Consider the following 1,153,433-nt stretch of genomic DNA (forward strand, 5'->3'; position numbering starts at 1 on the left):
CAAACATGTTACTGTGTAAGTTTCGACCTCCAACTCATTACCTATGGAAAAAGAACCATTGTTATGCAACAGTTGTTATGATAGTCAACAAGGACCTGAAAATATGTTCCTGAAAATGGAATACTCTCAGAACATGGAACTATATCAGTTAAGCAATATGCATTATAATACAAGGTCCTAATACGATTGATGATCGCACTAGTATGCACCCAGTGTGTGCACATACTCCTAAATGTAAAATTGCACAGTCTGTATGGTTGGTCAGAGTCCCCCAAACACGTTCCAATTTTGACGTTCGTTCATACCAAACGGGGATACCGTGTTCAGGATATGAATCCACCTGCTCTCACATCTGAGCAGTCTACCATTGTGGTCCCCTCCTCTTAGTGCTGATGGAATATGATCAATTAGAATATGTTTCAATTCAGCCAGAGTGTTACCCACCTGGAGAAAATGGCGTGCCACTGGCTGATTGGCCACCTAGGATTTGAGTGCTTTATTAATTGATGAGCGATGTAGTGCCATACGTTCTGATACATATATACATACACCATGGATCTGTAATGACCGGCACTTGGATTAAGATTGATAGCTGCCTTGGTGCCCTTCCTGGGAAGTATGTATATGTAGGGATTATCGGACGGCACTCTCGGGACTTCAAGCAGAACAGACCACCGGAGCCCCGGCACTGCAATTATCATAATAGTTTATTGACTTTCATTAGAATCAAAACAACAGTGAAAATGTACTTACCTAAATACCCCCACCACCGTCAGCGTCACTGCCATCCTCCTCCTGCAGTCTGGGTTTGTTGACATCATCAGTGATGGCGCGCGCTTCCATGAACTCCGCGGCCTTTGTTTGGGGCAGACTATAGCTTGTTACATGCTAATTATTCATCCTTCAATGTCTGGCAACAATTGCTCTAAAATCAAACATTTAGAAAACCTCCTTCAGAAATCTTTTGGTTGCCCATGATCCATCCTGCCACTGCCCATGGTAAGCTTACATGGTAGCCACACTGCGCTCTGCGACCCAGTATACTGACTGGTGCCTCTCAAATATTTTGGAGGGGGGGGACCTCTCTCCTTGCCTCCCTCTTCCCGTTTTGACACCTATGTTCAATTATAAAAATAAGAGGACATCAGGGCTATCTATATACATGTGTCAAATGTACACTTTAATATTTTTTCCACACTTGTTTTATGTGCTTAAATATAGAAAATACAGTATGATTCTACACACAACATCCCATTCTAAGCAATTTTCAGGTGTGTGCCGATAACACTTCTGAGGATAAGCAAAATAAAGTTGTTTTTGTTGGACTATGGCAGAGCTGTCCAAAAGGTAGATCGTGATCTACCGGGAGCTGGCGGAGCATCCGTCAGTAGATCATGACAGACTTATCAGAAAATAACTGTAAGGAGCCTGTTGCAGCTGCTTCTCTTCACAGTTCCCAGGGATGCAGTGTGCAGGTGCGCGGGTGACGTAATCACATCACCCGCGATGTGAGGAGCCTGGGCTCTAGTTGGATCCAGTTTGATACAGCCAGCGGTAGTGACGACAGAAGAAGCAGCCAGCGGGAGGCCATGCATCGTGAAAGTGGGGAGAGGGAGGACTGAAGCTAGGCAGCGTGACAACTTGTCAGGTAAGTTATGCAAAGGGGGGTTTCTTCACAAGGGGAGGGACGATCTGCACAGAGCTTCACACAAGGGGGGATCTGCAAAGGCTGGAGAATCTGCACAGAGGGGATTATTGTACAGAGGACTATTATGCAGGGGACTGGAAGAGGGGTATCTGCAAAGTGAGGGATTTGCACGGAGGAGGTTTTGTACAGGGGGGCTATTATGCAGGGGAGTGGAAGCGAGGTATCTGCACAAGGGGACAATTTGCACAGAGGGGGGGTTATTTGATGTCATTCTTAATACTATTTTTAATGTGCGCATTATTATTGGTGCTGTTATTTGATAGCATCATTATTAATGCTATTTTTTAAATGTGAGCATTATTATTGGTGTTATTTGACACCAGTAGATCACCGGTAAGTAAGTGAACAAAAAGTAGATCCCAGGTCCCAAAAGTACGGCTACCCCTGGACTATAGAGTGCACTACTCCGCTTCTTTTCACGATGTTCCATAAATGAAGCATCTTCCTTTACCAAGATGGCCACCTAGTGTGTGCATGCACAGCTCCATTTTGTCACTGTGTTTGAGTGGTACATGGTTGTATAAATACACATATGACAGCAGAAAATGGTCGGAAATTAACCTTTTATTTCATAAAAAGTACAGCTGTTGGATATAGCAGATGGTTAGTGTTATATTATAACAATACAAGGCTGGTTTCTGTAACAAAATTAAATTAGATCTTAGGCTCAGTTGAATGTCAATGTCATTATAGCATATTTGTTCATCAATACAATAAAATCGTGACTGTTGCTGTGCAGGCACAAACGTGGTAGTGATGGAGGGCTCACAGTTCCAGGTCTCTTGAGTGCATGGTAATTTGTCATTCAATTTACAATCCATAAGCAGCCTTTACAACAGATGGAGAAGTCGTTAATCCATTTGCTACAATACAAGTACTGTACATGGGGGGTTTGGATAGGGGGGGCACCTGTATCTGAATTGCTGACTTAATACGTTTCACAACTCTATTTGCTGTTTCTATTATTTGCAAAATTTGTAACTTCTGTTGTGAGGAGCTCCTATCAATAAAATATTTCAAGTGATAGAGGTCTTTATATCTTTGCTTTCTTTCCTTATGTATTACTTTGTTCCTTGCTGCTGTTCACCTGCAGCAGCAGGTCTTACCTCCAGCATTTGCAGTCTGTGCCTGCCCCCTGCTCCTCCCACTGTGTTGCCCCTGGCTGTCCTGCTCTCTATCCACCCTGACGTGTAGTGAGACCACGCCGACCCTCCCGACGGTGGGTCTGTTGTGGTCCATGAAGCAGCAAGCCTCACCTGTGCTGGCACCCACTGCCCCCATAGGATTGCCATAGCATTTTAATCAGTGCGGGCAGTGGCCATTGCATGTGACATGGATGACACTCCCTGATGCAGCTGCTGTGTCGGGCGGGCCTTCTGCCCCTCCATCTGGTTGCAAGACACCTCATAAGCTTATGGGTCGGTTGAGCAGAGCCGTAACTAGATGCAAGACACACGTCCCATCCCTAGCCCACATGCTATACCCCTTTTCCCTCTGTACAGTATATATAACACTACACAGCTGCCCCCTGTTCATAAAACACTCACATCTGTCCATGCATACATATAATACTACACAACAGCCCCCTGTACATATAACATTACACAACTGCACCCCTGTATATATAAACGTTCCCACTTCTGTCCCCTGTACATATAATACACACCAGCTCCCCCCCCCCCCCACCCCACTGTACATGTGGGTTTAGTGTGATATACCTACAATCAAAATCCCGAAGATCAAAATCCCGACAAGGTCAAAATACAGAGAAGATCAGAATAATGCAGAGGACGGGGGGGGGGGCTTTTTCCCCTCCTGGTATCCCCCTAGCACACTAAAAAATTACCTGTAATCATAACTGAATCGATCTGGTAATAGAATTTCAGAGAATTGGTCACATGTGTTTGCAAAGCCATGTTTAGCTGCTGAGCCATGCCAAGGATTCTCCGATATCAGCAGTCCTAACACTACATAATAGCAGTGCCCACTTAGGGCCATGTGATTAGTCTACAGTAAGGCCTCATGATAAAGGCTCATACTAAAACACATCCAGACAGAGAGCTAACTTACCGGGAGGCACTCTCAGGATCTCCCATTAGCACTACAAGGAACAGCATGCCTTCCAAATACTGCTCGCATTCAATGCCTTTCTCACACATGCAGACAAACAGTGGCAGTTGCTCTATCATTCCTGGAGATAATTATATATCAGGTGCTAGAAAGGGGGAGGGGTCACAGACAAACAGCAGACAGAAAGGGGGGGCTTTTCCCCCTCTGGTATCCCCCAGCACACTAAAAAAATACCTGTAACCATACATGAACCTGTCTGGTAATAGGATTTCAGAGAATTGGTCACACGTATTTGCAAAGACATGTTTAGCTGCTGAGCCACGCCAAGGCTTCTCCAATATCAGCAGTCCTAACACTACATAATAGCAGTGCCCACATAGGACCATGTGATTTGTCTACACTAAGGCCTCATGATAATGGCTCATACTAAAACACAACCAGAGAGCTAACTTACCTGCGAGCCACCCCAGGATCTCCCATTAGCTCTACAAGGAAAGGCATGCCTTCCAAATACTACTGTTGGACAGTCAACTGCTTACTGGAAGTAGTACAAGTGGTCTTCCGACTTCCCCTCTGGGATGCCGATCGACTCCCAGCAGCACAACAGCAGCGGCAGCAGTAGCAGTAGACGTACCACTCAAGGATCCTCCGGAGGAATCCCGGTTAGGAGAGGACTCCTCAGTCTTGACAGTGACATGGCCTGCAGGACTACTGACGTTCCTGACTGAGGAGGAAGTTGACATTGAGGGAGTTGGTGGTGTGGCTTGCAGGAGCTTGGGTACAGGAGGAAGAAGGGATTTAGGTGTCAGTGGCCAGCTTACGCTCTTACCCAAAGTTTCACAACTTGACACTGACTTCTGATAAATGCACAGCAGTTGACGTATAAGGGAGGATGTTCCTAGGTGGTTAACATCCTTACCCCTACTTATTACAGATTGACAGAGGCAACAGATGGCTTGACACCTGTTGTCCGGATTTGTGGTGAAATAATTCCACACCGAAGAGGTGGCTTTTTTGGTAGTTTGCCCAGGCATCACAATGGGCTTCTTCATCCCAAGGACAACAGATGTCTCCCCCGGTGCCTGACTTAAACAAACCACATCACCATCAGAATACTCATCGTCAAACTTCCTCCTCAGTGCCAGCAACACCCATATCCTCATCCTGGTGTACTTCAACAGTGACATCTTCAATTTCAATATCAGGATCTGGACTGTGGGTGTTCCTTCCAGCACTTGCAGGGGGCATGCAAATGGTGGAAGGAGCCACCTTTTCCCGTCCAGTGTTGGGAAGGTCAGTCATCGCAACCGCCGACACACTTGGACTCTCCTTGGGGATTTGTGATACCATCTCAGAACGCACAGTTCTTTTCTGTGTTCTTTCCAGCTTAACTCTTTTAATTTTTCTAGCGGGAGGATGGGGGCTTCCATCGTCATGTGAAGCTGAACCACTAGCCATGAACATAGGCCAGGGCCTCAGCCGTTCCTTGCCACTCCGTGTCGTAAATGTTATATTGTCAAGTTTACGTTTACCCTCAGATGATTTAAATTTCTTTTTTTGGTTCTTTTTACTGAACTTTGGCTTTTTGGATTTTACATGCCCTCTACTATCACATTGAGCATCGGCCTTGGCAGACGACGTTGATGGCATTTCATCGTCTATGTCCTGGCTAGTGGCAGCAGCTTCAGCACTACTTGATCTTTCCCTATTTTATCCTCAACATTTTTGTTCTCCATTATTTTTTGGGAGTTATATAAGACAATATGCGGCATAGAAATGACTGGAATGACTGATGAGACAGGACACTACCACTGGTCTGATGCAGCACAACACAGCAACACTGTAAGGGACTTGTGGTTGTTGTTGTTATTATTATTATTATACGTCAGCAGTGGACATATAGCAGCAGCATATATCGTCACTTGAATGACTGATGGACAGGACACTACCACTGGTCTGATTCAGTACAACACAACAACACTGTAAGGGACTTGTGGTTGTTATTATTATTATACGTCAGCAGTGGACATATAGCAGCAGCGTATATCGTCACTTGAATGACTGATGGACAGGACACTACTACTGGTCTGATGCAGCACAACACAACAGCACTGTTAGGGACTTGTGGTTGTTGTTATAATTATTATACGGCAGCAGTGGACATATAGCAGCAACGTATATCGTCACTGCAATGACTGATGAGACAGGACACTACCACTGGTCTGATGCAGCACAACACAACAACACTGTAAGGGACTTGTGGTTGTTGTTATTATTATTATTATTATTATTATTATTATACGTCAACAGTGGACATATAGCAGCAGCGTATATCGTCACTTGAATGACTGATGGACAGGACACTACCACTGGTCTGATGCAGCACAACACAACAACACTGTAAGGGACTTGTGGTTGTTATTAGTGATGAGCACCGGAAATTTTTCGGGTTTTGTGTTTTGGTTTTGGGTTTGGTTCCGCAGCCGTGTTTTGGGTTCGAACGCGTTTTGGCAAAACCTCACTTTTTTTTTTATTGTCGGATTCGGGTGTGTTTTGGATTCGGGTGTTTTTTTCAAAAAACCCTAAAAAACTGCTTAAATCATAGAATTTGGGGGTCATTTTGATCCCAAAGTATTATTAACCTCAATAACCATAATTTCCACTCATTTTCAGTCTATTCTGAACACCTCACAATATTATTTTTAGTCCTAAAATTTGCACCGAGGTCGCTGGATGGCTAAGCTAAGCGACCCAAGTGGCCGACACAAACACCTGGCCCATCTAGGAGTGGCACTGCAGTGTCACGCAGGATGGCCCTTCCAAAAAACACTCCCCAAACAGCACATGACGCAAAGAAAAAAAGAGGCGCAATGAGGTAGCTGTGTGAGTAAGCTAAGCGACCCTAGTGGCCGACACAAACACCTGGCCCATCTAGGAGTGGCACTGCAGTGTCACGCAGGATGGCCCTTCCAAAAAACACTCCCCAAACAGCACATGATGCAAAGAAAAAAAGAGGCGCAATGAGGTAGCTGTGTGAGTAAGCTAAGCGACCCTAGTGGCCGACACAAACACCTGGCCCATCTAGGAGTGGCACTGCAGTGTCACGCAGGATGGCCCTTCCAAAAAACACTCCCCAAACAGCACATGACGCAAAGAAAAAAAGAGGCGCAATGAGGTAGCTGTGTGAGTAAGCTAAGCGACCCTAGTGGCCGACACAAACACCTGGCCCATCTAGGAGTGGCACTGCAGTGTCACGCAGGATGGCCCTTCCAAAAAACACACCCCAAACAGCACATGACGCAAAGAAAAAAAGAGGCGCAATGAGGTAGCTGTGTGAGTAAGCTAAGCGACCCTAGTGGCCGACACAAACACCTGGCCCATCTAGGAGTGGCACTGCAGTGTCACGCAGGATGGCCCTTCCAAAAAACACCCCCCAAACAGCACATGACGCAAAGAAAAATGAAAGAAAAAAGAGGTGCAAGATGGAATTGTCCTTGGGCCCTCCCACCCACCCTTATGTTGTATAAACAGGACATGCACACTTTAACCAACCCATCATTTCAGTGACAGGGTCTGCCACACGACTGTGACTGAAATGACGGGTTGGTTTGGACCCCCACCAAAAAAGAAGCAATTAATCTCTCCTTGCACAAACTGGCTCTACAGAGGCAAGATGTCCACCTCATCATCATCCTCCGATATATCACCGTGTACATCCCCCTCCTCACAGATTATCAATTCGTCCCCACTGGAATCCACCATCTCAGCTCCCTGTGTACTTTGTGGAGGCAATTGCTGCTGGTCAATGTCTCCACGGAGGAATTGATTATAATTCATTTTAATGAACATCATCTTCTCCACATTTTCTGGATGTAACCTCGTACGCCGATTGCTGACAAGGTGAGCGGCGGCACTAAACACTCTTTCGGAGTACACACTTGTGGGAGGGCAACTTAGGTAGAATAAAGCCAGTTTGTGCAAGGGCCTCCAAATTGCCTCTTTTTCCTGCCAGTATAAGTACGGACTGTCTGACGTGCCTACTTGGATGCGGTCACTCATATAATCCTCCACCATTCTTTCAATGGGGAGAGAATCATATGCAGTGACAGTAGACGACATGTCCGTAATCGTTGTCAGGTCCTTCAGTCCGGACCAGATGTCAGCATCAGCAGTTGCTCCAGACTGCCCTGCATCACCGCCAGCGGGTGGGCTCGGAATTCTGAGCCTTTTCCTCGCACCCCCAGTTGCGGGAGAATGTGAAGGAGGAGATGTTGACAGGTCGCGTTCCGCTTGACTTGACAATTTTGTCACCAGCAGTTCTTTGAACCCCAGCAGACTTGTGTCTGCCGGAAAGAGAGATCCAAGGTAGGTTTTAAATCTAGGTTCGAGCACGGTGGCCAAAATGTAGTGCTCTGATTTCAACAGATTGACCACCCGTGAATCCTTGTTAAGCGAATTAAGGGCTCCATCCACAAGTCCCACATGCCTAGCGGAATCGCTCTGTGTTAGCTCCTCCTTCAATGTCTCCAGCTTCTTCTGCAAAAGCCTGATGAGGGGAATGACCTGACTCAGGCTGGCAGTGTCTGAACTGACTTCACGTGTGGCAAGTTCAAAAGGTTGCAGAACCTTGCACAACGTTGAAATCATTCTCCACTGCGCTTGAGACAGGTGCATTCCACCTCCTATATCGTGCTCAGTTGTATAGGCTTGAATGGCCTTTTGCTGCCCCTCCAACCTCTGAAGCATATAGAGGGTTGAATTCCACCTCGTTACCACTTCTTGCTTCAGATGATGGCAGGGCAGGTTCAGGCGTTTTTGGTGGTGCTCCAGTCTTCTGTACGTGGTGCCTGTACGCCGAAAGTGTCCCGCAATTCTTCTGGCCACCGACAGCATCTCTTGCACGCCCCTCTCGTTTTTTAAATAATTCTGCACCACCAAATTCAAGGTATGTGCAAAACATGGGACGTGCTGGAATTTGCCCAGATTTAATGCACACACAATATTGCTGGCGTTGTCCGATGCCACAAATCCACAGGAGAGTCCAATTGGGGTAAGCCATTCTGCGATGATCTTCCTCAGTTGCCGTAAGAGGTTTTTAGCTGTGTGCGTATTCTGGAAAGCGGTGATACAAAGCGTAGCCTGCCTAGGAAAGAGTTGGCGTTTGCGAGATGCTGCTACTGGTGCCGCCGCTGCTGTTCTTGCGGCGGGAGTCCATACATCTACCCAGTGGGCTGTCACAGTCATATAGTCCTGAGCCTGCCCTGCTCCACTTGTCCACATGTCCGTGGTTAAGTGGACATTGGGTACAACTGCATTTTTTAGGACACTGGTGAGTCTTTTTCTGAGGTCTGTGTACATTTTCGGTATCGCCTGCCTAGAGAAATGGAACCTAGATGGTATTTGGTACCGGGGACACAGTACCTCCAACAAGTCTCTAGTTGCCTCTGCAGTAATGATGGATACCGGAACCACGTTTCTCACCGCCCAGGATGCCAAGGCCTCAGTTATCCGCTTTGCAGCAGGATGACTGCTGTGATATTTCATCTTCCTCGCAAAGGACTGTTGGACAGTCAATTGCTTGGTGGAAGTAGTAAAAGTGGTCTTACGAGTACGACTTCCCCTCTGGGATGACCATCGACTCCCAGCAGCAACAACAGCAGCGCCAGCAGCAGTAGGCGTTACACGCAAGGATGCATCGGAGGAATCCCAGGCAGGAGAGGACTCGTCAGAATTGCCAGTGACATGGCCTGCAGGACTATTGGCATTCCTGGGGAAGGAGGAAATTGACACTGAGGGAGTTGGTGGGGTGGTTTGCGTGAGCTTGGTTACAAGAGGAAGGGATTTACTGGTCAGTGGACTGCTTCCGCTGTCGCCCAAAGTTTTTGAACTCGTCACTGACTTATGATGAATGCGCTGCAGGTGACGTATAAGGGAGGATGTTCCGAGGTGGTTAACGTCCTTACCCCTACTTATTACAGCTTGACAAAGGCAACACACGGCTTGACAAATGTTGTCCGCATTTCTGTTGAAATACTTCCACACCGAAGAGCTGATTTTTTTGGTATTTTCACCAGGCATGTCAATGGCCCTATTCCTCCCATGGACAACAGGTGTCTCCCCGGGTGCCTGACTTAAACAAACCACCTCACCATCAGAATCCTCCTGGTCAATTTCCTCCCCAGCGCCAGCAACACCCATATCCTCCTCATCCTGGTGTACTTCAACACTGACATCTTCAATCTGACTATCAGGAACTGGACTGCGGGTGCTCCTTCCAGCACTTGCAGGGGGCGTGCAAATGGTGGAAGGCGCATGCTCTTCACGTCCAGTGTTGGGAAGGTCAGGCATCGCAAACGACACAATTGGACTTTCCTTGTGGATTTGTGATTTCGAAGAACGCACAGTTCTTTGCTGTGCTTTTGCCAGCTTGAGTCTTTTCATTTTTCTAGCGAGAGGCTGAGTGCTTCCATCCTCATGTGAAGCTGAACCACTAGCCATGAACATAGGCCAGGGCCTCAGCCGTTCCTTGCCACTCCGTGTGGTAAATGTCATATTGGCAAGTTTACGCTTCTCCTCTGACAATTTTATTTTAGATTTTTGAGTCCTTTTTTTACTGATATTTGGTGTTTTGGATTTTACATGCTCTGTACTATGACATTGGGCATCGGCCTTGGCAGACGACGTTGCTGGCATTTCATCGTCTCGGCCATGACTAGTGGCAGCAGCTTCAGCACGAGGTGGAAGTCGATCTTGATCTTTCCCTATTTTTGAAAACCTCAACATTTTTGTTCTCCATATTTTAATAGGCACAACTAAAAGGCACCTCAGGTAAACAATGGAGATGGATGGATACTAGTATACTTATGGATGGACGAGCGACTGCCGACACAGAGGTAGCTACAGCCGTGGACTACCGTACTGCGTCTGCTGCTAATATAGACTGGATGATAATGATGTAAAAAATATATATATATCACTACTGCAGCCGGACAGGTATATATTATATAATGACGGACCTGCTGGACACTGTCAGCACTGCAGACTCCTAAAGTAAGCTACTAGTATCAAGAAGATAGAAAAAAAAAAAACACCACAGGTAGGTGGTATACAATTATGGATGGACGAGCGACTGCCGACACAGAGGTAGCTACAGCCGTGGACTACCGTACTGTGTCTGCTGCTAATATAGACTGGATGATAATGATATAAAAAATATATATATATATATCACTACTGCAGCCGGACAGGTATATATTATATAATGACGGACCTGCTGGACACTGTCAGCTCAGCACTGCAGACTCCTAAAGTAAGCTACTAGTAGTATCAAGAAGATAGAAAAAAAAAAACACCACAGGTAGGTGGTATACAATTATGGATGGACGAGCGACTGCCTACACAGAGGTAGCTACAGCCGTGGACTACCGTACTGCGTCTGCTGCTAATATAGACTGGATGATAATGATATAAAATATATATATATCACTACTGCAGCCGGACAGGTATATATTATATAATGACGGACCTGCTGGACACTGTCAGCTCAGCACTGCAGACTCCTAAAGTAAGCTACTAGTAGTATCAAGAAGATGGAAGAAAAAAAAAACACCACAGGTAGGTGGTATACAATTATGGATGGACGAGCGACTGCCGACACAGAGGTAGCTACAGCCGTGGACTACCGTACTGCGTCAGCTGCTAATATAGACTGGATGGTAATGATATAAAAAATATATATATATCACTACTGCAGCCGGACAGGTATATATTATATAATGACGGACCTGCTGGACACTGTCAGCTCAGCACTGCAGACTCCTAAAGTAAGCTACTAGTATCAAGAAGATAGAAAAAAAAAAACACCACGGGTAGGTGGTATACAATTATGGATGGACGAGCGACTGCCGACACAGAGGTAGCTACAGCCGTGGACTACCGTACTGCGTCTGCTGCTAATATAGACTGGATGATAATGAGATATAAAATATATATATATCACTACGGCAGCCGGACAGGTATATATTATATAATGACGGACCTGCTGGACACTGTCAGCTCAGCACTGCAGACTCCTAAAGTAAGCTACTAGTATCAAGAAGATAGAAAAAAAAAAAAACACCACGGGTAGGTGGTATACAATTATGGATGGACGAGCGACTGCCGACACAGAGGTAGCTACAGCCGTGGACTACCGTACTGCGTCTGCTGCTAATATAGACTGGATGATAATGATATAAAAAATATATATATATCACTACTGCAGCCGGACAGGTATATATTATATAATGACGGACCTGCTGGACACTGTCAGCTCAGCACTGCAGACTCCTAAAGTAAGCTACTAGTATCAAGAAGATAGAAAAGAAAAAAAAAACACCACGGGTAGGTGGTATACAATTATGGATGGACGAGCGACTGCCGACACAGAGGTAGCTACAGCCGTGGACTACCGTACTGCGTCTGCTGCTAATATAGACTGGATGATAATGAGATATAAAATATATATATATCACTACGGCAGCCGGACAGGTATATATTATATAATGACGGACCTGCTGGACACTGTCAGCTCAGCACTGCAGACTCCTAAAGTAAGCTACTAGTATCAAGAAGATAGAAAGAAAAAAAAACACCACGGGTAGGTGGTATACAATTATGGATGGACGAGCGACTGCCGACACAGAGGTAGCTACAGCCGTGGACTACCGTACTGCGTCTGCTGCTAATATAGACTGGATGATAATGATATAAAAAATATATATATATCACTACTGCAGCCGGACAGGTATATATTATATAATGACGGACCTGCTGGACACTGTCAGCTCAGCACTGCAGACTCCTAAAGTAAGCTACTAGTATCAAGAAGATAGAAAAGAAAAAAAAAACACCACGGGTAGGTGGTATACAATTATGGATGGACGAGCGACTGCCGACACAGAGGTAGCTACAGCCGTGGACTACCGTACTGCGTCTGCTGCAGTGCTAATATAGACTGGATGATAATGATATAAAAAATATATATATATCACTACTGCAGCCGGACAGGTATATATTATATAATGACGGACCTGCTGGACACTGTCAGCAGAATGCGTTTATAGAATAAAAACACCACACGACGAGTGTTTAACTTTTTCAGGCAGACAATCACAATATACTGGTGGTCAGTGGTCACTGGTCAGTCACACTGGCAGTGGCACTCTGGCAGCAAAAGTGTGCACTGTTAAAATATGTACTCCTGCTATAACTGCTCCCCAGTCTCCCCCACAATTAAGCTGTGTGAGCAGTGAGCACTCAGCACAGTCAGATATACAGTATTACATAGATGATGCAGCACACTGAGGCTGAGCACAGATATGGTATGTGACTGTGTCACACTGTGTATCGTTTTTTTTTCAGGCAGAGAACGGATTAATTAAACTGGTGGTCACTGGTCACACTATCAGCAAGTAGTACTCCTAATATGCTCCCCAAAATTAGTAAATCAAGTGTCTCTACTACTTTCTAGTCTACTCTAAACGGAGAGGACGCCAGCCACGTCCTCTCCCTATCAATCTCAATGCACGTGTGAAAATGGCGGCGACGCGCGGCTCCTTATATAGAATCCGAGCCTCGCGAGAATCCGACAGCGGGATGATGACGTTCGGGCGCGCTCGGGTTAACCGAGCAAGGCGGGAAGATCCGAGTCTGCCTCGGACCCGTGTAAAAAGCGTGAAGTTCGGGGGGGGTTCGGTTTCCGAGAAACCGAACCCGCTCATCACTAGTTGTTATTATTATTATACGGCAGCAGTGGACATAGAGCAGCAGCGTATATCATCACTGGAATGACTGCTGAGACAAGATACTACTACTGGTCTGATGCAGCACAACACAACAACACTGTAAGGGACTTGTGGTTGTTGTTATAATTATTATACGGCAGCAGTGGACATATAGCAGCAGTGTATATCATCACTGGAATGACTGATGAACCGGACACTACCACTGGTCTGATGCAGCACAACACAACAACACTGTAAGGGACTTGTGGTTGTTGTTGTTGTTATAATTATTATACGGCAGCAGTGGACATATAGCAGCAGTGTATACCACTGTGACTGCCTTGTCACTGGAATGACTAATGAGACAGGACACTACCACTGGTCTGATGCAGCACAAACACAGAAACACTGTAAGGGACTTGTTGTTTTTATTATTATTATATGGCAGCAGTGGTCATATAGCAGCAGCGTATACCACTGTGACTGCCTCGTCCCTGGAATGACTGATGAGACAGGACACTACCACTGGTCTGATGCAGCACAAACACAGCAACACTGTAAGGGACTTGTTGTTGTTGTTGTTGTTATTATTATTATTATACGGCAGCAGTGGACATATAGCAGCAGCGTATACCACTGTGACTGCCTCGTCACTGGAATGACTGATGAGACAGGACACTACCACTGGTCTTATGCAGCACAACACAACACCACTTTATACAGCTAAACTGGCTATATGGCAACAGAGGACACCAACACTGTGACTGTCTGGACTGATGCAGCACAATACACTGACTACACTGGACTGGACAGCACAACACAGCACCACTTTAAACAGCTACACTGGATATATGGCAGCAGAGGACACCAACAATGTGGCTGATGCAGCACAATACGCTGACTACACTGGACTGGACAGCACAACACAGCACCACTTTATTCAGCTACACTGGATATATGGCAGCAGAGGACACCAACACAGGTAGGTGGTATACAATTATGGATGGACGAGCGACTGCCGACACAGAGGTAGCTACAGCCGTGGACTACCATACTGTGTCTGCTGCTAATATAGACTGGATGATAATGATATAAAAAATATATATATATATCACTACTGCAGCCGGACAGGTATATATTATATAATGACGGACCTGCTGGACACTGTCAGCTCAGCACTGCAGACTCCTAAAGTAAGCTACTAGTAGTATCAAGAAGATAGAAAAAAAAAAACCACCACAGGTAGGTGGTATACAATTATGGATGGACGAGCGACTGCCTACACAGAGGTAGCTACAGCCGTGGACTACCGTACTGCGTCTGCTGCTAATATAGACTGGATGATAATGATATAAAAAATATATATATATCACTACTGCAGCCGGACAGGTATATATTATATAATGACGGACCTGCTGGACACTGTCAGCTCAGCACTGCAGACTCCTAAAGTAAGCTACTAGTAGTATCAAGAAGATAGAAGAAAAAAAAAACACCACAGGTAGGTGGTATACAATTATGGATGGACGAGCGACTGCCGACACAGAGGTAGCTACAGCCGTGGACTACCGTACTGCGTCTGCTGCTAATATAGACTGGATGGTAATGATATAAAAAATATATATATATCACTACTGCAGCCGGACAGGTATATATTATATAATGACGGACCTGCTGGACACTGTCAGCTCAGCACTGCAGACTCCTAAAGTAAGCTACTAGTATCAAGAAGATAGAAAAAAAAAAAAACACCACGGGTAGGTGGTATACAATTATGGATGGACGAGCGACTGCCGACACAGAGGTAGCTACAGCCGTGGACTACCGTACTGCGTCTGCTGCTAATATAGACTGGATGATAATGAGATATAAAATATATATATCACTACTGCAGCCGGACAGGTATATATTATATAATGACGGACCTGCTGGACACTGTCAGCTCAGCACTGCAGACTCCTAAAGTAAGCTACTAGTATCAAGAAGATAGAAAAGAAAAAAAAAACACCACGGGTAGGTGGTATACAATTATGGATGGACGAGCGACTGCCGACACAGAGGTAGCTACAGCCGTGGACTACCGTACTGCGTCTGCTGCAGTGCTAATATAGACTGGATGATAATGATATAAAAAATATATATATATCACTACTGCAGCCGGACAGGTATATATTATATAATGACGGACCTGCTGGACACTGTCAGCAGAATGCGTTTATAGAATAAAAACACCACACGACGAGTGTTTAACTTTTTCAGGCAGACAATCACAATATACTGGTGGTCAGTGGTCACTGGTCAGTCACACTGGCAGTGGCACTCTGGCAGCAAAAGTGTGCACTGTTAAAATATGTACTCCTGCTATAACTGCTCCCCAGTCTCCCCCACAATTAAGCTGTGTGAGCAGTGAGCACTCAGCACAGTCAGATATACAGTATTACATAGATGATGCAGCACACTGAGGCTGAGCACAGATATGGTATGTGACTGTGTCACACTGTGTATCGTTTTTTTTCAGGCAGAGAACGGATTAATTAAACTGGTGGTCACTGGTCACACTATCAGCAAGTAGTACTCCTAATATGCTCCCCAAAATTAGTAAATCAAGTGTCTCTACTACTCTCTAGTCTACTCTAAACGGAGAGGACGCCAGCCACGTCCTCTCCCTATCAATCTCAATGCACGTGTGAAAATGGCGGCGACGCGCGGCTCCTTATATAGAATCCGAGTCTCGCGATAGAATCCGAGCCTCGCGAGAATCCGACAGCGGGATGATGACGTTCGGGCGCGCTCGGGTTAACCGAGCAAGGCGGGAAGATCCGAGTCTGCCTCGGACCCGTGTAAAAAGCGTGAAGTTCGGGGGGGTTCGGTTTCCGAGAAACCGAACCCGCTCATCACTAGTTGTTATTATTATTATACGGCAGCAGTGGACATAGAGCAGCAGCGTATATCATCACTGGAATGACTGATGAGACAAGATACTACTACTGGTCTGATGCAGCACAACACAACAACACTGTAAGGGACTTGTGGTTGTTGTTATAATTATTATACGGCAGCAGTGGACATATAGCAGCAGTGTATATCATCACTGGAATGACTGATGAACCGGACACTACCACTGGTCTGATGCAGCACAACACAACAACACTGTAAGGGACTTGTGGTTGTTGTTATTATTATTATTATACGGCAGCAGTGGACATATAGCAGCAGTGTATACCACTGTGACTGCCTTGTCACTGGAATGACTAATGAGACAGGACACTACCACTGGTCTGATGCAGCACAAACACAGAAACACTGTAAGGGACTTGTTGTTTTTATTATTATTATTATATGGCAGCAGTGGTCATATAGCAGCAGCGTATACCACTGTGACTGCCTCGTCACTGGAATGACTGATGAGACAGGACACTACCACTGGTCTTATGCAGCACAACACAACACCACTTTATACAGCTAAACTGGCTATATGGCAACAGAGGACACCAACACTGTGACTGTCTGGACTGATGCAGCACAATACACTGACTACACTGGACTGGACAGCACAACACAGCACCACTTTAAACAGCTACACTGGATATATGGCAGCAGAGGACACCAACAATGTGGCTGATGCAGCACAATACGCTGACTACACTGGACTGGACAGCACAACACAGCACCACTTTATTCAGCTACACTGGATATATGGCAGCAGAGGACACCAACACCTTGACTGGCTGGACTGATGCAGCACAATACACTGACTACACTGGACTGGACAGCACAACACAGCACCACTTTATACAGCTACACTGGATATATGGCAGCAGAGGACACCAACACTGTGACTACACTGGACTGGACTGAGCAGCACAACACAGCACAAGACTCGCCACCCCACTTTCCCGCCCCCACACAGACACTGAACACTGAGGACACGTTCTCTCAATACACTCTCAGACTGGAGTGACAATGGCCGCGACGCGCGGCTCCTTAAAAGCAATCCAAATCCTGCGCGAATCCGACAGCGGGATGATGACGTTTTGCCGCATTCGGGTTTCCGAGTCAGGCGGGAAAACCCGAGCTGGGCTGGGAACCGAACTCGGAAGGCAAAGTCTGGTAGGGTTCGATTCTCTGAGAACCGAACCAGCTCATCTCTACTGCATGTACTGTAGGTGACAGGTCCTTTTTAAGGAACAAATACAAATTAAATATATAAGCGAACACAACAAATGTATAGATATGGTCAGAAAAACTCTAAGACATTTTGAGTAGAATTCAATTGTTTGAAAAGTCGGTTGGGTGTCTGTTTTTTCCTGTCTATTAGATAGGAAAAAACAGACACCCAACTGACTTTTAAAACAATTGAATAACCCCCTTTATGTAGCTGTACCATATTTACTGCATCTTTGTACTTTTTGTTTCTATTGTCATTCCTGCCAACCTCTGTAATGTTTACTAGATTTTAATCTTCTAAAGGAAATCAGTATTGACTTGTGTTATCTGTATATTCTTTGTGTTTGTATTGTTTAGCCAAAAGCCTGGAAAGCAAAGACTGAATTTCACTGTATTTTTTAATTGTTTCTTGGTGATTTGCTTGTATTTGTATTTGTTTTAGCTTACGTGAGATATTTTATAAGTGAAAGGAAACATTCTCATTTATGTTGTCTATATTTTAACTTTAGCAAAACTAAAAAACATCAATGAAGAATGACAACGATTTTGTGGCTCCAGGGCCTCCAAGATATCTAGTATGCCCTTGTTCTAAGCAGGTGCTCTGCAAAAGCTGCATGCCACCAATAGGGGTATGGCCAAACATCCCTGACAGGTTCATACCCTCAGTTGCAGACCTAGGTACTGTCAAAAGTGGAGTACGTTACTGCATAAATTCCATGTTGCTACCCGTGAAGGGAAGCTTCATTCCCTGCACTAAGATGGTAATCAAGGCTATTACTGAGAATAGGTGGAGCAATCTTGGGACTATGGGGTAAATGTATTACCCTTCGATATGGGGGAGTATCAGCGCACTGGAGGGTGCACACTGGCTATGCATCCCTGTCCATATTGGCGCTGCTATCTAAAAAACAGCAAGCCGATATGCGCGGGCAATGTATGTCAATTTCGACAGCTGCAGGTGGCGATGCCCAAAGGCCACAGCAGGGTCTCTGGCTGCGGCGGGTGTCGGCTCCGAATTGTGCTGAGGAACCCGCGTGAGTAGCGAGATCCTGGGTATGCGCAGAGGAGCCGGCCGGGAAGGAGACACATAACGCATCAGCACTGAGCTGATGCGCTGTGCGCTCAGAGGGACATCGCCAGAGGGGGGAGCGAAATGCATCGGTAGACAATGGGCCCAGGCACACAATGTTTAAGTACACAAGACACAAGTTACTAGAATACCCACACCAATATACAGATACTATCTTGAGCAAATGTAGAGACATAGACTGCCATAGAACAGAGACTGATGACAACATAGGGGTGTAGTCAATAACTGTCGGAAGCTGCCATCTTGTCGGAAAGACGGCAGCTTCTGACAGAAATAGGTCGGAAGGGGTTCCGACCTATTCAATAGGGGCTGAATTTTTCCGACAAGTCAGGAATTTCCGACTTGTCAGAAAACATGTGGATCGGCGGAAAAGACGCTTCTGACAGAAATGGGGCCAAATCCAATAAGTTTTGTCCCCATTTCCAACAAACTCAATCCGACTTGAAAACAAGTCGGATTGAGGTGAGGAGACAAGCGGTGCTGCGGGCGGCTAAGGAGCTGAGATCGAGGGCCAGCAAGGAAACATGTCTGCGGCAGCGGGGGGAGGCGCTGCAGGGAGAGAGGTGCCTGGCCGTCCCCCGGCCAGGCACCTCTCTCCCTGCAGCGCCTCCCCCCGCCGCCGCAGACATGTCCTCCCGCAGCCAGCCCCTCCCGCTCAAGGCCGCCGTTCTCTGCTTCCCTGGCCTCTGCTGTCAGCGCATCCACAGCCGCTGACAGCAGCTGACAGTCGGATTTGGCCATCCATTGAATAGGGGTTGTCGGATCCATTCCGACAACTGCATGTCGGAATGGATTCGACTCTTATTGAATATATTCCATAGTGTTTCCAGAGCAGTGTAGCAGCACAGAAGCTGTACAATTATATCTTTAAGAAGCTTACACACAAGAGCTACACTAATAATAGGGTTTATCAAGCTAAAAGGTACAGATAATTATACAACATGGAAGTTTGCTATGGAAATACAACTAAAATGTTATGTTTGATATTAAATTTAACAATATCAGTTGCCACATTATGGTTATGAAATTAGAATAACCCAGTACAGGAAACAAAATGTGAGTGAAATAGATTTTAGTATTCTTCATATTAATACTGTCACCAAGAAGACTAACAACGGGGGGGGATGTAATATTGTATAAGAGATTTTGTGAGATTTCTGCTTTTTTTTAAAGTGGCAATCATTTACATGTAAAAACCAGGTTGATTTTGCCATGTGAATAATTGGGTGGTCTTCTGTATGCTGACTGACGGGATCCCGGCGCACAGTATACCGGCGCCGGGATCCCGACAGCCAGCATACCGACACTTATTCTCCCTCGTGGGGGTCCACGACCCCCCTGGAGGGAGAATAAAACGCGCCACCGTGCCCGTAGCCTGGCGAGCGCAGCAAGCCCGCAAGGGGCTCATTTGCGCTCGCCACACTGTCGGTAAGCCGGCGGTCGGGCTCCCGGCGCCAGTATGCTAGTCGCCGGGAGCCCGACCGCCGGCATATCGTAGTGAACCCAAATAATTGGCACTTAGAAAAAAACAGGAGAACTCACAAACTCTCTCACTTCCTCTCCTTCCTCTCACACCCTATTACATTCCCCACAACATATGCACTATTTAATCAGATCAAGATTTCCAATCAAGACCCTAACTTTTGAGGTCCAGGGGCAAAATGGAATGCACAAACTTTTGGCAAAAGAAAAAAAAATGTAAAAAAAATATTATCAGCACCACAATAGAGAACAGCTGCAAGTAATGTAAAAGAAGAACTCTAGAAAATATGAAATTTGGTTGGCTTCATCAAGAAAAAACAAGACAACTCTTTGCAGTATAAACAGTTTTGACTTGCATAGTGTCTGCAACTGGTTTGAAGCTGGTAGGAGAATTAGTTTTGTAAACCATGAAAAGCAGGTGTTGATAATGATTATGAAGGTGAGGGTGGGTTGGTTGAATTGATTTTGGGGTCCGTGATAGTCAGTATAGGGTTTTGCAATACAGCACTACAGGCAGAAATTTGAGAGAGGAGAATCAGATAAACTGGAGTTGGGATTGATGGGTAAGAAAACCAGATAGGAAGAAATGGCAGTAGTCAAGGCAGGTGTTCATTAAAAATGGTTTCAGTAATGTCCTAAACTAGAAAATGTTGTATTCTAGAAACGAAAGAGGTAGCGACGTGATACTCCAAGAGACTGGATGTGTAAAGTGAAGCTGATGGCAAAGTGATGCATGACACCAAGGCAGCAGTCTTGGAGAACTGGGGAGAGCATGATATTGTCCACAGTGAGGGAAACTAGGAGATTGGCAGTGATTGCTGGAAGGGAAGATGATGAGATCAGGATTTGGTATGTTAAACTGTAATCGGAAATTTGGTGAGGTAGTTGGACACACAGATTAAGCAGCAGAAGAAGTGAGCTCAGAAAGATCAGGGGAGGTGACATAGATTTGAGTATAATCTGCGGAGACAGTAGTGGTCAAAAGAGCAAATCAGTTCATATAGAGAACATCTACAAAGGGCTAAGAATAGTGGCTTGAGGGACATGACTCACAGTTTGAGTGCAGAGGTGTATATTTCAGTTGTAGAGACACATACGGAGAATTCATAAAGGTAGGGGGTGAATTCGGAGAACACAGGGCTTCAAATGCCAAGAGAAAGTAGGGTGTGCAGGTAAGAGATGCAGTAAACTGTATCCATTCTAAAGCAGCAGAAATAACAAACCGGTTTCTGAATCCTGAAAAGCAGTGACAGGAAAGATAGTCATGCATGGGTAAAGTGGAGGCGTTATATGAAGTACAAAAACTCAAGCATATCTGATATAATGCAAACACTGAGTATCCAGGTAATAGCAACTAAAATGAACAATGTATACAACTTGGAGCAAGCATAAATACACAGTATGCACCTATCATGGTGCACCTATAAGTCATGCTACAAAGAGCAACTAAGAGAACACACCCGCCAAGGAACTTGTATGTACCCACGGAAATAAACCAGCCATTGAGGTGATAGACTATGACATCCTGTAGCAGGCATTTGCCTAAAAAGTCTTCATACAGCTAAGACCATAACAACCTTTAACTTTGCTAGTTTGATTGTGACTCTGAACTGAGCTTGTTCCTGGACATCTTTTACTGCTTAACCTCATCCCTGGTCTGTACTAGGGGTGTGGTTCATCAAATCGACAGTGTCTAGGTCGACAATGCTTAGGTCGACCACTATAGGTCGACAGTCACTAGGTCGACATGGATGGAAGGCCGACAGGGTTTCTAGGTCGACATGTGCTAGGTCGACAGGTCTAAAGGTCGACATGAGGATTTGATTTTTTTTTTTTTTTGTCGTTTTCTTCGTAGAGTGACCGGGATCCCAAATTAGTGCACCGCGTCCCCTCGTATGGCTCGCTTCGCTCGCCATGCTTCGGGCATGGTGCCTTCGCTCCGCTACCGCTTCGCTCGGCACACTTTACCGTTCCAATCATAGTCCACGTGGATCGTTAAGTATGAAAAATTCAAAAAAAGAAAAAAAATGTGAAAAACTCATGTCGACCTTTAGACCTGTCGACCTAGCACATGTCGACCTAGAAACCCTGTCGACCTTCCATCCATGTCGACCTAGTGACTGTCGACCTATAGTGGTCGACCTAAACATTGTCGACCTAGACACTGTCGATCTTCAGACCGGATCCCCTGTACTAGGGGTCAAAAGTCACAATCCGATCTGTTCTCAAAGTTTTAAGACTTAGCTATTTATAATGTATGCTGCACCAGAATCACCTGCTTCAGCGGTCACAGGGAAGCATACAGTAGTTGTGGGACAACTCCCCTTTTAAAGCTGCCCTGATCTCAAGAGGGGACAAGGAAAAGTCCTTGAGGCAGGCTCAGTACTAGGCCAGCTAAGGGGAGGTGTGTTCTTCATAGCGCAGGATACGTTAGGCACATATGGTCATCCATGCTATCATGTAGTAGTGGTGTGTGAATTTGTTTGCAATGCTTTCTCAGCTACGCATTTTTCCTGATTTACATTATAATGAACTAGTTAAAAGCCTGTCAAAATGTTGGACACCAGCGCCGGATTATACGGAGGGGGGGGGCAATCACTACGCACACAGGAGCTGCCGGGTTTCTGGAATTCCTGCTGCTGGGAGCTGGTGCTCTGTGTAGGTGTGTGTGTGTGTGTGTGTGTGTGTGTGTGTGTGTGTGTGTGTGTGTGTTGGTGTGTGTGCCACTGGCACACCATAGAGATGAGGAACAGCGTTAGTCTTTTCTCTGACATCCTAAGTGGATGCTGGGACTCCGTAAGGACCATGGGCAATAGCGGCTCCGCAGGAGACTGGGCACAACTAAAGAAAGCTTTAGGACTACCTGGTGTGCACTGGCTCCTCCCACTATGACCCTCCTCCAGACCTCAGTTAGAATTTTGTGCCCGGCTGAGCTGGATGCACACTAGAGGCTCTCCTGAGCTCCTAGAAAAGAAAGTATACTTTTAGGTTTTTTATTTTCAGTGAGATCTGCTGGCAACAGACTCACTGCTACGAGGGACTAAGGGGAGAAGAAGCGAACCTACCTGCTTGCAGCTAGCTTGGGCTTCTTAGGCTACTGGACACCATTAGCTCCAGAGGGATCGAACACAGGCCCAGCCTCGGTCGTCCGGTCCCGGAGCCGCGCCGCCGTACCCCTTACAGAGCCAGAAGCAAGAAGATGGTCCTGGAAATCGGCGGCAGAAGACTTCGGTCTTCAACAAGGTAGCGCACAGCACTGCAGCTGTGCACCATTGCTCCTCATGCACACCTCACACTCCGGTCACTGATGGGTGCAGGGCGCTGGGGGGGGGGGGGGCGCCCTGAGCAGCAATATTAAACACCTTGCTGGCATAAAACTCACATAATATAGTCTTAGAGGCTATATATGTGAAAAATACCCCTGCCAGATATCCATAAAAAAGCGGGAGAAGTCCGCCGAAAAAGGGGCGGAGCTATCTCCCTCAGCACACTGGCGCCATTTTTCCCTCACAGCTCTGCTGGAAGGATCGCTCCCAGGCTCTCCCCTGCAGTTTCAAGACTACAAAGGGTAAAAAAGAGAGGGGGGGCACTAAATTTAGGCGCAGTAGTATACATATAAGCAGCTATAAGGGAAAATCACTCAGTTATAGTGTTAATCCCTGTGTTATATAGCGCTCTGGTGTGTGCTGGCATACTCTCTCTCTGTCTCCCCAAAGGGCTTTGTGGGGTCCTGTCCTCAGTCAGAGCATTCCCTGTGTGTGTGCGGTGTGTCGGTACGGCTGTGTCGACATGTTTGATGAGGAGGCTTATGTGGAGGCGGAGCAGATGCCGATAAATGTGATGTCACCCCCTGCGGGGCCGACACCTGAGTGGATGGACTAGTGGAAGGAATTACGTGAAAGTGTCAACTCCTTACATAAAAGGTTTGACGACATAGCAGATGTGGGACAGCCGGCTTCTCAGCTCGTGCCTGCCCAACTGTCTCAAAAGCCATCAGGGGCTCTAAAACGCCCGCTACCTCAGATGGCAGACACAGATGTCGACACGGATACTGAATACAGTGTCGACGACGATGAGACTAATGTAACTTCCAATAGGGCCACACGTTACATGATTGAGGCAATGAAAAATGTGTTGCACATTTCTGATGTTACCCCAGGTACCACAAAAAAGGGTATTATGTTTGGGGAGAAAAAACTACCAGTGGTTTTTCCCCCATCTGATGAATTAAATGAGGTGTGTGAAGAAGCGTGGGCTTCCCCCGATAAGAAACTGGTAATTTCTAAAAAGTTACTAATGGCGTACCCTTTCCCGCCAGAGGATAGGTCACGTTGGGAAACATCCCCTAGGGTGGATAAAGCGCTCACACGCCTGTCAAAGAAGGTGGCACTACCGTCTCCGGATACGGCCGCCCTGAAGGAGCCTGCTGATAGGAAGCAGGAGGCTATCCTGAAGTCTGTATATACACACTCAGGTATTATTTAAGACCGGCTATTGCTTCAGCATGGATGTGCAGTGCTGCAGCTGCGTGGTCAGATTCCCTGTCGGAAAATATTGATACCCTTGACAGGGACACTATATTGCTTACCATAGAGCATATTAAAGACGCAGTCTTATACATGAGAGATGCACAGAGGGATATTTGCCGGCTGGCATCTAAAATAAGTGCTATGTCCATTTCTGCCAGGAGAGGGTTATGGACTCGGCAGTGGACAGAGGATGCAGATTCTAAAAGGCATATGGAAGTTTTGCCTTATAAAGGTGAGGAGTTGTTTGGGGATGGTCTCTCGGACCTCGTTTCCACAGCGACAGCTGGGAAGTCAGCTTTTCTACCCCATGTTCCCTCACAGCCAAAGAAAGCACCGTATTATCAGGTACAGTCCTTTCGGCCCCAAAAAGGCAAGCTGGTTAAAGGCGTCCTTTCTGCCCAGAGGCAGAGGTAGAGGGAAAAAGCTGCAGCATACAGCCAGTTCCCAGGAACAAAAGTCCTCCCCCTTTTCCTCTAAGTCCACCGCATGACGCTGGGGCTCCACAGGCGGAGCCAGGTACAGTGGGGGCCCATCTCAAGAACTTCAGCAATCAGTGGGCTCGCTCACGGGTAGATCCCTGGATTCTTCAAGTGGTATCTCAGGGGTACAAGCTGGAATTCGAGACGTCTCCCCCTCGCCGTTTCCTCAAATCTGCCTTGCCAACAACTCCCTCAGACAGGGAGGCTGTGCTAGAGGCAATTCACAATCTGTATTCTCAGCAGGTGATAGTCAAGGTGCCCCTCCTTCAACAAGGACGGGGTTACTATTCCACAATGTTTGTGGTACCGAAACCAGATGGTTCGGTGAGACCCACTTTAAATTTGAAATCCTTGAACACTTATATAAAAAAATTCAAGTTCAAGATGGAATCGCTCAGGGCGGTTATTTCAAGCCTGGACGAGGGGGATTACATGGTATCACTGGACATCAAGGATGCTTACCTGCATGTCCCCATTTACCATCCTCACCAGGAGTACCTCAGATTTGTGGTACAGGATTGTCATTACCAATTCCAGACGTTGCCGTTTGGTCTGTCCACGGCACCGAGGGTATTTACCAAGGTAATGGCCGAAATGATGATACTCCTTCGAAAAAAGGGAGTTTTAATTATCCCGTACTTGGACGATCTCCTGATAAAGGCGAGGTCCAGGGAGCAGTTGTTGGTCGGGGTAGCACTATCTCGGGAGGTGCTACAACAGCACAGTTGGATTCTAAATATTCCAAAGTCACAGCTGGTCCCTACGACACGTCTACTGTTCCTGGGGATGGTTCTGGACACAGAACAGAAAAAAGTGTTTCTCCCGGAGGAGAAAGCCAAGGAGCTGTCATCTCTAGTCAGAGGCCTCCTGAAACCAAAACAGGTGTCGGTGCATCACTGCACGCGAGTCCTTGGAAAAATAGTAGCTTCCTACGAAGCAATCCCATTCGGCAGGTTCCATGCAAGGACCTTTCAGTGGGACCTGTTGGACAAGTGGTCCGGATCGCATCTTCAGATGCATCAGCTGATAACCCTGTCTCCAAGGACCAGGGTGTCTCTGCTGTGGTGGCTGCAGAGTGCTCATCTTCAAGAGGGCCGCAGATTCGGCATACAGGACTGGGTCCTGGTGACCACGGATGCCAGCCTTCGAGGCTGGGGGGCAGTCACACAGGGAAGAAACTTCCAGGGACTATGGTCAAGTCAGGAGACTTCCCTACACATAAATATTCTGGAACTGAGGGCCATTTACAATGCCCTAAGTCAGGCAAGACCCCTGCTTCAAAACCAGCCGGTACTGATTCAGTCAGACAACATCACGGCAGTCGCCCATGTAAACCGACAGGGCGGCACAAGAAGCAGGATGGCGATGGCAGAAGCCACAAGGATTCTCCGATGGGCGGAAAATCACGTGTTAGCACTGTCAGCAGTGTTCATTCCGGGAGTGGACAACTGGGAAGCAGACTTCCTCAGCAGGCACGACCTCCACCCGGGAGAGTGGGGACTTCATCCAGAAGTCTTCCAGCTGATTGTGAACCGTTGGGAACGGCCACAGGTGGACATGATGGCGTCCCGCCTAAACAAAAAGCTAGAAAGATATTGCGCCAGGTCGAGAGACCCTCAGGCAATAGCTGTGGACGCTCTAGTGACACCGTGGGTGTACCAGTCGGTTTATGTGTTCCCTCCTCTTCCTCTCATACCCAAGGTACTGAGGATAATAAGAAAAAGAGGAGTAAGAACTATACTCATTGTTCCGGATTGGCCAAGAAGAGCTTGGTACCCGGAACTTCAAGAACTGATCTCAGAGGACCCATGGCCTCTGCCGCTCAGACAGGACCTGCTGCAGCAGGGGCCCTGTCTGTTCCAAGACTTACCGTGGCTGCGTTTGACGGCATGGCGGTTGAATGCCGGATCCTGAAGGAAAAGGGCATTCCGGAGGAAGTCATCCCTACGCTGATTAAAGCTAGGAAAGAAGTGACCGCAAACCATTATCACCGCATATGGCGAAAATATGTTGCGTGGTGTGAGGCCAGGAAGGCCCCAACGGAGGAATTTCAGCTGGGCCGTTTTCTGCACTTCCTACAGTCAGGGGTGACTATGGGCCTAAAATTGAGTTCCATTAAGGTCCAGATTTCGGCTCTGTCGATTTTCTTCCAGAAAGAACTGGCTTCACTGCCTGAAGTTCAGACATTTGTTAAGGGAGTTCTGCATATTCAGCCCCCTTTTGTGCCTCCAGTGGCACCTTGGGATCTCAACGTGGTGTTGGATTTCCTAAAGTCGCATTGGTTTGAGCCACTTAAAACCGTGGATTTGAAATATCTCGCGTGGAAAGTGGTCATGCTGTTTGCCTTGGCTTCGGCCAGGCGTGTGTCAGAATTGGCGGCTTTGTCATGTAAAAGCCCTTATCTGATTTTCCATATGGATAGGGCAGAATTGAGGACTCGTCCCCAGTTTCTCCCTAAGGTGGTATCAGCTTTTAATTTGAACCAACCTATTGTAGTGCCTGCGGCTACTAAAGACTTGGAGGATTCCACGTTGTTGGACGTAGTCAGGGCCCTGAAAATTTATGTTTCCAGGACAGCTAGTGTCAGGAAAACTGACTCGCTATTTATCCTGTATGCACCCAACAAGCTGGGTGCTCCTGCTTCAAAGCAGACTATTGCTCGCTGGATCTGTAGTACGATTCAGCTTGCACATTCTGCGGCTGGACTGCCGCATCCTAGATCAGTGAAAGCCCATTCCACGAGGAAGGTGGGCTCTTCTTGGGCGGCTGCCCGAGGGGTCTCGGCTTTACAACTTTGCCGAGCAGCTACTTGGTCGGGGTCAAACACATTTGCAAAATTCTACAAGTTTGATACCCTGGCTGAGGAGGACCTAGAGTTTGCTCATTCGGTGCTGCAGAGTCATCCGCACTCTCCCGCCCGTTTGGGAGCTTTGGTATAATCCCCATGGTCCTTACGGAGTCCCAGCATCCACTTAGGACGTCAGAGAAAATAAGATTTTACTCACCGGTAAATCTACTTCTCGTAGTCCGTAGTGGATGCTGGGCGCCCATCCCAAGTGCGGATTGTCTGCAATACTTGTATATAGTTATTGTTAACTAAAGGGTTATTGTTGAGCCATCTGTTGAGAGGCTCAGTTATATTTCATACTGTTAACTGGGTATAGTATCACGAGTTATACGGTGTGATTGGTGTGGCTGGTATGAGTTTTACCTGGGATTCAAAATCCTTCCTTAATGTGTCAGCTCTTCCGGGCACAGTATCCTAACTGAGGTCTGGAGGAGGGTCATAGTGGGAGGAGCCAGTGCACACCTGGTAGTCCTAAAGCTTTCTTTAGTTGTGCCCAGTCTCCTGCGGAGCCGCTATTCCCCATGGGCCTTACGGAGTCCCAGCATCCACTACGGACTACGAGAAATAGATTTACCGGTGAGTAAAATCTTATTTTTTATATAGATGCTGTATATCTGTAATGGGCAGGCTATAATGTTGCTGCACTGTATACACCAGTACTGGCACATGTTAGCTCACCAGTCCCTGCACATCTCCTGGCCCGTCTGGGGGTAAAGGACACCAGTAGCCACCAGCAGTTGGCCGGAGGCATCTGAGCATGGCCTGTGTGGAGGTGTGAAGGGGCAAGCATAGGACTCTGCCCCTCTGCCAGCGCTCAGTATATATAAAGCAGCTGAGACAGTCATCTGCCTCTTTCTCACCTGCATCATCTGCAGCCCCAGCACCGACCCCTTCTCCTCCTGGTCACCCAACACAGGGTCTCACCCCTTCCTGCTGGACTTATTCACCTTCTCACGCCACCATTAAGTGGCCACACATCTCCCCTGTGCCTCTGCTGTGAGCTATGCGGGACCGTCCAGTGGTTCCTGCATCTGTTTCCTGGTTACAGCTGATTCTTGTTGCCAAGTCCTGGGATGGCAAGTAACCTGGGGTTGCAGCATAGTATATAGAGGAGGGATTGCAGAGTATGCAGTATATGGAGGAGGGTCTGCCCTGTATATAGGAGGCACTAAATGGAGAGGTATGGGGGTGCAGTGTGTATACAGGGGCAGTATAAGGTGGGGGGTGCAGAATATGGAAAGAATATGGGGGTGCAGTGTGTATATAGGGGCAGTACATGGTGGGGGGTGCAGAATATGGAAAGAGGATGGAGGTGCAGTGTATATAGGGGCAGTATACTGTATGATGGGGATGCAGTGTACATAGTGTGTGTGTCCTGAATGGATCTCTGTTGGCGCACTCTAGTGGCTGCCGGCGGCACATCAGAGGTGAGGAGCAGCATTAGCCTTTTATGTATATAGATATGTAATACTCAATTGAGAAAATTCTGCATTACTCTCTCTCCACTGTCCCCACCACTCCACTCTCTCCACAGTCTCTATCTACCCCAACACCTCCCCCCTCTCCCACCTTCCCAGTCTCTACCCCCTTCTCTCTCCTCAGTCCATATCTACCCCATTCCTTCCTTCTCTCTTTCTCACACAGTCCCTATCTGCCCCTACCCCACTCTCCACACACTCCAGTCCCTATCTGCCCCTACACCCACTTTCTCTCTCCCCTGCCCCCTCTCTCCTTATGCAGCAAGTGTGAAACAATCAGACCAGTATTACTAATATTAGCAGCAGGTTAGGAGGCTGTAACATCTCCCTGCAGTATCACTTTCACTTTCAGGAGTCATTTGGTCCATGGGGTGGCCTCTAGTGGCCGGCGGTGCACATAACAGAAGTGAGGAGCAGCCGTGGCCTTTTATTATATAGGATAAAAGCTGCAAGATTTTACAACCAATGCTGTTAGTGGGTTATACATTTTTAAAAGTGTAGTTTGATACCAGTGTTGTGATATTACATAGACCATCAACTGATATGCAAATTAAGAGAACTAAGCTATTTACAATAGCATGTGCTCCAAATAGCCCACAAATCAGGGACGTGCGGTGAGGTAAATGGCTGAGGCGGCACTGACTAGTACCAGAGCCAGATTTACACACAATATATGATCCAAAGGGTCCATGTGGGCATTATACACAGGTGCAGCAGTATAAACTCCTGGAAATTTGGTGAGATTTGTTCAGAGATGTATGGAAAAGATAGGTGGGGGGTGGGGGTTGGGGGCACTGCCTCACCTGTCATAGATTTTTTACTCCACAGTTTTGACTATAAAGATTATTAGAGTAATACAAATAAGTAGAGATGTGCAGCGGGCACTTTTCGTGTTTTGTGTTTTGGTTTTGGTTCTGGTTCCATGCTTGTGTTTTGGATCTGGATTGGTTTTGCCAAAACCACCTTTTCGTGTTTTGGTTTTGGATCTGAGTGATTTTTGAAAAAAAATGTAAAAACATCTAAAATCACAGAATTTGGGGGTAATTTTAGTCCTACAGTATTATTAACCCCAATAACATTCATTTCCACTCATTTCCAGTCTGTTCTGAACACCTCACACCTCACAATATTGTTTTTAGACCAAAATGTTGCACCGAGGTGGCTGTATGACTAAGCGACACAAGTGGTTCATCTAGGAGTGCCACTGCAGTGGCAGACAGAATTGGAGATTTAAAAAAAAATAGGCCCCAAACAGAAAATGATGCAAAGAAGAAAAAGAGGTGCAATGAGGTAGCTGGATGGCTAAGCTAAGTGACACAAGTGTGCGGCACAAACACCTGGCCCATCTAGGAGTGGCACTGCAGTTGCAGACAGGATGGCACTTAAAAAAAATAGTCCCCAAACAGCACATCATGCAAAGAAGTAAAAGAGGTGCAATGAGGTAGCTGTATAGCTAAGCTAAGCGACACAAGTGTGCAGCACAAACACCAGGCCCATTTAGGGTTGGCACTGCAGTCCCACTGCACTAATGGCGGATACCGGATGCACGTCTAACACCAACATAGATGTCAAGACCTCAGTTATCCGCTTTGCAACAGGATGACTGCTGTGATATTTCATCTTCCTTGCAAAGGACATGTGGACAGTCATTTGCTTAGTAGTGATGAGCGGGTTCGGATCCTCGGAATCCGACCCGCCCGAACTTCACCTTTTTTTTACACGGGTCCGAGCGACTCGGATCCTCCCGCCTTGCTCGGTTAACCCGAGCGTGCCCGAACATCATCATCCCGCTGTCGGAATCTCGCGAGACTCGGATTCTATATAAGGAGCCGCGCGTCGCCGCCATTTTCACACGTGCATTGAGATTGATAGGGAGAGGACGTGGCTGGCGTCCTCTCCGTTATAGTAGAACACAGAGTGACTTAGTTAGTTATAATTGTGGGGAGGATTGGGGACGGGGAGCAGCTGTTAGGGAGTACAGTGCAGGGTTTTGATTATACCACCAGTGAGTTTAATCCTTTGTTTCTCTGCCTGAAAAAAACGCTCCGACCACCATATCTGTGCTCACTCAGTGTGCTGCACTGCTGAATGATATATCTGTGCTGAGTGCACTGCTCTGCTCACACTGCCTAATTGTGGGGACTGGGGAGCAGTTATAGCAGGAGTACAGTGCACAGTTTTGCTGACAGTGACCACCAGTCCAGTATACGTTTGTCTGCCTGAAAAACACTCGTTTTTTTTTTTTCCTTCATACTAGTTTAGCAGTCTGCTGACAGTGTCCACCAGGTCCGTTATACAGTATATTATATATATAAGCAGCAGTACGGTAGGCCACGGCTGTACCTACCTCTGTGTCGTCAGTGCACTCGTCGTCCATAAGTAATATAATACTATACTATCCATCCATCTACATTGTATACCTGTGTTGTTGTTTTTTTCTTCATCCTAGTTTAGCAGTCTGCTGACAGTGTCCACCAGGTCCGTTATACAGTATATTATATATATAAGCAGCAGTACGGTAGGCCACGGCTGTACCTACCTCTGTGTCGTCACTCGTCGTCCATAAGTAATATAATACTATACTATCCATCCATCTACATTGTATACCTGTAGTGTTTTTTTTTTCTTCATACTAGTTTAGCAGTCTGCTGACAGTGTCCACCAGGTCCGTTATACAGTATATTATATATATATAAGCAGCAGTACGGTAGGCCACGGCTGTACCTACCTCTGTGTCGTCAGTGCACTCGTCGTCCATAAGTAATATAATACTATACTATCCATCCATCTACATTGTATACCTGTGTTATTTTTTTTTTCTTCATCCTAGTTTAGCAGTCTGCTGACAGTGTCCACCAGGTCCGTTATACAGTATATTATATATATAAGCAGCAGTACGGTAGGCCACGGCTGTACCTACCTCTGTGTCGTCACTCGTCGTCCATAAGTAATATAATACTATACTATCCATCCATCTACATTGTATACCTGTGGTGTTTTTTTTTTCTTCATACTAGTTTAGCAGTCTGCTGACAGTGTCCACCAGGTCCGTTATACAGTATATTATATATATAAGCAGCAGTACGGTAGGCCACGGCTGTACCTACCTCTGTGTCGTCAGTGCACTCGTCGTCCATAAGTAATATAATACTATACTATCCATCCATCTACATTGTATACCTGTGGTGGCTTTTAGTTGTGCGCAAAATATGGAGAACAAAAATGTGGAGGTTAAAAAAATAGGGAAAGATCAAGATCCACTTCCACCTCGTGCTGAAGCTGCTGCCACTAGTCATGGCCGAGACGATGAAATGCCATCAACGTCGTCTGCCAAGGCCGATGCCCAATGTCATAGTACAGAGCATGTAAAATCCAAAACACAAAAGATCAGTAAAAAAATGACCCAAAAATCAAAATTAAAAGCGTCTGAGGAGAAGCGTAAACTTGCCAATATGCCATTTACGACACGGAGTGGCAAGGAACGGCTGAGGCCCTGGCCTATGTTTATGGCTAGTGGTTCAGCTTCACATGAGGATGGAAGCACTCATTCTCTCGCTAGAAAAAAGAAAAGACTTACGGCAAAAGCACAGCAAAGAACTGTGCGTTCTTCGAAATCACAAATCCCAAAGGAGAGTCCAATTGTGTCGGTTGCGATGCCTGACCTTCCCAACACTGGACGGGAAGAGCTTGCGCCTTCCACCATTTATACGCCCCCTGCAAGTGTTGAAAGGAGCACCCGCAGTCCAGTTCCTGATAGTCAAATTGAAGATGTCAGTGTTGAAGTACACCAGGATGAGGATATGGGTGTTGCTGGCGCTGGGGAGGAAATTGACAAGGAGGATTCTGATGGTGAGGTGGTTTGTTTAAGTCAGGCACCCGGGGAGACACCTGTTGTCCGTGGGAGGAATATGGCCATTGACATGCCTGGTGAAAATACCCAAAAAATCAGCTCTTCAGTGTGGAAGTATTTCAACAGAAATGCGGACAACAGGTGTCAAGCCGTGTGTTGCCTTTGTCAAGCTGTAATAAGTAGGGGTAAGGACGTTAACCACCTCGGAACATCCTCCCTTATACGTCACCTGCAGCGCATTCATAATAAGTCAGTGACAAGTTCAAAAACTTTGGGCGACAGCGGAAGCAGTCCACTGACCAGTAAATCCCTTCCTCTTGTAACCAAGCTCACGCAAACCACACCACCAACTCCCTCAGTGTCAATTTCCTCCTTACCCAGGAAAGCCAATAGTCCTGCAGGCCATGTCACTGGCAAGTCTGACGAGTCCTCTCCTGCCTGGGATTCCTCCGATGCATCCTTGAGTGTAACGCCTACTGCTGCTGGCGCTGCTGTTGTTGCTGCTGGGAGTCGATCGTCATCCCAGAGGGGAAGTCGGAAGACCACTTGTACTACTTCCAGTAAGCAATTGACTGTCCAACAGTCCTTTGCGAGGAAGATGAAATATCACAGCAGTCATCCTGTTGCAAAGCGGATAACTGAGGCCTTGACAACTATGTTGGTGTTAGACGTGCGTCCGGTATCCGCCGTTAGTTCACAGGGAACTAGACAATTTCTTGAGGTAGTGTGCCCCCGTTACCAAATACCATCTAGGTTCCACTTCTCTAGGCAGGCGATACCGAGACTGTACACGGACATCAGAAAAAGACTCACCAGTGTCCTAAAAAATGCAGTTGTACCCAATGTCCACTTAACCACGGACATGTGGACAAGTGGAGCAGGGCAGACTCAGGACTACATGACTGTGACAGCCCACTGGGTAGATGTATTGCCTCCCGCTGCAAGAACAGCAGCGGCGGCACCAGTAGCAGCATCTCGCAAACGCCAACTCTTTCCTAGGCAGGCTACGCTTTGTATCACCACTTTCCAGAATAAGCACACAGCTGAAAACCTCTTACGGCAACTGAGGAAGATCATCGCAGAATGGCTTACCCCAATTGGACTCTCCTGGGGATTTGTGACATCGGACAACGCCAGCAATATTGTGAGTGCATTACATCTGGGCAAATTCCAGCACGTCCCATGTTTTGCACATACCTTGAATTTGGTGCTGCAGAATTATTTAAAAAACGACAGGGGCGTGCAAGAGATGCTGTCGGTGGCCAGAAGAATTGCGGGCCACTTTCGGCGTACAGGCACCGCGTACAGAAGACTGGAGCACCACCAAAAACACCTGAACCTGCCCTGCCATCATCTAAAGCAAGAGGTGGTAACGAGGTGGAATTCAACCCTCTATATGCTTCAGAGGATGGAGGAGCAGCAAAAGGCCATTCAAGCCTATACATCTGGCCATGATATAGGCAAAGGAGGTGGAATGTACCTGTCTCAAGCGCAGTGGAGAATGATTTCAACGTTGTGCAAGGTTCTGCAACCTTTTGAACTTGCCACACGTGAAGTCAGTTCAGACACTGCCAGCCTGAGTCAGGTCATTCCCCTCATCAGGCTTTTGCAGAAGAAGCTGGAGGCATTGAAGGAGGAGCTAAAACAGAGCGATTCCGCTAGGCATGTGGGACTTGTGGATGGAGCCCTTCATTCGCTTAACCAGGATTCACGTGTGGTCAATCTGTTGAAATCAGAGCACTACATTTTGGCCACCGTGCTCGATCCTAGATTTAAAACCTACCTTGGATCTCTCTTTACGGCAGACACAAGTCTGCAGAGGTTCAAAGACCTGCTGGTGACAAAATTGTCAAGTCAAGCGGAACGCGACCCGTCAACATCTCCTCCTTCACATTCTACCGCAACTGGGGGTGCGAGGAAAAGGCTACGAATTCCGAGCCCACCCGCTGGCGGTGATGCAGGGCTGTCTGGAGCGACTGCTGATGCTGACATCTAGTCCGGACTGAAGGACCTGCCAACGATTACTGACAAGTCGTCTACTGTCACTGCATATGATTCTCTCACCATTGAAAGAATGGTGGAGGATTATATGAGTGACCGCATCCAAGTAGGCACGTCAGACAGTCCGTACGTATACTGGCAGGAAAAAGAGGCAATTTGGAGGCCCTTGTACAAACTGGCTTTATTCTACCTAAGTTGCCCTCCCTCCAGTGTGTACTCCGAAAGAGTGTTTAGTGCCGCCGCTCACCTTGTCAGCAATCGGCGTACAAGGTTACTTCCAGAAAATGTGGAGAAGATGATGTTCATTAAAATGAATTATAATCAATTCCTCCATGGAGACATTCACCAGCAGCAATTGCCTCCAGAAAGTACACGGGGACCTGAGATGGTGGATTCCAGTGGGGACGAATTAATAATCTGTGAGGAGGGGGATGTACACAGTGAAAGGGGTGATGAATCGGACGATGATGATGAGGTGGACATCTTGCCTCCGTAGAGCCAGTTTGTGCAAGGAGAGATTGATTGCTTCTTTTTTGGTGGGGGCCCAAACCACCCAGTCATTTCAGTCACAGTCAAGTGGCAAACCCTGTCGCTGAAATGATGGGTTCGTTAAAGTGTGCATGTCCTGTTTTTACAACATAAGGGTGGGTGGGAGGGCCCAAGGACAATTCCATCTTGCACCTCTTTTTTCTTTCATTTTTCTTTGCGTCATGTGCTGTTTGTGGAGTATTTTTTTGAAGGGCCATCCTGCGTGACACTGCAGTGACACTCCTAGATGGGCCAGGTGTTTGTGTCGGCCACTAGGGTCGCTTAGCTTAGTCACACAGCTACCTCATTGCGCCTCTTTTTTTCTTTGCGTCATGTGCTGTTTGGGGAGTATTTTTTTGAAGGGCCATCCTGCGTGACACTGCAGTGCCACTCCTAGATGGGCCAGGTGTTTGTATCGGCCACTAGGGTCGCTTAGCTTAGCCATCCAGCGACCTCGGTGCAAATTTTAGGACTAAAAATAATATTGTGAGGTGTTCAGAATAGACTGAAAATTAGTGGAAATTATGGTTATTGAGGTTAATAATACTATTTATTATTATTATTATTATCCTTTATTTATATGGCGCCACAAGGGTTCCGCAGCACCCAATTACAGAGTACATAAACAAATAATCAAACAAGAAAACAGCAACTTACAGTTGACGACAATGTAGGACAAGTACAGGGTAAATAAACATAGCTACATCAGCAGATGACACTGGAATAAGTATCAGGTGGCAGAAGACTGCTGGATTTGGTGCAGTTGAAGATTATTAAAGTAAGAAAAGGGTAAGCACATGAGGGAAGAGGGCCCTGCTCGTGAGAGCTTACATTCTAACGGGGAGGGGTAGACAGACAGGGGTGAGACAGATGGGGTACATAGAGAGCGTGGAACAGAGGTTTAGGATGAGATTTGGCTGGGTTTGGTGTAGAAGTGGGTCTTGGGATCAAAATGACCCCCAAATTCTATGATTTAAGCTGTTTTTTAGGGTTTTTTGAAAAAAACACCCGAATCCAAAACACACCCGAATCCGATAAAAAAAATTCGGTGAGGTTTTGCCAAAACGCGTCCGAACCCAAAACACGGCCACGGAACCGAACCCAAAACCAAAACACAAAACCCGAAAAATTTCAGGTGCACATCACTATTAATGCTTAGTTGAAGTAGTACAAGTGGTGTTCCAATATCCCCTCTGGGATGACGATGACTCCCAGCAGCAACAACAGCAGCGGCAGCAGCAGCAGCAGCAGTAGGAGGAAGGGGTTCTTGATCTTTCCCTATTTTATCCTCCAAATTTTTGTTCTCCATTATTTTTCTGGAGTTATATAACAAAATGCAGCAAAGGAGAGTGTACCTCTACACCACACAGGGCAAACCCTGTAAAAATTATTTGGATTAAATATTATTAACCCCTTTATTTGTAGTAAATAATATACAGCACAGGACAGAACCACTGAACTTATATGGCAGCACCACTGGACTGGACTTATACGACAGTACCACTGGACTGGATTTTTATGCCAGTAACACTGGATTTATACGGCAGTACCACTGGATTTATACGGCAGTACCACTGGACATATACGGCAGTATCTGGACTAATACGGCAGTATCACTGGACTGGATTTATATGTCAGTACCACTGGATTTATACGGCAGTAGCACTGGATTTATACAGCAGTACCACTGGACTTATACGGCAGTACCACTGGAATTATATGGCAGTACCACTGGAATTATACGGCAGTATCACTGGACTTATACGGCAGTACCACTGGACTGGATTTATATGGCAGTATCACTGGATGTATACGCCAGTACCACTGGAATTATATGGCAGTATCACTGGAATTATACTGCAGTACCACTGGACTTGATTTATACAGCAGTACCACTGGAATTATATGGCAGTATCACTTGAATTATATGGCAATATCAATGGAATTATACGGCAGTACCACTGGACATATATGGCAGTATCACTGGAATTATATGGCAGTACCACTGGACATATACGGCAGTATCACTAGATTTATACGGCAGTACCACTGGACCTATACAGCAGTATCACTGGACATATACGGCAGTATCACTGGACTTATACAGCAGTACCACTGGACTTATACAGCAGCACAGAGACACCATCACTGAACTGATGCAGCACAACACAGCACCACTGGACTGGACTTATACAGCAGCACTGGACACATGGCAGCAGAGGACACCACCACTGTGACTGGTCTGATGCAGCATAAGACACTACACTGGACTGAGCAGCACAAGACAGCACTGGATTCGCCACCCCACTTTCCCTCCCGCAAGACACTGAGGACGGAGACACATCCTCTCATTACACTCTCCGGGACTGGAGTGAAAATGGTGGCGACACGTGGCTCCTTATATGGAATCCAAAACCCATGAGAATCCGACAGCGGGATGATGACGTTTTGCCTTGTTCTGGTTTCCGAGTCAGGTGGGAAAACCTGAGCAGAGCTCGGATCCGGGCTAGGGTAGTGAAGTCCGGAAGGGTTCGGTTCCCAGGGAACCGAACCCGCTCGTCTCTACAAATAAGATATATATATATTCTAATATATTCTTTGTATTTTTCACATACTTTATACAGTCAAAACTCTGCCTCCAATGTTTGCATGACAGGAAAGGCTCTGCCTCACTTGCCTCACCCCCCATATGTCAGTGCCACAAATACATGTACCCTAAGGAGGATGAATACAGATGCCAATAATGTGCAACGCTACCAACAATATCCAGATTCTACTAATATTATTGTAGGTGTCTAATAATCTTTTTTATTCTTGTTAACTGAATTCAGTGTCTAGGCTTACACACTCTGTATATAGTTACAATGGTGACATTCTAAAATATCACAACTCTGCAATTTAAACAGTTGACCAGGGCCCTCATTCCGAGTTGATCGCTCGCAAGGCGATTTTAGCAGAGTTACACACGCTAAGCCGCCGCCTACTGGGAGTGAATCTTAGCTTCTTAAAATTGCGACCGATGTATTCGCAATATTGCGATTACTAACTACTTAGCAGTTTCAGAGTAGCTTCAGACTTACTCTGCCTGTGCGATCAGTTCAGTGCTTGTCGTTCCTGTTTTGACGTCACAAACACACCCAGCGTTCGCCCAGACACTCCCCCGTTTCCCCGGCCACTCCTGCGTTTTTTCCGGAAACGGTAGCGTTTTTTCCCGCACGCCCATAAAACGGCCTGTTTCCGCCCAGTAACACCCATTTCCTGTCAATCACATTACGATCGCCGGAGCGATGAAAAAGCCGTGAGTAAAAACACTATCTCCACTGTAAAATTACTTGGCGCAGTCGCAGTGCGAATATTGCGCATGCGTACTAAGCGGAATTTCACTGCGATGCGATGAAAAATACCGAGCGATCAACTCGGAATGAGGGCCCATGTGTTTTGATATCAGAGGATAAGGAAAGTGGGGGTTTCCAAATGTTCCAAAAACATATTCTTGTTGATTTTGGCTTAAACAAAAGTACATTGGATACAATATAAAATATCCTCTTGGATAACATTCCAGATTCTCTTGAAATGCCTTTGCCTTAATGTACAAAGCTAGTATGTGGCAATACAGTACAGTACAAATTGCAAATGTCTCATTCATTTTTTTTTCTTTCAAGCTGGTGTTTTCAAAGTGGGCTGCTTAAGTACTGTAAATGAAACAAATCATTTGCAAGATACTTATTGAATAGTATCTTTTATAAATGGCATTATTGAGAAAAAAGGACATATGAAAGTTAAAAAGGCTTGTTTGCTCAAAAAGAGAATGATTTCATTGACAGTAGAGTTTGCAGCACCAGAATGTATATTAAAGACCCTACTGGGAGACATAGGTCTAAGGCTGTCTCCACTGTCTACATACAGTATATAAATGAACAAAAAGACCTTTATTTCACTCAATAATACTGTATTTATTACATTATTTACCTGCTGTCAATGCGAGCTGACAGCATACATGAAAGGGTCAAGCACTGTACATACAATGCGACTCAAGTGGTGCTAGTTAGACATACTGTGCTCACAGGCAGTGGTGGATGTACATTTTTGGGGCCTTGAAGTTTGATCTGTTATGGGGGCCTCTTTGCAACCAGCAACAATGGGGCAACACCTAACATGGGGGGTAATTCAGACTTGATCATAGATGTGCAAAATTTAGCACATCTACGATCACTTTCACAAACATGCGGGGGACGCCCAGCACAGGGCTAGTCTGCCCCACATGTCTGGCTCTGCCCCCCACCCCCACCCCCAGGTACAAAAGCATCACACGATGGGCGCAATCTAGCACATCGCTTATTTCACCGGGAGAAATGAGCCCCCCCCCTCCCCCCTCCTCGCTCAGCACACATCGCGCTGTGCTGAGCAGGGGTAGAGATGTGTGCTGGGTGGTCACTGATAGATCATTCAGCACACACCTCTAGGAAAATAAGAACGTGTGTACTGGCCTTTAGGTCAATATTCATTTGATATAAGCAATAAGACAAAAACAAACATAATAATTAAAATCAGTATCTTGTAGAGATGAACGGGCTCGGTTCTTCGAGAACCAACCCCACCCGAAAATCCAGGATCCGAGGGAAACAGAGCCCCCAGACAGTCATGATGATCATGATATTAGTACTTCAACATAGCTCAAAGGCATAGAGGGTATAAGATAGGGCACCTAAAATCAAAACAATACTTTACAAAGCTAAAGAAAAGAAATTCACCTCTAATACAGGGATAGTTAAGTTTACCCCTAAAAAACATAAAATTGGCAACATGGTTTTCACCACACACAGTGACAAAGAAAAGGCTCAGGCCTTGGCCTTTGTTTAAGATTAGTGATTCTACAACTATCAATGAGGCATCTTCTTCTGCCTCTCATGACGATGCAAGACCTTCTAGTCTAGAAGAGCTGTCAAAAAAAATGAAAACCTGAAAATCAGTGCTTAAAAAAAAGCCTCCTCCCAGTTTCTGCACCCTCTGCAAAGGGGAGGGGGGTATGAGCAGCACAAGTCAACATGCTGACAAAGAAAATGAGGATGTGACCGTGGAAGTGCAACAGGGTATTTGTGTAGCTCATGCCAGTGCTAATGAGGAGGATGATGATGAAGAATTTGTTTGTGTAAGTCATGCACCAGTGGAAGCAGTTCTTGCCCATGAAAAGAAGGTGGCCATTGTCATACCTGGGTATAAGACCAAAAAGTCCAGCTCTTATGTGTGGAATTATTGTTACCAAAATCCTGACAACAGTTGTCAAGCCATCTGTAGCACTTGTAAAGCCATGGTAGGTAGGGGTACAGACATTAACCATCTAGGAACCTCCTCCGTTATGTCATTTGCAGTGAGTTCATGAAAAGTTTTTGTAAAAATCAGAAACTTATGCTAAAAAAACAAGCAGCCCAGCATTAGCTAGCTACCTTCTCTCAGTAAGATCCCAGCCCCTGCTATCTCCACCACCAACACCTTCATCATCAACATCCTCACTAATGATTGGAGGTAGTCCTGCATATCAAGGATTCTACAGAAGATTTCTTGGGAACTAGGCTTGCTGCTGCTGCTGCTGCTGCTGCTGGGGGTGGATCTTCATCCCAGAAGGGGGACAAAGAAGACTGCTAGTGGTATTTTAAAAATAAACAATTGACTGTGAAACAATCCTTTGCAAGAGGAAGCACGTATGACACTATTAGCACTGATCCGTGCCTGCCTTATACACATCAGACCGGTAAGCTTTCTTAATCAATCACTCCGCAATTTTGTGTCTATTCCAGCTGGACAAGACATTTATTAATTTCTTTATTCATCTACATTCAACACAAGGATCTTTACATAAAGATACGGAGGACTCATTACGACATTGCATAAATCAAAGATCTATTCGTATATTCATCAAATATATTTTTTCATTTTTAGTTTTAAATTTTTTAAAAGACCTGTCCCGTGACATATTTTACTACAAGTCTTTTCATAACATTGGATGCCTCATATTGGTACAATTTTATATATATGTCTTTATATGAGAATAATGTTTTATTGAAATTATCGAATTTTTATGTACAAATTATTTCCATTCTAATCTAAGGATACAGTATATAAAATAAAAACATAATTTAAATTAATACATGTGTTCTCAGTCATTAATTATACCTGGTATTTTTATATAGCGCAATTGGCCATCATTTATATATTTTTTTAACTAATCTATTGGTCAACCGAGGGTCCTTGCACCCTTCCATTGCCATTTGCTTTGTTGTGTTTACACAGACACAGCTGGACTGATATTGCTGCTCAAGGACATTAATATATATATATATATATATATATATATATATATACACACACACACACACACACACACACACACACACAGGATGAGTATCCCATATCCAAATATTCAGAAATACGGAATATTATAAAATACGGAATTTTTTGAGAGTGAGATAGTGAAACCTTTGTTTTCTGATGGCTCAATGTACACAAACTTTGTTTAATACACAAAGTTATTAATAATATTGTATTAAATGACCTTCAGGTTGTGTGTATAAGGTGTATATGAAACATAAATGTATTCTGTACTTAGACTTGGGTCCCATCGCCATGATATCTCATTATGGTATGCAATTATTCCAAAATACGGAAAAATTCAATATCCAAAATACTTCTGGTCCCAAGCATTTTGGATAAGGGATAATCAACCTGTATATACCGATGAAGGTCCTGTAACAGGACAGAAAATGTTTGAGACATAATCTGTGCAAGTTGAGTATATTCAATAAATTCATCATTTTTCATCTCATGTAAAAGCCTCGAGAGTGTCCCCTGTTGGACTGTTTCTATATTTATGATACCTTGGTATCTGGTGGACACACCAGCCGTTGTTTTTCTCGTGAGGATGTGAGTGCAACCTGATTGCATATTGAATTCATTGTATAAAACTATTTAACTAATATAAATAAGATAAGTGGTCAGGGAAAGGTTAAACATCCCATAATAAATAAATAAATAAATAAACAAACAAACATAATAGAACCAGTAGGAGACAGAACTGTACTTTCTAAATACACATTCTCCCACCTCATGGTAAGGTTCCTGTCTTTTTTTCCTGGCTGCTACCACTCTGACCCTTAAACTGCATGTTGTGCCGACAGCTCTGGTAATCATATTATAATCTATTGCTATTGTGGTTATAATTTGAGCTGCTGGACAAGTGGAGGGGGGTTTCCGGGCAACCAGAAAACCCTTGCATTTGCCTATGGGTGGAAAATCCAAAGATGCAGATGCAATGTGCACTAAGTCCCTCTCTGAATAAGGTCCATACTTATTCCTACAGCCACAATGAACCACATGTTTGGGTCCCTTTAATTAGAGATGTGCACAAATCCTCAAGTGTTTGATTTCTTTTAAAATTGATAAAAAAAAACATCTAAAATGATGGGTCTAATTCAGACCTCATTGCAGCAGCAAATTTGTTAGCTAATGGGCAAAACCATGTGCACTGCAGGTGTGGCAGATATAACATGTGCAGAGAGAGTTAAGCTAGGTACACACTATACAATTAACTGGCACATAATACGCCAGATCTGGCTGGTTGGAATGAAAATCTGGTAATGGATCAGAGCAAATGACAATCGACCATTTGCTCCCAAACACTGGAAGCCTAACAAAACCTAACGTTCATACAAATTGGTTAAACACAGTTTTAACCAACTTGGAAGAATGACTGTATTTGTCCATCTTCCAGTGTTTGGGAGCAAATGGTCGATTGTCATTTGCTTTCATCCATTACCAGATTTTCATTCCAACCAGCTAAATCTGCCAGATAAGTGTATAGTGTGCACCTAGTTTAAGATTTGGGTGGGATGTGTCCAAACTGAAATCTAAATTGCAGTGTAAAAATAAAGCAGCCAGTATTTACCCTGCACGGAAACAAAATAAACCAACCAAATCTAACTCTTCCTGCACATGTTATATCTGCCCCCCCCCCCCCCCCCACCCCGCAGTACACATGTGCTGCTGCTGTGATCAGGTCTGAATTATGCCCTGTGTAATTTGGACCTTTGGAGCTTTAACAGTATTATTAATATCTAGCCTAATTCATTAGCGAATACTACATCAATTGCAGGTGTGATTGTGCATGTTGAGGATGTGTGAAATGTTTTTTTTTTTTAAACCCAGGGTGTACATATTTCTGCTGCGGGGTACACTGGGCTCCACAAGGATGGACAATGGGGTGTAAAGTAGGATCTTGATCCGAGGCACCAACAGGCTCAAAGCTTTGACTGTTCCCAGAATGCATAGCGCCTCCACCTCTATAACCCCGCCTCCCTGCACAGGAGCTCAGTTTTGTAGTTGGTGCTGCAGTAAGCAGGCACTTAACAGAGGGGCTGCTCCAGGCAGCCCTAAGAAGAGCTTTTTTCTGAAGAAAAAGTGAAGACTTCAAGGGCAGCAGCGGTGGTAAATGTCAGAAAACATTCACTGCTGCAGCTCCAGCTCTCCCCAGCGGCGCTGTACACTCCCGAGCCCTGGTTGCCGGGTAACTACAGCAGGAGGCTCCGGTTTTCTTCACGTCAGGCACACGCGACGGGGGCTCTCCGGGATCGCGTGGCCGCGCTTCGGGAGGTGGTGAGTGGGTCCCACTTGCGGGACTCAGTCTTTATCGCGATCCGGCGCGGTAAGTGGGAGGCGGGCCACGCGCGCTGGCGGTGGACACTGTGGCAGTACAGGCAATCCCACTAGATCACCAGGGCATGGGCGCAGGTCAGGTTTTCTCTCTAAACCAGTTTAATAGAGCCCACAGTACCCGGTGGTGTTGCCAGCAGGGGGATAAGGCTTAGACCTGAAGCCCCTCCCCCAGCCCCAGGGCGCCATTTCCCGCAAATGTTTCAGCCCTGGAGCTGCATGTCTGTCTCTCCCTCACTCCCTGTCAGTGTCTGGGTGCCATTATCCCTCAGCTTCACTGTTCCTGGGACTGCTTGGGCAAATCCTCCTATGTAAAGCTGCCTGGTTGTCAGTGCTGTGACTTTACATGACACTTAAGTATTCTACCTGCCTTTTTAGACAGTGCTAGTTAACAAAGAGTGCATTTAGTCAGGGTTTTCTAGTACAATTACCCTGTGATATACATCCAGTTCTTACTGTGTAGTGTTATATCTATATAGCTATATATATAAGCTAGTCCAGGGCAGTATTATTGTTAGTAATAACCTCTGCATTGTACAAACTGTGACTATCTGTGTGTGCATTAGATAGCTGAGTGGTGTCCATTTCGTGTCTTTCATTCAACCTGCTATCCCTATATTCTATAACGTGAGGGGGCTTGGTGCGTCAGGTTTTATATTGATATAGGATTTTCACAAAGATATACTTTAATACGTATTTTTCTCTGTGATTTAGTCACCATATCTCTCCTTTATCTCTGCTAGTGCTGACTACACTGCGCAGGGGTTTGGGTAAGAGGTATTGTGCTGCTGCCAATTGTACTGTGTTACCTGATACTGCAAGTTATATCATGTCTGCTTCTGAGGGTAACGGTTCTGGGGCTGAACACACTGCCGGTGTTGCTGAAGCCACAGATCCCTATGAGGGGAAAATAGCAGCTGTGGGCTCTGGTTCTGAGGGCTCCTTGCCCCCCAGTGGGACTGTGGCAACGGAGGTACATAATGACCCACCGTGGGCCGCTTTTTCCACGTTTCTACATACGCTAGTTAAAAAACTGACACCCCCTATGGGATCCCCTATGCCGGCACAACCGTATGTGGTCCCTGCAGCTAACCCGCCATGGGCGGACGATTTATCTGCTCAATTGAAGAAGTTGAACCAGTCCCTGACTACTAAAAAGTCTGACCATCGCTAGCCTAAGTCCAAGGGGTCCTCTAAGCGAGCGCTTGTCTCCTCACAATCCACTGCTGTCACTGACACCTCGTCTGATGAAGACGGCGCTTACACTGACCCCACAGGTTCTGACTCAGATACGGATGATGGGGAGGGTAGTTCACATGTGGATGTTCCTGATCTTTTTTTTTTAATTCTACAGATTACGGATGATCCCGAGTCATCCGTCCCTCCTAAGAAACCTGATAGGTTCAAGCGTCAGAAGGTGGTTAAACAAGTTTTACCTCACTCTGATCACCTAGTGGATATACGTCAGGAACCCTGGGAAAACCCGGGTACGAAGTTTGTGCCTCAAAAGAAGATGCTGGCTCGATATCCCCTCACGCCAGAGCTGTCTAAGAATTGGGAAACGCCTCCTCCAGTGGACTCACATGTGGCTAGGATGGTGGTTTCCTCAGCTCTGCCTGTCACTACCATCACGTCTCTAAAAGAGCCTACGGATAAACGTGTGGATGGTTGTCTTAAAGCGATTTACACCTTCATGGGTGCTGCACAAAGGCCCACTATTGCAGCTATATGGGCTGCAGAGGATATTAAAGCATGGGCCTTGGAGTTAGAATCTGAAATCTCCTCTGACCATGCTAGACAATGCTTGTCATATATTGTCACAGCTTCTCGCTATATTAAAAAGGCAGCTTCTGATGCCGGTATCCTAACAGCCAAGGCCTCTACTACGTCAGTCCTGGCTCGACGAATATTGTGGCTGAGATCCTGGTCTGTGGATCTGGACTCTATAAAAACCCTGGAGGTACTTCCTTTCAAGGGAGATATTCTGTTTGGGGAGGACTTAAATAAGATAGTGGCTGACTTGGCTACTGCCAAAACTGCCTGTCTGCCAAGTACCGCTCCTTCTGTGTCGAAGGCTAAAGGTACGTCCTTTCGCCCCTTTCGTCCTTCAGGTAAAGCAAAAGGTCAGGCGTTACAACAAGCAGGCCCGCACTTCCAAACCTGGTAAGCCGAAGCCAAAAAGAGCCTGGGCGGCCCGTCAGCCAGCTTCCAAGGCTGATAAGCCTGCCGCATGACGGGGCGGTCCTCCCCCTGGGGGATCCCAGGGTGGGGGGCCGGCTTCTAGGGTATACCCAGGAATGGTTGAAAACCACTTCAGATGCCTGGGTACCGGAAGTCGTCACTCAAGGTTACGCCATAGCCTTCAAAAAGTGACCCCCTCATCGATTATGCCAGACAGATGTCCCGTCGGACCAGACAAAGGCAAACACTCTGCATTCGTTGGTACAGACCCTCCTGGATACAGGAGTCATAGTACAGGTGTCTGTTGCGCAGAGGGGCCGGGGGTACTATTCTCCGCTGTTTCTAGTCCAGAAACCGAATGGGTGCTCCCGGCCCAATTCTCAACCTCAAGGTATTGAACAGGTTTGTGAAGGTTTCCAAGTTCCGTATGGAAACCCTTCGCTCTATAGTTCTAGCCTTGGAACCTGGGGAGTACATGGTCTCCCTGGACATACAAGATGCTTACCTGCATATTCCTATAGCAGCGTCACATCAGCAATACCTGAGGTTTGCTATTGGCAACCTTCATTACCAGTTTCGGGCGTTACCTTTTGGTTTAACAATGGCTCCGCGAGTCTTCACCAAAGTAATGGTGGTGATGACAGTGGTACTCCGCCGTCAAGGGGTCAGGATACTGCCGTATCTGGACGACTTGTTAATCCTGGCAAATTCCCCAGAAGTTCTCCTACAGTACGTCATCTGGATATGACGGTCCGGTTTCTACAAGCCCACGGGTGGCTCATCAACTGGAAGAAATCCTCCCTGATCCCTGCTTAGAGCATGGTGCATCTGGGAGCGCTATTGGACACTCACAACCAGAGGTTATTCTTGTGTCAGGAGAAGGTCCTGAAGCTTCAGGACAGGATTCATTGCTTCCTTTCTCGTCCGCAAGTGTCGATACATTCGGCTATGCTTGTGCTGGGCCTCATGGTGTCAGCATTCGACATGGTGGAGTATGCTCAATTACATTCTCGCCCCCTCCAGAGGCTGATTCTAGCCAAGTGGGACAGCCTGCCTCACCGGATCAGTTCTCAAATGATCTCATTCACTCCGGAGGTCCGTCTGTCGCTGCTCTGGTGGCTCCAGGACCAACAATTGTGCAGGGTCCGTCCCTTCTGGATATCCAACTGGGTGCTGTTGACGACAGATGCCAGTCTAAGAGGTTGGGGCGCGGTGCTGGAGCAACACTCCCTTCAGGGTCGGTGGACCAAGGAGGAATCTCTCCTCTCGATCAATATTCTGGAATTGCGGGCGGTCTTCAATGCATTGAACCTGGCCCAGCATTTAATTCAGAACCGTCCTGTTCAAGTACAGTCAGACAACACCACCACAGTGGCTTACATAAATCTTCAAGGCGGCACTCGAAGCCGTTTGGCAATGAAGGAAGTCTCACGGATTCTACATTGGGCGGAACGCCCATCTACCGGCCATATCGGCAATATTAATTCCGGGAGTCCTGAATTGGGAAGCAGAATTTCTCAGTCGTCAGGACGTGCATGCCGGCGAGTGGGGCCTCCATCCAGAAGTGTTTCAACTCCTAGTGGAAAAGTGGGGTCTTCCAGATGTAGATCTGATGGCGTCTCGACACAATCACAAGGTTCCGGTCTTTGGAGCAAGGACAAGGGATCCTCAAGCAGCATTCGTGGATTCGCTGGCGGTGCCGTGGAGGTTTCGGCTGCCGTACGTGTTCCCTCCGGTGTCACTCCTGCCCAGGGTAATTCGGAAGTTCAAGCAAGAAAAAGGAAATCTGCTTCTCATAGCTCCAGTGTGGCCCAGACGGCACTGGTTCTCAGACCTGCAGGGCCTATCGTCAGAGCGTCCAATTCTACTTCCACAACTCCCAGACCTCCTCGTTCAGGCCCCCTGTGTCTATCAGGACCTAGCCCGGCTGTTTTTGACGGCGTGGCTCTTGAAGCTTCCGTCTTGAGGGCTAAGGGTTTTTTGAAGAGGTCATTAAAACTATGTTGCGGGCCCAGAAACTGTTATGATTCCAGTACTCCTGACCGGAGGAGATCTTATGACAATGGCCAGAGTACTGGAAGGGAATGCTGGTTACGGGAGCAGGAAAGACTAGTTGCCCCTGGCGCCCTAACTCTATTGTCTCACCCGTGCTATCGGAAATCCCTTGCGAGACTATGGTTTCTTGAGCCCCTGGCAGCCACGTTTGAAAGGCGGATTATGTCTGCCCAACTCCGGTGCCCCCCGGTCTTAGTGAGAGACAAAGGGAAATCCGAGGCAGGATGATGACAAGAGGACCTCTGACTACAACAGGCCAAGGGCAACAAGCTAACTAACCAAACTTGAAGTATGCGCGGAAAAACCGCCAGATAAAAGGACAACCAAAATCCACTAGTCCATTACTCCTACCCAGCACCGCTGGATACCAGAGTGGATCTGTGGGAGCGGAATCCTCCGCAAAAGCTCCGAAACACAAATAATAAATAATAAGTAATAAAGCGGCCAAGCCGCAACACACGGCTACGCCGCGACTCACGAACACCACTGGATGTTTAACGGTGCTCAGTCAGGACTCTAGGAACAGATGACGACTTCCGAGTGCAGGACAACTGAGGACAGGAACGACCGGATACAGCAGGACTGGAAACACTCTCAGCAAACAGATACAGCATGCAGGAAGCTATTACCGGCGTCTGTATGAGGCACTGCAAGAGCATATAAACCGAAGCCCTCCAATCAACTGCTGCCAGTGCTGATTGCATGAATGCCGTGCAGCTGCCTTGCTGCACGGCCAGGAAACAGGTGCCCTTACTAATTTAAATGGACCCAGCAACGGGGAACGCGGTTCGCCAGTGGCGTCCCCGTTGCTAGGGTCCGTGCGGCTCCGTGCGCCCGGCGTCTAGCGTTGCCAGGGAGCCGGCGGCTGTACGCGCACGGCGTCCCTGGTTGCTAGGCGCCGGGCCGCACCGACGAGCGGACCCCGGCGCCTAACAGTACCCCTCCCTTGAGGAGGGGTCAAGGAACCCCTAAAGCCAGGTTTCCGAGGAAATTCCCGAAAGAATGCCCTCTTGAGCCTTGGGGCATGGAGATCCTTATCCAGGACCCAAGACCTTTCCTCTGGACCATAGCCTCTCCAGTGCACCAGAAAATAAAGCCGACCCCGGGACAATTTGGAATCGAGAACCTTCTCCACCAAGAACTCCTGTTGTCCCTGTACATCTACTGGTGATCTCCCCTGAGAGATCTTCCGAGGAAATCTACTGGAAGAAACGTATGGTTTCAACAGGGAGCAATGGAACGTATTTCCGATCCGGAGAGCTCTTGGTAAACGTAACCGGAAAGCAACTGGGTTGATTTTTTTAATAATATGAAATGGTCCAATAAATTTGGGGCCCAATCTAGCTGAGGTTTGTCGAAGTCTAATGTTACGAGTCGACAACCATACCCTGTCTCCCACCTTAAAAGTGCAAGGACGTCGGAGCCTGTCCGAAAAAATTTTCTCTCGAAATGCCGCTTTTCTGAGGGCAAGATGCACTTTTTTCCAAATGACTCTGAGATGAGAGGTTAAGGTTAGCGAGGAAACAGAAGAATGTTGAAAAAAAGAATTAGCTCTGGGGTGAAAACCAAAAACTGAAAAGAATGGAGACACATTAGTGGAGGAATGACAAGAATTATTGTAAGAAAACTCCGCCAAAGGAAGAAACTCGGACCAATCATTCTGGAGTTTGGCTGAGTACAAACGCAAATACTGTTTTAATGATTGATTAACTCGCTCGGTCTGCCCGTTGGATTGGGGATGGTAACCGGATGTTAAAGACAATTTCATCTTTAATGAGGCACAAAAGGACTTCCAGAATTGTGCAATGAATTGTGGACCCCGATCAGAAACAATATCAGTGGGCAACCCATGAAGTCTGAAAACATGGCGGAGAAACAAAACAACCAATCCCTGGGCAGATGGCAGTCGGGGAAGAGCAATGAAATGAGCCATCTTGCTAAAACGGTCCACTACCACCCATATGACTCGGAATCCGGCTGACAGAGGGAGGTCTACCACAAAATCCATGGAAATGTGAGACCATGGCCTGAGAGGAACATTTAAGGGCATAAGTTGCCCGATAGGCAAGGAACGGGGAACCTTATGCTGTGCACAGACCTGACAAGAAAAAACAAACTCCTTAATGTCTTTAGAAAGACCAAGCCACCATACTGAGCGGGAGACTAATTCCAAAGTCTTAGAGATCCCCGGATGCCCGGCAACTTTGCTATCATGAAATTCAGTCAAAACAGTAGCTCTCAAAAACTCAGGGACGTAAAGACGACCAGCAGGAGTATTTCCAGGAGCTTGATGTTGAAGCTGCTTTAACTGGGTAAATAAATCTTGTGTGAGGCCTGCCCAAATGACTGAAGACGGAAGTATGGGAGTAACAGGACTGTTATTATGAACTGGAAGAAAACTGCGTGACAGGGCATCCGCCTTGGTATTCTTGGAACCTGGCCTAAAGGTGATAATAAACTTGAAACGAGTAAAAAATAAAGCCCAACGAGCCTGCCGGGCATTCAGCCGCTTAGCTGATTCGATGTACTGAAGATTTTTGTGGTCAGTCAATACTGAAATGGTATGTGTTGCTCCCTCAAGCCAATGTCTCCACTCCTCGAAAGCCCATTTAATAGCCAGTAACTCCCGGTTACCAACATCGTAGTTGGATTCAGCGGATGAGAATTTCCTGGACATGAAGGCACAAGGATGTAGTTCCAGAGACTCCGGATCCTTTTGAGATAGGATAGCCCCCACTCCAACCTCCGAGGCATCAACCTCAACAATGAAGGGCAATTCTGGGTTGGGATGTCTGAGGACTGGAGCTGAGACAAAAGCTTGTTTCAAGGCCTGAAAGGATAACTCAGCTTCACGTGACCAGTTGGTAGGATCCGCTCCCTTCTTAGTCAGTGCCACCATGGGAGCAACCAGGTCGGAAAAAGAATGAATAAATCTTCTATAATAATTCGCAAACCCTAAAAAGCGCTGAATTGCTTTTAAGTTGGTGGGTTGCGCCCAACTAAGGATGGCTTGGAGCTTCTTAGGTTCCATGTAGAATCCCCGAGGGGAAATAATGTACCCTAAAAAGGATACCTCCGTGACATGAAACTCACACTTCTCCAGCTTGGCATATAGATGATTTTCACGTAATTTTTGAAGAACCTGACGCACCTGGGTAACATGTTGTTCAATTGAGTCAGAATAGATCAGGATGTCGTCTAAGTAAACGACCACGAATCTTCCTAGAAAGTCACGGAGCACATCGTTAATGAGATCCTGGAAAACTGCCGGAGCGTTAGACAAGCCGAACGGCATCACCAGATACTCGTAGTGACCCGACTGAGTACTGAAAGCCGTCTTCCACTCATCTCCAGACTTGATTCGGATGAGGTTATATGCTCCCCTCAGGTCAATTTTAGAAAAAATCACAGCCGAACGCAGCTGATCAAAGAGGACAGAAATCAGCGGCAGAGGATAAGTATTTTTAACTGAGATCTTATTCAGGGCTCTAAAGTCAATGCAAGGTCTGAGTGATCCATCTTTTTTCTCCACAAAGAAGAAGCCTGCACTTAAAGGGGATTTAGATGGCCTGATAAATCCTTTCCCTAGACTCTCCTTAACATACTCATTCATGGCCGCAGTTTCTGGCCCGGATAAAGCATATAACCTTCCCTTTGGCAATGTGGCACCGGGAATTAGCTCAATAGCACAATCATAAGGCCGATGGGGAGGCAGAATGTCCGCATTGCCATTGGAAAACACATCAACAAAGTCCTGGTATTCCACGGGAAAGAGTTCGGGAATGGCAGCAGCTATTCTAACGGGAAACGTAATACATTCCTTATTACAGATGGTACCCCATTGTGAAATCTCCCCCGACTGCCAATCAATGGTGGGATTATGAAAGGCCAGCCAAGGGTGACCCAGAACCACTGGAACTGCTCGGCAATGGGTAAGGAAGAACTCGATCTTTTCGGAATGAAGAGCTCCTACCGTAAGTAGTACAGGAGGTGTACAGAGGGAAATAACCCCATTGGACAAGGGACTCCCATCTAAACCATGCATGGTGATACACCTACCCAAGGCTAACTGAGGAATACCTAAGGCCTTGGCCCAAGTTAAGTCCATAAAGTTCCCTGCAGCTCCACTGTCGACAAAAGCAGACACTGAAGAACTGAGGCTGCCAAAGGAAACTTTAGCTGGGACTAAAAGGGAGTTATTCGAGGAGATAAGCTGCAGACCAAAGTGAACCCCCTCACAATTCACTTGGTCGAGGCGTTTCCCGACTTGTTCGGACAATTACGGGCAAAATGTCCCTTACCCCCACAGTACAAACAAAGACCAGAGTTTTGCCTTCTGGCTCTTTCTTCTGGAGACAGTCGGGAGAAACCCATCTGCATGGGCTCCTCTACGTCCTCAGGAATGGAAAATACACATGGAGTAGTCCTGACTGGTGCTCCTTTTTCAGCCCTCCGCTCTCTGAGACGTCGATCAATCTTAATAGAAAGCTCCATGAGTTTATCGAGTGTCTCAGGAGCGGGATACTGAAGGAGACTGTCCTTTATAGACTCAGATAAGCCGAGGCGAAACTGACTGCGCAGGGCTGGGTCATTCTAGCCACAGTCGTTCGACCAACGGCGAAACTCTGTACAATAAACCTCTGCAGGATTTCTACCCTGTCTGAGAGCACGTAACTGACTCTCAGCGGATGCCTCTCTATCAGGGTCATCATACAAAAGCCCTAAAGACCCCAAAAAAGCGTCGACTGACAACAATGCCGGATCCTCTGCTTTTAAACCAAATGCCCAGGTCTGAGGATCCCCCTGGAGCAAAGAAATAATGATTCCTACCCGCTGAGATTCAGTACCTGAGGAGATCGGTCTTAAACGAAAATAACGTTTACAGGATTCTTTAAAATTAAAAAACTCCTTCCTATCACCAGAAAAACGGTCAGGCAAGTGCATTTTTGGTTCAGGGACTACCCTCGGGGAAGTTCGTAAAAGATCTTCCTGCGACTTCACCCGCAGGGAAAGATCCTGAACCATCTGAGTAAGTTCTTGAATCTGGCTGACTAGGAGCTGACCAGGATTTGGCCCTAAACCTGTGGGATTCATGAGGCCGATAACTCTAAAAAAACTGAATAAGGAAAAAATCAAACCCTGTTTAATTTTAAGTTTTGGTTTGGCCGGTAATAATGTTATGATTCCAGTACTCCTGACCGGAGGAGATCTTATGACAATGGTCAGAGTACTGGAAGGGAATGCTGGTTACGGGAGCAGGAAAGACTAGTTGCCCATGGCGCCCTAACTCTATTGTCTCACCCGTGCTATCGGAAATCCCTTGCGAGACTATGGTTTCTTGAGCCCCTGGCAGCCACGTTTGAAAGGCGGATTATGTCTGCCCAAATCCGGTGCCCCCCGGTCTTAGTGAGAGACAAAGGGAAATCCGAGGCAGGATGATGTCAAGAGGACCTCTGACTACAACAGGCCAAGGGCAACAAGCTAACTAACCAAACTTGAAGTATGCGCGGAAAAACCGCCAGATAAAAGGACAACCAAAATCCACTAGTCCATTACTCCTACCCAGCACCGCTGGATACCAGAGTGGATCTGTGGGAGCAGAATCCTCCGCAAAAGCTCCGAAACACAAATAATAAATAATAAGTAATAAAGCGGCAAAGCCGCAACACACGGCTACGCCGCGACTCACGAACACCACTGGATGTTTAACGGTGCTCAGTCAGGACTCTAGGAACAGATGACGACTTCCGAGTGCAGGACAACTGAGGACAGGAACGACCGGATACAGCAGGACTGGAAACACTCTCAGCAAACAGATACAGCATGCAGGAAGCTATTACCGGCGTCTGTATGAGGCACTGCAAGAGCATATAAACCGAAGCCCTCCAATCAACTGCTGCCAGTGCTGATTGCATGAATGCCGTGCAGCTGCCTTGCTGCACGGCCAGGAAACAGGTGCCCTTACTAATTTAAATGGACCCAGCAACGGGGAACGCGGTCCGCCAGTGGCGTCCCCGTTGCTAGGGTCCGTGCGGCTCCGTGCGCCCGGCGTCTAGCGTTGCCAGGGAGCCGGCGGCTGTATGCGCACGGCGTCCCTGGTTGCTAGGCGCCGGGCCGCACCGACGAGCGGACCCCGGCGCCTAACAGAAACCGGCTTCTGCCCGGATTTACCATAGGGTCTGGCATTCTTACTTTGTTTGGTGCACATCTAACGATTATGACGCTTCCAATTTTAGTACAGCCAAACTTTTGGCTTTTCTGCAACAGGGCCTGGATTTAGGCCTGCGTCTGGCCTCCCTCAAGGTTCATATTTCTGCCTTGTCGGTGTGGTTTCAGAGAAAAATTGCGACTTTACCTGATGTTCATACTTTCACTCAGGGTGTGTTGCGTATCCAACCTCCCTATGTCCCGCCTGTGGCTCCTTGGGACTTGTCAGTGGTTTTGGAGGCATTGCAGGAGCCTCCGTTTGAACCCCTTGGTTCAGCTGATCTTAAGTGGCTTTCCCTTAAGGTGGTGTTCTTGCTGGCTATTGCCTCTGCTAGAAGAGTGTCGGATTTGGGGGCCCTTTCCTGTAGTTCCCCATATCTGATTTTTCACAGTGACCAGGCGGTACTTCGGACTCGTCCCGGTTATCTACCGAAGGTGGTGTCCTTGTTCCACCTTAATCAGGAGATTGTGGTTCCAGCCTTTGTCTCTCCTGATTTGTCTCCCAAAGAGCGGTTTTTGGATGTGGTACGGGCTCTCCGTATCTATGTGAAGAGAACTGCTTCTATTCGAAAATCTGATTCTCTCTTTGTTTTGTTTGGATTTCACAAACGTGGCTGGCCTGCTCACAAGCAGACCCTGGCCAGGTGGATTAGAATGGTGATTGCACATGCTTATGTGAAGGCTGGTCTGTCAGCTCCTGCTCACATTACGGCCCATTCTACTCGGTCTGTTGGACCTTCTTGGGCGGCCCAACATGGTGCGACCCTTGACCAATTGTGCAAAGCGGCTACGTGGTCCTCCGGGAACACGTTCATAAGATTCTATGCCTTCGATACTGCCGCTTCCCTGGATGCTTCCTTTGAACGCCGGGTTCCTGTGCCCGCTACAGTGCGTCCCCTACCATAAGGAACTGCTTTAGGACATCCCCATTGTCCATCCTTGCGGAGCCCTGTGTAACCCGCAGCAGAAAACGAGTTTTATGGTAAGAACTTACCGTTTTAAAACTCTTTCTGCAAGGTACACTGGGCTCCACAAGATGCCCACCCTGACGCACTTTGCTTCTTCGGGTTGGTATGGCATTAGCCGCTGACACTTCTCTTGTCGTGAGAGTATGGTGTATGTGGCTACTAACCATTGTCGTCTCTTTTCCTGCTACTGCATTGGGCTGGTTAACTAAAAACTGAGCTCCTGTGCAGGGAGGCGGGGTTATAGAGGAGGTGGCGCTGTGCATTCTGGGAAAAGTCAAAGCTTTGAGCCTGTTGGTTTACTCGGAACAAGATCCTACTCTACACCCCATTGTCCATCCTTGTGGAGCCCAGTGTACCTCGCAGAAAGAGTTTTAACAACGGTAAGTTCTTACTATAAAACTCGTTTTTATCAAATTACTTTTTAACCAAATTTTTAATTATGCTAGTCATATACTCCATCTTATATGTGTATTAAATGCGAGAAATCACTGACTGCAGCATTGGTGGAGTGGTCGATTTCCAGACGGCTGCAATTTGACAGGTCATTGCAAAAACAATATGGAGTGTCAATTTGTTTTGGTGTCTAGACAACATTGGAAGCCCCAGCGGTAGACCGAAATACTTTGGATTGGAGGAGACAGAGGTATTAAATAAAAGTGAGAGGAGGTTTATGACATCCAGCCATATGGATGCTATTTGCTGACCCGTCCACCAAATATGAAGGAATGATCCCTCAGTGGAGCAGCCCCTCCAGCACCCGTCCGACGAGTCCGGGAACATTGCCTTTAGACCAGATGGAACATAGTACAGGTTGAGTATTCCATATCCAAATAATCCGAAATACGGAATATTCCGAAATACGGCATTTTTTGAGTGAGAGTGAGATAGTGAAACCTGTGTTTTCTGATGGCTCAATGTACACAGACTTTGTTTAATACACAAAGTTATTAAAAATATTGTATTAAATTACCTTCAGACTATGTATATAAGGTGTATATGAAACATATATGCATTTTGTGCTTAGACTTAGGTCCCATCACTATGATATCTCACTATGGTATGCAATTATTCCAAAATACAGAAAAATCCCATATCCAAAATACTTCTGGTCCCAAGCATTTTGGATAAGGGATACTCAACCTGTACCAGCGGTACAGTAATTTCTGGACGTTCACTTTAATTCTAAGACATATAGAGCTGGAAGCAGTGTTTTCCCATATTTCTGACCATTCTTCATCATCTACAGTAACTCCAAGGTCTGCTTCCCCAGCTATCGTATGGGACTCTATCGTTTTATATGGATTTATTATAAGCAGAGCGTAGATTAGAAATGAGACCTTTAGAAAAGGAGCGTTTCTTACAGATGGTCTCAAACGTAGTAAGAGGTCTGCTGACTAGAGTAGGATGAACTGTAGAGTGAAAATGCATGATTTGTAAATAGAGAAAAAAGACAGAAGATGGCTGTGACGATAGGAGATTGGCATCAGTAGCACTGTCCTTCCCCTTTTTCCACAAACAAGAGGATGACCTGTACATACCTGCAGGGAAGGCAGGGTTATGAAATATTGTAATAAGAGGTGATGGGTCAGGGGCTAGCTGGAACTTCTGGTATAGTCCCGGACAAATAATAAACATGCCACTACGCCTTTACAATTTTAGTAACATATAACATAGTAAATGAGGTTGACTAGAGGCAAAATGCCCATCGTGTTCAACCTGTATTCTGTATTAAGTTGAGTTGATTGAAATGTTCCTGCTGAAGTAATGTTTTATGACTAGTTAACAACTATAAATCATGTTTCACCTGGATTATCAACGTCAAAATTTAAAATGTTATAACCTTGAATATCATTTTCAATCAGAAATTTATCGAATCCATTTTTAAATGCATTTACAGAGTCTGCCATTACCACCTTCCCTGGCAGGGAATTCCAAATCCTTATTGCCCTAACAGTAAAAAACCCTTTCCTACGTCAGGGGCAAACGCTGGATTTACTGGGGGGGGGGGGGTTCCGTAGGGGTATGAGGAAGGGGCATAAGCCTCGAAATGTCGACATTGTAGACACCTGAACAAAACTTTTGAACTGTGTCCCTGTGAGTGAGGTGCCGTTTTGCAGGACTGTATTGTATCTTGCACTTTGGCACCGGGACCAGTTATTACAGTGAGCAAGGAGTGCTGGCAGGTTTGAATTTTATAATATATATATATATATATATATAATGTGTGTGTATAAAAAATATATATCTGTTTTGTATATGTGTCTCTCACACACACATATACATTACACACACAAAACACACCACACACATAGTGTACACTGTCCTCCACAGTAATTACACCACTGTCCCCCATAGTAATGCCACACACTATGCCCACATAGTAATGCCACACACTGTGCCCACATAGTAATTCCACACATTTAACCATCCCATAGTAATGATACACTCTGTGCCCACATAGTAATTCTACACGTTGTAACCCCCATTGTAATGCCACACACTGTGCCCACATAGTAATGCCACACATTGTAACCCCCCACCATAGTAATGCCACACACTATGCCCACATAGCAATTCCACACATTGTAAACACATACACACGACAGTCATACCATAACTGGCCCCCCACTGCAATAAAAAACATTTAAAAAACAACACACTGGCACCAACCTCAATATTCATCTCAAGTTTCTCTCTCAGTATTATAGCAGTGTGGAGCAGCACGGAGCATTCCCTCCATGGCAGGCATCAGAGCAGGGCACAACGAACAAAGCAGGACAGGGCGGGCGAGCTGGGAGGTGACGTAGGCTGTGTGACCGCATCACTATACAGTAGGTCACGGGGCCGGGCTGCAGAAGAGCAGTGCCTCTGCAGTGCCTAAGCCCATTTGGGCGGTATGCATCTCAGGCGGGCGGCGGCACATCTTACAGCGCTGCTATATGCAGAGGGCTCTGCTAACAAGAGCTCCCTGCAGCAGCTGTGATCGCGTACGCGGTCGTGTACGCGATCGCGTTGCGTGGTGAGATGGAGACACAGCTGTCTCCGTCTCTGAAAAGAATTTGGCTGATCAGGAAGGGTTTCTGGGTACTCAGAAACCCCCCCTGCGTGCGCCAGTGTACGTTGCATACGGAATTTTCTCTCCTCTAGCCTCAGCGAGTGCCCACGTGTCCTAAACTGAGTTCTTTTAATAAATAATTCCTTTGATAACTCTTTGTAATGTCCCTTTACATATTTGAAGATATTAATAATGTCTCCTCTTAGACGCCTCTTTTCCAGTGTATACATATTCAACCTAGTAAGCTTTTCCTCGTAATCCAGTCCCTCTAACCCTTTAATCAATTTAGTAGCTCGCCTTTGAACCCTTTCGAGATCACCAATATCTTTTTTATACAGTGGTGCCCAAAACTGAACACAATATTCCAGGTGCGGACGTACCAATGATTTTTACAGCGGCATGATTACACTCTTATCCCTTGTCTCAATTCCCCGTTATGCACGCTAGCACCTTACTTGCCTTCTTTACTGCGCTTTGACATTGTATATGGTTATTAAGACTATTATCAATTAATACCCCCTAATCTTTTTCCAATACTGTTACCCCTAGACTTTCCCCATTTAATATGTAGGATGCAAGTTTGTTTTTAGTTCCAAAATGCATAACCTTGCATTTTTCTATATTGAACCTCATTCTCCATTTAGAAGCCCAGATTTCAAGTTTAGATAAGTCATTCTGTAGAGACTCCACATCTATTTCCGAATTAATTACCCTACACAGTTTAGTATCTTCTGCACAGATTGACACTGTGCTTTCCATGCCTATTTCTAGGTCATTGATAAATATGTTGAACAGTAGTGGCCCGAGTATGGACCCTTGTGGTATGCCGCTGACTACTGGTGTCCAGCTTGAGGACTTCCTGTTGACCACTACTCGTTGTACCCTGTTATCCAGCCAGTTACTTATCCATGTACAAACTGTTTTTTCCCTGGGCCAAGCTCCTTTAATTTGATGATCAGTCTCCTGTGAGGCACTGTATCAAAGGCTTTTGCAAAATCTAAGTAGACCAAATCCACTGCTTTTCACTAGTGAAGATTGTCGCTCACTTCCTCATAGAAGCTAACTAAGTTAGTTTGACCTGATCTGTCCCTCACAAACCCATGCTGGTTCTTGTTAATAATCTTAGCGGTCTGCAGATACTCCTGTATGCTATCCCTTAGAATTCCTTCCAATATTTCCCCACTATAGATGTCAAACTAACCGGTCTGTAGTTATCCGGATGATTTTTGGATCCCTTTCTAAATAATGGCACCACCTCAGCTATTCCACCCTGGGTAATCCTACGCAGTGCGCCTAAGATGGCTGCCGCACCTGGTGCCTTGTGAGGGTGGAATACACAACCTCTGGAGGTTATTACTCAAAATGCCTACACCAATCATGCATTATTCTTTCTGTGTCTTTGTCTGTGTGGTTTATCTTTTGATGTAATACTTAAATCTTCTGTATTATGTGCATTGTGTGAGTTCTAGTTGGTGCCGCGGATGGCTGCCTCGGTGCTGCTCTGCCAAGCAGCCTTAGTTTTTAGTCTTAAATGTATAATATGTCTACTGTACAGTTGCATATGTGCAGTATGAACTCATATGTGTAATGTTTGTAATGTATGCTACGTTTTTTTCCTCCTTCATGTTGCTACTTGGCGATGCATTGTACCACAAAGAATTCCTAGTGTACGTGAGTACACCTGGCCAATAAAGCTGATTCTGATTCTGATGCCAATCCTTCAGTACCATGTCTGATCTAATTGAACTTACTGAAAATCAAGTATAGGGGTCTTGCTAGTTGTGACCTAAGCTCCATAAGAACCCCCGGGTGAAGTCCACCAGGGCCAGGTGATTTATTAATCTTCATTTTGCTTAGTCTCTCCTAGACTACTTCTTCACTTAAACAAGTATCTAACCACGAATCATTACTGTCACTATCGTTATGCACTACTCCCACCGTCAGTTCTTCTCTGGTGAACACTGATGAAAAAAATTTGTTCAGTATTTCTGCTTTTATTTCATCATCATTTATCAATACTCCAAATTCATCTTTTATTGGACCTATGTTCTTCTTTTTTTAACCTTTTACTGTTTATGTATTCAAAATACTTTTTAGGATTGGTTTTACTCTCTATAGCGATTTGCTTTTCGTTTTCCATTTTAGCTGCTCTTATTGCTTTTTTGGTTCTTTTATTGCATTCCTTGTAGTACTAGAATGACTCCTCCTTTCCATTAGATTTAAATGCTTTGAAAGCATACTACTTTTTATCCATTTCTGCCTTGACCTTCTTGTTAAGCCACATCAGTCTGAGTTTGGTACTCCTGCGTTTACTGCCCATGGGAATAAATTTGTGAATATTGCTATCTAGCAACCCTTTTAAAGCATCCCACATTTCCGAAGTGTTCTTGCTATGAAACAAAACTTCCCACTCAATGTCGTTTAGTGCACATCTCAGCATACTGTAATTAGCCTTCCTAAAGTTAAATGTTTTGGTTGAACCCTTATAGCTATGTTTCCTGAAACTGATGTCGAATGTGATCATATAGTGATCACTGTTACCCAAAGTCTCCCCAACTTTAGTGTTTGATATAATGTCCACATTATTAGCAATTACTAGATCCAGAGTAGTTTTACCCCTAATTGGGTCCTCGACTAATTGAGATAAGTAGTGATCCTTTAACATATTTAAGAACCTGTTGCCCCTAGCTTTAACACATGAATCGTTACTCCAATTTATATCAGGGTAATTAAAATACCCAATCACTAGGATCTCCCCCATTCCCGCAGCCCTTTCGATTTGCTGCAAGAGTTGTTCTTCCTCATGTATGCTAATATCTGGCTGTTTGTAGCACGTGCCTATGACTAGTTCTTTTGCATCAATACCCAAACTTGAGATTTCAACCCATAGTGACTCCACATTATCGCCAGTCCCCTCATAAATAACCTCCTTTAAGTATGGTTTAAGAGATGGTTTAACATAAGGACATATACCTCCTCCTCTTTTGCTTGCCCTGTCCCTCCTGAAAAGAGAATACCCCTCCAAGTTTGCAACCCAGTCGTGAGAGTCATCCCACCATGTTTCCGTAATACCTATAATATCATACTCAGTCTTTGATGCTAACAATTCCAATTCCCCCATTTTACCTGATAGACTTCTTGTGTTAGCAAGCATACATTTTAGTTTATCGGTTCCCTTGTCCATTTGTTTTTTAAAGGGAACCTATCATGGTTTACTAGTGCCTCCCTGGAGTTACTCTTACTGACTGTCCTTCTCGCTCCCTCTCCACTCCATCATACTTAATACTGCCCACCTTACTCTTCTCTTTGATCAACCTAATGTTTCCGTCTAAACTCTCCGTCCCAACATAAGTATTTTCCCTTATGCTACGTACATCATTTTCTATATGCTGTAATGATGACACATAATTGTTGTTAGTTATTGTATTGGCAATACCTTTGTTAATACCCTTTTTAGAACCCATGTAAATACCCTTGCCCTTACCGGCTGCTCTTTCCCTCCCCCTTCTCCGCCCCCATTTAACTCACTAACACCATCCTTACTATTCTCACTGCATGACCCATAGTTACTAGCTAAACCCTCCCCCCAGGCTCCTAGTTTAAAAGCTCCTTCAACCTACTGTACTAACCATCCTTCCCCCCCACCACAACAGCCCCCTCCTCATTCAGGTGCAATCCATCGCGACAATAAAGATGGCGCCTGACTGAGAAGTCCACCCAGTGTTCCAAGAACACAAACCCCTCCTTCCTACACCAGTCTCTAAGTCACACATTTACCTCCCTGAGTTCCCTCTGCCTCCCTGGGCTAGCGCATGGCACTGGTAATATTTCGGAGAATATTACCTTAGATGTCCTTTCTTTTAGTTTCTGGGCTAAGTCCCTATAATCTTTCTTAAGGACATCCCACCTACCACTAACTTTGTTGTTGGTGCCAACGTGCACCAAGACCGCCGGGTCGTTCCCAGCCCCTCCCAACAATCTATCTACCCGGTCCACGATGTACCGTTCCCAAGCACCCGGGAGACAACAGACCATACGGCAATCACGATCCCGGTAGCAGATTGCCCTATCTGCCTTCCTGATGATAGAGTCCCCTACCACCACCATCTGCCAGGGTGCCTCTCTATCTTTCATCCCATCTGAGCCGGAGGGACCACTCCTCCGGTTGCTAGAGGGAACAGTCTCCTCTGGCTCTGTCATTTTCTAGCTATCATCCACCGAATCTTCGCCCAATCGGGCACATTTTGTTTGGGTTTGATAGTTCAGAGATGTCGTGCCTCCCCCTCTTTTTCTTCCTTCTAACAGTGACCCAGCTTGCTACCTGATTATCCTCGTCTACCGGTGTGTCCCCCTGCAACTCCTCCACCGTTCTATATAAACTTTGCTCGAGATTATGAATATCCCTCAGTCACGTAATGGTCTGCTCTAGATCAGTTACCTGGGCTTCCAGGGCAACTGTTCGCACACATCTCGTGCATATGTATTCGCACTGGGTCAGCTGCTCCAGGTGCGCATACATCTTGCACGACACGCACTGAGTGAGATTCTCAATCATGGCCCCTCCCATTTATTTGAAAACTCTAACTCCCTATTACCTTCCGAAGAACAATGCAAAACCACGATATTAACTATGACCTAGCTGTGAAGAGAATCAATATTCACAACACAGCAGAAATAGTCAATTCAATCACATACACAATAAAGTAGATAATCAATACTTATCTAAGTGGGCCCTCTCCTGCGTCACCACTACTCCTCCTTGTAGTTGCTCCAGCTCTCTGCACCTCCTTCTCACTTGCTGCTGTGCACCAGGCTTCCGGCACCTACTTCGTCCACAGTTCACAGTCCTCTCTCATGCAGGCTGTGGCTGCAGCAGCGCGCACTCACTCCCACCCTGCAGCAGCAGCACTCACACACTTTCTCACCCCCAGCAGCGCACACTCACTCACTCACCCAGCAGCAGCAGACCTCATACTTCCCTCTTTTACACACTTTCACACACACGGAAACGTGGCCCTCTTACACAATGGTTTAATAGCCCTCACACACTTACTTGCTCACTCACTCACTCACTCACTCCCCTAGCTGCAGTAGCAGCAACGGCCCGGCAGTGGTAGGGCCCTCGCACTCACACACTCTCACTCACACACTCACACACACAGCAGCAGCAGCATATCCAAATATATACCGGTGTTATTAAGTAACATAGATGTATCATGGGTGCGATGCTTAATACATCCCTCCCTTTTTCTCTTATTGCTCTCTCCAAATTGCCTCTTTCAAACTGTCTGTGTTCCTGCCTGTGTACCCAGCATAAGGCTTCATAACTACAAAGAAATGAACTGTCTGAAAATAAAGTAGATTAAGATGCAATTATCACCTGCACTGCAGATGACATTACAGACCTTGAATTGGATTCTGTGGTGCTCTGGTATGACTGTAGAAACTGGCAACCAGAGGTCCCCAGTAAATGTATCAGGGCACTGCTGAATTGATAAGTGTGGTATAAAAGGGCTACAAATACCTGGATACAGTTAGAATACACATACAGTATAATACATTTAAACATACAAAAAGGGTAGGCTGATTAAAACTATTTGCAATCTCACTGCACACAAAAAAAAAACCTTTTAGGTATTACTGACAGTAGATAAATGAGTCTGTTCAGGTGTACAGTTTGCAGTTATCACCGCTGATCAGGGGCGCCGCAACTTTTTTAGGATGGGGTCAAATATAAGGGCTGGGATGTAACGAAGTCTGAGTTCATGACCATGTGGGATGCCGGCTGAACTTGGACCTTTTTTTAAAAGGGCAATCATGACTTGTACATGATTGCCCCTTTAAAAAAAGTCATGGTTCACCCGGCAACCCTCACTACCACCGAACGTGGACTTCATTACATCCTGTTCATAATTTCATTTTGGCACCCCTAAATTGGTGAATGTCGCCCCTTCAGAGGCAAATAAACAGACCGGTCAGACTACCTACCTGACACACACGCACATGGGTGAGAAGGGCACAGGGCTGGTCCCAGAGGAGGGTTAAGTCCACAGCAACTAGCCACACACTGTAGGGGCTGGAGCTGAATGCGGGGGGAGGAGGGCCCTGGAGATGGGCGGAGTAGGTCTGTGCCAAGGGAGGAGGCGGAGCAGCCGGAAAGGAGATTAGCTCCATCCTGACACTGCCTGTGGTAAACTTAGATGGGCAGTAAATTGACTGGCACCTCTCAAGTATTCCCCGCCCCCACCTATTCCAATACCTATGCTGCAAATGAAACTTATCCAAATTATGTTGGAAAATAAATGTTCAGCAGGTGTAGTAGATAGTAGCTAGAGAATCTTAAAAATATCTAAAATTCTTATTATGTTCATAAGTATAAAATTGTATTAGTGATCACAAAACTGTGACTGGTCTGTGGTTGTACGATACTAGCTGAAGTACAGTGAAGTGGAGAGTGATAGAACTATTGTGCATAAAATAAATCATCCCTATGACCTAAGAGAGGGTCCAGCATGCTAATCAGCCCAAGTAATATGCTAATCATCAGAGGCCTACTTCTCTTCACATTTTACATGTTTCAGTCCACTGAATACTTATTATCATATAATCATATAAGATAATATTAATTTGTTTCCTTGAAAAGACAGATTTCTCAAATGAACTAAGGCGCCAATTTCACACCAGACTCAGATGGGATGTGATGAATTGACCCAATCAGTAATGCAATAATTGACTATATCATATAGATATATCAATAATCGCATGCAAGGACAGAGCGTGTGAGAAAACTCTGTCCCTGCTATGCCACTCCATAGCAGGATCGGGGTATTTTTCTGAAAAAATACCCCATCGCCGCTACCACTGGGCACCCCCCATCACGCCACACTCTCCCCTGCATGCGCTGCGACCCCCTGACCGCTGATCATACTCACCAAATGCAGGAATCGTGTTCGCTGCTCCTGGAGGGCTGCTGTGAACTTAGGTGCTGCCGCTTTGCAGCATCACTACTGTACGGGAGATCACAGGAGCAGCAGAGGGCCCCAATGACTGGCAGCCCTCATTAGAGCACTGATCAATGATCCCTGGGTAGGGGATTATGTTTTTTTTTTTTTTGTCTTTCTATGTGATTAGCTTGTGTGTCCATTGGATACACATAGCTGATCACAGTGGCTGGGTCCCTGTACAGGATTCGCAATGAGCCCTGTGATTACTCTGTCTGAAGCTGGCATTATTATCACAGGGCTCACTGCGGTATTTATTTATATTTTTTGTTTTTTTAATAAAATTGGCCAGATCGCATTTCTCGTTACAAGTTTGGGAAATGCGATCTGGTTACTAAAAAAAGGGGAAATTAAACGGTTTGGAGCAGATTTTCACAAAAAAAACTGTTCCAAAAGCCCTTTAATACATTCAGGTGATACTAAAATAATAAGAAAAGGGTTGGGCCCTCATTCCAAGTTGATCACTAGCTGCTTTCGTTCGCAGCGTGGTGATTAGTTGAAAAAGCGGCACTTCTACGCATGCGCATGGTATGCAGTGCGCACGCGCGTCGTACTTTCACAAAAAAACTGCAGTTTCACACAAGATCTAGCGACGTTTTTCAGTCGCACGGCTGACCGCAGAGTGATTGACAGGAAGTGGGTGTTTCTGGGCGGAAACTGACCGTTTTCCAGGAGTGTGTGTAAGAACGCAGGAGTGGTTGGTGAAATGGAGGAGTGGCTGGCCGAACGCAGGGTGTGTTTGTGATGTCAAAACAGGAACTGAACAGTCTGAAGTTATCGCTAGCTAGGAGTAGGTCTAGAGCTGCTCAGAAACTGCACAATCTTTTTTTGGAGCAGTTCTGCTAACCTTTCGTTCGCACTTCTGCTAAGCTAAGATACACTCCCAGAGGGCGGCGGCTTAGCGTTTGCACTGCTGCTAAAAGCAGCTAGCAAGCGATCAACTCGGAATGAGGGCCTATGTTTTCTCACTATTTTAGTAAAAATGTTAATAAATATGCCCGTAAAAGTGTCAACCAGCTAGATGCATTCAAATGTACTAATCTGTTCAGTTTTATTTACATTTAGTACAATTATGTAAATACTGTGCATTTTTCAAAATGAGATCAACTTTCAGATAGCAGGTTGTAGTGTACGTTCTCATATCCTTTCTGGTTGTAGTGTACGTTCTCATATCCTTTCTTTGCTCTCCCACTGACGGGCTCTGGTCTGTGTTAATCAGAGACTGTCTGTCCAATAGATTGCAATGATACAGCTCCATTGTAAGCAGAAACAGATGGAAGGGGATTACGTGCCCAATACTTTCATACGTAGCTTCTCATATTCACAGGCAGGCTGATTTTCTACAGCTCAGAGATGGAATCATCAAATGCATTGTCAGTCTCATTTTGTAGCAGAGCAAAAATAATAAAATAAATGTAATAAACCTTTGATGATTACTCAGATGTTAGATATGACGCCAGCTGTATTTGCTGTTTGAATACTTAACACAGCTCAGCCAGAAAAATGGCTGGCTCCATTGCGGGTAGGCAGCTGATACACTTTATATAAGTGATTGGTAGAGGGCCTCTTTAGAAGCATAGACAGAAGCACATTGGTGGTCATTCCGAGTTGTTCTTCACATCGCAGCGATTTTCCGCTAATTGCGCATGCGCAATGTTCGCACTGCGACTGCGCCAAGTAAATTTGCTATGAAGATTGGTATTTTACTCACGGCATTACGAGGTTTTTTCTTCGTTCTGGTGATCGTAATGTGATTGACAGGAAGTGGGTGTTTCTGGGCGGAAACTGGCCGTTTTATGGGAGTGTGTGAAAAAACGCTGCCGTTTCTGGGAAAAACGCGGGAGTGGCTGGAGAAATGGGTGAGTGTCTGGGCGAACGCTGGGTGTGTTTGTGACGTCAAACCAGGAACGACAAGCACTGAACTGATCGCACTGGAAGAGTAAGTCTCGAGCTACTCAGAAACTGCACAGAGAAGTCTTTTCGCAATATTGCGAATCTTTCGTTCGCAATTTTGAGAAGCTAAGATTCACTCCCAGTAGGCGGCGGCTTAGCGTGTGCAATGCTGCTAAAAGCAGCTTGCGAGCGAACAACTCGGAATGAGGGCCCTTGTGTAGTGGGTGCACTCAGGAACACTCTAATGTCGGCATGCCAGGCACTACCCACTGACTAGGGCAGAAGGCCTCCCAGATGCAGCAGAGGATCTCTGATTAGGCAACATAATGGGTGATTGATCAAACCTTCTAAAGAGGACAAGTGACGTATTGCCCATAGCATTCAATCAGATTCTAGCTATGAATTGTCTAGTATATTCAGCAAAATAATATGTTGCATCTGATTGGTTGCTATGTGCAACACCTCTACTTGTCCTGTTTAGGATTTGATAAATCTCCCCATAATCCTGGGTTGTCAGGTAAGTGATATTTTGCATCAGCATCACCTGCTCACCTAAATAACCCCGGTTCCTCTTACATCACTAAGCATATTGCAGGCGCAGTGCTTGCTATCTAGGTTCAGGGTGGGATGTATCGGGTGTAGTATGGTATGCCGGCGGCCGGGCTCCCGGCGACCAGCATACCGGCGCCGGGAGCCCGACCGCCGGCATACCGACAGCGTGGCTAGCGCAAATGAGCCCCTTGTGGGCTCGATGCGCTCGCCACGCTGCAGGCACGGACGCTATTTATTATCCCTCCAGGGGGGTCGTGGACCCTCACGAGGGAGAACATGTGTCGGTATGCCAGGTGTCGGGATTCTGGCGCCGGTATACTGTGCGCCGGGATCCCGACATTCGGCAACCTGAAGACCACCCGATGTATCATGCTTCAGATATTGCACAAGCTACATCCTGCCACTTATCACATGTATAGCAACTTTTATTAACACCATATGCATGAATAATTGTAAATATTAAGGCAAAGGACAGCTCTATGGTAAGAGCTGTCCTTTGTGTTGGTAGAACTTCCTGGTTTATGTCCCGGAAGTCCTATTGCACATGCCATGGGAAGACAGAGAGGGATCCTTCAGATTCCTCTATGGAGGATTCTGCAGTAAGAAGCTCATAGGCATCTGTAGGTAATCCCATTTTATGGATGTCATTTACTATAGGATACAAACTCTGGAAAGTTTTGCTTTCCAGAGCTTGATCGATATGGGGATTGCAGCAAACCTTAACCCATTTTACCCTTAGTACATCCCACCCATAGTGTGCTGACACTGGCTGCACAGAGTGGGTTATTTAGAGTTAGCAAACCAAAAGAGTCAGCAATTGGGCAAAACTATGTTGCACTGCAGGTGGGGCAGATGTAACATGTGCAGAAAGATTTAGATTTGGGTGGGTTACATTGTTTCTGTGCAGGGTAAATACTGGCTGCTTTATTTTTACACTGCAATTTAGATTTCAGTTTGAACACACCCCACCCAAATCTAACTCTCTCTGCACATGTTACATCTGCCCCACATGCACTGCAACATAGTTTTGCCCAATTGCTGACTCTTTTGGTTTGCTAACTCTAAATAACCCACTCTGTGCAGCCAGTGTCAGCACACTATGGGTGGGATGCCTATTATTGTGCTTTTTTTTGGTTTGCTAACAACTCTGAATAACCCCCAGAATTCAGTGTGAAAGAAATGACACTAAGGGGGTAATTCAGACCTGATCGCTAGGGTGCTTTTTTTTTTGCGTCCCTGCGGTCAGGTAGTCGCCGCCTAAAGGGAGAGGGTGTTAACTGTGTGTAGGTGTGTGACAGGGGCATGCAGTCAGGGGAGGCAGTGCCGAAGCTGACGTCAGGAATCCTCCCACAAAACGCTGGGTCCCTCCTGCGTTTTTCCGGACACTCCCTAGAAACGGTCACTTGCCACCCACAAACGCCTTCTTTCTGGCAATCTCTGTGCATTCACCGATGCGATCGGATTTTTCGCACCATCCCGGCACTCCCTGACGCTGCGGACCATCGCACCTGCGCATTGCGGTGCATACACATGTGCAGTTCAGACCTGATCGCCTGCTGTGTGAAAATGCACAGCAGCGATCAGGTCTGAATTAGCCCCTAAGTGAGGAGCACAGATCTGTAATGCTCAAGGAGCAGCCATCAACACAGCACATGTGAGGAATGTAGAGTGACAGTGGCTAACCTGATATATAATAATCACTACTACATATAACATTATTATTCCCAACCTCTTAGCCATATGTACTGAGCACAAACCAACCAGTATCCAATACTATAGCACAGAGATTCTCAACCTGGTTTTGGTGATTAGGTCGAGTACCAAAATGAATGCAGTAGTAGCAACTTTATGTGAATGATGGGCAGAGGCGTAACTAGCACGTGGCGAGCAGGGCTCATACCCTAGGCGCCATGGCAGGCCCAACAGAGGGGGACGACACCGACAACTGCATGGCCTGCTCACGCTACTGTGCACCATTGCGCTCACCACCACCACGGCCCACCGGAGCTCTGCCAGTCCTCCACCGCCCTCCACCCGGCTGCTGTCCTCTTGCTGCAGGGAGCATGACCGCGATGTGTCACGCTCCCTGTATGATCAGCCTGCTGCCCTCCGCCAGCTCCCGGCTCCCAGCCGCCTCACCCCGCCGGCATCCGGACTGCAGATAACGTCACACAGATGCCTCAGATCCCGGCTACCAGATGACTTACCCCGTCGTCTCCCGAGTCCCATTAGGTAAGGGATGGGGGGGAGGGGTGGAAAGAGGTGACCCTGTTACATTATTAGGAGGGGGAAGTGCTAGAAGAAACACATTGAGAGGCATGGGGGGAGAGAAGAGACACTGAGAGACATAGAAGGGGGGAGAGGAGAGACACTGAGAGACAGAAGGGGGAGAGGAGAGACACTAAGAGACATAGAAGGGGGGAGAGGAGAGACACTGAGAGACAGAAGGGGGGAGAGGAGAGACACTGAGAGAGATAGAAGGGGGGAGAGGAGAGACACTGAGAGACATAGAAGGGGTAGAGTCACTGAGAGACATAGAAGTGGGGAGAGAAATACACTGAGAGACATAGAAGGGGGGAGAGGAGAGACACTGACAGACATAGAAGGGGGGAGAGGAGAGACACTGAGAGACAGAAGGGGGGAGAGGAGAGACACTGAGAGAAATAGAAGGGGGGAGAGGAGAGACACTGAGAGACATAGAAGGGGTAGAGTCACTGAGAGACATAGAAGTGGGGAGAGAAATACCCTGAGAGACATAGAAGGGGGGAGAGGAGAGACACTGACAGACATAGAAGGGGGGAGAGGAGAGACACTGAGAAACAGAAGGGGGGAGAGGAGAGACACTGAGAGAAATAGAAGGGGGGAGAGGAGAGACACTGAGAGACATAGAAGGGGGGAGAGGAGAGACATAGAAGGGGTAGAGACACTGAGAGACATAGAAGGGGGGAGAGAAATACACTGAGAGACATAGAAGGGGGGATAGGAGACACACTGACAGACATAGAAGGGGGGAGAGGAGAGACACTGACAGACATAGAAGGGGGGAGAGAGATACACTGAGAGACATAGAAGGGGGAGAGGAGAGACACTGAGAGACATAGAAGGGGGGAGAGAGAGACACAGAAGGGAGGGAGAGACACTGATAGACATAGAAGGGGGAGAGACACTTATAGACAAAGAAGGGGTAAGAGACACACTGAGAGACAAAGAAAGGGGACACACACTGAGAGACATAGAAGGGGGAGAGGAGAGACACTGAGAGACAAGAAGCATGATTCAATTTGATGACCATTGAATAGCGCCGGGTATTAGCTCCCAGTGCTATTCAATACAGCGCCCTGTGACACCTGGCGACTGGATTTCTTCTTGCACCTCTGGAGGGATGCGAGCAGAAATCCGACAAAAGTGTCAGAGTGATGCTGATTTCTGCCCTTAGCATAGCAGAAACAGCGTCGTACCGGGCACTTAAGTCGGAGAATGCCGGTTCTTCTGACAGAACACCCTGTTTAGTCTGGGAGAACGGGCATTCTCTGACTTACCACTGCGCTATATTGAATAGCACCGGAAGCTAATTCCCAGAGCTATTCAACTGTCATCAAATTGAATCTAAAGTAGAGATGAGCGGGTTCGGTTCCTCGGAATCCGAACCCGCCCGAACTTCAGCTTTTTTTACACGGATCCGAGCGACTCGGATCTTCCCGCCTTGCTCGGTTAACCCGAGCGCGCCCGAACGTCATCATGACGCTGTCGGATTCTCGCGAGGCTCGGATTCTATCGCGAGACTCGGATTCTATATAAGGAGCCGCGCGTCGCCGCCATTTTACACGTGCATTGAGATTGATAGTGAGAGGACGTGGCTGGCGTCCTCTCCGTTTAGAGAAGAAATAGATAGGAGAGTGAGAGTGAGACAGTGACACTTCATTTACTGGAGCTTAGGAGGAGTACTCAGACAGAGAGTGCAGAATTTTGCTGATAGTATTAGTTAGTTATACTAGTGACAGAGTGAGACAGTGACACTTCATTTACTGGAGCTTAGGAGGAGTACTCAGACAGAGAGTGCAGAATTTTGCTGATAGTATTAGTTAGTTATACTAGTGACTGACCAGTGACCACCAGTGCAGTTTTATATTATTTAATATAATCCGTTCTCTGCCTGAAAAAACGATACACAGTGACTCAGTCACATACCATATCTGTGCTCAGCCCAGTGTGCTGCTGCATCATCTATGTATAATATCTGACTGTGCTCACACAGCTTAATTGTGGGGGAGACTGGGGAGCAGTTAAGTTATAGCAGGAGCCAGGAGTACATATTAAAATTAAACAGTGCACACTTTTTTTCTGCAGGAGTGCCACTGCCAGTGTGACTGACCAGTGACCTGACCACCAGTATATAGTATACTATATTGTATTGTGAATGTCTGCCTGTAAAAGTTAAACACACGTCGTGTGACTTGTGTGGTGTTTTTTTATTCTATAAAATAAAAAACTCATTCTGCTGACAGACAGTGTCCAGCAGGTCCGTCATTATATAATATATACCTGTCCGGCTGCAGTAGTGATATATATATATTTTTTATATCATTATTTATCATCCAGTCGCAGCAGACACAGTACGGTAGTTCACGGCTGTAGCTACCTCTGTGTCGGCACTCGGCAGTCCATCCATAATTGTATACCACCTACCCGTGGTTTTTTTTTTCTTTCTTCTTTATACATACTACATCTCATTATCATCCAGTCTATATTAGCAGCAGACACAGTACAGTACGGTAGTCCACGGCTGTAGCTACCTCTGTGTCGGCACTCGGCAGTCCGTCCATAATTGTATACCACCTACCCGTGTTTTTTTTTTTCTTTCTTCTTTATACATACTACATCTCATTATCAACCAGTCTATATTAGCAGCAGACACAGTACGGTAGTCCACGGCTGTAGCTACCTCTGTGTCGGCACTCGGCAGTCCATCCATAATTGTATACCACCTACCCGTGGTTTTTTTTTCTTTCTTCTTTATACATACTACATCTCATTATCATCCAGTCTATATTAGCAGCAGACACAGTACAGTACGGTAGTCCACGGCTGTAGCTACCTCTGTGTCGGCACTCGGCAGTCCATCCATAATTGTATACCACCTACCCGTGGTTTTTTTTTTCTTTCTTCTTTATACATACTACATCTCATTATCATCCAGTCTATATTAGCAGCAGACACAGTACAGTACGGTAGTCCACGGCTGTAGCTACCTCTGTGTCGGCACTCGGCAGTCCGTCCATAATTGTATACCACCTACCCGTGGTTTTTTTTTTCTTTCTTCTTTATACATACTACATCTCATTATCAACCAGTCTATATTAGCAGCAGACACAGTACGGTAGTCCACGGCTGTAGCTACCTCTGTGTCGGCACTCGGCAGTCCATCCATAATTGTATACCACCTACCCGTGGTTTTTTTTTCTTTCTTCTTTATACATACTACATCTCATTATCATCCAGTCTATATTAGCAGCAGACACAGTACAGTACGGTAGTCCACGGCTGTAGCTACCTCTGTGTCGGCACTCGGCAGTCCGTCCATAATTGTATACCACCTACCCGTGGTTTTTTTTTTCTTTCTTCTTTATACATACTACATCTCATTATCAACCAGTCTATATTAGCAGCAGACACAGTACGGTAGTCCACGGCTGTAGCTACCTCTGTGTCGGCACTCGGCAGTCCATCCATAATTGTATACCACCTACCCGTGGTTTTTTTTTCTTTCTTCTTTATACATACATACTACATCTCATTATCATCCAGTCTATATTAGCAGCAGACACAGTACAGTACAATAGTCCACGGCTGTAGCTACCTCTGTGTCGGCACTCGGCAGTCCATCCATAATTGTATACTAGTATCCATCCATCTCCATTGTTTACCTGAGGTGCCTTTTAGTTGTGCCTATTAAAATATGGAGAACAAAAATGTTGAGGTTCCAAAATTAGGGAAAGATCAAGATCCACTTCCACCTCGTGCTGAAGCTGCTGCCACTAGTCATGGCCGAGACGATGAAATGCCAGCAACGTCGTCTGCCAAGGCCGATGCCCAATGTCATAGTACAGAGCATGTCAAATCCAAAACACCAAATATCAGTAAAAAAAAGGACTCCAAAACCTAAAATAAAATTGTCGGAGGAGAAGCGTAAACTTGCCAATATGCCATTTACCACACGGAGTGGCAAGGAATGGCTGAGGCCCTGGCCTATGTTCATGGCTAGTGGTTCAGCTTCACATGAGGATGGAGGCACTCAGCCTCTCGCTAGAAAAATGAAAAGACTCAAGCTGGCAAAAGCAGTAGCACCGCAAAGAACTGTGCGTTCTTCGAAATCCCAAATCCACAAGGAGAGTCCAATTGTGTCGGTTGCGATGCCTGACCTTCCCAACACTGGACGTGAAGAGCATGCGCCTTCCACCATTTGCACGCCCCCTGCAAGTGCTGGAAGGAGCACCCGCAGTCCAGTTCCTGATAGTCAGATTGAAGATGTCAGTGTTGAAGTACACCAGGATGAGGAGGATATGGGTGTTGCTGGCGCTGGGGAGGAAATTGACCAGGAGGATTCTGATGGTGAGGTGGTTTGTTTAAGTCAGGCACCCGGGGAGATACCTGTTGTCCGTGGGAGGAATATGGCCGTTGACATGCCTGGTGAAAATACCCAAAAAATCAGCTCTTCGGTGTGGAACTATTTCAACAGAAATGCGGACAACAGGTGTCAAGCCGTGTGTTCCCTTTGTCAAGCTGTAATAAGTAGGGGTAAGGACGTTAACCACCTCGGAACATCCTCCCTTATACGTCACCTGCAGCGCATTCATAATAAGTCAGTGACAAGTTCAAAAACTTTGGGTGACAGCGGAAGCAGTCCACTGACCAGTAAATCCCTTCCTCTTGTAACCAAGCTCACGCAAACCACCCCACCAACTCCCTCAGTGTCAATTTCCTCCTTCCCCAGGAATGCCAATAGTCCTGCAGGCCATGTCACTGGCAATTCTGACGATTCCTCTCCTGCCTGGGATTCCTCCGATGCATCCTTGCGTGTAACGCCTACTGCTGCTGGCGCTGCTGTTGTTGCTGCTGGGAGTCGATGGTCATCCCAGAGGGGAAGTCGTAAGACCACTTTTACTACTTCCACCAAGCAATTGACTGTCCAACAGTCCTTTGCGAGGAAGATGAAATATCACAGCAGTCATCCTACAGCAAAGCGGATAACTGAGGCCTTGGCATCCTGGGTGGTGAGAAACGTGGTTCCGGTATCCATCATTACTGCAGAGCCAACTAGAGACTTGTTGGAGGTACTGTGTCCCCGGTACCAAATACCATCTAGGTTCCATTTCTCTAGGCAGGCGATACCGAAAATGTACACAGACCTCAGAAAAAGAGTCACCAGTGTCCTAAAAAATGCAGCTGTACCCAATGTCCACTTAACCACGGACATGTGGACAAGTGGAGCAGGGCAGGGTCAGGACTATATGACTGTGACAGCCCACTGGGTAGATGTATAGACTCCCGCCGCAAGAACAGCAGCGGCGGCACCAGTAGCAGCATCTCGCAAACGCCAACTCTTTCCTAGGCAGGCTACGCTTTGTATCACCGGTTTCCAGAATACGCACACAGCTGAAAACCTCTTACGGCAACTGAGGAAGATCATCGCGGAATGGCTTACCCCAATTGGACTCTCCTGTGGATTTGTGGCATCGGACAACGCCAGCAATATTGTGTGTGCATTAAATATGGGCAAATTCCAGCACGTCCCATGTTTTGCACATACCTTGAATTTGGTGGTGCAGAATTTTTTTAAAAACGACAGGGGCGTGCAAGAGATGCTGTCGGTGGCCAGAAGAATTGCGGGACACTTTCGGCGTACAGGCACCACGTACAGAAGACTGGAGCACCACCAAAAACTACTGAACCTGCCCTGCCATCATCTGAAGCAAGAAGTGGTAACGAGGTGGAATTCAACCCTCTATATGCTTCAGAGGTTGGAGGAGCAGCAAAAGGCCATTCAAGCCTATACAATTGAGCACGATATAGGAGGTGGAATGCACCTGTCTCAAGCGCAGTGGAGAATGATTTCAACGTTGTGCAAGGTTCTGATGCCCTTTGAACTTGCCACACGTGAGGTCAGTTCAGACACTGCCAGCCTGAGTCAGGTCATTCCCCTCATCAGGCTTTTGCAGAAGAAGCTGGAGACATTGAAGGAGGAGCTAACACGGAGCGATTCCGCTAGGCATGTGGGACTTGTGGATGGAGCCCTTAATTCGCTTAACAAGGATTCACGGGTGGTCAATCTGTTGAAATCAGAGCACTACATTTTGGCCACCATGCTCGATCCTAGATTTAAAGCCTACCTTGGATCTCTCTTTCTGGCAGACACAAGTCTGCTGGGGTTGAAAGACCTGCTGGTGAGAAAATTGTCAAGTCAAGCGGAACGCGACCCGTCAACATCTCCTCCTTCACATTCTCCCGCAACTGGGGGTGCGAGGAAAAGGCTCAGAATTCCGAGCCCACCCGCTGGCGGTGATGCAGGGCAGTCTAGAGCGACTGCTGATGCTGACATCTGGTCCGGACTGAAGGACCTGACAACGATTACGGACATGTCGTCTACTGTCACTGCATATGATTCTCTCAACATTGAAAGAATGGTGGAGGATTATATGAGTGACCGCATCCAAGTAGGCATGTCACACAGTCCGTACTTATACTGGCAGGAAAAAGAGGCAATTTGGAGGCCCTTGCACAAACTGGCTTTATTCTACCTAAGTTGCCCTCCCACAAGTGTGTACTCCGAAAGAGTGTTTAGTGCCGCCGCTCACCTTGTCAGCAATCGGCGTACGAGGTTACATCCAGAAAATGTGGAGAAGATGATGTTCATTAAAATGAATTATAATCAATTCCTCCGCGGAGACATTGACCAGCAGCAATTGCCTCCACAAAGTACACAGGAAGCTGAGATGGTGGATTCCAGTGGGGACGAATTGATAATCTGTGAGGAGGGGGATGTACACGGTGATATATCGGAGGATGATGATGAGGTGGACATCTTGCCTCTGTAGAGCCAGTTTGTGCAAGGAGAGATTAATTGCTTCTTTTTTGGGGGGGGTCCAAACCAACCCGTCATATCAGTCACAGTCGTGTGGCAGAAATGATGGGTTGGTTAAAGTGTGCATGTCCTGTTTATACAACATAAGGGTGGGTGGGAGGGCCCAAGGACAATTCCATCTTGCACCTCTTTTTTCTTTTATTTTTCTTTGCGTCATGTGCTGTTTGGGGAGGGTTTTTTGGAAGGGCCATCCTGCGTGACACTGCAGTGCCACTCCTAGATGGGCCCGGTGTTTGTGTCGGCCACTAGGGTCGCTTATCTTACTCACACAGTCAGCTACCTCATTGCGCCTCTTTTTTTCTTTGCGTCATGTGCTGTTTGGGGAGGGTTTTTTGGAAGGGCCATCCTGCGTGACACTGCAGTGCCACTCCTAGATGGGCCCGGTGTTTGTGTCGGCCACTAGGGTCGCTTATCTTACTCACACAGTCAGCTACCTCATTGCGCCTCTTTTTTTCTTTGCGTCATGTGCTGTTTGGGGAGGGTTTTTTGGAAGGGACATCCTGCGTGACACTGCAGTGCCACTCCTAGATGGGCCCGGTGTTTGTGTCGGCCACTAGGGTCGCTTATCTTACTCACACAGCGACCTCGGTGCAAATTTTAGGACTAAAAATAATATTGTGAGGTGTGAGGTATTCAGAATAGACTGAAAATGAGTGTAAATTATGGTTTTTGAGGTTAATAATACTTTGGGATCAAAATGACCCCCAAATTCTATGATTTAAGCTGTTTTTTAGGGTTTTTTGAAAAAAACACCCGAATCCAAAACACACCCGAATCCGACAAAAAAAATTCGGTGAGGTTTTGCCAAAACGCGGTCGAACCCAAAACACGGCCGCGGAACCGAACCCAAAACCAAAACACAAAACCCGAAAAATTTCCGGCGCTCATCTCTAATCTAAAGGCCATTACTTATTCTCCTTGATCTCTCTGCTGCTTTTGACACTGTTGACCACTCTCTTCTCATACAAACACTGCAATCCCTAGGTGTTCAGGACACAGCCCTTTCTTGGTTCTCATCTTACCTACAGTATCTAATCGCTACTTCAGTGTCTGTTTCTCTGATTCCACCTCCACTTCGATACCTCTCTCAGTTGGAGTACCGCAAGGCTCAGTCTTAAGTCCTCTGCTTTTCTCTAACTATACCACATCTCTTGGCAAACTAATCAACTCTTTTGGATTTTAGTACCATCTGTATATGGATGATACTCAAATCTACCTATCCTCCCCAGATTTGTCACCATCTGTTTTGGAACGTGTCGCTGAATGCCTTTCTGCCATTTCATCTTGGATGACATCTCGCCATCTCAAACTTAATATTTCCAAAACAGAATTAATTATATTTCCACCGCCCAATAGTAGTTACCATCCTGATATCTCTATCACTGTTGATAACTCAGCAATCATCCCTACCCCACAAGCTCACTGCCTAGGTGTTATTCTTGACTCTGAACTGTCCTTTGTTCCCCACATTCAATCTGTCTCAAGATCATGTTACATTTATCTAAGAAACATATCCAAAATACGACCATACCTTACACAAGACACAGCAAAAACTTTAATCCATGCTCTCATTATCTCCAAAATTGATTATTGTAATAGTCTTCTGGCTGGTCTTCCCAAACATAGGCTCTCACCACTACAATCCATTTTGAATGCAGCTGCGAGGCTAATCTTCCTCACTAGACGTTAATCGTCTGCAGATCCTACCGTATTAAATATAAAATACTTTTACTTACATACAAGGCCATTAACCAAACTGCACCAACATACATCTCTTCACTCATCTCAAAATATCTCCCTACCTGACCTCTCCGCTCTGCACAAAATCTGCATCTCTCATCCACACGCATTACTTGTTCACACTTAAAATTACAGGACTTTATCCGGGCTTCACCCACTCTGTGGAATGCCCTCCCACGCACAGTAAGACTCACCTCTAGTCTCCAAACCTTTAAACGTTCCCTGAAAACTCACCTCTTCAGACAAGCCTATCAAATTCCAGACCCACCCACATAATCTTCAGTGCTTCCCTATCCAATTACATCCTCTCTGTACAGTATACATAACATCACATTTCTTGTCCTTCTTTACTCTCACACCTTCCTGACACTTGGCCAACATTGCTGGGTGATCATATCATACAACCCACTAAGAAGCTAGCAATCTGGGGAAACATTATGTAACAGGTAGCATCTATCCTTGTGTATCAATGCCTATTTCCCTATAGATTGTAAGCTTGCGAGCAGGGTCTTCCTACCTTTATGTCTGTCTGTTGTTCCCCAGTTTTGTTCTATTACTGTTGTTTCCCAGTTTTGTTCTATTACTGTTGTTCCCCAGTTTTGTTCTATAACTGATTAAAAAGAAAATGGTATAAATAACTCTATGCTCGTACGAGGTTCCCTTCACCCCTCACCACAGTGATACAATAAAAAAATTTGAGCAAATGACTTAGCTGCGCTGTGAGAATGTGGTCCTTATTTACTCTCCTTACACCTTCATCTCCATAACACTCAGTTTCACCATAGGGAAAATGAAACAAAGGTAATGATAGTGAAGTTTGTTTTAACACAGTGTGAGAGAATAAACAAATGTTAAAAATATTCACAATGACAGTCAATTAAAAACACCAATCCACTCCTGATGATAAGTGAGTGCAGAGAAATTATCGGAAATGAATGGAATTGTGGCCAAACAATTCCAAACAGTGCATGGATAATATGATAGAAACTGACATCAGTCCAATCAGAACACCAGGGAGCCTCCAGGTGTACAAGGAATGCCGAGTCTGAAGCCGGTAACCAGGATGGTGTTCTGATTGGACTGATGTCAGTTTCTATCATATTATCCATGCACTGTTTGGAATTGTTTGGCCACAATTCCATTCATTTCCGATAATTTCTCTGCACTCACTTATCATCAGGAGTGGATTGGTGTTTTTAATTGACTGTCATTGTGAATATTTTTAACATTTGTTTATTCTCTCACACTGTATTAAAACAAACTTCACTATCATTACCTTTGTTTCATTTTCCCTATGGTGAAACTGAGTGTTATGGAGATGAAGGTGTAAGGAGAGTAAATAAGGACCACATTCTCACAGCGCAGCTAAGTCATTTGCTCAAAATTTTTTATTGTTCTATAACTGTTGTTCTAATTGTAAAGCGCAACGGAATATGCTGCGCTATATAATAAACTGTTAATAAATAAATAAATCATGCACATAGAAGGGGGACACACACACTGAGAGACATAGAAGGGGAGACAGAGAAACACTAAATAAGGGGTCTATTTACTAATCCTTGGATGGAGATAAAGTCAACGGAGATAAAGTATCAGCCAATCGGCTCCTAACTGCGATGTCACAGGCTGGGTTTGAAAAATGACAGTTAGGAGTTGATTGGCTGGTACTTTATCTCCAGCGACTTTATCTCCATCCAAGGTTTCGTAAATAGATCCCTAAGAGACATAGAAGAAGGGGGTGAGACACACTGAGAGACACAGAATGAAGAGGGGGAGACACACTGAGGGACACAAATGAAGAGGAGAGACACACTGATAAACAGAATGAAGGGGAGGGGAGACACAGAGACATGGTGAAGGTGTGCTGAGAGACTTTGTAGGGGGAGGTGATGGTGTGCTGAGAGATGACACAGGGGGTAGGTGATGGTGTGCTGAGAGACATTGCAGGGAGAGGTGATGGTGTGCTGAGAGACGACACAGGGGGTAGGTGGTGGTGTGCTGAGAGACAATGTAGGGGGCAGGTGATGGTGTGCTAAGAGATGTCGCAGGTGGAGGTGATGGTGTGCTGAGAGACGATGTAGGGGTAGGTGATGGTCTGCTGAGAGATGACACAGTGGGAAGTGATGGTGTGCTGAGAGATGATGCAGGGGGGAGGTAATGGTGTGCTGAGAAAAAATGGTGGGGTAAGGGGATGGTGTGCTCAGAGACGACATGAGGGCGAGATGATGGTGTGCTAAGAGCTGTCACAGGTGGAGGTGATTGTGTGCTGAGAGATGATGGTGGGGTATGGGGATGGTGTGCTGAGAGAAGCAGGGGGAGATGGTGTGGCTGAGAGATGCAAAGGTGAGATGGTGTGGCTGAAAGATGCAGGGGGCAGGATGTGACACAGGTGGCAGAATGTGAGTCTGGTTGAACCGCTGCTGTGTAATGCTGACCATGTTAATATTCCTACACAAACAGGCATCTTCTAAACAATGTGATCTCCTACATGAATAGTGAATACCAACTGAAGACGCCATCTGCCTTAAGGTGAGTACACACTGATAGGTACATCTGCCAATCAATTGATCGGCAGATATATCTATGGACGAATCGGGCAGTGTGCTGTGCATACACACTGGCCAATCCGTCGGGGACTGACGTAATGAAATGGGCGGGCGTGTACACACGCCCGCCCAGTACAGCTGTCAATCACCGCTGGCCACCGCAGTATGTGTACGGGCATCCAGTTGGTCGCCCGTACACACACAGCGATGCACCAATATATCGGTAGATATATTGGCCATCGGCTGTGCTGCGGGGCTGATGTGATATGTCTGTGAACGACGGAGTTCACAGACATATCGGCCGTACACACTGGCCGACGGACCCGCAATATATCGGCTGTTCAATAGAACGGCCGATATATCGGCCAGTGTGTACCCACCTTTAGAGGATACATTTCTTCAGAGGTTCCACATTTTGAGAAACCAACATATACTGTAGGTAAGGTGTATGTGTAATTGAAAAGAATGATGCCAGTGTGACGTGAATAAGGTGTCGTGTCATGTCGGCACGCCCCATTTTCAGTGGCCATGCCCCTAATAGTGCATGGCCATGCTCACTTTTTGGGATGCGCCTACATAGTTTTAGTGTTGTTGTTTTTGTTGTTTTTGTTTGTTTTTGTTTGGGGGGGGCACTCTTCATCTTGCCCTGGGCTCCAAAAACTCTACTTACTTCTCTGATGATGGGTCTGTAAATGAAAACCCGTATGCCATGCTTAATTGCAGAAAGTTTCAGTTAAAGATCATCCTTAAAGTCTAATTTTGTTTTATTATTATTAGCCGTTTCTTATATAGCGCAGCATATTCCGTTGCGCTTTACAATTAGAACAACAGTTATAGAACAAAACTGGGCAGAGACAGACAGACATAGAGGTAGGAAGGCCATGCTCGCAAGCTTACAATCTATAGGGAAATAGGCATTGATACACAAGGATAGATGCTACCTGTTACATAATGGTTCCCCAGATTGCTAGGTTCTTAAAGGGTTGTATGATATGATCACCCAGCAATGTTGGAAGACAAAATGTGAGTTTATGTGGACTGTACAGGGAATGTAACTTGATAGGGAAGCATTGAAGGTTATGTGTGTGGGTCTGAAAATTGGTAGGCTTGTCTGAAGAGATGAGTTTTCAGGGAACGTTTAAAGGTTTGGAGACTAGAGGAGAGTCTTATTGTGCGTGGGAGTGCATTCCACAGAGTGGGTGAAGCCCGGGTAAAGTCCTGTAATTTTGAGTGGCATTGGTTATTGATTGACAACATAGCAGAGAATAAGCTGTTGTAAACTGTATAAAAACATAATTGCTTTAATGGCTAAGAAAGTGTGTCCAGTGTTTCATCTTAGCCACAATCCAATTTTTTTAGTTTTGTCTGTAGACTGCTGTCACAGCAAAGTTCAATCAATGTTTTAATCTCTCAAAGTGATAGACTCTGTAGAAATGAGAATGGGAAAGGGTTTCTTATCTGTAACTGTTCAGAATAATCTTCATGAATATTTTCTTGAAAACTTTCAACACGCATTTGGCAGTTGCATTTTATAGCACTGATAAGTTGATGGTCAATTTCAACTTCATTTTCAACAACAAAGTATTCCAAATATGAAAAAGAATGCTGTTTCGTTAGTCCTTGCAAACTCAAATGTAAGTCACTCAGGCGATTATAAATATCAGCTAAACAAGGTGAGAGTTCAGAGCTCTGGAATTAATAAAATTGACCACTGTGATGGCTTCATTATGTATATATTTAAGTTAATCTGCAATCTGTTTTGTAGTCAAGGACTCTCAGTGGGCAGATCAATGGGTAAATTTGCAAGTTGGTGCTACAAATTTTACTGAATCCATTAGAAATACAAGACTGATCGCATTATCAATGGCGGAACTGCCATGGGTGCAAGGAGTGTGCCTGCTATAGGACAGAAGTGAGGATGCCTGGTAATGCCTGGCAGGTAACAGCAACTTTGCCAGGTCCCTATTAAGTTTTGCTAGAAGATCCAATGTTTGCAGGACACCTTAGTAAATGAACGCAGGTCATTAAAACTGCATATCAAGCTCTATTAGGACCTCACTACATAATGCTGTATGTAACTTTACCTGTACATAAACCCACTTCTTGACATTATAGTTTAGGACTGGTCAAAAGCCGAAGTAGCCAGTGAAACTAGGACTAGATAACCCACCTACATTGCATTACCAAGGCAAATGCTTAACCATGGAGATATTTAATCTCTATGCTGATCCATTCCAAGGTCTGTCTCTGTTCAGTTAGCAACAGTGTTCAAAACAGAAGTATGTGAGGTTCAAACTGGTGTGTACCAGTATTAAAGTTTACTTTGAATGTTTATTCTTGCTGACTGTATAAAACATGATGATGCCTGGCTGTTTTCTCTGGCCCGATTTATGCAACTTTGACACAAACACAAAATATTACTCACAAGCCCTGTGATGCCGTACACACAATAGCTTACACAGTTGCAAACTACTTAAAATCACACGAACATAAACCAATTGAGATATTTTTATACAGCAAAATGTCAAAGCAAAATTGAGTGCAAAGCTGAAAAAATAAGCAATTAATCCAAGATACTTGAAACTGCTCATTCAGATTCTTGATTTACATTCAGAAGAAACATCAAAGCCACATCAATTGTTCACCTTTTTAAAGATGAGGGTGTTACTAAATTATACATATGTGTATACATGTAATACAGATGTGTCCACATACATACAAGGAAAGGCTTGAAAGACTAGGCATGTTTACATTGGAAAAGCGGAGACTAAGAGGGGGTTTATGATCAACATCTACAAATATATAAGGGGACAATACACAGAGCTTGCGCCGGACCTGTTTTTGGTTAGATCAACACAGAGGACTCGTGGACACTCGCTCAGGTTAGAGGAGAGGAGATTCCGCACAATACGGCGTAAAGGCTTTTTCACGGTAAGGACAATACGTGTTTGGAATTCCCTGCCCGAGGGAGTTGTAATGGCGGAATCTGTCAACACCTTTAAGAATGGGTTAGATAAATTCCTATTGGATAAGGATATCCAGGGGTATGGTGCATAGTCATGCATTATAGTTACTATAAATAGGGATAAAATGCAATGGCTGACAGCAGCATCAGTCAGAAATTTTAGTCAAATCATCATGCATAGGACACCACAAATAGGTTGAACTCGATGGACAATTGTCTTTTTTCAACCTCAGATACTATGTTACTATGTATGTTACTATGTTACATCTTTGCTATATCCCGCCATGTATGGCTTGGTTTTGCATGCCATAGACTCAGAGATTTAGCCATGTTTTTTTATTTTTCTTAACTCGCTTCTTTAATTTGTTACTTTATACATATTATATTATGGCAAACAAAAATTTTGAAATCCATCCACTCGCTACTCGTGAAAAACAGTTTAGCCGTTTTTTACATGTTGTGCCAAATTTAGCAAAATAGCAAAGATGTAAGTGGACACATCTGTATATTGATTTCTTTAAACAAATGTCTATAACCCCTTCATGGCTGGAAGTACAGTATTGTGTACCTTTGTGGTAATTTAGGAACACATTTGTAACTCCCCTGTGTACTTTGAAACATCTCATTTCATCTAGATACAACACTCCAATGAATAAGACCCAATGGAACAAAACTGAATTACATGTTTTTCTCTCCTACCAATTCCGCTATATTCTCTATATTTTCAAAGATGGAGAGTCAACAGCAAAGGTGCAATATGTGCTAGAAATACTCTGCAAAAGAATGTATCAACCAAATGTTTATGTAGAACAGGGCATATGTGTGCAATTCACACACAGGAAGGTGGACTTTCCCTTTAATGCTGAGCCTATAAAGATTTATCTTTGGCATCACTTTCCCTATAAATAAAACAGAGGCAAGACTTTTTTTTATTATGCCAAGCCAATATTATGATTTCCGAAGGATTATTTGTCTATTTCTAATCAATAGATAGCAAAAACAAATTTACATTCAAAGTCCATGCATCATCTTAAAGAATCTATTCACAACGAGCCAGTGATGTCACCAAAATTACATCTTACCCCAGTGTTTAGTGATGTCACTGGTCCATAGCAAATGGATGAGCTGATTCTAGCAAATATTATCTTAGCCCACAAAGTAACTGCCTTCATTGACGAATATCTATAGAGTGCCCCAGATGTGCAAGTCAGAAGGCCTTCATCCCGTATCAGTGCATTATAATACCCCTTTTACTGCCAGGTTAACCTGGGTCGTGGCTCAATGTAAAACAAAACGGATGCAGTGAGTGACCTGGGAATCCAACCCTGGAGGGTTGGTCCCGGGAAGGACCTGAGTTTAGGGGCAATTTGGGTCGTCCATCCACAGTCCTGTTTACAGCATGGGGAGAGCCAGATTTCAGGTGCAGTGTGAATGGCGTCGACACAGGAATAACCAGGGTCAGTGCCGTGGTGTGAAAAAGGTTTGTTCCGGGTCTGACCAGGTTTGGAACCATGTTCCAAATCCCGGGCCAGACCTGGGACTTTGGTGTAAAAGTGATATAACACACTGGGTGGGGGATGATGGGGAGAGGTGGAGGAGAGGAGAGGTCCCCAGCGCTATGAGAAACAGGAGGGAGAGGGGTGTAGGAAACTTTGCATCACAGTGCTTGGGACAATGGGAGTAAATCAGAATTGATCGCAGCAGCAAATTTGTTAGCAGTTGGGCAAAACCATGTGCAATGCAGGGGGGGGGGCAAATATAAAACGTACAGAGAGGATTTGGGTGGGTTATTTTGTTTCTGTGCAGGGTAAACACTGGCTGCTTTATTTTTACACTGCAATTTAGATTTCACATTGAACACACTCCACCCAAATCTAACTCTCTCTGCACGTGTTATATCTGCCCCCCCCCCTCCCTGCAATGCGCATGGTTTTGCCCAACTGCTAACAAACTTTCTGCTGCGATCAGGTCTGAATTAGGCCCCATGTTCCACCACTGAAATACCTGTTACTATAGCACAACCCCTTTAAATAAAGTAAACCTTTTATTTTGTTTCTCTAAAGTTGTGATCAGTTTATGCTCATATAAGGTTTGAAGAAAACAAACAGCACGTTTATGTGTGTCAGAGCATTCTGTAGCGCCTTTCTATTCAGTGATGATTGTTGTGTCACTTTGTTATTTGCTTTCAGCAGGAAATACAGTATTTTAAGGCTTCCAGAAACCAGCACACAAGTCTGATGACCGGACCCACTCTACATATAACCTAGTTTGCACTTTGGTAGTCAGAGGCTGAAATCAGCAACAGCTGTGCAACAGATGCAGGGAGGTCATGTGATCTATTGGCAAACAGACAGTTGCCAGACTCCCTTACACACTCAACCAATGTTCCTGCTAGAATAAGGTTGTGGTACTGTAGGTGATAATTTAACTGTACATAAGATTTATAGCTTCACATTCTTATTTCTTTTCAATTATCACAGGATGCTCAGTGTTAAAACAGTAAACTGCTCAGTGTTTGTATACAACATATCTAATCCTTTGCTTTTTTATGTCACTCCAAAATTTCCACTAGAGGGCACTATTGTACACAGTCTATGCACTGGGCAATCTATTAAATATTTTTAAAACTTTGTAGATATAAAGTATGACTTTCAAAATATAGGTAAGTAAATGCAACAACAAATATGAACCAACTAATCGCATAAGCAAATATGTAGACTGTGAATGTTCCTGCCGCTGAAAATAAAATTGGCACAACTCACTGCATAGGTTAGGTAAGTATAAAATAATATGTATTGTATTTCCAGTATATATTTATTGCATTATATTATATTATAAGGATGCTATTTCAGATTATAAATAAATAAAAAATCTTTTCTTTTTTTTTTGCCGGGCATTTTCAGTACTATTTTCAGTCACGCACTATTTATCAATAGAGTCATTCTTGGGCCTTAGCACAAATCATAATAATAATGGGTCCACAACAAGCAACCAACAGCTCCAAATTACTTGCAGCAAAGGCATGTACAGTATCTAGTCTCAGTGGCAAACGCATGGGGGAGATTCGAGAACTGGGCGGAGCCAATCACGGGGGTGCGGACTGAGGTGACCCAGTATATGCTGGGTCCGTAAAACTAGTGTATCTGTGTGTGTGTGTGTGTGTGTGTGTGTGTGTGTGTGTGTGTGTGTGTGTGTGTGTGTGTGTGTGTATATATATAAATATATCTACATATATATATATAAATATATACATACATATATATATATATATATATACATACACACAGACATACATATACACATATACATAGCATATTAAACATGCATATATATATATATATATATATGTACACACACATACAGTACACATATATATATACACATGTATATATATATCTATCTATCGTGTGTGTGTGTGTGTGTGTGTGTGTGTGTGTGTGTGTGTGTGTGTGTGTTATATTTATGTATGTATATACATGTGTATATATGTATGCACATGGATATATATGTACTATAATTAAAATAAAGTAAACTTTTATTGCACTTACAAGTGCCACCAGGAAGACAGCAGGCTGCAGAGGACGCTAGACAGCCATTAATAATACTCATGCAGCTAAAAAAAAAATAATAATAATTAGAAAAAAAAATGTTTTTTTTTTTTTTTTGTTTTTTTTAGTGGAGGGGGGTTTCTGGGTGCTCGGAAACCCCCCCTGGGTGCGCCACTGAGTCTATTGAGAAAGGTAAGGTCAGCACTCCTGAGATATATCTATATAGTCATACAGTAGGCTGACCATACTAGCCCTTTAAACTGGGACACTCATAAATTACACAGGTTTTGTGGCTGGCTGACTTAGAGCCTGCATGTCACCTGATTTTAATCAGCCACAGAACCTGTGTAATTCATGAGCGTCCCAGTTTAAAGGGCTGGTATGGTCAGCCTATCATACAGGAAAGGCGGCACTCACTCTTATCACATCAATAAATGGCATACCTCCCAACATGACCCTCTCCAGGAGGGACAGAATGCTCTGCTCCTGAACTTTCCTCTTACTGCTTATTGCTGGCACCTGTGCTGAAACACCTTTCTTATCCATTAACCTGTTCAACAGAGGTGCTGGCAATCATAAATTAAGAGAGAAATCCAGGAGCAGAGCATTGTGTCCCTCCTGGAGAGGGTCATGTTGGGAGGTATGAAATAGGCCATCATCCCATATCGGCAGCTTCATTTCAATTTACTTCAATGTCTAATAGTGGTAAAACTCTGCGCCTTCAGTGCTCAAAAGATATCAGATAACCAGTCGCCGTTTATATCTTTATACATTGTACGGGTCCATTATTTATGTTTTTATGTTGTTAATATATTTTTTACAATTTCTACACACAATCCTTCCCTGTTGGGAGTTTTTTTTCTGGTTTTAACGTGACGTTTAGGAATATCCAGAGGCTCTTTTAAGGACAAGTGGAACCCACCTGCAACTGGTTATCTGGTAGAGAGGGTACTTATATGTACGAAAACCTTTTTCTTTTTTTGCGTTGAGCAGAGTTGTGACACAATAAGGTGAGTGCAGTGTCACCTATTGGTGTTTATTTTGGCTCTTAGCAATAATACAGCTAGTACTTTTTGCACTGCATGTGAGCACTAGTCACTTTAATTATAGTCTGCACTTTATTTATATACTCCCTTTATTATCTATCATCTGGGATCTACAGTATATCGCTTGCTGAGCCTTGGAGCATTGTGAAGGATGAACAGAGAAGTGGCCTAACAGATACTAACACAAGCTTTCACTATTCATTGTTCTGGTACGCATATACATCACTTCAGTTGGTATTGTTTTAAGCACTGAGGGTACACAGTTTTACCACTATTGGACATTTTACTTTGACTTTTTGAAATACAGTATTGCACGGGGGTGGGGTGGGGTGGTATATGGCGGGAGGAGCCGGTGGGTACGATGATACGAAGGGGCGGGGTGGGGCGTCATTGTGGCCACGCCCCACGCTTATGTGTCTATTTGTGTTCATACAGCTTTTACAAATATTTAAAAAATATTTTATGGTGTTTTATTGGTGTTGTACTTGTGATATCTGTTTCACTCATACGGAAATCTCATTGTTTGTTCATACGTGAATATTTAATGATAATAAATTCAATTCAATTCAATTCAATACACAATGCTGCAATTACCGGAATTGCTGTGCAGGGCCATGATGATGCAACTCCACACAAATCGCATCATCGGCCCCTTCCGAGTGCGGGGGGAGGGGATGTTTTGTGCTGGGAGTGGCGGCAATCCGAGAGATCTGCCCTCTCTTCCGGGGGGCCGGGAGTGCCACCCGATTTTCGGGAGCCTCCCAGACGATCCAGTATGCTTTGAGAACTCTTTTTTGCGGCCACTTTAATAGGAGTACATTTAATATAATTTTATATGTATTAAGTATAATTTATATAAAGACATAACCCTCTTTTCCCTAGTAGTGACCTGTTTGTATGATTCCACCGCTGTCAGATACCGAATAACTGACTTATTGTGCATTCAGCGGGGTAGATTGTGTACCTGTTGAACATGGCTTTGCAGAGAATCCTAAGTTTGGTTCTAGCTTCCTATTGGTACCAGTACCGAATAGTTTTTAAGGTAGACTGTAGAGAATAAAGTATATTTCTTACTCTCTATTTAGTGCATTTATACACCTCTTCAAGCTAAAAAAATAAATAAAATACAGGTAATGAAAACTGGTCTACTACTGTATGCAATACACAATAAACGTGCAAAAAATAAATAAATGTTAAAACCAAAAATGATTATTAATTATAGTGTATTTTTCTTATATTTTCCAAATAACTGTTGCTTTTTTCCAAGGTACTCAGCAGTAGCTTGTAACAACACCATTTTTTGGTGTAATTTTTAATTCTTATAACTAGAAGAATGATTTCAGAAATTAATAAAATAAGCACCTGAACACCTGTCCAGCGTATGGAAGCTACTACAAATCTTGTATCGATATAGAACTTTAGGTGAGTACTGGCAGGTATATTTCATAGAAATTACACACTGGTTCTAACCATCTTAATTCATCATTCGGACTAACAAAAGTGGCATTAACATCTGCTGCCCAACAACCATACCTCTCAAGAATGCATTCACTAATTTCCCCCATACATTATCCCATCTCTCCCCAATTCATTATCAATCCACCCCCCAGCATCCATTAACCCATCTCTCCCAGATTAGATATCATTCTAGACTGAACAAGTGGATTAAGGTTACCAATTTGGGCGTTTCCCAGGGCGTTTGCAAGCCTGTTGTGACAGAGAGGTCCGCCTAGTGGAACCTTAGTTAATGCAGAATGTGGTGGGTTGTCACAAGACCGGGCGCTGTCCTGTGCAAATTATTATGTCAGGTGTGCTGCACAAACAATTTGGCATAAGCAGTCGTGTATTCTTATTAAGAAAGTGCTTTAATAAAAACATATATAATAAAATCCCATTTCATGGAATGTAAAGACAATGATAAAACACAAATTTAAGCATAAGCAAATGCAGGGAGCAAAGCTCCATGAATGTCTGATTTATCAAAGTTTTCAGAATGAAAATGGATCCTACCCAGAACTGTCAAGGAGCCGCAGGTTGTGAAAGAAATGCAGGGTACCCGGGTGTACCTGCACTGGCTCCTAGGCTTTTGTCCGAGGTAGTCTGGTCCAAAATGTGGACAGTCCGGAATGCACAGGGTGTATCTGTCGACACGTTTCAAGACAAACGTGGTCTCTTCTTCAAGGCTGATACTCACCTGTGCCTGTGCTGGGTCTTTTGTAGTGCTTGGATGGCTACAGTGTCCATGTGACTTTCGGTGTGGACATCTTCTGGTCGTGGGGTTACGATAATGCTGAAGTTGCCGCTCTGCGCTTTTTTAATATTAGCAGTGTCACAACTTTTTAAGTGTGCTGCCACACTGACTGTTGATGTTGAAGGGTGTCAAGCTAGTTCACAGCCCTGTGGAGCTGTGTCTCTTTTTGGGCGATGTCCATGTGACCGGAAGTTCCAGTGCTCTCATTTTGTTGGTTGTCGGAAGTTTGACTGGTTTGGTTGTTATGGTAATGACGTAAGATAACGTCTGTTGAGGACGTTGCTTTATGGGTGATTGGTGTTGCTGTGCTGAATAGAGCAGAGGCTGCTGTGTGCCTGCCCCCACCAAGGTACATGCCCCCCGTTCTCTGCCCCATGCAGGACATTGTGCTTGTACTCTGGTTACCCACTGCCTTTTGTTATCACCCTCTGCCTCCCCTTGTCTTATGCTGTCATCTCCTGCCTCTCCCTGTCACCCACTGCCGTGTGGCATATTATGTACTTGGGTTGGGGTGAAGGGGTGGGGTCCAAATTATATTTTTTCACCTGGGCCCACCACTCACAAGTTCTGCCACTGGTTCGAATGCCCCTAGAATTATGCAGCCCTGGGCAGCTGCCCAGTGTGCCTATAGATTATGATGGCCCTGCCCATATGCTAAATTGTGCATGTCTTTGAGAATGGACTGTCCCTATCCATGGGGTAATTCAAATCTGATCGCAGCAGTTGGGCAAAACCATGTGCAGTGCAGGTGTGGCAGATATAACATTTGCAGAGAAAGTTAGATTTGGGTGGGTTATTTTGTTTCTGTGCAGGGTAAATACTGGCTGCTTTATTTTTACACTGCAATTTAGATTTCAGATTGAACACACCCCACCCAAATCTAACTCTCCCTGCACATGTTATATCTGCCCCCCCCCCCCTGCACTGCACATGGTTTTGCCCGACTGCTAACAAATTTGCTGCTGTGATTAGATTTGAATTAGGCCCCATGTTCTTGATTTCATACCCATCATCATCCTCAGTGCTTACTTTATCAACCTTTACTTGATGTAAAATATACATCTAAAAACATTTATTAATGCTTCCATCTAACGCTTCACACCCCACAGTTGTTGTCAACATATCCTTACTGATCTTTTCCTATGTGGGAACTCCTCATTATACACCTACACCTTGTGGCGCCCAGTGCAAAACTTTCCACTGGCACCCCCGCGTCAAAACAGTGCACGCCGGAGGTGCGCGGCAAAAATAGGAGCGTGGCTTCATAGGGGAGGGGCGTGGCCACAGTTATGCCCCCAGATTTGCCCCAAGTAGTTGTGCCCCCCAGTAGATTTGCCCCCAGTAGCTGTGCCCCCTGTAGCTGTGCCCCCATTAGTTGTGCCCCATCGCTCGTTGCTTTGCCCCCAGTAGTTGTGCCCTCTGTTGCTGTGCCCCCAGTAGTTGTGCCCTCTGTTGCTGTGCCCCCAGTAGCTGTGCCCCCTGTTGCTTTGCCCCCAGTAGATTTGCCCCCAGTAGTTGTGCCCCCTGTTGCTTTGCCCCCAGTAGTTGTGCCCTCTGTTGCTGTGACCCCTGTTGCTTTGCCCTAGTAGTTGTGCCCCCTGTTGCTTTGCCCCCAGTAGTTGTGTCCCCTGTAGTTGTGCCCTCTGCTGCTGTGCCCCCTGTAGTTGTGCCCTCTGCTGCTGTGCCCCCTGCAGTTGTGTCCTCTGCTGCTGTGCCCCCTGTCGCTGTCAAACACACACATCAAAAAAAAAACTTACCACTGCCCCGCTCCTGCTTCCCGACCGCTGCTGCTGCTGATGATGCTCCGTCTCTGGCCTCCCGCGGCTCCTCTCTATGGGAGAGACGTCATGACATCTCTCCCATAGCAACGCCGCACAGACACTAGAGGTCAATAAGGCGCCCATAACTTTATTGTGATTACATAAACCTTTCTTAAGCTAGCTTATCACTAAAATAAAATGACACACACACTGAAATAAAGACACGGACATGGTAGCTGGAGTTAAAGGTCAGACGATATTTATTGATCGCTGACCAACTCTTTAAACTATAATTGTAATTGAATTGGAATTAATTTAGATTGCAAAGTTAAATTTAGATTGGAGGATGGCAAAGGAAAAGTCGCTACCAGACACCAGCTCCAGTCCCTTGGATGAAATCCACCAACCAAGGAGGGGAGTACCCAAACCCCGCCTCCTTCCTGCATAACCCGCATTGTGCTGGCCTCACCACTCTTTTCTCTGGCAAACGTTCAGTTCCCGCAGGGGAACGTCTAAATGTCCAACCGCAAGAGAAGGACACACCTGCCGTCCTTCTAAAGAGGGTGCCCCACAATGACCACTTATGCCCGTTTGACCGCTGGTTGGTAGCGACTTCCCGCCACCAAAGGTTTACAAAACCGCCACCCCCATCCGAACCAACAAACTAAGAACAAACTAAATAGCCCTAACGAAAAGGACCAAAAAAAAAAAAAGACCTCCTACAGGAAAAACTGCACTCCGTCCGGAGAAAGATGAACCCCATCCTCCTTGTAGAACTGCCGGTTACGCAGCACAAGTAAAGGATGCCTGACAGCTACTCCCCTTATGGCCCTAACAAAACAGAGATACCGCCACATTCACCTTCTGCCGATCTTTCTCCAGAGCTGAGAAACGCACCGCACCCCGCCAATGAAAACGCGGCACTATCTCCGCCCACACAATACAGACTCCTGGCCAGTGACCACGAATCACCACCAAATCCGCCTCAATGACAAAATTAAATCTATGCCCTTAACTCGGCCCAAATCCTTGCCACCTAAATGCAGGACGATACAACTGGGGCGACCCCCAGCGGCGCTCACGATGAAAAAGGAGCCGCAACAAATCACCCCAAAGCAAGCCCCTGACACCTACCCAACGCAACTCCCTATCTCTGAAAACATCAGCCGCCCTAAGTGCCATGGGATGCCCCGCACAAAAAATATAAGAATGGGCTGAAAAAGAAAAACACCCTCAGAAATTTTAACACAAAACATAGATAATGCAATAAACGAAATAACCCAAGTGAAGGAGAAAACTCAAAAACCTCCCGTGGACCTTAAGAGAACAGCCAATTGAAATTAGGCCCCCTCGGAGGAAAATGTAAAAATTAACTTCACACCCTCGATTCCTGAACGGTAAGCGTTCAAAAACCGACGAGTAAACAAGTTTTTGGGTTAGCGCAACAGGCGCAACTACATCTTATCAAAACGGACATAAGACTTATAGGAGGCAGACTTCCAATGTCCCCTCACCCGAACAGCCGCCGGGGAGGAGCCCGTAGCCGCGGCATGTGTAGCCACCCGAAACCGAAAGGAATGGGTACCCAAGTCCGCCCCCGCAAGCCTAGTGCCTCCAACATTTCTTAAACACTGCAGCAAATTGGAACTTATTCAGCGGGCCAGCGTGCGCATGCACTAGCAACTGGTCGCCACCCGAAGGCCTTAACCGGAGATACTCCTGCGCCCGCCACGATGAAAAAGGAGCCGCAACAAATCACCCCAAAGCAAGCCCCTGACACCTACCCAACGCAACTCCCTATCTCTGAAAACATCAGCCGCCCTAAGTGCCATGGGATGCCCCGCACAAAAAATATAAGAATGTCTGAAAAAGAAAAACACCTTCAGAAATTTTAACACAAAACATAGATAATGCAATAAACGAAATAACCCAAGTGAAGGAGAAAACTCAAAAACCTCCCGTGGACCTTAAGAGAACAGCCAATTGAAATTAGGCCCCCTCGGAGGAAAATGTAAAAATTAACTTCACACCCTCGATTCCTGAACGGTAAGCGTTCAAAAACCGACGAGTAAACAAGTTTTTGGGTTAGCGCAACAGGCGCAACTACATCTTATCAAAACGGACATATGACTTATAGGAGGCAGACTTCCAACGGCCCCTCACCCGAACAGCCGCCGGGGAGGAGCCAGTAGCCGCGGCATGTGTAGCCACCCCAAACCGAAAGGAATGGGTACCCAAGTCCGCCCCCGCAAGCCTAGCGCCTCCAACATTTCTTAAACACTGCAGCAAATTGGAACTTATTCAGCGGGCCAGCGTGCGCATGCACTAGCAACTGGTCGCCACCCGAAGGCCTCAACCGGAGATACTCCCGCGCCCGCCGCAGTGGGCCAGCACTCCATCCTCCCTGGCCTCTAAGGAACACCCAGCGACCCCGACCTGTTGATCTGTCTTGGACCGCACAATCCTACAGAGCAACAGGCCATCCTGCAGGCGCACATTCCTGTAAAGCATACCGGACTCACGATATGCCTTACTGCACGCCCCTAACTCGCTCACTCTGCAAGCCCCAAAGAAAGCTAGGGCCAAACACGACTAACAAAGGGACCACCTCGAACACCGATGTCGCAATTCGAGGCAGCACACGCAGCAACTCCGTTAGAAGCTGCAAAGTCACTGGTCTGCGGGAGTTCGCGGGCGCCGGTCGCATCCTAGCCCATCCTTCAAGTGCTCTGGAAAGGACAAAGGACCCGGGGTCCGTCATCCCGTGTAGCCGAAAGTGAAAGGAAAAAATGCCTGCAAGGGCAGACGACATGCCCGCTTTTGACCCACCCCCTCGATAAGGCTCCCAAACAAAGGCCATCACAACGTCCGCCGGGAAATCCCCCGCCACACCGTACCTACTTAAAAAGGGGGCGACCAATCACGCCAGGCTGCATCATACGCCCTGAGCGTGGAAGGAGCCAACGCACACTTGGCCAGAGCAGCTAACCCGACTCGACAACCCGCCAGACAGAAGGCGGGCACGGTAAACCCTCCGCTGCCATTCCCGGAACCAATGCCCGGAATTTATCAAACTGGAACCGAGACAAACGCCTGCGCAACTCCGTTGTCGCTTCCGGGAACGTGACGGGCCCCGAAATTGATATTGGACCGCAAGCAAACCAGCACTAGATGTCGCAAAAATCGCAAAGCCTGTGAGAAGAAGAACGCTGATTATTGATAGCGTGCACCACTCCCAAATTGTCGCAACGGAAGGAGATGTCCCGGTTCGAGACTGGCAGGCCCACCATTCCAGGGCAACTATGATCGGGAACAACTCCAGCAAGGAGGTTCTTGGCGAAACCCCGTGCCACCCAAAAGGACGGCCAAGGAGCAGCGCACCACGACCCGGCAAAAAATGCCCCAAAGCCATGACTGCCCGAGGCATCAGTGACAACTGGAGCCGACCGTTGGAACAACAAGGAGGAGGCCGCAAAAACCTCCCCGTTGAAGTACACCCGAGAAGAAGCCCAAACTCGCTAAATCATCCCTGATCTCGCGGGAGAGGTACACGGTATGATGCTGCCCGACCGTACCCGTCGAGGCCCGCTCAAGTTTGCGACAGAAAACCCTACCCATGGGGCCAATCTGGCACGCAAAGTTGAAGGAACCCAGCAACGACTGTGTCTACTTAAAACGAACCCTGCGCCTGTCCAAACAATCGTGAATTAAACCCAAAAGCTTACGCACTTTATCCTCAGGGAGGCGACAGCAGCCCGCCCCTGTGTCTATTTCCATTCTCCGATAGCTAAGACAACTATAGGGGCCCTCCCACTTGTCCGGCGCGACGGGAACCCTCAAACTTTCAAACAAGGACCTGGCAACCGACAGAATATCGCCCCAGACCGAAATACCCCATGGGCCCACAAGAGAAAATCGTCCCGTTAGTGAGCCACCCCGGGGTGATTGGAGGCGGCCTGGACGGACCAACGCAAAAAAGTGCTAAATCCCTCAAAATAGGCACAGGAGCCTGAACAGCCCATGGGGAGACACCGATCCACATAAAATTCTGCCCCCATTCGAACCCCGAAACCGCAGGGAATACGGGTGCAGGGGAAGGCGCCGAAAGCCGTTTCCCCGTCTTATTTTGCCAAACAGGCCCCCCGGACCACCGTCCCGAACCCAGCGCAGAGCCTCGTCAAAGGACTGATAACGCCCCTGCACACGGCCTCGGAAATTGAGTCATTAACAGAAAGCCATCAGGATGCGATAAGTGCTTTATCTGGCGGAACTTACCCGGGGCCGTCTTGGGCACCCCCCCCCCCATGGGGGAGATGCACAAGGAGGGCAGAGGGGGAAAGGCGTAGGGCCCACACATGCGCCCCATGCCGATCTCCGCGTCCTCTTTCCGCCTGACCACGTGCGGGAATTCGCGAGCCGCCTTCAAATTCCGGCGCGCCACGACGTGCACCGAATCGGAAATGGGCAGGCGAAAACCATGACTAAAACCCTCCAAAAGGAAAAAACGCTGCCGGCTTGTCGGGGTATCAGCTAATCCAGATGCGCAATTCGGGAACCCGAATAGGGGAGGGAGCCTTACTTACCGACTCCCCCGGCCTCGGCAGGAGCGGAGGGCTTTCCGCTCGCCGCCGCGATGCAGTCCCTTGCCGGGTGACCCGCACAACGTGCACGAGTGGCGAAAAACGACAATCTACGCCCCTAGTGCATTTACCTCATGTCATGCACCAGAAAGAGATATTTAACCAAGGTGGGATACTCTGCGGGCCGCGCTTCGGTGTAGCAGCCGTGAAAACCGAGAAACCCCGCAACCACAGGTGAACCGTACGGAAAGCATTGTCCCCAATGCCCCCGTTTTCTTAGCTGCGTCAAAAGTCCGCCGCGTCTCATCCGTAAGGGTGAAGACGTCGATGTACTTCCCTTTCCCGATTGTCTCCCGCAACCGCTTGCGAACACCCCGCGTAACGGCCGTATTGGCGCAACGCACCAGTACCGGAGAACTGGGGGGCTCAGAGGGAACCGCCGGCTGCCTTAGCCACGCAGTTAGACTAGCAAGTTTACGCGGGCGCCAAGGGGAACCTGAAGAAACATTACTAGAAGAGGTGGAAGCAGTGCTAGATGAACAATGGGAAGTAATAGCGAGCTCACCCGCGCCTGACGGACCCGGAACAGCGTCTTCTGTTGCACCCGACTCCGGCGGCGATGGAACAACTTCCGTCGGTGCCGCGGCCGCCGTCCTCTCTGACCTCCGGCCCCTCCGCGACGAAGACCCGGAACTTGCCAGCACCTGAGAGGAGGAAACAGAGGGGACAACAGGCACAGGAGAAAACATTGCATAAACAGAAATGGGGGGAACAGGCGGGAGGGGGGGCAAAGCACCACCGCTCTGCGGAGGGGGGCCAGCGGGACGCGGCGGGAGAGGACCCCCCACAGAGGGGGACAAAGGGTGTGGGGGAAGGCAGACCCGCCCCCCGTCGCGCCACCCACGGTGTAGGCAGGAAGCCATGCAGGAGGCGGAAGGTGCCCGGCCGACACATGAAATGCCGACGGGACCGGTTGGAACGGAGTAGGAGCGAGGGGCGGCTGCCAAAAATGGGCCAACGGGTTCGTCCCAGCCGGGGAGGACTCATTATACGAGCCCGCAAAGGCAGGGGGGAGGGGATAGCAAGCCGGGGCCACCGGCCGACCACGTGGGTAGGACGCCCGCGGCCGCGCTGGCACCATACGGGTAAAAGTGCAGTGAAGACTAAAACGGGAGGCCCGAGAAAGGCGCTCCGGAGGACGCGGGTAACGCCTGCGCAACTGGCCAGGGAAGGCCACCGGGAAAAAACTGTCCCCCGGCAAAACCGTGAGGCGCGCCAAACGACGGCGGAGGGCCAGGCAGGTGGAACGCAGCCGCCATAGACGACTGCGTCGCCGCCAGCTGCACTGCCCCCCACAGGCCGTGGGGAAGAGCCTGGAGCCCGACGCCCGGGGATGCCGACGCGGGAACCTAACCAGCGAGTGACCGGGACCCAAAAGAAAATGCCCCCCTTGCGAGATCCCCTGCCGGGGAACCCAGCACTGGAGCTGCCCGGGGGGGCCCCGACGCGGCAACCCGTGAAAACCCCACTCCCTGTAGTGCACTGGGGCCCGCCCTCACTACGCCATCCCCAACCGTATATACGGGGGAAAACGGACCCCCCCGCAGGGGAGAGCCTATCCCCAGCCGCCCGCGTAACAGAGGGCACAGGGTCTCCCTGTAAACCCCAAAAACATATCGCCCCCCGTCAGTGTGTGCCCCCCCTCGCCCCCTGCAGCCCGACCGCGGACGCCAGGCACCACGTGGGCGCCCGCACCGCTGGCCGGAGCTGCCGGCGGGAGGGGAAGGGGAGCCGAACCGCAGCTAGCAGCGCCGGGCGAGAGAGCCGCCCGGCGCGTGGAGGTCTCCGGGGACGCCTGCGGCCGCGGACCGGCCGAGACGTCCTCCGCAGCAGCATGTCCCGAGCGGCCGCCGGACCCGCGATCACCGCTAGCAGGGGCGCGGGCCGCAGCGGCCCGACCCCGCAGCGATGCTGCGACCGCCGGGATCAAACTACGTGGGGCCGCACTCTGGGATCGCGGGCGTGGGGCGCCCGCGGCTTCCACCAGGCGGCGGGAGGGGGGCGGATCGGAGGGGACGCGGTATCCCAAGGCAGCAGCAAATGGGGCACAGCAGCAGGGGAATGCACCCAGCAGCAGGGAATCCTTAATAAAACAGTATCACAGCAACTAAACCTCAACTTATAAAACAAAGGGGGACAAAAACGAGCACAATGGAACAAATAAAGCCAATATGTGGGATACAAATTGAACGCAATAACAGGCAAGAAAAACACAGATAAAGGATAAATATAAAGATAAATATACAGGAAATATAAATAAGTATAAATATACTTATTACACAGATAAATATACTTAATACACCGATAAATATAAAGGAACAAAGGTTAAAACAGTACCAATTAAACCTGTGGTAATATACTCATCCTTCCTGGGCCATACAATAAATGGCAAGAGGAAGTCTGAGGAACATGACCCTGCCCTATATACTATCCTGAGACCAACCCCTTACAGCTTGACGGACAACCCTCTGATCCTATAGGAAAAAAACACCGGAAACATGATCTGCCTAGCAACTGCTTAGTCATAAAAAACCAATCACCAAAAGTTGGGCTCTATGGCCTCAGGCTTATGCAGCCTTCAGCTAATCTAATGACCTCTAGTGTCTGTCCCTGGAGCTGGCTGCAGCGGATGCCCACACAGCCCACGGCGTCCGCTACAGCCGGGGAGCGGGGTGCGGGTAGGTGGCGGTGCCTGCGGGGTGACTGTGGCCGCGCCCCCAGGCTGCAGCGCCCCGGGCGCTGGCACTGCTTGCCCGCACCAAGAACCGCTCCTGTACACCAGTTACATACGACTCTCTGACTGGCATTTAGGTACTCTTGGACCGTAGAGTGACCATATTATCCCTTTTACCTCGGACGCTCATGGATTACACAGGTTCTGTGGCTAATTAAAACCAGCTGAAATGTAGGCTTGAAGTCAGCCAGCCACAGAACCTGTGTAATTCATGAGCGTCCCAGGTAAAAGGGATAATATGGCACTCTATCTTAGGTCCGAGCATGTGCAGTAGGAAAAGAAGCAAGATGCCAACTGGTGAGCATTCCGCATCAGGCTCCCGATTGCCTCTGTATGATACACAGTGCACTTACACAGTTTTCACTGCACAACACAAACTTATTTTCAGTCTAACAAGGTCTAAGCCATATAAGCAATAATAGAGTAGCTGTAGTAAAAACAATTAATTTATAGCTCCAAAACGTCCTAATAAGACAAATAATACACTCTACGCACTCTTGCGTACTGAGGCTATGAAAATATTTTGAGTGGGAATTTACACATCTATATACAACACTAGCTTTTTCTAAACTATAAAAATATATCACATATTGCAGTTATATATTTATTCAGTTATTAGTGTTATTATTACAGTATTGAATATATAGTATAGTGTAACTAGTTTTCAAAGCTAAAATACTTTATATCAAGAACAGAGTTCTGATCAGCTTTTGTTTTCAGGCAATAACTGTAAGCAGGATGTGTACAAGAAGGTTGCAGGATTAAATTACATGGTTGCATAGTTACATAGCCTGCTAGCTTCAGAAACAAAAGAGAAAAAGAAAAAGTTATCTAATTTAGAGTATAAAACCAACTACCAAAACATAAAGCAACCAGTCAATGAAGGAAATGGCTTAGTGCACCAGATCATCAGCTCTAAAAGTACATCATTTATGTGTGTGATTTTAACCCTGTCAGCTGGGTTGTAATGAAAAGTTTGGGGCATACTTGCCTACCCTCCCGGAATGGCTGGGAGGCTCCCGAAAATCGGGTGACCCTCCCGGCCCCCCGGAAAGGTGGGCAAGCATCCCGCTTTCCCCCTCGGCCGCCCGCAGCAGTGAACAAGTAGGCGGGCCGAGGGGGTCCGATGACGCGATTCGCGCTGAATCGCGTCATCGTAGTACCGCCCCCGTTATGCAGCGCCTCATTTCTCGGCACAGCACAGCGGGGGGTGGAGTCACGATGACGCCACCCTGATGCAACGCCCCCGGACCGCCCATCCTGCTGCCGGCCATGCCCCCGAACCACCCGTCCTGCTGCCGGCCACGCCCCCATTCACCTACAACGCTGCCTCCTCCCGGAGGAGGAGGCAGCAAAGTAGGTAAGTATGGTTTGGGGTAGTCACAGAAAAGCATCACCAGGCCAAGCCCTAACACGTTTTGTAAACAACTAGTGGCAGTATCAGCAGGGATTGTGCTAGGAAGCAGGTTATTCAGTATGGGGCAGGAGGATCCATCACACATGGAACAAAAAGGGTGTGTGAGCACACCTAGAGGCAGAGGCGGATTGGCCATAGGGTTTTCAGGGAAGATTCCCGGTGGGCCGACGCACCTGTGGGGCCTGTTTTGTTTGAGGACATGTGGTCCTATTTATAGACATAATGAATAAGATGCAAAATAATTTGCATATATGAAAATTTCTTTGCCACTTAGCCTGTGATTGCAGATGATCTAGTGTATGCTCTGTCTGCCTGCTTGGCTGAGATATAAGATTGAGTGAATAGTGATTGAGATACGTGGTTGGTGTAATAAGCAAGAAAATATATCTTTCTAAAGAATTATATAGTTTCCTAAATTCTAAGGTGTATCATATAATGGCCCTCATTCCGAGATGATCGCTCGCTAGCTGCTTTTAGCAGCAGTGCAAACGCTAAGCCGCCGCCCTCTGGGAGTGTATCTTAGCTTAGCAGAAGTGCAAACAAAAGGACCGCAGAACGGAGGCAACATTTTTTCAAGCAGTTTCTGAGTAGCTGCAGACCTACTCCTAGCTTGCGATCACTTCAGACTATTTAGTTCCTGTTTTGATGTCACAAACACGCCCTGCGTTCGGCCAGCCACTCCCCCGTTTCCCCAGGCACGCCTGCGTTTGTATCTGACACGCCTGTGTTTTTCAGCACACTCCCAGAAAATGGTCAGTTGTCTCCCAGAAACACCCACTTCCTGACAATCACTCAGCGATCAGCAGTGCGACTGAAAAGCGTCGCTCGACCTTGTCTGAAACTACATTGGCTTTTGTGAATGTACGTCGCGCGTGCGCAGTGTGCACCATACGCATGCGCAGAAGTGCCGCTTTTTTGTCTGATAACTGCGCAGCGAACAACGGCAGCTAGCGATCAACTTGGAATGAGGCCCAATGTGCTCATAATATTTAATTGTATTTCCTTTTAACTTCCCCCTTGATGCTGGACATGCCCACTATCTGGAAAGTCTTGGGGGGAGGGTGCTGCTGCCATGGCCCATGGCTAGACCTTACACCTCTGGTGCTGCCCATGTGGGGCCACTAGTACAAATTTTTCCAGGGACGCTTTTTGTTCCCAATCTGCCCCTGCCTAGAGGCTGCCCTTTGTACAGAGCCCAGATGGGGCTGAGGCAGTCAAGCAGGCTGGGTGGTCAGGTTTCTTACCTGCAGGAGGCAGAGAGAACCGGAACACTCTTGAACTGAGACTGAGTGTGAGAAAGCCAGGTCAGGAGATTGTGTTCATACCTGCAGGAAGCAGGAAGGACTACAAGAGACTGTGTTATATTTGCAGGGCCAAACTAGACTGAAGACTGTGGTTTACCTGCATAGAGCAGGCAAGGCTGAGAAAATAAGATTTCACTCACCGGTAAATCTATTTCTCGAAGTCCGTAGTGGATGCTGGGAACTCCGGAAGGACCATGTGGAATAGCGGCTCCGCAGGAGACTGGGCACAACTAAAGAAAGCTTTAGGACTACCTGGTGTGCACTGGCTCCTCCCACTATGACCCTCCTCCAGACCTCAGTTAGGATACTGTGCCCGGAAGAGCTGACACAATAAGGAAAGGATTTGGAATCCCGGGTAAGACTCATACCAGCCACACCAATCACACCGTATAACTCGTGATATTATACCCAGTTAACAGTATGAAATATAACTGAGCCTCAGTAACAGATGGCTCATAACAATAACCCTTTAGTTAGGCAATAACTATATACAAGTATTGCAGACAATCCGCACTTGGGACGGGCGCCCAGCATCCACTACGGACTACGAGAAATAAATTTACCGGTGAGTAAAATCTTATTTTCTCTGACGTCCTAGTGGATGCTGGGAACTCCGTAAGGACCATGGTGATTATACCAAAGCTCCCAAACGGGCGGGAGAGTGCGGATGACTCTGCAGCACCGAATGAGCAAACTCAAGGTCCTCCTCAGCCAGGGTATCAAACTTGTAGACTTTTGCAAAAATGTTTGAACCCGACCAAGTAACAGCTCGGCAAAGTTGTAAAGCCGAGACCCCTCGGGCAGCCGCGCAAGAAGAGCCCACTTTCCTCGTGGAATGGGCTTTTACAGATTTAGGGTGCGGCAGTCCAGCCGCAGAATGTGCAAGTTGAATCGTGCTACAGATCCAGCGAGCAATAGTCTGCTTAGAAGCAGGAGCACCCAGCTTGTTGGGTGCATACAGGATAAATAGCGAGTCAGTTTTCCTGACTCCAGCCGTCCTGGAAACATATATTTTCAGGGCCCTGACTACGTCCAGTAACTTGGAGTCCTCCAAGTCCCACGTAGCCGCAGGCACCACAATAGGTTGGTTCACATGAAAAGCAGATACCACCTTAGTAAAGGAATTGGGAACGAGTCCTCAATTCCGCCCTATCCATATGAAAATCAGATAAGGCTTTTGCATGACAAAACCGCCAATTCTGACACACGCCTGGCCGACGCCAAGGCCAACAGCATGACCACTTTCCACGTGAGGTACATTAGCTCTACGGATTTAAGTGGCTCAACCCAATGCGACTTCAGGAAATCCAACACCACGTTGAGATCCCACGGTGCCACTAGAGGCACAAACGGGGGATGAATATGCAGCACTCCCTTAACAAAAGTCTGAACTTCAGGCAGTGAAGCCAGTTCTTTTTGGAAGAAAATGTAAAGAGCCAAAATCTGGACCTTAAAGGAACCCAATTTTAGGCCCGTAGTCACTCCTGACTGTAGGAAGTGCAGAAATCGACCCAGTTGAAATTCCTCCGTTGGGGCCATCCTGGCCTCACACCAAGCAACATATTTTTGCCATATGCAGTGTTTTTCGATCACATCTTTCCTAGCCTCAATCAGCGTAGGAATGACTTCCTCCGGAATGCCTTTTTCCTTTAGGATCCGGTGTTCAACCGCCATGCCGTCAAACACAGCCGCGGTAAGTCTTGGAACAGGCAGGGCCCCTGCTGCAGCAGGTCCTGTCTGAACGGCAGAGGCCATGGGTCCTCTGTGATCATTTCTTGAAGTTCTGGGTACCAAGCTCTTCTTGGCCAATCCGGAACCACGAGTATAGTCCTTACTCCTCTCCGTCTTAGTATTCTCAGTACCTTGGGTATGAGAGGCAAAGGAAGGAACACATACACCGACTGGTACACCCACGGTGTTACCAGAGCGTCCACAGCTATCGCCTGAGGGTCCCTTGACCTGGCGCAATATCTTTTTAGCTTTTTGTTGAGGCGGGACGCCATCATGTCCACCTGTGGCCTTTCCCAATGGTGTACAATCATTTTGAAGACTTCTGGATGAAGTCCCCACTCTCCCGGGTGGAGGTCGTGCCTGCTGAGAAAGTCTGCTTCCCAGTTGTCCACTCCGGGAATGAACACTGCTGACAGTGCTAACCCATGATTTTCCGCCCATCGGAAAATCCTTGTGGCTTCTGCCATCACCATCCTGCTTCTTGTGCCGCCCTGCTGGTTTACATGGGCGACCGCCGTGATGTTGTCTGACTGGATCAGCACCGGCTGGTGTTGAAGCAGGGGTCTAGCCTGACTTAGGGCATTGTGAATGGCCCTTAGTCCCAGAATATTTATGTGTAGGGAAGTCTCCTGACTTGACCAAAGTCCTTGGAAGTTTCTTCCCTGTGTGACTGCCCCCCCCCAGCCTCGAAGGCTGGCATCCGTGGTCACCAGGACCCAGTCCTGTATGCCGAATCTGCGGCCCTCTAGAAGATGAGCACTCTGCAGCCACCACAACAGCGACACCCTGTCCCTTGGGGACAGGGTTATCAGCCGATGCATCTGAAGATGCGACCCGGACCACTTGTCCAACAGATCCCACTGGAAGATCCTTGCATGGAACCTGCCGAATGGAATTTCTTCGTAAGAAGCTACCATCTTATTAGGAGGTCTCTGACTAGAGATGACAACTCCTTGGCTTTCTCCTCCGGGAGAAACCCTTTTTTCTGTTCTGTGTCCAGAACCATACCCAGGAACAGTAGACGCGTCGTAGGAACCAGCTGCGACTTTGGACTATTCAGAATCCAGCCGTGCTGTTGTAGCACTTCCCGAGATAGTGCTACTCCGACGAACAACTGCTCCCTGGACCTCGCCTTTATAAGGAAATCGTCCAAGTACGGGATAATTATAACTCCCTTTTTTTTTAAGGAGTATCATCATTTCGGCCATTACCTTGGTAAATACCCTCGGTGCCGGGGACAGACCAACGGCAACGTCTGGAATTGGTAATGACAGTCCTGTACCACAATTTTGAGGTACTCCTGGTGAGGAGGGTAAATGGGGACATGCAGGTAAGCATCCTTGATGTCCAGTGATACCATGTAATCCCCTTCGTCCAGGCTTGCAATAACCGCCCTGAGCGATTCCATTTTGAACTTGAACCTTCGTATATGTGTTCAAGGATTTCAATTTTAGAATGGGTCTCACCGAACCGTCTGGTTTCGGTACCACCAACATTGTGGAATAGTAACCCCGGCTTTGTTGAAGGAGGGGTACCTTGATTATCACCTGCTGGAAGTACAGCTTGTGAATTGCCGCCAGTACTACCTCTCCTCGAGGGCAGCAGGCAAGGCTGATTTGAGGTAACGTCAAGGGGGAGTCGCCTCGAATTCCAGCTTGTATCCCTGTGATACTATTTGCAGAACCCAGGGATCCACCTGTGAGCGAGCCCACTGGTCGCTGAAGTTCCCGAGACGTGCCCCCACCGCACCTGACTCCACCTGTGGAGCCCCAGCGTCATGCGGTGGACTCAGAGGAAGCGGGGGAAGCTTTTTGATCCTGGGAACTGGCTGTCTGGTGCAGCTTTTTCCCTCTTCCCTTGTCTCTGTGCAGAAAGGAAGCGCCTTTGACCCGCTTGCTTTTCTGAAGCCGAAAGGACTGTACCTTATAATACGGTGCTTTCTTAGGCTGTGAGGAAACTTGAGGTAAATTTTTTCCTTCCCAGCTGTTGCTGTGGATATGAGGTCCCAGAGACCATCCCCAAACAATTCCTCACCCTTATAAGGCAGAATCTTCATGTGCCTTCTAAAGTCAGCATCGCCTGTCCACTGCCGGGTCTCTAATACCCTCCTGGCAGAATGGACATTGCATTAATTCTGGATGCCAGCCGGCAAATATCCCTCTGTGCATCCCTCATATATAAGACGACGTCTTTAATATGCTCTATGGTTAGCAAATAGTATCCCTGTCCTAACAGGGTAATAGACCACGCTGCAGCAGCACTATCCATGCTGAGGCAATTGCAGGTCTCAGTATAGTACCTGAGTGTGTATATACAGACTTCAGGATAGCCTCCTACTTTTTATCAGCAGGCTCCTTCAAAGTGGCCGTATTCTAAGACGGCAGTGCCACCTTTTTTGACAAACGTGTGAGCGCCTTATCCACCCTAGGGGATATCTCCCGACGTGACCTATCCTCTGGCGGGAAAGGGTACGCCATCAGTAACTTTTTAGAAATTACCAGTTTCTTATCGGGGGAACCCACGCTTCTTCACACACTTCATTCACTCATCTGATGGGGGAACAAAACACTGTCTGCTTTTTCTCCTCAAACATAAAACCCCTTTTTTTTTGGTACCTGGGTTAATGTCAGAAATGTGTAACACATTTTTCATTGCCGAGATCATGCAACGGATGTTCCTAGTGGATTGTGTATATGTCTCAACCTCGTCGACACTGGAGTCAGACTCCGTGTCGACATCTGTGTCAGCCATCTGAGGTAGCGGGCGTTTTTGAGCCCCTGATGGCCTTTGAGACGCCTGGGCAGGCGCGGGTTGAGAAGCCAGCTGTCCCACAGCTGTTACGTCATCCAGCCTTTTATGTAAGGAGTTGACACTGTCGGTTAATACCTTCCACCTATCCATCCACTCTGGTGTCGGCCCCACAGGGGGCGACATCACATTTATCGGCATCTGCTCCGCCTCCACATAAGCCTCCTCATCAACCATGTCGACACAGCCGTACCGAAACACCGCACACACACAGGGAATGCTCTGACTGAGGACAGGATCCCACAAAGTCCTTTGGGGAGACAGAGAGAGAGTATGCCAGCACACACCAGAGCGCTATATAATGCAGGGATTCACACTACCCACAGTGATTTTTCCCTTATAGCTGCTATAATACACAGATTTGCGCCTAAATTTAGTGCCCCCCCTCTCTTTTTAACCCTTTGAGCCTGAAAACTACAGGGGAGAGCCTGGGGAGCTGTCTTCCAGCTGCACTGTGAAGAGAAAATGGCGCCAGTGTGCTGAGGGAGATAGCCCCGCCCCTTTTTCGGCTGACTTTTCTCCCGCTTTTTCATGGATCCTGGCAGGGGTATTTTACACATATATAGCCTCTAGGACTATATATTGTGCTTATTTTGCCAGACAAGGTGTTAATATTGCTGCTCAGGGCGCCCCCCCCCCCCCCCCAGCGCCCTGCACCCATCAGTGACCGGAGTGTGAGGTGTGCATGAGGAGCAATGGCGCACAGCTGCAGTGCTGTGCGCTACCTTGTTGAAGACCGAAGTCTTCTGCCGCCGATTTTCAGGACCATCTTCATGCTTCTGGCTCCGTAAGGGGGACGGCGGCGCGGCTCCGGGACCGGACGATCGAGGTAGGGTCCTGTGTTCGATCCCTCTGGAGCTAATGGTGTCCAGTAGCCTAAGAAGCCCAAACTAGCTGCAAGAAGGTAGGTTCGCTTCTTCTCCCCTTAGTCCCTCGTAGCAGTGAGTCTGTTGCCAGCAGATCTCACTGAAAATAAAAAACCTAAAATATACTTTCTTTTCTAGGAGCTCAGGAGAGCCCCTAGTGTGCATCCAGCTCAGCCGGGCACAAGATTCTAACTGAGGTCTGGAGGAGGGTCATAGTGGGAGAAGCCAGTGCACACCAGGTAGTCCTAAAGCTTTCTTTAGTTGTGCCCAGTCTCCTGCGGAGCCGCTATTCCCCATGGTCCTTACGGAGTTCCCAGCATCCACTAGGACGTCAGAGAAAGACTATTTGTTGCAGACTAGCTGCCCATATAGAGGGGGCAAAGAAGTAAGAGCGTGCCCTGCACGGGGGCTAGTCTGTTTTTAGTATTTCTGTTTATTCATGTTGAATGCTGCCAGTAAAGCTTCATTTTCTTTTATTTATAAGAAAAGCTGTCTTTGGATCCTGATTAAGCACTTAGGCACTCCACCAATACCCCTTTACCGAGCTAAATTACCCCAGATTACCACATCTAGTCTGCCCCTTGTTTAAAATTACCTCAAACTCTGGGGGTAATTCAGATCTGATCGCTACTGTGCGTTTTCACACAGCGTGCGATCAGATCCGGACTGCGCGTGCATCTGAGCTGCAATGCGCAGGCGCGTTGCACAACAGTAATGAGCATCAGTGCCCAGCGACTAGCTGGCGCGAAAAAACGAATGCATGGGCGATCGTAAGGTGAATGACAGGAAGTGGCCATTTCTGGGTGTCAACTGACCGTTTTCCAGGAGTGTCAGAAAAAATGCAGGCGGGCTCAGGCGTTTTGAGGGAGGATGTCTGACGTCAGCTCCAGCAGAATTCCATCGCAGCGGCTGAGTAAGTCCTGGGCTGCGCAGAGACTGCACAAACTGATTTTTGTGCAGCTCTGCTAGAGAAGCGAACGCACACTTGCACAGGCTTTTCCCCTCTCCCTGATCTGAATTAGCCCCTCTATTAGATCCATAGTGTTAAATACCATACATTTTAACCATTATGTTTCCTTGTTGCAACCAAGTAAAAGATTGAATTGAAGTCAGATTTATAAAACAATTCATTATTTATTTAAAAGACCACGCCTGTATACAGGCGGAGAGGCACATCCTGTCATCCTGGGTCAAAGACATCAACAGAGAAAACATGGCGATTCATTTAGTTTTATAATACATGGTTACACCCAATTCTTATAACACTCCCACTGATTTCATGCATCTTGGAGTACAATGTTATGCTCATATTAGGACAGGGTACCAGCTAGAAGCTGGTTAGCCTTATTTGGTGCTAATTCCAATTTTATTACACACAATGGGGGATATTCAATTGTTTGAAAAGTCAGTTGGGGTCTGTTTTTTCCTATCTAATAGACAGGGAAAAACAGACACCCAACTGACTTTTCAAACATTTGAATTCCCCCCAATGAGTCTGCTAAACTCTGTTAAAGGTACATGTATCTGATTAGTGAACTAATGTCTATATAAAGGTCACTTATAAAACAAAATGGATGGAGGGTTAGGGTATATTATATGATAGGTATAGCTGTATACCTATGAAATATGTATATTGTATTAATAAAATAAATTATATTCCTTATGCACTTAGATATTTAACAATAGTTCTTTGTAAGGATAACCTTATGTCTATTCCAAACGTGTTTAAATTGCTCTACTACATTAGCCTCTGCCGCCTCTGATGGAAGGCTATTCCACTATCCTTTCAGTGAAGTCAATTTTCCTTTAAATTTCTCATTGGGTCATCGGGTATACTTACAGTAGAGGTGACTCTCAAGACACTACTTTGCAAAACTCAGGTTATATATAGCAAGCAGGTATACATACTTGAGCTATGATCGGTGTACTGAAGAGATACAGAGCTTGTGGTAGGGATCATTGATCTCTATATAGAATAGAAATTTGGACCTTAGAGAATGCCAGAAGGTTGGATGAGCAAAATAATTTTAGAAACTTGCAATAAATCATTGTCTGGGAAGAACATATAGCTATGGAGAGTAGTGACAGAATTACCGGAGAAAATGGAGGTGGATGCTAATGGGTGCCAGCCATGATTTCTACAGTTTTTGCCACCACTCCTGGAATGTAAAATAGTATATGCCCTATACTCGGCTCCATCACGGATGTGACATAATGACGTCTGCAATGCTGATGAAGGGGCCAATGGGAAGGCAGGGCGCATAGAAGAGAGCTGCGGAAATCTTGGACAGAAATAATTGGAAATGTGGACTCAATACGCTGTGTCAATGTCTGTCTTGTGCTTTCTCTTAAGCACATGTGTAAGGACTCTCTGTTTAACATAGAAAACAATGATCCCTATGTCAAGTACCCGTGTGAATTGGCCTGGGCTCCCAAGCAATGAATGCATCTGTGTATGTATATCTAATAAAGAGAGGAGACTGTGAAACACATTATGTAGCAAGATTGGACATAGAAAGCGTGGATTCCCTGGGCATATGGCTTTCAGTGCCAGTTATGTCATTAGAGTCTTGGAACTGATCCTTTTCCCTAGATTACAAATAGTCAAGCGCTGTCGCTCTCTTAGCTTCTTCTGAGATTTGCTAGAGTGAATATTTTCCCAGGAATTAAAATTGATTAGGACAAATGTTCCCACTAATAACAAAAATTGGGACTTTCTCATTTAAAATTTCAGGGGAATCTGGCTCAGGGTTGTCTGCTGCGTAGGAGACATAATTAAAAATAAACTTTATGGAATATTTATTTTGTTTAAACATAGCTTATGAAGGGGGTTTCTTATTTCATTATAAAACTGGAACATGACATAAAACAGAGAGGGGCATAACTAGAGAGAAGGCTTAGGATAGTATTTATCCAAAAAACTGCAACAGAACAGATTTTTGTAGCATATCACAAGTCTATTTGCATTAAAATGTCACCAGGGCAGCTGTGTGGTGTTCATCTCATTGGCAATACTGGCCCAACAGTAAGCACAGACTAAAGGCCCCGATACATCAGTAATGTATGGGTGCAGATTGGTGGATTGGGGAATCTTTATGTCACTGACCTGGGTTGGGGGTGTTGTGAACTCGGGGGTTCTTCCGATGGTCGGGAAGAGGAACCACAGCTGGGTCGGAGCAGAGATGGCCGGATATCGGTTTTCCTCATACAGGACTCTGACAGTTAGAATTGGTGTAAAAATGCTAAAGAACTTTATTATGGGACGGGAGCAATATTGCTACACATAAAAGGGAGAGAAGTTGTGGGTGATGTCCAAGGTTACTGAAGAATTTGTGAGCGATGTCTACAGACACAGATGAATGAAGAACTTGTGAGCGATGGTGAAAGACACTGATGAATGAAGAACTTGTGAGCGATGGTGAAAGACACTTGATGAATGAAGAACTTGTGAGTGATGGTGAAAGACACTGACAAATGAAGAACTTGAGAGCGATGGTGAAAGACACTTGATGAATGAAAAACTTGTGAGCGATGGTGAAAGACACTTGATGAATGAAGAACTTGTGAGCGATGGTGAAAGACACTTGATGAATGAAGAACTTGTGAGCGATGTTTAAAGACACTGTTGAATGAAGAACTAGTGAGCGATGGTGAAAGACACTTGATGAATGAAGAACTTGTGAGCGATGTTTAAAGACACTGTTGAATGAAGAACTTGTGAGCGATGGTGACAGACACTGAAGAATTTGTGATCGATGTTTAAAGACACTGCTGAAGGAAGAACTTGTGAGCGATGGTGAAAGTCACTGAAGAATGAAGAACTTGTGAGCGATGGTGAAAGACACTGAAGAATTAAGAACTTGTGAGCAATGGTGAAAGACACTGAAGAATGAAGAACTTGGGAGAGATGTTTGGAGACAGTGTTGAAGGAAGAACTGGTGAGCGATGGTGAAAGACACTGATGACTGCACTGCAAAGAAACACGCTGGTTGCTGGGAACTCTGTAAACTTGGCTGCCGAAAGACACCCTGAAACGCTGGAAGCACTGGAGTACAGCTGCAGGGAGACACACGGTGAACAGGAGCACTGGCATCCACTTTAGGGGAAAAGACGATACTCAGGCACCGGGGCTCTGCCCGGCGTCTGGTTTTGAATTCCCCGCCTTTTCGCGATTGGTGGAGCGGGTAGGTGACGTCAGCCGCTCTCTGCCCCAGTGACGCCGGACGTCATGGCGGCGCCCACGCTCCGGGGAACCGCCGGGAGCCGCGCCAGCCAGACGCTGGAACCCGAGGACCGCCGGAGGTGAGAGCCTCCGGACCGACCAGCAGACACGCAGGGGCAAGCGCGGTCGCCGCTGCCCCTGGCGTGTGACACTTTAAATCTGAGAAAAAAAATATCAGAATCTGCAAATAGTTTTTTGTGATTGCTGATGTATGGGGTCCTTTACTTCAAAAGGCCCTCGTACATCAGCAAACAAATGGGGCAATTTGGTGTTTTGCAGGTGATTGCATACATCCCAACATGACCTTCTCCAGGAGGGACACAATGCTCTGCTCCTGGACTTCCCTCTTAATTTATGATTGCCATCACCAGTTGTGAAACACCTTTTTCTTATCCATTAACCTGTTCAACACAGGTGTCAGCAATTATAAATGAAGAGGGGAGCCAAGAAGCAGAGCATTGTGTCCCTCCTGGAGAGGGACATGTTGGGAGGTATGTGATTGTGTGGGGTTCATAGATTCTGACCAAAAATCGAATGGGATTGTTAAATCAAGTTGTACAACATGTTGAATTTCACAGCTGAATTGTAGATTGCTAGTGTATGGTAACAATCAGCAGATTTGCAGACCGTTTCTACTAAACTGATGAGTCCTTCAAGATGGTCAGATCTGTATTTGCTGAAAATTATCTGCAAATCACTAAAAAATATTTGTAATGTATCAGTGCAGATTGGTGGATTGGGGAATCTTTAAATCTCGGAAAACGTCTCAGAATCTGCAAATATTTTTTTTGTGATTTATGGGGGCCTTTAGTCAGTCAAGAGTCTTCTGTCCACACATGATCCGAGACTTGCTGGATTACAAGTGCACACAATGAAAGACCAAGCTTGGGCCTACAGTGATGATTCTTTAAAAATAATAATAATAATAATAATAGTAATACTAATTTGCCATTAAGTTTAAAAGGGGAAAAAAAGATTAATTTATTTAAACACAGCATTGTTACTTGTATCACAAGCTGCTATCACAATCAGAGGACTGCAGTGGTACATGTCCTTACCATGATCCCTGCTAAATAGGCATCCCCATAGCTTGCTTTAATAAAGATCCATTCAAAATGAACAGTGAACGAGCTGTATAAAAACACTTAATAGGCCAGAAACTACACTATAACAGTAAAGGGCCCTACTCACTTGGCGATGTGCCGCCGAGGTGCCCGACGGCCGAAACGGCCGACGAGCGACCCGGCGGCGGGGGGGCAGTGACGGGGGGAGTGAAGTTTCTTCACTCCCCCCGTCACCCGGCTGCATTGAAGTGCAGGCAAATATGGACGAGATCGTCCATATTGGCCTGCATGCACAGCCGACGGGAGACCAGCGATGAACGAGCGCGGGGACGCGCATCGTTCATCGCTTAAGTCTCCACACTGAAAGATATGAACGAGTTCTCGTTCATTTATGAACGAGATCGTTCATATCTTTCAGAATATCGCCAAGTGTGTAGGGCCTATCACACTGGCAAAGTAGAATTGTGCTGATAAGCAGTCAAATGGACAATTAGACTAATTACCCCTAACAGATTACACAGTGGTGAGTATAGTCCACAACACAACAGAACCAAATAAAAGTTCCAATGGGAGTCATATCTGTATACAAGATCAGCAATCAATAAACACCTTGCAACAGACGATTAAAGGTCACACTGGTTTGACAAAGTTGTTAGTCAGCAGAATAACTAATTAGTGTTCTGGAGGAGTGTCCCTCCTTACAGAGATAGATACTGTGGGCCTAATTCAGACCTGATCGTGGATGCACAAAAAAACGCAATCAAAATCTGACATGCAAGGGGAAGCTCAGCACAGGGCTAGTCCGCTCCGCATGCTGTGTCCTGCCCCCCCTCCTTCCGCGCAGACATGCAAAAGCATTGCACCTGCCTAGTAGCTCCCTGCCTACGCAGCCTAGCTGCGAAGGCAGGCGTCTACCCGCCATGTTTTTGGCTGCGTGTGACGTCACTCAGCTGCAACAGCCCACCCCGCAAATGGCCCGAACAAACATGCGTTGTCTAAACCAGTGGTTCTCAACCTCGGTCCTCAAGTACCCCCAACAGTTCATGTTTTCTAGGTCTCCTCACAGGACTGCAAGTGAAATAATTTGCTCCAGCTATGGGTCTTTTATAATGTGTCAGTGAGTAATGAATACACCTGTTCAACTGCTAGGTGACCTGGAAAACATGAACTGTTGGGGGTACTTGAGGACCGAGGTTGAGAACCACTGGCCTAGACTGCACCCCGAAAATGCAGTCGACACGCCCCGCGACGACCTCTTCCTGTCAATCAGGCAGAGGCGATCGCACAAATTTTCAGCAATAGATAATCCCTTAGTAACAGGTACTTGGTAAGATGCCAGTGGCCGCCGATCTTTGACAAATTGGGGATATCCAGTCCGTCCAAACGGATTAAATGTACGTAGAAATAGTCTGCGCGAGCTAGGAAGATGGATCTCAGGCTACTCCCAGGCACAATGTAACTGAGATACTAAAGTGTTTGTCCTATTCTCAGTAGGACTTTTTCAAAGATACTCCCCATCTTTGCAGGGAGAAGCTATAGTAGGAGGCAAAGACGATAGCTTTTGAGGCTTGGGGAATACCACATTTAGGGCCATATTTGTGGTAAGCTCTAACATTAATGTGAGTAGGGTTAATACAAGGATCTACATGGCTTCAAGCCCACTGCTTCTCCATTCACAGAAGCAACTTTAACCAATGGTGTCAGCACTTGCACATGTCCTATGCTAGGGTGCAAGAGATCCATCACAAACAAGCTTCCCTCTGCTGTACGTGTGGCTTACAATAGCATGACAGTATAGCTACACTCCAAATATACTACCCCGAGATGGATCTCAGAATCGTCTGTAGATGCGGACAAATGCGTCATCATTTCTGCACATGTGCCGTTTGCTGAAACTCCCTTTTTGCGGCCATGTAACGAGCTGCATCCGACTCTTAGTGGTATTTTCCCAATGATAAATAGACATCTTAAACTGTGTTTCGAAGTGAAGCATTGTGAGTATGGCTGGTATAGAATGTAGGTTATCGTGTACTTTTATTTATATTTAAATATTGCAATCGATGGGGTTGATCCAATTACCCGGTATAACGCACTTACGGTACCACTAGATTTGTAGGGCTGTGTTCAAAAATCTGCAAATCCTGGGTGAGATATGGCTGTCAGGGGAAATTGTGGTGCTGTTACTGGCATTGCAATGTCAACTTATCCCCTTCATGGGTAATTGGATTGACCCTATGTATGTGCACATAAAAAAGGAATGCTCATGTTTCCTGCACAGGTATTTGCTCTGCTTTGCCCTAGTAGGCTCTGTCTATGACCAAACTGCAGGTGCTTACTCCTATTGGCAAATATTCCCATATGTTTACTGAATGTGCACAACTAAAGGAAATGCAGTGATAATCTCTTTACTAAGCTGAGAAGTGAGTGATCTATATTGAATGTTGGCTATTTTATAAGTACTGCATTACATCATTCCTCAAATATACTTAAAGGTGTGCACAGAGATAATTATACAGATAAAAGATCTAAATTCAAACAGTGCGCCCAGCAACTTGGTGCAGCATTATTATTCTGTGGACATAGCATGGCATTATTTCAGATTTAGAAAGTCTGAATCAGGCATAACCACCCTTTTAACTCAACACCCATTTGGCTTGATGTCCATACTTTCATGAGGAAAAAACATAAATGTAACCACATTCTGAGTCGGATGCAGTCTGTTACTTTGGGCCTAATTCAGACCTGTTCGCTAGGTTTTTTTTGCAGTCCTGTGTTTGCATAGTCGCCGCCCATAGGGGAGTGTATTTTCACTTTGCAAGTGTGCAAACGCATGTGGAGCAGAGCTGTACAAACAGATCTTGTGCAGTCTCTGAGTAGCCCAGGACTTACTCAGCCGCTGCGATCACCTCAGCCTGTCTGGGACCAGAATTGACGTCAGGAACCTTCCCTGCAAACGCATGGACACGCCTGCATTTTTCCATCCACTCCCAGAAAACGGTCAGTTGACACCCACAAATGCCTTCTTCCTGTCAATCTCCTTGCGATCGCCAGTGCGAATGGATTCTTCGCACAAACCCATCACTGAGCGGCGATCTGCTTTGTACCCGTGCGACGCATCTGCGCATTACGGTGCATACGCATGCGCAGCTTAGACCTGATCGCCCGCTGTACGAAAACGCAGCCTAGCGATCAAGTCTGAATTAGGCCCTTTATGCTAATGCTGCTACATCCAATGGAGGGATGTAATGGATGCCGGCTGTTCTTGGACGGTTTTTTAAAGGGGCAATCACTTACAAGGCATCGTTTTGTCTGGCGTGAGCTAGCTGACAGGTCCTGTGCAACTCCATCTCATTAGGCATTTTTTATTTGCTGAAAATGCATCTTATTCACATCACTATGTGAATAGGACACAAGCAGACTGTGCTGATTAAACTGATATGCGGCATGCCTATATATATTCTGTGGGCATCTGCGGCTGTAACTGCAAACAAAACGGTACAGTACGTTACAGTGTTTTCTAGGAAGACATTGCAGCATAGCATTTCATATGCAGATACAGCCATGATCGCACACAGAATACAGGCATGCCGCATATCATTTTAATTAGCATTGTGCATCCTATTCGCATCATTTTGCATCTGGTGCATTTTTAGGCGCATAATCGAAACCTGCACCAGCTCTATGGCAGGTGCAGATAGTATGAATATGGCCTCCTATGTGAACAAATATGTGTCTCTGTATGCAAACACTGTCAATGACATGCCCGCAACATGTCCGTGAGACTCCCATAAGACTGTGCGTCTGATTAGCCTCCTCCTTGTACATCCCAGTCACCGCCCAGAATGCCTCATACATTCCAATACACGTCTGCTACCATGCATCTAAACCTGTACTGCAATTCGGTCCAGAAAAAAACAGGACAGATGTGTGGTGCAACTATCACATGTCCAGATGGATAACATCTGTCCACTGCGTCCAACATTGCTGCTGTGTACATGTCAGGATCAGGCCCATTGTGCCAGACATGCAATGGGCACACTATGAGATTATGTGAATACCCTGTGCTTGCAAAATACGATACATAACATGTAAGCCACAGCTTGCATTGTGTCTCCAGTCTTCCTTGGAGATATATGGGCAAATATCTGCATACTGTAAAATAACATTTTCCTGTAAGGAGTGGGATGCAAGACAAAGCAACAAAGGTGATACCGTACAAAAGAAGATGGGAGCTTTAGTAGTTGAATGCCATTGGCTTGTGAAAAAGATAGCAGTGGGGGTGCACTAATCACATGATGGAAAGCCAACGGTGATTTGGCCACTGCAATAAAAATACTTGAAGGGATTATGGTACAGGTTGAGTATCCCATATCCAAATATTCCGAAATACGGAATATTCCAAAATACGGACTTTTTTGACTGAGAGTGAGATAGTGAAACCTTTGTTTTTTGATGGCTCAATGTACACAAACTTTGTGTATTAAACAAAGTTATTAAAAATATTGTATTAAATGACCTTCAGGCTGTGTGTATAAGGTGTATATGAAACATAAATGAATTGTGTGAATGTACACACACTTTGTTTAATGCACAAAGTTATAAAAAATATTGGCTAAAATGACCTTCAGGCTGTGTGTATAAGGTGTATATGTAACATAAATGCATTCTGTGCTTAGATTTAGGTCCCATCACCATGATCTCTCATTATGGTATGCAATTATTCCAAAATACAGAAAAATCCCATATCCAAAATACCTCCGGTCCCAAGCATTTTGGATAAGGGATACTCAACCTGTAATAAGTTATGTACAAACAAGTGAGAAACTACTGTAAAAGATATCCTTATGATGGTGCTTAGTGGTGACATTTCTGCATATTTAGTTACTCATCCAGAACATCATAAGACTCCCACATTTTCGTGGAGGTCCTTTTTCTACTCCCAGAAGAGTAGATGACCATGCTGCATCCTGTCTGCTTACAATTCAAATCGGACGGACGGGAGTTTAATGACACAAAGCTCAGAGAATTGCCTCATCATGGCCGTGCAGCCCCATGCTCCGTCTTCTGGGACTCGTGGTTCGCGGCAGTGTGCAACAAGGTTTTGAGGCCTAATGACGTGAATTACCCTGTCTCTGACTGTTTTGTATCAACTAATACAACATAATATGTAAATGACAAAGTTAAAAAGAAATGGACAAATAATTAGGTCAGTGGGTGTCATGCGTCATGATACATTACTCGATGCGTCGTGATACATTACTCGATGACATCCCCGATGGGAAACCGCCCACACAACAGCAAACACCAGTCGTCATGGAAACAAAACATGACTACAAAAATAAATTAAGTAACAACAATAGTGCAGATCCCTACAAACTCTAAAAACAATAACACCTCTACCATAACCTAAAAGGAAGCAAAAAACATATATAGAAAAAAGTAACAAAAAAAATAAAGTATTATTATTCACTAGCAACAGTAAAGTTTAAACTTTTGCCCTAAGCTGATGGAGTACAATGATAGATAGCATAACACTTATTCACAGCTAAAATAAATAAATATATATATATATATATATATATATATATATATATATCTCATTCAGATCTTATGCTGAACTGCAGCTGATTACATTGCTTTGCCAAGATTGGTGGATTCTTATGGTCAAGATCTAGGAACTTTTTCCTGATGTCTTTTTACTCACCAGTAATTAGTTATGCGCTGTTTAACAAGTTCTTATGATTGCGGCCTGTTATCCAAACAGAGGTACATCCAAAGAAAATACTCTTTCAGTCAAAATCCCATAGAAACCAATGGTGGGACATAATGGATATTCTTTCTGATTGATTGATTGAATAAATAGAGATAAACCACTGAAGAACTCTCCAAGGAGACCAAACGCATAAAGTGTTTTGAAATATTTGAGTGAAAATAACACTGTAAATTTCTGCACTCCTATGAAGGACAAACTGTATACATCTAAAAGTTAAATTTCATGTATTAATTCTACCATACAGAAATTGTGACAACACTGTGTGAACCATTACTTTTATTGTAATAAATTGTACAATGTTTTTATAAAGGGTGTCAACAGAATTACTATATATATATATATATATATATATATATATATATATATATATATAGCAACTGCACCCTGCACTCCTCCACATAAACCGCTGGCGCTAACTTGCTCCGATGCCCTCCTAGGTGTGCAAGCACCATAGACAATGAGATATGGAAGGTGGCACTCTGGAGACGATGTTGCTGCAGTGAATCAATCTTTATTCGTGTTTACATCCAATGCATGTTTCAGGCAAGCGCCTGTCATCAGGGAGACACAGTATAAGATAACAAATATATACCTTACAACCCCATGTACCTTATTATTAAATTAGATTAGACTCACCTGTCTGACACCATCAGATCACACGGGACCTCCACAAACATGCTCTGGTGTTGGAGAGGTGAGAAGCGGGTCGCCCACAATGCTAATTTCCAGACTGTGGCAACTTCAACTTGAACAGACGACATTCTCACGTTTGTCACCTGTAGCCCTACTACACGTACCACCTTCAAGACTCCCAGAGGGAATTAAGCACAACATTTTCTCCAGAGATACCTACAGGGCTTGGTCTGTTACACACAAATGCTTCAGATCTGATCCTCACAAACAAACTTTATTATGGGGTAATCAGGATTTTTCACAATCGTGTGTGTGTGTGTGTGTGTGTGTGTGTGTGTGTATATATATATTGTTTCTTTCTTAGGTTTAATTTAATATTGTTTTTTTAATACAATTAATATATGCAAGCCATACGTGGTTTTTTTACATATAATTTTTTGCTGATTGAATTTGCTAATGAATACTTAGATACGTTAATACACCTACAGTATAAACCTTTTGTGCTCCAATTAGCTACACCTGTAATGTACAGTAATTGATAATTCGACCTTATTGGATGCAGGGCCGGCAACAGAAATCTTGGGGCCCAGTACAGTGATATCTCTGGGGCCCCCTCAGAATAAATATATATATATATATATAATGCAAAAAAGAGGAGGCACTCAGAGTCAGCAAGATATAGCAAAATGATGTATTCAAATTCGGTCAAGTACTTTCGAGGTCAGAACCCCGTCATCAGGACCACATCACAACGAATTACAGCCACAAGACAATACAGCACTTACCCCACTTAAATCTCCCTCCACAGTCACGCTGCCTGACGACGCCGGACTCCGGGATCCAATGGCCGGAAATGCGTCATCGTGACCTACTTCCTGTGGGCGCGATCAGCGTTGCCCCAGCAACCGCTGGCTTGCGTTCCACAGAGGCCCCGAGTGCATTTCACACTGCCTCCTCCTCCCAGACAGTGGTTGCCATGGCACCAGGATAATCAGCGGGCCAGACGCACGATCTGTGTAACAAAAGTCAAAACATAAATACATAAATAAAAATAGGAACATACAACAGTGAAACAAACAGATAATGCAATATTGTCACTGCAGACAGAAAAACAATACATAAACATAGAGCATCTATACTAAGGAGTTCCAATTTATTTTGTCGTTAAGACCTGCTGGTTTAGTGGTGCCCAGTCTCACTATCCACCTGGACTCCTTAATGAGTAAAGCCTTAGTCCTATCTCCACCTCTCAAGGAAGCAGGCACATGATCGATCATAAAATATTTGATCGATTCCTGGGGGTGATTGTATTCGAGGAAATGACGTGCCACTGGTTGGTCCACGTCCCTGCCATTGAAAATCAATTTCAATGCAGATCTGTGTGCATTCATACGTTCCTTAAACTTCCGTGAGGTCTGCCCAACGTAGTATAAACCACACGGGCAGACCACCACGTACACAACGAAGGAGGTATTGCAAGTCAGTACATACCTAATGTCATAAACCTTATCCGTGTGTGGGTGCCTAAATTCCTTACACTGTATTAGGAATTTGCAGGTGATGCAATTACTGCAACTGTAGCAGCCGGGTGGTTTCCTATAAACATTAGGTGGTGGTAACTCATTGCACCCCGAGATATCCGCCTTAACCAGTCTATCCCGCAAGTTCCTGCCACGTCTAAAAGCCGCCACAGGTCTCAGGTTATGTAACATGGGCAATTCCCTATCAGAACGCACAATTGGCCATAGCGCTTTTGAAGCTCTTTTGATAATGGGACTAGCTGTAGTGTAATCGCTACTCCAAGGTAAGATGGTGTCAGGATCCCTACGGACTGGATTTAGTAATTGATCCCTAGGCATATTAAGTACTCTTTCTTTCTGTAGGGTCAAGGTTTCTAAATCATAACCTCTGCTACAAAATTTATCCACCATTTTGTCCAGTTCGGTGGAGACCTTATCAGGAGCACTAGTGATTCTGGCTACCCGTATCATTTGAGATACCGGCAAGCCTTTTTTCAGTGCTTCTGGATGGTGGCTAGATGCCATAAGTAGGGTGTTCCTGTCCGTGGGCTTGGTGTACACCCCTGTTTCAAACACACCATTCTTTACTGTAACATGTACGTCAAGGAAATTAGCCTCAGTAGTACTGTAAGTATAAGTGAACTTGATAGGTGACTGCAAGTTGTTAATCTCCTCCATCATGCCCTCGAATGCTGTAATACCCCCCGACCAAAGCATAAATACATCATCTATGTATCGCTTGAATAATAGTATATTGTTACTTCTCTCAGGGGTGTTGAAAAACATATGCAATTCCTGTTCGAACATGTATATATTCGCATAACTGGGGGCTACAGAAGACCCCATAGCACACCCCCGTTGTTGCAAATAATACATGCCGTCGAACAGAAAATAATTACGATTGAGTGTCAAATTCAAAAGTATCAAAAATAACTCATGGTTAAAGACAGACATAGGTACAAATTTCTCAATAAAGCATTTCATAGCCAGCAAACCACCATCGTGTGGGATGCACGTATATAGACTGCAGATGTCCAGACAACACATTAGCGTGCCTTCCGGTACACTGCCAAAGTCCTTCAGAATATTTAGGAAAGTAGAAGTGTCCTTCAGGAACGTATCCTGTCTACTCAGTTGGGGTTGAAGGACGAAATCCAATAACTGAGACACAGGGGAGTATAGAGAGTCCCGTGCGGAGATGATAGGCCTACCTGGCGGTTTCACACAATTTTTATGAAGCTTAGGTAGTGTGTACAGCACTGGCACCCTAGGGTGCAGTACACACAAAGCTTCAAAGCATTTTTTAGAAATCACTTTAGAGTCCATGGCAGTTTTCAGAATGTCCACCAATTCTTTCTGATATTGTGTAGTCGGATCACGGTGAAGTTTACTATATACCTTGGTGTCGGACAGTTGTGAACAAATTTCAGAGCGATAGTCAACCAGATCCTGGATGACTATCGCCCCGCCCTTGTCTGCTGGGCGTATAACAATGTCCTGATAGGTCTCAAGTTGTTTAAGGGCATCTCTCTCCGATTTGGACAAATTACACCGGATCTTGTATGGTGAACTCGTATACTTAGTGATCGATTCATCTAGAAGGCGCCCAAATGTCCTCAATGACGGATTGGTCGACACTGGATCAAAAGTCGACCTAGAGGTTTGCATTAAGAAAGAATCTATAGGGCTCCCACTCCCCGTCGATTCCTTGTTATAAAAAAATTCTTCAAGTCGTAATTTACGGGAAAAGCTATGTAAGTCCCTGCGCCAGCTAAATTCATCGAAAAAATTTGTGGGGACAAAACTAAGGCCATGGTTCAAAACACTGATTTCCGACTTCTGTAATACTCTACTAGATAAGTTGAAAATCAAGGTTTCGCTTTCTCTTTTACAGCGGCTTTTCTTTCTCCGCGCGTTCTGGCCCCCTCTGCGGGTGGCAAACCGTCTTGGACTTTTGATTTTGCTTTTGTTTTCTGGCCAACCCCTAAAGGGGCACTCTGCATCTTGCTTGGGTCATCTGATTCTGAAACGGCAAAGTCGCTGTCAGTACTGGATCTGTTATCATCCTTTCGTTCTCCGGGTTTTCTCCTCTGCCACGGTCTCCGTTTCCTGGAGCTGCTACTCTGTTGATCACCACCATGCAGCCATAGGTAAACCCGATTTTCATCATAATCAGTGTCCACAGCCAATTTCTTATTGCGCTTAAATTTGAGTAAATCTTTCCTATACTGGTTACATTGGGTCTCCAATTTCAGTAACCAGTCCGTTTCAGTGTCTTTCTCCAGAGTAGGAAGATGTTCTTGTTCAAATGCATTAATCTTCTGTCTGGTATTCACCAGTTCCCTGTTAGCTTCATCCACCACCAGCACCATTAAATCAAATGCACACTTATTCAGTATCGCTACCCACTTCCTGACAAACTCAGGATTATTGCGTCCTATCGTGGGCACATTGCGGACCCGGAAGCCTCTCGGGATTTTCCGTTCCCTATAGTATTCAGCAAGCGATATACTGTGCAAGGAAAAGTCCACTTCACGTCGCTTCATGCGAAGTAGCTGGTGATAGATGTCGTCAGGATTTTGCATTCGATCGATCGCAGTTGGAGTTTCACTGGACAGAATGCGATCAATTTCCACTGTGGAAAAACTAAAAGTCTCCCCCATAGGAGTCACCAGCACCCCGTGACCACTGCCCTGGTCTTTAGATCCGGAGGTTGCTGGTTCCATGGTAGTCATAAAAAATGAATATACCTTATGGGGTTAAATGTTGTAGACTGGCAAGTACTCACAACATCAAGTACAAGTAGCGGGTGCCTTGCAACACGTACTGTGGTCAGTACAATAATGCAGAATCCACAATATGCCGGCACTCCATGTACAAATAACAGCGTGCTCTGGTGCTACACCAAAAAAGAAGTATCCAATGCAAAAAAGAGGAGGCACTCAGAGTCAGCAAGATATAGCAAAATGATGTATTCAAATTCGGTCAAGTACTTTCGAGGTCAGAACCCCGTCATCAGGACCACATCACAACGAATTACAGCCACAAGACAATACAGCACTTACCCCACTTAAATCTCCCTCCACAGTCACGCTGCCTGACGACGCCGGACTCCGGGATCCAATGGCCGGAAATGCGTCATCGTGACCTACTTCCTGTGGGCGCGATCAGCGTTGCCCCAGCAACCGCTGGCTTGCGTTCCACAGAGGCCCCGAGTGCATTTCACACTGCCTCCTCCTCCCAGACAGTGGTTGCCATGGCACCAGGATAATCAGCGGGCCAGACGCACGATCTGTGTAACAAAAGTCAAAACATAAATACATAAATAAAAATAGGAACATACAACAGTGAAACAAACAGATAATGCAATATTGTCACTGCAGACAGAAAAACAATACATAAACATAGAGCATCTATACTAAGGAGTTCGAATTTATTTTGTCGTTAAGACCTGCTGGTTTAGTGGTGCTCAGTCTCACTATCCACCTGGACTCCTTAATGAGTAAAGCCTTAGTCCTATCTCCACCTCTCAAGGAAGCAGGCACATGATCGATCATAAAATATTTGATCGATTCCTGGGGGTGATTGTATTCGAGGAAATGACGTGCCACTGGTTGGTCCACGTCCCTGCCATTGAAAATCAATTTCAATGCAGATCTGTGTGCATTCATACGTTCCTTAAACTTCCGTGAGGTCTGCCCAACGTAGTATAAACCACACGGGCAGACCACCACGTACCTTAGTATAGATGCTCTATGTTTATGTATTGTTTTTCTGTCTGCAGTGACAATATTGCATTATCTGTTTGTTTCACTGTTGTATGTTCCTATTTTTATTTATGTATTTATGTTTTGACTTTTGTTACACAGATCGTGCGTCTGGCCCGCTGATTATCCTGGTGCCATGGCAACCACTGTCTGGGAGGAGGAGGCAGTGTGAAATGCACTCGGGGCCTCTGTGGAACGCAAGCCAGCGGTTGCTGGGGCAACGCTGATCGCGCCCACAGGAAGTAGGTCACGATGACGCATTTCCGGCCATTGGATCCCGGAGTCCGGCGTCGTCAGGCAGCGTGACTGTGGAGGGAGATTTAAGTGGGGTAAGTGCTGTATTGTCTTGTGGCTGTAATTCGTTGTGATGTGGTCCTGATGACGGGGTTCTGACCTCGAAAGTACTTGACCGAATTTGAATACATCATTTTGCTATATCTTGCTGACTCTGAGTGCCTCCTCTTTTTTGCATTGGATACTTCTTTTTTGGTGTAGCACCAGAGCACGCTGTTATTTGTACATGGAGTGCCGGCATATTGTGGATTCTATATATATATATATATATATATACTAAAGCGCAATGGAATTTGCTGCGCTATACAATAAACTATTGAATAAATATATATGTTTATTTATAAATAGTATACACATAAAAATATGTATATCTCTCCTTCCTTCCCCACACTCCACGCTGATTCCCAGCTCCCACACCCCATCCCAAAGTCCTGTATCCCTTCACCAATTCACTCTTACTCCAGGATGAGACTCCCTTGCGCTGGACTCCCCAGTATCCAAATCCGAACACCGCACAGCAGGTACCATGTGGCCCTCACACCCCACCAGAAGAGGCCGGCACAGGGCACGGGAATCCTGGCCAGTGGAGCATCTGCCATGTCCCGTAACTGTCTGCAACAGAGCTGGACCCAGAAGAGCGGGCGCACACTCACTCCACACAGTCACTGTGTGGCTCTCTGCCCAATTTGGACAAGACTGCTCACATCCCTGCTGGACACTAAGTGGCATATACTTGGTGCCCCTCTGATCCTTGGGGCCTGGTATTGGTGTCCCCTTTGACCCCCCTGTCGCCGGCCCTGATTGGATGTCTCAAGATAAAATATTGAGTACTCTGGACTCCCAAAATGACCTGGGAGTGTAGCAGAGAAACACGTCAAGGACCGTTGATTGCAGGACGCTTTATTCCCAAGGCTACACACTGTCTTCTTATGGTGGAGGTATCAGTTTCAAGTGAAATTACTTCGCTCACTACTACCAATGAGAGCCGCGCCCTCCCTCCCCACTAACACCGCAGACTCCCGCCCAGCGCTGGGAACTTTGCTCCGAAATAGACCACATTATTCTGTTGGGCAGCAACAGCAACTATACACGCTGGCTCCCCTCATAACGGGGTTATCTGCAATACCAATGAGGGGTGAGCAAACAACTGAAGTGTGGGAGATAGAACATAACGCAGGACTTTTCTAACAGTGAGCGTTTGGTTTAATAACCACCACGAAATTATTCTGCTGTGATTATATTTATAAATTGGCAAGCTGGAATTAAATTGAACTTCAGTAAATACATTCAAAGTAATTATGCATGTAATGATCCTCTTTTATAATAAGATTTTTTTAACTTTTTAAATATGTATAATTAAATATAAAATGTATCAATGTCATTAGCGCTCTCTTTCATGTTGTTTTGTTTTTCACGATCGCTCACAATTTCCCACTATGTCACATGCAGGCAAAAGGGGATTGCCTCTATAGGAAACATATATGACACTGGGGGTAATTTATATTCCTTCCAACAGTTGTAAGATTTTTATGCGATTTCAAATTCTCAGTTTTTTTGTATTCATGAAGTTCGGCATTATATTAATGGTAAGGTGACCTCTGGCTCATATGACTCACTGTTGGGGACCTCTACTCCCTCCCCTTTGACGTCCCCATTTCATGCTGGTTTCTAGTTGCCAATATAAACTTTGATATTTATACAAAGATTTATTGCCTAGCGATACTCATGAGGTGTGAAAGGGGGTCTGGCTAGATTTTACTTTTTCTGCATAGTTTTGTAGCAGATCCCATCTATTTTGAAATAGGTTGGTTCAGCTCAATTACAGGAGCTCTATAATAAGTTCTGTTTCCCAGGCCCAGGCTTAAGCAAGTGAAGGCCCAAAATGCTTAACTTCATCGGCCAACTTTATGTTTGGCCAGGGGCGTTTTAAGAGAGTAGGGGACCCACATGCAGCCTCCGTTGGCGGGCCCCCTCCCCTCCGGCAGCTAGTAGACTGGCATGATGCCAGAGTCCACTGCGCATGTGCAGGTCTCCGGGAACATGGCGCACCCGCCTTGTTCCCGGGGACATTTCCAGTGCGCATGCGCAAATCACTCGGAAATGGCCGCGGAAGCTATTTTCCAAGTAATTTGTGGCTGCACTGCAGGGCCGCTGCCGCGGGACTCCGCAGGGGTAAGTATACTATATGAGTGCACCCATTATAGAAACTCCTATGTGTTTGGCAGCGTGCCAAGATTAAATAGTTTTGGTGTAAAGTACATTATTTTATATTTTATTATTTAACAAATTGTTGGCCAAAGGCTACTTTATCCCTGGGAAGCATTTCTGTTTGCTGATTTCACTGTCTGGTTGCCTACTATTATTATAAAGGTTTAAGTCCCTGCCCATTGAGATTTGACATAGTATGCAGTCTGCACTGCTGCAGACTATAACAATAATCTCATTATGGTGTGGGGTAGGCGCTCACCTCCGGACTACCTTGCTTGCTTGAAAGCACTCCTTATCAGTGCAGCAGAGGTCTGTGTTCTGTCTCCTGTCCAGTCCGCTGATCTGGGTCCCTCTCTCCTCAGTGACGCTGGGAAGAGGCGTGGTCCCCGCAAGCCAGGCAGCTGCTACTACTGTAGCTACTGTAGCTGTGAGTGTAACCCTTCGTGCAGCGTGACCGTGACTGTGTATGATGTGCAGGTAGGAGGGTCCAGATGAATCTAAGCAGCTCCGTCCAGGGGGCCCCTTTACGGAGGAGGGCCCAGGGTACTAACCCCCTGGGACTCCTCCTTAATCTGGCTCAGACAGTTACTGGTTGACACGGTTATGGCCTATTGCTAGATAAATGGCACTTGATGCCATGTTTATGACCCTTGCTAAGTGACAGTTACTGGTTGCCATGGTTATGGCCCATTGCTAGGAAAAGGAAACTTGTTACAATGGTTACAGCCCAATGCTAGGAAAAGGGCCCTTGTTGCTGTTGTTATTGCCCGATTTTAGGCAAGTTACTGGTTGCCATGGTTATTGCCCATTTCTGGGCAAGTTATTGGTTGCCATGGTTACAGCTCACTGCTAGGAAACAGCCACTTGTTGCCAAGGTTACGGCCCATTGCTAGGTAACAGATACTGGTTGCCATGGTTACGGCCTATTGTTAGGAAAGAGCACTTGTTGCCATGGTTACTGAAGGGTTAACTCTTCTGTGCTTTGTAAATATTACTTTTTATATGATCAATTTCCTTATAATAGTTACAGTGTAAAAGTGAATATTTCTACTTCCCTAATGAAGGGTTAAAACATGCTATATGAACTGTTATGTGTTTGCATAGATACGTACTACCCTGTGTCGGGTACCTTTATCTGCTCATACAATACCAGGCTTGTATGTGTCTGCTTTTCAAGGACAGTCCCATACCAGATCAAACCTGTTATTTCTATTTTTGTGTGGTACCAAATATCCTGTGTTACAGACTTTGTTAAATGTTTTGAGAAACTTGTAGAAAACCCATATATGGACATCCGCCTTATCAATTCTGCCTGGTAACTACTAACGAGCCAATGAGAGTGTAACAAAATGTCAGTTACACCCATATGCATTGTCTTTTATACTTTTGTTAACCTCATAATAAAGCAGTGTGAATCTTTACTGCTTGTGTTGTGCATGTAACTCATAGCATGAAGGTTTACACTCACAGACGTCTAAGAGGCCATCACATCGAGGGTTAAGGAATATAGGGGCATATCCTTTCAAGTGGGGGCTACGTCCGCGATTCAGTGATCGTCCCTGGATGGTAAAGATAGAGAATTTATTGTCTGTCTTTGCCATACGGGATTGCGGTCATACACTGAAGCTGAATCCGTGTCAGTGTTCTGGGAACACGTGACCAAACATCTTTAATGTCTGGGACTTAAAGATACGTCTGAGAAGGGACCAGGGGTCCAAGCGCAACTCTCCAAAGACGTTAGTATCTGGGATACTTAAAATAGACCTGGGAGTCTATACATAACGTGACGTTAGTATCTGGGATACTTAAAATAGACCTGGGGTCTATACGTAACGTAGAGAATACCTCGATTTGATCGTCTATATATTCTTGTATGTTTGTAGTGAGATAAGTTCTTATATTTGGTCCAGACGGCTGGTAAGTTTTCGTCTGCCAGATATCTTTACTCAAACACTTTTCCTGCTTCCTGTTTAAAACGCTGTATTTTTCTGACATCTTGTACGAATGGTAAGTATCGTACACGTCAAAAGATTTCATGTTCTCACTATACAGATAATATTGTGATATTGTCAATGACTAATTAACTGGTTAGCTGATGCATATAGTAAGTAGAGTGTTGTAAATTTTAGATATTTTCTTTTAAAGTTGTACTGTTGATTTATATTACTGTCTGACAATGGGCTCTAGTCAGAGTAAAAAAAACTACATATCCCCCGCCCCTCCCTGGTGAGACATGCAAGATGTATGTCGCCCGCAACTCTACCTCAGAGTATTACTTAGTTAACCCATGGGTGGATAATTTAGCGGGATGGACAGAGAAAGCAGGACAGGACCCATTCCTACGGGAAGGCAGTAATTACCCTTTCTATATGGAGGATTACAAAAATGTCAGTTCCCAACAGCACAGAAGCGAAGAAGTGAGAAACTGTAAAATCTTTGAAAACCCTCTCCCTCCCCCTTACATTCCAAAGACCCCGCGCACTGACGGGGCCCGGAGGAGGGTATCCCAGCCTTTATTCAACTCACCCGTCATAGTAAAGATTCACCTCTGCTGCCACTTATTATAAATGGAAGTAAAATTCCCTTTTTAGTGGACAGCGGTGCAACAACCAGTGTTTTGTGTTCTGACCTATGCAGTATCCCCTCTCACCAGAAAAGATAGAAGGTCTCCGCCCCATGATACAGCAATTCTTACAACAGGGTATTCTCAGACATATTGTATCACCATACTGTACTCCTGTGAACCCTGTTGCCAAAGCTGATGGCAGTATAAGATTTGTACAGGATCTCAGAGCGATCAATCAGTTAATTGTCCCAATTGCACCAATTGTTCCAGATGTAAACTCACTCATTTCTGCAATCCCTGCAGATGCTGCGTTCTTCTCTGTAATTGATTTGAAGAATGCCTTTTTTCAGCATACCTGTAGATTCACAGACACAATTACTTTTTGCCTTTTCTTTTAAGGGTAAACAACTTACCTGGTGCAGATTATTGACGCACCTGTTGTCTCCAGGCCACATTGGGGCCCTGGCAACCTCACCATGGTTCAGTCCTGCTACAGTATGCAGATGATCTGCTGCTCTGTAGTCAAACTGAGGAGGCCTGCCGAGAGGATGGTGTTTCATTACTAAACTGGCTTTGTGAATGTGGACACAAGGTGTCCAAAACAAAAATGCAATGGTGTAAAAAGCATGTTGATTACTTAGGTTTTGTGCTCACTCAGGGAGAGAGGAAAATCAGTCCACAACGCATACAGTCTGTATTGGGCCTGGTCACCCCAACTACCCAGAAGGAACTACTGTCCTTCCTGGGTATGGTAAATTACTGCAGACAGTGGATTTCTGATTGCTCTTATTATGATAACATTTTGAGACAAGCCACACTGAAGGACAAACCTAAAACTGTACAATGGTCACAAGAAATGTTAACTGCATATGAAAGTTTAAAATGTATGTTGATGAAAAGTCCGGCACTTGGCCTCCCCAATTATGTACTACCTTTCCATCTATATGCAAGGGACAATTGTAAAACCATGGCGGGGGTGCTCACACAGTTTCATGGAGGGAAGTTGCGCCCCGTGGCATTTTTTTTTCAAAGTCATGCCAGTGTCTGTGCAAGGTATGCCTGCCTGCCTCAGGGCTTTGGCAGCCTGTGCAATGGTTGCAGAAATGGCCACTACCCTCACTTTAGGCCACATCACAGTACTCCACACCACACATGATGTCCTGGCAATACTTAAAGGCTTGCACACACAGCACATGTCAGCACAACGCCTTAGTGGATATGAAGTACTCCTTTTGAGTAACCCTACCCTTACCATTAAGTACACTGCTAGTTCTTCTGGCCCTGCACCCATTCTCAATGCCCTTTTAGGCTTGAAAGGTCCCGAGGATGAACCACCCGACCTACATGACTGTGCTGCTTCCATTGAAGCTGAAACTTCTCCCAGACTTGACATGTCTCCCGTTCCCATACCAGGCGCAGACATTGTTTTTGTTGACGGCTCCTGTAGTAGGCCCAATGACAATACATACCAGGCTGGCTATGCCATTGTCACCCTCCCTGACACTGTGTTGGAAACCCTACCAATACCTTATCAGTCCGCGCAAGCTGCAGAACTCATTGCACTCACTAGAGCATGTCCCTCCCTTGACAACGTCCATCTGCTCACTCAACTTCAAGCTGCTGCGACTAATACTGATCTCTCCGACTGAACTTACCCAATTCTGCAGAAAAAATCCTAAATCAGGATTAATCTGCAAAGAGGGGAAACCCTGTATACCCCAGTCCAGTGCCCCTTTGCTCGTTGCCCATTGCCGTGGTGTTGGTCACCGTGGTGAAGCCACAACACTCCTCCTACTAACCAATGATTTTTATGTTACTAATGCCAAATCACTTGTGGACCAGTATGTTAGCAGATGCATCACTTGCCTCAGGAACAACCCTAATAAAGCTAAACACCAGCATCTTGAATACCCCACAGAAAACTCTAGGATACTCACCCTTTGAAATACTAATGGGTAGACCCTTCCCCACACCCTGGGCTAAGAAACCACTAGTAATACAGGAAGGAGATCTAGAACTCATCAGAGAAGAGTATGTCAGGTCCCTGATAACAAAACTGAATGAAATTGAACATGAGGTTGTTTGTAAAAACCCTTTGAATCCACAGGAACCTACACACCCCTTTAAAGTCGGAGACAGAGTCGTGGTGAAGGTGCTCCCCAGGAACAAGAGCCCAGGAGACTTCACCTATGGTCCAGAGACAGAGGTCGTAGCAGTTACCCGAACAGCAGTCCTGACAGAGGAAAGTCCTACCTGGATCCATGCATCCCGAGTAAAAAAGGTTCCTAGACCAGACCTAGAGAGGGAAGCAAGTGATTCCAGTGAGGTACGAACCGGGGCAGACAGCCCTGACCTCCCACCTAGCGAAGACAGAAGAACAGAAAACGATGAAGAACCTGCCCCCTATCTCTATCCTGGGGACTATCTCGATAGCCCTACTGGCCCTCATTCACCTCACAATATGTGAAGTCGACATCACACAAACAGATGGGGTCCCCACCTTGTGGTACAATTCCTCCAATACACACGTAGCCACATACATCCTTGATTATTTCATGTTCCCTAAACTTGCTGACAACAAACATTTCATACAGCAGAAAAGAAAATCAGGGATGTCTGAGACAATGTACATTTGTGTCACTGATGAATGGTGGATGGACATATCCTATCATGGATCCAACTGTGATTACTGGGAATCTGTGGGGTGGAATACAGGAGCAGATTGGAAATATGGCCCATCATTTGCAAAAAATAGATGGAGCAAATATGGAGTACCCCTACTTTCTAGACTATCCATTCATAAGATGGATGAAGGCCCAAATTCATACAGGTTTAGACTAAACATAGTGAACCCTAGCAGAAGCGACAATGAGACTTATGTACTTGGTATATGGTGGCAAGCAGGGTACTATAGTGCAAGGCAAATGTTTTATTTGTGGGACATGTAAAAAAACCCAAAATACCAGCCTAAAATTGCTCCCCAAAACAAACCTTTAAAGCCCCATATTGCCACTTCTAAAGATATGGTGGCTATTACTAACCCTACCTTTGAAGACACCCTAGCTATTGAAACTGGTTTCTCTGACATTAATTTTTGGTTGGAATGGATGAAGTATAGTGCTAACAAACACAATAAAAGCAACTGCTATGTCTGTGGCAAATCTAGGCCCCACCTAGGTACAGTGCCCCTTAATATACCCCTAGAACAGGAAAATTGTTTTTTCAGCCTTTTTAATGACACCAAAACAAATGACAGTCAGTGCGAAATGTGGAAAAGGGAATATCCCATATTGTCAAAAAATCCCAACCCAGGAAGCACCATAACCATATATCCTGGAAACTATACCTGTTATACATCTAACACCACCACAGGGAGAAATTTAAAAACCTTCCCACCAGGGTATTGTGCAAATAAAAGAACAACTGTTTTAGTCAACCAAACTAGATCATTAGGCGACATTTATTACATATGTGGGGATATGAAGCTTAGAATTAAATTAGACACACCATGGTATGGTGAGTGTGCCCTGGCCAAAGTCATAATGCCACTCCTAATGATCACCGATGACCCCACTCCTCCCTCTAATACTCCTGCTAATCGAAAGAAAAGAGCACTCCCAGGAGGTAGCTTTGACCCCCACGTATACATTGATGCTATAGGGGTCCCAAGAGGTGTTCCAAATGAGTTCAAAGCTAGAGATGAGGTGGCTGCGGGTTTTGAGTCATTGTTTCCTATAGTAACTGTAAATAAAAACGTAGCCTGGATTAATTATATATATTATAATCAACAAAGATTTGTTAATGATACCAAAGATGCTCTTAAAGGTATAGCTGAACAGCTAGAAGCCACTTCCCAAATGACATTCCAAAATAGAATGGCCCTTGACATGATTCTAGCAGAAAAAGGCGGTACATGTGTTTACATTAGTAAGGTGGAAGGCTGTTGTACATATATTCCTGACAACACTGGTCCCAATGGTAAGGTTACTTTAGCCATAAACAAGTTAGAAACCTTATCCATAGAACTTAAGAAAAATTCAGGTATTGATAACCCATGGAGCCAATATTTTGGGTGGTTTGAAAATTGGAAACAGGCTCTTGTGCAAATAAGCATATTCATACTTGTAACTTTAATTCTTGTAGGCATTATAGTTTATTGTGTAATTCCCTGTGGAAAGAAACTTACCTCCAAAGGCATTGATAAGGCCCTGATGTACTATGATATAACCACCAGTCCTGTCACCTCCTCTGATAGTAAGGGACCCGACGATTATGTCCAATATCTCAAGAACTGGAGGAACAAGAAAGGAGCCTCACTCAAGAATCATGTTATATAATAATCATGATTCTAAGAGGGGATTGAAGGGTTAACTCTTCTGTGCTTTGTAAATATTACTTTTTATATGATCAATTTCCTTATAATAGTTACAGTGTAAAAGTGAATATTTCTACTTCCCTAATGAAGGGTTAAAACATGCTATATGAACTGTTATGTGTTTGCATAGATACGTACTACCCTGTGTCGGGTACCTTTATCTGCTCATACAATACCAGGCTTGTATGTGTCTGCTTTTCAAGGACAGTCCCATACCAGATCAAGCCTGTTATTTCTATTTTTGTGTGGTACCAAATATCCTGTGTTACAGACTTTGTTAAATGTTTTGAGAAACTTGTAGAAAACCCATATATGGACATCCGCCTTATCAATTCTGCCTGGTAACTACTAACGAGCCAATGAGAGTGTAACAAAATGTCAGTTACACCCATATGCATTGTCTTTTATACTTTTGTTAACCTCATAATAAAGCAGTGTGAATCTTTACTGCTTGTGTTGTGCATGTAACTCATAGCATGAAGGTTTACACTCACAGACGTCTAAGAGGCCATCACATCGAGGGTTAAGGAATATAGGGGCATATCCTTTCAGTTACAGCCTATTGCTAGGCAAGTTATTGGTTGGCATGCTTACGGCCCGTTGCTAGAAAAATGCCACAGGTTGCCATGCTTATAGTCCATTGCTAGGCAACAGATATTGGTTGCTATGATACAGCATATTGCTAGGAAAAATGGCACAGGTTGCTATAGTTACAGCCATTGTTAATCAAAAGTTACTGGTTGCCATGGTTATGACCCAGTGCTAGGAAATTGGCACAGGTTGCTATGGTTATCGCCCATTGCTAGGCAACATTTACCGGTTGCCATGTTTACAGCCCTTTGCTAGGAAAATGGCACAGGTTGCCATGGTTAAAGATATTTGCTGGGTAAGGGTCACTGGTTGCCTTGGTTACTGAAAACCTTTTGCTATCCGTACTAACAATAGTGTACTGCAAATCTGTGTGCATCTAGCAAATAAAATTAAGGGTTTTGTTTATGTTTTGACATTTAACATTTAAGCTTGCAGCTCGTTGTCAAGGTACCCCAATCTCTGCAAGTTCCTACACTAGACTATATGCTGAACACATCATTAATTTGCACTTAAATGCATTCACCTCTCAGATTCAGAGGGTAACATCCAGAAAGACAGACTTGTGAGCCACACCCATATAGGCTTTATGACTTGCATACTGCCATGCCCTCTTCCTCCCAGCTTTATTTGAACCTCTGGATACAGCCCCCAGCTCCACCCCCTAACTAATTACAGGCCCTGGCTCCGCCGCTGGACAAGTTATGGACCCCCGGTCAGGGCCGGGCCGAGCGTATTTTTTTTTTGGTAAGCGAATTTAGAATTTAGCGCCCCTTGATGTGATCAAATTTTCTCTAACGTCCTAAGTGGATGCTGGGGACTCCGTAAGGACCATGGGGAATAGCGGCTCCGCAGGAGACTGGGCACATCTAAAGAAAGCTTTAGGACTATCTGGTGTGCACTGGCTCCTCCCCCTATGACCCTCCTCCAAGCCTCAGTTAGATCTCTGTGCCCGAACGAGAAGGGTGCACACTAGGGGCTCTCCTGAGCTTCTTAGTGAAAGTTTTAGTTTAGGTTTTTTATTTTCAGTGAGACCTGCTGGCAACAGGCTCACTGCATCGAGGGACTAAGGGGAGAAGAAGCGAACTCACCTGCGTGCAGAGTGGATTGGGCTTCTTAGGCTACTGGACATTAGCTCCAGAGGGACGATCACAGGCCCAGCTTGGATGGGTCCCAGAGCCGCGCCGCCGGCCCCCTTACAGAGCCAGAAGGCAGAAGAGGTCCGGAAAATCGGCGGCAGAAGACGTCCTGTCTTCAACAAGGTAGCGCACAGCACTGCAGCTGTGCGCCATTGCTCTCAGCACACTTCACACTTCGGTCACTGAGGGTGCAGGGCGCTGGGTGGGGGCGCCCTGAGACGCAATAAAAACACCTTGGATGGCAAAAAAATGCATCACATATAGCTCCTGGGCTATATGGATGCATTTAACCCCTGCCAAAATACATAGAAAAACGGGGGATAAGGCCGCCGATAAGGGGGCGGAGCCTATCTCCTCAGCACACTGGCGCCATTTTCCCTCACAGCTCCGTTGCAGGGAAGCTCCCTGTCTCTCCCCTGCAGTCACTACACTACAGAAAGGGTTAAAAAAGAGAGGGGGGCACTAATTAGGCGCAGTATTAACTATACAGCAGCTATAAGGGGAAAAACACTTATATAAGGTTATCCCTGTATATATATAGCGCTCTGGTGTGTGCTGGCAAACTCTCCCTCTGTCTCCCCAAAGGGCTAGTGGGGTCCTGTCCTCTATCAGAGCATTCCCTGTGTGTGTGCTGTATGTCGGTACTTTTGTGTCGACATGTATGAGGAGAAAAATGATGTGGAGACGGAGCAGATTGCCTGTAATAGTGATGTCACCCCCTAGGGGGTCGACACCTGTGTGGATGAACTGTTGGAAGGAATTACGTGACAGTGTCAGCTCTGTATAAAAGACAGTGGTTGACATGAGACAGCCGGCTACTCAGCTTGTGCCTGTCCAGACGTCTCATAGGCCGTCAGGGGCTCTAAAGCGCCCGTTACCTCAGATGGCAGATATAGACGCCGACACGGATACTGACTCCAGTGTCGACGGTGAAGAGACGAATGTGACTTCCAGTAGGGCCACACGTTACATGATTGAGGCAATGAAAAATGTTTTACACATTTCTGATAATACGAGTACCACCAAAAAAGGGGTATTATGTTCGGTGAGGAAAAACTACCTGTAGTTTTCCTGAATCTGAGAAATTAAATGAGGTGTGTGATGATGCGTGGGTTTCCCCCGATAACAACTGATAATTTCTAAATGTTATTGGCATTATATCCTTTCCCGCCAGAGGTTAGAGTGCGTTGGGAAACACCCCCTAGGGTGGATAAAGCGCTCACACGCTTGTAAGGGCTCTACCTTCGCCTGAAATGGCCGCCCTTAAGGATCCTGCTGATAGAAAGCAGGAGGGTATCCTAAAAGGTATTTACACACATACTGGTGTTATACTGCGACCAGCAATCGCCTCAGCCTGGATGTGCAGTGCTGGGTTGGCGTGGTCGGATTCCCTGACTGAAAATATTGATACCCTAGATAGGGACAGTATATTTTTTTGCCTATAGAGCATTTAAAAGATGCATTTCTATATATGCGTGATGCACAGCGGAATAATTGCCGACTGGCATCAAGTCTAAACGCGTTGTCCATTTCTACCAGTAGAGGGTTATGGACACGTCAGTGGTCAGGTGATGCGTATTCCAAACGGCATTTGGAAGTATTGCTTTATTAAGGGGAGGAGTTATTTGGGGTCGGTCTTTCAGACCTGGTGGCCACGGCAACAGCTGGGAATTCCACGTTTGTACCCCAGGTCGCCTCTCAACATGAGAAGACGCCGTATTATCAGGCGCAGTCTTTTCGTGGACAAGCGGGCAAAAGGTTCCTCATTTCTGCCCCGTGACAGAGGGAGAGGAAAAAGGCTGCAGAAATCAGCCAGTTCCCAGGAACAGAAACCCTCTCCCGCCTCTGCCAAGCCCTCAGTATGACGCTGGGGCTTTACAAGCAGAATCAGGCACGGTGGGGGGCCCGTCTCAATGAATTTCAGCGCGCAGTGGGCTCACTCGCAAGTAGACCCCTGGATCCTTCAGGTGATATCTCAGGGGTACAAATTAGAATTCGAGACGTCTCCCCCTCGCCGTTTCCTAAAGTCGGCTTTACCGATGTCTCCTTCTGACAGGGAGACAGTTTTGGAAGCCATTCACAAGCTGTATTCCCAGCAGGTGATAATCAAGATACCCCTCCTGCAACAGGGAACGGGGTATTATTCCACACTGTTGTGGTACCGAAGCCAGACGGCTCGGTGAGACCGATTCTAAATCTAAAATCTTTGAACACTTACATACAGAGGTTCAAATTCAAGATTGAGTCACTCAGAGCAGTGATTGCGAACCTGGAAGAAGGGGACTACATGATGTCTCGGGACATCAAGGATGCTTACCTTCATGTCAATAATTTACCCTTCTCACCAAGGGTACCTCAGGTTTATGGTACAGAACTGTCACTATCAGTTCAGACGCTGCCGTATGGATGGTCCACGGCACCCCGGGTCTTTACCAAGGTAATGGCCGAAATAATGATATTCCTTCGAAGGAAGTGAATTTTAGTTATCCCTTACTTGGACAATTCCCTGATAAGGGTAAGATCCAGGGAACAGTTGGAGGTCGGTGTAGCACTATCTCAGGTAGTGTTGCGGCAGCACGATTGGATTCTCAATATTCCAAAATCGCACCTGGTTCCGACGACGTGTCTTCTGTTCCTAGGGATGATCCTGGACACAGTCCAGAAAAAGGTGTTTCTCCCGGAGGAGAAAGCCAAGGAGTTATCCGAGCTAGTCAGGAACCTCCTAAAACCGAGCCAAGTCTCAGTGCATCAATGCACAAGGGTTCTGAGTAAAATGGTGGCTTCCTACGAAGCAATCCCATTCGGCAGATTCCACGCAAGAACTTTCCAGTGGGACCTGCTGGACAATTGGTCCGGGTCGCATCTTCAGATGCATCAGCGGATAACCCTGTCACCAAGGACAAGGGTGTCCCTCCTGTGGTGGTTGCAGAGTGCTCATCTTCTAGAGGGCCGCAGATTAGGCATTCAGGACTGGGTCCTGGTGACCACGGATGACAGCCTGCGAGGCTGGGGAGCAGTCACACAGGGAAGGAATATCCAGGGCTTATGGTCAAGCCTGGAGACATCACTTCACATAAATATCCTGAAGCTAAGGGACATTTACAATGCTCTAAGCTTAGCAAGACCTCTGCTTCAAGGTCAGCCGGTGTTGATCCAGTCGGACAACATCACGGCAGTCACCCACGTAAACAGACAGGGTGGCACAAGAAGCAGGAGGGCAATGGCAGAAGCTGCAAGGATTCTTCGCTGGGCGGAAAATCATGTGATAGCACTGTCAGCAGTATTCATTCCGGGAGTGGACAACTGGGAAGCAGACTTCCTCAGCACGACCTCCACCCGGGAGAGTGGGGACTTCACCCAGAAGTCTTCCACATGATTAAAAACTCGACAGGTATTGCGCCAGGTCCAGGGACCCTCAGGCAATAAGCTGTAGACGCTCTGGTAACACCGTGGGTGTACCAGTCAGGGTATGTGTTCCCTCCTCTGCCTCTCATACCCAAGGTACTGAGATTGATAAGATGGAGAGGAGTAAACACTATATTCGTGGTTCCGGATTGGCCAAGAAGGACTTGGTAACCGGAACTTCAAGAGATGCTCACGGAGGATCCGTGGCCTCTACCTCTAAGAAGGGACCTGCTCCAGCAAGGACCCTGTCTGTTCCAAGACTTACCGCGGCTGCGTTTGACGGCATGGCGGTTGAACGCCGGATCCTGAAGGAAAAAAGGCATTCCGGATGAAGTCATCCCTATCCTGATCAAAGCCAGGAAGGATGTAACCGCAAAAACATTATCACCGCAATTGGCGAAAATATGTTGCGTGGTGCGAGGCCAGTAAGGCCCGACGGAGGAAATTCAACTGGGTCGATTCCTACATTTCCTGCAAACAGGAGTGTCTATGGGCCTGAAATTGGGGTCCATTAAGGTTCAAATTTCGGCCCTGTCAATTTTCTTCCAAAAAAGAACTAGCTTCAGTCCCTGAAGTTCAGACATTTGTAAAAGGGGTACTGCATATACAGCCTCCTTTTGTGCCTCCAGTGGCACTTTGGGATCTCAATGTAGTTTTGGGTTCCAAAAGTCACATTGGTTTGAACCACTTAAATCTGTGGAGTTAAAATATCTCACATGAAAAGTGGTCATGCTGTTGGCCCTGGCCTGGGCCAGGCGCGTGTCAGAATTGGCGGCTTTATCCTGAAAAAGCCCTTATCTGATTTTCCATTCGGACAGGGCGGAATTGAGGACTCGTCCTCAGTTTCTCCCCAAGGTGGTTTCAGCGTTTCACCTGAACCAACCTATTGTGGTGCCTGCGGCTACTAGGGACTTGGAGGCCTCCAAGTTGCTAGACGTTGTCAGTACCCTGAAAATATATGTTTCCAGGACGGCTGGAGTCAGGAAATCTGCCTCGCTGTTTATCCTGTATGCACCCAACAAGCTGGGTGCTCCTGCTTCTAAGCAGACTATTGCTCGTTGGATTTGTAGTACAATTCAGCTTGCACATTCTGTGGCAGGCCTGCCACAGCCAAAAATCTGTAAATGCCCACTCCACAAGGAAGGTGGGCTCATCTTGGGCGGCTGCCCGAGGGGTCTCGGCTTTACAACTTTGCCGAGCAGCTACTTGGTCAGGAGCAAATACGTTTGTAAAATTCTACAAAATTGATATCCTGGCTGAGGAGGACCTGGAGTTCTCTCATTTGGTGCTGCAGAGTCATCCGCACTCTCCCACCCGTTTGGGAGCTTTGGTATAATCCCCATGGTCCTTACGGAGTCCCCAGCATCCACTTAGGACGTTAGAGAAAATAAGAATTTACTTACCGATAATTCTATTTCTCATAGTCCGTAGTGGATGCTGGGCGCCCATCCCAAGTGCGGATTGTCTGCAATACTTGTACATAGTTATTGTTACAAAAATCGGGTTATTATTGTTGTGAGCCATCTTTCAGAGGCTCCTCTGTTATCATGCTGTTAACTGGGTTCAGATCACAGGTTATACGGTGTGATTGGTGTGGCTGGTATGAGTCTTACCCGGGATTCAAAATCCTTCCTTATTGTGTACGCTCGTCCGGGCACAGTATCCTAACTGAGGCTTGGAGGAGGGTCATAGGGGGAGGAGCCAGTGCACACCAGATAGTCCTAAAGCTTTCTTTAGATGTGCCCAGTCTCCTGCGGAGCCGCTATTCCCCATGGTCCTTACGGAGTCCCCAGCATCCACTACGGACTATGAGAAATAGAATTATCGGTAAGTAAATTCTTATTTTAAAAGAGGTGTGGTCTCACAAGGAAGGGGTGTGGCCACACAATAGTACCCCCCAGGGTCCAGGGAGATTGTCAGTGACAGGGAGAAAGTGCGTGACTGGGTGGCAAAGGTGATGGAGATAGTGGGTGACTGGGCTGGGGTCACAGGGAGATAGTGGGTGCCATGTGCCCACAGTGCTAGATATGCCCCCACAGTGCCAGATACAGATATGCCCCCACAGTGCCAGATATGCCCCCACAGTGCCAGATACAGATATGCCCCCACAGTGCCATGTGCCCACAGTGCCAGATATGCCCCCACAGTGCCAGATACAGATATGCCCCACAAGTGCCATGTGCCAGATATGCCCCCACTGTGCCACATATGACCCCACAGTGCAACATATGCCCCCACAGTGCCATGTGCCCACAATGCCAGATATGCCCCCACAGTGCCACATATGACCCACAGTGCCAGATATGCCCCCACAGTGCCATGTGCCAGATATGCCCCCAGTGTTAGATATGCCCCCACAGTGCCACATATGACCCCACAGTGCCACATATGCCAACAGTGCTAGCTATGCCCCCACGGTGCCAGATGTGACCCCACAGTGCCAGATAAAGATATGCCCCACAATGCCACATATGCCCCCACAGTGCCACATATGCCCCCACAGTGCCACATATGCCCCCACAGTGCTAGATATGCCCCACAGTGTCACATATGACCCCACAGTGCCATGTGCCCACAATGCCAGATATGCCCCCACAGTGCCAGATACAGATATGCCCCTACAGTGCCATGTGCCCACAATGCCAGATATGCCCCCAGAGTGCCACATATGCCCCCAGATTGCCAGATATGCCCCCAACAGTGCTAGATATGCCCCCACAGTGCCACATATGACCCCACAGTGCCATGTGCCTACAGTGCTAGCTTTGCCCCCACAGTGCCACATATGACCCCACAGTGCCATGTGCCCACAGTGCTAGCTATGCCCCCACAGTGCCACATATGCCCACAATGCCAGATATGCCCCCACAGTGCCACATATGCCCCCATAGTGCTGCTCACCTTTTTATGTGGAGAGCGCAGCGCGCGCTTCTTCTGCCTGCCGCTTTGCCCCTCAGTCTGGTCTCCGGCGGTGACGGCAGCGTGTATATCTCAAATCAGGCGCCGGTCCGCGAGCTCTGATTGGCTAACGAACCGGCACCTGATTTGAGCTATACACTCCGCCGTCACTGCCGGAGACCAGACCGAGGGTGGAGGGCGGTAGGCAGGAGAGGCGCGCGCTGCGCTCTCCTCGCCTGTTGTGCCGGCACCTTCAACAGCGTGGCGCCTTACCCGTGCGCGTAACACGTGTAACGGGCGGGCCGGCCCTGCCCCCGGTCTACCACCACTTCCCGTACTGTGAAGAGAGGCCCATGAAAAGTACTCAGGAGGGAAATACAGATCTGTAGCAGTAGCGTGTCTAATGCTGCCTTCAGATACTGCTGAGAGACAGTTCATTTAAGTTAGTTTCAGGTTCTAGCTATAAGTCCTCCGTATCAGAGAATACTGAGAGTCTTAGGGGGAGATTTATCAAATATTAGAGAGAGATAAAGTGGAGAGAGGTAAAGTACCAACCATTCAGCTTACAGGTTGTGCTCGAAAAATGACACTTAGAAGCTGATTGGTTGGTCTTGATTCAAAGGTGGACGCAATGTGGATATTTTCGCAGTTGGCCGATGTTTTTGTACTTTGCCTGCACCACGAATGTTTAGAGATGGCGGATTCTGATGCAGTGTGACTGACAGGACAAGACAAAGGACAGCGGCTGCAGCATTAACATATCTTTTCTGATCCGCTACATGCAGTGACAGGATCTGTCAGTCTCTGAATCCAGCCTTTTTTTTTCTTTCCACTTTAGCTCCATCGATTATTTGATAAATCTCCCCCTTAGCCTGAGGCCTTTGTGCAATCACGAGTAAGGGTCAGACGGTGACCTGTCCTGGACCTTTCAGGAGTAACTGTGGAAGCCAGCCAGCCTGAGGTACGCTTGGGTGGTGAGGCCTCATCTGTTGCACTGACAGATATTTAAAAATAAAACACAAACTTCCTGTATGACAGCATATGTGAGGCTAGCCACCAAATCAGAAAGTAATGTGATATGTTAAGGATCAATTTACTTTTAAACACCGCAGGGATGGGTTCCTATCTCTACATATCCCTCTGGAGATATGGCTCCAGAACTGAACACAGTATTCTAGATGTGGCTGTACAAATGACCTGTACAGTGGCATTATTCTTTCTTTTCTGCTGCTGATTGCGACCAAGCATCTGACTTGCCTTCCGCATTGATTTGTTACATTGCTTACCTGCCTTTAAGTCCTCTTACATAGTGACTCCTAGATCCCTTTCCTCCTCAGCAATTTCCATTGTAGTGACATTAATACTATATTTAGCCTTTGGATTTTGGAGACACAAGTGCATGATTTTGCTTTTTCTTTGCATTAAACTGTAGTTGACACACTCTTGACCACTCCTCTAGTCAACCTAGATCAACAATCATTTGTTTTACCCCTCCTGGTGTGTCTACCCTGTTGCATAACTTTGTGTCATCTGCAAAAAGGCACACATTACCTTCAATACCATTTGCAATGTCACCAATAAAGATATTTGAAAGTACTGGTCCGAGCACTGATCTATTGTATACTCCATTGGTAACCTTTCCCTCATGTGAATGCACTCCATTTACTACAACTCACTGTTTTCTATCCTATAATCAAGATCCTATCCATTCAACCATCTTAAAATCCATCCCAAGCTTTCAAGTTAATTTAACAGTCTGCAATTAAGGACAAACCCCTTACTAAACATCTACACCCCCTCCTTGATCTATTACTTTTGTCACCCAATCAAAAAAGTCAATAAGATTTGCTTGACATGATCTCCCCACAGTAAATCCATGCTGTTTGGTATCCTGTAAATTGCTGGATTTAATATATTATACAACTCTTTATTTTAAAAACATTTCCATCAATTTCCCTAGTACTTATGTAAGGCTCACTGTTCAAGTAGTTGGTAGCATCTTCCTTGCTTCCACTTTTGTGCAGTGGGACTACGTACGCTCTCTTCCATTTCTCTGGGATTACTCCTGTAGCTAATGACTGGTTGAATTATTCTGTTAATGGTGCTAACAACACCCCTTTAACTGTTTTAGTATTCTTAGATGTATCCCATCTGGCCCCCTTGATTTCTTTACTTTCAGTTTGAGAGTTCTGTTAGGACAGTCTCCTCTGTAAATGTCCTTTTTTTTAAATATACTTTCAACTTAATTGTGGCCCTTTTCCCTCTCCTTCAGTAGTGAATATTGAGCCAAAATAATTATTAAGATGATCTGCTATTACATTGTCTCCCTTAACAAGACTCCCAGTGGCATATGTAATCTGAGAAAGCTGTGGGACCCACAGTGAAACGGGTCAGGTGCAACACCCCTTATCTGCCGTCCTTATATAATTGGAATTTGAACAACCTGAGCCAGGTTCATGGGATTTTGCAAGCAACTTTTTATGGAAAACAACTATTCTACTTGGAGAACCACAGCATAGACAGCTTCTAAAAGTCAAGGGATCCTCATTTATTGGGTGATGCCCATTTGCTAAGAAATCCCCCTAAAATGGGCTGTGGTAACTATTAATTGCTGAACATTCTTGTGCTTGCCTCAAAGACTGCTTATCCCACAAACGCTGCATGGGGGATAATAGCCAGAGTAACCTCTTTGGAGCTCCATATGCAGCAGGGTTTGCTGAACTGTCATGTTAGACACACATCTAGTAGCCCTCAGGTTCATTTTGATGATGAGCTGCTCCGCTGTAGAGTGTCAGTCGGCCCTCATGCAGCTTGAAATGATGATCGCTTTAAAAAATGAATGAGAGAGTCCGGCATCCTGTACCTGTGGCAAACTCAAACCCTATTACATACTCACCCCAGTCTTTGTCTTTAGTCTTATTATTCTGCCTTTTGTTTTCTCCTTTAGTTAGACTATAGTTCAGTCCCTAATGTATATGCAGGTCTTACTTTGTTAAAGATTACATAATAACTTCCTGTGAATGTGAACATTTGATACTAAATACTTGAACGTCTGTTGTCTTACTGTACTTATCCCATATCTATTTATGTCAGTATCACATGGCTGCTATGGCAGCCATTTCTTTGAAAAGCCCTTGTTTAGAAATGTATCATTATCCCACATTGTTCCTAAGTGATTAAGTAAGAGAGCAAATTTGGAAGTGCTTGTTGCTAACTAAAACTTTTATTGCTAAACACATCCCATTTCAATGACTCATATCAGAAACTATTGTTGAGGGCTGGTACTTATATTATTTATTTATTTATTTATTTATTTATTTATTAACAGTTTCTTAAATAATACAGAAAATGCCATTACACTTTACTATACGCGAAAGGCCTGATTGCAAATTGGGTCATTACATTGGTTTGTATATATTACCAAAATTCAGGTCAAGTACATATGTTGTAAAACAATCTGCATAAGTGAGAGGAGTTTAAGGAAGTACATATATATAATTGGAGATGATGTTCTAATAACCCTGAGATTTTTCTGTCTTGTACAAAGAAATGACTGCAATAGTTACATATCATATGGTTTGAGGATCTTACATCTACAGATTATACTGTTTACTCCCAGCCATGGCACATACACATGAATAGATTATTTTATACTTCATCACCATTTGAAACTCCACAAAAAGCTACCGTTTACTGTATTGTTTGCTCCGACCATAGCCCATTGGTTATTCGCTGGTTCTTCTTTTAAGAGTGAACAGATCTGGTGATTAAACACTTCACTGCTTGAAAACCCTATTATACAAAACACAAATTTAAAAGAGATTTAACTTTTCTTTAGGGAAATTGTATCATCTAGCATCTACTTCAGCATGGGAAGCTCATAAGTGCTTGATAAGAGGACGCCTCATTAAGCCAGGAGCAGAACAGAAGAAGCAGAAGTGCCTTCAGATGAAGCAGCTACTTAATAAGATACTCAGTCTTCAGACAGAACACAAATTACACTATTTAGCTGACAGATTTTCAGAAAGCTTACAGGTCTCCGACGAACCATTAGAACTCTATTAAATACATAGACTAAAAGGAATTATGATCAGTAGATATCTACATACAAGTGTTATTTACATACAAAGGAATGTGGTATCAAAAATATTGTAAGGTAGATCAGAAATCCAGCAATCATATCTGGATGCTACAGGTGTGAATTGATAGGATAACTGAGAAGTTTGCAGGCATTATGGGGCTTGCACTGTAGGAAGCAAATCTAGACCCATCTGCAGAAGGTAGTAGTAGAAAATATTTTTAATATTTACAGCTTCCTCTAACCAATTGGAAGCCAAGTTAAGGGAGGTTTATCCCAGATACCAAATGAGTCCAGGCATTGAAGGTTGCTCTACAGTATCAGGGGCAAATACAGGATTTTTATGGCAGAGTTTCAGATTTGTGGTGCTATGGGTGGGGGTGAATGACGCAATGATTAATGGAATTGCGTAATAACTTGGTGTCTACTCTGGTGTCTGTTGGGGATTTCTGAATACTCTGAACTGTTCCCCTTTGAGTGTGCCACTGAACAAAATGTGCAAAGAACAGTTGTCTAGTGGCTTTTCCAAGCTGCAAAAATGTGGGTGTTGTGTAGAAGATGGTGCTACTGTGTCTACAGAATAGGAATTTTTGGAAAACCCAAATAAATACTTATCCTAAAATATTCGGGGCTCTTGTCCAGATTAGGTCTTCACTCTAGGTGTTATCATAGACTCATAGGTACATGGAAGACCAAGTAAGTAGAGAGGCCATAATTCTTCGTACTATCCAAGCTGAATCCAAACCTCAATTTGCAAACTTCAGAGAGGTCTTCATGGTTTTTAACAGATAAACTTTTAATGGTCACATTCATTGAACCATTTGTGAAGAACCCAAATGTGTTGAGATGCACCTTCTGTCGTATGTCATATTTCAGCGTGAGGTGGTGGACCCGGGCCGTACACAGCTGCACAGCCAGAAGCACACTGCAGACAAGCTGCACGCTTCCCCAAGCTGGTTTATTTAATCTCTGAAGAGGTTTCCTTTCCTAAGCAAGCCTTCACAGCACACATAACCATTCTTCCCAGAGAAGGAAAAGTAGTATTCCTGTGCTCTAGCTGTCAACCCACATCTTTATGAAACTTTGACAAAAAGATTTAAGTTAAGATGGTAATCATACCAAAACTCTGTGACTGAATTAAATTTACTTGGATGAGGAGGCATTTAATATTAGATCCCACTATCTAATTCATTTTGGTCAGCCACACAAAACTACAGCTCTAGTTATATCTAAGGCTGAGAAAGAATTTGATAGATTTCAGTGGACTTTATGCAATGTATGTTGATGTAGTTTACATTTTACAATGTGTTTTATATTCTTCATAAAACTGTGGCTTTCTATAAGAACCTTGTTGTATGTAGAATAGATGGGTCCCTTTCAGAAGAAATTAAATTACAACATTTTACAAGATAGGGTTGACCAACATCACTCTTAATTTTTATATGCTGCACTTCCTACTAGAAAATGGTACCACCAGAATGTCTGGGCATTCCGGTAGGAGATAAAGGGCCTCACACTGAGTTGGACATCTAAATTATGAGCACAAAATGTCAACTTAAATAAGGCCCATTTTGGTTAGCTGACTGTATCATAAGACTTGTGCAGCTCAGCAAGGTAGTATATGCACCTGGTTTGTTTCTGGAGAGAACAGTAGTATCTGCAAGTACGCTCAAGTATGGAGTACCCTAAATAATTTGGCAGCAGGTACGCAGTACCACCCACTGTACACTTCAACCCTGTGGCTGCCATTATTGCAATTATAATGCGCTGCCGAGCAACAAGACCATGGTGTTCGGCAGCATGATGGCACCTCCCATTTTGTCAGGGCTACAGGGAGCGCAATGGTGACGTCGTAATCACATCACGCTTCCTCTCCTGGCAGCCGTAGCTGGCATGAAGAGAGGAGTCTGGAGACTGGGCAAGGTGTTTTCCCACAGTGTCCTGCTGCTTCCCTTCACTTGGCTCGACTAACGCATCGGCACTAAGCGGCTTTTGTTCTTCACAGGCTGGGCTGCAGGGCATGTCTCTGGCTTTACTGTGTGGGGTAACTAATTTTTTTATATAATGTGGACACTAATATATATGTATTATATAGAGGCATTACTATATATTTCTATTGTAATGTGGACACTACTATATATTTCTATTATTATGGCATTCCTATTTATTTCTATTGCAATATGGGACACTACTATATATGTCTACTATTATGGGACAATACTATATATTTCTATTGTAATGTGGGACACTACTATATATGTCTATTATGGGGGCATTACTATATGTTTCTTTTGTAATGTGGGACACTACTATATATGTCTATTATTATGGGGCATTATTATATATTTATATTGTAATGTGGGACACTACTATATATGTCTATTATTATGGGACAATACTATATATTTCTATTGTAATGTGGGACACTACTATATATGTCTATTATGGGGGCATTACTATATGTTTCTTTTGTAATGTGGGACACTACTATATATGTCTATTATTATGGGGCATTACTATATATTTATATTGTAATGTGGGACACTACTATATTTTTCTATTATACTGGGGCACTACTGCAGTACAGGTATATATATTTCTGTTGTAATGGGGTATTACTATTGTGGCCGGAGAGGCCCCAGCCACGAGGAAAATGGCCGCCGCGGCACTGAAGGGGTTAACCCCTAGTGTCCGGCGCCATTATGCAGGACAATGGGCGCTTTGCGCCATATTCAAAAAGTAATGGGCGCTAGGCGCCGTGTTTATAAAATGTTTTCAATGTGTGCCGTGGTCCCGGACCTCTCCGGAGACCACGGCAGTGAGGACAGCCCCCCGGCGCGCTGAGCAGTGTGTGCGCGCCGGGGGAGAGGGGAGCCGCTGACCGCCGGAGTCCGGGAGCTCCGCTCCCGGCAGCGGTCAGTGCAGCCCCGGGCGCACCAACTGTGTGCGCGCCGGGGAGAAGGGAGAGCCGCCGCTGGGGGCCGGGAGCTCTGCTCCCGGCGCCTCAGCCCATCACAGGTGGCCAGCCGCGGCAGCCGGGACGGACGTCCCGGGCTGCTGGCTGGCAAGGGGGGGTGCGCCGCAGCCCGGCTCCCCGCCGGACGCTGCGGCGAGACACCGATCTCAGCGCCGCATACAGGGGACCGGGCTAGCCGGCCCCCTGCGCAGCGAGGCCACCACAGTGCGCCGCTCATGGGGAACCGGGCTAGCCGGCTCCCTAGCGGCGGGGGTGAGCAGGATGGTGAGCGCTGGGGTCCGGGAGCTATGCTCCCGGCACCTCAGCGCTGCAAAGGACCCAGAGCCACGGCGGCTGGGACAAGTGTCCCAGGCCGCTGGGCTCCAGATCAGGGGGGTGCGCCGCACTGTGCGGTGAGGCCACCGAGTTAGTGCCACACTGGGGGGACAGGGAGAGCCAGCTCCCTGGACCCCAGTGGCAGGCAGGCAGGCTGGAGGATGGGAGAAGCCAGCCCCATACCTCCAGCACTGAGAGATCCCTAGCAGCCAGGCTGCAGGGCTAGGGAAGCCCAGCGCTGAGCGCTGGGCACAGTAGTTAAAAAACAAGACATTGTGTTAAAAATAATAAAAAGTACAGTGTGTTGTAAGGCACTGCAGTGCCTGAGTATGTAGAGTCTGTGCAGGGCACAGGCTCAGTGTATATTTAAAGGTAAATGTACAGTGTGTTTTAAATGTGATGTATTTAAAGGTAAATGCACTTACTTGGTTGTGTGTCCCAGGAGGGGGGAATCCCTGGCTGTGCAGGCTGATGGATTCTCCCAGACCTTTTCCCCAAAAACGGAATGCTTTCCCATCCAGCCTCACACTTCAAAGGGGCACTGGGAGAAAGAGAAGCAGCTCAGCTATGAAACAAGCTGAGTGGTTTCTAGGAGCTCCATGGAGATCACCCGTAGTGGCCTAGAAACCTGGACCGGGGAGCCAGGCTGCCCAGCTCTGGAGCCCAAATCCAGGCTGCAGGCAGTGAGCTGGGTCCCGGGCAGGTTTCTGGAAGTCAGTTTAGGAGGGAAAACTTCCCCCCAGCCTAGACTGAACGGCACCGGGGCGTATCCTGATCCTCCAAGATGGGATAGTCAAAGGAGACCGACCACTCCCCACTGTCCATAGGGAACAATGTTTGCTGTGCATGTGACCAAGGCATGCACAGCTCATGGGTAAACATTGATTGGTTGTACACCACAGGGCGGGCTTACCCCCTGTGGTAATGGGTCGTGGAGAGGGATAAAAGGAGGGCAGTTAGCCCATAGGATTGTGTATTGTACTATCTTATTCTGCTGAAACATCTGATTGTATGCTGTTGCCCCTAGCAATAGGGAGGAGCCTTTTTAAAGGTTATTTATCATTGAGCAAATAAACATCATTGCCTCAAGAAGACTGCTTCATCTTGTGACCAACAGGGTTAGGCCAAACCTAGCCCCGTCCTCCGGCTGTCCAGGGAAGCACCTAACATCTCCAAGCTCCGCCTTCCGCCAGCTACCGGTAGAGGCCTAGCAAGTGGCTAGTGGGGATTCGTCAGCACCACACAACTGTGGTAAGGCAGTGCGTCGGCACATACAGAGCAGAACCGTGGTTCCAAACGCCACGGCCGGTTAGGAGTTTGGTGGTGGCAGCAAAACCCGCCCACAACGCAGTGGGTGGAGTCAGTAACAGGCGGTTACTGACGGTAAGCGGGAATCCCCTATGTGGTCAGGCCTCGTGTGACTTGACCTTCCATTCTGTGCGCAGCTGACGGGACGCGAAAGCGGCAAGTGCTTTCGTACGGGACCGTCCTGTCACAGAAATTGTTGGCATAGCGGTGGGATATTCCCAGGCGGCTTTTTATCACCCGATTGGAGAAGCCGAGTTACTCAGGAACGGAGTAACTGCAGCGCAGGAGAACGCACAAGATGGCGGAATTCAGCGGAATATCCAAGGATGATCTGGAGATCGTGTGCCAGGAGAAGGGTGTGGATATCCCTTCCAACGCGTCCAGAAGCGTCATGAAGGCGGCGCTCAGGAGCTGGGAGGAGTCCCATCGGGCAGAGGTGGAAAGGGGTTCACTACGGCTGGCCGGCGGTCGGACTCCCGGCGACCAGCATCCCGGCGCCGGGAGCCCGACCGCCGGCTTACCGACAGCGTGGCGAGCGCAAATGAGCCCCTTGCGGGCTCGCTGCGCTCACCACGCTACGGGCACGGTGGCGCGCTACGTGCGCCACACTATTTTATTCTCCCTCTATGGGGGTCGTGGACCCCCACGAGGGAAAATAAGTGTCGGTATGCCGGCTGTCGGTATGCCGGCTGTCGGTATGCCGGCTGTCGGGCTCCCGGCGCCGGTATACTGAGCGCCGGGAGCCCGACCGCCGGCATACAGAAGACCACCCGTGGAAAGCACTGACGGCGTCAGCATCGCAGAGGACGGCCCAACAGTGGACCTTCGTAAGGAACCGGTGAGAACCACAAGCCCCGCCCTCTCTCACAGCAGCAATGTTTCCCAGCAATCCCTAGCAGGGCCAGGATCCCAACGTCCCAGGGGGTCAGTACGGATAGCCTAGCAGATCGGCTAGCGGAATTGGGGGAAAGGGCAACGGAGCAAGAGCGCTTGATCATCATCCAGATGTGGCGTGATGAGCGGGCCCCACAGGCCGTGGTACCCCCGGGAGCCGTTGTCAGCTGGGGTACACAGATCAGGACGAGTTCAGTTTGCCAAGTTTGCAGACAGTGATGGGGACATTGATGGACAAGTTTTTGAAAGGACTTGTAAACTACACGATCTACCCAAGTCAGAGTGGGTGAGACACCTTGTGCCCACTATGCATGGAGAGGCCTTGGAGGCCTATCGAGGAGTGGCCACGGAGGACTGTGGGAACTATGACGAAGTTGCGAAGGCCCTCCTCCAGCGATTCTTCATCACTCCAGAGTCTTACAGGAAGAAGTTCAGAGATTTGCCCAAGAATCCTAGCAGCACCCATGAGCATTTCGCCACCCAGCTGCGGCAGTACGTGGTGAAGTGGGTGAAGGATTCGGAAGCCACTACATGGGACGCACTGATTGACCTGATGTGCAGGGAGCAGTTCTACCGCAGGTGCGCCCCAGAAGTGAAGGAGTGGGTGCTAGATCGGGAGCCACCCAGTTTAAAGAAGGCTGCCCAGTTAGCAGACAAGTATGTGGCAATTCGGCCACAGGGGCAGAAGCGCCCAGCCAGCAGCCAGCTCCAAAAGACTGCACCACCAAGGGGACCCCCCTCTTCAGCTCATCACCCCCAAAGACAAGCATCTTCCAACCCGGGTGCTCTTGGCCAGCAACCGCACCGCAGCGTCCCTGCAACTGATCAGAGATCATCGGTGCCACGACTGGAGAAGAAGTGCTACGGCTGTGGGAAAATCGGACATCTGAGGATGAACTGTCCTGCATCCCAAGCACCCCAGACTCGTGCCCCAAATCCGAGTGCTGGAGCCCGGATCGCTTGTTTGACGAGAGGAGATGAGCCTACAGAGACTGTTCCCCCTCCAGTCAGTCCGATGGAGTGTGGCGAGAGACAGGTGCACTCTGCGGAGAGAGTCACCTGCATGGCCAAACAGCCCCTACACAACATGTGGAGGCACCTGCAGCCAGTCCACGTGGGACCCCTGCAGGGGGAAGGCCTAAGAGACTCTGGGGCCTCAATCACTGTGGTGAGCCCCCACCTTATAGATCCTGCTGCAGTATTGCAGGGTCGCACTGCCAAGGTCACCCTGGCAGATGGAACAGAGAAAGCGGTTCCCATGGCAAGAGTCTACCTGGACTGTGGAGCTGGACCAGAGTTGCGAGAAGTTGCCGTCATGGATGGTCTCCCAACTGATGTGGTCCTAGGAAATGATCTGGGCAGTGGGATCGTCACTACGTTTGTTGGCGCCATTCCCCGAAGTCAAGTTCCAAAACCACCGTTGACATCAGCTACTCCAGCACAGCCCAGCCCAGAGGAAAAGACTACAGCTGCTAGACAACTGCCAGCACAGCCAACCACAGCATCAACCAGCCCAGAGGAAAAGATTACAGTGGCTAGATCAGCACATCGACCCTGCATGCCTTTTGCCTCTGGTATGCCTACGTCCACTAGCAACGCAGAGGATGTCGGTTCCAGCTCGTTTGATCCTGTGGGGGTGCCCACTGATGCTCCTGACCCAAGTGGTTTGCCAACTCCGGCGGTGAGTATGAGAAACCACACTGACTTTTCCATGACTGACCCCTACCAGACTGACCCTAGTAGTCCCCACCTAGATCCCCCGGTAGAGTGTCCCAATTTAGTAGAGATTGAGGGCCACAGGCAGGAGTTTAGGGAGGCCCAACTCTCTGACCATCCCCAAAAGGCATGAGGCGCCACTCTGGCAGCGGTCTTGACAGGGTTGGGGCAGGAAGTTTGACCTGGCGGGAAGGGTTAAGGTACAGGGTAGCCAGGAAAGTGGGAGGGGATAGACCAGATAGGGAATGTGTCCAACTGGTCCCCTCAGGGAACGTTCCTGCGCAACAGGTGTCGGTTGCCAGCGAAACCCCTTTGGACAGTAACCCGGAGACAGACCGTACCCTGAAGTGCCTGTCACAGAGCTTACCCTGGTCTGGAATGTCGGATGACGCCCAGACCAACTGTAAGGCTGGTGCCATGCGTTGGCAGCTGGGGCACTCCAGCGGTTGTGTTGTCTCTGGGCCTCTGCCCATAGGAGAACCCTTGCAGCAAGTTGCTGTGGACATAGCAGGTCCCCTGCCTGTGCGGAGTAGATCGGGGAAGACACGCAGCCTCCCTGTAGTGGATGCCACACAGGATCCAGAGGCTTGTGGTTTGGCCGCCATCACTGTGGCACAGTTAGCGGCCGAGGAGGGAAGAGTAGGCCTAGGTGACAGGGTAGGTTTCCCGAGTCATAGGTCGACAGAAGAGGATTGGAGGGCAGGTCTGACAGTTCGGGCAGACAGTTGCCAGATAGGTATGACGGAGGTGCAGTGCCTGGGGCACCATGTGGGAGGAGACAGGGGTAGGCCCAAACCAGAGGGGGTGGAGGCAACCAGAGGCTGTCCCCGACCCACATCACCCAGACCGGTACTGACCTTAGAACCTGTAAGGCCCTACGGACATGTTGTCATTGACTTTAGTCCTGTAGTGAACCCCTTGACAGAGATGGCTAGGAAGGGCATTCCCAAGTCAGTGGACTTTGCACCTGCTTGCGAGTTGGCATTCCAGTCATTGAAGGAGGCTCGGGTACCCGCTCCAGTGCTGATGGCGCACATTCTTGACCAGGACTGTGTGTTACGAACTATTGCGCCACTGCACGGACTGGGAGCAGTACCGAGCCAGAAAGAGCCATATGGGCAGGAGCACCCTGTGGCCTGGTTGAGCAGTATACTGCTATAGTGGGAGGTGGGGTATGCCACAATTGGGACACCTTGGGTGGCACTTGGTTGTAACCAGCCCCCCACCGGGGTGACTTACCACCTACCTGTTAGGTTGCTACAACCTACCTCGGGGAAATTTGACAGACTTTTGTGGTGGAGCCTTGAACTTGGACTTCAGGTGGACTATTTGAACATTGTGCACCCACGAAGAGAGGCCCACTACACTATGGATGAACTGTCTAGGCCAGAGCCTGGGGGAGGTAGCGTCCCCTTCACCCCAATGGACTGCGGGACCAGGACCCAAATCGTTGGGACATGGGTCCCTGGTTGACCCGCTTGAATGGGGGGGAAGGAGTGTGGCCGGAGAGGCCCCAGCCACGAGGAAAATGGCCGCCGCGGCACTGAAGGGGTTAACCCCTAGTGCCCGGCGCCATTATGCAGGACAATGGGCGCTTGGCGCCATATTCAAAAAGTAATGGGTGCTAGGCGCCGTGTTCATAAAATGTTTAAAAATATGTTTTCAATGTGTGCCGTGGTCCCGGACCTCTCCGGAGACCACGGCAGTGAGGACAGCCCCCCGGCGCGCTGAGCAGTGTGTGCGCGCCGGGGGAGAGGGGAGCCGCTGACCGCCGGAGTCCGGGAGCTCCGCTCCCGGCAGCGGTCAGTGCAGCCCCGGGCGCACCAACTGTGTGCGCGCCGGGGAGAAGGGAGAGCCGCCGCTTGGGGCCGGGAGCTCTGCTCCCGGCGCCTCAGCCCATCACAGGTGGCCAGCCGCGGCAGCCGGGACGGACGTCCCGGGCTGCTGGCTGGCAAGGGGGGGTGCGCCACAGCCCGGCTCCCCGCCGGATGCTGCGGCGAGACACCGATCTCAGCGCCGCATACAGGGGACCGGGCTAGCCGGCCCCCTGCGCGGCGAGGCCACCACAGTGCGCCGCTCATGGGGGACCGGGCTAGCCGGCTCCCTAGCGGCGGGGGTGAGCAGGATGGTGAGCACTGGGGTCCGGGAGCTATGCTCCCGGCACCTCAGCGCTGCAAAGGACCCAGAGCCACGGCGGCTGGGACAAGTGTCCCGGGCCGCTGGGCTCCAGATCAGGGGGGTGCGCCGCACTGTGCGGTGAGGCCACCGAGTTAGTGCCACACTGGGGGGACAGGGAGAGCCAGCTCCCTGGACCCCAGTGGCAGGCAGGCAGGCTGGAGGATGGGGGAAGCCAGCCCCATACCTCCAGCACTGAGAGAGCCCTAGCAGCCAGGCTGCAGGGCTAGGGAAGCCCAGCGCTGAGCACAGTAGTTAAAAAACAAGACATTGTGTTAAAAATAATAAAAAGTACAGTGTGTTGTAAGGCACTGCAGTGCCTGAGTATGTAGAGTCTGTGCAGGGCACAGGCTCAGTGTATATTTAAAGGTAAATGTACAGTGTGTTTTAAATGTGATGTATTTAAAGGTAAATGCACTTACTTGGTTGTGTGTCCCAGGAGGGGGGAATCCCTGGCTGTGCAGGCTGATGGATTCTCCCAGACCTTTTCCCCAAAAACGGAATGCTTTCCCATCCAGCCTCACACTTCAAAGGGGCACTGGGAGAAAGAGAAGCAGCTCAGCTATGAAACAAGCTGAGTGGTTTCTAGGAGCTCCATGGAGATCACCCGTAGTGGCCTAGAAACCTGGACCGGGGAGCCAGGCTGCCCAGCTCTGGAGCCCAAATCCAGGCTGCAGGCAGTGAGCTGGGTCCCGGGCAGGTTTCTGGAAGTCAGTTTAGGAGGGAAAACTTCCCCCCAGCCTAGACTGAATGGCACCGGGGCGTATCCTGATCCTCCAAGATGGGATAGTCAAAGGAGACCGACCACTCCCCACTGTCCATAGGGAACAATGTTAGCTGTGCATGTGACCAAGGCATGCACAGCTCATGGGTAAACATTGATTGGTTGTACACCACAGGGCGGGCTTACCCCCTGTGGTAATGGGTCTTGGAGAGGGATAAAAGGAGGGCAGTTAGCCCATAGGATTGTGTATTGTACTATCTTATTCTGCTGAAACATCTGATTGTATGCTGTTGCCCCTAGCAATAGGGAGGAGCCTTTTTAAAGGTTATTTATCATTGAGCAAATAAACATCATTGCCTCAAGAAGACTGCTTCATCTTGTGACCAACAGGGTTAGGCCAAACCTAGCCCCGTCCTCCGGCTGTCCAGGGAAGCACCTAACATCTCCAAGCTCCGCCTTCCGCCAGCTACCGGTAGAGGCCTAGCAAGTGGCTAGTGGGGATTCGTCAGCACCACACAACTGTGGTAAGGCAGTGCGTCGGCACATACAGAGCAGAACCGTGGTTCCAAACGCCACGGCCGGTTAGGAGTTTGGTGGTGGCAGCAAAACCCGCCCACAACGCAGTGGGTGGAGTCAGTAACAGGCGGTTACTGACGGTAAGCGGGAATCCCCTCGGTGGTCAGGCCTCGTGTGACTTGACCTTCCATTCTGTGCGCAGCCGACGGGATGCGAAAGCGGCAAGTGCTTTCGTACGGGACCATCCTGTCACAACTATGTATTTTTATTAAATTGTGGGCATTACTATATATTTCTATTATACCAGGGGCACTACTACAGTATATATTCCTGCTATAATGGGGGCATTACTATGTATTTTTATTAAATTGGTGGCAATATATTTCTATTACTGAGGGCATTACAATATATTTCTATTTTACTAGGGGTATCACTATATATTTCTATTATACTGGAAGCAGTACTATATATTTCTAGCCTTGTCTCCAGAGTGCAAAGAAAGGGGACTATGTTGTGTGGCCACACCCCAAGTGTAATGTAGCCACTTCCCCATGTGTCATGTGGTCATGCCGCCTCATGACGTGACCACGCCCATTTTCCAGCACACTCAGTACAACTAAGAAAATATTTCTACTTGCACCACTGATATATGTACCATTACAGGTGTGGCTTTACAGTTGTAGCAGTGAATTTTACATACTGCATACAGCACAGAACTTATATACAATATAGTTCCTGTCTGGACAGTGTTATTAATAAAAATTAGATTTTAAATACCTACCGGTAAACCCTTTTCTTGTAGTCCATAAGGGATATTGGGGAATCTAGTACGATGGGGTACAGATGAGGTCCAAAGGAGCCAGTGCACTTTAAATTTCTTCACTGGTTGTGCTGGCTCCTCCCCTTTATGCCACCTCCCACAGGCAGTTATAGGTAAAACAGTGCCCGAAGGAGAAAGGACAAATATGAGAGAAGGAAACATGACAATAAAGAGTGGTGAGATTTATATACCAGCACCCCATGAACATATAACAACCAGCAACAGCTAAACAGGTAACAACATAACGAGAACCTGCAGAAAAGTCAACACACTGAGGCAGGCGCCCAATATCCCTTATGGCACGCATGTCCAAACTGCGGCCCTCCAGCTGTTGTGAGACTACATATCCCAGCATGCCCTGACACAGTTTTGCTGTCAGAGAATGCTAAAGCTGTGTCAGGGCAGGCTGGGATGTGTAGTTTCTCAACAGCTGGAGGGCCGCAGTTTGGACATGCTTGCCTTATGGACTATGGGAAAAGGATTTACCGGTAGGTAATTAAAATCCTATTTTCTCTTACGTCCTAGAGGATACTGGGGTCCACATTAGTACCATGGGTATAGATGGGTCCACTAGGAGCCATGGGCACCTTAAGAAATCGATAGTGTGGGCTGGCTCCTCCCTCTATGCCCCTCCTACCAGACTCAGTTTAGAAAATGTGCCCGGAGGAGCCGGTCACGCTTTGGAGAGCTCCTGAAAAGTTTTCCACCTTTATTTTAAATGTTTGTTTTTTTCAGTCAGGTCTGTTTTGGCAGCAGTCTGACTGCTTCGTAGGACTTAGGGGGGAGAACGGCCCAACTTGCTTAGAGTTAATGGTCCCGTTTCTCTGCTGACAGGACACTGAGCTCCTGAGGGAGCCATTCGCAAGCCAAACCACGGCGCAACATACCCTCCCGCAGAACGCCACCACCCCCTAACAGAGCCTGAAGACAGAAGAGTGGTGAGTACAGCGCCGCCGACCCGGTTATCGGGTCGTTGGCAGGAATGGCGGCACAAGGGTGGCAGCGCAGCTATGAGTACAGGCTGCGCTCCAGGGGGCTCAGAAGGCACACACTGCAGTGTGTCCCGCTGTGAGGGGCGCACTGAGCCACCATTGATACCCACACTGGCCACAACTATCTAACAGGGGTTTTAACCCTTGGTTGGACATTATATTATCTCAGGCCGGTATAATAAATTTGGGAAACCACGCACCATTACAGGGGGCGGGGCTTCACTCAGAGAGAATCCTACAGCTCTCTGGCGCCATTTTCCCTCTGCAGCACATACAGGCAGCATTCACAGGGAAGCGCAGCTCCTCCACAAGGACTTACAAGTCTCCTCAGCGATACCTGGGGTTCTTAGTGATGGGGAGAAGCAGTGTTAAGATTATAAGTACTACTGAAGTGTTAGTTCTTGCGACCCAGCTAAGTTTCACTTTTGCTAAAGGGGCGCTGTGTGGCTGGCTCTGACTTCTGTGTCTCTCTGAAGACCCTTCCTATTGTTATGCACACCAGTGCCAGCAGGAATGTACTGGTGTCTGAACGGTGAGGGATGCAAAACAAATGAACTCACAGACAGACTGGGGAATATAACATTACATACACAGAAGGTGATAGGGTAACAAAATAAACACAAAGTGAACAGAGAAGCCCAAAGGCTAAGAAACTGGGTGTCTCCCTAGTATTAGGAATGCTCAGATGGAAAGAAGCGAGATGTAGTGATTTAATACGTAGAGAACCCGAAATGCTGTTGCTAAGGGCAACAGCAAAACCCTAAAGGGTTACCAACGGGTGTGGCAGTAAACTCCTTGGTCAGAGATGGAATAATAGACACAAGGAGAGTCTCCACAATCCTAGTCCTCACTTGCAGTGCACTGGTTCAGCTTACTGCCACTAAACTGACACCTGAACACCTTGCACAGTGAGAAAGGATTTTGGCAGGCAAGTCTGAGAATACAGCTGCAAACTTGCTAGGTTCACAGAGTAGCAAAAGAACCCCAGCAGGTTAAACGACTGACTCCAGTCTTACTGCTAGGTCTGGATTGGCAGAGTGTAATACCGAATCCCAAGGCCTATTTGCAGTAAGCAACAAACAAATACAAAGTTTACACAGTACTAGCTAGCTTTCAGGAACTGACTAACTAACAAAGATTCAGCAGCATCTGCCTAACCCGAGAAGAGGGTTTATATAGCAGGTGCTGTCCACGCCCCACTCAGACCTCACAGACTGTGAGCACAAAAACCAGCACCGGATCCCCTGCCGTGCACAGAGCCTGTAACCACTGCACAGCAAAAGACCCGAATCGGAGTATCAGCTACGCTCAGGTTACTCCGCTAGCACTTGTCTCCCGGTTGCCATGACAACGTGGCAGCACAGAGCAGGAGACCCTAACAGTATCCCCCCCTCTGACGAGGGGTCAAAGAACCCCTACCACCGGGTTTATCGGGGAACTGCGAGAAGAAAGAGCGTAACAGTCTGGGGGCATGAAGATCACAACTGCGCACCCACGACCGCTCCTCCGGGCCATACCCCTTCCAGTGCACCAAAAATGACAGCCGACCCCGAACCATCTTGGAGTCAAGAATCCTTTCAACAACAAACTCCCTCTGGCCACGTATCAGAAGAGGGGAAGGTCTTCCACTGGAAGAAGGATTACTAATCGCCCGTTTTAAAAGGGAACAATGAAATGTTTTATTGATACCCAAAGAACGGGGTAGATCTAACTGAAATGCCACCGGATTGATAACCCTAGTGATCTTATAAGGACCGATGAACCGGGGGCCTAACTTATGAGATGGCTGTCTCAACTTCAAATTCTTGGTAGACAACCAGACGAAGTCTCCTAATTTGAAGCTGCAGGGTCTTTTCCGCTTATCAAAAACCCTTTTGGTCACTAATGACACAGACACAAGGGCTTTCTTCACTTTCCTCCAAATACCTCTAAGGACCGAAACCACAGAGGAACCACCAGGCGTGGAGTCCAGGGGGTCAAAAGAATTGGCCTTAGGATGATGCCCATACACACAAAGGAAGGGAGAGATCCCTGTAGCAGAGTGAGCCGCGTTGTTATAGGCAAACTCCGCCATGGACAGATGAGCAACCCAGTCAGTCTGACACTTGGAGACATAACACCTGAGGAACTGCTCCAAGGACTGGTTCACCCTTTCAGTCTGCCCATTAGACTGCGGATGGTAGCCTGACGACAAGCTGACAGAAATCTGAAGATCGGAACAAAATGCCCTCCAGAATTTGGCCACAAACTGGGATCCGCGGTCAGAGACCACATCAAGTGGCAACCCGTGGAGGCGCACAACATGCAGCATAAATAATTCAGACAGGCGTCTGGCCGATGGCAGCCCAACCAATGGAACGAAGTGCGCCATCTTCGAAAACCTGTCAACGACAACCCAGATGGCTGTCATCCCCGAGGATTTGGGCAAGTCCACCACAAAATCCATTGAAATGTGGGTCCATGGCTTAGATGGAATAGAGAGTGGATGTAATGGGCCAACAGGAACCCCTCTAGGAGTCTTATTTCGGGCACAGATGTCACATGCCCGAACCCACTGATCCACATCCCTAGCCACCGAGGGCCACCACACCGCCCTAGATAGCAACTCCTGAGTTCTGGCAATACCCGGGTGACCTGCCGACTTCTTGGCATGGAATTCCAGGAACACTCGCTGTCTTAACCTAGGAGGCACAAACAAAAGACCTACCGGAAGGTCTGGAGGAGCCTGCTCCTGTGCTCTAAGGACTAATGACAAGAGGTCCTGGGTAATGCCCACTTTAATACATGATGGGGGCACAATAGGCAATGGCTCCTCGGTGGTCTCCTGGATTGGAGAAAAACTCTGCGAGAGCGCATCAGCCTTGATGTTTTTTGACCCAGGGCGATATGTTATCAAAAAATTAAAGCGAGCAAAAAACAAAGCCCATCGTGCCTGCCTGGCATTGAGGCACTTCGCTGACTCTAAATATGCCAAATTCTTATGGTCGGTGAGAATTGAGACCACAAACTTAGCCCCCTCAAGCCAGTGTCTCCACTCCTCGAGTGCATCCTTAATAGCCAACAATTCCCGGTTACCCACGTCATAATTCATCTCGGCAGGCGAAAATTTACGGGAAAAGTAAGCACAGGGATGAAGGCGATTATCAGACACCCCCATCTGAGAGAGCACTGCCCCAATACCCATCTCAGAGGCATCCACCTCCACCACAAAAGGACGCTCTGGATCTGGGTGTCGCAGCACCTTGGCCGAGACAAATGCCCTTTTGAGACGGGCAAAAGCCGCTTTGGCCTCACAAGACCAGTGAGCAACATCCGCCCCTTTCTTAGTGAGTGCCACCAAGGGCGCCACTATAGACGAAAATCCAGCGATAAATCGTCTATAAAAATTCGCAAAGCCCAGAAAACGCTGAAGCGCCTTCAAACTAGTGGGCTGCACCCAATCCAGGACTGCCTGTACCTTGGAACCCTCCATTTCGAAACCTTCTGGGGAGATAATATATCCTAGAAATGCAATTTGCTGAACTTCAAATTCGCACTTCTCCAGCTTCGCCCCAAGCCGGTGGTCTCTGAGTTTCTGGAGGACTAAGCGTACATGCTTCCGATGTTCCTCCAGGGAATGGGAGAAGATTAGGATGTCATCTAAGTATACAACTAAGAATCTATCCAAATATTCCCTGAGCACATCGTTCATGAAGTCCTGGAAGACTGCCGGGGCATTACAGAGCCCAAAAGGCATCACCAAATATTCATAATGCCCTGAGTGGGTATTAAAGGCAGTCTTCCATTCATCCCCCTCTCTTATTCAGATTAGATTGTACGCACCGCGTAGGTCAATCTTAGAAAAAATGGTGGCAGTACGAAGCTGGTCAAACAAGACCGAAATGAGAGGCAGTGGGTATGAGTTTTTAATCGTTATACGGTTCAATTCCCTGAAGTCGATGCAGGGTTGCAACGAACCGTCCTTTTTACCCACGAAGAAGAACCCCGACCCAACTGGAGACTGTGAAGGTCTGATAAATCCCTTAGCCAAGTTCTCCGGAATGTACTCTGCCATAGCCTGAGTCTCAGGACATGACAGGGAGTACAACCTGCTCTTGGGAAGCTTAGCATTCGGCAACAAATCAATGGCACAGTCATAGGGGCGATAGGGAGGTAGTACCTCTGCAACTCTTTTAGAGAACACGTCCGCAAAATCTGCATAACATCCTGGCAATCCTGGCAAACTTAGCTGCGAAAGCCTGACTGGAAGGCTCAAGCAACTCCTGAAACAATCAGTACCCCAACTAAGAATCTCCCCAGAGACCCAGTCAAATTGAGGATTGTGGGCCCTTAACCAGGGTAACCCCAACACCAATGGAGCAAAAGTACAGACAGTCACATAAAAGGACAATTTTTCAGAGTGTGTGGCTCCAATAAACAAAGAAATCTGGCTAGTGCAAGAGGTAATCTTACCCTGGGATAATGGTTCCCCGTTTAACCCACAAATCTCAATTTCCGATGCCAAGGGTACTAAGGGAACAGAGTGTTTCAGGGCGAATTGGCGGTCCATAAAAACCCCGTCGGCCCCACTGTCCACAAAGGCCTCAGTCTTGACAGTTTGACCGAGGATCTTCAAGGTCACCGGAATGATAAAAGTCTTCTTGGGAAATTCTGACTTCTGGCCTGACAGGATATTTCCCATCACCCTCAGGCCCTGAAGTTTTCCGGCTTTTCTGGGCATGATACTACCACATGACCTTTATTCTCACAGTACAAACATAACCCCTGCTGTCTCCTCCGCGTCTTCTCACGCGAGGAGAGGCGGGTAGCCCCAATCTGCATAGGCTCCTCGGAAAATTCCTCAGAGTCTGAGGTTCCCTTGGGAAAGAAGGAAACCTCGGTCTCCCTTTCAAGCCTGCGCTCTCTCAGCCGTCTATCCACCCGAATGGATAACTGCATGAGCTGATCCAAGCTATCAGGCAAGGGATATTGTACCAGTTGGTCTTTTAACTGGTTAGAAAGACCTCTTCGGTACTGGTGTCTCAGGGCTGGGTCATTCCACTGGGTATCATGGGCCAACCTCCGAAACTCCGTACAATAAACCTCAACTGGCCTTCGCCCTTGCTTAAGGATCGAAATCTGAGCCTCGGCTGAGGCCGTCTTGTCAGGGTCATCATACAACATGCCCAGTGCCGTAAAAAAAAGCATCAAACTTTTAAGCAACGGACAGTCAGGCTGCAACCCAGATGCCCAGACCTGTGGGTCTCCTTGTAGCAAGGAAATCACTATGCCCACCCGCTGAATCTCCGACCCAGAAGACTGAGGCCTAAGCTGGAAATATAGCTTGCAGCTCTCCTTGAAACAAAAGAACTGCGAGCGATCTCCAGAAAAACGATCCGGGAGATTTACTTTCGGCTCCTTAACCCCTGAAGGTACTGCTGCTGCGGAAGCTCCGCCAGCGGCCTGTGAGGTGTGCATTTTAATGGACAAATCATTAAATTGTCGAGTCAGGACCTGCACCTGATCGACCACCTGTTGCAAAGTATTTTGAGGGGTATGCTCCATATTCCCACAAAATTTCAACAGGAGTATTGGGCTGTTGAATATGTTATGCACACCAGTGCCAGCAGGAATGTACTGGTGTCTGAACGGTGAGGGATGCAAAACAAATGAACTCACAGACAGACTGGGGAATATAACATTACATACACAGAAGGTGATAGGGTAACAAAATAAACACAAAGTGAACAGAGAAGCCCAAAGGCTAAGAAACTGGGTGTCTCCCTAGTATTAGGAATGCTCAGATGGAAAGAAGCGAGATGTAGTGATTTAATACGTAGAGAACCCGAAATGCTGTTGCTAAGGGCAACAGCAAAACCCTAAAGGGTTACCAACGGGTGTGGCAGTAAACTCCTTGGTCAGAGATGGAATAATAGACACAAGGAGAGTCTCCACAATCCTAGTCCTCACTTGCAGTGCACTGGTTCAGCTTACTGCCACTAAACTGACACCTAAACACCTTGCACAGTGAGAAAGGATTTTGGCAGGCAAGTCTGAGAATACAGCCGCAAACTTGCTAGGTTCACAGAGTAGCAAAAGAACCCCAGCAGGTTAAACGACTGACTCCAGTCTTACTGCTAGGTCTGGATTGGCAGAGTGTAATACCAAATCCCAAGGCCTATTTGCAGTAAGCAACAAACAAATACAAAGTTTACACAGTACTAGCTAGCTTTCAGGAACTGACTAACTAACAAAGATTCAGCAGCATCTGCCTAACCTGAGAAGAGGGTTTATATAGCAGGTGCTGTCCACGCCCCACTCAGACCTCACAGACTGTGAGCACAAAAACCAGCACCGGATCCCCTGCCGTGCACAGAGCCTGTAACCACTGCACAGCAAAAGACCCGAACCGGAGTATCAGCTACGCTCAGGTTACTCCGCTAGCACTTGTCTCCCGGTTGCCATGACGACGTGGCAGCACAGAGCAGGAGACCCTAACACCTATATATACTGTTTTCACCTGGTGTCTGTGTGTGTGTGTGTGTGTGTCCCTTCACAATCATGCCCAGGGACTGTGTTTCTTTTACAGCGGAATATCTCTCATCCCCTGGGGACTCACTACCCTGTGCCCAGGATAGTGCTCACTCCCAGTCCAGTGGGCCAGAACCCCCATGGTTAGCTTCCATAAAAGGGATGATTTCTAATATTTCCACTAAACTGTCTCATAATGAGAAGGAGACACAATTCTATCGGCAGTCTATGGATGACCTGATAATTAAGATTCAGCTAACATGCCTGCATCTCAAGCCCTCGCCATCTGCCCACAAAAGCCATAACATAAATTGGTGTGCTCAACGCATGCACCACTGCCATGGCAGTGTCAGCACGCAGGGGATTGTGGTTGCGCCAGTGGACTGCAGATGTGGACTCCAGGAAAGGAGTCGAAAATCTGCCTTTCACAGGAGAGGTCCTGTTCAGGGATGAACTGGATAAGCTAATATACAAGGCTACGACAGGTAAGTCTACATACCTTCCTGCCGCAGCTAGCCCGGCTGGGACAGCCTACTCTGCTCCAACTCTGCAGTCCTTTCGGATGGTTAAATTCAAGGGCAAATCCAAGGGTTCTTCTACAGCCTTCAAAGGGAATAAAAGCAAGCCCAGAAAACCCGCAGCTGCAGGTTCTCAGGAACAGGCCTCAGGGTCTGCATTCTCAAAGCCTACAGCATGACGGTGAAACACACTGCCTGGAAGACAGGCAGGTGGGAGCCCAGTTACGTTGTTTCAGTTATATTTGGGCAACGTCATGCCAGGATCCCTGGGTCAAAGATCTTATAGCACAGGGATACAAACTGGAGTATCAGGAACTCCCACCTCACAGATTCTTCAAATCCAGCTTACCAGCTTCTCCAGAAGCCAGTTCGAAATACACAAGCAGCAATTCAAAAACTGGTACTGACTCAGGTCATTGTTCCAGTTCCTCTTCACCTGCAAAACTAAGGTTTTTATTCCAACCTGGTTGTGGTACCGAAACCGGACGGTGCGGTAAGGCCCATTTTAAACCTCAAGTCACTGAACCCGTACTTACGGGTGTTCAAGTTCAAGATGAAGTCTCTGAGAGCGGTGATCTCAGGTCTGGAGGAGGGGGAATTCCTGGTGTCTCTCAACATCAAGTATGCATACCTTCACATTCCGATTTGGCCGCCTCATCAGGCGTATCTAAGATTTGCACTGCAGGACTGTCATTTCCAGTTTCAGGCCCTGCCATTTGGCCTCTCCACGGCACCGAGAGTTTTCACCAAGGTGATGGCAGAGATGACGTTTCTTCTCCGCAAAAAGGGAGTGAACATCACACCATACCTGGACGACCTGCTGATAAAAGTGCCTTCCAGGGAGAGGTTGTTGGGCAGCATTGCCCTCTCAACCAGACTTCTCCAGGATCACGGGTGGATTCTGAACCTGCCAAAATCCCACCTGGAACCAACACAGAGGCTTCCGTTCCTAGGAATGATCCTGGATACAGGTGTTCCCTCCATTGGAAAAGGCATTGGTAATACAGTCAATGGTGCGGGATGTCCTAAAACCAACCCGGATATCGGTGCATCTGTGCATTCGCCTTCTGGGGGAAATGGTAGCCTCTTATGAAGCTCTGCAGTACGGAAGGTTTCATTCCAGCCCATTCCAGCTGGATCTGTTGGACATATGGTCTGGATCACATCTTCATATGCACCAGAGGGTACGTCTGTCGCCAAAAGCCAGGATTTCTCTTCTATGGTGGCTCCAGACTTCTCACCTGACCAAGGGTCGACGGTTCGGGATTCAAAATTGGATTCTGCTAACGATGGACGCAAGCCTCAGAGGTTGGGGAGCAGTCACTCAGGGGGAACAGTTCCAAGAAAAAATAAGAATTTACTCACCGGTAATTCTATTTCTCGTAGTCCGTAGTGGATGCTGGGAACTCCGTAAGGACCATGGGGAATAGCGGGCTCCGAAGGAGGCTGGGCACTCTAGAAAGATCTTAGACTACCTGGTGTGCACTGGCTCCTCCCACTATGACCCTCCTCCAAGCCTCAGTTAGGTACTGTGCCCGGACGAGCGTACACAATAAGGAAGGATTTTGAATCCCGGGTAAGACTCATACCAGCCACACCAATCACACCGTACAACTCGTGATATGAAACACAGTTAACAGTATGAAACAATAGAGCCTCTCAACAGATGGCTCAACAATAACCCGATTTAGTTAACAATAACTATGTACAAGTAATGCAGATAAACCGCACTTGGGATGGGCGCCCAGCATCCACTACGGACTACGAGAAATAGAATTACCGGTGAGTAAATTCTTATTTTCTCTAACGTCCTAGTGGATGCTGGGAACTCCGTAAGGACCATGGGGATTATACCAAAGCTCCCAAACGGGCGGGAGAGTGCGGATGACTCTGCAGCACCGAATGAGAGAACTCCAGGTCCTCCTCAGCCAGGGTATCAAATTTGTAGAATTTTGCAAACGTGTTTGCCCCTGACCAAGTAGCTGCTCGGCAAAGTTGTAAAGCCGAGACCCCTCGGGCAGCCGCCCAAGATGAGCCCACCTTCCTTGTGGAATGGGCATTGACAGATTTTGGCTGTGGCAGGCCTGCCACAGTATGTGCAAGCTGAATTGTACTACAAATCCAACGAGCAATAGTCTGCTTAGAAGCAGGAGCACCCAGCTTGTTGGGTGCATATAGGATAAACAGCGAGTCAGATTTTCTGACTCCAGCCGTCCTGGAAACATATATTTTCAGGGCCCTGACAACGTCTAGCAACTTGGAGTCCTCCAAATCCTTAGTAGCCGCAGGCACCACAATAGGCTGGTTCAGGTGAAACGCTGACACCACCTTAGGGAGAAATTGGGGACGAGTCCTCAATTCTGCCCTATCCATATGGAAAATCAAATAAGGGCTTTTACAACACAAAGCCGCCAATTCTGATACTCGCCTGGCAGAAGCCAAGGCCAATAACATAACCACCTTCCATGTGAGATATTTCAGATCCACGGTTTTTAGTGGTTCAAACCAAAGTGATTTTAAGAAAACTCAACACCACGTTGAGATCCCAAGGTGCCACAGGAGGCACAAACGGGGGCTGACTATGCAGCACTCCTTTTATAAATGTCTGAACTTCAGGTACTGAAGCTAGTTCTTTTTTGAAAGAAAATCGACAGAGCCGAGATCTGTACCTTAATGGAACCCAATTTAAGGCCCATAGTCACTCCTGCTTGCAGGAAATGCAGAAATCGACCTAGTTGAAATTCCTCTGTTGGGGCCCTTTCGGCCTCACACCATGCAACATATTTTCGCCATATGCGTTGATAATGAGTTGCTGTAACCACTTTCCTGGCTTTAGTAAGCGTAGGAATTACTTCCTCCGGAATACCCTTTTCCTTCAGGATCCGGCGTTCAACCGCCATGCCGTCAAACGCAGCCGCGGTAAGTCTTGGAACAGACAGGGCCCCTGCTGCCGCAGGTCCTGACTGAGTGGCAGAGGCCATTGGTCCTCTGATATAAATTCTTGAAGTTCTGGGTACCAAGCTCTTCTTGGCCATCCACGAGTATCGTTCTTACTCCTCGCCTTCTTATTATTCTCAGTACCTTTGGTATGAGAGGCAGAGGGGAGAACACCTAAACCGACTGGTACACCCACGGTGTTACCAGAGCGTCCATAGCTATCGCCTGAGGGTCCCTTGACCTGGAGCAATATCTTTTTTAGCTTTTTGTTAAGGCGGGACGCCATCATGTCCACCTGTGGCCTTTCCCAATGGTGTACAATCCTATTGGAAGACTTCTGGAGGAAGTCCCCATTCTCCCGGGTGGAGGTCGTGTCTGTTGAGAAGATCTGCTTCCCAGTTGTCCACTCCCGGAATGAACACTGCTGACAGTGCTAACACATGATTTTCCGCCTATCGGAGAATCCTTGTGGCTTCTGCCATCGCCATCCTGCTTTTTGTGCCGCCCTGTTGATTACATGAGCGACTGCCGTGATGTTGTCTGATTGGATCAGTACCGGCTGGTTTTGAAGCAGAGGCCTTGCTGGCCTCAGGGCATTGTAAATGGCCCTCAGATCCAGAATATTTATGTGTAGGGAAATAACCTGACTTGACCAAAGTCCCTGGAAGTTTCTTCCCTATGCGACTGCCCCCCAGCCTCAAAGACTGGAATCCATGGTCACTAGGACCTAGTCCTGTATGCCGAACCTGCGGCCCTCTTGAAGATGGGCACTCTGCAGCCACCACAGTAGAGATACCCTGGTCCTTGGAGACAGGGTTATCAGCCTATGCATCGGAAGATGAGATCCAGGCCACTTGTCCAACAGGTCCCTCTGAAAAGTTCTTGTATGGAACCTGCCTAATGGGATTGCTTCGTAAGAAGCTACCATTTTTCCCAGGACTCGCGTGCAATGATGCACCGCTACCTATTTTGGTTTTCAGGAGGTCTCTGACTAGAGATGACAACTCCTTGGCTTTCTCCTCCGGGAGAAACACTATTTCTGGTTTATGTCCAGAACCATCCCCAGGAACAGTAGACGTGTCATAGGAACCAGCTGTGACTTTGGACTGTTTAGAATCCACCTATGCTGTTGTAGCACTTTCCAAAATAGTGCTACCCCGACTACCAACTGCTCCTTGGACCTCGCCCTTATAACGAGATTGTCCAATTACGGGATAATTACAACTCCCTTTTTTTGAAGGAGTATCATCATTTCGGCCATTACCTTGATAAAACACCCTCGGTGCCATGTACAGTCCAAACGGCAGTGTCTGGACTTGGTAATGGTAATCCTGTACCACAAATCTGAGGTACTCCTGGCGAGGATGGTAAATGGGGACATGCAGGTAAGCATCCTTGATGTCCCGGGATACCATGTAATCCCCCTCGTCCAGGCTTGCAATAACCGCCCTGAGCGATTCCATCTTGAACTTGAATTTTTTTATGTTCAAGGATTTTAAATATAAAATGGGTCACACCGAACCATGCGGTTTCGGTACCCCAACCCGTGTGGAATAGTAACCCCGTCCTTGTTGAAGTAGGGGCACCTTGAGTATTACCTGCTGGGAATACCGCTTATTAATTGCCTCTAGCACAGCCTCCCTGCTTGAGGGAGTTGTCAGCAAGGCATATTTTAGGAAACGGCTGGGGGGAGACATCTCTAATTCCAGCTTGTACCCCTGAAATACTACTTGGAAGAAACAGGGATCCACCTGTGAGCGAGCCCACTAATTGCTGAAATTTTTGAGGCGGCCCCCCACCGTACCTGGCTACACCTGTGGAGCACCCGCGTCATGGTGTGTACTCACAGGAGGCGGGGGAAGAATCTTGATTCTGGGAACAGGCTGACTGGTGCAGCTTTTGCCCTCTACCCTTGTCTCTGTACAGAAAGGAAGCGCCATTTGACCCGCTTGCTTTTCTGAAGCCGAAAGGACTGTACCTTTTTCTGTGAGGAAACCTGAGGTAAAATTATTTCTTCCCAGCAGTTGCTGTGGATACGAGGTCCCAGAGACCATCCCCAAATAATTCCTCACTCTTATAAGGCTCTCTATGTGCTTTTTAAGTCAGCATCACCTGTCCAGTGACAGGTCTCTAATACCCTCCTGACAGAATGGACATTACATTTATTTTGGATGCCAGCCGGCAAAATATCCCTCTGTGCATCCCCCATATATAAGACAACGTCTTTAATATGTTTTTATGTTTGCCAACTAGTATCCCTGTTTGACAGGGTCACCGACCACGCTGCAGCAGCACTATCTGCAGGTCTCAGTCTAGTACCTGAGTGTGTAAATACAGACTTCAGGATAGCCTCCTGTTTTTTTTTTTTTTTTTTTTTTTTTCAACAGGTACCTATTAAAGTGGCCGTATCCTAAGACGGCAGTGCCACCTTTTTTGACAAACGTGTGACCGCCTTATCCACCCTAGGGGATATCTCCCAGCGTAACTTATCCTCCTGGCGGGAAAGAGTACGCCATCAGTAACTTTTTATAAATTACCAGTTTCTTAACGGGGGAACCCACGCTTTTCACACACTTCATTTATTCATCTGATGGGGGAACAAAACACTGCCTGTTTTTTCTCCCCAAACCTAAAACCCATTTATAGAGGTTAAAGTCAGAAATGTATAACACATTTTTTATTGCCGGGATCAAGTCACGGATTGGATTGTGTATATGTCTCCACCTTGTCGACACTGGAGTCAGACTCCGTGTCGACATCTGTGTCTGCCATCTGAGAGAGCGGGCGTTTTTGAGCCCCTGATGGCCTTTGAGACGCCTGGGCAGGCGCGGACTGCGAAGCCGGCTGTCCCACTGCTGTTACGTCATCCACCCTTTTATGTAAGGAGTTGACACTGTCGGTTAATACCTTTTACCTCTCTATCCACTCTGGTGTCGGCCCCACAGGGGGCGACATCACATATATCGGCCTCTGTTCCGTCACCATATAAGCCTCCTCATTCAACATGTCGACACAGCCATACCGACACACTGCAGACACACAGGGAATGCTCTAAACGAGGACAGGACCCACAAAAGCCCTTTGGGGGGACAGAGTGAGAGTATGCCAGCACACACCAGAGCGCTATATACTGCAGGGACTAACTGAGTTATGTCCCCTATAGCTTTATATCTATATATATAATGTATACTGCGCCTAAATTTAGTGCCCCCTCTCTCTTTTTTTAACCCTTGTAGACTGCAGGGGAGAGCCAGGGAGCTTCCCTCCAACGGAGCTGTGAGGGAAAATGGCGCCAGTGTGCTGAGGAGATAGGCTCCGCCCCTTTTTCGCGGCCTATTCTCCCGTTTTTTATGGACTTCTGGCAGGGGTATTTTCCTCATATATAGCCCCTGGGGCTATATATTGAGGTATTTTTGCCAGCCAAGGTGTTTTTATTGCTGCCTCAGGGCGCCCCCCCCCAGCGCCCTGCACCCTCAGTGACCGGAGTATGAAGTGTGTGAGAGGAGCAATGGCGCACAGCTGCAGTGCTGTGCGCTACCTTGGTGAAGACTGAGTCTTCATGCCGCCGATTTTCCGGACCATCTTCTTGCTTCTGGCTCTGTAAGGGGGACGGCGGCGCGGCTCCGGGACCGAACATCAAGGCTGGGCCTGCGGTCGATCCCTCTGGAGCTAATGGTGTCCAGTAGCCTAAGAAGCCCAATCCGGCTGCAAGCAGGCGAGTTCGCTTCTTCTCCCCTTAGTCCCTCGCTGCAGTGAACCTGTTGCCAGCAGGTCTCACTGAAAAGAACAAATTCTAAGACTATAACTTTCTAAGAGCTCAGGAGAGCCCCTAGTGTGCATCCAACCTCGGCCGGGCACGAAATCTAACTGAGGCTTGGAGGAGGGTCATAGTGGGAGGAGCCAGTGCACACCAGGTAGTCTAAGATCTTTCTAGAGTGCCCAGCCTCCTTCGGAGCCCGCTATTCCCCATGGTCCTTACGGAGTTCCCAGCATCCACTAGGACGTTAGAGAAATGGTCAAGTCCGGAAGCCATTCTTCCAATCAACATTCTGGAACTAAGGGCCATATACAACGCCCTTCTAAAGGCATCACATCTTCTTCAAGATCAAGCCATTCAGGTTCAGTCGGACAATGTGACGGCCGTAACGTACATAAAGCGACAGGGCGGAACAAAGAGCAGAGCAGAAATGTCAGAGGTAACAAAAATTCTCCTCTGAGCAGAAAGACACGCAGTGGCGCTGTCAGCAATCTTCATTCCGGGAGTAGACAACTGGGAAGCGGACTTCCTCAGCAGACACGACCTCCATCCAGGAGAGTGGGGCCTTCACCCGCAGGTGTTCGAGTCCTTAACAAGTCGGTGGGGAATTCCACAGATAGACATGATGGCCTCTCGTCTCAACAAGAAGCTAAAGTGCTATTGTTCCAGGTCGAGGGACCCACACAGTGGAATTTCAACTAGGACGTTTTCTCCTTTTTCTACAGTCAGGTGTGGACGTGGGCTCCTTGAAAGTCCAGATTTTGGCCTTGTCCATTTTCTTCCAGAAACAAATGGCTTCCCTCCCTGAAGTTCAGACATTCTTGAAGGGTGTTCTGTACATCCAACCGCCCTTTGTGCCTCCCACGGCACCTTGGGATCTTAACGTGGTGTTGCAGTTATTGCAATCGGACTGGTTTGAACCTTTACAGAAGGTTGACGCTAAGTTTCTTACGTGGAAGACTGTTAGACTGTTGGCCTTGGCTTCCGCAAAGTGTGTGTCCGAACTGGGGGCATTGTCTCACAAAAGCCCCTATATGGTTTTTCATGAGGTTAGAGCTGAACTCAGAACTCGTCAGCAATTTCTTCCTAAGGTGGTGTCTGTGTTTCATATCAACTAACCTATTGTGGTTCCGGTGCTTACTGACACCTCTGCTACCTCAAAGTCCTTGGATGTTGTGAGGGCTTTGAGAAACTACGTGAAGAGGACAGCACGTCACAGGAAATCTGACTCGCTGTTTGATCTCTATGATCCCAAGAAAATTGTGTATCCTGCTTCAAAGCAGTCTATTGCTCGCTGGATCAAGCTTACTATCCAGCATGCTTATTCATCTACAGTATTGCCGGTTCCTTAAGTAAAGGCCCACTCTACTAGGTCAGTGGGTTCTTCCTGGGTGGCTGTCCAGGGGGTGTGTCTGCTTTACAGCTCTGCCGAGCAGCTACTTGGTCAGGGTTGAACACATTTGCTAAGTTCTACAAGTTCGATACTTTGGCCTCTGAGGACCTCCAGTTTGGTCAATCAGTCCTGCAGGAACCTCAGCACTCTCCCACCCGGTTTGGGAGCTTTGGTACATCCCCATGGTACTAATGTGGACCCCAGTATCCTCTAGGACGTAAGAGAAAATAGGATTTTAATTACCTACCGGTAAATTCTTTTCTCGTAGTCCGTAGAGGATACTGGGCGCCCGCCCGGTGCTTCGTTTTTCTGCACTGTTATTTGGTTAAGTATTATTGTTGGTTCAGCCGTTGCTGTTCCTGTTTGGTTAGCATGTGTGTGCTGGTTTGAATATCAACACTTTTCAGTTAAATCCTTCTCTTAAAGTATGTCTGTCTCCTTGGGCACAGTTTCTAGACTGGGTCTGGTAGGAGGGGCATAGAGGGAGGACACTATTGATTTCTTAAAGTGCCCATGGCTCCTAGTGGACCCGTCTATACCCCATGGTACTAATGTGGACCCTAGTATCCTCTACGGACTATGAGAAAAGGATTTACCGGTAGGTAATTAAAAACATATTTTCTCTAGCACCCATAAGGGAAATTGGGGAATCTAGTACGATGTGGACGTCCCAAAGCTTCCAGAACGTGCGGAGACTGCTGCAGCACCACCTGCCCAAACTTGTTATCCTCTTTGGCCAGGGTATCAAACTTGTAGAACTTAACAAAAGTGTTCTTCCCCGACCAGATAGCGGCTCGGCACAGTTGCAAGACCGAGACTCCACAGGCAGCCGCCCAGTAAGACTCCACCGATCTAGTAGAGTGAGCCTTAAGAGACATAGGAATAGGTAAGGCTGCCGATACATAGGCCTGTTGGAGCCAACGAGCAATGCACTGCACCGAAGCAGGACAACCCTTTTTCTGCGCATCATAGAGCACAAATAAAGAATCCGTCTTTCTGATCCAAGCCATTCGCTTGATATAGATTTTCAAGGCTTGTACAGCATCGAACGCCTCCGGAGGAGCAGTAGAGTCAGAACTTGATGGAACCACAATAGGTTGATTCAGGTGAAATGCGGAGGCATCCTTCAGCAGGAACTGCTGTCTGGTACGGAGCTCCGCTATGTCCTCGTAAAAGACCAAGTAGGGACTCTTACATGATAAGGCCCCCAATTCTGAGACAAGTTGAGCAGAAGCCAGGGCCAGTAACATCACCGTCTTCCATGTGAGGTATTTGTCTTCAACCGTCATCAGAGGTTCAAACCATGCGGACTGTAGAAATTCCAACACTACATTCAAATCCCAGGGTGCCGTAGGCAGCACAAAAGAAGGTTGGATGTGGAGTACCCCTTGCAAGAAGGTCTGAACTTCTGGCAACACTGACAATTTATTCTGGAAGAAAATTGAGAGAGCTGAGATCTGGACCTTAATGGAACCCAGACGTAAGCCCTTATCCACACCAGCCTGCAGGAAACGTAAGAAACGTCCCAAGTGGAACTCTGCAGGTGGATATGTGCGGTCCTCACACCAAGAGACATATCTCTTCCAGATATGATGATAATGTTTTGACATGCCAGGTTTCCTGGCCTGAACCATGGTAGCAATAACCTTTTTGGAAAGGCCCTTGTGAGCTAGGATGTTCCGCTCAACCTCCATGCCATCAAACGAAGACGCCGTAAGTCCGGATAGATAAACGGTCCCCGTTGAAGATCTCTTCTTAGCAGTAGAGGCCAAGGGTCTTCGATGGACACGCCCTCCGAGGCAAATCCGGGGCAATCAGAATTGCCTGGACTCCTTGATTCCTGATTCGCTTGAGCACCCTTGTTGGGAGCAACAGAATCGGGAGAAACAGGTAGACCAGCCAGTAAGGCCAAGGTGACGTCAGTGCATCCACTGCCCTTGCCTGAGGATCCCTGGTTCGTGAGCAATACCATTGAAGCTTCTTGTTGAGTCGAGAAGCCATCATGTCTATTTGTGGGCAGCCCCACCGGTTGATGAACTGCTGGAACACCTGCTGGTGGAGTCCCCACTCCCCTGGGTGGAGATCATGACGACTTAGGAAATCTGCTTCCCAGTTGTCCACACCCGGAATGAATATTGCCAACATTGCCCTTGCATTTATTTTTGCCCAGAGTATGTTTGACACCTCTCACATGCAGGCTCTACTTTTTGTCCCTCCTTGCCGATTGATGTACGCCACGGCTGTGGCGTTGTCTGACTGTACTTGGATCGCGTGATCCCTGAGCAGAGAAGAGGCCTTAAGCAGAGCATTGTAGATTGCCCGAAGTTCCAGAATGTTGATTGGAAGGAGGCTTTTGTGAGCTGACCACCTGCCCTGGAACTGCGGCCCTTGGGTGACAGCTCCCCATCTTTCAGACTCACATCTTAGTGAGGAGGGTCCAATCCTGATTCTCCCGAAACTCCGGCCTTCCAGGAGATTGGAGGACTGCAGCCACAAGAGCGAAATCCTGGCCTGAGGTGACATCCGATTCATCCAGTGCATCTGTAGATGTGATCCAGACCACTTGCGCAGGAGATCCAACTGAAATGTTCTGGCATGGAACCTCCCATATTGGATCGTCTCATATGAGGTGACCATCTTTCCCAACAATCTTATGCAAAGATGGATGGACACTCGAGTAGGTCGGAGCACCAGGCGGACCATCTCCTGAAGGGTTCTCGCCTTGTCCTCTGGTAGGAACACCTTCTGGGCCATAGTATCCAGCAACATCTCCAGGAACAGGAGCCTTTGAGTTGGCTCCAGGTGGGACTTCTGTAACTTGAGGATCCACCCATGGTGTGACAGGTGGATAGTGTGGTCGATAAGGAGCAATAAAAGCTCCCTGGATCTTGCTTTTATCAGAAGATTGTCCAGATAAGCGACAACATTGAACCCCTGGACCCGGAGTTGGAACATCATCTCCGCCATCAGCTTTGTGAATACCCTTGGAGCTGTGGAAAGGCAGAAGGGCAGGGCCTGGAACTGGTAGTGATCGTCCAGCAGGGAAAACCTCAGGTATGCTTGATGAGGTGGCCAAATCGGAATATGAAGGTAAGCATCCTTGATGTCCAAGCAGACCATGAATTCCTGTTCCTCCAGGCCCGCAATCACTGCTTGCAAGGATTCCATTTTGAACTTGAAAACCTTCAGACAAGGATTCAAGGACTTTAGATTCAAAATGGGCCTTACCGAACCGTCCGGTTTCGGTACCATAACCTGCATATCCGCCAAAGCTGGTAAGCTTGATTTGAAAAATCGTTGGGGAAGAGCACCGTCGAACTCCAGCTTGTAGCCTTGAGAAATTTGATCCCTGACCCAGGTATCCTGGCAAGAATCCTCCCAAACGCGGCTGAAGTGACCCAGTCGAGCTCCCACCTCGAGATACCCTCGGGGTGGGTGGGCACCGTCATGCTGAGGTCTTAGTGGAAGTAGGACTGGTGGTCTGTTCCTGCGAGTTGGTGCTTGCAAGTTTTCTTGACTTACCTCTGGTGCCTCTATTTGCATTGGAAGCACCTCTGGCCCTAGATCGAAATCTTAGACTGAAAGGACTGCACAGATGGCCCCGTGTAGAAGCGCCTCACCAGCGGGGCTCCAGAGGGGATAAACGTGGATTTCCCAGCCGTAACTTTGGAAATCCACGAATCCAACTCAACCCCACAGAACCATTCCCCTGTAAAAGGGAGGGATTTCACACTGTGCTTTGATTCTGCGTCCGCAATCCACAGACACAACCACAAAGCCCTGCGTGCTGACACTGCCATGGCAGAAGTCCTAGCATTAATATTTCCCATCTCCTTAAGTGAGTCACACAGGACGTGTGTAGTATCCTGAATGTGCTTGAGGAGAGTCACCGTAGTGACCAGGGGCATAGCCCCGGAGAGGCCCTCCTGAATCTGAGTAGCCCATGTATGAATGGTATGGGTCATCCAGCATCCAGCTATGACCGGCCTCTGTGATACACCTGCTGCCATGTAAACAGATTTTAGCGTAGACTTTATTTTCTGGTCCTCAGGATCCTTTATGTTAAAGGAGCCCAGGGCAGGCAGTAGCACCTTTTTAGACAGTTGAGAGACTAATACATCAACCCCTGGAGTTTCCTCCAAAACTTCCTGCCTTCAGGAGCAAATGGGAAAGTGCGCAAAACTTTTTTGACACTTGGAATTTTTTGTCTGGATTTTTCCAGGCTAACTTGAATAGGACATCTAACTCTACAGAATCAGGGAAAGTGACATTAGGCTTGTTTTGTGTAAAGAAAAATGACTGCTGTGACGCAGCGTCCTCTAGAGGGAGCTTTAACACATCCCGTATAGCCAAAATTAGGAGTTCAATACCTGAGCAGAATCGGAATCCCCACTAAAGGGATCTAAGTCCTCCCCATCCTCCTGTATATCCTCATCTGTATCAGAGAGAAGAGCAGGTAAACCACGCTTTTGTGGACCTGCATGAGAGGGGGGCTGTGTAACATTTGCCCTAGCAGCTAAGTCTGCAACAGCTTGTTGTAGTAGCTGAGTTTTCTGTACATTAACAGTGAGCTGGGATGACATATCAGACATCATAGTTTTAAGAGACCCCAGCCCCTTCACTGAATTGTGAATATTGGCTGCATTGTTCACAAGAAATAGAATCAGATAACAATGGAGAGAATCTGGTGTGGCATACACTGCATAGTTTGTGTTTACCCATGTTTCACAGTAAGTATAATGACATACAAATACATACAGACAGTAATACTTTGCAAGCCTGCCCTTAATATATATGAGAGAGGAGACACAGAGAGAGAGAGAGAGAGAGAGAGAGAGAGAGAGAGAGAGACACCAGCACACCCCTAGTTGCACTGCTGACAGCCAACTATAACACAGTAAATACTAATTAGTTCTGTCCTGTATAGGACACAGACAGTGTACAATAGCGGCTCTCCGCCTTTGCTACACCCTGTACCAGATTTCCAGCGTGTCTTGTGAGGCAGCAAGCGCTGTGTGTGCTGTCTGCGGCTGCATTAAGCAGAGGAAGGCACCAAAATGCCTCTGGTCCTGCCCTGAGTTAGCTCCGCCCCCTCCAATGGCACCGGAGCTATAATTTTTATACTGGCAAAGTCTCCTGTGTGGCTTAAAAACGTCATAGAAGTGCTAGATCAAGTTAATATAAGCCAGTCTACACGGGGGGCTCTAGCAGGGCCCCCGGTTAGTACTCACCACAGACGTCACCTTCAGGCTAGTGTTAGGAGTGTGCAATGTGCTGCGATAGTGACAGCTAAGGCGCAGTGCCCCGCTGAACAAACCTCTAAGGACGGTGGTCCTGCAGCGGGGAAGCGGCTCTGCACCGTGCAAGGCCGGTGACCGCCCCCCTCCCCCCTAACTCCCACGGTGCAGATATGCTGTTGCCCAAACAGCATAACGAAAATAATAAAAGTTTAAAAGAAATTGAAGAAAACTCTCTGGAGCTGTAGAGATGTGCATCATCTCCTGAGGGCACTTTGTTCTAAACTGCATGTAGGAGGGGGCATAGTTGGGAGGAGCCAGCACACCCAGTGAAGAAATTTAAAGTGCACTGACTCCTTTGTACCCTATCTATACCCCATCGTACTAGATTCCCTCCCCAATATCCCTTATGGATGCTAGAGAAATAAAATTTACCATGTAAAAGGCAATTAAAGCCAAATGCAAATACAAAATAAAAATATTAAATTAAATAATCATTGTTGCATTCCCATTTAAAAGGTTAAATGGGAATCTGCATTTTTTATGTGGACCCGTTGCAACTATCAGAGTAATAATGCATATATTGCAGCAGCTACATTACAATAGTAATCGTGTCAGTGATTCTGTTACACTCAGACAATCAGAAGTAGCTACTGAATGTCATCATCACCATCAGTTTGTATTCGAGCATCTGCAATAAAACAGCCACTTAACAGGATTGTGCCTTACTTGCGGTCTGCATTTTGTGAAAAATTTGCATCCCCACATACTGTATTTCAAAGCACAAACACAACCCAGTCACCATAGGGAAAGATAATAAGTTTTGGTTTGTATGCACAATTGGGAAAAAAATAATTTGTGGGAACAAGTACAAATTGTATTTAAGTCCAATTCTGCCTGAGTATGCAATATGGCTTTAAATCAGATTTGTTTCTTATTAGTTGATATACTACTGTATGCAGCTTGTTAGATGACTTCTCTCTCTGTCACACTTTAAGGTATGTATAACCAGCTCTATGTATTTGCCTTCACCCCTTTAAGTTATATTATAATGCAGCTTTTTATTTGTAATTATGTAAGAAATATGTCACAGGATCAGTTTTCTTGTCTGAAATCATACTCTCTTGATAACAAATTCATTATTCAGTTACAGAGATTATAGCTGGACCACTACGTAAGGACTTTTGACCTATGTATTTCATTGGAAAGAATTATCGATTTCTACATATAGGAATTTTACTTTTAAACATTTAGTTAATGCAGCTCTTTAACTAATTCCTTAACACTGGACTATTACACAATTTTATAACGTGGAGTAATAGGTTTTCATAGTCTTAGGATTTCCTTGTAACCAGGGCAATAACTAGGGGTGTGCTCTAGGCTAGATTTACTTCCTCGAGGTGGTGGCCCCACCCCCTAGGTGTGACATCATGACGCTACAGGTTTAGGTGGCTTGGCCGGCACAGGGCGTATTGCCGTCCTGATACGGTGCTGGTTTTAACATTGTGATTAATTTATACCCTTATCCATTTATGCATGATAATTTTAATTACTTAACATTTTCCAAACTCATAGGACCTTACCTGTGCTTCTCACTGTCTTTCATATACTTAGTATGGATTAATATTTTGTGTTTTGTTTCTATTTGCCAGTACTGTTAAAACTCAACAAACTTTAAAATGAAATAAAAAATATTAAAAATGAGAATGGGTTAATTCTGGAAGCCTAAATGTTCAGGAAACAGATCTGATAGACTCTTTGTGTAAAAATTCAGCCGGATGTGGTACGTCTTTTCACAAAGTTAATGCAAATACCCGACTTCCTCTGGATCTCAAGTCTGTACTTAGCAGCAACTCCGACTGAGGTCAAGGAAGTTAAATATATTAAAATAAAGAATACATTCGGTGTCGAACTGATAACTGCATTAAATGTAGAAATAAACCACTAAAATATGCTAAATGAATGAAAAAAAAAGTATCTGTAAGATACAAGTATAGTTAGTGTGGCCTTTTCTGAAATAAAACCATGGAAACAAACCAGAATTGTCTTGCAGTAAAAGACCACAGTTAACAAAGTAATGTAATTCCCTATATAAAGGATGCTTTGGTTAAAATGTATTGCTTATGGAAGTCAAGTTAACAGTCAGACACATTACAATACAGATTTCAGATGGCACAGTTCTATGCAGTAACTAGGGGTGTGCGAGCATTGCAAATCTGAGGGCGTGGCAATGTCGATGCCCAGTTGCCAGGCCTGGAAAGACAACCTACAGTCTGGAGATCCACCTGAAAAAAAAAAAGTGATTGGCTCTCAGTTTTATGGCTCTGCAATTATCGGCAGTGCTCATGCGCCGTACATTTGTGATGCAGCTTGCAGTGAGGAATCAGTCGCAGAATGACTGACAGGAAGAGGCAATTTAAGGGAGATAATGGAGAGTGTCTACAAAAATGAAGGAGTGTTGTGACATAAAACATGTCCACAGTTGCTGAGCATGTTGCAGTGGCTTTGGTGGGTGTCTCTGTTTATTTGTGGGCTGCTGTTACACTTGCGCTACCTCGCAGTTCTATCAGTAAAAAAGAATGCTGCTGCGTCAGCAATGCGGCCGCATTTGAAACAGGCCCATTGTGACATCACTTATGCGGGGAGAGCAGGCTGGCCCAGAGAGCAGTGATACCATACTAGTTTTATCTGTATATATTCCTTTACCCAGGTGCAACAAAATGCTTCTCCCCCCCCCCCCCCTCATCCCGTCCAAGTCCACCCCCAACTCCAAATTAGGGATTTACTGGCCACACAGGTGTATGTAGGTATGTATGTGTGTGTGTGTATGTATATATATATACACACACACACACAAACACACACATATACAATATTCAGCGGCACTTAGGGATGCAAAGTACAGTGTGACATACAGTAACAGGGTAGAGATACACAATACAGATGGGATCCGTTCAGGTTTAGGATGTGGATTTGTCCTAAATTTAGGATGTGGAGGGGAGGGGGGGAGGGGTGATTATTTGGATGCAATTGGGGCACAGTGCTGGAGAGGATCTGGTGAGGGGGACCTGCTCAGGGCCAGGGAAATGGATACCTAGCAACAGTGCCGTAACTAGACATTTTAGTGCTGTGTGCAAGAAACGGCATCAGCCCCCCCCTTACGTAAAACAGGGGCAGTGCGCGCCTTTGGCGCGCACAAAAAATATAGGGGTGTGGCTTCATGGGGAAGGGGTGTGGCCACAATTAATACCAATTCATATTACAGTGCACAGTAGTCTCCATTATTCAAATTGCACTGCACAGTAGCGTCACTACACCAGGTAGAGCCCCTTTTACACATTACGGCGGACAGATTCCACTTTTTACACATTACGACAGACAGCGTCCCCTTTTTACACATTACGGCAGACAGCATCCCCTTTTTACACATTATTGCAGAGTCCCCTTTTTTACACATTACGGCAGACAGCGTCCCCCTTTTTTTTTACACATTACGGCAGACAGCGTCCCCTTTTTTACACAGTACGGCAGACAGCGTCCCCTTTTTTACACATTACGGCAGACAGCGTCCCCTTTTTTTTACACATTACGGCAGACAGCGTCCCCTTTTTTCCTTACGTCCTAGAGGATACTAGGGTCCACATTAGTACCATGGGGTATAGACGGGTCCACTAGGAGCCTTGGGCACTTTAAGAAATCAATAGTGTGCACTGGCTCCTCCCTCTATGCCCTTCCTACCAGACTCAGTTTAGAAAATGTGCCTGGCGGAGCTGGTCACGCTTAGGGAAGCTCCTGAAGAGTTTTCTGCATTTATTTTGTTTGTTATTTTCAGGCAGGTCTGGTTGGCACCAGACTGCCTTCTTTGTTGGACTTAGGGGGTTGAACGGCCCAACTTCCTAAAGAGTTAATGGTCCAGTTTCCCCACTGACAGGACACTGAGCTCCTGAGGGAGTCATACGCAAGACCCACCACGCGAGCATACCCTCCCACAGTACGCCGCCACCCCTAACAAAGCCACAAGATAGAAGAGTGGTGAGTACAGCGCCGGCATCCCGGTTAGCGGGTCGCCAGCGGGAATGGCGGCACAAGGGTAGGAGCGCAGCTCTGAGTGAAGACTGCGCTCCAGGGGGCTCATGAGAACATACAGTGTAGTGTGTTCCACTGTGAGGGGTGCGTTGAGCCACCACTGATTACCCACACTGGCTAACATACCTAACAAGGGTTTTAACCCTGTTAGACATAAAAATTACGTCAGGCCAGAATAAAAAAGTGGGAAGCAGAGTGCCATTGAGGGGGCGGGGCTTCACTATGAGCGGATCCAGCAGCTCACCAGCGCTATTTTCCCTCTGCAGCTTACACTGACAGGAATCACAGGGAAGCGCAGCTCCTCAACAAAGACTCCATGTCTCCTCAGTGGTACCAGGGGGTCTTAGAAGGGGGGGAGTGTTGTAGTATACTAAGCCCTATTAAGGGACTTAGTGTGGCGACCCAGCTAAGTTTTACTTGGTTACAGGGGCACTGTGTGGCTGGCTCCAATTTTTGTGTCTCCTTCAGGGCTCTGTGTGGGCTAAACTGTGTTTTCACCTTCTGTCTGTGGGTGTATGTGTCCCTTCACGTTACCATGTACAGGGACTGTTTCATGCACAGCTGAATGTCTTTCCTCCCCCGGAGACTCACTACCCTGTACTCAGGATAGTGCACATTCTCAAGCTAGTGGGACAGAACCCCCATGGTTAGCTTCCATTAAAGGGGTGATATCTAATATTTTTACTAAATTATCCCATAATGAGAGATGCAGATTTTAAGACAGTCTAAGGATGACCTGATGAATAGAGATTCAGTTTCCATACCAGTGTCTCAAATCCCCGCCATTTGCCAACAAAAGCGTACTCTGGCCCTGCTCATGCAGGATGATACTGATGACGATTCATCAGATCCAGAGGAGGGTGAAGTGGATGCAAGTAGGGGGGATGCGGTCCTGTCACAAGGAATACAGGCCCTGAGAGGCTATCAGAAATGTCCTGCATATTCCTGACAAGACGGTGGAGGTAGAGGAGGAATCTAATTTTAATGTAAAAAAGAAATCCTCAGCTACTTTTCCTGCATCAAAGGAATTGAATGCCCTGTTTGAAGAAACTTGGGCTAACCCTGACAAAAAATTTCAGATCCCTAAAAGATTAATTACTTCCTTTCCCTTTCCTCTGGAAGATAGAAATGGGAAAACCTGCCGATTGTGGACGCATCGGTATCTAGGTTGTCACGTAAGATAGTCTTACCTGTTCATGGGGCAGCATCCTTAAAGGACACAGCTGACCACAAGATTGAGAACACTCTCAAATCGTTATACACTGTTGCTGGGGTGGCCCAGAGACCCACTATTGCTTGTGCATGTATGTATGTATCACTAAAGCCATTGCAAAGTGGTCAAGTAACCTAATTGACGGATTGGATACCTTACCCAGGGGTGAGATAGTTTTATTCCTGCAGAATATTCAAGACTCTGCTAACTTTATGGCGAAGGTCATAAAGGAAATTGGTTTGCTTAACGCGCACACCACTGCCATGGCAGTGTCAGCACGCAGGGGATTGTGGCTACGCCAGTGGACTGCGGATGCGGATTTCAGGAAGGCGTGGAAAACTCACCATTCACAGGTGAGGCCCTTTTTGGAGATGAACTGGATAAGTGGCTATCCAAGGCTACAGTGGGTAAGTCTACATATCTTCCTTCCGCAACACCCCCAGCTAGGAAAAGCTACTCTGCTCCAACTCTGCAGTCCTTTCAGACAGTGAAATTCAAAGGCAAATCCAAAGGTTCTTCTACAGACTTCAAAAGTAATAGAGGTAAACGCAGAAAATCAGCAGCTGCAGGTTCTCTGGAACAGACCTCCGGGTCTGCTTCCTCAAAGCCTTCAGCATGACAGTGGTCCGCACTGCCTGGAAGACAGGCAGGTGGGAGCTCAGTTACGTTATTTCAGTCACGTTTGGGCAACATCTTGCCAGGATCCCTGGCTCACAGGACCTTATCACCCAGGGATACAGTCTGGAGTTTCAGGAACTCCCACCTCACAGATTCTTCAAATAAGGCTTACCAGCTTCTCCGGAAAGTATGACTTTACAGGCAGCAATTTAAAAACTGGTACAGACTAAGGTCATTGTCCCAGTTCCACTTCAACTACACAACAAGGGTTATTACTCCAACCTGTTTGTGGTACCGAAACTGGACAGTTCGGTAAGGCCCATTTTAAACCTCAAATCACTGAACCCGTATTCAAGGGTGTTCAAGTTCAAGATGGAGTCTCTGAAAGCAGTGATCTCAGGTCTGGAGAAGGGGGAAATCCTGGTGTCACTGGAAATCAAGGATGTGTACCTTCATATTCTGATTTGGCCACCTCATCAGGCTTATCTACGGTTTGCACTACAGGACTGTCACTACCAGTTTCAGGCCCTTCCATTTGGCCTCTCCACGGCACCGTGGGTATTCACCAAGGTAATGGCAGAGATGACGTTTCTCCTCTGCAAGCAGGGAGTGAACATAATACCGTACCCGGACGATCTGCTGATAAAAGCGCCTTCCAGGGAGAGGTTGCTGGACAGCATTGCCCTCTCAACCAGACTACTTCAGGATCACGGATGGATTCTAAACCTACCAAAATCCCACCTGGAACCAACATGGAGGCTTCCGTTCCTGGGGATGATACTGGATACGGAGGTACAGAAGGTATTCCTTCCGTTGGAAAAGGCATTGGTCATCCAGTGGTGTGGGATGTTCTAAACCCAGCCCGGATATCAGTGCATTTATGCATTCGCCTTCTGGGGAAGATGGTCACCTCTTACGAGGCTCTGCAGTATGGAAGGTTTCATGCAAGGCCCTTCCAGCTGGATCTGCTGGACAAATGGTCCGGATCGCATCTTCACATGCACCAGAGGATACGTTTGGCGCCAAATGCCAGTATTTCTCTTCTGTGGTGGCTGCAGACTTCTCACCTGAGTGAGGGTCGAAGGTTCAGGATTCAAAATTGTATTCTGCTAACCACAGACACAAGCCTCAGAGGTTGGGGAGCGGTCACCCAGGGGGAACAGTTCCAAGGAAAACGGTCAAGTAAGGAAGCCATCCTTCCAATCAACATTCTGGAACTATAGGCCATATACAACGCCCTTCTACAGGATTCACAACTTCTTCAAGATGAAGCCATTCAGGTTCAGTCGGACAATGTGATGGCAGTAACATATATAAACCAACACGGCGGAACGAAGAGCAGAGCAGCAATGTCAGAGGTAACAAGAATTCTCCTCTGGGCAGAAAGACACGCAGTGGCGCTGTTGGCAATCTTCATTCTGGGAGTAGACAACTGGGAAGCAGACTTCCTCAGCAGACACGACCTCCACCCAGGAGAGTGGGGCCTTCACCCCCAGGTGTTCTAGTCCTTACAAGTCGGTGGGGAATTCCACAAATAGACATGATGGCCTCTCGTCTCAACAAGAAGCTAAAGCGGTATTGTTCCAGGTTGAGGGACCAGAAAGCAGTGGCGGTGGACACTCTGGTGACTCCATGGGTCTACCAGATGGTTTATGTGTTTCCACCTCTTTCACTGATCTCAAGAATTCTCAAAAGAATAAAAAGGGAAAAGGTTCAAGCAATTCTCAATGCTTCGGATTGGCCAAGAAGGGCATGGTACGCGGCTCTACTGGAAATGCGCCTAGAGGACCCGTCTTCTACAACAGGGGCAGTTCGTCTATCAAGACTTACCGTGGCTATGTTTGACGGCATGGAGGTTGAGTGTCAAATTTTAGCCCGGAAAATCATTCCGGACAAGGTTACTCCAACCTTGATCCAAGCCAGGAAAGGGGTAACGTCTAAAGATTACCACTGTATTTGGAAAAAATATGTCTCGTGGTGTAAAAACAGGAAATTTCCTAAAGTGGAATTTCAGCTGGGACGTTTTCTCCTTTTTCTACAGTCGGGTGTGGATATGGGCCTACGTTTGGGTTCCTTGAAGGTCCAGATTTCTGCCTTATCCATTTTTTCCCCAGAAACAATTGGCTTCCCTCCCTGAGGTTCAGACGTTCTTGAAGGGGGTTCTGCACATCCAACCGCCCTTTGTGTCTCCCACGGCACCTTGGGATCTTAACGTGGTGTTGCAGTTCTTACAATAGGAATGGTTTGAGCCTTTACAGGAGGTTGACGTAAAGTTTCTTACGTGGAAGACTGTTACACTGTTGGCCTTAGCTTCTGCAAGGCGTTTGTCAGAACTGGGGGCATTGTCTCACAAAAGCCCCTATTTGATTTTTCATGAATATAGAGCTGAACTCAGAACTCATCAGCAATTTCTTCCTAAGGTGGTATCTGCGTTTCATATCAACCAATCTATTGTGGTTCCGGTGCTTACTGACACCTCTGCTACCTCAAAGTCCTTGGCTGTTGTGAGGGCTTTGAAGATCTATGTGAAGTGGACAGCTCATCACAGGAAATCTGACTCGCTGTTTGTGCTCTATGATCCCAAGAAAATTGGGTGTCCTGCTTCAAAGCAGTCTATTGCTCGCTGGATCAGGCTTACTATCCAACATGCTTATTCATCGGCAGGATTGCCGGTTCCTTATGTACAGGCCCACTCGACTAGGTTGGTGGGTTCTTCCTGGTTGGCTGCCCGGGGTGTTTCGGCTTTACAGCTCTGCCGAGCAGCTACTTGGTCAGGTACAAACACGTTTGCGAAGTTCTACAAGTTCAATACTTTGGCCTCTGAGGACCTTCAGTTTGGTCAATCAGTTCTTCAGGAACCTCAGCACTCTCCCACCTGGTTTGGGAGCTTTGGTACATCCCCGTGGTACTAATGTGGACCCCAGTATTCTCTAGGACGTAAGAGAAAGTAGGAATTTAATTACCTACCGGTAAATCATTTTCTTGTAGTCCGTAGAGGATACTGGGCGCCCGCCCAGTGTTTCGTTTTTCCTGCACTGTTAAGTAATGTTGTTGGTTTAGCTGTTGCTGTTCCTGTTCAAGTGTGGTTGGCATGGCTTTCCTCTCGTTTTTGTGTGCTGGTTCGAATCTCACCACTGTTCTGTTACATCCTTCCTCAGGATATGGCCGTCTCCTTGGGCACAGTTTCTAGACTGAGTCTGGTAGGAGGCAAGAAGGGAGGAGCCAGTGCACACTATTGATTTCTTAAAGTGACCAAGGCTCCTAGTGGACCCGTCTATACTCCATGGTACTAACGTGGACCCCAGTATCCTCTACGGACTACGAGAAAAGGATTTACCGGTAAATAATTAAAATCCTATATTTACACATTACGGCAGACAGCATCCCCTTTTTTACACATTACAGCAGACAGCATCCCCTTTTTTACACATTACAACAGACAGCATCCCCTTTTTTACACATTACGCCAGACAGCGTCCCCTTTTTTACACATTACGGCAGACAGCGTCCCCTTTTTTACACATTACGGCATACAGCGTCCCCTTTTTAACAAATTACGGCAGACAGCGTCCCCTTTTTTACACATTACGGGAGACAGCATCCCCTTTTTTACACATTACGACAGACAGCGTCCCCTTTTTTTACACATTTCGGCAGACAGTCCCCGTTTTACACATTACGGCAGACAGAATAGATAGACAGAAAGAAAGACAGAGGATACTTACTGTCTCCACTGGCTCAGGCAGTCAGGCTCCTCGGTGCAGGCAGATCCCTGGCAGGGGAAAGGGAGGACTCGGGAGCCACAGCAGTGCAATGTAATGGGTGGCGGCGCCGCTGCAGCTGTCCCTCTCCTTCTACATTGGCTGGTCGCCGCTGTGATGAGGGAAATGCATCTCAGCATTCACAGCCACCAGTTACATTATGCTGCTGTGGCTCCCGAGTCCCTCTCCCTCCTCCTCCCCGTGGCTGCCGGCTGCATCCCTGCGCTCTGCTGCTCCTCTCTTCAGCGGCCCGCATCACACAGCGGCAGGCGGCATGTAATGTGTCAGTTTGACTAATTACATGCCGCTATCTTTGGGCCCCTTGACAGCATGGGCCCCAGTGCAAGGCACCCCTTGCACTGGTGGTAGTTCTGCCACTGCCTTTACACTATAAAATTAATATTATTATGCAAATAAGCTTTGTTGATTAGAATGTTCCTTTATTACGGTACATTTATGTCTTTGTACATAGAAAATAGTTCCCTTTTAAATTATGAATAATCCATGCATTATTATTTGCACTACTGTCCAATTCAAGGGAAAATTATGAAATTATTATTTTTATAGTTTATCTATATATAGCGCCAGCATATCTTATACAGCTTTCCATATTATAATGCATCATTAACAGAACAATTATTTTTTTATAGCATTCATATAGCATGACTTATTACTAACTTAAAAAACTCACTGCAAATTAAACTGTTTGCTTGGCATAAACTGCGTAAATTTGCTTTGCGCAAAATAGCTGCTATTACATATTACATCTGAAATATTTTTCTTAGATCTTGTAACAAAATAAACAAGTTGCTATTTCCATTATAGCCTTCACCAGGTATTGGAGTTTGGCATTGTAGCTGGTGAGGGCACTTGGAGTGTGGACTGTGGATTATAAATGTTGTCCCTATGAATTAGAGATGAGCGGGCTCTGAGGGAATCCAAGTGCTGGCGTGGGTTTTTCCACCTTGCTCAGATTCCAAATCGAGGCAAAACGTCATCAACACAGCGTTTGATCTCACAAGTTTTAGATTTAAGTCGCTGTAGCGGTGATTAGGGTACCATTTCACAGCAGAAGCCGGAGAGCTGTGTGCTGCTAACAATCTGTGCTGACTCCACTCCAGTGCTGAACTGTCCACTCCAGTGCTGAGCTGACTTATCTGTCCATCCACTCCAGTACTGAGCCAATATATTTATCCACTCCAGTTCCCTTAGTGTTAATAAATTGGCCTTGCTGGATACAATACAGGCAGTTAGCAAGTCATTGCTTATTATTTTTTATAGTGCAGGAACTTGGAAGTTACATCTATTGTCTAAATGTGTCACACTGGTATTGCTGTGTAACACTGGTATTGTATTTTTTTGTTGTTGCTGCCTGCAGTGCTCCATATAGGCCAACATTAACCCTTGGTGCACAGCAAACTGGTGTTTTTTTGTCACTGCCTGCAGTGCAGCCCAAAGCTAATATTTTTTTTTGTACAACTGGTGTGTACAGTAGATGCAGTGCCCAACTGTGTATCTGCTGATGGCTGTCAGCTCGTAAGTTCAAAGACATCGCATCTGAGTTGCTACTGCTGTGTCCAGTCTGCGTAGCCATAGACTAACTCTTAGTCCAGATGTTCCTCGTTTTTGCGTATAGGTCACGAATGTGTACGCAATTGCGAATGAGTCTGCAATGGCTCCAGTGGGCGTCTCTTTTCAATCCTGAGTGGTAGCTTCACTTGCTACTATTACCAGTTCCATAACCTAGACAATCGCAATTGCATTTGTGTACAAACAATAGGCCCTTGGTCAATACTCAAACAACATACTACACCCAATCATAAAGAGTGGCAATGGGGGGCTAGTGTCACTTATTTTAAACTGTTTGAACAGTTAGACATAAATATTAGAAGAGTCAGGAGAGCACTTTATGTTCAAAATCCTCCCAATTATAAAACCTCAGGGGCAACCTCTTCTGGAAAAAAGAAAGGTGTCATTTATGTGGGTACTGTATAATAAAATTACTTGTATTGATGTTGGATTGTGGCCAGCCTGAAAAATGCCAAAATAGGTTAAGCACCTAGGGTGAGAAAACCCTCAGAGGGGAAGGAGTTCACTATAGAAACTTTTACTGTTTCCACATTTTCTATTTAGATTTTTTTTTTATCTGGCACAGTTTAAATGCTTTCTGTTTAGATATAATGGTGTGACATATTTAGAAAGTAGATTCTTTACTTACAGAATTGGAAAGATTCCGAGAATTTGCTGAAACAATATTCTTAGTATCAGTGGTTACTGTCACATAATTTACAGTAACACTACAGGATCAACAAGGATTAACACTATTTAATTGGTCTGAAAAATAAAAATAAATAAGTATATAATTTATGGATCGGGTCACACTACTTGAAAAAAACAATGTCAATCTGGAAAATACACATATTAAGAACTGAGTTATGGCACACTCTGCCTGAGCAGCAAATGCAACACATTCTGACTGGCATATTCACACCTCAGCCAGGTCAAGACTGCAAATATGCTTGTATCTTTAATTAGGCTCATTACTGAACAAACTGCTGTTTCTGAACAATTTCAGAGTTAAAATGATTAAAAGTTTTACATGAACTCTAGGACTTTAACGGCTACTCACATTTCCATTATTATATTATTTCCTTTATTTTGGAAAATTCCATTATGAAGGATTTGAAATCAACACATATTAAAGTTACCCTCATTAAGGAAAAGCTTGTACTAAATATTAGCTAAAATCCGTACAGTTTTGAATTTTAGGGGGTTAAAATGCTCATACCTGTATTCATTTTTATTTTAAAAATATAATAAAGAATATTAGAGGCTGTCCTGACATTGTCCTCTGAGAGGTCTATGGGGCTGGTTCTGAGCCACATGCTGCCGCAACTGCTTTAACATTTTTGTTGTAGTTGCATCTGCGACTTTATGCTAATGCTAGTAAAAAAAAGTCCTTCCCCTGGTGTATACAGTACATGTGCATGGTCTGGGACTCGCTCTTGGTGTGCCTTTAGAATTTACTGTCGATTGAGCTTGCAACCAGTTATGTAACAGGCACACAGCACTCGTAATACACCAGCATGTGGTCCAGAATACTTTTGGTATATTTACTAAATACTGTAATAGCTTTTCATAGCTGTCAATTAATGCTAGTTTTGTCCACAGGATTTAAAATTGCAATAACATTAAATGCAAAACCAAGCATGAATTGCATTCAAAATTATCAATGTTTTAAATTCTGCTGACAATCAATGGCATTGAAACGCTGCTGTTTAGTGAATACACCCCTTTACACCTGTTGTTGTTGCCAAAGCAACGGAGGCAAGTTGTCACCTTTAAGAATTATAGAGGAAACAAACACAAAATATTAGTGAAGCAGTCATTATCATGCATCAATATTTTTAAACAATTACACAATAGCCTGAATGGGGTTTGCTGGTGATCACGGATTTCGAAACACTTTCTAAAGGCCTCTTATAGAATGAAACAGGAGCACATTTTTTTTTTTTTTTTGGAAAAGGGTGTGTGTGTGAGTGTGTGTGAGTGTGTGTGAAGGCAACACAATGCAATTATAGCAAACATCTACACACTGCATAAAGACACACCCCACAACTGGCCTACGTTACCAGGGACTCATCTGAGAATTATACTCTACTATAATCAACTGAGGAAATAAAGAACAGGAAAACAAGACAAGTACACAGCTTTTACCTTCACCAACATCTGCAAGACTCCTCTGTCACCTTAACTGGTCTTTTCTCCTCCAGTGGAACCATCTCGGATGGGCCCAGTTCCTTCTCTTCAACTGGCACTTCCTCCTTCACCTGGGCCTGCTTGCACCTACATGATGTCCATTATAATACGAGTGTAAAATCTCAGCTATCTTCCCTGTAATATGGTGTAATTTGACCATCCGTATTTTTTCTCTTGGGGAAAAGGTTCAGAGGCGAGCTACAATATTGATTAAGGGGTTGGAGACACTAGACTATGAGGAGAGGCTTTCTATATTAGATATGTTTACACTAGAAATGAGACGACTAAGAGGAGATTTGATTTACTATTTACAAATATATAAAGGTCATGTGAGTTGTTTACTAAAAGACCTCTACACAAAACGCGAGGACACTTGAGGAGAGGAAATTTCATACTCAGCGCAGGAAGGGATTCTTCACTGTAAGGGCAATATGAATATGGAATACACTGCCAGAGAAGGTTGTAATGGCGGACTCAGTCAATGCGTTTAAAAATGGGTTAGGCAAATTAATAATGGAAAAAGATATACAATGATATAGCCTTTATCCTAAATAGAATAGGAATGCAATACAATTAAGGTTGAACTTGATGGACTACTAGTCTTTTTTCAACCTCACCTACTATGTTACTGTGTAATAAATGTTTGCACTGTTTGTGACTTTAAGGCCCTCTGCTAGGTTTATTTTCCTAGTGGAAAAAATATATTCTTACATTTTCATAAAGCTCTTTTGGCTTGATCATTTAATAGTTTAGTAAGGGCCTCTCTCGATTTTAATTCCACTAGAGTGCATTTGGACAGAGATTGTCCAATTTTCCCCTTGTAATCCACATTCTACATATCATAAAATAGAATACATACACTAAAGACATTTATACTTAATCCAACATTTACACATAGGTCTAATCACGTAGCGGACCATGCATCAGTGCTTCTAAAACTTTCTATCCACCACCTCAAAACTAGGCAGTGGTCTTGGAGACTTACTGTAATGACAGCATCATACAGAGCCCGGAATTTAAAGATCAAATTATAAAAGTGAATTGGGAATATGTAGAGACCAGTCACACATCAGTTGCACCCAACATTACATTGTGGGAAGGGGATGTAGTCACTATCCCAGCGGTCAGCATACTCACACATGCAGCAGTAGCTGCTCCTACCTTTTTAACTCTTTATTTGTATCGCTCTTGCGATGCCCTGGTGTTGTCTGGCTGGGTGGCTCTGGGGTGTCCTGCCCCCCAGACCTTCACCCCTATAGTTAGTGTTAGGGACTTAGCCAATGAGTAGCTACCTTGGCACAGTGGGTAAGCTCATAGCCCTGGCCAGGATTATGCTAAATGCCTTTGGTTATTACAGGTTGAGCTAGTGTGAGATAGTGCATCTGCAACTTTTTTCCCCTTGTACACTGTATCAAGTCTCAAGCAGAGTAGCACCTCATTACTTAATTATGGTGTGCAAACTAGGGCTCCCCTCCTTTTTGTAACCGACGTCCCAAAGTTTCTAGAAGGGGCGGAAATGTGTGGAGATGTCGGCAGCACCATCTGCCCAAACTGGGTATCCTCTTTGGCCAGGGTATCAAACCTGCAGAACTTCACAAAAGTGTTCTTCCCCAACCAGGTAGCAGCTCGGCATAGTTGCAAGGCCAAGACTCCATGGGCAGCCGCCCAGGAAGACCCCACTGATCTGGTAGAGTGGGCCTTCAGCGACTGTGGAACAGGTAAGGCTGCCGACACATAGGCCTGTTGGATAGTTAGCCTAAGCCAACGAGCAATAGACTGCTTTGAAGAGCAGTTCCTTTTCTGCGCATAATATAGCATGAACAAGGAATCCGTCTTTCTGATCCAAGCCGTTCTCTTGACATAGATCTTCAAGGTTTGCACAGCATCCAACACCTCCAGAGGAGCAGAAGTACAGAACTTGACGAAACCACAATAGGTTGATTGAAGTGGAATGCAGAGACGACCTTCGGCAGGAACTGCTGCCTAGTCCTGAGCTCTGCTCTGTCCTCAGAAAAGACCAAGTAAGGGCTTTTACACGATAAGGCCTGTCTTCCACGTGAGGTACTTGTCTTCTACTGTCATCAGAGGTTCAAACCAGGAGGACTGTAGAAATTCCAACACTACATTCAAATCCCAGGGTGCCGTGGGTGGCACAAAAGGAGGATGAATGTGAAGCACCCCTTGCAAGAAGGTCTGAACTTCTGACAAAATCTATATATATATATATTTTGTTTACATAATAATTTAATAATTATTGCACACTAGAGACATGTATTTTCACGATTAATTTACACTTATACAGTTACTTACATTAAACAATATTTATTACCACACATAACTCACATTTATTTACACTATCACATTATATTTGATATAATTGATGAATTTCCAAATTATGCATGTAAAATATAAATTCCATATTCACAATTAAACACCATAATATTTTATAACGTTGGACATTTATTATAATTGAAATTAATAGAAATATTTGACCTCATTAAGTGTATATTAGTATCTAATACTTAATATAGTATACCAACATATCTATATCTATTCCTGCACAGGGTTATGCTTTTACAGACAGCTTATTTGCTTTTGGAATTATAATAAAGAACTCTTCCCCATTATTGATTCTGGGCAGAACATGGTTCCTCAGAATAACACAAGCAAGTAAAGAATTATTATCATTATTGATAAACTACCCTAATACTTATGCTGATATCCTTATTCATTTGTTTACCTTTTTCAATTTTATTTATGCTAATGCCAGGGTTCCATGATTAATTTAAAATCTGTCACGAGTACTGGATTGCTTAGACACATGGAATAATAATCACGTGATCAGCCATTGAAGGACAGGAGGTTTGATAAGATACCTACGAGTGAGAGATCATATGACCGTAAATTATGCCGCGATTGGCTCTTCCATCCGTTATAGCCTTTCCGAGTAGGGCAATCAGAATTTCCCTAACGAAGCTGATGTGAAACGTGCACGTGGGCGTTTTAGAGCTCGAGATCACCTTGAGGTGGGTGGGCACCATCATGCTGAGGCCTTAGTGGAAGCTGAACTGGTGCTCTCCTGAGAACCTGCGATTGCTGGTTTTCTTAACTTACCTCAGGTGCCTCTAGCCGCATTGGAAGCATCTCTGGCCCTAGATCGAAATCTGTTAGACCGAAAGGACTGAGTAGACAACCCCGGGTAGGAACATCTAGCCGGTGGGGCCCCAGAGGGGAGAAATGTGGATTTCCCCACAGTAACTTTAGAAAGCCACGTATCCAATACCACCCCGAAGAGCCATTCCCATGAAAAAGGGAGAGACTCCACACTGCGCTTGGACTCTGCATCCGCTATCCACAGACGCAATCACAAAGCCCTGCGCGCCGACACTGCCATAGCAGATGTCCTAGCATTAATATTGGCTATGTCCTTGAAAGAGTCACACAGGACGCGTGCAGTGTCCTGAATGTGCTTCAAGAGAGTCACTGTAGTGACATATCACCCCGAGAGGCCCTCCTGAATCTGAGTAGCAACGTGCTATGACCGATCTTTGTGATATACCCACTGCAGTGTAGACAGACTTCAGTGTAGTCTCTATTTTTCTATCCCCAGGGTTCTTTATGGTAAAGGAGCTTGGAGCTGGCAGTACCGCCTTTTTATATAGGCGAAATACTGATACGTCAACAGCCGGGGGTTCTTCCCAGATTTTCCTGCCTTCAGGAGCAAATGGGAAAGTGTGCAAAAACTGTCTTGACACTTGGTATTTTTTATCTGGGTTTTTCAAGGCTAAATTAAATAGGTCATCTAACTCTGCAGAATCAGAGAAAGTGAGCTTGTTCTGTGTGAAGAAAAACGACTGCTGTGCCACAGCATCCTCTAGATGGAGTTTTAACATGTCCCGTATAGCTAAAATGAGGGGTTCAATACCCTGTGCAGAAGGGGAATCCCCAGTAACGGGATCCAATTCCTCCCTCTCCTCCTATATCTCCTCATCAGAGGATGAGAGTACGGCAGGTAACCCATGTTTAAGTGGTCCTGAGTTAGAGAGGGGGGGCTGTGGAACATCTGCCCTTGCAACTAGGTCTGCAACAGCCTGCTGCAGCAGTTGTTGAGTTTTTTGAGCATCAGCGGTAAGCTGAGATGATATATCTGATATAATGGATTTTATGGCACCTAGCCAGGAAGGCTCTTGACCCCCCCCCCCTCCCCCCTCACTGTGCTGTGAGGACTGACTACATTGTTCACATGATATGAAACCAGATTAAGAGCGAATCTGGTGTGACATATACTGCATAATTGGTGTTATACCATGTTTACAGTAAACAACACTTACATACACATACACACACACAGACAAGTAATACAATAGCAAGCCTGCCTTTACTGTATGTGAGAGGGAGACACAGAGCAGGGAACAGCACACCCAAGCTAAACAGCCCCAGTGGGGCTGCAAGCAGTTATATCACAGTGAAACACTTTTTCATTTTCAGGACACAAATCATGTACAATAGCGGCTCTCCAGCTTTGCTACACCCCTGTACCAGTTTTCCTGCATATCCTGAGTGTCTGGAGAAGCTGTGCGTGCCTGCTGCTGCAAGCAGAGGATGGTGCCAAAACGGTGCTGGTCCTGCTCTGAGGAAGCTCCGCCCCCTGTAGTGGCACCGGCGTTTTAGTTATATTTATACTGGCTAAGTCTACCTAGTAGTGTAAAAACATCACAGCAAGTGCTAGTTTTATACACCGCTGCCAGTGTACACAGGGGGCTATAGTAGGTCCGCCCGAGGAGCGTCCCGTATGCCTTCCCTGCATTATTGCTGAACCATGATGGGGGAAGGGGGGGGGGGTAGTTTGTACTCACCACTATCGTCACCTTCAGGCTATTGTTAGGGGTGTGCGGTTTGCTGCGATTGTGACCGCTAAGGCGCAGTGCCCTGCTGTACAGCAACCTCTCAGGATGGTGGTCCTGCAGCGGGGAAGCGACTCTGATACCTTACAGAGGCCAGTGACTGCCATCCCCCCCTAACTCCCATGGTGCAGGTAGAAAACTGAAGAAAACTCTCTGGAGCTCCAGAGTGTGCATCCTCTCCTGAGGGCACTGTTTTCTAAAACTGCCTGTGGGAGGGGGCACAGAGGGGAGGTGCCAGCACACCCAGTGAAGAAATTTAAAGTGCACCGGCTCCTTTGAACCCCGTCTATATCCCATCGTACTAGATTCCTCCAATATCCCTTAAATGCTGATTGGTTGTTATGGGCAACTTCTCTACTGGCTCACTTCTCCACATTTTTGACTGCTTCATGAATAGACTTCGTAGTATGAAGATCTGCCTAAGGAAAGAGCATAATCTCTATATACTATGTATACAAATTATCAACAACTGCTGCAAAATAATAATAATTTTTTTTTGCGACTTTTAGTCAACTTTTTTTTTGTTGGGGGATATCCTATTAGGCCCTGTTTTTTTCCATCCAGAAAACTTTAATTTTTTGTGTGAAAACACACAGGAACCGCATGGCCGTGATCATGGAAAAAGGCCTGCTTATCTCGGATGTTTTCACCTGCCTGAGGCAGGCGAAACAAAATCCCCGATAAGTGTCGGCATCAGGGCTAATTGGATAGCCCCGGGGGAGGTGCTTGGCAGCAGTAAATTACTGCAGCTAATAGCATACCATCCTTAGTGTAAACTGAGTAATACCGCTTTTACACTAAAATCGCGGGTTGCAGCTGGGAGCCTGACACGGGTGCTACCCGACTGCGACCCGCGTCAGCCCCCTTTCCCACCGGAGTCACCAGCCCGGCATATTGCTGGGTTGGTGGCGTTGCCAGTGACGCGACGGTGCTTGGATATCACATGATCTCCAAGCGCCACCCGCACTTACACTGTAATCCGGAAGCCGGGTCGTGCGATACGGCTCCCGTTTACAATGCACAGTTTGCCGGGTTGAACACGTGTTCAACCCTGCAAACTACTCTAGTTAGAATACCGGGTCACTCAATCTGGATTATTCCAACTCAACCCTTTTACACCGAGCAGCAACACAGGTTATGCATCTTCATGTGCAATAACCCTTGTTATATGCTGACGGTGTAAAAGGGGTATTATGTAGCAATAGAAAATGGTACAAATAAATAAAATTACATTATGCATTCCTTTGAGGACATTTGTCTCCACTACCTATCTTTGCCATTGTCGAAGTCAAAAAAATATTACATAGAAAGAACATACAAACTACACACATATAAGTCGCTATACTTGCAAATACGCGCAGCGAGCACAGCAATATATGGTAACACGTGCATTTACACGGACATGACACGGAGATTGATCCGACACTTATTTCCTACAGCACATAATTATAATAATATCAAGCGCCAGACATCATAATGATTTCAAATGATATAATGAAGTAATGTCATGTATGTGTATTATTTGAACGAAGCAAGATACACCTGTCATATTTAGTATTAAAGCAAGCAGATTAATGTGTAGATTAATTTGATACTTGTTATTTAGTTGTGGGACATTGCAACAAATAGTTATGATTCAATGTATGAAAGCTAAAATCACTTTTATTAGAACAATAGATATTCCAAACAGGTAGTGGACAGGAAGCTCAAGCCATCCCCTTTTGATGTCTTCAAGGCTGAACCTGTTTAGCATACAGACTAGTGACTCATCATGAATGAGAAAGTTCCCTCCCCCAAAACTAGATAACACGTTGCAGAGACACACAGTGGTAGTTGTTTTTGTTCCAGACGATGATGGCGATGCTGTCTGCCCAGTTCCTGCATGATTTTAAAGACAGAGAGAGAGTGATATGGAATGTCGAATTTATATGAGAAAGATATGGTAATTGTATCGCTGGCCTGTAACTGTATGTATTTTGTATTAACTGATTACTGTATAAATTGTAACCATGAAACTATATGTATACTGTACATTGTAACATATTGAATCCATATCCTTTTAATAACAAATATATACATCAATGAGCTTTGGAACTCAGATAATGTGTGGGTGTATTCTTTTCTCTTAAGGGATGCAGTGTTTTGCGATGTACCGTGCACTTTTATCGTATATGGTAATAAGATGCTCCTGGCGTCTGCAGTATATATTAGAGTGGGCGTTTTAAATATTTGTTAGAAAGCAATTTGGTATTTACAGATGAGGGCTCTTTCGGGATATCATGGTCTTAATGATGCACTGTACATTATAAACGCGACGCTGTGGTCGATCAGCTTGTGGTGGACGCATCCTGACGCTGAGAAAATCATATCCGTGTGTTCTGTTGTGTTATCAGTAAGCCAATGATATGAAAAAAAATTCAAGGGACAATGTGTTTCTCATAATATTTAAGATGCTAAAATTTATTTTTATTGTTGCAAAACAAAGTTCAAATAAGTCATATTGTGTTTGATTCAGATTGGATTGTTTATCTGTTAAGTAGATTCAAAAGTACATTTAAAAGTTGCTGCATAGCCTTGATATAGTTTTTTTTTAAACTCAGGCCTAAAATAACTTCTGGTGCTTGTATAATGTATGATTTCTTTGTGACAAAGGAAGTCGCATGGTCTGTCCTCCATTTTGGACTAACCACATGGCCTGTCCACCATCTTGTGTAAACCTCATGGATGTGGAAGGGGGAGGAGCAGTGGCCATTTTAGGAAGGTCATTTTCTAAATAGCTGATTTTCAGTCTGCTCAGAACAATCAGTTTCCTTTGTCACATCAAGCACCATTTATGAGTTACCAATGCATTTATTTAACCCATGCCATAGTCAATTACAACTAGTTTCAATTGGGCCTAGTGAGAGTAAATGGTGAGATAAATGCTTGGCTTGGTGTAAGAAATTGCACACAGATAGAAAAAGGAAAGAAAGGTTTTTTTTTCTTTTTCCTTCTAAGACTTGTAGAATTTGCTTACTAGGGAGGTGTCACAGCGCCGCCACGGTCTCTATACTTACCCCTCCGGGCGCGCTGGGTCTCCGTGCGGCCGTCCTCGCTGGCGGTTCCCGGTGTCCAGCGCTCCGTCCGGCCAGCGTGTGCGCTCGACGTCCACGGGAGGTGCGGGTGACGTCATCGGTACCTCCACCAATCAGAGCCTGGCGGGAAGTTCAAATTCAGACGCCGGGCAATGCTCCGGCGCCTGAGTATCATCGTTGCTGCGACTGTGGTGGTGATCTCCAGAGCTCCCGTTTCTCCGTGCCTCAGCATCTCCGTGCTTCCCAGCACCTTCGTGCCTCAGCATCTCCGTACTTCCCAGCACCTCCGTGCCTCAGCATTCAACACCTCCGTGCCTCAGCACTCAGCACCTCCGTGCCTCAGCACCTCCGTGCCTCAGCATTCAGCACCTCCGTGCCTCAGCACCTCCGTGCCTCTAGTGTCCCCGTGCCTCAGCACCTCCGTGCCTCTAGTGTCTCCGTGCCTCAGCACCTCCATGCCTCAGCACCTCCGTGCCTCAGCACTAAGCACCTCCGTGCCTCAGCACTCGGCACCTCCGTGCCTCAGCACTCGGCACCTCCATGCCTCCAGCACCTCTGTGTCTCAGCACCACTGTGCCTCCAAGCATCTCAACATCTCTAAGCGCCTCAGCGCCTAAAAACACCTCAATAACTCTAGCATTTCGGTGCCTCCAGCACCCTCAGTGCCTCCAGCACCCCAACATCGCTCACAGTAAGCTTTTGGTACTCTCCACCAATTCATCAGCACCTTTACAAGTCTTGTCTTTCAGGAGACCTTCAAGCATTCACCCGTGCCTCCTGCCTACCGTCCTAATCCTGTATGAGGAAGACCTACATCCGGCCATCTCTACTGCGACCCAGTAGCGGTTCCTCTTCCCGGTCACCGGAAGAAACCCCGAGTCCACAACACTTCCAAACCAGGTCAGTGATAGGAGGATAGCCATTGAAATGCAAATTAACCTGTGTAACTGCTTTTTTTTTTTTTGCAGTGAAAAGCAAATAGCTTTGATTTACAAATAAGAGGTAAGGTGTCACATAGAAGGCTAGTGAATGATACATATATATATAATATTATAATTATGTGTATATTTATATAGTGTATGTTCTGCAAGATAGCTATCCAATATGAATCATATCATTTAAATGATAGATTATTGCAGTCATTATAGATCTGTGTGAAACCGGATACATTTTTTGCTATATAGGTAAATTTGAAATAACAGTATTTAAGGAAGTAAGTGTAAAGACAGAAACGCAGTTCTGACCTGGTTGTTAAGAAAAAACTGGGTGTTGTGTTAAGTGAGCGATTATAGTTAGTATTGCTCACATTTATAGAGACTGTGTGGTTTGTTGAATTGCGTACGCACATTGGTACACGTGGTACGGAACGTGAGGACAGCGTACAAAAACGTGCACGTGGCGCAAGGCCGCACACGTGGCATAGGGGTACGCACGGTTGCGTAATTACACAAGCTTGCGTAGGGTTGTGTGCGCATAATAAAACCACACGATATTTGTTCAATTAAGGTGGGATAGTAGCCATGCTACAATAGCACAAAACTACCCGGTTTCTAAAGCAGATTAGTATAAAACTTTTGTTTAAACTGTATTGCCTCTGGGGGTAAAGCTGCCGATCAGAACGAGTGAAAATTTTCTGTACAGAAAAACAAAGCGTATTTGTGTGAGTGAAAGCGGAGCGAATGGAGCTGAACCCAGGAACTGAAGTTGTCTAAGTGGCTGGAGTGGTAACACTGGGTTAGTAGAGGCCCGGTGGCGTAGGATTCGCTACCTTGCGTGATTAGAACTAAGTGGTCTTAGTGATCTGAAGTGGTCTAAGTGTCCCATACAACTAAGTGATCTGGAGTGGTCTAGGTCAAGTGGTCTACAGCAATCGTAGGGCATATAGATAACTAGTATCTATAGTCTGTGCTATTGCATCGCATGTCCGTGTGTTCTGCACAGCACAACATGATACCATTGTGTCATATGCGCTGTGGAAGAGCATACGCAGATGTGATTGTATAGACAAAGGGGTTTTTCTTTGATAACGTCAGGAAATCTCCCTGGTGGGCTTCCACTGGAAAGGGTGAAGGATAATTATCTAATTTCTCTATTTTTCACCCTACAAACAATTCCAGTTGAAAGATACCGAAAAAGAATTTTTCGCTGCCTCTCTCAGGAAAATATTCCAACAGAACTTCCACCGAAAGAAATTACGGTGCTGTAAGGTCTGATAGGAGCCCTAAGTTGGGTACATCGCCTTCGCTATCGACGGTGTATGGTAGTACCGGCCAACGTGGGTGAGAGCGAGTGGAAGGCGCTCAGAGATACTTCCACCGTCTACTTACATTGAGTATTTTGATGTTTGTGGGAATTTTTTTAGTTAATAAAAAGACCCACAAATATGGGAGCCAGTTGCTCAAGTGAGAGACGTTTGTGCAGGGTTCAGGCAGAAGAGTTAGGACCGAGAAGGTCAGAATTGCGTCCGAAAGGGTCAGCAAGGTTTATCATGTGTGGAAAATATGGTCCACACTGAAGTTTACTGTGACGAATGGGTACGTATGACTGACAACGATAGGGTATCATTCCCTGGGATGGGCAGCTTTGAACCAGAGGTACTGAAGAATGTAGGTATTAAAATATGTCTGATAAAATCCAGAAAACAAAGGGTCAGACATACAAATTGTTTAAACCTGTGGCAGCAAGAGGTGTTGGTGAGTTTGATCCTAAGGTATTGCAGGTGGTATGTCTAACCAAAGTCATATAAGACAAGAATGGAAATATAAGAACTGTTTGAACTTGTAGCAACAATAAACAAGTAGGAAGAAAAAAAAGAGAATGCAAGTACACCGCCTTATGTAGATGTGGAAGCAGTTACGGCCAGCATACAAACTATAGAAAATAATAAAAATATGACTAAAAAAAAAATATATGAAAAATATGACTGTAACCTATATATGTACTAATGAATGTTGCAGTTTTATTTAGGAGGAGAAGGTGACCTGATTGTTTTCAGCCATTTCTCATGTACCCAGAGGAGTATCCAACCTGTAAAAGAAGAGCAGTAGCCTGTGGGGGAAGTGGCTGAGACCAGTGGAACAGGTAAGTATGGTATCATTCGTGTACATATATAGTAAAAAAAAAAAAAAGTAACGTCAGAAATGGAGAAAAACCTGTCCGCACATTAGTATTTGCCAGTAGGAAAGCGGACAGAGACAAGGTAACGCCCGGGTATTTCTTTCAGTTACCATATAAGAAGTATTCATTCCTAGTAATGCCCCTAGTCAAGATGAGCTCGGAAATGTTTGTTGGACCATGTACAGACCCTTAATACGGGATGAGAAGGATTGAATGAATACTTCGCATGACCTAGAACAGATGTTCTCAAACTCGGTCCTCGGGGGCCCACACAGTGCATGTTTTGCAGGTAACCCAGCAGGTGCACAGGTGTATTAATTACTCACTGACACATTTTAAAAGGTGCACAGGTGGAGCTAATTATTTCACTTGCGATTCTGTGAGGAGACCTGCAAAACATGCACTGTGTGGGCCCCCGAGGACCGAGTTTGAGTACCTCTGACCTAGAAGCTTGTTAAGAAATTTTTTTTTTTTGTCTTTTGCAGTAATAGAAAACTCTCCATCTGGATAAGATCACTGGTAAACACCAATTCGGCAAATGGGAGGTGGCTGTCTCTGTGTTAATGGACGGGCTCAATGCGGCATTGAGGGCAGGGTGCAGACTTGTTTGCAAAATTGAAAAGGGGTCAAAGTAGCTAATCTCAGAGAGTGTGCTATTGAACATCACAAGAATAGTGCTAGGCGCAGAGAACAACAGGTGGAGTATAATAGCACATACAGGAAAGACCCATCAGTCCAAACCCCAGATCCCTAATGGTCAATAATATGTTATACTTGTAGGAAGGAAGGGCATTTTGCCAGAGATTGTAGGAGTAGTAGAACACATAGTCAATATACACCCCCTAGACAGAAAACACAGCCACAATATTAAACACATAGAGGGGACCAAGGGAAATATAGTAAGGAATCACGAGCCATATAGAAAACACAGATTCGGGCAATGGGAGTAACAGGAACGGTGCAACAATACCCTTTGAGTAGACCTGCAGAGATTACGATAGGGCCCTTGCAAACTAAACATTCTTTTCTGCTGGCTGCATCAGCTCCTACTAATCTATTCGGCAGAGACTTATTGTGTAAAATGCGGTTTGTCATATATTGTACTCCTGAGGGTGTCTTCTTGGATATACCTGAGAACCATGCTCAAGAAGTGCAAGATTTACTAGACACCGCTCAAAGGCTAATGTCGCATTCTATTGTTCTAGATGCATGTCCATCACAGGTAGAGGAAATTATCTCACAGATACCGGGTTCCCTATGAACTTAGGATGGACAGGACACTGGATTTGTGGCTGGGATAGTCCCAGTAGAGATATGACACACAGAATTTTTTTTAAGGGGAGTAGACCAAGTAGAGAATCACTTCCCCGTAGTGCCCAATCCAGTTGTCAAAATTTTATAAAATCTTCTCCACCTATACAAACTCATCTGTCACCAACCTCTATTCTGTTTCTCTACAGTTTCCTCTTTATCTTTTGCGTTCACACAGGGTGGTACAATACATGGACCCAAGTACAGTTCAAACTCCACATGCCTAGGTCCTTCAGAGTTCTGCCTAAACCCAGTATATCTCAACAGCACGATAACACCAGTATTACTGCAGTGTGCCTTGTCATGCACAAAGGGTGGAGAATGGGAATACTGGTGAAGGGAAATTTTGTATAGACACTGATATGCCTGTTGGTGAATGGCAAACCTGACATTTTCTTTTTCATTTTCTTCTTTTTTCTCTTCTCTAGAGATGCTTTTTTTTTTCTTTTCTTTTTTTGGAGTTATGCTCATGGTACTCTACATTGCAAACACACAATGACTTCGTACAGTTAATACCCGTTAGAAATTATTGTTATGTATTGGTGTGCACTGATGTTTTCTCAAACTGGGTAGAGGCATTTCCTGCCGCCACGGATTCTGCTGTGTTTACCGCAAAGAAAAATTGCGCAGAAATTTGTGTGTAGATAATGGTACCCCTAGAAGTAGGAGCAAAGCTTGAAATTGTACTATTGTGATCATAGATACTGCCACTAGTATTATGTAGCATCGGAACCACTCCCAGATCTTCACTTAACGAATCACCCTCTTCGAAATTTGTTTTTGTTATGGTTTTGGTATTTGTGTTTTTTGTTTTTGGAAGACAACCTCGTGTCATGATTGATCCGCACAATGATCAGAAATACACCAATGAGGTGACCGTACAGTACCTTATTGAGATGAGCCAGCATTTGAGAACTTGACAAAAGAACTTGAAACTGTTGATTGCAGGTATGCCAAATACTAACTGTCTTGATTGTGAGCCAAGAGACTGTGTGATTGTTCTTACACTCAGGTTGCCTAATAGACAGGTGGGAAGGACCATACCAAGTTTTGTTGACAGCACTATCCCAGTGAAAGTAGCCAAGAGACTTGGGTCCACGATTCCCATTGCAGGAAAGTCGGTAGTCCGGAAGGAACTCGTAAATGGAGTGAGATCGCAAAAGTATTACCAGAGACTCTGTTCCGTGAAGACTGAGAGGTGGCACTGTTGAACACTACCTGAGCGTACTAAAGGATTGCAGAAAGACCAGTCATTGTAATTGATTTGTTATGAACAAGAGTTGTTTTGTTCTATTTCTCTTTTCCCTCTTTCCCGCTGACAAACATTTTTTTTTCAGGACATTCTATTTTTGTGAGGTTTTTTTATGAGGAGTCGAGTGTGGGACTGGAACTGGTTCTGGAGGAAGGAGTGATTTCCTTATAGGATCCCAGGATTAGCCGATCAGTTTATTAAAATCAGAGAAAAATCAAAGGTCTAGTAGTTATGGAGTTCGGAGGTAATCAGGAACAATCAGACAATGGCTATTCACACATTGCAGATAAAGAGCTCCTTAATATATGTGGAAGAAAGGTTTATGAGTGGCTCTCCCCGAACTCCGAAGGTTTATGTTATTTAGGAAGGACACTACTTATAACCCTTGTTCAATTTTTAAACAGACCTAGCATACGTTCCAGAAATGGAAACAATGTTCAGAAAATGATAGGAATATGTAGATCATGAAAATTTTATATGTAATTTTCACGATTTGTTTGTGTCTTCTTCATCTACCCAGCAGAATCTCAATCGAATCCAAACATCAGTGTACAAAGACGTAGGTACATGTATGTGTGAAATGTTCGTCGCAAATCAGACATTATAGGCCAAAGACCTGTCCCAGCATACTCTATAGGTTAAATGTTGTCCCACACCCAACCAGTGGTCCCGTGACCGCCGAGTGCATATAGAGGATGTCTCGTCCTCCTCCCTGTCTTCCCCAAATATAGTCAAGTGTCTGATTTGGGAAATGAATACATACTTGTGTCTGAAATTTTTTTTTTTCTTATGTTAATAATTGATGGCAGTTATTGTTTACTGCCAAAGGCTGGACTGTCGAAGTCAAAAAAATATTACATAGAAAGAACCTACAAACTACACACATATAAGTCGTTATACTTGCAAATACGCGCAGCGAGCACAGCAATATATGGTAACACACGCATTTACACGGACATGCCACAGAGATGGATTCGACACTTATTTCATACAGCACATAATTATAATAATATCAAGCGCCAGACATCATAATGATTTAAAATTATATAATGAAGTAATTTCATGTATGTGTATTATTTGAACGAAGCAAGATACACCTGTCATTTTTAGTATTAAAGCAAGCAGATTAATGTGTAGATTCATTTGATACTTGTTATTAAGTTGTAGGACATTGCAACAAATAGTTATGATTAAATGTATGAAAGCTAGACTCACTTTTATTAGAACAATAGATATTCCAAACAGGTAGTGGACAGGAAGCTCAGGCCAGCCCCTTCTGATGTCTTCAAGGCTGAACCTGTTTAGCATACAAACAGACTAGTGACTCATCATGAATGAGAAAGTTCCCTCCCCCAAAACTAGATAACACATTGCAGTGACACACAGTGGCAGTTGTTGTTTTTGTCCCAGACGATGATGGCGATGCTGTCAGCCCAGTTCCTGCATGATTTTACAGAGAGAGAGAGTGATATGGAGTGACGAATTTATATGAGAAAGATATGGTAATTGTATCGCTGGCCTGTAGTTGTATTTATTTTGTATTAACTGATTACTGTATAAATTGTAACCATGAAACTATGGGGGTCATTCCGAGTTGTTCGCTCGTTGCCGATTTTCGCTATATTGCGATTATTCGCTTACTGCGCATGCGCAAGGTTCGCAGAGCGCATACGCTTAGTTATTTTACACAAACGTTAGGTATTTTACTCACGGTATAACGAGGATTTTTCATCGTTCTGGTGATCGTAGTGTGATTGACAGGAAGTGGGTGTTTCTGGGCGGAAACTTGCCGTTTTCTGGGCGTGTTTGGAAAAACGCGGGAGTGTCTGAAGAAACGGGGGAGTGTCTGGGCGAACGCTGGGTGTGTTTGTGACATCAAACCAGGAACGAAACTGACTGAACTGATAGCAATGGCTGAGTAAGTCTGGAGCTACTCAGAAACTGCTAAGAAATTTAATTTTGCTATTCTGCGAATCTTTCGTTCGCAATTCTGCTAAGCTAAGATACACTCCCAGAGGGCGGCGGCTTAGCGTGTGCAATGCTGCTAAAAGCAGCTAGCGAGTGAACAACTCGGAATGAGGGCCTATATGTATACTGTACATTGTAACATATTGAATCCATATCCTTTTAATAACAAATATATACATCAATGAGCTTTGGAACTCAGATAATGGGGGTAATTCCAAGTTGATCGCAGCAGGAAATCTTTTAGCAGTTGGGCAAAACCATGTGCACTGCAGGGGGGCAGATATAACATTTACAGAGAGAGTTAGATTTGGGTGGGTTATTTTGTTTCTGTGCAGGGTAAATACTGGTTGCTTTATTTTTATACTGCAATTTAGATTGCAGATTGAACTCACCACACCCAAATCTAACTCTCTCTGCACATGTTATATCTGCCTCCCCTGCAGTGCACATGGTTTTGCCCAACTGCTAAAAATTTCCTGCTGCGATCAACTTGGAATTACCCCCAATGTGTGGGTGTATTCTTTTCTCTTAAGGGATGCAGTGTTTTGCGATGTACAGCACACTTTTATCGTATATGGTAATAAGATGCGCCTGGCGTCTGCAGTATATATTAGAGTGGGCATTTTAAATATTTGTTAGAAAGCAATTTGGTATTTACACCATAGATAGTCAAACTAAACAATTTAACTCAGTAAAGGAGACACGTCAAAAGCATGATGAGACAAAGGGGGTAATTCAGACCTGATCGCTAGGGTGCGCTTTTTGCATCCCTGCGATCAGGTAGTCGAACCTACAGAGGAGGGTATTGTGTGTGTGCAGGAATGTGATTGCTTGTACTGGAGAGCTGCATAAGCAGCAGTTTGTGCAGTCTCTGAACAGCCCAGGACTTACTCTGCCGCTGCGATGATCGGGGCTGAAGCCAACATCAGAAATCCTCCCACAAAATGCCGGGTCCCTCCTGCGTTTTCTGGACACTTCCTAGAAACGGTCAGTTGATACCCACAAATGCCCTCTTCCTGTCAATCTTCTTGCGATCGCTGATGCGTGTGGAATTTTCGCACTATTGATGACCGCCGATCCCCATTGCTGCGCACAGCTGCGCCTGCGCATTGCGGTGCATACACGTGCGCAGTGCAGACCTGATCGCAGCCTGTGAGAAAACGCACAGCAGCAATCAGGTCTGAATTGGCCCCAAAGTCAGAAGTTCAAATTCCACCTGGACAATAGGAAGCTCAGAAAGTTGAAAAGGACCACAGACCAGATTGTATTTAGAAGTTTCTGTCCTACATCCGCTGAATTGTAATAGAAGCCTGTGGGTTCACTTATACCCTTTTCACACCGCACAAACAACCTGGTATCGACCCAGTATATTGCCGGGTCGACGCAGGTCGCTGTGCGTAGTGAAAGGGGTCACTCCTGAATTCTCGGGTCTCCTGAACAGTATTTCAACCCGGGAATAAAGAAGGGTTATTTCCGGGTCAGGTACAGGTTGCCAGGTCGATGCAGTATAGGCAGAGGCGGCGTGAAGATGATCTCATGCCCCAGCGCTGCCTCCGCACCCGCCCCCATATTGCCGAGTCAGGATGCCAGTCTAAAAGGGTCCAATGCCGGGTGGCACCCAGGAAGGACCCGTTTCCAATTCCCGGGTGCAACCCGGCATTGAGATGTGAAAGCGGTATTAGGGAGCTTTTTTTACTTCCTCATTAAAAAAACAAAAACGATCAACACGCAGTTTCCAACCTAATTTGCAAGATTTCTTATTGGGATATGTCAGAGGGTCTAGGTGTTGAAATGATTGTAGCCATTGATGGAAAACTGGTTTATACAACTTCAGGTTTTCAAATAAGCTAGTTAAGCCGTCAGGGTCATGAAGTGTAAAACACCCACCATTCGAGCTGACCACCAGGCTGAAAGGACAACCCCATCTGTATTTTAAGTTATGTTTCCTGAGTTTTTCATTCAAGGGTTTCAACATATGACATTGCTATAGTATAGATATTCCAGGACAAATCCTGGAATATTTGAATATCATGACCTTGAAAGTCTAAAGCCCCATACACACGGGGAGAGATGTGTGCTGAGCGATCTATCAGTGACCACTCAGCACACATCTCTCCCCCCACTCAGCACAGCGCAATGTGTGCTTAGCGATGGGGGCAGACTGGGGGGGATGGCCGCTAATTTCACCCAGCTGTGAAATGAGTGACCTGCTAGGCCAATCTAGCACCGGCGATAGCGCTATCGCTGTGGGGCATACACACTGAGAGATCCGTGCTTAACTTCTAAGCAATCTAGTCAAATTGCTGTGAATTTAAGCTATGATTTATTTCTCTGTGTGTACCCCTCTTTACTTTTGGAGGACCCTGACTTCTTTTACAAAGTCATAATTGAGAATGCATATAATGTCTGTTGGCTTCTTGGTTTGCAAGGACTGCGTCCTTAATTTCCTGTGGGCTATATGAAACAATATTTTAGAGTCTGCATCATGTTCAAGGACTTTATTAATCAACTGGGTCAGCACATCCTCCAGCCCCGAAGCTAGTTTATCTTCCAGGATCCCTCTATCATGGAGATTATTGCGTTTTCCCTATTATCGAGGTCCTTAAGGTAAATTTGAATATAGAGTATTATTTGGCCTGATTAGTAATGATCTCATGGAGGGTCATGTGATAAGCCTCAGTTTTCTTCTTGTATTCTTCGAGAATTGATGGCATAGCGGAAATAACTGTAGTATCAGATTGGAGATTCGCCAGTTCTATCTTAACTGTTTCATACAGTCTATGTTCCAACGAGATCAAAAAGAGATCATGTTTAGGAGAGAGAGAGAGCTGTATTGTGAGGGTCAACTTTACTAAGATCACCAGTACCTTCACTCGCCTGTAGACTTTTTCCTGTAACACTGGGTTAGAGAGTGGCTCACTGCTGCTTACTTGGAAGCAGAAGCGATGCTCAGATATGTTAATGCAGCAGGAGGCATTTGGTATAAGAAGACACCACCTGCATACATTTGTGATGCAGTGCTGCATCCGAGGACAGAGCATAACATCACTTGCGATACCACTGGCCGACTCATGAGGTCACAGAAGTTGGCAGCTGAAGCTCCTTCCAAGAGGCCAGGAAATCTCCATCGGAACAATTTAAAAACAAATTCGGCAGAGCATTGATTGAGATTTTGCATCTGCTCATGCTGCTGACTTTTAGACCCTTGGGCATATTGATGTGACATGCAACCACTCCCCTTCTCTTTCCACCTCTCCATAGCAACACTTCATATCAATACCTCTAACTATTCCTCCTTTATCTAACTCAGTTTGGGCCGGATTATAAGAGGGGCAATAGGGGCAGTCATCCTGGGCCCCCCACAGATTGGGGGCTCCCACACACTGTCCCCAAAATCAGCCACCGGCACTGCTTATAAAATCGTAGCAGAACTTTTTGCTGTCTCCGTTCTACCTCCCTCTCGGCCACCGAGGAGCTCCTCATACTTAACAGGTCAGTCTCGCGGGAAGTCAAATCCCACGAGACACTGTCCCAGAGCCGCCTGTGGCCACTGTGATGGTGAAACTTGAAGGGGATTCAGTGCGTTCTGCCGGTGAACAACCTGGTTGCCCTGGGTCCCCACAAGCATTAATCCGGCACTGAACTCATCCCATCAACATGCAACTACTTACCTTCTTTATCTACATCTTCATAGCAATACTTCATATTATATGTCACTTCCTCTAACCCCTCCTACATCTGTAACTCCTCCTCCTCAACATAAACACGGCCTATAATATCCAATGTGGTTCTTGTCTGCCGTCAATTTCTATATTTCTATGTAATACCCTAACCCCAAACTTCACCCTAACCCAAACTGCTAAACTAACCCTAGTCCAAACCTCTAAACAAAACCAAAATACCTTATCCTTAATAATCTAACTCAAACTCCTATATTAATTAAAATACTCTAAAGGTGACCACACAGACGATATTCGAACGATTTCAAAGCATTGGAACGATAAATCGTTCATAATAGTGCAAATCGTTCAGTGTCTATGAATGATAACGATGCCGATGTGCGTTACCGTGGGTCGTTTGTCGTATCTTCAGATCTTCTCTGCTGCAGGAAAGATTTGGCATTCTCGGTAGTGATGTGTTGAAGATCGTTCGATATATTGTTAGAACGTTTGCCAAATTTGTCACTTTAATGCACAATGGTGGTCATTCCGAGTTGATTGCTCGCTAGCTGTTTTTAGCAGCCATGCAAACGTTATGCCGCCTCCCACTGGGAGTGTATTTTAGCTTAGCAGAAGTGCGAATGAAAGGATCGCAGAGCGGCGGCAAAGTTTTTTTGTGCAGTAGCTCAATACCTACTCAGCGCTTGCGATGACTTCCCACTGTTCAGTTCCTGTTTTGACGTCACAAACACTCCCTGCGTTTGCCCAGCCACGCCTGCGTTTTTCCAAACACTCCCTGAAAACGGTCAGATGACACCCAGAAATGCCCACTTCATGTCAATCACTCTGCGGCCAGCAGTGCGACTGAAAAGCTTCGCTAGACCCTGTGTGAAACTACATTGTTCGATATAATAGTACATTGCGCATGCGCATTGCGCTGCATGCGCAGAGGTGCCTTTTTTTTGCCTCATCACTGCACAGCAAACGAATGCAGCTAGCGATCAACTCGGAATGACCACCAATATCGTTTGTCCAGGACTGTATGGGAGTTCAGGGGAAACTGTTAACGACATTGCATAGTTTGCAAGTTATTTAATGTGTGGACACCTTAACCCTAATGGACAGACTGGATGGGTGATGCTATTCTTATCTGCTGTCAAATTTTATGCTTATATGTAACCCCAAACTAACCCTAATACATTAACCCTAAAGGGTAGACTGCATGGGTCAAGTGGTCCTTATGTGCCGTCAAATTCTATGTTTAGGTCAGATCTTGCCACATACAAGGTGCTACTGAAGTTAACACAGAAAGGCACTGGAATCTGTGATACACGGGTGGTCTTCAGTATGCCGAATGTCGGGATCCCAGCGCACAGTATACCGGCGCCGGAATCCCGACACCCGGCATACGGACAGATATTCTCCCTCGTGGGGGTCCACGACCCACCTGGAGGGAGAATAAATATGTGCACCACTGTGCCTGCAGCAAGCCGGCAAGGGGCTCCTTTGCGCTCGCCATGCTGTCGGTATGCCGGCGGTTGGGCTCCTGGCACCGGTATGCAGGTCACCGGGAGCCCGGCCGCCGGCATACCATACTACACCCGTGATACACAACCTAAACAGAATACAGTATAAGAGAGACAGGGAAAGAGAGAGTGAGAGCATGGAAGCAGGGCCGACTCCAGGCATGTTCCAACAGAGTGGCCAAACAGGGCGCCACACTTAGTAGGCGCCGCTATCTCTCACCACCATATTGGAGCCTGGAGCCAGGTCCCTACAGCAGCAGTGTCCATCCCGCGGCCCGCCTCCTAGCAGTGGCTGTGTGACGACAAGGGGGAGTGCTGTGGACGGGCCAAAGCTAAACTATATGCGCGCTGTGTGGTGTCGGCATCTGACGTGAGATGCCGGCACCGCACAGCGCGCACATCGTTAAACTTTGGCCCGCCCACAGCACTCCTCCTCATCTTCACATGCGGGCAGTGCTGCTGCTGCTCCTGGCCAGGATTGGGATGCATTTGGCGGTGGAGAAGTTGCTGTAAGGCAGAGGTTCCCAAACTGTGCCGTGGCTCCCTGGGGTGCCTCGGGACACTTGCAAGGGTGCCCTGGGTTGGTGGTCCAGGACCAATTCAAATTATTCATGGTCAATATAATAGGCAAAACCAGTGCTGGTGGCTGCCAGTCATAAAATATGTGGCCAAACAGAAGCAAATCTTGTCCCTCACCACACAACTGACCCTAAGGATGACATATAAACGCAATCTACTTAATGTAATATTTCTTTCTAAACTTCTCAATAAGAAATTTTTGGCCTAGGGGTGCCGTGAAAAAAATTCTGATATTCTAGGGCGCCGTGATTCAAAAAAGTTTGGAAACCACTGCTGTAAGGGCAGCAAGATGCGGAAATCTCTGTGCTGGAGCGGAACTCGTTGAATCGTGTCCTCTACAACTCTACATCCTGGCTGCTGGAGTTCTATTCCTCCTGGTGCAGGCTCTGCATCAACTATGCCCCGACCTGCAAGGTGAGAGCACTGGGGTCGGCATAGGGGGCATTATATATCTGGGGGTGGCATTATATACTGTGAGGGCATTATTTAGTCAGGGGGCATTATATACATGGACGGGCATCATATAAACAGGTGACATATGCATGGGTGGGGGGCATAATGTGCACTGGGGACAACATATGTATACTGGGGCATTATATACTCAGGGTGTGGGATAATGTACGCTGTGGGCATTATTTACACTGGGGTGGGAATAATGTATGCAGGGTGCATTATGTACACATGAGGTGGGATAAAAAAAATGGTGACATTATATACACGGGGTTGGTATTATATACACAGGGAGGGCAACAATATACACATGGGGTGGGATAAAGTACACTGGGATAATATTTGAGCCTAGAGCCAGGTCCCTATAGCAGTAGCATCCGTCCCGCAGCCCGCCTCCTAGCAGTGGCTGTGTGACAACGAGAGGAAGTGCTGTGGGTGGGCCAAAGCTAAACTACATGCGTGCTGTGCAGCGCCGGCATCTGACGTCAGACACCTGCGCTGCACAGCGCGCACATAGTTTAGCTTTGGCCCGCTCACAGCAATCCCCCTTATCATCACAGTCACTGCTAGGAGGTGGGCCGCGGGCTAGCCGCTGCTGTCCCTTCCCACGCACACTGTCACCAGAGCAGACCACTTCTTCCTCTGCTGGCTGCTGCGAGGGTGCAGTGCTTCTAGAAGCAATTGGATCTTCCTGAGCACCCACTCGAAGTAAGCCCTGCCTTAATGGTAGCTTTTTTTTCTCACATGGTGCACTGTTCTAGCGGATAATGTGTATCTTGCACTGTGGGGCATATAATGTGTATCTGGCACTGTGGGGGCATATCATGTGTATCTGGCACTGCTGGGGGCATATCATGTGTATCTGGAGCTGCTGGGGGAGTATCATGTGTATCTGGCACTGCTGGGGGCATATCATGTGTATCTGGCACTGCTAGGGGCATATCGTGTATCTGGCACTACACTACTGGGGGCACATGTTTATCTGGCACTGCACTACTGGGGACATATAATGTGTATCTGGCACTGCTGGGGGCATATCATGTGTATCTGGCACTGCTGGGGGCATATCGTGTGTATCTGGCACTACACTACTGGGGGCATATCATGTGTATCTGGCACTACACTACTGGGGGCACATGTTTATCTGGCACTGCACTACTGGGGGCACATGTTTATCTGGCACTGCACTACTGGGGACATATAATGTGTATCTGGCACTGCTGGGGGCATATCATGTGTATCTGGCACTGCTGGGGGCATATCATGTGTATTTGGCACTACACTACTGGGGGCACATGTTTATCTGGCACTGCACTACTGTAGTTATATGTCTATCTGGCACTGCACTACTGGGGCATATAATGTGTATCTGGCACTGTGGGGGCATATAATGTGTATCTGGCACTGTGGGGGCATATAATGTGTATCTGGCACTGCACTACTGGGGGCATATAATGTGTATCTGGCACTGTGGGGGCATATAATGTGTATCTGGCACTGTGGGGGCATATAATGTGTATCTGGCACTGTGGGGGCAAATAATGTGTATCTGGCACTGCACTGCTGGGGGCATATGTGTATCTGGCACTGCTGGGGGCATATGTGTATTTGGCACTACCGGGGGTGTATGTGCATTTGGCACTACTGGGGGCGTATGTGTATCTGGAACTGCACTACTGGGGTCATTATGTGTCTTACACTATACTGGAGACATGTGTAAGAAACACTACTGTGGCTGTTGTGTGTAAGGCTGCTAATTGTGTGTGTATAGAGAGGGTGTGAAAATATATTTATTTATAGTTTGATTATATAAAGTTTCAAGGCCACGGCCAGCTTTCCAGGAGCACGTGCGCCGAAGGGACGTGCATGGTTTGGGGAACTTCAAAATGTTATTGCTCAGGGCGTTAGTAGGCCTGGAGCCGGCCCTGCATGGAAGGAGGAAGTAGGGGGAAAGACATGCGGAGAGCAATAAGAGAGAGAGCCATTAGGATTGGATAATGAGAGATACACGGGGTAGGGAGAGAAAGACACACAGGGGGTGAGAGAAATGGGAGGGGGGTAAGGAGAGAAAGGCACAAGCAAGGCCGGATTAAAAATGGGGTGGCTGGAGCTCCAGCTCCAGGCTCCCCATACAAATAGGCCCACACAGTGCTAGTAGACATTGGTTATAATAAAAAAAAATATGTTTTTTTTCTGTCACCATCAGTGGCCGTCCGAAGCCTTGTCCACTCACTCCACCCTACCTAGTGCCCACATACACTACAGCTGCGCCATCTTCATTATATGTGGAGCCAGCAGAGTAGTGCGCTCAGTGCACCTTTGCCGGATCCTGTACTAACTAAAAGGCTAGTCACGGGCGGAAACAAAACAGAAGGAGGCGGGCCAGCCCTTCCCCTCCCTTCCACTCACATTTCCTCAACGTCCTCTTACCGCCTTTTCTCTAAATAAATCCTTATCCTCCAAAGGAAAGTCAGTGGTCAGTTCCTTTGGAGGGTAAGGATTTATTTACACTTCATTCTGAACATGGCTTCATTTAATTAATTATATATGTTTATGTTTCGCTTTTTTGAATATTTTATGTTGTGACACATTTTGCGACACTAGTCTATTATTCTGAACAATTAAAAAAAAATTTTTTTAAATATATTTTTTGCTTAAGTAATAACACTGTATTTTCGTATTTATTGTATCATTTGAACCAATATTGTAAACTTTGTCAGTGTTGTTCACTTTAAAATCACCACTTATTTGTGGGTGTTTTGTATCTCCACAATTGAAGATATGTTATGTATGTACCTTTTTGGGTTTCTATATGATTTAAATATATTCTGACACCAATCAATATTAATTAACCCACTAGGTTCCATATCTATACGAACTAGCGAGGATTATTTCTCCTCTAACAGAATTGTACACCTTTAGTTGATCTACAAGCAGTGGCGGTTCTTGCCACGGGCAAGCAGGACTTTTGCCCGGGGCGCCGCCTTCCGGAGGGCGCTGGCGCCATCCGGAGGGCGCCGCACCGTGGCAAGATCCGCCACTGCTGCCCGCTGTGTCCCCCGTCCGCCTCCGCTGCCCGCTGCCGTCCCCGGCGCCTCCTGTGAAGGGAACTAGACGCTATGCGTCTAGTTTCCCTTCGTGGAGAGTAACTGCTGAGCGGTGCGCGATGACGTCATCGCGCACCGCACAGCAAAGGTCCTCTCCACGAAGGGAACTAGACGCATAGCGTCTAGTTTCTCTTCGTGGAGAGGACCTTTTGCTGTGCGGTGCGCGATGACGTCATCGCGCACCGCTCAGCATTCAAGCGGCGCTTTCAATGTACAGGGGGCGTGACTCACCACGCCCCCTGTATTAGGCCACGCCCCTTTCCTGCCCGGGGCGCTATGCGCCCTTGAACCGGCCCTGTCTACAAGGTATGTTATTCTTGTTTCCGTATATAAAATTGTAATATATTGATCTCATTCAAATAGATCTTTAATTAGATCTGAGGAATTGTACTCTAAAAAAATAACCATAGAGAATTTTGTGGCTTATCCTTTAGTGCCTCTGACCATTCTCTCGTATGTTTCCTACTAATTTTGATACATTTTGATAATGTTCACCAAGGATATGGCTCTGTTTAGATCATTTTTATTGATATAAACTCGAATATGTTATCTATTCCCTTAAAGGGCAGTAGTGGTAATTTTTTGTAGTAGGAGTTCCCCTTATTTCCTTTTAATAAGGTCCAATATAGATTAATTAATGATCATTAATACCAATTAATAGATTTATCAGGTTCGTTTTTATATGAGCTTGTGGAGTCCTTTATCCATATGAATATCTCCAACATTGGAGCTTTTTGAAACATGATAAGTTGATCTACGAGGTATGTAGTGTCACACTGAGCCTTATGAATTGGGTACTAATATATAGTATATAATATAATATATTTTATTACAATCAAAATTAATTAATTTTCAATTAGGCTGGATTGATATTACTACAGTAATCCTTAGTGATGTTGGAATTCTTCCTTCAAACATCCCTGATTGATTGTCTGGGTTCATTCTAGTCTGTTGATCATACTAACCTACAATCAGAGGTATGTCTTGTGAATTATTGTGACACCTTCGAATTTCCCATTTTTCACCTTCTTCATTTTTTTCATTCATTTATCTCTTTCTCTGAGTGATTCTGTTTATTATTGTTGTTATCTTAAACGTCATATATTCTGTTACACCATGTCTTGCATATTTCTACATATGGTTTGTTCCTAATGTATTATAAATCCATGTTTGTACAATTTCCATGTATTGATTAGCTGTCCTACAATTTTAGATACACCCCTGATGAAGTCTTGGTACAAGACGAAACGCGTTGGGTTATTCTGTTTTATCTGATGTTAATTCCGAATTTATAATAAGGAAGAAGAAGAATATTGTAAAAATCTACCTACACTTTTCTGTCTTCGATAGGTCGATCAATGTGGGAGAACTACATTTTACTGTCGTTGTAATGTTATGGACATTAATTGTGCTAACGTACTGTTTTAAATACATTTTTATGAAGGAACAGTTGATCATTATGTTTTAAAGCTTGTTGACACTTAGTTGTGAAACCATAAAAGGGTTTTCTTTAATATCAGGGGTTGATACAATCCTAGGGTGCCAATTCCTCTATTTTCACTCTATTCCTTATACTTAATTCCTCCTAACAGGAAACTTAGTGAAATCAGGCAGCCATTTTTAGAATCTTTTCATAAGTCCTTCCTTTACCAACTGAACAGCGCAGGAGGAGAGTATTTGTCTGTTATATATATATATATATATATACAGCAGCGGATTGGCACTCACCCTTCACGATACACACGGCCCCGGTGCCCTCTGGAATCTGTAGTACATACAGCGACTCCTAGCATGCAGCGGCACTCAGGGAAAAACACTCATGGGTATTCCAAACAAGTGGTATTTATTCCATAGTGATAAAAAACAGATCCAACGTTTCGGGGTGCTGACACCCCTTTGTCAAGGAGAACAGAACAGATCCAACGTTTCGGGGTGCTGACACCCCTTTGTCAAGGTGAACAGAACAGAACTTCTGTTCTGTTCACCTTGACAAAGGGGTGTCAGCACCCCGAAACGTTGGATCTGTTTTTTATCACTATGGAATAAATACCACTTGTTTGGAATACCCATGAGTGTTTTTCTCTGAGTGCCGCTGCATGCTAGGAGTCGATGTATATATATATATATATATATATGTATATATATATATGCCGGTGATGCTTTCGCCACTGATGTATTATATGGCATCGCCTGAGGTGAGCACGGACTGTCTGAATGGAGTGGTATCTGCGGTGTCTGCATGGTACGGACCGTCTGCATGGCCCCAGATCACCCCGGCCACTGCTCTGCTCACAAGGTCACAGATCAGTAGGTGGGCGGGATGGGTGTTACAGGAGGCGACACCCCTTCCCCCTGGACACGCAACTGCCATCAGAAGTTAGCAAACAGCGCTGCAGGTACAGAGGTCTGGCATTGGGGCTGATTCTACTTCTCTTTAGGCTCCGCCGTCAGCAGCAGCTGTCCCAGCTGCTGCTAGTCGTGGAGCCTGGAGAGGGGCAGAATCGTCACTGTACAGCAGCTCTGGCCAGGAGACCCCCTGAAGGAAGAGGGCCCCGAGGTACTTATCCCCTGCCACCCCCCCCCCCCACCCCTTAATCCGGCACTGGCTCTCTGTGTTCTCCCCCCTCTATCTCTCTATGTCTCCCAACTTCTCTCTTCCCTTTCACTAACATCAGTATGCCAGTTAGGGTTAGGCTGCGGGAGCAGGGGTTAGGCACTAGAGTGAAGGTTAGTGTTAGGCTGTGTGGGGGGGGAGGTTAAGGTTAGGCTGTATGAGGGGAGGGTTAGTGTTAGGCTGCAGGTGGGTTAGGGGTGGGGACCAAGAAGTGTCAGGATTCTGGGGGTCATTCCGAGTTGATCGCTCGCTAGCTAGTTTTAGTAGCTGTGCAAACGCATTATCGCCGCCCACCGGGGAGTGTATTTTTGCTTTGTAGAAGTGCGAACGCTTGTGCAGCAGAGCGCCTGCAAAATCATTTTCTGCAAAACAAGACCAGCCCTGTAGTTACTCTTCGTGTGCGTTGATTCGTGTGCGACGGAGGGACGGCTTTTGACGTCACACACCCGCCCAGCCACGCTTGCGTTTTTCCCGACACGCCTGCGTTTTTCTAAGCACTCCCTGAAAGCGGTCAGTTGACACCCAGAAACGCCCACTTCATGTCAATCTTCCTGCGTTCGGCAGTGCGACTGAAAGCTTCACTAGAACCTGTGCAAAACCATGATGCTCTTTGTACCCGTACGTCACGTGCGCATTGCGGTGCATGCTCAGATTAGCCATTTTTTTCACTGATCGCTGCGCAGTGAACAACGGCAGCTAGCGATCAACTCGGAATGACCCCCTCTGTCCACTGACATCCTCCTCACTGTTGGGATCCCACACCCAACCCATAGAGGGGCACATATATGTATAGGCACATACTGACATACAGAAGCACATAAAGACATGGACACATACGAACATAGAGCAGCACATAAGGACATAGAGGAGCACATACAGTACAGACATAGGAACATACAGACATAGGCAGATACAAACACGGAAGAGCACATACAGACATTGGCACATATGGACATAGAGGACCACATACAGTACAGACATAGGCACATACAGACATAGAGGAGCACATACAGTGCAGACATAGGAACATACTAAGAATGCCAAATTGATTTCTCACAAATATTTAAAATGCCCGCTCTAATATATATTGTAAATGCCTGCACATCTTATTACCAAATCCCATAAATGTGTGCTGTACATCGCACAACACTGCATCCCATAAGAGAAAACAATACACCCACACATTATCTGAGTTCCAAAGCTCATTGATGCATATATTTGTTATTAAAAAGGATATGGATTCAATATATATTACAAAGTACAGTATACCTATAGTTACAACTCATACAGTAAGCAGTTAATACATAGTTACATACAATTTCAGTTACATGCCAGCGATACAATTACCATTCCCTCCAATGTAGCTTATATCTCCCTCTCTCTGTAAATAAATACAGGAACTGATCTGCCAGCAAGTCCATCATCGTCTGAGACCAAAAAAGCAAAGTCCCTTCCTGTGTGGTCAGCAGAGTATTAACTAGTTTCTGGGGGAGGGGTTCATGGTGAGTCACCAATTCCTTTGTATATATATATATATGGTAATCAGATTCAGCCTTGAAGACATCCAAAGGGCTGGCCTGAGTTCCCTGTCCTCTACCTCTAAGAATATCTATTGTTCTAATAAGAGCAATTTTAGCTTTTATACATGTAATCATAATTCCGTGTTGCAATGTACTACAACTTAATAACAAGTATCAAATTAATCTACACATTAAGCTGGTTGCTTCAATAGTAAACATGACAGGTCTATCTGGTTCCGTTCAAATAATACACATACATGACACCACTTCATTACATATACAATTCTAAATCATCATGATGTCTGGCGCTTGATATTATTATAATTATGTACTGTATGAAATAAGTGTCGAATCCATCTCTGTGGCATGTCCGTGTAAATGCGTGTGTTACCATATATGGTTGTGCTCGCTGCGCGCATTTGCAAGTATAGCGACGTTAATGTGTGTAGTTTGTATGTTCTCTTTATGTAATATTTTTGACTTTGACAATACAGATATAGGCAGATACGAACACAGAACAGCACATACAGACATAGGCACATTTGGACATAAAAGACCACATACAATACAGACATAGGCACATACAGACATAGGCACATACTGACATACAGAAGCACATATGAATATAGTGGAGCACATACAGACATAGGCACATATAGATACAGAGGAGCACATATATGCATACTGTAGGCACATATGGACATAGGGGGTCATTCCGAGTTGATCGTAGCCCTGCAAAATTTTGCAGGGCTGCGATCATGTCCATAGACATGCGGGTGGACGCACAGGGCTATCCCGCTTCGCATGTCAGTTCCGGCCCCCCCCAGCTCAAATGCAAAAGCTTCGCACAGCGTCCTTTCCCGCTCCCTGTGTGACAACGCGCAGTGTTTACTCACTGTGCAGGAAGACCTGAAAAGTGGGCGGAGCTACAAGGGACCAGGCTGATCATGAGGAGGAACAGGAGGATGGACTGCCCCGGTATCTGTGTGTGTATATATCTATATGTGTGTATATATGTGTGTGTATCTGTTTGTGTATGTGTGTGCATGTGTGACTGGGTGGGCAAAATGTGTGTAAGTTGCACTACCACAGGTGGAATTTTGTGTAAGCGGCACTACTACAGGAGGGATTTTGTGTAAGTGGCACTACTAAGGGGGCATCTTGTGCAAGCGGCACTACTAGGGGTATTTTGTGTAAGCGCATAGGCAAACGCAGGGGAGGGTTCTGGTTGCCTGGAAACCCCCCTTCTTTTGGCAAGTGGCTTAAATTCTGACAATAGCAATGGTATATAATACGATTATGGCACATCATGCAGTTTAAGAGACAGAGCGGAGCTGCTGCATATGCCCAGTGGTAGCAGCTTCTTATACTAAGTTTGTTGTGTGTGTGGATCTGAGCCCTCAATCAGTGCACTGGACCAGAGAGCAGCTACCAAGAAGAAGAGACAGGGGTCTTACCATGAGGTGGGAGAATGTGAGCTTAGAAAGTGCAGTACTGGTTCTATTATTTTGTATATTTATTTATTATGGTATGTTAACCTTTTCCTGACCACACATTTATATTATTGAAATGTTTGATGCAACGTACACTATAGACTAGGGGTGGGCAACATGCGGCCCGCGGGCCGGATGCGGCCCGCAAACCGATTCTGCCTGGCCCGCTGTCCCATACCACTGTGCAATGACAAGCGGCCCGGCTGAGCCGCTTGTCATTGCGCTACGAAGCTCCGAGATGCGGCGCCGCTGCTGACCGGGATTTCCTCTGTGACATCAGGCGCTGGGCGGCATAGGGGGCGGAGCCACGGCAGGAGCGTGCAGAGGGCAGCGGGTAGCAGCAGCGGCTCTGCGCAGCGGATCTGGCAGAAGGCGGTGGATAATCTGGGCAGCAGATCTGCCACTGTGAAAAAAATGCATCAAAGGTAAAGCTGCTATATGGGTCTGGGGGGTGGGGGGGGGGAGGGGAGGGAGAGGAGGAGGACGGAGGAGAGGAGGGGGGTAGAGACTGCTGTATAGGTTCAGGGGAAGGGGGGTAGAGACTGCTGTATAGGTTCAGGGGAGGGAGTGAAGGGGGGTAGTGACTGCTATATGGGTTCAGGGGTGGGGGAAGGGGGGTAGAGACTGCTATATGGGTTTAAGGGAGAGGGGAGGTTTGAGACTGCTATGTGGGTTCAGGTAAGCGGGTGGGGGGAGCTAGTAACCAGCTGTGAATATGATTGATAACAGCATTACACAGGATGCTGTTTGTTTGTTTGTTTTCAGCAGTTTTTTATTTTTATTTTTTTATTACTGGATGTGTTTTTTAGACATTTGTATTTTGCCTGTAAAAAACTACGTATGCGGTGTAATGTATATTGTGGTGTGTGTGTTTTTATAGTTATATATATATATATATATATATATATAAATACTATGTTTTTATAGTTTTATATATATATATATATATATATATATATATATATAAAACTATAAAAACATATACATATATATATATATATAAAACTATGGGCCTAATTCAGACCTGATCGCTAGGGTGTGATTTTTGCACTGATACGATCAGGTAGTCGCTGCCTACAGGGGGAGGGGGTAATCGCTGTGCAGGGGAGCGATCGCATGTGCAGGAGAGCTGCAGAAACAGAAGTTTGTACAGTCTCTGCGCAGCCCAGGACTTACTCTTCCAGTGCGATGATCGGGGCCGGAGCTGACGTCGGAAACCCTCCCTCCAAACGCCTGGTCCTTCCTGCATTTTTCCGTGCACTCCTCTAAACCGGTCAGTTGCCACCCACAAACGTCCTCTTCCTGTCAATCATCTTGCGATCACCTGTGCGATCGCTTTGTTCGCACCATCCCATCACTGCCTGACGCTCCCCAGCGCGGCGGACTGATGTGCCTGCGCACTGCAAAGCATGCGCAGTTCAGACCCGATCACCTGCTGTGCGAAAATACACAGCAGCGACCGGGTCTGAATTGGGCCCTATAACGGGTCTCATTTTGCAGTAACTGCTGACTAAGGGGCTGATTCAGACTTGATCACTGTGCTGCACATTTTGCTGTCCTGCGTTCGGGTAGTCGCCGCCCCCAGGAGGAGTGTAAATTCACCCGTGCAAGTGTACGATCGTATGTGTACGCAGAGCTGCAAAAATCTACTTTGTGCAGTCTCTGCGCAGCCCAGGACTTACTACTACAAATATTTGTCATTCATATTAGTCCCCGCCCTTGTGTGTGGCCCTCGAATATTCACTGGAAGTGTTAAGTGGCCCCCCAGCTGAAATAATTGCCCACCCCTGCTATAGACCATCTATAGTGTTAAAAATGTATTCTGTGTTCCATACAGGATCCAGTGCATAAAATGACCAGCGTTTACATTAAGGTACAGGGTCGTTACTAGATTCTTCTAATGCTCCCCTAGACTCCCGCGTTGCTCCAATGTTCTGCAGAGTGGGGGATTCTGGATTGCATTTGGAAACCCCCCTCTAGAAATCCACTACTAGGGGTATTTTGTGTAAGCAGCACTACTACAGGGGGGATTTTATGTAAGCGGCACTACTACTGGGGGGATTTTGTGTAAGCGGCACTAGTGCGGGGGGAGTTTGTGTAAGCTGCATTACTAAGGGGTCATTATGTGCAAGCGGCACTACTACAGGAGGAATTTTGTGTATAAGAAGCACTACTAGGTGCGGTGTTATGTGAATAAGATTGTGCTACTGTGGCTTAATTGGAACTGGGGGTACTATTGTGTGGCTATGCCTTCTGTGTAAGACCACACCCCTTTTTCGGTATGCACTAAAGATGTGCGCTGTCCCTTTGGAAAGTATGGGAGGGCGCAAATTTGTAGTTTGCAGGGGGGCACCAAACACCCTAGCACTGGCCCTGTGCGTTTGAATGTGTATATACACACACACACACACATATCTAGAAATACACACACACACACACAGCATTATGCATAGTTGCAGCTTACTCACTGATGCTTTAAGTTACGTTTCTTGACACTGTTTCAGTAAAGGGCTAGTGCATTGCAGCCTCTGCCAAGCCATTAAGAAAACTTTTCTCCCCGCAGCTGGTTACTCCGGCATGTAGCGCAGCGACGGCAGCAGACAAAGTGACTGGACGCGCAGCCAGTTACAGAGCGCTGCCCCGGCTGCTACGGGAGGAGGGAGGCTGGGTGGGAGCGAGTGCGCAGGCGCGGCTGTGGGAGCGCTGTGCAGTGTCCGGGCTGCGGCGGCGGGTGAGTGATACGCTCGGAGATACAGTGTAGCAGCAGCAACAAGTGCTGTAGAGCCCATTGTGTGCTCCCTCTGCGCGGATGCTGGAGCCTCAGGCCTGGAGCTACCATATGCCGCCGTGTGCTGTGAGGAGAGAGGGCTGCGCTGCCGGGGAATGATCCTGTCCTTGCACACACTTGTTGCTGGATAAGCTGCAGGAGGTGAGCGGCCCCAGGGCTGTGGGGGAGGGTGGTCTGTGCTGTGTGTGCTGGGAGGGCATGCTGGTGAAGGGGACAGAATAATGTGTGACCTGTCCAGGATACTGGTAACTTTATGCAGCTACTCATACGCTATTACAGGTCACTTATACTTTGTTTCTACCGTCTCTTTCAACTTAACCATTGCCCTGCCTGACAGTGTCGATGACACCCAGCCTGTCTCCTTCCCCGGGGACCCAGGCCGCCCGATTGTCCTCAACTCCTGTCTGTGTGCCCTGTGCTGTGGGCTGGCACATGGTGAGGGGGCAGGAGTCTCTATAAAAGTTTTCATTCCTCGGAGTTGGGGATAGAACTAATGTGCTGCTCCCAGTGTCACTAGAGGCATCAGAAGTTTTCTTTCTACAGTTCATAATGTAGTCTCCTATTGGAAATGTGAGTCTTGCTGTAGGAATTCTGTACAGTCAGGATGCTTGGCAATGCACCTACACAGTCCCTAAACCACAAAGCTCCCACTGGTCATTTGCCAGGTCTAGGCTGAGGGAATGAGTGTAAACTGGAAGGAAATAGCATTCAGTCCTTTGTATGTATCCATGGCTCTTGCAATCACAGCTGTCAGTGTGATAATTCCGATTGCTATTAATATTCTTGTTAATGAGGGTGACATAGAGCTGTTTGTGATTTTATATTGTACAATGGAGTGAGTGATAAACTTCCTGCAAGTCAGGGGTGGGGTGCGGGCCGCCTAAAGTTATGTGTTTGTCACTTTCCGTTCATTATCATAAAATCAGATTGTGCAGCTTTCTACTGCTTGTAGCATGTTCAGGATAGTAGCTGCAGATCTACTATAAGGATGCAATCCAAACTATTGTGTAACTGCAAGCCTTGTGCTACTGTATTTATTTGCTGGATGTCAGTGCATAATAAAGTTGACAACTGAATGACATCACATTTGCTGTTAAAGATTAACTACTGTTCCTTGTTGATAATTTGCGGTCACATTTGACTGAATATGTTAAACTTTATCCTCTGAATTACTAAATAGTGCCCTACACACAGTTCTTTTCAGGAGTGGTTCATAGTATCGACCACACTTAGGTCGACAGTGTGTAGGTCGACCACTGTTGGTCAAAAAATTCCTAGTGTACGTGAGTACACCTGGCCAATAAAGCTGATACTGATTGGTCGACAGAGACTAAGTCAACACCCAAAATAGGTCGACACAAGCATTAGGTCGTCATGAGGTTTTTTTTGTGTAGCTTTCTTCGTAGAGTGAACGGGAACCCCAATTAGTGCACCGTGTCCCCTCGCATGGCGAGCGAGCTTCGGGCAAGGTGCCTCGCTCGGCTACTGCTGCGCTTTGCACAGGTTACTATTCCCAATCGTAGTCCACGTGGTTCGTAAAGTATGAAAAAATAAAAAAAATTGTGAGAAACTCATGTCGACCAATAGTGGTCGACCTAATGAATGTCGACCTAGAGACCGGATACCATTCTTTTCTCATTGATACATTTATCTTTGGAATTCTGCACTTTTTTTCAATATAGTTTGTGTCAAGTAGTGCCCCCTTTCCAGGAGTGTCGAAGTAAAACTTTAGTTGCTCATAGTTCATTTTTAACATAGTTATATTCTAGAGTTTTGCAGGAAATGTGATATAAACTGAATTTTACTTTTTTCTGCCGACAACTTTGCAGATAATATAAAGTCTGTATGCTCTTTCCAAACTGTAAAACATGAAAACACTTTAAGGACTTGGCCCCAGGCTATAACAATCTGTTTTAAACTTGTTTATTTATGTTTGAGGAATAGAATGTCACCTCACAGGATGGGACACTTTATTGTTCTGTATGGTACCACTCTAAAGGCCCATACACACTGGGTGATTTTGAGCTGAAAGCGGCTCACTTTTGGTGTGTGGAGCTGCTTTCAGCTCAAAGCCGCCCAGTGTGTATGCCCAAACGATGAGCACTGATGCGCGCTCCCGCTTCATCGCTGGCGGCCGCCATTCATCTACTGGTATTACCAGTAGATGAACGGCGGGGTGAGCGGCTTTCCATAGTGTCCTGCTATGGAAAGCTGCTCATCCCCGCTAACATCGCTGGGCAGGGGGGAAAAGCGCTCAGTGTGTATGTACTGAGCGCTTTTTAGCCCAGCGATGTCAGTGATCATCGCTATGCATACACGCTGGGCAAAAACCCAGTGTGTATGCTCCTTAAATTTATTGTAATAAATGGGGAACACACATTTGAATCCTGCCCTAAACCTCGTAAGCTAATGGACCAATGCACACACTTTCTGACGAGCATTGACTTCTCGCTGCCTCACATCGTTTTGACGTTGCCTGCAGCATTATCAAAGGTTAAATATGGCAGTGTATGCAGACCCTTTTTAAATACCCTATGCTGCAGGGAAGCTTTGTGAACATGACTTGAAGGACAACATACAAAGTTTGTCCATGCTTTTGACAAGTCTTGATTTTCGGCTCTCATATGTATAACCTTTAAAGCAATCTTGGCTCTTATGTTGCCCCCTCCTAATTAAATTCTCATGCACCTGTATTATGCACTCTGTTTAGCTAAAAATGAGGTTCCTAAATTATGGGCCTAATTCAGTAAGGATAGCAAATTCTGCTAAATAGTAGATTTTGCTATCCTTTTCCTAGCATGCTGGGGGCTGCCCATCGCTGGGCAAGGTCACCCAGCATGCTCACCGGCGCCCCCCCCCCCCCTTAATGAAGCAGAAATTGCGATTTCCTCGCAATTTCTGCTTCATCGTGGAAATTAGTGATGCTGTTGAATGTTCAGTAACGTTGTTTGGGGATCTGCTGTTAGATCTTGTGGGCAGAATGCCCTTAGCAATGGTCATGAAGCCATTGACCTTTAAACCGTAGAGAATAATTAATCTACCCTGTGTGGTTATGTGTTCTCAGGAACCCTGAAATAGAGCTGCATTGTTAGACTTGATGTCTTCGGCTTCTTTATCAACCCTTTCTCCTCCGTGTCTTGTCCTCCTTTTTGTTTCACTGGTGATTGAATAGTTAAACCTTTGAAAAGTGGATTGTGTAACGCCCAGAGTTTCACAGCAATAAAACATGTTAGTTAAATGATTACATTAGATCAAAGTATACAAATAGCAGCAAAATGATGGCCAGTTTGTCCTGCTGAACTGAGAAATGATATGGACAATGAGCTCCCTTACATCTTTTATATACATGCAGTAGTCTGTCACTATTCTAGTAGAATGAGTATGTGCACAGGTATTATACAGGAGGAAGGGAGACATACGCTGAAACCCCAGCATATAGCCCATGTGGTTAACCGTATATGTGTATACTACATTGCTTTTATGCAGCACTGTAGTACAGTATACAGTGTAGGATAAGACAACAAGTGTCTCTCCAGGTGTTGCTGTTTGACGACACACAAAATACTTTGCCAATTGGTATGTGAGTCCATAAACAGTAGAAGGCGCATGCTGTCTTTTGTACAGCCAGCCTCCTATTATACAGTGGTTTTAGTATTACCCCCACCAACAAAACCATAACACAAAGAAAAATCACAAAAGCACTGAGGTTTTACAGAGGGAACTAATTACAGAACATGACACACAAGGGTCATCTTTTGAGTTTAGAATCCTTACTAATACCATTATATACATATACTCAGAGTAATGTATATCTCTATATGTTGCGTTTAGGCTAGGCAAAACATCAGGTATATCAACCCATTAAGAACCTAGCAATCTGGTGAACCATTATAAAAAAGGTCTCATTTATCCCTGGTTGTCAATGCCTATTTCCCTGTAGATTTTAAGCTTGCGAGGCCAGTTTTGTTCTATTACTGTTGTTCTAATTGTAAATCGCAACGGAATATGCTGCACTATATAAGAAAATAAATAAACAAATAAAGATATTAATTAACGCCTTGCTTATGCTACTTTCACATCGCAAAACCTGCTTTTGAAACGGTTCTTTAAACGGTTCTTAAAACGGGTCTGAGCAGTTAAACCCCCTTCACATCGCATGTTGTAACCAGTATTTCTCTAACGTCCTAAGTGGATGCTGGGGACTCCGTCAGGACCATGGGGAATAGCGGCTCCGCAGGAGACAGGGCACAAAAGTAAAAGCTTTAGGATCAGGTGGTGTGCACTGGCTCCTCCCCCTATGACCCTCCTCCAAGCCTCAGTTAGATTTTTGTGCCCGGCCGAGAAGGGTGCAATCTAGGTGGCTCTCCTAAAGAGCTGCTTAGAGTAAAAGTTTGTTAGGTTTTTTATTTTCAGTGAGTCCTGCTGGCAACAGGCTCACTGCTACGAGGGACTTAGGGGAGAGAAGTGAACTCACCTGCGTGCAGGATGGATTGGCTTCTTAGGCTACTGGACACCATTAGCTCCAGAGGGAGTCGGAACACAGGTCTCACCCTGGGGTTCGTCCCGGAGCCGCGCCGCCGACCCCCTTGCAGATGCCGAAAAGTGAAGAGGTCCAGAAACGGCGGCAGAAGACTCTTCAGTCTTCATAAGGTAGCGCACAGCACTGCAGCTGTGCGCCATTGTTGTCAGCACACTTCATAGCAGCGGTCACTGAGGGTGCAGGGCGCTGGGGGGGGGCGCCCTGGGCAGCAATGATAGTACCTTATTCTGGCTAAAAATACATCACATATAGCCCCTGGGGGCTATATGGATGTATTTAACCCCTGCCAGGTCTCAGAAAAACGGGAGAAGAAGCCCGCCGAAAAGGGGGCGGGGCCTATTCTCCTCAGCACACAGCGCCATTTTCCCTCACAGAAATGCTGGTGGGAAGGCTCCCAGGCTCTCCCCTGCACTGCACTACAGAAACAGGGTTAAAACAGAGAGGGGGGGCACTTATTTGGCGATATGTATATATATATATATTAAAATGCTATAAGGGAAAAACACTTATATAAAGGTTGTCCCTGTATAATTATAGCGTTTTTGGTGTGTGCTGGCAAACTCTCCCTCTGTCTCCCCAAAGGGCTAGTGGGGTCCTGTCCTCTATCAGAGCATTCCCTGTGTGTGTGCTGTGTGTCGGTACGTGTGTGTCGACATGTATGAGGACGATGTTGGTGAGGAGGCGGAGCAATTGCCTGAAATGGTTATGTCACTCTCTAGGGAGTCGACACCGGAATGGATGGCTTATTTAAGGAATTACGTGATAATGTCAACACGCTGCAAGGTCGGTTGACGACATGAGACGGCCGGCAAACAAATTAGTACCTGTCCAGGCGTCTCAAACACCGTCAGGGGCTGTAAAACGCTCATTTACCTCAGTCGGTCGACACAGACACAGACACGGACACTGACTCCAGTGTCGACGGTGAAGAAACAAACGTATTTTCCTTTAGGGCCACACATTACATGTTAAGGGCAATGAAGGAGGTGTTGCATATTTCTGATACTACAAGTACCACAAGAAGGGTATTATGTGGGGTGTGAAAAAACTACCTGTAGTTTTTCCTGAATCAGATAAATTAAATGAAGTGTGTGATGATGCGTGGGTTTCCCCCGATAGAAAATTATTGGCGGTATACCCTTTCCCGCCAGAAGTTGGGGCACGTTGGGAAACACCCTTTAGGGTGGATAAGGCGCTCACACGCTTATCAAAACAAGTGGCGGTACCGTCTCCAGATAGGGCCGCCCTCAAGGAGCCAGCTGAGAGGCTGGAAAATATCCTAAAAAGGTATATACACACATACTGGTGTTCTACTGCGACCAGCGATCGCCTCAGCCTGGATGTGCAGCGCTGGGGTGGCTTGGTCGGATTCCCTGACTGAAAATATTGATACCCTTGACAGGGACAGTATTTTATTGACTATAGAGCATTTAAAGGATGCATTTCTATATATGCGAGATGCACAGAGGGATATTTGCACTCTGGCATCAAGAGTAAGTGCGATGTCCATATCTGCCAGAAGATGTTTATGGACACGACAGTGGTCATGTGATGCAGATTCCAACATGGAAGTATTGCCGTATAAAGGGGAGGAGTTATTTGGGGTCGGTCCATCGGACCTGGTGGCCTCGGCAACAGCTGGAAAATCCACCTTTTTTTTTTTTTTTTTTTTTTTACCCCAAATCACATCTCAGCAGAAAAAGACACCGTCTTTTCAGCCTCAGTCCTTTCGTCCCCATAAGGGCAAGCGGGCAAAAGGCCAGTCATATCTGCCCAGGGATAGAGGAAAGGGAAGAAGACTGCAGCAGGCAGCCCATTCCCAGGAACAGAAGCCCTCCACCGCTTCTGCCAAGTCCTCAGCATGACGCTGGGGCCGTACAAGCGGACTCAAGTGCGGTGGGGGGTCGTCTCAAGAGTTTCAGCGCGTAGTGGGCTCACTCGCAAGTGGACCCCTGGATCCTACAAGTAGTATCCCAGGGGTACAGACTGGAGATTCGAGACGTCTCCCCCTCGCAGGCTCCTGATGTCTGCTTTACCAACGTCTTCCTCCGACAGGGAGGCAGTATTGGAAACAATTCACAAGCTGTATTCCCAGCAGGTGATAATCAAAGTACCCCTCCTACAACAAGGAAAGGGGTATTATTCCACACTATATTGTGGTACTGAAGCCAGACGGCTCGGTGAGACCTATTCTAAATGGGAAATCTTTGAACACTTACATACAAAGGTTCAAATCAAGATGGAGTCACTCAGAGCAGTGATAGCGAACCAGGAAGAAGGGGACTATATGGTGTCCCTGGACATCAAGGATGCTTACCTCCATGTCCCAAATTGCCCTTCTCACCAAGGGTACCTCAGGTTCGTGGTACGGAACTGTCACTATCAGTTTCAGACGCTGCCGTTTGGATTGTCCACGGCACCCCGGGTCTTTACCAAAGTAATGGCCAAAATGATGATTCTTCTTCAAAGAAAAGGCGTCTTAATTATCCCTTACTTGGACGATCTCCTGATAAGGGCAAGGTCCAGAGAACAGTTGGAAGTCGGAGTAGCACTATCTCAAGTAGTTCTACGACAGCACGGGTGGATTCTAAATATCCAAAATCACAGCCGTTTCCGACGACACGTCTGCTGTTCCTAGGGATGGTTCTGGACACAGTCCAGAAAAAGGTGTTTCTCCCGGAGGAGAAAGCCAGGGAGTTATCCGAGCTAGTCAGGAACCTCCTAAAAGCAGGAAAAGTGTCAGTGCATCATTGCACAAGAGTCCTGGGAAAAATGGTGGCTTATTACAAAGCGATTCCATTCGGCAGATTCCACGCAAGAACTTTTCAGTGGGATCTGCTGGACAAATGGTCCGGATCGCATTTTCAGATGCATCAGCGGATAACCCTATCTCCAAGGACAAGGGTGTCTCTCCTGTGGTGGTTACAGAGTGCTCATCTTCTAGAGGGCCGCAGATTCGGCATTCAGGATTGGATGCTGGTGACCACGGAGGCCAGCCTGAGAGGCTGGGGAGCAGTCACACAGGGAAAAAATTTCCAGGGAGTGTGATCAAGTCTGGAGATTTTTCTCCACATAAATATACTGGAGCTAAGGGCAATTTACAATGCTCTAAGCTTAGCAAGACCTCTGCTTCAAGGTCAGCCGGTATTGATCCAGTGGGACAACATCACGGCAGTCGCCCACGTAAACAGACAGGGCGGCACAAGAAGCAGGAGGGCAATGGCAGAAACTGCAAGGATTTTTCGCTGGGCGGAAAATCATGTGATAGCACTGTCAGCAGTGTTCATTCCGGGAGTGGACAACTGGGAAGCAGACTTCCTCAGCAGGCACAACCTCCACCCGGGAGAGTGGGGACTTCATCGGGAAGTCTTCCACATGATTGTGAACCGTTGGAAAAGACCAAAGGTGGACATGATGGCGTCCCGCCTGAACAAAAAACTGGACAAGTATTGCGCCAGGGCAAAAGACCCTCAGGCAATAGCTATGGACGTTTCTGGTAACACCGTGGGTGTACCAGTCGGTGTATGTCTTCCCTCCTCTGCTTCTCATACCCAAGGTATTGAGAATTATAAGACGTAGAGGAGTAAGAACTATACTCGTGGCTCCGGATTGGCCAAGAAGGACTTGGTACCCGGAACTTCAAGAGATGCTCACAGAGGACTCATGGCCTCTGCCGCTAAGAAGGGACTTGCTTCAGCAAGTACCATGTCTGTTCCAAGACTTACCGCGGCTGCGTTTGACGGCATGGCGGTTGAACGCCGGATCCTAAGGGAAAAAGGCATTCCGGAAGAGGTCATTCCTACCCTGGTCAAAGCCAGGAAGGAGGTGACCGCACAACATTATCACCACATGTGGCGAAAATATGTTGCGTGGTGTGAGGCCAGGAAGGCCCCATGAAGAAATTTCAACTCGGTCGTTTCCTGCATTTCCTGCAAACAGGAGTGTCTATGGGCCTCAAATTGGGGTCCATTAAGGTTCAAATTTCGGCCCTGTCGATTTTCTTCTAGAAAGAATTGGCTTCAGTTCCTGAAGTCCAGAAGTTTGTCAAGGGAGTACTGCATATACAACCCCCTTTTGTGCCTCCAGTGGCACTGTGGGATCTCAACGTAGTTCTGGGATTCCTAAAATCACATTGGTTTAAACCGCTCAAATCTGTGGATTTGAAATATCTCACAGGGAAAGTGACCATGCTGTTGGCCCTGGCTTCGGCCAGGCGAGTGTCAGAATTGGCGGCGTTTGTCTCAAAAAAGCCCATATCTGATTGTTCATTCGGACAGGGCAGAGCTGCGGACTCATCCCCAGTTTCTCCCTAAGGTGGTGTCAGTGTTTCACCTGAACCAGCTTATTGTGGTACCTGCGGCTACTAGGGACTTGGAGGACTCCAAGTTGCTAGATGTTGTCAGGGCCCTGAAAATATAGTTTCCAGGACGGCTGGAGTCAGGAAAACTGACTTGCTGTTATCCTGTATGCACCCAACAAACTGGGTGCTCTTGCTTCTAAGCAGACGATTGCTAGTTGGATGTGTAGTACAATTCAGCTTGCACATTCTGTGGCAGGCCTGCCACAGCCAAAATATGTAAATGCCCATTCCACAAGGAAGGTGGGCTCATCTTGGGCGGCTGCCCGAGGGGTCTCGGCTTTACAACTTTGCCGAGCTGATACTTGGTCAGGGGCACACCCTGACTGAGGAGGACCTGGAGTTCTCTCATTCGGTGCTGCAGAGTCATCCGCACTCTCCCGCCCGTTTGGGAGCTTTGGTATAATCCCCATGGTCCTGACGGAGTCCCCAGCATCCACTTAGGACGTTAGAGAAAATAAGAATTTACTTACCGATAATTCTATTTCTCGTAGTCCGTAGTGGATGCTGGGCGCCCATCCCAAGTGCGGATTGTCTGCAATATTTGTACATAGTTATTGTTACAAAAATCGGGTTATTATTGTTGTGAGCCATCTTTTCAGAGGCTCCGCTGTTATCATGCTGTTAACTGGGTTCAGATCACAGGTTGTACAGTGTGATTGGTGTGGCTGGTATGAGTCTTACCCGGGATTCAAAATCCTTCCTTATTGTGTACGCTCGTCCGGGCACAGTATCCTAACTGAGGCTTGGAGGAGGGTCATAGGGGGAGGAGCCAGTGCACACCACCTGATCCTAAAGCTTTTACTTTTGTGCCCTGTCTCCTGCGGAGCCGCTATTCCCCATGGTCCTGACGGAGTCCCCAGCATCCACTACGGACTACGAGAAATAGAATTATCGGTAAGTAAATTCTTATTATTACCATTTCATTACCGTTTTGGTACCTTTCACACTGAACCCGTTTCACCCATAGAAAACCGTGGTTGTCATTATAAATGGACTTTTCTGGCCCACACATTATTAATAATTATTAATTAATTATTAATAATTTGGATAGTCGTACGATGGAACCCAGCAGCTTGAAGCATTTTAACCATGTTTTTATATATGAGTGCATCCTTCACTGTCCCAGTTATTTGTCTGCAGATTTCCTCATCCCCTCTGATTCTTAGCAGCTCCCTCACCTTTTCATCACTCCAAGTTGCCATTGTATAATATATTTGTACTGAAAACGCTTCTAAAGCCACTCTCATGTGTCTCCTGTGTTTAACAACCAGTTTCCTAGTTCTGCCTGGTGACATCACACATGGAGACAGCCTATCACCTCCTGTGGCTTGGAAATACCGTTTCAGAGCCTTTCACACTGCACAGTGAAACGGTTCTGAACCGGGTAGGACCCTGCTTTTTAACCGTTTCGAAATACCAGTATTTTGAAAACGGTAAATTCAAGGTGGCCCTTTCACATCGCAGCTAGAACCGTTTAGGAAGTCTGAAAAATCGGCAATTTACCGGGTTAAAGCTGCGGTGTGAAAGGGGTATTAGTAAGACTAGCAGGGAGTGATTACATTTTTCTTTTCACGCTTCTAAAGTGACAGGAGATCACGGGGAAATATGTTTTTTTGCACATGTAGCGGCTAAACTAAACCCATGGGTGCAATGCGCACACTGCTGTTTGGGCGCCCAAACAGACGACTCTTCCCACATTTCAGCTCGCCACTTCAGTGTGCGAACGCGGTTATTCGCTCCCGAACTGAGCAACAATTGAATTGCCCTGTTGTGCACACAAAATAATTAGTTGTGGTAAAAACAATATATAGTAGATGCATTTAAAGAAGAACATGTTCAAATAGGGCGATTGAATGTTTCCCTCAGCGGTTGTAACTAGTGGTCGCCAGACTGAGCAATTAATTGTACTATGAGTACCATATGGGGGGTGGGGACACGGACACATTTCTGCTCGCAACCTCCTGAGGTAGTGAGCAGAAATATGTGAAAACTCTGTGATTTGGGCGCCATAATCAGGAGTTTAGACAGGTATTTCTCTAACGTCCTAGTGGATGCTGGGAACTCCGTAAGGACCATGGGGAATAGCGGCTCCGCAGGAGACTGGGCACAACTAAAGAAAGCTTTAGGACTACCTGGTGTGCACTGGCTCCTCCCTCTATGACCCTCCTCCAGACCTCAGTTAGAATTTTGTGCCCGGCTGAGCTGGATGCACACTAGGGGCTCTCCTGAGCTCTTAGAAAAAGAAAGTTTATTTTAGGTTTTTTATTTTCAGTGAGATCTGCTGGCAACAGACTCACTGCTACGAGGGACTAAGGGGAGAGAAGCGAACCTACCTGCTTGCAGCTAGCTTGGGCTTCTAGGCTACTGGACACCATTAGCTCCAGAGGGATCGAACACAGGCCCAGCCTCGGTCGTCCGGTCCCGGAGCCGCTCCGCCGTCCCCCTTACAGAGCCAGAAGCAAGAAGAGGGTCCTGGAAATCGGCGGCAGAAGACTTCGGTCTTCATCAAGGTAGCGCACAGCACTGCAGCTGTGCGCCATTGCTTCCCATGCACACCTCACACTCCGGTCACTGATGAGTGCAGGGCGCTGGGGGGGGGCGCCCTGGGCTGCAATATTGAGTACCTTGGCTGGCAAATAACACAGAATATAGTCATAGAGACTATATATGTGTAAAATACCCCTGCCAGATATACATAGAAAAAAGCGGGAGAAGTCCGCCAAAAAGGGGCGGGGCTATCTCCCTCAGCACACTGGCGCCATTTTCCCTCACAGCTCCGCTGGAAGGATCGCTCCCAGTCTCTCCCTGCAGTTTCCAGACTACATAGGTTAAAAAAGAGAGGGGGGGCACTAAATTTAGGCGCAATATTGTGTATACAAGCAGCTATTGGGAAAAATCACTCAGTTATAGTGTTAATCCCTGTGTTATATAGTGCTGTTGGTGTGTGCTGGCATACTCTCTCTCTGTCTCCCCAAAGGGCTTTGTGGGGTCCTGTCCTCAGTCAGAGCATTCCCTGTGTGTGTGCGGTGTGTCTGTACGTCTGTGTCGACATGTTTGATGAGGAGGCTTATGTGGAGGCGGAGCAGGTGCCGATAAATGTGATGTCACCACCTGCGGGGTCGACACCTGAGTGGATGGTTATGTGGAAGGAATTACTCGACAGTGTCGACTCCTTACATAAAAGGTTTGATGACATAGCAGGTGTGGGACAGCCGGCTTCTCAGCCTGTGCCTGCCCAGACGTCTCTAAAGCATCGGGGGCTCTAAAACGCCCGCTACCTCAGATGGCAGACACAGATGTCGACACGGATACTGACTCCAGTGTCGACGTTGATGAGACTAGTGTACACTCCAATAGAGCCACCCGTTACATGATTACGGCAATGAAAAATGTGTTGCATATTTCGGATATCACCCCAGGTACCACAAAAAAGGGTATTATGTTTGGGGAGAAAAAACTACCAGTGGTTTTTCCCCCATCTGATGAATTAAATGAAGTGTTTGAAGAAGCGTGGGCTTCCCCCGATAAGAAACTGGTAATTTCTAAAAGGTTACTAATGGTGTACCCTTTCCCGCCAGAGGACAGGTCACGTTGGGAGACATCCCCTAGGGTGGATAAAGCGCTCACACGTCTGTCAAAAAAGGTGGCACTACCGTCTCCGGACACGGCCGCCCTAAAGGAGCCTGCAGATAGAAAGCAGGAGGCTATCCTGAAGTCTGTATATACACACTCAGGTATTATACTGAGACCGGCTATTGCTTCAGCATGGATGTGCAGTGCTGCAGCTGCGTGGTCAGATTCCCTGTCGGAAAACATTGATACCCTAGACAGGGACACTATATTGCTAACCGTAGAGCATATTAAAGACGCTGTCTTGTACATGAGAGATGCACAGAAAGATATTTGCCGGCTGGCATCTAAAATAAACGCAATGTCCATTTCTGCCAGGAGAGGATTGTGGACTCAGCAGTGGACAGGAGATGCAGATTCTAAAAGGCACATGGAAGTATTGCCTTACAAGGGTGAGGAGTTGTTTGGGGATGGTCTCTCGGACCTCGTTTCCACAGCGACAGCTGGGAAGTCAGCATTTTTACCCCATGTTCCCTCACAGCCAAAGAAAGCACCGTATTATCAGGTACAGTCCTTTCGGCTCCAGAAAGGCAAGCGGGTTAGAGGTGCGTCCTTTCTGCCCAGAGGCAGAGGTAGAGGGAAAAAGCTGCAACATACAGCCAGTTCCCAGGAACAAAAGTCCTCCCCCGCTTCCTCTAAGTCCACCGCATGACGCTGGGGCTCCACAGGCGGAGCCAGGTACGGTGGGGGCCCGTCTCAAGAACTTCAGCGACCAGTGGGCTCGCTCACGGGTGGATCCCTGGATTCTACAAGTAGTATCTCAGGGGTACAAGCTGGAATTCGAGACGTCTCCCCCTCGCCGTTTCCTCAAATCTGCCTTGCCGACAGCTCCCCCGGACAGGGAGGCAGTGCTGGAGGCGATTCACGAGCTGTATTCTCAGCAGGTGATAATCAAGGTACCCCTCCTTCAACAAGGACGGGGTTACTATTCCACAATGTTTGTGGTACCGAAACCGGACGGTTCGGTGAGACCTATTTTAAATTTAAAATCCTTGAACACTTATATAAGAAGGTTCAAGTTCAAGATGGAATCGCTCAGGGCGGTGATTGCAAGCCTGGACGAAGGGGATTCCATGGTATCACTGGACATCAAGGATGCTTACCTGCATGTCCCCATTTACCCTCCTCACCAGGAGTACCTCAGATTTGTGGTACAGGACTGTCATTACCAATACCAGACGTTGCCGTTTGGTCTGTCCACGGCACCGAGTGTATTTACCAAGGTAATGGCCGAAATGATGATACTCCTTCGGAGAAAGGGAGTTTTAATTATCCCGTACTTGGACGATCTCCTTATAAAGGCGAGGTCCAGGGAACAGTTGTTGATCGGTGTAGCACTGGCTCGGGAAGTTCTACAACAGATCCAGTCAGACAACATCACGGCAGTCGCCCATGTAAACCGACAGGGCGGCACAAGAAGCAGGATGGCAATGGCAGAAGCCACAAGGATTCTCCGATGGGCGGAAAATCATGTGTTAGCACTGTCAGCAGTGTTCATTACCGGAGTGGACAACTGGGAAGCAGACTTTCTCAGCAGACACGACCTCCACCCGGGAGTGTGGGGACTTCATCCAGAAGTCTTCCAAATGATTGTACACCGGTGGGAAAGGCCACAGGTGGACATGATGGCGTCCCGCCTCAACAAAAAGCTAAAAAGATATTGCGCCAGGTCAAGGGACCCTCAGGCGATAGCTGTGGACGCTCTGGTAACACCGTGGGTGTACCGGTCAGTGTATGTGTTTCCTCCTCTGCCTCTCATACCCAAGGTACTGAGACTAATAAGAAGGAGAGGAGTAAGAACTATACTCATTGTTCCGGATTGGCCAAGAAGAGCTTGGTACCCAGAACTTCAAGAAATGATCTCAGAGGACCCATGGCCTCTGCCGCTCAGACAGGACCTGCTTCAGCAGGGGCCCTGTCTGTTCCAAGACTTACCGCGGCTGCGTTTGACGGCATGGCGGTTGAACGCCGGATCCTGATGGAAAAGGGCATTCCGGAGGAAGTTATCCCTACGCTTATTAAAGCTAGGAAAGAAGTGACCGCAAACCATTATCACCGCATATGGCGGAAATATGTTGCGTGGTGTGAGGCCAGGAAGGCCCCAACGGAGGAATTTCAGCTAGGTCGATTTCTGCACTTCCTACAATCAGGGGTGACTATGGGCCTAAAATTGGGTTACATTAAGGTCCAGATTTCGGCTCTATCGATTTTCTTCCAAAAAGAATTGGCTTCACTACCTGAAGTTCAGACATTTGTTAAGGGAGTGCTGCATATTCAGCCCCCTTTTGTGCCCCCAGTGGCACCTTGGGATCTCAACGTGGTGTTGGATTTCCTAAAGTCGCATTGGTTTGAACCACTTAAAACCGTGGAACTAAAATATCTCACGTGGAAAGTGGTCATGCTGTTGGCCTTGGCTTCGGCCAGGCGTGTGTCAGAATTGGCGGCTTTGTCTTGTAAAAGCCCTTATTTGATTTTCCATATGGATAGGGCGGAATTGAGGACTCGTCCCCAATTTCTCCCAAAGGTGGTTTCAGCGTTTCATCTGAACCAGCCTATTGTGGTGCCTGCGGCTACCTGTGACTTGGAGGACTCCAAGTTGCTGGACGTAGTCCGGGCCCTAAAAATCTGTTTCCAGGACAGCTGGAGTCAGAAAGACTGACTCGCTATTTATCCTGCATGCGCCCAACAAGTTGGGTGCGCCTGCTTCAAAGCAGACTATTGCTCGCTGGATCTGTAGCACGATTCAACTTGCACATTCTGCGGCTGGACTGCCGCATCCTAAATCTGTAAAAGCCCATTCCACGAGGAAGGTGGGCTCTTCTTGGGCGGCTGCCCTAGGGGTCTCGGCTTTACAACTTTGCCGAGCAGCTACTTGGTCGGGGTCAAACACATTTGCTAAATTCTACAAGTTTGATACCCTGGCTGAGGAGGACCTAGAGTTCGCTCATTCGGTGCTGCAGAGTCATCCGCACTCTCCCGCCCGTTTGGGAGCTTTGGTATAATCCCCATGGTCCTTACGGAGTTCCCAGCATCCACTAGGACGTCAGAGAAAATAAGATTTTACTCACCGGTAAATCTATTTCTCGTAGTCCGTAGTGGATGCTGGGCGCCCGTCCCAAGTGCGGATTGTCTGCAATACTTGTATATAGTTATTGTTTAACTAAAGGGTTATTGTTGAGCCATCTGTTGAGAGGCTCAGTTATATTTCATACTGTTAACTGGGTATAGTATCACGAGTTATACGGTGTGATTGGTGTGGCTGGTATGAGTCTTACCCGGGATTCAAAATCCTTTCCTTATTGTGTCAGCTCTTCCGGGCACAGTATCCTAACTGAGGTCTGGAGGAGGGTCATAGAGGGAGGAGCCAGTGCACACCAGGTAGTCCTAAAGCTTTCTTTAGTTGTGCCCAGTCTCCTGCGGAGCCGCTATTCCCCATGGTCCTTACGGAGTTCCCAGCATCCACTACGGACTACGAGAAATAGATTTACCGGTGAGTAAAATCTTATTATCTGCTATACACCTTAATTCTAATTGGGCGCAACAAGCTAGCTAATTAATGGACTCTTGAAACAATTGAATTGCTCTACTGGATTTTACGGATTTGAAAAATGACAGCTAGGAGCTGACTGCGTGGTGCGTTTTTCACTTTCACTTATCACTGCTTTGTCACTTCTCTATCCCTTGTCCAGGCTTAATACATCTGCCCCAATATGTCTTATATGTTGAAAATTGTTATGAAAACCACTGTTGGACATTACAATTCTTCAAAACTGTAAATACTGTTTACATCTGTATATACACGAGTGAGTGTGTGTGTGCATATAGAGACATACATACTTACAGCAATCCTAGTGTCGAACCTGTCAGTTCCCTCTATAGAAGAAGTGAAGCGGCACTCCTCGCCTGAATTCTTCTATAGAGGTAACTGCCAGGTTCCACACGAGGATTGCTGCATATATACTAACAAGGTGGGCACCCCGACATCTAACATATTCATCCTCAGTACCAAATGTCACAGCAATATAGATAATATATCATTATATAATATAATATAAAAGTTGTAGCTAGTTTAGGGTAATCTTGCATAAATGGTGGGATGTTATGCTGTCCGAGTTTGCTGGAGATGCGGTTTGCCGGCCGAACTCAGATTTTTTTTAAAGCAACAATCATTTACCAGGCATGGTTTTGCCTTGTAAATGATTGCCGCTTTAAAAAAACACGCCAGAGTTCAGCTGGCAACCAGCACCTCCGGCAAACTCGGACAGCATTACATCCCTCCCAAAACATCTATAAATGGCGCTTACCATAGACAGTGTATTATCTAGATTAGGAGTGGGCAATAACAAGCCCTCCAGCTGCTGTAGAATTACACATCCCAGCATGCCCTGCCACAGTTTTGCGATTTCACCCATGATCTAGATAGATGTCTTCACACTTTACCGTATCACTTCTTTGTGACATGCTTACAGATATTGAAATTGTATGTTTTGTATTGCAGAAACTGTTGTGCATTTTATAGAATGTCTTTTTGTTATTGTAGCTAGATTGGTTTTTATGATTAGCTTAAGTTGTTACATTTTAGTTTGAAGTTTTAAAATGTGTCGCAGAATGTGATGCCAGAAGTTTGCTGTGGCTTGGGGAAAGCTTGCTGACCGCCATCCGGCCACTGCAGAACTTTTTTCATGTGAAAATGGATGGTTGTAAGAGGACCTGTAAATAGGTTTTGTTTTTTCCTGGTGATGTTTTAATTTTAAATGCGCACCCACCCCAACACACAAATACAATGTGCAGCCACGCGGTGGTTAAATTGTGATGATCTATTCCTAGAGCTTTAGTTTAAAAAAGAAAAGGCTAATCTTGTGCGGGATAATCACCTGTTCTTTCATTGACATCAGCTGTTCATGAGAAGAATTGGCAAGCATAAGCAGGTCTATGTGAAAGACTAGGCTTTTAGCTTTTCTAAAGTACAGTTTATGTAATAGCAGGGCAGATAGTTACATTTCTCTTAATACAATGATCAGCTTTACATGGAAGAGATACATGGTTCTATTTAGGAGCAGTGATAACGCCTTTCTCTGGATTGTTTGATGGAAACTCACCTCTTCCTAAGTAGTAGATCTGTGAATGTCTCAACATGGGATCTGCAGCCTTTTAACTGTATTCTCCACACTGTTAATTAGAGAGCGATTCAATTGTTTTTTCGCGCCTGATCTCACATATGGGGGCCGATTAAATTGTCTGTCTCCCTGGTTGCCACTAGGTGGCCCCAACGGTGCAATTCAATTGTTGTCCAGTGTGGATGCGCATGCAGCCGGGCAGACGCATTTCAGCTCGTAGCCTCCTGAGGTGCGAGATGAAATGTGCATAAATACCATGGTTTGGGCGCTCAAACCTGTACTTTAGATGGGTAGCTGATTTGCGATAGGTGTGCATACGGGGCATGCGAACCTAGCAGGGACAACGATTGAATAGCCCCGGTGGGTTCCAAATATGTTTGGGCACTCGCAAAACAATTGAATCGATCCCTTAAAATTAGATCGCGGGGCGAACTTCAAAAAAACATTTTGTTCACTTTGCGCCCAAACAATCTGTAATAAAGTGGCTAAACCCATGTAGTTTAATGGGCGCAATGCAAAAAATGCTATTTGGGCACCCAAATAGCCAACTTTTTGCGCATTTCAGCTTGCCACCTCAGGGGACTGCAAGCTAAAATGTGGCCCCCGTAGCTACTCTCTCCCGAACGCAGCAACAACAGGGATGGATTAAGGGCCACCTTGCCTGGGTGTGGATTATTAGATCTACACTAAAAATGTCTACAGGCAATAGGCCTACCACTAATGGTAGACAGGGTAAAAAGGTTGACCTAGAATAGGTAGACAGTAGAAAAGGTCGACATGGAAATGGTTGGCACAAAAACGGTAGACAATTTTTTTTTCAATATCTTTTTGTGTTTTGTCACTTTTCTGCCACAATCAAGTACCATTAGTGTACTGCGTCCCCTTGCATGACTAGCTTAACTCGCCGTGTTTCGGGCAGGTTACTATTCACAGTTGTAGTCCATGTGGATGGTAAAGTAGAAAAAATTGGAGAGAATTAAAAAAAAAAAAAACTTGTTTACCATATGTATGTTGACCATTGTCATGTTGACCTTTTGACCCTTTTGGCCTGTCTACCTTTTACATGTCGACCTTTTGACCCTGTAGATCTTTTGACCCTGTCGAACTAATGCATGTCTACCATTAGTGGTAGACCTATTGACTGTAGACCTTTTTAGTGTAGATCTATAGTCTGGATACCCATCGACCTGAAGCGGAAAATGTTCAAGGGCCTACTGTGAGATGCGGAGGTGCTGTGATCAGTGTGGGTGGGGCCAGAGCCACGTGGGTGTGTACACCTTCTACACTATGAGGTCCAATGTTTTTTCTTCATTCATAAAAATACAAAAATTGCATACATTTCTGAGAAAACGAGAGAAAACATTTTAATACTCATGATTTATGGCTGACTCTGTGGCCAGCTGGGTGGCTGGTCATCATCGTGCTGCATTATGATGGGCCTCTTTTAATGTGGAGGCCTTTTATTGACAACCGCAGGGAAAAACAATTGCATTCCCATATTGGTGACAATAGCGTTTTCCAGTATGGAGAATTGTATAAGAGAAAGAAGATAGAGGTGACTGCATTAACAATTATTATGGTGATATTTGCACATCACAGATAATTGTGTTGCAATAACATTGCAGATTTACCTGCGCACCTCTCTGGCGCAGTGATAAACAATCTGCAGTGTTGGTGCATGTAAGGTGTTGCGACATGGTCGGTACCCCGTTACCTTGTGGCCATCTTTGGCTGAATTGCTCCCTATGTGTGAGGGGAAGGATTAAGTACATAAGGTAAAGGGGATCAGTTATTTTTGTATGGTACAGACGGTACCCGGATGGTAGGTTAACATGGATTAGGTCGACCACTATCGGTCGACATTGACATAATTTAACACAGGAAAAAGGTTGACACATTAAAATGGTTGACACAGAACATGTTGACACATGAAAAGGTCAACTTGACTTTTTAAAAAAATGTTTACGATGTTTACGTTTTTCTTTACTATCCACGTGCACTACGATTGGGAATAGTAACCTGTGCTGAGTGCAGCTGTAGCGGAGCAAGGCACCTTGCCCGCAGCATGCAAAGGGGACGTGGTGCACTAATTGGAGTTCCTGATCATGTTAACGCAAAAAAAGACACCAAAAAAGTTGAAAAATATCAACCTTTTTATGCAGTCTACCTGTCCCATGTTGACAATTTTAGTATGTAGACCTTATCCCTCTGTCAACCAATAGTGATCGACCTATTGATTGTCGACCTAATCCATTGATCCATACCCAGACATAGGTGTAATAGTGTTGAGGTTGTGCACACCCTAATGTCAGACATCAGTGTCAGTCAGTGAGTTATGCCTATATTATATAGGATAGTCCCTCCAGTTCTGTCTGCCATGATATGAATTGAGCACACTTAATGTAGGGTATTATATGGTCTTGGATAAGTGAGGTGACGGAGTTGGAGGGATTGATAGGGATATGATAATATGGGGAGGATTGTGTGATACATGATATGATGGGTGACATGGTGAGAGGGGTTATTGATGACAAGAAGATAGTGTTAGACAAGCCTCTCTGTGTTACTAGGTATGGTGCTGAATAGATTGCTCTACGTTTCCGCCAGGTGCACACTCTAATGAAATGTACTGTGCACACCAATGGGTATTGGAGTAGTGAGATAGGCCTCTTTTATAGATACTATACAGGTTGAAGAGAGAGACTGTTTGTAATATGAGTCCTTCAGGGGCTTTAAAAACATTTTTATAAAATCATAAAGCAGCGTTTCATTGTAAGTTGTTATGGCAGGACTGCTAAACAGTGTTCAGGTGGGAGTGCTGAGGGACTGTAGTTATTGTGATGGGGCAGGTCTCTCTTAAGGCCCATACACACTGGGCGATTTTGAGCTCAAAGTAACTCACTTTTGGCATTTTGAGCTACTTTGAGCACAAACTCGTCCAGTGTGTATGGGCTAGCGATGTACAGCCGAGTGAAGCACTTTCCACTCCTACTGTAGCTATATAAATAGATATTTTCCTACCAGCGAAGTTCAAGATCATCACTGGGCAAAAACGCCCAGTGTGTATGCACCTATTACAGTGTTCTGTTTTGAAATATTTTAGCCTTTCAAAATGTAGAACAGAATATCTGCAGCAAGACCTTCTGGTAAGGAAATATGCTTTAGGGCAGGGAGATGTTCAGGAGACGTGGAATTGTGTAACCGCAAGGATTGCTATTAAAATGTTCAATTATTATTCTTGGTTACGTTTTTTTTCTTAACCATTTAGCTGCCAAGAATCTGTACCAAGCCTGCACCTCAGGAGGCCCCATCATGTCTCTCCTTTTCACACCATGTTGATTTTTTGATTTTGCTAACATAGAGGCTTTCTATTGATACCGAAGTTGAGTATACATCGTTTTTAGTTAATCTACTAATATTATGAGATTGTTTTGTCTGTCTGTTCCAAGTTAACGCAAAAACTTCTGAAACGATTTTCATGAAAATTACTTAATTTTATAGTGGAAATGCCTAGAAATAACCTGCATTTTGTTTTATCTCGGTCCGTTAAGTTAAAGCTGAACAATAACCAAAACAAAATTTACTTTCATTATCAATGCAAGAGTTATAGGCCCTACACACATGCCGATTTGTTTGAAAGATATTAACGATCTCGTTCATAACTGAACGAGAACTCGTTCATATCTTTCAGTGTGGAGGCTCCAGCGATGAACGATGCGTGGCCCCGCACTCGTTCATCGCTGGTCCCCCGTCGGCTGTGCATGCAGGCCAATATGGACGATCTCGTCCATATTTGCCTGCACTTCAATGGAGCCGCGTGACGGGGGGAGTGAAGAAACTTCACTCCCCCCGTCACTGCCCCCCCCCCCCCGCCGCCGGGTCGCCCGTCGGGCAGCTCGGCGGCGGATCGGCATGTCTGTAGGGCCCTATAGCTCTGGCACCTTCTGCACAGCCGGTAAGGGTGGGGGGGGGGGGGGGGGAGAGGTGCTTTGGACCCGCGCTCACTTGAAATGGAGTAAATGGCGCAAAAGTTGTGTATAGGTTGCGCGTGAGTTTTATGCAGATGGAGCATAGCTCTTGCACCACATGGCACAATCGTGGCAGTGGTCACTCACAAGATTTTAATAGTGATTATTGTTGTCCTGATTTGTGCAGTTGTGTATCTAATCACTACACTGATATTATTAGAAATAGTGTCTATAAGAATTAGTATTCCTTTTTTGGTATGGGGTAATTTGAAATTACGAATTAGTAGTTGCACTTGGTAGTGTTTATGTATTTGCAATCCTATTAAGCTTAAGAACTTTTGATTTGAGATACTTGAAGCCACCTAAATTTTGGAATCCGCCTAAAAAGTCTAATCTGTTCACAGAAACGTTATAGAGACCACTGAATTGGCAGAGTGGGGTAAGGACACATTTCTTCTTGCTACCTTGTGGAGGTGCGAGAAGAAATGTGGTTTGGACACCCTAACCAGGTCTTTAAATTGGTTTAGCTGCTATTCGCGGTTAAACACGGGTGCCCAGAACAATTGAATTGCTCCATTGGGTGGCCATTAATTTTGCCTATTGAATTCCCCCCAGTGACTGTGAATACAGGCTGTATCACCCATATAAATCCCTAATAAAAGCATTACTGAAGATTACATGTTTAAAGAACAGTATTTCAGGGTAATTTAGTAAAACTAATAATAGAAAATTTATATAAGAGAAGTAGAAATGGTTTCCATTTAGGGGGATGGGTATAAGCATGACATTTTTTGAAACATTGTTCCAGTTGCCAATAGCTGTCTGCCAATACACCTTTTGCCAACAGCTGTTTGTTCTAAGTGTTTGAATGCCCTGTGCTAGATAACACATAGGAGGGAAGTCAATTGCTATATAAATAACTAGTAATAAATAAATAATTGTTTCATTCCTGCGGCTGTTATTAGGTGACGCCCTTTTGCACATTTAGTTGAAATGTGCAAAAGTGACCCGTTTGGGCGCCCAAACTTTTGCACATGCACATTTCATGTTACGCACAACACGTCGGTCGGGTTTTGCCATTTTATATGGCTAAACCTGGCCTGTCTGGGCGCGGTAAAAAATTGATTAGCTGGACATCATATGCGATTCCAGAACAGCATGTTGCAGCCAGCAGCATTGCTAGTTTTTCCTCTCGCCTCCTAGAAATGCAGAGAAAAATCTGTGATCTTGAGCCGAATGTAATAGGCAGATATGTGTGCATCTGAACAACACAGGATGTTGAACGGCATATTGACAATAATTGTATCACCCACTATGGGTAGAATTTAATTGATTTTGGGCACGTGTACTGTAATATCGCCATATCACCCAGATAATTGTACAGTGGGGTCGATTCAATTCGGCAACTTATAAATAGCTCCGGGAATTAGCTCCCGACGCTATTCAATTCAGCTGCTAGTTACCCGCAATTGTCGGGAATTCTTCTCTCATCCCCAGGGGGTGAGAGAAGAAAACCGACAAAAGTGCTGCCGCGCGCCCGGCGCGAGGCTGATTCTGTCGGGAATCAGCATCGCCGCGGGTAGTTAAGTCGGAGAATGCCCGTTCTCCCGACAATTCAACCTGTTAAGTCGGCGAGAACGGGCATTCGCCGACTTAACTTTAGCTGAATTGAATAGCGTCGGGAGCTAATTCCCGGCGCTATTCATAAGTTGCCGAATTGAATCGACCCCACTGTTTGTGCGCCACCGATCCAAAAATATTGATTGGTTGGATATGCAGAATCGCCCAGTATGTCCGTCTGATGTGATATTTGTTAAGTTGCAAGTCATCTGTCAGCCATGGCACTGCATGCACTGCCCGATGCGGCTAGTCCCCTGTTCCCTCGCAGCAGAGGAACAGGGAAATGGCTCCCTCCCAGGGGAGGAAGCCAGATATTGTGCCATATACACTGTGAGATATCCTACACTGTATGCTCTTGATATTTCATGGGTTACAAGCTGTCAGTTAAAATGTCTGACTGGCATTTTATCTGACCTTGTATGCCCAGCATTACTAATGCTTTTCTGACAGGCAGTATTCAGTTGTTATGTAGATGGATGCAAGTGTCACGGGTGCACATTATTTATCACGCTTGTTGTGCCCCAATGCACCAGGCTGAGACGCATAAAACAGCTAAACCTGTGCAAAGGATTGGGTGCGCTGCTGAAATTGCAGTTTGGGTGTGCAAAAGCCTGACTCTCTTCGTGGGTTTCTGCTCCCCACATCAGGAGGGTCAAGCAGAAATAATAGCTGCCTATCTGCACAAACAATTGATTAGGTCCCGTCACTTAAAACGGGATCGACAGGCTTCCAAAATCAATTGATACCACCTTGGGGTCGATTCAATTCGGCAAGTTATGAATAGCGCCAGGAATTAGCTCCCGACGCTATTCAATTCAGCTGCTAGTTACCCACAATTGTCGGGAATTCTTCTCTCATCCCCGGGGGATGAGAGAAGAAACCCGACACAAGTGCTGCCTCGCGGCCGGCGCAAGGCTGGTTCTGTCGGGAATCAGCCTTGCGCCGGGAAGCTAAGTCGGAGAATGCCGGTTCTCCCGACAATTCAACCTGTTTAGTCGGCGAGAACGGGCCATCGCCGACTTAACTGGAGCTGAATTGAATAGCGTCGGGAGCTAATTCCCGGAGCTATTCATAAGTTGCCGAATTGAATCGACCCCCATGTGTCTGTTAGAAAATGACATTCGCAACCAGTAGAGGACACCAGGGATGATCCTATATAGTATACGGGGGAGGGGGTCCTTGGACTGCATACCTTAATTACAAATCTAATAAGAGGTGCTATCATGCTGAGACTTGTAGTTCCACTAAGAAAGAGAGAATATAATGCGGATGCACACACTCTCTAGTACTAACCACTGCTAATCAGAAAATTATAATAAACTCTGCAATCTGACATAAAACTAAATTGAGGTGCTTGTCATACTTTTTGGCCACAAAATACCGGCCCACCAACCAACCAGCATCAGGTGTCCTCATCTCTGGTGGGTTCCTAATACTAAGTTTAGGTCTGGCAAAGGTCAGACACCTCAGGCCAGCACACTAGTGAAAGGCTAAGATGTTAATAAGAAAGAAGCAAAAGCTATTTGTTAAAAAGTGTTACAGAGGTGAGAGATATTAATTAAAATGCTAAAAAGTGTTGGCAAAATAATAATTTGAAAGTGTTAAATTAAGTGTTATACTCTCACACCACCTCACGGGGCCCTGCGCCCCAAACTTATCCCTAATTGAGGGCAATTCTATTGTTTGTTATATTGTCTAACGTAATGGGCATCTACCAAAGCTGTTAAATTTTTGCGCAGAATAGACGCCCATTAGCTGTGGCAATCACATCTTTGCTCTCATCTCCCGGAGGTGGTAAGCTGAAATGTGCAAAAAGTCTGCTGTTTGGGCGGCCAAACAGCACTTTTCACCATTGTACACATTAGTTTAGTTGTGTTTACCCGCTTTACAATTGAATTGCAACAATGGACGCCCATGAATTATTGCGCTTTAACAATTGAATATCCCCATTTGTAGGACTTGCCCTCATTATACCTTTCAATATACAGTCTGTGAATACTAGAGACCAATACTAGTTAAAAGCATTCAGGGCAGGTAGACCCTATATAGCAAAGAAGAATGCCTTTCTGCCATTTCATCTTGGAGGTCATCTCTCCACCTCAAACTTCATAATTCCAAAACAGTTAATTATATTTCCACCTGCTAATAGTAGTTTCCAACCTACTATCTCTATCACTGTGGAGAACTTGACAATCAATCCTACCTCATTTGCTCGCTGCCTAGGTGTCATCCTTGACTCTGATCTGTCCTTTGTTTCCCACATTTAATCTGTCTAAAAATCATGTTACATGCATCTAAAAAACATATCCAAAATATGACCATATCTTACACAAGATAGTTCAAAAGCTCTTATCAATGCTCTCATTATCTCCCACATTGATTATTGCAATAGTCTGCTTACTGGTCTTATCAAAAAGACTATCACCACTACAATCCATTCTGAATGCCGCTGCGAGGTTAATCTTCCTCGCTAGACGTTCATCTCTGCAGATCCGCTCTGTCAGTGCCTTCATTGGTTACCTGTATTCTACCGTATTCAATATAAAATACTTTTACTCACACACAATGGGGGTAATTCCAAGTTGATCGCAGCAGGAAATTTTGTAGCAGTTGGGCAAAACCATGTGCACTGCAGGGGGGGCAGATATAACATTTGCAGAGAGAGTTAGATTTGGGTGGGTTATTTTGTTTCTGTGCAGGGTAAATACTGGCTGCTTTATTTTTACACTGCAATTTAGATTGCAGATTGAACTCACCACACCCAAATCTATCTCTCTCTGCACATGTTATATCTGCTTCCCCTGCAGTGTACATGGTTTTGTCCAACTGCTAACAAAGATCCTGCTGCGATCAACTTGGAATTACCCCCATTGTCATTAACCAAACTACTCCAATGTACATAGATTTGCTTATCTCAAGATATCTCCCAACCTGACCTCTTCACAAGATCTACATCTCTCATCCAAACATTATTTGCTCCCATTCACGATTGCAGGACTTTCTTTGGGCTGTACCTACTCTGTGGAATGCCCCCCACGCACAATAAGACTCTCCTCTAGTCTCCAAATCTTCAAGCATTCCCTGAAAGCTCGACTACTGTATTCAGGCAAGCTTATCAAATTCTGGAAACCGCTCACATAACTTTCATAAGCTTTCCTATTCATTTACATCCCCACTGTACGGTTCACACATATCCTTACTTATTTTCTCTTTCTTTACTTCACTTTCCCTTTCTCCTGAACCCAGTTCATCATCATTACTGTGTTACCATATCATGCAGCACACCAAGAATCTGGTGGATAATTATACAATAGATTTTACCTATCCTTGTGTATCATTACCTATTTCCCTACAGATTATAAACTTGCGAGCAGGGCCTTCCTATCTCTGACTGTTTGCTATTACCCAGTTTGTTTTATCACTACTGTTTCCACAACAGAATTTGAAGACACTGTACCCGGGTGCAGTGTAAACGGCGCCTACATGGGATATTCTCGGGTCGGCGCCGTAGTGGAATAGGGGTCTGTCTTGGGTCTGACCTGGCTTGGAACCGTGTTCCAAATCCCGGGGAATAACACTGTCCAGTACTCTTTAAAATGCCTTTGCTTTAAGAATTTCAACATTCAAGTCCATACCACATTAGTTTCCTTCTCCTGTGTCTGCATAGTTCTGTTCTCATTATTTCTGGAAAGTCCTGCATAACATCTTTTCTGTCCTTGTGAATGTATGTATCTGTACATCGTTTACAATAGCATCTTAGGCTCTTGTAAGTTTGGTATGTGTATATAAAATAATAGCCCATTTGGCAGATGGCCACATGTTCACACATCTAGCAGGGCATTTGTTTATGAGAGTGCTGGATTTTATTTCCATCTTTGTCCTCGTCGCCCCCCTTCCAAATAATTTTCTCATGTTGATAAAAGCATACGGTGAAGCCAAAAATGAAAGGTGATTCTAGAGGGGCTCCTGTTGCTTGTCCTTACAAAGCGAGATACAAAGTCTTTGGGAGGAATTCAAATGTTATCGCACCCCCGATCTCCTGTCTAAAGTGATGGGAGATTGCGTGGTGATAAGCAAATGCTCCCACTTATCGCGCCCATTATACTTGGGCTTAGGCGCTCAAAGCGATTTGAATCCAGTCCTTTTTGTTTGTCAACACTTTCTTTCTATAATACTTTCTGAAGACAGATAACTTCATGTTGTAATCCCCTCCAAATGGCCATCCTGCGGCTTGCAAAATGCATGGCATAAACCATGGCAGTATGAACAGTTGAGATACGGTCGTTAGGTCGACTCAACTTAGGTTGACCACGATAGGTCGACATGCGTTAGGTCGAGAGGGTAACTAGGTCAACATGGTCATTAGGTCGACAGGTCAAAAGGTAAACATCAGGTTTTTTTTTTGTAAAAATAAATAAATAATTTTTTGGACATTTTCATACTTTACGATCCACGTGGACTACGATTGGAAATGGTAACCTGTGCCGAGCGCAGCGAGGGGACACTGTGCACTAATTGGGTGTCCCAGTCATTTTTTACGAAGAAAACAACACAATTCCCCCCCAAAAAAAACTCATGTCGACCTCACCATTGTTGTCTGTTGTAAATAAATACATTGTTTAAATGTAATGGATGTAACCGGGATAGGACATGGTAATTTCTGACATAATATACATGTCTGATTTCTCTAAAACTACAACAGATATTTATTCCATACTTTTTTTTTTTACAATAAAGTATAAACCACACAGATTGTTTTAGTACAATTTTCAGGAAAGTAATTCTTATTACCGTGACAAAATTTAATGAATTGTATGTGTAACGGACGTAACTCGAAAATCGTCACGGATGTAGCCATCAAATACATTAATCAGGAAATAAAAAAAGGCCCCTTGCATTAACTGGTACAGGGTCATTTACCTTTCTAACAATGTTTTCAAATGGGTTCCATATCTCATCATTAACTCTTTCACTAACATCTAAACACTGATTATCAACATATAATTTCTGACAGTACATGTCCTCAACTTTTGTTACAAACGACAATAATCCAAGTTTCTTACCTTTGTTTTCAGAAAACATCAATAGATTATCAGTGATCACAATCAGTGTCTGCCTAATACCTGGTAGCCATTACTGCAATAAGACAAAATGGCAGCATGTCATGTGACACACTGTTACCAACCCATTTTTTAACTACTATAGACTATGACTGATGCACTGGGAAATTAATTTTTTGAATATTCCAACTTTTTTTTTTTCTATGACCCATGTCCACTTTTTGTTGTAATTTCCCTTACACATTACATCTGTATCAAACTTGTGTGTCTGCCCCTCCACTTTAGATTGTAAACTCTCACAAGCAGGGCCCTCTTCCCTCATGTGCTTATCCTTTTCTTACTTTAACCATCTTTGACTGCACCAAATCCCGCTGTTTTCTGCCACCCTGATACTTATTTCAGTGTCATCTGCTGATGTAGCTATGTTTATTTACCCTGTACTTGTATTGTCTTCAACTGTAAGTCACGATTTCCCTGTTTTGAGTATTAGTTTATGTACTTTGTAATTGGTCACTGCGGAACCCTTGTGGCGCCATATAAATAAAGGATGATGATGATGATGATGATAATAATAAATACTGTATATATACTTGGGATAAATGTCACTTTGTGGTGGTAGTTCTCCCTTAGGGGCTGATTCCGAGTCACACACTACTGCTTTATTGTCTTTTGTCATTGCCACTTCTGCAGCTTTATGCTCATTCTAGTATGTATCCTTCCTCTGGTGTACATAGGACTGTGCAAGGACTGAGGCACTCACTTTGTCTGTTTTCAGATACAATAACCCTGCTTGGTGCTTCTTTAAACATTTCCATCGGGCACTCCATGAAAACTGGACACCTGTCCCATACTAGGTGCAGATACTCCATCAGATTGTGGCCTCCAATGTAAGCAATTATGTGTGAGTTCGCAGTCACTTCAGGGCCGACATGCCAGTGACTCCTCCCATAACACGTTTATAAGGCAGTCCATCTCTGTGCATCTGAATAGCCAATGCGACTCAATCACTACTGCTCCTCTGTTCATACGCACTGTGGGATGCAGGCACTATGTTACTTTCTAGCGATTTCTCTGCAGTTGAAAAAAATGACTTTCTCTAACGTCCTAGTGGATGCTGGGCACTCCGTAAGGACCATGGGGAATAGACGGGCTCCGCAGGAGACTGGGCACTCTAAGAAAGATTTAGTACTACTGGTGTGCACTGGCTCCTCCCTCTATGCCCCTCCTCCAGACCTCAGTTAGAATCTGTGCCCGGAAGGAGCTGGGTGCATTTTAGTGAGCTCTCCTGAGCTTGCTATTAAGAAAGTATTTTAGTTAGGTTTTTTATTTTCAGAGAGCTTCTGCTGGCAACAGACTCTCTGCTACGTGGGACTGAGGGGAGAGAAGCAAACCTACTAACTGCGGCTAGGTTGCGCTTCTTAGGCTACTGGACACCATTAGCTCCAGAGGGATCGAACACAGGAACTTAACCTTGGTCGTCCGTTCCCGGAGCCGCGCCGCCATCCCCCTCGCAGAGCCAGAAGACAGAAGCCGGCGGGTTGAAGCAAGAAGACATCAAAATCGGCGGCAGAAGACTCCTGTCTTCATATGAGGTAGCGCACAGCACTGCAGCTGTGCGCCATTGCTCCCACACTAACCCACACACTCCGGTCACTGTAGGGTGCAGGGCGCAGGGGGGGGCGCCTTGGGCAGCAATTGAGTACCTCCTGGCAAAAAGCAGCATATATACAGCTGGGCACTGTAATATGCATGAGCCCCCGTACATTATTTTTACACAAAATCGCGGGACAGAAGCCCGCCGCTGAGGGGGCAGGGCCTTCTTCCTCAGCACTCACCAGCGCCATTTTCTCTCCACAGCTCCGCTGAGAGGAAGCTCCCCAGGCTCTCCCCTGCAGAAGCACGATAGAGAGGGTGAAAAAGAGAGGGGGGGCACATACATTTGGCGTAAAAACAATATATACAGCAGCTACTGGGTTAACACTAAGTTACTGTGTGATTCCTGGGTCATATAGCGCTGGGGTGTGTGCTGGCATACTCTCTCTGTTTCTCCAAAGGGCCTTGTGGGGGAACTGTCTTCAAATAGAGCATCCCCTGTGTGTGTGGTGTGTCGGTACGTGTGTGTCGACATGTCTGAGGTAAAAGGCTCCCCTAAGGAGGAGATAGGAGCAAATATGTGTGTGAGAGGGTGTCTCCGTCGACAACGCCGACACCTGTTTGGATATGTGTAAGTGCTAAGGTGAATTTATTGCACAAAAGATTACAGAACAGACAGGAAATCTACCCATGTCTGTCCCTATGGCGCAGAGACCTTCAGAGTCTCACAATGCTCACTATCCAAAATAATAAACACTGATATCGACACGGAGTTTGACTCCAGTGTCGACTACGATAATGCAAAGTTACAGCCAAAGTGGCAGAAAAGTATTCAATATATGATTATTGTAATAAAAGATGATTTGCATATCACTGATGACTCATCTGTCCCTGACACAAGGGTACACATGTTTAAGGGGAAGAAAGCTGAGGTAAATTTCCCTCCTCTCATGAGGAAAAAGAGCGGGAATCTCCAGACAAGAGACTGCAGCTTCCCACAAAGAATTCTCAGGCAGTAGCCTTTCCCTACTAGGGCCAGGATGTGATGGGAATCTTCCCCTAGGGTGTCACGTTTGCCCAGAAGGTAGCCCTAGCTATTCTCGGGGATCCTGCAGATAACGTGCACATTCTGGTACACTACTCAGACCGGCGATTGTGTCGGCATGGGTTTATAGCGCTGGGGCGACGTGGACAGGTACCTTATCAGCAGAAATTGAGACCTTAGTATGTGTGTGTGTGTGTGTGTGTGTGTGTGTGTGTGTGTATATATATATGTGTATGTGTATATATATATATATATATATATATATATATATATATATATATATAATATATATATATATCCGAATTACCAGCTATAGCCGTGGAGACCAGGTCCGAGAACCCTTCCCCACACAATCCTCAGCCTTCCATATGCCACTTAAGTTGGCATCATCTGTCCATTGCATATTCTACAGAACACGTCAAGCAGAAATCGACATATCTTTGACTCTAGGACCCAGTATACTCATGTCTCTTTGGGCATGTTTGATTATATATATCTCTTAAAACAGCATCTTTAATATATATACATATCTCTCTCTCTCTCTCTCTCTCTCTCTCTCTCTCTCTCTCTCTCTCTCTCTCTCTCTCTCTCTCTCTCTCTCTCTCTTATTTATTTATTTATATATATATATATATATATATATATATATATATATATATATTTTTTTTTTTTTTGCCTTATATTCCTGCACAGCCTAGGAAAGCACGTCATTATCAAATGCAGCTTTTCGAACAAAGAAACAAGAAAGGCCGAGATGCGTCCTTTCTTGCCAGAGGAAAGAAGCTGCACAACACTGCTAGTTCCCAGGAACAGAAGTCCTCCCCGGCCTCTATGAAAATCCACTGCATGTCGCTGGGGCTCCACAGACGGAGCTAGGCCCGGTGGGGGCACGCTTTCGTAAGTTCTGCAACAAGTGGGTTCACTCCCTGTTAGATCCCTGGGCAATAGATATTGTGTCTCAGGGATACAAGCTGGACTTTGAGAAGATGCCTCCTCACTGACGGCCCTGCCGGCTTCCCCCCCACGAGAGGGAAACAGGGTTAACTGCAATTCACAAATTGTATCTTCAACAGGTGGTGGTCAAGGTTCCCCTCCTTCGACAAGGAGGGTGTTATTATTCGACCATGTGGTAGTCCCGAAACCAGACGGTTCGGTCAGACCCATATTGAATTTAAAATCCCTGAACATATACCTGAAAAGGATCAAGTTCAAGATGGAATCGCTAAGAGCGGTCGTTACAAGCCTGAAAGGGGGAGATTTTATCGTGACTCGGGACATCAAGGAGGCATACCTTCATGTCCCCATTTATCCACCTCATCAGGCATACCTCAGAATTGCGGTACGGGATTGTCATTACCAATTTCAGACGTTGCCGTTTGGTCTCTCCACGGCCCCGAGAATATTCACCAAGGGTAATGGCGGAAATGATGGTGCTCCTGCGGAAGCAAGGTGTCACTATTATCACGTACTTGAACGATCTCCTCATAAAAGCGAGATCAAGAGAGCAGTGGCTGAACAGCGTATCACTTTCTCTGGAAGTGTAACGGCAACACGGCTGGATTCTATATATTCCAAAGTCGCAGTTGGTTCCTACAGCTCATCTGCCTCTCCTAGGCATGATCCTTGACACAGACCAGAAAAGGGTTAGCTCAGGAGCTCGTGACACTGGTCAGGAATCTATTAAAACCAAAACATGTGTCAGTGCATCACTGCACTCGAGTCCTGGGAAGGATGGTGGCATCATACGAGGCCATTCCTTTCGGCAGGTTCCACGAGAGGCTTCTAATGGGACTTACTGGACAAAGTGGTCCGGATCACATCTTTAGATGCATCGGTTAATCACCCTATCCCCCGGGGCCAGGGTGTCTCTCCGGTGGTGGCTGCAGAGTACTCACCTTCTCGAGGGCCGCAGGTTCGGCATTCAGCACTGGGTCCTGGTGACCACGGATGCAAGCCTCCGAGGGTGGGGGACAGTCACTCAGGGAAGAAGTTTCCAAGGGCTGTGGTCAAGTCAGGAGACTTGCCTTCACATTAATATCCTGGAACTAAGGGCCATATACAACGCCCTAAGTCAAGCGGAGACCCTGCTTCGCAACCAATCGGTGCTGATCCAATCAGACAACATCACCGCAGTGGCTCATGTAAACCGCCAAGGCGGCACAAGGAGCAGGGTGGCGATGGCGGAAGCCACCAGAATTCTTCGATGGGCGGAGAATCACGTACGAGCACTGTCAGCAGTGTTCATTCCGGGAGTGGACAACTGGGAAGCAGACTTCCTCAGCAGGCACGACCTCCACCCGGGAGGAGGGGCATAGAGGGAGGAACCAGTGCACACCAGTAGTACTAAATCTTTCTTAGAGTGCCCAGTCTCCTGCGGAGCCCGTCTATTCCCCATGGTCCTTACGGAGTCCCCAGCATCCACTACGGACTACGAGAAATAGATTTACCGGTGAGTAAAATCTTATTTGTTTTCAGGAAGGTGCATATTTTACAGAGATTGTCCAAGAGAATGAGCCAAGATTTGGTCAGTGATTGGGCAGTGTAATGGAACAGTTTGGTCAGTGACTGAATGTGCTAATGGGTTGGTTTGGTAAATGATTGGATATGAGGATGGACCAGTTTGATAAGTGATTCTACGTGAGGATGGAATAGTTGCCTCGTTGATTGGGTGTAAAGATGGAGCAAGTGGCCAAATGTTGAAGATATTTCCCAGATTGTGAGTATGTTTGATTGTGTTTTGAAGGAAAATTTAGAGATTTGAGGAGCAGGAGATGGGCAGCATGTAACCAGCTCAGCTTAAGATGATGATTGGACATTTAAGCTGGAATGGAAGATAAAATAATTTTTACCATTGGTGAACTTAATTTTTTTTAAGGGTGACCTTGCAAGTGCCAGTCACAGTAATTTGGTGCTATTTTAACAGTGCAGACTTCATATATTCTTTCTCAGTATTATATGGGCGCTGGGGTGTGAGCTTGTAAACTCCCTCTGCGTTTCTCTAATAGGCTTCCCTGTGGGTCTGCCCCCTATAGCCAGTGTGAGTGTGTGCGTGTCGGTACAGTGTGTCGACATGTCTGAGGCTGAGTGCTCCTCCCCGGAGGAGGTTACTGGGGGCGCAGAGAACGATTTGGGAGTGACTCTGTCGGCACCGCCGACTGATGATTGGGTAAATATGTTGAGTACATTGAATGCAAATGTGGCGTTATTGTCTAAAAGGCTGGATAAATCTGATTCTCAGACACAATTGTGGAGAAAATCCATGGAGGACGCCTTGTCCCAGGTACAGGTCCCCTCGGGGTCACAAAAGCGTCCATTTACCCAAATAGCTGATACGGACACCGACACGGACTCTGACTCCAGTGTCGACTATAGTGAGGCCAGTTTACATCCAAAATTGGTTAAGAGTATTCAGTACGTGATTGTGGCTATTAAAGATGTTTTACATATTTCTGATGTACCTGCTGTTCCTGATACAAGGGTTTGTTTGTATAAGGGAAAGAAGCCTGAGGTGACGTTTCCCCCCTCTCATGAACTGAACGCTCTTTGTGAAAAAGCTTGGGAATCGCCTGATAAACGGTGGCAGGTTCCCAAGAGAATTTTTATGGCATATCCTTTCCCCTCTGACGACAGGGAAAAGTGGGAGTCATCTCCCAATGTGGACAAAGCTCTATCACGGCTGTCCAAGAAGGTGGCGCTTCTGTCTCCCGACACTGCTGCCCTCAAGGATCCTGCGGATCGTAAGCAGGAAACGACATTAAAAGCCATTTATGTCACTACGGGTGCACTCCTCAGACCTGCCGTGGCGTCGGCATGGGTGAGTAGTGCTATAGTTAAGTGGGCTGATAATTTGGCATCTGACATGGATACCCTTGATAGGGATAACATTGTTTTGACTCTCGGTTATATCAGGGACGCTGCAGCTTGCCTACAGGATGCGGCGAGGGATATTGGCCTCTTGGGATCAAGGGCCAATGCCATGGCAGTCTCGGCCAGGAGAGCGCTGTGGATTCATCAATGGAATGCTGATGCCGATTCCAAGAAAGCTATGGAAGCTCTCCCATATCAAGGTAGTGTCTTGTTTGGTGACGGCCTCGCTGACCTGGTGTCTACCGCTACAGCGGGTAAGTCATCTTTTCTTCCTTATGTTCCAGCACAACAGAAAAAGGCACCCCATTATCAGATGCAGTCCTTTCAGCCTAATAAATACAAAAAAGGAAGAGGGTCGTCCTTCCTTGCTTCAAAAGGTAGAGGAAGGGGGAAAAAGTCGCCTGCTGTGTCAGGCTCCCAGGACCAAAAGTCCTCCCCGGCCTCTGCCAAGTCCACCGCATGATGCTGGGGCTCCCCTACGGGAGTCCGTGCCGGTAGGGGGCGCGTCTCCGACTCTTCAGTCAGGTCTGGTTTCACTCGGGCCTAGATCCTTGGTGTTAGACATAGTATCCCAAGGGTACAAGCTGGAGTTTCAGGAGGTGCCCCCCCACCGATCTTTCAAATCAGCCTTGCCAGTTTTTATCCCAGAAAGGGAAGTAATGAGTGCTGCGATACAAAAGCTGTGTCATCAGAGTGTCATTGGTCCGGTACCCCCGTCCCCACGGGGAGAAGGGTTTTATTCGAGTCTCTTTGTCGTGCCAAAGCCGGACGGCTCGGTCAGGCCGATCCGGAACCTGAAATCCCTCAATCTGTATTTGAAAACTTTCAAGTTCAAGATGGAATCTCTTCGAGCAGTGATCTCCAGTCTAGAAGAGGGGGATTTTATGGCTTCAGTCGACATAAAATATGCCTACTTAACGTCCCGATATATCCTCCGCATCAAGCTTTCCTGAGATTTGCGGTGCAGGATTATCATTACCAATTTCAGACGTTGCCATTTGGGCTTTCCACGGCCTCGAGGGTCTTCACCAAGGTGATGGCGGAAATGATGGTACTCCTGCGCAAGCAAGGTTTCACAATTATCCCGTACTTGGACGAACTCCTGATAAAGGCGAGATCAAGGGAGCAATTGCTAAAAAATGTAGAACTCTCCCTGACGGTTCTGCAACATCATGGTTGGATTCTGAATTTGCCAAAGTCTCAGTTGATTCCGACAACTCGGCTGCCCTTCTTGGGCATGATCCTGGACACGGAACTGCAGAGCGTTTCTTCCAGCGGAAAAAGCTCTGGAAATCCAATGCATGGTCAAGGAGATTCTGACACCGGCAAGAGTGTTGATTCATCAATGCACTCGCGTGCTAGGGAAGATGGTTGCGGCTTACGAAGCCATTCCGTTTGGCAGGTTTCATGCCCGAATGTTTCAGTGGGACCTGCTGGACAATTGGTCCGGGTCTCGCCTGCACATGCACCGGAAAATAAGTCTATCTTCCAGGACCAGAATATCTCTCCTGTGGTGGCTCCAAAGTTCTCACCTTCTAGAGGGACGCAGGTTCGGGATCCAGGATTGGGTCCTGCTGACCACGGATGCAAGTCTCCAAGGCTGGGGAGCAGTCACACAAGGAAGAAGTTTCCAGGGAAAATGGTCAAGCCAGGAAACTTGTCTCCACATAAACGTTCTGGAGATAAGAGCCATTTACAACGGCCTTCTGCAAGCGGAACACCTTCTTTGGTGTCTACCTGTCCTGATTCAGTCGGACAACGTAACAGCGGTGGCATACGTAAACCGCCAGGCCGGAACAAAGAGCAGAGCGGCGATGGCGGAGGCCACAAGAGTTCTCCGCTGGGCGGAAAAGCACGTGAGCGCTCTGTCAGCAGTCTTCCTTTCGGGCGTGGACAACTGGGAAACAGACTTCCTCAGCAGACACGATCTCCATCCAGGAGAGTGGGCTCTTTATCAAGAGGTATTTGCAGAAGTGACAAGGCGTTGGGGAATTCCTCAAATAGACATGATGGCGTCTCGCCTCAACAAGAAGCTTCCGAGGTATTGTTCCAGGTCAAGGGACCCCCAAGCCAGTACAGTGGACGCCCTGGTAACTCCGTGGGTGTTTCAGTCGGTATATGTGTTCCCTCCACTTCCTCTCATTCCAAAAGTGTTGAGGATCATAAGACGAACGAGTATTCCGGCAGTACTCGTTGTTCCAGATTGGCCACGGAGGGCCTGGTATCCGGATCTTCAGGAATTGCTTATAGAAGATCCTTGGTCGCTTCCTCTCAGAGAGGACCTGTTGCTGCAGGGTCCATGCGTATTTCAAGACTTACCGCGGCTGCGTTTGACGGCGTGGAGGTTGAACGCCAAATCCTAGCTCGAAAGAGTATTCCCGGGGAAGTCCTCCCCACTCTCCTTAAGGATAGAAAGGAGGTCACGGCGAAGCATTATCACCATATTTGGAGAAAATATGTGTCGTGGTGTGAAGCCAAGAAAGCTCATACGGAGGAGTTTCAGCTGGGTCGTTTCCTCCATTTTTTGCAGGCAGGCGTGGATGCAGGCCTGAAATTGGGTTCCATCAAAGTGCTGGTTTCAGCTTTATCTATTTTCTTTCAAAAAGAATTGCCCACCCTTCCTGAAGTTCAGACTTTCGTGAAGGGAGTGCTGCATATCCATCCTCCGTTTGTGCCACCCGTGGCACCGTGGGATCTTGACGTGGTGTTACACTTTCTTATGTCTCACTGGTTTGAACCTTTGCGGAAGGTCGAGCTGAAATTTCTCACTTGGAAAGTGGTCATGCTTTTGGCCTTGGCATCCGCCAGACGGGTGTCGGAATTGGCGGCTTTGTCTCACAAGAGCCCATATTTGATTTTCCATGTGGATAGAGCGGAATTGAGGACTTGCCGAAGGTGGTTTCTTCGTTTCACATAAATCAACTTATTGTGGTGCCTGTGGCTACGGATACCGTCACGGTGCCAAAATCTGTCAATGTCGTAAGAGCTTTGAAAATTTATGTCGCCAGAACGGCTCTTGTTAGGAAAACGGAGGCTCTGTTTGTCCTGTATGCTTCCAACAAGATTGGAAATCCTGCTTCCAAACAGACTATTGCTCGCTGGATCTGTAACACGATTCAGCAGGTTCATTCTACGGCTAGATTGCCGTTACTTAATTCGGTAAAGGCCTATTCCACTAGGAAGGTGGGCTCTTCTTGGGCGGCTGCCCGAGGTGTCTCGGCATTACAGCTTTGCCGAGCAGCTACTTGGTCGGGTTCAAACACTTTTGCAAAGTTCTACAAGTTTGATACCCTGGCTAATGAGGACCTCATGTTTGCTCAATCGGTTCTGCAGAGTCATCCGCACTCTCCCGCCCGGTCTGGAGCTTTGGTATAATCCCCATGGTCCTTACGGAGTTCCCAGCATCCTCTAGGACGTTAGAAAAAATAAGATTTTAAACCTACCGGTAAATCTTTTTCTCCTAGTCCGTAGAGGATGCTGGGCGCCCGTCCCTGTGTGCACTATTTATGCAAGGCCTGTATATAGTTATTTAGTGTTCACTCTAGGAGTGAAAAGGGGCAGGGCGCCGGACTCCGGGGGCATATGTGTGCGCGCCCGGCGAAGCCGTGCGCGCGCCCGAAATGGGGGCACGGCCATGCAAATTAGGGGGCGTGGCCACGCCTCCGTCATTTTAGGGGGCGGTGCGGCCCACAGACGCTACTATAGAGAGCGTCTGTGGCCGGCGACGTCACTGTTGGGGGCGGAGGTGCTGGGCTTCCCCCAGCCCTCTCCCAATGCGTGAATGGATGCCGCGCGCATGCGCACGGCATCTATACACGCCGGGAGGGCAGGGAGCGGGCGGCTGTTCTAGCAGGGTGCCGCAAAAGGGGCAGGGCGGGTTTTGCCTGTTAAAAAATGGGCAGGGCGCGGCGCCCTGCTAAAACAGCCTAGAGTGAACACTAGTTATTGCTTACATAAGGGTTATGTTACAGTTGAGATCAGTCTCTGGCTAATGCTGTTTTGTTTCATACTGGTAACTGGTTTCGTATATTCCATGTTGTACGGTGTGGATTGTGTGGGCTGGTATGTATCTCGCCCTTAGATTAACAAAAATCCTTTCCTCGTACTGTCTGTCTCCTCTGGGCACAGTTCTTTAACGGTGGTCTGGAGGAGGGGCATAGAGGGAGGAGCCAGTTCACACCCATCTAAAGTCTTAGAGTGCCCATGTCTCCTGCGGAGCCCGTCAATACCCCATGGTCCTTACGGAGTCCCCAGCATCCTCTACGGACTAGGAGAAAAAGATTTACCGGTAGGTTTAAAATCTTATTATCTGGTATTCCTAGTAATCCAATTGTACGGTGTGTTGTGGTGTGAGCTGGTATGTATCTCACCCTTAGTTTAACAAAAATCCTTTTCCTCGAAATGTCCGTCTCCCTGGGCACAGTTCCTATAACTGAGGTCTGGAGGAGGGGCATAGAGGGAGAAGCCAGTTCACACCCATTCAAAGTCTTATAGTGTGCCCATGTCTCCTGCGGATCCCGTCTATACCCCATGGTCCTTTTGAAGTCCCCAGCATCCTCTACGGACTAGGAGAAAAGGATTTACCGGTAGGTATTAAAATCCTATTTTTTGTGAGGTTTTAACAGATTCCAAATACAGCAGCTAATTCTAAGGCTTGGAGTTAAATACTTGTGACAAGAGGTACATTAGGAATACAATACTTGTTTTTTTTTCTGGAAGTGCATGCTTCTCTGATATATATTAGTTTATTGCATAGAGAATATTATAGCAGGAAACCTTGTAAAATCTCAGCTCTTGTAAAGGATTCCGTCTGAAAAGCACTACAAGTATTCCGGAGGGTTTTTTTTTTTAAATCTCTTAGTTAAATAAAACAAATCATATTTTTGTGGGAATACATAAACTTTGAGGCACTGGTCTGAAAGGACCACCATGACAACCAAGTGTGAGAAATGATATGTTCCTGCCCTTAAAACCAAACGGTAAATACGCTAATCTGTGTGTGCAAGAGCCTGGCACAGCTCCCAGTATTCTCCTTTTGAGTCAGAACCCTTTTGTTTACGACTGTGTTGTGGCCAAAGGATAATTGGTACTTGCCTTCTGAATTTGTATCCTGTAAATGTCTTTGTAGGGAGTAGACCTTGAAGGTTCCCTATTCATTTGGAAAGTGGTTGAATCCTGCCAGGGTGGTTTGCTGGGAAGCTATTTTTAACATGGCATTTTTTGCGCCTATTTATTGGGAAAAAAAGACAAATCAATACTGTCTCTGCAGCAGTCAAGAGGTAAATTCAGTCTGTTTGCTATCTTAATATTTTCTCCTTGATTTTACACTGTAGGTAGTTGAACATAAGCATCTGAAGTATTGGTTACTTACTGTAAGCTGTAAAATAACTGCTGCTGAACACGGGTGTGGTTCATTAGGTCGACATACATTGGTTCGACCACGTTTGGTCGACATGATCACTAGGTTGACATGGTCATTAGATCGACATGTGCTAGGTCGAACTGGAAAAAGGTTGACATGAGGTTTTTTACTTTTTTTGGGGGAACCCCGATTAGTGCACCGTGTCCCCTCGCATTTGGGCAAGGTGTTTCGCTCCGCTACCGCTGCGCTCGGCGTAAGTTACCGTTCCCAATTGTAGTCCACGTGGAAGTATGAAAAAGGTCAAAAAATGGAAAATATTGTGAAAAACTCATGTCGACCTAATGCATGTCGACCAAACGTGGTCAACCCAATGTATGTCGCCCTAACTCATGTTGACCTAATGACCGCCAACCGCTGAACACAGTGGCTATCACAGAAAATGCCATCGGTGCCATTTTAATAGTGCATACAATTTGCCATCCACTTCGTTCTATAAATATTTCTGAAACTAAAGTTTACTTTATCTTATGCATATCATGTGCTTGTTGCTAAGGTTATTAAGTTGTAAATAAACTTTATTTGGCTTGTAGTAAAACACCAAAACATAGAAAATAAGCAAATAACAAAGTAGGAGTGAGAGTTGTCACAGTTTAAAATGTGCGATTTTGGGATGAATTATGCAAGAAAAACAAGAGCAGCCCACTTACATGTGGTCCTCTGATCCAGTGGATGGCCAATGGCTGCAGTGGGTCAAGCAGGGAACCTCCTATCCTGCTTAGTGCAGGTTTTTATTTTCAAATAGGTCTGAAGGATTATCTATCCAGTGAGCTTCATATTCATCTAAATGGGAAACTCATAAGGACTTGACAAGTCCTACAGGAGTGCATGAGTCCAAACCAAGTAACGGAGGGATCTCCCGCTCAGACCATTTCAGGCATTTTAAGTGACATTGAAACAGAGAGCACAAGTATTCTCTCATCTAATGCTCTAAAAACGACATTTATTCAAAGGAATTATGTATTAAGATCATGAGTTCTTAACCTATGAAGCTATATTGTCCGGACAAAAAAACATGGATTGCCAAATCAATTAGCTTGGCTCCCCTTGATCAGCTTTTTAGAAATCTAACAAAACGCATTAAGTAATGTGGGGCCCTTCTGAAATCTACCCATGCGGCCCTTAAAGTGCATTATGTTTTCTTTCTCTGTACTAGCTAGTGTCAATACTTTTTGTACCATAAGATTACTATGTGAGCACATAATAACGTTATCAAGATAATCTTTACAGAGTAACCTACAGTTTAGTGTAGTCTTCTCCTCCTCCCCAAAAGCCTTGCAGGCTACAGTGATACAGCATATTAGAGGCATAGATAATGTAGTGCAGAGTTCTGCATTGGTTTTATTGTAACTTAGTCATGACTTGTCTCATGCATAACTACCTTGAAAATGTTGATAATTATCCTTGCCTGCTCAAATGGGGAAATTATCATGACACATAGGACTGTTCTTAGAAGAGAGGCAGGTGTGTCTTTTTTAATAATTGCTGTCATTATTTATAAATCATCAAATTTGTGTTCTAAAAATAATGTAGACTTGATATACATTATATAATAAATGCATCTGATGCAAGCTGTGTAGTAGTCATTCATTGTGGACAGACCAATTCACCAATGTCTAGTCCCATAAGCTTTTGTCCAACATGGTAACACCTCCAACCCCCCCCCCCCCCCCCCCCCGCTCCACCCTCCACCCAAATCTCCCTCATGGATACTGTTTGGCAGATTAGGCTTGGTGTGGGACCATAGATGCCAAGCCAGTTTCACATTTCCACCTATAGTAGTGATTTATAGTGATTGGACTCCTTATATACCAGCCAGGGGGTACCAAGTCGCTGTAGAGGCCTGGTTTTTAGAGGCCAATGAGGAGATCAGGTCATCCATAATCATATAGTGTTATAGTGTTCTAAACGGGCACACCATCAGTCATGGTGTGGACAGTGACAGACTTCCAGTGTACAGGAATTGACTGCCTTAGAGGCACTAAGAATATGTCAAAGTAGTGTCTTTTTGTATTGCGATTGTGGGCTCCGAAGGAAATTCAAAAGCCAAAAACTAAGGCATAAGGGCAAGTCTTCGTTAAGAATGAGACTGGCTGTTTCTCTTGCCTTTCGCCAAAAAGGTTGCAGAAGGAGACATTCCCACCATATGTAAAGGGGGCTTCCAACGGCTGCCATGAATCTTCAACAAGTATTAGGAACTCTAGGGTACATTTTAACCAGCAGACTAGGGCAACAAAACCACTGGGAAAGTATTTTGTAATAGCCTACTATTATGTTGGTCATTCAGACGGGCACGGATGCACTTAATGTCTCTAGCTGTTTTTATCTCTTGTTGAAACTTTGTTGTGGTCAGTGCATGCTAGCAAAAGTTCTCATGTATGGGGCTAGTTCGGGTCCTGGCATAGAGTCCTATCCCTTTCTTTAGCATTCCATTGCTAGCTATGCAAATGCCACTGAGTGACTAATGTGATTGCCCTTTGAACAACTGTTCTACCTTCAGCAGGAGAGAGTGATCATTGTAACGGTTCAGTTTTTGTGCATCATTCCACATGCTGGAGAAGATATATCAAACTTAAAGAGGACAAGTGGAGAAGTTGCCTGTAGCAAATAATCAGAGTCTTACTTGCTTTTAATTCAGTGTACTAGATAATTAGAATATGATTGATAACTGTGGGGAACATTGCCATTTGTCCACTTTAGAAGATTTAATCTCCCCCATATTTGTTCTCTATTGCTTTGCACAGTGTAATGTATGGGTCCCTTTACAGTATTTCAGGTCTTGTGCAGGTGAGCAGATCATAAACCTCCTAATGATAATGTGTGGACCCCTTATTCAAAAAGTAAAGCATTCAGTATCTTTAATACCAAGAAATAATGACACGGAGACTTGAATTTGGCAGAAAATTGTTAGCTATTTATTGTACCCTAACCATTAGAAAAACCTGTAAAGTGAAAATTTTAGTTAACATGCCGATTCAGCCGGCATATGGTGGCAGAAAAAAGAACGGCTATATTCAAACTGACGATAACCTCAAAACCTTAAAATTCCAAACGATCCTAATTTAACACAAACCATAAAATAGGTAATAGGTGCCCGACTCAGACCTCCACGCTGACTACCCACCCTGATGGGTGATGACGCTGCCCCCTGACGGGTGGTCTAGCGGCCTTAAAAGTCAATGGAGGTGAGTGCACCTAAACCACACCAAACTGTAAATCACTGCAACTAACAAGACAAACTACAACCTGCCGTTCTTTTCCGCCAACAAATAGCTAACGATAACCATACTAACAATTCAAAGCCAAGGCACTCCGTGCCAGAACCTCTACCAAACAGGGAGGGAGGGCGGGAAGGCAATTCAGCAGCAAGAGAGACCAAGCTGGCCTAGAAGTCCCTATATATACTGAACCCTCCCCTCTCTACCATGGGCTGTACTTTTCCTAACAGTTAGGTCCACCCCTCACAGGAGGTTTAACTCTCTCCATTCCTATGCAGTCATTTCGCTCTCCTAAACCTCCTAATGATAATGTGTGGACCCCTTATTCAAAAAGTAAAGCATTCAGTACCTTTAATACCAAGAAATAATGACACGGAGACTTGAATTTGGCAGAAAATTGTTCGCAAAAGAACTCCAGACCCCCGCTGCCAGCTGTGGCGAGTAGCTAATCCCTGAGTAGGATAAACAGGGGAGACAAACAGACACACTACACAAGGACGTACTGAACTTTACAACATGAACTTATACAACTACTAATAAACAGCACCGTTAATCAACCAAACAACTCATGGCACTGGGCGAATATATCGTCTGTAACTCGACGACTTCCATCGCCCCACTGCCTGGATTTCCGCCACGGAAAGCACTGCCGACGCAGCCGACGTCGCTTCCCCGATTCGGAAGGAATGCGTACCGAAAGCAGCGGGTGAAAGGCCAAAGCTCGCCAGACAGCGACCCAGCATCCAACGAAATGGATATTTCGTCAAGGGTAAACCGTCATAATGCAGCAACCACGACCCCCGCCCACCGGGCCGAACCGCTGCATATTTCGATGCCAACCTCAAGGTGACCCATCGACCTCTACCTACTTGGTCCGTCTTAGAGCGACGCAATCTGCACAGCAAGGACCTCTCACCCACCACCACGTCATCCAGAAGCATGCGCGAGTCCGCCCGCTTAGATGGTGCTATTAGCTCCGAAACCCGAAAGGCTCCGTGGTAAGCCATTGAGAACGCCAACCGAAACAAAAGCGATTAAAAAATAGATGACGCGATACCGCCAACCGCCTTGATGACAGCCGGTAGCAAGGCCGCATCGATGGGCCGCCTATCAGGCGGCTTTGGCGCCACGCGTGCCCACCCCTTCATCGCCTTAACCAGAAGCCCGCTCTTTGTCACGTCAGGTACACCCTTGATTTTATTAAAGAACGAAATCCCTGCTAAGTACCGGGACACCACCGCTCTCGACCTACCCGTGACAAACAGGTGCCAAATAAAAGAAAGCATCATCCGATGCCCGCTCTTACCTTCTTGACTGCGTCCTCGGACAAACTCTTCCCACTCGCTCCAAGCTTGACCGTAAGCCTTGAGCGTGTTCGGAGCCACTGACCGCATCGCTAGACCCTCCAGTCCGGTCCGATCACCTGCCAGACATAACCGGGACATTGAAACCCCTGCTCATCGGCCTCGGGTGCCAACAAACGAAATCTCTCCCACTGACCGCGGGACAACGCGTCGGCAATTCCGTTCTCAAGACCTGGCACATGCTGCGCGCGGAACCATACATTCTTATGCAAGCATGTCAGCAGCAATCGCCCAAGCACTCTCAGAACCACTAGCGACTTCGCCCTCTGGTTATTGATCGCATGCACCACGCCCAGATTGTCACGATCTAAACAAAATGCTGCGATGAGCCAGACGATCGCCCCAAACCTCCAGCGCCACCATAATGGGGAAAAGCTCCAGCAGCAAAAGGTCCTTAGTGAAACCTTCGCGATGCCATTCCTCAGGCCACGAGGCCACGCCCCAAGATCCCTCTAGGTAGCAACCGAACCCAGAGGAACCCGCCGCATTGGTAAACAGCTGTAACCTAGCGCTGTCGACCGTTGGGGCCCGCCAGATCCGCACCCCGTTGAAATCCCCCAGGAACGAGGCCCATACGGCCAAATCCCTCTTAATCTCGGAGGACAAGCGGATGAAATGATGCGGCCTGGCACACCCCGCCGTCACCCCCTCCAGCTTTCGGCTGAAAACCCTGCCCATCGGGATTACCCGACAAGCAAAGTTCAAAAGGCTTATCAAGGACTGCGCCTGCCGCAGCGTGACTTTGCGCGACCTTACGAACTGGCAAATAACTTTTGCGTAGCTTCGCAACCTTGGCCTGAGGAAGGCGACACGATCCCGCTACCGTGTCGATTTCGATCCCCAAGAACGATAAACAGGAAACCGGCCCCTCCGTTTTATCCTCGGCCACAGGAACGCCAAAGTGAAAAAACGGCGCTCGAATGCTGAACAGCAAGTCGCTGCAGCGCGGCGAATTCGCCGGTCCCACACACAGGAAATCATCGAGGTAATGCGCAACTCCATGACCCCCTGACGAAGACTCCACGCACCAATGTAAAAATGTGCTAAACCGTTCAAAAAACGAGCAGGAAACGGAACATCCCATCGGCAAACATTTGTCGATGAAATACTCCGCTCCGATCCGAAAACCCATAAAATGGAATGAGTCTGGGTGCAACGGGAGCAACCGAAACGCGGATTCCACATCGATCTTAGCCATCAGGGCCCCAGGGCCGTAACTACGGACCAACTCTAGCGCCTCATCAAATGACTGGTACACCACTGAGCAATGAGCCGGTGGTATCGCGTCATTGACCGACGACCCCGATGGGTAAGAGAGATGCTGAATGAGCCGAAAGGCACCTGGAGTCTTCTTGGGGACAACCCCCACTGGGGAGATGACCAAGTCATCCACCGGGGGGGAGCTAAACGGGCCCTCCATCCTACCCAGCCGTACCTCCTTATCCACTTTCTCGCGCAGAACCGACTGCAAGGAGTGAGCGGACTGAAGATTCCGGAGAGCCCGGACCGATACATCGCTCGCAACAGGCAAGCAAAAACCAAACTTAAAACCCTGAAACAAAAACTGAGCGTCCGTACTATTTGGATACCAATCCAACCATTTGGCCATGGCGTCCAAATTAATTGGCGTTGGTGCCCTGTGGAGCGATCCCGCTCGCGCCGGGTCTTGCGTAGCTTTGCTTACCCCGCACACCTTGGCGATTGCCTTTAAAACAGGTAGAGGCTGGGTGGGAGCCGCCACATTGGAAGCACAAATGTCGAAACCGACACTGCTTGCCGAAGGAACAGGACGCATTGTTAAATGCGAAGCACTTCCCTTTCGCGGCGGCCTGCCCTCCCCCGCGGCTGGCCCATCTACCCGTCTTGCCCGCTCCGCCGTCCGCGCCGCTCCCTTGGGCGGACGACCCTGCGCGTTGCCCGTCCGCCCCCGGATTCCGGGGCTCCCTTGCGGGTTGAGAAGTCCGGGTGACCTGGAGCCAGACTTCCACGTCTTTGCAACCAAAGTCAGTAACCTGCAAGCAGTCCTGCTTCTCCCGGAATTTCTCGTCATACATCCGCCACTCGATGCCTGACGATGTGCGCTGCATATCGTGTATCAAGTGCAGGTATCGTATGACGTTCATATGTCCGTCAGGCCTATCTTCCAGGTAACACGCCGCAAAGACGCAAAAACCGGCCAGCCAGTTGTCGAAAGTACGGAAAGCTTCAGCTACGATGCCCCCCTTAGCTGCCGCTGACTTATAGTCCTTCTTCGCGTCCTTAGTAAGGACGAACATATCAACGTAATCACTCCTGCAGATCTTCCTACGGCAACTATCCCGCAACCCCCTCAACACGGCCGTGTAATCGCAGTGTACTACTCCCGGCAAATCGCGGCGCTTCTTGGCCCTGCGAGCGTCCTCGCTAAGCCGCTTGCGTCTCTTCCGCGTCTCCTGCTGCCCCGCCGCCCTCTTGGCATACTTCGTCTCAGGAACTGAGAGAACTGGAGCGCGTGCTGGAGCCAGACTGCTCAACCTCACCTGACGCTTTCGACTGCTCGGACTGGGAATCCTCCGGTGTGGAAACTTCGAAATCCTCCTCGTCGCTCCCAACCACCTCAACTTCTCTGCGATCACCTGAAGAAGAAGACAGAGCACAGGACCCGGAAACCACTCCCGGCGCATGCTCGGCCCGCACTGGACGGTGTCCCAGCTGCGCCGTGGCTGCCCCCAGATCACGTCAAGCGCGAGCAATTCGCTGAGCCGCCGACCCGGGCCGCGCACCGGACGCCCTTGCTTCCGCGCGCGCGCCGGGACGCCTTGCTGTCCCCGGGGATGCGGCAGCGGCCAACGGGCCCAATGCTGCCACCACCGTCGACAGAGCTGACGCCAACTCACCGGAGGGGTCCTGACCTCCCCAAAAGTCACAGCCGGCACCCGCGGGAGCCCCCGCAGATGCCGGCGCACGCCTCCCTGCCCGGCAGGCGCCAACAGGGGACCCGACGGCCAATGCTCCGCCTGGCCCGCTGGGGAACTGCTGGCCCCCCTGACCACAAGTGGCGTGGTCCCCCACCAGTCACCTACCCTAACCTGAGCCTGCTGGCCCTCACTAGCGCTGCTCCGGCTACTACCGCCCCCCCCCCGCGCGCGCCCTCCCCCCGCAGGCCGGAGCTCTCTCCGTCTGCTGGGAAGGCGCCTCGGCGGGGCTCAATGCTGCCGTGTTCGCCCCTAGTACGTCCCCCCCACCGCCGCTCCCCGCCGGACTCCGGCTGCAAGGGAGGCAGCAGGGGAGATGAGGACACTGGCGGCGCCGCTGCGTGCGAACGGCGCCACTGGCTGAGAGCGCGGGCGGGCGTGCGTGCGGCCCGCCGCTTCCCGCCACTCTCCTTCCACCACTGGGCCCACCTGAAAGGACCGTTGGACGAGACCCCGCGACAGGCCTCATCCGACTCGCCGCCGCCATCCACCCACTCCGCCCCCCTCGCCCGGCACCACCTCGCGGCCGCGACAAGGGGGATGAGAGGGGAGACGGACTGGAAGCCTCCATCGGCCGCCCGACCTGGCGCGCATGCGCACACTCGCGGGCGCCCGTACCCGGCAACGGTGCCTCAAACTCTATAGCCGGAGGTGAAGGCCGATGCCCGGCCACCTCCGGGCGTCTCCCCCGTACTCCCAGCCCTCCCCGCCGCCCGCGGCCGGCCGGTAACACCGGACCGGAAACCAGCGGCAAGGAAGACCGAGTCCGCCGAGCCACCGCCGCACCGGCGCCCGTGTCGGCCCCGGAAGACGGGTAGCAGGCAGCTGGGCCAGCCGGCCCAGCCTCACCGCCTGATGAGCAGTAGCGAGCTGGGGTCTCGGCGGCACGGCGGGGGGCGAGAGGCGGCCATCATCCAAACAGAGTGTGGAAATGAAAAGGAGGGTGGCAAACAAGTACACAGTGCAATGCAAATGCTAAAATTAATTAACTAGCTAAACGGTCTAGTGACTCTGCAATGCAGCACTCACCAGAAGGCAATTCAGCAGCAAGCGAGACCAAGTCCCTATATATACTGAACCCTTCCCTCTCTACCATGGGCTGTACTTTTCCTAACAGTTAGGTCCACCCCTCACAGGAGGTTTAACTCTCTCCATTCCTATGCAGTCATTTCGCTCTCTTTGTGGTGAGAGAAAATGTGCCTGGAGTTGCTACCAACACTGTATACACGTTTACTGGCCTTGGGGATAGAAGATATGCAAGAGTAGCACATACGTGATATTCTACTTCTCTGTACAAATGTAACAAAGAAGATCAAGTATCTCAATAATCATAAAATCTCCCAGTGCTGATTTAATCATATTGTACAAAGCCTTGGGGACATGTACGAAGCAGTTATAAAAGAGGGAAAGTTGCCCATGGCAACCAATCAGATGCTCTGTATGCTTTTATAGTATGCAAATTATAAATGTTACGTCAATGCTGACTGGTTGCCATGGGCAACTTCTCCACTGGCTCACTTCACTTTTATCACTTTTATCACTAAGGGTGAGTACACACTAGGCGATATGTCATCTGATTCCACGGATTGGAGCGACGTACAGTATTGTCCATACACTGTGGTGTGTACCTATGATTGCGCGCTCCCATAGGTCATTGGTAAATATATATCGCACGGTTGTACGCTTTATCGTTCTGTATGTACGGGGACTGATGTATCTTTACACCGGTCGTCCTGTCGGCCTTAATCCCAGTCGTTTTAGTGTGTACCCGCTTTTAGGATTGTGCTTTGAGGTCAAACTGTAGCATAATTCCTCTAATTGACCATGTATTAAACCTATTGGTACTGTATGCTAACTCATTAGCATCATTACATCCTCATGACTCCTAGTATCCTCCAGCAGAGAGAAATATATAAAGAAAAGAATTATGTCCATGCTTGGTTTTATCCTTGTTGTACAAAGTACCAGCTGCGTGGCTGTATTAATGCCATAGTGTATGTACATGCAAACAGAAAGACTCTAGTCTAGTAAATAAAAGCGTGGGGATTAGGTTCACATTTTGAACACAACATGTAAAGGTTAAATTGTGTCTGGTTGTTTTTCATTCCTTTTTTCCTGTTAGCTTCCACATGATTATATTTTATCTCCATCATTTTGGCAGGCAGTCTCTTTTGAACTTATACACTGCCCAGTTATTTTAGGAATCCAGCGGACAGCAGGATTAACTGCTCCAAAAACATTGGTACTTCACGATTTATAGACCTTAAATGAGATTAAGAGCAAATTACAGCTAAAGATGACGATGACATCAGTAGTGAAATATGCAATGTACCTGATGCCTGCAATTTTCAGAAGGTATTCAGTATAGAATGTGGCTTGCTCTGTAATTGTACAATAGTACATTTCATGTCTTTTCATGTAAAATTGTGTTCACAAGGTGCGACATGCAGTATGTGTAGAATATTCTGACCTTTGCACTTATGTACAAATGTGTCTATCACGTCAACTTTCCCGGGCACAGAAACTCTACAGCCTTATCAGGAAATTCTAGCACTAGTGAGCTACTTATGGCTTTGCTGCCCTGTATCCACGCTAATGCTCTGTTCATTTTCTATTTTTTCCCTTAGATATTTAAATATTTAAGAATTATCCTTTACTGTGCTTCCAACACAGAACAGGTAAGAGATTTCCTTGGTACAGTATGTACATTTTAAAAAAATAATCATTTTCAAATTCTGGATTGAAATAAAATAAAGATGATTTGAAACAATTTGTTTCTTGTGAGATAATGAACTGTTGAAAAGCAAAATACTGCCATGCAAGGTCAATGATAATGATATGTTTATTAAGTGAAACTTGTGATATAGTTTATGTAATAATGCGTGCTGTAGCGTTAGGAAGGCACATACGTGTTGGTATTGCTGTATTTATGTGCAAGTGTTTTTTTCATGTTTTCTGCAATACTGTGACATTTGCAAACACAACTTAAAGTACTAGGAATATGTAAAATGCCTCTTCAATTACTCTGATTCAAAGTTCTCACCTCCAGTCTTCTCTAGCATTGGTTCTTTTAAGGGACCTTTTGCAGTGTTTAAGTAGAAGAGCCAGAAGATAGCCACATGCAAAAAATTAAAGATAACAGCTGTGAATGTGTTTGCAGCGATGGTGCAAAAATATACTAATATCTGAGTAGCCATATAGGCGCGCAGTGTAGCCACATGAAGTAAGACGCCGGAGCCATTGTAAGTGCATACAGAATAACAGTCGCAATTAGTAACCCCCCCCCCCTAAAAAAAAAAAAAAAACCCACAAAAAAAAAACGTTCGCTACACGTCAGAATCCTTGCTGCAACTTCCCCATTACCTCCCCCAAACAGAGGCTGTCAATCGCTTTGCAAATAAATCCTTTGGTTTGATCCATAGATGCATGTGCAGACTCACAATAATCGCTCAACTGCATAACAAAATCGGTATCCGTTTAGATGGTCAAGCATGTTATGGTCGACAGTCATTAGGTCGACCACTATTGGTCGACATTGACATGGTCGACATGGACACATGGTCGACACATGAAAAGGTCGACATGAGTTTTTCGCATTATTTTTCTTTTGTGGAACTTTTCCATACTTTACGATCCACGTGGACTACGATTGGGAATGGTAATCTGTGCCGACGCAGCGGTAGCGGAGCGAGGCACCTTGCCCGAGGCATGGCGAGCGAATCGGTGCACTAATTGGGGTTCCCCGTCACTTTACGCAGAAAACGACACCCAAAAAAATAAAAAAAACTCGTCGACCTTTTCATGTGTCGACCATGTGTCCATGTCGACCAATAGTGGTCGACCTAATGACTGTCGACCATAACATGGTCGACCATTCATACCGGAACCAACAAAATTGGGTTTGTGTACATCTCTGAATCATGTCCCTGTGTTAGCAGGGTATCAGGCCACTGACTTATAATGGCTGTTAAGTGACTAATAATTTGGCATGAGCCCTTTAAAGTAGTAAAGCAATTTTTGTTGTATTTCAAGGCACTTGTGACTTTTTTGTTGCATTTATGATACATGAATAATAGTCAGGTTTGTAGCCTATCACTTTTTTAAACATTCCTTATGTAGATAATTCACAATCTAAAATGTTTGATTCAACTGTTTCCTAGTGCATACCCTCTTTAAAATCATTTTTTTTCTTTCAAGCTACTTTTCCCTAAAAAAATAAGAAAAAATCTGTCTCACAGAGGGGCAGATGTATTAAACCTGGAAAAGTGATAAAACAGTGGTAAGTGGAAGGTGATAACGCACCAGCCAATCAGCTCCTAACTGCCTTTTAAAAATATATTTTTTTTAAACCCATAATGATTGGCTGGTGCGTTATCACCTGCCACTTATCACTGCTTTATCACTTCTCCAAGCTTAATACATCTGCCCCACAGTTCTTTGTGTTACTGCCGAATACTACATTGGCTTAGTTTAAATGAAATATGCCTAAAAGCAAGTTTTTAAGTTACTCTTGCAAAGTGTGAAATAATGTAAATCTGTATTATTTAGTTATACCCCTTTCACACCGCACAAATAACCCGGTATTGGCCCGGCATATTGCCAAGTTGGCGTGCGGTGTGAAAGGGGCATAGCCAAAATCGCGGGTCGCCTGACCAAGCAATTCAACCCGGGAATAAAGCAGTGTTATACCCGGGTTGAATACCGGGTCAGTGGCTGCGTAAACGGGCTCCCGGGTCGATGTGTCCCGGGACCCGTTTACTACAGCAGGGAGAGGCGGCGCGGAGATGATCTCATCTCCCAGCACCTACTCCGCCCCCCGCTGCTATGGCAACCCACCCGGCATATTGCCGGGTTGGGGGAAGCCCGCAGCAGCGGCCAATGCCGGATCCCACCCGGGAAGGACCCGTTTCCAATTCCCGGGTGGGATCCGGCATTGGCAGTGTGAAAGGGGTATAACTGGTGCAGCAGGCTGTATTATAAACTGAGCAAACTATTCAAACATGTGCCATTTATACTTTTAAAACATAAGTTCTGTTACTGTTCTTCTGTTGCATTTGTACATTTTTAATCCAGGTTTGCTCTCTTTGACCTCCAAGACTTATTTTTGCCTTCTGTACCTGTTATATGAGGTTGTTTTAAGAAAAAAATAGGTTGTTTGCTTCATGAAAATGACATTTATGATAAACATATGGCATGTGAGTAATATGGTTAGATAAGCTACGGCAATGATTCTCAACTCAAGTCCTCAAGTACCACCAACAGGTCATGTTTCCAGGGTGTCTGTCTGTGAAAAAAGGTAAGATAATTACTGACCCAGCAAAATGGAACTCACCTGTGCATTAAAGAAATAGAGAAAACATGACTTATGTCGGTGGTACTTGAGGACTGGATTAATATACAGTGCTGTATGGGTAAAAAAATAAAATAAATAAATAAAAGATTAATCTATCTTTACGTTTTCAAATTAAAGTTGAAATTATGTTTGTGCATGATAATACATTGGAGCTGTTAAATGTAAAGTTGAATTTATTTGTTAAAGAATGTTTTTAATTTGTTAATGGACTAATTTTTAGGGGGAATTTAATTAGGCACAGTAGATTACCACGGCTAATTTATACCAGGAAGGGGGTACTTCAGTTATCTCCAAAAGCCGGCACTATCGGGGGTTTCGTTTCTTCAGAGACAGTTAAATCCCTCCTCCCCACTTATTTGAGCTCGTTTTGGGAAATCATGGCTGAAATATAATTTATTAATTGAAATCGTGTCTCCAAAGATCATGATCTATATAGTATTCTCCTATTAAATCCCTGTGCTGTATGTAAAATATCCAGTAACGCAGAGTTTCCGAAACTCCGCCATTACAGTCCAGGTTTTAAGCATATCCATGCTTAAGTCAAATTGACTGAGGTACTAATTAACCTGTGCTCAATCATGGCTATCCTTAAAACCTGCACTATAATGGCGTAGTATGGTAAACTCTGCAGTAATGAATTGTTGTTTAGGTTAGTGTGTGCTAAAGTGTACATTCTGTTGTTCTGGGCTACATTAGTAGGGCGCCGCTTTGTACTAAACTTTAAACAATGCCTGCTGAATCACTCTCCCAAACACTCTTTCTCCCTCAAATCGTGTTACCAAAATCCAGTCCTCCCACAATCCCAACAGCCCATGTTTCCAGGATTTCTTTATGCATGCAAGTACTGTATGTCTTGTCTTCCAAGCTGGGTCAGCAATTTTCCTACCTGTTTTCACACACAGAAATGATGGAATTATGAAGTGTTGGGGGTGATTTAGGGGTGAACACAGCTCTTACTCTCTGTCTTCCTCTTCCCATTCTTGACCCTCTCCTGCACTCGATCACTTTCACACATAGACAGGGGAAGAAAGAGAAGTAGTTAGCATATTTCTAAAATAGTGTGTGTATTCCATTCTATAAGAAAGACACTTTCACTGTAGAAGACCTGCTGTGAAAATGCACCATTGTCTCTTTCTGTTTACTAGTCTCTGCTAAAGAGTCTAGTGGTGGAATTGGGTGATCCTGTCTGAGGAAATATTGGTCACAAGTCTGTTTACAAAGTAACGCTGTCTTTCTTTTACTATTCAGTTTTCTTACTGCAGACTGGTACAGCTCCAGATTATTGTATTTAATAGCTTAATAATGCGGGAATTATTATATGAAAATATCCAGACCTGGGAAATAAGTTTTGAGATGTCTTGATTACTTTTGTTGCTGCCTACAAATACTATCCAGATCTGTTGCTTTACTGTGCGGAAGCAGATGCTGCCAAAAGCAAACAATGAAACCGACTGAGCTGGCACCATTGCAGTCTTTCTGATGTCCTGTTTATTTGAAGGAAACTGCCTCTGTACTTCCATATGGTCCTATAAATACACAGTCAGGGGTTAACAGTGTAATCACACCTCTGTCACACAACATTAAGAAGCAGTCATTTATACACTGTTTTATCTGCCTGCTTCTGGTAATACTGCCTCAGCAGAAGCTCATGTCATGCTCTAACACCCGATGGGTGAGGGCAATTAAAGGAAGGGGCAGAAAATTGCATCACTGCACCATATAAAAAAAAAATGTGGTTATGTACTGGGTAATGCTTCTTAACCTTTTTGGGCCTACCGATATGCTCTCAAAAGAATGTAATAGCATTGTGTGGTCAGGCATTGACCTCACTTTTGCTTTTAGCTACCAGACCAAGGAATGGCAGCCCCACCTGTAGTGTCAACTCTGGTCACAGGCATTCAAGTGGGCCATCCCCATTTGAAGATTCGAATATAAATCTTTTTCCCAAGGAGGGTTTCTGGAATGTATGCCTATCACTACTCATTTTTGTGGCTATATGTGCTATAGAGGAATGCGTTTAGAATCCCTACAGTGGGGATGCCGGCGGTCCTGTGACTGACGTCAGAATACCGATGCTACTCGGAATCCAGGTGCCAGAACACCGACCGCTGGCATTTCGAACATAAGTATCAGGGTCATTGCTAGGGTTAGGGCCATGGGGGGGGGGGGGGGGGTTAGTAAAGTTAGGCACTTAAGGGGGGGAGGGGTGAATTAGCCGCTGCTGTTGCCCTCCTTGGTGTCTTAGCCCTAGCCGCCAGACTGGGATTCCATTCCCAACCCCCTGGCAGTGATGTCCGGTGAGGTTAGGCAGGTGAGGCTGAGCCTTTCCTGTCATACTAATATATATGCCACAGTTTTGATTATATAAAGTATATGAAAAATACAAAGAATATACAGTATTACAAATATCTTTGTACTATTCTAATAATAATAGTCAAATCTCTGGAGTAGAAAGTCTGACAGATGATGCACTGCCTCCCCTGCCTACCTTCTCCGCACATCTCTGATCATAGCTCACCAAGTTTCCAGCAGTATATCCTGCTGCACCTGTGTATAATGCCCACATGTACCCTTTGGCTCATTATATGTAAATCTGGCTCTAGTACTAGCCAGTGCCTTCCCAGCCGTTTACCTCGCCGCATGTCCCTGCCCCCTAGACATTAGCTATTGCAAAATGCTGAGAGACGCACATTATACCCATTTTGTGCTGCCTTATTTTGAGCTGGAACTAGCCAACTAGCCCCTCTTCCTGTGCAATGGAATGGGTGTGGTATGGTATGCCGGCAGCCGGGCTCCCGACGACCAGCATACCGGCGCCGGAAGCCCGACCGCCGGCATACCGACAGCGTGGCGAGCGCAAATGAGCCCCTTGCGGGCTCGCTGCGCTTGCCACGCTGCGGGCACGGTGGCGTATTCTCCCTCCAGGGGGGTCGTGGACTCCCACGAGGGAGATAAACTGTCTGTATGCCGGCTGTCGGGATTCCGGCGCCGGTATACTGTGCGCCGGGATCCCGACAGTCGGCAACCTGAAGACCACCCATTGGAATGACAGATAATCCAGAAACATTATGTACAAAATTATCACGTTGAAATGGATTTCTAGCAGCAGATTCTAAGTTCTGGAGTTCTTGGATACCATGTTTCCTTAATGACCTTTAGTTTATCCTCCCTTCAATCTTAATTTCAGGAACTTTTCAGAAATGTCATTTTTTTTTTTTTTTTTAATTACGTAGACCATAATTGCTTTTATTGTGTATTTTAGGAGTTCTAACTGGAATAGCTTTAACTTGGGTCAGGCTATATGCTCTGCAATGTACCTCAGAAATTGAATGTAGAAATATCCTTTATTCAAAATAGCCAGAAACAACTGTTGTATAGGTTCTACGTATGTACCATTGTGCTTGTAGTAATATTTAGGGGATATCCAATTAGCTGCATTTTCAGGGTGAAAATGGAGCTGTTTCTACCGAAAACATACAGGTTTCACTCAATCTGTGAGATTTCGGGAGAGTGACTTTATTTTACAGGCAACCAAACTGGATAGCCTGTAAAAAAATAAATGTGTGAAACATTGGGAAAATTCGTGAAAAACGTCTGTGTTTCATGCCCGATGTTACTTCACCTCTAATTGGATATCTCCGTTTATAATGTGAGTAAAGCTTCTTTTTTTAAATTCATACATATTAGACCACTGTACCTCCTGTATATAATATAGATGAAATAGTATGACTATACCTCCTGATTTGTCCCCATACTCTTTCGTACTCCTCTGCAGTAGATTTCCTAAGGGAAAAAGTGCTTTTCTAAGCAGGCAGCTTGTGAGTGACAGCTTGGCAGACTTGATTTGTAGAAATGCATTGTGTGTATTTATAGTCGGGATAGGGCCAGTGACTTCATGGTAGGTCAGATAACTGCATTCTTAACTTTATGACCTATATGTGATTCAATAAATACACCTAAATATGTGGGATATGTTTCATCAATCTGTAGTGGAGTAGGGTGATAATACTTAACATTGCTAGCCGAGCTAGAGAGAAAAGTCAATTTAACACTGTGGACAGTGTAGTTGACAGCCATAGTTTTTATCTGAGAAATGTAAAAATTGTGTTTCCAGGATCCATGTGTGTGTGTATTTACTGAATATAACATGATGTGAGAGAGCTAGAAGTAAGCCAGCTTACAAGTATTTACTTAATATAGGTCTTCGTTGCCGCCGAGTGCTAATGCACGTTAATAATTCTCTTTCTGTAAAGTTATTAGTGTACAGAATTGTACCCCTTTCACACTGCACAAATAACCCAGTATATTGCCGGGTTGACGCTGGTCTAAGTGCGGTGTGAAAGGTATATGTTCTGATTTCCTGGGTCAGGTGCAGTGTGAATGGGTTGCCGGGTCGATGGGACCCGTTCACTCTATAGGTAGAGACGCGCAGGAGGGACAGGCGGCCGTTGGAGATGATCAAATCTCCAATCACCGCCTCTGCATATGTCACCGCACATGTTGTGGGTTGGTGCCGCCAGTATGAAAGGGGTCGCATATATAATATATATATATATATATATATATATATATATATATATATATATATATATATGTAAATGCTGGTTTACGTACAGGACCAAAAGCAACACTTTAAATGAACATTTCATACACTTTGAATGAAGCCGCTGCGGCCGCTAGACTTATTACACCACCTACGTACTTGTTACACCAATAGCGTACAGAGTCCCGTACCGTGTACGGACTTTGCATACAGACGCCGCGCTGGCTGTACAAAGTACACACAGCGTGTACACACCCAATATTACACAGCAAACCCTTCACAGCTATACATGCGATAGTGATACACTTTAAGCCTTAGCAGGGAAAAGAAGACACGACACCAGATTGTAGTTAAACAGCTGGGTTCCGACACCACAGCCTAATATTTCTGAAAGGGGGTTACAATCACAAAGCAATACTATACAATAGAATAATTACTACAGTCAATGGTACATACTTTTTTAGAATCTTCGCCGCGCTACCCAGTCTGGTCCTCGGTCATCTAGATAGATAACTTTGTGAGTCTTGAGAGAGAGACCAGGCCTGCTGCTAGCTCAATTTATACAATCTTCCAAAATTTAACACAATGGATACTGCAATCTCTTTGTCCATTGGACACAGGGATTATCATTTACAGTACAGGAGAGGTCATAGGTTGGTTTAAATTGGTGGGCGATGTCTGTTCAAGATGCACTTGTGGGTTGTCTCCTCTGGGTTCCCGCCGCATACCTAATGTACAGTAAATACAGTTTATATCTATATTCTGCTCCTGCACATAACTATTCGCAGGAACGTGCGATCTTCTGCAAACCAACACCGGAATATTACCCTTAAAATACCCTACAGCTGGATACCAAACACCACCTTATAACCTTGTTCTGTCCCCTCCTATCCTGTAAAGGTGAATCCCTTTGTTTTGTTACCATTTAAACTGTTGTAACTTGCTAGTGTGATGTGGGGAGACTACGTGTACATTGTGCACCATTTGGATTAAATATGTAATGTGTTTTGATGGCTTTTCCATGCACTCACAAACTCTACCGTAAATACCCATACCACGCGCTAATGCGCAGGCCCGCGGGAGCGACCATACGCAGATTGCGAATATGCGCACGCACGGCAGAACAAGTACGCGCACGGAGGCCATCTGTGTGTAGTTTGTACGTGATGTGTGTACCGCAATATTTTTCGACTTCGACGGTCCACCCTTTGGCAGTCACCAATAACTGCCACTACCTAATCAATAAACAGAAAAATATCTTTACAATATTTACAGAAGCTTGGAGTAGTCGGGGGAGAGTTGTAGGTGGGAAATGTTTGACCTAGTGGGATAGTAAAAGCATGTATGTATGAATCCATGTCTGAGGGGCATGTATCATCGTGCCGTATATGTTCTACATAAGCTTCGATGTATTGCGAAGTATACATTAAATCCTTCTCATCCCGTATTAAGGGTCTGTAAATGGGCCAACAAACACTACCGAGCTCTTTTTGGCTTCTTGTTCCAACAAATGGGGTGCACATTTAGTTGATGATACATGGAGGGGGAAGTATATGTGAGTGCTAGTATGTGTGGATATCACCTGTCCACTATGTGTGTCATTAACTGGAGGTTGCAGAGATGAAGATAAGACACATATCTAAAAATACATTCACATTAAACATTTTGGGTAGGGCTGATGTCTTTTTCCGGATGGATGTTTCTGGGCAGAGGGGGAGACAAAAGAAAAACGGGTGAAAGAAACAGGCCATGAAATTAATTTGCAATCCTTACCATAACACTGTCTCTATGGATGGGTCGTAAATTAAATCTGCTGCTATAACAGCGCCCTCGATCCTTAGACTCATCAAATTTGTGCCGTGCTTGCGCCGCATTAGAATTTGAACACACCTAAATATCGAACCAATAATTATGACGACTCCCAGGATACAAAGGAGAAACTTCCCAACACTCATAATGACATTCTGAGCCCACTCTCCTAAACCTGAGAACCATTTACGTGGGTTCAACCATGAGACCCAGCCGGTCAGTTCATTACTCACAGTCGCTAAGGTAAGGTTGTGCTTCCTCCTGAACTCCCACTTCAACTGCAAGATATCGTCCATCTTCTGATCGATGATCTCCGTGGGGTCGTCAGTGCTGTTCGTGATATATGTACAGCACTTCACACCATATTGAGTTGCTAGAGTAACACAGTACCCACCTGTCACGGCTGTAACATAATTAAGGACCATTCTGTGCTGAATCAGTTCCTTCTTGTAAGCTTGTAACTCCCTTCCTGTATACCTGAAGGTGTCATCATACATCTCAGTGATATTATCTATCAAGTTTGCTAGCGCATGGATACACCTATAATTTATAGTTCCTCTGGCACTACGGGTAATGTCTAATGTGAGAAGGATCTGAATCCCGGTGGATTCGTGGATCAAATCAGAGGCTGCGTGCTCTGCCCTATCTATGAGGTGTCTCTTGATGATGTGTTCATAGTGAGTATGAGTATAAGGAGCCTGAGCACTGCGGTGAACGTCTTTCATTTTTTCATGGGTTATGGTCATGACCTCTGGTAGTACTCTCCCAATATAACACAATCCCTCTGAGCTCGGGGCAAGCCACTTGTACGCCTTCCTCCCACATATGAAATAGGCATCATCTGGGAGAACATAGGGGACAAAATATAACATTACCATATTACAAATTTTCCATGTAAAGAAACCAGTCCCCAGTTCTCTCATCTGCTCAGTACAAGTATCGGGCTGGATGATATGAGCACAATACCCTGACGAGACTCTTCCAACCCACATGGTCTTGCTTCCACGAGTATACCTATACCGAAAATACCTCCCACTGTTGGCTATTTGGCTTACAAGTTCAGAGTCTATGAGTATCCTATCATCTCTGTATGAAAAGGTCATTGTCTGGTTATTCCACGTTACTTCCCAATTTCCTGGTTTTCGGTAATTGGAAATATTAAAACATAATAAGGACCTGTCTACATGATACTGGTGGAACTTCAAACTAGGGGGCCTAGAGATATTGAATTTCTTGTCCACCGGTCTCCCACCCCGCAATTCGAGTACCTCATCTATTGCTAAAGGGTATGGTACTAATCCTGACTTACTCTGACCTTGAGGTACTTGTGAGCACACCCAGCATTCTGTCTGGTTTAAGACCTTACCCACTAGTGCAGGCATTCCCAACCACGGTCCTCAAGGCACACTAACAGTACAGGTTTTAGTGATATCCAGGCTTCAGCACAGGTGACTTAATTAGTAGCTCAGTTATTTTGATTTAACCATCTGTGCTGCAGCCTAGATATCACTAAAACCTGCACTGTTGGTGTGCCTTGAGGACCGTGGTTGGGAATGCCTGCACTAGTGAGTGGTAATCACTCAACGGATGACGGTCCATGTCGATATTAAGGTTGGACTAACATCTCTGGATGCACCCATCCTCTACTATATTCACAATTCCTACAAATGCAATATTCCACCGACAATAACCCCTCACAGTGCCTCCGAGCTCCCTGACTACCAGAGCGCTTACTGATGCCAGCCTTTACTGAAGTGATGTGCTGCTCCTGTGATCCTACAAATTCGTACTCGCCATCAGAACCCATTCCAGATCCCTGCTCAACCTCTATGGGACCCTCACCAAAACAAACTGTCCTGATCAAAACCAGAATTACTAACAGAACCCGAAACGCAGTCTCTTGTAATCGATCCATTTCGTTAGGGGAAAGGAGGAAAATGCAAGGGGAGGTGAAAAAAAGAAAATGGTGCGACAACCATTCTAAATCTTGTGCTCAGATGCCCTTCAACAGTCCTGCCTCTCAACTTTCCCGGAACAAACACTCCGGGGATACGAGATTCTCTGTACTCTGCTCTTTGTCACGAGTTCTCTCCGGGTCAGCGACCTTCTTGCAGTGGGACGAGTGGACCCAAGTCTCTCTTTCGGCGACCTGCAATGCTGTCGTGCTGGTTAGCAAGAGTTGGTATGGTCCTTCCCACCTGTCTATGAATCAACCTGAGCGTAAGAAATTTCGAATCATCACATAATCCCCAGGCTCAATGTCATGACAATTACTGTTCGGTAGGTCAGGGATCACCAGCTTTAAATTTCTTTGTTGATTTCTCAGCTGCTGGCTCATCCCAACCAAATATTTCACAGTCACTTCATTATTGCATTTCAAATCATCCTGGGGGTCTATCATTACATGAGGATGTCGACCAAAAAGAATTTCAAAGGGTGATAAGTAAAGAGGAGACCTGGGTGTGGTTCTGATGCTGAACAACACTAGTGGCAAAGCTTCTGGCCACGACAATCCAGTCTCAGCCATCAACTTGCTCAGTTTGTTCTTAATAGTGCTATTCACTCTCTGTACCTTTGCACTTGCCTGTGGACGGTACGGAGTATGCAGCTTGCTATTAATTCCCATCAGTTTGCACATTACCTGAAAGACTTCACCTGTAAAATGGGTACCCCTGTCACTTTCAATCATTCTAGGGATACCATATCTACACACAAATTCCTGCACAATTTTCTTTGCAGTGAACGTAGCAGTATTTGTGGCAGCGGGGAACGCTACTACCCAGTTGGAAAATACATCAATACAAACTAATACATACTTCAAATTACTACAGGGTGGTAACTGTATGAAGTCGATTTGTATTACTTGAAAAGGTCCGTCTGTAGGAGGGATATGGGATGGCTCTGTTGGTATTGTCTTTCCAATATTCTTCCTCAAGCAAGTAAAGCATGTCATTGCTCTCTTACCTGCATGAGAAGAGAATCCTGGCGCACACCAGTATGCTCTTACCAATTTGCACATACCTTCTTTGCCCAGATGAGTCAGACCGTGTGCCGCCTCAGCTAGACTTGGAAGATATGCTCTGGGGGCCACTGGCTTACCGTGTCCACCTGTCCAAAGTCCTGAGGACTCCTGACCATACCCCTTCGACTTCCAGACCGCCTTTTCCTGTAAAGAACACACATTTTTCATTTCAATTAATTGTTGTGTGTTGATCGTATTGAATGTCATCAGTGATGTGATGTTTGTTTGTATGAGGGTGCTTGCTGCTGATTTAGCAGCTTCATCTTCCTGGCTGTTACCATATGAAATTGGGTCTTGGTTGTAAGTGTGTGCTTTGCACTTGATAACAGCCACTCTGTCTGGTTCCTGTATTGCTGTCAAAAGCCTTTTAATGTGGGATGCATGCGCTACAGGTGTTCCAACTGCCGTCCTGAAATTTCTGAGGCGCCATAGGGCCCCGAAATCATGCACTACTCCAAAGGCGTACCTAGAATCTGTGTATATATTAGCTGACTTACCCTTGGCCAATTCACACGCTCTGGTTAGGGCGACCAGCTCAGCAACTTGTGCTGAGTGCGGTGGGCCCAGGGTTTCAGCTTCTATGATACCTTCGTCATCTACAACTGCATATCCAGTGCACAAGTCTCCCGATTCTGTCTGTCTGTGGCAACTACCGTCAGTGTAGAAGGTAAAGTCAACTCCTTCCAGTGGGTTGTCACTGATGTCAGGTCTCGCTGTGAAAGTCTGATTCAGGTATTCCATACAATCATGCATATCAGTATCTGTACTAAATCCTCCTTCACTAACATTCTCATCCTCCACCCTTTGTGCCTGTCCAGGCACACTTGGCAAGTAAGTTGCAGGATTTAGTGAGCTGCATCTCTTAATGGTGATGTTTACCGGGGCCATCAGTGATAATTCCCACTTTGTAAACCGAGCAGATGAGACATGTCTCTGCAAGGCTGATACTGCATGAGGTGTATGAATGGTCAGGTCATGTCCTAACACTACGTCCTCGCTTTTACTTACCAGCAAAGCTATCGCTGCAACACTGCGCAAGCAAGTGGGGAGAGACCGCGCTACAGTGTCCAAATGTGCACTGTAGTAAGCTACCGGTCTGCTGGCATCACCATGTCTCTGCGTTAAAACTCCTGCTGCGCACCCTGCACTTTCTGTACCGTACAATTCAAAGGGCTTCTCGTAATCTGGCATACCTAATGCAGGTGCCTGTGATAGGCACTGTTTAAGTCTCACAAATGCCAGTTCGGACTCGTCTGTGTGCGAGATCCGTTCTGGCTTGCTTGAAGAGACCATTTCTTGGAAAGGTAAAGCCAGTATAGAGAACCCTGGAATCCAGTTTCGACAGTACCCACACATTCCAAGGAAAGTGCGGAACTGTTGCTGCGTTTGTGGCAGAGTCATGTCGCGAATCGCCTGTATTCTATCAGCAGTGAGGTTTCGAAGTCCCTGAGTCAAGCAATGTCCCAAATATTTGACCCTGGTCCGGCACAACTGCAACTTATCCTTTGAAACCTTGTGTCTCATTTGGGAAAGATGAAACAGAAGCTGTTTCGTGTCTTTCAAGGACGATTCGAGTGAGTCAGAGCACAACAATAAGTCATCGACATACTGTATTAGTACTGATCCACTCTCAGGTTGAAAGGATTGTAAACAGTCATGCAAGGCCTGGGAGAAAATACTCGGGCTGTCAATGAAACCTTGGGGGAGACGAGTCGAGGTGTACTGCACTCCCCTGTATGTAAAAGCAAAAAGGTACTGGCTGTCAGGGTGAAGAGGGACAGAAAAGAAAGCAGAACAGAGGTCAATAACAGTGAAGAATTTAGCAGTAGAGGGAATTTGCATGAGGATGACAGCTGGATTGGGCACTACGGGGAATTGGCTCTCAACTATCGTGTTTATCCCCCTTAGATCCTGCACTAGCCTGTAACCCCTCCCCCCACTCTTTTTCACTGGGAAGATGGGACTATTGGCGGTGCTGGACGTCCTGACTAGGATGCCCTGCTGTAGCAGCCGCTCTATGACGGGATACACTCCTAATTCTACCTCTGGCTTCAGGGGATACTGGGGGATTTTTGGAGCTATCCTACCATCTTTTACTTGTACTACTACTGGAGCTACATTCGCCATCAATCCAGTGTTTTGTCCATCTTAGATCCAAAGGGAACCCGGTATTTGTGAGATCATTTCCTCTACCTTTGATGGACACTTGTCTATAACAGTAGAATGCGACATTAGCCTTTGAGGGGTGTCTAATATATCTTGTACTTCTTGAGCATGGTTCTCAGGTATATCCAAGAAGACACCCTCAGGAGTACAGTATATGACATACCGCATTTTACACAAATCTCTGCCGAGTAGATTAGTCGGAGCCGATGCAGCCAGCAGAAAAGATTGTTTGGTTTGCAATTGCCCTATCGTAATCTCTGCGGGTCTACTCAAAGGGTATTGTTGCACCATTCCTGTTACTCCCATTGCCGAAATAATTTTTCCCATGGTCTTTGTGCCTGACGTGGAATTCAACACTGACCTGGCCGCCCCTGTATCTACAAGAAATGATAATGGTACACCAGCTACATCAACTGTGACCTCCGGTACGCTACCAAGGTTAGCAATCAATTTCACTGGCTGCAGACTACAGGTGTTGCCCAACCCCTATTGTGTATTGGGACCCTCCCACAGCGCATTGGCAGCTACAATATGTGAGGGGGGTAGCTGGGAATTCTCAGAGGTCTGCCAATCTCTCCTTGGTGGGTACCTCCTTGTTTCCCCTCTATGTGGCTCATAATCTCTTCTATATGATCCCTGATCCCCATTATGTGGATTGTAATGTGGTTCGTATTCTGGTCTAGGGGGTCGGTATAAGTTGTGTACCTCTACCTCTACAGTTCCTTGCAATATGTCCTTCTTTTTTACAATGGAAGCATATTATTGACAGTGTCTTACCATCAGGGGTCTGGAGTTTTGGCTGATGTGGTTTTGCTGTAAGAGCATTTATACTTACTGTCATCAGCCTATCCCTCTGAGACTCCCTGTGTTTACTGATGTTCCGGTCGTGCTCGATAGCAGACTCTCTCAATGCAGCCACCAAGATACCTCTCCAGTTAGGTAGAGAGGTTTGTACCCTTGTCCTTAATGCTTCCTTTAACCCGTCCATTAATACAGTAACAGCTACCTCCCTGTGATGTGCATTATCTTTTATGTCCTCGATCCCAGTGTATCTAGACATTTCCTGCAGTGCCCGATGGAAATATTCGGATGCCGTTTCACCTTCCTTTTGTCTTATGGAAAAGATTTTATTCCACTTGACAACAGTAGGGAAATACACTCCTAGTTGCAGATTGATTTGCTTTACCTTCTCCTGATTGTATTCATCAGTGAGAGGTACTTCTGCATCTAACTTACTGTCTGCTATGAATTTCATGGTGTCAATGTTTGAGGGTAAACACACCCGTAGCACTGTTCGCCAATCTTTATTTGTAGGCTCATGGGCGTTACCTAACTCTTTAATAAATCTCTGGCATCCAACTAGATCTTTTCTGGGATCGGGAAATTCAGACATAATTGACCTTAGCTCTGCCCGGGACCAGGGACAATGCATGGCAATGTTCCTGATGGGAGTTACTCCCTGATTGTCAGTTTTCCCGTTGGGAACTGCAATCACCCTGACAGTATTTAATTCAATTACATCCTTCTGGTTTGATTCTACAATGTGGGGAGCTATAGTTTCTGCATAATGTATGGTACCGTACTTACCTGTGGACACGACCTCACTTATCCCTCCGCTAGGGGGCCTTGCTACAACTCTTGATGGTTGGGCCGTGCCCACCTGAGTATCTTGTATGGTGGCTGCTAGAGAGAGTGCCGATATCGTGCTGGGATCATCTTCCTGCTCACAATCCTGAGGAAAATTTAAAATGGGATACAGCTGGCAAGGGTTAGCGTTAGTACATTCATCTACCACATTTCTATCCTGTACCAATGCACCATTGCTTGTAGCCACTTTCTCCCCCACAATATATGGTGGTGGTGCGGTCGCCATTATTTCCCTGCTAGGTTTGGAACCTGCTGCGCAAGCTAAGTCCCTTTGCACCTCCCCCTCTTGCTGCCATAAATTTCAACAATCTGTATGTCTGATCTTTTGTTTTCTGGATTTTATCAGACATATCCTTAAGTTCTGCAGGACCTCTGGTTCAAAACTGCCCACCCGAGGGAATGGTACCCTATCTTTATCAGTCATACATACCCATTCATTGCAAAAAGCCTCCGTGTGTGATCCATATTTTTCACACATAATAAACCTTGCTGACGCTTTTGGTCGCACCTCTTCAGCCTGAACTCTAGCTACCAAAGGCCCACTGCTTGTGCAATTGGATCCCATCGCGGATTTTTTGCCAATAAACGCAATCCCCAATGCACACCGCAGATAGACGGTGAAAGACACCTAGCACTTTCACTCGCTCCTTCTCCGCTAAATACCACGACTCACTCCAATAATGAACACCGCGTACCCAGTGAGGCCCTATCTAGTTTCTATTTGCTGGAAGTGTTGGGAGTGACTTACCCTTTCCAGTAAATATGCGCCGTTGGAGATTTTCCTGAGAGAGACCAGCGAAAACTCCCTATACTTTATACACAAATCACGCTTGCGTATGCTCTACTCAGCACTAATGATACCGCGATTTTACACAAAAGCCCGTAAAAGGGATATCAAGTTGCGCTATGTATCGCACCCACAAACGCGCGGTCCAACCGCACAGCGTATAGGTACTTGTTACCTATCTGCCGTATGACCACGGGTCAATATACAAACTGTGACCCTCAGCCGGAGCGTAACAAAAAAAACCTTTTTACTTCAATACTACGCAATGCACAATTCCCTATTACGCTCCTCTGCAAATCTCCTCACGATTTGCGTATTTCAATCTATATTAACGTGAGTCAGCCGCCTCACGCCACCAAGCCTCCTCCTACTTGGTGTATCACGGGACCCGATTTCGGAGTTCAAATCCACTCACTCCTACGTTCACTCACTCACTCAAATAAACTTTGGTTTTTCTATACAGAAGATGTCAATTCATTCAGATAGTCAGCTTTACCCCAGAGGCAATACAGTTTAAACAAATTTTTTTATGTTAATCTGCTTTAGAAACCGGTTAGTTTTGTGCTATTGTAGCATGGCTACTGTCACACCTTTAAACTAAACGACACTATTGTGTAATTTGTACTTAGCGCCCGTACTCTTACGCACTTTGCGCAAACACACGGCCGTGCGTGTCTCTTACGCTGCTTGCGCAGTCCTGTACTTTGTCCGAGACGTGTACAAAACCGTACGTCCGCAATAAAACAAATCACAGCTCTATAAATGTGAACAATAGTAATTACTACTGCCCACTAGACACAACTTGTTCTGCATAAACTTTTATGCAGACGTGTTTGTGTCTCTTTTTACTTATTTCCTTAAAATACTGTTTTATTTTTTTAACTATATAGCAACAAATATCTCCGGTTTCACACAGATCTAAATGAATCTAGCAATCTGAGTTTTATGGCAACAACGTGAGAGAGTATGCAAAGTATGGGTGCCTTTTGTGTACACTATTTGGCGCCAAAAAAAAATTCACAGATTTTTAAATAGCTTTTTTCTTTTTGTACTACGGGTTCTACCAGCACCTCTGCAAACCATACAGAGCAGACGCCATCTAATCAGCATACAAGTAGGGTTTTCAGTGTCTCCATCGACCACGAAAGGGTTACGTAGGATACTTTCCTGTCCACCCTTTGCTGATAGATTGAGTCTGCTATGACCTGTTAGGCTGAGAGTTTGTGGAAAGTCGGACGATGCCCCCAATTGTAAATGCTGGTTTACATACAGGACCAAAAGCAACACTTTAAATGAACATTTCATACACTTTGAATGAAGCCGCTGCGGCCGCTAGACTTATTACACCACCTACGTACTTGTTACACCAATAGCGTACAGAGTCCTGTACTGTGTATGGACTTTGCGTACAGACGCCGCGCTGGCTGTACAAAATACACACAGCGCGTACACACCCAATATTACACAGCAAACCCTTCACAGCTATACATGCGATAGTGATACACTTTAAACCTTAGCAGGGAAAAGAAGACACAACACCAGATTGTAGTTAAACAGCTGGGTTCCGACACCACAGCCTAATTTCTCTGACGTCCTAGTGGATGCTGGGAACTCCGTAAGGACCATGGGGAATAGACGGGCTCCGCAGGAGACTGGGCACTCTAAAGAAAAGATTAGGTACTATCTGGTGTGCACTGGCTCCTCCCTCTATGCCCCTCCTCCAGACCTCAGTTAGAATCTGTGCCCGGCCAGAGCTGGGTGCTCCTAGTGGGCTCTCCTGAGCTTACTAGTAAAGAAAGTATTTATTAGGTTTTTTATTTTCAGTGAGCTTCTGCTGGCAACAGACTCAATGCTACGTGGGACTAAGGGGAGCGAAGCAAACCTACCTGCTTGCAGTTAGTTTGGGCTTCTTAGGCTACTGGACACCATTAGCTCCAGAGGGTTCGAACACAGGCACCTGTCCTCGATCGTCCGTTCCCGGAGCCGCGCCGCCGTCCCCCTTGCAGAGCCAGAAGAACAGAAGCTTGAAGACGACGAAATCGGCGGCTGAAGACTCCTGTCTTCATTAAGGTAGCGCACAGCACCGCAGCTGTGCGCCATTGCTCCCAGCACACTTACACACTCCGGTCACTGTAGGGTGCATGGCGCTAGGGGGGCGCCCTGGGCTGCAATTGAAGTACCTTTGGCATAAAAAAATACATATATACACTGTATATATGTAAAAAACCCCGCCATTTTTTTACATGGAAAGCGGGACAGAAGCCCGCCACTGAGGGGGCGGGGCCTTCTTCCTCAGCACACCAGCGCCATTTTCTCTTCACAGCTCCGCTGGAAGCAGCTCCCCAGGCTCTCCCCTGCAGTATCCAGGTACAAGACGGGTTAAAAAGAGAGGGGGGGGCACATAAATTTAGGCGCAAATAATACAAAAAAAGCAGCTATTGGGTAAATCACTTATTAGCAGTGAAAATCCCTGTGTTATATAGCGCTGTGGTGTGTGCTGGCATACTCTCTCTCGGTCACCCCAAAGGACTTTGTGGGGTCCTGCCCTCAGTCTGAGCATTCCCTGTGTGTGTGCGGTGTGTCGGTACGGCTGTGTCGACATGTTTTATGAAGGTTACGTGGAGGCGGAGCAAGGGCAGATAAGTGTGGTGTCGCCCCCGTCGGGGCCGACACCTGATTGGATGGATATGTGGAAGGTCTTAAATGACAATGTAAACTCCTTACATAAAAGGTTTGACGCTGCAGCCTTGGGACAGCCGAGGTCTCAGCCCGCGCCTGCCCAGGTGACTCAGAAACCGTCAGGGGCTCATAAACGCCCTCTATCTCAGATGGTTGACACAGATGCCGACACGGAGTCCGACTCCAGTGTCGACGATGATGAGGCACATTTACAGTCTAAAATGACTAAGGCCATCCGATACATGATTATTGCAATGAAAGATGTATTACACATTTCTGAGAGTAACCCTGTTAATACCAAGAGGGTTTATGTGTTTGGGGAGAAAAAGCAACCAGTGACTTTTCCCCCATCTGATGAATTAAATGAATTGTGTGAAGAAGCGTGGAGTTCCCCTGATAAGAAATTAGTGATTTCTAAGAGGTTACTGATGGCGTACTCTTTCCCGCCAACGGACAGGTTACGTTGGGAAACATCCCCTAGGGTGGACAAGGCACTGACACGCTTATCTAAAAAGGTGGCCCTGCCGTCTCAGGATACGGCCGCCCTTAAGTAGCCTGCGGATAGAAAGCAGGAAGCTATCCTGAAGTCAGTGTATACACACTCTGGTACTCTACTGAGACCTGCTATTGCTTCAGCCTGGATGTGTAGTGCTGTAGCAGCGTGGACAGATACTCTGTTAGACGACATAGATTCCCTCGACAGAGATACTGTTTTGCTAACCCTGGGCCATATCAAAGACTTCGTTTTATATATGCGGGATGCTCAGAGGGACATTTGCCTGCTGGGCTCTAGAATTAATGCTATGTCCATTTCTGCCAGGAGGATCTTATGGACTCGGCAATGGACAGGAGATGCTGATTCTAAAAAACACATGGAGGTTTTGCCTTATAAGGGTGAGGAATTGTTTGGGGACGGTCTGTCGGACCTCGTGTCTACAGCGACAGCTGGAAAGTCGACTTTCTTGCCTCGGGTTTCCTCACAGCCTAAGAAAGCACCGTATTATCAAATGCAGTCCTTTCGTTCCCAAAAAGGCAAGAGGGTCAGGGGCGCATCCTTTCTTGGCAGGGGTAGAGGTAAGAAGCTGCACCATGCAGCCAGTTCCCAGGAACAAAAGTCCTCCCCTGCTTCCACTAAGTCCACCGCATGACGTTGGGGCTCCACAGGCGGAGCCAGGTGCGGTGGGGGCCCGTCTCCGAAACTTCTGCAGCCAGTGGGTTTGCTCACAGGTGGATCTCTGGGCTATACAAATTGTATTCTCAGGAATACAAGCTGGAATTCGAAGCGACTCCCCCCCGCCGTTACCTCAAATCAGCCTTGCCAGCTTCCCCCATGGAAAGGGAGGTAGTGCTGGCGGCAATTCACAAGCTGTACCTCCAGCAAGTGATTGTCAGGGTCCCCCTCCTTCAACAGGGAAGGGGTTACTATTCCACAATGTGTTTGGTACCGAAACCGGACGGTTCGGTGAGACCCATTCTGAATTTAAAGTCCTTGAACACTTGTATAAAGAAATTCAAGTTCAAAATGGAATCGCTCAGAGCGGTTATTGCAAGCCTGGAAGAGGGGGATTTTATGGTATCGCTGGACATCAAAGATGCTTACTTGCATGTCCCCATTTACCCACCTCACCAGGAGTACCTCAGATTTGTGGTACAGGACTGTCATTACCAATTCCAGACGTTGCCGTTTGGCCTGTCCACGGCACCGAGAATATTTACCAAGGTAATGGCTGAAATGATGATACTCCTTCGGCAGAAGGGAGTTATAATTATCCCATACTTGGACGATCTCCTCATAAAGGCGAGGTCCAGGGAGCAGTTGTTGATCAGCGTAGCACTCTCTCAGGAAGTGTTACTACAGCACTGCTGGATTCTGAATGTTCCAAAGTTGCAGCTGATTCCTACGACGCGTCTGCTTTTCCTGGGCTTGGTTCTGGACACAGAACAGAAGAAGGTGTTTCTCCCGGTGGAGAAAGCCCAGGAATTAGCATCTCTAGTCAGGGACCTCCTGAAACCAAAACAGGTATCGGTGCATCACTGCACGCGAGTCCTGGGAAAGATGGTGGCTTCATACGAAGCCATTCCCTTCGGCAGGTTCCATGCGAGGATTTTTCAGTGGGATCTGTTGGACAAGTGGTCCGGATCGCATCTTCAGATGCATCGGCTGATCACCCTGTCCCCGAGGGCCAGGGTGTCTCTTCTGTGGTGGCTGCAGAGTGCTCACCTTCTCAAGGGCCGCAGGTTCGGCATTCAGGACTGGGTCCTGGTGACCACGGATGCAAGCCTCCGAGGATGGGGGTCAGTCACTCAGGGAAGAAACTTCCAAGGGCTGTGGTCAAGTCTGGAGACTTCTCTACACATAAATATACTGGAATTAAGGGCCATTTACAACGCCCTGAGTCAAGCAGAGCCCCTGCTTCAAAACCGGCCAGTGCTGATTCAACATCACAGCAGTCGCTCATGTAAACTGCCAGGGCGGCACAAGAAGCAGGATGGCAATGGCGGAAGCCACAAAGATTCTGCAATGGGCGGAGAATCACGTGCAAGCACTGTCAGCAGTATTCATTCCGGGAGTGGACAACTGGGAAGCAGACTTCCTCAGCAGACACGACCTCCACCCGGGAGAATGGGGACTTCATCAAGAAGTCTTCCAACTGATTGCAAACCGATGGGAACTGCCACAGGTGGACATGATGGCGTCCCGCCTCAACAAAAAGCTAAAAAGATATTGCGCCAGGTCAAGGGACCCTCAGGCGATAGCTGTGGACGCCCTAGTGACACCGTGGGTGTACCAGTCGGTATATGTGTTTCCTCCTCTTCCTCTCATACCAAAAGTACTGAGAATAGTAAGAAAGAGAGGAATAAGAACAATACTCATTGTTCCGGACTGGCCAAGAAGGACTTGGTACCCGGAACTGCAAGAAATGCGCACAGAGGACCCATGGCCTCTGCCTCTCAGACAGGACCTGCAGCAACAAGGGCCCTGTCTGTTCCAAGACTTACCGCGGCTGCGTTTGACGGCATGGCGGTTGAACGCCGGATCCTAGCGGAAAAAGGCATTCCGGATGAAGTTATTCCTACGCTGATAAAGGCTAGGAAAGACGTGACAGCAAAGCATTATCACTGTATATGGCGGAAGTATGTTGCTTGGTGTGAGGCCAGGAAGGCCCCTACAGAGGAATTCCAACTGGGTCGTTTCGTGCACTTCCTACAATCAGGGGTGACTATGGGCCTAAAATTGGGGTCCATAAAGGTCCAGATTTCGGCCCTATCCATTTTCTTTCAAAAAGAACTGGCTTCACTGCCTGAGGTTCAGACATTTGTTAAGGGAGTGCTGCATATTCAGCCCCCTTTTGTGCCACCAGTGGCACCCTGGGATCTTAACGTTGTGTTGGATTTCCTGAAATCCCACTGGTTTGAGCCACTTAAGACCGTGGAACTAAAGTATCTCACGTGGAAAGTGGTCATGCTGTTGGCTTTAGCATCGGCTAGGGGTTTGTCGGAGTTGGCGGCTTTGTCATGTAAACGCCCATATCTGATCTTCCATATGGACAGGGCAGAATTGAGGACTCGTCCCCAATTTCTCCCAAAGGTGGTGTCATCGTTTCATTTAAACCTATTGTGGTGCCTGCGGCTACTCGGGACTTGGAGGACTCCAAGTTGCTGGACGTAGTCAGGGCTTTGAAAATATATGTTTCCAGAACGGCTGGAGTCAGGAAGACTGACTCGCTGTTTATCTTGCATGCACCCAACAAGCTGGGTGCTCCTGCTTCAAAGCAAACTATTGCTCGCTGGATCTGTAGCACGATTCAGCAGGCTCATTCTGCGGCTGGATTGCCGCATCCAAAATCGGTGATAGCCCATTCCACAAGGAAGGTGGGCTCTTCTTGGGCGGCTGCCCGAGGGGTCTCGGCTTTACAGCTTTGCCGAGCGGCTACTTGGTCGGGGTCAAACACATTTGCAAAGTTCTACAAGTTTGATACCCTGGCTGAGGAGGACCTTGTGTTTGCTCATTCGGTGCTGCAGAGTCATCCGCACTTTCCCGCCCGTTTGGGAGCTTTGGTATAATCCCCATGGTCCTTACGGAGTTCCCAGCATCCACTTAGGACGTCAGAGAAAATAAGAATTTACTCACCGGTAATTCTATTTCTCGTAGTACGTAGTGGATGCTGGGCGCCCGTCCCAAGTGCGGACTTTCTGCAATACATGTATATAGTTATTGCTTAACTAAGGGTTATGTTATGAGCCATCCGTTGAGTGAGGCTCAGTTGTTGTTCATACTGTTAACTGGGTAAGGTTATCACAAGTTGTACGGTGTGATTGGTGTGGCTGGTATGAGTCTTACCCTGGATTCAAAATTTCCTTTCCTTGTAATGTCAGCTCTTCCGGGCACAGTTTCCCTAACAGAGGTCTGGAGGAGGGGCATAGAGGGAGGAGCCAGTGCACACCAGATAGTACCTAATCTTTTCTTTAGAGTGCCCAGTCTCCTGCGGAGCCCGTCTATTCCCTATGGTCCTTACGGAGTTCCCAGCATCCACTACGGACTACGAGAAATAGAATTACCGGTGAGCAAATTCTTATTATTTCTGAAAGGGGGTTACAATCACAATACAATACAATAGAATAATGGCTTCAGTCAATGGTACATACTTTTTTAGAATCTTTGCCGCGCTACCCAGTCTGGTCCTCGGTCATCTAGATAGATAACTTTGTGAGTCTTGAGAGAGAGACCAGGCCTACTGCTTGCTCCTTTTATACAATCTTCCAAAACGTAACACAATGGATACTGTAATCTCTTTGTCCATTGGACACAGGGATTATCATTTACAGTACAGGAGAGGTCATAGGTCGGTTTGAATAGGTGGGCGATGTCTGTTCCAACTGCTCTTGTGGGTGGTCTCCTCTGGGTTCCCGCCGCATACCTAATGTACAGTAAATACAGTTTATATCTATATTCTGCTCCTGCACATAACTATTTGCAGGAACGTGCGATCTTCTGCAAACCAACACCGGAATATTACCCTTAAAATACCCTACAGCTGGATACCAAACACCACCTTATAACCTTGTTCTGTCCCCTCCTATCCTGTAAAGGTGAATCCCTTTGTTCTGTTACCATTTAAACGGTTGTAACTTGCTAGTGTGATGTGGGGAGACTGTGTACATTGTGCACTATTTGGATTAAATATGTAATGTGTTTTGATGGCTTTTCCATGCGCTCACAAACTCTACCGTAAATACCCATACCACGCGCTAATGCGCGGGAGCGACCATACGCAGATTGCGAATATGCGCACGCACGGCAGAACAAGTACGCGCACGGAGGCCATCTGTGTGTAGTTTGTACGTGATGTGTGTACCGCAATATTTTTCGACTTCGACAATAATATATATATATATATATATATATATATATATGTTATAATCTCTCCAGACATGGGTCGCACTCACATCTTCACGTGGTATTTAAGGTAAAGGGTAAACATAGGGGGGGGGCACTCTCCAGGCTTTGTATATGTGCAAACAGAATCATGCATTATATACTCAACAGCATCAAGTTTCGTAGCGTTTCTTGAGAATCGCTACGAAACTGGATGCTGTTGAGTATATAATAAATGATTCTGTTTGCTCATATACAAAGCCTGGGGAGTGCCCCTTCTATGTTTATCCTATATATAGAGAGATAGATAGATATAGAGAGAGAGAGAGAGTGTGAGAATGTGTTGGATTTGTAAAGTGTGTGGTATTGAATAACACTCCTAATGGAGTTCTAGAATATGATACAGATAGAGTGAAGGCTGCTTTTTACTGCTATAGTTCCTGATTGACATGGTTTGATCTGTACTTTATAATGTTGATGTATTGTATACAGGTAATATATTTGCTCACGTTTCCCGATGGAACAACACCCAACTGGCCCTTTATTACAGTGATGAACTTATTGATCTGCATTACAAAGCAATAACCAAACATCTTTCTGATACAGGGCTAAAGTTGTTTTACTTGGCAAGAAGCGATGTACAAGGTACATGATATTTTCAAGCCAAGCAACTTTTTTTTTTCTCTTTCCCCTTCACTGTTATGCTCCTTTAGGGCTGTAACACACACTCCGGTTTTTCCCGGATGGCAAAAAGCCGGACAAAGTTTGTCCGGCTTTTTGCCATCCGGGAGAAACCGGCAGTGTCTGTCACACAGGACGGCTTTGAGCCGTGAGTGATGCTGTGCGCATGCGCAGCATCAGACACGGCTGCAGAAGAAACCGTTGTGTGTGAAAGCTCCCCTTCACACACACGGTTCACTGGCTCCAAGGACGGCCCGGCGGCCGCCCGGCTGCCGGACCTTCCAGTGGTGAGACCCGGCTGCAACCCGGCAGCCGGGCCGGGGCCGTGCAGTGTGAAGGGACCCTACCCCTCACACTGTTAACTACAATGCCGGCACGGGAAAAAGCCGTCCGGCTTTTTCCCGGCCGGCAACAACCGTGTAGTGTGTTTTAGCCCTTAAGATAGTACAGATCTGCCCCTCACCTTCCTCCTTTTCATTTTGATATTTCTTAGCTGTGTAGTGGAAGTACAAACTCCAGATGACCCCTTGCTGTCTGGATATTTTGCTGTTGATATACACTTTGTTTTAATTCTTTTTTTTTTTCTTCTGGATCCTTTGAAAAATATTGTCTTAGAAGAAAGGAAACTGCCTGGTTTCCTCCTTGTGTACAGTGTCATTTTGAAGGAGAAATATGGTATAGAGCAGATAAGAGACTTAAGGCCCATACACACTGGGCGATTTCGAGCTGAAAGCCGCTCACTTTTGGTGTGTGGAGCTGCTTTCAGCTCAAAGCCGCCCAGTTTGTATGAACAAGCGGTGAGCGCTGATGCGCGCTCCCGCTTCATTGCTGGCGGCCGCCGTTCATCGACTGGTATTACCGGTAGATGAACGGCGGGGTGAGCGGCTTTCCATAGCGTCCTGCTAGGGACGCCGCTCACCTGCGCTGACATCGCTGGGCGGGGGAAGCGCTTAGTGTGTATGCACTGAGCGCTTTTCAGCCCAGCGATGTCAGCGATCATCGCTGTGCATACATGCTGGGCAAAAACGTCCAGTGTGTATGCACCTTAAGGGGAAGATTTACTAAGCAGTGATAAGAGCGGAGAAGTGAGCCAGTGGAGAAGTTGCCCCATCAACCAATCAGCAGCTCTGTATAATTTTATATTATGCAAATTATAGATGTTACTTCAGTGCTGATTGGTTGATGGGGCAACTTCTCCACTGGCTCACTTCTCCGCTCTTATCACTACTTGGTAAATGTTCCCCTTAAACTGGAACAACCATTACAGTGCCCCAGTTGCCTACATAGAGGCCAGCATTTAGTGGACTGCGGACCAGTGTGCGTAGACAAATGATTTATAATACACTCTCAGCTTTCAGGTGGTCTAGCAAAGCAGTCCATTTATTACTGTGTTGCCATTTTGAGAACTGACAAATTGCTCAAGCACTGCTGTGAAGTGGGTTCCAGCTTATACTGGCATCGCTTTCCAAGTCCCGTCAGATGGTTATGCAGCAGGTATAACATAAAGTATTACAAATTCTGCTTATTGATGCATTTCTCACCTGGAAGCCACAAGTAATGAATGCCTGCCTGTGTCTGGATTGCCCTTTGTTAGCGGCACACTATATTCCCAAGGCTTTGCAGGTGGGTTACACATTAGACACAGTTGCTGGAGCATTTCTGTCATTTTTCCAGGTCAGCGTTTGTGTTGAACTTTGTTATAGATTGCTGTAATTACAGTGCCTAGTTTTGCTATGTGGGATCATACTTGGATGGTAAACTAAACGTAAAAAAACATCCTGTTTAAAAATAAAAACAAAGTTTAAATCCGTCTTTCAGTCATAGCACAATGGTAAGGGCCTGGCAGCTTTGTTTTTCTGTTCTTATGTTTATTTTTGTATTTATGTGTCAACACTTCTCAGTGCTTCTGCTACACAGACCGTGGAATTACCCTGACGTTATTTTACTCTAATACTAATTCCTAACACTTTTATTGCTGGCTTGTCAGGACAGGAAGCTCACTGTTGCGTGGATTCCTTGGGGGTGTTATTCCAGGAATTCAAGTGGAGTACATGTATGTAACATTGGCAGGGAGAGACCGCTAGGGAAAATACTTTTTTTTTTTTTAAACGACAGCCTTGTCTTGTATTATTTGGACAGACCACATCAGCTACATCATTAGACAGAAGTAAAGGGAACCTACAACAAAATGCCTTTTGGACAAAATATGTACCAGATTTTTGGATGACTGCAATTGATATCAAGGAGTACTTGTCACATATACTTTGTGGACTGGTATTACAGAATACTAGGGACCTGTGACATATGACAATATGCTTCATTTATTTATTTATTTATTACCAATTATTTATATAGCGCACACATATTCCGCAGCGCTTTACAGAGAATAATTGTCCACATCAGTTCCTGCCCCAGTGGAGCTTACAATCTATGTTCCCTACCACATGTACACGCACACACATTCACTCTAGGGTTAATTTAGTTGGATGCCAATTAACCTACCAGTATATTTTTGGTTTGTGTGAGGAAATCGGAGTACGGGGAGAATATACAAACTCCACAAAGTTATGGGGATGGTGGGAATTGAACCCATGACCTCAGTGCTGTGAGGCAGTAATACTAACCATTACACCATCCGTACTGCCCCATGATGTAAGATTGTCATCAATCCTAAAACTAGCTAACCCCTACTGTATGTAGAAAAGTATATTTTGCTTGTTGCATGCAGAGACAAATGCATGCACAGAGTGAATTTCTATCAAGTGACTGAAAACTGTTAAATGTATATAAACCAGATTAAATCTGCACTGTGCCCTTTTTTGTATAGTGCCACTTTAATGGGGTTACCCTATTAGCCATGTTCATTTTTTCAGCCAAAAACACATGGGATCTGTGATAAGTTCCCAGACCCGTGTGTTATCAAAGGCTGGCTATCGGGGCAATGCTTGCATACATGAGGCATGCAAAGCAGAATCCCTGATAAGTGTCAGATATCGGGACTGATTGCATAGCACCCCCCGCGAATCCATTAGCCAAGAACCACCGAATATGACAGAATACCTCACCCTATATATACTGTGTGTGTATGTGTATATGTAGAGCATTACTACACACCCTAAAATATAATAGACTCCCTGATAACATTAAAATACCACCACAACATTAATACACCCCACAGTGCCGTGTCCTGGTTCTGGAGCCGCTGCCCTTACCCTTGAAGTATTATAATGCGGTTTGATTTTGCCTTTAGTAATTTTCACGGTTTAAAAACAGATCCTAAAACCTCGGAAATCCATGTTGTTTTGCAAAACCGCACTTCTGCAAATCCCTCTCACCATTCCAAAACAATAGTTGTATGAATTAGTACCATTTGTTCCACTGACACTGTATTTCATTTTGCAATCTGATTGACTTAGCATGTGGGAAAACCACAAAGCAGCTGAAGGAATGATTGCTGGAGGTTTTACATTCTTTTTTCATGTTTTAATTGAGTAGTTTCATGCTAAGCATAGAAAACCAATGTAATAGTACAATGTGACTGCTCAGCAATATAATAAGAGGGTGGATTAGTTCTTTCTGTGTGTTTTGTAGGAATGCTTTATTACAGTACGGTAGTTTTAGGTTTTTAGTCCTAGAGTACACTAATATGATGCGACTGGGCTATGGGGCGTTTTTTTTTTAAATACTTTATCACATAACAAGCAGTGTGATGATGTTGCTGGCATAGGTTGGTGTGTGTTGGCATTACTAGTGATTACAGCGCCATATGATAATTTCATGTAAAGTAGGTGCTGTTTTATGAGAGCAATTCTATTGGTCATATGGCTGGTTTGTGTCGGTAGCCGGTCACTATTATTATTATTATTATTATTATTATTATTAACAGTTTCTTACATAGCACTGCAAATTCCGTTGCACTTTACAAATTGAAACAATAATAACATGAAACAAAACAATTGGAAGCAACAGTGAAAAAACAAGACTGGGTAATAACAGACAGACATAGAGATAGTAAGGCCCTGCTCATAAGCTTACAATCTATAGGGAGGTAGGCATTGATATACAAGGTTAGGTGTTACCTATTGCATAAAGGTCCACCTGATTGCAAAAGGTTTTTGGTGGGCTGTATGATATGGTCACACACAGCAGGGGCGTGCAGGCAGAGCTTCAGAGCTTCACCGGTCATATTCCAATCTGATGTTTAAAATCATTCAAAGAAGTTATTTATATCTCAGATTCTGTTAATGTTCTTTCTATATATTAATCCTGTTCATTGTCAAAACTTGCCAAATCAATAGAGGAGGCAGTGACGAGTGACAATCACAAACTGCCCTGAGCATGGAACGTGGCTGTGCCGTGGGCTGTAATACTGCACTGAAAAAAAGGAACAGGAGAGGCTGTATCACATCTGCCTCTCAGTTAAGCAGATATGATAGCTGATGCAGGGGTGGATTGGGTGGGGGGTGTAACACACGACTTCCTGATCCTCCTGATTGGATGCCTGACGAAGGAATCCTGGACTCCTGGCTGTGACCCTATTATCACTGGCTTTCACTGCTCTCCCCTCTGTTTCCTGCCTGACCAGCCCTGTGCATCCACCTGATCCGAAGCTCCAGTGCGGCACAGCTGATGGATTCCACTCATGTAGCTCCTTACTTATAGTATACCTGATCCATCTGATGGCCAAGGGGTCCATGTTAGTGGAGGTAACTTTGTGCCCTATTCAGTACGGGCGATCACACACTGACAATTTTCGTGCCAGTGCGCACGCGCAGCACTCGTTCTGCATGTGTGCGACTCAGGAGATGATTGACAGGCAGAGGCATTTGCGGGAGTGGGGCATCCGGAACGCGGGCTGACTAGGGCCATTTTTCGGGGAGGCCGTGTGACGTCTCATGTGGCTGCTGCGAAAGGTAAGATGGCTGACCTGCATGTTCCTTCAGAGCCAGGCTGTGCAAGTAGAGGGTCATTCCTTAATTTGTTGTGACAGTGATGCGATCGTATCGCCAATGGCCATTAGCCTTCTGGCTGGCTTTGTCCTGTGCTGGGCGGCCCACAGCATTCAATCGCTTGCAACTGATGCTGAGTAATGTCCTTTGTCCACCTCTGCCATCTATCTGATGCCAGCTGCCCCTTGCTGCTGTATAGGCCTGGTCTGCCGAGGTAGGCTCTTGTGACTGGGTGTTGGCGGTTATCGTTTGTGGAGGTCTGTCTCTGTGGGTTCTAGCTTAATGGGTATGCGGGAAGGAATCTCAGATCTCCCTACGAGTAACATGCAGGCCTGAAGCCCCAGCACCCTCCCTGGAGGAAGTGCCTGACTCTGTCCTTCAGCGCACATCGTATCCATTGTATATACAGTAGTATAAATCTACTGTATTTACTGATAAACCCATTAAAGCCTTTCCAGGAGCCCTATATTAGAGTATTCCTGCAATTCTATGGCGTGATGAAAACTTAACTTAATGTGTTTTAAGAATTACTTATGTTTCATAATGCACAATGATTACTGCACTGGTCTTTCCTATGGGATATGTCACACGTTACTATATGTCCCTAATCTCCATGGATTGTCCCACTTATTAAGTATTAAAGGTTTCCCCTGGAAATGTACTCATTTTTCTGCCTGCAGCAGCAGCGGAAATTATACTCTTCTAATTGGACAAATTAAAAGACAAATCATTATTTCTCTTACGTTCTAGAGGATGCTGAGGTCCACATTAGTACCATGGGGTATAGACGGGTCCACCAGGAGCCATTGGCTCTTTAAGAGTTTGAAAGTGTGGGCTGGCTCCTCCCTCTATGCCCCTCCTACCAGACTCAGTTTAGAAAATATGCCCGGAGGAGCCGGTCACAGCTAGGGGAGCTCTCCAGAGTTTCCCTAGAAAAGTTTTATTTAGAGTTTATTATTTTACAGGGAGGCTGCTGGCAACAGCCTCCCTGCTTCGTGGGATTAAGGGGTGAGTAGTGTCCGCCCTGCGGGTCTGAGCCACTTAATCCGCTGACAGGACACTGAGCTCCTGAGGGCTCAGATCACTCACCCCAGCAGCATGCTGCCACCCCCTTACAGAGCTGAAGAATCGGTGGCGAGTGAGACACCAACCCCCCTAGGAAGCGGTTGGTTGGTGTGAAGATGGCGGCAGCAGGATAGGAGCGCAGTATTAACTGCGCTCCGGGAGGCTCAGCGGTGCATGGTGCGGCGCTGTGAGGGGCGCCCTGAGCCAGCTTTACACCCTACACTGGTCCCAAAGCCTGTCGGGGTCCTCGGATCTCAGCCAGCACTCAATCCTCAGGCCAGTATAATCAGTGGAAGAGCGGGAAGACAGCGCCATTTTGGGGCGGAGCTTCTCCTCAGAGCGGTCCCAGCAGCGCTCAGCACCATTTTCCTGCCTGCACAGCGCTAATCAGGAGAAACAGGTACCTCCACATCAATTCCAGCTATCTGTAAATGGTACCAGGGGGTTGTAGAAGGGGGGGGGGGTGGAGGCTGTAATACGACTGTGTGTCCTATTAAGGTGCACAGTCAACGCTGACAAGGGGTCTCCCTTTGGTTAGAAGTGCTGTGTGTGGGTTGGCTCCAATCTCTTATGTCTCTCTTGCCATTGTTGGGGGGGAAACTGTCTGCCATCCCCTGTGTGTGTGTGTGGCGTGTTTGGTGGTCTCATTTAGCTATGTCCAGGGACACTGTGTCATATGCTGTGGAGGATATGTCCTCCCAGGATAATCCCATTCCATGTAATCAGGATAGCACTGGTTTAGCACAGATTCCAGCAAGAGAACCTGAGCAGTTTTCCTCTATCAGATCTTGGATTTCTCAGATTTCAGACAGGTTGCAAGTAATGAATCTGCAACCCAGGTATTACAGAACTCTATGGCAGTATGGCCCGATTCTGGTACCTCAGGATGCTCCGCTATATACCCCCACAAACGTGCACTTGTTCATGTCATGCAGGATGACACAGATACTGATTATGTCTCCACAGATGGTAATGGGGATGTGTTGTGGGGGTCTGCCTCTCTTGCAAAGGGGGTGCAATTGATGATGGAGGCTATCAGGGATGTGTTGAATATTAATGATACCACACCTGAGCAGGTTGAGGAGGCTTTTTTCACTGAAAATAAGAAAGCCTTGCTAACCTTCCCTGCATCAAAGGAATTAAATGCTATATTTGACAAAGCATGGGAAAACCCAGAGAAAAAATTCCAGATCCCTAAGAGGTCCAGGTGGTGTTTCCTTTCCCTGAGGAGGATAGAATTTTTTTTTTTTTTTAAAACCCGCCAATTGTTGACGCATCTGTGTCCAGTCTCTCAAAAAAGGTGGTTTTACCTGTTCTGGGATCTACCGCCTTAAAGGAGCCGGCTGATCGTAAAATTGATAATTCACAAATCAATGTACACCGCTTCAGGGGCCATATTACATCCCACTATTGCTAGTGCATGGATTGCAAAAAGCTATAGTAAAGTGGTCAGGCACCTTACTTGAGGATTTGGATACGATGGATAAGAGTGATGTTGAATTGTGTTTGCATAACATACCCTGATACAGGCTAGGAAAGGGGTAACGTCTAAGCATTACCAACGTATTTGGAAGAAATATGTCTCTTGGTGTGAGTCCAAGAACTGGGACGTTTCCTCCTCTTCCTGCAAGCATGTGTGGATATGGGCCTGAGGTTGGGATCTCTGAAGGTCCAGATTTCGGCCCTGTCCATTTTCTTCCAGAAACAATTGGCTGCCCTCCCTGAGGTTCAGACCTTTTTGAAGGGAGTTCTGCATATTCAACCTCCCTTTGTACCGCCTTGGGACCTTAACATGCTGTTGTAGTTCCTCCAGTCAGACTGGTTTGAGCCTCTACAGGAGGTTGAGGTCAAATTTCTTACATGGAAGGCTGTCACGTTGTTGGCCTTAGCTTCTGCTAGACGTGTGTCAGACTTGGGGGCTTTGTCTTGTAAAAGCCCTTACTTGATCTTCCACGAAGACAGAGCTGAGCTCCGGACACGTCAGCAGTTTCTTCCAAAGGGTTGTGTCGGCATTTCATATCAACCAAACTATTGTGGTGCCAGTGGCTACTGACTTCTCAATTTCGTCAGAGTACTTGGATGTTGTGAGGGCTTTGAGAATCTATGTGAAGAGGACTGCTCGTCACAGGAAATCGGACTCTTTGTCCTGTATGATCCCAAGAAAATTGGGTGTCCTGCTTCAAAGCAGACTATATCTCGCTGGATTAGATTCACTACCCAGCATGCTTATTCTATGGCAGGATTGCCGTGTCCAAAATCTGTTAAGGCCCACTCTACTGGTAAGGTGGGGTCTTCCTTGACGGCTGCCCGGGGTGTCTCGGCGTTACAACATTTGCCGAGCGGCAACTTGGTCTGGGTCGAACACGTTTGCTAAGTTCTACAAGTTCGACACTTTGGCCTCTTGTTGATCTGAAGTTCAGTCAATCAGTACTGCAGGAGCCTCCGCGCTCTCCCTCCCATTCTGGGAGCTTTGGTACATCCCCATGGTACTAATGTTGACCCCAGCATCCTCTAGGACGTAAGAGATAATAGGATTTTGGTAAACTACCGGTAAATTCTTTTCTCATAGTCCGTAGAGCAGTGTTTCCCAACCACTGTCCTCAAGGCATTCTGACAGTCCTGATTTTAGTGATATCCAGACTTGAACACCGGTGAATTAATTAGTACCTCAGTTATTTTGATTTAACCATATGTGCTGAAGCCTGGATATCACTAAAACCTGCACTGTTGGTGTGCCTTGAGGACCGCAGTTGGGAATGCCTGCCGTAGAGGATGCTGGGCGCCCGCCCAGCGCTTCGTTTTCATGCAATTGTTATCTGGTTCAGCACAACTTTGTTTAGTTACTGCATTGTTACTTGGTAAGTAATGTTTCAGCAGTTGCTGAGTTTTTCAAGCTAGTTAGCTTGATGTGCCTTGTATGTGTGAGCTGGTATGAATCTCGCCACTATGTGTGTTAAATCCTTCTCTCGAAGATGTCCGTCTCCTCGGGCACAGTTTTTAGACTGAGTGGGTAGGAGGAGCATAGAGGAAGGAGCCAGCCCACACTCTCAAACTCTTAAAGTGCCAATGGCTCCTGGTGGACCCGTCTATACCCCATGGTACTAATGTGGACCCCAGAATCCTCTACGGACTACGAGAAAAGGATTTTACCGGTAGGTAACCAAAATCCTATTTTTGAGTATTAATAGATATACCAACAAGACTATAATCCACTAATTTACACTTTACTTCTCTTCTAAAATCTGCTGCCAGATTTGGGCCATTCTCTGCATTCCCATGCTGGAACCATAGATAGCATGGAAGGCGGTCATGTGTGATTTGAAATAAGGACTGTATCAATATTTATTACCAGTTATTTATATAGCACACACATATTGTATAGTGCTTTACAGAGACTATTTTTTCCATTTACATCAGTCTCTGTCCAAGGGGCTCATCACACCTGCCCCCTTGAGTGGACAAAACTAGCCTGAACCTTTGCAATCTGTTGGCCTGAGGTCAGAAAGATGGGAAAGTGAAGAACGGGAAAATATGTGAGCATATGAGAGGACCCTACAGTGGGAAATAATTGGATAGGAAAGTTTATGAAGGTTATGTGGGTGGTCCCTGAATTTGATAAGCTTCACTACCCACAACACCAAAAAAACTTTTTTGAACACTATTAGTAAGATTTATATAGTGCCTGGCATACCCAGAAGGTTTTGATTGGGAACAAACAGAGCAATAAAACATCCAAGGTATGCTTACAGGTAAAAGCCCAGGTTGCAAACTTATGATCTGTAGCAAAATAATGATTCATCTGGTTACTGTAAGTGATGCATATTCTTCTAGTCAGATTTCAGTGGGAAAAAGTACTTATGACCCAATGGGTCAATTTGATCCATCCATGCAGCAGTGGTAGTTTGAGGGTCCGTGGGTAAGAAAGTGAAAGTTTTGCTCTGAGAAAGGCTCAATGTTCCTGCCTGATAAATAGAAAGTATTATTAAAGGGAATTTGGATCTGTCCTTGTTGACTGCTTGCTATTTTGATTGCCTTGGAATCAAAATAGCCAGGGTGATTCATAGACAGGGTGATTCAATTATAAGATGTACGAGCCAGCCAGCTTTTGCAACAGACATGTAATTGTCTAATGACTTTAGCAAAGATGCTGAAAAGATTTAAAGGACTTTTTGTATCAAACGTAAAATCATCATAATTGTTTAGTGAGATAAGAGGGCTGGAGTTTCTAGTTAGTCTTCTGTTTTTTGTCTTGTACAATACAATCACTGCCAGCTTTTTTTTTTTTTTTTACTTTATTTTGCAATCTCTAGTAAATATTGTTCATCGTTATAACTTTGAGTCCTATATATTTCAGTATTGAAATGTCTTTCTGACCTCCTGCTATATGCAGCTACAGGTCAAAGGGTGGGAGTTCACCTCTAGGGTCATCTGTGTGAGGTGAGTGAAAGTGCAGTCAGACCAGGCTGTTTCCTGAACACTTCCAAGTAACACTGTATATAAGGGCTGTTTTTGTTCTTTGGAAGTATATTTTTGAGTAGACTTACTTTAAAAAAATGTTTTCCTTTAATACTATTACCATTCTGTAATGCGGATCTGTCATCCATGAATCAACATTACACAATATTTATACTGCCTTTTTATGCCAACTTCATCTTATGACCTCAAACGCCAATGAGATCAGGTAGTCCTATTCAGCTTCTTGAAGATAATAAGTTAAAGTGCTGTATAACAAGAACACTCCTGTGTGCCTAGTTATTGGATATGCGTCGTCTTGTAACATTCCTAACTATGGGCCTTGCTCGTTTAAGCAGTTATTGGACAATTGCACGTGTCTAAGCCGCACTGCGCATGTGTCTTAATGGACTTGTGATGGAGTTCTCAAAAGTGATTTCTTTTTTGCAAAGTAATTGACAGGCAGTAACAATTTATTATTTATTTATTTATTAACAGTTTCTTATATAGCGCAGCAAATTCTGTTGCGCTTTACAATTTGAAATAACAATAACAAACTGGGTGATAACAGTCATTAGTGTTCATTCTAGCACCCTGCACCTTTCAAAATCCGTGCAGTTCCTCTTCCTTGCCTGGGGTGTCGCTCTCTGCTGTGATGCTTTTCAGCACATTCTGATCTGTTACTCAGTGCTGTGATACAGACCTGTGTGTGCTGAGAAGCACCAGAGCAGAGAGCGACACCCCAGGCAGGGAAGAGGAACTGCACAGGAGTTGAAAGGTGCAGGGTGCTAGAATGAACACTAAGTCATAGAGGTAGGAAGGCCCTGCTCGCAAGCTTACAATCTATAGGGAAATAGGCATATGTACACAAGGAAAGGTGCTATCTATTGCATAGAATGAAAAGACATGTGAGGATATGTGTGGACTGTACAGAGTGGATGTAATTTGATAGGAAGGTTTATGAAAGTTATGTGGGCGGTTCAGGAATTTGATACGCTTGCCTAAAGAGGTGAGTTTTGAGGGAACGCTTGAAGGTTTGGAGACTAGAGGAGAGTCTTATTGTGCGTGGTAGGGCATTCCACAGAGTGGGTGCAGCCCGATGAAAGTCCTGCAGTCGTGAGTGGGAGCGAGTAATGAGTGTGGATGAGAGACGCAGGTCTTGTGAAGAGCGAAGAGGTCGGGTTGGGAGATATTTTGTGATAAGCGAAGTGATGTACGTTGGTGTAGTTTGGTTAATGGCCTTGTGTGTGAGTAAAAGTATTTTATATTGAATGCGGTAGAGTACAGGTAACCAATGGAGGGACTGACAGAGTGGATCTGCAGACGGTGAACGTCTAGCGAGGAAGATAAGCCTGCCGCTGCATTCAGAATGGATTGTAGTGGTGAGAGTCTCGTTTTGGGAAGACCAGTTAGGAGACTATTGCAATAATCAATGCGGGAAATAATGAGAGCGTGGATTAGAGTTTTAGCAGTGTCTTGTGTAAGGTATGGTCGTATTTTGGATATGTTTTTTAGATGCATATAACATGATCTTGAGACAGATTGAATGTGGGGAACAAAGGACAGATCAGAGTCAAGGATGACACCTAGGCAGCGAGCTTGTGGGGTAGGGTAGATAGTCGAGTTTTCAACAGGGATAGAGATATCAGGTTGGTACCTACTATTGGCCGGTGGAAATATAATTAACTCTGTCTTTGAAATATTAAGTTTGAGGTGGCGAGATGTCATCCAGGATGAGATGGCAGAAAGGCATTCAGTGACACGGTCCAGTACAGATAGGGACAAGTCAGGGGAGGATAGGTAGATTTGAGTATCATCTGCGTACAGATGATACTGAAAACCAAAAGAGCTGATTAGTTTACCAAGAGATGAGGTATAGATAGAGAAAAGCAGAGGACCCAAGACTGAGCCTTGCGGTACTCCAACTGAAAGAGGTAGCGAAGAGGAGGTAGATTCAGAGAAGCGAACATTGAAGGAGCGATTAGATAGGTACGATAGGAACCAAGAAAGGCCTGTGTCTTTAAGACCTAGGGATTGTAGTGTCTGTATGAGAAGAGAGTGGTCTACAGTGTCAAATGCAGCAGATAGGTCTAGAAGAATAAGTAGTGAGTAGAATTTGGGGAGGTAATGGGAGTGGCCGCAAAAAACACTGGCACGTTGTGACTGTTTTTGGGACATGGTGGCGACTGCGATCCCATACGCCTTTTCCCTGGTGATTTCGACTCGCTTCCTGTGGCCATATTGCACAACCATAGAGCAGATCAGAAGCCCGTTAATGGACACCCCGCTGGGTGTCTTAATACAAATCCTGGGCTGCTGTGACATTTGCCTGTTTTCACACAGTAATTGTGTACACATTCACAGCTGCAATGGCACTATTTTTGTAAAGGCCCTCTATTTGTAATCATGGAAAATGAATGATTTTGTATTTTGCAGGGTTTTATCACTGTAATGGCCTATTTTTTTTTCTTTAACAAGTTGTGTGTGTAACAGGCTTTAAGGGGCCGATTCAGTTGTTTTGGGCGCCTATTTGTCCCTTTTAAAAAGGACTGTTTTGATGCTCAAACAATTGTCAAAGTTCAATTATGTTTGGGCACCCATGCATGTCACGTCCAAACAGACAGTATTTAGCTGCATAAAATGACGGAGAGGATTCGACAATGCAGTATTAAATTTGCGGGCAAATCCGACTGGTTTTTCCTGTTTTCGACAGTGCCAATCTGACTTTTTTAAAGCTGGATTGACATTGTCGAAAACGGGACATTGTCGAAAAAACCTGTCTGATTTGGCCACAAATTGAAAAACACGTGGATCCGTGGCTAATCCGCCGATCTACATGTTTTCCGCAAAGTCGTAAAAGCGGCAGCCCCATTTAATAGGTTTAATCATGATTCGACATAAAAAAGTCGGAAACTGACGTCTTTCCGCCTAGACAGCAGTTCCGACTACGATTGAATAGACCCCTAAACCGATCTGAAGTCCTGCTTTGGATATCCAAACTCCTGCTTGAATGGCCAAAGTGCTGAGTTTGCACACATTTTTTTTCTTACACCTCAGGAGGCTGAGAGAAAAAAAATGTCACCCCCACTGCTACCAGGCATCTAAACGGAGCAACAATTGAATTACTACTTTTGCACCACCTTGTGGTAGCCGCGGGAAGAAATAATTACATTGGCCCCTGTAATGGGTAGGTCTTCCTATGACTAACCTGTGGCCACTCACTGTGGCATTTATTCAACTATCCCAGTGAACTGATATGCAACCATTCTATTTGTTAGGAAGCCGTGTTTTTCCTGCTTCAGAGATGTCATTAGGTCCTTGTGAATTAGTTATTTAGCTTCTTGGGTCTGCCCTCAAATTGACTAGCTTCACTGTGTTTTGCTTAATTTGAAATTTGGTGCAGTATTGTAATACTGTATTGTATAAGATGTTTAAATATAGTATGGCTCTAGTACAAATTATCTGTAAATGCTTTTTTTCATCTCATTTAGAGTCTGTTTTGATGTAATGCCTAGTAAGTAAGTTGTATACTTTTGATTTAGTTGTGTCTTAAAAAATATACAAACTAAACTAAAATTTAACTACAGTTGCCTCTGCTATGTGTCTGTTCGTTTTATGTAAGTCCAGACCAAACACAAATTATAATGCAAATTGAAAAAAATATTGTGTACTGTGGAAAATAAATGTAACATTTCAATGTAATTACAGAAAAAGCTGAACTTATGTGACTTTATTTTTTAATTAAACAATAGTTTTAGTTTGTGACATGCACATTTAAATGATAACTCCAGTTTAAAGCTGGGTATACATTAGATGAGAATTTTTAACGATATGCACGATAACAATATCATAAATGATATTCTCGTTCATATAGCCTGGTGTGTATGTACGATATCATTAATGATGCACACTCCCGCGGGTCGTTAACGCTCCCCTTTGTCGTCTGTGCATGTAGTTAAATTTGGACTACAGAGCATCTAGAAAGTATTCACAGCGCTTTACTTTTTAGACACATTTTGTTATGTTACAGCCTTATTCCAAAGTGGAATAAATTTATTTTTTACCTCCAAAATTCTACACACAATACCCCATAATGACAATTTTGCAAGTTTATTAAAAATACAACAGAAATAATATGTACGTAAGTATTCACAGCCTTTGCTCAATACCTTGATGATGCACCTATGGCAGCAATTACAGCCTTAAGTCTTTTTGAATATGATGGCACAAGCTTGGCACGCCCACTCGCCCTTGGCAGTTTCGCCCATTCCTCTTTTCAGCACATCTCAAACTCCATCAGGTTAGATGGGAAACGTCGGTGCACAGCCTTTTTCAGATCTCTCCAGAGATGTTCAATCGGATTCGAGTCTGAGCTCTGGCTGGACCACTAAAGGACATTCACAGAGTTGTCCTGAAGCCACTCCTTTGATATCTTGGCTGTGTGCTTAGGGTAGTTATCCTGCTGAAAGATGAACCATCACCTCAAGAGCACTCTTTAGCAGGTTTTCATCCAGAATGTGTCTGTACATTGCTGCATTCATCTTTCCCTCTATCCTGACTAGTCTCCCAGTTCCTGCTGCTGAAAAGCATCCCCTCAGCATGATGGTGCCACCACCATGCTTCACTGTAGGGATGATATTGACCTGGTGATGAGCGGTTCCTGGTTTCCTCCAAACATGATGCCTGGCATTCACGCCAATGAGTTCAATCTTTGTTTCATCAGACCAGAGAATTTTGTTTCTCATGGTCTGAGAGTCCTTCAGGTGCATTTTGGCAAACTCCAGGCGGGCTGACATGTGCCTTTTGCTAAGGAGTGGCTTCTGTCTGGCCACTCTACCATACAGGCCTGGTTGGTGGATGGCTGCAGAGATGGTTGTACTTCTGGAAAGTTCTCCTCCCTCCACAGAGGAATGCTGTAGCTCTGACAGAGTTACAATTGAGTTCTTGGTCACCTCCCTGACTAGGGCCCTTCTCCTCCGATTGCTCAGTTAAGATGGCTGGACAGCACTAGGAAGAGTCCTGGTGGTTCCGAACGTCTTCCAATCCTGTCTCGGAGGTCAATTCCTTTGACTTCATGCTTGGTTTGTGCTCAGACATTCACTGTCAAGTGTGGGACCTTATATAGACAAGTGCGTGCCTTTCTAAATCATATCCAATCAACTGAATTTACCACAGGTGGACTCCAATTAAGCTGTAGGAACAGCTCAAGGATGATCAGTGGAAACAGGATGCACCTGAGCTCAATTTTGAGATTCATGGCAAAGGCTGTGAATACTTATGTACATGTGATTTCTTAGTTTATAATTTTTAATAAATTTGCTAAATTCTCAAAAAAAACTTTTTTCACGTTGTTAATATGGGGTATTGTGTGTAGAATTTTAGGGAAAAAAAATGAATTTATTCAGTTTTGGAAAGAGGCTGTAACATAACAAAATGCGGAGAAAGTGAAGCGCTGTGAATACTTTCCGGATGCACTGTATATCATCCAATACTGCATATTCGGGCTGGTTGCAGGGTGACATCACTGAACTTTATCATTAGCGATATCGTTCAGTGTGTATGCACGATATTGTTTGCCAAGGGCAAACACTAGGTGATATTCCTCATGTAGTGTGTCGTCTAATGCAGAGTTTCTCAAACGCAGTCCTCGACGCACCCCAGTAGTCCAGGTTTTAAGTTTATCCATGCTTGGCCACAGGTATCTTATACTCCTTTCACACTGACAAATATTTCCCGGGTTATTGCACATGAACACGCATCAATTCGGGAATTTGCTCAGAGTGAAAGGATCCTGAAAGAATATCCCGGGTCGAGCATCCCGGCATTTCATCCCAGGTCTCGACCTGGGTTGAATCCGGAGTCAACCCGGGATGCGGTGCAGTGTGAACGGGTAAGCTGGGTCAAGGCGACCCGGCACTCGGTCTCTGCATAGGAGGAGGCGGTGCTTGGAGATAATTATCTCCAAGCACTGCCTCCGGTAGCGTCAGCGGTGACATCACCAACCCGGCAATATGCCGGGTCAGACCGCAAGTCTGAAGGGGTCTCAAGCCGGGTCGCACCTGGGAAGCACCTATGTACACATTCCCGGGTGCGACTCGGCTATTGTCAGTCTGAAAGGGGTATTAATTAGTACCTTATTCAATTGGATTTAACCATCTGTGGATATACCTAAAACATGGACCGTTGGAGTGCCTTGAGGACCTCGTTTGAGAATCTCTGGTCTGATGTGTACCCAGCTTTAAACTAAGTAGATCAGGGAAATTTCTAATCCAGCACCCAATGGGTTCTTCTTAGCCCACTCACCACCTGGGACTGGTCATAGCTGTGACCTCCAGGAATGACGGGATCAATTCTGTCCGTGTATTAGTAGTCAGACCACGGGGGTGCTAATAGACAGGAGGATGTGATTGTTAGTGAAAGTCCTGACCACTTCCAGGTTGCCAGTGATAGCAGTAACTGGCAGTTGAGTGGTATATTAAGAGATTGACAGTGTACCAGGGGATGTGTAAAGGGTTCACTTAGTGCCCCCCAGCTCCTGCACCTATGGCCAGGTACTCTCTTCACTTCATGGCAGGGAAGTCCCAGAGTGCTCTTCTCTCTCTATTCCCATTATTTTCCTTGTACTTGCACCTTCAGGGTTCACTGTAATGGCTATAAATATACATCTCATGTCCGCAGCGTTAGCTGGATAGTGCCACTTTGCTATATGTGGAGCCCTGCAAGACAGAAAACAATCTCTTGCAATACTTCTGTATTGGATTATGTATCACCTTTCACTCTTGTTCCCGTGAAAATTGCACATTATAAATTCCAGCTAAAAAAATTGTAGTCTGGTCTTAATATTTTTTGGAAGCCATTTTCTAGTTGTCATTGACTATTCCTGTGTCCTTAGTGATCTTAGTGATAATAGGGTTACAGGCTTTTCATTTTCAGATTACCAGACAGGGGAGTGTGATAAGGGGTAGAGTAACAACCATTCTCTTTCAGAACCCACATGTTCCTTTTTCTGCCATCTTCTCCCCATGCACCTTATATACCTCAGATCCCCCTCATGCCCCATTATATGTCTCAGAGCCCACTCATGCTTCTTTATATGTCAGCCCATAGCCCCTCCATGCTGCTTTATATGCTTCAGAGCCCCCTCATATCCCTTATATGCGCTGTTTGGTTTATCCACACACTGCACTACCATGCCACATTCTACAGTGCATCCCTATCTTCTGTATACTCTACTCAATATCCCTGCACCCTCCGTATGCTTCATTGTGTCACCCAAACTTCATCTTTGCGCTACCTACCTGACATTTCTAGAACCAGCAATACAACGCTGCCCTCTGCCCCACGCTGCCAGAATAGGTGGGAGATCGCCGACTGGCGCGACTAGTTCATTTCAACTCGCTATTCCCAGAGGTAGCGAGCTAAAATGTGGGTAAAGACACCCATTTGGGTGCCTGAACATATCTTTTCACCCTCGCACCCATCACTTTATCTGGGTTTAGGTGCTTTGCGTGACTAAACCTGAGTGTAATGTGCGCGATCAGTGTGATAAGTGGGGGCATTTGAATATTGCCCCGCAATCTCCCGTTTCTTTAGACAGGAGATCGGGGGTGTGAAAGCATTTTAATTCCCCCCCACTGTCTATCAATCATCCTGATTCCAATAGTCACAGGGCTGTATGTTTAAAAAACGATTGATACACTTGTTTAGGTTTTGCTGCTCTTCGTGGCACTTGTATAAATACAACAAAAATGCAAAAAATAATTGCCATTGTCAGGACAGATAAAGAGGAAAAGTCTGTCCCAGCGATCTTTTCTCCGGCAATACACATGTGCCGACCTTCAGAAATACACATGTGCCGACCTTCAGAAATTTAACTCTCCCACTTTTTTACATCCTCAATAATCAATTGTTTTACAGGGATTGCTGCTCCCTCTGCAGAGTAGCCGTCTGCCTTATGTAACTAGTATTCCCCAGAATCTTTTACATTTATTTGGGAAGAGGGAGGACATTGCAGTTTACTTCATTGTTTAGAAAAAAAATATCTTGTGGGCTGTTTATAACCCCCAGTGAACCCACGGCAAATCACCCAAATTCCCTTCACCTCTTGTTTCATATCATAGTTTGTAGATTATTAATTACTTCAACTGTGCTTAGATGGGCATAATATTGACTTGTTTGCTTTGTGACATGTCCCAAGGAATTTTGTAACATGATTTTAATTACAAACCTTTCAATAGAACATTGTAATCTGTTCGCTTTCAATTCAGCCAATATTGTATATGTTTTTTGAATGTAACTGCTGGCCACAGTTGGTTAATGTTTATCCTCTGTCTGTTGTCTTTGTTACAGTATCCTGGGACATGAAACTTAATCCACAGCAAGCTCCATTATATGTAAGTACATTTATTTTCTGTAGATTTTTTTTCCCCCTTTGCAAGGTCATTCTTTGTATACATATAAATGTCAAATGAAATGTTTAAATTATGACAGAAAGCAAAGAAGTATTTATTATTTTCATCCATTGTTTTTTGCAATTTATCCAGCACATCATGCTTTTCAGTTCATCTTATAACTGTTATAATATGCCAGTTCTAATTCATAAGATAATGTGATTTTGATTAAGGCCAAATTGGGTATTTATGATGTGCGTTATGTTTGACGCAACCATTTATTACTGAATAAAATCTTAGGCTTGATACTGTTCATAGACATTAGGGTAACAGGAAAAGAAATTGAAGAGTCGCAGATATAGTTGATTGCTTTTACTAAATTAATCCTCCCCCCGCAACCCCCTACCTTTCTTTACAGTGGCCACTATCTGCATAATAGTAATTTCAGTAAAACAAACTAATAATTCACATTACATTACAGCCTTGAAGTCATAACTGGACCAAACCCTGTTTAAACTCCTTGTGCAATAACTAGTAAAATAATCTAAAAAGTGCTCATTACAGATGACCATCATAGAGAGTTATGAGTAATGGCTACTTACAAGATTATCTGCTACATTTGTGGTAAGTCGTTATTTCCATTGTACCTAGGGACGCATAGTTTTATATATTTGCATCCACCTAGAAAACAAGCATAAATACGAGCGGTATATTTTACTGTACCTTCTTTTATTATTGCGGGATTAATTAAGGGTCATCGCTAACCGAGATAAAGCATGTTTGATCTGTGTTTGTTCAGTGGTATTTTAACAGATCGGTTTGTCTGACCCACATGTAGTGCATGATCTTTTAATCATGTAATTGGCTCCTTAGAAACCACCATGGTCTGGTAGTAAAAGTCGGGATCAGGCAGGATGTTTATAATTGTGTGTTGGATCTTGAACTGGGGTGGCATTCAGTATACCGGTTGTTGGGATCCCGGCGCATAGTACACCGACGCCGGAATCCCGACAACCGGCATACAGGCACCTTTTCTCCCTCTTGGGGGTCCACGAACACACTGGAGGGAGAATAGATAGTGTGGCGCGCTCAGCGCGCCACCGTGCACGCAAGGGGCTCATTTGCGCTCGCCGCGCTGTCAGCAAGCCGGCAGTCGGGATCCCGGCGCCGGTATGCTGGCCGCCAGGGAGCCGGCCACTGGCAACTCATACTACACCCCTTGAATTGTTGTAATGTCAATATAAATCTAAGTTTAATGCCTTCATGTTTGTGTACCTGGATGGGTTTAGGCCAAAAATATTTTCTCTATCGTCCTAGTGGATGCTGGGGTTCCTGAAAGGACCATGGGGAATAGCGGCTCCGCAGGAGACAGGGCACAAAAAGTAAAGCTTTCCGATCAGGTGGTGTGCACTGGCTCCTCCCCCTATGACCCTCCTCCAGACTCCAGTTAGATTTTTGTGCCCGGCCGAGAAGGGTGCAATCTAGGTGGCTCTCCTAAAGAGCTGCTTAGAGAAAGTTTAGCTAGGTTTTTTATGTTACAGTGATTCCTGCTGGCAACAGGATCACTGCAGCGAGGGACTGAGGGGAGAAGGAGTCAACTCACCTGCGTGCAGGATGGATTGGCTTCTTGGCTACTGGACATCAAGCTCCAGAGGGACGATCACAGGTACAGCCTGGATGGTCACCGGAGCCGCGCCGCCGGCCCCCTTGCAGATGCTGAAGACAGAAGAGGTCCAGAATCGGCGGCTGAAGACTCCTGCAGTCTTCTAAAGGTAGCGCACAGCACTGCAGCTGTGCGCCATTTTCCTCTCAGCACACTTCACACGGCAGTCACTGAGGGTGCAGGGCGCTGGGAGGGGGGCGCCCTGGGAGGCAAAATGAGTACCTATAAAGGCTAAAAATACCTCACATATAGCCCTAGAGGCTATATGGAGATATTTAACCCCTGCCTGATTTCTCAAAATAGCGGGAGACGAGCCCGCCGGAAAAGGGGCGGGGCCTATCTCCTCAGCACACGGCGCCATTTCCTCTCACAGCTCCGCTGGTCAGGACGGCTCCCAGGTCTCTCCCCTGCACTGCACTACAGAAACAGGGTAAAACAGAGAGGGGGGGCAAATTTATGGCGATATTTTTATATAACAAAGCAGCTATAGGGGAGCACTTATTATAAGGCTATCCCTGATATATATATAGCGCTTTTGGTGTGTGCTGGCAAACTCTCCCTCTGTCTCCCCAAAGGGCTAGTGGGTCCTGTCTTCATTAGGAGCATTCCCTGTGTGTCTGCTGTGTGTCGGTACGTGTGTGTCGACATGTATGAGGACGATATTGGTGTGGAGGCGGAGCAATTGCCAAATATGGGGATGTCACCTCCTAGGGGGTCGACACCAGAATGGATGCCTTTATTTATGGAACTACGGGATAGTGTCAACACGCTAAAGCAGTCGTTTGACGACATGAGACGGCCGGACAATCAATTAGTGCCTGTCCAGGCGACTCAAACACCGTCAGGGGCTGTGAAACGCCCTTTGCCTCAGTCGGTCGACACAGACCCAGACACAGGCGATGACTCCAGTGGTGACGGTGACGAATCAACCGTATTTTCCAGTAGGGCCACACGTTATATGATTTTGGCAATGAAGGAGGCGTTACATTTAGCTGATACTACAGGTACCACTAAACAGGGTATTATGTGGGGTATGAAAAAACTACCTATAGTTTTTCCTGAATCAGAAGAACTAAATGACGTGTGTAATGAAGCGTGGGTTGCCCCTGATAAAAAGCTGATAATTTCAAAGAAATTATTGGCATTATACCCTTTCCCGCCAGAGGTTAGGGAGCGCTGGGAAACACCTCCTAGGGTGGACAAGGCGCTAACACGCTTATCTAAACAAGTGGCGTTACCCTCTCCTGAGACGGCCGCACTTAAAGATCCATCAGATAGGAGGATGGAAAATATCCAAAAAAGTATATACACACATGCAGGTGTTATACTACGACCAGCTGTAGCAACTGCCTGGATGGGCAGTGCGGGGGTAGTTTGGTCAGAATCCCTGATTGAAAATATTGATACCCTGGACAGGGACAATATTCTACTGTCGTTAGAACAAATAAAGGATGCATTTCTTTATATGCGTGATGCACAGAGGGATATCTGCACACTGGCATCACGGGTAAGTGCTATGTCCATTTCGGCCAGAAGAGCTTTATGGACGCGACAGTGGACAGGCGATGCGGATTCAAAACGGCATATGGAAGTTTTGCCGTATAAGGGGGAGGAGTTATTTGGAGTCGGTCTATCAGATTTGGTGGCCACGGCTACAGCCGGGAAATCCACCTTTCTACCTCAAGTCACTCCCCAACAGAAAAAGGCACCGACTTTTCAACCGCAGCCCTTTCGTTCCTTTAAAAATAAGAGAGCAAAGGGCTATTCATATTTGCCACGAGGCAAAGGTCGAGGGAAGAGACAGCAACACGCAGCTCCTTCCCAGGATCAGAAGCCCTCCCCGGCTTCTACAAAAGCCTCAGCATGACGCTGGGGCTTCTCAAGCGGACTCGGGGACGGTGGGCGGTCGTCTCAAAAATTACAGCGCGCAGTGGGCTCACTCGCAAGTAGATCCCTGGATCCTGCAGATAATATCTCAGGGATACAGGTTGGAATTAGAGACAGATCCACCTCGCCGTTTCCTGAGGTCTGCTTTACCAACGTCCCCCTCCGAAAGGGAGACGGTGTTGGAAGCCATTCACAAGCTGTACTCTCAGCAGGTGATAGTCAAGGTACCTCTTCTGCAACAAGGGAAGGGGTATTATTCCACTCTTTTTGTGGTACCGAAGCCGGATGGCTCGGTAAGGCCTATTCTAAATCTGAAGTCCTTGAACCTGTACATAAAGAAGTTCAAGTTCAAAATGGAGTCACTCAGAGCAGTGATAGCGAACCTGGAAGAGGGGAACTTTATGGTATCCTTGGACATCAAGGATGCGTATCTCCACGTTCCAATTTACCCCTCACACCAGGGGTACCTCAGGTTCGTTGTACAAAACTGTCACTATCAGTTTCAGACGCTGCCGTTCGGATTGTCCACGGCACCTCGGATCTTTACAAAGGTAATGGCCGAGATGATGATTCTTCTTCGAAGAAAAGGCGTATTAATTATCCCATACTTGGACGATCTCCTAATAAGGGCGAGGTCCAGAGAACAGCTAGAGATGGGATTAGCACTGTCTCAAGAAGTGCTAAAACAGCACGGGTGGATTCTGAATATTCCAAAATCCCAGTTAATGCCGACAACTCGTCTGCTGTTCCTAGGGATGATTCTGGACACGGTTCAGAAAAAGGTTTTTCTCCCGGAGGAAAAAGCCAAGGAGTTATCCGAGCTTGTCAGGAACCTCCTAAAACCAGGAAAGGTGTCTGTACATCAATGCACAAGAGTCCTGGGAAAAATGGTGGCTTCTTACGAAGCGATTCCATTCGGCAGATTCCACGCAAGAATTTTCCAAAGGGATCTGTTGGACAAATGGTCAGGGTCGCATCTTCAGATGCACCTACGGATAACCCTGTCTCCAAGGACAAGGGTGTCTCTTCTGTGGTGGTTGCAGAGTGCTCATCTATTGGAGGGCCGCAGATTCGGCATACAGGATTGGATCCTGGTGACCACGGACGCCAGCCTGAGAGGCTGGGGAGCAGTCACACAAGGAAGAAACTTCCAGGGAGTATGGACGAGCCTGGAAACGTCTCTTCACATAAACATTCTGGAACTAAGAGCAATATACAATGCTCTAAACCAGGCAGAACCTCTGCTTCAGGGAAAACCGGTATTGATCCAGTCGGACAACATCACGGCAGTCGCCCATGTGAACAGACAGGGCGGCACAAGAAGCAGGAGGGCAATGGCAGAAGCTGCAAGGATTCTTCGCTGGGCAGAGAATCATGTGATAGCACTGTCAGCAGTGTTCATCCCGGGAGTGGACAACTGGGAAGCAGACTTCCTCAGCAGACACGATCTTCACCCGGGAGAGTGGGGACTTCATCCAGAAGTCTTCCACATGCTGGTAACCCGTTGGGAAAGACCAATGGTGGACATGATGGCGTCTCGCCTCAACAAAAAACTGGACAGGTATTGCGCCAGGTCAAGAGATCCGCAGGCAATAGCTGTGGACGCGCTGGTAACGCCTTGGGTGTACCAGTCGGTGTATGTGTTTCCTCCTCTGCCTCTCATACCAAAAGTATTGAGAATTATACGGCAAAGAGGCGTAAGAACGATACTAGTGGTTCCGGATTGGCCAAGGAGGACTTGGTACCCGGAACTTCAAGAGATGATCACGGAAGATCCGTGGCCTCTACCTCTAAGGAGGGACTTGCTTCAGCAGGGTCCCTGTCTGTTTCAAGACTTACCGCGGCTGCGTTTGACGGCATGGCGGTTGAACGCCGGATCCTAAAGGAAAGAGGCATGCCGGAAGAAGTCATTCCTACTTTGATTAAAGCAAGGAAGGAAGTAACCGTGCAACATTATCACCGAATTTGGCGAAAATATGTTGCGTGGTGCGAAGATCGGAGTGCTCCGACGGAGGAATTTCAACTGGGTCGATTCCTACATTTCCTGCAATCAGGATTGTCAATGGGTCTCAAATTGGGATCTATTAAGGTTCAAATTTCGGCCCTGTCGATTTTCTTTCAAAAAGAATTGGCTTCAGTCCCTGAAGTCCAGACCTTTGTTAAGGGAGTGCTGCATATACAGCCTCCTGTGGTGCCTCCAGTGGCACCGTGGGATCTAAATGTGGTTTTGGACTTCCTAAAATCTCATTGGTTTGAACCACTAAAAAAGGTGGATTTGAAATATCTCACATGGAAAGTGACCATGCTTCTAGCCCTGGCTTCTGCCAGGAGAGTGTCAGAATTGGCAGCTTTATCTTACAAAAGCCCATATCTGATTTTCCATTCGGACAGGGCAGAACTGCGAACTCGTCCGCATTTTCTCCCTAAGGTGGTGTCAGCATTTCATCTGAACCAGCCTATTGTAGTGCCTGCGGCTACAAGTGACTTGGAGGACTCCAAGTTACTGGACGTTGTCAGAGCATTAAAAATATATATTGCAAGGACAGCTGGAGTCAGAAAATCTGACTCGTTGTTTATATTGTATGCACCCAACAAGATGGGTGCTCCTGCGTCTAAGCAGACGATTGCTCGTTGGATCTGTAGCACAATCCAACTTGCACATTCTGTGGCAGGCTTGCCACAGCCTAAATCTGTAAAGGCCCACTCCACAAGGAAGGTGGGCTCATCTTGGGCGGCTGCCCGAGGGGTCTCGGCATTACAACTTTGCCGAGCAGCTACGTGGTCAGGGGAGAACACGTTTGTAAAATTTTACAAATTTGATACTCTGGCTAAGGAGGACCTGGAGTTCTCTCATTCGGTGCTGCAGAGTCATCCGCACTCTCCCGCCCGTTTGGGAGCTTTGGTATAATCCCCATGGTCCTTTCAGGAACCCCAGCATCCACTAGGACGATAGAGAAAATAAGATTTTACTTACCGATAAATCTATTTCTCGGAGTCCGTAGTGGATGCTGGGCGCCCATCCCAAGTGCGGATTATCTGCATAAGTTGTACATAGTTATTGTTAACTAATTCGGGTTATTGTTAAAGGAAGCCATCTTTCAGAGGCTCCGCTGTTATCATACTGTTAACTGGGTTTAGATCACAAGTTGTACGGTGTGATTGGTGTGGCTGGTATGAGTCTTACCCGGGATTCAAAATCCTCCCTTATTGTGTACGCTCGTCCGGGCACAGTACCTAACTGGAGTCTGGAGGAGGGTCATAGGGGGAGGAGCCAGTGCACACCACCTGATCGGAAAGCTTTACTTTTTGTGCCCTGTCTCCTGCGGAGCCGCTATTCCCCATGGTCCTTTCAGGAACCCCAGCATCCACTACGGACTCCGAGAAATAGATTTATCGGTAAGTAAAATCTTATTTTAATTTCTGCCAAGGTCAAAAGTTATTGGTTGCACCGTGACTGCAGATTGATTTTGATATGTTGATGCAGAACAATATTTTTGTGTGACATAGCCAAAATGAAAATGATCTTTATGACGGGGACATTGAAACGTCTGCTGCATGTGCCATACAGATATATTTCCATAACCGATGCACAGACTGCAGATGTGCCTCATTATAGAGTTCTCTACCCTTTGTCTTGGAAAACTTTACTTCCATGGAGAAATCCATTAAGAGATTTTATACTTGATTTGGCAGTCTGCACTGTGGATAGGACAGAATGCAACTATTGATACCGAAACTGGATACAGATCTGGCTAGGATAAAGCACAAATGGTGCTGGTTTAGCCACAGAAATCTGTTTTGCTTCTCAAATACTGTATGTTGTATTATTATATGTAATAGTAATTAAACCTCAAAATATGAAAACTTTTCTTTTTTAATTCAATTGGGCAACAGTGAAAATATTTGTCCCACTTACTCCTGCATTTGCTACTGCTTCCTTAATGGCAGGCTTGAGGGAGAGTAAGATGTGGTTTTACGTTTTAGATGGGAGAGTGGATTAGAAAAAGAGAAGCAGTCCGTTACTACTGATCCTAGAGTACCCTTTAAGGTTCGGGCTGGATAGAGGGCTGTATGTATCTGGGGATGAACATATTCAAGTCCACCCAAGGGCCAGGGGTGAAGCCCAAGGCTGTCCCCCCCCCCCATCCAAGGGCTGCGGACGGGGGGCTGATAGCCTTGAGTAAATGTAAGAATATTGTTTTTTTGCAGAAGAACTACAAGTCCCAGCAAGCCTCCCCTGCAAGCCGGTACTTGGAGAACCACAAGTACCAGCATGCGGGGGGGGGGGGGGGGGGGAGAAACGGGCCCGATGGTACCTGTAGTTCTACTGCAAAAAAAATACCCAAATAAAAACAGGACACAGACACCGTGAAAATACAACGTTATTTCACACATGCCGACACACACATACTTACCTATGTTGACACGCCGACTCTGGCCACGTCTCCGTCTGTCGACGTCCAGGGTACCTGAAAATACAATTATACGCGCCTAAATCCAGTGTCCTGTGATATTTGTAATCCACGTACTTGGCAAAACAAAAAAACGCGTTAACCCGAACCAGACGGACTGAAAGGGGTCCCATGTTTACACATGGGACCCCGTTCCCCAAATGCAGAGACCCCCCGTGACTCCTGTCACAGAGAGTCTCTTCAGCCAATCAGGTAGCGCCACGTCGTGGCACTCTCCTGATTGGCTGTATGCGCGTCTGAGCTGTCAGACAGCGCATCGCACAGCCCCCTCCATTATCTTCAATGGTGGGAACTTTGCGGTCAGCGGTGAGGTCACCCGCGGTCAGCCCCACCGCTGACTGCAAAGTTCCCACCATTGAAACTAATGGAGGTGCTGTGCGATTCGCTGTCTGCCAGCTCAGACGCGCATAGGGAATCAGGAGAGTGCCAGGACGTGGCGCTACCTGATTACCTGAAGGGACTCTCTGTGACAGGAGTCACAGCGGGTCTCAGCATTCGGGGAAAGGAGTCCCATATTTAAACATGGGACCCCTTTCAGTCCGTGTGGAGCGGGTATGCGTTTTTTTGTTTTGCCAAGTACGTGGATTACAATAAAAGAACCGGACACTGGATCAGGTGAGTATATAATCTTATTTTCAGGTACGCCGGACGTCGACAGACGGAGACGTGGCCAGAGTCGGCGTGTCAACATAGGTAAGTATGTATGTGTCGGCATGTATGTAATAAAGTTTTACTTTCAAGGTGTGTGTCCTGTTTTTATTTGGGTATTTTTTTTGCAGTAGAACTACAGGTACCAGCGGGCCCGTTTCCCCCCCGCATGCTGGTGCTTGTGGTTCTCCAAGTACCAGCTTGCGGGGGAGGCTTGCTGGGACTTGTAGTTCTTCTGCAAAAACCAATATTCTTTCATTTTTACACAAGGCTATCAGCTCCCCATCCGCAGCCCTTGGATGGGGGGGGGGGGGGGACAGCCTCGGGCTTCACCCCTGGCCCTTGGGTGGCTGGGGGGGGGGGGCCCTTGATCGAAGGGGTCCCCACTGCTCCAGGGTACCCCGGCCATGGGTGACTAGTTGGATATTTAATCCCACGGCCGCAGGGCGCTGTATAAAAGTGACCCCCGGCTGTGGCATTATCTGTCCAGCTAGTGGAGCCCGGTGCTGGTACAAAAAATACGGGGGACCCCTACTCTTTTTGTCCCCCGTATTTTTTGGACCAGGCGCAGAGCCCGGTGCTAGTTGTTAAAATACGGGGGATCCCCTGCCATTATTTTCCCCGTATTTTGGCAACCAGGACCGGCTCAAAGAGCCCAAGGCTGGTTATGCTTAGGAGGGGGGACCCCACGTATTTTTTTTTCTGCATTTTACCCCATTCCATAAAAAAAAATAAAAAAAATATTTTTTAAAAATATATAAATAATACTTGTGTCTCCTAAATAGACAAACCAAGTACCTAATCCCTTCTAATATAAATAGATATGCTATTACCAATAAAAAAAAACAAAAAAAAACCAACATGTTTTTAATTTTTTTTATTAGATTCCGCCAGCAAAGTGTGGCGGATTGAAAATGACGAATTTACTGTCTAAAAGCACTGTTGTCGAATTTACAATCTTCAATTGAATATACTTTTGTCGAATTGCCGCATTTGTACCATTGCAGAAATGTCGAATTTGACGAATGTCGAATTTCAAAAAGTCGAATTTGGAAAGTCTGTTTTCTCTAACGTCCTAGTGGATACTGGGGACTCCGTAAGGACCATGGGGATAGACGGGCTCCGCAGGAGACATGGGCACTTTAAGAAAGAATTTAGGTTCTGGTGTGCTCTGGCTCCTCCCTCTATGCCCCTCCTCCAGACCTCAGTTTGATACTGTGCCCAGACGAGCTGGGTGCTTTTCAGTGAGCTCTCCTGAGTTTGCTGAGAGAAAGTATTTTGTTAGGTTTTTTATTTTCAGGGAGCACTGCTGGCAACAGACTCCCTGCATCGTGGGACTGAGGGGAGAGAGGCAGCCCTACTCTCTGAAGCTAGGTCCTGCTTCTTACGCTACTGGACACCATTAGCTCCAGAGGGATCGTACGCAGGATCCACACCCTCGCCGTCCGATCCCAGAGCCACGCCGCCGTCCCCCTCGCAGAGCCGGAAGACAGAAGCCGGGTGAGTATGAGAAGCAAGAAGACTTCAAATCGGTGGCAAAAGACTCCGTTCTTCACTGAGGTAACGCACAGCACTGCAGCTGTGCGCCATTGCTCCCACACACCTCACATACTCCGGTCACTGTAGGGTGCAGGGCGCAGGGGGGGGCGCCCTGGGCAGCATTTGGACCTCTTTTTGGCAAAAGTAAACATATATACAGTTGGGCACTGTATATATGTGTGAGCCCCTGCCAAGAAAATGTATATTTAAGCGGGACAGAAGCCCGCCGTCGAGGGGTTGGGGCTTCTTCCTCAGCACTCACCAGCGTCATGTTTTTTCTCCACAGCACCGCCGAGCGGAAGCTCCCCGGTCTCTCCCCTACTTATACCACGGTAGAAGAGAGGGTTTTAAAGAAGAGGGGGGGGCACATAATTCGGTGCAGATAATAACAGCGCTACTGGGTAAACATTAAATTGCTGTGTTTTTTCCTGGGTCATATAGCGCCGGGGTGTGTTCTGGCATACTCTCTCTCTGTCTCTCCAAGGGGCCTTGTGGGGGAATTATCTTCAGATGAGCATTCCCTGAGTGTGTGGTGTGTCGGTACGTGTGTGTCGACATGTCTGAGGTAAAAGGCTCTCCTAAGGAGGTGATAAAGCAAATGTGTGTGGTGTCTCCGTCGACAACGCCGACACCTGATTGGATATGTGAAATTTAAGTGCTGAGGTAAATTTATTGCACAAAAGATTAGAGAACAGACAGGGAATCTACCCATGTCTGTCCCTATGTCGCAGAGACATTCAGAGTCTCACAACGCTCACTATCCAAAATAATAGACACTGATATCGACACGGAGTTTGACTCCAGTGTCTACTACGATAATGCAAAGTTACAGCCAAAATGGCAGGAAAGTATTCAATATATGATTATTGTAATGAAAGATGTTTTGCATATCACTGATGACTCATCTGTCCCTGACACAAGGGTACACATGTTTAAGGGGGGAAGAAAGCTGAGGTAAATTTCCCTCCTCTCATGAAGAAAAAGAGCTGGAATCTCCAGACAAGAAAGCTGCAGCTTCCCACAAAGAATTCTCAGGGAGTATCCTTTCCCTACTAGGGCCAGGATACGATGGGAATCTTCCTCTAGGGTGGACAAAGCTTGTCACGTTTACCCAAAAGGTAGCGCTGACTTAACAGCTATCCTCAGGGATCCTGCAGCTAGCATGCAGTAAAAGTACTTTGAAGTCCATTTACACACATGCTGGTACACTACTCAGACCGGCGATTGTGTCGGCATGGGTTTATAGCGCTGTAGCAGCATAGACAGATACCTTATCAGCAGACATTGAGACTCTAGTATGTGTATACATATGTGTGTATATGTGTGTATATATATATATATATATATATGAGTATTGCAAAGGTGCGGCACTCATGCTTGTCTCATAAAGAAATGGACCTCAGTCCTTAGTTCTTCTTCAAAGAAGAACTAAGGACTGAGGTCCATTTCTTTATGAGACCTGCATGAGTGCTGCACCTTTGCAATATTATGGAATCCACACTGTGATGGCACCAGCGACAGATATCTGAAAAGGCTAACAGGGAGTGCCGGACCGCAGCATCCATATATCTATCTATCTATCTATCTATCTATCTATCTATCTATCTATCTATCTATCTATCTATCTATCTATATATCTATATATATATATATATATATATATATAAAACATGCCCAAAGAGACATTAGTCTACTGGGTTCTAGAGTCAACGCTATGTCGATTTCTGCTAGACGTGTCCTGTGGAACATGCAATGGACAGGTGATGCCGACTAAAAGAGGCATATGCAAGGTTTACCTTACAAGGCTGAGGAATTGTGTGGAGAAGGGCTCACGGACCTGGTCTCCACAGTTATAGCTGGTAATTCTGATCTTTTTACTTATATTCCCGCACAGCCTAAGAAAGCACGACATTATCGAATGCAGTCCTTTCGATCACAAAGCAAGAAAGTCCGAGGTGCGTCCTTTCTTACCAGAGGCAGGGGCAGAGGAAAGAAGCTGCACAACACAGCTAGTTCCCAGGAACAGAAGTCCTCCCCGGCCTCGACAAAATCCACCGTATGACGCTGGGGCTCCACAGGCGGAGCTAGGCCCGGTGGGGGCACGTCTTTGAAATTTCAGCCATAACACTCCCAGGTGGATCCCTAGGCAATAAAAATTGTGTCTCAGGGATACAAGCTGGAAGTCGAAGAGATGCCCCCTCACCGATTCCTCAAATTGGCCCGACCAGCTTCCCCCCACGAGAGGGAAATAGTGTTAACTGCAATTCACAAATTGTATCTTCAACAGGTGGTTGTCAAGGTTCCCCTCTTTCAACAGGGAAGGGGTTATTATTCGACCATGTTTGTAGTCCCGAAACCGGACGGTTCGGTCAGACCCATATTGAATTTAAAATCCCTGAACATATACCTGAAAAGGTTCAAGTTCAAGATGGAATCGCTGAGAGCGGTCATCGCAAGCCTGGAAGGGGGGGATTTTATGGTGTCTCTGGACATAAAGGATGCATACCTTCATGTCCCCATTTATCCACCTCATCAGGAGTACCTCAGATTTGTGGTACAGGATTGTCTTTACCAATTTCAGACGTTGCCGTTTGGTCTCTCCACGGCACCTAGAATATTTACCAAGGTAATGGCGGAAATGATGGTACTCCCGAGGAAGCAAGGGGTCACAATTATCCCATGCTTGGACGATTTCCTCATAAAGGCGAGATCAAGAGAGCAGTTGCTGATCAGCGTAGCACTTTCTCTGGAAGTGTTACGGCAACACGGCTGGATTCTAAATATTCCAAAGTCGCAGTTGGTTCCTGCGACTAGTCTGCCTTTCCTGGGCATGATTCTAGACACAGACCAGAAAAGGGTTTATCTCCCGATAGAGAGAGCTCAGGAACTCATGACACTGGTCAGGAACCTATTAAAACCAATACAGGTGTCAGTGCATCACTGCACTCGAGTCCTGGGAAAGATGGTGGCATCATACGAGGCCATTCCCTTCGGCAGGTTCCATGCGAGGACCTTTCAATGGGACTTACTGGACAAGTGGTACGGATCACATCTTCAGATGTATCCGTTAATCACCCTATCCCCCAGGGCCAGGGTGTCTCTTCTGTGGTGGCTGCAGAGTGAAGGGCCGTATACAACGCCCTGCGTCAAGCGGAGAACTTGCTTCGCGACCAACCGGTTCTGATTGTCAGACAACATCACCGCAGTGGCTCATGTAAACCGACAAGGCGGCACAAGGAGCAGAGTGGCGATAGCGGAAGCCACCAGAATTCTTCGCTGGGCGGAGAATCACGTAAGCGCACTGTCAGCAGTGTTCATCCCGGGAGTGGACAACTGGGAAGCAGACTTCCTCAGCAGACACGACCTCCACCCGGGAGAGTGGGGACTTCATCAGGAAGTCTTCGCACAGATTACAAGTCGGTGGGAACTACCACAGGTGGACATGATGGCATCCCGCTTCAACAAAAAGCTACAGAGGTATTGCGCCAGGTCAAGAGACCCTCAAGCGATAACTGTAGACGCCCTGGTGACACCGTGGGTGTTCCAGTTGGTCTATGTATTCCCTCCTCTTCCTCTCATACCCAAGGTGCTGAGGATAATAAGAAAAAGAGGAGTGAGAACAATACTCATTGTTCCAGATTGGCCACGAAGGACTTGGTATCCAGATCTGCAAGAAATGCTCACAGAGGACCCGTGGCCTCTTCCTCTAAGACAGGACTTGTTGCAACTGGGGCCCTGTCTGTTCCAAGACTTGCCGCGGCTGCGTTTGACGGCATGGCGGTTGAACGCCGGATCCTAGCAGAGAAAGGCATTCCGGATGAGGTCATTCCTACGTTGATAAAGGCTAGGAAGGACGTAACAGCTCAACATTATCACCGTATATGGCGAAAATATGTTGCTTGGTGTGAGGCCAGGAATGCCCCTACGGAGGAATTCCAGCTGGGCCGTTTCCTTCACTTCCTACAGTCAGGAGTGATTTTGGGCCTAACATTGGGTTCCATTAAGGTCCAGATTTCGTCCCTATCCATTTTATTTCAAAAGGAGTTGACTTCTCTACCTGAAATTCAGACGTTTGTAAAGGGAGTGCTGCATATTTAGCCCCCTTTTGTGCCTCCAGTGGCACTTTGGGATCTTAACGTGGTGTTGAGTTTCCTGAAATCCCACTGGTTTGAACCACTCAAAACGGTGGAGTTGAAATATCTCACGTGGAAGGTGGTCATGCTATTAGCCTTGGCCTCGGCTAGGCGTGTGTCAGAGTTGGCGGCTTTGTCACATAAAAGCCCCTATCTGGTTTTCCATGCGGATAGAGCAGAATTGCGGACCCGTCCACAATTTCTGTCGAAAGTGGTTTCATCCTTTCATATAAACCAACCTATTGTGGTGCCTGTGGCTACTACTGACTTGGAGGTTTCCGAGTTGCTTGATGTGGTCAGGGCTTTGAAGGTTTATGTAGCCAGAACGGCTAGGGTCAGGAAAACAGAGTCTTTGTTTAACCTGTATGCTTCCAACAAGCTTGGTGCTCCTGCTTCAAAGCAAACTATTGCTCGCTGGATCTGTAACACGATTCAGCAGGCTCATTCTGCGGCTGGATTGCCGCTGCGAAAATCAGTTAAGGCCCATTCCACTAGGAAGGTGGGCTCTTCTTGGGCGGCTGCCCGAGGGGTCTCGGCATTACAGCTTTGCCGAGCGGCTACTTGGTCAGGTTCAAACACTTTTGCAAAGTTCTACAAGTTTGATACCCTGCCTGAGGAGGACCTTGTGTTTGCTCAATCGGTGCTGCAGAGTCATCCGCACTCTCCCGCCCGTTTGGGAGCTTTGGTATAATCTCCATGGTCCTTACGGAGTCCCCAGCATCCACTAGGACGTTAGAAAAAATAAGATTTTACTTACCGGTAAATCTGTTTCTCGTAGTCCGTAGTGGATGCTGGGCGCCCATCCCAAGTGCGGACTTCTTCTGCAATGCTTGTATATAGTTATTGCTTCAATAAGGGTTATGTTATGGTTGCATCAGGGTTGGACCTGATGCTCTGTTGTTGTCATACTGTTGACTGGTTGTTATAAACTCATGTTATACGGTGTGATTGGTGTGGCTGGTATGAATCTTGCCCTGGATTACCAAAATCCTTTCCTTGTACTGTCGGCTCTTCTGGGCACAGTTTCTCTATCTGAGGTCTGGAGGAGGGGCACAGAGGGAGGAGCCAGAGCACACCAGAACCTAAATTCTTTCTTAAAGTGCCCATGTCTCCTGCGGAGCTCGTCTATCCCCATGGTCCTTACGGAGTCCCAAGCATCCACTACGGACTACGAGAAATAGATTTACCGGTAAGTAAAATCTTATTTTTTTGACGAAAAGTACTGAATTGCATTGTCTAATTTTTTTTTGGGGCGAAAATGTCCTGTTTTTCGACATTTTCGGGAATTCGACCGCAATTGCATATACCCGTATGTGTGCTTACGATTTTGGCTTATGTGAGATGTCATTGACATGTGAAATGACCTCGATAGTACACTGATCTAGCAAGGATTGACTTGCCTGCACAGTCTATCTTTTCTTGCGATGCCGACCTGGCGGGACCGCGCATCGGGATCGAATCGGGATCGCAAGGGGACTTTCACCTTATGATCTGCACTAACTTTTCTTGCGATTTTGACTATATAGCCAAAATCGAAAGAAAATATCTCTCCATGTGTACACACCATTAGATTTGTGTGGGGTGTGTTGAAACTGAAATCTAAATTGCAATGTAAAAATAAAGCAGCCAGTATTTACCCTGCACAGAAACAAAATAACCCACCCAAAGCTAACTCTCTCTGCACGTTATATCTGCCCCACCTGGACTGCACATGGTTTTGTCCATTAGAGAAAGATTTTGCTTTTGCAATCAGGTCTGAATTAGGCCCATAGGTGCAGATGTATTAACCTGGATAAGGCATAAGGAAGTGATAAACGCACCAGCCAGTCGGCTCCTAACTATCAGTTTGCATATTGGAGCTGATTGGCTGGTGCGTTTATCACCTTGCACTTATCACTGGTTTATCACTTCTTTATGCCCTCTCCAGGTTAATACATCTGCCCCATAGATTGTTAGCTCATGATGAGGGCCGTCTTACCTCTTTGTCCGTCTGTTATTACCCAGGCTTCTGTGTTTTGTCCCCATTTGCAAAACACTGCAGAATATCCTGTTGTTATATAAACAAATGTGAACCATAGCTTTGTCACAAGAAAGATCCAGCATTTATTGACATTATTTTATGTTCTGTTTTCTTTATTAATCACTAGGTATGGAGTTGTACTTATTACATTGTTGGTGTATAGTGATTAGCCGTTGATCTATGTTTCTCTTACGTCCTAGAGGATGCTGGGGAGTCCGTAAGGAACATGGGGAATAGACGGGCTCCGCAGGAGACATGGGCACTAAATGGTATGGGTGTGCACTGGCTCCTCCCTCTATGCCCCTCCTCCAGACCTCAGTTTTGATACTGTGCCCAGAGCAGACTGGGTGCATTACAAGGAGCTCTCCTGAGTTTCCTGGAGAAAAGTATTTTGTAAGGTTTTTTATTTTCAGGGAGACCTGCTGGCAACAGGCTCCCTGCATCGTGGGACTGAGGAGAGAGAAGCAGCCCTACTTAAATGCTAGGCTCTGCTTCTTAGGCTACTGGACACCATTAGCTCCAGAGGGAGTCATAACGCAGGTCTCCCCTTGCGGTTCGTCCCGGAGCCGCGCCGCCGTCCTCCTTGCAGAGCCGGAAGATAGAAGCCGGGTGAGTTTAGGAAGGCAGAAGACTTCAGAGGCGGCAGAAGACTTCAGAGCTTCACCGAGGTAACGCGCAGCGGTAACGCTGCGCGCCATTGCTCCCACTCAACACACACAGCGCACACTGTTGGGTGCAGGGTGCAGAAGGGGCGCCCTGGGCAGCAATGTTATGCCTCTAGGACTGGCTATATTGATTTATACACTTTATTTTGTGTTATTTATGAGAATTCCCCGCCAGTTTGTTTAAAAGAGCGGGACCGAAGCCCGCCACTGAGGGGGCGGAGCTTGTTCCTCAGCACTCACCAGCGCCATTTTCTCCACAGCACACGCTGAGAAGCTGGCTCCCCGGACTCTCCCCTGCTGATCACCGGTGACAGAGGGTTTTAAAGAAGGGGGGGGGGCACATATTTGGCGCAGTGTATGTATGTATATATATATATATATATATATATATATATATATATATATATATATATATATATATACATACATACAGAGGAAAAACCACAGCACTCACCGCACCAGAAGCGGGGCACAGCTATGCACTTACCACTCACAGGGTGGGGTGCATGTAACACTGCACTCTCCACCACAGAAGCGGGGTACACAGCTGTACTTACCACTCACAGGGCGGGGTGCATGTAGCCCATGACCACATTGCTCTAATAAATACAAACAGAGAACCCAGCACTCGCCAAAGTAAACTCACTTATCCTCAACAATTCAATAAATAAATGATGGGGGTTTAGTTGGTGGATTGGCCAATGCACGGAAGCCTGCATACCGATTTTCAAGGTACCCCACCTTCATGCAGGTCCTACACTATCACAGAGTCTTAAAACCTGACTACCACACTGCTGCATCATCTGCCTGCTAGATGTAATGTGTACCTGCCACAGACTTTATGGCTTTTAAAGGCACACTAGTCACCTATTACACTGGCTCAAAGATGATTGCTAAAAAACAGCTGAGACAGGTCCAGGATAATAAAGTCCACACAGGGGTGCATGAGAAAGCTAGTGGCCACGGTTAATAAGAGCTAACCATAGATTAACCCCTTCATATACATACAGAGGAAAAACCACAGCACTCACCGCACCAGAAGCGGGGCACAGCTATGCACTTACCACTCACAGGGTGGGGTGCATGTAACACTGCACTCTCCACCACAGAAGCGGGGTACACAGCTGTACTTACCACTCACAGGGCGGGGTGCATGTAGCCCATGACCACATTGCTCTAATAAATACAAACAGAGAATTGTTGAGGATAAGTGAGTTTACTTTGGTGAGTGCTGGGTTCTCTGTTTGTATATATATATATATATATATATATACTGCTTCGGATCGGCACTCACCCTTCCTTAGGTATTATTGCCTCGGTGCCTTCTGGTAACAATGATGTATCCAACGGTTCCTAGCAAGCAGCGGCACTCAAGGACTGACTCAAGCGTAATAAAAAGGTGAACAGTGTTTTAATCCATATCACAAAACAAATAAATCCATCCAACGTTTCGGGGCGCAAGCACCCCTTCTTCAAGGAAAGCAAGTGAGAAGTGAGGGAGTGAGAAAAATGATTACCTTTATATGAGGTGAAATCCCGTCTGCGGGAGGTGCGGCAATCAATCAGGGGAAGACGCTACCACGCTTCCCTGTGTGCACTGAGGTGACGTCATCAATCTGTGCCGATCACATGGTCCGGCGTCGCAGCGTGGAACCTCCGTATTCCCCTGGCAACCACTTACGCCAACGCTGACCTCACTGGCAGCTGTTCTTGTAACCAAGGCAACCCAGAGTACTACGGGTAATCCAGTCACGGCGGCTCCAGTGTCGGCACTGTAAACATATAAAATAGTGAAGTGACTTAGTGATTTGAGATCAATGTGCAAAACAGCATAATTTAATAGTAACTTATGTCATCAAATAGTAAAATGCTCCGGGTATTTACTAAAATGCTCCGGGTATATATTGACATCGCAAAGCATGCAGCCCTAAATGCAGAACTGCTCAATGCATAAACACCATGCATATCTTGTACACTATGCTTATATATTGTGCAGTAACCAGGTGACATACAGATGGTATCTGTAATTGGCAGACAACCCACTGTTGTGTTACCCTGCTCTGTGAATCAATACATGTAAAACATGGTATTAATAAATATAGCAAATACGGATAGTATAGTGAATAAGGATAATATGCATTACTATAAGTGGCACATAAAACAGTTTCTCAGAACACACTCCATTGCATTTTATCATTAAGTCCTTTTGGCTTGATGGTAGATAAATGGAATATCCATCTGGCCTCCATTCTTAACAAGTCCCCAGCTCTGTCACCACCCCTTAAACTCTTTGTGCAGTGATCAATAATCTGAAATCTCAGATCACCCATGGTGTGACCTTGTTCAGCGTAGTGGCGAGCCACTGGTTGGTCCGACGTTTTGCCCGCTAGTGCAGATTTGACAGCTGACCTATGTAGTGCAAGACGTTCGCGGGCACTGCGAATAGTCTTGCCCACATACTGTAAATTACAAGGGCACGTAATCAGATATATCACAAAGGTGCTCGTGCAGGTAAGAACATGTCTGATGTTATACGATCTACCAGTAGAGCAAGAAGAAAACATGGGACCAGCGGTCATGGACCTACATGTTTCACACCCCAGACATTTATAGCATCCTGAGGGTCTGGATAGAAAAGTGGTGGACGTGGGGTTCCCAAACCCTGTGATATCCGTGTGTACAATTTGGTCTTTAATGCTTTTGCCCCTAGTATGACACACCATGGGTCTTTTTTTTTTTTTTTTTGTGTAACGATGGTAAAAATTTTTACCATCGTTACACAAAAAAAGACCCATGGTGTGTCATACTAGGGGCAAAAGCATTAAAGACCAAATTGTACACACGGATATCACAGGGTTTGGGAACCCCACGTCCACCACTTTTCTATCCAGACCCTCAGGATGCTATAAATGTCTGGGGTGTGAAACATGTAGGTCCATGACCGCTGGTCCCATGTTTTCTTCTTGCTCTACTGGTAGATCGTATAACATCAGACATGTTCTTACCTGCACGAGCACCTTTGTGATATATCTGATTACGTGCCCTTGTAATTTACAGTATGTGGGCAAGACTATTCGCAGTGCCCGCGAACGTCTTGCACTACATAGGTCAGCTGTCAAATCTGCACTAGCGGGCAAAACGTCGGACCAACCAGTGGCTCGCCACTACGCTGAACAAGGTCACACCATGGGTGATCTGAGATTTCAGATTATTGATCACTGCACAAAGAGTTTAAGGGGTGGTGACAGAGCTGGGGACTTGTTAAGAATGGAGGCCAGATGGATATTCCATTTATCTACCATCAAGCCAAAAGGACTTAATGATAAAATGCAATGGAGTGTGTTCTGAGAAACTGTTTTATGTGCCACTTATAGTAATGCATATTATCCTTATTCACTATACTATCCGTATTTGCTATATTTATTAATACCATGTTTTACATGTATTGATTCACAGAGCAGGGTAACACAACAGTGGGTTGTCTGCCAATTACAGATACCATCTGTATGTCACCTGGTTACTGCACAATATATAAGCATAGTGTACAAGATATGCATGGTGTTTATGCATTGAGCAGTTCTGCATTTAGGGCTGCATGCTTTGCGATGTCAATATATACCCGGAGCATTTTAGTATATACCCGGAGCATTTTACTATTTGATGACATAAGTTACTATTAAATTATGCTGTTTTGCACATTGATCTCAAATCACTAAGTCACTTCACTATTTTATATGTTTACAGTGCCGACACTGGAGCCGCCGTGACTGGATTACCCGTAGTACTCTGGGTTGCCTTGGTTACAAGAACAGCTGCCAGTGAGGTCAGCGTTGGCGTAAGTGGTTGCCAGGGGAATACGGAGGTTCCACGCTGCGACGCCGGACCATGTGATCGGCACAGATTGATGACGTCACCTCAGTGCACACAGGGAAGCGTGGTAGCGTCTTCCCCTGATTGATTGCCGCACCTCCCGCAGACGGGATTTCACCTCATATAAAGGTAATCATTTTTCTCACTCCCTCACTTCTCACTTGCTTTCCTTGAAGAAGGGGTGCTTGCGCCCCGAAACGTTGGATGGATTTATTTGTTTTGTGATATGGATTAAAACACTGTTCACCTTTTTATTACGCTTGAGTCAGTCCTGGAGTGCCGCTGCTTGCTAGGAACCGTTGGATGGATATATATATATATATATATATATATATATATATATATATATATATATATATATATATATATATATATATATATATATATATATATATATATATATATATATATATATATATGCGCTATATCTGGGTAATTTTTTCCAGGGTTATTGGCGCTGGGTGTGTGCTGGCATACTCTCTCTGTCTCTCCAAAGGGCCTTGTGGGGGATCTATCTCCAGATTACAGATTTCCCTGAGTGTGTGCAGTGTCGGTACGTGCGTGTCAGCATGTCTGAAGCGGAATGCTCTCCTAGGGATGAGGTGGAGCGTATGAGTGTGGTGTCTCCGTCGGCAACGCCGACACAGGACTGGTTGGATATGTGGAATGTTTTAAATGCAAATGTAAATTTATTGCACAAACATTTGGACAAAGCAGAGTCCAGGGAATGTACATGCCCTGCCTTTCCCTATGTCACAGGGGCCTTCTGGGTCTCAAAAGCGCCCACTTTCTCCAGTAGTAGACACAGGTACCGACATGGATTCTGAATCCAGTGTCGATTATGCTGATGCGAGGTTGCAGCCAAAATTGGCAATGAGTATTCATTATATGATTATTGCTATAAAAGGATGTGTTGCATGTTATAGATGACCCCGCTGTACCTAATCCAAGGGTCCACATGTTTAAAGAAAAGAAGCCTGAGGTTACTTTTCCACCTTCGTTTGAATTAAATGAGTTATTTGAAAGTGCATGGGAAACTCCAGACAAGAAACTGCAGATTCCCAAAAGGATTCTTATGGCGTATCCTTTCCCGATCAAGGACAGGATATGGTGGGAATCCTCCCCAAGGGTGGACAAAGCGTTGACGTGCCTTTCCAAAAAGGTGGCGCTGCCGTCTCAGGATACCGCAACCCTCAGGGATCCTGCTGATCGCAAGCAGGAGACTACCTTGAAGTCAATTTACACACATACTGGTACATTACTCAGGCCGGCAATAGCGTTGGCTTGGGTTTGTAGCGCTGTAATAGCGTGGACCGATACCTTATCTGCTGATATTGATACGATGGATAAGGAGACTATTTTGTTGACCCTGGGCCATATTAAGGATGCGGTCCTTTATATAAGAGAGGCTCAGAGGGATGTGGGCATACTGGGTTCCAGAGCGAAAGCTATGGCTATTTCTGCCAGGCGAGCACTGTGAACCTGACAGTGGACGGGTGATGCCGACTCGAAACGGCATATGGAGGTTTTGCCTTACAAGGGTGAGGAATTGTTTGGGGAAGGTCTTACGGACCTAGTTTCCACGGCTACTGCAGGTAAATCAGCTTTTTTACCTTATGTTTCCTCATAGCCTAAAAAAGCGCCACATTATCAGATGCAGTCCTTTCGGTCGCATAAATCCAGGAGAGCTCGAGGATCTTCCTTTCTTGCCAGAGGTAAGTGCAAGGGGAAAAAGCTGCCAGCTACAGCCAGTTCCCAGGAACAGAAGTACTCCCCGGCTTCTACTAAATCCACCGCATGACACTGGGGCTCCGCTGGGGGAGTCCGCTCCAGTGGAGGCACATCTTCGTCTTTTCAGCCAAGTCTGGTTCACTCTCAGGTGGATCCCTGGGCAATAGACATTGTTTCCCAGGGGTACAAGATGGAATTCGAAGAGTTGCCTCCTCGCCGGTTTTTCAAATCGGTAGTTTTGGCAGCAATTCAAAAGTTGTGCCTTCAACAAGTGTTGGTCAAAGTTTCCCTGCTGCAGCAGGGGATGGGCTATTACTCAACCCTGTTTGGGGTCCCGGAACCTGACAGTTCGGTCAGACCCATTCTGAATTTAAAATCCTTAAACCTATACTTAAAGAGGTTCAAGTTCAAGATGGAATCGCTCAGAGCGGTCATCGCCAGCCTGGAAGGGGGAGATTATATGGTGTCCCTAGACATAAAGGATGCATACCTTCATGTCTCCATATATCAACCTCATCAGGCGTTCCTGAGATTTGTTGTGCAGGATTGTCGTTACCAATTTCAGACGTTGCCGTTTGGGCTTTCCACGGGCCCGAGGATTTTTACCAAATTAATGGCAGAAATGATGGTGCTCCTGCGCAAGCAGGGTGTCACAATTATCCCATACTTGGACGATCTCCTGATAAAAGCGAGATCGAGAGAACAGTTGCTGGACAGCGTATCACTCTCCATGAGGGTGTTGCAACAACACGGTTGGATTCTCAATCTACCCAAGTCACAGTTAGTTCCAACGACCCAATTGCCTTTTGTAGGCATGATTCTGGACACGGAACAAAAGAGGGTCTTTCTCCCGATGGAAAAGGCCCAGGAACTTCAGAGCTTTGTCAGGGACCTGTTAAGCCAGACAGGGTGTCGGTACATCACTGCACTCGAGTTCTGGGAAAAATGGTGGCGTCTTACGAGGCCATTCCATTCGGCAGGTTCCATGCAAGGACTTTTCAGTGGGACCTTCTGGACAAGTGGTCTGGGTCACATCTACAGATTCATCAGATGATCACCCTGTCCCCCAGGGTCAGGGTATCTCTCCTGTGGTGGCTGCAGAGTGCTCACCTTCTAGAGGGTCGCAGGTTCGGCATTCAGGACTGGGTTCTGGTAACCACGGACGCGAGCCTCCGAGGATGGGGAGCAGTCACACAGGGAAGAAACTTCCAAGGTCTGTTGTCAAGCCAGGAGGCTTGTCTACACATCAACGTACTGGAATTAAGGGCCATATACAACTGCCTTCGTCAAGCGGAGACCTTACTTCGAGGTCTACCGGTCCTGATTCAGTCAGACAACATCACAGCAGTGGCTCATGTATACCGCCGAGGCGGCACAAGGAGCAGAGTGGCAATGGCAGAAGCCTCGAAGATTCTTCGATGGGCAGAGAGTCATGTAAGCGCTCTGACAGCAGTCTTCATACCGGGAGTGGACAACTGGGAAGCAGACTTCCTAAGCAGACACGATCTGCATCCAGGAGAGTGGGGACTTCATCAGGAAGTCTTCGCAGAGATTGCAAGTCAGTGGGGACTGCCTCAAATAGCCATGATGGCTTCACGCCTCAACAAGAAACTTCCGAGATATTGCGCAAGGTCATGGGACCCTCAGGCGGTTGCAGTGGACGCACTGGTGACACCGTGGGTGTTTCAGTCGGTCTATGTGTTCCCTCCTCTTCCTCTCATCTCAAAGATACTGAGAATCATAAGACTAAGAGGGATTCAGTCAATTCTCATTGTTCCAGATTGGCCTCGAAGGGCCTGGTATCCGAAACTGCAGGAAATGCTCACAGAAGATCCGTGGCCTCTTCCTCTCAGGGAAGACCTGTTACAAGAAGGACCCCGTCTGTTCCAGGACTTACCGCGACTGCGTTTGACGGCATGGGGGTTGAACGCAGGATCTTAGCGGAGAAGGGCATTCCAGATAAGGTCATTCCTACTATGATGAAGGCTAGGAAGGAGGTGACATCGAAACATTATCACCGTATCTGGAGGAAGTATGTGTCTTGGTGCAAAGCCAAGAATGCTCCTCCGGAAGAATTCCATCTGGGCCGTTTTCTCCACTTCCTGCAAACTGGAGTGAATTTGGGCCTAAAGTTGGGATCCATTAAGGTTCAGATTTCGTCCCTATCCATTTTCTTTCAAAAGGAATTGGCTTCTCTTCCAGAAGTCCAGACTTTCGTGAAAGGGGTGCTGCATATCCAGCCTCCTTTTGTGCCTGCGGTGGCACCATGGGACCTTAACGTGGTGTTACCGTTTCATAAGTCTCACTGGTTTGAACCTCTTCAAACAGTTGAATTCAAGTATCTCACTTGGAAGGTGGTCATGTTATTGGCCTTGGCTTCGGCGCGGCGAGTGTCGGAGTTGGCGGCTTTGTCTCACAAAAGGCCTTATCTGATTTTCCATGTGGATAGGGCTGAGTTGCGGACTCGTCCTCAATTTTTGCCTAAGGTGGTTTCATCTTTTCATATGAACCAACCTATTGTGGTGCCTGTGGCTACAAGGGACGTGGAAGATTCCGAGTCCCTGGATGTGGTCAGGGCATTGAAAATGTATGTGGCCAGAACGGCTCGGGTTAGGAAAACAGAGGCACTGTTTGTCCTGTATGCGGCTAACAAGGTTGGCGCTCCTGCTTCTAAGCAGACTATTGCTAGCTGGATGTGTAACACGATTCAGCAGGCTCATTCTACGGCTGGATTGCCGTTACCAAATTCGGTAAAAGCCCATTCCATTAGGAAGGTGGGCTCTTCTTGGGCTGTTGCCCAAGGCGTCTCGGCTTTGCCGAGCAGTTACTTGGTCGGGTTCAAATACCTTTGCAAATTCTACAAGTTTGATACCCTGGCTGATGAGGACCTCATGTTTGCTCAATCGATGCTGCAGAGTCATCCGCACTCTCCCGCCCGGTTTGGAACTTTGGTATAATCCCCATGGTCCTTACAGAGTCCCCAGCATCCTCTAGGACGTAAGAGAAAATAAGATTTTAAACCTACCGGTAAATCTTTTTCTCCTAGTCCGTAGAGGATGCTGGGCGCCCGTCCCAGTGCGGACAACATCCTGCAAGACTTGTATATAGTTGTTGCTTGCATAAGGGTTATGTTTCAGTTTGGATCAGTCTTGGGCTGATACTGTTTTTTGTTTCATACTGTTGACTGGTTCGTATATATCCCATGTTATACAGTGTGAATGGTGTGTCTGGTATGAATCTTGCCCTTGGATTTCCAAAATCCTGTCCTCGTACTGTACGTCTCCTCTGGGCACAGTTTCTCTAACTGAGGTCTGGAGGAGGGGCATAGAGGGATGAGCCAGTGCACACTCATACCTAGAGTTCTTTTTTAGTGCCCATGTCTCCTGCGGAGCCCGTCTATTCCCCATGGTCCTTACAGAGTCCCCAGCATCCTCTACGGACTAGGAGAAAAAGATTTACCGGTAGGTTTAAAATCTTATTTTTTCTGTTTACAGCATTGAGGCTTCCATTATTCAGTTTTGTAACACTGTAACGCCTAATTATTAGCATTGACATTATTACTGTTTTACAGCTGTTAGTGTTTATATATACACACAAAGATAGCAGATGTGTTCTTCTACATCTTTCCTCAATACGCCACACAACGCGAGATGCCTGGGACAAGTGAGCCGCCAGGCCACAATGCACCTCTGCTAGCCAAGTTGAGTCAGACATCTTTTTTTTTTTGATACTGCATCTTAAGGTTGACAATGTTAAATTCCTTTGTCGTATAAACAACCCTTAATGAAGTCTAAGAACACAGTACACTGTTTACTTAAGAAGTACCGTAAGGGTACGCTTGTTGCGTAACGATCGCTTAGCCGTATGCGAGACGCTCAAGCGTCACGTTCGCTCACGGCCCAGTGATCACAGGACAGCACGTTATTGGTGATGACTAGAGTAATGATTCGCTGTGGCGTAGCGGACGCTCGAGACCACGAGGAGATCACCAGCGGCGCAGACGCTCACAACGCTATACCTTTATGGCTAAACCTTTTATACACAGAATACCTTAATGTGAATACAGGGTGTAAGTGCAACTTTGTGTAACCTGACTAACTACAAAGCTGCTTGAGCGTCACCGACGCTCAAGTGAACACTTAAAACTATAGGAAATACACAGATACTGGTTTAGGGTCCAAAGCCTATTATCTGTATTATGACTATTATACTTGCAAAAAGAATCACAGTACAAATGATACACTACAATATAACAGAGACTTCCTAACCAAATAACTATACAAGAAATACAATACAATACTATGCTGATCTAATACAATACAATACTAGTCAATGGGAGATACGAGAGAAAGAGAAAGGAGAGAGAGAGAGAGAGAGAGACGGAAAGAGAGAGAGAGAGAGAGATTGGCTCACAGTAAGACAATATGATTACGGAGTGAAACTTACGCACTAGGGGAAACGATCGCATGCGCCTGGACATCCAGCACCCGATTTTCAGCAATGAGAACCGTTGAAGAGTGAGAGCTGGATGTGGTCGGCCTGCCTATTTATGCCCCACACACAATGCAATCTAATGGTCCCTACAATCTGATCGTCCATTGGACACAGGAATTCGGCTTCGCACTATAACAAAAGGTCATAGGGTGATTCATACAGGTGGGCTGTGACGATTTCAAACAGCTCAGGTGGGTGGGAAACTAGGTTTCCCGCCGCATACCTGAGTATGCGTAAATAATAGTAATGGACATAAACTTCTTATGTCCATAACTATTCGCACGAGCGATTAATACGCTCCAAACCAACACCGGAATATTGCTAATTAAATACTCTTCCGATGGGTACCAAACACTGCTGTATGATTCCTGTTAGACCCTTCGCACAATACAAAGAGGGATTCCTCCAGTCAGGGACATTCTATATTAACCAAACTTTCAGAATCTATCAAAGGGACCATGATCTACAAACTACATTAATTGTGGAAATATGTAACGATTGGGTCGCATGCTACGACTACATACTCTTTACCGTAAATACGCATACCAATGCGAGCGGGTGCACGCATCAGCGGGTATGCGCTATCACGGGAAAGCGCACGCATGCGCAGCACGGACCAGCATGAGGTGCAAATATGGCAGCGTGTATAGGGATATTTTTCTGACTTTGACAGTCCACCCTTTGGCAGTCAATAATAACTGCCACCTTCTAAAACATTTCAAAAGGAGAAAAATATATGTCAGGGGTTAATTCATTTCCATGGTTGGGTGAGGGAGGAGAGAGGAGTAGGTGTGAAGAGGGTATGACCTAGTGTGATAGCAGAAGCATGTGTGTATGAGTCCATGTTTGGAGGGTCATGTATCATCGTGCCGTACGTGTTGTAAATCAAGCTTCGAGGTATTGCCAAGTATACATTTGAATTCCTTCTTATCCCGTGGTACGGGTCTGTGGATGGGCTGTCAAACTTTACCGAGCTCTTTTCGGATTTTGAACAAAATGGGGAGCACATTTTAGTTGATGATACATGAATGGGGGAATATGTGATTGCTGATATCTGTGCCTGTATTCCCTTTACTATGTGTGTTATTACCTGAGGGTTGTAGAGATGAAGATAAAGAACACTTATGGGGAATGCAATGATATTCTATGTCAGGTAAATGTACATCTGTCGTTGAAGTTTTGTTCGGTATCTGTTGAGAGTCGTCTTCTTTGCGCTGTATTGCTCCTTGGGCATGAGCAAATAGCTTTGTCAGTGCCATCAGATTTACAAAAAATGTTGGGCTAGCGTGAGTTTAAAAATACTAGGGAAACTGGGGATCCATGGCAAAGTTCATCAAATGTCCATTTCTCAAGTGGTCAAAACTTCATCTTTGGTGCTTGTCTGTTGTCTGTATAGCGTCTCGTCACTTCCTCGTCCAAGGGGGTCTTTGTATCTTGGAGAAAAGTAGAAAAACAGGTGAAAGAAACGGACCGTATAATCGCATTTTTCATCACATCCTGGTTTCTATCATTGGGTCATAAATCAAATCCAGGTTAATTACAGTTTCCTCACTCCTCAAGCTCATCACTTTTGTACTTTGTTTGCACCTCATTAAAGCCTGCCCGCATCTAAATATCAATCCAATAGATATAACAACACCTAAGATACATAGGAGGAACTTTCCAACATCCATTATGACTCCTTGAGCCCAGTCTCCTAAACCGGAGAACCAATTTCGCGGGTTCAACCATGACACCCAACCAGTCAGCTCATTACCTACAGCAGCAAGGGTGAGATTGTGTTTTTGACGAAATTCCCACTTCAATTGGAGAATATCGTCCATCTTTTGGTCTATGACCTCTACCGGATCCTCGGTGCTATTTGTGATATACGTGCAACACTTTATGCCGTACTGTGTTGCCAATGTAACACAATATCCGCCTGTTACTGCTGTAAGATAATTAAGAACCATCCTATGCTGAACTAGTTCTGTTTTATAAGCTTGAAGTTCTCTTCCAGTGTATCTGAACGTGTCATCATACATTTCAGTGATATTATCTAACAAATTGGCGAGTGCGGAAATGTATCTATAATTCATCACTCCTCGAGCGGTGCGAGTGAAATCTAACGCTACCAGAACCTGAATCCCGGTGGATTCATGGATAAGATCAGAGGCCGGATGCTCTAACCTTTCTGACAGTTGTCTTTTAACTCGGTGCTCGTAATGAGTGTGAGTATAAGGAGCTTGGGCACCACGGTGTATGTCTTTCATTTTGTCATGTGTTACAGTCATCACTTCAGGCAATACTTTTCCAATATAACACAATCCTTCAGAGTTTGGGGCAAGCCACTTGTACGCCTTTCTCCCGCATATGAAATATGCATCATCGGGGAGAACATATGGGACAGAGAAGGACATTACCATATTACACACCTTCCAGGTGAATTCTCCTGACCCTAATTCTTCCATCTGCTTAATGCACGTATCGGTTTGTACGATATGTGCACAGTATCCTGGTGATACTTCTCCAACTCTAGTAATCCTATTTCCTAAGGTATATCGATACCGGAAAGATTTTCCTCTACTGGCTATGTGGCGTACAAGCTCTGTATCTGTAGGCATTCTATCTGCTCTGTGTGAAAAGGTCATGGTAAGGTTGCTCCATGACACTTCCCAATTTCCCGGCTTACGGGGATTGGAGATATTAAAACATAAGAGGGACCTATCCACATGGTATTGGTGGAGCTTCAAACTAGGAGGGCTGGAGATGTTAAACCTCCGGTCTCCCACCATTTAACTCAAGTACCTCCCCTAATGTTAAAGGAAATGGTACTAGCCCTGATTTGCTATGACCCTGAGGTACTTGAGAGCATACCCAACAATCTGTTTGGTTTAATACGTTACCCACTAAGGAGTGATAGTCACTCAATGGATGCCGGTCCATATGGATATTAAAACTGGATTGGCATTTCTTTATGCACCCATCCTCAATCAAATTGTCACAGAGCCTACAGATACAGTTTTCTTCAGCTAACAATCCATCACAATTTCTTCTATCGGATCGTTTTCTGATACTCGCCTTTGCTTGTTGGTTTGGTTGATCTTGGAAAACTGCGCCTCCATCATCATAATCGGAACCCATTCCAGAACCTCTCTCGACCTCTATGGTACTCTCGCCGGAACAGACTGCTCTGGTCAACATCATGGTTAACATCAAAATCCGGATCACAGTCTCTTGGGGCAAGTCCATCTTTGAGGAGGAAATAGAGAAGACTGAGAAGGGGGAAAAAGAAATTTTTAAGGGAGAGGGGGATGGGAAGTGGAGAAAACAATAAAAGGGAGAAGGGAGCCAACAACTGCTTTCGGTCTTCAAGGCTCAGGTGCCGCCTCAGTCCTCCTGGAACAGACACTCCAGTGATATAACCTCTACCGTCTGTTCCTTATCACGGGACTTTTCTGGATCAGCAACCTTTTTGCAGTGGGATGAATGGACCCAAGTCTCTCTCTCAGCAACCTTCAATGCTGTGGTGCTAGTCAATAAGACCTGGTATGGTCCTTCCCATCTATCAATAAGACAACCTGAGCGTAGAAAATTTCGTATCATTACATAATCCCCAGGTTCAATGTCATGACAATTACTATCTGGTAAATCAGGAATCACCAACTTCAGATTATCATTTTGATTCCTCAACTGCTTACTCATGTTAATCAAGTATTTTACAGTCACTTCATTGTTACATTTCAAATCATCCTGAGGGTTAATCATGACATGCGGTTGTCGACCAAACAGAATTTCAAAAGGGGACAGGTTAAGAGGGGACCTGGGAGTGGTTCTGATGCTATACAAAACAATGGGTAAAGCTTCTGGCCACGTCAATCCTGTCTCTGCCATTACTTTACTCAATTTATTTTTAATAGTGCTGTTCACTCTTTCGACCTTCGCACTCGCCTGTGGACGGTACGGAGTGTGCAGCTTGCTATCAATACCCATTAATTTACACATTCCTTGAAAGACATCACCGGTAAAATGGGTACCCCTATCACTTTCAATGATTCTAGGGATACCATATCTACATACAAATTCCTGCACAATTTTCTTAGCTGTAAACATAGCGGTATTTGTAGCTGCTGGAAATGCTTCGACCCAATTCGAGAAAACATCTATACAAACAAGTACATATTTCAAATTTCGACATGGGGGTAATTGAATGAAGTCAATTTGTATTACCTGGAAAGGGCCGCCGGCAGGTGGGATATGGGATGGTTCTGTAGGTATTGCTTTTCCAATATTCTTTCTCAGACAGGTAAGGCATGACATTGCTCTTTTACCCGCATGAGAGGAGAATCCTGGGGCGCACCAGTATGCTCTTACCAATTTGCACATCCCCTCCTTGCCTAGATGAGTCAGCCCGTGAGCTGCTTCAGCCAGACATGGAAGGTATGTCCTGGGGGCCACTGGTTTACCATGTCCATCCGTCCAGAGCCCTGAGGACTCCTGGCCATATCCCTTTGCCTTCCAGACTGCCTTTTCCTGTGTGGAACACAAATTCTGCATCTCACACAACTTCTGTGTGTTGATGGTATTAAATACCATCAATTGTGTGGTGTCTGTCTGTATGGGGGTAGCAGCTGCAAGCTTTGCGGCTTCGTCTGCTCGGCTGTTACCAAGGGATACCGGGTCTTGACTATATGTATGTGCTTTACATTTGATAACAGCCACTCTGTCGGGTTCCTGTATCGCTGTTAGAAGCCTTTTTATATAAGCTGCATGCGCTATCGGTGTACCAGCTGCCGTCATGAAATTTCTGAGGCGCCATAGGGCTCCGAAATCATGTACTACCCCGAAGGCGTATCTAGAATCGGTGTAGATATTGGCTGACTTACCCTTAGCCAATTCACATGCTCTGGTTAGGGCGACCAGTTCAGCAACCTGGGCTGAGTGAGGTGGACCTAGCGGTTCCGCTTCTATGGTGTCTTGGTCATCTACGACTGCGTATCCAGTACACAAATCTCCCGAGTCTGACTGTCTATGACAACTACCGTCCGTGTAGAACGTGAGTTCTGCATCTTCCAGTGGATTGTCACTGATGTCAGGCCTTGCGGTAAAATTTTGGGTCAAATATTCCATACAATCATGTGTATCTTCCTTTGTATCAAATCCTCCTTCCCCATCACTCTCACCTTCCACCCTTTGTGTCTGACCAGGCACACCTGGGAGAAATGTTGCAGGATTTAATGCGCTGCATCTCCTTATGGTGATGTTTACTGGGGCCATTAGTGCCAATTCCCATCTTGTAAACCTCGCTGATGAGACGTGTCTGGTTTGGGCAGAATTTAATAGGGCAGATACCGCATGTGGTGTATGGATTGTGAGGTTGTGGCCTAGCACGACATCTTCGCTTTTTGTCACTAGCAATGCTATCGCCGCAACGCTACGCAAGCATGTGGGGAGGGATCGTGCTACCGTGTCTAGCTGAGCGCTGTAGTATGCAACTGGCCTGCTGGCATCACCGTGTTTTTGGGTTAGTACACCTGCTGCGCAACCAGCACTTTCTGTTCCGTATAGTTCAAAGGGTTTCCCATAGTCTGGCATACCTAGTGCTGGCGCCTGCGTTAGGCACTGTTTGAGTCTCTCAAATGCTGTTTCGGATTCGTCTGTATGCGAGATCCTATCAGGTTTGTTTGAGGAGACCATTTCCTGCAAAGGTAGCGCCAATATGGAAAACCCTGGGATCCAATTACGGCAATACCCACACATTCCTAAAAACGTCCTGATCTGTTGCTGGGTTTGTGGCAGTGTCATGTCTCTAATTGCTTGGATTCTATCAGCGGTCAGGTGTCTCAGTCCTTGTGTTAGACAGTGTCCCAAATATTTTACCTTAGCTTGGCATAATTGCAACTTGTCTTTGGACACCTTGTGTCCGGTGTCTGAAAGATGAAACAGGAGCTGTTTCGTATCCTTCAGAGATGCTTCCAGTGAATCTGAACACAGTAATAAATCGTCCACATACTGTATCAATACTGATCCACTGTCTGGTTGGAAAGACTGTAAACAATCATGCAAAGCCTGAGAAAATATACTTGGACTATCTATGAAACCTTGGGGTAACCGAGTCCACGTGTATTGGACTCCTCTGTATGTGAATGCAAACAAATATTGGCTGTCAGGGTGCAGAGGTACCGAAAAGAATGCGGAGCAGAGGTCAATAACAGTGAAAAATTTGGCAGTGGGAGGAATTTGCATTAGGATGACAGCTGGATTAGGCACTACGGGGAACTGACTCTCAACTATTTTGTTAATCCCCCTTAGATCCTGCACTAGCCTGTAACCCCTCCCCCCACTCTTTTTAACAGGGAAGATGGGACTATTTGCTGTGCTGGACGTTCTTACTAGAATGCCCTGTTGTAGCAAGCGCTCTATTACTGGGAAAACTCCTAACTCCACCTCTGGCTTCAGAGGATACTGTGGGATTTTTGGAGCTATCCTACCATCTTTTACTTGTACAACTACTGGAGCTACGTTTGCCATTAATCCAGTGTCCTGTCCGTCTTTTGTCCAAAGTGACTCTGGTATCTGAGATGTCATCTCTTCTATTTGGGATGGATTCCTATTTGTCATAATGGTATGTGACGTTAATTTTGATGGGGAGTCTAACATGTCTCGCACTTCCTGAGCGTGTTTCTCAGGTATGTCCAAGAATACACCTTCAGGAGTACAATAAATGACGCACCCCATTTTACACAGTAAGTCTCTTCCCAGGAGATTGGTTGGTGCCGATGCAGCCAGCAAAAAGGAATGCTTGGTATGCAAAGGCCCTATTGTAATCTCGGCTGGTTTGCTAACAGGGTAGTGCTGGACTACTCCTGTTACTCCCATGGCTGGAATTGTCCTACCAGTGGTTCTCATGCCCACTGTCGAATTTATCACTGACTTGGCCGCCCCTGTGTCTACAAGAAAGTTTAAGGTTTTACCAGCTACATTGATTGCAATCTCTGGTTCACTTCCAAGACTGGCAATCAATTTAACTGGCTGCAGATTACAGGTATGGCCACACCCCTATTGGGTATGCTGACCTCCCTGAATCCCGCTGGCAGCGACTACTTGTGAGGGAGTTAGCTGGGAACTACCAGAGGCATGCCAATCTCTGTTCGGGGGGTATCTTTTTGTTTCCCCTGTATGTGGCTCAAAACTCCGCCTCTGTGGACCCTGCTCCCAATGTCGTGTGTCGTGTCGTTGTCTAGGGGGTTGAAAAGATCTTTGTACACTCTTTGTTCTACAGTCTCGTGCATAGTGTCCCTGTTTGTTACAAGAAAAACATGTTATTACACTTGACTTACCCACAGGATTCGGTGGTACATACGCAGGCTGCCTTGTGGTCAGCGCCTGTATACTTACTGACATCAACTTATCACTTTGCGACTCCCTGTGTCTAGTGATGTTCCTGTCGTGATCAATAGCAGCCTCTCTCAAAGTAGCCACAGACAGACCTCGCCAACAAGGTTGCGTGGTCTGTACCCTAGTCTTCAATGACTCTTTTAAACCATCCATCAGTACCGATACTGCTACTTCCCGATGGTTTGTGTCTGTTTTAATGTCCTCTATACCTGTGTATTTTGCCATTTCTAATAATGCTCTGTGAAAATACTCTGCAGCTGTCTCTGACTCCTTCTGTTTAATGGAGAATATCTTATTCCATTTTGCTACTGCTGGGAAATACTCTTTTAGCTGCAAGTTTATTCTTTTCACATTATCTTGGTTGTACACATCTGTAAGAGGTACATCTTTATCTAGTCCACAATCAGCTAAGAATTGAACTGAGTCGACATTTGAAGGTAAACAAGCTCTTAGCAGTATCTGCCAATCCTTGTTGTTGGGTTCTACAGTGTTACCTAGATCCCTGATGTATTTTTGGCTAGCAACTAAGTCTTTCCTGGGGTCAGGAAATTCGGACACTATTGTTCTTAATTCCATTCGGGAAAATGGAGTGTACATGGCAATGTTCCTTATGGGAGTGGCTCCTGATACATCTGTTTTCCCATTGGGAACTGCTATTACTCTAACAGGGTTTACTCTAACAACCTCATTCTGTGTAGATTCTACAACTTGTGGTGAAATTGTTTCAGTATAATACATGGTGCCGTACTTACCCGTTGACACGACCTCACCTATCCCTCCGCTAGGGGCCTTTGCTAATCTTGTGGGTGTTGCTGTGCCTACTGTGGTCTCTGCTATGGTGGCTGCGAGAGAGAGAGCTGAAATTGTTGCCGGATCGTCTTCTTGATCACACTCCTGAGGAAAGTTCAAAACAGGGTACAACTTGCACGGGTTAATACTTGCATGAGTTACTTGGTTAACATCATTAACATTTACAGGGTTACTAAGTGTTTGTGTTTTACAACCCAGTGCGTTTCTCTCCGTAATCAACTTCTCTCCTGCTATGTATGGTGGTGGCGGGGCTGTGGCGATCAGTTTCCTGACTGCCCCAGATCCCGCCGCCAGAGCCAAACCTCTGTGTATCTCACCTTCCTGTTGCCACAACTGTAAATAATCATGATGCTGAATTCGTCTCTTTGTTGATTTTATGAGACATATCCTCCTCCTTAAATTTTGTAACACTTCTGGACTGAAGCTACCTATTCTTGGGAATTTCTCCCTGTCTTGTACAGTCATTCTCTCCCATTCATCACATAAAACCTCTGTGTGACTTCCGTATTTTTCACACATGATGTACCTGGCCGACCCAATTGGTCGGACCACTGAATCAACCCGAACCGAGGTTGATCGCCCCCTACCTGAACAATTGGCCCTCATAATCTGCAGGTGTTGCTTACTACTCCTTTGATCTTTATATCACGGTCTTCAGCGAACCCTTACAGCAAACCAAATTATTCAAAATAGGCCGGCGGTGGCGGTTTACCGAGTACCCCACTCACTCGCCCACCTCGACCAATACGACCTGATCACACCGATATGGTGCTGGCGTACTCGATACAGGGCCCTACCAGAAAAACCTTCTGTTTACTGGAACATATGAGGGTTACCCGCAGGACACTTACTCTTTCCAATAAAGGTGGGGTTGTTAGATAGTTCCTGAGTGACCAGCGAACTTCCCTTTAAAAATAAAAAATTACACAAATCACGTCAGAATGTACAGATAGCGTTTGTGACCACTTTACTCTAATGGTATTAGGTCAGATTACTAACTACTGCACACAATTACGTGCGGTACAATCGTTCAGTACATAAGCACTACCTGTTATGTACTGAGAGATCAGTGGAATCGAAAATTGCGGCTGCGAATTCCTTCAGCCAGAGCTTCCAATGGCCTATATGGGTTTTAGCACCAACCCCCGGGGTTGTGCTTCTTGTACCTTTATAGCGGACCTTCTTGTACCTTGTGACCTCCTGGTCTTGTCCTTGTGACCTCCTGGTCTTGTTACCTTGTGGTCCGCTATACTCTAATGCTCTTATTTTATTTAACCAAGGATGCCTCCTTAGCCACCGTATATGTCACTTACACGTATGTCCTACCTGATTTCTATTGGTTCAACCTCTAAGTTATATAAACTTATGTAATAAAAGCACACTCACTCAACACATGTACACTTGCGTTTCTATATCTATTTCTGCGCAGAAATTTTCTTTAGCCCAGCTGTGTTACCAATTAGGAGCAGGATCTGTTAAACTAAATTTCAAATTTTCCAAAAATAGACTTGCGTTATTTACCGCGTCGCGTTATCTACCGCTTTGCGCTAATTATCGCTTATCGTGACTTGAGCTACGTGGGCGTAACCGGACGCCACGTTGCGTAATGAACGCTGCGTGCGTCGGCCTTTGGATTGCGTACGCTAGTCTTTGTTAGAGACACGTGTACGCAAAACAAAAGATCCACCGTAACACAATATACTTTTATCAATGTAAACGATCCCTGATCATCTACCGCGTACCCCACTGGCTTTGCCTTATCTCCCAGGCAAACCTGTGTGTTTGTCTTACACTTTTAACTATTTCCTCTATTCTTAAACTATGAAATGACAGCAAGTCTCTTTTAGCACTTTTCTTTCAACTATAAAAATTGGCAAACAGGAATAGTGATATACGAAAATGAAAAAGAAATGCAGATATATATGTATGCGTGCGTGTATACGCAAGACAGAAAAGAAATAAACAGTTTTAAAAGACACAAGCGTTTTGTTCTTACTTCCGGTTCCCGGATTCCTTCAGCACTCTTTATCTAAGTGAAGCAGACGCTTATCCCGTCAGCACTGTGAGACAACCTCCCACCCTTTGCTGGGGGATAATGTCTGCTGATCTACCTAGTGCAGATATGAGAAGGACAGGACGAGTCCCCAATTGACAATGTTAAATTCCTTTGTCATATAAACAACCCTTAATGAAGTCTAAGAACACAGTACACTGTTTACTTAAGAAGTACCGTAAGGGTACGCTTGTTGCGTAACGATCGCTTAGCCGTATGCGAGACGCTCAAGCGTCACGTTCGCTCACGGCCCAGTGATCACAGGACAGCACGTTATTGGTGATGACTAGAGTAATGATTCGCTGTGGCGTAGCGGACGCTCGAGACCACGAGGAGATCACCAGCGGCGCAGACGCTCACAACGCTATACCTTTTATGGCTAAACCTTTTATACACAGAATACCTTAATGTGAATACAGGGTGTAAGTGCAACTTTGTGTAACCTGACTAACTACAAAGCTGCTTGAGCGTCACCGACGCTCAAGTGAACACTTAAAACTATAGGAAATACACAGATACTGGTTTAGGGTCCAAAGCCTATTATCTGTATTATGACTATTATACTTGCAAAAAGAATCACAGTACAAATGATACACTACAATATAACAGAGACTTCCTAACCAAATAACTATACAAGAAATACAATACAATACTATGCTGATCTAATACAATACAATACTAGTCAATGGGAGATACGAGAGAAAGAGAAAGGAGAGAGAGAGAGAGAGAGAGAGAGAGACGGAAAGAGAGAGAGAGAGAGAGATTGGCTCACAGTAAGACAATATGATTACGGAGTGAAACTTACGCACTAGGGGAAACGATCGCATGCGCCTGGACATCCAGCACCCGATTTTCAGCAATGAGAACCGTTGAAGAGTGAGAGCTGGATGTGGTCGGCCTGCCTATTTATGCCCCACACACAATGCAATCTAATGGTCCCTACAATCTGATCGTCCATTGGACACAGGAATTCGGCTTCGCACTATAACAAAAGGTCATAGGGTGATTCATACAGGTGGGCTGTGACGATTTCAAACAGCTCAGGTGGGTGGGAAACTAGGTTTCCCGCCGCATACCTGAGTATGCGTAAATAATAGTAATGGACATAAACTTCTTATGTCCATAACTATTCGCACGAGCGATTAATACGCTCCAAACCAACACCGGAATATTGCTAATTAAATACTCTTCCGATGGGTACCAAACACTGCTGTATGATTCCTGTTAGACCCTTCGCACAATACAAAGAGGGATTCCTCCAGTCAGGGACATTCTATATTAACCAAACTTTCAGAATCTATCAAAGGGACCATGATCTACAAACTACATTAATTGTGGAAATATGTAACGATTGGGTCGCATGCTACGACTACATACTCTTTACCGTAAATACGCATACCAATGCGAGCGGGTGCACGCATCAGCGGGTATGCGCTATCACGGGAAAGCGCACGCATGCGCAGCACGGACCAGCATGAGGTGCAAATATGGCAGCGTGTATAGGGATATTTTTCTGACTTTGACAAGGTGCATACACACTGCGTTTTTGCCCAGCGTGTATGCACAGCGATGATGGCTGACATCGCTGGGCTGAAAATCACTCCGTGCATACACACTGAGCGCTTTTCCCCCCTGCCCAGCGATGTCAGCGGGGGTGAACGGCTTTCCATATCAGGACGCTATGGAAAGCCGTTCAACTCGCCGTTCATCTACTGGTAATACCAACAGATGAACGGCGGCCGTCGGCGATGAAGCGGGAGCGCGCATCAGCGCTCATCACCGTGGCATATGCACTGGACGGTTTTGAGCTAAAGCAGCTCAGAACACCAAAAGTGAGCCGCTTTCAGCTCAAAATCGCCCAGTGTGTATGGGCCTTTAGTTTCAACACGCCAGGAGACTGTGCTGATAAGTTTGGTATGCAACACTTGTATATCTATGTGCGACTGAATCTGTATACGTAGCACAATGGAACTTGGCATGGAAAAAAGCCACAGCCGTACTGTATACAGCTTCAGAGTCTCATTTGCACACAGACATACTATTGTCGTATATCAAATTAACCAGCACAGACTCCTGTAAAATAAACAAAACCTGTCCTGTGCTGGAATCTCACGGGACCTGCTGGTTCCCCTTTAAATAGTGCTAACCTACTGCGCAGCACTTTGCAACAAACACAGTAGTAAGACGAAATGTGGCATTAATATATTAAGAACTCGGCACTAGAACATTGTGGTTTTACTACATCATCTAAAATTGGTAGCCCTTGAGCCCAACTGAATATTTGCTAGAATATTCTAGTGCAGATTATCTACAGACTTCATCATTTTTCCTTTGTTTACATATAGAAATAAAATATAATACTGCACCATGTATCATGTATTGCTTTATTGAAGCAAATTAATAAAGAAAAAATCCTATTTTGTTTTTTGAATCTAGTAAAAGGGGAAAGTATGGCTTGCTACTAGCTACTGTGCAACAGAATTCTTAAGTGCAACCACATTCCTGTCTTTGATAGCAAGCATGGAAAAGATAAGCTAATCTTTGGCTTTGAGACTTGACTGTTCAAATGCTTTATGACTGGTATAATATTTGCTATTGTGCTATCTGAATGGTTCAGGTTGTAAGATCCTTTTTTTTTTTTTTTTTTTTAAGGTCAGATGGGGATATTGGATTTTACAGTGACTGATATTGAGGAGATTTAGTTATTATTGGACAATGTATGCTCTATAGCAGTTTCTGTGTTAACCCTCAAGTTTGTGACTGTGAAAGGGGATACAGGTATAAAATGATTACTTGAAATTGCCACGTGTCCTCTAAAGCAATAAAATAATTATGCAGGAGGCAGACATTTTCCGAGATGGTTTGTCTCTCTAAAGGCATCACAGGACTGGTGTGCTCATATAGTTGATATATGTGGTGACAGGCAAACTAGACTATGCTAGAACTCTAGAGAATTGCTATATTATTTAAAGCTAATGAAGCCTAACTTATTTGGGTGTATGTCCTTAAGCTGCCTGAGGTTACAGTAAGTTGCGCAGTAGAGGATAAGAACAGAGTGTGCTTTGCCGTGCCGTTTTGTATTAGTTATTCAGGCATTGTGACATTGTTCTCATCAAGCTTGTACATCATGATGAAGCTTGTTTAATCATTTTGTATAATGTCAAGGAGTGTTTAATTATCTGGTCTTGTACCTTTCAAAGAGGTTTCTTGCGCCATTTAAAACTGGCAAAAGAAAATCACAATGCTGATAAAATATAATAGGATATATCCCTGCAACACTCTCCTTCGTGCTGCAGTCAGTTTTCATAGATGTAATGCTAACGGGGCTTCCCAGGGAAACTTCATTGTGGTGTTCTGTTGCAGTACTTTTCAGTGCAGGTGATACAGCAGTGCTCATACTAAACTTGAGCAATACTGAGCAATTATGTACAGTAGATGTCATCACTGCTATATGTTAATCCAATACTGCATTCGCTACAGTCATTAGCAACAGGCTTTTATGGCTCCATCTTAAATCAGTACTGAGGTACCCCAGCCTCCTGGCAAGGTAAAAGAGCTATTTGGATGGTATTTAGCTAAATATACAGTACACTATATGGACAAAAGTATTTGGATGCCTGACCCATTACACCAACAGGGACTGGAATGACGTTATGTTCAAATACATATACTTTATTATGGAGTTGGTCCCTCTTTTGCAGCTTTAACAGCTTTCACTCTTCTTGGAAGGCTTTCTACAAGATTTTGGAGTGTTTGTGTAGGAATTTGTGCCCATTCATTCTGTAGAGCAATTATGAGGTCAGGCACTGATGTTGGATAAGAAGGCCTGGCTCGCAATCTCCATTCCAATTCATCCTAAGGCGATGGAGTTGAGGTCAGGACTTGGTGCGGGCCAGTCAAGTTCTTCCACATCGAACTCCTCAAACCATGTCTTTATAGTCCTTGCTTTGTGCACTGGGGCAGAGTCACGTTGGAATAGAAAAGAGCCTTCCCAAATGGTTGCCACGAAGTTGGAAGAATAGCATTTTCTAAAATGTCTTGGCATGCTGAAGCATTAAGATTGCCCTTCACTAGAGATAAGGGGCCTAGCCCACACCCTAGATGGTAACAGCCCCATACTATTATCCCTCCTCCGCCAAACTTCACAGTTGGCACAATACAGTCAGGCAGGTAACGTTCTCCCGGCATCCACCAAACCCAGACTCCCCCATCTGACTGCCAAACAGAGATGCATGATTCGTCACTCCACACAACGTTTCCACTGCTCCACAGTCCAGTGTCGGTGTGCTTTTACGACGCTTGGCATTGGACTTGGTGATGTGAGGTTTGCATGCAGCTGCTCAGCCATGGAAACCCATTCCATTAACCTCCCACCGCACAGTTTTTGTGCTTACATTAATGTCAGTGGAACTTCAGAACTCTTCAGCTATGGAATCAGCAGAGCGTTGGCAAATTTTACGCACCATGCATCTTAGCAGTCATCGATCCCGCTCTGTTATTTTACGTGGTCTTCCACTTTATGGCTGAGTTGCTATTCCTAAACGTTTCCACTTTCTAATAATATCACTTACAGTTGACTGTGAAATATCCAGCATGGATGAAATTTCACAAACCATCTTATTGCAAAGGTGGCATCCTATCACATTACCACTCTTGAAGTCGGAGCTCTTCAGAACGACCCATTTCTCCGGCTGGGTCCACAGGTTATCCACAGGATAACATTGGGATATGCCGGAGCGACAGCGGAAATGGCACCAAACGGTCACAAGCTTTCTGGCCTCCCAGGATGCATCGGGGCTTCTCCATATAATCCCGCCCACTGACTCAGTCAAATCAGTTTTTTGTTTGGTGCGGCAGGAGCCGTACCATGGTCACAGGGCTGCTGTTAATAGCAGCCTGAAGCTTTTATTTTATTTTTATAGTCTTAATATGTTTTTGAGTGATCTTTCTTAACAGCGTCTCAAATGCATGCTAGAAAGAGTCGCTCCAACAACTCTCCACCGGGTCGCAACAATGCTTACCTTTGCAGTACAGTGCTGTCTCGACGGGCGTCTGTGTCGGATGGTTCTAGCAGGTCCAGCAGACGTTACCAGGCTGTGGCCGGAGCATGGGGAGAAGGTAAGTTATCAGTTTCCTCTTACTAGGGGGTTCCGGACACAGCTTCATATGTATTGGAGGAGACTACAAACAGTGGTTGATGCGCCGCCACTCTTAAGTGCAACAGCGCTATGCTTTAGGGATCATAGGCGCCAGGACTAGGTTGAGGCCGCGATCCTTCGAATTTAAGTCAACGGGGGGAGTTAGACGCTCTCCTGGTCGCCCCTCCCCCAAGTTCATGACCAGTTTCCGCGCGTCTCCCGTCCATGAACTAATGATCTCACTACCGCCTCAGACGCTACCACAAGGGTACTCGGTCGCAGCTTAGACGCTGCGGTTGTGTACACTGCTGGGTTCTTCCTCAGCAGGGTTCGAAATGCATTAAGCGGTGTGGCTTCTTTTTTTACCTAGTGGACTGAGGTATAGAACTGATCCTGAACCTGTTCCTTAGGAGTATCCGGAACTCTGTGGACCTTTTGGATCGATGAGTATATAGCCATCTCTATCACCAGTGTTACTACATGCTTTTAATTTTCTTATGTTTGTGAGTGCATTTTTTATTAAAAAATTCTTTCCCCTTGAATGGGAGTCTGCACTATTGCTTCGCCTTATTCTGTTTCAGTCTAAAGCTCAGGTGGATATCAGAAGAATCCAGTAGAAGTTCCTTCAAGCTAAAGACTCGTACAATGCTTTCAATATATTGACACATTGTGAGTGTGTTATATAAAAAAAACCCTTTGGTATTTTTGAATTGGATGTCTGCACTATTGTGTTATTATTTTCTTGCAGTTCAGACTATCCATTATATGGTGACACGCGAGAAGTTATTGCTCTTCCCATAAAGAAACAAAAGGGAAGTTACACTCTTTTATTTTATTTTATGTAACCATTTTTTGACATAATTTGCGCAATTTATACACCTATCTATTTTGTAAACAGTTGTATTTGGAAAATTGGTGGATTTTTCTGAGGTGTATATGCTGCATTTTTTATTGTCTATCTAGCGCAAAATAACACAAATAATTCTTTGGTACACTAGAGTTGCTGCCTAGACCGAGTCGCAGACCGTAGCGTCTGCATACACTTATCGTTCACTGAGCTTCTGTGTCTCACATCAGTTATCAGAGCGGCAGTGTACACTAGTAGCGTCTGAATCCACTCAGCGTCTTTCGAGCGTATTGAGCGATCATGGAAGTGTGGTGTGTCTCCCTGTACTCTACTGAGAAAGGGTTTTACAGTACTAAAATTCTTTCTACTTGTTAGTATGAATTGTTAATTTTGGTACACATTGCATATGAGGCCAGTACAGTACTGTTGATTTCTGCATAATAATGTCTGAAATACTTGTTATAAGAGTTGTTATAAAAACACAAATGCAGTAATTGTACTCCTACTTACTTGTAAAGTAATGTTTGTGATTGATTATATTCTCATATGACAGTGTCTAATATTTAACATGTGACTGACTGCTAGTGTGATGGCTGACTTTTATATGTCTGTCAGTATTGTTTCTGAACCTAAAATCAGGTACACGGATTGTGGTCAGATTGATATCACTTCTGTATCTATATAAGTGATTTTTAGTCACGAAAGAGTTGTAGTATTTGTAAAAATGGATTATTTACCTTGTCTGTGAGCGGCAAAAGTGATGAAGATACTTTATCAGGGCCCTACACCCTTAACATGCTTATCTGGTATAGTGATTTTGCATGGAATAGTCCAGTATCTCACTTATGAGGGGCAATACCCTGCAAGAGGGGTGTGGTCGCACAGACCTTTTCTGCAATTACTGACAGATTAGCACCTGCAGTTCCACCCCCGGGAATAGGTTACACTATTAACCCATACATGCAGCTCCCTCCTTATGGTTTGGTTTCATCAGCTTTTACAAATAGCCAGGCTATTAAAACCAGGGTAGATCCATGTTACAGACTACACAAGATGAATTCAAATACCCCATATGATGATCAGATATAGCTGACCTTATTGATGCATGAAGGCTATTCTGTCTCTGGAAGAATCAGCCAAAGCAGTGTCAAAATCTAAGGCACCTGTATTTAAACAGTGCTACAGTGATGCAATGGCAGTGCGTGGTACTTATAAGACAGTATCTGTTGAGCAATGCTAAAGGTTGTGAGTTCAAGCCTGGCCTGGAGCAGCTTTGTTAACTGTTTTAGGGATTCTTACGATCCCTTTCCAGCTGCGGACTGTTCAAAAAGAGAAGTTCCTCCTAGAGTAGATGCACATGTTGTTTGACTTGTGCGTAAATCTATTTTACCATTGCCGTCTATTTCACTAAATGATGTCACAGAAGAGTAGATAGTTTCTTAAAAAGAAAAAAATATTTTCTCTCTCAGGGGCAGTGACAAGACATGCTATGGCTTTAGCCTGGATGGCAAGGGCAATGGTAGAATGGGGGAGGAACTAGAGAATGGCCTCTCCCCTCCTACCAGGGAGCAGGAGTCTTATCTAGGCCGTATAAGACAAGCTGCGCAATATTTGAAGAAGCACCAATTGATATGGGTACGATTGCTTCTAAAGCATCAGCCTTGACAGTAGCCGCTCGTAGAGCAGTTTGGCTACGCACTTGGAAAGCGGATGCAGAATCCAAGACAGCCTTTGAAGCATTGTCTTTCACTGGTGATATTTTGTTTGGAAAACAATTGACATATTCTAGAATCGGAAACTGAATCCAAAAAAGTCAGATTTCCGGCTAGTTATAACCCTAAGACTAGGGGTGCAAAATTTCGGACATTTCGATGGCAAGACAAAGCGAAAGAGGAGTCTAAACAACCCCAGTTCAATAAATCAGCCAGGGGTAGGGAGCAATGGGCTAGTAGAAGGCCAGCTTCCAAGCCAGAACAGAAGCCAACAGTCTGAGGGTACGGGCCTCCGCCTGGAGGATTCCAGGGTTGGGGGCCGACTCCTTCAATTTGCACACATATGGCAGCAGTCGATGACAGATGCTTGGGTGCGGAAGGTGGTATCTCTCGGTTATGGTTTCCCCTTCAGGAGGCAGCCTCCTCAGAAGTATTTTTGCACCAGCCCGTCTCGAATAGAATCGAAAGCCAGGACCTTGCAAGAAGCAGTTCAGAAATTGCTTCAGTCTGGTGTAATTGTCCCAGTACCCCGACACAACGGGGACAGGGTTTTTACTCCAATCTTTTCTTGATTCAGAAACCAAATGGGTCGTTCTGACCAATCCTCAATCTCAGAATGTTAAACAAATACATTTGGGTTCCAGGGTTCCACATGGAGATGTTACGCTCCATAGTTTTGGCCATGGAACCGGGAGATTACATGGTATCTCTAAATATACAGGATGCTTACCTACATGTGCCCATACCACGGTCGCATCAATGTTACCTCAGGTTTGCTATCCTCAAGCAACATTTTCAGTCCCAAGCAACAGCACCCAGGGTGTTTACCAAAATTATGGTGGTTATGGCAGCTTATCTCCGCAAGCAGGGAATAAGAATTTTTCCATACCTTGATGATCTTTTTATCCTAGCACAATCGCAGGAATTGCTTTTGAGCCATCTTCAACAGACAATACTTTGTCTACAAAGACACGGGTGGCTCATAAACTGGGAAAGGTCGTCTCTGAATCCATCACAACGGATGGTTCATTTGGGGGCCATATTGGACTCGGGTCTACAGAGAATTTTCTTACCAGAGAAAAAGATATCCAAGGTGCAGATAATGTCTCAGGAGTCGTTGCACAGTCAGACAATATCAGTCCATGCAGCAATGCGACTGTTGGGTCTGATGGTGTCAACCCTCGACATGGTGGAATATGCACAATTCCACTCCAGGCCTCTACATCACCTTATTCTGACCAAATGGAACGGAAACTATCAGACAATAATAATAAAATAAAAATAAAATAAAAAAAACACAGATGATAAATCTACCGGTAAACGTAAAAAGGTCTCTAGCTTGGTGGCTACAGACGAACCAGTTAAACAAGGGGAGACCCTTTTGGATAAAGGAATGGCAAGTGCTGACAACAGATGCCAGTCTTCAGGGCTGGGGAGCGGTGCTCGAAAGCCTTTGGTTCCAGTGGACCATAAAGGAAAGTCGCCTGCCAATAAATCTTTTGGAAATAAGGGCCATATATATATATGACTCGAGTTCAGGCAAAGGACAGTTTGCAAGGAAGTCCGGTCCAAATCCGCTCAGACAATGCAACAGCAGTAGCGTATCTCAATCATCAGGGAGGAACTCACAGCAAAAGACTGGTGGAGGAAGTAACTCGCTTACTAAGGTGGGCAGATCTCCATCTTCCAGCATTGTCAGCAGTGTTTGTTCCAGGAGTACTGAACTGGGAAGCAGTTTTTCTCAGTCGACACACCATTCAGAAAACCGAATGGGCAGTACATCCAGAATTATTTCAGACCATAGTAAACAGATGGGGTGTGCCAGAGATAGATCTCATGGCATCTTGTCTGAACAACAAAGTTCCAACGTACGGATCAAGAACAAAGGATCCCGGAGCGATCCTTGTAGACGCACTGTCAGTGAATTGGAAGTTTCATCTGGCATATCTGTTTTCTCCAATCTCCTTGTTACCCAGGGTAGTGAGAAAAATAAAGCAAGCAAAGGGAGCCATAATTCTAATAGCTCCAGCTTGGTCCAGAAGGCATTGATACACAGATCTACTACGGATGTCTGTTTTAGCTCCAATACTGCTCCTTCAACGTCCAGATCTACTAATGCAGGGTCCTTGTTATCACAGCCATCTGGTTCATCTGTCTTTGACGGCGTGGCTATTGAGACCTCTATCCTAGAAGCTAGAGGATTTTCAAAACAAGTAATTCAAACTATGCTTAGAGCAAGAAAGCCGCCTTCAGCTCGTATTTATCATCGAATATGGCAAGCCTATATTCATTGGTGTAGTGAAAAAAGTTTGAATCCAAGATCTTTTAAAGTATCCAGGATTTTGGATTTCCTTCAAGCAGTATTGGATAAGGGGTTGAAAGTAGCTTCCTTGAGAATTCAAGTATCAGCATTAACTGTATGGTTTCAGAGAAAGATTGCTGACTTACAGGATGTGCGTACTTTCTTTCAGGGAGTTTTACACATTCAACCTCCGTTTGTTCCTCCTGCTGCTCCCTGGGATTTGAATCTAGTTCTTAAAATCCTTCAGCGACCTCCGTTTGAACCACTGAAGAGAGCAGATCTTAAATGGTTGATGGCTAAAGTGCTCTTTCTATTGGCAATGGCGTCAGCTAGAAGAGTGTCAGATTTAGGAGCACTGTCGTGTAAGTCTCCTTTTCTAATATTTTTTCCAGATAAGGCAGTTCTCAGAACTAGATCTGGTTATCTTCCGAAGGCGGTTTCAAAGTTTCACCTTAACGAGGAGATTGTAGTCCCAGCTTTTCAGGTATCGGGACTTTCTGCGAGAGAAGCGTTGCTGGATGTGGTCCGGGCGTTAAGAATCTGTGTAGATCGTACTAGTGCCATCAGAAAAACAGATTCTCTGTTCATCCTCTACGGATTTCATAGAAGAGGATGGCCAGCTAGTAAACAGACGCTGGCAAGATGGCTCCAAATGGTAATTTCAGAAACTTATTCTCGTGCTGATCTCCCTACTCCGGCTAATGTCTCTGCTCACTCTACACGTAAGGTAGGTCCTTCATGGGCAGCACAACATGGTACTTCAGCAGAACAGATTTGTAAGGCAGCCACATGGTCTTCCATTAACACTTTCATTAGACATTATGCCATGGATACTTTTGCCTCTCATGACGCTGAATTCGGGCGAAAAGGTTCTTCTGTCTAATCAGGAGCGTCCCCACTACTAAAACTGGCTTTGGGAATCCCATTGTTATCCTGTGGATAACCTGTGGACCCAGCCGGAGAAATAGACGTTATGGTAAGAACTTACCATTGATAACGTGATTTTTCTTATGTCCACAGGTATCCACAGGGATCCCACCCTGACGCACCTGATTTGAGGATCTTTACAGTCACTAAACCTCTTTCCTCTTGCATGGAAGGGTGTGCATGTGTGTTCTTATCGCCTGAATAGGTTTCTACCTGATGCTCCTGCTTAAATTGCTGTGGAAATAACTGATTTGACTGAGTCAGTGGGCGGGATTATATGGAGAAGCCCCGATGCATCCTGGGAGGCCAGAAAGCTTGTGACCGTTTGGTGCCATTTCCGCTGTCGCTCCGGCATATCCCAATGTTATCCTGTGGATACCTGTGGACATAGGAGAAATCACGTTATCATCGGTAAGTTCTTACCATAATGTCTATTTTGTATCACAAATGTTTGCAAATGGATATTGCATAGCTAGGTGCTTGATTTTATACACCTGTGGCAACAGGTCTGATTGAAACACCTGAATTCAGTAATTAACAGGTGTGGCCAAATACTTTTGTCCATATAGTATACACATATCTGTATTGAGAGCACTCCCTTCTGGTACTCTGTTTAGGCTGATTTTGTACTGTACTGGGGGCCTGTCATAATGGTCATTTGAAGTGAGCCTTGTGTACGTTGAAATGGGCAGGCAGAAGGCCCCTATTTCTCTTTCACAAACACAGATGTGTCCACTTGCATCTAGCCTCCCTGCACGATAAACAGCTCTAGTAGTCACGCTATGCCATGGAGTGACTCTGTGACGCTGAGTGTCTGTACATGTAACTTTTTCCATTAAAATGTATCTTATTCGGTGGCAGACGCACGCAGAATATAGGCATGCTACATATCCTTTTAATCTTCGGTCTGCTTGTGCATCATATTCGCGTAGTAACGCGCGTAAGATGCATTTTCTGTAAAAGAAGTTCAACACAAACAGTTGTACAGGACCTTTCAGCTCTCTCATGCCAGGTATCTCCTGCTACATGGTGTATTGAAGCAAGATGTATGAGGACACATCTGTAAACCCAGATTCAACCCTGCATGGACCATGGACACTGAGCATGTGTTAAAGCCGGGAACTACTTGACCCACGTGGTTAATGGCGGGTGCGGCTCTGAAGGGGTTAACTTTCCATATTCCGTTACCATATTTAAATAGACAGTAGGTGCTAGGTGCCATATTTAAATGTGCTATTGGTGCTAGACAGCGTTTGCTTATTGGATTAATGGTGCTGGGCGCGGTATGTTTTAAAATTATATATTTTTATTGCTATCTGATGTGCCGCAGCCACACTTCCGCTCCGGCGGCTGCAGCGATTCCATGTGTTCTGCACCAGGGGGCAGGGTGTAGGAAGCTGCTGCAGCCGGGACTTATTACTGGTCTGCAAGGCTATAATAAGTGAGTTTGCTACCGCCACTTGGGGACCGTGGAAGCTGGCTATCAGACGGTGCTGCAGTGAAGAGTGGCCGCTGCGAAGTTGAAGTGTTAACCCCAAATGCGCTGCAACGGGGACTGTATGTAACGAGTGGTACACTGCCTCTACTCCCAGCGCTGAGACAGGCAGGAGTGCTGGCAGCCCAGAATGTATCCTGTGGCTGCTACACCCAGGCAGCTTGTTAACCCCTGCACTACCCAGGATGCCAGGAGTGAGCTGCTGATTGCTACAGTGCTGCAGGGCTATGTGTCAAATGCTGGGATCCTGGAGCCTAACTCTCAGCTCCCCAGTGCTACCAAGCAACCAAGCAGTTGGTTAACCTGTGATACACTGCAACAAGGGAGAACCCCAGCAGTCTTAGACTGCAGGGCTAGGGGAACCCAGTGCTGAGCGCAGGGCACAGTGAAATAAAATATCCAAATGTTGTGTAAAACGTGTGTGGCACTGGAGAGGAGCGTAGTCCTGAGCTGCAGTCAGGCAAAATCGTTTTGCAGAGCACAGTCTCGGTGTATATTTAAACGTGTGAAAAGGTTTTACATTTATTTTAAAGTAAAATGCACTTGTTTCCTCGTGGTCTTGGGGAAATTCAGAGCTCTTTGTGTGCCCTCCCAGGCAAAAGGAATGCCTTCTGTTACACCCTCCTCCATGAAAGTGGCATTGGAATGCAGAGCAACAGCTAATCATCCCTGCCAACTACGTGTTTTCAGGGAACCCCAAGGGACTTCCAGTCTCTGCCTGGGGACCCTGGTTGCCCATCTCTGGAGCTTGGATTCAGGCTAGAGGTAGCAGGCTTGGTCCCTTAGCAGATTTCTGGAAGTATTTTTTGAAGGAGCCGTACCCGCACAACTACAAACGATCCGGCACCTGGGCTGTGACTAACATGGCAGGTGGGGGAAGGCACAAAGGAGTGACCTCTCCCTACTGTCCATAGAGGACAATGTTAAAGGTGAACATGTCTTGGGCATGCACGGCTTTTGGACTTAACTTGATTGTATGAAGACAACAGGGCAGAAATACCCCCTGTGGTATTGTGTGTTGGGTTGAGATAAAAAGGACACAGAATATGAACGTCTTCTGTGACATCTTGAACTGTGGAACTGCTGTAAACATTGTATGCTCTATCCTAGTGGTTCTCAACCGCGGTCCTCAAGTACCCCCAACAGTTCAAGTCTTCCAGGTCTCCTCACAGGATTGCAAGTGAAATAATTTGCTCAACCTGTGGGTCTTTTAAAATGTGTCAGTGAGTAATGAATACACCTGTTCAACTGCTAGGTGACCTGGAAAACATGAACTGTTGGGGGTACTTGAGGACCGAGGTTGAGAACCACCGCTCTATCCCACTGCCATCTCTCCTTTTTTGTAATAGGTTCTGAGTTTCAGGAATCAGCATGTTGTTGAGAGTTTGCTGCTAACTTCAAGTGACAATTAGTATATAAGGCTACTTTTGCTTTATAACTAATTTCCATTATTTTCCACCATTACATTTTTATTGAATATATTGAAAAACAAAAGTGTGGGGGTGCAGAAAAAAGATAGGCCAATAGAGAAAGGAAAGACAGGACATCCACATGCATCAGTTATGCAAAAAAATAGGAATTTAATGCCTACCGGTAATTCCTTTTTTCGTAGTTCGTAGTGGATACTGGGGAACTGTACTTTAGTACCGTGGGGTATAGATCGGGTCCACTGGAGCCTGACACTTTAAAACCTTTTAGTGTGTGTGCTAGCTCCTCCCTCTATGCCCCTCCTACCAGACTCAATCTAGGAAAACTGTGCCCGAGGAGACGGACATCCATGAGAGAAGTAACATATACAATAGCAGTGAGGTAACAAGCTAACACACAACCCAACGAAACAGGAGCGCTAACCGAACAGAGAATAGCAACAACCAGCATAACAAGGACAGCAAAGCCAATCCTACATAGCAAAGGGGCCGCAACTGCGGCTCAACCAACACTTACATACAGCAAACAGGATACGAAGCACTGAGGCGGGTGCCCAGTATCCACTACGGACTATGAGAAAAGGAATTACCGGTAGGTATTAAATTCCTATTTTCTCTTACATCCTAGTTGATACTGGGGAACTGTACTTTTGTAACGTGTAGAAGTCCCAAAGCTCCCAAAACGGGTGGGAGAGCGCGGATACCCCAGTAAAACCGCCTGACCTAACTGAAGGTCATCCTTGGCCAAGGTGTCAAACCTGTAGAACTTCACAAACGTGTTCGAACCAGACCAAGTAGCCGCACGGCACAACTGTAAAGCCGAAACACCCTGGGTAGCCGCCCAGGAAGAACCCACCAACCTTGTCGCGTGGGCCTGAATAGACGTCGGCAAAGGCAGAGCCACCGAATTGTAGGCCTGTTGAATAGATAGATTGAGCCAACGAGCAATAGATTGCTTAGAAGCCGGCCTACTAATTTTGGTGGCATCATAAAGGAAAAACAGCGAGTCAGATTTCTGAAGACGAGCTGTCCTTTTGACATAAATCCTCAGAGCCCTCACCACATCTAAGGACTTTGGGCCCACAGAAACAGCCAGCACCGGAACCACAATCGGCTGATTCACGTGAAAGGCTGACACCACTTTAGGCAAAAACTGAGGTCGGGTCCTGAGCTCAGCCCTATCCTCATGAAAAATCAAGTACGGGCTTTTACAGGATAAGGCCTCCAATTCAGAAACCCGCCAATGCCAGCAACATGACAGTCTTCCAAGTGAGAAATTTCAGTTCCACCTTCTGTAAAGGTTCAAACCAGTTCGATTGAAGAAAGGACAAAACCACATTTAGATCCCACGGAGCTGTGGGAGGGACGAAGGGTGGCTGCAGATGAAGAACTGCCACAGCTTGCGGATCCTTCATTCTGGAACAGTAATGGTGTAGCTTCTTGTTGAGACGAGAAGCCATCAGGTCTATCTGCGGACACCCCCACCGGTGAACCTATTGGTGAAACACCTGAGGTCATGCCTGCTGAGGAAGTCCGCTTCCCAGTTTTCCACCCCTGGAATGAATGGCTGAGATGGCACTTGCGTTGGCCTCTGCCCAGAAGAGTATCTTTGACACCTCTCGCATTGCTGCTCTGCTTCTTGTTCCACCCTGTCGGTTTATGTACGCCACCACCGTGGCGTTGTCTGACTGAACTTGGATGGCTTGATCCTGGAGAAGGTAGGAAGCTTGAAGATGCCCATTTTATATTTCGCACTGAGTTCCAGGACATTGATCGATAGTCCAGATTCCTGACTCGACCACCGACCCTGGAGCTGGGTCCCTTGAGTCACAGCCCCCCAACCCCGGAGGCTGGCATCCGTTGTGCGTAGAATCCGCGATTGGGTACTGAAACTCCAGCCTTCTACCAGGTGAGGTACTTGTAGCCACCACAACAGAGAAAGCCTTGCTTTCAGAGACAGGGTCACTGTCTGATGCATGTGCAGGTGAGACCCTGACCACTTGTCCAGCAAATCCAGCTGAAAAGGTCGGGCGTGAAACCTGCCGTATAGGACGGCCTCAAATGCGCTATATTGAGACCTTGCGGGGTCTGAGCACTAAGCGTACCATAGCTTGGAGAGATAAAGCCTTGTCCATAGGGAGAAACACCTCTGAGACACCGTATCCAATATTATCCCCAGGAACTGAAGACGCTGGGATGGTTCCAAGTGAGGTTTTCGAAAATTTAGGCTCCATCCATGATCCGTCAGCAGACGAGTTGTCAGGTTGATGCTTTGCAGCAGATGTTCCTTGGATATTGCCTTTATCAGGCGATCATCCAAGTAGGAGACAGTGTTGACACCCATTTTGAGCAGTTGTAGCATCATCTCCACCATGAACTTTGTGAAGAGCTGTGGAGAGACCAAAGGGTAAGGCCTGAAACTAGAAGTGGTTGTCCAAGGTGGCGAACCTGAGGTAAGCCTGATGAGGAGGCCACATAGGGATGTGTAGGTAAGCATCCTTTACATCTAGGAACACTAGAAATTCCCCTTCCTCTAGACTGGACACCACTGCCCGAAGAGATTCCTTCTTGAATTTGATTACACGCAGATAAAGGTTCAACACCTTCTGATTTAAGATGGGCCGTACCGAGTAAAACCCCCTGTTGTGTAATGGAGAAGGTACTGGAACCACAACTTCCGTCTGTAAAAGTTTTTGAATGGCTTCTTGCAAGGTAACCTTTTGCTGCGGGTAAAGCTGACTAGCTTGACCTGAAAAATCTGTGAGGAAGAAGTATGTGAAATTCCAGCCGATATCCGTGAGAAATGAGGTCCCTCACCCAAGGATCCTGGCAGGACTTTGCCCACATGTGGTTGAAGGCGAGCACCTACCAGAAAGTCGCCCTGTTGTTGAGGCCAACCATCACGCGACAGGCTTTGTGGTAGAGGTTTCAGGGGTTTGGTCCAAGAAAACTGCAGCTGCAGTTTTTCGGGACTTACCACGAGATCCTCTAGGAGCATTGGAGGCTTCTCAGTCTCTGCCTTTGAACCTCGCCAAACGAAAGGACTGCAAGGAAGGTCCAGAGTAAGGGCATCTAGCAGATGGCGCAACAGACGGCAGATAGGTAGACTTACCCGCCGTCGCCTTAGAAATCCATTTATTTAAATCAAAGGGAAGATTTTCCTCCCCCTTTTTTGGAATGTGCATCCGCTGACCACTGACGTAACCATAGAGCTTTGCGGGCCGAAACTGCTATAGCAGTAGTACGGCCATTTATCTGACACAATTCTTTTACAGCTTCGCTCATAAAGTTTGCAGCATCTTGTATATGTTGTAGTAGTGTAATAACATCATCCTGGGGCAGCGAGTCAAATCCATTAATAACATTATCTGACCACTTGACCACTGCCCTTGAAATCCAACCACAAACTATCGTGGGACGTTGTGCTACGCCCACTGCCGTGTATACATATATATATTGTTGTCCTCCTCCATATCATCATTGTCATCCACATCAGGCAGGTCATAATCAGACTGGAGCACCTGTGGCAGTGAGCATTTATGTGAAACCAACAGAGGGGGCTTAGAAGCTTTTCTGTTATCCGCAGCTTTAGCCATACAGTCTTAACACCTGTCTCTCCTTCCTAGCTGCAGCTAGTTCTTAATTAACACTAATGAATCATGCTCTTAAAAGCATCTAGCCAATCAGGTGCCTGAGAACTGCTTCCTCTTGGGGATAATGAACACTGTTCACACATGAGGGACCCCTCAGGAGAAGGGGTAGAATTACAAGCAGTACATATAACTTTGTCAGCAGACAAGATTTTCCAGTGACAATACAGTTAAACCCACTGAACACCTCCACACAGACCCTAGAGAGCCCTTGGAGTGACAAGCACACAAACACAGCAGCGAAATGTATAATTGTATATAATGATCACACTATCTACTGTGGCAGTGGGCGTTTGTGTGTGTGCCAATGCTGATGCGCCCCCCCCCCCCCCCCCCCCCCCCTGCTATGGCCCCCTGGTACCAGTACAGAGTGTGAACAGCCTGGGTCCATGGAGGAGCAGCTTGCATGCAGCTTTGTGATTCGCAGCAGCAGGAAATGGCGCCTTTCCCGCCTCTGGTCCCGCTTTCCGGGAAGCCCCTCCCCCGTAATGGAGCGCGTTCCCTATTAATTTTACTGGCTGTATACATGTTAAACATAGTAAAATAACATATCATGTCAGATGCTGAGCACCCTGTGGAGTTATATACTCCTCCAAGCCTGTGTGGTCCACAGCGGGCGCTGCAGCTCATGACCCGTGACCGCCACGTGACATGCCACCAACTGCATCAGGACCTGCAAACCGGGACCCCGGTGTTAAAAATTCACTGCACCTGCGTCTCTTAGGCATCTGTTAGAGGGTGGCGGCTTGCTGCTGGTGTGTGCACACAGTGTGGTGTGTGAAACAGCACCTCAGGAGCTCAGTGTCCTGTCAGCAGGGATTACGAACCATTAACCCTCAGGAGGTTGGTTCGGTCCTCCCTCTAAGTCCTACGAAGCAGGTAGACTGTTTGCCAACCAGTACTACTTGGGGAAAAAAATAAATAAAACTTAAGGAAACTCTCTGGAGCTCCAGAGAAATGCAACCAGCTCCTTGGGCACATTTTTCTAAACTGAGTCTGGTAGGAGGGGCATAGAGGGAGGAGCAAGCACACACATACACACACGAAAGGTTTTAAAGTGCCAGGCTCCAGTGGACCAGATCTATACCTCACAGTACTAAAGTACAGTTCTCCACTATCCACTAGGACGTAAGGGAAATAAAACTTACAGTAATAGTTCAGAAGTCAAGGTCTACATTTGGAGATTCATTCAGGTTGAAAAAGGGGGGGGGGGGGGTTCCGCATAGCAGAGTCTGCAGTTGGGCCACCTTTTCGCTCCGTTACGTATAGATGCCACGGGTACCATTTCTTGATAGGAGAACATGGGACCACGGAATATGAGACCTCTTGAGTCTCCATCTCAAATTACTGTAACTTTGGCTAACGGAGGATAATTAGATTTCTATTGCTGAGCTATTGTAGCGCTGGAAGATCTTAAAATATGACCAAGTACATAGAGATCAGATTTAGGAACTGTGAGGGGGTACCAGTTCAAGAGCCCCAGGGAAGGGTCTGGAGCTAAAGCAAGGCCTGTAAACACCTCAATCCAAAAAGGGGCGCAAAATGGGGCAATCCCAGAAAACATGAAGGAGACTACAGTTGATGTGGCAGAGGCATCAACAAAGCTTTATATGTCGCAGGTCATATCTTATGTAGTTTACAAGGGGTCAGGTAGAGTCTATTTAAAAGTTTAACAAGCATCTCAGTATGGTTAGTGCACAGAGAGATGAATGGATTGCTACTTTTAAAGAGTAAAGGTGCGTTTGAGATTACGTTCCCATTTCAGTTGGACAAAGCACAAGCGGCGACAGTAAGCGGTACCAATATGATGAAGCATCTCGGGAGGAAGTAATAAACAATCTATCAAGAAATCTTTTCAGAGGAGTCTGAAAGGCAGTAGGGGTAGTAGTTATTTGTTCAACCCAGTGTCTAAGCTGGAGATAATAAAACCAGGCTGAGGGACCCAAATTAAATTTGGCACAGAGAGCAGGGAAGGGTAAAACAGAGACTGAAGAAAAAAAGTCAGCCAAAGACTCCTTACCCATACAAAACCATAGGAAACTGGAGATGAGGCAGCAATTTATCCAGAGTTTTAAGGGATAGGGTTCTAGTACGGGGGGCCAAATTAAAATCAGAAGTTTGGCATCCCAAGCCCTCAAAGTATCCAAAATAGGGACAGTGAGCAGTTTGATAAATTTGGGATTAAGTAGGACAGGTAAACAAAGAAGGGTAAAAGAAAACCAAGAAGGGGAGTGCATTCTAGATTCACCCAATATTTCATGATACTTGGTCAGACCAGGTGACACCATAGAACGTACCATTCGGTCAAAACCTGTTGGGGAGCTTTCCGCTTCCATAGAGCGCATTAACTTTTTCATGGAAACCAACAATTTACAGGGAACGACACAGAGAATACCACAAAATAAATACAACAACCTTGGCAGTAACATCATTTGGAATGCTGCCAAGCAGACTAAACAAGAGACTTCTGATTCACCCCAGCAGTGGCTTTTTCATCAGTTGAGTTAATTGAGGACATACAGTAATTAACATCATGAACAGTATGAATATTCAAGGGAATATTGATTCCCAGGAAGGATAAGGGAAGATTCTCTCCAGGTAAAAGGGAAATTATTTTTCAGGGTTTGGAGAGCTAGTTTGTGGATATTAATTAGGAGAGCTTCAGGTTTGGTAGAATTAAGTTTATAGTAGGAGGCAGTGCTATAGCGATCTTAAATGGAGAGTGATCAACGAGGTCTCTGGGTTAGTTACAAATGCAAGGACATTTTCTACATATATATAAAGCTAATGACTAGTGTTACAAATCGAAAGCCCAGGAAATGCAGGTGATAACTAGAGTGTTTTAGCTAGTACGCAAATTGGAGATAGGGGTCATCCCTAATGTGAACCATTAGAGATTGGTAAAGAAGAGGAAAGAAACCCATTACTGAAGATGCGTGCTGAGAGACCAGAATAGAGGGCAGAAATGGAACGGAGGATATATCCCCTTGAAATCCAAATTCTGACATTACGAGAGACAAAGGAGTTATATTTCCGTCTGTGTGTTAGATACCCATCCAACCAAATCTACGGGTATTATCAAAAGCCTGGCATCCAAGAACAAAGCCAATCTGGTTTCAGTTGAGAAAGCAAGGGATTAATGTGGTTATCTGTCCGTTCAGAATAGTTTTTCATGTCTGTGTTGAGACGTTCTATAGGTCTGTAATACCTGCAGTCAGAGGGGTCCTCATCTGGCTTTAGGGATAGTTACAATTTGAGCTTCCACCATCTCTGCTGGTTTCGGGAAGCCTCGTTATAAAGTTGTAAAAGAAGTGAGCAGAGGACTTCACTGAAGGCACAGTAGAAGGAGTTAATACAGCCTTCTGGACCAGGAGCTTTTTCTTTAGGCAATTGCTGAATTGCAAGCTCTATTTCTTTCAGAGACCAAGTAGTGTTCAGAGATGTCAGGCTGTCTACATGTAGAGCTGGGGAGTAAAAGGATCGTCCTTCTAGTTATATAATTGGCACTATTAAGGGGGTTATAGCATTTTGCGCCAAAAGAAGTAAGGAAGTAAGGATACACTTTATCCGATTGCGGGCATGACGACTGTGAAGCTTCCGTGCTAAAAGATAGGGGGCTTTATTTCCAGTGGTACATAATCTATGGTGGAGGCGTGCAAGAGCTAATTGCATGCGAGCCATAAAAAGATTTTGTAGCTATTGCCACATCTCCAGGAGCTGTTTACACAAGGATTTTGAGGGTAGAAATTGATTAATTGACTCTAGAGACCCCAAACCAGCTTGCGTTTTCATGGAACGTGCTTTCAGCTGGCGTGCTGTCGAGCACCGCTTTTAGAGCACACCAGCAGGTTAAAATAGATGTCGTAATTTTACACTTTTAATTTATACACAAATCTATTACTTAAGCCTACCACTTACACAACTAATTTACCATAGTCACATTATGAGGATTATCTACTGAAAACTAAAGCTATAATACCGCAGCACAAGAGAAGCTTTTTGATAAGGTTTTGGGAGGTGGTTACAAAAGAGGATAATAGTCCATGACAGAGGTTCTAAATTGCGGTCCTTGAGGAACCCCAACCGTTTTATGTTATATGGATAAACATCAAATCTGGACTTGGGGTTCCTTGAGGGCCGCGTTTGAAAACCTCTGGTCTATGGTCACTGGTAGACCTTAGGTTACAGTTAGAGAAGAAATGTAGTATAGTCAGCACTGTGTAGGACTTTGTAAATGCGAATCAGAATTTTGAGGTATATCCCGAAACAATAAGGGAGGCTTATTTATTAGCAGTTATTTATATAGTGCATACATATTCCTTATCACTTTACAGAGAATCTTTGGCCATTGACATCAGTACCTGCTCGTTTGAGCTTTAAATCTTTGTATCCTACCCACATGTACACAAACCAGGGTTATTTTTAGTCAGGAACAGATTACCTTACTAGTATATTTTTGGATTGTGGATGGAAACTGAAGTACCCAGAGGAAAACCCACATAAACATGGTGAGAATATGCAAACTCCTCACAGTTACGACTGTGGTGGGATTCTAACCTAATATCTCCATGCTGTGAGACAGTAATACTATCCATTATAGCAACAATACCTCCCACACAATCAATGGCAGATTATGGCAGCATTAATGAATTGATTGGTTACTGGAATCTCAATGTAGTAGGGTGTTAGATTAGGTGTGCAGGACAAGACAGTATGAATAATTGTTTTAGGTAGTATCGTTAGCAAGACAGGGGTAAATTCATATGGTAGTTTTGAGGTATAGATTACAGGATGTTGTGAGAAAATGTACATGGGATTGGAGGACAGGTCAGTATCCAATATAACCAAAAGGCATCCTTAATTTTGGGATGGTAATGTTCACACAAATAGAGATTGTCGGTTATCATGGAATGAGGGAAAATAAGGAGGTTCTACTTGGAGAGATTACTTTTCAGTAGAGATGTGCGGATTCGGATTTACCTGGATCTCAAAATGGCATTTTATTGGCTGTTGGATGTCACATGTTTTGGATAGCCAATAAAAAAAAATCTGAATAAACCTGAACCTGTGTTAATTTTGGCGTTAAGAACAGAGTTAATCCGAACCCACACATCTCTACTTTTTAGATAGAGAGGACATCGCAATGAAGAGAGCATTGCTGTTGCTAGTCAACAGCAGAAGAGAGATGACAAGATACAAAGCAATTAACAATAGTGACGGTACTGAAAAACTAACATACAGATGTGTCCTCTTACATCTTTGATCCATGCACTACAAGTCGTGTTACACATAATATGTGAGTGCCATGTGACCCAGTAGCGCGAAGCATTTCATTCTGGCATTTTTTCCTGCAAAAGTGCATCTTAGTCGCAAAGTAATGCAGTAGGATGCACACATATTGTCACGGACCTGGGTTGAGAGAGTTGGGTACACAGGGATTCTTCCGATGGTCGGGAAGAGGAACCGTAGCTGGGTCGAAATAGAGACGGACGAATGTATGTCTTCCTCATGCAGGTTTAATAGATAGCTAATGCTTGAGATTGATGCCAAAGTACACTAAATGAAGAAATGAAATGATGACTCGTGTAATGCTGAAGGTCACTGAAAGAAGAAATGAGTGATGACTTGTGTACGATGCTGAAGAACACTGTATGAAGAAGTGAATGATTTGTGAACGAGGCTAAAGAACACTGTATGATGGGAGCACTGGAACTTTGTGAGCTGAGAGACACGCTGTAATGCTTGAAGCACTGTACTCTGAGCTAAGAGTCACGCAGTAATGCTGGAAGCACTGGACTCTGAGCTGAGAGACACGCAGTAGTGCTGGAAGCACTGGACTCTGTGAGCTGAGAGACATGAGCCTAGGGGTAGCTATGCAGCGACAATACTCAGGCGCTGGAGCTTTGCTCAGCGCCTCCTTTTGAACTGCCCGCCCTGCCTCTGATAGGTGGAGGAAGTCCAGATCGCCACGTGGACGCCAGTCACAATGGCGGCACCCATGTCCCGGGAGACCAAGAATGCGGCGGAGGGGTAAGCGCGGCCGCCGCTTCCTATTAGTGATAGTACCCCTCCTCTAGAATGGCCCTTGGACACTTTCCCGGCTTCGTTGGATGCTTGAAGTGAAAGATCCGAACTAGTCGAGGAGCAGAGACTTCGGAAGCCTTCACCCAACTTCTTTCCCCAGGTCCATAGCCTTTCCATTCCACCAGATATTGTAGATTCTTGTGATAGTAACAAGAGTTGAGAATAGCCTTGATCTCAAATTCTATACCAGCTTCGGTCTCCACTGAGGCTGGTCTAGGAGAATCCGAGTGGAAATGATTTAGAATGAGAAGACTGAGAACAGAAACATGAAGAGCGTTCGGTATTCGGAAGTGAGAGGGCAAAACCAATTTGCAGACAACAGGATTCAGGACTTGCAGAACAGGGTAAGGACAGATGAATCTCTGAGCAAACTTCATAGCGAGTACCTTCAGACGAAAGTTGCGGGTGGAGATCCATACCCTGTCGCCAACCTTGTATTGAGGAGATGCCCCTCCATATTTTGTTCGCAAAGAGTTTATATCTGATGGAGATTCTCTTGAGGTTAGCATGAACTTTACTCCAGATACGACTTAAGTGCTGCAGAGTGGAGGTTACAGCAGGAACATCCTCCGAAGGGAAGAGTGATGATTCCGGAACACGCGGATGAAATCGATAGTTGATGTAAAATGGGGTCTCCCCAGTGGAAGTATGGCACTGATGATTATGGGCGACTTCCGCCCAGGGCAACAACTCCACCCAGTTGTCCTGTGAGTGAGAGAGATAAATGTGGAGTCCTGGTTGACTCTTTCGGTTTGTCTGTTGGTTTGTGGGTGGTAGGCAGAAGAAAACTTGAGTTTTATTTGTAGAGCAGAACAGAGAGCTTTCCAGAATCTTGCAGTGACCTGTACACCTCGATCGGAGACCACCTCCTGAGGTAATCCGTGTAGCCGAAATTGTTCTCAAATAAATAATTGAGCCAATTTGACAGGTCTTCCAACGGCTTCCAAAGGGACAAAATGTGCCATTTTCTAGAAGCGATCAACGATCACCCAGATGGTGTTACAGCCTTTGGAAAGGTTTAATTTGGTGATGAACTCCATAGAGATATGGTTCCAGGGCCTTCTAGGAATGGACAAAGTCTGAAGCAAACCGGCAGGAGGCAGACAAGGGATCTTGTGTTGGGTACATTGAGGACAGGCGCTAACGTAATCCTGTGTATCTCTCCTCATGGTGGACCACCAATAAGACCTTTGTAAAAATTTAAAAAATTTTTGGGGCTCCTGGGTGACCGGAGAACTTGGAGATATGAGCCCACTGAAGCAGTTTGGGGCGAAGTTCAACTGGAATGGACGTCCTCCCAGGAGGAGGACCTAGGGAGGTGGGAGCTGTAGAAATGGAGACAGGACTGAGAATTAGACTCTTTTCAACCGAATTCTCTTCAGCGTAGGTGGTTAGAGAGCGAGACAAGGTGTCCGCTTTAGCATTGAGAGTCCTGGCCCGGTACTTAATAACAAATGAAAACCGAGTGAAAATGAGTGCCCATCTAGCTTGGCAGGGATTCAGACATTGGCCGGTCTTGATGTAGAGCAAATTCTTGTGATTGGTATAGATGGTAATACTATGTTTAGCACCCTCCAATAAATATCTCCACTCCTCCAAGGCAGATTTTATTGCCAAAAGCTCCTTGTCTCCAATAGAATAGTTTCGTTCTGCAGGCGAAAACTTTTGTGAGTAGTAACCACACGGATGTAACTTCCCATCAAAGGAGTACTGTGAAAGGACAGCTCCGACACCGACTGAGGGTGCATCGACTTCCAAGAAAAATGGCTTCTCAAGATTCGGCTGCTGGAGCACTGGAGCAGACATAAAGGCCGATTTCAACAGAGAAAATGCTTCCATGACTTCGGAAAGGCCACAAACTTGGGTTGGAGCCTTTCTTGGTCTGAGCAGTAATGGGTGCTACAATGGTGGAGAACCTTTTTATGAACTTCCTGTAATAGTTTGCAAAGCCCAGGAATCTCTGCACCGCTTTCAAGGAGATAGGTTGAGTCCAGTCCCGGATGTCTTTAACCTTTTCCGGTTCCATGCGAAGCTCTGTCCCCGAGATGACATATTCGAGGAAAGGAATTGATGGTACTTCAAAGGTACACTTGGAGATTTTGCCATATAAATGGTTCTTACGCAGACAGTGAAGTACTGCTTTGACCTGCATCCTGTGTTCTGCAAGATTTCTGGAAAAGATCAAAATTTCGTCCAAATAGACCACTACGTTCTGGTATAGCATGTCTCGATAGATCTCATTCACGAATCCCTGAAAGATGGCAGGAGCATTGCTGAGACCAAACGGCATTACCAAATACTCATAATGCCGTCCCTGGTATTAAAACCGGTCTTCAACTCGTCCCCCTGTCTGAAGCGTATGAGATTATAGGCTCCCCTCAAGTCAAGCTTCGTGAAAACGTGGGCTCCTCTTACTTATCAAATAGCTCCGTGATCAACAGCAACGGGTATCTATTCTTGATGGTGATATCGTTCAAGCCACGATAGTCAATACATGGTCTTAACCCCCCGTCATTTTTCTTTACCAAAAAGAAACCAGCTCGTGCTGGGGAGGTAGAGGGACGAATGAATCCTTTTTGTAAATTTGATTTAATATAATCTGTCATGGCTTGGGTCTCCGGTAACGACAGGGGATACGTGCGACCTCGAGGCGGCATCTTCCCAGGGATTAGATCAATTGGACAGTCCCAGGGTCTATGGGGCGGTAGCTGATCGGCTGCTTGCTCGGAAAATACATCTGCGAACTCCTGATAGGCTTCTGGAATAAGTTCTTTGACCGACTTGGAAGACACTCCAAGCGGGTAAACGGGCGTGAGGCAACTTGAACGACAATAGGAGCTCCAGGATAGGATTTGTGAGGACTTCCAATCGATGTGGGGGTTGTGGGTCTTGAGCAAGGGTAAGCCAAGGACAAGGTCATGAGGCATCTCCAGGATCACTAAGAACTCCAGATGTTCTAGATGCAGAGCTCCGACCTGCAGCCTGGTCGGCTCCGTGCGACTTGAAATGAGTCAGTTGGAGATTTGATAGCAGTCAGCATAATGGGTCACTCGATGGACTTCAGCTTCAGACCCACTTCCTGGGCACAAGAAAGAGAGAGAAAATTTCCAGCGGCCCCGGAGTACAGCAAGGCATAAAAAGCTTGGCGGGTTGATTCGGAGAACAACGATACAGAGAGTAAACAGTCCTCTGCTGGAGAAGATTTAGACGTGGCACCCAACTTCACTCCTCCGGAACAAGCTCGGTTTGCCCGTTTCCCGGACGTGACTTACAAAACTTAATAAAGTGCTCCACGGTAGAGGCAAAGTTTACTCTTACTACTGCGCTGGCGTTCTTCTGGAGGCAGCCGGGACCAGTTGATCTGTATGGGTTCACCTGGACTTGGTGATGCTGGTTGCCTCCGAGGGAGAGGCTGGGACCTAGGCCGATTCGACCGACTACGCTCCCCACCACGCTCCCGCATGCGGAGATCCACCTTGACGCAGAGCGAGATTAATTCTTCAAGTTGATCAGGCAGATCCCTGGTGACCAGCTCATCCTTAAGGCGGTCCGAGAGCCCACTCCAGAAGGCGGCCCTGAGAGCTTAATTATTCCAGCGTAATTCCGAAGCGAAGGTCTGGAATTGGACGACGTACTGCCCTACGGAACGAGAGCCTTGACGAACATGGAGCAGTTCGGTAGAAGCTGTGGTGGACCTGCCGGGCTCATCAAAAATTCTTTGGAAAGAAGCAATAAAGTCGGTGTAAATGGAGACTAGTGGATTGGAACGTTCCATTAACGGAGATACCCAATTCAACGCTGAACCCTCAAGCAAGGAAATGCTGTACGCCACTTTGGAACGATCCGTGGGGAAGTTATGTGAGAGCAGTTCAAAGTACACCTCGTACTGGTTTAAGAACCCGCGGCATTGAATCTCTGTTATAGCGGGATGGAGTAGGAAGCTGGAGACGTGACCTGACTGCTGCTAAAGGCTGGGCACTACTAGAAACTGCTACTGGAACAGAAACTGGAGTAGGACCTGGATCCACCGAAGCCAAAGATGCTTGGATTTGATCCAGATGACTAGACAACGCCTGGAGATACTGCATCACCTGACCATGTGCCGACTCCTGACTCTGTACATGAGAAGCCAAACTTTGGATGGCGCTTACCTCTGCGTTCTGATCCCCCGAGTCCATTGGGCCTGAGTATACTGTCACGGACCTGGGTCAAGAAAGTTGGGTACTCAGGGATTCTTCGGATGGTTGGGAAGAGGAACCGTAGCTGGGTTGAAATAGAGATGGCCGAATGTAGGTCTTCCTCATGCAGGTTTAATAGATAACTAATGCTTGAGTATGATGCCAAAGTACACTAAATGAAGAAATTAAATGATGACTCATGTATAATGCTGAAGGTCACTGAAAAAAAAATGAGTGATGACTTGTGTACGATGCTGAAGAACACTAAATGAAGAAGTGAATGATGATTTGTGAACGAGGCTGAAGAACACTGTATGATGGGAGCACTGGAACTCTGAGCTGAGAGAGACGCTGTGATGCTGGAAGCACTGATCTGTGAGGTGAGAGACACGCAGTAATGCTGGAAACACTGGACTCTGTGAGCTGAGAGACGTGAGCCTAGGGGTAGCTATGCAGAGACGATATTCAGGCGCTGGAGCTTTGCCCAGTGCCTCCTTTTGAACTGCCCGCCCTGCCTGTTAGGTGGAGGAAGTCCGGATCGCCATTGGCCCGTCCCGCCCACGTGGACGCCAGGCACAATGGCAGCGCCCATGTCCCGTGGAGACGCTGGCCGCCGGAGGCCACTGGAAGGACCTCTCCGGAGAACAATAATGCGGCAGAGGGGCAAGCGCGGCGGCCACCGCTTCCTATTAGTGATACATATGCAGCATATCTATATTCTGTGTGTGACTGTATTTGCATACAAAATGCTATGCTACAGAGTTTTCCTGGAAAACACTGTACTGTGGAATTTTGGTTGCAGATACAGCCACAACTGCACACACAGAATCATTTTAATCAGCATGAACTGCTTGTGCATCCTGTTGCATTACTTTACAATTCAGACGCCAGTCTCTAAAAAGACGCTTGTCGCTACAGAGTCCCTTTACAGCATGGTGCGATTTGATGGGCTATTGACACTGAATGGCGACAGTCGGCATGTCAGCATAGCCTATTCAGGTTAGTGTAGCCATAACACTAAAATCCACTGTTGATATTCAGACCAGGTCGCCATAGTGACTGCATACAGTCACCAGTGCACCTCTAATCCCCTGTTTTCTGTCCCTCCACCAGCGATTCTAATGTGCGTGTCCAGTTGATATGTTTTGGATCATTAGTGATTAACTTCCTCCTACTTCCCCTCCCCCAAACTAATGTTAATTATTTTTTGGCTTTCACTTTCTATAAGGCGTCAGGCAGGCTATCCTTCCCCTAGTGACCCAAAGAACATTTTGGAAGATACAGGCATTGGGAGTGACTGCTTGGCCTACATACAAAGGTGAGCGGCTAGTACAGAATTGTCAGTGAAGATAATGGGAAAGTGCAGAAGAGGCCAGTCTTGAAAAAGGGACAATGGTGCTTCACTTCTAACAACAAATGACAATCAAATATAATTTAGGGGTTATGCAACAATGGGTAGAGCACTATTGGTCGACATTGACATAGTTGACACATTAAAATGGACGACACGAGACGGGTTGACATGACATTTGTAAACTCTTTTTTTGGTGTCTTCTTTTGCGTTACATGACCAGGGACCCCAATTAGTGCACCGGGACCCCTTGCATGGCTCGCGCTGCGGGCATTCAGTGTGCCATTCCCAATCGTAGTCCACATGGATGGTATAGTATGGAAAAGTTAAAAATCTATTTGTCTAATTTTTTTTAAAATTCATGTTGAACTTTTCATGTGTCATCATGTCCTGTGTTGACCTTTTTCCTGTGTCAACCATGTAATTGTTGACCAATAGTGGTCGACCTGTTGACTCTCAACCTAATCCATGTCGACCTTCCATCCGGATACCAATTTAGGATACTTAGGGGGGTTTTCAGTTACCCGCGGTCACTGACCGCAGTAATTGTATTGTCGGGGGCTATACTATTAGCCCCGATGCAGAGTGCTGCTCCCCCCGATGTCGGCACTTGTCGCGGCTTATACTTTCGGTGTGTCGGGCACCCAAAGCGTAATCCGTGATAAGCGAGCTGCCGGAGCTGCGATAATACTGTACATGGCGGCAGGGACTTATCCCCGATCCCATGTGTTATCGCGCGGTTGCAGGTCTGTTTCTCGGCCGATGAAAACGACCTGTAATAGGATACTGCAATAATGACCAAACAGCTGATCTTTCGCACATTTCAGCTTGCCACCTCCAGACTGCGAGCTAAAATGTTTACATCCAAAATGATTAGACGAGGTGAAAAAATTGTAAGTGTCACAAACCATATAAAATGTTAACAGATTATGTTTTCTCTAACGTCCTAAGTGGATGCTGGGGACTCCGTAAGGACCATGGGGATTAGCGGCTCCGCAGGAGACTGGGCACAACTAAAGAAAGCTTTAGGACTACCTGGTGTGCACTGGCTCCTCCCACTAAGACCCTCCTCCAGACCTCAGTTAGATTCTTGTGCCCGGCGAGCTGGATGCACACTAGGGGCTCTCCTGAGCAGCTAGAAAGAAAGTATATTTAGGTTTTTTATTTTCAGTGAGATCTGCTGGCAACAGACTCACTGCAGCGAGGGACTAAGGGGAGAAGAAGCGAACTTACCTAACAGGTGATAGTTTGGGCTTCTTAGGCTACTGGACACCATTAGCTCCAGAGGGATCGACCGCAGGACCCGACCTTGGTGTTCATTCCCGGAGCCGCGCCGCCGTCCCCCTTACAGAGCCAGAAGCACGAAGAAGGTCCGGAAAATCGGCGGCAGAAGACTTCGGTCTTCACCAAGGTAGCGCACAGCACTGCAGCTGTGCGCCATTGCTCCTCATGTACACCTCACACTTCGGTCACTGATGGGTGCAGGGCGCTGGGGGGGGCGCCCTGAGGGCAATAAATAACACCTTGGCTGGCAAAATATACATCATATATAGTCCCAGAGGCTATATAGATGTAAAATTACCCCTGCCAGTATCACAGAAAAAGCGGGAGAAAGTCCGCCGAAAAGGGGGCGGGGCTTCTCCCTCAGCACACTGGCGCCATTTTCTCTTCACAGTTCAGCTGGAAGACAGCTCCCCAGGCTCTCCCCTGTAGTTTTCAGGCTCAAAGGGTTAAAAAGAGAGGGGGGGCACTAAATTTAGGCGCAATATATGTATACAAGCAGCTATTTGGGGAAAAATCACTCAGTTATAGTGTTAATCCCTGCATTATATAGCGCTCTGGTGTGTGCTGGCATACTCTCTCTCGGTCTCCTCAAATGACTTTGTGGGGTCCTGTCCTCAGTCAGAGCATTCCCTGTGTGTGTGCGGTGTGTCGGTACGGCTGTGTCGACATGTTGGATGAGGAAGGTTACGTGGAGGCGGAGCAGAGGCCGATAAATGGGATGTCGCCCCCTGTGGGGCCGACACCAGAGTGCATGGATAGGTGGAAGGTATTAACCGACAGTGTCAACTCCTTACATAAAAGGCTGGATGACGTAACAGCTGTGGGACAGCCGGCTTCTCAGCCCGCGTCTGCCCAGGCGTCTCAAAGGCCATCAGGGGCTCAAACAACGCCCGTTACCTCAGATGGCAGACACAGATGTCGACACGGAGTCTGACTCCAGTGTCGACGAGGTTGAGACATATACACAATCCACTAGGAACATCCGTTACATGATCTCGGCAATGAAAAAATGTGTTACGCATTTTCTGACATGAACCCAAGTACCACATAAAAGGGGTTTTATTTTTGGGGAGAAAAAACAGCCACTGTTTTGTTCCCCCATCAGATGAATGAATGAAGTGTGTAAAGAAGCGTGGTTTCCCCCGATAAGAAACTGGTAATTTCTAAAAAGTTACTGATGGCGTACCCTTTCCCGCCAGAGGATAGGTCACGTTGGGAGATATCCCTTAGGGTGGATAAGGCGCTCACACGTTTGTCAAAAGGTGGCACTGCCGTCTTAGGATACGGCCACCTTGAAGGAACCTGCTGATAAAAAGCAGGAGGCGATCCTGAAGTCTGTATTTACACACTCAGGTTATATACTGAAACCTGCAATTGCCTCAGCATGGATAGTGCTGCTGCAGCGTGGTCTGACACCCTGTCAGATAATATTAATACGCTAAGACAGGGATAATATTTTGCTAACATTGAGCATATTTAAGACGTTGTCTTATATATAAAGGATGCACAGAGGGATATTTGCCGGCTGGCATCCAGAATTAATGCAATGTCCATTCTGCCAGGAGGGTAGTAGAAACCCGGCAGTGGACAGGTGATGCTGCATTTAAAAGGCACATGGAGATTCTGCCTTATAAGGGTGAGGAATTGTTTGGGGATGGTCTCTGGGACCTCGTATCCACAGCAACAGCTGGGAAGAAAAAATTTACCTCAGGTTTCCTCACAAAAGCCTAAGAAAGCACCGTATTTTCAGATACAGTACTTTCGGCTACAGAAAAGCAAGCGGGTCAAAGGCGCTTCCTTTCTGCACAGAGACAAAGGAAGAAGGAAAAAGCTGCACCAGTCAGTCAGTTCCAGGATCAAATCATCTTCCCTCGCTTCCTCTGAGTCCACCGCATGACGCTGGGGCTCCACAGGTGGAGACAGGTGCGGTGGGGGCGCGTCTCGGGAACTGCAGGGATCAGTGGGCTTGCCCACAGGTGGATCCCTAGGTTCTGCAAGTAGTATCACAGGGATACAGGCTGGAGTTCGAGACGACTCCCCCTCGCCGTTGCCTCACATCAGCCTTGCCTGCTGCCCTCGGAGAAAGGTAGTACTGGCGGCAATTCACAAGCTGTACTTCCAGCAGGTGAAATCAAGGTACCCCTCCTTCAACAAGGCCGGGGTTACTATTCCAAAATGTTGTGGTACCGAAACCAGACGGTTCGGTGAGACCCATTCTAAAATTGAAATCCTTGAACACTTATATACGACGGTTCAAGTTCAAAATGGAATCGCTCAGGGCGATTATTGCAAGCCTGGAAAATTTCAGGGTATCACTGGACATCAAGGATACTTACCTGCATGTCCCTATTTACCCTCGTCACCAGGTGTACCTCAAAATTGTGGTACAGGATTGTCATTACCAATTCCAGACGTTGCCGTTGGTCTGTCCCCGGCACCGAGGGTATTTACCAAGGTAATGGCCGAAGTACTTATCCCGTACTTGGACGATCTCCTTATAAAGGCGAGGACCAGGGAGCAGTTGTTCGTCGGAGTAGCACTATCTCGGGAAGTGCTACAACAGCACGGCTGGATTCTGAATATTCCAAAGTCGCAGCTGGTTCCTACGACGCGTCTACTGTTCCTGGGTATGGTTCTGGACACAGAACAGGATAAAAAGGGTTTCTCCCGGAGGAGAAGTCCAAGGAGTTGGCGTCTCTAGACAGAGACCTCCTAATACAAATACAGGTATCGGTGCATCTATGCACGCGAGCCTTGGGAAAGATGGTAGCTTCTTACGAAGAATTTCCATTCGCCAAGTCCCATGCAAGGATCTTCCAGTGGGATCTGTTGGACAAGTGGTCCGGGTCGCATCCTCAGATGCATCGGCGGATAACCCTGTCTCCAAGGGCCAGGGTGTCGCTGTGGTGGTGACTGCAGAGTGCTCATCTTCTAGGGGGCCGCAGATTCGGCATACAGGACTGGGTCCTGGTGACCACGGATGCCAGCCTTCCAGGCTGGGGGGCAGTCACACAGGGAAGAAACTTCCAAGGCCTATGGAAAAGTCAGGAGACTTCCCTACACATAAATGTTCTGGAACTATGGGCCATTTACAATGCCCTAAGTCAGGCTAGACCCCTGCTTCGACACCGGCCGGTGCTGATCCAGTCAGACAACATCACGGCGGTCGCTCATGTAAACCGACAGGGCGGCACAAGAAGCAGGATGGCGATGGCAGAAGCCACAAGGATTCTCCGATGGGCGGAAAATCATGTGTTAGCACTGTCAGCAGTGTTCATTCCCGGAGTGGACAACTGAGAAGCAGACTTTCTCAGCAGACACGACCTCCACCCGAGAGAGGGGGGACTTCATCCAGAAGTCTTCCAAATGATTGTACACCGTGGGGAAAGGCCACAGGTGGACAGGATGGCGTCCCGCCTCAACAAAAAGCTACAAAGATATTGCGCCAGGTCAAGGGACCCTCAGGCGATAGCTGTGGACGCTCTGGTAACACCGTGGATGTACCAGTCGGTGTATGTGTTCCCTTCTCTGCCTCTCATACCCAGGGTAATGAGAATAATAAGAAGGAGAGGAGTAAGAACTATACTCATTGTTCCGGGTGGCCAAGAAGAGCTTGGTACCCAGAACTCCAAGAAATGATCTCAGAGGACCCATGGCCTCTGCCGCTCAGACAGGACCTGCTTCAGCAGGGGGCCTGTCTGTTCCAAGACGTACCGCGGCTGCGTTTGACGGCATGGTGGTTGAACGCCGGATCCTGAAGGAAAAGGGCATTCCGGAGGAAGTTATCCCTACACTATTTAAAGCTAGGAAAGAAGTGAACGCAAACCATTATCACCGCATATGGTGGAAATATGTTGCGTGCTGTGAGGCCAGGAAGGCCCCAAAGGAGAAATTTCAGTTAGGTCGATTTCTGCACTTCCTACAGTCAGCGGTGACTATGGGCCTAAAATTGGGTTCCATGAAGGTCCAGATTTCGGCTCTATCGATTTTCTTCCAAAATAGAACTGGCTTCACTGCCTGAAGTTCGGACTTTGTTAAGGGAGTGCTGCATAGTCAGACCCCGTTTGTGCCTCAAGTGGCACCGTGGGATCTCAACGTGGTGTTGGATTTTCTGAAGTCGCATTGGGTTGAGCCACTTAAATCCGTGGAGCTACAATACCTCACGTGGAAAGTGGTCATGCTGTGGGCCGTGGCGTCGGCCAGGCGTGTATCAGAATTGGCGGCTTTGTCATACAAATGCCCTTATCTGTATTTTATATGGATAAGGCGGAATTGAGGACTCGTTCCCAATTCCTTCCTAAGGTGGTATCAGTTTTTCATGTGAACCAACCTATTGTGGTGCCTGCGGCTACTTGGGACTTGGAGGATTCCAAGTTTCTGGACGTAGTCAGGGCCCTGAAAAGTATATGTTTCCAGGACGGCTGGAGTCAGGAAAACTGACTCGCTATTTATCCTGTATGCACCCAACAAGCTGGGTGCTCCTGCTTCTAAGCAGACTATTGCTCGCTGGATCTGTAGCACGATTCAACTTGCACATTCTGCGGCTGGAATGCCGCACCCTAAATCTGTGACAGCCCATTCCACGAGGAAAGTGGGCTCTTCTTGGGCGGCTGCCCGAGGGGTCTCTGCTTTACAAATTTGCCGAGCTGTTACTTGGTCGGGTTAAAACACTCTTGCAAGAGTCTACAAGTTTGATACCCTGGCTGAGGAGGACCTAGAGTTTGCTCATTCGGTGCTGCAGAGTCATCCGCACTCTCCCGCCCGTTTGGGAGCTTTGATATAATCCCCATGGTCCTTACGGAGTCCCCAGCATCCACTTAGGACGGTAGAGAAAATAAGATTTTACTCACCGGTAAATCTATTTCTCGTAGTCCGTAGTGGATGCTGGGCGCCCATCCCAAGTGCGGATTGTCTGCAATACTTGTATATAGTTATTGCCTAACTAAAGGGTTATTGTTGAGCCATCTGTTGAGAGGCTCAGTTGTTATCATACTGTTAACTGGGTATAGTATCACGAGTTATACGGTGTGATTGGTGTGGCTGGTATGAGTCTTACCCGGGATTCAAAATCCTTCCTTATTGTGTCAGCTCTTCCGGGCACAGTATCCTTACTGAGGTCTGGAGGAGGGTCTTAGTGGGAGGAGCCAGTGCACACCAGGTAGTCCTAAAGCTTTCTTTAGTTGTGCCCAGTCTCCTGCGGAGCCGCTAATCCCCATGGTCCTTACGGAGTCCCCAGCATCCACTACGGACTACGAGAAATAGATTTACCGGTGAGTGAAATCTTATTTACAAGTAGCAAATAACATTGTTACATTTTGACAGTTTTCAAGATTATAACCATAAGGATATACTGCTGTCAATGAGCATCTTGTACCAGGGATTCTCTGCATTGGTCTCTGTGACAGTGGTTAGCAGTGACATCATGAGTTTATTTTCCTGGCTTGGGCCCTATCTGTGTGTATGTGGGGAGGGGGGGTGGTCTTCAGGTTGCCGACTGTCGGGATCCCGGCGCACAGTATACCGGCACCGGAATCCCGACAGCCAGCATACCAACACTTTTTCTCCCTCTTGGAGGGAGAATAGATAGCGTGGCGCGCATAGCGCGCCACCGTGCCCGCATCGTGGAGAGCGCAGCGAGCGCACAAGGGGCTCAAATGCGCTCGCCACGCTGGCGGTCGGACTTCTGGCGCCGGTATGCTGGTCGCCGGGAGCCCGGCCGCCGGCATACCATACTACACCCGTGTGGGGGTTGTATGTTCTATGCAGGTTGCAAGAGTTTTCTTCCACAATCCCAAAAACATACTGGTAGGTTATTATGCTGTTGGCCTAAAATGTACTCAAATGTCTGTATAAAGGCATTTAGGGATTTAAGCCTTGGAGAGAGAGAAAGTGGATGAAGATAAAGTCCCAGCCAATCAGCTACTTATTGCCATGATGTGTTTGAAAAATGACAGTTATGAGGTGGTTGGTTGGTACTATGGCCCAAATGTATTAAGCCTTAAAAATTGCTAAAGTGGAGACTGATAAAAAGTGATAAATGACCAGCCAATCAGCTTCATAACTGCCATGTAACAGGCTGTGTTTGAAAAATGACAGTTAGGAGCTGATTGGGTGGACATTTATCACTCTCTATCGGTCTCCACTTTATCACTTTTTAAGGCTTAATAAATGTGGGCCTTTATCTCTTTTGTAGGCTAAATACATAGACCCCTTTATACCAGACCTGTCAAACGCACGGCCCAACGCATGCTGTTGAGGCCCAAGTTTACTTTTTTAAAACAATGGAATGCCCGCCACCACCGGAGGAGTTATGAGCTCTACACACTTGCCGATGTGTGCGGGCGATATGAACGATCTCGTTCAGTAATGAATGAGAAATTGTTCACATCGCTCAGTGTGTATGCACCAACGATGAACGATGCACGGCCCCACGGTCGTTCATGGTTGGTTCTCCGTCGCTTTGCAATGCATGTCTGTTTGGACAATGATCGATCATCATTCAGAGCGATCATCGTCAAAATTACAAGCATCTCTAAGTGTGTAGGCCCCTTGACTGTTGGCCCATCTGCTGTGCTTGGAACTGATCTCCGCTCGGGCAACATTCACAGTTCTGCACATGCACGAGAAGATAGTGATAGAAATGGGGAAATGTCCATGGTGGCAACTGCTGCGCATGCACGGCTGCCTTTGCAACACAGCTCCCAGCTCACACTGATATGTGGTATTATTAATATATAGAGGAGAGAGGATCACACAGTGATATGAGCGGGGAATAACACAGCTCCCAGCTGTCACTGTTACAGTTGTTTTCTTCCCGATACTTGACATCTCTTTGATTATACTGTACTTTATTGTTGGTTTTTCTAATAAACCTTTTAAAATTGCTTATAACAATTTTCTTTTTACTTGCGGCCCACACAAGACTTATGGGCCCTACACACTAGGTGATCCGCCGCCGAGCTGCCCGATGGCGGATACTTGCGTCGCGGCGGGGGGTAGGTGACGGGGGGGGAGAGAAGGTTCTCCACTCCCCCCGTCACCCGGCTTCATAGCACTGCATGCTAATATGGACGAGATTGTCCATATTGGCCTGCATGCATAAGCGACGGGGCACCAACGATTAACGAGCACGGGGCCGCACATCGTTAATCGTTGGTCACTGCACGATATGAACGAGAACGTTCACATCGTGCAGTGAGATCTACCAGTATGTAGGGCTCATTAGACTTTGATTATTCGGCAAGGTTGGGATTTTGAGTTTGACATGCCTGCCTTTGAGAGACTGTAAGCTCCTATTGGGAAAGGACTGATGTGAATGACTAGTTTTATCTGATTTGTGTAATTGGTGCGCTATTAGTAAATAGTAATAATAAAATAGCTATAGTAAATGTAATGAGGGTACTCTGTGATGATTCCAAATGGTGCTTCATGCCCTATGCATTATTCTCATCTATGCTTGTGTAAGGTGTTTGAAAAGGTTTTGAAAAATCTCTTTATTCATAATCTCTGTATTATTCCTATAATTTTTAATTAGACTTTATGGCTCACAGTGGACGTTGAGAAGTAAATTTGTCTGATACCGATCTTGGTGCTCCCTAATAGAAGGATATGAGTAGGGTTAAAAAGGGGAAGATGTGTCAAGCCTTGGAGAGAGATTAACCACCAAACCGCTCCTTACTGCCATGTTACAGTCCATCTGTACACTGGAGCGAATTGATTAGTACTTTCTCCACTTTATCTTTCTCCAAGGTTTGATACATCTCCCCCAAAGTGTTAAAGTGATCACAAAATAAAAAGCATAGTATAACAGAATTGTCTTCTGATTTTCCTAGCTTGTGCTACATTCTGTTCTGAGATGTATAAAAGATAAACTCATCGTGGAGATGTAAGGCGGGTGGTGAGAGTTCCTGTGCTCTAACCTGTTGTGGGCCAAGTGTGTCCTTTTTTTCCCCCTCTGCCCATGTTGAAACTTCCTCATGTTGAATTTTCTGCTTTGACATTTGGTTAATGCACTGTAATTTGTATCCCAAAAGAAGCTTACATAAACAAGCAGGACATTTAGACCAGTGGGCTCCATACAATTAATAGTTAAGTAGGCTTATTACTATTAAATGCATGTCACACGGTTAAGTGTTAGAAGGTACTTAGGGATAGGCTACCAGTGGGGCACTTCTGCTCTAGGCTGTAACTGACAGTGATTGGGCCTGCACAGTGTCATAGACTCTCCGGCAATCATCTCTGTCACTCTTATTCAAGCATAAATATAGATCCAACTGAGCTGTCTAGTCATCAGCATCCTGGGCCTTATCGGTCTGGGAAAGGAGCACTGCGCCTCCAAACATCACGCAGTGACTTTGACCTTCCCTTGTACTCTTGACCCAGTTCATTACCTCCTGATCTCAAGTGCTTAGACTTTCCTGATATCACCAAAGGTGAAGTCATTCGGAAACATATAAATAGTTGAGACTAACCAGAAGTGATGCTGGCTGCCAAAGAAGCTCGCTTGCTAAACAGCAGGACAGCTTAATTGTAAAGCAGATTAATTACTGCACGCTTTGTATGTTTAAGTTCATTGTATTAGCCATTCACTTCTTATTCATTCACAGACACTTGTCGTAGGGGAATATATAGCTATAGCAATGTGGTATGATGGTTGTTTTTAGCTTCCGGGCACTGTAGAGGGTTAGTATGGCTCTTTATAAGAAACTCATGCCTGTTGCTGCTGCACACTATACCAGGTTCTGAAGAGTTGCCAGGAAGTGACTGGGTGTACATATTTGCCACATTATCTCTGCGCAATTTGGCATGGCAGCTGTTTATTCTTTCCGCAGCTAATTGTGTCTTCAGCAGATTCTATTAGTAAATGAAGACATTTGCCATAGTCCCACCTCTAACTGGAGTTCTTTTTCAGCCTGATCTGATTTTTAGGTATGCTCCTTATTGTCAGGAGGTTACAAACTTCTTGTTTAGGGCGTCAACATTTTCCATTAAATAGTTTTCGCCTGCCTTGATCACTGTGCTAAGTAGATGTTCACAAAAGAGCTTGTTGAAAGATACCAGATGGTTGTTAGGGATTAGAGAAGTGTGTGTAAAAATATACAGCCATCCAGCATGAGGTATGGAGCAGACGCTACTATCAGTGCTGTAATGGCAGGCCAGTCAGGAAATAAACTGTAATCTTAACAACCCACTCAGCATTGAAAAAGCATTTCATTATTTTATAGTAGTTCAGTTTTAATATAACTGGATTACGTTGTCAGTCTGGTGGAGCACAGACATTTCTTACTGTGTTTTGATTGTAAAGTTCTAGTTTAATTTGTTTTTTAATAAGGTTCCAAAAAAGAATGCTACAGTATTCTATCAATTGTTGGGCGATTCATATGTTTTTTTGCAGCATATCGCCCGTCACTTTCGATGGGCTATGTGCAATTGTTTATGTTGACGCCAGGCGCCCGATACATTTTTGCGTTGAACTTTTAATGAGACTGGGTTTAGCCAAGCAAAAATTAGCAATAACCCAGACTGGGCACACGCGAAGCAATAATTACATCGCTCAGTCGGGTACAGGGCACCCCAATTTTTTTTTTAACTACACATGTGGCTCTACAGTGATTTGCACAAGTAATATTCTGAAAGACTGATGGAAACCTGTTTCTAATGCACATTTGGCATTTCCTCATGCGTCCCTTATAATGGGTACACAAGATAAGTGCCAGGATCCATCTCCAATCTGGCATGGGGGTCGCCACACCCACTATATTTGGTGATTCGGTGCTTACATTTAGAAGCCGGATCACTAGGAAGGTTTGTGCAGGCAGCAGATGACTCTAGTCTAGTCCCTGGCAGACAGCGGTCATCTGTCTAGCAGATTAAGGAGCATGCCCAGAAATGATCCCATTGTTATTGATTATGCTGATTTGCAGCATTATCTGTGTCTGGTCATTATTAGGTAATTTAAAATGATTGTTTCTTTTTTAGACTTTTTCCTAAACTAGCATTTTGTATTTGTGTGTGTGTTAGTTGTGGCTGTTGGGTACGTCTAGGCTAACTGACCGCACTCAGATTCTCTGTAACTTTTCTTTTTTTAAGACGGTATTTAAAATTAATCCTATTTCCTTTTCATTTTAAGAGCATCAATGTGATGGGTTATCGAGCAATTGGCAAGTCCCTTTAGCCACATAATCTCTTCTGGGGTCAGGATTTGTCAGTACCACTTTCTGAAATGAAATGCTGTTTACTAGAGCATACTCATGTTAATCTATTAGATTAAAGCATTTCTTCTCTTTACCGTGTCAAATATTCTCACAGTCTCTTTGCACTTAACTATTTGTCAAATAAAATGACTTTGATTTGATCTATGTGACTAAATGATTTGTACAATTTATACTGGTGATTTATGTACAACAGCAAATGTCTCTTTAGTAATGCTGGACCAAATGAGAGTGGTTTCTGTAGCGAGAGAGGTGACATGAGAGAGGATGGAGAGTGTGCGTCCTTTTTGGGGCACTTCTTGCTATGTGGTGGAGAACACACAGCTATATCCAATGCACAAAAGCACATCACCCTCCTCTTGCTGCATTGGCTTTTTCCGCCACCACTCCGTCCCATCTATGTAAATTATCTACAATAAATAAATATGTACAAATAAAAGAGTGATCAGAGTGTCACTCTTTATCTGTGCCGGCTAAAGGCCTCCGTAAAAATACGCAGGGGGGAATGCATGATTTCCAGAGGTTGCTTTCTAAATGATTATTTATGCTGCGGGGTACACTGGGGTGTAGAGTAGGATCTTGATCCGAGACACCAACAGGCTAAAAGCTTTGACCTTCTTCCCAGAATGCATAGCACCGCCTCCTCTATAACCCCGCCTTCGTGCACAGGAGCTCAGTTTTGTAGTTGGTGCCATGCAGTGCAGGCATACAATAGGGGGGCTGCTCCAGCAGCTCTGAGAAGATCTTTTAAAGTGAAAAATAAAGACTTCAGGGGCTGCAGCAGAGGCACTGTAAGTGTTAGATGTCAGTCAGACATCTCCTGCTGCAGCTTCATCACCTCCCCCAGCGACGCTGTACACTCCCGCTCCCTTTTTGCCGGGTACCTACAGCGGAAGCTGTGGTTTCTCTCAAGTTAGACACACACACCACTGCTGCTCTCCAGGATCGCGTAGCCGCACGCAGGAAGGAGATAAGTGGGTCCCTCTGATGGGACCCGCTGGAAATCGCGATCCCGCGCGGCCGGTGGAAGGCCCGCACGTGCTGGTGTGGATACCCTGGCAGTACAGGGACCCCACTAGACCGCCAGGGCAAGGGCACAGGCGGTTTTGATTTTAAAAAAAACACGTTTATTACATAGCCCACAGTACCCGGTGGTGAAGTCCAGCAGGGGTATAAGGCTTTGACCTGTAACCCCTCCCCCAGGGCGCCATTTAGAGTAAATGTTCCCGCCCTGGAGCTGCATATCTCTCTCTCCCTCACTCCCTGTCAGCGTTTGGGTGCCATTAGGTCAAGCTGAGCTGATCCTGGGACTGTTTGGGCAAATCCTCCTCTGTAAAGCCACCTGCATGTCAGCGCTGTGCATTTTACAGGACACTTAAGTAGGACACTTAAGTATGCTACATGTCTGCTGACAGTGTTAGTTAAGAGAGAGTGCATTTAGTCAGGGTTATATAGTACAAGTACCCTGTGATATACATCCAGTCTTTACTGTGCATTGTTATACCTATTGAGTGTATAGCCATACTTAGTACTACTTTGTATTGCTAGGCCAGAGCAGTTTTATTGCATGTCATAATTTCTGCATTGTACAATGTGACTGTGTGTGTGCATATAGCTGCTGTGTGACCTCCATTTCGTGTATCTCACTCAGATTGCTATCCCTATATTCTATAACCTGAGGGGGCTAGGTGCGTCAGGTTTATCATTTAATATAGGTATTTCACAAGATATACTCGGTGTGTAATTTTCCTCTGTGATTTTTAGTCACCATATACCTCTTGAATTCCCTGTTTGTGCTGTTGCACTGCACAGGGGGTTCTTGTCAGGTATTGTGCTGCTGAAATTGTACTGGGTTGCCCTGCATTGAGCTTTCGGATATGTCAGCTACAAAGGGCAGTGGTGCTGGGGTTGATACCACATTGTGTGGTGGTGACGCTGCAGACACATTTGAGGAAAATATAGCAGCTGAGGGTTCAGGTTCCGGGGGTTCCTTACCCCCCGGTGGGATCATAGCAACGGGGGTTCAAAATGACGCGCCTTGGGCTACTTTCTCCACGCTATTGAATACGCTGGTAACTAGACTAACGCCCCCTATGGGTCCTCCTGTGCCGGTACAACCGCTTATGGTCCCCGCGGTTAACCCGCCATGGGCAGATCAACTGTTTGCTTAGTTACAGCAATTGAACCAATCACTGACTACTCAGAAGTCTAACCTCCGCCCGCCTAAGTCCAAGGGGTCCTCTAAGCGGGCCATTACTTCCTCACAATCCACCAACGTTCCAGACACCTCGTCTGATGAGGATGGCGTTTATACTGACCCCACATATTCTGATCCTGACGCTTCTGATGGGGAATCTGTTTCATAGGTGGATGTTCCTGACTTGTTGGAGGCTATCAGGCTCATTCTACAAATTACTGATGACCCGGAGCCTGATGCTGCCCCTAAGTAACAGGACAGATTTAAACATCAGAAAGTGGTTAAACAAGTTTTACCTCATTCTGATCATTTAGTTGACATACGTCAGGAGTCCTGGTAAAATCCAGGAAAGAAATTCACGCCTCGCAGGAAGATGATGGCTTGCTATCCCCTCGCTATGGAGCTAAGTAAAAATTGGGAAACACCCCCGCCAGTGGATTCGCAGGTGGCATGGCTGGTGGTATCCTTAGCTCTGCCAGTAACTACTGTCACGTCTCTGAAAGAACAGACGGATAAGCGTGTGGAGGGTTGTTTGAAGGCGATTTACACCCTAGCAGGTGCTGCGCATCGGCCCACCAGTGCAGCAACACGGGCTGCAGAGGCTATTGAGGCGTGGGCTCAGGAGTTAGAAGCTGAGATGTCTTCCAACGCTTCTGATCATGCTAGACAATGCTTATTGTATATTGTCACAGGTTCTCATTACATTAAAAAGGCGGCTTCTGATGCCGGTATTCTGGCGGCCAAGGCTTCTACTACGTCCATACTGGCTCGCCGGATCCTATGGTTGCGGTCCTGGTCCGTGGATCTGGACTCTTAAGAAATACCTAGAGGTACTCCCTTTTAAGGGAGACATCCTTTTCGGAGAAGACCTCAACAAGATAGTGACTAACTTAGCTTCTGCTAAAATAGCTTGTCTACCTAGTACTGCTCCTTTGGTACCGAAGGCTAAGAGTATTTCCTTTCGCTCCTTTCATCCTTCAGGGAAAGCAAAGGGTCAGACGTAACCGAAACAGGCTCGCATTTCCAAACCCAATAAGCCCAAACCCAAACGGGCCTGGGCTGCCCGTCAGACTGCTTCCAAGACTGACAAGCCTGCTGCATGATGGGGCGGGCCTCCCTCTGGGTGGGGGGTCGACTCCTAGGGTATACCCAGGAATGGTTGAAGACCACTTCCGATGCCTGGGAACGGGAAGTCATCATTCGAGGTTACGCCGTATCCTACAAAAATCATCCCTCTCATCGATTTTGCCTAACAGACGTCCCTTCGGATCAGGTGAAGGCAAAAACTCTTCATTCAGTGGTACAGTCCCTCCTGGACATAAAAGTCTCTGGCTCAGAGGGGCACCTGTTCCTAGTCCTAAAACTGAATGGGTCCTCCTGGCCCATTCTCAACCTTAAGTCCTTGAACAAATTTGTGAGGGTCTCCAAGTTTCGTATGGAAACTCTTCGCTCTGTTGTTCTGGCATTGGAACCTGGGGATTATATGGTCTCCCTGGACATACAGGATGCTTACCTGCATATTCCCATTACAATGTCGCTTCAGCAATACCTGAGGTTTGCGTTTGGCAACCTCCATTAACAATTTCGGGCGTTACCTTTTGGTTTCACCACGGCTACGCGAGTCTTCACCAAGGTCATGCCGGTAATGACGGCTGTGCTCCGCCGTCGAGGGGTCAGGATCCTACTGTACCTGGACGACTTGTTGATCCAGGCGAATTCCCCAGAAATTCTCCTATGCCATCTGGATCTGACTATCCAGTTTCTGAAAGTCCACGGGTGGCTCATCAACTGGAAGAAATCTTACCTGGTCCCTGCTCAGAGCATGGTGCACCTGGGGGTGTTGTTGGACACTCACAACCAGCGGTTGTTCTTGTCTCAGGAGAAAGTCCTGATGCTTCAGGACAGGATTTGATGCTTCCTATCTCGTTCGCAACTGTCGATACATTCGGCAATGCAAGTGCTAGGTCTCATGGTGTCGTCTTTCAACATGGTGGAGTACGCTCAATTCCATTCCCACCCTCTGCAGAAGCTGATTCTTGCCAAGTGGGACGGCCTGCCTAACCGGATCAGGTCTCAAATGATCTCCTTGTCTCCGGAGGTCTGTCTGTCACTGAGCTGGTAGCTTCAGGACCAATGATTGAGCAGGGGTCGTCTCTTCTGGATCTCCAACTGGGTCCTTCTGACGACGGACGCTAGTCTGAGAGGATGGGGGTCGGTGTTGGAGCAACACTCCCTTCAGGGTTGGTGGACCAAGGAGGAGTCTCTCCTCCCGATAAACATTCTGGAATTGCGGGCGGTGTTCAACTCATTGAACTTGGCCCAGCATTTAATACAAAACAGACCTGTTCAAGTACAGTCTGACGACGCCACCACGGTGGCATACATCAATCATCAAGGCAGCATACATAAATCATCAAGACGGCACTCGAAGCCGCTTGGCAATGAGGGAAGTATCATGGATTCTTCAGTGGGCGGAACGCCGTCTGCCAGCCATATCGGCAGTATTTACTCCGGGAGGCCTAAACCGGGAAGCGGACTTTCTCAGTCATCAGGAGAGTGGAGCCTCCGTACACGCCGGAGAGTGGAGCCTCCGTCCAGAAGTGTTTCAACTCCTCGTGGACAGATGGGGCATTCCAGATGTGGACCTGATGGCGTCTTGACACAATCACAAGGTTCCGGTCTTCGGAGCAAGGACAAGGGATCCTCTAGCAGCGTTCGTGGACGCACTGGCAATTCCATGAAACTTTCAGCTGCCATATGTGTTCCCTCCAGTGTCACTCCTGCCCAGAGTAATAAGGAAGTTCAAGCAAGAAGGAGGACTCCTACTTCTGACCGCTCCCGCGTGGCCCAGACGGCATTGGTTCTCAGACCTTCAGGGTCTCTCATTAGAGCGTCCCCTTCTACTTCCACAGCGCCCAGATCTCCTCGCTCAGGGCCCCTGTGTATATCAGGATTTAGCCCGTTTGGCTTTGACTTCGTGGCTCTTGAAGCTTCCGTCTTGAGGGCCAAAGGATTTTCTGAGGCAGTCATTCAAACCATGTTGAAGGCCCGGAAACCGGCTTCTGCTCGGATTTACCATAGGGTCTGGAATTTCTACTTTGCTTGTTGCGCATCTAACAATCATGACGCTTGCAAGTTTAGTACGGCCAAACGTTTTTCCTTTCTACAACAGGGCTTGGACTTGGGCCTTCGTCTGGCCTCCATCAAGGTTCATATTTCTGCCTTGTCGGTTTGGTTCCAGAGAAAAATTGCGACTTTACCTGATGTACATACGTTTACTTAGGGTGTGTTGCGGATTCAACCTCCCTATGTCCCGCCTGTGGCCCCTTCGGACTTGTTGGTGGTTTTGGAGGCGTTGCAAGGGTCTCCGTTTGAGCCACTTGGATCTGCAGACCTTAAGTGGCTTTCTCTTAAGGTATTGTTTCTGCTGGCTATTGCCTCTGCTAGATGGGTGTCGGATTTGGGTACCTTGTTTTGTAGGTCACCATATCTGATTTTGCACCGTGATCAGGCGGTTCTTAGAACACGTCCCGGGTATTTACTTAAGGTGGTGTCTTCTTTCCACCTTAATCAGGAGATTGTGGTTCCGGCTTTTGCCTCTCCTGAATTGTCTTCCAAAGAGCGGTCTTTGGATGTGGTACGGGCTCTCCGTATCTACGTGAACAGAACTGCCTCCATCAGGAAGTCGGATTCTCTCTTTGTTCTGTTTGGTTTTCACAAACGTGGCTGGCCTGCTCACAATCAGACCCTGGCCAGATGGATTAGAGTGGTGATTGCACATGCTTATGTACAGGCTTGCCTTCCAGCTCCTGCTACCATTAAGGCCCATTCTACTCGGTCGGTTGGACCTTCTTGGGCGGCCCGTCGTGGTGCGACCCTTGAACAATTGTACAAGGTGGCTACGTGGTTCTCAGTGAACACGTTCATAAGGTTCTATGCCTTCGATACTTCCGCCTCCCAGGATGCTTCCTCTGGACGCCGGGTTCTTGTGCCTGCTACAGTGCATCCCCTCCCATAAGGAACTGCTTTAGGACATCCCCAATGTCATTCCCTGTTTAGCCTAGTGTACCCCGCAGCAGAAAACGAGATTTATGGTAAGAACTTACCGTTGTTAAATCTTTCTGCGAGGTGCACTCACTTCTTTGGGTTGGTAAGGCATTAGCCGCTGACACTTTCTCCTGTCGTGAGAGTGTGGTATATGTAGCTACTGACAGTTGCCGTCTTTTGCCTGCTACTGCATTGGATTGGTTAACAGAAACTGAGCTCCTGTGCATGGAGGCGGTGTTATAGAGGTGGCAGCGCTATGCATTCTGGGAAGAAGGTCAAAGCTTTTAGCTTGTTGGTGCCTCGGATCAAGATCCTACTCTACACCCCAATGTCATTCCCTGTGGAGCCCAGTGGACCTCGCAGAAAGAGATTTAACAACGGTAAGTTCTTACCATAAATCTCGTTGTTGTTTTTTTTTCAAATAAAGCCAAGGTAAGTTAGAGGCAAAATAAGCCTGCAAGTCATTGTTTTTTTAAACAAATTGTTGCAACACTTGTAAATATCAGATTTAGAAGAGGAAACCTAGCCCAAGCAGGTACATATTCCAATTGGATGCGGGTAAGATGCCAGCAGTCAAAATGCAGATGCTGGAATCCCAATAGCCATCAGAATGCGACGCCGGGATCCCGACGGGGTCAGGAGACCGTCGCCAGGATCCCGAAAGCACGTATCCTGAAAGCCCGCATTCCGACTGCAAGTTTATTGGGCGGGTTGGAGTCAGGAGTTGGGGGAGGGGTTAGGCGCATCCTGGGGTGGATAGGGTTAGGCTGCAGGAAGGGGGGTTAGGGTTAGGCACCACCAGGGAAAGGTTAGGTCTAGGCACTAAGAGGAGGGGGGGATTAGGGTTATGCTGTGGTGCACAAGGAGTTTGGGTCAGGCACTGAATCCCTAGAGTTTAATATGTGGCTGTTACGGATATTTCTCACCATTTGTCATCTAATCTGTGTGCTGTTTCTATATTCTCCATTATGTATGGCAGGGAAAGCCACTGAACAGCAGTGGTTTGTTACCAGTCATTAAGGGTTTGCCCTCCCATTAGGTAAATCTGAGGGTATGGGTGAGTGTCTAGAAGTGACATAAAGGAAGCAAGGGAGAACATTCATTTTAGTAGCTTTAACATGCAGGCTTGGACTGGCCCACAGGGGGTACAGGGGAAACCACTGGTGGGCCTCACTGCCTGGGGGCCCGCCTCCTGCTCAAAGGATCAGGTTCTAGACTGCACTTGAATTATACATATGTTACCTTATACTGGACTATGGTGTATTTTCTACAGTGCATTGCTGTTATTAATCTGGTACATTATCATGCATGCAGCAGCTGAATTTAATAAGGGGCCCAGATGTTGCACTCTGTAATGGTAAGTCAAACCAATGTGGTGGCAGGCCACACCCCCTCGGCAGACTGGCCACACCACTAAACATGGGCCCCTACCACTGCATTCCCCCAGTGGGCCCTACATGCCCCAGTCCGACACTGGTAACATGGCTTTTCCAAGAGATAAAATAGACTTTCTAGTTAGCCAGATTCCTCCCTATAGTTTACAACAGAGGGGGAAGTTTACAGTAAATAGCTGGTTGTAGTATGGGGTGAAATGGATACCTAGATACTTTACTACATGGGAACGCCTGCAAAAGTCAGATATATTCTTAAAGCAAGAGAAGAATACTTAGTGTCAATGGGGGTCATTCCTACCCGATCGCACGCTGCAGTCCGCAGCGGTGCGATCAGGTCTGAACTGCGCATGCTCCACGACTGCAATGCGCAGGGCAGCGTGGGACCTTACGAAAAATGCAATCCCAGCGGCGATCGCAAGGTGATTGACAGCAAGAAGGCGTTTCTGGGTGGCAACTGACCATTTTCTGGACGTGCCGTGGAAAGCCCAGGCGTTTGCAGGGCGGGTGTCTGACGTCAATTCCGGGACCTGACAGGCTGAAGTGATCGCAGTGGCTGAGTAAGTTCAGAGCTACTCAGAAACTGCACAAAAACTTTATGCACAGCTTCCCTGCACAAGCGATCGCACGCTTGCTATGCTAAAAAACACTCCCCCATAGGCGGCGACTATTTGATCGCACGGCTGCAAAACACTGCTACGGTGCGATCAACTCGGAATGAGGGCCTATGTTCAGAGGTTTGATAAAGGGATCCCCCGTCTTGTGCAATTCTAAATATTAAAAGTACTAGAAGCAAATCCTTGCCGTGTGATTTCATGTGTAGAAAGAACAACATGGAACTATTTATGCAATGACTATCATGTACTGATTATCTTGCACATTATAACCTATGTTGGCTGCTCTGACTGGCACTCTCCTGTAGGATGCACAATGCATGGTGCTAATGATTTTGCAAGAATCGGCGTGTATTTTACCTAGTATTTTGTATGTCTCCCATTATTTCTTCTGAGCATTCTGCCCACTGTAACTCACTGTAGTGCACCTAAAATAGGTGCCTCACCTCTATATTCCTGAGAATAATGAGTAATACTTGAACCAATGACCTAAAAATGTGTGTCTCACCACCATGTTATTTTGATGGTTTCTGTCCTTTGGGTGGTATTCATGTGACCGCCGGTCAGCTTACCGACAGTCACATGACCTCCACCACCAGCCCGACGGGTCACTGTCCCGATGGTCGGCATGCCGACCAACAGGGACTATTTCCACTCGTGGGTGTCCACGACACCCATGGAGTGGGAATAGAACCCGTGGCGACCGCAGGTCGCCACCGAGCCCGCAGCGTGACGAGCGCAGCGAGCCCGCAAGGGGCTTGCTGCACCCGCCCCTCCCCGCCGGGATCCCGGCGTCGGTATGCTGCCGGGATCCCGGCGTCGGTAAGCTGACCGGCGGTGAGCCGTACTACACCCCTGTCTTGTATGCAGATCTAAACATCTGTATTAAGTTTGTTATCTGTAAAGCGCCTGGAGCCCTATTAGAGAAAATCATCCTGTAAATAAATGTATTATTAATAATAAAATTATTATTATTATTATTACTACTACTACTACTACTTCTATGGACACAAAAACCTAAATATCATGGCATAGCCTTCAGTTGCGGAATGCGTCCATGTTGTTTCATTGGTAGAATGACTTTGGTTACTGACTTTCTTTTTGTCTTTCCTCTCAGGGTGACTGTGTCCTCACAGTGCGTCTCACCGAACAATCAGAGCTGGAAGATGATGTTGTATTTTACCTGCTGTTTGCTGGTTCCACTCTGAAACACTTAACAAGTACTCGGAAAATCAACTCTGCAACCCTAGAAACGGTCACCCCAGGTGAGCAACTGCCGCATAGTATTGTGATGTTATTTATTTTTATTTTTTTCTATAATGGTTAAAATTTCTGCTTATTTTTGTATATTTGATCCGTGAAGTTTATTTTAGGTAGAACACGCGTACATTTTTTATTAGCTCTGAATTATCTGATAATGTACATTATTAATTGAGAAGGAAACTATAAGAAGGCAGCTTCAGATGAAATGCACTGTTCTTTTGCAAACCTCTGGAAATAGGATCTAATCGTTAATGAAGTCACTTAAGAAGTAGCTTTAATTATACTACTGTGTACACTGCCTATTTTTCAGTAGCTTTTGTTCTTTTTTTTTTTTTTTTTTTCTTTCCTGCTTTTGTTTCGGAATATAAATGTGTACTTCTATTTTGGGTCCAGTAAAGAGACATATTGTGATTCATGCACTCTGGAGGTTTCGGCTGAATTTGGAAATGAGACTGGCAGTTTGATTATATCATAAGTGGGAAATGTAGCAGAATTATGATGATTCTGTTTATATCGCCTGTCTCAAAACTACTTGGGAATTATATTTGCAGTTATCTATGTTGTGTATAATCATGCCGAATGCACGAATTTCTGCTTATTTATTGGGTCAGATATATAGAAACTGATCTACAGGTAGCTGCAGGAAAGGTGATGTCAGCTGTAATGATCAATCAGAGTAATTTTTACCAGTGTAGGACCGTCCTGAATAGCCTGTGGGAAATTAAATGCCTCAGTATGTTTTGCCAGCTGACTCCTTTCTGGGTTTGCTGAACTTGTAGTTTTACCAACCTGGAGTTCCACAGTTTGTCCAGGTAAAGTTTAAAAAAAATAAAAAAGCAGACTACTGAATGGGTATCCGGTTACTAGATAGATCTACAGTAAACCAATAGTCAGTCAGTAGGTTGACACAATATGGTTGACGTGAATTAGGTCAAAATTTCAACATGTAAAAGGTAGAGTACTTAAGGTCGACACAGTTTAAAAAAAAAAAGTTTGTTTTAAATGTCATCCTTTACCACCACATGTATTACAATTGAGAATAGTAACCTGTGCAGAGCGTCGCAAGGCTGAAGTGTGGCGAGCGAAATGGTGCACTAATTGGGGTCACATGTGGTTAAACATAGAAAGTGACACCAAAAACACTTAACCTTTTGACCCCGTCAGTCTTTTCGAACTTTTGACCATGTTGGGATTTTGTATCTTGACCATTTGGGGTCAACCTATTGACTGTCTGAGTTTCATGTAGATCTAATGAGCCATATCCTCTGAATGTGTAGCTGTGGGTTAGATCACCTTTTCTAGATGAAAATCCTTTTGCATAAACGTCCCTCTTTGTGGTCACATGATTTCTGGGTTCATGGGATCCTCAAGGTGGCTTATGATATCATCTACATGAGCAGAGTTTCTATCTCTTAAAATAAAAAGGAGTTACTTGTTTTAATACCCTGTCACATTTAATATCTGTATCATATTATCCAGTCAACACTGCCTCCTATGCCAGGTGGTAAGCTGCTTTAGCCCATTCTTGTTGCAGCAAGTCAGAAACTCTCAAATCCAAGGTGATGCCTTACAGCAAATACAAACCACATTCATCAAGATCTTATACATGAGGTACTTTTTCAATTGAGGGTGGTAACTAGATAACCCGGATCAAGATATACAGTATGCTCAGTAACCGAGCTGCCAAGTGGCCAATCACAAGATAATCACTAAACAGGCAATGGAACTTTAACAACAGCCAATTAACATAATATAGCCAACATATTGCATGACATGATTGCCACATTCTGTATCCATCATATGATGCCCAGGGGATAAAAGACGTGTTTATATACAAGTTGTTTGCTAGAAGTAGTAGTGGGGGGGATGGGAGGTTCAGGGGAAATTTGAGGAAAATTTACCTAACTGAAAGGTTAGTGGACAAGTGGAATAGCCTCTAATCAGAGGTGGTAGAGGCTATGACAGTAGAGCAATTTAAACATGAAAGAAAATTTACAAAGAGAGAGAGTCGGACTCAGGTAGGTGCACTCCGTCCCTCACAATTTTATTGTTTAAAATTTGAGACAATTTACAATGAGACAGTGAGAGCTTCAACCTATAGTAGAATTAGGGGTATATGCAATTCACGGCGAATCGCGGCAAATTATCGCCATTTTTTAATTCGACAGGTGAATTCCGGCAGGTGGCTGCCGGAATTCACCATATTCAATGAAAAACGAATTCGACAGTCCCGCGGGCGAAAAACGGCCGATTTGCCGGATTTTGCCGCGAATTAAAAAAACGGGAAAAAGGGGAAAAACCCGGAAAAAAATGGCGTGGGGTCCCCCCTCCAAAGCATAACCAGCCTCGGGCTCTTCGAGCTGGTCCTGGTTTTAAAAATCCGGGGTCAAAATTGGATCCCCCGTATTTTTAAAACCAGCACCGGGCTCTGCGCCTGATGCTGGTGCAAAAAATACGGGGGACAAAACGAGTAGGGGTCCCCCGTATTTTTTACACCAGCATCGGGCTCCACTAGCTGGACAGATAATGCCACAGCCGGGGGTCACTTTTATACAGTGCCCTGCGGCCGTGGCATTAAATATCCAACTAGTCACCCCTGACCGGGGTACCCTGGGGGAGTGGGGACCCCTTCAATCAAGGGGTCCCCCCCCCCAGCCACCCAAGGGCCAGGGGTGAAGCCCGAGGCTGTCCCCCCCCATCCAAGGGCTGCGGATGGGAGGCTGATAGCCTTGAGAAAAATGTCTGTATATTGTTTTTTCCTGTAGTACTACAACTCCCAGCAAGCCTCCCCCGCAAGCTGGTACTTGGAGAACCACAAGTACCAGCATGCACGAGAAAAACGGGCCCGCTGGTACCTGTAGTACTACTGGGAAAAAAAATACCCAAATAAAAACAGGACACACACACCGTGACAAGTACAACTTTATTACATACTGCCGACACACACATACTTACCTATGTTGACACGCCCCGGCCAGGGGTGACTAGTTGGATATTTAATGCCACGGCCGCAGGGCACTGTATAAAAGTGACCCCCGGCTGTGGCATTATCTGTCCAGCTAGTGGAGCCCGATGCTGGTGTATAAAATACGGGGGACCCCTACTCTCTTTGTCCCCCGTATTTTTTGCACCAGCATCAGGCGCAGAGCCCGGTGCTGGTTTTAAAAATACGGGGGATCCCCTGTCAAATTTTCCCCCGGATTTTTAGAACCAGGACCAGCTCGAAGAGCCCGAGGCTGGTTATGCTTTGGAGGGGGACCCCACGCCATTTTTTTCCTTGATTTTACCGTTCCAGCTATAAAAAGAATTTACTGTCTAAAAGCACTGTTGTCGAATTTCCAAACTTGAATTGAATAGACTTTGGTCGAATTGCAGCATGTGTATCATTGCAAAAAAGTCGAATTTGTCAAAAGTCGAATTTCAAAAAGTCGAATTTTGAAAGTCCGTTTTTTTGTCGGAAAGTACTGAATTGCATTGTCGATTTTTTTTTTTTGGCGAAAAATTCCCGAAATTCGACAATTTCGGGAATTCGACCGCAATTGCATATACCCCTAAGTCTTAAATAATATACATCCACACGTAAGAACGGGACACAGTAGATCATTTTAATGTTTTATTTATTCACATATTAGTTTTTCATTTTCTTGTCACAGTTTTTCTTTCTATCAACCTTTTTCATACTTCGCTTTACTCAGCCCTAGAGGCTGAATAGATATAAAGAAAAAAGCCTTACAGGCTTTCAGGTAAAGGTATATGTTCATATGCAATTTTAATATAGTCTGATAAAAGGTATTTTAAACAATGAAATTGTGAGGGATGGAGTGCACCTACCTGAGTCCGATTCTTTTTAAATTTTCTTTCATGTTGGTTAATCGGACGGTAGCACCCAACCAAATGGTCATAGTGATTTAAGAACTAATGATTCTTAACATTTAAAGGACCAATAGTCCCTAAAGTGTTATTTTGACTTTGTCTTTGGTGCGGATAAAACCTTTCTTGTCCATTGAGCAATTTAAACATGCATGGGATAGACATAAGGATATCCTTACAAAGAAATAAAAATCAAATAGGGATTGATGTAACAATATGGTAAACAAAAAGGGGCAGACTAGATGGGCCGAGCGGTTCTTCTCTACCATCAAATTCTATGGGGTATATGCAATTCACGGCGAATCGCGGCAATTTTTCGCCGTTTTTTAATTCGACTAAATTCGCCAGGTGAATTCCGGAAGGTGGCTTCCGGAATTCACCATATTCAATGAAAAACGGATTCGCCAGAGTCGCGGGCGAAAATCGGCCGATTTGGCGGATTTTGCCGCGATTTTAAAAAACGGTAAAAAACGGGAAAAACCCGAAGAAAAAAAATGGCGTGGGGTCCCCCCTCCAAAGCATAACCAGCCTCGGGCTCATCGAGCTGGTCCTGGTTCTAAAAATCCGGGGGAAAATTGGCCAGGGATCCCCCGTATTTTTAAAACCAGCACCGGGCTCTGCGCCTGGTGCTGGTGCCAAAAATACGGGGGACAAAAAGAGTAGGGGTCCCCCGTATTTTTAACACCAGCATCGGGCTCCACTAGCTGGACAGATAATGCCACAGCCGGGGGTCACTTTTATGCCGTGCCCTGCGGCCGTGGCATCAAATATCCAACTAGTCACCCCTGGCTGGGGTACCCTGGGGGAGTGGGGACCCCTTCAATCAAGGGGTCCCCCCCCCCCAGCCACCCAAGGGCCAGGGGTGAAGCCCGAGGCTGCCCCCCCCCATCCAATGGGCTGCGGATGGGGGGGCTGATAGCCTTTTGTGATAATAAAAAGATATTGTTTTTTCCAGTAGTACTACAAGTCCCAGCAAGCCTCCCCCGCAAGCTGGTACTTGGAGAACCACAAGTACCAGCATGCGGGAGAAAAACGGGCCCGCTGGTACCTGTAGTACTACTGGGAAAAAAATACCCCCAAAAAAACAGGACACACACACCGTGACAGTAAAACTTTATTACACACTACCGACACACACATACTTACCTATGTTGACACGCCGACTGCCACGGTCTCCGACGATCCGAGGGTACCTGTGAAAAAATGATACTCACCTTCCAGCGTCCAGAGATAAATCCACGTCCAGAGAGATAAATCCACGTACTTGTAAAAAAAAAAGAAAACGCAAATACCCGCTCCATACCGGACTAGAAAGGGGTCCAATGCTTTCACATCAGACCCCTTTCTCCCGAATGCCGGGACATCACGTGACTCCTGTCACTGAAGTCCCTTCAGCCAATCAGGAAGCGCTACTTCCGTGGCGCTCACCTGATTGGCTGTGCGCTGTCTGTACTGTGACAGCACATCGCAAAGCCGCTCCATTACTTTCAATGGTGGGAACTTTGCGGGTAGCGGTGGGGTGACCCGCCGGTCAGCCGCTGACCGGCGGGTGACCTTACCGCTAGCCGCTAAGTTCCCACCATTGAAAGTAATGGAGCGGCTTTGCGATGTGCTGTCACAGTACAGACAGCGCACAGCCAATCAGGTGAGCGCAACGAAGTTGCGCTTCCTGATTGGCTTAGAGACCTTTCTGTGACAGCTGTCACTGACAGGTCTCATTCGTGGAAAGGTGTCCCATGTGTCAGCATGGGACCCCTTTCAGTCCGGCATGGAGCGGGTGTTCGGTTTGTTTTTTTGCCAAGTACGTGGATTTATCTCTGGACCATGGCTGAGGTGAGTATATTGATCTTTTCTTTTCAGGTATCCGTGGATTCTACATGGAGAAGAGGACCGATGTCGGCGTGTGAACATAGGTAAGTATGTGTGTGTCGACGTATGAAATAAAGTTTTACTGTCGACGGTGTGTGTGTCCTGTTTTTATTTGGGTATTTTTTTCCCAGTAGTACTACAGGTACCAGCGGGCCCGTTTTTCTCCCGCATGCTGGTACTTGTGGTTCTCCAAGTACCAGCTTGCGGGGGAGGCTTGCTGGGACTTGTAGTACTACTGGAAAAAACAATATCTTTTTATTATCACAAAAGGCTATCAGCCCCCCCATCCGCAGCCCATTGGATGGGGGGGGGACAGCCTCGGGCTTCACCCCTGGCCCTTGGGTGGCTGGGGGGGGGGACCCCTTGATTGAAGGGGTCCCCACTCCCCCAGGGTACCCCGGCCAGGGGTGACTAGTTGGATATTTAATGGCACGGCCGCAGGGCACGGCATAAAAGTGACCCCCGGCTGTGGCATTATCTGTCCAGCTAGTGGAGCCCGATGCTGGTGTTAAAAATACGGGGGACCCCTACTCTTTTTGTCCCCCGTATTTTTGGCACCAGCACCAGGCGCAGAGCCCGGTGCTGGTTTTAAAAATACGGGGGATCCCCTGTCAATTTTTTCCCCGGATTTTTAGAACCAGGACCAGCTCGAAGAGCCCGAGGCTGGTTATGCTTTGGAGGGGGGACCCCACGCCATTTTTTTTTAATGATTTCACCGTTCCAGCATAAAAAAAAAAAAAAAAAAAAAAAAATAATATTTTAAAAAAATATATAAATAATATTTGTGCCTCCAAAAAAAAAAAAAAAAAAGTACCTAATCCCTTCTAATATAAATAGATCTGCTATTCCCCACAAAAAAAAACACAAAAAAAAACATGTTTAAAATTTTTTTATTTGTTTTCACCCTCCAAAGTGTGGCGGATTGAAAATGACGAATTTGCTGTCTAAAAGCACTGCTGTCGAATTTCCAAACTTGAATTGAATATGCTTTGGTCGAATTGCAGCACTTGTATCATTGCAGAAAAGTCGAATTTGCAAAAATTCGAATTTCAAAAAGTCGAATTTTGAAAGTCTGTTTTTTGGTCGGAAAGCACTGAATTGCATAGGCGATTTTTTTTTTTGGTCGAAAATGACCCGAAATTCGACAATTTCGGGAATTCGACCGCAATTGCATATACCCCTATGTTTCTAAGTACCTATTTCATTATTCAATGTAGTTCAGTTCTTGGGCCAGGCTTATTCTCTGATTTATAGTCTTTAGCAAATGTTTGTTTTGTACATTCGATGAACATTAACAAACACCCTAAATTGTTACATCGTATAACGAATCTGACTCTGTCGCATATCAAATTAATAAGTACAGTCTTGTTAAGTGGTTTTATTGTGAAAAAGGCGCTTGGCACAAGCAGAGTCGCACGGAACTTGATGCACAGAGAAGGGGTGTTTGGCGACACTACAGCAATAATATATGAGGAAACCTCTATAACTGCTGTCATCAACTATATCGAGGTTATTCCTGATTTGCATGCGCACAGTTTTTTTTCTTTCCCTCTAGTGTTTTCTGACGGAAATGATCAGACAATGCAGTAATCAATGAGAATTTGTCCGTTCCCGACAATGCCAAACTTTTTTTAGTTAGATTGACATTGTCTGAAACTGGGCAGAATCCGACAAACACGTGTATCCGCAGCTATTCCACTAATCCACGTGTTTTCCAACAATTCGGAAATTGAAGAAACTGCCGTCTTTCTGACAAGACGGCAGTTCCGACTTTAATTGAACACCCCCCGTAAAGAAAGATAAGCCTTCAGATGGCCGTATAATATGTTGTTCTGGTGTGGCCATCTAATTACATTTTATTTTACCATGCTTGAGAATCACTGGTTACATGAATGCAGATAATCTTTAGGTTGTTTTGGGTCAATCTAGCCTAGGGGTGGGCAACAGGCGGCCCGGGGGCCGGATGCGGCCCGCAGACCGATCCTGCCTGGCCCGCTGTGCCCCACCAGAGTGCAATGACAAGCGGCCCGACATGCCGCTGGTCATTGCACTGCTCTCAGACGCGGCGCCGCTGAGGAAATCCCGGTCACGTAACAGGGTCAGCTGACCGGGATTTCCTCTGTTATCATGCGCTGGGCGGCATGGGGGGCGGGCACTGCAGTGAGCAGGAGCGGCGGCCGAGGAGCGGCGGCCAGTGAGGAGAGGAAGCAGCGGGCAGCGAGCGGGAGCAGGAGAAGCCACATCAGCAGTGACTCCGGCCGGCAGCAGCGCAGATCATCGGACAGCGGGGATTGTCTGCCACTGTGACAAACAGGTAAACCCCCTGTCCAGCCAGCCCCTGGATCACTGCTTAAGTTGCCATATAGGTTTAGGGGTGGGGAGGGAGGGGAGTTAAAAACTGCAATATGGGTTTAGGGGAGGGGGGGGAAGGGGGGTAGGGACTGTCTGCTGTAATGTGTAAAAACGGGGGCCCTGTCTGCCGTAATGTGTAAAAACGGGGGTGCTGTCTGCCGTAATGTGTAAAAACGGGGGCGCTGTCTGCCGTAATGTGTAAAAACGGGGGCGCTGTCTGCCGTAATGTGTAAAAACGGGGGCGCTGTCTGCCGTAATGTATAAAAACGGGGGCGCTGTCTGCCGTAATGTATAAAAACGGCGGCGCTGTCTGTCGTAATGTGTAAAAAGGGCACGCTGTCTGCCATAATGTGTAAAAAGGGATCTCTTTTTGAGTATTTTGTGTGTGGCCCTCGAATATTTGCTGGAAGTGTTATGCGGCCCCCCAGCTGAAATAATTGCCCACCCCTGATCTAGCCATTGTCAGAGGGCCTGCGTGTAATTACAACCACCATCTCCAGGTGTTTATCTCTGGAAGTCTGTGGCCAGTTACACATCGGCACTGAGTACAAGCTAAAGCCACAAGTTATGTTTCTGTGACAGATGTTGGCCAGATTGTTTTTACGATTAAGAATTTATGCGATCTAGCAGGAAACTGAACTTTTATTAATGTTGTTGCCAGGCTGTGGAATTCAAAGAAACTCCCATACACTTACAGCAGATTTTTTTTTTTTTTCTGCTTAAAACTTCTAAACTGTGCATTGGGTGGTTAAAAGAAATGCTCTTATTTTCCTTAAATTATTTATTAAAATTTAGTTTAACTACTCGTGTCCTAATCTGTGATTCGATTAAATCAATATGCTATTGTTATTCATCTGTACGATCCTTTTTTATGGTACATTTGTATTTGTTATACGCATCTTCCATTTGCTTTATATGTGTTATGTTGTGTAAATCCTGTAATATCTACACACACACTTCAGAAGTACATCATCACTGGTGGCGCCATGTCTCTGGTGCTCTCTGTGATGCTGGCGCGTTGACATGGTTGTGGCGTGTATATTGTGCCAGCTTGGTGGCTGCTGTTCTTGTCTCAGATTTAGTGACTGCTCTATGTGTGCCCCAGATCTGTGCTCAGATTTGCTGTATCCCTGGTCAGTTGTCGGCTGAAATGTCAGAGATTATTGCATATTTCACACCCGTGCTTTATGTCAGGATTCGCAGACATCTGCTGTTCTGTGGCATGTGAGATAAACAGCCACGGTTGCTAAAACACTTGGTCGGCCAGTGGTCCACAAGCACATGCTTCATAGCACGTTTGGTGTTGTTTGCACTTATACGATTTAAAAAAAAATAAAAAAATATGATCTACTTAATTTGTTCTCAAATGTTTTTTTGTTTTGTTGTTGTTGTTGTTGTTTCTCCATACCGTGGTGTCATCAAATAATAATATAGCTGGCATTGCAAGATATAAGTAGCATTTATAGTGTGTCATAAAAACATTTGTATTTTCTAATACTGATATATAGACCAATATTATGGGCAGTAAAAATACATGAACTTTGGAGTTCATTTAAAGTAAAAAAAGTAAATTAAACATCTGTATTTAGGGATAAAAAGCCTTTTTTCTTTGATATATCACATTAGGTTCCTTACTATCCAAGGTAATTTGAGTGGAAAGTTTGCATGAATTATACAAATAACTGTTAATCTGAAAATGCTTTTTGGGATGCAAGATTTGAACAGAATCTGATTACGGGAAATAGAATATATAGGTGTGCCCGTAACCCAAACAATAAACGCTTGCAGCCTAGTTAGCACTATTGTACAGTGTTTGCTGTACTTATACTTGTAATGATTAGGAACACATTTTTTAGTTGTCTGGTTAATTCGACCATGGTTATTCAGGTTTCTATTGTATACTGATATTTAAATTTGAACCCAAATATCCCTATTTTGGTAATATATGGCTCTTAAGTATTTTAATTTGTCTTGTGTTACGTAACTCGTCCGTATAGCATCCTAAACCTTTGCTATCACCCAGGAAAGTAGTTTGCAAACTGCACCAGAGCCCTATGTGGGGGTATTGCTACAGATAAGGGCTCTTTCCCCCCACATAGGGCTCTATGTGGGGGCATTGCTACAGATAGGGCTCTATCCCCCCACAAAGGGCTCTATCTGTAGCAATGCCCCCACATAGGGCTCTATCCCCCCACAAAGGGCTCTATGTGGGCGCATTGCTGCAGTGTAGATGTTTTGCTCATGTCATCTCTCCATTCTGTAATAAAGAACCTGCAAATCAATTGCTGCTGCTCCTTTTGGGAGGCGGCTGCCTAGTCGGCACATAGGAGGCGGGGTGTATGCAAAGGTGGGCTGTGCGCGGAGATGGGTTAGGGGAAACGGAGGCACGATTGCAACATCTTGGCTTCGTCCCCTACTAAACAGTGGCGGTAAAACATTTGCATTGCGTCTCGTACCACATCTTTACCAGCCTAGCTGATAAAATGCAAAGTAAGTAGCAAGAAAGGGTGGCCACTTGTATGGTGGGACTGTTATTGAATTGTACAGTAGGAATGCTATATAGTTTGAAATCTGGTTTAAATATGAATTTTTAGTTCATAGTCTTTGTTACATATCTTTTATTAACCACTTAAGTGGCATGATCAGATTATATGCGACCTCGCTGCCTCTCTGTGTCGCGGAGATGTGGTCTGCTGCTGTGCATAATATAATATTTCAAAACATACTTTTTAAACTTTATTAAATATTTTTTTTTATTTGTTTTAAAACAATGTTATGAACAATTTTGAATTGAAAAATCGTCCGTTAAGTGGTTAAACAACCATATGCATTTGTTGGTAGTATTAAAATAATATTTAAGTGTTTGTCTTGTATATACTCCAGAGAATGTTCTTTTGTTTCTAATATGGCTGCCACGCATAGTGCAGGGTTCATGTGGCTGTACAATTCTACCAACACTGCTCTAATTGGATTACAGATTAAGGTCTATTTGGACGTAATGACATTGCATAGTGTCATCTATCTGTGAAAATACTCCAGCAACTCTGCAGCTTGCTCTTGGCACCACAGTCAGGAGATTAGTTTAGATTTCTGGGAGCTTCAACTGTTTGTTTTGTTCTTGTCGCTGGGTGCAAGCAGCCACACCAATGTGGCTAGTATTCCTCTATGCTCCACAGATATAAAATGAAGTTATTACATTTATAAGCTGGGATAAAGTTCTTGGCTGATACAAGACTCCATTTGTCATATTCCTATGCTGCATCCTCTGCTTTGATTCCTTAATGACAGGACAAGCATATCATTTTATAACCTGTATATTCTTTTTGGTTTTATCTCCAGTATACATCTTCAAGTAATACCGTAAATTCAGTTTCATGATTCATATTGAGTATTATGCTCTTACTTTCTCTCTAATTGTATTTGTCAATTCAGTAAGAGGCATAATTATCTTAAAGATAATAAATAAGAGGATTCCAGATATAAAGCAGGCGGCTAACAAACCACCTGATTTGACCTCCAAATGTATTGTATATACAATCTGTTCAGTTTATTTTATTGAATCCAGGTGTATCCAAGCCCATTGTGGTCCATAGTGGAAGCATTGTCTGTCATGTGACTGTCCTACAGCACACTTCTCTGGTGTACCTCTGGTCATTAACTTGCACTTGTGCTGCGAAGTCACAACCATTAGCAGGAATGAGCACAGCAATAGCTTCATCATACAGACTTATAGGGATACATTGTAAGGATAATATCTCTGAACCACCTCGATGTGATGACCTCTTAGGTACCCGTGAGAGCAACTCTTAACACAAAGAATAAACACGCAGCTGTTGGTTAAGAATCACTCTGTTTATTATAGGAATTACGGCTTACTATGTAGATAAGACACATGGGTGTATACAATACGTGCAAGAACATAATTGGTTAAGGAAGTTAACTTACGACACTACATGCAGGATATCATACAGCGGAAACATGAAATGCACGAGGGCACCACGAGCTCTATGTCCTTATAAGGACTTCCGTACACGGACAGGGGTACGTGTCGAAACTAAGGCACAGTTAGTACATAGTTTCAGTGTGTGGCGTGGGAGTAGCTTCATATGGTTATAAATTTTATATGGGAACCTTGAGACGTCTTTGTCTCTGTAGCAATAACAGTGAGTAAAGAACATGGACCCTTTAACCCTTCAACCCCCTCTTAGAATCATAAATTCATATGATATGATTCTTCCGAGGAGGTTTCCCTGAACGGTATTTGGCCAGATATTGTTTATAGCCTGCAGGTGAGTTGTCATGTGGTGGGGCTATAGACTCATACATGAGATTATTCTCGATGGTCTTAGTTGTGAGCCGTCGGCAACATGGTAGGATGCAGAACACAATAACACATAAGAATGAGAGTAATCAATATAAAGATTCCCAATTGTACAAGTGCTTGTTTCCAGTTCTCAAACCACCCAAAGTATTGGCTCCAGGGGTTATCAATGCCGGAATTATTTCTCAATTCTACAGATAAATCCTCTAGTTTTTTTATGGCTAGGGTGTATGGAGGCCTCTGCCTTAGCAAGCTTATGGAACTTAAAATATTCTACAATATATGTGGCTACATGTGTGTTGGAGGAGTTATACCATAAAGTGATCACCCCTCCCTTCTGTGAGATGTCAACCTCAGTTTTACAGGGGAGTGTCAGGACTGTGATAAAAGTCAGGGCAACACAAGCCCAGCATGATCCGTGGTTCACCATCGTCTTCTCCATGTATGAAGTCATAATTTTGGATGAGTTGGAGGTCGGGGCTGTCTGCCCCCGTTAGTACCTCTTCCTGCTGGAGGTCAGGGCTGTCCGCCCCCGTTAGTACCTCTCTTTGTTGTTGGGGGTCAGAGTTGTCTACTCCCGTTAGTACCCCTTCTGGTCTTCCTTCCCGGTCTGGTCTAGGTATGTTCTTTACTCGGGACGCATGTATCCAGGTAGGGCCTTCTTTGGTAAGGATCGCTGTTCTGGTAACTGCAACAACCTCTGTTTCGGGACCGTACGCAAAGTCTCCTGGTTCTTTGTTTCTGGGGAGAACCTTAACAACCACTCTGTCTCCCACCTGGAAGGGGTGAGTTGGTTCCTGTGGATTAGAGGGATTTTTCCGAACAACATTATGCTCAACTTCAGTCAGTTTGGTTATGAGAGACCTTACATACTCTTCCCTAATCTGATCTAGATCCCCCTCTTGCGCTATCATGGGTTTCTTTGCCCAGGCCAGGTGTTGGTGAGCTGCCTTCATAGGATTGTTAGGGTTGTTTCTTAAGCATGTAATGCATCTGCTAACAACTAGTAATCTCGCGTCTGTGATGTAAAAATCTTTGTCTAGTAATGTATGTGTTGTATGTTTGCTGTTGTGACCAATCCCATGATAGTGAGATATGAACAAAGGAGCGCTTGCTTGAGGTATACATGGTTTCCCCTCTTTGCAGATTAATCCTGTTTTAGGATTCTTCTGCATTATTGGAAACAACCAATCAGCTAAATCTTTGGGGAAGGCAGAAACTTGGAGTTCAGTAAGTAAATACTGATCATCTAACATGGGTGGGGTCATGACAGCCATGGCTTGGTGTATGGTGGGGAGCTGAGCTGCCTGGCGGGCGGAGCTATCTGCGAAAGCATTTCCCCTGGAGATTTCATCAGCCCCACCAGTGTGGGCTCTACAATGTAAGATGGCAATGTCACTAGGCAGGAGTATTGCATGAAGTAAGTCAGTGATAAGTGTGGCATGTGAAATGTTCTTACCGTCAGCTCCGATAAAACCCCGGCGGGACCAGATAACTCCATGGTCGTGCACAACGCCGTAGGCGTATTTTGAGTCGGTATAGATGGTAACAGGTTTATCCCGGTACAGAGTACATGCCCTGGTTAGGGCTATGAGCTCAGCAGCCTAGGCAGATTGGTAAGGTATGGGCTTTGCTTCAAGAATGTCATTGGGCAGGCGCACAACGGCATAACCTGCTTGGTATGTGGAGTCATTTGGTCTAGTACAAGAGCCGTCAACAAAGATGTGGTCAGAATCAGGTACCGGTATGGGGGACATGTCCAATCTGGGAGATGTCTCAATAGTCATGCAGCAGTCATGGTCATCGGGCAAGTCGTCTAGGGGGCCTTTGAGACCAAGGAGTGCATTTAAGATAGGGGCAGGGCCTGAAGTCGCATTGGCATACTTAATAGTAAGGGATGGGTTTCCCAACAATTGTACTTCATAGCCACTGAGGCGTTGGGCAGACATATGTTGCGTGTGGAGGCCTTTAAGTAGGGTAACTACATTATGTGTGGTATGTAGTACAGTAAGGTGACCTAGGGTGAGAGTCATGGCCATCTCAGCCACCATTGCGCAGGCTGCCAGGGCTCGAAGACAAGCAGGCATTCCCTGGACTGACACGGGCATTATTTTAGAAAAAAATGCCACGGGGCGCAGCTTACCTCCATGTTCTTGAGTTAGTACCCCCGCCATGGTTTTACAGTTGTCCCTTGCAAAGAGATGAAAAGGTAATACATAGTTGGGGAGGCCAAGTGCCGGACTTTTAATTAACAAACATTTCAAATTCTCATGTGCATCCAACATTTCTTGTGACCATTGTATGTCTCTGGGTTTGTCAGCTAGTGTGGTTTGCCTCAGAATATTGTCATAATAGGAACAATCAGATATCCACTGTCTGCAGTAGTTTATCATACCCAGAAAGGACAGCATTTCCTTCTGAGTGGCTGGGCGGACCAGACCCAGTACAGACTGAATGCGTTGTGGACTGACCTTCCTCTCCCCCTCTGTGAGGACAAAACCCAGATAATCAACTTGCTTTTTACACCATTGCATTTTAGTTTTTGACACTTTGTGTCCACATTTACAGAGCCATAGTAACAGTGATAAACCATCCTCTCGGCAGGCCTCCTCCGTTTGACTACAGAGAAGCAGGTCATCTGCATACTGTAGCAGGACAGAACCTTGGGGGGGGTGCCATGATTTTAAAGTGGCTTGGAGGACAATGGTGTAAACAACAGGAGCGTCTATGAACCCCTGGGGTAACCTACACCAAGTTAATTGCTGGCCCCCAAAAGAAAATGCAAACAGTAATTGTGTCTGTGGGTCAACAGGTATGCTAAAAAAGGCATTTTTCAAGTCAATGACGGTAAAATGCACAGCGTTCGCAGGGATGGCTGAGAGGAGGGAGTTAGTGTCTGGGACTATGGGAGCAATGGGGACAATTAGCTGGTTAATTGCCCTTAAGTCCTGTACAAATCTAGTTGAGCCATCTGATTTAGCAACAGGGTTGACAGGAGTACAGTAAGGAGAAACTACAGGTCTGAGTATGCCTTGCTGCAGGAATTGCTCTACCATGGGCTTAAGGCCATCCATTTTTTCTTTAGACAATGGATATTGTTTCTGGTAAACGGGGTGTACATCAGGTTTCAGTGTGGCCTTGTAGGGGGTACAAGATATCAGGCCTGTGTCGAGGGGCCCTTCTGCCCATACGTGGGGGTCTATGGTGTCTAGTTCAGAGGTTTCAGTAATCACGGGGAAATGTGGTGAGATTATGTCCATACCCTTACCAGTAGGGGTAATGGTTATCTGTAGTTCAGTAAGGAGGTCTCTTCCCAACAAGTTAACTGGGCAGTCAGGTATGACAGTGAATGAGTGAGTCCCTATATAATGCCCACGTGGTGTGTCAATAGGGAGGGGTACAGTGGAGTAAGCTTTTGTGGGTATCCCATTGATTCCCATTGAAGGAGCGGACTTTCTCAAGGGTCCATGATACTGGTCCCTACACAGGACACTGGTGGTGGCTCCACTGTCAATCAGGAATGGAACACTTGTTCCATTTATGCCTAGATTGACAATTGGGGCCTCCTTCCAGTGATCAGTGAGCTGCATGAAAGTCGGGACACTCTCCTCCGGGCCCCGTCAGCGGGGTTGTCCCTGCCAGTCAATTTGGAACCTTGGGGCGTCTCTGGGAGTATTGTTAGTGGGGACAGGTTCAGTCAATGGTTGTTTAGTTTTATTAAAGGGGTAAGGACAGTCCCTAGCCCAATGTCCATCTTTTCCACAATTAAAGCAGGATGTATGTCGTCTGCTCAGAGGTGCAGGGGGCCCCCTATTCTGTGGGATGTCCCGCTGGGGGTGAGGGTTCCTGTACTGCCTCCGGGGGTTCTGAAAACTGTGGGTTGGTACATTTTGAGTAATCTTTTTGATGTCAAAACAGCCTGCTGCTTCCTTTTCATATAAATGTTTACCAAATACCTCAATGTTGTCTGAGGTCCAACTAGAAACACTTTGTTTTACAGTTAATGTCACTGTTGGCAACAAGTTGTTTATAAATGTAGAAATGAGTAAGTTGTCGGTATTAACTAGGGTGAGACCTGCCTCCTCTGACCAACACTTTTTAAATCTCTTCCAGAATTCAGTCACATTCTCACTAGGTTTCTGTTTGCAAGCTACTGCTACTGGGAGGGACGAGCGGGTTTTAAACACTGTGTCCATATGTTCACTCAGTTCTAGAGATGAGCGCCTGAAATTTTTCGGGTTTTGTGTTTTGGTTTTGGGTTCGGTTCCGCGGCCGTGTTTTGGGTTCGAACGCGTTTTGGCAAAACCTCACCGAATTTTTTTTGTCGGATTCGGGTGTGTTTTGGATTCGGGTGTTTTTTTCAAAAAACACTAAAAAACAGCTTAAATCATAGAATTTGGGGGTCATTTTGATCCCAAAGTATTATTAACCTCAAAAACCATAATTTACACTCATTTTCAGTCTATTCTGAATACCTCACACCTCACAATATTATTTTTAGTCCTAAAATTTGCACCAAGGTCGCTGTGTGAGTAAGATAAGCGACCCTAGTGGCCGACACAAACACCGGGCCCATCTAGGAGTGGCACTGCAGTGTCACGCAGGATGTCCCTTCCAAAAAACCCTCCCCAAACAGCACATGACGCAAAGAAAAAAAGAGGCGCAATGAGGTAGCTGTGTGAGTAAGATTAGCGACCCTAGTGGCCGACACAAACACCGGGCCCATCTAGGAGTGGCACTGCAGTGTCACGCAGGATGGCCCTTCCAAAAAACCCTCCCCAAACAGCACATGACGCAAAGAAAAAAAGAGGCGCAATGAGGTAGCTGTGTGAGTAAGATTAGCGACCCTAGTGGCCGACACAAACACCGGGCCCATCTAGGAGTGGCACTGCAGTGTCACGCAGGATGTCCCTTCCAAAAAACCCTCCCCAAACAGCACATGACGCAAAGAAAAAAAGAGGCGCAATGAGGTAGCTGTGTGAGTAAGATTAGCGACCCTAGTGGCCGACACAAACACCGGGCCCATCTAGGAGTGGCACTGCAGTGTCACGCAGGATGTCCCTTCCAAAAAACCCTCCCCAAACAGCACATGACGCAAAGAAAAAAAGAGGCGCAATGAGGTAGCTGTGTGAGTAAGATTAGCGACCCTAGTGGCCGACACAAACACCGGGCCCATCTAGGAGTGGCACTGCAGTGTCACGCAGGATGTCCCTTCCAAAAAACCCTCCCCAAACAGCACATGACGCAAAGAAAAAAAGAGGCGCAATGAGGTAGCTGACTGTGTGAGTAAGATTAGCGACCCTAGTGGCCGACACAAACACCGGGCCCATTTAGGAGTGGCACTGCAGTGTCACGCAGGATGTCCCTTCCAAAAAACCCTCCCCAATCAGCACATGATGCAAAGAAAAAGAAAAGAAAAAAGAGGTGCAAGATGGAATTGTCCTTGGGCCCTCCCACCCACCCTTATGTTGTATAAACAAAACAGGACATGCACACTTTAACCAACCCATCATTTCAGTGACAGGGTCTGCCACACGACTGTGACTGATATGACGGGTTGGTTTGGACCCCCCCCAAAAAAGAAGCAATTAATCTCTCCTTGCACAAACTGGCTCTACAGAGGCAAGATGTCCACCTCATCATCACCCTCCGATATATCACCGTGTACATCCCCCTCCTCACAGATTATCAATTCGTCCCCACTGGAATCCACCATCTCAGCTCCCTGTGTACTTTGTGGAGGCAATTGCTGCTGGTCAATGTCTCCGCGGAGGAATTGATTATAATTCATTTTAATGAACATCATCTTCTCCACATTTTCTGGATGTAACCTCGTACGCCGATTGCTGACAAGGTGAGCGGCGGCACTAAACACTCTTTCGGAGTACACACTTGTGGGAGGGCAACTTAGGTAGAATAAAGCCAGTTTGTGCATGGGCCTCCAAATTGCCTCTTTTTCCTGCCAGTATAAGTACGGACTGTGTGACGTGCCTACTTGGATGCGGTCACTCATATAATCCTCCACCATTCTATCAATGTTGAGAGAATCATATGCAGTGACAGTAGACGACATGTCCGTAATCGTTGTCCGGTCCTTCAGTCCGGACCAGATGTCAGCATCAGCAGTCGCTCCAGACTGCCCTGCATCACCGCCAGCGGGTGGGCTCGGAATTCTGAGCCTTTTCCTCGCACCCCCAGTTGCGGGAGAATGTGAAGGAGGAGATGTTGACAGGTCGCGTTCCGCTTGACTTGACAATTTTGTCACCAGCAGGTCTTTCAACCCCAGCAGACTTGTGTCTGCCGGAAAGAGAGATCCAAGGTAGGCTTTAAATCTAGGATCGAGCACGGTGGCCAAAATGTAGTGCTCTGATTTCAACAGATTGACCACCCGTGAATCCTTGTTAAGCGAATTAAGGGCTCCATCCACAAGTCCCACATGCCTAGCGGAATCGCTCCGTGTTAGCTCCTCCTTCAATGTCTCCAGCTTCTTCTGCAAAAGCCTGATGAGGGGAATGACCTGACTCAGGCTGGCAGTGTCTGAACTGACTTCACGTGTGGCAAGTTCAAAGGGCATCAGAACCTTGCACAACGTTGAAATCATTCTCCACTGCGCCTGAGACAGGTGCATTCCACCTACTATATCGTGCTCAATTGTATAGGCTTGAATGGCCTTTTGCTGCTCCTCCAACCTCTGAAGCATATAGAGGGTTGAATTCCACCTCGTTACCACTTCTTGCTTCAGATGATGGCAGGGCAGGTTCAGTAGTTTTTGGTGGTGCTCCAGTCTTCTGTACGTGGTGCCTGTACGCCGAAAGTGTCCCGCAATTCTTCTGGCCACCGACAGCATCTCTTGCACGCCCCTGTCGTTTTTTAAAAAATTCTGCACCACCAAATTCAAGGTATGTGCAAAACATGGGACGTGCTGGAATTTGCCCATATTTAATGCACACACAATATTGCTGGCGTTGTCCGATGCCACAAATCCACAGGAGAGTCCAATTGGGGTAAGCCATTCCGCGATGATCTTCCTCAGTTGCCGTAAGAGGTTTTCAGCTGTGTGCGTATTCTGGAAAGCGGTGATACAAAGCGTAGCCTGCCTAGGAAAGAGTTGGCGTTTGCGAGATGCTGCTACTGGTGCCGCCGCTGCTGTTCTTGCGGCGGGAGTCCATACATCTACCCAGTGGGCTGTCACAGTCATATAGTCCTGACCCTGCCCTGCTCCACTTGTCCACATGTCCGTGGTTAAGTGGACATTGGGTACAACTGCATTTTTTAGGACACTGGTGAGTCTTTTTCTGACGTCCGTGTACATTCTCGGTATCGCCTGCCTAGAGAAGTGGAACCTAGATGGTATTTGGTAACGGGGGCACACTGCCTCAATAAATTGTCTAGTTCCCTGTGAACTAACGGCGGATACCGGACGCACGTCTAACACCAACATAGTTGTCAAGGCCTCAGTTATCCGCTTTGCAGCAGGATGACTGCTGTGATATTTCATCTTCCTCGCAAAGGACTGTTGAACAGTCAATTGCTTACTGGAAGTAGTACAAGTGGGCTTACGACTTCCCCTCTGGGATGACCATCGACTCCCAGCAGCAACAACAGCAGCGCCAGCAGCAGTAGGCGTTACACGCAAGGATGCATCGGAGGAATCCCAGGCAGGAGAGGAATCGTCAGAATTGCCAGTGACATGGCCTGCAGGACTATTGGCATTCCTGGGGAAGGAGGAAATTGACACTGAGGGAGTTGGTGGGGTGGTTTGCGTGAGCTTGGTTACAAGAGGAAGGGATTTACTGGTCAGTGGACTGCTTCCGCTGTCACCCAAAGTTTTTGAACTTGTCACTGACTTATTATGAATGCGCTGCAGGTGACGTATAAGGGAGGATGTTCCGAGGTGGTTAACGTCCTTACCCCTACTTATTACAGCTTGACAAAGGGAACACACGGCTTGACACCTGTTGTCCGCATTTCTGGTGAAATACCTCCACACCGAAGAGCTGATTTTTTGGGTATTTTCACCAGGCATGTCAACGGCCATATTCCTCCCACGGACAACAGGTGTCTCCCCGGGTGCCTGACTTAAACAAACCACCTCACCATCAGAATCCTCCTGGTCAATTTCCTCCCCAGCGCCAGCAACACCCATATCCTCCTCATCCTGGTGTACTTCAACACTGACATCTTCAATCTGACTATCAGGAACTGGACTGCGGGTGCTCCTTCCAGCACTTGCAGGGGGCGTGCAAATGGTGGAAGGCGCATGCTCTTCACGTCCAGTGTTGGGAAGGTCAGGCATCGCAACCGACACAATTGGACTCTCCTTGTGGATTTGGGATTTCGAAGAATGCACAGTTCTTTGCTGTGCTGCTTTTGCCAGCTTGAGTCTTTTCATTTTTCTAGCGAGAGGCTGAGTGCTTCCATCCTCATGTGAAGCTGTACCACTAGCCATGAACATAGGCCAGGGCCTCAGCCGTTCCTTGCCACTCCGTGTCGTAAATGGCATATTGGCAAGTTTACGCTTCTCCGACGACAATTTTATTTTAGGTTTTGGAGTCCTTTTTTTTCTGTTATTTGGTGTTTTGGATTTGACATGCTCTGTGCTATGACATTGGGCATCGGCCTTGGCAGACGACGTTGCTGGCATTTCATCGTCTCGGCCATGACTAGTGGCAGCAGCTTCAGCACGAGGTGGAAGTGGATCTTGATCTTTCCCTAATTTTGGAACCTCAACATTTTTGTTCTCCATATTTTAATAGGCACAACTAAAAGGCACCTCAGGTAAACAATGGAGATGGATACTAGTATACAATTATGGACTGCCTGCCGAGTGCAGACACAGAGGTAGCCACAGCCGTGAACTACCGTACTGTACTGTGTCTGCTGCTAATATAGACTGGTTGATAAAGAGATGTCTATGTAACTATGTATGTATAAAGAAGAAAGAAAAAAAAACCACGGTTAGGTGGTATACAATTATGGACGGACTGCCTGCCGAGTGCAGACACAGAGGTAGCCACAGCCGTGAACTACCGTACTGTACTGTGTCTGCTGCTAATATAGACTGGTTGATAAAGAGATGTCTATGTAACTATGTATGTATAAAGAAGAAAGAAAAAAAAACCACGGTTAGGTGGTATACAATTATGGACGGACTGCCTGCCGAGTGCAGACACAGAGGTAGCCACAGCCGTGAACTACCGTACTGTACTGTGTCTGCTGCTAATATAGACTGGTTGATAAAGAGATGTCTATGTAACTATGTATGTATAAAGAAGAAAGAAAAAAAAACCACGGTTAGGTGGTATACAATTATGGACGGACTGCCTGCCGAGTGCAGACACAGAGGTAGCCACAGCCGTGAACTACCGTACTGTACTGTGTCTGCTGCTAATATAGACTGGTTGATAAAGAGATGTCGTAGTAGTATGTATGTATAAAGAAGAAAAAAAAACCACGGTTAGGTGGTATATACAATTATGGACGGGCTGCCGAGTGCCGACACAGAGGTAGCCACAGCCGTGAACTACCGCACTGTACTGTGTCTGCTGCTAATATATAGACTGGTTGATAAAGAGATAGTATACTCGTAACTAGTATGTATGTATAAAGAAAGAAAAAAAAACCACGGTGAGGTGGTATATACAATTATGGACGGGCTGCCGAGTGCCGACACAGAGGTAGCCACAGCCGTGAACTACCGCACTGTACTGTGTCTGCTGCTAATATAGACTGGTTGATAAAGAGATAGTATACTCGTAACTAGTATGTATGTATAAAGAAAGAAAAAAAAACCACGGTTAGGTGGTATATACAATTATGGACGGGCTGCCGAGTGCCGACACAGAGGTAGCCACAGCCGTGAACTACCGCACTGTACTGTGTCTGCTGCTAATATAGACTGGTTGATAAAGAGATAGTATACTCGTAACTAGTATGTATGTATAAAGAAAGAAAAAAAAACCACGGTTAGGTGGTATATACAATTATGGACGGGCTGCCGAGTGCCGACACAGAGGTAGCCACAGCCGTGAACTACCGCACTGTACTGTGTCTGCTGCTAATATATAGACTGGTTGATAAAGAGATAGTATACTCGTAACTAGTATGTATGTATAAAGAAAGAAAAAAAAACCACGGTTAGGTGGTATATACAATTATGGACGGGCTGCCGAGTGCCGACACAGAGGTAGCCACAGCCGTGAACTACCGCACTGTACTGTGTCTGCTGCTAATATATAGACTGGTTGATAAAGAGATAGTATACTCGTAACTAGTATGTATGTATAAAGAAAGAAAAAAAAACCACGGTTAGGTGGTATATACAATTATGGACGGGCTGCCGAGTGCCGACACAGAGGTAGCCACAGCCGTGAACTACCGCACTGTACTGTGTCTGCTGCTAATATATAGACTGGTTGATAAAGAGATAGTATACTTGTAACTAGTATGTATGTATAAAGAAAGAAAAAAAAACCACGGTTAGGTGGTATATACAATTATGGACGGGCTGCCGAGTGCCGACACAGAGGTAGCCACAGCCGTGAACTACCGCACTGTACTGTGTCTGCTGCTAATATATAGACTGGTTGATAAAGAGATAGTATACTCGTAACTAGTATGTATGTATAAAGAAAGAAAAAAAAACCACGGTTAGGTGGTATATACAATTATGGACGGGCTGCCGAGTGCCGACACAGAGGTAGCCACAGCCGTGAACTACCACACTGTACTGTGTCTGCTGCTAATATATAGACTGGTTGATAAAGAGATAGTATACTCGTAACTAGTATGTATGTATAAAGAAAGAGAAAAAAAAAACCACGGTTAGGTGGTATATACAATTATGGACGGGCTGCCGAGTGCCGACACAGAGGTAGCCACAGCCGTGAACTACCGCACTGTACTGTGTCTGCTGCTAATATAGACTGGTTGATAAAGAGATAGTATACTCGTAACTAGTATGTATGTATAAAGAAAGAAAAAAAAACCACGGTTAGGTGGTATATACAATTATGGACGGGCTGCCGAGTGCCGACACAGAGGTAGCCACAGCCGTGAACTACCGCACTGTACTGTGTCTGCTGCTAATATAGACTGGTTGATAAAGAGATAGTATACTCGTAACTAGTATGACTATAAAGAAAGAAAAAAAAAACACGGTTAGGTGGTATATACAATTATGGACGGGCTGCCGAGTGCCGACACAGAGGTAGCCACAGCCGTGAACTACCGCACTGTACTGTGTCTGCTGCTAATATAGACTGGTTGATAAAGAGATAGTATACTACTAATATTATATATACTGGTGGTCAGGTCACTGGTCACTAGTCACACTGGCAGTGGCACTCCTGCAGCAAAAGTGTGCACAGTTTAATTTTAATATAATATTATGTACTCCTGGCTCCTGCTATAACCTATAACTGGCACTGCAGTGCTCCCCAGTCTCCCCCACAATTATAAGCTGTGTGAGCTGAGCACAGTCAGATATATATATACATTGATGCAGCACACTGGGCTGAGCAGTGCACACAGATATGGTATGTGACTGAGTCACTGTGTGTATCGTTTTTTTCAGGCAGAGAACGGATATATTAAATAAAACAAACAACTGCACTGTCTGGTGGTCACTGTGGTCGTCAGTCACTAAACTCTGCACTCTCTTCTACAGTATCACAGCCTCAGGTCAATCTCTCTCTCTCTCTCTCAACCCTAATCTAAATGGAGAGGACGCCAGCCACGTCCTCTCCCTATCAATCTCAATGCACGTGTGAAAATGGCGGCGACGCGCGGCTCCTTATATAGAATCCGAGTCTCGCGAGAATCCGACAGCGTCATGATGACGTTCGGGCGCGCTCGGGTTAACCGAGCAAGGCGGGAGGATCCGAGTCTGCTCGGACCCGTGAAAAAAACATGAAGTTCGTGCGGGTTCGGATTCAGAGAAACCGAACCCGCTCATCTCTACTCAGTTCATCCCACATTTTCTCTATGCCGTCCTGTGTATTGAGGGGGTAATTAGTGGCAGTTTGATTAGCCGGTGCTATAGGGGTACTGATTGTGGGCACTTTACTCCAATCCCACCCGTTGTAATGATCTATGACTCCGTCTATGATAAGCCTCATGTCTTCCTGTGTGAAACTGCGGCCTTTACAAGCCTTTTTTAAATAGGCGATGCAGCCCTTGGGTGCTACCGTAGGTTTGGGACAGTTCTTAATAATTCTGTCTAGATCCTCAATCTCAATGGGTTTTTTTAATAGTTGATCACCCACTGTCATAAAAGGCATGTGTGTCTCTGTCCCCTGTGCACCGCCGTCTGTCCCTGAAATGAGTCTACCGGACCGGGTATGTCCAGGACTAGTGATTTCATTAGTGACAATTGTGGAGTCCGCTGACTGACGAGTGGTTGCAGAAGCGGAGCGAGGGGGTGAGAGTGAAATGGAGATGGATGATGACTGAGGTGGCGGGGGCGTGGGGGCAGATGGCGGGGCTGGAATAACTGCAGAGGACAGGGCTAAGATGTCCTCGTCTGTTAAAGATGGGTATAGGCGATTGTAGGGTGGGGGACAGATGTTGTTAGTCAACTTTTGAAATCTGTCTTTTTCTTTTGCATGGAGTTGGGACTGAGTGTTGGATCTGTTCTTAGTTCTGACTTTTCTTGGTCTATCCTGCCAATGAGGGGCTATGGTAAGCCACTGCTCCCCCCCCGCCCGCATATATGTCATATCCCATTGAGGATCGTGGTCATACCACGGCCAAGCTTCCTTGTCCTCAAGGCATAAGCCCTTCACCATATCCATATAAAATGGTAAATTTGACCCGTCTCTTGGAAAGGGATCGGGACTTTTCATGGCTTCCGTCCAGCCAGCTAGGTTGTCTAGCCAGGGGTTAACAAGGTAGTAGTTTGTAGGGGAGACACGAGCAACATATTCCTTGCAGGTCTCTCCCGGGAGGGGAGGGGGGTATTCAGTTTCTTTACTCTGGTCTGATCCCATATTACCAACAAGTAACTAACGTGTTTAAAGTGAAGTTGCAACAATCTTATCATAAAAACATAGACTGTTCTGAGCACAATGTCATATAATGCGCGTACACTTACCACCCGCGCAATATATATATTTCTAAAAGAATTCACAAATAACAGGGAAAGGGAACAATAGTCTATGTATGCATTCAGCTGATCTGATCATAGATCATTGGTAACATGTGGGAGTGCATATTCCCTACAAAAACTACCGGGGACAGAAAACAACAACAGTACAACAATATGTGACACCAAATGTACGTACACTTACCACCCGTACAATTAATGTCCCTATAACTGTACACAATAATATTTGTCACAAATCAACTTCTAAATGTACTTAAAATCACTGTAAACAACAATGTCCTCTGACACTCAGCGTCCGTGCACTTACCACCCGTTCACTGAGTGTCCTTAATAGAAAAATTACAATATGAGTACTTATAAGACAGACATACAAATATTTAGGTGATCAAATCGAGGAGGCGTTGTTACGTGGACCCCTGGTCCTTCTATGGTTTCCCTGATACCTGTTTATGGCGCCTTAAAAAAATCCTTTACATAAAACTACGTAACATTAAGTCCCGGACTTAAATATTACCTTGTCACGTGTTCCCGGAACACGGAGTGAGTTCAGATCCAGTAGATGGTCGCAATCCCTTAGCGGACAAGACAGACAACAAAATTCTCTATCTTACCGATCAGGGGACGATCGGCTGGATCCCGGCATCGAGCTCCCAAATTGTAAGGATAATATCTCTGAACCACCTCGATGTGATGACCTCTTAGGTACCCGTGAGAGCAACTCTTAACACAAAGAATAAACACGCAGCTGTTGGTTAAGAATCACTCTGTTTATTATAGGAATTACGGCTTACTATGTAGATAAGACACATGGGTGTATACAATACGTGCAAGAACATAATTGGTTAAGGAAGTTAACTTACGACACTACATGCAGGATATCATACAGCGGAAACATGAAATGCACGAGGGCACCACAAGCTCTATGTCCTTATAAGGACTTCCGTACACGGACAGGGGTACGTGTCGAAACTAAGGCACAGTTAGTACATAGTTTCAGTGTGTGGCGTGGGAGTAGCTTCATATGGTTATAAATTTTATATGGGAACCTTGAGACGTCTTTGTCTCTGTAGCAATAACAGTGAGTAAAGAACATGGACCCTTTAACCCTTCATACATCCACATGAATTTTTGTTTTTATAAGAGCATTTAATGCTTTGGCTGATTTCTCTGATGTCCTAAGTGGATGCTGGGACTCCGTAAGGACCATGGGGAATAGCGGCTCCGCAGGAGACTGGGCACAACTAAAGAAAGCTTTAGGACTACCTGGTGTGCACTGGCTCCTCCCCCTATGACCCTCCTCCAGACCTCAGTTAGAATCTTGTGCCCGGCTGAGCTGGATGCACACTAGGGGCTCTCCTGAGCTCCTAGAAAAGAAAGTATATTTTAGGTTTTTTTATTTTCAGTGAGATCTGCTGGCAACAGACTCACTGCTACGAGGGACTAAGGGGAGAAGAAGCGAACCTACCTGATTGGAGCTAGTTTGGGCTTCTTAGGCTACTGGACACCATTAGCTCCAGAGGGATCGAACACAGGACCCGACCTCGATCGTTCGGTCCCGGAGCCGCGCCGCCGTCCCACTTACAGAGCCAGAAGCATGAAGATGGTCCTGAAAATCGGCGGCAGAAGACTTTGGTCTTCAACAAGGTAGCGCACAGCACTGCAGATGTGCGCCATTGCTCTCCATGCACACCTCACACTCCGGTCACTGATGGGTACAGGGCGCTGGGGGAGGGGGGGGGGGGGCGGGCGCCCTGAGCAGCAATATTAACACCTTGGCTGGCAAATTAATCACAATATATAGTCCTAGAGGCTATATATGTGAAAAATACCCCTGCCAGAGATCCATAAAAAGCGGGAGAAAGTCCGCCGAAAAGGGGGCGGGGCTATCTCCCTCAGCACACTAGCGCCATTTTCTCTTCACAGTGCAGCTGGAAGATAGCTCCCCAGGCTCTCCCCTGTAGTTTTCAGGCTCAAAGGGTTAAAATGAGAGGGGGGGGCACTAAATTTAGTCGCTAAATTGTGTATTATAGCAGCTATAAGGGAAAAATCACTGTGGGAAGTGTGAATCCCTGTATTATATAGCGCTTTGGTGTGTGCTGGCATACTCTCTCTCTGTCTCCCCAAAGGACTTTGTGGGGTCCTGTCCTCAGTCAGAGCATTCCCTGTGTGTGTGCGGTGTGTCGGTACGGCTGTGTCGACATGTTTGATGAGGAAGGTTACGTGGAAGGCGGAGCAGATGCCGATAAATGTGATGTCGCCCCCTGTGGGGCCGACACCAGAGTGGATGGATAGGTGGAAGGTATTAACCGACAGTGTCAACTCCTTACATAAAAGGCTGGATGACGCAACAGCTGTGGGACAGCCGGCTTCTCAGCCCGCGCCTGCCCAGGCGTCTCAAAGGCCATCAGGGGCTCAAAAAACGCCCTCTACCTCAGATGGCAGACACAGATGTCGACACGGAGTCTGCCTCCAGTGTCGACGAGGTTGAGACATATACACAATCCACTAGGAACATCCGTTGCATGAGCTCGGCAATGAAAAATGTATTACACATTTCTGACATTAACCCGAGTACCACAAAACAGGGGTTTTAGGTTTGGGGAGAAAAAGCAACCAGTGTTTTGTTCCCCCATCAGATGAGTGAATGAAGTGTGTGAAGAGGCGTGGGTTCCCCCGATAAGAAACTGGTAATTTCTAAAAGTTACTGATGGCGTACCCTTTCCCGCCAGTGGATAGGTCACGTTGGGAGATATCCCCTAGGGTGGATAAGGCGCTCACACGTTTGTCAAAAAAGGTGGCACTGCCGTCTTAGGATACGGCCACTTTGAAGGAGCCTACTGATAAAAAACAGGAGGCTATCCTGAAGTCTGTATATACACACTCAGGTACTATACTGAGACCTGCAATTGCCTCAGCATGGATAGTGCTGCTGCAGCAGCGGGGTCTGTTACCCTGTCAGAACAGGGATACTATTTGGCTAACCATAGAGCATATTAAAGACGTAGTCTTATATATGAGGGATGCACAGAGGGATATTTGCCGGCTGGCATCCAGAATTAATGCAATGTCCATTCTGCCAGGAGGGTATTAGGGACCCGGCAGTGGACAGGTGATGCTGACTTTAAAAGGCACATCTGCCTTATAAGGGTGAGGAATTGTTGGGGATGGTATCTGGGACCTCGTATCCACAGCAACAGCTGGGAAGAAATTTTTTTTTGCCTCAGGTTTCCTCACAGCCTAAGAAAGCACTGTATTATCAGGTACAGCCCTTTCGGCTTCAGAAAAGCAAGCGGGTCAAAGGCGCTTCCTTTCTGCACAGAGTCAAGGGAAGAGGGAAAAAAGCTGCACCAGACAGCCAGTTCCCAGGATCAAAAATCTTCCCCCGCTTCCTCTGAGTCCGCCGCATGACGCTGGGGCTCCACAGGTGTGGAGCCAGGTGCGGTGGGGGCGCGTTTCGGGAACTTCAGCGACCAGTGGGCTCGCTCACAGGTGGATCCCTGGTTTCTGCAAGTAGTATCACAGGGATACAAGCTGGAGTTCGAGGCGACTCCCCCTCGCCGTTACCTCAAATCAGCCTTGCCTGCTGCCCTCGGAGAAAGGGGAGGTAGTACTGGCGGCAATTCACAAGCTGTATTTCCAGCTGGGGATAATCAAGGTACCCCTCCTTCAACAAGGCCGGGGTTACTATTCCACAATGTTTGTGGTACCGAAACCAGTCGGTTCGGTGAGACCCATTCTAAAATTGAAATCCTTGAACACTTATATACGAAGGTTCAAGTTCAAAATGGAATCGCTCAGGGCGGTTATTGCAAGCCTGGAAGAAGGGGATTACATGGTATCACTGGACATCAAGGATGCTTACCTGCATGTCCCCATTTACCCTCCTCACCAGGAGTACCTCAGGATTGTGGTACAGGACTGTCATTACCAGTTCCAGACGTTGCCGTTGGTCTGTCCCCGGCACCGAGGGTATTTACAAAGGTAATGGCCGAAATGATGATACTCCTTCAAAAATAAAAAAAAGGGAGTTATAATTATCCCTACTTGGACGATCTCCTTATAAAGGGGAGGTCCAGGGAGCAGTTCTTGGTCGGAGTAGCACTATCTCGGGAAGTGCTACAACAGCACGGCTGGATTCTGAATATTCCAAAGTCGCAGCTGGTTCCTACGACGCGTCTACTGTTCCTGGGTATGGTTCTGGACACAGAACAGAAAAAAGTGTTTCTCCCGGAGGAGAAGGCCAAGGAGTTGTCATCTCTAGTCAGAGACCTCCTAAAACAAATACAGGTGTCGGTGCATCAATGCACGCGAGTCCTGGGTAAGAGAGTAGCTTTTTACGAAGAAATTCCATTCGGCGGGTTCCATGCAAGGATCTTCCAGTGGGATCTGTTGGACAAGTGGTCCGGGTCGCATTTTCAGATGCATCGGCTGATAACCCTGTCTCCAAGGGCCTGGGTGTCGCTGTTGTGGTGGCTGCAGAGTGCTCATCTTCTAGAGGGCCGCAGATTCGGCATACAGGACTGGGTCCTGGTGACCACGGATGCCAGCCTTCGAGGCTGGGGGCAGTCACACAGGGAAGAAACTTCCAAGGACTAAGGTCGAGTCAGGAGACTTCCCTACACAAAATATTCTGGAACTAAGGGCCATTTACAATGCCCTAAGTTAGGCTAGACCCTGCTTCAACAACAACCGGTGCTGATCCAGTCAGACAACATCACGGCGGTCGCCCATGTATACCAACAGGGCGGCACAAGAAGCAGGATGGCGATGGCAGAAGCCACAAGGATTTTCCGATGGGCGGGAAATCATGTGTTAGCACTGTCAGCAGTGTCCATTTCCGGAGTGGACAACTGGGAAGCAGACTTTCTCAGCTGGCACGACTTCCACCCGGGAGAGTGGGGATTTCATCCAGAAGTCTTCCAAATGATTGTACACCATTGGGAAAGGCCACAGGTGGACATGATGGCGTCCCGCCTCAACAAAAAGCTAAAAAGATATTGCGCCAGGTCAAGGGACCCTCAGGCGATAGCTGTGGACGCTCTGGTGACACCGTGGATGTACCAGTCGGTTTATGTGTTCCCTCCTCTTCCTCTCATACCCAAGGTACTGAGTATAATAAGAAAAAGAGGAGTAAGAACTATACTCATTGTTCCGGATTGGCCAAGAAGAGCTTGGTACCCGGAACTTCAAGAAATGATCTCAGAGGACCCATGGCCTCTGCCGCTCAGACAGGACCTGCTGCAGCAGGGGCCCTGTCTGTTCCAAGACTTACCACGGCTGCGTTGACGGCATGGCGGTTGAACACCGGATCCTGAAGGAAAAGGGCATTCCGGAGGAAGTCATTCCTACGCTGATTAAAGCTAGGAAAGAAGTGACCGCAAACCATTATCACCGCATTTGGCGAAAATATGTTGCGTGGTGTGAGGCCAGGAAGGCCCCAACGGAGGAATTTCAGCTGGGCCGTTTTCTGCACTTCCTACAGTCAAGGGTGACTATGGGCCTAAAATTGGGTTCCATTAAGGTCCAGATTTCGGCTCTATCGATTTTCTTCCAGAGAGAACTGGCTTCACTACCTGAAGTTCAGACTTTTGTTAAGGGAGTGCTGAATATTCAGCCTCCTTTTGTGCCTCCAGTGGCACCTTGGGATCTCAACGTGGTGTTGGATTTCCTAAAGTCACATTGATTTGAGCCACTTTAAACCGTGGAATTAAAATATCTCACGTGGAAAGTGGTCATGCTGTTGGCCTTGGCTTCGGCCAGGCATGTGTCAGAATTGGCGGCTTTGTCATGTAAAAGCCCTTATCTGATTCTCCATATGGATAGGGCAGAATTGAGGACTCGTCCCCAGTTTCTCCCTAAGATGGTATCAGCTTTTCATTTGAACCAACCTATCGTGGTGCCTGCGGCTGCTAAAGACTTGGAGGCTTCCAAGTTGTTGGACGTAGTCAGGGCCCTGAGAATTTATGTTTCCAGGACAGCTAGTGTCAGGAAAACTGACTCGTTGTTTATCCTGTATGCACCCAACAAGCTGGGTGCTCCTGCTTCACAGCAGACTATTGCTCGCTGGATCTGTAGTACGATTCAGCTTGCACATTCTGCGGCTGGACTGTCGCATCCTAAATCAGTGAAAGCCCATTCCACGAGGAAGGTGGGCTCTTCTGGGGCGGCTGCCCGAGGGGTCTCGGCTCTACAACTTTGCCGAGCAGCTACTTGGTCGGGGTCAAACACATTTGCTAAATTCTACAAGTTTGACACCCTGGCTGAGGAGGACCTAGAGTTTGCCCATTCGGTGCTGCAGAGTCATCCGCACTCTCCCGCCCGTTTGGGAGCTTTGGTATAATCCCCATGGTCCTTACGGAGTCCCAGCATCCACTTAGGACGTCAGAGAAAATAAGATTTTACTCACCGGTAAATCTATTTCTCGTAGTCCGTAGTGGATGCTGGGCGCCCGTCCCAAGTGCGGATTGTCTGCAATACTTGTATATAGTTATTGTTTAACTAAAGGGATATTGTTGAGCCATCTGTTGAGAGGCTCAGTTATTATTCATACTGTTAACTGGGTATAGTATCACGAGTTATACGGTGTGATTGGTGTGGCTGGTATGAGTCTTACCCGGGATTCCAAATCCTTTCCTTATTGTGTCAGCTCTTCCGGGCACAGTATCCTAACTGAAGTCTGGAGGAGGGTCATAGGGGGAGGAGCCAGTGCACACCAGGTAGTCCTAAAGCTTTCTTTAGTTGTGCCCAGTCTCCTGCGGAGCCGCTATTCCCCATGGTCCTTACGGAGTCCCAGCATCCACTACGGACTACGAGAAATAGATTTACCGGTGAGTAAAATCTTATTTTTTGCTATATTGTGTGGCAGGCTGTCTGATAAGAGGGAGTGGCAGCACACATCATCTGTTGCTTATCTGTGGCTAGGATCCTATGGATCCCTCTTCCAGTAATTGTGCTATCTGTAGCCCTTATTCTACAATATCACAATATAGCAGCCCCCATAGAAACCTATGGGGTCTGCTATTGCGATCGAATATCTGCTGCTGTACCTCCTACATACATCTTGGGAATACTTACATTTTGTAGATATTTCCCAAAAAATAATATTTTCGGGTAATTTCAGGTACGCAGAATTTGTTTAATAAATATGCCCCAGTGTCTCTTCCCGTAACCCATTTCCTCATCCTTCCACCTCTCTTGGTGACTGAGTTTCCCTGTCAGTTATTCCTCCAGTTCTGATTCACTAGAAGGTGCCATGGTGTCAACTGTTTTAAACCTTACAAATCATTAATTGCTTTTGGGGATTTGAGAAACGTAGGGTGCAAGTTTTATACTGACATATTAGGATATCATAGTGTATATACCATAATTCTTCATATGAGCTTAATATATTGTGAAGAATTGTCTGTTAAGGTGCATACACATGGTGAGATTTTGTCTGTCTTCGATTTTGACTATGCGATATGGACTGTGTGCTTGCTATATTGGCTATGTGCGATTTTGACTAAGTTCCAATTTTTACTATACTTTGTACTAGATAGTCAGAATTGACTTGCCTGAACAGTCTATCTAATATTGCGATACCGGCACCACGCATCGGTATCGCAAGGTGGATAAATCTCACCGTGTGTACACACCTTTACTCCTAATGGAAATCCATTATTCCATCCTTCTCTCCTTTAATTTTTCACTCTCATCAGTTGAGCTCAACAATTGAACAAGTTTTCAAAAATATGTAACCATGAGACTGGAAGCATAGGGTTGGGATTCATTTGCCGGCGTTTGGGATGCTGGCAGTCAGAATACTGACCATGGCATCCCGATGATCGGAATCCCAACGGGAAAGGTAAGTAATACTTACTGTGCCCACCAGGCCCTCCTAACCCTCCACTTGTTTACGTTTTTGCCCAGCGTGTATGCACAGCGATGATGGCTGACATCGCTGGGCTGTAAAGCGCTCAGTACATACACACTGAGCGATTTTCCCCGCTGCCCAGCGATGTCAGTGGGGGTGAGCGGCTTTCCATATCAGGACGCTATGGAAAGCCGCTCACCCCGCCGTTCATCTACCGGTAATACCAGTAGATGAACGGTGGCCGCTGGCGATGAAGCGGGAGCGCGCATCACCGCTCATCGTTTGGGCATACACACTGGGCGGTTTTGAGCTGAAAGCAACTCAACACACCAAAAGTGACCTGCTTTCAGCTCAAAATCACCCAGTCTGTATGGGCCTTAACTCTGATCAGCGCCACCAGCCCAGTTCAATTAAATTGGCTAATTTACCCACAGCATAATTTACTTTACTGTTTTCTTTCTATCTAATTGATACCTACCAAAATCAAGTCTGGTGCTGAGATATCCGTAACCCCCTTTCCCGTTCTCTAATTATCATTGTAACCATGTGTGAGAACTGCTCTTGTATCTTACTACATTAATTCATTCACTGTAGTTAGCACATAAAGAAAGGGGCATAGGAAGGAAATGTATATATTGTAATAAGTGCCTCTTCTTCTGATATCACAAAATACATGGGAGGCATCTGGAGAGTATATAGTCCCAGTTGTTTGTAGTTTATGAAAACTTTTCCATGGTCAGTAATGATTTGATGATCTATCCCCATTCATATGTGTAAATGTTTGGTTCTGGTATTAGTGTGACAATGCTGCCCTCTCCCCTGTTTGACATGCAAGTGTAAAAGTGTGATTTATGGTTACCTTTTGTGTATAGAAAAATGATCTGTAATATTTGGTAATTCTGTAGAGAGTATGTTGTGTGTATTTAGAGAATTATAAAGGCTTGTAGCGGGGTACACATGGAGAGATCCGTGCTTAAATTCAAATCAATCTGACTAGATTGCTTAGAAATGAAGTACGGATCTCTCTGTGTGTAGGGTGCCGGCGACAGCTATGCGCGGCCACGCGCGTCGCTATTGCTAGCTCCTGATTTGCCCCCCCCCTGCTCAGCACACATCGCGCTGAGTGGGGGGCAGAGGTGTGTGCTGAGTGGTCTGTGCTAGATCACTCAGCACACATCTCCCCCGTGTGTACGGGGCTATACACACTGGACGATTTTGGCCTCAAAATCATTAATTTTGGCCGTTTTGAACGATTTTGAGGTCAAAGTCTCCCAATGTGTATGGGCTAGCAACGAACGACTGGCGATTATGCGTGCTCCCGTCGGCTAGTTTTACTAGCATGTCTGAAGATGATGGTTCATTTTCCAGCCATCATCCCTCAATGGGGTCGATTCAATTCGGCAACTTATGAATAGCGCCGGGAATTAGCTCCCGACGCTATTCAATTCAGCTGCTAGTTACCCGCAATTGTCGGGAATTCTTCTCTCATCCCCGGGGGGTGAGAGAAGAAAACCGACAAAAGTACTGCTGCGCGGCCGGCGCGAGGCTGATTCTGTCGGGAATCAGCATCGCCGCGGGTAGTTAAGTCGGAGAATGCCCGTTCTCCCGACAAAACTACCTGTTAATTCGGCGAGAACGGGCCATCGCCGACTTAACTGGAGCTGAATTGAATAGCGTCGGGAGCTAATTCCCGGCGCTATTCATAAATTGCCGAATTGAATCGACCCCAGTGTGTATGGCCGTTAGAGATGATGGCTGGAAGATGACCTTTTTCCGCCCGATGACCTGCCCCGCTGTCTCCCCAAGCCGCACCTGCTAACTGAGGGTCCTGCCTGCTCCCTCCCGCTCCTGCTTCCGTCCAGCACAGAGACGGCAGCACTGATCATCCACTGTACAAGCAACGAGACCAGTGAGTCGCTGCATACAAGTGTTTCCCTCAGTTATATACATTGCTGGCATAGGCCAACAATGTATATACCACTGGCCACCAATGTTTATTTAATGCTTTTTGTAATTTAGCCAGTAATATATACATTGCTGGCACGGGCCAGCAATGTATATATTACTGGCGCCACTAGCCACCAATGATCAATATACTGTAAGCTGCCAGTAATATATACATTGCTGGCACCACTGGCCACCAATGATCAATATAAGCCAGTAATATATACATTGCTGGCACAGGCCAGCAATGTATATATTACTGGCACCACTGGCCACCAATGTTTATGTATAATATACTGTATACATGAAATATAAATTGCAGAGTACCCATTTATGCACATGGCAGCAGTTCCCTCTTTACACACATTACAGCAGCAGTCCCCTTTTTACACATTATGACCGTAGTTCCCCTTTTTACACACACTACGGCAGCAGTTCCCCATTTTTACACATTACGCCAGCAGTCCCCCTTTCTCTATCGTCCTAGTGGATGCTGGGGTTCCTGAAAGGACCATGGGGGATAGCGGCTCCGCAGGAGACAGGGCACAAAAAGTAAAGCTTTTCCAGATCAGGTGGTGTGCACTGGCTCCTCCCCCTATGACCCTCCTCCAGACTCCAGTTAGATTTTTGTGCCCGGCCGAGAAGGGTGCAATCTAGGTGGCTCTCCTAAAGAGCTGCTTAGAAAAAGTTTAGCTTAGGTTTTTTTATTTTACAGTGAGTCCTGCTGGCAACAGGATCACTGCAACGAGGGACTGAGGGGAGAAGAAGTGAACTCACCTGCGTGCAGGATGGATTGGCTTCTTGGCTACTGGACATCAGCTCCAGAGGGACGATCACAGGTACAGCCTGGATGGTCACCGGAGCCGCGCCGCCGGCCCCCTTGCAGATGCTGAAGTCAGAAGAGGTCCAGAATCGGCGGCTGAAGACTCCTGCAGTCTTCTAAAGGTAGCGCACAGCACTGCAGCTGTGCGCCATTTTCCTCTCAGCACACTTCACACGCAGTCACTGAGGGTGCAGGGCGCTGGGGGGGGGCGCCCTGGGAGGCAAATGTAACCTATATAAAGGCTAAAAATACCTCACATATAGCCCCCAGAGGCTATATGGAGATATTTAACCCCTGCCTGGATTCACTAAATAGCGGGAGACGAGCCCGCCGGAAAAGGGGCGGGGCCTATCTCCTCAGCACACGGCGCCATTTCCTCTCACAGCTCCGCTGGTCAGGACGGCTCCCAGGTCTCTCCCCTGCACTGCACTACAGAAACAGGGTAAAACAGAGAGGGGGGGCAAATTTATGGCGATATTTTGATATATATAAAGCAGCTATAAGGGAGCACTTATTATAAGGCTATCCCTGTTATATATAGCGCTTTTGGTGTGTGCTGGCAAACTCTCCCTCTGTCTCCCCAAAGGGCTAGTGGGTCCTGTCTTCGTTAGGAGCATTCCCTGTGTGTCTGCTGTGTGTCGGTACGTGTGTGTCGACATGTATGAGGACGATATTGGTGTGGAGGCGGAGCAATTGCCAAATATGAGGATGTCACCCCCTAGGGAGTCGACACCAGAATGGATGCCTTTATTTATGGAACTACGGGATAGTGTCAACACGCTAAAGCAGTCGTTTGACGACATGAGACGGCCGGACAATCAATTAGTGCCTGTCCAGGCGACTCAAACACCGTCAGGGGCTGTGAAACGCCCTTTGCCTCAGTCGGTCGACACAGACCCAGACACAGGCACTGACTCCAGTGGTGACGGTGACGAATCAACCGTATTTTCCAGTAGGGCCACACGTTATATGATTTTGGCAATGAAGGAGGCGTTACATTTAGCTGATACTACAGGTACCACTAAACAGGGTATTATGTGGGGTGTGAAAAAACTACCTATAGTTTTTCCTGAATCAGAAGAATTAAATGACGTGTGTAATGAAGCGTGGGTTGCCCCTGATAAAAAGCTGATAATTTCAAAGAAATTATTGGCATTATACCCTTTCCCGCCAGAGGTTAGGGAGCGCTGGGAAACACCTCCTAGGGTGGACAAGGCGCTAACACGCTTATCTAAACAAGTGGCGTTACCCTCTCCTGAGACGGCCGCACTTAAAGATCCATCAGATAGGAGGATGGAAAATATCCAAAAAAGTATATACACACATGCAGGTGTTATACTACGACCAGCTATAGCGACTGCCTGGATGTGCAGTGCTGGGGTAGTTTGGTCAGAGTCCCTGATTGAAAATATTGATACCCTGGACAGGGACAATATTTTACTGTCGTTAGAACAAATAAAGGATGCATTTCTTTATATGCGTGATGCACAGAGGGATATCTGCACACTGGCATCACGGGTAAGTGCTATGTCCATTTCGGCCAGAAGAGCTTTATGGACGCGACAGTGGACAGGCGATGCGGATTCAAAACGACATATGGAAGTTTTGCCGTATAAAGGGGAGGAGTTATTTGGAGTCGGTCTATCAGATTTGGTGGCCACGGCTACAGCCGGGAAATCCACCTTTCTACCTCAAGTCACTCCCCAACAGAAAAAGGCACCGACTTTTCAACCGCAGCCCTTTCGTTCCTTTAAAAATAAGAGAGCAAAGGGCTATTCATATCTGCCACGAGGCAGAGGTCGAGGGAAGAGACAGCAACAGGCAGCTCCTTCCCAGGAACAGAAGCCTTCCTCGGCTTCTACAAAAGCCTCAGCATGACGCTGGGGCTTCTCAAGCGGACTCGGGGACGGCGGGTGGTCGTCTCAAAGATTACAGCGCGCAGTGGGCTCACTCGCAGGTAGATCCCTGGATCCTGCAGATAATATCTCAGGGGTACAGGTTGGAATTAGAGACAGATCCACCTCGCCGTTTCCTGAAGTCTGCTTTACCAACGTCCCCCTCCGAAAGGGAGACGGTTTTGGAAGCCATTCACAAGCTGTACTCTCAGCAGGTGATAGTCAAGGTACCTCTTCTACAACAAGGGAAGGGGTATTATTCCACTCTTTTTGTGGTACCGAAGCCGGATGGCTCGGTAAGGCCTATTCTAAATCTGAAGTCCTTGAACCTGTACATAAAGATGTTCAAGTTCAAGATGGAGTCACTCAGAGCGCAGTGATAGCGAACCTGGAAGAGGGGGACTTTATGGTATCCTTGGACATCAAGGATGCGTATCTCCACGTTCCAATTTACCCCTCACACCAGGGGTACCTCAGGTTCGTTGTACAAAACTGTCACTATCAGTTTCAGACGCTGCCGTTCGGATTGTCCACGGCACCTCGGGTCTTTACAAAGGTAATGGCCGAGATGATGATTCTGCTTCGAAGAAAAGGCATATTAATTATCCCATACTTGGACGATCTCCTAATAAGGGCAAGGTCCAGAGAACAGCTAGAGATGGGATTAGCACTGTCTCAAGAAGTGCTAAAACAGCACGGGTGGATTCTGAATATTCCAAAATCCCAGTTAATGCCGACAACTCGTCTGCTGTTCCTAGGGATGATTCTGGACACGGTTCAGAAAAAGGTTTTTCTCCCGGAGGAAAAAGCCAAGGAGTTATCCGAGCTTGTCAGGAACCTCCTAAAACCAGGAAAAGTGTCTGTACATCAATGCACAAGAGTCCTGGGAAAAATGGTGGCTTCTTACGAAGCAATTCCATTCGGCAGATTCCACGCAAGAATTTTCCAAAGGGATCTGTTGGACAAATGGTCAGGGTCGCATCTTCAGATGCACCTGCGGATAACCCTGTCTCCAAGGACAAGGGTGTCTCTTCTGTGGTGGTTGCAGAGTGCTCATCTATTGGAGGGCCGCAGATTCGGCATACAGGATTGGATCCTGGTGACCACGGACGCCAGCCTGAGAGGCTGGGGAGCAGTCACACAAGGAAAAAACTTCCAGGGAGTATGGACGAACCTGGAAACGTCTCTTCACATAAACATTCTGGAACTAAGAGCAATATACAATGCTCTAAGCCAGGCAGAACCTCTGCTTCAGGGAAAACCGGTGTTGATCCAGTCGGACAACATCACGGCAGTCGCCCATGTGAACAGACAGGGCGGCACAAGAAGCAGGAGTGCAATGGCAGAAGCTGCAAGGATTCTTCGCTGGGCAGAGAATCATGTGATAGCACTGTCAGCAGTGTTCATCCCGGGAGTGGACAACTGGGAAGCAGACTTCCTCAGCAGACACGATCTTCACCCGGGAGAGTGGGGACTTCATCCAGAAGTCTTCCACTTGCTGGTAACCCGTTGGGAAAGACCAATGGTGGACATGATGGCGTCTCGCCTCAACAAAAAACTGGACAGGTATTGCGCCAGGTCAAGAGATCCGCAGGCAATAGCTGTGGACGCGCTGGTAACGCCTTGGGTGTACCAGTCGGTGTATGTGTTTCCTCCTCTGCCTCTCATACCAAAAGTATTGAGAATTATACGGCAAAGAGGCGTAAGGACGATACTAGTGGTTCCGGATTGGCCAAGAAGGACTTGGTACTCGGAACTTCAAGAGATGATCACGGAAGATCCGTGGCCTCTACCTCTAAGGAGGGACTTGCTTCAGCAGGGTCCCTGTCTGTTTCAAGACTTACCGCGGCTGCGTTTGACGGCATGGCGGTTGAACGCCGGATCCTAAAGGAAAAAGGCATGCCGGAAGAAGTCATTCCTACTTTGATTAAAGCAAGGAAGGAAGTAACCGTGCAACATTATCACCGAATTTGGCGAAAATATGTTGCGTGGTGCGAAGATCGGAGTGCTCCGACGGAGGAATTTCAACTGGGTCGATTCCTACATTTCCTGCAATCAGGATTGTCTATGGGTCTCAAATTGGGATCTATTAAGGTTCAAATTTCGGCCCTGTCGATTTTCTTTCAAAAAGAATTGGCTTCAGTCCCTGAAGTCCAGACCTTTGTTAAGGGAGTGCTACATATACAGCCTCCTGTGGTGCCTCCAGTGGCACCGTGGGATCTCAATGTGGTTTTGGACTTTCTAAAATCTCATTGGTTTGAACCACTAAAGAAGGTGGATTTGAAATATCTCACATGGAAAGTGACCATGCTTCTAGCCCTGGCTTCGGCCAGGAGAGTATCAGAACTGGCAGCTTTATCTTACAAAAGCCCATATCTGATTTTCCATTCGGACAGGGCAGAACTGCGGACTCGTCCGCATTTTCTCCCTAAGGTGGTGTCAGCATTTCATCTGAACCAGCCTATTGTAGTGCCTGCGGCTACAAGTGACTTGGAGGACTCCAAGTTACTGGACGTTGTCAGAGCATTAAAAATATATATTGCAAGGACAGCTGGAGTCAGAAAATCTGACTCGTTGTTTATATTGTATGCACCCAACAAGATGGGTGCTCCTGCGTCTAAGCAGACGATTGCTCGTTGGATCTGTAGCACAATCCAACTTGCACATTCTGTGACAGGCCTGCCACAGCCTAAATCTGTAAAGGCCCACTCCACAAGGAACTCCACCGCTCATCTTGGGCGGCTGCCCGAGGGGTCTCGGCATTACAACTTTGCCGAGCAGCTACGTGGTCAGGGGAGAACACGTTTGTAAAATTTTACAAATTTGATACTCTGGCTAAGGAGGACCTGGAGTTCTCTCATTCGGTGCTGCAGAGTCATCCGCACTCTCCCGCCCGTTTGGGAGCTTTGGTATAATCCCCATGGTCCTTTCAGGAACCCCAGCATCCACTAGGACGATAGAGAAAATAAGATTTTACTTACCGATAAATCTATTTCTCGGAGTCCGTAGTGGATGCTGGGCGCCCATCCCAAGTGCGGATTATCTGCAATAATTGTACATAGTTATTGTTAACTAATTCGGGTTATTGTTGAAGGAAGCCATCTTTCAGAGGCTCCGCTGTTATCATACTGTTAACTGGGTTTAGATCACAAGTTGTACGGTGTGATTGGTGTGGCTGGTATGAGTCTTACCCGGGATTCAAAATCCTCCCTTATTGTGTACGCTCGTCCGGGCACAGTACCTAACTGGAGTCTGGAGGAGGGTCATAGGGGGAGGAGCCAGTGCACACCACCTGATCTGGAAAAGCTTTACTTTTTGTGCCCTGTCTCCTGCGGAGCCGCTATCCCCCATGGTCCTTTCAGGAACCCCAGCATCCACTACGGACTCCGAGAAATAGATTTATCGGTAAGTAAAATCTTATTTTTTACACATTACGCCAGCAGGCCCCCTTTTTACACATTACGCCAGCAGTCCCCCTTTTTACAATGGCCCATGCTCCCACCCTTGGAATTCAAACCTAGCCCATTATGCAAATAGCCTTTCAAATGAAAGATTTTCAGCAAAGTCACCTCCTGAAAATCTCTTGCTCTTTGGGAAAATAGATCAGTGTGTATGCAGTACTTTGGGTGAAAGAGATATCTTCAGAGATGTTGTCAAAGTCTTTTGAAATTAAAATCTACTAGTGTGTATGGACCTTAAAGATGCATACACACTGGGCGTTTTTGCCCAGCGTGTATGCACAGCGATGATGGCTGACATCTCTGGGCTGAAAATCGCTCAGTGCATACACACTGAGCGCTTTTCCCCCCTCCCCAGCGATGTCAGCAGGAGTTAGCGGCTTTCCATTGCAGGACACTATGGAAAGCTGTTCACCTCGCCGTTCATCTACTGGTAGTACCAACAGATTAACGGGGGTCATTCCGAGTTGTTCGTTCGTTATATTTTTCTCGCAACGGAGCGATTAGTAGCTAATGCGCATGCGCAATGTCCGCAGTGCGACTGCGCCAAGTAAATTTGCTATGCAGTTAGGTATTTTACTCACGGCATTACAAGGTTTTTTCTTCGTTCTGGTGATCGTAATGTGATTGACAGGAAGTGGGTGTTTCTTGGCGGAAACTGGCCGTTTAATGGGTGTGTGCAAAAAAACGCTACCGTTTCTGGGAAAAACGCGGGAGTGGCTGGAGAAACGGAGGAGTGTCTGGCTGAACGCTGGGAGTGTTTGTGACGTCAAACCAGGAACGAAACTGACTGAACTGATCGCAGTTGCCGAGTAAGTGTGGAGCTACTCAGAAACTGCTAAGAAGTGTCTATTCGCAATTTTGCTAATCTTTCGTTCGCAATTTTGATAAGCTAAGATTCACTCCCAGTAGGCGGCGGCTTAGCGTGTGCAAAGCTGCTAAAAGCAGCTTGCGAGCGAACAACTCGGAATGAGGGCCAATGGCGGCCGCCGGCAGTGGAGCGGGAACGTGCCTCAGCACTCATCGCCGGGACATACACACTGGGCGGTTTTGAGCTGAAAGCAGCTCAGAACACCGAAAGTGAGCTGCTTTCAGCTCAAAATCGCCCAGTGTGTATGGGCCTTTAGTCTCTTGTATATTCTTTCTGAAACATATTAGAATACCAAGCCATAACTTTGTATAGAGTATCTCTTCTATTTAGGTCAGTGACCCTACACATGCACTGGGGGGTGGGTAATCAGCAGGTGACTATATTTAAGTTTAGGTTTGCATTATGTTCAGAAATCTGTCACTTTTAAAAAAACGGACAAAGGGGGGTATTCAATTAGTGTTGTTTTTTTCGACCAGTCAAAAAAACAGCACTTTTCGCCTGGTTTTAGGTCGTATTTACATTCAACCTATTCAATGCCCATGCCGTTTTATCGACTGATTGAAAAATCTGGCATTGGCGAAAACCACATGGATCTGCAAATTCACCACCAATACGTGCGTTTTGTCTAATTTGCGGGCGTTTTTGCCCGTTTTTAGGTATGTTTTCGCCCATGCCGATTTGACAAAAAAAAAACAACCGAAACGGCATGGGCGAAAATGGATCCAAAAACACGCGAAAATGGCGGCGACTGAATACACATAGGTCGAATTAGTGCCGATTTTCCGACTGTCTGAAAATTCGGCACTAATTGAATATCCCCCAAAGTAGTTAAGCAAAGCTGCAGTTTATTTACCATCCTTATAAATCAGTCTATCCTCCTTTTTAATGGCTAAAATAAATATTCAACTTCAGATCAATTTATTTTATTTTATTGAGTTGTGCATAATTTTTTCAACTCTAAATGCTTTGATTTCCCTTTGTAATGTTTGACCTTCTATTTTTTAGTCATGTGTTTATATCCTAAGACTGAGTTGTTTATGCTCAGTGTGACAGGACACAGTTGTTTCCTATGTAGAACTGCCTCATGTGGAAATAAATGTGTCTGATGGAGAATATCTCTCAGTGGGGTGTATGTATTAAGCCTGGAGAAGTGATAAAGCAGTGATAAATGCAATATGATAACGCACCAGCCAATCAGCTCCGATATGTTAATGTAAATTTACAGTTAGGAGCTGATTGGCTGGTGCATTATCACCTTGCACTTATCACTGCTCTATCACTTCTCCAGGCTTAATACATCTGCCCCATTGTCCTTTAAAGCACTCACCAACCCCCGCCCCATTCTGCTTCTAACCTCACTTCATCACCCACTCCTCTCTCTCATCACCACTCCCACTTCAGGAGTTTTTCTGTGCTATTCCCAACTCCTGGAATGTCCTCTATCTCAGACTTTCTTTTAGACTCTTAGCTGTCAAACGTACACTTAAAACTCCTCTTTAAAGCTTACCAGCCTTCCCTCTAGGTCTCTACACCCCACAGAATTGCTCCTCTATACCTCCTTGTGTCCGCTGACAATTTCCCCTAGAATGTGAGTTCTTACAAGCAGGTCCCTGTCTCCAAATGTCTCCTCCGTGTGGTTCTGCAGTTGGAGTCTTTGGGGCTGATGTATTAAGCCTGGAGAAGTGATAAAGCAGTGATAAGTGCAAGGTTATAATGCACCAGCCAATCAGCTCCTAACTGTAAATTTACATATGGGAGCTGATTGTGCGTTATCACCTTGCACTTATTACTACTTTATCACTTCTCCAGGCTTAATACATCTGCCCCATTGTATCAACCAATTATCTGTCCGTTTGTAAACTAGTTAGAAACTGTGAAATGTTCTTTTACTTTTTGTATGATTTCCTGTGTTTGGTGCTATAGAACCCTTGTGGCTCCATACAAATAGTAATAATAATAATACAATATAAATGCATGACTGAAAGCCATAAAAGAATAATAAAGCAATGATTTTGTTAAAGTTTCAGAATATTATTTTGTTTCTCCATGGACTTTTAACAATATTCACCTGTCCACTCTGAATGTAGTTTAACTTTGGTTTGGGATTCACCTGCATGTATTATTGTTTGGCTGGATCCCAAAATGATTGATGCATTTCCTCACAAAATAGCTTTTTGTGCTACTGATGATAGTATTAGAGAGACTATAAACAGTTTCTTGTGGTTTTTATTGTATTTGAACAAGATCTCTAAACACAGAGTTTGTTCTCATTGACCAACCTTTCTATTTGTGTCTCTTAGGTCACGACTGCTGCGAGCGAGTAAAAGTCTCCCTTTGTGCTTCTAAGAAAGGTTCATCTGTGGTAGTAGCAGTGGATAACTTTGAGTTCATCCAGGACGAAGCATACGATTCAGCTCAGTTTTTAGCAGCCAATGCTGGTAATCAGCAAGCCTTGATATTTGCACGGTTCTTGGATAGTTCAAGACCATCTCCCGGGGATGCGTCCATTCTGGATGAAAAGATCACGTTGGCTTTTCGACACCTGCGGTTGCCTAATGGATGGAATGTTCTAGGTGAAGAGCAAGAAAGAAAGGGTAATAATCTATGAAAGTATATTATTCCAAATGAAAAGTCTGGTGTGGCTGTGAGGTCTATTCATGAAGCAGTGAAAAGAGTGGAGAAGTGAGCCAGTGGAGAAGTTGCCCATGGCATCCAATCAGTGTTGAGGTAACATTTATAAAGTGCATTCTATAAGATTATACGTAGCAGCTGATTGGTTGCCATGGGCAACTTCTCTACTGGCTCCCTTCTCCACACTTTTCATTGCTTCATGAATAGACCCCTGTGTCAGATAAACCAATACAACATATACAGTACACATCAATAGTCCCTCTGTACGTAATAATAGATGTGTCTGTGTGTGTATATTGTATAGCTGTATGTGTGTATCTGTCTGTCATTTACATCTGGAAGAAAGGTAATAAAATAATTTAAACAATACAAATAATTGTAGACCTCTGTATTGTGCATGCAGCAAGTTCTGAAAGTAAATGATGATTGTCACATTTTTGGCAGTATCCAATTAACTGTGGTAAATTGCAGCTATTAGATCCCGGGGGGCTATCCAATTAGCCCCGATAGCCAGCATTTATCAGGGATTCTGTTATGCGTGCCTTAGGAACACAAAACTAAATCCCCAATAGCCAGCTCTTAGAGATCGGTTTCTTCACAAAAACGCATGGCTCTGGGAAGTGAGTAGCCCGATAATGACCATCAGCCTGAAATTGCCATAATAGCTTGTCTTTGTTTTTCTTTATCCGGCGGAAAATTGGATGCCTTTGATTCCAAACTGACTTTACTCGAGTAAGTCAGTTCTCGCATACCAGTGCTCCTACTAGTCACTTTGCTCATAAATCATTGCAGTGTTTACTAAACCATAGCATTAATCTTGTAACATATGAGTAAAGACCAGTTACTGCTTGGTCAGATACCTGCCCCATCAGATGTGGAAAAAAAATGTACAGCAATAATGGCTGAAGATTTTAATTGTGGTGAAGCACCTTTAGTCTTTAAAGATCATCTCTAACCAGTTATAAAAATGTAATTTGAGGTGAAGTTAGAGGATAACTTGCTCAACCTTTTTCAAGAGTTCACAGGCAAGTCTGTGTGAGTGAGCAAATCAGAAGATACATTTGCTGAGTTTGAGGCTTCTGATTGGTACTCCCACTCATGGATCTCCTCCACAGCCACAGTAAAGTGACAAGAATAAATGTTCTAGGAGGTATATGCAGTGTTAAGTAGCATCAGCAATGTATTTATCAAAAGCATTTTTGTGTTAAGGAAGTTGTGTGTATTATGCCCAAAGTGCATATCAATATATGTGCACTGATATTATTGATATGGGACACTTGTATATCTACAGTATGTGTGACTGGGTCTGATACTGTATAAAAGGCACAACAGATCTGTGTGTGAAAAAAGCAGCACCCACTGCTTGGTATACAGATTCAGACTCCGTCGCACACAGATATACAAGTGTTGCATATCAATTTAGACAGTGCTCCATCCAGACATGCTCCTGCAAGATAGATGAGGGGATGTTGTTACACAGGCATAAAAGAAAGTGAGGTATATGAAATTGTTAAACTGTCTATCAGAGCTGTAGTAGCAGTATGGGCGCACACAGGCTGCCACAGATGATCTCTGCAGTTCAGCAGGGGTGGTCACCTATTCACTTTACATCTTCTGGTTGTGATGTCTTCTGATGCTCAGTTGTAGAGGGAATTGCTTTAAGTGGTCCTTTTTAACTGAACTTTTTTTTTTCTAATTATGTACCATCGGTGTTGACTTTTTCTTGAACCCACACTCTTTCTAATATTACTTGGGTGTGTGCCAGTGGTGTAGGATGCTATTGAACTTGATAAGAAAATGAGTGAATACTATTTAGCATTTGTTTTGTAACCTTGAAATATCCCACATGTGATGGTGGTTTGTTTTCCAGAGACGTCAAGGCAAAGGAGGAATTACAGGTTTCATTTTCCAGAGGTTTTTCTTCATTCTGTCTATACTCGGCTGGTTAGGGAGATAAACAGACGTACTGTATGCTGGGTAAACACGGAGTGGATACAGTATATCGTTTGTTAGAGCGACGAATGATATATATCAGTAACTGGTCGTCTGGTATGTCCACCCAATATGTCTGTGAGCAATGTCCTGCAGCACAACCAATGCTAACATTTCTGCAGGTCTGTGCACAGACAGCCCGCCAACCACCCATACACTGGCTGCAAGGACTGACCTCACAGCTAGGCGGGCAAATTCAAATGCCCTCCCAGTTGTACGACATATCGAGCTGCCAATTTAGTAAGTGTGTATGCTTTCCAAATTGTCTACGATGTTGGCGGATCTGTCGGCATAGTGTGTACCCAGCTTTAGACTGTCTCACCTATGTAATATATAGCGGATCCTTCCAGTTGTGATAAGCTCCAGTGTGTGTGTGGTAATGTACATACCTCACAATGCAGCATGATGTGTAAAGCAGCTGCTCGGCAAATAAAAGGAACTCTAGTACCAAAGGTTCGCTTTGTGCCGACTTTTAGAATAAAGGAGTACAGAGCTCCTATTACAAACAGCTGCTCTTTTTTTCTTTATCATTATTATAGGTGACCTATAATGGGGTTCGGTATGGAAATCCGGCGGTCAGGATGCTGGCGGTCAGAATACCGACTGCGACATCCCAATATGTAGAATCACGATAAGGGAAGGTAAGTATACTTCCCCACATGGCACTCTAACCCCTTCCTCCCCACTGCCTAACCCTAACATGCCCTGTCGCCTAACAATAACCCTTTGCGGTGGTGCCTTTACCTAACCCCTCCTTCCTGCAGCCTAAACCTAACACCTTCCCCCTGGGTGCAGCCTAACCCCTCCCCCTGCAACGTAAACCTAACCTTCCCCCTAATGGCTTAACTGTCCAGAGTCCCGGCACCAGGTAGATGACCCTATTCGGGATGCAGGTGTCAGCATTCCCAGTAGTGTCAGGATCCCGGCGTTGATATTTCGACTGCTGGGATCCCGACCTCTGGGATCTTGACCCGATCCCCTATAATGCTATAGGAAAGTATATTCTATTTTGCTGTTGAGTTCAGCAGAACATACATCCTTAACGATTGCAATGTACAGAGGAATAAGAACAATTAGCCCACATTCCACCTAAATTAGATTTATCCAGCATTGCTATATTTTAATTTAAATGGGGTTTCAGGTCCTCCACTTGTTCATATCATACATATTTTATATTTAGCTGCGTATCCACAGTGCTGGTCACATGCTCTGTGATTACTTCTGTTTAATGAATGGCTGCGTTATTATTGGCAGGTGATAATGCATGCCTGCTACAGCAGGGGTTCACAACTTCTATCCTCAAGAACCAAACACTTTCACACATACATGGAAATTCCGTGTTTTCTGTAATCCCAGGATTTCTGTATGTGTGAATGCAAATGACCTGGGACTAGGTCCTGGGCCCACGACCCTGCTCCAAACCAAAGTCACGGAGTTGAGACCCTGGAATTTGCTGGTTTGCTAGACCTGGCAAATTCCCGGATCACATGTCTGAGAGCTGTGTAACAGGTCATGTTTTAAGGATTTCTGTCTGTGGGATAATTACTGACCGAGCAAAATACTGTAGATTAACTCACCTGTGCATGATTCAAGATTTCCTCAAAATAGGTCTCGGTGGTGGTATTTGAGGGTTAGGGCTGAGAACCACTTCTTACTCTACAGTATCGGCATGCACTTTTCCCACCAGCACTACAGTGTTGTTCTACTATTTCTCTAGCATCCATAAGGGATAGTGGGGAGATTTGGTATGATGGGGTATAGACGGGGTCCAAAGGAGCCGGTGCACTTTAAATTTCTTCAACTGGGTGTGCTGGCTCCTCCCCACTATGCCCCTCCCACAGGCAGTTTAGAAAAAAGCGCCCCCAGGAGAGGATGCACACTTCGGGAGCTCCAGAGAATTTTCTTCAGTTTCATTTCAAACTTTTATTATTTTCGGTATGCTGTTTGGGCAACAGCATACCTGCACCGTGGGAATAATGAGGGGGACGGTCACCGGCCTTGCGTGGTGTCAGAGCCGCTTCCCCGCTGCAGGACCACCGTCTTGAGCGCGGTTGTTGCACTGCGCCTTTACGATCACAATCGCAGTACGCCGCACACCCCTAACAGCAGCCTAGGGGGGACCCCAGTTCAAGGTGCGGCTGACACGCAGGGGAGGCATATGGAACCCTCCTGGGGGGGACCCGCTATAACCCCCGGGTACACTGGCTAGCGCTGGTTTAAACTAGCACTTGTGTGATGTTTTTAAGCTGTTTGACAGACATTGCCAGTATAAAGAACACAGTAGCTCCGGCGCCATTACAGGGGGCGGAGCTTCCTCAGACTTGGACCAGCGGCATTTTGGCGCCTTCCTCTGCTTACATCCGCAGCAGCAGGCACACACAGTTCCTCCAGACAGGCAGAATATCGCTGGAAACTGGTACAGCGGTGTAGCAAAGGGGTAGAGCCGCTATTGTACACAATCTGTGTCCTAAACAGGACAGAATACCAGTGTTATATTGTGATATATCGGCTTGCAGCCTCACTGGGGCTGTTTAGCTTGGGTGTGCTGGTCTCCTTTCTCTGTCTCCCTCTTAATACAATAAGGGCAGGCTTGCTATCATATTTTTGTCTGTGTGTATGTAAGTGTTATTACTGTGAACATGGTAAAACACCAATTATGCAGTGTATGTCACACCAGATTCTCTCCTGCTACGTCTGGTTTATTATCATGTGAACAATGTAGTTAGTCCTCACAGCTCAGTTAGGGGGCTGGGGGGGGGGGGGTGAGTCAAGAGCCTTCCTGGCTAGGTGGCATTAAAATTATGATGTGTGATACGTCATCTCAGCTCACTGCAAATGCTCCAAAAACACAATTGCAGCAAGCTGTTGCAGATCTGGCTGCAAGTGCTGTCCAGCTTCCCCCCCCCCCCCTTCTCCCTAATTCAGGTCCACAAATACGTTAGATTACCTGCATTAATATCTGATTCAGATGAGGAAATACTGGAGGAGGGGGATGAATTGGAACCTATTACTGGAGATTCTCCTTCTACACAGGGTATTGACCCCCTCATTTTGGCTATAAGGGATGTGTTAAAGCTATGTCACAGCAGTCGTTTTTCTTCACAGAACCAGCCCAGTGTCACTTTCCCTGATTCTGCAGAGTTAGATGACTTGTTTAAGTTAGCCTGGAAAAATCCAGATAAAAAATACTAAGTGTCAAAACGGTTTTTACACACTTTCCTATTCGGTACTGCCAGCCCTGGGCTCCTTCACTGTGAAGGATCCTGGGGATAGGAAGATAGAAACTGCACTAAAGTCTGTCTACACAGCAGTGGGTCTGTCTCAAAGGCCGGTCATGGCGGGTTGCTGGATGACTCATGCCATTCATTCCTGGGCTACTCAGATTCAAGAGGGCATCTCGGGGGATATGCCCCTGGTCACTACAGTGTCTCTCCTGAAGCACATTCAAGACACTGCACGTGTCCTGTGTGACTCTCTCAAAGAGATAGGCAATATTAATGCTAGGACCACTGCTATGGCAGTGTCAGTGCGCAGGGCCTTGTGGTTGCGTCCGTGAATAGCAGACGCAGAATCCAAGTGCAGTGTGGAGTCTCTCCCCTTTTCGGTGGAATGGCTCTTTGGGGTGGAATTGGATACATGGATTTCTAAAGTTACTGTGGGGAAATCCACGTTTCTCCCATCTGGAGACCCGCCGGCTAGGCGTTCCTACTCTGGGCTGTCTATCCAGTCCTTTCGGTCACAGGTTTAGATCTAGAGCCAGAGGTGCTTCCAACGCGACTAGAGGCACCAGAGGTAAGACAAGAAAACCAGCAATCGCCAGTTCTCAGGAGAGCACCGGTACAGCTTTCACTAAGGCCTCAGCATGACGGTGCCCACCCACCCCGAGGAGATCTCGAGGTGGGGGCTCGGCTGCGTCACTTCAGCCGCATCTGGGAAAGTTCCAGCCAGGATACCTGGGTCAAGGACCTCATTTCTCAGGGCTACAAGCTTGAGTTAAACAGTGCTCCTCCCCAACGATTTTTCAAATCAAGCTTACCAGTTTTGGAGGATACTTGTGTTACACTGCAACAGGCCATCCTAAAATTGGTCCAATCCCAAGTCATTGTTCTAGTGCCGATACAACAACAGGGACAGGGTTACTACTCCAACCTGTTCGTGGTACCGAAACCGGACAGTTCAGTAAGGCCCATTTAGAATCTAAAATCCTTGAACCCTTATCTCAAGGTTTTCAAGTTCAAGATGGAATCCTTGCGAGCAGTGATTGCGGGCCTGAAAGAAAGGGCGTTCATGGTATCCTTGGATATAAAAGACGCCTATCCCCATATCCCGATTTGGCCACCTCTTAAGGCCTACTTGAGGTTTGCCCTGCTGAACGATAGCTACCAGTTCCAGGAGCTACCCTTCGGCCTGTCTATGGCTCCAAGGGGGTTCACAAACGTGATGGCGGAGATGATGTTCCAGCTCCGGGTCCAGGGGGTCAATATTGTCCCTTACCTGGATGATCTTCTGATAAAAGCAAGGTCCAGGGAGCTTTTATTGCTTCATATAGACCACACTGTCCAGCGTCTGTCACACCGTGGGTGGATCCTCAATTTGCAGAAGTCCCACCTGAAGCCATCTCCGAGGCTCCTGTTCCTGGGAATGTTGCTGGATACTGTGGCCCAACGGGTGTTTCTCCCAGAGGACAAGGTGAGAACACTTCAGGAGATGGTCCGCATGGTTCTCCAGCCTACTCAGGTATCCATCCATCTTTGCATCAGATTGTTGTGAAAAATGGTTGCCTCTTACGAGGCGATCCAGTATGAAGGTTCCATGCCAGGACTTTTCAGCTGGACCTCCTGAGCAAGTGCTCCGGGTCACATCTTCAGATGCACCGGATGAAACGGCTGTCACCTCAGGCCAGGAATTCTCTCCTGTGGTGGCTGCAGTCCCCCAACTTACTGGAAGGCCGCAGTTTCGGGTTTCAGGATTGGATACTCCTCACAACGGATGCGAGGCTGCGAGGATGGGGAGCTGTCAACCAGGGGGCTCAGTTCCAGGGCAGGCAGTCAGCCCACAAAGCCCTCCTTCCGATCAACATTCTTGGACTTTGGGCGATCTACAATGCTCTGCTTCAGGCCTCTCCTCTGCTCAGGGATCACGCGATCCTGGTACAGTCAGACAACGCCACGGCAGTGGTATACATCAGTCGAAAAGGAGGGACAAAAAGCAGGGCCTGCATGCGAGAGGTGTCGAGGATACTCTTGGGCAGAAAGAAATGCAAGAGCAATGTCTGCAATCTTCTTCCGGGAGTGCACAACTGGGAAGCGGACTTCCTGAATCGTCACGATTACCACCCGGGGGAGTGGGGTCTTCACCATCAGGTGTTTCAGCAGATCATCAACCGGTGGGGCTGCCCACAAATAGACATAATGCCTTCCTCGACTCAATAAGAATCTTTGCTGGTATTGCTCACGAACCAGGGACCCTCAGGCAAGGGCAGTAGATGCACTGACGTCGCCTTGGCCTTATCGGCTGGTCTACCTGTTTCCTCCTATTCCATTGCTCCCGAGGGTGCTCAAGCGAATCAGGAATCAAGGAGTCCGGACAATTCTGATTGCCCCGGATTGTCATTGTACGTGGATCTTTTGGACATATCCGTCGAAGACCCTTGGCCTCTGCCACTGAGAAGAGATCATCTTCTTCTTCAACAAGCACCATACGTCTACCCGGGCTTACGGCGTCTTCGTTTGACAGCATGAAGGTTGAGCGGAACATCCTAGCTCACAAGGGCCTTTCCAAAAAGGTTATTGCTACCATGGTTCAGGCCAGAAAACCTGTGACGTCAAAACACTATCATCATATCTGGAGGAGATATGTCTCTTGATGCGAGGAACGCCCGTATCTGCCTGCGGAGTTCCACTTGGGGCTTTTCCTCCGTTTCTTGCAGGCTGGTGTGGATAAGGGCTTACGTCTGGGTTCCATTAAGGTCCAGATTTCAGTCCTCTCTATTTTCTTCTAAGAGAAATTGGCAGTCTTGCCGGAAGTTCAGACCTTCTTGAAAGGGGTACTTCACATTCAACCTCCTTTTGTGCCGCCCACGGCACACTGGGATTTGAATATAGTCTAGGGTATTCAATTATCCGCAAATTCGCGGCAATTTTTTTCACTGCTATGCGCGCTCCCATTTTTCAACCTGTTTAATTCCAAACGGGTTTCACGTGAAAATTGTTGCAGTGAAAATGGGGAAATCAGCCGGTACCCCAAAAAATGCTAAAATAACATAGGAAAACAGAAGAGAAGTATATTAGAGATCACATTACAGAGTTTTTGGGGACTTAAATTGTGTGAAATGGATGTAATATGCATTTTTGTAAAAAAAATGCAAAAAAAATGATAGAAAGCAAGTTTTTTTGTGCAAAATAAATACACTCATTAAATTTGGGGTACATGAAAATGGGTACAGGTTGAGTATCCCTTATCCAAATATTCCGAAATACGGAATTTTTTGAGTGAGAGTGAGATTATGAAACTTTTGTTTTCTGATGGCTTAATGTACACGAACTTTGTTTAATACAAAAAGTTATTAAAAATATTGTATTAAATGACCTTCAGGCTGTGTGTATAAGGTGTATATAAAACATAAATGAATTGCGTGAATGTACACACACTTTGTTTAATGCACAAAGTTATAAAAATGTTGGCTAAAATGACCTTCAGGCTGTGTGTATAAGGTGTATATGAAACATAAATGCATTCTGTGCTTAGACTTATGTCCCATCGCTATGATATCTCATTATGGTATGCAATTATTCCAACATACGGAAAAATCCGATATCCAAAATACTTCTGGTCCCAAGCATTTTGGATAAGGGATACTCAACCTGTATAAGTATATATTTGTGTCATTTTAGGGTACTTTAAAAAAAAAAGTGGAAACAGACCGATTACTCCCACCTGCAAGCCTAAAAACACCTGTCCCACTCATAAAGCACCCCAATATACCTTTCCCATACCTTGAACCCCAATGTCCATCACTTTGTACTTTTTCACCCCAAAAATGACACGTCATTATTGGCCAATTAAAAATAATTAAAAACTTCAACGTGCCTAATTAGTCATTAAGGGGGGTGTCCCAGGAGTTCTGTACCATATCCAAACATTTTTACCTTAAAATAGTGACTTTTCCCAACTTTTCACCTGCTCAGAGTAGGTGAAGTGAAATTAGTGAAAAAAATTATCACTGATAAATTTTCCCAGAAAATTGAATAGGCTGTAATTGTTGCGTTTCGCGGGAAAAGTCCGTTATCTCTGCTAATTGAATATCCCCCTGTGTTGGATTTTCTATAGTCCTCCTGGTTTGAGCCTGTGATTACTGTAGAAGACACGTGGAAGACGGTGATGTTATTGGCCCTGGCTTCTGCTAGGCGTGTCTCAGAATTGGGGGCCTTATCGTGTAAAAGTCCCTACTTGGTCTTTTAGGACGACAGAGCGGAGCTCAGGACTAGGCAGCAGTTCCTGACGAAAGTTGTCTCTGCGTTCCACTTAAATCAACCTATTGCGATTCCGTCAGGTTCTGGCACTTCTGCTCCTCCGGAGGCGTTGGGTGCTGTGCGAGCCTTGAAGATCTATGTCAAGAGAACGGCTCGGATCAGAAAGACGGATTCCTTGTCCGTGTTATATTATGTGCAGAAAAAGGGTTGCCCTGCTTCGAAGTAGTCCATTGCTCGTTGGCTTAGACTTACTATCCAACAGGCCTATGTGTCGGCAGCCTTACTTGTTCCTATGTCTCTCAAGGCCCACTCGACAAGATCGGTGGGCTCTTCCTTGGTGGCTGCCCATGGAGTCTCGGCCTTGCAAATTGTGCCGTGCTGCTACCTGGTCGGGGAAGAACACATTTTTGTAAAGTTCTACAAGTTTGATACCCTGGCCAAAAAGGTTACCCAGTTTGGGCAGGCGGTGCTGCAGAAGTCTCCACACTTTCCCGCCCGTTCTGGAAGCTTTGGGACGTCCTCATCGTACTAAGTCTCCTCAATATCCCTTATGGATGCTAGAGAAAATACCTCTAGCATCCATTTTAATTACCTACCGGTAAATTCTTTTTATGGCAGTCCATAAGGGATATTGGGCTACCGCCTCAGTGCGTTGACTTTTCTGCAGGTTCTCTTTATATGGTTACCTGTTCAGCTGTTGCTGTTTTTGTTACCAGCCGTTGCTGGTCATTGTATGTTAGTGGTGTGCTGGTGTGTAAATCTCTCCACTCATTGTTGTTATGTTCCTTCTCTCAAGTATGTCCTTTCTCCATCGGGCACTGTTTTACCTATAACTGCCTATGGGAGGGGGCATAGAGGAGAGGAGCCAGCACACCCAGTTGAAGAAATTTAAAGTGCACCGGTTCCTTTTGACCCCGTCTATACCCCATCGTACTAAGCCTTCCCAATATCCCTTATGGAGTACGAGAAAAGGATTTACCGGTAGGTAATTAAAATCCTTTTTTTGCATGTTGAATTTTCTTATCCCTTTTAAATTGTAAATTTATGTGGACATTTCATCTTTACTGTTGATGTCACTGTATGTAATTTGATGTGTATTTATTTTCTCAGTGTACAGTGCTGCATACAGTAGTTTCAATTCTTTATACATGAATAATAATAATTGTTTGCTGTATTGGACTGGTACTACAATATTGTAAAAGTAATTACCAAATTATTCCATTAATCTCATTAAAATGGTGTGGGTTGTTATTGGACATTGTAGTAAATACGGTTTTAATATAATACCAGAATGATGCTATGCCGGTATATGTATGTGTGTATGTATATATGTGTGTCTATAAAATATATGTGTGTGTGTGCTTGGTTGCACTAACAAGCCTTGAACTGGGCATACACTGTACAATTATCTGGTAGATCATCTGCCAATTCTGGTTGTTTGGAATGAAAATCTGGTAATGGATGAGAGCAAATGACAATAGACCATTTGCTCACAAACACTGGAAAACAAACAATTCACCTTGTGGAACTGGCTTAAATTGTGTGATGGTGGATGAAATACTTTGGTGGTTATGTGGCCAAGTCAATTTTGGAAGTAGTGAAATGTTGCTGTGATTTTTCGAATTAATTTCTGTTCTGTCACAAAAATATTGAGTACCGTATATACCCATGTATAAGTCGACCCGAATATAAGCCGAAGCACCTAATTTTACCACAAAAACCTGGGAAAACTTATTGACTCGAGTATAAGCCTAGGGTGGGAAATGCAGCTCTAGCCGTACACAGCCCTCATACTGCCATATATGCCCCCACAGTGCCATATATGCCCCCACAGTGCCAGATATGCCCCCACAGTGCCAGATATGCCCTCATAGTGCAATATATGCCCCATCAGTGCCACATATGCCCCCCCCCCCCTCCCCAAGTACCAAATATGCTCTCCCAGTGCCAGTTACAACTTACCCTCCGCCGCTCCCGCACTGTTTTGTGAAGGAGGGACACGGAGGGCACATCGCGCGCCTCCCCTGTGTCCCTCCGGCGGCAGCGGCGTGTGTGTGTGTTAAATGAAGTGCCGGTTCGTGAGCCAATCAGAGCTCACGAACGGGTACTTAATTTAATAGACCTGCCGATGCCGTCGGTGTAGCAGGGAGGGACACAGGAGAGGCGCGCTCTGTGCCCTCCGTGTCCCTCCTTCCCACTGACTCGAGTATAAGCCGAGGGGGCTTTTTCAGCACAAAAAAAGTGCTGAAAAAGTCGGCTTATACTCGAGTATATGCGGTATGTGATTTGTTTGAACTTGCTACTTGACTGTAAAGTGTCATTTTATATTTGGCAACTAGAGGTCACTCACCTATTTATGTTAGTCCTGCTGTAATTGATTTAAGGATGTGAATTCAGAATCTCTGGCACATTTTCTCACCAATCTCTGATCCAGCAGACAGTTCATCATCAAAAAACATATCATATAGGGATAAATAATAATTGCATGGCATATTTTTCAGAGAAATGCCTCCCATGTTGTAAACCACAAATCACTGTTAAATGGGAAGAGTCTGTGCAAAATGTCACTGATAAAACGGGGGGGAGGGGGGATTCAATTTGTAAATAGCTACTCCTGTTTTGCCAGTAAATTTTGTACAGACCCTCCCCACTTAGCAGTCGTTTATACAGTAGCACAGATTACCTCCCAAATTAACAGCTGCCTGTTGCAAGAGATACCCCCCCCCCCCCCCTCTCAAATTTGTTGCAGCCACCTGTTGCATAAACGGTAACCCCTGAGCAACTGGGCGAATGTATTTGTGGCCGGCAGCCACTAGATGGCGCCAAGCAGAGCTATTCAAATGAAGCACTGTTCAGGCGCGATCGGCTGCTGGCGTCTACATTTCAGTTCGCACCCGCCGGGGGTGGCGAGCAAAAATGTATTAAAAAAAGTGATCCGTTTGTGCACCCAAATGTCACTTTTCCTGATCGTGCCTATTAGTTTAGTTGTGCAAACATAGCTCCCCTAAGTCTGTTTGTGCGGGTATAGCAGGTTTTCTTTAACTTTAGGATGCCTACATGGAACGAAGAGGACCAATCTACACTGGAAATGGTGAGTATTGATTTTTTTATTTTACAGGTGATGTGAATTACTACTGGAGAAGAGGACCAAAGGACAATGGGGGATATAGGTAAGAATGTATGAGTGTGATTATGTGTGTGAGTGAGTATGCGGGGGAAGCTTGCTGGGACATCTAGTTTCACCTGTAAAATACCATATTAAATTTAATGTTTACACATTAAAACTATGAACTTGGCACCCTGTCCAAGGCTGACTAGTTGGTGGGATAATGCTACTGCCACTGAGACCAACGTGTCCCCCGGCTGTAGCATTACCACTTTTGGCTAGTGGAACCCGTTGCTGGTGACCTGAAGATCGACACTGTCTAGGTCGACAATGTTTATGTCGACCACTATTGATCGACAGTCACTAGGTCGACATGGTTTCTAGGTCGACATGTTCTAGGTCGACATGACCTTTTCACATTTTTTTCATGCTTAACGATCCACGTGGACTACGATTAGATCGGTAATCTGTGTCGAGCGAAGCGAGGTACCTTGCCCGAAGCATGGCGAGCGGACACGGTGCACTAATTGGACTTCCCGGTCACTGTACGGAGAAAACGACACCAAAAAAAACATGAAAAACTCATGTCGACCTTTTGAACTGTCGACCTTGACCATGTCGGCCTACAACCCCTGTCGTCTTTCCAACCCGGTCGACCTAGTGCCTGTCGACCTATAATGGTCGACTCAAACATTGTTGACCTATAAACTGTTGATGCAATAATCCATACCCTAAAAAATGCCCTAACACTCCCATGTTTGACAACTTGGGCAAATATGGAGCTTCGTAAATGTATCTACTAGTGTACAAAGACCTCTTCCAACTACTTCCAACCAACTACTACACAGAGACTCTCCCCTTACTACTGCTAGCCACCTACTGCACAGATCCCCTCCCCCAAATACTGCTAGCCACCAACTGCAGACACCCTCTCCCAACTATTGCACAGACACCCACCCCTAACCACTGTCAGCCACCTACTGTACAGACACCCGCCCCCAAATACTGTTAGCCACCAACTGCAGACACGCTCTCCCAACTACTGCTCAGACACCCACCGCCAACCACTTTGACACCTACTGTACAGACACCCGCCCCCAAATACTGTTAGCCACCAACTGCAGACACCCTCTCCCAACTACTGCAGCCACCTATTGCACATACACCCTCTCCTAACTACTGCACAGACACCCTCCTTCATCTGCTGCCTGCCACTTACTGTACAGACACCCTCTCCCAACTACATAGTGTACAGACACCTTGTCCCAACTACCTATTGTACTGACACCCTTCCCCAACTATTGCCAGCCATCTGCTTTAGTTTTATGTAATCCACAGGTGTTATGCACGTCAGTTACCTTCCATTGTTTTATTTACATTATGCTAAAATCCTAGCAGACTGATGAGTTTAAAATTGTTCTGCTACCACTTTGCACAATTGAGGTCGCTTTGTAGTGATATTTGTACTGCTGTACACAACGCAATGGAGAGTAATGTTATGGAATATCAAGAGTATAAATCAAACAAAGGTGTACATGATTCATTATTTTAATAATACTTCCCCCCCCCCCCCCCACCCCGATTTTTTGTTAACCTATTATGTTGTATTTAATTGCATGGTACTTTATAAAGAAAATAGGCCATAGCACTTGGCAGGTGAACATTATTACTGCATACCTTTTTCTTTCCTTGTGTGTCATTTGCTTAAGGAGGAGACAGACTATCTATAAAGTATTTTTCTCTATCGTCCTAAGTGGATGCTGGGGTTCCTGAAAGGACCATGGGGAATAGCGGCTCCGCAGGAGACAGGGCACAAAAAAGTAAAGCTTTTACCAGATCAGGTGGTGTGCACTGGCTCCTCCCCCTATGACCCTCCTCCAGACTCCAGTTAGATTTTGTGCCCGAACGAGAAGGGTGCAATCTAGGTGGCTCTCCTAAAGAGCTGCTTAGAGAAAGTTTAGCTTAGGTTTTTTACTTTACAGTGAGTCCTGCTGGCAACAGGATCACTGCAACGAGGGACTTAGGGGAGAAGTAGTGAACTCACCTGCGTGCAGAGTGGATTTGCTGCTTGGCTACTGGACACTAGCTCCAGAGGGACGATCACAGGTACAGCCTGGATGGTCACCGGAGCCGCGCCGCCGGCCCCCTTGCAGACGCTGAAGAGAGAAGAGGTCCAAAATCGGCGGCTGAAGACTCCTGAGTCTTCATAAAGGTAGCGCACAGCACTGCAGCTGTGCGCCATTTTCCTCTCAGCACACTTCACACAACAGTCACTGAGGGTGCAGAGCGCTGGGGGGGGCGCTCTGAGAGGCAAATAAAAACCTTATTAGAGGCAAAAAATACCTCACATATAGCCCACAGAGGCTATATGGAGATATTTAACCCCTGCCTAACTTCAAAAATAGCGGGAGACGAGGCCGCCGAAAAAGGGGCGGGGCCTATCTCCTCAGCACACAGCGCCATTTTCTCTCACAGAAAAGCTGGAGAGAAGGCTCCCAGGCTCTCCCCTGCACTGCACTACAGAAACAGGGTTAAAACAGAGAGGGGGGGCACTGATTTTGGCGATATTGTATATATATAAAAGATGCTATAAGGGAGAAACACTTATATAAGGTTGTCCCTATATAATTATAGCGTTTTTGGTGTGTGCTGGCAGACTCTCCCTCTGTCTCCCCAAAGGGCTAGTGGGTCCTGTCCTCTGTCAGAGCATCCCCGGTGTGTGTGCTGTGTGTCGGTACGTGTGTGTCGACATGTATGAGGACGATGTTGGTGAGGAGGCGGAGAAATTGCCTGTAATGGTGATGTCACTCTCTAGGGAGTCGACACCGGAATGGATGGCTTATTTAGAGAATTACGTGAGAATGTCAACACGCTGCAAGGTCGGTTGGCGACATGAGACGGCCGACAATCTATTAGGACCGGTCCAGGCGTCTCAGAAACACCGTCAGGGGTTTTAAAAACGCCCATTTACCTCAGTCGGTCGACACAGACACAGACACGGACACTGAATACAGTGTCGACGGTGAATAAACAAACGTATTTCTCATTAGGGCCACACGTTAAGGGCAATGAAGGAGGTGTTACGTGTTTCTGATACTACAAGTACCACAAGAAAGGGTATTATGTGGGAGTGAAAAAACTACCTGTAGTTTTTCCTGAATCAGATAAAATAAAATGAAGTGTGTGATGATGCGTAGGGTTACCCCGATAGCAAATATTGGCGTTATACCCTTTCCCGCCAGAAATTAGGGTACGTTGGGAAACACCCCTTAGGGTGATAAGGCGCTCACACGCTTATCAAGTGGCGTTACCGTCTCCAGATACGGCCGCCCTCAAGGAGCCAGCTGATAGGAAGCTGGAAAAATATCCTAAAAAGTATATACACACATACGGTGGTTATACTGCGACCAGCGATCGCCATCAGCCTGGAGATGCAGTGCTGGGTTGGCTTGGTCGGATTCCCTGACTGAAAATATTTTATTCATGTAGAGCATTTAATAGGATGCATTCTATATATATGTATGTGAGATGCACAGAGGGATATTTGCTCTCTGGCATCAAGATAAGTGCGTTGTCCATATCTCCCAGAAGATGTCAGGGACACGACAGTGGTCAGGTGATACAGATCCCATACGGCAGATGGAAGTATTGCTGTATAAAGGGAAGGAGTTATTTGGGGGTCGGTCCATCGGACCTGGGGACCACAGCAACAGCTGGGAAATCCAACCTTTTTTTACCCCAAGTTACATCTCAGCTAAAAAAGACACCGTCTTTTCAGCCTCAATCTTTCCTTTCCCATGAGGGCATGCAGGCAAAAGGCCAGTCATATCTGCCCAGACATAGAGGTAAGGGAAGTAGACTGCAGCAGGCAGCCCTTTCCCAGGAAAAGAAGCCCTCCACCGCGTCTGCCAAGTCCTCAGCATGACGCTGGGGCCGTGCAAGCGGACTCAAGGTGGGGGGGTAGTCTCAAGAGTCTCAGGGCGCAGTGGGATCACTCGCAAGTTGACCCCTAGATCGTACGAGTATTATCCCAGGGGTAAAGATTGGAGAGTCGAGACATCTTCTCCTCGCAGCTTCCTGAAGTCTGCTTTACCAACGGCTCCCTCCGACAGGGAGGCAGCATTGGAAACAATTCACAAGCTGTATATCCAGCAGGTGATAATCAAAGTACCCCTCCTACGACAAGGAAAAGGGTATTATTTTTCCACACTATATTGTGGTACTGAAGCCAGACGGCTTGGTGACACATAGTCTAAATCTAAAATGTTTTGAACACTTACATAAAAGGTTCAAATCGAGATAAAGTCACTCAGAGCAGTGATAGCGAACCGGAAAAAAGGGGACTATATGGTGTCCCTGGACATCAAGGATTACCTCCATGTCCAAAATTTGTCCTTCTCATCAAGGGTACCTCTGGTTCGTGGTACAGAACTGTCAATATCAGTTTCAGACGATGCCGTTTGAATTATCCACGGCACCCCGGGCCTTTTTACCAAGGTAATGGCCGAAAAGATGTTTCTTCAAAGAAAAAAGGCATCTAAATTATCCCTTACTTGCACGACCTAAAAAGGGCAAGTTCCAGAGAACAGTTGGAGGTCGGAAGAGCACTATCTAAAGTAGTTCTTCGACGGCACGACTGGATTCTAAATATTCCAAGAATCGCAGCTGTTTTCCGACGATACGTCTGCTGTTCCTAGGGATGATTCTGGACACGGTTCAGAAAAAGGTTTTTCTTCCCGAGGAAAAAGCCAAGGAGTTATCCGACCTGTCAGGAACCTCCTAAAACCAGGAAAGGTGTCTGTACATCAATGCACAAGAGTCCTGGGAAAAATGGTGGCTTTTTACGAAGCAATTCCATTCGGCAGATTCCATGCAAGAATTTTCCAAAGGGATCTGTTGGACAAATGGTCAGGGTCGCATCCTCAGATGCACCTGCGAATAACCCTGTCGCCAAGGACAAGGGTATATCTTCTGTGGTGGTTGCAAAAGGCTCATCTATTGGAGGGCCGCAGATTCGGCATACAGGATTTGATCCTGGTGACCACGGACGCCAGCCTGAGAGGTTGGGGAGCAGTCACACAAGGAAGAAACTTCCAGGGGGTATGGACGAACCTGGAAAAGTCTATTCACATAAACATTCTGGTACTAAGAGCAATCTAAAATGCTCTAAGCCAGGCGGAACCACTCCTGCAAGGAAAACCGGTGTTGATTCAGTCGGACAACATCACGGCGGTCGCCCATGTAAACAGACAGGGCGGCACAAGAAGCAGGAGTGCAATGGCAGAAGCTGCCAAGATTCTTCGCTGGGCGGAGAATCACGTAATAGCACTGTCAGCAGTGTTCTTCCCGGGCGTGGACAACTGGGAAGCAGACTTCCTCAGCAGACACGATATACACCCGGGAGAGGGGGGTCTTCATCCAGAAGTCTTCCACATGCTAATAAACTGTTGGGAAAGACCAATGGTAGACATGATGGCGTCTCGCCTCAACAAGAAACTGGACAAGTATTGCGCCAGGTCAAGAGATCCACAGGCAATAGCTGTGGACGCACTGGTAACACCTTGGGTGTACAAATCAGTATATGTGTTTCCTCCTCTGCCTCTCATACCAAAGGTATTGAAGTTTATACGGTGAGGAGGAGTAAGAAATACTAGTGGCTCCGGATTGGCCAAGAAGGACTTGGTACCCGGAACTTCAAGAGTTGGTCACGGACGACCCGTGCCCTCTACTTCTGAGAAGGGACCTGCTACAACAGGGTCCCTGTCTCTTTCAAGACTTACCGCGGCTGCGTTTGACGGCATGGCGGTTGAACGCCAGATCCTAAAAGGGAAAGGCATTCCAGAAGAAGTCATTCCTACCTTGATTAAGGCAAGGAAGGAAGTCACCGCGAAACATTATCACCGCATTTGGCGAAAATATGTCGCGTGGTGCGAGGATCGGAGTGTTCCGACGGAGGAATTTCAACTGGGTCGTTTCCTACATTTCCTACAATCAGGATTGTCTAGGGGTCTCAAATTGAGATCTATTAAGGTTCAAATTTCGGCCCTGTCAATATTCTTCCAAAAAGAATTGGCCTCAGTTCCTGAGGTACAGACTTTTGTTAAAGGAGTACTGCATATACAGCCTCCTGTGGTGCCTCCGGTGGCACCGTGGGATCTAAATGTAGTTTTAGATTTCCTCAAATCCCATTGGTTTGAACCATTGAAAAAGGTGGATTTTAAATATCTCACATGGAAAGTGACTATGTTACTGGCCCTGGCTTCCGCCAGGAGAGTATCTGAATTGGCGGCTTTATCTTATAAAAGCCCTTATCTAATCTTCCATTCGGATAGGGCAGAACTGAGGACTCGTCCGCATTTTCTCCCTAAGGTGGTATCAGCGTTTCACCTGAACCAACCTATTGTGGTGCCTGCGGCCACTGGCGACTTGGAGGACTCCAAGTTGTTGGACGTTGTCAGAGCCTTAAAAATATACATTTCAAGGACGGCTGAAGTCAGAAAATCTGACTCGCTGTTGATACTATATGCACCCAACAAGTTGGGTGCCCCTGCTTCTAAGCAGACGATTGCTCGTTGGATTTGTAACACAATTCAACTTGCTCATTCTGTGGCAGGCCTGCCACAGCCTAAATCTGTTAAGGCCCATTCCACAAGGAAGGTGGGCTCATCTTGGGCGGCTGCCCGAGGGGTCTCGGCATTACAATTCTGCCGAGCAGCTACGTGGTCGGGGGAAAACACGTTTGTAAAATTCTACAAATTTGATACCCTGGCAAAAGAGGACTTGGAATTCTCTCATTCGGTGCTGCAGAGTCATCCGCACTCTCCCGCCCGTTTGGGAGCTTTGGTATAATCCCCATGGTCCTTTCAGGAACCCCAGCATCCACTTAGGACGATAGAGAAAATAAGAATTTACTTACCGATAATTCTATTTCTCGGAGTCCGTAGTGGATGCTGGGCGCCCATCCCAAGTGCGGATTATCTGCAATACTGTACATAGTTATTGTTAACAAATTCGGGTTATATTGTTAAGGAGCCATCTTTAAGAGGCTCTTTCTGTTATCATACTGTTAACTGGGTTTAGATCACAAGTTGTACGGTGTGATTGGTGTGGCTGGTATGAGTCTTACCCGGGATTCAAATTGCCTCCCTTATTGTGTACGCTCGTCCGGGCACAGTACCTAACTGGAGTCTGGAGGAGGGTCATAGGGGGAGGAGCCAGTGCACACCACCTGATCTGGTAAAAGCTTTACTTTTTTGTGCCCTGTCTCCTGCGGAGCCGCTATTCCCCATGGTCCTTTCAGGAACCCCAGCATCCACTACGGACTCCGAGAAATAGAATTATCGGTAAGTAAATTCTTATTATTGCATACCATTCATTAAAATGTTAGTGATCTTCGGCTTGTATAAAATGTAATAATAAAGATATTAGGAGTCAGCGCGAACTCTGTTTATATAGATATATTTTACACAGGTTTATTCATATGCTTCATGTCACATGTAGTATACAGTGTAAAAGTCATGCTAGATTCAAATGGTTAATTTTATGAGTATAGCGAGTCCATATCTGACCTATATGGTAGTAAAGGTAGTAAGTTCAGCAGATAATGGTGCTGTTCTATATAACACGTTGTTGGTTTAAATGTTTGCTTTTTATTAAAGACTTCATCTATTCTGTCTGGACAGTTTAACAGGGTGCATGGGCTTATATAAGTTTTTGTGATGGATATTTAAAGCGCATTGACCTGGCCTACACATCTTGTAGGAGAAATAATACATTAGCTTTCATATCATTCCTGATTCTTGTACTAAACAAATCCAGTGGGTGGTTTCTGTCACCATTCACTTTTATACATCAGTTCGCACCAGTTCAGCTGTGTAAACAGCCCAAGTTTCTATCTCCTGAGTCTCCTTGAACTTCACATCTGCGGGGATGCCTCACATCATGCCAATAATATAAGGCGGCCAAGGGCACTTTAAACAAACAATACACCAGCGTGCGGTAGTCTGTATTTACAATACTTGCAGATATCCCACAAGGAGCAAAATAGACCTCTCTTCTGTTTATGCCAGACACACGATCTAGCTGCAGGTGCTCGCGCTGTAGGTCTGCTTTCACAGGCACATTCAGCTTATAAATATGACATGCTACTGCAAAGGCCATTTCACTAACTAAAGGGGCAAGTATTCAGTAATTATACTATAGAGTATTTATTTTGTATGTCTCTGCTTGCAACAGCTTCAATGTGAGACGCTGTTATATAAAGGCGATTACTGTGTAATTCTAGTCAAGCATTCTACCATCGTTCTTATGAAAGTGATCACAGGATTACTTTCTCGCTGTTTAATGATCTTTTCTATATATACAGATTTTACACTTTTAATGAAAACTAGCGTTTGCTGCTGTTTCGCTCGTGTGGATGTCTGTTATTGCTCAGCAGCATTCATTTTTACAAAGACAGTAGTGCCATTAATATTGTGATGTATATTTTATATTGTACACATTGATCACAAAACAATATTTGCAGTTTTTCAATCAGGGCTTAACGCAAAAAGATGCTTGGGGCCACTAACTCGTGAGCAAGTCACATAAAGCTGCCCATGGGAGAAGCAGCTGGTCCTGATATCTACGCTTGCAGCCCTGAGCGTTTGCCTCTGCGACTTATTGATTGTCATAGCGAAGCAGATGCCTGCACACTGTATGCACTGAGTTTCATGCATCTGTTTTTCTATTACGTCCTAGAGGATGCTGGGGTCCATACTAGTACCATTGGGTATAGATGGGTCCACTAGGAGCCACTGGCACTTTAAGAGTTTGAGAGTGTGGGCTGGCTCCTCCCTCTATGCCCCTCCTACCAGATTCAGTTTAGAAAATGTGCCCAGAGGAGCCGGTCACAGCTAGGGGAGCTCCATAGGAGTTCTTTTAGTTCTTTTTTTGTTTAGGTACAGGGAGGCTGCTGGCAACAGCCTCCCTGCTTCGAGGGACTAAGGGGGGGGGGGGGGGGGGGGGGAGTAGTGTCCACTCTGAGGGGTCTGAGCCACTATCTCCGCTGACAGGACACTGAGCTCCTGAGGGGATCGAACGTTCGCCGCCACAGGGGATCGCTCACCCCAGCAGCATGCCGCCACCCCCTTACAGAGCCAGAAGACTTAAGTGGCGGGTTAGTCACCGGTCCCCCTGGCAAGCGGGGAGCCGGTGTGAAGATGGCGGTAACAGGGAAGGGAGCGCAGTACTCACTGCACTCCGGGGCTCAGTGGTACATGGTGCGGAGCTGTGAGGGGCGCCCTGAGCCAGCGCATACACCCTACACTGTCCAGCAAGCCTGTCAGGGTCCCAGGGTCGCTGCCAGCACAATTCTGCAGGCCAGTATAAACTAAAGGAGAGCAGGAAGCAGCGCCATGAAATGGGGCGGACCCAACAGCGTTCAGCGCCATTTTCCTGCCTGCAGAAGCGCTGACAGGGAGAGCTGTACCTCCAAGTCAACTCCAGCTATCTTGTACGGTACCAGGGGGTTGTGGAAGAGAGGGGGAGTCTGTGTAATGTCTGTGTAGTCTATTAAGGAACACAGACAGCGCTGGTAGTTTTATTAGTTCTACCTTAAAAAGTGCTGTGGGTTGGCTCCAATCTCTGTGTCTCTCTGTGGCATACTTGGGGGGGAAACTGTGTCTGACATTTCCCTGTGTGTGTGGGTGTGGTGTTTACTATCTCACATAGCCATGTCTAGGGACTCTGTGTCATATGCTGCAGAAGATGTTTCCTCTCAGGAGGGATCCAATCCATTTACACCGGATTGTAATGCTTTGTCTCAGATCCCTATTGTTAAACCTGAGTGATTAACCTCTATCAAAGAAATGATCTCTCAGATCTCTACTAGGGTAGCTAATACTGAGACTGAAACTAAGGTGTTGAAGAAGTTTATGGCAGTTTGGTCAGGCTCTGTTACTATTCCTGCAAAATTCCCTAGCATGTTCCCACAGAAACGTACTCTTGCCCAAATTATGCAAGATGAAACGGATACCAATTCTGATACTACAGACGGTGATGGGGACGTGCTGAGGGGGGGCGGGGGGGGGGCGGCATCCCTTGCAAAGGGGGTGTAGCGCATGATTGAGGACATTAGAGATGTGTTAAACATTAATGACACTACACCTGAGCAGGTTGAGGAGGCTTACTTCACTGATAATATGAAAGCCCCGCTAACTTTTCCCGCGTCTAAATAATTAAACGCTATATTTGAAAAATCCTGGGAAAGGCCAGGAAAAAATTCCAGGTCCCAAAAAGAGTTCTGGTTGCTTTTCCCTTCTCTGAGGAAGATAGGAAAAAATGGGGAAAACCACCAATTGTTGACGCATCTGTCTCCAGACTGTCTAAAAAGGTGGTTTTACCTGTCCCTGGTTCTACCGCGTTGAAAGAACCAGCTGATCGTCAGATTAACACTACGCTCAAAACCATATACACTGCTTCAGGAGTGGCGTTAAGGCCCACTGTTGCCTGTGCATGGATTTCTAAAGCCATAGTAAGGTGGTCAGGCACATTACTAGAGGTTTTGGATGCAATGGATAGAAGTGACATTGAATTGTTTTTACGTAACATACAGGATTTTTCGGGGTTCATGGTGGAATCCATGAAAGACCTGGGTACGCTGACTGCACGGATATCCTCCATGTCGGTATCCGCTCGCAGGGGACTCTGGCTACGCCAATGGTCTGCAGATGCGGAATCCAGGGGAAGTGTGGAGAACCTACCCTACACAGGTCAGGCTCTATTTGGGGAAACGTTGGATGCGTGGATTTCCACGGCAACCGCAGGTAAGTCACCTTTCCTTCCCTCTGCTACTCCTTCTATGAAGAAACCGTTTTCTTCAGCTGTGCCGCAGTCCTGTCGGACCGCTAAGACAAAAAATCCTAAGCCTTCTACCATTTTCTTTAGAGGTGTTCAGGCAAAATCCTAAAAGCCTGCACCCGCAGGCTCCCAGGACCAGAGACCTGCTTCTGGTTCCTCAAAAATCCTCAACATGACGGTGGACCTCAAAGCCTGGAGGATGGGCTGGTGGGTGCGAGACTCAGACGTTTCAGCCACGTCTGGGTGTCATCCGGCCTATATCCCTGGGTACAGGATATTGTATCCCAGGGGTACAGACTGGACTTTCAAAAACTCCCGCCTCACTGATTTTTCAAATCAGGCTTGCCAGCTTTGCTGACAGACAGGGCTATCCTACAGGAAGCCATTCTAAAATAGGAAAAATCACAGGTCATTGTCCCAGTTCCACCTCATATGCAAAACAAGGGTTATTATTCAAACCTTTTCGTGGTATTGAAACCGGATGGTTCGGTCAGACCAATTTTGAACTTGAAATCGTTGAACCCTTACCTGAGGGTGTACAAATTAAAAATGGAGTCTCTCAGAGCAGTGATTTCATGTCTGGAGGAGGGAGAGTTTCTGGTATCCCTGGATATCAAGGATGCGTACCTCCACATTCTGATTTGGCCGCCTCACCATGCTTACTCAGATTTGCACTGTTGGACAGTCAATATCACTTCCAGGCACTACCATTCTGACTCCCCACAGCACCGAGGTTGTTCACCAAGGTGATGGCAGAGATGATGGTTCTCCTCCGCAAACAGGGGGTGAACATAATCCCATGTCTGGACGATCTGCTGATAAAGGCATCATCCAGGGAGATGTTGTTGCAGTCCAATGTTCTCACGACTCATCTGCAGAGGGAACACGGTTGGATCCTGAATTTTCCAAAATCACATTTGGAGCCGACCAGGAGGTTATCGTTTCTGGGAATGATTCCCGACAAAGAAGTGTAGAGGGTGTTTCTTCCGGAGGAGAAAGCGTTGGTGATACAAACAATGGTCCGGGATGTCCTGAAGCCAACCCGGGTTTCGGTTCATCAGTGCATCTTAAGACACTCTACAGTACGGAAGGTTTCATGCCTTCTAACCACGGATGCAAGTCTCCGGGGCTGGGGCACAGTCACTCAGGGGGAAACCTTCCAAGGAAGGTGGTCAAGCCTGGAATCCAGCCTATCAATAAACATTCGGGAACTAAGAGCCGTCTACAACGGTCTTCTCCAAGCGGCCCATCTTCTGCGAGATCGAGCCATTCAAGTGCAGTCGGACAATGTAACGACGGTGGCTTACATAAACCGACAGGGCGGAATGAAGATCAGAGCTGCAGTGTCAGAGGTAACAAGAAACATCCTCTGGGCAGTAAAACAAGCGTTGGTGCTGTCAGCAATCTTCATTCCGGGAGTAGACAACTGGGAAGCGGACTTCCTCAGCAGACACGGTCTCCAGCCGGAGGTGTTCACGGAGGTAACAGATCTTTGGGGTGTACCTCATATAGACATGATGGCCTCTCGTCTCAACAAGAAGCTTCAGCGGTATTGTCCCAGGTCGAGGGACCCACAAGCCGTGGCGGTGGAAGCACTAGTGACTCTGTGGGTGTTGCAGTCGGTGTACGTGTTTCCTCCACTTCCACTCATTCCAAGAATTCTAAAACTCATAAGGAGAACAAGAGTTCAGGCGATCCTCATTGCTCCGGACTGGCCAAGAAGGGCTTGGTATGTGGATCTACTGCTAGAAGAGCCGAGGCCTCTTCCTCTTCGGGAGGACCTGCTGCAGCAGGGGCCGTTCGCTTATCAAGACTTACCTCGGCTACGTTTGGTGGCATGGAGGTTGAATGCCAGATATTAGCTCGGAAGGGCATTCCGAACAAGGTTATTCCTACCCTGATACAGGCTAGGAATGGAGTTACGTCTAAACATTACCATCGTATTTGGGAAAAATATGTATCTTGGTGTGAGTCCAAGAAGTTTCCTACGGTGGAGTTTTAACTGGGATGGTTTTTCCTCTTCCTGCAAGCAGGTGTGGATATGGGCCTGGGGTTGGGTTCCGTAAAGGTCAAGATTTCGGCCTATCCATTTTCTTCCAGAAGGAGTTGGCTTCGCTCACGGAGGTTCAGACCTTTTTGAAAGGGGTTCTGCACATCCAGCCTCCCTTTGTGCCGCCTGCGGCACCATGGGATCTTAACGTGGTGCTGCAGTTTCTCCAATCGGATTGGTTCAAGCCTCTACAGGAGGTTGAGGTCAAGTTTCTCACATGGAAGGCTATCACTTTTTCTCTATCGTCCTAGTGGATGCTGGGGTTCCTGAAAGGACCATGGGGAATAGCGGCTCCGCAGGAGACAGGGCACAAAAGTAAAGCTTTCCGATCAGGTGGTGTGCACTGGCTCCTCCCCCTATGACCCTCCTCCAAGCCAGTTAGATTTTTGTGCCCGGCCGAGAAGGGTGCAATCTAGGTGGCTCTCCTAAAGAGCTGCTTAGAAAAGTTTAGCTTAGGTTTTTTATTTTACAGTGAGTCCTGCTGGCAACAGGATCACTGCAACGAGGGACTTAGGGGAGAAGAAGTGAACTCACCTGCGTGCAGGATGGATTGGCTTCTTGGCTACTGGACATCAGCTCCAGAGGGACGATCACAGGTACAGCCTGGATGGTCACCGGAGCCTTGCCGCCGGCCCCCTTGCAGATGCTGAAGTAAGAAGAGGTCCAGAATCGGCGGCAGAAGACTCCTCAGTCTTCTAAAGGTAGCGCACAGCACTGCAGCTGTGCGCCATTTTCCTCTCAGCACACTTCACACGGCAGTCACTGAGGGTGCAGGGCGCTGGGAGGGGGGCGCCCTGGGAGGCAAATGAATACCTATTTTGGCTAAAAATACCTCACATATAGCCTCCGGAGGCTATATGGAGATATTTAACCCCTGCCAGAATCCGTTAAGAGCGGGAGACGAGGCCGCCGAAAAAGGGGCGGGGCCTATCTCCTCAGCACACAGCGCCATTTTCCCTCACAGAAAGGCTGGAGGGAAGGCTCCCAGGCTCTCCCCTGCACTGCACTACAGAAACAGGGTTAAAACAGAGAGGGGGGGCACTAATTTGGCGTTAGAAATATATAAAAAAGATGCTATAAGGGAAAACACTTATATAAGGTTGTCCCTATATAATTATAGCGTTTTTGGTGTGTGCTGGTAAACTCTCCCTCTGTCTCTCCAAAGGGCTAGTGGGTCCTGTCCTCTATCAGAGCATTCCCTGTGTGTGTGCTGTGTGTCGGTACGTGTGTGTCGACATGTATGAGGACGATGTTGGTGAGGAGGCGGAGCAATTGCCTGTAATGGTGATGTCACTCTCTAGGGAGTCGACACCGGAATGGATGGCTTATTTAGGGAATTACGTGAAAATGTCAACACGCTGCAAGGTCGGTTGACGACATGAGACGGCCGACAAACAATTAGTACCGGTCCAGACGTCTCAAAAACACCGTCAGGGGTTTTAAAACGCCCGTTTACTTTAGTCGGTCGACACAGACAGGGACACTGAATCCAGTGTCGACGGTGAATAAACAAACGTATTCCTTATTAGGGCCTCACGTTAAAGGCAATGAAGGAGGTGTTACATATTTCTGATACTACAAGTACCACAAAAGAGGGTATTATGTGGGATGTGAAAAAACTACCGCAGTTTTTCCTGAATCAGATAAATTAAATAAAGTGTGTGATGATGCGTGGGTTCCCCCCGATAGAAAATTATGGGCGGTATACCCTTTCCCGCCAGAAGTTAGGGCGCGTTGGGAAACACCCCTTAGGGTGGATAAGGCGCTCACACGCTTATCAAAACAAGTGGCGGTACCGTCTATAGATAGGGCCGTCCTCAAGGACCAGCTGACAGGAGGCTGGAAAATATCATAAAAAGTATATACACACATACTGGTGTTATACTGCGACCAGCGATCGCCTCAGCCTGGATGTGCAGAGCTGGGGTGGCTTGGTCGGATTCCCTGACTAAAAATATTGATACCCTTGACAGGGACAGTATTTTATTGACTATAGAGCATTTAAAGGATGCATTTCTATATATGCGAGATGCACAGAGGGATATTTGCACTCTGGCATCAAGAGTAAATGCGATGTCCATATCTGCCAGAAGATGTTATGGACACGACAGTGGTCAGGTGATGCAGATTCCAAACGGCACAAAGGTGTATTGCCGTATAAAGGAAGAGGAGTTATTTGGGGTCGGTCCATCGGACCTGGTGGCCACGGCAACTGCTGGAAAATCCGCCGTTTTTACCCTAAGTCACATCTCTGCAGAAAAAGACACCGTCTTTTCAGCCTCAGTCCTTTCGTCCCTATAAGATCATATCTGCCCAGGGATAGAGGAAAGGGAAGAAGACTGCAGCAGGCAGCCCATTCCCAGGAACAGAAGCGTTCCACCGCTTCTGACAAGTTCTCAGCATGGCGCTGAGACCGTACAGGACCCCTGGATCCTACAAGTAGTATCCCAGGGGTACAGATTGGAATGTCGAGACGTTTCCCCTTCGCAGGCTCCTGAAGTCTGCTTTACCAAGGTCTCCCTCCGACAAGGAGGCAGTATGGGAAAAAATTCACAAGCTGTATTCCCAGCAGGTGATAATTAAATTACCCCTCCTACTACAAGAAAAGGGGTATTATTCCACACTATATTGTGGTACTGAAGCCAGAAGGCTAGGTGAGACTTATTCTAAAAAAATTTTTGAACACTTACAAAGGTTCAAATCAAGATGGAGTCACTCAGAGCAGTGATAACGAACCAGGAAGAAGGGGACTATATAGTGTCCCGGGACATCAGGGATGCTTACCTCTATGTCCCAAATTTGCCCTTCTCACTAAGGGTACCTCAGGTTCGTGGTGCAGAACTGTCACTATCAGTTTCAGACGCTGCCGTTTGGATTGTCCACGGCACCCCGGGTCTTTACCAAGGTAATGGCCGAAATGATGATTCTTCTTCGAAGAAAAGGCGTCTTAATTATCCCTTACTTGGACGATCTCCTGATAAGGGCATAGTCCAGGGAACAGTTGGAGGTCGGAGTAGCACTATCTCGGATACTGCTACAACAGCACGGGTGGATTCTAAATATTCCAAAATCGCAGCTGATCCCGACGACACGTCTGCTGTGCCTAGGGATGACTCTGGACACAGTCCAGAAAAAGGTGTTTCTCCTGGAAGAGAAAGCCAGGGAGTTATCCGAGCTAGTCAGGAACCTCCTAAAAACAGTGCATCATTGCACAAGGGTACTGGTAAAAATGGTGGCTTCCTACGAAGCAATTCCATTCGGCAGATTTCACGCAAGAACTTTTCAGTGGGATCTGCTGGACAAATGGTCCGGATCGCATCTTCAGATGCATCAGCGGATAACCCTATATCCAAGGACAAGGGTGTCTCTCCTGTGGTGGTTATAGAGTGCTCATCTTCTAGAGGGCCGCAGATTCGGCATTCAGGATTGGATGCTGGTGACCACGGAGCCCAGCCCGAGAGGCTGGGGAGCAGTCACACAAGGAAAAAATTTCCAGGGAGTGTGATCAAGTCTGGAGACTTTTCTCCACATAAATATACTGGAGCTAAGGGTAAATTTATAATGCTCTAAGCTTAGCAAGACCTCTGCTTCAAGGTCAGCCGGTATTGATCCAGTGGGAAAAACATCACGGCAGTCGCCCACGTAAACAGACAGGGCGACACAAGAAGCAGGAGGGCAATGGCAAAAACTGCAAGGACTTTTCGCTGGGCGGAAAATCATGTGATAGCACTGTCAGCAGTGTTTCATCCCGGGAATGGACACTGGGAAGCAGACTTCCTCAGCAGGCACGACCTCCACCCGGGAGAGTGGAAACTTCATCGGGAAGTTTTTTCCACATGATTGTAAACCGTTGGGAAATACCAAAGGTGGACATGATGGCGTCCCGTCTGAACAAAAAACGGGACAGGTATTGCGCCAGGTCAAGAGACCCTCAGGCAATAGCTGTGGACGTTCTGGTAACACCGTGGGTGTACCAGTCGGTGTATGTGTTCCCTCCTCTGCTTCTCATACCTAAGGTGCTGAGAATTATAAGACGTAGAGGAGTAAGAACTATACTCATGGCTCCGGTTTGGCCAAGAAGGACTTGGTACCCGGAACTTCAAGAGATGCTTACAGAGGTCTTATGGCCTCTGCCGCTAAGAAGGGACTTGCTTCAGCAAGTACCATGTCTGTTCCAAGACTTACCGCAGCTGCGTTTGTCGGCATGGCGGTGGAAAGCCGGATCCTAAGGGAAAAAGGCATTCCGGAAGAGGTCATTCCTACCCTGGTCAAAGCCAGAAAGGAGGTGACCGCACAACATTATCACCACATGTGGCGAAAATGTGTTGCGTGGTGTGAGGCCAGGAAGGCCCCACAAAGAATTTTCAACTCGGTCGTTTCCTGCATTTCCTGCAAACAGGAGTGTCTATGGGCCTCAAATTGGGGTCCATTAAGGTTCAAATTTCGGCCCTGTCGATTTTCTTCCAGAAAGAATTGGCTTCCAGAAAGAAGTTTGTCAAGGGAGTATTGCATATACAACCCCCTTTTGTGCCTCCAGTGGCACTGTGGGATCTCAACGTAGTTCTGGGATTCCTCAAATCACATTGGTTTAAAACCAGTCAAATCTGTGGATTTGAAGCATCTCACATGAAAAGTGACCATGCTCTTGGCCCTGGCCTGGACCAGGCGAGTGTCAAATTGGTGGTTTTTTCTCAAAAAAGCCCATATCTGTTTGTCCATTCGGACAGGGCAGAGCTGCGGACTCGTCCCCAGTTCTCTCCCTAAGGTGGTGTCAGTGTTTCACCTGAACCAGCTTATTGTGGTGCCTTGCACCTACTAGGGACTTGGAGGACTCCAAGTTGCTAGATGTTGTCAGGGCCCTGAAAATATGTTCCAGGACGGCGGGAGTCAGGAAAACTGACTTGCTGTTATCCTGTATGCACCCAACAAACTGGGTGCTCTTGCTTCTAAGCAGACTATTGCTAGTTGGATGTGTAATACAATTCAGCTTGCACATTCTGTGGCAGGCCTGCCACAGCCAAAATATGTAAATGCCCATTCCACAAGGAAGGTGGGCTCATCTTGGGCGGCTGCCCGAGGGGTCTCGGCTTTACAACTTTGCCGAGCAGCTACTTGGTCAGGGGCAAACACGTTTGCTAAATTCTACAAATTTGATACCCTGGCTAAGGAGGACCTGGAGTTCTCTCATTCGGTGCTGCAGAGTCATCCGCACTCTCCCGCCCGTTTGGGAGCTTTGGTATAATCCCCATGGTCCTTTCAGGAACCCCAGCATCCACTAGGACGATAGAGAAAATAAGAATTTACTTACCGATAATTCTATTTCTCGGAGTCCGTAGTGGATGCTGGGCGCCCATCCCAAGTGCGGATTATCTGCAATACTTGTACATAGTTACAAAAATCGGGTTATTATTGTTGTGAGCCATCTTTTCAGAGGCTCCGCTGTTATCATACTGTTAACTGGGTTTAGATCACAAGTTGTACGGTGTGATTGGTGTGGCTGGTATGAGTCTTACCCGGGATTCAAAATTCCTCCCTTATTGTGTACGCTCGTCCGGGCACAGTACCTAACTGGCTTGGAGGAGGGTCATAGGGGGAGGAGCCAGTGCACACCACCTGATCGGAAAGCTTTACTTTTGTGCCCTGTCTCCTGCGGAGCCGCTATTCCCCATGGTCCTTTCAAGAACCCCAGCATCCACTACGGACTCCGAGAAATAGAATTATCGGTAAGTAAATTCTTATTTTTGGCCTTAGCTTCTGCTAGATGTGTGTCGGAGCTGGGGGCTTCATCTTGTAAGAGCCCCTACTTGATCTTCCATGAAGATAGAGCTGAGCTCCGGACACGTCCGCAGTTCCTTCCGAAGGTTTTGTCGGCATTTCATATCAACCAACCTATTGTGGTGCCAGTGGCTACTGACTCCTCAGTTTCATCAAAGTCCTTGGATGTTGTTGTAAGGGCTCTGTAAATCTATGTGAAGAGGACTACTCGTCACAGAATCGGACTCTCTGTTTGTCCTGTATGATCCCAAGAAACTTGGGGTCCTGCTTTTAAGCAGACGATCTCTCGCTGGATCAGGTTCATTATCCAGCATGCATATTCTACGGCAGGATTGCAGTGTTCTACGTCTATTAAGGCCCACTCTACTCGTCAGGTGGGTTCTTCCAGGGCGGCTGCCCGGGATGTCTCGGCTTTACAGCTTTGCCGAGCGGCTACTTGGTCGGGGTTGAACACGTTTGCAAAAGTTCTACAAGTTCGATACCTTGGCCGCTGAGGACCGAAGTTTGGTCAATCAGTTCTGCAGGAGCCTCCGCGCTTTCCCTCCTGTTCTGGGAGCTTTGGTACATCCCCATGGTACTAATGTGGACCCCAGCATCCTCTAGGACGTAAGAGAAAATAGGAATTTAATTACCTACCGGTAAATCCTTTTCTCGTAGTCCATAGAGGATGCTGGGCGCCCGCCCAGCGCTTCGTGATCCTGCAGTGGTTACTTTGTTCAGTACTGCTTAGTTCTTGGTTTAGTACTGTTTTATTACTTGGTTGAGTAATGTTGTTCAGCCGTTGCTGATGTTTCAAGCTAGTTAGCTTGGTTTGCCTTGTATGTGTGAGCTGGTGTGAATCTCGCCACTATCTGTGTAAAATCGCTCTCTCGAAGTTGTCCGTCTCCTCGGGTACAGTTTCTATACTGATTCTGGTAGGAGGGGCATAGAGGGAGGAGCCAGCTCACACTCTCAAACTCTTAAAGTGCCAGTGGCTCCTAGTGGACCCATCTATACCCCATGGTACTAATGTGGACCCCAGCATCCTCTACGGACTACTAGAAAAGGATTTACCGGTAGGTAATTAAAATCCTATTTTATCTTACGTCCTAGAGGATTCAGGGGTCCACTTTTTTTTTATTTTTTTTATATTGCTCCTCTCCCAGATGTCACATCAAGATCATACATATCTCATTGTCTTTCTATGTCACTAAGCAATACAATAGTGGAAACGAGATCCAAAGTTGTCCATTAGTTTTTGTGTGATGCCAGAACGAACAGACAGACAAAAAGATAAACAAAAATTCATTTTTGTTTTTTTACATTTTTTTTTACTTTCTCCTTAGTTCATTCCCTAGAACTAGATTTCTAAAAAACAAAGAGGCAGATGTATTAACCTGGAGAAGGCATAAGGAAGTGATAAATGCAAGGTGATAAACACACCAGCCAGTCATCTCCCATATGTAAATTAACAGGAGCTGATTGGCTGGTGCATTATTTTTGGGGGAACAGTCAGTTAAGTGGTTAAAATAACAAGATAAACATTGTATTTGAAAAAAATGTAAAATATAAGTTACATTATTATGAAAGTGCAAAAATACACGATAGCACACATGCTGGGTGTGTATGGAAAAATAAATACCCGCAGTGGTCTTTTCAGGTGGGGTATATAGAACTCCAGAAAGCTATACTTGACTAAATAGGGCCTTGTTAGCGATTCCCCAGTTACAGTGGACTAAACTATAAAACACACTCTTTGCTGAAATTAGAGGGCGCTGAGTTACGTCTCTGAAGATATATAGATGTGGAATGCAATCTCATGACTCATTATATCCAGCCAGCTGCTAAATGGGGAACAGTTACATAACTGGCTCCCATTCAAAATACACAGGTGAGCCGAAAGGAAGGAAAATCCTAAAATGTGTTTCTGCTTTTGTTTGTCACAAGTCGCCCATCTAGGCCGTGTTTTCTCATGGATCCCATATTTATAAATCTAGGTTAATAATGCCTTTTATAGTTGAACTCATTGTCCTCAAAGTACAAATGCCCCCAGAAATGATTGTTTGTAGTATGCACGTAAACCTCTGTCATGTCAGCTGTTTACCAAAAATGTTTTAGATTTTTTCTGTCTCCTATTGTTTTTTTGTTATTCTTTTCCAAGTAGGTGGCAGACACTTGGAATTTTAATTGCAGTATCCCCAGCCCAGCATTTGTATTTTTTGCTTGTTAGATGGGGAGGTCCTTTAATTTTATAAGGCTGGGTACACACAAGCGTTGGTATGGGGATCCCGATGATTCAAATACTGACACCGGCTAGTTTAGACAGCTAACCCTAATCCCTGATGCCCCTAAACCACCTTTTCTACTGCCTAACCCTACCCCCCCCCCACCCGCAGCCTAACCCTCCCCAGGGTGGTCCAACAGTAACCGTTCCTCAACATGGGCTAACCCACCTCCTCCACTCCTCCCCCCACTCCGTCAGGACCCGGAGTTTCCTGGGTTTGGCCCTTTTGAACAATTCCTCCACCTGTTCTTGGGCGACTTGCAGTGCCTGGTGTTGGCCTTCGGTGTTCGGGGCATCGTGGAGGTGATTGTTTGGGTTGCAGGGGACTTCTTTTGCGAACCTGCAATAAAAGTGGTTCAGTTCGTCTGCTAGGTCTTGGTGCATGGTGGTGGACTTTGATGTTTTCTTGTAGTTGGTTATGGATTGCATTCCTTTCCATACAGATACAGTGTCATTGGTGGAGAGATCGTTTGTTAGCTTGTCCGAGAACCGCTTTTTTGCTAGCCTGATTCCTTTAGTCAGAGAGTTCCTAGTACGGTTGTATAGTGCTCTGTCACCGCTGCTATAGGCCTCCTCTTTGGCCCGACGAAGTTGCCTGAGCTGGGCATTGAACCAGGGCTAGTTGTTGTTGTAAATGCGGTAAGTCTTGGTAGGTACACACATGTCCTCACAGTAGCTGATGTAGGATGTGACAGTGTCTGTTAGGTCGTTCAGGTCGGTTGCCGAGGCTTCGAAGACCCCCCATTCCGTGCAGTCAAAGCAGGCCTGGAGCTTCATCTTGGCCTCATTGGTCCATTTCTTAACAGTCTTGACGACAGGCTTAATCGCTCTCAGCTTCTGTGTATAGGTAGGGAGTAGGTGGACGAGGCAGTGGTCAGATAGGCCGAGTGCAGCACGCGGAATAGACCGGAAGGCAGACTTGAGGGTAGTGTAGCAGTGATCAAGGGTGCGCCCTTCTCTAGTGGGACACGTGACTTGTTGTTTGTACTTAGGTAGCTCCTTGCTCAGGTTAGTTCTGTTGAAGTCACCCAGTACTATAAGCAGAGAGTCTGGGTGTTTTTGTTCTATGTCGGATATGCATACGGCCAGGTGGTGCAGGGCTTCGTTCGCGCAGGCGAGGGGGGGGGCATGTACACTCCCACAAGGACAATTGAGGCAAATTCCCGGGGGGAATAGAAGGGGTTGCAGTTGATACTCAGCATCTCCAGGTGAGGGCTACATGATTTGCCTATTATCGTGACATTGGTGCACCATCCGTCGTTGATGTAGAAGCAAATGCCACCACCCTTCGTTTTTCCTGAGAGAACCTTGGAGCGATCGGCCCTGAAGAGACTGAAGCCCGGCAGAGACATCAGGCTTTCCGCAATATGGTCGTCAAGCCACGTCTCCGTAAAGCAGAGGACGGACGACCCTGTAATGCCTGACCCTGCGCTGCCCAGATGGAGGGACAATTCATCGAACTTGTTTGCCAGTGAGCGCACATTCGAAAGCAGGATCGCGGGAAGTGCAGATTATGTGCAGATTATTTATTTTATTTATTACCGCCACCTCACTAGGGCACCTGCGCGCCACCTCACTAGGGCACCTGCGCGACAGCCTCTCCTCTGAACCCAGGTCCTTCTACTAGGGCCGACACGAGGGCCTCCGTCATTCACTTTCCGGGGCCGGCGATCCACCCGCCAGTCGACACCCGGGCTACGGGGGGGCGCGGCCGCTCGGTCATCCACTTCGGTGTCCACGACGTCTGCATCCTTGCCACACAGGGCAGCGAGGGCTGCAAGGGCCGCTGATCCGCCCACCGACGGGCCCGAACGTGTGGTAAGCACCTCAGGAGCGCTCCAATTTAGGAGGGCTTCCCTGCTGTATTTGGTCACCGGTGGGGTAGACAAGGGCAGGGGAAAACAAGGGGAAACAGGTATTTTGTCTGAGCTGCGTAGCTCCGAGGCAGTCAGTCGCCCTTACACACATACAGATGTACTGATATATCTGCAATATTTATAGCCATCTGCCGTACCACTGGTTCAACGTGATATCTTTGTGATTGACACCGTTCACAGACCTATTGTCTATACACACACGAGCCAGCGCACTTAATGATATTTTGTTCGCCAGCTGTACTACCGATATATCGTTTGTCCGCTGTACAAACTATATATCACATAGTGTATACCCTGCCTAAGAGTCTCCATTACCATTTTTAACAACTGGTCAGTATACAGCATAAAGCCATTAGTGTATATATTTGTCAAAGCACCGTTTAAATTTAAGCAGCAATTCTATTATTTATACAGGTTGAGTATCCCATATCCAAATATTCCGAAATACGGAATATTCCGAAATACGGACTTTTTTGAGTAAGAGTGAGATAGTGAAACCTTTGTTTTTTGATGGCTCAATGTACACAAACTTTGTTTAATACACAAAGTTATTAAAAATATTGTTTTAAATGACCTTCAGGCTGTGTGTATAAGGGGTATATGAAACATAAATGAATTGTGTGAATGTACACACACTTTGTTTAATGCACAAAGTTATAAAATATATTGGCTAAAATGACCTTCAGGCTGTGTGTATAAGGTATATATGAAACATAAATGCATTCTGTGCTTAGATTTAGGTCCCATCACCATGATATCTCATTATGGTATGCAATTATTCCAAAATACGGAAAAATCCGATATCCAAAATACCTCTGGTCCCAAGCATTTTGGATAAGGGATACTCAACCTGTAATGAAATGTACTGTCCATGGACCAGATACACTAAGCCTCGAAAAGTGATAAAGTTTTAAACAACCAACCAATCAGCTCCTGTCATTTTTCAAACAGAGCTTGTAACATGGCAGTTAGGAGCTGATTGGCTGATACTTTATCACTCTCCACTTTATCACTTTTCGAAACTTCGTACATCTTCCCCATGTCTAATGATCCAGTGTTCAAGAGAGCTGGGATCTCAGTAGAAACCAGTGGCATCACGTAGGCATGAGGCTACATAAGTGTCTACTTCCACTATTGTTAGAGAGGGTTGCACTTCTAATGTGAAGTGTCATGTGGTACCATCTTCTTTGATCTTCAAGGGGCACATTTGCAGTCTATGAAGAGGTTTTGTTGCAATGTAAGCTGTCTATTGGATTGTACAGCTCTGCTTTTGCAGGATGTGTGTATGTGTAATAGTGACTTTTTTTAAATTACTGTTTGTTTTTGCTCTAGATGGCCACCTGCAGGAGACGTTGATGCACTTTGCTGCAAGGCTCGGCCTTTGTCGATTGTCAAGATTTCTTCTGGAGCAGCCAGGAGGGAAAACCGCGTTAGCTATTCCCAACAGAGGAGGTGCGACACCTATAAGCCTGGCCTTGGAACGGGGCTTCTGGAAATTGCACCAACTATTGACAGAGTATGGAATACATTTTTAATTGCACTTCCTTGAAAATAAGGGGGTTATTTAATTATTTGAAAAGTCAGTTGGGTGTCTGTTTTTTCCTATCTAATAGACAGGAAAAAACAGACACCCAACTGACTTTTCAAACAATTGAATTCCACCCTAAGTGTCTTATGCACAAAACAAGAGCATGCTATAATAAACATATAGGAGTGTTTCCTTGTATCATATTAAATAACAGTTCTTTGAAGCTGCTTACATCTTTGTTATTTGTGGTACCAGTAATATAACACAGAAAAACAATTGTAGGAAGATATGGAGCCAGTGCCAGCATCTGCATTTTCCCAGCAAATTAGTTTTCTTTCTTTTCATTTTATTTTCAAACTTGTGACCAATAAAAGAATATTTGTTCTTCATATTGTAAGTTTGGTTTAAGTAATCAATTTGAGAGAGGGATATAGGTCCAAATTCAATTATCCACTGTAGGCTGGACTTAACGCAAATTTCTGTTCAAGCCTGAGGGAGGCTCGAAGAGAAATCCTCAGTAAGTGCCCTTATCCCGGGAGCTGAGAAAGTGTGAACTCACAGCTCCTGGCAGTAGCAGCACATTTACCGTGCGAGAAAAAAGGGTCTTGCTTCTGCTAGTCGTTATGCGTCAATAAGTCTTTTGAAGATACAACGTTAAGTTAAAAGATGTTATTACAAAGAGACACATTATGGTCTGGATTCAATAAGCCACGGCTGTTTGCTGTCAGGGGAAAAGGGTGGTGGTCTATGCTGAGAGCTATTCAATTATAGCCCTTTTTCTCTGACGTCCTAGTGGATGCTGGGAACTCCGTAAGGACCATGGGGAATAGCGGCTCCGCAGGAGTCTGGGCACAAAAGTAAAGCTTTAGGACTACCTGGTGTGCACTGGCTACTCCCCCTATGACCCTCCTCCAAGCCTCAGTTAGATTTTTGTGCCCGACCGAGCAGGGTGCAATCTAGGTAGGGGGCTCTCCTGAGCTTCTTAGAAAAAGTTAGTTTTAGGTTTCTTATTTTCAGTGAGACCTGCTGGCAACAGGCTCACTGCATCGAGGGACTAAGGGGAGAAGAAGCGAACCTGCCTGCATGCAGCCAGCTTGGGCTTCTTAGGCTACTGGACACCATTAGCTCCAGAGGGACCGAACACAGGCCCAGCCTCGGAGTCCGGTCCCAGAGCCGCGCCGCCGGCCCCCTTACAGAGCCAGAAGCAAGAAGAGGTCCGGAAAATCGGCGGCAGAAGACATCAGTCTTCAACAAGGTAGCGCACAGCACTGCAGCTGTGCGCCATTGCTCCTCAGGCACACTTCACACTCCGGTCACTGAGGGTGCAGGGCGCTAGGGGGGGGCGCCCTGAGCAGCAATAAAAACACCTTGGCTGGCGAAAATACACCACATATAACCCCCAGGGCTATATGGATGTATTTTAACCCCTGCCAGAATACAGCAAAACGCGGGAGAAAAGTCCGCCGAGAAGGGGGCGGAGCCTATCTCCTCAGCACACTGGCGCCATTTTCCCTCACAGCTCCGCTGGAAGGACGTCTCCCTGACTCTCCCCTGCAGTCCTGCACTACAGAAAAGGGTAAAACAAGAGGGGGGGGGGCACTTATTTGGCGCAGTAATCATAAAAACAGTAGCTATAAGGGAAAAACACTCTTTATAGGGTTATCCCAGTATATATATAGCGCTCTGGTGTGTGCTGGCATACTCTCCCTCTGTCTCCCCAAAGGGCTAGTGGGGGGGTCCTGTCCTCTATCAGAGCATTCCCTGTGTGTGTGCAGTGTGTCGGTACGATTGTGTCGACATGTATGAGGAGAAAAATGATGTGGAGGCGGAGCAATTGCCTGTATTAGAGATGTCACCCCCTAGGGAGTCGACACCTGAGTGGATGGGCTTATGGAAGGAATTACGTGACAGTGTCAGCTCTTTACAAAAGACGGTTGATGACATGAGACAGCCGGCTACTCAGCTTGTGCCTGTCCAGGCGTCTCAAAGGCCATCAGGGGCTCTAAAACGCCCGTTACCTCAGATGGCAGATACAGACGCCGACACGGATACTGACTCCAGTGTCGACGATGAAGAGACGAATGTGACTTTCAGTAGGGCCACACGTTACATGATTGAGGCAATGAAAAATGTTTTACATATTTCTGATAATACAAGTACCACTAAAAAGGGTATTATGTTTGGTGAGAAAAAACTGCCTGTAGTTTTTCCTGCATCTGAGGAATTAAATGAAGTGTGTGATGAAGCGTGGGTTTCCCCCGATAAAAAACTGATAATTCCTAAAAGGTTATTGGCATCATACCCCTTCCCGCCAGAGGATAGGGCACGTTGGGAAACACCCCCTAAGGTGGATAAAGCGCTCACACGCTTGTCAAAACAGGTGGCACTACCGTCTCCTGATACGGCCGCCCTTAAGGAACCTGCTGATAGAAAGCAGGAGAATATCCTAAAATGTATATACACTCACACGGGTGTTATACTGCGACCAGCAATCGCCTCAGCCTGGATGTGCAGTGCTGGGGTGGCTTGGTCGGATTCCCTGACTGAGAATATTGATACCCTAGATAGGGACAGTATATTACTGACTATAGAGCATTTAAAAGATGCATTTTTATATATGCGTGATGCACAGAGGGATATTTGCCGACTGGCATCAAGAGTAAGTGCGCTGTCCATCTCTGCCAGAAGAGGGTTATGGACGCGGCAGTGGTCAGGTGATGCGGATTCCAAAAGGCATATGGAAGTATTGCCTTATAAAGGGGAGGAGTTATTTGGGGTAGGTCTATCAGACCTAGTGGCCACGGCAACTGCTGGGAAATCCACATTTTTACCCCAGGTAGCCTCTCAACATAAGAAGACGCCGTATTATCAGGCGCAGTCCTTTCGGCCCCAGAAGGGAAATCGGGCAAAAGGCTCCTCATTTCTGCCCCGTGGCAGAGGGAGAGGAAAAAGGCTGCAGCAAACAGCCAGTTCCCAGGAACAGAAGCCCTCTCCCGCTTCTGCCAAGTCCTCAGCATGACGCTGGGGCTTTACAAGCGGACTCAGGCACGGTGGGGGCCCGTCTCAAGAATTTCAGCGCACAGTGGGCTCACTCACAAGTGGACCCCTGGATCCTTCAGGTGGTATCTCAGGGGTACAAATTGGAATTCGAGACGTTTCCCCCTCGCCGTTTCCTAAAGTCTGCTTTACCGACGTCTCCCTCCGACAGGGAGGCGGTATTGGAAGCCATTCACAAGCTGTATTCCCAGCAGGTGATAATCAAGGTACCCCTCCTGCAACAGGGAAAGGGGTATTATTCCACGCTGTTTGTGGTACCGAAGCCGGACGGCTCGGTGAGACCTATTTTAAATCTGAAATCCTTGAACACTTACATACAGAGGTTCAGATTCAAGATGGAGTCACTCAGAGCGGTGATTGCGAACCTGGAAGAAGGTGATTATATGGTGTCTCTGGACATCAAGGATGCTTACCTCCATGTCCCAATTTACCCTTCTCACCAAGGGTACCTCAGGTTTGTGGTACAGAACTGTCACTATCAGTTTCAGACGCTGCCGTTTGGATTGTCCACGGCACCCCGGGTCTTTACCAAAGTAATGGCCGAAATGATGATACTCCTTCGAAGGAAGGGAGTTTTAATTATCCCTTACTTGGACGATCTCCTGATAAGGGCAAGATCCAGGGAACAGTTGGTAGTCGGGGTAGCACTATCTCAAGTAGTGTTGCGGCAGCACGGTTGGATTCTCAATATTCCAAAATCGCAGCTGATCCCGACGACACGTCTTCTATTCCTAGGGATGATCCTGGACACAGTCCAGAAAAAGGTGTTTCTCCCGGAGGAGAAAGCCAGGGAGTTATCCGAGCTAGTCAGAAACCTCCTAAAACCAGGCCAAGTGTCAGTGCATCAATGCACAAGGGTCCTGGGAAAAATGGTGGCTTCCTACGAAGCAATCCCATTCGGCAGATTCCACGCAAGAACTTTCCAGTGGGACCTGCTGGACAAATGGTCCGGATCGCATCTTCAGATGCATCAGCGGACAACCCTGTCACCAAAGACAAGGGTGTCTCTCCTGTGGTGGTTGCAGAGTGCTCATCTTCTAGAGGGCCGCAGATTCGGCATTCAGGACTGGGTCCTGGTGACCACAGATGCCAACCTGCGAGGCTGGGGAGCAGTCACACAGGGAAGAAATTTCCAGGGCTTGTGGTCAAGCCTGGAGACATCACTTCACATGAATATCCTGGAGTTAAGGGCCATTTACAATGCTCTAAGCCAAGCAAGACCTCTGCTTCAGGGTCAGCCGGTGCTGATCCAGTCGGACAACATCACGGCATTCGCCCACGTAAACAGACAGGGCGGCACAAGAAGCAGGAGGGCAATGGCAGAAGCTGCAAGGATTCTTCGCTGGGCGGAAAATCATGTGATAGCACTGTCAGCAGTGTTCATTCCGGGAGTGGACAACTGGGAAGCAGACTTCCTCAGCAGGCACGACCTCCACCCGGGAGAGTGGGGACTTCACCCAGAAGTCTTCCACATGATTGTAAACCGTTGGGAAAAACCAAAGGTGGACATGATGGCGTCCCGCCTCAACAAAAAACTGGACAGGTATTGCGCCAGGTCAAGGGACCCTCAGGCAATAGCTGTGGACGCTCTGGTAACACCGTGGGTGTACCAGTCAGTGTATGTGTTCCCTCCTCTGCCTCTCATACCCAAGGTACTGAGAATTATAAGACGGAGAGGAGTAAGAACTATACTCGTGGCTCCGGATTGGCCAACAAGGACTTGGTACCCGGAACTTCAAGAGATGCTCACAGAGGACCCGTGGCCTCTACCTCTAAGAAGGGACCTGCTCCAGCAAGGACCCTGTCTGTTCCAAGACTTACCGCGGCTGCGTTTGACGGCATGGCGGTTGAACGCCGGATCCTGAAGGAAAAAGGCATTCCGGAGGAAGTCACCACTACCCTGATCAAGGCCAGGAAGGATGTGACCGCAAAACATTATCACCGCATTTGGCGAAAATATGTTATGTGGTGCGAGGACAGGAAGGCCCCAACGGAGGAATTTCAACTGGGGCGATTCCTGCATTTCCTGCAAACAGGAGTGTCTATGGGCCTAAAATTGGGGTCCATTAAGGTTCAAATTTCGGCCCTGTCGATTTTCTTCCAGAAAGAACTGGCTTCAGTTCCTGAAGTTCATACGTTTTTCAAGGGGGTGCTGCATATACAGCCTCCTTTTGTGCCTCCAGTGGCACCTTGGGATCTCAATGTAGTTTTGGGATTCCTCAAATCACATTGGTTTGAACCACTTAAATCTGTGGATTTAAAATATCTCACATGGAAAGTGGTCATGCTGTTGGCCCTGGCTTCGGCCAGGCGCGTGTCAGAATTGGCGGCTTTATCCTGTAAAAGCCCTTATCTGATTTTCCATTCGGACAGGGCGGAATTGAGGACTCGTCCTCAGTTTCTCCCTAAGGTGGTGTCAGCGTTTCACCTGAACCAGCCTATTGTGGTGCCTGCGGCTACTAGGGACTTGGAGGACTCCAAGTTGCTGGACGTTGTCAGGGCCCTGAAAATATGTTTCCAGGACGGCTGGAGTCAGAAAATCTGACTCCCTGTTTATCCTGTATGCACCCAACAAGCTGGGTGCTCCTGCTTCTAAGCAGACCATTGCTCGTTGGATTTGTAGTACAATTCAGCTTGCACATTCTGTGGCAGGCCTGCCACAGCCGAAATCTGTAAAAGCCCATTCCACAAGGAAGGTGGGCTCATCTTGGGCGGCTGCTCGAGGGGTCTCGGCTTTACAACTTTGCCGAGCAGCTACTTGGTCAGGGGCAAACACGTTTGCTAAATTCTACAAATTTGATACCCTGGCTGAGGAGGACCTGGAGTTCTCTCATTCGGTGCTGCAGAGTCATCCGCACTCTCCCGCCCGTTTGGGAGCTTTGGTATAATCCCCATGGTCCTTACGGAGTTCCCAGCATCCACTAGGACGTCAGAGAAAATAAGAATTTACTTACCGATAATTCTATTTCTCGTAGTCCGTAGTGGATGCTGGGCGCCCATCCCAAGTGCGGATTGTCTGCAATACTTGTACATAGTTATTGTTAACTAAATCGGGTTATTGTTGTTGTGAGCCATCTTTCCAGAGGCTCCTCTGTTATCATGCTGTTAACTGGGTTCAGATCACAAGTTGTACAGTGTGATTGGTGTGGCTGGCATGAGTCTTACCCGGGATTCAAAATCCTTCCTTATTGTGTACGCTCGTCCGGGCACAGTATCCTAACTGAGGCTTGGAGGAGGGTCATAGGGGCCGCTATTCCCCATGGTCCTTACGGAGTTCCCAGCATCCACTACGGACTACGAGAAACAGAATTATCGGTAAGTAAATTCTTATTTTTTTTTAATTATAAGCAGACAAGATACCTTGGTCTGGAGATTAATTGACTTTTATCTGGCCGCCTTCAGTGATGTCAAAACATTTATTATTGTCTAGATCATCAGGAAATTGAAGCAAAATAAAATCTGCTAATGACCTTTTCGGATACAGTCCATTGCTAATTGCAGTATTACGCTCCACTACTATAAATAAAAATCGATTAAAAATATCTTATGCTATTTAAATTTCCTTCAGAAATGGATTTTTCTCGTAGCTGCTTCTTAATGTTAAAATACAAGATTTACAACAGATCTGTAAATTACGACTGAACCTATAATTATAAATATTTAACCCCTTTGCTGCGGAGGAGTGGGGCTCGTTATGTGCATATAAAACTGTGGATGACTACCTCACTTGTCAACAGCAGCAAAGCGCCCCACTGCAGACTTAACTAATCACTGGTGGAGAATCCCACGGGTCATGTATGCAGACGTCGCTTTTTAAATTCTTTCAAACTTTAATTCGGTGGTTCCCAAACTTGAATCACACCACCCTAGAGTATCAGCATTTTTTTCATGGCACCCCTAGAATAAAAGGTATTTATTGCTAAATTTGGAGAAAAAAAAATGTAAATGAAGTAAATTGTGCCTACCTGTCATTAGGGTCAGTCATGTGGTGGTGCACAGTTGTGCTTCTGATTGTCCACATGTTTTGTGATAGGTAAACCTGTGCTATTGGCTGCCAATCACTTTGACAATAAATAATTGTATTTGGTCCTGGAACGCCAACTCAAGGCACCCCTGCAAGAGCCTTGTGACACCCCAGGGTGCCTAGGCACACCGTTTGGGAACCACTGCTATAATATAAGATTGGGGGAGGGAATTTAAGTCCTTCTATCTCCCCAACCCTGAAACCTAGAGAAATGGGAGCCACCCATGTTTGAACGAGTTCCCGTAGAGATTTTTGTCAGACTCCCTGGTGAAAGTCTCCCCCCACCCCAGCCTGGCATCCATGAAATCAGGGGCAGCTATTTTAGAAAGAGAGGGGTCCCCTCCTTCAAATGATAGATCACTCTAGTAAAGTACTTATTGCCTGATGATCACCGGACAGTGTTACCTTATGCTTTGGAAAAGATATGTTTTCTGTATTTGGAGGGAGGCTACTATGTGCACTCACCCTATAATGGCCTCAGTAACTTTGTGGGCACATCTTTTGAAAGAGAAGAGTCTGCTCTTTCATATTATGTAGCCCATGAGTAGTTATTGTTTGGTTATCAACTTCTGTATATAGGTGGTTGGGCATGCTTACACACCTGTAAGTACACCTTTAAATTCCTACATCAAGGAAGCAATTTAAACAGAATTTTGAAAATAAAAAAGTCTTTAATTTAAATTGCAGAATTTTTTGGACAAAACCTACCCCTTTAATAATCTTGCATTTTACTGTTTTGTAAAGGAGTGTTATCAGCGATACGAGCCACGAAGTATTTCTTTGTGGGTGTCTCTTTCTTGAAACAACACTTATTTTTGGCTATTTAGGTTTGCTAGAATACATTCAAAGCCACATAAAACCGTACACATGTCCTCTGATTAACAGAAAAGAACCACACAGCCCATCTGGTCTGCCCATTTTTTCCCTTAAGAACCTCAGACACTATCCAGTCGTTAGCCTTGTGTCCCAAGCATATGGAAATGCCCTATTATATTAGCCTCTGCCACCTGTGATGAATATGTACATAATACTGCAAAATGTGTGTATGCACAGTGCATCAGCTCCGGACAAATGTACATCTTTGCACTTAAGGGCTAATCTAAATCAAGTGCACTGAAAATAGAATTCTAGGTGCAGCATCACCAATGACCACTGGTGACATTAACTGCAAAGGGCAACATTTGCCAGTAGTATTGTTGTTAATAAAGACTCAAGTACAGTTACTAAATCCCAGCATTACAAATGTTTTAGCCATCTTTGATGTGGGACAGTCACAGTTACCTTATTACTGAACTCTAGATAAGTGTTGTCTATAGCTCCACAGAAAAAAAAAAAAAAAGAAATGTGTACATTTTAATAATAATAATAATAATAATAATAATAATAATAATTTTATTTATATAGCGCTATTTCTCCAACAGGACTCAAGGCGCTTTACAGACATCAAAAACAATGCACATAATACAGAATATTTAAGTAAGACAGCAATAGATAAGCCACACAGACATAATAAAAGAAAACCTTAAGCACACTGAAAGCATAATGCAGGATTGGTGTAGGCAATTTGGGTAATAACTGCCAAGGGTTGTGTATTCCACCCTGACAAGGTACGAAGTGTGGCAGCCATCTTGGGCGCTCAGCGTAGGATTACCCAGGGTGGAATAGTCCACCCCTAGAAGAGATGACACAAAATGGGGATGATTTCAGAGTCCTAAAGTTCAGAGTAGGGTTCTGACAAAACTACCAGGTCCATGTATTTTTCATCCCATCCACAAGCGTACCAGATGAGGCAGCCATGTTGGGCGCACTTCGAAGGTTACACTGTGGGAGGTGAGCCATGCAAGGGCCAAGTGCATATATGGGAAAACTGACACTTGTGTAGTAGTATGATGTACCCTGTATGTAGGGCGCAATGGCAGGGTGTGCAATCAGTGGAGGTAAACATTGCAGGAAAAGCACACAGTGAGGTAAAAGCGGGAAAAAATAATAAATTATATATATATCTCCCCCCAATAAATAAATAAATAATGCACGGGATCTTATTGAATAACTGTAATCCAGCCATTTATTATTCCACTTTCAGCAGGATAATAGGCAAATCTTAGGAGTCAGATAGCCAATAGACTTAACCCATTCAATGTAAAGGACGATTGGTGCTTGCCCTCTACATATACATCAAGACTGCATAGGAGGAGTCTCGCTCTTCCTCCACATAGATGTGGGGAAGCACAAAGAACAGTAAGAAAATTAAATTTAGCTTACCCTAGAGGGGATGTTGAAACACACAACACCAAGACCTCGGAAAAAAAACCACAAAAATTTATGAAATAGGTGACTATAGGGATCAGTATAATCGGCATACATTTACCCCTTCCATTACAGAAAAATGATCCTGGGATAGGAAAGATCTCCACTAACCTGGCTACTATTAATTAAGGAGCACTCACTTGAGAAGTAGGGGTATCCCCAATGTCAAATGAGTGGGCCACTTGGTACTCATTAATGTTACAATGCTCCTTGGACTATAAAGTTTTCTGTATATGGGCAGGAGAGCACCATTTGCCCAGTCGCACCCATGATTGCACCTTGTACACATGGGGCACCTGCATACAGTATAAAAGAAGGGGCCCCTATCTTTTAAATATTGTGGCACCTAAACAGCTATTATGTCCAGTGATCGCCAGACATTATGTCCATGGGCTATGGAAACATTTTTTTTCCTGGCCTCACATGTGGGGGCACCCTTCTTTGTAAGAGGATAATATCATCTTTCAAATGATGTGCCCACTTAGTTATTTAAACAGAGTGCTCACACGGTGGGAGAAGAAATCCACACATGGAAAGGGATGAGGATCTAAAGCAAAGAACTACCTCATCTTGTGTCAAATAAAACATGGTCCCCTCATTTAATGCAGTGGTTTCCTAGTTAAAAATGGTAGGCCTTGTTGGGCTGCAATATTATTCCTATACTTAGCTTTGAAATTGTGACCTTGAAATTTGCAAGAAAAATGTTTTCTTCTTTTCATGTGCAGATTTTTTTTTGGTGAAAACCTACATGTACAAATTTGCTGGTTGCAGTTTTATAATGGTGAATTAATAACAAAGCTAGAACAACAAAGTGTTTTTGTTGTGCATTGCTTTTAATTCCCTCCCTAGATTATTAAATTTTGTTATGTTTTTTTTTTTTTTTTTTACTTTTGTAGTTCTTGATGGCCATGGATTCCTATCTTCATGGGCTCTTTAAAAACTAAATTGCGCAGTGCCAATTCGCTAAGTGCACCAAGGTTTATGTAGATATAGAAATCGCAACCTTAGGGTGTCACACTGACTGTTCCCTTCTTTGGTTGCCTTCACACCACAGACCTCCCATAGCCCATTCTCACCCTTTCCTCTGTCACTCTTTCGCCACTTGCTGTAACAGGAGTGCCAAATTGTCCTCGTCCCCTCTCCAGTCATCCATGTTAACACTGCCTTTCCACCTGGTTTTACCTCTCACATGTACTCTACCTAATTTAAAGCCATCTATCTACTCCATAATGACCTCTCCAATGCTGGTGTCTTTTCCCATTCGGGGACCTCTTATCCCTTTGTTGGTTCACTAGAGAACCGTGTTACCCGTGTATACTGATCAGACAATTCTATTATTCAGAGGACATGCATCTTTGCTGTAGACTGCTCTAACATAGTAATGGTGAATTCAGTTAACAACCCTTTTGATTATCCGCTGCATTTGCAATTACAAAGTGATGCTGTGACTACTACATGAGGTTAGTTGTCTGAGTCTGGTGGGACACTCAGTGCAATTAAGGCTGTGAAGCAGAAATACCTGGTATTCTACTAAAATGTCTCTCTTTAGAACTCTATTTAAATTAATAAAAATATACGTTATGGTAATAACTTACAGTTGATGGCGGTATTTCTCCTAAGTCCACAGGATAACATTGGGATATGATGAAGCGACAGCGGATTTGCACAAATCGGTCAAAGCTTTTCGGCCTCCCAGCATGTAATAGGCCCGTCCATATATCCCCCCCTTCTGGCTCAGGCAAATCAGTTGTATTCCAAAGCTCAAGGCAGGAGCATCATAGGTAGCCCTAATCAGGCAAAAAAAAACACATACACACCCTTCTGTACAAGAAGGAAGAGGTTAGTGAGTAAAAGGATCATCAAATCAGGTGCGTCCGGGTGGGATCCCTGTGGAACCTGTGGACTGAGGAGAAATACTGTTATCAACGGTAAGTTTTTACCATAACATATATTTCTCTGGCAGGGTCCACCGGTTATCCACAGGATAACTATGGGATTTCCCAAAGCAATTTAGCATTGGGGATGTTCCTGATTGGACAGGAGAATCCTTCGCCCGAATTCAGCATCATGAGAGGCAAAGGTATCCATGGCATAATGCCTAATGAATGTGTTAATGGAAGACCATGTGGCTGCCTTACATATCTGTTCTGCTGAAGCACCACATTGTGCTGCCCATGGTGGACCTACCTTACGAGTAGAGTGAGCAGAGACATTAGCCAGAACAGGTAGACCAGCTTGAGAATATGCTTCTGAAATAGTCATCCGAAGTCACCTTGCCAGTATCTGCTTGTCAGCAGGCCATCCTCTCTTGTGAAATCCGGAGAGAATGAATAGAGAATCTGTCTTTCTGATGGCACTGATACGATCCACGTAGATCCTTAAGGCACGGACCACGTCCAGCGTAGCATCTCCCGCAGATAGGCCCGGTACCTGGATAGCCGGGACTACAATTTCTTTATTAAGGTGGAATTTAGACACCACCTTCGGAAGATACCCAGATCTAGTTCTGAGAACTGCTTTATCTGGATAAAAAATCAGAAATGGGGAATGACATGATAATGCCCCTAAATCTGATACTCTTCTAGCTGATGCCATGGCCAGTAGAAAGAGAACTTTAGCTATCAACCATTTAAGATCCACTTTATTAAGTGGTTCAAATGAGGCAATTTGAAGGGCCTTTAGGACTAAATTTAAGTCCCAAGGCACCTGTAGGAGGAACAAAAGGAGGTTGAATGCGTAGCATTCCTTGGAAAAAAAAGTACGCACATCATATTGTAAGTTGGCAATTTTCTTTTGGAACCATACAGTCAATGCTGACACTTGCACTCTCGAGGAAGCCACCTTCAAACCTTTATCCATTCCTGCCTGAAGGAATGCTAAGACCCTGGAAACTCTTAAAGACTTGGGGTCCATTTTCCATTCACTGCACCAATGAAGTGAATGCTCATTGTTTGAATTACCTGTTGTGAGAATCCTCTTGACTTCAGTATAGAGGTTTCAAGAGCCACGCCATCAAAGAAAGTCGATCCAGATGTCTGTGATAACAAGGACCCTGCATCAGTAGATCTGGATGTTGAGGGAGAAGGAGTGGGGCATCAATCGACATTCTCTGCAGATCTGTGTACCAATGCCTTCTGGGCCAAGCCGAAGCTATTACTATCATGGCACCCTGTCCTTGCTTTATCTTTCTCACCACCCTGTGTAATAGGGTGATTGGAGGAAACACATAAGCCAGATGAAAGTCCCATCTCACCGACAGGGCATCCGCAAAGATCACTCTGGGATCCTTTGTTCTTGACCCGTATGCAAGCACTTTGTTGTTCAGACAGGATGACATGAGAGCTATCTCTGGCAGCGCCCACTTGTCTACTAGAGTCTGTAATACCTGTGTGTAGAGCCCATTCGCTTGCCTGAATGGCGTGTCGACTGAGAAAGTACGCTTCCCAGTTTAGGACTCCCGGAACGCACACTGTGGACAAGGCTGGATGATGAAGTTCTGCCCACTTTAGTATGTGACTTAACTCCTTCATCGCTTTTTGGCTTCGAGTTCCTCCCTGATGGTTGAGGTACGCTACTGCCGTTGCATTGTCCGAGCGAATCTGAACTGGTTTTCCCCGAAGAATGTCCTTTGCCTGAATCAGTGCCATGTATGTGGCCCGAAGTTCCAATATACTTATTGGCAGGCAACCTTCTTCCTTGGTCCATTTCCCCTGGAAATACAACCTTCCTGACACTGCTCCCCAGCCGTGGAGACTGCCATCTGTTGTCAGAATTTCCTAATCTGATATCCAAAAGGGTCTCCCCTTGTCCAAATGGGATGTCTGTAACCACCAGGCTAATGACTTTCTTACTTCTATCGTAAGGACCATTGTCTGTGTTTTTATCATCTGATGCAACCCATCCCATTTGGCAAGAATCAGATGCTGCAGAGGCCTCGAGTGGAACTGTGCATACTTCACCATGTTGAACGTTGACACCATCAATCCCATCACACGCATTGCTGCGTGAATTGATACCTTTTGACTGTGTAGCCAGTCCTGAATCCTTGACTGAACCTTGGATATTTTGTTCAGAGGTAAGATTACTCTCTAAAGACTTGAATCCAGTACAGCCCCCAAGTGAGTCATCCGCTGTGACGGAACCAGAGACAATTTTGCCCAATTTAGGAGCCACCCGTGCCTTTGCAGACACGTTATTGTCTGTTGCAGATGACATAGGAGCAATTCCTCGTCGAGGTATGGAAAAATACTTATCCCCTGCTGACAGAGATAAGCTGCCATTACCACCATAATCTTGGTAAATACTCTGGGGTCTGTGGCTAACCCAAAAGGTAGGGCCTGGAACTGAAAATGCTGTTGGACAATAGCGAACCTGAGAAAGCACTGTTGGGACAGTGCTATAGGAACATGTAGGTAAGCATCCTGTATATCCAGGGATTCCATATAAACCTCTGTCTCCATGGCCAAAATGATGGAACGTAAAGTTTCCATATGAAACCAAGGTACCCAAAAGTACTTGTTCAGCACTTTGAGATTGAGAATGGGCCGAAATTACCCATTTGGTTTCTGAACTAGAAACAGGTTGGAGTAAAAACCCTGTCCTCGTTGCGCAGGAGAAACTGAAATGACTACTCCTGGCTGAAGCAATTTCTGAACTTCCTCTTGCAAAGCCCTGGCCTTCGTCTCGACCCGAGACGGGCTGGTACAAAAAAACCTTTGAGGAGGGTGCTTCTTGAAGGCAAGAGCATAACCTAGAGATAACGCTTTCTGCACCCAGGCATCTGTTGTAGACTGCTGCCAGATCTGTGCAAACTCAAGAAGTCGGCCCCCCACCCTGGGATCCCCCAGCTGGAGGCCCGCACCATCAGACTGATGGCTTATTATCAGTTTTACCACCCGGTCCTCTGGTAGCCCAATGCTTTTTAGTCTTACCAGACTTGTTGTATTGGGACTGCCTGCCATCACTTTTTCCTTTAGCTTTTACTTGAGACCGAAAATCCAGAACTTTAGGTTAGAAATTGTATGTGGAAGCAAACGTTACCTTCTTGGACTCCAAAATATCCATCAATTCTTTACCAAAAAGAATATCTCCAGAAAAAGGCAAAGATTCCAAAACCTTCTTAGATTCTGAATCAGCTTTCCACGTACATAGCCAAAGTGATCTGCGAGCAGCGATAGTTGAAGCTGATGCCCTGGATGCAATAGTACCCATATCCAATGCTGCTGCTGCTTCCAAGAACATTGCAGCCTGTTTTATATGTGCTATATGTTATTTTTGCTCTCTAGATGCTATTGAAAAATCCCCCTCCAATGCATCAGCCCATGCAGCCACTGCCTTTGCCATCCAAGCTGAAGCCATGGCTGGCCTTAAGACTGCCCCAGACAGGAAAAAAATGGTTTTTAAAAAACCATCCACTCTCCTGTCCGTGACATCATTTAATGATGTTGAAGGCAAAGGTAATGTAGATTTTTGCACTAATCAAATCACATGTGTATCTATTTTAGGAGCCACCTCCCTTTTTAAACAATCCCCAGCTGGAAGAGGATAATTGGAATTCCATTTCTTAGGAATTCTAAACTTCTTTTTGGGCATAGCCCAAGCCTCTTCCATGATTTCCGTCAGCTGATCTGACCTTGGAAACTCAACTGTTTTGGGACGTTTAAACACGGGTGCCTTGGTTTTTAACACAGGCTCTGCTGAATTATCTAAGGAAAGAATGTCATTGCTTTAATTAACTCCGCTATATCTACTGAGCTGAGACCTTCCTCCTCCTCTTCGTATGCCGAAGCAGAGTTTATTGAGCTTTCATCCTCAGATGAATCCTCATCTGAAACATATGTTGCCTGTGAGGATGAAGATTTACTTACCACTGGCTTATCAGCCTGTTTCTTTTGAGCGGCTGCTGCTGGAAGTGATTAACCCTTACATGCAGCTTCCCACCCGTGGTTTATCGTGTAACCTATCCCTGGTACAGGAGTTGGAGGAATTATCCGTTCAGCTATACTGGATAATGTCTGTGCAAACATAGCCCAAGGTGGATCAATTTGCACCTGAATCTGCCTTGTATTTTTCAAGAGGCCCTGGTGAAAACGAAAACAATTTGCACACAAACCATCCTGAACCAGATCCTGAGAGGTTAACACAGCTTTGCAAGACAAACATGATATTAATGTTGGTGTTGCTGTTAGTGTATCTTCCTCACCTTTGCCGCTCTTAGACATGATAAATAATCAACACTTCCACAGTGTGCTACACAATTTGTGACTGTAATCACTTTAAGCTTTTTAAAGTGACCTACATTCCGACCCTACCCATGCACAAGCATTGAGGATCGGAACACGAAAAAAACTGACAGAATATATAGTAAAGTCAGCAATCACACTAGCAGTCAGTCACATGTTATACATTAGTATAATAAGCAATATGAGTACATCATCAACTACAACTACATTTCAAGTATGTAGGAGAACATATTACTGCAGGCATGTCCAAACTGCGGCCCTCCAGCTGTTGTGAAACTACATATCCCAGCATGCCCTGACACAGTTTTGTTGTCAGAGAATGCTAAAGCGGTTTCAGGGCATGCTGGGATGTGTAGTTTCTCAACAGCTGGAGGGCCGCAGTTTGGACATGCCTGTATTACTGAATCATGTTTAAACAGATCTACCGTATTCAGACGCATAGCGAAAGAAACAGTAATAGTATACAGACTTATATGCAATAGGCACTTATCTAACTATTCGTACTCAAAAACGTAGATAGAGACTCAGGGGTATATTCAATAAGATTTGGATCCTTTCCGACACGCGCTAGAAAGGATCCGACAATGCACTATTCGATAAGATGCCAAATCCGACTGTCGGATTTGAGCCATATCCAACTGTTGGATTTGGCAGCTGCTGCTGCTGCTCACCCCAGTCCCCTCTGTGCTGCCCCACAGCCCAGTGCCAGCCGGGCGTCCTCATCCTCCCCTCGCTGCTGCTCACCCATATGGGTGGGAGTGGGGTCTCCTGGATCGTAGCCGGCGCACCGCTGCAGCCATCGCCTGATATCCCAGCAGTACAGTACCTAGTGCGGCCCCGATGTGATGACCCGAAGCATGTCACACTGCAGCTCCGGCGACGGCTGTGTACAGTCCCCTCGCTGATGCTCATGCGAATCCGTCCATGAGCAGAAGCAGGATCCCGGGATCACATACAGCTGGTAGGAGGGAGAGGGTAAACTACAACTCCTAGCACACCCTGCTTCAGCCAGGCGAATCTCTATTCCACCCTGACACATGCCTTGTGCATGATGTGCATCTGCTATTTACCAAACCCGACAGGTTTGGCCCGTTCCGACAATGGCAATCCAACTTTTTTAAAGTCGGATTGACATTGTCGGAAACAAGGCTAAAACCTGTCAGGTTTGGCCCTGCTTCTGACAATACACGCGGATCCACATGTATTCCGACAGCTTTCCAACAAGTTGGGAATTCCCAATTTGTCGGGAAAAAAGGCCCCCTATTGAATAGGTCGGAACCCCTTACGACCACAATCAGTTCGAAACTGCTGACAAAACGGCAGTTTCCGACTATTAATGAATATACCCCTTAGTGCTATATTACCCGTACTCAGTAGAGTGGGATACAGAGAGACTCCCCTCGCTTCCAGGACCGATCAATGCGTTAGCGAACGCTGAGTGGATCCAGACGCTCCTAGTGTACACAGCCGCTCCATGAACCTATAGTGAACACAGACGCACCTGTCACACAGCCGCCTATGCTGCGACTGGGTCCCCTTCGTTTACAGCATCTGAAACGGAAGCGGGAAACAGTTAATGGCGGGAGACCTGGAGGAAACTGTTCATGAACAGGGGGGAGGGGCGACCAGGAGAGCGTCTTACTCCCCACTGCTGACATCATCCCTAGGGATCGCGGCCTCATACTATTCCTGGAGCCTCTGATTCCTAAGGCCTAGCGCTGGTGCACCCAAGGTGGCAGCCGCGTCAGTGACTGTTTGGTAGTCTCCTTCCAGAACAGTGCGGCTATGTCCGTATTCCCATTCTAAGTGGAACCGATACCTTACCTTCTCCCCGTTCTCCGGCCACAGCCTGGTAACGTCTGCTGGACCTACTAGTATATCCGACACAGGGGATCCGGTCTGAAGATAGACACTGTCTAGGTCTACAATGTTGAGGTCGCCCACTATAGGGTGACAGTCACTAGGTCGACAGGGTTGGAAGGTCGAGAGGGTCGACAGGGTTTCTAGGTCGACATGTGCTAGGTCGACAGGTCAAAAGGTCGACACTAGTATTTTTTTTCTTCTTCTTTTTTTTTACTTTTTCATACTTAACGATCCACGTGGACTATGATTGGAACGGTAATCTGTGCCGAGCAGAGCGAGGCACCTTGCCCGAAGCATGTCGAGCAAAGCGAGCCATGTGAGAGGGCACGGTGCACTAATTGGGATTCTCGGTCACTCTACGAAGAAAACGACACACAAAAAAAAAAAAAAAACAACAACCTCATGTCGACCTAGAAACCCTGTCTGGAAACCAGTGCTGTGCTATATATATATATATATATATATATATATATATATATATATATATATCTATATCTATTGTGACAAGAACACTGGGATAGTGTTTGAGGGCAGGTATATTTGTCCCAGGTTCTTGTCTTACATGTTTTAGAAAATGTTAACTTCTAGGAAAAATGCTTTTTGTTTTGTCTGAACCTTTTCAGTTTGCTGTAAAAGCTGGGTAAAGGCTCTGAGAGAGAGATAAGGCGAGTTCTAGACATTGGGCCCAGTTCGGGTCTTTGGCCTCACAGAGGGCTAATCAGGGTTTCAGCTGTGTAAGAGTGATATAGTGCTTCTAACCTGATTAGTATGGGCAGACTGCCTGGGAAGGCTGCAGGATCTGTGTGTGAGAGACACGCTTTCTGATGCAAGTAAGCTATACAGTATGTACTGAAGAACTCTGTGTTTTGTTTAGTGACAGTTAGGAACATCTTATGTTTAGTTAGTGCCGGACAGGCAAGGTATTTTTATTTTGGGGTTTGTTTTATTTTCTGTTTCAATAAAACTGGCCGGGGTCAGTTGTACCAGAAACTGGACTTGTGTTGTTCCTCAGCTGCTGCGTGCGGCCATATTCCCCAGGAAAAGGCGCCTTGCACCCCTACAGTGTTACAACTTGGTGGAGAATGCGAGCAGGCCGTTCTGCGCATAAGTGAAAGCAGCAGCTTTGTGAGGCCTGCAGAAAACGGTGGTTTATGCAGATACAGCCCAGTGTGAAGTTACTGAGACTCACCCCTGAGGGTTTGATATATGTCCTGGGTGAAAGCAGCTGCAAAGCCGCCTGAAAAATCTGTTGACATGGAGGATCTGCTTAAAGCCTTGCTGCAAGCTACAGCGGCTCAGCAGGAGGCCAACCGACAGCAGCAGGTGGCAATGGAGGAAAATTGGAGACTACAGCGTCAGGATAGAGAGGCCTTAGCAGAAGTGGTGCAGAGACTTGCAGCTCGGGTTGGAGATGTGGCCGTCAGTGCTCCAACCAGCTCTAGTTCTATACGGGCCAGTCACTTCCTGCAGAAAATGACAGAGGCTGATGATGTGGAGGCCTATCTGACCACGTTTGAAAGGACTGCCGAGCGTGAGAACTGGCCGAAAGCACAGTGGGCCAGTCTGCTGGCACCTTTCCTGTCAGGTGAGCCCCAAAAAGCTTACTTTGATTTAAGCCCTGCTGAGGCTCGGGACTATGATAAACTAAAGACTGAGATCCTGACCCGCCTGGGAGTCACGCTGTCAGTACGAGCGCAACGGGTGCACCGTTGGCTGTACGCCATGGAGAAGCCTCCGCGCTCCCAGATGCACGACCTTATTCAGCTAACAAAAAAATGGCTGCAGCCAGAGACGTTAACTGGTCCCCAGATGGTGGAAAGAGTCGTCATGGACCGCTACTTGAGATCTTTGCCCATGGTCCTGCGCAAGTGGGTGAGCCATGGAAACCCGGGTACTGCTGACCAATTAGTGGACATGGTAGAGAGGTATTTGGCAGCAGAGGAACTACTGATGACCACCCAGCAACCCATAGATCCTCGACAGCGCCCTTCAGTAAAGACTGGTAAGACTGTTCCGTGGGAAAACGTTGCTGGGCGGTTAAGAGAACGCAAGGCTGGAGAGACTGTAAACACTGGCCCTGGAAACAGGCCAATGGGGCTAGAACGGTCTATGCTGCCCAAATGGGTTGGTAATCGTGTGGTTAAATGTTTTAGGTGTGGTATGCCAGGTCATGTTATTGCCAATTGCCCAGTCACGCAAGAACCCATGCAATGTGATGCTGCCTTTGAATGTCGCAGAATGTCTTTCTTTGCTAGGTTAGCCTGTACTGTGGTACCTTCACCTGAGCTGGAAAAACAAATGTGTGATGTGTTCTTAGAAGGTAACCGGGTAGAGGCCTTGCTAGATTCAGGAAGTTTAGTTACCCTCGTGAAAGCTGGGTTAGTGAACCCCTTAAAGGTCCAGCAAATACCTATTGGGGTAACTTGCATACATGGGGATACCCAATATTATGCCACTGCTGAGGTGAATATAGAAACTTGTTGTGGGTCAGCAATGGTTAAAGTGGGACTGGTCCCTACCTTGGTGCATGAGGCCATAATAGGGAGGGATTTTCCTCATTTTTGGAAACTGTGGGAATCACGGTTATCAACAGATGTGAGAAGTAAAAAGCCAGTTGATAATACCGGTGATTTTTTGGATGTACGTGGGTCTTCGGAACTTTCTGGCCCTTTGCCTTTTGCTAGTTTGGCTGGGGAAGTGACAGATGGGGAGTCCAGTGAGGACCCTCTTGCCGGGAACAGAGACATAGTAGTTAGAACTGAAAGCGTGCCTGACCTGGAGGTAAAGAAGGATCTGTTTGCGTCTGAACAGTTAAAGGATCCTACCTTAATAAAGGCTAGAGAGAATGTTAAGGTTGTTAATGGGGAACCTGTGGTACCAGGTGACAGGGTTACGTATCCCCACATGGCCATCTGTAATGAGCTCTTGTACCACATTGTCAAAAGGGGTGAGGATGTGGTGGAACAGCTGGTAGTTCCCCAGCCTTATCGGAGAACGGTACTAGATTTAGCTCATAGTCACGTTACCGCAGGACATTTAGGGGCAGAAAAAACCACTGAAAGAGTTTTACAAAGGTTCTTTTGGCCAGGGGTTTATAAAGAAGTGTCTGAATATTGTTCTTCCTGTCCTGAATGCCAGTATCATGCCCCTAGACCCCATTTCAGGAGCCCACTAGTTCCCATGCCTATTATAGAGGTCCCGTTTGACAGAATAGCCATGGATCTCGTGGGGCCCTTGTTAAAGTCTGCTCGGGGCCATCAGTATATCCTGGTAATTATGGACTATGCCACTCGATATCCTGAGGCTGTCCCTTTACGCACTATCACAACCAAGGCGATAGCTAGGGAGCTGGTGCAGGTATTTAGTAGAGTGGGAATACCAAAAGAAATTTTGACTGACCAAGGTACTCCATTTATGTCAAGGATCATGAAAGAATTGTGCAAGTTATTTAAGGTCACTCACCTCAGGACGTCCATCTACCATCCCCAAACTGACGGGTTGGTGGAAAGGTTTAATAAAACATTAAAAAGTATGTTAAAAAAGGTTGTTGAGAGAGATGGGAAAAACTGGGATTGTTTGTTGCCCTACTTGTTAATGGCCATCAGAGAAGTTCCTCAGTCCTCTACGGGGTTTTCTCCATTTGATTTGTTGTATGGTAGACACCCCAGAGGGCTGTTGGATGTTGCCAAAGAGACGTGGGAAGGACAGCCCACTCCTTATAGAAGCGTTATTGAGCATGTAACACAAATGCAGGATAGGATTGCAGCCGTGGTACCTGTTGTCAGAGAGCACATGGAACAGGCCCAAAGTGCTCAACAGAGGGTCTATAACCGGAGTGCCAAGATACGGGAATTTGCTCCTGGAGATAGAGTTCTTGTTTTGGTACCCACTGTGGAAAGCAAATTCCTAGCTAAATGGCAGGGTCCATTTGAGATTAGGGAAAAAGTGAATGAGGTTAATTACAAAGTATACCAGCCGGGAAAGAGAAAACCCGAACAGATCTACCATGTTAACTTAATCAAACCCTGGAAAGATAGGTTGTCTCTGTCAGCGGAGCCTTGCCCTTCGGTGTCTTCACCCCGGTTGCTTCCCGCAGTGAAGGTGTCAGAGACATTATCAGCTGATCAGAACAATCAGGTTAAAGAATTTCTCATCCAAAATAGGGAGGTATTTTCAGAGCTGCCTGGCCGAACGACCATAATAAAACATGACATTGTCACAGAACCAGGGGTCAGGGTTCATTTAAAGCCATATAGGATTCCTGAAGCTCAGCGAGAAGCTATTTCTAAGGAAGTTAAAACCATGTTAGAACTTGGAGTCATAGAGGAGTCTAACAGTGAGTGGTCCAGTCCCATAGTGCTCATCCCGAAGCCCGACGGTAGCATACGCTTCTGTAATGACTTTCGTAAGTTAAATGAGGTGTCCAAGTTTGACGCATACCCCATGCCCCGTGTGGATGAGCTTGTAGAAAGGCTGGGAACAGCCAGGTTTCTCACCACATTGGACCTGACCAAAGGTTACTGGCAAATACCTTTATCTGATAGCGCCAAAGAAAAAACAGCCTTTTCGGTTCCGGAGGGGCTGTACCAGTATAAGATGTTACCCTTTGGGTTGCATGGGGCTCCAGCAACCTTTCAACGGGCGATGGATAAAATTTTGAGGCCCCATAGAAAATATGCAGCTGCCTATTTGGATGATGTGGTAATTCACAGTACAGACTGGGGGTCCCATTTGGTTAAAGTACAAGCAGTACTGGACTCAATCAGAGAGGCAGGGTTAACTGCTAACCCAAAGAAGTGCTGCCTCGCAATGGAGGAGGTCAAATACTTGGGCTTCACCATAGGCAGAGGTCTGATTAGGCCCCAATTGAATAAAGTTGATGCTATTCAAAACTGGCCTCGTCCAGTGAATAAAACACAGGTAAGGGCTTTTTTGGGAATTACTGGGTACTATAGACGGTTTATTCCTAATTTTGCGACCACAGCGGTGCCGTTGTCAGACCTTACCAAAGGGAAGCAGTCAAATGTGGTGAAATGGAACCCTGATGCAGAAAAGGCGTTCCAAGCGTTAAAAGTGGCTTTGTGTTCACAACCGGTGTTGATAACACCAGATTTTTCAAAAGAATTTGTGGTACAGACAGATGCCTCAGAGGTAGGGATAGGTGCTGTGCTGTCCCAAACCAGAGATGGGGACGAACACCCTATCATTTATTTGAGTAGGAAACTCAATGAGCATGAAAAAAGGTATGCCATTGTGGAAAAGGAGGCTTTGGCCATTAAGTGGGCACTAGATACCTTGAGATATTACCTCTTGGGTAGACAATTCAGACTAGTGACAGACCATGCCCCTTTAAAATGGATGTATGTAAATAGAGGCAAGAATGCTCGTGTAACTAGATGGTTTCTAGCGTTGCAGGACTTTAAGTTTACTGTCGAACATAGACCGGGAACACAATTGGCCAACGCAGATGCATTGTCTCGCATCTTCTGTTTGGGGGCTACAAGTGTTCCGGCCCCTAGGTCGAAACAGGGGAGGGGGATATGTGACAAGAACACTGGGATAGTGTTTGAGGGCAGGTATATTTGTCCCAGGTTCTTGTCTTACATGTTTTAGAAAATGTTAACTTCTAGGAAAAATGCTTTTTGTTTTGTCTGAACCTTTTCAGTTTGCTGTAAAAGCTGGGTAAAGGCTCTGAGAGAGAGATAAGGCGAGTTCTAGACATTGGGCCCAGTTCGGGTCTTTGGCCTCACAGAGGGCTAATCAGGGTTTCATCTGTGTAAGAGTGATATAGTGCTTCTAACCTGATTAGTATGGGCAGACTGCCTGGGAAGGCTGCAGGATCTGTGTGTGAGAGACACGCTTTCTGATGCAAGTAAGCTATACAGTATGTACTGAAGAACTCTGTGTTTTGTTTAGTGACAGTTAGGAACATCTTATGTTTAGTTAGTGCCGGACAGGCAAGGTATTTTTATTTTGGGGTTTGTTTTATTTTCTGTTTCAATAAAACTGGCCGGGGTCAGTTGTACCAGAAACTGGACTTGTGTTGTTCCTCAGCTGCTGCGTGCGGCCATATTCCCCAGGAAAAGGCGCCTTGCACCCCTACAGTGTTACACTATATATATATATATACATACATACATTGGGAGAAAACACAATAGCCCCCAGAGGGAAAAGATACACACATTGGCCCCTACAAGGAAAGAATACACATGTTGGCCTAAACAGAAAAGGGGCGTCTAGATTCAATGATTGCTCCCACAGGAAAAAAAAGCACATTGATTCATTGCCCCCACAGCCAGAAAATAAAATAAAAGAAACTAACATTTCTTCCCACAGCCCCTATAGAAAACTGACCTCACATGCTGGGCTGTCACGGATACCTGCAGAGCTAATTGCAGGAGACCAGCCTATAGTCGCTCCAGAAAGTCCAGGCCAGTGAGTGCCTTCCTCTAGAGAGGCCAGGCCAGTGGTGGTGGATCTTAGTCCCCCACCCTCTCTCAGCATCTCATCTCCTTCCTCAGCCCCTAAACACTGTCCTTAGCCTCTCATCACTGTCCACAGTCACAGTCTAATCACCATCCTGAGCTCCATCGCCTTCCTCAGCCACAGCCCCTCACCTTTCTCAGCCTCATCACAGTCCTCAAACACAGCCCCTATGACCTTCCCCAGCCCCATCACCTTCCTTAGCCCTCAGCCCCTGTCACCATCCTCTCAGCCACAGCCCCTGTCACCATCCTCTCAGCTACAGCTCCTGTCATCATCCTCTCAGCTACAGCTCCTGTCATCATCCTCTCAGCCACAGCCCCTGCCACCATCCTGTCAGCCACAGCCCCTGTCACCATCCTGTCAGCCACAGCCCCTGTCACCATCCTGTCAGCCGCAGCCCCTGTCACCATCCTGTCAGCCGCAGCCCCTGTCACCATCCTGTCAGCCGCAGCCCCTGTCACCATCCTGTCAGCCGCAGCCCCTGTCACCATCCTGTCAGCCACAGCCCCTGTCTCCATCCTCTCAGCCACAGCCCCTGTCTCCATCCTCTCAGCCACAGCCCCTGTCTCCATCCTCTCAGCCACAGCCCCTGTCTCCATCCTCTCAGCCACAGCCCCTGTCTCCATCCTCTCAGCCACAGCCCCTGTCTCCATCCTCTCAGCCACAGCCCCCGTCACCATCCTCTCAGCCACAGCCCCCGTCACCATCCTCTCAGCCACAGCCCCCGTCACCATCCTCTCAGCCACAGCCTCTCAGCCACAGCCCCTGTCACCATCCTCTCAGCCACAGCCCCTGTCACCATCCTCTCAGCCACAGCCCCTGTCACCATCCTCTCAGCCACAGCCCCTGTCACCATCCTCTCAGCCACAGCCCCTGTCACCATCCTCTCAGCCACAGCCCCTGTCACCATCCTCTCAGCCACAGCCCCTGTCACCATCCTCTCCTCTCAGCCGCAGCCCCTGTCACCATCCTCTCCTCTCAGCCGCAGCTCCTGTCACCATCCTCTCAGCCGCAGCTCCTGTCACCATCCTCTCAGCCGCAGCTCCTGTCACCATCCTCTCAGCCGCAGCTCCTGTCACCATCCTCTCAGCCGCAGCTCCTGTCACCAGCCACAGCCCCTGTCACCCTCCTCCCCCACAGCCCGTCACTCCTCCGCCACAGCCCCTGTCACCTTTTTCAGCCCCATCACTATCCTCAGTCTCCAGTTCCATCACCTTCCACCACAGTCTGCAGCCTGCCTCCACTCGAAGTGCACCCAGCAACGTGACCTGTGATGTTGCACTGCTAACTGTAGGGTCACAGCCAGACCGGACCATGTCTGTGAAGATCTCAGTGCTGCCTGGACCAGGCTGCAAGGGAGATGTGCAGTTGGTAAGGGTCCCAGCAGTGGCTCCATGGCGCCCTGGGAGGCAAGCGTGGTGGTGAAGGAGCAGATGACCAAGGGAGCCTGGCAGAGGTCTTGGTGCCCCTCACATCCGGTACCCGAGGCACATGACCCCATAACCCTCCCCTTCCTTGCGGCCCTGATAAGGTGATCCAGTACGTATGTATACACACCAAGAGGTGTTATGAAAACTCCTAATAAATGTTTTTAGGTAAAGCAGATTAGCTTACCTAGTGAAGAATGTCACACCCCTAACCCTTATAAGTTCCACACCTTAACACATGTTTATGACAATCTGCATTCACTAGAGAATGTTCAGTGGCATACACAGCAAAAACATGAGCTAATTTATCAGGTGGGTATTGCGGGGAGATGCCAACACTCATGCTCAGTGGGTGACCTTGCTTGGAACTTTACTTTTGTTGCTAATATAGGAACTGTTAAAGCGGAACTGGAACCTTCAGTTCTAGGCAGAGGAGTCTACAACTGAAATTGCTGCCTTTGATGAGTCTTAGGTGGGAATTAGATTGTTTTGATAGGTGCCGTAAGTAATGGACACCTGTCGGAGCAATTCAGTTGTTGCTCCGATTGGGTGCCCATAACTTTTGACGTGCCCAAAAGGCAAAACATTTGAATAACTGCCATCGGAAATACAAACAATAATTGAATCACCCCTTTTGTGTCAAATAGCTCCACATAGACCTGACAGTTGTGTAGATTTTGCCATTGCTCCAACCATGATCCGTAACTCCCATTTGCTTTAAGGTATGCAAAACCTAAAATATAATTTCTATTAATATAAGTGGGATGTGCAATATAGGCATTTTTAGGAAATTCATGTCTTGAGGCATGTATCTTTCCCTACACACAGTTGTACATGGTGGTTCTGCTGTGCAAGATACATAGTCTCTTTTCATAGGTTAATCCAGAGGTTCCCAAACTGTGTGCCATGGCTCCCTGGGGTGCCTTGGGTCACCTGCAGGGGTGCCCTGGGTTGGTGGTCCAGGACCAATTCAAATTATTCATGGTCAATATGATAGGCAAAACCAGTGCTGGTAACTGCCAGTCATAAAATATGTGGCCAAACAGAAGCAAATCTTGTCCCTCAGCACACAACTGACCCTAAGGATGACATATAAACGCGATCTACTTAATGTAATATTTCTTACTAAATTTCTCAATAAGAAATTTTTGGCTTAGGGGTGCCACGCAAAAAAATTCTGATATTCTAGGGCGCCGTGATTCAAAAAAGTTTGGAAACCACTGGGTTAATCAGTTATAGAAGGTTCTACACACTCACAAACTCTTTCCCTGTACACACAATGCACAAAGTCTCTATATCAGCCTCATTCTGTAACTCTGCTTTATGTTGTGTTTATTTTTCCTTTTGGATCTCCAGACTTGACTGAGATACTGAGTGCAATGGTGCATACTATAACAAAGTATCTGAAAGTATACAAACTAATTTTGTGTGTCTTAAAGCACCTCTAGCTTGTTGTAAGTGTCTCAGGAACTTTTGACTTCATTGTCACATGTTATGACATTGTGTGTTTTAGTTAGTTAAACTGTTTTTAAGTTTAGGCTACCTAGAGTGTGGTGTTTGTTTGCTTTTCTTTGTCTATCCAAGTAAAACATAGCCTTTCCCATGAAAAACGAAAAACCTTTGTAGTAGGTGATCTAGTGATTGATGTCCAGTTTCTTGTGTCCTCTGACTTTGTGTCATAAATAGAAAACAATAAAATGCATGTAATGTGGTGTAGTGTTTTTTTTTTACATTCAGTACGTTTTGTTGGTTTATCCAGTGAGAGTGCTACTGTCTATACAAATTTTTGTACTTGTACTGTTGCTATAGGTGTGGTGGCACAAAGAAGTATAAATAGGACAGTATTTAGAGGAGCACTTTAATTATTATTATTATTTTTTATTTATCATCCAACTTGTGTAGGCATAGAACTCTAGACACTTGATTGTAATAGTCTAGTGGCAGAGTGTATGGACAAACTAACAGGTAACTAGCAGTACACTGTTGGCACTGTGGCTACCTGGCCAATGGGATTTGTTTTATTTTGATGTCCATACTTCTGGATGCTATAATGTTGTGTTCTGCATGTCTTGCAAACAGTGACCTCATCATTGTATGTGTTGTTATAGCGAAGCGCCTGGCAGATTGTTTTGCAAGTCAGCTATTAACTGTGTTCCCTCCCTTGTGGGTGAAGCAGGAAATCTGATTAATTTCATGACTGCTAACAGCTCATCTCAAGACATCACTTTAAGATCTGCTTGTAGGGAAGAGAACTGTGTGATATTCTTTCAAGGTAAACTGAACTTCTGTTTTTGGTGGGGGTGACACAATAACCAAAACATCTGGGTCTGTAGCAGAAAAGATAATAAACATGTTTTCCTTCTATCTATCTATCTATCTATCTATCTATCTATCTATCTATCTATCTATCTATCTCTTTATATATTCTTTCTACTTTGCCGTGTGTAGTAATCATTGTGATAGTGACTTTTGATATGAGAGAGGAGCTACTGTTTTTCCCTCGCTCCATCATGCGGCTGCATTGAGAGTTAATTTTCCCAGGTGATACATGAGCAGAGGTCTTAGCTGGAACGTAAGGTGTTTGAAATCCCTCAGGTTTTGTGTTACTTGCTGCACAATACACCTGCATTGTAGGTAAGCCTGCCATCTTTTTGCCACCCTGGAACATTCCTCAGTATGAAACAAATCCAGGGAAAGTAAGTACTTTTTGGCAAACCTACAATAGCAATGTTTTATAACAAAAGCCCGACCTTATTACTTTTAAATAGATGCTCCAAATTACATTGTATTAGGGTAAAGCTGCTTCCCCCTGATTTTTTCTCCTCATTTTGCAGACTCTGGTGCTCTCTGTATTGGGTTTTATTGTTGTTTAGCTGCCATCTCAAATGCTGATTACAATGTATCAGAATTTCTCAAGCTACTTATAACATAGGTGCGTCTGCTTTTCACAAACCAGAGATCGCTCCTGTCTGTATCTACATTTGCATGATCATGTTTGCACTTTAAAAAAGTAATGAAACCCAGTGATAGGTGTTTTTGTTTTAATGGGTACTGGTCGTTGAGTCGACTCAACTTAGGTCAACAGTCATTAGGTCGACCACTGAAGGTCGACATGCGCGTTAGGTCGACATGTACTAGGTCGACAGGTGAAAATATTGACATGACTTTTTTGGTGTCGTTTTCTTTGTAAAGTGATGGGGAACCCCAATTAGTGCACCGTGTCCCCTCACATGGCTCGCAGGTTACCCAATTGTAGTCCATGTGGATCGTCAAGTATGAAAAAGTCCAATACATGAAGATTTTTTTGGGGGGAAAACTCATGTCGACCTTTTGACCTGTCGACCTAGTATACGTCGACCTAATGCATGTCGCTCTTCGGTAGTCGACCTAATGACTCTCGACCTAAGCTGTGTCGACCTAACGACCGTATCCCTTTTTTATATAGTTACTTTTTTTCAGTTTTCATGTCTTGCTTTGCTCAGGCACCTCATCCTGGTGATAAGTGTATGCTAGTAAACATGGCCCTGACCCTCCATGTGACATAACCCGGACTCCATTAATTGATTGAGGTGCTACATAATACCAGTGGCTTTTGCTGTAAACTGCAGAGCTTATGGTTTCCATGGCTGTTGGAACTATGGGGCAGATGTATTAACCTGGAGATGGCATAAGGAAGTGATAAACCAGTGATATGTGCAAGGTGATAAAGGCACCAGCCAATCAGATCCTAACTGTTAATTTACATATTGGAGCTGATTGGCTGGTGCCTTTATCACCTTGCACATATCACTGGTTTATCACTTCCTTATGCCTTCTCCAGGTTAATACATCTGCCCCGATATTTCCTTGTCGTATAACATTGAGAGAGAAAAAAAGACAAATTGATGACCAGGCGCCTATTAGTTACCGAAATACCTTTTCAGAAGGGTATACTCAACCCCATAAAAGGAAAAAATATCAAACAAACTGGTGTGAAAAGCGCTGGTACACGGTATAGACTTTTAAAATGGTTTAATAAAAATCAGAGCTATAAGCTAGTCATACAATTTATACATAAATATCAACCAGCCGGCAATACAATGAAATACAGTTATTAAGATAAACATAGAATTATCCCATTAAAAACAATATTCAGCATGGGAGACATCCAGCTATAATAATCCTAAATTGCTGTCCATGAATGAGAGATGTAACGAAGGTGCATACGGAGGCAGCAAATTAATAAGTTCAGCATGCAATGATTAGTCAGAAAAGTTTGCTATAAAGCACAAGTCACAGGTATAGTTTTCTGATGATAATGCAATTAGAAATGAGCTTAAAGTGGGTGTGGTATGCAAGGTCGACAGTAACTAGGTTGACCATTATTGGTCGTCAGTAAGTAGGTCAACAGGGTCTGTAGGTCGACAGGTCAAAAGATCGACATGCACCTTCGTTACATCTCTCATTCATGGACAGCAATTTAGGATTATTATAGCTGGATGTCTCCCATGCTGAATATTGTTTTTAATGGGATAATTCTATGTTTATCCTAATAATTGGATTTCATTGTATTGCCGGCCGGTTGATATTTATGTATAAATTGTATCAATATCTTATATCTCAGATTTTTAGTAAACCATTTAAAAAGTCTATACCGTGTACCAGCGCTTTTCACACCAGTTTGTCGAATAACAGCCAGCCCTTTTGAATGAATAAATGTATTTACATCCGTGTAGTATTTGCAGGTACTAACTGGTGACCTGTTCTCGTGACTAGACAAAAGTTCTTGGAACTGCAGGTTATACAGACTGACTTTATCTTTACAGACAAAGTTATTAATTCTACAGAAAAAAAATGGTAAAGATCTATAGCAGGGGTGACCAACCAATCAGAGACAAAGAGACAAGAAATCTTGTTAGGTACCTCAAAGAGCCAACTTCGAGCCGAAGGCGCACTTGCAAAAATGGGGTGTGACCGTGTACCTGCTAGGCCACGCCCCTTCTATAAAATACATTGAAAAAGCCAGAGCCAACATAAAATACAATGAAAAAGCCACTTCTACATCAAATAATTGAAAAAGCCAGATCCACATAAAATATATTGAAAAGCCAGATTCACATAATAGGCTTCAGTTCCCCCATGTGTCACTCCAGCCAGCACCCGCCTGTGTCACTCCAGCCAGCTCCCCCGTTTATATTTGGCTCCCTCAGTTCTCAGTCTACGTAGTGCTGCTGCATGTCTGGCTGGAGTGCAGCTGTTTACAGATCTATTGTGGTCACTTGACTTTGAGTGTTGGGAGCCACATTTGAATGAAGAAAGAGCCGCATGTGGTTCAAGAGCCACGCGTTGGCCACCACTGATCTGTAGTATCATTTATTCACATCCACACAGTTACGTTCTAACCTGTTTCCATTGATGAGCCAGTATGAGGGAACATAAAGGGTTGCTGTTTGAAGTCACTGTTGTTGCCTCTTTAAAATACTGATAGTAGTGTTCTGTTCTTGCATAGAGGCAGTTATGTTCTTGCATCATGGAAACAGGAAGTGTCACACTAATTAAGATAATGTTTATTATTCAGATACAGTATTTGTTTTTATTATGGGCACATTATGATATTTCTCTCATAATACATTCACAGGTACTTCTAACTATTGATAATGCAGGTGTCTGTATGACAGGCAGATAGATAAGGGGTTCCAGTGCCTATAAATTGTTGTGATTGCAAAAATACAAATAGATCAAAATAATAAGTGAGCATAGTATACAGAGATGAGGCTGCTCAGATCGTTTCCACCTTATGTCATATTATCTGAAAGAAAGAGAAAGAAATTGCTTTCGCTTTACTGACTTTGAGAACATTTACTAACCATTAGCAACACCTGGGGAGAAAGTGCTGCTGAAGTTTGGAGCTATAATGCAAAATAGTAATGAAAACTTGATTGCCAGGCTGTCGTGTTGCTGGTTTCTTGCATGCATGTGTTTATGGTATAATACAGTGATGTAATAAAATAAAAATATTATTCATACTAGCTCTGTAAAATAAAATGTATTTGTGGTTGTGTAATGATTGTGTCCTGGGCAAGGTTAAGATAATATTTAGGGTTTAGTAACTTTTCTCATTGAATCTGTGCATAATCTCTAAATTAAATATATTTTTCATCTTCTTTGTATTCTCACTGTATGTGTATTCATGTGTGCACATTATTTCTCTTGTAGAGCGGATCCCAAAAAAATAGACTTTCCTAGTGAACCCTCTCATGGTGAGCATTCAGGCAACTTCGTTTTGAAACACCATTGTGGATTGGATGTTTACACTCTGACCGAGAAATCACAAGGGGAGGCTCATATGAACATGGAGAGCAATATTGAACAGCTAAAGCAATATATCCAGAGACATTCCGATTGTCTGGTGAGTCAGTGAACAAAGTCCAGGTTTAATATAATATATTAAAGTGTATGTAATGCATAAAAGCGTACATATGTATGTGTGTACCTGGAAAAAGAATTTAGGGGAATGCGCCCATAGTGCAAATCATTTTTTATTTTATGCATGCATCATTAGACACAAACAGGTAAAAGGTAAGTGTGTTCCCGTACCAGATGAGACCCACACTTTGGGCCAGTCACAGAGCATAAAAAACATCCACCAGGCAAACCTCCGCCTCTGTGTACGAACGCCAGGACCATGCACCGCGCCGATACTCCGGACCCGTCTGGCCACTCGCAGCGGACACAGGGAGAAGACGGCCGAGTGGAACAAAAGCACACACGTCTGGCAGGCTCCGCCCCAACGCGTTTCGTGGATACTTCGTCAGGAGGCTGGCCTGTCAGACGTCCGTAATCTATTTAAAAGCCCCCATCTTAATTAAACACAGGTGGTATGAATCATCAATGACTATTTCTCCTTCATCCACTAGGGGCCACTGGAGTGTAGTTACAATGGGGAAATAGTAGGCAGTAATTGGGAGCTGGCACTTTAAAATTCTCACACTGTGGCTAGCTCCTCCCCTACTATCTCCCCTCCAAGCCAGTCTTAGTTAGTGCCCGATGTGAGCTGGTTCACTTGGGTTTAGCTGAAGAAATTTTTCTTTTTTCTTTATTATTTTATTTTTCTTTCTTACACTCACAGACTGGCAGCTCTGCCACTGCCAGTCTGCACCGCGGGAGCTGCCGGCGGGGTCCCATCGCAGCTGCGTGCGGCTCGGTATGGGCCCCGGCTGAGGGAGACACTGAGCTCTCCTGAGTTGGCCGGACACCGCTGCGTGCGGCGCGTGTCGGGGCCGCTCCACCAGCAGAAGATTCCGGCAGCATGGCAGCGGTAAGTCTCAAAAGTGGCCGGACACCGCTGCGTGCGGCGCGTGTCGGGGCCGCTCCACCAGCAGGAGTATAAGGGGCCGGACACCGCTGCGTGTCGGGGCCGCTCTGTCGAGCAGTGTAACACCGCTAAGTGCGGCGTGTATCGGGAAGGACAGCAGTGAGTACAATCTCTCCCCCCCTCCTTCCATGATTTATTATTTTACACTGTCTGTTTTAATGTTTGCATATGTGGCCCCCTATACCGGAGCGTATAAAGGGCGCATTTGGGGTTTTAGATGGGAGCTTCAGCCCGCTCTGTAAGCGGGCTCAGTGATCTCCACTCCCCGGCCGCAGAGTTTATTTTTACATAGCACTCTCCGCTCCCCGGCCGCAGCATACAGGCGGCCGGGGAGATACAGGCGCTTCCCGCTTCATGTGCAGCGGGTTTCATTTTTGAAATTGGCGCCGGAGCGGGGGGGGCGGAGCTAACTCCCGCGCTGTGCGCTCTCCGCTCCCGGCCGCGGCAGCTGCAGCAGCACGTACAAGTCCCCATTCGCTCCAGCAGCGCGTACTCCGGCCTCTCCACCACCTCCGCTCCACGGTCGCTCCAGTACCTCCGCTCCCCTGCCGCTCCGGCACATTTTAAAGGTGAGGCTGATATTCCCGCTTTGCTCAGCGGGCTCCCGGCGGCGGCTCCCAGCGCTCATTGTCACAAAGGGGGATTTTAGTTTTCTGTGCAGGGAGATAAGATATTGTGTATATCTCACTTTGGCAGCCATTCCTTCCTGCATGAGAGTCCTCTGCCCGGCATTCCATACAGGCTGTAGATCAGGGAGCCTGCTATATAACAGGAGCTGGGGATCAGCTCAGCTCATTAAGGATTTAAATCTAGTGTGCAATAACAGTTTTTCACACAGTATTTATCTACCCTGTTGGGTGTTTGTTTGTGTATATAGATTTTTGTATGTGTGCGGGTGTATGTATATATGTGTATATATATATTTATATATATATATATATATATGCATACAATACCATATATAGGGGGTAAAAACAAACCACTTCCGCAATGTTTTATAACGACAAAATGCCCCGCCTTGCCACATAACACTTTCCCCCATCTCTTCTCGCAGGCTGGCCACCATTTGAAAAGCCAGCGGAACCTCCGAAAACATCTGGTGCACCTAAATTAGCGGTACACTACATACAGGGCGGGGTGTTGCCTTCCCTTATTATTCCTTGGTGTCACTGGGTACTAAGGCTATTGGCAATTTGGGAAATGTGTATATATAAAACAGTGTGGCTCAGCACACTAATCCCCTAAACACCCAACCACAGAGGCCTGGGTTCAAGTACCACAACAGATACTTTAAGGCACAAATAGCGCTGCGGCTCAGTGCGCTAGTAGCGGGTATCTCAACAGGGGGACCGGGGTTTTGAATCCCAACCAAAAAAAAAAACTTTAAGGGGAGCTCCTATGGCCTAGTGGCTAAGACTCCTGTCCCACAGCGCAGCGCTACGGGTTCACTAGAAAGTTTATATGGAATTGTGTAGGTCTCTACACATTATAGTGCAGACCTTACATAGCGCTGTGTTTATTTAACCCACCTTTTCTCCTTTCGTTTGTCTCACCTGGGATAGTCAAAGAATTCCCTCTTAGGTGTGAAGTATGCGGTGGGGCCATCTGCTTAGCCCTCCACGCACCTGCAGAACACTCCTGTATGAACAGCTCAGATTACGCAGGTAATGTCACTATTAACCAGAGACCTTGTACGTCATTTCACCTCTCCAGGTTTCTAAAAGAACCTTGCTAGCCTCCCAGATTACACGACTCGGCAGTGGTAAGGCCCCTCTGGGAGGAGGCGAGAGATGCCCAGGATACAGAGGATGTCTGTTTTCGGTGCAGTCTCAACCAGTGTCTCAGAATATCCAGGTGCATTATACAGCAGTTCGTCTGATACTGCAGGTAAAGAAGGCGGACACGTCAGGTCCATCAGGGTTCGACGCCGATGACGAAATGGTCCAGTTTCGGATGAGCTGGACAGGCTCCGGTAGGCGGCTTGCAGACACCCGCATACACAATTTCAGGTATAAAACAATGTTTGTTTTCCTATCCTTTCCCCGCAGACGGAGGGAAATGGTATCAGAACCTCTCCAGGGTTTACCCCTCGATGTATCACTGGTCCAACAAGCTGCCGTTTTCCTGAGGCAACATTGCTCAGGTATCCATCGAAGACACATATACGGCAGCCGGGTTCTACCTTGTCCGGAGCAGGTAGGTTGTGGACCAATTGTTCTCTAGGTTACAGGATATTTCGCATCAGGATCAACTGATATTTTGGTACAGGTCAGAATCACGATTCTGCTTTATTTTCTTTGGAGGTCTCCACGTCTGCAGACTCGGAACCTGCATTTTCGCTTGGGCTGTCTTAACCCGACGACCTCTGGGGCTGCGACAGTGACAGGTGAACATGAAATCCTACGGGGCAGATGGTTCAGGGGACGGAACTTTCTGCAGGATTTCTTGAACCATTGGAGGTAAGTCCACTTTTCTTTCTCCTACTGCTGCCCCAGCTTCAGGACAGACCTTTACCGGTTTTTCCTCTAGATCTTTCCGTGCCTTTCAAGCTTTCGACTCCACACACGATATCTCCGTCGCCAGCGGATCTCAGGGTGACAGGCTGAAGCAGCGGTTCAGCATCCTCGGTCCAGTCTGAGTTTAGGTCATCCTATACACCCACTACAGGTCAAACCTTCCTACCACCTGGAGGGTCCCAGGGTTGGCACATGTCGGTACTGAGAAGGATTGGGCGGTTACAGACTAGATTTTGCAGTACAACTGTTTCAGGAGTCAAGAGAGTCATACTGCAGGCGGCACTCCATATGCTTCTAACCGCAAAGGATGTTGATCCCTGTTTCTCACATATCCTTTGAATCGGGACAGTTCTCAGGCCTTTGTTTTCTGTTCACGTTCCGAAGCCAGTTGGCTAGGCCAGGCCTATTCTGGCCTTACAATCCTTTCAGTCTGTGATTGCTAGTTTTGAACAAGAAAGGGTGTTTTACGTGTCCCTTGTCTTCAGGGATGCCTGTTTACTGATTTCCGTTGGACGGGCTTTTCTCAGATTCGCATTACAGGATTCTCATTTTCACTGTCAGTCCTTTCCTTTCGGTCTCTCTTCCGCTCCCACAGGGTTCAGGAAGATCACACAATAACTCTTTTTCAAGGACAGTAGGTGACGTTGGTTCCCTAATGGGACAATCTACTGCTACTATCCCACTCTGTACATTAGGTGGCTTCTGAATATCCGGAGGATCCAGGAGCTTCTGGTTCGACACAGATCCAATCTATGCTCCTCGTAGACGTTTCTCAACACGGTTCGTCAGAGGATTTTTCCTTCCTCGGGACCAGGTACTCTATTCCTTCAGTCAAGTTGCGACGCAATGAGTGGTCGCCTACATTCCTCTCTGAGCGGGGGAGAACAATCTTCTTTCCAGGTCAAGCTACCAGGTCAGACTCCCGGGTGAGGGAACATTCCCCGGAGTTTTGTCAGCCGGTCCGCTGTGGGCGGAGATTTCGGATCGACCTCAGGGCGTTCTGACTGACTCTTTAACCCTTTACTACTCTCGGACGTGAGCTCTGGCGGCAGTAGCCGAGGAGGCCCTCAGGGCTCCGGGGAGTTTTCTGGTTACTCTATCCTGCCTCCTTTTCTATTTCTACCTCATGTTCGGTAACACAGGAGGGAATTATGTGTGCTAGTCCTCTCGGTGGCGCTGGTTGGGCCACGCATGACTTGAAGATACAGATACACCTGTTGTCAGTAGAGGAGCCTGGGCTCCTACCTCGACTGGACTGTCTACTTCAACAGGGTCCTTTGCTTTGTTCAATCTTACACTTGTTTCGTTTAACTGGGTGACTGTTCACGAGACCTCAGAAGGGAGGAGTTCCCTAGTTCGGTTAGGCCTACTGGGCACCGATTTCAGAAGTCTGTTACCTCTTCTCGCTTTTGCCACTTTTGGAAAACTTTATGGGACATAATAAGGATAAAAGGGGTTTTCCCCTTCTTTCAGTTACCATTCATCTTTGGTTTCTCTGGGAGGTTTGGCTCCGCTGCGCTTCAGACCACAATGACCGGAATTTTAGCTCTCTGCCTTTTTCGGTTTTCTTCCAAAAGAAATTGGCCTGGCGGCCGTAAGTTCGGGCTCTCTTTCAGGGAGTACTCTATTGGCAACTCCCCCGACTGAGCTTCGGCCTCAGCAGTAGTTTCTTCCAGAGGGGATGTCCATTTTTCATATAAATCTGACACTAGTGTTTTTCGGTCCTCTTTGAATGCTTGTCAGGGCTCGCCGACTCTCTCTACAGAGGTCTTCAGCTATTCGACGAAGTGTTTTTCTTCTTTGTCTCTGTACGATGCTCCCGTGCTAAATAGCCGGGGTTCCAGCATACGCTGGGCCGTTGGATACATCTTGTGTGCTGTTTTGCAACAATTTAAATGTTGCAACACTGTAGTGCAATACCTGTAAAAAGAAAAGGATTAGTAATGTTTACAGCTCCTTTAGTGATTATTTCCAGTCCTGCCGGATTATTTTATATGAAACCGGCTCCTTATCCCATAAAGATATTTGTACGGGGTGACGGTGACCCTATCTTTCCCTATACTACCCACCTTGTATATAGCAGCGGTGGGGACGAGGTCCTTATTCCAAGCGGTAAGATGAGTGTTTCTTCGTGACCGCTGTATGTCTTTGATCCGTCTTCAATGTCCCGTGCTTTGCTGCGACGGCTGCCCTGAATTCCGGCTTGTGAAACGGAGAGGAGAGGAGACTGATGATTTCCTCTGTGTGCTCCGTCTCCAGTACACCGTGTCTTGCTGTTACCGGCGCTCGGAATCCCGGCTATTGAGACGGACGGGAGGGATGTTTCTTCTGTGCACTCTTGTGGGGTTAAGAGTGCCTGGACTGGTTTAGCTTCCAACGCGTTTCGGACTGCACGTCCTTTATCGAGGATGTCACTGGTTTAGCCTATCTTCTTATTTATATAAAAAACTTTATTGAGTAATTGGTAAAAACGGGGTAGTCCCTCCCCGGAAGTGATGTAAAAAAAAAGGTGGTTTACACATGGCCCAGTTAAAAGAATCAGGTATTGCACTATAAAGATGTTGCACTTATAAAAAGTATTGCACTTATAAAAAAATATATAATAAAAAATGTTTTAAATGAATGTTCAATTAGAAGGAAAAAATTATTTTATAAGTATATAATTTTCTAAAAAATGTATATGTTTTTTGTTTCTTATTATTTTTTTATTTTTTTATTTTTTTAAAAAAACATTAAGTTCTATGTCCACATTGAGTCCTGTTGGTTGAAGTGTCTGTAAGTTGAAGATCCATTCCGTTTCTTTCTTTTTCAGTGAATCAGAAATATTTCCTCCTCTCCAAAAAGGTTGAATTTTTTGGATTCCTATGAATTTTAATTCACTGGGATTTTTGTTATGATAGTCCAAAAAATGTTTTGAAACACTGTGTGTTTGTAATCCTTTTTTTATGTTGTTTATGTGTTCCATAATTCGAGTTTTTAATTTTCTTTTAGTCTGTCCTACATATTGTAGATGACAAGGGCATTCCAGTAGGTATATAACACCTTCTGTGTTGCAACTGATGGCATCTCTTATTTTGTATTGTTTTTTTGTGACATGAGATATGAATAGTTTTTCTGGACGTGTAGATGTGTTATTGGTGGTTTTACAAGCCGAACAGTTTAAACAAAAGCTGTGTCCCTCATTCCTCACTGTTCTTTTATTTGTTATAGTGGAGGGTATATAGCTTTTGGTCAATTCTTGTTTGAGGTTTCTTGCTCTTCTGTATATTACTTTCGGCTTCTCCGGTAGGAATTCTGCAAGCTGTGTGTCCAATTTTAATATCGGCCAATGTTTATGTAAGATTTTTTCAAAACAATGATGTTGGCTGTTATACTGAGTGATAAAAGCCATTTGAAATTCGTTCGATTCCTGTTTTAATTTGTATTGTATTAGATCTTTTCTTTCTATGCCTCTAAGTTTTTCTATTTCTTGTTGAAGGGTTGTGTCTTTATATCCTTTTTCCGTAAATTGCTGTTTTAATTGATCTACTTGTATCTTATTATATATTTTTTTATAAGTGCAATACTTTTTATAAGTGCAACATCTTTATAGTGCAATACCTGATTCTTTTAACTGGGCCATGTGTAAACCACCTTTTTTTTTACATCACTTCCGGGGAGGGACTACCCCGTTTTTACCAATTACTCAATAAAGTTTTTTATATAAATAAGAAGATAGGCTAAACCAGTGACATCCTCGATAAAGGACGTGCAGTCCGAAACGCGTTGGAAGCTAAACCAGTCCAGGCACTCTTAACCCCACAAGAGTGCACAGAAGAAACATCCCTCCCGTCCGTCTCAATAGCCGGGATTCCGAGCGCCGGTAACAGCAAGACACGGTGTACTGGAGACGGAGCACACAGAGGAAATCATCAGTCTCCTCTCCTCTCCGTTTCACAAGCCGGAATTCAGGGCAGCCGTCGCAGCAAAGCACGGGACATTGAAGACGGATCAAAGACATACAGCGGTCACGAAGAAACACTCATCTTACCGCTTGGAATAAGGACCTCGTCCCCACCGCTGCTATATACAAGGTGGGTAGTATAGGGAAAGATAGGGTCACCGTCACCCCGTACAAATATCTTTATGGGATAAGGAGCCGGTTTCATATAAAATAATCCGGCAGGACTGGAAATAATCACTAAAGGAGCTGTAAACATTACTAATCCTTTTCTTTTTACAGGTATTGCACTACAGTGTTGCAACATTTAAATTGTTGCAAAACAGCACACACATTGTCACAAGCGCCTTGTTTTAGTATCTGTTTGACTTGTTTATTTTTATTCAGGGCAGCTAAAACACTTAAATCCCGGCAACAGCGCGGTTATTCTTATTTCTTACCGTTGGATACATCTGACCATCAGACAGTCTTCTTGGCGGTTGCTAGGGAGCCTCCGTTTTCCATTTCAGCGCACTTTACGCGCGTTGTAAGACCTTCGTGGGCGGCTGCCCGTGTGGTCTCCATGAATACTTTGTCGGGCGGCTACTTGGTCGGACCGACATTCGTTTTGTCAAATTCTACAAGTTTGACACTTTTGCGGCCTCTGCATCACAGTTTGGCCGAGCAGTTTTTACAGGACTCTCAGCGCTCTCCCACCCGTTTTTGGGAGCTCTGGGACGTCCCCATTGTAACTACACTCCAGTGGCCCCTAGTGGATGAAGGAGAAATCAGGATTTTGGTACTTACCGATAAATCCCTTTCTCCGATTCCACAGGGGCCACTGGACGCCCGCCCAGCGCTGTTCCTCCTTGTTTTTTGCTTAAAGGTTTGCAGATCACCATATGACTGCTTGTTGAGTTCAGACTAGCCTGGTTTTTGTCAGGTTCTGTTCCAGGTTTAGTTTGGGTTATCCTGGTTTACAGGGCGTCATTAACCTCCTCTACCTTAAGGTTTGTTTATTCCATCTTTCATCGGGCACAGTTTTACGTAGACTGGCTTGGAGGGGAGATAGTAGGGGAGGAGCTAGCCACAGTGTGAGAATTTTAAAGTGCCAGCTCCCAATTACTGCCTACTATTTCCCCATTGTAACTACACTCCAGTGGCCCCTGTGGAATCGGAGAAAGGGATTTATCGGTAAGTACCAAAATCCTGATTTATGTCTCCAACGCGCTTTATAAAAGCAGTTTTAACATAGATATATAGCGCGTGGGTTCAGATAATAATAACATCTGCATGGAAGTATATAAACAGACAAACTGTTTAACTATATAAAACACAATAAAAATAATACGTCATAAACAAATACATAATAAAAAGGAAAAATATTTTTAATTGACTGCTAGATGGAACATCACATCAAACATACATGGTGGTTTCCCTTAGTAACCTGGAAGCACATATGTCTCATTTCTACCGCCTCCACGTCTGTGTATATATGTGAGTTAGTCACTATTCCTATCATGAGGAGAAAATAACAATCTGTAAGATCCCATTTGAAAATAAAGACAGGCATATATTGCACTCTCCATTTTAAAACGAAGTATATATATATATATATATATATATATATATATATATATATATCTTTCTTATATAGTCATTGAAGAAGTATCTATATTAAGAATAAATTCATGAAAGAATGACTATATTCCCTATATTTAGAGATGTAGATATATAGCACACAAGACAAAAGGACAAAGAATACAATTATCACATGCCGCATAGCTTTAAATGAACAGATATTATTTCTCCCATTTTTTATCTCAAACAGGTTCTATAGACTATTGGGTCAGATAAATCCGAAGGATCCACACCTTCTGTTGTTAGCAGAATTATACACATCAGTTAGAAGCATTATTTATAAGCTTTAAACAGAGCTACAGGCTGAACGTTGTCATCAGCCACAAGCCTCTGGGGAATTGCTGCGGTGTCCATTACACCAGTGCCAACAGCATAAGGTCCACTACCTGTGAACTGTGAATGAACTATTGAAAGACTATCAGCGCACCTGTACATAGTTTATTTCAGCATATGTATGTGTGTGTTTATATATGTATAGATTGTATGGGTTGGGTATGGGTGACCGGTGGTCAGGATCCCGGAAGGGCATCATACCGACGCTGCAATCCCGGCCGCCAGAATGCCGGCAGGGGGGCGAATGCTAAAAAGCTCCATGCAGAGTCGCTGCGCTGCGGGCTCGATGGCTTGCGCTTGCCACAGGTTCTGTTCCCACTCTATGGGACACCCAAGAGTGGGAATTGTCCTGGGCCCCCTGCCGGCATTCTGGCGGCCGGGATCCCGACATCGGTATGCTGACCGCCGGGATCATTACTACATCCCGATTCTCTCTCTCTCTCTCTCTCTCTCTATATATATATATATATATATATATATATATATATATTTCTCTGACGTCCTAGTGGATGCTGGGAACTCCGTAAGGACCATGGGGAATAGCGGCTCCGCAGGGGACTGGGCACAAAAGTAAAGCTTTAGGACTACCTGGTGTGCACTGGCTCCTCCCCCTATGACCCTCCTCCAAGCCTCAGTTAGATTTTTGTGCCCGGCCGAGAAGGGTGCACACTAGGGGCTCTCCTGAGCTTCTTAGTGAAAGTTTAGTTTTAGGTTTTTTATTTTCAGTGAGACCTGCTGGCAACAGGCTCACTGCATCGAGGGACTAAGGGGAGAAGAAGCGAACCTGCCTGCTTGCAGCCAGCTTGGGCTTCTTAGGCTACTGGACACCATTAGCTCCAGAGGGACCGAACACAGGCCCAGCCTCGGAGCTCGGTCCCAGAGCCGCGCCGCCGGCCCCCTTACAGAGCCAGAAGCAAGAAGAGGTCCGGAAAAATCGGCGGCAGAAGACATCAGTCTTCAACAAGGTAGCGCACAGCACTGCAGCTGTGCGCCATTGTTACTCAGGCACACTTTACACTTCGGTCACTGAGGGTGCAGGGCGCTAGGGGGGGGCGCCCTGAGCAGCAATGTAAACACCTTGGCTGGCATAAATACACCACATATAACCCCCAGGGCTATATGGATGTATTTTAACCCCTGCCAGAACTCACCAAAAAGCGGGAGAAAAGGCCGCCGAGAAGGGGGCGGAGCCTATCTCCTCAGCACACGGGCGCCATTTTCCATCACAGCTCCGCTGGAAGGACGTCTCCCTGACTCTCCCCTGCAGTCCTGCACTACAGAAAAGGGTAAAAAAGAGAGGGGGGCACTAATTTGGCGCAGTTTTAATACTAACAGCAGCTATAAAGGGAAAAGCACATTTTATAGTGGTATTCCTGTCTATATATAGCGCTCTGGTGTGTGCTGGCATACTCTCCCTCTGTCTCCCCAAAGGGCTAGTGGGGTCCTGTCCTCTATCAGAGCATTCCCTGTGTGTGTGCGGTGTGTCGGTACGATTGTGTCGACATGTTTGAGGAGGAAAATGAGATGGAGGCGGAGCAATTGCCTATTATAGAGTTGTCACCCCCTAGGGAGTCGACACCTGAGTGGATGAGCTTATGGAAGGAATTGCGTGACAGTGTCAGCTCTTTACGACAGACAGTTGACGACATGAGACAGCCGGCTACTCAGCTTGTGCCTGTCCAGGGGTCTCAAACGCCATCAGGGGCTTTAAAACGCCCGTTACCTCAAATGGCAGACACAGACACGGATACTGACTCCAGTGTCGATGATGAGGAGACAAACGTGACTTCCACTAGGGCCACACGTTACATGATTGAAGCAATGAAAAATGTATTGCATATCTCTGATAATACAAGTACCACTAAAAAGGGTATTATGTTTGGTGAGAAAAAACTGCCTGTAGTTTTTCCTGTATCCGAGGAATTAAATGAAGTGTGTGATGAGGCGTGGGTTTCCCCCGATAAAAAAACTGATAATTCCTAAAAGGTTATTGGCATCGTACCCTTTCCCGCCAGAGGATAGGGCACGTTGGGAAACACCCCCTAGGGTGGATAAAGCGCTCACACGCTTGTCTAAACAGGTAGCACTGCCCTCTCCTGATACGGCCGCCCTAAAGGAACCTGCCGATAGAAAGCTGGAGAATATCCTAAAATGTATATACACTCACACGGGTGTTATACTGCGACCAGCAATCGCATCAGCCTGGATGTGCAGTGCGGGCCTGGCGTGGTCGGATTCCCTGACTGAAAATATTGATACCCTAGATAGGGACAGTATATTACTGACTATAGAGCATTTGAAGGATGCATTTCTATATATACGTGATGCACAGAGGGATATTTGCCGACTGGCATCAAGAGTTAGCGCGCTGTCCATTTCTGCAAGAAGTGGTTTATGGACGCGGCAGTGGTCAGGTGATGCGGATTCTAAAAGGCACATGGAAGTATTGCCTTATAAGGGGGAGGAGTTATTTGGGGTAGGTCTATCAGACCTGGTAGCCACGGCAACTGCTGGAAAATCCACATTTTTACCCCAGGTAGCTTCTCAACCTAAGAAGACGCCGTATTATCAGGCGCAGTCCTTTCGGCCCCATAAGGGCAAGCGGGCAAAAGGCGCCTCATTTCTGCCCCGTGGCAGAGGGAGAGGAAAAAGGCTGCAACAAACAGCCAGTTCCCAGGAACAAAAGCCCTCTCCCGCCTCCGCAAAGTCCTCAGCATGACGCTGGGGCTTTACAAGCGGACTCAGGCACGGTGGGGGCCCGTCTCAAGAAGTTCAGTGCGCAGTGGGCCCACTCGCAAGTGGACCCCTGGATCCTTCAGGTGGTATCTCAGGGGTACAAATTGGAATTCGAGACGTCTCCCCCTCGCCGTTTTCTAAAGTCTGCTTTACCGACGTCTCCCTCAGACAGGGAGGCAGTATTGGAAGCCATTCACAAGCTATATTCCCAGCAGGTGATAATCAAGGTACCCCTCCTACAACAGGGAAAGGGGTACTATTCCACACTATTTGTGGTACCGAAGCCGGACGGCTCGGTGAGACCAATTTTAAACCTAAAATCCTTGAACACTTACATACAAAGGTTCAAATTCAAGATGGAGTCACTCAGAGCAGTGATTGCAAACCTGGAAGAAGGGGACTATATGGTGTCTCTGGACATCAAAGATGCTTACCTACATGTCCCAATTTACCCTTCTCTCCAAGGGTACCTCAGGTTTGTGGTACAGAACTGTCACTATCAGTTTCAGACGCTGCCGTTTGGATTGTCCACGGCACCCCGGGTCTTTACCAAGGTAATGACCGAAATGATGATACTCCTTCGAAGGAAGGGAGTTTTAGTTATCCCTTACTTGGACGATCTCCTGATAAGGGCAAGATCCAGGGAACAGTTGGAAGTCGGAGTAGCACTATCTCAGATAGTGCTGCGCCAGCACGGTTAGATTCTCAATATTCCAAAATCGCAGCTGATCCCGACGACACGACTTCTATTCCTAGGGATGATCCTGGACACAGTCTAGAAAAAGGTGTTTCTCCCGGAGGAGAAAGCCAGGGAGTTATCCAAACTAGTCAGACATATCCTAAAACCAGGCCAAGTCTCAGTGCATCAATGCACAAGGGTCCTGGGAAAGATGGTGGCTTCTTACGAAGCAATCCCATTCGGCAGATTCCACGCAAGAACCTTCCAGTGGGATCTGCTAGACAAATGGTCCGGGTCGCATCTTCAGATGCATCAGCGGATAATCTTGTTACCAAGGACAAGGGTGTCTCTCCTGTGGTGGTTGCAGAGTGCTCATCTTCTAGAGGGCCGCAGATTCGGCATTCAGGACTGGGTCCTGGTGACCACGGATGCCAGCCTGAGAGGCTGGGGAGCAGTCACACAGGGAAGAAATTTCCAGGGCTTGTGGTCAAGCCTGGAGACATCACTTCACATAAATATCCTGGAGCTAAGGGCCATCTACAATGCTCTAAGCCTAGCAAGACCTCTGCTTCAAGGTCAGCCGGTGCTGATCCAGTCAGACAACATCACGGCAGTCGCCCACGTAAACAGACAGGGCGGCACAAGAAGCAGGAGGGCAATGTCAGAAGTTGCAAGGATTCTTCGCTGGGCGGAAAATCATGTGATAGCACTGTCAACAGTGTTCATTCCGGGAGTGGACAACTGGGAAGCAGACTTCCTCAGCAGACACGACCTCCACCCGGGAGAGTGGGGACTTCACCCAGAAGTCTTCCACATGATTGTGTACCGTTGGGAAAAACCAAAGGTGGAAATGATGGCGTCCCGCCTCAACAAAAAACTAGACCGGTATTGCGCCAGGTCAAGGGACCCTCAGGCAATAGCTGTGGACGCTCTGGTAACACCGTGGGTGTACCAGTCAGTGTATGTGTTCCCTCCTCTGCCTCTCATACCCAAGTTACTGAGAATCATAAGAAGGAGAGGAGTAAGGACTATACTCGTGGCTCCGGATTGGCCAAGAAGGACTTGGTACCCGGAACTTCAAGAGATGCTCACAGAGGACCCGTGGCCTCTACCTCTAAGAAGGGACCTGCTCCAGCAGGGACCCTGTCTGTTCCAAGACTTACCGCGGCTGCGTTTGACGGCATGGCGGTTGAACGCCGGATCCTGAAGGAAAAAGGCATTCCGGATGAAGTCATCCCTACCCTGATCAAAGCCAGGAAGGATGTAACCGTACAGCATTATCACCGTATTTGGCGTAAATATGTTGCGTGGTGCGAGGCCAGGAAGGCCCCTACAGAGGAATTTCAACTGGGTCGTTTCCTGCATTTCCTGCAAACAGGACTGTCTATGGGCCTAAAATTAGGGTCCATTAGGGTTCAAATTTCGGCCCTGTCGATTTTCTTCCAGAAAGAACTGGCTTCAGTTCCTGAAGTTCAGACGTTTGTCAAGGGGGTACTGCATATACAGCCTCCTTTTGTGCCTCCAGTGGCACCTTGGGATCTCAATGTAGTTTTGGGGTTCCTAAAATCACATTGGTTTGAACCACTCACCACTGTGGACTTAAAATATCTCACATGGAAAGTGGTAATGCTGTTGGCCCTGGCTTCAGCCAGGCGTGTCTCAGAATTGGCGGCTTTATCCTATAAAAGCCCTTACCTAATTTTTCATACGGACAGGGCAGAATTGAGGACACGTACTCAATTTCTCCCTAAGGTGGTTTCAGCGTTTCACTTGAACCAGCCTATTGTGGTACCTGCGGCTACTAGGGACTTGGAGGACTTCAAGTTGCTGGACGTAGTCAGGGCCCTGAAAATATATGTTTCCAGGACGGCTGGAGTCAGAAAATCTGACTCGCTGTTTATCCTGTATGCACCCAACAAGCTGGGTGCTCCTGCTTCTAAGCAGACTATTGCTCGTTGGATTTGTAGTACAATTCAGCTTGCACATTCTGTGGCAGGCCTGCCACAGCCAAAATCTGTAAAAGCCCATTCCACAAGGAAGGTGGGCTCATCTTGGGCGGCTGCCCGAGGGGTCTCGGCTTTACAACTTTGCCGAGCAGCTACTTGGTCAGGGGCAAACACGTTTGCTAAATTCTACAAATTTGATACCCTGGCTGAGGAGGACCTGGAGTTCTCTCATTCGGTGCTGCAGAGTCATCCGCACTCTCCCGCCCGTTTGGGAGCTTTGGTATAATCCCCATGGTCCTTACGGAGTTCCCAGCATCCACTAGGACGTCAGAGAAAATAAGAATTTACTTACCGATAATTCTATTTCTCGTAGTCCGTAGTGGATGCTGGGCGCCCATCCCAAGTGCGGATTGTCTGCAATACTTGTACATAGTTATTGTTACAAAAATCGGGTTATTATTGTTGTGAGCCATCTTTTCAGAGGCTCCTCTGTTATCATGCTGTTAACTGGGTTCAGATCACAGGTTGTACGGTGTGATTGGTGTGGCTGGTATGAGTCTTACCCGGGATTCAAAATCCTTCCTTATTGTGTACGCTCGTCCGGGCACAGTATCCTAACTGAGGCTTGGAGGAGGGTCATAGGGGGAGGAGCCAGTGCACACCAGGTAGTCCTAAAGCTTTACTTTTGTGCCCAGTCTCCTGCGGAGCCGCTATTCCCCATGGTCCTTACGGAGTTCCCAGCATCCACTACGGACTACGAGAAATAGAATTATCGGTAAGTAAATTCTTATTTTCTCTGACGTCCTAAGTGGATGCTGGGACTCCGTAAGGACCATGGGGAATAGCGGCTCCGCAGGAGACTGGGCACAACTAAAGAAAGCTTTAGGACTACCTGGTGTGCACTGGCTCCTCCCTCCATGACCCTCCTCCAGACCTCAGTTAGAATTTTGTGCCCGGCTGAGCTGGATGCACACTAGGGGCTCTCCTGAGCTCCTAGAAAAAGAAAGTTTATTTTAGGTTTTTTTATTTTCAGTGAGATCTGCTGGCAACAGACTCACTGCTACGAGGGACTAAGGGGAGAGAAGCGAACCTACCTGCTTGCAGCTAGCTTGGGCTTCTAAGGCTACTGGACACCATTAGCTCCAGAGGGATCGAACACAGGGCCCGACCTCGATCGTCCGTTCCCGGAGCCGCGCCGCCGTCCCCCTTACAGAGCCAGAAGCAAGAAGAGTCCTGGAAATCGGCGGCAGAAGACTTTGGTCTTCAAACAAGGTAGCGCACAGCACTGCAGCTGTGCGCCATTGCTTCCTATGCACACCTCACACTCCGGTCACTGATGGGTGCAGGGCGCCCTGGGCTGCAATATTAAGTACCTTGGCTGGCAAAAAAACACATAATATAGTCATAGAGACTATATATGTGTAAAATACCCCTGCCAGATATACATAGAAAAAAGCGGGAGAAGTCTGCCGAAAAAGGGGCGGGGCTATCTCCCTCAGCACACTGGCGCCATTTTCCCTCACAGCTTCGCTGGAAGGATCGCTCCCAGGCTCTCCCCTGCAGTTTCCAGACTACATAGGGTAAAAAAGAGAGGGGGGGCACTAAATTTAGGCGCAATATTGTGTATACAAGCAGCTATTGGGAAAAATCACTCAGTTATAGTGTTAATCCCTGTGTTATATAGCGCTGTTGGTGTGTGCTGGCATACTCTCTCTCTGTCTCCCCAAAGGGCTTTGTGGGGTCCTGTCCTCAGTCAGAGCATTCCCTGTGTGTGTGCGGTGTGTCGGTACGGCTGTGTCGACATGTTTGATGAGGAGGCTTATGTGGAGGCGGAGCAAGTGCCGATAAATGTGATGTCACCCCCTGCGGGGCCGACACCTGAGTGGATGGACTTGTGGAAGGAATTACGTGAAAGTGTCAACTCCTTACATAAAAGGTTTGACGACATATCAGATGTGGGACAGCCGGCTTCTCAGCTTGTGCCTGCCCAGCTGTCTCAAAAGCCATCAGGGGCTCTAAAATGCCCGCTACCTCAGATGGCAGACACAGATGTCGACACGGATACTGATTCCAGTGTCGACGACGATGAGACAAATGTACATTCCAATAGGGCCACACGTTACATGATTGAGGCAATGAAAAATGTGTTGCACATTTCTGATATTACCCCAGGAACCACAAAAAAGGGTATTATGTTTGGGGAGAAAAAACTACCAGTGGTTTTTCCCCCATCTGAGGAATTAAATGAGGTGTGTAAAGAAGCGTGGGCTTCCCCCGATAAGAAACTGGTAATTTCTAAAAAGTTGCTAATGGCGTACCCTTTCCCGCCAGAGGATAGGTCACGTTGGGAAACATCCCCTAGGGTGGATAAAGCGCTCACACGTCTGTCAAAAAAGGTGGCACTACCGTCTCCGGACACGGCCGCCCTAAAGGAGCCTGCTGATAGGAAGCAGGAGGCTATCCTGAAGTCTGTATATACACACTCAGGTATTATACTGAGACCAGCTATTGCTTCAGCATGGATGTGCAGTGCTGCAGCTGCGTGGTCAGATTCCCTGTCGGAAAATATTGATACCCTAGACAGGGACACTATATTGCTATCCATAGAGCATATAAAAGACGCAGTCTTATACATGAGAGATGCACAGAGGGATATTTGCCGGCTGGCATCTAAAATAAGTGCAATGTCCATTTCTGCCAGGAGAGGATTATGGACTCGGCAGTGGACAGGTGATGCAGATTCTAAAAGGCACATGGAAGTTTTGCCTTATAAGGGTGAGGAGTTGTTCGGGGATGGTCTCTCGGACCTCGTTTCCACAGCAACAGCTGGGAAGTCAGCATTTTTACCCCATGTTCCCTCACAGCCAAAGAAAGCACCGTATTATCAGGTACAGTCCTTTCGGCCCCATAAAGGCAAGCGGGTTAAAGGCGCGTCCTTTCTGCCCAGAGGCAGAGGTAGAGGGAAAAGCTGCAGCATACAGCCAGTTCCCAGGAGCAAAAGTCCTCCCCCGCTTCCTCCAAGTCCACCGCATGACGCTGGGGCTCCACAGGCGGAGCCAGGTACGGTGGGGGCCCGTCTCAAAAACTTCAGCAATCAGTGGGCTCGCTCACGGGTGGATCCCTGGATCCTTCAAGTAGTATCTCAGGGGTACAAGCTGGAATTCGAGACGTCTCCCCCCCGCCGTTTCCTCAAATCTGCCTTGCCAACAACTCCCTCAGGCAGGGAGGCAGTGCTAGAGGCTATTCACAAGCTGTATTCCCAGCAGGTGATAGTCAAGGTGCCCCTCCTTCAACAAGGACGGGGTTACTATTCCACAATGTTTGTGGTACCGAAACCAGACGGTTCGGTGAGACCCATTTTAAATTTGAAATCCTTGAACACATATATAAAAAAATTCAAGTTCAAGATGGAATCGCTCAGGGCGGTTATTTCAAGCCTGGACGAGGCACCAGGAGTACCTCAGATTTGTGGTACAGGATTGTCATTACCAATTCCAGACGTTGCCGTTTGGTCTGTCCACGGCACCGAGGGTATTTACCAAGGTAATGGCCGAAATGATGATACTCCTTCGAAAAAAGGGAGTTTTAATTATCCAGTACTTGGACGATCTCCTGATAAAGGCGAGGTCCAGGGAGCAGTTGTTGGTCGGGGTAGCACTATCTCGGGAGGTGCTACAACAGCACGGTTGGATTCTAAATATTCCAAAGTCACAGCTGGTCCCTACGACACGTCTACTGTTCCTGGGGATGGTTCTGGACACAGAACAGAAAAAGTGTTTCTCCCGGAGGAGAAAGCCAAGGAGCTATCATCTCTAGTCAGAGGCCTCCTGAAACCAAAACAGGTGTCGGTGCATCAGTGCACGCGAGTCCTGGGAAAAATGGTAGCTTCCTACGAAGCAATTCCTTTCGGCAGGTTCCATGCAAGGACTTTTCAGTGGGACCTGTTGGACAAGTAGTCCGGATCGCATCTTCAGATGCATCGGCTGATAACCCTGTCTCCAAGGACCAGGGTGTCTCTGCTGTGGTGGCTGCAAAGTGCTCATCTTCAAGAGGGCCGCAGATTCGGCATACAGGACTGGGTCCTGGTGACCACGGATGCCAGCCTTCGAGGCTGGGGGGCAGTCACACAGGGAAGAAACTTCCAAGGACTATGGTCAAGTCAGGAGACTTCCCTACACATAAATATTCTGGAACTGAGGGCCATTTACAATGCCCTAAGTCAGGCAAAACCCCTGCTTCAAAACCAGCCGGTACTGATCCAGTCAGACAACATCACGGCAGTCGCCCATGTAAACCGGCAGGGCGGCACAAGAAGCAGGACGGCGATGGCAGAAGCCACAAGGATTCTCCAATGGGCGGAAAATCACGTGTTAGCACTGTCAGCAGTGTTCATTCCGGGAGTGGACAACTGGGAAGCAGACTTCCTCAGCAGGCACGACCTCCACCCGGGAGAGTGGGGACTTCATCCAGAAGTCTTCCAACTGATTGTAAACCGTTGGGAAAGGCCACAGGTGGACATGATGGCGTCCCGCCTAAACAAAAAGCTAGAAAGATATTGCGCCAGGTCAAGAGACCCTCAGGCGATAGCTGTGGACGCTCTAGTGACACCGTGGGTGTACCGGTCGGTTTATGTGTTCCCTCCTCTACCTCTCATACCCAAGGTACTGAGGATAATAAGGAGAAGAGGAGTAAGAACTATACTCATTGTTCCGGACTGGCCAAGAAGAGCTTGGTACCCGGAACTTCAAGAAATTATCTGAGGACCCATGGCCTCTGCCGCTCAGACAGGACCTGCTGCAGCAGGGGCCCTGTCTGTTTCAAGACTTACCGCGGCTGCGTTTGACGGCATGGCGGTTGAACACCGGATCCTGAAGGAAAAGGGCATTCCGGAGGAAGTCATTCCTACGCTGATTAAAGCTAGGAAAGAAGTGACCTCAAACCATTATCACCGCATTTGGCGAAAATATGTTGCGTGGTGTGAGGCCAGAAAGGCCCCAACGGAGGAATTTCAGCTGGGCCGTTTTCTGCACTTCCTACAGTCAGGGGTGACTATGGGCCTAAAATTGGGTTCCATTAAGGTCCAGATTTCGGCTCTATCGATTTTCTTCCAGAGAGAACTGGCTTCACTACCTGAAGTTCAGACTTTTGTTAAGGGAGTGCTGCATATTCAGCCCCCTTTTGTGCCTCCAGTGGCACCTTGGGATCTCAACGTGGTGTTGGATTTCCTAAAGTCACATTGGTTTGAGCCACTTAAAACCGTGGAATTAAAATATCTCACGTGGAAAGTGGTCATGCTGTTGGCCTTGGCTTCGGCCAGGCGTGTGTCAGAATTGGCGGCTTTGTCATGTAAAAGCCCTTATCTGATTTTCCATATGGATAGGGCAGAATTGAGGACTCGTCCCCAGTTTCTCCCTAAGGTGGTATCAGCCTTTCATTTGAACCAACCTATCGTGGTGCCTGCGGCTACTAAAGACTTGGAGGCTTCCAAGTTGTTGGACGTAGTCAGGGCCCTGAGAATTTATGTTTCCAGGACAGCTAGTGTCAGGAAAACTGACTCGTTGTTTATCCTGTATGCACCCAACAAGCTGGGTGCTCCTGCTTCAAAGCAGACTATTGCTCGCTGGATCTGTAGTACGATTCAGCTTGCACATTCTGCGGCTGGACTGCCGCATCCTAAATCAGTGAAAGCCCATTCCACGAGGAAGGTGGGCTCTTCTTGGGCGGCTGCCCGAGGGGTCTCGGCTCTACAACTTTGCCGAGCAGCTACTTGGGGTCAAACACATTTGCTAAATTCTACAAGTTTGACACCCTGGCTGAGGAGGACCTAGAGTTTGCCCATTCGTTGCTGCAAACTCATCCGCACTCTCCCGCCCGTTTGGGAGCTTTGGTATAATCCCCATGGTCCTTACGGAGTCCCAGCATCCACTTAGGACGTCAGAGAAAATAAGAATTTACTCACCGGTAAATCTATTTCTCGTAGTCCGTAGTGGATGCTGGGCGCCCGTCCCAAGTGCGGATTGTCTGCAATACTTGTATATAGTTATTGTTTAACTAAAGGGTTATTGTTGAGCCATCTGTTGAGAGGCTCAGTTATTGTTCATACTGTTAACTGGGTATAGTATCACGAGTTATACGGTGTGATTGGTGTGGCTGGTATGAGTCTTACCCGGGATTCAAAATCCTTCCTTATTGTGTCAGCTCTTCCGGGCACAGTATCCTAACTGAGGTCTGGAGGAGGGTCATGGAGGGAGGAGCCAGTGCACACCAGGTAGTCCTAAAGCTTTCTTTAGTTGTGCCCAGTCTCCTGCGGAGCCGCTATTCCCCATGGTCCTTACGGAGTCCCAGCATCCACTACGGACTACGAGAAATAGATTAACCGGTGAGTAAAATCTTATTATATATATCTATATCTGAGAACGAGATAGAAAGAGAGCGTTTAAATACACACAGTATCCAGTGTAATTGCCTACTACACGCTAGAACAATGGGCCTGTTTCAGAGGTGGGTGCTAATGGCAACGCTGCAAAAGCCAAAAGCCGCATGAGGTTGTGTAAAAAGACCCCCACTGCCGCCTTCTCTGATCTTTTTGCCGCGTTTGGATCAGCTGTGTGATCATTGCCGTGTCATCAGACATTTGAGTAGCACTAATAATTTTGTGATTGGAGATGTTAAGAAAGATTTTTTTTAATGGTTAGCTTTGTAATGAGGACCATTTTGGACTAAACCTGTTACTAGGGGTTTGCATTGTGTGCTGAATCCCAGAGTGCCACCTACTGTAGTTGACAGCTGTGTGATTTTGGAGATTGCCGAGTTAGATTGCAGTGAATGAATTCATGGGTTGGGATTATAGCCATGACTATAAACTGTAAAGCGTTCGCTGGGGGGAGCAGATGTTATCAGTGTCCACTTCTGTTAAAATTGTTCAGTTGGCAGGAAGTGTCCAAGTTTTCCCTACACTGGAATGATTATCACCTAACTACAGATGTGTCCTCATACATCTAAACTAATAACACCATGCAGCAGAGATGCCTGGTGCAAGAGAAGTCTGCTAGTGTTGGGCACCTATTTTTGCTGAAAATGCATTTTAGGGCCGAATTCAACGAGCTGGGGAAAAACATTTTCGCTGTAAAAAAAAGGAAATATTCATTTATTAATAGTTTCTTGTATAGTGCAGCATATTCCGTTGTGCTTTACAATTAGAACAGTAATATAACAAAACTGGGTAAAAACAGACAGACATAAACAGACAGACATAGAGGTTACCTGAGATTTGTGAAAAGTGTCTATTCAGTTGTCCGCGAAAACGGATTTGCTGTAATTTTATCATGAATTTAAAATCACCACCTCTGAGTAGGTGATAAACGTATGAAAGATCCCTATTTTAAGTTAAAAATGGCTGGATTTTGTTTCAGAACCCCTGGGACACCCCCTTGAATGACTAATTAGGCACTTCAAAGTTGTAAATCATTTTCTCTATCGTCCTAAGTGGATGCTGGGGTTCCTGAAAGGACCATGGGGAATAGCGGCTCCGCAGGAGACAGGGCACAAAAAGTAAAGCTTTTACAGGTCAGGTGGTGTGCACTGGCTCCTCCCCCTATGACCCTCCTCCAGACTCCAGTTAGATTTTTGTGCCCGGCCGAGAAGGGTGCAATTCTAGGTGGCTCTCATAAAGAGCTGCTTAGAGAAGTTTAGCTTAGGTTTTTTATTTTACAGTGATTCCTGCTGGCAACAGGATCACTGCAACGAGGGACAGAGGGGAGAAGAAGTGAACTCACCTGCGTGCAGGATGGATTGGCTTCTTGGCTACTGGACATGAAGCTCCAGAGGGACGATCACAGGTACAGCCTGGATGGTCACCGGAGCCTCGCCGCCGGCCCCCTCGCAGATGCTGAAGCAAGAAGAGGTCCAGAATCGGCGGCTGAAGACTCCTGCAGTCTTCTAAAGGTAGCGCACAGCACTGCAGCTGTGCGCCATTTTCCTCTCAGCACACTTCACACGGCAGTCACTGAGGGTGCAGGGCGCTGGGGGGGGGCGCCCTGGGAGGCAAATGTAAACCTATATAAGGCTAAAAATACCTCACATATAGCCCCCAGAGGCTATATGGAGATATTTAACCCCTGCCTAAATACAATAAATAGCGGGAGACGAGCCCGCCGAAAAAGGGGCGGGGCCTATCTCCTCAGCACACAGCGCCATTTTCTCTCACAGAAAGGCTGGAGAGAAGGCTCCCAGGCTCTCCCCTGCACTGCACTACAGAAACAGGGTTTAAACAGAGAGGGGGGGCACTAAATTGGCGATATAAATATATTAAAGATGCTATAAGGGAGAAACACTTATATAAGGTTGTCCCTATGTAATTATAGCGTTTTTTTGGTGTGTGCTGGCAAACTCTCCCTCTGTCTCTCCAAAGGGCTAGTGGGGTCCTGTCCTCTGTCAGAGCATTCCCGGTGTGTGTGCTGTGTGTCGGTACGTGTGTGTCGACATGTATGAGGACGATGTTGGAGGAGGCGGAGCAATTGCCTATGATGGTGATGTCACTCTCTAGGGAGTCGACACCGGTATGGATGGCTTATTTAGGGAATTACGTGAGAATGTCAACACGCTGCAAGGTCGGTTGACGACATGAGACGGCCGACAAACAATTAGTACCGGTCCAGGCGTCTCAGAAACACCGTCAGGGGTTTTTAATAACGCCCATTTACCTCAGTCGGTCGACACAGACACAGACACCGACACTGAATCCAGTGTCGACGGTGAATAAACAAACGTATTCCTTATTAGGGCCACACGTTAAGGGCAATGAAGGAGGTGTTACATATTTCTGATACTACAAGTACCACAAAAAAGGGTATTATGTGGGAGTGAAAAAACTACCTGTAGTTTTTCCTGAATCAGATAAAATAAAATAAAGTGTGTGATGATGCGTGGGTTTACCCCGATAGCAAATATTGGCGTTATACCCTTTCCCGCCAGAAGTTAGGGCGCGTTGGGAATGAATAAGGCGCTCACACGCTTATCAAGTGGCGTTACCGTCTCCAGATACGGCCGCCCTCAAGGAGCCAGCTGATAGGCAGCTGGAAAAATATCCTAAAAAGTATATACACACATAAGGTGGTTATACTGCGACCAGCGATCGCCATCAGCCTGGAGATGCAGTGCTGGGTTGGCTTGGTCGGTTTCCCTGACTGAAAATATTTGATTGATATAGAGCATTTAATAGGATGCATTATATATTTATGTATGCGAGATGCACAGAGGGATATGTGCACTCTGGCATCAAAATAAGTGCGTGATCCATATCTCCCAGAAGGTGTCATGGACACGACAGTGGTCAGGTGATACATATCCCATACGACACATGGAAGTATGGCCGTATAAAGGGAAAGAGTTATTTGGGGTCGGTCCAACGGACCTGGGGGTCTCGGCAACAGCTGGAAATCCAACCTTTTTACCCCAAGTTACATCTCAGCAGAAACAGACACCGTCTTTTCAGCCTCAATCCTTCCGTTCCCATGAGGGCAAGCGGGCAAAAGGCCAGTCATATCTGCCCAGACATAGAGGAAAGGGAAGTAGACTGCAGCAGACAGCTCCTTCCCAGGAAAGGAAGCCTTCCACCGCGTCTGCCAAGTTCCCAGCATGACGCTGGGGCCGTGTAAGCGGACTCAGGTTAGGTGGGGGTGTAGTCTCAAGAGTCTCAACGCGCAGTGGGATCACTCGCAAGTTGACCCCTGGATCGTACTAGTATTATCCCAGGGGTACAGATTGGAGAGTCGAGACATCTTTTCCTCGCAGGTTCCTGAAGTCTGCGTTACCAACGGCTCCCTCCAACAGGGAGGCAGTATTGGGAAAAATTCACAAGCTGTATTTCCAGCAGGTGATAATCAAAGTACCCCTCCTACAACAAGGAAAAGGGTATTAGTCTTCCACACTATATGGTGGTACTGAAGCCAGACGGCTTGGTGAGACATAGTCTAAATCTGAAATCTTTGAACACTTACATAAAGGTTCAAATCAAGATGGAGTCACTCAGAGCAGTGATAGCGAACCGGAAAGAAGGGGACTATATGGTGTCCCTGGACATCAAGGATTACCTCCATGTCCAAATTTGCCCTTCTCAACAAGGGTACATCGGGTTCGTGATACAGAACTGTCAATATCAGTTTCAAAAGTTGCCGTTGAATTATCCACGGCACCCCGGGCCTTTACCAAGGTAATGGCCGAAAAGATGACTCTCTTCAAAGAAAAGGGCATCTTAATTATCCCTTACTTGGACGATATCCTGAAAGGGGCAAGTTCCAGAGAACAGTTGGAGGTCGGAAAAGAACTATCTAAAGTAGTTCTACGATAGCACGAGTGGATTCTAAATATTCCAAAAATCGCAGCTGTTTTTCCGATGATACGTCTGCTGTTCCCAGGAATGATTCTGGGCATAGTCCAGAAAAAGGTATTTCTCCTGGAGGGGAAAGCCAGGGAGTTATCCGACCTAGTCAGAAACCTCCTAAAACCAGGCCAAGTATCAGTGCATTAATGCACAGGAGGCCTGGGAAAAATGGTGGCTTCTTACGAAGCGATTCCATTCGGCAGATCTCACGCAAAACATTTTCAGGGAGATTTGCTGGACGAATGGTCCGGATCGCATCTTCAGATGCATCAGCGGATAACCCTGTCTCCAAGGACAAGGGTATCTCTTCTGTGGTGGTTGCAGGAGGCTCATCTACTGGAGGGCCGCAGATTCGGCATACAGGATTGGATCCTGGTGACCACGGACGCCAGCCTGAGAGGCTGGGGAGCAGTCACACAGGGAAGAAACTTCCAGGGAGTGTGGACGAGCCTGGAAAAGTCTCTTCACATAAACATTCTGGAACTAAGAGCAATCTACAATGCTCTAAACCAGGCGGAACCTCTGCTTCAAGGAAGACCGGTGTTGATCCAGTCGGACAACATCACGGCAGTCGCCCATGTAAACAGACAGGGCGGCACAAGAAGCAGGAGTGCAATGGCAGAAGCTGCCAGGATCCTTCGCTGGGCGGAGAATCACGTGATAGCATTGTCAGCAGTATTCATCCCGGGCGTGGACAACTGGGAAGCAGACTTCCTCAGCAGACACGATCTTCACCCGGGAGAGTGGGGACTTCATTCAGAAGTTTTCCTCATGATTAAAACCGTTGGGAAAAACCAATGGTGGACATGATGGCGTCTCGCCTCAACAAAAAACTGGACAGGTATTGCGCCAGGTCAAGAGATCCGCAGGCAATAGCTGTGGATGCGCTGGTAACACCTTGGGTGTACCAGTCGGTATATGTGTTTCCTCCTCTGCCTCTCATACCAAAGGTATTGAGGAGTATACGGCAAAGAGGAGTAAGAACGATACTAGTGGCTCCGGATTGGCCAAGAAGGACTTGGTACCCGGAACTTCAAGAGATGGTCACGGACGATCCGTGGCCTCTACCTCTGAGAAGGGACCTGCCTCAGCAGGGTCCTTGTCTTTTTCAAGACTTACCGCGGCTGCGTTTGACGGCATGGCGGTTGAACGCCAGATTCTAAAAGAAAAAGGCATTCCTGAAGAAGTCATTCCTACCTTGATTAAGGCAAGGAAAGAAGTCACCGCAAAGCATTATCACCGCATTTGGCGGAAATATGTGGCATGGTGCGAGGGTCGGAATGCTCCGACGGAGGAATTTCAACTGGGTCGTTTCCTACATTTCCTGCAATCAGGATTGTCTATGGGTCTCAAATTGGGATCTATTAAGGTTCAAATTTCGGCCCTGTCTATATTCTTCCAAAAAGAATTGGCCTCAGTTCCTGAGGTCCAGAATTTTGTCTAAGGAGTACTGCATATACAGCCTCCTGTGGTGCCTCCGGTGGCACCGTGGGATCTAAATGTAGTTTTAGATTTCCTCAAATCCCATTGGTTTGAACCACTTAAGAAGGTGGATTTGAAATATCTCACATGGAAAGTGACTATGTTACTGGCCCTGGCTTCGGCCAGGAGAGTATCAGAATTGGCGGCTTTATCTTATAAAAGTCCTTATTTAATTTTCCATTCAGATAGGGCAGAGCTGCGGACGCGTCCGCATTTTCTCCCGAAGGTGGTGTCAGCGTTTCACCTGAACCAGCCTATTGTAGTGCCTGCGGCTACAAACGACTTGGAAGACTCCAAGTTGTTGGACGTTGTCAGAGCTTTAAAGATATACATTTCAAGGACGGCTGGAGTCAGAAAATCTGACTCGCTGTTTATACTGTATGCACCCAACAAGTTGGGTGCACCTGCTTCTAAGCAGTCGATTGCTCGTTGGATTTGTAACACGATTCAACTTGCACATTCTGTGGCAGGCCTGCCACAGCCTAATTCTGTTAAGGCCCATTCCACAAGGAAGGTGGGCTCATCCTGGGCGGCTGCCCGAGGGGTCTCGGCATTACAACTCTGCCGAGCAGCTACGTGGTCAGGGGAGAACACGTTTGTAAAATTTTACAAATTTGATACCCTGGCAAAAGAGGACCTGGAGTTCTCTCATTCGGTGCTGCAGAGTCATCCGCACTCTCCCGCCCGTTTGGGAGCTTTGGTATAATCCCCATGGTCCTTTCAGGAACCCCAGCATCCACTTAGGACGATAGAGAAAATAAGAATTTACTTACCGATAATTCTATTTCTCGGAGTCCGTAGTGGATGCTGGGCGCCCATCCCAAGTGCGGATTATCTGCAAGACTTGTACATAGTTATTGTTAACTATTTCGGGTTATTTTGTTTAGGGAGCCATCTTTCAGAGGCTCCTCTGTTATCATACTGTTAACTGGGTTTAGATCACAAGTTGTACGGTGTGATTGGTGTGGCTGGTATGAGTCTTACCCGGGATTCAAAATCCTCCCTTATTGTGTACGCTCGTCCGGGCACGGTACCTAACTGGAGTCTGGAGGAGGGTCATAGGGGGAGGAGCCAGTGCACACCACCTGACCTGTAAAAGCTTTACTTTTTGTGCCCTGTCTCCTGCGGAGCCGCTATTCCCCATGGTCCTTTCAGGAACCCCAGCATCCACTACGGACTCCGAGAAATAGAATTATCGGTAAGTAAATTCTTATTTCTCTATCGTCCTAAGTGGATGCTGGGGTTCCTGAAAGGACCATGGGGAATAGCGGCTCCGCAGGAGACAGGGCACAAAAAAGTAAAGCTTTACTAGGTCAGGTGGTGTGCACTGGCTCCTCCCCCTATGACCCTCCTCCAGACTCCAGTTAGATTTTGTGCCCGAACGAGAAGGGTGCAATCTAGGTGGCTCTCCTAAAGAGCTGCTTAGAGAAAGTTTAGTTTAGGTTTTTTTCTTTACAGTGAGTCCTGCTGGCAACAGGATCACTGCAACGTGGGACTTAGGGGGAAAGTAGTAAACTCACCTGCATGCAGAGTGGATTTGCTGCTTGGCTACTGGACACCATTAGCTCCAGAGGGATCGAACACAGGCCCAGCCGTGGAGTCCGGTCCCGGAGCCGCGCCGCCGACCCCCTTGCAGATGCTGAAGCGTGAAGAGGTCCGGAAACCGGCGGCTGAAGACTCCTCAGTCTTCATAAGGTAGCGCACAGCACTGCAGCTGTGCGCCATTTTCCTCTCAGCACACTTCACTGGGCAGTCACTGAGGGTGCAGAGCGCTGGGGGGGGGCGCTCTGAGAGGCAAATATAAACCTTATACAAGGCTAAAAATACCTCACATATAGCCCATAGGGGCTATATGGAGATATTTAACCCCTGCCTGACTGGAAAAATAGCGGGAGAAGAACCCGCCGAAAAAGGGGCGGGGCCTATCTCCTCAGCACACGGCGCCATTTTCTGTCACAGCTCCGCTGGTCAGAACGGCTCCCAGGTCTCTCCCCTGCACTGCACTACAGAAACAGGGTAAAACAGAGAGGGGGGGCACATTAATGGCTATATATATATATATATTAAAGCAGCTATAAGGGAGCACTTAATATAAGGATATCCCTTGTATATATAGCGCTTTGTGGTGTGTGCTGGCAGACTCTCCCTCTGTCTCCCCAAAAGGGCTAGTGGGTCCTGTCTTCATTAGAGCATTCCCTGTGAGTTTGCGGTGTGTGTCGGTACGTGGTGTCGACATGTATGAGGACGATATTGGTGTGGAGGCGGAGCAATTGCCAAATATGCAGATGTCACCCCCCAGGGGGTCGACACCAGAATGGATGCCTTTATTTGTGGAATTACGTGATGGTTTATCTTCCCTTAAACAGTCAGTTGAGGACATGAGGCGGCCGGACAATCAATTAATGCCTGTCCAGGCGCCTCAAACACCGTCAGGGGCTGTAAAACGCCCTTTGCCTCAGTCGGTCGACACAGACCCAGACACGGGCACTGATTCCAGTGACGACGGTAGAAATTCAAACGTATTTTCCAGTAGGGCCACACGTTATATGATTTTGGCAATGAAGGAGACGTTACATTTAGCTGATACTACAGATACCGTAAAACAGGGTATTATGTATGGTGTGAAAAAACTACAAACAGTTTTTCCTGAATCAGAAGAATTAAATGACGTGTGTGATGAAGCGTGGGTTGCTCCTGACAAGGCGCTCACACGCTTATCCAAACAAGTGGCGTTACCCTCTCCTGAGACGGCCGCACTTAAGGATCCATCAGATAGAAAGATGGAAGTTATTCAAAAGAATATATACACACATGCAGGTGTTATACTACGACCAGCTATAGCAACTGCCTGGATGTGCAGTGCTGGAGTAGTTTGGTCAGAATCCCTGATTGAAAATATTGATACCCTAGATAGGGACAATGTTTTACTGTCGTTAGAACAAATAAAGGATGCATTTATCTATATGCGTGATGCACAGAGGGATATTTGCACACTGGCATCTCGGGTGAGTGCTATGTCCATTTCAGCCAGAAGAGCCTTATGGACACGACAGTGGACAGGCGATGCGGATTCAAAACGTCACATGGAGGTTTTGCCGTATAAAGGGGAGGAGTTATTTGGAGTTGGTCTATCAGACTTGGTGGCCACGGCTACTGCCGGGAAATCCACTTTTTTACCTCAAGTCACTCCCCAACAGAGAAAGGCACCGACCTTTCAACCGCAGCCTTTTCGCTCCTACAAAAATAAGAGAGCAAAGGGCTTGTCGTACCTGCCACGAGGCAGAGGAAGAGGGAAGAGACACCAACAGGCAGCTCCTTCCCAGGAACAGAAGCCCTCCCCGGCTCCTGCAAAAACCTCAGCATGACGCTGGGGCCTCTCAAGCGGACTCGGGGACAGTGGGGGGCCGTCTCAAAAATTACAGCGCGCAGTGGGCTCACTCGCAGGTAGACCCCTGGATCCTGCAGATAATATCTCAGGGGTACAGGTTGGAATTAGAGACGGATCCTCCTCATCGTTTCCTGAAGTCTGCCTTACCAACCGTCTCTTCCGAAAGGGAGAGGGTGTTGGAAGCCATTCACAAGCTGTACGCTCAGCAGGTGATAGTCAAAGTACCCCTATTACAACAAGGAAAGGGGTATTATTCCACTCTATTTGTGGTACCGAAGCCGGATGGCTCGGTAAGGCCTATTCTAAATCTGAAGTCCTTGAACCTCTACATAAAAAAGTTCAAGTTCAAGATGGAGTCACTCAGAGCAGTGATAGCGAACCTGGAAGAAGGGGACTTTATGGTATCCTTGGACATCAAGGATGCGTATCTACACGTTCCGATTTACCCCGCACACCAGGGGTACCTCAGGTTCATTGTTCAAAACTGTCACTATCAGTTTCAGACGCTGCCGTTCGGATTGTCCACGCCGCCTCGGGTCTTTACCAAGGTAATGGCCGAGATGATGATTCTTCTTCGAAGAAAAGGCGTATTAGTTATCCCATACTTGGACGATCTCCTAATAAGGGCAAGGTCCAGAGAACAGCTGGAGACAGCTTTAGCACTATCTCAAGAGGTGCTAAGACAACACGGGTGGATTCTGAATATTCCAAAATCCCATTTAATCCCGACAACTCGTCTGCTGTTCCTAGGAATGATTCTGGACACGGTTCAGAAAAAGGTTTTCCTTCCAGAGGAAAAAGCCAAGGAGTTATCCGATCTGGTCAGGAACCTCCTAAAACCAGGAAAAGTGTCAGTACATCAATGCACAAGAGTCCTGGGAAAAATGGTGGCTTCTTACGAAGCAATTCCATTCGGCAGATTCCATGCAAGAATATTCCAAAGGGATCTGTTGGACAAATGGTCAGGGTCGCATCTGCAGATGCACCTGCGAATAACCCTGTCACCAAAGACAAGGGTGTCACTTCTGTGGTGGTTGCAGAAGGCTCACCTATTAGAAGGCCGCAGATTCGGCATTCAGGATTGGATCTTGGTGACCACGGACGCCAGCCTGAGAGGCTGGGGAGCAGTCACACAAGGAAGAAACTTCCAGGGAGTATGGACGAGTCTGGAAAAGTCTCTTCACATAAACATTCTGGAACTAAGAGCAATCTACAATGCTCTAAGCCAGGCGGAACTTCTCCTGCAAGGAAAGCCGGTGTTGATTCAGTCGGACAACATCACGGCGGTCGCCCATGTAAACAGGCAGGGCGGCACAAGAAGCAGGAGTGCAATGGCAGAAGCTGCCAAGATTCTTCGCTGGGCGGAGAATCACGTGATAGCACTGTCAGCAGTGTTCATCCCGGGCGTGGACAACTGGGAAGCAGACTTCCTCAGCAGACACGATCTTCATCCGGGAGAGTGGGGTCTACATCCAGAAGTCTTCAACATGTTAATAGACCGTTGGGAAAGACCAATTGTAGACATGATGGCGTCTCGCCTCAACAAGAAACTGGACAAATATTGCGCCAGGTCAAGAGATCCACAGGCAATAGCTGTGGACGCACTGGTAACTCCTTGGGTGTACCAGTCAGTGTATGTGTTTCCTCCTCTGCCGCTCATACCAAAGGTATTGAAGATCATACGGCAAAGAAGAGTAAGAACAATACTAGTGGTTCCGGATTGGCCGAGAAGGACTTGGTATCCGGAACTTCAAGAGATGCTCACGGACGAACCGTGGCCTCTACCTCTGAGAAGGGACCTGCTACAGCAGGGTCCCTGTCTTTTTCAAGACTTACCGCGGCTGCGTTTGACGGCATGGCGGTTGAACGCCAGATCCTAAAAGGGAAAGGCATTCCAGAAGAAGTCATTCCTACCTTGATTAAGGCACGGAAGGAAGTCACCGTGAAACATTATCACCGCATTTGGCGAAAATATGTAGCGTGGTGCGAGGATCGGAGGGTTCCGACGGAGGAATTCCAACTGGGTCGTTTCCTACATTTCCTGCAATCAGGATTATCTATGGGTCTCAAATTGGGATCCATTAAGGTTCAAATTTCGGCCCTGTCAATATTCTTCCAAAAAGAATTGGCCTCTGTCCCTGAGGTCCAGACTTTTGTCAAGGGAGTACTGCATATACAGCCTCCTGTGGTGCCTCCGGTGGCACCGTGGGATCTAAATGTAGTTTTAGATTTCCTCAAATCCCATTGGTTTGAACCATTGAAAAAGGTGGATTTGAAATATCTCACATTGAAAGTGACTATGTTACTAGCCCTGGCCTCTGCCAGGAGAGTATCTGAATTGGCGGCTTTATCTTATAAAAGTCCTTATCTAATCTTCCATTCGGATAGGGCAGAACTGCGGACTCGTCCGCATTTTCTCCCTAAAGTGGTATCAGCATTTCATCTGAACCAACCTATTGTGGTGCCTGCGGCCACTAGCGACTTGGAGGACTCCAAGTTGTTGGACGTTGTCAGAGCCTTAAAAATATACATTGCAAGGACGGCTGGAGTCAGAAAATCTGACTCGCTGTTTATATTGTATGCACCCAACAAGTTGGGCGCACCTGCTTCTAAGCAGTCGATTGCTCGTTGGATTTGTAACACAATTCAACTTGCACATTCTGTGGCAGGCCTGCCACAGCCTAAAACTGTAAAAGCCCACTCCACAAGGAAGGTGGGCTCATCTTGGGCGGCTGCCCGAGGGGTCTCGGCATTACAACTCTGCCGAGCAGCTACGTGGTCGGGGGAGAACACGTTTGTAAAATTTTACAAATTTGATACCCTGGCAAAGGAGGACCTGGAGTTCTCTCATTCGGTGCTGCAGAGTCATCCGCACTCTCCCGCCCGTTTGGGAGCTTTGGTATAATCCCCATGGTCCTTTCAGGAACCCCAGCATCCACTTAGGACGATAGAGAAAATAAGAATTTACTTACCGATAATTCTATTTCTCGGAGTCCGTAGTGGATGCTGGGCGCCCATCCCAAGTGCGGATTATCTGCAATACTTGTACATAGTTATTGTTAACTAATTCGGGTTATTGTTAAGGAGCCATCTTTAAGAGGCCCTTTCTGTTGTCATACTGTTAACTGGGTTTAGATCACAAGTTGTACGGTGTGATTGGTGTGGCTGGTATGAGTCTTACCCGGGATTCAAAATGCCTCCCTTATTGTGTATGCTCGTCCGGGCACAGTACCTAACTGGAGTCTGGAGGAGGGTCATAGGGGGAGGAGCCAGTGCACACCACCTGACCTAGTAAAGCTTTACTTTTTTGTGCCCTGTCTCCTGCGGAGCCGCTATTCCCCATGGTCCTTTCAGGAACCCCAGCATCCACTACGGACTCCGAGAAATAGAATTATCGGTAAGTAAATTCTTATTTTTTAATTGGTCAATAATAATGCATATAACAGCCATTTGACCCAATTTAAGTAACTGAAATACTATTATTATAACCGATAATAAACTTCTATACTGGGGTTAGTTTTATACAGGCAGATTTACCAATTTTTCACTATTCACTGCTGGCAGTTATTTTCATGAGTTTTAATTGAATAGGTGAATCGTGGGTACGCATATACCCACAAACAGACTATTTTCACTGCAAAATGCAGCAGATGCTACAGTAAAGTGGCATTAAATTACCCCGATTTCACAGCTTGAATTCGTCCCTTAGTCGCAACGCAATGTGATTAAGGTGGACCCGGAGTCCGTGATTAATTTGATATGTGACACTTGTATATCTGTGTGTGACTGAGTCAGTATTCAAAGCAAAATTGAGATTGGCATGGAAAAAATCTGTGGCCTCTGCATCCTAGCACTTCTTATACAGATTCAGAGACTCCGTCACACATAGGTATACAAGTGCCTCATACCAGGTTCATCGGCACAGGCTCCTGGTGCTTCTTAGTCACATCACATTGAGTCTAATGGGCCCTACACACTGACGGATAATACTGAAAGATATGAACGATCTCGTTCGTTAATGAATGAGATACCGTTCATATCTTTCAGTGTGGAGGCACCAGCGATGAACGATGCGCGGCCCCGCGCTCGTTCATCGCTGGCGCCCTGTCTTGTGCATGCAGGCCAGTATGGACGAGATTGTTCATATTTGCCTGCACTGCTATGGAGCCGAGTGACGGGGGGAGTGAAGAAACTTCACTCCCCCTGTCACTGCTACCCCGCTGCCGAGTCACCTGTCGGCCAGATCCACCGTCGGGCAGCTTGGCGGGGGATCGCGCTGTGTGTAGGGCCCATAAGATGCATTTTTGGTATAAAAGATACCCAACGCTAGCAGAGTCTCACGCGATCTGGTGTGCCTAGAGTGACAGTTTGGCATGGCTGCGGCAATGATGTGTGAGAACACATCTTGCAATTTCTCCTTCTAATTAGGACTCCCATTTTCTAGCGCAAGGGAGCAAACAACCTATTATCGTTTGCTCCCATACGCCAGCAGATTATTATTTCAACCAGCGAACTACTGTAGGTAGCTGATTGGAACAATATCTTTCTGTTGTATGGCCAGCTTATGTCTACTGTTAAGTAATGAAAACTTTTATGAAGCGGCGTGTCTATCTTTTTTTATGGCCCTGATTCAGTTGGAAAAGAAAAAAGTTAGGAATATTTTGATTTTAAAAAGATACAGCTGTTTCATAAACGTTAGAGGAACTTCTTCAAAGGCTCCTAGAAGCTGCCCCCACTGTAATTGTAGAAAGAAGTTGTTTGTTCAAGAACAGTTGGCACTTCTGTTTAGTTGTTAACGTTCAATGAGAACAGCAATGTCTGTGTTTAGTACTGGACCAAGATGATTTGTAATATTCTTTCTTTTCTCATACAAAAAGGTTGTGTAGGTTGGCCTGATATAAATATTCTCCAGAACCCATAAGGGCTTGAAAAATAAAAATAGAATAAAAACAGTAAATAATATGCTTAGATATAAAATATAGAAATGGGTACACTGTGTCGGCAAGAATACTGCAGACAATATTGTTCTCGGTGCACAAGTCCCGACACAGCGATGTTGACTCCATTAAAATGCTAATTAATACATTGTTATGCTGACGACAGTATATTGTAAACACACAGCTTTCACAGCATGTTTATAGCTATACTGCTGACAGCGTTACAATGTTATTAATAGCTTTTTAACAGGGTCAACATCATGCTGCCAGGATTAATGTGCGGACAAGAACATTGTCTGCAATATAATATTTCTTATTAAATTGGGATGTGTCTATATAATCTCTTGACCTCTTTTCTGTAAATTAATGTCAGGTACTTGACTGATCATTATTAAGTCTAGTGTTAGGGTAACTGTGCGTTAGTTATCTAGTGTACGCTGCATGCGCCATTCTCACTGCTGATGCACTCCTGTGCGACACGGGAACAGGCATCTCCAGCTTTCTGCCAGGAATAGTAAAGCATTCTAGAATGCCTAAAATATATTAGTGGAACAAGCAATCCATAAGCAACTGCACTGTCTTTATCGGTGATTATACTAATTTGGGCACTGTGGGGCTGATGCAGAGTTGAATGTACACCCATTTACGTAGCATATCTTGCGTGATTCTGCACTGCACAGGCTCAGGCACTGAGCGCACGCAGATGCGGCTCTGCAGAATTGTGCACAGTGTGAGGGTATACTGATATGGTGTCCTCATGTAGACAATGTTCAGTGCGTGCTGTTCATGCAGACTTGTGCCATGCAGACCAGCACATAAGCGAAAATGTGCCTGTTAGGAGTAAGCAATACACACGAGTGATGCTGTCTAGTTAGCAGCACACAGGTACATATGTAATCATGCAGATGTATACAGCTGTGCATACCAGGGCAATACGCTATTTTTCTCTTACGTCCTAGAGGATGCTGGGGACTCCAAAAGGACCATAGGGTATAGACAGATCCGCAGGAGCTTGGGCACACTATAAAGACTTAAACTGGGTGTGAACTGGCTCCTCCCTCTATGCCCCTCCTCCAGACCTCAGTTAGACTTTGTGCCCAGGAGTGATGGATCACACACTAGGGGAGCTCTCCTGAGTTTCTCTAAAATACTTTATGTTAGGTTTTTTATTTTCAGGGAGACCTGCTGGCTACAGGCTCCCTGCAGCGTGGGAGTGAGGGGAGAGAAGCAGACCTACTTCTTCTTAGTTTAAGGGCTCTGCTTCTCGGCTACTGGACACCATTAGCTCCAGAGGGTTCGATCACTTGGTGCGCCTAGCTGCTTGTTCCCGGAGCCACGCCGTCACCCCCCTCACAGAAGCCAGAAGAAAGAAGCCGGGTGAGTATGTGAAGAACAGAAGACTTCAGTGACGGCAGAAGACTTCAGTAACGGAGGTAACAGCAGCGGTAACGCTGTGCTCCATGCTCCCACACACCAACGTCTCTGGCAGGGTGCAGGGCGCTGGGGGGGGGAGCGCCCTGGGCGGCATGTTGCTGAGGTTTGAATCTCTGGTGGGGGGACATATTTAGGTGTCCGGACACCGGGTATGTTCACCCCGCCAGTGTGCCGCAAAACGAAGGGAGCAGCAGCGGTAGCGCTGCGCTCCCTGCTCCCGCACACCATCGCCTCTTGCAGGGTGCAGGGCGCTGGGGGGGAGCGCCCTGGGCGGCTTATACTGACTTAGATCGCTGGTGGGGGGACATATTTAGTTGGCCGGACACCGGGTATGTCACCCCGCCAGCGTGCCGCAGCGATCGCTCTGCGCGCCTTTTGCTCCCACACACCACCGGCTTCCGAGGGTGCAGGGGGGGGGGGCGCCCTGGGCAGCGATTCTATTTATGTGTATATACAGGGGGTTATGCCCTGTATATAGGTTCCCCCGGCTCAATTATATATATGCTTTTTGAGCGGGCTTAAGCACGCCGAGAAGGGGCGGAGCTTAGCCCTCACAGCGGAGTCAGCGCCATTTTCCTCAGTCCCCGCCAAGGCTTGCTGTATAGTAAGAAGGAGGGGGGGGGGCACAGTGTTTTATTAATGCTGTGCTGTGTGGAGTCATATAGCATTATGTTTTATAAGGGGTGCATAATCTTTGTTGTGATACGTAAATTCAGTGTTTCCCAATTTGTTTACCCACTATCTGTTGGTCGACATATGTCGACATTTGTGAGGGCTGTGTCACAACCTGCTGTGGGGATAGCTGTCTGCTTCGCCGGAGCATGACGGTACTTGATTCGGAAGATTAAGTATTAGCAGGTTGGTGTGTGTGTGCTTAAAAAAGTAAACACGCTAGGGGAGACACAGTTGTTTGTGGGTGCCCTGTCGGCATCAACGGTATTTACTGGGTAAAAAACTTAACAGGCTGTTATTGCCTTGTACCTTTATATATATATATATATATATATATATATATATATATATTTATTTATAGATATATGTGGGAGGAGTCTTATTGAAAGTGTATATGTATGCTTCCCTCAGACCCCTCGGGGTTCCAAGATTGTTATTTTTTACCCGTTTACTATTTCCTGCTGTCGACATATACTAAGTTCCTGACGACCATAACGTTCCTGGTAGATCCATATCCGGGGCATGTCAGTACATGGTCATACACATTCAGAACACATTACTGTCACTAGGGACCTGACAGGTCTGGACAATCCATTTGCGTATAGGTTATATATATATGTATATATATGTTTATATATGCATGGGTAGGATATGTGTGTTTTATTGTGTATTACATTTATGTATATCCATGAATCCTGAAATAATGGTATTCTTCTCATGTGCTGGTCGCTCTGTTGATTAAGCTCTAGATTGGCCGTGATGACTTGGTTTTCGACCCTCTCATGGAGTCCGAATATTATTCTCTTTCCGAAACGGAGAGAACATTGTGGCAGTCAACTCCTGGTCGACGCAGAGCCGGTCGCAAAGGATCATACACAGGAAGCTAAGTGATATTTTATTTCTATACTTATTTGCACTGCATGAACATGGGGGAGTGTTCTGTTTGGACAGGCATCCGATAGAATTACTCTACAGAGTGGGGGTAAGGTTGCTTATGTGGATTATATTCTATAACATTGCAGCAGGTTGCCGCGTGACGGCAGAAGGTGTGGCCGGGGAAAACTGCTGAGGTTGTTTCCGAGAGATACTGGGATGCCTCAGTTCAGTCAATCTCGGCGGATACCACTGGTAAGTCTAGCTTATGAGTTAGACTCCTTCGCAACGGTTGGTGACGCATTCTTTGGTGGGATGCAGTTGTTTTAATCGTTCGATACCGTTCTTTTTTTCCTTTTCTGTGCAGACAGTGGAAACTGAAAAGGTAAGAGTCCTGCAGCCCTGTTTGGTCCGCAGAACCGGATCTCGGTTGCTGTTTTTTAACACGTCCGCCACAGGTCGCTGAGTTTATCTGGCTGGATCCCACTCTGGTGGGGACTCGTCTACTAATCTTCCGTTAGTCAGAGAATTGCCTAGGACCTATAGCTTGATTGTATAATCCGAAGGGGAACATTCCGAGTTACGAATGTTACCCCTCACTGTTTTTCTATAAAATCTTGCCGTTTCCCTTCTGGAAGGAGAGGTAGTATGTGACGCCGTACAGAGGTGCGTCAGGTTCAGGAAATTGTTCTGCTGTTCCAAAAAAAAAGACTAAGAGGTTTCAATGCGTAGTTCTCCGCATTCGGACTACCTGGGTGGATATCCAGGATTGTCTTTGCCATTTCATAGGAGTAATGGCAGTATGATGGTTCTCTTTCAACAGTAAGAGCCATTCTTATTCTGTTCTAGAACGCTCTCCAGACTAAGGCGAGATCAAGAAACGAGTGGTGCATATAGTTGTTTCTCTCTGACTGTTCTTTCAACAGTGGGAATGACTGTTGTTTCCAACGACGCAGAGTTCGTAGGTGGGTGCCAGAGTGGATACTGACCGGTTGAGGTTCCGTGTTTTTTCCTGTGAAAAGAGATCTGAGGATCCAGAGTCGGATCAGATTTGCAACAGTGTAAACCCATCGATACGTTCTGTTGATGAAGAAGATGGTTACAGCCTACGAGGCCATTCGGTGAGCGGGTCAAATGCCAGAGTGGTTTTGGCGGGACCAGTTGGACATGTGGTCCGGATCTCACCTGCACATGCACCGGAAAATAATCCTATTGCAGGATATCTCTCCTGGGGTGGCTGCACAGTTCTCACCTCCTAGAGGGACGAAGGTTCGGGATCCAGGATTAGATCCTGGTGTCCATGGATGCAGGTCTCCGAGGCTGGGGAGCAGTCTTTCCAGTGGAAGAATTTCTAGGGGAAAAGGTCAAGCCGGGAAGCTTGTCCGCAATAAGCTTTCTTGAATTAAGAGCTATTTACGACGAATATCTTCTTCGCGATCTGCCCGTCTTAATTCTGTAGGACGACTTAACAGCAGTGGCGTTAGTAAGCCGCTAGGGCGGAACGAGGAGAAAAGCGACAATGGCAGAAGCTGCAAAAGTTTTCCGCTGGGCGGAAAGACATGTAAACGCTCTATTAGCGGTATTCGTTTTGGGTGTAGACAACGGAGAAATAGACTTCCTCAGCAGACACGATCTCCATCCAGGAGAGTGGGGTCTTCATCAAGAAGTTTTCACAGAAGTGACAAGTCTTTGGGGAAATTCTCAATTAGACATGATGGCGTCTCGCCTCAACAAGAAACTTCAGGGATATTGTTCCAGGTCAAGGAACACTCAAGCTATAGCAGTGGACGCCCTCGTGACAACTTGGGAGTTTCAGTCGGTCTATGTGATCCCTCCACTTTCATTCTTTCCAAAGGTGATAAACATAAGAAGAACAAAGGTTCAGGCGGTCCTCATTGTTCTGGTCTAGCCAAGGAGGGCTTGGTATCCAGATCTTCAAGACTTTCTCATAGAAGATCCCTGGCCTCTTCATCTACGAGGGGACCTGTTACAGCAAGGACCGGGCATGTATCAAGACTTGCTGCGTTTGACGGCATGACGGTTGAACGCCATATCCTAGCCCGTAAGGGTATTTCCAGTGAAGTCATTCCAACATTGCTTCAGGCTGGAAAAGGAGTTACGGTGAAGCTTTACCACCGTATTTGGAGGAAGTATGTGTCTTGGTGTAAATCCAAGAAGGCTCCTACGGAAGAATTTCACTTACAATTTTCTTTCAATAAGATTTGGCCACCTTTCCAGAAGTTCAGACTTTCGTGAAAGGAGTGCTGCATATCCAACCTCCATTTGTGCCCCAGTGGCACCATGTGACCCTAACGTGGTGTTGCAGTTTCTTATGTCACACTGGTTGGAACCTTTACGAGAGGTTGAGTTAAAGTTTCTCACTTGGAAAGTGGTCATGCTATTGGCCTTGGTGTCCGCAAGGCGGGTGTACGAATTAGCGGCTTTGTCTCACAGGAGCCCCTATTTGATCTTCCATGTGAATAGAGCGGAACTGAGAACTCGGCAACAATTTCTGCCAAAAGTGGTTTCTGCGTTTCACAGGAACCAGCCTATTGTGGTGCCTGGGGCTACTTAAGCCTTGGCTGACTCAAAGTCTCTCGATTTAGTCAGAGCTTTGAATATTTGTGTCGCCAGAACGGCTCGGATTGGGGAAACAGAGGCTCTGTTTATCCTGTATGCTCACAACAAGATTGGGGCCCCTGCTACTAAGCAGACTGTTACAAGCTGGATCTGTGATGGGATTCGGCATGTTCATTCTACGGCTGAATTGCCGTTACCGAAGTCGGTGAAGGCCTATTTTACCAGGAAGGTGGGCTCTTCTTGGGCGGATGCCCAAGGAGTCTCGGTGGTTCAACTTTGCCGAGCAGTTTCTTGGTCGGGTTCAAACACTTTGCTAAGTTCTACAAGTTTGATACCCTGGCTGATGAGGACCTCATGTTTGCTCAATCGGTGCTGCAGAGTTGTCCGCACTCTCCCACCCGGTCTGGAGCTTTGGTATAAACCCCATGGTCCTTTTGGAGTCCCCAGCATCCTCTAGGACGTAAGAGAAAATAGGATTTTAGTACCTACCGGTAAATCCTTTTCTCCTAGTCCGTAGAGGATGCTGGGCGCCCGTCCCAGTGCGTACTGTATCTGCAGTTATTGGTTATGGTTGCACTTTGTGGTGTTTCCTTTCTGTCAGGTGGTCGCTGACGTTGTTTATGCCGTTGCATGCGGTTTCTTATTATTGGTTGTGTTGACACACAGGTTGTGTTGCATATTCTCTCAGCATATGGCTGTATGTTTTTTCATACCGTGGGCTGGTATTCTGTTGAAGGCCATGTCTTGCGGTATGTTTGTGGTGTGAGCTGGTATGACACTCACTGTGTTTAAATTATAAATTCTTTTCTCGAAATGTCCATCTCTCCTGGGCACAGTTTCTAACTGAGGTCTGGAGGAGGGGCATAGAGGGAGGAGCCAGTTCACACCCAGTTTAAGTCTTTATAGTGTGCCCAAGCTCCTGCGGATCCGTCTATACCCCATGGTCCTTTTGGAGTCCCCAGCATCCTCTATGGACTAGGAGGAAAGGATTTACCGGTAGGTACTAAAATCCTATTCTCTGAGCATGTTTGAGTCATTTACACCCAATTTACTTCCTACTTTGATGCCTTGAGAAAGCCCTGCTGGTGAAATGGCCATAGGCTGACCACAACCATTGTCTTAGTTCTTAGAAAACAATCTAATATATTGAATGTGCAAATAATTGAAAAATAAAATAAATGTCATCTGCGCACTATAAAACTGACAGGTGCTGCGCACTGAGCCAGACTGAATGTGCGCATGTTGCCTAGCCTCAGTAGAATAACAAATGAACACTGGGGAATGTCAGAAGTAAAAACACGGCCATATGTTATTGGCAATAGCCACTAACAGTGCCCACAGCTAGATCAGCCAGGTTATAATACACCACCCAATTGGGTGACCTGTTATGCAGCTAAGTGTGAGCAGCGGTAACAGCAAACTGCTTTTGCAGCTACAGCCGCTGGGTCACAACTCACCTCTGGCATATTTATTTGTGTGGTTAGTGTGAATGCTCAAGAAACATTTAAATCAACCTAACAGAAATACTAATATATGGAGCGGTAGAGATGCATATATAGGGGGAGCCGATTGATATAAATACTGTATGGTATAAAGCAGGGGTTAAAGTGAGCTGGAATGGGGCGGAACTGCGTTCCGTCAGTTCCACTTAGAATAAATTAGTGGGCTGAGTGTCAACCCCCCCCCCCCCCCCCCCCCCCCCGTCGGGATCCCGTCCGGCGGTATCTCGTACTGATCCCCACCTAATGATGCACCTCTAAGTGACACTATCACAACCAGAAGTGACATCAGTAAGACGGAAAGCTGAGTTAGGTGGTAACATGAGCTAATTCACTAACACGGGTAACCCCATTGTTATGTATGGAGGTGGTGTGTAACTACTAAATTAACAACAACTGATAAAACTCCTCAAGGCAGACTGCAGACAATATTGTTCTCGGCGCACAAGTTCCGACACAGCGATGTTGACTCCAGAAATGCTGTGAATGTGATTATAATTTTCTGGCAGTCTGATTACAATATCAGAAGAAATCGAGCATCTACCTGTGTGGGATAAAAATAAACTGCTCCAAATGAGTTGGATACTTGAAACCTTTATTTGATACATGGGGGGAAAATGTAATATAGTGGCACATGTCATTACCGAGGCGAAGCAGGAAGGGACATCAACAAGAATGTATAAACATCTTGTCTGCTCCCCCCTCTGGTGATGCTCCCCCCCCCCCCCCCCCCCCCCCCCCCCCCAGGCTCACAGCGCATCAGCTTAGTGATGCTGCACTGTGTTTCCCTGCCCGGCAGGATCCTCTGCGCATGTGCGGGATCTTGCTACTCACGCGAGATCTTCTTCATAATCCGCAGCCAACACCTGCTACAGCCAAGGACAGCTCTGTCCCTGCTGTGGAGCTAGGGCATCGCCACCTGCAGCTGTCGAAGTCAACATCTGCAGGTGTCGGAACGGTCAGCGATGCTTACGGTTCATACATTGCCCCCTCATATTGGTGTGCTATTTGTTAGATAGCAGTGCCGATATGGGCAGTGGAGCATAGCGCCCCTGTCACTGAGCCAGCCGGCACTGCTGCGGCCATACATGGGGAAGAAGCTGTATCAGTGCACATAATTCTCCCCCATAACGGAAGGGTAATACATTTACCTCATGATACTGAATGAGATGGCTTGAGACAAATGTAATTTCCCACATGAGACAGGCAGCTCTAGGAGTGGACATTGCAACAAATCAATGTATATGAATAATACCCTTTTCTCTATCGTCCTAGTGGATGCTGGGGTTCCTGAAAGGACCATGGGGAATAGCGGCTCCGCAGGAGACAGGGCACAAAAAGTAAAGCTTTCCGATCAGGTGGTGTGCACTGGCTCCTCCCCCTATGACCCTCCTCCAAGCCTCAGTTAGATTTTTGTGCCCGGCCGAGAAGGGTGCAATCTAGGTGGCTCTCCTAAAGAGCTGCTTAGAAAAGTTTAGCTTAGGTTTTTTATTTTACAGTGAGTCCTGCTGGCAACAGGATCACTGCAACGAGGGACTTAGGGGAGAAGAAGTGAACTCACCTGCGTGCAGGATGGATTGGCTTCTTTGGCTACTGGACATTAGCTCCAGAGGGACGATCACAGGTACAGCCTGGATGGTCACCGGAGCCTCGCCGCCGGCCCCCTTGCAGATGCTGAAACGAGAAGAGGTCCAGAATCGGCGGCAGAAGACTCCTCAGTCTTCTTAAGGTAGCGCACAGCACTGCAGCTGTGCGCCATTTCCTCTCAGCACACTTCACACGGCAGTCACTGAGGGTGCAGGGCGCTGGGAGGGGGGCGCCCTGGGAGGCAAATGAAAACCTTTTTTGGCTAAAAATACCTCACATATAGCCTCCGGGGGCTATATGGAGATATTTAACCCCTGCCAGAATCCATTAAAGAGCGGGAGACGAGCCCGCCGAAAAAGGGGCGGGGCCTATCTCCTCAGCACACAGCACCATTTTCCCTCACAGAAAGGCTGGAGGGAAGGCTCCCAGGCTCTCCCCTGCACTGCACTACAGAAACAGGGTTAAAACAGAGAGGGGGGGCACTTATTTGGCGTTAGAAATATATAAAAGATGCTATAAGGGAAAACACTTATATAAGGTTGTCCCTATATAATTATAGCGTTTTTGGTGTGTGCTGGCAAACTCTCCCTCTGTCTCTCCAAAGGGCTAGTGGGTCCTGTCCTCTATCAGAGCATTCCCTGTGTGTGTGCTGTGTGTCGGTACGTGTGTGTCGACATGTATGAGGACGATGTTGGTGAGGAGGCGGAGCAATTGCCTGTAATGGTGATGTCACTCTCTAGGGAGTCGACACCGGAATGGATGGCTTATTTAGGGAATTACGTGATAATGTCAACACGCTGCAAGGTCGGTTGACGACATGAGACGGCCGACAAACAATTAGTACCGGTCCAGACGTCTCAGAAACACCGTCAGGGGTTTTAAAACGCCCGTTTACTTTAGTCGGTCGACACAGACACAGACACGGACACTGAATCCAGTGTCGACGGTGAGTAAACAAACGTATTCCTTATTAGGGCCACACGTTAAGGGCAATGAAGGAGGTGTTACATATTTCTGATACTACAAGTACCACAAAAGAGGGTATTATGTGGGATGTGAAAAAACTACCGTAGTTTTTCCTGAATCAGATAAATTAAATGAAGTGTGTGATGATGCATGGGTTCCCCCCGATAGAAAATTATGGGCGGTATACCCTTTCCCGCCAGAAGTTAGGGCGCGTTGGGAAACACCCCTTAGGGTGGATAAGGCGCTCACACGCTTATCAAAACAAGTGGCGGTACCGTCTATAGATAGGGCCGTCCTCAAGGAGCCAGCTGACAGGAGGCTGGAAAATATCATAAAAAGTATATACACACATACTGGTGTTATACTGCGACCAGCGATCGCCTCAGCCTGGATGTGCAGAGCTGGGGTGGCTTGGTCGGATTCCCTGACTAAAAATATTGATACCCTTGACAGGGACAGTATTTTATTGACTATAGAGCATTTAAAGGATGCATTTTCTATATATGCGAGATGCACAGAGGGATATTTGCACTCTGGCATCAAGAGTAAGTGCGATGTCCATATCTGCCAGAAGATGTTTATGGACACGACAGTGGTCAGGTGATGCAGATTCCAAACGGCACAAAGGTGTATTGCCGTATAAAGGAAGAGGAGTTATTTGGGGTCGGTCCATCGGACCTGGTGGCCACGGCAACTGCTGGAAAATCCACCGTTTTTACCCTAAGTCACATCTCTGCAGAAAAAGACACCGTCTTTTCAGCCTCAGTCCTTTCGTCCCTATAAGAGTCATATCTGCCCAGGGATAGAGGAAAGGGAAGAAGACTGCAGCAGGCAGCCCATTCCCAGGAACAGAAGCGTTCCACCGCTTCTGCCAAGCTCTCAGCATGACGCTGGGACCGTACAGGACCCCTGGATCCTACATGTAGTATCCCAGGGGTACAGATTGGAATGTCGAGACGTTTCCCCTTCGCAGGCTCCTGAAGTCTGGTTTACCAAGGTCTCCCTCCGACAAGGAGGCAGTATGGGAAACAATTCACAAGCTGTATTCCCAGCAGGTGATAATCAAATTACCCCTCCTACAACAAGAAAAGGGGTATTATTCCACATTATATTGTGGTACTGAAGCCAGAAGGCTAGGTGAGACCTATTCTAAATCTAAAAAAAATTTGAACACTTACAAAGGTTCAAATCAAGATGGAGTCACTCAGAGCAGTGATAACGAACCAGGAAGAAGGGGACTATATAGTGTCCCGAGACATCAGGGATGCTTACCTCCATGTCCAAAATTTGCCCTTCTCACTAAGGGTACCTCAGGTTCGTGGTACAGAACTGTCACTATCAGTTTCAGACGCTGCCGTTTGGATTGTCCACGGCACCCCGGGTCTTTACCAAGGTAATGGCCGAAATGATGATTCTTCTTCGAAGAAAAGGCGTCTTAATTATCCCTTACTTGGACGATCTCCTGATAAGGGCAAAGTCCAGGGAACAGTTGGAGGTCGGAGTAGCACTATCTCGGATACTGCTACAACAGCACGGGTGGATTCTAAATATTCCAAAATCGCAGCTGATCCCGACGACAAGTCTGCTGTGCCTAGGGATGATTCTGGACACAGTCCAGAAAAAGGTGTTTCTCCCGGAAGAAAAAGCCAGGGAGTTATCCGAGCTAGTCAGGAACCTCCTAAAATCAGTGCATCATTGCACAAGGGTCCTGGTAAAGATGGTGACTTCCTACGAAGCAATTCCATTCGGCAGATTTCACGCAAGAATTTTTCAGTGGGATCTGCTGGACAAATGGTCCGGATCGCATCTTCAGATGCATCAGCGGATAACCCTATATCCAAGGACAAGGGTGTCTCTCCTGTGGTGGTTACAGAGTGCTCATCTTCTAGAGGGCCGCAGATTCGGCATTCAGGATTGGATGCTGGTGACCACGGAGGCCAGCCCGAGAGGCTGGGGAGCAGTCACACAAGGAAAAAATTTCCAGGGAGTGTGATCAAGTCTGGAGACTTTTCTCCACATAAATATACTGGAGCTAAGGGTAAATTTATAATACTCTAAGCTTAGCAAGACCTCTGCTTCAAGGTCAGCCGGTATTGATCCAGTGGGAAAAACATCACGGCAGTCGCCCACGTAAATAGACAGGGCGGCACAAGAAGCAGGAGGGCAATGGCAAAAACTGCAAGGACTTTTCGCTGGGCGGAAAATCATGTGATAGCACTGTCAGCAGTGTTTCATTCCGGGAATGGAAACTGGGAAGCAGACTTCCTCAGCAGGCACGACCTCCACCCGGCAGAATGGAAACTTCATCGGGAAGTTTTCCACATGATTGTAAACCGTTGGGAAATACCAAAGGTGGACATGATGGCGTCCCGTCTGAACAAAAAACGGGACAGGTATTGCGCCAGGTTAAGAGACCCTCAGGCAATAGCTGTGGACGTTCTGGTAACACCATGGATGTACCAGTCGGTGTATGTGTTCCATCCTCTGCTTCTCATACCTAAGGTACTGAGACTTATAAGACGTAGAGGAGTAAGAACTATACTCATGGCTCCGGATTGGCCAAGAAGGACTTGGTACCCGGAACTTCAAGAAATGCTCACAGAGGACTTATGGCCTCTGCCGCTAAGAAGGGACTTGTTTCAGCAAGTACCATGTCTGTTCCAAGACTTACCGCAGCTGCGTTTGACGGCATGGCGGTGGAACGCCGGATCCTAAGGGAAAAAGGCATTCCGGAAGAGGTCATTCCTACCCTGGTCAAAGCCAGAAAGGAGGTGACCGCACAACATTATCACCACATGTGGCAAAAATATGTTGCGTGGTGTGAGGCCAGAAAGGCCCCACGAAGAAATTTCAACTCGGTCGATTCCTGCATTTCCTGCAAACAGGAGTGTCTATGGGCCTCAAATTGGGGTCCATTAAGGTTCAAATTTCGGCCCTGTCGATTTTCTTCCAGAAAGAAGTGGCTTCAGTTCCTGAAGTCCAGAAGTTTGTCAAGGGAGTATTGCATATACAACCCCCTTTTGTGCCTCCAGTGGCACTGTGGGATCTCAACGTAGTTCTGGGATTCCTCAAATCACATTGGTTTAAAACCAGTCAAATCTGTGGATTTGAAGCATCTCACATGAAAAGTGACCATGCTCTTGGCCCTGGCCTGGACCAGGCGAGTGTCAAATTGGTGGTTTTTTTTTCTCAAAAAAGCCCATATCTGGTTGTCCATTTGGACAGGGCAGAGCTGCGGACTCGTCCCCAGTTCTCTCCCTAAGGTGGTGTCAGTGTTTCACCTGAACCAGCTTATTTTGGTGCCTTGCGCCTACTAGGGACTTGGAGGACTCCAGGTTGCTAGATGTTGTCAGGGCCCTGTTAATATAGGTTCCAGGACGGCTGGAGTCAGGAAAACTGACTTGCTGTTATCCTGTATGCACCCAACAAACTGGGTGCTCTTGCTTCTAAAGCAGACTATTGCTAGTTGGATGTGTAATACAATTCAGCTTGCACATTCTGTGGCAGGCCTGCCACAGCCAAAATATGTAAATGCCCATTCCACAAGGAAGGTGGGCTTATCTTGGGCGGCTGCCCGAGGGGTCTCGGCTTTACAACTTTGCCGAGCGGCTATTTAGTCAGGGGCAAACACGTTGGTAAAATCCTACAAATTTGATACCCTGGCTAAGGAGGACCTGGAGTTCTCTCATTCGGTGCTGCAGAGTCATCCGCACTCTCCCGCCCGTTTGGGAGCTTTGGTATTATCCCCATGGTCCTTTCAGGAACCCCAGCATCCACTAGGACGATAGAGAAAATAAGAATTTACTTACCGATAATTCTATTTCTCGGAGTCCGTAGTGGATGCTGGGCGCCCATCCCAAGTGCGGATTATCTGCAATACTTGTACATAGTTAAAAAAATCGGGTTATTATTGTTGTGAGCCATCTTTTCAGAGGCTCCGCTGTTATCATACTGTTAACTGGGTTCAGATCACAGGTTGTACAGTGTGATTGGTGTGGCTGGTATGAGTCTTACCCGGGATTCAAAATCCTTCCTTATTGTGTACGCTCGTCCGGGCACAGTATCCTAACTGAGGCTTGGAGGAGGGTCATAGGGGGAGGAGCCAGTGCACACCACCTGATCCTAAAGCTTTACTTTTTGTGCCCTGTCTCCTGCGGAGCCGCTATTCCCCATGGTCCTTTCAGGAACCCCAGCATCCACTACGGACTCCGAGAAATATAATTATCGGTAAGTAAATTCTTATTTTCACACTGCTCAAATAACCCGGTATCGACCTGGTATATTGCCGGTTCGCTGTGCGGTGTGAAAGGGGCCATGATGAATTCTCAGGTCACCTGACCCGGTATTTCAACCCCGGAATAAAGCCGTGTTATTCCCAGGTTAAATACCAGGCCAGGTGCAATGTGAACAGGTTGCCGGGTCAGGACCTGCTACTTGGGACCTGTTCACTTTATAGGGAGAGGCGGCGTGGAGAAGATCTCAGCTACCAGTGCCGCCTCCTGGGTGCGACCTGGCATTTGTGATGTGGAAGCGGTATAAATGAGCCATTGAGCCAGTATTTATATTATAACGACACAAGACAATGGTTGAATTGTGATAGATTTTAGATTGCACAAATTTTCATCTGTTTATTTCACTCTTTTATCTTATATTTTACCATTTTAAGACACAATAAAATTGTGAAATATTTTAATGCATATCAATAAAGTATTACTCTTAATATATTTATTATTAGTCCCAGTGCACCCTTGAAACTACTTGCATTTTCTTGAGATTGTGATCCCCAGCCCCAGTGTCTGTGTTGTAGTGTATGATACTGTATACTGCCTTGTTCTCATTAAGTTGCTTTTAAAACAGCCAGTAGAAAAGAAAACGTCTTAAAATGCTAAATAATGTCATGTAGTAGTCGCACTTTTCCTTGTCTGTATCTCTGTTCTGCTTTTACATATGCCAATGAATATGCATGCAGAAATTATACCTGTTAGACAAAACATTGTGGGGAGTACCATGGAATATTGCTTCCTCCAGGTACATTTATATGAAAAGAGATTAGCGTGATACAAATTATTATTATTTTCTTTTTTGTTGATATTGCATATAAAGTTCATTACAATGTTTTATCCCTTGTATTCAGCCACTAACCTAGTTTTCTCTTGTTTGTCAGGGCTCAAATGTTAACACAGAACAGGAACCAGCGTTTGAAGTGACTGCTGATTTATGTCACCAGGATGTAGAGAAACCCGACACTGATAAACCTCTGGACTCTCAGGCTGACTTACATAGCAACTCTGACTGCAGAGATGAGCCTACAGTGACCCCATTCAGGGAGGAGGGCTGCCTGGGTGACAGGGTCGAGGAGCTTTGCCTTAAATATAACAGTGAGGTGGAAACTGTGGGTGTGGATGTTGTGAGTAAAAGTAATGATGTAGACACAAAAGAGGAAAAGGAGGGGAAAGAGCTTATTGTAGAGGCACAGAATACACTCGTTACAAACCAGCAGATGCAAAGCTGTTCCACGGATGCGCAGGCTGCCGAAACGCTTCTGTGCGGTGGAAATCTAAATGCGGAAACTGGAATGAACTCAACTGGAATTGTTTTGGACCACAAAGGCCTGTGTATGAGAGATAATACGGGTGAGGAAATGATAACTGCTACAGAGAGAACGACTGCAGACGTTGCACTTACGGAAGCTCCAGACAAAGCCACTGATCTCACCCAACACGTCAGTGGGGAAATGGGGCAGGCTATGTATTGTTACTGTACTAGTGCAGCAAGCGCCATTGAAACACCGTGTCATGCAGGCAATAGTGAACAGGAAACTGGTTTAATAGCACCCTTAGTTAATGACAGTCACCCTGTTGATGCAAACAGTAACCACTTGAGTCCAGAAGTGCTTAGTTTACGCCTTCTAGCTGAAGCAGCGCTGTGTGACGTGGAATCGGGACAGCCACGCGGTTTGGGCTGCAGTGAAAAACTGGACTCTAAACAAAGTAAACTAAGTGAGATAACCGCAGAAGACAAAAGTTTTAAAGAGCTTGCTGACCATTTAATACTAACTGCTGGTGAAAAAAACCCAGTCATGGAGGTGGACAAATGTATTGATAGTGTTTTGCAGTTAGTAAAAGGAAGTGAAACCCAACTTCCCCCAGTTTCTGAAAATGTGATTACAACAGCGGTCAGTGCAAGCCAGAAAGAATCTGAAGTAATCACTAGTGAGAATGCAGCTGTTACACAGAGAGACTGCACAGAGACCTCTGTCAGTACAGACAGCAAAGTACAAACTGATGCGCTGTCTATACCTGTTAGTGCAGAAGACACTCCTCACATACACAGTGCAGTGGTGTCCCCTGGGGCTACGTTAGGAAATGTGATAGGTGAAAATAGAATAACAACAGAAATACCAATTAATACTTGCTCTGAAAATGCACAGTCCACAGAGCCTCTCTTATTGCCTTGTCAGAATGAAATGGAAAATATAGATTATGAGACAGCCACTGATTCTCTAGCAGGATACAATGCAAACAAGCAAACTGTGCATCTCCCGCCTATTGAGCCTAGCATGGAAGCGTGCATTGCCGAATTGATTGAGTCAATAATCCAAGCAGCACTTGCTGTTACTGCCAATGTACAGCAGCAGATCTCAGGTACTGGTGACCAGCTTCCACCTGCTGGACAAACAGAACCACTGCATAAGGATAAAGAAATAGCACTGTGTGCTGAAGGCACGTTGAATAAAGACTCTGACACTCCCTCTCTGTTAAATGATCATGATTGCCTGAAAAACCAGGAAGTATTAACAGAGGAATCAGTTCTCAGTAATGCAAGTACTGAAATGCAGGAGGCTGCTGTGACTACAACTTGCCAGCCAAACACACTCCCGGGTTCTGAGCTGCCCCTGATCACTGACGCAATAGACGGTGGACGCAGTTTGATGCATGGAGAAACAGATAACCAAGCTCTACAAGAAGATATTGTGAGTCTGCCAATTTTGGATCAGTGTGCTAAACCAAACACTGGTGATGGGGAATGCAGCCTGCAACTGGAGGAACAAGAGGTAAAACTTGTCAAAGATCCTAAAGAGATTGCAACACTTGATAACCTAACTGAGCAGAAACATTCTGTGGGTTCAGTCTGTGAAGGCGACACAAAAGTCATGGTTGAAAAGGAAACTCTGGAAACTTCCCCACAAGACATGTTGGATACAGAAACATTAAGTGTTGTTGCTTGTGATAAGGAGGAGCCCGAGGAGGTTGTCAAGGAGTCAAATGTAGAGTATGACATAGGTGATGATGATTCTGAAGTGCTAAAAGTCTCCAGAGCATCGCTCCATCCTATAGCAGAGGAGTCATTAGCCAATGGTGACTCCAGTTCTGACACTGCATCAACAAGCAGTGAGAGTTCCTCTGCCCTTAGTGATTCAGAGAAGTCTGTTGGAGCAGATGACGAGGATGCTAGGAAAGCACTGGATCCATTTTCGCATGCAGTTGATTGCCTCTGTGACGATGAAGAGGCTGCTGCACTTGACAGTGCATTAATGGGCTTTAATGGAGCATTATCTATGGAGGAGTCAGTGACTGCAGTTTCTGGGGTAATGTTGAGCGAAAGCGCTCAGCCTCCCAGTGTCCAGCGGTCAGAGTCCTTTCACAATAAAGAGGATTATGTGCAGGATGCAGGTGACGGCTCTCATGTGCTGAAAGAGGAAGACTCTGGTTTGGATTTATCTGTAAACTTGGAGGAGACACTATGCCCCAGCCTATCTGACACCGAGATCGTCTCAGGTAATTTGTATTATTGTTTATTTTATTTTACCTGTAATGTATGTCATTGTAGATACATTTATGTCTATTCTCTAGTCCCGAATTGCCTGCGTAAATGCTGTATGATTACGAGAATGTAAAATAAAGCTGTAGTTCTCATGTCGGTATACAGTTCCTGTGGTTGTTGCATCCTGCCACACCTGTAAAAATTACCAGTATGTACATTTTAATTTAAGAACGCAAACCACAAAAAGAATCTATTGGCAAAGTCTATTTCCTCTCATCCAGTTTTGGAAATGATGAACACTACTTCTACAGGCTTTGATTTTTATTTTTTGTTAGTCCTAATGTACAATGCTGCTGCAAACAATGAGAGAACAGCCTTTATATTCCTGTTGTGTTTATTGATTGATAAAATGTTATTAACTGAATGTCTAGCTAAACATCCATCCACCATACATTAACTGTTCCACTGCCATGTACTCATGTATTACATGCAATAAATCGCCACAGTCTACTCTTACAACCGACTGTTTCATATTCTAGCAAACACTGCACATTAACAATACTGGGAATTTCAATCTAAAATGGGCAGCATTCCTGACCACTTCAACTTTCCCTACGTAATACTGTACTATTCTGCTATGGAGTAGTAGGGGAGACATTTCAGCTTTATATAGGAGTGGCTGAAAGCCGACACCTGGCAGAGATAATTGCCGCTAGCTCCTATTTTTCCTCTGGCTTAGCTGGTCTGACTACTGTGTTGTAGGCAGTGATTAATTGTACACCTGCTATCAGATGTGTGCTTTCATTTGCAGATGACATTTAAATGGCCCATGAATAGAAAACACTCACAAATCAGTACTAGTATGAGAGTAAGCTTACAGTACTATGATAAATAACTGTCAGTAACACTCCATCGTATCCATGTTATTTGTTTTGGATCTTTCCTGTTATATGCACGCTTCTCCTGTTATGTGCCCACCTCTGCCATTATCTGCCAGCTGCCTCCTGTTATATGTGGCCCGCTGCTGCCATTATCTGCCTACTTCTCCTGTTATTCACTAAACTTTGTAAATAAGACAGGTGCCCACACCCAGTCAGTAGAATCCATGTGAGCAAAGGTGACATTTAAGAACAAAACCCATTGGTGGGCACTCATAGGAGCATGTTGGAATCGTTCCTATGTGAATCTATAGTGGAGGGCAGATAACAGGAAAGAGGTGTTATATGATATCCCGGTGATCGGGATACCAGCGGTCAAAAGAAGGACCACGGTATCCTCATGGAGACAATCCCGACAGGGGCTAGGTAAGTATACTTACCCTACCCCAATACCACCCTAACCCTCTCTTTCCCGAAGCCTAACTCTAGCCACCCCTCCTCCCTCGGCAGCCTAACCCTAACCTTCCACCCCCACAACCTAACCCATAGGTCTGCAAACTCGGTCCTCAGGACTGCACACAGTGCATGTTTTGCAGGTAACCCAGCAGGTGCACAGGTGTATTTATTACTCACTGACACATTTTAAAAGGCCTCACAGGTGGAGCTAATTATTTCACTTGTGATTCTGTGAGGAGACTTGCAAAACATGCACTGTGTGGGGTAATGAGGACCGAGTTTGCAGACCTATGGCCTAATTCTAACATACATACTTTCAGTATGCTGGCGTCTGCGTTTTATCTTGCGCTGGTTTTTCAGCTTCGGCATTATGGCTGCTTGTCGGAATTCCGACTGCTAGCATCCTGACTGTTTCCCCAGGAAAGATCCTTTATTTTTATAACGCCTTTTACAATTCTTTAGTTTTATTTGTAATACTGAATAATAAAACCAGCATTCCCGGTTATTAGCTGCCGAGTGATAAACTGATTACCCAAATAGTGTCAGGTTTTTTTTTGTATCATTTGCCACTAGACATTCATTTGGTGCAATTACTGTAGCAGTAGTACTAGTACTGCTGGGGGGGGGGGTCTTCAGGTTGCTGGCGGCCGGGCTCCCGGCGACCACCATACCGGCGCCGGAATCCCGACCACCGGCATACCGACATCTTTTCTCCCTCTTGGGGGTCCACGATCCCCCTGGAGGGAGAATAGATAGCGTAGCGCTCCACTGTGCCCACAGCAAGGGGCTCATTTGCGCTCGCCCAGCTGTCGGTATGCTGGTCGCTGGGAGCCCGACCGCCGGCAAACCATACTACATCACTGCTTGGTATGTGCATAGGTATTTCTAGCCCCACACTTCATTGTCACTGTGTGTACTATACCGTATATACATTCATTACATATTCTATTCTAATTGCCTGGACTAATTCATTATTCATTCATATTCTGTTTATACCTTAAAGCACATGGACATTCATACATACTGTTCATACATTATTGTAGAGATTATGGCCCCAACATGCACTAATTGCTAAGAGAGGTTATGTTTAGCCTACTTTAAGAAATCAGCATAAAAGAGATACAAATGCATAGGGTTTTTTTTTAATCAAAGCTCGGGAAGAGATGATATTGTGAGAGTTTAAGTACTACTGTAGCTAATCAGCTTCTACCTTACATGTTAAACAGTGTTTGGAAATTACAGTTAAAAGCTGATTGGTTGGTTTTTTATCTTTCCCAATGTTATCTCTTTCCAAGCTTTGATAAATACCCCCCCTTTTCCTCTAGTCGCCTCTGAAAATTTAAATTCACTCGCTGAACCCGTCAATGGCAATTGGATTTTGACTGGATTGGAGACATCACTTTTGGTTTACAAAATCACCATGCAGGCTACAGTATGGCCATTGACACCTGTAAACAGATTCAGTTGTTTTTGAATGGACCAGAAGGGGACACCCAAAGCTTTATTCACAGGGTACTGCAGTTATTGAGTGTGAGAATTTCTCAGAAGCATGTCTTGATTGATCAGGCTAGGTGATAGTTTTACACCACACCCAGGAATTTTGGCCAGTCTCTGCCTGTGTGTCCCTGGCCGTAATCCTATCGAGAACAACCTTAATGTCTGCTCTTTTTGGGCCCTAGGGCAGTCTTTTGTACTCATAATGCAGGGCATATGCCTTTAGATAAAACTTGCCATCAGACAGGCAATTACCTGACATTGCCATAAACTGTCAGATAATTGGTCTATTTGTCCGATGGTTAGTATATCCACGGTCAGATCCAAGCAGCAAATATTGCATCTTTTGTGCATGCTGAGAGGATTCCTATGCCCGATAGAGCGTTCATTGCTGCTCTGTCACGTCCATACACTGTACAAATATAGGGGTATATGCAATTACCGGCGAATTGCGGCAATTTTTCGTCCGTTTTTTAATTCGACACAATTCGACCGTCGAATTCCGGCAAGTGGGTGCCGGAATTCAACATATTCAATAAAAAACGGATTCGACAGTCCCGCTGTCAAAAACGGCCGATTTGACGGATTTTGATCCGATTTTTAAAAAACGGGAAAAAAAACAAAAAAATATTGCGTGGGGTCCCCCCTCCTAAGCATAACCAGCCTCGGGCTCTTCGAGCCGGTCCTGGTTCTAAAAATCCAGGGGAAAAACTGACAGGAGATCGCCCGTATTTTTAAAACCAGCACCGGGCTCTGCGCCTGGTGCTGGTGCAAAAAATACGGGGGACAAAAAGAGTAGGGGTCCCCCGTATTTTTTACACCAGCATCGGGCTCCACTAGCTGGACAGATAATGCCACAGCCGGGGGTCACTTTTATACAGCGCCCTGCGGCCGTGGCATTAAATATCCAACTAGTCACCCCTGGCCGGGGTACCCTGGGGGAGTGGGGACCCCTTCAATCAAGGGATCCCCCCCCCCCAGCCACCCAAGGGCCAGGGGTGAAGCCCGAGGCTGTCTCCCCCCCCCCCCCCCAATCCAAGAGCTGCGGATGGGGGGCTGATAGCCTTGAGAAAATTGAAAGAATATTGGTTTTTCCAGTAGTACTACAAGTCCCAGCAAGCCTCCCCCGCAAGCTGGTACTTGGAGAACCACAAGTTCCAACATGCGGGAGAAAAACGGGCCCGCTGGTACCTGTAGTTCTACTGGAAAAAAATACCCAAATAAAAACAGGACACGCACACCGTGAGAGTAAAACTTTATTTCACAAATGTCGACACATACATACTTACCTATGTTCACACGCCGACCTCTCTCCACTTGTCCAAATAGAATCCACGTTGTACCTGTGAATAAAATTATACTCCCCTCAATCCAGTGTCCGGATCTTTTAAAATAATCCTCGTACTTGGCAAAACAACAAAACGAACACCCGGACCAAACGGACTGAAAGGGGTCCCATGTTTACACATGGGACCCCTTTCCCCGAATGCAGAGACCTCCCCGTGACTTACTATCACGGTGTGCGTGTCCTATTTTTATTTGGGTATTTTTTTTCCAGTAGAACTACAGGTACCAGCGGGCCCGTTTTTCTCCCGCATGCTGGTACTTGTGGTTCTCCAAGTACCAGCTTGCGGGGGAGGCTTGCTGGGACTTGTAGTACTACTGGAAAAAACAATATTCTTTCAATTTTCTCAAGGCTATCAGCCCCCCATCCGCAGCCCTTGGATGGGGGAGACAGCCTCGGGCTTCACCCCTGGCCCTTGGGTAGCTGGGGGGGGACCCCTTGATTGAAGGGGTCCCCACTCCCCCAGGGTACCCCGGCCAGGGGTGATTAGTTGGGTATTTAATGCCACGGCCGCAGGGCGCTGTATAAAAGTGACCCCCGGCTGTGGCATTATCTGTCCAGCTAGTGGAGCCCGATGCTGGTGTAAAAAATACGGGGACCCCTACACTTTTTGTCCCCCGTATTTTTTGCACCAGCACCCGGCGCAGAGCCCGGTGCTGGTTTTAAAAATACGGGGGATCCCCTGTCAGTTTTTCCCCCGGATTTTTAGAACCAGGACCGGCTCGAAGAGCCCGAGGCTGGTTATGCTTTGGAGGGGGGACCCCACGCAATTTTTTTTCTGATTTTTAACATTCCATTTAAAAAAAAAATAATAATAATAATAATATTTTTAAAAATATATAAATAATACTTGTGCCTCCAAAATAGACAAACCTAGTGTTCACTCTAGGATTTTTTTAGGGCAGGGTGCTGATCACGGGGAGGGCACATTTTTCATTCGTGAGGGCACATTTTTCATTCGTGAGGGCACATTTTTAAGTTAGAAGGGCCAAATCAGGTACATACTATAATGCTTGGTGCTCCCATTCCTATAGGTGAAAGCATGGACAGTGCGCGCCGGAGGCGTGCAGCAAAAATTTAGGGGAGTTGTTTCGTGGGGAAGGGGCGTGACCACATAATAGTACCAAATCACATTATACCACACAATAGTGCTGCTTATACACATTGCACCAGGTAGAACCTCCTATACACACTGCGCCAGGTAGAGCACGTTATACATATTGCGCCAGATAGAGCACGTTATACACATTGCACCAGGTAGAACCTCCTATACACACTGCGGCAGGTAGAGCACGTTATACATATTGCGCCAGGTAGAGCACGTTATACACATTGCACCAGGTAGAACCTCCTATACACACTGCGCCAGGTAGAGCACGTTATACATATTGCGCCAGATAGAGCACGTTATACACATTGCACTAGGTAGAACCTCCTATACACACTGCGCCAGGTAGAGCACGTTATACATATTGCGCCAGGTAGAGCACGTTATACACATTGCGCCAGGTAGAGCACGTTATACACATTGCACCAGGTAGAGCACGTTATACACATTGCACCAGGTAGAACCTCCTATACACACTGCGCCAGGTAGAGCACGTTATACATATTGCGCCAGATAGAGCACGTTATACACATTGCACCAGGTAGAACCTCCTATACACACTGCGGCAGGTAGAGCACTGAGGCACACTGCACCAGGGAGAGAACACTGAGGCACACTGCACTAGGGAGAGAACACTGAGGCACACTGCACTAGGGAGAGAACGCTGAGGCACACTGCACTAGGGAGAGAACACTGAGGCACACTGCACTAGGGAGAGAACACTGAGGCACACTGCACCAGGGAGAGAACACTGAGGCACATTGCACCAGGGAGAGAACACTGAGGCACATTGCACCAGGGAGAGAACACTGAGGCACACTGTAACAGGGAGAGAACACTAGGAGGAAGGGGAGGACGGGCACAGGGCAGATGCAGAGCGGCACTCACAGTTGCGGAGGAAAGCGCTGTGCCGGGTCAGCGGGGTCGGTCTCTTGATGCTGACGGCGGAGCCCAGGTCAGCGCGCAGCGCCATGGTGAGGGGGAATCAAACCATGCCGGAGGACTGGCGGGAGACACCGCAGGCTCTGATTGGCTGCTCCTCCCCACTGCACGCTGGCCCTGTCTCCGCCTTCAGCTGAGAGCTATCAGCGCGGCGGGGGGGAGAAGTGCCAGCGCGGCGGGGGGGAGAAGTGCCAGCGCGGCGGGGGGGAGAAGTGACAGCGCGGCAGGGGAAAGAAGTGACAGCGCGGCGGGGGAAAGAAGTGACAGCGCGGCGGGGGGAGAAGAGCAGTCCTTAGCAGGGCGGCAGGGCGGGCACAAACGGGCAGGGCGGCATTCTGTCACTCAAAAAAGGGGCAGGGCGCAGCGCCCTGCAAAAGAAGCTTAGAGTGAACACTACAAACCAAGTACCTAATCCCTTCTAATATAAATAGATATGCTATTACCAATAAAAAAACACACAAAAAAAACGTGTTTTTAAAATTTTTTATTAGATTCCGCCAGCAAAGTATGGCGGATTGAAGATGACGAATTTACTGTCTAAAAGCACTGTTGTCGAATTTACAAACTTCAATTGAATATACTTTTGTCGAATTGCAGCATTTGTACCATTGCAGAAATGTTGAATTTGACAAATGTCGAATTTCAAAAAGTCGAATTTGGAAAGTCCGTTTTTTTGACGAAAAGTACTGAATTGCATTGTCGAATTTTTTTTTTTTTTTTTTGCTAAAATGTCCCGTTTTTCGACATTTTCGGGAATTCGACCGCAATTGCATATACCCCATAGGGTTTATAATTGTACAATGTATGGCTGTTCTAAGGCTTCTCACCTGAGTTCATATATTCACAGGCCGAATGCTAGACCTTTTTTCTGCTTGATTTGTTTTTTTGTGAAAGACCGTACCATAGGTTCTCGATATTTCCATAGATCTAGATGGTAATTTGCTCACAGATGTTTGGAAAAGGTAGGTTGTTGGGCATGACTAATTATATTCTTTTTATTTAGCATTTCTTCTTTTTTTTCCGTTGTGAAGATCTACAGATGGGTATTAAAAGAAACCCATAACAATATTGACATAAATAGAAATGAGCATTGAATGGAATATTTTGTGAGTTGGGTGTAATATATTACCTGGAGAATATATTGTCCTTGTGGTATTCTATCAGGAGAGTGGATATCTAATTGAATTCCCTCTGTTGTTTTTCTTGGGTCATAGGTTTGTGTTTTTATACTCTATTCTACATTCACAGCTATCTGCAAAAACTACTCACAATGAATTCTTTATGATTTGTCAGGCTACTGAGGCATTGTTTTGAGGAGTTCCGCAAACTATTCATACCTCCTGGTGTTTGGTGATCTTCTGCCAGCATTCGGTGGGCAAAGACAAGTCAGGGCAAAACTATGTAATAATTGAGTAGGAGGTTACAAGTCTCCTTTTAAACAACAATGGTTAGTCCCCACAGGTCTGGGTGAGGCATTTTCTTTGGATGGGGTACAATATTTTAGGCAGTTGACAAGACAGATTTTCCTTCCAAGAAAGATCAGAGGCAGAATTGACTTGTACATGTGTCTGCAGATTTTGTAACATATGAGAGCGTAGGCTTATTATTACTGCGAATTTAAACAGAAACCCATCAAAACTATAAAATGTAATTTCTGTGCTTGCTTTTATGTGTATATGGTGTTTGTGTCTATTTCCAGGTCTCTTCCGCCAGATACACTAGCTCCAGGGTACGATTTATAGCTACAAAAGTATAAGGTATCAAGATAGGGACAATTAGTAGCATAATTGCAGTCACAAAGTCATACCCACTGCAGGGTCAGTTGCAGTGACCAATCCAATATGAACTGTCCAAATCTTATAGTTGTCTGGATAAATTCATTTTGGTGCCATATTTAGTTGGTAATTTAATGTACATTATGTGCTGTTACTAGTTTTGTGTTGTTTTGTGCAGATGATTGCCCTTTGCTGTTACATGGATTACTATGAATGTAGTAACGCCCTCTGCACTGCACATTGGTGACAACTGATTGTTATACTGTAGATTCTCTTAGTCATAAATATGTTTGTTTCTTTGTCATTCAGCAGAAAGTCTTGATGGGAAAGCTGAAGATGAAGTGGATTTTGTGATGCGTTCACACTTGAGCTCCTGTACACAAATGGTAAGTGACGTGTTGGTATCATTCATCAATGGTCCATTTTAAAATGTTATTGAGTAATTTACCTAAAAATGTAAACACTGGTCAGTGTTAGTAGGATGATGTTGTACCTGGGGTATTGACACAAAATCTGGACTTTTTAATGTTCTTGGTGGTATCTGCATTTGAGAACATTCCATTAATGTGACACCATATTATCAATCACTGTTAATGTGTTATAAAAGCCTCAACAGTCAGTGATGATCTGCTACTGGTGAGAGTTCCATCCAATCTCTAAGGTGGATTCCAGCTGATGATCAAATGTGACCAGCAGACCACTGTTATAAGCTTTAATAGATGTGTTAAAGAAATCGCTGCGCAGGGCACTTTTTTATATAACAATGGATTTAATAAGTTTGATAATGTTACACGTTACTGCAGTTCTCATTTACCTTCACATCTTCCCTTTGCTTCTTGGTTCCCGTTTTCCTCATAATATTTTATTAAGTGTGTAGTTTTTTCCTGAGATTTTACAAATGGTTGTAAAAATCTATTATTACTTTGCAGTCTCATAAGGTACTGCATTATTTTAGAATATCTACTAGCATCCTTAATTTTGTCATGTAAAGTTTTGGTACTTTGCTGAAGTTAACACAGTGTTTAAAATGATGCGGGTGGTCGGGCTCCCGGCGACCAGCATACCGGCGCCGGGAGCCCGACAGCCGGCATACCGACACTTATTCTCCCTCGTGGGGGTCCACGACCTCCCTGGAGGGAGAATAAAATAGTGTGTCGCGCGTAGCGAGCCCGCAAGGGGCTCATTTGCGTTCGCCACACTGTCGGTAACCCGGCGGCCGGCCTCCCGGCAGATCGTAGTGAACCCCACGGTGCAATTGGCCATATACAGTGCATTCATTTTACTTTGTAGCCAGAACTTTTGTGGATCATAGGGTCGACCACACTTAGGTCGACAGTGTCTAAGGTGATCACTATTGGTCGACAGTAGCTAAGTCGACACCTAAAATAGGTCGACACAATCATTAGGTCGACATGAGTTTTTTGGGTGTCGTTTTCTTCGTACAGTGACCGGGAACCCCAATTAGTGCACTGTGACCCTCGCACGGTGCCTTGCGCAGGTTAACTTTCCCAATCGTAGTCCACGTGGATCGTAAAGTATGAAAAAGTCCAAAAAATGAAGAAAAAAATTTTGTGAAAAACTCATGCCGACCTTTTGTCATGTTGACCTAATGCATCTCGACCAATAGTGGTCAACCTAATGCATGTCGACCTAAGTGTGGTCGATTTAGAGACCGGATACCCTTTAAATCCAGCTTTATGAAATAGGATGTTCATATGTACTTATGTAGCCTGAAGTTTTCATTCCATAGTGTCTTCTTTACATCCAGCTGTATGAATTAGGGTGTTCATATGTACTTATGTAGCCTGTTGTTTTCAGGCCATAAGTGTCTCTTACATTCATCTTTATAATATAGAATGTTCATGTATATTTATTTCTGTTTGTTAGTTGGATGTATTTAAATACATATTCACTTTTTTTCCTCTTGATGGTAAACAATTGTGTTATGAACAATGTTTTTAGTGTTGCGTTATCAATTCCACACAACTCCTTAAAGTCTCATTGTAATTACTGGTGTTGGTAACATCAAGCATGTCTCAGTACATTCTCAGTGTACTGTACGACTGTACAAGTCTGTTGGGTGCCTCCTGTTAGAGGTAATTTCGGTGACTAACACAAGGGTGTTAACTTGTGTTCTGTGTTTTCTGGCAACGAGGAAAACATTTATCTCATAAAAAAACACAGGCATAAACTCTACTTATATATATATATATATATATATATATATTTATATTCAAAGCCACCATTTTCAGATGTTTGTCCCACAAAGTACATCCTGTGGTGCAGGGGATCAAGTATAACTCTTGGTTTTCTAAATTCTGAGTACACTTATTCTCCAGAAATATTTGCTGTCATCTGTGTTTTTTCTGCCGTCTCTGGGCTTGGCCAGTGGAAAAGTGTGCTATAGAAGTTAGAGTAAAGTTTCCTGTTGCTATGGCTTGCAGGAAAACAAAATCACCCTGGTCTCTAACTAACTTTATATAAAAATAGAATCAGTGTTTGGAAAGCCGAGTCCTATCCTAAGTGCAAAACAATTGGTTTACCTTCTGTTTATGTAATATTCCTGCAAAATTGCAGCCTTTGTATATTTTACTTCAGTCTTTATAAACAAATGTGTTATTTGTAATCCGTGCTTATTTCAAGTAACTACAGGAACTCTGCCACACGAGAGGACTAAATGAGCTACTATTGAAAATATTATAGCTCTTGTGGCACTCAAAGGATCCCATTGTGCACTTTTCCTGTGCACTGACATTGTAGCACCCAATCAGCATACCCCTACAGGGTAAACAGCTGGGTCGTGGGCTAGTGCAGGGTGGATTCCAGGTTCTTGGAATCCCCCTTAGGGTCAGAATGCTAAAGAGAGGCTGTGTCTTTCCTCTTTCCTCTCTGCAGGGCAGTATGACGTGTAGGTTTTTGCAGACAATGACCAATGACCCATACAGTATGTAGTGGCGCATATATTTACTGAATGTAGAGTTCTATATTCATGTACATTAAATATTTTAGTGAAATCCAAGTGACATTTTACCCTTTGAAAATTCAGCAGTACAGTGCCTTGCTAAAGTATTCACCCCCTTGCTTCTTACCTATTTTGTTACATTACAACCTGTAACTTATTTTTTTTTTTTATCTGAATTTTATGTGATGGATCTGCACAGAATAGTCTAAGTTGGTGAAGTGAAATGAGAAAAATTTATATAAAAAAATACTTTGTATAAATAAAAATGTGAAAATTGGCATGTGCGTATGTATTCGCCCCCTTTGCTATAAAGCCCCTCAAAAGTTCTGGTGCAACCACTTACCTTCAGAAGTCACATAATTAGTGAAATGAAGTCTGACTGTGTGCTATCTAAGTGTCACATGCTCTGTCAGTATAAACACACCTTTTCTGAAAGGCCCCAGAGGCTGCAACACCACTAAGCAAGAGGCATCACACCATGAAGACCAAGGAGCTCTCCAAACAAGTCAGGGACAAAGTTGTTGAGAAGTACAAGTCGGGGTTTGGTTATAAAAAAATATCCAAATCTTTGATGATCCCCCGGAGCACCATTAAATGCATCATCTTCAAATGGAAAGAACATGGTACCACAACAAACCTGCCAAGAGAGGGTCGGCCACCAAAACTCAGACCGGGCAAGGAGTACATTAATCAGAGAGGCAGCACAGAGACCAAAGGTAACCCTGAAGGAGCTGCAGAGTTCCACAGCGGAGACTGGTGTATCTGCGCATGTGACCACAATAAGCCATACACTCCATAGAGCTTGGCTTTATGGAAGAGTGGCCAGAAAAAAAGCCATTACTTAGTGTTAAAAATAACAAGGCACTGAAATTGCATTCTCCAACATAACTGGGCTGCAGCTGCCTTTATCATCCTATGAATATAGAGAGAACAGTATGGGCTAACAGCTACAGACACCCATCAGCAAGACACCAGACTTAACTGCATCAGACCCTAAATCAAGTAGACTCAATTGGTGTCACCATACTTTTTGGAGTGCATGAAACGCAGGTGTGTTGACCTCCTATGTTGAGGTCAGAATGTAGAAAGCTTGTTATAGAGAAGTCAGATACCAAGCAGCTGGTGGTAGTTTTGCAAAGCTTCACTGAAAGATATTTAGTACAATGCAAACCCCCTGCAATTTATTAAACTGTAGAGGGAAGTTTGCAGTATGCAGTGTCAGAGGAGCCATTATTATTTTTTTTAAATTATTATTATTATTATTATTATTTTCTCTGACGTCCTAAGTGGATGCTGGGACTCCGTAAGGACCATGGGGAATAGCGGCTCCGCAGGAGACTGGGCACAACTAAAAGAAAGCTTTTGGTCTAACTGGTGTGCACTGGCTCCTCCCTCTATGACCCTCCTCCAGACCTCAGTTAGAATCTTGTGCCTGGCTGAGCTGGATGCACACTAGGGGCTCTCCTGAGCTCCTAGAAAAGAAAGTATATTTTAGGTTTTTTATTTTCAGTGAGATCTGCTGGCAACAGACTCACTGCTACGAGGGACTAAGGGGAGAAGAAGCGAACCTACCTGCTTGCAGCTAGCTTGGGCTTCTTAGGCTACTGGACACCATTAGCTCCAGAGGGATCGAACACAGGGCCCGACCTCGATCGTCCGGTCCCGGAGCCGCGCCGCTGTCCCCCTTACAGAGCCAGAAGCATGAAGATGGTCCTGAAAATCGGCGGCAGAAGACTTCGGTCTTCAACAAGGTAGCGCACAGCACTGCAGCTGTGCGCCATTGCTCCTCATGCACACCTCACACTCCGGTCACTGATGGGTGCAGGGCGCTGGGGGGGGGGGGCGCCCTGAGCAGCAATATTAACACCTTGGCTGGCAAATAATCACAATATATAGTCCCAGAGGCTATATATGTGAAAAATACCCCTGCCAGGATCCATAAAAGCGGGAGAAAGTCAGCCGAAAAAGGGGCGGGGCTATCTCCCTCAGCACACTGGCGCCATTTTTTCCTCACAGCTCCGCTGGAAGGATCGCTCCCAGGCGCTCCCCTGCAGTTTCAAGACTACAAAGGGTAAAAAAGAGAGGGGGGGCACTAAATTTAGGCGCAGCAGTATATATATAAGCAGCTATAAGGGAAAATCACTCAGTTATAGTGTTCATCCCTGTGTTATATAGCGCTCTGGTGTGTGCTGGCATACTCTCTCTCTGTCTCCCCAAAGGGCTTTGTGGGGTCCTGTCCTCTGTCAGAGCATTCCCTGTGTGTGTGCGGTGTGTCGGTACGGCTGTGTCGACATGTTTGATGAGGAGGCTTATGTGGAGGCGGAGCAGATGCCGATAAATGTGATGTCACCCCCTGCGGGGCCGACACCTGAGTGGATGGTTATGTGGAAGGAATTACGCGACCGTGTCGACTCCTTACATAAAAGGTTTGACGACATACCGAATATGGGACATCCGACTTCTCAGCCTGTGCCTGCCCAGGCGTCTCAAAAGCCATCAGGGGCTCTAAAACGCCTGCTACCTCAGATAGCAGACACAGATGTCGACACGGATTCTGACTCCAGTGTCGACGACGATGAGACTAATGTAACTTCCAATAGGGCCACACGTTACATGATTGAGGCTATGAGAAATGTGTTGCACATTTCTGATGTTACCCCAGGAACCACAAAAAAGGGTATTATGTTTGGAGAGAAAAAAAACTACCAGTAGTTTTTCCTCCATCTGAGGAATTAAATGAAGTGTGTGAAGAAGCGTGGGCTTCCCCCGATAAGAAACTGGTAATTTCTAAAAGGTTACTAATGACGTACCCTTTCCCGCCAGAGGATAGGTCACGTTGGGAAACATCCCCTAGGGTGGATAAAGCGCTCACACGCTTGTCAAAGATGGTGGCACTACCGTCTCCGGATACGGCCGCCCTAAAGGAGCCTGCTGATAGGAAGCAGGAGGCTATCCTGAAGTCTGTATATACACACACAGGTATTATACTGAGACCAGCTATTGCTTCAGCATGGATGTGCAGTGCTGCAGCTGCGTGGTCAGATTCCCTGTCGGAAAATATTGATACCCTAGACAGGGACACTATATTGCTAACCGTAGAGCATATTAAAGACGCAGTCTTATACATGAGAGATGCACAGAGGGATATTTGCCGGCTGGCATCTAAAATAAGTGCAATGTCCATTTCTGCCAGGAGAGGGTTATGGACTCGGCAGTGGACAGGTGATGCAGATTCTAAAAGGCACATGGAAGTTTTGCCTTATAAGGGTGAGGAGTTGTTCGGGGATGGTCTCTCGGACCTCGTTTCCACAGCAACAGCTGGGAAGTCAGCATTTTTACCCCATGTTCCCTCACAGCCAAAGAAAGCACCGTATTATCAGGTACAGTCCTTTCGGCCCCATAAAGGCAAGCGGGTTATAGACGCGTCCTTTCTGCCCAGAGGCAGAGGTAGAGGGATAAAGCTGCAGCATACAGCCAGTTCCCAGGAGCAAAAGTCCTCCCCCGCTTCCTCCAAGTCCACCGCATGACGCTGGGGCTCCACAGGCGGAGCCAGGAATGGGGGCCCGTCTCAAAAACTTCAGCAATCAGTGGGCTCGCTCACGGGTGGATCCCTGGATCCTTCAAGTAGTATCTCAGGGGTACAAGCTGGGATTCGAGACGTCTCCCCCCCCGCCGTTTCCTCAAATCTGCCTTGCCAACAACTCCCTCAGGCAGGGAGGCAGTGCTAGAGGCAATTCACAAGCTGTATTCCCAGCAGGTGATAGTCAAGGTGCCCCTCCTTCAACAAGGACGGGGTTACTATTCCACAATGTTTGTGGCACCGAAACCGGATGGTTCGGTGAGACCCATTTTAAATTTGAAATCCTTGAACACATATATAAAAAAATTCAAGTTCAAGATGGAATCGCTCAGGGCGGTTATTGCAAGCCTGGACGAGGGGAATTACATGGTATCACTGGACATCAAGGGTGCTTACCTGCATGTCCCCATTTACCATCCTCACCAGGAGTACCTCAGATTTGTGGTACAGGATTGTCATTACCAATTCCAGACGTTGCCGTTTGGTCTATCCACGGCTCCGAGGGTATTTACCAAGGCAATGGCCGAAATGATGATACTCCTTCGAAAAAAGGGAGTTTTAATTATCCAGTACTTGGACGATCTCCTGATAAAGGCGAGGTCCAGGGAGCAGTTGTTGGTCGGGGTAGCACTATCTCGGGAGGTGCTACAACAGCACAGTTGGATTCTAAATATTCCAAAGTTCCTACGAAGCAATTCCATTCGGCAGGTTCCATGCAAGAACTTTTCAGTGGGACCTGTTGGACAAGTGGTCCGGATCGCATCTTCAGATGCATCGGCTGATAACCCTGACTCCAAGGACCAGGGTCTCTGCTGTGGTGGCTGCAAAGTGCTCATCTTCAAGAGGGCCGCAGATTCGGCATACAGGACTGGGTCCTGGTGACCAAGGATGCCAGCCTTCGAGGCTGGGGGGCAGTCGCACAGGGAAGAAACTTCCTAGGACTATGGTCAAGTCAGGAGACTTCCCTACACATAAATATTCTGGAACTGAGGGCCATTTTCAATGCCCTAAGTCAGGCAAAATACCTGCTTCAAAACCAGCCGGTACTGATCCAGTCAGACAACATCACGGCAGTCGCCCATGTAAACCGACAGGGCGGCACAAGAAGCAGGACGGCGATGGCAGAAGCCCCAAGGATTCTCCGATGGGCAGAAAATCACGTGTTCGCACTGTCAGCAGTGTTCATTCCAGGAGTGGACAACTGGGAAGCAGACTTCCTCAGCAGGCACAACCTCCACCCGGGAGAGTGGGGACTTCATCCAGAAGTCTTCCAACTGATTGTAAACCGTTGGGAAAGGCCACAGGTGGACATGATGGCGTCCCGCCTAAACAAAAAGCTAGAAAGATATTGCGCCAGGTCAAGAGACCCTCAGGCGATAGCTGTGGACGCTCTAGTGACACCGTGGGTGTACTGGTCGGTTTATGTGTTCCCTCCTCTTCCTCTCATACCCAAGGTACTGAGGATAATAAGGAGAAGAGGAGTAAGAACTATACTCATTGTTCCTGACTGGCCAAGAAGAGCTTGGTACCCGGAACTTCAAGAAATTATCTCAGAGGACCCATGGCCTCTGCCGCTCAGACAGGACCTGCTGCAGCAGGGGCCTGTCTGTTCCAAGACTTACCGCGGCTGCGTTTGACGGCATGGCGGTTGAACACCGGATCCTGAAGGAAAAGGGCATTCCGGAGGAAGTCATTCCTACGCTGATTAAAGCTAGGAAAGAAGTGACATCAAACCATTATCACCGCATTTGGCGAAAATATGTTGCGTGGTGTGAGGCCAGGAAGGCCCCAACGGAGGAATTTCAGCTGGGCCGTTTTCTGCACTTCCTACAGTCAGGGGTGACTATGGGCCTAAAATTGGGTTCCATTAAGGTCCAGATTTCGGCTCTATCGATTTTCTTCCAGAGAGAACTGGCTTCACTACCTGAAGTTCAGACTTTTGTTAAGGGAGTGCTGCATATTCAGCCCCCTTTTGTGCCTCCAGTGGCACCTTGGGATCTCAACGTGGTGTTGGATTTCCTAAAGTCACATTGGTTTGAGCCACTTAAAACCGTGGAATTAAAATATCTCACGTGGAAAGTGGTCATGCTGTTGGCCTTGGCTTCGGCCTGGCGTGTGTCAGAATTGGCGGCTTTGTCATGTAAAAGCCCTTATCTAATTTTCCATATGGATAGGGCAGAATTGAGGACTCGTCCCCAGTTTCTCCCTAAGGTGGTATCAGCCTTTCATTTGAACCAACCTATCGTGGTGCCTGCGGCTACTAAAGACTTGGAGGCTTCCAAGTTGTTAGACGTAGTCAGGGCCCTGAAAATTTATGTTTCCAGGACAGCTAGTGTCAGGAAAACTGACTAGTTGTTTATCCTGTATGCACCCAACAAGCTGGGTGCTCCTGCTTCAAAGCAGACTATTGCTCGCTGGATCTGTAGTACGATTCAGCTTGCACATTCTGCGGCTGGACTGCCGCATCCTAAATCAGTGAAAGCCCATTCCACGAGGAAGGTGGGCTCTTCTTGGGCGGCTGCCCGAGGGGTCTCGGCTCTACAACTTTGCCGAGCAGCTACTTGGTCGGGGTCAAACACATTTGCTAAATTCTACAAGTTTGACACCCTGGCTGAGGAGGACCTAGAGTTTGCCCATTCGTTGCTGCAGAGTCATCCGCACTCTCCCGCCCGTTTGGGAGCTTTGGTATAATCCCCATGGTCCTTACGGAGTCCCAGCATCCACTTAGGACGTCAGAGAAAATAAGATTTTACTCACCGGTAAATCTATTTCTCGTAGTCCGTAGTGGATGCTGGGCGCCCATCCCAAGTGCGGATTGTCTGCAATACTTGTATATAGTTATTGTTTAACTAAAGCAGGGGTGGCCAACCAGTCAGAAACAAAGAGCCAAAAAATCTTATTAGGCATGTCAAAGAGCCGACATCAAGCCACAGGCGCACATGCAAAAATGGGGTGTGGACTTGTGCCTGCTAGGCCACGCCTCTGGTATAAAATACATTTAAAAAGCCAGATCCACATAAAATAAATTTTTTAAAGCCAGATCCAACATAAAATATATTTAAAAAGCCACTTCCACATACCCTACTGTGTCACTTCAGCCAGCTACCTCATGTGTCACTCCTGCTAGCACACTCCTACAGTATGTCACTACAGCCAGCTCCCCCATGAGTCACACCTGCCAGCATTCTCCTGTGTCACTCCTGCCAGGACCCTCATGTGTCACTACAGCCCCAATCCCCCCCCTCCCCGAAAAAATGCACCTCGTGCCATTGCAGCAGCCCCTTATGTGTCCTCTGTTTGCCAGTGGGTGTCTCACCTCTATTATCTGGCTCTGTCAGTTCTCAGTCTCCGTAGTGCTGCTGCTGCCTGTCTGGCTGGAGTGCAGCAGTTTCAGGATCTGTTGTGGTCACGTGACTTTGAGTGACGGGAGCCACATTTGAATAAAGAGAGAGCCGCATGAGGCTCAAGAGCCACAGGTTGGCCACCACTGAACTAAAGGGTTATTGTTGAGCCATCTGTTGAGAGGCTCAGTTATTGTTCATACTGTTAACTGGGTATAGTATCACGAGTTATACGGTGTGGTTGGTGTAGCTGCTATGAGCCTTACCCGAGATTCAAAATCCTTCCTTGTTGTGTCAGCTCTTCCGGGCACAGTATCCTAACTGAGGTCTGGAGGAGGGTCATAGAGGGAGGAGCCAGTGCACACCAGTTAGACCAAAAGCTTTCTTTTAGTTGTGCCCAGTCTCCTGCGGAGCCGCTATTCCCCATGGTCCTTACGGAGTCCCAGCATCCACTACGGACTACGAGAAATAGATTTACCGGTGAGTAAAATCTTATTATTGTGTACCTTTTTTTTTTTATTGCTGACTTTCACGGTTAAGTGGGTTTGATAAAGATGGGATGACTCGCGTACTATATGATGGCTGTTTTAAGGCCGGAGGCATGGATTGCAATTAAGTAAATTGATCCATTGCATGTAATGTCTAGCAAAGATATCTGCTGGTGGCTGCATGTTCAGTGGCAATTTGCAGCAGTGATTCGTACTTTATTAACCATTTTTTTATGAATGCAGAGCTATTCTATATTCCACTAGAATGTGCCACCAAATACAACTTTCCACAGCCTATTGAGCGCTCCTTGTCTGTGGTACAGAAGATATTTCAGTGTTTGTATATTCACTATATCTGCCACATCCAGCTTCATTTGTGTTTAGTCACAGCTGTTATGTTAACTTAAACATTCCTGTGATTTAATTGCACAAGTCATACAGGTTACATGACACTTAGGTAATGGAGGTACATTCCAAGAGATAATACTTTATTGTCACCCGTGAAACCTGTGCTCATGAGTTAATGAAAAACCATTTCGGTACAAGTGTTTTTTTGTTGTTTTTTTAGTCTCATAAACTCTTACTGACCTTTAACAAACTATTAGACCTGATTTGGCTGTCATTGTGTTTCAGTGTACTGGCAGCCAAAATTGCTAGTAAATGCTTATTTGGGCATCTTGTCGCCGTTCTCAAGTAGTTTGTGGAATTCTTGAATTAGTCACTTGCCATAAGAATGGTTACAATTAACGTAGATCTGTTTTTATTTCTTTTTATTTGTATTGCAGAACAGACGACCCTTGAATATTCTAAAAGGTTTTATACATGAATTATAATTTAGCATGAACAGTGTATTTTGGTGACAGCATATTTTTATGTTTTGTATTATTACAGTATTTGTATGCCCTAGCCATAGCTTCAGCTGGGTTGTGAACATACAGAACATACTTGAGCTCACCTTAATGTGTGTGTGACGGATGGTAAATTACTTACATCAAGCTCCCACTTCCTGCTATATATATCAGATTGCCTGTATAATGCATGTGGTGAGAGGAATCTATCCACAAACTGTATGTAGACTTGCAGTATCTCTTTGCAACCAATAAATACATTATATTGTTGCAGTTATACTATCCAATTGCATTATTATCCTTTATATGGCGCAACAAGGGGTCAATAGAGGGTCCATTAGCCTTACAAAGTATAAAAACACAAGTCTAAAGTGACGGGAGATTGCGGGGCGCTATTCAATTGTATTTTTTTTCCACACTGATCATGCCCAGAGAGGTTGCAGCTAAACCTGACCAAAGTAATGGGCACGAAGTGAAGAGTCCCTTTTGAGAGCTAAAATGGCTACTTTTCGCACATATCAGGGTGAGCTGAAATGCTGGTGCCAGCAGATGATCGCGCTCAAACAGAGCTACAATTGAATAGCCTTTTTGGGGACCATCTGACGGCTGCTGGTGAAAATAGCAATTGAATTCCCCCTTAAGAACAAAACTAGAAAAATAAGTGATTTACAGTATGGAACATTGCAGGACATAGTTTATAAACATTGCTGCATCAGCAGTCATAATACCAAAATAAGCAGCAGGGCAGCTGAAGACTAGGGTTAGGTGCCGTGGTAGGCAGTGGGGAGGAGATGATGGTATAAGTGAGGGAAGTGAAGAGGGCCCTGCTTGTAAGAGCTTAACTAAAACATTCAATAGAATAAACCAATAGAATAATTATTGGTTAACTTAAGCAATAAATAGAATGAACTTTTAAACAGAACAGAGTATAATCAAGGATATTCCCTCTACATTGCTCCACTTTTATGTGTTTAATTGAAAGGGGCCAACGCATAATGTTTCTAATAGTAGAGAAAAAGATCCTCTTGCTGTGCTTTGCTAGATATTTTCTGTAAGTTTCAATCAGTTACTGCTTTATAATGTCCAGGTGGTACTTTTTACACAAAAAAGGTGTGATATGCTAAAAAGGAAAATGTGGACAAAAATCAGAAAACTGTCGATTTTGGGGGGAGAATTCAAATGTTGTATTCGCAGTTGGCACTAGATGGCACCCAACGGAAGCAACTTAATTGTTTTGCCGTTAGGACGGCCCAGCAGCCACAGAGCAAGCTGTGTGCAAACTGTGCATTTTGGGCATGCGAACAGTAGTTGGACGCCCAAAGCAGACCTTTAGACTGGTTTAGCCATTTTACATGGCTAAACCCTGTCTGTTTGGGTGTGACATGTACGATTGGCATGTGCGCTGAAACAACAGTTGAATTGTGACAGTTGTTTAGGCATCTGAACAGTCCTGTTTAGACAAGAAATTGACTTGCCCAAAACAATTGAATTCCTCACATATGTAACCTATCTCAGGAATGCAATACTTTCCGGAGCTCGGACCCAGTGGTGCCAATCTGATCCCTCCCATTTCCCATGGGTCATGCATCAGTTCTGCGCATCTGTAGAAGGACTCCCTGGTCATAAACCCAGAATTCCTTCTATCACAAAGGATTATCGGGAGAGCTGTCCTTTGCAATTATCTAGGTACATACTGGCATTATTAACATGTACCCAATAAGTGGCGGGATATGTTGCATCTTAAATGTGATGCATAGTACATCCCACCCAAAGTCTATTGTCTCTCAGTCAGATAGGGGCAAGTATTGACACTCCAGAACAGGAAGGGGGGGGTTGGAAAAGCAGGCTGGAGCTTGTAGTTCCACAAAATCTGAAAAGCCACAGATTTGCCTACTACTGTTACAGGTAGTTGCAAATCTATTAAAAGTACAAATATTCACACTGTGTCCCCTAAGCAAAAAAGAGAGTATTGCATTTCTCACTACAGTAGTCCGGAACAGAGGGACACCAGGTGTGTACAGACTCCAGGGGGTAAATTTACTAAGATGGGAGTTCTATTTAAGATGGGATAGCAACCAATCAGCTTCTACTTCTCATTTCTCTAGCACCTTCTAGAAGAAAATACCTGGAATCTGATTGGTTGCTATGGGCAACATCCGATCTCAAATAGAACTCCCACCTTAGTAAATTTACACCCAGCTCTGTTCTGCCTGATAAAGTTAATAGGCTATTACTGTAGGTGGATGTTCAGGGCCATACTACTTTTAATTATATAAAATAATCCAGTTCCCTATTCCCTGTAATCCTTTTAAATATATATTTATACTTCTACTAATCTTGTGATTTGTTCTGTAACCAAACCCCAAATGTTATCACGTCCCAGAATTGAATCACATTGTTTAAAAAAGAGTTCTTCTTCTTTCATTATTCCCCATCAGAAAAAGCCCAAAATGATGTAGACTTCTAAAATTGTTGGTTTACATCCCATAACTGTTCATAGATTAACTTCCTGCTTTTGTGTATGCTCATTATATATAGAAGGTGATGTCATACGTTGTCTTGTTTGTGGTCTCTCCTGCCAGCGGAGCTTCTAATGCAGAAGCACTAAACAGAATCGTGTACTACTGTATGGATTTATGGTAAAAGAGTATAAACATTTACCATGCATTGTATATGGTCTGGTTAGCAGCTTTCCTCTACTCTCCAGCACTTATAGTATATCAAATGTGACTGTGAATTTATAATTAACCCTTCTTAATTCTGTTTTTATTCCAGATTGAGGTTGCATAAAAGTAAACTGGCAGTTTTTGAGATTAAGCTTTGTTTCCACCATTTGCTTAATGGCTCTTGTCTTTTCTCCCTTCATAAAGTGGGAATTCTTTGATATAACAGATTAAAAAAAAAGATTGTAATAGATGTTAAGAATGATATACAGAATTGCAGTTTCTCAATTTATTGGACCAAGTGGGTGCTATTATCATGTAGCGTAGGACCGCCAAAACAGATTCGCCTCGGTGTGGCTATTGGCATATGTTTGCAAATCTATGTAAACAAGATCTCTGCATTGCTATTATTATTTAGGATGACAATCTCATTTGCTGGTCCATGACAGTGTGGGTGGGAGTGGGGGTGCAGGAGTGGGGAAGTGTTCTTGAATAGATGCTAAGAAACCAACTTAGCATACTTATATAGCAAAACACAAAAGTATTATGTAGACAGTGTCATAAATGCTTTAGTTTAGTTCGCTTATTTTCAGCATCTTGCATCCTCCAAAAACCTCTGCCTGAGGGAAATGGAGTTTGTGGGTGCGTTGGTGGGTTCTGCAAATGAAACATTAAAGGTTTGATATTTATTATAAGTCTAAATGGGTGCACTACGATATAACGGCACTCAGGATCCTGACCGCCGGAATACCGACAGCGGGGCAAGGCGCAAAAGAGCCTCTTGCGGTCTCGCTGCACTCACCATGCTGCGGACACGGTGGCATGCTATATGCGCCACGCTATTTATTCTCCCTCCAGGGGTGTTGTGGACACCCCAAGAGGGAGAATAGTTTTCGGTATCCCGTGGCCTGGATTCCAGCGCCGGTATGCAGAGTGCTGGGATATCGAGTGCCTCCCGTCTAAACGGTTAGTCTAAACAACGGATATACATTTTGCATAATAGCACAGGAATTGTGTTTTTTTCTCTAACGTCCTAAGTGGATGCTGGGGACTCCGTCAGGACCATGGGGTTTAGCGGCTCCGCAGGAGACAGGGCACAATAATAAAAGCTTTAGGATCAGGTGGTGTGCACTGGCTCCTCCCCCTATGACCCTCCTCCAAGCCTCAGTTAGATTTTTGTGCCCGGCCGAGAAGGGTGCAATCTAGGTGGCTCTCCTGAGCTGCTTAGAATAAAAGTTTAAGTTAGGTTTTTTATTTTCAGTGAGTCCTGCTGGCAACAGGCTCACTGCTACGAGGGACTTAGGGGAGAGAAGTAAACTCACCTGCGTGCAGGATGGATTTGCTTCTTAGGCTACTGGACACCATTAGCTCCAGAGGGAGTCGGAACACAGGTCTCACCCTGGGGTTCGTCCCGGAGCCGTGCCGCCGACCCCCCTTGCAGATGCCGAAGTTAAAGAGGTCCAGAAACAGGCGGCAGAAGACTTTCAGTCTTCATAAGGTAGCGCACAGCACTGCAGCTGTGCGCCATTGTTGTCAGCACACTTCATGCCAGCGGTCACTGAGGGTGCAGGGCGCTGGGGGGGGCGCCCTGGGCAGCAATGTATTATACCTTTTGTATGGCTAAAATACATCACATATAGCCCTTGAGGCTATATGGATGTATTTAACCCCTGCCAGATCTCACAAACTCCGGGAGAAGAGCCCGCCGTTTTAGGGGGCGGTGCCTATTCTCCTCAGCACACGGCGCCATTTTCCTGCTCAGCTCTGCTGTGAGGAAGGCTCCCAGGCTCTCCCCTGCACTGCACTACAGAAACAGGGTTAAAACAGAGAGGGGGGGCACTTATTTGGCGATATGATTACATATGTGAAAATGCTATAAGGGAAAACACTTGTATAAGGGGTTGTCCCTGTATAATTATAGCGTTTTTGGTGTGTGCTGGCAAACTCTCCCTCTGTCTCCCCAAAGGGCTAGTGGGGTCCTGTCCTCTATCAGAGCATTCCCTGTGTGTGTGCTGTGTGTCGGTACGTGTGTGTCGACATGTAGGAGGACGATGTTGGTGAGGAGGCGGAGCAAATTGCCTGTATTGGTGATGTCACTCTCTAGGGAGTCGACACCGGAATGGATGGCTTATTTAGGAATTACGTGATAATGTCAACACGATGCAAGGTCGGTTGACGACATGAGACGGCCGGCTAACAAATTAGTACCTGTCCAGGCGTCTCAGACACCGTCAGGGGCTTGTAAAAACGCCCATTTACCTCAGTTGGTCGACACAGACACGGACACTGACTTCAGTGTCGACGGTGAAGAAACAAACGTATTTTCCTTTAGGGCCACACGTTACATGTTAAGGGCAATGAAGGAGGTGTTACATATTTCTGATACTACAAGTACCACAAATAAGGGTATTATGTAGGGTGGGAATAATCTACTTGTAGTTTTTCCTGAATCAGATAAATTAAAGTGTGTGATGATACGTGGGTTTCCTCCGATAGAAAATTATTGGAAGTATACCCTTTCCCGCCAGAAGTGAGGGCGAGTTGGGAAACACACCTTAGGGTGGATAAGGCGCTCACACGCTTATAAAAGTGGCGTTACCGTCTCCAGATACGGCCGCCCTCAAGGAGCCAGCTGATAGGAAGCTGAAAAATATCCTAAAAAGTATATACACACATACTGGTGTTATACTACGACCAGCAATCGCCTCAGCCTGGATGTGCAGCGCTGGGGGGGCTTGGTCGGATTTCCTGACTGAAAATATTGATACCCTTGACAGGAACAATATTTTATTGACTATAGAGCATTTTAAGGATGCATTTCTATATATGCGAGATGCGCAGAGGGATATTTGCATTCTGGCATCAAGAGTAGATGTGATGTCCATATCTGCCAGACGATGTTTATAGACACGACAGTGGTCAGGTGATGCAGATTCCAGACGGCACATGGAAGTATTGCCGTATAAAGGGGCGGTCCATCGGACCTGGTGGCCATGGCAACAGCTGGAAAATCCACTTTTGTTACCCCAAGTCACATCTCAGCAGAAAAGGACACAGTCTTTTCAGTCTCAGTCCTTTCGTACCCATAAAGGCAGGCGGGCAAAAGGCCAGTCATATCTGCCCAGGGTTAGAGGAAAGGGAAGAAGACTGCAGCAGGAAGCCCATTCCCAGGAACAGAAGTCCTCCACAGCTTCTGCCAAGTCCGCAGCATGACGCTGGGGCCATACAAGCGGACTCAGGTGCGGTGGGGGGTCATCTCAAGAGTTTCAGCACGCAGTGGGCTCACTCGCAAGTGGACTCCTGGATCCTACACGTAGTATCCCAGGTGTACATTGGAAATTCGAGACGTCTTCCCCTCACAAGTTCCTGAAGTCTGCTTTACCAACGTCTCCCTCCGACAGGGAGGCAGTATTGGAAAAAAATTCACAGGCTGTATTCCCAGCAGGTGATAATCAAAGTACCCCTCCTACAACAAGGGAAGGGGTATTATTCCACACTATATTGTGGTACTGAAGCCAAACGGCTCGGTGAGATCTAAAAGATTTGAACAATTACATACAAGGGTTCAAATCAAGATGGAGTCACTCAGAGCAGTGATAGCGAACCAGGACGATATGGGTCACTGGATATCAGGGACGCTTACCTACATGTCCAAATTTTGCCCTTCTCACCAAGGGTATCTCAGGTTCGTGGTACAGAACTGTCACTATCAGTTCAGACGCTGCCGTTTGGATTGTCCACGGCACCCCGGGTCTTTACCATGGTAATGGCCGAAATGATGATTCTTCCTAAAAGAAATATGGACGCTTTCCTGATAAGGGCAAGGTCCAGAGAACAGTTGGCGGTCGGAGTAGCACTATCTCAAGTAGTTCTACGACAGCACGAGTGGATTCTAAATATTCCAAAATCGCAGCTTTTTCCGACGACACGTCTAATGTTCCTAGGAATGATTCTGGACACAGTCCAGAAAAGGATGTTTTCTCCCGGAGAAGAAGGCCAGGGAGTTATCCGAGCTAGTCAGGAACCTCCTAAAACCAGGAAAAGTATCAGTGCATCATTGCACAAGGGTCCTGTGAAAAATGGTGGTTTCTTACAAAGCGATCCCATTCGGTAGATTTCACGCAAGAACCTTTCAGTGGAATCTGCTGGGAAAATGGTCCGGATCGCATCTTCAGATGCATCAGCGGATAACCCTGTCTCCAAGGACAAGGGTGTTTTCTTCTGCGGTGGCTGCAGAGTGCTCATCTATGAAAGGGCCGCAGATTCGACATTCAGGACTGGGTCCTGGTGACCACGGATGCCAGCCTGAGTGGCTGGGGAGCAGTCACACAAGGAAAAAATTTCCAGGGAGTGTGATCAAGTCTGGAGACTTATCTCCACATAAATATACTGGAGCTAAGGGCAATTTACAAGGCTCTAAGCTTAGCAAGACCTCTGCTTCAAGGTCAGCCGGTATTGATCCAGTGGGACAACATCACGGCAGTCGCCCACGTAAACAGACAGGGCGGCACATGAAGCAGGAGGGAAATGGCAGAAACTGCAAGGATTCTTCGCTGGGCGAAAAATCATGTGATAACACTCTCAGCAGTGTTAATTCCGGGAGTGGAAAACTGGGAAGCAGACTTCCTCAGCAGACATAACCTCCACCCGGGAGAGTGGGGACTTCAGCGGGAAGTCTTCCACAGGATTGTAAACCGTTGGGAAAAACCAAAGGTGGACATGATGGCGCCCCGCCTGAACAAAAAACTAGACAGATATTGCGCCAGGTCAAGGGACCCTCAGGCAATAGCGGTGGACGCTCTGGTAACACTGTGGGTGTACCAGTCAGGGTATGTGTTCCCTCCTATGCATCTCATACCAAAAGTACTGAAAATCATAAGAAGGAGATGAGTAAGAACGATACTCGTGGTTCCGGATGGGTCAAGAATGACTTGGTACCCGGAACTTCAAGAGATGCTCACGGAAGAACCGTGGCCTCTACCTTTAAGAGAGGACCTGCTCCAGCAGGGGCCTTGTCTGTTCCAAGACTTACCGCAGCTGCGTTTGACGGCATGGCAGTTGAACGCCGGATCCTGAAAGGGCATTCCAGATGAAGTCATCCCTACCCTGGTTGAAGCCAGGAAGGATGTAACCGCACAACATTTTCACCGCATTTGGCGAAAATATGTTGCGTAATGTGAGGCCAAGAAGGTCCCTACAGAGGAATTCCAACTGGGTCGTTTCCTACATTTCCTGAAAACAGGACTGTCTATGGGCCTAAAATTAGGGTCCATTAAGGTTCAAATTTCGACCATGTCGAATTTCTTCCAGAAAGAACTGGCTTCACTGCCTGAAGTTCAGACGTTTGTAAAAGGGGTACTGCATATACAGCCTCCTTTTGTGCCCCCAGTGGCACCTTGGGATCTCAATGTTGTTTTGAGTTTCCTAAAGTCACATTGGTTTGATCCACTCACCACTGTGGAATTAAAATATTTCACATGGAAGGTGAAGATTCTATTAGCCTTGGCTTCAGCCAGGCGTGTGTCAGAATGGGCGGCTTTATCATATAAAAGCCCTTACTTAATTTTTCATTCTGACAGGGCAGAATTGAGGACTCGTCCTCAATTTCTCCTTAAGGTGTTTTCTGTTTTTCACATGAACCAACCTATTGTGGTACCTGCGGCTACTAGGGACTTGGAGGACTCCAAGTTACTTGACGTTGTCAGGGCCCTGAAAATATATGTTTCCAGGACGACTGGAGTCAGAAAATCTGACTCGCTGTTTAGCCTGTATGCACCCAACAAGATGGGTGTTCCTGCTTCTAAGCAGAAGATTGCTCGCTGGATTTGTAGTACAATTCAGCTTGCACATTCTGTGGCAGGCTTGCCACAGCCAAAATCAGTAAAAGCCCATTCCACAAGGAAGTGGGCTCATCTTGGGCGGCTGCCCGAGGGGTCTCGGCTTTACAACTTTGCCGAGCTGCTACTTGGTCAGGGGCACACCCTGACTGAGGAGGACCTGGAGTTCTCTCATTCGGTGCTGCAGAGTCATCCGCACTCTCCCGCCCGTTTGGGAGCTTTGGTATAATCCCCATGGTCCTGACGGAGTCCCCAGCATCCACTTAGGACGTTAGAGAAAATAAGAATTTACTTACCGATAATTCTATTTCTCGTAGTCCGTAGTGGATGCTGGGCGCCCATCCCAAGTGCGGATTGTCTGCAATACTTGTACATAGTTATTGTTACAAAAATCGGGTTATTCTTGTTGTGAGCCATCTTTTCAGAGGCTCCTTCGTTGTTATCATACTGTTAACTGGGTTCAGATCACAGGTTGTACGGTGTGATTGGTGTGGCTGGTATGAGTCTTACCCGGGATTCAATATCCTTCCTTATTATGCACGCTCGTCCGGGCACAGTATCCTAACTGAGGCTTGGAGGAGGGTCATAGGGGGAGGAGCCAGTGCACACCACCTGATCCTAAAGCTTTTATTATTGTGCCCTGTCTCCTGCGGAGCCGCTAAACCCCATGGTCCTGACGGAGTCCCCAGCATCCACTACGGACTACGAGAAATAGAATTATCGGTAAGTAAATTCTTATTTTTTTATGTTTTAAAAATAATTGACTTTATGAATAGCTATCTGTTCTATGAAAAGTCAACATCTCAATGAATATATCAGCTGATTACATTGGTATTTTTTTCTTCCAAGTTTGTTCACAAACATCTGTTGATTTGTTTCATCCTTCATAGTTACCATACTCTGTCAAACTTTATGTATCACCTTATCTGGCCTGTTTTATTTGTGTCATAGTTTGTGTACAGGGTATAATAAATGTGTAATATTATTACTCCTGCATATTGGCCTAGCTCTTATTAAAGATTCTTCTCATTTTTACTTATTCATAAGTATTACAGAATCCATGTTGTTGTGCAGGGCAGAATGCTGATACAAAAGTGTGTAATCACTGAGAAGTGAAGTGGCTTGTCAGTAATTATAATGCGGAATCCAGGCTGCTGTGAGTCACTGACTCTGCACTAGTGTTGCTGTACATCACATCATGTGCTTCCAGTAACAAGTCATATAGTGAGTCTAGGCATTGACTCCTATGTGCACATTTCCCTGAGTAGTGTACTGTGTGATGTGACTGTATCCAAATGTCACATTAACATATTTATGTATTATGTAAACCTCTGGCATAGATTTTGTGTGTTACCAGCATAGTGGTTTCTGTAAGTACAGGGTAAAAATAAATATTCCACCGTTTTAAACAATCATTCCTGCAAAAAAGGGAAATTGTCTCTGTAACTGAAGTAGATGTGGAGAGGTCATTGGCAAACTTGCTTGGTTCAGATTATCCTAAATGTACCGCAATGTAAAGCAATTTGATTGGTGTAGATGCAGTTATGATGGGACAGGTCATTATTTTCTATTGCCCAGTGACTGTATGGTAGATGCTAGAATCAAGTGGGCTAAGGGACCTTTTCCGTAAGGGGGAGGAGTTACGACGCAAGGGGGAGGAGCTAGGCCAGAGGGATAGTTCCTCTACTATCCACGCCACCAACTATTACCTTTAGTAATTAGGTGGTGAGCGAAGCGGAGCAGAGCGAGCCACCGTGCCCGAAGCGTGGCGAGCGAAGCGAGCCCGCGAGGGTACTTTTCGGGTACCCTGTTCGCCCGTAGCTCCTCCCCCTGGTGACGTAGCTCCTCCCCTCAATACGTCACAAGGTCCCTTCAGCCCCTCCGATATAGAACCAACCGTGACTGTATCAGTCTGTGTGCACGCTAATCAGCCAGCAGGGAACAGTGAGAACATCACAATTGCCCTTTTAGCCCTCCTACCCAAAGACTAGGTAGGGCACCATTTACTTGTGTTACCGCTAAATGACCGGGTCACAGCCTGTGTGGTCCGTTTAAGACATTTGTTTAATAGGATTGAAGTTAAGACTTATTATTTGAGCTTATTTGTGTTAAATAACTTTAAGTAGCAAGAATAATAATGTGCTGGAATGTTTTATTGCCAAATTATGGTGTAATTAAAAACATATCTTGTACAAAGCAAGAAATAAATATGCCATGCTTCAAAGTTAGAGGCGTTCAAAGGTCTGATTTTGAGGTCTGCAGCTTTATTCATATCAGGCTTTATTGTCCATGGTGAGATACAGTATTACACTTGTATGTGCAATAGTCTTCTACTCTGTTGTGCTTGCATGCCATTCACCCCTTTTTTAATTAGCAGTTAAGCGCAAAAACGCATTTTCGTGGTAAAAAGCACAAATTTACTGCAAATCGCGAAACATACCTCTTCAATTCTCTGTGAAAACAGATTTGCATTAATTTTCCATGAATTTGAATTCACCACCTCTGAGCAGATGATAAACTTGGGGAAAATCCTTATTTCTCTGACGTCCTAGTGGATGCTGGGAACTCCGTAAGGACCATGGGGAATAGCGGCTCCGCAGGAGACTGGGCACAAAAGTAAAAGCTTTAGGACTACCTGGTGTGCACTGGCTCCTCCCCCTATGACCCTCCTCCAAGCCTCAGTTAGATTTTTGTGCCCGGCCGAGAAGGGTGCACACTAGGGGCTCTCCTGAGCTTCTTAGTGAAAAGTTTAGTTTTAGGTTTTTTATTTTCAGTGAGACCTGCTGGCAACAGGCTCACTGTATCGAGGGACTAAGGGGAGAAGAAGCGAACTCACCTGCGTGCAGAGTGGATTGGGCTTCTTAGGCTACTGGACACCATTAGCTCCAGAGGGACCGAACACAGGCCCAACCTCGGAGCTCGGTCCCGGAGCCGCGCCGCCGGCCCCCTTACAGAGCCAGAAGCAAGAAAAGGTCCGGAAAAATCGGCGGCAGAAGACATCAGTCTTCAACAAGGTAGCGCACAGCACTGCAGCTGTGCGCCATTGTTACTCAGGCACACTTCACACTCCGGTCACTGAGGGTGCAGGGCGCTAGGGGGGGGCGCCCTGAGCAGCAATGTAAAACACCTTGGCTGGCATAAATACACCACATATAACCCCCAGGGCTATATGGGTGTATTTTAACCCCTGCCAGAATTACCAAAAAAGCGGGAGAAAAGGCCGCCGAGAAGGGGGCGGAGCCTATCTCCTCAGCACACGGGCGCCATTTTCCATCACAGCTCCGCTGGAAGGACGTCTCCCTGACTCTCCCCTGCAGTCCTGCACTACAGAAAAGGGTAAAAAAGAGAGGGGGGGCACTAATTTGGCGCAGTTTTATATTAACAGCAGCTATAAAGGAAAAGCACACTTGATAGTGGTATTCCTGTATATATATATAGCGCTCTGGTGTGTGCTGGCATACTCTCCCTCTGTCTCCCCAAAGGGCTAGTGGGGTCCTGTCCTCTATCAGAGCATTCCCTGTGTGTGTGCGGTGTGTCGGTACGATTGTGTCGACATGTTTGAGGAGGAAAATGAGATGGAAGCGGAGCAATTGCCTATTATACAGTTGTCACCCCCTAGGGAGTCGACACCTGAGTGGATGAGCTTGTGGAAGGAATTGCGTGACAGTGTCAGCTCCTTACGACAGACAGTTGACGACATGAGACAGCCGGCTAATCAGCTTGTGCCTGTCCAGGGGTCTCAAACGCCATCAGGGGCTTTAAAACGCCCGTTACCTCAAATGGCAGACACAGACACGGATACTGACTCCAGTGTCGATGATGAGGAGACAAACGTGACTTCCACTAGGGCCACACGTTACATGATTGAAGCAATGAAAAATGTATTGCATATATCTGATAATACAAGTACCACTAAGAAGGGTATTATGTTTGGTGAGAAAAAACTGCCTGTAGTTTTTCCTGTATCCGAGGAATTAAATGAAGTGTGTGATGAGGCGTGGGTTTCCCCCGATAAAAAACTGATAATTCCTAAAAGGTTATTGGCATCGTACCATTTCCCGCCAGAGGATAGGGCACGTTGGGAAACACCCCCTAGGGTGGATAAAGCGCTCACACGCTTGTCTAAACAGGTAGCACTACCCTCTCCTGATACGGCCGCCCTAAAGGAACCTGCCGATAGAAAGCTGGAGAATATCCTAAAATGTATATACTCTCACACGGGTGTTATACTGCGACCAGCAATAGCCTCAGCCTGGATGTGCAGTGCGGGCCTGGCGTGGTCGGATTCCCTGACTGAAAATATTGATACCCTTGATAGGGACAGTATATTATTGACTATAGAGCATTTGAAGGATGCATTTCTATATATGCGTGATGCACAGAGGGATATTTGCCGACTGGCATCAAGAGTTAGCGCGCTGTCCATTTCTGCAAGAAGAGGTTTATGGACGCGGCAGTGGTCAGGTGATGCGGATTCTAAAAGGCACATGGAAGTATTGCCTTATAAGGGGGAGGAGTTATTTGGGGTAGGTCTATCAGACCTGGTAGCCACGGCAACTGCTGGAAAATCCACATTTTTACCCCAGGTAGCTTCTCAACCTAAGAAGACGCCATATTATCAGGCGCAGTCCTTTCGGCCCCATAAGGGCAAGCGGGCAAAAGGCGCCTCATTTCTGCCCCGTGGCAGAGGGAGAGGAAAAAGGCTGCAACAAACAGCCAGTTCCCAGGAACAAAAGCCCTCTCCCGCCTCCGCAAAGTCCTCAGCATGACGCTGGGGCTTTACAAGCGGACTCAGGCACGGTGGGGGCCCGTCTCAAGAAGTTCAGTGCGCAGTGGGCCCACTCGCAAGGGACCCCTGGATCCTTCAGGTGGTATCTCAGGGGTACAAATTGGAATTTGAGACGTCTCCCCCTCGCCGTTTTCTAAAGTCTGCTTTACCGACGTCTCCCTCAGACAGGGAGGCAGTATTGGAAGCCATTCACAAGCTGTATTCTCAGCAGGTGATAATCAAGGTACCCCTCCTACAACAGGGAAAGGGGTACTATTCCACACTATTTGTGGTACCGAAGCCGAACGGCTCGGTGAGACCAATTTTAAACCTGAAATCCTTGAACACTTACATACAAAGGTTCAAATTCAAGATGGAGTCACTCAGAGCAGTGATTGCAAACCTAGAAGAAGGGGACTATATGGTGTCTCTGGACATCAAAGATGCTTACCTACACGTCCCAATTTACCCTTCTCACCAAGGGTACCTCAGGTTTGTGGTACAGAACTGTCACTATCAGTTTCAGACGCTGCCGTTTGGATTGTCCACGGCACCCCGGGTCTTTACCAAGGTAATGGCCGAAATGATGATACTCCTTCGAAGGAAGGGAGTTTTAGTTATCCCTTACTTGGACGATCTCCTGATAAGGGCAAGATCCAGGGAACAGTTGGAAGTCGGGGTAGCACTATTTCAGATAGTGCTGCGCCAGCACGGTTGGATTCTCAATATTCCAAAATCGCAGCTGATCCCGACGACACGACTTCTATTCCTAGGGATGATCCTGGACACAGTCCAGAAAAAGGTGTTTCTCCCGGAGGAGAAAGCCAGGGAGTTATCCGAACTAGTCAGAAAGCTCCTAAAACCAGGCCAAGTCTCAGTGCATCAATGCACAAGGGTTCTGGGAAAAATGGTGGCTTCTTACGAAGCAATCCCATTCGGCAGATTCCATGCAAGAACCTTCCAGTGGGATCTGCTAGACAAATGGTCCGGGTCGCATCTTCAGATGCATCAGCGGATAATCTTGTCTCCAAGGACAAGAGTGTCTCTCCTGTGGTGGTTGCAGAGTGCTCATCTTCTAGAGGGCCGCAGATTTGGCATTCAGGACTGGGTCCTGGTGACCACGGATGCCAGCCTGAGAGGCTGGGGAGCAGTCACACAGGGAAGAAATTTCCAGGGCTTGTGGTCAAGCCTGGAGACATCACTTCACATAAATATCCTGGAGCTAAGAGTCATCTACAATGCTCTGAGCCTAGCAAGACCTCTGCTTCAAGGTCAGCCGGTGCTGATCCAGTCGGACAACATCACGGCAGTCGCCCACGTAAACAGACAGGGCGGCACAAGAAGCAGGAGGGCAATGACAGAAGTTGCAAGGATTCTTCGCTGGGCAGAAAATCATTTGATAGCACTGTCAGCAGTGTTCATTCCGGGAGTGGACAACTGGGAAGCAGACTTCCTCAGCAGACACGACCTCCACCCGGGGGAGTGGGGACTTCACCCAGAAGTCTTCCACATGATTGTGAACCGTTGGGAAAAACCAAAGGTGGACATGATGGCGTCCCGCCTCAACAAAAAACTAGACAGGTATTGCGCCAGGTCGAGGGACCCTCAGGCAATAGCTGTGGACGCTCTGGTAACACCATGGGTGTACCAGTCAGTGTATGTGTTCCCTCCTCTGCCTCTCATACCCAAGGTACTGAGGATCATAAGAAGGAGAGGAGTAAGGACTATACTCGTGGTTCCGGATTGGCCAAGAAGGACTTGGTACCCGGAACTTCAAGAGATGCTCACAGAGGACCCGTGGCCTCTACCCCTAAGAAAGGACCTGCTCCAGCAGGGACCCTGTCTGTTCCAAGACTTACCGCGGCTGCGTTTGACGGCATGGCGGTTGAACGCCGGATCCTGAAGGAAAAAGGCATTCCGGATGAGGTCATCCCTACCCTGATCAAAGCCAGGAAGGATGTAACCGTACAACATTATCACCGTATTTGGCGTAAATATGTTGCGTGGTGCGAGGCCAGGAAGGCCCCTACAGAGGAATTTCAACTAGGTCGTTTCCTGCATTTCCTGCAAACAGGACTGTCTATGGGCCTAAAATTAGGGTCCATTAAGGTTCAAATTTCGGCCCTGTCGATTTTCTTCCAAAAAGAACTGGTTTCAGTTCCTGAAGTACAGACGTTTGTCAAGGGGGTACTGCATATACAACCTCCTTTTGTGCCTCCAGTGGCACCTTGGGATCTCAATGTAGTTTTGGGGTTCCTAAAATCACATTGGTTTGAACCACTTTCCACTGTGGACTTAAAATATCTCACATGGAAGGTGGTAATGCTGTTAGCCCTGGCTTCAGCCAGGCGTGTCTCAGAATTGGCGGCTTTATCCTATAAAAGCCCTTACCTAATTTTTCATACGGACAGGGCAGAATTGAGGACTCGTCCTCAATTTCTCCCTAAGGTGGTTTCAGCATTTCACTTGAACCAGCCTATTGTGGTGCCTGCGGCTACTAGGGACTTGAAGGACTCCAAGTTGCTGGACGTAGTCAGGGCCCTGAAAATATATGTTTCCAGGACGGCTGGAGTCAGAAAATCTGACTCGCTGTTTATCCTGTATGCACCCAACAAGCTGGGTGCTCCTGCTTCTAAGCAAACTATTGCTCGTTGGATTTGTAGTACAATTCAGCTTGCACATTCTGTGGCAGGCCTGCCACAGCCAAAATCTGTAAAAGCCCATTCCACAAGGAAAGTGGGCTCATCTTGGGCGGCTGCCCGAGGGGTCTCGGCTTTACAACTTTGCCGAGCAGCTACTTGGTCAGGGGCAAACACGTTTGCTAAATTCTACAAATTTGATACCCTGGCTGAGGAGGACCTGGAGTTCTCTCATTCGGTGCTGCAGAATCATCCGCACTCTCCCGCCCGTTTGGGAGCTTTGGTATAATCCCCATGGTCCTTACGGAGTTCCCAGCATCCACTAGGACGTCAGAGAAAATAAGAATTTACTTACCGATAATTCTATTTCTCGTAGTCCGTAGTGGATGCTGGGCGCCCATCCCAAGTGCGGATTGTCTGCAATACTTGTACATAGTTATTGTTACAAAAATCGGGTTATTATTGTTGTGAGCCATCTTTTCAGAGGCTCCTCTGTTATCATGCTGTTAACTGGGTTCAGATCACAGGTTGTACGGTGTGATTGGTGTGGCTGGTATGAGTCTTACCCGGGATTCAATATCCTTCCTTATTGTGTACGCTCGTCCGGGCACAGTATCCTAACTGAGGCTTGGAGGAGGGTCATTGGGGGAGGAGCCAGTGCACCCCAGGTAGTCCTAAAGCTTTTACTTTTGTGCCCAGTCTCCTGCGGAGCCGCTATTCCCCATGGTCCTTACGGAGTTCCCAGCATCCACTACGGACTACGAGAAATAGAATTATCGGTAAGTAAATTCTTATTATTAAGTTATGTCAGGATTTGGTTCAGAACCCCTGGGACAACCTTTGAATGACTAATTAGGCACTTAAAAATAATTCTAAACTCTAATTGGCCAATAATGATATGTCATTTTTGGGGTAAAAAAGTGCAAAGTGATGGAAATTGGGGTACAAAGTATGGGACGGGTATATTGGGGTGCTTTGTGAGTGGAACAAGTGTTTTTAGACTTGCAGATGGGAGCAATGGGTCTGTTTCCACTTTTTCTTAAAAATCCCCTAAAATGGCCCAAATATATAGTTATACCCAATTTTATGTAATATAAATTTCATTTTAGCACTTATTTTGCTTAAAAAAAATAGCTTACTATCATTTAAAAAATAAAATAAAAAAAATGCATATACAGTAACAGCCATTTGATCCAATTTAAGTACCAGAAATACTTTTGTTATCTTTTAACCCATTTTCCACTTTTCACTGCCATCAACAATTTTCACGGTAATCCCATTTAGCTGATTTGGAATTGCCTAGGCAAATCGCTGGGGCGTGTATACCTCCAAAAAGCCTTCTTTTTTTTTTTTTTTGGGGGGGGGGGTAGTAAAAACTATGCAAAAGCTGCAAAAATGGCAATCATGGTTAATTACTGCGATTTCGTGTCTAATTGAATTCGGCCCATAGTCTGGTATGTACATTTATTTTACAGGGTGCAGAGTTTAGAGTGTATTGTTATTTTTTCCAGCGCTGTAGAGCCTGTGTTCCAGGCCTTCTACTCCAACTCCTCCATTTTACTACTGTTCAACTCTTTCATGATTGGCATATATATATTAATGTGTCTTAATTAGTAAAAAATTGACTATGGTAAAATGGTAGTACAAGGCATTTAATCGCAACCACCTATTACATCATGCCACTTAGATTGAATGAACACAAAATATTTTTTTAGAAAAATTTCTGAACAAAATAACTTTGCTAAATTCCAGTGAAAGTAAGTGTGCAATATGCACTTAATACAAATTAAATAAAGTGTTTTACTAGAAACATAGGATATACCTTAAAGATTATATATAATAGACTAACAGGGCTTTTAAAATGGTGTGGTATATTGAGACAGATTTCACCCACATGATTGGACACAGTCGATCACATGACCTTGCATTATTTCCCAACGACCGCACACCTCAGGCCTGATGTACTTCCAACTGTCATTTGAAACCTCATCACAATTCCACAGCTGTATCACTGCACAAGTGTACACAGACACTGCTCACAGGGGAGCAGCACATCACTTCCTCACTATGGGGTATATTCAATAGCTGTCGGAAGCTGCCATTTTGTCAGAAAGACAGCAGCTTCCGACAGTTTTAAGTCGGAAGGGGTTCCGACCTATTCATTAGTGCCCTGTTTATTTATTCACGCCCGCCGCCGCCATCTGCACCGCTGCTGTCAGCGCATCAGCAGTGGCAGCACAGGACCTGTGTACGGCCAAATCCGACAGTCGGATTTAGCCGTCCATTGAATAGGGGTTGTCGGGTCCATTCCAACAACTGCATGTCGGAATGGACCCGACTCTTCTTGAATATACACCTATTACTTATATTTCTGACAGAAACATTTTTCAAAATGCCACATTTACCACATAACTTAAATGATATCACATCAGACCTCATCACACATGACTTGCACAATAATGATCTATTCAAGCAGCCACTTCAGAATCGGCTTACATCTGTGTCACCCTACATTATCTCCACATAGAACTATTTTGTCACAACAGGGACCATTTTATAAGATAGATATACCACTCTTGGGTGTGCGGTTGCACTCTGATAAACGCACGCCTTGGTTTGTTGAATGCACACCAAGGCATGTGTATATCTGAGCATTATCACACACCCTATAGATTGTAAGCTTGCGAGCAGTGCCTTCCTACCTCTATGACTGACTGTTTGTTATTACCCAGTTTTGTTATATCATTCTTTTGTTATATAATTGTTATTTCCAAAGCGCAACGGAATTTGTTGTGCTATATAAAAAACTGTTAATAAATAAATAATATCTATTACATGAGCAACACAATCTGCTATTCTCTTCTTACATTCTCCTTATAACTGCATTGGCTTTTTGCTTCTGCCATTTAGCCTTTCTCATCTGCAAGATGATCAGCCTCCTGTACAGTGACTGATCTGGGAATGAGGAGTCATAGGTGTCTGTGCGTTTCTTCTGACTCCACCCAAAACTCTCCCAACTCCATGGCTCAGTTTTTTTCAGTGGGCACAGTCTGATGTTATACTGGCAACCATTTATCAACGAGTTTCCTTGCTGGAAACTCGTTTCTGGAGTTAAATGGGACCAATCGCTATTTAACAAGGCTAATAGCGCTGCTAACTAGCAGCGCTATTGGTCTTTCATATTCCCCATGCTGCGGCACTCTAAACTGTATTTAAGAACGAGCGCTATTTCTGAAATATCGCTCGCTTACCTGTAATGGCCTCGTCTGCTCCGGGCAGACGTTAGGACACCGCTGCAGCAGAGTCCGTCCTGCGCTCCGGCTCCCCCTCCCGCAGCAATCCCGGCATGCATCACGCCTGCAGGGTTGCTATAGAGACAGGAAGCCTGTGGAGTTCTCTCAGGCCATACGTGAAGACCCAAATGGCCGTCGCGTCCGGAAATCGCTCATGTGCTGGAAATTACCATATTCCGGCACATGCGCAGACTCTCCTTACACAGATCATTTGTCAGCGCTGATGTAAGGTAAACATCAGCACTGACGCAGCAAATACCGCATTCGCTCGCCGTGGCATAGGCTCTTCTTATATAGAAGGGCGCGATGCCACTATACCTCGGCGGGGGAAAACGGTATTTTGCAATTCAAATTTTTCAGCATGATAAATGAGGGCCACTGTTTTATACTGGGGCATACTATGCTGTGTACTGGGCAGAGTCTGTGTGCTGGTTTTTCTGTGGGCACTGTCTGATATGTTTTGTGTTTTTGTGGGGGACAGTCTGGTGTGTTATGTGTTTTTTTTTTAATTCTGTGGGGGGTTTTTTCCCTAGGGTCAAGGTCTTGTGTTTACTAGTTTTTTTCTCAGGGCATAGTTTGGTTTGTACTGGTTTTTCTATAGGCATAGTCCGGTACATTTATTTTATTTTTTGGTTATTGGGGGCACAGTCTGGTGCATATTATTTTTTGGAAGGTTGGGAGCACTATATGGTGTGTGCTAATATTCCTGGGAGCACAGGAGTGTCCTGCTCTATTACCTGTGGGCTAAGGTTGGTGCAAGTTGGTCTGCACATGGTTTGATGTAATGATTTAGTTTTTTAATTGACATGGCGTGCATATACATCAGAGTAGAATGGTACCACACATGCAACTATAATATTTTATCTCGCAGGATATGATGAAAGCCACCCCATTGCTCCCATAAGCTGCCAAACCGCAATGGTAGTATTTGCCCTTGGAATGGTGATGTTGTATTTGATAGTTTTTCCAAATCCAGTGCAATTAGTGAAAATGCTGCTTTGCCACCATTGAGATGAATAGGTTTCCATCAGTGATGCTTGGTCATATGTACTAAAGTGGAATAAAAACAGTTAAATACACAGCAACAAAACACATGTTAAATGCTTGTAAAAAGGGGAGTTGTTAGAGAGGTTTCATTCTGATACAGTAATACCACTGTCAGACAGAAAAGTCTGAAAGTCCCAGCAATTACACGGCATTTCAATGCCGGGACCTGCCTGACTCCCCCTTTCACACAAACATGCAAATTACCGGGTCGAGAATTTCGACCCAGTAATTTGCAGATCAACACGGGTATTTTGGGGGTAATTCTGAGTTGATCGCAGCAGCAAGTTTGTTAGCAATTTGGCAAAACCATATGCACTGCAGGGGGGGGCAGATATAACATTTGCAGAGAGAGTTAGATTTGGGTGGGTTATTTTGTTTCTCTGCAGGGTAAATACTGGCTGCTTTATTTTTACACTGCAATTTAGATTTCAGTTTAAATACACCCCACCCAAATCTAACTCTCTCTGCACATGTTACATCTGCGCCCCCCCCCCCCCCCCCCCCCCTGCAGTGCACATGGTTTTGCCCAACTGCTAATAAAATTGCTGCTGCATCAACTCAGAATTAGGCCCTTTGTCTGTGTGAAAGGGTCAACCTGTGTCGAAATTCCCGTGTCTCCGACCCTGGTAGATTCCAGGGTCGAAGTCTCGGGAATTACAACCCGGGTCGACTCTTTCACACAGAAAAAGGACCCGTGTGTTTCATGAAATTACCTGGTGGAACGGCTTCATTTTCTGTCTGAAAGGGGTATAACTCAGCTATGGAGATATGTTTCGTGTAAGCAATGCTGTACTGTGGACCACTAGTTCTGCACTGCAAAACCTTTCTGCAGGTCCTTTCCAGTGATGTGGGTTATACTCTGTAAGATGGCCAGTGTATGAGCACTACTACTGCATGAGAGAATGGCATGTTTTATTTTGAGGGTTTTGGTTCACAGATCTTTCATTGACTTAAATTGTTCTCCATAACATCCACACTTTTTATAGCCTTTCCGTGCTATGTAACAGTCAGCTATTTTTATTTTCATGCCCTCCTTCAGCTCAGCTGCTTAAAGGATCCAATAGTTGTTGAGAGTAGATAGTAGTAGATGGTTCAGATTATATACACCCCTTTCACACCGCACAAATAACCCGGTTTCAACCTGGTATATTGCCAGGTCGGCACGGGTCGCTGTGCAGTGTGAAAGGGACCACGGTCGAATTCCCAAGTCGCCTGACCCGGTAATTCAACCCGGGTTATAAAAAGGGTTACCCGGTTTGATGCGACCCGGTACCTGTTCACCGCATAGGGCGAGGCGACGCGAAGATAATGTCATCTCACATCGCTGCCCCCGATGCTGGCTCCGTCCCCGCCTCCGGATGGCAACCCGACCCCAGCATATTGCCGGGACGGGATTGCGGTGTGTAGGGCCCAATGTTGGGTCCCACTCGGGAAGGACCCGTTTCCAATTCCCGGGTGGGACCGGGCATTGCGATCTGAAAGCGGTATGAGTCATCTCTGCAGTTGTCTTCATCTGGCTTTGAATAAAGGCCTAATGATTCCATCAGGTTTAGAGAAAAAATCGCCTGAAATGGTGCTTGACCTATTGCATGTGGTGTCAAATTCACAGTTTTTCTTTCTTTCTTTACTACAGATGTGTCCTCTCCTATTGTTGCTGCAGTTGTGTTAAACAGCCCATTTAGTTGTGCTTAGTCGTGAGCGCGTTTTCATAGCTATGTGAATAAGACACATTTTGGGGGAATAAAGCCAACTGATGTTAGCAGAATTGCACGGGAACTGAAACCTACAATTTGTCCAAAGGTATTCAGACTTTTGCATACAACTGCTTTTTTATAGAAAGTCTTACATAAATAGACTTACAGCATTTAAAGACTTGTGACATATGTACTAAAATTTGCAAAAGTTAAGCAATTATGTTAATTGTATATCGCAGCAAGGATAATTATTTTTGACATGATTTTTCCTATTATATACTACCTATAATTTGCATTGACAGTGGTAGCGATAACGGATGTCCCTGTGAGTTACATCTTAGGAATGGATATCAGGGGAGTCTTTCACATTTTTGAAAGATTTCTCCTGGGAAACTGGCAGCTGCACATGTGCACATCGTCCGTTTCCAGGAGGCGACGGGAGATTGATCGTAAGATGTCTCTCCTCCGAATTTGCCTCCTTAGGTATAAAGAAGTGTACACCATCTAAGGATGGGGTAAATCAACAGGACCAAATTTAGCATTTTTGGAGTTTGGTACTTAGGGGTCAGACCACAGTTCCCACTGACGTTAAGTTTGATTTCTGCAGGAGATTTCTGTGAAATCTCCTGCATTAGATAGACAGGATACAAAAAATGATGCAGAAACTGTAGTTTCTGCTTGGATTTATGAAAAAACAGGTGTGATGACAACTTCTTCTGATTAAAATGATCTGAGGCATGCCTGTATTATGTGTGTGACTGCAACTGTATTTGCAAACAAAATGCTATGCTACAGTGTTTTCCTCGAAATCACTGTAACGTGGCATTTCGGATGCAGATACAGACGCAATTACCCACAGAATATAGTCATTCTTCATATCATTTTAATTATCGGAAACTGCTTGTGCGTCCTATTGCATTACATTGTCGTGGAAAAATGCAAAAAAAGACTTTCTGCGCTAGCGACTCAACAGGGCATGACTTGGAAGGCTGTTTAGCGTGACTGCAGCAAGGATGTAAGAGGACACGTATGTATCTGACATTAATGTAGTGTTTTTTATTCACAAAGTATGTCTGTCATGGTATCTGACTGCAGGTTTCTGTCTTAGGACAGTGAGGTAGGATGGGAAGCCACAGTGATTTGCTGGCAGTCTCCTAGTTAACAGAAATTCAACCACCGACTGCAAGGGGATGAATAACACACAGGCACGTAACCCATGTGCACAAGGAGCATCAGTAATACTTAGTGACCTTTTTCACCTGTGTCTGCATTCTCTTGCTAACTGTAAAATAGCTGTGGGTGGTACACATGGTGTAAGAAGAGTTATAGGGGGTCATTCTGAGTTGATCGTAGCTGTGCTAAATTTAGCACAGCTACAATCTTCTTCCCTGACATGCGGGGGGATGCCCTCTCATGTCAGTTCGCCCCCCCCTCGCACAGCGGTGATGCCTTTGCACTTTAAGAGTAACTCCCGGCCAGCGCAGCTTTAGCTCCCTGGCCGGGAGCTTCTCATCGCTCCCTGGCCCGCAGCGACTGCGTGTGACGTCACGCAGCTGCTGCGGCCCGCCCCCCGTTCGTTCCGGCCACGCCTGGATTGGCCGGACCAAACCCATGAAATGGCGGCCAAATGCCGCCGTTCTGCCCCCTCCCGCCAAGCGATCGCCTCTGCCTGTCAGTCAGGCAGAGGCGATCGCATCCCTGCTACGGCCTTCGGCCGTCTGGCATGCGCAGCAGGGACCCGTTAGCTCTGCTGCGTTAAAACGCAGCGAGCGAACGGGTCAGAATGACCCCCATAGCCCAGCACATTATAATGAGTAATACTGAACATTTTACCTTCGTACTTTATTTAAGAAAATGTTAATTTATGATAATTTATACTGTGAAGATACCACCTTAAAATGTATGAAAGTTGTGGAGACAGAGTACAGTATCTCTTCTGTGAAGACAGGCAGGTATGTGTCCTTGGTTTATCGTGAAATCTTAAGCCATGGGGGTCTGCACAGGGATCCTTTTGTAGAAAGGCCGTTTTCTTTAATACATTACCCATTCTAGTTTATGTAGTTGAGAAACCTGTGTGCAAGCATATATCCTCCTCCTCTTTCCATTCTTATGTCACTGTTAAGATTTAAGAAGAGTGCTGCTAAAAGCTCTATGGAAAGCTTTCTCTTCCCTGAGGAGAGCGACGCTGCAGGGAGGGGGAGGAAAGGGTGGGACCGGTGGAATACAGGAAACCATGTGGCAAGGTCGCTTCATGGGCCCCAGCTGATGTGAATGAGAGTATTGACAGAAGCAAATTAGTCAGGCTTACAGAGTCCTGTCACAAAAATGACAGTGTAAAGTACATTTGGTCCCCCATTTCTTTTTTGCAGAATTCGTCCTCAGCCATTTTCAGCCACTACTTCTTCCCTGTTCCAAGAAACTCTGCTGGTTTCCTCTTTCTTCTGTGTGAATCACAGCCCCATGTCTGTTGCTCCTAAGTTTTTGTATTTTTATTTTCGCATCACCGTTTTGTTAGGGGGAAGCATCTGTTCTCTCAGTTTTACTTTGCCCTACGTGTGAAAGAGTCACAGTGAGGAATGCCAGCGCACAAACATCTGGACCCTGCTCTTGTGCTCAGTGCTGCTTTTTTCATAGTCTCCACAACTGATTGGATTTAACGTCTTTATGTTGTGGGAATCTGAGTCCAGCATTGATGAACGCCAGAGAAAGAGTGGAAAAGGCAGATGATGATGTCCACAAAGGAGTGGCTTTTTCTTTTCCTCTTGTGAGTTGTGATTGGAAATAATAAACATTCAAAAAAAAATAAAAAAAGGAGCTCAATTCAGGCGGAATATGGAGACAGTTTTTTTTTTTGTGAAGGTTTCTGCAGCAGTGTCTCAGATTTCACTTCTAAAACAGATCTTGCTCTGGATGTGAGAGCAACTTTACTGGATTTTTAGTCTTCATTTTTGTGTGCCTGTGAATGAGATGTTAAAGTCACGTCTAGACAATTGCTTGTGTTTTGTTCCCACTCTGTCTTTTACGGGGATTACAGAGTTTGTTTGCATATTTGCACCACGGAGGTGGATTTCTGCAGTGCAGTTGTAGCTTATTTGCACGGTCTGTGCTGTGTTCACTTTGTGCCTCTTGGTGCATTTTATTTCGGGGAAGAAAATGTTTGTACCAGTCCAATTGCAGAAGTGTTTTTTTCTGTCAAGGAAACCAGTGATGTGATTTTTGACTTTGGGGAGGAGGGAGAGCTGAAGCAGCAGCAGACTCTTCTCACGTGTGTAGTATCTTCTTAGTGCTCTGACTGGGGACAGTCTGGAGCATCCTCTCTCTTTACCCTGCCTTCAATATTCTGAAAGATGTACGAGAGACACAAAAGACGATACAGCTTGTGCGACATTTCCAAAGTTGACAGAGCTGTTGATGTGGTGCTAATAAAGGTAATGTTCATTGTCTGCGACTTGCATCCTGGTGTTTGCTTTGTGTATTTTAAAATTGTTTTTGTATTTCTCAATCTCTATTATTCTTTGTATTGGATGCAAAACCATTTGTTTTATGTATTGGTTTAGAATAAGTTCAGAAAACCTTTTTGGTTATGTGGTGTTTGTGTTTATGTGTGATGTTTGTCCATTCCCAACCTATCACTGTTTAGGATAACAAATAAACCTGGTCCCTTTGTTTTACCTTTTTTTCTATTGTTGATATTCTAAGGCTGGGAGGTAAATCCTGTTTGCCACTGTGTAGTAGTTCAGAGCAGATGTTCTGCACTTTGTTTGTTTTTTACTTCCAAAGTATTTGTACAGATTATTTTTTTACGCTAACTCCAGTTTATCACAAATTGTAAAAGTGCACTTGAAAGTGTAGTAGCTTTATTTTACTAAAGAGCTCTTGTATGAAGTTGTCTTATTAATATTGTGATTCATTGCTCGTCTAAATTTAGCCAGTCAAAAGACAATCAATTGCAGTCTGGGAATGTTCCGCTCTTAACGGTTATTGGGAACCTGGCAGCGTTTCTGGTACAGTACATATAGGGCTGTGCTGGAGCACTATGAGGCTGTCACATAAGCCATATGCTGGAGGTATAGGAAACGTGCTGTCATGTATGTAGCATTAGGTAGAGGTAGCTATTAAGACCATGAATTCAGATCTTTATAGATTGGTTCATGGACTTAACCCTTTAAAGTGCTGTATCTGTTGATCTAAATGTTGTTTGATATTCCTTATGCAAACAGAGCCTCCTAAGCAGAGTACAGCAGAAAAGTCCATTTATTTTGCAGATAGTTACCAGTTTTTTCCTCATTTCAAGAGTCACGTGGTATCGAACTTTGGAAATGCCTTTTTTTTTCATCACTTACCAACTGCACAGTACAGTTTCTCAGGTCTTTTGTATTAATTTAAATCATACTTTCTAGATTTATTTCATATTTAAGTGAGTATATCAAATGCATACAATTATATTATAGCCAATTTTTTTGTAAACATGTTATAGTCTGGACTGATGTGTTTAGATGCATTTGCTCTGCAGCAAATTGTTCATGAAAATGATTTTACATTTAGGATGAGTATTAAGGGTGAGCATTTATCAGTTCTGGAATCATAATAAGCCTGTGTCCCTTGCCATAACATCTGCACAATCTCACCTGGTGTGATGCATCACACCTATTCTCCGGTTACTGACTAATGGGAAAGCAGTCTTTGACAGTGTAGCATTTAAGTCCATAGTGGAGATGTATCAAGTCTTGGAGAGAGATAAAGTGGAGAAGTTGCCCAAAGCAACCAATTGTCTCCTGCTATTTATTTAGCACAGTCTATGAGATGACAGATGCTTAAGGTTTGATACATCTCCCCCCATATCTAAGAGTCAATGTACAGTTTTGCCCAGACATTCTTTCATACTTGCCAACTTTTATTGACCTCCCATCCGGGAGATCCCTCAGAGTAGAACCAAGGCCATCATCATTGCTCCGCCCAACATTGCATAAGACCGGGAAGGTGGAAGGGGTCCTGCTCCCCATAACTCATGTCTCCTTACTCTGTAATATGAGTAGGCACATATGCGTAGTATGGGACTGACTCAAAGCAAAAATAAGGAGCAAATCTTGTTGCAGTGCCAATAGGTCAGGTTGTGTAGAGAGATTTAGGGTCATGCTCCAGCTGAACTCTACATTGCAGTGTAAAAATAAATCTGTCTACTACAGTATAAGTGGGTCAGTGCATGTAAAAAGTATATCCCCTTGGTTTGCAACATGGTCTGCCATTGAATAATCGTATGAGATGGGTAAATGCTATCTACTTCTTTATTTAATTTGAAATAATAAAATATCTTGTTTGTTTTCCCTGTCACTACACAAGGTTTGAACTCACTCTTGTAATTTCACTTTTTATATTTTTGTAAGACGTGCAACCCATTTTTAGATCGCTTATCTTTTTTGGGACTGAACTGGCTTTTCTTTTCTTTTTTTATTGGGCCTTTATGTAAGGGAAAATCTAAAAAAATTATTTTGATAATCAATCTTATTTTTTTTTTAGCTACAGTCAATTAATACAGTCTGCAAATGTGCTCATTAATTTTTTTTCTATAATTTTGAGAGATTAATGTATAAAGTGTATATATACTTTATTGAAGTTTTTGTCTATTTATGTGGGCAGTTGGCTTTAGCACACAGTGAGGGGGTGACTGTTATATTTATGGTCTTGGCATTTTAAATGTAGAATTTAGCTGTAAGTTCTAGGGTGTGGAACCTCAGTGTCTCCATTCTGTTGGTTGTCTTGGCTCTAGATTAGTGATGCAGTGTGTCTGCCTAGAGATGTCTGACCTTTGGATGAGCAGTTTGACCATAGACAGAAAGGGACAAATTTAATTTTCATATGCAGATTTGGCATTGTTAGTGAACATTTTCTATGAATTATTAATTGAGCACACACCAAGTTTATTCTCATACATGCAACACCCCTCTTTTTTTTTTTTTTTTTTCCCCCTAAGAAAAATAGTTTTGTCAAAATGCAAGTATCAAAATAGTAAAGAAATTAAGTTGACAATTCATATGCTGATCCGTGAATGATGAAGCACTGAGCTAGTGTCTAGTTTGCCTGTATGGGAAGTACAGCATTGCAAGTAGAATGAATCACAGGGGGCTTACTTAGTCTGGTTATCTTTTAAAAAAGCACATATAGAGCACCATAAACCAGGTTTCTCTTACGTCCTAGAGGATGCTTGGGACTCCAAAAGGACCATGGGGTGTAGACAGGATCCGCAGGAGCTTGGGCACATTAAAAAGACTTAAGACTGGGTGTGAACTGGCTCCTCACTCTATGCCCCTCCTCCAAACCTCAGTTAGACTTTGTGCCCAGGAGTGACTGGATGCACACTAGGGGAGCTCTCCTGAGTTTCTCTAGGAAAATACTTTTTGTTAGGTTTTTTATTTTCAGGGAGCCCTGCTGGCTACAGGCTCCCTGCAGCGTGGAAGTGAGGGAAGAGAAGCAGACCTACTTCTGTGAGTTTCAAGGCTCTGCTTCTCGGCTACTGGACACCATTAGCTCCAGAGGGTTCGATCACTTGGTGCGCCTAGCTGCTTGTTCCCGGAGCCACGCCGTCACCCCCTCACAGAAGTCAGAAGTCGGGTGAGTATGAGAAGAACAGAAGACTTCAGGACGGCAGAAGACTTCAGTGACGGAAGGTAAAGCACAGCGGTAACGCTGGGCTCCATGCTCCCACACACACATCACCAACGCTTGTCACTGGGTGCAGGGCGCTGGGGGGGCGCCCTGGGGGGCATGTTACTGAGGTTACTGAGCCGGCAAAAATCGTAGGTGCCGAGGCACTTTTACAGACCCCCGCTGGGCATTTTTTGTATGTTAAAATTTGGCGGGCCGAAGCCGCCGGGAAGGGGGCAGAGCTTCGATCCGCGGCTCACTCTCGCGCCATTTTCTCCCTACACAGCACCGAGGGAGAGACGCTGCCGGGACCTCCACGTTTTCTGCAAGTATAGGGGGCATCTCCAGTGGGGAGCCGCTGTGGGGTACCAGTTGTGAATTATAAGGCAGCGCTGGGTACACTTAATCTTCTGTGTCCCAATACAGGCGCTGGGGTGTGAGCTGGCATACTCCCTCTGTCTCCTCTTCTGGGCTGAATTGTGGGCCTGTCACCTTGCTGGGACGGTTCTGGGTGTTGTGGGTGTCGGTACTGCGTGTCGACATGTCGGAACCTGAATGTTATTCACCAGAGGAGGTTAAAGGAGGTGGGGATGCGGGGGTAGAGCTAGCACTGTCGACGCAGCCGACTCCTGATTTACTAGCACTCCTTACTACAATAAATTCCAATGTAGCTTCTTTATCTAAGAGGTTAGATAAGTCTGAGTCACAGATCCAGGTGTGGAAGAAATCTATGGAGGAGGCTTTATCTCAGGTACAGACCCCATCCGAGTCCCATAAGAGGCCTTTTACTCAGGTGGGGGATATGGATACCGACACGGACTCTGATTCCGAGGTCGATTTCACTGAGGCGGCGTTACATCCACGTTTGGTTAAGAGTATTCAGTACATGATTGTGGCTATAAAGGATGTGTTGCAGATTTCTAATGAACCTGCGGTGCAGGAAACAAGGATTTGCTTATTCAAGGGGAAGAAACCTGAGGTAAAGTTTCCCCCCTCTCATGAAATGAATACTCTTTGTGAAAAGGCTTGGGAATCGCCGGATAAGAAATGGCAGATTCCCAAGAGGATTTTTATGGCGTATCCTTTTCCCTCTGATGACAGGGAAAAATGGGAGACATCTCCAACCGTTGATAAAGCTCTATCCCGTTTGTCTAAGAAGGTGGCGCTACCGTCTCCTGACACGGCAGCTCTCAAGGATCCGGCGGATCGCAAGTTGGAGACGTGTCTGAAGTCCATTTTCGCTAATACGGGTGCATTGCTCAGACCTGCTGTGGCGTCGGTATGGGTGAGTAGTGCTATTGCTAAATGGGCAGAGAATTTAGCAAGTGACATGGATACTCTTGATAAAGATAATGTCCTTATAACTCTTGGTTATATTAAGGACGCTGCAGATTACCTGAAGGACGCGGCAAGGGTCGTCTGTCTCTTGGGATCAAGGACCAATGCCATGTCGATATCTGCCAGGAGGGCCTTGTGGATCCATCAATGGAATGCTGACGCCGACTCCAAGAGGTCTATGGAAGCTCTACCCTTTAAAGGTACGGTCTTGTTTGGGGACGGCCTGGCGGACCTAGTCTCGACCGCGACTGCGGGTAAGTCCTCTTTTCTTCCTTATGTTCCCACACAACAGAAGAAGGCACCACATCAGCAAATGCAGTCCTTTTGTCACAATAAATACAGGCGTGGAAAGGGTTCGTCTTTTCTCGCCTCAAAGGGTAGAGGACGGGGAAGAAAAATTCCTGCAACCTCAGGTGCACAGGACCAGAAGTCCTCCCCGGCTGCTACCAAGTCCACCGCATGACGCTGGGGCTTCCCTGGGGGAGTCCGGACCGGTGGGGGAATCTTCAGTTATTCAGCCAGGTCTGGATTCAATCAGACCTGGATCCTTGGTGTTAGGAATAGTGTCTCAAGGATACAAACTGGAGTTTCAGGAGATGCCCCCTCACCGGTTCTTCATTTCGGCATTACCAGTGGTTCTTCCGGACAGGGAGGTGGTCCGGGCGGCCATTCAAAAATTGTGTCTACAGAAGGTCATTGTTCCCGTCCCTCCGTCCCAGCGGGGGGAGGGGTTCTACTCGAGCCTCTTTGTGGTACCGAAACCGGACGGTTCAGTCAGACCAATTCTAAATCTAAAATCCCTCAATCCATACTTGAAAGTCTTCAGGTTCAAGATGGAATCCCTTCGAGCGGTGATTGCCACCCTGGAGGGGGGGGATTTTATGGCGTCAGTCAACATAAAGGATGCCTACTTATATGTGCCGATAAATCCTCCGCATCAGGCTTTCCTCAGGTTTGCGATACAGGATTCTCACTACCAATTTCAGACGTTGCCGTTTGGGATTTCCACGGCTCCGAGGATTTTCACCAAGGTCATGGCGGAAATTATGGTTCTTCTTCGCAAACAAGGGGTTTCAATTATCCCGTACTTGGACGATCTCCTGATAAAGGCGAGGTCCAAGGAACGATTGCTGATAAGTGTAGAGTTGTCTCTATCGGTTCTGCGACAACACGGATGGGTCCTCAATTTGCCGAAATCCCAGTTGATTCCGACCACTCAGCTTCCTTTTCTGGGCATGATTCTGGACACGGAGTTACAGAAGGTATTCCTTCCAGAAGAAAAGGCTCTGGAATTGCAGACGATGGTCAGAGCTGAAGCCGACGAGTGTGTCGATCCATCATTGTACTCTGGTTCTGGGGAAGATGGTTGCGGCATACGAAGCCATTCCATATGGCAGATTTCACGCCCGCGTGTTTCAGTGGGACTTGCTGAGCAAATGGTCCGGGTCTCACCTACACATTCACCGGAAGATAAGTCTATCTCCCAGAGCCAGAATTTCTCTCCTGTGGTGGATACAAGCTCATCACCTCCTGGGATTCGGTATCCAGGATTGGGTACTTCTGACAACAGATGGAAGTCTCCGGGGCTGGGGCGCAGTCACCCAAGGAAGAAATTTCCAGGGAAAATGGTCGCTCCAGGAAGCCTGTCTCCACATAAATGTTCTAGAGTTAAGAGCCATTTACAACGGCCTGCTCCAAGCAAGAAGTCTTCTTCAGGGTCGACCGGTCCTGGTACAGTCAGACAACATCACAGCGGTGGCCCATATAAACCGGCAAGGCGGAACGAGGAGCAGAGCAACAATGGCGGAGGCCACAAAGATACTTCGCTGGGCGGAACAACACGTCAGCGCACTGTCAGCAGTTTTCCTACCAGGGGTGGACAACTGGGAAGCGGATTTCCTCAGCAGACACGACCTCCATCCGGGAGAGTGGGCTCTGCACCAAGAGGTATTTGCAGAAGTGACAAGACGCTGGGGAATTCCGTTGATAGACATGATGGCGTCTCGGCTCAACAAGAAAATCCCGAGGTATTGTTCCAGGTCAAGGGACCCACAAGCCACGGCGGTGGACGCCCTGGTGTCTCCGTGGGTCTTCCAGTCGGTGTATGTGTTCCCTCCTCTTCCTCTCATTCCAAAGGTGCTGGGGATTAATCGTCGAACAAGGGTTCAGGCGATTCTCGTCGTCCCAGACTGGCCAAGAAGGGCCTGGTACCCGGAACTTCAGGACTTACTGGTGGAAGATCCTTGGCCGCTACCTCTAAGAGAGGATCTGTCGTTACAGGGTCCATGCGTGTTTCCGGACTTACCGCGGCTGCGTTTGACGGCATGGAGGTTGAGTGCCAGATCTTAGCTCGTAATGGTCATTCCAACTCTCATTAAGGCTAGGAAAGAGGTTACGGCGAAACACTATCACCGTATCTGGTGGAAATATGTTTCCTGGTGTGAGGTTAAAAAGTCTCCTGCGGAGGATTTTCACTTGGGTCGTTTTCTCCACTTTTTACAGGCGGGTGTAGATGCAGGCCTGAAATTGGGTTCCATCAAAGTGCAAATTTCGGCTTTGTCTATTTTCTTTCAAAAAGAGTTAGCTGCCCTTCCAGAGGTTCAGACTTTTGTAAAGGGTGTAATGCATATCAATCCACCGTTTGTACCGCCTGTAGCGCCATGGGACCTTGATGTCGTCTTACGGATCCTCATGTCTTCCTGGTTTGAACCTTTGCGGATAGTTGAATTAAAATTTCTCACTTGGAAGGTAGTTATGCTTTTGGCGCTGGCATCTGCCAGGCGAGAATCGGAATTGGCAGCTTTATCTCATAAGAGTCCGTACTTGATTTTTCATGCGGATAGGGCGGAATTGAGGACTCGTCAACAATTTCTACCGAAGGTGGTTTCGTCATTTCACATTAACCAACCTATTGTGGTTCCGGTAGCTACGGAAGAAGTGGCGATTCCAAAATCTCTGGATGTTGTAAAAGCGTTAAAAGTTTACGTTTCTAGGACAGCTGTTACTAGGAAAACTGAAGCGTTGTTTGTTTTGTATGCGGCTAACAAGGTTGGTCATCCCGCGTCAAAACAGACTATTGCACACTGGATTTGTAGTACGATCCAGCAAGCTCATTCTTCGGTGGGGTTGCCGGTGCCGAAGTCGGTTAAAGCCCATTCTACCAGAAAGGTGGGCTCATCTTGGGCGGCTGCCCGAGGTGTTTCGGCACTACAGCTTTGCCGAGCGGCTACTTGGTCGGGTTCGAACACTTTTGCTAAATTCTATAAGTTCGATACCCTGGCCGATGAGGACCTGGCGTTTGCTCTGTCGGTGCTGCAGAGTCGTCCGCACTCTCCCGCCCGTTCTGGAGCTTTGGTATAATCCCCATGGTCCTTTTGGAGTCCCCAGCATCCTCTAGGACGTAAAAGAAAATAGGATTTTGGTACTCACCGTTAAATCCTTTTCTCCTAGTCCGTAGAGGATGCTGGGCGCCCTTCCCAGTGCGGACTATTACTTGCATTATACATTTTCTTACTGGTTAAGTTAGTTTATACACGACTTGTGTATTGATTTGTTGCAGCTGGTTGCTGGAGTTTTATGCATACTGTTATCTGGTTTGGCGTTATTCCGGTTGTACGGTATGTTTATGGTGTGGGCTGGTAATTTGGTAGCCCTTAGTTAATACAAAAATCTTTCCTTGTAATGTCCGTCTCTCCTGGGCACAGTTCCTATAACTGAGGTCTGGAGGAGGGGCATAGAGGGAGGAGCCAGTTCACACCCAGTATTAAGTCTTTTTAGTGTGCCCAAGCTCCTGCGGATCCCGACTATACCCCATGGTCCTTTTGGAGTCCCCAGCATCCTCTACTAACTAGGAGAAAAGGATTTAACGGTGAGTACCAAAATCCTATTTTTCCATCTTAACTGATCATCATGTAATCAAATTATGTTCTAGATTGCAGGCTGTTTTGGTCGAAAACACAACTTGCCTGAAGTTAGCGTAATTGATCAGATTAGAATCAACAGTGATATGTGTAGGGAAAGAATATCAAAATTGTTGTAGGTACATCACTAGGGGCAACATAAACTAAGAGATTGGACCTTTCCTGCTGACAACCTGAGAAGGTTATTCTGGGTTAAAGAGGGATTGTTACTTCACATAACCCCATGTGTTGATAACCTAAGTCACAATAAATGTTTATTTGGGATGCAGTTAAAATACCGGCTATCAGGATCGCGGCATTAAGGAGACCTACTTTGGAATCCCGACAGCCGCTGAAACACCGCCGGACAGAATCCTGACCTCCGCAGGGTATTACCACTCAGTTGGTGGGTCCACGCCACCAACAAAGTAGGAATATAACCAGTGTCAAGCAAAGCAAACCACCGGACCTGAAGTATGGCGAGTGTGGTATACTGACAGCCGGAATCCCGTCTGTCTATAAAAACATACCGATTCAGTTTCTTTACAGTGCAGCACTGCTCTATTGCGGAATCAGTATTTTGGGTGTGTGACCTGTGTTTGTTAATTTGATGCTGACGATTAATGTTTGACATTTCATAAAGATGAATGTTGTGTTAGATACATTCATGTAGGAAGTGTAAAATAATGGGGGGGGGGATTAATGGGAGACACGCTGGCTTATAAGAGTGTGATCACTTCTATGTGAATGAATGGGTAGAGAATGGTTTAGCATGGCATAGATTCTGAGCCTACAGTTTCCAGTGTGGTAAATCCATCACTGATGCCAAAGCAATCACTGTTAACGAAAAGATAACCAGTAAGCAACAAGAATCCTGAATCTGGTCTGTTACTGCCACTTGAGCACAAGACTGCTGTAGGTCAGGCATTAATATTCTGCGGCTACTAGTTCATTACAGAATATTTGGGGAGTTGTACTACAGTACCTGGACAGCTGAAAAACCCCAGATATACTGTAGGATGTTCATGATGATACACAGTGGAGGCAAGGAAAATGTAAATATTGGGTATGCAATCATATTTAATCATATTTACTGTTCCATATCTTTTAGTAGACGGTTGTTTAAAAAATTCACATTAAGCTTTTATAAGATTATTTTGTTCTCCAGCTAGAACAGATGCCACAAGTGAGTTGTAGAGTTAAACTTGTACTTTAGCAGCCAAGATCTTTCTGAAATGTAGGAACCAGCAAGTTCCATTTGTGTCTATGCTTTAATGGTCCCCCCCCCCCCCTCTCCCCTTCCCGTGCTGTGTCATCATCACTTCTTTGCATACAGTGCCTTACTCAGTATTCATTTTACTTATCCAGTAGAGACGTTGCTGCTATGTTTTGTCAATCAGAGTCTTAGTTCTCATTAAACTCTTTTTTTTTTTTCTTTTTCTTTTTTTAGTAATTATGCTGTAAGATTGGGGGGTACTTGGAGCAATCATGTGAAAATGGACAGGCTAAATACAGTATAGGTTTCGATATTCCAAACTTAAAGCACGCCCAGCGGATAAATTTATGTTTATTTAATATGTATGATTAAAGAGAGTCTTCTGAGGAGGTCAAATGGTCTTTCTCTGCCTACAGTGCTACATGTTTTCGTAGACCTTGATTTGTACTGCCAAACAAGTTTACCAAAGTAGAATACAGTTACCAGGCTGACTTGTTCAAAGCAGAAAGAATATGGAAAAATGTACACTTTTCTCTGCTTAACTTCAATTTATTTTACCAGAGAAATTCTGAGCTTGTTTGTTTATGGATTTAAATTAGTACAAGCCATAGTTTGTTCAGGTCTGCAGTGGTCTATCTCACAATCTCTTTGATGACTACTTATCAACAAAAGCCGAGCTCTGTCTAAAGTTTTTGGAATAGTTATTTAGTCCATACAACATATGAAACAATGTTTCGAAAGATCTATGTTCTTTACTTACATTGTTACATTTTATTGAACATATCCAAGATATTACATGAGGCTTTTTTCTCAATTTTAAAAAGAGCAAATTTGGACTATTACTAAATATATCTTTTACAAATGTATTTGTATAAAGAAGTGTTTCCCAAACTTTTTTGAATCACAGTGCCCGCGAGTATCAGATTTTTTTCAAGTTTCCAATATTATTATTATTATTATTATTATTATTATTATTATTACATTTTATTTATAAGGCGCCACATGTGTTTCGCAGCGCCGTACAAAGGACAGTACAGGGAGACAAAACATAGCATTACAGTAAATAAATAACAGAAATACAGTACAGGTAACAGAGCACCACACGTTCTCAAGACATAATACAGCTAAGATGTATAATACAGCAATAGTTTCTTACTGGGAAATGTAGTAAAAAAAAGTAATAAAAAAAAATTGGATTTATATGTCATCCTGTCCCTCACCACATAACTGAACCCTATTTAGTGAAAAATATTAAATAAAGTAAATTGTGTTTTATATGTCATCCTTAGGTTCAGTTGTGTGGTGAGGAACAGGATTCCCTTCTGTTTGTCCACATTTTATGATTGGCAGCCACAAGCACTGCTTTTGGCTATTAAATTGACCATAAATAATTTGAATTGGTCCTGGACCACCAACCCAAGTCCCCAGAGATGCCTCAGGGTGCCATGACACACAGTTTGGTTACCACTGGTATAAAGTAACAGGATATGGTCTACTAGAACCTAAATCGTTTGAACCAATATAGGAAATACTGGTAAAGTTACCAGTATTACATAAGCAGAATTGTTAGTAATATGTTATAAACTATTAAAACAACCGATAATATGGAAACCAAGAAATTCGATTGCACTACAACAATATGCACACCTATACCGTGAATCAGTAATAACCACTACATGGCGTTAACCTCTTAGTTCTTCTTAAAATCCCTGCTCAAAGCTAGGTGGGTGTTTCTGCAAGGACTACTAAGAAACCCTGATGGCAGGGGTGATTTATGGGGGTGATTTATGGCAGAAGCGGTGGAGGCTTGGTAAAAATACAGTGCATTTCCATAGGCTCCACAAATGGAAATAAATAGGTAGTTCATTATTGGTTAGCTATGAATGCTGCTCTTACATTTATATATATGTTTATTTCTTTATGTAGATTAATAGAGAGAGTTGCTGTTCCATAACCCCATGCCCACATCCAGGCTTCTTTGAATCGAAGCAGCCAAACGACTCTAAAGGTGGGTTCACTTTCTATTTGTACTGCAACGCATGAGCTGTCTGCTGAATCTTTCACTCACATGATGATAAAGAGAAGTACAATATGTAATCTGTGGGAAAATACAATATTCTTTAATGAAACTGGGAGATATATTGAGGAAGGGAAAGTAAAGTAGTGCCCAGCGCTGTGGGTAAGGAAATGCCTGGCGTGAGACAGCCGGCAGCTCCCGGGCAGCTCTGCTATCGCTGGGCATCTTTTTTTGACGAAAATGCGTTTTATTCGCATCGATATGAGAATAAGACGCACAAGCAGCTTAAGCTGATTAAAATATGTGGCATATATTCTGTGTGTGGCTGTATCTGCATACGTAGCATTTCATATGCAGATACAGCCGCAGTCACACACAATATAGGCATGCCACATATCATTTTAATCAACAGAAGCTGCTTGTGCATCCTATTCACATAGCAGCATTAGACGCATTTAAACAGAAAAAAACTGCACATAAACATGCTTGGCACTACCGAGTCACGGCATGGTGTGACTAGGAGGGCTGTTTAACGTGACCGCAGCAAGGATGTAGGAGGACACATCTGTATAGTGGCAGATCAGTGCCTGTCATTTTTCAAACACAGCCTGTGATAAGACAGGAGTTGATTGATTGGTACTTTCTCTCTCTCCACTTTATCACTCTCTAGGTACATCTTCCCCATAAAGTGCTAGGAGAATGTCTTTATACTTGATAAGGCACTGGACAGAGTGGAGAATGAGAATATTCTAAGATGCCAGTGTAGTGATGTAAAGATGAACAGAAAAGTTAATGTATTGGCGGAGAGCAGCATTGCTGTGCCCGTTATCAAGTTCATACAACTTAAGCAGTAGAAGTGGGTGAATAGTCATTGGTAGGACAAGACATTGGTATTACAGTGGTCAACCTGGAAGAGAATATGTTTCGAATGAATGTTTGACAGCAACCGCAGATAATGCATTTTCTGGTTTATTCAGGTCTGTAAGATATGAGTAGTTCTGCTTATTGCTAAACATCTGACAGTCACTTTTCCCTCTGTTCAGTGCATTTTACTTTCCAAATCACTGTTCTGGTAAAGCCATTGTTGTGTGCTAATTATTTTCACAGAGGCCTCTTCCTGTCCTCTGTGACTGCGTCCATTTACTGTATGCCTCATTATTCTGATGACGATTGTGGAGGTTCCTTGTGAAATTTCCATGGGAGTGTCAGCTAACGGATTATTTACAGCCAACTTTTCTGCCTGTTACTAGGGATATGTGTGATCTCCATCCATCTGTTTATGTGCCTACATCTGGCTGCATGTTTCAAGACTCTGCAGAAAGGAACGTTAGACCTTAGTATGTAGCAAGAAGAATGATACACTTACTAAATCTTAGATTTGTGCTTTGTATTTACACAGTAGTAATGGGAGGTGATAGGAGAATGATTGTGTACTTTATAAAGGACTGCACTAAGTGCAGAATGTGACAGGAATATTCTCAGACTGATCAGAAAAGCACAGACACATTGCTATGCTCTGTATCATTGTGTATGTGCATAAAGACTGATCAGTATATCAGAGATTCTCCAGCGAGGCTTTCCAAGTACGTATTCATGAGAATATAGCCTATTCACAAGGATCCAGTGACATTACTGAGGCACAAGGCACTTGTAACCACTGTGCTGTCACTGTTTCGTAGGCTGCATTCTCACAGATAATGCCTTAGCCCAGAAAATGGCTGCCTCCATTATACCATGGTGACAGGTTGTCCTTTAAAGTCTTTTCTTTAAATAGTACTTCATCAGTGGCTCCAATAAAAGAAATACACACATTTTCTCTTTCTTGTACTATTTTAGGGTGTGAGCAGTTTCTGGAGGATGCACTGGACACTGAGCACTCATCTCCACAAACACTGAAAAGGGAATCTGCCGGTGACACTGACATGTGTTACATGCCCCCAGAAGTACTGGATGAAATGGTGTTCACAAAGGTGAGGCGGGGAGCTTTTTCTTGATCATGGTGATGGTGCTTTTTTAGTACTGTAGTATAAATGAGTGGTTCTCTTCCATTCCTTCCTCCTACATCAGGAAGCAGCGCATAATCACAGTCTTATGAGTCAGGGTGAGTCAAAACATAAATAGATTTCCTCTGCTATAAAACAATGAAATGAGCTAAGGTCCGATGTAGTTGTTGCTCCTATGTGTACTTTCTGCTACAGGTGCTTATTTATTACTCCTTATTATCACTCGTACGGCGAGATCCGATTGTTTGGCACTCCCGAACTCCCATCTGTAGTGACGGGAGATCAGGTGGGGATATTCAATTTACTTTTTTTATCCCGCTTATCGGGCATAGAGAGGTCCAGTTTAGCTGCGTAAAGCAGCTTGGGGTTTGCAAGCTGAAATGTCGGTGGCGGCAGCCAATCACGCCCAAACGGAGAAACAATTGAATGGCTCTATTGAGCGCTATCTACTGGCTGCCAGCAGCATTAACAATTGAATCTCGCCCTTATAGTTTTATTGAAGAAACAGCACAATCTGCTGATGTATTTTTGCTAGATGTGTTTCTCTATTGCGCATACACTGAGATTGTGCGGTATACACATAAAGGTGACAAAATACCTTGGGGAAGATGTTTCAAACCTCCTAAAGAGAACAAGTAGAATTGTTACCCACATCAACCAATCAGATCCTAGCTATCATTTATCTAGTACATTCTATAAAATGCTAGCTAGAATGTGATCAGTTGCTGTGGACAGCACCTCCAGAAGAACTCTTTAGAAGATTTGGTACATCTCCCCCCATAACTTTGCATTTCATAGGAGTATTTTCCTTGATCCCATTAACTCCAATGTACCAATGTACACAGTTCACATTTTCTTTCTAAATGTATTAGTATTTTATTGTGATCCTTCTTTCATGTCCCTTTTCTTGCTGTTTGTGCGTCACCTGTGCTACAATGAATAATGCAGTGCTCTCACCATTTCATTATTTTTACTTGTTTAAGAAGAGTTTAAAATAATAATTTCACTGTCTTGAGTTACTGCCCTGCCTAGCTTGTGTGACTCCAGAAGCTTATCCACATCCATAGCATTGAATCATAAGAACCAGTAATTCAAAAATCAAGGTTTAGTGTGCTGTCATAAAGCAGCTGGTAAAGGGGTGGTCAGCCCTTACAAATTTGAAACTACAAGAAGCGCTGGCCATGCATACACAATATATGATGGACAGTATATGGTAAAGAAAATGCACATATATTAAAATCCACAATAAAAAAGAATAAAATCACATGGTATAAATAGCAACCATTAACTAGGCGACAAGTGTATTGGTATATTAGAATCATGCAGAATCATCCTGAGGAAGCTGGGATCACAGCCCAGGCAAACACATTGAGCTTGTGGACTCCTGTTACTCTATTGGACTTTTGTTTGGACTTTGCTATTCTCCTTGGAACAACCTGCAGCATTCTGGATACCTGGTGGAGAATACTCCTTCAGCCCATTCATCTGCATATTTGGTTGCTAAAGGACTGTCTGGATATACAGATTCACGTATTGGCAATGCCTTGCTGCTAAAATTGGATCCTTATAGACACAAAGGAGAAAGTCCTAACTTAAACACTGATTAATACAGCAGAGGTGTCACTCACCTCTTAGCAACCGGTGCGGCCGCTTATGCAAAGGGGGCGTGGCTTCACTGTAGGGGCGTGGTTAAACACCCCAACCCGCATTTTCATCACTCCAGGGGTTCGGGAGCTGTGTGCTGCCCCCGGAGACTAACGTGTCTGCAGTGCCGGCTCCTACACGGTGACAGGAGCTGGGTTGCTGCATGTAATTTTGCAGCTCCTGTCACTAAGCAGGCGCCAGCACTTTGGTGTCACCCCTCGGCGGGTGACACCCAGATGCGGGCTGCACCCCCTCCTTGTGACATCACTGTAATACAGGAATCTGATATTGCATGATTCTAATATACCAATACACTTGTAACCTAGTTAGTTGTTGCTATTTGTTCTTTGTAATTTTATTCTATTTTATTATGGTTTATAATGTGCATTTTCTTTACCATTTACTGTCCATCATGGTGTACTTATTGAGTCATACGAGCTCACTGTTGCTGTGGTATTTCTCACTTTGCCCTGTACCAGTGGTGCACATACTGTAGTAGGATAGCTTGTAGGTTTTTCCATAACTTTCCCATACGTGGTCTTTGAAGATTACATAAAACAAGATGGGCAGAATGAAGAAAAGTGACCTTCCAGCTGCAGAAATTGTCCACCTTCCAGGATTAAAAACATATGGGTTTATTTATCAAGCAGCAACAATATTAAATGAAAAATCAGACCTATAAATGCCATGGCAGTAAAATGCAGACGATATGTAGATTTAAAAAAATGCAGTTTGATAAATAAACCCAGTAGAGCTTAGATGCTAGCCCAAACGCACTACAGCAAAATTCAGGCTGTAAGCAGTAGGTGTGGTTTGCATCACATGGCTGTGGCTTTATGTAAAAAGTGAAAGTTATGATAAATGTTACATTATTCCAGTACATGTCATTTAATGTTTATCCAATGTGATGACTGAGGGCATTACAGAAGGAAAAACTGCAAGTTGTCGCATCCATGGTTGTGACTATTAATGCACTTTGGGGTACATTTACTAAGCAGTGATAAGAGCGGAGAAATGAACCAGTGGAGAAATTTCGCCATTAACCAATCAGCAGCTCTGTATCATTTTATAGTATGCAAATTATAGATGTTAATTCAGTGCTGATAGGTTGCCATGGGCAACTTCTCCACTGGCTCACTTCTCCGCTCTTATCACTGCTTAGTAAATGTACCCCTTTATCATGGTGCAAAAGTCTAAATAAGGGATTACTGTACTTCTTTGTTGACTTTTCTTCAATTTGGTGTTTTATTATTTTATTTAATAAGTAAAGCCGCTAAATGTGAACTATTTAAAAAAAGAAACAAAAATCTTTACAGCAGATTGTACAAGAGTTGAAAATGATGCTATGGGATATATGCAATTGCGGACGAATTCCCAAAAATGTCGAAAAACGGGACATTTTCGCCAAAAATAAATAAATCGACAATGCAATTCAGTACTTTCCGTCAAAAAAACGGACTTTCCAAATTCGACTTTTTGAAATTCGACATTTGTCAAATTCGACATTTCTGCAATGGTACAAATGCGGCAATTCGCCAAAAGTATATTCAATTGAAGTTTGGAAATTCGACAACAGTGCTTTTAGACAGTAAATTCGTCATTTTCAATCCGCCACACTTTGGTGGCGGAATCTAATAAAAAAAAATTAAAACATGTTTTATTTTGTGTTTTTTTTTTTTTTGGGCATATCTATTTATATTTATATTAGAAGGGAATTAGGTACTTGGTTTGTCTATTTTGGAGGCACAAGTATTATTTATATATTTTTTAAAATATTATTATTATTTTTTTAAATGGAATGGTAAAAAAACCCCAAAAAATTGCGTGGGGTCCCCCCGCCAAAGCATAACCAGCCTCTGGCTCTTCGAGCCGGTCCTGGTTCTAAAAATCCGGGGGGGGAGGGGGGGGGGGAATGACAGGGGATCCCCCGTATTTTTAAAACCAGCACCGGGCAAAAAGAGTAGGGGTCCCTCGTATTTTTTACACCAGCATCGGGCTCCACTAGCTGGACAGATAATGCCACAGCCGGGGTCACTTTTATACAGCGCCCTGCGGCCGTGGCATTAAATATCCAACTAGTCGCCCATGGCCGGGGTACCCAGGGGGAGTGGGGACCCCTTCAATCAAGGGGTTCCCCTCCCCAGCCACCCAAGGGCCAGGGGTAAAGCCCGAGGCTGTCCCCCCCATTCAAGGGCTGCGGATGGGGGGCTGATAGCCTTGAGAAAATTGAAAGAATATTGTTTTTTCCAGTAGTACTACAAGTCCCAGCAAGCCTCCCCCGCAAGCTGGTACTTGGAGAACCACAAGTACCAGCATGCGGGAGAAAAACGGGCCCGCTGGTACCTGTAGTTCTACTGAAAAAAAAATACCCAAATAAAAACAGGACACACACACCGTGAGAGTAAAACTTTATTTTACACATGTCGACACACATACTTACCTATGTTCACACGCCGACCTCTATCCACTTGTCCAAGTAGAATCCACGTGTACCTGTGAATAAAATTATACTCGCCTCAATCCAGTGTCCAGATTATAATCCACGTACTTGGCAAAAAAAAAAAACGAACACCCGGACCAAACGGACTGAAAGGGGTCCCATGTTTACACATGGGACCCCTTTCCACGAATGCAGAGACCCCCCCCGTGACTGCTGTCACAGAAATGTCTCTTCAGCCAATCAGGAAGCGCTACTTCGTGGCACTCTCCTGATTGGCTGTATGCGCGTCTGCAGTCAGACAGCGCATCGCACAGCTCCCTCCATTAGTTTCAATGGTGGGAATTTTGCGGTCAGCGGTGGGGTTACCTGTTTTTCAGTCCGCCTGGTTCGGGTGTTCGTTTTTTTTGTTGCCAAGTACGTGGATTATAATCTGGACACTGGATTGAGGTGAGTATAATTTTATTCACAGGTACACGTGGATTCTGATTGGACAAGTGGACAGAGGTCAGCGTGTGAACATAGGTAAGTATGTGTGTGTCGACATGTGTGAAATAAAGTTTTACTCTCACGGTGTGCGTGTCCTGTTTTTATTTGGGTATTTTTTTCCAGTAGAACTACAGGTACCAGCGGGCCCGTTTTTCTCCCGCATGCTGGTACTTGTGGTTCTCCAAGTACCAGCTTGCGGGGGAGGCTTGCTGGGACTTGTAGTACTACTGGAAAAAACAATATTCTTTCAATTTTCTCAAGGCTATCAGCCCCCCATCCGCAGCCCTTGGATGGGGAGGACAGCCTCGGGCTTCACCCCTGGCCCTTGGGTGGCTGGGGGGGGGGGGCCTTGATTGAAGGGGTCCCCACTCCCCCAGGGTACCCCGGCCAGGGGTGACTAGTTGGATATTTAATGCCACGGCCGCAGGGCGCTGTATAAAAGTGACCCCCGGCTGTGGCATTATCTGTCCAGCTAGTGGAGCCCGATGCTGGTGTAAAAAATACGGGGGACCCCTACTCTTTTTGTCCCCCGTATTTTTTGCACCAGCACCAGGCGCAGAGCCCGGTGCTGGTTTTAAAAATACGGGGGATCCCCTGTCATTTTTCCCCCCGGATTTTTAGAACCAGGACCGGCTCGAAGAGCCCGAGGCTGGTTATGCTTTGGAGGGGGGACCCCACGCAATTTTTTTTCGGGTTTTTTCCGTTTTTTTAAAAATCCGTCAAATCGGCCGTTTTTCGACAGCGGGACTGTCGAATCCGTTTTTTATTGAATATGTTGAACTCCGGCACCCACTTGCCGGAATTCGACGGTCGAATTAAAAAACGGCCGAAAAATTGCCGCGATTCGCCGCTAATTGCATATACCCCTATGTCTACTGAAGACTAAAATACAACGTCTGATCTAGTCCTAGCACAGATAAGTGTTGTAGTTTTGGAGCTGAGTTGCCGAATGGTTAGGACCAACCACGTTGGGGTTCTAGGCTCTGATAGCTAAAAATTGAAAATAAAATGAATGGAAAGGATAATGATAAGCTCATGGATGGGATGACACCCTCCAGAGATGAGCGCAGAACCCAATTTGCAACAATGTGAAATGTTATTATTTGTCAAAAAATAACACATTTCTTATTTAAATAATTTTCCATGAATAGTAGAAGAGCACAGCCTACACATAGTGAGGTCACCATCTGTAAATGGCTGGACATCCTTGCCCACACACACACACACACACACACACACACACGTTAATGATCCTGAGGCCCTGTCCCCTCCTCATCTATTTGGACTTCAATCATCCCCTCCCTAATCTCTGACATCACGCAGCCTAACTTTCTCCAGCCCTTCTAAACAGACTCTATTTACGCTGGCAAAGATTGTTCTGTGCTTCCCTGACTATCCCCAGTAACTAGAGCCTGAGTTTAGTCGTGGCTGAATACATGCATCACACTTTTAATAGGAAATATTGAGACGTTTTCCAGCAGACAGGGGTTTGGGAAGTCTCTGGCCAAGAAAACCATCAGTAATGTTTATAGGAAAAATAGTTAGGAGGCATTTTCCCCCCTGTGTGTCAGTTGGATGTACCCTACTCTCCCTCGCTGCCAGCCTGTTCTCTCTACACCCTACACTTCAGTGATAAGTTAGAAAGAAAACACTTGAGGGCTTTGCCTTTTTACAGTATAGACACAATCTGCTATTACTTAGCCGGCCTGTTAACTGGTAGCATTGCTGAGGCCTGACGTGCCTTATTCTGCCATAAGTGCCTTATACTCTCATGAAACAAAATGGCTGCCTCTGCTGTGAATAGGTGACTGGCCCTCTAAGTAGACAGCCGTTGTCATGTTCTTTCTTACACAATTGTGACTTTCAAAATGATTCATTTATTTAACTCAGGCATGTCCAAACTGCGGCCCTCCAGCTGTTGAGAAATTACACATCCCAGCATCAGCAGCGTTTCTAGAGAGGAGGGGACCTGTGTGCAGACTCCGTGTGTGGGTCCCCTCCTCTCCTGTAGCCGTCACTGTCAGCTGCGCATTTTTCCTGAGTCCTGCGCATGCGCTGTAGACTCTGGCACTGTGCGAGAGTCTCTAGCGCTCAGTGCGCTAGCAGCGGCAGTGACAGCTATGGGAGAGGAGGGGGCCCACACAGAGTCACAGATGGACGCCGGAAAGGTAAGTATAGAAGAAATGGATGCATTGTGTGCGGTGTGGGCCCCCTCCGGACCCAGGGGCCCGTGTGCACCGCACACACTGCACCCATTATAGATACGCCGGTGCCCAGCATGCTCTGACACAGCTTTAACATTCTGTGACAGCAAAACTGTGTCAGGGCATGCTGGGATATGTAGTTTCACAACAGCTGGAGGGCCGCTGTTTGGACATGCCTGATTTAACTCATCAGTGATACTTTGTTTTTGTCTTATTATGTATTGATGATATTAGAAGAAAATGAATCTGTAAACTGAATCTGTAGCTTTATCTTGAAGAGAACACAGCAGATGCTGATCGCGGTCTCTGTATCAGAGTAATTTATTGCTGGATTTACTGGGGAGAACTTTAACTTTTATAAACTTCCCACAATTACAAGAACACAGCTTTCTTTTCTCTATGTAGTCTTTTGTGTAGCATCAATGGATTTTTTTTTCCCTTTGGGAGGGGGATCTTGCTTTAATGTGTTTATTTGTAAGAGCCTAGTGTTGCTGCGACAGTATGTCGTCTGTTTCCTGTGGAGGAGTCTGTCCATTGTAGACACAGAAGGATGAGTACAGGATGACATCACTGCCATGTCTGCTGCTCTATGTGCAGACTTTTCCTGTTCTCTCCTTCCACAGGGGATTATGGATCAGTGCAGTACAGATTAGTAAGTGTGTAGTCAGGAAAAGTACACTGCAATGCATGGCACTTACTAAGATACTCTGCATGGTGCAAGTTTGTCATAGCAGATGGTGTTTATTCTAGCCCTGATTCGATGCAGGGTGCTAGACTGAACTCTAGTAGATTTGTACATTACTTTCATACAGTGTGACTTTCATGTGATTGGTATACAAGATGGGCCTTTTTACAACAAATTTCATTTACACACGCTATGAAAGCTCTGTGTAGGTAGCATCTGGCATATGCTGATATGTTTTTATTACAGTATGTCTACATGCAGACTTGTTCTGTAATAGACAGTACTAATATACCAATATACAGGTGTGTGTGTGTGTGTGTGTGTGTGTGTGTGTATGTATGACTCTGCAGACAAGTCTTCTGTCTTCATTCTACTTTAAAAAAAGTCGAATTGAGATGTGACCTGTGAGCGGAGGAGAGGGGGGAGACCAGCGGGGACAGCCGTGGGCAGGCGGAGAAGAGCAGCGCTGCAGAAGGATGTCTCACAGCCGCCAGACCTCACGGCAGTGTCCACCCGACTCCAGCAAGCGTGACCTTGCTTGCTGGAGCCGGGTGGACGCTGCCGTGAGCGGCGCGGTTGTGACACATCCTCCTACAGCGCTGTGCTGTAGCGCTGCTCTCCCCCGTCTCTCGCGGCTTTCCCCCCTCTCCTCCTCTAAGGTCCCTCATCTCAGTCCGACATTTTTTTATGTCGGACTGAGATTGTCAGAAACGGGGCCAAATCCTGTCGAATTTGGCCCCGTTTCTCTCAAAAGTATGTGAATGAGCAGCTATACCGCCGATTCACGTACTATTCGACAAGTCGAATTCCCCGACTTGTTGAATAAAAATGCTCGGGACTGAATAGGTCGAAGCGCGATTCGACCTTAAAAAGTTGAAAACTTCCGTCTTTTCAGCAGACTGCAGCTTTCGACCCTAATTGAATATACACCTATGGGGCAGATGTATTAACCTGGAGGAGGCATAAGGAAGTGATAACCAGTGATATGTGCAAGGTGATAAAGGCACCAGCCAATCAGTTTCAATGTGTAAATTAACAGTTAGGATCTGATTGGCTGGTGCCTTTATCACCTTACACATATCACTGGTTTATCACTTCCTTATGCCTTCTCCAGGTTAATACATCTGCCCAAATGTTCAGTACAACTGTTCCAGAGTAACTCTAACAATTAACCTCTTGCGCTATATAATAAGATACGGCTGATATTCAAATAACCAAACTGTGTATTCAGTAAATTTCATACCTTTTAATACATATAAAAAAACTAGACCGGTCTATAATATATAACAATATATGATCATAAATAAGTTAAATAATACGAAATGTATATGTATATTAATAAAAAATTCTCAAGGAGGTGGAGAACTTCTCCGCACTTTTAACTTCTTCATGAATAGACCACTGAATCCCTACAATAGAACAGAAATCGATCGGTCCTGCAACACTCAGCCACTGGAGGGGACAGGAGTGTTTTGTAGGAATTTCAGTGCTGCAAGCGGGCGCCAGTGCAGGTGCAGGATCCCTCATTCCGGGGCCGCTGTGTTCACCATTGGGACTCCCCCTTGTGTTAAACATCGCTGACAGAAGCCACACGTAAGGCTCCAGCTGGGAGCAAGTTTTCCATGTAACGTTTTTGTCCTTGCTGATGGGCAATATTATAAGGAACTTTGTAATCTAAATTCCATTAAGGAGCAACAATATATATACGGGTTCTAATGAAAGCTGCTATACGTTATAATTAATATAAATATACGGACTGAGACACAGATTTTTGTTTGTTCGTGTATGACTGTGCACAGAATAGCTTGGATCCACCTCCTTGAGAATTTTTTATTCATATGCATATGCATTTCGTATTATTTAATTTATTTATGATCATATATTGTTATATATTATAGACCGGTCTAGTTTTTTTATATGTATTAAAACGTATGAAATTTACTGAATACACAGTTTGGTTATTTGAATATCAGCCATATCTTATTTTATAGCGCAAGAGGTTAATTGTTAGAGTTGTTGTGGGATTAGCATATGGGCTTCCAGTGCTAATTATTCTGACTTGATTACCCCAAGTCAGTAATTCTTTTGCAGCTTGAAAAAGATTTTTTAACTATATATTTGTGATTAGTTATCTACTAGCGCCTGGTTTCAGTTTTTGTAACTGTTCCAGAGTGCCTAATATTTTTTGCTCTCTGTACATTACATCTGTGTGTGCCTATTTTACATCTCTCTCTCTCTCTCTCTCTCTCTCTCTCTCTCTCTCTCTCTCTCTCTCTCTCTCTCTCTCTATATATATATATATATATATATATATATATATATATATATATATATATATAAAGCAATGTAGAAAAAACGGCACTTGGGAAACTTTCAAGGTAGTATATAATCGGTCTACGTTTCGGAGACCTTTAATCTCCTTCGTCAGGACAATACAAAGCAACAATAAAAGACATACCTTTATTCAACTCACCCAGGTGCACGTGAAGCCCGTCGGCCGCTTCCCGTCGCCGTCCCGCTGGCGTCACCGGAAGTGAATCCGCGTCACACTGTTGGTTCAAGCTTGGTAGGCGGCCGGGGCGTTGCTATAGTGATACCCAACACCATGGTAACGATACTAAACAATGAGAGCGGAAGGGATACAATGAAATGTGCAAATATGCTTGTAATTGAAAAGCAGCGAATACAACCAAATTAAGCTAAGGTGCTAACATCATGTTCTAAACATTACAATCAATATTTTTAAGCAAATAATGTTTTGAGAGAGATAATGGAAATTATGTATCAAGAAAGCATGTATAAGACAGATGTTCATTCAGCCCAAATGGCTGCACTGTCTGTAGCTTATAGATCCATTTCGTCTCTAGCTGTAGTAATAGATTGTCCCTGTTACCACCTCTTTTACAGGGAGGTACCCAATCTATCATTTTATACCTTAGAGTGGCAAGACTATGACGAGAATCTCGGAAGTGTCTAGCAACAGGTTGATCATTCATTTTGTTCTTATTTTTAAGGGCAGTGTCCGCACTCTCTATAGCCTTTCTAATCCCTGATCGATGAGCAGCCATCCTTTCCTTAAAGCTACGGATTGTTTTGCCCACATATAATAAGCCACATGGGCATTTGATGTAATATACTACATGGGTGCTGGAGCAAGTTAAGGGGTAATTGATTTTATACCTTTTGCCTGAGCGCGGGTGTGAGAAATAGGCCTCTGTCTCCAAGTATTGACAGGTTGTGCAATTGATGCATTTAAAGTTGCCCGGTTTTCTGGACAAAAAATGGGTCTGTGGGTGGGCTACAAAACCCGTGATGTCATTGCGAACAATGACATCTTTAATATTACGACCTCTACGGAACCCTGGCATTAACGATTTATTCAATAAACCAGGTAGAGTTTGGTCACTATTGACAACGGGCCAATATTTTTTTGCTGCTAACACAAAAGATTCTGAATTTGCTTGAGTATTGTTGAGGCCAAATCATTTTATTGGGTAGTGTGGATACCCGACTATGGTTCAATGCCTGCTCTCTTGGGTATGACAAAGCTTTTGCTCTTGCTTCACGTAACAGTTTAGGTGGATAACCTCTCAGTAGAAATTTGTTTAACATTAAATTAATTTGTAATACCGCATCCTGATGGTGCGAACAGATACGGATAATTCGTAAGAACTGGGAAAAAGGCAAACCCCGCTTAAGAGCCGGGGGGTGCTGGCTATCTGCCTGCAGGTATGTATTGCGATCAACCGTTTTCTGGTAAACATTAGTCACAAGCTGACAATCAACCAAGGAGACTGAAACATCCAAATAATGTATATTTTGGAAACTATATTCTGATGTAAATTTAATGTTTTCATCTCCTGTGTTGAGGTCAACTAGAAATTGTCTAAGTTCAAGTTCTGGGCCAGTCCAGAACATGCATACATCGTCGATGTAGCGACAATAAAAAGATATATATTGTTGCCTCAAGGGATCTGAAAAAAATAACACCTTTTCAATAGCAAACATGAAGATGTTCGCGAAGCTTGGTGCGACGCAAGATCCCATCGCACATCCAAGCAACTGGATGTACAATGAACCATCAAACAGAAAGTAATTTCTCTTTAGTGTCAATTCCATCAATGTGAGGAACAAGTCTAGGTCTGGGCCCTTGTAATGTACATTACCTGTAAGAAAAGACCTAAGGATTTGCAAACCCCGTTCATGGGGGATGTTAGTATAGAGACTAACTACGTCTATGGTGCACATAATAGTTTGTGCTGCCACCGGGTTGAGCTTTTGTAATTTCAATAAGAAAGCTGTAGTATCCTTAAGGAATGTTTCCTCAGCCTGGACCACAGGCTGCAAGTAATGGTCAAGAAATTGAGATACTGCATAGTAGATAGAATCCCTTGCCGCAATTATAGGTCTCCCCGGCGGCTTTTGGGGATTTTTGTGCAGTTTAGGGATTAAATAAAAGTCCGGTATCTTGGGCCAATACCGCTTAAGGGAATCCCTATGCTTAGGATCTAACAACCCATCACTTACAGCTGCGTCCAGGACTTGGAAAAGTTCCTGCTGAAAAGACTCTGTAGGGTCTTGATCAAGTTGTCTATATACATTGGTGTCCGACAGTTGTCTTAACGCCTCAGCCCTATAATCCTCCACATTTTGTACCACCAAACCCCCACCCTTATCGGCCACCCGAACTACAATGTCTTGATATGCACTGAGGTCTCTTAATGCCTTACGTTCAGCAGATGAAAGATTATGATGTTTAATATTCAGCTTACTTGCATTTATGACCTCATTATCCAAACGCTGTACAAATACCTTAATGGCGGTGTTGGTAGAGGGGGGATCATACGTGGATTTGTTATGAAAATTAGGCGTTTTAAGATACTGTGTGCTAGATTCACCAAAGTGTTCCCTAAGACGTAGCTGTCTACCAAATTTATAAACATCAACACTATTGGTAAATGCATCAAAATTAGATGTAGGAACAAAAGAGAGTCCCTTATTTAGTACTGCCAGTTCATGCTCAGTCAAGGACCTATCAGAAAGGTTGAAAACTAAGTTTTCTTTTTGTATTGTCTTTCTCTAACGTCCTAAGTGGATGCTGGGGACTCCGTCAGGACCATGGGGAATAGCGGCTCCGCAGGAGACAGGGCACAAAAATAAAGCTTTAGGATTAGGTGGTGTGTACTGGCTCCTCCCCCTATGACCCTCCTCCAAGCCTCAGTTAGGTTTTTGTGCCCGTCCGAGCAGGGTGCAATCTAGGTGGCTCTCTTAAGGAGCTGCTTAGAAAAAGTTTTTTAGGTTTCTTATTTTCAGTGAGTCCTGCTGGCAACAGGCTCACTGCATCGAGGGACATAGGGGAGAGAATTTCAACTCACCTGCGTGCAGGATGGATTGGATTCTTAGGCTACTGGACACCATTAGCTCCAGAGGGAGTCGGAACACAGGTCTCACCCTGGGGTTCGTCCCGGAGCCGCGCCGCCGACCCCCCTTACAGATGCTGAAGATTGAAGGTCCGGAAACAGGCGGCAGAAGGCTCTTCAATCTTCATGAAGGTAGCGCACAGCACTGCAGCTGTGCGCCATTGTTGTCACACACTTCACACCAAGCGGTCACGGAGGGTGCAGGGCGCTGCTGGGGGCGCCCTGGGCAGCAATATTTAATACCTTTATGGCAAAAGAATACATCACATATAGCCATTGAGGCTATATGTATGTATTTAACCCATGCCAGTTATCTAAAACTACGGGAGAAAAACCCGCCGAAATAGGGGGCGGAGCTTATTCTCCTCAGCACACAGCGCCATTTTCCTGCTCAGCTCCGCTGTGAGGAAGGCTCCCAGGACTCTCCCCTGCACTGCACTACAGAAACAGGGTAAAACAGAGAGGGGGGGCATTTTTTTGGCGATATTTTGATATATTTAAGCTGCTATAAAGAACAACACTTATATAAGGTTGTTCCCATATATATTATAGCGCTTGGGTGTGTGCTGGCAAACTCTCCCTCTGTCTCCCCAAAGGGCTAGTGGGGTCCTGTCTTCGATAAGAGCATTCCCTGTGTGTCTGCTGTGTCGGTACGTGTGTGTCGACATGTATGAGGACGATGTTGGTGTGGAGGCAGAGCAATTGCCGATAACGGTGATGTCACCCCCCAGGGAGTCGACACCGGAATGGATGGCTTTGTTTATGGAATTACGTGATAATGTCAGCACATTACAAAAATCAGTTGACGACATGAGACGGCCGGCAAACCAGTTAGTACCTGCCCAGGCGTCTCAGACACCGTCAGGGGCTGTAAAGCGCCCTTTACCTCAGTCGGTCGACACAGACCCAGACACAGACACTGAATCTAGTGTCGACGGTGATGAAACAAACGTATTTTCAAGTAGGGCCACACGTTATATGATCACGGCAATGAAGGAGGCTTTGCATATCTCTGATACTGCAAGTACCACAAAAAGGGGTATTATGTGGGGGGTAAAAAAAAAACTACCTGTAGTTTTTCCTGAATCAGAGGAATTTAAATGATGTATGTGATGAAGCGTGGGTTAACCCAGATAGAAAAATGCTAATTTCAAAAAAGTTATTAGCATTATACCCTTTCCCGCCAGAGGTTAGGGCGCGCTGGGAAACACCCCCTAGGGTGGATAAGGCGCTCACACGCTTATCAAAACAAGTGGCGTTACCGTCTCCTGATACGGCCGCCCTCAGGGATCCAGCTGATAGGAGAATGGAAACTACCCTAAAAAGTATATACACACATACTGGTGTTATACTGCGACCAGCCATCGCCTCAGCCTGGATGTGCAGTGCTGGGGTCGTCTGGTTGGATTCCCTGACTGAAAATATTGATACCCTGGATAGGGACAGTATTTTATTGACTATAGAGCAATTAAAGGATGCTTTCCTTTATATGCGAGATGCTCAGAGAGATATTTGCACTCTGGCATCGAGAGTAAATGCGATGTCCATATCTGCCAGAAGGAGTTTATGGACGCGACAGTGGTCAGGTGATGCGGATTCCAAAAGACATATGGAAGTATTGCCGTATAAAGGGGAGGAATTATTTGGCGTCGGTCTATCGGATCTGGTGGCCACGGCAACTGCCGGAAAATCCACCTTTTTACCTCAGACCCCCTCCCAACAGAAAAAGACACCGTCTTTTCAGCCGCAGTCCTTTCGGTCCTATAAGAACAAGCGGACAAAAGGACAGTCATATCTGCCTCGGGGCAGAGGAAGGGGTAAGAGAGGGCAGCAAGCAGCCCCTGACCAGGAACAGAAGCCCTCCCAGGGTTCTGCAAAGCCCTCAGCATGACGCTGGGGCCTTACAAGCGGACTCAGGGGCGGTGGGGGGTCGACTCAAGAATTTCAGCGCACAGTGGGCTTGCTCACAGGTGGACCCCTGGATTCTGCAGGTAGTATCTCAGGGTTACAGGTTGGAATTCGAGAAGTCTCCCCCTCGCCGGTTCCTAAAGTCTGCTTTGCCAACGTCTCCCTCAGACAGGGCGACGGTATTGGAAGCCATTCACAAGCTGTTTTCTCAGCAGGTGATAGTCAAGGTACCCCTCCTACAACAGGGAAAGGGGTATTACTCCACGCTATTTGTGGTACCGAAGCCGGACGGCTCGGTAAGACCTATTCTAAATCTGAAATCTTTGAACCTGTACATACAAAAATTCAAGTTCAAGATGGAGTCACTCAGAGCAGTGATAGCGAATCTGGAAGAAGGGGACTTTATGGTGTCCCTGGACATAAAGGATGCTTACCTACATGTCCCAATTTGCCCTTCACATCAAGGGTACCTCAGGTTCGTGGTGCAAAACTGTCATTATCAGTTTCAGACGCTGCCGTTTGGATTGTCCACGGCACCTCGGGTCTTTACCAAGGTAATGGCCGAAATGATGATTCTTCTGCGAAGAAGAGGCGTATTAATTATCCCTTACTTGGACGATCTCCTGATAAGGGCAAGGTCCAGAGAACAGCTGGAGGACGGAGTAGCACTAACCCAACTAGTGCTGCAACAACACGGGTGGATTCTGAATTTTCCAAAATCTCAGTTGACCCCGACGACACGTCTGCTGTTCCTGGGAATGATTCTGGACACGGTTCAGAAAAAGGTGTTTCTTCCGGAGGAGAAAGCCAGGGAGTTATCCGAACTTGTCAGGAACCTCCTAAAACCAGGGAAAGTGTCTGTGCATCAATGCACAAGAGTCCTGGGAAAGATGGTGGCTTCTTACGAAGCGATTCCATTCGGCAGATTCCACGCACGAACTTTTCAGTGGGATCTGCTGGACAAATGGTCCGGATCGCATCTGCAGATGCATCAGCGGATAACCTTATCGCCACGGACAAGGGTGTCTCTTCTGTGGTGGTTGCAGAGTGCTCATCTGTTAGAGGGCCGCAGATTCGGCATACAGGACTGGGTCCTGGTGACCACGGATGCCAGTCTGAGAGGCTGGGGAGCGGTCACACAGGGAAGAAACTTCCAGGGAGTATGGTCAAGCCTGGAGATGTCTCTTCACATAAATATACTGGAGCTAAGAGCGATTTACAATGCTCTAAGTCTGGCAAAACCCCTGCTTCAGGGTCAGCCGGTGTTGATCCAGTCGGACAACATCACGGCAGTCGCCCACGTAAACAGACAGGGCGGCACAAGAAGCAGGACAGCAATGGCAGAAGCTGCAAGGATTCTTCGCTGGGCGGAAGATCATGTGATAGCACTGTCAGCAGTATTCATTCCGGGAGTGGACAACTGGGAAGCAGACTTCCTCAGCAGACACGATCTACACCCGGGAGAGTGGGGACTTCATCCAGAAGTCTTCCACATGATTGTGAACCGTTGGGAAAAACCAATGGTGGATATGATGGCGTCCCGCCTCAACAAAAAACTGGACAGGTATTGCGCCAGGTCAAGAGATCCTCCGGCAATAGCTGTGGACGCTCTGGTAACACCGTGGGTGTTCCAGTCAGTGTATGTGTTCCCTCCTCTGCCTCTCATACCAAAGGTACTGAGAATTATACGGCAAAAAGGAGTAAGAACGATACTAGTGGCTCCGGATTGGCCAAGAAGAACTTGGTACCCGGAACTTCAAGAGATGCTCACGGAGGATCCGTGGCCTCTACCTCTAAGACCGGACCTGCTTCAGCAGGGACCGTGTCTATTCCAAGACTTACCGCGGCTGCGTTTGACGGCATGGCGGTTGAACGCCGAATTCTAAGGGAAAAAGGCATTCCGGAAGAGGTCATTCCTACACTGGTAAAAGCCACGTAGGAGGTGACTGCACAACATTATCACCGCATTTGGAGAAAATATGTTGCGTGGTGTGAGGCCAGGAAGGCCCCCACGGAGGAATTTCAACTGGGTCGATTCCTACATTTCCTGCAAACAGGATTGTCTATGGGCCTCAAATTGGGGTCCATTAAGGTTCAAATTTCGGCCCTGTCGATTTTCTTCCAGAAAGAATTGGCTTCAGTTCCTGAAGTCCAAACTTTTGTAAAAGGAGTACTACATATACAGCCCCCGGTTGTGCCCCCAGTGGCACCGTGGGATCTTAATGTAGTCTTGGATTTTCTCAAATCCCATTGGTTTGAGCCGCTCAAATCGGTGGAGTTGAAGTATCTTACATGGAAAGTAACCATGCTACTGGCCCTGGCTTCAGCCAGGAGAGTATCAGAATTGGCGGCTTTATCATATAAGAGCCCATATCTGATTTTCCATACGGACAGGGCAGAACTGCGGACACGTCCTCATTTTCTGCCTAAGGTGGTGTCAGCGTTTCACCTGAACCAGCCTATTGTGGTGCCTGCGGCTACTAACTATTTGGAGGATTCCAAGTTGTTGGACGTGGTCCGGGCATTGAAAATATATATTTCAAGAACGGCGGGAGTCAGAAAGTCTGACTCACTGTTTATATTGTATGCACCCAACAAGATGGGTGCTCCTGCTTCTAAGCAGACTATTGCTCGTTGGATTTGTAGCACAATTCAACTTGCACATTCTGTGGCAGGCTTGCCACAACCTAAATCTGTCAAGGCCCATTCCACAAGGAAAGTGGGCTCATCCTGGGCGGCTGCCCGGGGGGTCTCGGCATTACAACTCTGCCGAGCTGCTACTTGGTCAGGGGCAAACACATTTGCAAAATTCTACAAATTTGATACCCTGGCTGAGGAGGACCTTGAGTTCTCTCATTCGGTGCTGCAGAGTCATCCGCACTCTCCCGCCCGTTTGGGAGCTTTGGTATAATCCCCATGGTCCTGACGGAGTCCCCAGCATCCACTTAGGTCGTTAGAGAAAATAAGAATTTACTTACCGATAATTCTATTTCTCGTAGTCCGTAGTGGATGCTGGGCGCCCATCCCAAGTGCGGATTGTCTGCAATACTTGTACATAGTTATTGTTACAAACAAATTCGGGTTGTTATTGTTGTGAGCCGTCTGTTCAGAGGCTCCTACGTTTGTCATACTGTTAACTGGGTTCAGATCACAAGTTATACGGTGTGATTGGTGTGGCTGGTATGAGTCTTACCCGGGATTCAATATCCTTCCTTATTGTGTACGCTCATCCGGGCACAGTATCCTAACTGAGGCTTGGAGGAGGGTCATAGGGGGAGGAGCCAGTACACACCACCTAATCCTAAAGCTTTATTTTTGTGCCCTGTCTCCTGCGGAGCCGCTATTCCCCATGGTCCTGACGGAGTCCCCAGCATCCACTACGGACTACGAGAAATAGAATTATCGGTAAGTAAATTCTTATTTTTTGCCCTCACGGGCCCACTGGCAGCCTCGTCTGGTCCTAGTTCTGTTGGTGTATCTGGCTTTGCCCGAGTAATCACCCCTAAAGGGGGTTTTTGTGAAGAGGTAGGGACCACTGCGCCCAGCACATTCCTGATCACTTTGTGCTGAAGTTCCACCGCTTGATGAATCAGTATCCCTGACTGGCCTTTTCTGGAACCTGCGTCTCCTAAAGGTTTAAGATCCGGTGGCCCGATTATTAACCCAGCTGTATACTCTTTGTTCTGAATAATCTTTCTGGACCGTGGCTAATTTAGCTTTTTTGAACTTAATAAGTTCCGTCCGGTACTTATCCACCTGTTCTTGTAATTTTGGTAACCAAAGGGTATTAGTGTCCGCTTGTAATTTGGATAAATGAAGCTCTTCCAATGCACTGATCTGGGTCTTTATTTTAAATAGCTCTTTTGAGGATTCATCTATGACCAATAGGATCAGGTCGAAAGAACATTTGTTAAGTATCGCCGCCCACTTGCGGCAAAAGTCGGGGTTATACCTCCCAATCGTGGGAATGTTCTTAACCCGAAAGCCCCTCGGGATAAGCCGTTCCCTGTAATAATCGGACAGGGTAACACCGTGCAGGTAATAGTCGATCTCGCGTTTTTTCAATTTACACAGTTGTGAATATATGTATGTATATATAAAATATAAATAAAATACATACACAGTACGGTGCAAAAGTTTAATGCAGGTGTGGAAAAAATGCTGCAAAGTAAGAATGCTATTAAAAATAGAAGTGTTCATAGTTTATTTTTATCAATTAACAAAATGCAAAGTGAATGAACAGAAGAGAAATCTAAATAAAATCAATATTTGGTGTGACGACCCTTTTCCTTTAAAACATCAACAGTTTTTCTAGGTACACTTGCACACAATTTTTGAAGAAACTCGGCAGGGAGGTTGTTCCAAACATCTTGGATAACTGACCACAGATTTTCTGTGGCTGTAGACTTGCTCAAATCCTTCTGTTTCATCATGTAATCCCAGATCAGGGCTCTATAGGGGCCATATCATCACTTCCAGGACTCCTTGTTTTCTATATGTTGTTGGTTATATGTTTAGGGTTGTTCTGCTGCAGAATAAATTTTGAGCCAATGAGATGCCTCCCTGATGGTATTGCATGATGGATAAATACGTGCATTGAGGACACCATTAATCCTGACCAAATCCCCATATGAAAATGATGATCATTATCAACTGTTTGGTATAATTGGTTAATCATACACCTGACCATAATCCTACAAAATCCCCGACTTTGTGCAGGCGTACCTAGAATAATTGATGCTGTTTTGAAGGCAAAGGGTGGTCACACCAAATATTAATTTGATTTAGATTTCTCTTCAGTTCATTCACTTTGCATTTTGTTAATTGATAAAAGTAAACTATTAACATTTCTATATTTGAAGGCATTCTTACTTTGCAGTATTTTTTTCCACACCTGCCTAAAACTTTTGCACAGTATTGTCTATATCAGGGATGGGGAACCTTCGGCCCTCCAGCTGTTGTTGAACTACACATACCAGCATGCATTGCTACAGTTTTGCTATTTGGCCATACTAAAACTGTTGATCGGCATGCTGGGATGTGTAGTTCAACAACAGGTGGAAGGCCGAAGGTTCCCCATCCCGGGTCTATATAGATATATATAGTAATATAAGGATATATGGTAATGTCAAATATCAAAACGTTTATTCAAGCATCTGGATACAAACTGCAACGTTTTGGACAGCTATGTGCCCTTTTTCAAGCTGAGATTTCTAAGTGGTGCTGTGGGTTTACAATTAAAGGGAATGGGGTGCAGAGTGGGGTTTTGAAGAGTTATGAGGGAGGGAGTAATAGACTTTGGAAAATAATTGAGTTTGAGGTCCTGTTTGAAGGGTTGAAGGCAAAGCTGGTTTTTATTTGAGCATCATTTAAATGCCAGAGCCTACCTGTGTATTGTTGCTGACCATGGATTTTATAGCATAATTGTGCAGCTGACAAATCTGCAGCAACTACAAGTATATGATGCTTTCGTGTCACCATGGACCAGGTTCTGTAAGGAAAGGTTCCAGAACCTTGCTCATTCATGCCATTAAGCATTCAGACTTTTCTGGGGCAAAGGGGGCATGAATCCCACCCAATACTATAAGGTTGTACTTTATAAAGTGCCCATATATAGTATATATAGTGTATATATTTAGATGTTTAGTGCAGAATATAGCTACTGTACATATTAGGAAGGATTTCTTTGACCATGACACAAGAATTTCTGGAATAGTACTTCCTACAGTGCACTTCAATAATGACATATTTTTAAATGTGAGAAAGTAACTTTTCTGTTCCCACACTGCCACCCTCTTTGTTCTTTTAATAAGCTCAGTAGATAGGCGTCTTGCTTTCCTCAGAAGATTAGTTCAGTGTTGGTGCCTCGGAGCTTCCACTAGGGTTTAAAACTGTGTTACCATGCTTGTAGAATTGTAGATGTTCTCTAGCACAAGACTACAGTACAGTACATAGTCCCATTAACTGGCAAAGGAAATAGTTTAAACCTCATTCTATACTGTAGCCTCCATAGACCATGACCATGTGTGCAATTCTATAAAATGATCAGTGCTCTTACCTACTTTTAAAAAACATGTGACCTTTATACATTTCCAACTGATGTTTGGGAATAATTTAAATATGACTTTATTGTGGTAATACCGTTGTTTCCAGGTAATACACTCTTCAGTTTGGCTTTCGCCATAGTTTAATGCAGGAAGGAGATCATTGATTAAGTTGTGTCCTTTTGTATTTCCAGCTTGAAGAGGAACAATCTTTGTGTGATGCTACCAGCTCTGGTTCAGATGACACTACTTCTCTAGAGAGGACATCGTCCCATGGAAGCGACATCTCCATTCCTCGTAACGTGAAAAAGCACAGAGAACGGCACAGCTTGGACAGCAGTTGTAGCAGCACGGTGACTGCATCTGTAGAGGAGAGGGAGTGCGAGAACTCTATAGTGTCCGAGGTTGAAGGAGAGGAGATGGACAATATTACAGAAGTGTCTCCACACACCACTCGGTCGAAGAGTGCCATTCGCTCTCTTTCTCCTTTCCGGAGGCATAGCTGGGAGCCAGGAAAGCCTAGCAGCAATGATGCTGAAATCAACCGCAGGAGGTGAGAGCAGTGTTTTATCACTTTAAACTCTGAACTTCTTTAGTTCTGGAACAACTGCTACAGACACCTATGGAAAGTGGAAATTCTGATGTAGAGTCTTAGAAACCTTAATAGTGTTGTTTTCATACCGCACAACATAAGTGTCAAAATGATTGCTATGTGGTTTTTGGATGTGTAAAGCCGAGGCAGTGGAAAATCTCTTCCGCAAGTTGAAATACAGGGGAGATTTACAGTAATGGCGTACAAATTGACTGTATATGGATAAAATAGAGTTTGCTCCTTTTGCTGTTTATCCCACATTTGGCCATTGATCTTAACTGTTGAGATAGTGAAATTATATAATCCATGATTTATTGCAAAATCACACCATTATGGCATATTCAGTTATTAAACAAATGACTTCTTAACACAAGTCATGCATAAAATGTTTCATCTACCAAGTTTGCAAAAGTATTGAAGTTGGCACACATTTCATCTTACCACATTTAATCGTCCTTACCAAGTGACAGTTCAACTTCCCGGTGAAGTAGTACCAAGCTGAATTAAGGGGGAATTCAATAAGATGCAATCATTTACCATGGGGGAAAAAGTGTGGTAACCTTGGTCTTTAACGCTTGGGTCTATTCAACTACAGACCCTTTTTGTCAGCCGGTAAATTACCCCGCTAATGCACGTTAGCCCTTAGAATGTAGCATAAGTTACCGGACCTATGGGTTAAAACATTTGCGGCACTCTCCATCAAGGCATTTAACGCAGATTTCTTTTTTCGAGCCTGCTAAGAATCTAAAAGAAATCCTTGCTAATTGCAACCGGCTCTAATTAAATAGCCCTGGCAGTCCAACTAGCCCAAGGTAAATTACAGCATCTAATTTCTCTAACGTCCTAAGTGGATGCTGGGGACTCCGTCAGGACCATGGGGAATAGCGGCTCCGCAGGAGACAGGGCACAAAAATAAAGCTTTAGGATTAGGTGGTGTGTACTGGTTCCTCCCCCTATGACCCTCCTCCAAGCCCCAGTTAGGTTTTTGTGCCCGTCCGAGCAGGGTGCAATCTAGGTGGCTCTCTTAAAGAGCTGCTTAGAAAAAGTTTTTTAGGTTTTTTATTTTCAGTGAGTCCTGCTGGCAACAGGCTCACTGCATCGAGGGACTTAGGGGAGAGAATTTCAACTCACCTGCGTGCAGGATGGATTGGATTCTTAGGCTACTGGACACCATTAGCTCCAGAGGGAGTCGGAACACAGGTCTCACCCTGGGGTTCGTCCCGGAGCCGCGCCGCCGACCCCCCTTACAGATGCTGAAGATTGAAGGTCCGGAAACAGGCGGCAGAAGGCTCTTCAGTCTTCATGAAGGTAGCGCACAGCACTGCAGCTGTGCGCCATTGTTGTCACACACTTCACACCAAGCGGTCACGGAGGGTGCAGGGCGCTGCTGGGGGCGCCCTGGGCAGCAATATTTTAATACCTTATGGCAAAAGAATACATCACATATAGCCATTAAGGCTATATGTATGTATTTAACCCATGCCAGTTATCTAAAACTACGGGAGGAAAGCCCGCCGAAATAGGGGGCGGGGCTTATTCTCCTCAGCACACAGCGCCATTTTCCTGCTCAGCTCCGCTGTGAGGAAGGCTCCCAGGACTCTCCCCTGCACTGCACTACAGAAACAGGGTAAAACAGAGAGGGGGGGCATTTTTTGGCGATATATTGGATATATTTAAGCTGCTATAAGGAACAACACTTATATAAGGTTGTTCCCATATATATTATAGCGCTTGGGTGTGTGCTGGCAAACTCTCCCTCTGTCTCCCCAAAGGGCTAGTGGGGTCCTGTCTTCGATAAGAGCATTCCCTGTGTGTCTGCTGTGTCGGTACGTGTGTGTCGACATGTATGAGGACGATGTTGGCGTGGAGGCAGAGCAATTGCCGATAATGGTGATGTCACCCCCCAGGGAGTCGACACCGGAATGGATGGCTTTGTTTATGGAATTACGTGATAATGTCAGCACATTACAAAAATCAGTTGACGACATGAGACGGCCGGCAAACCAGTTAGTACCTGCCCAGGCGTCTCAGACACCGTCAGGGGCTGTAAAGCGCCCTTTACCTCAGTCGGTCGACACAGACCCAGACACAGACACTGAATCTAGTGTCGACGGTGATGAAACAAACGTATTTTCAAGTAGGGCCACACGTTATATGATCACGGCAATGAAGGAGGCTTTGCATATCTCTGATACTACAAGTACCACAAAAAGGGGTATTATGTGGGGGGTGAAAAAACTACCTGTAGTTTTTCCTGAATCAGAGGAATTAAATGATGTATGTGATGAAGCGTGGGTTAACCCAGATAGAAAAATGCTAATTTCAAAAAAGTTATTAGCATTATACCCTTTCCCTAGGGTGGATAAGGCGCTCACACGCTTATCAAAACAAGTGGCGTTACCGTCTCCTGATACGGCCGCCCTCAGGGATCCAGCGGATAGGAGACTGGAAACTACCCTAAAAAGTATATACACACATACTGGTGTTATACTGCGACCAGCCATCGCCTCAGCCTGGATGTGCAGTGCTGGGGTCGTCTGGTTGGATTCCCTGACTGAAAATATTGATACCCTGGATAGGGACAGTATTTTATTGACTATAGAGCAATTAAAGGATGCTTTCCTTTATATGCGAGATGCGCAGAGAGATATTTGCACTCTGGCATCGAGAGTAAATGCGATGTCCATATCTGCCAGAAGGAGTTTATGGACGCGACAGTGGTCAGGTGATGCGGATTCCAAACGACATATGGAAGTATTGCCGTATAAAGGGGAGGAATTATTTGGCGTCGGTCTATCAGATCTGGTGGCCACGGCAACTGCCGGAAAATCCACTTTTTTACCTCAGACCCCCTCCCAACAGAAAAAGACACCGTCTTTTCAGCCGCAGTCCTTTCGGTCCTATAAGAACAAGCAGACAAAAGGACAGTCATATCTGCCTCGGGGCAGAGGAAGGGGTAAGAGAGGGCAGCAAGCAGCCCCTGCCCAGGAACAGAAACCCTCCCAGGGTTCTGCAAAGCCCTCAGCATGACGCTGGGGCCTTACAAGCGGACTCAGGAGCGGTGGGGGGTCGACTCAAGAATTTCAGCGCACAGTGGGCTTGCTCACAGGTGGACCCCTGGATTCTGCAGGTAGTATCTCAGGGTTACAGGTTGGAATTCGAGAAGTCTCCCCCTCGCCGGTTCCTAAAGTCTGCTTTGCCAACGTCTCCCTCAGACAGGGCGACGGTATTGGAAGCCATTCACAAGCTGTTTTCTCAGCAGGTGATAGTCAAGGTACCCCTCCTACAACAGGGAAAGGGGTATTACTCCACGCTATTTGTGGTACCGAAGCCGGACGGCTCGGTAAGACCTATTCTAAATCTGAAATCTTTGAACCTGTACATACAAAAATTCAAGTTCAAGATGGAGTCACTCAGAGCAGTGATAGCGAATCTGGAAGAAGGGGACTTTATGGTGTCCCTGGACATAAAGGATGCTTACCTGCATGTCCCAATTTGCCCTTCACATCAAGGGTACCTCAGGTTCGTGGTGCAAAACTGTCATTATCAGTTTCAGACGCTGCCGTTTGGATTGTCCACGGCACCTCGGGTCTTTACCAAGGTAATGGCCGAAATGATGATCCTTCTACGAAGAAGAGGCGTATTAATTATCCCTTACTTGGACGATCTCCTGATAAGGGCAAGGTCCAGAGAACAGCTGGAAGACGGAGTAGCACTAACCCAACTAGTGCTGCAACAACATGGGTGGATTCTGAATTTTCCAAAATCTCAGTTGACCCCGACGACACGTCTGCTGTTCCTGGGAATGATTCTGGACACGGTTCAGAAAAAGGTGTTTCTTCCGGAGGAGAAAGCCAGGGAGTTATCCGAACTTGTCAGGAACCTCCTAAAACCAGGGACAGTGTCTGTGCATCAATGCACAAGAGTCCTGGGAAAGATGGTGGCTTCTTACGAAGCGATTCCATTCGGCAGATTCCACGCACGAACTTTTCAGTGGGATCTGCTGGACAAATGGTCCGGATCGCATCTGCAGATGCATCAGCGGATAACCTTATCGCCACGGACAAGGGTGTCTCTTCTGTGGTGGTTGCAGAGTGCTCATCTGTTAGAGGGCCGCAGATTCGGCATACAGGACTGGGTCCTGGTGACCACGGATGCCAGTCTGAGAGGCTGGGGAGCGGTCACACAGGGAAGAAACTTCCAGGGAGTATGGTCAAGCCTGGAGATGTCTCTTCACATAAATATACTGGAGCTAAGAGCGATTTACAATGCTCTAAGTCTGGCAAAACCCCTGCTTCAGGGTCAGCCGGTGTTGATCCAGTCGGACAACATCACGGCAGTCGCCCACGTAAACAGACAGGGCGGCACAAGAAGCAGGACAGCAATGGCAGAAGCTGCAAGGATTCTTCGCTGGGCGGAAGATCATGTGATAGCACTGTCAGCAGTATTCATTCCGGGAGTGGACAACTGGGAAGCAGACTTCCTCAGCAGACACGATCTACACCCGGGAGAGTGGGGACTTCATCCAGAAGTCTTCCACATGATTGTGAACCGTTGGGAAAAACCAATGGTGGATATGATGGCGTCCCGCCTCAACAAAAAACTGGACAGGTATTGCGCCAGGTCAAGAGATCCTCCGGCAATAGCTGTGGACGCTCTGGTAACACCGTGGGTGTTCCAGTCAGTGTATGTGTTCCCTCCTCTGCCTCTCATACCAAAAGTACTGAGAATTATACGGCAAAAGGGAGTAAGAACGATACTAGTGGCTCCGGATTGGCCAAGAAGAACTTGGTACCCGGAACTTCAAGAGATGCTCACGGAGGATCCGTGGCCTCTACCTCTAAGACGGGACCTGCTTCAGCAGGGACCGTGTCTATTCCAAGACTTACCGCGGCTGCGTTTGACGGCATGGCGGTTGAACGCCGAATTCTAAGGGAAAAAGGCATTCCGGAAGAGGTCATTCCTACACTGGTAAAAGCCAGGAAGGAGGTGACTGCACAACATTATCACCACATTTGGAGAAAATATGTTGCGTGGTGTGAGGCCAGGAAGGCCCCCACGGAGGAATTTCAACTGGGTCGATTCCTACATTTCCTGCAAACAGGATTGTCTATGGGCCTCAAATTGGGGTCCATTAAGGTTCAAATTTCGGCCCTGTCGATTTTCTTCCAGAAAGAATTGGCTTCAGTTCCTGAAGTCCAAACTTTTGTAAAAGGAGTACTACATATACAGCCCCCGGTTGTGCCCCCAGTGGCACCGTGGGATCTTAATGTAGTCTTGGATTTTCTCAAATCCCATTGGTTTGAGCCGCTCAAATCGGTGGAGTTGAAGTATCTTACATGGAAAGTAACCATGCTACTGGCCCTGGCTTCAGCCAGGAGAGTATCAGAATTGGCGGCTTTATCATATAAGAGCCCATATCTGATTTTCCATACGGACAGGGCAGAACTGCGGACGCGTCCTCATTTTCTGCCTAAGGTGGTGTCAGCGTTTCACCTGAACCAGCCTATTGTGGTGCCTGCGGCTACTAACGAGTTGGAGGATTCCAAGTTGTTGGACGTGGTCCGGGCATTGAAAATATATATTTCAAGAACGGCGGGAGTCAGAAAGTCTGACTCACTGTTTATATTGTATGCACCCAACAAGATGGGTGCTCCTGCTTCTAAGCAGACGATTGCTCGTTGGATTTGTAGCACAATTCAACTTGCACATTCTGTGGCAGGCTTGCCACAACCTAAATCTGTCAAGGCCCATTCCACAAGGAAAGTGGGCTCATCCTGGGCGGCTGCCCGGGGGGTCTCGGCATTACAACTCTGCCGAGCTGCTACTTGGTCAGGGGCAAACACGTTTGCAAAATTCTACAAATTTGATACCCTGGCTGAGGAGGACCTTGAGTTTTCTCATTCGGTGCTGCAGAGTCATCCGCACTCTCCCACCCGTTTGGGAGCTTTGGTATAATCCCCATGGTCCTGACGGAGTCCCCAGCATCCACTTAGGACGTTAGAGAAAATAAGAATTTACTTACCGATAATTCTATTTCTCGTAGTCCGTAGTGGATGCTGGGCGCCCATCCCAAGTGCGGATTGTCTGCAATACTTGTACATAGTTATTGTTACAAAAAAATCGGGTTGTTATTTGTTGTGAGCCGTCTGTTCAGAGGCTCCTACGTTGTCATACTGTTAACTGGGTTCAGATCACAGGTTGTACAGTGTGATTGGTGTGGCTGGTATGAGTCTTACCCGGGATTCAATATCCTTCCTTATTGTGTACGCTCGTCCGGGCACAGTATCCTGAGGCTTGGAGGAGGGTCATAGGGGGAGGAGCCAGTACACACCACCTAATCCTAAAGCTTTATTTTTGTGCCCTGTCTCCTGCGGAGCCGCTATTCCCCATGGTCCTGACGGAGTCCCCAGCATCCACTACGGACTACGAGAAATAGAATTATCGGTAAGTAAATTCTTATTTTTACCCCCCAAATTATGGAACAGGGTCTAATAAATAAATTAGCTTCAAGTGCAAGCTGAAGGTGAAGAGCTAGCAATGTAATATAGCCATCACACGTGTGTCAAAGAAGTCCTTACTATTAAAATAATACAGGGGTGTTCTTTGCTCACAACCTGTAAGGCAATATAAATAGAGGGGGCAGATAGAGTGAGTACTGTAGTTAGTAGTGAATAAATAGTGTAACCTTTTGAAAATATGACCAATTTACAATGGGTCATTCTAATGACTGAAATCATGGTGCTATAATTAGGAGACTGATACGGACATGGGATTGCATTATATCTGTGTCAGGTGATGTGATATAGGAATCAGTGTCAAATCTTATCTCAATCTATGATTGATGATCATTATAAAATACATTTCTTGCAGCTTCGTAATTTTTCCGGATCCTTTTCTGGTCTTATGTTGTAAGGACATTCATCTGTTATTTTGGTATGAATAGATTTAACTATTGGCCTCCAAGGATTAGGTCTTCTCTGGTGACTTGTTCTCTCTGTTGTGTGATTCCTGCTCAGTGGGATTGACTATGCAAACGTAAGATGACGGTTGCTTGTATGGAAAGTACAGAACACTGAGAAGGCATAATGAGCTTCAGATACTAATGAAGTCCACGGACGTAGCAATTACAGCTAATGCATAACAGATGGGGCCAAACGACTTCTGCATCAGTTGATTTAAACAGTTTTCAGCATTGCTTTTATGAATTTGGAGCATGTCCAGGGAACAAGAAATTACTTGGTAGAAATGACAGAGTACTATTTCAGAAGACGAGTATTGCAAAGTCCTTACCAATATGCAGTGCAGTGGAAGCAACCAGCTAGGATCGTCTGATTTCTGGTTACCCAGCATTTGTTCCTATGCACCTTCCCTACCCTCTCCTGTCCCCATTATTTCATTCATTCTCTTTTGACCAGTGCTGATCCATCTCAATGATTCATTTTCAGTTCATTGCGAGTTCTGGGGGATGTTATAAGGAAGCCAACAGCTCATAGAAGAAGGTATCAAAATAACAATCCTCCTCTCTTCCTTTATACACCTCTACTAACCATGTCAGTACGTTCCCATATTAACAAAGGCTGGCGTAAGTCTCCAGTTTCACCTGACATAGATAATTACTTTTAAAATCAGTGTAATGTATAGTACACAACATACAGCATACAGATCGGTTTTGTACCCTTTCTGAAAATCACTTAGTAGGTCCTTTATAGGACCCTGCCACATTAGAGAAGACGGAAGACACCTTTTTCGGGACTAAATTACTTAAACCCTGAAGCAACTTGATCCAGTTTTTGGAAGCCTAGATCACTGTCCCCCTGAATTTGGTTTTCCTTGGTTACCAGGTGATAAAGGGGAGGTGAATCAAACCTTGTAAACAGGACATTGGCGAATTTGGCCTTAGCAACCAGTCCACTCCTACCTATACTCTTTTAGAATGTAGCTGATAAATGATAGCAAAAATCTGATTGGTTGCTGCGTGCAACTTCTCCACTTGTCCTCCTTAGAAGGTTTGATAGATCTTCCCAGGAGTCTTGTTCAGACCGCTTTTGTACATGTCACCACATAGGCATCCTTTATCATTCAGGGGATGTTAGCACAATTCAAAGTCCCAGTGGAAATAACTCGATTATAACACCTAACCACTTGAAACTTAAATGATTGTTTCTAGCTTGCCCTCAGATTGCGAACAAGAATACACACAACACCAGTTTATTTTCTGTAACAGCAAGGAGACCTGTACACATACAGTATATTGGGGATTCCTGCCTGTTGATCTTGTACTTTAGGTTTCACTGCCCTTTTATTCTTTACTTGTCTCTAGTGCCTTATTAATACATCACGAGACACCATTTGTGCGTTGCCATGTCACATCATCTATTAACATATTACCTTTTCCCCTCTCTTTGTGGTCGCTCTTCTCAGTATGAGCTGGTGTCCATCAGATGTACAATTCACTTCTATGGGTGGTGCCTTTAATTATAGAAGGTATAGTATTTGGAGATGGATAGGGAATTACTTTTGCTTTTTTTATGCTCAGGGCAAAAGCTATTTCTACGCAGCAGCTTTGCTAATGTTTAATGTGCACCTCTTATGCAGAGTGCCGGCGGCCATTTAATGGCTGTACCAATATTACAAATCTGCCAAACCTTTCACTGGGAACTACATAAGTGACCTCACTGAAACATTAGGTCTTAGTGAATTGATAGGCAGTGCAATACATTGATATAGCTGGCAAAATCATTGAATGCTTGTGTGCAGGCAATAGGCGCATATTGAGTGCATGAATAAAAAGCACACATTAACCTATGTTGGCGTTCGTTTCCTCTTGCAGTAATATGCACAGTGTGGTCTTTCTGCTTTAAGTGTGCCCAGTCTGTTTGCGATGTGGCCGTAACTCTGTAAAGTCATTGGTGCAATTCTGCCATGTGCTGCTCTCTGCTGTCTGTGTGCTTTAGGTAACCGGCTGGACTAAACAATCTGCCAAGACAATTAACATTTTGTTATTAGTTAGCGATGGTATTGCTTTTTATGCCGCTTGTTTGCCGCTGTGATGACCACTCACTGTATGAAGGATCCCTGAGATGACCTCTCAATAAAGTTGAATCTGTCACACAAGAAAGCACCAGAGTTCTACTCTGTAGGATAAAGTTAATTATTTTTCCTACTCGAGCAATATGTTTAAAAAAGTTTGGCAATGCCATGTAACTGTTTCTGAATTTTTATTACAATTTGGCCACTAGGTCCTGTATAGTTTGTGGAAGGTACATCACTTACATTGTAGCGTCCTCATATTCTAAGGTTAACTGAGTAATTGCTGCGGTGCCCAAATGATCTCAATACTGATATATTGCGACAATGAAAATAACCAAAACTTTTTTTTTTGCAATACATTGTAAAGAAATAAATATTTATCTTTGCTACATGGCAAAATAATATATACTGCCAGTATAATTTTTGTGTAACTAATGTGGTGTTTTGCTTATCTCTCGTCAAATCAATAATTGCCATGCTGATTTCTGTGAATGTCAGCGTCACACTTAAACGTTAAAGTCCTTACTGTTTTGTTGTCCAGTTAATATAACTGCATGGTCTCTGTTTAGTTACAGCTTGGAGGGCCTTGCTGCCGATGTGGATAATGAGAAAAACCCAGCTACCACTTGTAACTCCTCCTCTGCTGCTGACTCTAGCAAGAGAACTGGAAGATCAACATACGAAGGAGAGGACCGTGGGTCCTTGATTTCCCTGACAGAAGAGGAGCAAGAACCTGATCAGAGGAAGCACAGATCTAAACTTGAGGTAAATACATTGTTAGTAGGGAGAAAAAAAATCTGGTATGTACAGTATATGTGTATGTTCTAGCAGAAACCAAGGTTCGTCAGACAAGGCATTTTTTTCTAATATTCACCTGTCCAGTTTTAATGAGCCTGTGCCCACTGTTTGCCATTCTTAGCTGATAGTAGTGGAACTTGGTGCACTGTACTGCAGCCACATCAATTTCAAGATTCAGCATTCTGTGCAGTTAGAGATGCTCTACTGTGTCCACTGTTGTAAAGTGTGTATTTGAATAACAGTCCGCTTTCTCCTCTATCATTGGCCAAGGGCAGTGGTGCCGGGACGGGTAAGGGTTGGGGGTGGGTACTAATTACCCGGGTCCAGGTCTGATGGGGGGCTGGTCCCCCTCCCCCTTACTTGGCAGGAACAGCTGCAGCTCTTCTCCTCAGCGCAGCACATGCTGCTGTGTGCTGGGCTGCAGTGTGACAATACAATTGTTTTTTGGATTTTTTTCCTAAGGGTGCATGGCCGTACCGCCTGTGATTAGGCCAAGGGTCATACAGTCTGTGGATTTTTCAGTTTTGTGTACCATTTTCTTTAAACTTTGCAGACTGCATTAAATTCCCATTATTATTATTATTATTATTATTATTAATAATATTATTATTCGCTTAATTGTGAATAACTGCTTATTCTTTCAGACTGGAGGTGGAAATACTCACTTTCGGGGATTTGTTTACTCCGGTTCAGTTTCTGCTCCTCACTTATCAAAGTCTATGTCGCTTACAGCAATAGCCAACCCACTTGTGGACAGTGAGTAAAATGAGTCACGTTTTTTATTATTTATAGGTGATGTTTTTCCAGGTATTGCAATGTGTCACTTATATCTGAGCATAAACACTGGTCGTTGAGTACATGTATTATGGGTTGTTAACCCTGTTCCAAAATGGCATTTAAACACTTCTGCTCGTACCACTGTCTGTGATCCCAGCTGTCTGTAACAGTGTAAGGTTCCCATATAGCGACATACACTGAGCCGTCTGGTTCATGGCTTTTGTATGGCCAGCACAGAAGTATGAATTACTTTGATATTGAAGCATGATCTGCAAGATAACAACCACTAGCCCAACCCATCATTTTATTTAGTGGTAAAAGTTTTGCCAGCTCATTTTCTATTCTGAGGCACTAACCAATACATGCATATTGCAATTCCACCTATTCAAGACTAAGATGCTGGAGAATTGTGCAGAGAACGTATGTGCCCTTATTGGGAAATCCTGATGGCTTATATCTCAGCACTGTTCTGTAGTCTGCTTTTTCTGGAAAAGGAAAGTGTTCTCACCTTTAGAGAAACCCTTACCGTACTTGCTCCAAATAGAGCAGTCTGAAGGGGAATTACCCTAAAAGAATATTTAGGGGGCGATTCAAATGTTTTGTTTGGATGCCCTGCGTCTGACGTAGCAACTCAGTTGTTGCTCCTCCGTCCGGGCACTCATGCCACAGGCGAGCAGAAAAAGTTCTGCTTTTCAAAAGTCAATTTATTTTTTTTGCGATCAGCACGAAAATAATGGGTGCTCGACACCGGAACAAATCTTAGCATATATCGTCCCGTCTAACGGTACGGGCGCCCATAAGACATTTAAATCGTGTGTGGTATGAAATCCCGGCGGGCGGGATGCCAATATTAACTACATCACTTGGAATTGCCCCTTAATTTCAGCATCTACGAGTTGTGGCTATTAAATAGTGAGACTATACTTATAAAAATAAACCATACTGCGTGAGTTTAAAGGGAATAGGAGGACATTGACCTTGGAGTATCCCAAAATGGTTTTGTAAGAGTTTCACCCCTCGCACAGCGTTCAAGTAAGTTGTGTTTCTCTAACGTCCTAAGTGGATGCTGGGGACTCCGTAAGGACCATGGGGAATAGCGGCTCCGCAGGAGACTGGGCACAAAAGTAAAGGTTTAGAACTACCTGGTGTGCACTGGCCCCTCACCCTATGACCCTCCTCCAAGCCTCAGTTAGATTTTTGTGCCCGAACGAGAAGGGTGCACACTAGGTGGCTCTCCTGAGCTGCTTAGTGAAAAGTTTAGTTTTAGGTTTTTTATTTTCAGTGAGACCTGCTGGCAACAGGCTCACTGCATCGAGGGACTAAGGGGAGAAGAAGCGAACTCACCTGCGTGCAGAGTGGATTGGGCTTCTTAGGCTACTGGACATTAGCTCCAGAGGGACGATCACAGGCCCAGCCATGGATGGGTCCCAGAGCCGCGCCGCCGGCCCCCTTACAGAGCCAGAAGACAGAAGAGGTCCGGAAAATCGGCGGCAGAAGACGTCCTGTCTTCAACAAGGTAGCGCACAGCACTGCAGCTGTGCGCCATTGCTCTCAGCACACTTCACACTCCGGTCACTGAGGGTGCAGGGCGCTGGGGGGGGGGCACCCTGAGACGCAATAAAAACACCTTGGATGGCAAAAAATGCATCACATATAGCTCCTGGGCTATATGGATGCATTTAACCCCTGCCAGAATACATAGAAAAACGGGAGATAAGGCCGCCGATAAGGGGGCGGAGCCTATCTCCTCAGCACACTGGCGCCATTTTCCCTCACAGCTCCGTTGGAGGGAAGCTCCCTGGCTCTCCCCTGCAGTCACTACACTACAGAAAGGGTTAAAAAAGAGAGGGGGGGCACTAATTACGCGCAGTATTAAAGATACAGCAGCTATAAGGGGAAAAACACTTATATAAGGTTATCCCTGTGTATATATATAGCGCTCTGGTGTGTGCTGGCAAACTCTCCCTCTGTCTCCCCAAAGGGCTAGTGGGGTCCTGTCCTCTATCAGAGCATTCCCTGTGTGTGTGCTGTATGTCGGTACGTTTGTGTCGACATGTATGAGGAGGAAAATGATGTGGAGACTGAGCAGATTGCCTGTAATAGTGATGTCACCCCCTAGGGGGTCGACACCTGAGTGGATGAACTGTTGGAAGGAATTACGTGACAGTGTCAGCTCTGTATAAAAGACCGTGGTTGACATGAGACAGCCGGCTACTCAGCTTGTGCCTGTCCAGACGTCTCATAGGCCGTCAGGGGCTCTAAAGCGCCCGTTACCTCAGATGGCAGATATAGACGCCGACACGGATACTGACTCCAGTGTCGACGGTGAAGAGACAAATGTGACTTCCAGTAGGGCCACACGTTACATGATTGAGGCAATGAAAAATGTTTTACATATTTCTGATAATACGAGTACCACCAAAAAGGGGTATTATGTTCGGTGAGGAAAAACTACCTGTAGTTTTCCTGAATCTGAGAAATTAAATGAGGTGTGTGATGATGTGTGGTTTTCCCCCGATAACAACTGATCATTTCTAAAATGTTATTGGCATTATATCCTTTCCCGCCAGAGGTTAGGGTGCGTTGGGAAACACCCCCTAGGGTGGATAAAGCGCTCACACGCTTGTAAGAACAAGGGCTCTACCCTCTCCTGAGATGGCCGCCCTTAAGGATCCTGCTGATAGAAAGCAGGAGGGCATCCTAAAAGGTATTTACACACATACTGGTGTTATACTGCGACCAGCAATCGCCTCAGCCTGGATGTGCAGTGCTGGGTTGGCATGGTCGGATTCCCTGACTGAAAATATTGATACCCTAGATAGGGACAGTATATTTTTGCCTATAGAGCATTTAAAAGATGCATTTCTATATATGCGTGATGCACAGCGGAATATTTGCCGACTGGCATCAAGTCTAAGTGCGTTGTCCATTTCTACCAGTAGAGGGTTATGGACACGACAGTGGTCAGGTGATGCGGATTCCAAACGGCATTTGGAAGTATTGCCTTATTAAGGGGAGGAGTTATTTGGGGTCGGTCTTTCAGACCTGGTGGCCACGGCAACAGCTGGGAAATCCACGTTTGTACCCCAGGTCGCCTCTCAACATGAGAAGACGCCGTATTATCAGGCGCAGTCTTTTCGTGGACAAGCGGGCAAAAGGTTCCTCATTTCTGCCCCGTGACAGAGGGAGAGGAAAAAGGCTGCAGAAATCAGCCAGTTCCCAGGAACAGAAACCCTCTCCCGCCTCTGCCAAGCCCTCAGTATGACGCTGGGGCTTTACAAGCAGAATCAGGCACGGTGGGGGGCCCGTCTCAATGAATTTCAGCGCGCAGTGGGCTCACTCGCAAGTAGACCCCTGGATCCTTCAGGTGATATCTCAGGGGTACAAATTGGAATTCGAGACGTCTCCCCCTCGCCGTTTCCTAAAGTCGGCTTTACCGATGTCTCCTTCTGACAGGGAGACAGTTTTGGAAGCCATTCACAAGCTGTATTCCCAGCAGGTGATAATCAAGGTACCCCTCCTGCAACAGGGAACGGGGTATTATTCCACACTGTTGTGGTACCGAAGCCGGACGGCTCGGTGAGACCGATTCTAAATCTAAAATCTTTGAACACTTACATACAGAGGTTCAAATTCAAGATTGAGTCACTCAGAGCAGTGATTGCGAACCTGGAAGAAGGAGACTACATGATGTCTCGGGACATCAAGGATGCTTGCCTTCATGTCCCAATTTACCCTTCTCACCAAGGGTACCTCAGGTTTATGGTACAGAACTGTCACTATCAGTTCAGACGCTGCCGTATGGATGGTCCACGGCACCCCGGGTCTTTACCAAGGTAATGGCCGAAATGATGATATTCCTTCGAAGGAAGGGAATTTTAGTTATCCCTTACTTGGACGATTCCCTGATAAGGGTAAGATCCAGGGAACAGTTGGAGGTCGGTGTAGCACTATCTCAGGTAGTGTTGCGGCAGCACGATTGGATTCTCAATATTCCAAAATCGCAGCTGGTTCCGATGACTCGTCTTCTGTTCCTAGGGATGATCCTGGACACAGTCCAGAAAAAGGTGTTTCTCCCGGAGGAGAAAGCCAGGGAGTTATCCGAGCTAGTCAGGAACCTCCTAAAACCGAGCCAAGTCTCAGTGCATCAATGCACAAGGGTTCTGGGTAAAATGGTGGCTTCCTACGAAGCAATCTCATTCGGCAGATTCCACGCAAGAACTTTCCAGTGGGACCTGCTGGACAAATGGTCCGGGTCGCATCTTCAGATGCATCAGCGGATAACCCTGTCACCAAGGACAAGGGTGTCCCTCCTGTGGTGGTTGCAGAGTGCTCATCTTCTAGAGGGCCGCAGATTCGGCATTCAGGACTGGGTCCTGGTGACCACAGATGCCAGCCTGCGAGGCTGGGGAGCAGTCACACAGGGAAGGAATTTCCAGGGCTTATGGTCAAGCCTGGAGACATCACTTCACATAAATATCCTGAAGCTAAGGGACATTTACAATGCTCTAAGCTTAGCAAGACCTCTGCTTCAAGGTCAGCCGGTGTTGATCCAGTCGGACAACATCACGGCAGTCACCCACGTAAACAGACAGGGTGGCACAAAAAGCAGGAGGGCAATGGCAGAAGCTGCAAGGATTCTTCGCTGGGCGGAAAATCATGTGATAGCACTGTCAGCAGTATTCATTCCGGGAGTGGACAACTGGGAAGCAGACTTCCTCAGCAGACACGACCTCCACCCGGGAGAGTGGGGACTTCACCCAGAAGTCTTCCATATGATTATAAACCGTTGGGAAAAACTCGACCGGTATTGCGCCAGGTCAAGGGACCCTCAGGCAATAGCTGTAGACGCTCTGGTAACACCGTGGGTGTACCAGTCAGTGTATGTGTTCCCTCTTCTGCCTCTCATACCCAAGGTACTGAGATTGATAAGATGGAGAGGAGTAAGCACTATATTCGTGGCTCCGGATTGGCCAAGAAGGACTTGGTAACCAGAACTTCAAGAGATGCTCACAGAGGATCCGTGGCCTCTACCTCTAAGAAGGGACCTGCTCCAGCAAGGACCCTGTCTGTTCCAATAATTACCGCGGCTGCGTTTGACGGCATGGCGGTTGAACGCCGGATCCTGAAGGAAAAAAGGCATTCCGGATGAAGTCATCCCTATCCTGATCAAAGCCAGGAAGGATGTAACCGCAAAACATTATCACCGCATTTGGCGAAAATATGTTGCGTGGTGCGAGGCCAGTAAGGCCCGACGGAGGAAATTCAACTGGGTCGATTCCTACATTTCCTGCAAACAGGAGTGTCTATGGGCCTGAAATTGGGGTCCATTAAGGTTCAAATTTCGGCCCTGTCAATTTTCTTCCAAAAAGAACTAGCTTCAGTCCCTGAAGTTCAGACGTTTGTAAAAGGGGTACTGCATATACAGCCTCCTTTTGTGCCTCCAGTGGCACCTTGGGATCTCAATGTAGTTTTTGGTTTCCAAAAGTCACATTGGTTTGAACCACTTAAATCTGTGGAGTTAAAATATCTCACATGGAAAGTGGTCATGCTGTTGGCCCTGGCCTGGGCCAGGCGCGTGTCAGAATTGGCGGCTTTATCCTGTAAAAGCCCTTATCTGATTTTCCATTCGGACAGGGCGGAATTGAGGACTCGTCCTCAGTTTCTCCCTAAGGTGGTTTCAGCGTTTCACCTGAACCAACCTATTGTGGTGCCTGCGGCTACTAGGGACTTGGAGGACTCCAAGTTGCTAGACGTTGTCAGGGCCCTGAAAATATATGTTTCCAGGACGGCTGGAGTCAGAAAATCTGACTCGCTGTTTATCCTGTATGCACCCAACAAGCTGGGTGCTCCTGCTTCTAAGCAGACTATTGCTCGTTGGATTTGTAGTACAATTCAGCTTGCACATTCTGTGGCAGGCCTGCCACAGCCAAAAATCTGTAAATGCCCACTCCACAAGGAAGGTGGGCTCATCTTGGGCGGCTGCCCGAGGGGTCTCGGCTTTACAACTTTGCCGAGCAGCTACTTGGTCAGGAGCAAATACGTTTGTAGAATTCTACAAAATTGATACCCTGGCTGAGGAGGACCTGGAGTTCTCTCATTTGGTGCTGCAGAGTCATCCGCACTCTCCCGCCCGTTTGGGAGCTTTGGTATAATCCCCATGGTCCTTACGGAGTCCCCAGCATCCACTTAGGACGTTAGAGAAAATAAGAATTTACTTACCGATAATTCTATTTCTCGTAGTCCGTAGTGGATGCTGGGCGCCCATCCCAAGTGCGGATTGTCTGCAATACTGGTACATAGTTATTGTTACCAAAAAATCGGGTTATTGCTGTAGTGAGCCATCTTTTCTAGAGGCTCCTCTGTTATCATGCTGTTAACTGGGTTTAGATCACGAGTTGTACGGTGTGATTGGTGTGGCTGGTATGAGTCTTACCCGGGATTCAAAATCCTTCCTTATTGTGTACGCTCGTCCGGGCACAGTATCCTAACTGAGGCTTGGAGGAGGGTCATAGGGTGAGGGGCCAGTGCACACCAGGTAGTTCTAAAGCTTTACTTTTGTGCCCAGTCTCCTGCGGAGCCGCTATTCCCCATGGTCCTTACGGAGTCCCCAGCATCCACTACGGACTACGAGAAATAGAATTATCGGTAAGTAAATTCTTATTTTTCCTGTGTGACATAAAAATGCTTAGTTCAAAAGTAGAGCAACATGTTAACTTAAAATGTTTAGATAAGTTGAACAAAACACCCACCAAAACTTTCTGTATGCTAACCGAGGCTCATGGGGCAGATTTTATGTCATGTGCATGTGTATTTGAGCGGCATAAAAGATTTAGTGATGGTCGTGACAATGTTGACTATGAACATACCGGAAGGCATTGCACATCAAAAACAAGCAAAATGTGGAAAAAGTTTAGAAAATTGTTCGAACAGACCATCATCTCAGCGTCCAAATGATAGCAGGAATGATAAACATCAACAAGGAAACTCCGTGTATGTAAAATACTTAAGGTGATAAATCTTATGCGCGAAAAACAATAGGGCAGCCTAGTCTGGTGGATTCAAACAAAGAGTGTCCCTCCAATACACTCAAAAGATATCTAGAGAAAATGTGCTTGTGAACCCTCTTAACAAGGCGCCCCCCTTCAAAGAAATATATGCAACCACTGTGTGGTAAAGAATTTAAAACAGGTTTACACTCCTTATATGGACATCAGTTTCCTCTTCACTTTATAGCTCTGATTTCACCAGCTCAGCATATGCAAAGAGAAAATGGATTCTCATGTGTAGAAATGTTAATTTAATAAACATGCAAAGACATACAGAAACAGGATAAAATTCCCACTATTGTTCCATATGAGTGTCCCCAGAGGACTTAACAATTACCGAAAGTCGTGGAGAACTGATGCATAAACAGTTCTCAAACAAGTGTTGTTAAACTCCCACAGATTGCCACCCGGGTAGGCAATCCTTCAGGCCAGATCTTAAGGTACCGTCAACGTGCTTTCTGGACAACTCCGGAATCAAGGGGTCCGCAACACCATATAGCCAACGCGTTTCAACCCGTTCACTCAGGGTCTTTTTCAAGGCAGTGTGTTGCAGCATAAACTTTCCCTTCCTTTTAAGGCCCAATGATCCAATTAAAAACCGTCTTTTTCCCGCCAAGCAAAAATCAGCCCTACTTTGTCAAAAGTAAATGCTTTGTAAACAAAGAAATGATACACCTGCTCAATAAAGGAAGAAACAAATTTGGGAGATAAATCAAAACTAATGCAGCCTACTTGGGCACAAAATAAATTGGCTTCCAAAAACCACTAAGTAGGCCCAAGCAGGCCGCATTAGTTTTGATTTCTCTCCCAAATTTGTTTCTTCCTTTATTGAGCAGGTGTATCATTTCTTTGTTTACAAAGCATTTACTTTTGACAAAGTAGGGCTGATTTTTGCTTGGCGGGAAAAAGATGGTTTTTAATTGGATCATTGGGCCGTAAAAGGAAGGGAAAGTTTATGCTGCAACACACTGCCTTGAAAAAGACCCTGAGTGAACGGGTTGAAACGCGTTGGCTATATGGTGTCCGCCTATGGAAGAAGTAACTGGATGTTAAGAAACGCGTCTAGGACTCCCTGATTGCTGAATAGTTCAGACCTTCGCCCGGCATCTCCAGAACACCCGGCACCTGTTACCAGCAAACCGTGGAAGTTACCATCACTCAGTGCCGGAGAGAACAGTGTTTTCTGGAAGCCGGAGCGGCTGTGCGGCTGACCACTCGAGCGGGCTTTAGCAAGAGTGTTAGCCCGCTCGTTGGAACTGTCGGGCTGCCCGTACGGAAACCTCCCATCAGTGTGATTCATCCTGCCATACGGACAGAAGCCGCCAACTCATTTGCACCACACCGCTACAATCCACAGGTAACAGTTGTTTATTACACCGTGCAATCCCGGGGACGCTCGGGCTACACTTAAAGCTCCTCAAACTGGCAAACAGGTCCCGTATTATAAGCACAAGGGACAGATTGAGCAAAGGTACCTGTGATTCTTTACATTTGTGGTGCACAGTCTTTGGACAAAATTATCAGTGTCCTCTGGACTCTATCATTGGGTGCAAATTAATACGGAGGATCCTATTACGGACTGAACTTGTGGCATAATTTTTTGCCAGTCTGGACATTTACTATTCAGCACACTTATTTTTATGAATGAGAACCATCTTTTTATAATTGTTATACAGTTGAGGGTGTTGTGACCACACCAGATCTTAATATCACAAAAATAAAATATATATATGTTTTTATATGGTTATATGTTTTAAATAAATATTTACAATTGAGAACGGTGTGGAACAATTAATTGGCTCTATAGCGCGACCTCTTTCTTATTCAAAAGGAAACTGTTAGGCAAGTTTTGCGTCAAGATCTTATCTTGAGATGGTTCCAAGGCTTCTCACTTTAGAACAGTAAGAAAATTGGCAAATTTGTACAGACATTTTGGAACAAATTCAAGTGGATTCACTTTTTTTTAGATAAATGTATTACCTGTGATGAAACATGGATCTTCCAGTACGATCCCGAGAAAAAACACCAGTCCGTCCACTGTAAAACACCAACATCACCAAGAATGAAGGAAGCACCCTAATGCAAATCTAAATACAAAGCAATGTTAACTGATTTTTTTTTTTTATATTACGAGTGTTATTTTGGCAAACTGGGTACCAGAAGGTGCAATAGTGAATCAACAATACTGCAAGAATCCGAAAAAAATGAGGCCAGAGTTGTGGAAAAATGGTTTCATCCTCCATCAGGACAACGCACCAGCCCACACAGCTCTCTCTGTGAAGCAGTGTTTGGCTTTGAAACTGATTGCAGTGCTAAAACACTCTCTATACTCACCAGAACTAGCACCGTGTGACTTCTTTCTTTTCCCTAAAGTCAAATCTATAATCAAGGGAACCCATTTTGCATCAGTTACTGAGGAGAAGAAGAAAATGAAGCAGCAGTTGAGACAGCTGAGAGATACTGAACTACAGCACAGCTTTGACCAATGGAAAGTAAGAATACAGCAGTGTGTGGGTGCAGAAGAGGAGTACATAGAAGGAGAACTGAGTTAAAGGGGTATATTGAATTAAGGTAGAAACTGCCGTCTTGTCGAAAAGATGGCAGTTTTTGACTTTTTCAGGTTGGAATGGGTTCCGACCTATTTAGCCCCGAGCATTTTTATTCGACAAGTCTGGGAATTCGACTTGTCGAGTGGTACGTGAATTGGTGGTATAGCTGCCGATTCGCATACTTCTGAGGGAAACGGGGCCAAATTCGACAGGTTTTGGCCCCGTTTCCGACCATCTCAGTTTGACTTAGGAGGAGAGGAGAGTGAGGAGAGCCGCGGGCAGACGGTGAAGAGCCACGGGCAGATAGGGGACAGCACAGCGCTGCAGGAGGATGTATCATAGCCGTCGCTCATGGCAGCGTCCACCCGGCTCCAGCAAGTGAGGTCCCGCTTGCTGGAGCCAGGTGGACGCTGCCGTAAGGTCTGTCGGCTGTACCACATCCTCCTGCAGCGCAGCTGTCCCCCGTCTGCCCGCAGCTCTCCCCCCTCTCCGGCCCCTCATCTCAATTCAACTTTTTTAAAGTCGAATTGAGATGGCATTGAATAGCCCTTGTCGGGTCCATTCCGACAAATGCATGTCGGAATGGATCCGACCTCAATTGAATATACCCCTAAATGTACTTATTATAATTGTCGTTCAATTATACTATCAGTCTAATTATTTAATAGCCACACCTGTAGTGTGCTCAAAATTAATAGAGGTTTTATTGTCTTGAACACAAAAGTATGAACCCCCCACCACCCCTCCTGTGATTAAACAGCCACAGCCCAGTGGACAGCTACCATTGGCAAGCTGCTTTTGATACAGAACAGTTTGAAAATACTCCCAGTAACATATTATGGTGAGCAGGGACGTTTTAATTTAGTGCAAGGTTACCGCCTTGCACGCACCCTGTTTTTTGTTTTGTATTTTTTCTTTTTAATATTGCCTTTATTGCGTTTCCATTTCGTAAAAGTGAACATACATAATAGAATCCACTGAAATGCTACAGAAGCTTCAATAACATTGGACAGGATGCTAAACACATAAACAATAAAGAGATATCTATTGGTCAACTATTAATATGTATATTAATATTGTAAATAAAATATTCCATTTTATTTTTAAACACTCTCAAACTTTGTATTATATGTATAATGTATTTCTTTATATGATGACAAGGTAAAGTATTGAAGGCTATGTTGAATGAATATCTGTAAGTGATCTTCATCCACATAGACAGGCCATGTATTCATATTGGTTTGACTTTTGGGAGAAGTGGCTGGGTACAGCACTAAGACATGAGTCTGTCCACACTCCTGGACCATGGTCATGCCACCTAGGTACATACGTAGTGACATTCATTCACTACTATTAAGATCTTGGACTGCTCAGTTATACAGAAGATGAAAAGGGCATGAACAGGTGTTACAATTCTAGGAATTCTCAATCATTTGTGAAATACTCTATTTTGTTCTGTGTTTTCTGGCCATGAAAACTTCTGATTTCACTGCATGCTTACAAACATTAAGCATGTTTCCTGTCTTTGTCATGTGATACATTAGTAACATTTTAATTGGCATCTCACCCTGTAATTGTCTGTTCATCCAGATATTATGTTACAGTTCAGTCACATTTCATATCCCACAGACTGCACCTCTGCTTCTGCCTGCCTCTGTATTTTTCTTGCTTGCCTTAAACTTGCATGCTCTAATGTCTGCTGTTAACCCACTTCTCAGTCCAGGGCCGGACGCGACCAAAGAGGCGAATCTCCTTCTCCTTCAGCATCTCTCCGCTTATTCCTAAGTCTAAGCATGTCTTTTCTATTGGCTCCTCGTCCAGCGAGGATGAGTCAGATTGTAAGTACTGTAAACGCTGCCACCGTAAAACCCTGACTTCATCAGCATGTTCCCTGCACTCTTGTTCTTGCATGTGCTTTGCCTGCTTGTGCATGAACAGTTTGTTGTATTATTCAGGTATTAGACCATGAGCGGCTTTTCTTCCATAGTAATGGGGTCCGTAGTATCTTCCATGTTCTTCTGTAAACATGATAATAACTTGTAAGGTATTGCTTGGAAAATGTTCTAGTAACTTCTAGTTACATTTTTGTGTTCATAGAGGTCTCCTATGTATTGTCAATAGGGAATGAGTCTTAAGGATTTCTCAAAATCCTCCAGGAAGCCTTTTTACACTGTAGAGAGATTGATTGTAATTATTCACAATGCAACAGTATAGAAAAGCCTCACCATTGCTACACATTGCAGTATAATCATGTATAAAGTGCCACGTTTCCTATCGCACGCTGCCACGGTTGGTCACTTTCAGAAACTGTGTTGGGAGAATTGCTCTGGTAGATCGTATATTAAGGTAATTTCTTTTTCTGTTTTCTGTAACCTTTTCAGGCTCACGGTCCTTAAATATTACCAGCAACTCTCTGGCTCTGAGGTAAATGTGCATGCTCTACATTATATTGCTGCCCTCTTGTACACCAGTTATCCCTTCTTAGGAGAGGGCTGCCACTGGAAACAAGAAGACAATACCCTTATGATAGATGGGGCTGACACAAAAACATGTTAGGAAAAATAATGCAGCGACTGTAAACTGAGGTAACGTTCTAACCACAATTATTCCTTATGAGAACATGGTTGAAAGCTTGAAATTTCCCGCTACATTGGTGTGTTTCCCCAGTAGCCTGTTAATATAAACATACAGGAGATTCTGCTTTCCTATAGGAAGTGGTGTGTTTGCCCCCCCCCCAAGCCAAATTAATGTGTCTTGCACAATATCCTAGTGCAAAAGGGGCATCCGAAAGAAACTTACAACTAAATTAAAGAGGTGGTCCCTTTTTGCACGTATCATTCTCATCCAGTTGTTACCTCCACATTAATGATCCAGCTGGGGGCAACATGCTCCTGATGACTGTTGTATTATTAGGGTCAGGAATTAGGGCATGTGGAATTGTTAAGAGTTTTGTAAATAATTTTATAGAGTACTGTGGAAAAGAAGTTCCTCAGATAGGGACAGCACAAGAGTCTAGTAATTATGATACAGTATATCACGATTTAGTATTGTAATTGTTGTCGCACTTTTCCCGCTTTGGTAAGGATCTTTGAGATGGTGATTTAGTATTACATTTAGGTAGGGTTTGAGTTTTCTACTCTGTATAATCATTCAAATTGATTGTACAGAAAAGAAAACATTTGCATCATGAAACAGAATTGCAATTAAATACGGTTTTCCAATATCTCTTACAGCATATCTGAGGAAGGCTGCAACCACTTGCCTCCAAGTCCCTCTCGGAAAGACTCTGAAGGAAAAGGTGGGACGAAAGTGAGCCGCACCTTCAGCTACCTCAAGCATAAAATGTCCAGCAGCAAGAAAACCAAGGTAGGTTTAACTTTAGCAAGTGAGTTGTATTTCAGAAATGTTTCGTCTAAGATGTTGCTATCTGCAGTAATGTAATTCTCTCTATTTATGGAGTGGGGCAGAGAGTGTAATAAATAATACAGTTGGAGTAATGCAGGGAAGCTATACATTAAGAGGGATATCAGAAATGACGCTGTACTGAGCTTGGAGGGTTTTTTTGGGAGCTTAAAATAGAAAAATGAGTGTTGTGACTAATAATAAGGAAGGGTATGTTAATTTAAGGATTTAGCTCTTTGATTCTGCCACTCCGTAAAAAGTAATGGCATCCATACTTATCTATGGGCCTAATTCAGACCTGATCGCAGCAGCAAAATTGCTCTCTAATGGGCAAAACCATGTTCTCAAACTGAAATCTAAATTGCAGTGTAAAAATAAAGCAGCCAGTATTTACTCTGCAAAGAAACAAAATAACCCACCCAAATTTAACTCTCTCTGCACATGTTATATTTGCCCTACCTGAAGTGCACATAGTTTTGCCCCTTAGAGAGCATTTTTGCTGCTGCGATCAGGTCTGAATTAGGCCCTATATATGAGTTTTGGGTACAAGGCTATATGCAGCTGATAGAATATTAGTGCATTTGCTGAAATTATGGTAAAAGAAACACAGAAAAGATCCAGGGATCTTTTTTTTTTTATAAAGGAGTATCAAGCATAGGGGGTCAGGAGATCCAAGGACAGGTCCATCATATGTGTATGAATGTTCCCCTGTGACCTTAATTAGAGTTTTATGTAAATCCAAAATTTACATAAACCTCTGATGTTTATTGATCTGTGCAGGAGCCGCACTGCTCATTTATTTATTAAGTTTCCTATATAGCGCAGCATATACTGTTGCGCTTTACAATTGGAACAACAGTGATAGAACAAAACTGGGTATTAACAGGCAAACATAGAGGTAGGAAGGCCCTGCTCGCAAGCTTACAATCTATATGTGCAGATCTGGTCCTGCGACATCGGTCGTAGTAACTGAGTTTCCCAGAATACCGGACCTTGTTTTCTGGGCATTCCGAAGCCACTGGCTGCATCATTGGTCGCAGCTTTACTGGCACAGGCAGCATGAGATGTTACTCAGATGTGCGATGTTTATGCAGATGATCTGATACAGCGTCTTTGGACTCAGCAAGTGGGTCACAGAAGCCTGCAGTGTACGTCTTTTTACTGAAGACTGCTCCAGCGGCTTTTTACATAGTATCGCACATCGCTGTGACCACCTCTGAATAAGCCCCTCAGTTACTCCAGTGTTTAGAATCCGTAGAATACCTCAGGAATGTACTATAGTATATAAGTTGTTTCTTTCACTAAAATGAGAATGGAAAGCGTACAGATGTATACATCTCATACATCTGGCCTCAATACACCATGCTCAGCGAAATGCCTGGCATGAGTGAGCTGGCAGCTCACGTGCAACTCTAATGTCAGGCGTCTTTTTTATGACGAAAATGCATCTTATTGGCATCGCTGCTTGTTGACTAGGAACCAGCATACGTATAAGTGAGGGGTACATGTGCTTTGTGAACGGCGTAGTGATACTTTACTTTCTGTATATAAAAACGGTGTTGTGATTGGAAAAGTCTCTATAAAATTCTGACAGTAAAGAGATAGAATGTAGGCTTTTTCTACAACAGCGATTTGTGTTTTTTTCGTCATTTTGTTATGCTAGTTTTTTATGGCTGTATTCTGTTAATCAGCGAGTTGCTGCATACTGTGTTAGACACCACAATACACTGTAGTGGATGCAGCTTGTTGTGCGGCATCCAGTCACGGGACCTGATTTAGAGATGGACGCTAATGCTGTGACTTTTTGCAGAGTCGCAGCTGTGCTAATATACAAATGCTAGTTTCAACCTTCCCCTTGTGTACTAGCATGCGCTAGACTGCGCAAGCCCTCAGACGCCCACTTTCACTGTCCGTGGGAAGTATAACTTCTGCCGGTGGTTCTGAACATTCCGCCTTAGGTACATTTTCGCATGCATCAGCCTATGGCAGGTGCAGCGTCTTCTGAATTCCTCTAAACCTGGCTGTGAATCTGCGTTTGGGAACACAACGCGTCCACTCTCATGCCCATAACACGTCCATGAAACTGCTTTTTTTCCATTCACTTCAGGCCACTACCCAGTCACTGTCCATGAATGCTCACGGTTTTGCACGCCAGTTCTAATGCCGGCAACTTCATACGCGAAAGTGGTCTCTGTGTACAGTCAGGGTAACACATCAGCTGTAACGGTTATCGGGACTTTCCCCGCAAGCTCAGTAGCAAATAATCGTTCAGTGGCATAAACATCGGCATGGCGTCCACCTCCGAATGAGGCCCACAATGCGGTATTCAGAGTTCTCTTTTCCTTTAGATACTGGGCGTGCTTTGCATTTTGCACAGATTACTTTTATCTCTTTATTTGCATTCTTGGTTGCGTTAGAGAACAGTGTTGTACCAGTAATATTATTACATGAGGACTGTGCCATCACACACCCTCCCACACAATCACAACATTGTGTTAGAGGAATATGGAAGGATGTTGAGTATGGACATGTTGTATTTATCTTACCACAGATGGCGATTATGCAAGCCAAGCCAGTTCTCTATTTGTGTCTAATAATACCAGAAGCTGTCTCTTGAAAGCACATCTACTCTGCAAGGGGTGAAAACAACACTCTCCTGTACACAGCCACACACTCAGAAGCACACTGCACCCTGGAATCATATCATGGGGACCAGATTATGAAAGGTCACATTTGTTAGCTTGGCAGGTTTTTTGCTGCTTGAGAGAAATTACGCTTTGATCGTATTTTGCAGCTGCATAAAGAGCCACACACACCATTGCCACAATTCTATGGGGAACATACATGAAACCTGGCCCACAGGTAATTACAAGAAATGATGTAACAGTCAGTCAGATTCAATTTGTAGTTCTTGGATGTTTACGTGCGTACCTGATTTCATACATGCCTCATATTCAGTTATGGAAGTCAGGAAATAAAGATGCAGTGGGGTTTTTGTGACTGCTCAAAGAGGATTCTCAGAAAATATTAGGATTAAAGTTTCTGGACCTGAAAACATTTGCCATAAATATTGTGTGTGTGTGTCTATTTAGAATTCTTGAGCTTTTACTTTTATGCCCTATATTCCCTATATTAAAATAACATCAATGGTAAAACATGCCTGAAGGTTTATTTTTTATTTTCTTGTAGCCTTGGTGATCCACAGTGACAGTGAGTTTGACATATGAGCTTTGGAAGTATTTGTCTAAACATGCCTTGCACGGTCATGTGATTTGCTCTATTTAGCATTCATATTGCAGAGATCTCTAATTATAACATAGGTATACACACCCAAAATTGACAAAAACCTATGTCTTGAGACAGCTTGTTCTCTAAAAACAACAACAAAACAAAACAAAAAAAACATGGCTCTTAATGTGTTCCCGTGGTTTTTGAGGCTGGACTTTTCCCCCCAAATACCCGTACTTCTGTCCCATTTTACATTGCTTTTCCTTCCCTCTCTGGTTGAGGATCACTGTTAGAATTACATATTACTACCTTACCAAGTCAGTGCTGCATCATCTGTGCCTTTTAATTTTGTTTACTTCAGAAAGCTTTAAGTCAGATTGAAGTAAAGATGAAAATATTAGCACATATGTGGTTTATTTAAAAAAAAAAAAAAAAAAGCAGAAGTAGAGTTTTTCTTTACTTCCTTCCGTGACTTGCCTCAAGCTGCTGGATGGACAGAAGTGTGCTCTGGTCAGCTGTCATGTTGGTGCAGTATAACTAGTATCTGTATTTGTGGCTTACTCCCGAGGTGCAGAATGCCATGGAATAAATTTATTGATGTGCCTCAAATTAGGTTCACATCTGTAAGATCCAGACATGGTGAGGTAAGGACAAAAGGAAGCTCTCAGAAGATATTTGCTTGTAGATTTTGCGTTAAATCTGCATCATCCAGTAAGTTGCTTCTGTTCATATATTGGCTGCTTGTTGGAATGGCCTCATCACACTACACTGGACTTTTTAGGAGTATTTATTCTCTGGTGGAATAACATGCATTGCTTAATTTTTTTTTTCTCAGAATATTTATATTTTTTGTACTTTAAACCTCAGAACTATTTTTGTATCAGGTTGACATCTGCAGTCTGCACGATTGAAGTGTCTATTTCAGGATTTCATGGTAGCAATTTGTTATTTCAGAATAAAGATAATTACCAAGAAATACTTCACTAACTGGAGCATTTTTTTTTTTACTTTATTGCATCCTATATTTTTAAGCATTGAAAAAAGATGAGTCCAGTGTGACAGTATATAGATTTTATGTAACAGTAATTACATAAGTATAGCAAGCTTTCCCTTGTCCAAAGCAATACAGTATGTGGTCATTACAGAGTCCTAGAAACAGAGAATTTGATGTCAGGAAAGCACCTCTGTCTTTTAACCTTGGTTTATGTGTTTTGCAGTTATATTTGGTAGAGGATTTGGGGGGAGTGATTTGTTCTTTATTTCATATTAACGTGACTTTCTTAATATATCATATGTACAATTTGTGTAATTAGTGTTCTGATTTTTACAAAAATTATTTTGCGCTGATTGTCAAGCTATTGTCAGCTAGTCTAACCAAAGGCATAGCTAAAATAGGTGCAGGCAGTGCAGCTGCTATGGGGCCCAGAGCTGAGAGGGGCCCACCTTCCCTGTCACAGTTATATGTGTTATATACATTTTTCGCCTTTGGGGCCTGCAGTATATCTAGGTATGCTCCTGGACCTGCTCATTGTAGTGTGGTATAAAATGAACTGGAGGGCAGGTTGTTATATAATATGAACCAAGGTACTGTAATGAGACATAATATAAACGGGGAGCACTATATATCATAATGTGAATTGGGGGTGCTGTGCGACATCATGTGTACTGGCAGCTCTGAAATATGACATAGGGTGAACTTAAGCACTACTGCGATTCATAGACCAAACTACGGCACTACTATGGGGCATAACATTATATAAGGCTCTACTATGGTTCAGAAAATGAACTAGGGCACTATTATAAGACATAAAATTAACAACGGCTGCAGAGAAGTGTCTCTAGAAGCACTGGGACGGGGTTCCCTTCAAAATGTTGCTATGGGGCCCTCAAAGTTCTGGCTACGCCCCTGAGTCTAACTACAGGGAAGTGGCAGAACTGTACATTTCAGTTGTTTCATCATCCTACAGTATATTATAGTGAATATAATATTTACTATTCTACATTACATCCGGAAAGTATTCACAGTGCTTCACTTTTTCCACATTTTGTTATATTACAGCTTTATTTCAATGGAATAAATTAATTTTTCCCCTCACAAAAAAAGTATTTTTTGAGATTTTTGCAAATGTGTTAAATATAAAAAACTAAGAAATCACATGTACATAAGTATTCACAGCCTTTGCTCAATACTTGTTGATGCACCTTTGGCATAGTCTCAAGTCTTTTTTAATATGATGCCACAAGCTTGGCACACCTATTTTTGGGCAGTTTCGCCCATTCCTCTTTGCAGCACCTCTCAAGCTCCATCAGGTTGGATGGGAAGCGTCGGTGCACATCCATTTTCAGATCTCTCTAGAGCTGTTCAAACAAATTCAAGTCTGGGCTCTGGCTGGACCACTCAAGGACATTCACAGAGTTGTCCTGAAGCCACTCCTTTGATATCTTGACTCTGTGCTTAGGGTTTTAATACATTTTAAAAAATCTCAAAAACTTTTTTTCAAGTTGTCATTATAGGGTATTGTGTGTAGAATTTTGAGGGAAAAGGCTGTATGTAACATAACAAAATGTGAAGTGCTGTGAATACTTTCCGGATGCACTGTATATACATTTTCCATTTTCTCTAACGTCCTAGAGGATGCTGGGGACTCCGTAAGGAACATGGGGATAGACGGGCAGGAGACATGGGCACTTTAAGAAAGACTTTAGGTCTGGGTGTGCACTGGCTCCTCCCTCTATGCCCCTCCTCTAGACCTCAGTTTGATACTGTGCCCAGAGGAGATGGGTGCACTTCAGGGAGCTCTCCTGAGCTTCCTGACAGAAAGTATATTTGTTAGGTTTTTTATTTTCAGGGAGCCTGCTGGCAATAGACTCCCTGCATCGAGGGACTGAGGGGAGAGAAGCAGACCTACTTCTGTGAGTTTCAAGGCTCTGCTTCTTAGGCTACTGGACACCATTAACTCCAGAGGGATTGGTACGCAGGTCTCACCCTCGCCGTCCGTCCCAGAGCCGCGCCGCCGTCCCCCTCGCAGAGCCGGAAGATAGAAGCCGGGTGAGTATGAGAAGAAAAGAAGATTTCAGAGGCAGGAGAAGACTTCATGATCTTCACTGAGGTAACGCACAGCACTGCAGCTGTGCGCCATTGCTCCCATACACCTCACACACGGCAGTCACTGTAAGGGTGCAGGGCGCAGGGGGGGCGCCCTGGGCAGCATGTAGACCTCTTTTGGCAAAAATAAGTATATGTACAGCTGGGCACTGTACATATGTAAGAGCCCCCGCCAAATTTTTAGATTTTCAGCGGGACAGAAGCCCGCCGCCGAGGGGGCGGGGCTTCTCCCTCAGCACTCACAGCGCCATTTTTTCTCCACAGCACTGCTGAGAGGAAGCTCCCCAGACTCTCCCCTGCTTATACCACGGTAGACAGAGGGTTTTAAAGAAGAGGGGGGGTACAAAATTGGCGCATATTGTATATGTAAACAGCGCTATCTGGGTAAACATAATATTATTGTGTTTTTGTCCTGGGTCATACAGCGCTGGGGTGTGTGCTGGCATACTCTCTCTCTCTGTCTCTCCAAAGGGCCTGGTGGGGAAACTGTCTTCAGATAAGAGGTTCCCTGTGTGTGTGGTGTCGGTACGCGTGTGTCGACATGTCTGAGGTAGAAGGCTCACCTAGAGAGGAGGGGGAGCGTATGAATGTGAGGTCTCCATCGGCGGTGCCGACACCTGACTGGGTGGATATGTGGAATGTTTTAAGTGCTAGTGTGAACTTATTGCACAAGAGATTAGACAAAGCTGAGGCTAAGGAACAGTCAGGGAGTGAACCCGTGTCTGTCCCTATGTCGCCGGGACCTTCGGGGTCTCAGAAGCGCCCACTATCCCAAATAGTAGACACTAATACCGACACGGATTCGGACTCCAGTGTTGACTACGATGATGTAAATGATTATTGCAATAAAAGAAGTGTTGCATATCACAGAGGAACCCCCTGTCCCTGACACGAGGGTACACATGTATAAGGGAAAAAAGCCTGAGGTAACTTTTCCCTCCTCACATGAGTTGAACGAATTATGTGAAAAAGCTTGGGAATCTCCAGACAAAAAACTGCAGATTCCCAAAAGGATTCTTATGGCGTATCCTTTCCCGCCAACGGACAGGGTACGGTGGGAATCATCCCCTAAGGTGGACAAAGCGTTGACACGCTTGTCAAAAAAGATAGCGCTGCCATCACAAGATACGGCTACCCTCAAGGATCCTGCAGACCGCAAGCAGGAGATTACCTTGAAATCCATTTACACACATTCTGGTACTTTACTCAGGCCGGCAATTGCGTCGGCCTGGGTTTGTAGCGAGGTTGCAGCATGGACAGATTCCTTATCGGCGGAGATTGAAACCCTAGATAAGGATACCATTTTATTGACCCTAGGCCATATAAAGGATGCTGTCTTATATATGAGGGATGCTCAAAGAGACATTAGTTTACTGGGTTCCAGAATAAACGCTATGTCAATCTCTGCTAGACGAGTCCTCTGGACCCGGCAGTGGACAGGTGATGCCGACTCAAAAAGACATATGGAGGTTTTACCTTACAAGGGGGAGGAATTGTTTGGGGAAGGTCTCTCGGACCTGGTCTCCACAGCTACGGCAGGTAAATCAAATTTTTTGCCTTATGTTCCCTCACAACCTAAGAAAGCGCCACATTATCAAATGCATTCCTTTCGTTCAAATAAAAGCAAAAGAGTGCGTGGATCGTCCTTTCTTGCCAGAGGTAAGGGCAGAGATAAAAAGCTGCACAGCTAGTTCCCAGGAACAGAAATCCTCCCCGGCCTCTGCAAAATCCACCGCATGATGCTGGGGCTCCGCTGGGGTAATCCGCCCCAGGTGGGGGCACGTCTTTGACTTTTCAGCCACATCTGGGTTCACTCACAGGTGGATCCCTGGGCAATAGAAATTGTTTCTCAGGGATACAAGCTGGAATTCGAAGAGGTGCCTCCTCGCCGATTTTTCAAATCGGCTCTACCGACTTCTCCACTGGAAAGGGAGATAGTGTTAAATGCTATTCACAAATTGTGTCTTCAACAAGTGGTGGTCGAAGTTCCCCTACTTCAGAGAGGGAAGGGATACTACTCCACCCTGTTTGTAGTTCCGAAACCAGACGGTTCGGTCAGACCCATATTGAATTTAAAATCCCTGAACCTATACTTAAAACGGTTCAAGTTCAAAATGGAATCGCTCAGAGCGGTCATCGCCAGCCTGGAAGGGGGGGATTTTATGGTATCCCTGGACATAAAGGATGCATACCTTCATGTTTCCATATATCCACCTCATCAGGCGTACCTGAGATTTGCGGTACAGGATTGTCATTACCAATTTCAGACGTTGCCGTTTGGGCTTTCCACGGCCCCGAGGATTTTCACAAAGGTAATGGCGGAAATGATGGTGCTCCTGCGCAGGGTGTCACAATTATCCCGTACTTGGACGATCTCCTCATAAAAGCGAGATCACGAGAGAAGTTACTGAACAGTGTGTCACTTTCAGTGAAGGTGTTACAGCAACACGGCTGGATTCTCAATATCCCGAAGTCACAGCTGGTTCCTACGACTCGTCTGAGCTTCTTGGGCATGGTTCTGGACACAGACCAGAAAAAGGTTTTTCTCCCAATAGAAAAGGCTCAGGAACTCATGATTCTAGTCAAGAACCTATTGAAGCCAAAACAAGTGTCTGTGCATCATTGCACTCAAGTCCTGGGAAAAATGGTGGCAACATACGAGGCCATTCCCTTCGGCAGGTTAGATGCAAGGACCTTCCAATGGGACCTATTGGACAAGTGGTCCGGATCACATCTACAAAATCATCAGCGGATCACCCTGTCCCCCAGGGCCAGGGTATCTCTCCTGTGGTGGCTGCAGAGTGCTCACCTTTTGGAAGGACGCAGGTTCGGCATTCAGGATTGGATCCTGGTGACCACGGACGCGAGCCTCAGAGGGTGGGGAGCAGTCACAAGGGGAAGAAACTACCAAGGACTCTGGACAAGTCAAGAGACTTGTCTTCAGATCAACATCCTGGAACTGAGGGCCATATACAACGCCCTACGGCAGGCGGAGAACTTACTTCGCGACCAACCAGTTCTGATCCAGTCAGAGAACATCACCGCAGTACCTCATGTAAACTGCCAAGGCGGCACAAGGAGCAGGGTGGCAATGGCGGAAGCCACCAAGATTCTTCGCTGGGCGGAAAATCATGTAAGCGCGCTGTCAGCTGTGTTCATTCCGGGAGTGGACAACTGGGAAGCAGACTTCCTCAGCAGACACGACCTGCATCCAGGGGAGTGGGGACTTCATCGGGAAGTCTTCGCACAGATTTCAAGTCAGTGGGGACTGCCCCAGATAGACATGATGGCATCCCGTCTCAACAAAAAGCTACAGAGGTATTGCGCCAGATCAAAAGATCCTCAGGCGGTAGCAGTAGACGCCCTGGTGACACCGTGGGTGTTCCAGCCGGTCTATGTGTTTCCTCCTCTCCCTCTCATACCCAAGGCATTGAGAATAATAAGAAAAAGAGAAGTGAGAACAGTTCTCATTGTTCCAGATTGGCCAAGAAGGACCTGGTATCCGGATCTGCTGGAAATGCTCACAGAAGATCCGTGGCCTCTTCCTCTACGACAGGACCTGTTACAACAGGGGCCATGTCTGTTCCAAGACTTACCGCGGCTGCGTTTGACGGCATGGCGGTTGAACGCCGGATCCTAGCGGAAAAAGGAAATCTGGATGAGGTCATTCCTACGCTGATAAAGGCTAGGAAGGACGTGACATCTAAACATTATCACCGAATATGGCGTAAATATGTTTCTTGGTGTGAGGCCTGGAATGCTCCTACGGAAGAATTCCATCTAGGCCGTTTTCTTCACTTCCTACAATCTGGAGTGAATTTGGGCCTAAAATTAGGCTCCATTAAAGTTCAGATTTCGGCCTTATCCATTTTCTTTCAAAGGAATTGGCCTCTTTACCTGAAGTACAGACTTTTGTGAATGGAGTACTGCATATTCAGCCTCCTTTTGTACCTCCGGTGGCGCCTTGGGACCTTAACGTGGTGTTAAGTTTCCTTAAGTCACATTGGTTTGAACCACTTAAATTAGTGGAGTTGAAATATCTCTCTTGGAAGGTGGTCATGTTGTTAGGCTTGGCTTCGGCTAGGCGAGTGTCGGAGTTGGCGGCTTTATCACAAAAGCCCCTATCTGGTTTTCCATATGGATAGAGCGGAATTGCGGACCCGTCCTCAATTCCTACCTAAGGTGGTCTCATCTTTTCATATGAACCAACCTATTGTCATGTCTGTGGCTACACGTGACTTGGAGGATTCCAAGTCCCCTGATGTGGTCAGGTCTTTGAAAATTTACGTGGCCAGAACGGCTAGGATCAGAAAAACAGAAGCACTGTTTGTCCTGTATGCAGCCAACACGGTTGGCGGCCCTGCTTCAAAGCAGACTATTGCTCGCTGGATCTGTAACACGGTTCAGCAGGCGCATTCTACGGCAGGTTTGCCGTTACCGAAATCGGTTAAGGCCCATTCCACTAGGAAGGTGGGCTCATCTTGGGCGGCTGCCCGAGGGGTCTCGGCACTACAGCTGTGCCGAGCTGCTACTTGGTCGGGGTCAAACACCTTTGCAAAGTTCTATAAGTTTGATACCCTGGCTGAGGAGGACCTCCTGTTTGCTCAATCGGTGCTGCAGAGTCATCCGCACTCTCCCGCCCGTTTGGGAGCTTTGGTATAATCCCCATGGTCCTTACGGAGTCCCCAGCATCCTCTAGGACGTTAGAGAAAATAAGATTTTAAACCTACCGGTAAATCTTTTTCTCGTAGTCCGTAGAGGATGCTGGGCGCCCGTCCCAAGTGCGGACTACTTCTGCGAGACTTGTATATAGTTTTGCTTACATAAGGGTTATGTTATAGTTCCATCAGGTTGGACTGATGCTACGTTATTTTTTCATACTGTTAACTGTTTACTTGATACACAAGTTATACGGTGTGATTGGTGTGGCTGGTATGAATCTTGCCCTTGGATTAACAAAAATCCTTTCCTCGTACTGTCCATCTCCTCTGGGCACAGTTTCTCTAACTGAGGTCTAGAGGAGGGGCATAGAGGGAGGAGCCAGTGCACACCCAGACCTAAAGTCTTTCTTAAAGTGCCCATGTCTCCTGCGGAGCCCGTCTATCCCCATGGTCCTTACAGAGTCCCCGGCATCCTCTACGGACTATGAGAAAAAGATTTACCGGTAGGTTTAAAATCTTATTTTTACTGCTGTGTATAACCATTATGGATCTTCTGGCAGACATTCTGCATGTTATTATTTATACCCATTTTCCACTAGCTCAAAAAACACTGGTAAATGCACAGGGGCGCACATTTACCCGTGTTTTTTGCTAGTGGAAAAGGGTCCCTCCGCAAAATCCCGGATCAAGTGACCCGTGAAACCCTACCCGGGTAGGACACGGGAATGATCCGGGTAGGGTTGTAGCGTGAACAAAAGCCATGTCGATGCGACACGGCTCCCGTTTACACTGTATGGAAGGGCAGCGCTGGGAGATCATGTGATCTCCCAGTGCCACCCCTGCCGCATCACTAGCAGCGTCACCAACCCGGCAATATGCCGGGATGGTGACTGCTGATGGGAAAGGGGCCATCGCTGCGGGTCGCAGCCGAGTAGCACCCGTGTCAGGCTCCCGGCTGAGACCCTCATCGTAATGGAAAAGGGGTATTATAGATCTGAGTTTCTGTAAGCATAGTTTCTTTTGTCCTTTCAGTAGCTAATTCTTTGTGTTCCCTAGGAAAAGGAGAAAGAGAAAGATAAGCCTAAAGAAAAAGAAAAGGACCCAAAAGAAAAAGACAAGGATAAGAAGACAGTCAATGGACATCTGTTTAGCTCTACGCCAGTGGTCGGTCCCATTACCTGCAGCAACTGTACCAAGACCTTCACCAATAAAGATGGATATCTTTGTGCAAGTAAGTGACCTTGGGTTATTGTAACCTTGTGTCACAACTTGGTTATTTTCAATCACAAGTCACATCTGTTGTTTTTGCAGCTTCTCATATTTTTTTTTTTTTAGTTTGTTTGTTTTTAAGGAAAAGATTTTTCAGTGCTCTCCCATGACTAGCCATTTCTCCATTTATGAAGTCTTTGTGTATATATACATATTTTTTTACCCCTATTTTGGAAAGCCTATCTTGCATATAGAAAGTGGGCATTTTGTGGGCTTGAAGCATTATGGGAGGTATTCAATTATTTTCACCCCCTTCCACACCCGGTCTGTTTCTGCTAACGGGCGTGGTATAATCATTTCAGCTCGCTACCCCCAGAGTAGCGAGTGCATCCAACCCTTTACGCAGCTAAACCCGATTACTATGGGCGCAATAATGGGGAACACTTTGGAATGAAGATTGAGCGTGATATATCATTTGAATACCGCCCTATGTATGCTAATAGAGCCTATCCAGGAAATAGGATCCGTTGACGACACTTTTTAAAAAGATACATGACTATTTAATCCTTAAAAATGGCAACCTTGACTGTGATTAGGCAATGGGTACACTTAAAACCAGGATAATTGAAGTTTGTTGTTTTAAGCTCTTTTGCAATAATTTTGAAATGTTGTTTTCCTTTGGTTCAGTTAAACAGTGTGTGATTGTTTTAATTTTTAATCTTTGCATATTTGGTGTACATTAGTTGTGTTTTGGCAAAGGCTTAAAACATACAGTCAATCTATGGGTACACAACACTAAAAAGCAATTATATATTTTGTATCATGTAGCAATTGTAATCCATTGTATTCATTCTCCAGTGTGACTTCTGTACCTGTGAGTCAGACACTGAAATTAATAGTAACAGACTGTACATATGTTAGTTGTAAGACATATATTAGTTGGGTTGTGCAAGGTGTAAGACAGGTCTGGTTGGAATTATGTAACCGCTACTTTGATGCAGGTATATATTTAGCCCTGCGTGTGCTGCAGCTGTTTTGTGTCATTGTAACGATCATAATTTTCCAGGTTAAAGAACATCCGTGTCAAATAGAGGCTAACACAAAAAACATTTGCACAATAATAGTGTCCATGGCTAGTTGTAACAGGGTTTGTCATAGATATTTTTCTCTGCCTGAAGGCTGATTGTGTTCTGAATATTTTGCTACCAATATTTTGCTATCAAATTATTTTGCCTTAAATTACTTAAATACTTAGGGGTTGATATATCAAGCAGTGAAAAAGTGGACCAGTGAAGAAGTTGCCCATAGCAACCAATCGCTTTATATTATTTTATAGAGTATACTTGATAAATGCTACCGTAATGCTTATTGGTTTCTATGGACAACTTCACTGTTTTCACTGTTGTTACTTTAACCCCTGTTTATTACAGTACCTACACCATTGCTAGTAGTAATTCCATTCAAACAGTCTTTTCATCACTTACAGGTGTTGTATTGCATACCTCCCAACTTCTCTTACAGTAGATTATGGACACCAACACGGGTCGAAGGCGCACACCCGAAATTGGTGGCATGACTTCGTGTAAAGGAACGTGGCTTTGTGGGGAGGGCTGTGGTCTCACAGCAAGAGCCGTAATCGCCAGAGCTGTTGGCCATGCCCCCTGTCCCTCTCTGTCGGGGAATATACGCTGTGCGCATGCGAGTGACTGGGGATCTGCCAACTGCCCCACCGTGCCTCGGGACACTACGACCCGCGGGAGGGACAGCGGGACAGACCATGAAAAATGGGACTGTCCCACCGAAATCGTGATAGTTGGGAGGTATGGTATTTTAGTATGGAGTGAACTACACAGATAGGGGCTCGTATTTACTCAGTTATTAAACAGCATTTTGTGCAGCACACAAACTAAATGCTAAGGAGAGAGTATACTGTAATGTCAATAAAGATTCAGTATGGTTGTCACTTTGGTTAGAAAGTAGCAAAGTCCTTGGAGCGCCAAACATGGCTATTTGGCGCTATCTGAGGAGAGGTGTATGTGGACACATTTGTATTATTCAACTAATTGCAGTTGTAATTTACATAAACTGGATATTTACAAGTTGGCTCCCCTTAACAGATTGTAGCTGCATTATGTTATGGCTGGCAGTATATCTGTGCTGTCAGCAGGGGTGGTATTCATGTGACCGGCGGTCTGCTGACCGACAGTCACATGACCTCCTCCACCATCCCGCCGGCTCAGTATCCCGATGGTCGGCATGCCGACCAACAGGGACTATTTCCACTCGTGGGTGTCCACGACACCCATAGAGTGGGAATAGAACCCGTGGCGACCGCAGGTCGCCACCGAGCCCGCAGCGTGGCGAGCGCAGCGAGCCCTCAAGGGGCTTGCTGCACTCGCCCCTCCCCGCCGGGATCCCGGCGTCGGTATACTGCCGGGATCCCGGCGTCGGTAAGCTGACCGGCGGTCAGGAAAGGGTGACATAGCATATCCTATTAAGGGCATGAGTGGCTTGAGGTTTAGCTATTACACAAAGAAATTGATTTTCTAATTCTGGATCTGAACCCCCTCTGCATGTTTATGACAAATCTGGGAGGTTTGATCAGTGGAAAGCCGTATGTTGCTTTCTGAGGAATCATCTGCATTCCATTCTGTGTGTACACATCAACAGGCTGTGCTCCTCCTCCCCAAAGTGCTTTGCTAAGCGTGTAAGTATGTGGTACAAGTAGCTGGCACAGAAAGTCTAGGTAACACCTGCTGTAGTGCACCCAGCTCTGGTCACAGGAACAGTGACCCAGCAAACAAATGCCGCTGGTCCATATCTACAGGGATGGTAAGTGCCAAGATCTTCTGTGCACTGGGTACATAAGGATTTTGTGAAGAACATCTTTTCCCTGTTTATGATGTCGGTTTAGGCTGTTAGATGAATGTGATTGTTTAAATGTATTGACATTTTTCATGTTAAGTGGAACACGCAAGCACGGGTTTGTAAAAGTAGTAGTGTAAGTATGATACTTCCCAAATACTCCTCAAGCAGGTGGTGTGTGCTCAGTGCATGGGAGGCGCTGGTATGAATGAGGAAGTTATTCCTTATCAGTGGAGCTGGCCCAGCTTATTCTGTGATGACATAGCACAGAAGGCATTTTCTGCTGATACAAATCCATGTAAATCTCATGGATATGTCAGTATACACTGGGAGTTCGTGAGTAAAAGCATGTTTTCAAGAAGCGACGTACAGCATGAGAAAGGTAGGACAGGCCTGTTCTAGAATGCCCATGGGGAAACATGGTACATTTCTAGTACTGTTTGGAAGTGTGTACTTACTGGCACAAATTAGTGTGTATGTACAAGAGCTGAAAACTGCCTTTATTCTGAGGATGATTTCATATGTTAATTTCTCATTTACTTCATTTTAAATCAGTTTGTATGTATCTAGCTACTTGAAAATGTTGTAGTTTGAACTTTATCTGTGACAGTTTTGGTTCAGTTAAATATCTTGTGTTGTGTATTTGTGCAAAGTGTGTTAGGTTTTTAGTCCTCTTTTTTTGCATTTGTTATATAGCAAATCTATAAGAAGTGGTAGGTCTCCGTTTGGATGTGATGTGTTCTATAACATTCAATAAGAAGTGAGAGGACTCTGTGTTGTTTGTTGTGACATCTAATAAGAAGGAGGACTTAGGATTTAATGGGGGGAATTCAAGTGTTTGAAAAGTCGGTTGGGTGTCTGTTTTTTCCTGTTTATTAGATAGGAACAAACAGACACCCAACTGACTTTTCAAACATTTGAATATCCCTCAATGTGTATTGTGACATCTAATAAGAAGGAGGACTTTAGTATGGATAACGTGTATTGTAACATCTAATAAGAAGATGGAGGATTTAATGTGTATTGTAACATCTAATTAGAAGATGCCTGGAGGACTTAGTGTGTATACAGTATATTGTCTATTGTAACATCTAGTAAAAAGATGGATGACTTAAACTCTATACACACTGGGTGACCTCCTGCTATATCGCTGATTGCTAATTGGAGGAGATGGCCAGGGCATACACACTGAACGATATCGTTCAGTGCCGTCATGCCCCGCACTCCCCGAACATGCAGCTCAATTATATAGTTAAATTTGAGCTGCATGAGCAGTATATAATGCCTGAACAAGAACAACCCGCGGGTGCGCGCATCGTTCAGGCATACACACTAGACGATATGAACAATAGATCTTTTTAAAAAGATTGTTATCGTTTATATCATAGTGTATCACCAGTGTGTACGGGGCTTTACAGCAGGGCCATATCATATTGGCCCCATTAATATTTTGTCCGAAAAAAATGCTAATACTGCAATTTTTTTTGCCCGGTGGTGACTATCGGGCTTTCCTTAAAATGTCCATTTTACGATGATAACACATGGGAACCGGGATAAGTTCCCCACCCATATGTTATCATGGTTCTGAGGGCTGCTTACCGGGGATTATGCTTCAGGTAGATGAGGCATGCGAAGCATAACACCCGATAAGTACCGGCCTCGAGGCTTATAGGGTAGCCTCCGGCAAATTACCACTACTAATTGGATTTCCCCCATTATGTGGATGTAATGAGTATTATCTCTAATACAGAGGTTCTTAAACGCAGTCCTCAAGGTACCCAAACAGTCCAGGTTTTAAGTATATATCCATGGCTCATCACAGATGGTTAAATCAAATTGACTGAGGTACTAAATACGTCACCTGTGCTCAAGCATGGATATACTTAAAACCTAGACCGTTGGGATGCTTTGAGGACCGCGTTTGAGAACCCATGCTCTAATAAGTAAAGTGAGGACTTTGGCCCAAGTGACGATATTTTGGTTATGTAGCAGCAGGATTTAATGTGCCATTTCTTTACGGTGCAGTGCCAACTTAGTTTTGCTTAGAAAAAAAAATGCTGATTTAAATCCTTATGCTAACTCACCAAAATGTCTGCATTTTGTAAATTTAGCACTCTGTTACATTTGGTCCTTTGTGTGTGTGTAATGTGTACAGATGCCTCCTCATACATCTATTCTCTGCATCATATGGCGCAAGACACCTGGCGCGACCCACGGGTAGCAATTCCCATGCTGCATAGTTTCTTCTCGGTTTTTCTGCTTTTTCCTCATTTTGCTTAGTGCACTGGTTCTCAAACTGTGTGCCGTGGCAGCCTGGGGTGCCTCAGGACACTTTCAGGGGAGCCTTGGTTTGGTGGTCCAGGACCAATTCAGATTATTTATGGTCATTGTAATAGGCAAAACCAGTGCTGGTGGCTGTCAATCATGAAATATGTGGAGAAATAGAAGCAAACCCTGTCCCTGACCATACAATACAACCTAATGATGACATACAAACAATTTACTTAATTTAATATTTCTTTCTAAATTTCTCAATAAGAAACTTTTGGCCTAGAGGTGCCATGGAAAATAATTCTGATGCTTTTAGTATGCCATGGTTTAAAAAAGTTTGGAAACCACTGGTTTAGTGTATTAGGTAATTAGGATTAGCATTTTTGTAGCTAAGGAATTGGTATGAAGTCGCAGATTACGCTTGACACGGATCCCAGGTATCAGCCCTGTCTTTTGTCTTTTACTCTAAATTGTAGTTTGTTTTAATGTTAGTATGCTTATAGTGTGCCAGGTATTTAGGATTAGTGTTTTGGCTTGGCTAAGTCGCAAAGTCTGTAGCATGACTATAGGTTGAGACATCTGTATTATAACATCTTAATGAGGAGAACTTAAATTGTTCTGTGTATTGTAGCTCCCATCTAGAGAGCCTGGGAGCTATTCCATTGTTTTACACAACCAGCCCAAGGATTTCCTTATTGCGGATTTCTGCTAGCTCCCTCCTGAGGTAATTCTGCGTAAAGCAGTGCTTCAGAGAACGCTGTAACGGCATTGCACCTGACACTTAACACAGGAAAAGTTGCTTAACGCAGCTAATTGCCTGCATTAGCGTGAGATAAAGGGGCCGTCATGGGAATTAAGGAGGCAATTCAGGACAATTGAATACTTCCCGGGCTCTTTATACGGGAGCTACAATACACGCAAACCCCCCCGCCCCTCCCCCCAAAAAAGTGCGGATTGGGCTCTAGTGATAGTGTAAAATGCAAATGTTACTTTCATTGCACATAACTCGTATGCAAATTAGCAGCATTCTGTGAATTTTTCAATCACTAATATGACCCAATACACTAATGACATTATTTCTTCTTAAATTTAAGTATCTATTTAATTCTTATTTTAATTCGACCACTAAATGTTATATTTATCTTTTAGTTCGGTCCACACGTTCCTAGATTTGTATTTTACTCCTATTCTAATGAAAATATTGGGATTAGATTTCAGTTTAAGCACTCATTCCGATGGTATTAAATAAAAGCCTAGAATAACATGAGTTCTTCATCTGTACTTGCAGATGTGTCCACTTACATCTAACCTCCCTGCACGTTAAACAGCCCCTCTGTAGCCCTGAGCATCTTTTTTTTTTTAGACTTTTTCCCTTAAAATGCAAAACGATGTGAGTAGGAAGTACAAGCAGCTTCTGCTGATTAAAATTATACACGGCATGCCTATATGCTATGTGCGTCCGTGGCTGTAACTGCATACAAAATACTACGTTATAGTGTTTTCCTAGTAAACACTGTAACGTAGCATTTCATATGCAGTTGCAGACGCACACAGAATATAGGCATGCTGCATATCATTTTAATCAGCATAGTCTGCTTGTGTGTTCTATTTGCATAGCAATGCAAATAAAAAGCATTTTTCTGCAAAAAGATGCAACTTGGTTGCTCAGGACCTTTCAGCTCACTCACCCCAGGCATCTCCCACTACATGGCATATTGAGGCAAGATGTATGAGGACACATCTATATATCAGTGTCCTCATTTTGCTAATTTTTGTGCGGATGTATTTGTCCTTCTCTGTCGCTCTGTGTTGTTTATTCCTTTCATTTCAACACCTGGTTGAACATGAAAGACTTCTTGCTTGTATAGTGTACTCGTAGTAAGTACACTTCAGGAGTCGATTTATCATCCCTCCCCCTATTCTCAATGCAAATTATCATTTGTTATATCAGCTTATTACAGCAATAAGAATTTTTTACAATTCAAGATTCTTACCAGGAGATTTTTGATAAATTTCCCATTAAATCCTGTCCTGACAAAGGGTAAAGTGATAGCCTCATGCATGTGTGCACCCACTAAAGGCTAGAGGAGTAGTATCAGAAAGATAGCAAATATGTACTGTAAAACTAAAATAGAGAACACATTATAAAGATGGTGTTGGCTGTCGAGACCAAGCTTTTAAAATGTATGCTTTTCAGAGTTTGGCAAACTAGGCCTCATTCCAGTCTCCATAGAAAGCTACAGCTGTTTGGCATATCATGCATTTTGGGCACCAATGTGCAGCAGATGTAATATTTGAATCTGATTTCACTCCCCACATTCTGCTTCAAGGCCCTTCAGACCCCATTATATTCTCATTTGATAACCCTCATATCTTCCTACATGCCCCTTTAACCTCCACACATACTGTCAGGCCACCCCTCATGCTTCTTGTACAGACCTGTATGTGGCACTCCAGCAGACAGGGAGAGAAAACCAGTGGCCACCAGTGAGGTAACAGGCAGTATGCACTCTGCAGGCATAGGGAAGCAATGGTGTGACCAGCTGCTTGCAGTGACAAATAGGTCTGTTTGCAGCCTGCTAGGAGCATAATTCATAGTAGAAGCAAATAACAAACAATTTGATGTATCCTGCTGCAGCAGCTGGTGTAGCTCATGTATTTATCGCTGCACCGCAGGGGCTGCAACCACGACAAAGCGTAGCAAGGAGAAGTATCTCCAAAACCTTTCAAAGCCAACTGGGGTCTGAAATTTCTGGAACTTGTGTAGTTGCATCAATAAAAAGATATACAGTACAATTAAAGATGTGCCTGGTGCACCTGCTCACAGCACACATATAAAGCCGACCTTGGGGCTCTCTCGCTGTCAAGCCCCTAATGCAGGCATTCCCAACCACGGTCTTCAAGGCACACTAATGGGCCCTACACATATAAAGATCCGCCGCCGAGCTGCCCGACGGCGGATCCGGCCGACAGGCGACCCGGAGGCGGGGGGTAGTGAAGTTTCTTCACTCCCCCCTTCCCCCGGCTCCATAGAAGTGCAGGCAAATATGGACGAGATCGTCCATATTGGCCTGCATGCACAGCCGACGGGGCACCAGCGATGAACGAGCGCGGGGCCGCGCATCGTTCATCGCTGGTGACTCCACACTCAAAGTTATGAACGTTATCTCGTCGACCAGTGTGTAGGGCCTATAACAGTCCAGGTTTTAGTGATATCCGGGCTTCAGCACAGGTGACTTAATTAGTAGCTCAGTTATTTTGATTTAACCATCTGTGCTGCAGCCTGGATATCACTAAAACCTGCACTGTTGGTGTGCCTTGAGGACCGTGGTTGGGAATGCCTGCCCTAATGCATTGTGTTGTGTTACTGGTGTGGTGTCCAGGGTTGCCTGCATTAGGTTGGGGACTTCTTTACCCTGGAATGTGGTCCACTTATTCCCTCTTCTCTGATAACCTATAATACTAAGCTAATGATATCACTAATGGGCATATTCATCAACCTTTAAATGTCATAATTTACACACTCCATGTGGGCTGTAGAAATTGTGATATTTATCAAACGCCAAAAATGCTGTATTTTCGAAGTTTGACAGAGAAACCGTTCATAGCGAACAGCCCCCTAATCTCTTCACTAGTTTACACAGCAGCTGGTACAGCGTAAGAGGGGAGGGCGACTTCGACAGCCGGGATCACCGTCGGGGGAGGGATGCTGCCACCGCTGCTGCTGTGACTGTTTTTAAAGCCCTTATCCAAAATGCTTGGGACCAGAGGTATTTTGGATATGGGATTTTTCCGTATTTTGGAATAATTGCATACCATAATAAGATATCATGGCGATGGGACCTAAATCTAAGCACAGAATGAATTTATGTTTCATATACACGTTATACACACAGCCTGAAGGTCATTTTAGCCAATATTTTTAATAACTTTGTGCATTAAACAAAGTGTGTGTACATTCACACAATTCATTTATGTTTCATATACACCTTATACACACAGCCTGAAGGTAATTTGATACAATATTTTAATAACTTTGTGTATTAAACAAAGTTTGTGTACATTGAGCCATCAGAAAACAAAGTTTTCACTATCTCACTTTCACTCCAAAAATTCTGTATTTCGGAATATTCCGTATTTTGGAAAATTTGGATATGGGATACTCAACCTGTATAACTTGTCCGGGGGCTGTGCAGTGTGAAGAACACAGGGCAGACAAGTGTGCTGCAGAGGGGAAAATTATGACTATCCAAAAACCTGTCTTCTCAAAAAGACCAGTTTTTTCGGAAGTGATAATTTTCTGATGGGCGTATAATGAATATTGAAAAAATTGTGAGAGAATACAATGAGAATTGAAAACTAAAAATTCTCATTGCGCAATTTTTTCATGATGAATATGCCCGTAAGTGCTGCATTCTCATGTGTATGAGCCTAGTAAGAGCTGCCTGAATTGTAAATAATTGGCTGGTAGACTGTTTCAAGCACGTGGTCACTTAGGTCCAGAGTTGCATGTCCAATTGTGATGTAATTAGCGTGTGACATGTTGCTCCTGTACATTCAGTAACTGAGGTACTGGGTGTTTCCTTAGATATACAAAGTGTATCCTCTGCAGGCTGACTAGGCGCATGTGTTTACATGTGATAAAAAGACCTGGGGCGATATTAGTAATTCTCCAGCAAGCCGTCACATTAGAGGAACATGATGATAATAGTGATGTCTGAGGCATCGCTTTGCTATTTGCAGTTGTTAAACTTGCTGTAGTAACAGGCAGATACCTATTTATGTCCCTAATGTAACAATAACTATATTCCTGTGTTGAGATGATGACAGTAGGTATTTCCTTATAAACAAAGGAGAAAAACATAATTAGTTAGAAATTACAGTGCTGCCGTTTGTTCATTGCAAAAGAGGTGTGATAGAGGAGCTACTGGGGTCTCTTTAACGTCTTTTGCCATACTTGCATCTGTGGCTTTATGCTACTGCTAGTAAAGCCCTTTCCCTGGGGTACAAGTGTGTGTCTGACTGTGCCTCCTTGTGCGTCTTTAGACGCTATCAAAACCTGCACCAGCCACATGCTAGGTGCTGAATTTCTGTCAGAGTATAGTGTTCATTCTAGTACCCCTGCACCTCTCACAACCTGTGTAGTTCCTCTTTCCTGCTTGGGGTGTCTCTTCCTGCTCTGGTACTTCTAGTACAATCTGATCTGTATCTCAGCACCAGAGCCGTCTTAACAGCAGTGTAGGCCCCTGGACACAGCAATGCACTGGGGCCCCTACCCACCCATCAGCGGAAGGGGTGGGGGGTGCTATCAGCGGCAGCTTTGATGTTCCGCGGGGGGTAGGGGGTGTTCTATCTTTCTCTCAGCATGTAGGACCTGGAGAAATAATTTCTGCGAATTACTCCTTTACTGCACAATTGGGGCGGGAAGGAGAAGACTAAACTGTAGAAGGGGACATTGTGCTGAATGAAGGGGTCCTGGTACATGACTTCCAGGGTGGTAGGGGGTATTTAATACACAGGGGAGGGGTGGATAGTGGAGTGGGCTTAATATTCATCATTTTCCGGGGGTCAGGGCAGCTTGCTTTACTGCAGATTTCTCCAGTTCCTGGCAATAGATTTCTTAGCTTTAATGGGAAAAAAAAAACTAGAGAGTCCCACCTTTCAGGAGGTACTGGGGACACCTGTCAGGAGGTACTGGGGACACCTGTCAGGAGGTACTGAGGACTTGGGGATCAGAATTCAGGAGCCAGAGCAATCCACCAACAAAAATATAAAACTGCATATTAGGCGTGTGGAGCTGCAGCAGGGAACAGCTGCTTGAAGGCTGATATATCTGGTTCTGGGCACAGTAGAGACATGCTGCCAGTGTCCACTGAAAGGGGAGAGTCTCCGCTTTTGGAGTATACCCTCAGAAAAACTGTAAATCAGACAGAACCCAAGATATCTGGCTGGGAAGATCAATTAACAGGCTTGGATGGGGACCACTGCTTTGAAGTCTGATATCTCTGGTTCCCCAGGGCCGATTTTCAAAAATCTGGTACCCCTGGAAAGAGGGGACCCTCAGCTATCAGCCTAGGGCCCTTTTACTCCTCGGGCCCTTGGGCAAGAGCCCATTGAGCCCATACGAAAAGACGGCCCTGCTCAGCACTGAGATAGATACCAGAGTGTAGTACAAGCATCCAGAGCAGGGAGCGAGCGACACCCTAGGCAGGAAAGAGGAACTGCACAGGTTGTGAGAGGTGCAGGGTACTAGAATGAACACTAGAGAATGGCCTCCAGTCTAAGCGATCATGGCACAGATTTATCAATCCTTGGAGAGTGATAAATTGCACGGTGATACAGTACCAACTAATCGGCTCCTGTCATTTTTCATACACAGCCTGTAGCATGGCAATTAGGAGCTGGTTGGTTGGTACATTATGACCGTAAAATTTATCCTACTCCATGGCTTGATAAATCTGGGCTTAAGTGTCTGAATTCGCAGCCACTTCTGAGACACACCCATAACATGCCCTTAAGATATATGTGTGTCTGAATAGCCACCTCCAGTCCCGATCAAGAACGGCCAATACATTTCTGAGGCCGTGCATCTCAATGGTTACAGTATCTCTGTGCCTGTACACTGACATGCATGCGCTGTGCAACTTTTCAGTTACTTACTGTAGATGCGTGCACAGTATGTATGGCAGAGAATAATATAAATGGTGTAAATAAACCCTGATTCTTTACATCAATCATAAAAATATGTTTTGCTCTTGACTTTATAAATTTTGTGTGATAACAAACTGAGGTAACAGTTTCCCCATAATAACATGGAACAATAATATTTTTCATTTTCTTAAATTTTACATTCAGTTATGTGTCATCTTCAGCTATTGCTAAATCCAGATGAGGGACTGTTTCCTCATTTCTGAACAATAGATTTAGCTTCCTGTATTGTTTACATCACTATCTTGTAAGTGTAGGTCATTGTAAGGACCATGTGTATTGTAACATATATTGTGTGTGTGTATGTATGTATGTGTATATATATATATATACACACACACTATGTATGTGTGTGTGTATATATATATATATATTTATTTATTATAATGTGTACTACACATTTAAGGACCATATAAGCAAGTTATCCCAGGATATAGGTCATAAAGGTGAATGCCTAGGGCGCCATTGTTCCAGGGGGCATCCAGCAGGCAGTATGACCCATACCCCATACTGTTTAAAGTGCACCAGCAAAAATCTTGCTTGGGGCACCAAACTGGAAAGGGCTGACTTTGTATATCATAAATAAAGGTATTTGAGATAGGATGTCACCACAGGAGGTGCTCTTTCCTCTTACTTGATTACTTGAAATGTGTAATGTCTGCTGGCTAACAAAATCCTATGAATCATTGCAGAGCAATAAGGCTGTCATCAGTGAGAGACTTTCACCTGCAATAGAGATCCGAACTATAACACAGATTGAAACAAAAGTAGTATTAAGGGAACATGAGCACCGCTTGCTTTCAGTAGGCAATGAGAGTGATTGACGTATTTAAAATCTGTAAATCAGAGATCCCTGTTTTTGCCTTCATCCTAGCTTGCCACCACCCAGTATGGGAGTGTAACGGTTTATGTAGATGTACGGTGGTAATGTATTTTATACTTAATGACTTTATGACATACTATTTGGTTCAACCATTCAAATTTAGCTCATTCTCTCTCCCTAGTAAATAAGTGTTAGTAAAGGCAAACAAGTTCCCTCTCATTTAGGTTTGATGACGCAGATGTCATTTCTCTGACGTCCTAGTGGATGCTGGGAACTCCGAAAGGACCATGGGGAATAGCGGGCTCCGAAGGAGGCTGGGCACTCTAGAAAGATTTATGACTACCTGGTGTGCACTGGCTCCTCCCACTATGACCCTCCTCCAAGCCTCAGTTAGATCTTGTGCCCGGCCGAGGTTGGATGCACACTAGGGGCTCTCCTGAGCCTCTAGAAAGAAAGTATAGAATTAGGTTTTTTATTTTCAGTGAGACCTGCTGGCAACAGGCTCACTGCAGCGAGGGACTAAGGGGAGAAGAAGCGAACCTGCCTGCTTGCAGCCAGCTTGGGCTTCTTAGGCTACTGGACACCATTAGCTCCAGAGGGATCGACCGCAGGCCCAGCCTTGGTGTTCGGTCCCGGAGCCGCGCCGCCGTCCCCCTTACAGAGCCAGAAGCAAGAAGAGGTCAGGAAAAGCGGCGGCAGAAGACATCAGTCTTCACCAAGGTAGCGCACAGCACTGCAGCTGTGCGCCATTGCTCCTCATACACACTTCACACTCCGGTCACTGAGGGTGCAGGGCGCTTGGGGGGGGCGCCCTGAGCAGCAATAAAAACACCTTGGCTGGCAAAAATACCACAATATATAGCCCCAGAGGCTATATATGTGGTAAATACCCCTGCCAGAATCCAGAAAAAAGCGGGAGAATAGGCCGCGGAAAAGGGGCGGAGCTATCTCCCTCAGACACACTGGCGCCATTTTCTCTTCACAGTGCAACTGGAAGAAAGCTCCCCAGGCTCTCCCCTGTAGTTTTCAGGCTCAAAGGGTTAAAAAGAGAGGGGGGGCACTAAATTTAGGCGCAATATTGTATATACAAGCAGCTATGGGGGAAAATTCACTCAGTTATAGTGTTAATCCTCACATTATATAGCGCTCTGGTGTGTGCTGGCATACTCTCTCTCTGTCTCCCCAAAGGGCTTTGTGGGGTCCTGTCCTCAGTCAGAGCATTCCCTCTGTGTGTGCGGTGTGTCGGTACGGCTGTGTCGACATGTTTGAGGAGGAGGCTTATATAGTGACGGAGCAGATGCCGATAAATGTGATGTCGCCCCCTGTGGGGCCGACACCAGAGTGGATGGTTAGGTGAAAGGTATTAACCGACAGTGTCAACTCCTTACATAAAAGGGTGGATGACGTAACAGCTGTGGGACAGCCGGCTTCTCAGCCCGCGCCTGCCCAGGCGTCTCAAAGGCCATCAGGGGCTCAAAAACGCCCGCTCATTCAGATGGCAGACACAGATGTCGACACGGAGTCTGACTCCAGTGTCGACAAGGTTGAGACATATACACAATCCACTAGGAACATCCGTGACTTGATCCCGGCAATAAAAAATGTGGTACACATTTCTGACATTAACCTCTAAAAATGGGTTTTTATGTTTGGGGAGAAAAAGCAGGCAGTGTTTTGTTCCCCCATCAGATGAATGAATGAAGTGTGTGAAAAGCGTGGGTTCCCCCTGATAAGAAACTGGTAATTTCTAAAAAGTTACTGATGGCGTACCTTTTCCCGCCAGAGGATAAGTTACGCTGGGAGATATCCCCTAGGGTGGATAAGGCGCTCACACGGTTGTCAAAATAGGTGGCACTGCCGTTTTAGGAACGGCCACTTTGAAGGTACCTGTTGATAAAAAGCAGGAGGCTATCCTGAAGTCTGTATTTACACACTCAGGTACTAGACTGAAACCTGCAGAGCGTGCTGCTGCAGCGTGGTCGGTGACCCTGTCAAACATACTAGTTTGCTAACATGAGAACATATTAAAGACGTCGTCTTATATATGAGGGATGCACAGAGGGATATTTTGCCGGCTGGCATCCAAAATGAATGTAATGTCCATTCTGTCAGGAGGGTATTAGAGACCTGTCACTGGACAGGTGATGCTGACTTTAAAAGGCGCATAGAGATTCTGCCTTATAAGGGTGAGGAATTATTTGGGGATGGTCTCTGGGACCTCGTATCCGCAGCAACAGCTGGGAAGAAATATTTTTACCTCAGTTTTCCTCACAGACTAAGAAGGCACTGTATTATCAGGTACAGTCCTTTCGGCTTCGGAAAAGCAAGCGGGTCAAAGGCGCTTCCTTTCTGTACAGAGACAAGGGAAGAGGGAAAAAGCTGCACCAGTCAGCCTGTTCCCAGAATCATAATTCTTCTCTCGCTTCCTCTGAGTCCACAGCATGACGCGGGGGCTCCACAGGTGTAGCCAGGTACGGTGGGGGGCCGTCTCAAAAATTTCAGCGATCAGTGGGCTCGCTCACAGGTGGATCCCTGTTTCATTCAAGTAGTATTTCAGGGGTACAAGCTGGAATTCGAGATGTCTTCCCCCCGTCGTTTCCTCAAATATGCCTTGCCGACAACTCCCTCAGGCAGGGAGGCTGTGCTAGAGGCAATTAATAAGCTGTATTCCCAGCAGGTAATACTTAAGGTGCCCCTACTTCAACAAGGACGGGGTTACTATTCCACACGGTTTGGGGTACCGAAACCGCATGGTTCGGTGTGACCCTTTTTTATATTTAAAATCCTTGAACACATACATAAAAAAATTCAAGTTCAAGATGGAATCGCTCAGGGCGGTTATTGCAAGCCTGGACGAGGGGGATTACATGGTATCCCGGGACATCAAGGATGCTTACCTGCATGTCCCCATTTACTATCCTCGCCAGGAGTACCTCAGATTTGTGGTACAGGATTACCATTACCAAGTCCAGACTCTGCCGTTTGGACTGTACATGGCACCGAGGGTGTTACCAAGGTAATGGCCGGAATGATGATACTCCTTCGAAAAAGGGGAGTTTTTAATTATCCCGTACTTGGACAATCTCCTTATAAGGGCGAGGTCCAAGGAGCAGTTGCTAGTCGGGGTAGCACTATTTTGGAAAGTGCTACAACAGCACGGTTGGATTCTAAACAGTCCAAAGTCACAGCTGGTTCCTACGACACGTCTACTGTTCCTGGGGATGGTTCTGGACACAGACCAGAAATAAGTGTTTCTCCAGGAGGAGAAAGCCAAGGAGCTGTCATCTCTAGTCAGAGACCTCCTGAAGCCAAAACAGTTATCGGTGCATCATTGCACGCGAGTCCTGGGAAAAATGATAGCTTCCTACGAAGCAATCCCATTCGGCAGGTTCCATGCAAGAACTTTTCAGGGGGACCTGTTAGACAAGTGGTCCGGATCACATCTTCAGATGCATCGGCTGATAACCCTGTCTCCAAGGACCAGGGTATCTCTACTGTGGTGGCTGCAGAGTGCCCATCTTCAAGAGGGCCGCAGGTTCGACATACAGGACTAGGTCCTAGTGACCATGGATGCCAGCCTTTGAGGCTGGGGGGCAGTCACACAGGGAAGAAACTTCCAGGGACTTTGGTCAAGTCAGGTGACTTCCCTACATAAATATTCTGGAACTGAGGGCCATTTACAATGCCCTGAGTCAGGCAAGGCATCTGCTTCAAAACCAGCCGGTCCTGATCCAATCAGACAACATCAAGGCAGTCGCCCATGTAAACCAACAGGGCGGCACAAGAAGCAGGATGGCGATGGCAGAAGCCACAAGGATTCTCCGATGGGCGGAAAATCATGTGTTAGCACTGTCAGCAGTGTTCATTCCCGGAGTGGACAACTGGGAAGCAGATCTTCTCAGCAGACACGACTTCCACCCGAGAGAGTGGGGACTTCATCCAGAAGTCTTCCAAAGGATTGTACACCATTGGGAAAGGCCACAGGTGGACATGAAGGCGTCCCGCCTCAACAAAAAGCTATAAAAGATATTGCGCCAGGTCAAGGGACCTTCAGGCGATAGCTGTGGACGCTCTGGTAGCACCGTGGGTGTACCAGTCGGTTTATGTGTTCCCCCCCTCTGCCTCTCATACCAAAGGTACTGAGAATAATAAGAAGGCGAGGAGTAAGAACGATACTCGTGGTTCCGGATTGGCCAAGAAGAGCCTGGTACCTAGAACTTCAAGAAATTATATCAGAGGACCCATGGCCTCTGCCGCTCAGACAGGGGCCCTGTCTGTTCCAAGACTTACCGCGGCTACGTTTTGATGGCATGGCGGTTGAACGCCGGATCCTAAAGGAAAAGGGCATTCCGGAGGAAGTCATTCCTACGCTGATTCAAGCCAGGAAAGATGTAACTGCAAAACATTATCACCGCATATGGCGGAAATATGTTGCTTGGTGTGAGGCCAAAAAAGGCCCCAACAGAGGAATTTCAACTAGGTCGATTTCGGCATTTCCTACAAGCAGGAGTGTCTATGGGCCTAAAATTAGGCTCCATTAAGATACAGATCTCGGCTCTGTCGATTTTCTTCCAGAAAGAATTAGCTTCAGTACCTGAAGTTCAGACATTGTAAAAGGAGTGCTGCATATTCAGCCCCCGGTTGTGCCTCCAGTGGCACCTTGGGATCTCAACGTGGTGGTGAGTTTCTTAAAATCACATTGGTTTGAACCACTAAAAACCGTGGATCTAAAATATCTCACGCGGAAAGTGGTCATGTTATTGGCCTTGGCTTCGGCCAGCCGTGTATCAGAATTGGCGACTTTGTTATATAAAAGTCCTTATCTGATTTTCCATATGGATAGGGCAGAATTGAGGACTCGTCCCCAGTTTCTCCCTAAGGTGGTATCAGCATTTCACTTGAACCAACCTATTGTGGTGCCTGTGGCTACTAGGGACTCCAAGTTACTGGACGTAGTCAGGGCCTTGAAAAATTATGTTTCCAGGACGGCTAGAGTCAGGAAAATTGACTCGCTATTTATCCTGTATGCACCCAACAGGCTGGGTGCTCCTGCTTCTAAGCAGACTATCGCTCGCTGGATCTGTGACACGATTCAGCAGGCGCATTCTGCGGCTGGACTGCCGCATCCTAAATCAGTGAAAGCCCATTCCACAGGGAAGGTGGGCTCATCTTGGGCGGCTGCCCGAGGGGTCTCGGCTTTACAACTTTGCCGAGCTGTTACTTGGTCAGGGGCAAACACGTTTGCAAAATTCTACAAATTTGATACCCTGGCTGAGGAGGACCTTGAGTTCTCTCATTCGGTGCTGCAGAGTCATCCGCACTCTCCCGCCCGTTTGGGAGCTTTGGTATAATCCACATGGTCCTTTCGCAGTTCCCAGCATCCACTAGGACGTCAGAGAAAATAAGATTTTACTCACCGGTAAATCTATTTCTCGTAGTCCGTAGTGGATGCTGGGCGCCCATCCCAAGTGCGGATTGTCTGCAATACTTGTAAATAGTTATTGCTAACTAAAGGGTTATTGTTGAGCCATCTGTTGAGAGGCTCAGTTGTTTTCATACTGTCAAACTGGATATAGTATCACGAGTTGTACGGTGTGATTGGTGTGGCTGGTATGAGTCTTACCCGGGATTCAAAATCCTTCCTTATTATGTCAGCTCGTCCGGGCACAGTGTCCTAACTGAGGCTTGGAGGAGGGTCATAGTGGGAGGAGCCAGTGCACACCAGGTAGTCATAAATCTTTCTAGAGTGCCCAGCCTCCTTCGGAGCCCGCTATTCCCCATGGTCCTTTCGGAGTTCCCAGCATCCACTACGGACTACGAGAAATAGATTTACCGGTGAGTAAAATCTTATTTTATATGAGGCACAGATAAAAAAGGATAGCCATTATTGATCACAGATGATAAACTTTTGGGGTTTTTTTAAATACAAATTATTTTCACATTCTCTTGATGCCTTATCTTCTAATTTACTGGAATCAAAATCACTTAGGTATGGTCATTGGTACTTAGTTAAATTGTGTAAAGGGCTGACACTCACTAGCTGCACAATAAGACATTCCCACTTTTGTTTTTTGCCAGTTTTGGTAGCTGATTAACTTTCCAAATTCCCATCTGGCAAACCCCACTTCCCTATGTATCTTATGCCTAGATGTTCCCGTATTCTGGGTACCATGGTTCTCCATACCCAATTTCACATGTATTCTTATTAGCCTGCACCCACACTCTTGGCATTTGATTACTGCAGCATCTGACGCTCACATAGACCATTTTCATAACCCTCTGAGCTGCCTACTGTGTCTCTTGAAGTCGGCATATATACTTATGATACACCTTTCCACTCCCGGAAGTTTTCCTTGCTTCTAGCCATCACATGCACACATCACCAGAGGGGACCTTGTAGAAGCATTTGACATTACTGAATATTTGTGACCGTGGCATACTTTAGTTGCCATTTCTGTCTGCTGGACTTCTTGAGAATGTTTTGGGGTGAATTTACTAAACATTGGTTTTGTGCTGCTCTTTACTCAAAAGCAATACATGCTGTTTATTGCCTCTGGGGAAAATTAACCCTGCATAAAGTCTGTAACTTTAAAACCGCAATTCAATAAATATTCCCCTATTGTGAAGCTATTGTCCCAGTGATGGGAATACCCTACTTGTATGCATTATGAAGTCCCTTAAGCAGCTGGCAAAATGAGACCCTGACTATGCGGTTGCCATGCAGGCAGTAGTGGATTTACCACAGGGCAACTAAAGCGACTGCTTAGGACCCTGTGGGTTCCAGGGGGCGCACCGACGGGGCATTTCTGGAGGAACACGAGCTAGGCCATAGCTGGGCTGGCGGAATTCTCCCATCAGGCTGTAAGTGATTAGACAGCTGTTGGGTGCCGGCTCCCACACACGACTCTGTCTCCAGTCATGCAGTATTGTGCGTGTGACCCATGACACACGTGTGTATGACGTCAGATGCTTAGAGAGAGGATCCAGTATGAGCACAGAGAAAACCATGAGGTCTTCCAGTATACTTTCATACAATATTTTTGTTTATTTTGTATAACGTTCACTTGCTTAAAATTCCAATCATTTGGGGTTGGGGTAAACAAAAGTGTTATTTTAAGTACAATGTAAAACATATGCCTGGTACAATCTTGGGTGGGGGGGGGTACACACTGACTGTTGATACATCAATATGCTATTACTCTATATTAAGTACTACTGTGTATAGGAGAAACCTGCTACAATTTGTGGGGCACTGATGTATAATCAGTACAGTCACACTGACTGGGGGGTGTATTAATGGGTATTATAAGGGATAGGGGAAGAGGCACTCCTATATAAAGCAGTCAACACTAATGTGGTTGTGTGTGATATTAAGCATTATAAGGTATGGGTGCTTTCATTATATATCAGTGCCTCCCCATTCTTACACTGATTGTAGCACATCCCCCATTCCCTATTAGCAGGTCCCCCATCCCTTATAATACCCATTATTGCACCCTTCAGTCAATGCTCCCCCCTCCTCACTGATTGATTGTATCTGGAGCGGGACCTAGGGTCACTGATTCATAATCGGTAAAGTCACTGACTGAGGGCTGTAATAATGGGTATTCTAAAATGCTGTTCTAAAATGCGGCCAGTGAGTAAGGGGGGATAATAATGAGTATTTTAGGTGATGGGGCTTGCTACAATCTGTAAGCAGTCCGTGAGTGAGGGTGTAATAATGGGTTATGGGGATCTGCTACATTCAATGAGGGTAGCACTGATCTAAAATGCAGTAACTGAGTGGTGTAATAATGGAAATTAGAGGTGAGCTGACATGGTACAGTCAGTGAAGGGAAACGTAATATACTATAATAGACTATAAGGAGGAAAAATCACAAATAATGTAAGGGCATAAATCAGGATGAAAATATAGTGCTATGGAATGTTTGAGGCTTAGGGGCACACGTGTGTTACCATTTCTGTGAGCTACAGTGAGCTACAGTAGTGCTACAACCAAGTTGTATTGCAGTCCTCACCCAGTGGCTAGACCGTCATTGACTTTTTGTGTTTTATACTGAACTAATATTCAGATTATCTGTTAATATGGACACATGTGGCATTATTTGTTAGTCACTGGTTTATAATGGGTTGATAGGCTACATTATTATTGGTCAGTCTCCCAAAATTGTGAAAATGCGACTGGTCCACTTTAAATATACATACGTAATGAGGCCCTGAGCACATTGTACACAAAGTTCTGTTATGTAGCCAAATGAACTTGCTGTGCTATAGACCCATCTTGGCCTCTTCTTGTGCATCAGCAGTGAAAGCTTTTATACATGTCAGTTGATCTGTACGGGAAATTTCAGGATTCATTTTTATATGTAATTTGGCAAACAAGCCACATATTACTGTCTGATAAGAACTGCCAATAAGAATGTAACTGCGGATCACAGTACACATTGTGCAATGTCTTGTAAACTTGAATGTCACTGAATCATATATATATATTTCCCTTACGTCCTAGAGGATGCTGGGGACTCCGTAAGGACCATGGGGATAGACGTGCTCCGCAGGAGACATGGGCACTAAAAAAGAACTTTAGGTATGGGTGTGCACTGGCTCCTCCCTCTATGCCCCTCCTCCAGACCTCAGTTTTGATACTGTGCCCAGAGGAGACTGGGTGTATTACAGGGAGCTCTCCTGAGTTTCCTGAAAGAAAGACATTTTGTTAGTTTATTTTCAGGGAGCCTGCTGGCAACAGACTCCCTGCATCGAGGGACTGAGGGGAGAGAAGCAGACCTACTTTAATGCTAGGCTATGCTTCTTAGGCTACTGGACACCATTAGCTCCAGAGAGAACGGAACGCAGGTCTCACCCTCGCCGTTCGTCCCAGAGCCGCGCCGCCGTCCTCCTCACAGAGCCGGAAGATAGAAGCCAGGTGAGTATGAGAAGAAAGAAGACTTCAGTTCTTCACTGAGGTAACGCGCAGCAGTAACGCTGCGCGCCGTTGCTCCCACAAAACACACACACGGCAGGCACTGTAAGGGCGCAGGGGGGGCGCCCTGGGCAGCAAATTAAACCTCCGATCTGGCTAAACTATATATATATACAGCTCTCCACTGTATATAAGAGATCCCACTCCAGTTTTTTTAATGATTTCAGCAGGATCGAAGCCCGCCGCTGAGGGGGCTGAGCTTGTTCCTCAGCACTCACCAGCGCCATTTTCTCCACAGCACACCGCTGAGAGGAAGCTCCCCTGACTCTCCCCTGCTGAACACGGTGAAAGAGGGTTGAAAAGAAGGGGGGGGGGGCACATAATTTGGCACAGATATATATATATAATAGCGCTATCTGGGTAAAAAAGATATTGTTTTTTTTTTCCCTGGGTAAAATTGGCGCTGGGTGTGTGCTGGCATACTCTCTCTCTGTCTCTCCAAAGGGCCTTGTGGGGGAACTGTCTTCAGATAAGAGGATTGTGAGGTGTGTCGGTACGCATGTGTCGGCATGTCTGAGATAGAAGGCTCTCCTAGGGAGGAGGTGGAGCAAATGACTGGTGTCTCCGTCGGCAACACCGACACCTGACTGGGTGGATATGTGGAATGTTTTAAGTGCTAATGTAAATTTATTGCACAAAAGGTTGGACAAAGCTGAGTCCAGGGAGTGTACAGGGAGTCAAGCCCTGCCTGCCCCTATGTCGCAGGGACCTTCGGGGTCTCAAAAGCGCCCACTATCCCAAATAGTAGACACTAATACCGACACGGATTCTGACTCCAGTGTCGACTATGATGATGCAAAGTTACAGCCAAAATTGGCTAAAAGTATTCAATATATGATTATTGCAATAAAGGATGTACTGCATATCACAGATGACCCCTCTGTCCCTGACACGAGGGTACACATGTTTAAGGAAAAGAAACCTGAGGTAACCTTTCCCCCATCTCATGAGCTGAATGAGTTATTTGAAAAGGCTTGGGAATCTCCAGACAAGAAACTGCAGATTCCCAAAAGGATTCTTATGGCGTATCCTTTCCCGACTAATGACAGGATACGGTGGGAATCCTCCCCAAGGGTGGACAAGGCGTTGACACGCTTATCCAAAAAGGTAGCACTGCCATCTCAAGATACGGCAACCCTCAGGGATCCTGCTGATCGCAAGCAGGAGGCTACTTTGAAGTCCGTTTACATACATTCCGGTACCTTACTCAGACCGGCGATAGCGTCGGCTTGGGTTTGTAGCTCTGTAGCAGTGTGGATAGATACTTTATCGGCGGAAATTGAGACCCTGGATAAGGATACCATTTTATTGACCCTGGGTCATATTAAAGATGCTGTCTTATATATGAGAGATGCTCAAAGAGACATTGGCCTACTGGGTTCTAGAGTCAACGCTATGGCGATTTCTGCTAGACGAGTCCTATGGACACGACAATGGACGGGTGATGCCGACTCGAAGAGGCATATGGAGGTTTTACCTTACAAGGGTGAGGAATTGTTTGGGGAAGGTCTCTCGTACCAAGTTTCCACAGCTACGGCAGGTAAATCAACTTTTTTGCCTTATATTTCCTCACAGCCTAAGAAAGCGCGACATTATCAGATGCAGTCCTTTCGGTCACATAGAAACAAGAGAGTACGGGGATCGTCCTTTCTTGCCAGAGGTAAGGGCATGGGGAAAAAGCTGCCAACCACAGCTAGTTCCCAGGAGCAGAAGTCCTCCCCGGCCTCTAAAAAATCCACCGCATGACGCTGGGGCTCCGCTGAGGGAGTCCGCCCCAGTGGGGGCACGTCTTCGACTTTTCAGCCACATCTGGATTCACTCACAGGTGGATCCCTGGGCAATAGAAATTGTTTCCCAGGGTTACAAGCTGGAATTCGAAGAGGTGCCTCCTCGCCGCTTTTTCAAATCGGCCCTACCAGCTTCTCCCCCAGAGAGGGAGATAGTTTTGAATGCAATTCAAAAATTGTGTCTTCAACAAGTGGTGGTCAAAGTTTCCCTGCTGCAACAAGGGAGGGGGTATTACTCAACCCTGTTTGTAGTCCCGAAATCGGACGGTTCGGTCAGACCCATTTTAAATTTAAAATCCTTAAACCTGTACTTGAAAAGGTTCAAGTTCAAGATGGAATCGCTCAGAGCGGTCATCGCCAGCCTAGAAGGGGGGGATTTTATGGTATCCCTGGACATAAAGGATGCATACCTTCATGTTCCCATATATCCACCTCATCAGGCATACCTGAGATTTGCGGTACAGGATTGTCATTACCAATTGCAGACGTTGCCGTTTGGGCTTTCCACGGCCCCAAGGATTTTCACCAAGGTAATGGCGGAAATGATGGTGCTCCTGCTCAAGCAGGGTGTCACAATTATCCCGTACTTGGACGATCTCCTCATAAAAGCGAGATCACAAGAGCAGTTGTTGAGCAGCGTATCACTTTCACTGAAGGTGTTACAACACCACGGCTGGATTCTCAATATCCCGAAGTCACAGTTGGTGCCAACGACTCGTTTGAACTATTTAGGCATGATTCTGGATACGGACCAGAAAAGGGTTTATCTTCCGATAGAAAAGGCCCAGGAACGCATGACTCTGGTCAGGGACCTATTGAAGCCAAAAAGGGTGTCCGTGCATCACTGCACTCGAGTCCTGGGGAAGATGGTGGCGTCTTACGAGACCATTCCCTTCGGCAGGTTCCATGCGAGGACTTTCCAATGGGACCTACTGGACAAGTGGTCCGGGTCACATCTACAGATTCATCAGATGATCACCCTGTCTCCCAGGGCCAGGGTATCTCTCCTGTGGTGGCTGAAGAGTGCTCACCTTCTAGAGGGTCGCAGGTTCGGCATTCAGGACTGGATTCTGGTAACCACGGAAGCGAGCCTCCGAGGTTGGGGAGCAGTCACACAGGGAAGAAACTTCCAAGGTCTCTGGTCAAGCCATGAGGCTTCTCTTCACATCAACGTCCTGGAGCTGAGGGCCATATACAACGCCCTTCATCAAGCGGAGAATTTGCTTCGCGATCTACCGGTTCTGATTCAGTCAGACAACATCACCGCAGTGGCTCATGTAAACCGCCAAGGCGGCACAAAGAGCAGAGTGGCAATGGCGGAACCCACCAGGATTCTTTGCTGGGCGGAAAATCATGTAAGCGCACTGACAGCAGTGTTCATTCCAGGTGTGGACAAATGGGAAGCAGACTTCCTCAGCAGACACGATCTACATCCAGGAGAGTGGGGACTTCATCAGGAAGTCTTCACACAGATTGCGAGTCAGTGGGGACTGCCCCAGATAGACATGATGGCGTCCCGCCTCAACAAAAAATTGCAGAGGTATTGCGCCAGGTCAAGAGACCCTCAGGCGGTGGCAGTGGACGCCCTGGTGACACCGTGGGTGTTCCAGTCGGTCTATGTGTTTCCTCCTCTTCCTCTCATCCCCAAGGTGTTGAGAATAATAAGAAAAAGAGGAGTACAGACAATTCTCATTGCTCAAGATTGGCCGCAAAGGGCCTGGTATCCGGATCTGCAGGAAATTCTCACAGAAGATCCGTGGCCTCTTCCTCTAAGACACGACCTGTTACAACAGGGGCCCTTTCTGTTCCAAGACTTACCGCGGCTGCGTTTGATGGCATGGAGGTTGAACGCCGGATCCTAGCGGAAAAAGGCATTCCGGATGAGGTCATTCCTACTCTGATAAAGGCTAGGAAGGACGTGACAGCTAAACATTATCACCGTATATGGCGGAAATATGTTTCTTGGTTTGAGGCCAGGAATGCTCCTACAGAAGAATTCCATCTGGGCCGTTTCCTCCACTTCCTACAAACTGGAGTGAATTTGGGCCTAAAATTAGGCTCCATTAAGGTTCAGATTTCGGCCTTATCCATTTTCTTTCAGAAGGAATTGGCTTCTCTCCCAGAAGTACAGACTTTTGTGCAGGGAGTGCTGCATATTCAGCCTCCTTTTGTACCTCCAGTGGCACCTTGGGACCTTAACGTGGTGTTGCGGTTCCTTAAGTCTCACTGGTTTAAACCACTTAAAACGGTGGAATTAAAATATCTCACTTGGAAAGTGGTCATGTTGTTATCCTTGGCTTCGGCTAGGCGAGTGTCGGAGTTGGCGGCTTTGTCTCACAAAAGCCCCTATCTGGTTTTCCATGTGGATAGAGCGGAATTGCGGACCCGTCCTCAATTTTTGCCTAAGGTGGTTTCATCTTTTCATATGAACCAACCTATTGTGCCTGTGGCTACGCAAGACTTGGAGGATTCCGAGTCCCTTGATGTGGTCAGGGCTTTGAAAATTTACATGGCCAGAACGGCTCGGGTCAGAAAAACAGAGGCACTGTTTGTCCTGTATGCAGCCGACAAGGTTGGCGCTCCTGCTTCGAAGCAGACTATTGCTCGCTGGATCTGTAACACGATTCAGCAGGCTCATTCTACGGCTGGATTGCCGTTACCAAAATCGATAAAGGCCCATTCCACCAGGAAGGTGGGCTCTTCTTGGGGCGGCTGCCCGAGGGGTCTCGGCATTACAGCTGTGCCGAGCTGCTACTTGGTCGGGTTCAAACACCTTTGCAAAGTTATACAAGTTTGATACCCTGGCTGAGGAGGACCTCATGTTTGCTCAATCGGTGCTGCAGAGTCATCCGCACTCTCCCGCCCATTTGGGAGCTTTGGTATAATCCCCATGGTCCTTACGGAGTCCCCAGCATCCTCTAGGACGTAAGAGAAAATAAGATTTTAAAGCTACCGGTAAATCTTTTTCTCCTAATCCGTAGAGGATGCTGAGCGCCCGTCCCGGTGCGGACTACATCTGCAAGACTTGTATATAGTTTTTGCGTACATAAGGGTTATGTTACAGTTTTGGTCAGTCTCGGACTGATGCTGTGTTTTTTCATACTGTTAATTGGTTCGTATATCCCAGGTTATACGGTGTGGATGGTGTAGGCTGGTATGAATCTCGCCCTTTTTTAGTGCCCATGTCTCCTGCGGAGCCCGTCTATCCCCATGGTCCTTACGGAGTCCCCAGCATCCTCTACGGACTAGGAGAAAAAGATTTACCGGTAGGTTTAAAATCTTATATATATATTTTTTTTTTCCCCCAAGATACAATTTAACCATTAGTATGCTGACTGCTGTGCAATGTACATACCTGGCGAAAATCTATTTTTATTTTTTTTTTATTTTTTTTTTGTCCCAGAGCCCTCTTGGAGTACATCTGATGCAAAGAGGGAATATCTGATTTGGCACTTTTGTGGATATCTGATTTTGCACTTTTGCGGAAGGGTACTGTACATGCAGTGCAGGGTCTTATAGCACATACAGTGCATATGGAAAGTATCACAAAGCTTCACTTTTTCCACATTTTGTTATGTTACAGCCTTATTCTGAACTGGAATAAATTCATTTTTTCCCTCAAACGTCTACACACAGTACCCCATAATAACGTGAAAAAAGTGTTTTTGAGATTTATGCTAATTTATTTAAAAAATGTGCTAATTAAAAGTAAAAAACTAAGAAATCACATGTACATAAGTATTCACAGCCTTTGCTCAATAATTTGTAGATGCATCTTTGGCATCAATTACAGCCTCAAGTCTTTTTGAATATGATGCCACAAGCTTGGCACACCTATCTCTGGGTAGTTTCGCCCATTCCTCTTTGCGGCACCTCTCAAGCTCCATCAGGTAGGATGGGAAGCATCGGTGCACAGCCATTTTCAGATCTCCCCAGAGATGTTCAATCAGATTCAAGTCTGGGTTCTGGCTAGGCCACTCAAGGGCATTCACAGAGTTGTCCTGAAGCCACTCCTTTGATATCTTGACTGTGTGCTTAGGGTCGTTGTCCTGCTGAAAGATGAACTGTTGCCCTAGTCTGAGGTCAAGAGCGCTCTGGAGCAGGTTTTCATCCAGGATGTCTCTGAACATTGCTTCATTCATATTTCCCTCTATCCTGACTAGTCTCCCAGATCCTGCCGCTGAAAAACATCGCCACAGCATGATGCTGCCACCACCATGCTTCACTGTAGGGATGGTATTGGCCTGGTGATGAGTGGTGCCTGGTTTCCTCCAAACATGATGCCTGGCATTCATGCCAAATAGTTCAATCTTTGTCTCATCAGACCAGAGAATTTTCTTTCTCATGGTCTGAGAGTCCATCAGGTGCATTTTGGCAAACTCCAGGTGGGCTGCCATGTGCTTTTTACTAAGGAGTGGCTTCTGTCTGGCCACTTTACCATACTGGCCTGATTGGTTGGTTGCTGCAGAGATGGTTGTCCTACTAGAAGGCTCTCCTCTCTCCACAGAGGAATGCTTTAGCTCTGACAGAGTGACCATCGGGTTCTTGGTCACCTCCCTGACTAGGGCCCTTTCTTCCCTGATCGCTCAGTTTAGATGGCCGGCCAGCTCTAGGAAGAGTCCTGGTGGTTCCGAACTTCTTCCATTTACGGATGATGGAGGCCACTGTGCTCATTGGGACCTTCAAAGCAGCAGATATTTTTCTGTACCCTTCCCCAGATTTGTGCCTCGAGACAATCCTGTCTCGGAGGTCTACAGACAATTCCTTTGACTTCATGCTTGGTTTGTGCTCAGACATGCACTGTCAAGTGTGGGACCTTATATAGACAGGTGTGTGCCTGTCTTAATCATGTCCAATCAACTGAATTTACCACAGGTGGATTCTAATTAAGCTGTAGGAACATCTCAAGGATGATCAGTTGAAACAGGATGCACTTTAGCTCAGTTTTGAGCTTTTTTTAGCAAAGGCTGTGCATACGTATGTACATGTGATTTATTAGTTTTTTTATTTTTAATAAATTTGCAGAAATCTCAAAAAAAAACTTTTTTCAAGTTGTGTGTAGAATTTGGAGGGGAAAAATTAATGCATTCCATTTTGGAATAAGGCTGTAACATAACAAAATGTGGAAAAAGTGAAGCGCTGTGAATACTTTCCGGATGCACTGTATGTCCGTGGTACAGATGCCCATTACCAATATGATAGAACTGTTTCTTAAAGGGGTGTATAAGTTGAAGTCTGCAGTTTTAGGCCCTGAATGTGTATGCCCAAGGTTGCAGAGTCTGTTTCCATTTAGTGATGATATATTTTTAGATAGTATTGCAGGATGCTGTGTCCTCGGAAATCAGTGAACATAAGAAGAAAAAATTGTTTTGAAAACCATTTCCTATTTGTGGCTATAATACATGAGAAATGCTTCATACAAACATTTCCTTCCTATGACAGTGTGCAGCAGCATATTAATAGAGCAAATTCCAAGAGTTTCCATTCTAAACTTATATTATGGTAATTAACTGCATTTTTCTACATGTTGCCTAATATTTCATAAAATGTGTTCATCAAAGTAAAGCTATAGGTTGATAGTTGTATATCTATATGCTAATGTATACGATTCTACAGACAGTAATTATTGAGACATTGGCATTGTTTTAATTGACTTTGGAAAGCCAATGACAATGCTGGAAGGATCTGGGACAGCCAGTGACAATGTTGTAAGGATCTGGGACAGCCAGTGACAATGTTGTAAGGATCTGGGACAGCCAGTGACAATGTTGTAAGGATCCGGGACAGCCAATGACAGTGCCATAAGAATCTGGGAAAGCCAATGACATATTAGTAATAGGTAAATGTTGTAGGTATTTCTTGATGTACAAGTCATGTGTCAGACATACTGATCTGTCTTCCAAGTCCACAACATGCTGTTTTCATTACTACAGGCTTCTACTGCTTGTAATAGAGTTAATTACACTCTGGCAATTAGCAGTATGTGAGCTGTTATTCATTTACCATGAAAAAAAACAAATTTCTTTCTTTTTTTTATTGTGTGATGCTTTGTATATAAACACTGCTTACTTATTGCCTATTTGTTCTTCCTCAGATTGTAACTCAATTGTGCATAAATGCTGTAGAGAGAGCTTCACTCCCTGTGCAAAGGTCAAAATGAAGGTAGGAGTCCTGTTTTATTTCTAGTAACTTTTCTTCATCTTCTTTTAACCTTCCTTCAAAAGTTGTTTGAAAATGTAATCGAATGAGGTTGGTGGTGTAGCTTTGCAAGCCGAAACAGGAATTGGCATTCCAAAGTGATTGAACAATCCTCATACTGTCACTGTGTGTGGGCATTTTCAGAACTGGGCAATCCCAGTCAGATTCTCTGGCCCAGATTCTTTGTATATTGTCACTTATTACAGAGCGTCTGTCAGTTAGACAGTGCTTGCTGTAAAAGCAGAATTTATTGTATTAGAAATGTAAGGGTTTGCACTGCTTTATTACTTAGTCTAACTTGTGTACTGTAGTGAGTTTGTAAATGAAAAAAACTTTGAAGTTTCACTAAAGAATTAAGCAGGAAAAACACCGCAAGGCTCAGGCTGTTGTGTGAACCCTTCAGACATGCGTTGCTGTGAACATATTGCTACAGGTGCCGTCACATAACAAAGCCACCACACCCATACGGTCAATGCTATGTGCATGTCTCCTAAAGCATAAGAACCCCACTTCATCCTTTTTCTTATACACTATGATTAGTGACCTAAACATGGAAAAAAACAATCAATGTTCTCTGATCTTTTGGCAGCTATTGTCTGCAGGTATTTGAAGTAGATCTTTTTGCAAGGCTGATCCAATATTTACAGGAATGAAGACTGTAAATTCATTTGAAACCTTGGCCTTATAAATATTTGGTCTTACAGTGATGTCTGTTTCCTAGTGATTGTGAAGGTTACATTAGATTATTGTGCAGTCCTCAGAATGACCACCTCTGTGCATGTGAGTGACGAGCGTGCTTTAGCCAGGCAAATGTAGTCAGTACTGTTTGAGATACAGATGTCTGCATACACATATTCCTATTGTGCAATATGGCGTTAGATTCCAGTGTTGTACACTTTCCTCAATTCTGCATCTATGGCAGAGGTTCCCAGACGCGGTCCTCAAGGCACCCCAACGGTCCAGGTTTTAGATATAGCCATGGCTCAGCACTGATGGTTAAATCAAATTGACTAAGGTGCTAATTAAGTCACCTGTGGCCAAGCATAAATACATTTAAAACCAGGACCGTTGGGGTGCCTTGAGGACCGCGTTTGGGAACCTCTGATCTATGGTGTCAATTCAGTTAAGCGTAATTGGGGTGGATGGGGGGGGTTATGGTTTTCCATTGTAACGGTGTGGTGATACCGCCGATGCCACCTCAACTCAATGATGTGGTCCGATCTTGCCCATGACTCTATGGGACTGCACACAGAAATCTGAGTCACGGCGTACCTTATGCTCGGCAGATAGCTGCACTTACTTGCGCTAATTGAATTGACATTGTTCGCAAATAATGTATAAGGTACTTAGGATTACAGTAGTTGTTTAGTAGCAGAGGGATTGGTATAAAATCACGGATTAAGCATAGTGCTGCATGGTGTGACACACACCATGCAGCACTATGCTTAAACATTAAATAATCGTATCGGACCTGTCTTTAGCCTGTTTAACCTGGATTGTGCTGGGTTTTCCTTCATTTTGCATCTTAGTTCGCTTATGGTGTACTAGGTACTTGAGCTATTTGGACACATCTGTAAGTTAAGAATGTGTTTATTTAATGTGTTTAGTCATGGGTGATGTAAAGGTTATTACTAGAGTCAGTGTTAGGGGCTGACATTTTACAAGAGATGTACAATGTATCATTAGTCTGTTCTCTATTATTTTTGCCCTGATGCCCCAAGTATAACTACTGTATTAGAGGGGTATTCAATTGTTTGAAAAGTCAGTTGGGTGTCTGTTTTTTCCCGTCTAATAGGAAAAAACAGACACCCAGCCGACTTTTCAAACAATTTAATTCCCCCCCATAGTGAGGTTTCACATCCATTATTTGAAACAGAGCTGGACAGCAATGCAGTGTTAATCAATACAGTCCAATAGAATACCAAAAAAAGTGTTCTTTTATTGTAATACTGTATATGTAATCAGAAGGAAGGTTTGAGCCATCCCTTTGTGTAACCTAACTCAGATAAAGTGTCTGTTAGATATATAATAACGGATGCGTATCTTCTGTTATTGCTCTGAAAATGTCAGGCTGTTTATATATTGCCATCTTATAGACATTATATGGATAATGCCAACATTTACGTTGGTCTTATATTTATAGACTAATGACAAATGTTTGTTTGTTTTCAGCAACAAAGGGTTCTCCAGCCCCATGATACCTCTTCGCTACCTGCAGTCATCCTGAGAAATAAAGGTGAGCATTGCCAGACCGTCAGCCTGTAGTCATTTCTCAGAGCGGTATAGTTGCGTAGTGGATGGCATTACTACCTCGCATCCTTGAAGTTATGAGTTCAGTGGCGACCAAGATTTACCCTAGTGTGTGTCCATGTTATAAGGAATGTAGATTGTAAACTCCACTGGGGCAGGGACTGGTGTGAATGGGCAAATATTCTGTATAATCTCTGCTTAATATGTGCACTACGTAACTGCTAATAGATAAAAGCAATGTTCCTAAAGGCCCGTACACACTGGTCGATATATCGGCCGTTCTCTTGAACGGCCGATACATCGCGGGACCGTCGGCCAGTGTGTACGGGCGATACGTCTGTGAACCCCGTCGTTCACAGACGTATCGCGTCGGCTGCGCAGCACAGCCGACGGCCAATATATCTAACGATATATTGGCGCGTCGCTGTGTGTGTACGGGGCGGTCGTCCGACCGCCCGTACACATGCTGTGGCGGCCGGCGGTGATTGACAGGTGAAGCGGGCGGGCGTCCGCCCAGTTCATGACATCAGTCCCCCGACGGATCGGGCAGTGTGTATGCACAGCACACTGCCCGATCCGTACATAGATATATCTGCAGATCAATTGATCTGCAGATATATCTACTGGTGTGTACCCACCTTAAGTTTCTTTATGTGCAGGTATACCACTCAGGAACAAGTTAACTTTTATCCATTCAAGTTTTTTACTTTAGTCAAAGGTGACAGTACATAGTAAACCAATATGTATAATGAATATATATTACCTACATTTCAGTGGAGCAGCAGCTTCTTCTCTTGTGCCTTGCTGTAGTACGTAGCATAGATCTTGTACTGTAGTTAATACAGATATTTTCTCCTTATACATACAGTAAGGAATTAGTTTTAGGAACCTGCAAATCTACACTGTTTAATATAGCAGCAACGGTATTTCATTATTGACTGCACTATATAAGGAATCTTTCACTGATGAAACTGGTCACAGAAATGTCTTGAGCAACCTCTTCTTGCCAAGCAAAGTATTTATTTTGAAAAAATAAAAAAGAGAATAACGTTTAATTCATTGTTAGATAAAATGTGCTTAGAATGTGCAAGCTGTATTGCTGTTACTAACATATAGTTGTAATATTTCTTTCAGGTCCCCAACCAAAGGAGCGGCCTCGCTCGGCGATTGTGGGGGCAGATGAGAACACCTTCACGTCGCTCAGCTTCAACAGCAGAAGACCGCAGACAGCACTTTCTATTTCCAAAAGTATCTCTACACAGAACATTGCAGGGTAGGTCATTTGTGTTTTGGTCGCATCCTGGAAACAGGAGATCTTCAGCTTCCATTTTACCTTCATTGCTAGATTTCTGTTCTGCATGTAAGGTATATATGCGGGGAGAAACCTGTTTTCTTACATTTAAAGGTCTTTTACATATTGCGCCCCTTGTTTGGCCATCTGATCACGTGCCTCATACACTGAAAATAGAGCAGGCACAGTGAGTCTGATGGTATATGTAACTGTGCTTTGTCCGCTCATTCCTGACATCGATAGTGTGTTCTTTTTGCAGGATTGGATGTGATGAAAATCTTCTGGGCACATGGAAAGTTTTGTCTCAGTCTACAGACTCTTTGCACAAGATCAGCAAGGTCAACGAGTCTATGGAGTCTCTTATTGATGAAGGTGAAAACCTATGTGCATCTGCCTTTGTGTATACAGAGTATTATTTCATCATGAGACCAACATAATCATTCCTATCTGCACATTTCTCTCCTGGGAATGAGGAATGGTAGATGTGCACACTACAGTGTGCCATAGGAGATACATGTATAATAAACCTTCGTGATGATGTAAAATTAATGTTTCGGCAATTGATGGGGATCATCTAAAGACATTCTCTGTCTTCTGTAATTCTTCATTACTCTCATTTCAGTTTTAATGTAATATGGAAATATTGTAGATTTTATATATATTTTTTATTTATTTACAAATTGCGAACATAATTCACAGCACTATACAAATGGGGATTAAAGTCCTACATAATGGCACTATACAGTAAGAGGGGTTCACTATGGTATGCCGGCGGTCGGGCTCCCGGCGACCAGCATACCGGCGCCGGGAGCCCGACCGCCGGCTTACCGACAGTGTGGCGAGCGCAAATGAGCCCCTTGCGGGCTCGCTGCGCTCGCCACGCTATTTTATTCTCCCTCCGGGGGGTCATGGAACCCCACGAGGGAGAATAAGTGTCAGTATGCCGGCTGTCGGGATCCCGGCGCCGGTATACTGTGCGCCGGGATCCCGTCAGTCGGCATACTGAAGACCACCCCAGTAAGAGAGCTCTTATACGAGAGCATATAATCCTGTATAAGCGTATTTAGGAATGGCCCACGCATCTTGCTTTGAATTTGACATAGCCAGGTCCAGCAAGGTTGGCACACTTCCAGAAAACGACCAAAACCCTCATGTTGGTCCTTATGTGTATGTTGGGCATGATTGCAAATAATGTTTTTTGGGCAAACCTAGCCCCTGTGTAACAGAGTGGCTCTGCTGTGCCCACAGGCACTGAAATGAGTGAGGGGCAGCTCATGGAGGAGTTTGAGACAGAGTCCAGGCAGCTGGAGGCAGAGTCCTGGAGCCAAGCCGTGGACAGCAAGTTTCTTAAGCTGCAGAAGAAAGAGGTGGTGAAACGCCAGGATGTCATATATGGTAAGGCATTTGGAAGTACCAGAAACTTTATTTTGCCCATTTTTGTAATGCTTAGGGTATTTTTGAGCTTTGTTTCCATTTTTGGTAAGCATTCCTTAGAGTGTGGAGGATAAAATTTGGGCATAGAAATTTAGGTAGCTGACTTACTGTATTTCTAAAGAGTTTGAGATACAGGTACGATTTTATACATACAAATGTATTATGTGCAGGTCTGCCTGTAAGTATAGGGTCTGTTTATGAAGCAGTGAAAAGAATGGAGAAGTGAGTCAGTGGAGACGTTGCCCATGGCAAACAATCAGCTGCTACGTATTATTTGATAGTATGCTAATTAAAAATGTTACTTCAATGCTGATTGGTTCCAATGGCAATTTCTCTATCGTCCTAAGTGGATGCTGGGGTTCCTGAAAGGACCATGGGGAATAGCGGCTCCGCAGGAGACAGGGCACAAAAAAGTAAAGCTTTTACCAGATCAGGTGGTGTGCACTGGCTCCTCCCCCTATGACCCTCCTCCAGACTCCAGTTAGATTTTGTGCCCGAACGAGAAGGGTGCAATCTAGGTGGCTCTCCTAAAGAGCTGCTTAGAGAAAGTTTAGCTTAGGTTTTTTACTTTACAGTGAGTCCTGCTGGCAACAGGATCACTGCAACGAGGGACTTAGGGGAGAAGTAGTGAACTCACCTGCGTGCAGAGTGGATTTGCTGCTTGGCTACTGGACACTAGCTCCAGAGGGACGATCACAGGTACAGCCTGGATGGTCACCGGAGCCGCGCCGCCGGCCCCCTTGCAGACGCTGAAGAGAGAAGAGGTCCAAATTCGGCGGCTGAAGACTCCTGAGTCTTCATAAAGGTAGCGCACAGCACTGCAGCTGTGCGCCATTTTCCTCTCAGCACACTTCACACAACAGTCACTGAGGGTGCAGAGCGCTGGGGGGGGCGCTCTGAGAGGCAAATAAAAACCTTATTAGAGGCAAAAAATACCTCACATATAGCCCACAGAGGCTATATGGAGATATTTAACCCCTGCCTAACTTCAAAAATAGCGGGAGACGAGGCCGCCGAAAAAGGGGCGGGGCCTATCTCCTCAGCACACAGCGCCATTTTCTCTCACAGAAAAGCTGGAGAGAAGGCTCCCAGGCTCTCCCCTGCACTGCACTACAGAAACAGGGTTAAAACAGAGAGGGGGGGCACTGATTTTGGCGATATTGTATATATATAAAAGATGCTATAAGGGAGAAACACTTATATAAGGTTGTCCCTATATAATTATAGCGTTTTTGGTGTGTGCTGGCAGACTCTCCCTCTGTCTCCCCAAAGGGCTAGTGGGTCCTGTCCTCTGTCAGAGCATTCCCGGTGTGTGTGCTGTGTGTCGGTACGTGTGTGTCGACATGTATGAGGACGATGTTGGTGAGGAGGCGGAGAAATTGCCTGTAATGGTGATGTCACTCTCTAGGGAGTCGACACCGGAATGGATGGCTTATTTAGAGAATTACGTGAGAATGTCAACACGCTGCAAGGTCGGTTGACGACATGAGACGGCCGACAATCTATTAGGACCGGTCCAGGCGTCTCAGAAACACCGTCAGGGGTTTTTAAAAACGCCCATTTACCTCAGTCGGTCGACACAGACACAGACACGGACACTGAATACAGTGTCGACGGTGAATAAACAAACGTATTTCTCATTAGGGCCACACGTTAAGGGCAATGAAGGAGGTGTTACGTGTTTCTGATACTACAAGTACCACAAGAAAGGGTATTATGTGGGAGTGAAAAAACTACCTGTAGTTTTTCCTGAATCAGATAAAATAAAATGAAGTGTGTGATGATGCGTAGGGTTACCCCGATAGCAAATATTGGCGTTATACCCTTTCCCGCCAGAAATTAGGGTACGTTGGGAAACACCCCTTAGGGTGATAAGGCGCTCACACGCTTATCAAGTGGCGTTACCGTCTCCAGATACGGCCGCCCTCAAGGAGCCAGCTGATAGGAAGCTGGAAAAATATCCTAAAAAGTATATACACACATACGGTGGTTATACTGCGACCAGCGATCGCCATCAGCCTGGAGATGCAGTGCTGGGTTGGCTTGGTCGGATTCCCTGACTGAAAATATTTTATTCATGTAGAGCATTTAATAGGATGCATTCTATATATATGTATGTGAGATGCACAGAGGGATATTTGCTCTCTGGCATCAAGATAAGTGCGTTGTCCATATCTCCCAGAAGATGTCAGGGACACGACAGTGGTCAGGTGATACAGATCCCATACGGCAGATGGAAGTATTGCTGTATAAAGGGAAGGAGTTATTTGGGGGTCGGTCCATCGGACCTGGGGACCACAGCAACAGCTGGGAAATCCAACCTTTTTTACCCCAAGTTACATCTCAGCTAAAAAAGACACCGTCTTTTCAGCCTCAATCTTTCCTTTCCCATGAGGGCATGCAGGCAAAAGGCCAGTCATATCTGCCCAGACATAGAGGTAAGGGAAGTAGACTGCAGCAGGCAGCCCTTTCCCAGGAAAAGAAGCCCTCCACCGCGTCTGCCAAGTCCTCAGCATGACGCTGGGGCCGTGCAAGCGGACTCAAGGTGGGGGGGTAGTCTCAAGAGTCTCAGGGCGCAGTGGGATCACTCGCAAGTTGACCCCTAGATCGTACGAGTATTATCCCAGGGGTAAAGATTGGAGAGTCGAGACATCTTCTCCTCGCAGCTTCCTGAAGTCTGCTTTACCAACGGCTCCCTCCGACAGGGAGGCAGCATTGGAAACAATTCACAAGCTGTATATCCAGCAGGTGATAATCAAAGTACCCCTCCTACGACAAGGAAAAGGGTATTATTTTTCCACACTATATTGTGGTACTGAAGCCAGACGGCTTGGTGACACATAGTCTAAATCTAAAATGTTTTGAACACTTACATAAAAGGTTCAAATCGAGATAAAGTCACTCAGAGCAGTGATAGCGAACCGGAAAAAAGGGGACTATATGGTGTCCCTGGACATCAAGGATTACCTCCATGTCCAAAATTTGTCCTTCTCATCAAGGGTACCTCTGGTTCGTGGTACAGAACTGTCAATATCAGTTTCAGACGATGCCGTTTGAATTATCCACGGCACCCCGGGCCTTTTTACCAAGGTAATGGCCGAAAAGATGTTTCTTCAAAGAAAAAAGGCATCTAAATTATCCCTTACTTGCACGACCTAAAAAGGGCAAGTTCCAGAGAACAGTTGGAGGTCGGAAGAGCACTATCTAAAGTAGTTCTTCGACGGCACGACTGGATTCTAAATATTCCAAGAATCGCAGCTGTTTTCCGACGATACGTCTGCTGTTCCTAGGGATGATTCTGGACACGGTTCAGAAAAAGGTTTTTCTTCCCGAGGAAAAAGCCAAGGAGTTATCCGACCTGTCAGGAACCTCCTAAAACCAGGAAAGGTGTCTGTACATCAATGCACAAGAGTCCTGGGAAAAATGGTGGCTTTTTACGAAGCAATTCCATTCGGCAGATTCCATGCAAGAATTTTCCAAAGGGATCTGTTGGACAAATGGTCAGGGTCGCATCCTCAGATGCACCTGCGAATAACCCTGTCGCCAAGGACAAGGGTATATCTTCTGTGGTGGTTGCAAAAGGCTCATCTATTGGAGGGCCGCAGATTCGGCATACAGGATTTGATCCTGGTGACCACGGACGCCAGCCTGAGAGGTTGGGGAGCAGTCACACAAGGAAGAAACTTCCAGGGGGTATGGACGAACCTGGAAAAGTCTATTCACAGAACCACTCCTGCAAGGAAAACCGGTGTTGATTCAGTCGGACAACATCACGGCGGTCGCCCATGTAAACAGACAGGGCGGCACAAGAAGCAGGAGTGCAATGGCAGAAGCTGCCAAGATTCTTCGCTGGGCGGAGAATCACGTAATAGCACTGTCAGCAGTGTTCTTCCCGGGCGTGGACAACTGGGAAGCAGACTTCCTCAGCAGACACGATATACACCCGGGAGAGGGGGGTCTTCATCCAGAAGTCTTCCACATGCTAATAAACTGTTGGGAAAGACCAATGGTAGACATGATGGCGTCTCGCCTCAACAAGAAACTGGACAAGTATTGCGCCAGGTCAAGAGATCCACAGGCAATAGCTGTGGACGCACTGGTAACACCTTGGGTGTACAAATCAGTATATGTGTTTCCTCCTCTGCCTCTCATACCAAAGGTATTGAAGATTATACAGTGAGGAGGAGTAAGAAATACTAGTGGCTCCGGATTGGCCAAGAAGGACTTGGTACCCGGAACTTCAAGAGTTGGTCACGGACGACCCGTGCCCTCTACTTCTGAGAAGGGACCTGCTACAACAGGGTCCCTGTCTCTTTCAAGACTTACCGCGGCTGCGTTTGACGGCATGGCGGTTGAACGCCAGATCCTAAAAGGGAAAGGCATTCCAGAAGAAGTCATTCCTACCTTGATTAAGGCAAGGAAGGAAGTCACCGCGAAACATTATCACCGCATTTGGCGAAAATATGTCGCGTGGTGCGAGGATCGGAGTGTTCCGACGGAGGAATTTCAACTGGGTCGTTTCCTACATTTCCTACAATCAGGATTGTCTAGGGGTCTCAAATTGAGATCTATTAAGGTTCAAATTTCGGCCCTGTCAATATTCTTCCAAAAAGAATTGGCCTCAGTTCCTGAGGTACAGACTTTTGTTAAAGGAGTACTGCATATACAGCCTCCTGTGGTGCCTCCGGTGGCACCGTGGGATCTAAATGTAGTTTTAGATTTCCTCAAATCCCATTGGTTTGAACCATTGAAAAAGGTGGATTTTAAATATCTCACATGGAAAGTGACTATGTTACTGGCCCTGGCTTCCGCCAGGAGAGTATCTGAATTGGCGGCTTTATCTTATAAAAGCCCTTATCTAATCTTCCATTCGGATAGGGCAGAACTGAGGACTCGTCCGCTTTTTCTCCCTAAGGTGGTATCAGCGTTTCACCTGAACCAACCTATTGTGGTGCCTGCGGCCACTGGCGACTTGGAGGACTCCAAGTTGTTGGACGTTGTCAGAGCCTTAAAAATATACATTTCAAGGACGGCTGAAGTCAGAAAATCTGACTCGCTGTTGATACTATATGCACCCAACAAGTTGGGTGCCCCTGCTTCTAAGCAGACGATTGCTCGTTGGATTTGTAACACAATTCAACTTGCTCATTCTGTGGCAGGCCTGCCACAGCCTAAATCTGTTAAGGCCCATTCCACAAGGAAGGTGGGCTCATCTTGGGCGGCTGCCCGAGGGGTCTCGGCATTACAATTCTGCCGAGCAGCTACGTGGTCGGGGGAAAACACGTTTGTAAAATTCTACAAATTTGATACCCTGGCAAAAGAGGACTTGGAATTCTCTCATTCGGTGCTGCAGAGTCATCCGCACTCTCCCGCCCGTTTGGGAGCTTTGGTATAATCCCCATGGTCCTTTCAGGAACCCCAGCATCCACTTAGGACGATAGAGAAAATAAGAATTTACTTACCGATAATTCTATTTCTCGGAGTCCGTAGTGGATGCTGGGCGCCCATCCCAAGTGCGGATTATCTGCAATACTGTACATAGTTATTGTTAACAAATTCGGGTTATATTGTTAAGGAGCCATCTTTAAGAGGCTCTTTCTGTTATCATACTGTTAACTGGGTTTAGATCACAAGTTGTACGGTGTGATTGGTGTGGCTGGTATGAGTCTTACCCGGGATTCAAATTGCCTCCCTTATTGTGTACGCTCGTCCGGGCACAGTACCTAACTGGAGTCTGGAGGAGGGTCATAGGGGGAGGAGCCAGTGCACACCACCTGATCTGGTAAAAGCTTTACTTTTTTGTGCCCTGTCTCCTGCGGAGCCGCTATTCCCCATGGTCCTTTCAGGAACCCCAGCATCCACTACGGACTCCGAGAAATAGAATTATCGGTAAGTAAATTCTTATTTTCTCTGCATGCTCTCTTCTCCACACTTTTCACTGCTTCATGAATAGACCGCTAGTCTCTTAATAACAGTACTGTACAGTTTTCCCCTCTCAAGTTTCTGAATATTAGAGTACAGCTGAATTAAAGTTGAAGAAAAAGTGTCCACCTTAATGGGGGAATCAGTCTCTCAATAAACAGATAGCAGGCTACACACACTGCTGTCCCAAACACTTTCCTAAATCACACTTTGTGGCTCTTTTACTTCTAACAGTCACTTCCAATTGTACATAAATTTTGGCTATTACTATCTCCCCATCAAAAGTTCTTATTAGCCATTTCCTATATATACATATTAGGCAGTCTAGAGTACACAGTGTACATACAATCACATTGCTTTTTTGTGGTGGTACGCAGTCTGATTTCTAATTCGTAAAACTAGTCCAGAAACCGAAAGAAATCTGTGACATAATTTCCTAAATAATTAAAATATGTATAGACACACTTATACATCGTGTGGGAGCTACTATAATATTTTTTCAACATGTAACTTTAGGTGAGTACGGCACCTTTTCTTACAGAACAACACTGAAATTTATATATTCTGAACTTATTTCATCAGTGGGTCCATACAAATAGGTTCCCCTGGCAGGCAGTATAAACGTCAGTCTTACGGTGGAACTGTGTCTAATATATGCTAGTTTACTGTATTTTTTCTTCACTGGTGACGGCTATTTAGCTCTCCTTAGGCACGTTCACCCCCCACTCCCACTACATCCTCTTGTGTAATGTCACTCAATTCCTATTCTAAAACATTAGGAGTTACTTGTGAGCTCTTACCAACTTATTGTGATGCTTTGTACATTGTAAAAAAACAGACCTTTCTGACACTAATCTACATGTTTGTGTGGCTTATATGCAATTGAGATAAGGCACATTTTATTAGTACATATTTCAAATGTTTACTGCACAGGGGGAAGATAATAGTGTAATAGGTACATTGTTACAAAACTGGTTATGTTTGAAAAACGTTGGCTTTGCTGCTAAAAAAAAGTGCTGAATAGCAGGTTGTATCCTGACTTTACAGTCAGCTCATTACATACACAAATACAGTAACACGGTCATAGAATATATATATATATATATATATATATAATATAAAACTAGAGAGTGCCCTCATGCATCTTACCTCAATATGCCGGAGCGAGAGGTGCCTGGTGTGAGTGAGCCAACAGGTCCTGTGCAACTCTGTTAGTGTTGGGCGTCTTTTGTTTGCTGAAATACATCTTGTTAGTATCGCTAAGCCAATAAGAAGCACGAGCAGAATCTGCTGATTAAAATTATATGCAGCATGCCTATATACTCTGTGCGTCTGTGACTGTATCTGCATACAAAATGCTACGTTAAAGTGTTTTCTAGGAAAACATTAACGTAGCATTTCATATGCAGGTACAGCTGCAGTTGCACACAGAATAGGTATGCTGCATACCATTTTAACCAGCATAAACTGTGCATGTCGTATTCACATCATTTTGCAAATAAGATGCATTTTAATGGATAAAGTCACCCGAAAAGACGTTCAACGCTACAGTGTCATGCCACGGCATGGAGTGGCTAGAAGGGCTGTTTAACGTGCCAGGAGGCTAGATGTAAGTGAACACATCTGTGGTTTAAATTTGATAGTCTGCCAGTATTTATCATTTAGTGAAATTGCCCTGGGCCCTCAGTGTTTTGACTCCCATTCTGTGTTTTCATTTTTGGAAGTTACATTTAATAATGGATTTGTGATAATGATGGGTCGTCCAAAGGATGCTGACCTGCAGTTCCTTCTTTCTGGAGCATGTAGTGTATTGCAGTGTGTTGCTCAGTTGTTGCACATGTGCCTCCTTTTACGTTGTAACACACTGGGGACATTGCTGGTATTGTGTGAGTGGTTAAACTGTACATACTACTGTTACATTGTATAGGATACAGGAAGGAGTGGTAGTGTATTTTATAGTTGCAACATGCAGCGGAAAAGTTAAGGTGAAACAAAGGAAGTATGACTTACCATGGTCCTCTGCCTGGTGTAGATCAGTGTTTCCTAATGTGTGATACATCATTGGCCCTGATTCTCTTTTCTGGCAAACTGATCTGTGAACATCGATGATCAACGAACCCAAGGGAATCTGCATAAGACAGCAAGCCAAAAATCCCTTCTCACCAATCTTGGTCATTTTTTGGGGTGCCGAAATCGGCTACTAGAGAATTTCCAAAATGTTTTATTTCTCTGATCCCTGGACTCAGGCAAAGGGAGAAAGGGTACTGACCCTAATACTAATGTATGGGCCCCTTAACTCCAGTCCTCGGGCATGTTTAACAGGTCTCCACAGTATCATAAGTGAAATAATTAGCACCACCTGTGGATCTGTTGTCAGCCAGCAATAAATACACATGTGCATTATTGTTGTTGTGAATCTTGAATGATCTCATCCTGCTTTTGCTCCCACACAGAACTGATGCAGACAGAAATGCACCACGTCCGGACTCTGAAAATCATGAGTGATGTCTACAGTCGTGGAATGTTGACCGAGCTTCAGTTTGAGCAGCAGGTCCTAGAGAAGATCTTTCCATGCATGGAAGATTTGCTGAACATCCACACTCAGTTTTTCCAACGAATTCTAGAAAGGAAGAAAGAATCGATGGCTGAAAAAAGTGAGAAGAACTTTGTCATCAAAAGAATTGGGGATGTTCTCGTACACCAGGTAACAACCGTGGCTGATGGGTTCTGTATTCTCTGTTATAACTGGGACTCATGAATGATCCGGTTTTTATTATTTGATCCAGTAAAAATCATACATTATTCTGTTTTTTTTATGTTTTATTTATATTTTGGCTTAGGAATGCTCCTTTCCTGGTGTGATACTGTTAATTTCCCAGCATGTCATGCCAGCGCTTTTGAGTAACATGTGCTCCTACTGTTTAAAAATGGATTGTTGTGCTTTGTTCTTTCATTTTATAGTGGTTCTAAAAAGTATTCACTCCATTTGGTATATTATTACATTTTATTTTCTTACATTGTGGAGACCACATACTTGATCAATGTCGACCTATGTAAAATTAAACCGTTTTCAATTAAATTTCAAAATGAATTTAGTGTCTCTGCAACTGCAATTGGAACTTTTCCAAAAAAAAGAGTTTAATTGTGAAGATCAAAGAACATTGAAAACAAAGCACAAAGAATGTTAATGAAAAACACCAATCAGGGGAATGAAATAAGATATCAAACTTCTATTGTCCTCCAAAGTACTGTCACGTCCAGCATAAAGGAATAGATGCGAGTATAGTACATTTATGAACTTGGGTATAGCAAGCAAAAACTCCCACGAGATCTTGCCTTGAGTTTGTGGGAGACACTCATTCCAAGTGGAGGCAGATTCTGTGGTCTCGGGAGGCCAAGAGTGCACATTAGTACCTCAAGCACTATGTACTGTTTGGTGAAAGCTTAAGGGTGACACATATCATAAACTCTGGGCCTAATTCAGAGATGTGCATTGATTCGATATTTATGTACTGTATGTCTCTGCTGTTTGCAGATACGTGCATGTGCACATCTGTTTCCACAGCGCTGTCACAGTTCTTCAAAGCTGCAGCATGATTGACATTGCAACTCGCATTTGGGAGCAGTGACAGGGAGCGTACCAGAAACAAGGGCATTTTGAGCCAGAGGATGCATCCTTGTGCACAGCTTTGCCGGCTCTGGCAACATGATTTGACCAGACATCCTGGGTAACTTGAGGGTTTGTCAGATGTCCGATGGTCCAGCAGTTGACCTGATGGCTGTATCTTCAGATGCAGCATTGGATCAGAGAAGCTGATAGTGGCCATATTTTAGCACATCCGCTGTGTACAAAGATGCAGCAGTTGTGCTATAACATCCATCCCTGAATCAGGCCCTCTGTTCCTACCATTAAGTACTATAGTGGGAGCTTAATGCCATCTGATTCTTCTTTGTTTCAGGGACTAGAAAACATGGCTAAAAAACATTTAATGAGATAAAGACAAATCATGGTGAAAGTAACCTGTTGTGGTCTGTAAGAGAAATGGAAAGGGGAAAGAAAAAGTATGACTCTTGTTGGGGCGCACTCTTATGTATCTAAGTGTCTACTGATTAGTGATGTGTCTAAGATATAACAAAGTCTTTATTTCTACTCTTAAAATAAATGGGAACTCAGCAAGAAAAACAAAACTAAATAATAATGTTAGACATAAGTCAATGTAGATACCCCCATACAGGAAACAATGTATATACAGTTTCCTTGAAAAAATGAAATGTTCAGATCTTATTTATGCTTTAATAAATGCATATAGGAAGGTAGCTACATATCATGCTGCTTCCGTCTGCCAAAGATCTGTACAAACTGTGTTTGTATTGATAAAGCCCTAAATAGGGTTGATTTCAGGAGAGTAAAAAAACCTCTAACTGAAGTCCACTCATGAAAGTTAACACCTGTCTGGAATAAGGATGTGATGAGAATAAGTATAAGTGGTGATCCTGCTGTTAGCGTTTTTGCACAGGGAATGTGGTCTTCCTACTTCACTGGGTATTCCCTAGCGGTCGCCCGTCTAGGTACTGACCTAGCCCTCCTCCGTTTCACTTCCAAGATCGGACGGGATTGGGCATAAGCGTAGGGGTATGGTCGTAGGAAGGCTTACCCTGTGACACTAATGAGAGTGCACCGAAAAAGAGAGATATTTTGTATCTGAAAGAATTATATTGAAGAAGATCAGGAGAAAGAATAGGTTTGATTAGCGTGAATCTGCTGTCCTCGTTAGACGGAGGAGACGTGCCTCCATGGGGGACACGCTCCTCAGAATCGTGGATGAGAGTTCACCGAAAGAAGTAACAAGTGGGAAGAAGATTGAAGTAGACAGGTAGTTGATTGATAATGGAACCACTGCAATGTGGAATCCCTGTTGGTCTCTAAAAGCATCAGATCTAATGCTGAATATGATGCTGGTTTTATATACATTTGTACATAACAATAAAGTATTTTTAGAAAAAAGAGATAAGATCAATCCTCTATGTACTGTCAAATATCAGTCCCACAAAAAATAAAAAGAGACACAAACCTCCTGAAAATCTGTGGGCACAATACCTCCGGCGGACCAAAATGTGGGATCACTGCCCACCACCTGACTTAAGTGAATAATTATCAAGTTGTCTAATATACATCACATGGAGGCACCATTGCTGAAAACCATGATGGTTATTTTAAAAAAAATATATAATAAAACATTCATTAAGGCATATGAGAGCCTATTCAATTGTGCCAATTATTCAGAGCTGCATGCATTTGTGAGACAGGCATAATATACATGGGAACAAACACAATTGAAAAGAATACACAGTTTGAAATGTCTGAAGCAGATTCAGCTGCGGAGCCACACTCTACCTAGACCTGTTAATTCAAGGAGACATTATGTGGGTATAGGGTAACCCTAAAAATACCAGCATTACACAGATTAAAGATTTTTTGTGTATTTAAGAAATATATACTGGAAAAAGGGACAGGTATTTATAAAGCAAATAATGGGTATACAATACCCTATGATAATTAATTTAAGCCAGGAAAAAATAACCTAGTTCAATGGTACAGGTAAGTATCGAATATCACCCATGGAGTCTTCAGGTAGGAGAGGAGGCAGCAGATAGAAGGGAAAACGCGTTTCACCCGTTCACGGGCTTGTTCACTTCCATAAAGAGCAGCCCTTAGACTTATGTCTAACATTATTATTTAGTTTTGTTTTTCTTGCTGAGTTCCCATTTATTTTAAGAGTAGAAATAAAGACTTTGTTATATCTTAGACACATCACTAATCAGTAGACACTTAGATACATAAGAGTGCGCCCCAACAAGAGTCATACTTTTTCTTTCCCCTTTCCATTTACTTCCTCTTTTGACTCCGGGCGCACCACCAATGGGACAGATTGGAATAATTATTTCTTAACAAAATTGTCCAATTTTTGGTTAAAGTATCACCATTCTTTATATATCCAAATAGGTCTGTGCAGGACAAAAAAAAACCTTTGTTTTCAAACGTGGTCTGTAAGAGACCTAGTATGTAGGAGCAGGACAGTGTGCCAGATCATACTGCTAAAACCACATTGCAGTGGATTTAATGCTAAATAATCAATGTACTGAAGTGTCCCAGTTAAAGCAAAGCCCTCAATAACATTAAGAATCTGTAAAATGATTGGAAATGTGCTGCTACCTGCTAGTCCCTATCTAACTTTCAGCAATTTTGAAAAGTTGAATGGGTGAAAATTGCACTGTCCAGACATATAAAGCTGGTAGAGAACTACTCCACTGGATTTACCCCAATAGAATCACAGATCACAGCTGATACTGCATTTAAGGGTGCTTCTACTAAGTATATAAGCCAGGAAGTTGGGTAAGAGAAGGGCAGTAATGGAGGACATTATTTAGGTAGTCATGTAGTCATATTATGGCAACATGGGAGACCCGTAGACTTCCTGCCTTGTATAAACTTTGCATACCAGATAGAGTAAGCAGTAATTTACTTGGAATTATTTACCTGTTTGTATAACTAGAAGTATTTCACTAGTCCTTATTCTTTTGCCTCCTGTAGGATTTGTAATTGGCATGCTATATATATATATATATATATATCTATATAATATCACTAATGGGGCTGGTACAACAAACAGCAGCCAGGGATGAGCAAGCTTGCGTAAATCACACAGCACGGTGCTAATTGCAGTGTCTTGATTTTTTCATCCTTAATTATTAAAATGTGTGCAAAACTTGTCAGTTCCTGGTAAAAATGATAAAATAATCGCTGATTTCTTTAGTTTTCTGGAGAAAACGCTGAGCGTATGAAGAAAACGTACGGAAAATTCTGTGGCCACCACAACGATGCAGTGAATTATTTCAAGGACCTACTATCTAAGGATAAGAGGTTTCAGGCCTTTATAAAGGTATTAAAATATTGCATTTACCTTTACTTTTTGAGAGTACAACTGTGTTGCTGGATGTGTATGGATTTCTCCCCTTGTTTGTGTTCTGTTTCAGAAAAAGAGAAGTAGTGCAGTAGTCAGGCGGCTTGGGATCCCAGAATGTATATTATTAGTTACTCAAAGGATTACAAAGTATCCAGTACTTTTACAAAGAATACTGCAGTATACAAAAGGTAATTGTGTGTATGTTTTGTACAAAGGCTGTCCAACTGTTGATTCTGTAGACCACCAAAATTAAATAGCCCCCATACATCTGAGATGTACTGGGGCAATGGCCTGATCCCCTGACTCCAATCAGAAATATTAAACATGTTTGAAAATCCCAATCCTGACTTTTTTTCAATGGGGAATCTGGTATTTTTAACATGTTTAATTTCCGTAACTTTTCGACGAGCCGGTCAATGCATTGGCAGTGCCAGCGGATCGGGGAGTCGGTGCATCACAGCCAGTGATATATGGGGGTTAATATGTCTAGATAGATAGATAGATAGATAGATAGATAGATAGATTTATTTTCCTGAAAGGATTAACCTAATAAATATGAAAATCTATTCACTGCCATAATGGGGTTTGATGATCATGTATACTTTTCCTTAAAGTGAACTTTGTTTTTGGCTTGCTGATAGTATTGTCATTTGTTTTTGACTTGCTGATGGTATTGTCCTTCACTCCATTCTCTTCATTTTATGCTTTAATAAGTTTGAGGTATTTATTATGCATCTGTAAGGCAACCATTATTTCACTATTTCAGAGAACGAGATAGAGCATCAGGAGGTGGAGCAGGCTCTAAACTTGGTAAAGCATGTTATAACCGAAGTGAACAACAAGGTCAATAATTATGAGAAGAAGAAACGTCTCAATGAGATCTACAATAAGACAGACAGTAAGTCTATACAACGGATGAAGAGTGGCCAGATGTTTGCAAAGGAGGACCTAAAACGAAGGAAATTGGTGCGTGATGGCTGTGTGTTGTTGAGGTCCAGTTCAACCAGTCGATCAAAGGGTAAAATATTTATGTTGACTTTACATTTTTGCAACAAGACTGCTTTATTAATGTCTCTTTCTTCATCCTATTTCATCTCCTTTCTCCAACGGTCCGCCCTAGACGTTATGATTAATGTCACAAATCTTTCTGTAACCACCAGCAAGTATTTTCCAGATTTCAATTCCCTCATTGTATTTTACTGATAATGATCAAGTCAAAAGTGATCGTTTGATTCCCGTTAATGTGCCCTAACTAACCAAAACATTGCTACAGAGTCTTGTACAAAGTCTCTTGTCCATTCATAAATATACAGCTGTTGTAATGTAATTTTATAAACGTGAAGCTGTTTTCACAAAATGATGCCTAGAGTACAAGATAAGAAAAAACCTTAGAACAGTGCATGAAACAAAACAATAGTCATGACGTTCAGTGTTCAGGATACATTCATTTATTTTATTCTTCATTGAGAGCGCTGTCCATTCCAGACACTCGGCTTTTATACAGTGACATCAGTGCGATTGAGCTGTATGTTAGTCATCCTCGCCCACAAGCAGTTTTCTGCCAAGAACAACCAGTTCTCCCAGTCTCCACCCTGCTGGAGGAGCTTTTTGTTTTTCCTTGTTCCATCAACACCAACTTTACAAGACTTGGTAACCTGGCTTTTTTGGCTATGAAAAGTCTCCATCAGCATAGATGGGAAGTTAAGAGAGTAGGAAGAAAGAAAATTACCTCGTATTCTAACTTTATTATTTTTGCTGCCCAGACACCACAGTGCCCGAAAATAACCTTCCTTACCAGTTCAGTCACTAAATTGTATGCCATCACCATCAATTTCACCTGCATGTTTTTGGGGGGTTTTAACTACAAATGGGAAAAATTTTTGTTTTAAGGACATAATACACAGCGATCTGGTTCAGCGCTGAACTTGAATTGTGTCTGTCTTAGTAACACAGTAGCAACATTCAGAGAGGTTACACAACACAAAGTATAGCGAAAGACTTCAGCAGACGTATCGTATTTTACAATATATCTTTTCTTTTCCATTCCACAGAGGTGATGGCTGTTCTTATGTCTGACATTTTGGTCTTCCTACAAGAAAAGGACCAGAAATATATGTTTGCATCACTGGTGAGGGTCATTCACATTACTGACATGTCAATGTTTCCCCATATGACAGCAGGATCTATTGTCTATTTGCAAAGTAGAAAGAAAAGCTACATAGAAAATGTCATTCGAATGAGTAATTTCATTAAATAAATTGAGTAAAGGAACGGTCACATGCTTTGATTTGGGGCTTCTCATTGACTGCATATGGGCCTGGTTTATGCCAGGTTATGACCTACAGGGCAGGTGCAAGAGAACTCCTCCAGACAGGTGTATAGAGCTGTTCCGGCTGGTCTGTCTGAGCCATATTTGCGGGCACACGTCCCTGCTATACTCATTTGCAAGCCCATTCATTCCCTCGTTCCCTCCTCTCCAATTAAAAAAATGCAAAATTGCCAGATGCATGAAAGTCTGCATTGCGTGTCTGCCTGATTTTTCTTGTATTATTTTGTTTAGTCATTTGCTTAAGTATGTAAAACATCTATACACAATGAAAACTAACATGTATAGTATTACTGTGAGGAAAACCGAATACTCTGTATACAGCTTATAACTTGATCTTTATAACTCGATACTTATAGTTTGATCTGAAGTACTAAAATACTAAATTTTTGTAAACCTGCAGAAAATACACTATAAAACCTACTGTGGAGTATTGCAGTATGATAGTAACATACTGTGAGACAGTATCTGTCTCATTTTCAGTAAAATGGAGGGAATGGGTACACTGAAACACGTTAAATGTGCTGTGAAAAATGGGTGTTTTGCATGGTTTATTAGTTTTTTTCTTCCTTTTTCAAGCTGACTTATTTTTGTGTGTGTGTGTATGTGTGTACGACATGGACATGACACATGGATTGTAGTTGTATCCAGACAGCAGCTAATGTTATCCACTGAAAACAAATGGCTCTGCCTAATTATGTGGATACATGAGTGAAAAGCACAGAAAACAGATGTCGTAGTTGTTTTTTTTTTTCATTTAGTATACATACGTGTCTAAAACTGCTAACGTGTTCTATTTCCCATGATTTAAGGAGCAAAAATCAACAGTGATTTCCTTGAAGAAGCTGATTGTGAGGGAAGTGGCTCATGATGAGAAGGGACTGTTCCTGATCAGCATGGGAGGAAAAGTCCCTGAAATGGTGGAAGTACTTGCAAGTAGTAAGGACGAACGCAACAGCTGGATTCTAACTATCCAGAAGACGATGGGTGGAATGTATGTAGCAGCTTTGTACCGATTGTCTCATTGAACTAACTTTTATGTTTGTTTAAACATCACTCACCATTGTGTATATCCTTATAGAGACAAAGATGAAGATGAGGGTGTTCCAAGTGAATCAGAAGAAGAAAAGAGAAACTGGGACACAAAAGCCAGAGAGCTAAAAGGTGCACATTTATTACCTGCTATATTGTGTCTTTATCATATTTTCATAGATACTTTTAAGGAACTTTGTTCTAGTTCAATATCACCGTTTTCACAGATAAAAAGAAAATAGTAGTACTAATATGCCTAAAGCCAACATTGCACATTTTGGGAGGAAAATAAACTCAGACCCTGTTACATTCCCCCCTTTTGTAGCTTGTAATAAATGGTCTGCAGATCTGCATTTTTGTGTAGCTCTCCTGTCTTTTTAGGAGTCTGTAATGCTTTATAGCTCACTATAGTGCTAGGATCAACTATAATGTCCCGTTAGATATTATACTTTACAATGAGAGATGCAGCCCACAGACCTATCAAATGGTGTACATGCAGAGTGAGAGCTGAGCAGACACTGGTATCGCCAGCTAGGCTATTACAAATACTTATTTACTATTATGGCTGGGGATTGAGGTAATAGGAGGTGGGGATGTCATCGGTTATTTTACATTTGGAAACCTGTTTAAATAAGAATTCTATCATTGTTAGTGTCTCAACACTGCAGCAGAATAAAGGCAGTTGAGGACAACCTTATGTCAACTTTCCCTTGCTATTCCCCACATAACCAGGAGATGGCAACAAGGCAATTTTTTGTATACAAATTAGATCTACAAGGATAATATGAATTCCGTTACCAATAATGTATACAGTGTATTCATAGACCATGAAAATATGGCATACCAATGTGTTAGTAAAACAGTTTCTGGCAGATAAGAAAGTTCCCCAGGATTCTGGGGAAAAGGCTGTTGGGGGGTGGCAGTGGGGGACTCAGATCAGAAAAACTTAAAAAACAAAACTTAATTTGGAGGGGGAAAGACACTGAAGCACAAATACATAACATAAAGATGGAATACAGTCGTACACCTTTGCCTTCACAATTTGAGTTTCCAGTGTTCAACTCTAGCAGCTGAGTTTACCAACTGATGTTTTTATCATGTGATTTAATATTTTTTTTTCCCCCCAAATACAGAGCAACTTACACAAAAGGATGAACAGATCATTTCTTTACTTGAAGAAAAACAGAAGATTTTCCAAACACTGACAGACTGTGGTACCAGTGAGGGGAACTCTTCAGCTGTGCCAGGAAGAAGCCTATTCCGAGCAAACACAGCAGAAGCTCCTCTAGGAGAGTCTGTTGTGAAAAATGCAATAAGAGAGGGTATGGATAGTTTTTGGGTTTTTTTGCACTTTCTGGTTAATAGAACCCAGTGGGCCTGATACAGAGATGCACACAAAGCAGTCGCGTCTGCGATTTCTCACGCTGGGCAGGCACCATGCTGAGCCGCATCTCTGTTTGCGGCCATATGGGTGTAAGCTGGCACCAATGGGACGTTTGTACGTAGGATAAGTGTGTCTTGGTGTGTAGACTGGATTGCAGGCTATTTAGAGGTGAGCTTATGCAGATCTCTCGCCCAAGGAGAGGCTTAGGGGTTCAGTCCGAGTTGATCGCTCGCTAGCAACTTTTTGCAGTGCTGCGATCATATAGTCGCCGCCTATGGGGGAGTGTATTTTTGCTTTGCAAGTGTGCGATCGCCTTTGCAGCCGAGTGGACCAAAAACAGTTTGCGCCGTTTCTGAGTAGCTCTGGACTTACTCAGCCGCTGCAATCACTTCAGTCTTTTTGGTCCCGGAATTGACATCAGACATCCGTCCTGCAAACGCTTGGACACGCCTGCGTTTTCCCAAATACTACCAGAAAACGGTCAGTTGACACCCATAAACGCCCTCTTTCTGTCAATCACCTTGCGATTGACTGTGCAAATGGATTCTTCGTTAAATCCATCGCCCAGCACCGATCATCTTTGTAACCGTACGACGCGCCTGCACATTGCGGTGCGTTCGCATGCGCAGTTTTGCCGAGTTTCAACCTGATCGCAGCGCAGCAAAAAGTTGCTAGCGAGCGATCAACTCGGAATGACCCCCTTAGTAGAAATGTGAACTGATAATGATGACTTGCGGGGGTGTATAGGAGCAGTGCAGCCATAGAGAAACAGCTAAGTGTGAATACAGACTGAGCTCTACGTGTATTTTCAGACAGGCAGTGTGACCGCTTTGTATGCGACTCTGAATCAGGCCCAATATGTGTGACTTAAACATTACCGGTACTTTTGCTTTGAGGCTGCTTATTCTATAGTCCGTAGATCCTGGATAAACAGTCACTTAGCAAGTATAATGTAATGTTCACTGTTTTTTTTGTTTCATATAGTTTTACATTTAGCGCAGAGGTTTACAACTTGAACTTGTAGAATTCAGTAGCCAAATACATAAATGTAAACGTTAGACGTTTGAATGAATGCAGTTTTATATATACAAGAATGGCCACAAAGTTAGGAGGCATATGATAATTGTGTAGATACTACAGACACTTAACTCTGTGGATTGTTCATGCTCAGTATTAAACTTTTATACGGTACTATGATTGTTTCATAATGAGCACACATGAGCCGCTAGTCATAAGAGGCATCACTGAGTCACCTTACTGACTCAACTGGAATTCCTAAGTATTCCATATATCAGGTCACTAGCGGGAGGAGATGTTAAGTAGGCACAGAGGACACGAGTCCAGATGTGGCTGCATTACGTGTTTTTTTTAGCAAACTGCACATATGCAGGAGCACACATACACAAACTTATAGCTACGAACGATGGTCGTCTGCATTTCAGTCACTTATTACCGACTCCTGAATGGGCAGTAACTGGGCATGTTTTACCTTTGGGAGTGATACAATGTATTAGAGTCTGAGGTGGCTAGATGTTAGGTCACCTATCTTTATGGCTTGTTATTAGTTTAGAAGCTATAGCTTTGTATCCACAGTTTGTTACAGCTTTGTATTTGTCTTTCAGTTGAAACACTTCAAGTTCTGGTAAACCGGAATCTGTGGAGCAGTGTGGTGCAGCAGGTTCCTAGTCCTACAGACCTGGAGCCTGCCGTGGGGCCAATTTCTCTCCCTCGAAGAGCAGAAACTTTTGGAGGGTTTGACAGCCATCAGCTTAACGCTTCTAAAAGTAAGTATCAAATGCAATAAATTCATCTGTGTTCAAGTAACCATATTTTAGTTTTATTCTGTTTTGCTCTCAACTCAAAATCCACACACGTTTGGTTTTATTAATAATAATAATAATAGTAAGAAGAAATGTTTTTTGTGCTTATGAAGAGGTGATATCTTGTGTATCAGTCATTTGTGCTTGTAAGCTCTGCAGATTTCAGGTGTGTTGCAATAAGATTACATGGGTAACTTTAAACTAACTTTACAATTAGAAAGAGCAATGGATTTGCTAATGAGTGGTTTGGTAGAATGATCTGATCCTGTTGTTTCACACTGATTGATAAGTTTCATGTTACACTTGAAGGTGGAGAGAAAGAGGAGGGAGAAGACGCACAAGATCTGCGCAGGACAGAATCTGACGGTGTTCTGAAAAAGGTATAATTGTCCTCTGGTAACGTGATTTGACATTGCTGTCATCAAATACTGCACACTAAATCTAGAATATCCGATTCTATTTTTATTACAGAAAATGCATTTTTTTTTTCTAATCTCAAAAAATGATGCTTTGAATACCTTGTGTAGTGATCTCTCTGCCATTGGGAAGCATAGTATCCAGTGTGCAGTTCACCTGAGATGTTGAGCCACTGGCCACATATGCTAAGCATCCCCATCGTAGTAGAAGAGATAGTTTGTGTCAGCAGAAGGGAAGGGAGGAAGCGAGCCTATTCTGTGGCTAGCCCACTCTCCAATCCCTTCCTCACTGGAGCCTGTCCATTCTCCATGCTGTGACTTGCTATGTATTATTTATTAATACTGATCTGTTTTATAGCATATGCAATCCTTGTATTTTAAAAAGAAAAATTACTTACCCTCTTTTAAACAGCCTCTTTCAGTTGATATGTGGCCTCTTAGTAGTTACTGTCTGATGATCACCAGACAATAACATCCATCACAGCGGACAGCAGACATGGAAAAAATCGATATAAAGTCTTATCCCCCCCCCCCCCCCCCTCCCAAATTCCCTTTACCCCCTTCCCATCCAGGCACCTGCACACTCAGAGGCACTGTTGTTTGTAAGAAGGGAGTTCCATCCTTCATCACATATACCACCTCAATATTTATTGCCTGGTGATCATCAGGCAGAGACACCCAACAATACACAAAATATTGAGTTTTTCAGAGCTTGAGTTGTGGTGGTGTGTCTGATAGCCAAATCTGCCTAATCCAGGGTCATTTAAAAATAGGGGTCCCCTCACTTGATGTGGTAGGTTTTCTCATTTCCAGAATGCTAAGCCTTGTTGTGCTACCATGTGAGAGTGTTGTTTTGTAATGGTGGATTAATGCGGAAGCTAGAACCACACAGTTTTATTAAATTGTGTTAGAAGGATTTAGAAAGAACGGTATTCTCAGAGTAGTTTAAGTCTTCTGGAACAAAAAAGTATAATTTATGTGGTTACTGTATAAAAAAAATCAGTGTTGTAGATGTGTTCATGTGACCAGCCCAATATGTAGGTTCAGCACAAAGGTAAGAACCCTTAGTGTTATTCTAGAATATGGATGTATTACATTTAGTTGTAAATCCCAGATTTCAAAACATTTATTTTTCACTTAGAATGTGTTCAATGTCAAGTCTGCTATCCCAACATAATTTATTTTTAGTATGTAATTTGTTTTCATAGCCTTTATGTTGGTTTTTGAGTAGAAGGGGGCCTACAATTCACTCAGAGGATTACGTTTTAAGGCTGGACACTCTGATCATAAAGACATGCTACTTATCTTTATTTTTGTGTATTTATATTTAGAATCCGTTGATTAATGTTACATGTGTTGTTTTGTAAAGCAGTTCCCAATATCTTTCTTTACCCTGTAGGGAGTATGTCCAAGTGGTGTGTTTAAGAGAAATGGCGAGGTAAGAAAGCCTTTACTATGTTGCTGTTAGTGTGCTGGAGTAATATGTGTGACTGGATGATGTGTAGCTAATTAGATCATCACTAACTCACACATGAACCGTGTTTCCTTCTCATTAATTGCAGCAAGTTCTTCAGAGCGTCGCTAGTCTTCATAAGCTCCTGACATCTTTGCAGGTAAGTAGCTAATCTACCTTGGAGTCATGTTTCAGCAGATTATGTTGAGGCTGATTTCAGCAGGAGCTATCTGTGATGGAATTAAGCTATGATCAATGGTCTAATTAGTTTCATTCATCACAGATTGTGGTGGTTCAGCAAGACACATTTATCGAGGATCAGAAGCTGCGAGCCCTCACACGCACGTCTTCAAGACCAAACTCCCTAATTGAGCAAGAGAAGCATCGTAACTTAGAGAAACAGCGTCAAGAGCTCGCCGAACTGCAGAAGCAGCAGGCGCAGCACCAAGAGGAGAAGCGTAGAAGAGAGCGGGAGTGGGAAGCCAGGGAAAAGGAGCTGGCACAGCGGGAAACTCGACTTGGGCAGAGGGAAGAGACTGCAAACAAAAGTCTCCAGGAATTAGAACAAGAGAAGGTTGAGCTGCAGAACAGAAAGGATGAATATCAGCATGATCTGGAGCGGCTGAGAGCGGCACAAAAACAGCTAGAGAAGGAGCGAGAACAGCTGAAGAAAGATATGGAGACTGTGTCTGAGAAAGGTCAAAAATCGGACCGTAAACAGGTAACTGGAGATGTGCTCTAGGTTTATTATTAAAAGCTTATGCACAGCTGCCAAAGAGAGGCGCTGTCCAATGTATATATTTGATCAATAAGACCAATAATTAATATGATGTAGTATCAGATTTATTACTAAAAATGGTTATCCCAGACATACCATCAGATCAATGACAGACAATATACACCAAACACATCAGTAAAAATACAAATAAAATGTATTAACGATCACTCCATGGATACTCCAATTAACTTTGTGGCCATAGTCCGTATTAATTCCCAAGCATGCATTTAAGTTGAATATGTAGTAAGTCTTGTCAAAAACAACTTTAAAATCAATTATTTCTGCAGCTTTTGTACAGTAAAGTAGGGTGCCCATTATAAAAGCATTAGTAGCAGCAGTTAATAAGCAGCTTCATTCTCATCTGGTGACACATTAAGTGTCACAGTATGGAGTTTGTATTACCTCCAGTATGGTGAGTTTATCGTCCCCTTAGTACTGGAGCAGTGGGTCCGCCTGACACAGTCCTTATGACGAAGCTGCTTGCTGAAAGATGAAAAGAGCAAAGCTGACTCATTGGGGGGGGAATTCAAATGTTTGAAAAGTCGGTTGGGTGTCTGTTTTTTCCTGTCTATGAGATAGGAAAAACAGACACCTAACTGACTTTTTAAACATTTGAATCTCCCTTATTGTGTCAGGTAATGGTAGTGTCAGAGGTTTCTCTGCCTGTTTATGGGTGATTTCATCAGATGATTGGACGGAGATCCCCGCAACAACTCTCACAGGTGTACTCCAGCAGTAAAGCGGCAATAGTATCACCTTCCTTGAAGTAATCCCAAGTCCATACTGGGACATTTAATGCATCACCAGATGATCATGTATTTGAATGAAGTGCTTATGAATTGCTGCTACTAACTCATTGGTAATGGACAATGCACTCTACCTTATCAGAGCTACAGAAATGTATCGTTTTTACAGTGGATTTCAACAAGACTTTTCCCACATTCAACTTAACTACATGCATACAAATGAATTCTAATTGTGGCCACAGTGTTAATTGGAGTATCCTTGGAGCATTGGCATATCTATGATGGATGCAGAGTGAGCAGTGCACACAGGCCTCTGGGTCCAGGGGAGCCCACATCACACACCCTAAACCATTTGATTTTATTTACCGCTCCGGAGTCCCACCGTGGCTGGTGCTAGTGGCATAACTCATCAGGGAAATGGCGCGATGGCCATTTTCCCGGTGATTTGCACATGCGCAGTGGATATGCCCCTAGAAATAAGGTGCAGGCACATTTTCTCCAAGACTTGTATGTGCGCTGTAGACTCTGGCATGATGACAGGGAGGAGGGGGGGCCTGCAAGGAGCCTGCACACGGGCCCTCTCCTCTATTAATCCGCCCCTGCCTTGGAGGAAATTTATCATATTTTATTTGTATTTTTACTGATGTGCTTCGTGATCATTTGGCTTATTTCAGATCTGACCGCGTTTTTTTCATCCCTGCGATCAGGTAGTCGCCGTCTACAGGGGCGGGGGAAATCACTGTGCAGGGGTGCGATCGCATGTGCAGGAGAGCTGCACAAACAGAAGTTTGTGCAGTCTCTGCACAGCCCATGACTTACTCTTCCAGTGCGATGATCGGGGTCGGAGCTGACGTCGGAAACCCTCCCTCCAAACGCCTGGTCCCTCCTGCGTTTCTCTGGACACTCCTTAAAAACGTTCAGTGGCCACCCACAAACGGCCTCTTCCTGTCAGTCACCTTGCAATTGCTTTTCTTGCACATCCTGTCGCTGCGGACCGACGCACCTGCGCATTGTGGTGCATACACATGCGCAGTTCAGACCTGATCGCTGGCTTACGAAAACGCTGCCTAGCGATCAGGTCTGAATTAGGCCCATTATCTGTTACTGATCTGATGATAATAATGATCTCTAGTAATACACTACAATATATTACTTATTGGTCTTATTGATTAAATATATACATTGGGAAACCAGTCTTATTTCTTTCTTTGTCCAGTTAGCAAATTGTGTAGGGGTTTCAGGATCCTTCTTATAGGCAGCAGCCCAGTGTATTATGGTTACTTTGTATGCACACCAGATTAAGTAGTGCCAGGGGTTTACTTTCAGCCATGCTCTCTACACATACTAGTTTTACAAACTGGCATTGTTTGGGGATCATAGAACGTTAAATACATGGATGTTGTACTGTATACTGTTCCAGGTCCATTCGCTGCATATATTTTATTGGACCCAATTTTGACATAAGTCAAAGCAGCAGACTCCCTGGCAAAGGCCTATGGTGATCACCACGGCTTCTCAGCTGTAGGATGATACATTGGATTTCATGCCATTGATTTATCTATCTGCTTTCAATTATTTGTGGTTCTTAACATAATTATTGTTATCAGTGATATGTTTAAGCCAGTGGTTTCCAAACTTTCTTGGATCATGGCACATGATAGTATCAGCATATTTTTCATAGCACCCTTAGGCCAAAAGTTTCTTATTGAGAAATATAGTAAAGATTATTACATTAGGTAAAGTGTGCTTACCGGTCATCCGGTTCTGTGCTGGTGGACAGACTGGTGCTTCTGTTTGTCCATATATTTATGATAGGCAAAACCAGCGCTGGTGGCTAACAATCACGTTGACCATAAATTTGATTTGGTCCTTGACCTTCCTGCCCGTGGCACCCCCGCAAGTGCCCTGCAACACTACAGCGTTCCATGGCATCCAGTTTGTGAACTACTGGTATAAGCCCTACCTAAAGCCATTGGCGTAAGCAAAACATTCTTTGAGGGCACCGATTGTCTAAAAAGAAAGCTGGTGTAATAAATAGTACTGGCTACTAACCAGCAGGGACGTGCATTGAGGTAAATGACTCAGGAGGCACTGGCTAGTACCAGAGCCAGATTTAAACACAATATATCAAAGGGTTCATGTGGGCATTATACAAAAGTGCAGAGTATAAACTCCTGGAAATTTGGGGAGTACAGAAAAGGTAGGCAGGAGAGTCAGTGCCTCACCGGTCATAGACTGTTTACTCATTTTTTGTATGACAGGAAAAGCTCTGCCTCACCCCACTGCACGTCACTTCTAACCAGATATATAAAAACAGCATTTGATGGCAATTAAGAACCACTTGGCCCATCTAGTCTGCCCATGTACACACACACACACACACACACACACACACACACACACACACACACACACACACACACAGGATTTTTTTTTGGGTGGGAGCTAATTAACCTGCCAGTATATTTTTGGAGTGTGGGAGGAATGGTTAATTAACTGTTTTTAGCTGGGCTAAGGTATTAAGTGGTGTACCTCAAGGGTCTGTACTAGACTCACTTCTGTTTAACATATTTATAAATGACATAGGAGACGGTCTTCAGAGTATCCAGGTGACACTAAACTGTGTAAGATAAATAATTCAGATCAGGATGTTGACTGTCTTCCGAACGACTTAATTAAACTGGAGGTTTGTGCAGCTAAGTGAAGTATAAGGTTTAATATAGAGAAATGTAAAGTTATGCATTTTGGGACCAAAAACAAACATGCAATCTATAAATTAAATGGGGTAAATGTAGGTAAATCGGAAATGGAGAAGGATTTGGGGGTGCTCATTGACAGTAGGGGATCAGTATGAGATCCCGGCGTATGGTATTCTGGTGTGCGAAATACCGAAGCTGGGATCCCAGAGTTTAAAATACCAACAGGGTGAGTTAAGGGTGTTATACCCTCTCCTCACCCCCCTAATCCTAACCCTTCCTACCCACAGCCTAATCCTAACCTTCCCCCTTTGTGCCTAACCACCCCCTGGAGGTGCCTATACCTAACCCTACCGCCCCGTACCCTGACCCTCCATCCCCGCAGCTTGACCTAATTCCCCGGGATGCAGCCAACCCCTAGGACACTGCCTAAACCTAACCTCCCCCCCCCCTCCTCCTCTATCCCCCCCTCCTCCTCTATCCCCCCCCTCCTCCTCTACCCCCCTCCTCCTCTATCCCCCCCCCCCCTCCTCTATTTCCCCACCCCCCTCCTCCTCTTCCCCACCATGCTAAGGTATTAGCATGCATAAAACGGGGGAATAGAGACAAGGGAAGACAGTGTAATCCTGCCACTGTATAAATCGTTGGTACGGCCGCATCTAGAATACTGTGTACAGTTCTGGGCACCATAATATAAAAAAGACATTATGGAACTTGATAAGGTTCAGAGAAGAGCTACACAAGTGGTTAAGGGTCTAGAGTCATTGGAGTATGAGTAAAGGCTAACTAGTTTAGATATGCTTACACTAGGAAAGAGGTGTCTAAATGGAGACATGATTAATATTTACAAATACATTAATGGTCAGTACATAGAACTGTCAGGCGATTTGCTTACAGAGAGATCTGTACACAGGACACGCGGTCACACCCTAAGGTTAGAGGAGAGGAAGTTTCATACCTAGCGAAGGAAGGGGTTCTTCACAATACGGGCAGTAAAGATATGGAATTCTCTGCCAAAGAAGGTTGTGATGACTGACTCAATTCATATGTTTATGAACGGGTTAGACAAATTTTTAGCTGAAAAAGGCATACAAGGATATAACCTTTAATAATAACTTATGGCAGGATACAGGTCAGTAAAAGTAAATCCAGAGCATAGCAGTAGATCAAAATATAGGTTAAACTCGATGGGCAAATTGTTTTTTTTTCAACCTCTACAACTATATAACTATGTATGTAACTATGTAAATCGGAGTACCCGGAGGAAACAACACAGGCATGGGGAGAACATGCAAACTCCATACAGTTAAGGCTGTGGTGTGATACAGCTCCTGATCTAAAAGAAAATGTTCCTAGATTGTGTATTATGCATTCATTTAACGTACAGTGATACTTGCGAATTGAGTACCATCTTAAAAAAAAAAGTATAAGCGATGTCATTTTGATCTGTCGCAAGCTGCTGTACATGATGTTGCCCATAGCAACCACTCAGACCTTTTCTTTCAGTTTGCTGTACTTGAGCTGCAGTCTGATTGGTTGATTGGGGAAACACCTAATATTCTATAAGCTACCTATAGAATTGTGTGAATGCTTTTTTTTTTTTTTTTTTAGCAGCAGCACATTTGCAAAATAGTAGCTACACTAAGCTGTCTGGGCTTAAGTATAATATTCACTCTTATTTTGTCTAGATTTTGGGTCAGCATGATAAGCTGAGCAGGGTGTCATCACTCACTGTGGGCACGGACTCTTCAGCAAAATGGTATAATTCTAGTGCACCAAAACAAGAGCACTTGGAGTCAGAACTGTCTGCTTCACCAAAAAAGGACAGCTTGTTACGGACAGATAGTAAGCAGAAAGTAAAAGGCCACTTCAATCTGCTTGGGAGCCAGAGTAATAAATCAGTGGAGGGACCTGCCCCCAATCGCCTCTTTAATTTATCAAAACCAAAGGAAAAAAAGGAGAAAAAGAAGAAGGGTAAAGGGAGCCGTTCCCCAACCTCAGGTAGGTGAAACCAAATATTTACTTACAATAAACGCTGGTAGTTTTTTGTGTTTGTAAAAAGCGTAGCTGACGTTTACAACCGTGTCTGATGTATTAAGGAAGAGACTGACTTTTTACTGACTCCTAATAGTGAATATGCATTTTTCAAACAAAGCAAATTTCTATAAACATGCTACTGGTGCCAATCAGCACATACTGTATCTCACAGTAGTTGCAGCTCTGTTAGTTAAAGCAAATTGCTCTGGTATCTTGGAGTACAATTGTCACTAACCCTGCATGGGGATGCCGTCAGAATCCCTGTGGATCCCGGGGGTCTAGACTGCAGTAGTGGATGGTTAGGGTTAGACTGCAGGGGAGCCAGTTAGGGTTAGGCTGCGGAAGAGGTGATGTAGGGGTAGGTTTTAAATACTTAACGAGATCTGTTGGGTTTTTTACTGGCCGGGATGCAGCATCCTGAACGTCGGATAGAGACTGTCGGGATTTTGTACCGCATGAGTGCGGTCTCCCTGTCACACAGCAAGATTTAGAGAGCATGCTGTACTCTGTGACAGTGCCTCTTATGGAAGTTTGTCTCACTACTTTCTTTGGGTGGCCCATGAAGGGTGGTCCTGTAGGAGAGCTTATAGTCATTATTTAGTTCCTGTTCTTTGAGAAGAAATAAGTTCCTCACTCATAGCTATAGAGATGGACAGAGTCCTTTCATTCATCATTTTATTTGCTAACTATGTTGAATTGTTGTTTTACAGACTCTTTTCCTGTAGGAGGACCGACCCAAGAGGAAGAGATCTTCTGCTGATAACCATGTTTTATAAAGGACAACTGTACACACACATTACTGTACACTCTCCGTTCTCATTCCACACAGCAACATCCACACCATAAAGCCTGGATGTGTTACAGGAGGAAATGTGACTTGTTACTGCTCATCTTACACGTTTTACAGAGGATTGCAGCACTGCTCACTGTCAACTCCCATTGTTTGGTGTTTGATAAAAATACCCCTTTCCCTCTTTATCCCCACTACTGTTGTGTAACAGCCTGCCATACTTCAGGAGACTTCCCCATATAGAATAATGGGATGGTGAACCCAGGAGAAAGTAACCAGGATGCATACCTTCTACCAATCAATAACTCTTAAGGGCTTAAAATGATGTGTCTGGGGCCTTCAATATCATTTAGTACACTGCAGCAACATAATCTCATGTACTATAACAACTGTCTGAAGAGTTTTTCCCTGCGCCAGCACCATTGACAATGAAGCTATTACTATTATCTAAAAATTCCACTTACATCTCTATGTTACCACCTGTTAAATTCACAATACTTTGTTACTCCTATAGTTTGCAGGTTATCACCAATAATCTTAACAGATTGAGGATTGCTTTTTTTTTTTTCCCCAACAAGAAAGATATGGTAGATGGAAGTGTTTAATGAAGTAGGTCATTACATTTAGACTAGATATAAATTTATCCAGAACTTAAATTATTTAAAAGAAAAATGTTATAATTTTCACAGTGCTCAGTAAGGATGTAAAATTTTTCCCATTATTTTCTTGCACCAGTTTGTGCTTAGCACAACTCCGCAAGGCATCCTGTGGTAATTATCTTATTGGCCACAAGAGGGCAAACTATGCTTTCTGTCAGGAGAGTTACAGCTGGTTCTGTTCCAAGGTTGTCTTGTGACCACAGCAATGTTTTCATCTGTACAGAGATGTTTTTGTTGTGAAAAACAACCGCATCAAAGTATTTTGTTTTCTTTCTATCCCCTCTATAATTTCAGTTAACTTGCAACATCATTATCAAACCCCCTGCCTTAATTTATATATATATATATATATTTGGATGGGTTCTTTGATGATGTAGTTTTACAGTAAACACCCAGTTGGGCTACAGACACATTTCTCCCAGTCATTTCTCCACTATTTTGTACGACGCACCTTGGGTGTGTTTTCTACTGTTGGGCTGCCAAAATAAAACTAAGCGTCCCTGACTTTGTTACTGTATTACAATTTGTTACTGAGACCATCTACCTTTCCAAGTAGATGGATTTGTTAGATGGTTGAGTTGAGTCTTTTCTGTAGCAGTCATTGTGATACAATCTCACAAGTTTCTAGAGTTCATTAAGCATTTTGGAATGTTTGCCCCAAGATACATGTGATACAACTGGCCTGATTAGCTGCTAATGTGGACCGTGCAGATGTGGTAGCTGTAAAATGGCAGTGGATGCACAATTTCCCTGAACTGTTTTTTTTTAATGTTATATCCTTACACTCTTCTGACTTCTAAATAATATAGTAGCAAAATTATTTTTAATGGTAAAAATAAACCTTTTAAATAAGTGCCTGGGGGAGGGACATTACGTAAATATAGCCCAATCTATATCTATCACACGATGTCACAGTTTCCAAACACTCTCCAAAATGAGGGTACTGTATATGGGTAAAATAGCTATTTCAGCTATGAGTGACAGATGGAATATGGGAAACAGTAATTGGGAAATACAAATGTCAATGAATCCTTCACAAATCCCTCACGGTATAATGCCACAATGCACTTTATAAGCAGCCATCTCCGTAATGGCTCAATTTGTAAGAAATAAAGACAATCGGCAATGTCCAGTAACATACTGTTGGTACATAAAGTCAGTGAGGTGTATACTCTCCATGACTGAATCAGTAGTGCAGGCAATGTATATTCTGTATCACTGACTCTAGAGTGTAGGATGTGCATACGCTCCATGATTGATTGCAGTAGGTAACTTCTACACTGGTCCACTTCTCCGCTTTTTACACTGCTTGATACATCAACACTTAAGTCTGTAGTGCAGGTTATCTATTCTGTGCTTAACTAAGGGGTTTATGTATTAAGCAGTGGAGAGAGAGACAGTACCAGCCAACCAGCTCCTATAATTTTTTCAAACCCAGTCTGTAACATGACAGGAGCTGACTGACTGGTACTTGATCTTCCCCCACTTTTATCTCTCTCTCTTTCCCTAAAGCTTAGGATATAGTCTTCTAAATCTATAGTGTAGTGCAGGAGGCGTATGCTGCGTGTGACTGAATCTGTAGTGTTAGAGGCGTATGAGGCATATGACTGAATCTGTAGTGTAGGAGGCGTATGTCTGAATCTGTAGTGCAGGAGGTGTATGCCTGAATCTGTAGTGCAGGAGGTACAGTATATGCTGCATATGACTGAATCTGTAGTGCTGGAGGTGTATGCTGCGCATGGCTGAATCTGTAGTGCAGGAGGTACAGTATATGCTGCATATGACTGAATCTGTAGTGCTGGAGGTGTATGCTGCGCATGGCTGAATCTGTAGTGCAGGAGGCGTATGCCTGAATCTGTAGTGCAGGAGGTGTATGCTGCGCATGGCTGAATCTGTAGTGCAGGAGGCGTATGCCTGAATCTGTAGTGCAGGAGGTGTATGCTGCGCATGACTGAATCTGTAGTGCAGGAGGTATATGCCTGAATCTGTAGTGCAGGAGGTACAGTATATGCTGCATATGACAATCTGTAGTGCTGGAGGTGTATGCTGCACATGACTGAATCTGTAGTGCAGGAGGTGTATGCTGTGCATGACTGAATCTGTTGTGCCAGAGGTGTATGCCTGAATCTGTAGTGCAGGAGGTGTACAGTATATGCTGCATATAACTGAATCTGTAGTGCAGGAGGTATATGATGCGCATGACTGAATCTGTAGTGCAGGAGGTATATGATGCGCATGGCTGAATCTAGTACAGGAGGTGTATGCTGTGCATGACTGAATCTGTAGTGAGGGAGGCATATGCTGCACATGACTGAATCTGTTGTGTCAGAGGTGTATGCCTGAATCTGTAGTGCTGGAGGTGTACAGTATATGCTGCATATGACTGAATCTGTAGTGCAGGAGGTGTACAGTATATGCTGCATATGACTGAATCTGTAGTGCAGGAGGTATATGATGCGCATGGCTGAATCTAGTACAGGAGGTGTATGCTGCGCATGACTGAATCTGTAGTGCTGGAGGTGTATGCTGCACATGACTGAATCTGTACTACAGGAGGTGTATGTTGCGCATGACTGAATCTGTAGTGCCATAGGTGCTCTGCATGACTAGATCCATAGTTCAGGAGGTGTATATTCTTTGTGACAGAGTCCTAGTGTACAGTACTATCCCCTATTGCTTCCCACAGGGACTGTACCACTCGATAAGCTGGTTTCTCACTTGTATTTTTCAATATACTCACTTGTAGCTATGTTAGTAATTTGGGCTAGCAGCTATAATGTAAGTTGGATCTTTGAAGAAAATTGCTAATATTTTATTAATTGTCATGAAAACTATTCTGTACATATGTAAGGGTTACACTGAGAAGCCAAATATCCCCGGCCACTGAGAATCTGTTTCCCATTTAATGTGTTGTATAGTAAAGTGCACGTTGTATTTTCGTGTCCAGTAATGTGTTGTAAGCAGTATTTTGCCATTATAGGTTTGTTCCTGTTTCACAAGAATACAAACCTATTGAAGATCAGAACTCGCTGATCATAGACTGTATAGAGCAGGATTGGGTCACAACCTGATAATAATGTACCGTCTACATGCTTTATGTTGGGTTTAAGCACCTTTCTTGAAGCTTTAATTGAATCATATGAATTATTGCTGCTTGAGACCTCATCCCAGTTGCTTTCTAAAAAATGAAAGAGCACTTATTGTGTTGAGTGTGGTCTAATCTCACAGAAACTGTATTCGATATCCTGTGTAACAAACAGGCAGCTGAAGCCTGTGAGTAAGTGTTTATTTTCCTTGACTGCCAAGGTAACTGCAATGCAAATATAAATTTATTCACTTTTTATTTTCAAGTTACAAAGTTACAATTTATTATAGGTTATTAATGTTATTTCTTCTGTTGGGCTTTTCAGCAGAGAATAAAACTTTTTTTTTTTTTTTTTTTTCAAAAGAGATGAACAATTACCCTTAACATTCCTTCTCCACCCACTCTGGATATAACGCCTGCTGGACAGGCCGGAGAGAAGCGCCAACCCTTCTAACATAACCCTATTTCTTCTCAAATCACGCTTTTCCTTTCCCGTTTGTATATCGCTAATCTTTGTAAGACAGGATGAAATGGTTTGTCTCTCAGCTTATTCAAATAATGATATTATGCCAACGGAAAAGGGCAGTGTCTGGCAAGGTCTGGTTATCTTGAATATATCTAACTATAATATGACACAATCTTACCCTTTGATAATATGGCTCAATTGTGCCCTTTTGGTCTTCAGTACTGATTGGTTAGTCATGGCTTCCAGAATTTAGGTTGATCACTTAAGCATCACATTGCATCCATGTTCAGGCCAAATTAAGTCACATGTCCTAAATGTAATATGTCCAATGTTAAATTTGTGTTTCCGTTTTCATCTGGACTATGACCATTGGTGACTGTACTCTACTTAACACCTTAGCTCTCAAAATGAATCAGTGGTAGCAATAAAGTTCTGAGAGAAATTCATAGCCGAATATTTTGCTTAAAAGAACATTTCATAAATTCAATACCTGATTTGCCCTTGTGAAACCATGTTCATGGGAGCCATATGTTCCCTGGCAGCAGAGGACCTGGAAAGCACTTCATAGGTGGCTCTATACAAGTGGCTATTGAGAAATAAATAAAAGCCCACCCCTAATTTAATTCATTTTTGTTAGGAAAGGAATGACACATTGCACACACAAACTGAACACTCATTGGGTAATTTTTCTAAAGCACAAACTCACTTGCTTTCATCTAACAAGGGAGATCTTGTCTCAGGAGAATAGTACCTTTCAGGATAAACAAGACAATAAAATATTAAAAGCATATGATCTGCAAGAAATTTAGGGCTGCAGAAACATAATATAGTTCGTGTCAGAGAAAAGTGTTTTGCTTTCAGTGTAAATTTGGCATTTACTTTTGTATATATTGTACAGTATATACATATTAAATGTATTCAAAATTATGAGTTCATGAAAATAGGAAACATTATTAAAAATGAATGGCATTCCATTTCACCCTGTCTATTCCAAATAAAATATTAGCTTTGTACTGTCATATATTATATATCTCTAACCTGGACTGCACTAGAGTAAGGAAACTACAAAATGCTCAGGAGGTTTATTATACCATGTATACCTCTGCTTTTGTTTTATAAATGCCTGTACTGAGGTACATGTAGGTGTCATTTAAAGATCAGACCACAGGGCTGTTCCTCATTTAGGGAATAGTGGCGAGAAACTAGCGACCAGCGCGTTTTGTGTCATGGCGCTACTTTGTAAAATTACTGTGATTTTTAAATGACCCAAAACTCTATGCTAAATGCTATTGTTTTCTTGTTTGTTTGTTTTCTAAATGCTGTAAAGAAATTGAAACAAAAACAGAACTTAATTATTTTATGTTAATGTGTAATTATGTAAAAAGTTATAACTGTACAAGTCATGATTGTTTTCTGTAATATGCAAGTTTACTTTGTAACTAGCTTTAATTTATCTTTTTTTTTCTTAGTAATCTGCTGTAAAGACCATTTTCTCTTAATAAATGCCATCCTTTATCTAGATTTCACACGTGTATTTATAGTTCATATTACTTCTTTTTTTTTTTTTTTAAACGTGGTTTCAGAAATTGCAGGAAACAATCTCTAGAACGCATTACATTTTCAGTGTGCAGATGTTTGCAAGGTTTTAGCTTGTTTAATAGACTATGGCAGAGGTTTCAAAACTGCACCATTACAGTCCAGGTTTTAAGGATATCCATGCATGATTCCAGATGGTTAAATTAAAATGTCTGGAGTACTAATTAAGTCACCTGTGCTAGAGAATGGATATCCTTTAAAACACTGGACTGTAGTGGCGCAGTTTGGGAAACTCTGGGGTTAATCCAATTAACTCGCTCCTGCATGGGAGGTGGGGCCAGTTGCCATTGTGACAGTGTGTATAAGCAGACATCAGAACTCACCCCATCAAGGCCCTAGCACTCCACAGATTGACAGGTTTTTATACAGGTATTCTCTAGAGAGAGACAACAAAGTCCAAAGGACAATGCACAGGCACTTATTCAACAATTATCAATAAATTAAAGGGAAACCAACCAATGAAAGATTTATTTGGCCTTCAAGAAAGGGCCCAAAAAATGGTAACAGGTTGGAGGTGCGCCACTAAGCTGAGGTTGCAGTATCTATATCTAAAGGTGATTAATGTAGACCACTAGTGGGTACTACATTAAACAAAGAAGCTTAGTGCGTGGCGCACTCTTTTGTAATATTTATTAAGTCTAAAATATAACTTTTATTTCATCTCTTAAAATAAATCTCTATGTCCAGGCATATGGGTATATGTAATAGCCTGAGAGTGGAACTACAGATATTAGCCCCTAATTTTCAATTTTCAAATATTGGTTAAACTCCAGGATTAATAGGGGCGAAATATTGACAATAGTATAGTCAAACTTAAGTGATATATTTATAAGAATTAATTATGCTAATGGCTATAAATTTTGCCTATTAGTGTAACTTATTCAGTCTCAGATCCTAGACATGAATCTGACATTGAACTATTCTCTAAAAAAGATATATGTGATTGTTTACCTAAAAAACCTTATAATGTTGTGAAGCTACAATAATAAAGAGAGGATTTAATTAAATGATTACCTTAATGACATCCCCATGCAGATCGTTAAGGCTGCCCTCAGCTTTATAAATGCAAAAAACATAAGAAGAAATCCAAATTTGTGATATGCAACATGCGTACATTCTGTCTACCAGTCTATTTGTCCAGACTGTAGTGGTCGTACATATGTAATTTTATGCAATTTGTATCCACGGTTGCAGCCCAAAAAAAGAAAAAAGAGGGGTTAATGAGAACAGATAATTAATATACTGTCTCATATGTCCAACTCATCAGTAAAATATTCCTTGATTCTCTCCATAATATTACGTTTGTTAATCACGCATGGGGAATTATACACCGCTCTCAGGAGGCGTGTGTTCCATTGGTGTTCAAAATCTAACAAACCAATGAATGTCTCCTCAATTGTAGAGAAGTTTTTTATACAGATATATATCCCTTCAGCTTTAACTAGTAGCAATCACCACATGTTATAGGTAACCCTCATTAGAGGAAATAGCAACATTTTCCATCTCTAATTGATAGGGGTATATGCAATTGCGGTCGAATTCGCGGCAATTTTCGCCGTTTTTTAATTCGACTCAATTCGACAGGTGAATCCCGGAAGGTGGCTTCCGGAATTCACCATATTCAATGAAAAACGGATTCGCCAGAGTCGCGGGCGAAAATCGGCCGATTTGGCGGATTTTGCCGCGATTTTAAAAAACGGTAAAAAAACGTGAAAAACCCGGAAAAAAAATGGCGTGGGGTCCCCCCTCCAAAGCATAACCAGCCTCGGGCTCATCGAGCTGGTCCTGGTTCTAAAAATGCAGGGGAAAAATTGGCCAGGGATCCCCCGTATTTTTAAAACCAGCACCGGGCTCTGCGCCTGGTGCTGGTGCCAAAAATACGGGGGACAAAAAGCGTAGGGGTCCCCCGTATTTTTAACACCAGCATCGGGCTCCACTAGCTGGACAGATAATGCCACAGCCGGGGGTCACTTTTATGCCGTGCCCTGCGGCCGTGGCATTAAATATCCAACTAGTCACCCCTGGCCGGGGTACCCTGGGGGAGTGGGGACCCCTTCAATCAAGGGGTCCCCCCCCCCAGCCACCCAAGGGCCAGGGGTGAAGCCCGAGGCTGTCCCCCCCCATCCAATGGGCTGCGGATGGGGGGGCTGATAGCCTTTTGTGATAATAAAAAGATATTGTTTTTTCCAGCAGTACTACAAGTCCCAGCAAGCCTCCCCCGCAAGCTGGTACTTGGAGAACCACAAGTACCAGCATGCGGGAGAAAAACGGGTCCGCTGGTACCTGTAGTACTACTGGGAAAAAAATACCCAAATAAAAACAGGATACACACACCTTGATAGTAAAACTTTATTACACACTACCGACACACACATACTTACCTATGTTGACACGCCGACTGCCACGGTCTCCGACGATCCGAGGTACCTGTGAAAAAATTATACTCACCTTCCAGCGTCCAGAGGTACATCCAGGTCCAGAGATAATCCACGTACTTGGCAAAACAAAAAAACGAACAACGATCCATACCGGACTAGAAAGGGGTCCAATGCTTTCACATCAGACCCCTTTCTCGCGAATGCCGGGACATCACGTGACTCCTGTCACTGAAGTCCCTTCAGCCAATCAGGAAGCGCTACTTCCGTGGCGCTCATCTGATTGGCTGTGCGCTGTCTGTGATGTGACAGCGCATCGCAAAACCGCTCCATTACTTTCAATGGTGGGAACTTAGCGGCTAGCGGGGGGGTCACCCGCCGGTCAGCCGCTGACCGGCGGGTGACCTCACCGCTAGCCGCTAAGTTCCCACCATTGAATATAATGGACTGGGCTGTGCGATGCGCTGTCTGCTCAGACGCACAGAGCCAATCAGATGAGCGCAACGAAGTTGCGCTTCCTGATTGGCTATAGAGACCTTTCTGTGACAGCTGTCACTGACAGGTCTCTCTGCATTCGGGGATAGGGGTCCCATGTGTCAGCATGGGACCCCTTTCAGTCCGGCATGGAGCGGGTGTTCGGTTTGTTTTTTTCTCCAAGTACGTGGATTTATCTCTGGAGCCTGGTTGAGGTGAGTATATTGATCTTTTATTTTCAGGTACCCCTGGATTCTACATGGAGAAGAGGACCGATGTCGGCGTGTGAACATAGGTAAGTATGTGTGTGTCGACGTATGAAATAAAGTTTTACTTTCACGGTGTGTGTCCTGTTTTTATTTGGGTATTTTTTTTCCAGTAGTACTACAGGTACCAGCGGGCCCGTTTTTCTCCCGCATGCTGGTACTTGTGGTTCTCCAAGTACCAGCTTGCGGGGGAGGCTTGCTGGGACTTGTAGTACTGCTGGAAAAAACAATATTCTTTTCATGATCACAAAAGGCTATCAGCCCCCCCATCCGCAGCCCATTGGATGGGGGGGGACAGCCTCGGGCTTCACCCCTGGCCCTTGGGTGGCTGGGGGGGGGGACCCCTTGATTGAAGGGGTCCCCACTCCCCCAGGGTACCCCGGCCAGGGGTGACTAGTTGGATATTTAATGCCACGGCCGCAGGGCACGGCATAAAAGTGACCCCCGGCTGTGGCATTATCTGTCCAGCTAGTGGAGCCCGATGCTGGTGTTAAAAATACGGGGGACCCCTACGCTTTTTGTCCCCCGTATTTTTGGCACCAGCACCAGGCGCAGAGCCCGGTGCTGGTTTTAAAAATACGGGGGATCCCCTGTCAATTTTTTCCCCGCATTTTTAGAACCAGGACCAGCTCGAAGAGCCCGAGGCTGGTTATGCTTTGGAGGGGGGACCCCACGCCATTTTTTTTTAGGATTTTACCGTTCCAGCAATAAAAAAAAATAAAATATTTTAAAAAATATATAAATAATATTTGTGCCTCCAAAAAAAAAAAAAAAGTACCTAATCCCTTCTAATATAAATAGATCTGCTATTCCCAAAAAAAAAAAACACAAAAAAAACATGTTTAAATTTTTTTTATTTGTTTTCACCCTCCAAAGTGTGGCGGATTGAAAATGACGAATTTGCTGTCTAAAAGCACTGCTGTCGAATTTCCAAACTTGAATTGAATATGCTTTGGTCGAATTGCAGCACTTATATCATTGCAGAAAAGTCGAATTTGCAAAAATTCGATTTTCAAAAAGTCGAATTTTGAAAGTCCGTTTTTTGGTCGAAAAGCACTGAATTGCATAGGCGAATTTTTTTTTTGGTCGAAAATGACCCGAAATTCGACAATTTCGGGAATTCGACCGCAATTGCATATACCCCATAGAATAGTTTCAGTGACATAAATATAAAACCGTCTCTATTATTGAGACTATATAATAGTATATACCTTAAAAGAGGTGGTCTATAAGGACTATTATATAGTCTCAATAATAGAGACGTGGTGATTGCTACTAGTTAAAGCTGAAGGGATATATATCTGTATAAAAAACTTCTCTACAATTGAGGAGACATTCATTGGTTTGTTAGATTTTGAACACCAATGGAACACACGCCTCCTGAGAGCGGTGTATAATTCCCCATGCGTGATTAACAAACGTAATATTATGGAGAGAATCAATGAATATTTTACTGATGAGTTGGACATATGAGACAGTATATTAATTATCTGTTCTCATTAACCCCTCTATTTTTTTTTTTTTTGGGCTGCAACCGTGGATACAAATTGCATAAAATTACATATGTACGACCACTACAGTCTGGACAAATAGACTGGTAGACAGAATGTACGCATGTTACATATCACAAATTTGGATTTCTTCTTATGTTTTTTGCATTTATAAAGCTGAGGGCAGCCTTAACGATCTGCATGGGGATGTCATTAAGGTAATCATTTAATTAAATCCTCTCTTTATTATTGTAGCTTCACAACATTATAAGGTTTTTTAGGTAAACAATCACATATATCTTTTTTAGAGAATAGTTCAATGTCAGATTCATGTCTAGGATCTGAGACTGAATAAGTTACACTAATAGGCAAAATTTATAGCCATTAGCATAATTAATTCTTATAAATATATCACTTAAGTTTGACTATACTATTGTCAATATTTCGCCCCTATTAATCCTGGAGTTTAACCAATATTTGAAAATTAGGGGCTAATATCTGTAGTTCCACTCTCAGGCTATTACATATACCCATATGCCTGGACATAGAGATTTATTTTAAGAGATGAAATAAAAGTTATATTTTAGACTTAATAAATATTACAAAAGAGTGCGCCACACGCTAAGCTTCTTTGTTTAATGTAGTACCCACTAGTGGTCTACATTAATCACCTTTAGATATAGGTTTTTATACAGAGCCCTATGGGACTTGTATAGCTACCTGGCTGCTCTATGGTAAAACAGACATTAAACATGCAACATTGTAATTATTCTGTTTATAGATGTGTAATTTGTTCTGTATACAATCTTCATAAGCTTACAGCCAGTTACCCGTATTTTTTTTTTTTATACCCTATGCTGCCTTCTGTTTCTGAATGTTATCTAGTCTCCACTTGTCACTGCCTAGTGACAACACGGTCTTTAATTGCTGCTGCAATCATTCTTATTCCTCCTTTACCAAATTTCTAGATGTTTCATTTCATGTGACTTGTATTTCAGGGGTAGATGTGCTATAGCGCCTCTTATTGTGCCACTGCAGCTCTTCCTGCTTCACCTCTTATTGAAGCTACGCAGAAAGCCATGCCGACGAGATGGCTTAACGTCTCGGCCAGAGGAGAGAAGTCTCTCCCCCCTCTGGCGATCACTGTCAGACCCACAGCATATTAGCCGCTGTTCCTTGCCTTCTAGCCGGCTCTACTGCGCATGTGGAAGATCTCGCAACCACCACAAAATCTTCTGTGTGCATCCTGGACACCCAGCAGCAGCTGCAGGTTAGCACACATACAGGTAGGTAATACCTGCCGAAATGTGAAAAAAACAATAAGTAAGCAGATGTACATCTGGATGATTTTATATCGCCATACCATATAGTAAGGTGATAGTAAAATCGTTAGATATTTGTAGATACCGTAGAGAAAAGTGATTTTGTTTTTACATTATTTGCTTTCATACATACTATGGCTTGTTGTGTCAGATAGCGCTGGTTATGGCACATTGCAGTGTGTAGCTTCCCTTCTCATTTAGGTAGAGCTAGGTAGATACAACATTTATCTGCATGGTATGTAATGTAGTTTTTCCTCTGCCTCCTGTATCTTTTTTTCTCTCTCTAACAATGGTCAGGTAATGTCATCATTGCTGTAGACTCCACAGGACTTGGGTCCATTGCTGCTGCTCACCTAGCTTCTGTGCTTTTCGCTGTGCATTAGCTTCTATTTTGCTTCAGGGGGCAGCACAGGTGACTTAGCTTAGTTCTTGTTCATGTAATTCACAGGCTGAAACTACTATTGATTACCCAGGCTTCTTAATACTACCTTTCATGTTCACTTATGCTGATGATAGTTTCCTTTTGACTGAGCATGATGAACCTGCATTCTTGTGAGTACTTTGTTGTAACCTGAACTGCCTTTGGTTTCCACTTCTGTCTCCTGCCCTGACCTTGACTTGTAAACTGCACTTTGCTCTCGCTTGCTACCTGTCATAACCTTGGTTTGTTAACTTTATTATTACTGCCCGCTGTGTGCCGCTGACCTCGGACTGAACAATCTGAGTTCAGCGGCACACAATCTGGGGTCTGCTGACGTTGCCTATTGCTAGCCTCTGACCTCGTATTAACTGGATTTTGCAATACATGACAGTGTTCTCTTGATCTGTCTGAATCCAGCATCTGGTGCATCTTTTCGAATATAACGTGAACTACTACGATTTGTCTGCCTCCTTCAGTGGTCCATCCACAGAGTTCTTTCCACAATACCCTGAGATAATAAGTCCCTACGATCTAAGGCATGCCTGGCCAACCTGTGGCTTTCCAGTTGTTGTGAAACTACAAGTCCCAGCATGCCCTTCTACAGTTTTGCTATTAGGGAATGCTAAAACTGGCAGGGTATGCTGGGATGTGTAATTTCATAATAGCTGGTGAGCCACAGCTTAGCCAGGCCTATTCTCAAGCTTAAAGGCATGTGGGCTACCAGGTATCAGTGAGTGCACTAAGCTCTACAGAAAAGTCAGCTTGCTGTGGCTGAAGACCTCTTGAATTGGTTCTAGGGATCTTATGCCTTCATGGGTATTGTCCTAATAGGTAGTAGCTAGCTTTTTTTCTGTAGTGCTGGAGCCCATGGGTCCCAGTTATGGATCATTTCATGCTGTGAGCCCATGAGAGGCTGGCTACCCAGGGGACACCATTCTGCTTTCTCCAGGAGCAAATCTGCCTGTAAACTAAATTTTCATGACTGCATCATTTTAAAAGCCCTACCTTCAGACTGGGCAAGCAGGAATGGATTTGGAAAGGCTCTGAATGTTTCCTATGCCTAAAACACATTACTGGAGCATGCATATGAAGGAAACGGCATCCAAAAGCAAGACCGCACCTGAGCCAGTTCCAAAACAGAAAAAAACACAGCTGCTTGAGGTTAGCCCCCAAATCAGGGATGGATATACAGTATTTGATCCAGCTGCATGTTCAGTGCTCTGGTGGTGTCTATGGGGAAAATGAAGATTGCAGAATTAACAAAAGAAAGCCATCCCAGTGTATATATAAACATGGAAGAATAAAAGACTAAAACAGCCATGCTAGGTCAAAAGTCCCTTTTTAAGTTGTAGCACAGCATGTGGTAAAGGATTCATTGCTTAAGGAAATGGGCACAAGTGAAAAACATCAGTGACGGTACATGCTGCAGTATAAGCCTAGACTGTATATAGCCCATTAATAAGTATCCCTAAAGCTGGTTCCATTACTGCTGTAACATGTCTGCCAGAACTACAAATACTCTTGAAGAGAAAACCCAAGGATAGGAAAACAGGTCTTTCTGAAAGTTTCATATTTATTATAACACTGTGTCACGGGGGAAAGACACTCCATATGGATGTTCAAGAGAAGTTAAATAGCTAATAGCTGTAAAACTTGGGAATAATACAAAAATAGATATTACTGTCTCATGCTACTTTGTTACAGGTCAGACATTTTGTGTGTGCTCTCTGAAAGAACAATGCCACAAATGATTTATCCAAGTGACACACACACACACACACACACACACACACACACACACACACACACACACACTTATGCAGTGAGCAAGTGTAGCAGATTCAAATGAACAGCTGGGTGCAGTTATTCACAGAGTAGCAGTGCTGGGGCTGTCCTAATACTGGAGTATAATAGCTGGGTAAAGTAAGAATAAATCATATCAGAATGACTGAAAACAGGTAGAAGTAACAAAACTGATCGTGGAGTATAAAAGCGGAGTTACTGGATTATTAACCAAACGGTTATAATCCAGGGTATGTGGGGATGTAGGAATAGTCCATATTCCATATGGATGTCTGGGATGTGCAAGCAATAATTTATGGAAGTCCAGAGTATGCACTGCACATACCGTACATGTAAATTATCTAGAGTATATAATACCAGGTACAGTATATAAAACTGTAGGATGCTCACCAAGAAGATTACAGAGCTCATGGTATAGATCAAATTAACAAATCCAGGGAGTATATTTACTAAAGGTCAATTTTCAACAATTTTAAATCAATAGACATCTATCTAAATCAATATTGTATTTTAGTGGCTAAAACATACACATTTACTAACAGACTATTTTGATATTTTTAAATGTTAGTAAATACTGTATGTGGCTTTGCCCCTTAAACACAACATGGATTTAGATTGATTGATGAAAATCCACGTTTAGTAAATATACCTCCAGGAATCTGAGAGAAACTGGACCTTGCTGCACCCTGGAGACAAACGCTGGGTACACACTAGACTAGTAGATCGTCCAGCCGGTCCACAGCGCTTACTGTCGATCGGTATGTGCTTACACACTTACTGATTGTCGGCTTGATGTGTCTTGCCTGACGTCACAACTGGGCATTTACACGGGCCTGCCCAAGTTGTGCTGCCAGTCCCCAGCAGCCTCTGCAGCAAGTGTATGGGTGATTTGCATACTGCTCGTACACACAATACGATGCGCCGATACATCGCCTATCGGCTGTGCTGCAGGGCCAATGCGATATGTCTGTGAACAACGTCATCACAGACTCATCAGGGGAACATACAGACGCGGTACGATATTTCGCCTGTTCAATTGAACAGGTGATATATCGGCTAGTGTGTACCCAGCAAAAGGCAATGTGCACTTGGGACTTAGTGGTATAAGCAGGAGCTCCAGAATAGCAGCCACACATGAAGGATACACGTTGAGGATCTGGCAGGGAATGCTGTGTGAATCTGCAGTATATTTGGTGAACATAGGTGCAGGTAATTGGCTCAAGAAGCACATTAACCATTTCAGTGCAAGATAGAATGTTCACAACAGAACCTGGAAAAAACACCAAGTCCAAATAATGATCACTTGTGTTTCCTCTTCACTTGACATTCTTTTGACACCATTTTTTCTTCATAAAAATCTATGGAATCTACAGTAGTGGCTAGATGATGCCTCTGTTTATACCACAATGATGTATCAAAATCGGAACCCTATAAAACTGGTAGGGGCAGAATGCTCAATATATACACATTCCAACAAAGATCAATAGGTTTTAGAGATAATAAATGTATATAGGATAGCGTTTCATCAATATCCAAGGGAAATGCTTTTGGGCCTTATTCAGGTGTGTTAGCAAACCAAAAAAGCACACTAATGTGCAAAACCATGTTGCACTGCAGGTGTGGCAGAGTAACGTGCAGAAAAAGAGTAAGATTTGCTGTTTTGGTTTGCTAATAAGCCTGAAAAACCACCTTTATTCTGTGAAGAGCAGGATTCCAGCAGATTTTGTAAAATGAAATGCTTTGCAAAACCTTCTGCAGCTATAGTAATTGCACCAGTTTCTTCAGACCAAAAGGGCAAAGGGATTATGTCCTGTCTGTTGCTTGTCAACCCTTTATCCGGGAACTTTTGCACTGTTCTTGGCGTGAGGGGACTTAAGGTGTCCGTGTCAAACAATCCTGCATGGAATCAATTAATTTCTTGCAGCCATCAGCAAAGGAAACTTTCTGATGTCAATAGATCTTCAACAGGATAAAGCAGCACAAACATCAATCGGCGAATCCCTGATGGCTGATTCGATTCATTCAGCAATTGTTGAGTGATCGGCAAAATAAATCATTAGTAATTACCAGCTCACCAATAGTATTTGGACAAGAATTGGCAAATCAAGGATTTACTAAATGTTTGATTTTGACTATCTAATCTATTTTTTCTCCTTCAGGGTCCATAGTAGAACCACTGGATTTACATTGGGTTGTAGGTGGCGTCAGAGGATCTGGCACCAAATGGTTAAAGCCTATGAAGCTCCCAGCATGCATCAATCCAGCCTCCCTATAACCCCACCTCCTGGCCCAGGGAATTCAGTTTTTTTGTTTGGTGCGGCAGGGGCCGGACCACTGTAGAAACAGTGTGGCTGTTTTTCAGCCACAAGCTTTATTATTACATATTGGAGGGGAAGTTTTGGGTGACTTTAATATGCGTCTTAAATGCATTGACAAAGTCGCTCCAACAACTTCCTGCCAGTAACAGTTACCTTCGTGTAAAATCTGGTGTTACGGTTGGTTCCAGCTGGATGTACTAGCAGGTCCATTCTGACTACCGGACAGTCACTGGAGCGAACGTCCACCTCTGGTGCACCAGCGCTAGACCTCAGGGAACATAGGCTCTGGGCATTAATGAGGCCACAAACTTTGGGGTGGATGTCAACAGTGGGGAGTAAGGTGCTCCCCTGGTCGCACCTCCTTCCAGTTCATGACCAGTTTTCTCTGAGTTTCCTGCCATGAACAGCATTTTCCCACTTCCGTCTGAAATGCAATGAGACTATACACGTAGTGCGTTGTAGTCGCGGCTGTGTTCACTGGTACTGATAGCTGTTTTTTTAGCACCATTATTTAATAAGGATGCCGGGTTCTAGTGTCCCTGTATCCCGCTCTCCATAGGCAGTTGATACAGAACTAATTTCCTGTCTACCTCTGTGGTACTGTGTAGTTGAATAAGTGCCTTGAGAAATGGTGTACATATATTGCTGTATTATTCGCTGTGCGTCTAGATACTGTATGCTACTGTCACTGACCTAGGTTGGGGGTGTTGTGAACTCGGGGGTTCTCCCGATGGTAGGGGAGAGGAACCACAGTTGGGTCGGAACAGGGATGGCTTGATATAGGTCTTCCTCATACAGGACTCTGACATTAAAGCTTGGTGAAAATATTAAAGGACTTTATTGCAGGAAGAGAGCAACACAATGTCGCATAACAGAGAAGTAGCGTATGGAGAATTGTCCAGGAAGTACTTGTGAGTGATGGCAAAAGACACTGGTGACTGAAGAACTTGAGAGCGGTGGTTGAGACACTGATGATTTGAAGAACTTGAGAGCGGTGGTTAAGACTCTGATAATTTGAAGAACTTGAGAGCGGTGGTTAAAGACACTGATGATTTGAAGAACTTGAGAGCGGTGGTTAAGACACTGATGATTTGAAGAACTTGTGAGCGGTGGTTAGAGACACTGATGATTTGAAGAACTTGAGAGCGGTGGTTAAAGACACTGATGATTTGAAGAACTTGAGAGCGATGGTTAAAGACACTGATGATTTGAAGAACTTGTGAGCGGTGGTTAAAGACACTGAGGATTTGTATAACTGGAGAGCGAGGGTTAAAGACACTGATGACTTGTATAACTTGAGAGCGAGGGTTAAAGACACTGAGGATTTGTATAACTTGAGAGCGAGGGTTAAAGACACTGAGGACTTGTATAACTTGAGAGCGAGGGTTAAAGACACTGAGGACTTGTATAACTTGAGTGCGAGGGTTAACGACACTGAGGACTTGTATAACTTGAGAGCGAGGGTTAAAGACACTGAGGACTTGTATAACTTGAGAGCGACGTTTAACCTGCAGCCCACGCTGACTCCAAGAAGCACTGGTGACTGGAGAGCAGTGGAACCCAGCAGCGGCTGGGAACGCTGGAAGCTGTGCAACAACTGACACCTGGAAATGCCGGAGACACTGGGGTAAGCTGCAGAGAGATCCGCCAAGGACAGAAGCACTGGCATCCACTTCAGGGGAAAAGACGATACTCAGGCGCTGAGACGCTGCCCGGCGTCTGCCTTTGAATCTCCCGCCTCAGCTGGATTGGCGGAACAGTCTGATGACGTCACCTGCTCCCCGCCCACGTGATGCCGGGTGTCATGGCGGCGCCCCTGCCCCGGGGGGAACCGCCGGGGGCTGCGCCAGCCAGGCGCCGGAGCCCGTGGACCACCGAAGGCGGAGGCCGCAACACAGACCAGCAGGTATGCAGGGGTAAGCGCGGTGAACGCCGTCTATGGCGTGTGACAGCTAGTCTCCCTGTATCCCGCTTCTTTGAGCTAGGTAATACAGTATTGTTTTCCTACCTACCTTAGGGTATTGTGTAATTGAAAATGTGCCCATTTTGCAAATGTTTTCTCATGCATTGTGTGTGACTGTTTGCTAGTGCTGTTGTCTGACTTTACAGACCTATTTTTCTGTCAGTCTCTCTTTCTATCCCTTACTTGTTTCAATACCCTTAATAATGGTGCAAGCAGGTTAGGCTCTGATTGTACTTCACTTAAAACATACATAAGTGAAATTGGTCACATTGCTGTGGATTGTTATACTGTTGTGTGAATAATATTGTTGCTATGTCCTCGCGAGGCAAGGGTAGCGATGCATCTCCCCCACCTACTTTATTATCATGTTTGTCCTGCAAAGCAGGGTTAACCTCTCAGGACTTGGTGCAGGACGGGTTGTGTGCTAACTGTTATAAGTTCATGAGTTTCCTCAAGCTTGGTAACCAGCCGGCCTTACGCCAGGAACCTGTACTAGTACAAGAACCCCCTTGGGCATCTTTTGCACAGGTTTTATCAAACATAGTGGATCGCCTGGTGGTTCCGTCTATGTCTACAGGTTTGGGGTACCACAAAACCCTACTGTATTTATGCAACAGCCTCCATGGATGAATGTGCTATCACACTCAGTCCAAGATTTGGCACAGACCTCGGCTGCCTTTCAGCAGTTAATACAGGCAAAGAGGCCCACGGATGTGAAAATGGATAGACAGGGGGTGCTACCCACACAATCTACATAGTTTTCAGAGTCTGAGGATACATCAGATGATGAAGTTGAATCCTCTCTCTCTGAGTCTGCTTCAAGAGAAGAGGAACACCGTACCAGAATAGATATACCTGACTTAATTCAGGTAGTTAAATCCATATTGTCAAAAGTTTAAAGATTACCGAAGTTAGAAGAAGTTTAAAATACCCCCCAAAAAAAAATTGTTTCTTACTATCCTTTCCCACCAGTGGACTGTGTAAAATGGGAAGTGCCTCCCAAGGTAGATGCTCACATAGTTTGACTGTTGCGCAAATCTACATTACCTCTGCCTTCAACATCATTAAATGATACAACAGACAGAAAGATTGATAGTTATCTTAAGACTGTATTCTTCCTAACAGGGGCAAGTACAAGTCCAGCTATGGCCACAGCATGGGTGGCAAAAGCTGTCACAGGCTGGGCAGAAGCCCTGGAAAATTATATCTCTGTGCATTGAACAAGAGAAAAATTATCCCATATAGCTAATACAGTATAAAGCAAGCAGCTGCCTATATGGAAGAAGCAGCCATAGACATGGGTATGCTAGCTTCTTAAGCTTCCGCTTCCTCAGAAGCAGCTCATAGAGCAGTGTGGCACAGGTCTGGCAGCAGTCCACCACAGATACCTGGGTGCAAGAAGCAGTGTTGCTTGGGTACGCTTTCTCCTTCAAGAAGCACACCCCTCAACAGTTCTTTTGTACCAGCCCGCCGCCAGTGGCAATGAAGGCCAGGGCACTATAAGATGCAAATCAGACGTTGCTACAATCAGGAGTGATAGTACCAGTTCCTTCAGCACAACGAGGACTAGGTTTCTATTCAACCCTGTTCTTGGTTCAGAAACCAAATGGGTCTTACCAACCCATTCTCAATCTCAAAACTCTGAACATATATATTTGGGTGACCCGATTCCATATGGCAACATCATTCTTTATCCTGGCAATGGAGCGAGGGAATTTCATGGTGTCCCTGGACATTTAAGATGCTTACCTACATGTACCAATAGCACCTTCTCATCAGTGCTATCTCAGGTTCGCAATCCTCCAGCAACATTTTCAGTTTCAGGCACTACCCCTTGGGCTTGCCACAGCTCCAAGGGTGTTTACCAAAATTAGGGTGGTAATGGCAGCCCACCTTCATTGTCAGGGAATAAGAATTTTCCCATACCTATATGACCTGCTAATGTTGGCACAATCTCAAGAAACTCTCCACTGCCATCTACAAGTGCCACGGCTGGTTCATTAATTGGACAACGTCCTCCCTAGTACCATCCCAGCACCTTGGGGCTGTATTGGATACCAGGCTTCAGAGAATCTTTTTACCTCTGGACAAAATATCCACGATACAGATGAGAATTTGTTGATTGCTACACAATTTCAAAGTAACCATCCATGCAGCAATGCAGATTCTGGGATCAATGGTATCAGCATTCGACATGGTAGAATACTCCAAGTTCCATTCAAGACCCCTTCAATATCTGATTCTCTCCAGATGGAATGGACAGCATCAGATGATCGAAAGTCAGACAATGACCCTTCCACAGAAAGTTCATCAGTCATTAGCCTGGTGGCTACAGACGTCCAATCTAGACAAAGGTCGACCCTTTTGGATCTCAGACTGAGTGCTTCTGACAACGGATGCCAGTCTCCAAGGGCTGGGAGCCATAACAGAGCAATACTCTCTCCAGGGGTGTTGGGCCAAGGAGGAAAGTTGTCTGCTAATCAATGTCCTGGAACTTCGGGCCATCTATATGACACTCACCCAGGCAAAAGAGGTGCTTCATGGCAAACCGATTCAGATTCAGTCGAACAATACCACTGCAGAAGCATACCTCAATCATCAAGAAGGCACTTGCAGTCGGATGGCAATGAGGGAGGTAAGCCGCACATTAAGGTGGACAGAACTTCATCATCCAGTCGTGTCCGCAGTATTCATACCCAGAGTCCTAAATTGGAAAGCGGACTTTCTCAGCCGACATGACATTCATATGTCACGCAGCCGCCGTGGCCCGCCCCCCAACAGTCCGGCCATGCCTGCATTGGCCGGACCGCTCCCCCTAAACGGTGGCTTAACGCCGATGTTCAGCCCCCTCCTGCCTAGCGACCGCGTCTGTCTCAGAGGCGAACGCTAGGTAACGAAAGCTGCCATGCGCTGGCGCACAGCGGCGCCGGCGCATGTGTAGATCCAACCCAATCGCTGCGCTGCTACAAAATGCAGCGAGCGATCGGGTTGGAATGACCCCCTAAATTCACAAGGCACCTACAAAAACTTTCACGTAACGTAGAATGTCAGTGGCGTGAATCTCGTACTTCCAATAAAATAAATAATTACTTTCTGGAACTATCGTGGAACTATATTCTCTAATAGGACTGACTGTACCTGGACTGCTTCCTGCATATTGTTTCTGTGCTACATTTACTTCTGGTTCCTGTGTATCAAGGAGAATAAGAAGTGAGTGGCCTGTAGACTTAGCAGTGACCAGATCATTCACTACCTTAGTCAGTGCTGTTTCTGTAGAGTGTTGGGCATGAAAGCCTTACTGAAGTGGGTCCAATAAGTTGTGTGAGTTAAGAAAGTATGTGAGGTGAGTGTAGGCAAGTCTCTCAAGTAGCTAAGATGGGCATGGGAGCTGAGAAATGGGACAGTAATTTGAGAGAGAGTTATGATCAGAATTTTGTTTTTTTTCAGAATGGGAGTAATCACTGCATGTCTGAACAGGGATGGAAAGATACCAGTAGACAGAAAGCAATAGATTATAGTCTTTAGTTATAGACTATAAGTAGACAGAAAGCGATAGATTATAGTCTTTAGTTATAGTCTTTAGATTGGGATGAGGACAGTAGACAGAGCTTTACTTATCTGTGAGGGTATAGGATCAAGAGGAGAGGTAGTAGAGTAGGCAGATGAGAAGAGTGTAGATACTTCATCTTCATTTGTGGGATCAAATAAAGAGAAGGTGCCAGAGGGTTCAGAAAGGGAATTGAGCAGGTCACTGGCTGTGGATCTGCATACCATTTCTTTTCTGATCTTATCAATCTTGTCCTTGAAATAGGAAGTGAGATCTTGTGCACTGATAGTAGCTGGTGGGATTGGTGAGGGAGGGATAAGAAGTGATTTCAATGTATTGAAAAGACGCTTGGGGTTAGAGGCTTGAGCAGAGATGAGAGATTGGAAATATGTTTGTTTGGCAGTGTCCAGGGCATTACGATAAGAGTGGTAAATGGTTGTATATGTGAGGAAGTCACCTGAACTACAAGATTTACGCCACTGACGTTCTACTTTACGTAGGTGTATTTAGGAGTCACTGTTTCATGTGACTTAAAGGCAGGTAAGCAATATAACAAAGCAATGAGAAAGGCAAGTAAGATGCTTGATTGCATGGGTAGAGGAATCGGCAGCAGGAAAAAGAAGTAATAATGCCACTGTATAGGTCATTGGTACGGCCTCATCAGCAATACTGTGTCCAGTTCTGGAGACCATATCTATAGAAGGATATAAATACATTAGAGAGCATACAAAGAAGAACAACTGAAATTGTGCATGGCCTACATCACAAAATGTACCCGAAAAGACATAAAGATTTTAACATGTATAGTTTGTAACAGGGAAACATGATAGAACCTTTCAAATATACCAAGAGTTTTAACAAAGTATAGGAGGAACTTTCTTCAAAGGAAGAGAAGTATTAGAACTCAATGACATACACTGAAAGTGGAGGTAGGTACTGTAGGTTCAGTGGAAATTTAAGGAAAAATTACTTCACAGAAAGGGTAGTGGATACGTGGAATAGCCTCCCATCAGAGGTGGTAGAGGCTAAGGCAGTAGAGCAATTTACACACATTTGGGATAGACATATGAATATCCTTACAAAGAGCTAAGGATAAAAAAGGATTGAGATTACCTAAAGTATAAAAAAACTGGCAAACTAGTTAAGCCAAGTGGTTCTTATCTACCGTCAAATTCTATGTTTCTAGATATTAGGGACTTAAAAAGGGCACTAAAAGAAAGATATATTTGTAGTGGAAGAAGTTATCATTACAGAGTTGTTCCATTGGCACTTGGAAGTACTCTTTTTAGAAAGTGAAGTTTAGATTGACGGAGACAATGGCCCTCATTCCGAGTTGTTAGCTCGCTAGCCGCTTTTCGCAGCAGTGCACACGTTAAGCCGCCGCCCTCTGGGAGTGAATCTTAGCTTAGCAGAATTGCGAACGAAAGATTCGCAAACTTGCGAATAGAAATTTCTTTGCAGTTTCTGAGTAGCTCGGGACTTACTCTGCCACTGCGATCAGTTCAGTCAGTTTCGTTCCTGGTTTGACGTCACAAACACACCCAGCGTTCGCCCAGACACTCCCCCGTTTCTCCAGCCACTCCCGCGTTTTTCCCAGAAACGGCAGCGTTTTTTCACACACACCCATAAAATGGCCAGTTTCCGCCCAGAAACACCCACTTCCTGTCAATCACACTCCGATCACCAGAACGAAGAAAAAACCTTGTAATGCCGTGAGTAAAATACCAAACTTCTTAGCAAATTTACTTGACGCAGGCGCAGTGCGAACATTGCGTATGCGCAATTAGCGGAAAATCGCACCGATGCGAAAGAAAATAACGAGCGAACAACTCGGAATGAGGGCCAATATGAGGTGACTTGAGCTGATTAACCTATTGCTGCAATTAGAGTAGACAGTAATGGGTGTGGAAGGCAAAGAGGCAGAAGGAAAACAGGTTGTAGGTAGAGAGTAAGAAGAATGATTTGGAAAAGTTAGAGATGAAACAGACTAGTGAATACAAGACCCAGGGAGGGGCCATAGCAATTGACTGGTCATCCAGTAGCACTGGGTAAAGGAAGAGAAGTAGGACAATATTATAGGCTAATTTGGTTAAAGTTAATGCCTAGGATGCATCAGTTTTCTTTATTAAACCAAAATGTTCTAGATACGGATCTTGGGATTGGTTTGGGATAGTAATCACTGTGTCAGGAACCACAGTTCACGCACTGCTCGCACACACCACTTACTGGCACGCTGGTGTATTCTGTGCCACAGATCAGCCGCTTTTGCTTTCTGTGGTTACTACCATGATTTCCACTGACTCTGGCAGAGTCACATGATCTAGAGTCACGTGATCCAGGTATCCAGGTAATTACTTCCTGGTTCTGTGCATCCTTCTGGGGTGATATAAGCAGGCTTCCCAGTGTCCTCATTGCCTTGAACAACTTGTCAGTTCTCCTGCAAGTTCTCCAACATCGCTCTCAAGGCTCCAGGCTTGCTCCAGAGATCCGTTTACCTGTGTCCTGATGTACCTGCTTTTCCTGGTTACTTACCTGCCGCCAGAGGCTTCCATATCTCCATCTCAGTGCATTACCAGTCTGCGGTGCTCAGTCCAGGATTCCCCTCACAGGCTCCGGATATCCTCAGCTACCCAAGCACTCCTGAGTTCACCATCTCCGATAAACGTACCTTTTCACGTTACCATCGGACTCACTATCGATTGGTTAAGCATTTCAGTATAATCCGGTACAGATAGCTCCTGTTACCATTCAAGTGGGGGTTCTTCATCAGGAACGCATTGAGTTTCTCATCATTCCTAAGTCTTACGACATTGTGCTAGGTTTGCCGTGGTTACGACTCCACAATCCTCGCATCAATTGGGCCTCACTTCAGATTAAGGAATGGAGTGATTATTGCCAGAAGCATTGTGTAAGTGAAGTAACTCCTATCCGGTCCACTGAGATTAAGCCCTTGCCTGGCCTATCCACAGCATATGAAGGAATTTTGTGATGTATTCAGTGAACAGGCAGCAGATGTGTTACCTCCTCATTGTAAATGGGATTGCCCCATTGACCTTCCTGAAAAGTCCCCTCCTAAGGGGCGCACATACCCAGTCTCGGTACCCGAGACTAAAGCAATGTCTGATTACATTCAGGAAAATCTGCAAAAAGGTTTAATCCGCCCTTCCTCCTCTCCCGCTGGAGCGGGTTTCTTCTTTCTAAAAAAGAAAGATGGAGGCCTGCGTCCCTGCATTGATTATAGAGGCTTAAACAACATAATAGTCAAAAATAGTTATCTTCTTCCTCTCATATCTGAGCTGTTTGATCGTGTCAAGGGAGCAAAGGTCTTCACCAAACTGGACCTCAGAGGAGCATATAACTTAATCAGAATCTGTGAGGGCGATGAATGGAAACAGCTTTCAACACCAGAGATGGGCGTTACGAGTACTTGTAATGCCCTTCGGATTAAGTAATGCCCTTGCAGTTTTCCAACAGTTTGTGAATGATATATTCAGAGATGTATTATACAAGTTCCTCGTAGTATATCTTGACGACATCCTGATATTTTCCCACGATCTCCAAACCCATCGCAGTCAGGTGAAAAAAGTCCTGTCCAGTTTACGTGCAAATGAATTGTACGGTAAACTCTCCAAGTGTACCTTTGAAGTACCCTTTGTCTCCGGCTCAAAATTACAGATGGACCCCGAAAAACTTGAGGCCATCAACGGATGGTCCCAACCAACTACACTAAAGGCTGTCCAGCGCTTCATTGGCTTTGCCAATTATTATAGAAAATTTATCAGGGGATTCTCTACGCTAATCTCTTCAATTACAGCCCTGACCAAAAAAGGAGCAAATCCCGCAGCCTTGTCCTCGTTCCATCTGCTAAAACAAGCATTCATCTCGGCTCCTATTCTCCAGCAACCAGACCCAGATAAGCCCTTTTCCCTTGAAGTTGATGCCTCTAATGTGGGTATTGGCGCAGTGCTATCCCAGACTGCGGAAGATGGGAAGCAACGTCCATGCGTTTTTTTTTCTCACAAAAATTCCTTCCTGCAGAGAAAAACAACTCCATTGGCGATCAAGAGTTGTTAGAGATCAAGTTGAGTTTTGAAGGGAAGGGAAGGGAAAGAATTGGACTGTGGGTGGCGCACTAAAGCTTTAGTGCGCCACCCACAGTCCAATTCTTTCCCTTCCCTTCAAAACTGATCTTATATGTTGGCAACAAATTTAAGGTGGCATAATACAAAACGGGTTTTTTTTAATTAAATTTTAGTCATGATTTAAATACTAGTGCAGTAGATCTCCCATCTCCCTTTCCTTATATTTAGAGATCAAGTTGGCATTGGAAGAGTGGAGGTACTTGTTAGAGGATGTCAAATTCACTGTAAACATTTTTACAGACCACAAGAACTTGCTCTACCTCCAAGCGGCCCAGTGCCTGAATCCTCTGCAAGCCCGCTGGTCACTATTCTTCTTCTCACGTTTTGATTTCAAGATCTTGTATCGCCCAGGCTCTCAGAATGTAAAGGCAGATGCGTTATCACGGTCCATGGAGGAAGATGTTCAGCCTCATGACCAGTGTCCCATCATCCGTTCCACCACCACTCACGTGTCTCCTGTGCCACCTCCAGGGAAGATATATGTGTTGCCTGAACTTCAGCCGAAGTTACTATCTTGGGCTCACGCCTCACCCTTTTCCGGACATCCTGGGGTTCTCAAGACACTTGAACTTGTTCGTCAATCTTACTGGTGGCCCAAAATGAGGAAAGACGTCCAAGATTTTGTGGCCTCTTGTTCTACATGCGCCCAATATAAAGTACATCACCAAGCTCCTGCAGGTGCTCTCTTCCCATTGCCCATTCCTACGCGTCCATGGACACACTTATCCATGGACTTCATCTCAGAGCTCCCGAAGTCCCAAGAGTGTAATACCATCTGGGTAGTGGTGGATCGATTCTCAAAGATGGCACACTTTATACCACTCACCGGTCTACCTTCGGCTCCCAAGCTCACCCAAATATTCATAATCCATAGTTTCAAGATTCATGGACTTCCTACAGAAATTGTCTCCGACCGCGGTGTACAATTTGTAGCCCGCTTCTGGAAATCCCTTTGTTCTGCCTTACAAGTGAAGGTAAGTTTCTCCACAGCGTACCACCCCCAGTCCAATGGGCAAACGGAGAGGGTCAACCAGGACCTTGAAGCATTCCTCAGGCTGTACATTTCCTCTTCACAGGATAACTGGGTTGGTCTACTTCCTTGGGCAGAGTTTGCCCATAATTTCAGGTACCATACGGCTACAGGTTATTCACCATTCTATATTGTGTACGGTCAACGTCCGCGTCCACCTAACTTCAAGGCGCTACCAGCTTTAGAAGTGCCAGCTGCATCTTTTACACTCAAGCACTTCTCTGTAGTTTGGAAAAATGTCCATGTCTCGCTCAAGAAAGCTTCCAAGCGATATAAAGTCTTTGCTGATCGCAAACGGCGAGCTGTTCCTCTGCTAAAACCTGGAGACAAAGTTTGGCTCTCCACTCGGAATCTACGTTTAAGGGTTCCTTCCATGAAGTTTGCCCCTCGATTCATAATATGCCCATTCTCCGTGGAACAAATGATCAATCCTGTGGCATACAAGTTAAAACTATAGCCTACCTGAGAATACCTAATTCTTTCCACATCTCTTTGCTGCGGCCTCTCATTCTCAACCGCTTCCAAAAATCTTCCCCTGAGTCCCCCAGAGTTTACACCCATCGAGGAGTTGAATTCGAGGTCAATAAAATTGTGGATTCTAGCCAGAGATATGGGCATATCCAGTATCTTATCGATTGGAAGGGTTGTGGCCCAGAAGAGAGAAGCTGGGTTAATGCCTCTGATGTTCATGCTCCTCATCTGATCTCAGCCTTCCACAGGGACAATCCTTCCAAGCCTCGTGAGTGTTCAGTGCCCACCCTAAAAGGGAGGGGTACTGTCAGGTACCACAGTTCACGCACTGCTCGCACACTCCACTTACCGGCACGCTGGTGTATTCTGTGCCGCAGATCAGCCGCTGGTGCTTTCTGCGGTTACTAGCATGATTTTCACTGACTCTGGCAGAGTCACATGATCACATGATCCAGGTAATAACTTCCTGGTTCTGTGCATGCTGCTGCTACTGCCAGCAGCAACCAATCAGCATCCTTCTGGGGGGATATAAGCAGGCTTCCCAGAGTCCTCATTGTCTTGAACAACTTGTCAGTTCTCCTGTAAGTTCTCCAGTGTCACTCTCAAGGCTCCAGGCTTGCTCCAGAGATCTATTTACCGGTGTCCTGCTTTTCCTGGTTACTTGCCTGCCGCCAGAGACTTCCACTATCTCCATCTCAGTGTGTTACCAGTCTGCGGTGCTCAGTCCAGGATTCTCCTCACAGGCTCCGGATATCCTCAGCTACCGAAGCACTCCTGAGTTCACCAACTCCGATATACTTACCTTTTCATGTCACTATAGGACTCACTATCTGGTATAATCCGGTTTTAAGCATCCTTGTATACCCGAGTGTCTCACAGCCTCCACAGAGAAACCTGAGCAGAGGGCCGCGACCTGCCCATCAGGCACAGCGAAGACCATATCCCCTGGCGGGGGTCACTTTGCGAAAACCCCTGGCGAGTTAGACTCCGCGCCTCTGCTTCAGGTTTCGCCAATTCTCTGTGCTCACTGTGTAATCTTCTAGAGTGCTCCAGCATATGACTTGTCCATATCTCAAACCACCTAACTTCTGCCTCCCTGCGCCCTCCACTGGCTCACCCAGGTCATTACCGGGAACACAATCAGACCAGCCCGTGAAACACTTGGAGATATTGAAAGCAAAAGTGAAATGACTTTAAATGTGCTTGTGTAAGTAGGATTGTTAATGGGAATGCTGAGAATGGTGAAGTCAATGGGAAGGAAATTAGATCCATCGTTAATATGTGTCAAGGAACTGGTAGATTGTGCCTGGGAGTGATAATTACTACGTTGTAAAGGCAGAGAGAAGAGACAGATGGTGATGGCATCTGTAGCCGGAGTCACAGCTGTGATGGTATGCAAATGCTAGTAGTATAGTATTGGCCTATTCCTGGTGTACACGTTGCATCGGAGTGTGAAAGAACTGAGATGCTTTCAGCATCTCTACACACTGTAATTCCTCCAGTGCTTCAGATGCTATCTTTAGGTGTAACATCGACACTGGCACCAAGCATATGGCAGGTTCAATTTTCTTGGAAGGATGGCAATGAGGTGGAGATGATGTTCTCAGCATGTCTGGCACAGACTCTTCAGAGGTGCAGGAGCCTGGAAACTCGGTTACATGAGAAAAAAGGCCAGATTGCTGGCTACTAGGTACTGTATGTTGAAAACACTTTGCTTAGCAAAAGCCTTTGTGTGCTGTATGTTTAGTATTGAGCTAAAGTCATACTCTAAATCATTTTTATTTTGTTTTTCAGAGGCAGGGTATGGGTGTCACTTTTGGTTACTTTACACCTCTATTGGATCCACAGACTCCACTACACCGTTAATATAATGAGGCACACATATTCATTAGGAGTGAGATAGAGCTCATCTTTGGACTTCTGAAAAGCAGATTCATGTGTCTGAAAAAGTTTGGTGGGGTGTTCTTCTACTCACCTGAAAATGTTGTGGGTATTGTGGTGAGTTGTTGTGTGCTGCACAATATAGCTCTGTTGTAAGGCCAGACCAAAGGGCTATACCAGCATAAAGTGATGAGCCATCTTATATGGTAAATAAAGAGGAGGAGAGGCAGGTCAGATAAAACCTTATTCAGTGGTGGTGTACTGTACCTACACTTTTTTTTAACCACTTGCCTGGCATGGTCGCATCAGATGCAACTATGCCTGCAAGTGATTTATCTGACCTGGTCGCACAGGATGCGACCAGTCAGATAAACTGTGCTAGCAGCGGCAAGGAAGGAAAACTTCCCTCCACTGCTGCTGTCAGAGGGACCGGAGGGTCCCTCTGCCTTCCAACACCCAGCCCTCAGTGTTGCCGTGCTGCCAATCATTGCTGATCGGTCAGCGCGGCAGGATCCCACACCCCCAGCGGCTGCAGACAATAGCAGCTGCTGATAAGTGTAAATCATCACCCCCAAAAGCCACCCCCACCCCCCTCCTGTGTACCTGGCCGCTGTCTGGGCTCTAAAAACTAAAGTTGTGATGGTCGCAATGTTACCGTTGGTCACGATGTTCCCGATTGCTGTTTGGTGGAATAAATAAATAAATAAAATATTATTATTTTTTTAACTAAAATCATTTTGGATAGGCTTAAATTCATGTTCTTCACCTAATTCACTCCCAAAAAAAAGTCAATTTCTGAGCGTTTTTTGGTGAAAAAATCATCAGTAAAAGTGGTAAATAACAAAACACACAAGTTAAAAACACAAGATATATTTTTAGAATAACTATGATGAGCTCAGGAACCTTTGGTGGAGTTGGTGGACCAACCTTTCAGACCCTTAGTAATGGTAAGTTTTGTTGTTGAACATAAACATACTGTGATTGCTAATGTAACTGTCATTTTCTAAATATGTTGAATGTTTTTATCTTAGTTATGTATTAGTGTACCAATTTAGAAAGTGTCTTGTTGCATGTTTTTGTTTTAATTAAGTCAGCACAAATACATGTATATTTAACACTTTTTACAACAAGAAAAAAGGTATACAAACCCCCCCCCAAAAAAAACAAAAAAAAACATTATTTTGATTAAATGCATAATTTTGTTCCCTTTGTGTTACAGGCGATCCCTCCTGTTTGTCCTCTCTGGGCACTGATCTTCTGCATTCTCCTCCTGTCCGATCACTGCGTCTGGGATGTGTGCTGTCTGTGGACGATGTTGGTGTTCCTGATTGGCTTGTGGAAGCAGGATTATGGTTGCGGCAGAAAGCAGAATTTTGTGCTAAAGCATTTTGCAGCTGGGTGAGGGCAGAGCAGATTTCATTAGTTTTCTACTTTTGGGATTGTGGCTGATCTCTTATTGCATGGTTACATTCATCATCCTTAAGTCCATTCAATGCCGTGCATTAGAAATGCAGTTGAATGAGCCATATGATGCACTTATATTATGACTAATTTTTCTTAAATAACCAATAATGTGGGAGAACTGTTTATTTTGGTCCACCATAAATCAAATTGGAGATTATGAAAGTCTTGCTAGCTGCAATACCTATTACATGAATCTGCGTAGCTAACTGTTGCCTTAGTGACTGTGGGCTGCTTCTGGTTGTGCCTGGTGGACTGCTTGTGGATGGGAACCCCTTTTCCACTAGCTCTAAAAACACGGGTAAATGCGCGGGGGCGCGCATTCACAAGTGTTTTTTCCTAGTGGAAAAGGGTCCCCCTACAAATTCCTGGATCAAGTGATCCGGGAATCCTACCCGGGTAGCTTGCCGGGTTGAACACGTGTTCAACCCGGTAAGCTGTGTAGTGTAAATGGAAGCCGTGTCAGGCTCCCAGCTGTGACCCGTGCTACAAGTGGAAAAATAGTGTTTCTAACACAGAGGTATCTTCTAGATTGAGGGTTTGCACATAATGTTCATCTTGGTCACTGATGCGAGAACCTATGGTAAAAAAAAAAAGAAAACACATAAATTTACTTTTGAATATACTGTATTGTATTTGTGAAAATTGTTCTGTTCTAAAAAAGAAAGAAAGAAGAAAAGTTAAAATGTTCTGCTTTTTGAAGGTCAGCTGTAGCTTATCTTCAATTAGTTTTTGGCAGCATATCTCTTTTTGGGATCATTATTAAATACAGGCTGTTACTACATCAGCATACAAATACAGTGTGATGTGTGTATTACCAGACACAGATGATGCTTGGGGTCTATCCATATCATTAATGTTTATGCTTCAAAATATGTCTGGGGGAATTCTTCATTTGAATTAAGGATGGACTGCCTCCTGTCCATGCAGCTGCTCCCCTCCTCCATTATTCTTTCAAACATCTCTTAATCTTTTAATGTCTGAATTTTTTTTGGGGTGATTGTCCACACTCCTAAGAAGTTCTAGCACAGTGTTAACTGCCTCATATACACATAACCATAAACTTTTCCTCCTGGGTAGGGATATTTTGGCAGACAAGGTTACCAAAGTCCTGTCATAGACAGAGACAATGGCAGACACCTGGGCACAGTTCTCCTCATGATTAAAGCAAATATTGCATTTGCTTTTAGTTTTCCTGGTACAGGCTGACTTCCTCCCTTCTCACCATTTCCCCACCTTCATCCTCCTCACTGTCCATATTCTCCTCCTACCGCGCTCCATCATCACACAAAACACTGAAAACAGATCAGACACAGACCACTTAAAACTTAGACGAAAAGATATAAACACACACCACTCACACACAAATAAGACAATATGGACAAGAAAATAAGAGACAACACTCCAAAAAAAATCACTAGAAGACAGACAAAATCTTTATAAACTTGCAATAAACAACTCACCAAAACTAAACTACTCTCCAACAAATCACAATCCTGACACCTACTTCTCTCATAATATTACTAAACCTTTATTTAAGCACAAATCCCTGCTTATATAGGACTGCTGACACAAAATTGTACATTTTTCACTTGAACCAATAAAAAATAGAGAAACTGACATGTTTTTTCAGTAAGCCCACAGGGCTTGGAGCACTTTCTAGAGGTTTAAAGTTGCCTCAAGTTGCTGAATACTGACAAAGGAAGTCTCCAAATCAGCTGTTGCCAAATCTTGCAGAAAAACCGGAACCTGTTACATTTGGCACATAGGGGCAGATGTATTAAGCCTGGAGATGGCATAAAGAAGTGATAAACCAGTGATAAGTGCAAGGTGATAAACGCACCAGCCAATCAGCTCCTAATTGTTCATTTACATATTGGAGCTGATTAGCTGGTGTGTTTATCACCTTGCCCTTATCACTGGTTTATCACTTCCTTATGCCTTCTCCAGGTTAATACATCTGCCCCATAGTGTCTTGGGGAGTGATTTTAAAAGTGCCGCTATGGGAAGCCTACTTCATCACAACAGTAACCGAGTCGAGAAGTATATAGATTAGAGATGAGCGGGTTCGGTTCTCAGAGAACCGAACCCTACCGGACTTCACCATTCGAGCCCGGATCCGAGTCAGGCTCGGGTTTTCCCGCCTGACTCAGAAACCTGAACGCGGCAAAACGTCATCATCCCGCTGTCGGATTCTCGCGGGATTTGGATACCATATAAGGAGCCGCGAGTCGCGCCCATTTTCACTCCAGTCTTGGAGAGTGTATTGAGAGGACGTGTCCTCAGTGTTCAGTGTCTGTGTGGGGGCGGGAAAGTGGGGTGGCAAATGTTGTGCTGCTCACTCCAGTCCAGTGTAGTCACTCAGTGTATTGTGCTGCATCAGTCCAGCCAGTCACAGTGTTGGTGTTCTCTGTTGCCATATATCCAATGTAGCTGTATAAAGTGGTGCTGTGTTGTGTAGACCAGTCCAGTGTAGTCAGTGTATTGTGCTGCATCAGTCCAGCCAGTCACAGTGTTGGTGTTCTCTGTTGCCATATATCCAGTGTAGCTGTACAAAGTGGTGCTGTGTTGTGCAGGCCAGTCCAGTGTAGTCAGTGTATTGTGCTGCATCAGTCCAGCTAGTCACAGTGTTGGTGTTTTCTGCTGCCATACTGTATATCCAGTGTAGCTGTATAAAGTGGTGCTGTGTTGTGCAGACCAGTGGTAGTGTCCTGTCTCATCAGTCATTCCAGTGACGATATACGCTGCTGCTATATGTCCACTGCTGCAGTATAATAATTATAACAACAACCACAAGTCTCTTACAGTATTGTTGTGTTGTTCTGCATTAGACCAGTGGTAGTGTCCTGTCTCATTAGTCATTCCTGTGCCGCATATTGTCTCATATAACTACCAAAAAATAATGGAGAACAAAAATTTTGGAGGATAAAATAGGGAAAGATCAAGAAGAACCACTTCCTCCTAGTGCTGAAGCTGCTGCCACTAGCCATGACATAGACGATAAAATGCCATCAACGTCGTCTGCTAAGGCTGATGCCCAATGTGATAGTAGAGGGCATGTAAAATCAAAAAAGCCAAAGTTATGTAAAAAGACCAAAAATAAATAAATATGTAAATCGTCTGAGGAGAAACGTAAACTTGCCAATATGCCATTTACGACACGGAGTGACAAGGAACGGCTGAGGCCCTGGCCTATGTTCATGACTAGTGGTTCAGCTTCACATGATGATGGAAGCCCTCATAACTGAGGCCTTGACACTTATGTTGGTGTTAGACATGCGTCCGGTATCCGCCATTAGTGCAGTGGGATTTAGACAATTGATGGAGGTATTGTGTCCCCGGTAACAAATCCCATCTAGTTTCCACTTCACTAGGCAGGCGTTAGCGAGATTTTGCCATTTAATTCCAGTGATTTGGACGTATAATTACAGTGATTTTGCCAATTAATTTCAGTGATTTATAATTATTAATTACAGTGATCTTGCCAATTAATTACAGTGATTTATAATTATTAATTACACTGATCTTGCCATTTAATTCCAGTGATTTGGACGTATAATTACAGTGATTTTGCCAATTAATTTCAGTGATTTATAATTATTAATTACAGTGATCTTGCCAATTAATTCCAGTGATTTATAATTATTAATTACACTGATCTTGCCATTTAATTCCAGTGATTTGGACGTATAATTACAGTGATTTTGCCAATTAATTTAAGTGATTTATAATTATTAATTACAGTGATTTTGCCAATTAATTCCAGTGATTTAGACGTATAATTCCAGTTGGAATTGTTTGTGTCGCTTGTCTTAGTCATACACCTACCTCTTCGACATCTTGCATGAGGTGCTGTTTGGGGCCTAGTTTTTTAAAAGTGCCATCCTGTGTGACACTGCCGTATGAGTCCAGGGTTACTGCTATATTAGTCCTGGGGTACTGCCGTATTAATCCACCAATTGCAGATTTTTTTTAAAGTGACTGGAGCGTGCTGGAGATTCTGTCAGTGTACCGAACAATTGCGTCCCACTCTCGACATTCAGCCACTGCGTGACACTACTGGGCCAGGTGGTTGTGTCGCTTAGCTTAGGCCTACAGCAACCTTGGTGCACCTTTTTTCTTCTTTGCATCACGTGCTGTTTGGGGCTTTTTTTTTTATATCTGCCCTCCTGTCTGCCACTGCAGTGCCAACCCTAGATGGGCCAATTGTTTGTGTCGCTTGGCTTAGTCATACAACTACCTCATTGCAATTCTTTTTCTTCTTTGCATGATGTGCTGTTTGGGGCCTTTTTTTTTTATATCTGCCCCCCTGTCTGCCACTGCAGTGCCAACCCTAGATGGGCCAATTGTTTGTGTCGCTTGGCTTAGTCATACAACTACCTCATTGCAATTATTTTTCTTCTTTGCATGATGTGCTGTTTGGGGCCTTTTTTTTTTTTTTTATATCTGCCCTCCTGTCTGACACTGCAGTGCTACTCCTAGATGGGCCAGGTGTTTGTGTTGTCCACTTATGTCGCTTAGCTTAGTCATCCAGCAACTTCGGTGCAATCTTTTGGCCTAAAAACAATATTGTGAGGTGTTCAGAATAGACTGGAAATGTTTTTTCAAAAATCATCCAGATCCAAAACCAAAACACGAAAGGGTGGTTTTGGCAAAACCAAGCCAAAAACAAAACACGAAAGTGGAATTAGAACCAAAACACGAAAAATGCCCGCCGCACATCTCTAATATAGATTAGATAGCTGTGCAGTAAGTAATATCAAGAGTTGATATTTCATTTGTGGCGATTAGTGTAGAGAATTAGAGACAAAATGATCATTGACGGGAGTTTGTTGCAGACAGATCTAGTAAGCAAAGGAAAAGGAGAGGTGGATGGAAGTAGAGGTGTTACTGAAAGTTTGGAATTATGTAGCGGGTGAAGACCATGAGGTGGAAGGATAAGTGGGTGTGGTTGGAGTATATGGGGTAAGAATGAAGAGAAATTTGACAGTACTAGCTGAATCAGGCAGTACAGAGCACTGGAAGGGGCAGTTTTAAATAGAATGAATGCTAATCAGGAGTAACAGAAGTAGTTAGTGCTCATGCAGTATATCGTAAGGAAGTGCAAAATGTTTTAGTTAACCAAGGTAAATAACAGAAAATGAGCACAGAATAATTTTATTAGAGGAGTGTGCCCCTGGCAAACTCAGCACTGTCACCACTCCCCTTGTGCCGGCACATGGGCAGTGAAGACTCTGGCACTGTACACAGGGCTATAGAGAACATTGCCAGGTACTGTAGTGATTGTGGCATGGTTGGATTGGTGTGGCCATACTTCCAAAACAAAACAAAATAATAATAATAAAATACTAATTGCGGTGCCACTGGCAGGGGGCCGGCACTTCCCAAATCCCAGCACTCTGTGCAGTTGCCCAAATGTTCCTAATGGTAGCGCCGGACCTGGAACGCTTCCCCATGGATTGACCATCCAGTGAAGCAAGAGGTGAAAATGGAGGCCAGAATACAAAAATTCAATACCTGTGCCTCTGACTCTTCGGCATACTTGCCTACTTTTTCCAAAGCCTTTCAGGGAGAATGTGAAAGCAACACCTATGAGAGCGGTGTTAAAATTGACATGTACTGCTACACATGAGCACTGCTATTCAGCAAGATCTACTTAATGACGAAAAGACACTGCTACATTTCAGGACTTGTATTGTGTTCTACTCAGATGTGTTTCCATATAAGTGGTCACATGAAACTTTTTTTGAAAATTCACGTAGCTATAGGGATCATTGTGATAATACAAAGCAGGTAAATGGCACTGATGATCCAATTTGTATATATATGATATTTTTTTCAAGTACATAACATCTACATAATGGATGGTAAGGTATAATCAGGGAGATTGTTAGACTCTTCAGGGAGTCAGGGAGATTGCTACTATTTCAGGGAGTCTCCCTGACATTCAGGGAGAGTTGGCAAGTAAGGTCTTTAGCATTTAAGGTTAAAGTTTTCCAGCCACCCCCTTGTATTTAGAAAACTGCAACTAGATTCAATTATGCAGCTGATATTCTCCCCGTTAAGAAAATGTTGTTCTATGCAAAAGTGAACTAACCATTTTAGAAAGATTCCATGTAAGAGAGCTCTGTTTATATTAGAGATGAGCGCCTGAAATTTTTCGGGTTTTGTGTTTTGGTTTTGGGTTCGGTTCCGCGGCCGTGTTTTGGGTTCGAACGCGTTTTGGCAAAACCTCACCGAATTTTTTTTGTTGGATTCGGGTGTGTTTTGGATTCGGGTGTTTTTTTCAAAAAACGCTAAAAAACAGCTTAAATCATAGAATTTGGGGGTCATTTTGATCCCAAAGTATTATTAACCTCAAAAACCATAATTTACACTCATTTTCAGTCTATTCTGAATACCTCACACCTCACAATATTATTTTTAGTCCTAAAATTTGCACCGAGGTCGCTGTGTGAGTAAGATAAGCGACCCTAGTGGCCGACACAAACACCGGGCCCATCTAGGAGTGGCACTGCAGTGTCACGCAGGATGTCCCTTCCAAAAAACCCTCCCCAAACAGCACATGACGCAAAGAAAAAAAGAGGCGCAATGAGGTAGCTGTGTGAGTAAGATTAGCGACCCTAGTGGCCGACACAAACACCGGGCCCATCTAGGAGTGGCACTGCAGTGTCACGCAGGATGGCCCTTCCAAAAAACCCTCCCCAAACAGCACATGACGCAAAGAAAAAAAGAGGCGCAATGAGGTAGCTGTGTGAGTAAGATTAGCGACCCTAGTGGCCGACACAAACACCGGGCCCATCTAGGAGTGGCACTGCAGTGTCACGCAGGATGTCCCTTCCAAAAAACCCTCCCCAAACAGCATATGACGCAAAGAAAAAAAGAGGCGCAATGAGGTAGCTGTGTGAGTAAGATTAGCGACCCTAGTGGCCGACACAAACACCGGGCCCATCTAGGAGTGGCACTGCAGTGTCACGCAGGATGTCCCTTCCAAAAAACCCTCCCCAAACAGCACATGACGCAAAGAAAAAAAGAGGCGCAATGAGGTAGCTGACTGTGTGAGTAAGATTAGCGACCCTAGTGGCCGACACAAACACCGGGCCCATCTAGGAGTGGCACTGCAGTGTCACGCAGGATGTCCCTTCCAAAAAACCCTCCCCAATCAGCACATGATGCAAAGAAAAAGAAAAGAAAAAAGAGGTGCAAGATGGAATTGTCCTTGGGCCCTCCCACCCACCCTTATGTTGTATAAACAAAACAGGACATGCACACTTTAACCAACCCATCATTTCAGTGACAGGGTCTGCCACACGACTGTGACTGATATGACGGGTTGGTTTGGACCCCCCCCAAAAAAGAAGCAATTAATCTCTCCTTGCACAAACTGGCTCTACAGAGGCAAGATGTCCACCTCATCTTCACCCTCCGATATATCACCGTGTACATCCCCCTCCTCACAGATTATCAATTCGTCCCCACTGGAATCCACCATCTCAGCTCCCTGTGTACTTTGTGGAGGCAATTGCTGCTGGTCAATGTCTCCGCGGAGGAATTGATTATAATTCATTTTAATGAACATCATCTTCTCCACATTTTCTGGATGTAACCTCGTACGCCGATTGCTGACAAGGTGAGCGGCGGCACTAAACACTCTTTCGGAGTACACACTTGTGGGAGGGCAACTTAGGTAGAATAAAGCCAGTTTGTGCAAGGGCCTCCAAATTGCCTCTTTTTCCTGCCAGTATAAGTACGGACTGTGTGACGTGCCTACTTGGATGCGGTCACTCATATAATCCTCCACCATTCTATCAATGTTGAGAGAATCATATGCAGTGACAGTAGACGACATGTCCGTAATCGTTGTCAGGTCCTTCAGTCCGGACCAGATGTCAGCATCAGCAGTCGCTCCAGACTGCCCTGCATCACCGCCAGCGGGTGGGCTCGGAATTCTGAGCCTTTTCCTCGCACCCCCAGTTGCGGGAGAATGTGAAGGAGGAGATGTTGACAGGTCGCGTTCCGCTTGACTTGACAATTTTGTCACCAGCAGGTCTTTCAACCCCAGCAGACTTGTGTCTGCCGGAAAGAGAGATCCAAGGTAGGCTTTAAATCTAGGATCGAGCACGGTGGCCAAAATGTAGTGCTCTGATTTCAACAGATTGACCACCCGTGAATCCTTGTTAAGCGAATTAAGGGCTGCATCCACAAGTCCCACATGCCTAGCGGAATTGCTCCCTTTTAGCTCCTTCTTCAATGCCTCCAGCTTCTTCTGCAAAAGCCTGATGAGGGGAATGACCTGACTCAGGCTGGCAGTGTCTGAACTGACTTCACGTGTGGCAAGTTCAAAGGGCATCAGAACCTTGCACAACGTTGAAATCATTCTCCACTGCACTTGAGACAGGTGCATTCCACCTCCTATATCGTGCTCAATTGTATAGGCTTGAATGGCCTTTTGCTGCTCCTCTAACCTCTGAAGCATATAGAGGGTTGAATTCCACCTCGTTACCACTTCTTGCTTCAGATGATGGCAGGGCAGGTTCAGTAGTTTTTGGTGGTGCTCCAGTCTTCTGTACGTGGTGCCTGTACGCCGAAAGTGTCCCGCAATTCTTCTGGCCACCGACAGCATCTCTTGCACGCCCCTGTCGTTTTTTAAAAAATTCTGCACCACCAAATTCAAGGTATGTGCAAAACATGGGACGTGCTGGAATTTGCCCATATTTAATGCACACACAATATTGCTGGCGTTGTCCGATGCCACAAATCCACAGGAGAGTCCAATTGGGGTAAGCCATTCCGCGATGATCTTCCTCAGTTGCCGTAAGAGGTTTTCAGCTGTGTGCGTATTCTGGAAAGCGGTGATACAAAGCGTAGCCTGCCTAGGAAAGAGTTGGCGTTTGCGAGATGCTGCTACTGGTGCCGCCGCTGCTGTTCTTGCGGCGAGAGTCCATACATCTACCCAGTGGGCTGTCACAGTCATATAGTCCTGACCCTGCCCTGCTCCACTTGTCCACATGTCCGTGGTTAAGTGGACATTGGGTACAACTGCATTTTTTAGGACACTGGTGAGTCTTTTTCTGACGTCCGTGTACATTCTCGGTATCGCCTGCCTAGAGAAGTGGAACCTAGATGGTATTTGGTAACGGGGGCACACTGCCTCAATAAATTGTCTAGTTCCCTGTGAACTAACGGCGGATACCGGACGCACGTCTAACACCAACATAGTTGTCAAGGCCTCAGTTATCCGCTTTGCAGTAGGATGACTGCTGTGATATTTCATCTTCCTCGCAAAGGACTGTTGAACAGTCAATTGCTTACTGGAAGTAGTACAAGTGGGCTTACGACTTCCCCTCTGGGATGACCATCGACTCCCAGCGGCAACAACAGCAGCGCCAGCAGCAGTAGGCGTTACACGCAAGGATGCATCGGAGGAATCCCAGGCAGGAGAGGACTCGTCAGAATTGCCAGTGACATGGCCTGCAGGACTATTGGCATTCCTGGGGAAGGAGGAAATTGACACTGAGGGAGCTGGTGGGGTGGTTTGCGTGAGCTTGGTTACAAGAGGAAGGGATTTACTGGTCAGTGGACTGCTTCCGCTGTCACCCAAAGTTTTTGAACTTGTCACTGACTTATTATGAATGCGCTGCAGGTGACGTATAAGGGAGGATGTTGCGAGGTGGTTAACGTCCTTACCCCTACTTATTACAGCTTGACAAAGGGAACACACGGCTTGACACCTGTTGTCCGCATTTCTGGTGAAATACCTCCACACCGAAGAGCTGATTTTTTTGGTATTTTCACCTGGCATGTCAACGGCCATATTCCTCCCACGGACAACAGGTGTCTCCCCGGGTGCCTGACTTAAACAAACCACCTCACCATCAGAATCCTCCTGGTCAATTTCCTCCCCAGCGCCAGCAACACCCATATCCTCCTCATCCTGGTGTACTTCAACACTGACATCTTCAATCTGACTATCAGGAACTGGACTGCGGGTGCTCCTTCCAGCACTTGCAGGGGGCGTGCAAATGGTGGAAGGCGCATGCTCTTCACGTCCAGTGTTGGGAAGGTCAGGCATCGCAACCGACACAATTGGACTCTCCTTGTGGATTTGGGATTTCGAAGAATGCACAGTTCTTTGCTGTGCTGCTTTTGCCAGCTTGAGTCTTTTCATTTTTCTAGCGAGAGGCTGAGTGCTTCCATCCTCATGTGAAGCTGAACCACTAGCCATGAACATAGGCCAGGGCCTCAGCCGTTCCTTGCCACTCCGTGTGGTAAATGGCATATTGGCAAGTTTACGCTTCTCCTCCGACAATTTTATTTTAGGTTTTGGAGTCCTTTTTTTTCTGATATTTGGTGTTTTGGATTTGACATGCTCTGTACTATGACATTGGGCATCGGCCTTGGCAGACGACGTTGCTGGCATTTCATCGTCTCGGCCATGACTAGTGGCAGCAGCTTCAGCACGAGGTGGAAGTGGATCTTGATCTTTCCCTAATTTTGGAACCTCAACATTTTTGTTCTCCATATTTTAATAGGCACAACTAAAAGGCACCTCAGGTAAACAATGGAGATGGATACTAGTATACAATTATGGACTGCCTGCCGACTGCAGACACAGAGGTAGCCACAGCCGTGAACTACCGTACTGTACTGTGTCTGCAGCTAATATAGACTGGTTGATAAAGAGAAGATGTCTATGTAACTATGTATGTATAAAGAAGACTGAAAAAAATCCACGGTTAGGTGGTATACAATTATGGACGGACTGCCTGCCGAGTGCAGACACAGAGGTAGCCACAGCCGTGAACTACCGTACTGTACTGTGTCTGCAGCTAATATAGACTGGTTGATAAAGAGAAGATGTCTATGTAACTATGTATGTATAAAGAAGAATGAAAAAAAACCACGGTTAGGTGGTATACAATTATGGACGGACTGCCTGCCGAGTGCAGACACAGAGGTAGCCACAGCCGTGAACTACCGTACTGTACTGTGTCTGCAGCTAATATAGACTGGTTGATAAAGAGAAGATGTCTATGTAACTATGTATGTATAAAGAAGAATGAAAAAAATCCACGGTTAGGTGGTATTACAATTATGGACGGACTGCCTGCCGAGTGCAGAGACACAGAGGTAGCCACAGCCGTGAACTACCGTACTGTGTCTGCTGCGACTGGATGATAAATGATATAAAAAATATATATATATCACTACTGCAGCCGGACAGGTATATATTATATATTATATAATGACGGACCAGCTGGACACTGTCTGTCAGCAGAATGAGTTTTATTTTTATAGAATAAAAAAAAAAAAAACACACAAGTGAAGTCACACGACGAGTGTTTAACTTTTTCAGGCAATCACAATATAAGTATACTACTAACTATACTGGTGGTCAGTGTGGTCAGGTCACTGGTCAGTCACACTGGCAGTGGCACTCCTGCAGCAAAAGTGTGCACTGTTTAATTTTAATATAATATGTACTCCTGGCTCCTGCTATAACCTATAACTGGCACTGCAGTAGTGCTCCCCAGTCTCCCCCACAATTATAAGCTGTGTGAGCTGAGCAGTCAGACAGATATATAATATATATAGATGATGCAGCACACTGGCCTGAGCCTGAGCAGTGCACACAGATATGGTATGTGACTGACTGAGTCACTGTGTGTATCGCTTTTTTCAGGCAGAGAACGGATATATTAAATAAACTGCACTGTGTGTCTGGTGGTCACTCACTATATAATATATTATGTACTCCTGGCTCCTGCTATAACCTATAACTGGCACTGCAGTAGTGCTCCCCAGTCTCCCCCACAATTATAAGCTGTGTGAGCTGAGCAGTCAGACAGATATATATAATATTATATATAGATAATAGATGATGCAGCACACTGGCCTGAGCCTGAGCAGTGCACACAGATATGGTATGTGACTGACTGAGTCACTGTGTGTATCGCTTTTTTCAGGCAGAGAACGGATATATTAAATAAACTGCACTGTGTGTCTGGTGGTCACTCACTATATAATATATTATGTACTCCTGGCTCCTGCTATAACCTATAACTGGCACTGCAGTAGTGCTCCCCAGTCTCCCCCACAATTATAAGCTGTGTGAGCTGAGCAGTCAGACAGATATATATAATATTATATATAGATAATAGATGATGCAGCACACTGGCCTGAGCCTGAGCAGTGCACACAGATATGGTATGTGACTGACTGAGTCACTGTGTGTATCGCTTTTTCAGGCAGAGAACGGATATATTAAATAAACTGCACTGTGTGTCTGGTGGTCACTCACTATATAATATATTATGTACTCCTGGCTCCTGCTATAACCTATAACTGGCACTGCAGTAGTGCTCCCCAGTCTCCCCCACAATTATAAGCTGTGTGAGCTGAGCAGTCAGACAGATATATATAATATTATATATAGATAATAGATGATGCAGCACACTGGCCTGAGCCTGAGCAGTGCACACAGATATGGTATGTGACTGAGTCACTGTGTGCTGTGTATCGCTTTTTTCAGGCAGAGAACGGATTATAAAGTAAACTGCACTGTCCTCACTAGTAAACTCTCTCCACTCAGTCTCTACACTTCTACAGTAACAGTACTCCTCCTAGTCAGCTCCAGTAAATCTCTCTCAGTCTCTTATAATCTAAATGGAGAGGACGCCAGCCACGTCCTCTCCCTATCAATCTCAATGCACGTGTGAAAATGGCGGCGACGCGCGGCTCCTTATATAGAATCCGAGTCTCGCGATAGAATCCGAGCCTCGCGAGAATCCGACAGCGTCATGATGACGTTCGGGCGCGCTCGGGTTAACCGAGCAAGGCGGGAAGATCCGAGTCGCTCGGACCCGTGAAAAAAAACATGAAGTTCGGGCGGGTTCGGATTCAGAGAAACCGAACCCGCTCATCTCTAGTTTATATATGAATGAGATACAGTCAATATATACTATTTACATTAGTCCTACATCAAAACGCAAAACTTATCCTGCACCAGACTTAATATAATTAATTAACTAAATACTGATAACCAACTAGAAAAAAAGAGATTTTGGCCCCCATGGGCAACTATTCTAACGTTGGAGGTGCTCCTCGGAATAATGTACCAAATACATATAAATTTGGTGGATGTAGAAGAACCCACAACTCACCAAAAGAAAAGAAATTCCTTTGTTAGGAGCACTCTTTTGAAAAATATATGTGAAAAAATGTGTTCGTATTAAAACTTAACTTTTATTAATCCTTACTTGACTAAAAAATTATAAAGGGGGTATACTATAATTGATGAGTCCCCTTTTAAACAGTGGTAAAAATCTGTGAGTAAGGACAATTACAATCGTTTATTATATAATGATGTAATTGTCCACAAATTGAAGAATACAGTGATAGTAATCTATCAAAATAATCAGGTAAGCAGCAGTGGTGATATTACTTACTCTCATATGCTCAAAAAATTTAATACCTCTTGGGTATTTAATATCACAAAATAGATTTTTCAGACCAGTTGTATGTGTCTGGATTCGATCAAGCGGTATAGATAGTACTCGAAAATTTATTTAGATCAGCTTCTCCCCACAATCCAATCAATTTATATATAAGAGACTGATATTTTCTCATAGAGAAAAACAGTAGTGCTATCCATAACTGTGTGGTGAATAAAGAGTACAAAGTTGCAATCTGACTTCTTTAAACAAGAGACTGACATATATTATATCACAATTGTATAGAGCAGATGTTGGTGCATAAATGACCATCTATTATTGAAGCCAGATTCCAGTCACAGTTTGATCAGCACATAATCTCATTGAAAGAAAGGGTTATACATTACAAACATATAGACAAAAATTGTATTGTAATATGACAAAAGAAAGCGGGGGAGAAGGAGGGGGGGGGGAAAAGAGAAAACAAAAATATGGACACTCTAGTCAACTGATCCCATCTGCTGTCTAACCTCATCCAAGAGCGGAGGAAAGATGAGAGTGGGACCGTCGACTGTGCCGTAGAAATGAAAAAGACAGGCACATTGGCTGAAGACCCCGTCGTGGTGTTAGGTGGGCCCTGATGCTAGCAAGCCTTGCAGGGTCCAAATGCGCCACTTGGGCCAGAGCCAGAGGCCGAAAATAAAAATAAAAGGGGAAGTATTACAGAGTAAAGGTTAAATTTTTGCTTTCAGCTTAAATGAAAAAATGAAATCAATAAAACTTTTGTTTTTAAAGCAAAGTTGTTAATTTTTTTTTTAACTGCAATTGCCCACATCTGAAATGCTCCTCAATTAATAAAGGCTAGTTTTATTATATAACCTTATAAGTATTGGCTAATTAGTACAAATATTGGTGTGTCCACCTTTGTTGCACCTTGCTCATTGCCATATCTTTCAAAGAGACATATACCTATTAGAAAAATGTGTTTGAAAATGCCTGGCTAGTGAGGGCTGAAAAAAAGGGACAGTAGGCACTCCAGTTCACTGATCCCATCTGCTGTCTGACCTCATCAGAAGAGCGGAGGACAGATGAGAGTAGGATCGTGGGCTGTACCGTGAAAGAAGAAAACCGGGTGGCATTTGAGAAGCCGTATGTGGTGTTAGGCGGACCCTGATGCTATTTTAGCCTTGCAGGGTCCGGATGCGCCACCGGAGACCAAATGTCCATCCATGAAATAAGAGAGGGAGAGAAGAAAGGGTATGGGGAGTACCGGATTGTTGTGTCTGAAGCGCAAATCGCTATCCGTCACAGCTCTGGCAGCGGTCCGTTGATCCAAGCCGCTCGATCGTTTTGAGCTGCTCCTGCTGATCACGTCTCCCCCGCTGCTAGCCGTACGTCCTAATTACGGCCCAATGCACGGTCTCCTCACTGCAGGGGGAGCCGTGATCAGCAGCAGCAGTTTCCAGCAATCGAGCGACTTTGATCAATTAACCGCGGCTAGCAGCGGGGGAGACGTGATCAGCAGGAGCAGCTCAAAACGATCGAGCGGCTTGGATCAACGGACCGCTGCCAGAGCTGTGACGGATAGCGATTTGCGCTTCAGACACAACAATCCGGTACTCCCCATACCCTTTCTTCTCTCCCTCTCTTATTTCATGGATGGACATTTGGTCTCCGGTGGCGCATCCGGACCCTGCAAGGCTAAAATAGCATCAGGGTCCGCCTAACACCACATACGGCTTCTCAAATGCCACCCGGTTTTCTTCTTTCACGGTACAGCCCACGATCCTACTCTCATCTGTCCTCCGCTCTTCTGATGAGGTCAGACAGCAGATGGGATCAGTGAACTGGAGTGCCTACTATCCCTTTTTTTCAGCCCTCACTAGCCAGGCATTTTCAAACACATTTTTCTAATAGGTATATGTCTCTTTGAAAGATATGGCAATGAGCAAGGTGCAACAAAGGTGGACACACCAATATTTGTACTAATTAGCCAATACTTATAAGGTTATATAATAAAACTAGCCTTTATTAATTGAGGAGCATTTCAGATGTGGGCAATTGCAGTTAAAAAAATTAACAACTTTGCTTTAAAAACAAAAGTTTTATTGATTTCATTTTTTCATTTAAGCTGAAAGCAAAAATTTAACCTTTACTCTGTAATACTTCCCCTTTTATTTTTATTTTCGGCCTCTGGCTCTGGCCCAAGTGGCGCATTTGGACCCTGCAAGGCTTGCTAGCATCAGGGCCCACCTAACACCACGACGGGGTCTTCAGCCAATGTGCCTGTCTTTTTCATTTCTACGGCACAGTCGACGGTCCCACTCTCATCTTTCCTCCGCTCTTGGATGAGGTTAGACAGCAGATGGGATCAGTTGACTAGAGTGTCCATATTTTTGTTTTCTCTTTTTCCCCCCCCCTCCTTCTCCCCCGCTTTCTTTTGTCATATTACAATACAATTTTTGTCTATATGTTTGTAATGTATAACCCTTTCTTTCAATGAGATTATGTGCTGATCAAACTGTGACTGGAATCTGGCTTCAATAATAGATGGTCATTTATGCACCAACATCTGCTCTATACAATTGTGATATAATATATGTCAGTCTCTTGTTTAAAGAAGTCAGATTGCAACTTTGTACTCTTTATTCACCACACAGTTATGGATAGCACTACTGTTTTTCTCTATGAGAAAATATCAGTCTCTTATATATAAATTGATTGGATTGTGGGGAGAAGCTGATCTAAATAAATTTTCGAGTACTATCTATACCGCTTGATCGAATCCAGACACATACAACTGGTCTGAAAAATCTATTTTGTGATATTAAATACCCAAGAGGTATTAAATTTTTTGAGCATATGAGAGTAAGTAATATCACCACTGCTGCTTACCTGATTATTTTGATAGATTACTATCACTGTATTCTTCAATTTGTGGACAATTACATCATTATATAATAAACGATTGTAATTGTCCTTACTCACAGATTTTTACCACTGTTTAAAAGGGGACTCATCAATTATAGTATACCCCCTTTATAATTTTTTAGTCAAGTAAGGATTAATAAAAGTTAAGTTTTAATACGAACACATTTTTTCACATATATTTTTCAAAAGAGTGCTCCTAACAAAGGAATTTCTTTTCTTTTGGTGAGTTGTGGGTTCTTCTACATCCACCAAATTTATATGTAATTAGTCCTACATCCCCAGTGTTCTTATTGTGAACTGCTGTAATGTTGTTTCCAAAGTGCCTGTTGTTGTGCTATGCATGCTGAAAGCAAACGCAATTGTTTAACACTGGAATCCTTGGTGTCTGATAAAGGAATTTATGTTGCCCATTTGGAAGATCGGTCAGTTTGTGAATAAGTTAAATGTTTTTGTTTGTGCCTGTAAAGCAATGGTAGCATTCCCTAGGACAGCACCATTCTCTCCCTGCTTTTCAGATGATAAGTGTGTACAGAATACAGTCTCCGGAGTCTCGCTCATTCTTGGTGCAGTACCTTATAATTTCAGGATTCATTTGATGTGGATTCCACAAGTATGTTTTGATACAAAATAAAATGACTGCATACAATAGATTGGTATCAAGAAATTATTTCATTTGCAAATAGCTTGCATCCAACATTAGTTTGAGTATTTTGTGTGTAAACAAAGACAATTAAGAGTTGATACAAAGTTACATGCAAATTGGGAGTAATTACACATGCATTGCATGTATAGATAACATGCAGATGCCTATATGCAGAATTGTATTGTATGGCCCCTATGCATCATACTTATTATGAGTGCACACTTGCACCAGCCCTATACGTAGTGCTTAGTATCAGACTGGGGCAAAAAAAGGCCCACCGGGGGAACGCAGTGATAGGAGCCCATGCTTAAGGGTGTGCCAGCCTCCAAAGGACATGTGGCCAGCCAACACAGAGGCTTGGCTAACCATTTCAGCATGCATGGTCTGGGCCCCTTGATAAATAGTCCCAGGGCCGGTGCAAGGTCTCTCTGCACCCTAGGCAAAGCTTCAGCGTAGCGTCCCCATAGCCTGCACCCCCACCCCACCACATCTTGGCGAGGGAATGCAGATTGCCACTAGGTGGGCTGGGGTGAATTTATCATTATACATATACAGAGAAAAGGAAAACACTCAAGGGGGTAAATTTACTAAGCTCCCGATTTTGACCGAGATGCCGTTTTTTCATCAAAGTGTCATCTCGGTAATTTACTAAGCAATAATCACGGCAGTGATGAGGGCATTCGTAATATTTTGAAGTCCTAGGAAAAAAATCACGAATGAATACACCATCGGTCAAAACGCGGCTGTTTAAGTATGAATCTCGGTCATTTACTAAGAAGTGCAAAGCAAAAAAAAAACAAACACTGCCGTGAAAAATTACAACTCGTAAAAAAGTGCTAAAAAAAAACAGACCTTTTTTTTTTATTCGTGATTGGATAGGCATGCACGGATCCATGAGATCCGTGCATGTATATCAGTGGGAAGGGGTGGGAAAGTGCTTATTTTTTCAAAAAAAATTGCGTGGGGTCCCCCCTCCTAAGCATAACCAGCCTCGGGCTCTTTGAGCCGATCCTGGTTGCAGAAATATGGTGAAAAAATTGACAGGGGTTCCCCCATATTTAAGCAACCAGCATCGGGCTCTGGTCCTGGTTCCAAAAATACGGGGGACAAAAAGAGTAGGGGTCCCCCGTATTTTTAAAACCAGCACCGGGCTCCACTAGCTGGACAGATAATGCCACAGCCGGGGGTCACTTTTATATAGTGCCCTGCGGCCGTGGCATCAAAAATCCAACTAGTCACCCCTGGCCGGGGTACCCTGGGGGAGTGGGGACCCCTTCAATCAAGGGGTCCCCCCCCCCAGCCACCCAAGGGCCAGGGGTGAAGCCCGAGGCTGTCCCCCCCCATCCAATGGGCTGCGGATGGGGGGGCTGATAGCCTTTGTTGTAAAAGAAAAGATATTGTTTTTAGTAGCAGTACTACAAGTCCCAGCAAGCCTCCCCCGCATGCTGGTACTTGGAGAACCACAAGTACCAGCATGCGGCGGAAAAACGGGCCCGCTGGTACCTGTAGTACTACTACTAAAAAAATACCCAAAAAAACACAAGACACACACACCGTGAAAGTATAATTTTATTACATACATACACACATACATACATACTTACCTTATGTTCCCACGCAGGTCGGTCCTCTTCTCCAGTAGAATCCAAGGGGTACCTGTTGAAGAAATTATACTCACGAGATCCAGGGGTCCAGGGTCCTCGGGGAATCTAGGTGTAATCCACGTACTTGAAAAAAATAACAAAACGGACACCCGAGCCACGCACTAAAAGGGGACCCATGTTTGCACATGGATCCCCTTTTATCGACTGCCAGAAACCCAATCTGACTGATGTCTAAGTGGGTTTCTACAGCCAATCAGGGAGTGCCACGTTGTAGCACTCTCCTGATCGGCTGTGTGCTCCTGTACTGAGTGACAGGCGGCACACGGCAGTGTTACAATGTTGCGCCTATGCGCTCCATTGTAACCAATGCTGGGAACTTTCTGCTCAGCGGTGACGTCACTTTAGGTCAACCGCAGGGCAGAAAGTTCCCAGCATTGGTTACAATGGAGCGCATAGGCGCTACATTGTAACACTGCCGTGTGCCGCCTGTCACTCAGTACAGGAGCACACAGCCGATCAGGAGAGTGCTACAACGTGGCACTCCCTGATTGGCTGAAGAAACCCACTTAGACATCAGTCAGAGTGGGTTTCTGGCAGTCGGGAAAAGGGGATCCATGTGCAAACATGGGTCCCCTTTTAGTGCGTGGCTCGGGTGTCCGTTTTGTTATTTTTTTCAAGTACGTGGATTACACCTGGATTCCCCGAGGACCCTGGACCCCTGGATCTCGTGAGTATAATTTCTTCAACAGGTACCCCTTGGATTCTACTGGAGAAGAGGACCGACCTGCGTGGGAACATAAGGTAAGTATGTATGTATGTGTGTGTGTATGTATGTAATAAAATTATACTTTCACGGTGTGTGTGTCTTGTGTTTTTTTGGGTATTTTTTTTAGTAGTAGTACTACAGGTACCAGCGGGCCCGTTTTTCCGCAGCATGCTGGTACTTGTGGTTCTCCAAGTACCAGCATGCGGGGGAGGCTTGCTGGGACTTGTAGTACTGCTACTAAAAACAATATCTTTTCTTTTACAACAAAGGCTATCAGCCCCCCCATCCGCAGCCCATTGGATGGGGGGGGACAGCCTCGGGCTTCACCCCTGGCCCTTGGGTGGCTGGGGGGGGGGACCCCTTGATTGAAGGGGTCCCCACTCCCCCAGGATACCCCGGCCAGGGGTGACTAGTTGGATTTTTGATGCCACGGCCGCAGGGCACTATATAAAAGTGACCCCCGGCTGTGGCATTATCTGTCCAGCTAGTGGAGCCCGGTGCTGGTTTTAAAAATACGGGGGACCCCTACTCTTTTTGTCCCCCGTATTTTTGGAACCAGGACCAGGCGCAGAGCCCGATGCTGGTTGCTTAAATATGGGGGAACCCCTGTCATTTTTTTTCCCATATTTCGGCAACCAGGATCGGCTCAAAGAGCCCGAGGCTGGTTATGCTTAGGAGGGGGGACCCCACGCAATTTTTTTTTAAATATTTGACAGTGTTTAATTTAAAAAAAACAAAAAAAATGAACCCCAGCACGGATCACACAGATCCGGCCGAGATTCATTGTAAAAAAGTCGGCAGTGTTTTGCTAATCACTGCCGTAAAAATAGAAATAAAACCACGAATGACATCGACATCGGAACAAAAGAAAAACCCGAATACGACAGCTTAGTAAATTAGTCGTAATCAATTCAAAAAGTTGCAGTTTTACACTTTCGATGTCATTCGTGATTGAACTTTGACCTGAAACGGGAAAATACGAATCTTAGTAAATTTACCCCAAGGACTTTTAAAGTGAAAAAGTATATTGCAAACAAAGTCACAACATTTTCACTTTCAAATCCTTATTTGATGACCATTCTTTCTGCCTACTGTATGCATACACGCTAACTGCCATGTTAGGAATTGTAAAGGACACTGATACCAAATTTTTTTTTTTTTTTTGCTGAGTTGCATTTAAGCTGTTGGAGTGCATCTGCTTATAAGTATTCTGCTTATGGGGTCTGGTGGGGATATTTCATTATATGTGTATACATATATATATATATATATATATATATATATATAATAAGAATTTACTTACCGATAATTCTATTTCCCGTAGTCCGTAGTGGATGCTGGGGACTCCGTAAGGACCATGGGGGATAGCGGCTCCGCAGGAGACTGGGCACAAAAGTAAAGCTTTAGAACTACCTGGTGTGCACTGGCTCCTCCCCCTATGACCCTCCTCCAAGCCTCAGTTAGGATACTGTGCCCGGACGAGCGTACACAATAAGGAAGGATTTTGAATCCCGGGTAAGACTCATACCAGCCACACTAATCACACCATATAACTTGTGATCTAAACCCAGTTAACAGCATGATAACAGAGGAGCCTCTAGAAAAGATGGCTCACTACAGCAATAACCCGATTTTTTTGGTAACAATAACTATGTACCAGTATTGCAGACAATCCGCACTTGGGATGGGCGCCCAGCATCCACTACGGACTACGAGAAATAGAATTATCGGTAAGTAAATTCTTATTTTCTCTGACGTCCTAGTGGATGCTGGGGACTCCGTAAGGACCATGGGGATTATACCAAAGCTCCCAAACGGGCGGGAGAGTGCGGATGACTCTGCAGCACCAAATGAGAGAACTCCAGGTCCTCCTCAGCCAGGGTATCAAATTTTTAGAATTTTACAAACGTATTTGCTCCTGACCAAGTAGCTGCTCGGCAAAGTTGTAAAGCCGAGACCCCTCGGGCAGCCGCCCAAGATGAGCCCACCTTCCTTGTGGAATGGGCTTTTACAGATTTTGTCTGTGGCAGGCCTGCCACAGAATGTGCAAGCTGAATTGTACTACAAATCCAACGAGCAATAGTCTGCTTAGAAGCAGGAGCACCCAGCTTGTTGGGTGCATACAGAATAAACAACGAGTCAGATTTTCTGACTCCAGCCGTCCTGGAAACCTATATTTCCAGTGCCCTGACAACGTCTAGCAACTTGGAGTCCTCCAAGTCCCTAGTAGCCGCAGGCACCACAATAGGTTGATTCAGGTGAAACGCTGAAAACCACCTTAGGGAGAAACTGAGGTCAAGTCCTCAATTCCGCCCTGTCCGAATGGAAAATCAGATGAGGGCTTTTACAGGATAAAGCCGCCAATTCTGACACGCACCTGGCCCAGGCCAGGGCCAACAGCATGACCACTTTCCATGTGAGATATTTTAACTCCACATATTTAAGTGGTTCAAACCAATGTGACTTTTGGAACCCAAAAACTACATTTAGATCCCAAGGTGCCACTGGAGGCACAAAAGGAGGCTGTATATACAGTACCCCTTTCACAAACGTCTGAACTTCAGGGACTGAAGCTAGTTCTTTTTGGAAGAAAATTGACAGGGCCGAAATTTGAACCTTAATGGACCCCCATTTCAGGCCCATAGACACTCCTGTTTGCAGGAAATGTAGGAATCGACCTAGTTGAAAATTCCTCCGTCGGGGCCTTACTGGCCTCGCACCACGCAACATATTTTCGCCAAATGCGGTGATAATGTTTTGCGGTTATATCTTTCCTGGCTTTGATCAGGATAGGAATGACTTCATCCGGAATGCCTTTCTCCTTCAGGATCCGGCGTTCAACCGCCATGCCGTCAAACGCAGTCGCGGTAAGTCTTGGAACAGACAGGGTCCTTGCTGGAGCAGGTCCCTTCTTAGAGGTAGAGGCCACGGATCCTCCGTGAGCATCTCTTGAAGTTCCGGTTACCAAGTCCTTCTTGGCCAATCCGGAGCCCGAATATAGTGCTTACTCCTCTCCATCTTATAATTCTCAGTACCTTGGGTATGAGAGGCAGAGGAGGGAACACATACACTGACTGGTACACCCACGGTGTTACCAGAGCGTCTACAGCTATTGCCGGAGGGTCCCTTGACCCGGCGCAATACTTGTCGAGTTTTATAAACATGTGGAAGACTTCTGGGTGAAGTCCCCACTTGCTGACAGTGCTATCACATGATTTTCCGCCCAGCGAAGAATCCTTGCAGCTTCTGCCATTGCCCTCCTGCTTCTTGTGTCACCCTGTCTGTTTACGTGGGTGACTGCCGTGATGTTGTCCGAATGGATCAACTCCGGGTGACCTTGAAGCAGAGGTCTTGCTGAGCTTAGAGCATTGTAAATGGCCCTTAGCTTCAGGATATTTATGTGAAGTGGTGTTTCCAGGCTTGACCATAAGCTCTGGAAATTCCTTCCCTGTGTGACTGCTCCCCAGCCTCGCAGGCTGGCATCCGTGGTCACCAGGACCCAGTCCTGAATGTCGAATCTGCGGCCTTCTAGAAGATGAGCACTCTGCAACCACCACAGGAGAGACACCCTTGTGCTTGGTGACAGGGTTATCCGCTGATGCATCTGAAGATGCGACCCGGACCATTTGTCCAGCAGGTCCCACTGGAAAGTTCTTGCGTGGAATCTGCCAAATGGGATTGCTTCGTAGGAAGCCACCATTTTTCCCAGAACCCTTTCATTGATGTACTGAGACTTGGCTCGGTTATAGGAGGTTCCCGACTAGCTCGGATAACTCCCTGACTTTCTCCTTCGGGAGAAACACCTTTTTCTGGACTGTGTCCAGGATCATCCCTAGGAACAGACGACGAGTCGTCGGAATCAGCTGCGATTTTGGAATATTGAGAATCCAATCGTGCTGCCGCAACACTACCTGAGATAGTGCTACACCGACCTCCAACTGTTCCCTGGATCTTACCCTTATCAGGGAATCGTCCAAGTAAGGGATAACTAAAATTCCCTTCCTTCGAAGGAGTATCATCATTTCGGCCATTACCTTGGTAAAGACCCGGGGTGCCGTGGACCATCCATACGGCAGCGTCTGAAACTGATAGTGGCAGTTCTGTACCATAAACCTGAGGTACCCTTGGTGAGAAGGGTAAATTGGGACATGAAGGTAAGCATCCTTGATGTCCCGAGACATCATGTAGTCCCCTTCTTCCAGGTTCGCAATCACTGCTCTGAGTGACTCAATCTTGAATTTGAACCTCCGTATGTAAGTGTTCAAGATTTTAGATTTAGAATCGGTCTCACCGAGCCGTCCGGCTTCGGTACCACAACAGTGTGGAATAATACCCCGTTCCCTGTTGCAGGAGGGGTACCTTGATTATCACCTGCTGGGAATACAGCTTGTGAATGGCTTCCAAAACTGTCTCCCTGTCAGAAGGAGACATCGGTAAAGCCGACTTTAGGAAACGGCGAGGGGGAGACGTCTCGAATTCCAATTTGTACCCCTGAGATATCACCTGAAGGATCCAGGGGTCTACTTGCGAGTGAGCCCACTGCGCGCTGAAATTCATTGAGACGGGCCCCCACCGTGCCTGATTCTGCTTGTAAAGCCCCAGCGTCATACTGAGGGCTTGGCAGAGGCGGGAGAGGGCTTCTGTTCCTGGGAACTGGCTGATTTCTGCAGCCTTTTTCCTCTCCCTCTGTCACGGGGCAGAAATGAGGAACCTTTTGCCCGCTTGCCCACGAAAAGACTGCGCCTGATAATACGGCGTCTTCTTATGTTGAGAGGCGACCTGGGGTACAAACGTGGATTTCCCAGCTGTTGCCGTGGCCACCAGGTCTGAAAGACCGACCCCAAATAACTCCTCCCCTTAATAAGGCAATACTTCCAAATGCCGTTTGGAATCCGCATCACCTGACCACTGTCGTGTCCATAACCCTCTACTGGCAGAAATGGACAACGCACTTAGACTTGATGCCAGTCGGCAAATATTCCGCTGTGCATCACGCATATATAGAAATGCATCTTTTAAATGCTCTATAGGCAATAATATACTGTCCCTATCTAGGGTATCAATATTTTCAGTCAGGGAATCCGACCACGCCAACCCAGCACTGCACATCCAGGCTGAGGCGATTGCTGGTCGCAGTATAACACCAGTATGTGTGTAAATACATTTTAGGATACCCTCCTGCTTTCTATCAGCAGGATCCTTAAGGGCGGCCATCTCAGGAGAGGGTAGAGCCCTTGTTCTTACAAGCGTGTGAGCGCTTTATCCACCCTAGGGGGTGTTTCCCAACGCACCCTAACCTCTGGCGGGAAAGGATATAATGCCAATAACATTTTAGAAATTATCAGTTGTTATCGGGGGAAACCCACGCATCATCACACACCTCATTTAATTTCTCAGATTCAGGAAAACTACAGGTAGTTTTTCCTCACCGAACATAATACCCCTTTTTGGTGGTACTCGTATTATCAGAAATGTGTAAAACATTTTTCATTGCCTCAATCATGTAACGTGTGGCCCTACTGGAAGTCACATTTGTCTCTTCACCGTCGACACTGGAGTCAGTATCCGTGTCGGCGTCTATATCTGCCATCTGAGGTAACGGGCGCTTTAGAGCCCATGACGGCCTATGAGACGTCTGGACAGGCACAAGCTGAGTAGCCGGCTGTCTCATGTCAACCACTGTCTTTTATACAGAGCTGACACTGTCACGTAATTCCTTCCAACAGTTCATCCACTCAGGTGTCGACCCCCTAGGGGGTGACATCACTATTACAGGCAATCTGCTCCGTCTCCACATCATTTTTCTCCTCATACATGTCGACACAAACGTACCGACACACAGCACACACACACACAGGGAATGCTCTGATAGAGGACAGGACCCCACGAGCCCTTTGGGGAGACAGAGGGAGAGTTTGCCAGCACACACCAGAGCGCTATATATATACAGGGATAACCTTATATAAGTGTTTTTCCCCTTATAGCTGCTGTATTTTTTAATACTGCGCGTAATTAGTGCCCCCCTCTCTTTTTTAACCCTTTCTGTAGTGTAGTGACTGCAGGGGAGAGCCAGGGAGCTTCCATCCAACGGAGCTGTGAGGGAAAATGGCGCCAGTGTGCTGAGGAGATAGGCTCCGCCCCCTTCTCGGCGGCCTTATCTCCCGTTTTTCTGTGTATTCTGGCAGGGGTTAAATTCATCCATATAGCCCAGGAGCTATATGTGATGCATTTTTTGCCATCCAAGGTGTTTTTATTGCGTCTCAGGGCGCCCCCCCCCCAGCGCCCTGCACCCTCAGTGACCGGAGTGTGAAGTGTGCTGAGAGCAATGGCGCACAGCTGCAGTGCTGTGCGCTACCTTGTTGAAGACAGGACGTCTTCTGCCGCCGATTTTCCGGACCTCTTCTGTCTTCTGGCTCTGTAAGGGGGCCGGCGGCGCGGCTCTGGGACCTATCCATGGCTGGGCCTGTGATCGGTCCCTCTGGAGCTAATGTCCAGTAGCCTAAGAAGCCCAATCCACTCTGCACGCAGGTGAGTTCGCTTCTTCTCCCCTTAGTCCCTCGATGCAGTGAGCCTGTTGCCAGCAGGTCTCACTGAACCTAAAAAACCTAAAACTAAACTTTTCACTAAGCAGCTCAGGAGAGCCACCTAGTGTGCACCCTTCTCGTTCGGGCACAAAAATCTAACTGAGGCTTGGAGGAGGGTCATAGGGGGAGGAGCCAGTGCACACCAGGTAGTTCTAAAGCTTTACTTTTGTGCCCAGTCTCCTGCGGAGCCGCTATCCCCCATGGTCCTTACGGAGTCCCCAGCATCCACTAGGACGTCAGAGAAATATATATATATATATATATATATATATACACTCATACATATATTTGTATGCTCATTATTGTGTTCCATCCCCCATCTGTAAGTTCATTACTAACCCCACTTATCCATATGGGGATGCGATTAGTGATGTGACCGATGCCGGAATCCTGCCACCTCTTGGAATCCCGCCACTGTAAGACCAATTGCCGATATCCCTAAGATAAGTATCGGAGTCAATGTTAGGGTTAGGGCCTGGGTGGGGGTTATGGTTAGGCACTATAGGGGGGTTAGCTGTAGCCACCACCCTCCGAGTCTTAGTCCTAGCCAGGGCCGTTTCTAGCCAATTTGGCTCCCAGTGCAAGATTTCAAAATGCGCCTCCCCCCCCCCCCATTGCTATAAAAATAAAATTGCGTGCCCCCCCCCCCCTCATAGCTATAAAAAGAAAAAGCATGCGCGAGCGCTCCCGACAAGGGGGTGTGGTCTGATTAAAATGGGCGTGGTCTCATTAAAGTGGGCGTGGTCTCGTCTGATATCATCACGCCCACCACAGGGGGGGGGAAATAAAAATAAAAAAGTCCCCATTTTACACATTACAGCAGGCAAGTGTCCCCATTTTACACAGCGCGGCAGGCAGGTGTCCCCATTTTACACAGCGCGGCAGGCAGGTGTCCCCATTTTACAGAGTGCGGCAGGCAGGTGTCCCCATTTTACACAGCGCGGCAGGCAGGTGTCCCCATTTTACACAGCACGGCAGGCAGGTGTCCCCATTTTACACAGCACGGCAGGCAGGTGTCCCCATTTTACACAGCACGGCAGGCAAGAGTCCCCATTTTACACAGTACGGCAGGCAAGAGTCCCCATTTTACACAGTGTGGCAGGCAAGAGTCCCCATTTTACATAGTGCGGCAGGCAAGAGTCCCCATTTTACAAAGTGCGCAAGGCAGGTGTCCCCATTTTACAAAGTGCGGCAGGCAGGTGTCCCCATTTTACAAAGTGCGGCAGGCGGGTGTCCCCATTTTACACAGTACGGCAGGCAGGTGTCCCCATTTTACAAAGTGCGGCAGGCAGGTGTCCCCATTTTACACAGCACGGCAGGCAGGTGTCCCCATTTTACAAAGTGCGGCAGGCAGGTGTCCCCATTTTACAAAGTGCGGCAGGCAGGTGTCCCCATTTTATACAGTACGGCAGGCAGGTGTCAAGTGGGGGGGGGGGGAGGAAGGGAGGGAGGGGGAGAGAGAGAGATAGAGATACTACTTACATCTTCCCGCTCTTCTTCCTCGCGCCGGCCGCCTCCTCCTTCCAGGCTTATCTCCTCTCCTCCCTCTTCTCGAGCACTCCTGCTCGGGGGGCAAAGTTTCACGGAATGACGCGTTTGCGTCGTGACGTCACGACGCAAACGCGTCATTCCGCGAAACTCCGCCCCCCGAGCAGGAGCGCTCGGGAAGAGGGAGGAGAGGAGATAAGGACACACAAAGTGCCGCGGCGGGCGCCCCGTGCAGGTGCACGGCTCGCCCGCCGCTAGAAACGGCACTGGTCCTAGCCACCACCCCCGGTGTCTTAGCCCTGGGGAGGGGAAAAATAATTACCCCATCCCCTGTCCGCATTCTCATTGTCAGGATGCTGGTGTCAGTATTGTGACCACCGGCATTCTGCCCACCGGTAAGATGTATCACACCCTCCATATGTTCCGCATTGTGCCCTAGTGCCTGTGTTTTTCCTATCATGCTGTTTACAAGTGCAAACCACCCATTGGGCTGTAAGATCTGTATTGTCTGTGGTCCCGCAGAAACCCTCAGGGCTATTAGGAGTGGCTTTGGGGGTGCCATTTGGGAGCTATAGTTACATCCGCCTCCTATGTGCCTCCACATGACTTGATGTTATACGTGTTAGCACAGAGGAAGCGCTGAGGCACTATGTAGTACAGTCAGGGCTGCCAAGAGAAATCCTGGGCCCCGGTACAACAACTTCCTGGGCCACCCTTCCCCCACTGGAGGGAGTGTGACCACAGCATGCTGAGGGCATGACCACACCTCTTTTGGCGGTGTGTCTAGCACATCAGAAGAACCCTCTCACAGGAGCATGGCATGCATCCCAGCTAGGGCAGTAGAGAGCATGGCTGGGCCCAGGTACTTATCAGGAGGCTTGGTCTAATCAAAGGTGGTATGGACCTGGGCCCCCACTGGGCTCCTCTATCAGACCTGGGCCCAGGTAATTTGAACCCTTTAACCCCCTCTCTCGGCGCCACTGGGTACGGCCTGATAGCGGCGGTTGCACCTGATTAGACTCGCAGCAACAACCAGCACAGTGCAAAAGGAGAAGGCTGCATACAGAGACATTCTTCAGTTTTTTGCTAGATGAATGCAGGGGTCAGTGCCCCTAGGCAGCCACCTTAAGCTGACTAATGGTAGAGCTGGCCCTGGTTAAATGTCAAAACATGAGCAAAGCCCTTAAGTTTATTTGCTAGATACACACATTTTTTTCCTAGCGATGGGCTGCAACCATGGTAAACAATAACTGTTGCCTAGCAATGGGCTGTAAGCATGGCAACCTGTGGCAATTTTCTAGCAATAGGCCGTAACCATGGCAACCAATACCTGTTGCCTTGCAATGGGACATACCATGGCAACAAGTGCCCTTTTCCTAGCAATAGGCCATAACCATGGCAATCAGTAACTGTTGCAGAGAAACGGATTATAACCATGGCATCAAGTGCCCTTTTCTTCAAAATGGTCTGTAACCATGGTAACCAGCAACTGTGTCCTAGCAATGTGCCGGATCCATGGCAAGCAGTACCTGTTGCCTAGCAATGGGACATAACCTTGGCAACACATGCTATTTTCCTAGCACTGGACTGTATGGCAACCTGTAATTGTTGCCTGTTTATACCAATACACTAAAACACAAATTTTGAGTGTGACTCCAAATCCAGACCTCCGTGGGTTAATAAATTTGATTTCCATTGATAATTTTTGTGTGATTTTGTTGTCAGCACTTTCAACTATGTAAAGAACAAAGTATTTATTATTTCATTCATTCAGATCTAGGATGTGTTATTTTAGTGTTCCCTTTATTTTTTTGAGAAGTGATATATATATATATATATATATATACACACACATACACACACACGAGACAACACTTAAGCACTTTTAAGGTGAAGATGTGTCACAGGCCACCGGGTGGTGAAGTGGCGGTGTTTCGTACCTTAATTTCCCCTGATGATGTCGGTCCCAGTCTTCTTGGACTCTGCTTTCTTGTCACCTCTGGACACCCAGCAGAAGGATGAGGACCCCCGAACAGATCCCAGACAAACAAGTCACCACACTTTTGGACAGTGACTGGTATTTTATTATCACCAATAAGGTTCACTGCTATTGGGTTAAACGGGTTAGTAGGGTAGAATTGAAATTAAGCAATGTCACTATATATATAAGAATAGATCAATATGCAGAAGATCAGCAGTTTGAGATCATATGGTATCACAGGTAATATAGTCAAGCATTAAACATTTTAGTTACATATAAGAAATTCACGGCTTTTAGGAGAACTCACAATTGCAAGTATTTCTTCAATACACTCGTTGTAAATGAACTTCTCACAAATTATTTATCGTATACTATTACGTCACTATTAACCATAACCTTAGATGTCTACCAATTGAATGGCAGCAAGTAACCAGGAATGGTGTCCAAATTAGTGTCCCAAGTGTCCACACAGTTGCTGTCGAATTACTATTAACCGTAGTGTTTCTTACAGTATCTCAAGTGTCCACTAGAGGGTGTAGGAGTACAATCCGGCAGTGACTAGTAACTGGGTTTTGTATATTATCTCAGATATCTTATAGGAAGGCTTTCAGTACAAATCCTGAGGTAAATACGGACTAAGATAACTGGATGCGATTCTGTCATATAGCTACTCACTATCTAGGGTAAGGGGGGATCAATACTGTTCGCACGGGCTGGTTCTGTCAGTACTAGTGCTGACTAATATCACCTTCTTTAAGGTAACTCCTAATAGGCAGTAACCTCTTTTTCTCATTCCTTGAACACAACACTGTCGCTGTCCCCAGGTGACCTTGCGCAGATTACAAGCATCAAATTTTCCCCCTGGGCTCTGCCTGTCGTCACGGCTGTGCTGCTGCTGTACTATCTGGCTGACAGGTGTCATATATCTCAGGGCTCTTCCCCTCTCTGTCTGTAGTAACAAATGGGACTATTGCTGCATGAGGGAAGCGCCTGGCTGAGTTGGCAAGGGTTGGCTGGCTGTCAAGCTGAGCTACTGCTGAAATGGCCTCATTGACTGACAACACCTCTAACTGTCTGTCTGACCCTGGCAGCCTCAGGTGATGAGTGACAGAGGTCTTAGGCTGTGCTGACAGACTTAAACAGGGCTGACTGGAGGATGACACAAAAAGGGGTCCTGGCTGTCACTGGGGTATGGCTGGCTGTGCTGAGGCACTGTCACTGAGGTATGGCTGGCTGTGCTGAGGCACTGTTACAGACACAATGTGAAGGGGCAAGGTTACTCACTGTTCCCCGCAGCTGCACTCCACCCTATCACTGTCGGGCAGCCTCTTCAGTGCTTCCCAGCTGTGATGACAGGGACTCCCTGCTGCTTCACTTGCGGCTCGCACGCTGATATGATTCCTGTCAGCACTTCTCTCTCAGCAGCTGCGACGCTTCCTTCCCTAGCGTCTCACTCAATTGTCAGGCGCAGACGGCTCCACTTGCGACCGCTCACCCTTTTCCGCTGGTCACCCCTTTTAGGGCTCTCTGGACGACAACTCTCCACACTGCAGCCTCACACACTCTCCTCAGAGCAGTAACCCTGCCTCCTCAGCTTCCCGCTCTGTAAAGGTCATGGGGTCAGCCAATCGCAGGGTACTTTTCTCCCAGTTCTCTGGCTGTGACAGTTGGGCTCCTCTGATTCTAGGCTTGACTCCCCTGGGTCCTAGTGCCCCCCATGTCAGCTCCTGCTGACATCACGAAAAGTTAGGGGATAGTTAACCTATGCAGTGCTGCGTTGCGAGGCATCAATATGCACGTGCCTGTGCTGCAGTGGGAACACCACAGGATAGTGGGGTGCCACAGATGTATATTGCATACAAAGTCACAAAATTTTGTGACTTTGAGCCTAATTCAGCATGGAACGCTGCTGCGGCAGAGTTCACATGCTGATGCCCTGTGCAATGTGCGCACGTGCAGATGCCACACTGCACATGTGCACACAGTGAGATGCGATGGCTTCTGCCTTATTGACATGTAGAGGCGTTCACGGGGTGGGAGTGGGCATTGCAGTGGCATTAGGGGGGCGTGGTCCGGACAACGCAGGCATGTCCAGACCGTTTGCGGAGGAGGGCCTTGGCAGCTGTGTGTGCCGCTGCAACCTAAAAGATGCCGGGTTCCCATCTGCCTTAGCAGCTAGGCTGCATAGGCAAAGGGCAACCCTAAACGTGTGAGAGCATCGCCATTATGTGATGCACTTGCATGTTTGCCCCCCTGGAGGGTGGCTTGTAAGGACCCGGCATGAAGGGCGGACTTGCCTCCATTTGTCAGTGTAATGGGTTGTAGATGTGCGATTTTTTGCACATCTACGACCCATGCTAAATTATCCCCTTTCTTCACAATATACTTTCACTTTCAAATCCTTGAGTGACGACCATTCTTTCAGCCTGTGTATACACGCTAGTTGATATGTTAGGAATTGTATAGGACACTGATGCCAATTTCACATTTTTGCAGAGTGCCTGGATAATTACATACTGCATCTGCATATGGGGTCTGGTAGGGATATTTATTTGTATGTGTATACATACATATATACACACATAGATATATTTGTATGCTCCTTATTGTGTTCCATCCCCTCATCTGTAATCTGTAAGTTCATTACTGATCCCCCCTCCTCCATATGTAGTGTATTGTGCCCCGGTGCAGGTGTTTTTCCATTTATGCTGTTTACAAGTGCAAACACTCCATTGAGCTGTAAAATCTGTACTGTCTGTGGTCCCACAGAAACCCTCTTGGGTTACTTACCTAAAAGTTGTTACCTTGTGTTTCCTCGTAATTGGCATGGTTCATCTTACACATAGCAGCAGCATTACAGCGACACTGCTGGGTGAAGACATGTAGTCAGGTGCTGCTTGCTGCTGGAAAGCCGGGATCTAGGGGCCTGGCGGAAGTGCATCAGGACTATGAGGCGCAGCCGTGGGGTCACCCCTCAGGAGCCATAGTTACATCCACCTCCTATGTGCCTTCACATGACTTGAGGTTACACGTGTCAGCATGGAGGAAGCGCTGAGACACTATGTGGTGAAGCCTGATAGTGGCGGCTGCACCTGATTAGACCCACATCAGCCGCCAGCCAGAGCCGGGTTAACAATGGGGTGGATGGAGCTGCAGCTCCAGGCCCCCCATTGAAAATAAGCCCACAGCAAACTGACAGCATTGACACGAAAAAAAAACTGTCAGAAGCCTCCTCTCTCCCATGCCTTTGCCTCCAACACTCTTGCCTGACATATCATGGTGCCGTGCAGGCAGTCTGCTGGCTGCCCCTCCTCCTCCAGTCTCTCCTTCACTGGGGGTCCTGCTGCCACTTTGATAAGCTCCGCCCCCAGACTGTACAGGAGCTGCTGCTGTAGGAAGCCTGGCAAGTGTAATGGCTTCTTGATTAATGTGTGTATACTGTTTGTGTGGTGTGTGTACTGAATGTGTGTGTGTGTGTGTGTGTGTGTGTGTGTGTGTGTACTGTATGTATATGTGGTGGTGTGTATAGTGTGTACTGTGTGTGTGCAAGTATATATGTGGTGGTGGTGGGTGTGTGTGTGTGTGTGTGTGTATATGTGGTAGTGTTTGTGTATAGTGTGTACTGTGTGTGTGCATGTGTTTTCATATGTGGTGTGTGTGTGTGTGTGTGTGTGTGTGTGTATATATGTGGGGTGTGTGTATGTGTTTATATAGTGTGTACTGTGTATATATGTGGTGGTAGGTGTGTGTGTACTGTGTGTGTGTGTATATATGTGGTGGTGTTTGTGTGTACTTTATGTTTGTGTATATGTGGTGATGGATGTGTGTACTTTGTGTGTAGTGTGTACTGTGTGTGTATATGTGGTGGTGGGTGTGTGTGTTTATAGTGTGTACTGTGTATGTGTATGTGTATATCTGGTGGAGGGGGTGTTTGTGTGTACTTTATGTGTGTGTGTATATGTGGTGGTGGAGATGTGTGTGTATGTGGTGGTGGGCTTTGTGTGTGTATATGTGGTGGTGGGGGTTTGTGTGTGTATATGTGGTGGTGGGGGGGTGTATATATATATATATATGTGGGGGTGTACTTTGTGTGTGTACTGAGTGTATATGTGGTGGGGATGGGTGTGTGTACTTTGCGTGTGTATGTAGTTTGTATTGTGTGTTTGTATATGTGGTGTGTATTGTGTGTGTGTGTGTGTGTATATGTGGTGATGGAGGTTTGTGTGTATATGCTATGTTTGGGATGGCTGCACTGATTCCTATTTGTTATATGAGTAGCAGCTAAGGAGGGAAGGGGTTCCACTAGCCCTTAGAAATTGGATGCTTAGCATATATAACTCCCAGGGTTCATCCTAAAATGAATAATATCACATATGCAGTCTACTTTTAAAATCTGGTATAATCCAATTTATTATGTTTTAAAGCATAAAACACAATATTATTTACAGTTTATATGGTTTATATAATGCTGGTGGACCTAATAGCGGTATACATAGACATGGGGTAGGCAATTATTTCAGCTGGGGGGCCGCTTAACACTTCCAGCGAATATTCGAGGGCCACACACAAAATATCTTGTATATACAATATGTATCACAAAAAATGCTGTAAGATTTTTATAAAAAAATATTTTATTATACAAAGCAAACAGAATAAGAAAATGAACACTGATACAATATAGAAAACAGTAAATGTCAAGGTAGGAGTACAAGGAACAGAAATGGAGGAAGAGGAGGAGAAGACAGAAAGAAGACAGAAAACAAGAGGGAGAAAAAATAACAAACACTCAAGCCTTCGTACAATCAAATGGAGAGTCCGTTTAGACTAACAATCAAAAGTGGAATTAACAATTACATAAAAGAGTCAGTGAGATGATTGAAACCTCTGATGCGCATTAACCAGAGAAGCAAAGTCAGGCATCATCTCTGTTTTCGCAATCCGGAGAACAGCTGCAAGGTGCTCATCATTCATGGAAGATCTGTGTTTTGACTTGTTAAATTTCGTCACAGAAAATGCCTGCTCACATATGTAGGTTGAGCCAAATAGCACAAGCATCTTCCGCGCATGAGCCTTGATCTTTGGAAAGTTGACCATTGAGCGAGGCATAAAACCGTGGAAGAGGTTCCGATTTGAATTGCTCTTTAAGCAAAGCATCACACTGCAGGTCAATAAGCTCAAGTTGAAGATCACAAGGAGCATTGTCGACATCAAATGTGAAAGGTGAGGAGACCAAAGATAAATCTTTTTCTATTGTTTTGAAATCATTGAATCTCCATGAAAACTCCCCATGTAAATCGAGTATTGATGATGCGCATTTTTCCAGATTTTCATCTGAAACAGCAACTTGCTGCAAAGTGCAGAAATGAGTGAACTGCTTGTTTCCTAAATGACGGGAGAAGAGCAGCAATTTTGTCATAAATGACTTCACGCTGAAATGCAGATCACAAGCAAAAAGACCCTTCCCTTGCAGTCTTAGATTTAATTCATTCATGTGGCCCATAACATCAACAGAAAATGCTAAATCAGATAGCCAATCCTTATTTTTCAGCTGGGGAAAATCGGGTTCTTTTCCTTTCATGTTTAGAAACACCCTAAGCTGCTCTCTCAGCTCCCACACTCTTTTCAAAACATTCCCCAAGCTAAGCCATCTCACATTGGTATGATACAGGATATCTGTGTGCTCAGCTTCAGTCTCCTCTAGCAGAGCTACAAATTGTCTGTGATTTAATCCTCTTGCGCGAATGTAGTTGACCACTTTTGTAACGGTGTCCACCATGTTGCTTAATTTTAAAACACTTTTACAAAGGACCTCTTGATGTATGATGCAATGTAGAAGACAATTTTGAGTTCTGGATTCTTTTCACTGACTTGGTCTTGAATTCTTTTTAGCAATCCAATATTTTTTCCTGTTAGATTGGGGCTTCTGTCAGTTGTCACACCAGCCAATTTTTTTCCCACTCCACTCCAAGTTTGGACACACACTGATTTACAGCCTCCAATAAATCCTTTCCAGTTGTTGTATCTTTCATGGACTGCATTGATGCCAGTTCTTCTGTAATGTCAAAATTTTCATTGATACCTCGAATGAAAATCATCAACTGGGCTGTGTCTTTGACATCACAACTTTCATCCAGTGCTAAAGCAAAATATGACATATTGTTGACTTTCTTTTTTAATTGCAGTTCCATATTCTCGGATATGTCCTCGATGCGCCTCACAACAGTTCGCCGTGACAAGCTAATATTTTCAAACATTTCTTTCTTGTCTGGGCACAATATTGCAGCAGAGTCAACCATACATTCCTTTATAAATTCTCCTTCGGTGAACGGCTTACTGTTCTTGGCGATTTTGTGTGCTATTAAATAGCTCACCTTTGTAATTCCATCCTGTGCAGATGACAATTTTGTGAAAAATGTTTGCTCTTTTTGGATTCGAGCAACCATCTCATTGGCTTTCTCCAATTTGTCTTCAGCAGATACATTTTTATACTTCAAAGCATGCTTTGTCTCGAAATGGCGATTTAAATTATATTCTTTGAATACTGCCACGGATTCCTTACAAACTAAGCACACTGCTTTTTCACCAACAAGGTAAAAAAAATATTTAGGAGTCCATTCTTTGTGTAATTTTCTGCATTCACCGTCTATCTTTCTTTTGTTTGTGAAACTCATTTCTTAGTCAGTTGATTTTAAATCAAAATCAAAATTTAGGCAAAAAATATAAACAAGACTCACACAGTGGTGCGCATTACTGACATCTGTATGATGTTTTTATGTTCTCCGATGTTTGTATGGCTTTCCTCCCACACCACAAAAATATACTGGGAGGTGTTGCAGAATTCATACTGTAAGCGCCAAAAGGGCGGGGACTGATATGAATGACAAATATTTGTAGGAGTAAGTCCTGGGCTGCGCAGAGACTGCACAAAGTAGATTTTTGCAGCTCTGAGTACACATACGATCACACACTTGCACAGGCGAATTTACACTCCCCCTGGGGGCGGCGAGTACCCAAACGCAGGACAGCAAAATAAGAAGCACAGCGATCAAGTCTGCATCAGCCCCTTAGTCAGCAGTTGCAGCAAAATGCAAATGCAGCCAACTCAAAATAAGACCCGTTATAGGGCCCAAGTCAGACACGATCACTGCTGTGCGTTTTCGCACAGCAGGCGATCGGGTTTGAACTGTGCATACACTGCAATGTGCAGGCACATCAGTCCGCAGCGCCGGGAGGGTGCGAACACAGCGATCGCACGGGCGATCGCAAGGCGATTGACAGGAAGAGGACGTTTGTGGGTGGCGTTTTAGAGGAGTGTCCGGAGAAACGCAGGAGGCACCAGGCATTTCGAGGGAGGGTTTCTGACGTCAGCTCCGGCCCCGATCATCGCAGCGGCTGAGTAAGTACTGGACTGTACAGAGACTGCACAAACTTCTGTTTGTGTAGCTCTCTTGCACATGCGATCGCACCCCTGCACAGCGATTACCACCCCCCCCCCCCCCTGGCGGCGACTACCTGATCGCAGCAGTGCAAAAATCGCCTGCTAGCGATCAGGTCTGAATTAGGCCCATATTTATGTGTATAACTATAAAAACATGGTATATATAACTATAAAACACCACAATATACATTACGTTGCATACATAGTTTTTTTACAGGCACAATACAAATGTCTAAAAAACACAGTAATCCAGTAATAACAATAAAAAAAAAAAAAAAACCACATTGCTGAAAACAAACAAACAGCACCCTGTGTAATGCTGCAGCCTCTACCCCCCCCTCCCCATGACCCATATAGCAGTCTATCCTCCCCTCTCTCCTGAACCTATATAGCAGCCCCTACCCCCCTTTCGCCACCCTCCCCTAAACCTATATAGCAGTCCCTACCCCCCCTTTCCCCCCTCCCCTAAACCCATATAACCGTTTTAACTCCCCTCCCCTGAACCTATATGGCAGCTTTAGCTTTATCCAGGGGCTGGCTGGACAGGGGTTTACCTGTTTGTCACACTGGCAGACGATCCTTGCTGTCCGATGATCCGCGCTGCTGCTGCCGCCCGGAGTCACTGCTGATGTGGCCTCTGCCCGCTCCTGCTCCCGCTCGCTGCCCGCTGCTTCTTCTCCTCACTGGCTGCCGCTTCTTCTCCTCACTGGCCGCCGCTTCTTCTCCTCACTGGCCGTCGCTTCTCAGCCGCCGCTCCTGCTCACTGCAGTGCCCGCCCCCGTGCCGCCCAGCGCCGCCCCCTTGCCGCCCAGCGCATGACAACAGAGGAAATCCCTGTCAGCTGACCCTGTGACGTGACCGGGATTTCCTCAGCGGCGCCGCATCTGGGAGCAGTGCAATGACAAGTGGCTCAGCCTGTCGGGCTGCTTGTCATTGCACTCTGGTGGGGCACAGCGGGCCAGGCAGGATCGGTCCGCGGGCCGCATGTTGCCCACCCCTAACATAGACAGTACATGAAAAACAAGAAACATCTAAAATTATACTTGCCTACTCTCCCAGAATGGCTGGGAGGCCCGGAAAAGCAGTCAAGTCTCCCGATTTTTGCAGTCCCCTATGCCCGACTGCCCACTTAGTGAGTAAAGTGGGCGATCTGGGCAGTCGATGACGCGATCCTTGTTGAATCGCATCATCATAGAGCGGGGGGGTGGCTTAAATGACGCGCCTCTCCAAGCAGGCCCCCGTACTGCCTCTGTCCCACCCTCATTCTGCCTCCACCTCCACCCCCTCTGCCCATCATTGCCCTGCTCCGCCCCCTGCTGAGCCGACCTGGCTGCTCTCTCCCGGAGGGAGCAGCCACAAAGTCGGTAAGTATGTTTAAAATGCCATTTGAATAATGCAGTGGTAAAAAGGAATATTTTTGCTGTCCAATTTGATTGGAGCAAAATCCCTGTTTTCCCCTATTTTTCCTAAGGAATACATCCTAAGGAATACATTTTTCCCGTTTTTACCTATATGTACAGGCAGTAGCGGATCTTGCCACGGGCAAGCAGGACTTTTGCCCGGGGCGCCGCCTTCCGGAGGGCGCCGCACCATGGCAAGATCCACTACTGCTGTGCCCTCCGCTGCCCGCTGTGTCCCCCTGTGAAGGGAACTAGACGCGTAGCGTCTAGTTTCCCTTCATGGAGAGGACCTTTGCTGTGCGGTGCGCGATGACGTCATCGCGCACCGCACAGCATTTCAGCGGTGCTACTACTGTACAGGGGGCGTAACTGACCTATGCACTGCCCGGGGCGCAAAAAGGGCACGAACCGGCTCTGTGTACAGGTACAAAAGCGCTGAAGGGAGAGTAAACCGCATAAGGCGTATCTACCTATATTTAGATTTTTCTCCACTCAAATAGGACAGCAGAAATAATCCTTCTTATAACTGCATTATTCAAATGGAATTTTACATGTTTAATTGTTTCTTGTGTTTTTGTCATGTATTGTACTGTCTATGTATGCCGGTATTAGGACCATCAGCATTATATGAACCATATAAACTGTAAATAATATGGATTTATTATGCTTTATATCCCAGTAAATTGGATTACACCAGATTTTAAAAGTAAACTGCTTCTGTGTGCATATGTTGCATACCTCCCAACTGTCCCGATTTTCGTGGGACAGTCCCATTTTTGGGGTCTGTCCCTCCTGTGGCCCCGGTGTCCTGCGGTGGTGGTGGTGGGGAGCAGTTGGAGGCTCCCTATCACTCGCAGCTATGCTCAGTTTAGAGCAGAGCAGTGGTAAATAGACACTATGCGCATGCGCACACAGCGTCTATTCCAGTGTGACAGAGGGACTGGCGAACACTTTTGCATCTGACTGCACAAAAAAGTTTTTTGTGGTTTCTGAGTAGCTCTGGACTTACTCAGCCGCTGCGATCACTTCAGTCTTTTTGGTCCCGGAATTGACGTCAGACACCCGCCCTGCAAACGCTTGGACACACCTGCGTTTTTCCAAACACTCCCAGAAAACTGTCAGTTGACACCCACAAACGCCCTCTATCTGTCAATCACCTTGCATTCGGCTGTGCGAATGGATTCTTCGTTAAATCAAGATGGCCATTACAGACTCCCTGACAAAGACCCCAATGGGTGGATATGCGTAGGAGAACCATCCCCTGCATGCAAGCAGAATCACTACTAATCAGAGCTCTATCCAAACTTATTTCAGGTTCCCCACCACCTGAGAGCAGGACCAATAGAGACTGGAACACGTTTTGGAACTATTTAGGGGCTCCCTTCATTATGCTAAGACACTTCATACACAGGGCGGGATGTACTAATGTACATCGCCGCCCTGCGCCACGATGCTGATCGCATATGTACTAACATATGCGATCAGCATTGTGGAGGACAGCTCTTCCGATAAGAGCTGACCTCCGCGATGCGCAGCGGCAGCCTGACTTCCGGGATTCGGGCCGGGAGTCAGTCTGCCCATGCGCGGGGTGACGGGGGCGGCTGCAGGGCATGCTGGGAGGGATCCGATCGGATCCCTCACACAGCGCCGCGGAGAGAAGCCCATAGCTAAAGCTGGCGTACCCCGCCACGGCGCTGACCTGCCGGCCGGGGGTTAGTACATCAGGAAAATGCGGTAAACAGGGAGTTTACCGCATTTTCCGCTAAGTACATCCGGCTCACAGAGAGGTGGGACGCCATCCTCTAGTGGACATAAGACTAATTACCCTCCCTCTATAGGTACACTACAAGTACCAGCAACCCCCCATCTTTTCATTTTTTCTTTTTCTCATTCAATTCTTTCTATTGAAATTTCCATATTTATTTTATCAAGAGACAACTGTGATTGTTATATGATTTGTGATATCTAGAATTGTTGTCTGTCTATAACGAACTTAGTAAATAAGCACATCCAAATATTCATTGCCTGACAGGCACAGTTACAATCCATTTCACGGTTAGTTTTTTATAGGGAGGTTTTTGGGGAAGCCCCCCTCTTACAATCTTGCTGCTCACAACAATATACCCGTATCAGGGAGCACAAAGTGAAATCTTCTAGTCACATTAGTTACATTGCTTACCTGCCTTTGTCACCTGAGATAGTGACTCCTAGATCCCTTTCCTCCTCAGTAGTTCCCAGTATAATTCCATTAATACTATATTTATCCTTTATGTCACCAGAGATAGTGACTCCTATATCCTTTTCCTCCTCAGTAGTTCCCTGTATAATGCCAATACTATATTTATCTTTTGTCACCTGAGATAGTGACTCCTTGATCCCTTTCCTCCTCAGTAGTTCCCAGTATAATTCCATTAATACTATATTTTGCCTTTATGTCACCTGAGATAGTGACTCCTAGATCCCTTTCCTCCTCAGTAGTTCCCAGTATAATGCCATTAATACTATATTCATACTTACCTACTCTCCCGGAAGCTGCGGGAGGCTCACGTTTTTTGGGGTAGCCCCCCGCACCCCCGGAAGAGTGGGCAGGTCTCCCGCATCCTGCTCGCACCCTAGTGATGCCAGCAGGATGGAGAGATAATCTCCCATATTTGCAGGTCCGTCGGGTGGGGAAGGGGTTAAAATGACGCAAATCGCGTCATTTTAGCCCCGCCCCCTTCCCGCGGGCCGTGGTATTTTCCGATATGGGGGCGGTGCTTGGTGATGTCACAGTCCGCCCCCGCCCCCTGAATACTTCTGCAGCGTCTCCTCTCCGGGCTTCTCCCGGAGAGGAGAAATACAATGTAGGCAAGTATGACTATATTTATCCTTTGTCACCTGAGATAGTGACTCCTAGATACCTTTCCTCCTCAGTATTTCCCAGTATGATGCCATTAATACTATATTTATCCTTTATGTCACCTGAGATAGTGACTCCTAGATCCCTTTCCTCCTCAGTAGTTCCCAGTATAGTGCCATTAATACTATATTTATCCTTTATGTCACCTGAGATAGTGACTCCTAGATCCCTTTCCTCCTCAGTAGTTCCCAGTATAGTGCCATTAATACTATATTTATCCTTTGTCACCTGAGATAGTGACTCCTAGATCCCTTTCCTCCTCAGTATTTCCCAGTATGATGCCATTAATACTATATTTAGCCTTTATGTCACCTGAGATAGTGACTCCTAGATCCCTTTCCTCCTCAGTAGTTCCCAGTATGATGCCATTAATACTATATTTAGCCTTTATGTCACCTGAGATAGTGACTCCTAGATCCCTTTCCTCCTCAGTATTTCCCAGTATGATGCCATTAATACTATATTTATCCTTTTTGTCACCTGAGATAGTGACTCCTAGATCCCTTTCCTCCTCAGTAGTTCCCAGTATAGTGCCATTAATACTATATTTAGCCTTTATGTCACCTGAGATAGTGACTCCTAGATCCCTTTCCTCCTCAGTAGTTCCCAGTATAATGCCACTAATACTATATTTATCCTTTATGTCACCAGAGATAGTGACTCCTATATCCTTTTCCTCCTCAGTAGTTCCCTGTATAATGCCAATACTATATTTATCTTTTGTCACCTGAGATAGTGACTCCTTGATCCCTTTCCTCCTCAGTAGTTCCCTATATAGTGCCATTAATACTATATTTATCTTTGTCACCTGAGATAGTGACTCCTAGATCCCTTTCCTCCTCAGTAGTTCCCTGTATAGTGCCATTAATACTATATTTATCCTTTGTCACCTGATATAGTGACTTCTAGATCCCTTTCCTCCTTAGTATTTCCCAGTATGATGCCACTAATACTATATTTAGCCTTTATGTCACCTGAGATAGTGACTCCTAGATCCCTTTCCTCCTCAGTAGTTCTCTGTATAGTGCTATTAATACTATATTTATCCTTTATGTCACCTGATATAGTGACTCCTAGATCCCTTTCCTCCTCTGTAGTTCCCAGTATAGTGCCATTAATACTATATTTAGCCTATGGATATTTGAGATCCAAGTGCATGATTTTGCATTTTTTGGCATTAAACTGCAATTGAGGTGGTAATGGAGAGAGGATGAGATGAGGAGGGGTGGGGTAAATGGGACTGGAGCAGCAGAAAGGGCAGTTGGGTATTAGAGAGGTAATGGAGGGAGAATGATATACGGTAATATGTTTGGGGTAAATGGGATTGGAGCAGCAGAAAGGGCAGTGTGGTATTAGAGAGGTAATGGAGGGAGAATGATATAATAGGTGGGAGTAAAGGGGTTTGGAGCAGCAGAAATGGCAGTGGGGAATTAGAGGGGTAATGGAGGGAGAATGATATAATAGGTGTGGGGTAAAAGGGGTTGGAGCAGTAGTAGAAGGGAATTGGGCTCTGTAACAGGGAAAGGTAATGCAGGAACTAGAGAAGGGGTCTTGGATTTTATGAAAGATGAATAAGGGAAATTGAGACAGCGTGAAGTAGGTGGTAAGAGTGGAGCCATGGGAGTATCAGAGGGGAGTACATTGGGGTAATAGAGTAAGCTGGATGATGGTTTCCTTAGGGTGGGGGAGAGGTGTCTGGAACAGGAGTGGAGGTAATAAAGGATGAAGGGATAAGAGAAGGATGGGAGGTGTGGAGTGATAGAGGGTAATTACACTTTTGAGGTTAGTACAGGGGACAGGAGTGTAAAAGTAATGAAAGTTGGGGTAATAGAGGGTGGGTGGATGAAGGAGGCAAACTGGCGATAATAGAGGGAGGGTGAGGTAATTGGTAGTGGGGTTGTTAGAGGGAGGGGAATGGGGGTGATTGCGGCTGGAAGGGAGAGCTGTCTGGGTACAATAGGTGGTCTGGGGGGTAATTCCAAGTTGATCGCAGCAGGAATTTTGTTGGCAGTTGGGCAAAATCATGTGCACTGCAGGGGAGCCAGATATAACATGTGCGGAGAGAGTTAGATTTGGGTGTGGTGAGTTCAATCTGCAATCTAAATTGCAGTGTAAAAATAAAGCAGCCAGTATTTACCCTGCAGAAACAAAATAACCCACCCAAATCTAACTCTCTCTGCAAATGTTATATCTGCCCCCCCTGCAGTGCACATGGTTTTGCCCAACTGCTAAAAAAATTCCTGCTGCGATCAACTTGGAATTACCCCCCTGGAATGATAAGGGAGGAGAATGAGCAAACTAGAGTAGGGGGCTATGGCCTTAGTGAAAATGGAGGGAAGTTAGTGGAACTGGAGCACCGGGAAGGTGAGAGTTGTACAGGGCAACAGTGCATGCTGGCGCTATATAACTGCATTGGGGGTCTGGGCATGTGGCCCCCCTATCTCTTTTAGTTGTGGGGGGGGGTGTTCTGCTGAATTGTGGGTGCACTGTCCGTGTCCATCTGAAAAGCCCCAGCAATTCTGTGATATATGTATTACCTCTTCCATACTATGTCCATGCTGCTCTCTGTGGGGCTTATATGGTGTGATGTCCTGACAGCTGGTGTCTCTCTTCCAGGCATGCAGATGAAGAGGTCAGAGTGGAAGCAATGCAAGTCTAATGCTCAGGTGTGGAGAACCAGGGGTATGGAGGAGTCCCAGTGGAAAGTAAAGGGATCGGTGACTGACCAGTTCCATCCAGAAGGTTGGGACCATCCACTATCTGGGTGTGTAGGCTTGTCCATTACTCTGTATCTTCCTGTCCATCTTACCTCCCTCTCTGCAGGCCTTTCCCTCTTCAGATTGGCTGCTTTATGTCATTATAGAGGTGTTCCCCGTAGCACCATAGGTGCTGTGATCATGTTATAGCATAAGTCAGGGGGGATGCTTCAGTTACCTGCTTATTCCAGTTACCAAATTCTCCAATATGTGTTTTTGAGAATACACCTACACAACCCTGACATGTGTCCCACGTACCTGTATATCCTGCACGGCGCTGTCCGCAGTGCGTTACCTGTAATCCCAGCAATCTCCCATATCATTGTACCGTGCCCCTCATATACCCATCACATACACAAGGCTCCAATATGTGTCAGTGAGAATACACCTGTACCCAGGGCCGTAACTAGGTGTGTGCGTAGTGTGCTCCGCACATAGCGCTGCAGGGTAGGGGGCGCTGTTGACAGCACTTGTCAATTATAAATGATCTAATTAATTTCACTTGCAGTTTCCTCCCTTTTTGAAGCCCAGCGTCTACTAACCCCCACTCCTTTTGTCACTAATACCTATACAGCATTTATGGACTTGACTTGAGAGCTCCTTGTTGCTCAGTCGCACTGTCCTTTATTACATTTCAGGATGCTGATGTGCCCAGGATACAAACCCATTGCCTATGACATTGCAGTCGGACACACTATTAATTGAGCTATCTGCCCTTGCATAGAAAGCTAGAGAATTCCAAGCTGGAGAGTTCTAACAATTTGAAGTTTACCTTGTACATTTTGTAAAGGGGTGATCAGCATTACCTGTAATCCCAGCAATCGCCCATATCATTGTTCCATGCCCCTCACATAACCCTCGTATACACATCACCCTGTCACCTTACCAGACCCCTGTATTTATACCAAAATAACATAGTGGCAATTGGAGCCTATACCAGCATACATAGTAGTAACTGTCACAAAGCATAAACACTCAAACACGATTGTAGTTGTTATTTTAGTTTATTGCTGTTATAAGTTGTTATATTCTAGTTGTATATAGATGTTATTTTTTGATGTTAAAAAGTTGGTATATGAGGATGGTAAATCATAAGTCAGTTGTTACTTACATCTGTAAGATGGGGAGCTGATGTAAGTATCTCGCTGTAAGAGGGTTAGTCGGATCTCTTTGGTTTTCTGCCCAGCTTTGCTCTTATCCACTGGAAAACATTTCTCTTGGGTGTTTTCTCTGTGCTGTGGGCGTTCTCAGTGTCTTCCTCCTTACATCTTCTCCGCAGCTTGCTCTGTATCCAGGTCCTGACATTGTATTTGGGCTTTTTATTTATAGCACCAGTGGTGGTTTTGTCAGGAGTATGGCAGGCACTTGTGTGCGGCTCGGCCTCTTGTATAATAGTGAGGCCGGGATGTCTTTTCTCACCTGGAGATGTTTTCTGGGTGGTAGTGTAAGGACATTCATGGCAGATGTTTGTATGTGGCTCGGCCACTTTCATGAGATTAAGGCTGGATGGCCTACTCCAGCCTAGAGACGTTTTCTGGGTGATGTTGTCCAGAACCTCATGCCAATCGTTTATTTGTGGCTCAGTGTCTTTTATGTGAGTGAGGCCGGGAGGTCTTGTCTTGGCTGGAGATGTTCTCTTGTTGGTGTTATTCAGCCATCCATCCCACACATAAAATTTCACCTTAGGGTAGTAATAATCTGCCTCAATGATGTCTTCCTCATCGCTGTCATCAAGTATGATAACGGTGTCAATGGTCTCAGTATTGCAGAGGTCTTCTTCTGCACTGATGTCATCTGTATCCCCATCAGGTGTATCTGCCTCTCTGCCATCATCCTCATCCTCATCATTATCATTATCACCAGTACAGACGGTTGGGTAATAATAACTATCGGAGCCCGTCTCACTGGTGACATCATCCTCTTCTTCCTCCCCATTGTAGTATACCACTTTTGGGGCATCTTCCATTTCAGCACCGACATATGATGTTAAAATTGTGCCGAACGTCACAGCGTGGTAAGTGACCATTTGAAGGTAAATGTCATCGTTCATGTCCGCCTCTTTTATTAGAGTGAGGCCGGGTGGTCTCTTCTCGCCTAGAGACATTTTCAGTCTCAGGCTGATAATTCGCTATATTGAATTTCTCTCTCTTCAAAGCTCCTTCACCAAGCAACTCGTATTGAGAAGTGAGGTTCCAGAGGCAGCAGCCAATTATTCCGTGTCTGTGATGTCACAGTGTACTGGCTGACTGACATCATCACCAGCCATCAGCACCAGCCTGAAGAAATGTCCAGCTTGTTTATTTCATCAGTCCATACAGGTGTATGTATCCGTGTTGATGCATAATTACATACAACCTTCCTACATTATATCCTTCTGGGAAATTTAAACAAAACCCCATAAACCCAGTTTTAAGAACGATTAAGTATACAAATATATATATATATATATATATATATATATATATATATATATATATATATACAGTATTTGCTGGCGTATAAGACTACTTTTTTGCCCTGAAAAACATGCCTCCAAGTGGGGGGGTCGTCTTATACGCCGGGTGCACTTCAGTTGGGATAGACTTAGCTGCCATAGTGGCCTTCCGATACTCACCCGGTGCCCATAGTGGCCTCCCGATGCCCGCCCACCTCATTCTACTCACCATCCAGTATCGCGCGATATCCAGTGCGGCCGCGGCGGGTCACTAGTGCCAATTACAGGGAGATGCAGGGACTGGCCGGAGGCGCTGCAGTCGCGTTGTGGCCGTACAATGGTGACAATGACAGGTACTGTAATGGCACTAATACTAATGGCACTCATGTGAAACCGGTAACACTAAATGCACACAGGGGTATACTTTTATACATTTTACAACTTTCTCCTCGCCCCCTCCCCACTTCTTATGCATACCTTGATAAATACTCCCTATCCAAATCTCTTATCAGGTCATAATATACAGTATGTCACAAATCTGATGTTCTTTTACGTTTTATTTGGTGTGTGGAAGGGGGTAGTCTTATACGGCGAGTATATAACAAACTCTATATTTTGAGTGGAAATGTTGGGGGTCGTCTTATACGCCCAGTCGTCTTATACGCCGGCAAATACGGGGTATATATATACACATACACACAAACAGAAAGTTCAGCACTCACCATAGCAAGCTCACTTATCCTCACAACATCAATAAATAAATGATGGGGGTTTAGTTAGTGAATATGCCAATGCACGGAAGCCTGCAAACCGCTCGCCAAGGTACCCCACCTTCTTGCAGGTCCTACACTATCACAAAGTCTCAAAAATTAAAACCTGGCAACTGTATCACACATAATATAACTGCACACATGCCCACTAGGTTTAATGTGTATCTGCCATACATCTTTTGGCTTTTAAAGGTACACTAGTCACCTGACTCTGGCTGATAAATTACTAAGGAGCAGCAAGAAGGTGGGGTACCTTGGCGAGCGGTTTGCAGGCTTCCGTGCATTGGCCAATTCACTAACTAAACCCCCATCATTTATTTATTGATGTTGTGAGGATAAGTGAGCTTGCTATGGTGAGTGCTGAACTTTCTGTTTGTATATATTTGGGTTGGTGGCCATGGGCTGCATGCACCCCACCCTATGAGTGGTGAGTGCAGACATTGCACCCCGCTTCTGGGGTGGTGAGTGCTGTAGTTTTCTAGATTTGTTTGCATGTGTATATGTATATTTCATATACTTCATGAGTGTGCTGGTTTAAAGAGTTGTATGGTGGCCTATACAGACAGTAGATATGTATGTGTAATATATATATATATATATATATATATGTATGTGTAATATATATGTATATTACCGACCCGAATATAAGCCGAGGCACCTAATTTTACCACAAAAACCTGGGAAAACTAATTGACTCGAGTATAAGCCTAAGGTGGGAAATGCAATTCTAGCCGTACACAGCCCTCATAGTGCCAGATATGCCCTCATACTGCCAGATATGCCCCCACAGTGCCAGATATGCCCTCCTGCTGCCAGATATGCCCCACAATGCCAGATATGCCCTCATGCTGCCAGATATGCCCCACAGTGCCAGATATGCCCTCCTGCTTCCAGATATGCCCCACAGTGCCAGATGTGCCAGATATGCCCTCATGCTGCCAGATATGCCCCACAGTGCCAGATGTGCCCTCATGCTGCCAGATATGCCCCACAGTGCCAGATATGCCCCCATGCTGCCAGATATGCCCTCATGCTGTCAGATGTACCCTCATGCTGCCAGATATGCCCCACAGTGCCAGATATGCCCTCATGCTGCCAGATATGCCCCACAGTGCCAGATGTGCCCTCATGCTGCCAGATATGCCCCACAGTGCCAGTTACCGTACTTACCCTCCGTCGCTCCCGCGCTGTCTTCTGAAGGAGGGACACGGAGGGCACAGCGCGCGGCTCTCCTGTGTCCCTACTGCGTCTCCGGCGGCAGCGGCGTGTGTGTGTTAAAGGAAGTGCCGGTTCGTGCACTTCCTTTAACACACACACGCTGCTGTTCCCGCCAGAGATGCAGGAGGGACACAGGAGAGCCGCGCGCTGTGGCCTCCGTATCCCTCCTAAATACTGAGTCGAGTATAAGCCGAAGGGGCTTTTTCAGCACACAAAAAAGTGCTGAAAAAGTCGGCTTATACTCGAGTATATACAATATAGATTATATATATACATATATATATATATATATATATATATATATATATAGAGAGAGAGAGAAATAATACATATATATTACACATACATATCTACTGTATGTATGGGCCACCATACAACTCTTTAAACCAGGACACTTATGAATATATATATATATATATATATATATATATATATTTTAGTGTGTATGTGTATATGTATGTGTAATATATATATATATATATATATATATATATATGCACACAGTGTCCGGCACTCCAATATAAACTTTAAACACGCCCGGTGCCCTCACAGCCATAAAGAGATAAGTAGAAGATGTTAACAGGCGGCACTCACAGCTTAGTAGAAACTGGTAAATGAACGGACCAGATACCGTGCAAGTAGATCAACGTTTCAATTTATGCAATTGTCGTCAGGATACATATAAAATACAAATGCTCTCACCTTATATCCCCACCGATGTGAACACTTCTCCCGCCCGCCGGAGCGCCAGCGCAGGACGCCGAGGCGGGACGCTATCTGATGACGTAGCGGCTGACAGCCGTTACGTCTGCACCAAACCCATCACCATAGTGACCATCTAAACAAAAACACAGCGCTGCATTCAGGAACGATCCATGGAAACAAAGCCTACGTAAAATGCTAATAAGATCAAATCGGACCACATGTAGACTTATTCATATATCAAGAATTGTCCTTTTTTAGAAACATGTAGGAAATACCTTCAATATACAAAACATCGCATTAAAGGATCACATATTCAGTATGAACCAAAATTACAATGAAAGAAATAAACCATAATCAATATGCATAAATGAAGATAAAAAGGAAAAAAGGAAATCACCTCCTAGAAACAGGATAAGGGAAGAGTTTCATTGAGACCACGTGGGGCCAAGACATCCAATTTGGATATCCACCTGGCCTCACATCTCAAAAGGGCAGCCCCTCTGTCACCTCCTCGTAAGGATAACGGGATATGATCTATCATGCGGTACTTGATGCTGGCAACACTATGTTTGAATTCGGCAAAGTGTCTGGCCACTGGCTGATCACTCATGCCAGTGGACAATGCCTGTCTGATAGCAGACCTGTGTGCCGTCATCCTTTCTTTGAACTTTCTGATGGTTTTGCCAATATAAGAAAGTCCAAGTTATATGTCCATGCGGACTTTCTTATATTGGCAAAACCATCAGAAAGTTCAAAGAAAGGATGACGGCACACAGGTCTGCTATCAGACAGGCATTGTCCACTGGCATGAGTGATCAGCCAGTGGCCAGACACTTTGCCGAATTCAAACATAGTGTTGCCAGCATCAAGTACCGCATGATAGATCATATCCCGTTATCCTTACGAGGAGGTGACAGAGGGGCTGCCCTTTTGAGATGTGAGGCCAGGTGGATATCCAAATTGGATGTCTTGGCCCCACGTGGTCTCAATGAAACTCTTCCCTTATCCTGTTTCTAGGAGGTGATTTCCTTTTTTCCTTTTTATCTTCATTTATGCATATTGATTATGGTTTATTTCTTTCATTGTAATTTTGGTTCATACTGAATATGTGATCCTTTAATGCGATGTTTTGTATATTGAAGGTATTTCCTACATGTTTCTAAAAAAGGACAATTCTTGATATATGAATAAGTCTACATGTGGTCCGATTTGATCTTATTAGCATTTTACGTAGGCTTTGTTTCCATGGATCGTTCCTGAATGCAGCGCTGTGTTTTTGTTTAGATGGTCACTATGGTGATGGGTTTGGTGCAGACGTAACGGCTGTCAGCCGCTACGTCATCAGATAGCGTCCCGCCTCGGCGTCCTGCGCTGGCGCTCCGGCGGGCGGGAGAAGTGTTCACATCGGTGGGGATATAAGGTGAGAGCATTTGTATTTTATATGTATCCTGACGACAATTGCATAAATTGAAACGTTGATCTACTTGCACGGTATCTGGTCCGTTCATTTACCAGTTTCTACTAAGCTGTGAGTGCCGCCTGTTAACATCTTCTATATATATATATATATATATATTCCATAGACAAAAAACCTTACGGTTTCACATGTCCCATTAAGGCTTCTTAGACATGATCGAAATTTCAGAAACCTGTTGTAACTCTTCCACTCAAACTCCAAAAAGCAATGAAATTCCGATCATTAAGGCTGACGCCTTAATGGACGTGTTCCTTGCGCAATACAGATATGGTATGCCATCACAGCCTGTGGGTAAGTGCAGATTCAGCACTCTCACAGAGTGAGATTGCTGTCACTCACACAATGGTGGAGCTGCTAATTCACAGATTTGTGTGCTCATTGGAATACACACATGCAGTCTATGCAACTGAAGGTCTGAGCAGTTTTGTGGTGCTCCCATCCCACACAGTGCCCACAACCATCCCATTCGGTCACCACAACAATCCCACCTTGTTACAACATCCTTCTAACTCCATACATCCATCTCACTTAGTATACACATTTAGCTCCCTCAAACATCTTGGTTAATTGCTAAAACTATAATACCCCATCTACGGTCTATGCATCTACACTTACTTCCCCTATACACCCCCATGCTGCCCTGTCTTCCCCAATCCCTACTGCTGTGTTCTCCCATCTGTGCTAGTCTGTACTAACTTATCTGTACCATCTGTCTTTCCCCACCTGTGCCTTGTCTGTACCACCGTTTCCTGCTCTCTGTGCTGCTCAGTGTTTCCTTCTTCAACGTCACTCTGCCTCCTTCAGTACATGGCACACTATCTTCTCTCCCATCTGCACCAGTTTTCTACCCATCCATGCCAGTGTTTTCAACCCATCTGCACCATTTCCCCCATCTGCACCGCTCTATCTCCCTTCCCATACTTGCTGCTTAATCTACCCCCTATCCACACCACTCTTACCCCATTCATGTAGCTGACATCCTGAAGGTAAATTTCGTGGATCCTGCGCTCTTGGCAGGGGATAACCGCTACAGCCCACCCCCCAGTGGTCCGGAAACGCCTCCGTTGTGCAGACCATGCCCTGCTATCAATCAGGCAGGGTGATCGCAGCCAGTGAAATGCTGATAGCATCTCACTGGGCTCCTGGGGTACGCACGCGCAGTGCGGCCATTGCACGTGCGCACCTCACAAACTAATTCAGACTGCGATTGCTGCTGCTGCGGTCTGAATTACCCCCTGTGTTTCTTTGTCCCCCCCATCAGTGCTGCTTAGTGTTCCCTCTATCCACACACTTCTGTTCCCCCATCCACACCGCTCTCCTCCCTCCAATCAACAACACTCTTACCTCATCTGAGCAGCTTTGTCTTCCGCTCAGACCTTCAGTTGCATAGACTGCATGTGTGTATTCCAATGAGCACACAAATCTGTGAATTAGCAGCTCCACCATTGTGTGAGTGACAGCAATCTCACTCTGTGAGAGTGCTGAATCTGCACTTACCCACAGGCTGTGATGGCATACCATATCTGTATTGCGCAAGGAACACGTCCATTAAGGCGTCAGCCTTAATGATCGGAATTTCATTGCTTTTTGGAGTTTGAGTGGAAGAGTTACAAAAGGTTTCTGAAATTTCGATCATGTCTAAGAAGCCTTAATGGGACATGTGAAACCGTAAGGTTTTTTGTCTATGGAATTTCATCGCTTTTTTTAAATTTATTTTTTTTATTCAGAAATGTAAAATTTCACTGTAAGAATAAACATTTGATTTTTTAAATGTTTAATGAAAATGTTCGTATAACATCACTGTTCTGTGCAAAATAATTTTATTAACCAAAACGAATTGTTTAAGGTCCATACACACTTAACGATTTAATGAGCAACGTCGCTCATTTTCCCCCTCCTTGAGCGACGTCACTCGTTTTATCGTTAAGTGTGTATGCCGCCAGCGACGAACGATGCGCGGCCCCGCTGGTCAGCAACAATCGTCGCTGTCGGTAGGTCATGCATGAAGGATGTGGACTGTCGTCCACGACCTTCATGCAGGGCTGGCGGGGGCGTGACGTCACTGAGCGATATGAGCGGTCATATCGCTCAGTGTGTACAGTCGGCTGCCGGCCGGCCCGGGAGGGGGAAACATTAGACGATGTCGCTCACAGAGCGACATCGTTTAATGTGTATTGGCCTTTAGACTTTAGTCAAAATATTTTGCTGCCTTTGCAGCTGATGCAGGGAGGGGGGTAGGCGGCAGCAGCCTGTGACTGAGGCTGGAGGTAGGCGTGAAATGCATTGCTTGTACGTGTGAGTGTGTGGTGTCAGGTGCTGCGCGTGTATGTGTGTGTGTGTGTCAGGTGCTGCCTGTGTATCAGCTCCTGTGTGTGTGTGTGTGTGTCTGATGGTGCGTGTGTATGCATCAGCTGCCGCACGTGTGTGTGTCAGGTGTTGCGGGTGCATATGTGTGTGAGTATCAGGTGCTCCGCGTGTGTACAAGTGTATGTCTGGTGCTGTGCATGAATACGTATGTCTGTGTCAGGTGCTGCACGTGTACATGAGTGTGCGTCAGGTGCTGCACGTGTACATGAGTGTGCATTAGGTGCTGCGCGTGTACATGAGTGTGCGTCGGGTGCTGCGTGTGTACATGAGTGTGCATTAGGTGCTGCGCGTGTACACGAGTGTGCGTCAGTTGCTGCGTGTGTACATGAGTGTGCGTCAGGTGCTGCGCGTGTACATGTGTGTGCGTCAGGTGCTACACGTGTCTATGTGTGTGTGAGTAAAGTGCTGCATGTGTATGTGTGTGTCTGATGGTGTGCGTGTATATGTATGTGTCAGGTGCTGCATGTTTATTTTATTGTGTCTGATGCTACGTGTGTGTCAGGTGCCGCACGTGTATATGTGTGTGTGTCAGGTGTTGCGCGTGTATGTGTGGGTCAGGTGCTGCATGTTTATTTTATTGTGTCTGATGCTACGTGTGTGTGTGTCAGGTGCCGCACGTGTATGCGTGTGTGTGTGTCAGGTGTTGCGCGTGTATGTGTATGTCAAGTGCCGTTCCTCTTCTTCCCATCCCAGCTCTCTCTGTAGAATACAGCTCTGCACCCAGAGAGAGGGAAAGACCAGGGGGCTGACCACTGCACTGCTCACTTTTTGGTCATGATATCGGCCTCCTGTTTCTTCCAGTGCTGTGTTCCTGCAGCCCAGCCCTCCCTGTTGATCCAGAGAATCAGCCCTTCCTTCCCCTGCCAGAGAGAGAGAGCCCGAGGCAGAGACACTCTTCCCGTAGCTGGCTTACCCCCAGTACTTCAGCACTGGCCATGCGGCAGTCAACAAAGGAGACCAGCAGGGGGTTCTGGCAGCATCAGCTGTGGCCGCAGCTGGATCGGGGAGGCCTGTAGTGTCTGAGGTGGGCAGCACTTCCTCCGCCGCTGTCACCTTCCCCTGCCGGAGAGAAAGCCAGAGACATACCCTTCCCGCAGCTGGGCTACCCCTAGTACCTCAGCGCTGGCCAGGCGAAAGTCTATGGAGGGGACCGGCAGGGGTTTCAGGCCGCAGCAGCAGCGGCCGCAGCCAGATCAGGGAGGCCTGCAGGGTCACAGCTGGGCAGCACTTCCACCAACACTGTCACCTCTGTGCTGGGCATGTACACCAGTCCGTATGGACGGAGGTGTCCACAACAGGCAGCAGTATAATGAGTCAGACAAACTCATTACACGCTGCCCACTGCTGCGCCGCATGCCCTCGATGGAGGAAGCCTAGATGCGGTCCCCAGCGGCAGCGAGGGAGAAGGGTGATCACATCACCCTTCAACCCGGCACCTCACAATCAGCTGGGGATCTGCAGTAGCTTCATCTCTCTCTTCCTCTCCCTCTCTGACAGCACAGCAGCCCCTCTGGGTCCCATGTAGCTCTGCCCCCCTGCTCACAGTTCACTCGGCCTCTCCTGATTAAAAAGAAAATAAGAGCCTGAGCTGCTGCTCAGATGCGAGGAGGGGACGGGCGGTAGGTCCTCTGTGAGTACACTACACAGCAAAATTAACTCTGACTCCTCACAACAGTGTGGACTGCGGGCGACGTCAGATGCCAATTTGGGTGTGCTTGCCGCACTACCTGCCCATCAAGCCCAACGTGGTGCCATGGTGCCAGCCCCGCCCACTATACGGATTCCATTTTGTATTAGGAACCCTATAACAGCATTCCGACATCCCTCCCTATGACGCTGCCATCCATACACTGCCGCTCTCATACATCCGTACACCGCCACTCTCATACATCCGCACACTGCCGCTCTCACACAACTGTACACTGCTGCTCTCATACATCCATACACTGCCGCTCTCATACATCCGTACAACCCCGCTCTCATACATCCGCACACTGCCGCACTCTTACAGCCGCACACCATCGCACTCTTACAGCCGCACACCATCGCACTCTTACAGCCGCACACCGACGCAGTTATACAGCCGTACATTGCCGCTCTCATACATCCGCACACTGCCGCTCTCATACATCCGCACACTGCCGCTCACATCTATACAAACATAGCCTCCATACATCTACACATCCAATCCCCGCGCAAGGGAACACTGAAATCACTATCACTTTTGCCCGGGGTGTGACCACAGCCAGCCACTACTCCGGCCACCTTCTTGTGACACCAAAATGCATCTTACCTATCATCAGGGTGGTGCTGCTGCTGGGGGTGGGTTGCTGCCTCAGTCTCCTGGTTGGTGCTGCGATTGGAGGGGGTACTGCTTCCCTGTGCTGCCACTGTCTCCCGGATCATCGTGCCGCTGGCTGAATTGCAGCTTGACGCTACTGCTGCCGGGAGTAACAGCATCCTGGCTGTTGTTGCTGGTGGCTGCCTACTGCTCATTGCCGCCGGAACACTGACCGGCTCGGCAGTGATGCTGGCGGAGGAGTAGTGGCGGTGGGGTGGGGGGGTGCCTGCTCCCTTCCCTCGAGCATGCCGCAGTGTAAAAAAATAAATAATAAATAGAGAGCATACCAGGGTGAGAGTCTGTATGGATCACAGTGATTACACGGGGCACAGCATAAGGACACCTTGCTGTGAGGGGCTCTGCCCACACAGATTGCTGCACCCTCTCTGATGTCAGCCGCTGCCCTCTCGTTCTCTGGGCGGCCAGTTCCAGTGTGAGGTAGGAGAGGAAGAGAACACACAGGAGAGCAGCCCTGATATATAACAGAGGTGGAAGTTCTATAGGCAGCAGAGACGGAGACCAGCCAGCCAGTCTCCCAGTGCCCTGATCACTACACGCCGCCAGCACAGCATTACAGGAGGGTCCTATAGTGCTGCCCTGAGCTAACAGGTGTGTGTACCAAGTGTACCCCGTACAGTGTGCTGCGCCCTGGTGTCTCTGAGAGGGGTGAGGTCACCGTGCCGCTTTAGTATATGGCTTTTCCTTAGTACTGTACGTTACAGCCCTGCACTAGTAGTGGCAACTCTGCCCTATGTGAACCTGTGAGGTTATTTTCCTATTTACAGAATAACCGGGGAGAAGGCGACCATATTGCGGCTCTCAAGTGAAGGCACTCTAGTACACCCCCTGCTGGCGGCCACTGTGCAGGCGCAACAAATTGAAATGCCCGATCTCTATAATGGGGCATATTTCTCTTAATTAAAAAAAACCTGTAACTTTCTGAAAAACCACAACCCCAAAAGGCACTTCACTGGGACATGCTCTATCTAATAAAACAAACCCCAAGTCATATATACATATATATATATATATATATATATATATATATACACACATACATACACACACACTCATGTATATACATGTATACACAAATACACGTATGTACATGTTTATGTATGTATAATACACTGATAGAGTACATTATATTTATGAATTAATTGCTTCCCGATTCTGCAGCAGCATCATCAGCACCACCAGTGTTACTCACAGTCACTTCACACTGACTGCTGCACAACATCACTTAATTTCCGGGCCGCCCGCCACCTGGTGAAGAGACATGGGAGATGAAGGACCAGCAGTGCCATGTTGAGCGGAAGTATTGTGAATTAGTTACCCACACACTCCTTGTGACACCTGTTCCCCGTCTGCCCTCCCACCCGCCGCCTGCCGTCCGGAACCCGCACTGACAAGTAAGTCTCAGCAGAATGTGTCTGCCGGCGGCTCCCAGTCCCCAGTGGTGTGGCGGCCGCGGCACACTAGGACTGAGAGACCGCAGCGGGAGGAAAGCACAGGTGGGCGGGAGGAGAGCATGGGCGGACATCACCACGTCACATTGCAAGGTGACGCCAGTCCCCCCAGTGAGGCCGCCGACGAATGCACTCAGCATAGTATTAGCAGCAGGCAGAGGGGGGGCGGGCGCAGCGGTGGTGGGAGGTACGGAAATGAGCTGCAGGCTAGGCTCCACCGATCACACACTCAGCGATCACTGTGCTACAGCAAGCGTGGCGTGCAGCGGTGCTGGACATTAGGGAGTGCCTGTGCGCACCAGGCACCCCCTGTACGCACGCCTATGCGCTACCACCCCCCATATGCCACACTACATCACTATGCTATAGCCCTCCCATATGCTGCACTTCATAATTACACTATACCCCCCATACAACATACTACATCACCACACTACACTACTCACAATAAAATTAAAACATCCCAGTTCCTCATTCTTAATGAGCTCACGTGAGTTCTCTCCCCAAAGGAGCTCCAGACCAAGTAACAATGAAGACACCAGCAGCGTGTAGGGGGCAGGCCTGGTCCACTTGTCAGGAGAGAGCAGTCACTAGAGGGTAAGAAGGGGGCGGGGCCTAGTCCTACAGACGGGAGAGAGCACAGACAGGAGAGAGCAAGGTACAGGGGTAGAAGGGGACGGCTGATGTGAAGAAGGGGGGGGGCCTATTCTTACAGGCTTTCAAAATTCGACGTTTTAAAATTCGACATTTGACAAATTCGACTTTTCTGCAATGGTACAAATGCAGCAATTCGACAAAAGTATATTCAATTGAAGTTTGTAAATTCGACAACAGTGCTTTTAAACAGTAAATTCGTCATTTTCAATCCGCCACACTTTGCAGGCGGAATCTAATAAATAAAAGTTTTTGTTTTTTTTGGTAATAGCATATCTATATTAGAAGGGATTAGGTACTTGGTTTGTCTTTTTTGGAGGCACAAGTATTATTTATATATTTTTTAAAAGATTATTATTTTTTAAATGGAATGTAAAAAACCCGGAAAAAAAAATTGCGTGGGGTCCCCTCTCCAAGCATAACCAGCCTCGGGCTCTTCGAGCCGGTCCTGGTTCTAAAAATCCGGGGGGAAAACGGACAGGGGATCCCCCGTATTTTTAAAACCAGCACCGGGCTCTGCGCCTGGTGCTGGTGCAAAAAATACGGGGGACAAAAAGAGTAGGGGTCCTCCGTATTTTTTACACCAGCATCGGGCTCCACTAGCTGGACAGATAATGCCACAGCCGGGGGTCACTTTTATACAGTGCCCTGCGGCCGTGGCATTAAATATCCAACTAGTCACCCCTGGCCGGGGTACCCTGGTGGAGTGGGGACCCCTTCAATCAAGGGGTTCCCCCCCCAGCCACCCAAGGGCCAGGGGTGAAGCCCGAGGCTGTCCCCCCCATCCAAGGGCTGCGGATGGGAGGCTGATAGCCTTGAGAAAATTGAAAGAATATTGTTTTTTCCAGTAGTACTACAAGTCCCAGCAAGCCTCCCCCGCAAGCTGGTACTTGGAGAACCACAAGTAGCAGCATGCGGGAGAAAAACGGGCCCGCTGGTACCTGTAGTTCTACTGGAAAAAAAATACCCAAATAAAAACAGGACACAGACACCGTGAAAGTATAACTTTATTTCACACCTGCCAACACACACATACTTACCTATGTTGACACGAAGCAGTCGGTCCTCTTCTCCAAGTAGAATCCACGGGTACCTGAAAATAAAAGATAATTATACTCACCTGATCCAGGTTCCAGATTAAATCCACGTACTTGGCAAAACAACAAACCGTACACCGGGACCATACGGACTGAAAGGCGTCCCATGTTTACACATGGGACCCCTTTCCACGAATGCAGACATCCGAATCTCGTGAGAATCCGACAGCGGGATGATGACGTTCGGGCGCGCTCGGGTTAGCCGAGCAAGGCGGGAAGGTTCGAACCTGCCTCGTGTAAAATGGGTGAAGTTCGGGGGGTCCGGATTCCGACGAACCGAACCCACTCATCACTAGTATATGCGTGTGTGTGTCAGGCGCTGCGTATCTGTGTCAGGCGCTGCGTGTGAGTGCGTGTCAGGCGCTGCGTGTGAGTGCGCGTCAGGCGCTGCGTGTCAGTGCGTGTGCGTGTCAGTGCGTGTGCGTGTCAGGCGCTGCGTGTGAGTGTCAGGCGCTGCGTGTGAGTGCGTATGCGTGTCAGGCGCTGCGTGTGAGTGCGTGTCAGGCGCTGCGTGTGAGTGCGTGTCAGGCGCTGCGTGTGAGTGCGTGTGCGTGCCAGGCGCTGCGTGTGAGTGCGTGTCTGTCAGGCGCTGCGTGTGAGTGCGTGTGAGCGTGTCTGTCAGGCGCTGCGTGTGTGTCAGGCGCTGCGTGTCTGTGTGTGTCAGGCGCTGCGTGTCTGTGTGTGTCAGGCGCTGCGTGTCTGTGTGTGTCAGGCGCTGCGTGTCTGTGTGTGTCAGGCGCTGCGTGTCTGTGTGTGTCAGGCGCTGCGCGTCTGTGTGTGTGTGTCAGGTGCTGCGTGTGTGTGTGTCAGGTGCTGCGTGTGTGTCAGGTCCGTGTGAGTGTCAGGTGCTGCGTCTGTGTGTGTGTGTCAGGTGCTGCCTGTGTGTGTGTGTGTGTGTGTGTGTGTGTGTGTCAGGTGCTGCATGTCTGTATGTGTGTGGGTGTGTCAGGTGCTGCATGTCTGTGTGTGTGTGTCTGTCAGGTGCTGCATGTCTGCGTGTCTGTCAGGTGCTGCATGTCTGCGTGTGTCTGTCAGGCGCTGCATGTCTGCGTGTGTGTGTCAGGCGCTGCATGTCTGCGTGTCAAGTGCTGTGTGTGTGTGTGTGTGTGTGTCAGGTGCTGCGTGTGTGTGTGTGTCAGGTGCTGCGTGTGTGTGTCAGGTGCTGCGTGTGTGTGTCAGGTGCTGCGTGTGTGTGTCAGGTGCTGCGTGTGTGTGTCAGGAGCTGCGTGTGTGTGTGTCAGGTGCTGCGTGTCTGCGTGTGTCAGGTGCTGCGTGTCTGCGTGTGTCAGGTGCTGCGTGTGTCAGGTGCTGCGTGTGTCAGGTGCTGCGTGTCTGCGTGTGTCAGGTGCTGCGTGTGTCAGGTGCTGCATGTGTGTGTCAGGTGCTGCGTGTGTGTGTCAGGTGCTGCGTGTGTGTGTCAGGTGCTGCGTGTCTGCATGCGTGTGTCAGGTGCTGCGTGTCTGCGTGTGTGTGTCAGGTGCTGCGTGTGAGTATGTCAGGTGCTGCGTGTGAGTGCATGTGTCAGGTGCATGAGTGTGTGTGTCAGGTGCTGCGTGTGTGTGTCAGGTGCTGCGTGTGTGTGTCAGGTGCTGCGTGTGTGTGTCAGGTGCGTGTGAGTGTGTGTCAGGTGCTGCGTGTGTGTCAGGTGCTGCGTGTGCGTCAGGTGCTGCGTGTGTGTGTCAGGTGCGTGTGAGTGTGTGTCAGGTGCGTGTGAGTGTGTGTGTCAGGTGCTGCGTGTGTGTCAGGTGCTGCGTGTGCGTCAGGTGCTGCGTGTGCGTCAGGTGCTGCGTGTGCGTCAGGTGCTGCGTGTGCGTCAGGTGCTGCGTGTGCGTCAGGCGCTGCGTGTGCGTCAGGCGCTGCGTGTGCGTCAGGCGCTGCGTGTGTGTCAGGCGCTGCGCGTCTGTGTGTGTCAGGCGCTGCGCGTCTGTGTGTGTCAGGCGCTGCGCGTCTGTGTGTGTGTGTCAGGCTCTGCGTGTCTGTGTGTCAGGTGCTGCGTGTGAGTGTGTGCATGTGTGTCAGGTCCGTGTGAGTGTCAGGTGCTGCGTCTGGGGACGGCGGGGGGGGTGGGGGGTGGACGGACACACGGCGGGGAGGGCGGGGGGGATGGACGGACACACGATGGGGAGGGATGGACGGACACACGGCGGGGGGGGATGGACGGACACACGGCGGGGAGGGCGGGGGGGATGGACGGACACACGGCGGGGAGGGGATGGACGGACACACGGCAGGGAGGGCGGGGGGGGGATGGACGGACACACGGCAGGGAGGGCGGGGGGGGATGGACGGACACAGCAGGGCGGGCAAGGGGGGGATGGACGGACACAGCAGGGAGGGTGGGGGGGGGGTGGATGGACGGACACAGCAGGGAGGGCGGGGGGGGGGTGGATGGACGGACACAGCAGGGAGGGCGGGGGGGATGGACGGACACAGCAGGGAGGGCGGGGGGGACGGACGGACACAGCAGGGAGGGCGGGGGGATGGACGGACACAGCAGGGAGGGCGGGGGGATGGACGGACACAGCAGGGAGGGCGGGGAGGGGGGGTGGACGGACACAGCAGGGAGGGCGGGGGGGGGGGTGGATGGACACAGCAAGGAGGGCGGGGGGGGATGCATGGACACAGCAAGGAGGGCGGGGGGGATGGACGGACACAGCAGGGAGGGCGGGGGGATGGACGGACACAGCAGGGAGTGCGGGGGGGATGGACGGACACAGCAGGGAGGGCGGGGGGGATGGACGGACACAGCAGGGAGGGCGGGGGGGGGATGGACGGACACAGCAAGGAGGGCGGGGGGGATGGACAGACACAGCAGGGAGGGCGGGGGGGATGGACGGACACAGCAGGGAGGGCGGGGGGGTGGACGGACACAGCAGGGAGGGCGGGGGGGGATGGACGGACACAGCAGGGAGGGCGGGGGGGGGGTGGACAGACACAGCAGGGAGGGCAGGGGGGGGATGGATGGACACAGCAGGGAGGGCGGGGGGGATGGACGGACACAGCAGGGAGGGCGGGGGGGGATGGACGGACACAGCAGGGAGTGCGGGGGGGGGGGTTGGACGGACACAGCAGGGAGTGCGGGGGGGGATGGACGGACACAGCAGGGAGGGTGGGGGGGATGGACGGACACATCAGGGAGGGTGGGGGGGATGGACGGACACAGCAGGGAGGGCGGGGGGGGTGGACGGACACAGCAGGGAGGGCGGGGGGGATGGACGGACACAGCAGGGAGGGGGGGATGGACGGACACAGCAGGGAGGGCAGGGGGGGATGGACGGACACAGCAGGGAGGGCGGGGGGGATGGACGGACACAGCAGGGAGGGCGGGGGGGATGGACGGACACAGCAGGGAGGGCGGGGGGGATGGACGGACACAGCAGGGAGGGCGGGGGGGGGTGGACGGACACAGCATGGAGGGCGGGGGGGGTGGACGGACACAGCAGGGAGGGCGGGGGGGGTGGACGGACACAGCAGGGAGGGCGGGGGGGGGATGGACGGACACAGCAGGGAGGGCAGGGGGGGATGGACGGACACAGCAGGGAGGGCGGGGGGGGGGATGGACGGACACAGCAGGGAGGGCGGGGGGGGATGGACGGACACAGCAGGGAGGGCGGGGGGGGGATGGACGGACACAGCAGGGAGGGCAGGAGAAGTAGAAGAAAAATAAGAAATGATAGTATACATCCTGCCGACGCTCCCGCTGAGGTAAGTGGACCCGGCTTCCTCCGAGCTGCGGATTTCTCCTCCCGCTGACACTCCTGAAGGGGACCCGGCTTCCTCCGGCTCTCCCCGTGTGACTGCTCCGTCGTTCTCCTCCCCCAGTAAGGCTCCCTCCGTCGCTCACGTCCCGCGATCTCCTCCGGATCTTGTAGACGCTCCCTCCTTCTCGTCCTCCCGCCGCCTGCAGCTGTCCTCGTCATGCACGAGACACTGCTTCCCGCGCTCTCCTCGTGCACAACTGCCAGTACACAGCGCATGAGGCTACTAGAGCCATTATGCCACCAATGACAAGCTCATCTATATTCACCCCCTGCTGGCGGCCACTGCGCAGGCGCAATAAATTGAAAAGCCCTATCTTTAAAATGGGGCATATTTTACTTAATTAAAAAAAAAACTATAACTTTCTCAAAAACCACAACCCCAAAAGGCACTACACTGGGACATACTCTATCTAATAAAACAAACCCCAAGTCTTAATTCGTCCTCTATCCTGAGTTATGCCTTCCCAAAAAAAATCTTATTCACTCTATGGGACAACCATGTCAAAAAGCCATACAGGAAGTCGCAGAAAAAAACTGACAGTTGAAACTTTAGGTTACTCCCAATTCCTCATTTTTTATTATTTTACCCTGAAATTTGGCATGCAGCACCGGGTGACGATTCTACGCGTCCATGCCAAATTTCAGCTCAGTACGTCTAATCACTTTTGAGGTGTAGCCCCTCAAACACCATGCCCCCATCTCAGAAGTTCCCTATGGGAGAATTCCGTTTGTTCGATTCAGCCTTAATATAAGGGCACGACCGTGCCCTTATAATATATACACACAAGATGTTCCTAACTATCACTAAACAAAAACACAGAGTTCTCCAGTAAACACTGTATAGCTCACTTGTATCAGGAAGCGTGTTTCTCTCACAGAGATCCTGCAGTCTGCCCACATTAATCAGGCTAGAAGTCCTATAAGACTCTTGCACAGCTGAAAGCCCTGATTAGCCCTCTGTGAAGCCAAAGATCCGAACTGGGCCCAATGTCTGGAACTCACCCTATCTCTCTCTCAGGGCCTTTATCCGGCTTTTCCAGCAAACTGAAAAGGTTCTAACAAAACAAAAGCATTTTCCTAGAAGTTTTAATTTTCTAAAACATGTAAGACAAGAACCTGGGACAAACATACCTGCCCTCAAACACTATCCCAGTGTTCTTGTCACATATCCCCCTCCCCTGTTTCGACCTAGGGGCCGGAACACTTGTAGCCCCCAAACAGAAGATGTGGGACAAGGCATCTGCGATGGCCAATTGTGTACCCGGTCTATGTTCGACAGTAAACTTAAAATCCTGCAATGCTAGAAACCATCTAGTTACACAAGCATTCTTGCCTCTATTCACATACATCCATTTTAAAGGGGCATGATCTGTCACTAGTCTGAATTGTCTACCCAAGAGGTAATATCTCAAGGTATCTAGTGCCCACTTAATGGCCAAAGCCTCCTTTTCCACAATGGCATACCTTTTTTCATGCTCATTGAGTTTCCTACTCAAATAAATGATAGGGTGTTCGTCCCCATCTCTGGTTTGGGACAGCACAGCGCCTATCCCTACCTCTGAGGCATCTGTCTGTACCACAAATGCTTTTGAAAAATCTGGTGTTATCAATACCGGTTGTGAACAGAAAGCCACTTTTAACGCTTGGAACGCTTTTTCTGCATCAGGGTTCCATTTCACCATATTTGACTGCTTCCCTTTGGTAAGGTCTGACAACGGCACCGCTGTGGTCGCAAAATTAGGAATAAACCGTCTATAGTACCCAGTTATTCCCAAAAAAGCCCTTACCTGTTTTTTATTCACTGGACGAGGCCAGTTTTGAATAGCATCAATTTTATTCAATTGGGGCCTAATTAGACCTCTGCCTATGGTGAAGCCCAAGTATTTGACCTCCTCCATTGCGAGGCAGCACTTCTTTGGGTTAGCAGTTAACCCTGCCTCTCTGATTGAGTCCAGTACTGCTTGTACTTTAACCAAATGGGACCCCCAGTCTGTACTGTGAATTACCACATCATCCAAATAGGCAGCTGCATATTTTCTATGGGGCCTCAAAATGTTATCCATCGCCCGTTAAAAGGTTGCTGGAGCCCCATGCAACCCAAAGGGTAACATCTTATACTGGTACAGCCCCTCCGGAACCGAAAAGGCTGTTTTTTCTTTTGCGCTATCAGATAAAGGTATTTGCCGGTAACCTTTGGTCAGGTCCAACGTGGTGAGAAACCTGGCTGTTCCCAGCCTTTCTATAAGCTCATCCACACGGGGCATGGGGTACGCGTCAAACTTGGACACCTCATTTAACTTACGAAAGTCATTACAGAAGCATATGCTACCGTCGGGCTTCGGGATGAGAACTATGGGACTGGACCACTCACTGTTAGATTCCCCTATGACTCCAAGTTCTAACATGGTTTTAACTTCTTTAGAAACAGCTTCTCGCTGAGCTTCAGGAATCCTATATGGCTTTAAATGAACCCTGACCCCTGGTTCTGTGACAATGTCATGTTTTATTATGGTCGAACGGCCAGGCAGCTCTGAAAATATCTCCCTATTTTGGATGAGAAATTCTTTAACCTGATTGTTCTGATCAGCTGATAATGTCTCTGACACCTTTACTGCGGGAAGCAACCGAGGTGAAGTCACCGAAGGGCAAGGCTCCGCTGACAGAGACAACCTATATTTCCAGGGTTTGATTAAGTTAACATGGTAGATTTGTTCGGGTTTTCTCTTTCCCGGCTGGTATACTTTGTAATTAACCTCATTCACTTTTTCCCTAATCTCAAATGGACCCTGCCATTTAGCTAGGAATTTGCTTTCCACAGTGGGTACCAAAACAAGAACTCTATCTCCAGGAGCAAATTCCCGTATATTGGCACTCCGGTTATATACCCTCTGTTGAGCACTTTGTGCCTGTTCCATGTGCTCTCTGACAATAGGTACCACGGCTGCAATCCTATCCTGCATTTGTGTTACATGTTCAATAACGCTTCTATAAGGAGTGGGCTGTCCTTCCCACGTCTCTTTGGCAATGTCCAACAGCCCTCTGGGGTGTCTACCATACAACAAATCAAATGGAGAAAACCCCGTAGAGGACTGAGGAACTTCTCTGATGGCCATTAACAAGTAGGGCAACAAACAATCCCAGTTTTTCCCATCTCTCTCAACAACCTTTTTTAACATACTTTTTAATGTTTTATTAAACCTTTCCACCAACCCGTCAGTTTGGGGATGGTAAATGGACGTCCTGAGGTGAGTGACCTTAAATAATTTGCACAATTCTTTCATGATCCTTGACATAAATGGAGTACCTTGGTCAGTCAAAATTTCTTTTGGTATTCCCACTCTACTAAAAACCTGCACCAGCTCCCTAGCTATCGCCTTGGCTGTGATAGTGCGTAAAGGGACAGCCTCAGGATATCGAGTGGCATAGTCCATAATTACCAGGATATACTGATGGCCCCGAGCAGACTTTAACAAGGGCCCCACGAGATCCATGGCTATTCTGTCAAACGGGACCTCTATAACAGGCATGGGAACTAGTGGGCTCCTGAAATGGGGTCTAGGGGCATGATACTGGCATTCAGGACAGGAAGAACAATATTCAGACACTTCTTTATAAACCCCTGGCCAAAAGAACCTTTGTAGAACTCTTTCAGTGTTTTTTTCTGCCCCTAAATGTCCTGCGGTAACGTGACTATGAGCTAAATCTAGTACCATTCTCCGATAAGGCTGGGGAACTACCAGATGTTCCACCACATCCTCACCCCTTTTGACAATGTGGTACAAGAGCTCATTACAGATGGCCATGTGGGGATACGTAACCCTGTCACCTGGTACCACAGGTTCCCCATTAACAACCTTAACATTCTCTCTAGCCTTTATTAAGGTAGGATCCTTTAACTGTTCAGACGCAAACAGATCCTTCTTTACCTCCAGGTCAGGCACGCTTTCAGTTTTAACTACTATGTCTCTGTTCCCAGCAAGAGGGTCCTCACTGGACTCCCCATCTGTCACTTCCCCAGCCAAACTAGCAAAAGGCAAAGGGTCAGAAAGTTCCGAAGACACACGTACATCCATAAAATCACTGGTATTATCAACTGGCTCTTTGCTTCTCACATCTGTTGATAACCGTGATTCCCACAGTTTCCAAAAATGAGGAAAATCCCTCCCTATTATGGCCTCATGCACCAAGGTGGGGACCAGTCCTACTTTAACAATTGCTGACCCACAACAAGTTTCTATATTCACTTCAGCAGTGACATAATGTTGGGTATCCCCATGTATGCAAGTTACCCCAATAGGTATTTGCTGGACCTTTAAGGGGTTCACTAACCCAGCTTTCACGAGGGTAACTAAACTTCCTGAATCTAGCAAGGCCTCTACCCGGTTACCCTCTAAGAATACATCACACATTTGTTTTTCCAGCTCAGGTGAAGGTACCACAGTACAGGCTAACCTAGCAAAGAAAGACATTCTGCGACATTCAAAGGCAGCATCACATTGCATAGGTTCTTGCGTGACTGGGCAATTGGCAATAACATGACCTGGCATACCACACCTAAAACATTTAACCACACGATTATCAACCCGTTTGGGCAGCATAGACCGTTCTAGCCCCATTGGCCTGTCTCCAGGGCCAGTGTTTACAGTCTCTCCAGCCTTGCGTTCTCTTAACCGCTCAGCAACGTTTTCCCACAGAACAGTCTTACCAGTCTTTATTGAAGGGCGCTGTCGAGGATCTATGGGTTGCTGGGTGGTCATCAGTAGTTCCTCCATGTCGACAGACTTTTCAGGCGGCTTTGTAGCTGCTTTCACCCAGGACATATCTCAAATCCTCAGGGTGAGTCAGTAATTTCACACTGGGCTGTATCTGCATAAACCACCGTTTTCTGCAGGCCTCACAAAGCTGCTGCTTTCACTTATGCGCAGAACGGAGTGCTCGCATTCTCCACCAAGTTAAACACTGTAAGGGTACAAGGTGCCATTTCCTGGGGTAAATGGCAGCACGCAGCAGCTGAGGAACCACACAAGTCCAATTTCTGGTACAACTGGCCCCAGCCAGTTTTATTATACAGAAAATAATACAAACACCAAAAGAAAATACCTTGCCTGTCCGGCACTAACTAAACACAAGATGTTCCTAACTATCACTAAACAAAAACACAGAGTTCTCCAGTAAACACTGTATAGCTCACTTGTATCAGGAAGCGTGTTTCTCTCACAGAGATCCTGCAGTCTGCCCACATTAATCAGGCTAGAAGCCCTATAAGACTCTTGCACAGCTGAAAGCCCTGATTAGCCCTCTGTGAGGCCAAAGATCCGAACTGGGCCCAATGTCTGGAACTCGCCCTATCTCTCTCTCAGGGCCCTTATCCAGTTTTTCCAGCAAACTGAAAAGGTTCTAACAAAACAAAAGCATTTTCCTAGAAGTTTTCATTTTCTAAAACATGTAAGACAAGAACCTGGGTCAAACATACCTGCCCTCAAACACTATCCCAGTGTTCTTGTCACAATATATATATATATATATATATATATATATGTATATATATTTTAGTGTATATGTATGTGTGTGTATATGTATGTGTGTGTATATGTGTATATATATATATATATATATATATATATATGCGCTTGCTTTGAACCATTTGTGTACTGAGCCTTAGCCCTTAACTGACGTTTCCCCCCCAAAAAAAAAATGCTCAGAAATTGTCGGGTTTTTATGAGTGAATTAGGTGTAAAACATGAAGTTTCTCTTCCCTGCAGCTGCTAACATGGTCTATCTGACTGGTCGCATCCTTTGCCACAGGTCAGATAAAGCACTTGCTGGTGTAGTCGCATCTGATGCCACCATACCAGGCAAGTGGTTAACAGCTGGTTGCTAGGGATTCCCTTTCTGTATAATGTTCTCCATCATAATATCTGTCTCTTCATTTCCTGTACATCACTTGTAACTCTACAAACCCTCAAAAATTGAGAATGGGCAGAGCCGGATTAACAATGGGGCGGATGGAGCTGCAGCTTCAGGCCCCCCATTGAAAATAGGCCCACCGCAAACTGACAGCGTTGACACGATAAAAACTGCCAGCAGCCTCCTCTCTCCCATGCCTTTGCCTCCAGCACTCTCCCCTGGCATATCATGGTGCCGTGCAGGCAGTCTGCTGGCTGCCCCTCCTCCTCCAGTCTCTCCTTCACGGGGTGGTCCTGCTGCCACTTAGATAAGCTCCACCCCCAGACTATACGGGGAACTGCTGCTTCAGGAAGCCTAGCAACTGTAATGGCTTCTTGATTAATATGTGCATACTGTTTGTGTAGTGTGTGTACTGTATGTATATGTGGTGGGGTGTACTGTGTATGTGGTGGTGGGTGTGTGTATAGTGTGTACTGTGTGTGCATGTATATATGTGGTGGGTGTGTGTATATGTGGTAATGTTTGTGTATAGTGTGTACTGTGTGTGCGTGTGTTTATATATGTGGTGTGTGTGTGTGTATATGTGGTGGTGGGTGTGTATATGTGCGGTGTGTGTGTGTGTGTATGTGGTGGTGAGTGTGTGTTTATATAGTGTGTACTATGTGTATATATGTGGTAGTAGGTGTGTGTATAGTGTGTACTGTGTGTGTATATATGTGGTGGTGTTTGTGTGTACTTTATGTTTGTGTATATGTGGTGGTGGACATGTGTGTACTTTGTGTTTGTGTAGTGTGTACTGTGTGTATATGTGGTGGTGTGTGTGTGTGGTGTGTACTGTGTATGTGTATATCTGGTGGAGGGGGTGTTTGGGTATACTTTATGTGTGTATATGTGGTGGTGGTGGAGATGTGTGTGTGTGTGTATATGTGGTGGTGAGGGTGTGTGTGTGTGTGTACTGTTTGTGTGTATACGTGATGGTGGGGGTTTGTGTGTGTATATGTGGTGGTGGGGATTTGTGTGTGTATATGTGTGTGTATATATGTGGTGTGGTTGTGTGTGTGTACTTAATGTGTGTGTATATGTGTGGGGGTGAATTTTGTGTGTGTAGTGTGTACTGTTTGTGTATATGTGGTGGGGTTGTGTGTGTACTTTGTGTGTGTATGTAGTTTGTATTGTGTGTATATGTGTTGTGTAGTGTGTGTGTATATATGTGGTGATGGAGGTTTGTGTGTATATGCTATGTTTGGGAGGGCTGCACTAATACCTATTTGTTATATGAGTAGCAGCTGAGGAGGGAAGGATTCTTGTTGAATCGCGTCATCATAGCCACGCCCACTGCAGTATAATGCCTGTAATATTGGCATTACAGAGCAGGGGTGTGGCTTAAATGACGCGCCTCTCCAAGCAAGCCCCAGTACCGCCTCTGTCCCACCCTCATTCTGCCTCCACCTCCGCCCCCTCTTCCCATCACTGCCCTGCCCCGCCCCGCCCCCTGCTGAGCCGACCTGGCTGCTCTCTCCCAGAGGGAGCAGCCACAAAGTCGGTAAGTATGTTTAAAATTCCATTTGAGTAATGCAGTGATAAAAAGGAATATTTCTACTGTCCAATTTGATTGGAGCAAAATCCCTGTTTTCCCCTATTTTTCCTAAGGAATACATCCTAAGGAATACATTTTTCCCCTGTTTTAATCTATTTGTACAGGTACAAAAGCGCTGAAGGGAGAGTAAACCATCTAAGGCATAGACGGGTAGATGTATTAACCTGTAGAAGGCATAAGGAAGTGATAAACCAGTGATAAAGTAGTGTTAAGTGCAAGGTGATAATGCACCAGCCAATCAGCTCCTGTCAATTTACATATGGGAGCTGATTGGCTGGTGTGTTTATCACCTTGCACATATCACTGGTTTATCACTTCCTTATGCCTTCTCCAGGTTAATACATCTGCCCCACAGTGTCTACCTATATTTAGATTTTTCTCCACTCAAATAGGACAGCAGAAATATTTCTTCTTGCCACTGTATTATTCAAATGGCAGTTGGGAGTCTTCCTATCACTCGCTGCTCTGCTCAGTTCAGAGCAGAGCAGTGGTGAATAGACACTATGCGCATGCGCACACAGCATCTATTCCAGTGTGGCAGAGGGACTGGGGGCATGGCCAGCAGCTCACAGAGTATTGGAGGTGTGGCTTGCAATTGAGTCATCCATGTGAAGCCATGTCCCCTTTCCCCCTTGCTTCAGGAATCCAAATGTTGGGAGGTATGATGTTGTGGTGGGTGAGTTTGTCTGTACTTTATGTGTGTATGTAATGTGTAATATGTGTGTGTGTAGTTTGTACTGTGTGTGTGTGTAGATGTGGTATGTGTACTTTATGTGTGTGTACTGAGTGTGTATATTTAGTGGTGAGGGCGTGTGTACTTTATATGTGTATTGTGTGTCTATACCAGAGGTTCCCAAACACGGTCCTCAAGGCACCCCAACAGTCCAGGTTTTAGGTATAGCCATGGCTCAGCACAGATGGTTACATTTAATTGACTAAGGTGCTAATTAAATTACCTGTGGCCAAGCATGGATACATTTAAAACTAGGACCGTTGGGGTGCCTTGAGGACTGCGTTTGGAAACCTCTGGTCTATACTACATGTGGTGTGTGTATATGCGGGTGGGTGGGTGGACTTTATGTGTGTGTACTGTGTGTGTGTATATGTGGTTGTGTGGGGAGGTGAATGAGTTAGTGGGCGCTGGGATGTTGAAATCCATCAATGAATGGCTTAGGAGTGCTAGGTGGGGGTAGTTAACGGGTGCTGCTGTGTGTAGTAAGGGGTGCTGTTGTGTGTGTGTGTGTGTGTGTGTGTGTAGTAAGGAATGCTGCTGTGTGTGTAGTATTGGGTGCTGCTGCTGTGTGTGTATATTGGGTGCAGCTGCTGTGTGTGTTGTATTGGGTGCTGCGGAGTGAGTGTGGTAAGGGGTTCTGTGGTGTGTGTGTGTGGTATCGGGTGCAAATGTGTGTGTGTGTGGTAAGGGGTGCTGCCGTGTGTGTGTGTGTGTGTGTGTGTGTGTGTGTGTAGTAAGGGGTTCTGCTATGTGAGTGTAGTAAGGGGTCCTGTCCTGTAAGTGTAGTAAGGGGTGCTGGTGTGTGTGTAGTAAGTGGTGGTGCTGCTGTGTGTGCGAGTGTAGTAAGGGGTGCTGCTGTGTGTATAGTAAGGGGTGCTGCGGAGTGAGTGTGGTAAGGGGTTCTGTGGTGTGAGTGTGGTATCGGGTGCAAATGTGTGCGTAGTAAGGGGTTCTGCTGTGTGTGTGTGTGTGTGTGTGTAGTAAGGGGTTCTGCTGCTGTGTGTGTAGTAAGGGGTTCTGCCGTGTGTGTGTGTGTGTGTGTGTAGTAAGGGGTTCTGCCGTGTGTGTGTAGTAAGGGGTTCTGCCGTGTGTGTGTAGTAAGGGGTTCTGCCGTGTGTGCGTAGTAAGGGGTTCTGCCATGTGAGTGTAGTAATGGGTTCTGCCGTGTGTGTGTATAGTAAGGGGTGCTGCTGTTTGTGTGTAGTATCAGGTGCTGCCGTGTGAGTGTAGTAAGGGGTTCTGCCGTGTGAGTGTAGTAAGGGGTTCTGCCGTGTGTGTGTAGTTAGGCGTTCTGTGGTGTCAGTGTAGTAATGGGTGCTGCAGTGGGAGTGTAGTAATGAGTGCTGCGGTGGGAGTGTAGTAATGGGTGCTGCTATGAGTGTAGTAGTGGGTGCTACTGGTCATGCCCCGCCACATCACTAGTCACACCCTTGGCGGCCATATATAATAGGTCCTTTGTAAATTTCAGTTCCAGGCCCATGTGGACCTTAATCTGGCACTGCCGCCAGCGCAGTGTTAAAGGAGGGGGCCGCGTACAGAGACAGTGTTAAGTTTTTTGTTACATGAATTCAGTGGCGCCCTTTGGGGGCCGACAACCCTAGGCAGCCATCTAAAGCTGCCTAATCGTAGAGCCGGCCCTGAGGGTAAGCAGGTTCTACCATGTTCAAGCTTTCAAAGTTTAATGGCTACATTATTAAGTCCTGTTGTGGTTTTCTATGCAAATTATGAAGTCTAATACAGTAGTGTTAGCTATACAATTTTTTTTAAAACCTCTTAAATTACTGTGAACTGTCCCAATTAAGCTCAATCAGACATTTTAAAGTTTATCTGAATGTTGTTAAAAACTGCAATTGCAAACTCTACGATTTTCTGTTCAAGGGCACAACAATGTTGATGGTAGAAACAGATCTAAATAGCTTCAGGTGTTGTATCTAGTGATGTGCACCGGACATTTTTCGGGTTTTGTGTTTTGGTTTTGGATTCGGTTCCGCGGCAGTGTTTTGGATTCGGACGCGTTTTGGCAAAACCTCACCGAAAATTTTTTGTCGGATTCGGGTGTGTTTTGGATTCGGGTGTTTTTTTTCAAAAACCCCTAAAAAACAGCTTAAATCATAGAATTTGGGGGTCATTTTGATCCCATAGTATTATTAACCTCAATTACCATAATTTCCACTCATTTCCAGTCTATTCTGAACACCTCACACCTCACAATATTATTTTTAGTCCTACAATTTGCACCAAGGTCGCTGGATGACTAAGCTAAGCGACCCAAGTGGCCGACACAAACACCTGGCCAATCTAGGAGTGGCACTGCAGTGTCAGACAGGATGGCCGATTTAAAAAATAGTCCCCAAACAGCACATGATGCAACGATAAAAAGACTCGCACCAAGGTGGCTGTTTGACTAAGCTAAGCGATACAAGTGGCTGACACAAACACCTGGCCCATCTAGGAGTGGCACTGCAGTGTCAATCAAGACAGGATGGCACTTCCAAAAAATTGTCCCCAAACAGCACATGATGCAAAGAAAAAAAGAGGCGCACCAAGGTGGCTGTGTGACTAAGCTAAGCGACACAAGTGGCCGACACAAACACCTGGCCCATCTAGGAGTGGCACTGCAGTGTCAATCAAGACAGGATGGCACTTCCAAAAAATTGTCCCTAAACAGCACATGATGCAAAGAAAAAAAGAGGCGCACCAAGGTGGTTGTGTGACTAAGCTAAGCGACAAAAGTGGCCGACACAAACACCTGGCCCATCTAGGAGTGGCACTGCAGTGTCAGGCAGGATGGCACTTCCAAAAAATTGTCCCCAAACAGCACATGATGCAAAGAAAAAAAGAGGCGCACCAAGGTGGCTGTGTGACTAAGCTAAGCGACACAAGTGGCCGACACAAACACCTGGCCCATCTAGGAGTGGCACTGCAGTGTCAATCAAGACAGGATTGGCACTTCCAAAAAATTGTCCCCAAACAGCACATGATGCAAAGAAAAAAAGAGGCGCACCAAGGTGGCTGTGTGACTAAGCTAAGCGACACAAGTGGCCGACACAAACACCTGGCCCATCTAGGAGTGGCACTGCAGTGTCAATCAAGACAGGATGGCACTTCCAAAAAATTGTCCCCAAACAGCACATGATGCAAAGAAAAATGAAAGAAAAAAGAGGTGCAAGATGGAATTGTCCTTGGGCACTCCCACCCACCCTTATGTTGTATAAACAGGACATGCACACTTTAACGAACCCATCATTTCAGCGACAGGGTCTGCCACATGACTGTGACTGAAATGACTGGTTGGTTTGTGCCCCCACCAAAAAAGAAGCAATCAATCTCTCCTTGCACAAACTGGCTCTACAGAGGCAAGATGTCCACCTCATCATCATCCTCCGATTCCTCACCCCTTTCACTGTGTACATCCCCCTCCTCACAGATTATTAATTCGTCCCCACTGGGATCCACCATCTCAGGTCACCGTGTACTTTCTGGAGGCAATTGCTGCTGGTGAATGTCTCCACGGAGGAATTGATTATAATTCATTTTGATGAACATCATCTTCTCCACATTTTCTGGAAGTAACCTCGTACGCCGATTGCTGACAAGGTGAGCGGCTGCACTAAACACTCTTTCGGAGTACACACTGGAGGGAGGGCAACTTAGGTAGAATAAAGCCAGTTTGTGCAAGGGCCTCCAAATTGCCTCTTTTTCCTGCCAGTATACGTACGGACTGTCTGACGTGCCTACTTGGATGCGGTCACTCATATAATCCTCCACCATTCTTTCCATGGTGAGAGAATCATATGCAGTGACAGTAGACGACATGTCAGTAATCATTGGCAGGTCCTTCAGTCCGGACCAGATGTCAGCACTCGCTCCAGACTGCCCTGCATCACCGCCAGCGGGTGGGCTCGGAATTCTTAGCCTTTTCCTCGCACCCCCAGTTGCGGGAGAATGTGAAGGAGGAGATGTTGACGGGTCACGTTCCGCTTGACTTGACAATTTTCTCACCAGCAGGTCTTTGAACCTCTGCAGACTTGTGTCTGCCGGAAAGAGAGATACAACGTAGGTTTTAAATCTAGGTTTGAGCACGGTGGCCAAAATGTAGTGCTCTGATTTCAACAGATTGACCACCCGTGAATCCTGGTTAAGCGAATTAAGGGCTCCATCCACAAGTCCCACATGCCTAGCGGAATCACTGTTTTAGCTCCTCCTTCAATGTCTCCAGCTTCTTCTGCAAAAGCCTGATGAGGGGAATGACCTGACTCAGGCTGGCAGTGTCTGAACTGACTTCACGTGTGGCAAGTTCAAAGGGTTGAAGAACCTTGCACAACGTTGAAATCATTCTCCACTGCACTTGAGTCAGGTGCATTCCCCCTCCTTTGCCTATATCGTGGGCAGATGTATAGGCTTGAATGGCCTTTTGCTGCTCCTCCATCCTCTGAAGCATATAGAGGGTTGAATTCCACCTCGTTACCACCTCTTGCTTCAGATGATGGCAGGGCAGGTTCAGGAATGTTTGGTGGTGCTCCAGTCTTCTGTACGCGGTGCCTGAATGCCAAAAGTGGCCCGCAATTCTTCGGGACACCGACAGCATCTCTAGCACGCCCCTGTCATTTTTTAAATAATTCTGCACCACCAAATTCAATGTATGTGCAAAACATGGGACATGCTGGATTTGCCCAGATGTAATGCACGCACAATATTGCTGGCGTTGTCCGATGTCACAAATCCCCAGGAGAGTCCAATTGTGGTAAGCCATTCTGCGATGATCTTCCTCAGTTGCCGTAAGAGGTTGTCAGCTGTGTGCCTATTCTGGAAAGCGGAGAAAGCGTAGCCTGCCTAGGAACGAGTTGGCGTTTGCGAGATGCTGCTACTGGTGCCGCCGCTGCTGTTCTTGCTGCGGGAGGCAATACATCTACCCAGTGGGCTGTCACAGTCATATAGTTCTGAGTCTGCCCTGCTCCACTTGTCCACATGTCCGTGGTTAAGTGGACATTGGGTACAACTGCATTTTTTAGGACACTGGTGAGTCTTTTTCTGAGGTCTGTGTACATTTTCGGTATCGCCTGCCTAGAGAAATGGAACCTAGATGGTATTTGGTACCGGGGACACAGTACCTCAATCAAGTCTATAGTTGCCTCTGAATTAACGATGGATACCGGAACCACGTTTCTCACCGCCCAGGCTGCCAAGGCCTGAGTTATCTGCAGCAGGATGACTGCTGTGATATTTCATCTTCCTCGCAAAGGACTGTTGGACAGTCAATTGCTTACTGGAAGTAGTACAAGTGGTCTTCCGACTTCCCCTCTTGGATGACGATCGACTCCCAGCAGCAACAACAGCAGCGCCAGCAGCAGTAGGCGTTACACTCAAGGATGCATCGGAGGAATCCCAGGCAGGAGAGGACTCGTCAGACTTGACAGTGACATGGCCTGCAAGACTATTGGCTTTCCTGGGTAAGGAGGAAATTGACACTGAGGGAGTTGGTGGTGTGGTTTGCAGGAGCTTGGTTACAAGAGGAAGGGATTTAGTGGTCAGTGGACTGCTTCCGCTGTCACCCAAAGTTTTTGAACTTGTCACTGACTTATGATGAATGCGCTGCAGGTGACGTATAAGGGAGGATGTTCCGAGATGGTTAATGTCCTTACCCCTACTTATTACAGCTTGACAAAGGCAACACACGGCTTGACACCTGTTGTCCGCATTTGTGTTGAAATAATTCCACACCGAAGAGCTGATTTTTTTTGTATTTTGACCAGGCATGTCAATGGCCATATTCCTCCCACGGACAACAGGTGTCTCCCCGGGTGCCTGACTTAAACAAACCACCTCACCATCAGAATCCTCCTTGTCAATTTCCTCCCCAGCGCCAGCAACACCCATATCCTCATCCTGGTGTACTTCAACAGTGACATCTTCAATTTGACTATCAGGAACTGGACTGCGGGTGCTCCTTCCAGCACTTGCAGGGGGCGTGCAAATGGTGGAAGGCGCAAGCTCTTCCCGTCCAGTGTTGGGAAGGTCAGGCATCGCAACCGACACAATTGGACTCTCCTTGGGGATTCGTGATTTAGAAGAACGCACAGTTCTTTGCTGTGCTTTTGCCAGCTTAAGTATTTTCTTTTTTCTAGCGAGAGGATGAGTGCTTCCATCCTCATGTGAAGCTGAACCACTAGCCATGAACATAGGCCAGGGCCTCAGCCGTTCCTTGCCACTCCGTGTCGTAAATGGCATATTGGCAAGTTTACGCTTCTCCTCAGATGCTTTTAATTTTGATTTTTGGGTCATTTTACTGAACTTTTGTGTTTTGGATTTTACATGCTCTCTACTATGACATTGGGCATCGGCCTTGGCAGACGACGTTGATGTCATTTCATCGTCTCGGCCATGACTAGTGGCAGCAGCTTCAGCGCGAGGTGGATCTTGATCTTTACCTATTTTAACCTCCACATTTTTGTTCTCCATTTTTTAATGTGTGGAATTATATGCCAGTATCAATAGCAATGGCCTACTACTATATTTACTGCGCACAACTGAAATGCACCACAGGTATAGAATGTAGATGGATAGTATACTTAATGGATGATGACACAGAGGTAGGTACAGCAGTGGCCTACCGTACTGCTATATATAGTATACTGGTGGACACTGTCAGCAAACTGCAAAACTAAAATGCACCACAGGTATAGAATGTAGATGGATAGTATACTTAATGGATGACGACACAGAGGTAGGTACAGCAGTGGCCTACCGTACTGCTATATATAGTATACTGGTGGACACTGTCAGCAAACTGCAAAACTAAAATGCACCACAGGTATAGAATGTAGATGGATAGTATACTTAATGGATGACGACACAGAGGTAGGTACAGCAGTGGCCTACCGTACTGCTATATATAGTATACTGGTGGTCACTGTGTCAGCAAACTGCAAAACTAAAATGCACCACAGGTATAGAATGTAGATGGATAGTATACTTAATGGATGACGACACAGAGGTAGGTACAGCAGTGGCCTACCGTACTGCTATATATAGTATACTGGTGGACACTGTCAGCAAACTGCAAAACTAAAATGCACCACAGGTATAGAATGTAGATGGATAGTATACTTAATGGATGACGACACAGAGGTAGGTACAGCAGTGGCCTACCGTACTGCTATATATAGAATACTGGTGGACACTGCCAGCAAACTGCAAAACTAAATGCACCACAGGCATAGAATGTAGATGGATAGTATACTTAATGGATGACGACACAGAGGTAGGTACAGCAGTGGCCTACCGTACTGCTATATATAGTATACTGGTGGACACTGTCAGCAAACTGCAAAACTAAAATGCACCACAGGTATAGAATGTAGATGGATAGTATACTTAATGGATGACGACACAGAGGTAGGTACAGCAGTGGCCTACCATACTGCTATATATAGTATACTGGTGGACACTGTCAGCAAACTGCAAAACTAAAATGCACCACAGGTATAGAATGTAGATGGATAGTATACTTAATGGATGACGACACAGAGGTAGGTACAGCAGTGGCCTACCGTACTGCTATATATAGTATACTGGTGGACACTGTGTCAGCAAACTGCAAAACTAAAATGCACCACAGGTATAGAATGTAGATGGATAGTATACTTAATGGATGACGACACAGAGGTAGGTACAGCAGTGCACTCTGCACTGTACTCCTCCTATATAATATTAATAATACGGTCCCCAGTCCCCACAATAAAGCAGCACACTGAGCACAGATATGGAGTGTTTTTCAGGCAGACAACGTATACTGGTGGTCACTGTCAGCAAAACTCTGCACTGTACTCCTGCTATAGCTGCTCCCCAGTCCCCACAATTAAGCAGTGTGAGCAGTCAGCACAGATATATTATGCAGCACACTGAGCACAGATATGGTATGGAGCGTTTTTTTCAGGCAGAGAACGGATAAAAACTGGTGGTCACTTATCAGCAAAACTCTGCACTGTACTCCTCCTAACAGCTGCTCCCCAGTCCTCCCCACAATTAAGCAATAAACCAATCAACTTCAACAATAAACGGAGAGGACGCCAGCCACGTCCTCTCCCTATCATCTCCAATGCACGAGTGAAAATGGCGGCGACGCGTGCGGCTGCTTATATAGAATCTGAATCTCGCGAGAATCCGACAGCGGGATGATGACGTTCGGGCGCGCTCGGGTTAGCCGAGCAAGGCGGGAAGGTTCGAACCTGCCTCGGACCCGTGTAAAAAGGGTGAAGTTCGGGGGGGTTCAGTTTCCGAGAAACCGAACCCGCTCATCACTAGTTGTATCACAAACGAGTTGTAGGCCCTCAGGTTGACTCTGATTATACTAATATCTCTAATGACAATGTTTTTGTTTATGCTTTTCTAGCGCATGCAGTGGATTCTGGGATATCAATTATTAAAATGTGCAATCAGAGCATAGCCTCTCTGGCATGTAAAAGCTGATAGAGCTTTCTGTAATGTGAAACAAATTTTGCCGATACTGGATTACACAAAACCCATTACACAACAACACACCACATTGGTTGCCGTAGTTCATTGCTAGAATCTGCATCATCTGATAAGTGGCGGTACTCCCGAAGGCAATGGGAGCATTTGCCTATGGGCGCCAGATGTCAGGGGAGCACAGATAAACCCTATTTTAACCGCTGCCTGTGCCCTGATGTTCACTGCAGTGGCGCAGGCAGCGGTTATAGCTGGATCTAACTATGGGTCAGGGTCCAAGCAGCCACTGATGTTTGACAGCAACTGCCAGGTACTTTAACCTTTTTTTCTTTATTGTGACATGGGGCCTAAATCAAACCTTTTCGCTAGCAAGCGATTTTTGCACTGCTGTGATCAGATAGTCGCCGCCTACAGGGGGAATATATTTTAGCTGTGCAAGTGTGCGAACGCATGTGTACCAGAACTGTACTAACAGATTTTTGTGCAGTCTCTGCGCAGCTCAGGACTTACTCAGCCGCTGCGATCACATCAGCCTGTCCAGGACCGGAATTGACGTCAGGAACCCTCCCTGCAAACGCATGGACACGCCTGCGTTTTCTGAGACATTTCCTGAAAACAGTCAGTTGACACCCACAAATGTCCTCTTCCTGTCAGTCCTTGCGATCGCCCGTGCAAACTGATCCATCGCACAAACCCATCCACTTTGTACCCGTGCGATGCACCTGCGCATTGCGGTGCATATGCATGCATGGTTTGGACCTGATTGCCCGCTGTGCGAAAACGCACAGCAGCGATCAGGTCTGAATTACTCCCATGGTGCGAGTGACATCATGACATAACGAGTGCCACACCACAGAGGATTCTCTTCCACCTCTGACTGTGGAGCAGCCGCCCAGAAAAGAAGGTGAGTGTGGGCTGCGGGGGGCTGGATGCAGGTGCTGGCTGGGTAGACAAGGGCTTACTGGTGTGACAGAATGATGCTGACTGAAGAAACAGGCTAGAAAGGAGCTGTCTGGAGAGACAGCGGCTGACTGGGGAGACCAAAGGGGGATGGCTGATGAGATAGGGACTGGCTAAAGAGACAGAAAGGGACTGGCTGAGGAAACCGGCGGGCTGGAGAGACAGAAAGGGTCTTACTGGAGAGACAGAATGGTGCTGACTAAAGAAACGGGCTGGCTGGAGAAACAGAATGTGGCTGGCTGGGGACAGGGGCTGGCTGGAAAGACAGAAAGGTGTTGGCTGGAGAGAGGCTGGCTGGAGAGACAGAAGTGTGTTGTCTGGGGAGATGGGCTAGCTGGAGAAACAGAAGAGGCTGGCTGGAAAGAAAGGAGGCTCTTGGCTGGGGAGACGGACTGGCAGGAGAGACAGACGCGTGCTTGCTGGGGAGATGGGCTGTAGAAACAGAAGGAGACTGGCTGAGGAGACATGGGATGGATAGAGAGGCAGAAGGTTTCTTGCTGGAGAGACTGAAGGGTGCTGGCTGGTGAGAGAGGGACTGGCTGAAGAAACAGAAGGATTCTCGGCTAGCTGGATAGACTGAAGGAGGCTGGCTAAGAAGACGGGCTGAAGAAACAGACTGGCTGGAGAGACAAGAGGAAGGCTGGCTGAGGATACGCGATAGCTAGAGACAGAAGAAGGCTGGCTGAGGAGATGGGATAGCTAAAGAGAGAGAGGCTGGCTGGAGAAACAGAAAGAGGCTGGCTGAGGAGACAGGGCTGATGGGAAAGACAGAAGGGCACTGGCTGGAGAGACAGAAGAGTGCTGGCTGGGAAGATAGAAAGAGGCTGGATGAGAAGACGGGCTGGCTGGACAGTCAGAAGGGTGTTGGGTGAAGAAACAGACTGGCTGGAGAGACAGAAAAAGGCTGGCTGAGGAGACGAGATAACTAAAGAGACAGTAGGAGGCTGGCTGAGGAAATGGGATAGCTAGAGAGACAGAGGCTGGCTGAGGAGACAGGGCTGATGGGAAAGACAGAAGGGGACTGGCTGGGCTGAAGCTGGAAATCCACTGAGACAGAAGAGTGCTTTCTGGGGAGACACTAGGTGGCTGTTGAGACAGAAGGGGCGGGCTTCCTGGGGGCACTACCATCTATTTAGCTACCAGGCGCCTGGTATGAACTTACACCCCTGCATCTGATTACTTCAGTGATTTAGTGCCGCAGACTTTCAGGCTCAGTTCTTTTGAGGATCAATGCTTACTTGTAGTTCCCCACTCAGTAGTTCTCTTATAAACAGTAAGACCATAAGACAACAGCATTTTAATGTTACACTAACTTGTCCAAGTAAGAGTTGTGTCACGATCCGGGTATCTGGACGCCATTACTTACCCTTCAGATGCCTCCTAAGGCTGGCTCAGCGTTCCAGGACCGGATCCCGCTGTTCCTGAGTTTCCACATGCAGAATGTCAGAGTGGTGATTTCATCAGCCGCGGCCTCCGCTGTGCCCGCGTGGTTAAATGTGCGCTTGTCAGTCTGGCGTCTCCTGTCTCCTGTGGCCGGCGTCGCCATTACTGTTTCAATTCTCACATGGATTTCAAACCAAACTTCCCTTCAAGTGTCTGCATGGGCGCAGCCATCTTGGATTTTGTCATCTGAGCATTTCCACCAATCTGCTGTCTGTATTGTTGATTTGCATAATTGCCTAGCCAACCCCTTCCTTGCTGCAGGTATAAGTAAGCTGTGCCTGAGCAAGGAAGGCGTCAGTGCTTTGGTTGTCTAACCTAGTTCCAGTTTGTCTCTCTCCTGTGGTTGTCTTCCAGGTTCCAGCTCCTGTCTCCAGACTTCTGCTATAGAGACCCGCACCAGCATTCCATCTGCGGTGTAGCCTGACTCTCCTATCCATTCTGGACTCACCTGTTTCCAGCTACAACAATCACCTGCTTCCAGCCCAGCTTCCAGCAGTGTACAGCTTCTCTTAAAGGGCCGGTGTCCTTTCTGCAGTTTACCACTCTCCACCGGTATTATTATTTCACCGCTCTCAAACAATCACCTGCTTCCAGCCCAGCTTCCAGCAGTGTATAGCTTCTCTTAAAGGGCCGGTGTCCTTTTCTGCAGTTTACCACTCTCCACCGGTATTATTATTTCACCGCTCTCAAACTCCAAACTTCATTATTATTTCATCGCTCTCAAACTCCAAACTTCATTATTATTTCATCGCTCTCAAGTTCGTTTATTATTTAACTGGTTCCAGCCAGTATCCACTCCGTACCAACAACAGTCTGGTTCCAGCCAGTATCCACAGCAGCCGTTTTACCTTCAGCAGCCCAGCCTTTCCTGGAACATCAGCTGGTACGATCCTGGGTTCTCTCCATTGCTACAGTCAGGCCTGGTAAGGACTTTCCAACTAGAAGATTATAAGAACTGTCTCACACTACCAGTGCCTGTGGCCCTTGCCACCCTGTAGTACCCAGGAATTGTATTTATCCTCTGTTGACTTTTATGTTTCCTTTTACTGCTGCTGTGTTACAGAGTTTGTCATAATAAACATCATTGACTTTTATCCTGGTTGTCGTGGTCACGCCTTCGGGCAGTTATTCTACATGTTACTTACATGTCTAGGGGTCTGATACAACCTCCCAGGTTCCGTTACATCTCAGCCCCTACAACTGAGGCTGCCTCCCGTCAGCTCAGGCCCTCAGTTGTGACAGTAAGCACTGACCTAATGAATCCAGCCGGAGACCAGGATCAAGCGGCCAGGCCGATGCAAGAACTGGCAGCCCGACTTGAACATCAGGAGGCTGCACAGGGCCACATCATCCGCTGTCTCCAGGATCTCTCTACACGGCTGGATGGGATTCAAACGACCCTCCGTGGACCTGGCACGTCCGGTGCGTCCACTACAGTGACACCAGCTGTAACCCCACCCACCTTACCCATTTCCAGTCCACATCTTCATCTTCCAACGCCAGCAAAATTTGATGGATCTCCAAGGTTCTGCAGGGGATTTCTCAATGTGAAATCCACTTTGAGCTTCTACCTGGCAATTTCTTCAGAGACCGTACCAAAATTGCCTATATCATCTCCCTTCTCAGTGCCTCAGCCCTTGACTGGGCATCACCTTTATGGGAGAAGTCTGATCCCCTGCTATCCTCCTATACTGATTTTGTAGCTACATTCAGGCGCATCTTCGACGAGCCAGGCCGGATAACATCTGCTTCATCTGAGATTCTCCGTTTACGCCAGGGAACACGTACTGTGGGACAGTATCTTATACAGTTTAAAATCCTGGCATCCGAACTGGCATGGAACGACGAGGCCCTGTATGCTGCATTCTGGCATGGCTTATCAGAACGCATCAAGGATGAGTTAGCTACCAGAGACTTGCCCTCTAAGTTGGATGAGCTAATTTCTCTTTGCACGAAGGTTGATCTACGTTTCAGAGAGAGAGCAACCGAGCGAGGAAGATCATCTACTTCTAAATCTTCTGCTCCTCCTCCTCGTCAACCATCTCCATCCAAGGATGAGCCTATGCAAATTAGTCGTTCCCGTCTATCTCCCGCTGAGCGCCGAAGACGTCTCTCTGAGTCTCTCTGTCTCTACTGTGCAGCTCCGTCGCACACTATCAATGCCTGTCCCAAACGTCCGGGAAACTCCAGATCCTAGCTCGCCAAGGAGAGGGCCGGCTAGGAGTAATGATCTCCTCTCCATCTCCTCATGACTGTAACCTCCCAGTGTCGCTCCAAATTGCTCAACGTTACAGGAACGTCATTGCCCTCCTTGATTCCGGAGCAGCTGGGAATTTCATAACCGAAGCTTATGTTAAACGGTGGTCCCTACCCACCGAGAGACTGTCCTCGTCCATCTCTTTGACTGCCGTGGATGGCAGCAAGATTTTTGACGCAGTCATTTCCTTAAGGACTCTTCCAGTTCGTCTGAGAGTGGGAGTTCTTCATTCTGAGTATATTTCTTTTTTAGTGATTCCAAGAGCCACACATCCAGTGGTTTTAGGCCTTCCATGGCTCCGTCTCCACAACCCATCAATTGACTGGACGACTACGCAAATACTGGCATGGGGTCCCTCCTGTGCTGAGACTTGTTTAGCCAAAGTTCTTCCTGTTTGTTCTTCCTTCTCCAGGTCATCTGATGTTCCGCCTCCTCCATATCAAGACTTCACGGACGTGTTCAGTAAAGCCTCTGCTGATATCCTTCCTCCTCATAGAGAATGGGACTGCCCAATCGACCTCATTCCAGGGAAGGTTCCACTGCGAGGCCGAACTTATCCGTTGTCTCTGCCTGAGACACACTCCATGGAAGAGTACATCAAAGAGAACCTGGCGAAGGGTTTCATCCGACCATCTTCTTCTCCAGCCGGCGCAGGCTTCTTCTTCGTTAAGAAGAAAGACGGTGGTCTGCGTCCGTGCATCGACTACAGAGGTCTGAACGACATTACCGTCAAGAACCGATACCCTTTACCCCTGATTACCGAGCTCTTTGATAGAGTTAGTGGTGCAACTATTTTCACAAAGCTGGACTTGAGGGGTGCCTACAATCTCATCCGAATCCGTGAGGGTGACGAGTGGAAGACCGCCTTTAACACCCGTGACGGACATTATGAGTACCTCGTCATGCCCTTCGGATTGAGCAACGCTCCAGCAGTCTTCCAGCACTTCGTGAATGAGATTTTCAGGGACATCTTGTACCGCCATGTCGTGGTTTATCTAGACGACATCCTCATCTTTGCTAATAATCTCGAAGATCATCGTTTCTGGGTAAAAGAGGTTCTTTCCCGTCTCCGTGTCAATCACCTCTATTGTAAATTGGAGAAGTGTGTGTTTGAAGTTAAAACCATTCCGTTTCTAGGTTACATTGTGTCCGGTTCCGGACTAGAGATGGATCCTGAGAAACTCCAAGCAATCCAGAATTGGCCTATACCCTTAAACCTCAAAGGGGTCCAGAGGTTCTTAGGGTTCGCCAATTATTATAGAAAATTTATACGAGACTTTTCCACCATTGTGGCGCCTATCACTGCATTAACCAAGAAAGGTGCTAATCCGTCCAAGTGGTCCGAGGAAGCTACACAGGCCTTTCACCTTCTGAAGCAACGGTTCATCTCTGCACCAGTTCTGAAACAGCCCGACACCGACTCTCCTTTTATCTTAGAGGTAGATGCCTCCTCCGTTGGAGTAGGAGCAGTGTTATCCCAGAGGGCCAAAGATGGACATCTACATCCTTGCAGTTTCGTCTCCCGGAAGTTCTCCCCAGCTGAGCGCAACTATGCCATTGGCGATCAGGAGTTGCTAGCCATCAAGCTCGCTCTGGAGGAGTGGAGATACCTGTTGGAGGGAGCTTCCCACTCAATCACCATACTTACCGACCACAAAAATCTTTTATATCTCAAAGGCGCACAATGTCTGAATCCTCGTCAGGCCAGATGGGCACTTTTCTTCTCCAGTTCTGTCCGGGTTCTCAGAATCGTAAGGCCGATGCCCTTTCCCGCTCATGGGAGCAAGAAAATGAGTCCGAGTCTGCAGACAAGCATCCTATTATTAATCCGTTGGCATTCTCCACGGTAGGGATGGACTCTACGCCTCCACCAGGGAAAAGTTTTGTTAAGCCAGTTCTAAGGAAGAAGCTCATGCATTGGGCCCATGCTTCCCGTTTTGCTGGACATACAGGCATTCAGAAAACCCTTGAATTTATTTCTAGGTCCTACTGGTGGCCAACTCTGAAGAAGGACGTTATGGAATTTATTGCCTCCTGCCCAAAGTGTGCCCAACACAAAGTCTCCCGCCAGTCGCCTGCGGGGCAACTGGTTCCATTATCTGTTCCCCGTCGACCTTGGACCCATTTGTCGATGGACTTTGTTTCCGATCTACCTATCTGCAACAAGTTTAATACCATCTGGGTGGTAGTTGACCGGTTCACCAAGATGGCACATTTCATCCCTCTCACCGGTCTTCCGTCAGCTTCCAAGTTGGCTCAAGTGTTTATACAAGAGATCTTCCGACTTCACGGTCTTCCTGAAGAGATCATCTCGGATCGTGGAGTACAATTTGTAGCCAAATTTTGGCGAAGTTTGTGTCAAGCCCTCCAAGTCAAGTTAAAGTTTTCCACGGCTTACCATCCTCAGACCAATGGTCAAACCGAGAGGGTGAATCAGGACTTGGAGGCCTTCCTCCGTATATATGTGTCTTCCTCTCAAGATGACTGGGTTCAACTCCTTCCTTGGGCCGAGTTCAGCCACAACAATCAATACCATTCCTCATCTTCTTCTACACCATTCTTCATTAATTATGGATTCCACCCTAAAGTCCCAGAATTCCAACCGCTTCCCGCAACTTCTGTTCCAGCAGTGGATGTCACCTTGCGTCAGTTTTCAAATAACTGGAGGAATGTCCGCGCAGCCCTGCTTAAAGCCTCATTCAGGTATAAGAAGTTTGCCGATAGGAAGCGTAGAGCGGTTCCTGCTCTCAAGGTGGGTGATCGTGTGTGGCTGTCCACGAAGAATTTGAGGTTGAGAGTTCCCAGCATGAAATTTGCACCTCGCTACATCGGACCCTTCAAGATTGAACAAGTCATCAATCCTGTTGCCTACAGGTTACAGTTACCATCCTTCTTGAAAATACCCAGGACATTTCATGTTTCTTTGTTGAAACCGCTGATCCTGAATCGGTTTCATTCCGCACTTCCTCCAGCTCCCAAAGTTCAGACTCAACGGGGAGTCGAGTACGAGGTGGCCAAGATTTTGGACTCACATTTCCATTACGGTCAGTTACAATACCTCATTGACTGGAAGGGCTATGGTCCTGAAGAACGCTCTTGGACCAATGCCTCAGACGTCCATGCTCCTGCCTTGGTCCGAAATTTCCACGCAAAGTTTCCTTTAAAGCCTAAGAAGTGTCCTGGGGCCACTCCTAAAGGGGGGGGGGGTGCTGTCACGATCCGGGTATCTGGACGCCATTACTTACCCTTCAGATGCCTCCTAAGGCTGGCTCAGCGTTCCAGGACCGGATCCCGCTGTTCCTGAGTTTCCACATGCAGAATGTCAGAGTGGTGATTTCATCAGCCGCGGCCTCCGCTGTGCCCGCGTGGTTAAATGTGCGCTTGTCAGTCTGGCGTCTCCTGTCTCCTGTGGCCGGCGTCGCCATTACTGTTTCAATTCTCACATGGATTTCAAACCAAACTTCCCTCCAAGTGTCTGCATGGGCGCAGCCATCTTGGATTTTGTCATCTGAGCATTTCCACCAATCTGCTGTCTGTATTGTTGATTTGCATAATTGCCTAGCCAACCCCTTCCTTGCTGCAGGTATAAGTAAGCTGTGCCTGAGCAAGGAAGGCGTCAGTGCTTTGGTTGTCTAACCTAGTTCCAGTTTGTCTCTCTCCTGTGGTTGTCTTCCAGGTTCCAGCTCCTGTCTCCAGACTTCTGCTATAGAGACCCGCACCAGCATTCCATCTGCAGTGTAGCCTGACTCTCCGATCCATTCTGGACTCACCTGTTTCCAGCTACAACAATCACCTGCTTCCAGCCCAGCTTCCAGCAGTGTACAGCTTCTCTTAAAGGGCCGGTGTCCTTTCTGCAGTTTACCACTCTCCACCGGTATTATTATTTCACCGCTCTCAAACAATCACCTGCTTCCAGCCCAGCTTCCAGCAGTGTATAGCTTCTCTTAAAGGGCCGGTGTCCTTTTCTGCAGTTTACCACTCTCCACCGGTATTATTATTTCACCGCTCTCAAACTCCAAACTTCATTATTATTTCATCGCTCTCAAGTTCGTTTATTATTTAACTGGTTCCAGCCAGTATCCACTCCGTACCAACAACAGTCTGGTTCCAGCCAGTATCCACAGCAGCCGTTTTACCTTCAGCAGCCCAGCCTTTCCTGGAACATCAGCTGGTACGATCCTGGGTTCTCTCCATTGCTACAGTCAGGCCTGGTAAGGACTTTCCAACTAGAAGATTATAAGAACTGTCTCACACTACCAGTGCCTGTGGCCCTTGCCACCCTGTAGTACCCAGGAATTGTATTTATCCTCTGTTGACTTTTATGTTTCCTTTTACTGCTGCTGTGTTACGGAGTTTGTCATAATAAACATCATTGACTTTTATCCTGGTTGTCGTGGTCACGCCTTCGGGCAGTTATTCTACATGTTACTTACATGTCTAGGGGTCTGATACAACCTCCCAGGTTCCGTTACATCTCAGCCCCTACAACTGAGGCTGCCTCCCGTCAGCTCAGGCCCTCAGTTGTGACAAGTTGCTTTTACTTTCAACAGAAAATATCATTTCCTGTGTTAAATCCTATATCTCATTTATATGTTCCTACTGAACCCAATGATGTATACAAACCACTGGCCATCGCTCTAAATATACATCTTAATTTAGATCTTACTTTACAGTATAGTCTTTATACTGTAGTTGTTTCCTTTTTTAGTGACAGTAGGCTATGACGGTGTCAGGATATGCTGTATATTATCAGCATGAAGTCATAGAAAGCAATCACTTACCCTCTGTTTACTTACCACAGGTTGCTGAACTAATTGCTGTTAGTGGTACATGTAATCGCGCAAAAGGAAAATGAGTTCATACTTGTATTGCTTCTCTATACACTTTTGGCATAATGCAGGATTAATTCGATTACTTGATGCTTTATTGATACCTCTGCTGCTATAATAAGATCTGCAGTTCATCTAAAAGCAAATGATGCAAAAACATTAATTTGCAGAGATATACTATGAATTATAGATCCCAATACACTGATGCAAAAAAAAATAAAAAAAGTACATGTTCCAATCCTCCAATGTGGATCTGTACTAAATGCCAAAAAACCTACTTATACTGTGTGGCATGGACACAGACTGCAGTCCACGTTTTGGATATGTAATGATGCTGCAAGAAGTCTTCGGACAACTTTCTCTTTTCAAAACAGTGATGTGAACGCACGTTATCATGAAGTTTAAATAGGGAAGTAATTGGTTAATTGAGAGCCATAATTGGATAACTGTGGAAATAGATGGTTTCCTTGAAGCTTAATTGATTCAATAGTTGTATAGAAAAGCAAATACATAATTTCCCCACAACTTGTTTGTTTCTTTGTTATAGTAATGGCTTAATTGTCTAATAATTTTAGAAAATGCAACTATTTTTAACATTTATTATGGCTATAATGTAGCTTAAAAATACACAATCTGAAGTGTAAATTTTTTTAATTAGATTTCTATATAAATTATTAAATAGTCTTACAGCAACAAATTTAAATTTATAATATAACATTAAAAAGGGAAACAGTGACTTATGTGTAAACAAGAATACATGATTAGTGAATCTGATAGTATTGCTATTTAGAATATGCAGCTAATGGAATATAAAAGATAATATAGAAGGGTAGAGGAGACTATGGAATGTAATAGTGTCACACATACAGTATATAAGACCGAAAAAAACAAAAACTTTATTATGATACTGTATGTACAACTTAAGTGTATATACAGTATTTGAAAACAGTTTTCCCTATACTGATGTATCAAAGGTCTATGGGCCTAATTTTGAGTTGATAGCAGCAGCAAATTTGTTAGCAGTTGGGCACAACCATGTGCAGTGCAGGGAGGGCAGATATAACATGTGCAGAGAGAGTTAGATTTGGGTGGGGTGTATTCAAACTGAAATCTAAATTGCAGTATAAAACTAAAGCAGCCATTATTTACCCTGCACAGAAACAAAATAACCCACCTAAATCTAACTCTCTCTGCACGTTATATCTGCACCCCCCTGCAGTGCACATGGGCCCTCATTCCGAGTTGTTCGCTCGCAAGGCGATTTTAGCAGAGTTACACACGCTAAGCCTCCGCCTACTGGGAGTGAATCTTAGCTTCTTAAAATTGCGAACGATGTATTCGCAATATTGCGATTACAAACTACTTAGCAGTTTCAGAGTAGCTTCAGACTTACTTGGCATCTGCGATCAGTTCAGTGCTTGTCGTTCCTGGTTTGACGTCACAAACACACCCAGCGTTCGCCCAGACACTCCCCCGTTTCTCCAGCCACTCCCGCGTTTTTTCCGGAAACGGTAGCGTTTTTATCCACACGCCCATAAAACGCCGTGTTTCCGCCCAGTAACACCCATTTCCTGTCAATCACATTACGATCGCCGGAGCGAAGAAAAAGCCGTGAGTAAAAAAACTATCTTCATAGCAAAATTACTTGGCGCAGTCGCAGTGCGAACATTGCGCATGCGTACTAAGCAGAAAAACGCTGCGATGCGAAGAAAATTACCGAGCGAACGACTCGGAATGAGGGCCATGGTTTTGCCCAACTGCTAACAAATTTGCTGCTGCGATCAACTCTGAATTACCCCCATTGTGCAGTTGTTTGGTAGCAATTGTTAGAGATTGTGTATATTGTGCAGTGTTTGGCAGCAATAGTTAGACGAAATTGTGTATATTGTACAGTTGTTTGGTAGCATTAAAACCAAAATAGTTTATGATATCCTTATTTTGATTTGTCTTCTTATTTGCTAATTGCTTTTGTTACATTTGTATCACTGACACATTTTTAAACTCTTAAGTAAATATCTTATTCTTGTGCATTTCAGTCAACAGAAACTCACACAATGGGTGGAATGCATCACAGCTCTTTGTTCTAGACAAACCTGGATAAAAGGTTTGACTGGATTTGGCACATGCAATACATACCGAAGCTTGGACCCGGTGGGTAACGCCATCTACAGACATTCTTCAGCAGACATTCTGGCAGCCAGTGTACAAAGACTTTTCAGTGTATCTGTGCTATTGAAGACTGTAATTATATGCACCTTTTGCAGCAGCTATTGAAGGGCTGGGCATGACATGTCCACATTCATAGGGGGGAATTAAAATGTTTGAAAAGTCGGTTGGGAGTCTGTTTTTTCGTATTAGATAGGAAAAAACAGACACCCAACCGACTTTTCAAACATTTGAATTCCCCCCTTAATGTCAATATTCATTATGCTATAGAGACATAGAATTTGACAGCAGATAAGAACTACTTGGCCAATTTAGTCTGCCCTTATGTCAACATGAAAATGTTGACACTGACCATGTTGACATTGATCATGTAGACAGTGACAAAATGTTGACATGTTAGAATGTCAACATACCGCCCCTGGTGGTCCAGCTCCTGATGGTTGCAACAGCTCCAGCGGCATCTTCCAGGTTCTGACAGTCATGTGACGGTCACTTCCTGGTCGGACCTCCTATCCTCTGATGTTCAGGGTTTTCCTCCCCCTTCCCTACCCCCTATCCCCACTGACAAACGATCGACATTTTAACAATGTTGACACAACTATTGTCGACCTTTTGACTACATCCCACTATTGATGATCCTCACTGCCATCTTCTACACTCCTGCAGAACATTGCACTCAAATAACTGCTGGTTATTCCATCTTCTACACTCCTGCAGAACATTGCACTCAAATAACTGCTGGTAATTCCATCTTCTACACTCCTGCAGAACATTGCACTCAAATAACTGCTGGTGAATATATACTTGTCTAGGTTTATTGAAAATGAGAGCTGCAGATTATCACTACTGATTGCACTGAAAGACTAATTGGCAAATTTGGTGTTAAGAATTCTAGCATTGCTATAGGCATAAGGCATCTGCTTTTATATTAGATTGCTTATGCACATGATGGGTTGCCATTGATAAATTGGAATGTTATCTCCTGAGTATAGGCATGAGGGCATGACTCTGTTAAATCTCAGTTGGTTGGATTGTTCGCTTGTTTTCTTAAAACTGTTTTATTACTGTCTATTGCTGGGGGAGGGTTCAGTGGAGTTTGGGTGTAATCAGTGTATTCACATGCTTGGCCCATTACTTAAAGAGACTCAGAAAGGCTTGGATCGTAGGCTTGTGGGCCATTACTTCAAAGGACATTATTCAAAGGATAACTACAAGTTTAAACATAATTTTGAAGTTACACCAACGTTAAACCAAAGGAAAACAGGACAACAAACTATCCACAATCTGAACCACGAAAGGACAGCTTTCAAACATATGTGAGTCCAATTCCTCTACCATCAAACTACTCCAGCCTGAGTAACCCATACTTATAACTTAAATCTGTGATAGGAACGCAACTAGACCTTTACACTTCATCCGCAACTACTCAAATTTATGTCTACACCTAACCAAAAACATCTGAATTCTCAACTGTACCAATGTTATCTGTCTTTTTACACTATGAAAAGACATCCCCAAACTGCTCACTACAGCTCTCTCTTATGCAGACTCATGTATGTTTTTTGATGTAATTATTGCCTTGTAATTGGCATTGCATGTGTGGGGAAGTTGCACAGTGAAACCTAGTTTATTATTTCATGTTCTCTGGTGTTTACCACCTTTGATCATTTGACCATTGTGGTCAGGTGTACTATATCTTTACATTTAGTGAGGTGTAGTCATGGTGTAAAGGACACAGTGTGATTCCGTGCCACCTCCTGAAACGTTGGGGGTGATGTCACCAACCCGGCAATATGCCGGCTTGGGCTGCAAGTCTGAAATGGGTATCAAGCCGGGAAGCACCGTGTACAAATTCCTAGGTGTGACCCGGCTCTAACAGTCTTGAAAGAGGTGTAACTGTGCACAACTAATCTGGTAGAAGTGCCGACCTCATGCTAGCAAGAACCCCACTGTCAGTTTAGACCCCTATGGGACACTACCCTGCCTAAAACAGGCTTAGCATTTATAGCCAGATTACGGTCTTTATCCCCTAACATGTCTATAAATAAATACACATATGCATGACAGTATACATAGGACTCTGCTGGACACCACATATTTCACAATTTATACATCTCAGAGTACATAAACCCCAGTGGGGCATCACAATTCCATACTACTCCCGCTCACTTAGAAATTGACTGCATTAGTTATACTGAACTGAAGCCAATTTCAAGTATTACAGCTCCGAGTTCTGAAGCAATAAAGAAAACATAAAGACGCTTTTCAGCCTCCTGCTGTTACTGCATTATATTGTTTGTATATTATGCCTTCATTGCCGACACAGTGCACCTAATACAACTAAGTCACTTTTATGTTACCAGCTATTTCCTTGCACTGTAGACTTGTAAGCACTTTATTGGGGAAAGCCACATGCTATATTTCTATAGAACACATTTAAGATTAACAAGTATCACATGTACAGTACATTATTGTTTGCTTTTTAACAGTTGTTCCTTAATTCTGTGGATATCATTGTGAGAATGCAGTCACATTGTGACAGTGAGAATGTCAACATTCATAATACCAACCCCAGAAAGCTGACATGGTTACAATGTCCACATCATAAATTTCAACATCAGGAAAATGGCAACATTTACAGAATGCCGACATTTGCATCAGGGTTAGCGACACGCTTTAAAAAGACTCAGTCTACATTCTGACCATGTTGACATCAGTATTGATATTATGGATGTCAACATGTTCACTGCCGACATAACGGCCATGCCACATTCTCATATTAAACATAGACATTTTTTGTTAATCTACAAATTGCCCACGATAGAATCGGGTAGTACTATATAAATATAGGATAATTCTATTGTAAAACACACCAATCATGTTTTATATATATATGCCTTATCTCTCAGCTTGTCTATCATAAGGCTACATGCAGAAATGTTGTCAGTGGTGTTTTGTAACTCGGGATGATATATGCATGGTTTTCATCCCTAAAACAGCCGTCCACATATGAATTTGATGTAATAATGGCTGATGGGGAGTGCCGGCACCTGGCAATGCACACCTTCATGTGCCATCATGGAATACAGCTATATCACCTTAGGGAAAATACGGGGTTAGAGACATTGGGCGTCATTCCGAGTTGATCGTAGCTGTGCTAAATTTAGCACAGCTACAATCATCTTCCCTGACATGCGGGGGGGACGCCCAGCACAGGGCAAGTCCGCCCCGCATGTAAGTCCGCCCCCTCCCCCAGCACAAATACAACGGCGATGCCTTTGTATTTGAGGAGTAACTCCCATCCAGCGCAGCTCCTGCGGCTGGCCGGGAGTTAATTGTCGCTGCCGCTGTCCGTAGCGGCTGCGTGTGACGTCACGCAGCCGCCGTGGCCCGCTCCCCCTAAACGTCGGTTTAACGCCGCCATTCAGCCCCCTCCCGCCCAGCGACCACCTCTGTCTCAGAGGCGATCGCTAAGCAACGAAAGCTGCCATGCGCCGGCGGACTTCGGCGCCAGCGCAGTTCCGACCCGATCGCTGCGCTGCGACAAACTGCAGCGAGCGATCGGGTCGGAATGACCCCCATTGAGTCCTTGTATTTCCAGATCACCTAGAAAGATGCAGGGCCCCTTTTATATGAAAGCCAATGTTTGGTGATCAGTATGATAACCAAATTTTATACACTGCAGAAAAATAGAGGAGACCAGGGATGAGGGAAGATCTCACCAGCCCTGCATCCATAAATTTAGAGGCACTCATATAGAAAATGATGCGGTTTCTCACTAGCTGTTGTGTGATGATAACCAGACAATATAAACCTGTACTATGTTTCAGTGAACACGCCTGTCTGGGGATAGTCATTCTTTCAGCGTGTATACTGGAGGTTTTATGGTAGTTTTCAAAACTGGTGCTTCATAAGTCTGGGGTTTCTATTCTGTTATTTTTATGGTTTAAAATGTTGCCAATCAATTCTGTTCTATTCTATTCTAAAGTGTGCTTTCTCTGCTGTTTTGGCCTTAGTAAATTGGCAGATTGCAAAACTATGGCCACAAAACCGGTACAACCCGCTGCTTAGTAAATTTTGCCCTCTATCATTTGTACTTGCAGGGAATACAGTGTTCTGACAGTGATATAATAATATAAAATAATATAAATATATTTTTTATAACAGAACAAGTTATCCTAGCAAGGACAAAATCAACTGTATGTGGTGCACATATGGTATGTTGGATTTTTATTTTATAACGATGAATTCAGAAAATAACAGCTCAAAGAACTGTCAGCTGCAAAGGGGTTCACTACGGGTGGCCGGCGGTCGGGCTCCCGGCGACCAGCATCCCGGCGCCGGGAGCCCGACCGCCGGCTTACCGACAGCTTGGCGAGCGCAAATGAGCCCCTTGCGGGCTCGCTGCGCTCGCCACGCTACGGGCACGGTGGCGCGCTACGCGCGCCACACTATTTTATTCTCCCTCTATGGGGGTCGTGGACCCCCACGAGGTAAAATAAGTGTCGGTAAGCCGGCGGTCGGGCTCCCGGCGCCGGTATACTGAGCGCCGGGAGCCCGACCGCCGGCAAACAGAAGACCACCCCTGCAAAGGACATCCGTACACAGACATTAGAATTACCGAGGAAACTGGCCAAAGCAATTTTCACATTTTCAGAATTCTAAATATATTATCTAAAACCCACCAAACACTCTGGAAACTCCAGCTGGGATCTGATTGGTTGCTATGGGCAACATCACTTTTCATTATTAGAAGCTTGAGTAAATCTACCCGTGTCTGTGTATGTACAGTGTCTATCTATCTATCTATCTATCTATCTATCTATCTATCTATCGCTATTATATTAAAACTATAACTATGATCTGCCATGTGGTCTCTGCCCCATGTAACACACACGTCCAGCCTTATCTTTGGGTACATTACCCATCTGTGGTACACCTTGTGGAGGTTATTCAGCCTTGGTATTCCCACTAATGAAATGATCATCTAATTGGCAGAACCATCGTGTAAGTGGTGGGAAGAGTTACATATATACAGTATATCTGTGGGCTGAGTATAAGTGCAGAACTACAATATTCAGCATTTATACATTTACAGAATGTCAGCATTGGGAATGTCAGCAGTACTGGTTTAGCCTAAAACTAACTCTAACCCACTTGTATCTCTAACCCTAATGCAGCCTAATCCTGCATGTGTCAACATTCTGGTGTCGACATTATCCATATCTGCAATTAAGTCATATGCATTTATATTTCTCTTAAACAAGGTCCGTCTTGCTGTGAGGCAGACCCTGATGGATAGCCTGTTATTTATTGTACTTAAAAGTAAGTTGCTACACACTTTACCTTTGTGCAACTTGATGTTCATTTTGTAGCATTAATAGCATCACCATAAAGTTCACATCCACACATCCAAAATGCCAAAATACAGAATATTCTAAAATACATCATTTTTTGAGCACGACTGAGACCCCTTTTCCACTAGCTAAATTTACCCATGTTTTTGCACGGGGGCGCGCATCAACGTCTGTTTTTAGTAAGTGGAAATGGCTCAACATGGGTTGAGTGACCCTGGAATCCTACCCGGGTAGCTACATGGTAATGACCCGGGTAATTGTGCAGTGGAAACGGTCATTACCCCGGTTTTCAGACCCGAGTAACGAGTGACATCAATAGCTTTTACAGAGCTTACCCGGGTTAAGTGGAAACAGATCCGACCTGGGAATAACCCGTGTGGAAGTGCAGTGGAAACGGTGGGGCTGACATGGGGTTGTAGCCGGGTTAAACATCCTGGATCGGACCAGATGCTCAGGTGGAAAAGGTGTATTAGATAGTGACACTTTTGCTTTCTGATGGTTCAATGTGCACAAACTTTCTTAATACAAAAAGTTATGAAGAATATTGAATACAATTATCTTCATGATGTGTGTATAAGGTGTAAATGAAACATTGATGTATTCTTCGACAAATATTCTAAAATACGGAAAAATCAGATAATAATTTTGGTTCCAAGTATTTTGGATATGGGATTCAAACTAGGGTCAACTCTTGGTTGAAAACAAATACAAAACCTCAATGATCTCTTTTTTGCTAATAAATAACATTTCGTCTTCTTCCAATGCCTGTTAGAGAACAACACAACAGGTCCTCTAAAACAGTCAGAGGTCTATTCAATTAGCCATGTGGGAAAAATAAACATTTCCCAGTGTGGTAAACTAGGGTTTAACATGCGCTAACTCACTGATTCAGCATAAACTGCATAATCAATGTGTTTTCCCCACCTGGTAAACCCCTGATGGTACCTTTACGGGATACGGTCATTAGGTCGACATACATTAGGTCGACATGTACTAGGTCGACGGGTCAAAATGTCGACATGAGTTTTTCAATTTTTTTAAAATATTTTGACTTTTTCATACTTTACAATCCATGTGGACTACAAATGGGAACGGTAACCTGTGCCGAGCGCAGCGAGACACCTTGCCTGAAGCATTGTGAGCGAAGCGAGCCATGCGAGGGTACACGGTGCACTAATTGGGGTTTCCCGTCACTTAACGAAGAAAACAACACCAAAAAAAGTAAGAAAACTCATGTCGACCTTTTGACCTATCGATCTACTACATGTCGACCCTGTCGACCTAATGACTGTCGAACCAACGACCCATACCTGCCTTTACCTGCGGACTTTTGCTCGCAGCTCCTGAAGCTGTGAGAGAAAGTCATCCTCTGCAGACTAACGTGCTGGGTAAACCCCATTATTCAAATCTCCAGGCTAATTGAATATGCCCCTCAGTGGTGTTACTGAAAAACCTACCATTTATGCAAATGGCTATATGATTTTCAAGAAAGAGACAGAAACTTTTGCACAACCATTATAGGCAAATAGGAAATTGGGTTATTACAGAAACACAGGTATTTTATCTTTTTTTAATTCCAGGCAAAACGAAAAAATATATCGCCACAAGGTGATTTATTGAAAATAAATGACAAACTCACACTTTTGGATTTAAAAGTAGTATTTATTAGTGAGTGCATCTCAAGTTTGCAGCAAACACTTGATTTCTAAAATAGTGCAATAACAAAAACCACTAATGAGTAGTGTTTCTGAATTTTAAATGAATCTACAAAGTCCCCTGTTCTGTAACTAATGTAACCATTTCTAATAACGGTCAGCTTGTTTTTTTTAAATTTTATTAGAAATGTAGGGCCTAATTCAGATCTGATCGCAGCAGCAAATTTGTTAGCAGTTGGGAAAAACCCTGGGGGTCATTCCGATCCAATTGCACACTGCGCTACTGTGCAGCCATGCGACTGGGTCAGAACTGCGCATGCGCAGCGGCTGCATTGCGATGCCTCGAATGAAGAAAGTGGTCTCAGCGGCTTCTACGGGGAGGAGGTAAGAGAGTCCCCTAGGCAGGATCCGCCATTAAATCGCGTTCCGTCCATGACCTAGGGAGATGAGTCGTGTCGCTAGCGTGGACACTGTCACTGAGCAGGGACCCCACTAGACTACCGGGGCATCTGAGTACAGGTTGAGTCTACTAACGGGTATGGGTTATTGGGTCAACCCAACTTAGGTCGACACTCATTAGGTCGACATTGCCATTAGGTCGACATGCATTAGGTCAACATGGGTGTTAGGCCGACATGTACTAGGTCGACATTAAGTTTTTTTTTACTGTTTTTGGTGTCGTTTTCTCTGTAAAGTGACGGGGAACCCAAATAAGTGCACCGTGTCCCTTTGCACAAGGTGCCTCGCTTTGCTCGGCACAGATTAGCCTTCCAATTGTAGTGCACGTGGATCGTTAAGTATGAAAAAATCCAATAAATGAAAACAAATATGAAAAACTCATGTTGACCTGTCGACCTAATGGCCATGTCGACCTAATGGCATTGTCGACCTTCAGTGGTTGACCTAATGAGTGTCGACCTAAGTTGTGTTGACCTAACGACCGTAACCCGTACTAACACCTCATTTAATAAGGCTCACAGTACCCGGGGTGGAAGACCAGCATAGGGGAGGTGGCACTTGACCTGTAGCCCCTCCCCAGGCCCAAGGCGCCATCTCACACAGATTTCTGCTATCTCCTTTGGTCCTGCACAGCTGTTTCCTCCATATGGACCCTGGTGGTGGGCTGCATTGCTAGAACTGGTATCCACATTCCTCTGGTTGCACCTGATATCCACATATTTGGCCTACATATTAACGACTCCTTTGACATCTCAATGCAGCAATATGTTAATACCTTGGTGATGCTGACTAAAGTTTCTATTGCCAGGAAAAGGGTCCACAAACCCCAGATCTGCAGAGCTTTATCACCTTGGTCTATTTACAATAGCATTAAACGCATCTTCTATATAAAAAGAGGATGTCCCCTTAAAATGTGACTGGTCACTGTGGTCAGTATCAACTTGCTCCTTGGAGGGAAAGCCATCACCTACCTAGACTCTTCTTTCAGTATCTCAGATGTGCCTTTTATATTTATATGTCTGTCTACAGTATGTAAATGTGTCTGTTTGACTTATATTTTGACTATGTTGATACAATGATATCTGCTGCCCTTTGAGCCACAACATGTCACTCTATACGTGCCTATTATATTGTACTTAGTCATATGTTTTAATTACCTTCTTTGTCTGAGAATGACTTAGGACCATAACTCTCATGTACATACTGTATTCTTTAATTACTATGCAACATTTACTCTTTTTGTCTTTCTTTTTTCTCTAACGTCCTAAGTGGATGCTGGGGACTCCGTCAGGACCATGGGGTTTAGCGGCTCCGCAGGAGACAGGGCACAATAATAAAAGCTTTAGGATCAGGTGGTGTGCACTGGCTCCTCCCCCTATGACCCTCCTCCAAGCCTCAGTTAGATCTTTGTGCCCGGCCGAGAAGGGTGCAATCTAGGTGGCTCTCCTGAGCTGCTTAGAATAAAAGTTTAAGTTAGGTTTTTTATTTTCAGTGAGTCCTGCTGGCAACAGGCTCACTGCTACGAGGGACTTAGGGGAGAGAAGTAAACTCACCTGCGTGCAGGATGGATTTGCTTCTTAGGCTACTGGACACCATTAGCTCCAGAGGGAGTCGGAACACAGGTCTCACCCTGGGGTTCGTCCCGGAGCCGTGCCGCCGACCCCCCTTGCAGATGCCGAAGTTGAAGAGGTCCAGAAACAGGCGGCAGAAGACTTTCAGTCTTCATAAGGTAGCGCACAGCACTGCAGCTGTGCGCCATTGTTGTCAGCACACTTCATACCAGCGGTCACTGAGGGTGCAGGGCGCTGGGGGGGGCGCCCTGGGCAGCAATGTATTATACCTTTTTTATGGCTAAAATACATCACATATAGCCCTTGAGGCTATATGGATGTATTTAACCCCTGCCAGATCTCACAAACTCCGGGAGAAGAGCCCGCCGTTTTAGGGGGCGGGGCCTATTCTCCTCAGCGCACGGCGCCATTTTCCTGCTCAGCTCTGCTGTGAGGAAGGCTCCCAGGCTCTCCCCTGCACTGCACTACAGAAACAGGGTTAAAACAGAGAGGGGGGGCACTTATTTGGCGATATGATTACATATGTGAAAATGCTATAAGGGAAAACACTTGTATAAGGGGTTGTCCCTGTATAATTATAGCGTTTTTGGTGTGTGCTGGCAAACTCTCCCTCTGTCTCCCCAAAGGGCTAGTGGGGTCCTGTCCTCTATCAGAGCATTCCCTGTGTGTGTGCTGTGTGTCGGTACGTGTGTGTCGACATGTAGGAGGACGATGTTGGTGAGGAGGCGGAGCAAATTGCCTGTATTGGTGATGTCACTCTCTAGGGAGTCGACACCGGAATGGATGGCTTATTTAGGAATTACGTGATAATGTCAACACGATGCAAGGTCGGTTGACGACATGAGACGGCCGGCAAACAAATTAGTACCTGTCCAGGCGTCTCAGACACCGTCAGGGGCTTGTAAAAACGCCCATTTACCTCAGTTGGTCGACACAGACACAGACACGGACACTGACTTCAGTGTCGACGGTGAAGAAACAAACGTATTTTCCTTTAGGGCCACACGTTACATGTTAAGGGCAATGAAGGAGGTGTTACATATTTCTGATACTACAAGTACCACAAATAAGGGTATTATGTAGGGTGGGAATAATCTACTTGTAGTTTTTCCTGAATCAGATAAATTAAAGTGTGTGATGATACGTGGGTTTCCTCCGATAGAAAATTATTGGAGGTATACCTTTTCCCGCCAGAAGTGAGGGCGAGTTGGGAAACACACCTTAGGGTGGATAAGGCGCTCACACGCTTATAAAAACAAGTGGCGTTACCGTCTCCAGATACGGCCGCCCTCAAAGAGCCAGCTGATAGGAAGCTGAAAAATATCCTAAAAAGTATATACACACATACTGGTGTTATACTACGACCAGCAATCGCCTCAGCCTGGATGTGCAGCGCTGGGGGGGCTTGGTCGGATTTCCTGACTGAAAATATTGATACCCTTGACAGGAACAATATTTTATTGACTATAGAGCATTTTAAGGATGCATTTCTATATATGCGAGATGCGCAGAGGGATATTTGCATTCTGGCATCAAGAGTAGATGTGATGTCCATATCTGCCAGACGATGTTTATAGACACGACAGTGGTCAGGTGATGCAGATTCCAGACGGCACATGGAAGTATTGCCGTATAAAGGGGCGGTCCATCGGACCTGGTGGCCATGGCAACAGCTGGAAAATCCACTTTTGTTACCCCAAGTCACATCTCAGCAGAAAAGGACACAGTCTTTTCAGTCTCAGTCCTTTCGTACCCATAAAGGCAGGAGGGCAAAAGGCCAGTCATATCTGCCCAGGGTTAGAGGAAAGGGAAGAAGACTGCAGCAGGCAGCCCATTCCCAGGAACAGAAGTCCTCCACAGCTTCTGTCAAGTCCGCAGTATGACGCTGGGGCCATACAAGCGGACTCAGGTGCGGTGGGGGGTCATCTCAAGAGTTTCAGCACGCAGTGGGCTCACTCGCAAGTGGACTCCTGGATCCTACACGTAGTATCCCAGGTGTACATTGGAAATTCGAGACGTCTTCCCCTCACAAGTTCCTGAAGTCTGCTTTACCAACGTCTCCCTCCGACAGGGAGGCAGTATTGGAAAAAAATTCACAGGCTGTATTCCCAGCAGGTGATAATCAAAGTACCCCTCCTACAACAAGGGAAGGGGTATTATTCCACACTATATTGTGGTACTGAAGCCAAACGGCTCGGTGAGATCTAAAAGATTTGAACAATTACATACAAGGGTTCAAATCAAGATGGAGTCACTCAGAGCAGTGATAGCGAACCAGGACGATATGGTGTCACTGGATATCAGGGACGCTTACCTACATGTCCAAATTTTGCCCTTCTCACCAAGGGTATCTCAGGTTCGTGGTACAGAACTGTCACTATCAGTTCAGACGCTGCCGTTTGGATTGTCCACGGCACCCCGGGTCTTTACCATGGTAATGGCCGAAATGATGATTCTTCCTAAAAGAAATATGGACGCTTTCCTGATAAGGGCAAGGTCCAGAGAACAGTTGGCGGTCGGAGTAGCACTATCTCAAGTAGTTCTACGACAGCACGAGTGGATTCTAAATATTCCAAAATCGCAGCTTTTTCCGACGACACGTCTAATGTTCCTAGGAATGATTCTGGACACAGTCCAGAAAAGGATGTTTTCTCCCGGAGAAGAAGACCAGGGAGTTATCCGAGCTAGTCAGGAACCTCCTAAAACCAGGAAAAGTATCAGTGCATCATTGCACAAGGGTCCTGTGAAAAATGGTGGTTTCTTACAAAGCGATCCCATTCGGTAGATTTCACGCAAGAACCTTTCAGTGGAATCTGCTGGGAAAATGGTCCGGATCGCATCTTCAGATGCATCAGCGGATAACCCTGTCTCCAAGGACAAGGGTGTTTTCTTCTGCGGTGGCTGCAGAGTGCTCATCTATGAAAGGGCCGCAGATTCGACATTCAGGACTGGGTCCTGGTGACCACGGATGCCAGCCTGAGTGGCTGGGGAGCAGTCACACAAGGAAAAAATTTCCAGGGAGTGTGATCAAGTCTGGAGACTTCTCTCCACATAAATATACTGGAGCTAAGGGCAATTTACAGGGCTCTAAGCTTAGCAAGACCTCTGCTTCAAGGTCAGCCGGTATTGATCCAGTGGGACAACATCACGGCAGTCGCCCACGTAAACAGACAGGGCGGCACATGAAGCAGGAGGGAAATGGCAGAAACTGCAAGGATTCTTCGCTGGGCGAAAAATCATGTGATAACACTCTCAGCAGTGTTAATTCCGGGAGTGGAAAACTGGGAAGCAAACTTCCTCAGCAGGCATAACCTCCACCCGGGAGAGTGGGGACTTCAGCGGGAAGTCTTCCACATGATTGTAAACCGTTGGGAAAAACCAAAGGTGGACATGATGGCGTCCCGCCTGAACAAAAAACTAGACAAATATTGCGCCAGGTCAAGGGACCCTCAGGCAATAGCGGTGGACGCTCTGGTAACACTGTGGGTGTACCAGTCAGGGTATGTGTTCCCTCCTATGCATCTCATACCAAAAGTACTGAGAATCATAAGAAGGAGATGAGTAAGAACGATACTCGTGGTTCCGGATGGGTCAAGAAGGACTTGGTACCCGGAACAATCTGCCGGGTCGGGTTGCCATCCGGGGTGGTGACAGAGGAGGCATCTGGGGCGGGTGCGTAGGTGATCTCATCTTTATTCACGGGTTGAATTACCAGGTCAGGCGACCCGGGAATTCAGCAGTGACCCATTCACACTGCACAGTGACCCGTGTCGACCCGGCAAAATACTGTGTCGATACCGTTTTTTTTGTGTGCAGTGTGAATGGGGTGTCAAACATGGCTTGGTGATCTTCCTTTCTCCTTGGTTTGTTTCTTTAGACTGCTACGTATGATTGATAGTCACATACTACTGATGACTACCAAGGGAACCACAGTCACATGATGCAGAGAGGCTCACACTGAGCTCTGTTTTCACTGTGATATCAGCTGACCACTTGTCTTGAAAAAAATATGATTATCTGTAGGAAGACCCCTCAGAACAATGTCCATCAGGTGCATACTTAAAAATGTACATACATTTCTACTTAAACCCCCCCCCCCCAATTCATCTAAGTAATTAAATGCATGATCTTAGTTCAGAGATTCAACAGGATTCTGTCACTTCCATTCATATAGTAGTGTGTTTGACAGTGGAATCTTCCCACATTCGTTTGATGTGGGCATCATGTCATTACTCTGGGCTTTGGAGGACACTGCTTCTTCCATTATCAGAATAATGTAAAATTATTATGAAAAAGGGAAATATTCGCCTCCTTAAAAAGGATCTAAGTACTTAGCAATTGCAGAATAGGCGGCAATGTACTTATTAGTTATGAGGCAACTGGTTGCATTATGTGTACTTGCTACCTACAGAGTACAGTTGGAACACCGATGCTGGAATCCCGACACCCGTCAGAATGCTGACGCCGGAATCCCGGTCGGGTCAGGATACTGAGAGCCGGAATCTCGACAGTAAGCATAGATGTGGGTTGTGGCTAGGGCCGGTGGGGGGGGGGAGGGGGGGGGGGTAATGGTTAGGCTGCGGGAGGGGGTAGAGGCAATTTGAAGTCAGGGTTAGGCACCACCGGGAGTAGGTTAGGTTTAGGCACTAAGAGGCAAGGGTTAGGCTTCAGGGAGGGGGATTTAGGGTTAAGCCACCCAGGGGAGAGGTTACGGTTTGGCTGTGGGAAGGGAGAGGTAAGGGATAACATCTTACCTCGACCCTGTCAGGATTTTAAACATCGGGATGCTGGCATCGCTATTGCATCCTGTCCGCCGGTCAAACATACAAAACCTGTAAACAGATATCTGAACAGATACCATATAAATATAGCTTTACAATTTACCATGCTACAGCTGTAAGTTATCTGCAATAATCACCTTCTCGCATGTCTGCAGTTAGTCATTTTCAGGACAGCTGACGGAGAATAGCCCATGTACTTGCAGGAGCATGCTCTGTGTGCTCTTAGGAAACATTCAGACATCAAGCTGCCATCTTTGAGTACATTGGTTCTGAATGATCACATGAGCTCGTTGTCACTGGAACACCTGTCCACATCATACTCGAAATGAAATAATTCTTGATATATTTATAGGATTGAAGACAGTATTATAGACAAGCCACTCATACTGTACTATTAGATAATAATCAGGCCAAATGACTCATACTGTTGATGATACAGCTATAATGTGTTGGTTACCTTTAGCTTTAGTAAAAGATTTCTGCAGCAGGGTACATTGGGTTCCACAGGGAAACATCAGCGTGTAGAGTGGATCTTGATCCAGAGGCACCAACAGGCTAAAGCTTTAGGCTGTTCCAGGATGCATTGGGGCCTCCTCTATAATCCCGCCTCCAGGCACTGAGAGATCGGTTTCAAGTTGGTGCCTGCAGCAGCAGGTAACCTAACAGGAGGGCTGCACTAGGCAGTCTTGAAAAAGCTTTCTGAAAGAAGATTTCTTCTCCGGCTGTCAGCGCTGTATGCCACCTCCAAAACGGCGTCACATACTCCCGCGGCTCAGTTCCTGGGTACTTGAGGCGGAGGCGTCCTGGCTTTGGCACACAGTCGCAGACTGCTCTCCTGGTTCACATGGCTTCTACGGGGAGGAGGTAAGAGGGTTCCCCAGGCAGGACCCGCCCATAAATCACGCTCCATCCATGACCTAGGGAGATGTGTCGCGTCGCTGGCGTGGACACTGTCACTGAGCAGGGACCCCACTAGACTACCGGGGCATCTGAGTACAGGTTGGGTGTACTAACACCCCATTTAATAAGGCTCACAGTATCCGGGGTGGAAGACCAGCGTAGGGGAGGTGGCGCTTGACCTGTAGCCCCTCCCCCGGCCCAGGGCGCCATCTCCTTGCAGATTTCCCGACCTGGAGCTGCCACACTCTCCCTCACTTCCTGACTGAGACGCTGGGTGCCATCTTCTGATATATATATATATATATATATATAGTCCCAGAAGAAAAGAAACCAGCACCTCCAAATTACTGCATAATAAAATCTTTATCAAAAAATAAGATCTTAAAAGCACCAGAGGCAAGAAACATTAGTAGAAGCACATGGGGTGTCAAAAAACTGCATAATATCATATCACCATTTCAACGTGGTAAGTAGTGCAAGCCTCCAGCAACAAACAGGTAGGTCGACAGCTGTTTCGGTGCTCAGAGGCACCTTCCTCATGGACAGTCAACCTGTAATGAAAAGTGTGTCTCTTATACCCACCAGAAACGAGTAAAATATGCTCACCTAATTGGAAACTGGGCGCAGCTGTATCAATCAGGCATCGTCTCCACAAAACAAACTACAACCTACTAGTAATGGGCAATATTATAGTAAATCATTAATTAATGCCCCAAAACAATACTCTATATACTGGCAGGTATATTAGACACACCTAAACATGCTAAACAAAAAAGTGATAAAACAAAAACCAAAAAACCAAGAATAGGAACAAAATAACTTAATCAGGCTATATAGAGTCCTTAACAGATTATTGTATCCTATAGAAAGCAACCAAATCCTTGACTCTCATTTAGTCCATGGGGGCATTAATTAATGATTTACTATAATATTGCCCATTACTAGTAGGTTGTAGTTTGTTTTGTGGAGACGATGCCTGATTGATACAGCTGCGCCCAGTTTCCAATTAGGTGAGCATATTTTACTCGTTTCTGGTGGGTATAAGAGACACACTTTTCATTACAGGTTGACTGTCCATGAGGAAGGTGCCTCTGAGCACCGAAACAGCTGTCGACCTACCTTTTTGTTGCTGGAGGCTTGCACTACTTACCACGTTGAAATGGTGATATGATATTATGCAGTTTTTTGACACCCCATGTGCTTCTACTAATGTTTCTTGCCTCTGGTGCTTTTAAGATCTTATTTTTTGATAAAGATTTTATTATGCAGTAATTTGGAGGTGCTGGTTTCTTTTCTTCTGGGACTATTGTAACATATTATGTATCCAGCACTCCGAACATGGACAATACTGTGTGCGGCAGGCTATACCACTAATATATATATATATATATATATATTAGTCCAGTGCAGCTCTATTGTGATAATTTCTGCATTGCCTGTATCTGCTGTGTGGTTTCACTCTCAGTGTTTCCCAGACATAACTGTCACTATATTCTGTACCCTAAAGGGCTAGGTGCGTCTGGGTCCACTAAAATAGTGTGTCACAGTAATTATCCAATACGGATATTCTACTGTGTCACATAATACCGCATTTGTTCGCAGGTATTGTACTTTGTCTGGCTTTATATTACTACTGTAAGTCGCTCTGTGTTGCATTGATATATAATGTCTAACAGAAAGGGCAGTAAATCAGTGGAAGCTCCTACAGCATGCAGAGTATGCTCAAAGGATTTACCAGATGGGGAAGTTTTGTATGATGTCTGTGTGCCATGTGTCCTACATCCTCCAGTTAGTCCGCAGCTCCTGTGCCTACTCAGGAGCCACCCCGGGCTGTGTTCACTAACCTACTGGGTACTCTGGCAGAACGCCTTATGTCCCCTATGGGATGACCTGTGCCACTACCGCCACAAATTGTTCATATGGTTAATCCACCTTGGGCGGAAAATGTATCTAATCCGTTGCAACCATTAAATCAGTCATTGGTTAGACAAAAATCCACCCAAGTAACTCCTGTGTCTCTGGGTCATCTATGTGGGCTGCTTCCTCCTCACAATCCACATACCTTTTAGATGTTTCATCTGAAGAGGAGTGGGAGCATACTTTCCTGTCAGACACTGAATCAGGTGTTTCTGATGAGGATTCTCCCTTGCAGATTGATGTCCCTGTGCTTGTGGTTGCTATTAAGCAAATCCTACAAATATCTGATGATGAGGATTCCAGTACTGTGGTATGTTTAAACGGCAGAAGGTGGTTAAAAATCTGTTACCCCATTCTGACCATTTAGTAGACATCAGGCAGGAACCCTGGTCTACTCCAGGGAAGAAAATCCCTCTGTCTAAATGGGCCTTGGCTCGCTATCTTCTCCCTACAGAGTTATGTAAAAGTCGGAAAATTCACCGCCAGTGGATTCTCATGTCAACCGCCTAGTGGTGTCGTCCACTCTGCCTGTCACCACTGTCACTTTACTGAAGAAACCGACAGATTTGCGTGTGGAGGGATGCCTGAAATCTTTTTACTCCCTTACAGGAGCTGTGAATAGGCCCACTATTGCTGCCTCTTGGGCTGCAAAAGGCATTAAAGCATGGGTTCAGGAATTAGAGGAGGAGCTGCCCGAAAATATCTCTGACACTGCCAGACAATACCTGTCTCACATTACCACCGCCGCCTATTACATTCAGGAGGTGTCCTCTGAGGCTGGTGTGTTGGCAGCTAAGGCATCGTCTAGGTCTGTACTGGCTTGCCATATTCTGTGGTTGAGGTCATGGAAGGTGGACCTCAACTCCAAAACGACCTTGGAGGTACTCCTCTTCACTTGGGACATTTTGTATGGGGGAAGACCTAAATAAAATTGTGTCTGAATTAGCGGCTGCTAAGACTACAATTCTCCCAAATACTAATCCTTCTGTACAGAAGGCAAAAGGTACCACCTTTCTTTCCTTCCGGCCTCAAGGGAAAGAAAAAGTTCAGTCATACCGAGACAATCTCGTGCTCTCAAAACCACAAAGCCCAAGGCCAAACAATCCTGGGTGGCCCGTCAGCCTGCTTCTAAACAAGACAAGCCTGCTGCATGATGGAGCGGGTCTTCACCTGGGGGACCCCAGGGTGGGAGGGCGACTTCTACAGCTCGCCCAGGTCTGGTTAAAGACTACTTCAGATGCATGGGTGCTGGAAGTTGTGTCTCATGGGTACGCAGTCTCTTTCAAGAGACGTCCACCTTGCCAGTTTTGCACCATGGTTCTACCGTTGGATCTGTTAAAGGCGTAAGCTTTGCAAATGGTTGTCAGTTCTCTCCTGAATACAGTAGTGGTTGTGTCGGTACTTCAGTCCCAGAGAGGCAGAGGTTATTACTCGACCCTGTTTCTAGTCCCGAAACCCAATGGGTCTTTCCGGCCTATACTCAACCTCAAATCTCTGAACAAGTTTGTGAGAGTGTCCATGCTCCGTATTGAAACAGTGCGCTCAATTGTACTGGACTTCAGGACATGATAAGATGCTTCCTTTGTCACCCCAGAGTGTCAATACACTCGGCGATGCAAGTACTTGGCCTGATGGTGTCAGCATTCGACATGGTAGCGTATGCTCAATTTCATTCCCGCCCTCTACAGAGGTTAATCCTTTCCATGTGGGATGGCCTACCTCGGCGGATCAGATCTGACATGATCACTTTGACTCCAGAGGTTCATCTGTCGCTGGCCTGGTGGCTATAGGACCAGCAATTAAGCAGGGGCCATCTCTATTGGATCCCCGACTGGGTCCTGCTGACAACGGATGCCAGTCTGAGGGGATGGGGCACAGTGTTGGAGCAACATTCTTTTCAGGGTCGCTGGACCAAGACGGAATCATACCTCCCAATAAACATTCTGGAGCTGAGGGCGGTGTTCAATACATTATCTCTCGCCCTGCCTCTGATACAGATCAGGCCTGTTCAAGTACGGTCAGACAATACCATCACGGTGGCATACATAAAACATCAAGGTTGCACTCAAAACCGCATGATGGAAGTGTCAAAAATCCTTCTTTGGGCGGAACACCATCAGCCAGCAATATTGTCAGTGTTCAGCGGACTTCCTCAGTCACCAGGGACGTGCATGCCGGAGAGTGGAGTCTTCATCCAGAAGTCTTTCAACTCCTACTGGACAGGTGGGGCCTACCAGAAGTAGACCTGATGGTGTCGACACAATTGCAAGGTTCCGCTCTTCGGATCATGGACCAGAGACCCTCAAGCAGTGTTCGTGGATGCCCTTGCAATTCCATGGAACTTTCAGCTGCCCTACGTGTTACCTCCAGTGTCACTCCTGCCCAGGGTCCTATGGAAGTTCAAACAAGAAGGAGGAATACTACTTCTAATCACTCCAACATGGCCCAGATGGAATTGGTTTTCAGACCTGCAGGGTCTGTCATCAGAGCATCCTCTTCTATTCCTCAGCACCCAGACCTCCTCGTACAGGTGGACCTTAAAATGGCTCACAGCCAAGGACCTGTTCTTGCTGGCTATTGCCTCGGCAAGACAGGTGTCGGACTTAGGCGCCTTGTCTTGTTGTCTACCCTTTCTGATATTTCACCGTGACCGGGCAGTTCTACGAACTTGACCAGGTTATTTACCTAAGGTGGTGTCATCTTTTCACATTAACCAAAAGATTGTGGTTCCGTCCTTTATCTCTTCGGACTTGTCTTCCAAAGAGTGCTCTTTGGATGTGGTAAGGGCTCTCCATATCTATGTGGAGATGACTGCCTCTATCAGGAGGTCAGATGCCCTTTTTTTCCTGTTTGGTTTCCACAAACATGGATGGCCTGCGAACAAGCAAACCTTGGCCAGATGGATTAGAATGGTGATTACACAAGCTTATGCGCAGGCTGGACATCCAGCTCCTCCTGCTGCTATTAAGGCCCATTCTACTCGGTCTGTTGGAGCTTCTTGGGCGGCTCGACATGGCACGTCCGCAGAATAATTGTGCAAGGTGGCTACGTGGTCCTCAGTGAACACATTTCTTAGGTTCTGTGCAATTTGATACCTTCGCCTCCCAGGATGCTTCTTTTGGACACCGAATTCTCACATCCGCCAAGGCGCGTCCCCTCCCTTGAGGAACTGCTTTAGAACATCCCTGATGTTTCCCTGTGGAAACCAATGTACCCTGCTGCAGAAAAGGATTGTTATGGTAGATTTACCATGGTTAACACTTTTTCTGTGAGGTATATTGGGTTCCACAGGGCGCACACCCTGATACACCTAGCTTCTATGGGTTTGTATGACATTAGCCGCTGGTCCCTTCTCCTGTCGTGAGAATGTATTTCTATGTGACAAACATCTGCCTTCTCTCTTGCCTGCTCCTGTATTGGACTGGTTAACGAAACTGAGCTCTCAGTGCCTGGAGGTGGAGTTATAGAGGAGGCCCCAGTGCATCCCCGGACAGCCTAAAGCTTTAGCCTGTTGGTGCCTCTGCATCAAGATCCACTCTACACCCTGATGTTACCCTGTGGAACCCAATGTACCTCGCAGAAAGAGTATTAACCATGGTAAGTCTACCATAACACTCCTTTTATCTGTGTATGGCATACACTACCTCCATACTGTCTGAGGTGATAGAGTCCTGCTTTATTGGCCCTAAAAGGGGCTTCTGCAGATGTGAGCTTTGTTTCATAAACCCTTGCTGGGAAATTCTTAAAGGGGGCAACTTCAAAATTCTTCATCCAAACAATTATTATTTCCACTTTTCTACCCTTTGTTCAGTTACATTTTAGTTTTTTTTTATTTAATAAACAAATGTTTTCCGTACTTGACCTTTCCCTATTAATGCAAAGGCATGCATTTATCATGATATTTTGTGACAGCATTACTGTACATATAAAGCGAAAGTGTAATAGTGTCATATAATGCATTATAGAATGTCAGAGCAGCATGGTGAAAGTGTCAGCAGTTATCTTTATCCAAAATTCAAAATCCCTAATTTTTAAGTCCCATACTGAGATAATGACATATTTATTATAAAAAATACATCTATATATATATATATATATATATATATATGAAATGAGAGCGCACTGCTAAACAGCGATGCAGTCTAATCTTAAGGGTTGCCTCCTGCCTTCGCAGCCTAGCTTTCATTTTTCGGAAGGGGCGATCTCTAAAGAACTCGCTTGCACCAAGCCATCTAAGGCCTGAGAAGAAAATCAATATCACTAGAGAACCCTGGCTTCCGCCGATAATGGGATTCTATAAATGTGGAAACACTAGGTGTATCACGTGCAAATATATAGAAAAAACACAATATGTGAACACTGATAAGGGGGAGAAACAATATAAAATCAGAAGTCATATTAATTGTAATTCGATATATGTCATATATATACTTCAATGCGGGTGCGGCCTATATTATGTAGGCCGCACCACTAGAAAACTTAGGATCAGGTTTCTTGAACATCGTAGAAACATTCTGAATAGGGTTTCTACACACAGTGTTTCCCAACACTTTAATGATCATCACAACGGGGACCCAAAAAGCCTCAAAATAATAGGAATTGAACATATTCCTATTACAAATAGGGGAGGGGACCGCTTCAAAAAACTGTGCCAACAGGAGGTCTATTGGATGTTTAGGATGGGGTCTATCTATCCGGATGGCCTCAATGAGGCAGTAGAATTAAACATGATCATTTAATATAATAAATTGATGGTTTCTTGGATTTAGTATATACCTTTCTTGTAATATTTAATCTAAACACCTACCCACTATTCTCCCTTTCATCTCTACCCCAAAATAATCTCTAATTAGTGACCTTCATTTTTCATATTTAATTTGTCCTATTGTTCCCCTCCCCCCATTTTTTTTCCCTTCCCTTTTGTTTATTTTTCATTTCTTTGGTTCGATACTATCAGTAACAGAGAGACACTGATATCCAGTTTAACCAAGTATTTTACAATATAGCATCTCCATGAATAATAATTGGTTTAGTGTATAATTAATATACTGTAAATACTAGTTTGTTGCCCTTATGTTCCAACAGCCAAACATGATAGAATTAGGACACTAGAGATGGTGCTACTATGTGGCATATGCACCTGCAGCACGCTATGTTTAATACATGGTGCTGCAGGGTCACCATGGAAACCGGCTAGGAGTGACGCGTGTGCCTCCGCACACGTGATCACGTTCCTTGCCGAAGAGCTCACGGCCAGAATAAGCCGCGTTACCATGGGGACGTACGTGACGACGGACGGAGGACGTTACTTTCCCTCCGTCCGACGTATTAAGTGTGACGCGGCATTGAAGGACGAGTCTACTCCGGGCCGCGTCACTATGGCGACGGCCCGAGAGAGACTATTGGCGCACATAAGACCCACATCACTTCCGGTTCCCGTTGCTATAGCAACGGTCCGGGAGTAAACGCTGGGCCCCTTCTAATCAAATAAATATATAGATAGAAGCACATCAATTACAACAAGTCACTAGCAACCGCTTCCTCTATATATCAGAATATAGGGCCTGCTTATAACTATATAGCCCAGAAATAAAATAAAGGTTTTTTCATATTGATCATGTGACACTAAGCACATGATAACTATTGATCACATGACTCCCAATTCGACCTATGAAATCCCTTTAGGAATGGTCTCCATGGTTACAGAGCAATAAACAAAAGCTCTGTCAAAGTCAGAAAAATATTACATAGAGAGACCATATAAACTGCACACATATAAGCCGCTATACTTGCAAATATGCGCAGCGAGCACAGCAAACACCAGACGTCATGGAGATTTAGAATTGGCTGATGAATTAATGTCATGGATGTGTATCATTTGAACCGAACCAGATAAACACATCATGTTTGGTATTGAAGCAAGCAGAATAAGGTGTGGTTTAGTTTGAGACCTATTGTGTTGTCGTGGGACATTGCAGCGGATAGATATGATTATATGTATAAAAGTTAAGATCAGCTTTGTTGGGAACAATGGATGATCAACTAAGTTTTCAGGTCTGAACCTGATTAGCATATACAAAGAGAACAGTGATTCAATACAAAAGCTAGAGAGACCCCTCCCCCAGATACTGGTCAAACAGGAAGGTAGTGGTCAGGTGTGGCCTCAGAGAACAGATGTAATGTAGCTACACTCACACACAGACACACACAGCTACCTGGCACCCAGCAGCATGGAGGCTACATCCCCAGGACTGACCAGGCACCAAAGGCTAAGTATTGAATCCACATGGCTAGATAAGGGAATATAGACAGATTGCTTTCTGGTTTAAATAGGATGTTGTAGCTTGGTTGTGTGATTGTTGGGTGTTAGTGTTGGTGCCCTGTGGAATCTGTGATGGTAGCTGGGATCTTGTTAATCATAAATACCACCATGCAGTAGTTTTGAATATGTGCTGGTAGCAATGGCAGGCTGATACTTGTGAGTACATTGTGATCTGGTCTTGTGATGAATATGCTCTGGTTAGTGAGATACTGAAGTTGTTTGGGATGTGAAATTATAAGATGGTTCTAGGAAGTTGGATTACATTGTGAAAGGTGATTTGGAATGTGAAATTATGAGATGGTTCTAGGAAGTTGGATTACATTGTGAAAGGTGTTTTAGATGGTTTGGAATTGAAAAATCAGAACATATGCATTGTTTTGAGGCTTGGACATTTTGGAGTAAAATGGAGTCTTGTGTTTTCTGCTATGTGATTGTGGTGCCATGTGTTTGGACCTGCAAATCTAAAATGGCTGCTGCTGGATGTCTTCCCCTCCCCCTTTCAGGCATGTGGTGTGGTCTTTGGAATCAAGTGGAGGTTTCTCAAAATGGAGTCTAGCTTCCATCCCATGCTGTATTCAGCATTGACTAACTGCGCAGCGATTGTCTCTCACATATGTAGTTTTATCTGCAACCATGTTGTCTCTTATTTAACGTAATCATTGTTTTTCTGTGAGCCAATTTCTCTCATCTCATCTCTCTCTCTCTCTCTCTCTCTCTCTCTCTCTCTCTCTCTCTCTCTCTCTCTCTCTCTCCCTTCTCCTTTCTCTCATATCTCCCCTAGACTAATATAGTATTGTTTTGTATTAGATAGTATTGTATTTTGGTTAGGAAGTCTCTGTTATATTGTAGTGTATCATATGTACTGTTATCCTTTTTTTTTACAAGTATATTAGATATAATACAGTTAATAGGCTTTGGAACCCTAAACCAGTATCTGTGTATTTTCTATAGTGTTAAGTGTTCACTTGAGCGTCGGTGACGCACAAGCAGCTTTGTAGTTAGTCAGGTTACACAAGGTTGCACTTACACCCTGTACTCACATTAAGGTATGCAGTGTATTTCATTGATATAAGGTTTTACATAAAGGTATAGTGTTGTGAGCGTCTGCATCGCTGGTGACCTCCTCGTGGTCTCGAGCGTAAGCTACGCCATAGCGAATCATTTCCCTAGACATAACCAATAACGTGTCCTGTGATCACTGGGCCGCGAGCGAACGTGACGCTTGAGCGTCTCGCCTACGGCTGAGCGATCGTTACGCAAATAGCGTACCATTACGGTACTTCTTAAGTAAACAGCGTACAGTGTTCTTAGACTTCTTAAGGTGTTTTATACGACAAAGGAATTCAGCATTGTCAATTGGGGGCGTGTCCTATCCTTCTCATATCTGCACTGGGTAGATCAGCAGACATTATCCCTCCAGCAAAGGGTGGGAGGTTGTCTCGCAGTTGCTGACGGGATAAGCGTCTGCTTTCGCTTAGATTAAGAGTGCTGAAGGAATCCGGGACCGGAAGTAAGAACAAAACGCTTGTGTCTTTTTTAAAACTGTTTATTTTTCTTTTGTCTTGCGTACGCACGCATATATCTGCATTTCTGTTTCATTTTCGTATATCACTATTCCTGTCTGCCAAATTTTATAGTTGATAGAAAGGGCTAAAAGGAGATTTGCTGTTATTTAATAAGTAGAGGTAATAGTTAAAGTATAGAACAACACACGGCTTGTCCGAGAGACGAGGCAGCCAGTGTGCAGTGTGGATTGCGGTAGATGATCAGGGATCATCTACATTGATAAAATATATATTGTGTTACGGTGGATCCTTTGCATTGCGTACACGTGTCACTAACAAAGACTAGCGTACGCAATCCGAAAGGCAGACGCACGCAGCGTACATTACGCAACGTAGCGTCTGGTTACGCCCACGTAGCTCAAGTTGTGATAAAGTTGAATTAGCGCAAAAGCGATAAGTAGCGCAAAAGTGAAGTAACGCAAGGCGATAAATAACACAAATTGATTTCAGCTTTCCAAAACTTAGTTTAAATACCTTGTTTTACTGTAGTACCTCTGGGGAGAGCTATCAGACTACGGGAAATGATTTTTCTGATCAGAAAACTATAAGAATGATAGTGGGTTGAAAACGGTATGAGTGTATTGAATCCCGCTTTGTGGACTTTGTGATCTATGTGATAATCCCGCTTTGTGGACTTTGTGATCTATGTGATAATTTGTGATCTATGTGGAATGTGATAAGCACGATCTGAGTGAAAACGTGCAACAGAGTGTGATAAAGTTTTCGTTGTATTACGCTCTGGCTGTTTTGGAGCACAGTAGGGAGACTCCAATGATCCTACCATTTATGGGCAACAAGTGTCTATAAGTGGTACGATTGGACCGCACGGTTGTATGTGTGACCAATAACGCAACGGGATATGAGGTCGTATATCCATGCGTAAATCTTGCCCTCATACGTGTTGTAGGGAGCACATGCAAGCGTGATTTGTGTAAAGAAAAAGGAAGGGAATTTTCTCAGGAAAATCTCTAGAGATAGGGCCTGCAACGGCTACACGTATCTGCTAGAAGGCGGAACGGAGATACCCGGAGCAGAAGAAGTTCAGTGGAAGAGCTTTAAGGATTTCCAACGAAGTTCTGTGTTTGGTGCATTTTAGGAAGTTTTTTTCTGTGTTAAAAAGGTCCACAATGGCAGCCAAGTGCACAATACAGAGACGGTCGGAGGTCAGGATTCAGACTCCAGAGGCTTGCAGACCCCGAGGGTCTGCTCGGTTAGTAATGTGGGGGAAATATGGTCCCCACTCTGAGACCTTTTGTGATGAATGGACACGAATGACTGCGGGGGATAAGGCACCATTTCCCGGGATAGGTAGTTTTGACTCAGAGGTGTTGCATAATTTAAGGCAAAGGATATGTCTCATCAAATCAGCAAAGAGACGAATCAAGCATTATGATTGTTTACAAATATGGCAACAGGAGAGTGAAATGCAAAGAAATATAACTTACTTACCTAACTTTCATCTTGAGAGAGGAGAAGTGGCAATGGAGGGGATTGTGGTTGCGGAGAGAAGCACAAGGGTGAACAATAAAAATGCTCTTAGCAACAGTAGTACAGATAATAAGAATAAGTGTAATAAATGTAACAAAGATAATTGTAATACTGTTGAATGTACAACTATTAACCCATGCAAGTCGCACCCCATGTTAAACTTTCCTCAGGAACACCAACCAGAAAGTGAACCAAGAACGATGTCGGCACCTCTTTCAGAAGTCATCACACAAGACGTCCAGGTGGACACGACCCAGTCGGTAAAAACTGTAATCAAACCCCCTAATGGAGGGTCAGGTGAGGTCGTGTTCACAGGTATGTATGGTAATATACATCACACACAAACAAATGTACACCACAGAGAGGTAGCTGTGTCCGTATTAGCGAGCAACTTGAAAGACACACTAAAAATTAGGGTACAAACTTCAATACCTCATTGGAGAGGTATCTCGGTGGCGGCATTAAGAGAGTCCGCTATCGAGCATGACCGAAATATCCAAAGAACCAGGGAAGCGCAGGGAGAGCGGTTGATGACACTGAACATCCAAGCACTAGAGGATGCATCAAGTCGACCGGAACCCCAGGCCCCTAGCACATGGAGAAGGCCAAGGATTTGTTACCATTGTAGAAGAGAAGGGCATTATGCCAACAACTGTAATAACCCACATAAAGTTAGACCCCCTAGACATGAAAATGAGCATGAATATGACACACCATTATAATCAGGGATCATATAGGAAGAATTTTGGGCCACACCCATAAAATATAGTCAAGAAAGGTGATCATTAGGACTGATGGTAAGCCTGAGGTAACGATTAATAAAGTGGGAGGTCATTCACTAAAGACACAGGGATGACCAGGTGAAACGTTGTAAATGTATTTGTGAAAAATGTTTTTTTCTCTCTCTCTCTCTCTCTCTCTATCCCCATCTATGACGAGTATTGGTAAGAATTCACACATTGCATATCAACTTGGTCCTTGCAGAAGTCTACCAAACCCCAGCATAACCTCCGCCACAATGTATTTCTGGCCAGATACAGACAATGGAGTAATGCAGGAGCTGGTGGGGAGGGACTGCTCAAGGAGACCATTAGACACATAGATATGACAGCCTAATAAGTCTGACAATGTTTTTCTAATGCTAACAATGTTTTCTTAATGTTGACAATGTTTAAAAATGCTTTGTTTCTCTTTTCTTATTGGTGGTTATTGTCGAGTTATGTAATGTATATATGCACATGAATTGTTCTCTATCTCTTTTGTTTTTTTTTGTTGTCTCTCTCTTCCCACTCATGTTTCCATGGTTTAAAGATGGTATGTCACCCCTCAGTTGGACCTATGGTAATGCCAGATTTTTGCTCCTTAACAGAAAGATCGCTGGATGGGAAGGAATATTGCATCACCAGAATGTTCGTTTGGAAGACTGAGAGACAGCACCTTTTGAGAGGACAGCAGAACAAGAAGAACAACAAGACGAGAGAACTTATTATCGTAACAAGTTCTCTCCCCCTCAGACGGTTTTCTTATACCCCCTTTACAAACTTCTTCTTTTCTCCTCCCGTAAGATGGACTTGCCCCAAGAGACTGTGATATGGATTTTTCCGTTAACCATGATGTTGACCAGAGCAGTCTGTTTCGGTGAGAGTACCAGTGAGGTCGAGAAAGGATCCAGAAAGGTCCTGATGACTGAGACGGAGGTGTAAATTTCCAATAGCAACCCAATCACCAAGCAAAGGCGAGTACCGGGCACGATCTAACAACCATGTTATCTGTAAACATTTTCTTTGAAGGATTGTTAGTTCAAAAAGAAAAACTGTATCTGTAGGCTCTGTGACAACGGTTGAAGATGGATGCATAAAGAAATGCCAATCCAGTCTTAATATCCATATGGACCGGCATCCATTGAGTGACTATCACTCTCTAGTGGGTAACGTGTTGAACCAAACAGATTGTTGGGTATGCTCTCAAGTACCTCAGGGTCACAGCAAATCAGGGCTAGTACCATTTCCTTTAACGGTAGGGGAGGTACTTGAGCTAAAGGGTGGGAGACCGGTGGACAGGAGGTTTAATATCTCCAGCCCTCCTAGTTTGAAGCTCCACCAATACCATGTGGATAGGTCCCTCTTATGTTTTAACATCTCCAATCCTAGAAAACCGGGAAATTGGGAAGTGTCATGGAGCAACCAAACCATGACCTTTTCACATAGAGCAGATAGAATGCCTACAGATACAGAGCTCGTACGCCACATAGCCAGTAGAGGAAAATCTTTCCGGTATCGATATACCTTAGGAAATAGGATTACTAAAGGTTGGAGAGGTATCACCAGGATACTGTGCACATATCGTACAAACCGATACGTGCATTAAGCAGATGGAAGAATTAGGGTCAGGAGATTTCACCTGGAAGGTTTGTAATATGGTCATGTCCTTCTCCGTCCCTTATGTTCTCCCCGATGATGCATATTTCATATGCGGGAGAAAGGCGTACAGGTGGCTTGCCCCAAACTCTGAAGGATTGTGTTATATTGGAAAAGTATTGCCTGAAGTAATGACTGTTACACATGACAAAATGAAGGATATACACCGTGGTGCCCAAGCTCCTTATACTCACACTCACTACGAACACCGAGTTAAAAGACAACTGTCAGAAAGGTTAGAGCATCCGGCCTCTGATCTTATCCATGAATCCACCGGGATTCAGGTTCTGGTAGCGTTAGATTTCACTCGTACCGCTCGAGGAGTGATGAATTATAGATACATTTCCGCACTCGCCAATTTGTTAGATAATATCACTGAAATGTATGATGACACGTTTAGATACACTGGAAGAGAACTTCAAGCTTACAAAACAGAACTAGTTCAGCATAGGATGGTTCTTAATTACCTTACAGCAGTAACAGGCGGATATTGTGTTACTTTGGCAACACAGTACGGTATAAAGTGTTGCACGTATATCACAAATAGCACCGAGGATCCGGTAGAGGTCATAGACCAAAAGATGGACGACATTCTGCAATTAAAATGGGAATTTCGTCGAAAACACAATCTCACCCTTGTTGCTGTAGGTAATGAGCTGACTGGTTGGGTGTCATGGTTGAACCCGCGAAATTGGTTCTCCGGTTTGGGAGACTGGGCTCAAGGAGTCATAATGGATGTTGGAAAGTTTCTGCTATGTATCTTGGGTGTCGTTATATCGATTGGATTGATATTTAGATGCGGGCAGGCTTTAATGAGGTGCAAACAAAGTACAAGAGTGATGAGCTTGAGGAGTGAGGAAACTGTAATTAACCTGGATTTGATTTATGACCCAATGCTAGAAACCATGACGTAATGATGTAATGAGTATACGGTCCGTCTTTCACCCATTTCTATGTTTTCCTCCGAGGTACAAAGACCCACGTAGACGAAGGATTTGATGAGCCAAGGGGCCGACAACGGAAAGATGGAAAGAAGAAGAGCAGACGACCTGATATACAAGATTTTGATGGACCATGCCATGGGTACCCCAGTTTCCCTAGGAACTTTAAAATCACGCTAGCCCAACATTTTTTGTAAATCCATGGACGTTGTTTGCTTTACTCACGATTTATGAGCAAAAGCACAAAGAAGAAGACTCCAATCAACCGACACCAATCAAGACCTCAATCGACGAACGTACATTTCCCTGACATAGAATATCATTGCATTTTCCATAAGTGTTCTTTATCTTCATCTCTACAACCCTCAGGTAATGACACACATAGTCGATAGGGAATACAGGCACAGATATCAGCAACCACATACTTCCCTCATTCATGTATCATCAACTAAAATGTGCATCCCCATTTTGTTGCAACTGAAAGCCGAAATGAGCTCGGTAGAGTTTGACAGCCCATCCACAGACCCTTAATATGGGATAAGAAGGAATTCAAATGTATACTTCGCAATACCTCGAAGCTTGATTTACAACACGTTCGGCACGATGATACATGACCCCCCCAAACATGGACGCATACACACATGCTTCTGCTATCTCACCAGGTCATACCCTTTTCACACCTACTCCTCTCTCCTCCCCTACCCAACCATGGAAATGTATTAACCCCTGACATATATTTTTCTCTTTTTGAAATGTTTTAGGAAGTGGCAGTTATTGGTGACTGCCAAAGGGTGGACTGTCAAAGTCAGAAAAATATTACATAGAGAGACCATATAAACTGCACACATATAAGCCGCTATACTTGCAAATATGCGCAGCGAGCACAGCAAACACCAGACGTCATGGAGATTTAGAATTGGCTGATGAATTAATGTCATGGATGTGTATCATTTGAACCGAACCAGATAAACACATCATGTTTGGTATTGAAGCAAGCAGAATAAGGTGTGGTTTAGTTTGAGACCTATTGTGTTGTCGTGGGACATTGCAGCGGATAGATATGATTATATGTATAAAAGTTAAGATCAGCTTTGTTGGGAACAATGGATGATCAACTAAGTTTTCAGGTCTGAACCTGATTAGCATATACAAAGAGAACAGTGATTCAATACAAAAGCTAGAGAGACCCCTCCCCCAGATACTGGTCAAACAGGAAGGTAGTGGTCAGGTGTGGCCTCAGAGAACAGATGTAATGTAGCTACACTCACACACAGACACACACAGCTACCTGGCACCCAGCAGCATGGAGGCTACATCCCCAGGACTGACCAGGCACCAAAGGCTAAGTATTGAATCCACATGGCTAGATAAGGGAATATAGACAGATTGCTTTCTGGTTTAAATAGGATGTTGTAGCTTGGTTGTGTGATTGTTGGGTGTTAGTGTTGGTGCCCTGTGGAATCTGTGATGGTAGCTGGGATCTTGTTAATCATAAATACCACCATGCAGTAGTTTTGAATATGTGCTGGTAGCAATGGCAGGCTGATACTTGTGAGTACATTGTGATCTGGTCTTGTGATGAATATGCTCTGGTTAGTGAGATACTGAAGTTGTTTGGGATGTGAAATTATAAGATGGTTCTAGGAAGTTGGATTACATTGTGAAAGGTGATTTGGAATGTGAAATTATGAGATGGTTCTAGGAAGTTGGATTACATTGTGAAAGGTGTTTTAGATGGTTTGGAATTGAAAAATCAGAACATATGCATTGTTTTGAGGCTTGGACATTTTGGAGTAAAATGGAGTCTTGTGTTTTCTGCTATGTGATTGTGGTGCCATGTGTTTGGACCTGCAAATCTAAAATGGCTGCTGCTGGATGTCTTCCCCTCCCCCTTTCAGGCATGTGGTGTGGTCTTTGGAATCAAGTGGAGGTTTCTCAAAATGGAGTCTAGCTTCCATCCCATGCTGTATTCAGCATTGACTAACTGCGCAGCGATTGTCTCTCACATATGTAGTTTTATCTGCAACCATGTTGTCTCTTATTTAACGTAATCATTGTTTTTCTGTGAGCCAATTTCTCTCATCTCATCTCTCTCTCTCTCTCTCTCTCTCTCTCTCTCTCTCTCTCTCTCTCTCTCCCTTCTCCTTTCTCTCATATCTCCCCTAGACTAATATAGTATTGTTTTGTATTAGATAGTATTGTATTTTGGTTAGGAAGTCTCTGTTATATTGTAGTGTATCATATGTACTGTTATCCTTTTTTTTTACAAGTATATTAGATATAATACAGTTAATAGGCTTTGGAACCCTAAACCAGTATCTGTGTATTTTCTATAGTGTTAAGTGTTCACTTGAGCGTCGGTGACGCACAAGCAGCTTTGTAGTTAGTCAGGTTACACAAGGTTGCACTTACACCCTGTACTCACATTAAGGTATGCAGTGTATTTCATTGATATAAGGTTTTACATAAAGGTATAGTGTTGTGAGCGTCTGCATCGCTGGTGACCTCCTCGTGGTCTCGAGCGTAAGCTACGCCATAGCGAATCATTTCCCTAGACATAACCAATAACGTGTCCTGTGATCACTGGGCCGCGAGCGAACGTGACGCTTGAGCGTCTCGCCTACGGCTGAGCGATCGTTACGCAAATAGCGTACCATTACGGTACTTCTTAAGTAAACAGCGTACAGTGTTCTTAGACTTCTTAAGGTGTTTTATACGACAAAGGAATTCAGCATTGTCAGCTCCTATTGGATTAATATATTATATAGCAAGAGTTTAATGAACAAAATAAAAAAACAAAAAATATTTATTGTTACTTGAAATGCAAATTTGTTATTACTAATGCTTCTTATATACAAGTAGGTCTGTCTTCTGTACACATTTTAGTTGTTTTTATTATTAGAAAGAGATATATATGTGACTAACAGGAAATGTGCATCCAGGTGCCAATTAAGCCACCATTTTGTCTAGGGTATATAAAGCCCAAACCCAGACAGTACAGTATACCTTTGAAAAAGCTGCAAGGCATACGCAGCGAAACGCGTCAGGTTTTTACCCATTGGAGCAGGACTTCTTCACAATTAGATCCGGACCAGCCCTTACCAATCCTTCCAGCTTTCCAGAGGAGTCCCAGAGAGGCACCATCCAATTACCGCACTGCATGAGGTACCCACTGCACATGGGACACTGTATTCCATCTTCAATCCTCTAGCGGCATATGGAACTTGTAAAGGACTCTCTAAATACCATATAAAAGGGACTCTCCACAGTGGAATATAACTGGACTTTTTAGCACTCCAGGGCAATATTTGGAACGGATCCTACAGAGCTTTATGATACATGTCCTGAACCAATATTCTGGGTAAAAAAATTCTCTTTTCATATATATTTTTTGTATGCACATGGCACATTTAAATGTACAGAATATTGCTGTTTTTTAATTAGCTAGCGCTTTTAATAAATTTGTTTTTAATAAATTTATCAATTTGTACACATTTAGTGGATCATTGCTCTTTCCGCCTTGCAGCGCAGCCATCTTTTTTCTTTTTTAGCTGTGAAAGCAGTAGCCAGGCCGCCATGTTTCAGGTCGCAGCGGCTGCATGGGGCCGTGGGCCGTCCCATCCTGCATTGTCCGGACTGCCCCCCCAACCCCCAATGCACTGCCCCTAAAACGCGGGTGGTCTTCAGTATGCCGGCGGTCGGGCTCCCGGCGACCAGCATACCGGCCACCGGGAGCCCGACAGCCGGCATACCGACACTTATTCTCCCTCGTGGGGTCCACGACCCCCCTGGAGGGAGAATAAAACAGTGTGGCGCGCGAAGCGTGGCGAGCGTAGCGACCCCGCAAGGGGCTCATTTGCGCTCGCCACACTGTTGGTAAGCCGGCGGCCGGCCTCCCGGCGCCGGTATGCTGGTCGCCGGGAGGCCGGCCGCCGGCAGATCGTAGTGAACCCCTAAAATGCTGCAGGGATGCCCTGTCCCCTGCCGGGACTTAGACTGCGATTGCATGCAATTACAGTTTAAGTCCTCGTGCATGCACAGAAGTGCAGAAATCGCCAAGTAGCGATATCTGCATTTCAGCATCCAGTGCAGAATTAGGCCCATAGATAAATAAAAGAATTTTGTCCTTTCTTCCTACTCTTTGTGTTATGTATTTTACACTCAATAACCTTTTACATGAAAGCTATATCAAGGAAACACATGTCAGAAACCATTATGGAGATCAGAAAATACCATTCTGCCGGTAATATTCTCTAAATAATGTTCCTTCCAGGTGAATCCAAACAGAGAAACACAGAAAGCATTACATGTAAAATTAACCAAATATTGTCTAAACATAAATTTTATATATATATATATATATATATATATATATATATATATTATATACATATACATATATACACATACACAGTTATACACAAATCTACTGAGCTTTTTGATCCGTAATACTAAACCAGATGTATAACATTCCCTCGCCAAGTCACTGCATGGAATCTTATTGCTTCGATTTGTAAAAGCTGACAGCCTTTATAAAAGGATTAATGAAGTCATGAGGTAGCCGGTGATTAACATTATAGCAGCTTAGAAATGTCAGAACGCTGCAAATGATCATGACTGAGTAGATGCCAGCAGCAGCCCACAAATTACATCCAGTGCTCGGATTCTAGAGAGGAGGATGGGGGATCCAGAATGCTGTCTCAGCTAAGGGTTTCACTTTCCTACACATCATATGTGTGCGTATAGTTTCCAATTCAATTAATTGGGGTAACGAGAAGATCAGTTCCCTTCAAATAATCAGTTCTTCTTTCCCCCAGTCATTTTGGCAGACGTTCCCCGGTAATGATGAAAACCACAATCTGCTTAGAGTCTTTTTTATTAATAATGAGGTTTCGTTATGGGGGAGGGGAATCCAGTAGACAAAAGATACTATGACTAACAGTTTCCCCAGCCAGAAGTCTGTTTCACAATTAAATCAATAATGAGCTAACGGTGATGGTCTACTGAGTGAAAAGGGGTCTATTTACTAAGCTTTGGAGAGAATAAAAGTGGAGAGAGATAAAGTACCAGCCAATCAGCTCCCAACTGCCATGTTACAGGCTGTGTTTGAAAAATGACCGAAGCTAGTTGGTACTTTATCTCTCTCTCTAATGCTGGCTATACATCAGGATGACCAGTATTAGATGCGAGTCGTGTCACGATTTCACTTGAACTCCCAGGAAGTCCTGGCCTCACGATTTGGTGTTTTATGACATACGATGTGCTAACGGGTCGTTTAATGATTGATCATGCGCCTCTCAAAAAAAACAAAACCCAAAAAACAGGAAAATAGGATTATAATTACCTACCGGTAAATACTTTTCTCGTAGTCCGTAGGGGATACTGGGAATCCATTTAATACCATGGGGTATAGACTGGTCCACTAGGAGCCATGGGCACTACAGAAGTTTGATTATGTGTGCTGGCTCCTCCCTCTATACCCCTTCTACCAGACTCAGTCTAGGAAACTGTGCCCGAGGAGACGGACATACTTTGAGAGAAGGATATAGAAAAGTAAAGTGGTGACAATTCGAACCTGCACAACCAGAACAAGAGGAAACCCATGCTAACCAAACTTGCAAATGGGCAGCAACAGCTGAACCAGACAACATTACTTAACCAAGTAACAGCGCAGGAAGAACAAAGCACCGGGCGGGCGTCCAGTATCCCTACGGACTATGAGGAAAGAATTTACCGGTAGGTAATTAAAATCCTATTTTCTCTTATGTCCTAGGGGATACTGGGGTCCATTTAGTACGATGGGGAAGTACCAAATTTCCCAAACCGGGTGGGAGAGTGCTGAGGTTCCTGCAGAACTGATTGACCAAACAGAAGGTCCTCAGAGGCCAAAGTATCAAACTTGTAAAACTTAGCGAAAGTGTTCGAACCCCACCAAGTAGCTGCTCGGCAGAGCTGTAAAGCCGAGACACCCCGGGCAGCTGCCCAAGAGGAACCCACCAATCTAGTAGAGTGGGCTTGAACAGATTTCGGAATCGGCAAACCTGCTGTGGAATAAGCATGCTGGATAGTGAGCCTGATCCAGCGTGCAATGGACTGCTTCAAAGCAGGACACCCAATTTTACTGGGATCATAAAGAACGAACAGCGAGTCCAATTTTCTATGACGAGCTGTTCTCTTCACATAGACCTTCAAAGTCCTTACGACATCCAAAGACTTTGAAGTAGCCAAGGCGTCCGTAACAGCCGGAACCACAATAGGTTGGTTGATGTGAAACACAGACACAACCTTAGGAAGAAATTGCTGACTTGACCACCTTCCCTGAAACTGCACCCCCTGGGTGACTGCTCCCCAACCTCTGAGGCTTGCGTCCATGGTTAGCAGAATTTAATTCTGAATCCCGAACCTTCAACCCTCAACTAGGTGAGAAGTCTGTAGCCACCACAGGAGGGAGATCTTGGCTTTTGGTGACAGATGAATCATCTGGTGCATGTGAAGATGCGATCCGGACCACTTGTCCGACATATCCAGCTGGAATGGCCTCACATGAAACCTTCCGTACTGAATTGCTTCATAAGAAGCCACCATTTTCCCTCGAAGGTGTATACAGAGATGCACTGAGATTCGGGACGGCTTCAAGACGGCCCGAACTATCGACTGATTTTCCATTGCCTTTTCCAGGTGAGATTTTGGCAGGTTCAGAATCCACCCATGATCCAGGAGTAGTCTGGTTGAGAGGGCAAAATTCTCCAACAACTGTTCCCTGGACGGTGCCTTTATCAGAAGATCGTCCAAGTACGGAACTATGTTCCCTCCCTGTCTGCGGAGCAACATCATAATCTCTGCCATCACTTTGGTAAACACCCTCGGTGCCGTGGAGAGGCCAAATGGCAGGGCCTGAAACTGGTAGTGGCAGTCCTGCAGTGCAAACTGTAGATAAGCCTGATGAGGCGGCCAGATCGGAATGTGAAGGTATGCATCCTTGACATCCAGAGACGCTAGGAATTCCCCCTCCTCCAGACCTGAGATTACGGGTTCAATGACTTGAGGTTCACAATTGGTCTTACCGAACCGTCCGGTTTCGGTACTACAAACAAGCTGGAATAGTAACCCTTGTTGTGTAGATGAGGTGGAACTGGAATAATGACCTGGGTCTGTAACAGTTTTTGAATGGCGTCGTGTAAGTTTACTCTCGCCTCTTGTGAAACTGGTAAGCCTGATTTGAAGAATCTGTGAGGTGGGAGCTCCTGGAACTCCAGCCTGTATAAGGTCTATGACTCAGGGATCCTGGCACGATCCTGTCCAGATGTGACTGAAGAATTTTAGTCAGGCTTCCACCCTCCTGTCTTCCAAGCATCGCGGTCCACCATCATGCGAAAGGTTTTGAGGAAGCAGAGCCTGAGCCCTGTTCCTGTGAACCAGCAGTCGCTGGTTTGTGTGGTTTACCTCTAGCACCTCTGGCGGCGTTAGAAGAACCTCTGGCCTTGCCCCTAAACTTGGCAGTAAGAAAGGACTGTAGATTAGGTCCTGGCCTTCCTTGCTGGCAGAGCTGCAGAAGGTAGGTATGTGGACTTACCCACAGTAGCTCGGGAGACCCATTTGTCGAGTTCATCTCCAAATAAGGCCTCTCCTGTTAAAGGTAGGCCTTCTACTCCTTTCCCGGAGTCCGCGTCTGCAGTCCGCTGACGTAGCCATAATTCTCTGCGTGCCGACACTGCCATAGGTGTAGTGCGTGCATTAAGCAAACCTATTTCTTTTATGGCTTCCACCATAAAGTTCGCAGAGTCTTGTATATATTGCAGGAGCAAAATAATTTCCTGTTGAGGTAAGGTGTCTAACCCCCCAAATAAATTACCTGATCATTTAGCAATGGCTCATGTAATCCACCCACATGCTATAGTGTGGGTGTCAACTGACCGTTTCCCGGGAATGTCCGAAGAAACACAGACATGTCCAGCCATTTGAAGGGAGGGTTCCTGACGTCAGCTCCAGGCCGGATCATCACAGCAGCTGAGTAAGTCCTGAGCTGTGCAGAGACTGCACAAACTTTTGTTTGTGCAGCTCTCTGCACATGCATTCGCACCCCTGCACAGCGATTACCCCCTCCCCATGTAGGCGGTGACTATCTGGTCAAAGTAGTGCAAAAAATGTCTGCTTGTAACCAGGACTGAATTAGGCCCACAGTACACTAGTAAATCGCTCCCCCCTGCTATAACCCTCTGGTACCACTGAGGTAAACTGGAGGCTTTCCGGAGGAGCTGCACGTCCCTGTCAGTCAACGTCTGTGTCAGCTGCAGTAGGGAAAATGGCGCTGTTGAACTGCTGGATCCGTTCATAGTGAAGCCCCGCCCCTTCAATGGTGCGCGGTCTTCCCGTTCTTCTTTATACTGGCTGATGTGTCTGAGTGCATAAAATGGAGACATTCCCCTATTATGGCAGTAGTGCCAGTCTGGGTACTGTGTACACTACAGTGTACTTAGTCAGGAGACTCAGTCCGCCCTATGTAGAAGCCATGCACCACCGTACCCTCATGCCACCATAATGGCCGGTGACCTGCTAACTGGGATGCCGGTACTCACCACTCTTCAGGCTCTGTTAGGGGTGGCGACGTGCTGTGGGAATGTATGCTCGCTGTGGTGGGGCCTTCAAATAGTTCCCTCAGGAGCTAGCATCCTGTCAGTGGGGAACGGGACCATTAACCCTTAGTGCGGTTGGGCCGTTCCCCCCCTAAGCTGGTGCCATCCAGTCCTGCCTGAAAATAACAAACTTAAAAAATAAATGCAGAAAACTCTTCAGGAGCTTCCAGAGACGTGACTGGCTCCTCCGGGCACATTTTCTAAACTGAGTATGGTAGGAGGGGCATAGAGGGAGGAGCCAGCACACACAATCAAACTTCTATAGTGCCAATGGCACCTAGTGGACCCGTCTATACCCCATGGTACTAAATGGATTCCCAGTATTCCCTAGGACGTAAGAGAAAAAATGTCACTCAAAATGACACAGATCAAACGATGCATCGTATGTGCATTAAAACATGGTACGATGTGCATACAATTACGACGCATAATATGGGCTGAACGTATGATCAGAGGATGTGGCGTTCGACCCGCGGGACCACGCATCCCATCGTAATGGTACCCAAATAATGTACTATGGCCCTCATTCCGAGTTGTTCGCTCGGTAATTTTCTTCGCATCGCACCGATTTTCCGCTAATTGCGCATGCGCAATGTTCGCACTGCGGCAAGTAAATTTGCTAAGAAGTTTGGTATTTTACTCACGGCATTACAAGGTTTTTTCTTCGTTCTGGTGATCGGAGTGCGATTGACAGGAAGTGGGTGTTTCCGGGCGGAAACTGACCGTTTTATGGGAGTGTGTGAAAAAACGCTGCCATTTCTGGGAGAAACGCGGGAGTGGCTGAAGAAACGGGGGAGTGTCTGGGCGAACGCTGGGTGTGTTTGTGACGTCAAACCAGGAACGACAAGCACTGAACTGATCGCACTGGAAGAGTAAGTCTCGAGCTACTCAGAAACTGCACAGAGAAATCTTTTCGCAATATTGCGAATCTTTCGTTCGCAATTCTGCTAAGCTAAGATTCACTCCCAGTAGGCGGCGGCTTAGCGTGTGCAATGCTGCTAAAAGCAGCTTGCGAGCGAACAACTCGGAATGAGGGCCTATGTGCACACGATGCATCATACGAGGCATCCAAATTGTGTATTCGTACACGATATCATCCTAGTGTATGGCCAACATAAGGCTTAGTAGATAGACCCCTACATCTTTTTAAGGTTTTATTTAAAGGGAACAATCCAGATATTTGGAATGGAGGCTGCTATTTTATGAGCAGGACCAAAGTTCATGGGTATATCATTTGTTATCAACTAGTTACATTTCTCATATACAATGGGGTAATTGACACTGCTTATGGATTCCGCTGGGGTTATCCTATTAGCCCCAATGCTGGAGCTGTTATCCTGCGATGCTGCCACTTATTGGGGATTATGCTTCGAATGCCTCAAGTACTTGAAGCATTATCCGCGATAAGCAGTCCCTAAGAGCTGTGATATCACATGGGCATGGATTACGGCATTGGTCTCCTGAACGCCGGGATCCCGACAGCTGGCATATTAACTGATCAGGGTGAGGGGTTTAGTAGGACCACTAGTGGGTCTGTACCAAAGAAGGCTTCCTTGGTGGCGCACTCTTTTTTTTGTATTGTATAATGAATTCAATTAAAACTTAACTTTTATTATTATTCTTATTTTTTTAAATAATGTTTTCTTAATAGTCAAGACATACTGTAGAATAAATGTTTGCCAGCCTGGAAGAGAGAAAAGCATTATTGGCTCAAGAATAGTTCAATATCTCCCATAAATAAGTTTAATTTGAAATACAGGATAGTAAATGTAGTCCCTTCTACATAATAATTCTATTTAGAGGGAAACTTTCCTACAGTACCTATTCATAAAAAAATATATTAGTAGGACAAAGGATCTAATTTAGTAAGCAAAAGTAAAAATAGAAAATTTATATTTTTGCAGGTTTTAATTTATTCAATCATTGAGATTTATTTTCAAATTATAATCTGCAAATACCTGACATAGGCAGCTCCTTGGAGGAAATTCGTCCAGCATATATTGATTAAATCAATAGTTGTACATATTTCGATATAGATTTACATCAATATAATTTCAAATGCACAGAGGAGTTGAAGCATAGACATTCATGATACATGTTTTCTGCTAGCTGTTGCTCATAATGATACTCTGTTACTTTTCAAATTAGCTTCCAGAACAGGCGGGAACACGCGGAGACAACTGCAACACCGCCTGCCCAAACTGGGTATCCTCTTTGGTCAGGGTATCAAACTTGTAGAACTTCACAAAGGTGTTTGCCCCCGACCACGTAGCAGGGCCGCGTTTTCACAGGCAGCTGCCCAGGAGAACCCACCGATCTAGTAGAGTGGGCCTTCAGAGACTGTGGAATAGGTAAGGCTGCCGACGCATAGGCTTGTTGGATAGTAAGCCTAATCCAATTTACAATGAACTGCTTTGAAGCAGGGCAACCCTTTTTCCGCGCATCATACAGCACGAACAAGGAATCTGTCTTTCTGTTCCAAGCCGTCCTCTTGACATAGATTTTCAAGGCTTGCACTGCATCCAATGCCTCTGGAAGAGCAGAAGTGTCAGAACCGGACGGAATCACAATAGGTTGATTCAAGTGAAATGCGGAGACCACCTTCGGCAGGAACTGCTGTCTAGTCCTAAGCTCCACTCTGTTCTCGTAAAAGCCCAAGTACGGACTTTTATATGATAAGGTCCCCAATTCTGAGACACGCCTAGCAGAAGCCAGGACCAGAAACTAGAGATGAGCGCCTGAAATTTTTCGGGTTTTGTGTTTTGGTTTTGGGTTCGGTTCCGCGGCCGTGTTTTGGGTTCGAACGCGTTTTGGCAAAACCTCACCGAATTATTTTTGTCGGATTCGGGTGTGTTTTGGATTCGGGTGTTTTTTTCAAAAAACCCTAAAAAACAGCTTAAATCATAGAATTTGGGGGTAATTTTGATCCCAAAGTATTATTAACCTCAAAAAACATAATTTACACTCATTTTCAGCCTATTCTGAACACATCACACCTCACAATATTATTTTTAGTCCTAAAATTTGCACCGAGGTCGCTGTGTGAGTAAGATAAGCGACCCTAGTGGCCGACACAAACACCGGGCCCATCTAGGAGTGGCACTGCAGTGTCACGCAGGATGTCCCTTCCAAAAAACCCTCCCCAAACAGCACATGACGCAAAGAAAAAAAGAGGCGCAATGAGGTAGCTGTGTGAGTAAGATTAGCGACCCTAGTGGCCGACACAAACACCGGGCCCATCTAGGAGTGGCACTGCAGTGTCACGCAGGATGGCCCTTCCAAAAAACCCTCCCCAAACAGCACATGACGCAAAGAAAAAAAGAGGCGCAATGAGGTAGCTGTGTGAGTAAGATTAGCGACCCTAGTGGCCGACACAAACACCGGGCCCATCTAGGAGTGGCACTGCAGTGTCACGCAGGATGGCCCTTCCAAAAAACCCTCCCCAAACAGCACATGACGCAAAGAAAAAAAGAGGCGCAATGAGGTAGCTGACTGTGTGAGTAAGATTAGCGACCCTAGTGGCCGACACAAACACCGGGCACATCTAGGAGTGGCACTGCAGTGTCACGCAGGATGTCCCTTCCAAAAAACCCTCCCCAAACAGCACATGACGCAAAGAAAAAAAGAGGCGCAATGAGGTAGCTGTGTGAGTAAGATTAGCGACCCTAGTGGCCGACACAAACACCGGGCCCATCTAGGAGTGGCACTGCAGTGTCACGCAGGATGTCCCTTCCAAAAAACCCTCCCCAATCAGCACATGATGCAAAGAAAAAGAAAAGAAAAAAGAGGTGCAAGATGGAATTATCCTTGGGCCCTCCCACCCACCCTTATGTTGTATAAACAAAACAGGACATGCACACTTTAACCAACCCATCATTTCAGTGACAGGGTCTGCCACACGACTGTGACTGATATGACGGGTTGGTTTGGACCCCCCCCAAAAAAGAAGCAATTAATCTCTCCTTGCACAAACTGGCTCTACAGAGGCAAGATGTCCACCTCATCTTCACCCTCCGATATATCACCGTGTACATCCCCCTCCTCACAGATTATCAATTCGTCCCCACTGGAATCCACCATCTCAGCTCCCTGTGTACTTTGTGGAGGCAATTGCTGCTGGTCAATGTCTCCGCGGAGGAATTGATTATAATTCATTTTAATGAACATCATCTTCTCCACATTTTCTGGATGTAACCTCGTACGCCGATTGCTGACAAGGTGAGCGGCGGCACTAAACACTCTTTCGGAGTACACACTTGTGGGAGGGCAACTTAGGTAGAATAAAGCCAGTTTGTGCAAGGGCCTCCAAATTGCCTCTTTTTCCTGCCAGTATAAGTACGGACTGTGTGACGTGCCTACTTGGATGCGGTCACTCATATAATCCTCCACCATTCTATCAATGTTGATAGAATCATATGCAGTGACAGTAGACGACATGTCCGTAATCGTTGTCAGGTCCTTCAGTCCGGACCAGATGTCAGCATCAGCAGTCGCTCCAGACTGCCCTGCATCACCGCCAGCGGGTGGGCTCGGAATTCTGAGCCTTTTCCTCGCACCCCCAGTTGCGGGAGAATGTGAAGGAGGAGATGTTGACAGGTCGCGTTCCGCTTGACTTGACAATTTTCTCACCAGCAGGTCTTTCAACCCCAGCAGACCTGTGTCTGCCGGAAAGAGAGATCCAAGGTAGGCTTTAAATCTAGGATCGAGCACGGTGGCCAAAATGTAGTGCTCTGATTTCAACAGATTGACCACCCGTGAATCCTTGTTAAGCGAATTAAGGGCTGCATCCACAAGTCCCACATGCCTAGCGGAATCGCTCCGTGTTAGCTCCTTCTTCAATGCCTCCAGCTTCTTCTGCAAAAGCCTGATGAGGGGAATGACCTGACTCAGGCTGGCAGTGTCTGAACTGACTTCACGTGTGGCAAGTTCAAAGGGCATCAGAACCTTGCACAACGTTGAAATCATTCTCCACTGCACTTGAGACAGGTGCATTCCATCTCCTATATCGTGCTCAATTGTATAGGCTTGAATGGCCTTTTGCTGCTCCTCCAACCTCTGAAGCATATAGAGGGTTGAATTCCACCTCGTTACCACTTCTTGCTTCAGATGATGGCAGGGCAGGTTCAGTAGTTTTTGGTGGTGCTCCAGTCTTCTGTACGTGGTGCCTGTACGCCGAAAGTGTCCCGCAATTTTTCTGGCCACCGACAGCATCTCTTGCACGCCCCTGTCGTTTTTTAAAAAATTCTGCACCACCAAATTCAAGGTATGTGCAAAACATGGGACGTGCTGGAATTTGCCCATATTTAATGCACACACAATATTGCTGGCGTTGTCCGATGCCACAAATCCACAGGAGAGTCCAATTGGGGTAAGCCATTCCGCGATGATCTTCCTCAGTTGCCGTAAGAGGTTTTCAGCTGTGTGCGTATTCTGGAAAGCGGTGATACAAAGCGTAGCCTGCCTAGGAAAGAGTTGGCGTTTGCGAGATGCTGCTACTGGTGCCGCCGCTGCTGTTCTTGCGGCGGGAGTCCATACATCTACCCAGTGGGCTGTCACAGTCATATAGTCCTGACCCTGCCCTGCTCCACTTGTCCACATGTCCGTGGTTAAGTGGACATTGGGTACAACTGCATTTTTTAGGACACTGGTGAGTCTTTTTCTGACGTCCGTGTACATTCTCGGTATCGCCTGCCTAGAGAAGTGGAACCTAGATGGTATTTGGTAACGGGGGCACACTGCCTCAATAAATTGTCTAGTTCCCTGTGAACTAACGGCGGATACCGGACGCACGTCTAACACCAACATAGTTGTCAAGGACTCAGTTATCCGCTTTGCAGTAGGATGACTGCTGTGATATTTCATCTTCCTCGCAAAGGACTGTTGAACAGTCAATTGCTTACTGGAAGTAGTACAAGTGGGCTTACGACTTCCCCTCTGGGATGACCATCGACTCCCAGCGGCAACAACAGCAGCGCCAGCAGCAGTAGGCGTTACACGCAAGGATGCATCGGAGGAATCCCAGGCAGGAAAGGACTCGTCAGACTTGCCAGTGACATGGCCTGCAGGACTATTGGCATTCCTGGGGAAGGAGGAAATTGACACTGAGGGAGTTGGTGGGGTGGTTTGCGTGAGCTTGGTTACAAGAGGAAGGGATTTACTGGTCAGTGGACTGCTTCCGCTGTCACCCAAAGTTTTTGAACTTGTCACTGACTTATTATGAATGCGCTGCAGGTGACGTATAAGGGAGGATGTTCCGAGGTGGTTAACGTCCTTACCCCTACTTATTACAGCTTGACAAAGGGAACACACGGCTTGACACCTGTTGTCCGCATTTCTGGTGAAATACCTCCACACCGAAGAGCTGATTTTTTTGGTATTTTCACCTGGCATGTCAACGGCCATATTCCTCCCACGGACAACAGGTGTCTCCCCGGGTGCCTGACTTAAACAAACCACCTCACCATCAGAATCCTCCTGGTCAATTTCCTCCCCAGCGCCAGCAACACCCATATCCTCCTCATCCTGGTGTACTTCAACACTGACATCTTCAATCTGACTATCAGGAACTGGACTGCGGGTGCTCCTTCCAGCACTTGCAGGGGGCATGCAAATAGTGGAAGGCGCATGCTCTTCACGTCCAGTGTTGGGAAGGTCAGGCATCGCAAACGACACAATTGGACTCTCCTTGTGGATTTGGGATTTCAAAGAACGCACAGTTCTTTGCGGTGCTTTTGCCAGCTTGAGTCTTTTCAGTTTTCTAGCGAGAGGCTGAGTGCTTCCATCCTCATGTGAAGCTGAACCACTAGCCATGAACATAGGCCAGGGCCTCAGCCGTTCCTTGCCACTCCGTGTGGTAAATGGCATATTGGCAAGTTTACGCTTCTCCTCCGACAATTTTATTTTAGGTTTTGGAGTCCTTTTTTTTCTGATATTTGGTGTTTTGGATTTGACATGCTCTGTACTATGACATTGGGCATCGGCCTTGGCAGACGACGTTGCTGGCATTTCATCGTCTCGGCCATGACTAGTGGCAGCAGCTTCAGCACGAGGTGGAAGTGGATCTTGATCTTTCCCTAATTTTGGAACCTCAACTTTTTTGTTCTCCATATTTTATAGGCAGAACTAAAAGGCACCTCAGGTAAACAATGGAGATGGATGGATTGGATAGTTTACTAGTATACAATTATGGACGGACTGCCACGGTTAGGTGGTATAAAAAAACCACGGTTAGGTGGTATATATTATAATAATAATACAATTATGGATGGACGGACTGCCTGCCGACTGCCGACACAGAGGTAGCCACAGCCGTGAACTACCGCACTGTACACTGGTTGATAAAGAGATAGTAGTATACTCGTAACAACTAGTATGACACTATGACGACGGTATAAAGAATGCAAAAAAAACCACGGTTAGGTGGTATATATTATAATAATAATACAATTATGGATGGACGGACTGCCTGCCGACTGCCGACACAGAGGTAGCCACAGCCGTGAACTACCGCACTGTACACTGGTTGATAAAGAGATAGTAGTATACTCGTAACAACTAGTATGACACTATGACGACGGTATAAAGAATGGAAAAAAAACCACGGTTAGGTGGTATATATTATAATAATAATACAATTATGGATGGACGGACTGCCTGCCGACTGCCGACACAGAGGTAGCCACAGCCGTGAACTACCGCACTGTACACTGGTTGATAAAGAGATAGTAGTATACTCGTAACAACTAGTATGACACTATGACGACGGTATAAAGAATGCAAAAAAAACCACGGTTAGGTGGTATATATTATAATAATAATACAATTATGGATGGACGGACTGCCTGCCGACTGCCGACACAGAGGTAGCCACAGCCGTGAACTACCGCACTGTACACTGGTTGATAAAGAGATAGTAGTATACTCGTAACAACTAGTATGACACTATGACGACGGTATAAAGAATGCAAAAAAAACCACGGTTAGGTGGTATATATTATAATAATAATACAATTATGGATGGACGGACTGCCTGCCGACTGCCGACACAGAGGTAGCCACAGCCGTGAACTACCGCACTGTACACTGGTTGATAAAGAGATAGTAGTATACTCGTAACAACTAGTATGACACTATGACGACGGTATAAAGAATGCAAAAAAAACCACGGTTAGGTGGTATATATTATAATAATAATACAATTATGGATGGACGGACTGCCTGCCGACTGCCGACACAGAGGTAGCCACAGCCGTGAACTACCGCACTGTACACTGGTTGATAAAGAGATAGTAGTATACTCGTAACAACTAGTATGACACTATGACGACGGTATAAAGAATGAAAAAAAACCCACGGTTAGGTGGTATATATTATAATAATAATACAATTATGGATGGACGGACTGCCTGCCGACTGCCGACACAGAGGTAGCCACAGCCGTGAACTACCGCACTGTACACTGGTTGATAAAGAGATAGTAGTATACTCGTAACAATTAGGATGACACTATGACGGTATAAAGAATGAAAAAAAAACCACGGTTAGGTGGTAGGTATATAATAATAAATAATACAATTCTGGTCGGACGGACTGCCTGCCGTGTGCCGACACAGAGGTAGCCACAGCCGTGAACTACCGCACTGTACACTGGTTGATAAAGAGATAGTAGTATACTCGTAACAATTAGGATGACACTATGACGGTATAAAGAATGAAAAAAAAACCACGGTTAGGTGGTAGGTATATAATAATAAATAATACAATTCTGGTCGGACGGACTGCCTGCCGTGTGCCGACACAGAGGTAGCCACAGCCGTGAACTACCGCACTGTACACTGGTTGATAAAGAGATAGTAGTATACTCGTAACAATTAGGATGACACTATGACGGTATAAAGAATGAAAAAAAAACCACGGTTAGGTGGTAGGTATATAATAATAAATAATACAATTCTGGTCGGACGGACTGCCTGCCGTGTGCCGACACAGAGGTAGCCACAGCCGTGAACTACCGCACTGTACTGTGTCTGCTGCTAATATAGACTGGTTGATATTTAAAGAGATATTAGTAGTATACAACAATACTATACTGGTGGTCAGGCACTGGTCACCACTCCTGCAGCAAAAGTGTGCACTGTTAATTAATATAATTGTACTCCTGGCTCCTGCTAACAACCTGCAGTGCTCCCCAGTCTCCCCCACAATTAATTATAAGCTTTTAATTTATACATTGATGACTGTGCAGCACACTGGGCTGAGCTGAGTGCACACAGACTGAGTCACACTGTGTGACTGACTGTGCTGTGTATCGTTTTTTTTTTCAGGCAGAGAACGGATATAGCAGAGAGAACTGAACGGATATATTATATTAAATAAAAGTTAACTAGCAACTGCACTGGTCACTGACTGTGGTAAACTAACTCTGTCTGCGACTCTGCACAATCTCTCTCTATCTAATCTATCTATCTCTATTCTAATGGAGAGGACGCCAGACACGTCCTCTCCCTATCAATCTCAATGCACGAGTGAAAATGGCGGCGACGCGCGGCTCCTTATATAGAATCCGAGTCTCGCGATAGAATCCGAGCCTCGCGAGAATCCGACAGCGTCATGATGACGTTCGGGCGCGCTCGGGTTAACCGAGCAAGGCGGGAAGATCCGAGTCGCTCGGACCCGTGGAAAAAAAAGTGAAGTTCGTGCGGGTTCGGATTCAAAGAAACCGAACCCGCTCATCTCTACCAGAAACATCACCGTTTTCCACGTGAGGTACTTATCTTCTACCGTCATCAGAGGTTCAAACCAGGAGGACTGTAGAAAGCATAACACTACATCCAGATCCCAAAAGGAGGTTGTATGTGAAGCACCCCTTGCAAGAAGGTCTGACCTTCCGGCAAGAGAGACAACTTCTTCTGAAAGAAGATGGAAAGAGCTGAAATTTGGACCTTAATGGATCCCAGACGTAAGCCTTTATCTAGTCCAGCCTGCAGAAAATGGAGGAACCTTCCAAAGTGGAATTCCGGAGAGGGACATTTGCGTTCCTCGCACCACGAGACATATTTCCGCCAGATATGATGATAGTGTTTTGACGTCAAAGGTTCTTCTGGCTTGCACCATAGTGGCAATGACCTTTTTGGAAAGCCCTTTGTGAGCTAGGATGTTCCGCTCAACTTCCATGCCATCACACGAAGCCGCCGTAAGTCTGGGTAGACGAACGGTCCTTGTTGAACATCCCTTCTTAGTGGTAGAGGCCAAGGGTCCTCTATGGACAAGTCCAGGAGAGCCGTGTACCACGCTCTTCGGGGTCAATACGGGGCAATCAAGATTGCTTCCACTCTTTGATGTCTGATCCGCTTGAGCACCCTTGGGATCAGAGGATTCGGAGGAAACAGGTAGACCAGCTGGTAAGGCCAAGGCGAAGTCAGCGCATCCATTGTGCTCGCCTGAGGGTACCTGGTTCATGAGCAATAGCAGCGAAGCTTCTTGTTGAGATGAGAGGCCATCAAGTCGATCTGTGGGCAACCCCACCTGTCGATGATCAGTTGGAACACCCGAGGGTGTAGTCCCCACTCCCCTGGGTGGAGGTCGTGGCAACTTAGGAAGTCCACCTCCCAGTTGTCCACTCCTGGAATGAAGATTGCCGACAGCTCTCTTGCATTTCTTTCTGCCCAGAGGAGTAATCTTGACACTTCTTGCATGCAGGCCCTGCTTTTTGTCCCTCCTTGTCGAGTGATGTACGCCACCGCCGTTGTAGGTAGCCCGAAGTTCCAGAATGTTGATTGGAAGTAGGGCATTTGGGCAGACCACCTGCCTTGGAACTGCACCCCTTGGGTGACAGTTCCCCATCCTTTTGGACTTGCATCCGTCGTGAGGAGGATCCAATCCTGAATCCCGAAGCTTTGGCCTTCCAGGAGGTTGGAAGACTGTAGCCACCACAGGAGTGAAATCCTGGCCTGGGGTGACAGCTGAATCATCCGGTGCATCTGAAGATGGGAACCGGACCACTTGTTCAGGATGTCCAATTGGAAGGGTCTAGCATGGAACCTTCCATACTGAATCGCCTTGTAGGAGGCCACCATCTTTCCCAATAATTTTATGCAAAGATGAATGGAGACTCGAGCCAGGTCTGCGTACCATGCGAACCATTTCCTTGAGTGTTCTCGCTTTTTCCACTGGGAGGAACACTCTCTGTGCTACAGTATCCAGTAGCATTCCCAGAAACAGGAGTCTCTGAGACGGTTCCAGGTGGGACTTCTGCAGATTGAGGATCCATCCGTGGTGAGACAGAATTTGTATAGTGCGATCTATATGGAGCAATAGAAGCTCCCTGGAACTCGCTTTTATCAGGAGATCGTCCAGGTATGGAATTACATTGACCCCCTGGACCCTGAGCTGAAACATCATTTCTGCCATCACCTTCGTGAACACCCTCTGAGCTGTAGCCAGGCTGAAGGGTAATGCCTGAAACTGGTAGTGATTGTTCAGTAGGGCAAACCTCAAATAGGCCTGATGATGAGGCCAAATTGGGATATGTAGGAAAGCGTCCTTGATATCCAGGGGACACTAGGAATTCCTGTTGTTCCAGGCCTGCGATCACCGCTCTCAAAGATTCCATCTTCAATTTGAAAACCTTCAGGTAAGGATTCAAGGACTTCAGATTCAGAATGGGTCTCAATGACCTGGGACTGGACCAACTTGTTTATGGCCAGTAGTAGTGTACCACACATACTTTCCAAAGCTGGTAAGCCTGATTTGAAAAACCATTGGGGAGCAGTACTGTCGAACTTCAGCTTGCAACCCTGAGAGATAAGGTCCCTTACCCAAGCATCTTGGCAGGAAGCGTCCCAGATGTGGCTGAAGTGACGTAGCCGAGCTCCCACCATGAGATCTCCTCAGGGTGGGTGGACACCGTCACGCTGAAGCCTTTGCGGGAGCAGAACTGGTGTTCTGGTCCCGAGATCCAGCAACGGCTGGTTTCTTAAGTTTTTCTCTGGAGCCTCTAGCTGCGTTGGAGGCCCCTCTGGTCTTAGATCGAAATCTGGAGGATCGAAAGGACTGAGTAGACGGTCCCGGATAGGTACGTCTAGCAGGTGGAGCCCCTGAAGGGAGAAACGTGGATTTTCCAGCAGTAGCTTTGAAAATCCATGTGTCCAATTCACCTCCAAACCGCTATTCACCTGTGAAAGGAAAATATTCCACATTACGTTTGGAGTCAGCATCAGCAATCCACTGATGTAACCATATGGCTCTGCGCGCAGACACAGCCATAGCCGTGGTCCTAGCATTAATAGGACTCTTGCCATGTCCTGAATGTGAGTCAGGAGAGTAGCAGTATTAACTAAGGTCATATCACCCAAGAGACCTTCCTTAATTTAATTAGCCCAGGAATGAATTGCATGCATCATCCAGCAACCTGCAATGACCGGCCTTTGAGCAATACCTGCAGCAATGTAAATAGATATTAGAGTGGTCTCAATTTTCTTATCCACCAGGTCCTTTACTGTAAAGGAGCCCGGAGCAGGGAGTACCACCTTTTTAGAAAGGCGAGAGACTGAGACGTCTACTGCAGGAGATTCTTCCCAGAATTTTCTGCCATCAGGGGCAAAGGGGAATGTATGCAAAAACCGTTTGGACACCTGAAACTTTTTATCTGGATTCGTCCAGGCCATTTTAAATAAGTCATCTAATTCCTTGGAATCAGGAAATGTGACTGCCGTTTTATCTTGTGGGAGGAAAAATGACTGCTGATTAGTAGCATCCTCCAGGGGGAGCTTTAACACATCCCTAATAGCAAATACGAGGGGCTCAGTACCCTGGGTGGGGGTGGGATCCCCACTTATGGGGTCCACATCATCCTGTATATAATCATCAGTATGTAGTGCAGGTAAAGCACGTTTATGTGCACCCTTAGTAGACAGGGGGGATGTTTAGCAGTGAGACTTGCCACTGCTTGTTGCAGTTCCTGAGTCTTATTGGCCTTTGCAGTGAGCCAAGATGACATATCAGACATCATAGTTTTTATAGCTCCCAACCAGGAGGGCTCTGGACTCTCCCCCACATTGTTATCAGCATTTAGAGATGGCTGACTACACTGCTCACATGATATGGAGTCAGATGAACTAGAAGAGAATCTAGCACTACATACACTGCATGACTTCTGTATTACCATGGTGAATCAGAAAAAACAGGTACAATATACATACAACACAGCCTGATATTGATATATTGCAAGCCTGCCCTAGTGCATGTGAGAGGAGACACAGAAGAGAGGACCCTAACGCACAAAGCGCTGCACAGCCCCAGTGAAGCTGTCAGCGTTTTTATGTAAACACAGTGAGACTGTAATTTGATAAAATCCCTTAGAGGGATTGTTATTGTGCAGTAATATAGCGGCTCTCCCCCTCTCTATCCGGTACCAGCGATCCAGGGACTGTTTGGAGGAGCTGTGGAGACTGCTGCTATGCAGAGGAAGGCACCAATATGCAGCTGAGCCCGCTCTCATGTAGCTCCGCCCCCCGCCATGGCACCAGAGATACTCTGTATATTTATACTGGCCATGTCTCCCAAGTTGTAAAACCTTACATAAATGCTTAGTTTACCCTAAATTAGCCAGTCTCATGCAGGGGCTATAGCGGGTCCCCCCCAGGAGGGACCCGGTCACCACACCCACGCTTTTTGCCGCACAGTAAACCGGGGGACCCCCTTAGCGGGGCCCCCAGTTAGTGCTCAACACCGATGATCACCTTCAGGCAGCGTTAGGTGTGTGCGGCATGTCGCAGCTGCGACAGCCAAGGCGCCATGCCCCGCTAAACAAACAGCCCCTCAGGACGGTGTTCTGCAGCGGGGAAGCGGCTCTGCACCTCAAAAGGCCGGTGACCGCCCCCCCCAACTCCCACGTTGCAGGTATGCTGTTGCCCAAACAGCATACTGAAATAAATAAAACTTTAAAAGAAATTGAAGAAAAACTCTGGAGCTAGCAGAGTGTGCATCCTCTCCTGAGGGCACTTTTTTCTAAACTGTGCTGTAGGAGGAGACATAGAGGGGAGGAGCCAGCACACCCAGTGGAAGAAATTTAAAGTGCACTGGCTCCTTTGGACCCGTCTATATCCCATCATACTAATTCTGTCCCCAATATCCCTTATGGATGCTAGAGAAATAAGAATAATAAAAGTTAAGTTTTAATTGAATTAATTATGCAATACAAAAAAAAAAAAAAAGAGTGCGCCACCAAGGAAGCCTTCTTTGGTACAGACCCACTAGTGGTCATACTAGAGTGGCCAATCCCAGGATCGGGATCATCGGGATACCGGGATGTAGGCCAAAAAACATCCGGGATCCAATCCCGGGGATTGAGGGATCAGCATTGAGCGTCCTCAGGACGCGCAAATGCTGCCTGGCTCCCGGCTCCCCCTGCGCACGCCGTAGCGTGACCTCTAACTCTGAGGTCACACTGCGCAGTCAATCACCAGGCCATCACCCGCCACTGAGCACGGAAAGCTGTCCGTTGTCTGCCACGAAGGTGGATGAAGTTTTTCCCACCCGTCCCAGCACTTAGGTGAGTTATGTGTGCAGGTGGGGAGAGGCGGGCGGTGCGGGGACGAGTGGATTTAAAGTAAAAAAGCCAATCCCGGGATTAACCATTTTGGCCACCCTAGGTCCTACCAAGCCCCTCACCCTGATTACTGTAATTTGCTTTCAGGCATACCTCCAACCAAATCAATTCACTGTTTTGAATTTACACTTTAGAATAATTATCCTGTATCGGTTGGTTAAAAAATCTGATATCATCTGCTTACACATACCAGTGCATGGTCTTTAGGGCTAGACACCTACCCCACAGTTATATTAACTGCATCCCAAATTACACACATGCATAACTGTGCACAGGCCAGATTTCCATTGCCACGTCCTTAGTGCAGTTAGCCTACATGTGAGTGCCCTGTTACAGCCCAGTTATACCCAAGTGGAGATACGACAGAGTTCTGTACAATTTACAGTAGCCTGTAGTTGCATACGCTCAGTGCCAGAGTATTGATCATGTAAAAGAGGCTATAGCAAAGACCATAGGTACACAGGTGTCAGCAACTTGTTAGACATGACACTTGAGTCCTAACAGGAAGCTTCTGTGCGCACACAATAGAGTTCAAAAGTTTTAAAAATGAGTGCCGTCCCTAAAAACCAGGTATGTGTTCAAGTGTGGTGGAAAAAGTAAATGTATATAACGACACTGGTGGTGCAGATCTTCATGTAAAAGGATCCTTATGGTTTGTAGTGCTTTAAGATGGCTTTAATGAAATTAAAACATTTAATTTATTAAAAAGCAAAAGATTCAACAGCACCTAAAATCCCATTTTACAACACAGCTCTCTCCCTACCTAAATATAAGGGATACACTCATCAAGTCAACACTCAGTATGTCCACAGTACAGAATGTCGACATGACAATGCCAACACAGATATAATGCTAATGCTACTTAGAGTGCTGTAAACGTGCAGGTGTTAGAATTTTAAACATGCATTGGCATTGTCATGTTGACATACTCAACGTGGACTCTAAATATAGATGTGTCCTAATACACATCTTGCCTGAATGCGCAACACAGCAGGACATGCCTGGAGTGAGTGAGCTGATGATATGCAGTATGCCTATAGTCTGTGTGTGACCGCACCTGTATCTGCATACGAATTGGTACGTTACAGTGTTTTCTAGGAAAACCCTGTAACTTAGCATTTCGTACGCAGATACAGCCAAAGCCACATACAGAATATTGGCATGCCGCATATCATTTTATTCAGCATAAGATGCTTGTGCGTCCTATTTGCACATTTTGTGAATAAGATGTATTTTAATGGAAAAAGACGCACAAAGATCCTGGCGTCGATATGTTGACCAGCGGTATCCCAAATGCCAGACCCGTCAACAACAAATTAGGGAGAAGCAATAATGGGCCGTAACACACACACCTTCTGCAACTTCCCTCTCCTCCTCAGTGCCTCATCTCTTCCATGGGGATGAGCTCTCAGCTGGCTCTGTGAGCGAGCTGACTGAGAGCCTGGCACCGAGGAGGAGAGTAAGGTCATGACCGCCCAAAGTGGAGAAGATGTGTTAGAAGATCCTGATGTCTCACTCAGCATCGTCCAAGGTCAGAAGGCACAACCCTTATCCCTATCCTTACTCATCCCTGTTTTCTTGTAACTTTCTCTCTGTAATCTGACTTTAATAGTAGATGTACAAAGTTGTAGATAATATCAGTCTACTAGTAATAATAGATTAGTTGAATTGGGCCGGGTATGTGTGACAGGTGGTCAGGAGACCGGCGGGATCCTGGCTGTTACATGGCTGGCGGGGGGCGAGAAGAATGAAGCCCCTTGCAGGCTCGCTGCACTTTCCATGCAGCGGGCTCGGTGGCTTGTTGCACTCGCCACAAGTTCTATTCCCACTCTATGGGTGTTGTGGACACCCACGAGTGGGATTAGTCCCTGTTGGTCGGCATGCCGACCGGCGGGATTTTTAGATGCCAGGATCCCGACGTTATTATTGTGACCGCGGTCTCCTGACCACCGGTCACATAAACGTATCCCGTTGAATTTGCTACTCCTAATAGATTAACATCCAGTTTACTTTGTTTCAGCTGATGTTATGTTAATATTTATTTTTAGTTGTGTAAGTTCCATGTAAAATCGTGGAAATAAAATCTAGAACAAAACCCCCCAGGTCATACAAAAGGGGTAACTGCATATTACTTCTTCATTGGTTTACCGCTTTGTCACATAAGTGATCAGTTACAAGGCCAATCTTCTCATGCCGGTAAGTGCTTCCACGTGCTCACAAAAGCAGTCGGTATAAGGGAGTAAGGCACAGTGGTGATACTATTCCAGGAGTCCGATATTGGATCATAACAGTCTAGTGTCTTACACCTCTGTGTCCCAAAGTACCCACCAACCACATAAAGCTTATTGCCTGATGCTAGAGCATGACAAGACATGCGTTTGGCAGTCATATCTCCAACCCTTGTCCACTGATTTGTTTCACAGTCAAAGCGATAGGCAGAGGCGGCTGTAAATTCTGAGTCCCCTCCCATAATGAAAATCTGGCTTCCCAGAACAGCGGCGGCTGTATAGCGCCATGGTTGGGGGCATTCTGCTTTTATAGTCCATCGGTTTTCAAATGGGTCATAGCATTGCACCTTGGCGACCCTATCTCTGTGTATACTTGTTCCTCCAAATACAAAAAGCTTCAGTTTGGCGCTGACAACCGCTGCATTGCTTACGCCATCCCTCAGCGGTGCCACCATTGTCCATTTATTTGACAGAGGATCATACCTCTCCACTTGCTTTAATGAAACTGAGGGGGATGCTGGGAAAATTCCAGCAACTGCTGTATGTCCTCCTACTACACAGAGGCAGTTTTGTAACTCCGCTGAACCATGCCCAAACCTAGCAATGAGCATTGGCGCAGCCTTTGACCATTCCTCATGAACTGTATCATAAACCCAAACATCTTTCGACACTCCGTTCTCAGAGCCCCGTCCACCGGTCACATAGACCTTGCAGCCAATGGCACAAGCACTAAATTCTTTCCTAGGACTTGGCAGATCAGCTTTAGGAATGATTTCTTTAGCCTTGTGATCAACTTGGTAAATTTTATCGCACATAAATGTTTGCCCACCTAGAATCAGCAGCGTATGCCCTGCTTTCCGAGGCTTGGCACAAAGGCTAGTCACTATGCCATCATTCTGCAGTATCTTTCTCTTGCAATGAACAGCCTCCTCCATAATTAGTTTGCTCCTCTCGTCGGCCATTACTAAGTCCTCGCAAGCGATGGCATCCTTCAGCGAATCAGAGGTGAGCAGAGCCAACCTGATATTTTTCAATAACTCGGGAAAATAATCTTTCCTTCTGTTCAAGTCACATTTAACCCACTGCAGTACAGCATTGAAAACCACTTGCTCATCCTCAATCTCAAGTTCATCGCTGGAAACCAAGTCTAGCAAAATGTCTTTCGAGACACTGTTAAAGTCTTCAGTCCTGTGCACAGTTTCAAAGTTAACTAAGCACATTTGCAAGGACAACTCGTACAGCCGTCGGCACTGATGGGCATCTGACAGCAGCAGCATTCCCAAGCAATTTGAGGGATAAAGATTTTTTTCTAAAAACTCTGCAGCAGCATCTCGTATGTCATGAAACTGAAGCATATCGGCCGCCTCTAGCAGAGACTCTGCATTTTCTTCATTGATTATGATTTTTGAAGAGTAAGCAAAGTCCAGTAATAGTTCCAACACTTCTGGGTGAAGGCTGTCATGGAAATTCACAGTGTTATCAAGGCTCTCTTTCAACCCATTACTAAACATGGCCTCAAAATACTGGCTGCAGGCGGCAAGCACCACTCGGTGGCTTGGGAAAGAGCGATCTCCTGCCCACAAGGTGACATCGGTAAATAGTTGTTGTTTCCGCATGGTGTTGAGATGGTTCAAGACACAGTCTGGATGTGCTGGCTTGTGAAATAATGAAATATTCATAGACCCAGTACTGGTCCGGGATTTGCGGTTTTCATGGACGCTGACTGACATGATGACACCTAAAGCTGCCATACAGAAAAAGAAGCAAAGGAATCAAAATCAGCTCATATAATAAGTTTTAGTCAAGCCTCAGGACTTGCTTACAACAAATCTACACAAAAGTCTGTGCACACACAGGGGGAGATTCAATTGTTTGAAAAGTCAGTTGGATGTCTGTTTTTTCCTGTCTATTAGACAGGAAAAAAAAGACACCCAACTGACCTTTCAAACAGTTGAATACCCCCCACAGAGTCAAAAGAAAAGGTAGGAGCCATATTATTTTTCAGTGGCAGTAACAATGGCCATTGGACTCATAGGGAGTCACAGTTTGTCTCTGCAGAGAAGAATCAAATCACATTATGAGAGAAGTACAGCAGCATGAAGGGTTCACACAACAGCAAACGGTGGCCAAATACAATGCAATAGAGCCAGCTATATTGGCCAACTGGCCCCATAATGTAGCGTGGGCGGCCAAGCATGCTTGTAAATGTTTCTGTTGATAATTACTATCAGACTGGGTGTACAGTAATCTTTTAAGGACACTGAGAGATGCAAGTGTACAGTAAGTGATAAGAGCTCTCTGACCAAGCTCTGAAATGCCGTACCTCATCTAATTTGGACCCCCAACCCAGCCCGTATAGGTCAATGAATGTCCAGTTATGTGGTTGTCTAGTCTATCAAGCTATTCAAAAAACCTGCTAAATATCTGCATTAATACACTCCATTCACTCTACAACATGAAACCAATAAGGGGGAAAGAAGGGAGAACTGACTATTAATGTTGGCAGGGTGTATCCCTTTAAAGAGCAACTTGTTTGCAACCAAATACTGCTCAAAATGCTGATGAATACTGGATTCGTTTTACACATTGTACGTTTTTTTTTTCTGTTTCGCTACTTAGACATGCAGCAATAAGATCTGTAAAAATGACCTGCATTCAGAATGCTTTAAAGCAAATACTCAAAACATGCAATTGTATTCATGTGTTTTAAATCTAACGATGTAAAAAAAGGTCCCTTCCATGCATATAATTTCTTTTTTTGCATTGTTCTAGATGACCTGATAAAATAACCATAAAAGAAATAAATAGCGACCTGCAAAAGGCAAGTCAGTACAAATTTATTTTTGATACGTTTAGCTTAAATCACAGCTTTGTGTAAAAAGTTGGGAGAAAAACATATATCAACCTAAAAGTAATGTCAGCCTCCAGCCTCCCTCTCTAAAACTATCAAGACTGCATGAGATGCCCCATCAGCAATGTACTAGAGCCACCCACCACATGAATGAAAGGGGAAGAGGAGGTTCCACCACCACCGTGGTGGTTATTAAACTAACTGTGGTTTAGATTCCAATTCTTGAGCACAGTGCTCACAGGAAGAGGATCTAGTGCAGGTGAAGAGTACTTTAGTGTGTGTGTAACAGTGTGGCTCCATTGTGTAGGACTTTCACAACAATGCTAGCTGGGCATTGGTGAATGACCATAAACATACAGCATACACACCTTTAAAGTGGTCACACTCTCGATCTTGTCTTTCAGATTGGATTAGAAGTCACTGACCTAAAAATAAACCCAGTCATCTGGTCAGACCACTACTCCCTTTGGTTCTCAGTTGCAACCCCTCAAATAAGATCTCTGCCCGTGGAGTTGACCAGGTATCGTCCAAGGAGGGGTATGACTCCCCAGGCTCTTGCAGCAAATCTGGATCTCTCTGCTATACTGGGTGTCTGTGAAGATCCCTGTTCCCTAGTCCGTTATTATAATAGGGATGTTATGGCTGCAATTAATATTATCGCCCCTGTGCGTATAAGACCTCGTAAACCACAACGTCAAGCTCCATGGTTCGACAACAGTGTTAGTGAGCTCAAGAAAAGGGGGCGTAGACTGGAAAGACGATGGAGGAAGACTAACCTAGTGGATGACAAAATAAAACTAATAAAGCATAACGAAGAATATCAATCGACAATCACTCGTAAGAAATCACAGTTCCTGTCAAATGAGATCACAGCAGCAAACAATAGGCCAGCTCAACTTTTCCACACAGTGGAGATGCTTTGCAAGCCAGCATGCCTGCAGACTGATGAAACCCTCTCCCAGGCAAGGTGCAATGAGTTTGCATACTTCTTTGCAGATAAAATATCCACCATCCGGGCTGGAATCTCCACAGTGCCATCAAAGGAGTGCCAAACTACAAAGCCTGCCAATATAAGCTACCTGCCTTCATGGACCAGCTTTGACCCATTGGATGTAAAGGACACTGCTGAAATTGATCGGATTTTGCGTCCCACCACCTGTGATCTGGACCCAGCCTCAACCAAGCTTCTAATAGGTTGTATGGATATAATTGGTCCTGTCTTTACAAAAATTGTTCAATGCTCTTTGCAGACAGGCATTTTTCCTGGACCCCTAAAGGAAGCAATTGTTAGACCGCTTCTTAAAAAACCTAATTTAGATCCTGTCTGCATAACTAACTACAGACCGGTATCAAACCTTCCTTTCCTAGGAAAGGTTATTGAGAAAGTGGTTGCAAATGAACTGGAAACCCGCCTGACAACCCATGATATTTATGATCCATTTCAATCAGGATTCAGGAGAAGACATAGCACTGAAACAGCCCTGGTGTGTGTGTTAAATGATCTTCTGATGGCAAGAGACAGAGGTGACTGTTCAATATTAATCCTTCTAGATCTCTCGGCAGCATTTGATACCGTGGACCATGGGCTTCTGATTGAGCGACTGATCCATTTCTGTGGTCTGGATGGCACAGTCCTAAGCTGGTTCAAATCAGTTCTCACAGGCAGGTCACAGAGAGTATCATCTGGACTATACTCATCACCACCAGTGCCATTGCCATGTGGTGTCCCACAAGGTTCTATACTGTCCCCCATGCTTTTTGCAGTATACATGCTCCCATTGGGCAAAATAATCAGGCGCCATGGCCTGGTCTACCACTGCTATGCAGATGATACACAACTGTACTTGTCCTTTGCTCCGGGCACTGATAACCCAGTAGCAACCCTAAATCGCTGTCTAGCTGAGCTACAGGAGTGGATGAGCACCAGTTAGCTGCGACTGAACCCGGATAAAACAGAGGTCCTTATGATACAACCGCAACATCAAAGGACAAGACTGCAGCATAGCAAACCAACTGGAATTACACTCGGGGATTCAGAATTACAGACCAGTGATCGTGTGCAGAATCTTGGCGTTGTCCTGGATGGTGGCTTGACACTTAAACATCAGATATCAGCCACAATCAAATCCTCATTCTTTCACCTGAGGAACATAGCCAGAATCAAGCACTTAATTCCCTCAGATGATATGCCAAAAGTCATACATGCATTTGTATCATCTCGATTAGACTACTGTAATGCCCATTACCTTGGTCTCCCAGCAAAAGAATTGCAACGCTTACAGCTGGTGCAAAACACAGCTGCCAGGCTGTTAACCAACCAGCCCCGTTCTAGCCACGTAACACCCATCCTCTACTCCCTTCACTGGCTGCCTGTAAGATGGCGAATCATCTTCAAGATTGGCTTACTGAGTTTCAAAGCATTACATGACCAGGGCCCAAGGTACCTGAAACAGCTTCTGACCTCATAATACCCCACTCGATTACTGCGATCTATAGATTAAGTTCTTTTAGCAGTACCTAGAATCTACCGTCATTCATCTGGGGGGCGAGCTTTTAGTCATGCGGCTCCAACTCTATGGAACTCACTTCCCCGCACAGTGCAAGAGGCCCCAACTATAGAATCCTTCAAAAGTAGACTCAAGACTTCCCTGTTTACTCAAGCATTTCCATAATGTCCCTTTAGTATCTTCATGCTTCTGTATTTTATGAAAATGTACTTCATTATTTTCTGTACTATATTATGCTGTGTATCTGTTAAGCGCCTTGAGTCCTATTGGAGAAAGAGCGCTATATAAATAAAATGATTATTATTATTATTATTATTATTATTAGATTAATGAGCCAGTCATGTTTGCCTTTGCCCCGAGTTTATGTATAATTTGGGATCATTTTATACACTACTCTGTTAGCAGAATATTTTTAAACTGCCCAGAGCAAAGGTTGTTGTTGGAATTGTAACTTACATTATTGCAGCATATTGTCCCACTCAAGGTTCTTGGCCCATCTGCTGTTATACTTTGACCTGTGCAAAAATGTCAACACAGACAGAAATTACAATTTGATTTGGCAAAAATGTGTGTACACATGCACCAGTTGTGTAAGAACTGGTTTAAAAGGACAACTACATTTTCACAATTAAATAAATGGGGGGGAAAAATGAAAAGTGAAAATAAAAAAAAAAATCAGCTATTTTTCTTCTTCACTTTTCTGCCCTGTACAGCTCACAGATCAGACAGTAGATATTTTATATAGTAAATCTACTATTATAAAGTAAATCTGCTTTCTGAGCTGTGAGCTGCACACTGGTGCATGGAAGCTGCTCTTTATCATACCTTTAGCTGTGGAAATTATAAGAAACAACAGACCGGATAGGTCCTCATTTTACTGGTAGGAGCAGCTACCTTTTGAGATTAAAATGTTTTGTAAAGCATGTACTATTTGCCTTTTAATGGAAGTATTCTTTGTAAGTCCACACATAGAAACTGAACACCCCTGAGGAAGTTGTTACCAACAAAACACGTTCAGTGATACACTACCATAATCAAAAGAGAGCCAAACAAGCCATCAACAAGCTCGCCCTTTATAAGCATGACAGCAAATTTAAATAACACCTGTCTCACAATGATCATGATGTACAGTATGTGTGCTCCCCTTTCTGTAGAATATTTTTTCCCCTCACTGGCAAAGGATCCTCCTTGGGGAAAGTAGCCAACACATATGTCACTCCACTTGAAATAGCAATGTATACTTATAATATTTTATTGGTTATTTTATCACAATATAGGTATTTGTATTTACAATACACACACAGTATACATTTTTTTTCTGCGTTGTTTTAGGAAATCTATGGATATTGATCAATAATGACATCAGGAATGGAAGTAGAAACCCCCTGTTAATCTCCAACTATTGTTTTATTAATTCACCCAGAAAACATAATTATTATTATTATTATTATATATTACATTTCCTGTCCAGTATTTTTTAAGCATTCCTCACACTAAATGTTTTTTTGCATGCTCCATACAAAGAAAATTATAAAAATTTTCACAGTTATGTGTGTTTTTCTATTCTTGTTGATGCATTTGATGTATCTTCCTCATTTTCCCAGCGGTGGCAATTTTTCCGTACAGCAGTAACTATAGGCACTCAAATCACTGACTACAGGCACTCAGAAGAGTTACTGACGCTGGGTCTCTCAGACCCGGCAGACAAAGGAAGGGCTGTTGCAGCAATCACAACTAGCACATCATTATGCTTCATCTGTCAACGGAGTAGTAAACATCACAATACGAAGATACTGAAAAGTTTATCTCCCCTTCTCCGAAATTCGACCAGACAGAACATCAAACAGAATGGCTGTCTCTCACAGACCCAGCGTCAGCAGTGAAGGGTTAAGAAAGTGCATCTCTGAATGCTGGAAAACTGATTTAATGGCTTACTGCTCCAAGAATCCATATTTAACAAAAACTATTCTGAAACGGAACGGATTTATAAAGTGTTATTGAGGTTACTGTGGTTTGGGAACTGCTTTGGCTCGGCTTTTCTATACCTTCTTCCTACTCCTAGACACCTAAATAGGATTTTTTTTGCTTAATAACAACATGGGTGGGAATGTAACCTATACCGTCTATTGCAGAAAGTCTGGATACATTATAGCATGTGTGGTCTCCCCAGGCAAAAAGCACTTGTATACTATAGCTGCACAAACACTGTAACAGCCTCCAGAATTTTTTTTACAGTTTCCAAAAGAACAAAACAAAACAAACAAGAAAAACGACCACTTGTGACATAATCCACATTGGCTATTTTACAGCTCACATATGCAATCTTCTGTTACACAAATAAGAATACATTGCAGCATTTCCCAGGAGTACCCAGCCAAATGATTAGATAGACATCTCTGTACTCTAACATGACATCATCTGTCGTGTGGCTGCTGCGGGAAACATTCTCTAGACCAGCATGAGACTTTCATTACCACCACGGTATTTGTTTAGTGAGGTCACTGAAAAAACACACATATAAATTAAAATGAACCTCGGATATTTTGCTTACTCTGCTCAAAACATGATGGCGTGAGTCACTGAAATCCATGCACTGATCAATGGAGTGCCATATCCCCAGTGTGATGATATAGGATATAGCCTGTGCCTACATTACATGAGCAATTCATGAGTTTATTTCAGACAAATGCACAATCTGCTGTAATTAACTGAACAAGCTCTAACCTGCGAATAGCAATGGTTCTCAGGCTCGGTCCTCACATTAAAAGCACAGGAAAAACCCATTAATGCCCCGAAAACATTATATACATCAAAGTTCAAAAAATTAGATCCACAATTGTTCCAAGCAACTGAATTGCGTGTGTGTGTCCATGTGACACTCCCCAAGTACAAGGGGCCGATCAAAGTATTCTTTAGTGATGGCCACCACTAGCACCCAAGTGACAAGTCTAACCATGCAGCTCGCAGTGCTTCCAGCAATAACCACTGTATCACTTTTCATACTCCGCACAAGTGCAGCTACTACATTCATCTCTGACTCTGTATTCTGTGGAATTTATGTTTGGTATCTAAAGCTTGTTAAACATTCAGGTGCAAATAATATTTTTTCTTATGGACCCCCCGCATCAAAAGTAACAGTTTATACTAAATCTAAAAAATGTAAATTTAATTACAAATGCCAAATCATTCAATTTCTCAGTTTGTAGTGTAAAGAGAATGTGTACACTACCAGTCAAAAGTTTTAGAACACCCGCATTCCAGTGTTTCAATAAAATTCAGGCAGTTTATATCCCTTTCAAACCGCACAAATCGATGTGCAGTGTGAAAGGGGTAAGGGGCCCTACTCACTGGCCGACCCGCCGCCGAGCTGCCCGACGGCGGATACGGCCGACGAGCGACCCGGCGGCGGGGGGGCAGCGACGGGGGGAGTGAAGTTTCTTCACTCCCCCCGTCACGCGGCTGCATTGAAGTGCAGGCAAATATGGACGAGATCGTCCATATTGGCCTGCATGCACAGCCGACGGGAGACCAACGATGAACGAGCGCGGGGACGCGCATCGTTCATCGCTGGAGTCTCCACACTGAAAGATATGAACGAGTTCTCGTTCATTTATGAACGAGATCGTTCATATCTTTCAGAAAATCGGCCAGTGTGTAGGGCCTATAAGTCCTGAATTCCTGGGTCACCTGACCCGGTATTTCAATGCGGGAATAAAGCAGGGTTATTCCCGGGTCAGGTACGGTGTGAATGGGTTACCCGGGTCGATGCGATCTGGGACCCGTTCCCATTATGAAGGAGGCATCGTGTAATGGTCTCATCTCCAAGCGCCGCACCCGATGACGCCGGCGCAGTTTCCACTCCTGATGGCAACCTGACCCGGAATTTTGCCGGGTCACGTTGCCAGTCTGAAAGGGTTCTCATGGCAGGTCGCACCCACGAAGGACCAGTGTACAATTACCGGGTGCGACCTGTGATTGCGATGTGCAAGCGGTATTAATGTCTCAGTATACTCTGAAATCAAAGCTTGCCACAAATAGACAACTGGAGATAACAATAAATCAAATGATTTTGCTTAACAAAATGTAGTCTAATTATTTGGCTCATTAAAGAAGCCACCTTTTGCAGATATAACTGCAGACACACTTATGGCATTCCTTCTGCAATGGAAATACTGTGTGAGAAGTTCCTCCCAATGAATATATTGCAGCAGTTCCCATAAATGTATTGTACTTGTAGGTTCCTTTACTGTCGCTGTTCTGTCCAGTTGGTCGGAAATCAGCTCAATTGGGTTTAATTCTGGAGAAGGTGCTGGCTATGTCATGATTTGAATTCTTTAGTATTGTTCTTTTCCTCAAAGGTAGTAGTGACAGAGTGGAGGTATGTTTTGGGTCATTCATTACCTTGCTGTAGGATGAACCGTGGTCAGATAGGTGTAGACCAAAGGGTATGCTTGGTGCTGCAAAATGCCGTAGTAGCCCTTTTGCTTCATGGTTCCAGTCAAAGAAAGTCGCTGACTTGGTTTCCAGACCACCAAGCTTCCCCTTCCATGTTTGACATTTGATTTTACAGGAGTTTATTTACTAAGTGGCAGCTCGGAAAAGCCACAACTTCCTGCCATGTTTGGCAAGACATTTAACATGGGGTCAGTGGCGTATCTATAATGGGTGCAAGGTGTGTGGTACACACGGGACCCTGGGTCCAGGGGGGCCCACACCATATACCCTGCACCCATTTATTGAATGCTTACCCCTCTGAAGACTCTAGTGCTAGACACTGCCAGCTAGAGAGAAGGGCACTTAATTAAAAGCATTGCCCTTTCAAATTCTGTAATTAAGCAAGCTGGATAGCTGTGGCTTTTATAAGCCGTCACTTCGCCATCCATTCGCCAACTCAAAAGCATACAAAAACCCTGTGTGATGAGTCATAGATTTCAAGTTTTCGTTAATCGGCCCATAAGACCTTCTTCCAGTCTTCTAGTAGTCCGCTGCGGGTGCTTCATGGCCCAGGCAAGCCCCTTTTTCATTGTTGCAGAACAGCTGTAAGAAGTTCTTAACCCACTTCTTGTTCCCTGAAAGGCTTTTTTTATCATTATTTTTTATGTTTTTGCTACAGGTTCTCACGGCAGAATTTGCATTCCTAAATATTTCAATTTTTCACAAAAACTATTTTTCCTCCATGTGGTCTAGTCTTAAATTGCCTTCGGCATTAGATGAAATGTGGATGTGCTATGCTAATGTTACTTGAAAAGGTAAATTAAAGTGCAATATTTAAACCTTTGTATTTCTAAAGCGACGTGTGTACCCAGCGATGTTGTCAGCAACGGGATCCGGAGGCGGGGCAAGCATCAGCAAGCTCATACATACTTGCTGATGCTGCTGGTGAACGACGGCGGAGGGCAGAAGCCATGCTCATATGGAAGCATGGCCCTCGCTGGCGGTATTGCTCGTTGAACATGCATGCACGGCCGACATAGTGCATATACTATGTGGACGATGTTTCGGAATTGGGCACATCATCCACTATCAGTGGCGTAAATAGAATTTTTTTCTCCCCCAAGCCAAAACATTCTCTGCTCCCCCTTCCCATAATTTTCACTAGTAAAGTGATGAATCTGAACGCACCGAAGGCGAGCGCCGCAAAAATGGGGCGCGACCTTGCTGAAATGGGTGTGGCTTTGCATAAAGGGGCGTGGCATGCAGGAAAAGACTACCTTATACCCCAGTTTTGCAACCTGTACGCCCAGACGTTGGCCACCACAGGAAAAATAATAATCCTGATTCATGCACCTCACATTGTTTGTCATTTTTCCTCCTTATAGTAATGCCCAGTATACATTATGCCACATACTGCAATGGCCCTTAGACATTATGCCACACACCATAATGGCCATTACACAATATGCCACACACCGTTTTGCCCCTGATACATTATGCTACACACCGTCATGCCTGTGACACATTATGCCACGCATCGCAATGCGCGTTATACATTATGCTACACACTGCAATGCCCCTGAGACATTATACCACATACCACAATGCCTGTGATATAGTATACCACATACCGTAATGCCACATTGACACATTGAGACACACTGCAATGTCCGTGATACATAATGCCACACACCGCAATACCCATTACACATTAAGCCCTACAGTAATGCTTCTAACTACTTTTAAATTACCTGCTCTTGGTTCCATGTACGGTTCCAGGGGTTTTCATGCTCAGGGTGTCATGCGCTAGGTGTTATACTTGTTGCCAGGGGTATCATGTGCTGGGTGTCAAGCTCGTCGCCAGGGGGTAATATTTGTTGCCAGGGGTTTCATGCACTGGGTGTCATGCTCGTTGCTAGGGGTAATGCTTGTTGCCAGGGATTTCATGAGCTGGGTGTTGGGCTTGTTACCAGGGGGTAATGCTTGTTGCCAGTGCCACATATGCCCCCAGTGCCAGATATTCCCCCCCAGTGCCAGATAAATATATACCCCCATAGTGCCAGAAACACATATGCCCCCAGTGACACATATGCCCCTACAGTACCAGATACACATATGCCCCCTGTGTCAGATACACATTGCCCCCAGTGCCCCATATGCCCCCCCCCCCCCCGTGCCAGCTATGCATATACCCCCAGTGCCAAATATACCAGGTACACACCCACCCCCGCTGCTGTGCGGAAAGGAGGGTACAGTCTGTAAGTCCGGGAAGGAGCCGGGGGGGCACAGCGCGCGCCTCTCCCTGAAGTGTCTGTTCGTGAGCCAATCAGAGCTTGCGGACCAGCAGCTGCGGCTCCTGATTGGCTGCCGGTCCGTGAGCTCTGATTGGCTCACAAACCGACACTACATTTCACAGACACGCCGACGAAGACTCAGGAGGGACATAGGAGAGGAGCGCACTGTGCCCTCCAGATCCTCCCCGAACTCACAGCAGCAATCACTGGCGGTGCCTCCGCAGTGGCTGCAGGTATGGGAGTTACGCCACTGTCCACTATATCGTCTAGTGCAGTGGTTCCCAAACTTTTTTGAATCACGGCACCCTAGAGTATCAGAAATTTTTTCACGGCACCCCTAAGCCAATAGTTTCTTATTGAAAAATGTAGAAAAAAATATTAAATTAAGTAAATTGTCTTTATATGTCATCCTTATGTGGTGAGGGACCAGATTTGCTTCTGATTGTCAATATATTTTATGATTGGCAGCCATTAACACTGGTTTTGCTTTTTACATTGACCATGCAGATTTTGATTTGGTTCTGGACCACCAACCCGAGGCACCCCTGCAAGTGTCCCGAGGCACCCCAGGGAGCCACGGCACACAGTTTGGGAACCACTGGTCTAGTGTGTACCTAGCTTAACACTCCTCAGAATTTGCAGCTTAGTGCATTAAATATACAGACTATGTGAGATTTTACTGTGTACCTGGACAATGTTGATAAAAAGGGAAAGCCCCTCAAAAACAAATCATTAATAGTTGGTACTGTACCTGGAAATCATGGGTAGTCGGCAAGTATATTAGATTCAAGCTTTGCTCCACTTTTGGGGATTTGGTTTTGGCCAAAAGTTATGGTACACATTTCAGGACTAATGAAAGAAGAAAAAATTAATCATTTTATAACACAGCAAAAAGTGCACATAAGGGAACAAGTAATCTGAGGAAGGTGTAATGTAGTAATAGGGTCCCCGTGCACTCATCTTCCATACATCAGGACAGGATTTATTTGACAGATATACTTAAGAAAATATTAAAAGTAGAAGTAAAAACCCGGACTTTGCTTTCTATTTGGGACACATTAAAGGCAGACTGTATAGTTCACATTCAGACCGGACAGACAGCTACTATATAATCATGAAAAATTCCCAAAAGCATTTTTGGGTATAATTTTAATTATAATTAAGCATAACTTTCCTTTCTCGTTAGAACACAACATTTCTTATGAAGTACGGTGCTTTGTGTGATATGTCCTCCTATTTAAAATATGGGATATATTTTATAATAACCCGATGTTCATAACAGTTATAAACATATGACTGTAGACTTTAAAAGTAACTACATTTTCTGCTTAAAGAAATAGCTGAAATACAGATGTGTCAATCTAGCCTCAATATGCCATATATCACGATTTGCCCATCGTGAGTAAACGGTCAGCTCCGGTGCAACTCTGATAACTTCAAGCGTTTCTGTTTTTGACCAAAATGCATCTTAGTCACTACGCTATGTGACTAGGATGCACAAGGATTATATAATGACACTTATATACGGTGTGTGACTGAGTCCGTATACAGAGCACCATGGAACTTGTATTGGAAAAAAGATGTGGCAGCTACATTGCAGCACTTCGTATACAGATGGTCATATATCAATTTAATCAACAGTCTCTTTGTGTGCCCTAGGTGTATTGCTTGCAACTAAGATGTATTTTCGGCAACAACAAAAAAAAGACACCTGGCGCTGGAAGATTCTCACGAGATCTAGCGTGTCAAAAGGGGCTATTTGGCGTGACTGCAGCAAAGATGTATGAATGCATCTGTACATTATCTGATCCATGTAATCTTAGTGCACAGAAAAATGGGTGCACAGTACACCATGCCAATATTTTATTGCCAATTTAGAGTAAATTAAATCTGACATAATACTCATACACTGCACAGAAAGCATGCACTGAAATGAAACGGAATTCATCCAGGCCCATGCTGTATTAGAGACATTCCACTTTAGAAATTCCAATACAGAACCACTGCAAGCCACTCACAGCTTAGTATACATTTCCACTATATGGAGCCAAAAGTACATTGTGCTAATGGTGTTCCCTTATGCTGTTCCATTACCAGAGGCTCATTCCATTTCTACACTGTACAAATGTTTCCAGCTGTTACAGAAAAGAAAAAATAAAGCTCCAACATGTAACTATGCCATTTTATCAGTGGCTATAAAGAAGAAGCCTCACAATTTCATCACATTCCAGCTCCCATATTAAATACTTGTCATAAGCGTATAAAGCCTATGCAAAGCCTTAACGGTTGTGGTAAAACATCACTTCACTCAGGGTGCAAAGCTGAGAGTGGTGCCAGTGCAGGAGTACGTGAATTATTTTGTTATTATTAGAACACCATCTTTACACCAGAGAGAAATAAAAAGCGGTTGACTAGGAAATGTCCACTAACTGAGGAGTTTCTCAATGTGGGGGTGAAGGCTTTGGAGAGAGGGATGTTATCAAAGTTACTTCTAAGCTTAGTACCACACACAGCATCAGCCTAGTGCTGCTCAGTTTAAAGCTGTCCTGCTGCTGCCTGGCCCACTGAACCCCCTCACTGGCTGCACTATTTATTTATTTTTTTAGAAATGTTTGCCTCTTGAGTCTTGGCCAGGACTCCTATTTCGATAGAGAGAGAGAGAGAGAGAGAGAGAGAGAGAGAGAGAGAGAGAGAGAGAGAGAGAGAGAGATAAGTCTGTGCAGTTGCTTTACAGTACTGTAGCTGCACAGGAAGGGGCGGGATGCTCAGCAGTGATGGACTGGGGCCCCGAATCAGCCCTGGAATGTGGGGTGCACGCACGTCCCAGGGCGGGGCGCGGACATGGCGCAAGGGGGTGTGCCACAATTCAGAAGGTTGTGGACTCGAGTCTCGCACCACTACCATGGTAACGGACGACAGGGGGGAGGGGGGGGGGAGTCAGGGTGTGTGGACTTGCGGCATGCCCCCAATACAATGCAACGCACTGAACAAAGCCGGAGGCTGCGGGCGGCCTTCCCGGCTCTCTGCGGACTGGACCGGCCACCAGCCCATCGGCCCTTCTGGCACTTGCCAGATAGGCAGTCTGGCCCTGATGCTCAGACTTAATTCATACCTGTGTGTTTACACTGGAGCTGTGTGCCTGGACTGGACTTAAATATCGTCTCTCAGAGAGATGTATTAAAGGCTTTCAGTGGCAAAATTGCAGTTTTCAGAGGTTTTTATTTAAATAGAGTAATTTTTATTCAACAGCATGTTAAAGATACAGACATTTCAGTATATATTGGGAAGCACAGTTGGAATATCACAATATTCTGAGTCATTCTTTTTTATTTTAAATGGTATACATATACAAATGACATTCCCCGTGTTACTATTCCCGTGCGGTCTTCCCGCAATATGCATATTGTTTGAAGTCTGTAAACAGGTCATGATTCACATACTTAACATTTTAAATATTTTCTCCCCACATCTTTAGTGTAATTACCCCGTCTAGTGGGCCATATATAGCCCACAACCCCACTACCCCCGAACTGAACCCTCTGAAACAAACTCAAGCCTAGTCAAGCTAAGGTGTGTATGGTGTGGTGTGGCAGCTAGATAGTTAACCAGCTGCATTAAAGGGGAGAGATAAAAGGCTCGGCCCAACGCCCCGGGGCCCAAATAGCGCTTCCGCAGCGAGAGCCGGTGCCCTCTAAGTTTGAAGGGCAAGGGAGGAGTATGTGGAAGCGATCCAGGGAGACCATATCTTCTCGTATCTGGTAAGGGCATTATATTTCATATATACATATCGTTCTTTTAGTAGGGTATCGTTTACCAAACTTTTGAAAGCGGGTATCGTGGGAGGACGCGGGGCCATCCATGTCCGCGCGATACACACTTTTGCAAGTGCGCACACACTGCGGGCATACATGCTTTCCCATCGGGACCCAGAATCAGAGTCGCCCACCCCCAAAATACAAAATCTCAGAGTCAGCAATCCTCTCGGTATTCCCGTATGTTCCAGAATCGACCCGACCCCAGCCCAGAACACCTGCAGCAACGGGCATTCCCATATGAGGTGCCAGAATGTGCCTCCGGCAGCCCCGCACTTGGGACAAACATCAGCACTATCAGACCTAAATCTGGCCAGCCTGCTCGGTGTCATGTACGATCTATGCAGAATGAAAAGCTGTATCTGCTGAAACCGCTTCGATTTGGTGACCTGGCTCGGATTGCCCAGAGCGCCCTCCCAGTCCTCCCCGTCTATGGGACCCAAGTCACACTCCCAGTTCTCCCGAAGATTCGAGAGTGGGTCTGCATGTATTGTTTGAAGAAGGTACGAGTAGGTGAAGGAGATCACCTTGACTCGACCCAGTGAATGTAGAAATGTTTTTATGGGAAAGGGGAGGAGCGCCGGGGGGGAATCTCCGAATTGCGCCTGCAAGGCGTGCCGGAGCTGTAAAAATCTGTAAAAGTGAGAGTTCGGGAGTCCAAACTCCTCCTTTAATTGCTGAAATGATTTCAATGAACCGTCACCGTATAACTGGGACAGCGAGTCTATCGAATATGGAGCCCATACCTCCCCGCCCTCTAGAGACCTCAGTTCATTAAGCAATGTGGAGTGCCATAGGGGAGTATCTGGGTCCATACCCTCATACCCGAGCAGGCCCTTCAATGCTAGTCATATCTTCATTGCCTGAAAGACAATAGGAGGTGAGAATCTAGAAGGGTTTCCCCCCACCAGGACCTGTGCCGGAGAAAGATCCGGGTAATAGCACCGAAGGAACGCCCGCCCCAGCTCCGCCCCCTCCCTTCCTTGAAGCCACATACCGATATGTGATAGCTGGGCAGCATAGTAATACAGTTGGAAGTGGGGCAAGGCCAGGCCGCCGTCCCTTTTTTGTCTGGTGAGGGTGGTTAATTTTATTCTAGATCTTTTATTGGCCCATATCAAGGACGTCAGGACACTATTTAATTTCCTGAAGAAGGCTGGACAGATGTATACATGGACTGCAATAGAACATATAATAGTTTAGGCAAAACTACCATTTTAATGAGGCCGACCCTGCCCGTCATTGTCAGTGGTAGCTTACACCAAGCTCTCGATTTGCGCACTACTGTCTGTACAAGAGGGTCAAGGTTTAAGGGCACAAAGTCTGATGGGTCGTTGGTAATTAGAATCCCGAGGTACTTAAACTGGACTGTCCAACACAGCGGCAGGGATATTTTCGGAACCTGGGGGAGGGAGCCTATAATGGGCATAATAAATGATTTGGACCAGTTTATGCGGAGACCCGAATACCCACCGAAGGTCTCGATGACCCGCAGCACAGTGGGCATCTCCACCGCGTAGTCTCGAAGGAATAACAGCAAGTCATCCGCATAAAGGGCTATTTTATCGGTGCAGGAACCCGTACCTATTCCCCCAATGTCCGGATGCGATCTGATCAAGCAGGCGAGGGGCTCTATGGCTATGGCAAACAGGGCAGGAGAGAGGGGGCATCCCTGTCTGGTGCCCCGTGTCAAAGGGAAGGAGGAGGAAATATAGCCGTTCACCAGGACCCTGGCACGTGGATTCTGGTATAGCAGTTTGATCCACTGAATAAAGTTTGGGCCAAAGCCCATGTTCCTCATGACTCCCCATAGGTAAGGCCACTCAACACTGTCGAATGCCTTGGCTGCATCCAATGAGACCACAGCTGCGTCCGAGGGGAAGTCGCGAGGAGCCTGCAAAATGGTGTATAGCCTGCGCAAGTTAATGGATGTGGATTTCCCAGGCATGAAGCCGGTTTGATCCGGATGAATTATAGATTCAATTACTAGGTTGAGCCGGACAGCAAGAATTTTCGCCAGGATTTTGGCGTCAGTGGGGATAAGGGAGATCGGCCTGTAGGACTCCAACAGCTTGGAGTCCTTACCAGGCTTTGGAAGCATTATGAGAATCGCCTCGGACATTGAGGGAGGAAGGCTGTTAGCGGCAAACATTTCAACGTACGTGTCAAGCAGCTGAGGACCAAAGAAGTCAATGTATTGTTTATATAGTTCCGTGGGAATACCGTCACTACCCGCGGATTTACCACTAGGAGACACCTCCACCGCCGACGTCACCTCCTCCAAGGTCAGAGGCGCATCCAAGGCGTCCCTAGCCTCAGGGGAGAGTTTAGAAAGGGGAATATTTGTCAGGTACAGGTCTAATTCCTCCGTGGAACATGTCAGTCGGCTATCGTATACCTCCCTGAAGTAGCCAAGGAACATCTGTGCGATGTCAGGGGTGGTATCTACCATGGAGCCGTCGGAGTCAAGCAGCTGCGCTATCGTGGTCCCAGGTCGATCGTAATGCACTAAGTGGGCCAGCAAGCTACCTGGTCTGTCCGCCTGCATATAGATGTTAGTGGCCCTAAACAAAAGGGAACGTGCATTTTTGTCTGAAAGGTGAGCCAGCCAGGCCTCCTGAGCCACCAGCCAGCGGGCCTTCAGCGCGGGGGTACCCTCAGTCAGGTATCGCGTCTCCAGATCCCTACACTCAGTCTCAAGCTGTCTTTCCATCGCCCTGCTAGCCACCTTGCAGGCAGCAATTTTGCCAATCAATGTACCTCGCAAATACGCTTTGAATGCATCCCAAACAACCGGGGCCGGGGCCGATCCCACATTATCCGCAAAGAATCCCTCCCATTTGGACGCTAAATCCGGGAAATCGCCAGCTGGGCCAGCCAAGATGGGTGCAGTCGCCAATATGACTGTCCCCTCTGACAGTCCCCATCTATTGAGAGCACCAGGGGCGAATGATCGGACACCCCCCGTGCTTCGTAACGGACATCCGTCACACCAGGCAGAAGCCCAGGTGAGACCAGGGCCAGGTCGATTCTGGAAAAAGAGCCATGTGTACCCGAATAACAGGAGTATTGCCGAAGAGTAGGATTCCGAATCCTCCAGACGTCTACCCACTGCATGCTATCTAGAAAATCTGCAAATTTAGATCCAGATGAGATTAAGCCGCTCCCCGTCCCTTGATCACGAGGAGCCCTCCATCTGTCCAAAGAGGCATCCAACACAGCGTTGAAGTCCCCCAGGCAGATGACAGGGGTATGGGGGGAGGAGGCAACAAATGAGGCGGCCTTTTGCAGGACAACATATGAAAAAGGGGGGGGGAACATACACAGACAATAGGAAAAAATTACGTGAGAACAGTTTACATTCTATGAACACATATCTACCATGTGGGTCTGTATTTACTCTGATCATCTCAAACTGTACGGTCCTCTTTATCATTACCGACACCCCTCGGGAATAAGAGGAGTGCGAGGAATGATATGCCCACCCCACCCAAGGCCTGCGGAGCGATAACAGCCTATTTCCCTCCAAATGGGTTTCGCTTAGACAAATGATATCCGGGCCATATTTCTTGATCATTTTAAATACTAAGGATCGCTTTACTTTGTTGTTGATGCCCCGGACATTCCACGCCAAGATTTTTAAGGGAGGCATGTCGGCCAAGTCATCAACAGGGGCACAACACTCCTGGCAACCACCCATCCACCCGGCGCTCCGCTCACGTAGTCATGTCGTCCGCAGGCCCCGGACCCCGAGCCGAACCCCTGAAAACAGTGCGATCCCACCACACCCTCTGAATAACAAGTATATAGGCTTCGTAAATTCAAAACATAAAAACAGAAAAAAAACTGCTGAGGGGCCAACAGCGGCCCCCAAGCATCCCCCCACCCCGTATACCTGTGAAAATTCCAGGCGCTATGATTTAAACAAGTGCGTAAGCAGCTCTCTCAGGGGCAATTGGTATTTCGCCCCTGAAATAGAAACAGACAGACCAAAAAAATGAGAAAGCGCTATTCACATTTGATGTGGATTTTATTTATCCTTAAAAATCAATTTTCACTAAAAAGCACATAGTATATATTCAATTTAAATGCCGGCCGGCAATGCACAAACAGTAAATATAAAAATATTACAATAAACTCAGTAATAATAATCTAGATATGTCCTTTCACCTATATATTATAAGTTCAGTGACTCTGACTTACAATCTGTCTATATTATGACAGAGATTCACATGCATACAATGTATCCACCTTAAAAGCTTCTCATGTTAATATGTTGTTACTATTATAGCCAGGCAATTGCTGGACTTGTGCCTCTGTAACAGTATTAAACCATGCTGGTATCCATGAATCCCAGGTTGATGAAGTGCATGTATTTCACAGTGGATTTTTGTGGTAAATTTGTTTAGAGATGTTAATTACAGTTCATGAATAAAGTTAATACATGTATGATGATTTTGCCACTGTGTGAATAATATTAAATGAAAGTACCGTACAGATGCCTCGTTCAAACGCACTGATTAAATTGCTGCTCCTGGCTGGTGTTCCGCAATTGCCTTTAATTGGAGTTGAACGGCTTTTATCCGCGGTGTGTTCTCTTTTTCCTCCCGGCCGGTAAAGGCTATCCCCGGCCTTATCCGGAGTCCGAGAACGGGTGATGTTAAGGGTTTCTGCTCTCCACAAGGACTGTGCTCAGTTTTTCCTCCCGGCCGGTAAGCACTCCCCTCGGCCTTATCCGGAGTCCGTGAGCGGATGGTGGTGAAAGTTTCTCCTCTCCACAAGGACTGTGCTCAGCTGGCTGGCTGGTGAACTCGGTCTACAATGCAATGTGACCGGAGATGCTGACATACGCGTTTCTCCGCCTACTTGCAGGTATCGGCGGCTTCCTCAGTGTCATGAAATTTCTCCTCTGACTACTCCTTTTTAAATAGCCATTCAATTAATCAATCCATGTGCATTCAATTAACTAATCATTCCCTCTCTCTGCAGGCACAAGTCTCTATTCTGATATCATTTATTATTCCATTATATATTGCCTAGGAAACAATTTACATATACATATATAATACAAATAAAAAAATATATAAAAATATATATATATATATTGTGCAATTTGCATGCCTAAAGAAATCTACTGATCAAAAAAAAGAATGAAATAAGATAAAATAAAATAAATGGATCTTTCTTTTATAGTGCCAATACGACATATGTTAATGTATATCTATAATAATTGCATTTATTTGCATTTTTATTTTCTTTTTTTCTTTTTTTATTTTATATAATTATATTTATTTATTTATTTATATATAAGAGTATCTCTAATCATCATAATTTAATTGTCAAAGAAAGCGGGACACGCAAATCTCTGTTATGGAACTCCACTATATTCTTTTATGGCCATTATTAATATTTATAAACCATTTCTATTTTTTATCTTGCTACCTAGTATGGTGGATAGTATATATCAATCATAATCTCATATATTTATATAAGTGTAATCTGCTAAATACATAGCATTTTAGTATGACCTAAAATGTCTACCTGTGTCTGTTTCCCTAATAGATGTGACCAGGTATATATACACATACATATATATATACACACACATGTGGTATACGCATTCAATGTATATCCCTATTATTAGATCCCTATTTAACTCAGCATAATGTGTCAATGGGTATGTATACAGTTATTCAATGGACAGTTTCTTAATCCTCTCTACACTCCATTTAATTCTACTGTGTCATTCAGGCCTGAGGGTACCATGGTGTCTAACAGAAAGATCCAATAAGCTTCGCGCCTGCGGAGCCTATTGAAACGATCCCCCCCTCTACTTGTTGTTTTAATGTGTTCAATACCTATCATGGTCATATTCTCCCATTTGGCCTTTTGACACTGTATCACATGGTCTGACAGGGGATGTTTCGCTCCCCTAATTATATTTCTCCTGTGCTCCATGTATCTGACATGCAGGGTTCTCGTAGTGCGCCCCACATATTGTTTTCCACATTGACAGGAAATTAAGTATATAATAAATGTGGATGTGCAGTTAATAAAATCTTTTATCGGATATATTTCCCCTGTTGTGTGGGATTTATAATTCACACTTTTTTTGGGTATATTAATACAGGACTGACAGTTCCCTTTGCCACACCTGTGATATCCTATTGGTCGTACAGGAAGCCATGTATTCTGTATTTTAGAAATGAGTTTCTTTTCCTTAACAAAATGACTGGGTACTAATTTTTTGCATAGGTTATCAGCCTTCCTGAAGATCATAGAGCCTTTTGGATTTATAAGTGGCTTTAATACATCATCCAAGAGTAACAATGAAGTATTTTTCCTTATTACTTGGCTGATTTTGTATGCACAACTGTTATATTGTGTAATGAATGACATACTTTTGTCGTTCTTATTAATACCTGAAGCATATCCTTTTTCTTTCTTATTCTTAGGTATAAGTAATTGCTCTCTTTGCATTTTCTCAACTTCTATATATGCTTTTTCTAATAGGTCTTGAGGATATCCTTGTTCAGAAAATGATTCCATAAGTATGTTAGCTTGCATTTTAAAGGTAGTGATCGAGGTGCAATTGCGTCTTAGACGTACAAATTGGCCCCTGGGGATATTATCCTTCCAACACTGTTTGTGGGAACTTTTATAATTCAAATATTTATTATGATCTACTTCTTTAATAAATGTTCTTGTGACCAATTTTTCTTGCTCAATTATTAGCTCTATATCAAGAAAATTGATATTACTCTTACTATAATTGAACGTGAATTTTAGTCCGTATTCATTATTATTTAGACTATTCGTGAACAAGTGAAGTGAATCTAATGTGCCACCCCAAACGATAAACAAATCATCTATATACCGGCCATAGTAGATCAGATCCGCCCCGAGCTCACTCCCCCACACATGCTCCTCCTCAAACATGCCCATGTATAGGTTCGCGAGACTCGGAGCGAATCTGGCCCCCATGGCCGCACCCCGTGTCTGTAAATAATATTGAGTGTCAAACATAAAGTAATTATGTGATAAAATAAATTTAATTGCTCTTAGAACAAAGGCACGTAGAGAGTCCGCGAGATCTCCTTGTTTTAAATAATGATCAACTGCAGATATTCCTTTATCATGTGGTATGTTCGAGTATAATGCCTCGACATCACATGTTAGTAAATAATAATTATTTTTCCACACTATTGTATTAATAATATTTAAGAAATGTTGAGTATCTTTTATGTGTGATCTCAGACTCTCTACGTGTCCCTGCAAATAATGATCAACAAAAAAGGACAAATTGTTGGTAAGTGAACCCACTCCCGAAATTATTGGTCGACCAGGTGGATTAATGAGTGTCTTGTGAATTTTGGGTAAAACATAAAACGTGGGTGTGATAGGGTGTGCACAAAATAAAAAGTTTTGGGTTTCTCTTGATATAGAGCCTTCCTCATAAGCAGAGTCTAATAGTTCCTTAAGTTGTTTTTGGAACAGGACGGTGGGGTTTAAACCTATATTACGATAGAAGTGTTCATCTCGTAATTGTCTATAGCACTCTGAGGTATAATCCTCCGTATTTAAAATTACAACCCCACCGCCCTTGTCTGCAGATTTTATTATAATAGTTGTATCCCTTTGTATTGTTTTTAGGGCCTTTCGTTCCCCAGGGGTCAAATTATCCCAGTGTTTGCACTCCTCCGATTTTTCACATATGTCCCTAAAATTGGCTAGTGTGGCCTTATAAAAGCTGTCTACATATGGCCCCTTATAGGCTAAAGGGTAAAAGTCTGTTTTCTTTTTAAATAAATGATTCTTTGCATCATAAATGGGAATATTACTCTCTATTTTAGGTATCTCTGTGGCTCCTTCCTGTTCCAGACATTCGAGAATCTCCAATGCATTAAAATCATCCTCATCTAATATTATAGGTATTTCATCACATTTGTTCTTTTTTAAAGCTTTAAGAGCAAAATACCTTTTCCTGCTTAATGTGCGGATATAACGATTTAGATCCACAAATAGCTGGAAGAGGTTAGGTTTAGCCACAGGAGCATAATTTAATCCCTTTTCAAGCAAGTTTTTCTCCTCCTCTGTTAGTGCTCTCTTGGATAAATTGAAAATACCTTTCCTAGTTCCCTGATGTATTACTTTCTGCGAGGCGTTTTGAATCTGTTTCCGTCTCCCTCCTCCTCTACATCCTCTACTTCTTTGTTTCTTCCTCTCTTCATGTGATATTTGTTTGTGTGCCACGTGTTGAGTCCCCTGCGCCTGTCTAAAAAATGATTATGATTGACAGGTGTGGATTCCTGTTCCTCCTCAGTTTTAGATGGTCTCATTGTTCTATTGTCAGATCTGTGATTTCTATCATCATCTAGCACCTGGTATCTATTTCTGTGTGTGAATTCTACTCTCCGATTTTGCATTTGCATGCGTGGGTTCCTCCCCCTATTTTCATATTGGTTTGCCCATTGTCGTGATGTATTTTGACCTCTATAGGGTTGTCTTTTCTTATATCCTGCATTAGGTGTAGCCTGATAGGAATTATAATTATAGGATGAATATGCCTTTCTATAATCACGGGATATACCTTTCTCATAGTCTGTGACATCCCTTTCCATTTTGTGATCTTTTCTATCCACTAGTGATTGTTCAAATTCTAATAATTTTTTATTGACTTTAAAGTCTCTCTCTTTAAATTCTTCTAATTTTTCATAATCTTTTAAGGAAGAATGAATTTTTTCTATTTCTATTTGGAGTTCTTTAACTTTCTGTTCTCTATATCTAATGAGTAACTGCATCAAATGCCTAGAACAATTGTCCAGTGTGGTGTTCCATTCATCAGTGAAGGTCTTATCCTCCCTGAAGGTGGATTCCTTCAGGATTCTAAGACCCCTAGGTATGAGACCCCCATCTAGGTATTTTTGTAAAGATACTTGGTCCCACCAGTGCTTGGTTTCAGAAATGCAAAGGTTTTCCAATTTATTGAACCAACCATGCATCTCTGCAACCGCCCCGGTGCTCTTTTCCATATCAACAGTACTATTACCCCTTAGGTATAGGTCTCTCCTCTCAAGTCTATTGGCAATACACGTTAATTGTGTCATGTTAACTAAGCAAATACAATTATGTTCTTTTAAAACAAGATTTAAAAAATCAAAATCAAAGAAAGACCCTTTAGTATATTAATAATAATAATAACAAAGATATCTTTATATATATATATATATATATATATATATATGATAATAAAAATCCACAATAAATCAAAAGCTGCCGGGATACCAAAAAGGGAGAGAAACAAGTGAAAATTCCAGGCGCTATGATTTAAACAAGTGCGTAAGCAGCTCTCTCAGGGGCAATTGGTATTTCGCCCCTGAAATAGAAACAGACAGACCAAAAAAATGAGAAAGCGCTATTCACATTTGATGTGGATTTTATTTATCCTTAAAAATCAATTTTCACTAAAAAGCACATAGTATATATTCAATTTAAATGCCGGCCGGCAATGCACAAACAGTAAATATAAAAATATTACAATAAACTCAGTAATAATAATCTAGATATGTCCTTTCACCTATATATTATAAGTTCAGTGACTCTGACTTACAATCTGTCTATATTATGACAGAGATTCACATGCATACAATGTATCCACCTTAAAAGCTTCTCATGTTAATATGTTGTTACTATTATAGCCAGGCAATTGCTGGACTTGTGCCTCTGTAACAGTATTAAACCATGCTGGTATCCATGAATCCCAGGTTGATGAAGTGCATGTATTTCACAGTGGATTTTTGTGGTAAATTTGTTTAGAGATGTTAATTACAGTTCATGAATAAAGTTAATACATGTATGATGATTTTGCCACTGTGTGAATAATATTAAATGAAAGTACCGTACAGATGCCTCGTTCAAACGCACTGATTAAATTGCTGCTCCTGGCTGGTGTTCCGCAATTGCCTTTAATTGGAGTTGAACGGCTTTTATCCGCGGTGTGTTCTCTTTTTCCTCCCGGCCGGTAAAGGCTATCCCCGGCCTTATCCGGAGTCCGAGAACGGGTGATGTTAAGGGTTTCTGCTCTCCACAAGGACTGTGCTCAGTTTTTCCTCCCGGCCGGTAAGCACTCCCCTCGGCCTTATCCGGAGTCCGTGAGCGGATGGTGGTGAAAGTTTCTCCTCTCCACAAGGACTGTGCTCAGCTGGCTGGCTGGTGAACTCGGTCTACAATGCAATGTGACCGGAGATGCTGACATACGCGTTTCTCCGCCTACTTGCAGGTATCGGCGGCTTCCTCAGTGTCATGAAATTTCTCCTCTGACTACTCCTTTTTAAATAGCCATTCAATTAATCAATCCATGTGCATTCAATTAACTAATCATTCCCTCTCTCTGCAGGCACAAGTCTCTATTCTGATATCATTTATTATTCCATTATATATTGCCTAGGAAACAATTTACATATACATATATAATACAAATAAAAAAATATATAAAAATATATATATATATATATATATATATATATTGTGCAATTTGCATGCCTAAAGAAATCTACTGATCAAAAAAAAGAATGAAATAAGATAAAATAAAATAAATGGATCTTTCTTTTATAGTGCCAATACGACATATGTTAATGTATATCTATAATAATTGCATTTATTTGCATTTTTATTTTCTTTTTTTATTTTTTTATTTTATATAATTATATTTATTTATTTATTTATATATAAGAGTATCTCTAATCATCATAATTTAATTGTCAAAGAAAGCGGGACACGCAAATCTCTGTTATGGAACTCCACTATATTCTTTTATGGCCATTATTAATATTTATAAACCATTTCTATTTTTTATCTTGCTACCTAGTATGGTGGATAGTATATATCAATCATAATCTCATATATTTATATAAGTGTAATCTGCTAAATACATAGCATTTTAGTATGACCTAAAATGTCTACCTGTGTCTGTTTCCCTAATAGATGTGACCAGGTATATATACACATACATATATATATACACACACATGTGGTATACGCATTCAATGTATATCCCTATTATTAGATCCCTATTTAACTCAGCATAATGTGTCAATGGGTATGTATACAGTTATTCAATGGACAGTTTCTTAATCCTCTCTACACTCCATTTAATTCTACTGTGTCATTCAGGCCTGAGGGTACCATGGTGTCTAACAGAAAGATCCAATAAGCTTCGCGCCTGCGGAGCCTATTGAAACGATCCCCCCCTCTACTTGTTGTTTTAATGTGTTCAATACCTATCATGGTCATATTCTCCCATTTGGCCTTTTGACACTGTATCACATGGTCTGACAGGGGATGTTTCGCTCCCCTAATTATATTTCTCCTGTGCTCCATGTATCTGACATGCAGGGTTCTCGTAGTGCGCCCCACATATTGTTTTCCACATTGACAGGAAATTAAGTATATAATAAATGTGGATGTGCAGTTATATATTTTTTTATTTGTATTATATATGTATATGTAAATTGTTTCCTAGGCAATATATAATGGAATAATAAATGATATCAGAATAGAGACTTGTGCCTGCAGAGAGAGGGAATGATTAGTTAATTGAATGCACATGGATTGATTAATTGAATGGCTATTTAAAAAGGAGTAGTCAGAGGAGAAATTTCATGACACTGAGGAAGCCGCCGATACCTGCAAGTAGGCGGAGAAACGCGTATGTCAGCATCTCCGGTCACATTGCATTGTAGACCGAGTTCACCAGCCAGCCAGCTGAGCACAGTCCTTGTGGAGAGGAGAAACTTTCACCACCATCCGCTCACGGACTCCGGATAAGGCCGAGGGGAGTGCTTACCGGCCGGGAGGAAAAACTGAGCACAGTCCTTGTGGAGAGCAGAAACCCTTAACATCACCCGTTCTCGGACTCCGGATAAGGCCGGGGATAGCCTTTACCGGCCGGGAGGAAAAAGAGAACACACCGCGGATAAAAGCCGTTCAACTCCAATTAAAGGCAATTGCGGAACACCAGCCAGGAGCAGCAATTTAATCAGTGCGTTTGAACGAGGCATCTGTACGGTACTTTCATTTAATATTATTCACACAGTGGCAAAATCATCATACATGTATTAACTTTATTCATGAACTGTAATTAACATCTCTAAACAAATTTACCACAAAAATCCACTGTGAAATACATGCACTTCATCAACCTGGGATTCATGGATACCAGCATGGTTTAATACTGTTACAGAGGCACAAGTCCAGCAATTGCCTGGCTATAATAGTAACAACATATTAACATGAGAAGCTTTTAAGGTGGATACATTGTATGCATGTGAATCTCTGTCATAATATAGACAGATTGTAAGTCAGAGTCACTGAACTTATAATATATAGGTGAAAGGACATATCTAGATTATTATTACTGAGTTTATTGTAATATTTTTATATTTACTGTTTGTGCATTGCCGGCCGGCATTTAAATTGAATATATACTATGTGCTTTTTAGTGAAAATTGATTTTTAAGGATAAATAAAATCCACATCAAATGTGAATAGCGCTTTCTCATTTTTTTGGTCTGTCTGTTTCTATTTCAGGGGCGAAATACCAATTGCCCCTGAGAGAGCTGCTTACGCACTTGTTTAAATCATAGCGCCTGGAATTTTCACTTGTTTCTCTCCCTTTTTGGTATCCCGGCAGCTTTTGATTTATTGTGGATTTTTATTATCATATATATATATATATATATATATATATATATATATATATATATATATATATAAAGATATCTTTGTTATTATTATTATTAATATACTAAAGGGTCTTTCTTTGATTTTGATTTTTTAAATCTTGTTTTAAAAGAACATAATTGTATTTGCTTAGTTAACATGACACAATTAACGTGTATTGCCAATAGACTTGAGAGGAGAGACCTATACCTAAGGGGTAATAGTACTGTTGATATGGAAAAGAGCACCGGGGCGGTTGCAGAGATGCATGGTTGGTTCAATAAATTGGAAAACCTTTGCATTTCTGAAACCAAGCACTGGTGGGACCAAGTATCTTTACAAAAATACCTAGATGGGGGTCTCATACCTAGGGGTCTTAGAATCCTGAAGGAATCCACCTTCAGGGAGGATAAGACCTTCACTGATGAATGGAACACCACACTGGACAATTGTTCTAGGCATTTGATGCAGTTACTCATTAGATATAGAGAACAGAAAGTTAAAGAACTCCAAATAGAAATAGAAAAAATTCATTCTTCCTTAAAAGATTATGAAAAATTAGAAGAATTTAAAGAGAGAGACTTTAAAGTCAATAAAAAATTATTAGAATTTGAACAATCACTAGTGGATAGAAAAGATCACAAAATGGAAAGGGATGTCACAGACTATGAGAAAGGTATATCCCGTGATTATAGAAAGGCATATTCATCCTATAATTATAATTCCTATCAGGCTACACCTAATGCAGGATATAAGAAAAGACAACCCTATAGAGGTCAAAATACATCACGACAATGGGCAAACCAATATGAAAATAGGGGGAGGAACCCACGCATGCAAATGCAAAATCGGAGAGTAGAATTCACACACAGAAATAGATACCAGGTGCTAGATGATGATAGAAATCACAGATCTGACAATAGAACAATGAGACCATCTGAAACTGAGGAGGAACAGGAATCCACACCTGTCAATCATAATCATTTTTTAGACAGGCGCAGGGGACTCAACACGTGGCACACAAACAAATATCACATGAAGAGAGGAAGAAACAAAGAAGTAGAGGATGTAGAGGAGGAGGGAGACGGAAACAGATTCAAAACGCCTCGCAGAAAGTAATACATCAGGGAACTAGGAAAGGTATTTTCAATTTATCCAAGAGAGCACTAACAGAGGAGGAGAAAAACTTGCTTGAAAAGGGATTAAATTATGCTCCTGTGGCTAAACCTAACCTCTTCCAGCTATTTGTGGATCTAAATCGTTATATCCGCACATTAAGCAGGAAAAGGTATTTTGCTCTTAAAGCTTTAAAAAAGAACAAATGTGATGAAATACCTATAATATTAGATGAGGATGATTTTAATGCATTGGAGATTCTCGAATGTCTGGAACAGGAAGGAGCCACAGAGATACCTAAAATAGAGAGTAATATTCCCATTTATGATGCAAAGAATCATTTATTTAAAAAGAAAACAGACTTTTACCCTTTAGCCTATAAGGGGCCATATGTAGACAGCTTTTATAAGGCCACACTAGCCAATTTTAGGGACATATGTGAAAAATCGGAGGAGTGCAAACACTGGGATAATTTGACCCCTGGGGAACGAAAGGCCCTAAAAACAATACAAAGGGATACAACTATTATAATAAAATCTGCAGACAAGGGCGGTGGGGTTGTAATTTTAAATACGGAGGATTATACCTCAGAGTGCTATAGACAATTACGAGATGAACACTTCTATCGTAATATAGGTTTAAACCCCACCGTCCTGTTCCAAAAACAACTTAAGGAACTATTAGACTCTGCTTATGAGGAAGGCTCTATATCAAGAGAAACCCAAAACTTTTTATTTTGTGCACACCCTATCACACCCACGTTTTATGTTTTACCCAAAATTCACAAGACACTCATTAATCCACCTGGTCGACCAATAATTTCGGGAGTGGGTTCACTTACCAACAATTTGTCCTTTTTTGTTGATCATTATTTGCAGGGACACGTAGAGAGTCTGAGATCACACATAAAAGATACTCAACATTTCTTAAATATTATTAATACAATAGTGTGGAAAAATAATTATTATTTACTAACATGTGATGTCGAGGCATTATACTCGAACATACCACATGATAAAGGAATATCTGCAGTTGATCATTATTTAAAACAAGGAGATCTCGCGGACTCTCTACGTGCCTTTGTTCTAAGAGCAATTAAATTTATTTTATCACATAATTACTTTATGTTTGACACTCAATATTATTTACAGACACGGGGTGCGGCCATGGGGGCCAGATTCGCTCCGAGTCTCGCGAACCTATACATGGGCATGTTTGAGGAGGAGCATGTGTGGGGGAGTGAGCTCGGGGCGGATCTGATCTACTATGGCCGGTATATAGATGATTTGTTTATCGTTTGGGGTGGCACATTAGATTCACTTCACTTGTTCACGAATAGTCTAAATAATAATGAATACGGACTAAAATTCACGTTCAATTATAGTAAGAGTAATATCAATTTTCTTGATATAGAGCTAATAATTGAGCAAGAAAAATTGGTCACAAGAACATTTATTAAAGAAGTAGATCATAATAAATATTTGAATTATAAAAGTTCCCACAAACAGTGTTGGAAGGATAATATCCCCAGGGGCCAATTTGTACGTCTAAGACGCAATTGCACCTCGATCACTACCTTTAAAATGCAAGCTAACATACTTATGGAATCATTTTCTGAACAAGGATATCCTCAAGACCTATTAGAAAAAGCATATATAGAAGTTGAGAAAATGCAAAGAGAGCAATTACTTATACCTAAGAATAAGAAAGAAAAAGGATATGCTTCAGGTATTAATAAGAACGACAAAAGTATGTCATTCATTACACAATATAACAGTTGTGCATACAAAATCAGCCAAGTAATAAGGAAAAATACTTCATTGTTACTCTTGGATGATGTATTAAAGCCACTTATAAATCCAAAAGGCTCTATGATCTTCAGGAAGGCTGATAACCTATGCAAAAAATTAGTACCCAGTCATTTTGTTAAGGAAAAGAAACTCATTTCTAAAATACAGAATACATGGCTTCCTGTACGACCAATAGGATATCACAGGTGTGGCAAAGGGAACTGTCAGTCCTGTATTAATATACCCAAAAAAAGTGTGAATTATAAATCCCACACAACAGGGGAAATATATCCGATAAAAGATTTTATTAACTGCACATCCACATTTATTATATACTTAATTTCCTGTCAATGTGGAAAACAATATGTGGGGCGCACTACGAGAACCCTGCATGTCAGATACATGGAGCACAGGAGAAATATAATTAGGGGAGCGAAACATCCCCTGTCAGACCATGTGATACAGTGTCAAAAGGCCAAATGGGAGAATATGACCATGATAGGTATTGAACACATTAAAACAACAAGTAGAGGGGGGGATCGTTTCAATAGGCTCCGCAGGCGCGAAGCTTATTGGATCTTTCTGTTAGACACCATGGTACCCTCAGGCCTGAATGACACAGTAGAATTAAATGGAGTGTAGAGAGGATTAAGAAACTGTCCATTGAATAACTGTATACATACCCATTGACACATTATGCTGAGTTAAATAGGGATCTAATAATAGGGATATACATTGAATGCGTATACCACATGTGTGTATATATATATGTATGTGTATATATACCTGGTCACATCTATTAGGGAAACAGACACAGGTAGACATTTTAGGTCATACTAAAATGCTATGTATTTAGCAGATTACACTTATATAAATATATGAGATTATGATTGATATATACTATCCACCATACTAGGTAGCAAGATAAAAAATAGAAATGGTTTATAAATATTAATAATGGCCATAAAAGAATATAGTGGAGTTCCATAACAGAGATTTGCGTGTCCCGCTTTCTTTGACAATTAAATTATGATGATTAGAGATACTCTTATATATAAATAAATAAATAAATATAATTATATAAAATAAAAAAATAAAAAAAGAAAATAAAAATGCAAATAAATGCAATTATTATAGATATACATTAACATATGTCGTATTGGCACTATAAAAGAAAGATCCATTTATTTTATTTTATCTTATTTCATTCTTTTTTTTGATCAGTGGATTTCTTTAGGCATGCAAATTGCACAATATATATATATATATATTTTTATATATTTTTTTATTTGTATTATATATGTATATGTAAATTGTTTCCTAGGCAATATATAATGGAATAATAAATGATATCAGAATAGAGACTTGTGCCTGCAGAGAGAGGGAATGATTAGTTAATTGAATGCACATGGATTGATTAATTGAATGGCTATTTAAAAAGGAGTAGTCAGAGGAGAAATTTCATGACACTGAGGAAGCCGCCGATACCTGCAAGTAGGCGGAGAAACGCGTATGTCAGCATCTCCGGTCACATTGCATTGTAGACCGAGTTCACCAGCCAGCCAGCTGAGCACAGTCCTTGTGGAGAGGAGAAACTTTCACCACCATCCGCTCACGGACTCCGGATAAGGCCGAGGGGAGTGCTTACCGGCCGGGAGGAAAAACTGAGCACAGTCCTTGTGGAGAGCAGAAACCCTTAACATCACCCGTTCTCGGACTCCGGATAAGGCCGGGGATAGCCTTTACCGGCCGGGAGGAAAAAGAGAACACACCGCGGATAAAAGCCGTTCAACTCCAATTAAAGGCAATTGCGGAACACCAGCCAGGAGCAGCAATTTAATCAGTGCGTTTGAACGAGGCATCTGTACGGTACTTTCATTTAATATTATTCACACAGTGGCAAAATCATCATACATGTATTAACTTTATTCATGAACTGTAATTAACATCTCTAAACAAATTTACCACAAAAATCCACTGTGAAATACATGCACTTCATCAACCTGGGATTCATGGATACCAGCATGGTTTAATACTGTTACAGAGGCACAAGTCCAGCAATTGCCTGGCTATAATAGTAACAACATATTAACATGAGAAGCTTTTAAGGTGGATACATTGTATGCATGTGAATCTCTGTCATAATATAGACAGATTGTAAGTCAGAGTCACTGAACTTATAATATATAGGTGAAAGGACATATCTAGATTATTATTACTGAGTTTATTGTAATATTTTTATATTTACTGTTTGTGCATTGCCGGCCGGCATTTAAATTGAATATATACTATGTGCTTTTTAGTGAAAATTGATTTTTAAGGATAAATAAAATCCACATCAAATGTGAATAGCGCTTTCTCATTTTTTTGGTCACCCCGTATACCTCCCCGAACTGTGGCATACCCATATCCCTAACCGAACTCTAGCCCTGGAGATCCCAAAGCCTACGGCAACACTGTACTAGGCGTACAGATCAAAACAACCCAAATACCTAGACCTTTATGCGTTTATACGTTTATAACACTACTCAGCAAAGTCCAGAACCACTAAACGAGAGGAAGCTCCCTGGACTTATACTTGCGGAATGTAGGCCCATAGAGGAGGGCGACCCGATGTCAGTCTGGAGCCAGCTGGCGGGCCCCCGGAGCATATCTGTCCAACCAGGAAGCCGCTTCCCTGGGCGAGCTGAAGAATTTGGTCTCCCCGTCCGCCACCACACGCAACCTGGAGGGAAACAGCATCGAGTAGGGCAGGTTCAGGTCACGAAGGCGTCGCTTTATGGGAAGAAACTGGGCTCGGTCTTTTTGAACGTCTGCTGCAAAGTCCGGAAATGCCGACACCCGGATTCCATTCTGGATCAGGGGGCCCTTCACGCGTCCCAGGCGCAGGACTGAGTCCCGATCCTTGTAGTGCAGGAATTTTGCTATAAAAAAGTTCGTGGTGGGGCGCCTGGGGGTAAAGGCCGGAAGGGCACGCGGTGAGCCCGCTCCACTGCAAACTGAGAGGTAAAGGATTCAGCACCGTATGCCTCTTTTAGCCAGGATTCCAAGAAATCTTCGGGATGTGCCCCCTCTTCCTTTTCGGGGAGGTCTACGAACCTCACATTATTTCTGCGGAGTCTGCCCTCCATGTCCAGGAGTTTGGTTTGCAACGTTGTGACTTGTTGTGTGACTGCAGACACCGATCGTTGTAGAGGACCGCTGAGGTCTTCCAGGTTGGAGACCCTTGTCTCAGTTTCGCCCACCCTCTCCCGTACTCGCTGGACGTCCTGTCGCAGCAGTGATAGATCACACTGCACCTTCTCCATCTTGTCCGACAGACGTTGTTCACTGGCCGCTATGGCCTCCAGGACCTGCTGGATGGAAGGAGCAGATGGCTGTGCGTTCGCCCCCGAGTAGGTCCCAGCCGATGGATTCATTCTGGCAGGGGGGGAGAGCTTAGGAGATGACTGCGTCGACTGGGATGCAGATTGTCGAGCAAACTTCTCCAGTTTAGCCGCGGCCGCACTCTGGCCGCCCCTCACCATCGTGTTAAGGCCCAGCAATATTGAGAGTCCCAATATTCAGTGTCAAAAAGTATAACAGTGGGCGGTAAATGCAGTATCAGCAGCACGCCAGGCACTGGGATAGCCAGCTGTTATAGTGAAGGGAGAAGGGGGACCAGGGGAGTCCAATGGTATAAATAAATATGTCCAGTGTGTGATACTCCAACAATATAAGCAATTGGCAGGGCAGCTGGGACAAGATCCAATCCTCTAGCCCAGTACAGTCTTCATCCACACTGCACCTTGCTGTGAGTAGTAATACAGGGAGCTGCAGGTAAAATGGCCGCCCAGCACACAGATTTCTCCCTCTTCCCTCCCTGCACCAGCCTTCAGGGGAGCAGGGTAATTTATATGTGGAGCCCTGGGGGTGCAGGAGTGGGGTGCCGCTCTTCTCCGGTGTCGCTGGCCGCCGTGACCGCCCCGGGCGCTCGATCGCGTGTGCGCACGCGCCTGGCGGAGCTCCAAAATCGAGGCCGGGGACTGAACTGCGGCCTAGGCCCGGAGTCCGGGCGGCCGCCGACGCGAGCCGGGAGCGCTCGCACGGATCCACAACGGTGCCCGCCGCCTCCCCAGTACCTCCAGGCAGGAGATGAGTCCAGAGGAGACCACAAACAGAGCCCCAGGATTGATGCAGGATTAATTATCCAGGGAGCTCCTCGGTCCCGCTGCCTAGTCCTTTGCCGCCGTGGCCACACCCCCGCAGTTTTCAGAGGTTTAACGGCACCAATATACTTTCCCATATGCATGAAAAGTGTCTCCAATATCTGTTGGATCCCGTTGATCTACTTTGTAGGCACCTAAAGTAGACTGGAATTCTGGGGTTGCAGGGGGCAGAGCACATGTTTTAATGCTACAGTTTTAGTTTAAGAGCCAGCTCAAGCCCCAACCGGCAACCCTATGGACCCACCAGCCTTGCTGCAAGAGAAAGTGTTTTCGCTCTTGTCCAGGGCAGACTCTGCACATAGGTGTCAAACACAATAAGAAATGAAACTGGAATTTCATCAAACATGCAGAAATAGTGAAGTGCTATTATGTAGTCAGTTTCTAGTAAAGCATAATGGGGGAGATGTATCAAACTTTCTAAAGAGGACAAGTGGAAAATTGTCCATAGTAACCAATCAGCTTCTAGAAAATAATTGGGCAACCTCTCTGCTTGTGCTAAGGTTTAATACATTTCTCCCTAGGTCACTAAAACCCCAAAATGAAATTCCCTAGAAAAATAGTTTTACTTACCTACACTAGTTTTGCCAAGGGTTCCACAGTGGGCAAATCCTGTTTTGCAAGCACATATTTTTATTACACCATCTGATTCGACTCTACACCCACTATGTAAATGAAAAGCAAAAAAGAAAAACTATTAACTGAGTATTATTTATAAGTTAGCACACCGAAATATTTCAGTAGAATCAATGCCTTACATCTGAGAGTCAAGATCTAAGTTATAGGACAGAAGCATGTTTTTATTCTTTAAAGGCGTGGTTTTAAGATGTCTTTGGGAGAAAAAGTACCAGAAGTAAGAAAAGAACACACCACACAAAAAGATGGATACTGGAGGCTGTGATATAAAGGATGTATGAAATGCAGAACATTCTCTCTCTCTGTCCCATACAGCAGCACATTCCTGACGTTCCACTGAGGGCCGAACTAAACAGAATCTGCTTATTGCTACAAATTGTACCTAGTGTAAACAGCCATGGGGAGACTCGGCCAAAAGACTCCAACTGTTCACAATGGACATAAACTTATATTGCACACATACAATATTGTAACAGTCACGCCATCTGTAACATAGAACCTACTGAGTCTAGAGTAGGGAATGTAATTCTCATCTGTAGATAAAGACAGTGATATTCTGTGGCACTTGTGTTATTTACATGTACTGATGTTTTATGCCACAACTAACCAGCCTAAATACATCCTGTACAGAGATTTATTCTCTAGTAATGGATTTAGTAGGAAATACCTGCAATCAAAATCCCGACAACAATTGACCGACAGACAAAATCCCGACATGGTCAAAATACTGACATTTAAAATGTCGACAGGTCAAAAAGTCGACTCAGGGTTTTCATTGTGTGTTTTTTTGGTGTGCATAAAAACAAAATGGGCTAAAAAAAACACGAAAACAAACAACCCACAAAACGGTTGTTTTGGTTTAAACTGTTTTTTTTCTTTTTAAATTAAACCTGTTTCAATGTAAAAAAACAAATAAATCCTGTTTATTATATTAATACTGTGAACCATTGCTATGTATTAGAAACCTTGATCAACCATGTTTTAATGGTTTCTAACGATTCCAATTTATTAGGCTTTGCTATGATTTATTTTAAATCTTTCCATAAAGCCAGTTTTTTTTTACTGCTTATTATTCCTATTACATTTGAATATATATAGATAGACTAAACATATTAAAACATACAAAGTACACTCAGAGACATCTCAATTGGATTTAAAGTTTTGAATTGAAATAAACTTGAATGACATTAGACCATGAGGTGTCTCTGTGCCTCCTTAATATGTTGGAATTGTTTACCCTTTTAGATTGAGAGTGTAGTTGTGGGTTTCTTCTGTCCTATAGGATTGTTAGGGGAAGAGTTTGTGGGGTCTTATAGATGAAGCCACACATCGCAGGCAGGGGCGCCTGCCGTGTCTGGGCATGCCTGCGTCTAGGCACACAGCTGAGTGCAGAGATGCTCCCATTCACTTTGAATGGGACGTATGCACATATAAGATGCACGCGCTTCCCATTCATGCAGAGGAGACCGTCTTGCAGGGCGCACTCAGTCACAGATGGAGCAACGATTAGCATGGCTCCATCTTGGCAGATGCTTGGCAGATTTAGTACCTCTCTGATCTGCTTCACCCTTCCACCCTCCCTATTTGTCTTTTCTGTGAACCTCATTTACCAGGATTGCAGTCTCTGCTAAAAAGCAGTTGCTGTGATCAAAAAGTTTCGAAATAGAGAAAAAACGCCCATTGCAGAAATTGCAAATGCATTGCAATATGCGAGCTGATCGCCAAACCATATGAAATTACCGGAACATCCATGATTTTTCCATCTGCGCCAGGCAAGGACATTCACAATACTTGCGACACAAGAGGCTGGAAGTGGTCATCGCTGACGTCAGAGGCCCTACTTCAAAACGCCTGGGAACACCTGCGTTTTTTTAGATACACCCAGAAAACGGCAGGTTTCTGCCCAGAAACGCTGTCTTCCTATCAGTCAAACAGCGGCAAACCCATGTGCACTGCAGGGGGAGGCAGATATAACATGTGCAGAGAGAGTTAGATTTGGGTGGGGTGTGTTCACACTGAAATCTAAATTACAGTGTCAAAATAAAGCAGCCAGTATTTACCCTGCACAGAAACAATATAACCCACCCAAATCTAACTCTCTCTGCACATGTTATATCTGCACCCCTGCAGTGCACATGGTTTTGCCCAACTGCTAACAAATTTGCTGCTCCGATTTTTTTGAATTACCCCCATAAACCATTCCTCCTGCTTGCATCATGCAACTTTAAGACATGGGGCCAGATGTAATGACACCCGAGATCGCCGGAGGTGCGAGATGCCGGACGAACTCAGATGTTTTTTCAAAGGGGTAATCACTTACAAGGCATGGTTTTGCCTTGTAAGTGATTGCTCCTTTAAAAAAATATCCGAGATCTTATGGTATCTCGCACCTCCAGCGATCTTGGGTGTCATTACACCTGGCCAATGGTCTTTAATCAAGCATAGGTACGTAATAAACCTGTTCAATATTTATACTGCATTCTCACACAGGTAAAATGTCTTATTGATAATTCAGATTTTTTATACCCACATTTGTTTATAATCTATGAATTTTGATTATGTCCAATTTCACCATGAAGTCATAGATTACTTAGGGGACTTCAATTAAATGCGAAGCACTGTAGCTCCCAGGATGAGTATGCACAGCTATACAACTGACTGCACCGCGCCTGACACTTAAGTAGAAAAAATGCAGCTTTCCGCGACTCATGCCCAGGGCTCCGTCGCAATAAACTGAATAAATGTACCGCATAACACCAGGACAATTGAATAGCTCCGGACACTCATCCTGGAGATACAACCCCTCGATTCCAATTGAATTCAGCCTATTGTCTATATTAGCAGCTTAATAAGTAGCAAAAATTCCTAATTTTTCTCTATATTGACGTTGGACAGAAACGGATTACGTGAAACAGTTAAATCTGGCCAAGCCTAATAAACCACGTCTCAGGTTCACATGTAAGATGTGTGCTAATGTTATGGTTGAATTGCAATTAGCATTATTGAATACAGGTATTCTATCGGTGTCTCCTGTGACACAAAGAAATTGTATATGCCCTCACCTCACTCCGTAACAGCCACCTTCTGTCTTCAACACACGGCCGCTGCGATAGCTAGGGGCGAAATAAGAATTGACGATTGTATTGCAGGAAGGAACAGAAGATTTGAAAGACCATTCACAAGAACCCCAGGGACAATGGCCATCACATGAATATTAGATTTCGCTCTTCATTTGTTTTAATCTGGATCATGTTCATGCTTAATTTTATATTTAGTATCTTCCATGATAGAAATCAATGTGTCTGTCTGCCCAGAGAACACAATATAAAAGGGGAAGAAAAATGAAGTACTTCTACCAGAACAATTAGTTCTGTGATTACTACATTTAGATGGACTCACTTACTGGACTCTAGGGGTGTCACAATACAAGTGTTTAGACCGATTGGACAAGGAGGATGGAAATCGCTACAAAACACAGTGGATGGGGGTGCACATTCGTGTACTCCAGTGGTGCAAGTAGAAAAAATGTCTTACAGGTACTGTGTGCGCGCGCATGCCCCCAAAAATGGGTGTGGCCAAATGCCACATGGGGCGTGGCCAATGAAAATAGGGGCATGATACACATATGGGAGGAGGGGCAGATACACATATGACCCCAATAGTGCCAGATACACGTTGCCCCACAATGCCTGATATACATTGCCCCACAGTGCTAGATATACAGTACATTGCCAGATACACATTGCCTCACTGTGCCAGATACACAATTGCCCCCAGAGTGCCAGATATACATTGCCTTACAGTGCCAGATACACAAATGCCCCCAGAGTGCCAGATACACAAATGCCCCCAGAGTGCCAGATATACATTGCCTCACAGTGCCAAATACACATTGCCCCACAGTGCCAGATACACAAATGCCCCCCAGAGTGCCAGATATGTATTGCCTCACAGTGTCAGATACACATTGCCCCACAGTGCCAGATACACAAATGCCCCCCAGAGTGCCAGATATATATTGCCCCACAGTGCCAGATACACAAATGTCCCCACTGTGTCAGATATACATTGCCCCCAGTGCCAGATACACATGTCCCCCCAGTGCCAGATATGCCCTCAGTGCCAGATACAGAATGCCCCCACAGTGCCAGATATGCCCCCAGTTCCAGATACACATGTCCCCCCAGTGCTAGATACTGAAATGCCCCCCCCCAGTGCCAGATATGCTCCCAGTGCCAGATATGCCCCCAGTGCCAGATACACATGTCCCCGCAGTGCCAGATACACATGTCCCTCCAGTGCCAGATTCACATGTCCCCCCAGTGCCAGGTACACATGCCCCCCCAGTGCCAGATATGCCCCCAGTACCAGGTACACATGCCCCCCCGTCCCCTGCTGTTCACCGCTGCTGCTGTCCTGCCCCTCAGTCTTTGGTGCGGGTGTCTACCTTTAATTCAGCGCCGATCCGGGCCGGCGCTGAATTGAAGGTAGACACTGAGGGGCAGGAGAGGCGCACGCTGCGCTCTTCTCCAATCGCAGCAGCGAGCAGCAAGGGAGGGAGGGAGCGGCGGCCCGACGGCGGTGGGTACGGCGTACCCTCGGCTAAATTCTTATGGGTACGCTGTACCCACCTGTACCCGCCCACTTGCACCACTGGTGTACTCTCAAAAAACAAAGCTTCAAAGAACAAAATCAGAGTGACCTGTGTGTCTATTGATCTTTTTTTCCCCAAAAGTCTATATTTGCATTGAACAAATGAATCAATTATTTTATAGAGCACAGGAAGAAGCACCACAATTTATCACTTTGGATCTTGCATTACCAAAAATGAAGAAGAAAAAAAACAATGGGGGTAAATCAGAGTTGATAATAGATGTGCTAAATTTAGCACATCTACAATCATTTACTTTGACATGCGGGGGGACGCCCAGCACAGGGCTAGTCCCGCTTGTCAGCCCCCCCAGTACAAAAGCATTGCACAGCGGCAATGCTTTTGCACTTGACAAGTAGCGCCCTACCTGCACAGCTCCTGTGCGCTGGCAGAGAGCTACTTGTGGCATCCCAGGTCGCAGTGGCTACGTGTGTCGTCATGCAGCCGCCGTGCCCCCCCCCCCCCCCCCCCCCCACGGTCCGGGCACGCCTGCGTTGCCCGGACAGCGCCCCCAAAACGGCTGCCAAATCAGGAGTCGATCGCTGGGCTGTGATGCCGATAGCAGGCTGTGATGCCGATAGCAGGTCTGAACTGCGTCACATGCGCAGTTCAGACCTGATCGCCCACTGTGCGAAAACGCACAGCAGCGGTCAGGTCTGAATTAGCCCCAATGTACTATAAAATGTGATAACTTAAATAACTGGATGTGTGTAGATGGTGAAGTACTCTCTCAGGGTTATTTAACCAAGAGACAAATTTATAGGTTTTACATTTACACTCATAAGGCCTGAGTCTGCGCTGGGAGCTACACAAACACTAAAGGGGCCCATACACTAATCTGGCGATTCCCTGATCTGACTCGGCAATCTCTGAAGATCAACAAAATACAACATGTTAAAAATCCCACTCTCCATTCCCATCATTTTCGGGTCAGGATCGTCGAATGGAGGATTTCCAACATGTTGAATTTTGGCGGGTTTTTTTACACAAATATCAGGTAACTGTGCACCCTGTTAAAACCATGTTGCATGGCAGGTGGGTGGATTTAAATGTACAGAGATATTACATTTGGGAGGGGCATGACCAAGCTTAAACCTAAATTGGCACTTACCAAACGGAAAATGCTGAATTGACTTAGCATACGTAATACTCATAGGGGCATATTCTGGGGCTTTTCTTGTGGCCAAAATCACGCAGGGCTGGAGGAAAAAGGCTGGATACTTACCTGTGTGTTCCAGCCGGTCCGGTGGTCTTCACAGATCCCGGTCATCTTTTTTTTCACTGCGAAGTAGGATGCAGGGAGGGGAGGTGGCTACTGGGATATGTAGTTCTCCCTACTGCTCTTCCGGACACACACGCAGAGTTGCACACACAGCTGGGGTCACACATCTGACAGGGGTCACAGAGGCCTCGCACACAGACTTACACACACCGCTGCGGCAGAAGACCAGTTTCTCGTGATCCGAAGGAAGACACCCCTACAGAAGGAGGGTATTTTATGACTAATTAAGCTTATTGGAAACTTCCAATCGCTTAATTAGTCATTGGGGGGGGGGGGGGGGGGGGGGAAGGGGGGGGGGTAGGTGTTGTGCTGCAAGGGTTGAAGAGCAAGTCCTGATAATTTATTATAAATATAAAAAATTTAGAAAAAATCTTACTTGCCCTGCGGTTGCTAAAAAAAAAATGATGCAATGATTTCTATGGAAATCACAGCGGATCATTTTCTCACCTTTAATTAAATAGGAAAACTCCAGCGACTGAGGGAAAAATACCATGCCGCAGGGTTTTTAAAAAATCAGCGCACAATTAAATATCTCCCACAGCTATAGAGACTGGAGCAGAGTGTGATGCAAGTCACCTGTAATGGACAAAAAAGTGGATATTCACCTGTCTGCAGTTCTACACACCTATGGGCCCTGTCTATACAGTATGCTTGGTTTGATAGCAGTCAACATTATCAGTACACGCACAATGGGCAACCTATTCCTGGGAAACAAAAATGCCATATTTGCCATAGATAAAAGAACAGTCAATAATATAAATAGGTTTATATGTGAAGGTACAGCTGGTTTACAGGCACTGCTGCAGTGTCACAGTGTATCAATGTCTTATTGAATAAGGAGCATCTACATAGATACATATGAATAAGGCTTGGAAAAGAGTGCTACTTAGTGTTTGGCAAGTTTTCGTCACGTACTAGTACTTATCACAAGCTGATGCATTGATGGAATAATACATATATAATAGATGATGTATAATAGATTTCATGCATCATTACAAGTACACAACATACCATTTATGACCTTTTCACGTGCCGATTTATTTCTTTTTTGTGGCCTTTAAAACAGTTTTCGAACTCTGACAACCTGCTGAGATATAAATGTAGGCTGTGAATGCAAAGTGTAACAAAAGTGTTCAACATACATTGCACCAACCATTGTACAAACCACTGGAAATGTATATTCTACTATTGTATTTATCATGAAGGTGAAGAATGAGTTAGAAGTAATCTATGAACGGAGGATGGAGATCTTCAGACAAATATCTGTCACTGCATGTTGCAGAACTCATTTAACAAGGAGTTAATTCTCCTATGTGTTTGACAGATTGATGGAGCTGGCACATCACATGCCTGACTGACCAGGACATGAAATTTGAACTTTACATGTTTAGTAAGTCACCGAGGACCTAGGTAGTGGGACAGGGACAAAACTGTAACCCAAATAATGCCTCACATTAAGCAGAGTCTGGTTGCACAGCCTTTTTTAATCTTTCAGGTGCAGAAGGTCTTTAAATTTCCTGCCACCTCTGGCAGGCATCAGACAGGGGGCAGATCTGGGCACATACTGTACATCATCTTCCAGTAGATGCTAAAGATAGTGGTCAGCAAGACATCAATAAACACTGGTGCTACGCACATTCAGTATAAGGTATGCACAGGATATTTATTATCACTTTAACCCTCCTGACAGACTAATTAAGAGTTAAGCCCTCCTCTACCAGACTTCTCATGGACACAGTTAACCCCTTCTTTGCCATACATCTCCTGGACACAGTTAACCCCTTCTCTGCCAGACCTGTCCTATACAGTTAACCCCCTCCTCTACCAGACCTCTCCTAGACACAGTTAACCCTTCTCTGTCATACATCTCCTGGACACAGTTAACCCCTCCTCTGCCAGAACTCTTCTGAACACAATTAAGTCCAACTGTGCCAGCCCGGTTCTAGGCACAGTCTAACCATCTCCTCTCCCGAGCATAGAAACCACTCCGTGCCAGCTAATACTGTACATGAATCATTCTGCCTGTTTACTACAGACTCTCCGACTCATGGTTATGGGCAGAAGGTAATACTAGAAAGAAATTAACTTTAGACTCTTCTATGATGACACAATGTTGCCACCCACTGTATTGCATGGAAGGGAGTGTAGAACAGAGCAGACATTCGCCAGTATTGTTTATCTCTTGCTGTGTGTGATCTGCTCCCCAGGGAGATTCCAGCGTGATGTGTCTGTGTCCCTTACCATGTCCGATCATCATCATCATCAGCAGCAGCCCTCCCCCGGCCGGCAGGTCATATAATGTTTCAGTCAGTCTATCAGAGTGCTCAGCTCCAGCAAGCAAAGCAAACTAGTTCTCACACTGGGCGGAGTGGGTGACAGGAGGAAGCGTCCAATGGCGGAGCGCCAGGAATGGTAGGCGGGCGCATCTGTTCTTCAGACCGCCAATAAGAGAGAAGCGATGGAACGTTGGTTGAACATGGGGATCACTCGGGGAGTTGCTGCTGCTGCTTCGTCAGTCCCAGGACACAGAGTTTGGGAGGGATTATTAAATAGAGGGATGAAGCCTACAGCTTTCTGGGAAATGTCTGATGCTGTCACCAGACAGGCACTGGGGAATATGTAACAATAGGTAACACACTATCAGTATATAACTATCAGTGTTATATTATTGCCGTCGTTACACATATCCTGTGACTGTTGTCCAATCTCTGTCTGGGGCCAACATTAATAATTTAATTCAGTTACAGAACATTGCAATAATATACTGGTGTGGGCATGTGTGCACAACGTACGGATAGGTTTCCTTCTGACTAAAGTTAGTATGTTATTTTTCTGTGTACAGATTGGGTTTCACATTCTAGAAGTAAGGACAAACTAACACAATAGTAAATACTATGGTAAGCTATCCCCAATACAGATGAAACAGACAGGGCCTCCCTCAATCCCCCTCTGACCCAGTGGATTGGACATAGGGGGTGATTTAGATCTGATTACTGCTGTGTGTTTTTGCACTGCGGGCAATCAGCAAAAGACTGCATATGCACCACAATGCGCACGCGAGTCGGCAAACAACAGGTTGGTGCAAAAATTTCAGTCGCACAGCCATTTGCATGCTGATTGACAGGAGGAGGCTGTCTGTAAGTGGTAACTGACCGTTTTCTGGGAGTGTCAGGGAAAGTACAGGCGTTCCCAAGAGTTTTCAGGGAGGGTGTGTGACGTCAGCTCCAGACCTGATCAGCCTGTTCTCATCACACTGTAGGAGTAAGTCCTGGGCTGCGCAGAGACTGCGCACACTGGTAAAAACCATTCACTGGTGAGTGAGGTGCGAATGGATGGTGTCGACCATTTGACCATGTCAATGTCGACCAATAGTGGTCGACCTAATGACTGTCGACTTTCACATGGTTTACTATCCAAACGGATACCGAACGGATATGCAGCTGTCCGCTGACTGAGGGATTTTTAGCAGCTCGGCGTACACGTGATCGCACATATGCACAGTGAATATACGCTCCCTTTGGGCGGCGACTAGCTGAACGCAGCACAACTATTTTAGTAGCCCAGCGATCAGGTCTGAATCACCCCCATAGAGGAGTAGCAGGGAGCCTTGGTGCCCAGAGGACACATACACTATGGTTCCCCTCACCTCAAGCCCCTTAGGCCTCTCCTCCTACCATCAGACCTACCATTAAGCTGCATACACACGGTGCGTTGCAGGCTTTTGGCTGATACTGACTACATTGTGCCCAGAGGCATGTAGTCAGTATCGTTCCCGCCTGCACACAATATATTTTCTTGCGATGCCGATCCTGCGGGACCGCGCATCGGCATCGCAAGCTTATAAACACGGTGCAATATGTACTATGTTTCCGTGCGATATAGTCCATATCGCACGGAAAATCGCACCATGTGTATGCAGCTTTAGTATTCCATCAGTAACTGTTTATTAAAGCTTTTCATTAGTAAGAAGTAGCAGTAAAGGGGAGATGTACTAAGCAGTGAAAAGAGATGAGAAGTGAGCCAGTGAAGAAGTATATCATTTTATAGTATGAAAATTATAAATGTTACTTCAATGCTGATTGGTTGCCGTGGGCAACTTCTCCACTGGCTCACTTCTCCACTCTTTTCACGGGTGTGGTTCATTAGGTTGACAGTAACTAGGTCGACAGTGACTAGGTTGACACCTGAAATAGGTCGACACAGTCATTAGGTCGACATGGATAAGGTCTACATGGAAAAAGGTCAACATTATTAGCGTTGATTATTGCAATAGTCTCCTAACTGGTCTTCCCAAAACGAGACTCTCACCCGTACAATCCATTCTGAATGCAGCTGCAAGGCTAATCTTTGTCGCTAGACGTTCATCGTCTGCAGATCCACTCTGTCAGTCTCTCCATTGATTACCTCTATTCTACTATATTCAATATAAAATACTTTTACTCACACACAAGGCCGTAACCAAACTACATCAACGTACATCACTTCACTTATATCAAAATATCTCCCAACCCGACCTCTTCGCTCTTCACAAGATCTGCGTCTCTCATCCACACTCATTACTCGCTCCCACTCACGATTGCAGAACTTTCATCGGGCTGCACCCACTCTGTGGAATGCCCTACCGCGTACAATAATACTCTCCTGTAGTGTCCAAACCTTCAAGCATTCCCTGAAAACTCACCTCTTCAGGCAAGCGTATAAAATTCCAGAACTGCCCACACAATTTTCATAAACCTTCCTATCAAATTGCATCCACTCTGCACAGTCCACGCATATCCTCACATGGCTTCTCATCCTTCCTCTCGACCCCGGTTCATCATTGCTGTATGACCATATCATACAGCCAACCAAGGACCTTTGCAATATGGTGAACAGCTATGCAATAGATAGCACCTATTCTTGTGTATCAATGCATATTTCCCTATAGATTGTAAGCTTACGAGCAGGGCCTTCCTACCTCTATAACTGTTTGTTATTACCCAGTTTTGTTATATCATTGTTTCTGCAGCAGGGTACACTGTGATAAAGCTATTTATCTTATTACATTCACTATAAAATGGGTAAGAGACTCAGTACGCAATTGGCGTATGGGGTACCGTAAGGGTACGCACTTAGCGTAGCAGGCGCTTAGCCGTGGTCGAGACGCACATGCGACACGCTCGCTCACAACTTAACGCGTGGTGTCGAGCACGCTATAGGCGGCCGACTACCGTAATACTACGCTACTAGCGTAGCGTACGCTCGTGACCACGAGGAGAACACGAGCGGCGCAGACGCTCACGGGATGACACTCAGTAAACCTTGTATGCAACACAGTGAATGATTGAGTTTGTACTGTAAACCTTGGTTTTGTAATGTGAGCACAATGCAATGCTAATTAACCTCTATTGTATGAAAGCCTCTTGAGCGATTGAGACACTCTGAATACTCTCAGCAATGTAATAAACACACAATACCTTGCTAAGGTTCCAACACCTTTACTAACAATATCTAGCTATGTAAAAGTTAAAACAGTTAACAGTTCATACACTACAGGCTAACATCAATATCTAAGCAGGCTAACTACACATAAATATACAATATCATCACAATCTTATACAATAACAGAGAGAGAGAATATGGCAAATACAAACAGAGATTTAGAATGGCTACAGAGAATAACTTACACACACTGGGGAATGATCGCTGCGCAGCTCTGGTACCAGCTCCGAGTTAGTCAAGATGAAAACCGTTTGTGGAGAGAAGACTGAGCTGGCCAGGCTGGCTGTCCTTATATACACTGCGTACAGTATACTACAAAGGGACCTACAATCTCATTGTTCATTGGACACAGGAATGTCTCCTCGCATCATAACAAAAGGTCATAGGTTAGTTTGAACAGGTGGGCTGTGACTATATCAAACTGCTCAGGTGGGAGGGAATCTGAGAATTCCCGCCGCATGGATAATGAACCGCAAATATAGTAAATGTCCAGAAACTACTAATAGACATAACTATACGCAGGAGCGATTAATCTTTACCTAACCAGCACCGGATTGTTTCTAATAAAATGTTCTTTAGTTAGGTACCAAACACAACTGCTCAAACCCTGTCTGACCCTTCATATCATGCAAAGAGGAATTTCTCTGTCCAGCGACCAGTTACATTAAACAAACTTACAGTCATTATTAAGGGGAACATTATCTATAAAACATACTATTTGGTTTTATTATTTAACGTTTGAGTCGCCCGCTAGACGCACACAAACTCTACCGTAAATGCACATACCACGCGCTCGAGCGCATGGCCGAGGAGGCGCCATCACGCAGCTGCGAGTATCCGCACGCACGGGAGAGAATGTGCACGTGCAGCGGGCAAGCGCATGAGGTGAATATATGGCAACGTGTAGCATGATATTTTTCCGACTTTGACAGTCCACCCTTTGGCAGTCATCAATAACTGCCACTTCCTAAAACAGTTCAAAAAGAAAAATATATGTCATAATGTAAATACAATTTTATGATTAGTAAAGGGAGGAGAGGAGCAGGTGGGAAAAAGGTATGACCTAGTGAGATAGTAGAAGCATGTATGTATGAATCCATGTTTGAGGGGTCATGTATCATTGTGCCGTACGTGTTTTAGATCAAGCTTCGAGGTATTGCGAAGTATACATTTGAATCCTTCTTATCCCGTATTACGGGTCTGTGGATGGGCTGTCAAACTTTACCGAGCTCTTTTCGGCTTTTGGTTGCAACAAATGGGGGAGCACATTTAGTTGATGATACATGAATGGGGGGATATGTGAGTGCTGATATCTGTATCTATATTCCCTATCGACTATGTGTGTCATTACCTGAAGGTTGTAGAGGTGAAGATAAGAAGCAATTATTATACATGCAGTCGTAAACTATGTGAGTTTAATATGCATTTGCCGATTGAAGTCTTGTCTGATGTCTTGTCTTGATGTACATGTTGTCTGATGTCTCTCGGTGCTTTTGCTATAAATAACGAGCAAAAGTTGTTCCATTGTCCATAAAGTTACAGTCTCTAAAGTATTGGGCTATCGTAAAAGTTAAAGTCACTAGGGAAATTGGGGCTTGTAGCATAGTTCATCAATGGTCTGTATAAAAGAGGTTGTCAAATTCTTCTTCCAAGCGGATGTCTTTGTACCTTGGAGGAAAACAAAGGAGAAACGGGTGAAAGAAACGGACCGTGGAATCACATTTTCATCACAACATTGTCTCTATCGTTGGGTCATAAATCAAATTAGTTGTTGTTAGTACAGTGTCCTCGCTCCTCAGACTCATCACCCTGGTATTACTTTTACGCTTCGCTAAAACCCGAACGCATCTAAATATCAGGCCAACCAATATGACGACTCCTAGAATACACAAAAGAAATTTCCCTACATCCATAATAATACCTTGGGCCCATTCTCCTAAGCCCGAGAACCAATTTCGTGGGTTCAACCATGACACCCAACTGGTCAGCTCATTACCCACAGCAGCGAGTGTGAGATTGTGTTTCCTTCGAAACTCCCACTTTAATTGTAAAATGTCATCCATCTTTTGGTCTATGCCCTCGGCTGGGTCCTCCGTGCTGTTTGTGATGTACGTGCAGCACTTTATTCCATATTGAGTTGCTAGGGTAACACAATACCCGCCTGTCACAGCTGTGAGGTAATTGAGAATCATCCTATGCTGAACCAGTTCTGTTTTGTAGGCTTGTAACTCTTTCCCAGTGTACCTGAATGTGTCGTCATACATTTCGGTGATATTGTCTAATAAATTTGCAAGCGCAGATATATATTTATAATTTATCACTCCTCTGGCGGTACGAGTGATATCTAACGCGAGTAGGAATTGAATCCCGGTGGATTCATGGATCAGATCAGAGGCTGAATGCTCTGTCCTCTCTATCAGGTGCCGTTTAACGACGTGCTCGTAATGAGTATGAGTATAAGGAGCTTGGGCACTGCGGTGAATATCTTTCATTTTGTTATGGGTTACAGTCATTACTTCAGGCAGTACTTTTCCAATATAGCACAATCCCTCTGAGTTTGGGGCAAGCCACTTATACGCCTTCCTCCCGCATATGAAATCTGCATCATCGGGGAGAGCATATGGGACGGAGTAGGACATTATCATGTTACAAATTTTCCATGTGAAATCTCCTAACCCTAATTCTCCCATCTGTTTAGTACACGTATCAGGTTGTACGACATGTGCACAGTATCCTGGTGATACTTCTTCAACTCGCATGGTCCTACTTCCTAGAGTGTACCTATACCGGAAATATTTTCCATGGTCGGCTATCTGGCGTATAAGTTCTGTGTCTATGGGCATTCTGTCGGGTCTGTATGAAAAGGTCATGGTTTGATTACTCCATGACACTTCCCAATTTCCCGGCTTTTGGGGATTGGAAATGTTAAAGCACACTAAGGACCTATCCACATGATATTGGTGGAGCTTCAAACTAGGAGGACTAGAGATATTAAACCTCTTGTCCACCGGCCTCCCACCACTTAGCTCAAGTACCTCTCCTACAGTTAAAGGGAATGGTACTAGTCCTGATTTGCTATGACCTTGAGGTACTTGAGAGCATACCCAACAGTCTGTCTGATTTAACACTTTACCCACTAAGGAGTGATAGTCACTCAATGGATGCCGGTCCATGTGGACATTAAAACTGGACTGACATTTCTTGATGCACCCATCCTCAACTATATTGTCACAATGCCTACAGATGCAGTTCTCTTCAGCTAACAATCCTTCACAATTCCTTCTATTGTCAATGCTACCAGATCGTTTTCTGATACTCGCCTTTACTCGGAGATTACGTTGCTCTTGGAAATTTACGCATGCATCCTGGTCATCAGAACCCATTCCCGATCCTTTCTCGACCTCCATGGTACTCTCACCGAAACAGACTGCTCTGGTCAACATCATGGTCAACAGGAAAATCCGGATCACAGTCTCTTGGGGCAAGTCCATCTTAGAGGAGTAAAAGGAGAAAAATAAGAAGGGGGAAAGGAAATAGGAGGGAGGTGGGGACTGGAGAAAATAACAAATGGGAAAAAGAAATCTGGCTCGACAAGTTTCCGGTCTTATTAGTCTCAGCGCTCAGGTGTCGTCTCAATCCTCCCTGAACAGACACTCTAGTGATACAACCTCTACCGTCTGTTCTTTATCACGGGACCTCTCTGGGTCAGAGACCTTTTTACAATGAGACGAATTGACCCAAGTCTCTCTCTCGGCAACCTTCAATGCTGTTGTGCTGGTCAATAAGACTTGATATGGTCCTTCCCATCTGTCAATAAGGCAACCTGAGCGTAGAAAATTCCGTATCATTACATAATCCCCAGGTTCAATGTCATGACAATTACTGTCTGGCAGATCAGGAATCACCAACTTTAGATTATCATTCTGATTCCTCAATTGCTTACTCATCTTAACCAAGTATTTTACGGTTACTTCATTGTTACATTTCAAATCATCCTGGGGGTTAATCATAACATGGGGTTGTCGACCAAACAGAATTTCAAAAGGAGACAGATTAAGAGGGGACCTGGGAGTGGTTCTGATGCTGTATAATACAATTGGCAAAGCTTCGGGCCATAACAGTCCTGTTTCAGTCATTACCTTGCTCAATTTATTTTTATTAGTGCTGTTTACTCTTTCCACCTTCGCACTCGCCTGGGGGCGGTACGGAGTGTGCAGCTTACTATTAATTCCCATCAACTTACACATTGTTTGAAAGACTTCACCTGTAAAATGGGTACCCCTATCACTTTCAATGATTCTAGGGATACCATACCTACACACAAATTCCTGCACAATTTTCTTTGCAGTAAATACAGCGGTATTTGTGGCCGCGGGAAATGCTTCAACCCAATTTGAGAACACATCAATACAGACCAATACATATTTTAAATTTCTACAAGGTGGCAATTGTATGAAATTAATTTGTATTACCTGGAAAGGACCATCTGTCGGAGGGATATGGGATGGCTCTGTCGGTATTGCCTTTCCGATATTCCTCCTCAAGCAGGTGAGACATGTCATCGCTCTTTTACCCGCATGGGAAGAAAATCCTGGGGCGCACCAATAAGCTCTTACCAACTTACACATTCCTTCTTTGCCTAGATGAGTCAGCCCATGTGCCGCTTCCGCTAGACTTGGAAGGTATGCTCTGGGTGCCACTGGCTTACCCTGTCCGTCTGTCCAGAGTCCTGAGGACTCCTGGCCATATCCTTTTGACCTCCAAACTGCCTTTTCTTGTGGTGAACACAAATTTTGCATTTCACACAGTTTCTGTGTGTTTACAGTATTAAATACCATCAGTCGTGTACTATCTGTTTGTATGGGGTTACTAGCTGCTGATTTAGCAGCTTCGTCTGCTCAGCTGTTACCAAGTGATACCGGGTCTTGGCTATATGTGTGAGCTTTACACTTGATAACAGCCACTCTGTCGGGTTCCTGTATCGCTGTTAGAAGTCTTTTGATGTGGGCTGCATGCGCTACGGGTGTGCCAGCTGCCGTCATGAAATTTCTGAGGCGCCATAGGGCCCCGAAATCATGGACTACTCCGAAGGCGTACCTAGAATCTGTGTAAATATTGGCTGATTTGCCCTTAGCCAATTCACATGCTCTGGTTAGGGCAACCAGTTCAGCAACTTGTGCTGAGTGTGGTGGGCCTAGCGGTTCCGCTTCTATGGTACCTTGGTCATCTACGACTGCGTATCCAGTACACAAGTCTCCCGAGTCCGTCTGTCTGTGACAACTACCGTCAGTGTAGAAAGTAAAATCTACATCTTCCAGTGGGTTGTCACTGATGTCAGGCCTTGCCGTGAAATTTTGGGTCAAATATTCCATACAATCATGCGTGTCATCCCCTGTATTAAATCCTCCTTCACCATCACTCTCATCCTCCACCCTTTGTGCCTGTCCAGGCACACCTGGGAGATACGTTGCAGGATTTAATGCGCTGCATCTCCTTATGGTGATGTTTACGGGGGCCATCAATGCCAATTCCCATCTTGTAAACCGCGCTGATGAGACGTGTCTGGTTTGGGCCGAATTCAGTAAGGCTGACACTGCATGTGGTGTATGAATTGTGAGATTGTGTCCTAGCACTACATCTTCGCTTTTTGTGACTAGCAATGCTATTGCTGCAACACTTCGCAAGCATGTGGGGAGGGATCGCGCTACCGTATCTAGCTGAGCGCTATAGTAGGCTACCGGCCTGCTGGCATCACCATGCTTCTGGGTTAAGACACCTGCTGCGCACCCAGCACTCTCTGTTCCGTACAGCTCAAAGGGTTTCCCATAGTCAGGCATACCTAATGCCGGTGCCTGCGTTAGGCACTGTTTAAGTCTCTCAAATGCCATCTCAGACTCGTCTGTGTGCGAAATCCGATCAGGTTTGTTTGAGGAGACCATCTCCTGCAAAGGTAGGGCTAGTATGGAAAAACCTGGGATCCAGTTACGGCAATACCCACACATTCCTAAAAATGTTCTAATCTGTTGCTGGGTTTGTGGCAGGGTCATGTCACGAATTGCTTGAATTCTATCAGCGGTAAGGTGTCTCAGTCCTTGTGTTAGACAGTGTCCCAAATACTTCACACGGGTTTGGCATAATTGTAACTTGTCCTTGGAAACCTTGTGTCCTGTGTCTGAAAGATGAAACAGGAGTTGTTTCGTATCTCTCAGGGACGCTTCCAGTGAATCTGAACACAGCAGTAAATCATCCACATACTGTATCAATATTGATCCACTCTCTGGTTGGAAAGACTGTAAACAATCATGCAGGGCCTGTGAGAAAATACTTGGACTGTCTATGAAACCTTGTGGTAATCGAGTCCAAGTGTACTGAACTCCTCTGTATGTGAATGCGAATAAGTATTGACTGTCAGGGTGCAGAGGTACCGAGAAGAAAGCGGAGCAGAGGTCAATTACAGTGAAAAATTTGGCAGTGGGAGGGATTTGCATAAGGATGACAGCTGGATTTGGCACTACGGGGAATTGACTCTCAACTATTTTGTTGATCCCTCTTAGATCCTGCACTAATCTGTAACCCCTCCCCCCACTCTTTTTAACAGGGAAGATGGGACTATTGGCAGTGCTGGACGTTCTTACCAGAATGCCCTGTTGTAGCAAGCGCTCTATTACAGGGTAAACTCCTAACTCCACCTCTGGCTTCAGAGGGTATTGTGGGATTTTTGGAGCTATCCTACCATCTTTTACTTGCACAACTACTGGGGCTACGTTTGCCATCAATCCAGTGTCTTGTCCATCCTTGGTCCAAAGTGATTTCGGTATCTGGGAAATCATTTCCTCTACCTTGGACGGACACCTATTTATAACAACAGTGTGTGACATTAATCTTGTTGGGGAGTCTAGCATATCCTGCGCTTCCTGAGCGTGGTTTTCGGGTATGTCCAAGAACACACCTTCAGGAGTACAGTATATGACGCATCCCATTTTGCACAGTAAATCTCTCCCTAGGAGATTAGTCGGAGCCGATGCAGCCAGCAGAAAAGAATGCTTGGTATGCAAAGGCCCTATCGTAATCTCTGCAGGTTTGCTTAAAGGGTACTACTCCTGTTACTCCCATGGCTGGAATTGTTTTACCAGTGGTTCTCATGCCCACGGTCGAATTTATCACTGACTTGGCCGCCCCCGTATCTACAAGGAAATTTAGAGATTTACCAGCTACATCAATTGTGACCTCGGGTTCACTTCCAAGGCTCGCAATTAATTTCACTGGCTACAGATTACAGGTGTGGCCCCGCCCCTATGGTGCGTGTGACCTCCCTGCATTGCGCTGGCAGCTATTACCTGTGAAGGGGGTAAATGGGAACTATCAGTGACTTGCCAGTCTCTTTTTGGGGGATACCTTTTTATTTCCCCTGCGTGTGGCTCATAACTCCGTCTCTGCGGTCCTTGATCCCAATTTCGTGTGTCATGTCGTTGTCTAGGGGGTTGATATGATTTTTGTGCATTTTTCGATCTACAGTCACAGGGGTCGGAGATTTATACAGAGGTGGCCTTGTGGTCAGGGCCTGTATACTTACGGGCCATTAACTTATCACTTTGTGACTCCCTGTGTCTGGTGATATTCCGATCATGATCAATAGCGGCCTCTCTCAAAGTAGCCACCGACAGACCTCGCCAACATGGTTGGGTGGTCTGTACCCTCGTCCTCAATACTTCCTTTAAACCATCCATTAACACAGATACTGCTACTTCTCTATGATTCACAATTGTCTTAATGTCTTCTATGCCTGTATACTTAGCCATATCCTGTAGTGCCCGATGAAAATAATCAGCAGCTGTTTCTCCCTCTTTTTGTTTGATGGAGAAAATTTTGTTCCATTTGACAACAGCTGGAAAATACTCTTTTAACTGTAAATTTATTCTCTTTACATTATCTTGGTTGTACACGTCCGTAAGGGGTACCTCTTCATCTAATTTACAGTCAGCTATAAATCTCGCTGAGTCGACATTGGAGGGTAAACATGCCCTCAGCAATATCTGCCAGTCTTTGTTATTGGGCTCCACAGTATTTCCTAGCTCTCTAATGTATTCCTGGCTTGCAACTAGATCTTTCCTAGGATCAGGGAATTCAGACACCATTGATCTTAATTCCATTCGGGAAAAGGGGCAGTGCATGGCGATGTGTCTGAGAGGAGTGACTCCTGAAGTGTCAGTTTTCCCATTTGGCACTGCAATTACCCTAACGGGATTAAGTTCAATAACATCATTCTGAGTAGATTCTACAACATGTGGTGAAATGGTTTCAGCATAGTGTATGGTGCCGTACTTACCAATTGATACGACCTCACCTGTCCCTCCACTAGGGGCCTTTGATACTGCTCTTACTGGTTGGGACGTGCCCACTGTTGTTTCTGCTATGGTGGCTGCTAGAGAGAGTGCCGATATTGTTGTTGGCTCATCCTCTTGGTCACAATCCTGGGGAAAGTTTAAAACAGGGTACAGCTTGCACGGGTTAATATTAGCATCAACAATCTTGGTTACATTATTCTTTACATTTATACAGTTACTAAGTGCATGTTTATCATTCACCAGTGTGCCATTCTCTGTAACCACCTTCTCTCCCGTTATGTATGGTGGTGGTGGCGCGGTGGCTATCAGTTTTCTGATAGGGTTAGATCCAGCCGCTTGAGCCAATCCTCTTTGTATTTCACCTTCCTGTTGCCATAACTGTAAATAATCATAATGTTTGATCCGTCTCTTTGCAGATTTAATGAGACATATCCTTCTCCTTAGATTTTGTAACACCTCGGGACTAAAACTGCCTACCCGTTGGAACTTCTCCCCATCATGCACAGTCATTCTTTCCCATTCATCGCACAAAACCTCTGTGTGTGAACCGTATTGCTCACACATTACATACCTTGCCGACCCGATTGGTCGGTTTACTAAGTCAACCCGAACCGAGGTTGATCGCCCCCTACCTGAACAACTGGCCCCCCATCTTTGCAGGTGTTGCTTTCACTACCTCTGACCTTCAAATCAGGGTCTTCAGCGAACCCTTACAAAAACCAAGATGTCCGGGGTAGGCCGGCGGCGGAAGTTTACCGAGTACCTCCACTCACTCGCCCACGTCGACCAATACGCCCACACACTGCCCTAGCGCTGGCGTACTCGACCTAGGGCCCCTGCGACCTGAACCTCTATTTACTGGAACATGTGGGTGTGATCCGAAGAGCACTTAACCCTTCCCAGTAACTATTGGTTGTTAGAGAATTCCCGAGTGACCAGCGAACCTCCCTTAAAATAAAAAAAATTACACAAATCACGTTAGAATGTACAAATAGCGTTTATGACCCCTCTAGCGTACGCAAATGGTACTGGGTCAAGTTACTAACTAATGCACACAATTACGTGCGGTACAATCGTTCTGCACATAAGCAACTAATCTTATGTGCGGAGTGACCAGTGGAATCGAAAATTGTGGCTGCGAATTCCTTCAGCCAGAGCTTAATGGCCTATATGGGTACTGCACCAACCCTTCCTGGTGTTGTGCTTCTTTACTCTTTATCTATAGCGGACTTCTTAGTCTGCTGTACCTAGACCTCCTGGTCTGTCTGGACCTCCTGGTCTGTGCTACAGTAGACCTCCTGGTCTGCTATACTCTAATGCTCTTTTTTTAAATGTTTAACAAGGGATGCCTCCCAAGCCACCGTGCCGTCACTTACACGTATGTACCTCACGAGAACTCGATGATTTCCTGTAATTCAACCCCAAAAATTAGAAACTTATCTATATGTATACACACTCTTTCACCTCATATACTCTTTACTTTCGTTTCTGCTCAGAAATCCCTTTCATTCAGTATCGCAGGCTAATCCCGAGGAGTTGCAACTAGAGAAGGATCTATTAGCTTAAAATTTTGGACACTGAGATTGGTTTGTGCTATTATCGCGTTGCCTCCTTATCGCCTAACTAAAACAATACTATCGTGTTATTTGTATTATGTGGGCGTACCCAGATGCTCCGTTGCGTAATATACGCTCCGTGCGTCGGCCCTTGCGTCGCGTACGCTAGTCCCGCCCTTTGTTAGAGACACATGTACGCAAGCCAGGTATATCCACAGAAATACAATTAACACGTTTATATCAATGTAGATGATCTTTAACTGTAATCATCTACTGAACACCACACCGAACTTCCTTGTATCTTAGGCAAGCCGTGCGCATGTTTTACAAATTATTCCTTAACGTATTACTATTACTTTTAACTACCAATAGCAACAAATCTTTCTCAGCACGTTATCAATTGTGAAATGGCAAACAGGAAAGTGAGGTGTGAAAATACACAAATGAAAAGAAATACAGGTGTGTGCGTGCGTGCGTGTGTGCGTACGTACGCAAAACAGAAAAACAGTTTTAAAAGACAATAGCGTACTGTTCTTACCTTCCGGTTCCGGATTCCACCAGCACTCCTACAGCGTAGCGAAACAGACGCTTATCTAGCCAGCACTACTGTATCCCGATACGAAGGGATACTGCCTTCCCGCCCTTGCTGACAGATAAAGTCTGTGTTCGCTGGTGCGGATATGTGGAGGACGGACGAGCCGCTAATTGATAAAGCTATTTATCTTATTACATTCACTATAAAATAGGTAAGAGACTCAGTACGCAATTGGCGTATGGGGTACCGTAAGGGTACGCACTTAGCGTAGCAGACGCTTAGCCGTGGTCGAGACGCACATGCGACACGCTCGCTCACAACTTAACGCGTGGTGTCGAGCACGCTATAGGCGGCCGACTACCGTAATACTACGCTACTAGCGTAGCGTACGCTCGTGACCACGAGGAGAACACGAGCGGCGCAGACGCTCACGGGATGACACTCAGTAAACCTTGTATGCAACACAGTGAATGATTGAGTTTGTACTGTAAACCTTGGTTTTGTAATGTGAGCACAATGCAATGCTAATTAACCTCTATTGTATGAAAGCCTCTTGAGCGATTGAGACACTCTGAATACTCTCAGCAATGTAGTAAACACACAATACCTTGCTAAGGTTCCAACACCTTTACTAACAATATCTAGCTATGTAAAAGTTAAAACAGTTAACAGTTCATACACTACAGGCTAACATCAATATCTAAGCAGGCTAACTACACATAAATATACAATATCATCACAATCTTATACAATAACAGAGAGAGAGAATATGGCAAATACAAACAGAGATTTAGAATGGCTACAGAGAATAACTTACACACACTGGGGAATGATCGCTGCGCAGCTCTGGTACCAGCTCCGAGTTAGTCAAGATGAAAACCGTTTGTGGAGAGAAGACTGAGCTGGCCAGGCTGGCTGTCCTTATATACACTGCATACAGTATACTACAAAGGGACCTACAATCTCATTGTTCATTGGACACAGGAATGTCTCCTCGCATCATAACAAAAGGTCATAGGTTAGTTTGAACAGGTGGGCTGTGACTATATCAAACTGCTCAGGTGGGAGGGAATCTGAGAATTCCCGCCGCATGGATAATGAACCGCAAATATAGTAAATGTCCAGAAACTACTAATAGACATAACTATACGCAGGAGCGATTAATCTTTACCTAACCAGCACCGGATTGTTTCTAATAAAATGTTCTTTAGTTAGGTACCAAACACAACTGCTCAAACCCTGTCTGACCCTTCATATCATGCAAAGAGGAATTTCTCTGTCCAGCGACCAGTTACATTAAACAAACTTACAGTCATTATTAAGGGGAACATTATCTATAAAACATACTATTTGGTTTTATTATTTAACGTTTGAGTCGCCCGCTAGACGCACACAAACTCTACCGTAAATGCACATACCACGCACTCGAGCGCTTGGCCGAGGAGGCGCCATCACGCAGCTGCGAGTATCCGCACGCACGGGAGAGAATGTGCACGTGCAGCGGGCAAGCGCATGAGGTGAATATATGGCAACGTGTAGCATGATATTTTTCCGACTTTGACAACTGGTATTCCACAGGGAATAACATTGGGGTGTAGAGTTGGATCTTGATCCGAGGCACCAACAGGCTAAAGCTTTGACTGTTCCCAGGATGCATTTCACCACCTCCTCTATAACCCCACCTCCAGGCACTGGAGCTCAGTTTGTAAATTGGTGCCTGCAGTGCAGGTCACTAACAGGTGGGGCTGCACTAGGCAGCCCTGAAAAGAGCTTTTTTAGAAGACTTCAAGGACAGCAGCACTATTTATGTCAGTCTGACATTCTGTGCTGCAAGTCCATCTCCTCCCCCAGCAGCGCTGCATACTCCCGCGGCCTGGTTCCCGGGTACTTGCAGCGGAGGCGCACCAAACTTCAGGCACACACCGCTGATGCTCTCCTGGATCGTGTGGCTGCAAATCAGGGAGGAGGTAAGAGGGTCCCCCAGGTAGGACCCGCCGGTAAATCGCGGTCCCAGGAGACGGTCCACGCCACTGGCATGGACACTGTACTGCACAGGGACCCCACTATATCCTAGAAAAGTTGTTAATCTGCACAGGATATAATAAAGTGTTTTATTTGGTCTTATGATTTTACAGTACCAACATTAAGCCTCAGTGAAAAATTGGTTCAGCAATAGGTTGGTGGTGCACCCGGAAGATAGTTAAATGAACTATGAAAAATAGAGTATGACCCTTTCTAAGAGAGAAAGGAGCCAAAAAGGACTATGTGTCTTTTCCAGGGCACTCTTGAAAAATAATAATATTGTTGTGAAAAATTCAATTCATTAAAATATCACTTTTATTGGTATACACTAAAAAAAAGGGGGGGGGGGGGAAGGAAGCATAGGGGATAAGGCGCTGACCTGTAGCCCCTCCCCCAGCTCCAGGCGCCATTTACTATTGGTGTTCCCGCCCTGGAGCTGCATCTCTCTCTCCCTCACTCCCTGACAGAGATTTTGGCGCCATCTTCACTACTTGCTGGGCTGATCTCCGGACTGCAGGACTCTGTCTCCTCTGTAAAGCCGCCTGTCTCAGCGCTGTGCTTTTACAGACACTTAAATATTCTACATGTCATTTTAAACAGTGTTAATTAAGAACAAGTGTACTGCTAGCTGAATATTTGGTACAAGTATTCTGTGATATACATCCAGTATCTACTGTGCATTGTTATATCTATACTCATACATAGTTATATGTAAATTACTAGTCCAGTGCAGTTTTATTGATTATATGTAATAACCTGCATTGTACATGTGTTGTGTTGGATTCCATTCTCCTGTATCACATATTGCTATTACCATATTCTGTACCCTGAGGGGCTAGGTGCGTCAGGGTCCCATATATATATATATATATATATATATATATATATATAGTGTTGCACAGGATATACAATTTGGTATTTTTACTGTGTGTTTCAGTCACCTCATATCGCTTAAATCCTCTGTTTTGTGTCCTGTGTTTACTGTCACGTAACAGGGTTTTTTTGCAGATATTGTGTTTGTCTGGCTATATTTTTCTGTTACGACCTACGGCTACATTCCCTATAATGTCTACTACACAGGGTGGGAAATCCGTGGACGCTTCTGCATCCTGCAGTACTGGCATCACGGATTTACCTGAGGGGGAAGTTTTAGCTGCTGGCTCAGGAGCTGAGTGCCATACACTCAGTCTACCTGCAGTACCTGTGGCCAATCAAGACCCACCTTGGGCAGCATTCTCAAGTATGATGAGTACACTTGTGACACACTCTTGCGCCCCCTGTGGGACCTCCTGTGCCATTGCAGCCACATATTGTCCCTGTAGTTAATCCGCCCTGGGCGGATACTCTGCCTACCCAGTTACAACAATTAAATCAATCCTTGGGTAGACAAAAGTCTACCCCACACCCCTTTGAGGCCAAGGGGTCATCTAAAAGGGCCTTTTCTTCCTCACAATCCACTAATATTTTGGATCATTCTTTTGATGAGGATGGGGAATATATTGATCTGTCAGACACTGATACAGTTGCTTCTGATGAGGAATCTACAACCCAGGTTGATGTTCCTGACCTGGTAGAGGATATTAAGTTAATTCTTCAAATAGATGATGACATTGAGCCTACTACTGCATCTAAGAAACCTGATAAGTTCAAACGTCAGAAGGTTGCTAAGGTAGTCTTACCACATTCTGACCACTTAATTGACATACGTAAGGAATCCTGGTCGTCACCAGGAAATAAATTTTCCCTGTCTAAAAAGATGATAGCTCATTATCCTTTCCCTGCGGAGTTGAGTAACAAGTGGGAAACTCCACCGCCAGTGGACTCTTATGTCGCCCGTCTTGTGGTGTCATCTACTCTGCCTGTCACCACCGTCACCTCACTGAAGGAACCGATGGATAAGCGTGTAGAGGGATGCCTGAAGTCTATTTACTCCCTCACTGGTGCTGTACATAGACCCACTATGGCAGCCTCCTGGGCTGCGAAAGGTATTGAAGCATGGGTTCAGGCAATTGAGGATGAGCTGCCTCAGGATTTTTCTGACACTGCCAGACAATATCTGTCTTATATTACCACAGCCTCCCACTATATTCAGAAGGCGGCCTCTGATGAAGGTGTAATGGCGGCCAAGACATCTACTACGTCCATCCTGGCTCGTTGAATTATGTGGTTGAGGTCCTGTAAGGTGAACCTGGATTCCAAAAAGACCTTGGAGGTGCTCCCTTTTAAGGGAGACATCCTATTTGCGGAGGATCTGAACAAGATTGTAACTGACTTGGTTACTGCCGAGACTGCGTGTCTCCCAAATACTAATCCTTCTGTTCCGAAGGCTAAGAGTACCACCTTTCATTCCTTTCTACCTCCAGGAAAAAAGGGTCAGGCATATCCGCGACAGGCTCGTGCTTCCAAAACCACTAAGCCTAAATCTAAACAATCCTGCGCCGCTCGTCAGCCTGCTTCCAAACAAGACAAGCCTGCTGCATGATGGGTCGTGCCTCCCCCTGTGGGACCCCAAGGTGGGAGGCCGACTTCTGCTGTTCGCCCAGGCCTGGTTAATGACCACTTCGGACGCCTGGGTGCGAGAAGTTGTCTCTCACGGGGACGCAATCTCTTTCAAGAAATGTCCCCCTCGCCAGTTTTGCTCAACGGTTATCGCTGCGGATCCATTAAAAGCGCAAGCTCTACATAATCCCTTCTGGATACAGGAGTGGTCGTGCCGGTACCTCTGACCCAGAGAGGCAGGGGATACTATTCGACTCTGTTTCTAGTTCTGAAGCCAAATGGGTCCTTCAGGACTAAACTCAACCTCAAATCCTTGAACAAGTTTGTGAGATTATCCAAATACCGTATGGAAACTCTGCGCTCTATAGTGCTGGCCATGGAACCCGAAGACTATATGGTATCCCTGGACATACAGGATGCGTACCTGGACATACCTATTGACATGTCACATCAGCAATATCTGCGGTTTGCTATCAGCAACCTACATTATCAATTCCAGGCACTGCCTTTTGGATTGGCTACAGCCCCTCGGATCTTCACCAAGGTCATGGCTGTGATGATGGCTCTTCTCCGCCATCGGGGAATCAGGATCCTGCCATTTCTGGACGACTTGCTGATCTTGGCGAACTCCGAAGGGGTTCTCCTCAGTCATCTGGAGCTGACGGTCCAATTCCTACAAGCCCACGGGTGGCTCATCAACTGTAAAAAGTCCTCGCTGGTCCCGACTCGGAGCATGGTGCACCTGGGGGCACTACTGGACACACACAACCGATTTTGTCTCCAGAGAAAGTCCGGAAACTTCAGGACAGGATCAGATATTTCCTCTCTCGCCCAAGAGTGTCAATACACTCAGCGATGAAAGTACTAGGCCTCATGGTGTCGGCTTTCGACATGGTAGAGTACGCTCAATTTCATTCCCGCCCACTGCAGAGGTTAATTCTTTCCAAGTGGGACGGCTTGCCTCATTGGATCAGGTCTCAAATGATCTCCTTGACTTCGGAGGTTCATCTGTCACTGAGCTGGTAGCTACAGGACCAACAGTTGAGCAGGGGCCATCCCTTCTGGATTTCCAACTAGGTCTTCCTGACAACGGATGCCAGCCTGCGAGGTTGGGGTGCGGTGTTGGAGCAACACTCTCTCCAGGGTCGGTGGACCAGGGAGGAATCTCTCCTCCCGATAAACATTCTGTACTGTAATTGCGGGCAGTGTTCAATGCGTTGACACTGGCCCGGCCTCTAGTACAGAACAGGCCAGTTCAAGTACAGTCAGACAACGCCACCATGGTGGCGTACATAAATCATCAAGGTGGCAGTTGAAGCCGCATGGCAATGCTGGAAGTATCAAAGAACCTCCGTTGGGCGGAACGCCATCTGCCAGCAATTTCAGCAGTGTTCATTTCCGGAGTCCTCAACTGGGCAGTGTATTTCCTCAGTCGTCAGGACGTTCACGCTGGAGAGTGGAGTCTTCATCTGGAAGTCTTTTAACTCCTAGTGGACAAGATGTAGACCTGATGGCGTCTCGACACAATCACAAGGTTCCAGTCTTCGGATCAAGGACAAGGGATCCTCAAGTAGCGTTCGTGGATGCACTGGCAATTCCATGGAAGTTTCGGCTGCCATACGTGTTCCCTCCAGTGTCACTCCTGCCCAGGGTACTGCAGAAGTTCAAGCAAGAAAGAGGAATACTTCTAGTCGCTCCTGCGTGACTCAGACAGCATTGGTTCTCAGACCTGCAGGGTCTCCCGATAGAGCATCCTCCTCTACTTCCTCAACGCCCAGACCTCCTCGTTCAGGGCCCTTGTGTCTACTCAGACCTGGCCAGACTGGCTTTGACGGCGTGGCTCTTGAAGCTTCACTACTGAGGGCCAAGGGTTTCTCTAAGGCGGTTATTCAAACTATGTTGAAAGCCTGTAAACCGGCTTCTGCATGGAATTATCATAGGGTCTGGAATTCTTACTTCACCTGGTGTGCTGGTAAGAGTTATGATGCATATACTTTCAAAACTTCCAGACTTTTGGCTGCAACAGGGTCTGGACTTAGGCCTTTGCCTGGCCTCCCTCAAGGTTCATATATCTGCCTTGTCGGTATGGTTTCAGAGAAAAATGACGTCTTCCTGACGTTCATACTTTCAGGGTGTTTTAAGGATTCAGCCTCCCTATGTCCCTCCTGTGGCTCCATGGGATCTTCTGTTGTCTTAAATGTCCTGCAAGAGTCTCCATTCGAACCTCTTGAGTCTGTGGATCTTAAATGTCTTACACTTAAGGTCGTGTTTTTATTGGCTATTGCCTCTGCTAGGAGGGTGACAGACTTAGGCTCTGTGTCCTGTCGTCTACCCTTTCTTATTTTTCACCATGACCGGGCAGTTCTTCAAACTCGCCCTGGTTATCTCCCTAAGGTGGTATTATCTTTTCATCTTAACCAAGAGATTGTGGTTCCGGCCTTTATCTCTTCTGGTTTGTCCTCCAAAGAGCGGTCTTTGGATGTGGTACGGGCTCTTTGTATTTACGTAGAGAGGACTGCATCCCTCAGGAGGTCAGATACCCTTTTTATACTTTTTGGTTTTCACAAACGTGGCTGGCCTGCGAATAAGCAGACCTTGGCCCGCTGGATTAGAATGGTGATTGCACAAGCCTATGCGCAGGCTGGTCTCCCAGCTCCTGCTGCTATCAAAGCCCATTCTACTCAGTCTGTTGGACCTTCTTGGATGGCCCGCCGTGGCGCATCCGCTGAACAATTGTGCAAGGCGGCTACATGGTCATCAGTGAACACGTTCATCAGGTTCTATGCCTTTGACACTTTTCCGCCTCCCAGGATGCTTCCTTTGGACACGGGGTTCTTGTACCCGCTACAGTGTGTCCCCTCCCATCAGGAACTGTTTTAGGACAACCCCGATGTTATTCCCTGTGGAATACGAGTGTACCCCGCTGCAGAAAAGGAGATTTATGGTAGACCTACCATAGTTAAATCTCTTTCTGCGAGGTACACTGGATTCCACAGGGCACTCACCCTGACGCACTTAGCTTCTTTGGGTTTGTATGGCATTAGCTGCTAGTAACTTCTCCTGTTGTGAGAATGTGGTTCTATGTGACTAACATATACCGTCTCTTTTACCTGCTACTGCATTGGTATGGTTAACGAAACTGAGCTCCAGTGTCTGGAGGCGGAGTTATAGAGGAGGCGGTTCAATTCATCCTGGGAACAGTCAAAGCTTTAGCCTGTTGGTGCCTCGGATCAAGATCCAACTCTACACCCCGATGTTATTCCCTGTGGAATCCAGTGTACCTCGCAGAAAGAGATTTAACTATGGTAAGTCTACCATAAATCTCCTTGTTGTTTTCAATTGTAAAGCGCAACGGAATTTGCTGCGCTATATAAGAAACTGTTAATAAATAATAAATAAAATAAACATGAGGTTTTTTTTGTTTTTTTTTGTTTTTTTCGTAAAGTGACTGGGAACCCCAATTAGTGCACTGTGTGCTCCGCTACTGCTGCGCTCAGCACTGGTTACTATTCTCAATCTTAGTCTATGTGGATCGTAAAGTATGAAAAAGTTCAAAAAGTGAAAAACTCATGTCGACCTTTTTCATGTGTTGACCTTAGCCATGTCGACCTAATGACCATGTCGTCCTAATGCATGTCGACCATTAGTGTTCGACCTAAGTGTTGTCGACCTCAAGACCGGATACCCTTTGCACTGCTTAGTACATCTCCCCCTAAGGGGGATATCCAATTAGCCCCAGTTATTGACAGCGCCTTGTCCAGCGCTCAGAGACGGCCATAGGCATAGGCAAACTAGGCAATTGCCTAGGGCATTTGATATGCCTAGGGGCATCAGCAGCTTCTGCTGATTAAAATGATATGTGGCATGCCCATATTCTGTGTGTAGCATTTCACACAGTCTCACACAGTCTCTATAGCATACCTCCCAACTGTCCCGATTTTCGCGGGACAGTCCCGTTTTTTGGGGACTGTCCCGCTGTCCCACCCACGGGCCGCAGTGTCCCGCGGTGGGGGGGCAGTTGGGAGTCTCTGTGTCTCGCTGCCCTGCTTAGCAGAGCAGCGGTGAATAGACGCTGTGCGCATGCGCACAGCGTCTATTCACTGGATTCAGAGGGAGAGGGGGCATGCCAGCGGCTCACAGCGCGCTGGGCATGCCCCCTCAGTGACGAAAACAGGGGCGTGACTCGCGATCGCGGGTCCTCCCGCGAAGCCATGCCCCATTTTCTTAGGCCACACCCCTTTTTCGCTTTGCGTGCGTGTATCCCTCTTTAGGGAACTGTAAGGTTGGGAGGTATGCTATAGGCATGCTGTATATCATTTTAATCAGAAGCTGCTTGTTCATCCTAGCCACATAGCAATGCAAATAAGATGCATTTTCATAAAAAAAGGTGTGACCGACGTTAGCATTGAGGCAAGATTAATGAGGACACATCTGTATCCAAGCAGAGGCAGAGGCAACAGTGTTAGTGGCAGTGTGAGTGGTGTGTGAGTGGTGTGTGTGTGTGTGTGTGTGTGTGTGTGTGTGTGTGTGTGTGTGTGTGTGTGTGTGGATTGGTTGTGCAGTAGTGTTCGGAATATGTGTAAGGAGCATTATGTGTGTCATGTAAAAATGCATTAATAATGTGCAACATATGTGTAAGGGGCACTATGTGTATTATTATGTGTATAAGGGCATTAATAATGTGCGGCATATGTGTAACAGGGTACTACTGTATGTGTGTGTCATTATGTGTATAGGGGCACTAATAATGTGTAGGGGGCACTATGTGTCATTTTGTGTATAAGGTCATTAATAATGTGCGGCATATGTGTAAGGGACATTATGTGTAAAAGGGCATTAATAAAGGTTGTCATAATGTGTAAGGCGCATTATGTTTATAAGGACATTAATAAGGTTTCTCATATGTGTAAGGGGCATTACTGTGTGGAATTATGTGTATAAATGCATTACTAATGTGTGGCATTATGTGTATAAGGTGCTCTACTATGTGGCGTTGCGTATAGAAAGGGCACTACTGTGTCGTCTAATGTGAATAAAGAGCAATATGGTGTGGTGTAATGTGAATAAGGAGCAATTCAGTGTCATGTAATGTGAATAAGGGGCTCTACTGTGAGGAGTAACGTTTATAAGGTAAAGTGATACTACTGTGGGATGTAATATGAATTATGGACACTATCGCATGATCAAATGTGAATAAAGTTGCAGTACTGTGTGGCGTAATTGGAATTGGGGTTACTATTGTGTGGCCATGCTCCATGCCAGCAAAAACACACCCCTTTTTGGGCTGTGCACCAAATGTGCAAACTGTTCCTATTTAAAATTTAGGGGGTTCAAACACCAAAATAAGGACTGCTATGGGTGAGGGTTGATGGTGCTGGGAAAGAGGTGCAAAGTCAGAGGCGGAACCAGCGGTGGTGCTAGGGGGCACCAGCCAAAATCTTGCCTAGGGCATCATATTGGCTAGGGCCGGCTCTGGCAGCGCTGCTCCTCCGGCTCACCCGGTTACATGGCTGCTCCCTCGTCATGTGACTGCTGCCGGGGGTGGAGGAGAAGGGGGGATGCGGTCACGGCGCTGTCCGGCTTCTCCGCCGGGCGTCACCGCGCCAAGGGCAGCTTCCGGATGCCTGCAGTCCCAGTCATCGGGGATTTTGTGAGGCAGGCGAAACCAAATCCCCAGAAACAGCCCCGTTTCCGCGCGAAAATGGGGCTGTTTCTACCGAAAACACACAGGTTTCAGTGTGTTTTTGGGAGAAAGGGCATTTTTTTTCAATCGATCAATCTGGATAGCCTGTAAAAAAAAATTGTTGAAACATCTGGAAAAATCACGAAAAACATACGTTTTTCACACCCAATGTTTTACCGGGCCTAATAGGAAATCCCCCTAAGTGTTAAATTAGTTTACCAAGTTCACTGATGTTCTGAAGCAGTTTAGTTATGCTATTCCAGTGGGTCCCATGTTCTGAACCTGAACCATATACTGTATTATATATAATATGTCTGTGTGTGTGTGCGTATAGATCAGTGATGGCTAACCTTGACACTCCAGCTGTTGTTGAACCACACATCCCAGCATGCCCTGCATCAGTTTTAGCAAGGCCAAATAGCAAAACTGTAGCAGGGCATGCTGGGATGTGTAGTTCAACAACAGCTGGAGTGTCAAGGTTAGCCATCACTGGTATAGATATATAGTGGCTTGGTATAATGACAGAAAACTCAGTAACATGATTGGACACACTAGTTCACATGACCATGCATTATTTCGACTGCACAGTTTATTTCGACCACACACACGTCCAGTCACATGACCATCTGTAAACAAACGTTACTGTATCCAATATAACAAGACTACTGATAAAATTGCAGCACAGCCCTGCATCACTGACACCAGCGCTTCCCTGACTCACTGACAGCAGCGTACCACAGCCTCACTGATATCAGTGCATCCCTGCCTCACTAACAGCAGCACATCACTGACTCACTGACAGCAGTGCACCACTTCCTCACTGATAGCAGCACAGCCTTGCCTCACTGACAGCAGCACATCCCTGACTCACTGACAGCAGCGCACCACTGCCTCACTGACAGCAGCACAGCCCTTCCTCACTGACAGCAGCGCATCCTTGGCTCCCTGACATACATTCCCATATCTGACAGAAAAATGTAAACTATTTTATTCACTTAACACTGTTATCCAGTTAGATGTTTATGCATTCAAAATAATTTACATTAAACAGCCTATTCTGAACAATTTTATCCTCCTATTTTGTATCTGTTTCACCCTATTTTGTCATAATGGGCCATTTTATAAGACAGATATACCACCCTTGGGTAAGCGGTTGCGCTCTGAAATATGCACGTCTTGGGTGGTTGAGTGCACTAGTCTGCCATGACGCACACCAAGGTGTGCATATATCAGAGCAGGACCGCACACCCAACAGTGGTCCATAGCCCCCAGTATAACTACCTGACTCCAGGAAGTGGGTCCCTTCTCTGCTGCGCCATCTTCCCAGTGACATCTTCGTGAAGATGGTGCCTCACACTGAAAGCAAAGACTCTGTGGCACTGTGTCAGAGTTTTTGGTGTCTAGTGCATATGCAGTATCTTCCGTAATATCATTGGGAAGATGTTGGCATGCCGAGAAGGAGAGACTTACTTACCGCAAGCTAAGAAGTTGATGCATGCCCCCCCCCCTTCCTCAGATCTGCATGGCGCCCCTCCCAGTATACATACCTTACTTTAAGATACAGGTCCCTACTCCTTCATGGCTCCATCTTCCGAGTGTCATCGGGAAGATGGTGCCGCAAAGTGACAAAAAAGACTCTTGCACTGTAGCAGAGTCGTTTCTTTCTAGTGCACATATGACCATCTTCAGGAATATCACTGGGAAGATGACGCCGCCTGAGGAGGAGAGACTTGAGAAGAAGATGCTGATGCCTCCTCCGCCCGTTGAGATTTGCAGCCCCGCAATTACTGTTTCATAACATTTATCATTTCGAATGGGGAATTACCATGCCCCCTAGTTAGGCCAAACACCCCTTCAGTACCTGGGCCCTGGCGCCACTCTCTACAGTCCTGGTCTTGCCTACATTCATTCATTCAATTCTGATTGACAACCACCAGCCATGCAGAGAAGAGTGAAAGTCACAGTTGGGAAAGGGGCACATCAAAGATGAAGGAGCAGGGAGGATGGTCAGGAGAACACATGGGTAGAGGTTGTAGCAGAAACAGATGGAGAGGGGGTATTAGAGGAACACATGGGGATAGGGGTCAGAGGCACCTGTGGGTAGGGATGGTTGTATAGACACAGTTAGGGAGGTAAGTGGCTGAGGATATAGAGGCAGTCCATACACTATGACTCCACCACGGGCTCAATAATAATGGAGGACCAGCACCCCAGAATAATGCAATGAAGTATTCAAATGATTAATGAATAGCAATGGGACTCATATAGTTACAACTGCAGCCTTCACCTAGCTTGTACAATCCATGAATACTTATCAGCAGTAAGCAACGGGGCATCAAGATCAATCACCCATATTCAGTGTGAGTCCAACAGTCTTTTCGGTCATTTTGGTGTGCTGCCACCTTCCTCGAGGTGTCAATGTGGATACCAGTTGGTTTAGATTACAGAAGGGAGCCTTCATATGCTCAGGATGTTTGAACTGTCGTCACATGCTGATGGGTGACAACTTTGTCTATCCCACTACTGGTACTAAATATCAGCTACATTATTGTACGAATTGTGAAACAAAATTTGTTGTCTACTTCATTATTTGCCCATGTAAATTGTTATATGTGGGGAAACCATTTCAATGGTCTAAGAGAGAACTGCTGTGCACAGATCATCAATTAAGAGAGCTGCCTGTGGCACTGATGCCAACATGCCACCTGTGGCCAGACATTTTGTTGCACAATGCCACACTTTTAAGAATTTTCTCTTTATGCCAATAGACCAGTGGTCGAAGTGCGCCGGTATATAGCGGTATTGCATACCGGCAGTTCGACTGTGCTGACCCGGAAGTTGAGCAAATAAACAGCAGGGGAGTGGCTTGTGTGATAGCCACACACACAATGCAACCTGCCTGCATCCGACAATCAGCTTCATCTGCTGCCTGCACATTAGCGGCACCTCCCGGTCTCGGCACCTTCTGTTCCGGTCACCACTGGCATTGACTAGTGTCTTCCCCCCTCCAGGCTTCTTGCCTGTGCTGCCATCTCCCGCTGCGTCTCAAGGTGCCATATTCAAACCATTATTTATATCCTGGTTAAGTTGCTCTGTAGAAGAACAAAATATCACTGTATCTTCATAAACAAAATATAAAAAGAACACCAAGCTGTGACTGACTGAATAAAATAACGGGTATCTCTGCTGCAGTGACGTTCGGTGATGTAAATGGCTGAGAAAGCACTGGTTATGCACCTGCCATAGACTTTTTACTCCAGAGATTTGACTATAAAAATGATTAGTATAAAACAAAGAAGATTTTTTATAATTTATTCTTTGTAGTTTTTATATAATTTATATAGTCTAAACTCTGGAGTATACTGGAGTATACTGGAGTAGGATAGGAAAGGCTCTGCCTTACCTCGCTCCACGTCACTTCTCTGCACCACGTAACTTCTCTTTCATGCTATTAAAACAAAAAGTTTTAACAAAAATAGCTTCTTCCCATATGTCTAAGTGACACTTTTTTTTTGCTTTTTTTTGTGTGATGAACATGAGATTGGGTGTCAGCCCGAATGGTCCAGACTCCAGAAAGCTGGACTGGCTCTCTGTAGTGTCCTGTACTGCTGTGGAGTTCTCTGTGAGTGTCTCTGTGTATAACATACATTGGCCCTCATTCCGAGTTGATCGCTCCCTAGCTACTTATTACAGCCGTGCAAATGCATAGTCGCCGCCCACGGGGGAGTGTATTTTCGCTTTGCAAGTGTGCGATCGCATGTGCAGCCGAGCGGTACGAGAAAGTTTTTTGCCGTTTCTGAGTAGGTCTGAACTTACTCAGCCCTTGCGATCACTTCAGCCTGTTCGGTCCAGGAATTGACGTCAGACACCCACCCTGCAAACGCCTGGACACGTCTGCGTTTTCCCTACCACTCCCAGAAATCGGTCAGTTGACACCCATAAACACCCTCTTCCTGTCAATCTCCTTGCGATTGGTTGTGCAAAAGGATTTGTCGCTAGAAGCAAAGCACAGCAACAATGCTGTTTGTACCCGTACGATGTGTGTGCGCATTGCGGTGCATACGCATGCGCAGTTTTGCTGTTTTTTTAACTGATCGCTGCGCTGCAAAAATCGGCAGCGAGCGATCAACTCGAAATGACCCCCATCAAATGGTGAAGTAAGATGTAGCAGTGACGTGTGGTGAGGTGAGGCAGAGCCTTTCTTGTCATACGAATATTTGTGCCAGAGTCTTGACTGTATAAAGTACAGGTTGAGTATCCCTTATCCAAAATGCTTGGGACCAGAGGTATTTTGGATATGGGATTTTTCTGTATTTTGGAATAATTGCATACCATAATGAGATATCATGGTGATGGGACCTAAATCTAAGCACATAATGCATTTATGTTACATATACACCTTATACACACAGCCTGAAGGTCATTTTAGCCAATATTTTTTATAACTTTGTGCATTACACAAAGTGTGTCTACATTCACACAATTCATTTATGTTTCATATACAACTTATACACACAGCCTAAAGGTCATTTATTACAATATTTTTAATAACTTTGTGTATTAAACAAAGTTTGTGTACATAGAGCCATCAAAAAACAAAGGTTTCACTATATCACTCTCACTCAGAAAAGTCCGTATTTCGGAATATTTGGATATGGGATACTCAACCTGTATATGAAAAATACAAAGAATATGTTAGAAATATCTTCTTTGAATTATTCTAATAATTTTTATAGTCAAAAGTCTGGAGTAAAAAGTCTATGGCAGGTGAGGCAGTGCCTACCTTATCCGCACATCTCTGATCAAATCTCCCCAAATTTCAGGGAGTTTATACCTCTGCACCTGTGTATAATGCCCACATGCACTCTTTGGGGGTGATTCAGACCTGATCATAGCTGTGCTAAATTTAGCACAGCTACGATCATCCACACTGACATGCGGGGGGATGCCCAGCACAGGGCTAGTCTGCCCCGCATGTCAGGCCCGGCTCCACCGCACAAGTACAAAAGCATCGCACAGCGGCAATGCTTTTGTACTTGAAGAGTAACTCCCTACCAGCGCAGCTCCTGCGTGCTGGCAGGGAGTTACTTGTTGTTGTTATGGTCGCAGCGGCTGTGTGTGACATTACGCAGCCGCTGCAGCCCGCCCCCCGAACTGTCCGGCTATGCCTGCGTTGGCCAGACTGCACCCACAAAACAGCGGCCAAATGCCGCCGTGCCACCCCCTCCCGCCCAGCGAACGCCTCTGCCTGTCAATCAGGCAGAGGCGATCTCTGGGCTACAACAGCCGTCGGCTGTCTGGCATACGCCGGCACACTGCGGCGCATGCGCACTTCTGACCTGATAGCTGCACTGTGATGAACGGCAGTGTGCGCTCAGGTCAGAATGACCCCCTTTGGCTCATATATTGTGTGTAAATCTGGCTCTGGTTGTAGTCAGTGCCTCCTGAGCCATTTACCTCGCCCCACGTCGCTGATGTACAGCGCCCTCCTGATCTGCAGCTACTGCTCTTGGGCAGAAAGAATGAGATCAGCACAGCCGGAACGGTCCGGACTCCAGATCACCGGATTGGACCAGCTTCCTACAGCGACTTTTGCTGCTGTGGAGCTCTCTGTGACTGACCACATGCATGTTAGAGCTGTCATACAGCAAACGGTGCAGGAAGACTTGCACAGAGAGCTCCACAGCGGCTGAGGACATTACAAGTAGCTGGTCTGACCTGGCATTTCGGAGTCCAACCCGTTCCGGCTTTCACCTAATTCCTGAAAAAATGACTTAAAGCTGACTACACTAAACTGTGAATGTACATTTAGGACACCAATGAAATGGGGTTGTGTCTTTATTTATTTATTAAGTTTCTTATATAGCGCAGTATATTCCATTGAGCTTTACAATTGGAACAACAGTAATAGAAGAATACTGGGTAATAACAGACAGACGTAGAGGTAGGAAGGCCCTGCTTACAAGCTTATGGCTACACCCCCTTTCCCAGTGCACGTGCAACAATACACCCTGGAGTGAACACTAAATTCCTTCAAACTTTCCATACCCGCACTCTGCAAATTCCCACTTCGACCACTGTAGATGTTTAGATTCCACCTTTGCACAGACTTGGCAACATAAATTATTATTACAACATTAGTGTCAATGGATTTATAAACTCAAAACTATTGTATATTTTGGCCTCAAAGAGGAGTTCTCCTTGACATAATTTTTATGATGAAATCAGGTCAGGTTTGCATCTTACTTAAAATGTTTTCTTATGGACCCTGCTTTTCATCCTTGTTAATGTATTACAGTATGTATTATCTGGAATGTTTTCTTATATATAATTATTTTCTTAATTTTATATATATATATATATATATATATATATATTTATACACATACGCATATGTATATATATATATATATATATATATATATATATTAGGGATGTGCACCTGAAATTTTTCGGGTTTTGTGTTTTGGTTTTGGGTTCGGTTCCGTGGCCGTGTTTTGGGTTGGAACGCGTTTTGGCAAAACCTCACCGAATTTTTTTTGTCGGATTCGGGTGTGTTTTGGATTCGGGTGTTTTTTACAAAAAACCCTAAAAAGCAGCTTAAATCATAGAATTTGGGGGTCATTTTGATCCCATAGCATTATTAACCTCAATAACCATAATTTCCACTAATTTTCAGTCTATTCTAAACACCTCACACCTCACAATATTATTTTTAGTCCTAAAATTTGCACCGAGGTCGCTGGATGGCTAAGCTAAGCGACACAAGTGGCCGACACAAACACCTGACCCATCTAGGAGTGGCACTGCAGTGTCAGGCAGGATGGCCCTTCCAAAAAATACTCCCCAAACAGCACATGACGCAAAGAAAAAAAGAGGCGCAATGAGGTAGCTGTGTGAGTAAGCTAAGCGACCCTAGTGGCCGACACAAACACCTGGCCCATCTAGGAGTGGAACTGCAGTGTCAGGCAGGATGGCCCTTCCAAAAAATACTCCCCAAACAGCACATGACGCAAAGAAGAAAAAAAAGAGGCGCAATGAGGTAGCTGTGTGAGTAAGATAAGCGACCCAAGTGGCCGACACAAACACCTGGCCCATCTAGGAGTGGCACTGCAGTGTCAGGCAGGATGGCCCTTCCAAAAACTACTCCCCAAACAGCACATGACGCAAAGAAGAAAAAAAAGAGGCGCAATGAGGTAGCTGTGTGAGTAAGATAAGCGACCCAAGTGGCTGACACAAACACCTGGCCCATCTAGGAGTGGCACTGCAGTGTCAGGCAGGATGGCCCTTCTAAAAAATACTCCCCAAACAGCACATGACGCAAAGAAAAATGAAAGAAAAAAGAGGTGCAAGATGGAATTGTCCTTGGGCCCTCCCACCCACCCTTATGTTGTATAAACAGGACATGCACACTTTAACCAACCCATCATTTCAGCGACAGGGTCTGCCACACGACTGTGACTGAAATGACTGGTTGGTTTGGGCCCCCACCAAAAAAGAAGCAATCAATCTCTCCTTGCACAAACTGGCTCTACAGAGGCAAGATGTCCACCTCATCATCATCGTCCGATTTATCACCCCTTTCACTGTGTACATCCCCCTCCTCACAGATTATTAATTCGTCCCCACTGGAATCCACCATCTCAGATCCCCGTGTACTTTCTGGAGGCAATTGCTGCTGGTGAATGTCTCCATGGAGTAATTGATTATAATTCATTTTAATGAACATCATCTTCTCCACATTTTCTGGAAGTAACCTCGTACGCCGATTGCTGACAAGGTGAGCGGCGGCACTAAACACTCTTTCGGAGTACACACTGGAGGGAGGGCAACTTAGGTAGAATAAAGCCAGTTTGTGCAAGGGCCTCCAAATTGCCTCTTTTCCCTGCCAGTATACGTACGGACTGTCTGACGTGCCTACTTGGATGCGGTCACTCATATAATCCTCCACCATTCTTTCAATGGTGAGAGAATCATATGCAGTGACAGTAGACGACATGTCAGTAATCGTTGGCAGGTCCTTCAGTCCGGACCAGATGTCAGCATCAGCAGTCGCTCCAGACTGCCCTGCATCACCGCCAGCGGGTGGGCTCGGAATTCGTAGCCTTTTCCTCGCACCCCCAGTTGCGGGAGAATGTGAAGGTGGAGATGTTGACAGGTCGCGTTCCGCTTGACTTGACAATTTTCTCACCAGCAGTTCTTTGAACCCCTGCAGACTTGTGTCTGCCGGAAAGAGAGATCCAAGGTAGGTTTTAAATCTAGGATCGAGCACGGTGGCCAAAATGTAGTGCTCTGATTTCAACAGATTGACCACACGTGAATCCTGGTTAAGCGAATGAAGGGCTCCATCCACAAGTCCCACATGCCTAGCGGAATCGCTCTGTTTTAGCTCCTCCTTCAATGCCTCCAGCTTCTTCTGCAAAAGCCTGATGAGGGGAATGACCTGACTCAGGCTGGCAGTGTCTGAACTGACTTCACGTGTGGCAAGTTCAAAGGGCAGCAGAACCTTGCACAACGTTGAAATCATTCTCCACTGCGCTTGAGACAGGTGCATTCCACCTCCTGTGCCTATATCGTGGCCAGATGTATAGGCTTGAATGGCCTTTTGCTGCTCCTCCATCCTCTGAAGCATATAGAGGGTTGAATTCCACCTCGTTACCACCTCTTGCTTCAGATGATGGCAGGGCAGGTTCAGTTTTTTTTGGTGGTGCTCCAGTCTTCTGTACGCGGTGCCTGCACGCCGAAAGTGGCCCGCAATTCTTCTGGCCACCGACAGCATCTCTTGCATGCCCCTGTCGTTTTTTAAATAATTCTGCACCACCAAATTCAAGGTATGTGCAAAACATGGGACGTGCTGGAATTTGCCCAGATGTAATGCGTGCACAATATTGCTGGCGTTGTCCGATGTCACAAATCCCCAGGAGAGTCCACTTGGGGTAAGCCATTCTGCGATGATCTTCCTCAGTTGCCGTAAGAGGTTTTCAGCTGTGTGCGTATTCTGGAAAGCGGTGATACAAAGCGTAGCCTGCCTAGGAACGAGTTGGCGTTTGCGAGATCCTGCTACTGGTGCCGCCGCTGCTGTTCTTGCAGTGGGAGGCAATACATCTACCCAGTGGGCTGTCACAGTCATGTAGTCCTGAGTCTGCCCTGCTCCACTTGTCCACATGTCCGTGGTTAAGTGGACATTGGGTACAACTGCATTTTTTAGGACACTGGTGAGTCTTTTTCTGACGTCCGTGTACATTCTCGGTATCGCCTGCCTAGAGAAGTGGAACCTAGATGGTATTTGGTAATGGGGGCACACTGCCTCAATAAATTGTCTAGTTCCCTGTGAACTAACGGCGGATACCGGACGCTCGTCTAACACCAACATAGTTGTCAAGGCCTCAGTTATCCGCTTTGCAGCAGGATGACTGCTGTGATATTTCATCTTCCTCGCAAAGGACTGTTGGACAGTCAATTGCTTACTGGAAGTAGTACAAGTGGTCTTCCGACTTCCCCTCTGGGATGACGATCGACTCCCAGCAGCAACAACAGCAGCGCCAGCAGCAGTAGGCATTACACTCAAGGATGCATCGGAGGAATCCCAGGCAGGAGAGGACTCGTCAGACTTGCCAGTGACATGGCCTGCAGGACTATTGGCTTTCCTGGGTAAGGAGGAAATTGACACTGAGGGAGTTGGTGGTGTGGTTTGCGCGAGCTTGGTTACAAGAGGAAGGGATTTACTGGTCAGTGGACTGCTTCCGCTGTCGCCCAAAGTTTTTGAACTTGTCACTGACTTATTATGAATGCGCTGCAGGTGACGTATAAGGGAGGATGTTCCGAGGTGGTTAACGTCCTTACCCCTACTTATTACAGCTTGACAAAGGCAACACACGGCTTGACACCTGTTGTCCGCATTTCTGTTGAAATACTTCCACACTGAATAGCTGATTTTTTTGGTATTTTCACCAGGCATGTCAATGGCCATATTCCTCCCATGGACAACAGGTGTCTCCCTGGGTGCCTGACTTAAACAAACCACCTCACCATCAGAATCCTCCTTGTCAATTTCCTCCCCAGCCCAAGCAACACCCATATCCTCATCCTGGTGTACTTCAACACTGACATCTTCAATTTCACTATCAGGAACTGGACTGCGGGTGCTCCTTTCAACACTTGCAGGGGGCGTGCAAATGGTGGAAGGCGCAAGCTCTTCCCGTCCAGTGTTGGGAAGGTCAGGCATCGCAACCGACACAATTGGACTCTCCTTTGGGATTAGGGATTTCGAAGAACGCACAGTTCTTTGCTGTGCTTTTGCCGCAAGTCTTTTCTTTTTTCTAGCGAGAGGATGAGTGCTTCCATCCTCATGTGAAGCTGAACCACTAGCCATGAACATAGGCCAGGGCCTCAGCTGTTCCTTGCCACTCCGTGTCGTAAATGGCATATTGGCAAGTTTACGCTTCTCCTCAGACGCTTTTAATTTTGATTTTTGGGTCATTTTTTTACTGATCTTTTGTGTTTTGGATTTTACATGCTCTGTACTATGACATTGGGCATCGGCCTTGGCAGACGACGTTGATGGCATTTCATCGTCTCGGCCATGACTAGTGGCAGCAGCTTCAGCACGAGGTGGAAGTGGATCTTGATCTTTCCCTATTTTTTTAACCTCCACATTTTTGTTCTCCATATTTTGCGCACAACTAAAAACCACCACAGGTATACAATGTAGATGGATGGATAGTATAGTATTACTTATACTTATGGACGACGACTGACGACACAGAGGTAGGTACAGCCGTGGCCTACCGTACTGCTGCTTAGTGCTTATATATATGATATACTGTATAACGGACCTGGTGGACACTGTCAGCAGACTGCTAAACAAACTAGTATGAAGAAAGAAAAAAAAAAACACCACAGGTATACAATGTAGATGGATGGATAGTATAGTATTACTTATACTTATGGACGACGAGTGACGACACAGAGGTAGGTACAGCCGTGGCCTACCGTACTGCTGCTTAGTGCTTATATATATGATATTATACTGTATAACAGACCTGGTGGACAGTGTCAGCAGACTGCTAAACTAGTATGAAGAAAGAAAAAAAAAACACCACAGGTATACAATGTAGATGGATGGATAGTATAGTATTACTTATACTTATGGACGACGAGTGACGACACAGAGGTAGGTACAGCCGTGGCCTACCGTACTGCTGCTTAGTGCTTATATATATGATATTATACTGTATAACGGACCTGGTGGACAGTGTCAGCAGACTGCTAAACTAGTATGAAGAAAGAAAAAAAAAAACACCACAGGTATACAATGTAGATGGATGGATAGTATAGTATTACTTATACTTATGGACGACGAGTGACGACACAGAGGTAGGTACAGCCGTGGCCTACCGTACTGCTGCTTAGTGCTTATATATATGATATACTGTATAACGGACCTGGTGGACAGTGTCAGCAGACTGCTAAACTAGTATGAAGAAAGAAAAAAAAAACACCACAGGTATACAATGTAGATGGATGGATAGTATAGTATTACTTATACTTATGGACGACGAGTGACAACACAGAGGTAGGTACAGCCGTGGCCTACCGTACTGCTGCTTAGTGCTTATATATATGATATTTATACTGTATAACGGACCTGGTGGACACTGTCAGCAGACTGCTAAACAAACTAGTATGACTATGAAGAAAGAAAAAAAAAACACCACAGGTATACAATGTAGATGGATGGATAGTATAGTATTACTTATACTTATGGACGACGAGTGCACTGACGACACAGAGGTAGGTACAGCCGTGGCCTACCGTACTGCTGCTTAGTGCTTAATTATATATATAATATACTGTATAACGGACCTGGTGGACACTGTCAGCAGACTGCTAAACAAACTAGCATGAAGAAAGAAAAAAAAAAACACCACAGTGTTTTTCAGGCAGACAAACGTATACTGGACTGGTGGTCACTGTCAGCAAAACTGTGCACTGTACTCCTGCTATAACTGCTCCCCAGTCCCCACAATTAGGCAGTGTGAGTAGTGCACTCAGCACAGATATATCATGCAGCAGTGCAGCACACTGAGTGAGCACAGATATGGTGGAGCGTTTTTTTTCAGGCAGAGAAACAACGGATTAAACTCAAAACCCTGCACTGTACTCCCTAACAGCTGCTCCCCGTCCCCAATCCTCCCCACAATTAAAACTAAGTCACTCAGTTTTTTTTTTCTAATACAACGGAGAGGACGCCAGCCACGTCCTCTCCCTATCAATCTCAATGCACGTGTGAAAAATGGCGGCGACGCGCGGCTCCTTATATAGAATCCGAGTCTCGCGAGAATCCGACAGCGGGATGATGACGTTCGGGCGCGCTCGGGTTAACCGAGCAAGGCGGGAGGATCTGAGTCGCTCGGACCCGTGTAAAAAAAAGGTGAAGTTCGGGCGGGTTCGGATTCCGAGGAACCGAACCCGCTCATCACTAATATATATACACTGCTCAAAAAAAATAAAGGGAACACTTAAACAACACAATGTAACTCCAAGTCAATCACACTTCTGTGAAATCAAACTGTCCACTTAGGAAGCAACACTGATTGACAATCAATTTCAGATGCTGTTGTGCAAATGGAATAGACAACAGGTGGAAATTATAGGCAATTAGCAAGACACCCCCAATAAAGGAGTTGTTCTGCAGGTGGTGACCACAGACCACTTCTCAGCTTCTATGCTTTCTGGCTAATGTTTTGGTCACTTTTGAAAGCTGGCGGTGCTTTCACTGTAGTGGTAGCTTGAGACGGAGTCTACAACCCACACAAGTGGCTCAGGTAGTGCAGCTCATCCAGGATGGCACATCAATGCGAGCTGTGGCAAGAAGGTTTGCTGTGTCTGTCAGCGTAGTGTCCAGAGCATGGAGGCGCTACCAGGAGACAGGCCAGTACATCAGGAGACGTGGAGGAGGCCGTAGGAGGGAAACAACCCAGCAGCAGGACCGCTACCTCCGCCTTTTGCACTGCCAGAGACCTGCAAAATGATCTCCAGCAAGCCACAAATGTGCATGTGTCTACTCAAACGATCAGAAACAGACTCCATGAGGGTGGTATGAGGGCCCGACGTCCACAGGTGGGGGTTGTGCTTACAGCCCAACACCGTGCAGGACGTTTGGCATTTGCCAGAGAACACCAAGATTGGCAAATTCGCCACTGGCGCCCTGTGCTCTTCACAGATGAAAGCAGGTTCTCACTGAGCACATGTGACAGACGTGACAGAGTCTGGAGACACCAAGGAGAACGTTCTGCTGCCTGCAACATCCTCCAGCATGACCGGTTTGGCAGTGGGTCAGTAATGGTGTGGGGTGGCATTTCTTTGGGGGGGCCGCACAGCCCTCCATGTGCTCGCCAGAGGTAGCCTGACTGCCATTAGGTACCGAGATGAGATTCTCAGACCTTGTGAGACCATATGCTGGTGCGGTTGGCCCTGGGTTCCTCCTAATGCAAGACAATGATAGACCTCATGTGGCTGAAGTGTGTCAGCAGTTCCTGCAAGACGAAGGCATTAATGCTATGGACTGGCCCGCCCGTTCCCCAGACCTGAATCCAATTGAGCACATCTGGGACATCATGTCTCGCTCCATCCACCAACGCCACGTTGCACCACAGACTGTCCAGGAGTTGGCAGATGCTTTAGTCCAGGTCTGGGAGGAGATCCCTCAGGAGACCATCCGCCACCTCATCAGGAGCATGCCCAGGTGTTGTAGGGAGGTCATACAGGCACGTGGAGGCCACACACACTACTGAGCCTCATTTTGACTTGTTTTAAGGACATTACATCAAAGTTGGATCAGCCTGTAGTGTGTTTTTCCACTTTAATTTTGAGTGTGACTCCAAATCCAGACCTCCATGGGTTAATAAATTTGATTTCCATTGACAATTTTTGTGTGATTGTGTTGTCAGCACATTCAACTATGTAAAGAACAAATCATTTAATAAAAATATTTCAATCATTCAGATCTGGGATGTGTTATTTTGGCCACTCACATGCAGCACGAAGTTTGTAATTTATGCCATGATCTGCCCATGTGGGCGGTATTACATTGGCAAAACGGAATGTTAGTTTAAAATCAGAATGGCCCAGCATAGACTGGCCATCCGAAATGCTTTGGCATCAGGCAATGGCGATCAACCTGTGGCCAAACATTTCGTGACTTTCAGACATTCTATGGCCACGTTCAAACATCGCATCATCGATCATGTCCCTGATTCGATACGGGGGGGGTGATAGGGGCCGCAAGTTATTGCAGCTGGAGTCCATGTGGATTCACAGGCTGAATACTCTGAAACCCGGGGGTCTAAATGAAAATTTGGGGCTAATTAACTTCCTGTGATTTCCGTCTGGCTAATAGTGTTCCAGCAAGAGCAGGTCTAGAATGGTGATGATTTGCAGTCTGGGCGCTATGCGCTCACGCTGTCACCATCTTTACATAGGCCATAGGGCTCTTATTGTTAAAGTGGTCAGGATGATGTTGTTGCCATATTTGATACATATCAGTAGGCCAGTTCAACATTTGAGGTGTCATTATGCACATTAGTCTTTGCACCTGTGGATATTTTTAATTGTTGTTTTAACTGTTTTGCAGCTTGAACTAGCTCTTTAACATGATTTGTCACTTTTACTTTGACCTCCTAAGGTCATCTTATTTTGCCACTTATGTTAGTGTACGATATTATGTTTATTCACAGCAGACAGCGTTACCACGGTAACGCAGCTGGCTTCCGTGTTGTGGCTCCAGAGCTCGCGGGACTTGTGGATGTCTGGGCAGAAGTGAGATACGCGGCCGGGAGGAGACGCTCGAACAGTGAGTATGTTTCGAGCGGTTGCCATGGTGCCGCAGGCTCGCTCCCGCGACGTCACTTCCGGCCCCGCCGAGGCGTCAGTGAGCTGGGCGGAAGTCCTGAGCGGGCGGCCGGAGAATAACGCTGCAGCATGTGACTGAATGGGGTCAGGGGGTAAGTTTTTCTAACCTTATTTAAACACTCTTGTTTTGCACCACTGTTATCCTGAAGAAGGGGACCAGGTCCCCGAAACGTTGATGTGACCTTTTGCACCATTTGCACAATTATATTATAGAAGTGAAAGTCTCTGAGTGCCGCCTCGTTTTTTCCATTGTGTGCCACCGGTTCCCGGTTGGGGAGGGCACCAGAGCAGCATCAGTCCAGCATTGGACTTTGTGGAGTGCCGGAGCAGCTATACTTTTTATATATATATATATATATATATATATATATAACCCGACCAACGGCGGCACTCACTGGGGAACTTGAAGTAGTGGTAAGAAAGGGAGACAGACTCCTGTAGCTGATTAACGTTTCAGTTGTATTTCACAACTTTCGTCAGAACCAAAAGACAGTGTTAACAGAACAAACATTTATACTTACAAACCACTACGTGCCTGATTCCCGACACGTGCGGCGATGCGGCGGGTCCGGATGACGTCACCACCTCGCGCTGCGTGCCGTCTATTCTGTCTCCCGCTCTGCCATCTGTATGCTTTCCTCCCACTTCCGCATACCTCCTTGGCGGCCGTCGGGGACAGATGTCGTAGCCCCGCATCACGTGGGGTTCTCCGCTCCTCCTCCCTTAGCTGCGCCGGTAACCTGGCAACGGGATATATACAAATGTGAACAACATGTAAAAACATCACCATATACGGGGACAGTATAGAATGGACATTCATAATACTATTATAAAGATGTCATTATACTCAACTTTATGTTTCATCCTCTAAATCAACTTTAAAATACCTTTTAAGAATAATATAAACCTTTTAAGAGAAACATTGCAAGCTAAACTGTTCATTCAAGCCACCTGGTACCATAGTGCCTAACCGATGGATCCAGCGGGCTTCTCGTTGTAGCAATGCTCTATTCCTGTCACCTCCCCTACTATTTGCTGGCTGTTGATCTATAATCTTGTATCTCAATGAAGCAAGATTATGTTTCAATTTCTGAAAGTGTCTTGCTACTGGCTGCGCTTGACCTTCTCCCTGTAAGGCCGCCCGGATGGCTGAACGATGCATAGCCATCCTTTCTCTAAATTGTCTGGTGGTTTTGCCCACGTAGAGCAAACCACATGGGCATTTAATAAAATATACAACATGTGTGCTGGTGCAAGTAAGAATTTTGTCTATCTTAATCCATTTACCCGATTGGGGATGAGCAAATCCTGTACCAGCCTCCATGAAACTACACGTAGTGCACAGCCAGTGCACTTATAACAGCCCGGTTTTTTAGTGAGAAATGTAGTTTTCGGCCCTGGTCTCTGTCCTGAAATGTCATTGTGTACTAGCCAATCCTTTAAGTTTTTGTTACGTGTGTAACTAGGTAATAAAGAACAATTTTTAAACATGCCCAGATCCTTATCCGAGGCAACTATCGGCCACGATTCTCTAGACACTTTGGCTATGTTCTGACTCAAGGAACTATACTGTTGTACAAAAGGGATCTTGTTATCTATATTCCTAGATGTTTTATGAACCGATTTAAGTAAAGGCCAGTACTCACTGGCCGATGGCAGAGAGATGTGTGCTGAGCGAACCGCTCAGCACACATCTCTCCCGGCGCTCAGCACAGCGCGATCTGTGCTGAGCGCGCGGGGGGAGACGGGGGGGCCGCTCACTTCACCCAGCGGGTGAAGTGAGCGACCCGCTAGATTGGCCTGCATGCAGGCCAATCTAGCAGCAGCGATAGCGATGCGCGGGGCTGCGCATCGCTATCGCTGAGGAGGCTACACACGGAGCGATCGTGCTTAAAATCTAAGCAATCTAGTCAGATTGCTTAGATTTTCAGCAGCGATCGCTCCGTGAGTACCCCCCTTAACTCTTAACGGTTCATCTTAAGGACCTTATCCTTAGTTTTCATCAAACTGGACCAATTATATCCTCGGGCCTTAAAATCTATGGCCATTTTGTTTATCTCCCTATCCGTATTTTCCAGGTTGTCAGAAATTCTATGGGCCCTCAAAAATTGTGAATAGGGTAAGCTGTATTTAATGGATGGTGGATGGAAACTGGACTCATGTAGTAATGTATTCTTGTCTGTGGGCTTTTTAAACAAGTTAGTATGAATTTTGCCCTGATCTAGTGAAATTTCTACATCCAAATAGTTTACCTTGTCATGACTCATCATGGCAGTAAATTTAATATTCTCATCCATATCATTGATCTTAACCAACAAATCTTCTAATTCAGATATGGGCCCTTGCCAGATTAAAAACAAATCATCTATGTATCTCACAAAAAACTTAATTTTCTCAGCAATAACCGGATCGGTGAAAAACAATGTTTGTTCCACTTCAAACATAAAACAATTCACGAACGCAGGGGAAACACAACTTCCCATTGCGCACCCCTGTTTCTGTTGGTACCATCGATTATCAAATAAAAAATAATTCCTGGTTAATGTGAGATACAAAAGATGAATGAACAAAGACAAATCTGGACCCTGGTATAATGGACTGATAGTCAAAAGACGTCTGGCTGCCTCCACACCTCGTCCATGTGGAATATTGGTGTAGAGGCTTACCACGTCTAGAGTACATAAGACACAACCTTCTGGTAATATGGAAAGTGTATTCAATTTGTTGATCAAGTTGGTGGTATCCTTTAAATATGTACACTGTGCTTGTATAACTGGTTGAAAAAAAATGATCTAAAAACTGTGAAACTTTATAGTATACCGAATCTCGGGCCGAAATAATTGGACGTCCCGGTGGTTTTATCGCATCCTTATGAATTTTCGGTATAGTATAAAAAACCGGTGCCACCGGAAATTCCTGTATCAAAACATTTTGCACACTAACTGAAATGAGATTATCCCGAACTGCTTCGGCGAGAATCTCTTTCAGTTCCTTATTGTACTTATCAGTCGGGTCCACCAATAATGATTCATATACCAAAGGATCTACCAACTGTCTATAGGCTTCTTCCCTATAGTCAGTTATATCCTGTATAATAATACCTCCCCCCTTATCGGCTGGTCGTATTACTATATTAGGATCACTGCTCAAAGAGGTCAAGGCCTCCCGTTGGCCCCTGGAGAGATTATCAACATGGGTCATGGGAAGCTTTGCCATCTGCGTAACTTTAGAGTCCATGACTCGTGCAAAACATTTCAAGGAAGAGTTACTCGTATTAGGGTCAAATGCTGATGGTTTCTTTAACTTTATCGGTACGTCCGAATGTTCAATGCACTTCAGGGTAGGGGGCTAATTTGCAAAAAACTCTTTGCGTCTTAATCTCCTATTTACATTGTAAGAGTCCACCTTCCATTGAAATTCATTGAATCGACATGCAGGGATATAGGATAGTCCCTTATTTAAGACCGATAGTTCATCAGAGGTCAAAGTCCTGGTGGACAAATTAAAGACTACGTTGTTTTCTTCATCTTGGTGTTTTTCTTTGTGGATCCTTTCGTGTTGCTTGCCCCGCCTGGTGCTTTGCCTTTTGTGCCCCCTTGCGTGGCTCGGGTATTCACCCCTAAAGGAGGTTTGCCTGTATTCGAATTGCTAGCTGTATCCGTTTCACTCTGGGATGTGTATTCCCCACTGGATGATTCTAAACCAGGAGTGGGACGTGGTCTTTGTTTAAAGCGTCTCTTAAAAGCCTGTTTCCCTTCAGGGTTGTTGACCCAGGCGTATACCCGTCCCTCCTGGTAGTCCTTTTGGACTGTGGAAAGTTTCTGTCTTTTAAATTTCACTAGATCTTGTTTATAGGTTTCCACCTGTATCGTTAATTTCTCCATCCATTTGGTATCTTTATCAGCCTGCAATGTAGGCAGATGTTGCAATTCAAAGCTTGTGATCATTTCCTTGATCAAATTCATCTCCCTTGCTGACTCTTCAATTAAAGGAGGATAAGGTCAAGACTGCATTTATTTAGTATGATTATCCATTTACGGCAAAAGTCCACATTGTATTTGCCTATAGTCGGCATGTTGCGGATTCGGAATCCCCTAGGTATTTGTCTGTTACGATGGTAATCAGACAAGGTGACTCCATGTAAAAAGAAATCAGTTTGCTTTTTATGCAGTCTTAGCAGTCTAAGATATAATTGTTCATTGCTTTCTGAGCCACCGGTTGTAAGTAGGTCTTCTTTAAATCTAATACTCTCGGCATCGGCATTAGAGAAAGACCACGTGTCACATGAAGTGATATCTATGTGGCGAAATCCACTCTGTTCCCCTTGTTCACCACTAAGTGACATAATTCAACGTGCAGAATATATACAGTGCAGGTAGCTGAATTAAAGTTCCTCAAAAATCTGTGGGATGGTGCCCTGGCTGATCCGTGTCTGGTGCTCTCACTCAAGGTGTCAGCGCCGTCCTCACAGTCCCATATACAGTTCTTGTGCCCGGCACTCAATACCTCCTGTCGCAATGCCCCGGTGCCTTCCAACACAACATGTGAAATATAACCCGACCAACGGCGGCACTCACTGGGGAACTTGAAGTAGTGGTAAGAAAGGGAGACAGACTCCTGTAGCTGATTAACGTTTCAGTTGTATTTCACAACTTTCGTCAGAACCAAAAGACAGTGTTAACAGAACAAACATTTATACTTACAAACCACTACGTGCCTGATTCCCGACAGGTGCAGCGATGCGGCGGGTCCGGATGACGTCACCACCTCGCGCTGCGTGCCGTCTATTCTGTCTCCCGCTCTGCCGTCTGTATGCTTTCCTCCCACTTCCGCATACCTCCTTGGCGGCCGTCGGGGACAGATGACATAGCCCCGCATCACGTGGGGTTCTCCGCTCCTCCTCCCTTAGCTGCGTTGGTAACCTGGCAACGGGATATATACAAATGTAAACAACATGTAAAAACATCACCATATACGGGGACAGTATAGAATGGACATTCATAATACTATTATAAAGATGTACAACAGTATAGTTCCTTAAGTCAGAACATAGCCAAAGTGTCTAGAGAATCATGGCCGATAGTTGCCTCGGATAAGGATCTGGGCATGTTTAAAAATTGTTCTTTATTACCTAGTTACACACGTAACAAAAACTTAAAGGATTGGCTAGTACACAATGACATTTCAGGACAGAGACCAGGGCCGAAAACTACATTTCTCACTAAAAAACCGGGCTGTTATAAGTGCACTGGCTGTGCACTACGTGTAGTTTCATGGAGGCTGGTACAGGATTTGCTCATCCCCAATCGGGTAAATGGATTAAGATAGACAAAATTCTTACTTGCACCAGCACACATGTTGTATATTTTATTAAATGCCCATGTGGTTTGCTCTACGTGGGCAAAACCACCAGACAATTTAGAGAAAGGATGGCTATGAATCGTTCAGCCATCCGGGGCGGCCTTACAGGGAGAAGGTCAAGCGCAGCCAGTAGCAAGACACTTTCAGAAATTGAAACATAATCTTGCTTCATTGAGATACAAGATTATAGATCAACAGCCAGCAAATAGTAGGGGTGGTGACAGGAATAGAGCATTGCTACAACGAGAAGCCCGCTGGATCCATCGGTTAGGCACTATGGTACCAGGTGGCTTGAATGAACAGTTTAGCTTACAATGTTTCTCTTAAAAGGTTTATATTATTCTTAAAAGGTATTTTGATGTTGATTTAGAGGATGAAACAAAGTTTGAGTATAATGACATCTTTATAATAGTATTATGAATGTCCATACTATACTGTCCCCGTATATGGTGATGTTTTTACATGTTGTTCACATTTGTATATATCCCGTTGCCAGGTTACCGGTGCAGCTAAGGGAGGAGGAGCGGAGAACCCCACGTGATGCGGGGCTACGTCATCTGTCCCCGACGGCCGCCAAGGAGGTATGCGGAAGTGGGAGGAAAGCATACAGACGGCAGAGCGGGAGACAGAATAGACGGCATGCAGCACGAGGTGGTGACGTCATCCGGACCCGCTGCATCGCCGCACCTGTCGGGAATCAGGCACGTAGTGGTTTGTAAGTATAAATGTTTGTTCTGTTAACACTGTCTTTTGGTTCTGACGAAAGTTGGGAAATACAACTGAAACGTTAATCAGCTACAGGAGTCTGTCTCCCTTTCTTACCACTACTTCAAGTTCCCCAGTGAGTGCCGCCGTTGGTCGGGTTATATTTCACATGTTGTGTTGGAAGGCACCGGGGCATTGCGACAGGAGGTATTGAGTGCCGGGCACAAGAACTGTATATGTGACCGTGAGGACGGCGCTGACACCTTGAGTGAGAGCACCAGACACGGATCAGCCAGAGCACCATCCCACAGATGTTTGAGGAACTTTCATTCAGCTACCTGCACTGTATATATTCTGCACGTTGAATTATAATTCCAGTGGTACTGGCGTATAAGTCCAGTGATCGTGCCGTATAATTCCAGTGGTACTGGCGTATAAATCCAGTCCAGTGATACTGCCGTATATGTCCAGTGATACTGCCGTATATGTCCAGCGGTACTGCCGTATAAATGCAATGATCCTGCCGTATAAATCCAGTGATCCTGCCGTATAATTCCAGTGATCCTGCCGTATAATTCCAGTGGTACTGGTGTATAAATCAAGTCCAGTGATACTGCCGTATATATGTCCAGTGATGCTGCCGTATATATCCATTGATACTGCCGTATATGTCCAGTGATCCTGCCATATAATTCCAGTGATCCTGCCATATAATTCCAGTGGTACTGGCTTATAAGTCCAGTCCAGTGATACTTCCATATATGTCCATTGATACTGCCGTATATATGTCCAGCGGTACTGCCGTATATATGGTCCAATTGTTTGTGTCGCTTAGCTTAGTCATACAGTTACCTCAGTGCACCTCTTTTCTTCTTTGCATGATGTGCTGTTTGGGGCTTAGTTTTTTTAAGTGCCATCCTGTCTGCCACTGCAGTGCCACTCCTAGATGGGCCAGGTGTTTGTGCCGCACACTTGTGTCGCTTAGCTTAGTCATACAGCAACCTTGGTGCACCTCTTTTTTCATCTTTGCATAATGTGCTGTTTGGGGCATGGTTTTTTAAAGTGCCATCCTATCTGACACTGCCATATAAGTCCCAGGTTACTGCTGTATTAGTCCACGGGTACTGCCGTATAAGTCCACCAATTACAGAATTTTTGAAAAATGACAGGGGCATGCAGGAGATGCTGTCAGTGGACTGGAAAATTGCAGGCCACTTTCGACATTCAGCCACTGCATGCCACTACTAGATGGGCCAGGTGGTTGTGTCGCTTAACTCATACAGCAACCTCGGTGCACTTCATTTTCTTCTTTGCATCATGTGCTGTTTGGGGACTAGTTTTTTAAAGTGCCATCCTGTCTGACACTGCAGTGCCAATACTAGATGGGCCAATTGTTTGTGTTGCTTAGCTTAGTCATATAGTTACCTCATTGCACGTCTTTTCTTCTTTGCATGATGTGCTGTTTGGGGCTTAGTTTTTTTAAGTGCCATCCTGTCTGCCACTGCAGTGCCACTCCTAGATGGGCCAGGTGTTTGTGCCGCACACTTGTGTCACTTAGCTTAGTCATAAAGCAACCTTGGTGCACCTCTTTTACATCTTTGCATGATGTGCTGTTTGGGGCGTTTTTTTTATATCTGCCATCCTGTCTGCCACTGCAGTGCCACTCATAGATGGGCCAGGTGTTAGTGCCGCACACTTGTGTCGCTTAGCTTAGTCATACAGCAACCACATTGCAATTCTTTTTCTTCTTTGCATGATGTGCTGTTTGGGGCCTATTTTTTAAATCTGCCATCCTGCCTGCCACTGCAGTGCCACTCCTAGATGGGACAGGTGTTTGTGTCACACACTTGTGTTGCTTTGCTTAGTTATATAGCTACCTCGGTGCAATCTTTTGGCCTAAAAACAATATTGTGAGGTGTGAGGTGTTCAGAATAGACTGGGAATGAGTGGAAATTAATGTTATTGAGGTTAATAATACGTAGGATCAAAACTACCCCCAAATTCTGTGATTTTAGCCATTTTTATGTTTTTTTTCAAAAATCATCCAGATCCAAAACTAAAACCGAAACATGAAAAGTTGATTTTGGCAAAACCAATCCAAAACCAAAACACGAGCGGGGAATTAGAACCAAACACAAAACACGAAAAGTGCCCGCTGCACATCTCTACTATTAGTGAAGGGTTTATCCTATGCACCCACATCAAAACATACCCAATTTCAATTATTTACAGACCTAAACAAGTTTGTTAGAAAATTAACTTTTAAACGCCATTTTTTTAAGAAAAAGGTAAATAAGGAATATGAGAGTACCTCTAAGTCAGGCTTAAAGTTACCATCCAAGTATTATCCCCTGGAGTCTAAGAGCAGCCAGATTGAGATGTTCTATCAATTGGTAAAAAGGATCTCTGTGAAGATACTCTGGCACTTACACATGGAAAAACAATGAACAACTTAACGAATTTCGAGAAGCAGGCACTAAAACAATTGAAATGCAATTCGGACATAGGGCCTAATTCAGACCTGATTGTAGATGTGCTAAATTTAGCACATCTACGATCAGTCTTCAGACATGCGAGGGTACGCCCAGCACAGGGCTAGTCCGCAACACATGTCAGGCCCTTCCCCTCCCTCCCCCGCACAAGTACAAAATAATTGCACAGCGGCGATGCTTTAGCACGTAGCAGCCATCGCGGGCCGCCCCACAATGGTCCGCCCTACAATGGTCCGGGCATGCCTGCATTGCCTGGACTGCGCCCCCTAAACGGCGGCCAAACGCCACCGGCCCGCCCCTCCCGCCCAGTGACCACCTCTGCCTTTCAATCAGGCAGAGGTGACCGCAGGGCTAAGACAGCTGTCGGCTGTCTGGCATGCGCCAGTGCATTGCGGTGCCGGCACATGCACAGTTCAGACTTGATCGCTGCTGTGCAAAAACGTACAGCAGCAATCAGGTCTAAATTAGCCCCATAGTATTGAGGCAGGCGGATAAAGGTGGGGGCCTGGTGATCCTGAATAGAACAGACTACAAAGCAGAAGCTTGGAGGCTATTGAGTGATACGGAATCGTATTCGAAATTGAAAAAAAGATCCAACCGCTGACTCTGTGGAAGAACTAAGGCCTATACTGGATGAAGCCCTCCACAAGGGGATAATCAACAACGATGAATACCAGTTTCTTATTAAGAATCATCCCACTATTCCAATTTTTTTTTTTTTTGCCAAAAATTCATAAACATCTGGTTAATACACCTGGCTTCCCTTATGGCCAATATCTCAGTGTATGTAGAAGTTTTTTTTAAAGAAATATGTATCAGTTTAAACATCATACATGAAGGATACCACATCAATATGCCAAGTACTGAAGGATATAGAATGGAAGGAGAGTTATACCTGGGTGACTATAGATGTATAGTCCCTATATACATCCATTAATCATAATAAAGGAATTTAGTCATGTAAGGAATTCCTCATGAAGGATGTGGAGGTGACTGAGCAACATAAGAATTTTATCTGTGTTTTAATCAATTTTATCCTTAGCCATAATTATTTTACATTTCTTCATCAATTTTACATTCAAATATGTGGAGCCGCAATGGGGACAGTGTTTGCTCCCAGTTTTGCTAATTTTTACTCCATCTTAGTTGGTAGTTGGGAACAAAAATACATCTATTGTAACAACACCTTTATTGAAAATGTGATTCTTTTTAAACAGTACATTGATGATATTTTAATAATTTGGGATGGTGCAGAGGAAACTTTTAATCATTTTATATCACACATCTGTGATAATGAATACAATTTAACATTTACATAGAACAGTAGCCAGGTGGAAATGGAATATTTGCATCTTATTTTGAGAGGTGAGGGAAACAGAATTCAAAGAACAAATTTTATTAAAAAAGTGGATACTAATTCATATGTGCACTTTAAGAGTGGTCATCTATCACAATGGAAAACGAACATCCCCTACTCTCAATTTTGTAGACTTAAGAGAAATTGCAGTAAGGGAGAATAATGTGAGCAAAAACTCCAATTATATTCAAAATGCGTTGAGGAAAGAGGATACCCCAGCAAACTTACAGAGGATGCAATAAGGAAGATGGAGTAAAAACCACGAGAGGAACTTCTGGTATACAAGAATAAGGAATCGAATAGTAATGACATTCATTTTATTACCACTTATAATGACCATGAGAAGGAGATACGAAGATTTTCAACTAAACATTGGGATATATTGATAATGGACTCTGTTTTAAGTAAAGTTTTGCCAGAGAACCCTAAAATGTTTTTAAAAAAACCAAGAAACCTTAAAGATCATTTAGCTCCGAGTATGCTCACCAAGAAGGAAGCAGGGAGAAAGGGCATTTTTGAATGTCCTTTGAAAGAATTTTATAAATGCAATCACTGTAATAGCTTTAAATTTACGTATGCCATTACACACAGTTTTTATGAATTTTAATGACTCTAGGTCATACCCTATCATAGACCTGATAAACTGCAACACCTCTTGGGTTATTTATATTTTAGAATGTACCGGCAACTTGAAATATATTGGAAAAATTAAAAGCTCATTGAAAATAAGAATTCTAGAGCAAATAAGGAGCATTAGAAATGTCACGATCCGGGTATCTGGACGCCATTTCTTACCCATCAGATGCCTCCTAAGGCTGGCTCAGCGCTCCAGGACCGGATCCCATCTGTTATCCTGATGTGTACATTCCTGTATCCTCTCCTGTCACTCTGGGACGCTGTCACAGTAAACGCCATATTACACCTGGCATGGCGTCTCCCGCGGCCTCCGCCGCCGTCCCTGAACTTCTGCATGCAGAGTGTCTGAGTGGCGATTACGTCAGCCGCGGCCTCCGCTGTGTCCGCGTGGTTGGATGTGCATCTGTCAGCCTGGCGCCTCCTGTCTCCGGTGGCCGGCGCCGCCATTACTGTTTTCATTACCACATGGATTACAAACCAAACTTCCCTCCAAGTGTCTGCATGGGCGCAGCCATCTTGGATTCTGTCAGCTGATCATTTCCACCAATCTGTTCTCAGTATTGATAATCTGCATAATTGCCTAGCCAATCCCTTCCTTGCTGCAGGTATAAATACACTGTGCCTGAGCAAGGAAGGCGTCAGTGCTTTGGTTGTCAAACCTAGTTCCTGTTTGTCTCTCTCCTGTGATTGTCTTCCAGGTTCCAGCTCCTGTCTCAAGACTTCCATCATAGAGACCCGCACCAGCATTCCACCTGCGGTGTAGCCTGACTCTCCAATCCATTGTGGATTCATCTGTTTCCAGCTACAACCTTACCTGCTTCCAGCTCAGCTTCCAGCAGAGTACAGCTTCCCTTAAAGGGCCGGTGTCCTTTCTACACTTTACCACTCTCCACCGGTATTATTATTTCTCCGCTCTCAAGTTCTACATTTCAGTTCATATTTCATCGCTCCCAAGTTCATTTATTATTTAACTGGTTCCAGCCAGTATCCACTCCGTGCTAACAACAGTCTGGTTCCAGCCAGTATCCACAGCAGCTGTTTTATCTTCAGCAACCCAGCTTTTCCTGGAACACCAGCTGGCACAATCCTGGGTTATCTCCATTGCTACAGTCGGGCCTGGTAAGGACTTTCCATCTAGAAGATCATAAGAACTATCTCACACTACCAGTGCCCTGTGGCTCCTGCCATCCTGTAGTACCCAGGAACTGTATTTATTCTTTGCTGACTTTTACGTTTTCTTTTACTGCTGCTGTGTTGCGGAGTTGTCATAATAAACATCATTGACTTTTATCCAAGTTGTCGTGGTCACGCCTTCGGGCAGTTATTATTCATGTTACTTACATGTCCAGGGGTCTGATACAACCTCCCAGGTTCCGGTACATCTCAGCCCCTACAACTGAGGCTGCCTCCCGTCAGCTCAGGCCCTCAGTTGTGACAGTAAGCACTGACCTAATGAATCCAGCCGTTGACCAGGATCAAGCGGCCAGGCCGATGCAAGAACTGGCAGCCCGACTAGAACATCAGGAGGCTGCACAGGGCCACATCATCCGCTGTCTCCTGGATCCTTCTACTCGGCTGGATGGGATTCAGACAACTCTCCGTGGATCAGGCGCGTCTGGTGCGTCAACCACAGTGACTCCAGCTATAACCCCACCCACCTTACCCATTTCTGCTCCACGTCTTCATCTTCCAACGCCAGCAAAATTTGACGGATCTCCAAGATTCTGCAGGGGATTTCTCAACCAGTGTGAGATTCAGTTTGAGCTACAACCTGGCAATTTTCCCAGTGACCGTACAAAAATTGCCTACATTATTTCTCTTCTCAGTGGCTCAGCCCTTGATTGGGCATCACCGTTATGGGAGAGGTCCGACACCCTGCTATCTTCCTACACTGCCTTCGTGTCAACATTCAGGCGCATCTTCGACGAGCCAGGCCGGGTAACCTCAGCTTCATCCGAGATTCTCCGTTTACGCCAGGGGTCACGTACTGTAGGACAATATCTGATACAGTTCAAGATCCTGGCATCCGAACTGGCATGGAATGACGAGGCCCTGTATGCTGCATTCTGGCATGGCTTATCTGAGCGTATTAAAGATGAGTTAGCTACCAGAGACTTACCTTCTAAGTTAGATGAGCTAATCTCACTCTGCACGAAAGTTGATTTACGTTTCAGAGAGAGAGCAACTGAGCGTGGAAGATCATCTGCTCCAAAATCTTCTGCTCCTTCTCCTCGTCAACTGTCACCATCTAAAGATGAGCCCATGCAACTTGGCCGTTCTCGTTTAACTCCTGCTGAGCGCCGAAGACGTCTCTCCGAGTTTCTCTGTCTCTATTGTGCAGCTCCGTCTCACACCATTAATGCCTGTCCCAAACGTCCGGGAAACTCCAAATCCTAGCTCGCCAAGGAGAGGGCCGGCTAGGAGTAATGATCTCCTCTCCATCTCCTCAAGATTGTAATCTCCCAGTCTCGCTTCAAGTTGCTCAACGTTATCGGAACGTCATTGCCCTCCTTGATTCCGGAGCAGCTGGGAACTTTATTACCGAAGCCTATGTTAAACGGTGGTCCCTACCCACCGAGAGACTTCCTTCGTCCATTTCTTTAACTGCCGTGGATGGCAGCAAAATTTTTGATGCAGTTATTTCTTTAAGGACTCTACCAGTTCGTCTGAGAGTGGGAGTTCTTCATTCCGAACTTATTTCTTTTTTAGTGATTCCAAGAGCCACACATCCTGTGGTCCTGGGCCTTCCATGGCTCCGTCTTCACAATCCTACAATTGATTGGACGACTACGCAAATCCTGGCATGGGGTTCCTCCTGTGCTGAGACATGTTTGTTTAAAGTATTGCCTGTCTGTTCTTCCTCCCCCAGGTCGTCTGATGTTCCACCTCCTCCATATCAAGATTTCACGGATGTGTTCAGTAAAGCTTCTGCTGATATCCTTCCTCCTCATAGAGAATGGGACTGTCCGATTGATCTCGTTCCAGGGAAGGTTCCACCTCGAGGCCGAACTTATCCGTTGTCTCTGCCTGAGACGCATTCTATGGAGGAATATATTAAAGAGAACCTAGCAAAGGGGTTCATTCGACCTTCTTCTTCTCCAGCCGGCGCAGGCTTCTTTTTTGTAAAAAAGAAAGATGGTGGTCTGCGGCCGTGCATCGACTACAGAGGTTTGAACGACATTACCATCAAGAACCGTTATCCTTTACCCCTGATTACTGAGCTCTTTGACAGAGTTAGCGGAGCTACCGTCTTTACAAAGCTGGACTTGCGAGGTGCATACAATCTCATCCGGATCCGTGAGGGTGACGAGTGGAAGACCGCCTTTAACACCCGTGACGGACATTATGAGTACCTCGTCATGCCCTTCGGATTGAGCAATGCTCCAGCTGTCTTCCAGCATTTTGTCAATGAGATCTTCAGAGACATTCTATACCGTCATGTCGTGGTCTATCTAGACGATATCCTCATTTTTGCCAACGATTTAGAGGAACATCGTTTTTGGGTTAAAGAGGTTCTGTCCCGTCTCCGTGTCAATCATCTCTATTGCAAATTAGAAAAATGCGTCTTTGAAGTCAAGTCCATTCCGTTTCTAGGGTACATTGTGTCCGGTTCCGGACTAGAGATGGATCCTGAGAAACTACAAGCAATCCAAAATTGGCCGGTACCCTTAACCCTCAAAGGGGTCCAGAGGTTCTTAGGGTTCGCCAACTATTACCGAAAGTTTATACGAGACTTTTCCACCATTGTGGCGCCTATTACTGCTTTCACTAAGAAGGGTGCTAACCCGTCCAAGTGGTCTGAAGAAGCCATGCAAGCATTTCATCTTTTAAAACAAAGGTTCATCTCTGCGCCTGTTCTGAAACAGCCTGATATCGACTCTCCTTTCATCTTAGAGGTGGATGCCTCCTCCGTTGGAGTAGGAGCGGTGTTATCTCAGAGGGCTAAAGATGGCCATTTACACCCTTGCAGTTTCTTCTCCCGGAAGTTCTCCCCAGCTGAGCGCAACTATGCCATTGGCGACCAGGAGTTGCTAGCCATCAAGCTCGCTCTAGAAGAGTGGAGGTATCTGTTGGAGGGAGCTTCTCATTCAATCACCATACTTACAGACCACAAGAACCTTTTATACCTGAAGGGCGCACAATGTCTCAACCCTCGTCAGGCCAGATGGGCACTTTTCTTTTCCAGGTTCGACTTTAAACTCCAGTTCTGTCCGGGCTCTCAGAATCGCAAGGCCGATGCCCTTTCCCGCTCATGGGAGCAAGAAAATGAGTCAGAGTCTTCAGACAAGCATCCTATTATAAATCCGTTGGCATTCTCCACGGTAGGGATGGACTCTACGCCCCCATCAGGGAAAAGTTTTGTGAAGCCGATGCTAAGGAAGAAGCTCATGCATTGGGCCCATGCTTCCCGTTTTGCCGGACATACAGGTATCCAAAAAACCCTGGAGTTTATCTCTAGGTCCTATTGGTGGCCAACTCTGAAAAAGGACGTCTTGGAGTTTATTGCATCTTGCCCAAAGTGTGCCCAACATAAAGTATCCCGCCAGTCGCCTGCGGGGCAACTGGTTCCACTATCCGTTCCCCGTCGACCATGGACCCACTTGTCGATGGATTTCATTACAGACTTACCCATGTGCAACAAGTTCAATACCATCTGGGTGGTAGTTGACCGGTTCACCAAGATGGCACACTTCATTCCTCTCACCGGTCTTCCGTCAGCTTCCAAGTTGGCTCAAGTATTCATACAAGAGATCTTCCGACTCCACGGTCTTCCTGAAGAAATTATCTCAGATCGAGGAGTTCAATTCACAGCCAAATTCTGGCGAAGTTTATGTCAAGTCCTCCAAGTCAAGCTAAAGTTTTCCACGGCTTACCATCCTCAGACCAATGGTCAAACCGAGAGGGTGAATCAGGACTTGGAGGCCTTCCTCCGCATCTATGTGTCCTCCTCTCAAGATGACTGGGTTCAATTACTTCCCTGGGCCGAGTTCTGTCATAACAACCAGTATCATTCTTCATCTGCTTCAACACCATTCTTCACTAACTTTGGATTCCACCCTAAAGTCCCTGAGTTCCAACCGCTTCCAGCAACTTCTGTTCCCGCAGTGGATATCACCTTGCATCAGTTTGCCAATATCTGGAAGAGCGTACGATCAGCTCTGCTCAAGGCATCGTTCAGGTACAAGAAGTTTGCGGATAAGAAGCGTCGAGCAGTTCCTGCTCTCAAGGTGGGTGATCGGGTATGGTTATCCACGAAGAATTTGAGGTTAAGAGTTCCCAGTATGAAGTTTGCACCTCGCTATATCGGTCCTTTCAAGATTGAACAAGTCATCAATCCTGTTGCTTACAGACTCCAGTTGCCTCCCTTCTTAAAAATACCCAGGACATTCCATGTTTCCCTGTTGAAACCGCTGATCTTGAATCGGTTTCATTCCTCACTTCCTCCAACTCCGAAAGTCCAAACTCAACGAGGCGTTGAGTATGAAGTGGCCAAGATCCTGGACTCACGTCACCGTTACGGTCAACTACAATATCTTATTGACTGGAAGGGTTATGGTCCTGAGGAACGTTCATGGACCAATGCTTCTGATGTCCATGCTCCTGCCTTGGTCCGGAGATTCCATTCCAAGTTTCCTCAAAAGCCAAAGAAGTGTCCTGGGGCCACTCCTAAAGGGGGGGGTGCTGTCACGATCCGGGTATCTGGACGCCATTTCTTACCCATCAGATGCCTCCTAAGGCTGGCTCAGCGCTCCAGGACCGGATCCCATCTGTTATCCTGATGTGTACATTCCTGTATCCTCTCCTGTCACTCTGGGACGCTGTCACAGTAAACGCCATATTACACCTGGCATGGCGTCTCCCGCGGCCTCCGCCGCCGTCCCTGAACTTCTGCATGCAGAGTGTCTGAGTGGCGATTACGTCAGCCGCGGCCTCCGCTGTGTCCGCGTGGTTGGATGTGCATCTGTCAGCCTGGCGCCTCCTGTCTCCGGTGGCCGGCGCCGCCATTACTGTTTTCATTACCACATGGATTACAAACCAAACTTCCCTCCAAGTGTCTGCATGGGCGCAGCCATCTTGGATTCTGTCAGCTGATCATTTCCACCAATCTGTTCTCAGTATTGATAATCTGCATAATTGCCTAGCCAATCCCTTCCTTGCTGCAAGTATAAATACACTGTGCCTGAGCAAGGAAGGCGTCAGTGCTTTGGTTGTCAAACCTAGTTCCTGTTTGTCTCTCTCCTGTGATTGTCTTCCAGGTTCCAGCTCCTGTCTCAAGACTTCCATCATAGAGACCCGCACCAGCATTCCACCTGCGGTGTAGCCTGACTCTCCAATCCATTGTGGATTCATCTGTTTCCAGCTACAACCTTACCTGCTTCCAGCTCAGCTTCCAGCAGAGTACAGCTTCCCTTAAAGGGCCGGTGTCCTTTCTACACTTTACCACTCTCCACCGGTATTATTATTTCTCCGCTCTCAAGTTCTACATTTCAGTTCATATTTCATCGCTCCCAAGTTCATTTATTATTTAACTGGTTCCAGCCAGTATCCACTCCGTGCTAACAACAGTCTGGTTCCAGCCAGTATCCACAGCAGCTGTTTTATCTTCAGCAACCCAGCTTTTCCTGGAACACCAGCTGGCACAATCCTGGGTTATCTCCATTGCTACAGTCGGGCCTGGTAAGGACTTTCCATCTAGAAGATCATAAGAACTATCTCACACTACCAGTGCCCTGTGGCTCCTGCCATCCTGTAGTACCCAGGAACTGTATTTATTCTTTGCTGACTTTTACGTTTTCTTTTACTGCTGCTGTGTTGCGGAGTTGTCATAATAAACATCATTGACTTTTATCCAAGTTGTCGTGGTCACGCCTTCGGGCAGTTATTATTCATGTTACTTACATGTCCAGGGGTCTGATACAACCTCCCAGGTTCCGGTACATCTCAGCCCCTACAACTGAGGCTGCCTCCCGTCAGCTCAGGCCCTCAGTTGTGACAAGAAATAAGGTAGATATTCATATGATTCCCAGACACTTTAAAACCTTCCATGCCTCTGATGTGAACTGCCTTAGGTTTAAAGTGATTGAACTGGTACAGTTGGGACCCAGAGGAGGGGACCGTGAGAACAAATTGTTCAGACATGAAATGTATTGGATTTTTGAATGAAATACTCTAGTGCCACACCTTTCCTATAGTATAGTATCCTCTTATCTATATACTATACAATGCACTTTAGATTTTAAACTTTTAAGTTCACTTTAAGATTTTTTATATTTAAATATTGTCTATATTGCTGCTAAATTATTCATGTCTGTATTATGAAGCCCTTTCCCTTTTGTGATTTTCATAATGTTGGGTACTTAATGTTTTAGAGAAATCCCCTTTCTCTGACGTCCTAGTGGATGCTGGAGCCTCCGTAAGGACCATGGGGAATAGCGGGCTCCGCAGGAGACTGGGCACTCTAAAGAAAGATTTAGTACTATCTGGTGTGCACTGGCTCCTCCCTCTATGTCCCTCCTCCAGACCTCAGTTAGAATCTGTGCCCGGACAGAGCTGGGTGCTTTTAGTGAGCTCTCCTGAGCTTGCTAATAAGAAAGTATTCTAGTTAGGTTTTTTATTTTCAGAGAGCTTCTGCTGGCAACAGACTCTCTGCTACGAGGGACTGAGGGGAGAGAAGCAAACCTACTAACTGCGGCTAGGTTGCGCTTCTTAGGCTACTGGACACCATTAGCTCCAGAGGGATCGAACACAGGACCTGACCTTGTCGTCCGTTCCCGGAGCCGCACCGCCGTCCCCCTCGCAGAGCCAGAAGACAGAAGCCGGCAGAAGCGGAGAAGACATCGAAATCGGCGGCAGAAGACTCCTGTCTTCACATGAGATAGCGCACAGCACTGCAGCTGTGCGCCATTGCGCCCACACTAACCCACACACTCCGGTCACTGTAGGGTGCAGGGCGCAGGGGGGGGCGCCCTGGGCAGCAATTGTTACCTCCTGGCGAATGCTGCATATAGACAGTGGCACACTTTTATATGTATGAGCCCTCGCCATTTATTTTACAAGAAATCGCGGGACAGAAGCCCGCCGTTCAGCACTCACCAGCGCCATTTTCCTTCCACAGCTCCGCTGAGAGGAAGCTCTCCAGGCTCTCCCCTGCAGAATCACGGTAGAAGGGTAAAAAAGAGAGGGGGGGGCACATAAATTTAGGCGCATTAATCATAATACAGCAGCTACTGGGTAAACACTAAGTTACTGTGTAATCCCTGGGTTATATAGCGCTGGGGTGTGTGCTGGCAAACTCTCTCTCTGTCTCTCCAAAAGGCCTTGTGGGGGTCCTGTCCTCATTTAGAGCTTCCCCTGTGTGTGTGATGTGTCAGTGCGCGTGTGTCGACATGTTTGAAGAAGAGGGCTATGTGGAGGCAGAGCAAGTGCAGTTGACTGACGTGTCGCCGCCGACGGTGCCGACTCCTGATTGGATTGATATGTGGAAGGTGTTAAATGATAATGTAAACTCCTTACATAAAAGGTTGGATAAAGCTGATACCTCGGGCCAGTCAGGGTCTCAACCCATGCCTGATCCTACAGCGCAGAGGCCCTCAGGGTCTCAAAAGCGCCCACTATCCAAAATGGTTGACACAGATGTCGACACGGATTCTGACTCCAGTGTCGACGACGATGATGCAAAATTACAACCAAAAATGACAAAAGCTATACGTTACATGATTATAGCGATGAAGGATGTTTTACACATATCAGAGGTAAACCCTGTCCCTGACAAGAGGGTTTATATGTATTGGGAGAAAAAGCAAGAGGTGACTTTTCCCCCTTCACATGAGTTAAATGAGTTATGTGAAAGAGCGTGGGATTCCCCAGATAAGAAAGTCCTGATTTCCAAAAGGTTACTTATGGCATACCCTTTCCCGCCAGAGGACAGGGTGCGCTGGGAATCCTCCCCTAGGGTAGATAAAGCTCTGACACGCTTATCTGAGAAGGTGGCCCTGCCGTCACAGGATACGGCCACCCTAAAGGATCCTGCAGATAGAAAGCAGGAACGTATCCTGAAATCTGTTTATACACATTCAGGGACTCTACTGAGGCCGACAATTGCGTTGGCGTGGATGTGTAGTGCTGTAGCAGCGTGGACAGATAATCTGTCTGAGGAAATGGATACCTTAGACAGGGATACCATTATGCTGACCCTGGGGCATATAAAAGACACTGTCCTATATATGAGGGATGCCCAGAGGGACATTTGCCTACTGGGCTCTAGAATTAATGCAATGTCAATTTCTGCCAGGAGGGTCCTGTGGACTCGGCAGTGGACAGGTGATGCCGACTCCAAAAAACACATGTAGGTGTTACCTTACAAGGGTGAGGAATTGTTTGGGGACGGTCTCTCGGACCTGGTTTCTACAGCTACTGCTGGGAAGTCAAACTTTTTGCCATATATTCCCTCACAACCGAAGAAAGCACCGTATTACCAAATGCAGTCCTTTCGCGCACAAAGAAGCAAGAAGGTCAGAAGTGCTCCCTTTCTTGCGAGAGGCAGGGGCAGAGGAAAAAAGCTGCACCTTACAGCTAGTTCCCAGGAACAGAAGTCCTCCCCGGCTTCCACTAAATCCACCGCATGACGCTGGGGCTCCACGGGTGAGGCCAGGAGCGGTGGGGGCGCGTCTCCGACATTTCAGCCACCAGTGGGTTCGCTCACAGGTGGATCCCTGGGCTATACAGATTGTGTCTCAGGGATACAAGCTGGAATTCGAGGTGATGCCCCCTCAACGTTACCTAAAATTGGCCCTGCCAGCTTCCCCCATAGAAAGGGAAGTAGTGGTAGCGGCAATTCACAAGCTATTTCTCCAGCAGGTGGTGGTAAAGGTTCCACTTCTTCAACAGGGGAAGGGATACTATTCCACAATGTTTGTAGTACCGAAACCGGACGGTTCGGTCAGACCTATATTAAATTTAAAGTCCCTGAACATTTATCTGAAAAGATTCAAGTTCAAAATGGAATCGCTCAGAGTGGTCATTGCAAGCCTGGAAGAGGGGGATTTTATGGTGTCTCTGGACATCAAGGATGCTTACTTGCATGTCCCCATTTTTCCGCCTCATCAGGAGTACCTCATATTTGTGGTACAGGACTGTCATTACCAATTCCAGACGTTGCCGTTTGGGCTCTCCACGGCACCGAGAATATTTACCAAGGTAATTGCAGAAATGATGGTGATCCTGAGAAAGCAAGGAGTCACAGTTATCCCATACTTGGACGATCTCCTCATAAAGGCGAGGTCGAGGGAGCAGTTGCAGATCAGCGTAGCGCACTCTTAGGAAGTGTTGCAACAGCATGGCTGGATTCTGAATATCCCAAAGTCGCAGCTGATTCCTACGACGCGTCTGCCCTTTCTGGGCATGATTCTGGACACAGACCAGAAGAAGGTGTTTCTCCCGACGGAGAAGGCTCAAGAGCTTATGACTCTAGTCAGAGACCTCTTAAAACCGAAACAGGTGTCGGTGCATCACTGCACGCGAGTCCTGGGAAAGATGGTGGCATCGTACGAAGCCATTCCCTTCGGCAGGTTCCATACGAGGATCTTTCAATTTGATCTGTTGGACAAATGGTCCGGATCGCATCTTCAGATGCATCGGCTGATCACCCTGTCCCCCAGGGCCAGGGTGTCTCTTCTGTGGTGGCTACAGAGTGCTCACCTTCTCGAGGGCCGCAGGTTCGGCATACAGGACTGGGTCCTGGTGACCACGGATGCGAGCCTCCGAGGGTGGGTGGCAGTCACTCAGGGAAGAAACTTCCAAGGGTTGTGGTCAAGTCAGGAGGCTTGTCTGCACATAAATATCCTGGAACGAAGGGCCATATTCAACGCCCTGAGTCAAGCGGAGACCTTGCTTCGCAACCAACCGGTGCTGATTCAGTCAGACAACATCACCGCGGTGGCTCATGTAAACCGCCAGGGCGGCACAAGAAGCAGAGTCGCGATGGCGGAGGCCACCAGGATTCTTCGGTGGGCGGAGAATCACGTACAAGCACTGTCAGCAGTGTTCATTCCGGGGGTGGACAACTGGGAAGCAGACTTCCTCAGCAGGCACGACCTTCACTCGGGAGAGTGGGGACTTCATCACGAAGTCTTCATTCAGATTACAAATCGATGGGAACTCCCACAGGTAGACATGATGGCGTCCTGTCCCAACAAAAAGCTGCAACGGTATTGCGCCAGGTCAAGAGACCCTCAGGCGATAGCTGTAGACGCCCTGGTAACACCGTGGGTGTTCCAGTCGGTCTATGTGTTCCCTCCTCTTCCTCTCATACCCCAGGTACTGAGAATCGTAAGAAGAAGAGGAGTGAGACCAATACTCATTGGGGGTCATTCCGAGTTGTTCGCTCGTTATATTTTTCTCGCAACGGAGCGATTAGTCGCTAATGCGCATGCGCAATGTCTGCAGTGCGACTGCGCCAAGTAAATTTGCTAAGCAGTTAGGTATTTTACTCACGGCATTACGAGGTTTTTTCTTCGTTCTGGTGATCGTAATGTGATTGACAGGAAGTGGGTGTTTCTGGGCGGAAACTGGCCGTTTTATGGGAGTGTGTGAAAAAACGCTACAGTTTCTGGGAAAAACGCGGGAGTGGCTGGAGAAACGGAGGAGTGTCTGGGCGAACGCTGGGTGTGTTTGTGACGTCAAACCAGGAACGACAAGCACTGAACTGATCGCACTGGCAGAGTAAGTCTCGAGCTACTCAGAAACTGCACAGAGAAGTCTTTTCGCAATATTGCGAATCTTTCGTTCGCAATTTTGATAAGCTAAGATTCACTCCCAGTAGGCGGCGGCTAAGCATGTGCAAAGCTGCTAAAAGCAGCTTGCGAGCGAACAACTCGGAATGACCCCCATTGTTCCGGATTGGCCAAGAAGACGTTGGTACCCGGAATTGCAAGAAATGCTCACAGAGGACCCATGGCCTCTGCCTCTCAGACAGGATCTGTTGCAACAGGGGCCCTGCCTGTTCCAAGACTTACCGCGGCTGCGTTTGACGACAGGGCGGTTGAAAGCCGGATCCTAGCGGAAAAAGGCATTCCGGAGGAAGTTATTCCTACGCTGATAAAGGCTAGGAAGGACGTGACAGCAAAGCATTATCACCGCATATGGCGAAAATATGTTGCTTGGTGTGAGGCCAGGAAGGCCCCTACAGAGGACTTCCAACTGGGCAGATTTCTGCACTTTCTACAGTCTGGAGTGACTATGGGCTTGAAGTTGGGATCCATAAAGGTCCAGATTTCGGCCCTTTCCATTTTCTTTCAAAAGGAACTGGCGTCTCTTCCTGAAGTTCAGACGTTTGTTAAGGGAGTGCTGCATATTCAGCCCCCTTTTTTGCCACCAGTGGCACCGTGGGATCTCAACGTGGTGTTGGGTTTCCTAAAATCCCACTGGTTTGAACCACTTAAGACCGTGGAGCTAAAGTATCTCACGTGGAAGGTGGTCATGCTATTGGCATTAGCTTCGGCTAGGCGTGTGTCAGAATTGGCGGCTTTGTCATGTAAAAGCCCCTATCTGGTTTTTCATATGGACAGGGCAGAATTGCGTACTCGTCCCCAATTTCTGCCAAAGGTGGTGTCATCTTTTCATTTGAACCAACCTATTGTAGTGCCTGCGGCTACTCGTGACTTGGAGGATTCCAGGTTACTAGATGTAGTCAGGGCTTTGAAGATTTATGTAGCCCGAACGGCTGCAGTCAGGAAAACTGACTCGCTGTTTATCCTATATGCCCCCAACAAGTTGGGTGCTCCTGCTACAAAGCAAACCGTTGCCCGCTGGATCTGTAACACGATTCAGCAGGCTCATTCTGCGGCTGGATTGCCGCATCCAAAATCAGTGAAAGCCCATTCCACAAGGAAGGTGGGCTCTTCTTGGGCGGCTGCCCGAGGGGTCTCGGCATTACAGCTTTGCCGAGCTGCTGCTTGGTCGAGTTCAAACACATTTGCAAAATTCTACAAGTTTGATACCCTGGCTGAGGAGGACCTTGAGTTTGCCCATTCGGTGCTGCAGAGTCATCCGCACTCTCCCGCCCGTTTGGGAGCTTTGGTATAATCCCCATGGTCCTTACGGAGTCCCTAGCATCCACTAGGTTGTCAGAGAAAATAAGATTTTACTCACCGGTAAATCTATTTCTCGTAGTCCGTAGTGGATGCTGGGCGCCCGTCCCAAGTGCGGACTTTCTGCAATACGTGTACATAGTTATTGCTTAATAATGGGTTATGTTATGTTGGCATCCATTGTTGATGCCCTGTTGTTGTTCATACTGTTGACTGGATAAGTGTATCACAAGTTATATGGTGTGATTGGTGTGGCTGGTATGAGTCTTACCCGAGATTCCAAAATCCTTTCCTTATAATGTCTGCTCTTCCGGGCACAGTTTCCTTAACTGAGGTCTGGAGGAGGGGCATAGAGGGAGGAGCCAGTGCACACCAGATAGTACTAAATCTTTCTTTAGAGTGCCCAGTCTCCTGCGGAGCCCGCTATTCCCGATGGTCCTTACGGAGTCCCCAGCATCCACTACGGACTACGAAAAATAGATTTACCGGTGAGTAAAATCTTATTTTTGTACTACATGATGCTCCTGATTATTTTTTGTAATGTGGAAGCAATATATTATGGAGTCTGAAAATGTGAACAATATGTCTGTGGTACACGGGCTTCACAAACATGGCTTCCGTGGGTCACTGTTGGTTCCGGTCGTCTGTGCATGAGTGAGGAGGCGGCACTGTGACCGCTGTTTCCCTCGCACATACATGGAGAGGACGAACGGGACACGTGACCGGCATCTTGACGTTAAACCGCCACTGATGCGGTCGTGTCATTCTGTGTGTGGGAGGTGCACTCTGCGGCTTGTGGTGGGACGTCATTGTGCTTGCATGAGCGGCGACCAGCAGCATGATGTCATCACACTTGCGGGAGACGCTACCAGCGGCACTATGTTATTGTTTTTATGGATCACTTACTATTATTGTAAAACGGAAGTACTCGTTTAACTGGTGCATCCGGAAGTTGCGGAAATAAGCCTGCGATGAGTGGTAAACACATCCACTAATTAAGTAATTACTAGTAGTATAAATAGAGCATTAGGGCAATAGGGCTACATACACCTGTTGAAGTCCAGGCACGTGACGCCATAGGGACGAAACGCGTTGAGTACGAGATCTACCCACTGCACATCATAAAAAGCTGTTTTTGTCTTTTTTAATGTACGGGCATATAGTGTTTGTGTAAGCCAATAAATTGTGTTAAACTGTATTACACTATTTGTGGCCATCCCCCTTTTTTTCTCCTTTATGTTTTTATATTGCTGGGGATCAGAGATTCATGAAGTTTTCACTATTGAATAAGAGATCGTCCAGATCCTGACCATTCACTTGACTCATGCGGCATAAAAAGTGGATATGTCCACTTGAAAGGGTGCTATATATTGGTGAAGATTTTCATCGATAGATTCTTATTTACTACACTAGAAGGCACTGTTCTCACCTTTTTTCCAACAAGCATAACCTGTTTACAGCCTGGTGATTAGCTAAAAACCCTCACGAATGCGCCACACCCACCCCACCGTCACACACCGCTCGTCATTGGTCTCTGGTCCGCTGTTTGCAGCGCTTGGAGACCGCCCGCTGCTAGTCTCCTGGCACTCCTCCCACCGCTGGTCTCCTTCCAATTGTCCATCACCTGTCTCTGCCCGCTCGCTGCCACTGTTTGTGTTGCTTGGAGATAACGTAATCTCCAAGGGATGCCAAACACCGAGTGCTTAGGAAACAATATATCATGGGTCTGACCCAACTTCGAACCATTTTACAAATACCAGGTCTAGCCCTTACAAAAAGTTGAGCATTGCCGAAGTGTGAGTCACACATGGATCTCCCTGTGTCATGCCAGGATACTGTAAGCTGGGAACAGGTTTGTACTGGACAGCCAGGTAGGCATTGTCTTAACTCACACACAGGAGAAATCAACAGAACGCCACAGTGGGAAGCTACCCAGTGCCGCACAAGCACCGTGATAGAAGAAAGCTGGCGCTAGACGCTACTGGAAGTCCCATCTGGTGCTTCCGGCAAAACATCATCACAAGCTGCAAGCGCAACAGGAGATTCTGTGACAGGAAATCACCGCCACAGCATAGGGTAAGATAGGGAAAGGAATCACCACAGCCCGAATATGGTGGCCCACCCCTGGATGACATTCTGTTTAACAACCAAAACCATACTAATACCCCTTTCACATCGCACAAATAACCCGGTAGAGACACGGCATATTGCCGCGTCGACACGGGTCAGTGTGCGATGTGAAAGCACTTTGCCCGAATTAGTGGGTCCCCTGACCCGGTAATTCAACCCGGTATATAAGAAGGGTTATTCCCGGGTTGAATACCAGGTCAGGCGCAGTGTGAATGGGAGCTGTGTCGATGCAACACGGCTCCCATTCACAGCATAGGTAGAGGCGGCGCAGGAGATGAGCTCCACCCCCGCCCCTGCTGCTGCTGCGCCCCCCCCCCCCCCCCCCTCCACGCTTCTATGGCAACCGACCCGGTATATTGCCAGGTCGGAAAGCCAGCAAAGCAGAGCAAATGCCAGATCCCACCCGGTAAGGGAACGTTTCTCTTCATGGGTGGGATCTGGCATTGCGATCTGAAAGCGGTATAAAAGAGCTTAAACATTATTTATTTTCAGTTATTTACACTTTTTATAATTCATACTTTTCTCTATTTTTTTCTGTATTTTTATTGAATGTTGAATGCTTTCTCATTTTAACAGGTTACATACACATATATACCCTAGTGCTCGTTACCAGCTTATTGCTGCATTGGTCTTTAATATGCTGTTACCTCACACACCGCCTGGAACAGCAGGAGTTTTGTTGCTGCTGCTGGTAGCAGAGGTCGGGACACACTGGGTAGTCCCACCTGTCGCCATCTCAGCTACTCTGAACGTGGCCAGCGCGGCCAGGTCCCAGCCTGCGCCCGCAGCTCTACCAACGCCATCTCAGCATGCCTAGCATGGCCAGGTCCCAGCCAATGCCCGCAGCTCCCCCAACCACCCAGCACTGTCTCAGCGTGGCCAGGTCCGAGTGAGCACTCGCAGCTCCCGTGACCTCTGCTTGGAACAGCAAGAGGGCAGGTGTTAGGGCTGTGTGCTACGGGGGGGGCATTAGCCCTTATTGCCCCCCTCTAAATCCGCCAATGCTAAGCCACCCTGTGTACCTGGCGGCTGTGCCGCTGTTAAAAGTAAAGTCACAATGGTCATACTGTTTACAATGTTCTTGATGTTCCGATGATGCCGACCTATGTTCTGATGTTTAAAAACCAAAAATTTAAATTTCAAAAAAATATATTTTTCTTTCCTTTTTTTTTGTATCTAAAATTATTTTGGATAAGGTTAAATTCAAGTTCTTAACCTAAATCACTCATGAAACCCCCAACAATTTCTGAGCAGTTTTTGGGGTAAAAAACATCAGTTAAGTGGTTAATGACATTGGCGGTACGTTTGGGGTCATTGTCCTGCTGCTGAATAAGTTTGGAGCCAGTCAGACTCCTCCCTGATGGTATTGCATGATGGATAATTACCTATAAGTATTACTACTTTTAATACTCTTTTGGGCAAGTTTCATGGACTGCTATATTTTTGGATGCAGTTTTGGGTCACCTTCCTTTCTTACTACAGGGGAGCATTGAAAAAAGTGGAGAAATGAGCCAGTGGAGAAGTTGCCCACGGCAACCAATCAGTGTTGAGATAACGTTTCTAAAGTGCATTCTATAAAATTAAAAATAGCAGCAGATTGGTTGCCATGGGCAACTTCTCCACTAGCTCACTTCTCCACACTTTTCACCGCTTCATGAATAAACCCCTTAGTGACTGGTGTTGGCAACATCACTGACCCTGATACATCATACAGTTTGGCATTCAGCACACTATGGGCAATCACAAATTTATTGAAAAGATCTATAGACATAACTGGCACATTCTATTAAGGGATTCTACACTTGCATATACACCCAATATTACAGACAAATTGGTATCTAAGGCCTTATTCAGTTTTGTTAGCAAACCAAAAACACAATAATGGGCAAAATCATGCTGCACTGCAGGTGGGGCAGATGTAACATGTGCAGAGCGATTTAGATTTGGATGGGGTGTTTTCAAACTGAAATCTAAATTGCAGTGTAAAAATAAAGCAGCCAGTATTTACCATGCACAGAAACAATATAATCCACCCAACTCTAAATCTGTCTACACATGTTATATCTGCCCCACCTGCAGAAAAATATGGTTTTGCCCATTAGAATACTATTTTGGTTTGCCGACAAACCTGAATAAACTAAGGATGAACGGATTTCTCGGGTTTTGGATTTCATATAAGGACTCACGTGTCGCTGCCATATTCACTCTGGACTTGGAGAGTGAGGGAGACAGACCTCTGTCTCTCTGGGTGGTGGCGTACAGGGGTGCTGCTGTCCAGTGTTGTCCTGGGGTGGTGTCCTGTGCTGTTAGGGGTGCTGCTGTATTGTGCTGTACATGGGTGCTGTCCTGTGGTGTCCTGTGCTGTTAGGGATGCTGCTGTCCTGTGTTGTACAGGGGTTCTGTTCTGGTGTGCTGTCCTGTGGTGTCCTGTGCTGTACAGGGGTGCTGTTCTGGGGTGGTGTCCTGTGCTGTTTGGGGTGCTGTACAGGGGTGCTGCAGTCCTGTGCTGTACAGGGGCACTGTTCTGTGTGCTCTATAAAATAAAGGGGTGCAGCAAAAATAAAGGGGCACTGTTCTGTGTGCTGTAAAAATAAAGGGGTGCTGTGGCCCTGTCCTGTGCGCTTTAAAAATAAAGGGGCACTGTTCTGTGTGCTGTAAAAATAAACGGGCACTGTTCTGTGAGCTGTAAAAAATAAAGGGGTGCTGTTCTGTAAAAATAAAGGGATGTTGTGGCCCTGCCCTGTGTGCTGTAAAAATAAAGGGGCACTGTTCTGTAAAAATAAAGGGATGTTGTGGCCCTGCCCTGTGTGCTGTAAAAATAAAGGGGCGCTGTTCTGTGTGCTGTAAAAATAAACGGGCACTGTTCTGTGAGCTGTAAAAAATAAAGGGGTGCTGTGGCCCTGTCCTGTGTGCTGTAAAAATAAAGGGCACTGTTTCGTATCCTGTAAAAATAAAGGGGCCCTGTCCTGTATGCTGTAAAAATAAAGGGGCACTGTTCTCTGTGCTGTAAAAATAAAGAGGTGCTGTAAAAATAAAGGGGCACTGTTCTGTGTGCTGTAAAAATAAAGGGATGCTGTGGCCCTGTCCTGTGTGCTGTAAAAATAAACGGGCACTGTTCTGTGAGCTGTAAAAAATAAAGGGGTGCTGTTCTGTAAAAATAAAGGGATGTTGTGGCCCTGCCCTGTGTGCTGTAAAAATAAAGGTGCACTGTTCTGTAAAAATAAAGGGATGTTGTGACCCTGCCCTGTGTGCTGTAAAAATAAAGGTGCACTGTTCTGTGTGCTGTAAAAATAAACGGGCACTGTTCTGTGAGCTGTAAAAAATAAAGGGGTGCTGTGGCCCTGTCCTGTGTGCTGTAAAAATAAAGGGCATTGTTTCGTGTCCTGTAAAAATAAAGGGGCCCTGTCCTGTATACTGTAAAAATAAATGGGCACTGTTCTCTGTGCTGTAAAAATAAAGAGGTGCTGTAAAAATAAAGGGGCACTGTTCTATTCTGTGTGCTGTAAAAATAAAGGGATACTGTGGCCCTGTCCTGTGTGCTGTAAAAATAAAGGGGCACTGTTCTGTGTGCTGTAGAAATAAAGGAGCCCTGTCCTGTATGCTGTAAAAATAAAGGGGCATTGTTCTGTGTACTGTAAAAATAAAGGGGTGCTGTGGCCCTGTCCTGTGTGCTGTAAAAATAAAGGGGCACTTTTCTGTGTGCTGTAAAAATAAAGAGGTGCTGTAAAATTAAAGGGGCACTGTCCTGTGAAATGGAGAACAAAATTTGGGGGATAAAATAGTGAAAGATCAGGAATCACTTCCTAGTAATAGCGTAGAAGTTGCTGCCACCAGCCATGCCATTGACAATGCAATTCCATTAATAACAAAAAAAAAAAAGAAATTATCTGATGAGAAATGTAAATTTGGCAATATGCCATTCACAACACAAAGTGGCAAGTAAAGGCTAAGGCCTTGGCCTATGTTCATGACTGGTGGTTCAGCTTCTAATGAAGATGGAAGCCCTCTTACCTCTTGAAAAATGAAAAAAATAAAGCTTGGTAAAGCACAGAAAACAATTGTGCATTCAGACTCAGAGATATCACAAATCCCCAAGGAGAGTCCAAGTGTGTCCACGGTCGTGATGTCTTGTCCTGACCTTCCCAAGACTGTATGGGAAGAGGAGGCTCCTACCACCATTTGCACGCCCTCTGCAAGTGCTGGGAGGAGCACCATAAGTCAAGTTGCTGATATTGAGATTGAGGATGTCACTGTAGAAGTAAACCAGGATGAGGAGGATATTGGTGTAGCTGGCACTGAGGGAGTTGATGATCAGGATTCTGATGGTGATGTGGTTTGTTTGAATAAGGCACCAGTGGAGACAGTTGTTGGTCATGGGATGAAAAAGCCCATTGTCATGCCTGGGCAAAATACCAAAAAATCCACCTCTTTGGTGTGGAATTATTTCTCGATAAATCCGGACAAGTGTCAAGCCATGTGTTGCCTTTGTTAATCTATAATAAATAGGGGTATTGATGTTAACCACCTAGGAACATCCTCCCTTATATGTCACCTGCTGCGCATACAAAATAAGAAATTGTCAAGTTCAGAAACTTTGGGTAAGAGCGTAAGCAGTCCAGTGACACCTAAATCCCTTTTTCCAGTTGTATCCAAGCTTCTGCAATCCACACCATCAACTCCCTCATCGTCAATTTCCTCCTCAGTTTGGATAGGAAGTAGTCCTGCAAGCCATGTCACTGGCATGACTGACGAGTCCTCTCCTATTCGGGATTCCTCCAGAGGATCCTTGAGTGCTACACTTACTACTGCTGCCGCTGCTGTTGTTGCTGCTGGGAGTCGATCGTCATCCCAGAGAGGAAGTCAGAAGACCACTTGTACTACTTCAACCAAGCAATTGACTGTCCAACAGTCCTTTGCAAGAAAGATGAAGTATGACAGTAGTCACCCTGTTGCAAAGTGGATTACTGAGGCCATAACAACTATGCTGGTGTTAGACGTGCATCCGGTATCCGCCATTAGTGCAGTGGGTTTTAGACAGTTGATGGATGTACTGTGTCCCCGGTATCAAATCCCGTCTAGATTCCACTTCACTAGGCAAGCGATACCCAGACTGTACAGAGACAATAAGAAAAGTGTCCTCGGTGTCCTCAAAAATGCAGTTGTACCCACTGTGCACTTAACCACGGACATGTAGACAAGTGGAGGAAGGCAAACTAAGGACTACATGACTGTTACAGCCCACTAAGTAGATGTAGTCCCTTCCGCAGCAACAACACCATCGACACCAGCAGCAGCATCTTACAAACGCCAACTCAATCCTAGGCAGGCTATGCTGTGTAGCACTGGTTTCCGTAAGAGGCACACTGCTGAGAACCTCTTACAGAACCTGAGGGACATCATGGCTTACCCCACTTACACTCTCCTGGGGATTTGTGATATCTGACAATGCCACCAGTATTGTGCAAGCATTACATCTGGGCTAATTCCAGCACATTCCAGCACACAATTAATTTGGTGGTGCAGAATTCTTTTAAAAATTACAGAGGCATGCAGGAGATGCTGTCGGGGGTCCAAAAAATTGCAGGCCACTTTCGACATTCAGCCACTGCGTACTGAAGACTGGAGCGCCAGCAAACACTCTTGAACCTGCCCTGCCATCACCTGAAGCAAGAGGAAGTAACAAGGTGGAATTCAACACTCTATATGCTTCAGAGGATGGAGGAGCAGAAAAAGGCCTTTCAAGCCTATACATCCACCTATGACATAGTCAAAGGAGAGGGAATGCACCTGACTCAAGCGCAGTGGAGAATGATTTCCATCTTGTGCAAGGTTCTCCAACCCTTCAAACTTGCCACACGTGAAGTAAGTTCAGACACTGCCAGCTTGAGTCAGGTCATTCCCCTCATCAGGCTTTTGCAGAAGCAGCTGGAGAAATTGAAGAAGGTGCTAAGACGAAGAGATTCTGCTAAGTATGTTGGACTTGTGGATGGGGCCCTTCATTTGCTTTGCCAGGATTCAAGTGTGGTCAATATATTGAAATCAGAGCACTACATTTTGGCCACCGTGCTCGATCCTAGGTTTAAAGCCTACGTTGTATCTATCTTTCTGGCAGACACAAGTCTGCAGAGGTGCAAAGACCTGCTGGTGAGAAAATTGTCTGCTCAAGCTGAACGTGACCCGTCAACAGCTCCTCCTTATTTTCTCCCGCTACTGGGGCTCCGAGGAAAAGAATAACATTTCCTAGCCAACCTGCTGGCGGTGATGAAGGGCAGTTTTGACATCTGGTCTGGACTGAAGGAGCTGCCAACAATTACTGACATGTTCACTGTCACTACATACTGTATGATGCTGTCACCGTTGAAAGAATGGTGGAGAATTATATCGGTTACAGCATCCAAGTAGGCATGTCAGACAGTCCGTATGTATACTGGCAGGAAAAAGAGGCAATTTGGAAACCCTTACAGAAACTGCCTTTATTTTACCTAAGTTGCCTCCAATCCAGTGTGTACTCCGAAAGAGTGTTTAGTGCAGCCGGTAACCTTGTCAGCGATCGGCCTAGGAGGTTACTTCCACAAAATGTGGAGAAGATGATGGTCATCAGAATGAATTATAAATTCCTCCAGGAAGATCTTTACCAGCAATTGCCTCCGGAAAGTGTACAGGGACCTGTGATGGTGGACTCCAGCAGGGACGAATTAATACTCTGTGAGGATGAGGATGTAAACACTGAAGGGGTGAGGAATCGCAGGATGAGGACGGCATTTTGCCTCTGTAGAGCCAGTTTGTGCAAGGAGAGATTAATTGCTTCTTTTTTGGAGGGGGCCCAAACAAACCAAGCATTTCAGCCACAGTCGTGTGGTAGACCCTTTCGCTGAAATGATTGGTTTGTTAAAGTGTGCATGTCCTGTTTATACAACATTAGGGTGGGTGGGAGGGCCCAAGGACAATTCCATCTTGCACCTCTTTTTTTTTTTTTTTCTTGGCATGGCGCCTATTTTTTTTTTTTAAATAATTTGTTTATCAGAGGTATCAGAACACAATACTATAATACAGCTGTCAAAATCAAGAGACATAAAAACAAGTGCATAAAATCGGAAAAAACTATGTAGACAGTATAATGAATATGATCCATTTTAACAATTTAAGAAGAAAGGGAAAAGGAGAAAGGGACAGATAAGAGGGAGAAGAGAAAGGGAGAAGATAGAGTTAAAACAAAGTGGTAGTTGAGGGGGGCGAAAGAAGAGGTCAATAGAAGAGGAACAGAAAAGGGAAAAGGGGAAATGATAAAGGGTGGATCCTCGATGAAAGAGCGAGATAATATTTGGTGAAACCTGAAAAAAGGACGACAAATCAGACAGCAAATGGGGAGGCAACTTGTTGGAGGGAGATCCATGGGGACCATATGGAGTCAAATTTTTTGGACGAGTTATTAATGATGCTAGTCATGTATTCCATGTGGTACACGTACCAAATACAAGCTAATATAGAATGAATGGAAGGAGCATCTGCACGTTTCCAGTCCTTTGCAATCTGACAGGTGTTTGTAGAGACCACATGATGCATTAACTGGTTCTAGTGGCAAAAGAAAAAACTTCATACGGAATAGGCAGTTGTAATAAAGTCGTTATGTAGGTGATGACATCCTTCCATTAAGCAATTATTTTAAGGCAGGACCACCATATATGTATGAAAGAGCCTTCTCTATCACAGCCCCTCCAACACCTATCGGAAGAGCCATGGTAAATTTAGCAAACTCTAGAGGGGACCTAGGGTTGATCGCTAGCTGCCGTTGTTCTCAGTGCAGCGATCAGGTTAAAAATCTGCATTTCTGCGCATGCGTATGGACCGCAATGTGCACGCCCGACGTACGGGTACAAAGAACTTTGTGGTTTTGCACAGGTTTTAGCGACGTTTTCATTCGCACTGGCGGCCACAAGAAGATTGACAGGAAAGGGGTGTTTCTGGGTGTCAACTGACCATTTTCAGGGAGTGCTTAGAAAAACGCAGGCATACCAGGGAAAATGCAGGCGTGGCTGGCCGAACGCTAGGCGGGTGTGTGATGTCAAAAGCCAACCCTCCAACGTTAGAATCAAATCACACGAAGAGTAAGTACAGGGCTGGTCTTGTTCTGCACAAAATGTTTTTGCAGGCGCTCTGCTGCACAGGCGTTCGCACTTCTGCAAAGCAAAAATACACTCCCCGGTGGGTGGCGACAATGCGTTTGCACGGCTGCTAAAAACTGCTAGCGAGCGATCAACTTGGAATGATCCCCATAGTACCATCTGTAAAGTAATTTGTATGTGTTCTCTTTAATCTTAATGCATATGGAACTAGAGGCAGCGTTGGCCCAAATCTCCGTCCACTCGTCCTCAGCTAGGGTAATGTGAAGGTCGGTGTCCCAAGCCGTCTCGTAGGAAGTAGGGTGGAGGGAAGCGTTGTCAGCAAGCATTGTGTATATAAGAGATATCAGGCCTCTAGTGGAAGAATGTCTAAGGCACAATGCCTCAAAAGCAGTCAGGGGTTGGTAATAATCGGGTGCATAGTAGAGTGAAAATGTATAATTTGGAGGAACTGAAAAAAATGTTTAGTGGGAATAGATATATACTCCTGAATTTGAGAGAACTGGGGAAAATGTGCATTTGTGGAGATATCATTAAGAAACAGTATGCACCTGTTTTTCCATGGGAGGAATGATGTATTGTGCATACCTGGAGGAAAAGCAGGGTTATGTAGGAGAGGCACAAGCGGAGATTGAGTGGGGGCTAGTCTGTATTTTTTGTTTGCTGAGTCCCAAATAAATAAGGAGTGGGATATGATCGGATGGGAGACTATAGTTTTGGGCCAATTGGAACTTGGGATCCACAGAAGGGAGGAAATGGTAGAAAACCCCTGTTCAGCAGCCTCAATATCAGTCCAGACCATTTCATGCCTCAGGGATACACCATTGTACACAGGGAGCCAACTGGGCTGCAATATAATAACATCTGAAATCTGGAATTCCCAGACCTCCACCAAGACTAGGGCACTGTAGCAGTCGTAAGATGAGAAAAATGAGAGGACTGGAATCTTAAAAATGTAAATACATAATATGGGACGAAGATTGGGAGTGTTTGGAAAAGATAAAGGAGTTTAGGGAGCACTTTCATCTTCACCGAATTAATTTGTCCTATCCATGATAAAAATAAAGAGATTTAACCTGGTCCAGAAGACGGGGGAAGTCAGCCTGAAAGAGTTAGTGATGCCGATGGGTTAAATAAATACTTAGGTATTTAAGTTTTATACCAATTAAACGGGAAGGAAGCTTCGAGAGCCAGTTTGGTTGGGACTGGAACATAGAAATCAAGTACATCAGTTTTGTCGGGATTGATTTTATAACCGGAAAATTTGGAATAAAGGTCTATTTCGGCCAGGAGAGGTTGCAGAGATTGGGCCGGTTGACCCAGGGATTTTAAGATATCGTCAGCATACAGTGCAATTTTGTGCTCAGTTGGGCCTAATCATACACCAGCAATGTCAGCATTGGCACATATCCTCGCAGCTAGGAGTTTCAAAACAAGGGCAAATATTAAGGGGGAGAGCGGGCAGCCCTGCCTGGTGCCATTAGCAATACCGAAAAGGGAAGAGGTAAAGCGGTTAACTGAAACCGTGGCTGAGGGGGAGTGGTACAGTGCTTGAACACCTTGAAGGAATCTACCGCCAAAGCCCATTCTGTGGAGAACCTGAAAGGCAAAGGACCATGAAATACGGTTGAATGCCTTCTCGGCATCTAGAGCTTAAATCAGCGAGGGGAGTTTCTGTTTGTGAATAGAGTGGATTACGTCTATGGCTCTCCTGGTATTGGGGGTCATTCTGAGTTGATCACTCACTAGCAGTTTTTAGCAGCCGTGCAAACGCATAGTCGCCGCCCACGGGGGAGTGTATTTTCGCTTTGCAGGCGTGTGAACGCCTGTGCAGCAGAGCGCCTGCAAACACATTTTGTGCAAAACAAGACCAGCCCTGTAGTTACTTATCCTGTGCGATGATTGCTGCGACGAGTGATACAGTAATGACGTCAGATACCCGACCAGCAAACGCCCGGCCATGCCTGCATTTTTCCAAAAACTCCCAGAAAATGGTCAGTTGACACCCAGAAGCTCCCACTTCTTGTCAATCTCCTTGCGTTCGGCTGTGCGACTGGAATCGTTGCTAGAACCAGTGCAAAACCACAAAGGACTTCGTACCCGTACGATGCGTGCGTGCATTGCGATGCATGCGCAGAGTAGCCATTTTTTTCACTGATCACTATGCAGCAAACAACGGCAGCTATCGATCAACTCGGAATGACCCCCTTTGTTGGACGCTTGGCGACCTGTGATAAAGCCCACTTGGTCTGGGTGAATGAGGTGGGGAAGGTAAGTGGCGAGATGCAATGCTAAGATTTTGGCATAGATCTTTAGGTCTACGTTGAGTAGAGAGATTGGCCAGTAATAACCACATTTTGAGGAATCTCAATCATGTTTTGGGATCACCACTATGTCAGCTTGCAATGAAGCAGGTGCAAATGAGGCGCCATTCAGAATGCCATTAAATAAAGAGGTGAGGTGGGGAGCAAGTTTGTGCGCAAATGTTTTATAGTAAAACCATCGGGTCCTGGGGCAGCGGAGTGTCACATGGACTTAATGGCAGCCACAGTTTCTTCTTGTGTAATGTCAATATTCAATGCGGACAAAAGGCTGTCAGTTATACAAGATAGGGATGTATTGGACAAGTATGACCGGACAGCTTCAGTGTCACGTGGAGAAGCAGGAGGTACTGGGAGGTTATACAGGGAATTATTAAAATCCCTAAATTCATCAGCCATCACTCTAAAATTGTATGTGAAGCCTTTTTAGTGTAGAGGAATAGAGTTTGTCAATGGAGGCCAGGGCATGCTTACATTGTAGCTAGTTGGCTAACAAAGAGTCAATCTTATCAGATTTATCATAAAACCTTTGGCGTAGTTTCCACAGAGTAGTGGCAGCACGATGGGAGAGGAAAAAATTCAACTGTACTTTAAGGTTATTAATCTGAGTAAGAAGTGCGGCTGTGGGGTTAAGTTTATGTTGGGCTAGTGGGTTTTAAATTTGACGTTCAAGAGATGAGACCTCTTGTGTCATCTTTTTTCGCATAATTGAGGTTTTTACCATTATGTGGCCTCAGAGAGTGGCTTTGTGGGCTTCCCATACGATTCCAGGGGCAATGTCAGGGGTATCGTTTTCCTCAAAATAATGCTTGAGGACAGTTTTGAGATCAGTTACACTCGAAGAATGCAGTAGCAATGTGTCATCTAATCGCCGTTTGCAAGATGGAGGGGGACCCTGCAGAAGATCCAATAGAATGTAGACAGTGACACCCGCGTGGTCAGTCCACGTAAAAGGAGTAATAAAAGCGTCCTTTAAGGACGAGGTAAGAGACTGGGAGATGTAAAGCATGTCGATGCGTGAGTATTGCTGGTGGGGGGCCAAGTAGTGTGTGTAGTCGCGGGCCGACGAATGGCAGAACCTCCAGGAGTCACAGAGATTAAATTGTTTAAGGGAAGAAGTAAGAGTAAGAGATGCCCTAGAGAAAGTAGTGTTTTTTTTTTGGAGCCTGAGTTGCCAGATTTATCTAGGGATGGGTCAAGAACTGTATTAAAAACACCATCTAGAATAACATGACCTTGCCCAATTTTGTGGATATGGGAAAACAGGTGTTGAAAGAGCTGAGCTTGATCCTGGTTACGAGCATATACAGAGACAAAGGTGAATGTGTCTGAGCGTAAGGAACCAATTACCACAATGTAACGTCCTTCGTCTTTACATGATTGAAAGGGACCCGGCGGTGAAATAGGATCGCAACTCCCTGCTTTTTACAATCAGCTGAGGCAAAATAGGTCTGGGAGTATTGCTTACCTTTTAGCTGGGTATGCGAACCGGTAAGATGAGTCTCCTGGAGGAAAACAACATCTGCCCTCTCCCTGTTACAGGCACCAAGGACTATAGTGTGTTTTTTAGGGGAGTTAACCTCATTAACATTAACAGAGAGTAGTTTCAACGCCATAATGGGAAGTGGGGTGGAATATTAACTTCAAGTGGGATTAATTGCCAAAAAATAAAATGAAGAAGAAAAACATTTACTGAGAATCCACACCACAGAAAGCGCCCAAAGGGGCAACAACCCTGAAGAGACAGGTCCCACTCGAGGACCGCTACATAAAACAGTAGATCAATCATTAGTGCTAGAGGGTGCATGGGAGTGGCAAAAATTTAGAATCAATATGACCAGAACATCCTGGTCCCAAACTCGTCAGGGGTACCCGACACATCAAAAGCAGTCCCTACTCGTAGGGGGAGAAAGGATAAACATGCTACCAATACAAGTGGGGAGTGGAGAGGGGGGGGGGGAATAGGGGAAGGGAGAGGGGTATGTAGAAGGGGAGGACAAGGGAAAAGGAAGAAAAAAAAGGGGGTGGGAAGGAAGGGGGAACAGAAGAAATAAGGGAGAATGCAGTATATCAAACACAGATAAATGTAAGCAGTATCAATACAAGAACATGTTGAAAGATGTGAGTCATCTAAAACAACATGTAGAAATTGTCTAATATTATATACACGGAATTGAACAAAATGCAGCAGAGCGGCCCAGTATCGGGTCACCCTAAAAGAGAAAAAAGATATGGCAGGGACCTGGCAAACGGGTCATGGCTAAATGACAGTCACAGAATCAGAACAGTGTCCAAGAACAGCAATGGGTGATGATGGAGGTATGGAAAGTGACCAAGTGAGATCAGGGGGGATCTGTATCCCTCAAATACTGACGGCCCACTCTTGACCATTCGGCCATCGGCGGCTTCAGGTGCTGAGCTGTAGGAGAACCCGGGGATGAGGAGGTGTGAGGAGAGGCCGGGAGTAGATCCAATTTGGCAAGTAAGTCCTGACCTTGAGCTAGAGTCTTTGCTGGATACATGGTGTTGTTGGCAAAGACTTGGAGGAGAAAGGGGAATTCCCATCTATAGCGGATGTTATGTTGGTAAAGGATGTTCATGATAGGTTGAAGGTCCCTCCATTTTTGAATGGTAGAAGGAGCCAGGTCTTGGAATATTTGCAATTTCATGCCTCGGAATAACATAGTGGGAGAGTCTCGGGCGGAGAACAGAATTTGTTCTTTGGACTTATAGTAGTGTATGCATACAATAACATCCCTAGGAGGTTGAATTGCCGAAGGTTTGCCTCTTAAAGCTCTGTGAGCCCTGTCACATAGGCAATTGTCATCAGAGAGGTCTGGCACCAGATGTTGGAAGAAATCTTGATGAAAGGACTGCAGAGAAGCACCAGACATGGATTCTGCGACATGACGAATATTGTTACGCATGGAGCGATTTTCTTGATCTTCCTGCTTCTCCTTAAGTAGTTCAAGCTCGTCATGAAGCCGAGTAAGTTCCGAGTCCATACGTTGTTGTGAACGACAGAGGTCATCAGTTTTAGTTTCCTAATTGTAAAGCGCAACGGAATATGCTGCACTGTATAAGAAACTGTTAATAAATAAATAATAATAAATAAATAAAGCATCAGTCCTGGTCCCCAACGAAGCGATTTCCGATTTAAATTCTGAGACCACTTTGGAGAGTTCCTGATTAAAAGCAGACTGTACACCTTCCAGTAAGCTGGTCATCACGGTTTATATTTGCGGGTCAATACGTGAATCAGAGGACAGAGGAGTGGAAGGCGAATCAAGTAGCGATCCTTGCATCTGCACAGATTTGGCTTTGTTCGCAAAGAAGTTCGTGGGGGCTGGATGAGCTCTTTTATTTTTCGAACATAGTGGGGATGAATGAGTAGATGGAAATTATACAACTGGAGTGGGAAGGGGAGCACTGGTAGCACTTGGATATATATATGTATATATCAGGGACGTGCGGTGAGCCTTATAGCTCAGGAGGCACTGACTAGCACCAGAGCCAGATTTACATGCAATATATGAGTCAAAACGTACATCTGGGCATTATACAGAGGTGCAGCAGTATAAACTCCTGGATATTTGGTGAGTTTTGATCAGAGATGTGCGTAAAAGTTAGCCAGGTGAGGCACTGCCTCCCCTGCCATAGACTTTTTACTCCAGAGTTTTGGCTATAAAAATTATTAGAATAAGGCAAAGAAGATATTTCTAACATATTTTTTGTATTTTTCATATACTTGACGCAGTCAAAACTCTGGCACAAACGTTAGTATGACAGGAAAGCCCCTGCCTCACCCCACCGCACGTCACTGGTATATATATATATATATATATATATATATATACACAGAGGAAAAACCACAGCACTCACCGCACCAGAAGCGGGGCACAGCTATGCACTTACCACTCACAGGGTGGGGTGCATGTAACACTGCACTCTCCACCACAGAAGCGGGGTACACAGCTGTACTTACCACTCACAGGGCGGGGTGCATGTAGCCCATGACCACATCGCTCTAGTAAATTCAAACAGAGAACCCAGCACTCACCAAAGTAAACTCACTTATCCTCAACAATTCAATAAATAAATGATGGGGGTTTAGTTGGTGGATTGGCCAATGCACGGAAGCCTGCATACCGATTTTCAAGGTAGCCCACCTTCATGCAGGTCCTACACTATCACAGAGTCTTAAAACCTGACTACCACACTGCTGCATCATCTGCCTGCTAGATGTAATGTGTACCTGCCACAGACTTTATGGCTTTTAAAGGCACACTAGTCACCTATTGCACTGGCTCAAAGATGATTGCTAAAAAACAGCTGAGACAGGTTCAGGATAATGAAGTCCACACAGGGGTGCATGAGAAAGCTAGTGGCCACGGCAACTAAACCCCCATCATTTATTTATTGAATTGTTGAGGATAAGTGAGTTTACTTTGGTGAGTGCTGGGTTCTCTGTTTATATATATATATATATATATATATATATAAAAGAACCAGGATGGAATGAGGTCACATTACGGAAGCATATTGTGCAAAGGTATCGTTGGCATCCTTCCGAGGTAATATACTGGTATCACAATCTGTAGGAAACACGTGTCCTACGATAGAAGGCTTCCCTTCCCGGAAAACTGCAGGGGCCATATAGGGCCCTATGATAGAGGGCATGATCCACTGTGGTAGAGCAGGGCTCAATTATGTAAGGAAAGTCAATGGAGGCTTCCGCAGTGATCTATGTAAGGATATTCCAGCTTTGGGTTGAAGAGTGCACCTGGCGAGGTTAATGAGTGCTGCACTCGTCAACAGCAGGGGTAGCTTTGTCTGCAGCGCGGCAGGTTGGATGAATAGAGGTCACAGATATAGCCAAACTCGTGATGCACCTACTGGTGTGGTATATAGTGAGGATTATGGAGGAGGGTGCATTAAGGGTTCACCTCAGGTAGGAGATGAATGAGGTCTTGGCTGGAGAGGCGTGGCAAGGATCGCAATCCGCAGGAGCTCTACGGTCGCTCCCTGACTCTGCGAGCCAGTCCTTACCATAGCAGAAGGGGTAGCAGAGGTGGATGGGAGCAAGCAAGCGGCAGGAGGGGAGCACATATAAAACACAGCTGTACTTCAGTGAGCCAGGCACAGTGCAAAAGTCAGCTCCTCACAATATTTTCTACTTTAATAGTCAGTTGTGGGGAGCCAGCACCGCACACCACAGATGGAATGGGTAATGCAGTGCAGTCTTCCCCTTATTCCAGAGCTGCAGTATATAGAGAAGGGGAGAGGGGGATCAGTGCAGGGGTATGGTGCCACCTTCCCACACCCAGCAGATGCCGAATAACAATTGGCAGTCAGCAGCGCTGTATTACCGAGGGTCCAAGCTTGGGAGAGCTCCGTACAGGGTTGGGGAGCTCTGCAGGAGGCAGCCGGAGGAAGGCGGGGGCAGCCGCTTCTCACCTCCGGCACGTCACAAGATGGCCGCCTCTGGGGGCCACTCCATCAGTCAGCTCCCTCCGCACACGCAGGACGCCTGAAAGCGGCATTCAGTGACGCAGCGGATCTCCGGAGGCTGCAGTCCCCGTGCTGCTCCTCCAGGGGGACATCTTCTGTGAGGGGTGACGTTCATGGCGGCCACCAGGGACAATGGAGCTCTCGGCAAAGGGATGTCCAGGTGAGGTCCCGGCTTCTGTAAGGTGGGTAGGCCGCAACCTGCAGGGGCAGGAGAAGCCTGTCCCCCGACTCCGCAACCTAACCCCACCAGGTGGAAACAGGCAGGGTAGTATAGGGCAACAAACCAGGCAGTTAGGCCGGGTAGCAATAGGGGTTTTAGGCCCGTTTTAGGCCAGTAAAGAGAGGACCTCTCTGAAGGTGCGACTGCCTTGGCTGACAGTCAAGCCATGACCCCTGGGGGCCTAGTTTTTAAAACTGCCATCCTATCTGACATTGCAGTGTCGCACCTAGATGGGCCGTGTGTTTGTGCCGCCCACTTGTGTCGCTTAGCTTAGTCCTCCAGCTACTTTGGTGCAACCTTTTGGTCTAAGGTGGTCATTCCGAGTTGATCGCTCGCTAGCAGTTTTTAGCAGCCATGCAAACGCTATGCTGCCGCCCACTGGGAGTGTATTTTAGCTTAGCAGAAGTGCAAATAAAGGGATCGCAGACCGGCTACAAATTTTTTTTGTGCAGTTTCAGAGTAGCTTCAGACCTACTCAGCGCTTGCTATCACTTCAGACTGTTCAGTTCCTGTTTTGAAGTCACAAACACACCCTGCGTTCGCCCAGCCACGGCTGCGTTTTCCCTGGCACGCCTGCATTTTTCCAAGCACTCCCTGAAAACGGTCAGTTAACACCCAGAAACGCCCACTTCATGTCAATCACTCTGCGGCCAGCAGTGCGACTGAGAAGCTTAGCTAGACCCTGTGTGAAACTACATCGTTCGTTGTACCAGTACGTCGCGCGTGCGCATTGCGCCGCGTACGCATACGCAGAAGTGCCTTTTTTTAGCCTCATAGCTGCACAGCGAACGAATGCAGCTAGCGATCAACTCGGAATGACCACCTAAAAACAATATTGTGAGGTGTTTGGAATTGACTGTAAATGAATGTTATTGAGGTTAATAACACTGTAAGAACAAAAAAAAAAAATTCTGTGATTTTAGCTGTTTTGTGGTGTTTTGTTTTTTGTTTAAATCCAGATACAAAACCAAAACCAAAACCTGAAAGGGTGGTTTTGGCAAAACCAATCTAGATCCAAAACACGAAAGGAGAACCAGATCCAAAACCAAAAGAAAAAACACAAAATTGTCCGGTGCACATCTCTAGAATAAACCCCTTAGTATTTATTTTGAAAAACCATTATGAGGCAATAAAGACTTCCATAGTTGCGGTGGTTGTATCATGTGCAAATCTTGCCCATCAACAAATCATACTGTACCTCCCAACTGTCCCCATTCCAGTGGGACAGTCCCGCTATTTGGACACTGTCCCACCTGTGGTGTCAGGAATCTCAGTGGCGCACCCAGGGGGGGGTTCCGAGTACACAGAAACCCCCCTCCACTAAAAAAAAAAAAAAAAAAAAAATTTTTTTTTTTTTTAGCTGCATGAGTATTATTAATGACTGTCTAGCGTCCTCTGCAGCCTGCTGTCTTCCTGGTGGCACTTGCAAGTGCAATAAAAGTTTACTTTATTTTAATTATAGTACATATATATCCATGTGCCTACATATATACACATGTATATACATACATACACACACACACACACACACACACACACACACACACACACACACACACACACACACACACACACACACACACATATGATATATATATATACATGTGTATATATATGTGTACTGTATGTGTGTGTGTGTGTATATATATATATATATATATGTATATATGTATGCATGTTTAATATGCTATGTATATGTGTATATGGGTTCACTACGATCTCCCGGCGGCCGGCCTCCCGGCGACCAGCATACCGGCGCCGGGAGGCCGGCCGCCGGCTTACCAACAGTGTGGCGAGCGCAAATGAGCACCTTGCGGGCTCACTGCGCTCGCCACGCTATGCGCGCCACACTATTCTATTCTCCCTCCAGGGGGGTCGTGGACCCCCACGAGGGAGAATAAGTGTCGGTATGCCGGCGGTCAGGCTCCCAGCGCCGGTATGCTGGTCGCCGGGAGCCCGACCGCCGGCATACTGAAGACCACCCGTGTATATGTATGTGTGTGTGTATGTATATGTATGTATATATATATATATATATATATGTATATATATATGTATGTGTGTGTAGATATATGTATATATATATGTGTAGATATATATATATATATATATATATATATATATACACACAGTCACACTAGTTTTACGGACCCAGCATATACTGGGTCACCTCAGTCCCCACCCCCGTGATTGGCTCCGCCCAGTTCTGGAAACCCCCCCATGCAAATCCTGCGTTTGCCACTGAATCTGCATGCTCCATCGCATCACTACTGTGGAACTACAGGTTCCAGCAGTTCAGTTCAGTTCCAGTTTTCAGTCTACTACAGCCTGGAGTACACAGTGCTTCAGATAACTTACAGCTGACCTAAACACCTAATCCAGTGGGGTGTGATCTCACAGAGATGCAACATCCAATCATCACAGACCAAGTGGTATAAACTCCAGTACCTGGCTCAGTTTCATTGCCTTGGACAGCACGTCACATCCTTTGAACTGGCGTCTCCTGTCTTCAGTCCTCTGTCTGCAGAGATTTCCCAGTTTATTGGACCTGTGGAACTACAGGTTCCAGCAGTTCCATTCCAGTTCCAGTCTGCAATCCCCTGTTTCCAGCGATCTCCTATTTCTGGCATTTCCAAGTTGTTTCCCTGTTCCAGTGTTCCTGTGGAACTACAAACTCCAGCCACAGCCTGCCACAGTTCTTCAGCAGTAAGAGACTCTCCTCAGGTGTTATTCATTGCCTAACTTGTGCACCTTATTACCAGCATTCCATTCTGTGCATTGCATCCAGCACTTAACAAGCATGCTGAGTTAGGACTGTCTCCTGCCTGGGCCTTGCTTGGCTAAAGAACTTTTATGTTACAGAGACTGTGTGCTTTTACAAGTATTACCGAAGTTCTGTTTTCCAAACCATTTGCATTTATCAAGTTATTTCACGTTTGTGTTACCAGTGACTTTATTTGCTTTAAACCTTCTGCATTCTGCCATGAACTTGTCACCAATATATATTTGTGTTGCCAGAGACTTTTTATTTGTACCTTGGATTCAGTTACCGTTTATCATTTCAGTTCTGCTACTACCAATGCTACGTACCATTTTATTATTATATCATTGTTCTGTGACCTTTGTGTTTATTAAACATCAAGCGCACATGCATGGAACTTTTCGTCAGTCTCCCTGTTTCGTCTATCACTCCTACACTGACCCACTAGTGCCCCCTCCGGGGACAGACAAAGTTACAGAATCCTGACAGTTTGTCCAAGGCCCATGGACCCGGACGGTGGTCAGAGTGTGGGGTCAGGGTCACTCCAAAGTTCAGTGTCACGACTCAATGATCAAGAGTCAAGTATCAATGGACCTAACCTGGTTCCAGCCTCGGTCCAAAGACTCCACTGGTTCCAGCCAGAGTAGCTCTGTTTCCAATGATTAACTACCTCCTTCGGTTCCAGCCGATTCCAGTAAGACTCCACCGGTTCCAGCCGGTTCAAGCTCTTCCGGACCCAATCCGGTCCCATCCGTCTGTCCGAATCAACCTCCTTCGGTTCCAGCCGATTCCAGGAAGCCTCCTTCAGTTCCAGCCGATTCCAGCATCCTCGGATCAAATCCGGTCCTATCCGTCAGTCCGAGGACTCCTCCGGTTCCAGCCGGTTCAAGCTTTTCTGGACCCAGTCCGGTTCCATCCGTCTGTCCAGATCAGCCTCCTTCAGTTCCAGCCAATTCCAGTAAGACTCCTCCAGTACCAGCCGGCTCAAGCTCTTCCCGACCCAATCCAGTCCCATCCGTCTGTCCGGATCAGCCTCCTTCGGTTCCAGCCGAGTCCAGTAAACCTCCTTTGGTTCCAGCCGATTCCAGTAAACCTCCTTTGGTTCCAGCCGATTCCAGTAAACCTCCTTCGGTTACAGCCGATTCCAGTAAGCCTCCTTCGGTTCCAGCCGATTCCAGTAAGCCTCCTTCGGTTCCAGCCGATTCCAGTAAGCCTCCTTCGGTTCCAGCCGATTCCAGTAAGCCTCCTTCGGTTCCAGCCGATTCCAGTAAGCCTCCTTCGGTTCCAGCCGATTCCAGTAAGCCTCCTTCGGTTCCAGCCGATTCCAGTAAGCCTCCTTTGGTTCCAGCCGATACCAGTAAACCTCCTTCGGTTCCAGCTGATTCCAGCATCCTCGGATCAAATCCGGTCCTATCCGTCAGTACGAGGACTCCTCCGGTTCCAGCTCTTCCGGACCCAATCCGGTCCCATCCGTCTGTCCAGATCAGTCTCCTTCGGTTCCAGCCGATTCCAGTAAGACTCCACTGGTTCCAGCCAGCCTGAGTGGCTCCAATGATGGGCTACCTCCTTCGGTTCCAGCCGATTCCAGTAAATTCTGTCTCAAATGACCATGAATGGTCTAGTTGTTCTGATGACAAAACTCTTTCTTCTGAAGATGAAAGTTGGGAACACTTTTGAGGACCTCTGCTTTTGTGTATTCCTAAAGTTCTTCTTCAAGGATCCGTCAAGTTCCAGCGTGGGTGTTCGGTGCCCACCCATAAAAGGGGGAGGTACTGTCAGGAATCTGCATTCTCCATCGCATCACTACTGTGGAACTACAGGTTCCAGCAGTTCAGTTCAGTTCCAGTTTTCAGTCTACTGCAGCCTGGAGTACACAGTGCTTCAACTAACTTACAGCTGATCTGAACACCTAATCCAGCGGGGTGTGTTCTCACAGAGATGCAACATCCAATCATCACAGACCAAGGAGTATAAACTCCAGTTCCTGGCTCAGTCTCATCGCCTTGGACAACACGTCACATCCTTTGAACAGGCGTCTCCTGTCTTCAGTCCTCTGTCTGCAGAGATTTCCCAGTGTATTGGACCTGTGGAACTACAGGTTCCAGCAGTTCCATTCCAGTTCCAGTTCCAGTCTGCAATCCCCTGTTTCCAGCGATCTCCTATTTCTGGCATTTCCAAGTTGTTTCCCTGTTCCAGTGTTCCTGTGGAACTACAAACTCCAGCCACAGCCTGCCACAGTTCTTCAGCAGTAAGAGACTCTCCTCAGGTGTTATTCATTGCCTAATTTGTGCCCCTTATTACCAGCATTCCATTCTGTGCATTGCATCCAGCACTTAACAAGCATGCTGAGTTAGGACTGTCTCCTGCCTGGGCCTTGCTTGGCTAAAGAACTTTTTTGTTACAGAGACTGTGTGCTTTTACAAGTATTACCGAAGTTCTGTTTTCCAAACCATTTGCATTTATCAAGTTATTTCACGTTTGTGTTACCAGTGACTTTATTTGCTTTAAACCTTCTGCATTCTGCCATGAACTTGTCACCAATATATATTTGTTTTGCCAGAGACTTTTTATTAGTACCTTGGATTCAGTTACCGTTTATCATTTCAGTTCTGCTACTATCAATGCTACGTACCATTTTATTATTATATCATTGTTCTGTGACCTTTGTGTTTATTAAACATCAAGCGCACATGCGGGGAACTTTTCGTCAGTCTCCCTGTTTCGTCTATCACTCCTACACTGACTCACTAGTGCCCCCTCCGGGGACAGACAAAGTTACAGAATCCTGACAGTTTGTCCAAGGCCCATGGACCCGGACGGTGGTCAGAGTGTGGGGTCAGGGTCACTCCAAAGTTCAGTGTCACGACTCAATGATCAAGAGTCAAGTATCAATGGACCTAACCCGGTTCCAGCCATCGGTCCAAAGACTCCACTGGTTCCAGCCAGAGTAGCTCTGTTTCCAATGATGAGCTACCTCCTTCTGTTCCAGCCGATTCCAGTAAGACTCCACCGGTTCCAGCCGGTTAAAGCTCTTCCGGACCCAATCCGGTCCCATCCGTCTGTCCGGATCAGCCTCCTTCGGTTCCAGCCGATTCCAGCATCCTCGGATCAAATCAGGTCCTATCCGTCAGTCCGAGGACTCCTCCGGTTCCAGCCGGTTCAAGCTTTTCTGGACCCAGTCCGGTTCCATCCGTCTGTCCAGATCAGCCTCCTTCGGTTCCAGCCGATTCCAGTAAGACTCCTCCGGTTCCAGCCGGCTCAAGCTCTTCCCGACCCAATCCAGTCCCATTCGTCTGTCCGGATCAGCCTATTTCGGTTCCAGCCGATTCCAGTAAGCCTGCTTCAGTTCCAGCCGATTCCAGCATCCTCGATTCAAATCCGGTCCTATCCGTCAGTCCGAGGACTCCTCTGGTTCCAGTCGGTTCCAGCTTTTCCATCCGTCTGTCCAGATCAGCCTCCTTCGGTTCCAGTCGATTCCAGTAAGACTCCTCCGGTTCCTGCCGGTTCAAGCTCTTCCGGTTCCATCCGTCTGTCCAGATCAGCCTCCTTTGGTTCCAGCCGATTCCAGTAAGACTCCTCCGGTTCAAGCCGGTTCAAGCTCTTCCGGACCCAATCCGGTCCCATCCGTCTGTCCGGATCAGCCTCCTTCGGTTCCAGCCGATTCCAGTAAGACTCCACTGGTTCCACCCAGCCTGAGTGGCTCCAATGATGGGCTACCTCCTTCGGTTCCAGCCGATTCCAGTAAACCTCCTTCGGATCCAGCCGATTCCAGTAAACCTTCTTCGGTTCCAGCCGATTCCAGTAAACCTCCTTCGGTTCCAGCCGATTCCAGTAAACCTCCTTCGGTTCCAGCCGATTCCAGTAAGCCTCCTTCGGTTCCAGCCGATTCCAGTAAGCCTCCTTCGGTTCCAGCCGATTCCAGTAAGCCTCCTTCGGTTCCAGCCGATTCCAGTAAGCCTCCTTCGGTTCCAGCCGATTCCAGTAAACCTCCTTCGGTTCCAGCCGATTCCAGCATCCTCGGATCAAATCCGGTCCTATCCGTCAGTCCGAGGACTCCTCCGGTTCCAGTCGGTTCAAGCTCTTCCGGACCCAATCTGGTCCCATCCGTCTGTCCAGATCAGTCTCCTTCGGTTCCAGCCGATTCCTGTAAGACTCCACTGGTTCCAGCCAGCCTGAGTGGCTCCAATGGTGGGCTACCTCCTTCGGTTCCAGCCAATTCCAGTAAGACTCCTCTGGTTCCAGCCGGTTCAAGCTCTTCCGGTCCCATCCGTCTGTCCAGATCAGCCTCCTTCGGTTCCAGCCGATTCCAGTAAGACTCCTCCGGTTCCAGCCGGTTCAAGCTCTTCCGGACCCAATCCGGTCCCATCCGTCTGTCCGGATCAGCCTCCTTCGGTTCCAGCCGATTCCAGTAAGACTCCACTGGTTCCACCCAGCCTGAGTGGCTCCAATGATGGGCTACCTCCTTCGGTTCCAGCCGATTCCAGTAAACCTCCTTCGGTTCCAGCCGATTCCAGTAAGACTCCACTGGTTCCATCCAGCCTGAGTTGCTCCAATGATGGGCTACCTCCTTCGACTCCAGCCGATTCCAGTAAACCTCCTTCGGTTGCAGCCGATTCCAGTAAGACTCCACTGGTTCCACCCAGCTTGAGTGGCTCCAATGATGGGCTACCTCCTTCGGTTCCAGCCGATTCCAGTAAACCTCCTTAAGTTCCAGCCGATTCCAGCATCCTCGGATCAAATCCGGTCCTATCCGTCAGTCCAAGGACTCCTCCGGTTCCAGCCGGTTCAAGCTTTTCTGGACCCAGTCCGGTTCCATCCATCTGTCCAGATCAGCCTCCTTCGGTTCCAGCCGATTCCAGTAAGACTCCTCCGGTTCCAGCCGGCTCAAGCTCTTCCCGACCCAATCCAGTCCCATCCGTCTGTCCGGATCAGCCTCCTTCGGTTCCAGCCGATTCCAGTAAGCCTGCTTCAGTTCCAGCCGATTACAGCATCCTCGGATCAAATCCGGTCCTATCCATCAGTCCGAGGACTCCTCCGGTTCCAGCCGGTTCAAGCTTTTCTGGACCCAGTCCGGTTCCATCCGTCTGTCCAGATCAGCCTCCTTCGGTTCCAGCCGATTCCAGTAAGACTCCTCCGGTTCCAGCCGGCTCAAGCTCTTCCCGACCCAATCCAGTCCCATCCGTCTGTCCGGATCAGCCTCCTTCGGTTCCAGCCGATTCCAGTAAGCCTGCTTCAGTTCCAGCCGATTCCAGCATCCTCGATTCAAATCCGGTCCTATCCGTCAGTCCGAGGACTCCTCTGGTTCCAGTCGGTTCCAGCTTTTCCATCCGTCTGTCCAGATCAGCCTCCTTCGGTTCCAGCCGATTCCAGTAAGACTCCTCCGGTTCCTGCCGGTTCAAGCTCTTCCGGTTCCATCCGTCTGTCCAGATCAGCCTCCTTCGGTTCCAGCCGATTCCAGTAAGACTCCTCCGGTTCCAGCCGGTTCAAGCTCTTCCGGACCCAATCCGGTCCCATCCGTCTGTCCGGATCAGCCTCCTTCGGTTCCAGCCGATTCCAGTAAGACTCCACTGGTTCCACCCAGCCTGAGTGGCTCCAATGATGGGCTACCTCCTTCGGTTCCAGCCGATTCCAGTAAACCTCCTTCGGATCCAGCCGATTCCAGTAAACCTTCTTCGGTTCCAGCCGATTTCAGTAAACCTTCTTCGGTTCCAGCGATTCCACTAAACCTCCTTCGATTCCAGCCGATTCCAGTAAGCCTCCTTCGGTTCCAGCCGATTCCAGTAAGCCTCCTTCGGTTCCAGCCGATTCCAGTAAGCCTCCTTCGGTTCCAGCCGATTCCAGTAAGCCTCCTTTGGTTCCAGCCGATTCCAGTAAACCTCCTTCTGTTCCAGCCGATTCCAGTAAGCCTCCTTCGGTTCCAGCCGATTCCAGTAAACCTCCTTCGGTTCCAGCATCCTCGGATCAAATCCGGTCCTATCCGTCAGTCCGAGAACTCCTCCGGTTCCAGTCGGTTCAAGCTCTTCCGGACCCAATCTGGTCCCATCCGTCTTTCCAGATCAGTCTCCTTCGGTTCCAGACGATTCCAGTAAGACTCCACTGGTTCCAGCCAGCCTGAGTGGCTCCAATGGTGGGCTACCTCCTTCGGTTCCAGCCGATTCCAGTAAGACTCCTCCGGTTCCAGCCGGTTCAAGCTCTTCCGGTCCCATCCGTCTGTCCAGATCAGCCTCCTTCAGTTCCAGCCGATTCCAGTAAGCCTCCTTCGGTTCCAGCCGGTTCAAGCTCTTCCGGACCCAATCCGGTCCCATCCGTCTGTCCGGATCAGCCTCCTTTGGTTCCAGCCGATTCCAGTAAGACTCCACTGGTTCCACCCAGCCTGAGTGGCTCCAATGATGGGCTACCTCCTTCGGTTCCAGCCGATTCCAGTAAACCTCCTTCGGTTCCAGCCGATTCCAGTAAGACTCCACTGGTTCCATCCAGCCTGAGTTGCTCCAATGATGGGCTACCTCCTTCGATTCCAGCCGATTCCAGTAAACCTCCTTCGGTTGCAGCCGATTCCAGTAAGACTCCACTGGTTCCACCCAGCTTGAGTGGCTCCAATGATGGGCTACCTCCTTCGGTTCCAGCCGATTCCAGTAAACCTCCTTCGGTTCCAGCCGATTCCAGTAAACCTCCTTTGGTTCCAGCCGATTCCAGTAAGAATCCTCCGGTTCCAGCCGGCTCAAGCTCTTCCCGACCCAATCCAGTCCCATCCGTCTGTCCGGATCAGCCTCCTTCGGTTCCAGCCGATTCCAGTAAGCCTGCTTCAGTTCCAGACGATTCCAGCATCCTCGGATAAAATCCGGTCCTATCCGTCAGTCCGAGGACTCCTCCGGTTCCAGCCGGTTCAAGGTTTCCTGGACCCAGTCCGGTTCCATCCGTCTGTCCAGATCAGCCTCCTTCGGTTCCAGCCGATTCCAGTAAGACTCCTCCGGTTCCAGCCGGCTCAAGCTCTTCCCGACCCAATCCAGTCCCATCCGTCTGTCCGGATCAGCCTCCTTCGGTTCCAGCCGATTCCAGTAAGCCTGCTTCAGTTCCAGCCGATTCCAGCATCCTCGATTCAAATCCGGTCCTATCCGTCAGTCCGAGGACTCCTCTGGTTCCAGTCGGTTCCAGCTTTTCCAACCGTCTGTCCAGATCAGCCTCCTTCGGTTCCAGTCGATTCCAGTAAGACTCCTCCGGTTCCTGCCAGTTCAAGCTCTTCCGGTTCCATCCGTCTGTCCAGATCAGCCTCCTTCGGTTCCAGCCGATTCCAGTAAGACTCCTCCGGTTCCAGCCGGTTCAAGCTCTTCCGGACCCAATCCGGTCCCATCCGTCTGTCTGGATCAGCCTCCTTCGGTTCCAGCCGATTCCAGTAAGACTCCACTGGTTCCACCCAGCCTGAGTGGCTCCAATGATGGGCTACCTCCTTCGGTTCCAGCCGATTCCAGTAAACCTCCTTCGGATCCAGCCAATTCCAGTAAACCTTCTTCGGTTCCAGCCGATTCCAGTAAACCTCCTTCGATTCCAGCCGATTCCAGTAAGCCTCCTTCGATTCCAGCCGATTCCAGTAAGCCTCCTTCGGGTCCAGCCGATTCCAGTAAGCCTCCTTCGGTTCCAGCCGATTCCAGTAAGCCTCCTTCGGTTCCAGCCGATTCCAGTAAACCTCCTTCGGTTCCAGCATCCTCGGATCAAATCCGGTCCTATCCGTCAGTCCGAGAACTCCTCCGGTTCCAGTCGGTTCAAGCTTTTCCGGACCCAATCTGGTCCCATCCGTCTTTCCAGATCAGTCTCCTTCGGTTCCAGCCGATTCCAGTAAGACTCCACTGGTTCCAGCCAGCCTGAGTGGCTCCAATGGTGGGCTACCTCCTTCGGTTCCAGCCGATTCCAGTAAGACTCCTCCGGTTCCAGCCGGTTCAAGCTCTTCCGGTCCCATCCATCTGTCCAGATCAGCCTCCTTCGGTTCCAGCCGATTCCAGTAAGCCTCCTTCGGTTCCAGCCGGTTCAAGCTCTTCCGGACCCAATCCGGTCCCATCCGTCTGTCCGGATCAGCCTCCTTTGGTTCCAGCCGATTCCAGTAAGACTCCACTGGTTCCACCCAGCCTGAGTTGCTCCAATGATGGGCTACCTCCTTCGGTTCCAGCCGATTCCAGTAAACCTCCTTTGGTTCCAGCCGATTCCAGTAAGTCTCCACTGGTTCCATCCAGCCTGAGTTGCTCCAATGATGGGCTACCTCCTTCGATTCCAGCCGATTCCAGTAAACCTCCTTCGGTTGCAGCCGATTCCAGTAAGACTCCACTGGTTCCACCCAGCTTGAGTGGCTCCAATGATGGGCTACCTCCTTCGGTTCCAGCCGATTCCAGTAAACCTCCTTCGGTTCCAGCCGATTCCAGTAAACCTCCTTCGGTTCCAGACGATTCCAGTAAGACTCCTCCGGTTCCAGCCGGTTCAAGCTCTTCCGGACCCAATCCGGTCTCATCCGTCTGTCCGGATCAGCCTCCTTCGGTTCCAGCCGATTCCAGTAATACTCCACTGGTTCCACCAAGCCTGAGTGGCTCCAATGATGGGCTACCTACTTCGGTTCCAGCCAATTCCAGTAAACCTCCTTCGGTTCCAGCCGATTCCAGTGAACCTCCTTCGGTTCCAGCCGATTCCAGTAAACCTCCTTCGGTTCCAGCCAATTCCAGAAAGCCTCCTTCGGTTCCAGCCGATTCCAGTAAGCCTCCTTCGGCTCCGGCCGATTCCAGTAAGCCTCCTTCGGTTCCAGCCGATTCCAGTAAGCCTCCTTCGGTTCCGGCCGATTCCAGTAAACCTCCTTCGGTTCCAGCCGATTCCAGCATACTCGGATCAAATATGGTCCTATCCGTCAGCCCGAGGACTCCTCCGGTTCCAGCCGGTTCAAGTTCTTCAGGACCCAATCCTGTCCCATACATCTGTCCGGATCAGCCTCCTTCGGTTCCAGCCAATTCCAGTAAGCCTCCTTTGGTTCCAGCCGATTCTAGCATCCTCGGATCAAATCCGGTCCTATCCGTCAGTCCGAGGACTCCTCCGGTTCCAGCCGGCTCAAGCTCTTCCCGACCCAATCCAGTCCCATCCGTCTGTCCGGATCAGCCTCCTTCGGTTCCAGCCGATTCCAGTAAGCCTGCTTCAGTTCCAGACGATTCCAGCATCCTCGGATAAAATCCGGTCCTATCCGTCAGTCCGAGGACTCCTCCGGTTCCAGCCGGTTCAAGGTTTTCTGGACCCAGTCCGGTTCCATCCGTCTGTCCAGATCAGCCTCCTTCGGTTCCAGCCGATTCCAGTAAGACTCCTCCGGTTCCAGCCGGCTCAAGCTCTTCCCGACCCAATCCAGTCCCATCCGTCTGTCCGGATCAGCCTCCTTCGGTTCCAGCCGATTCCAGTAAGCCTGCTTCAGTTCCAGCCGATTCCAGCATCCTCGATTCAAATCCGGTCCTATCCGTCAGTCCGAGGACTCCTCTGGTTCCAGTCGGTTCCAGCTTTTCCATCCGTCTGTCCAGATCAGCCTCCTTCGGTTCCAGTCGATTCCAGTAAGACTCCTCCGGTTCCTGCCAGTTCAAGCTCTTCCGGTTCCATCCGTCTGTCCAGATCAGCCTCCTTCGGTTCCAGCCGATTCCAGTAAGACTCCTCCGGTTCCAGCCGGTTCAAGCTCTTCCGGACCCAATCCGGTCCCATCCGTCTGTCCGGATCAGCCTCCTTCGGTTCCAGCCGATTCCAGTAAGACTCCACTGGTTCCACCCAGCCTGAGTGGCTCCAATGATGGGCTACCTCCTTCGGTTCCAGCCGATTCCAGTAAACCTCCTTCGGATCCAGCCAATTCCAGTAAACCTTCTTCGGTTCCAGCCGATTCCAGTAAACCTCCTTCGATTCCAGCCGATTCCAGTAAGCCTCCTTCGGTTCCAGCCGATTCCAGTAAGCCTCCTTCGGTTCCAGCCGATTCCAGTAAACCTCCTTCGGTTCCAGCATCCTCGGATCAAATCCGGTCCTATCCGTCAGTCCGAGAACTCCTCCGGTTCCAGTCGGTTCAAGCTTTTCCGGACCCAATCTGGTCCCATCCGTCTTTCCAGATCAGTCTCCTTCGGTTCCAGCCGATTCCAGTAAGACTCCACTGGTTCCAGCCAGCCTGAGTGGCTCCAATGGTGGGCTACCTCCTTCGGTTCCAGCCGATTCCAGTAAGACTCCTCCGGTTCCAGCCGGTTCAAGCTCTTCCGGTCCCATCCATCTGTCCAGATCAGCCTCCTTCGGTTCCAGCCGATTCCAGTAAGACTCCACTGGTTCCAGCCAGCCTGAGTGGCTCCAATGGTGGGCTACCTCCTTTGGTTCCAGCCGATTCCAGTAAGACTCCACTGGTTCCAGCCAGCCTGAGTGGCTCCAATGATGGGCTACCTCCTTCGGTTCCAGCCGATTCCAGTAAATTCTGTCTCAAATGACCATGAATGTTCTAGTTGTTCTGATGACAAAAGTCTTTCTTCTGAAGATGAAAGTTGGGAACACTTTTGAGGACCTCTGCTTTTGTGTATTCCTAAAGTTCTTCTTCAAGGATCCGTCAAGTTCCAGCGTGGGTATTCAGTGCCCACCCATAAAAGGGGGAGGTACTGTCAGGAATCTGCATTCTCCATCGCATCACTACTGTGGAACTACAGGTTCCAGCAGTTCAGTTCAGTTCCAGTTTTCAGTCTACTGCAGCCTGGAGTACACAGTGCTTCAGCTAATTTACAGCTGATCTGAACACCTAATCCAGCGGGGTGTGTTCTCACAGAGATGCAACATCCAATCATCACAGACCAAGGGGTATAAACTCCAGTTCCTGGCTCAGTTTCATCGCCTTGGACAACACGTCACATCCTTTGAACAGGCGTCTCCTGTCTTCAGTCCTCTGTCTGCAGAGATTTCCCAGTGTATTGGACCTGTGGAACTACAGGTTCCAGCAGTTCCATTCCAGTTCCAGTCTGCAATCCCCTGTTTCCAGCGATCTCCTATTTCTGGCATTTCCAAGTTGTTTCCCTGTTCCAGTGTTCCTGTGGAACTACAAACTCCAGCCACAGCCTGCCACAGTTCTTCAGCAGTAAGAGACTCTCCTCAGGTGTTATTCATTGCCTAACTTGTGCACCTTTATTTCCAGCATTCCATTCTGTGCATTGCATCCAGCACTTAACAAGCATGCTGAGTTAGGACTGTCTCCTGCCTGGGCCTTGCTTGGCTAAAGAACTTTTATGTTACAGAGACTGTGTGCTTTTACAAGTATTACCGAAGTTCTGTTTTCCAAACCATTTGCATTTATCAAGTTATTTCACGTTTGTGTTACCAGTGACTTTATTTGCTTTAAACCTTCTGCATTCTGCCATGAACTTGTCACCAATATATATTTGTTTTGCCAGAGACTTTTTATTAGTACCTTGGATTCAGTTACCATTTATCATTTCAGTTCTGCTACTACCAATGCTACGTACCATTTTATTATTATATAATTGTTCTGTGACCTTTGTGTTTATTAAACATCAAGCGCACATGCAGTGAACTTTTCGTCAGTCTCCCCGTTTCATCTATCACTCCTACACTGACCCACTAGTGCCCCCTCCGGGGACAGACAAAGTTACAGAATCCTGACATGTGGGCACGGTGTCCCGCGGGCTTTGGGGGTTGACTGGGGTACCTTTGATCACTGCTGCTCTGCTCTGCAAGGCAGCAAATGAGCTATGAATCAAATCAGTGCAGAAGGAAAACCAGGGGGCTGCCTAACTGCTCGGGGAGTGCTGGGCATACCACCCAAAATGCAGAAAACAAGGTTGTGTCATGATACCACTCCTCCTCACAGATTAGTCCACACCCACCCATAACAGGTCACTCAATCTTTCTGGGTGCAGTTTAGGGTTCTGACTTTATAACACCAAAAGTCGGGAAGTATGAACAAATAAATGATAGTCAATGGACAGTCAGTCTTACAAGATCCAACATTTACATATGTTTAATTCCAAATATGCTATATATGCCATGCAGTATTCCTACAACAAGATTTATGTAGCCAAGACCACTAGGACCTTGAAAGACTCATTAGGAACATTAAAAAGGGTAAGGAAAACCATCCCTTCTCTATATTTCAAAATTGTACATAATTGCTAAATAAAACATATCATCACTCTTGTGGGTGACCCCAATTAACTTTGCAGTTAACCATAGACCGCAAAGTTCCCATCATTGGTTATAATGGAGCACCGCTACGCTACATTGTAACCAGTGCGCTCCTCCTGATTGACAGTGCAGGAGCGCACAACCAATCAGGAGAGTGCCATGACGTGGCGCTCCATGAATGGCTAGCGGGACCTTCACTGACAGAAGTCACATGGGGTCCCGCCAGTCGGGGAAAGGGGTTCCATGTGTAAACATGAAACCCCTTTAGTAGCGTGGACTGGGTTATTCGTTTTTTTATTTTCAACAAGTACGTGGATTACAAAGTAAAAGAAGAGGACAGATCTACACCGTGTCATGTCGCCGCCGCGGCCACCATACTTACCCCTCCGGGCGCGCTGGGTCTCCGTGCGGCCGTCCTCGCTGGCGGTTCCCGGCTCCCGGCGCTCCGTCCGGCCAGCATGAGTGTGGACATCGCGGGTACGCCCGGCATCCACGGAAGGTGCGGGTGACGTCATCAGTACTTCCCTCCAATAAGGCACTGGCGGGAAGTTCAAATTCTGACGCCGGGCAGAGCTCCGGCGCCTGAGTATCATCTATTCTCCCAAGAGTTGTGATCTCCAGTGCTCCCGTATCCCTGTAGTCTCCAGCCTTCTCAGCATCTCCAAGTGCCTCAGCGTCTCCGAGCACCTCAGTGCCTCCAAGCGCCTCAGCGTCTCCAAGCACCTCAGTGCCTCCAAGCATCTCAGTGTCTCCATGTGCCTCAGCGTCTCCGAGTACCTCAGTGCTTCCAAGCACCTCAGCGTATCCGAGCACCTCAGCGCCTCCAAGTGCCTCAGCGCCTCCAAGCACCTCAGTGCCTCCAAGCACCTCAGAGTCTCAAAGCGCCTCAGCGCCTCCACACACCTCAGTGCCTCCACGCACCTCAGTGCCTCCAAGCGCCTCAGCGTCTCCAAGCGCCTCAGCGCCTCCAAGCGCCTCAGCGCCACCAAGCACCTCAGTGCCTCTAAGCACCTCAGTGCCTCTGAGCACCCCAGTGCCTCCAGCACCTCAGTATCGCTCTCAGTGAGATTACGGCACTCTTCACCAATTCATCAGCGCCTTTTCAAGTCTTGTCTTTCAGGAGACCTCCAGCGTCCACACGTGCCTCCTGCCTGCCGTCCAAATCCTGCATGAGGAAAACCTACATTCGGCCATCTCTGCTGCGACCCAGTTGCGGTTCCTCTTCCCGGTCACCGGAAGAAACCCCAGAGTCCACAACACTACCAAACCAGGTCAGTGATAGTATACTCAGGCCACATGGACCCGGGGGATCGGAACACGGACTCAAGTGCCATCCAGAATCTGGCTTCCCGAGTGCAAAGTCAGGAAGCAACACAGGGACAGGTGATGCAGTACCTCCAGGAGTTGTCCGGTCGTTTGGATCAGATCCAAGCATCCTTAGCTTCTGTAATTCTGTCCCAAGCTCCCGTAGCCGTACCAGTTGCCGCCCCCAGCAATGTTCAACCATAGGCTGGTCTCAGTCTGCACCTTCAACTTCCTACTCCTTCCCGTTATAATGGGAATCCAAGAAATTGTCGAGGTTTCTTAAACCAATGCGAAGTTCATTTTGAGCTACTCGCACATAATTTTCCCACAGACCGGTCCAAAGTGGCATATATTATTTCTTTGCTTGAAGGATCTGCATTGGATTGGGTGTCTCCGCTATGGGAACGATCTGATTCACTGGTTTCCAATTAGACTGAATTCATCACGTCAGGATGACCACGGCCTTTTCTGACTTGCTACGCATCCGTCAGGGCTCTTGATCCGTGGGTCAGTACGTGGTTCATTTTCAGACCATTGCCTCTGAACTTCACTGGAATAATGACGCCCTGAGAGCTGCTTTCTGGAACGGTCACTCTGATCGCCTGAAGGATGAGTTGGTCACTAGGGAACTCCCGGATTCATTGGAGGAATTAACCTCTCTCTGCATCAATGTGGATCTCCGGATGCAGGAACGTGGAGGTGAACATAGTCGATCGGATCGTTGCAGGTTCCGGCTTCCTCCCTCTAGGCAAGCGGTGGTACCAAGTCCGGACGAACCCATGCAGATTAACCGGTCCCGATTGTCTCCGGAAGAACGACAGCGTCGTCGTGAGGGCAAACTATGTCTGTACTGCCTAGCCGCAGATCACTTCATTAAATCCTGCAAATCCTGTCCGGGAAACGGGCATGCCTAGCTTGTTCCGGAGGAGTCAAGTTCGGGGTCACGACCAAATCTTCTCCGACTTTGGATTGTTTGCTTCCTGTGTCTTTAATCACCAAGTCAATCTCCAAGTCTTGTGAGGCCCCGTTGGACTCTGGGGCTGCGGGGAACTTCGTTTCTTCTTCCTGTGTCCAAAGCATGGATTTAAAGGTACGGCCTATCGAGCAGCCTATTTCTTTGACGGCTATCAATGGTACAAGAATATACAAGGGTCTCATAACGTGGCGCACGGAACCAGTTAAGCTGCAGGTCAGAGCTCTACATCAGGAATGTCTGGAATTCTTGGTGATTCCGGAAATGCATCACGATCTGGTCCTCGGAATGCCTTGGCTCAAAATTCATAATCCCCACATCGATTGGAAGTCTTCTCAAATTCTGTCTTGGAGTTCTTTTTGTCTCGCTAACTGTCTCACTCCTGTCTGTCCGCTCCGTGCTTCTTCTAAGTCGGATGAAGAGCTTATTCCGGAGGCGTATCAAGAGTTCAAGGATGTGTTTTCGGAACAGGCGGCTGACCAGTTACCACCCCATAGGCCTTGGGACTGCCCCATTGACCTTATCCCGGGGAAAATGCCGCCCCGTGGCCGCACATATCCTCTGTCACTTCCTGAGACTCAAGCTATGTCGGACTATATTAAGTCCAATCTTCTCAAGGGATTCATTCGCCCCTCTATCTCCCCGGCTGGAGCAGGCTTCTTTTTCGTGAAGAAGAAGGACGGGGGTTAAGACAAATAACTCTGTGATTAGTGGCAAGGGGTACTTATTCTTGATGGTGATATCGTTTAGGCCGCGGTAATCGATTACCGCGGCCTAAACTATATCACCATCAAGAATAAGTACCCCTTGCCACTAATCACAGAGTTATTTGATAGGGTTCGTGGCGCCCATGTTTTCTCCAAGCTCGATTTGAGGGGAGCCTATAATCTTATACGCATCCGAGAAGGGGATGAAGGGAAGACCGCCTTCAATACCAGGGATGGGCATTATGAATATCTGGTGATGCCGTTCGGCCTTCGCAATGCCCCTGCCGTCTTCCAGGGATTCATCAACGAAATCTTCCGAGACATGTTATATCGAAGCGTTGTGGTATATTTAGACGACATACTGATTTTTTCCAAAGATCTTGCCGAACACAGGACACAGGTCAAAGAAGTTCTCCACCGTTTACGAAAGAATCATCTCTACGCTAAGATCTCCAAATGTACTTTCGAAGTAACATCAATTCCGTTCCTCGGTTATATCATCTCGGGGACGGAGCTTCGCATGGACCCAGAGAAACTCTCCGCCATTCGTGACTGGACTCAACCCCTCTCTTTGAAAGCCGTACAAAGGTTCCTGGGCTTTGCGAATTATTACAGGAAATTCATTAAGGGTTTCTCCACCATAGTTGCACCCATTACCGCCTTGACCAGGAAGGGCTTCAACCCGGGTTTGTGGTCTCCCTACATGAAATCAGCTTTTATGTCAGCCCCGGTCCTCCAACAACCAAATTTCGAAGAACCTTTTTTCCTGGAGGTTGATGCGTCCTCGGTCGGAGTCGGAGCCGTTCTCTGCCAGTACTCTTCGGATAAGAAATTGTATCCGTGTGGCTTCCACTCTCGTAAGTTCTCTCCGGCTGAACGGAATTATACTATTGGTGATCAAGAACTTTTGGCAATAAAATCTGCTTTGGAGGAGTATAGGTATCTTTTAGAAGGGGCCAAACATGTGATTACTATTTACACCGATCACAAAAATTTGTTGTACATCAAAACCGCACAGTGTTTGAATCCTCGCCAAGCTAGATGGGCGCTTTTCTTCACTCGATTTTCTTTTGCTATCAAGTACCGGGCCGGGACTTTCAATACTAAAGCTGATGCGCTCTCTCGTTCACAAACTCCCACAGATGAAGAGGATTCTTTTGAGCGGAGTTTAATTCTGAATCCAATTTCTGTTTCCGCTGCTTCCGCTACTCCGGGTCCTCCCCTTGGAAGAATGTCTGTACCAACTAAATTCTGGCCGAAAATACTGCAGTGGGCCCATATCTCCAAGTTCTCTGGTCATCCCGGCGCCCAGAAGATGTTCAAGTTTCTGCAAAGATCTTACTGGTGGGACACCATGAGGAAGGATGTACAGGATTACGTTAATTCTTGCCCACAGTGTACGCAGCATAAATCTCCTCGTCTGCCTCCTGCCGGGTTGCTTCGTCCTCTGTACAATCCTATGAAACCCTGGACTCATATTTCCATGGACTTCATTACCGAGTTGCCCTGTTCCAAGGGTTACAATACAATCTGTGTGATTGTCGACCGTTTTTCTAAGATGGCGCACTTCGTTCCATTGACAGGTCTGCCGACAGCTCCCAAATTGGCTCTACTATTCGTCCGGGAACACTTTAGGTTGCATGGTTTACCTCAAGAAATAGTCTCTGATCGAGGGGTACAGTTCACCGCAAGGTTTTGGAGAGCCCTCTGCTCAGCCTTACAAATTAAACTTAAATTTTCGTCTGCCTATCATCCCCAAACGAATGGACAAACGGAACGAGTCAACCAAGATTTAGAGACTTTCCTCCGCCTTTATCTCTCCCCTTCACAGGACAACTGGGTGGAGTTGTTACCTTGGGCGGAGTTTCCCCATAACCATTAATTTCATTCTTCCACTGGCGAGTCTCCGTTCTTCATCAACTATGGGTTCCACCCACGAGTTCCGGAATTGCCAATTCTTCCGACAGAAGAGGTACCAGTTGTGACTTCCACTTTACTACACTTCAGACAAATTTGGAGTAAGATTCATGCTAGTCTTAAAAAGGTTTCTGTCCGATACAAGTTCTTCGCGGATAAGAAACGGCGAGCCGCTCCTCAATACAAGGTTGGTGATAGGGTATGGCTTTCCACACGTAATCTCCGGTTAAGGGTACCCACTATGAAGTTTGCTCCAAGGTTCATCGGTCCTTATCCTGTGCTACAAGTCCTGAATCCTGTGGTCTGTAAGTTGGGTTTACCTTCTCACGTACGTATACCAAATGCCTTCCATGTTTCTCTTCTTTGACCTCTCATCCTTAATCGTTTTCATTCAAAGTCTTCTAGCCCCACCTCAGTAGAAACTGAAACCGGAACAGACTTCGAGATCAAAACTATTCTGGACTCTTGTTACCATCATAAGAATCTGCAATATCTGGTAGAGTGGAAAGGTTATGGTCCTGAGGAGAGAAGTTGGATAAAGGCTTCTGAGGTCTCAGCTCCTCGTCTAATCCAGATTTTCCATTCTAGACACCCTACGAAACCAGGAAAGTGTCCAGGGGCCACTCCTAGAGGAGGGGGTGCTGTCATGCCGCGGCCACCATACTTACCCCTCCGGGCGCGCTGGGTCTCCGTGCGGCCGTCCTCGCTGGCGGTTCCCGGCTCCCGGCGCTCCGTCCGGCCAGCATGAGTGTAGACATCGCGGGTACGCCTGGCGTCCACGGAAGGTGCGGGTGACGTCATCAGTACTTCCCTCCAATCAGGCACTGGCTGGAAGTTCAAATTCTGACGCCGGGCAGAGCTCCGGCGCCTGAGTATCATCTATTCTCCCAAGAGTTGTGATCTCCAGTGCTCCCGTATCCCTGTAGTCTCCAGCCTTCTCAGCGTCTCCAAGCGCCTCAGCGTCTCCGAGCACCTCAGTGCTTCCAAGCACCTCAGCATCTCCGAGCACCTCAGTGCCTCCAAGCGCCTCAGCGCCTCCAAGCACCTCAGTGCCTCCAAGCACCTCAGTGCCTCCAAGCACCTCAGCGTCTCCAAGCGCCTCAGCGCCTCCAAGCACCTCAGTGCTTCCAAGCATCTCAGCGCCTCCAAGTGCCTCAGCGTCTCAGAGTACCTCAGTGCTTCCAAGCACCTCAGCGCCTCCAAGCGCATCAGCGCCGCCAAGCACCTCAGTGCCTCCAAGCACCTCAGTGCCTCCAAGAACCCCAGTGCCTCCAAGCACCTCAGTGCCTCCAGCACCTCAGTATCGCTCTCAGTGAGCTTACGGTACTCTTCACCAATTCATCAGCGCCTTTTCAAGTCTTGTCTTTCAGGAGACCTCCAGCGTCCACACGTGCCTCCTGCCTGCCGTCCAAATCCTGCATGAGGAAAACCTACATTCGGCCATCTCTGCTGCGACCCAGTTGCGGTTCCTCTTCCCGGTCACCGGAAGAAACCCCGAGTCCACAACACTCCCAAACCAGGTCAGTGATGCACCGGATTGTTTGTAAGTATAATTTTTATTTACAGGTACCCCGTGGATTCTACTGAACAATGGGACCGATGTGCTCCGTTTCAACATAGGTAAGAATGTGTGTGTGTAAGTGTGCATGTATGTCAATTAAAGTTGTACTGTCACGGTGTGTGTGTTGTGTATTTTTTTTGTAGTAGAACTACAGGTACCAGCGGGACCGTTTCCCCCCGCATGCTGGTACTTGTGGTTCTCCAAGTACCAGCTTGCAGGGGGGGGAGGTTTGCTGGGACTTGTAGTTCTTCTACAAAAAAACAATATTCTTTACTTTTACACAATGGCTATCAGCCTCCCATCCACCGCCCACGGATGGGTAAGACAGCCTCGGGCTTCACCCCTGGCCCTTGGGTGACTGGAGGGGGGGACCCCTTGATTTAAGGGGTCCCCACTCCTCCAGGATACCCTGGCCAGGGATGACTAGTTGGGGGGTTTAATGCAACGGCTGCAGGGACCAGTATAAAGTGTCCCCCGGCTGTGGCATTATCTCTCTGGCTAGTGGAGCCCGGTGCTGGTTTAAAAAATACGGGGGACCCCTATATCTTTTGTCCCCCATATTTTTTGAACCAGGACCGGACGCAGAGCCCGGTGCTGGTTGATTAAATATGGGGGGGACCCCAGTAATTTTTCCCCCTGTATTTTTTCAACCAGGACCGGCTCAAAGAGCCCGAGGCTGGTTATGCTTAGGAGGGGGGACCCCATGCAAATTTTTATTTTTATTTTTAACCCATTCACACCACTTCCCACTGAAAAAAAGCAGGTTTGTTTGAAAACTGCTTTTTTTTTACGATTTGTAACATTTACCTGCAGTGTTTGGCTATTGTCGGCAGTGATTGTGAATACAAATTCTTGGTAAATTACAGAGTTGTATACCTAAACAGGTGTGTTTGGCCAAAGGTGTATTCATTTGTATTTTTTTTCTCTGCCCTCAAAACAAATACGAATGTCCTCATCACTGCCGAGATTTCTGTTTAGTAAATTCCTGAGATGACACTTTGATAAAAAAATACAAAATCGGTCAAAATTGGGAGCTTAGTAAATATAACCCATGTGTTTTTGCTGGGAGCGTTTTGCATGAAAATGGGGCTGCTTTCGGGGATTTGGTTTCGGCTGCCTGAGGCCTGTGAAACAAAATCCCTGATAAGCAGTGGCTAGCGCCAGTTTATCGGGGGTTAATTGGATTTTTCCCGTCAAAACAATTACCTGCAGCCAATGACCGCTGGTATATGGAACCCCCCCCAATGTGTGAAAATTGCAAAATATATTTAAATAAATGGAAAAAAAGAATAGCGCTAATTTACTTTATTAGAGGAGTCTACAGCTATTCAATTCAAGTCTATCAATGCACTGTATACATATGGTATGATTGTAGTAAAGATTTCAAAAGGAGGCAACTTAATCATTTACTTAACAATTTTTCACTTCAAAAGGATTCATAATTTGTTTTTGTTTTTTTTTTATATAGTTTAAAAAAGTATTTTTTAAAAGATTTAAATATTATATTATGCACATCTGCAGATCGGATCTGCTTGTCAAGAACTGGGGGACACAGTGGGGAGGTGCAGTCGCATGTGATCTGACCATGCCAGTTAAGTGGTTAATAAAATTTAAGCTTTATCAGTCGCAGTGTGGGAAATAATATAATGACATGTATCAGGCATTTAGTTGAAAAGTAACATTTTACATTTGAAGCTCTTTTATTTGACAAAAATGTCACCCAGTTTCAGTGGACTGTAAAAGGTTATAAAGATGCAGTTTTTTTTTACATTATTCTTTTACAAGCAATTTCATAAAATAAAATATCTATGTATAGTAAGAGTAATTGATTACAAAACAAAACCGCGGTGGAGAGTAAACATCAGATTTTGTGGCCGAATGATAGCGCTGTTCTCCATTATCATCTCTAGTTTGTACTATATTCATTCGTTAAATATGGACAATTCCCATAGCTTCCATGAAAATAAAAATTAACCACCAAATGTTCTCCTAGAATTACTGTGTAAAAAGGCCCATACTTGTTAGAATGTTGGCAGCTATATTGGTGTCTGGAGGGACGACATGTAATAGAAACCAATGCTAGATCTTAGTTTATTTCAAAGTACTAAGCTTAAATGATGAAATAAAGCAACATAATAAAAATCACAAGTGGTCTTGGATCCAAATCTGTAAGGCAAGCCAAGAGATGCCAGTTGTTATGTTGGCTGCTTTGCAGTTGAGTGTTTGTAGATAGTTTTTATTTTCTCATTAAAGCGTAATGTTAAAAGAAATGTACCAAAATTCTGTATCGCATCCGCTAACTTTCCATAAGATACAATTATACCAACGCAGGTTATAAGCCCAACAAAATTTTCTGAAAATCTGTTTATATAGCAAAATACCTTTAACCAGCCCCCCCATCACAAATACGTGATATGGTAACTCCGTAGGGGTCTGTCTAAGTCTGAATAATACAAATACGCTCTTAATATACTTGGAAAGGGTTCAACAGCCCATTGCTTCCCATGTTCCTCCTTTCCAGTCGTAAGTAGGTATAAGATAAGATACAATCAGATTAGCATGTGGAAATAGAGGAATTAATTTTTATGGGAATGAACATAACCAATTTGACTATTTGATGCTTTGTAAACAGGTTTTACATCCAGCTCAGCGTCAGCCTCACTATGTATAATTAATTAAAGTTGCAGCTGTGATATTTCATTATGTGTGCTTTTAAAATATATCTCTTTCTACTTGATAGGGATATTTAGGTCCTATTTATTAGTCTGCTTAATGAGGCTATAGCGAATCTGTTATCACTGCAGTTTTCTAATTGAAGGAAGCAGAGGCATTTGGGTGCAGGGATAGCGCACAAGTGTGTACAAATCTGCCATTCTCACACCAATGCCTAATGTCTCTGTGGACCTCTCCTAGGGTTATATTTACTAAAGTGCATGTGGATAAAAGAGGAGATGTTGCCCATAGCAACCAATCAGATTCTAGCTATTATCATCTAGAATGTGCTAAATAAATAATAAGTAGAATCTTATTAGTTGCTATGGGAACATCTTCATGTCTATAAAACCATACTTTAGTAAATATTCCTACCATATGTAGAAACAAGGTTCTACAGAGACAACGCAAAACACAAAACTGGTACTGGTGCTACCCCTTGGCCATTAAGACACTTGCCCGGTGCTCCAGCCTGGGTGGTGGTGGACACACCTGCAGGAAGAATCAAACTCGGATGTGGTATCGACATTTAAATACAGCTCTGCATACACAAAAGAGGGCCTAATTCATGTTTGTAAGTACAGCAAAATAAGCAAGTAACTTTGTGTCTGGAACAAACCATGTTGCCATGCAAGGGGAGCAAATATGTTTATATTTTTTTCTGTGCAGGACAAATACTGGCTGCCTTTTCATGTAGCCCACAAATATTAAACAGCTTTAATTTTACACTGCAATTTAGATTTCAGTTAAAACACACCCCACCTAAATCTATATCTCTCTGCACATATTACATCTACCCCATCTGCAGTGCAATATGGTGTTGTCCAGCTGCTTGCTTACTTGCTTTACTTACAAATAGCCGCAACACCCTCCATCATCACAGCGGCCACCAGTCTGGTTCCTGTGAATAGCTATAGCAGCTTTATGTATGCCTACTGTTACTGTTCATGCAGGGGGTCTGATGCAGGGCCGGTTCGAGCCCTCTCTGCGCCCTGGGCAGGAAATGGGGGCATGACTTAATACAGGGGGCGTGGTCAGTAACGCCCCCTGTACAGTAGTAGCGCCGCTGAAATGCTGAGCGGTGCGCGATGATGTCATCGCGCACTGCACAGCAAAAGGTCCTCTCCACGAAGGGAAACTAGACGCATAGTAGTTCCCTTCACAGGGGGACACAGCCGGGGGACACAGCCGGGGGACACAGCGGGCAGCGTAGGGCACAGCAGTAGCGGATCTTGCCATGGTGCGGCGCCCTCCGGAAGGCGGCGCCCCGGGCAAAAGTCCTGCTTGCCCGTGGCAAGATCCGCTACTGGTCTGATGCTATACATAAATCAGGTGCCCTGACAATCTATAGGGATGGTGTCTCCCACATATTAGTTCCCCTACTCCCACCACTGGCCATAGGAAGGGCAGTAAACCATACATGCCTACTCTCCTGGAATGGCCAGGAGGCTCCCGAAAATTGGCTGACCCTCCCAGCCGCCCCAAGTCTCCCAATTCTACTGGTCCCCTCTGCAAGGCCGCCCACTTAGTGAGTAAAGTGGGCTGTCCAGACAGTTAATGACGCGATTCTTGTTGAATCTCGTCATCATAGCCACACTCCCTGCAGTATAATGGCAGCAATATTGGCATTACAGAGCGGGGGCGTGGTTTAAATGGCCTGAAATAGTAACCATACCCCGTGATGCCTCCACCCCACCCCCTCTGCTCGTCATTGCCCTGTCCCACCCCCCTGCCGAGCCGACCTGGCTGCTCTCTCCCAGAGAGTGCAGCCAGGAAGTAGGTAAGTTTGCAGTAAACAAACACTAGACAGCCAGGAGCTACAGGAGAGGAGATGAATAGGGAGAGGGCTGTATTTAGGGTACATAAGACACTGTTAAACACCCACTCTCTCTTTTTGGGCAAAACATCTTCACAGACTGCAATGGGAGATTGAATGCTGAGTTGCATACGAAAAGGAATTTATGTGATCACTTATCACCGATCCTAGTGCTTGTTAGTGCCATGCCTTGTAAATGATTGCCCCTTTAAAAAAAAGTCAGTTCAGCCGGCGGCAACCCGCGGCTCCGGCGACAGCATTACATCCAGCCCTTGGTGAGGAATGATGTCAGGTCCTGTGAATTATGTAGTAATTTTAAAATTTTTCAAATGAATGTCAGAAATGTGTTTGTCTGTCAGTAAGAGTATGATGCGCTGCTGCCAGTGAGGCAGGGATGTGTGCTGCTGTCAGTGAGGCAGGGATGTGTGCTGCTGTCAGTGAGGCAGGGCTGTGTGCTGCTGTCAGTGAGGCAGGGATGTGTGCTGTCAGTGAGGCAGGGATATGTGCTGCTGTCAGTGAGGCAGGGATGTGTGCTGTCAGTGAGGCAGGGATGTGTGCTGCTGTCAGTGAGGCAGGGATGCGCTGCTGTCAGTGAGGCAGGGATGTGTGCTGCTGTCAGTGAGGCAGAGATTTGCTTCTTTTCTGTGAGTAGTGTCTCTGTGAATGATACCAGTGTTTACAGTTGTGGAGTGATACAGCTGTGGATCTGTGATGGGGTTTTTCGGTAGCTCAGGTGTGTGATCATTGGGAAAAAATGCACGGTCATGTGATCTGATGTGTCCAATCATGTTAGTGGAATTTCAATAATAACACACATATATATATATATATATATATATATATATGTATATATATATATATATATATATTAGAGATGAGCGGGTTCGGTTCGTCAAGATACGAACCCCCCCGAACTTCACCCATTTTACACGGTTCCGAGGCAGCCTCGGATCTTCCCGCCTTGCTCGGTTAACCCGAGCACACCCGAACGTCATCATCCCGCTGTCGTATTCTCGCGAGATTCGTATTGCATATAAAGAGCCGCGCGTCACCGCCATTTTCACTCGTGCATTGGAGATGATAGCGAGAGGACGTGGCTGCGTTCTCTCAGTTTCTGTGTTCAGTGTGCTGCAAATATCTGTGCTCAGTGTGCTGCAAATATCTGTGCTCAGTGTGCTGCAAATATCTATGTTCTCTGCCTGAAAACGCTCCATATCTGTGCTGCATTGTAGTATATAGTAGGACAGTGCAGAATTTTGCTGACCACCAGTGTATATATATAGCAGTATGGTACAGTAGTCCATTGCTCTACCTCTGTGTCATCAAGTGTACTATCCATCCATATCTGTGCTGCATTGTAGTTGTGCGCAGTATATAGTAGGAGGACAGTACAGAATTTTGCTGACCACCAGTATATATATATCAGTACGGTACAGTAGTCCATTGCTCTACCTCTGTGTCGTCAAGTATACTATCCATCCATATCTGTGCTGCATTGTAGTTGTGCGCAGTATATAGCGGGAGGACAGTGCAGAATTTTGCTGACCACCAGTATATATATAGCAGTACGGTACAGTAGGCCATTGCTTTTGATATATTACTGGCATATAATTCCACACATTAAAAAATGGAGAACAAAAATGTGGAGGATAAAATAGGGAAAGATCAAGATCCACTTCCACCTCATGCTGAAGCTGCTGCCACTAGTCATGGCCGAGACGATGAAATGCCATCGTCGTCTGCCAAGGCCGATGCCCAATGTCATAGTAGAGAGCATGTAAAATCCAAAAAACAAAAGTTCAGTTAAATGACCCAAAAAGCAAATTTAAAAGCGTCTGATGAGAAGCGTAAACTTTCCAATATACCATTTACGACACGGAGTGGCAAGGAACGGCTGAGGCCCTGGCCTATGTTCATGACTAGTGGTTCAGAATCACATGAGGATGGAAGCACTCATCCTCTCGCTAGAAAAATGAAAATACTTAAGCTGGCAAAAGCACAGCAAAGAACTGTGCGTTCTTCTAAATCACAAATCCCCAAGGAGAGTCCAATTGTGTCGGTTGCGATGCCTGACCTTCCCAACACTGGACGGGAAGAGGTGGCGCCTTCCACCATTTGCACGCCCCCTGCAAGTGCTGGAAGGAGCACCCGCAGTCCAGTTCCTGATAGTCAAATTGAAGATGTCACTGTTGAAGTACACCAGGATGAGGATATGGGTGTTGCTGGCGCTGAGGAGGAAATTGACAAGGAGGATTCTGATGGTGAGGTGGTTTGTTTAAGTCAGGCACCCGGGGAGACACCTGTTGTCCGTGGGACGAATATGGCCATTGACATGCCTGGTCAAATTACAAAAAAAATCACCTCTTCGGTGTGGAATTATTTTAACAGAAATGCGGACAACAGGTGTCAAGCCGTGTGTTGCCTTTGTCAAGCTGTAATAAGTAGGGGTAAGGACGTTAACCACCTAGGAACATCCTCCCTTATACGTCACCTCCTCCTTAGACAGGAAAGCCAGTAGTCCTGCAGGCCATGTCACTGGCAAGTCTGACGAGTCCTCTCCTGCCTGGGATTACTCCGATGCATCCTTGAGTGTAACGCCTACTGCTGCTGGCGCTGCTGTTGTTGCTGCTGGGAGTCAATCGTCATCCTAGAGGGGAAGTCAGAAGATCACTTGTACTACTTCCAGTAAGCAATTGACTGTCCAACAGTCCTTTGCGAGGAAGATGAAATATCACAGCAGTCATCCTGCTGCAAAGCGGATAACTCAGGCCTTGGCAGCTGCGGTGGCGTTAAATGTGTGTCCGGTATCCACCGTTAATTCACAGGGAATTAGACAGTTGATTGAGGTACTGTGTCCCCAGTACCAAATACCATCTAGGTTCCATTTCTCTAGGCAGGCGATACCGAGAATGTACACAGACCTCAGAAAAAGTCACCAGTGTCCTAAAAAATGCAGTTGTACCCAATGTCCACTTAACCACGGACATGTGGACAAGTGGAGCAGGGCAGACTCAGGACTATATGACTGTGACAGCCCACTGGGTAGATGTATTGCCTCCTGCAGCAAGAACAGCAGCGGCGGCACCAGTAGCAGCATCTCGCAAATGCCAACTCGTTCCTAGGCAGGCTACGCTTTGTATCACCACTTTCCATAAGAGGCACACAGCTGACAACCTCTTACGGCAACTGAGGAACATCATCGCAGAATGGCTTACCCCAATTGGACTCTCCTGGGGATTTGTGACATCGGACAATGCCACCAATATTGTGCGTGCATTACATGTGGGCAAATTCCAGCACATCCCATGTTTTGCACATACATTGAATTTGGTGGAGCGGAATTATTTAAAAAACGACAGGGGCGTGCAAGAGATGCTGTCGGTGGCCGAAGAATTGCGGTCCACTTTTGGCATTCAGCCACCGTGTGCCGAAGACTGGAGCACCAGCAAACACTCCTGAACCTGCCCCGCCATCATCTGAAGCAAGAGGTGGTAACGAGGTGGAATTCAACACTCTATATGCTTCAGAGGATGGAGGAGCAGCAAAAGGCCATTCAAGCCTATACATCTGCCTACGATATAGACAAAGGAGGGGGAATGCACCTGACTCAAGCGCAGTGGAGAATGATTTCAACGTTGTGCAAGGTTCTGCAACCCTTTGAACTTGCCACACGTGAAGTCAGTTCAGACACTGCCAGCCTGAGTCAGGTCATTCCCCTCATCAGGCTTTTGCAGAAGAAGCTGGAGAGATTGAAGGAAGAGCTAAAATGGAGCGATTCCTCTAGGCATGTGAGACTTGTGGATGGAGCCCTTAATTCGCTTAACCAGGATTCACGGGTGGTCAATCTGTTGAAATCAGAGCACTACATTTTGGCCACCGTGCTCGATCCTAGGTTTAAAGCCTACATTGTATCTCTCTTTCCGGCAGACACAAGTGTGCAGAGGTGAGACACTTGTCAAGTCAAGCGGAACATGACCCGTCAACAGCTCCTCCTTCACATTCTCCCGCAACTGGGGCTGCGAGGAAAAGGCTAAGAATTCCGAGCCCACCCGCTGGCGGTGATGCAGGGCAGTCTGGGGCAAGTGCTGACATCTGGTCCGGACTGAAGGACCTGCCAACGATTACTGACATGTCGTCTACTGTCACTGCATATGATTCTGTCACCATTGAAAGAATGGTGGAGGATTATATGAGTGACCGCATCCAAGTAGGCACGTCAGACAGTCCGTACGTATACTGGCAGGAAAAAGAGGCAATTTGGAGGCCCTTGCACAAACTGGCTTTATTTTATCTAAGTAGCCCCCCCTCCAGTGTGTACTCCGAAAGAGTGTTTAGCGCAGCCGCTCACCTTGTCAGCAATCGGCGTACGAAATTACTTCCAGAAAATGTGGAGAAGATGATGTTCATCAAAATGAATTATAATCAATTCCTCCATGGAGACATTCACCAGCAATTGCCTCCAGAAAGTACACAGGGACCTGAGATGGTGGATTCCAGTGGGGACGAATTAATAATCTGTGAGGAGGGGGATGTACACAGTGAAAGGGGTGAGGAATCGGACGATGAGGAGGAGGTGGACATCTAGCCTCTGTAGAGCCAGTTTGTGCAAGGAGAGATTGATTGATTCTTTTTTGGTGGGGGCCCAAACCAACCAGTCATTTCAGTCACAGTCGTGTGGCAGACCCTGTCGCTGAAATGATGGGTTTGTTAAAGTGTTCATGTCCTGTTTATACAACATAAGGGTTGGTGGGAGGGCCCAATGACAATTCCATCTTGCATCTCATTTTTTTTATCTCTGCATCATGTGCTGTTTGCGGACTATTTTTTAAAGTGCCATCCTATCTGACACTGCAGTGCCACTCCTAGATGGGCCAGGTGTTTGTGTCGGCCACTTGGGTCGCTTAGCTTAGCCATCCAGCGACCTTGGTGCACCTCTTTTTTTCTTTGCTTCATGTGCTGTTTGGGGACTATTTTTTTAAGTGCCATCCTGTGTGTGTTAGGGTCTCCTGCCCTGTGCTGCCACGTCGTCATGGCAACCGGGAGACAAGTGCTAGCGGAGTAACCTGAGCGCAGCTGATACTCCGGTTCGGGTCTTTTGCTGTGCAGTGGTTACAGGCATGGGATCCGGTGCTGGTTTTTGTGCTCACAGTCTGTGAGGTCTGAGGGGGGCGTGGACAGCACCTGCTTTATAAGGCCTCTTCTCAGGTTAAGCAGATGCTGCTGAATCTTTGTTGGTTAGTCAGTTCCTGAAAGTTAGCCAGTACTGTGTAGCTTTGTATTTTGTTGTTGCTTACTGCAAATAGGCCTGGGCATTTGGTACTACACTCTGCCAATCCAGACCTAGCAGTAAGACTGGAGTCAGTCGTTTAGCCTGCTGAGGTTCTTTTGCTATCCTGTGAACCCAGCAGGTTTGTGGCTGTACTTTCAGACCTGCCTGCATAATCCTCTCTCACTGTGCAGGGCGTCCATGTGTCAGTTTAGTGGCAGTAAGCTGAACCTGGGCCCTGCAAGTGAGAATTAGGATTGTGGAGACTCTCCTTGTGTCTATTATTCCATCTCTGACCAAGGAGTTTACTGCCACACCCGTTGGTAACCCTTTAGGGTTTTGCTGTTGCCCTTAGCAACAGCATTTCGGGTTCTCTACGTATTAAAACACAACATCTTGCTTTTTCCATCTGAGCATTTCTAATACTAGGGAGACACCCAGTTTCTTAGCCTCTGGGCTTCTCTGTTCACTCTGTGTTGGTTTTGTTACCCTATCACCTTCTGTGTACGTTATGTCATATTTCCCAGTCTGTCTGTGAGTTCATTTGTTTTGCATCCCTCTCTGTTCAGACACCAGTACATTCCTGCAGGCACTGGTGTGTATAACAGTTCAAACACCAGTACATTCCTGCAGGCACTGGTGTGCATAACAGTGTGACACTGCAGTGCCACTCCTAGATGGGCCAGGTGTTTGTGTCGGCCACTTGGGTCGCTTAGCTTAGCCATCCATCCAGCGACCTTGGTGCACCTCTTTTTTTCTTTGCATCATGTGCTGTTTGGGGACTATTTTTTTAAGTGCCATCCTGTCTGACACTGCAGTGCCACTCCTAGATGGGCCAGGTGTTTGTGTCGGCCACTTGGATCGCTTAGCTTAGCCATCCAGCGACCTCGGTGCAAATTTTAGGACTAAAAATAATATTGTGAGGTGTGAGGTGTACAGAATAGACTGGAAATGAGTGGAAATTATGGTTATTGGGGTTAATAATACTATGGGATCAAAATGACCCCCACATTCTATGATTTAAGCTGTTTTTGAGGGTTTTTTGTAAAAAAATACCCGAATCCAAAACACACCCAAATCAGACAAAAAATTTTCTGGGAGGTTTTGCCAAAACGCGTCCGAGTCCAAAACACGGCCGCGGAACCGAATCCAAAACCAAAACCCGAAAAATTTCCGGTGCACATCACTAATATATATATATATATATATATATATATATATATATATATATATATAAATCCCTCCACAGCCCCCTGAAGACCGATCGTGAAGATACTTAGACAATGGTGAAAACCACATTGCAATTGATTCAGTGGTTTCAGAGGTTATCTCCAGCAGACTAACAAACAAACAAAACAAACAAACAAACAAACAAACAAACAAACAGACTCTCATTTATAAAATATATAACATGCAGGGAAGTCCGGCACTCACTCCTCAATATATTGCTGTGCATGGATGTCCTCTGTGGACATGTTGCAGTAACAAAGTGGTTATGTTGACTTTGTTACTGCAACATGTACACCTTGATAACCGGGCCATGTGTGCCTTGAAACTAGAGATGAGCGGGTTCGGTTTCTCTGAATCCGAACCCGCCAGAACTTCATGTTTTTTTTCACGGGTCCGAGCGACTCGGATCTTCCCGCCTTGCTCGGTTAACCCGAGCGCGCCCGAACGTCATCATGACGCTGTCGGATTCTCGCGAGGCTCGGATTCTATCGCGAGACTCGGATTCTATATAAGGAGCCGCGCGTCGCCGCCATTTTCACACGTGCATTGAGATTGATAGGGAGAGGACGTGGCTGGCGTCCTCTCCATTTAGATTATAAGAGACTGAGAGAGATTTACTGGAGCTGACTAGGAGGAGTACTGTTACTGTAGAAGTGTAGAGACTGAGTGGAGAGAGTTTACTAGTGAGGACAGTGCAGTTTACTTTATAATCCGTTCTCTGCCTGAAAAAAGCGATACACAGCACACAGTGACTCAGTCACATACCATATCTGTGTGCACTGCTCAGGCTCAGGCCAGTGCGCTGCATCATCTATTATCTATATATAATATTATATATATCTGTCTGACTGCTCAGCTCACACAGCTTATAATTGTGGGGGAGACTGGGGAGCACTACTGCAGTGCCAGTTATAGGTTATAGCAGGAGCCAGGAGTACATAATATATTATATAGTGAGTGACCACCAGACACACAGTGCAGTTTATTTAATATATCCGTTCTCTGCCTGAAAAAAGCGATACACACAGTGACTCAGTCAGTCACATACCATATCTGTGTGCACTGCTCAGGCTCAGGCCAGTGTGCTGCATCATCTATTATCTATATATAATATTATATATATCTGTCTGACTGCTCAGCTCACACAGCTTATAATTGTGGGGGAGACTGGGGAGCACTACTGCAGTGCCAGTTATAGGTTATAGCAGGAGCCAGGAGTACATAATATATTATATAGTGAGTGACCACCAGACACACAGTGCAGTTTATTTAATATATCCGTTCTCTGCCTGAAAAAAGCGATACACACAGTGACTCAGTCAGTCACATACCATATCTGTGTGCACTGCTCAGGCTCAGGCCAGTGTGCTGCATCATCTATTATCTATATATAATATTATATATATCTGTCTGACTGCTCAGCTCACACAGCTTATAATTGTGGGGGAGACTGGGGAGCACTACTGCAGTGCCAGTTATAGGTTATAGCAGGAGCCAGGAGTACATAATATATTATATAGTGAGTGACCACCAGACACACAGTGCAGTTTATTTAATATATCCGTTCTCTGCCTGAAAAAAGCGATACACACAGTGACTCAGTCAGTCACATACCATATCTGTGTGCACTGCTCAGGCTCAGGCCAGTGTGCTGCATCATCTATTATCTATATATAATATTATATATATCTGTCTGACTGCTCAGCTCACACAGCTTATAATTGTGGGGGAGACTGGGGAGCACTACTGCAGTGCCAGTTATAGGTTATAGCAGGAGCCAGGAGTACATAATATATTATATAGTGAGTGACCACCAGACACACAGTGCAGTTTATTTAATATATCCGTTCTCTGCCTGAAAAAAGCGATACACACAGTGACTCAGTCAGTCACATACCATATCTGTGTGCACTGCTCAGGCTCAGGCCAGTGTGCTGCATCATCTATTATCTATATATAATATTATATATATCTGTCTGACTGCTCAGCTCACACAGCTTATAATTGTGGGGGAGACTGGGGAGCACTACTGCAGTGCCAGTTATAGGTTATAGCAGGAGCCAGGAGTACATAATATATTATATAGTGAGTGACCACCAGACACACAGTGCAGTTTATTTAATATATCCGTTCTCTGCCTGAAAAAAGCGATACACACAGTGACTCAGTCAGTCACATACCATATCTGTGTGCACTGCTCAGGCTCAGGCCAGTGTGCTGCATCATCTATTATCTATATATAATATTATATATATCTGTCTGACTGCTCAGCTCACACAGCTTATAATTGTGGGGGAGACTGGGGAGCACTACTGCAGTGCCAGTTATAGGTTATAGCAGGAGCCAGGAGTACATAATATATTATATAGTGAGTGACCACCAGACACACAGTGCAGTTTATTTAATATATCCGTTCTCTGCCTGAAAAAAGCGATACACACAGTGACTCAGTCAGTCACATACCATATCTGTGTGCACTGCTCAGGCTCAGGCCAGTGTGCTGCATCATCTATATATATTATATATCTGTCTGACTGCTCAGCTCACACAGCTTATAATTGTGGGGGAGACTGGGGAGCACTACTGCAGTGCCAGTTATAGGTTATAGCAGGAGCCAGGAGTACATATTATATTAAAATTAAACAGTGCACACTTTTGCTGCAGGAGTGCCACTGCCAGTGTGACTGACCAGTGACCTGACCACACTGACCACCAGTATAGTTAGTAGTATACTTATATTGTGATTGCCTGAAAAAGTTAAACACTCGTCGTGTGACTTCACTTGTGTGTTTTTTTTTTTTTTATTCTATAAAAATAAAACTCATTCTGCTGACAGACAGTGTCCAGCAGGTCCGTCATTATATAATATATAATATATACCTGTCCGGCTGCAGTAGTGATATATATATATTTTTTATATCATTTATCATCCAGTCGCAGCAGACACAGTACGGTAGTTCACGGCTGTGGCTACCTCTGTGTCTCTGCACTCGGCAGGCAGTCCGTCCATAATTGTAATACCACCTAACCGTGGATTTTTTTCATTCTTCTTTATACATACATAGTTACATAGACATCTTCTCTTTATCAACCAGTCTATATTAGCTGCAGACACAGTACAGTACGGTAGTTCACGGCTGTGGCTACCTCTGTGTCTGCACTCGGCAGGCAGTCCGTCCATAATTGTATACCACCTAACCGTGGATTTTTTTCAGTCTTCTTTATACATACATAGTTACATAGACATCTTCTCTTTATCAACCAGTCTATATTAGCTGCAGACACAGTACAGTACGGTAGTTCACGGCTGTGGCTACCTCTGTGTCTGCAGTCGGCAGGCAGTCCATAATTGTATACTAGTATCCATCTCCATTGTTTACCTGAGGTGCCTTTTAGTTGTGCCTATTAAAATATGGAGAACAAAAATGTTGAGGTTCCAAAATTAGGGAAAGATCAAGATCCACTTCCACCTCGTGCTGAAGCTGCTGCCACTAGTCATGGCCGAGACGATGAAATGCCAGCAACGTCGTCTGCCAAGGCCGATGCCCAATGTCATAGTACAGAGCATGTCAAATCCAAAACACCAAATATCAGAAAAAAAAGGACTCCAAAACCTAAAATAAAATTGTCGGAGGAGAAGCGTAAACTTGCCAGTATGCCATTTACCACACGGAGTGGCAAGGAACGGCTGAGGCCCTGGCCTATGTTCATGGCTAGTGGTTCAGCTTCACATGAGGATGGAAGCACTCAGCCTCTCGCTAGAAAAATGAAAAGACTCAAGCTGGCAAAAGCAGCACAGCAAAGAACTGTGCATTCTTCGAAATCCCAAATCCACAAGGAGAGTCCAATTGTGTCGGTTGCGATGCCTGACCTTCCCAACACTGGACGTGAAGAGCATGCGCCTTCCACCATTTGCACGCCCCCTGCAAGTGCTGGAAGGAGCACCCGCAGTCCAGTTCCTGATAGTCAGATTGAAGATGTCAGTGTTGAAGTACACCAGGATGAGGAGGATATGGGTGTTGCTGGCGCTGGGGAGGAAATTGACCAGGAGGATTCTGATGGTGAGGTGGTTTGTTTAAGTCAGGCACCCGGGGAGACACCTGTTGTCCGTGGGAGGAATATGGCCGTTGACATGCCAGGTGAAAATACCAAAAAAATCAGCTCTTCGGTGTGGAGGTATTTCACCAGAAATGCGGACAACAGGTGTCAAGCCGTGTGTTCCCTTTGTCAAGCTGTAATAAGTAGGGGTAAGGACGTTAACCACCTCGGAACATCCTCCCTTATACGTCACCTGCAGCGCATTCATAATAAGTCAGTGACAAGTTCAAAAACTTTGGGTGACAGCGGAAGCAGTCCACTGACCAGTAAATCCCTTCCTCTTGTAACCAAGCTCACGCAAACCACCCCACCAACTCCCTCAGTGTCAATTTCCTCCTTCCCCAGGAATGCCAATAGTCCTGCAGGCCATGTCACTGGCAATTCTGACGAGTCCTCTCCTGCCTGGGATTCCTCCGATGCATCCTTGCGTGTAACGCCTACTGCTGCTGGCGCTGCTGTTGTTGCCGCTGGGAGTCGATGGTCATCCCAGAGGGGAAGTCGTAAGCCCACTTGTACTACTTCCAGTAAGCAATTGACTGTTCAACAGTCCTTTGCGAGGAAGATGAAATATCACAGCAGTCATCCTACTGCAAAGCGGATAACTGAGGCCTTGACAACTATGTTGGTGTTAGACGTGCGTCTGGTATCCGCCGTTAGTTCACAGGGAACTAGACAATTTATTGAGGCAGTGTGCCCCCGTTACCAAATACCATCTAGGTTCCACTTCTCTAGGCAGGCGATACCGAGAATGTACACGGACGTCAGAAAAAGACTCACCAGTGTCCTAAAAAATGCAGTTGTACCCAATGTCCACTTAACCACGGACATGTGGACAAGTGGAGCAGGGCAGGGTCAGGACTATATGACTGTGACAGCCCACTGGGTAGATGTATGGACTCCCGCCGCAAGAACAGCAGCGGCGGCACCAGTAGCAGCATCTCGCAAACGCCAACTCTTTCCTAGGCAGGCTACGCTTTGTATCACCGCTTTCCAGAATACGCACACAGCTGAAAACCTCTTACGGCAACTGAGGAAGATCATCGCGGAATGGCTTACCCCAATTGGACTCTCCTGTGGATTTGTGGCATCGGACAACGCCAGCAATATTGTGTGTGCATTAAATATGGGCAAATTCCAGCACGTCCCATGTTTTGCACATACCTTGAATTTGGTGGTGCAGAATTTTTTTAAAAACGACAGGGGCGTGCAAGAGATGCTGTCGGTGGCCGAAGAATTGCGGTCCACTTTTGGCATTCAGCCACCGTGTGCCGAAGACTGGAGCACCAGCAAACACTCCTGAACCTGCCCCGCCATCATCTGAAGCAAGAGGTGGTAACGAGGTGGAATTCAACACTCTATATGCTTCAGAGGATGGAGGAGCAGCAAAAGGCCATTCAAGCCTATACATCTGCCTACGATATAGACAAAGGAGGGGGAATGCACCTGACTCAAGCGCAGTGGAGAATGATTTCAACGTTGTGCAAGGTTCTGCAACCCTTTGAACTTGCCACACGTGAAGTCAGTTCAGACACTGCCAGCCTGAGTCAGGTCATTCCCCTCATCAGGCTTTTGCAGAAGAAGCTGGAGAGATTGAAGGAAGAGCTAAAATGGAGCGATTCCTCTAGGCATGTGAGACTTGTGGATGGAGCCCTTAATTCGCTTAACCAGGATTCACGGGTGGTCAATCTGTTGAAATCAGAGCACTACATTTTGGCCACCGTGCTCGATCCTAGGTTTAAAGCCTACATTGTATCTCTCTTTCCGGCAGACACAAGTGTGCAGAGGTGAGACACTTGTCAAGTCAAGCGGAACATGACCCGTCAACAGCTCCTCCTTCACATTCTCCCGCAACTGGGGCTGCGAGGAAAAGGCTAAGAATTCCGAGCCCACCCGCTGGCGGTGATGCAGGGCAGTCTGGGGCAAGTGCTGACATCTGGTCCGGACTGAAGGACCTGCCAACGATTACTGACATGTCGTCTACTGTCACTGCATATGATTCTGTCACCATTGAAAGAATGGTGGAGGATTATATGAGTGACCGCATCCAAGTAGGCACGTCAGACAGTCCGTACGTATACTGGCAGGAAAAAGAGGCAATTTGGAGGCCCTTGCACAAACTGGCTTTATTTTATCTAAGTAGCCCCCCCTCCAGTGTGTACTCCGAAAGAGTGTTTAGCGCAGCCGCTCACCTTGTCAGCAATCGGCGTACGAAATTACTTCCAGAAAATGTGGAGAAGATGATGTTCATCAAAATGAATTATAATCAATTCCTCCATGGAGACATTCACCAGCAATTGCCTCCAGAAAGTACACAGGGACCTGAGATGGTGGATTCCAGTGGGGACGAATTAATAATCTGTGAGGAGGGGGATGTACACAGTGAAAGGGGTGAGGAATCGGACGATGAGGAGGAGGTGGACATCTAGCCTCTGTAGAGCCAGTTTGTGCAAGGAGAGATTGATTGATTCTTTTTTGGTGGGGGCCCAAACCAACCAGTCATTTCAGTCACAGTCGTGTGGCAGACCCTGTCGCTGAAATGATGGGTTTGTTAAAGTGTTCATGTCCTGTTTATACAACATAAGGGTTGGTGGGAGGGCCCAATGACAATTCCATCTTGCATCTCATTTTTTTTATCTCTGCATCATGTGCTGTTTGCGGACTATTTTTTAAAGTGCCATCCTATCTGACACTGCAGTGCCACTCCTAGATGGGCCAGGTGTTTGTGTCGGCCACTTGGGTCGCTTAGCTTAGCCATCCAGCGACCTTGGTGCACCTCTTTTTTTCTTTGCTTCATGTGCTGTTTGGGGACTATTTTTTTAAGTGCCATCCTGTGTGTGTTAGGGTCTCCTGCCCTGTGCTGCCACGTCGTCATGGCAACCGGGAGACAAGTGCTAGCGGAGTAACCTGAGCGCAGCTGATACTCCGGTTCGGGTCTTTTGCTGTGCAGTGGTTACAGGCATGGGATCCGGTGCTGGTTTTTGTGCTCACAGTCTGTGAGGTCTGAGGGGGGCGTGGACAGCACCTGCTTTATAAGGCCTCTTCTCAGGTTAAGCAGATGCTGCTGAATCTTTGTTGGTTAGTCAGTTCCTGAAAGTTAGCCAGTACTGTGTAGCTTTGTATTTTGTTGTTGCTTACTGCAAATAGGCCTGGGCATTTGGTACTACACTCTGCCAATCCAGACCTAGCAGTAAGACTGGAGTCAGTCATTTAGCCTGCTGAGGTTCTTTTGCTATCCTGTGAACCCAGCAGGTTTGTGGCTGTACTTTCAGACCTGCCTGCATAATCCTCTCTCACTGTGCAGGGCGTCCATGTGTCAGTTTAGTGGCAGTAAGCTGAACCTGGGCCCTGCAAGTGAGAATTAGGATTGTGGAGACTCTCCTTGTGTCTATTATTCCATCTCTGACCAAGGAGTTTACTGCCACACCCGTTGGTAACCCTTTAGGGTTTTGCTGTTGCCCTTAGCAACAGCATTTCGGGTTCTCTACGTATTAAAACACAACATCTTGCTTTTTCCATCTGAGCATTTCTAATACTAGGGAGACACCCAGTTTCTTAGCCTCTGGGCTTCTCTGTTCACTCTGTGTTGGTTTTGTTACCCTATCACCTTCTGTGTACGTTATGTCATATTTCCCAGTCTGTCTGTGAGTTCATTTGTTTTGCATCCCTCTCTGTTCAGACACCAGTACATTCCTGCAGGCACTGGTGTGTATAACAGTTCAAACACCAGTACATTCCTGCAGGCACTGGTGTGCATAACAGTGTGACACTGCAGTGCCACTCCTAGATGGGCCAGGTGTTTGTGTCGGCCACTTGGGTCGCTTAGCTTAGCCATCCATCCAGCGACCTTGGTGCACCTCTTTTTTTCTTTGCATCATGTGCTGTTTGGGGACTATTTTTTTAAGTGCCATCCTGTCTGACACTGCAGTGCCACTCCTAGATGGGCCAGGTGTTTGTGTCGGCCACTTGGATCGCTTAGCTTAGCCATCCAGCGACCTCGGTGCAAATTTTAGGACTAAAAATAATATTGTGAGGTGTGAGGTGTACAGAATAGACTGGAAATGAGTGGAAATTATGGTTATTGGGGTTAATAATACTATGGGATCAAAATGACCCCCACATTCTATGATTTAAGCTGTTTTTGAGGGTTTTTTGTAAAAAAATACCCGAATCCAAAACACACCCAAATCAGACAAAAAATTTTCTGGGAGGTTTTGCCAAAACGCGTCCGAGTCCAAAACACGGCCGCGGAACCGAATCCAAAACCAAAACCCGAAAAATTTCCGGTGCACATCACTAATATATATATATATATATATATATATATAAAATCCCTCCACAGCCCCCTGAAGACCGATCGTGAAGATACTTAGACAATGGTGAAAACCACATTGCAATTGATTCAGTGGTTTCAGAGGTTATCTCCAGCAGACTAACAAACAAACAAAACAAACAAACAAACAAACAAACAGACTCTCATTTATAAAATATATAACATGCAGGGAAGTCCGGCACTCACTCCTCAATATATTGCTGTGCATGGATGTCCTCTGTGGACATGTTGCAGTAACAAAGTGGTTATGTTGACTTTGTTACTGCAACATGTACACCTTGATAACCGGGCCATGTGTGCCTTGAAACTAGAGATGAGCGGGTTCGGTTTCTCTGAATCCGAACCCGCCAGAACTTCATGTTTTTTTTCACGGGTCCGAGCGACTCGGATCTTCCCGCCTTGCTCGGTTAACCCGAGCGCGCCCGAACGTCATCATGACGCTGTCGGATTCTCGCGAGGCTCGGATTCTATCGCGAGACTCGGATTCTATATAAGGAGCCGCGCGTCGCCGCCATTTTCACACGTGCATTGAGATTGATAGGGAGAGGACGTGGCTGGCGTCCTCTCCATTTAGATTATAAGAGACTGAGAGAGATTTACTGGAGCTGACTAGGAGGAGTACTGTTACTGTAGAAGTGTAGAGACTGAGTGGAGAGAGTTTACTAGTGAGGACAGTGCAGTTTACTTTATAATCCGTTCTCTGCCTGAAAAAAGCGATACACAGCACACAGTGACTCAATCACATACCATATCTGTGTGCACTGCTCAGGCTCAGGCCAGTGTGCTGCATCATCTATTATCTATATATAATATTATATATATCTGTCTGACTGCTCAGCTCACACAGCTTATAATTGTGGGGGAGACTGGGGAGCACTACTGCAGTGCCAGTTATAGGTTATAGCAGGAGCCAGGAGTACATAATATATTATATAGTGAGTGACCACCAGACACACAGTGCAGTTTATTTAATATATCCGTTCTCTGCCTGAAAAAAGCGATACACACAGTGACTCAGTCAGTCACATACCATATCTGTGTGCACTGCTCAGGCTCAGGCCAGTGTGCTGCATCATCTATTATCTATATATAATATTATATATATCTGTCTGACTGCTCAGCTCACACAGCTTATAATTGTGGGGGAGACTGGGGAGCACTACTGCAGTGCCAGTTATAGGTTATGGCAGGAGCCAGGAGTACATAATATATTATATAGTGAGTGACCACCAGACACACAGTGCAGTTTATTTAATATATCCGTTCTCTGCCTGAAAAAAGCGATACACACAGTGACTCAGTCAGTCACATACCATATCTGTGTGCACTGCTCAGGCTCAGGCCAGTGTGCTGCATCATCTATTATCTATATATAATATTATATATATCTGTCTGACTGCTCAGCTCACACAGCTTATAATTGTGGGGGAGACTGGGGAGCACTACTGCAGTGCCAGTTATAGGTTATAGCAGGAGCCAGGAGTACATAATATATTATATAGTGAGTGACCACCAGACACACAGTGCAGTTTATTTAATATATCCGTTCTCTGCCTGAAAAAAGCGATACACACAGTGACTCAGTCAGTCACATACCATATCTGTGTGCACTGCTCAGGCTCAGGCCAGTGTGCTGCATCATCTATTATCTATATATAATATTATATATATCTGTCTGACTGCTCAGCTCACACAGCTTATAATTGTGGGGGAGACTGGGGAGCACTACTGCAGTGCCAGTTATAGGTTATAGCAGGAGCCAGGAGTACATAATATATTATATAGTGAGTGACCACCAGACACACAGTGCAGTTTATTTAATATATCCGTTCTCTGCCTGAAAAAAGCGATACACACAGTGACTCAGTCAGTCACATACCATATCTGTGTGCACTGCTCAGGCTCAGGCCAGTGTGCTGCATCATCTATTATCTATATATAATATTATATATATCTGTCTGACTGCTCAGCTCACACAGCTTATAATTGTGGGGGAGACTGGGGAGCACTACTGCAGTGCCAGTTATAGGTTATAGCAGGAGCCAGGAGTACATAATATATTATATAGTGAGTGACCACCAGACACACAGTGCAGTTTATTTAATATATCCGTTCTCTGCCTGAAAAAAGCGATACACACAGTGACTCAGTCAGTCACATACCATATCTGTGTGCACTGCTCAGGCTCAGGCCAGTGTGCTGCATCATCTATTATCTATATATAATATTATATATATCTGTCTGACTGCTCAGCTCACACAGCTTATAATTGTGGGGGAGACTGGGGAGCACTACTGCAGTGCCAGTTATAGGTTATAGCAGGAGCCAGGAGTACATAATATATTATATAGTGAGTGACCACCAGACACACAGTGCAGTTTATTTAATATATCCGTTCTCTGCCTGAAAAAAGCGATACACACAGTGACTCAGTCAGTCACATACCATATCTGTGTGCACTGCTCAGGCTCAGGCCAGTGTGCTGCATCATCTATATATATTATATATCTGTCTGACTGCTCAGCTCACACAGCTTATAATTGTGGGGGAGACTGGGGAGCACTACTGCAGTGCCAGTTATAGGTTATAGCAGGAGCCAGGAGTACATATTATATTAAAATTAAACAGTGCACACTTTTGCTGCAGGAGTGCCACTGCCAGTGTGACTGACCAGTGACCTGACCACACTGACCACCAGTATAGTTAGTAGTATACTTATATTGTGATTGCCTGAAAAAGTTAAACACTCGTCGTGTGACTTCACTTGTGTGTTTTTTTTTTTTTATTCTATAAAAATAAAACTCATTCTGCTGACAGACAGTGTCCAGCAGGTCCGTCATTATATAATATATAATATATACCTGTCCGGCTGCAGTAGTGATATATATATATTTTTTATATCATTTATCATCCAGTCGCAGCAGACACAGTACGGTAGTTCACGGCTGTGGCTACCTCTGTGTCTCTGCACTCGGCAGGCAGTCCGTCCATAATTGTAATACCACCTAACCGTGGATTTTTTTCATTCTTCTTTATACATACATAGTTACATAGACATCTTCTCTTTATCAACCAGTCTATATTAGCTGCAGACACAGTACAGTACGGTAGTTCACGGCTGTGGCTACCTCTGTGTCTGCACTCGGCAGGCAGTCCGTCCATAATTGTATACCACCTAACCGTGGATTTTTTTCAGTCTTCTTTATACATACATAGTTACATAGACATCTTCTCTTTATCAACCAGTCTATATTAGCTGCAGACACAGTACAGTACGGTAGTTCACGGCTGTGGCTACCTCTGTGTCTGCAGTCGGCAGGCAGTCCATAATTGTATACTAGTATCCATCTCCATTGTTTACCTGAGGTGCCTTTTAGTTGTGCCTATTAAAATATGGAGAACAAAAATGTTGAGGTTCCAAAATTAGGGAAAGATCAAGATCCACTTCCACCTCGTGCTGAAGCTGCTGCCACTAGTCATGGCCGAGACGATGAAATGCCAGCAACGTCGTCTGCCAAGGCCGATGCCCAATGTCATAGTACAGAGCATGTCAAATCCAAAACACCAAATATCAGAAAAAAAAGGACTCCAAAACCTAAAATAAAATTGTCGGAGGAGAAGCGTAAACTTGCCAATATGCCATTTACCACACGGAGTGGCAAGGAACGGCTGAGGCCCTGGCCTATGTTCATGGCTAGTGGTTCAGCTTCACATGAGGATGGAAGCACTCAGCCTCTCGCTAGAAAAATGAAAAGACTCAAGCTGGCAAAAGCAGCACAGCAAAGAACTGTGCATTCTTCGAAATCCCAAATCCACAAGGAGAGTCCAATTGTGTCGGTTGCGATGCCTGACCTTCCCAACACTGGACGTGAAGAGCATGCGCCTTCCACCATTTGCACGCCCCCTGCAAGTGCTGGAAGGAGCACCCGCAGTCCAGTTCCTGATAGTCAGATTGAAGATGTCAGTGTTGAAGTACACCAGGATGAGGAGGATATGGGTGTTGCTGGCGCTGGGGAGGAAATTGACCAGGAGGATTCTGATGGTGAGGTGGTTTGTTTAAGTCAGGCACCCGGGGAGACACCTGTTGTCCGTGGGAGGAATATGGCCGTTGACATGCCAGGTGAAAATACCAAAAAAATCAGCTCTTCGGTGTGGAGGTATTTCACCAGAAATGCGGACAACAGGTGTCAAGCCGTGTGTTCCCTTTGTCAAGCTGTAATAAGTAGGGGTAAGGACGTTAACCACCTCGGAACATCCTCCCTTATACGTCACCTGCAGCGCATTCATAATAAGTCAGTGACAAGTTCAAAAACTTTGGGTGACAGCGGAAGCAGTCCACTGACCAGTAAATCCCTTCCTCTTGTAACCAAGCTCACGCAAACCACCCCACCAACTCCCTCAGTGTCAATTTCCTCCTTCCCCAGGAATGCCAATAGTCCTGCAGGCCATGTCACTGGCAATTCTGACGAGTCCTCTCCTGCCTGGGATTCCTCCGATGCATCCTTGCGTGTAACGCCTACTGCTGCTGGCGCTGCTGTTGTTGCCGCTGGGAGTCGATGGTCATCCCAGAGGGGAAGTCGTAAGCCCACTTGTACTACTTCCAGTAAGCAATTGACTGTTCAACAGTCCTTTGCGAGGAAGATGAAATATCACAGCAGTCATCCTACTGCAAAGCGGATAACTGAGGCCTTGACAACTATGTTGGTGTTAGACGTGCGTCCGGTATCCGCCGTTAGTTCACAGGGAACTAGACAATTTATTGAGGCAGTGTGCCCCCGTTACCAAATACCATCTAGGTTCCACTTCTCTAGGCAGGCGATACCGAGAATGTACACGGACGTCAGAAAAAGACTCACCAGTGTCCTAAAAAATGCAGTTGTACCCAATGTCCACTTAACCACGGACATGTGGACAAGTGGAGCAGGGCAGGGTCAGGACTATATGACTGTGACAGCCCACTGGGTAGATGTATGGACTCCCGCCGCAAGAACAGCAGCGGCGGCACCAGTAGCAGCATCTCGCAAACGCCAACTCTTTCCTAGGCAGGCTACGCTTTGTATCACCGCTTTCCAGAATACGCACACAGCTGAAAACCTCTTACGGCAACTGAGGAAGATCATCGCGGAATGGCTTACCCCAATTGGACTCTCCTGTGGATTTGTGGCATCGGACAACGCCAGCAATATTGTGTGTGCATTAAATATGGGCAAATTCCAGCACGTCCCATGTTTTGCACATACCTTGAATTTGGTGGTGCAGAATTTTTTAAAAAACGACAGGGGCGTGCAAGAGATGCTGTCGGTGGCCAGAAAAATTGCGGGACACTTTCGGCGTACAGGCACCACGTACAGAAGACTGGAGCACCACCAAAAACTACTGAACCTGCCCTGCCATCATCTGAAGCAAGAAGTGGTAACGAGGTGGAATTCAACCCTCTATATGCTTCAGAGGTTGGAGGAGCAGCAAAAGGCCATTCAAGCCTATACAATTGAGCACGATATAGGAGGTGGAATGCACCTGTCTCAAGTGCAGTGGAGAATGATTTCAACGTTGTGCAAGGTTCTGATGCCCTTTGAACTTGCCACACGTGAAGTCAGTTCAGACACTGCCAGCCTGAGTCAGGTCATTCCCCTCATCAGGCTTTTGCAGAAGAAGCTGGAGGCATTGAAGAAGGAGCTAAAAGGGAGCGATTCCGCTAGGCATGTGGGACTTGTGGATGCAGCCCTTAATTCGCTTAACAAGGATTCACGGGTGGTCAATCTGTTGAAATCAGAGCACTACATTTTGGCCACCGTGCTCGATCCTAGATTTAAAGCCTACCTTGGATCTCTCTTTCCGGCAGACACAGGTCTGCTGGGGTTGAAAGACCTGCTGGTGACAAAATTGTCAAGTCAAGCGGAACGCGACCTGTCAACATCTCCTCCTTCACATTCTCCCGCAACTGGGGGTGCGAGGAAAAGGCTCAGAATTCCGAGCCCACCCGCTGGCGGTGATGCAGGGCAGTCTGGAGCGACTGCTGATGCTGACATCTGGTCCGGACTGAAGGACCTGACAACGATTACGGACATGTCGTCTACTGTCACTGCATATGATTCTCTCAACATTGATAGAATGGTGGAGGATTATATGAGTGACCGCATCCAAGTAGGCACGTCACACAGTCCGTACTTATACTGGCAGGAAAAAGAGGCAATTTGGAGGCCCTTGCACAAACTGGCTTTATTCTACCTAAGTTGCCCTCCCACAAGTGTGTACTCCGAAAGAGTGTTTAGTGCCGCCGCTCACCTTGTCAGCAATCGGCGTACGAGGTTACATCCAGAAAATGTGGAGAAGATGATGTTCATTAAAATGAATTATAATCAATTCCTCCGCGGAGACATTGACCAGCAGCAATTGCCTCCACAAAGTACACAGGGAGCTGAGATGGTGGATTCCAGTGGGGACGAATTGATAATCTGTGAGGAGGGGGATGTACACGGTGATATATCGGAGGGTGAAGATGAGGTGGACATCTTGCCTCTGTAGAGCCAGTTTGTGCAAGGAGAGATTAATTGCTTCTTTTTTGGGGGGGGTCCAAACCAACCCGTCATATCAGTCACAGTCGTGTGGCAGACCCTGTCACTGAAATGATGGGTTGGTTAAAGTGTGCATGTCCTGTTTTGTTTATACAACATAAGGGTGGGTGGGAGGGCCCAAGGACAATTCCATCTTGCACCTCTTTTTTCTTTTCTTTTTCTTTGCATCATGTGCTGATTGGGGAGGGTTTTTTGGAAGGGACATCCTGCGTGACACTGCAGTGCCACTCCTAGATGGGCCCGGTGTTTGTGTCGGCCACTAGGGTCGCTAATCTTACTCACACAGTCAGCTACCTCATTGCGCCTCTTTTTTTCTTTGCGTCATGTGCTGTTTGGGGAGGGTTTTTTGGAAGGGACATCCTGCGTGACACTGCAGTGCCACTCCTAGATGGGCCCGGTGTTTGTGTCGGCCACTAGGGTCGCTAATCTTACTCACACAGCTACCTCATTGCGCCTCTTTTTTTCTTTGCGTCATGTGCTGTTTGGGGAGGGTTTTTTGAAAGGGCCATCCTGCGTGACACTGCAGTGCCACTCCTAGATGGGCCCGGTGTTTGTGTCGGCCACTAGGGTCGCTAATCTTACTCACACAGCTACCTCATTGCGCCTCTTTTTTTCTTTGCGTCATGTGCTGTTTGGGGAGGGTTTTTTGGAAGGGACATCCTGCGTGACACTGCAGTGCCACTCCTAGATGGGCCCGGTGTTTGTGTCGGCCACTAGGGTCGCTTATCTTACTCACACAGCGACCTCGGTGCAAATTTTAGGACTAAAAATAATATTGTGAGGTGTGAGGTATTCAGAATAGACTGAAAATGAGTGTAAATTATGGTTTTTGAGGTTAATAATACTTTGGGATCAAAATGACCCCCAAATTCTATGATTTAAGCTGTTTTTTAGTGTTTTTTGAAAAAAACACCCGAATCCAAAACACACCCGAATCCGACAAAAAAAATTCGGTGAGGTTTTGCCAAAACGCGTTCGAACCCAAAACACGGCCGCGGAACCGAACCCAAAACCAAAACACAAAACCCGAAAAATTTCAGGCGCTCATCTCTACTTGAAACGTCGGTAACCTTGTGTATGTTATCTTGAATATAATCTACTTTAAAAGCCATAGAGTGCCGTTGTACCATTGTTCTATTGTTCTGGATATATATATACATACCTCCCAACTTTACAGTTCCCTAAAGAGGGACACACGTGCGGAGAAGCCGCACGAGCTCCCGGAAAAGGGGTGTGGCCTAAGAAAAGAGGCGTGGCTTCACGGAGGACCCGCGATCGCGAGCCACGCCCCCGTTTTCGTCACTGAGGGGGCATGCCCAGCGCTCTGTGAGCCGCTGGCATGCCCCCTCTCCCTCTGAATCCAGTGAATAGACACTGTGCGCATGCGCACAGCGTCTATTCACCGCTGCTCTGCTAAGCAGGGCATCGAGACACAGAGACTCCCAACTGCCCCCCCCCCCACCGCGGGACACTGCGGCCCGCGGGTGGGACAGCGGGACAGTCCCCAAAAAACGGGACTGTCCCGCGAAAATTAGTGATGTAGCGAAAATCGGGACAGTTAGGAGGTATGTATATATACAGTATACACACAGTGCATCCAGAAAGTATTCACACCGTTTAACGTTTTCCACATTTTGTTATGTTACATACTTATTCCATAATGGAATAACTTAATTTTTCCTTTAAAATTCTACACACAATGGGGGTTATTCCGAGTTGATCCCACATAGCAACTTTCTGCTGCTCGTGCGATCAACTAGACGCCGCCTATGGGGGAGTGTATTTTAGCATAGCAGGGCTGCGATCGCTTGTGCAGCCCTGCTATGCTAAAAAAGTTTTGTGTAAAACAAGACTAGCCCTGCACCTACTTACCCAGTGTGATGGATCCAGCGATGAAGGTCCTGGAATTGACGTCAGACATCCGCCATCCAAACGCCTGGACACGCCTGCATTCGGATCTCCACGCCCGGAAAATGGCGAGTTGATGCTCCGGAACGCCTTCCTCCTGTCAATCTTCTTGCGATCGCTGCTGCGACCATTTTCTTCATACGCGGCGTCGCTGCGCCAGGTAACAACGTGCCTGCTCAATGCGGCCACTGCGCATGCACAGTTCTGACCTGTTCGCACCACAGCGATGAACTGCAGCGTGCGAACGGGTCGGAATTATTATTGTTCTGACACAGACCATCAAAATGTGGTGGAAAGCAATTCCAGTCCCTTACTTTGCCAGGGGCACTCAGACCCCTAGATACACCCCTGCCTGCCCTTGAGTAGCACTGAAACCCTTTTTTCAATGCATGTGCAGGTGTTTTGTTTTTCTATGTATTTGTATTTGTGGAATACGGAATTGTCTTACTTGTATAGTGAGCAGCAGTGCTTTTATATACATGAGGTTTGACTAGGAATCTGGTGCATGCAACATCTCTGAATGTGAGTGAATAAGAAAGCATCTTAGCCAGTCGTTGTTACTCATGTTTTTGTGATTGGGAAGTTGATCTGTTGATGGTAAAAATGTTTATAGTGTTCTTCCATGCATATCCATTGCCCCCTAGTGGTTTAGTATGTTGTCAACAGTTGAGTTCTTGGACTATAAATTCTATCATGAAAATATGTTTAACTTTTTATATGTTGAAATTGAATGTTGGATTTTTTTATTTTAAAAACTGGCTTTTTAACTGTATTTATTGTCACACATCATTAGTATGTTTGTACATGTAGAGATCATCTAGTCTCAGGCAACCCACTGAAACCTACAAATAACATAATACAGAACCCAAATATAAAATAGAATGTGATAAAAGCTCCCATCAATTGCACTTAACCACTGTAATAAAAGTATTATATAAGTAATTGATATCAAAACGTGTCCATATTAAACCAATTTGATGTTTTGCTTTCGCCTTTTCGTAACCAGCAACATAATGTATCCTGTAGGTACGAGAAGAAAGTATGGTGGAGTAATTACAATTTCCAGCAGTAGGTTTATAGATTATGCAGAGTTCTTCAAAACATAGATATTTGTGAATACCTGCTTGTCATGTCAATTTCATTAAGACCTGTTGTGGCAGTTGTTTCCCAGTATGGACTGATATGGTCAGAGTGAAAATGCCTAAAGCCCAGTACCCACGGGCCGATGCAGGAGAGATGTGTGCTGAGCGAACCGCTCAGCACACATCTCTCCTGTTGCTCAGCACAGCGCGATCTGTGCTGAGCGTGCGGGGGGAGACGGGGGGCCGCTCATTTCACCCAGCGGGTGAAGTGAGCGACCCGCTAGATTGGCCTGCATGCACATACGTGTACAGTAAATAAAGTTTATCCATCCACCCACCTGGTGGAGTGAATATTGTTGCTGTTTGTGCATGCTCCCAGAAGTGACACAACAGACCCTTGGTGATGGACTTTCACCAAAACAGGAGACCGGAGATTTAGAAGCTGGTACTGAATACGAAAGGCTATCCAGTGCATTTCATATTGTGACTTCATCATGGGTGATATGAGAAAGAAACTGTTAATAAATAAATAAATAAATAATAATATGAGAGGCTATCATATGCATTTTGCTATTTCATCAAATAGTATGCAAATTATAATGAAATAATACATAAAATAAATACAATGTTTTATTTTACAAAGTACCTAAAAAAATCAAAGCCATAATGACAAAAAAGAAAAATTAATTAAAAAAAATATTAAAAAAGAGAGTATGTTAAGCAATATTAAAGCAGGATCATCAAATACTGGTTCCAAAGTAAGGGGGACATTTACTAAGCAGTGGACATTTACTAAGCATTGATAAGAGCGGAGAAGTGAGCCAGTGGAGAAGTTGCCCATGGCAACCAATCAGCACTGAAGTAACATCTATAATTTGCATACTATTAAATTCTGCAGAGCTGCTGATTGGTTGATGGGGCAACTTTTCCCCTGGCGCACTTCTTCGCTCTTATCACTGCTTAGTAAATGTCCCCCTAAGTGCCTTATTCAGAGATAGAAGCAGCCATGCTGTGTAGTCAGGGGTCAACCTATATTTGATGCAATCACAATTGATATGCGATCGCATCGTGTGGAGGCGTTACACATGCTGGGCGGCCCCCAGCATGTGAGTATATGGTCCCAGATTTTGCTGCAAGAGCAAAATCTGCGACTAACTCTGAATAGCCCCCTAAATCCAGCTAATAAATTAAGCGTAGAGATGGGTATTAAAAGTTCCATATGGATTCAATTACCTCAATATAAATAAAAATCACATTGTATTATAGCAAATATAATAATAATAATAATAATAATAATAATAATAATAATAATAATAATAATAATGTTATTTATATAACACTCTTCTCCCAATAGGACTCAATGTGCTTTACGTTTGCATTTAAAAATATAAGATACAAAATAAACGTAATAGAAAAGAGTGGTAAGTATTTGGGTTGTGAAACAAAAGCAACAATAATGACCTGTTGAAGAAACAGGTAGTTTTGAGCATGTTCTTGAAGAGTTATACAGTTGAGGCCTCTTAACTGTGCAAGGAAGCAAGTTCCATAGAGTCAGTGCTGCAAAGCTAAGAGCCCAACCAAATAAATAAATAAATAAATAAATAAAGGGAGATTCTAGATACTGCTAAAAAGTCCTTCATCTGCAGGGGGCTGGTTAGTTAACAGCCTGGCACAGTGGTGGAAGTACTGGAGACAATGGAATCAGTCACCTCTGGGCGCCCAGCCCTGAAAAGGGGCACCTCCTCCATTGCTCTGGTGTCAGGGCCGGATTACCTGCTGTATTGGCCCGTATGGCCATCCGGAGGAAGGAAGTGGGTGGCGGATCACCTGCTGAACAGTTATGTGCAGTCAGGTGAGGCAGAGCCTCTCCCATCATCCTTCAGTATACTCCAGAGTTTGGACTATAACATTTATATGACAAAATACAAAGAAGACATTATAAATATCTTCTTTGTATTATTCTGATCATGTTCATAGTCAAAACTCTGGTGTAAACAGGACTATGATTAGTGTGGCACTTCACCTGCCTATCTTGTGCACACATCTGATCAAACTCAAATTTCCAGCAGTATAAAGTGTACTGCTGCACTATTGTATAATGCCCACATGACCCCTCGGGTTCATATACGTGTGTGTAAATCTAGTTCTGATTTTAGCCAGTGCATCGCCATCCATTTACCTCACCACATGTCACTGCTGCTGAGCCTCAAGGAAATTAAGAGATCAGGGCCTCCAGACAGGGGGCAAGGTGTGGATGGAGCTGCACTCACAGCTCCTGCTATGCCCACACCACGGCCACATTACAGAGGCACCAATCTCTGTATGTGCTTTAGTCTCAGCAGGGCAACTTCCCCATGGTGTGATCTGTAGCAGTGAGGAGGTGACATCAGAGTGAAGGGGGAGGGGATTTGTGTGGCTGGGGAGAGGGGGAGGGGGGGGTGTCTGTGTGAGGGTGGAGTGCTGTGTGAGAGGGGAGAGATCTAATTGGGGAGAGCTGGGTCTGTTTATGCTTGTATATCTGAGTGAGGGGAAATCTGAGTGAGGGGGTGCGCTGTGTGAGTTTGATGGGGGGTAGCTGTGTGTGTATGGCCATCTTGCAGTTCTGGCAAATGCCAGAAGGGCCGATGGCCAGGTGGGATGGTCTGGCTGCAGAACGCCTGGTGGGGTTTCTGGCATGGGGCGGGTAGCATCAGATGCTCCAGGCGCAGGAAGCATTTGAAGAGCCTCCAGGAAGATGACATCTGCTAGAGGCTGAAACTGCGGGGAAGACACTGGCAAGATGGCGGTGCCTGGCAGGATGCAGCCAGAGGCCAGCGGCCACAGAAACCAGCAAGGGATGCCAGATAAGTCCCTGAGACCACAAGAGAAGCCTCCTTCCTTGGTGAGTGACACCCTTGCGGTGTCTGACATGACTGTAATGTGTTTCTCTGTTTGATTTCTCCTCCTGGGCATTATTGAGTGTGGCATAATGGGCATTACTGTGTGTGGCATAATGTGTTATAATGTGCATTACTCTGTGTGGAATAATGGGCATTACTGTGTGTAGTATAATGGGCATTACTGTGCGTGGCATAATGTTTTATAATGTGCATTACTCTGTGTGGCATAAAGGGCATTACTGTGTGTAGTATAATGGGCATTACTGTGCGTGGCATAATGTTTTATAATGTGCATTACTCTGTGTGGCATAAAGGGCATTACTATGTGTGGCATAATGTGTTATAATGGGCATTACTACTGTGTGTAACATAATGTGTTATACTAATACATAATGTGTTACTACTACTGTGTGTGGCATAATGTGTTACAAAGGGCACTACTACTGTGTGTGGTATAATGTGTTACAAAGGGCACTACTACTGTGTGTGGCATAATGGATACTACTACTGTGTGTGGCATAATAGGCACTACTACTCTCTGTGGCATATTGGACATTACTAATGTGAGTGGCATAATGGGCATTACTGTGAGTGCTATAATATGGGCACTACTGAGTGTGGCATAATGTGTTATAATGGGCACTACTACTGTGAGTGGCATAATATGGGCATTTCTGAGTGTGGCATAATGTATTGTAATGGGCACTACTACTGTGTGTAGCATAATGTGTATAAAGGGTACTACCACTGTATGACATAATGTGAATGGGCTTTACTTTGTGGCTTAACATGAATAAGGGGCACTACTGTGTGGCATAATTTGAATTGGCGATACTATTGTATGGACACGCCCCTTCACAGCGAGACCATGTGTGCACTCTTCCCATTCAGAAAATGGGCGGGGGAGGAGGAGGGCACCTGTGCTCTTTATGTACACCAAAATGTGTTGCTACAGCTCTTCTTTGGTATGCACAGATGTGTCCTCATAAAAAAAATTCTATAGTGAACAATATCTAATCCTCTACAACTGCTAAACCAGGGCTTGGTCAACTGTGACCTGTTATGTTCTGCGTACTTGGAACCCAGGAGATTGGGTGGCACCAGGAGATTTCCAAGTACAGACGCGTGAAGCTGCAACTGGACTGAGATATGCAGCTACCCCTAACAAAAATCCCTGACTCCGTTGTCTTTCCCAGTGGTCGATTAACGCCTGCAAGACTATGGTTTCTTGTGCCCATGGCAGCCACGTTTGAATGGGCGTATTAGGTCCGCCCAGACTCCGATGCCCCCCGGTCTTAATAGGTGACTAGGCGTTAACCGAGACAGAGAAGAACAATGGGAAAACGAACTAAGACTGACACGACTAAAACAAAGAAGGATACAAAAAATAACAAAGTAGTTTATGTGTGGCGCGGCCGCCTGGATCAACAGCAAATCAAGTAATGCAACCTAACTGCCAAATACGAATCCATCGTAATAAGGCAAGGACAGCAATGCGGAAACCTCGCCAAAAATGACACAACCAAAAATAAATAAAGACAATACGGCTTCAGCCATAAAGTGCGGCAGAGCCGCTACTCACGACACCACGACAGGTGTGCGCAGGAAATGACCGGAACCCAGAAGCTTCGGATACCAGACCACTTTACTGGAAGGCAACTCGGAGGACAGCAGGAAATGATCCGCCAGACAGGACTCAGGAAACTGGACACAGGAAACTGGAGTACACAAGCTGGACGCAGGAACAGGCCAGAGGCAGGAAGACAGGCTTCACAGGAAGCTGCTGACAGGGACCAGGAACTGCTGACAGGGACTAGGAACAAGCTTGCAGGAAGCTAACCAAAAACTGGAACATACAGGTACAATAACAAACTTCTATCACCAGCTCTGGATGCAGGGCCAGCTGAGTAATAAAGGAAGCACGCCCCAATCAGGATAGCTGGAAGCCAGGCACAAGGTAAAGGCCTAATTACTGGCAGGTGAGACTGAACACATAGAAAACAGGCTGCAATTACACAGACTCACCACAGGCGGCCAACAACAGTAATCTAAACAAGTACATGATAAATCCTTGCATGCAAACAGATGAGGAGGGGTCAAAGGATCCCAAAATTCAGGTTATTCAAAACAAGGGATCCATAAACAAAAACTAGACATGCTGGTACACTAGACAATGGCAAGAAGACAGAAACAAGCTGTGGCTACAGCTTGTAACATTTCCTTTACTTTGTGTGTGACCTACACAATGAAGTGCCAGCTTTACCTAACAAAACCATCCAAGTACCAAATGTCTGACTATGGCATGCTTAAATCCCCTGCAAGATGAGCTTTGTTTTGTGTATTTTAATACAGAGAATGATGTAAACTTTCATGTTGTTCTAACATTAATTATATCTGTAAAAGCATAGGCAAAGAAGTAGGAGGAGTCAGGAATAGTAAGTGGAGGATTCTATGCCAGGAGCCAGATGCTAATGCTGAGGTGGGCCTATTTTTTTTTAAATGCCAGAGCCTAGTTTTAGTCCCAGTCCAGCCCTGTTGGGGGTGTCTATGTGGGGAAGGGACAGCTTCCCTAGTTCAAGCGAGATGATACAAATGCATGCACTCTATGACTAAAGGCATATCTTCTGAGGGAATAAAATGTTTTTTTTCTGACTATGAAAGATGACACAATGAGAATTCCATTGTGGCTGATATCTAATATTTACAGTAAGTGTCAAGCAACTATCCAGGTCAACACCAAGATTCTGCATATGTTCAGTGAGTTGCAATTCTGAACTCCCAAGTGTACATTCAGTCCAGTTGGTTGGCTAAGATGTAGTCTTATCCTTTGATAGTGAGCTCCTATCATAAGAGGCTCTGTTTTATCAGGTTTGAGTTACAGCCAACTGGCACTCATCCACTACAGGAGCTCAGCTATACAGCCATTTAGAATTGGTATTGGGTTCTCAGTACCCAGTGCAAAAGACAATTACAGTTGTTTATCATCTGCATATCAGTGGTAGACCAGACCATGACATGTCATTATTTACCCTGTGTTAGTACACATGGCACTGGCAGGGGCATAGCCAGATCTTTCTGGGCCCCATAGCAGCACTTTGAAGGGGCTCCTGTCTCAAATCTTTTCTCATTATGTCACAATGAAGGGCTGCCAGTACACCTTACACAACACAGTGCCACCCAATCTACATTATGACATACAGTGCCCAAGTTCATCTTATGCAACATTATAATGCCCTCCAGTTCATTTTATACCTCATTAAAATGTGAAAGTCCAGGGGAATACTTCAATATATAAAAGGTCCTATAGGCAAAAGTTTGTAAAGGCCCAAGTGTACCACCCTAAAGGACCACCCAATGGTGAAAAATGTATGTAACAAATGTAACTGTGACAGGGAAGGTGGCCCCTCTCAGCTCTGGGCCCCATAGCAGCTGCACTCCCTGCACCTATGGTAGCTACGCCCTTGGGTACTGATGACAATGAGTATACTTCAGACACTCTCTGTGACTTGCCAGAGAGAAACTATTAGAATCAACTAAGGACTGTGCCATCCACTTCACAGAAACTTTTCAGGCATTCAATCAGAATCCCATGGTTCAAGGTATTAAATGCTAGAGAGATCACGTCTGTCTCTTGCTATCAGAAAATCATTAAGCTCATGTAAGATTACTGTTTAAATGCTACTGTATGTCATCTTCTGAATTCTAATTGGAATGGATCATAAATCTTATGGGTTGACAAATGGGTTACAGTTAAGAAGTCTAACAAATGCTTTCTCTAGTGGTTTAAGAAAAATGCTAGTCTGTAAAGAGCATTGTACTATTTTTGCAAATACAGGACAATTATGTCAATACACCCTATAAGAAGCTTGGTTGAGGCAAGGACCTGGTCACAGGGTGTGGGACGCGACGTTTGAGTAATTTTAGCGATGTCTTCTACATTCATTGGGTCCAAGTTTTTCAAAGAAGCAAGCTGGCTTACATTTGAAGGCTTGGAGTCAATAGGCACTCATTTGATGGCATGGTTGGGATTACATCCCGGATGTAGGAAACTTTATTGCATCTTGACTGAGAGGGTTTAATCAGGCTGCAGAAATGTTGGTTTGCAAAGCATCTCCATGGTACAGAAAAGCTTAGCTGGTTTGTTGTTTGTCGCCATGATCTCACTTGACAGCACTCTAGTTTTTTATTGGTAGCAATAGATTGGTATTTCTCAACATGCTTGATTAGTTTTAGCTTATTCTCTACCAGGTTAATCTTCCACCATCATCTCCCAAGTCTGTGACACCGTTTCTCAAACTCACTAACACTGCTGTCAAACCAAGTAGTTTGGTGCTGTGATATGCATGGTTGTATACGCACAGGAGCAATAGTATTCATTGGCACTGTCAACAAGGATCTTCAAATGCACCCAATACCACGAGAAATCCAGATCATGAAAACAAGCTGCCAGAGCCTGTGTAGCAATACACTCGTTGGACGATACCTGGTCACACACAATGGTCAAAGTTCTATTTTGATGGGTTGCAAATGATAACTAAATGGGGTGATGGACGGACCATGTAACTAGGTTTATCTTTAGGTCAGAGACTTATTTATTTATTATTATTATTTATTACCAGTTATTTATATAGCGCACACATATTCCGCAGCGCTTTACAGAGAATTGGCCATTCACATCAGTCCCTGCCCCAGTGGAGCTTACAATCTATATTCCCTATCACATGTACACGCAGACATATTCATGCTAGAGTTAATTTTGTTGGGAGCCAATTAACCTACCAGTATATTTTTGGATTGTGGGAGGAAACCGGAGCACCCGGAGGAAACCCACGCAAGTACGGGGAGAATATACAAACTCCACACAGTTAGGGCCATGGTGGGAATTGAACCCATGACCTCAGTGCTGTGAGGCAGTAATGCTAACCATTACACCATCCGTACTAGAGACTTCTAGTCCAATCTGGAAGAGATCAAGAGTGTGACCACTGTTATTGTATGTGTAGAATAAGAAAAAACTTACGTGAAGCCCAGATCATTAATTGTGCACTGGAGGTCTTGGCCAATGTGTGAGAGCTTATCATCAACCTATGCACTGAAATCCCACAGAATGAGCCATATTTGATGCTCCAGAACTAGGCTAGCAACTATATCTGCATTTCTTGTTGAAATATCTTTCCAACTCCCGGGGACTGGTAAATGAGAAGTACTCTAAAACTAAATCCTACAGAACTACGTGCAGCGATACACTCATGTGAGTAATTTCCTCTATGTTAAACTATGTTTAAGTCCTTTTTTAAAGCAGTTGACCACTCCCTCCCCCCTGTGGTTCAGTCTTCAGAGTTATTTGTTGGGACAAGTATTTTCTTCTAGCTAAATCTCTGTAATACAGGCTAGATTTGATGATTTAGTAAGTCATCAATTGTAGCAGTCTTGTTTCTTATAGATCTGGCATTACAGAGGATGTACCTATAATTTTCTTTAAGTCCAGTACAGGGGATCCGCGGATGGCTATCACAAAGCGAGAATTTACAGTTCTGTTCCTCCAAGCACAGGACCATCTCTTGGATACCACCTCTATTTGTCGGTACATTAAGTTGCAACAACAAGGGGTAACCATAGCAAAGAATGCACTGAATCAGACTTCCTTTGTAAATAAATTGTTGGAATGGTAGGGCAAAAAACCTTTGGAAAGCCATTTAGTGGGTGGTGGAATTTAAACAGCACAGGGCTAATCTGTTTAAGAATGAATAAGCATGCTCACATAAAGTACAGTTCTGATAAAATATATGAATTTGCTGGGCTCTCCATCCATAACAGTTCAGTGTGGAACACATATAATAAGTCCCCGATGCAGTAACCTTGCAGTAATTGAGAAGCCTCAGAATGAAGCTTAATGCGCTTGAAGCACTGGAATGTTATGGATTTATACACTCATTAAGGGGGTGTCGTACGGTATGCCGGCGCTCGGGCTCCCGGCAACCAGCATACCGGCGCCAGGAGCCCGACCGCCGGCATACCGACAGCGTGGCGAGCGCAAAGGAGCCCCTTGCGGGCTCGCTGCGCTCGCCACGCTGCAGGCATGGTGGCTATGCGCGCCATACTATTTTATTCTCCCTCCAGGGGGGTCGTGGACCCCCACGAGGGAGAATAGTTGTCGGTATGCCGGGTGTCGGGATTCCGGCGCCGGTATACTGTGTGCCGGGATCCCGACATCCGGCATACAGAAGACCACCCCATTAAGGATGGCTGTTAACCCTTGGACATTTTGAGATCAATTGTTTTTATATAAAATGTTTCTGTATCTCAAGTTTTACCAGGGCCAGAATAAGGGCCCCATGGAGCTGGGACTGAAAATGTACATGGGTCTATAGTAATAATTGGGGTGCGGCCAGAGACATGGGGGTGATGTGTGCACACATATGCTATCAGCCATACTGTTAACCTAAATACATACAAACAGTAAAGTTGCATACATTTGTAGGAAAACTAGAAATATACGGGCCCATTTATCAACGAGTAATAAAACTTGTGACTGATAAAACTCATTGGGCGGGATTCAATTCTTTTCACCTCTTTCCACACTCATTCTTTTTCTGTCCTCAGGGACGTTGTATCATTATTTCAGCTAGCTACCCCCGGAGTAGCGAGGCACCCGACCCTTTACACAGCTAAACCTGATTACTACGGGCGCAATATGCGCGATAACAGAGATCATTTTAGAAAGGAAATTGGGCGTGATATATCATTTGAATCTCACCCATAGCGTATGATAAATGGTGCTCAGACCCATCAGCACCCAACTGTCATTTTTCAAACACATGACAGATAGTAGCTGAACACATGACAGGAGCTGATTGGCTGGAGCACCATTTATCATATACAACAAGTTTTATCACTCATTGATAAATGAGCCCCATCATTTTAATACTTTGGGGTATACTTACTAAAAATCGTATTTTCCCGAATGAGGTTAAAGTTCAATCACGAATGACATCGAAAGTGTAAAACTGCAACTTTTTGAATTTATTACGACTAATTTACTAAGCTGTCGTATTCTGCATTTTCGTATTTACCGATGTCGATGTCATTCGTATTTTTTGGCAGTGTTTTACGGGAGTGAATTGTAAAACACTGCCGACTTTAACACAATGAATCTCGGCCGGATCTGTGAGATCCGTGCTGGGCTTCATTGTGCACCTTTCGTAAAAAATTAAACATTGTTAAAAATCTTTAAAAAAAAATGCGTGGGGTCCCCCCTCCTAAGCAAAACCAGCCTTGGGCTCTTTGAGCCGGTCCTGGTTGAAAAAATATGGGGAAAAAAGTGACCGGGGTTCCCCCATATTTAATCAACCAGCATCGGGCTCTGCGCCTGGTCCTGGTTCCATAAATACGGGGGACAAAAAGCGTAGGGGTCCCCCGTATTTCTGAAACCAGCACCGGGCTCCACTAGCCAGATACATAATGCCACAGCCGGGGGACACTTTTATATTGGTCCCTGCGGCCCTGACATTACATACCCAACTAGCACCCCTGGCCGGGGTACCCTGGAGGAGTGGGGACCCCTTCAATCAAGGGGTCCCCCCCCTCCAGCCACCCAAGGGCCAGGGGTGAAGCCCGAGGCTGTCCCCCCCATCCAAGGGCTGCGGATGGGGGGCTGATAGCCTTTTTGTAAAAATTTGAATATTGTTTTTAGTAGCAGTACTACAAGTCCAAGCAAGCCTCCCCCGCAAGCTGGTACTTGGAGAACCACAAGTACCAGCATGCGGTGGAAAACCGGGCCCGCTGGTACCTGTAGTACTACTACTAAAAAAATACCCCAATAAAAATAGAAGACACACACCTTGAAAGTAAAACTTTAATTCATGCATCCACATCTCCATACACACATACTTACCTATGTTCACACGAGGGTCGGTCCTCTTCTCCATGTAGAATCCATGGGGTACCTGTTGGAAAAATTATACTCACATAATCCAGTGTAGATGGGTCCTCCTCTGTTCGATTTGTAATCCACGTACTTTGCAAAATAAAAAAACGGATACACGACCACGCACTGAAAGGGGCCCCATGTTTTCACATGGGACCCCTTTCCCCGACTGCCAGGAACCCCCCCTGACTTCTGTCTAAGAGGGTTCCTTCAGCCAATCAGGGAGCGCCACGTTGTGGCACCCTCCTGATTGGCTGTGTGCTCCTGTAGTGTATGACAGGCAGCACATGGCAGTGATACAATGTAGCGCCTATGCGCTCCATTGTAACCAATGGTGGGAACTTTGTGGTCAGCGGTGAGGTTACTTTCGGTCAACCGCTGACCACAAAGTTCCCACCATTGGTTACAATGGAGCGCATAGGCGCTACATTGTATCACTGCCGTGTGCTGCCTGACATACACTACAGGAGCACACAGCCAATCAGGAGGGTGCCACAACGTGGCGCTCCCTGATTGGCTGAAGGAACCCTCTTAGACAGAAGTCAGGGGGGGTTCCTGGCAGTCGGGGAAAGGGGTCCCATGTGAAAACATGGGGCCCCTTTCAGTGCGTGGTCGTGTATCCGTTTTTTTATTTTGCAAAGTACGTGGATTACAAATCGAACAGAGGAGGACCCATCTACACTGGATTATGTGAGTATAATTTTACCAACAGGTACCCCATGGATTCTACATGGAGAAGAGGACCGACCCTCGTGTGAACATAGGTAAGTATGTGTGTATGGAGGTGTGGATGTATGAATTAAAGTTTTACTTTCAAGGTGTGTGTCTTCTGTTTTTATTGGGGTATTTTTTTAGTAGTAGTACTACAGGTACCAGCGGGCCCGGTTTTCCACCGCATGCTGGTACTTGTGGTTCTCCAAGTACCAGCTTGCGGGGGAGGCTTGCTGGGACTTGTAGTACTGCTACTAAAAACAATATTCAAATTATGACAAAAAGGCTATCAGCCCCCCATCCGCAGCCCTTGGATGGGGGGGGACAGCCTCGGGCTTCACCCCTGGCCCTTGGGTGGCTGGAGGGGGGGACCCCTTGATTGAAGGGGTCCCCACTCCTCCAGGGTACCCCGTCCAGGGTGACTAGTTGGGTATGTAATGCCAGGGCCGCAGGGACCAATATAAAAGTGTCCCCCGGCTGTGGCATTATGTATCTGGCTAGTGGAGCCCGGTGCTGGTTTCAGAAATACGGGGGACCCCTACGCTTTTTGTCCCCCGTATTTTTGGAACCAGGACCAGGCGCAGAGCCCGGTGCTGGTTGTTTAAATATGGGGGAACCCCTGTCACTTTTCCCCCCATATTTTTACAACCAGGACCGGCTCAAAGAGCCCGAGGCTGGTTTTGCTTAGGAGGGGGGACCCCATGCATTTTTTTTTTAAATTAACACTTTCCCACCCTTTCCCACTGAAAAACATGCACGGATCTCATGGATCCGTGCATGCCTATCCGAACACGGTAAAAAAAAGCAGGTCTGTTTTATTTTAGCACTTTTTCACGATTTGTATTTTTTCACGGCAGTGTTTGGCTATTGTCGGCAGTGTTTGTGAATTGCACTTTTTAGTAAATGACCGATTTCTACCAAATTCCAGGCGGATTTGGCCGATGGTGTATTCATTCGTATTTTTTTCCTAGGACTTCCAAAAACATACGAATGCCCTCATCACTGCCGTGATTTGAGTTTAGTAAATTCCCGAGATGACACTTTGAAGAATAAACACCATCTCGGTCAAAATCGGGAGCTTAGTAAATATACCCCTTTATGTTTTATGGCCTATTCTTATGTGGAAGCTTGGATGTTTTTATAAATAAATGGAAAGATAAGAATAATTTCTGGAGATAATTATTTATACAACACAATTATTTCACCAGACTAATGTGAGATTTCATTTGAGATTTAATACTGACCCCATACATAGAATACAGTGTATTGTAACTTCATCTAATATGGGGAACATTTGATTCAAAGAGGTCCTCTAAAACCCCTATCATGTGGGAGAGATTTGATTTACAGATGTGAAAGATGAGTACAGGTTGAATCTCCCATATCCGAAATGCTTATGACAAGAAATATTTAGGATTTTTCGCATTTTAGAATATTTGAATATCATAATGAAATACAGTATCTTGGGGATGTGACCAGTAGCGGCTCTTGCCACGGGCAAGCAGTACTTTTGCCTGGGGCGCCGCTGTCCCGGGGGCGCTGCCGCCGTGGCAAGAGCCGCTACTAACTAGGATGGCGGTGGTTTTGAAAAGGTCCTCTCCGCAAAGGGAATCTAGACGCGCAGTGAGGTAGCGTCTTGTTTCCCTTCGCGGAGAGGACCTTTCTGTGCAGCGCTATGGGAGAGACATCATGACGTCTCTCCCATAGATCAGAGGAGCGGCGCCGGCGGCGGAGTCAGAGTGCAGTGGTTGGGAACAGGAACGGGGCTAGTAAGTATTTTTTTTTTTTTACTAGGTGCACAGCTACTTGTGGGCACAACTAATGGGGGCACACTAAGGGGGGCACAAGTACTGGGGCCACAACTAATGGGGGCACAGCTGCAGGGGCCACAACTAATGGGGGCACAGCTGCAGGGGGCACACTAAGGGGGGCACAACTACTGGGGCCACAACTAATGGGGGCACAGCTGCAAGGGACACTAAGGGGGGCACAACTACTGGGGCCACAACTAATGGGGGAACAGCTGCAGGGGGCACAACTACTGGGGCCACAATTAATGGGGTACAGCTGCAGGGGGCATAACAGCTACTGGAGGCACAGCTGCAGGGGGCATAACAGCTACTGGGGCACAGCTGCAGGGGGCATAACAGCTACTGGGGCACAGCTGCAGGGGGCACAACAGCTGCAGGAGGCATAGCAGCTACTGGGGGCACAGCTGCAGGGGGCACAACAGCTACTGTGGGCACAGCTCTACAGGGTGCACAACGCTACAGGGGGCAAAACTACAGGGAGCAAAACTGACCATGCCCCTTTCCTATGAAGCCACTCCCCCATTTTTTATGCACGCCGGAGGCGCGCACTAACCCTGTTTCGCTGTCTCGGATGGTGGGGGGGATGCCAAAGGAAACTTTCGCCCTGGGCGCCACAAGGTCTAGAACCGGCCCTGGATGTGACCCAAGTCTAAACACAAAATGCATTTATGTTTCATAAACACCTTATACATACAGCTTAAAGGTAATTATATATAGTATTTTTAATAATAATATTAAATAATATTACTTAGTAATATTAGTTTGTGCATGACACAAAGTTTGTATACATTGAACCATCATAAAGCAAAGGTGTCACTATCTCTGTCACACTTCAAAAATGTTTTTAGATATCAGAGACTTAACCTCTATACATATTCTAGGATAAGTTTTTTTTTATCCTACCCAGTATATACTATATATTTTTTGCTTTTCCTGGTTTATTCCTGACCCCCATATTTTGATTTTGGTTCTAATTTGTTGTCAGGTTTTGGTTTTACCAAAACCGCCCTCATACAGTATGTTTTGGTTTTGGATCTGTATTTGTTTTCCAAAAATATTAAAATCATGCAATTTGGACCTGTTTTTGTTCATTCAGTGTTATTAACCTCAATAACATTAATTTCCATTCAGTTTTGACCACCTCAGAGCTCAGAATATGGTTTTCACCAATATTGCCCAAAGGCTGCAGCAAGCTGGCTGATTACTAAGCGACAGAGCAGCGGCACAAACACGCGGCAGTTTATAGCATATCTACGAAACACTGCCACACAGCAGTGGTTAAAAAGTGATGCAAGATGGGATTGTCTTTGGGCCCTCCCACCCACTTTCATGTTGGTTATTAAAAAGGACACGGCCAGTTTAACAAACCTAGCACCTCAGCGACAAGGACTGCCACTTTTGTGGCTGAAGTACTTGGTATGTTTGGACCCCCACAAAACAATTTTTTTGTGAGGACTACCTCCGAAAACTAATGAGATTGATGATGAGGGTGTTAATTACAAATTATTATAATTTGGTAAAATACATTTCATAAACCTGCCGCAAATGATGTAACATGGAGGAGGTGCCTAGATGATAAACATCCCTACCTCTACTTACTTTGTCCTCACAAATGGAGCAGATTCCTACACAAACCTTGTCAGGAATTGGGTAAAAGTAATCCCAAATCCAAGAGGTGGCTTTTTTGGTCTTATGCAAAGGCATCACAATGGCTTTCTTTTTACCATGGGTAAAAACTGCTGCCATTGGTGGCTGACTTACACAAACAACATAATAAGCATTAGCGTCAGATAGTACAAAAATATCCCCATCATCCTGTTCCACTTCCACGTTAGCATACTCAATTTCTAATATACATTATCACCATCTTTACTTGTACTACTCCTCCCTACATTTGCAGATGGTGCAGAAATACTGGAACGAGGCTTATCTATGAGTACAGTTTGAGAAATGTCAGACTCACACATAGGTAATGTGTACACCCCTAGACTCTCCTAATGGATTTGTGAACACACAGCTTGTTTTCCAGCCTTAGTGGTATATTCAACAAGAGTCGGGTCCATTCCGACATGCAGTTGTCAGAATGGACCCGACAACCCCTATTCAAAAGAGTAGCCAAATCAGACTGTCGGATTTGGCTGCTCCCGTTGTCATGTCCTGCTGCTGCTGCTGTCAGCAGCGGGGGAAGCTGTCAGTGACGTCGGGGGAAGGGAGCTGTTTGCGGCGCCGGGAGGAGGTGATGTCTGCGGTGCCGGGGGGGGGGGGGGAGCAGCGGAGGAGACGGAGCGGACAGGGGAGGAGAGGAGGAGACAGGGGTGCAGCGGCTGTAGCAGCGGAGGCTCATGGCAGCATCCACCTGGTTCCAGCAAGCGGGACCGGGTGGTCACTGCCGCTGGGTTCCTGCTCTCCTTGCTGCTCCCCCGTCTCCTGCTCTCAGCTCACTCATCTCAATCTGACTTTTTTTAAAGTCGGATTGGGATTGTCGGAAACGGGGCTAAAGCCTGTCGGGTTTTGCCCCGCTTCCGACAATGCTGAAGCCGCCGATCAGCGTGCATTCCGACAGCATTCCCCCAAATGGTGCCGTAATGAATAGGTCGGAACCCCTTCCGACCTAAAACTGTCGGAAGCTGCTGTCTTTCCGACAAGACGGCAGCTTCCGACAGTTATTGAATATACCCCTTAGTGTTCTTTTTTTGGGCACTAATTTGTTAGTTTTTAATGTGACACCACTACCCCTTTTTTTTTTTAACTTTGTGAAAGATTTTAATTTCAGGTGTCCTTTCCTAAACTTTCTGCCCCCTGGATGACCCTTAGTAGATGTAGTAATATCATGACTGGCAGCTACAGCATTAGTATTTGCTTATAATGAATGCAGTGCGGCATGGCACCTATTGAGCTTAACAAGTTGTACAAACATATAATAATATTATAGTAATAGTGACACGTACCAGTGTACACCAATAATGGGTTAATGCTGCACTGTGTACAGTGACAAAAAAACACCAGTGTGCACTGTGTAAAGTGGTGCTGGAAAGTTTGATAATCCTTCACATACTTTTGCCACTCACAGATATGTTTTATTGGATCATTTTCCTCAATAAAAAAATAGCAAGTCTATTTTTTTGTCACCACCCCCAAAATGATGACATTTGTGGGTCTGCCTGTATTCTGCACTGGGATTCACTGTATAACCTCCTCATCCTGCCTGCTTCACTGGGAAGTAGGCTGGATGCGGGAGATCAATCCATGGGTGAAAGGGACTACCTAAAAAATCGTCAGTCTCCGTCAACTTGCGGGAGGACAGACAAGCATGGTTTAAACCAATAATTAAATATGTGTGAATCAGTTTCAAGAGGGAACATTTAGTTCTGTTAGAATCCCCAATAGTCAGAAAGACCCAACTGAGGGAGATTCGCTAATGTCTGTCAGTTTCCCTTTAAGTCTAATTTGTCACTTTGTAGCACAAACCTTAGCTATGTTTTCTGAGGCATAACATACTGAGAGGAACATATAGCCATTTAGATAGTATCTGCTGCATACTGATCATAAGAGACCATCATATAAAATCTGTTCTTTTATTAAACAATAAATATATAATGCTGGCTCTTTCCTTATCCAGTGGTTTTATAGCAGATCGCAATGAGGGGAGATGTAAAACATTTATCTAATGCATGTTTCCTTCTGAGCTGACTGAAACAAATTGTAAGGCTATTTAAGGATGTGACTAGGAAAATATATCATGTCTGATCATCTATTACCCTAATGAACATAATACTGTAGCATTTTGCTAGCATTTCTCTCTTCCAGAATTCAGATTACTTGTTAGATCTAATTTAAATAAAACACACATCATCATCTTTTCTGGAGGCTGCTGACATTGACTTTCTTAAGCTTATTAAATTCCATGATGTAAATAGCATTAATGCACTGTAACCCTTAGCAGACAATAAACTGGAACATTTGCTTTTTATTAAGCTAATACGTGAGTTGTTACTACATGACTGCAAATACTTTCTGTTTCCCTACATCCATAAATATGTTGCTTATTTGTGTAACATAAGCTTGTAGACATTTTCATCTTTACAAATTGTATCTCTTTTTTATGATAACTTGGTTTCTTTAAACATTTATTGTTCATATTTGACTCTGACAGGTTTCATCATGTCCTGGCTATCTCTGAACCATCCTAGTCACAGTTTGAGATGAGCAAATGCACAATGGAATTTGCAGAGGTGCGAAGTTCAAGAGATAATTTCTTAAATTCTATTTTTGCATCACCATTCCATAGAATGGCATTCTGCACTACATAGCTCTGAAGTCTCTGGAATTTGTATATAGAACTGGAGAGATGACATGCTGTCAATTAAATCGAATGGGTTGAGTGGTTGGAGTAGCATAGAGTAGAAGTCCAGGAGGAATACAGATCATATGATAATTCTAAGAGGAACACAACCGATTGAGGAAAATAAGATTTGAACATTTAAAGCCAAATGCTGCTGGGGAAACATCCAACATTTCCATACCCAGATGAAGAATATTCTAAGGAACAATGTTGAAATTTAGACTGTTTAGACTGCGGGAGGGGGCGGTTAAGGTTAGGCTGCGGGAAGGGTGGGTTTGGGATAAGGGTAGGAATAGGGTAAAATACTTAGCGAGAAGCCATCAGGATTCTGCAGTCGGTCTTCTGACTGTCAGGATCTTGGCTACTGGAATTTCGTACCCAACCCCTTCTCACATGCAGACTCATACTCATCCTTTAACCATGCACTTAAAAATCATTATTCCATTGATGCCTGCCATCCACCATCTAACGCTGCGTCACCTTTAGTTCACAGTCCTGTCCCCTCTCCCTGCTCATATTCTCTCAAGAATGTAAGATTTCATAATCAGCGTCTCTCTCCTTCTAACTCCTCTACTTAAAGGAACCATGTAATCTACTGTCAATATCTATATATCTGTGCTAATTTGTAAATTGAATGTTACTATGGAAACCTTTGTAAGTGAAAGATAATAATAATAAAATTATTTTGCACAAGTGCCCAATTTTCTCTCACTTATTTGCTAATAATATACTGTAGTGGATTGTAACCAAGAGTGAGTAAGGGAAATACAGCAGAATATTCATGCAAAAGTGATCTATTGGTACCAAGTCCTGCAGTAATCTGAGCAGTAATAAGGGTGCTTAGTAATGATACAAAGGATAAAAAAAACATACTTTTCTGTGCCTTACTTCTTCTCCTAAGAGGGAGGACTATTAAAATAACAGATATTTATTTCTAATGATGTAACATGAGGCAGCCCTATTTGGGAGCAGCAAAATAAAGTGTAGAGTTAGTGGTGTTTTACTTGTTGGTAGCTGTAATAAAGCTTATAAAAAATGTATTTGCCTTTTAAAAGGTACTTTGTGGACTTTTGCCTACTATATTGTTTACAGTGTGTTGAAATTCAAATAAGTTGATGTGAATTTTTCTGATGAAGTCATTTTATATATACTCTCTCCTTCTATCTACTCTGCTTAAAAGAACCATGTAATCAGCTAAGGGTATCTAGAGGGTATCCAGATGGTAGACAGTACATATCATAAAAAGGCAATCAATAGGTCGACACCCGATAGTCAACAGGGTCAGTTAAATGGTCAACATGGTATTAGTTCGACATGGACAGGGTCAAAAAGTCGACCTGCAAATGGTCGACACAGAAAATATTGACACTTTTTAAATTGATTTTTAGGGTTAGGGGTTAGAGTTACGGTTAAGCAATTGATGGACGGTTAGGGTTAGACATTTGGCAGACAGGGTAAGGCTGCAGAAGGGAATGGTTAGGGTTAGGCTGCAGAAGGGGATGGTTAGAGTTAGACAATTGATGGGCAGTTAGGATTAGGCTGCAGAAGGGGATCGTCAAGGTTAGGCTCTAGGGCATAGGTCTGCAAACCCGGTCCTCATTACCCCACACAGTGCATGTTTTGCAGGTCTCCTCACAGTATCCCAAGTGAAATAATTAACTCCACCTGCAGACCTTTTAAAATGTGTCTGTGAGTAATTAATACACCTGTGCACCTGCTGGGTTACCTGCAAAACATGCACTGTGTTGTGGGGTAATGAGAACGGAGTTTGCAGACCTATGCTCTAGGGGAAGGGTTAGGGTTAGACATAAGGGTGAGGGTTAGTGTTATCATCAGGGGTAAAATAAAATAAAAACTATGTATTGACCTTATCTGTGGCAACCATTTGCCTGTTATCATTCTGACTATATTGAACTTTTGACCCTGTCAACCTAAGTCCATGTTGACCATTTAACTGTCAAACTTTTGACCCTGTTGTCCTATTGCCTGTCAACCTATTGACTGTCTATCTATGTACTGCCTATCCTTCAATCTACACCCCACTAGAGATCATATCTAAGAAACAATTGTTGATAGATAGGTGGTGTAATTTGAAGAAAAGACCTTAATGGTCTCTTACCCAAAGGTGGAGCTACTTGGTCATTTTACAATTGAATGCCAAAGTTGCCCATTTGCGTATCTTTAATCTTTTACCTGCACAATTACCTTTTACATCTGTATATTCAGTTACACGTATCTTGTGTAATTAAAGGGGGTAATTCAGAACTGATCGTAGATGTGCTAAATTTAGCACATCTATGATCACTTTCTCAGACATGCGGGGGGACACCCAGCACAGGGCTAGCCCGCCCCGCATATCTGGCTCTGCTCCCCCTGCACGGGTGCAAAAGCAACACACAGCGGTGATGCGTTTGCACCCGGCGTATAGTTTCCTGCCTGCACAGCTCCTGTTTTGTCCTGACCACGCCCCACCAATGTTGGCCCGCCCCATGACCGCCTCTGCCTGTCAATCAAGCAGAGGCGATTGCAGCCCTGAGATGCTTTTAGCATCTCACTGGGCTCCCAGAGTGCGCATGCTCCCAGAGTGCGCCTGCGCACAAAGGAATTCAGACTGCGATCGATGCCTTGCAACGATCCAGTCTGAATTAGCCCCCAAGTTAGCTCAGTCTAGAGTATAGATAGACAAAGGGGGAAAAAGACCACTCATATACAAATGTTTACGGAACACTGTATAAGTATTGAGAAGGATGGTAATTCAGCTCCCACCTCAAACAGCAGATTGCATACACTAGGTACACACCTGGGACTGAGTAATCTGTCAGAAGGAGGAACATTATGCTGCAAGGTAATGTGTTCTGCAAGATTGTCTGACAGCCCCAGGATGATAGTTGGAATAGTTATTCATGTGGCTAAAAATCTTACTGTATTTCTGATTGGATCAGTAAGCTTTTTTTCTTGACATGAAATGAGTACCATACCAAGGGGGTAATTCAGAGTTGATCGCAGCAGCAAATTTGTTAGCAGTTGGGCAAAACCATGTGCACTGCAGGGGGGGGGGGGGGGGGGCAGATATAACATGTGCAGAGAGACTTAGATTTGGGTGGGTTATATTGTTTCTGTGCAGGGTAAATACTGGCTGCTTTATTTCTACAATGCAATTTGGATTTCAGTTTGAACACACCCCACCCAAATCTAACTCTCTGCACATGGGGGGGCAGATATAACATGTGCAGAGAGAGTTAGATTTGGGTGGGGTGTGTTCTAACTGAAATCTAAGTTGCAGTGTAAAAATAAAGCAGCCAGTATTAACCCTGCACAGAAACAAAATAACCCATCCAAATCTAACTCTCTCTGCACGTCATATCTGCCCCACCTGCAGTGCAAATGGTTTTGCCCAACTGTTAACAAATTTGCTGCTGCGATCAACTCTGAATTAGGCCCTAATTTCTTAAAAGTTCTACAAAACATAATATTCATTACACTGACTTTTAGCCTTCAAATTAGCTTAGCTTAAATTAAATATTTTTTAGTTCAATATTGCATTTGGGTTAGGTTGTACATGTTCGTACTTACTCATAAGCCTCAAATATTTGCTTGTTTTTTCACAAGTCAGCTATAATTGCTAATCTTTTGGAAACTTTCATGCTGCACTGCAGATAATGGTCTCATTTAAATATAATTTGCTTAGAAATAGACAACTCAGTTCTTTTACAGTGCTGGGTTGAACCCATCTGCCATAAATGACAAACGATATGTCCTATAGCCCATTTTGAAGATTATCCCCGGCTATGGATATTGTAGATCTTTTCCTTAGTATTTAAATCACACCAAGTGTTATAACCAGAAAGAGTACATTTGAATGTTAATGCAATTCCATTGTTAGCAACATTGGAATAGAAATCAAGATTCTGTTTAATATTTAATTTAATGTGTATCCAATGATTTCCAGGAAGATATAAATTATGAATATTTGTTGACAAGCAGATGTCTAAACTAACAACTTTTGTTTAATTTAAATGTACAGTTACTGTAGGCCCTAAATATCACTTGGATCCCAAAATTCTATTGTAAATCCATGTTGAGAAAAGGGAATTGTATACATGCTACAATATTATACCCTCCAACATGACCCATTCCATTAGGTACAAAATGCTCTGTTCCTGGACTTCTATCTTAATTTATGATTGCCATCATCTGTGAAGAAACACCTTTTTTTATCATTTAACTAGTTCAACACAGGTGATGGAAATCATACATTAAGAGGAAAGTCCAGGAACAGAGCTTTTTGTACCTAATGGAATGGGTCATGTTGGAGGGTATGCAATATGTCCTCACAGATGTCAGCCTTGAACCTTGTTTGCAGCATATTTTACTACTCAAATAAATGAAAAAGGGTCAAATTACAGTAATTTATCTTTATGCATATCAGAGAACATAATTCAAATTAGTGAAGACTTTTCGTTAATGAATCTGAATTGCATACAACTAACTGAAGCAAGTTTCTCATTGATTTATAGAATCCCTCCTTAAAGTGGGTTTTGTCATATGAATGAAAAATCTGTTGCACTCTCTTGGCCTACATGTTTGTCTGCATCTACTCGGGAAACAGGCTACTTTAAATTCACCAACATTACTTACTTACTTTTCCTGATCAATACCAAAGCACAAATGAGTTGTACTGCATACCAACCAGAACAGCTAAGATATGGTATCACTATATAACCATTTTGTCTTGAACAGCCAAGCACAACCTATTGCCTGAGGGCAGTATGTGTCTCTCCCCCTCATTATCGAGTGTATGTACTAAGCCGTGGTGAAAGATAAAGTCTCAACCAATTAGCACTTAACTGCCGTGTTACAGGTTGTGTTAAAAAAATGACAGGAGCTTATTGGTTGGTACTTTATCTCTCTCCAAGGCTTAGAACATCTAGATTCTTCTTTATCTATTTTCTGCACCCAACACTAGGGGGTAGGTGGGAATTATTCATCATGGATTAATGGATATACTCATACTCCACATCATTATTAAAGTTATGATACATTTTATTATTGAATAATTACATTATATTATTATTACAGATGAGCAGGTTCGGATTTACTTGGTTCTTAACGCCAAAATTAACGCAAGTTTAGATTTATCCAAATTTTTATTATTGGATATCCAAAACACGTGACACCCAAGAGCCAATAAGATGCTGTTTTGAGATCCGGATAAATCCGAACCCGCACATCTCTAATTATTATATTATATTATGGTAAGATCAGATGGAGCCTACTATTTACATTATGTTATATTTCTAGTATATCAGTGATATTTTGTGACTTTTTATGCTAACAACATTTATTTAAGTCACTGTTTATCACATCTCTGATAATATAACTATTTTTACTCTATTTGATCTGTTCAATTGTCGTGAACTGATTGGGATTAAAAAAAACACACATGATAGCTAAACAAATTTTAGTACAGTATGGACTAACAATTTAATTTAATATCAAATAAATAGATACATTCAGGGTCGGACTGGCCCACAGGGGAACAGGGGAAACCACCGGTGGGCCCCACTGCCTGTGGGCCCCCCTCCTCCTCTAGGGATCAGGTTCCAAACTCTATCCTAGTGCACTTGAATTATGCATTATACATATGTTACATTATACTTCACAACTATTTGGTTTATTATACATTTACCAAGGGGCACAGAACATGTACTCTGTAATGGTTAGCCAAACCTCTCTGGTTGCTGGTCACATTCCCACTGGAGCCTGGCCCCACTCTTAAGCAACGTCCCCTATAACAGCATTCCCCCGGTGGGCCACTCAGGCCCCAGTCCGACACTGGATACATTATAATATGATTATTAACACATATTGGGCCTAATTCAGACCTGATCGTAGATTTGCTAGATTTAGCACATCTACAATCAGTCACACAGACATGCGGGGGGACACCCAGCACAGGGCTAGTCCACCACGCATGTCAGGCCCAACCCCCCCCCCCCCCGCACACGTACAAAAGCATCACACAGTGGCGATGCTTTTGTACTTTAGGAGTAGCTCCCTGCCAGCGCATCTCCTGCATGCTGGCAGGCGCTACTCATTGCTGTGAGAGTCATGCAGCCACCGTGGCCTGCCCCCCCAATGGTTCGGGCATGCCTGCATTGCCCGGACCGCACCACCTAAGCGGCAGACAAACACCGCCGGCCCGCCCCCTTCCGCCCAGTGACTGCCTCTGCCTGTCAATCAGGCAGAGGTGATTGCAGGGCTGAGACAGCAGTTGGTTGTCTGGCATGCGCCGGCGCACTGTGGCGCTGGCGCATGCACAGTTCAGACCAGACGGCTGCTGTGCGACCGATCAGTTCTGAATTAGGCCCATAGATGTTTATATTACAGATGTGCGGATTCAAATTTACCCAGATCTCAAAACGGCATCTTATTGGCTCTCGGATGTCACGTGTTTTGGATAGCCATTAAGAAAAATCTGGATAAATTCAAACTTGCATTCATTTTGGCATTAAGAACAGAGTAAATCCAAACCCACATATCTCTAGTTTATATATAAGTATAATAAGGACTTTTACTATAGACTAGGTGATTCATTGCGCCCTACGGCCGCTCTTCACATCGTCGTGAGGGCTATGACCCCTTAACCCTTGCACGCTCTTGTGGCGTGCAATAGTTGTATTATATGGAATATTACCTCCAATCATAATTGTGTGAGTGGTTAAATATTGCACGGACAAAGAGCGCCTTTCAACGGCATGAACAGTGCACGCAGGGCCTGATGAATCACCTAGTAGGTGCTGTGGTTGGGGGAGTGGCGGGTGCGGGGGAGACGCGGATGGGGGAGGAGGGCTGGGGGTGCCATGGGTGGGGGAGGGGTGGTTGTGGGGGTGGTGTGGGTGGGGGAGGGGCTGGTGCGGTGGTGGGGGAGGGGCGGGTGCCACAGGTTGGGGTCCAGAGCCGCCGCGGGTGGGGTGGGTGCAGCGGTGCTGCGGGTGGGGGAGGGGGTCCGGAGCCACCGTGGGTGGTGAAGGGTGTGTGTGTGTGGGTGCCGCGGATGGGGCCCAGAGGTACTGCGAGTGGGGGAGGTGCAGGTAATGCTTCTCCTGCTTCTTCTCCTGGAAGCAGCTAAGCTGTATTCCTCCCTTTGGCAGTGGCTCTCCTGGAGACTCACACAGCAGCCAATCACTATTGTTAGCGCCGGTGTCCCAACGCACCGCAATACAGGGAACTCAATGTTTCGGTGCTAAGGGTAGCTGGGAGCTGTAGTTTATGTAGGTCGTATACTTCCCTGTAATGTGGCGCCATGGGACAACGGCGCTAACAATAGTGACTGGCTGGCAGAACTGACTGACCCGCTGAATCAATGTAAAAGGTGAGAGTGCTGTGCAGTGTCAGTGTCAGCATCCAGACATTACCCTCCGCGATATCACCCACTTTATTTGTTAAATTAGCCATCTCGGGGCTTCCCGGCTGGCCGGTCAGGCGCTGTGTTGCGGAGCCAGGGCCTCTGGGGATCTGTGCACGGCTGTGGCGGGGAGGCACTTCTGTGACATCACGCGCAGAGGAGGCTCCGGGGCTCAGAGAGTATGCGGCGCTGGGAGGGCTAAGAAAGCCTTCGGCTGCGCCGCTTTCATACACATCTATGCCGGTGGCCGCAGCAGCTTTTGTCCCACATGCGCCATAGCTAGGGAGTGGGGATTATTGATATCGGAGGGGGCAGGTGGACTGGCAGCAGGACATAGGGGGTCCTTCCAACCTGATCGTAGCTGTGCTAAATTTAGCACAGCTACGATCACTTACACTGACATGCACATGACATGCGCCTAGCACAGGGCAAGTCCACCCCACATGTCAGGCCGGCCCCCCCACACAAGTACAAAAGCATCGCTGCACTGCGATGAAATGCAGCTAGCGATCAGATCAGAATGACCCCCATAGGATGCTGCAGTACAAGGATTTTTTCACCCCTATCTACAGCGCAGAGACTTGCTGCAGATGCAGTGGCATACCCTCCAACTGTACCTTTTGGCAGGTACAGTACCTTTTTTTTATGGTCTGTACCGATGTTTGGCTCTCCAAACTTCCATAGAATTTATAGGAAAAGGGGGCGTGGCCACGCCACTGTACCCGTGGTCACGCCCCCTTTTCAAATTTGTAGCGATTGTTATGTGTAAATTGTTGGAGGGTGTGCTGCTGCAGATGCAGTGGGCCTATTTTGGGGTGTGGAGCTGGAGCTGCAGCTCCATCAGCCCCACTGTTAATCCTGCTCTGAGAACACAGTAGCCAAAGGACAGAGCCTCCCATTGGATGTAACCTGTGTGGGAGGGTGTTTCTCGCCCAATCAGCTGTGGACTGGGCGTGATAGTCCTGCTGCTAACCCAATGAGAGCTCCTAGACACGCCCAGCGTTAGCCACACAGTCACAGAGTGACAGATCTGGGCAATTATATAGGAGATTAATACATCTGTTTTTTATTGGTTTAAATATAACACAAGGATTAAAATAACATGAGGCTTGCTTTTCAGTAAATATTTTTATTTATACTTATATTTAATTTTATAAATGGTTTGTTGCTGTGTGTCATTGTCTACTTATATGTTTATTTTTTATGTATAAGTTGAATAGTTAAATCTTATGTGTGCTGATATAAATGGACACAGTCTGGAGTAACAACACAGGTTTAGAATATAATTAATAAGAGGCGGACTCTAATGGGGAAACAAATAAGGCAGCATTCCAAGTGCCCTTCAGTCTTGAGAAAGTCCCAGGGCCTGATTAAAGCTGGTGGGGGCCCAGGGGCAACGAAGTTGAGTGGGCCCCCAGTACTAAAAATGCTGCCAAACACCCTGATCTCCCCCATGTGTGCACAATCATTAAAACAAACAAACAAACAAACAAACAAACAAACAAACAAACACAAATACACACATATATACATACTGTGTATACATACACATGCACACATACAGATTGAGCCATGCTCATTACGCGTGGGTGCATCGCAGGTTGGGGCACGCCGCCAAGCGTACAGAGTCACTCCCATTCACTTTGAATGGGGCATGTGTGCGTCTACAACGCCTGCTTATTCCATTCGTTCCTGGCAATGCGCCTTGCTGGGTGCACCTAGTCGCAGACGGAGCCATGATTATCGTGGCTCCATCTGTACATACAGTACATACATACATTACCTTGACATCACGAGGCAGCAGCCTGGGCAGGTACAGCATGCTGGAGTAGCAGATGTGGGCGGCTCAGAGTCAGTGTCTCATGGGATTTTACTTCACTATCCCGTGAGACCGACTGTAGATGGAGGAGCTCCTTGACAGCTGCTGTTAATGAACAACTGAGCCGCCGGAGAGGGACTACTCTGGTTGAACAGTGCATGGAGGCCCCTAATGTGTGGGGCCCCTGGTACGGCTGCCCTTGTCGCTCCTCCCTTAAACCAGACCTGGAAATTCCCAACAGCAAACAGAACGAAACACGTTGATGTCATCCCCTACCACTTGTACGGATCTACTGTACGTGTAAGGTGGCCAGTAACCTGCACAGCTACATGATACTTGCTCTGCTGCTATAATCCCTGCACTGTCCATCAAGGTAGGACTGATGAGCTGACCAAAGAGCTGGTACTGTTACCAGGGCAGCCATCGGGGGGGACTGTGGGGACTGGTGTCCCGGGCCCATAGAGAGGGGGGCCCATCCCTGGCTCCTACTGCTAATACCTGTAGAGCTGCACCAGTCTGTGAATCAACAGTAATCTGATGCGCAGGAAGAACTTCTTAAAACAAGCCATATCTGCGTATCAGCTCTCCGTAAACCATTCCTGTAGGTCTGCAACACTCCACCTATATGTTACGTCAGAATGTATGACATCATATAGGGGTGGAACAGTGCGGCAGAATATTTTTTTGGGCAGGGAGGGGCCCTGCCTATTTTGTCAGTCCCGGGCTCCACAATTTCTGATGGCAGCCCTGGTGATTACACTGACAACCTTATCCCAGTAGTGAATCGGGAAGGGTAAGTATTACTGCACGGATTACCTTTTGCACGTATTGGAGATCATATATTTGAAACTGCTCCTGCACTGAGACGCCAGTTGCAGGTTCCGTACAGATCATTGGGGGTCATTCCGAGTTGATAGCTCGCTGCCAATTTTCGCAGCGCAGCTATCAGGTGAAAAAAACGGCATTAATGCGCATGTGCATGCCCCGCAATGCACACGCGCGACGTACAGGTACAAAGCTCTTTGTGGTTGTGCTCAGGTTCTAGCGAAGTTTTTCTTCGCACTGACGGCCGCAAGAAGATTGACAGGAAGGGGGCGTTTTCTTTACACATATGTTGCACATTATTAATGCATTTTTACATGACACACATAATGCTCCTTACACATATTCTGAACACTACTGCACAACCAACCCACTCACATGCACACAGCACTCACTGCCACTAACACTGTGACCTCTGCCTCTACTTGGATACAGTTGTGTCCTCATAAATCTTGCCTCAATGCTAACATTGGGCACCTTTTTTTTTTTTTTTGAAAATGCATCTTATTTGCATTGCTATGTGGCTAGGATGCACAAGCAGCTTCTGCTGATTAAAATGATATGTAGCATGCCTATATACTGTGTGATACTGTGGCTGTATCTGCATATGAAATGCTACATACAGAATATAGGCATGCCGCATATCATTTTAATCAGCAGAAGCTGCTGATACCCCTAGGCATATCAAATGCCCTAGGCAATTGCCTAGTTTGCCTATGCCTATGGTCGGCTCTGTGAATAGACTGAAGTGATCGCAAGCGTCAGGGCCGTTTTTAGCCAATTTGGCTCCCAGTGCGAGATTTCAAAATGCACCCCCCCCCATTGCTGTAAAAAAAAAATTGCGTGGCCGCCCCACACATAGCTATAAAAAGAAAAAGCATGCGCGCGCCTACGGCACGCGCGCTCCCGACAAGGGTGTGTGGCCTGATTAAAATGGGTGTGGTCTCATTAAAGTGGGCGTGGCCTCATCTGGTATCATCACGCCCACCACAGGGGAAAAAAAAATTCCCCATTTTACACATTACAGCAGGCAAGTGTCCCCATTTTACACAGCGCGGCAGGCAGGTGTCCCCATTTTACACAGCGCGGCAGGCAGGTGTCCCCATTTTACAAAGTGCGGCAGGCAGGTATCCCCATTTTACACAGTACGGCAGGCAAGAGTCCCCATTTTACACAGTACGGCAGGCAAGAGTCCCCATTTTACACAGTACGGCAGGCAAGAGTCCCCATTTTACAAAGTGCGGCAGGCAGGTGTCCCCATTTTACAAAGTGCGGCAGGCAGGTGTCCCCATTTTACACAGTGCGGCAGGCAGGTGTCCCCATTTTACACAGTGCGGCAGGCAGGTGTCCCCATTTTACACAGTACAGCAGGCAGGTGTCCCCATTTTACAAGGTGCGGCAGGCAGGTATCCCCATTTTACACAGCACGGCAGGCAGGTGTCCCCATTTTACAAAGGGCAGCAGGCAGGTGTCCCCATTTTACAAAGTGCGGCAGGCAGGTATCCCCATTTTACAGAGCACGGCAGGCAGGTGTCCCCATTTTACACAGCACGGCAGGCAGGTGTCCCCATTTTACAAAGTGCGGCAGGCAGGTGTCCCCATTTTACACAGTGCGGCAGGCAGGTGTCCCCATTTTACAAAGTGCGGCAGGCAGGTGTCCCCATTTTACACAGCACGGCAGGCAGGTGTCCCCATTTTACACAGCACGGCAGGCAGGTGTCCCCATTTTACAAAGTGCGGCAGGCAGGTGTCCCCATTTTACAAAGTGCGACAGGCAGGTGTCCCCATTTTACACAGTGCGGCAGGCAGGTGTCCCCATTTTACAAAGTGCGGCAGGCAGGTGTCCCCATTTTACACAGTGCGGCAGGCAGGTGTCCCCATTTTACACAGTGCGGCAGCCAGGTGTCAAGTGGGGGGGGGGGGGAGGAAGGGAGGGAGGGGGAGAGAGATAGAGATACTACTTACATCTTCCCGCTCTTCAGGTCCGGCCGCCTCACGTCCCTCGCGCCAGCCGCCTCCTCCTTCCAGACTTATCTCCTCTCCTCCCTCTTCTCGAGCACTCCTGCTCGGGGGGCGGAGTTTCGTGGAATGACACGTTTGCGACGTGACGTCACGGCGCAAATGCATCATTCCGCGAAACTCCGCCCCCCGTGCAGGAGCGCTCGGGAAGAGGGAGGAAAGGAGATAAGGACACACAAAGTGCCGCGGCAGGCGCCCCGTGCGGTTGCACGGCGCGCCCGCTGCTAGAAACGGCACTGGCAAGCGCTGAGTAGGTTCAGAGCTACTCTGAAACTGTACAAACTGTTTTTGCAGATCTCAGCTGCACAAGCGTTCGCACTTCTGCTAAGCTAAAATACACTCCCCAGTGGGCGGCGGAATAGCGTTTGCACGGCTGCTAAAACTAGCTAGCGAGCGATGAACTCGAATGACCCCCATTATTTCCCAATAAGCTTTACTAATATACACACTTCACAACTGCTGACTGATTGTTGAATCACATGGCAAGTGTTACATACTTACTATCGCCACAATATTATAACAAGTGGATACAAATGTTACTTCTGTGCTCTGTAGTCGCATATTAATTAAGCATTTGACTGTGTCCTCCTTTCTATTCAGACTTATCTATTGGCAAGTTTTACTGCCTTTTAGCAGTAAAACAGACACATTTGTTTCTTTTTCACCTAACAGTGAATTGTAGTCTATAACAGGTCTTTCTGCAGCAGGTTACATTGGTTTCTGCAGGGAAACATCGGGGTAGAGTGGTTCTTGATCCAGAGGCACCAACAGGCTAAAGCTTTAGGCTGTCCCAAGATTCATTGGGGCCTCCTCTATAACCCTGCCTCCAGGCACTGTGAGCTCAGTTTCAGTTGGTGTCTGCAGCAGCAGGTCACTTAACAGGTGGGCTTCACTGGGCAGCAGGGACGTGCAGTCAGGGGAGGCAGTGCCTCCCCTGTGATTAATTATTACAATCATACAAAGAAGATACTTATGACACATAGTCTGTGTCATAAGTATCTTCTTTATTTAATTGTAATAATTTGATGCATTTACATGCATTTGGGAGGCACTCATAGCGGTGCCTCCCATAGATAATGGGAATGGGGCAGAGCGGGGGGCGGGGCCATGCACTGGGCTGTATAAGCCCATTCAAATAGATAGGGAAAGCGGCACTGAAAGAAGTGCCTCGCTGACAGGGACACCACCCCCATGTCAGCGAGGCACCTGTGATTGGGCAGCGGATCCAGTGCTGGATCCACTGTCCAATCACCCACGCGACGCTGGAGGCGGAAGAGGCGGCGGGACCCGGCGTCTGTGACCGGCGTTGGAGTGTCGGGGTTGAAGCAGGAGTGAGGGGTGAGTTAGTTTTCTGTTTGTTTTGTCTAAAATGTCCCCGCAGTGCTCACCTCTCCACTGGGCCGCCTGCCTCCAGATCCCGTCCGTCTCTGCAGCCGTCCACCTCCAGATCCCGGGCGAGAGCGACAAGTGAGCGTCTCTCTCTCTCTCTCTCTCTCCCCCCCCCCCCCCTCTGTAACTGCTTCTTTTCATTCACTTTTACAGGTGCCCCTATTGGATTCTAGTGGACGTGACCGGCTTGGGATGTAGGTAAGTTTTCTGTCTCTCATTTTTACAGGTACCCCTATTGGATTCTACTGGACAAGTGGACGTGATTCTCAGCGTGGGATGTAGGTAAGTATGTGTGAGTGTGTAAGTGTGTTATAATAAAATTTTACTTTCACGGTGTGTGTGTTGTGTTTTTATTTGGGTATTTTTGTTGTTGTAGAACTACAAGTACCAGTGAGCCCGTTATTTCCCTGCATGCTGGTACTTGAGGTTCTCCAAGTACCAGCAAGCGGGGGAGGCTTTCTGGGCCTTGTAGTTCCACAACAAAAAACAATATTCTTTTTTTAACGCTCATGACTATCAGCCTGGCACCCACCGCCCAGGGGTGCTGGGGACAGCCTCGGGCTTCACCCCTGGCCCTTGGGTGCCTGGAGGGGGGGGACCCCTTGATTTAAGGGGTCCCCACTCCTCCAGGGAACTCCGTCCAGGGGTGACTAGTTGGGGGGGGTAATGCCACGGCCGCAGGGACCTACGTAAATGTGTCCCCCGGCTGTGGCATTATGTCCCTGGCTAGTGGAGCCCAGTGCTGGTTTTAAAAATATGGGGGACCCCTACATCTTTTGTCCCCCATATTTTTGGAACCAGGACCGGACTAAGAGCCCGGTGCTGGTTGTCTAAATATGGGGAACCCCTGTCCAATTTTTCCCCAGTATTTAAACAACCAGGACCGGCTCAAAGAGCCCTAGGCTGGTTATACTAAGGAGGGGGGACCTCACGCATTTTTTTTTTTTACATTTTTTAACCCATTCAGACCCTTCTCCATTAAGTTAATGGAAGCCCTGGACAACAGAATTGCATTCATGTCCTCCTCCCACTCCCTTCCCAGTCCCACTCATTTTTTTTCTATAAAAATGTACAATATATAACAAGTATGATGAGCAGGCAGGCAGCGGGCATTGGCGGCATCGGAGTGAGATGCAAATTAGTGGCGGAGGGCTGGGTCAGTTTATGGTGGGCGAGTTTGTAAGCCGGTGGCGGTGGCAGCGGGCATCGACTCAGGGGCAGTAGCGGGCATTGGCTCTGCGGCAGTAGGAGTCATCGGCAGATTCGGCGGACATTATGGCTGTAGTGCCTCACCAACCACTGACCTCACCGCACGCCACTGCTGGGCAGCCCTGAAAAAGCTTTTTCTGACAGTAAATATCTTCATAACTAGGCTGTCTGTTTGACATTCAGCACTGTGGTTCCATTACCTCCCAAGCGGCATCACATTCTCCCACGGCCTGTTCCCGAGTACTTGCGGCGGAGACGCTCTAGCTTTAGGCACACGGTTGCAGTCGCTCTCCTGGTTCACGTGGCTGCCACGGTTTTTATCGTAGGTATTGTACTCTGTCTGGCTTTATCCTACTAATTCGCTGTTGCATTTGTGTACAATGTCTAACAAGAAGGACAGTAAGTCTGTGGACGTTCCTGCATCATGAAGAGCATGTGCCAAAGATTTACCAGAGGGGAGAGCAGTGTATGATGGTCTGTGTACTATGTGATATACATTTCGAAGTCAGTCCGCAGCTCCTGTAACCAATCAGGAATCACCCTGGGCTGCATTCACAAACCTACTGGGTACTCTGGTGGAATGTCTTACGCCCCCTATGGGACCACCTGTGTCATCACAGCCACAAATTGTCCCTATGGTTAATCCTCCTTGGGCAGAAAATTTGTCTAACCAGTTGCAGCAATTAACTCATTCCTTGATCAGGCATAAATCTATTTCAGGTCACCCTTGTGTCTCTGGGTCATCTAAGCTGACTGCTTCCTCCTCACAATCAACTAATCTCTCAGATGTTTCATCTGAAGAGGAGGGGAGCATACTGTCCTGTCAGACACTGAATAAGGTGTTTCTGATGAGGATTCTCCATTGCAAATTGATGTCCCTGCCCTTGTGGTTGCTAGTAGGCAAATCCTACAAATCACTGATGATGTGGATTCCACTACTGTGGCTAAGAAAACTGATATGTTCAAACGGCAGAAGGTGGTGAAAAATCTATTACCTCATTCTAACCATTTGCTGGACATCAGGCAGGAATGCTGGGGGGGATAATTCCAGAGGTAAGTTAGAATTTGGTGCTCATGTGCTCCTCTATGTTTGTACATGACCCAATGCGGGGAATTCATGTTTGAAAAGTCGGTTGGGTGTCTGTTTTTTCCTGCCTATTAGAAAAAACAGACTCCCAACTGACTTTTCAAACATTTGAATTCCACCCATGTGTCCATATGTGCTCCTCTATGTCTGTATGTGCCTATGTCTGTATGTGCTCCTCTATGTCCATATGTGCTCTTCTATGTCCCAATGTGCCCCTCTATGTTCGTATGTGCCTATGTCTGTATGTGTTCCTATACATCCGTATGTGCTTCTGTATGTCCATATGTGCCTGTAGTATGCCTATATGTGTGCCTCTATGTGCCTATGCCTGAATGTGCTCCTGTATGTCCATATGTACCTATGTCTGTATGTGCTCCGCTATGTCCATATGTACCTATATCTATATGTGTCACTCTATGGATTTTGTACCCTACCCCTAAACCTCCAGCAGCCTAACCTTCACTTCATGCAGCCTAAACTTAACCTTCCCCTCCCACAGCCTAACACTAACCTTTACCCTAGTGCCTAACCCTAACCTCCCCTCCCGCAGCCTAACCCTAACCCTGCCTGGCATACTTAGAGAGAAGGGAAGACAGAGAGAGAGAGAGAGAGAGAGAGAGAGAGAGGGGGAGAGAGAAAGAGAGTAGAAAGAGAAAAAAAGAGAAGGGGAGAGAGAGAGAGGGGGGGGAGAAACAAAGAGAGACAAGAAAGAAGGGGACACAGAGAGAGAGAAGGGGGAGGCACACAGTGAGAGAAGGGGGGTAGACAGATAGAAAAAAAGAGTGGGGACACAGAGAGCACAAGAGACACGGGGTAAGAGAGAGATAGAGGAGAGAGAAGGATGAAAGAGAGAAGGGGGAGAGATAGGGGACAGAGAGAGAGAGAAAGAGAGAGAGAGAGAGAGAGAGAGAGAGAGAGAGAGAGAAAGAAAGAGAGAAGGGGGAAGACACACAGAGAGAGAAAGGTGGGGAAGAGAGAGAAAAGGGGGGAGAAAGAGAGAGAAGGGGAGACAGAGAGAGAGACAGACAGACAGACAGAGAGAAGGGAGAGACAGTGAGAGAGAGGGGGGAGGAAGAGGAGAGAGAAGGGGGGCTGGGGGAGAAAGATAGGAGGGAGATAGATAGATAGATAGAGACAGGCAGAGAAAGAGAAGGGGAGTGAATCATGGGTGAGACAGAAATAGATAAACAGAAGGGAGAGATACAGAGAGAGAGTGAGGGAGGGGAGAGAGAGAAAGAGGGAGGTGAGAGAGAGGGAGAGAGAGGGGGAGTAAGAGAGAGAGAAAAAAGAGAAGGCGAGAGAGGGAGAGAGAAGGGTGGGAAACAGAGAGAAGGGGAGAGACAATAGAGAAGGGAACAGAAAGAGAGAGAGAGAGAGAAGGGGGAGGCACACACAGTGAGAGAAGTGGGGTAGACATAAAGACAAAAGAGTGGGGACACAGAGAGCGAGAGAGATATGGGTTGAGAGAGAGAAAGGAGAGAGAGAAGGATGAGAGAGAAGGGGGAAGAGACAGAGAGAGAAGGGGACAGAGATAGAGAGAGAAGGGGGAAGATACAGAGAGAGAGAGAGAGAGAGAAGGGGGAAGATACAGAGAGAGAGGTGAGGGTGAGAGAGGAGAGAAAATGGGGAGAAAGAGAGAGAAGCGGGAGAGACAGAGAAAGAAGGGAGAGACAGTGAGAGATAGGGGGAGGGAGAGGAGAGAGAAAGGGGGATGGGGGAGAAAGATAGGAGGGACATAAAGAGAGACAGACAGAGAGAAAGAGAAGAGGTGGAGACCAAGAGAGAGTGAGGAGGGAGACAGAAAGAGATAGACAGAAGGGGGAGACAGAGAGAGAGAGAGGGGAGGGGAGAGAGATAAAGGGGGAGACAGAGAGAGGGGGATGTGAGAGAGAGAGGGAGGGGCTCAGAGTAAGAGAGGAGAGAGAATGAGGGAGTCAGAGAGAGAAAGAAAAAAAGAGAAGGGGGGAGAGAGAGAAGGGGGGAAGACAGAGAGAGAGAGAGAGAGAGAGAGAGAGAGAGAGAGAGAGAGAGAGAGAAGGATGGGAGACAGAGAGAAAGAGAAGGGGGAGACAGAGAGAGAAAAAGAAGGCTGGGAGACACAGAGAGGGGGAGAGAGAGAGAGAGAGAGAGAGAGAGAAAGAAGGAGGGAGACAGAGAGAGAAAGAGAGAGAAGGGTGGGAGACACACACTTACAGCGGGATGTACTAAGGGAAAAATGTGGTGAAACCCCCGCATTTTCAAATGTACTAAGACCTGGCCGCCCACATATCGTCGTGGAGGGTATTGCCATCTTTTTATGGCGATACCCTATAAAAGCCTATGGGCTTCTTTCCGCAACCCGTCACACAGCACCACACCGGCCACTTACGCCCCCCCCCCTCACCAGCTCTACGATCCCCCACCTCCTCCTCCCCACATCACAGCCATGTCTCCTTCTGGCTGCAAGGAGGAGGAGCCCAGGGACTCCCAGCGCATGTCACCTCCCAGGTATCACGTGGGGCCTCTGTAACCATATTGCGATGATAATTGCATATGTTAGTAAATATGCGATTAGCATCACTGCGATGGGCGGCAATGTATTTTAATACATCCTGAGAGAGAAGGAGAGACAGGGAGAGAAAGAAGGGGTGAGACAGAGAGAGAAGGGGGAGACACAGAGAGAGAGAGAGAAGGTGGATACAGAGAGAGAGAGAGAGAGAAAGAGGGGGAGACAGAGAAATATAGGGTTGAAATAGGCATCCCCTAACCCCCCCTACAGGCAGCACTGTGTACCTCCTCCGCTACAGGCAGCACTGTGTACCTCCTTCCCTACAGGCAGCACTGTGTACCTCCTCCACTACAGGCAGCACTTTGTACCTCCTCCGCTACAGGCAGCACTGTGTACCTCCTTCCCTCTAGGCAGCACTGTGTACCTCCTCCGCTACAGGCAGCACTGTGTACCTCCTCCCTTAAAGGCAGCACTGTGTACCTCCTCCCCCTCGTACAGGTGGTACTGTGTAGCCCCTCCATACAGGCTGCACTGTGTACCACCCCGGTGGAACTGTGTACCTCCCCCCACCATACAGGCGGCATTGTGTACCCCCCACCTCATACAGGCGGCACTGTATACCTCCCCCACCCCATACAGGTAGCACTGTGTACCCCCCCACCCAATACCATCACTGCTGTGTACCTCCCCTCCCCCTCCGCATACAGGCAGTACTGTGTACCTTTTTCCCACCCCATACAGGCAGCACTGTGTACCTCTCTCCCCATCCCATACAGGCAGCACTGTGTACCCTTTCCCCACCCCATACAGGCAGCACTGTGTACCTCTCTCCCCACCCCATACAGGCAGCACTGTGTAAACCCCCCCTCCCTCATACAGGCAGCATTGTGTACCCCCACCCCATACAGGCAGCACTGTGTAAACCCCCCCCCCCACACCTCATGCAGGCAACATTGACTACCAACCCCCCCCTCATACAGGCAGCATTGAGTACCAACCCCCTTCCTTGTACCTTTGACAGCAGCAGGTCCATATCATTAGCCCCTGGCAGCAGTGCGGCGGGTCCCCGTCATTAGCGCTGGCAGCAGCGAGTCCCGCAAGCAGCGCACGAGGGAAGAAGGTGAGAGGAGGGGGAGGAACCAAGAGTGGAAAGGCTGGACTGCCTCGGCCAGCGGCCAGCCTCTTATAGCACTGGATCCGCACCGAGGCGCATGGAGTGCGTTTCAGTGTATATGTGTACTAGATAGGGGTGAGGGGGGAGTGAGTGAGCGGGGAATTGGACATCCTGAAAAAAAAATATTTATTTCTTGTCACCAATATCTACCAGCACTGTCTGGGCCTATTTTCATGGGGGGCCTGGAGCTGCAGCTCCACCCGCCCCATTGTTCATCTGGCCCTGGTTAAACTCCTCTAAAATACAGTGACATATGTTATAATTAGAAACATTTCTCAAAAACACTAGTACTATAAAGATTTGGTTAATGTGTCCAGGCCAGCCGCACACTGCCCCCCCCCCCACCCAACCCTCTCTCCCGGTGATTCTGAATGAGATCTCAAGTCATGGAGATAGGCTCAGCCAATTCCATGACGTGATGACCCAGGAGGTACGCAAGATATCTCTACGGCTCACTGAGCATATCACCTGTGTTCGGCAAGGTGTGGCTGAAATCAGAAGGGAGAGTTACTCTGCGCTTTAAATCACTAGAGATATTGTACTATAAATTGTCACTGTGCAGTTCACCAACGGTAATAATTGACTCAGTGAGACTTAAAGTATAAATAAAGAAATCATTTTTTATCAGAAAAAACATATATCAATTACAATAAATAAAATAATTAAATTGATCACTAAGTATCAAAGCTAATAATTAGCAAACATACTTTAAAATATGTAATTAATTTAGCTCTCTCAGATGAAGAATTAACGTTCATCAAACCACTGGCGTCCCAGTGTAAGGTGTGCTAATTGTCCCGCAAATGATATCAACAATCACAATGGTTGTGTTATTGGTAAAACGGTGTGATATAAAATGATTACCCACGTGCTGGTTCCTGTAGAAAGTGCAAACAGGGTCCTTTCAGATGGTATACTTGCACGTGAGATGAGGGAAATAATGTAATTTCACTGCTGCAATTGAATATTAGCCGCTCCGTTTAGGGGACACTTGTTAGGTTCCTGGTGCTCAGAACAAGGGAGATGTTATGAAGCGAGTCCAGAGCACCAGGACGTAATGCTGGGAAAGGGGAATGGAAAGGGAATAGCCCCTGGCGCCCTATCTCCGTTGTCTTGCCCGTGCTGTCAGTACACTCTTGCGAGACTATGGTTGCTTGAGCCCATGGCAGCCGCGTTTGAAGGGCGGATTACGTCTGCCCAACTTCGATGCCCCCTCAGGTCTTAATGAGAGACAAAGAGTGAACCGAGACAGGGTGATAATAAGGGGCCCTCTGACTAAACAACAAGGCCAGGGGCTACTAACAAACCTAAAACCAAAGTATGTGCGGCTTGCCGCCAAAGGAAAAGAACAACAAAGGAAATGCTGACCACACGCCGACACAATACTTTTGTGTACCGGCGGTGACAGCATAAGCAGAACCCTCTGCAAAACACCAGTGACAGAAATAATAAGGGAATACAGCGGCCTAGGCCGACGGACGCGGCAGTGCCGCTACTCACGGAACCGGTATGAATACTGGCAAACGGACAGGAACTCCCAATGCTGCTGACACAGACTCTCAGAACTGGAGGACAGGCAGAATCCCAAACGACAGACCGGTGGACACCAAGAAGCCAGAAACTTGACCAGGCACAGGCAAAGGCACTGGACCTCAGGACAGGAACGCCTCACGGCAGGACACGGGATCAGACATAGGAATCGACACAGGGACTGACACAGGAATCGACACAGGAAGCTCAGGAACTAGCAGGAACCAAGCTCAGAACTCAAGCAGACTGGAAACCCAGAAATATCACCAGCGTCTGTGAATAGCACTGAGCCAGCATATAACAGAGAGGCCTAATTAATAATCTCATGCAGCTGCCCTGTTGCATGACTCCAAACTGACAAGATGCAATTAGCAGCCAGGTGAGGCTGAACACATGGGAACAAGCTGCAATTACACAGACTCACCAGCGGCAGCAACCAAGAGTACTCTTAAACAGAGCAACGGGAAATCCTGGCCTGCGAAACAACTTATAAACATAAAATACCTAACTGACATGCAAAACAGGAATGAGCCACAGCCGTGGCTCATAACAGTACCCCCCCCTTGAGGAGGGGTCAAAGGACCCCAAAATACAGACTATCCAAAACAAGGGATACAAAAAAAAAACCTGACACACTGGTCTAACAGACACGAAAACAGAAACAAGCTGCAACCACAGCTTGTAACAGTGCCCTCCCCCTGACGGTGGCCACTGGACACAAGATAAGGAAAAAAAATCTTTTTTTTTTTTTTTATATCAAGGCAAGAGTCAAAAATTATTTCTTTTTCTTCTTCTTCTTTTTACAAAGCTCTTTAGGTCTGACCAAGGTAATTCCCCAAATATTGTCTGAACTGATGGTACCACCCAGCAAGGCTGCGTTCAAATCAGAGACAGGTTTCTTACCCTTGGAAGCTGAACTTTCTGGCAAAGTACTATTATTATTAGAAGAAGAAGTCAGAAAAGCACATCCTGCAGTCAAAACAACGGGCTGGGACTCTTGTGCCGAGTTTACAGTATTTGGTGGACTCTCAGCAGACAAGACGGGTGACTTAGAGGAACCTGAACCAATTTCTTTGGAACCATATCTTTTAATAATTGCATCACTGAATGCTGGGAGATCCTGAAGAATGGGATCTTCAGCTTTCATTAGGCTGGTCGCCCACTCAAAAGGCTCTCCTCTAAAAGAATAAATCAGATAAAGCACAAGGTTCTCTGAAGTGATGCCCAGAAATGGTCTAGACAACATAATAATGTAATAGTGTTTGTAAAGCGCCAGAAATTGGGCTAAGTCCCCATCAAAGATTATGGATGTTGAGATATCAGAGTCAGGATCTGTTTCCTTCCCATCTGACTGACTGGAGTGCTTTGCTTGGACCTGGTCACTATTGACCTTACTCGAGGCTGAGACTCTCTGAACCCCATCCGGGGCAGTGACTTTCTGAACCCCACCCGGGGCAGTGACTTTCTGAACCCCACCCGGGGCAGTGACTTTCTGAACCCCACCCGGGGCAGTGACTTTCGGGAACCCCGCTGGGGCAGTGGCCTCCGGGAACCCTGCTGGGGCAGTGGCCTCCGGGAACCCCGCTGGGGCAGTGACCTCCGGGAACCCCGCTGGGGCAGTGGCCTCCGGGAACCCCGCTGGGGCAGTGGCCTCCGGGAACTCCGCTGGGGTCAGCACCTCGGATTCTTTTACTGGGACCGAGCCGTCGGCCTCCCCCACTGGGACCGAGCCATCGGCCTCCCTCTCTGAGTCGATAATTATCGAAACTTCTCCCGGGACTATGACTTCCGGGACTTTTGCTGAAGCTATAACCTTCAGCACCTCCACTAATGCTACGCCTCTTAAGTTCTTTCCTGGAGAAGTGACCTCTAGACCCTTCTTAGAGGCTGCGTCTCTCGAGACCCCACTTGGGGATATTACTTCAAATATCCCTTCTGGGGTTTTGCTTCTCGAGTTCCCTTCTAGAACTATGGTTTTAGATACCCTTTCTGGGGTTGCGCTCTTCAAGTCCCTACCTGGGGTAACAGCTTCTGAGACCCCTTCTGGTATGGAAACCTGAGCTATAATATTTGATGTCCCTCTATAAGCTACAGCATCGGGTACCGCTCCAGCGCTCTGGGCATCGGGTACCGTTCCAGCACTCTGGGCATCGGGCACCGCTCCAGCACTCTGGGCATCAGGCACCGCTCCAGCACTCTGGGCATCGGACACCGCTTCAGCACTCTGGGCATCGGGCACCGCACCAAGATCCTGAGCATCGGGCACCTCTCCAGGACCCTGGGCAACGGGCACCACTCCAGGATCCTGGGCAATGGGCACCACTCCAGGACCCTGGGCAACGGGCACCACTTCAGGATCCTGGGCATCGGGCACCACTCCAGGGGCTTGCAACGCTGCTTCAACAGGAACCTCAAGAGAGGAGAGAAACATTCTCTTTTGATTCCTGAATCTATAATGGGGCTCCCTTGCCCAAGGACCCCAATTATAGGACAGAGAGCTTTTTAGTGTGGGTTGTGTGACAAGTGCCTCTGCCACAGTAGAGACAGGAGTAGGTCTTGTATCCTGACTCAACTTGGCCAGAGGGCAAGACTCGTCACCACACTTTGGCTTGCGCAACTCACAGGTCTGCAGATAGTGGCCTAAACCCCCACAATATAGGCATAAGTTTAAGTTTCTGCGACGCAGACGCTCCTCTTCTGAGAGCCTGGGCCGCAGAAAACTTTTAAACCTTTTCTCTTCAATTAAACCAGAGGATTCTCTTGTCACCATACTGTGAACAAGAGTCTCTTTAGAGATAGATGTACTCTCAACGACTTCTGGCAAGATGAGCAAGATTTTAGTCAGAAGGTTTTGCAGTTGCTTTAAGGATTTCTGCAAAACTTCTAGTCGCTCTGGTCCCAAAGCACTGAAAGCAGAGTTCAGGGCTGAGAGAGATGCCTGCAGGGCTTGCATAGTAGACATAGGAGGATTTAAAACTAGACAAGACAAGACAAGGCAAGACTAGACAAGGCAGGACTAAATTTTTGCTAAACAAAACAAGACTTTTTTTTTTTTTAAACACCGGACTGGATTCTAAACACCGGACTGGATTCTAAACACCGGACTGGATTCTAAACACCGGACTGGATTCTGCACACTGAATTCTAGACAGGACTGGATTCTAAACACCGGATTGGATTCTGCACACTGAATTCTAGACAAGACTGGATTCTAAACACCGGATTGGATTCTGCACACTGAATTATAGACAAGACTGGATTCTAAACACCGGATTGGATTCTAGACAAGACACTGGACTGGGCCAAAAAAGAAAAAAAGTTTTATTTCTTTTTTGTGGTATGGCTGGTGATAATGTTAGGTTCCTGGTGCTCAGAACAAGGGAGATGTTATGATGCGAGTCCAGAGCACCAGGACGTAATGCTGGGAAAGGGGAATGGAAAGGGAATAGCCCCTGGCGCCCTATCTCCGTTGTCTCGCCCGTGCTGTCAGTACACTCTTGCGAGACTATGGTTGCTTGAGCCCATGGCAGCCGCGTTTGAAGGGCGGATTACGTCTGCCCAACTTCGATGCCCCCTCAGGTCTTAATGAGAGACAAAGAGTGAACCGAGACAGGGTGATAACAAGGGGCCCTCTGACTAAACAACAAGGCCAGGGGCTACTAACAAACCTAAAACCAAAGTATGTGCGGCTTGCCGCCAAAGGAAAAGAACAACAAAAGAAATGCTGACCACACGCCGACACAATACTTTTGTGTACCGGCGGTGACAGCATAAGCAGAACCCTCTGCAAAACACCAGTGACAGAAATAATAAGGGAATACAGCGGCCTAGGCTGACGGACGCGGCAGTGCCGCTACTCACGGAACCGGTATGAATACTGGCAAATGGACAGGAACTCCCAATGCTGCTGACACAGACTCTCAGAACTGGAGGACAGGCAGAATCCCAAACGACAGACCGGTGGACACCAAGAAGCCAGAAACTTGACCAGGCACAGGCAAAGGCACTGGACCTCAGGACAGGAACGCCTCACGGCAGGACACGGGATCAGACATAGGAATCGACACAGGGACTGACACAGGAATAGACACAGGAAGCTCAGGAACTAGCAGGAACCAAGCTCAGAACTCAAGCAGACTGGAAACCCAGAAATATCACCAGCGTCTGTGAATAGCACTGAGCCAGCATATAACAGAGAGGCCTAATTAATAATCTCATGCAGCTGCCCTGTTGCATGACTCCAAACTGACAAGATGCAATTAGCAGCCAGGTGAGGCTGAACACATGGGAACAAGCTGCAATTACACAGACTCACCAGCGGCAGCAACCAAGAGTACTCTTAAACAGAGCAACGGGAAATCCTGGCCTGCGAAACAACTTATAAACATAAAATACCTAACTGACATGCAAAACAGGAATGAGCCACAGCCGTGGCTCATAACAACACTGCACGTCTCCAATACACTGATGGATGCTGGCCGCTGATAATTGCACGACGTCTGTATATCCCTCTGAGAACACCGGAGTGTCGGATTCCGCCGAGGGGCCCCGCCGTGAAGCACCCGGCGTCTGGTGGAGATGTCGCACGGCAAAGTGCTGGAGTATGTAAAGCTCCGTGAGCTGTTCGAGCCTGCGGGTACCGACACCTGGAGAGCTTAATTGAGAGAGAGTGTGTCTGGGCGTCAACGCGTTTCGTCTCCTAGCAACCGGAGACTTCCTCAAGACGAGTAGCTCCCCTCTACGGACTTCAGAATTTATACCCGTCTGATAGCATTAAATCTTATCAGATGTGTCTGCTTAATCAGTTAATGAATAAATGCTTAAAATCACTATTTCATCCTAATTTGAACATATTTACACATATATAACTTATTCACAATATAATAATATATCTTAAAGACGCACTGAGTCAATATAATCAACATACATTGTTTCAAAATTCACAGCAACAGTTTGATTGTAGCTAATATGCAGACAAGTGGCACCCAGTATACTTTGTAATACACTTTACTGGTCAGCTATATTTAGTTTATTATTGAAAGTAGCAGAGTAGGTTGTCATTATCAACACAGCAATACTAAGGTAGATTTTTCTAAGGAAACTGATCGAGATGTCAAGGGGATCTTTAACTAAAACAGATATATATATATATATATATATATATGGATCGCTATTAATAGAGGTTACAAATATAGAGAGGTAGAGACTTATATAAAGAAAATAAATTAAAATCTATCTGCAGAGTTAATTACAATGAAATACCACATAGACATGCGTACTGGGGAGAGCAGCCTCTACCCCCAGTAAACAGTCAAATAATGCTTTATATGTATTAGAGTGTAATTTTCAAGTGATAAGTACTCGTTTAGGTTTAACCCCTAAAAATAAAAATGAAAATGAAAATCAAAATAAACAATATAAAAAATAAGTACTAAATCATAAATAAAAAATATGAAGATAAAAATAATAATAATAATAATAATATTAATAAAAGTAAAAATAAATAAATATATATATTTTTCAAAATAAAAATATTTGTAATAATGACATAAGGAAGACAATAACTCTTCAACTACAATTGTGACCTATTATATATATAGATCCTATTATAATTGACAGTATAGAGGATCTATGTAACGACATATTAACTATACAAATACACCAACATAACGGTGCATACATGTAAAGATGTGTAAAGATGGAATAACTGTTTTGATTAATAATAAATTACACCAGAACTTATAAATAAGAAACTTTAAACCTATGGTTTAGTCTAGACAGGTATAATCGAGAGCTTCATTAAGACCTTCAGGATGGAGAGTATCCAGCCTGAAAATCTATGAGGACTCCCCTATACAGAGTTTTCGGAATCGGTCTCCTCCCAGTGGCAAACGCAGGATTTGCATGGGGGGGTTTCCGGAACTGGGCGGAGCCAATCACGGGGGTGGGGACTGAGGTGACCCAGTATATGCTGGGTCCGTAAAACTAGTGTGTCTGTGTGTGTGTATATATATATATATATATATACATATATCTACACATATATATATATATATATATACCGTGTATATATACATATATATATATATATATACATACATACACACATACATATACACATATACATAGCATATTAAACATGCATATATATATATATATATATATATATATGTACACACACATACAGTACACGTATATATACACATGTATATATATCATGTGTGTGTGTGTTTATATGTATGTATATATATACATGTGTATATATGTATGCACATGGTTATATATGCACTATAATTAATATAAAGTAAACTTTTATTGCACTTACAAGTGCCACCTGGAAGACAGCAGGCTGCAGAGGATGCTAGACAGCCATTAATAATACTCATGCAGCTAAAAAAATAAAAAAAATTTTTAGTGGAGGGGGGTTTCTGGGTGCTCGGAAACCCCCCCTGGGTGCGCCACTGCCTCCCCTTTCTGTGCTAGTGAACTGCTCTATACCTAACACGGTTAGGGATGATGGGTCACCATTATGTACCCTGGAAAAATGTCGGGATACGCTATGAGTTTGTAGTTTCTTTATGATAAGTCTGTGTTCTCTAAATCTTGACTTTAGAGACCTAGTGGTTCTCCCCACATACTGAAGGGAGCATGAACACTGTAGTACATAAACACAGTATTCAGAGTCACAATTAATAAATTGTTTGATCCGAAAATAATTATTATTAGCCGTAGAAGTAACATCTGAAACCTTGTTCTTAATAAATTTACAGGTTAAGCAAACTTGTTTGTTACATCTAAAACAACCTAATGGCTTTTTAGGTAACCAGGTTGGTGTTACATTGGTATTAATTGGCTTTAAAAAACTAGGAGCCAACATTTCTTTCAAGTTTGTGTTCCTCCTAAAGATAACCAACGGTTTCTTGGCCAAACATTTATTCAAAATGGGATCTTGTTTAATAATTTCATAGTTTGTTTGAACAATTTTTTTAATAATATTAGATTTCTTATTAAATTTTGAAATAAATTTGATGGAATCTTCGACCACTGTATTATTTCCCTTCACATTGTTTTTCATAGAATTAGATCCAGGATATTTAGTTTTAGGTGACTTTTCGGAGTTGGTTTCTACTAAGGTATTAGCAAACTTCCAAGAATCTTCTATTAGATACGATGGATAGCCTCTTTCACAAAACTGTTTCAATAAGTTGTCCACTTGAGATAGCAATGTGGAATCTTGAGAGCAATTACGTCTGATTCTGATAATTTGATTTTTTGGGATATTTTTCACCCATGGTCTATAATGTCCATTTGAGAAATGAAGAAAGTTACCAGCACCTACTGGTTTGATGAAATTTGTGGATATAATCTTATCTTTGTCTATTGAGAACGTGATATCTAGAAAATTAGTGGTGGCATAACTAAAATTATGAGTGAATTTTAAATTATAAGTGTTATCATTCAAAAAATGAACAAAATCAAGTGCTTTAAGGTGACCCCCATTCCAAATAATAAATAAATCATCGATGTAACGGCCATAGAGGACCAGGTTCTCTCTATATGGGCCGCTCCAGATGTACTCTTCTTCGAAGCGGCCCATATAGAGGTTGGCAAAACTAGGTGCAAACCTGGTCCCCATGGCCGTCCCAAGGCGTTGTAGATAGTAACGGTCATCAAACAAAAAATAATTGTGAGTAAGGATAAATAATATGGCTTCCAAAACAAAGTCACGTTGTCCTTGCTTCATGGTAAGGTCTCTGTCTAAATAGTATTTGACTTAATCAATACCTTTTTGATGGGGTATATTTGTGTAGAGGGATTGGACGTCTAGGGTTAAAAAACCCAGATCGTTAGTCCACCCCCTACCTACTGTTTTTTGTAATATATGATAAGTATCTTTAATATATGACTTTAAAGTGACAACCTGACCCTGTAAATGGAAGTCCACAAAATGGGATAAATTAGAAGTTAGAGATTCCACTCCCGAAATAATAGGTCTCCCTGGTGGATGTGACAAATCTTTATGTATCTTGGGTAAGTGATAAAAAATGGGAGTGATAGGGTGTGAGGGCAACAAAAAATAAAATTCATCTTCAGATATCACGTTATCAGATTTTGCTGTTTGTAACATGTTTTTTTTAATTCGGACAGAAAGTGGGATGTGGGATTGGTCTGCAGAGTCTGATAGTACTCCATGTCATTGAGTTGCCTATATGCTTCTGCAACATAGTCAGTTCTTGACTGTAAGACTATCCCCCCCCCCCCTTTATCTGCTGATTTTATAACCAGCGAGGGGTCATCTGTGAAAATTTTTATTGCATTCCTCTCTGCTTTAGTAAGATTTTGCATATCATATACCGTTGACTTTCTTTTATTCCTTTCGGTTTTCTGACATAACACTTTGAAATCATGAAGGGTTTTGTTATAAAAAACAGTAATCGCTGGTCTTTTTTGTTCCAGCGGAAAGAAACTAGATTTCTTTTTAAATTTTGGACATAAAGACCTAGGGTCATTTGAGGAAGTATCAAATAATTTTAGTTCTGTATTATTGCTCTCCAAGAATAGTTCCTCCAATGTACATAAACCAGCTTTATCTGAGTCATCTAAAATGATAGGGGAAGTTTAACCGTTTGGAAATTTTTTTTCCAGTTTTTAACAGCAAAGTAGCGCTTTCTACACAAATCTCTGGTAAATTTATTCAAATCAACAAATAATTCGAAAATATTTGGTTCTTTACTTGGAACGAAATTAAGGCCTTTTTTCAGAAGGTGTATTTGATCATTTGTTAATTTTTGGGACGTGAGGTTATATATTCCTTTACTGTGTCTACCTGTACCTTGCTTTTCTTGGACCTCTTTCCTCCTCCTCTGCATCCTCGTTTTCTCTGTATCTTTTTGGGGTATGATCTGTCAGGGTCTTGTAAGGGTTGAGGTGATTGGTTGCATTCAACCTGTGAAAATCCCCTGAATGATCTGAATGGCTTTCCTCAACTCTGTACTTGGAATATGCATCTGCACGATTTCTATTGGAATTTCTATATACATTCTTTTGGTTCTCTGATTTAGTTTGTCTGGGTGTATATGTATCTGTCTTTGAATGAGTGTCTATATGTT

At 45.8% G+C, this 1,153,433-nt stretch overlaps 2 protein-coding genes, 2 long non-coding RNA genes, 1 other non-coding gene and 2 pseudogenes across 18 annotated transcripts; 1 reads left to right on the top strand and 6 right to left on the bottom strand.

Moving 5' to 3' along the window:
• Window positions 1-200,453: 200,453 nt before the first annotated feature.
• On the bottom strand, window positions 200,454-227,100 carry LOC134931898 (uncharacterized). Its single transcript, XR_010179197.1, has 3 exons — window positions 226,903-227,100; window positions 208,734-208,815; window positions 200,454-200,642 (listed from the first exon to the last, which is right to left on the bottom strand). It is a non-coding gene; the product is annotated as an uncharacterized LOC134931898 (long non-coding RNA).
• AKAP13 (A-kinase anchoring protein 13) lies at window positions 227,005-759,574 on the top strand. Of its 8 annotated transcripts, none has more exons than XM_063925738.1 (40): window positions 227,005-227,363; window positions 277,605-277,655; window positions 321,857-321,900; window positions 409,232-409,379; window positions 454,038-454,331; window positions 491,075-491,258; window positions 522,872-523,064; window positions 572,764-575,377; window positions 583,671-583,747; window positions 631,543-631,624; window positions 633,470-633,603; window positions 654,662-655,020; window positions 662,508-662,561; window positions 663,484-663,546; window positions 664,662-664,857; window positions 665,535-665,646; window positions 676,984-677,103; window positions 677,647-677,689; window positions 678,499-678,631; window positions 690,719-690,893; window positions 720,400-720,467; window positions 722,676-722,739; window positions 723,888-724,026; window positions 724,304-724,416; window positions 725,293-725,439; window positions 733,854-734,104; window positions 738,216-738,341; window positions 738,436-738,553; window positions 739,132-739,383; window positions 740,417-740,493; window positions 741,504-741,685; window positions 741,773-741,855; window positions 742,857-743,045; window positions 744,730-744,891; window positions 745,237-745,307; window positions 746,743-746,781; window positions 746,906-746,956; window positions 747,080-747,517; window positions 752,705-753,017; window positions 753,764-759,574. In XM_063925738.1, the coding sequence occupies exons 3-40, from the start codon at window positions 321,868-321,870 to the stop codon at window positions 753,811-753,813; spliced, it is 7,947 nt and encodes a 2,648-aa protein (XP_063781808.1). In that variant the 5' UTR covers window positions 227,005-227,363; window positions 277,605-277,655; window positions 321,857-321,867; the 3' UTR covers window positions 753,814-759,574. The 8 variants fall into 8 exon arrangements, with proteins under 8 accessions (XP_063781808.1, XP_063781810.1, XP_063781811.1 ...); XM_063925740.1 differs by having other exon boundaries at window positions 583,674-583,747; XM_063925741.1 differs by lacking the exon at window positions 663,484-663,546.
• Window positions 632,585-643,706, bottom strand: LOC134931899 (uncharacterized). Its single transcript, XR_010179198.1, has 2 exons — window positions 643,554-643,706; window positions 632,585-632,945 (listed from the first exon to the last, which is right to left on the bottom strand). It is a non-coding gene; the product is annotated as an uncharacterized LOC134931899 (long non-coding RNA).
• On the bottom strand, window positions 735,929-736,047 carry LOC134937136 (5S ribosomal RNA; annotated as a pseudogene).
• Window positions 759,575-819,063: 59,489 nt separating the features above from the next.
• LOC134934528 (general transcription factor II-I repeat domain-containing protein 2B-like) lies at window positions 819,064-819,956 on the bottom strand (annotated as a pseudogene).
• Window positions 819,957-929,809: 109,853 nt separating this feature from the next.
• KLHL25 (kelch like family member 25) lies at window positions 929,810-974,839 on the bottom strand. 7 transcript variants are annotated; one of them, XM_063925749.1, is made up of 8 exons: window positions 974,572-974,839; window positions 973,342-973,414; window positions 969,460-969,510; window positions 966,335-966,426; window positions 942,870-942,967; window positions 935,847-935,905; window positions 934,931-935,024; window positions 929,810-931,776 (listed from the first exon to the last, which is right to left on the bottom strand). In XM_063925749.1, exons 7-8 carry the CDS (start codon window positions 934,986-934,988, stop codon window positions 929,993-929,995), a joined length of 1,842 nt encoding a protein of 613 aa, XP_063781819.1. In that variant the 5' UTR covers window positions 934,989-935,024; window positions 935,847-935,905; window positions 942,870-942,967; window positions 966,335-966,426; window positions 969,460-969,510; window positions 973,342-973,414; window positions 974,572-974,839; the 3' UTR covers window positions 929,810-929,992. The 7 variants fall into 7 exon arrangements, with proteins under 7 accessions (XP_063781819.1, XP_063781818.1, XP_063781817.1 ...); XM_063925748.1 differs by having other exon boundaries at window positions 966,339-966,426; window positions 973,342-973,417; XM_063925747.1 differs by having other exon boundaries at window positions 973,342-973,417.
• A 161,549-nt stretch (window positions 974,840-1,136,388) lies between these two features.
• LOC134938886 (small nucleolar RNA SNORA14) lies at window positions 1,136,389-1,136,534 on the bottom strand. The gene has a single exon (XR_010181330.1). It is a non-coding gene; the product is annotated as a small nucleolar RNA SNORA14 (small nucleolar RNA).
• Between the last annotated feature and the right edge of the window lie 16,899 nt (window positions 1,136,535-1,153,433).

This window comes from Pseudophryne corroboree, chromosome 6 (assembly GCF_028390025.1).
Source record: "Pseudophryne corroboree isolate aPseCor3 chromosome 6, aPseCor3.hap2, whole genome shotgun sequence".
Classification (NCBI taxonomy): domain Eukaryota; kingdom Metazoa; phylum Chordata; class Amphibia; order Anura; family Myobatrachidae; genus Pseudophryne; species Pseudophryne corroboree.

What these genes read in the sequence shown, in the direction of transcription:
- AKAP13 (XM_063925738.1), top strand. Translation starts at nt 321,868, where the DNA reads ATGAAACTTAATCCACAGCAAGCTCCATTATAT. An exon ending in AGATGGATATCTTTGTGCAA is followed by an intron (nt 690,894 to 720,399) that starts GTAAGTGACCTT and finishes GTTCTTCCTCAG; the next exon opens with ATTGTAACTCAATTGTGCAT. An exon ending in GAGCCGTTCCCCAACCTCAG is followed by an intron (nt 753,018 to 753,763) that starts GTAGGTGAAACC and finishes GTTGTTTTACAG; the next exon opens with ACTCTTTTCCTGTAGGAGGA.
- KLHL25 (XM_063925749.1), bottom strand. Translation starts at nt 934,988, where the DNA reads ATGTTTAAGTGTCAAGCCACCATCCAGGACAACGCCAAGATTCTGCAC. An exon ending in GATTCTGCACACGATCACTG is followed by an intron (nt 931,777 to 934,930) that starts GTCTGTAATTCT and finishes TCTGTATGGCAG; the next exon opens with CTTTAGGTGTCATCATGTCA.